Source organism: Heterodontus francisci, chromosome 14 (assembly GCF_036365525.1).
Source record: "Heterodontus francisci isolate sHetFra1 chromosome 14, sHetFra1.hap1, whole genome shotgun sequence".
In the NCBI taxonomy this organism is placed as follows: Eukaryota; Metazoa; Chordata; class Chondrichthyes; order Heterodontiformes; family Heterodontidae; genus Heterodontus; species Heterodontus francisci.
In genome coordinates, this window is record NC_090384.1 from 35707835 (window position 1) to 36753177 (window position 1045343).

Below are 1045343 nucleotides of genomic sequence, written 5' to 3' on the forward strand. Positions count from 1 at the left end.
TATGTGGCGGCTGGCCAATTAACTGCTGAGAGATAGAAGAGGCATCCTTTATGGCAGTTTAAAAGGCTGCCAGCGCTCTGTTGAATTGTTCCAGCAGCAAAGAAGTCTCAGAGGAACAGCAGCAGAAAGCAGGCCAGTGCCACAATAGTAAAGGCAAGATCCTGGGTGGCCCTATGGTTTAGTGATGCCTCACTGCAGGTTTCCCAGGCTGCTCAGGCAGGACGGGAGGAGGAGAGTTGCCCGCTGGACCAAGGAAGCTTGGATGGAGATCGCATAGGAGGTCAGCAGCATGGGGTCATCCCTAGAACCTGGCTGCAGTGATGCAAGAGGCTGAATGACCTCATGCAATCTGCCAGGGTAGGTGCACCACAATGTGCTTGCCTTAGGAGCTCACATGTGGTGTGGCTTGAGGATGAGCTAGTTACAGAAGGAATGCCAACCCAGTTCTGGCAATGGGGCCCAGCAGCAGCTTTGGCTGTGCCTGGCCTGGCAGCATATCGGTGAATGGCCCCATTCCATCTCAGGTGACTCCTGCACTGCTGCTTTTGTGTGGCCTCATGGAGAAGGCATAGCTGTGGCACCATTATGGACAGTCAGGCAGCCAGCATCATAGATGATGCATGTGTCTTTGTTGGGCGACTAACAATGGTCATCTGTGTGCTGGCAGGAAAAGACAGCCCACAATGCCCGGGAAAGTGCTAAGACCAGCGGTGGTGTCCTGTACCTCTTAATACTAACCCCTAGTGAAGAGGAGGTGCTGGAGGTTGGAGGTCAGCATGGGGCTGTTACATCGCGGATGGTAAGACGGGAGTGGAGAGACGAGAGAGTAAGTGGCCGAATTAATGAGCATAAGACAACCTATGGCAAACATAAGGTATTGTGCTCAAGGCTGGATTTAGTGCTGGTGGCAGGGGTCCCGCCACCAGATCTGAAAGCCAATGGGGAGGGGGAGGAGGGCAAACCCACTTCAGTGGTCAGCGGGACCCAGGGTCGCATTTTGTCAGCAGCAGCCAATTCACCATTAATTGGATGCCGCTGGGGTGGCCACTCCGATTAAGGATGCTCGCCCACCCACAAGAGCTGCTGACCAATCAGAGGCTGGCAGCTCAGCAGCGCCACTGGGATCGGAGGTCACTGCTGGGGCTGCACCTGCTGGAGGAGGCCTCATCGACAGACAGCGTCCTCACAATCAGTTAAGTGGTGTCTGGGAGCACTGGGGTCAATCAGGCAGGACCCAGTGAGAGGGGACAGGGGTTGGTGAGGGTAGGCAGTGCCGTTGCCGCAGGGGAAGCCATTGCCACCAGCGGGCCCCTCCATGGGCCAAAGAATGCCCAAAAAAGAAGGGCCTCCCCCCTGATACTAGTGAAGTCCCCCCTCCCTGCCACAGGGGGAATGCCAGCAGAGGTGGGAAGTGGCCCTAAATTGGCTACTAAAGTGGCACAATTGGGTTCTGGGCAGGAGGGCTGTCCGCCACCTTCCCCGCTGCTGGCAAGATGGCATGGCAACAGGAAGATGACAGGCATGCCACTTGCCGCCTTCCCATGCTCTTGCCAGTCTTCCCGCCTCCCAGCCTGTCTCGCACCAGGGACTGGATTTTATGGACCCTCCCAAGGCAGGGTCAGAGGTGGGGTGGGAGGAGGCCATGGAATTGTGATGGGTGGCAGGGGGCGGTGGGGGTTGTAGGGCCCTTCGCCATACTGTCGCCAAGTAGTTTTCCCAGGGGCAGGATTGGCTGCCAACGACCTTTCCACTGAGGCCAATTGAGGCCCTTAGGTGGCCCATTAATGGGGGGGGGGGAGGGTCGCCTCTGCCACACAGGGAGGGGACCTTATAAAATGAGGTGCCCTTCCTGCGGGCTTCTGAGGGTGTGTCCCTCCTCTGTGGGCCATGGTGGCCTTCAGCTCCACTGGCATTGGGTGCCCACCAATTCCCATGGGCTCAGCTCATCCTCCATCATGGCACACAGCTCTGTGATGGCCTTCCTGGAGTCTTTGGCGACACTGCTGCTCTGACATCTGTAGGTAGGTAAGATGCGGGTCTGTAGGCCCTCTCTGGTGGGTAAGCTCTTCTCTGTGTAGGAGGCTGGTTGTGTTCCCCTCTGCATCCTCCTCCTCCATCAATCCCCCTGCCTCTGAGACATGGCACTCCTGTTGCCCCTCTGATTCCTTCTGCCCCACAGCCTCTGGCTACAGCTCTCTCCCTCTCTGATGCTCCTCCTCACTGGAGGAACTGAAACCTGAGTGAATGAGGCCCATGGCGTGTAGATTCCCTCAATGTCCCGGACCACTTTCTAACCCTTCTTCCACCCACACAAGTGCCAGTGGCAATATACTACTCTGGCAGTATTCCCCCATAGCTCTGGCACCTTTCCCCTTCTCCCCACTGACTACGCTAATGCCCAAGCTGTTCCATGCTCCCTGCCAAGGCACACTAGTACTCATGATGGCTCCAAAGCCCCATGGTTTACGTGCAGGTCTGAAAAAATCTGAAAACCCTCATATAATTTCAGTTAATTCCCTTTTAAACAGGGTTAATTACCTGCCCATCTGGAGGTCCTCCCGCCATATGTGGATCTGGCGTGAAAACGTTGGGCTTTCGTCCCAACATCTTCTGACCCAATATTCTGACACCTCCCTGATGGTGGTTGTAATTTGACACTGACTAATAGTGTTTGTGAAACTAAGTATTTGTGTTTGTACTTTGAAACTGAGTAATGGTATTTGTGATGCTGAGTAATGGATTTAGCACTTTGACACTGAGAAGTAGTATTTTTACTGTGACACTGAGTAATAGGTTGGAATTTTAACCTAGCAACCGGAGTTCTGGTGGTGGGCTGGAAGGTTGGGGGAGGCGAGGACAGGGTGACCCCACCTTGGCACTCTGTCAGATCCCCAGTGGAGTTCCATGACGAGCATCCAATTAACTGTCCACCATCAGGGGCACCGTCCCTTTAAGGGACAAGCTCCAGCCTCCAGAGCTGATGGTCAATCACAGGGCCAGCAGCTCAGCAGTACCAACAGCACCACTGTGAGTAGTGGCCACTGACAGTACTGCAGGAGGTCTGCAGTGGGGAAGATGGAGCAGACCCCAGGATGCAAGTGAGTGGGGTTGGGGTTGCCGGGGCCAGTCAGACAGGCAGGCTGGTGCATCAGAACAACCACACAACTACCCCCAACGATCCTGCCTTCCTGGCCCCAGCGCCCCCAAAACCAACTCACCTATCTTTGTGCCATTGAGGTGCCATCTCCCTGGAGTAGCAGCCTCAGCATTGGCTACCGCTAATGGTGGCACTGCAGAGGCTGCCGAGCTATTGGCCCTCTGATTGAGTGTGGATGACGGCCATGGCGGTAGCCTCTTAATTTGCCACCACTGGCAACATGCTGCCCCGCCAGCCACTAAAATGAGCAATACGTTTTGCCTTGTGGCCTGAACTAATAGTGATTGTCCAGAGACACCCAGTAATAGTGTTTGTTACACTGAGTAATAGTGCTTGCACTGTGACATGGAGTAATATTGTTTGTACTGTGACACTGAGTAATAGTGTTTGTGACACTGAGTAATACTGCTTACCCTGTGATGTTGAGCAATAGTGATTGTCCGATGACACTGAGGTGTGTTGTTTGTACTTTGACACTGAGTAATAGTATTTGTAATGCTGAGTAATCGATTTTTACTTTGACACTGAGAAACTATGTTTGTACTGAGGCACTGAGTAATTGTGTTGGTGGCACTGAGCATTAGTTTTTGTCTGATGACACTTCGTAATTATGTTAGTACTGCGACGCTGCATAATAGTTTTGGTACTGTGAAATGAAGTAATCATGTTTGTGACACAGAGTAATAGAGTTTGTACTATGATATAAGTAATAATATTTGCACTGTGACACTGAGTAATAGTGTTTGTGAATCTGAGTAATAGTGTTTGTGCTCTGACACTGAGTAATGGGCCAAAATTTAACCGGCACGCTGTGAGTCCTACCACTGGGACTGAATCCAGGTCCTGAGCCTGAACAGATGAGAGGCGGGACTGCAGAGAGGATTCTACCAGCGGTGGCCAATTATGGACTGCAGCCCATCTCTCTGAGCTGTCGGCCCAATCAGAGGACCAGCAGCTCTGTAGCACTAGCGTCAGAGGTGGCCACTGCTGAAGCTGCAGGGAGAAGGAGAGGCCGCCTCCATGTTGAGGTACCTTCAAAGGGCCGGTGGGAATTTCTTTTGATGTGCCAGTGCCAGGCAGGCAGCCCCTCCATTGGCATCATCACAGCATCGGGTGGGGGGAGGACAGCCATTGCAGCCATGGGTCCCCTCCATGGGACATGGAGCCCCTGAGGAGAAATGCTCCCCCAGTAAGTCTCTTGGAGGCCACTTCGATGCACCTGGAGGTCTCCCAAGCAGCTGGGGGTCATTCTGATGCAATTGTATTTGTCAGACTGTTTAAGTGTATTTGCACTGTGACACTGAGTAATACTGTTTGTGGCACTAATTAGTATAGTATGTCATGGAGTAATATTGTTTATACTGTGACAATGAGTAATTATGTTTGTACTCCAACGCTGCATAATAGTGTTTGTACAATGAAACTGAGTAATAGTGTATGTAACACTGACTAACGGTATTCGTACTGTAACACTGAATAATAGTGTTTGTCCTGTGATGCTGAGCAATAGTTTTTGTGATACTGAGTAATAATCTTTGTACTGTAACACTGAGTAATTATGTTTTTGGCACTGAATTTTAGTTTTTGCTCTGTGACGGAGTAATGTTAGTACTATTGCACTGGGTAATTGTATTAGTGATATGGAGTAATAATGTTTCATGACATTGACTAATAGTGTTTGTACTGGAGCACTGAGAAATATGTTTTTCATGCTATATTATAGTGATTTGTACTGTGACACTGTAATACTCTTTGTGACACTGAATAATAACATTTGTATTGTAACACTGAGTAAAATTCTGACTCTGCTATGATGCCCGAGTAATGTACTATGTGTACTGTGACACACTGGAGTAATTCTAACCTAATCCATTGGTTGGGAAACTTACAGGATTGAACTGGATAAATATTTTATATTCTGTCCAATTTTACTTCACATTGACTCCAATGGCAGAAAGGCAGAGATGGACACAGGGAGAAAGACAGACAGATTAAGACCAGACTTGATCAAGTGGAATCAAACAATTAAATGTTTTTTTTAAAGCAATTAAGCTTTAATTAGAGAATGACTCTGATTAACAATATTTTGCAAATCCTGCAAATTAGATGTAAAAAGTCAAATATGATCAGTAAATAAGTGTAACATTGAAGGAATGAATGTGTTCGAACAGTTAAATAAGTGGATTGATTTTGCTGAGATGATAATTTCATTTGATGTTAAGAAAAATATCATTGAAAATCAGGCTGCATGTATCCGAGATTTTTGGTTTTATTGAGACATGATACCAAACCGGTGTCTTCAAATTTACATACAATATCTGAATTAAAAAAGGTATTTTTATAAAATTGACCTTATAAATCACAGCATGAGTCCCAGCTGATTTGTTTCATAGTTGCATTTGAATATTTGAGCAGCCCATTCGAACTGGATTGAAATGAAGAAAGCAAAAAAAAAGCCTAACAAATCACTGTAACCATACCCTACTACAACACAGAAAAGCAGTGAGAGAGCCAAAGAAGAGCAAAGAGGAAAGGTGAGGAGAGGAAGAAGGAAAGGAAAGAGGTGAAGAGAGCGAGAGAAAGAGAAGGGATAGTGGAAAAAGATATGCAGAGGAAGAGAAAGGGGAAACAGACAGAGGGAGAAGGAACAGAGAGCTGGGGAAAGAACCAGAAGGAGGGAAAGAAGGAGGTGATATAGAGAGAAAAGAATAATAGACAAAAAAGCAAAGTGAAGAAGGGAACAGGGGAGAGAAAGGAGGAAGAAGAGAAGGAGGCTGACAGAGAGAGAGACAGAAGGGATTTGAGGGAGAAAGAAGATGGATAGAGAAGAGTAGAAAGGCAGAAAGAAGATCAGAGGAGAAAGAAGTCGAGAGTGGAAAGTGATCTGTCAACCCATTCTACATTATTATAACAATGTCTTTAACTGAATCAACCTCAGTTGAGAAGGAAAATTTATAAAAATTGTAAGAAACCCCAGGCTGTAAATATCAGTAGAAAATCTAATATATATAATCTATGTTTTTATACATACACATAAAAGAATTCTTCATTCATTTTGTTGATTGACATGTCGGTTTCCCTAGTACAGATCTTTTTACACAGTTTCTGTACCCCTGGCAGGCACTAAGTGACTTCAATCTTAAAAAGAAAACTATTAGGTATAGTGCTATGTGCAATCGTCATGGCATCATTTATAAGTTTGAGATGTACTGGACTTCACTGAATTCCATTAGCGCCTTGAAATATCATCAGTTCCCTGGATGGCTGATCCTTTGAACTATATTTATATTTGACACAGTGGCTTCCTCTTCATATTACATGTCCCCCCTTTCTCATCCCTCAAAATGATAGTAAACATGAATCAGCAATACGGAAGGTCTATTCAAGTCTGTCCATATTTAAATTCAAGGGCTAGTTTTTTTTATTTCAGTCAAGTACTCTTCTCCCTTTGTTATTGCCAGTGGGGAGCGGGGGGTGGGGGAAGTGGGACGCAATGGGTCGATGGCATACACACCCTCATTTGAATGGCTGCAGCATAATTAAAACCTTCAGCTGGGACTTTCAATCAGTAAACAAAACCAATGATTATCAACACATGCATTAGGCCGGTTTAGGATAAACAAGATAATAAAGTGGCTATGTGCAGGAATATTGCAGGGTCCCACTGGGGAATATAAAAGGGATACCATGAAATGATGTTAGACAAAGATGTGCGTGGATCGCATTGGCTAAAAACGTCTAAGTGAGAAATATACAGTAATCAGTCCACTGGACTTTGTTAAATTCCACCCCCCCCCCCCCCAACAACCCCACAGCAACTCCTACCACTCCTGAAGGCATTAAAGCGGGCTGGATTCTAGTTCCACATAATTGGTTCCAAGTGTGAACGAATGTGGACAGTGAGGCTGGATTTTCCGCTTTTGTGGAATCCTGCTGCATCTTGGTCCACCACAATGGTACTCTGTGGACAATTTTATGAGATTGGGGGTTGGGGGGGTCAGGCTATTTAGCATCATTTTGTTAGATTCCCTGGCCTCTATGCGGAGCTGTGTCTGTAGGCTAGGTGCAGATGAAAGAAAACTTTTCTCCAATTTTTATTTTTGTAAAAGCGCCTCAGGTTGAAAGCGTCAACTCCTCACCTGTTGCTCATCGAATCAATGGTCTCCAGGAACACACTCATGCCTCCGGGGCCCAATGTCATAAAGGCACAAATGATGGAAAGTGTACTGTGTGACATATTGCCAATTTTTGCATCTAATCATCATACACCTGTCAATTCGGTTTGACGCATTATATACCTGACTTCTGCCAGAAGTGGCAGGATAAACAGAAACCAGAGGAGTGGCTCCAAAAGAATATTCTGCTGCATTTATTTGCAGTTGTGTTGTGGAGCTCGCAGCAAATCTTGTTATAAGTCTTGACAAGCAATTTGGCCATGATGGGCATCGCATTTGAGCTTGATCCTGATTTCGCTGTGCGGTTCCTAGCAGAGGTCAGTAGTTAATAATCAGCAAATATAATTGATATTTTTGTCCCCCTTTCCTAGTTCAGGGGTGTGGAAGTAAATTGACACATTCTCTAACTGTTGGTCCCTGATTAAGGTCAGTGCAGACTGGGCAGCGAACCCTGGAACTTCCTGCACTGTCTGACTCAATACCATACCACCTATACACCATGGAAGTAAAGTTGAGCTGCGGTGGTGGAGGATCACAAAATGGGCAGTAGCAAATTGATTGCCTATTATACATCCTGCTTAATCTTCCTTTCCATTGACTCAATGGGGCAGGGTTTACGAGCTCTAATGAAAGGTCATCGAGCTGAAACATTAACTCTGTTTCTCCCTTCACAGATGGTGCCAGACCTGCTGAATATTTCCAGTTTTAATTTAAGGGACAGGGTTTATAACAGGCAGCCTCCATTACCGCCTGTTTTCTGTCTCCCCCACCAGTTGAGATCTCATGCTGCTAGCTCTGTATCACTGGAGTAATCATCTGATTGGTTGCTGCCACATAGCAACAGTAATTCCTGTAGCTTGCAGTCACACACCAGATTGGTGATTGGCTACTGGTAAATAAACTCGTGGGCCTTTGGTTTTTGTAGGACCTGCTTGGCTGGTCAGTGTCACAAATCCCAGATTTGGATATCCAGCACACTAGGAAGGTGAGTTCAATTTCAACCTGGCATGTTATGGGATCTCTCTCAGAGGGGATTGGTACGTTGGAATCACCAATAGCCTCTATTTTAGGGCAGGAAAGGGGGTATTTTTCACCTCCCCCATTTGGGCACTAAGCTGGCAGAGAGGGTGGATCTGTTTCCTACCCAAGCGATGAAAGTGAAAATGAGCCCTGAGGTTTCAAGCGTAACTGAGTGTTGCCTCATGTCTTTCTTCCCTATTCCACCACAGTACTTGACAACTGCTACACTGTGACTCCATTAAGACACAAGTATTAGCCACAGAAAGGGGTGGGGGCGGGGGAGTTTTGACTTTGTGCAATGGTATAAAACATGTGATAGTGAATTGGGCCATTTTACATCACTCACGGTTGAACTCAATGGAAATAAAAAAATCAGGAGAGATGTAAAATGTTATACTCCTACCCGTTTTACACTATTGCACAAAGTCAAAATTCCTTCAGTGATTTTCCTTAAAATCATGCAAGGAGTCATCATTTATAAACACAACCATGCTTCACTTTATTCGTAGAGGGAAGCTGAATATTATTAGCTGTAAAATGTTGGACTGCCAACCCTGAGGATCATTGGAAAGGGAGGTGAGGGAAACCAAACAGGCCCTGGGCTGCCCCACATTAATAACTCACATGTCAGTCATGAAGTTATACTGACAGTGACTGGGAAATAGTTTACAGTCATGACCATCTCAACTGTCCCAGCCAAAAGGAGAAGTGTGGCTCAGACTATACCAGCCCACTCGCCTGAAGACATTCAAAAATAAAATGGGGAAGGGAAACTAAGTACAATAATCTGAGTGATCTCAAGTGTGGAGCACTTCAGTCTATGAGAAAATGCACACATCCCGGTCCTGAAAAAACACCAATCCAGCCTACCTGGAATGAACTGGGCAAATGGGCAAAAAGATTTTAGGAACTCATTGGAAGACACCGACCCATCGTGCCCTGGGAAATTTATCCAACATTGATTTTGCCTGAGTATCATCACTTTGGTTGGTATACCTGCACAGTTGAATGCACATGGGAAAAGAGATGGGAAGTTTTCACAATTAAATACATTTTAGGCTGCCACTGAGAAGGTGGGAGAAGAGTGCATACATTACACTGAAACTGAGCTTCAAGAGCTCACACTTCTTTCCTCGATCGTACAATGTTTTTATTTTTGCAATTTAAACCTCAGGTCTATTCTAAAAAGGATTACAATTTGCCTTAACATTGTGTGCTATTGGTCTTTTCCTGTTATCTTACAGGCTGTCCAAGCATAGTCTTCACTTTTGCCTAAACGAGCAACGAGAAGAGAGTTTGAAATGCGGTCGGGAGGTGTCCGAGGCTTGGGAGAGTGGTATGAAGAACTCTTTCTTTGCGAAACTGGTGAGATCTGTAAACCAGAATCATAAGGGATGCTTAGGCCAAGAAAACTTTAACAGTCTAATGGTGGCTGATTTCAAGTTTCATTCACTTCTTCAGTATTTTGTCAGCCTCCCGAGGTTTGTGCCAGTTATGTGCATAGCCTTGAGGCCTATCTTACAATATCCAACAGGTCTCTTGCAATCTCATGAATGCTACTAAATTTGAAAAAGTAGAGGAACAGAGATCAGGCCACGTTATCTTGGTCTTTCCTATGCACGGTCAGCTGCTCGTAGCTGGGTAGGGAGCTATGTGTCGACACAATAGCTTGTATAATGGTTCCCTCTGCCCGAGGCTCAGCCTGCATGTGTGGCTGTCCCTGTTGGTTGGCAACCAGATGCTGCAACATATCTGTGATGGTGTTTAACTTCTGATCCATGTGCGCAACCTGGTTGAGAAAGGAAACACAGTCACTCAGTGGGAACTTGGCAAAAGATGCAGAAACAGAAAGAACATGTTTGTAGTTAGCTGGCTTTAAAACACATTATTATCACTCCGTATTTGCATATTTAGTTAAAAACAATTGAAGTTGCTTTGAAGTGTAGTCACTGTTGTAATGTTGTAAAGTAGGAAATACAGCAGCCAATTTGCACATAGCTGGCTGAATTTGGTGGCGCCAGCGGAGCTCCTGACGGCGGGCCAAAAGGCCATTTGGAGCACTGCTGGCGCAATTGTACAGCACTCGGGCAATAAACAGCCCAGCGCCTGGATCCCCGTCCCTTTAAAGCCTCCAAGGCTGGCCAACCAGATCGGCAGTGCCACTGGAAGCACTGGAGCCTGGAACCAAGGTGGGCATAGTGCAGGGGGAGGGGGGTTAATATAGGTGGCGTTGTTCCCGGCAGGCAGCCTCCCATGGAGGAGGGCCCCCCTGCCCCCCGAGGCCCGCATAGAGCTTATATCCTAGTGGCGGCAGAAAGACGCCCTTAATAGGCCACGTAAGGGCCTCAATTGGCCTCTGGGCAGGAAGGCCGTCGTCAGCCTTACCCGCCCCTGACTAAATTCCGGTATAATGGGAAGGCGATGGGCCTCCATCCCCTGCCTCCCATCACAATTCTATGGGCCGCCCTGCCTCTGAACCAATCGTGGGGGGCAATAAAATTCAATGTGGCAAGTTCCACTATCAGCAATGTGATGGTGCTGTTGGTTGAGGGAGAGATGGTGCCCAGGAACCGGGGGGAACTCTGCTTCCTTTCTTCAAAATAGCACTGTGGGATCTGAGTCCGCATGAGATGACAGACGCGGACTCGGTTTAAAATCTCATCCGAAGGACGACACCTCCAACAGTGCAGCCCTCCCTCAATACTGCACTGCAGTGCCAGTCTGGACTTTGTGCTCAAGTCTCTGATCAGGGATCTACCAGGAGTAATTCCATTTGATGATCAGAGGTCAAGCCTGCTGCTGTGAATTGCTATTGGCTAAAAGATCTACATCTGTTAAATCTCAGTTGGTTGAGAAGGAGAGATTTGTACCAAAGTCCCAATGGTTAGGAGAAATTTGGGGCGATTTTCCACTTAACAACAGCTGGGGAATGCTCAGTTCTCAGGTGCAGCAAAGAGGGAAAAGGAGAGTCCGATCCTGAATATGGAAATTGGCCCTGGAGGTAAAGTCTTATTGGGCCTCGGCGTATGAGCTTGTTACTGACCCTGGCGCCACATACACCAATTCCACTTCAAGTTTAAACGGAGATGTTGCAGATGTTGCAATGCTAATAGTACAAGAGGGGTTGTTTCTAGCCTCATACCTCCCTTCTCCTCAGCTGACCACTGGATGATCCAAGTGGGAGCACCTGCAGAAACCTGGTATTTGGGCTTGTGTCAGGATCCTGAGGACCAGAAAAATCTGTGGGCATCCTGGAAGCAGCCTGAATCCTATGATCAGAGGCAGGCAAGTGCAGAGTGTCACTATCACTCTCCAAAAGACCTCTTCAGTCTCAGCAGCATGGGGCGTAATGGCAGGCCTCTTGGGATTTCTACCCTGCTTTCCAATTCTAGGCCCAGCCAGGGATCGGTATGCTGGGAGTGGACATGGATAAGTCCTGGGCCAGGAGATCTGAGTAGAGCTCTGCTCCGACAGGTACAGTGCACCTCAGGCGTGTTGGGTACCGAGCAAGGAGGGGAGGCCTGCCTTTTTGTGCCCACCTCTGCCAAATCCCTTTGGCAACACCAATTCTGATTCTCTAGCCTGATTTTAACCTAACTCATCTGGTTTGTCTTCAACGGGGTATGAAATTAGGCAGGATGTACAAGATGCACCCGACCTAAATTCGTCCCACTCCCGTCTGGCAGGTTAGGTTAGAATCAAAGCTCCTCCATCTTAAGTAGGAAAGTCAAGACTTCTGTTGGGCAGCATTCTAATATTTCCAGACAATCCTCTCTTGATCCATTTTGGATCATGACTGGTGAAAGTCTTGGTGAAACCAATAAAGTGTCTTTCTCTTCACAAGGCCAAAAGGCAAGTCTCTGCATTTGTGCACAACCAAATTAATATTGACTTCACAATGTACAGAGTTTTGAGCATGTAATCTAGGCTGACACTTTAGTGCAGTATTGAGAGAGTGCTGCACTGTCAGTGTGCTTCCCCGTTGAGATGTTAAAGTCAGGCCTGCTCCCATTGGACAGGTTAGGTTAAAATCAGGGCTGAAGGGGACAGTTCAGACTTCTGCTCAAATAATACCAAGTAGGAAGGCAGATTTTGAAGAAGAGTATCATGGCTAGCACTTTGCCCTCAGCCAACACTACTGAACATATTATCTGAGTCATTAATCTCATTCCCATTCATGGGACCTGGCTGCATGCAAATTGGCTGTTATGTTTGTCTACACTACAACAGTGCTCACACTTTAAAAATACTTAATTGGCCACGAAGCGCTTTATGTTCCTACGGATGTGAAAGGTGCCACATAAAAACAAGTTTTTTTTTAGTGGCTTCTTAAGAGCTGCAGATTAGGAGCTGCTTAAGTAGGTCTCATGCAATGATGCAGTGGGATTGCCAGGGCACTGGAGAAAGAAGCGAGTTATGTTCCAGATTGATACTAATCTGCAGGAGTGTTAAACTCAGATAAGAATCCGCACCCCCCTCCACCCGCACCCCCCCCTCACCACCTCCCATGAAAGGAAGTCTCTAAGCAGCTGCCTCTGCATTATTTGTGGAGAGTTAAATATAGCAAGAGAAAGATCCTCTCGATTATACCATTCAGGTACAGGATGAGAAACAAAGAGTCTGAGGAAAGGAAATTAAACCAAAAAGGCAGCAGCTATGTGTTTATTCAGATGCAGACAGTATAGGACAAGGAGCATTTGAAGACATTAGACTGAGATAGGCAGAAAGTGCCAATGAATTAGGCGACATCTTATAACCAGCACAGAGTTCAAGGCACCAGAGTGGGATAATGAGTTGATAACAGCCATTTAGCACATTCCCTACCTGCAACCCCCACCCGCCAACTGTAACCACATGGTGCACTTTTTTGATAGGCAACAGAGTGTAAAGGTATTTCTACATTTCTTCCACCACTCTCACAGGCAGTGCCTTCCAGGTCATTACCACTATAAAAGCTACTTCTTTGGCCAAGCTTTTGGTCACCTGTCCTAATATTTCCTTATGTGGCTCAGTGTCAAATTTTGTTTGCTAACACTCCAGTGAAGCACCTTGGGATGTTTTACTATGTTAAAGTGCTATATAAATGCAAGTTGTTGTTGCTGTACATTAAACAGTGAAATCAAACTACAATGGACCGACTTAGGAGTATTTTCTCTTTCAATCTTGCTTAAGTCAAACCTTTTTCTGTTGATCTTCCCAGAGTATATACAAATTACAGATGGTAACATATTTTCCCAAGACCCAGTCATTTTCCCCATAACCTGCCCAGGTAATTTATTTTTGCTTATAGAAAATAGGTTTTATGAAAACAAGAGAGTCAATAGGCAGACAATTTCACAATGCTGGAGGTGGGAGAGTTAGCATTGTTTGGCCAGGTGTACCAGAGGGATTAACATTCTGCCTCTGTTGCAGGCCAATGCTTGCAAGCTACTTTAATTACCAGCTAAACTGGGACCTGGGACCAGGTGCAAATCCTACTCCTGCTGCTTTCTTTTGAATACCAGGCTGTCACACATGAAGTCCATAACACTGTCAACAGTTTAATGTTGATGTTCGACGTCAATGCTGTAATGGGAATTGTGTGAAAATGGGACTCCTAATTTTACTGGACACACTAGGGATGGTTGCTTGAATAAGTGACTTTCTGAAAGGGAACCTTGCCAACTGTACAAACGAATGGGGAGAGAAGGGCTACCTGCAGTTTTCAGGCCATTGAAATGAACGCAGAGTGCGCCTGCAATTTCCCAATATGGAATGTCGATGGGTGTGACTTACCACTGGCAGTGAGACTTGGAAAACTGAACCCACTGTGTAGGCAGAGCTCCTTAAACATTGCCACTCTCATCCTATTGCCAAAAATGATTCTGCAGTTGTCTCTTGTGGAATGCTACAATTGGCTTCAATGATCCTTGGATGTGGAAGGAAATCCATCACTTTTTAAAAAATTTATTCATTTGTGGGATGTGGGTGTCGCTGGCCAGGCCACCATTTATTGCCCATCCCTAATTGCCTTTGAGAAGGTGGTGGTGAGCTGCCTTCTTGAACTGCTGCAGTCCATGTGAGGTAGCTACACCCACAGTGCTGTTAGGAAGGGAGTTCCAGGATTTTGACCCAGCAACAGTGAAGGAACAGCGATATAGTTCCAAGTCAGGATGGTGTGTGACTTGGAGGGGAACTTGCAGATAGTGCACTCCTTATTGCTGTCCAGTGAGTCCTGCTGGAAGTGTACGCATATGGGCATCAGATGAGGGCAAGGCAGAACTAGGCTGTCATGCCACTATTGTCGAATTGCCGATCAACACTCACTGTCAAAGTGAATGATGAAGAACAGCCACTTGGGCAAAGGACCAGAAGATAACTAGCACCCCCGCTATCCTGTAGTATGCTCTCCAGCATGAAGTCAACACCTTCAGAAGAGGAAGGCAATGGATACAACTGGGGAAAAGTAAAGAAAGACTTTATATAATGCCTTTCACAACCTCAGAACATCCCAAAGCACTTTACAGCTGATGTAGTCAATGTTGTAAGATAGGAAATACAGTGGCTAATTTGCACACAGGTAGGTTCCACAAACCACAATATGATAATGACCAGACATTGTTTTCAGTGATGTTGGTTGAGGGATAAAATTTTGGTTGAGACACCGGAGAGAACCCCCCCCACCCCCTCTTCAAAATAGTGCCATGGAATATTTTACACCCACCTGAATGATTACTGTCCAACCTGTGAACATTGGCCCAGGTATAGGATTTTTGTATGAGAGATTAATCTGGAGAAGCAAGTCAGGAAACGAACTATTAATTCTTCTCACCCTTTTGACAAATGCATCTCAGGATGTTGCTAACCGCTTTATCGCCAATGAAGTAGGTTTGAGGTGTAGTCACTATTGTAACGTAGAAATAGGCTTCCAATTTCTCATGCACAGCAAGGTTCCAAAAACAGCAATGTGATGATGACCAAATAATTTGTCTTTTTAGTGATTTTGGTTGAGGGATAAATATTGGGGGAGAACTTTCCTGTTCTTCAAATAGTGGATTCTCTGAATAAGTGACTTTGTGACAAGGAACCTTGCTAACTGGCTGTGCATATCTTTTACATCCACCTGTGAGAACAGATGGGGCCTCTGTTTAACATCTCATCTAAGAGATGCAGCTCTGACAATGCAACACTCCCTCAGAACTGCACTGGAGTCTCACCCTAGATTATATACTCAAGTCTCTGGAGTGGGACTATGAACCCATGACCTTCTGACTCAGAGACAAGAGTGCTACCACTGAGCCACAGCTGACACCAAATAATTGAATAATAACTAGCTGTGAAATAAATCATACTGTTTAGCAAAACAACACTACAATTGCAGTGTTTCTATACTCTCTGAGGCTGTGTTTAATTTTCAACAGCACAAATGAAAAGTACAGAGGAAGTGTTTAAAACTACATAGGATCAGAAGGCTCTGCTGTTTCAGGCCTGTCATTTTAGGTTTTTTCTCTTTCTCTGAGCAGAAGCTCCATTGTAGTCAATGGTGGAGCTTGGATTTCAATCAGAGGAAGCCCTGAAAAGGAACATTCAGCCTGTGCCCACAAGTCTGACTCTGCACCTTCCCCTATTTACATCTCATATTTCACTAGACAGCTATGTGGCAGGTCACTGCATTGGAATGCTTAAACATTACAGGTGCTGATTCTTCTACTATTGAATTTTATGCCTATTGGTAACTCCTTTATCTACCCAGACCAGCAAAACAAAAAAACATCTGTTCATCACACACACACATTATTCACACTGGATATATATTGCACACTAATTTTACTCTCCAGGTATGCTGCACACACAGACACCATAGGGCCAATTTTCCTGTTCCTAATCCCACTTCCTGGGATGTAACAGGCAGGAAGAATGGGTAGGGTTCAATTATGCCAGGTCTTCACCTCTTGTGTGCATGCCTTAAATTAGTTGGTAGCACTCTCACCTCTGAATCAGGTGGTCGTGTGTTAAAGTCCCACTTCAGGAACTTGAGCACATATTCTTGGACGACATAACTATGATTTGCATATATATATATATATATATATATATATAGTGATCTGAGGCAGGGGGGAGTTGGGTGATGTAACAAAGGCAATCTTAGCGATCTAGTGAAGGCAAAGATATGTTGTCAGAAGCTCATCTCTGGGTCAAATATGACATCAAGATTGCAAAAAGTCTGGTTCAGCCCCAGATAGTTGCAGGGAGAATGATGGAGTCGGTGGTTAGGGAACAAAGTTTGTGGCGGGGCTTGTCCAGTGTAGTGGTGCATTAACTATCCCAATGCATTACTTGAAGAACAACATGGATTTGCTCCATGTCCTGGACAATATTCTTCCCCCAACCAGCACCACTAAAATTGTTTAACTGGACATCCATTTTATTGCTGTTTATGGGATCTTCTGATGCACAAAATGGCTGCTGAATTTGTCAACATAATGACAGTCACTGCATGTCAAGGTAATGCATTGCATCTGAAACACTTTGAAATGTTTCTGAAATGTCATAAGGTATTCTGAAATGCAAGTCTACCTTTCTCGATTAAAATAGCAGGAAGAAGAATTTGATATAAGCCGTTCATTTCGCTAATCAAATGTTTTTTCATAGATCATATTCCACGCTTTTCTGATAGAGTCACAGTTCTCCATTTCATAGCTGACATTGTGTTGTTCAGAGAATCACTTGACAATTTTCTACACTCCATTCACCATTTTGATGTTAGATGTAGTCAATCTCATAGAAAACCGCAGGGCTGTTTATATGAATGCACACCCCTGGCGGGGATCCTTGCTCATTGGAAGTTCATAATCAGAAAGCTTCTGTCAGCTGACCCATGTTTTTCCATCATAAAATCATGCCTCATATGCTAATCACCACACATTTGTCATTACCGATTACAAAATGGGCTCCCCCAAATGCTCAGTTGGTTAAGGCACTATCTAGTGCGAACCCGGAAGGTCTCACACATTAAGTGTTGCTGCTTGGATGAGGGGCGGGAGAGCAGATAATGCTTCTGGAGACTCAGTGCCTTGAGGAGGGGATAACATTGGAAAAGAAACAATAATGAATGGGTGGCCTGCTGCTGACGTGCCCTGATTATACTAAAACTTTATGGCAACAAAAGAGATGCTGCTATCGTATACTACATTGATGGAGGTACAGGAACAGGTCACCGATCTGCCCTGTTACCCTCTGGAGGTGCATGCTCATGCAAAAATAAAATAAAATGGGGTAACATTCCTCACAAAAAGGAAATGTTCTTTAATTATTGTACAATATAGCAATGTACTGATGCTTTGGGCAGACCACCATCAGTTCATCTAATCTACTATTTCAATCCTTAAAATGGTCTTAGGACTCATACCCTGTATTTACTTGGCCTTCTCCTACCCATTTGGAACTGGAAATGTTATTTTTAACAACTATCATCACTTTCTGTTCCAAACCTGACTGGTAATCTGTTTAACAATTCTACATCCTCACTTCAAAATGTCACGTAAATTTCCATACCCAAGAACATGTTAGTGACATCTATGAAATCCTCCATCCCTTCCCCCTCCTCACCATCCCTTCCCCCTCCTCACCATCCCATCTTCCTTGATATGCAGAGACCAAAATTGAGCCCAGTACAAAATGAGGTGGCCTCATTGAGGAGAGGTACAACTATCACATCAACTCCTTTAACTGAAAGATGCTATATAAATGATTAAGCCTTCAATTCTAACATTCAGAATTATCTAATAGTTCGCAACTCTGCTACCATTTTACCTTTTAGCTGTAAAAACAGTCAAACAACAGTGACTTAGTAGATCCACCACTTTCCTGTCCTCAGATACCACTGCCATTTGAAAATGGTCCAGTTTCCCTCTATAGCCTCGTCTGGCCTTGAAATGCTGAAAGCAAGCTTTGTTATTCACTTTCATATTTTTCACTATATATCCCTCTCATTTTCCCTCTTTTTATCTTGTATCAGTTTTTCATCATTCCTCCACTTGATTTTAAAGTTCTCTCTTTTCTGTTCCTTTCTTGTCCAGTTACAATTTTATACACCCTTCATCTTCCATGACTTCCCTTTAATCCACGTCAGTTTTACTCTCATTTTTGGTTCTTGACCTTTTTCTGGGATAAACTGACATTTTGTGTGACAAAAACTATGTAATTTGTGAAGGTTTAGTTACTGCCGTCTCTTTCAATCAGTTGCTGAGCATAAGTAGTTTTTAACTGCAGTTTAGATCTCTGTTACATGATTATTTTGATACACATACTACGAGGTCAGTTCAGACTGGGTTTGTGAACTGTTGGCTTGCAGGGAGGAACTAGGCAATCTTTGAAACAACATAGACAGTGTGACTTCTTCTGTTAAATCAAAAACAGCCAATTATTTTGAATCGAATTGTCCCTGAAAAATCCAAACAAGCCATGGCAATTGGGGAAAGTGCTAATTTAAATACTGGATTTGTTTCAATGAGTTGAGTTTTCGGAAATATTTTGAACCAATTGGAAACTTCATAGGACAAGATAAGTTAACCCCCATGGTCAAAAAGGATTACACAAAAGAAAATGACTTTTACAAATTGTATCAGTAAAATAACAGTTTTTTTATTAGATTGTGATTTATTTTTGTTATTTTGTCTATTCAAGGAGTGAGTTAAAAGACTTTCTACTTTCAATATACATTGCTATTAATTCCATTTGCTTGCTTTTCCCATTTTATTACTTTCAGGCAGCATTCCACCCCTCCCCCTACCACCCATAACATCCACTCTCCTAGAATTTAATTAGTTTTTCTGATTAACATTATCATTTATTACTTATTACTCCCTCATTAGTTAGAAGCAAATTCAAAATGATTCTCCCTCTGACAGGTTACCTCACGTACTTTTTTTAATCTAAGTACTTCAGTAAAGATTATAACACATACAGATTGCTCACATATGTCTTGTCTAAGTCAGGAAGGTTAATATCCTCAGTGACTACAACTGAAACCTCATCATCTCATGTTTTTTTTGACCTCTTAAAACACCTCCATTTTATTTAGTGGTCTCCTATAATATTTTTCTACTACTAACTAATTCCTCCTATCTTCCAGATAAACCCAAAGAGACTGTTGTCAGGAACCTCCCTTGATAAGCTACCTCAACATTTTTTTCCTTCTTTATTCTTCCTGAATCAAACTCTGCAGTTTTGTCTGCCAATCATGTTCTTTAAACAGCAGATTTCAGTTGCATTTATAATAAGCATTAGGTCCCTATTACCATCATTTCTAATTTATCCGTTTTATTTTTCATACTCTTGGAATTCATGTCAATACATCTGATATCATTCCTTGCTTTCCTTGCTGTATCTGCCTGACTCCATTCCAATAATTGGCTCACACTAGGGTTTTGTTCCACTCCTGGTTTGAAATTCAGCCCAACTCTTTTTTTTTTTAGCTTAGGTGAAGGCTGTTCCAGTAGTACAGCTTCGGCTTCCCTCAGAAATGGTCCCATTGGGACAAAAAATTGTGCCTTGCTCTCCTACACTCATTCATCTGCCAAATTTATCTCTCCCTGATGTGTCCAGCATGTAGCATGAGCAGTAAATCCTGTGATTACTAACCTGTTCTTCCTTTTCTTCAGTCTTTTGCCGAGCTTCTGAAATCCTTTTTAGGACCTTTGTTCTACAACTACCTATGTCTGACTCCCATATGAGCCAAGTACCTCTCTTTCATTTTATCCAACCAACAGTCAAGTGCATTCAGCCTGGCACAGGGGAAGCAACATACCATCTAAGAATCTCGGTTGTGCTTGTAGTAAATTCTATTTATCCCTCGCAGTTTGGAGTCTCTATAACTAAAGCAATTCTTTTAATCTTGTCTGTTCCCTTTATGCAAAAAATAGCTGCCGTAAGCCATTATCCTGCTTATGCAGTTCCATACGTGCCCACTTCCTGTGCTGAAAATCTGTCAGACAACTTTAGTTCCACAGGCTCCCTCTGTTTCCTACCTACTCTCTTTATAAGCCCTCAGCACTTCCATACGATACTGTTTGGTGCACTGCCTCCCATTGTTGCACTGGTGACAACCTCATGAAAAGTATTTCAGATACTTTGGTTCCTCATGTAGACTGCACAGTGTAGCTAGTTGGACCTTGAGCCTAACCAATCATTTTCATGAGGGATTCAATTAGTCAGCATCTCATGCAACATTCCTCCCCTCACCCAACAGAGACTTTGAGGATTCAGCATGGCCTACATCAAGCATTCACATGCACTATTAGGCTCTTCAGTAAGTATTACAGATTAATTGCCCATAATTAAATGCTTACAGAGTTCCCAAAATCCAAAGATAGATTCTCAGTGTATTCTGGGAATGTTCAGGCTTTGATAAGATTATGCACCTGTCAATGACATGACTGGATAGCGTCCATTAAAGGTCTGCTGAAGACCCACTGAACAGCAAGCAGCTAATCTCAGCACAAATGGCAATGCCAAGCTTCTTGGGACAACACAACAGATCCATTTCTTTTTCTATTAATATAACCAAATGACAGCCTAACCCAATATCAATATTTACTAATAATGTAAGCCATCTGTTCACACTGAACAAGAACATTTCTCTTTGTAATTGTTTGCCAATAGTGGAAAGTTCCTAGGGTTTTATTTCAGAAGTTGATCGCTTTTTCAGTGGGTCCTGGAACCTGAATGTGGTCCAGCTGTTGCTGCAGGCACAGATTGCTTCATTATCTGAGGAGTTGCAAATGGAATTGAAAACTACAATCATCAGCAAACATCCCCACTTCTGACCTTACCATGGAGGAAAGGTCATTGATGAAGCAGTTGCAGATGGTTGGGCCTAGGACATTACCCTGAGGAACTCCTGCAGCGATATCCTGGGCTGAGAAGTTTGACTTCCAATAACCACAACCATCTTCCTTTCTGCTAAGTATGACTCCAGCCAGTGGAGAATTTTCCATCTGATTCCCATTGACTTCAATTTTGCTAGAGCTCCTTAAGGCCACACTTGGTCAAATACTGCCTTGATGTAAAGGGCAGTCAATCTCAGCTCACCTCTGGAATTCAGTTCTTTTGTCCATGTTTGGACCAAGACTGCAATGAGGTTTGGAGCTGAGTGGCCCTGGTAGAACTCAAAACTGCACATTGACAAGCAGGTTATTGATGAGTAATTGCTGCTTGATGGGACTGTTGACAACGCCTTCCATTGTTTGTCAATGATTGAGATGGGGCGGTAATTAGCTGGATTGGATTTGTCCTGCTTCTTGTGAACTGCCTAGCAAACCAATCAACTGTATCAAACCACGACCAACAGTTCAAGAATGAGGCTCCCGCCACTTTCTCAAGGAAGCTAGGCAATAAATGCTAGCCTTGCCAGTAACACCCACATCCTCAGAATAATTTCTATAAAGTACTATGGATGGTGTACGCTACAATTATCCCACCCAAAGTGTAGCACTTTAAGCACGCTTGGGACTGATTAACCCTTATCTGAATCTGGTGAGCAAGGAAAAATCTGAAGATGAAGGTGAGCTTCTGCTGCTTTAGTACTTTGCAGTCTCTTGATACTCTGGTAAGACCAGCAAACATTAACAGCACTGATATTTCTATGGTTAATATATGAAACATGCACCATGATTATTAAATCTGTGATACACCTTGAGTAGACATCATCACCAAGTGGGAGCCTATAGAAAACAAAATGAAAAAAAAACTTGCATTTATATAGCGCCTTTTACAACCTCAGGACATCCAAAAGAGTTTTACAGCCAATAAAATACTTTTAAAGTGTAGTCACTATTGTAATGCAGGAAATGCGTCTGCCAATTTGCACATAACTGGGTCCCACAAACTGAAATGAGATAAATGACCAGATAATTGATTTTATTGATCTCAGTTACAGGTCAAGTATCGGCCAGGATACTGGGTAGAGCTTCTTCAAATAGTGTTATCACCTATGCCAACCTGAAAGGGCAGATAGGGCCTCAGTTTAGCATCTTATCTGAAGGACAGCATCTCTGGCACTGGAGCACTCCCTCAGTATTTCAATGGGGTGTCAGCCTAGTTCTTGTGCTCAAGTCTCTGTTCTGGGATCCACCAGGAGTAAGTCCATTTGGTGACTAGAGATTAAGCCTGCCACCAAAGGTTGCCATGAGCTAAAAGATCTACATCTGGTTGACAGAGAGATTTGTAAGTCCCTCTTAGAAGTCTCAATGGTTAGGTGAAATTTGGGCCGATTTTTCTCTTCACGACAGATGGAAAATGCTCAGTTCTCAGGTGCAGCAAAAAGGAAAAAGAAAAGTCTGACCCTGAATTTGGAAATGAGACCCTGGAAGTAAAATCTCACTGGGCCTTGGCAGGTCTCATTTGAAAGACAGAAACTCCACTAGTTCAGCACTCCCTCAGTGCTGGACTGAGGCGTCAGCTTGGATTATGTGCTGAAGTCTCTTGAACGCAACTTGAACTCACAGCCTTTTGACAAAGGCAAGAGTGCTAACACTGAGCCAAGGCTGACACTTATATATTATACGTCAACACCACTTTCCGTGTGCTACTGAAATTGTTCTTGCAGAGCTGCTGACAATAAAACTATACCTTTTCCTCCAAATTGTGTTACAGGAGGCATATGTTTTGGGAGAGTGGGTAAAGAAACTGGCTCCTTCTACAGCTAGAAACCTCATTTGTAATGGAACCTCATGGAGTTTGAGCATTGTTGTATTGTGCATCACTAGTTTATTAAGGCTGCTGGAGTTTGACTCCTATTTGAACATTGCACATGGGTATGAAGGGGAAGTGAAAAAGTAGGAAGACATTTTTCTCTGGAGGATTCAGATGATCAAATGGGGATCTTCTTAATACTGTGTAGTGTTATTAAACAGCGTATCCAAAGGATACAACTACTATTGGAGATGGGAACTAAACTGTATGGACCTGTATTTAGGGTACTGGGTGAAGCATCATGTTATCTTAAGGGTACCTATATCTAGAATTACTGCACTGAAGGATAATCCTGGAACCATCTTCCTGGTTTTGCACTGTCAAAGAGTCTCCTGTAATATTAGGTAGAAGGTCACAGAAACTCATGGTTGTGGAGTTGAGCTGTTCTGCTGTAGATCTTGACTTTGTGTGGTAGTGTAACTTGGGTGATAGCAAGTATAGGCCAATGGAAATAAAAATTGTGAGTTATGTAAAATGGGCTGCTGATTTGCTATCAACCATCTTACACCCACACAAAGTCAGGATCTATGCCTCTGAGTTTAATATGGATACATTAACAACATGTAGCAACTTTATTAAAGTGAGCAAAAGCTTACACTAAATTAAATTTTACAGTTATTATTAACAGTGTTCCTTAAAAATTTAGCTAAATCATGGGCTAATAAACAGAGTAGCCTTCACCTTCACTGAACAAAGCATTCTTTCATTTGTAGTACATTGCATGTGACTACAATTTTGTAAACAAGACCAGTTGTGATAAATATGTATGTTCGCATACAGAGGACAGTGTGAATCTTGTAGAATATTGACCTTTCACAGACAGTCTTTGGATTTGAAGATTCCTTCCAGCAAAAGCATCTTCCAAATAATAATAAAAACTGCATTATTCTATCTGTGAAAACATGGCAATCATATGCTGTTTACCAACGCAAAGAACCAGATTGAGCTGGTTTCAGTTGAATGCAGTGGCAAAAGTTCAGACTTGGCATCCTATCTGGCCTTGATCCTCTGCTATACACCACCAAAGTTCGGACTTGGTAAACAACAATGCTTGCAGCAGGTTTGATGCCATGCTGTTTGGGTGCCTCACATCCCACAATCCCTTAGACTGGTTTTATTTCAGTACCCCCCTATCTATACCAGCTGGCTATACACGAGAATAAAATAAATAACTAAATATACATTGGAAGGTTTTGCCCAAGTTCTGGCAGCAAACATAGTTTGAAGCTAATATAATATAAAAACAAGAAATGCTGGAAATACTCAGCAGGTCTGGCAGCACCTGTGGAGAGAGAAGCAGAGTTAACGTTTCAGGTCAGTGACCTTCATCAGTTTGAAGCTATTTTTGACCGTTTTCTGCCTACTATTATTTAGTTGTATAATTATCTTGCTGCTAAAGTGCAGCTATAAGTAACTTGGTGTCACTTTAAGACTATAAGAAAAATTGATTTGCCTTCCTGAAGTCAATTAAAAGTTCATTGGTCCTAGGCAAATCTTAATGTCAATCAGTAAGAACCAACAAACTCACAACTATTTATATTAACGCCTTTCACGTTCTTGGGCCGTTACAAAATATGTCACAGCCAGTGAATTACTTTTGAAGTGCAGTTACTGTTATGCAGAAAAATTAGGAGTCAGATTGGCTTTATTTTCAAGTGTGGCTCCTGAAGTCAATCAGAAGGTATTTCCCGTTGGTGGAGAATTCTTTTGTTTGTTGGTGCTTTTCCTTTTGTTTTCGGAGTTGGGGAGTGTTCCTTTCCCGTTCATATGCCCAAACCTCGATAGAAAAGCCACGGAAAAACGAGCATAAATATTGGGCCAGGCAGTAAGGGGCACTTCCAAAATTGACGCGATCAGAGTTTTTGGAATCAAAGTATTTCAGTATACATCTACAAAAACCTCTATTGAAATGTTTACAGTGATTACTATCAAAGATATTTAGTGCTCTAATTTTATAGAACATTTACAGCCCTGATTTTTTTTGCCAACATTAATTGGTTTGATTTTTGGAAGGATTTACCTTGTATTATGTAGGTTTTTCTTCCCCATAACTTTTTGAGCTATTATTGGTTCTGCTCTGCTCAAATACAAACACTGGCAGATTAGGTAAGGATAAAAGGATCCAGAAAAGTAATGTTACATTTTAAAGCCAGCATAAGCAGATATCTCAACATTGAAACTCCTATCACTGTGACTCCTGCAGGTGTAACAGGTACGAATGTTGTGACCTATCTACCATTTTCAAGATATTATGGATAACCACTTTAATTTTCTGCAAAGACTTCTGTGTTAGCTTGGCAAGCACAACGGACAAATGCTTGGAAAAGAGCTTTGAGGGATAATGTAGTTGTAGGGTGCGGGGGGAGAGGGGTTGACTGGGGAGGGGGTTTTGGGGTGTGGGGCGAGGGGGTTTTGTGGTGCAGGGGAGGAGGTGCAGGAGAAGGGAGGGGTGCGAGGGGAGGAGTGTTGAGGGGTGCAGGGGAGGGAGGGGTGGGGTTTGAGGGGTGCGGGGGAGGGGCTTTGAGGGGTGTGGGGGAGGGGGGTTGAGGGGTGCGGGGGAGGGGCTTTGAGGGGTGCGGGGGAGGGGGGTTGAGGGTGTGGGGGCTTGGGTGCGGGGGGGGTTGAGGGGGTGTGATGGAGGGAGAGGGGGTGTGGGGGACGGAGGGGGGTGTGGGGGAAGGGGGGTGTGGGGGAAGGGGGGTACAGGTGAAGGGGGTGCGGAAGGGGTGAGGGGTGAGGATGGAGGGAGGAGGTTGGGGGTTAGGGGTTTGGGGGGGTGTGGAGGGGTGAGGCGTTACAGCATGACCCGAAAATGTTGTGACGAGGACATAAGGAGGCTACAAAGGGATAGAGATAGGTTCAGTGATTGGCAAAGATCTGGAAAATTGAGTATAATGTGGGAAAATGTGAAATTGTCCATTTTGGCAAGAAGAATAAAAAAGCATTTTATCTAAATGGTGAGAGATTGCGGAGCTCTGAGATGCAGAGGGAACTGCGTGTCCTAGTGCATGAATCGCTAAAGGTTAATATGCAGATACAGCAAGTAAGTAGGAAAGCTAATAGAATGTTATCTTTAATTGTGAGGGGAATTGAATGCAAAAGTAGCGAGGATATGCTTCAGTTATACAGGGCACTGGTGAGATCACATATGCTAATACCCTCTTATGAAGAAAGGTTAGACAGGCTCGGCTCGTATCCGCTGGAGTTTATAAGAGTAACAGTTGACTTGATTGAAACATACAAGATCCTGAGGGGTCATGACAGGGTGGATGTGGAAAGGATGTTTCCCCTTGTGGGAGAATCTAGAACTAGGGGTCATTGTTTAAAAAAAAGGGGGTCGCCCATTTAAGACAGAATGAGGAGAATTATTTTCTCTCAGAGGGTCGTGAGTCTTTGGAACTCTCTTCCTCAAAAGGCGGTGGAAGCCGAGTCTTTGAATATTTTTAAAGCAGAGGTAGATGGATTCTTGATAAGCAAGGGGGTGAAAGGTTATCCAGGGTAGGCAGGAATGTGGAATAATCAGTTCAGCCATGAATTTACTGAATAGCAGAGCAGGCTCGAGGGGCTGAGTGGCCTACTTCTGCTCTGAATTCGTATGTTCGTATATTTGTATTGGGAAGTCCAGTACAAAATTAAATGTTCTGCAATATGAAATGGAGTGGTTGTTACAGAATCCTGTCTCTTGATTAATCTGATGGAAACACTTGTGATAATCTAGCAGTTCTTGTTCCTACCCCAAGACTTCCAAAGAGCTAGCTGAAAGTCATCTGAAAAATTATTGTATAAAGCAAATAGTTTATAATATATGGGATAAAGTACTGCCCTGTGCTCCTTTCATGATTTGTTACTTCTTGTTTGCTCTGCTCAGCTGACTTCTATTTGGTGCTGTTTACAAACTGCGATCTTTCAACACTACACGAGTTGACCTATTTAAAAACATTACAGGGTTTACTCACACTTACTTGCCATGGATGACAGAGTCTGGCCCAAAGTCACATGATATTATAGAGCGTGGCGATAAAGAGGTGTTGAGAAAGTTCAACATCTGGATGCAGAGTTGGCTGCAAACTATTGTTTGGTTAATCCAGCAGAACTGGGTAGCATTACTCATTAGTCATGTGACCAAATCCAGCTGCCTAACAATAGTCAATGGTGCCTAAGAGTGGGTTGCTTAAGAAAATGGTGCCTCACCCATTCAACAATACAGGCTGCAATTGTATGCCCATTTCTGCTGCTAGATTCATCCCTGGTTGAAATATTTTGCAGTCAATTGATGGCTTTGTAAAAATTAATTATTAATAATTCACAGACAGAAACAAACTTCAGAGAGAATTTCACAATCAGTGGGGCTTAGGGAAAATTGAGCAGACTGAGGCTCTATGAAGGCCAGTACTGTTCAGCATTCCTGCTGTCAGTGGAGAGGAGCTGCTGTGCTTTCTTTATGTGTGGATTTGCTTCGGGATCAGATTTAAGATATTTTCGATGCTGATTTTTCTTTCTGACTGGGTCACTCCACAAATGGAGCTAAAAGAAAATTGAACAATGTCTAACCAGTACATTATAAGGAGTTCTTTTATATATATCAGAGAATACAAGGGATGCTGTGATTCTTTCCACTCTTCCCCGCCCCCCACTCCCCTCATAAGCTGAGACAAATAAAGGGTAGAGGCAAAGTGGTGGGGGGGGGGGGGGGGGGGGGGAGTGGAGATCGAGGAAGAGAGGCAGAAAGGAGGAGAGAAAAAGGATAGAGGCAGAGACAGTAAAGAGAAGAGAAAAGGAAAAAGACATACATGGAAAGAACAGATAAAGATGCAGAGTGAGAGAGAACAGGGGAGAGGGTCGGCCAGCTCTCCTGAGGGTTCTCTAAGCCTACATATGGTTTTGTGTAGTGTTTGTAAGTATTACACATTTAAGAATGATTCAACCATAAATCTAGGTTAGACTTGAATTTGGGCCTTGAAACAAGGAAGGACAGTTTCTATTATTGGTTTATAATGACAGTTCAGTAAAATTAATTTTCTCTAAATTTACACAGAGAAAAGGATATCCCTAGTCCCAGTCGAATTCTTTATTCAATTTTTGTTCTCATTCTTCATCCCTCCACAAAGCCACACACCGTTCTTTGATCAAGCAGGATGAACAAGTGACCTGCTCCTGAGCCTGCTACGCAATCTTACCTCTGCAACAGTATGTGGTTGCTTGAAGTTGTGGAAGAATGGCCTGTTTGGCTCATTCAAACGTGCATGTTTAAAAAAAGGGTTGGAATAAATGCACATTTTATGAGAGAGAGGAGCAGATTTCCAGTGGTTTTTTTCCTGACCCTTGCTGGTGTTTTCATTGCTTGCCATTTGAGTAGAACAGTTTAACTGTGTGTCAGTGAAATATTAGCTGCTGGTGTTAACCCCTCACACCCCCCCAAAAACCCCCACTCCCCTACTCACACTGAGTCTTCTTCTTTGGCCTCCTTATCTCAGGAGACAATGGGTAAGCGCCTAAAGGTGGTCAGTGGTTTGTGAAGCAGTGCCTGGAGTGGCTATAAAGGCCAATTCTAGAGTGACAGACTCTTCCACAGGCGCTGCAGATAAAATTGGTTGTCGGGGCTGTTACACAGTTGGCTCTCCCCTTGCACTTCTGTCTTTTTTTCCTGCCAACTGCTAAGTCTCTTCGACTCGCCACTCTTAAGTCCCGCATTTATGGCTGTCCGCCAGCTCTGGCGATCACTGGCAACTGACTCCCACAACTTGTGGTCAATGTCACAGGACTTCATGTCGCGTTTGCAGACGTCTTTAAAGCGGAGACATGGACGGTTGGTAGGTCTGATACCAGTGACGAGCTCGCTGTGCAATGTGTCCTTGGGGATCCTGCCATCTTCCATGCGGTTCACATGGCCAAGCCATCTCGAGGACTTCTGTGTTGGAGATACAGTCCTGCCACCTGATGCCAAGGATTCTCCAGAGACAGCGAAGATGGAATGAATTGAGACATCACTCTTGGCTGACATACGTTGTCCAGGCCTCGCTGCCATAGAGCAAGGTACTGAGGACACAGGCTTGATACACTCGTACTTTTGTGTTCTGTGTCAGTGCGCCATTTTCCCACACTCTCTTGGCCAGTCTGGATATAGCAGCGGACACCTTTCCCATGCGCTTGTTGATTTCTGCATCGAGAGACAGGTTACTGGTGATAGTTGAGCCTAGGTAGGTGAACTCTTGAACCACTTCCAGAGCGTGGTCGCCGATATTGATGGATGGAGTATTTCTGACGTCCTGTCCCATGATGTTCGTTTTCTTGAGGCTGATGTTTAGGCCAAATTCGTTGCAGGCAGCCACAATCCTGTCGATGAGTCTCTGCAGACACTCTTCTGTGTGGGATGTTACTGCAGCATCGTCAGCAAAGAGGAGTTCCCTGACGAGGACCTTCTGTACTTTGGTCTTCGCTCTTAGATGGGCAAGGTTGAACAACCTGCCATGTGATCTTGTGTGGAGGAAAATTTCCTCTTCTGAAGACTTGAACGCATGTGAGAGCAGCAGGGAGAAGAAGATCCCAAACAGTGTAGGTGCGAGAACACTGAGTCTCTGGGAGCACTGAGTCCATACACTTGAACAGCCAGAGTCAGTCCTCAGGGTTTACTTTAGGAGGAAAATCCCAAATGTGTTTTTCATCCTGAGCTGATGAGGCACTGCTACCATGCCTCCATAAATCAGCCCCCCAACCTCTGCATGACACAGCCAACAATAGAGCCCAACTGAGAGTCAAGGAACAGATTCCGTAACAGTACTGAGGACTCTAGAGAGCCACTGTGTGACACTACTTGCGAAGCAGTTCCTGACACCTCAAACACAGCAGACTGCTACATTCACCAAAAAAGGCATCAACAGCAATGCCAACTTGCATTTATATAGCACCTTTAATGTCGCAAATGAGGGGAGGTGGTGGCGTACTGGTATTGTCATTGGACTAGTAACCCAGAGACCCAAGTATTGCTCTGGGGACATGGGTTCGAATCCCACCACAGCAGAAGGTGGAATTTGAATTCAATTAATAAATCTGGAATTTAAAGCTAGTCTAATGATGGCCATGAAACCATTGTCGATTGTTGTAAAAACCCATCTGGTTCACTAATGTCCCTTAGGGAAAGAAATCTGCTGTCCTTACCTGGTCTGGCCTACATGTGATTGCAGATCCACAGCAATGTGGTTGACTCTTACATACCCTCGAAATGGCTTAGCAAGCCACTCAGTTCAAGGGCAATTAGGGATGGGCAATAAATGCTGGCCTGGCCTGCGACGCCCACATCCCATGAATGAATTTTTAAAAAATGTCCCAAAGTGTAAATCGTCTCACATTCGGAAGCAGACAATTCAGTCGAGGAATGAGATTCAGGCTAAATGTAGACAGAGGGGTCATTCTTCACCCTAGCTACACAATAGACACTGGGTAAGGTGGGCAGTTAAAATCAAATTGGTCCTTAGATCCTGACGCTTTCCCGATGTTTCTGATTTTGATCTGAAGAGTTCTGGAGGCAGGTGAGATGACTGCCTAAAGCAGGTGGATACTTTGTGAATTTATGCTCTTGGGGTCCTAAAACGTAAATAGGACCCCAACTGCAATTCAGCTGGGGCATGAGTAGCAAGTGTAGAAACAGGAGTAGGCTCTTCAGCTCCTCGAGCCTATTCTGCTATTCATTAGACAATGGGTGATCTGTATATTAACTCCACCTATCCATTGTAATTCCATATCCTTAACTAACAGAAACAATTAATCTTAGTTTTGAAATTTTCAATTGACCCAGCCTCAATAAATTTTTGGGGGAGAATTTTTCAGATTTCCACTACTCTTTGTGTGGAAAAAGTGCTTTCTGACATCACTCCTGAATGGCCTAGCTCTAATTTTAAGATCATGCTTCTTGTTCTGGACCCTGCCATAGGTTTCATACCAGGCTCAAGCTGGTCTGCAGACAGGACAGGCCCTCCGAGGCAAATCTACAAATTGTCTTCATGGGGCCAGACAGAGCAGGAGTGTACCCCCCAGCTCTATGGGGAAGGTCGTGACCCTTCCCTTGGTCTCTCCCTCTTATCTCCAGCAAGACCCTCGCAAAACCCCATACTCAGAACTTATCTGATTGCCGGCACGCATTCCCTTAATGCCAGCCTGTGGCACCTGGCAGCCCAAGTTTCCTTTCTCATCCGTTGGCTAGCTGCTGTTTTCCACCTATTTTGTGTGGGCAGCTGACCATCTGCACGTCGGTGAAGCCTGGCATTAAAGGACCCCGGGCCTCACATTTAGGTCAGCAAGTACGTTTCACACTTGTCTTCCCCGCACCCATTTGAAACCCCCTTGGTGTTCAAATCAGAGAGAGAGAGAAAGATGGTGGGAGAGAGAGGGAAAGTAAGAGAGGGAGAGAGAGACAGAAAGAAAGTGAAACAAAATATAAAGGGGGGCCTTCAAACAGTTCTGCAGGTAAAGGTAAGGAGGGGCTGTGTTGTGATCAACTAATTAAAAAATATCACCCACTAAATAAAGATGGAAACATACAGTAACAAAAATCTAAGTTTCCTTTAAACTTGCCTTAATTCCGTTCAAAGTCCATTTAATCATCAGATTCCAGATAATGCGGTAAAGGAATTGCCTCATAATGCAGCAACCCTTATAGGGCAGAAGATACAACAACTGAATTTCAATTTATTGAAATACCCCAAGGTTCTTCACAAGTCAGGGTCAATCATGGAGTTAGAAGTGATAGGGAAGTGAGGTGGAAAAGATAGGTATTAAGTGTTTTGAGGATAGGGAGATAAGTAACAAGATGGAGGGGTTTGGGAAGAGGTTTCCAGAGTACAGGGCTGAGATGGCCGAAGGCTCCGGCAACAGTGGTAGAGTGGGTTAACAGCATTATGTAAGACTTATCTGAGGTGGAAAAGCAGCGGGTTTGACTGGAAATGTGGAACTAGAGTAGAGGCTTAGAGTAGCTGAGCCTGGAGGTGACAAAAGGTGTGGATGAGAGTATCAGTGCCAGTGTGAGTGAGGTAAGAATGGAGAGCACAGTATTTGAAAGGGGGTAGTAGGATGTCCTGATGATGAACTCCATGTTTGATTTTCAGTCTGTGCTGAGATAATTGATCTCAGTCAGGGTCATGGTAGAAGTGCGACAATTGACCTCAGCATTCCCGGGTCAGGGATGGGGAAACAAATCAGCCAGGCTTCCATCCATCAATTCCTCAATACATCTCCATCATCTACAAGGCTCAAGTCAGGAATTTGATAGAACTGCTACTGTTACATGGATGCAACTGCAACAATACACTCAAGAAGCTCAACACCATCCATGTCAAAGCAGTTTGTTTGATTGACAACCCCACCTATATCCATTTTCTCCATCATTGGTGCACTGTGGCTACAATATGTATTATCTACAGGATGCACTCAGCAAGCTCACTTCAATAGCACCTACTAGCCCCATGACAGCTATCATCGAGAAGGACAAGAGCAGCAAGGTCAGGGGAAAACCATCACCTCCAAGTTTCCCTCCGAGTCACACACCATATTGACATGGACACATATTGGTAGAAATTTGTGTCAGGCAGTGGCACAAAACGGATGGTATTGGATCGGCCGGTCATTATATACAGTGCCTGATATTCAGTTCCATTGACCATCTGCTCACTGACCTACATTGGTTACCAGTCAAGCAACGTCTTGATTTTAAAATTCTCACCCTTGTTTTCAAATCTCTCCATGGCCTCGCCCTCCCTATCTCTGTAATCTCCTCCAGCCCCACAACCCTCTGAGATACGTGCGCTCATCTAATTCTGGATTTCTTGAGCATCCCTAATTTTAATCACTCCACTATTGGTGTTCGTGTCTTCAGTTGCCAAGGTCCTCAGCTCTGGATTTCCCTTCCTACACCTCTCCACTTCATTTTCCTCCTTTAAGACACTCTTTAAAACCTACCTTGTTAACCAAGCTCTTAGTCATCTGACCTAATATCTCCTTATGTGGCTCAGTGTCATATTTTGTTTTATAATGCTCCTGTGAAGCACTTTTGGAATGTTTTATTATGTTAAAGGCGCTATATAAATATAAGTTGTTGTTGTTAAGTTTGCAGACACTTTGCTGTAGCTTGCTCCCTTCATACTATCTGAGGCTACATCTGGCATGCAAATGGGATTTGAGTAGGGTCCCATTTACCAATACTTACAGCACCCGTTATCTTGCCTTTGCTGAACAATGATGATGTCAACATCTGGCATTAATGTTTACCTATCCTGTGCTCATGATGAAAAATAATAGCTTGAATAATTAAGTTTCACTATGTTCCGTTCCCTACGCCATCGCACTATGCATTCTTTAACCATTGAGCATCACGATTTCTCAACAGAAATAAAGAACTTACATTTCTATACCGCCTGCCACAATGTCTAAAAGCACTACACAGTACTGTTTTTTATTTTTTCATGGGATGTGGCTGTCCCTGGAAAGGCCAGCATTTGTTGTCCATCCCTAACCGCCTTTGAGAAGGTGGTGGTGAGTGGCCGCCTTGAACCGCTGCAGTCCATGTGGTGCGGGTACACCCACAGTGCTGTTAGGAAGTAAGTTCCAGGATTTTGATCCAGTGATATTGAAGGAATGACGATATAGTTATAAGTCAGGATGTGTATGACTTGAAGGGGAACTTGCAAATGTTCCCATGTGTCTGCGATCCTTGTCCTTCTAGGTGGAAGAGGTCGTGGATTTGGAAGGTCCTGTCAAAGGAGGCGCGGTGAGTTGCTGCAGTGCATCTTGTATATGATACACACTGCTGCCACTGTGCATCAGTGGCGGAGGGAATGAATGTTGAAGGTGGTTGATAGGGTGCTGATCAAGCGGGCTGCTTTGTCCTAGATGTTGAGCTTCCTGAATGTTGTTGGAGCCGCACTCATCTAGGCAAGTACAGAGTATTCCATCACACTCCTGACTTGTGCCTTGTAGATGGTGAACAGGCTTTGGGGAGTCAGGTGGGTTACTCGCCACAGAATTCCAGGTCTCTGATTTGCTCTTGTAGCCACTGTATTTATCTGGTTGTTCCAGTTCAGGTTCTGGTCAGTGGTAACCCCCAGGATGTTGATTTTGGGGGATTCAGCAATGTTAATGCCATTGAATGTCAAGGAGAGATGGTTAGATTCTCTTATTGGAGATTGTCATTGTCTGGCACTTGTATTACTTGCCACTTATCACCCCAAGCCTGAATGTTGTCCAGGTCTTGCTGCATATGGACACTGAGTCCTTCATCATCTGAGGAGTTGCGAATGTAACTGAACATCATACAATCATCAGTGAACATCCCTATTTCGGACCTTATGATGGAGGGAAGATCATTGATGAAGCAGCTGAAGATGGTTGGGCCTAGGACACTACCCTGAGGAACTCCTGCAGTGATGTCCTGGAGCTTAGATGATTGGCCTGCAACAACCATGACTATCTTCCTTTGTGCTAGGTATGACTCCAAACAGTGGAGAGTTTTCCCCTAGATTCCCATTGACTTCAGTTTGGCTAGGGCTCCTTGATGCCACACTCGGTCAAAATTCTGCCTTGATAACCAGGGCAATCACTCTCACCTCACCAGTTCAGCTATTTTGTCCATGTATGGACCAAGGCTGTAATGAGGTCAGCAGCTGAGTAGCCCTAGCAGAACCCAAACAAGCATCGGTGAGCAGCTTATTGCTGTTTAAGTGCCGCTTGATAGCACTGCCGATGACACCTTCCATCATTTAGCTGATGATCGCGAGTAAACTGATGGGGTGGTAATTGGCCGGGTTGAATTTGTCCTGCTTTTTGTGGATAGGATATACCTGGACAGTTTACCACATTGTTAGATAGATGCCAGTGTTGTAGCTGTATTGGAACAGCTTGGCTAGGTATGTGGCTAGTTCTGCAGCACAAGTCTTCAGTACTACAGCTGGGAAATTCTCAGGACCTATAGCCTTTGCAGTATCCAGTGCCTTCAGCCATTTTGTGATGTCACATGGAGTGAATCAGATTGGCTGAAGACTGGCTTCGGTGATGATGGGGAACCTCAGGAGGAGGCTGAGATGGATCATCTACTCGGCACATCTGGCTGAAGATGGTTGCAAATGTTTCAGCCTTTTGACTACATTTCAAAAGTACTTCATTGGTTGTAAAGTGGTTTGGGATATCCTGAGGTTGTGAAAGCTGCAATATAAATGCAACTCTTTCTATTCTTTTTACCTGATTCACAGTTGAGCTTTGACAGGATGTACTGGCACACCATTTGACTGTCAGTACCAGCACAGCTGAGCCAACATCCACATGTATATGCAAGGAACACTCGATAGCAATCAGGAGTGGTAACCTTGCTTTTAATACAACCCATCACCCTCCTAAAATACTGCTACTGATGCCAATTGCACCACATCTTAACACTGGCCCACCACAGACCAGAGACTGAATTAAGAACCTCCTCATCTCCACGACTCAGCGACACTATCACATTGTCAGATTGTATGACCACTTTTCTGCAGAATGGATTTGAGGATGAATAATATTTCAAAGTTGAATATTTTTGTGTGAAAATGAAAATCGAGTGGTTTCTGTAACTGGAGGCCGATCTACATCCAAGTGGCAAGTTAAAAATCTACCTCATCAAGTAGTTCAGCACTGGGTACCAGCGGTAATGCAGCAACACAGTGACAGTGGGGAGAAAAGTGTTAGTAAAAAGAGATGCCATTTTGGTATAGGGTGAGATATATCTGATCAGGAGCTGCTATAACTAAGTGGTGGGGGTAGAAGTCCAGGGCACAACATTTAAAGACAAAGGCTAAGGAAACAATTTGGATCAAAGACTTCCTCATGTAGAATTTACTGTGAGGGTAGTGGGGGAGAGGTTAAGAAATTAGGTCACTCATGATGATATCATCCACAGGCATGGGATCAGCAGTTGACGGCCAGTTCTACCTCTCCAACAACTTCTCAACTGCCTGACTGTCTCTGTCCTGTCATGTTGCCTGTCCAAAATCAAGTCCTGGATGAGTTAAAACTTCTGTCAGCTGAATGTTGGGAAAATTAATGCCATTGTTTTTAGCCCCCCTCATAAACTCTACTTCTTTGACAACAACTGCAATCCTGGCCACTTTCTCAGACTAAACTAGACTGTGAAAAACCTTCAGTATTCTGTGTTCAACTCTAAACTAGGCTTCAAACTCCATGTGCTATGCATCCCAAGACCACTTACTTTCACTTTCCTCAAGTCCTTTGTCACTAAAACGCTTATCTAAACTTTTATCATTTCTAGGCTTGATTTCTTCAGACTTCTCCTTTGTAGTCCTTTCACCTTTCATAAACTCCCAACTTGGCCAAAACGCGGTTGCCCATATCCTGTCCCACATTAAATCTGTGTTGCCCATCAGCCTTGCCTACTCCCCCAGTTGGTCTACATTGCTTCCTTGTCCCCCAAAGCACCAAAGTTAAAATCCCTGCCTTTGGCTTCAAGTCTCTCATCAGCTCTTTTCAGCCCATGTCTGCAAGCTCCTCCAGCAATTTTTGATTCTCCAACTATGGATAAAAATTCAATGTTTTACTGCCTCCCTAAACACCTCCATTTCACCCTGAATCTTTAAAAATATTGGTAAATGTTGTGCGAGCTTTTGGTGACATCTCCTTATCTCCCTCCACACTTGTGTGTCTCCACCCCCACCTCGTCTCAATGACAATTCCTTGCATTATTTCTATTCATCATTTGTACAGCCCTTCAGGATGGTTTTCTTTGTTAAAGGCACTACATAAGTGCAAGTTATTGTTATAAAAGTAAGTACATTATTTGAAAAAAAAAACATATCTTTTAAGGAGAAGGTTCTAAAATGCTGAACACACACTGATTTAGAAATGGTTCTTGAAGCCTCTGGATATTAATAAACCTAGCCGCTAACAAAATTAATGTACGGCGATCTCTTGATTTCTGATGACCCTTCCATTTTTCTAACTTTCTTACCTTCCATCAATGTGTTTAGCTAATGCCAACCTCGCCTGAAGCTAGTGTAAGCACATAGTTTCTCAAGTGCATGTTTGACTGGTCCCTATGGGCTTGCACAGAGGTAAAGCCAACCTACTTCATATTAAACCACTTAAAACAGTGTGGATTGGGGTTGACCTTCTAAATTTCCGTTGCTTGTCTCTAATGGCTCCCAGTGCCCTGTTACTGCTGAAGCACCACTGTACTCCTCCCTGATAATCCTCCAGCTGGCTTTCATTGAGAATTACATAGAAATTACAGCACAGAAACAGGCCACTCAGTCCAAAAGGTCTATGCCAGAGTTTATGCTCCACATGCGCTTCCTCCCAACTTACTTCATCTAACTTTAACGGCATAACCTTCTACACCTCTCTCCCTCATGTAGTTATCTAGCTCACCCTTAAATTCATCATTTGGAGAATCTTTCTCTGAAGCAATGTTTAAACATAATGTTCAAGACAGCAGCATCAGGTCAATTAACTAATAAAATTATTCATCATTCATGGTGCGCGTAAGCCAAGCCTGAGCTTTCACTGACTTGATCACTTATGTTGCACAATTCTACAGAGCAGACATTACATGGAGGATAAAATAAAAGCAAAATACTGCAGATGCTGGAAATTTGAAATAAAAACAAGAAATGCTGGAAATACTCAGCAGGTCTGGCAGGACCCTGAAAGGTCACTGACCTGAAACGTTAACTTTGCTTCTCTCTCCACAGATGCTGCCAGACCTGAATATCTCCAGCATTTCTTGTTTTTATTACATGGAGGACATTGGATTGAATGCATGTTGGTCAAGTTCCAATTCCATGGTTGACTGAATTACTAGAGACCCGGTTGCCTTTATCATAGATGGGATAACCACCTTTCAGTAGTTGCGGGATGACTAGTACTTCATTTCATCTATCGCTAAGCTGTGATGGGGAATGCCGTTCACTAACTGTTAAACATCAGAATTCACCATGAACACGATGAACTCCTGTTGCCCAATATCACCCACCATGCCCCATGCCAGCTGCATATCTATCTATTTTGGAGAAGGTCAGTTGAGATGACTGACCTTCTGATTTTTCTGTTCATTTGTGACTGGAATTGCTGGTATGCATAGTGGAAAGTAGTAAGAAAGATTTGCATTTGTATAGCTCTTTCACAACCTCCGGATATTTCAAAGCATTTTACAAATAATTAAGTACTTTTGAAATGTAGTTCCAATTATAATGTAGGAAGCGGTAGCATTGGGAACTCAATAGCATGAAGCAAATGGCCATTCATGTAAAGTCCATTCCTTCCACTAGCCATGTATAGTTTCTTTTAGGCAGTCCCTCGGGATCGAGGATGACTTGCTTCCACTCCGGTTCGATGGGTTCTGAGATGGCTGATAAGTCCAATGCGTGATCTGCAGACTCTGACATATGAGGGGCATGGAGTGCTTGAAAGGTCAGATAGATGAGTAGCTTGGAGGTTTTTGCGCTCCCTCCGATCCTTCGACTTTGCCTCTGCATGTTTCCGATGAAATCCCTTGAGGTGTACGATGCCTTCCTAAATGTGCTTTCTCCATCTAGGACAGTCACAAGCCAGGTACTTCCACGAGTCGAAGGGGATGTTTGATCCCTTCAGGGATGCCTCGAGGACATTTCTAAAGTGTTTCCGCTGTCCTCCTGGGAATCTCCTGCCATGACAAAGTTCTGAGTAGAACGGCTGCTTCGGGAGCCCTCTGTCAGACATGTGAATGACATGTCCTGCCCAGCAGAGCTGGTTTTGGGTGATTAGCGCCCGATGCTGGACAGGTTGGCTTGGGAGAGGACTTCTCTTGGACTGCCTTTCTAGTAATCGAATTTGGAGGATCTTGCAAAGGCCTCTCTGGTGGTACTTCTTTAGTACTTTGAGGTACCTGTTGTAGGTTGTCCAAGACTCCTAAGCATATAGGAGTGCAGGGATCACTACTGTCCAGTAGCATGATCTTAGTCTCAGGTTAAAGATCCTGATCCTCAAATATTTCTTCCTCAGTCGGCCAAAGGCTGAGCTGGCACATTGGAGGTGATGATGAACCTTGTCGCCTGCATCTGCCGTCGCCAAGAGGAGGCTCCCAAGATATGGAAAATGGCCCACATTTTCCAGGATCTTGCCATTGATCTTGACTGATGGGGGGAGGTGTTGTGCATTGGGTGCTGGTTGGAAGAGGACCTTCGTTTTCAGAGTGTTTAGTGAAAGACCCATTTTCTCATATGCTTTGGAGAAGGAGTCGACAATGATCTGGTGTTCTGTTTCAGAGTGAGCACACATGCAAGTGTCATCTGCATAATGAAGCTCAACAAATGAATTTGGAGCGAGTTTGGTTTTGGATTGATGGCAGTGCAGGTTGAATAGTTTCCCATCTGTTCTGTAGATTATCTCCTCATCTGCGGTTAGTTGGCTGGAGGTGAGGTGTAACATTGCAGCGAGGAAAATGGAGAAGAGGGTTGGCACGATGACACAACCTTGCTTGATCCTGGTTTTGATTGAAATAGGGTCTGTGGTGGTTTTGTTAGTGAGGATCACGGCTTACATATTATCGTGGAGTAGCCAGAGGATGTTGACTAATTTCTGAGGGCAACCAAATTTGAACAGGATGCTCCATAAGCCTTCGTAGTTGACAGGGTCAAAGGCTTTTGTGAGGTCAGAAAAGGCTATGTACAGCGGTTGACTTCATTCCCTGCTTTTTTCTTAGAGTAGACTGCATGGTAAATCTATCAAAGATCATACAAAACTCACTTTGACTCCTGAGGAAAGATTATGGAAAATTCCTCTCTGTTTCTGAATAAGTAAAACTACATACTTCTAAATCCTCCTTTTATAACCTTATCCATTTTAGTTATCTTCCTTGCTATAGAAATTCAGGAACCATAATATTCCTCGCAGCATTTAATTACTTGCCGTTATAACCCTTAGAGAATTACCAGCTCTTTTTAAACAATGTACTTTGGAATCCTTTCATCAACCAGCAACTACATTATGCTCCAAGGGCAGGCAATATTAATCTCATTCCACTTCATGATTCACTTTCAGAAAACCCAGATTTCATCACCCGCACTGGTATCATAATGAACCTCACTATTTCTGACTGAAACATATTACAAATAGAAAGAAAACAATTACCAGCATTCCATTGTGCAAGAAAAAGCATTTGTAAAGTAGAAACTGTACTACATACGAACATTGATTTCTTTCTTCTGTGGGTTCTACTATGTTTTAATCCAGAAAGGGGAAGGATAGAATTGGAGCCAATCTTTACACACTTTTATAAGCATTAATTTATAGAGATACACATTACAAATATGCACCTCTGAAGCTAACAACCACAGTTTCAGTCTGTTCCTGTTTATAGGGGCACAAGTGAATCCCCAGTTAATGCCCTCCACCCACACACAATTAGTACACAATTAACAGATTCCCTTCTCTCTTTTTAAATAAAAAATAGAATTTATATGTACAATCAAAATTTCAAAAATTAAATCAAAGACCTCTATACAAAGCATTACATTGTGAAATGCCCCTCTTCGAGGACCCCTAACAATTTCTTTGTGCATGCATTTCTTTTTGTAAAACAATCCAACAGTTGATGACTTGCATCCACCCATTTAATTTTAGAGATTTCCTTTCTCTCCGGCATTTGTTTCAATCTGTAACTTTTCTCACTTATACTTTTCATGGACTGTACATTATCTCACAGTGAATGATTATCTACATAACATTCGATGGATATACGCACATTAAACAATCTCATTTAAAATATTTGACAAATAAAATCCTACATTCACTGCCTCCATAGGAGTCAGTGTTTCATCAGCCAGAGTACTTTTCACGATCCTATTTATTTTCTTACCTTGCAGAAGTGTTATGAAACCAGCTGCACTAAAATACCCATCAGGAAGATCAGCATGTGAAGTATCACTAAAAATGACAAGCTTCATATTCTTTGGGTCACCTAAGGTGAGAACTTAAGGCCATCCAGATTTAACATTCTCAATGTTTTATTTGCCCTTAAAACATTCTCTACTTCAGACAATTTCATCATAGTACTTAACTCCCACACATCAAAACTAGCATCTGATCTAGTCTGAGTGCACAACCAGATCAACTGACCACTCAAGCTTCACAATTGCTCTCTCTCTTCCTTAGATAGAAAATCATCTTGCAGTGATGACCTAGTATCATTAATTGGGATGGAAGTGACACTCTCTAAATAGGATTGTTGATTTAAAATTATTCTAGACCTACTTTGCTTAATATCTAAACCAATATATTTAAAAGCCCTACAAGCCTGATGTCAAAACTTAAATTCTACTCTAATCTTATTAATACCCATTTCTCAAATTCCACTCTATCACCCATAAGAAATCATCAACCTGCATCATGAAGATGCCTGAAAGTTTTCCTTTATGAAACCAATAAAAGATTGCGGGATCTGATTTTAATTGAACACAACCTATTTTCAGCAAAACGGATCTCACCAAAAAATACCATACCCTGGAGGCATCATTCAGGCCATAGTTGCAACTGTTTAGTTTCCATTGTTTTCCTTTTACACCTGCTGGCCTCTGGGTGGTTTCAGAAATACATCTCCCTGAAAATGATCACCCTGCAGAAATGTGACTTTTATGTCGATTGACTACACTCCCATGAATATGTGGCCAGAAGAGCTAAAAAGATTTTTAAGATTACTTTTCCAGATGTGGGAGAGTCCACTCCTAACATGTGTATCACCAAGTCACTCTTTGAAACCCATAGCAACTAGCCTCACTTTAGCCTTATAAATCCCATCTGCAAGGACATTTTCGGTACAAATCCACCTATGTGACAAAGCTGATTCACCTTTATCTGGTACCTCAGAATAAAGTCCAAACTCTCTCCAGCTATCTAATTCCCTTTGTTTTGCCTCTTTTATTAATTTATCCTCAAGTTTAATGGCAACTGGCAAAACTTCACAGTCATGAGGGCTTCTGATTCTAGTTCTGTTGCAAGACTGTTCTATGGCTTTTATTTCATTCTTTAATCTATTCAAGCTGTGGCCTCTACTTGCACTTTTATGTCTGTCAGGACCACTACTGCGAGTTCTCCCTCTTTCATTCTTGGAGGTTCTTTCTCCAGTTCGTGATTCTTTTTTGACACAAGAGTCACACCTGGACTCTCTACCACTACTTGCCCTGCGCTTTCTTACTTTCCACTCTTTCACCCCATTTTGCCAGTCCATGGACCTTGCTTCTTGGCCATTCCTCTGAATGATGAATCGATATGTGAACTTGCCAGTAGCTTTTCCTGGACATTCCACAATTGTTGCATCCCCCCCCATTCAATAGACCACTCTGGAATATATGTCACCTGAGTACCCACTCTGGCCAATGGCCTGTGGATGTGATATCTCTGTCATGTGTGCCACCTTATTGGATACTACATCAGCACTTATAAAATAGCTACTTACCTACTTTACTTGGAATTACAACTCTCTTTAGTGACCTCAATGCATTGTCATCGCCAAACCTAAAGCATGTAGTAACTTTGTGTCGATCCTCACTACTTAGATAACATTTATCAAGATAACATTTTAACCAATCTGTCCTACATACTGTTGAAGTAAAAGCACTATCTAGTAATGCACAGTTAAAGGAAGCGAATAACACATTCATCATAGGATTAAAACTCATTGTAGCTAGTATAACTTTTACAGATTCATCATTTTCTTCATCCTGTTCCTCAGAATTCCCTTCATCATGTGTCGTTTCAAGGACCCTACCTCCTTGCTTTAGGTAGTTCACCTCATAATGATACTTTGAATCACACCTGAAGCACCTATTAACTGGAAGAGGCCTCACGATGATCTGATGTTGAGCCAACTTCATTAGAAATGGAGGAGAAAACTGTAAATGGACCCAAAAGGATTGTAGATTGGTACCTTGCCAGCTTGTTTATGAAAAAGAGAGAGAAGACAGAGAGACTATAAATGGGCCTCAATAAAAATTGGCTATAAGCCAGTTAGTTCATTGGATAGAGCGTAAATAGGACCCACAGAGAGCTAGGCCTCACTACAGACTGGCATTAGGCCAACCTTTTAATAGAGTATAAATAGGACTTAGACATGAACATCAATATGACTGGTACTAAGCCAACCAATTTATTAGCAAGAGGATGTGACAATATATATACTAAGGGCATGATGACTGGTGTACTTCCTTTTGCAAGACCTCTCTCAGGCTTTCTTTTCCTTTACAATTGACTGAATTTTAAATCTCAAGCCTCATGATTTACTTTACGTTGATTCTAGTCTTTTTCAGATTTGGTGGGCCATGAGCTTTCACATGGATTTCTTAGTAACAATAATCCCACATTATCAAATGTCCTAAGTGATTGCTATATGGATTCCTGACCTACCCCCATTCCCTCCGCCCACTTCCTTTAAAGGGACAAATAACAAGTCCCAATAGGAGCAGTAGAAAGAACATTTTTGAACATCTGAAATGTATTTTCCCCAAGTCAAAGCAAATTCCAGATAGCAGGATCAGTGCTCGGCACTAGGCCATATGGCAGAGCCTATCCATGTCTGTTAAGTTGTCTTTCAGTGTCCGAATCTATCTGGTAATTACCGACAACTGTTTTCTCACTTTGCGAAGATGCTTCTGTTTCCTGTGTGCTTTATTCCAGAACGCTACACTTTGTGAAATACTTTTATACAAATGAACAATAAAGAGATAAAGGGAGGAAACACAGCTGAATGCTGCACAGTGCAAGGATAAACCTGTACATGTTTTCATATGCTGAGTGGGGAAGGAAGTCTTAAGATATATACTAATTATGGGTTAGATGTTAACCCAGCTGTACCAACACAAATAGGGTACCATGTGCTTGAAAGGTTTATAATTAGAAGGCAAGGTATGTTTGATTATGGGTGGTTGGTCAATAATTTCAAAGAAATATTGTTTTTTCTGCCCTTTTTTAATTTAAGTGTTAACTACATTTCTGACCTCATTAAGTTAAGGGATCGCAGTACCCAGAAATGAAATCTTTTTTCACTTTGAATATCGCTTGTTAGCACCAAGCACTCCCCTTCATGGCCATGTGTATTGATCCCTTCTTATACTTGTACCAAAAATACGCCTGACACACTATTTGAGAAGAACATCTCCAACTGAACCGTTGTGGTGTGTGTTTCCATTTCCCACTCCAGCCATTGTTTTAGCCTCTCTGAGTGGGAACATCAATTTGCATTGAATTTTTGAGGCCTTGTGCTGTGAGCTTGCATCCACTAATTTCAAATAGGGTCTTGGTGACTATCTGTGACAGAAAAGACTTTCATTGCATATGTGGGTCAGCCTTATTCATAAAATAAGATGAATGAATATAAATTGGGGGTACAGTTAAGCCCACTGCTGACTCTGAACTAGATGGATGTGTGGTTAAAACCAAGACTACCCAATAGTGAATTATATTGGTTTCCATCAATTGACTCCATCAGATGATCTGTGGACCCAAGGTATTGGGGAGATGACCTGCAGGGGTGGAGGGATGGGGATTTGGAGGACAGAATAATATTTCTGTTGCTTTCTCTCCTATTGCCAAGCTGGCTTTGTTTAACTCAATTGCACTTCATTGATCATGGATTAGTAACTGGGAATAAGTCCATATAAGTCCTATGGTCCATATATTCCTAGTTGGTAAAAGTGCACAGTGAGCATTATCTAAGAGTGTAAATGAGATGCCACAATCAGGAGAAAAGCAAACTGCCTTAACTCTAATGATGTCTCTGCGTGGTCATTTGCATTCCCCTTTCCCCCACTTCCATTTCCTATAAATGGATTGGCTTCAGATTAGGCCATAAGGATGGATTGTGGATCCTACAGAATTGAAACCTTTTGGCACTTTGCTTTTTGTTGAGCTAGAATTAATACTTTACCAGACTGTAATCCAGTATTTACTACACTGAGTTAAAATTTAAGGCAAGTACTGTATTTAATACGAAACAAGAAAAAGTATTTTTTGGTGTTTTTTTATTGTGCTGATCAAGATGAGTTCTGGGGAAAATAAACTTTTCCATTTTCAGCTAACATGGGGGCAATTTTAAGTTGGTACCCGAGGTGGAGGATGAAGTCAGTAGAGTGATTGCTTTGCCCATCCCTTGAAAGCCGGCGTGAGTATCAAAAACAACTTGCATTTATATAGAACCTATAATGTAGTAAAGCATATCAAAGTGCTTCACAGTGGCATTATCAAACATAATTTGACACCGAGCCACATAACGTGATATTAAGACCGCTGAGCAAAAGCTTGGCCAAAGGGACAGACTCCGAGGAGCATTTTAAAGGAGACAAGAAGGTTAGAAAGGCAGAGAAGTTTAGGGAGAGAATTCCAGAACCTCGGACCCATTGCCGCCAATGGTGAAGCAGTTAAAGTCAGGGATGTTCAAGAGGTCAGAACTGGATGAGTGCAGAGATCTCAGAGTTGTCAGGCTGGAAGAGGTTCCAGAGATAGGGAGCCAATGAGGCCGTGAAGGGATTTGAAAGCAAGGATGAGAATTTTAAAGTAGTGGCATTGCAGGACTGGAAGTCATTGTAGATGGGTGAACAGGGCTTGATGCGAGTCAAAATATGGGCAGCAGAGCTTTGGATGAGTTCAAGTTTATGTAGTATGGAAGTTGGAGGCTGGCCAGGAGAGCATTGAATAGTTATGTTCAGAGGTAACAGAAAGCATGGATGAAAGCAGATAAGCTGAGGCAGGGTTGATGTCAGGTGAGGTTACGGAGGTGGAAATAGGCAGTAATGGAGCGGATATGTGGTCAGGAGCACATCTCCCCATCGAATAGGATGCTAAGGTAGTGAATGATCAGGTTCAGCCTCAGGGAGTGAGATGGAGTCGATGGCTAGGGAACGGAGTTTGTGGTGAGGACTGAAGACGATGGCTTCAATCTTCCCATTATTTAGTTGGTGATAATTTCTGCTCATCCAGGACTGGACAATGAATGATGCAGCATGACGAGGGTGAAACTTTCCATTTCCCACAAAGTTATAGTTACAACTTTTAGTATTTACAGCACAGAAACAGGTTATTCAGTCCAACATCGGTGTTTATAGACGAGTTGGTGGAATGGGCAGACAGGTGGCAGGTGAAGTTCAATGCAGAGAAATGTGAAGTGATTCAGTTTGGTAGGAGAAACATGGAGATACAATATAGAATCAAAGGCACAATTCTAAATGGGGTGCAGGAGCAAAGGGACCTGGGTGTATATGTGCATAAGTCATTGAGAATGGCAGGACAGGTTGAGAGAATGGTTAATAAAGCATACAGTATCCTGGGCTTTATTAATAGAGGCATAGAGTACAAGAGTAAGGAAGTTAAGTTCAGCTTGTATAAGACACCAGTTCGGCCTCAGCTGGTGTATTGCATCCAATTCTGGGCACCACATTTAAGAAAAGACGTGAGGGCATTGGAGAGAGTACAGAAGAGATTCATGAGAATGGTTCCAGGGATGAGGAATTTCAGTTATGAAAATTGATTTGGAGAGGTTAGGAATGTTCCTCTTGGAGAAGAGAAGGCTAAGAGATGATTTGATAGAGGTATTCAAAATCAAGGGCAATTAGGGATAGGCAACAAATCCCACATCCCATAAATGCACTAAAGAAAAGGGTGGCACAATGGTGCAGTGGTTAGCACCGCAGCCTCACAGCTCCAGTGATCCGGGTTCGGTTCTGGGTACTGCCTGTGCGGAGTTTGCAAGTTCTCCCTGTGACTGCATGGGTTTACGCCGGGTGCTCTGGTTTCCTCCCACAGCCAAAGACTTGCAGGTTGATAGGTAAATTGGCCATTGTAAATTGCCCCTAGTGTAGGTAGGTGGTAGGAGAATTGAGGGAAGGTGGGGATGTGGTCGGGATTATGGGAATAACGTAGGATTAGTATAACTGGGTGGCTGATGGTCGGCACAGACTTGGTGGTCTGAAGGGCCTGTTTCAGTGCTGTATCTCTCTGACTCCATTTGGGGTCTGGATAGAGTAGATAGAGAGAAACTGTTCCCATTCGTGAAAGGATCGAGAACGAGGGCACAGATTTAAAGTATTTGGTAAGAGAAGACTTTTTCATGCAGCGAGTGGTTAAGGTCTGGAATGCGCTGCCTGAGAAAGTGGTTGAGGCAGGTTCAATTGAAGCATTCAAAAGGGAATTAGACAGTTGTATGAAAAGGAAGAATGTGCAGGGTTATGGGGTGAAGGCAGGGGAATGGGACTGAGGGAATTGCTCTTTCAGAGCGCCAGTGCGGACACAATGGGCCGAATGCCTCCTTCTGCACTGTGACGATTCTGTGATTCTATAACAGTAGGTCTAACCAGGGCACTGCACAGCTTCAGCATTATAGCCTCAGACTTGTAATCCACTGATGTGACTATACAGCTCTGCATTTTTTTCTGTTTTGACTACTGCTCTACAATGACCAGCAATAGAGTCATAATGGTCACCATTGAATTGACTATCATTCCTGCATCCTCTTCAGTCTCTCCCTGGTTGGTTTATTACCATATACTGAGTAAGCGCCTCCTGGCATGGATGGTGGAAGAAGAAATATTAATGGGCTTCGAGAAGGAACTACACAGGTTCTTATCGACAAAGAGGACTGAGGGTTATTAGAGGTGAATCAAGGAAATACTCTAGATAGGTGAGTTAGATGGATCAAAGGTCTTCCTCTGCCTGAAACTGTTACTTTGTTTTGCAGCATGTTAAGATCTTGCACTTATTTGTACTGATTTTCATCCTGGCATGGTTCTGACTGGTGACAAACATTGCCTCAGTCCTTCTGTAATTCCATGGCTGCTTCATAAAACTTTACTGTCCCCATCCTCACATACCCCCACCCAATTTTGGTATAATTCACATTATGTTTTTAAATCCAGCTTGTTTACATAGATCAGGAGCAGTCGGGGCCCCAGTACCAATCCCTGGGTCACTCCGTTCAGTACGTGTTCCCAACTACCCCTGCTTCCTCTCTTTCAGCCAATTTCTACCTACATGTTTTACCTAGGATACCCACTGTCATATGTTTGTACAGCAGCCTTTTTTGTGGAAATGTATTGAATGTTTGATGGAAGTCTAAGTAAAAAGCTATATCTTAGAGCTTTCCAACGTCCATTTGAGATGTCACTTCTTCAAAAAAAAAGTCAAGGAGGTTGGTCAGTCAGGACCTGTCCCTATTAAAAGCCTATTGCTGCCACTTAACAGGTGTCTTTATATAGGTACTTGTCAACTTGATTCCACTATTTAGCCAGTTATATCTTGTTACCAGGATTTGTCTTGGAATCTTTCTTGAAAATAGGTACAATGTTAACTTATTTCCAATTCAGTTGGCAGCTTCTCTGTATTCAACTCAGTTCATGCTTGATTAGATTTGCCAACTCTAGTTGGAAGTATTTCTGGTGGTTTCCTTACATGACCTCTTGCCTCCAAGTGCCCCATCCCCATATTACTGGTCGCCCAACATGTCCATCCTCACAGCGCACTGCCTTCCTACACTAATTAGAATGTGAACAGATCCTTCATTACCCGATTGGGTGATTCTGGCAATCAACAGTCCCTTTTCCCATGTCTGATATTTTTGTAATTCATGAATAAAAGTCTTCAAGGAAAATTTTTAAAAGTTTATTGATGCTCTGATAATTTTCTCCTGGGTTGTTCGCACCAGTATCCCAGAGATTTTAATTTTTGGAGACTCCAGGGAAATTCTGGAGGGTTGACAACCTTCTTCATGATAGCAGATAGCAGAAACTTTTCTTCTACCAATTTGGGCAGTATTCAAACCCAGCATCCAACCCAGTACGCGATCCATTTCTCCATTTAAAAATGACTTACTGAATATTATAAGCACAATGTTTCCAGATAGGAGGCACTCAGTAGAGAGTTCTTTTAGGTCTCATATTTACACACAAAATGACCTTGATATTAACCCTGTTGCAATGGATGGGAGAGGATCGAAAGTTGAACATGACCCTAACATGCCGTGCACGCTGCCTTTCTATGACAGGGGATATTGGGGTGTCAAAGTGTCCCACAGTGTAGAGGCAAGACACCTCATTAACATATTTAAATTGGGCTCCCACAGTGCAACTGGGAGCCTGATTTAAAATTAACTGTTGCTACACAGGTTTTCCAGGGGTCATGAAGTACTCCAGTGAAAGGGAGATGGGAGTCTTTTCCAGCAGTACTTGTGGGCCAGGAGGAACAGGAATGCTCCCCAATCTATCAAGGATGTCTTCTGCCTCCTTGCACCCTCAACGTTTCCCCATAAGTATTAGGGCCAATGAAACTGTGTTACAGGATTCCCATAAAATCCCTTTCAGACCCCACTAAAATAAACCTTTTTATTGTCGTATGTACTGCAAGGAGAAGTGTTGGAGAAAGCGCTTTTAGTGTAAGATACTCCACCATCAAAAGAAGCAAAACAAAAACAAATTGTTTATAATGTCTATCCAACAGAAAAATATTAGCTGTTTAACATTATGCTCATAGTATCCATGAGAACCACCATTTTAGATTAAGAAACTTTTTTTTTTACATATTTAGGCTTCAGCTTCTGGACTGAGACTGGTAGCGTCAGCATGGGATCTGCCGAGGCAGTATTTCATTATACTGCCAGGCTCCAAGTGGGATTTTCTTGCCCAACAGAGATCTCAGCCTATATGCATGGATTCCCCCTCACAACTGTTAAAATTTAAATATTTAGTGATTTTCAATCAGTGTGTGTGTACTCTTTAAACACTCAAATCAAGCCGAGGTAACAACAGCAATGTTGTATTTCTAATTGTTTCTTTCACATGGTAAATATTCTAAGCTGCTTCAGAGGACTGTTATTGAACAAAATTTGACATCAAGCCACATAAGGTGATATTAGGACTTATAACTAAAAGATTGGTCAAAAAGGTAGGTTTTAAGGATCGCTTTAAAGGAGGAGAGGGGTGAAGAGATGGATTGGTTCAGGGAGAGAATTCCACAGCTTGGGTTCTATGCAGCTGAGGGCATGGTCACTGATGGTGAAGCAATGACAATCAAGGATGCAGATGAGGTCCGAATTGGAGGAGTGCAGAGATCTCGAGGGTTGTGGGGCTGCAGAAGATTACAGATATAGGGAAGGGCAAGGCCAGGAGTAGATTTGAGAACAAGGATGATGAGTTAAAAATTGAGGCATTGCCGAACCAGGAGCAAATGTAGGTCAGCAAGCTGATGGGTGAATGGGAATTGGTGTGAGTTAAGATATAGGCAGCAAAGTTTTGCTGAGTTCAAGTTTACATGGGGTGCAAGGTTGGACCAGCAAGGAGACTATTTAATTAGTCGAGTCTAGAAGTAACAAATGCATGGTATTATAGAATCCTATAGCACAGAAGGAGGCCATTTGGCCTGTGCCAACTCTTTGAAAGAGCTGTCCACTTTAGTTCCACACCCTACCTTTCTTCCCACAATCCTGCAAATTAGTCCTCTTCAACACATGTCCAATTATCTTTTGAAATGTCCTATGGAACCTACTTCCACTCCCCTTTCAGATAGTGCATTCCAGATCTTAACAGCCCTCTGAAAACATTTCTCCTCATTTGCCCTCTAGTTCTTTCCCAATTATTTTAAATCTGTGACCTCAGGTTACTGCCCACTTGTCAGAGGAAAATTTTTCCCTGCTTTATCGAAACCCCTCATAATTTTGCATATCTTTATTAGGTCTCCACTTAACCTTCTCTGCTGTAAGGAGAACAGTCTCACCTTCAATAATCTCTTCACGTAACTGAAGTCACTTATTGTTGTAGACTTCCTACATACCCAGGCCTCAACATTTCTCAAGTGTGGTGCCCAGAATTGTGTGCAAAATTCCACTGAGGCCGAACCAGAGCTTTGTAAAGATTTAGCATGACTTCCTTGTTTTTATATTCAATGCCCTATTTCCAAATCCAAGTATCTCATACACTTCCTTTAACTGCCTTATCAACTTGCCCTGACACCTTCAAAGATATGTGAATATGCACCCCCAGCTAACTCTGCACTTGTACCCCCTCAAAATAGTACCATTTAGATTATACTGTTCTTGTTGTTTTTCCCAAAGTGTATCACTCCATTTTTCTGAATTAAATTGCATCTATCATGTGTATGCCCATTTCACCAGTCAGTGTCGTCCTGAAGTCTGCCTCTATCCTACTTTCTATTTTGTTGCCAAGTTTTGTATCATCTGCAAACCCAAATTCAGGTTATTTATATATAAAAAAAGCAATGGTCCTAATACCAACATCTGTCAGATCCTGCTACACACTACTCTGCAGTCAGGAAAAAAATTTGTTCACTAGTGCTCTCTGCCTCCCATACGTCTGCCAACTACATGCCTAAGTTGCCACTATCACTTTAATCCCATGTGCTTCTATTTTCCGAATAAGCTATAGAATGATTACAGCACCAAAGGCGGCCATTTGGCCTGTCATATCTGTGCCAACTCTCTGCAAGAGCAACTCAGCTAGTCCCACTCCCTGCCCTTTCCCTGTAGCCCTGCAAACTGTTTCTCTTCAGGCGCTTGTCCAGTTCCCTTTTGAAAACCACAATTGAATCTGCCTCCACCACAATCTCAGGCAGTGCATTTCAGATCCTAACCACTTGCTGCATCTTGCCATTGGTTCTTTTGCCATTCACCTTAATCTGTGTCCTCTGGTTCTCGGCCCTTCCACCAATGTGAACTGTTTCTCTCTATCTACTCTGTCCAGACCTCTCATTATTTTGAACACCTCTATTCAATCTCCTGCTCTTTTCTAAGGAGAACAACCCCAGCTTCTCCAATCTATCTATGTATCTGAAGTCCCTCATCCCTGGAACCATTCTCGCAAATCTTTTCTGCGCTTTCTCTAAAGACTTCACATCCTTCCTAAAGTGCGGTGTCCAGAATTGTACACAATACTCCAGTTAGGTTGAGTTTGAACCAGTTTAAAAAAAATAAAACTTCATCATAATTTCCTTGCTTTTGTACTTTATGTACTTCTATTGATAAAGCCCAGGATCCCGTATGCTTTATTAACCACTTTCTCAACCTGTCCTGCCACCGGCAATGATTTGTGCACATACATCCCCAGGTCGCTCTCTTCCTGCACCCGTTTTAGAATTGTGCCCTTTATTTTATATTGCCTCTCCTCATTCTTCCTACCAAAATGTATCACTTCACACTTCGCTGCATTAAATTTTATCTGCCATCTGTCTGCCCATTCCACCAGCCAGTCTATGCCCTCTTGAAATGTATCGCTATCCTACTAACAGTTGACAACACTTCCAACTTATGTGCCATCTGCAAATTTTGAAATTGTGGCCTGTGCACCATCATTAAGTCATTAATATTTATTAGGAAAAGCAGTGGTCCTAGTACCGGCCCCTGGGGCACCCCACTACATACCTTCCTCCAGTCTGAAAAACAACCGTTCACCACTACTCTGTTTCCTGTCACTCAGCCAACTTTGCATACATGCTGCCACTGTCCCTTTTATTCCCTGGGCTTCAACTTTGCTAACAAGCCTATTATGTGGCACTTTATCAAACGCCTTCTGGGAGTCCATGTACACTACATGAACTGCATCATGCTCATCATCCCTTTCTGTTACCTCATCAAAAAACTCAAATCAAGTTAGTTAAACACTATTTGCCTTTAACAGATCTGTGCTGGCTTTCCTTAATTAATCCACACTTGTCTAAGTGACTGTTAATTTTGTCCCAGATTATCATTTCTAAAAGCTTTCCCACCTACCAAGGTTAAACTGACTGGCCTGTAGTTGCTGGGCTTATATTTACATCTTTTTTTGAGTAATAGTGTTATATTTGCAATTCTCCAGCCCTCTGGCACCACTCCGATATCTAAGGAGGATTGAAAGATTACAGTCAGGGTTTCTTCCATCTCCATCCTTCAGCAAACTAGAATGCAACCCATCTGGATGGGTGACTTGGTAACTGAGTGATGCCAAACTATTTCGCAGCTCCTTTCTATTTTTATCCTATCCAGTATCTCTGCTCCACCCCTCCTATACTGCCACATTTGCATCACCCTCTTCTTCGATGAAGACAGATGCAAAGTACTCATTCAGGACCTGAGTCATGCCCTCAGTCTCCACAGGGAGATTTCCTTTTTTACCCCTAATTAGCCCCACCATTGCTTTTACTATTCTTCTACCTGGTACATGTATATAAAGACTTTTGGGTTCCCTTTTATGCTACTCCTTTTCTCATATTCTGTCCTTGCCCTTCTTTCATCTTTTAGTTTCAGTTTCCCCCTGCATTCTTGAGACTGCCGTACTTTTGATTGTATTCTGTACCTGACATTTGTCATAAACCTCCTTTATCTGTTTACTTTTAATCTCCATTTCTTTTGTTATCCAGGGGGCTGTAGTTTTGGATGCTCTATCTCCACAAACTCTGTTCCCTAGCTTGCGACTCCATCTCTCTCCCTGGCCTCTCTGAGGCTGAATCAGATCGATCGCAACTTTGATGTCATATTTTATCCCAAGATGAACTTTCAAACACATATTCGCTCCAGCACCAAAGCACCCGACTTCCAACTCCATACTATCGCTTGACTCCACCCCTACCTCAGATCCGTGCCTTTGTTACCTCTGGACTTGACTATTCCAATGCGCTCCTGGCTGGCGTCCCAACTTCCACCCTCCATAAACTTGAGCTTATCCAAATCTCTGCTGCCCATATCCTAATTCACACCAAATCCCATTCACCTAGTATTTCTGCCCTCATGGACCCACACTGTCTCCTAGTTAAGCACACCTCAATTTTAAAGTTCTCATACCGCCATGGCCTTGCCACTCCCTATCTTTTTTTCTTTCATGGGATGTGGGCGTTGTTGGGTAGGCCAGCATTTATTGCCCATCCCTAATCTCCCTTGAGAAGGTGGTGGTGAACCATTGCAGTCCATGTGGTGTAGGTACACCCACAGTGCTGTTAGGAAGCGAGTTCCAGGATTTTGACCCAGCGACAGTGAAGGAATGGCGATATAGTTCCAAATATAGATGCTGTGTGGCTTGGAGGGGAACTTGCAGGTGGTGATGATCCCATGCATCTGCTGCCCTTGCCCTTCCAGGTGGTAGAATTCGCAGGTGTAAAAGGTGCTGTGGGAGGAGCCTTGGTGAGTTGCTGCTGTGCATACTGAAGATGGTATACACTGCTGCCACTGTGCATTGGTGGTGAATGGAGTGAATGTTGAAGGTGGTGGATGGGGTGCCAATCAAGCGGCTACTTTGTCCTGGATGGTATTGAGCTTCTTGAGTGTTGTTGGAACTGCACCCATCCAGGCATGTGGAGAGTATTCCATCGCACTCCTGACTTGTGCCTTGTGGAGGGTGGACAGACTTTGTGGAGTCAGGTGGAGAGTTACATGCTGCAGAATTCCCAGCCTCTGACCTGCTCTTGTAACCACAGCATTTATATGGTTGTCCCATTTCAGTTTCTGGTCAATGGTGACCCCCAGGATGTTGGTTGTGGGGGATTCAGCTATGGTAATGCCGTTGAATGTCAAGGGGAGATGGTTAGAGTCTCTCCTGTTGGAGATGGTCATTGCCTGGCACTTGTGTGGCGTGAATGTAACTTGCCACTTATCAGCCCAAGCCTGGATGTTGTCCAGATCTTGGTCCATATGGACACGGACTGCATCAGTATCTGAGGAGTTGTGATTGGTGGTGAACATTGTGCAACCATCAGCAAACATCTTCTGATCTTATGATGGAGAGAAGGTCATTGATGAAGCAGCTGAAAATGGTTGGGCCTAGGACACTACCCTGAGGAACTCCTGCAGCAATGTTCTGGGACTGAGATGATTGACCTCCAATATCCGCAGTCATCATTCTTTGTGCTAGGTATGACTCCATTTAGTGGAGAGTTTTCCCCCTGATTCCCATTGACTCCAGTTTTGCTCCTTGATGCCACACTCGGTCAAATGCCGCCTTGATGTCAAGGGCAGTCACTCTCACCTCATCTCTTGAGTTCAGCTCTTTTGTCCATGTTTAGATGAAGGCTGTAACGAGGTCAGGAGCTGAGTAGCCCTGACGGAATTCAAACCGAGTGATGATCGAGAGTAAACTGATACGGCAGTAATTGGCTGGGATGGATTTGTCCTGCTTTTTGTGTACAGGACATACCTGGGCAAATTTCCACATTGCCGGGTAGATGTCAGTGTTGTAGCTGTACTGGAACAGCTTGGCTAGAGGTACGGCCATTTCTGGAGCACCGGTCTTCAGTAATATTGCCATAATGTTGTCAGGGCCCATAATCTTTGCAGTACCCAGTGCCTTCAGCCATTTCTTGATATCACATGGAGTGAATCGGATTGGCTGAAGACTGGCATCTGTGATGCTGCGGACCTTAGGAGGAGGCCAAGATGGGTCATCCTCTCGACATTTCTGGGTGAAGATGGATGCAAATACTGATGTGCTGGGCTCCCCCATCATTGCGGATAGGGATATTTGTGGAGCCACCTCTTCCTGTTAGTTGTCTAATTGTCCACCACGATTCACAACTGAATGTGGTGGGACTGCAGAGCTTAGATCTGATCCGTTGGTTGTGGGATCGCTTAGTTCTGTCTATCATAGCTGCTTCCGCTGTTTGGCAAGCATGTAGTCCTGTGTTGTACCTTCACCGGGTTGACACCTCATTTTGAGGTATGCCTGGTGCTGCTCCTGGCATGCTGTCCTACACTCTTCATTGAAACAGGGTTGATCCCCCCCACCCCGGCTTGATGGTAATGGTAAAGTATGTGATGTGAACCTGTTATTAAGGAAGTTATAGCAGGCCATTTAGAAAATCTCAATGCAATCAGGCAGAGTCAACAAGGCTTTTTGAAAGGGAAATCATGTTTGACTAATTTATTAGAGTTCTTTGAGGAAGTAACAAGCAACGTGGATAACGGGGAACCTGTGGATGTGGTGTATCTGGATTTCAAGAAGATATTTGACAAGGTACCACATCAAAGGTTACTAAACAAAGTAAGAGCTCATGGTGTAGGGGTTAGCATGTTAGCAAGGATAGAGGATTGGTTAAGTGATAGGAAACAGAGAGTAGGCATAAATGAGTCATTTTCAGGTTGGCAAGCTATAACTCGTGGAGTGCCACAGGGATCAGTGCTGGGTCTTCAACTATTTACAATCTATATCAATCACTTGGATGAAGGAACAGAATTTATAGTTGCGAAATTTGCTGATGACACAAAGATAGGTAGGAGAGTAAGTTGTGAAGAGGACATAAGGAGTCTGCAAAGGGATATAGATAGGTTAAGTGAGTGGGCAAAGATTTGGCAGATGGAGTATAATATGGGAAAGTGTGAACTTGTCAACTTTGGCCAGAAAAATAGAAAAGCAACATATTATTTAAATGGAGAGAGATAGCAGAACTCTGAGATGCAGAGGGATCTGGGTGTCCTGGAACACAAAACACAAAAAGTTAGTATGCAGGTACAGCAAGTGATTAAGAGGCCAAATGCAATGTTGTGGTTTACTGCAAGGGGAATGGAATATAAAAGTAGACATGTTTTGCTGCAATTGTACAGGGCATTGGTGAGACTACACCTAGAGTATTGTGTACAGTTTTGGTCTGCTTACTTAAGAAAGGATATAATTGCATTGGAAGCAGTTCAGAGAAGGTTCACTCGACTGATTCCTGGGATGAGAGGGTTATCTTATGAGGAAAGGTTGGACAGGTTGTGTCTGTATTGATTGGAGTTTAGAGGATGAGAGGTGATCTTCGTGAAATATATAAGATCCTGAGGGGACTTGACAGGATGGATGTTGAAAGGACGTTTTCCCTTGTGGGAGAGACTAAAACTAGGGGGCTCAGTTTAAAAATAAGGGGTCTCCCATTAAGACAGAGATTAGGAGAATTTATTTTCTCTGAGGGTCATGAGTCTGTGGAACTCTGGAGAGCAGTGGAGGCAGGTTAATTGAATGTTTTTAAGGCAGAGGTAGACAGATTATTGACAAACAAGGGAGTCAAATGTATCGGGAGTAGGCAGGAAAGTGGAGTTGAGTCCACAAACAGATCAGCCATGATCTTATAGAATGGCAGAGCAGGCTTGAGGGGCCGAATAGCCTCCTCCTGCTCCCAGTTCGTATGTTTGTATACACCAGCCCATTAGGTTACAGATTAAGTACAACTCTGCTGCTGCTAATGGCCTACAGTGCCTCATGGATGCCCAGTTTTGAGTTGCTTGATCTGTTTGAAATCTATCCCATTTCACTTGGTGGTAGTGCCACACAACATGATAAAGGGTATCCTTAAAGTGAAGACTGGACTTAGTCTTCACAAGGACTGTGCGGTGTTCACTCCTACCAATACTGTCATGGACAGATGCATCTGCGAAAGGTAGATTGGTGAGGACGAGATCAAGAAGGTTTTTCCCTCTTTTTGGCTCCCTCACCACCTGCCACAGACCCAGTCTAGCAGCTGTGCCCTTTAGGACTCGACCAGCTCAGTCAATATTGGTGCTACTGAGCTACTCTTGGTGATGGACATTGAAGTCCCCCATCCAGAGTACATTCTGTGCCCTTGCCACCCTTAGTGCCATGAGACTTCATGAGGTCCGGAGACAATGTTGAGGACTCCCAGGGCAACTCCCTCCTGACTTTGTACCACTGTGCCACCACCTTTGCTGGTTCTGTCCTACTAATGGGACAGGACATACCCAGGGATAGTGATGGTGGTGTCTGGGACATTGTCTGTAAGGTGTGATTGCGGTGACATAGCTCTTCCAATTTTGGCACAGTCCCCAGATGTTAGTAAGGAGGACTTTGCAGGATTGACAGGGCTGGGTGTGCCTTTGTAGTTTCCAGTGCCTAGGTTGATGTCAGATGGTCCATCCAGTTTCAATCCTTTTAGACTTTTCTCTCGTGCTTTGGTACAACTGAGTGGCTTGTCTTACCATTTCAGATGGCATTTAAGAGTCAACCATATTGCTGTGGATCTGGAGTTACATGTAGGCCAGACCAGGTAAGGACAGCAGATTTTCTTCCCTAAAGGGCATTAGTGAACCAGATGGGTTTTTATATCAATTAACAATGATTTTATGGTCACCATTACTGAGACTAGCTTTTTTATTTCCAGATTTATTAACTGAATTGAAATTCCACCAGTTGCCATGGTGGGATTTGAACTCATGTCCCCAGAGCATTAGCCTGGGCCTCTGGATTGCTGGTCCACTGACATTACCACTATGCCACTGCCTCCCCTTCTCTCGAGTCAAAGATTATGGGGTGCAGGGAGGAAAGTGGAGTTAAGACCACAATCAGATTAGCCATGATCTTATTGAATGGCAGAGCAGGCTTGAGGGGCCGAATGGCCTACTCCTGCTCCTATTGGTTGTCTTCTTATGGATCCTCCTCCAGCCCTACAATGTTTTGAGATATCTGTGCTCTTCCAATTCCAGTCACTTGCAATCCCCAATTTTGATTGCTGCAACATTGACGACGGTGCTTTCAGTTACCTCGGCCTTCAGGACTGGAATTCCCTCCCTAAAGCTCTCCACCTCTCTCTCCTTTTAAAAGTAGTCCTTCAAACCTACCTCGTTAAGCTTTTGTCCTAATATCTCCTTATGTGGCTTGGTATCGAATGTTGTTTGATAGCACTCCTTGACTTGTCCTGGAATGTTTTACTACCTTAAAGGTGCTATATGAATGCAAGTTATTGTTGTTTCCTTCTTATGGAAATATACTTGGTTTGTACCTGAACGATCTCTGTTTCGAAGAGATGCCATTGCTCCTTTACTGTTTTCCCGGCCATTCTTTGTATCCAGTCCACCTGTTCTATATCCCTTCTCAAATCACTGAAGTTGGCTCTCTTCCAGTTGCATATTTTTGTCTTTGATTTTTCTTCGTCCCTTTCTGTAACCACTTTTAAATATTATGACCACTATTACACAAATGTTCTCCCACTTGCCCTATCTCATTCCCCCAAATTAGGTTCAGCACTTTTTCTTTCTTTGTTGAGCTCGAAACATACTGATTCAGCAAGTTCTCCTGTACACATTTCAGGAATCTTCATCCTCCTTGCTTTTACGCTGTTTTTTCCCCCAGTCTTTATTAGGCTAATTCCCCTACTATTATTGCACTATTATTTTTACATCTCTCAGAAAATTGATGACAGATTTGCTCCTCCACCTCCTTTTCACTAAATGGGGTCTATAATAAACAGCAGGCAATGTGACAGCTCCTTTTCTGCTCCTTAACTCTAACCAAACAGATTCAGTCTTTGAACTCTCTAGTCTTTCGTCCGTCTGTAGAACTGTAATATTATCCTTGATAATGCCTTGTTTGTTTCCTTCCTTATCCCTCCTGAATACATTGTAGCCAGGAATGTTTAGTTCCTATTCCTGTCCAAGTTTAAGCCAAGTCTCCATTTTAGCCAATATATCATAATGATACCATATCATATATCAACTTGTGCCTGCAGCTCAGAAATCTTGGGCTGGATTTTTAGCCCTTTCCAGGGCGGGAATGGCGGCAGGAATACATTGTAAAATGCTAAAAATGGTAACGCCAGCCTGTGTGCTGGTTCCGTGGCTCCATCTTGTAATCGAGGCATTCAAAAGGAAATTAGATAATTACCTGAAAAGGAAGAATATACAAGGTTATGGGGAGAAGGCAGGGAAATGGCACTAAGTGAATTGCTTGCTCGGAGAGCTGGTGCAGACATGATGGCCGAATGGCCTCCTTTTATGCTGTAACAATTCTGTGATCCTGTCCAGGGCCATTTTCCGGGAGGTGAGATGGTGGCGGTTGAGCTATCCAGAGACGACGCAGCATTGTTTAGCTGCCTGAAGACAGCCTCCTGGTGGCAGACCTGAGGGCCAATGCTCCAGGCAGGCTTAGAGGCCTACCCTGCCTGCCTGGGTGCAGCAGCAGCTGCAGGCTGCCCTGAAGAGTGGTTGCTCACCACAGTGGTGGCCCAGCCGCAAAGGCCGTTTTTAATTTAAAAGTTGGAGAGATGGTGCCTCCATCTTGAAGCTCCTTCACTTATCCGCCATGGCATCCTGTTATTGCTTTCTGATTGGTCATCCTTAATTGAACAGCTACTCCGCCCTCTGACCATTACTTGTCCATTCCGGGGAAAATCACAATGAGTGATTGTTTCCCACACAGTACAAGCTTCTGACCTCATTTGAGCCTGATGGCGGGGGTACGGAAGCCTGCAGGAAAATCCTGCTAATTTGTAACATTCTTTGCATTAACACACATGCATTCCAACACCATGCTAGTTTGCTTTGCTTTTATTCCTCCACCTAATTCCTGCTCTTTTTGCACTGTTCTTCATTCTGTTGCTGTTTGTCCCTCCTAGTTTTCCATGCACTTTGTCTTTCCTCTCTCTTGCTGCGTCCAGGTTCCCCTCTCCCTGCAAGGCTCAGCATTTCAGCAGTCGATGAGCTAAGATGGGGCAGAGACGGGCAACATTATGGTAAGTGTACAAAGGCCTCAGGAGGTGCAAGGGATCCAAGGGGTCATGGGTGTTATTCTGAGGAAGTGATGAAAATAGGCACTAAATGCACACTGTGTTAATAAAACATACCTGTTTAAAAGTCTGGTTTTCGTCTGCAATTTTGGGGCTAATTGGTGATTGCCATGATTTAATCTGACCTGGAGGTGTTAAACTGGAGACCTACACAGTTAGCACTCAAGCGCTGATTAGGAGCAATTTTCCAGGAGCAGTATATGTAGCCTTCACGAACATACTTCTACTGAAAGTGCAGAGTGTGCTGGCTGACAGACAACAGCACATATCAGGATGGTTCAGGAGCCAAGAGAGAGAGCTCACAGGTTCTCAGAGCGGCACGGGAGATCCCAGTAGAGGATATAGAGGAGGAGGGATGTCCTGTACCTGTGGGGGGGGGGGGGGGGGGTGGGGGGGATGTGTTGGGGGCAGGGGTGGTGACAGAAACAAATAATACAGCAGATGTGGGAAGAGATTTCCAGGGAGGTCACAGCCAGGAGCCCTGCCCCTACGACATGGCTCCAGTGTTGCAAAAATTGTAATGATTTGACATGAGTGAGCAGGGCAAGATCCCATCTCACAAACACACTTCTCAGTAACTGCACCACCACAAGCATCATACTTAATTCACCAACTAACTAAATACTAACATTCACAAACCCCATACTCCTGCATCCTTCACAGGCACTACTCAGACACACACAAACATACACCTGCCATTATGCCCAGTCACAATCACCAGTCTTTATCTTCTAGGACATGGAGCGCATAACAGGCGATAGGAGGACCTGATCAGTAGGGAGGAAGCACTTCTGCATGAGATCATTTCCCTTGAGTAGGCAGTGCTGGCGATGATCAAGCAGAGAATGGCAGACGTCATAGCCATAGGCAGAGCAGGGGACATAGCGTCTAGAGCTAAGAGGACACTCCAGCTTCCTTGCATATCCACAACTATTCCTGATCCCTAATTCCCAAAACTCTCCTCACTTACAAGCTCCATATGGGCTCATCACACACATCCTCCTATAGTGGCCACACGTGCTGCACCCTAACGCTTCCAGCTTTATCATTGCAAGCTCCCAGGAGCAAGATCCACCTCGCCCTCTGGAGCATGTACAAGATGAACAACAGTCACCTCGCCCTGCTGGAGGAAAAATAGTAGGAAGAAAATGTGGAAATTAGCCCTGAATCAATTGCCACCACAGTTGCAGGCAACCAGCTCATGTTTTAGTTTAGTTTAGTTTAGATGTACAGCACTGAAACAGGCCCTTCGGCCCACCGAGTCTGTGCCGACCATCAACCACCCATTTATACTAATCCTACACTAATTCCATATTCCTACCACATCCCCACCTGTCCCTACCACCTACCTATACTAGGGGCAATTTATAATAGCCAATTGACCTATCAACCTGCAAGTCTTTGGCATGTGGGAGGAAACCGGAGCACCCGGAGGAAATCCACACAGACACAGGGAGAACTTGCAAACTCCACACAGGCAGTACCCAGAATTGAACCCGGGTCGCTGGAGCTGTGAGGCTGCAGTGCTAACCACTGCGCCACTGTGCTGCCCTAATGTATTATAGAAGCTAGGGTAGATTATGGATCCTCACAGTTACAAGCACCAGGCACTAGTGGGAAGCAGTCACAATGGGTGGAAGGGTCACCAGCGGTGGTTCAGCCTCCGTTCAACAACACACTGCAGTTATATGAACATACAATTGAAGATCAAATGGGCCAGCAAGCTTGCCTACACCATGATGGCTGGAGCATCATGACTAAACACTTCTTCCCTCCTACCTCACATTTCTCACAGCCTCCCACACTGTTAATTGTATATTAATTGTATGCAGGTGGTGGGTATTAACTGGTGTTTCACTTCAATCACTATAAACAGACACGGACTGAAACAGTGGCTGTTGGAGTTGGGAGGTGTATGCTTGTAATGTATAACTCAAATTAAATATAAAAGTGTAAAGGTTGGCTCCAGTTCTATCCTTCAGCAACTGGCTTCTGGATTATAGCATGCACCTCCTCCTACCACACCCCACCTCCCCCCCCCCCCCCCCTGCCCCCATGCAGCCATGTAATCTCCTGGGAGATGCACACCTTGTCCTTGGATCTCAAGTTAGGCACAAATCTGACACCAATAGGCAGCCTAACAAAATCTATCATCCTTTCTAGTTACAAATCATTTTTAGGAGGTGTCAGAAACTTGAAGAAACCATCATGCTGTACAGGCACACTATGGGTAATAACTTTTTCAGTTTTTTTATTCTAACCATTGCTAATTAGGATGAGACATTGCAAAATCATTGTAACGATCACAGGGTCCATTTTTTGCAGTGAGGCTCCTGGCACAGAGCCTTGCTCCCCAGCAGCATGAGTGGGTGAATTGAAGGTGGAGGTCAGCATGTTTGGGTCGCAGCATTCCTGATTATTCCCAGCAAGTGCTGCGATTCTGGAAACATGATCCACACTTCTGGGGAGCGAGTCTCTGGGCCTTCTCTTATGGAATTGACCCTCTGCTTGCCAGTGAAACAGCTACACAAAGTCCAAGAGTCGATCTTCCTGGTGTCCAGCAAGTTAGCTTCCATGTAACTGGGTGCATTGTTTTAAAAATGTGTGGCTCAGGCTTTCCTGTCATCTGAGAATATCTGAGAGTCAGTACGTTTTAATTAAGTGGCAAAACTCTCCACGAGGTTAAATTCTCTTTTGTTATTCCTTTTAAATCTCCTGCCCAAAGTGTTTTCAGTCCGTGCTGCAGACGACATCTGATGCTGAAGCTGCATGTACAGAAGAGACTTGCATGTTTCAGGGCTTAAACATTTATTTTTCTCCATTTGTTTACAATTGAGCAGGAGCAGTACAAAAGAGCCTGGGCAGGAAAAGAACACACAGCATACTCCAGTCTGGCGAAATTGGGACAGTGTATCCCACCCCGCCCCCACCCCCACCCCGTCTTTGTATGTGGCAGACCACTGAAAGCACTCGACTGAGTCAGCAGTTCCCTGTGCACAGACCACTCCGCACTGCAGCCCAGAGCCTCCATTTATCATTTCCTGCAAGAGAGTTTCTTGGCTTTCCTCCTTTCAAAACAGAATTTCAAAAACAACTCCGCATTCCAGCAGACTCAGAATACCAGAATATATATTCTTCTCTGCTTTTTGGCTGCTTTTCATCACCGAGCAGTAAAACTCTGCTTTGTTTTTAAAGCTGAAATGCCTGACTCCTGGTAGGCAAAGCTTGCATTTTAAGGTGTCACAACTATAATTACCAATCTTTTATTTTGACACCTTCATTTTTTGGGTAGTTTACAGAACTTCCCACCTCCTCTTTTTGAGTATTTCCTGATCATGCCCCGACTGAGCGGAGGGCATTTCTCTGCGACCACCAATGCCTCTTTTACTTGTCAAGAAAGACTTGCATTTATATGATGCTTTTCACAACTACAGACATCCCAAAGTGCTCTTCAATTAATAACGTGGAGTCAATGTTGCAATGTGAAAAAATTGGCAGCAAATATGTGCGCAGGTCCCACAAACAGCAATGAAATAATGACCAGATAATCTGTTTTTGTGATAATGGTTGATGGATAAATACGGGTTAGGACACTGAGGAGAAATGCCCTGCTCTTCTTTGAATAGTGCCGTGGGATCTTTAAATCTACCAGACAGAAGCTTGATTTAATATCTCATCTGGCATCTTCAACAGTGCAGCACTCCCTCAGTACAGCACTGAGTTGTCAACCTAGTTTTTGTGCTCAAGTCTCTGGAGTGGGACCCACGACCTTTTAACTTATAGACAAAGGCGTTACCACTGAGCCATGGCCAATATTGAAAATAATCACATATGAGTTGTTCGGTAGCAAAGAAAAATCTGGGAAGCAGAATGTCTTTGTTCAGTCTCCTGGATTATTCAGACTAGAATGTTATAATATCAAGGACCCATGGGGGAGTCTGCTACTGTGAGATGCAGTTAAAACTACCCTGTGCCTTTGGGCTGATTCTCAAGGTTTATTTCTCGACTACTTAGCATGGGTAGAGATCTGTGCTCTTCCAGCGATGACCTTATCACCCACCCACCCAACACCTTATTCTCTGGTGAGCTGAGTAAAGATCATGCTGTCTATTTTTATTTTATCTTTTGTGTGTTTTTGCACTTATCAAAACAAAGGTTATCAGTGCTAGGAATGGAACATTTTTCTCACTTACACCCACTCAAAACATAAAGCACTTTCAGTCCTAATTTGTGTTTAGAATGAGTCTAATCCAGTGCAGAACCACCTCTAGATTCCCTTACCTCCTCTTCTAATCATTTTCGAACCCATCCTAGCAAAAGCCCTTTTTGCAAACAATGATGGTAGACTCCTTGTTGTTCGAGTGTAACCAAGCTGTAAATGATTTCATTGTCTTCCGTGGGTCCTCTCGTGACTGAGGAGCCCGATGTGGGATCTTTTATTCGTTCGTGGGATGTGGGCATCGCTGGCTAGGCCAGTATTTATTGCCCATCCCTAATTGCCCATCACGAGGTGGTAGTGAGCTGCCTTCTTGAACTGCTGCAGTGCTTGGGATCTAGGCACACCCACAGTGCTGTTAGGAAGGGACCTCCAGGATTTTGACCCAGCAACAGTGAAAAACAGCGGTATAGTTCCAAGTCAGAATGCTGTGTGGCTTGGAGGGGAACTTGCAGGTGGTGGCGTTCCCGTGCATCTGCTGTGGTAGAGGTAGTAGGTTAGGAAGGTGCTGTCGAAGGAGTCTTGGTTAGTTGCTGCAGTGCTTCTTGTATATTATACACACTGCTGCCACTTTGCATCAGTGGTGGAGGGAGTGAATGTTGAAGGTGGTAAATGGAGTGCCTATCAAGCCGGCTGCTTTGTCCTGGATGGTGTCGAGCTTCTTGAATGTTGTTGGAGCTGCACCCATCCAGGCAAGTGGAGAGTATTCCATCATATTCCTGACTTGAGTCTTGTAGATGGAGGACAGGATTTGGGGAGACAGGAGGTGAATTACTCACCGCAGAATTCCCAGCCCCTGACCTACTTTTGTAGCCATAGCAATTATGTGGCTGGTCCAGTAGTTTCTTGTCAATTGTGACCCCCAGTATGTTGATAGTGGGGGATTCAGCAATAATAATGCCACTGAATGTCAAAGGGAGATGGTTAGATTCTTTCTTGTATGAGATGGTCATTGCCTGGCATTTGTGTGGCATGAATGTTACTTGCCACTTATCAGCCCAAGGCTGAATGTTGTCCAGGTAGTTCAGTAGTTGAGGAGTTGCGAATGGTGCTGAACATTGTTCAGTCATCAGTGAACATTCCCACTTCTGACCTTATGATTGAAGGAAGGTCATTGATGAAGCAGCTGAAGATGGTTGGGCCCAGGACACTACCCTGAGGAACTCCTACAGTGATGTCCTGGGACTGAGATGATTGATCTCCAACAACCACAACCATCTTCCTTTGTGCTAGGTATGAGTCCAACCAGTGGTGAGTTTTCCCCCTGATTCCCATTGACTCCAGTTTTGCTAGGGCTCCTTGGTGCCATACTCTGTCAAATGCAGCCTTGATGTCAAGGGCAGTCACTCTCAGCTCATCTCTGGCATTCAGCTCTTTTGTCCATGTTTGAACCAAGGCTGTAATGAGGTCAGGAGTTGAGTGGCCCTGGTGGAACTCAAACTGAGTGTTACTGAGCAAGTTATTGCTGAGCAAGTGCTGCTTGATAGCACTGTTGACGACCCCTTCCAACATTTTTCTGATTGGGAGTAGACTGATAGGTGGTAATTGGCCAGGTTGGATTTGTCCTGCTTTTTGTGCACAGGACATACCTGGGCAATTTTCCACATTACCGGGTAGATGTCAGTGCTGTAGCAGTACTGGGACATGGGCTAGGGGCGCAGCAAGTTCTGGACCACAAGTCTTCAATACTATTGCTGGAATGTTGTCAGGGCCCATAGCCTTTGCAGTACCCAGTGCCTTCAGCCATTTCTTGATATCACGCGGAGTGAATCAGATTGGCTGAAGACTGGCATCTGTGATGCTGGGGTCCTCAGGAGGAGGGCGTGATAGATCATCCACTCGGCACTTCTGGCTGAATGAAGATGGATGCAAATGCTTCATCTTTGTCTTTTGCACTGATGCGCTGGGCTCCCCCATTGTTGATGAAGAGGATTATAGTGGAGCCTCCTCCTCCTGTCAGTTGTTTAATTGTCCACCACCATTTACAACTGGATGTGGCAGGATTGCAGAGCTTAGATCTGATCTGTTGGTTGTGGGACCGCTCAGACCTGTCTATTGCATGCTGCTTCCGCTGTTTGGCATGGAAGTAGTCCTGTGTTGTAGCTTCACCAGGCTAACACCTCATTTTTAGGTATGCCTGGTGCTGCTCCTAGCATGCCCTCCTACACTCTTCATTGAACGAAGCTTGATCCACTGGCTTGATCGTAATGGTAGAGTGGGAGATATGCCGGGCCATGATGTTACAGATTGTGGTTGAATACAGTTCTGCTGCCGCTGATGGCCCACAGAACCTCATGGATGCCCGGTTTTGCATTGCTAGATCTGTTCAAAATCTATCCCATTTAGCACAGTGGTAGCGGCACACAACACGATGATGGGTACCCTCAATGTGAAGACAGGACTGTGAGGTGGTCACTCCTACCAATACTGTCATGGACAGATGTAACAGGTGGATTGGTGAGGGTAAGGTCAAGTAGGTTTTTCCTACTTGTTGGCTCCCTAACTACCTGCCCCAGACCCAGTCCAGCAACTATGTCCTTTAGGACTCAGCTAGTATTGGTGCTACCAAACCACTCTTGGTGATGGGCATTGAAGTCCCCCACTCAGAGTACATTTTGTGCCCTTGCTACCCTTGGTGCTTTTCCAATTGATATTCAACATGGAGGAGTACTGATTCATCAGCCAAGGGCGGGCGGTAGGTAGTAATCAGCAGGAGGTTTTCTTGCCCATGTTTGATCTGATGCCATGAGACTTCATGGGGTCTGTAGTCAATGTTGAGGACTCCCAGGGAAACTCCCTCCCTACTGTACCATTGTGGCGCCACCTCTGCCGGTGGGACAGGACATGCCCAGGGATGGCGATGGTGGTGTCAGGGCAAGGTATGATTCGTGAGCATGACTATGTCAGGCTGTTGCTTGACTAGTCTGTGGGACAGCTCTCCCAATTTTGGCACAAGTCCCAGATGTTAGTAAGGAGGACTTTGCAGGGTTGACAGGGCTGGGTTTGCCACTGTCGTTTCCGATGCCTAGATCAATGCCGGGTGGTCCGTCCAGTTTCACTCCTTTTATTAGACTGTGTCGCAGTTTGATACAACTGAGTGGCTTGCTAGGCCAGTTCAGAGGGCATTTAAGAGTCAACCACATTGCTGCGGATCTGGATTCAGATGTAGGCCAGTGGCACAGTGGTTAGCACTGCAGCCTCACAGCTCCAGCGACCTGGGTTCAATTCTGGGTACTGCCTATGTGGAGTTTGCAAGTTCTCCCTGTGTCTGTGTGGGTTTTCTCCGGGTGCTCCGGTTTCCTCCCACCAGCCAAAAGACTTGCAGGTTGGTAGGTAAATTGGCCATTATAAATTGCTCCTAGTATAGGTAGGTGGTAGGGAAATATAGAGACAGGTGGGGATGTGGTAGGAATATGGGATTAGTGTAGGATTAGTATAAAATGGGTAGTTGATGGTCAGCACAGACTCGGTGGGCCGAAGGGCCTGTTTCAGTGCTGTATCTCTAAACTAAACTAAACTAGGTAAGGACGGCAGATTTCCTTTCCTGAAGGACATTAGTGAACCAGATGGGTTTTTACAACAATCGACAATGGTTTCGTGGTCACCACTAGACTAGCTTTTTTATTCCAGATTTATTAATAAAATTCAAACTCTCCATCTGCTGTGGTGGGATTCGAACCCATGTCCCCAGAGCAATAAACTGGGGGTCTGGGTTACTCATCTAGTGATATTACCACTACTCCACTGCCTCCCTGGCATGGATGTCCCTAGAACTGGCAGTTCATGTTGTTGGTACTTGGGGGAACTTCTGCAGCTGCGCCACCTCTGGCCTTCCTCTGGGCATGTTGGATGTTGTGAGCTCAGCGAAGATGGTCCTTGAAACATGCTGAACCATATTTCAGTGCTTGCCTCCACGTGGGCTGGTCAACTGCATTGTTCCCAAAAGAGGTGGTCTGCAATACAGAGGTTTGTAAGGCTTTTTCTTTAGGGTGTCGTTATATCTTTTGTACTGACCACCTGGGTGTCGTTTGCCCTGAGGCAGTTTCCCATAGAAGATCTGCTTGGGATTCTGTAATCATGTGGGATTCACGGCCTGCTCTTCTAAGTTGAATTCTCTGGAGGGTGGTCTCCATGCAGTTGAGCCCAGCACGATGGACGACATCGTTGTTTATGATTTTATCCTGCCATCAAATTCTCATAATGAATCTCGGGTGTCTTTGGTGGAAGTGTTCCAGAGCTTTGATGTGGCGCATATAGCAGACCTGTGATTCTGCATCATACAGCAGGGTGGTAAGAACAATGGTCTGATAGAGATTGATATTAGCCTTCAGCTTAATGCCACGACCCAGGAGTCGGCTGGAGCAGAACCTGCTTTCTGGATGTATGCACGGAACTATACCGCCATTCCTTCACTGTCACTGGGTCAAAATCCTGGAACTCCCTTCCTAACAGCACTGGGGGTGTACCTACCCCACATGGACAGCAGCGGTTCAAGAAGGTAGCTCACCACCACCTTCTCAAGGGCAATTAGGGATGGGCAAGAAATGCTGGAATAGTTAGCGATGCCCACATACCATGAATGAATTTTTAGAAATTGTCTCAGGGGTTGTGTTCATTGATAACTGGTCTGCCCACATGATTTTCATTTTGGGGACCATACAGACTGACAGAAATTGAAGCATTTCAGTTTCTGTGCATGGTCAGAATTCGAACATCATGCCCTAAAGGTGAAACTGCAGCATTGTATAACAGGTTGAAGCAAGCAGTTCTCCCATTAGAGGGGACGGCCTCATTTCCTATGTTTGAGCTGGATTCAAAAGCATGGTCTGAAGGAGAAATGTCAGCACTTGATCTCACTACACACACGGTTTCAAGTTTTTTTTCTTTCCAGATAAATATAGGGAACGCATTGTTGTGAGGACATAATGGATGGTAATGATGGTGTTGTACCATTTTCCCTTTTGATTGCTTTGGAACGCAGCCTGAGTTGGCAAAGGGGGTTCCACCAGAAGCTCTTTCTTGAATATGATCGTTGATTACATTTTAAAAAAATGCAAGGTCCATGTTAACTTTCACCAGTATGCAGCCCAAACTCTGGGTTCAGACTTTCTCATGAGAATTTGTGCAACAAACAAACAATTAAAGCAGCGATGGACATTAGCGTGCTCAACAACAGTCAACACCGAAGTAATTAGATAATTGATTTCTATAAACACGGCATGTCAATCAACAAATTCAGACATCACATGGTACTTGGACAACATCCAAAAGTTGCCTGGGAAGAGGCCTGTTCTCTTCCCAGAGTTAAACAGGGTGCAAGCCTAACAAAACACAATGTGTTCTGTCTTGAAAGTTGGAAAGAAAGAGAAGTGAAATGTGGGTCAGCAAAATAATAGTAGAATCTGTGTTTACTGCCCACTGAGGCATACAATAATACTCCCCTACAGAACTGGTGTGCAACCACAACCCTTTTGCCCATTTTCACGATTCTTTTTTTAACCCACAACCATCACAATAACCCCTTATTACTTCGACTGCTAAAAGCCTACCACATTTATAAAGAGCTAAATCCATTGATTGTTTCATTCCTTTTTGTTATTTTACTCTTTTTTTTGGGTACTGGCTCTTGACTGGGTGAAGTTCATCCAAAACTCTGCTGCCGTCTCATCAATTGCCAGCCAACACCCCCCCACCCCCGTGCTCACTGACCTACACTGGCTCCCAGTTTGGCAATGCCACTATTTAAAAATTCTCACTCTTGTATTCAAATTCCTCCATGCCCTCAGTCCTCATGATCTCCATAATTTCTTCCAGCCGTACAAACATCCAAGATCTTTGCGATCCTTTGATTCTGGCCTCTTTCACATTCCTGATTTCCTTTGCTCCACTATTGATGGCCGTGCCTTCATTTGTCTACACCTAAGCTCTGGAGTTCCATTCCTAAACCTCTCTGCTTCTCCGTTTTTCCTTGCAGCCCCTCCTTAAAACCTACCTCTTTGACCAAGCTGTTTGGTCACCTGTACTAATGTCTCCTTTTAAGTAACTCGGTGTCAGATTTTGTCTGATAACGCTCACATGAAACGCCTTGGGGACATGTTAAAGGTCCTATATAAATGCAAGTTGTTGTTGTCCAGCTGGTGCAACTACCCACTGTTATCTCGCCAAACATGACTCCAGGCACTGACTGTTAGCAGACCATCCAGCCAAATGGTATCAAAGCCGAGCTCAATCCCGTCTCCGTCCACTGTCCACAATTACATACTTTCCTGCAGTCGTTTTGCAAAGCAATCAGGAACAGGGAAGAGAGCAGGCTTTTACTCAGGGACACAACTATTGGGCACTATCTAAATACTGTGAGATCTCTGATCTTGTTGCCTGAAATTCCATGTTTCTGGAAGTCAGTGAATCAGTATGCTTCCTCACCAGTATCAAAAGAGATATCAACAGTTATGTCTCTTGTACAACTCCAGGTCCTATGCCTTGGAATGATCCAAACACAGCTGAATGTGTCCTGCAAATCTTTTTTCTTCAGATTCTCATTTGAAAGCCATGATTGAAGCTGCCTTGAATACACTCTCCATCCTGAATTAATAATAGTGTTAGCTCATTGCAACCACACTCAGTGCATTCTACCCAAGCCTGAAACTGTCTTCGATTTTTTTTTAATGAGTTACTTTTCCATATTTCTCCCTCCTCCACAGATGGTGATGATTCATGGGAGGGTACACAAGTGTGGGCACTCCTCCAGTACCTCAATAAATTGGCCATTGTTCATGTGTGAATCCCAACCATGAGGTCTGCAGATAATTTGATCATGGAAGGTATCATAACTTAGCCCATTTCTCGAATGACAAAACTACACACACACACACTCACTTCAGTGAGTCATTAGCTAGTATGCTGGAGCAGGAACCCTGGCAGATGCTTTTCCATGCTAGTCTACGACAAACGTAGCACCTCCATTATTGCATCAGCTGAGATCAGCTGGTTTAGCATAGACAAAAAATCTAACCTGTACACTTTGCTGCTAAGTCACAGTGTCTCTTTACCGACTAGGCCATTGGACAAGCACCACCAAGAAAATTTGTTGGCAAGGGCAAAACCTTATGACAACTGTAACTCACTGATAGCATTTTCATAACAGAATGGGCAATGAAATGGTTAACAAAATAATTACATTGTGCTGGAGCTTGTTGGAATATCATCATAAATGGAGGAGGAGAGAGGGAGAGTACAGAAAAATGGGTGACAACGCTCTGAAAAATATGAGGAATTCTGAAGTTAAGAAACTGTAACTTTGACATTAGAAGGACATGCTACTCATTTAAATGTAACTGTTTTGAGAACATCAACATAGAATGGTTACAGCACAGAAGGAGGCCATTCTGCCTATCGTGTCCGTGCCAGCTCTCTGCAAGAGCAACTCATTTAGTTCCACTATCCCCTGTCTTTTACCCATAGTCCTGCAAATCTTTTCTCTTCAGATAATTACCCAATTCCCTTTTGAAGGCCACAATTGAATCTGCCTCCACTAAACTTTAAGGGAGTGCACCTTAAATCAATGCCCTCTGGTTCTTGATCCTTCTACCAATGGACACAATTTCTCCCTATCTCCCTCATAATTTTAAACACCTCTATCAAATCTCCTCTCAACCTTCTTTTCTCTAAGGAGAACAGCCCCAGCTTCTTCAATCTATCCATGTAACTAGAGTCCCTCATCCTCATTCTAGAACTAGGGGTCACTATTTAAAAATAAGGGGTCGCCCATTTAAGACAGAAATGAGGAGAAATTATTTCTCTGAGGGTTGAGATTCTTTGGAACTCTCTTCCTCAAAAGGCAGTGCAAGCAGAGTCTTTAAATATTTTTAATGCAGAGGTAGATAGATTCTTGATAAGCAAGGGGGTGAAAGGTTACTGGGGGTAGGTGGGAATGTAGAACATAGAACATAGAACATACAGCACAGAACAGGCCCTTCGGCCCACAATGTTGTGCCGATCCTTTGTCCTCTGTCAAGGACAATTTAATCTATACCCCATCATTCTCCTTTATCCATATACCTATCCAAAAGCCTTTTGAAAGTCCCTAAAGTTTCTGACTCAACAACTATAGAACATAGAAGTTGAGGTTACGATCAGATCAGCCATGATCTGAATGGTGGAGCAGGCTGAAGGGGCTGAGTGACCTACTCCAGCTCCTAGTTTGTATGTTCGTATCCCTGGAACCATCCTTGTAAATCTTTTCTGCACCCTCTCTAATGTCTTCAAATCCTTCCTAAAGTGTGGTGCCCAGATTGGACAAAATACTCCAATTGAGGCTGAACCAATATTTTATAAAGGTTCACCATAACTTCCTTCCTTTTGTACTCTATACCTCTATTTATAAAGCCCAGGATTCCGTAGGCCTTCTTAACCGCTTTCTTAAACTGGCCTGCCATCTTCAACGATTTGTGTACATATACCCTTAGGTCCTTCTGCTCCTGCACTCCCTTTAGAATTGTACCTTTTATTTTATATTGCCTCTCCTCATTCTTGACAAAATGAGTCACTTTACACTTTTCTGCATTAAATTTCATCCACCCATTCCACCAGACTGTCTATGTCCTCTGGAAGTTTATCACTATCCTCACAGTTCACAATACTTCCAAGTTTTGTGTTATCTGCAAATTTTGAAATTGTACCCTGCAAACCCAGTTCATTTATAGAAATCAAGAAAGTCAGTGGTCCTAATAACGACCCTGGGGGAATCCCACCTTCCTTGAGTTTGAAAAATGACCATTCACCACTATTCTCTGTTTCCTGTCACTCAGCCAACTTTGAATCCATAGTGCCACTGTCCCTTTTATTCCATGGGCTTTAATTTTGCTGACAAACCTGTTATGTGACACTTTTTATGCCTTTTGGAGTTCATGTACACCACATCAACCATAATACTCTCATCAACCCTCTCTGTTACCTCATCAAGAAACTCAAGCTAGTTAGTCAAACGTGATTCTTCTTTAACAATTCCATGCTGGCTTTCACAGCAGAGACTCATCACAAAATGGCACAGTGGGAGCTGAGAATGAGGCAATCGCTAAATCACACAGCTTCTATCAGTCGGTTGCAGGGCAATGGAGCTGATATTAACCCAGCCTCACCCTTATATCCTCCAGATTTGTATAAAACACCTCTTCCTAGCTGTAAGGATTGGACTCTTCCTAAATATGCTTTTCCTTTAAAATGTCATTTCATGTACTCTATTTAAACCACTACCCCCCTCCCCCCATACCTCATCACCAGAAGACTTTCATGCTGGGGTATGGGGTATGGCTGCCCTACCTTGATGATGCAGAAACACTTCCCACTTAAGACTGAGAGTTGAATGCAGGCAGGGTATTCATCCAGCAGGGCATTACAGGGAAGGAAGCCTTTCTTTAGCTGATACCAACAGATCTTTAATGGGGAACATAGCTCCCTCATTTAGACTGAGGAACTGAAGCCAGTTTTAGGGGCCCAACAGCTAACAGAACATCTAACTCAATCCCAATCCAAACTAAACTGAGGAGCTTCTTGATTGAGTAGTCATTTTAAATTAAAAAGTTTTCGCGCTCTCTTTTTCTTCCTCTCTTTCAACAATTGCACTATCCCTCTCTCATCCATGTGCTAGACGTGGCGAAAAGGCTGGGGGTAGAGGACAAGCTCCCAGTCATCTTGCCAATGCTTCTGTGTAACCAAAGGGCCATGAGAGTGGCCTGGAGTGACTCTTCCTTCAATATTTGTTTCCACCCAGTTCCAGTAACTGATGGTTATTAAAGCTTTGGCTCAGTGGTAACACCATCCCCTCTGAGTCATGGAGGTTTGGGTTCAAGTGCCACTCCCGACTTGAGCACAAAATTCAGGGTGCTGTGCTGTCAGATGTGTTGTCTTTAGGATGTAATGTTAAACCAAGACCCTGTCTGTCCTTTGGATGTAAAAGATCCCATGGCATTATTCAAAGAAGAGCAGGAGAGTTCTCCCTGGTGTCCTGGCCAATATTTATCCCTCAACTGAAGCCATTGTTTTTGGGCCTTGCTACAAACTCCTTTCCCTAGCTACTGACTCCATCCCTGGCAACAGTTTGAGTTTAAGCCAATTTGTCCACAACCTTGGTATCACATTTGACCCTGAGATGAGCTTTCAACCTCACATTCGTGCCATCACTAAGAGCTCCTATTTCCACCTCCATAATAGCATCCGTCTTTGCCCCTCTCAGCTCATCTGCTGCTGAAACCCTCATTCATATGTTAGGCCAATGTGTTTTGTTGAATAATAATTTTCTTTAGTCCACTCACTGGAGATCTGAATTTATATTTTTTAAAAGACATTTTTAAAAGACAAGCTGCCAGCAAAGTCATCCTTTTAGCTTAAGATGATCACCTAGTTCGCTACATTGTATCCTACATTGCAAAGGACTGTGAGGACAGAGACAAAATGTCTGCTCAGTCCCCAGCAAGAACCAAGACTCAGGAAGTTTAAAGGAACTACCTGTTTTCTCAGCAAGAGGAAGAAATACTGCTAACTGCTATGTTTGAATCACTGAGTGACTGTCATGTGACAAGCCCTCCCAATGTGTGTGTTTTTTTAAAGCTGGTGTTTTCTCTGCAGCACAGCAGAAGTAACTGGACTCTGACAGGAGCAGACCCTAAGTGGGGGCCCTGCTCTCTCTCCATTCCAGCTTGAAAGCTTTCAAATTCTGTCTGTTGACTGACAGCCTTTGCATATTCCGTCTACAATCAGAAACCCCTTTGGAAGAAATCATCCAAATCGCTGTCTCCAAGATACTCACCGAACCAGTCATCTGCCTCTTCCAACTAAAAGCCTCAGGACCACCGAACTCAGCTGGAAGCCCGCCGAATTACCAAACTCCACAGACTGTAAACCTTTTTAATGGACTCTAACTCAACCAATCTACCTTTTCCCACTCTGTACCCTCTTTATGTGTGTGCAAACCTCCAGAATGTGCTTGTGAGTGAAAGTTGGCAATGTTGTTTATCGTTTTATTAGTTCGATTTAGGTACAATAAAGTTAACCTCTTTGTTAACTCAAGAAAACCTGTCTGACTGGTTCTTGTTACGATCACAGCAAGCAAGTAATCAAACACTGAATGAATTAGCCAGTGCATCCACTTTAAGAAAGAATTAAACCTGTTGTGGTCAAACAGGGAGAGGGAAAAGAGGGAAGCCCTTTGACCCCTTCTCACTTGACTGTAACATATGCCTTTGTTACCTCTAGACTTGACTATTTCAACACACTCCTAGCTGGACTCCCATATTCTATTCTCCACAAACTTGAGTTCATCCAAAACGCTGCTGCCTGTGTCTTAACTTGCACCAAATCCTGTTCCCCTATCACCCCTGTGCTCGCTGACCACATCGCCTCCCGGTCAAGCAACATCTTGATTTTAAAATTATCATCAATCTTTTCAAATCCCCCCATGGCCTCACCCCTCCCTATCTCTCTAATCTCCTCCAGCTGCACAGCCCTCCAAGATATCTGCATTCTTCTTATTCTGGTCTCTTGATTTTAATTGCTGCACCTTTGGTGGCCATGCCTTTAGTTGTTTAGGCCCCAAGCTCTGGAATACCCTCCCTCTCTGCCTCTCTACCTCATTTTCCTCTTTTAAGACAGTCCTTAAAAACTACTTCTTTGCCCAAGCTTTTGGTCATCTGACCTAATATCTCCTTTTGTGGCTTGGTGCCATACTTTGTTTTATAATGCTCCTGTAAAGTGCCTTGGGACGTTTTATTATGTTAAGGGCATTATATAAATATAAGTTGTTGTTGTTCAACTAACACCAAAAACAAATTATCTAGCCATTATCTCATTGTTGTTTGTGAGAAATTGCTGTGCACAAACTTTGCGTTTTCTACATTACAACAATGACTACACTTGAAACTTTATTGGCGATAAAGCACATTGTGATGTCCTGTGGTCTTGTGAGGCGATATATAAATGCAAGGTCTTTCTTTCTTTTGTTGGAAGCTGATTAGGTTTATAAATACTGAGGGTCCAATACACTGTATCAAGCCGTATGAAATTCTTTGAGAAGCACCCCAAATCAGTAAGATGCATTCATGTTTTACATCTACCGCCAAAGTCTTCATGTCCACAGCTGTGGCAGGAATGACGGAGGTGGAGGGGAGACATGTTAGAGGTTTACAAAGTTATGAGCGGCATGGACAGAGTGGATAGTCAGAAGCTTTTTCCCAGGGTGGAAGAGTCAGTTACTGGGGGACATAGGTTTAAGGTGCGAGGGGCAAAGTTTAGAGGGGATGTGTGAGGCAAGTTCTTTACACAGAGGGTGGTGAGTGCCTGGAACTTATTGCCGGGGGAGGTGGTGGAAGCAGGTACAATAGCGACGTTTAAGAGGCATCTTGACATTCGGCTTGGGGGGCCGAATGGCCTGTTCCTGTGCTGTACTGTTCTCTGTTCTTTGTTCTTTGAATGCAGATGAGTCACTGAGTTGTGGCTAGCACAATCAGGTTGTGCTCAAACAGATAAAAGCACCATGGTGAATGTTGGAAGGAGAGACTGACCAGCAGAAAGGCGAGAGCTCAACTGGTAAAGTGCACTACCTACTGATGAACTGAGCCTCAAAGGCCAGGAAATAAATTTGCAGGGATATGGGGATCGAACCGGGGGTGGTGCTGTGACTGATTGGACTTCTCTGTGGAGCCAGCATGGACTTGATGGGCCAAATGGCCTCCTTCTATGCCATAAATGACTCTACGAGATCCTAAAATGTATCCCAGTCATTGCTCAATTAGCTTGCCTCACTGAGAGAGTAACGAGGCTGCAAATGACAGTAACAGGGCCACAAATGGCAGTGATAGTGTTCTGGGCTAAGGAGAGGGAAAAAAATCAGCCTGGGTAAATGGTCTTGATCGCTGTTCAATGACTCCTGTTCAAAAATGTATGTGCTTGAACATCAGGCAAGGGTAAGATTGGACTTGGCTGTAATGTTGAAACAGATTGACAAGGGTCATTGCCTAGACTCACACACACAAAGAATGGACACTTGGGTGGCACCAGTAAACTGTAACTCATAACTAGAGAAGAGGAGGTGGAAATCTGCTGGAATGGGTTGGAGGAATTACTCTGATTTTCTCTTTTTTTATTCATTCGTGGGATGTGGGCATCACTGTCTAGGCTAGTATTTATTTCCCATTCCTAATTGCCCTTGAACTGAGTGGCTTGCTAGGCCATTTAAGAGTCAACCACATTGCTGTGGGTCTGGCGTCACATGTAGGCCAGACCAGGTAAGGACAACAGATTCCTTCCCTTAAGGGCATTAGTGAACCAGATAGGTTTTTACGAAAATCGACAATGGTTTTGTGATCACCATTAAAGTAGCTTTTAATTCCAGATACAGTGAAACATTGACTGAAAATGTCAAGTAGGTCTCATGCTCTAGGACAATCATATTATAGGCAGAGCGGATCTAAAGAGTTTCATTATTTGCTACAGAAATATGCAACTTCAACAAGTTCCAAATCCACTGTCCCCAATAACTGAATGCTAGATTGAGTGCCTTCATCAATCTCTTGTTTTTTATTGTTTCATGGAATATGGGCATCGCTGGCAAGGCCAGGATTTATTGCCCATGACAACTGAGTGGCTTGCTAGGCCATTTCAGAGGGAAGTTAAGAGTCAACCATGTTGCTATGGGTCTTGAAAACCAGCCCAGGTAAGGATGGCAGATCTCCTTCCCTAAAAGGCATTAGTGAACCAGATGGGTTTTTTAACAACAATCAATGATAGTTTCATGGCACCATTACTAAGACTAGTTGTCAATTCCAGATTTTTATTAATTAATTGAATTTATTAATTGCATTATATTCCACTGTGGTGGGATTTGAACTCTTGTCCCCAGCAGATTTGCCTGAGCCTCTGGATTACTAATCTAGTGATATTACCACTATGCCATCATCTCCCCATTGCATCTCAAGGTTTCTTTCACTTGTTATTATCTGTAGACAGTACTCACACATTTGCACACACCCACATTCTCTTGGTGCCAATGGTTACTGTGAAAATCTAATATCCTTAAGCAGCTTGTTTACCTCAAACTGGTCTGTAGTTAATACCCAACTCACAAGGAAGTGTTTTCTGCCTCACCTCTCCATTTAAACAGATTATAAATAGCAGCACTATTCCAAAGAAAGATATGCTAACTTCACTTCAAATGAACGGCATTCTGATGGTCTCTTGGGACTGGATGTTGAATGTCAGAAGTAGTGCAGTAGATTGGTCTCCACGTGGCCAGATCTTGCACTTAGGAAGGTTCCCACCACAATTGTATGAAACTGTGCCAGCATTATGCAGAGAATGCTGGAAGTCAGCTCAGGGTGTCCATGGCAGCGATTCAATAGCAGGAAGTTCATTTGCGCATGGAGGGTGATGGGAGGGGGGTGTGTGGAGGGGGACAGCGAAACAGGGAAGGTAGAATATAATGTGTGCTTTACAGCAAAGCTATAGGAAAAGGTTATCTGAGTGGAAAGAAATGAAGTTTAGGAAGACTCCACACCCAGCATGTCCGGAGAGGACACATTATTACCCAGACATTGGTAGCACAAACTCCTGCTGTTAATTTAGCAAAACTCAAAAAGGTGCCTTATAATGCTGTTTGCCAGTTTTGGCAGTCACACAACAACTGGGCTATAGAACGATGAAACTCAAAGATTTTTTTCCGGATATTACATGGCCTAATTTAATGTTGATGAGAAGAGAGGGGTAGAAAGGTACTTAAGAACCTTTGTTTGCCATGATAAGGTTAATTTTCAAGGATTCTTGGGATTTACTTCACGTCCACATAAAAATGGGGTACAGGTCATATTCTAGAGAAACAAGAATCATTAGAATAGTAAATATAGGTATTAGTAGAGTCACAAATATGCATATCTTCCTTAATGAGGAATTGTGAGACACAGGGCCTAGATTTTCTGCTACTGCTGTGGTTCAGATCCGAATGGCTAGTGGTAGATTTTAAACATGTTCAAAGAGAAGTGTGCTGTTTGCACGCAAGTCTCAGTAATGGTGCCTTGAAACTATCCTCGATTGTCGTAAAAACCCTTCTCGTTCACTAATATCCTTTAGAGAAGGAAATCTCCTGACCTTATCTGGTCTGGTCTACACGTGACTCCAGACCCACAGCAATGTGGCTGACTCTTAACTGCCCTCTGAAATGGCCTAGCAAGCCACTCAGTTCAAGGGCAATAAATGCTGGCCTTGCTAGCGACACCCACATCCCATGAAAGAATAAACAAAAAGAACAATTTAATAAGAGTATTAAAATGGGAGAGGGGGGAATAAAAAAAAGCCCTCGGAAAGGCTCAGAAGAAATTTTAATCCATTGGTAAAGATTCAGCATAAATGTTCTATGTTTTTGTGCTACATTATGATCCCTGTTTTATGGCTGCTGAATGGAGGTGGTACTGCATGAGGTGCTTACAAGGGCCACTCCATGGCTTTTGGACCTAATTCTAGAATAATTGCAAGTATTGGGCCACAGCTATCCACGACTGTCACTAGACGAGGCCAGCCTTCGCTGCATGATCACTGTGGCAGATGACACAGCACATGGTGAAGACAGTTTCCCACATTCCTTGCCAGGTAGATGTGTCAGGGCCTTCAGATATGGTTGTTGGTAGCTTGGCTGGATACGGTTGGCCGACTGTTATCATCCAAATATGCCTTTTTGGATACAGCACTGAAAGAATGACATACCCATGATTGGAACACTTCTGAGGAAGTATCCAACATTACAGTTAATCTAGTATTCACAAATATTAGCAATACCATCAGGGAAGAGGAGTTTCAGCATGCACTGGGAGATGTGCTCTCCTGCATCTGTGGGTGTTTGAAACTGAACCCTCGTCTCCTCTACGCTTCCAGAAATTATGTTTGGCATGCAGCAGACAGAGTTTCCAGCAGAACAGGACTCTTGCCCATTTTCTTATGGCTGGCTGAGATAGAGAGAAACTATTTCCTATAGTCAGGGTGTCAAGAACAGGGGTTCATAACCTCAAAATTGGAGCTAGGCCATTCAGGGTTGATGTCAGGAAGCGATTCTTCACACAAAGGGTAGTGTCAATCTGGAACTCACTCTCCAAAAATCTGTTGAGGCTGGAAAATTGAAAATGTCAAGACTGTGATTGATAGATTGTTGTTAGGTAAGGGTTATCAAGTGGTATGGAACCATTGTGGGAAAATGGAGTTGAGATAAAGATCAGCCATGATGTAACTGAATGTAGGAACAGGCTTGAGGGACTGAATGTCCTACTACTGTTCCTATAATATTTGACTCTGGTTGGGAGCCAACAGTGTTTAAGTTCTCCAAAACAACTGATGTCCAATTGTATAAAAGTAGGAAAGATTTTAATGGATTTTAAGGGCATATTAGGATTGTACTGACTTGCCGCATTAAATCCCTAGCTCCACGATTCAGTTTGGGTGAAGATACCTTAGGTTCAAACAGCCCCTGTGAATTACCATAACCCGGCTAAGAGGAACTGTCAAGATGGCAGGTGAGGAGCCCCTAGATTGGGAAGTAGCTTAGGTAATGTTGAAAAGAGATCTCTCGGATGGTAGGGAAGATACTGAACTGGATAGAGAAAGTGAACCCAGAACAAAACTTTCAGGTAGGCAAAGGCCACATAATAAAAGGTTTCAGGTTCAGGATTGTAAAAGGCAAGCTTAGAACAGAGGTCAGGAAATATTTCATTATGCAGAGTGGTCAGCAGCTGGAATGAGTTGTCAGGTAGAATAATTGAGACCAGGAGACTGGACTTATTTAAGAAACAGCTAGATTCTCTATTGGGAAAGTGGCAAAGTAGGTATTCTGGAAAATGTGATCAAATGGGCTGGAGACTTCATGTGAATTTATCTTATGATGATAACAAGGAATCGAACATGAGGAGATGTGGGAATGTAAACACTTATTTTAAAATAATCCCTCAGTGAACACACTTAATTATAAAAAATCCTCATTGTTCTGGACAATGATTGATGGTGGAACATAAACAAATGCTTGACTTTTGTGTTGCATGATTATTATTATTATTGTTTGCTGTGATATATTATAAGAGCCCCATTAGATGATACTACAATCATTCCATGAAAAATCTGTCAGGAAACAAAGGCCTAGTCATGATCTAAACATTGAATACAGGCTCCTTTTGTGAAATGGCAAAGGACATTTTGCCAGCCAGTTTGCTAAGTCTCACCCATCTTAGAGCAATCATTACACTTGATGTGGGACCCAGATGCAGCCATGGCTCAGTGATATCACTCTTGCCTTTGAGTCAGATGATTGTGAGTTTAAATCTTACTCTAGAGAATTGAGCACAAAATCTAGGCTATCATGCCAGTGCAGTACTGAGGGAGTGCTGCACTGTTGGAAATGTCTTTCAAATGGGTTGTCAAACTGAGGCCACATCTGTCCTCTCAGGGGCATTATTTTCCCTTGTGTCCTGGCCAATATTTATTCCTCAACCAACATGACTAAAAAACCTTTTATCTGGTCATTATTCCATTGCTTTTTGTGGCACCTTGATGTGTGAAAATTGGCTGCCGTTTCCTACATTATAACAGTGACTACACTTCAAATGTACTTCATTGGCTGTAAAGAGCTTTGCGAGATGCATTTGTAAAAATGGTTGAGAAGAATTAATCGTTCATTCCCTGACTGGCTCCTCCAGGTTAATCTCGCATATGAAAATCCCAGATCTGGGCCAATGTTCACAGGCTAGATAGTAATCATTCAGCAGGTATTGCTGACAGAGAAGAATAGGCCAAAAACAAACTGAAATGCTTTTTTCTACTGTTAAGCAAGAGGGAAGTTATTTTTTAAATGCTGAGAAGAGCTCAGCAAATGCCAAGCAAAATCATAACTGCATGTATCAGAAAACAATAAATCTAATTGGTAGTCTTGTCACTTTTTTAAAAACTTTTTTTTTAAATTGAATTATCTGAGATTGTAAGAATAAACTTAGGCATAGGTGATGGAATATTTGCTGGAGCACTGATGATGTGTTATTCAGTAAACAGTAAGAATGTTGGGAACTTTTATTTTTTTAAAGTTATCCGGTTTAATTTACCTTCATCAGCAAATTTTTGGATTGGATGAGGTGGAAGCATTGATAGTACAGTTGCACATAGTGCATTCGATGGGAATGGGCTAAATGGCCAACTCCCATTCAAAACTTGCTAATGACTGCTTGACAGTTTGCTCTGGGACATGAACCCAATGCTTCAGTCATTTTGGCTACCAGTGAACCACTGAGACAAAGGTTGGAAGTGAAATAATCTAATTCAATCACATGCAGGAATAAAAGAAAGAGAATTGAAAAAACCCATACCACCCTCTCTTGGATTTGGAATCTTTAATTGTAAATGTCCAATGTATTGGATTAGTTCCAAGTACTGAAACCTTAAACTTAAGGAACTGCCGGCACTACAGGCATTACACTGTCTTCTAAGCTCTGGGCCTGATGTTGAGTCCTGCCATAGTTGGCAGAGGTTTTGAAATTCTTATCTTAGCATTTAAATCCCTCCATGCCCTTGCCTCTCTATACTTCTGTAACTTCCTGCTGCCCTTCAACCCTCATTGAACTCTGCATTCCTCCAACTCTGGCCTCTTGAGCACTGTCCACTTCCTTCTCCCCACCATTGGTGGCCATGCTTTCAGCCGTCTAGGCCTTAAGCACATGAATTCCCTTCTTAACCCTCTGCCTTTTTGTCTTTCTCTCCTTTAAGAGACTCCTTAAAGCGTATCTCTTTGACCATGCTTTTACTACATTACAGGCTTATATAAATGCAAGCTATTGTTTTTAGCTTGGCTCAGTTGATAACATTCTTGCCTCTGGGTCAGAAGGTTGTGCGTTGAAACTTGAGTGTAGTAACTCGGCTGATGCAGCATTGCAATGCAAAAAAAACCCCCCATGGTTGACACTCCCATTCAGTGCTGATGGAGTGCACTGTTCTAGGAAAGTGATATTCCCTGAGGTCTTGTGAGCCTGTTAAAAGGTATAATGGGAAGATGGTAGGGTTGGTATCCTATTAGAATGAGATCATCTGAACCTGCCTTGAAATATATCTCTGCCTCCCTTGCTGCATGACATTAGAATAGCTCACAGCTCACATTTATGGAGTGCTGCTCGCATAACATAATGTTCAGTGCTTGCACAGGAATGACAGAGTTCTCTGCCAACCCAAAGCAAAAAGAAACAAGCTTGCCAAACACTTTTTCCCCTTCAAAACTGTGCCACTTCTTAAGGGAGCAGTATATTTAAGAATTGATGGTGTGTACATATCTGAGAGAAACACAGTTTAGCTAGTCTCAGCTCTCTATTGAAATTAGCCATGGGTGGAGGGGAGTGGGGGAAGGGGTTCATGTGTTTTTGTGTGTGTGTGTGTGCTGTCGACTGTAATCATTCTGAAACCAAAGGGCTGCTTTTGCTCTTGGCCACTCAGTCCAAAACGCCCCACCTGAATCTGATTCTCTTCAGTTTGCTCACTCGTGCTCTAAGCCATGTAAACACAGGAAGCAGACAAGAGATGCAGTGGAGATGGAACATTATGTGCTCTGTGCAGCCCTGACAGTAAACGGCACAGAAACCCTTTCACGGCTTCTGCACTGTCAGCCAGCAGGCAAAGCATCTACTACAACCAGTACAAACCATTCCATACAACATTGTGGACACTATCACAACCAAACAAAGTGAGAAAAGGCCAGAATGCCTTTGATGTAAACTTTAATCAGCTGTCTATATTTGTGGGGGCTTTTAATAGTTTAATTACGTATCAGTAAAACACATTTTCAAAATGCCCAAATGAGGTTTTTCATACAGCTGGAATCATTATTGACATTCTAGTTAAAAAAAATATAGCAGCCACTACCCCCGCGCACTCCCCCCCCCACCCCCCACAAACCCTTCAACCTTCCGTCTCCCACCGCCCAAGCCATTCAAACCACAGTTTGCTTGTTCAGGTGAAGCTGCTTCCAGAGCCTTTGGTAGGGGAGTGAAGAAATTTTTAAAGGGCCATTGTCTTCATGGGAAACGGTTTGGCAAACCTCTTTCTACGTTTGCAAACAAAATTATCTAATGAATTAATTTGCATAATTACAGTGTCATTATGGCATCATGTTACATCCTGTGTTCTCAGGCATTACAATTATGCAAATTAAACCAGATTGTTTGCAAGTTCAGAAAAAAGACCTGCTAAAGCTTTTCTATATTAAACCATGCCCCTTTAATTAAAGTTACAAGTTGATTAAAAGCACAAGTTTTTTTTACACCTCTGTGAAGTGGTTTGGAACATTTTTCTATGCAAAAGGAGCTATATAGATGTAAGGTGCTGTTGATTATTGTGCTTCTCCAAAAACATCAACTTGGCAAACTAGCAAAAGTTGACAAACATCTTTCAAAAAACAGACACAGCCCCAAAGGTTGACAATTCCAAAGCAACTCTGAACATAGTCCTATGACATGGAAAAACAAATAATTACACTGAAAATGCAATGGGTGTGTCCTTGTAGCACAAGCTATAAGGTTCATAATGGAGGGAAAATAAACCCTTTCTTCTCTCTCCTGCTCAATCCCTTCCAGTTCTTGCAGCCACTCTTCTTCTACCCCAGGGAATAATGGATCTCAGGAACAAGCTGCCATTTTGTGCAGCGGATGCCAACTGAATTCCTTGAGGAAAGTGCGGGACCTGTTTCTAGTTAGGGCAGACATCATCTCTGACAAGATTCAGGGCAATAGTGATCTCCTGGACCACTTTTAATCACCTTGTTGGGTCGAAGAGGAATTTCCCTGATTTTTTTCCCTCCAAATTGCCTCTGGGTATCACAATTTTGTGGGACAGGTTGAATGGACCAGAGGGTCTTTACCTATCTGTCATTGTTCATATGTTTGTAGTTTAAGTGGGCACTTTTCTTCCTCTCCTCCTCAATTTAACATGCTACTTTTCTCCCTCAGTTCATGTGGGGACCCTCTTCCCTCACTCCTCTTCAGATGATGCTGACATTCTCCTTTCCATCAGATAACATTCCCAACTTCTTCACTCTTCTCGCACCAACCCTGGCATTGTGGCTTCTGTCCTTTGCCCCCCATAAAGCACAAATCATCATCTTCTTTCTCTCCTCCCACCCCAAAAAGGATTGCCAAACTTTCATGATTGTCCTGGAATTAAAGATTAATCCTTAAAAAGAAAGCTTGCATCATATAGTGCCTTTCACGACCTAAGCATTTTACAGCCAATTAAATACGCTGAAGTGCAGTCGCTGTTATAATGCAGGAAATGTGGCAGCCAATTTGTGCACAGCAAGGTCCCACAAACACCAATGAGACAATGATCAGTTAATTATTTTTTAGTGATGTTGGTTGGACAAATAACTATTCTGCTTTTCTTCGAAATAGTGCCGTGGGACTTTTTGCATCTACTTGAGAGAGTAGACAGGGCGTCGGCTCAACATTTCACCCGAAAGATAGCACCTGTGACAAGTGCACCACTCCTTCAGTACTGCTTGGAGTGCCAATCGAGATCTTCAGTCCCTCGAGCCTGTTCTGCCATTCAATGAGATCATGGCTGATCTGTGACCTAACTCTATATACTTACTTTTGTCCCATATCCCTTAATACCTTTGGTTAACAAAAATCTACCAATTTCAGATTTGAAATTGATCTAGCATCAATTGTTGTTTCCAGGAGAGTTCTAAACTTCTAACACCCTTTGCATGCAGAAATGTTTCCTAATTTCACTCATGGCTTTAACTTTTAAGCTATGTCCCCATGTCCTGTACTTTCTAAACAGCAGAAATAATTTCTCTCTATGTACCCTATCAATCCACAGTAGACAGTGGCTGGAATCACTTGCAACAGTGGCAGGACGAGGGTAAGCAGGGCATTGAGACATCATGAAAAAAACATATTATCTGGTCATTGATCTCTATAATTTCTGTGGGAGCTTGCTGTGCATCTATTGGCTGCTACATTTTACTACATCACAATAGAGACTGCACTTCAAAATTATTTATTTGGCTGTAAAGCACTTTGGAACATCCTGTGATCATGAAAGGTGCTATATAAATGAAATTCTTCCCATATAATTTAAACTGCAGTGATAATTTCTCTTTCACTGTACATTCAAGGGGGTCAAACATATTTTTTTTAAATTTCCAAAATATACTTTATTCATAAAAATCTGTAAAAAAATACATTACCCGTTTCAAAAAGCACCAAGTCAAAAACACAATCAGTACAAAGGAGGTCCATTTGCTTCATTACAATCATGATTTGCCTCACAACCCTTCCATTTCACATTTGTCATGCCAATTACATTTCCACATTTTACAGCAAATGAAAATTTTCCCGATACAGTTCGAGGGGTTTCCCATGGATCCAGCCCCTCAGTTCAGCTTGGTGGGGGGACCTTACACTGTGGTCTTTCCCCATTGAGCCTTTGCTGCGGCTGCCCCAAGCTTTAGTGCGTCCCTCAGCACGTAGACCTGGACCTTGGAATGTGCCAGTCTGCGACATTCGGTGATGGACAACTCTTTGTGCTGGAAGACCAGCAAGTTTCGGGCAGACCAAAGGACGTCTTTCACCGAATTGATAGTCCTCCAGCAGCAGTTGATGTTTGTCTCAGTGTGCGTCCCTGGGAACAGCCCGTAGAGCACAGACTCCTGTGTTACAGAGCTGCTTGGGATGAACCTCGACAAAAACCACTGCATCTCTTTCCACACCTGCTTTGCGAAGACACATTCCAGGAGGAGGTGGGCAACCGTCTCTTCCCCACCACAGCCACCACGGGGGAATTGTGCGGAGGGGGTGAGACTTTGGGTGTGCATGAAGGATCTGACGGGGAGGGCCCTTCTCACCACCAGCCAAGCTACATCTTGGTGCTTGTTTGAAAGTTCTGGTGATGAGGCATTCCACCAAATGACTTTGGCGTCTGCTCGGGGAACCATCCGACAGGAACCACCGTCTCCTTTTCCCGTAGGGCCTTGAGGACATTCCGTGCAGACCAGTGCCTGATGGATCGGTGGTCAAAGGTGTTTTCCCGCAGAAACTGCTCCACGAAGGATAGGTGGTACGGCACGGTCCAACTGCATGGAGCGTTCCGCGGTAATGTGACCAGGCCCATCCTTCGCAACACCGGGGACAGATAGAACCTCAGCACGTGGTGACACTTGGAGTTTGCGTACTAGAGGTCTACAGATAGCTTGATGCAGCCGCACACGAAGGTGGTCATCAGGATGAGGGCCACGTTGGGTACATTTTTCCTGCCCTTATCCAGAGGTTTGAACATCTTGTCCCTCCGGACCCGGTCCATTTTAGATCCCCAGATGAAGCGGAAAATGGCTCGGGTGACCGCCACAGCGCAGGATTGGGGTATGGGCCAGACCTGCGCCACGTAGAGCAACAACGTGAGCGCCTCGCACCGGATGACCAGGTTCTTACCCACAATGGAGAGAGATCGCTGCCCCCACATGCTCAACTTTTGTTGTACCTTGGCTACTCGCTCCTCCCAGGTTTTGGTGCACGCCCCGGCCCTTCCGAACCATATCCCCAGCACCTTCAGGTAGTCTGACCTGACGGTGAAGGGGACAAAGGATCAGTCAGCCCAGTTCCCAAAGAACATGGCCTCGCTCTTGCCGTGGTTAACTTTGGCTCCCGAGGCCAGTTCGAACTGGTCGCAGATGCTCATCAGTCTGCACATGGACAGCGGATCCGAGCAGAAGACCGCGACGTCATCCATGTACAGGGAGGTTTTCACCTGAGTGCCTCCGCTGCCTGGGATTGTCACCCCTCTTTTGCTCGCATTCTTCCTAATACACTCAGCAAAGGGTTCAATGCAGCAAACAAACAAGACCGGGGAGAGAGGACAGCCCTGTCTGACTCCAGATTGGATCGGGAAACTTTCTGATTCCCACCCGTTGACTGAGACTGCGCTACTGATGTTTGTGTAGAGCAGTTGGATCCAAATGCAGATTTCCTCCCCAAACCCCATTTTGGAAACATATGTGGGAGGACAAACCAACAGCAATGCTCCCTCTATGCTGTGCAGAACCCAAAAGTTCCTGCACAGGCCATGCACAAGTCGACCCCTTTAAATTACTATGACTGCATGACCGCGTAATAAGTTTGAAGGGTCCGCACACTTAAACAAATTGCCCGCACATTGCAAAAAAAAAAGAGGGTACGTTGCCCAGCACAGAGCAGTTATGCAGAAAACTCACTAAAAAAACTGTAACAAGCCCACTGACACTACAATTTATGCAATACATCATTTACATAATGAAAAAGAGCTCAGGAATGACTGCACTCCAAATGTGTAAGATGCTCCTTCACCTCCCCACTCCGTCACTAAGTATTTATTCACATATAAGATTGTTGGAGATTCACTCTGGCTGGGTAGTATGTTTTGAGGGTTTTATTTGTATCTCTCTCTCTCTCTCTCTCTTTCTGGCAGCTTGGAGTGTAATCAGATCCCAGTACGAACAAACCATTTTTTGTCTCCAGTGAATGCTCAATTACGTGATCTGGGCGACGAGAGCTTATTTTTTTGCTGCAGTCACAACGAAAGAACATTGTGCAGCTTCCTGTTTGAAGAGGAGGACTGCGTGTTCTTGGTCTGCTAAAACCACATCCTACTTTGCACATGTCCTGCGCATGTCAATGCCATCACGCCAGCTGTTCAGTGAATTCTGGCAAAATGCTTTACATAGAAAAAATAAAAACTACCAGCCATACTTAAATGAGGGGTTGGAGTGGAAGGGGCAGTGATTGGGGAGTGTTGGGGGGTTAGGGGCAGGCCATCACTACATAATACAAGAAAAAGGGGTTAACTAATTTTGCCACTTCACCTTCCCCGCTCCCCACCCCCCAAAAATATACTCTAATTAATGCTAATTAATCCAGTGAGAAGTGGCATAAACTGGGCATGTGTTGCATGTTCGGAAATGGATTTTCGACACTGTCTCCTGTCTGCAGTTCACATTGTTGGGGAGTAGGGGGTGTGGTGCTGTGGAATGGAGATAAGATGGAATTACAATGACATAACAACAGCTGGCGATGGGTGGGATGAAGGGACATCCAAGTCAATTCTGGGAAAGGATGGAAAAGAGGGGTCAGAGTTCATGCCCAAAAAAATTTGGGAGACATTACACATTAGCCTCCCCCACTGTCTTTGCCCCATTATTGGCACTGTGCCTTCAGCCATTTAGGCGCTAAGCACTGGAATTTCCTCCCTAAAACTCTCTCTCTTTTAATATACTCCCTTAAAACCTATTTCTTTGACCAAGCTCTTGGTCACCGGTCTCCTTCTTTGGCTCAGTGGCAAATTTTGTTTGATGACACACCTGTGAAGCTCTTTGAGACATTTTACTGCACAATAGTGCCATGTCCACCTGAGGGGGCAGACGTGGCCCCAGTTTAACATCTCATCTGAAAACCAGCACTGCAGCACTCCTTCAGTGCTGCACTGCAGTGTCAGCCCACGGCCTTCTAAGTCAATAGGTGAGAGTGCTAGCACAGAACCATGGTTGATACCTCCCCCAAATATTGGAGGGGAATCCCTGAGTGGATTATTGTGGGGGGTTTTTTGTTCATGGGATGTGAGCATCACTGGCAAGGCCAGCATTTATGGCCCATCCCTAATTGCCCTTGAAAAGGTGATGGTGAACCACCTTCTTGAACCGCTGCAGTCCATGTGGTGTAGGTACACCCACAGTGCTGTTTGTAAGGGAGTTCCAGCATTTTGACCCAGTGATGATGAAGGAATGGCGATAAAGCTCCAAGTCAGGATGCTGAGCAACTTGGAGGTAGAGCATGGCTACCCAACCCGAACCCAACGGGACCCGACGACATGTGTCGGGTTGGGGTCGGGTTGGGTCACTCTTCCGGGTCCAGCATTCGGGCTTGGGTTGGGTCGGGCCAGGTTGTATACACTCTATCACCACCTCCAGTATGTGGCTCCAATGTTAATGTACTTTTTGGACTTGAAAGGTTGTTTACAGTTTTTTTTAAGCTTGTGCAGATCAGCAACAAAGTGAAAAACGGAAGCTAGGTTAACTGATGGTCAGGTCAGGTTGGGCGCGGGGAAAAATGAGAGGACTCGGGCCGGGTTGGGCTCGGGTCGGATGTGGTTCTGCAGCGCTCGGGTCGGGTTTCATTTGCAGACTCGAGCCGACCTTTACTTGGAGGAGAACTTGCAGGTGGTGGCGTTCCCATGCATCTGCTGCCCTTGTTCTTCACGGTGGTAGAGGTTGTCCTCAGGTAAATGTGCACTGCTGGCTGCTCTGTCTCTCCCCAGTTGCCTGTTCCAGACCTCTCCAGCAGCATTTACCTCTCATACTCCTGCCACAGGGAGAGGTGATACTGCAGCAGTCGATCCAGCAGCTGACAGGGTAGTTCCCAGTTTTGACTGCATCCACTTTAGAGTCCAGCCATCGAGCCTTTTACAGACCCCAAATTACACAGAATTTAAAGCACAGAAACAGGCCATTCATCCCAATAGATGTGTGCCAGTGCTGATGCTCCACACCAAGGGCTGAACTTTTGGGCCACGCCGAGGTTGGGAGTGGAGGTGGGCAGGGCCCAAAAGTTATGAGGCCAGCCGGCGTACCAGTTCCCTGACCCCTATCACAACCTTGGCCCCGCAAAGCTGCCTGCCCCCACAAGCTGGGCAGGCAATTAGGTTCGTTAAGAGCCTCATTAACCAGGGATTAAGGAGACCGACTGGGATTTTCCAGTCGGCCTCCAGTTTTCTGATGCAACATGGGGCAGTTTAACTGCCTGGAGGTGGGCACCCAGTGACAAATGTCAGCATGCCTGCCTGGGTGGGGGTACAGCCAAAGGCTGACCTGTAGATGGATCCCCCCCACTCCCCATGGTGGTGCCCTGGATGAGTTTCGTATTTTTTTTAATTGAAATTTTAAAAAAGTGGCTGATGGGGAACCTTCTTGTTGAAGCGCCCTCTCATTTACTTACCTTTTACTGCAGCCAGGCACTGCTCTGAAGCTGAAGGGTTTCTGATTGGTTCTCCAGCTTTGAGAGCCTGTCCGCTGCCCTTAATTTGACAGAAAACCTGTCTCTATAAACTCCCTTCCTGACAGCACTGTGGGTGTACCTACACCACATGGACTGCAGCAGTTCAAGAAGGCAGCTCACCACCACCTTCTGAAGGGCAGTCAGGGATGGGCAACAAATGCTGGCCTTGTCAGTGAGGCCTCCATCCCATGAAAGAGTAAAAAAAAGGGGACACCCTGGTCAAAATTCCAATGAGTGACAATTTCCCCCTGGGAGTGGGTTCAGGACCCAGTAACAATCCTGACCCCTGTTTCCCAGCCCCCTATGCGAAAATTCAGCCCCAAAGGTTTGTTCCACTTTAATTCCTCTCACTCTATCAACGTAACCTTCTCTTTCTTTCTACCTCATGTACTTTCTAGCCTTACTATAAATGCATCAACTCTAGAATCTCCAACAAAGTATTGAAAGTCTTAAAAAGTAAATAGAAACAGAAAATGCATACAATACATAACATGTCCAATCAGTGTTTGTAAAGAGAAAAAGCATAGATAACATTTTGTTTATCACCTATTATCAGAATAACAGTTTTTATTTGTTTTGGGAGTTGACCCTTCGTTAGAACGACAAAGAATCTGCACCATACTAGTTAACCTGCCATGTCTCCTTACACCTGCTTTGTATTTCCAGCATTTGCAGTGCTTATTTTTCATTAACAAGTATATTGTATAATGTCAGTGAGGTAGAGGGTTAACCCCCCCTAGCATTCCAGACTGCTTTGTTCTCCTCATTTCCTGGGGCCAGGTAGACAGATATGCCAGTGTGGCTTGTACCCAGTCTGGGGAACAGGACCAAACAAAAGCTGGGTAGGGAGATGCAGCTGATAGTAGCTGGGTAGGGAGATGCAGCTGATAGTAGCTGGGTAGGGAGATGCAGCTGATAGTAGCTTGGTAGGGAGATGCAGCTGATAGTAGCTGGGTCGGGAGATGCAGCTGATAGTAGCTGGGTAGGGAGATGCAGCTGGTAGTAGCTGGGTAGGGAGATGCAGCTGATAGTAGCTGGGTAGGGAGATGCAGCTGATAGTAGCTGGGTCGGGAGATGCAGCTGATAGTAGCTGGGTAGGGAGATGCAGCTGATAGTAGCTGGGTAGGGAGATGCAGCTGATAGTAGCTGGGTCGGGAGATGCAGCTGATAGTAGCTGGGTAGGGAGATGCAGCTACCAGCAGCTGGGCCAGGAGGCCTCAGTCAATCATATTACAGCTGGAAGGTGCAGCCAACAGCTGCTGTGCCAAGAATATTTAGCCATTAGCTGCTGGTCAAAAGGACAGCCAATAGTAGTTAGGCCAAAAGGACAACAAATAATAGTTGGGCCACGAGGACAGCCAATAGCAGCTGGTCCAAAAGGATCGCCAATAGTAAAAAAAAAAGACTTGCATTTATATAGGGCTTTTCACGACCACAGGAGATCTCAAAATGCTTTACAGCTGATGAATTTTTTTTGAAGTGTAGCCACGTTGTAATGTGGGAAATGCAGCAGCCAACTTGCGTACAGCAAACTCCACAAACTGCAATGTGATAATGACCAGATATTCTGTTTTTGTGATGTTGATTGAGGGATAAATATTGTCCAGGACACCAGGGATAACTTTACTGCTCTTATTTATTTATTTAGAGATACAGCACTGAAACAGACCCTTTGGCCCACCAAATCTGTGCCAACCATCAACCACCCATTTATACTAATCCTACATTAATCCCATATTCCTACCACATCCCCACCTTCCCTCAATTCCTCCACCACCTAACTATACGAGGGGCAATTTATAATGGCCAATTTACCTATCAACCAGCAAGTCTTTGGCTGTGGGAGGAAACCGGAGCACCCGGCGAAAACCCACACAGTCACAGGGAGTACTTGCAAACTCCGCACAGGTAGTACCGGGTCGCTGGAGTTGTGAGGCTGCGGTGCTAACCACTGCGCCACTGTGCCATGGGATCTTTGACATCCACCTGAGCAGGCAGATGGGGACTCAGTTTAATGTCTCATCCAAAAGAGAGCATTGCCACCTGTGTAGCACTGCACTGGAGTGTCAATGTTGGTTTTTGTGCTTAAGCCCTGAATGGGACTTGAACCCGGAACCTTGTGACTGAGAGGTGCAAGTGTTACCAAATGAGCCATGGCTGGGCTTTGAGAACTCAGCAAATTGTGGCTGGGCCAAGAGGGCTCAACCAATAGTAGCTGGGACAAAAGGACTCAGCCAATAGTAGCAGAGACAAGAAGACTCAGCCAATAGTAACAGGGACAAGAAGACTCAGCCAATAGTAGCAGGGACAAGAGGACTCAGTCAAAAGTATCTAGGTCAAGAGGATTCAGCCAGTAGTAGCTGAGAACAAGAGGACTCAGCCAATAGTAGCAGGGACAAGAAGACAGGCAATAGTTGTGAAGCCAAGAGAACTCAGCCAATAGTAGCTGGGTCTGAAGATGCAGCTAAAAGTAGGTGGTCCTGAAAAAATAAGCAATTGGACGATCAGTGACGAAAAGAAGTCATCATATTGTCACTTAAATTTAAAAAGAGGCTTTTTGTTGATAGTATCTTATCCTTTATTTTTTCCACCCTTTTGCCTGATTTCCTTGGCTCAAGTCCCCGGGTGACAGTTTACCAGGGTTGGCTCCTGGGAGGTGTGACCTGTTGGGGACTTTCCTTCTCTGCCCGTGGCGAAGCATTCAGCCATCTCATGGCATCTTCCCTCAGTGATGCAGTTGAGATCAGGAACTCAGAGGAATTGTATTTTAAGTGATCCTTCAGGACCTTGGCATCCCTGGCAAGACTGACATTTATTGCCCATGCCTAGTTGTTCTTCAGTAGGTGGTGAAAGGGCTACCATAATGCAATCAGCTAGTAAGTTCTAAGACTTTAACCCAGGAATGGACGATAGATGTCCAAGTTAGGATGGTGAATGACTTGGAGGTGTTGATGTTCCCTGGAAAATGCTGCTCTTTTCCTTCTAGATGGTGGAGGTCACAGGTTTGGGAGGTACTGCAGAGGAAGCCTTGATACATTGCTGAACACAACCTGTAGGTAGTACACACTATAGCCACGGTACAGTGGTGGTGTCAGGAGCATATGTTTTAGCCAGTTCAGGATATCAAACCTTTGCCAGGACTCTGTGGCGCTCCCACTTACTGTGCCACATAATATTCATTATCCTTTAGTTTTTTAGTTTTAGAGATACAGCACTGAAACAGGCCCTTCGGCCCACCGAGTCTGTGCCGACCATCAACCACCCATTTATACTAATCCTACACTAATCCCATATTCCTACCACATCCCCACCTGTCCCTATATATTTCCCTACCACCTACCTATACTAGGGGCAATTTATAATGGCCAATTTACCTACCAACCTGCAAGTCTTTGGCATGTGGGAGGAAACCGGAGCACCCGGAGGAAACCCACGCAGACACAGGGAGAACTTGCAAACTCCACACAGGCAGCACCCAGAATCGAACCCGGGTCCCTGGAGCTGTGAGGCTGCGGTGCTAACCACTCCGCCACTGTGCCGCCCCTCACAGCTCCAGGGACCCGGGTTCGATCCCAATCCTAATCCCAATTTGAGGGGGTGACCTCTTTCCCCCAAACAGTGTTGGGGAAAACCCTTTATTTGAAGAGGGAGAAAAGCCGCTTTTCATTTTCAATACAATCACGACAAAAATTTGCATTTATATAGCCCCTTTAAAGTAGTAATACATCCTAAGGCACTTTGCAGGAGCATACTAAAACAACATTTTACACCAAGCCATATAAGGAGGTATTAGGACAACTGGCCAAAAGCTTGGTCAAAGAGACAGGTTTTAAGGAGTATCTTAAAGGAAGAGAGAGAGAGGTAGAGAAGTCGAGGGTTAGGGAGGGAATTCCAGAGCTTAGGGCCTAGGCAGCTGAAGGCATTGCACTGTAAGCAGCTGCTGAGAGAGTCGTGCAAGAAACTGTGAGCCTCTGCGATAAATAAAACACCACAGTCGCAGAAAAGGGTATCCAGCATAAGGAGGGTAAAAGAAAATAAACTTTTGCTCAGTCTGCTCTATCCAGTTTGTCGTAAAACAGCAGACTTCAGTATTTAATGGCAATAGCCACTGTCAGCATGACAGCTGTAACCAAGTAGTGCAGTAACAGGGAGTTCTGTCTGTGTTTAGAATCACAACTCAAGAAGCAAATATCAGGGAGTGTTGATAGGGCATGAGCAGTCTTGTTGGCTCAGTGATGACTGATTGTTTTTACTTTTACGCTAGATTCCCAAAAAATGTCAGGACCCACTCTTAACAACAGGCTCAGAATTAGGAAATGTGCTTACTCAGCACACAACACTCTTGACTCTGCCATAGAGGCAGAAGGTTAAAAGCAGTTCCCGGTTTGGCTGAAAGAAATAATTTCTATGGTCATTTCATTATTGTGTAGGAGAGGTGAAGGGAAGCGGGAGAGGGGAAGGGTTTCCAAGCCTCCAAGATTGGCCTGGAATCTCCAGGAATTGAGGATTGACCGCCAGGTCACTGCTGCGAGCAACCGAGGGAAAAGAAATTATACAGGCATTCAAAGAAATTGTGTAATAAAAGCAAGAAATGCTGGAACCACTCAGCAGGTCTGGCAGCATCTGCGGAAAGAGAAGCAGAGTTAACGTTTCGGGTTAGTGACCCTTCATTGGAGTTCCGATGAAGGGTCACTGACCCGAAACGTTAACTCTGCTTCTCTTTCCACAGATGCTGCCAGACCTGCTGAGTGGTTCCAGCATTTCTTGTTTTTATTTCAGATTTCCAGCATCCGCAGTATTTTGCTTTTATCAAAGAAATTGTGTGTTTTATTTGTTTTTTTAGAACACTTCCATTTGTATGTGCTTGCTGATCGACATTGGCTCTCTATCATGTAATGCCATGATTTAAAATTCTCATCCTTGTTTCCAAATCCCTTCATGGCCTTGCCCCTCTCTATCTGCGTAATTCTCCTCCAACCCCACAACACTATGAGGTATCTGCACTCCTCTAATTCTGGCCTCCTGAGCATCCCCCAATTTTAATTGCTCCACTATTGGTGGCTGTGCCTTCAGCTGTCTAGGTCCTAAACTCTGGAAAACCTTCCCTACACTTCTCCATCTCTCCACCTCACTTTCCTCCTTTAAGACACTCATTACAACCTACCTCTTTGACCAAGCTTTTGGTTATCTAAGCCAATATCTCCTTATATGGCTTGATGTTGTATTTTGTTTTATAACGCTCCTGTGAAACACCTTGGGATATTTTATTATGTTGAAGGCACTATATGATCATAGAATCACAGAAAGTTTACGGCACAGAAAGAGGCCACTTGGCCCATCATGTCTGTGCCAGCTAAAAAACGTTCGGCCCATTCTAATCCCACCTTCCAGCATTTGGTTTGTAGCCTTGCAGATTATGGCACTTGAGGTGCATATCCAGACTCCTTTTGAATGAGTTGAGGGTTTCTGCCTCAACTACCCTTTCAGGCAGTGAGTTCCAGACCCCCACCACCCTCTGGGTGAAACAAATTTTCCTCATCTCCCCTCTAATCTTTCTACCAATCACTTTAAATCTATGCCCCCCTCATCATTGACCTCTCTGCTAAGGTAAATAGGCCCTTCACCTCCACTCTGTCCAGGCCCCTCAAAGTTTTGTGCATTTCAATCAGATCTCCCCTCAGCCTTCTCTGTTCCAAAGAGAACAAATGCAGCCTATCCAATCTTTCCTCATAGCTACAATTTTCCAGTCCCAGCAACATCCTCGTAAATCACCTCTGTACCCTCTCGAGTGCAATTACATCCTTTCTGTAATAAGGTGACCAGAATTGCACACAGTACTCAAGTTGTGACCTAATCAATGATTTATACAGTTCCTGCATAATCTCCCTGCTCTTATATTCTAAACCTTGGCTAATAAAGGAAAGGATTCCATATGCCTTCTTAACCACCTTGTTGTCCTGTCCTGCTACTTCAGGGATTGTGGATATTTACTCCAAGGCCCCTCACTTTCTCTACACCTCTCAGTATTTTCCAAGTAATCATGTATTCCTTTGCCTTGTTTGATCTCCCCAAGTGCATCACCTCACACTTCTCCAAGTTGAAATCCATTTGCCACTTTTCTGTCCATCTGACCAGACCATTAATATCTTCCTGCAGCCTACAGCTATCCTCCTCGCTATCTACCACACAGTCAATCTTTGTGTCGTCAGCAAACATCTTGATCATGCCCCCAACATTTACGTCCAAATTGTTATACCACAAAAAGCAGGGGACTTAGCCCTGTGGAACACCACTGGAAACAGCCCTCCAGTTACAAAAACACCCATCAACAATTACCCTTTGTTTCCTGCCACTGAGCCAATTTTGTATCCACCTTGTTGCATTTCCCTGGATCCCATGGGATTTTAACCAGTCTGCCTCGTTGGACCTTGTCAAAAGCCTTGCTAAAATCCATGTAGACCACACGAACTGCACTACCCTCATCTATCTTCCTTGTTACTTCTTCAAAAAATTTGATCAAGTTGGTCAGACAAGATCTTTCCTTAACAAATCCATGCTGACTATCCTTGATTAATCTGTGCCTTTCTACGTGACAGTTCATCCTGTCTCTCATGTCATACTGGCCTCCACATGCCAAGAATGAGGCACGCATTATTTCGCCACATGGACATGAAAACTTAAAATTGGTGCTGGGAAAAAAAGAGGGCCTTTCACAAGGAATTGCCAGGCCCCTCACCGGAAAGACCTTTTTTGCATGCTAGCAGACAGTGTTGGAACAAAGGACCCAGTCCTTGCTTCTCCAATACACAGAAGACCTGGTCAGACCAGTTTAGTCACATGACTAACTGGCTGTTTGAATTTGAACTTGCCACAGAGTGTTTAAAACTCAGAAAGCTGTTTGACCCTGGAATGAAAAGATCTCTCACCTGTCTGCTCCTGTCTTTTTCTCACGGAACTGAAGACCCATTGAAGACACATGAACCCCTACAGAGAAAAGTCTCCTACAGTGAACAAGGTTTAAGAATACTGGGCCCCAATGAAAAGCAAGACTACCTACAATCAAGGACTACAGCGAGCTTGAAGCACAGTAAAAACCCCTCTTCAGAGATTGCCTCAAACTTTTTAACTTTATTTTTCTTCTGCTCTTTTCTGTCCCTATTTGCATGTGCGTATCACGTATGCATGCTAGCGTGGGGCTAGTGTGTATCCGTAGGTGTTTACCATTAGAGTTTAAATTTAAGGTTTATTAAATTTCACTTTTCTTCTTTAAACCTAAGAAAGCCTGTTTATGCTCATTTCTTTGCCTTAAAATTGGAAAGTGGTGAACAAGGATTCACCAAGGGGGAGCTCAAAACACAGTGTGTTTAAAAATTAAACCCTGTTACAAGAAGACCAGGTGAAGACAGTAAGAGACCCCTAGACACCTTTCTCACCTGGTCGTAACACTCAGAATATATTCCAATAATTTGCCCACTACTGAGGTTAGACTGACTGGCCTGTAATTATTCGGTCTATCCCTCGCTCCCTTTTTAAACAGAGGTATGACGTTAGCAGTCCTCTAATCCTCCAGCACCACACCTGTAGCCAGTGAGGACTGGAAAATGATGGTCAGACCTTCCGCTATTTCCTCTCTTGCTTCTTTTAACAGCCTAGGGTACATTTCATCCAGCCTTGGTGATTTATCAACTTTCAAGGATGCTAATCCCATTAATACTTCCTCTTTCCCTATGTTTATCACATCCAATATTTCACACCCCTCTTCCTTAGCTACAATACCTGCATTGTCCCCGTCTTTGTGAAGGCAGATGCAAAGGCACAATACCACATCTTCCACCCTTACCTTTTTGGTCTTTTATGGGCTCTACTCTTTCCTTAGTTATCCTCTTACTCTCAATGTATTGATAAAACATCTTTGGATTCACCTTGATTTTGCTTGCCAATATTCTTCTATGCCCTCTCTTCGCTTGTTTTATTGCATTAGTTCTAAAAAGATTGGATCTGGAAAAAAAGACTGACAATCAGTCAAAAGGATCATCTAATTGGGTAACGAAGACTCTTTTCACTTTCCAATTGGCCTGGGAAGGTGGGGGGCCACAAAGATGAATGTGCTGGGTGACCAATGGCATAAGTGTGGGGCTGGGGTAATTTGTGGCAGGAGGTCATGTGACAAAACCTCCAGGAATACATTTAACCTGAGCTGGCAACCCGAGGGAGGGGAAGCATTGGGATTAGTGAAGCTGGAGGTGCAAGCAGAGAGCAAGAGTATAGTGGTTAAGTCATTTCAAGTTTGGCTGAAAGAAATGCTTTCTATGATCAGTTCACTTCAGGAATAGAATCAGCTTGCGACCCAGGCACGGGGCTGTTTGGAGGTCATATCAAACTTGGATATCTGTAAGTGATCCGGCAAGCAGCGTGCATTTAAAAAAAAATTAATGTGCTCTCCCAATGGCTTGTTCCTCGATTTTCAAATGAAATTCCTCTGTGGCCTCATCTCTCCCTAATTCTGTAATCCCCTCCAGCCCTACAACCCTCCAAGATCTCTGATCTCCTTCAAATCTGATCTCTTGCACATGCCTGATTTTAATCGTTCCACCATTGGCGGCCGTGCCTTCTGCTGGCAAGACCCTAAGTTTTGGAATTCTTTCCTTACAGCTATCTGCCTCTTTACCTCTCTCTCCTTTCTGTATCCTTTATGATGCTCCTTAAAACCCACTTAGTTGACCAAGCTTGTGGCTACCTTATGTGACACAGTGACAAATATTGTCTGATGACACGCTTGTGAAACACCTTGGGATGTTTTACTAGGCTAAAGGTTCTACATAAATGCAAGTTATTGTTGTTGTTGTTGTGTTGGTAAGTTTCACTACCAATGTTGAACTCAGCCAAACACACCAGGAGGGTCTCACATTTGATGACCCCACCCCCATCCCCACTGTCTGACCCAAGCAGAGGCTAAGGAGTGGCAGCATTGGCCCCTGCTGGAAACTATGCACATTTGGCTCTCATTCCAGAACAGGATTTGCATTTGGCAGTACGCTTTTTGTGATTAAATAGCCAGCCAACACTTAGCGGGAAATGTTTGTTCACATAGTGCTGCTTTAAGCGGTGCTACACAACCTAACGGCAATTCTCCAGGGCCAGACAGCGCCACTGGCTGCTACCTATGTAGCCTGTGCTAGTTTCCTTATTGATATAATCGAAGAAAGCTGCGTGGGCCAAGCTGTCTGCCACAGGAGAATCAATATGTTTTTGCGTACTGCCCTTTGAAGCAGTGCTAAACAAGCAAATCTGTCCCCCTTACTGTCTAGTCAGTGATTAGCAACCTGCACGGGGTACCAGAAATTGGTCAACACATATCGGCCTGCACCTCTACAAAGAATAGATAGGGAGAAAGTCGGTGAGGTGCTAAAATAAAATGTCACCTTGCCACAGGGGTCACCGGTACATACCCGCCTGCACAGCTTGATGGGCACATTACAAATACAAGGTTTCACAGAGCACTGTGTCAAAGAAACATCGGCCTAGAAATTCAGTCACACCCAAAAACAGGCATGTTGCCACATGGTCCCAGGGACCAAGCCGGGTCCTGAATAATATGATTCAGATGTGCAGTTTACTGTTGGTTGTACGCCAGTTAGTGCTGGGAGCCGGCCTGGAAATTGGGTATCTCTGATGCCACTTAAAGGCAGCCAACAACTCTTAAAGGGGAAGTACATTTTGGCTGCAGACAACAGGGAAGTTTGAAAAATGGCTGCAAGAGATCCAGAAAGGGCACCCAGGTTCTCTGATTGTGCACTGGAGGCAATGGTCCAGTGGTGAGCAGGAAAAGGGCAGAAGCCCTCCAGCTAATACCTCCACTACCAATGAGAAGAGGCTGCTGAAGAGATTGATGCCAGAAACTTAAACTCTAGGGCATAGCTGCAATGCATGTCTCTCTCTATCATATCAAGTACTTCTTCTTCTTTGGCCTCCTTATCTCGAGAGACAATGAGTAAGCGCCTGGAGGTAGTCAGTGGTGTGTGGAGCAGCGCCTGGAGTGGCTATAAAGGCCAATTCTAGAGTGACAGACTCTTCCACAGGTGCTGCAGAAAAATTTGTTTGTCGGGGCTGTTACACAGTTGGCTCTCCCCTTGCGCTTTTGTCTTTTTTCCTGCCAACTGCTAAGTCTCTTCGACTCGCCACACTTTAGCCCCGCCTTTATGGCTGCCCGCCAGCTCTGGCGAACGCTGGAAACTGACTCCCACGACTTGTGATCAATGTCACAGGACTTCATGTCGCGTTTGCAGACGTCTTTAAAGCGGAGACATGGACGGCCGGTGGGTCTGATACCAGTGGCGAGCTCGCTGTACAATGTGTCTTTGGGGATCCTGCCATCTTCCATGCGGCTCACATGGCCAAGCCATCTCAAGCGCCGCTGACTCAGTAGGGTGTATAAGCTGGGGATGTTGGCCGCCTCGAGGACTTCTGTGTTGGAGATACGGTCCTGCCACCTGATGCCAAGTATTCTCCGGAGGCAGCGAAGATGGAATGAATTGAGACGTCGCTCTTGGCTGACATACGTTGTCCAGGCCTCGCTGCCATAGAGCAAGGTACTGAGGACACAGGCTTGATACACTCGGACTGTAAGTGTAGAAATGTATCACCCTCTGATGATATACAATTGCTCAATGTGATGCTAGCAAGTGCTAACTCAGAGATTGGCACCAAACATACTTTGGAGGCAAAGATAGGGGAGGGGTCTTCACATGGTGAATCAGTGGGGAAAAGTATGCAGGAGCTAGGGCAGGGGAAAGGACATTACAGGTGCCAAATCGCTGGAGGGCAAGATCACATACTAGGTGTGAACAAAGAACAAAGAACAGTACAGCACAGGTCTGCTCTGATGTTCACTTCGAGGACCCAGACTACTGAAGGCGGCTGGCGGACATACAACAGGAAATGCTAGGTGCACTGGGCAGCCTGCCAGTGAGCTTGCTCACATTGGCTCAGTGCATGGAGCAGTCAAGCTCTAATGTGTGTTGGGGTTTTGTGCAGAGGATCCGAGTGAATGACTCCCTGAACACAACCATGGTGCCCACCATGATGGAGCCTCTTTTGACAGCTCTGACAATTTCCATGGCTGCTCACATGCTGCCAGTAAAAACGAAATCAGAGCTCAGCCATATTGTTTATTCCCCTGTTTAAAATATTCCACCATTTGTCTGGGTCTCTACTGAAATGGCAGCCTCTCATGCTCCATGCCAGTTTTGTTGTTTAAGTGTTATTCTTGAGGGCATAGCATTGTTTGAAAGTTTGCAGAAATATTTCAATGACCTCTGATCCCAAAGTAGGGCTAAACATTGTGGTTGAACACATTTTGAGAGCCTGTCTTTGACCTCTGGTTGGAACTACTACAATTAATTAGCACATTACATACAGGAATATTTACTCAGCTTTCACAGGATCTATGACTGTATCTGTACCTACACCAGCTCCGTGAGGCCCTGCACCGTACATTTACCAGGAATGCGTTCACATTTGGACCTTAAGCTGAAGGATCGATATCCTTTTTTTGTATGTGTGTTTGTCTAAAGTGAGGGTCCTGTGCTAAAGCAACTTGTTCAGCCATTGCAAAAGTAAAATTGCAAACCTGTGACCTTTAAACCCAGCCCCTTGCCCGCTTCGCCTAATGATTCTTTGAATCAGGTTAGCTCCTTCCAGGTAAATCCAATTTGACTCCATTGGAGTCATTTTAACCCCCCAATGATGGGTGTGTTTGGGTCAGGTGGGCAGTAAACAATTTCAAACAGGAACCCAACCAGCATTGTAATTGCCCTACTTGCAGTTTTAATGGAGGTGGAACAAGGGGCCGGCAACCAATCAACCCTCAGGAGGTGGGTCGGTCATTGAAATCTTTTCAAAAGGCTGCATGACTCCACTTTAACCCAAGTTGACTGGATTTTCTGGACCTCAGAAAACCAGGCAAGTAAAAGGAGGAGAAAAGAACTGAATCCGTTCTGGGTTAACCACTCTAGAAAAGCAGAATAATTTTTAAAAAGGTGTGAAACTGCTAAGTGTTGATGTTCACTTGGGAGTACTTGGGGGTACTCATACAAGGAACACACAAAATTAACATGCAGGTGCAGCAAGCTATCAGGAAGGCAAATTGCATGTTGGCCTTTATTACAAAGGGATTGGAGTACAGGAATAAACAAGTCTTCCTAAAATTGCACAGGGCTTTGTAAAGCCTGGCTCGGGTATAAAATTCAAAATCCGACCCATGCCCGACCCGACCACAGACAATCCGAACCCGACCGGAGCCAAAGTCCTTTCATTTTTTTTTCGTGCCCAACCCGGCCTGACACGAATATCCTTCATCTGTTCCAGCAGCTGGCTATTCCTGCAGATGGAGTGGTGGGGAATCATAGGTAAGCCTGATCCCGTGACTTCCCGGAAGCAGCACTGTCCAGCTCAACCCAACTTGCCCTAATGCTGGACTCGGAATATAGACCTGACCCGACCCAAACCTGACGCATGTAATCGGGTTTGGGTTGGGTAGCTAAGCTTTAGAGCTTTGGTGAGATGCACCTGGAATATCGTGTGCAGTTTTGGTCTCCACATTTAAGAAAGAATATACTTGCACTGGAGGCAGTGCAGTGATGATTTACCAAATTGATTTACCCTGGAATGAGGGATGAGGGGGTTGATGAGAGGCTGAGTAAATTGGGCCTATATTCTCTGGTGTTTAGAAGAATGAGAGGTGATCTAATTGAGACATACAAAATTCTGAAAGGGCTTGATAAGGTAGAAGCTGAGAGATTATTTCTGCTGGTCGGGCAATTTAGAACATGGGGGCACAGTCTCAGGATAAGGGACCGATCATTCAGGACTGAGATGAGGAGAAATTACTACACTGAAAGCGCTGTGAATGTTTGGAATTCTCTCCCCCAGAGGGTTGTAGATGCTCCATTGTTGAATACATTTAAAGCTGGGATAAATAAATTTTTGGTTTCACAGAGAATCAGGGATATGAGGAGCGGGCAGGAAAATGGAATTGAAGTCCAAGATCAGCCATGATCGTTCTGAATGGCGGAGCAGGCTTGATGGGCCATATGGGTCTACTTCTGCTCCTATTTCTTGTGTTCTTGTGTTTCCTGACCATAATTCATCCCCTTCACTCCGAAATCTTGCCAGAGTCAATACTGGGACCCTAGTCAGAAAATACTGAACATAATTCATGTTGCGTTGCAGGTCCTTGCCTGTAAATTCTAGGTGGGATTCTTGAGGACTTAAGCTGAAATTTCTGTGGAGACTCCAGAGAAATGGCACAGGTTTCCTGGGGTTCCTCCAATCTTCCTCCAACGTTACAATGGTTGATCTGGAGAACCCCCCTACCCTGTGGCAATTCCAGGGGACTGAGACTATAGAGGAACAACAACATTAAATAATTGTCTCAATGGGACTGGGGCAATGCCCACTGTTGGCCTACCTCTTGGAAACCTTTTTTTCACTCTGAAGCTTAGGTAGAAGACCAAAGCTCAAAGGATGTGCTTGCGAGCTTGAAAGAAAGTGGGAGATGGGGCACAGAAAATCACAGCAGTAATAGTCATATTATACCTAGATTGGATTCTGAAGGCTGGTGTATTGTAATATGGAGGGAAGACTGAGGGAGGTGGGAGATGCTACAGTTTAGAGGCTCTTGAAAATATGAGATAGGGTATGAAATGCTGTGTTGAGTCTTAATTTAAACATAGCAAAGACATGACTTCAATCAAAGCAAAAATTAGGAGAGATGTAAAACGGGCTGTTGATTCACTATTATCCATTTTACACTATCATACAAGGTCAAAATTATGCCCGTAGGAAACAGGAAGGGTGTTGCAATCCACTTACTCACCAATCTTCTGTAATATCTACTTATATGCATAGTAACTTGCAAGCTCTCTAGTAAACTACTCTTACATTGTATCCAGATATTGGGAGAGTGGCCTAATTGCGCCACTCTCCTGCATTTGCCTGTGGTCAGTGTAGAAGATCTACTTTAAACCAGCTGTACCTGTTGATCTCACAACTTGGTGTACTTGCAGAGTGACCGTGATATTTTGGTCAGTGATTTCATGCAAAGCACTGACATGATGTTGCCAGTGGAAAGCACTGACATGATACCACAGACGGGAGTACACTGCACACATTGATGACATCACAATGCTGTGCCAAGGCGGGTAACTGGGTTGGTATTGCTGGAACAACACGCTTAAAGGCTCCAAGAATTCTGGTCTGCAGGCCATTGGTCTGAAAAAGTCTGGCAAGTTTAGCTTACAGACAGCACCGAATGAGAACTGGCATCATCAAGAACAATATAAAAGCAACTTGTAACATCTTCAATCTACAAACATTTACCCTGTACTGGCATTTACCATCCAAATTTACCCCTCAAAACTGATCCTTAAAGCAACCCCCCCAAAAAACTATAATGCACAACCAAATATCCCTTTTCCTTCCAAATTCCTTGTATTTAAAACACACTGAAGTTACTCAAAGTTTGCTTTGGACTCCCTGGAAAACTAGTCTGTTTTAAAAAATTGATTCTCAGGATGTGAGCATCACTGGCAGAGCTGGTATTTATTGTCCATCCCTAGTTATAACTGATTGGCCTGCTAGGCCACTTCAGAGGGCAGTTAATATTCAACCTCTTAATTTGAGTCACATATATAGGAGTTAAGGACAGCAGATTTTGTTCCCTAAAGGACATAAGTGAACCAGTTAGGTTTTTACAACAATCTGACAGCTTCACGGTTAGGTTTACTGAAACCAACTTTTTACATAAGCTGAATTCAATTCTCAAATTGCCATGGTAAGATTTGAATTCATGTTATCTGTTAGTTCAGGCCACTAGACTACTAGGCCAACAACATGACCACTACATCACCAAGGTAGCAGTGTTCTGCCATTGAGGTGTGTCACGGTGATCTGCCCAAGGAGGGTCCTCTGCTCATTTCTCCACACCTCACAGTCCTACGCTTTCCTCTTTAGTTGCTCATAAGAGCCTCCTATTTTTTTTTGGCTTCCGTAAGAAATGAGCAATATGATTAGGGAAAAAATACATGAGGTGGTTTCCCGTTGCCATTCTCATGTGTGCTTTAAAGGAAACACAAGTCCTCTTCCCGAACAATCTTCCACCTGTAAGCAGACGTTGTCTCTCGAGGTTCTAGCTCTTCTGCCATCATCATTGAAAATTCACTGGTTCCATTGATGACGATGGTTCATAACCCTGAGCATGGGGCCCTTACCTGGACAATTCACAAAAGGGCAGGGATGACGAACCCCATTAAGGTCTCAAATGACCCAGCTACCCTAGTTGTTGAGGTACAAACTGAAAAACAGGACTTCTTCAGCTTAAGAGCTGCAGCTGGGCCTCCCAAACCAGACTATTCCAATAGAGTAATCCAACAAGGCCTAGATGTCAATGGAAGAGAAAGTTGGGCGCAGTGTAAAACAGGCTGCTGATTTATTATGAAGCTGTGTCACAATATCAATGAAGACAGTTTCTCCTCCCAATGACTTGAGAATTGTTTTCCACTTCCACACATTTCTCCAACTCACCTCCCAAATACTTTGCTGTAAACATCTGCTCTCAATGGGATCTAAAGATGTTGGGTCTTAAACCTCAGGGGTGAATTTTGAAAGCCCCATAGATGCTCAGAGTTAAAGGAAATCTATCAGGCCAATTCAAAATTCCATTGGAAAAATTGCATTTAAAAGAGATTTTTCAATCCCTTCATTGGGTCTGAAAAGAAATTTTAGAAGCTATGCTTATGGGGAAACTGATAGAAATCCTATGCACAAAGACTCATAACAGAACTGGAATAAATTAATTCAGGCACAGAAAAGTCAGTAGACCGCAACATGTACAGAAGTAGTCCAGCTCTTGTACTGGTGGTCAGGTACAGGAATTGGGAGCTGCAAAAAGGCTGAAAATAGCAGGGGAGGGAGATGGAAACCCAAAAAAGACTGGGAAGGTAGGGACCAAGAGAAGCCCTGTATCTAGGGTGGGACAGAAAGAAGGCTGTGAAATTTTATTCACAATTTACATGAATGATTTGAACTCGGAAATCAGAAATATAATTTCAAAACTTGCAAACGACACCAAATTGGGAGGTCTGGCTAATACAAAAGAACGTGACAAAATTTGGGAAGACAATAAGAAACTTGCAGAATGGCCGTGCAATTGGCAAATGAATTTCAATATCAAATAGTCGTTTAGTAGTGCAGAACTTGAATATTGCTGAAAATAGAGACGTTGTTGAAGCTTTTTGTCTTGCACTCATCAGAACAATCCACAAGAATCACCAACGTAAGGGAAAACAACAACTTATACTGCATAAGAGAGTGCTGATTGGTTGGCAAGTGACCTTTGATTGGTAGAGGCGTTGCCATGGAGAATGCACCAGTTTACGGTGACTGACAGTTAACTGCCAAGCTGTGTTTGAAATTTAAACCAGGCAGTTTGACTCTGATTGGTCAAGGCATTGCCCTGAGGAATGAACCAGCGAATGGCCCGTGCTTGCAAAACTCAAAACACAGTGTCCAACATTAGATGTGATTCCGCGACTGGACAACATTTGCTAAATAATCCACAGTGTGCTAAGAATTATGCTGACAACCAATTTAAGATTGTCAGTAGGGCTCGCAGTGTGGCGCATTTGCGCGTACTGAAAGCTACATATATTAATACACAGGGCCCTGTTCTTTGCAGACAGAAAGAATATGTACAACCATTGCGCCTGTTTCAGCTGAACAAAATAAATGACAGCCATTCGCTGGTTCATTCCTCAGGGCAATGCCTTGACCAGAGTCAAGCTGCCGGGCTTAAATTTCAAACAAAGCTTGGCAGTTAACTGTCAGTCACCGTAAACTGGTGCATTCTCCATGACAACGCCTCTACCAATCAGAGTTCACTTGCACTCAGTATTCTCTTCTCATGCAGTATAAGTTGTTGTTTTCCTTTACATTGGTTATTTTTGCAGATTGTCCTGATGAGTGCAAGATGAAATACTTCGACAACATGTCTCTATTTTCAGCAATATTCAATTTCAATATCGATAAGCATGAGACGATGCATTTTGGTAAGGAGAATAAGAAGGCCACGCGCACAGCTTGGATAATAAAAGTCTGAATGGAGTTGAGGAGCAAAAGGATCTAGGGGTACAAATCAATAGAATTAGTGACACAGATTCACAAGACCATTAAAAAAGTAAACCAAGGCCTGGAGTTCATTTCTCGAGGTATAGAATTAAAAAGGAGTCAAGTTATGTTAAACTTGTATCGAGCCATAGTTAGGCCACACTTGGAGCACTATGCAGAGTTCTGGTCTCCATATTACAAAAAGAATATAGAGGCATTGGTGAAGGTGCAAAGAAGATTCACAAGGATGATCCCAGAATTGAGAGGATATACACATCAGGAAAGATTGAACGGATTGGTCTCTTTTCCCTAGGAAGGAGAAAGCTGAGGGGTGAACAGATAGATTTGACAGAATAGATGCCACGAAAACGTTTCCACTTGTAGGGGTGACCAAAAATAGAGGTTATCAATTCAAGGCAGTCACTAATAACTCCAACAGGGAATTCAGGGGAAATCTTTTTATTCAGAGTAGTAAGAATGTGGAACTCACTACCACAAGGAGTAGTTTAGGCAACTAACACATGCATTTAAGGGAAAGCCAGACAAGCACATGAAGGAGAAAGGGATAGAAGGATCTGTTGATAGGGTTAGATGAAGTGGAGTGGGAGGAGGCTCGCATGGAGCATAAATGCTGCCAGATGGCCTGTTTCTGTACTATACATTTGATGTGACTAAATGAGGGGAGAGGGATCAAGAGAAGCATAGCACAGATTTAAAAGGGAAGAAAGGATTGTGAGATAATGGCTTGCTGGGGAGGGGAGCAGCCAAAAGGCAGAGGGCACAGGACCAAGTAAAGCCCTGAATTAAGGGCACAGAATGAGAATTAGAATGCATGCAAATGAGAGAAGCCTGGTACCAAAGAGCCAGAGGAACCAAGAAAAGTATAGTGTCAAGTGGGAAAGAAGGAAGAAGCTGGGACATTCCCCCTAGTACACTGGGAAGGATAGAGAGAGGGATTGTGATGATGTTACAGGCCTGAGAAGATGCCCCAGGATTCTAAAAAAGAGGAAACCCTAGAACTATTGACAGACTGCAAGGGAAAAGCACAGCTAATCCTCATTTTCAATCACCAAGGATCTTTAAAGTGCAGCCATTTGGGGTTTGTGGGTTACTACACTCAAAGGTCTTTAAGGAAAGAGTTAATGAATGAGGAACAAGCTCACCCTTATGGTGCTAATTACAGAGAGAGCGCCCGGCTGTGGAAGTTTAATTAAAATCCTTAGACGGGTTGAGATGAAGGAGAATGTGAAAAACCAATAAAGGGAGAACTCGGTGGATCCAAGGCGCAACTGATTTGGGTCAGTCTGTGTGGTAATGGGCTGCCTGTGAAGGCACTTTCCTGCTGTCTAAACTGATTTTGCATGCAGTAAAAGTGATTAGAACATACTGAGGTTGAATACCTAAGTAATGCCATGTGTGTGCGCCAATAGTCAGACAGCCCTGCTATTCCAAGTAACAGGTGCTAGAAAATGACCTGCAGATTCATGCACACAGACATCAAGGAATGGGTAGTGTCAGGATTACACGGAACAATCTAAAAGGCCAACGTTTTCCAGAATGATCTGAAACATCTTTCTCACCACTTGGAGGCCCAGTGTAATCACAATGAATTCTCTGATCACCAAGAGCCCCAACAAACCCCATCCCAAGTTGGCCTTTTCTGCCATCAAATCATGAATGCTTGAACGTGTGCTAAGGCAGTTTTATAGCAGCTTCGTGTCAGGATAAGAGGGAAAATAAACTTGCTTAATTGCAAAACAACTGTTTGAATGAGAGAGCAGGATGACTTCAGGCCCCACCACTGTTAGTACTGGATTGGAGCACAAGACGATGCAGGCTGTAAATGTGTTCAACAGAAGATTACATGTGAACACAGCACAGACCATGAGAGATACTGGGGAATCACTCGGGTTAAAGGAAGCATTGAATCGATTCCCTGCGAATTAAAAGGGATAAATGCTCAATCAGTGCTAGGCAGCAATAAGGCCCAAAATTTAACCTGGAGGGACAGATGATTCTGGGGGTAGAAAGGCAAGTGTGAGGCTCAGGCAATTTTAACGTCCAGGCTGAATTAACATACTCTAGGCCTGACCCCTGCCAGTTCCCGACAGGAATGATCTGAGGCAGGATGCTGCCATGGAACAGCCCCTAGCAATCAGATAATTGCAAGGGGTGGGGTGTGTGTGTGTGGGCTCCAGACACAATCACAACAGAGGGAGCAAAGCCTACAGCAGGACAGGCTCCAGTCCCCTTGCGGAGCCTGGAGGAGTACTTCTACACTTCCTAGTCCACAAGGGAACCTTTACCTTTTTTTCACAGTTAACTTGAAGAGGTAACATTTGCAAGGGCTATGGGCAAATAGTGGGGTAGTGGGACTAATTGGATAGCTCTTTCAAAAGTGCTGGCACAGGCGTGGCAGGCCGAATGGTCTCTGTGCAGTTTAATTCTATGAATTTACCCGATTCTCTTCTGGCCCTGGATCTACTTTGCAGCAGCTTCACTGTGCCAGACTGGTGCTGTGCATGATCTAGTGACCCAGGGTTGAAATTCAGTCATGGTCATAATGACATTGGACAGATATTTTTACATTTTTGTTAGGCCCTGGCCTGCCTGTGGTGCTAGCCTCGCACGACGGCCAAGGCATGCATGTAAAAATGGCATGTGGCGCATCGAGGAAATGGATCTGGTGAGCAGGGAATTGTCGATATTTTAACCCTCACCTCACGACCCCTTCTCATTGGGCGCTAGGGTGTAAAATCGACCCTTAAGTTTCGCTGTGTCTTGTCGCAGGGTGATGACCTGCGATTTCCTCACCCACAGCCTCAACTAAGGGAGAGATATCTGGCGGAGGCCAGGGAGGCCTCTGACAAAACAGGAAGGAGAAAGTTAAGGAGGATCTAAGGTTGAGTCACTTCGAAGCTGTCTCATGCACAGGGCGGCACAGTGGCGCAGTGGTTAGCACCGCAGCCTCACAGCTCCAGGGACCCGGGTTCGATTCCGGGTACTGCCTGTGTGGAGTTTGCAAGTTCTCCCTGTGTCTGCGTGGGTTTTCTCCGGGTGCTCCGGTTTCCTCCCACAAGCCAAAAGACTTGCGGGTTGGTAGGTAAATTGGCCATTAGAAATTGTCACTAGTATAGGTAGGTGGTAGGGAAATATAGGAACAGGTGGGGATGTTTGGTAGGAATATGGGATTAGTGTAGGATTAGTATAAATGGGTGGTTGATGTTCGGCACAGACTCGGTGGGCCGAAGGGCCTGTTTCAGTGCTGTATCTCTAAAAAAAAAACCTCCTGGCAACTTGTTGCAGAGTGGAACCAGTTGCTGGCCCTTTTGCCCAGGTAACGGTGCAAGGCATGGATGGATCTTAATAGAATGAAGTACAGGGAAGGAAAAAAATGCAATGGAAAGATAAATCCGTTGGTTTGTAGGAGCAGTTCATGTTATGGACTGATGCCCTGGAGGCACATTGCACTGGCAAAGCTGAATTCATTTACTACTGGATTAGTTGTGTAAATAAAAGCTTCATTTGGTGCAAGTCCAATTATGACGTTCATATGACAAATATCCAATAGGTCAGTTTTATATTGTGACCCAATTAAAAAGTGCAGTTAGATAGCACATAATGCCATTAGTTCTTTAGCATTTCATTTCTGATGAGTATAGCCAATGCCTAAAAGAGAATTATCTTGTCATTATCAAGTTGCTGTTTGTGGGACTGTGCGCAGCTTTGGCTGCTGCATTTTCTACGTTACAACAGTGCCTACACTTCAAGAAATATATCATTGGCTGTAAAGCACATCGGGGCATTCTGAGGCCATGAAAGGCGCTATAGAAATGCAAGTTCTTTCTTCTATTTGTACTTTTAATGATGATCATTTGTTTGAAAGGGCCGTGTGCTAATTCCATTACATTGGTGTTGGAGACTGCTCAGCTATGAAGGGATGCGGCTCTAACACAGTTGATCACTACATCTTGGAGATGACTTTAAGATTGGGTCGGCGGGGAGAAGGAGGAGAGATTGAGGGCAGCCAAATCTCTGGTCCAGCAAACGCCTGCTTAAAATTCTTTCACTTTGCTCTGATTGAAATTCCTTGGCAAGTTCCTGCTCCAGAGCAGCACACAAGCAGCCTGTGCGTCTAGCTAGGAATGGCACAGCTGCTTCAGGTCCCAAGGCCCAGTCTGAAGCCAAAACGCTCTCCGTCAAAACACTGCACGAAACAAACATCCCCACAAATAACACCGCTGCCTGATTTCCAGCTGGAGAACTTTCCCCGCCAAAAATAGAGTGCATTTCTCAGGAATATCGTTTAAAAACAAAACACACAAATATCTGGAGGAATTTAGAGCTGGGCACTCTTCAATTAGTCAAGCCACTGTTGAAACTGAAGTGGCCTTGAGTTTTTAAGAGCAGTCTTTCATGGGCAAAGTCAATACTATTCAAGTCAGTGTGGAGTTCACTGAACTCAGTCAATTGTTCCCTGTCAGTTTTATTTTTTTAATTAGCTCCTCATGGTATTGAGGTGAAACAAGCTCCAACATGCTAGTAACATAAAGTCTGCTCTGCTCGTTTGTCCCTGTCGCTATTCCATTAAAGATTCCCGGCTTTCTCCCACCTCTTTCCTTTCACCACCCCTCCCCCAACCCCTTCTTCACACAAACACAACTGGTAACAGTTGTCAACATTTTTTAAGCATGCCAAGTTTGCTGTAGAAGCCCATTATATCAAAAAGGGTCAAAGGTCATTTAGTGACAGACCCTGATGCTAGCTTTAGCAACATAGCCTGGAACTAACATTACAGTCTGGAGTCTGAGGTATCAACTGTCTAGCAGTAGGACTGGCCTCTTGCCACAGAATCCTGCAAAATTAGCACCAAAAGGCAGAACAGATGATTTGGGCAATAGCTGCACGCAAAACAAGAGGAATGCTATAAAGGAGGGGGAGGGGAACTGAATCAGAATACCTTTTCTACTTAGTTCTTTTGTGTATGGATGAATTTGGTGTTGAACAAGGTATGGGATGTCATTGCAGGGAATGGGGTCATTCGTAGATTTGTTGGCACCTACTATAGCAACAGCTCCCCAAGTTACTTGTAGCAAAATTCCCTCTGCACTGCCCTAACTCCTTGGCTTTCTTTGAATAGTGCCACGGGATCTTTTACATCCACTGAGCAATTGACGTGGCCTCGGATTCATGTCGACAAGACAGCACCTCTAGCAAGTCATCACTCCCTCAGTCTTACATTTTGGGTTCAAGTCTGTGGAGAGGGGCTTTAACCCATAAACCTCAGATTCAGTGGTAAGAGTGCTACCTACTGAGCTAAGCTGATATTTGAACCAACCTGATTATACCCTTCTTCTCCTTATTGTATAGATGCCATCCTGCACAAGAGAAGTGCTGTAAAATGTTTTTTTTATTCATTCATGGGATGTGGGCGTCGCTGGCCAGACCAGCATTTATTGCCCATCCCTAATTGCCCTTGAGAAGGTGCAGGTGAGTTGCCTTCTTGAACCACTGCAGTCATTAGGGTGTAGGTACAGCAACGTGCTGTTAGGAAAGGAGTTCCAGGATTTTGAACCAGTGACAATGAAGGAATGGCGATATAGTTCCAAGTCAGGATGGTGTGTGACTTGGAGGGGAACTTGCAGGTGGTGGTGTTCCCATGTATTTGCTGCCCTTGACCTTCTAGGTGGTAGAGGTTGCGGGTTTGGAAGGTGCTGTCGATGCAGCCTTGGTAAGTTGCTGCAGTGTATCTTGTAGATGGTACACACTGTTGCCGCTGTGCGTTGGTGGTGAAGGGAGTGAATGTTGATGGTGGTGGATGTGGTGCCAATCAAGCAGGCTGCTTTGTCCTGGATGGTGTTGAGCTTCTTGCTTGTTGTTGGAGCTGCACCCATCCAGGCAAGTAGAGAGTATTCCATCGCACTCCTGACTTGTGCCTTGTGGATGGTGGACAGGCATTGGGGAGACAGGAGGTGAGCCACTCGCTGCAGGATTCCTAGCCTCTGGCCTGCTCTTGTAGCCACGGTATTTATATGGCTACTCCAGTTCAGTTTCTGGTCAATGGTAACCCCTAGGATGTTGATAGTGGGAGATTCAGCGATGGTAATGCCATTGAATGTCAAGGGGAGATGGTTAGATTCTCTCTTGTCGGAGATGGTCATTGCCTGGCACTTGTGTGGCGCGAATGTTACTTGCCACTTATCAGCCCAAGCCTGGATATTGTCCAAGTCTTGCTGCATTTCTACATGGACTGCTTCAGTTTCTGAGGAGTCACGAATGGTGCTGAACATTGTGCAATCATCAGCGAACATCCCCACTTCTGACCTTATGATTAAAGGAAGGTCATTGATGAAACAGCTGAAGATGGTTGGGCCCAGGACACTACCCTGAGGAACTCCTGCAGTGATGTCCTGGAGCTCAGATGATTGACCTCCAACAAAAAACAACCATCTTCCTTTGTGCTAGGTATGACTCCAGCCAGTGGAGGGTTTCCCCCAATTCCCATTGACTCCAGTTTTGCTAGGGCTCCTTGATGCCATCATACTCGGTCAAATGCTGCCTTGATGTCAAGGGCAGTCACTCTCACCTCACCTCTTGAATTCAGCTCTTTTGTCCATGTTTGAACCAAGGCTGTGATGAGGTCAGGAGCTGAGTGGCCCTGACGTAACCCAAACTTAGCGTCACTGAGCAGGTTATTGCTCAGCAAGTGCTGCTTGATGGCACTGCTGATGCCACCTTCCATCACTTTACTGATGATTGAGAGTGGGCTGACGGGGTGGTAATTGGTCGGGTTGGACTTGTCCTGCTTTTTGTGTACAGGACATACCTGGGCAATTTTCCACATTGCAGGGTAGATGCTAGTGTTGTAGCTGTACTGGAACAGCTTGGCTAGCGGCGTGGCAAGTTCTGAAGCACAGGTCTTCAGTACTATTGCTGGAATATTGTCAGGGCCCATAGCCTTTGCAGTACCCAGTGCCTTCAGTCATTTCTTGATATGATGCAGAATGAATCGAATTGGCTGAAGTCTGGCATCTGTGATGCTGGGGACTTCAGGAGGAGGCTGAGATGGATCATCAACTCGGCACTTCTGGCTGAAGATTGTTGCAAATGCCTTATCTTTTGCACTGATGTGCTGGGCTCCCCCATCATTGAGGATGGGGATATTTGTTGGAGCCACCTCCTCCAATTAGTTAAATAAAAGCAAAATACTGCAGATGCTGGAAATCTGAAATAAAAACAAGAAATGCTGGAACCACTCAGCAGGTCTGGCAGCATCTGTGAAAAGAGAAGCAGAGTTAACGTTTCTTCGGAAGAAGGGTCACTGACCCGAAATGTTAACTCTGCTTCTCTTTTCACAGATGCTGCCAGACCTGCTGAGTGGTTCCAGCATTTCTTGTTTTTAATCCTCCAGTTAGTTGTTTAATTGTCCACCACCATTCACGGCTGGATGTGGCAGGACTGCAGAGCTTAGATCTGATCCGTTGGTTATGGGATCGCTTAGTTCCGTTTATCGCATGCAGCTTATGCATTTTGGCACTCAGATAGTCCTCTGTTGTAGCTTCACCAGGTTGACACCTCATTTTGAGGTATGCCTGGTGCTACTCCTGGCATGCCCTCCTGCACTCTTCATTGAACCAGAGTTGGTCTCCTGGCTTGATGGTAATGGTAGAGTGGGGGATATGCTGGGCCATGAGGTTACAGATTGTGGTTGAGTACAATTCTGCTGCTGCTGATGGCCCACAGCGCCTCATGGATGCCCAGTTTTGCATCGCGAGATCTGTTCAAAATCTATCCCATTTAGCATGTTGGTAGTGCCACACAACACGAAGGAGTGTATCCTCAATGTGAAGGCGGGACTTCGTCTCCACATTAACTGTGTGGTGATCACTCCAACAATACTGTCATGGACGGATGCATCTGCGGCAGGCAGATTGGTGAGGACGAGGTCAAGTATGTTTTCCCCTCTGGTTGGTTGCTTCACCACTTGCCGCATACCCAGTCTAGCAGATATGTCCTTTAGGACTCAGCCAGCTCGGTCAGTAGTGATGCTACCGAGCCACTCTTGGTGATGGACATTGAAGTCCCCCACCCAGAGTACATTCTGTGCCCTTGCCACCCTCAGTGCTTCCTCCAAGTGCTGTTCAACATGGAGGAGTACTGACTCACCAGCTGAGGGAGGGCGGTAGGTGGTAATCAGCAGAAGGTTTCTATGTTTGACCTGATGCCATGAGACTTCATGGGGTCCAGAGTCGATGTTGAGGACTCCCAGGGCAACTCCCTCCCTACTGTAGACCACTGTGCCGCCACCTCTGCCGGTGGGACAGGACATACCCAGGGATGGTGATGGCAGTGTCTGGGACATTGTCTGTAAGGTATGATTCCGTGAGCTTGACTATCTCAGGCTGTTGCTTGACTAGTCTGTGGGACAGCTCTCCCAACTTTGGCACAAGCCCCCAGATGTTTGTAAGGAGGACTTTGCAGGGTCGACAGGGCTGGGTTTGCTGTCATCATTTCTGGTGCCTAGGTCGATGCCGGGTGGTCTGTCCGGTTTCATTCCTTTTTATTGACTTCAAAGTGGTTAGATGAGTGACAACTGAGTGGCTTGTTAGGCCATTTCAGAGGGCATGTAAGAGTCAACCACATTGCTGTGGGTCTGGAGTCACATGTAGGCCAGACCATGTAAGGACAGCAGATTTCCTTCTCTAAAGGACATTAGTGATCCAGACGGGTTTTTACAACAATCGACAATGGTTTCATAGCCATCATTAGACTAGCTTTTTAATTCCAGATTTATTAATTGAATTCAAATTCCACCTTCTGCTGGGTTGCTAGTCCAGTGACAATACCACTACGCCACCGCCTCCCCTATATGTCATTTGCTGTTTAATATGCTTTAGCTGTTTCCCTGAAGAACCTGCGGATTTTCTGCTAAAGATCAGAATTTCAAGGCCCTTGGCTCTAAATAAACCAGAACTACTGAATTCAAGATACTCCACTTTGTTAAAAGACCTTACTTAAAAATATTGTTCAATCTGATCACCTTCAAACCTCCTGCATAACCGCTGTAGCAAGTATTTATGCTCAATATTTTGCCTTAAAATTAATTTAAATAATTATTATGCTGGATATACTCTTGTTAATGAGTTTTATGGTTTTGTTGCAGTTTTTATGAGGTGTTAGGCCAGTCCCATTTTGTGGATCATTCACAGAGCAGATAAAAAGCACAGCTCGTATGCATCGCAATGAACGCAAGCAGCCTGGGGAGGGTTTATAGTTAAGACTTAATTCTCCCCTTCAACAGCCCTCTAAAAGCTAACATGCCTCCTCCCCTCCCCCAACACACAAATGTCTTCAGAGTAGTCTAGGAGCTCACGTATAAACTGGAACCAACCCCAAGGCCCTTCAACAGCCGTTTCTGCAAGCGCCAACAATGTGCTCCCTCCATCTCATTTTAAACCACAACCACAGAGCCAAAGGAAGCCCGACTGTGACTGAAGAGCCAGAAGCTGCTTTCCTTTGCTTGGACGATGTTTTTGTTTACACATTTTTACATCATTTATATCAATAAAGGCTTGAAGGATTTTGTTGTTCGTAAACAAGATATAACGCCTTTCAGACCTTGGGATGTCCCAAAGCACTGTACAGTAACAAAGTACTTTGGAAATGTAGTCACTGTTGTAATGTAGTAAGCGTGGCAGCCAATTTGCACACAGCAAGGTCACACAAACAGCAATATGATAATGACCAGATAATGGGCTAAAAATTGGCTTATCCTGTTTTTCAAGTGCAGGAGTCGCAATTTGCGACCTTCCCATGTCGGTTCCGTTGGAGATGGGCAGCATGTAAATTTGCTGCTACCACCTCATTACCATGATTGGAGCACAGGACCAAACATCTACCATGCTGCGTGCTGCCTCTGCACACTGCCAGCTGCCACTGCACTCAGCAGGGATCCAAACAATGTTGCGCTGAGGGCATGTGGTGCAGCAGCCATCTGTCCTTAAAGGCAGTCTGTCCTTCTTAAAGGGACGCTGCAGTGGACAATAGAGTTGCAATTTAAAACATGGAAAATGGAACGTCAGGGCAGAGAGAGGATACTAGGATGTCAGTTGTGGCACTGGAGGCGTTAGTGGTGGAGGTGAACAGGATGAGAGACACTATGTTTCCATGGTAGGAGGGGTGGGGGAGAAGGCTGGCCAAGAGGCCCTCAAGGACCAGATTCAGAACAAGAGGTCAACAGGTGGCCAGGGAAGTCAATTGCATCTAGCCTCAAGGACCTGGCAGCAGTGCCACAAAAAGTCTAATGACCTCATGTGGGTGGTCAAGGTCAGTGAATGCATCTTCCCTGACATCTCTTACCCACCACCCAACACCCAACACCAACCTCTCGCACTGCTCAATGGGGGGTGGGGCAGGAAGTCATAGAGTTATACAGCACAGAAACAGGCCCTTCAGCCAATCGTGTCCATGCTGGCCATCAAGCACCTATCTATTCTAATCCCATTTTCCAGCAATTGGCCCGTAGCCTTGTATGCTATGGCGTTTTCAAGTGCTCATCTAAATACTTCTTAAATGTTATGAGGGTTCCTCCCTCTACCACTCCTTCAAGCAGTGTGTTCCAGATTCCAACCACCCTCTGGGTAGAAATTTTTTTTCCTTAAATCCCCTCTAAACCTCCTGCCCATTACCTTAAATCTACGCCCCCTGGTTATTGCCACCTCCGCTAAGGGAAAAAGTTTCTTCCTATCTACCTTATTTATGCCCATCATAATTTAGTGTACCTCAATCATGTCCCCCCTCAGCCTTCTCTGCTCTAAGGAAAACAACACTAGCCTATCCAGTCTCTCTTCATAGCTGAAATGCTCCAGCCCAGGCAACATCCTGGTGAATCTCCTCTGCACCCTCTCCAGTGCAGTCACATCCTTCCTATAGTGTGGTGACCAGAACTGTACACAGTACTCTCCAGCTGTGGCCGAACTAGAGTTTTATACAGCTCCATCATAACCTCCCTGCTCTTATATTCTATGTCTCGGCTAATAAAGGCAAGTATCCCATCTGCCTTCCTAACCACTTTATCTATCTGCGCTGCTGCCTTCAGTGATCTATGAACAAGTACACCAAGGTCCCTCTGACCCTCTGTACTTCCTAGGGTCCTACCATCCATTGTATATTCCCTTGCCTTGTTAGTCCTTCCAAAATGCATCACCTCACACTTCTCAGGATTAAATTCCATTTGCCACTGCTCTGCCTTTCTTACCAGCCCATCTATATCGTCCTGTAATCTAAGGCTTTCCTCCTCACTATCTACGACACCACCAATTTTCATGAAGTCCTCAAGACTGAGCCCTCTGCAGCGAATGGGAGCACGTGGTAAGTGTGATCAATGCGCAGAGTGTGTCTCCCAGAACATGGCAGTCATGTGGCAAAAGGTTTCATGACCTCATTCAGTTAATCAAGTTGAGTGACTGCATCAGCACACCACAGTTCTGGAGAAGATGAGACCCGTACAGGCTGGACAGATTGCACCTGAACCGAGCTGGGATAGATTTCCCTGCGGAACAAATTGCTAGTGCTATTGGGGTGGGTGTAAACTAACTTGGCAGGGTTGTGAGAACCAGGAGTTATTACAAGAAAGGAACACCAAAGTACACAGAGAATTGGAGAGACAGATAGCACTAGAGCAGGAAACAGCAAAGTATTAGGTGGAGTCAGAGTGAGAGTGTTCGTACTAGAGAAGTGAGTAGTTCCGTATTAAATGGGAGTGGACTGAGAAGGACTACGAGGAGTGCAAAGACAGGATTACAATGTGTGTGTGTAAATGCACAAAGTGCGGTGACTATGGTTGGTGAGTTACAAGCACAAATAGCAGTATGGGAATATGATGTAGTGGCAATAATGGAAACTGTAGATGGAGTGACCATGGATCTCCTGCTTTCCTCCCCACTCCACCTTCCCTCACCCCTACTCTCCCTTTAGGCTTTTGTGCTTTCAATAGTCAAGAAATGATGCCTGCTCAGCCACTGCAGCCTCAAGCAAAAGGGTAAGAGAAAGAGAAGGCCTCTGTCGAAGAAGCACCATAACTTAGCCTTACACCAGCAGCCACCAGCTTAGATACTGGCACTGAGCATACCTGAGAGGCTAGTATAGAGTCCGGATTTGCATGTGTGAGTCACCAGGCATGAGTGGGCTGCAGCCAGGGTTAGGGAAGAAAAGTCAGATTGTGTGCGAATTCCCCGGTGCGTGAGGTCGCACACCAAGTCTGCTGCAGGGGACTCAGACTACAGGAAAATGCTAATGATGATGCACACTGAGATGTTTGGCACATTGGCAGGTCTGATAGACAACCTCCAGTCTCTGGTCGGAGCATGGAGGAGTCTGACTCCACCGTGGCACAGGGCATTGCACAGAACTTGGAGCCTATGTTTCCACTGTAGAACTGGTGGGCATCTCCATAGCAGCACTGCCAGACCGACCCATGATGGAGCTTCTGCTGGCTGCTGTCTCAGCTTCCACTGCAGCACTGCTGGAAGCCTCCTGATGTCTCAGTGCTGCAGTGGGAGCTCAGACAGAGGTTATGAGATCTCTGGTTGCTGGCATGCAGGCTCAGACTGGTTCCATCCAGGGTCAGACTGCTGTTATTGTGGATATGGATCTCAGTGTTCAATGGGACATGCAGGCTCTCACAGCAGTCCAGCAATCTGTGCTCCAAGGATTGCTGAGGTGCTGCCCTGTGGGAGTAACAGTGGCACTGTGGATCACGAGCCTGCAGTCCTATCTCAGGATGACAGCTTTCATGCTCCTACTACTGCCACTCTGCCAATGCTCCTGCTGTTGCCTCTCAGCCAGCCTGCCCAGACGGCTGCCACCTTTGCCGAGGTGGAGCAGTCTGAAGCCAGACCCTCAAGATGCAGAGCTGCTCGAGGTCCTGCAAGGCCATCTGCAGTCTCTCCTAGAGAAAGTCAGCAGCCTTTCACCAGCCATGCTGCAGCCATTGGGGTAGCACTGCATAAGAGCACTAGGACAGGCAAAGGCACCCTCAAGGCGGGCACTAAGGTGATGTACAAGGGTGATTAGTTCTGTTTTTTTGGTATTATTGATGTGCTGCTAGATAAAATTATTCAGTGAAGATTTTTGCTGTTCGCCTTTGTAGAATGATGTGGCCTAAGGGACTTAGTGATGGGGAGTCTGAAATGGGTGTACTGTTAGAGAATGGTGGGACCATGTTGGAGGTGGACATGTTCATTTCAACGGAAGCAAAGACTCACAATGGGGTCCTACTCAGTCTGTGCACGTGATGGATATGGTCTCCTCCCTTCCTCCTCCTCGTCCTCGAGGCGGCCTCCAAACTCCAGGAGGTAGTGTAAGGTTGTGGAGGACGTAGCACCACACCACCAACATGGGCATCCTCTTGAGTGGGTACTGCAGAGATTCCCCCAATGTAAGCAGCAAAAACTTTTCTTTAGGAGACTGATGTTTTGCTCCACAGTGTTGCAGGTGGCTACATAACTTTCATTTAAGGCCCTCTGACCTCATGTGGTGGGATGGCACAAGGGGGTCATAAGCCATGTGTGGAGTGGGTATTCCTTGTCACTGGCAGCCATCCTGTGGTGTATCTTGCAGACCCGGAGATGGTAGGTAATATGGACTGTCACATGATAAAGGCATTGTGGTTGCTACGAAGATAGTGGGCATTCACTGGAATGAATTCTTGGTGTGGTTGCACACCAGCTGTATGTTGAGAGATTGGTAGCCCATATGATTGTGGTATTGCTCCCTGTTAATGGGTAGTACCCTGTGTGTGCAGTTGATGGTGCCCTGCACCATCGGGAGCCACTACCTTGGTGAACTCACGTGCCCTTTCATCCAGATCCTCCCTCCTCAGGGAGAAGAGGATGAGGTCCCCTCTCCTTCTGTACCATCCCTCTGTCACCTCACTGATGCTTCTACGCACAGCGAACTGCGATATGTTGCTGATGTTACCTGGTCCCACCTGGAAGGATCCTGTAGTGTAGGATGTAAAGGTGATGGTGATCCTCACAACCACTGGGAGGGCCAACCTCACCCTGGTATGAGGTTCCAGGTCTGTATGAAGGAGGAGGCACAACTCCATCACTACCTCCAATACAAAAGCAAAATACTGCAGATGGAAATCTGAAATAAAAACAGAAGATGCTGGAAATACTCAGCAGATTTGGCAGCATCTGCGGAGAGAGAAACAGAGCTAACTTTTCAGGTCGATGAAGGGTCTTCAATCTGAAACGTTAACTCTGTTTGTCTCTCCACAGATGCTGTCAGTTCTGCTGAGTATTTCCAGCATTTTCTGTTTTTATTCCATCACTACCTCCTTTGTGAAGCATAGCCTCCTCAGGCACTGCTCCTGGATCATTGCAACGTAGGAATGGTGCTCCCAGAGGATCTTGGGTGGGTAGGGCCGACTGTGAAGAGCTCTCCTTCTCCTCTCTGCTCACAAAGCTTCTGCTCTCTGCCTCCTCCTTTGCATGTCCTATTCATGTTGCAGAGTCAGTGTCACTGTAACTCCATATCTATGCAAGACGATATTATTTTCTGCCTTCCTGTGGTCAGCAAAAACCTCCCAATTCCTGCAGCAATTCACCACAGGTCTTCCACAACTTCGTCTGAGCTCAAGTCAAATGCACCTCAACTGCAAATTGTTGAATGGCCCTTTAAATAGCCCCAGAACAGGGTTCATCCTGCTTCATAACACTTGTTAAAAGAGTAAATAAGGAAGATGTTACCTGCACATTTGTTGACCAATTCTGGTATCCTGGCATTGCATCAACCCGTTCGTGCCAATGATGTCATGATAATGCACTTTCAACACTTCGGGCACATGTAGAAGGCACACCTGCGTCACCACTCTAGTCCACTCCGGTCCAGTCAGTCATGCCGTGTGGGCAGCGAGGGTTAGGTGAGAAGCAGCCAGTAGTGCTTCGCACACAAGGAAACATCAAGCAAGCCTTCGTGGCACCACTGGAAGCAATGCTATGTAAATGAATTTCGCACCCCAGGGGCAGTACTTTATGCTCTCCCCCTGGCAAGTTTGAAGGCAGGGAGAGCATTTATTCAGGGTTGGGATGGTGGCAGATGTGGACCCCACCACCTTCCCGCCTCCACCCGATTTAAATCCATGCCGTAAGGCCCATGGAGAGCCTTCCCGCCAATTGAGGCTGCCGCTGGTATTAGCCCAGTGGCAGGTGGGCCTGTCACCAGATAGGGAGCACAAGGAGCAAACCTGTGTGGGTTTCTTGCCAGCTCCCAGGGGTTGGTTGCTCATTCACAGGCACTCAGTCCCTGATTGAGGAACCTGGCATCGGGAATGGGGGTTCCACAGAGAGCCACCCCCCTGACTGCCGACCCCCCCTACACCCGCCCTCCAGCCATCACTCACCTGTGACCTGGGTCCATCGATGATCCTCAGCCTCGAGAGGGTGCATTACCAGCAGCAGCCAGGCAATGACCATTTCCTACAAGAGAGAAGCTAACCATGTCCCCTTGACATTCAATGACATTACCATCGCTGAATCCCCCAATATCAACATCCTAGGGGTTACCATTGACCAGAACCTGAACTGGACCAGCCATATAAATACCGTGGCTACACGAGCAGGTCAGAGGCTAGGAATCCTGCAGCGAGTAACTCACCTCCTGACGTACCAAAGCCTGTCCACCATCTACAAGGCACAGGAGTGTGATGGAATACTCTCCACTTGCTTGGATGGGTGCAGCTCCAAGAACACTCAAGAAGCTCAACACCATCCGGGACAAAGCAGCCCACTTGATTGGTATCCCATCCACAAACATTCACTCCCTCCACCACTGACGCACAGTGGCAGCAGTGTGCACCATCTACAAGATGCACTGCAGCAACTCACCAAGGCTCCTTAGATAGCACCTTCCAAACCTGCGACCTCTACCAACCAGAAGGACAAGGGAAGAAAATAGCATGGGAACACCACCACTTGCAAGTTCCCCTCCAAGTCACACACCATCCTGACTTGGAACTATATCGACGTTCCTTCACTGTCGCTGGGTCAAAATCCTGGAACTCCCTTCCTAACAGCACTGTGGGTGTACCTACCTCACATGGACTGCAGTGGTTCAAGAAGGCAGCTCACCACCGCCTTCTCAAGGGCAATTAGGGATGGGCAATAAATGCTGGCCTAGCCAGCGATGCCCACATCCCATGAATGAATTAAAAAAAAGCCACTGCCTCTGCAGTGGGGCTGCTGAGTAAAAGAGCTGCTGGCCTCTGGTTGGCCGGCAGCTCTCAGCGGGCGGGACCTCCATCCCCTGGGTCCTTAATTGCGGGGACGGCTGCTGCCCACTTAAGTGCCTGATTGGCACATAATGCAGCGGGCCTTCCTGAAAAGAGAAGACGCAAGGCTCTTCAGCCGGCAGGTGAGACTCAGTCGCCTCCACTCAATACCACCCCTTGTCTTTGTGAGGCCTAGCTATGTGCGTACTGGCTGGAGCATTTGCCCACACTATAAGAATGCCGACACTTCAAAAGTAATTCATGGCATGTGAAGTGCTGTGGAGAAGAAAGCTGTTACATAAATGTAAGTTCTCTCTATCATAACTTCCTGCAAATATTTAATGATAGGTGAACAATAACAGGATACTTCAGCATTTAAAAAATCTAACAGAGGGAAATATAAGAGAATAAAAAGTCTTTTGGCTCAGCAAGTTCCATTCTCGAACAACCTGATCTGTTATCGACATGTTCAAATACTCAAAGTACAATCACTCCAGAAAAAACAATGTGCAAATCTTGTTGATGAAGCTGTTGCATTGGAAGAGTCCAGAATCTTATGTCGCCTGCCTGACCCAGTGATTTGGTGCAGGGATTGACCTGTGTGCAGCCATGGGGGAGCAAGACTGAGGTGCACTGTGCAGATGGTAGTCAGACTCAGTGCCACAAAAAACAAATTAAAGCAAGCAACAGTCCTGAGCGCTGTTCGATTACCCCTAAACTTCAGGTCGCCATTTGCTTAAGATCAAGGGCTACATTTTTAATAATCAATATTATTATTAAAAAATGTGACAAAACTTTCATTTACCAAAGTTAAAATCAAGGTAGTCTGGAAGTCAAGTCTGCGTTCAATTTCCATTAATTGACTGGCATGAAAGAAGACATTAACCAAAATTTTACAGCCATCCAACGAGTAGGCTGGTGGTGAGGGGTGCCGAAAAATTGAGTCATAGGCAGGGGTGGCCGTTCCTGACGCCTTCCCATCTCTGCTGCAATTTTCCACGGGGCGGCAAGAAATGGCCCACCCACCCCATGCCAATCAAGGCCCTTAAGTGGCCAATTAACTGCTACTTAAGGGCCTCCTTCTGCCGCTGCAAGTATTTTAACTTCGGAGGCCGGACAGCAAAGGCCCTAAGAACACCGCCTGTTAAAACCAGGCGGTCTTCTTGCGGGCTGGCGGTGGGGGGGCCTCCTGATTGGGCACCTTGTGCCCCACGGAGGGCTGCCCCCCAAGCTCCAACTTCCCCATCGCACAACACTACTGCCCCACCCCCCACCCCACCCCACAACTGATCCCCTGCTGATTGCCCCCGGCGAGGCCCCAAAAACTCACCACCTTTCTGGGGCTGTCATCCCTCATGCTGCTGATGCTGGATTGCAGTCCCAGCAGTGGTCTCTACTCACGGTGGAGCTGCTGGGACGAAGAGCTGCCGACCCGCTGAATGGCTGGCAGCTCCATTAGGTGGGACTTCCTGCCTGAAGGAGGTGGAAGTCCCGCCCAAGACCAATTGAGGGCCTGGGGAGCAAAAAATCCCAACCTTGCTCCCCAGGTCCTGTGGAGGCAGGCTCGCCACCAACTTTTCGGCCATTGAGCAGAGTTTTCCTGGTCCCATGGAGGCTACCTGACGCATTCCTACCTCCTAGCAATCTTGCTGGTGGCGGGGTGAGTGCAGCAGAGAATACCCACCCAGCAGCAGCAGGTAACCAGTTAGGCCCACTATTGGGATAATTGGGGGAGAGATGCCGTCGCTGCTGAGATCTTCCCGATGGCAGCCGGGCACTCCAGCTGAGGCTGGAACCCGGAATTGAACTGGAGGCAGCCTCCCAGTAGCAAGCCGTGTGATCATTGGCACCTCCTCTCTATCAGCCTACCATGGACCTGCTGGGATATGACGGCCACAGTCGCAGTCACAGGCCATCCTGTGGAAGGGCTCCCCTTGTGGCCACGAGAGACTTTTAACTTTTTACAAAGCGGCAGAGTGCACCTCCAGATTCAGCTGCCCTTGTGGTCTCCTGCCTGTCATTTTTCATTGAAACCTACAAAATTCTTGCAGGGCGTGACAGATGGATGTCGATAGGATGTTTCCCCTGGCTGGTGGGTCCAGAACCAGGGGACATGGTGCTGGATTTTGTGCTAGAGGCGGGGCTCCCAGCACCGGGCTGAAAAGGTGGGGGGAACCCTGCCTCTGCCCTTTCATGGCTCCTGGAGCGATCTTCCAGTCTTTTTGAATCAAAGTTTTAGGAGGCTGGATCCCCATCCCTTTAAAGACTTTAAAGGGACAGGAATTCTGCCTCCAAGAGCTGCCAGCCAATCAGAGGGTGGACAGCTCAGCAGTATCGGCAGCACCACCGGGAGCGGTGGCAACTGCCGGTACTGCAGAGGCCTTGGACCCAGGCCCAGTGCTGGAACCCTGGACCAGAGGTAGGTGAGGCAGGGTCACCGAGGCCAATCCAGAAGGCTGCGGCGAGGGGGCATGGGGGGATGATCATACAGTCCATGGGGAGGGGGGTCCTGGGGGTAAATTTGTTCCCAGTGGCGGTCCTCCATAGGCCACAAATTGCCCACGAAGGAGGGATCCCCCCCCCACCCCAAAGCCCTCAGGGAAGGTGCCTCATTTTACAAGGCATCCTCCCTGCGCGGCGTAGGCCGTTCCCCCCCCCCCCCCCCCCGCCCTGCTTTGCTACTAGTAAAACCCCAGCGGCAGTGGGAAGAGCCCCTTAATTGGCCATTAATAGGCCACTTAAGGGCCTCAATTGGCTTCTGGGTGGGAAGGCTGTCATGGGCCTATCCCACTCCTGGGAAGATCGCTGGGCAACAGAGAGGCGATGTGACCTCCACCCCGCCACCTGTCAGGATACTCCATGCCCCCCACTGCCTCTGAATCCCGGCCATTGTCTCAGTATAAGGGGCAGGCCATTTAAAACTGAGATGAGGAGGAATTTCCTCTCTCAGAGGGTGGTGAATCTGTAGAATTCTCTACCCCAGAGGGCTGTGGAAGCTCAATAATTGAACATGTTCAAGACAGAAATTGATAGATTTCTGGATACTAATGACATCAAGGAATATGGGGATAGCACAGGTAAGAGGCATTGAGGGAGTGATCAGCCTTGATCTAGCTGAATGGCGGAGCAGGCTCAATGGGCTGAATGGCCTACTCCTGCTGCTATATTCCTATGTTCCTGTCTCAGCAGTGCCCACCTCCTGGTGGGGCTGCCAGCCGGTATCCCAGTGGACCCTCTGATTGGCCCTTCCACTTCACTGATCCGCGCTTATCACCCTTAATTCGACGGGGCTCCTGGATGGAGTTTCGTAATTTGCCACCTCATGGACGATTGCGAGCGACATCCTGCCTCGGCCACTTCTGGGTTCCCGACTCGGAATTGAGGTCGATGTCGAGATCATGACCTAACCGGGAAAATCCAGCCTGTTCTGTTAATAAGCAGACTGACAGACACAGGCCTCATTAACAAAGAATGAATTTGTGTCTAAACAACAGGATGATAACTGTAGTTAGTTGTTGCTCTGGAGTGGAAACTTCAAAACAGGTAAAATGTACCTGTTTCTAGGGGAATTGTTCTAATCACCCCATCTCATTAATTAATTCGGGTTTGACACAATGTTGACTAAGTAACTTTCTTCTATTTTCCATCATTAGTGAGATCTCAGAGAATATTACATTTGTGATTACCAACATAGGCATAGGGTAGCATCAGTGTTCCTTCTAAGCTGCGTGGATGCATAGCCCTGTGGCAATCCTGAACGTAGCCACGCAGAGCAAACAGGATGTGCCTTTAAGCCTCATGCCTGTGCAGCTGTGCAGCAGTTTTAAAGGACTGCACAGTGCAACAAACAGGCCAAGCACAACAAAGAAAAGCTCAAGGAAACATTCGGTAGCATAGTGATTATGTTATAGAGCCATGAATCCAGAAACCTGGATTAATATTCTGGGGAATGAGAGTTCCAATCCCAATATGGCAGTTTGAGAATTTGAATTCAGTTTTTCAAAAAAATCTGGAAATATAAGTAAAACTAAACTCAATTGTGTAAAAACTGAACCAAATAAAATAAAGCCTACGTGAAAATAACTGTCTCGTGTATTACTACCGAGCTCAGTTTCCATAGACGCTACTACAACTGTTATGGAATTAGAATGTCCCTCCATTGTTTCCAAAATCTTTCCAACAATGATGGTCCAAAATGTATTTCCTTTCCCTGTGATCTCGCCCATACTAAATCTGCACCAGAGATCTCCATTTTCTGATCCTATCTACAGTATTGCTGATCCCAGACACTTTCTGCCACATTGGGGAATGAAGCTATGGAAAGGTAATTGCCATGCTTGTGCAGTGAAAGCAGTGGATTCAGATTTTCCAAAGAGCTGGCCCACCAATTACCGCAGCCCTGAGTGCAGGAAACTCGGATTCATGGATTTAATGCATCCACTGCGCTGAAGTGCTGATAAGGCCATAAGAATCCACTTCTTTCTCCTCAGTGCTTCTTAAAGATAAAGGGAAACTGCAAAGCCTGGAAAGTCTGGTCCAGTTCATCTTCATGGTAACAGTGTTGGAAACAATTGCACCCTCTAAACTGGTGCCTGGAGCAGGGAGATCAAGAGGTGGGAAGGAAGAAAAAAATTCAGGATGGTTTTTGCCAATTTTTGCAGAAAGGCTGGAGCTAGCTAACATTTATTGATAAGAAGACAGATTGCCATTTATTCAGAAAATCCCAGCTGAGCAAAGAGTAATATAAAACCACAAGCGTGGAACAAGAAAAGGTCACTCGGTCCATTCAGGCTGTACTTTCCAAAGATCATGTATAATTTCCTCATGGACTTTAGTCACCTGAGCAAAGGTTCTTCCTACCCGCATGAAATAAACAAACAAACTCTATATTACCTAGCTGAGCTTGCATTGTACATTACACATCCCAGCCCAGTTACCACAGAAAAGAAAAAGGTTCCATTCATATAGTGTCTTTCACGATTTCAGGACCAAAGCACTTTACAGCCAATGAAGTACTTTGGAATCTATATAAATGATTTGGATGTGGGGACTGAATGTAATATTTCTAAATTTGCTGATGACACAAAACGAGGTGGGAATGTAAGGAGGCATCAAGGGGACTTGTACAGGCTATGTGAATAGGCAAGAACATGGCAGTTATCCACTTTGGTAGAACAAACAGAAAGAGAGTATTTCTTAAATGGTGACAGGTTGGGAAGTGTTGATGTCCAAAGGTTGTCCTTGTTCATGAGTCACTAAAAGCTAGTATGCAGGTGCAGCAAGCAATTAGGAAGGCAAATGGCAAGTTGGCTTTCATTGCAAGAGGTTTTGCGTACAGAAGTCTTGCTGGAATTGTATAGAGCCTTGGTGAGACCGCACCTGGAGTATTGTGTAGTTTTGGTCTCCTCATCAAAGGAAGGATGTACTTGCCATAGAGGGAATGCAATGGAGGTTCACCAGACTAATCCCTGGGATGGCGGGATTGTCTTATGAGGAGAGATTGAGGGTGGTGAGTCTTTGGAATTCTCTACCCTAGAGGGCTTTGGAAGCTCAATCATTGAGCCTGTTGATAGATCGATAGATATCTGGATACTAAGAACATCAAGGGATATGGGATAGCGTGGGAAAGTGGTGTTGAGGTAGATGATTAGCCATGATCTAAGTGAATGGCAGAGCAGGCTCGATGGGCTGACTGGCCTACTCCTGCTCCTATGTTCCTAAGTGCAGTCATTGTTGTAATGCTAGTATGACAGGTCTCAGCACCTCAGCAACTTTACATCACTCCACACAGCATTTGCTTATCTCTATGTCTACTTACTCATATTCAACTCTTGATCCTGTTTGCACTAGGCATTCAACTAGCTCCCTTTATTTCTTAGAGCTGTTAATTGACATAACATTAAACTCTTTAACCAGGGGCGTATTTCACATATCCTGTGTGTTAGGGTGAATCCTTCTAATCTCCAAATTTACTTGTGGAATGAGGAAGATGGTTAAAGTTGACAGTGGAATTCCAGGTGGATGTCATAGTTTGTGCACACAGATCTCAGTGGACTAGACTATGTAATGCATTTGAAGGTAATCAGGAAAGGTTCTCAGAAATCCTGGGCTAAATTTTATGATCACGCCACCGTGAGTGGTGTACAAAATGGCAGTGTTCCTGCTTGTCCTGTGATCGGCCACGCAGCCGCGATTACACAACGGGTGGTCATTTTGCATAAGGGAGGCAGCTGTCCTAACCCCACCCCCCCAAATCACATGGTGGGGGTGGAAATGGAGACGCCATCTTTAAAAGCCTGCCAGCCTTGTATTCACTGTCTCCCTGCATTCTATAGAAGCTCACTGAAGCAAAACGTACGTGCTGTTCCAAAAAGTTAAAACTGAGCAAGCCGCCCCACTGGGCATCCTTCTGATCATGTCAGAGGTCTGAGCAAGGTTGGTCCCATGGTTTAGTGATGCCTCCCTACTTATTCTTCTCCAGGCTGCAAGGGAAAGGCGGGAGGTCCTTTTCCCCAGCGATGGCAAGAAGAGGTCCTCAGCAAACCTGGACAGAGATCACAGAGGAGGTTAGTAGCCATAGGGTCACCCGAAGAAACTGGGTCCAGTGTAGGATGAGGGTCAGTGACCTCCTGCGTTCAGTAAAGGCAAGTGGCACGTTCCAAAATTGATCAGTGTGATCTGGGTGTCATTACATGGTATGCCACATGGGTGCCACTGCCATTTCAAAGACAGGGAGGTCATAGCATATTGATGGCAGATGACTGGCTGGTAATGTGAAACAAATCTCCCTTATTAATATCTCAAAGCAAGTTAGACCCATGACAGGTTGAGTCAGTATGCTAGACAAAGCATCCCCCAGGTGTAGATGAAGCGCCCATGTCATTAGAACCGTGAGGTTAACATTTGGCAATGTTCAATATCTGCATCCTTGCTCTTTAAAGGGAAGAGGGCCCATAACAGGAGGAAATCAGCCAGGACTGATGGCGGTGTGCCTGACCTGTGTCCTTTAAATCAGGCTGAAGAGGAGGCACTGGAACTAACTGGGAGCCAAAAATGCGCCATCTCAGATGTGGAGCTCAGGGTCCCAGCGCAAGAGAGTGATTATTGATGATCAGATAAAAATGCATTAGTCATAGTGAATTAGCTCTGGCATGCTGTCCTTAATGGGATATGTGTAGCCTGACCCACACATATGTCGTTTGCATTGCATCTTGCTGGTTGCCATTCGCAGGTGACCACAGACCCCAAGAGACTGATGACAACCTCTGAGAACAAGGACCACTCAGAGGATGCACTGTCCCATGACTCTCCTGCACCTTCCACCTGCACAGATACTTTCACCTCGGTGAGAATCCGCTCAGTTTTACAATCAGGGTCACAATCTGGTGAGAGAGGATTTATACCAATGGACTGAATACCCATGTGTGTCAAGGTGCCTTTTTTATATGTTTGCGTGTGCTCCTGCATTGTACATCCCCTGCAACAGCAGCTAGACTGGAGGCAGGTTACTGACCATGATGCCCCTTGACTTGGGATGGCTTCAGCGGACGTCCTCTGGGTGCCTGAGGCCTGGAGGGCCCCGGCTGCCTGAAGGATTCATGCACTGGTACAGGAGTGCACTCAGGCGTTGCGGTGGCTGGAACTTTGCTCACTGGCGGACGGGTGTGATGCCAGTGTGCACACTCGAATCACCCTGAGGGTAGACCCGAGATGTGGAGCGCATCCTCTCCTCCTCCCTCTCAAGGCTCCTTGGAGTCTCCCTGCTTACCGGAGACGGACTAGGAGTTGAAACATTATCCAGTCTCCTGGTCCTTCTCTCGCCCTGCCACTGCTGAGTGGACCTCATGGCCAAGGCGAGGGTTTTCAGATCATTGCGCATCTGTGGAATGTGGCTCTCCAAGAGGGTCACCAACCTCTCGATGGATGAAGCTACGTGCTCATATGCCTCAGGCACCCAGAGGACCCCCGCCGAAGCCATCCCAAGCCAAGGGGCATCATGATCAGCAACCTGCCTCCAGTCCAGTTGCTGTCGCAGGGGATGTACTATGCAGGAGCACACGTAAACATATAAAAAAGGCACCTTGACACACATGGGTATTCGGTTCATTGGTGTGAATCCTCAGCCTTCATTGATGGATAACCGCATTCCACCATGGCGTGATTACGATTCCTGCAATCCCCTCAAATGCCTTACTACATTGACAAAGTGACCACTGACATCATTAACATGCCAATGAGCATGATTGTTTCATTACCTGAATTATGTCACATGGGCCCTGGCTGAATTGATGTTGCCATTCATATTGGAGGGCAAGGTAGTATGGAGGCAGAAAACTTGACACTACATGCATGAGGGTGAGATTTGGTCAGAAGTATATTTATTGCAAGTCATGGATTTCGGAAACGCTCCATTATAAGGCTCTGCCTTGCCTCCCTTGCTCAAGATGTCTGCTCTCCATCATTCTGCTAGGATCTTCCATGGCTGCTTGGCCTTGTGTACCCTCTGTGTCCTCTTCATCAGAGGAAGTCACATACTCCCACATTTTGCTCTTGCAAGATCTCGCCTTCTGTAGTGCTATGTTATGCAGACCACAACGATGCTCCCAACTTCGGTGGGGCATACTGAAGTGCTCCACCAGATCTATCGAGGCAGAGGAAGCACATCTTAAGCATACCAATGGCCTGCTTGATGGTGTTTCTGGTAGAGCCATGGCAGGTGTTGTAACATTGTTCTGCATCATTGCTCGGGTTCTTTACAGGTGTCAAAATCCATGTCCTCAATGGGTAGCCCTTATCCCCGAGAATCCACCCTTGAAGGCGAGCGGGGGGTGGGCGGGGAGTGAAAAGATGTGGCAACTGGGACTATCGAAGTATGAATGAGTCGTGGCAGCTTCCCAGGAAGCAGGCACACACTTGTAGGAAATGCATCCTAGTTGCAAATTAATGGAATGAAAACCCATCCTATTGATGAAGGCAGCTGGTTGGTCCATGGGAATCTTGATGGCCAAATACGTGCATTCGATCACACCTTGGACCTATGGGAATCCCGCAATGGCCGCAGATCCAGTGGCCCTCTCGGCCTGACTCTCAGGGTCTGTCCTGTAGTGCACATGGTCGTGGCCCTCCTGAACAGAGCATTGGTCACCTCCTTGATGCAGCAGTGCACTGCAGATTGAGAGACCACACACATGTCCCCAGTGGATCCCTGGAATGATCCAGAGGCATAAAAGTTTAAGGCCACAGTGATCCTCAGGGCCACAGGCACAGGGTGATCACCAAAACCCACTGGTTGCAAATCATCGTTGAGCAGTGCACAGAGGTCTGAGATGGCCTCTCTGGACAGCCACAGTCTTCTCCGGCAGTTCCACTCAAACATCTGCAGGTATGTTAGGTGAGTTTTGTATCCTCACTGCTGTATCTGTGTTCCTCATTGCATTCTTGGCTGCTGCTGCTCATGTCTGGGAGGCTCCTCTTGTGCCGTAGATGTGTCTTGGGCCCGCCTCCAGTGGATTCGCCTCAGCATTGCACGGGGATCCAAGAAAACAGGGTGAATCACACCCATTTCTATCTTTCTTGGACCTTCGGCTTCCTTCAAAGGTTAAGTTTACCTATCTGTGCAAAGAGATGTTTCAATTTTGGTTGCGGGAAGCCTACATTAGCTCCTTAGTATGGATTGATGTTGGACCTGCAACATTTCCAAAAGTGCAAGCCATCATGAGCAAACCAGCAACGTTGCAGTGCCCTGCACTGGCCTTCCGAAAGAAAACCTCCTCTACACTTGCCGAGTTCTCCCAAACCTCCCCACACCCCTTCACAAACACATCACTTGCAGAAATCTCCCAATTGCCCCTCTTCACAGACAATGCAGTTGCCGAGTTCTCCCAATTCCCCCCCTCACAAACACACCACTTGCCGAGTTCTCCCAACCACCCCCCCACCTCACCCCGCCCCACAATAGCTAAAGTGAATGTTGGTCCTTTGGAGGATGAGACTGGGGAGTTAATAGAGGGGAACACAGAAATGGCGGAGACACTAAATCAGTATTTTGCCTCAGTTTTCACGGTGGAGGACACTAGTACCATCCCAATAGTAACAGGAAATGCAGAGGTTATAGAAAGAGAGGAACTTGTAAAACCATCACTAGGGAAAAAGTACTGAGCAAACTATTGGGATTGAAGGCAGACAAGTCCCCAGGGCCTGATGGCCTACATCCTAGGGTCTTAAAGGAAGTGGCAGCGGAGATAGGGGATCCATTGGTTATAATATTCCAAAATTCCCTGGATGCGGGAAAGGTTCCAGTGGATTGGAAAAATGCTAATATAACGCACTTACTCAAAAAGGAAGGGAGGCAGAAAGTAGGAAACTATAGACCAGTTAGTTTAACATCTGTCGTTGGGAAATTGTGAGAATCTATTATTAAGGAAGTAATAACAGGACATTTAGAAAGTCAAAACTCAATCCATCAGAGTCAGCATGGTTTTATGAAGGGTAAATCGTGTTTGACTAATTTGCTAGAGTTGTTCGAAGATGTAACAAGTAAAGTAGATAATGGGGATCCTGTAGATGTAGTATATCTGGACTTCCAGAAGGCATTTGATAAGGTGCCGTATAAAAGGTTAATACACAAGGTAAGATCACATGGGGTTGGGGCAATTTATTAACTTGGATAGAGGGTTGGCTAATCAACAGAAAACAGAGAGTCGGGATAAATGGATCTTTTTCTGATTGGCAAGATGTAACTAGTGGGGTGCCACAGGGTTTGGTCCTCGGGCCCCAACTATTTACAATATGTCTTAATGACTTGGATGCAGGGATAGAAGGTACTGAAGCCAAATTTGCAGATGACACTAAAATAGGTGGGATAGTAAGTTGCAATAAAGAAATAAGAAATTTACAAATGGCTATGGATAGATGAGGCGAATGGGCCAAAATTTGGCAGATGGAGTTTAACGTGGATAAGTGTGAGGTTATCCACCTAGGTCAGAAGAATAGAAAGGCAAATTATTATCTAAATGGAGAGAAACTTCAGAGTGCTTCGGTGCAGAGGGATCTGGGTGTCCTCGTGCGTGAATCGCAGAAAGCTAGTGTGCAGGTACAGCAGGTAATAAGGAAGGCAAATGGAATTTTGGCATTTATTGCTAAAGGAATAGAGTATAAAAGTAGGGAAGTGTTGCTGCAATTATACAAGGCATTAATGAGACCGCACCTGGAGTATTGCCTACAGTTTTGGTCCCCTTACTTGAGGAGGGATGTAATTGCATTGGAGGCAGTTCAGAGGAGGTTCACTAGATTGATTCCAGAGATGATGGGTTTGTCGTATGAAGAGAGATTGATCACTTTAGGCCTTTACTCTCTAGAGTTTAGAAGAATGAGAGGAGAGCTAATTGAGGTATATAAGATGATTAAGGGGATTGACAAAGTAGACGTAGAGAGGATGTTTCCTCTTGTGGGGCAATCTAGAATGAGAGGTCATAGTTTTAGGATAAGGGGTAGCAGATTTAAAACAGAGATGAGGAGAAATTACTTCTCTCAAAGGGTCCTGAGTCTGTGGAATTCACTACCCTAGAGTGCGGTGGATATCAGGACATTGAGTAAATTTAAGGAGGAGATCGACAGATTTTTAATTAGTAATGGCTTGAAGGGTTATGGAGAACAGGCAGGAAAGTGGAGTTGAGGCTGAAATGAGATCAGCCGTGATCGTATTGAATGGCGGAGCAGGCTCGAAGGGCTGAATTGCCTACTCCTGCTCCTAGTTCTTATGTTCTTATGACCTTATGGCCAATGCAGTTGCTGAGTTCTTCCAACCAACCACATCCCCTAGATAGCAGCGGTAAAGTAAATTACCCTTTCGAGTCACCAAGGGCTCTCGTACGCTGCCACCCGCTTTTTAAAGACGAGAAATGGAAGGCACACCCAATACAAGATTACAAATGCCTGACAAGATTGCTATTAATTACTTTCAGATGTATGTTAAAGAACGTTTCACACACGTAAATGTCAATGTCGTCGTGGCGGTGCAGAGGTGCCACCATGACACTTCGTCGCCTCCGACAGAATTAGAACGCAGCATTACGGCGTCGAGTTCCATAGTGGACAACTCCACATCAAATCTCCGCCTCCCCACCTAAAAATCCGCCTTGCAGAGGAGCATAAAATTCAGCCCCCTATGTGTGAATCTCCCCTTTACGAACTAGCTGACACAAACATGGGAAATTAAAAGGGATCTTGCCAATCTCTTGTGGTTTAATTTTTTCTTATCCTGTGTACTGAATAAGGTCTGCATAGTGACACCACTAATTCTGACCAGAAAGGAGATGATTGGGTAATTCCCCTCTCAATCACACCTGGAGACTGCTCTGCACTAAGTGACAGAGATTGATTTTACATGCATAAGTTGTATGTAATTGTCCTCAATTCACTGCATTTTCCTGGAGAACTCACCCTTGCTTTTTATCAGGAGGATTTGCTCTAGTTTCAGTCATATGTTCTGTTTGCTGTAGTTTGTTAAGACTCTTTTTAAATGGACCAGATAGACTGCTGTAGTGTGCTGTTTAAATAGACTGCTGACTAACTAGACTTTATTTGCTGTAAAATAGACTGCTTGCTGTGAGTCCTTCTGTATGTCCCACCCCACCTCCATCTCATTTGCTGACACAGTGGTGTCACCAGATACTCTACTGCAATTGGTACCAAGTCACCTGATCATTTTCAGTGCATTGCAGCACTTCAAGGTGGCATGTGATGTACCTGACTACAGAGTCCAGTACTCCCAGTATACCATGCAAATTAGAGAAATACATCACACAATATATTTCCTGGCATCGGACCCTGGCAATGTTGGATGCAAGGGTCAAGAAGTCAAAGCTCAGACCGTTAGATTTCAATAGAGAAATCAAGTTCAAGCGAGGCCCAACAACATGTTGACTTTATTGTTATGAAAGAAACAACTTGCATTGAAACAGCGCCTTTCATGACCTCAGCCAATGAAGTACTTTATTTGAAGTGTAGTCACCATTGTAACATAAAAACATGCACAGCAAGATCCCACAAACAGCAATGCAATAAGTGACCAAATAATGTGTCTTTTAATGATGTTAGGTTGAGGGATTAATGATGGCTAAGACACTGAGGAGATTGTCCCGTTTGTCTTTGAATGGTACGATGGAATATTTTACGTCCTTGCCTGGCATTGATGGCCAACCTTCATCAAGGTATCTTATTGTACAGTTTTTCTTCTCCCCCTCCGTCCCACAGTAAATGCCATGGGCTCATGCCTATACTATGCGGGATTTGTAACTGGGATGATGGGCGGGGGGGGGGGGAGTTCACGTCTATGAGGTGAGTGGAAGGCCCACATTCTCCCAAATGCAGCTCCAAAAGCCTTGCTGCAGAACCTCTTGCTGTGAAGTCACAGGCTCAATATGCATGCTTGCCATTTATATCCAGTGTGCGTGCTAAGACCTTGCAATACTCGGTGGAATTAAATTCCATCACTGTGTCTGAAGTCATATTGTAGACACTGTTGGTCACAGTGTTACCTGTAAAATGTTGTTATTGCGCATGGTCAGTTTTTTCAATGCGCGGTACCTTTAAATTTTTTTGGCATGTCTGTGCAGGCACAGTATTTAACATAGTGCAGGAACATTGGTCACATGGTAGGAATGATCCTAGTCAACATTACAATACTGACTACACTTTAAAAAAGTATACTTCATTGGCTGTAACGCAGTTTGGGATGTCCCAAGGTTGTGAAAGGGGCTATAGAAATACAAGAAGTTCTTTCTTTCTTTAGTCTGAGTCAGGTGCAGCAATTGTAGAAGCCTGTCATCAGTTTGAACCAAAACACAGTTTCCTCATAAAACAGCATGGAATTAAACTGCAAGACTTTGATAGTTGAGGGCAACAATTCGAAGCACAAACACAGCTCTGGGAGAGACTGCGCCGACGGACCACTCAAACTCCATTCTCACAGTTTGTGATTTTGAATGAAGTTATTACTGCCTTGCAACACACACCTGTATCCTATCCCACACAGAGCACTCACAACAGTACAGATCGTTAACACAGTTGATATGATTCATGAGACAGTTCTACATTATTTGATTTAAGATGAGAAAAATGAAAGCTTCACTTGTTCTAAATGCTCAAAAAACATTCATATGCCCAAGATACCCCGGCGCTGAATGGGATTAACTGCTGGAGACCTCTGTCAAATCAACAAAGCAAAAGGGCTCCTTATACAGCAGCATGCTGTTAACTTGAATTAGCACATAACCAAGAGTAAATTACAAGAAATGCAGAGCAGGCAACTGTGCTGATTTCAGCAAGTGTCTGTTTCAGAAAGGCTTAATTAACCCTTTAAATATCAAGGGAGAGTTGTCAGCATATCCATGCCCGAATGAAACCCAGTGCCTTGGAGCAAGGTTTCTATCTGTGTTCCATCAGTGCTCAAGGCAAGGAGAGGTGAAAATAGATAAGACATGGTCCCGCTTTTGCTCGCTGCCCAGCAACATCCTTTGTGTTACAAATGTTGTCTGAGAGCAAGAATCAGGATTGGCTGAGATACCGCCCACAGTCAAATAATTTGCCAACATGCACACATGAAGCACACTTTGGAGAAGTACCAGAGGATTGCCAGCATCTGTGGAATATCATAACATAAGGTACTCAGATTTTTGTGATACAGGTGCAGTTTACTCCTGAATGGTTAGAAGTGGGTGTAAAGGTCACTCAAAATTATGTAAGCCAATTTTCTGTGATCAGCTCATTACCATAATAATGCATCGCTGCAGGTCTGGATTTCGGCATGTGCAGGGAGTGGAAAATTGCATGCAGATGAAATTTAAAGAGATAAGGGCAATTAAAGGGAAACATTAGAATAGATGGGCAAAAATCCTTGCGGCATTAGGAAAGGCCCAGAAAGCATTTCAACCCATTAGCAATGTTTGCCAAGGCTGAGGGGTAACAGGCGAAGAAAGGACAAGGCAAAAATGAAGGCAAAGGAAACCCATTGTGAAGGCAATAAACTGTATGCAACCAACAGAATAGTGCATTGCTCCAGTCCCTGTTTGATGGCTGTCCAAGTGGAGGTAGTGCTGCATGAGATACTTGGGAAGAGGTTAGCCTTATTTGTATGCCAGAATGCCTGGAAAGAGATAGAGACGGGTTTGAGGTATTATTTCACCCCGAATTGAGTAACCAACACCATATCCTCTTAATCTCAAAGATTCACCTCTGTGACATTTCCTGTCTTGGCCTATCTGGTGCTGAAAACTTCATCCCTGTCTTTTTCATCTCTACACTTGATTGTTCCAATGCTCTCCCGGTCAGCCTCCCATCTTCAGTTCATTCAAAACTCTCTGCTGTATCTTAACTTGCACCAATTCCCATTCACTCATGATCCCAGTGCTTGCTGACCTACATTGGCTACCAATCCACCACCGCCTCAAATTTAAAATTTTCATTTTCATATTCAAATCCATCCATGGCATCACTCCTCCCTTTTTCTGTAACCTCCTCCAGCCCTACAACCTTCGGAGATCTCTGCATTTTTCAAACTCTGGCCTCTTGTGCATCCCAAAATTCCTGCCATTGGTGGCAATGCCTTGTCGTTTAGGCCCCATGCTCTGGAATTCCTGCCCTACTCCTCTTTTCCTCCCTATCTCTCTCTCCCATTTAAATCCTTCTTAAAATCCACCTCTTTGACCAAGCTTTTTAAGTCACCCTTCCTAATGTTTCTTCTTTGGCTGGGTGTTGATTTTTTACCTTATTATGTGAAATGCCTTTCTGCACTACAGGAGCTATCTAAATGCAAGTGGTTGATGTTGGTTGACCCTCACAGTCACTGGTTGTATCAGTCCTAAGCTGGACATTAACTGCAAGTGACCTGGCAGCAGTTGTCACAGATGTGCACCTGGCTATCTGCTGAGCCTGTGAAGACAATGCCCCATGGTCTTTGCCAGGTAGGTGTGCCAAGAGCTGCAGATACAGCCAGTGGCATTTTGGGTGGTGTGGGGCCAATAAAACTGTGCTGGCTGTTGATCACTGAGGCCTGCCTTCTGTCATGCACTGCGGTTTAAAACAGGGCATCTGGAATTGAACCACTGAACCATCCAGCATTATGGTCACATATCATTTTTGAATCTATTATCAGAGTCTCCCTTGGGAATTGGACAAACTGTTTTCCAAAGCCAGCTACTTGTACCTCTGTCTTTAGATTGGGATGTGAGGGTACTGACAAGTGAGCGCACAACTGGTGCACTCTGATGCTGCCTAACCTGCCTGGCACCCCTTCCTGCAAAAGATTCAAATATAAAGCGATTCCCTTTGGGACAGCAGTGAAGTTATAGGGTGAACAAAATAGACAGCAGAGATAAAGAACATAATAAAAATGGAGAAAACATGGCACCAAAATAGCTTTAAAACCATTGAATGAATTTTCTAATTATGTAAATGAAATTATACACCACTGTCTCCTTGCAAAGCCTGCGTGGCCATTATTCATGGGTGCAAATATTGTTGAATGTATTGTATGTACGAATGATAGGAAATAGCATGTGGACGCACTCACTGAAATTTTACTATAATAAAGCTGCTGCCTATTTCAGATGGGTCCTTCTTGCCTCAGTTTGTTTGATCAGGTTCATTTGAGTTTTATTGGGCAATCTCAAGCATGCTACAGTACTGGATTCGGGAAGGTAGAAGAGGCCTGAAAGTTGTTTTAAAAATTGCACCCTTCTCATTTCAAATGTACATGTGCAGATCAACACAGCCCACCAGTGAAAGGAAAGTGGAGTCACGTGAAGGAAGTTGCTCAGGAAGCTTGGTTAAAGCATGAACTTGTATAGCACACCTATCCAGCCCTTAGGGTATTCCAAAGTGCTTCACAGCCAAACAATACTATTGATATTGGAATGGGTATCATAGAACCAGACAGCAGAGAATGAGGCCATTTGGCCCATTGTACCTGTGCCAGCTGTTTGAAAGGGCTATCAAATTAGTTCCACTCGCCTCACTCTTTCCCCATTGCTCTGCAATTTTTTCCTTTTCAAGCATATATCCAATAGCCTTTTAAATGTTGCTATTGAATCTGCTTCCACCAACCTTTCAGGCAGAGCATTCAAGATCATAACAGCAACTGCTTACATTTATATAGTACCTTTAACATTGTAAAACTGGCCAAGGGCTTCACAGGAAGATTATCAAACAAAATTTGACACCAAGACAGATGACCAAAAGCTTGCAAAAGGAGTTGGGTTTTGAGGAGTCTTAAAGGAGGAAAGAAAGGTGGAGAGATTTAGGGATGGAATTCCAGAGTTTAGGTCCTTGGCAGCAGAAAGCACGACTGCCAATGGTGGAATGACTAAAATCAGGCAAGAGGCCAGAATTGTTAGGAGCGCAGCTATCTTGGAGGGTTGTAGGACTGGAGGAGGTGACAGAGATAGGGTGAAGCCATTGAGGGATTTGAAAATAAGGATAAGCGTTTTAAAATCGAGATATTACTTAATCGGAAGCCAATGTAGGCCAGGAAGTACAGGGGGGATGAGTAAGCGGGACTTGATGCAAGTTAGGACACGAGTAGCAGAGATTTGGATAACCCCAAGTACCAACACTGAGCATTAAAAAAATTCTTCTTAACCCACCCCTGGTTCTTTTGTCAATTATCTCGAGGATTAACCTCACAAGCTGCTGAGTCAGAGCAAAAGTCTTAACACTGAGCCAAACTGATGCACTAAATAAAAAGTATTTGAATAATTGGCAAGTTATATTGAGTTTGAGTTTTCATATTTACACATGAACAGACCCCGAGAGATATTAGAACACGTTTCAGTCTGAAAACTGTCTAGGACAAACAACACTGAAAGCAGATATGGAATGAGTCCCGAGGCCACTTTCAGCTCACAAACAATGAGTTGAGAAAGGATTGCCCCATGTCAGTGATACACAACCCCTGGTGCTAAATTCTTACAGAGCTGTGAGTGGAAACTGGAGCTTTATAATTCAATCAATAGCTGATGACAAGTAGCACTGGGATGCCACTCAAATTTGACATCCACTAGCAGGCGCCAATGGGTGCAGTTTTATTTCAATGAGCATTGCAGGCTAATTATGTATTAGAATGGTAGCCACCATTCGAATTTGAATGTTACAGTCAATTTTGCATTCATTTATGTAGAATTATGGTGTTATGTAGAGCTACATACACATATGTGCCCACACATTCACGTGCCACAGGGATGAATAGTTGCTCTGAAATTGACTGGTGCAGTGGTGAGGAGACAGCTCTAGGGAATTCTGGAGCAAAAGACAAGACACATACTCAAAATATAAAGGACCTTGCCGCAACTCTCAGAAATGCCCCAAATTTCCAAATGCAATGAATTCCTTTGAAGTGCAGCTATTGTTTTTATGTGGGTGAATGCAACAGTCATTTTGAGCACAGCAAGCAGCAACTTGAGGATACAAGCAGTAAGAAAATGATTGGCTGGTTAATCTGTTTTTGGTGGTGTCAATAGAGGGAGGAATGTCAGTCAGCACACTAGGGAAGGTCCCTGCTATTGTCTGAATAGTGCCACGGGATCTTCAACATCCCCTTGAACCAGTGAAAACAGGCAGACAGAGCCTTAGTTTAAATGTCTCTTTTGCAGGCGTGTGTCTATGCAGCACTCCCTCAGTACTGCAATTAGTGTTATGTATGGCTGAGTTGGGAGCATTCTCACCTCTGAGTCAGAGGCTTGTGGGTTCAGGCTGCACACCAAGGTCTTGAGCACAAAGTATAGGCTGATACTGAGGGAATGTTGCACTGTCGGAGGTGCTGGCTTTCTGATGAGATGTTCAATCCAAGCCGTTTTCTCTCTCAAGTGGATGTAAAATACCCAATGGCAATATTTTGAAGAAGAGCAGGAGCGTTCTCCCTGAATTCCTGGCCAATATTTATCCCTCAACCAGTACCTAACAAAACATAGATTATCTGCTTGTTTATCTCATTGCTGTTTGTGGGAGCTTGCTGTGCTGCCACATTTCCTACAGAACAACAGTGACTACACTTCAAAATTACTTAATTGGCTGTAGATAGGTGGTAGGAGAATTGAGGGAAGGTGGGGATGTGGTAGGGAATATGGGATTAATGTAGGATTAGTATAAATGGGTGGTTGATGGTCGGCACAGACTCGGTGGGCCGAAGGGCCTGTTTCAGTGCTGTATCTCTCTATGACTCTCTAGGACTCTAAAACACTTTTGGATGTCCTGACGGCATGAAAAGTGCTATTGGAATGTGAGTCTTTCATTTTTCTTTTTTAAGTGGGCACCTACTGTCAACCAAAAGGAACTTTCATCTGCCTCTAATCTGCGCTATGCCAGACTTGAACCGTTGCCATGAAAAAGGCCCACAATTGATACCAGCACATAAACTCCAATCCTTAAATTTGACAACGGTGAGATTTTGAATGACAACCAGAAAGGCAGCCTGGACTCAGCCACCATACATTTTTTTTATTAATTCGGGCGATGTGGGCATTGCTGGCCAGGCCAGCATTTATTGCCCATCCCTAATTGCCCTTGAGAAGGTGGTGATGAGCTGCCTTCTTGAACCGCTGCAGTCCATGTGTTATGTAGGTACACCGATGTGCTGTTAGGAAGGAAGTTCCAGGATTTTAAGTGACAGTGAAGGAACGGCGATATAGTTCCAAGTCAGGATGGTGTGTGGCTTGGAGGGGAACTTGCAGGTGGTGGTGTTCCCATGCATTTGCTGCCCTTGACCTTCTAGTTGGTAGAGGTCACGGGTTTGGAAGGTGCTGTCGAAGGAGCCTTGGTAAGTTGCTGCAGTGTATCTTGGAGATGGTACACACTGTTGCCGTTGTGCGTTGGTGGTGAAGGGAGTGAATGTTGATGGTGGTGGATGGAGTGCCAATCAAGCAGCAGTATGTCCTGGATGGTGTTGAGCTTCTTGCTTGTTGTTGGAGCTGCACCCATCCAGGCAGGTGGAGAGTATTCCATCATACTCCTGACTTGTGCCTTGTGGATGGTGGACAGGCATTGGAGAGACAGGAGGTGAGTTACTCGCTGCAGAATTCCTATCCTCTGACCTGCTCTTGTAGCCACAGCATTTAGGTGGCTGGTCCAGGTCAGTTTCTGGTCAGTGGTAACTCCCAGGATGTTGATAGTGGGGGATTCAGCGTTGGTAATGCCATTGGACATCAAGGCAAAATGATTAGATTCTTTCTTGAGATGTTCTTTGCCTGGCACTTGTGTGGCGTGAATGTTACTTGTCACCTATCAGCCCAATCCTGTTGTCCAGGTTTTGCTGCATGTGAACCTGGGCTGCTTCAGCATCTGAGGAGTAGTGAATGGTGCTGAACATTGTGCAATCATCAGCGAACATCCCCACTTCTGACCTTACGATGGAGGGAAGGCCATTGATGAAGCAGCTGAAGATGGTTGGGCCTAGGACCAAGAACCCTGAGGAACTCCTGCAGTGATCTCCTGGGACTGAGATGATTGACCTCCAACAACCACAACCATCTTCCTTTGTGCTAGGTACGACTCCAACCAATGGAGAGTTATCCCCCAATTCCCATTGACTCCAGTTTTGCTAGGGCTCCTTGATGCCATACGCGGTCAAATGCTGCCTTGATGTCAAGGGCAGTCACTCTCACCTCACCACTTGAGCTCAGCTCTTTTGTCTATGTTTGGACCAAGCATTGACAGAATTTTTTAAAATGAGAGAGGGGAAAACAAGAAACCAATGAGACTTTCTCCTCTCCCCCTCCCTCTCTAACACTCTCTCTTGACAGTCAGCACATGTTGTTTTGGTCAGCTGAACTGCAGCTGACTACGAGGCTGTAACCCCAGCTCTGTGGTTTTGCTTGTGGTGCGAGGGTTGACTGTTTTTTTTGTTGCTGAGAGCTTAGGCTGGAAAAAGCAGCTTGCACGCAGGGTCTGGATCACAGTGTTTAAGACAAGGCTGTCCACAACATTTTTTCCATTACAACACTAGTCTGCAGATAATTTCTTTTGCTTGTGTTTTTTTCTTCTCTCTTTTTCCATTGCTATTCGCCAGATGGGGGGGCTGAACAGGTTTATTTTGTTATGTGCGCAGTTGTATTTGCATTGAGTCAGTGCATCATCTCCAGCAAGGGGGACAGCAGCTTATGTCTAACTATTTAAATAAACATTATTCCAGCGCCAGTCTATTTTTGTTCATCTCCAGTAACACAAAATTATATAGCGTGCATGGTAATTTGAAAATGATTTTTATATTTCATTCTTTTCTTCAAAGAATGATTTCTCTTCCATCTGTGTTTAATGTCTTTTCTCAGTGACTTGATTAAAAGTTTAAGTGGCCAGACAGCCACTGGGACACGAGGCTGAGTAACAGAAAGATCCCTGGGACTGACTGAGGGCTGGAGGCTCTGAGCGACAGGGCAGCTCCCTTCTTCTGAGTGCAGCAGGAGGTTTTGAGTGACATGAAAATCCCTAGGACTGATTACCTCAAGAATCGTCAAGTAATTGGACAACACCCCCGGACTGAGTGAGGGAGGAAATACTGAATGGCAGGATCACTCTCGCAGACTGACTGAGGCAGGAGGTTTTGAATGACAGGACAACTCCCTCGGCCTGAGAGAGGCAGTGATTTAAATGAAAGTCCTTCTGGGATTAAATGAGGCTGGAAAATTCAAGTGACATAGATTAAATTCCATAATTTATTGCTACTTACAACGCAGAAGCAAAACAAAGTCTCCTTGAACATCCTCTCGCCCAATTAAAATTCAAATAAACAGCATTTCTCACATTCTGTCTCATCCCCCCCTCCTAAACTTTCCCTGCGCTATCCCAACCACAATTATTTGGAGGTTTTCCAGCAATAGGACTCATTTTTCTTTCTCTAGAGTATGTATTCTTACTGTAGTCCAGCGATCACTATTTATTAAGGCTTATCAGATATTATGATTGATGTGATCAATGCAATCTCTAACCAGTCTTGGCTCCGCTACAAGGATCCCACAATGGGACACTGGGCCTTCAAAGCACTTTAAAATACAAATCAGTTTGCAAATATTAGGCCTTTCATATTCAATGTAACTGAAATGTATATTGATAATTTGGTCAGGAAGTTAAAAAAAGCTTTAATTCATGAACTGTTAGAATGAGTACAATGTTTCTGAAAGATGTCTTTGCATTCCTTGAAACTGAAACTGCATGAAAATAAAAATTAAGAGGAAAAACCAAGATTGCACCCCAAAACAGACCCATTCAGAAAATAAAAGTACACCATATTAAAGGGACTGTGGTAACTTGAGTATGTAATTGGTTGAGTGATAGGAGGTGGAGATAGTGGTAAATGAAAGTTTTTCTGACTGGAGAGAAATATGGAGCTGGATCTCCCAGGGGTCAGTATTAGGACTATTGCTTTCTTTGTTATATATAAATGACCTGGACATGGGTTTCAGGTGTACAAGTTTTGAATTTTATGGACAACTCAAAATAAGGAAACATAGCGAATAGTGAACATGTTCGTAGCAGACTTCAGGAGGACATAGACAAACTGGTGAAGTGGGCAGATACATGGCAGATGCAATTTAATGTGAATAAGTTTGAAGTGATGCACTTTGGGAGAGGCAGTATAACTTAAAAGATACTATTTTGAGTGGTTGCAAGAATAGAGGGATTTAAGAATTCATATTTAAAAATCTTTGAAGGTGGCAGGGCAAGTTGGTAAGGCAGTTGATATTAGATTAATTGTTAATTTTAAAGGTGAGATTGGTAGATATTTGTTAACCAAAGGTATTAAGGAATGGCCCATTCCAACTGCCATTTGCAGAAGAGAGTTCCAAATTTCTAGCACCCTTTGTGTGTAGAGTTGTTTCATAGTTTCACTCCTTAAAGGTCTGGCACTAATTTTTAGTCTCTGCCCCCTAGTCTTAGACTCCCCAATCAGCAGAAGTAGTTTCTCTCTATTTACCCTGTTTGTTCCCTTGAAAACTTTGATCAAATCACCTCTTAACCTTCCAAATTCCAGGGAATACAAACCTAGGGCTGGATTTTATGCTCTCCCCTGTGGCGAATTTGAAGGTGGGGAGAACATTTAATCGGGCAGGGTGGTGGTGGGTGGGGACCCCACCATCTTCGCATTTCCACTCCAATTAAGCCCGTGGCAGGAAGGGCTGTGGCTGCCCTTCCTGCCCTGCTGCCAATTGAGGCCCAGTGGGCGATTAATGCCCATCCTGCGAAACCTCTCCCACCATGACTCATCTGTGGTCTGGGTCTCTCGACGATTCTAGGCCTCGTGTGGGTGGTCTACTGGCAACAGACTGCCTCTATGGTGGCAGTGCTAAGTAAAATAGCTGCTGGCCTCTGATTGGTCGACAACTCTCAATGGGCGGACTTCTTTCGCCAGGGCCCTTAATCCCAGGGAAAAGCTCACTCCTGCCCAGTTAAGTACCTGATTGGCACGTAATGCAGCGGGCCTTCCCAAAAAAGACGACGCGGGGCTATCACTGGCTTTTCAGCCAGTGGCCAACTCCCCCGTCATCTAAATAAAATACTGCCCCTAGTTTGTGTAATCTCTCCTCATAATTTAAAACTTGGAGTGCAGGTATCATTCTAATTAACCTACGCTGCACTCCCTCCAATATATTCTTCCTAAGTAATGGAGTTCAGAACTACTCACAGTACTCCAGGTGTAGTCTAACCAGGGCTTTGTACAACTAAAGTATGATTTCTACCCCCTTGTATTCTAGTCCTCTAGCTGTAAAGGCCAGCATTTCATTTGTCTTTTTGACTATTTTCTGTACTTGCTCATAACATTTTAATGATCAATAAACTGGATGCCCAAATCTCTTTGGACCTCCACTGTTTCTAGCATTTCATTAAGAGAGGTTTGCAACATCGTGAGGGGTTTCAACAAAGTAGGTGAGGAGAAACTATTTCTTTTGACAGGCAGGTTGGCAACCAGCAATTATAGATTTAAAATAATTTGCAAAAGAACTAGTGGGAAAATGAGGAGAAATTGCTTCACACAGAGGGTTGTTAAGATTCTGGAAGGCATTACCTGAAAGGGTGGTGGAATCAGATTCCATAGGAATTTTTCAGGGGCAATTGGACGCATACTTGAAGAGTTATGCAGGGTTATGGGGAGAAAGCTGGGGTGTGGAACTAAATGGGACAGCTCTTTGCAAGTGCCGGCACAGGCGTGACAGGCCGAACAGCCTCCTTCCGTGGTGTGAGTCTATGAATCTATGATTGTCAACAATATCCTGCACATGTATAGTGCCCTTAACACAGAAAAAAGGCACTCACAGAATGGATCTTGAGCCAAAGTAGAGGATATTACAAGTGGGTGAAGAGTTCTAATTTACAGGGCTTTAACGCTGGGGTGATGGGTTTAGGAAGGAAATTCCAGAGTGTGCTGTTTAGACACACCCGCTGAAGGTATGCCCATCATAGCTGGGATGAAGAGAGGGGAATGCACAACAGCCCAGTGTCTAAGGAATGGAGAGGTTGTGTAGAAAGCAGAATATGAAATGGGCAGCAGAGTTTTGTTTGAGTTGAAGCTTACAGAAGACAGTGGATAATGGGAAGCTGGCTAGAAGAGCATCGGAATAGTCGAGTCTGCAGACGACAAAGGGTGTGGATGTCAAGACCATGAGAATCTTTACAAAGTGTTACTATTTATTTTTAAAAGTAAAATTATGTCCTTGGAAGCGCAGCTTCTGATCTTCTGACTGGGTTATAAAACTATGTTAAAGTCTGCAATTTTCATGGGAAGAAAACTACAGCATGCAAGCCATCAATTCTTTTTTTGTGGGAAGGCAGAGGGGAAGAGACTATTCATCTGTGCCATCCTAAAACATTGCAGCTCTGAACTTCTGTCATTTACTTAATTACTAGTCACTGCTCACAAGAAGTTCAGACTAAGTGTGGCGTGCAGGTGCAGTGGGATTAGGGGGCAGGGGATAAATGGACCACGGCCTGCTGCATAATTCAGTCTCCAGTTTAAAAGTCCATCATTCTGTCCTTATTTATTATAGAAAATATTTTGATTTGCAGTTATTATTTATAATTAAATAGCAAAACTTCCAGCAATTGGGGAAGTAGAAAAGTAGAGTTGATATATCTTCACACACCTCTTGGAGAATAGCACGAAATAATGGAAGGATTCATAGGCTCATTAACAGTCTGACATACTGTAATGTGAACACTCCTTCCATGGATATAACCATTATTATGTAGGCAATATGGTGGTTAGTCCTATATACGAGGGTTTTATGTGTTCTCACAACCTATTTAACAAGTAGGCCACTAACAGTCAGTAGACACATATATCCACACTGCATTTCATTCCTGAATTCAGATCCACAGTCTCTACTGACTGGGATTGGCTGGAACGAGGTCTAAACCCTGACTTAGAGGCGGGAATACTATCACTAAGAACTGTACATTTGGTTGGAGCATTGGAGCTTCTCTGCAAGACAGCAAGTGGAGCTGGGAGCAAAACCAAGGCACTACAGGGCCACCACTGGCAGGAGGGTGTAATTACAGCCTGACAAGGCGACATGGCAATTTACAATATAAACATGGGACAGAAGAATTTATAATGGAAAAGACTTGAAGGAAGTGCTTGAAAATGTAATATCTGTAATATATTAAAGATGACGACAGTCACAGTTTGGAGGGTGGGCCCACATTGAAAATCTGACCTCTGTGGCTGAAAACCAGCTCTAAGATGCAAACCTAGAATGGCTCCAGTAGGATGAGTTATCTGAGCTCAACCCCCAGTCCAATCTCCCCTCTGGCAAAATAATTTTATTTTATTCATTCAGGGGATGTGGGCATCGCTGGCTAAGCCAGCATTTATTGCCCATCATTAATTGCCCTTGAGAAGGTGGTGAAGAGCTGCCTTCCTGAACTGTAGCAGTCTTTGGGGTGTGGGTACACCAACAGTACTGTTAGGAAGGAAGTTCCAGGATTTTGACTCAGCGACAGTGAAGGAACGGTGATATATTTCCAAGTCAGGATGGTGTGTGGCTAGGAGGGGAACTTGCAGGTGGTGACGTTCCTATGCATCTGCTGCCCTTGTCCTTTTAGGTGGTAGAGGTTGTGGGTTTGGAAGGTGCTGTCGAAGCAGCCTTGGTGAGTTTCTGCAGTGTATCTTGTAGATGGTACACACTGTTGCCACTGTGTGTCGATGGTGAAGGGAGTGTATGTTTAAGGTGGTGGATGGGGTGCCAATCAAGTGGGCTGCTTTGTCCTGGATGGTGTTGAGCTTTTTGAGTGTTGTTGGAGCTGCACCCATCCAGGCAAGTGGAGAGCATTCCATCACACTCCTGACTTGTGCCTTGTAGATGGTGGACAGGCACTCGGGGAGTCAAGAGGTGAGTTACTCGCCACAGAATTCCTAGCCTCTAACCTGCTGCTGTAGCCACAGCATTTATATGGCTGGTCCAGTTCAGTTTCTGGTCAATGGTGTCCCCTAGGATGTTGATAGTGGGGGATTCAGCGATGGTAATGCCAATGAATGCCAAGGGGAGATGGTTAGATTCTCTCTTGTTGGAGATGGTCACTGCCTGCCACTTATTAGCCCAAGCCTGGATATTGTCCAGGTCTTACTGCATTTCTACACGGACTGCTTCAGTATCTGAGGAGTCGCGAATTGTACTGAACATTGTGCAATCATCAGCGATCATCCCCACTTATGACATTATGATGGAGGAAAAGTCATTGATGAAGCAGCTGAAGATGGTTGGGCCTAGGACACTACCTTGAGGAACTCCTGCAGTGATGTCCTGAGACTGAGATGATTGACCTCCAACAACCACAACCATCTTCTTTTGTGCTAGTATGACTTCAACCAGCGGAGAGGTTTCCCCCTGATTCCCATTGACACCAGTTTTGCTCGGGCTCCTTGATGCCATACTCAGTTAAATGCTGCCTTGATGTCAAGGGCAGTCACTTCCCCCTCACTTCTGGAGTTCAGCTCTTTTGTCCATGTTTGAACCAAGGCTGTAATGAGGTCAGGAGCTGAGTGGCCTTGGTGGAACCCAAACTGAGTGTCAAGATTTTTTTAAAAATTACAAGGCTTATTCTGCCTCACAGAAAAGCAAGGATTTCTCAGTCCCTTTATGAATTGACTAGTGAGACAAAGTCCAGATATTGTGAGGGAGAGGTAGGGAGTGCTGAAGTGGCATTATAACCATTATAACCAGAGCTCATTACTATGATTTATACCTCAGTTATACTGAGGTTGTAATCCTAGACTCAGTGTATGGATTTACTGAGGGTGGAATTGTGCCCTTCCCACACCAGTCCTCATTATAATGGGTGTGCTCAGCATATTTTGGATTGGTGCTCAAATTAAACCAACCTCTTGAAGTGGGCCTGCTTATATGTTGACTTAAGCATCCGACCACAATCAACAGAAGGCCGGTCATGCCAAGTTTTTCAAGCCATGATCTCTGGTGTACAATAGGAGTCGAGTATTTATCAAAGGTTTCCAGTCCTTGGCCTGTCCAACTAAGTACTGGCCAGCCACACAACATCCCATGGCCCTCAGCAAACAAACCCGACTGGCTAGACAATAGTTTGCATTTATCTAGCTATCCTCATGCAAAAGTAAATGTGAATGTGAAGAGGTGTATGGACACTAAGCAAGAAAACAAAGGGATTTGGGGGTGTGAGTGGGAAGAATAAAAGCACAAAGTATTTGTTTTCTTAAGGTAGCTTTTGAAGGTAGAGTGGGGGATAGAGAGGTGGAAAAGTTAGGTGGAAGAGAGGGCAGGGGCAGAGTGACCGAGTGATTGGCTTGGGCAGAGGAAATCAGAATCCATGGAGTCATACACCAGCAGCAGTCAACACTTTCAAAAGAGGGCGAAAAGGAGGAACAAACATGATTTTTAATATAAAATAAAAACAAGAAATGCTGGAAATACTCAGCAGGTCTGACAACATGATTTTTACCCTGAAAAAGAATGAATGAGACAATCTGTTGGTGTATTCTAGCACAGGTTGTGCGGTTCTAGTCAGACAATTTCAGCTCTTTTCCATAAATCTTGATAGTCACCATTTTAAAAAAACTTACAATTTTTTCCACTCCTCTCCTGAAGGTACTGACTATTGTTAGATATGCTTCCACAAACAACATCACTCCTGCACTATCATACACGATGAAGAATGGTGGAAGCAGATACTTTGAAAAGGTAATTGTATATATACTTTGTTACACCAATGTGCTTTGTTAAATGATAATTTTCTTTAATGTACTGACTGTAGATCTGAGTTTATTTTTTATGTAAAAATAACATTTAAAACAAGATGACTGCTTGCAGCGTAAGATGGTCACCTAGTTTGCTACACTGTATCCTACATTGCAAAGGACTGTGAGGAGGGAGACAAAATGTCTGTGCATTTCCCAGCAAGAACTAAGACCCAGGAATTTTAAAAGGAACTATCTGCTCTTTTCAGCAAGCAGAGAAATACTGCTAACTGTTATGTTTGAATCACTGAGTCATGTGACAAACCTCTCCCATCTGTGATTTTTAAACTGGTGTTTTTCTCTGCAGCAGAGGAGAAGCAACTGGACTCTGACATGAGCAGACCCTAAGTGCGGTCCCTCCCTCCCTCCCTCTCTCTCCATTCCAACTTGAAAACTTTCAAATCCTGCTTGTTGACTGATCACCTTTGCATACTCCGGCTACAATCTGAAACCCCAATTGGAGGAAATCATCCGCATGGCTATTTCCAAGAGATTCACCGAACTCGTCATCTACTTCTTCAAACTAAAAGCCTCAAGGCCACTGAATTCAGCTAGAAGCCAGCCAAATCACCAAACTCCACAGACTGTATACCTTTTTTATGAACTCTAACTCAATCAATCTACCTTTCCCCACACTGTAACCAATTCGTGCATGTGTAAACCTCTAGTGTGTGTGTGAGAGTGAAAGTTGGCACGTTTATTATTTTATTAGTTTGGTTTAGGTACAATAAAGTTAACCTCTTTTGTTGTTAACTCAAGAAAATCTTTCTGATAGGTTCTCATTATGATCATAGCAAGTAAGTAATCAAACACCTACTGAATTGGCCAGTACATCCACTTTAAAAAAGAATTAAACCTGTTGTGGTCTAACAAAGAGAGAGAAAAAAGGGAAACCCTTCAACCCCTCCTCACTTGACCGTAACAACCTGCAAAGGAAAAAGCTAACCAGGGTATGCGGAAAGAGCAGGGTTGTAGTACTAAAATAAAAACAGAAAGTGTTGGAAATACTCAGCAGGTCTGGCAGCTTCTGTGGAGAGAGAAGCAGAGTTAACATTTCAGGTCTATGACCTTCCATCAGAACAGCTCTGACGAAAGGTCACAGACCTGAAATGTTAACTCTGCTTCTCTTTCCACAGATGCTGCCTGACCTGCTGAGTATTTCCAGCACTTTGTTTTTATTTCAGATTTCCAGCATCTGCAGTATTGTGCTTTTATTTTAGGGTTGTATTACTATTGGATATGTCTTTCTAGGAGCTGGCATAAGCATGGCGGGCCAACGATCTCCTCTGTGCTGTATGATTCTATAAGTGGCTATTCTGTATGGGTGAACCAAGACCTTGATTGTGGAGGGCAGCACATCTGTAACCAGTTCAATGCAAATGCATGCCCATGTGCATACTCACACATACACATTTTGTAGCATGGTTGATTGGACTGGACTGGAATAAGGAACCGAGGCTCCGGCTGCTTTTTCACATCTCTAACCAGAGCATTGAGGTAAATCACAGGACTCAATTGCTGCCCTGGCTGAGTTCAGTTGACTAAACATAAACTGGGAATTGGATCGGACTGTCGAGCTTGCTGGTCTTAAGTACTGCATCAGGCAGTGCCACTACCCATGAGAATGAATTGCCTTGTTAACAGACATTCCCCACTGGAGCAGTAAGGAGCAGACTGTGAGGGATATGGTGAGGTGGTAATTCTACTTCATTTTATTCTTAACCTCCACAGGCGGTGATAGGCCCTGTTGAGTTTTTGCTATATTTCTCTGGCTATTCTCTCATCAGTATTTATTTAGCACTCAAAATGGTCTCTGTCACTTTATGTGGCAGAGTTTAGCTAATAGCTGTAACTGCTTCTAAAGAAAACAATCATTACCTAGCATGCTGCAGTCTCTTGTCGGAGCACTAGCTATTGCTGGTTTATTTTTGTTACATCTAATGGGCGAGGAATTTGTAAAAATCACAAAATAAGAGCCTTCTGGTGTGGTGCACAATCCTCACATTATTGCGAACATCCCTCAAGCTTTTACTGAGAAACCAAAACATTTGCAACAGTTTTCACCCAATTCCTCAAAAGCAATCACTTTAAGGGATTAAGTGGCATTACGTTTTGGATATAGTCCTTTCACCGTTTGGGACCGATGGGATAAAAGTCTCCTCTTTCAGCAGACTGTGAGCGAGTTCTGAGTGATCTTAATCTGGTTCCCGGCAGGCACAAGCAGCCAGCACAAAGTTACCTGTAATTTCAGTACCAATTAGTGTGACTGGCCATCTCACTCAGAAAATACCATTCACATAGTGAGTGCAGAAAATGGTTCACACTCAATTGTTCAGCCTTTGGTGGTATGATTGAAACCAAGTTTAGATCCCAACACTGTCAGATAGATGTTGGTTTTATGCAATAGTGTAAAATGAGCAATAGCAAATCATCATCTTGTTTTATATCTCTCAAGATTTTTATTTCCATTGAAAACTCAGGATTTCAACCAGATTTCCCTTTATCAGACAGAATCCAACTACTTCTATTTAAAAATGTGAGCCAGTTAGACTTATCTATATGAAATGCTTCTAAAGGCATGCATTTTGCTTTACCTACTGAATCTCAAGCTAGGCAAAGTAAATCTTAAACACAGAAGCCATGACTTCTCTGTTAAACATTCCAGTCCCTCAGCCAAGCTATGAATTCACATAAAAAGATAAAATATAGAATTTCCTATGAATTGAAACTGGATGGGTCCCAGGGCCCATCACAACATGTATGAGCAAAGGCATAGGATTGCACATGAAAAGAGGTTATACTGTTGCTACTGGCACTGGTCAGACCCAGTTGGAACGTTGTAAGCAGTTTTGGCCACTTAATCATAGGAAGGATATTATTTCCTTCAAAGGGTCCAGAGGCAAGCGCTGAAGATTATTCCAGCTGGGAAGATTTCCTCTGTGGACTATGTGGAATGAAATCATAAAATATACTTGTAAAAAGCTCAGGTGTGCAAAGGGTAAACCAAAAGGCTGTGGGTGCAGGGTCAATTCAAATTTTCAAGGGGTACCAAGGGATGTGGATCAAAGGTGGATAAATGGAGTTGAAGTACAGATTAGCCATGATCTAACTGAATGGTAGAACTGGTTTGAGGGGCTGAATGGACTACTCCTGTTCCTATCTTTCTAAAGCAGCTGGACTTGTTTTCTTTTTGAGGAATAAAAAGGACTCTTTGAAGCAAGCTGTAGTTTTCAAGATTTTGGAGAGGATTTAGGTCATGGCATTTAGCTCAAATATGAAGTTTCACAAGTTAAGAATTAGGATGGTTAGAGTAAGAAGTAAAGTCAAGCAGACATTTTCACCCAAAGGGTAACAGTATTGTGGAAGAAGTTACCACAGGAAGGCCACTGAAGCCTAGTATAAGTGCGTTCAAGATGCAATTCAGGAGCAGTTACATTGTAGTTCATACTGGATCAACAACAACTTATATTTATATAGCACCTTTAACGTAATAAAGCATCCCAAGGCACTTCACAGAAGCATTATAAAACAAAATATGACACCAAGCCACATCAGGATCACAAAATCATTAGATACCAACAACAAAGGCCATTCTTAACTTCTCTATTCAGAAAGACACTGCAATCCCTCCATTCCGACATCTGTTTCTTAAATAATTATAGAGTTTTCAGCTCTAATGCCCTCCTCAGAAGTCCTTTCCATGTATTGATCATTCTTTGTGTCAAGAAGTACTTGTGACATCAGTTCTAATTTTACCTTTTACTGGTTTAAACCTCTGCCCCTTTGTCCTGCTCTTACATCCTTCTGAATAGACAAGTTAAGAATGGCCTTTGTTTGTATCTATCTAATGATTTTGTGATCCCGTATGAACTGTAACATCTTGAACACATTTATACTGAGCTTCAGTGGCCCTCCTGTGGTAACTTCTTCCACAGAAATGTTACCTTTTGGGTGAAAATCTCTTCTTGACTTTACTTCTTACTCTTAGCATTCTAATTTTCTCAATCCTACCTTTTCCATACTGTTTGCCATATTATTTACCTATACAGGGGGTGCAGGAACAGAGAGACCTAGAGGCGTATGTACACAAATCTTTGATGGTGGTAGGAGAAGTTGAGAAGGCTGTTGTGAAAGCATATAGAGTTCTTAGCTTTATTAATAGAGGCATAGCATACAAAAGCAAGGAAGCTAAGCTAAACTACAAAACACTGCTTAGGTCTCAGCTGAAATACTTTGTTCAATTCTGGACATCACACTTTAGGAAGGATGGCAAGGCCTTGGAGAGGGGGCTTAAGAGGTTTATTAGAACAGTGCTGTGAATGAGGGGCTTCAGTTATGCGGGGAGACTGCAGAAGCTGGGGTTGTTCTCCTTAAAGCAGAGAAGATTAAGAGGAGATTTGAATGGTTTTGAGTTCACTTGCCAACCAATCAGCACTCTCTTCTCATACAGTATAAATTTGTTGTTTTCCCTTACTTTGGTATTCTTATGGATTGTCCTGATGAGTGCAAGATGAAAAGCTTTGACATAATGTCTCTATTTTCAGCAATACTCAAGTTCTGTACTACCAAAAGACTATTGGTTTTGATAGAGTATATAAGGAGAAAGCATTTTAGTCGCTGAAGGATTGGTAAACAGAGGACACAAATTTAAAGTAATTGGCAAAAGAACCAGGGGGAAATTGAGAAACAGTTTTTACACAGCGTGTTGTTGTGATCTGGAATGCACTGCCTGAAATGGAGGCGGAAGCAGATTCAATAGTAGCATTCAAAAGGGAATTGGATAAATATTTGAAAGGATTTGTTTTTACAAGGCTATAGGAAAAGAGTAAAGGAGTGGAATTAATTGGATAGCTTTACCAAAGAGCCAGCACAGGCATGATGGGCCGAATAACCTCCTATATTATTCTATGATTCTATGTGCCTGAGATCACTTCCCATTTGCCCACATTCAAAGTTGAGAAGTCCAAATTTGTCCAGCTTTTCCTTGTAACTCAGCCCTCTAGCAATCAGCCCATGGCTCTTCTCTGAACTACTTCTAGTTACCTTGTGACTCAGTGACCAGAAAGAACTACATATAATAGACAAGTTTTGGTCTGAACAGAAATCTGTACAGTTTAGCATCAATTCCTCTGACTTGTAATTTACTGATTTGCCTACATACTTCAGCATTCTATTTTCTGATTATGTGACTGGACATATTAATTATTGAGTCTAATCAAACCCTAATCTTTTTGAACTTCATCCTCAGGTACTTCCACCCCATTCATGGAGTACAATTTCTCTTTCCTTGTGTAATTGTCTGTATTACATTTAAATCCAAGCTACTAACTCAGATTCAATTGCCCTCCAATTTCGGCAGCATCTCCAAATTTGGCCAATTTACATTAAGTTTCTGCATCCAAGGCGTTGATGTAATTTAGAACCAGTAGAGGTCCCAACACCAATCGCTGGGCACTTTTCCAGGTACACCCTCACCCCATCATATCACCTATATAACTTGTGTCCAATGCTTTCAACACTACAAATATTTTCTTATCCCTTCCGAAGATTTCCTCAGCTTTTTTTAATAGCTATATGGGCAAGGCCAAATTTATTGCCCACCCTACCTGACCTGAGAAGATGAGGGTGGGTGTTTTTCTTTAACTTCTGCAGTCCTTCTGGTGATGGTGCTACCATAATAGAATTTGAGGATGTTGATCCCATAGCAATGAAGGAACAGCTATTTATGTTTAGGTCAAGATGGTATGTGACTTGAGAGGTGATGGTGTTTCCACAATATTGCTGCTTTTGTTCTTCTTGATGGTAGAGATTGCAGGAGAAGGCAGTGCTGTTGAACTAATCTTGGTGAGTTTCTGCAGTGTATCCTGTATATAGTATATATAGCAGTCATAGTGTCTTGCTGATGGAGGGGCTGGAAATTGAGCCCAGTAATGGGGCCATGGAACAACTAAACTGCTCTGTCCTAAATGGTGTTGAACTTCTTGAGAGTTGTTGTGGCTGCACCCTTCCAGTGAATGGTGAGTATTCAAACATTCTCCTGACCTGAACCTTGTAAATATTGGAGAGATTTTGACGGGTTGTATGAGCCACTGATTTTAGGGTAACCAGCTTCTGACCTGCTCTTGTATCAATGCTGTCAATATGGCTGACCCAGTTAAGCTTCTGATCAACGGTGATCCCCATGATGCCAATGGCGGAGGAACTCTATGATGGTGGTACCATTGAAGACTGTTGGGGGGTGGGGCAGTGCAGGGGGAAGGGGACTTTTTTTTTATTGAGCAGGATCATTGACCGGCACTTAGGTGATGGAAATGTTACCCTTCAGCCCAAGCCTGACCGGGTCCTACTGTAGGCTGGCATGGATCACTTCATTATTGGAAGAGTTGTGAATGGAGTTGAACACTGTGGAATCATCATTGAACAGCCCCACTCCTGATCTCATGGCAGAGAGAAGACCCGAGAGAAAAGACACCTTAAGATGGTTGGGCTGAGGACACTTCACTGAGTGGGCAGAATTTTAATAGGTGAGGGCATGCGGGTTCAGGTGCGTGCGGGGCGTTAAATCCCCTAAAAGTGATGTTGGGTCGGGATGCCAACATCACCTGCCCACTTTGGGCTTCACCCAAGTGGGTTTATAAGAGAACAGGGATACCCTTGGAGATGTCGGGTAAGTAATTATCATATGCAAATAGGTAATTAACTGTTGTTTTAAACAAAACATTCATGCCTTAACAGCCAACACACCTATTCCCCAACCTGTTAGCATCTCGCCAGGGTCAACCAGGTGAGTGCACAGGGGGAAGTGCTTTTCCAGTGAAGCTAGGAAGGCTTTGAACAGTGAAACTGAAGAGCTGCAGCCATGCCCAGGTGAGAGGCTAGTGTACAGCACTCCTTCTGAGAGTATGTATCCACTGCTTGACAGATAATTGCCAACTTTTTGGAAGTCAGTTCACCTGTCTTGCACTTCATTCACCTTGAGCTGCACTTCCTGGCTGTCAGCCTTCATCAAGGCATAGGAGCAGCTTATGCAGCTCAACCTTGCACCTCTAATGAGGAACAAGAGAATCAGCAACACCAACACCAACACCAATAGCAGCACTTCTTCTCAGCCACAAGTCCCTCCACAGGGCAGAAGGGCTGGACACAGCTGGAAGGAGGTGAGACCCAACACAAGGCCTACAGGCAGAGAATCAGCTCTCCCAACAGGCCTGAGCATGCCTTAGGAAGCTCAGGCTTTCACGGCAGATTGTTGCTGACATCCTGAAACCAGACCTCCTTCCCAGTGGACCAGGTCGGCATGTATTGCCAGTGGAATCAAGGTGCCTGTCATTGGAAAGCCATGCACCTTCCCCCTCCACCCTGGCTCTATTCTGCTTCTCCCCGAAATTGTGCACTCTCTTCTCTTGCAAGGAGAGAAAGCAGACAGTTATCAGTATATCTTCCAATTCCTTTTTCCCTTGTGTACTTAAGTAAATTCCCCTTAAATGTTTTGTTTATACTTCTGGTCCCAGAACACTATCTATATAGCTCCTCACATTTCCCACCCTCTTGTTGCTGACTTCTTTGGCCTTGGCCTTTTCCATGCATGCCTGCTTGGTTTGAGAGGCTGGCCTCTTCCTCCCGTCCTTGGGAAAGATCACCTCCCTGCAATCCCTCAGAACCTACAGCAGGACCTCCAGGTAAGAGTGAGACCCCCATTGGGCAACCTTCCCAGGCCTTCTCTCCATTCCTGTAGTTGCTGCAGCCTCAGTAATCCATGTTTTACTGCTGACTGCATCCCACACAAAGCTCAGTGACACTGGAGTCCTGTGCATAGTTCAGCTTCCCAGGCAACTCCTTTTTAATGTACGGGAGAGCTGAAGAAAATCATTGGAACATACTTACAGTTTTCACTAGAATTCCACAAGAACTCACTATATGCATTCAATGATTTGTTATATCATACTAATCCCACTGGATGAAATAAAATAACAAAAGGTTAAGAAAACAAGTCCTGAGTCAGGTTACTGGAAGACAGAGTTTAACTGGAGGACAGCCAGTTCCACCAAAGTTCAGGGTCAAGGATAATTTATTTACCTGCAGTGCAAGTGCAGTGAGAGATAAGAAGGGCCTGCCTCAGCTCTTTGTTGCGGGATATCAGCAGTTCGTTTTCTGCAAGTCTGACTATGTACAATGGTTCTTTGGAGCCTCTGGCCTTCCCTGACACAATGCTCATGTTACTGGAGTTTGTCTGGACAGTGAAACACCAAGCCTTCACATCCACACCAACTGGGCTAACAGCCAAACAATCAGTTAAATCCAAATGTTAATTAACAGGAATGAAAGTAATGATTAACTAATTTGCTTTATTCAATTGCCACAACTTAGACCTATATAGTGCCTCTAAAGTAGTAAAATGTCCCAAGTCCTTCACAGGACACGTACTGAAATTTTGGTCAAAGGGGCAGGCTTTAAGGAACACACCACCACCTACTTGTTTAATCTGGAGTGCTGCATACATCTGAAATTAAGAAGTCAGGTAGTGAGCACCAAGTTGTAGAATGCAAAATGCCACAATTTCCTCCATCAAATGTGAGCATCAAGTACTCCCAGGGCAGGTATGATGTGGATTAGAAACAGAAATAATGCCCCCTCTAATCTTTCATGCACAAACATGACTCCTGCTGTATCAACGTGACACTTCCAGTAATATCCTGGCCATCCTTGTAGCCTGTCTTCAGTAATGCTATGAATTCAGTTGAGGCTACTCAGATAGACTCTTCTCATTAAGGACCTTGGCAAAGCAAGGAAACTTTTAAACCAGCAGTTGAAGTTGGATGTGAATCCAGGGCCCGGGAGAGAAAAGGATTTGCCTGTTGATTTGCCACCCAAACGTAAGACTAGCATCGCAGTTTAACCGCCCGTTCTCGAAACTGTCCAAGTTTTTATCATCAACGCAATTGAAACTTGCATTGCCGAGGCACAATGCCAAGTTCACACTGGGGAGATGCATGGATAATCTGAACCCACTGTCACCTAGTTCTGTACTAATTGGCCAGGAAACTCCTCAGACCTGCAACCAGTCTACAAGCATTACTTTGCAAAAGTGTGGTGAAAATTCTCTTTGTATATGTAAATGGGCGGGATGGGGGGGAGCATTCCGTACACTTCTGACAATGTAATGGCAACTAGGAAACTGGGAGCAGCTCCGAGGAGTTTTCCAACCATTGATTCCTTAACAAATCTGTTTGTAATCACTTTCATCATGTTTGGATGTACTCTACAGAACTCTACCTACACCAGATAGGCCATAATCTGCAATTGCTACACTTACTTAATGACTATAAGGCTGTAATCTCAGTGAAGGCCTTGTATAGTATAAGAATAAAATAGATTATGAGTGCTATTGAGGTCTGAGATGACATATTAGACAATAAATCACTCCAGGGTATCTAATGTTGATGATAAATGTTGTGTATGCATTGATTTGATTCCATTTTCTTGCATCATATGGTGTCTGATAATGTCAGTAGCAAAACATCACATTCACAACAATGATATAATTCCACTAGGAAGTCAGACCCTCGACCATTTTAAGCTCCTCCCATTTCCCACCAGCAGCGATGGGTGACTTGCAATGAATGTGCCCAAATATGGATGGGCACATTGTAATAATATTCAAATGATGAAAAAAGGTGTTCTATAAATGCAAGTCTTTTTTCCCCATTCCACAGAAGTGGAATATTTGAGCCTATTTTGCTGTGTAATAAGGGAACATGAGAAGTGGATATTGTTTTAGACCTGCCAACCTAGATATATTTATGACCAGAGGAATAGGGAGCCAGAATTAACATGCCCTACACGTCAATCTGCTTCAATGAACTTGCTTTTATTCTATCAATTATTTAACAAATCAGTTCTTGTCTGAAAGTTACTTCAAATCCAAATGCAGGCACAGATGTTTCTACTTCCCCTGTTCTGTCTGAGCAGTGCAAACCAACAACAAAAGAAATCACAGGTCCAATGAGTGACTCACACATCACACCAGGACAAGCCTGGGCTTGACTCCTGATGCCTCCAAGCTTGGTTTTCTGACCACATTCTGGCATATTCTGTGCAACTGGAACTTCTGAGAGACATGATGTACATTTTTAAAGGGGAATTGCCACCCTTTTCTAGGGAACAATCTCAATCCCCAGAAGTAACCTGCAACAGATTACTTTGAAAAAGTCTTTGCTTCACAGTTGCTGTATTAGGTACAAGGGATGATTATCTTGAAGCAGATATTTCATTCGATGCATCACAATTTATTGTAATAACAGAGAGCATGTGCCTGAGGGAAAATAGTGCCAGAGACCAACAGTTAAAAGCAGCAGTGGAGAATCAGTGGGAGACAGAGGGACCAAGCCTGGGGGATAACAGTGCCAGTGACCAGCAGGTAAAAGTGGCGGCGGGAAGTCAGCGGGAGTCAGGGAGAGCACTAGGAGAACAAATCAACAAAAAAAAATGAAGGAGTGACAAACATCACAGGACAGATAGATACAGGACAGAAGCAATAGCGAGAGAGGTGCTTGATGGCTGGCACAGACACGATGGGCCGAAAGGCCTGTTTCTGTGTTGTATATCTCTATGACTCTATGACAGCGGTAGGTGATTGGTTGTTCGCTGAGCTCAGGGGTAAGGAGCATAGACCTGAAGGAATGCGGGGGGTGAAGCAGAGTGGAGGGAATGCCAGTGTCAGGGAGTGAGCTAAAAAAAAGTGACATCAGCATAAGGAAAGGTGTTGATTGCTCAATAGCTGGTGAGTTTTTTAAATTAAGTCTTTAATAACTTTTTTTCTGTTAAATTTAGTTAGTCTAAAAAATAGAGACATGGCAGGGCACCTCAGTCCCATGGAGTGCACATCCTGTTCCATATGGGACCTGCAGGAAACTTCTCATGTCCTGGACAACCATATGAGCAGGGGGATATGTCGTCAGCTGGAGGAGCTCGAGCTCTGGGATTTTGAACTTGAGCAGCAGCTGGTGTCACTGTGGTGTGTCCAAGCTGAGAGCTACAGGGTAGCATGTCTCTGGATGTGGTCATACCACTGCTTAAGAGTGTGCAGGCAAAAAGGGAATGGTTAACCACCAGGCAGTTAAGGACGACTAAGTATGTAGCGCAGGAATCCCCTGAGTGCATCTCGCTCAGTTCTGAATACTGTTGAGAGTGATGGTTCATCTCAGGAGTGTAGCAAGAGCTAAGTTCATGGCACCATGGGTGGCTCAGCTGTACAGGGGCAGGAGGAAGATTGGGAAAGCAATAGTGGTAGAGGATTCTATAGTTAGGGGAACAGACAGGTGTTTTTGCTGCCACAAATGTGATTCCAGGATGATATGTTGCCTCCTTGGTACCAGGATCAAGGATGTCACTGAGTGGCTGCAGAGCACTTTGTCGTGGTCCATATCAGTACCAATGACATTGGTAGAAAGAGGGATGAGGTCCTGCAATAGGATTTTAGGGACCTCAAAAGTAGTAATCTCTGGTTTACTGCCGGTGTCACGTGCTAGTGAGTAAAGATAAAGGAGGACAAAGAAGATGAATGCACAGCTAAAAGATGGTGCAGGAGGGAGGGCTTTATGTTGCTGGCACATTGGGACGGGTTCTGGGGGAGGTGGGACCTAGACAGGTCAGACAAGTTGTACCTAAACAGAGCTGGGACCAATGTCTATACAGGACAGTTTGTTAGTGCTGTTGGGGAGTGTTTAAGCTAAGTTGGCAGGGGGATGAGAACCAGGATGTAGGATTAGGAAGGATAAACAAGGTGCACAAAGAATTGGAGGAGGATGGTTTGGTCACCTGTGTTCAAAGGCTGCAGACAGGTCGAGAAGGTATTGTTGACCTTTGTCACAGTCACATAAGATGTCATGTGTGACTCTGATAACAGCCATTTTCGTACTGTGGCAGGGGCAGAAATCTGATTGGGGGAATTCAAACATAGAATTCCAGGAGTGATGGGCACGGATTTGGGAGGCAACATAGTTGAGATGCATACACATGAAGGGGCAAGGTCAGGCAACCAAAGGCTACTTTGGAGAGAAAAGACAGATTGGAGATGGGGTGGTCATTTGGACAGCAGTAATGACAGCAGATTTAAAGGAGAGAGGAACTACATCTGAAGAGAAAGAAACATTAACAATATTGGCGAACATGTAGATCAGGAGGGGACGTTGGATGGTCAGCAGTTTCAGGGAATAGAGACGAGGGAGCAGGAGGTGAGTCTCATGGACAAGATGTGCTCGGAGAGGATTTGAGGGTAGATGGGAGAGAAACTAGAGAAAGACGTGAGTTCCGGGCTTGGGCAAGAGGGAACTTTAGAGGAGGTTTGGCCAGGTTGGCTTGTGGAAGGGAAGGATGCGGCAGAGGCAGCTGATCGGATGGTCTTGATCCTAATGACAAAGAAGTTCATGAGCTCCTCACACTTATTATTGGTGGTGAGAGTGGAGGAGACAGGGGAGAGGGGTTTAAGAAGATGGTTTGCAGTAAAGAAAAGAAGCTGGGGTTATTTTTGCATTCCGGGATGATCCTGGAATAGTGAGCAGTTTTAGCAGAGGAGAGCAGGACCTGACAGTGCTTTATGTAGCCCAGCCAGATCTGGCAGTGAATGGATAAACCAGTTGTCTCGGAAATTGTTTCGAGTCTGTGTCCCTTGGACTTAAGGAAGCAGAGATGAGGGGCGTAGCGGGGGAACAGTATCAAAGCATCATAAGGTTTAGGTTAGCCATGGGAAATCTAAAGTAAAAATATTAATTTGGAGGAGGACCAATTTCATTGGAGTAAGGACAGATTTGTCCCAGGTAAATTGGCATTAAAGATTGGCAGCAAAACTATATTTGAACAATCGACTGCCTTTAAAGAGGAGATAGTTCGGATATAGTCGAGGTATATACCCACGAAGGGGAAAGGTAGGGTAACCAAAGCCAGAGCTCCCTGGATGATGAGAGAGATAGAAAGTAAGATGAAGCAGAAAAAGGGGGCATATGACAGATGTCAGGTTGATAATACAGATGAGAACCAAGCTCAATATAGAAAATTCAGAGGGGAAATGAATAAAGAAATTAGCAAGGCAAAGAGAGAGTATGAGACAAGACAGCCAGCTAACATAAAAGGGAATGCAAAAGTCTTTTATAAGCGTATAAATAGTAAAATGGTAGTAAGAGGAGGGGTGGTGCTGATTATGGATAAAAGGGGATCTAGGAAAGGAGATAGAGGGCATGGCTTAGGTACTAAATGAATACTTTGCATATATCTTTAGCAAGGAAGAAGATGCTGTCTACATCATAGTGAAAGAGGAGGCAGTTGAGATACTGGATGGGCTAAAAAAAATTGCTAAAGAGGAGGTATTGGAAGGTTTGGCTGTATTTAAAGTTTTATTTTTATTTTATTTTTTAAATATTTATTTATTTATTTTAATTAAAGTTGAGAAGTCACTAGGACCGGATGGGATGCATCTGAGGATGCTGAAGGAAGTAAGGGTGGAAATTGCAGAGGTAATGGCCATAATCTTCCAATTCTCCTTAGATACAGGATGGTGCCAGGAGAGTGAATTGCACATGTTATACCCTTGTTCAAAAAGGGTGTAAGGATAAACCCAGCAACTACAGGCCAGTCAGCATAGCCTGAGTGGTGGGAAAACTTTTGGAGAAAATAACCTGGGACAAAATTAACAGTCATTTGGACAAGTGCAGATTAATTAAGGAAAGCCAGCATGGATTTGTTAAATGCAAATCATGCTTAACTAATTTGATTGAATTTTCTGATGAGGTAACAGAGAGGGCTGATGAGGGTAATGTGGTTGATATGGTGTACATGGACTTCCAAAAAGTGTTTGATAAAGTGCCACATAACAGACTTACCGGCAAAGCTGAAGCCAATGGAATATAAGGGACAGTGGCAGCATGGATACGAAGTTGGCTGACTGACAGGAAACAGAGCAGTGGTGAAAGACAGTTTTCCAGACTGAAGGAAGTTCTACAGTGGGGTTCCCCAGGAGTTGGTTCTAGGACCACTGCTTTTCTTGATGGCTGCGTTTGCTGACAACGCTACCACTAGGTGGTGTTGCAGTGGCACATGCGCAAATGCAGCATGTGCCACTAAAACGTGAAAGTCTGTGACTTCAGGCAGCTGCCAGGACTAAAGATGGCACTGCTCAAATAATCACACAAAGGCAACCTAACCTAAACACATGGCAGCACACAATGGCAGGAGGGAGAGAGCGGGCCGGGGACAGGGTGGAGCGGAGCGGGACGGGGGGCAGTGGAGCGGGGCGGGGGGCAGTGGAGCGGGACAGGGGAACAGATGGGCCAGGGATGGAGGGTGGGGGGTAGGGGTGCGGGCAGCGGAGCAACCAAAGGCAACATGAGGAAATACTTATTTACACAGTGAGTGGTTAGGATCTGGAATGCACTTCCTGAGAGTATATTGCGGGCAGATACAATCGATGCTTTCAACATGGAATTGGATAAGCACCTGAAGATAAAACATTTGCAGGGCTACGGGGAGAGGGCGGGGGAATGGGATTATTTAAGTTGCTCCAGCAGAGAGGTGGCTCGGACATGACGGGCCGAAGGGCCTCCTTCTGTGCCACAGCCATTCTATGATTCTATGCTTCTTTTTTGCATGAATCATTAGACAAACTAATATGTAAATAGGTTGATGCCATTGTAGTGACAATGATGTACTTTAAAAAATTTTGGGCTATACTGAAGGGGCATTTACTGTTTGCTCTACCCTACTCGCCACAACTGTGCCTTTATTTCTCAGACTATTTCCTCTCCCAAAGTCACATTGTTGATTATTCTGTCAGTGAGCAGGATAACCACTTAAGCAACAGATAGATACCTCCCCTTATAAACTGAGGGGTGCATAACGATGCAACTGGTGACAAAATCACTGAGGTCAGTCTGACACAGTTGATTCCTTCATGATCACTCTGATACAATGCCGGACCCTCCCAAGGTCAGTCTGATACAACCAGTCGCTCTTGGGATCATTCTGATGCTGTCAGTCCTGCCTGTGTTCACCAAACTCTCCTGCTCAGTCCGATACAGGCAGTCCGTCTCTGCATCTGGTACAGCCTCTTGGAGTCACTCTGATATAATGCTGCAACAGCCAGTACCCCCAGAGTTAAAGGAAATCTAAAATGAACTTACAGAATTGAAGCTGGATGATTTACTGCATGACTGCTGAAGAACAGATGAAGAACTCAATGGGTTAATGCAATCTTGTCACGCTGCATTAATATGGTAACACTGGGCCTGTCAAACTGAGATTAATGGGAATCTCTAGCAGTCCATGTCCTCCAAACCAAAGAGGATGACCATTCTTTGAATCGGCATTCAGAGCAGTGGCACAAAATTTGTGAGCTCACTAGAAGGCCTTACGACTCCGGCAAGGTTATGCTCCCCGAGACGCTGAAACCTGCTCTTTGTCCGACGCTCTGAGCGCAAGTACCATGGCAAAGAAACCATTCCTTCCAGCAGTGCAGGCATGTTTTTTCAATTCCACTTATCCCTTTGCAATGTTTCCCAAGGGGACTGGGGGTTAGCTGAGTTTAATAATTCACTTACTGTGCTAGAACACCACCCGGACTCTTTGTACCACTATAAGGGTGGAAAATCCTGAACTGCATCAATAAATGTTGACCCGAGGTTCAGAATTTCATTTTTCCTCTTTTAATTGGAGAGTCATTGACCTTTTTTATTTTATGGTGTTCTGCAGATTTTACTTAAATACTGTAGCATAATTATTTTATTTGATTGAGTGGAATAAAAAAAACTACTTAGAGAGACTGAAATTGGTATTGTACTGATTCTGTTTATACATCCTGACTCTTATACAACACATAGCTCAGGTACAATAGAGAAAGAAACAAACTTAAGCCAAGTTTCCCCAGCAATTCAGTTGGGTCTTACACTGCCACGTGTGACATTGCGCCACACAGACCAGAGAGTGCCCAGAGTCAATCCCATGGTTTGTGCTGACCTAACAGATCTCAGAGAGAGTAGTAGCAGAAGATGCAACAATTAGGTTCGGTGCCCATTGGCTAGCAAGTTAAGATACTGGCTTGGGCTCCCACCCTTGATCACTCTGCAGTATGTCCTGCTGAAAAATGCATGGGTGTGGACAGGAAAGCAAAGAGCGAAAACCATGTTCCAAATTGCTTTTGGCAGTTCTACAAAAAGGTCTTTCTGAGCCTAACTGTGCCTGTTCTGATGATGAACCATGCAGAAAGCCTTTAGTTTCTTTGTCTTTCAGATGTTGATCGACCTTCTATGGATTTGCTAAACCTTCTAGTTTTGAGTGCTATACATGTTAAGATATGTGGCTTAACTTTTGGGCATCTGGAAGAAACTTTACTGAGCTTCCTGATTGGACATTATGGAGACTCAGTAGTGGCACAAACATATATTCTCCATTCCTTTTTACCTATGTAGCATGCAGAGGGGACTGAGGCCTTTCATTCACATACTGCTAAGGGCTCCGAGCACAATCTCCATGACTTGCTGAGAGAACAGATGCTGAGGTAGGATTTCTTGGGCAGGGGAATTAATACACTGTTGTGGTTCCTTCGAGTTGCTCCTTACACTTTCTGTCGCCTGAAGATGGTTCAGTTCTGCTTCTGCACGATATGCTGAGGTGAACAAGCAGTCTAATTTCCAGGGTGGAGGACAGAGGAAGAGCCGACTCCCTTCATTAGCCTGAAGTGGGGTTTGAGCCTACAATCTGCTGACTCATAAGAAAGACTGTTACCAGCTTGCCTACTATTTACATTGCAGCATTTCAGTCATTGCGGTAAGTAACCTACACTGCTATGTGTGCTACGGACAGACTAGAGAGAGGGAATAGCATAGAGTTTCTCCGATTCGTCCATTCCCTATGATGGCTGCCTCAAATTCAGTGGAAATACAGATAGGTAACAAAGCAACACCTTCACCTCAAATACCAATAAACCATCACTACCCAAGGTGGAGGCAGCCTTGTTTTCTAACCACTGGTGGACTGAACCATTGAAACGGATTTGAGCTTTCTGGCATGTATGGACCTACTACCATTCCAGAAGGCACAGGGGCCTGAAATCACTGTAAGCAAAGACTCAGAGCATCTGTGCAATTTTTAAGTTGTTCCATGAAATCTAAATTGCCACTAAAGGGGCTGTTTCCACAGCACCAGCACCCCAAGGTGAAATCGGGGAAAGTGTTTCTTGAAGCAGTTCTACTGTAGAATATGGAAATGAATTGAACCTCTGTAGCCCAAAGTTCCACACAGGATACAATTGGCCATCCTGCTGTTCAACATTATTAGTTTCACATGGGGGGTGGGGGGTGGGGGTACACAAAGAAAACTAGAAAAACTAGCATTTATATAGCATCTTTCATGTCACTTTACAGCCAATGAAATCCTTTTGAAATGTAGTCACTGTTGGCCTAGAGTAGGACTTAAACCTACAATTGTTTGACTCACAGGCAAGAGTGCTGCCAACTGAGCCACAGCTGATGGAGAGTAAAGTGTTAGTTTGTTACAAATACAGTAGTAACCTTTTCAAACCAAATCATTTCTGAGGCATAATCAGTTAATGCAGCCTTGTCAGCAATTCTGGACATTTTTGTTACAAACTGATCTGTGCAATGTGAAAAATAATATCAACTATGTTCAAAGAGTCACAGTGCTCTTAACTCTGACTGCAGTGGATCGGAATGCCTTGTTCTGTGACCAAGGGTGGATAACAGAAGGTCACACCATAGATTTATGCAAGGCCCACGATATAGCACATAAGGCAAAATAAATATCTGGAAATTATTTGTATCAAACAAAAAAACAAAAGTGTGACTATAACATTATAGACTCTCACATTAAAAATAGATCTGTGGATTGGCTTAGATTGATTGTTGAGAAACACCCGTCATGTGAGGGACAGTTTATGTTGAATATTTTCATATCTGCTTCTGGCCCCATATTTTCAGAAAGGTTTTTGGAAAGCGGGCAAAAACGCATCAAGAAAAGATCTGTGCCATCAAATGAAGAGGACTCAATGAGAAAAAGAACGGAACATTTGAGGAGCAAGTGAGGTTTGCTAAAAAGTACACCAGTTTCTAAATTATTGTAATATTTTACTAATTATTATACAAATAAAAATCTTTGCTTTGTTTCTGAGCAATCATATTCAATGTTGTAAAGAACAGTTGTAGGAAATTGTCTATAAGTTTGTGGCCATTTTGGGTAGAAGTCCAATTTCTCTGTCACCCAGACTCCGAGAGATGAAAGTACAGTCCCCTGGCTCGACTGTCACTCAGACTCCGAGAGATGAAAGTACAGTCCCCTGGCTCCGCTCTGTCACCCAGACTCCGAGAGATGAAAGTACAGTCCCCTGGCTCCACTGTCACTCAGACTCCGAGAGATGAAAGTACAGTCCCCTGGCTCCGCTCTGTCACCCATACTCCGAGAGATGAAAGTACAGTCCCCTGGCTCCATTCTGTCACCCAGACTCTGAGATGAAAGGACAGCTCCCTGGCTCCACTCTGTCACCCAGACTCCAAGAGATGCAAGTACAATTCCCTGGCTCCACTCTGTCACCCAGACTCAGAGAAATGAAAGTACAGTCCCCTGGCTCCACTCTGTCACCCAGACTCCAAGAGATGCAAGTACAGTCCCCTGGCTCCACTCTGTCACCCAGACTCCAAGAGATGCAAGTACAGTTCCCTGGCTCCACTCTGTCACCCAGACTCAGAGAAATGAAAGGACAGTCCCCTGGCTCTACTCTGTCACCCAGACTCCAACAGATGCAAGTACAGTCCCCTGGCTCCACTCTGTCACCCAGACTCCAAGAGATGCAAGTACAGTTCCCTGGCTCCACTCTGTCACCCAGACTCAGAGAAATGAAAGGACAGTCCCCTGGCTCTACTCTGTCACCCAGACTCCAAGAGATGCAAGTACAGTTCCCTGGCTCCACTCTGTCACCCAGACTCCAAGAGATGCAAGTACAGTCCCCTGGCTCCACTCTGTCACCCAGACACTGAGAGATGAAAAGACAGTCCCCTGGCTCCATTCTGTCACCCAGACTCTGAGATGAAAGGACAGTCCCCTGGCTCGACTCTGTCACCCAGACTCCAAGAGATGCAAGTACAGTCCCCTGGCTCCACTCTGTCACCCAGACTCCAAGAGATGCAAGTACAGTTCCCTGGCTCCACTCTGTCACCCAGACTCCGAGAGATGAAAGGACAGTTCCCTGGCTCCACTCTGTCACCCAGACTCCGAGAGATGAAAGGACAGTTCCCTGGCTCCACTCTGTCACCCAGACTCCGAGAGATGAAAGGACAGTCCCCTGGTCCACTCTGTCACCCAGACTCAGAGAAATGAAAGTACTGTCCCCTGGCTCCAATCTGTCACTCAGACTCCGCAGGATGCAAGTACAGTCCCCTGGCTCCACTCTGTCACCCAGACTCAGAGAAATGAAAGTACAGTTCCCTGGCTCCACTCTGTCACCCAGACTCAGAGAAATGAAAGTACAGTCCCCTGGCTCCACTCTGTCACCCAGACTCCAAGAGATGCAAGTACAGTTCCCTGGCTCCACTCTGTCACCCAGACTCAGAGAAATGAAAGTACAGTCCCCTGGCTCCACTCTGTCACCCAGACTCAGAGAAATGAAAGGACAGTCCCCTGGCTCCACTCTGTCACACAGACTCCGAGAGATGAAAGGACAGTTCCCTGGCTCCACTCTGTCACCCAGACTCCGAGAGATGCAAGTGCAGTTCCCTGGCTCCACTCTGTCACCCAGACTCCGAGAGATGAAAGGACAGTTCCCTGGCTCCACTCTGTCACCCAGACTCCGAGAGATGAAAGGACAGTTCCCTGGCTCCACTCTGTCACCCAGACTCCGAGAGATGAAAGGACAGTCCCCTGGTCCACTCTGTCACCCAGACTCAGAGAAATGAAAGTACTGTCCCCTGGCTCCACTGTGTCACCCAGACTCCGCAAGATGCAAGTACAGTTCCCAGGCTCCACTCTGTCACACAGACTCTGAGAGATGAAAGTACAGTCCCCTGGTCCACTCTGTCACCCGGTCCACTCTGTCACCCAGACTCTGAGAGATGAAAGGACAGTCCCCTGGCTCCACTCTGTCACCCAGACTCTGAGAGATGAAAGGACAATCCCCTGGCTCCACTGTCACCCAGACTCCAAGAGATGAAAGGACAGTCCCCTGGCTCGACTATGTCACCCAGCTGTTTATCACAGGGAAAACCTTCATCTATTTTTGATGATAGTTTTGAAACCAAATTCCAGAGGGATGAGCTTGTAAGATACTGCACATGGAAAAACAATCAGGTTTTTAATCATGCCCATTTTGTAGTGTGTGTGATCTCTACACTGATTAATTACTTGGTTAAGATATTTTCATGCTTTGAACATAGCAAAATGTCCCACGGCACTTTGAGAAAGAGAAGGACAGCTGTTTTTCACTGGGCTTTTCGGTCGGTTGCTAATCTCACAGGGCCAGTGAATATTGGTACAGAAATGCCCTTTGGTGGTAAGATCATGATGCAATGTCATGACATCACCACACATGGACACAGCTATTCTCTTTATAGTGATGCCGTGACCATTTTACAGGAAGACCATTGCAAATTACGAAGTTAAATCTGGGAAAGTGGCACAGTTAGGTTGCTCTCCCAAGATTCAGGCTGCAATAAAAGTACAGGCACAGTGGCTCAGTACACTGCACTTTAACCTCTGCGTCTCTGGGTAAAGTTCAAATGGGATGATGGTTTTGCTTTCTGATTGGAGATTGGGTGACATAGCAGATTCGAGCAGTGCTCTTTCACCTTGTGTTTGAATCTAGCCACAAAGCAGGAGTATCCTCTCTGTTGTAGTTTTTAAAGGGCCCAAGTTGTCATCTACTCCTCAGTAGGGCCAAGCCCACAAGGTCAAATAATCCATAATCCAACATCATTTCGACAGTAATCTTACACTCTCATTCGTAGAGGCCAGCCGGTGATATCTTCTGAGATTGGGTTTCAGTCACTTTTGGCAGGCAACATTAGTCCAGAGGGAACTCTACATGGCTTCCGCCCCACGCTGGGAGTACAATGCAGTCATTGAGGACACTGACTAGGATTCCACCACTGTCACCCCTCACCTTAACAAATGACTCCACTCATCGCAAGAAATTTCACAGAACAGTTAAGGTTACATTTTAGACCGCAACCACAGATATCTCAAATTTGCTTGTTACAGTGAAGGCTCACACCTTTCAGAAGCACCCTTCTGTTTCTTAGGGTTAAACACAAGTAAATCTGATAATCAGCCCTGAAAGATGAATTCTAAAATCAGGGTTGCACCTGTTCCAACCCAGAAATGTTGGTGTACTGCGGTTCTGGTGCGATTCCCTCTATGGAGCCAGGAACGATTTATTTCTCCGAGGACATCACTGATGCAGCTTCACTATATGAATCACGCACAGGCAGTGAAATGAAGTCTCATGAAGCAACGCCTGATGGGTCCTTTTATGAGTATACATGGAATACAGCTATAAGAAGCACCTGGTAGTTATTTGAACTATTTGATTTGTTTCTTCCAAAAGTGCTTCGCTCAGCAGCGTCATATATTTGTTCCTTGCAAAAATAATTTTGGCCAGTTCAACCAGATCTTTTCTGGATAGAAACGTTTAATGTAATTTTTATGTGAAACACCATGGGGTCAAAATGGCAGCGCAAGACAGGCTGCATCACATTGGGTGCCTGTTACACACAGTGTCAGATATTCAGTTCCATTGTGCATGGCCTTTAATGGGCATCGATGGTCCATTATGCGTTATTGCCCAAGATGAATTTTTTTTTCTCATAACTGATTTTACCCATTATTTCTTTCTGTTTCCCATGTTTGGCACCAACCTGAAAATCAGAGGTTGACATGTAGCGTGATAAAGGGATATGGAAACAGGGTGGGCACAAAGGACCAGGGCAACCGCTTGTGTGGAGGATAAACTCCAACATGGGCTGGTTAGGCCGAAAAGCCTGTTTCTGTGTCCTAATTTCCACAAACTTCTGTGTAATAAATCTTGGCCAGTGCTCATGAGTGAAACACTGGACTGTAAAGATTAATGATGGGCTAGGATTGCCATCTCTAGTTGGACATAAAGCCTGGCTCGGGTATAAAATTAAAACCCGACCCTGGTCCAACCCGAACCGACCCGGACCCGAGTCCTTTAATTTTTTTTCGCGCCCGACCCAACCTGACCTGACACGAATATCGTTCATCTGTTCAGCAGCAGGCTATTCCTGCAGATGGAGTTGTGGGGAATCATGGGTAAACCTGATCCTGTGAGTTCCTGGAGGCAGCACTGTCCAGCCCGACCCGACCCTGAATGCTGGACTCAGAATATAGACCCGACCCAACCCAAACCCAACAAATGTAGTCGTGTCTCGTCAGGTTCGGGTCGGGTAGCCAGGCTTTAGTTGGACATAGTCCTAGAGGTTCATCACATGACATCCAGCTCCAACAGTCCCACCCAGTCAAACAGTTCTTTCTCCCCATCACCAATATCTTTATAGCTAATAAACGTAAGAGTTCAAAGAAAATGAAATAAACAATGTTTTTTTAAATGCCCCTACAGTTTTCCTCCTGGGTTGCTCACAGCAGCTTCTAGGGGAATAATCTTTAATTCTTGAAAATTCCAAGACAGCTTGCGGGGTGGAAGCTGAGCTTGGCCTCGGCCTCCGAAAGGCACAGCCCAGTTGGAGAAATTAAAATGAGGCAGCAGAGGGCTATCCTGTCCTTATGCCACAACTTCCTGATTGCACATCAACTGGAGAGCCCAGAAAACATGGGGCTATGGCCCGTCCCCTGAATCCTGCTGTCTGGGGGCTCTAAAGGGGGTCCAGGAATCAGAAGATTGAAGATGCATTTTTTTCCTTTAAAATCTTTCTTCTTTCATCCTTTTCCACGATACTTAAGTCAAATATAGCCTTCCTCAGAGAGGGGCCTCTCAGCTGTGCCTGTCTTTTATGTCCCTTCTGTTGATGCTGAGCCCTGTTATGGGCTGGCCATGGCCAGGAGTTCCCTTCGCCCAAGTAAGTGGTCCAGGCTAGGAAATCATGGGCTTGGACAGCAGCACTGCACTTTGGGCCATTAGGGGAGGGGAGCATGAGACTTAGTAGACACACTCCAACTGTGTCTAAATGTCCAGATAGAAGGAGGAAAAAAGATCGAAAAGAAAGCCTTGCATTTATATAGCAGTTTCACAACCTCAGGACATACCAAAGCGCTTTACAGCCAATAAAGTACATTTGTAGTGTAGTCACCTTTATGATGCAGGAAATATGCAACCAATTTGCACACAGCAAGGCCTCACAAACAGTAATGTGATAAATGGTCAAATAATCTGTTTTAGTGCATGTTGGTTGAAAGACACTGGGGAGAACAGCCCTGCTTTTCTTCAAAATAGAGCCATGTGACTTTTTACGCTGACCCGAGAGGGCAGACAGGTCTTCAGTTTAATGCCCCATCTGAAAGACGGCACCTCCAACACATAGCTTTGCCTTTGGAAGCACCATGTGAAGGCCAGGCACTTCCTCACAGAGAAGGGGGGACAACTTGAGAAGGACAGCCATCCCAGGATTGGTGTCTCTGGTCTTCCTAGGAGGAAGCTTCTTGGCAGAAGCACTGAGAACAAGGTACCCGTCAGTCTCAGCCACAGATGATGGAGGGATGGAAATTGCAAGAAGACAGAAAGGAAGAAAACCCCCTTTTAAAAAAAAACTTTCAATGAACCACTGGCTACACAAGCCCCAATAAATAATGCACAGGGTATTAATTTTATATTTTGTGAGGAATTCCACTGTTTACAATGAAATTATTGTCAGCATTTCAGTACATTTTGTGCTGAGATAGGCAATTAAGGCATTTTACTGGAGTCATGTGTAACAAGGGCAGTAAATTATTCCCAGATGTGAAAAACCCAGGAAGATTTACTGCGAGCCGCTTCAAACGTGGGCTTCAAGCAAAGTAGTGCAAACTCCGGAACAGGTCATGAACCTGGTCAATTTGAGGTCATGACCTGACACATGTACATTTTGGTGTTGACAAAGTATCTATTTTGCCAAGTGTTGCTTTACTCAGAGCCTGAGCCTCAGAGCTGCAAGCCTGGCCTGAGTCCTCATATTTCATTCTCTGTTCATAAACTCTTACTTATAGCTAGACTTTTAGCAAAAGAAAGAAAATAAGGGAAAGGGAAGGTGAGGGTTGTGGGTGTGGGCGGTGGGCACCTGAAAATGAGGGGTGCGTGTTCTGGGAAATGGAACAATGCAGGCCCTGTGTCGTCTGCACTACAGGTCCACCTGCTGTCGAATTAAATGGAGATTACAACACAGAAACTGGCTGTTTAGCCCTACCAGTTCATGTTGTTGTTTATCTTCATACAAGCAGTAGCCCTGATCTCATGTGCCCACCTTGTTCCCATATCCCTTTAATCCCCATTTCCTTCAACCACCTAACTAACATAGCATTAGGTTCTTCTGCTCCCTATCTGAAATCTTGTATATTTAATCTTGTATCTATGCCCACTTGCTCTAAACCCCTTCAATCACTGGAAACAGTAAATGTTTACATCTATTCTGTCCCATTCCTTCACAATTGTAAACACTTCTATCGAATAAACCCTTTAATCTCCTCTGTTGTAACAAAAAAACTCAATTCTTTCAAATCAATCAGCTCCTACCTCAATGAAAAGTCAAGTAGCAATGGATCAGAGTCCACGATGGACTATAAGTAAGTGGATTGATTGAAGACCTCCAGAAATGATTTATGCTTGAAACTATGTCTGACATTTCTGTCTCTCTGAGCTTTAACAAATAAGCAATGTGCATTTAGGAGGAGATTATTAATTTCTTCTCCTCCCCCACCCCACCAACTTCTCCTGACCAATGTTGAATAATAGGCTATTCAAACAAGGAATGATGTAATGTGCTGCTATCACAACATTGTCCATAACACACAAAGAATTTATTACGTTGAATTCTCTCCAGTGTTACAATATACCTTTTATTAACAACATGAACCCAGACTAACAAACCAACAGCAACTTGCCATTCCCATTTCAGGCCTGACCTGTTTAAAACACTCCCTCAACAGGAGTAAGCTGTCTGCCAGGTGTCCAGTGATAATGCACACTGGCTACCCTTGCCATATTCTGGACTGTGGAGAAGGGCACCTGGTCCAAAATATGGAAAGTACAATATGCTAAAGTAGGATTGCCCTGGAATTAAAGATTACAGGAGCCACTTCCTAAAGCTGCAATATGAACATACAAAAGGGACGAGTAGGGAAAGACCAGCTAGTCCGCCAAGCCTGCTCCGTGTTCACGATGCTTGCAGTATCATAACTATCATATAATATCATAACACTTGCCACTCCCATTCCCTCCATTCCCCCACCTTCCCCACACTTCATCTCCTCAACCCCACAGCCTTGTAACCACTTGGGAGAGGCAAAAAAACTGGGGGAAAAAGTAGAGAGGGAGGGTGAGGAAATCATAAAAAATACACTTAAGTTCTTTGAAAACAAAGCGCTAATTTAGAACTATAGGAATGAACATGATCTGCAATTTTTTTTTTTGCAGCTTTCTCACTCACGGCTTCCTGAGGGGATTTTTAGTAACCAGCCCTGCTCAGGTTATTAAATTACATTTTGTAACTGCTGAAACTCAACAAGGCTGAAGCTCGTGCCAGACCACAGAGTTTCTTTTCTTTCCCGCCCAGCCTTCCTACGAGAGGAATCCAAGGGCTTCACCTCTGGCTTGTCCGATCGTGCAAGGACGGCATTAAAGAAAAAGCAGTGTTACTCAGCCAAGTCAAACCTCAGCTTACCACAGATCTGTGGTCAGCTTCATGCTGGCTAACATCTGGTAAAACATTGGCAGTTGCCAAATTCTAAGACCACTTTTTGCAGCAACATCACTCGTGCTCAAACTAGCAGGGCTGTGCAGACCCTATGGTTGCCAACTTTCCAGGATTGTTCTGGAATCTACGGGCATTAACAGTTATTCTCCAGGACACTGTTGCAAGTAATCAGCGAGGAAAAAAATTTCTAAGGTTATAAACTTAAAGTATGTGTTGTTTTCATTTTTTTTGAATGCTTCCATTTAATTTGTTATAAAAATATTGAAGGCATTGTAAAAAGGCAGCTTGACTGGGAGGGGGCTTTGGTGACGGAAGGTGATGTGATGACCTCCCCCCCCCCCCCCCCCGCCCACTGCCCCGGGAATACATCCAATCAGAGTTGGCAACCCTATGCAACCCCCAAGTTTCAGCGAGTACGTCTGCTCAACTCACATCACCAGCCTTTAATGCTAATGAGCTCTGCTGCAGCATTCAGCCATAGTGATCAAAAGGTTCGAGGTTCAGTGCCTGTGCTGAATTTGTTGATGTCAGTGGTATTAGGGATGTTTAAATTGGCTTTCCTATGTTGAGACTAAAGGAAAGGGGAGGGGAAAGAAATCAGCCAGTGTTCCCGTTCTTGATCAACATTCCATGATTTCTGCTGGAAACCATGCATGTGTGGACATCAGGTGAGAATAGGACTAGGCTCGGCTGTGATGCACCCCACAGCGGAATGGCCTACCAACACTTACTGCCTAGGCTTACACATGAAAAATGAGCAAGGCACTAGAACACTGCCAATACTGCTAGAAACACACCCAGGTCCCTTCAGCAGAGGAGTGGATAAAATGGGAAATATTATTAACCTGTTATACAACATAACAAACATTGGCAAAGATCATCAATTTAAAATGGAGACTAGGAGAGTGAGGGGAGAAATTAGGAGACATTTCTTTACATAGGCTTGTTGGAGTATGGATTGCTTTGTCACAGGGAGTGGTTAAGGCAGAGAAAGGGAAATCTGAGAAAATATTTGAAGCAGAGAAGGTACAAGGCTATGGAAAGAGGGCCAGGCAGCTCTAGTAAAGAATTGGCACAGTCATGATGGCTGTATGTCAACTTCTGTTCTGCAAACTTCTACGGTTCTAATAACTGGCTACATAAATAACCCATATTTAATATCAATAACCTGTTACACTATGTAACCGACATTTAATACCAACAACTGGGACGTGGAAGTGAGTTTCCATAGCACACCTCAGGAGGGGATTTTGAAGGTAATAATCAGAAGATACACAGTTACAGGGATCCTGGTGGAAGCCAACTTTAGCTTGGACATACTCCTTTGGGACTATGCCTGGAAGACACAGAGGCTACTTTGGATTTTCACATCTCTCTTCAATAACAGTGAAGTCTTAGTGCAAGTTAAGCTTGTGTCGTATAAGATGTGTGTCCAAATAGTTCTTTAACCTAGTTCAGAAATCACATGCGTATAACAAGAACTTCCTCCAGCCCTTGAGCAAGATCCAGATGAATTTGTGAGGTGAATTGGTGACAGAGGGAAAGCAGTTGCCAGGACGGAGGGCTCTGACCTACACTGACCTGTCAGTAAATACCCTAAGCCTTACATTGGGTAAATTTCTTTATCAAAGGCCCATATGATGATCTGGATTAAGCAACTGATGCAGAGTGAGCTGGGTAGGCAACATTGGACCAAGATGCCCAGAACATCCTTCCCTTCCTCCATCTTCCCTTCATCGTAAGGCCAGAAGTGGGGATGTTCACTGATGATTGTACGATGTTCAGTACCATTCGCAACTCCTCAGATATTGAAGCAGTCCGTGCTTCATGCAACAAAACCTGGACAACATCCAGGCTTGGGCTGATCAGAGACAATTACCGTTTGCTCCACACAAGTGCCAGGCAATGACCATCTCCAACAAGAGAGAATTTAACCACCTTCCCTTGACATTCAATGGCATTACCATTGTCAAACCCCCCATCATCAACATCCTGGGAGGGGGTCACCATTGCCCAGAAACTTAACTGGATCAGCCACATAAATACTGTGGCTACAAGAGCGGGTCAGAGGTTTCCCAATGCCTTTCCAACACCTATAAGGCACAAGTCAGGAGTGTGATAGAATACTCTTCCACTTGCCTGGATGGGTGCAGGGCCAACAACATTCAAGAATCTTGACTCAGTCCAGGAAAAAGCAGCCCGCTTGTTTGGCACCCCATACACCACTTTAAACATTCACTCCCTCCACCACTGGCGCACAGTGGGGGCAGTGTGTACCATATGCAGGATTCACTGTAGCAACTCACCATGGTTTCTTTGACAGCACTCCTCCACCACCTGCAGGTTTTTTCTCAAGTCACATACTATCTTGATTTTAAAAATATATCGCCGTCCCTTTACTGCCACTGGGTCAAAATCCTGGAATTCCATACCCAACAGCACTGTGGGAGAACCTTCACCACACCGGCCTCAGTGGTTCTAGCAGGTGGCTCACCACCATTTTCTTAAGGGCAGTTAGGGATGGGCAATGAATGCTTGCCTTACCAATGGTGCCCACATCCCTTTCATGACGAAATAAAAAAAATAAAATCAAGGTGACCAGCACATGGAAATTATCCAATGTAGGGCTTCCCATCAGGCAGAAAATATGGCTAAAGAGGATTCTCTTAGACTTGGGCATGAAGACACACATTGAACTATCCAGAGTTATGGCATCCACTATAATTGGGTTGCAAGCTTTTGTTTATTTCACTTTTAGGATATGGGTTTCTCAAAAGGCCAGCACTTATTGCCCATCCCCAGTTGCTCTTAAGATGGTAGTGGTGGGCCTTCTTCTTGAACAGCTGCTATCCATGAGGTGAAAGTACTCCCACAATGTTGTCAGGAAGGGGAGTTCCAGGATTTTGACTCAATGATAATCAAGGAATGGTGATATATGCTCAAGTCAGGATGGCATATGACTTGCAGGAGCACCTGGAGGTGGTGGTGCTCCCGTGTGCCTGCTGCACTTGACCTTCTTGGTGGTGGAGACTGCGTGTCTGTAAGGCACTGCTGCTGGTGAAGATCTGCACATCTAACTCATGAAACCATTATTTGATGGGCTACAATGCTTCATGAGAATGTAGCATCTCTTTGAGGTTGAGGTGTCTCCAAGCTGATACACTTGATGATTGGAAGATCAAAAACAAGTCAATCCTCAGTGGCAGAACTTGGCATTCTGATACCCGATCAGGCCTACTAGGGCACTGGTGATGATTGGTCAGCCTACCCGGCTCACTCATGGAACCAGGAAGAGTAGGCTGCGATTCTTCCCACACAGCTTCAGAACTGCTCTAAGGGATAGGGTGGTCAAGCTGGACAAACAAAAGGATGCGATCTGCACTGATAGGCTACATGGTTTTAGTTTTGTTATTGGGTGTAGAGCCCTGCTTTAAGTCGGGAAAAGGAACCCAACCCAAACCCGACCGAACCACAGCAGGCCCAAGCCCGACCTGGCCCGAGCCTCTCCGATTTTGCTCCGAGCCCGACCCGACCCGAACCCGCCACTACTCGGCCCAACCCGTCCAACACTTTACTTACCTTCCTGACATCGAACCTGCAGCGCACGTGCAAGACGTCATAGTGATGTCACTCGCTCACTGCGTAGACTCAGTCTCGTCCCGGACTCCCAGCTCAGGTAAGTTTTTTAATTTCAATACTTACCAGCAGAGTACTTACCCTGTGTGTCCGGCCTGACCCGACCCGGACTCGGCCCGGCTCAACCGCAGCCCGAAAGCTGGACCCAGAAGATGGGCCCAACTCGACCTGAACCTGACACTTGCCGTTGGGTCCCGTCGGGTTCGGGTCGGGTAGCAGGCCTCTAATTGGGTGTGCAGGGTATGCTTTGGAGTTCCAAACAGGTTCTGGCAATCTGCACCCAAAATGCTTGGACGTAGGGAATTATGGTATCTCCCTACAGGGACAGAGTGTGCACTTGACACTGTGCCTGTGCGGGTGTCTCAGTATCTTGGTTCAGAGACTTAAACAAGATTGATGGGTTTTTATGGGTTTTTTACCTGTCTCACACATGCTGACATTCCCCCCCCCTCCCTCAAAAAACCTGGCTGCACTGCATAAGTGTGTTTGATAATAATAATGGGTTATACGACATAACCAGCATTTCATACTAATAATCTAATGCACCTCAGGAGCACTTATTAATAACTTGATAGCCTGTTGCACAGAAGTTATATATATTACAAACCCACTGTTGTCCAATAGAGATTGCTGACTAGACACAGGTGTGGTTACATCGACACTATTTTAGCCACAGGTACTAAGTCCAGTAGAAAACACCTTACATATAATACAGGTACATGGACTTCATGCACTTTTTTACAAGGGCGTTTTGTGGCGTAGTTGGTAACACTCCTTCCTCTAAGCCAGAAGGTTCTGGGTTCCAGTCCTACTCCATAACTTGATGGCAGGGAAGCAGCATTCACAACATGGCCTATCAGCCTGTGAATTCTTCTAGTAGTCTACACAGTCCTCCAAGGGGAAGAGTATGAAGATAAACCAACAAATGCATTTTCTTTAATTCTTTGGATGGGAGCATCACTGGCAAGGCCAACATTAATTACCCATCTGTAGTTGCCTTTGAGAAGGTGGCAGTGAGCCATCTTCTTGAACTGCGGCAGTCCATGTGGTGTAGGTACATCCACACTGCTGTTCAGGAGGTAGCTCCAGAATTTTGACTCAGCAACGATGAAAGAATGGCAATATAGTTCCAAGTCGGGATGGTGTGTGACTTGGAGGGGAATTTGCAGATGGTGGTGTTCCCATGCGCCTGCTGCTTTTGTTCTTCTAGGTGCAAGAGATCAGGGGTTTGGAAGGTCCTGGTCAAGCATGCTTGGCGAGTTGCTACAGTGCATCTTGTAGATGGTGCACACTGCTGCCCCTGTGCATTGATGGTAGTGGGAGTGAATGCTTAAGGTAGTGGGTGGGGTCCCAATCAAGCGGGCTGCTTTGTCCTGGATGGTGTCAAGCTTCTTGAGTGTTGTTGGAGCGGCATTCATCCAGGCACGTGGGGACTATTCCATCACACTCCTGACTTGTGTCTTGTAGATGATGGGCAGGCTTTGGGGAGTCAGGGGGTGAGTTACTCACCTCAGAATTCCAAGTATCTGACTTAATCTTGTAACCACAGTATTTTTATGGCTGACCCAGTTAAGTTTCTGGTTAACGGTAACCCTCAGGATGTTGATGGTGGGGATTCAACGATGGTAATGCCATTGAATGTCAAGGGGAGGTGGCTAGATTCTCTCTTACTGGTGATGGTCACTGCCTGGCACTTGCATGGCGTGAATGCTACTTTCCACTTATCAGCCCAAACCTAAATGTTGCCCAGGTCTTGCTGCATGCAGGCACAAAATGCTTCATTACCTGAGGAGTTAGGAGTGGGACTGAACACCATGCAATCATCAGTGAGCATCCCCACTTCTGACTTTTGATGGAGGAAAGACCAGGATGAAGCAGCTGAAGATGTTTGGGCCTAAGGCACTGTGTGCACAACTCCTTAATAAACGTTCCCTAACCTACCAGTAACCAAGGAGGTAAAGCACTTGCAACAATTAAAAAACACTCCACACAATGCTTTTTGTCATCAGTTTAGCAACAATCGCACAAAAGGGTTAAACTGAACATGCAAATACCATGTGAATATAATATTACAGACAGGTGATAAGTGGTGTGGGTGGCTTCTACTTTTCACCTCTCAACTGACTGCAGATAGTGTTTTGTTAAAAATGGCATGTTAATCCCTGAGTATTTTTAGGGGCAAATAAACAGACAAATGATAGGTTTTCTTGTAGGTTAAATAAAGGAAGATAACGATTTATTTTTAAACAATTCTCAAAATGGTCACAACCTCAACCACACATTCAATCACACACACATGCACCCATAAGAATAGATAGATAGAGAGAAAAGGGTAGGTTGTAATTAAAGTCCAAATTACTATACAAGAGTCCGTTACTTATAAAAAAGACCTTCAGAGTGTCTTTCAGAAGTAAATTTTATAACGGTGTTGCAGGCCTGAATGTTCCTTGTCTTGGAGTTGCTGAAGTGTTGTAGTCTTCTGTGGTTAAACTTCAACCCAAAGTTGGTGGTATAAATCCTGTTTTACTTTCACAGATGGAAAGTTTCAAAGTCACCTTGCAATAGGTGAGAGAGGAGGATGGTGCAGTTGGTATTGCTGTTCTTAAGGAGGCAGGAATGAGTGCCTCGACAAAATGTTTAGAGAATGCTAAGGGAGGCATAGAGGAAAACTGAGATTGGGCGGCTAGTTTGTTCGTCCGGCACGGACATGACAGGCTGAATGATCTCCTTCTGTGCCGTAATTTTTCTATGGTTCTAATTTCTCTGCTGCAGTTCAAGTTGTTATTCAGCAGGGTTCTTCTGCTTAGCTGGACCATATCTCACAGCCTCTGGCTGGATCTAGCTTTCTGTGGTCATTGCTTGATCTCCTGCCTCTCTCTAGCGAGCAACCTTTTGAGTGAAAAACTCATTACATTTGAGTCTTTGTCAGGTGACAAAGGGCCTTTCCCCTGGTGTGACCATGGAATGGTACAGGATACAGAGACTATTGCTATCTGTTGGCATCTGGATGGGGGACCATTCTGTTACAATGATGCTACTTCGCATCTATTCATCTTTGTTTGGGCTGTGGAGTCAGTCTATCTACACAACCTTTGTTTGCCCCATTCCATTAGGTAGGAGTCATGAACATGAAATGGGCATCTTTCCATTTCAATGTGTTTTCCCCAAAGCTAATGCATTCGCAGTTAATGAGTTTCATCTTTGTAGATTGGCTTGTTTATTGACAATACAGGAGGGGGTCACCTGACCTCTACTCCATTTATGTCTGTGGTATGTTACAACCAGGTGAGAAAGAGGTCTAGGGTTCCCTTTCAGCCTTCACCTGGTCTTACTATAACATGGTTGTATTTTTTTTACACACTGTTTTTAGCTCCCGCTTGTTGAATCCTTGTTAACCGCTTTCCAATTATAAGGCAAAGAAATCAGTGTACACACACAGGTTTTCTTAGGTTTGAAAAAGAAAGACTGAAATTTATTAAAACTTAAACTCTAATTCGGTTGACGCCTATGGATACATGACGCGCCCACACTAGCATGCATACGCGGTACACACATGCAAATAGAGACAGAAAAGAGCAGAAGAAAAATAAAGTGGAAAAGTTTGAGGCAATATCTGAGAAGTTTTTGCTACGGGTATTCGAGCTCACTGTAGAGTCCTTGATTGTAAGTAGACCTTGCTTTCGTTGGGGCCTGGTATTCTTCTTAAACCTTATTCGCTGTAGGAGACTTTTCTCTCTTGGGGTTCATGTGTCTTCAGTGGATTCAATTCCGTGAGAAAGAGATAGGAGCAGACAAGAGAGACTGTGGCAGACCAGCCAGGAGAGGTCTTTTCAATCCAGGAGCAAAGAGCTTTCTGCAGACTCTCAATTCAAAATTCTACAACAGCCAGTTCGTCATGTGACTAACTGGTCTGACCACATCTGTTTGTGGATTAAATTGAAGCAGGGAACAGCTCCTTTGTCTACAAGCACTGTCTGTTAATATTCAAAAATGTCTTTCCAGCCAAGGGCCTGGCAACCTCTTGTCAAAGGCCTTCTCTTCCCAGCAACAATTTGAAATTTAATGTCCATGTGGCGAAATGAATGTGCCTCATTCTTGGCAGGTGGGCGCCTGCATGACAGGTACAAATGTGCTCATTTTTTTGTGGTTCAGTTCAACAGTTGACTTTTATTTCATAATTCCTCCAGTTCATTTTTTATTTCATTACAGCTCCTTCCGAGCATAAAAATAAATATTTTATTTATTTATTTATTTTTATTTATTTAGAGATACAGCACTGAAACAGGCCCTTTGGCCCACTGAGTCTGTGCCGACCATCAACCACCCATTTATACTAAACCTACACTAATCCCATATTCCTACCACATCCCCACCTGTCCCTATATTCTCCTACCACCTACCTATACTAGGGGCAATTTATAATAGCCAATTTACCTATCAACCTGCAAGTCTTTTGAGATCACTTGCCCAATGAATGTGTCTATTACTCATTTTTTAATAACTGATCAGAAATGTAACTGCCCATATCTTGATTTTCAATTAGCCACATGTGGCGAATGTATTGGCGAACAGTGTACTGAGAATTTATATGACAACTTAACCAGGGTTTAGAAAATACTTGAGATTCATTTCACCATTTATCAAATTATTAAAAAGTAATTGCCAGCCTTTATTAAGCTCCCACAAGTTGTTTTCAGCACTGCTGAAAGATTATGAACCAACTTTTTTTATCGTTTGGGTTGCTCAACTTCATTGAGCATTAACAACTATTTTTGCGCAGGCACCCAAAATAAACCTCATTTTCAAATCATTTTAAATACTTGCCATTTCAGTTTGCCATCTTTGTAAAGTCCTGTAAGGTCACAAATAGAGGCCTCATGAATGCTGCCCTTGCCTCTATTCCCATTCACTGGTGGGACAAAAGTCCTGCAATATGCCTCACACATGAGTACACCCCTCACTCAAAGTCAATTACCCAGCGACACTGGGCCAACAAACAATTCACAATCGTGCAGAGTCCCATGTAATTACCCATTCATTCGTTGACAAATACAGATTAAAGGAGCAACCTAATCCCAGGCTGGACCCTTACAAGGAATTGACAATCAATACAGTCAAACTCTTTTCAGTTCTTTCTCACGTTTCGGGGGAAAAAGCAGTGACCTTCACTCATTTTATAATATCTCTCCCCCTCCCCCAACAGCATTTGTCGACAATTTTTCCTCCCTTCCTCCCCTGTGCTCCGAAAGATTTCTTGTCAGAGCTGGGCAGAGCCAATCCAGCCTTCTCCTGATACCATGCTGCAGTTAGCCAGAAGTCAGGCACTTGGAGACGTCTGGAATTGAGCTTTCTCCCTTCTTGATGGTAGTGAACCATTCATGGTGATGTCAAGTTTTGTTTAGCGCCTTCTCTGTGACAGCACAGCAGGGATCAGAATCTTGCAGCTGGGTGAAATCAGCAGCAAAAAGCCAAACTACACAACATTAGCATGCTGCATCACCTTATAGACTGGGGACAGACAGTGGAAAGAAATGGTTCAGCAGCAAATGGCTGAATAAAACTGGACCAGGGTTAGATGGACAGGCATCTGGAGCAGGTGCAACTGTGGGCAACCCTTAAACATATCAACACCACTGAACTTGACTTTCCAATCTTGTGATGCTCTGCAATACTCCAGGCTCCGGGTTAACAATGTTCACATAGTATTACATATAAGCCAAAATCAGCAAAATGTAATAAAGCAGTAACCAAAAAGTAGAACACCAAGTGCAACTTGTAAACCAAAAGCTCTTAGAGCCACCCACGTCTTTCAGAAAAGAACTGATCCCAGAATCATGGATAGGCCTCAGAAGCTGGGGCTGTTCTCCTTACAGAGAAGGTTGAGAGGAAATTCGATAGAGGTGTTAAAAACCATGAGGGGTCCAGACAGAGTTTTTTTTTCATTTGTTCCTGGGATGTAGGCATCGCTGGCCAGGCCAGCATTTATTGCCCATCCCTAATTGCCCTTGAGAGGGTGATGGTCAGCTGCCTTCTTGAACTGCTGCAGTCCATGTGGGGTAGGTACACCCACAGTGCTGTTAGGAAAGGGGTTCCAGGATTTTGACCCAGCGATAGTGAAGGAACGGTGTTATAGTTCCAAGTCAGGATGCTGTGTGACTTGGAGAGGAACTTGCAGGTGGTGGTGTTCCGATGCAACTGCTGCCCTTGTTCTTCTAGGTTATAGAGGTTGCAGGTTTGGAAGGTGCTAAGAAGCCTTCGTGCATTGCTGCAGTGCATCTTGTAGATGGTACACATTGCTGCCACTGTGCGTCGGTAGTGGAAGGAGTGAATGTTTGTGGATGGGGTGACAATCAAGTGGGCTGCTTTGTCCTAGATGGTGCCGAGCTTCTTAAATGTTGTTGGAGCTGCACCCATTCAGGCAAGTGGAGAGTATTCCATCACATTCCTGACTTGTGTCTTGTAGATGGTGGACAGGCTTTGGGAAGACAGGAGGTGAGTTACTCACCATAGGATTCCTAGATTCTGACCTGCTCTAGTAGCCACGGTATTTATATGGCTAGCCCAGTTCAGTTTTTGGTCAATGGTAACCCTTAGGATGTTGATAGTGAGGGATCCAGCAATGGTAATGCCATTGAATGTCAAGGGGAGATGGTTAGATTCTCTCTTGTAGGAGATGGTTATTGCCTGGCTGCTGCTGGTAATGCACCTACCCGAGGCCGAGGATCACCGATGGACCCAGGCCACAAGTGAGCAATGGCGGGAGGGGTGTCATAAGGGAGGGGGAGTGTAGGGGGTTTGGCAGTAAGAGGGGTGGCTCTCAGCAGCAGGGGAGATGGTTAGATTCTCTCTTGTTGGAGATGGTCATTGCCTGGCACTTGTGTGGGACGAATGTTACTTGCCACTTATCAGCCCAAGCCTGGATATTGTCCAGGTTTTGTTGTATTTCTATATGGACTGCTTCAGTATCTGAGGAGTCGCAAATGGTACTGAACATTGTGCAATCATCAGCGAACATCCCCACTTCTGATCTTATGATTAAAGGAAGGTCATTGATGAAGCAGCTGAAGATGGTTGGGCCTAGGAACTCCTGCAGTGATGTCCTGGAGCTGAGATGATTGACCTCCAATAACCACAACCATTTTCCTTTGCACTAGGTATGACTCCAACCAGCGGAGAGTTACCCCCGATTCCCATTTACTTCAGTTTTGCTAGGGCTCCTTGATGCCATACTCGGTCAAATGCTGCCTTGATATCAAGGGCAGTCACTCTCGCCTCACCTCTTGAGTTCAGCTCTTTTGTCCATGTTTGAACCAAGGTAATGAGGTCAGGAGCTAAGTCGTCATGGTGGAACCCAAACTGAGCGTCACTGAGCAGGTTATTGCTAAGCAAGTGCCGTTTGACAGCACTGTCGATGACACCTTTCATCACTTTACTGATGATTGAGAGTAGACTGATGGGACGGTTATTGGCCAGGTTGGACTTGTCCCGCTTTTTGTGTAGAGAACATACCTGGGTAATTTTCCACATTGCCGGGTAGATGGCGGTGTTGTAGCTGTACTGGAACAGCTTGGCTAGGGGCACAGCAAGTTCGGGAGCACAGGTCTTCAGTACTATTGCCGGAATGTTGTCAGGACCCATAGCCTTTGCCTTCAGTTGTTTCTTGATATCACGCGGAGTGAATCAAATTGGCTGTAGACTGGCATCTGTGATGCTGGGGACTTCAGGAGGAGGCCGAGATGGATCATCAACTCGGCACTTCTGGCTGAAGATCGTTGCAATTGCTTCTGCCTTATCTTTCGCACTGATGTGCTGAGCTCCCCCATCATTGAGAATGGGGATATTTATGGAGCCACCTCCTCCAGTTAGTTATTTAATTGTCCACCACCATTCACGACTGGGTGTGGCAGGACTGCAGAGCTTAGATCTGATCCGTTGGTTATGGAATCGCTTAGCTCTGTCTATGGCATGCTGCTTACGCAGTTTGGCACGCAAGTAGTCCTGGGTTGTAGCTTCACCAGGTTGACCCCTCATTTTGAGGTATGCATGGTGCTGCTCCTGGCATGCCCTCCTGCACTCTTCATTGAACCAGGGTTTGTCTCCCAGCTTGATGCTAATGGTAGAGTGGGGGATATGCTGGGCCATGAGGTTACAGATTGTGGTTGAGTGCAATTCTGTTGCTGCTGATGGCCCACAGCTCCTCATGGATGCCCAGTTTTGCATTGCTACATCTGTTCCAGATCTATCCCATTTAGCACGGTGGTAGTGCCACACCACATGATGGAGGATATCCTCAATGTGAAGGCGGGACTTTGTCTCCACAAGGATTGTGTGGTGGTCATTCCTACCAATACTGCCATGGACAGATGCATCTGCGGCAGGCAGATTGATGAGGACGAGGTGAAGTATGTTTTTCCCTCTTGTTGGTTCCCTCACCACCTGCCGCAGACCCAGTCTAATAGCTATGTCCTTTACGACTAAGCTCGTTCGGTCAGTAGTGGTGCTACTGAGGCACTCAGTGATGGACATTGAAGTCCCCCACCCAGAGTACATTTTGCACCCTTGCCACCCTTAGTGTTTCTTGCAAGTGGTATTCAACATGGAGGAGTACTGATTCATCAGCTGAGGGAGGGCGGTAGATGGTAAGCAGCAGGAGGGTTCCTTGCCCATGTTTGACCTGATGCCATGAGATTTCATGGGGTCCGGAGGCGATGTTGAGGAGTCCGAGGTCGACTCCCTCCCGACTGTATACCACTGTGCTGCCACCTCCGCTGGGTCTGTCCTGCTGGTGGGACAGGACATACCCAGGGACTGTGATGGCGGTGTCTGGGGCATTGTCTTGTAAGTTATGATTCCGTGAATATGACTATGTCAGGCTGTTGCTTGACTAGTCTGTGGGACATCTCTCCCAACTTTGGCACAAGCCCCTAGATGTTAATAAGGAGGACTGTGCAGGGTCGACAGGGCTGGGTTTGCCATTGTCGTTTCCGGTGTCTCGGTCGGGTGGTTCATCCAGTTTCATTCTTTATTGGCTTTGTAGCAGTTAAGTACAACCGAGTGGCTTGCTCGGCCATTTCAGAGTCAGATGTAGGCCAGACCAGGTAAGGACTGCAGATTTCCTTCCCTAAAGGACATGAGTAAACCAGAAATAATGGTTTCATGGCCATCATTAGACTAGGATTTAATTCCATATTTATTAATCGAACCCGTGTCCCCAGAGCAATACCCTGAGTCTCTGGGTTACTGGTCCAGTGAAAATACCACTACGCCACCACCTCCCCTCATAGAATAGATAGAGAGGAACTGTTCCCATTGGTGGAAGGATTGAGAACCTGAGGTCATTGATTTAAAGTGATTGGCAAACGAGCTAAATGCGACATGAGGCAGCAAGCAGTTACGATTTGGAATATACTGCCTGAAAGGGTGGTAGAGGCAGATTCAATCAAGGGAGTTAGATAAGCACGATAAGGGAAACAAATTGCAGAACTACGGGGAGAGGGCCAGGGAGTGAGACTAGCTAAATTGCTTTGGCACAGAGCTGGCACAGACTTGACAGGCTGAATGGCCTCCTTCTGTGATGTAACCATTCTATGTTTCTAAGTTGTAGCACAGAAACAGACCTTTTGGCCCAGCAGGCCTATGCTTGTATTTATGATCCACACAAGTCTGTCACCATCGTATTTGTCCTGACCAATATTTATCCCTTAACCAACATCACTAAAACAGTTTTCTGTGCACAAATGACCAATATTTATCCCTTAACCAACATCACTAAAACAGTTTGCTGTGCACAAATTGGCTGCTGCATCTTCTACCTTACAACAATGACTACACTTAAAAAGTACTTCATTGGCTATAAAAGGCTTTGGGACATCATGATGTCATTAAAGGTACTATATAAATACAAGTTCTTTCTCTTTTATTCCATACCACCTATCAACATAGTCATTTATTCCTTTCTCCTTTATGTGCCTGTCTAGCTTCCCCTTAAATGCATTTATACTGTTCATCCCAGTCCCGCCATGTAGGGTTCGCTTCAACCAGTCCCTGTGGTAGCAAATTCCACATTCTCACCAGTCCCTGAGTAAAGAAGTACTTCTGAATTCCTGACTGGATTTATTAGTGACTCTCTTATATTGATGACCACTAGTTTTTGACTTCTCTACAAATGGGAACATCTTCTTTATATCTACCCCCTATCGATTTTAGAGCTATGGGAATTCTTCTGGCATGCTGCACTATCATAGATGGTTTCTTTCAGATTAGAACTCAACTTGAGGTCCTGGCTGTTCCAGTAGAGGCAACAGATCCTGTGACATTGTTTGAAGAAAAGCAGGGAGTTTGCCTGATCTCTCAGTCACCATTACTCTCTCAAAGAACAAATAACTTAACTGGCCATTTACCTCACTCCCTTCTTCTGTGTCCTTGATGTATATAAACTGTTTGCCTTGCTTCAATGCAGTGACTGTACTTTAACGAGTAATTGATTGGCTGCGAAGGACTTTGGGGAGGAAGGCTATACAAATGGAAGTTCTGTCCATTCCCAGATTTCCGACGTGCATGAGCCTCTGTGTTCGGACCACTAATAATGAAGAATTACCTCAATAGGTCCTTTGGGACCCGGAAGGAGGAAAAATGAGGTTGGTGTTCTAATTGGAGATGGCATGGGTCTTGATGGAGGACCCATACTTAATATGGTCTCCTTTTTCCAAGTGCTGTCAGTCTTCCTGTGCATTCCTGGTATCGTTTAAATTTTGTTTTCACAAGAACGTGAAAAGACGAATTATGCAACTATGACATACAGAAGGCGATCTTCTGTATGGGTGGCTGCTTTATGCTTCTCACAGGAACACATCTTGCAAAGTGAAGTTAGTATCAGCCCACAGCATTAAGGAACGTATCCCTTAGCTCAGTTGGTATCATTCTTGCTTACCATTCAGAAGATTGTGGGTTCAAACCCCACTCTCATGACCTAACCACATAATCTTGGCTGACAGTTCAGTGTGATACTACAAGAGTGTTGGAGGTGCCTACTTTTGGCTAAGACATTAACCAAGGCCTTATCTGCTCTCTCAGGTGGCTATAAAAGATCCCATGGCATTATTGGAAGAAGAGTATTCTGGGCAAGATATATCCTTCAACCAAAACTGATGATCTGGTTATTTACTTCATTGCTGTTTGTGTGCAGATTGGCTGTAATGTTTAGTTACAGAACAATACTGATTACACTTCAAAAGTAGTTCATTGGCTGTGAAACACTTTTGGGAGATCGTGAGATCCATGGAAGTTACTGTATAAATGCATTATTCCTGACTACTAGACCTGGTTCTTCTTTTTGTAATCCTTTGACCAGTGAGAAAATCCTTACATACTAATGTAGCCACTTTTTGTTTTTTGTCTCTCCTTAATTTTCTCCTATCTCCACACAGATGTCTGACACTTGCTGGATACAGTTCCATGGGTAGCGGTAGCCCTTTCATACCTCACCCAATTGGCCCATCTTCATGCTTAAGTTTGAAGAATATTTGTAGGCTATTTGCTAATGGATGTCACTACAGTTAACTTGATCCAGTTCTCAGCTGATATATCGACACAAGCACTCTTCCAGTAGGGGTCACTGAATAACAATCATCAGCAGGTGCCTTGACTTTTTCTCTCTTTAGTCCTGAACACGGAGGCTAGTTCTCGCAGCCCTACTGCTGCCTAGTTTACCTGTCAGGCCAGGTAAAGGATCGAACCTCAGTACAGTAAACTGGGCAGGAAATTATTGCTGAGTGTTTTATTTTGTCTCAGCAAATCATTATCTCCTTAAATGTCTGCCTTATTTGAACATGTGTGTGGGTATGTGAACATACTATAGATCTGTATGCATGTGTATTTGTATGTACATAGATTTGTATGTTTTTATGCATGCAAGTTTGTGTGTGTAAGTACGTATGTAAGTTTGTGTGTTGTTGTACACAAGTGTATGCATGTAGATATACATGTGCAAACATAAATGTATATATGCACAGTGGCGCACTAGTTAGTACTACAGCCTCACAGCTCCAGCGACCCGGGTTCAGTTCTGGGTACTGCCTGTGCAGAGTTTGTAAGTTCTCCTTGTGACTGCGTGGGTTTCCACTGGGTGCTCTGTTTTCCTCCCACAGCCAAAGACTTGCAGGTTGATAGGTAAATTGGTCATTGTAAATTGCTCCTAGTGTAGGTAGGTGGTAGGAGAATGGTGGGGATGTGATAGGGAATATGGGGTTAATGTAGGATTACTATAAATGGGTGGTTGTTGGTGGGCTGAACGGTCTGTTTCTGCGCTGTATCTCTAAAAAAAAACTGTGTGCGAGAGCACTGTGCTTATGTGTGTCTGTGTTTATTTATTTGTTTATGGGATGTGAGTGTTACTGGCAAGACCAGCATTTATTACCCATCCCCAATTGCCCTTGAAGAAAGTGATGGTGAGCTGACTTCTTGAACCAATGCAGTCCATGGGGTGTAGGTACACCCACAGTGCTGTTAGGAAGGGAGTTTCAGGATTTTGACCCAACGATAGTGAAGGAATGGTGATATAGTTCCAAATCAGGATGGTGTGTGGCTTGGAGGGGAACTTGCAGGTAGTGGCGTTCCCATGCAACTGCTGCCCTTGTCCTTCTAGGTGGTAGAGATCACGGCTTTGGAAGGTGTTGTCGAAGGAGCCTTGGTGAGTTTCTGCAGTGCATATTGTAGATGGTACACACTGCTGCCACTATGTGTCAGTGGTGGAGGGAGTGAATATTTTAGGTGGTGGATGGGGTGCGATCAAGTGGACTGCTTTGTGCTGGATGGTGGTGAACTTTCTGAGTGTTGTTGGAGCTGCACACGTCCAGGCAAGTGGAGAGTATTCCATCACACACCTGACTTGTGCCTTGTAGATAGTGGACAGATTTGGGGTGTCAGGAGGTGAGTTACTCACCACATAATTCCCAGCCTCTGACCTGCTCTTGTAGCCACAGCATTTATATGGCTACTCCAGTTAAGTTTCTGGTCAATGGTAACTCTCAGGATGTTGATGGTGGGAGATTCAGCGATGATAATGCCACTGAATGCCAAGGGGAGATAGTTAGATTCTCTCTTGTTGGAGATGGTCATTGCCTGGCACTTGTGTGGCTCATGCTACTTGCCACTTACCAGCCCAAGCCTGAATTTTGTCCAGGTTTTGCTTCAAGCAAGCACAGACTGCTTTAGTAGCTGAGGAGTCGCAAATTTGTATTTGTGTGTGTGTGAATATGTGTGTTTACATATGTCTCTGTGTGTGCGTGTCTATGTATCTCTGTGCATGTTTGTGTGTATACCTGTATGTGGTTTTGTGCGTGTGTGCACATCTCTTTGTATGTGTGAGTGTGTATGGATGTCTGTTTGTGTGTCTTTGTGAATGTGTGTGTATACATTTGTGTGTGGGTTTGTGTGTGTCTCTGTTTATGTGTGAGTATGTCTGTATGTGTGAGTGTGAGTGTGCCTGTCTGTCTGTGTGTGTATGTCAGTCTGTATTTCTGAGTGCCTGTGTGTGTGTATGTCTGTGTGTATTTCTGCCTATATTTCTGAGGGTGTGCATGTATGTCTGTGTGTGTATGTATGCCTGTCTCTATTTCTGTGTGTACATTTATGTGTATACTTGTCTGTGTGAGTGTCTATGTCTTTTTCTCTGTATGAGTATCTATGTCTGCCTGTGTATTTATGTACATGCATGTATGCCTGTGTATTTTTGTGTGTGTATGTGTAAGTATGTCTGTGTGTGTGTGTATACAAGACTGTGTTTGTGTATTTCTGTGTGCAGGTACATCTGCATATGTGTATGTTTTTGTGTGTATATATATATATATACACCTGTGTTATGTTGTATGTATGAGAGTGTGTATGTATGTCTGTGCGTTTATTTTTATGGGTGTGTGTATATATGTCTGTGTATGTGTATGTATGTCTGTGTGTATAACTGTGTGTGCATGTGTATATATGGGCTGAATTTTTTCAGCCTTCTGCATCAAGGGTGGTGGTGGTGGTGGCCCGGAAAATTCTTCTGGGAATGGCCTGCCACGATCCCTGACCCTGGGAAGGCCCCGTCACATTTTACTGGTGTTGCCGAGGCTTTGGTGCGGCTCCCCCACCCCCACCCCCGTCGCTCAGTGGCGGAGCCTTAATTTTCATATGTAAATGCTTTGTAATGTATTGCAAAAAAATGAACTTACCTTGTCCCAACGGCCGTTCCATGCTGATATTCCGGCCAGTGACTGTTCGGAGCTCTGAGGCGTGACACTGGTGGGGAGGAGGGAGGAGTGCAATTCTCAGGGCGGGGGAGCGGGGAGAACTATTGTAATTGGTTGTGGGGATGATGGGAAGGGGTTGAGGGTCAAAGGTTCTGAAGTTATGGGGCAGGTTCAGGAAATCAAAAGGTGCTTTTTTGAGGGGATATGTCAGTGTAATAAATGAGGACTCAGTGACGGGGGTGGGAGAGGGGAATCTAAGTTGGAATAAAATTGTTCGGCAGGTTGCAGTGAAGCAGAACCTTTAAAAATTGAAATGAGAAGAAAGGGCCTGAAGCCCTTTAAAAATGGCGCTGGCACCTGCACGGTGGTGCTGGACGCCATTGCCGGGGACGGAGCGGCCGTCCCCTTTACGCTATTGGGAGTGGCCGCTCCGCCCCCTCCATGATAATGAGCTACCCCACTTAATATCGCGGCGGCTCCACGGCGCACGTCTCATGCGTGCCCCATGCATTTTTTCAAACTTGCCGCCGTTGAGCTGATAAAATGCAGCCTTATATATTTGTGTGTGTGTTTGTGTGCAAGTGTTTTTGCGTCAGTGTCTGTGAATGTGTATGCAAGTCTGTGTGTAGATATGTCTGTATGTGTGTCTGTGTGCATATTTCTGTGTATGTATGCCTGTGTGTATGTATATATGTCTGTAAGTGCTTCTGTGTGTGTGTGTGTGTGTGTATATATGCCTTTCTGTGTGAGTGTGTATGTATGTCTGTGCGTGTTTATGTCTTTGTGTGAGTGTGCATGTATGTCTGTATATGTATGCATGTTTGTACGTACATCTCTATGTGTGTGTACGTATGTATGGTTGTGTGTATGTATGCCTATATCTCTGTGTATGTGTAATAATGTCTTTGTGTGTATGCCTTTGTGAGTGTGTATGACTGTATGTATATGTGTATATATGTCTGTGTGTGCAAGTGGAAATGCCTGTGTGTGTGTCTGCCTCTGTGTGTGTACATATGCCTGTTTATCTGTGTGTGCCTCTGTGTGAGTGTGTATGTCTGTGTGAGTGTATATCTCTGTGTGTGAATGCATATGTGTATGTGTGTGTATGTCTGTATGTGTGTATGTGTGTGTATGTCTGTATGTGTGTATGTCTGTGTGTGTGTGTGTCTGTCTTTGTATGTGAATGCGTATGTCTGTGTGTGTGTATGTATGCACATCTTTGTTTGTAGAGAACTGCACTGCACTGTCGATAAAAAAATTTAGTTGATAAGTAACAAGGTTGGAATAGCTTGTGCTTGTATCTAGATGGGTACATATACAGACAGCTTTGCCAGTGGATTATTTCACAGACGACGTTTGCTGGAATTCCTGCTTGCTTTCTGTTGTTCTGTAACCTGATCTTACCCAGAGTTTACAGACTCAGAAATGGCATCAATCGTAAATCTCCTGAGTACAGACACCCGTGATCAGCACATCTTCCCTCTCTCCTTTCCCCTCTCCTCTAGTGGCAGCTGAAAACTGCTGGAAGTTCAAAACCAAATGAAGTGTTTCAGGAGAGATCCTGTGAGGGCTCTGGATTAACTATGTCTGACATGAATTGCATGAGGCATCGACCATCTGGTTTCCCAAAAGAGTCAGGCAGAGGTTGCCAGTGCTTTACAGTTAAGCTCCGCCTGCTTCCGTGACTAAATGCAATCACGAGAAAATGAATATTGTAGGAATGAATCACTGCAGGTTACTTGTGTTTCCAGATAAAATAAATGGAAGCTGTCAACACAGCCAGAAACCATTCTTAAAGGCATGTCATATTGTAGAGAGTCATATGGGGTGCATGCAGAAGCCATGTTCTAATGCAAATAATGGTGTACAATCTGTAAAAAACTATAGATCCTAATGTAGGTAACTGCACAGAACTCCAAACTAACTTAATATCCTAATGTAGACAGTTGTACAGAATTGTGATAGCCCCCATGCAATAATATATGACCACCAATTCCATATAGACTGAATGTTCTAATGTATGTAACCCTGCACAGATTCCATACAGACTGAATATTTAATGTCGCTAACAGTACAGAATTCTTACAGCCCCATGTTCTAATGTCAGTAACTGTATAGAATCCATAAAGCCACTAATCCCCTAATGTATGTGACCATACAAAAGCTGTACAGGCTTCATGTTCTAACGCACAAAATCTGTACCAAATCTTATTTATATCATGACCGCGAGATTGGAGATTGATCTCTAAAGCAGGTCCCGTGACTATCCTGAATTTGGCACAGTCCCAGGTACCTTAGCAATGGCTGGAGTCTTCAGGCAATGAGACAAGAACAGTGAGAGAAAATGATAGGAAAAAAGAATAGAAGGAAACATTTCAGAAACAATAAAAACTACCAGGTTCTGAATTGCTGCACACCTCTAAGATATATTTAACTTTATTTCTACCAATCTTTCTTTTTAAACTGTCCTTTTTTTTGTTAATTTGTTCTTCTCAAGATGCTGACTCATTCTGGGACAACATTTCACAGGTGTCAATCACCCTCGAATACCCCAGCCTAATGCTCAGTCTTCATCTGGATGATAATTGCCATCAGGCTGTTAGACTACAATGGAGCGTCAGGCTACATTTTCTGCTCAAGTCGCTGGGGTAGGACATAAATCCATAACCATCTGATCCAGAGCCAAGAGTGCTAACCTCTGAACTATGGCTGACACCTAGCAGATATAGCTCAGTTACTCTCTGGATAAATTCACTGAGCCATCATAGGAATCTCTCTTTTGTCTCCTACATTTTAACAGAAGATGTTTTTAGCCGTAACTTAGAGCGGATTTTATTCTGGTTCTGATTGGATTCCGGGAGAATGTCATCCATGAGCTGTCTGCCATCGTTTGCCCTGCTAAATCTGGCACTTTTGCACTGACTTGTGGGAAGTGGGGGTAATCTGTCTTGGGTGATAACCAAGAAAATCAGCAGAGTGCAAAATGGGCTGTTGATTCGCTATCACTACGACCCAAGACCAATTTCACAGCAACTCACCACCCCCATAGACCCAGTCTGGCATTGCAGTAAGACAGCTGGATTCAGCAGTGTAAACAGCAAGAGCCAGCACACAAATGACATATGAACTAAAGCAGCATAAACGTTGCTTGAACTGACTACCTCTTAAATAATCAGCGAATACATGCCGTCAGTTTTATACATCATACAAGCGTCATTATCACATTTAAATCTTGCTGAATCCTATTATATATAGATACGCTGATGGAACAAGGACTAGGGGTTACAGATTTAAGATGCAGGGAGGATGTGACGAAGAACTTTTTAACACAGCAAGTGGTAATGACCTGGAACTCGTTGCCTACGAGGATGGTTGAAACTGAGACGATGAATGATTTCAAAAGGATATTTGATGGGCACTTGTGGGAAATAAACTTACAGAGCTTTTGGATTAGAGCCGGGGAATGGGACTGATTGGATTGCTCTGCGGAGAGCCGGCATGGACTCAATGGGCTGAATGGTCTCCTTCTGTGCCGTTATGACTCCATAAGCGTATATGAAAATTACTGATGTTATTACTCACTGATCATTTAATAAACATGCAATGATCACATCGGGATCATCAATCTTTTAGCATGGCTGTCATCAATAGCACAAATTACACTGGCTACCCATTCAGGAAGGAAGAAGGCTGTGAACTGGGCAGATGCAGATGCAATATCATTCTCAGGGATAGGAAAAATGCACAGGAACCAGCTGTCTTATGTTAGAGCCAATCCCAGAATTTTACAGCACAGAAGGAGGCCATTCAGCTCATTAATTCAATGCTATTTACCCCCAGTTAGGGTCTTGGCAGCATAGTGGTTATGTTCTCAGACATAGCAATCCAGATGCCTGAGACATGAGTTCAAATCCCACATTGATAGCTGGGAAATTTAAATTTAATTAATGAAATAAATCTAGAATAAAAACCTAGGGGGGAATTTTACGCTCACGGTGGGGGTCACGACGTCGGGGGAAACCAACGCAGAAATTCCCATGACCCCTCTCCGACAGAAGACCCACGACTTTAGTACGAATCAGCAGCGGGCCTTCCATCGGATTTAGGACCCCGTCATCGGAAGTCCCGGCCTTGCAGAGCTGTCGGCCAATCAGACGCTGGTGGTGGCTGCTGCTGTAACTGCAATGACAAGACACTGAAGAGTGGCGCTGGAACCAGGTCTAAAGTAAATCGGGGCAGGAGGCATCTCGTGGGGGTGGGGGTCGGGGCGAAGTGGGTGGTCAGCAGCAAGGGCGGGGGGTGGCCGTCAGCAGCCACCCACCCCCCCTTCCCAATGCCGTGTCCCTCGTTCAGTCACTAAGTGCCTGTGAACGGGGGGACCCCATCCTTCCCCCACTCCACCACCCCCCCCCAGAGCCAGCAAGCAGCCCACATGGTTTTTGTGCTGTTCTTCCCGTGCAACAGCAGGGCCCCCCACCACATGGGTAATTGCGGCTGTGGTGGGAAGAGGCCCTTAATTGGGAGTTAATTATCAAGTTAAGGGCCTCACTTGGCGGCAGGATGAGAAGGCCGTACACAGGCAGAGGTGGGATGGTGGTAGGGTTTCCTCTACCCCCGCCGTCATCCCACCCGATTTTATGCTAGCCCCGCCTCGGGGGAGAGCATAAAATTCCACCCCTAATATCAGTAATGGTGACCATGAAACTACCGGATTATCTTGAAAACCCATCTGGTTCACTAACTTCCTTTAGGAATGGAAAACTGTCATCCTTACCCAGTCTGGCCTATATGATACTCCAGATGTACAGCAATGTGTTGACTCTTAACTGTCCTCTGAAATGGCCTAACAAGTCACTCAGATGTATTCAAGAAGGTGGTTCATCACCACTTTCTCAACGGTAATTAGGGATGAACAATAAATACTGGCCTTGCCAGTGACGCCCACATCTTGTGAACTAATTTTTTAAAGTTCTATTTATCTGAAAGAGCTAGCCACTTAGTCCTATTCCTCTGTCCATATAGAATCAAGGAAATATTGGAGGGAAAATTAACTTTAACCTAGATCAAATTGGGATTCATGCCTGTGACAAGATCTAGTTAAATGAGAAGCATTTACAATTCTGAAATCTCAGTTGAAGCTATGTAATGATGTGGCCTCATTAGTTTTACCACATCATAACAAAATCTGAAAATAAATAATTTATCATATAACTAAACTACAAGCCAATTCTACAAAGTAAGACTCATTAAGTCAAATATTTGTTGAGACAATGGGCTCAATCTTAACTCCCAAAAATTGGTGTGCTGGTGTTGTGTCAGAGGTTAAAATGCAAAACATCTGAAACGGTAACTTAACCCAACTCAAAGCCAGAAGTGGGCGAACTCAACAGAGGTGGGATAAGCAACATATATGCTTGGGAGAAGTGGGTTGGTCATTTAAATATTATAATGAGGCTGCCTGCTTTCATTTGAACAGGCATTCTATTTTTAAAACCAGCAGGCGGTAGGCGGTGGCATAGTGGTATTATCACTGGACTAGTAACCCAGGGACATGGGTTCGAATCCCACCACAGCAGAAGGTGGAATTTGAACTTAATAAAAATCTGGAATTAAAACTGGTCGAATGATGGCCATGAAACGATTGTTGTAAAAACCCATCTGGTTCACTAATGTCCTTTAGGGAAGGAAATCTGCTGTCCTTACCTGGTCTGGCCTACATGTGACTCCAGACCCACAGCAATGTGGTTAACTCTTACATGCCCTCTGAAATGGCCTAACAAGCCACTCAGTTGTAACTAACCACTACAAAGTCTATAAAAAGGAATGAAACTGGACGGACCACCCGGCATCGACCTAGGCACCGGAAACGACTCCGGAAAACCCAGCCCTGTCGACCCTGCAAAGTCCTCCTTACTAACATCTGGGGGCTTGTACCAAAGTTGGAAGAGCTGTCCCACAGACTAGTCAAGCAACAGCCTGAGATAGTCAAGCTCATGGAATCATACCTTACAGACAATGTCCCAGACACTGCCATCACCATCCCCGGGTACGTCCTGTCCCACCGGCAGGACAGACCCAGCAGAGGTGGCGGCACAGTGGTATACAGTAGGGAAGGAGTTGCCCTGGGAGTCCTCAACATCGACTCCGGACCTCATGAAGTCTCATGGCATCAGGTCAAACATGGGCAAGGTAACCTGCTACTGATTACCACCTACCGCCCTCCCTCAGCTGATGACTCAGTACTCCTCCATGTTGAACAGCACTCGGAGGAAGCACTGAGGGTGGCATGGGCACAAAATGTACTCTGGGTGGGGGACTTGAATGTCCATCACCATGAGTGGCTCGGTAGCACCACTACTGACCGAGCTGACCGAGTCCTAAAGGACATGGCTGCTAGACTGGGTCTGCGGCAGGTGGTGGGGGAGCCAACACGAGGGAACAACAGACTCGACCTCGTCCTCACCAATCTGCCTGCCGCAGATGCATGTGTCCATGACAGTATTGGTAGGAGTGACCACCGCACAGTCCTTGTGGAGACGAAGTCCCGCCTTCACATTGAGGATACCGTCCATCGTGTTGTGTGGCACTATCAACGTGCTGAATGGGATAGATTTTGAACAGATCTAGCAATACAAAACTGGGCATCCATGAGGCGCTGTGGGCCATCAGCAGCAACAGAATTGTACTCAACCACAATCTGTAACCTCATGGCCCGACAAAGCCCCCACTCTACCATTACCATCAAGCCAGGAGACCAACCCTGGTTCAATGAAGAGTGCAGGAGGGCATGCCAGGAGCAGCACCAGGCATACCTCAAAATGAGGGGTCAACCTGGTGAAGCCACAACCCAGGACTACTTGCATGCCAAACTGCGTAAGCAGCATGCGATAGACAGAGCTAAGCGATCCCATAACCAAAGGATCAGATCTAAGCTCTGCAGTCCTGCCACATCCAGCTGTGAATGGTGGTGGACAATTAAACAACTAACTGGAGGAGGTGGCTCCACAAATATCCCCATCCTCAATGATGGGGGAGCCCAGCACATCAGTGCAAAAGATAAGGCTGAAGCATTTGCAACAATCTTCAGCCAGAAGTGCCGAGTTGATAATCCATCTCAGCCTCCTCCTGAAGTCCCCAGCATCACAGATGTCAAACTTCAGCCAATTCGATTCACTCCACATGATATCAAGAAACGACTGAAGGCACTGGATACTGCAAAAGCTATGGGGCCTGACAATATTCCGGCAATAGTACTGAAGACCTGTGCTCCAGAACTTGCCATGCCCCTAGCCAAGCTGTTCCAGTACAGCTACAACACTGGCATCTACCCTGCAATGTGGAAAATTGCCCAGGTATGTCCTGTACACAAAAAGCAGGACAAATCCAACCCGCCAACTACCGCCCCATCAGTCTGCTCTCAATCATCAGTAAAGTGATGGAAGGTGTCATCAACAGTGCCATCAAGTGGCACTTCCTTGGCAACAACCTGCTCAGTGATGCTCAGTTTGGGTTCCGCCAGGGCCACTCAGCTCCTGACCTTATTACAGCCTTGGTTCAAACATGGACAAAAGAGCTGAACTCAAGAGGTGAGGTGAGAGTGACTGCCCTTGACATCAAGGCAGCATTTGACCGAGTATGGCATCAAGGAGCCCTAGCAAAACTGAGATCAATGGGAATCAGGGGCAAAACCCTCCGTTGGCTGGAGTCATACCTAGCGCAAAGGAAGATGGTTGTAGTTGTTGGAGGTCAATCATATGAGCTCCAGGACATCGCTGCAGGAGTAGTGTCCTAGGCCTAACCATCTTCAGCTGCTTCATCAATGACCTTCCTTCAATCATAAGGTCAGAAGTGGGGATGTTCGTTGATGATTGCACAATGTTCAGCACCATTCGCGACTCCTCAGATACTGAAGCAGTCCGTGTAGAAATGCAGCAAGACCTGGACAATATCCAGGCTTGGGCTGATAAGTGGCAAGTAACATTCGCGCCACACAAGTGCCAGGCAATGACCATCTCCAACAAGAGAGAATCTAACCATCTCCCCCTGACATTCAACGGCATCACCATCGCTGAATCCCCCACTATCAACATCCTAGGGGCTACCATTGACCGAAAACTGAACTGGAGTAACCATATAAATACCGTGGCTACAAGAGCAGGTCAGAGGCTAGGAATCCTGAGGCGAGTAACTCACCTCCTGACTCCCCAAAGCCTGTCCACAATCTACAAGGCACAAGTCAGGAGTGTGATGGAATACTCTCCACTTGCCTGGATGGGTGCAGCTCCAACAACACTCAAGAAACTCGACGCCATCCAGGACAAAGCAGCCCGCTTGATTGGAACCCCATCTACAAACATTCACTCCCTCTACCACCGACGCACAGTGGCAGCAGTGTGTACCATCTACAAGATGCACTGCAGCAATGCACCAAGGCACCTTAGACAGCACCTTCCAAACCCGCGACGTCTACCAACTAGAAGGACAAGGGCAGCAAATACATGGGAACACCACCATCTGCAAGTTCCCCTCCAAGTCACACACCATCCTGACTTGGAACTATATCGCCGTTCCTTCACTGTCGTTGGGTCAAAATCCTGGAACTCCCTTCCTTGCAGCACTGTGGGTGTACCTACCCCACATGGACTGCAGCGGTTCAAGATGGCAGCTCACCACCACCTTCTCAAGGGCAATTAGGAATGAGCAATAAATGCTGGCCTGGCCAGCGACACCCACATCCCATGAATGAATAAAAAAAAAAGGTACAAGGCTGTGATAAAGAAAGAATCCAAACGATCAATGCCTGTAGAGCACTGCTTGTGGGCCAGTGGGAGTAGCAGACTTTCCTCCAGGCCCAACAAACTACCCAGTAAATCCCCCAATGCGACCTTGTCCCCACACACACCATTCGATCCCACCTTAGCCACCATCGGACACCTCCCAACCACCACTGGACCACCCTCAGACCACCATCTGCCCCCTGCCTGGCCATCATCTTCTCCCTTGGAACACCATCTGTTCCTCCCCAGGATTACCATCAGATAGCCCCACTACCATCAGACTTACCCTGGCCACCATCTGTCACACCCAACCACTATCTGTTCCCCCGACCACCATTGGACACCAGCCCCCCCACCACCATCGGACCTCCCCCACGCGCCATGGAACCTCCTCCGAGATCAGGATCACCCTCGGTGATTGGGAACGCCCCAGTGTGATCGGGGCCCCACTCCACAATCTCATTCCCCCACCTGCTACCTACATGCTCTCGCAGGCTGCAGCCTTGTGAAAGCAGGCTTCCTGCCCAAAAGGCCTCCAGCCTGACAATCAGGCTACCTGTGGGCGGGAACTTGACAGAAAAATACTTAAATGAACATTGCAGTTAAAAGCTGCAGAACTTTTGGGAAACCCGTTCTTTCAGGTTTCCCAACCTCACAACAGCCCCCATGCATGGAACTTTCCTCCAGACTAAAATCCAAGCAAATATCCAGCAGCATGATCTGTCCAGCGGCATGTGTTGTCAACATACACTCTCCACTTAACCCCTCTGATCATCAGCTCACTCTTCATTAAAACTTATAGCTTAACTGACCCTTTCCTCAATAATAATCTGTCCAGTTCCTTTTTGAAAGGATCCAGAAACTGTGAATTGACTGTCCATTCTCTATGAGCAGCTCGGCCTTCTACACTCTTGTCTATTTCTTCATTTTGAATGTTCCCCCCACCTTGCACCCTTATTTTATTTAAAGAGAATTGACTCGTTTTATTTAATCTATTACCTCATCATTTCAAAGTCTGCATTAAATTGCCCTTTTCTCCCCCATCATTTTGTTGAACAAATGTATTTTCTCCCACATGGACTTGGTTTATCAAAGCAAACAGGGCTCACATGGCAAAAGAAAAAGAGCTTCTAGTTGTCACCATAAATATGCCATACGTAAATATTACAGCAATAATTTTTTTCAAAAATTCAGCCAGAACAAGAAGTGTTGATTCTGATTACTAATCACCATAAACTGTTAGACTCGAATTCTGAGTTAGTGTTGCTGGTCATTGGTCTTTGGAAATATTCCTGGACAGTTTATAAACTGTCTGGAATGAGAAGTACCTATTAGAATGGAGCCCAAAAAACCATTGTACAATATTACGGGCCTGTTGCAAACATGAGGCCTGCGGCACTTCAGCTCATCTGAGTAATTTCTGTATAGAAACACTACGAAAAAAATTTCAATAAGCCCATCTACCTGTATTTATATGATAGGCATCATCAGCATGGCCACATCACAATAAATAACAAAAACTTATAATAACTCATTTATCATTTAATTAAGCTGGAAGCCAATTCTACCAATTAAGGCCCATTAAATCAATTTTGCAGACGTTTGATGTTTGCCTCAGAGTAGGAGCAGCTAATGAGTGTTAGGAGAAAGAACGTGCATTTATATAGCTCCTTATCATCTTGTAGGAGGTTCCAAAGCAGTTCAACATAAAAGAATTATGTTGACATGCAGCTATTGTTGCGATGTAGGCAAATGTGGTGGCCATTTTGTGCACAGCAAGGTTCCACATACAGGTCTGAAATAAATAACTAGTTAATCTGTTTTGCTATGAACACTAAGGAGAGAAATCAAATTGTTCAACACTCCTTGCCCAGTGAGCTTAGTTACCATGTGGCTCATTGCTTAAAGTTTCTCTGAGATGAAGTGGAGGCTTTTTGACAGTTTTATTTACTTTGAATGATCCACACATGAATAAAATAATAGCAAAAAAAGGAACGTAATACAGAAAGATAAGCAAAGAGAGAGAAGATGGGGGTGGGGGAAGAAGAAAGTCAAAATATTTAAGTAAAAGTAGAAAGTAGACATGTACAAGAGCAGCATATTAAGAGGAAAATTAGTGTTAAAAGCACACATACAAGCATGGCAGTTCCCTGGTTGTCAGAGTCAAAGGTTGCAAATCAAACTCATTGCTTTGAATATTTAGTGCAGCCTTTTGGAAACACACCGCTCCCGTGCACACTCCCACTAATTCTATGTGGCACTTCGCGCTGATCCAGCGATCCAGCTATTAAAGAACTCGTCATGGGTGAATAGGATTGGAAGAAAGTGGGGCCAGCTTACCAAGAATTTGCAGCAACACAGAACGTGCATTGGCACAGCTCCAGCGTCACCTCTAGCCTCCCCAACCGCACCACCCCCCTATGACTGTATCACAGGATTGCTTTCTCTTACTATAATTGGGGGGTAGGGGAGGGGTCAAGTGAGTGGAGGGGGGAGCAGGGACTCTCCTTTAATATGCAACCTTCATTTATCAGCACCTTAGAAGAAATGGACAGTGATTCCTGCAATCAGTTCCATTCATTGGTGGCACTTAGTAAATGAAATGTGTTACTGAAAACTGATTGATTACTAAATTCAGAGATGAGTAGGACAGATGAATAATCAGAACCAAGGCAACTGACTGAACCTGAAATCAATTGAGCTCTACCAGAAACAAATGATGGCAATAAGGATGCGACAATGCAATTGCCAACAATGACAGGCAGCAGGATCAACAGTGATGGGTATGGTTCATGTCTGAGGCTCACATTATATAGGCTAGTGGGCTTTTAAACTAATTGGCACTTTCATTCTCTTCCCTTCAATCAATCTATCCTTTGTTCTCGTTCACTCGCCCATTCTTTTGCCAGACGTGTGGGTTATGCCAGGCTCCCTGTATACTGCTCTGAGCCATTTGCATTCTCAGCCAGTGCCACATCCCATCAATGGGCATAAATGAAACTGGTAAATTCGATGTCGACGATAAAATGGGTCCCCGCTGCCAGCAGAACAAGATAAAGAATGTGCATTTATATAGCACATTTCATAGCCTCAAGACCCAAGTGCTTTACAGGCCAAGTGACAGTTGCTATGTAGGAAACATTGCAGTTAATTTGTGCACAGACAGGTCCTGCAGCAATGACAGACAGAATGGCCATATAATCTGTTTTTTTTACTGATAAGTGTGAGAATGAGAACTTCCTGCTCTTCTCTGAATTAGTGCCATGGAATCTTTTACATCCACCTGAGTGTGGCCTGGGTCTAATGGGGCTTCGGTTTAACCTCTCATCCAAAAGATGGGGGCACTCCTGCAATACTGCACTGTAATGTCAGCCTGGATATTGTGCTCAAGTCTTTGGAGTGGGGTATCGAACCTCTGACCTTCTGACTGAGTGGCAGATAGGTCGCCACTGTTTGCACTTCCAAATGCGGCTGGCAGTAGGAAGGTGGCACATCATCAGGCTGCAAGAGATCATAAAAATTTATGGCACAGAAAGAGGCCCTTCAGTCCATTGTAATACAAGCTATTAGGTGGTATTACACATGAAGCACAGATCCTGATTTGTACATTCCAAATCACTTCATGTAAGCAGCATGCTGACTGATGGAGTCCAAGGGATCCCAACAGTAAGTGAAGAAAATCAAAGCTGTCAAGTTACATTGTGCCATTTATTTAAAAAAACAAAGACACTGATAGTTGAGGAATGAAAAAACTCCCGAGCAACCTATCAATCCTTAACAAGTAATTGGGAAAAGAGAGTTTTCAGGGTAGTCACTCCTGGTAGCCAGAGCGGGCAGTTGCCTGTAAAGCCTGAGCTGGTTAGGGACACAGAGCCTAGAAACTGGGTTGCCTGGCACCTGTTGTTTTTCAGGCGCTGTTCGATTTCTCGGCCACAATTTCAAGAAAAGGCATTCAGACTGTGGGAACCACACCTTGGGAGGAAAGTCAGCTGGATAGGAATCAGGGAGCAATTAAACATTCGGGAACCCAAGGAAAGTATTGCAGTTGTAGCTGTAGCTGCAACGATTCTGAGTTGAGAATGATCAGTGTGACCAAGTGTAGTTGTGCCAGTTTTTTCCTCTGCTCGCCTTCTTTGCTTTGCTTTAATTCCTGGATGCCTCTGAAAATGTTGGTGAAACTTGAATCCATTCAGTCCTTGGCCTAGTTCCAGGCTTTAAACAAAAATAAAGTATTTGAGAAGCAGGCGCTGAACAAGCAGCCATGCAGGACATGGAATATTACTCTGCTGCTCTGCTGCACGCACAGTATTGGGTTTTACACTTAGTGGCCGCATGAAGGGATTCTGGAGACACCATAGAATGTGACCAAGGGAGGAGCCTGGCTAACAATAAAAAAGAGACAGCATATCATTAGCGATGGGGGAGATAGCACCCATTAAAGGAAAAAAGACAATGGCACAGAGAGAGAGAGAGAGAGAGAATGAAAGAGAAAGAGAGTACAGATATAGTGCAATCTAATGAAGGGCCACTCCTGAAAATATGAATCCATCACTCACTTTGTGATATTGATTACGTTACTGTGCTTGCCAACCACTTTCTGTTTTTAGTAGAGAAACAGAATTTGCGAGGCAGTGAGGAGAGGAAGAAAGAGCAAAACACATACTTAAATAAAAACAAGTGGAAGGCAAGGCACACTTGCACGTACTGAGTGCCAGAGACGGAAAAATGGGAGGAGACAAGGCAGCAAAAGACAGAAATCAGACGCAGTGCCAAGGCAGGTTATGCAATCAAGCACAGCAAACCTCACCACTGCTCACCTTTGCCAAATAAAATGCTTGGCATGTCCCAAGAGGTTAGAAATAAACAATATTCTGCAATTCCACATTACTGAATAAACTATCTGAGAGCAACTTGACATTCTCCCCACCAGTCACAGAGGGCAATTCCCGTCATCTCGTACAATTAGACAAGGGTGGGGTGGGGGGGGGGGTGGAATATTTCCCTCCAGTTACTTATGTGCAAGCATAGAACAAAGGAATTTCACTGTATTATGCTATCAGGTTCATCAATGCAGTCACTGATCCTACTGTTAGGGATCCGATGGTTTCAACCAGTTCTTTTCTGCAGTATCATGTGCCAGCATTTACAGGCCTGGCTCTTGATGTTCTAATAACATACTGGATATACTCCATAGACTTTGAAGTGGGCCATAAAGCAGAGGGGGTGGTAGAGGATGGGGACCCTTGGCTCAGGCCTTCAGCCTCTGATAAAGTAGCCTCTTGTACATACAGCATTCAGAGGCTGGTGAAGGAAATCCCTTTCAAAAGTACAAAGTGGTTTGAATAGTCACAGAAAGGTCTTTATCTGCAATATGGATGCCTGAGTAACTCTTACCGCCTGTCGTGTATCTTGTATTTGTGAGTAGGCCATGTCACCTGAAGCCAGTTATATAACACTATTGTTTTCCTTTCACTTTCCTACACACGTGGAAGAGTGGTCCTGATGGATGGTTCCAGAAGCCACAGCGCTGGACTCTCTCTCTCTTTCTCTGCCTGTCACCTGCATGTGGGCCCATGCAAGTCAGATTGCCCAGGCTCCTTGAATAATTATTACAATGTGTGCCCCACTTATTGCACTTGGAGAGTAGTGCTCACTGCATAATATTGCCCGTTGAGCCAGCTCGAGCTGCAGCTGACAGCTCCGACTTTTTTAAGTGTCAAATTTAAATTCTGTTGTCTGTGGCTTTGTGAAAGAAGCATTCAGGAAACTTTTTTTTGCATAGGTTGGGTGAAAGAGCCAGTACAGCTGTCTGTTATTTTCCCCACAGTGATTTGGTGATGTTTTTAACTATGATTTCACTCCTGGGCATTTTGCATTGTGAAAAAATGAAAGCTTATTAAGTAAAAAGGAACATTTTGCGGATGCTGTAAATCTGAAATAAAAACAGAAAAAGCTGGAAACACTCAGGTCAATAGTTCTGATGGAAGGTCATTGCCTGAAGCATTAACCCTCTCTTCTTCAGGTGGTCTCCTGTATGCCATCCACAATTTTAAGGCTAGCAGCCAGCTTTCCTGTTAACTCTTTCTCTGATATGACGCAAGCTCGTGCTCCATTACTGTAACCTCCGGCAAAGCTATGGCAGCAGAGCGGGAGCAGCTCTGAGGAAATAACCAGCCTAAATCACACCACTTAGGTGCTACTCTCGTTTCAGAGTTAGAAGGTCGTAGGTTCAAGACTGAGACATGAGCATATAACACCAGCAGTGCTGCACTGTCAGATACTATAACGTTAAGCCAAGGCCACAGCAATAATCAAAGAAGAACAGGGGCGTTCTCCTAGGGCCCTGGCCTAGATTTATCCCTCAAACAAAACCGAAAAAAAGATGATCTGGTCATTATCTCATTGCTGTTTGTAGGACATTGCTGTGTGCAAATTGACTGCCACATTTCTCTACATTACAACAGTAACTATACTTCAAAGGTACTTCACTGGCTGTAAAGCACTTTGGGACATCCTGAGGTCATGAAAGGCATTACAGAAAGGTAAGTCGTTTTTTTTAGCTATCAAACGTCAATGAGCATGTGTTCACTACCACATGTGCGGGATTCCGTATTCCTGATTCATGAACTATGTGAGTGGGCAGTAAACCCTGGCTGTCCACTCTCATCAGTTGTTTAGACACCACCCAGTGCGGTTGGTATTATTATTTTATGTTGGGGGGAAATGTTTGTGCGAGACACATAGTGAATTTGGTAAATGTGAAGATAGGAGAGAGAATTGAGGAGCATCGTGAGGAAAATTGGGACCATTTTAAGTCTCTCAGTTGGAGAAATCTCATGCAATCTGCTGTTCCCGACTTTCTGTAAGAATTCACTCGATCAGAATACAATCAGGAATTTCCACACATCCATCTTGACTGGAGCTTGAGCTTCCAGTCCCTTCAGATTAATGATCCCATCCAAAGAGTTTCCAAGGGTTCAATGAGCCGAGCTCTGTGGGGGGGGGGGGGGGGGGGGGGAGAGGGGGGGATCATTTCTTTACTGTTTAGTCGCTGTATATGCAGGTAGATTTGCATTTTTGTGTTTGTACTTACAAAAGACAGACAGTCATTTCCCCTCACATGAAATAGTCATGGTCACAGCTATACTGCACTGAGGGCTCTTTGGAAGATTGAGGAGAGGATGCAGCCAGGCCTGTACCGCTTACTCACATTGCTCCCGGCTCAGGGAACTCAGAGCCCCTTTGTATGTGCAAGGAGCACAGGTGATCATCAGTCATTGCACGTTAAAGGGGCACTGACCACGAAAAGCAGTTTATGAACTTTGCTGTTGTGTTAATTTATGAAAACAGCACATGATGAGGTAAATCATGCTGAAGTACATTGTGGTGGCATTTTTGATGCGTGTCTGTTTTTGCTGTCTCTCCACCAACCCGAGAAGAATAATTATCAGCTCCTCTTTCATAAAGACGATAATGAAGTACTTCTTAAAACTAAAATGGCAATTGGATTATGGATTTCTAGCTCTCCATTTAAGCAGGTCATAATCCAGGAGTCAAATTATTCAAACTAGTTACAGAAAAGGAAAAGGTGGCAACGACAGTGGCCTATAAATGAATGGTCCAACTCCCTCCTTTTTAGTAGTGTTACGACTGAGGCAGGAAGAGTGCACTGTTTATTCCGGCTCCCCTTCTCCATGGGTCAGAACGTAGATTTAATTTTTTTCCCACTTATCGGTACTATCAATCATAGACTCCATTCCAGAATAAAAAACACTAACCAGGTTTCTTTAATAAACAACACAATTATCAGTTTATTATAAAACAAGTCTTAACCAGCAATGAAATATAGCATAAACACACACACTGAAATATTAAAGTTCCCTTTTTACCTTAGCCCCTCACACTCACACACACACACACACACACACACATACACTGGTTAACCAGAAAAATAAAGGGATTTTTGTTTTCAGAGCTTTATTACAGACAAAAAAATCACTTGGGCTGAATGTTTGCTCATTCTTGAAGAAACAGCAGATGAGAAATATTGTGTTCCAAATCTGGCATGCAGTCTGGCTTCTGAGTACACATAGGCGGGTCCCAGGGATCTTATAGAACAGTTCTTTTCAGACGGCATTGAGAATTAATTTAGTAGGCTTTTCTTCAAAGATAGGAGATAAGATGAGTTGACACAGTGGACTTCTCAGGGTCTTTTAGAGAGGTGCCGGAAAGCTGAGCTGAGTTGTGGTCTTCTCTTCTTCCTTGGGAATTCTCTTCTCTCCTGTGAAGTTCTCTCCCATTTTATACAGTTCAACCCTAACTCAAAATAATTCAAAAGCGAAACCAGCAACAGGAGGTCAACCTTTTGACTTCCATCAATCTTGACCTGTCACTTCTTTGTAAACAACTCCTCCAGGTGTCCAAAGTTCTCTGTTGTTTATTGAGCTGGAAGTCAGGTGGTTTCCCAGAAAGGCTTGTTGTTGTTGCTGGATGTCAAGTGGTTTCCCGGAAAGGCTAGTTTTCCTCACAAGACGTCACAGTGCCCCTTTTTAAAACATTTCCAGGGACTGTTTTTCAAAGTCAACATGATCCCCTTTGAAAACCCCAAAATTTAACATTTCTTCAATCTTTCAATCATGAACCCTTAAAAAATATATTGAACAAAATGAGTGAGTTTATGGGCGGCACAGTGGCGCAGCGGTTGGCACTGCAGCCTCACAGCTCCAGTGACGCTGGTTCGGTTCTGCGTACTGCCTGTGCGGAGTTTGCAAGTTCTCCCTGTAACTGCGTGGGTTTCCTTCGGGTGCTCCAGTTTCCTCCCACATACCAAAGACTTGTGGGTTGGTAGGTAAAATTGGCCATTGTAAAAATTGCCCCTCATGTAGGTAGGTGGTAGGAGAATTGAGGGAAATTGGGGATGTGAGAGGGAAAAATGGATTAATGTAGGATTAGTGTAAATGGGTGGTTGATGGTCAGCACGGACTCGGTGGGCCAAAGGGCCTGTTTTGGTGCTGTATATCTCTATGACTCTGTAAAACACAGAGGCACTTTGTAACAGTAACCAAATGCAGACTTGTCCGCAAATTTAAGAGACAGTCAAGCATACCGATCAGTAGCAGAAATTAATGGTACGATGTTCACCAATTCACCCTGCCAGCCACATAAATAGGATTATTAATTCATTCTGTGGGATCATAGTAATACAAGAACATCTGTTTTTAGCACCATGCAAATGAGCCCCAGCTAGTACCAGCAGTAGTCCAACAAAAGAAAACACCCAGTCCATCAGCTGTCACAAGAAATAAGCAACCTACAAGCCAACAACAGTACTAATCTATAGAGCCCGACTCCTGCACAATGAAATGCCCAGTCTAGAGTCAGTCCCAGTACCAGTCTTATATTGTGAAATGCCATGTTGCGAGTGCAGCCTTATCCAGGTACAATGAAATGCCCTGTCTAGAACTGGTGTCTGTACTAATCTAGCAAAATGAAATGGCTACTTTACAGAACCAGTGCCTGTGCTGTTGTGACAAAGTGACTGGACTGCTGGCATCTTATGTATGTGAACACACTGCAATGCATGCTCATGCCAGCTGCCTTGCTGTATTTGGACACATTTGTTTAAAATAACGACAAATTCAGAACACAATAGGCTGCTGGGAAACAGAGAAGTAACAACTCAACATGTTGTTTTAATCAAAATTATTTGTACTGGTTGTAAAATTAAGCCAATGAAATTGCACGCCATATTGGTTTCATTAACATTATTAGTGTGCTGAAGTTGTCAAAAAAAAGGGAAGCTGCTCCAATGCCAAACTGCAAAGACTGTTGAATAGAAATTCAACTGCACAATGCACATTTACCATACCATACGAATTAGGAGCAGAAGTAGGTCATTCAGCCCGTTGAGCCTGCTCCGCCATTTAATAAGATCATGGCTGATCTGTTTCTGTCTCGAATTCCACACTCCCATCTGCCCCCAATAATATTTGATTCCCTTGCCTAACAAGAATCTATCTACCTCCGCCTTAAAAATATTCAATGGCCCCACCTCCACCACCTTCTGAGGCAGATAATTCCAAAGTCACGCAACCCTCTGACAGAAAAAATTTCTCCTTGTCTCTGTCCGAAAAGGGAGACTCCCTAATTTTCAAACAGTGCCCTCTAGTTCTGGACTCCCCTCCACATTCACCTTGTCAAGACTGTCCAGGATCTTATATACTTCAATCAAGTCTCCCCTCACTCTTCTAAACTCCAGTGAAAACAAGCCCAGTCTGTCTAACCTTCCCTCATAAGACACCCCACTCATTCCAGGTATCAATCTAGTAAACCTCCCCTGAACCACCTCCAATGCATTCACATCCTTCCATAAATTAGGAGACCAAACTGCACTCAGTATTCGAGATGTGGTCTCACCGATGCCCTGTAACTGAAGCATAACATCCTTACTTTTACTTTCAATTCCTCTCGTAATAAAAGTTAGCATTCCATTAACCTTCTTTATTACTTGCTGTACATGCATACTAACCTTTTGTGACTCATGCACTAGAATACCTAGATCCCTCTGCAACTCGGAATTCTGTAGTCATTCCCCATTTAAGAAATACTGTACTTTTTTATTCTTCCTGCCAAAGTGAACAACTTCACATTTTCTCACATTAGACTCCATCTGACAGATGTTTGCCCACTCACTCAACCTATCTATATCAGTCTGCAACCTCCTTATGTCCTCTTCACAACATACTTTCCTACCTATCTTTGTGTCATCTGCAAATTTAGCTACCATGCCATCACATTATGTTTTATGCGGCACCTTGTCAAATGTCTTCTGGAAATCCAAGTGCAGTTGTCCACGAGTTCCCCTTTATCCACAGTGCATGTTACTCTTTCAGAGCAACTCCAATAAATTGGTTAAACATGATTCCCTTTCACAAAACCATGCTGACTATTCCCGATTACCTTGAGTTTTTCTAAGTGCCCAGCTATAGCCTTCGTAATGATCGATTCTAACACCTTCCCCACGACAGACGTCAAGCTAACTGGCCTATAGTTACCTGTTTTCTGCCTCCCCTACTTCTTGAATAGAGGGGTTATATTTGCTACTTTCCAGTTTGATGAAACCTTTCCAGAATCTAGTGAATTTTGAAAAATTAACACCAACCTATCTACTACCTCATTAGCCACCTCTTTTAAGACCCAAGGATGAAGACAATCAGGACCCAGGGACTTGTCAGCCCGCAGCTCCATCAGTTTGGTCAGTACCGCCTCCCTGGTGATTGTAATTTCACCAAGTTCCTCTCTTCCTTCCACCTCCTGATTTATAGCTATTACTGGAATGTTATTAGTATCCTCTATAGTGAAGACAGAAGCAAAATATTTGTTCATTTCATCTGCCATTTCCTTATTATCTGCTGTTAACTCCCCATTCTCACTGTCTAGAGGACCAACACTCACTTTACTTACACTTTTCCTTTTTAAAGACATGTAGAAACTCTAGCTATCCGTTTTTACATTTCTAGCTATCTTCCTTCCACACTGTAATTTCTTTCATGTTTGTGCTTTTGGCCAGGACTTTCATTATTCTGTCATTTAACACCCTCTCTGCACGAACACTTTGTCTTTCACCACACTATTAACACACTCTTTGTCTTTGCCCCATGACCTCTTTGTCAGTTATTCTCTGTGAGCCTATGTCCTATCAACACCTTCCCTTTTATTCTCTTTTGCCCCATCCCCACTTTATTTGCTTAAAACCTATTTCATTTCTAACCTTTGTCAGTTCTGATGAAAGGTCACTGACCTGAAACGTTAACTTTGTTTCTCTCTCCACAGATGCTGCCAGACCTGCTGAGTATTTTCCAGCACTTTTTGTTTTTTTATCTCTAATTTCTTTCTCCTGATTAACCTTTTAGTCATTCTCTGTTGTTCTTGATATTCTGACCAGTCATCTGACCTGCCACTCATCTTTGCACAATTATATGCTTTTTCCTTAAGTTTGATGCTTTCCTTAACTTCTTTAGTTAACCATGGATAGTGGGTCCTCCCCTTAGAATTTTTCTTTATAGTAGAAATATACTTATTTTGAGTTTTCTGAAATATCCCATGATCAGAATGAATGGCGGAGCAGGCTCGAAGGGTCGAATGGCCTACACCTGCTCCTATTTTCTATGTTTCTATCCCCTTAAATGTCTGCTTCTCTATTGATCTATCTCCTAGCCTAGTAACCCAGTTCACTTCAACTAGCTCAGCTTTCATGCCCACATAGTTGCCCTTATTTAAGTTTAAAATACTAGTCTTAGACCCACTCCTCTCTCTTTCAAACTGGATGCAAAATTCAATCATATTGTGGTTGCAGCTACCTAGGGGTGCCGTTACTCTGAGATCATTAATTAACCTTGTCACGTTACACAATACCAAGTCTAAAATCACCTGCTGTCTGGTTGGCTCCAGAACGTGCTGCTCTAAGAAACTATCTCAAAAGCATTCTATGAACTTCTCATCCATCCTACTATTGCCAAACTATTCCATTTTATATGTAGATTAAAAGCACTCTTGATTATTGCCGTCCCTTTATCACAAGCACTCAATATTTCTTCTTGGATACTGTTACTGTTAGGGGGCCTGTAGACCACTCCCACTGGTGACTTCTGTCCCCTAACTATTCCTCATCTCCACCCAATCGATTCTACATCCTGATCTCCTGAACCAAGGTCATCTCTAACTATTGCACCAATGCCATCCTTGATTAACAGTGCTACCCCTCCACCTTTACCTAGCTTCCTATTCTTCTTGAATGTTACATACCCCTCAATATTAAGGACCAATCCTAGTCATCCTGCAGCCATGTCTCCGTAATGGAGATTAGGTCGTATTTATTTACTTCAATACGCGCTATCAGTTCGTCTACTTTGTCGTGAATGCTATGTGCATTCAGATACAGAGCCTGTGGTTATGTCTTTTTGTTATCTTTGTAACATCTAGTCTTGACTGTTGGTGTGTTCTTAGGTTTTTTCTCTCTGTCCCTTCCTGCCATTCTCTGATGTTCATTTTCCATGTTGCTATTCTGCTCTCCTGCTTTCACTCTACCCCTTGATTTGCTACATCTACCTAAGCTTGATCCCTCTCCCCCCTTTAGGATGCTAACTAGCCTTATGGGTGGAATTGAGGAACAGAAAAGGATCTAAAACAGTAATAGGTGTTGTGTATAGACCCCATGGTAGCAGTTCTGAGGTGTTAGATTGTATAAATGCACAAATTAGGCAAATGTATAAATGGGCGGCACAGTGGCGCAGTGGTTAGCACCACAGCTCCAGTGACCCGGGTTCAATTCTGGGTACTGCCTGTGCGAAGTTTGCAAGTTCTCCCTGTGACCGTGTGGGTTTTCGCCGGGTGCTCCGGTTTCCTCCCACAGCCAAAGAATTGCAGGTTGATAGGTAAATTGGCCATTATAAATTGCTCCTAGTATAGGTAGGGGAATTAAGGAAAGGTGAGGATGGGGTAGGAATATGGGATTAATGTAGGATTAGTATAAATGGATAATTGATGGTCGGCACAGACTCGGTGGGCCGAAGGGCCTGTTTCAGTGCTGTATCTGTAAATAAAAAATAAAAATTTAAATAAATAAAGGCAGAATAGTATTAATGGGGGATTTTAACTTACACATCGATTGGGAGAGGCAGACTGGCACCTGTCAGAAAGGTAGTGAATTTCTGGAATGTGTCCGGGATAGTTTCCTACAGCAATATGTCCTAGATGTAACAAGGGGACAGGCAATATTAGATTTAGTTATGAGTAATGAGCCAAATTTAATTAGTAGCCTAACTGTGCGTGAACATTTATCAAATAGTGATCACAGCATGATCGAATTCAAGGTAGTGTTTGAAAGTGAAAAGCATGAATCAGCTACTAGAATTTTAGACTTGGGTAAGGCTGACTTTACCATGATGAGACAGAGACTGTCCACGGTAAACTGGGTAGATCTGTTTAATGGATCAAACAACTGAACAGTGGAGAATATTTAAAGGAACATTTAATGAAATACAGAGCGAGTATATACCCCTGAGAGGAAAAAGCTCCACTTCACAGAAAAAACAGCCATGGACAACTAAAGAGATTAGGGATTGCATTAAACAAAAAGAAAGGGCTTACAAAAATGCAAAACGCAGCACAGATCTGGCCGAATGGGATCAATACAAAGACCAGCAAAGGATTACAAAGCAGCTTATAAGAGCTATTAAAAGAGATAATGAAAGGAAACTTGCAAGGGACATCAAAATCAATAAGAAGAAATGTTATAGTTACATAAAGGGAAAACGGGTGGTCAAGAGCAATGTAGGCCCACTAAAAGCTGAAACTGGAGATATTGTAATTGATAATGGGGAAATGGCAGACATGTTGAACAATTACTTTGCCTCAGTATTTACAGTTGAAAAGGAGGATAACTTGCCAGAAGTCCCGAAAAAATTAATAGCCGATAGGGGACAGGGGACTTAATACAACTAATGTAAGTAAAACATCAGTAACAAGGAAATTAATGGAACTAAAGAGTGAGAAATCCCTAGGACTTGACGGTTTCCATCCGAGGGTGTTAAAGGAAGTAGGGGAGCACACTGTAGATGCCCTAACCATAGTCTTTCAGAGTTCCCTAGATTCAGGAGTGGTCCCTCTGGATTGGAAAGTCGCATATGTCACTCCACTTTTTAAGGGTGAAAGGGGGAACCAAGGAAATTACAGACCAGTTAGCCTGACATCTGTGGTGGGCAAGTTGCTGGAGTCTATAATCAAGGATAGAGTGACTGAACACCTAGAAAAATTTCAGTTAATCAGGGACAGCCAGCATGGATTCATGACGGGAAGGTCAAGCCTGACAAATCTCATTAATTTTTTGAAGAGGTAATGGACAGGGGAATGTCCATGGATGTTATTTATATGGACTTGCAGAAGGCATTTGATAAAGCCCCACATAAGTGACTGTGAACTAAGGTAGAAGCCCATGGAGTTGAGGACAAATTATTGATATGGTTAGGAAGTTGGTTGAGTGGTAGGCGCCAGAGAGTGGGGATAATGGGTAAGTACTGTGATTGGCAGGATGTGACTAGTGGTGTCTCACAGGGATCTGTGTTGGGGCCTCAATTATTCACATTACTCAATAACGACTTGGGTGATGGCAATAGTAAGTCATATATCCAAATTTGCTGATGATACAAAGTTAGGCGGCATTGTAGACAGTCTAGATGAAAGCATAAAATTGCAAAGAGATATTGACCGATAGGTGAGTGGGCAAAACTGTGGCAGATGGATTTCAATGTGAGCAAGTGTGAGGATATCCATTTTGGACCAAAAAAGGATAAAGCAGGGTACTTTCTAAATGGGAAGAGGTTAAGTACAGTGGATGTCCAAAGAGACTTGGGGGTTCAGGTGCAGAGATCTTTAAAATGCCACGAGCAAGTGCAGAAAATAATCAAAAAGGCTAATGGAATGCTAGCCTTTATATCTAGAGGATTGGAGTATAAAGACAGGGCGGCACAGTGGCGCAGTGGTTAGCACCGCAGCCTCACAACTCCAGCGACCCGGGTTCAATTCTGAGTACTGCCTGTGTGGAGTTTGCAAGTTCTCCCTGTGTCTGCGTGGGTTTCCTCTGGGTGCTCCGGTTTCCTCCCACAAGCCAAAAAGACTTGCAGGTTGGTAGGTAAATTGGCCATTATAAATTGCCCCTAGTATAGGTAGGTGGTAGGGAAATATAGGGACAGGTGGGGATGTGGTAGGAATATGGGGTTAGTGTAGGATTAGTATAAATGGGTGGTTGATGGTCGGCACAGACTCAGTGGGCCAAAGGGCCTGTTTCAGTGCTGTATCTCTAAAAAAAAAACTAAAACACAGAGGTTATGCTGCAGCTGTACAAAACCCTGGTTAGACCCCACTTGGAGTACTGTGAGCAGTTCTGGGCACCACACCTTAGGAAGGATATATTGGTCTTGGAGGGAGTGCAACGTAGATTTACAAGAATGATACCTGGATTACAGGCGTTAAGTTACGAGGAGCGATTACACAAATTAGGCCTGTTTTCGCTAGAATTTAGAAGGTTAAGGGGTAATCTGATTTAAGTCCTCAAGATATTAATAGGAAAAGACAGGCTAGATAAAGATAAACTATTTCCACTGGTTGGAGATTCTAAAACTGGGGGCAGTGTCTAAAAATTAGGACCAGACCGTTCAGGAGAGATGTTAGGAAGTACTTCTTCACACAAAGGGTGGTAGAGGTTTGGAACTCTCTCCCACAAACATCAGTTGAAGCTAGAACAGTTGTTAATTTTAAATCTGCAATAGATAGATTTTTGTTAAGCAAAGATATTAAGGGATATGGGCCAAAGGCAGGTATATGGAGTTAGGCCGCGGATCAGCCATGATTTCATTGAATGGCAGGTCAGGCTCGAGGGGCTGAATGGCCTACTTCTGTTCCTGTCTTCCTATGTTCCTACTAAGCTCCTAGTATGGCAGGCAAGAAGAGTGAGCACATTTCTGACCAGAAGTGTGCTGCCCACCATATTAGATGAGGGAGAAGCATTGGCGGCAGGAACACACATTGGAAACATTTACAGGCCAAAAGAATTTATTCAAATTAGGACACTGTGCATCTTTCAGGACCTGTTGGCAATTTTTGATTGCCACAGAGCTTCACTTGTCACGTACTGAGCTTGCACAATATAATATTGCAGTAACCGGCAGAAAGGCTCCCATAGTTAGCTGAATTTGCAGCCAGGAGGATCAGGAGTGCTCCTGAATGCCTCCATATTAAAAGAATATGGGCCATCCCTTCCCTATCCCCCCTAACCACCAACTCAACTACAGATCACTCTCCATACTTGCCCCCCTGCCGGTCACCAATTACTTCTCCCCCAACTCCAAGCCACCAACTGCTACCCGTGACCCCCTCCCCCCACCCCATGGCCCAATCGCTCACACATTCTTCATTTACCTGAGGGGTGCTGCAATGGCAGCAGCAGTCTAATTTTCAATGATGCTCTGCCTGAAGCTCAGTATCGGCAGCACCTTGGACCTCACCGTTCAGGCGCAAGGTAAATTTTCGAGGCCTGTGTATAGCCAAACCATATAGAACAGAAGGTTCTAGATTCAATTCGCAGTCACTGATCCTAGTCAGGGCAGCAATCTGAATGCTACAACTGGTGTCAGTACCTCTGGGGCTGTGAAGGAAAGATCCTGCCCAATGATGCAGTGGCCATTGCAGGAAAATACATTGGTTTCAATAACAAAGATTCCCTTTGTGGCTCCTATGCTCGAATAGTCAACTAATGCCATCTCAGGTTACACTGAAGCTCACCCACCCAAGAGAGTGATCAGCGTGAAATTCCATAAATCTTGTTGTTGAAGGACGATGCTGGAGCCAATCTTTCTTCAGCGTTACATTTATTGTACAAAATAAAAGGATTACAAACACGTCGTTCCTTATTCAAACTCTCCCCCAGTCTGCTTAAGTGTCTCCTGTTATGTGCTCAAGTAAGAACCCCCCCTGCCAATTAACACCCTCCACCTGCATATAATTAAACAATCGATACATAATTAACAATCAGCATTCATGGCATTGCAGCCCAACAGAAGTCAATTCCTTTGGGAAAAGGGGGAGTGCTGGTTGGGAAAACAAGAACAGAGGCCATGAGTGAGCGGGTGTCTAAACTGTGCAGTTGAGATCGAGTCTTTCAGATCAAAACATTTCCACATTCAATACAAGTATGGGACATGGGTGCTTTCCTTGGAAGATGAGCGGATATTTTACACATGTTTTTGTTTTAAATGTTTTTCCTAATTTACTATTTGAGTGATTACATTGTGCTTGTGGACTAGGTCTAATGTGTTAACTGCAGTGAGAGACCATTAAGCACAGATGTTACACAGCAACACGACCAATTAATTATTTAACTATGCAGTAGTTCATTGAAAAATTACTCCAGGAATATTAATTCCTTTGAGTCAGGAATGAACTGTGCAATGCTATAATTTGAAAACAGGGTCTCTTCGTTCACACTGACAGCCACTTTCCACCCCTGACACACTGATTTAAGACAGCAGGGCAAACCAAAATCAGCACTTAACTGCAACATCTGGTGCCACCTCACACTTGTTTTGAATTTCTAATGTTTTTTCTCACTGGTTTGTTCAACTCCTCTCTTCTCCTGCAGGCATCAAATGCTTCACAGTTTTGGAGCATCTGTCTCTAGTAACTTACTAGGGCATCTCAAAATTCAACTCAAACCTAAATATTGCGGTCTTGTTCAACAGCAAAACATCAAGCAAAAGGAGCTTTAGCCTTTTTATCTTATACTCTTGCTTTTCAATAATAATTCATGCCATCTTTCAGATGAGACATTAAATCGAGACCCTGTCTGCCTTCTCAGGTAGATGTAAAAGATCGCATGGCACTATTCAAAGAAGAGTAGGGAATTCATCTCTGCATCCTGACTAACATTTACCCCTCACCTGATATTAAAGCAAATGATCTTGTCATTAACACATTACTGGATGTAGGACTTACTGTGTCCAAAATTGACTGCCATATTTTCTGCACTACAATAGCCGTTTCATTTGCTGCAAAGGACTTTAGGACATCCTATGGCATAAAAGCTCTATGTAAACAGTTTCTTTTGATGTTTTGGTTGACAGTGAATGTCGGAAGGCTATTCAACAATGGGCAACATCACAGACAAGACTAATTCTTTCCTCAGTCAGGGAACATTCACATGCACTTCTATCAAAGGTTGCCAGATAGTGATGAAGAATCCTGGGCAAAGGTCCTTTCCCAAAATCATGATTGTTGAATCCAAACATAGCTTCCCTACAACCAGCGCATCTAAAACCAACTAACTCGGCACACACTGGGGATGGAACCTAGGACTTCTATGGTCTGTATTGCTCAGCTGCTTACTGGATTAATTTCAGTTAGCATGGCAGTGTTCATGCATGTTTTGATGTAGGCTTTAACTAGCAGGGGTGTGACCAATTATGACTGTTCACACTGTCCACGGGTCATTATTCCCACAACTCAACCTTCCCTCACTGTCACTTAATCCAACATTTGCCACCTTCTCCTATAGTGCTTGAATTTCACACTTCAGGCTCTACTGCAGCTTCTTAATCTTGTATATGGCACTCTGCCTCACAGGATTCAAGTCTTCTGCAGTGCCTCTTCAGAACCCTGTCGCCCAGCGTATAGCTTCAACTTGCATTTATCTAGTGCCTTTAACATAGGAGAAATGTCTCCAGGCATTTCACAGAGTCATGAGGAAAACAGACACCAACCCAAAGAAGAAGTAATGAGGAGGGGTAATCAAAGAGTTGAGTTTTAAGTATTGTACTTGCAAAATGTTATTTGAACACTAGAGGGGCCTCTGATGGGAGAAAGCAATTACAGTTCAGTGGCTTGATTTTCAATCTGGGTTGGGAACCCGATGCCCGGCTCATTTCCAGGTTCTGACTCTGCGCCGTGTCTGCATCATTGACGCGACGGTATTTTGAAATGGAAAGCCACTAACTGGGTTGGAGGTGTGCTTGGCACCCCAATTAGTGGTGCCAGGCGCTGCTTGGCGGTGGGAACCGGTTCCACATTGCAATGATCAAAGGCAGATGGCAGCCATGATAGGGCTTGCCATTGCCTTGCAGAATGAAGCAGGCAAGGAGATCAGAGGGCTAGCAGCATCACAGTGCAAACAAGTGGCCATTCAATTGGAAGGTATTGACCTGCTCAGTTTGAATTACCCTATTTGTCCATTACTTTTATTCATGCGAACCAGGCCGTTTGCTTTTCCTGGTCTCCACTTTGAAAATCTCCTTCTGGCTCTCCCCAGCCCCTTAACAAGCTCTTCAAGGAGCTTACAAGGTCATTAATTGCAGGTGAGCAGGTTGCCAGTTCCCCCACTCAGTCCTCGCTTTGAAAATAGCGGCACGTTCCGGAGGCATCGGAAGACTGACACGCCATCTGGGAGTGCTATTTTCAAAGTGCATCCGCACCTGATCTCGTCCCCATGGACTTTTGAAAATCAAGCCCCAGGGTCTCCTCTTAATTGTATGTTATCCAGGTGTTCGAGAGAATCTGAAATAAATACAGCAACTACATTACCACACATTGCAAACAAGGATCTTAACGGAGAAAAGATTTAGGGAGAGAATACCAGAGAGTAGGATCTAGATAGCTGAAAGCACAGCTGCTATAGTGGTGCAAAGGAAGTGATGGATACACAAGATGGCAGAGTCAGAGACACAGAGAGTCGGGTTGCAAAGGGTTGTAAAACTGGAGGAAATTCCAGAGATAGCAAGCGATGAAGCCATGGAGAGGTTTAGACACTCGTTATTTGTAAATTTGAGGTACAGAGGGACTGGGAGCCAATGAAGTTCAAGGAGGACTGGTGTGATAGGTGAGCATGAGTTGGTGTTGGGTAGGATGCGGGTCGCGGTTTCTACTCCTGCAGTCTCCTGTTGAGACCACAGAAGTAACACTTGCTTGGATCCCTGGTCTCCTCCATGTTTGCTACTGCAGGCCTCCTGTAGTACTAGCAGTGTCCATTGTCCCCAGTGGCACTGCTGGTACTGCTGTGCTGCCAGCCCTCTGATTGGCTGACAGCTCTGGAGGAGGGAGTTTGTTCCTTAGAGAGATAGTGTCCCCTACGGTGGGAGGTTAATTGGCTGCCCGCTGTGGAATTTGGCCAGGGGTCCGAAACAGGGCCGAGGCAGGGTTTCCCCCGCCCCCCACCCTGCACCTTCTGGTCCATTGCTGGGACCCCCACTGTCAGGGTAAAATCCAGCCCACAGCATCATAATGGCACAGAAGGAAGCCACGCCCATTGTGCCCATGTTGGCTTTCTATAGAGCAATCCAATTAGTCCCATTCCTCCATTCTATCCCCATGGCCCTGGAAGTTTATTTCCCTGAAGAGCCCACCCAAATTCCTTTTGAAATCATTGATTGTCTTTGCTTCCACCACCCTCGTAGCCAGCGAGTTCCATGTCATTACTACTTGCTGCGGAAAAAAAATCTTCCTCACACCCCCTGTATTGGGAAATTTTGAAATTTTACTCTGTATTCTAATATCCAAGTTATTTACATATATATCAAAAAATCTGTATGTCACAACTATGCTTTGGAAATTCCAGAAAAGCATTTATTGAACCAAAGTTGGGGATCAATGGAATATGAATCATGTGTGCTTCCTACAGATATCACGAATATGCCAACATTGACATCAACACTTAACCACCAGATTAACATTGTACAAATCTTATTTGTTACAGTTAAAATATTAAACTGGTTTGCAAAGGTGTCACCTTTGATTCAGTGGTAGCACTTTCACCTGTGTCAGAGATTGTGGGTTTAAGTCCTATCCCAGAGACTGAAATACAAAATTTAGGCTGACACTCCAGTGGAGTACTGAGAGAGTGCTAATCTGTCAGAGGTCTTGTCTTTTGGATGAGATGTTAAACCAAGGTCCTGTCTGCCTTCGCAGATGGACATTAAAGATCCCATGGCACTATTTTGAAGAAGAGAAGGGGAGTTTTCCCCAGTGACCTGGCCAATATTTATCCTTCAACTAACATCACTAAAACAGATTATTTGGCCATTATCACATTGCTGTTTGTGGGACCTTGCTGTGCACATAATTGGCTGCAGTGCTTTCTACATTACAACTATTACTCTTCGTATGTACGTCATTGGCTGTAAAGTGCTTTGGGATGTCCTGAAGTTGTGAAAGGCGCTATACAAATGCAAGTTCTTTCTTTTCTCATCTCCTGCCATACCTCACACATATCTCATTGCTACAGAGATCAAGTCACCACTGAACAAACACTTCAATACCATGCTCGTCTCTGTTGAATAAGCACTTTACACTAATGTATTGGTCGGCAGGTTTAGATACAGAAATATTCCCCTCTCTCTCCAACAAATGAAAAGCAAAACTCCAAGAGGTGCTCATGTAGTAAACTCAGCATCGTATAATTGTTTATTTCCACCAAATCAAAGATAGCCAGACCTGAAGAAACAGCACGGACCGGACCAGACAGCACGAATTGGCCCAGACAGCACGATTTGGCCCAGACAGCACGGACTGGCCCAGACAGCACGAATTGGCCCAGACAGCACGGACTGGCCCAGACAGCACGGACCAGACCAGCCAGCACGAATTGGCCCAGACAGCACGGACTGGCCCAGACAGCACGGACCAGACCAGCCAGCACGAATTGGCCCAGACAGGATGGACCTGCCCAGACAGCACGTACTGGCCCACACAGCCTGGATTGGCCAGACAACATGGACCGTCCAGACAGCATGGATTGGCCCAGATAGCCCAGATGACCCACACAGCTGGATCGAATCAGATAGTATGAACCTGTCCAGACAGTCCAGACTGGCCCAGACAGCCGGACTGGCCCAGACAGCCCGGATCAGCCAAGACAGCAGACAGCAGAAATCAGCTCAGACAGCTCGAACCAGTCCAGACACCATAGATCTGCCCAGACATCACGGACTGACCCAGACAGCACAGACTGGCCCAGACAGCACAGACTGGCCCAGACAGCACGGGCTGACCTAGATAGCACGGGCCGACCTAGACAGCACGGGCCGACCTAGACAGCATGGACTGGCCCAGACAGTATGGCCCTGCCCAGATAACATGGACTGACCCAGACAGCACGGACTGACCCAGACAGGCCCAGACAGCACGGGCTGACCTAGACAGCACGGGCCGACCTAGACAGCACGGGCCGACCTAGACAGCATGGACTGGCCCAGACAGTATGGCCCTGCCCAGATAACATGGACTGACCCAGACAGCACGGACTGACCCAGACAGCACAGACTGGTCCTGAGAGCACGGACCTGTCCAGAGAGCACGGACTGGTCCTGAGAGCACGGACCTGTCCAGACAGCACAGACTGGTCCTGAGAGCACGGACTGGTCCTGAGAGCACGGACTGGTCCTGAGAGCACGGACCTGTCCAGACAGTACAGACTTGCTCAGACAGCATGGACTGGTCCAGACATCCAAGACATGCCCAGACAACACAGACAGGCCGAACCTGCCCAGACAGCACGGATTGGCCAGACAGCTTGGACCTGCTCAGAGAGCACAGATCAGCCCAGACAATCTGGGCTGGATTTTCAAATTGAGGTCAGGAACACGACACCCGGATAACTTTTGGGTCCTGATCCCATGCTGCGACTGCGCCACTCACGCGACGCAATTTTCAAATGTTAATGACACAGAGCTCTGCAAGGAGGCGGGAGATTCCTGTTGGAGCATGAGCCTCAAAGGTAGATGGCAGCCATGATGGGGCCTGCCACTGCCTTGCACAAGAGAAGAGACAGGAATATGAAGGGCCAGAAGCCTCAGCACACAGATAACTGGTCAAAGGGCCAGGCAAATGGTTCAGTTCCTGATCTTGCAGCGAGCATTTGGTGGCAAAAAAAATTTCCATTCCTTAAAAATAATAAAAACTTTGCAGCTCCCAGCAGTGAACCCGACAAGTGTACGCTAACGTGCACCAGACTGTCTGAGTTTGTTTTGAAATTCACCTCCTGTCCTTCCCCGACCCGTTGACAAGCTCCTCAACGAGCTTAATGGGCCGTTAATTGGAGGCGGGCGGGTTCCTGGTTCCTCCCCCTCCCCCACACTCTCTTTGAAAACTGCATCGCATTCCAGAGGCGCTGGGATCCAGTGACGCCCTCCAGGAACACAATTTTCAATGCTCGCGTGCATTCCTGCTTGTCCCCTCCTACAATCAAAAATTCAGCCCTCCGTCTGATTATTAGCACGCTAGCTAGAAACAGACTAGAAAGACAGACCAAAATAATTATGAAGCCTGGGGGCCTGATTCTAATCGGTGCTCACCATTTGTCGACTGCCATGTCACAGCAAAAGTGAATAGAAGGCTCCATTTTTAGAGAGCATCAAAATCAGGTCTCTTTGCACTACTCCCTAATCAATGAATTACAGCATGTAAAATTGAGACCAAGCCTGAAAACAAACCCCGCCATCCAGCTCCTTTGATCTCCTTGGCACATAAATAAGCAATACAGACCAGAAGATCTTGGATTCAACTCTTGGTCTGCATTGCATAAGTTGCTCTCAGTTAGAGCAGTAGTTAGGGTGTTACAACTGGCCTCAGTGTCTATTGACTGGGGGGAGGGGGGTGGGGAATGCAGGTGCAAAGATAGATGTGTGTGTGGGGATGCTGGGCAGGAACAGGATGTCAGTGAACCATTATACTCCCCACTAATGAGCATAAGCTCAAGCATCAGAGCTAACCATGGGGGGAGGGGCAAGTAGAGGAAATATTACAAGGCTGCTGGTGCCCATGGAACGGAACTGTAACAAGAGAGCAACAGTCAGGGTAGGGGTGTTCCTAAAATCTGTGACTCTGCAATCCCAGCATAAATCTGTCAATCAGACTTTCTAGGGTCAGGGGCACTTCCCTAATCAGCACTTTTCTGGTGGGTCCTTACACTATTCCACAAGTTACTTCGGGAGGCAGCCATATAAAAGGGGCCTGAAAAGCAGCTGAAAAGCTGCTCTTTAGATTGCTGATGCCACTGGCAGAGATGATTAAAATTTGAGGCCCACCAGCACCTGTTGTAACATGCATCAAAAAGAATCAGCTAAGTAAAGAATATCTTTAAGGCATCCAGACCAGTACTGAGACCTCACATCTGCTCCCAGTGAGTTGCTGCACAAAGGGCCCCAGGACAGACAGGCCATCCCTCCTCCAATATGGGACCATGTTTGGTGCAGATTGAGCTTCCACCTTAATAAGGCCCTGTGCAAAGCAGCAGACCAGACCAGGCCCAGGGGCGTATCCGACCTACAGTGAGAGCGCGCTAAGATTTTGGGCCAGTGCCTTCAGTACTTGAGTAAGGAAAAGACAAGGGAACAGTTGGGCTCCGTGCTAATCAGCTGTCAAACTCCATTAAGACAAAGACAAGAGGATAAGGCTCCTTATCACAACGTATGATCGGAATGGTGTCTACCTAGCAGAGCATCATCCAGTGGTTGAAGCAGAATGCTGTAAAGCTTTGACACATTTTACATTTCATTATCTTGAAATATTTTTATCTGAGCACTTTATCTATGGTAACCACAGGATACCAAGTTAAACAGTGGAAATCTAACAGCTCTAGCATGAAGCTCACTTACGATCATTAATTAACAACTCCAGTCAACATTTACAGTACACAGGCAATTTTACAAGACATTTAATTAACTGGCATGCATGTTTCATTCTGTTCCCAACAACTAAATTCATTTTCCATCAAAACAGCCTCACTGTCTCATTAGAAATCTCAGTAATCAATATCATATGGCATAAATACTGCAGTGATATCGGGTAATCAATATCACACAGCAAAGATACTGGAGTGAGACTGGATAATGAATACAACACAGAACAGATACTGGAGTGAGAATGGGTAATCAATACCACACAGCATAAATACTTGAGTTTGACTGGGTAATCAATATCACACAGCACAAATACTGGAGTGAGACTGGGTAATCAATATCACACAGCACAAATACTGGAGTTTGACTGGGTAATCAATATCACACAGCACAAATACTGGAGTTTGACTGGGTAATCAATATTACACAGCACAGATACTTAGGTTTGACTGGGTAATCAATATCACACAGCATAAATACTTGAGTTTGACTGGGTAATCAATACCACACAGCATAAATACTTGAGTTTGACTGGGTAATCAATATCACACAGCACAAATACTGGAGTGAGACTGGGTAATCAATATCACACAGCACAAATACTGGAGTTTGACTGGGTAATCAATATCACACAGCACAAATACTGGAGTTTGACTGGGTAATCAATATTACACAGCACAGATACTTAGGTTTGACTGGGTAATCAATATCACACAGCATAAATACTTGAGTTTGACTGGGTAATCAATACCACACAGCATAAATACTTGAGTTTGACTGGGTAATCAATATCACATAGCACAAATACTGGAGTTTGACTGGGTAATCAATATTACACAGCACAGATACTTAGGTTTGACTGGGTAATCAATATCACACAGCATAAATACTTGAGTTTGACTGGGTAATCAATACCACACAGCACAAATACTGGAGTTTGACTGGGTAATCAATATTACACAGCACAGATACTTAGGTTTGACTGGGTAATCAATATCACACAGCATAAATACTGGAGTTTGACTGGGTAATCAATATCACATAGCAGAGATACTGGAGTGAGACTGGGTAATCAATATCACATAGCAGAGATACTGGAGTGAGACTGGGTAATCAATATCACACAGCACAAATACTGGAGTGAGACTGGGTATTCAATATCACACAGCACAAATACTAGAGTGAGACTGGGTATTCAATATTACACAGCACAGATACTGGAGTGTGACTGGGTAATCAATATCACATAGCAGAGATACTTGAGTTTGACTGGGTAATCAATATCACACAGCATAAATACTTGAGTTTGACTGGGTAATCAATATCACATAGCAGAGATACTGGAGTGAGTTTGGGTAAGCAATATCACATAGCACAGATACTTGAGTTTGACTGGGTAATCAATACCACACAGCATAAATACTTGAGTTTGACTGGGTAATCAATATCACACAACACAAATACTGGAGTGAGACTGGGTATTCAATATTACACAGCACAGATACTGGAGTGTGACTGGGTAATCAATACCACACAGCACAGATACTGGAGTGAGATTGGGTAATCAATATCACACAGCACAGATACTGGAGTGAGACTGGGTAATCAATATCACACAGCACAGATACTGGAGTGTGACTGGGTAATCAATATCACACAGCACAAATACTAGAGTGAGACTGGGTATTCAATATTACACAGCACAGATACTGGAGTGTGACTGGGTAATCAATATCACATAGCAGAGATACTGGAGTGAGACTGGGTAATCAATATCACACAGCACAAATACTAGAGTGAGACTGGGTATTCAATATTACACAGCACAGATACTGGAGTGTGACTGGGTAATCAATATCACATAGCAGAGATACTGGAGTGAGACTGGGTAATCAATATCACACAGCACAAATACTAGAGTGAGACTGGGTATTCAATATTACACAGCACAGATACTGGAGTGTGACTGGGTAATCAATATCACATAGCAGAGATACTGGAGTGAGACTGGGTAATCAATATCACACAGCACAGATACTGGAGTGAGACTGGGTAATCAATACCACACAGCACACATACTGGAGTGAGATTGGGTAATCAATATCACACAGCACAGATACTGGAGTGTGACTAGGTAATCAATATCACACAGCACAGATACTGGAGTGAGACTGGGTAATCAATACCACACAGCACAGATACTGGAGTGAGACTGGGTAATCAATATCACACAGCACAGATACTGGAGTGAGACTGGGTAATCAATACCACACAGCACAGATACTGGAGTGTGACTGGGTAATCAATATCACACAGCACAGATACTGGAGTGCGACTAGGTAATCAATATCACACAGCACAGGTACTGGAGTGCGACTAGGTAATCAATATCACACAGCACAGATACTGGAGTGAGATTGGGTAATCAATACCACACAGCACAAATACTGGAGTGAGACTGGGTATTCAATATTACACAGCACAGATACTGGAGTGTGACTGGGTAATCAATATCACACAGCATAAATACTTGAGTTTGACTGGGTAATCAATATCACATAGCAGAGTTACTGGAGTTTGACTGGGTATTCAATATCACACAGCACAAATACTGGAGTGAGACTGGGTATTCAATATTACACAGCACAAATACTGGAGTGAGACTGGGTATTCAATATTACACAGCACAGATACTGGAGTGTGACTGGGTAATCAATATCACACAGCATAAATACTTGAGTTTGACTGGGTAATCAATATCACATAGCAGAGTTACTGGAGTGAGACTGGGTATTCAATATCACACAGCACAAATACTGGAGTGTGACTGGGTAATCAATATTACACAGCACAGATACTTGAGTTTGACTGGGTAATCAATATCACACAGCACAAATACTGGAGTGAGACTGGGTATTCAATATTACACAGCACAGATACTGGAGTGTGACTGGGTATTCAATATCACACAGCACAAATACTGGAGTGAGACTGGGTATTCAATATTACACAGCACAGATACTGGAGTGTGACTGGGTAATCAATATTACACAGCACAGATACTTGAGTTTGACTGGGTAATCAATATCACACAGCATAAATACTGGAGTGAGACTGGGTATTCAATATCACACAGCACAAATACTGGAGTGAGACTGGGTATTCAATATTACACAGCACAGATACTGGAGTGTGACTGGGTAATCAATATTACACAGCACAGATACTTGAGTTTGACTGGGTAATCAATATCACACAGCACAAATACTGGAGTGAGACTGGGTATTCAATATCACACAGCACAAATACTGGAGTGAGACTGGGTATTCAATATTACACAGCACAGATACTGGGGTGTGACTGGGTAATCAATATTACACAGCACAGATACTTGAGTTTGACTGGGTAATCAATATCACACAGCATAAATACTGGAGTGAGACTGGGTATTCAATATCACACAGCACAAATACTGGAGTGAGACTGGGTATTCAATATTACACAGCACAGATACTGGAGTGTGACTGGGTAATCAATATTACACAGCACAGATACTTGAGTTTGACTGGGTAATCAATATCACACAGCATAAATACTTGAGTTTGACTGGGTAATCAATATCACATAGCAGAGATACTGGAGTGAGTTTGGGTAAGCAATATCACATAGCACAGATACTTGAGTTTGACTGGGTAATCAATATCACACAACACAAATACTGGAGTGAGACTGGGTATTCAATATCACACAGCACAGATACTGGAGTGTGACTGGGTAATCAATATCACACAGCACAGGTACTGGAGTGTGACTAGGTAATCAATATCACACAGCACAGATACTGGAGTGAGATTGGGTAATCAATATCACACAGCACAGGTACTGGAGTGTGACTAGGTAATCAATATCACACAGCACAGATACTGGAGTGTGACTAGGTAATCAATATCACACAGCACAGATACTGGAGTGAGATTGGGTAATCAATACCACACAGCACAGATACTGGAGTGTGACTGGGTAATCAATATCACACAGCACAGATACTGGAGTGAGACTGGGTAATCAATATCACACAGCAAAGATACTGGAGTGAAATCGGGTAATCAATATCACACAGCACAGATACTGGAGTGAGATTGGGTAATCAATATCACACAGCACAGGTACTGGAGTGAGATCGGGTAATCAATATCACACAGCACAGATACTGGAGTGTGATCGGGTAATCAATATCACAGCACAGGTACTGGAGTGAGATTGGGGAATCAATATCACACAGCAAAGATACTGGAGTGAGATCGGGTAATCAATATCACATAGCACTGATACTGGAGTGAGATCGGGTAATCAATATCACATAGCATAGATACTGGAGTGAGACTGGGTAATCAATATCACACAGCACAGATACTGGAGTGAGATTGGGTAATCAATATCACACAGCACAGGTACTGGAGTGAGATCGGGTAATCAATATCACATAGCACTGATACTGGAGTGAGATTGGGTAATCAATATCACACAGCACAGATACTGGAGTGAGATCGGGTAATCAATATCACACAGCACAGGTACTGGAGTGAGATCGGGTAATCAATATCACATAGCACTGATACTGGAGTGAGATTGGGTAATCAATATCACACAGCAAAGATACTGGAGTGAGACTGGGTAATCAATATCACACAGCACAGGTACTGGAGTGTGACTGGGTAACCAATATCACACAGCATAAATACTTGTGTTTGACTGGGTAATCATTATCACACAGCAAAGATACTGGAGTGGGACTGGGTAATCAATATCACACAGCATAAATAAAAGCAAAATACTGCGGATGCTGGAAATCTGAAACAAAAACAAGAAATGCTGGATTCACTCAGCAGGTCTGGCAGCATCTGTAGAAAGAGAAGCAGAGTTAACGTTTCGGGTCAGTGACCCTTCTTCGGAACTGACAAATATTAGAAAAGTCACAGATTATAAACAAGTGAGGTGGGGGTTGGGCAAGAGATAACAAAGGAGAAGGTGCAGATTGGACCAGGCCACATAGCTGACCAAAAGGTCACAGAGCAAAGGCAAACAATATGTTAATGGTGTTTTGAAAGACAAAGCATTAGTACAGATTAGGTGTGAATATACTGAATATAGAACATCAGCAAGTGCAAACCTGAAGAAAAACAACCTGAAAAAAACAGTGGGTAAGCAAACTGAACAAACTAAGATGAAATGAAATAAATGCAAAAAATGTAAAAAGGAATGCAAAAAAAAGGAAGAAAAAATAACTAAAAATGACTAAAAATGAAAGTAAAGTGGGGGGCTGTCATGCTCTGAAATTATTGAACTCAATGTTCAGTCCGGCAGGCTGTAGTGTGCCTAATCGGTAGATGAGATGCTGTTCCTCGAGCTTGCGTTGATGTTCACTGGAACACTGCAGCAATCCCAGGACAGAGATGTGAGCATGAGAGCAGGGGGGAGTGTTGAAATGGCAAGCAACCGGAAGCTCAGGGTCCTGCTTGCGGACTGAGCGGAGATGTTCCGCAAAGTGGTCACCCAGTCTGCGCTTGGTCTCCCCAATGTAGAGGAGACCACACTGTGAGCAGCGAATACAGTATACTACATTGAAAGAAGTACAAGTAAATCGCTGCTTCACCTGAAAGGAGTGTTTGGGGCCTGGGATAGTGAGGAGAGAGGAGGTAAATGGGCAGGTATTACACCTCCTGCGATTGCAAGGGAAGGTGCCCTGGGACGGGGACGAGGTGGTGGGGGTAATGGAGGAGTGGACCAGGGTGTCGCGGAGGGAACGATCCCTTCGGAATGCTGACAGGGGAAGGGAGGGGAAGATGCGACTGGTAGTGGCATCACGCTGGAGGTGGCGAAAATGGCGGAGGATGATCCTTTGGATATGGAGGCTGGTGGGATGAAAAGTGAGGACAAGGGGAACCCTGTCACGGTTCTGGGAGGGAGGGGAAGGGGTGAGGGTAGAGGTGCGGGGAATGGGTCGGACACGGTTGAGGGCCCTGTCAACCACAGTGGGGGGAAATCCTCGGTTGAGGAAAAAGGAGGTCATATCAGAAGCACCGTCATCAAACCTGCAGACAAGGGTGGTGCTGTTGTTGTATGGCGTACCGACCTCTACCTTGCAGAAGCTCAACGCCAACTCACAGACACCTCTTCCTACCTCCCTCTGGACCATGACCCCACCACCGAACATCAAGCCACCGTCCAAAGGACTGTCACTGACCTCATCTCCTCTGGAGATCTTCCCTCTACAGCTTCCAACCTCATAGTCCCGCAACCCCGGACAGCCCGCTTCTACCTCCTTCCCAAAATCCACAAACGGTACTGTCCCGGCAGACCCATTGTGTCAGCCTGCTCCTGCCCAACTGAACTTATTTCTTCCTATCTAGACTCTATCTTTTCTCCGCTGGTGCAGTCTCTTCCCACCTACATCCGTGACTCTTCTGACGCCCTACGTCATTTTGACAATTTCCAGTTTCCTGGTCCCAACCGCCTCCTCTTCACTATGGACGTCCAATCGCTCTACACCTCCATCCCCCACCAGGATGGTTTGAGGGCTCTCCGCTTCTTCCTGGAACAGAGGCCCAACCAGTCCCCATCCACCACCACCCTCCTCCGCCTGGCTGAACTTGTTCTCACATTGAACAACTTCTCCTTCAACTCCACGCACTTCCTTCAAGTAAAAGGTGTCGCTATGGGTACCCGCATGGGTCCTAGTTATGCCTGTCTTTTTGTGGGATATGTCGAGCATTCTTTGTTCCAGTCCTACTCAGGCCCCCTCCCCCAACTCTTTTTCCGGTACATTGATGACTGTATCGGTGCCGTTTCCTGCTCCCGCCCCGAACTCGAAAACTTTATCAACTTTGCTTCCAATTTCCACCCTTCTCTCACCTTTACATGGTCCATCTCTGACACTTCCCTTCCCTTCCTCGACTTCTCTGTCTCCATCTCTGGGGATAGGGTGTCTACCAATATCGATTATAAGCCCACTGACTCCCACAGCTACCTCGACTACACTTCTTCACACCCTACCTCCTGTAAGGACTCCATTCCATTCTCCCAGTTTCTCCGTCTCCGACGCATCTGCTCTGATGATGCTACCTTCCATGACGGTGCTTCTGATATGACCTCCTTTTTCCTCAACCGAGGATTTCCCCCCACTGTGGTTGACAGGGCCCTCAACCGTGTCCGACCCATTCCCCGCACCTCTACCCTCACCCCTTCCCCTCCCTCCCAGAACCGTGACAGGGTTCCCCTTGTCCTCACTTTTCATCCCACCAGCCTCCATATCCAAAGGATCATCCTCCGCCATTTTCGCCACCTCCAGCGTGATGCCACTACCAGTCGCATCTTCCCCTCCCTTCCCCTGTCAGCATTCCGAAGGGATCGTTCCCTCCGCGACACCCTGGTCCACTCCTCCATTACCCCCACCACCTCGTCCCCGTCCCAGGGCACCTTCCCTTGCAATCGCAGGAGGTGTAATACCTGCCCATTTACCTCCTCTCTCCTCACTATCCCAGGCCCCAAACACTCCTTTCAGGTGAAGCAGCGATTTACTTGTACTTCTTTCAATGTAGTATACTGTATTCGCTGCTCACAGTGTGGTCTCCTCTACATTGGGGAGACCAAGCGCAGACTGGGTGACCGCTTTGCGGAACATCTCCGCTCAGTCCGCAAGCAGGACCCTGAGCTTCCGGTTGCTTGCCATTTCAACACTCCCCCCTGCTCTCATGCTCACATCTCTGTCCTGGGATTGCTGCAGTGTTCCAGTGAACATCAACGCAAGCTCGAGGAACAGCATCTCATCTACCGATTAGGCACACTACAGCCTGCCGGACTGAACATTGAGTTCAATAATTTCAGAGCATGACAGCCCCCCACTTTACTTTCATTTTTAGTCATTTTTAGTTATTTTTTCTTCCTTTTTTTTGCATTCCTTTTTACATTTTTTGCATTTATTTCATTTCATCTTAGTTTGTTCAGTTTGCTTACCCACTGTTTTTTTCAGGTTGTTTTTCTTCAGGTTTGCACTTGCTGATGTTCTATATTCAGTATATTCACACCTAATCTGTACTAATGCTTTGTCTTTCAAAACACCATTAACATATTGTTTGCCTTTGCTCTGTGACCTTTTGGTCAGCTATGTGGCCTGGTCCAATCTGCACCTTCTCCTTTGTTATCTCTTGCCCAACCCCCACCTCACTTGTTTATAATCTGTGACTTTTCTAATATTTGTCAGTTCCGAAGAAGGGTCACTGACCCGAAACGTTAACTCTGCTTCTCTTTCTACAGATGCTGCCAGACCTGCTGAGTGAATCCAGCATTTCTTGTTTTTGTTTCACACAGCATAAATACTTGTGTTTGACTGGGTAATCATTATCACACAGCAAAGATACAGGAGTGAGATTCGGTAATCAATATCACACAGCACAGGTACTGGAGTAAGACTGGATAATCAATGTTACACAGCATAAATACTGCAGTGAGATTGCGTAATCAATACTACACAGCACAGGTACTGGAGTGAGATCGGGTAATCATTATCACACAGTCCAGATACTGCAGTGAGATTGGGTCATCAATATCACACAGCACAGATACTGCAATGTGACTGGGTATTCATTATCACACAGTACAGATATTGGATTGAAACTGGGTAATCGATATCTTCATGATCAGGGTATGGAGAGAGACTGATTGTGCTGTCTTACCTCAGTACTGGGGCAGCGTGCTGTAGATTAATTTGCTTGTTTTTAAGTAAAACTTTTTGACAATTTGTTCAGTCATAAGGTAGTGAGAAAATATGTCAAATTCAAACTCAAACCTTAGCAGAACATATTCTTTGAGAGTGTCAGCATGAGCTTTACCTCTCTTTTAATACCTACAACTCTTATCATGCTCCCTCCTAAGTTCACTGCCCTCCTATCCTACTTTAATCTCTCCCCCCAAAGAAACTTCCCAACTCATATTCACAGCCACCCCTTGGCCTTGCAATCTCACATGGTCTTGCTACTCCCATTGTGTCAATTACAGATAAGGCCATCTCAGATCACTTCCTTATATCTCTCTCTATTCACATCCCCCTGTCACTTTCCAACCCTACTTTCTTCAGTAACCACCATGGGAAAATCTTTCTTGTAGTTCATTTACAACTATCTAGCCTTTGACCTGTTATTCACAACATTTCTACAGCGACCAATCAGCTCAACCACACCCTCAACCCTACCTTTGATGGCCTAGTACTCATTAAAATCTTTACTCTCTCTCACCCTGGCCATTCCCCTTGGATATGGCCCTTATCTCCTCTTCGTTAAGAATATAACATAAGAAGTAGGAGCAGGAGTAGGCCATTCAGCCCCTTGACCTGCTCCGCCATTCAATAAGATGATGGCTGGTCTGATCTTGGCCTCAACTCCCCTTTCCTGCCTGCCCCCCTATAACCTTTGACTCCTTTGTAGATCAAAAATCTGTCTGGCTCAGCCTTGAATATATTCAATGACCCAGGCTCCACTGCTCTCCGGGTAGAGAATTCTAAAGATTAACGACTCTCAGGCAAGAAATTGTCCTCATTTGCATCTTAAATGGGAGACTCCTTTTCCTGAAACTGTGCCTCCTTGTTGTGTGGCAACTTCTCGAATGCCTTTTGGAAATCGAAATACACTACATCTACTCATTCGCCTTTATCCAATCAACTTGTTGCATCCTCAAGGAACTCTTCCAAGGGGCACATACTTAAATGGTGGACAATTTGTTGGCCATTCATCACTGGATCTGGCTGGACCGCATAAAGCACTATCAGGACTTGCTCTCTTCTGCCAATATTGCTCACTATTCCAAGGTCATTGTGGAATGTAAAAATAACCCCCAGCTTCTATTATCTACTGCAAACCATCTTCTTAAATCCCTCTCCCCTGTCTCCTCCACCCTTGCCTCCAACAGTAAGTGTAAGGAGCTCATCAACTTCTTTGTCACGAAAATTGAGACTATCTGATCAGCTACCTCTACTGCTTCCCTCTCTCTCCTAGTCCACTGGGCCGAACTTCCTCTATGGTTTCCCCCTACTCTAGTCCTGAACTCGCATTTTTCTCTAGTTTCTCTTCTATCTCATCTCATGCCTGCTCTGAGCTCATCTTGTCCATGAGACCCACTTCCTGCTCCCTCGAACCTATTCCCATGAAACTGCTGAGCACCCAACCTCCCTTCCTGGCTCCTATTATAGCTGATACTGCTATGGTTCTCCCTCTTCAGTACAGTAACCCTCTCCTTCAAAATTGCTGTCATCGCCCCATCCTTAAAATAAACCCTTGACCACTCCATCTTTGCAAATTACCATCCCATCTCCAACCTCCGTTTCCTCTCCAAAGCCTTTGAGTGTGCTGTCACCTCCCAAAGCCATGCCCATCTTTCTTGGGTCTCCATGCTTGAATCTCCCCAATTGGGTTTCTGCTCCCATCACAGTACTGAAACAGCTCTTAGCAAAGTCACAAATGACATCCTAAGTGGCTGTGACATAAGTAAACTATCCTTCCTCATTCTTCTCGACCTGTCCACAGCCTTTGACATGGTTGACCACACCCCCCATCCTCCAACACTTCTCCACTATCATCCAAGTGGGAGGGACTGCACTTGCCTTGTTCTATTCTTATCTATCCAATCATAGCCAAAGAATCACTTGCAATGGTTTCTCTTCCCACTCCTCCACTGTTACCTCTGGTGTCCCCCAAGGATCCATCCTTGGCCCCCTCCTATTTCTCACCTACATACTGTCCCTCAGCAACATCATCTGAAAACACATCAGTTTCCCCACATACTCTGATGACACCCAGCTCTACCTAACCACCCTCTCTCTCAATCCCTCCACTGTATCAAAGTTGTCAGACTGCTTGTCTGACATCCTCTACTGGATGAACATAAATTTCCTCCAAGTAAATGCTGGGAAGAGCAAAGCCATTGGGTTGAATTTTACCAGCCCTTAGGGGACAGGCCGGGTTGCAAGGCCAGCAAAATGGGGCAGGAAAGCATTGGGGCTTGCCTAGTGTCTTCCTGCCGCCATGCCATTTTGGCAGGGGCGGGAAAGCTGGCCGATCAGCCGCCCACTGGGAGGTCAATTCGGCCACTTAAGTAGCCAATTATGCATCACTTCCCATCTCAAAGTGCATTTTGTCCGCATTGTGGGGGGAGTCCACTGCCACACAGGGAGATTGTCCAGTGAAACCTGGTGGCCTTCCAATGGACTCTGTGGGTGGGGTGGGCTCTCATTTAGAGACTCTCCATGGCCAGGGGGTGACAATGGTGCCACCTGCCCTCAGCAGTCGCACCCCCTCCCACTCCCCCCCCCACCTATTCATCGGGTCTGTCTGTCAGGCTCTAGCTACTCCCAACCCCACTTACCCCTCTTCGAGGCCCTCCCAGCCATTGAGGCGCTCTCACCCTGCGTTGCAGCCTCAGTAATGGCCACCAGTAGCCGTGGCGCTGCCGAGCTGCTGGTCCGCATTGGGCCCACAGCTCTTGAGGGTTGGCTGCCATCCTTAATAGGATGGCAGCTCCAGTGACAGCTACTTAATTTACTGCCGCCAGCAAAATGCAGCCCGAATTCTGCTGCCCGCTGAAGCAGGATCGCCTCCTGCTTTTGGCCCCAGCATGGGGACTTCTGCCGCCTCAGAAAAATTCCGGTTATTTTGTTCACAAATTTCATTCCCTAACCACCAACTCCATCCCTCTCCCTGGCAAGTGTCTGAGGCTAAACCAAACTGTTTGCAATCTCAGTGTCATATTTGACCCCAAGATGAGCTCCTAACCACATATATATGACATCCCTATGGCTGCCTATTTCCACCTCCTTAACTTCCTCTGACTCTGCCCAGCCTCAGCTCAGTTGCTGCTGAAACCCTCAATCACACTTTTGTTACCTCAAGACGACTATTTCAATGCACTCCTGGTTGGCCTCCCTTGTTCTTCCTTTTGGAAACCAAGGTCATCCAAAACTCTGCTGCCCATATATGAAGCTAGGTCGCAGGCTAATCATGCTCTTACTGAAAGGCGGATAGGCTTAAGGCACCAAATTGTCTACTCTGTTCCTAAGTTCCTTACTTGCACCAAGTCCCATTCACCCATCACCACTGTGCTCTCTGACCTACATCGGCTCCTGATTAAGAAATGCCTCGATTTTAAAATTCTCATTTATGTTTCCAAATCCCTCTATGTCCTCATCCCTCCCTACCTCCTCCAGCCCTACAATCCTCGGAGATGTTTGTGCTTCTCTAACTCTGGTCTCTTGAGCATCCCTGATTTTAATTGCTCCACCACTGGCGGTCGTACCTTCAGCTGCCAAGGCCCTAAGCTCTGGAATACTCTCCCTAAACCTCTCCATCTCTCTTTCCTCCTTTAGATCATTTCTTAAAACTTTGACTGAGCTTTTGGTCATCTGTCCTAATATTTCCTTATGTGGCTTGGTGTCAAACTTTTTGTTTTGTAACTCTCCTGTAAGCGCCTTGGGACATTTCACTATGTTAAAGGTGCTATATAAGTACAAGTTGTTGTTGTTTTTGAGAGTATCAGCATGAGGTCTAACCTTCTTTAATGAAATTAAATTTGAACAGAGACCTTGTTTAATAGGGACATGGCATTGGGTAGGTCACTGAAAGCCTGATCATGTCAAACAGGATGATAAAAATTGTTGCACTCAGACTCAGAGTTGGCCTTACATGAAGTGGACAGTCCAAGGGGATTTTCATGTGCAGTGGAGAACTCATGCAAAACAAAGAGCATACTCTTTGATGCCTGCAAGGCTGCAGCAGCTTTGGTGAAAGGGTAACTTTATCTGGACTCTGACATTATTTAATGAATCCAGATAGATCCCTGGGGAGGGAGAGACTGGGGGAGACGGCAGTGGGTGGGGGAGATAGCAGTGGGTGGAGGTGGTTGAAGAATTAGTTCAATGAATGCTCATGCTGTGCTGGGTAATTTAACTGTGCAGCTATATTATCTACACTACCAAGATTTTATTGGAACAGGAAATATTATAAGCATTTGGATACGGAGGAAATCGCATGCATTGTTTTTGTATATGAGCCAGCAGAGAAGGCTGAGGGGAGATATGATTGAGGTATACAAAATTATGAGGAGCATTGATAGGTTAGATAGGAAGAAACTTTTTCCCTTAGTGGAGGGGTCAATAACCAGGAGGCCTAGATTTAAGGTAAGGGGCAGGAGGTTTGGAGGGGATTTGAGGGAAATATTTTTCGCCCAGAGGGTGGTTGGAATCTGGAACATACTGCCTGAAGGGGTGGTAGAGGCAGGAACCTTCACAACATTTAAGAAGTATTTAGATGAGCACTTGAAATGCCATAGCATACAAGGCTACGGGCCAACAGTTGGAAAATGGAACTGGAATAGTTAGATGCTTGATGGCTGGCACAGACACGATGGACCGAAGGGCCTGTTTCTGTGCTGTATAACTCTATGACTCTCTCTATATATATATTTTATATATATAGATGCATGTATACCTGCACATGTGCGTTTATATGCTTGAAAACATCCTGGGCACCTTTATTGCCTTACTAGGCCGATGTTATGAAAGTACTTCCATTTTTTGTTAACTTTTGAGGACTGGTGTTTTATTTGGGAAAATTGAAAAGGATTCCATGGATTTTTTTTTCACTGGAGTCATTTAAAGGACTGAGAGGTCTTGTTTGCAAACAACATGTACTGGAAGTCACCTGCCTTCAGATAAATACCCAGCAGGGTTTTTTTTGACTTGGAAAAGATCTTTACAGCGAAGTAACGGGTCAAGATTTAAAGGGGTCAGGTGGCTTGACTCTTGAGATTGTTTTTGATTTTGCTTTGGACAGTGTGTTGAAGTTTTAAAATCAGGAGAGCAGTCAGCCCAGCTCAGCCTTTTCCATCTCTTTGAAAAGCTCTCAGAAGCAAGTGTAAAAAATAGAGAAATTGATGCTACATTTGTCCTGAAAAATCTGCTTGAAACCCCTGTTGTGCATTTCTCCTGAGATGCTGGAAAAACCTGCCAGATAAATCCTTGACACGCCTGAATGAGTTGCTCTCGAAAAGAATCCCAGTGACAGTTGTCTGCATATTTGGGACGCAAACCAACAAAGGGACAACTAACATCTTTCCATATCTTCTCTTTTCTCTTCAAGAATTAGCAAGTATTTTGTGAAATTATTCATTTTTATCTTTTTTTTGTAACTGAGCTCTATTTTTTTCCAGTTAACTGGTGTGTGTGTGTTTGGCTGAGGGGCTAAGGTGAAAAGGAACTTTCATATTTCAATCTGTGTGTTAACACTTTGCTTAGTTACTGGTTATGTCTTGTTTTACCATAAACTAATAATTTTGCTGTTTATTAAAGAAACATGGTTGGTGTATCTCATTCTGGGATAAAGAGTAGAATCTACGATTGACCATATCGGTAACTGGGTAAACATGTTGTGACCTGTGGAGGAGTGGAATTAGGAACGACAGTGCACTCCTCCCACCTCGGTTGTAATACCTGTTACAAATACTGTGTCAAATTTTGCTCTGGGAGGTGCTAAATAAATGAAATAACATAGAAACATAGACATAAATATAAATACTTTCTTTTTTTACTAGAACATTATCTGATAGATCCCAAGGCAGGACAGGAGACTGATAGAAGCAAAAGAATGGTGTTTCTCTTAAATTTAGAAAAGCTCACTTTAAGTTCCATGTTCAGTTCCCGTACTGCTATTTAGAGTGAGATATGATTGATTTGAGAATCTGCACCATTTACAATGGTATCCAGATCAACATAATAAAGGTTGTTCTGCTCGCAGTAGCATTTGGAGTGACTCTGGTTGGCTACTCCTGGGATTAATCTGAAATAGCAGTGTCTACACTGGTATGTGAAATTACTTTGGGTTTCTCCTTGTACCAGTCCAGGGTCTGGAGTGTTTGCACAAGTAATATGTCAGCCATTTTGCACACAGTGAAATCCCACAAACAGCAACAGGTGAACGATTTTTGGTGGTTAATTGTGGATTGAATATTTGCTAGGACAGAAAGGGAACCCTTCTTTGAATGGTACCATGAAATTTCCAACATCCATCCTACTGGTCAAATTAATCATGTTTAAATGATTCATCAACACTGGAGTGTCACCCTAGAATTCGGGTGCAAGGCTTGAACCTATAATCTTGTAACTGAGAGGCTAGAGTGCTTCTCTATCTAAGGCGTTAGCTGAAGCTCATTGGTAGTACTCTAGCCTCGGAGGCAGAGTTTGTGGATTCAAGCCCTAGTCCAGTGACTTATGGATTTGAGGCTGGCACTGTAGAAGTAGTTGATAATTCAACTTTTGGGTGAGATATAAACTGAGGCTCTATCTAATCTCTCAGGTGGAATAAAAAGATCCCATGACACTATTTGAAAAAGAGTAGGGAAATTCTCCTGATGCTTGACAAATATTTATCCCTTAACCAACATTACTAAAACAAATTATCTGGTCATTATCTCATTACTGTTCCTGGGACGTTGTGTGCAAATTGGCTGCCACATTTCCTACATTGCAACATTTCAGAAGTACTTAATAGACTGTACAATGCTTTGGAACATCATGATTGTAATATAAGGATGTAAAGGGTCAATGCTGAAGACAGTGAGAGCGACCCTCCCACTGTCAGAGTAATGATGTAACAGTCACATGGGAGAAGAACAGAGAGCAGCACGAACGATGTGAGCTTAGGAGGTTTGATGAGAGTGTATATAGTATTATGTAAATAATAAATAGTTCTTAATTGACTTTAACCGGAGTCTGAGACTTTCTCCAGAACACCCCAGCTATGCTAGTAAATACAACAACGCACAATAATGATTTCATGTAAATGGAAGTCCTTTCCTTTCTTACTGACATTCTTAATCTTATTACTTCCTCTGAACTCAGAGAGAGCCCCTATTGCTAAATCTGCCTCAACAAACTTTACTCCTTTATGCCAATAATTATTTTCCCTCAAAAACCCTTAGTGCTCTATAAAGCCCAGATCTGTCTAAGACTTGAATCCTGCTCTCTTATGTAGAACCTTTTACCCTCACCCAACATCAGATTAAAACAGATAATCTGTCATTATCTCATTGTTGTTTGTGTAACCTTGCTGTGTGCAGGTAGGACTACAATTCTGTTGCACCAATTCCATGACAGCGCTCCCTTTGAGCACGGTTCTCTATTGAGAGCTTGGGACTGTTGGATTTTACCCTTACTTGATAGTTGAACATAGGGCAGGATTTTGGGCCACATGCCAAAGAGCTGCTATGATCTCCCACGAGGCAGCTCATTTAAATAGCTGGGGCGGCCCGCACCCCCCCACCCCCACAAATCGTGTGGAGGGGGTGGGCTGTCTGTCTCCAGAGATGGCATCAGCTACCTGTGTGCAGGCACTGGCGCCATTTTTAAAGGACAGCCAGTCCTGTTGCTCAATTTGCATTTTTAAAGAAGTATCCCCCCCAAAATTTATGAAATAAATTTCTAACGCCCCTTTCCCACCCCCAAATATCAATTGCGTTAACTATTTGCCCATCCCCCCAAAACACTTACCTTTTAAATCTGACCTTTAACCCTAAGACTGCACAAAGTTTAAAGTTCACCCCTTCCCACCATCCCCTGTACCCATTACGTTTATTTGACCTTGTCTCCTCCCCACACCCCACATCACAGAAAATATTAACTTCTCCCCACTTCCCACCAGTGTCACGCTGGCTGTTCCCATTTGGGGAATTGAAAGAGTGGGAGTGCTGGGCCTGTAAGTTCCAAGGTGTGACGGAAATCACACCTGCCAAATGGAAACATATTCATTTCGTCATATGGGATACGACTTGAACCTTTTTTACTGGACGTTGCACATAACTTGTTCAAAACGACCACAAACTGAGCAGCTGAAAATATGGTTGCTCATTTGCATTTTGAGAGATAGTTGAATAGAGAGACAATGAGAATACTTCTTGATTCAATTAGTGAGATGGGTTTTGTCAATAGTGATGATCAAAAGACATTGAGAGCCATTGACTTTGTAAGAGACAAAATTCCAACCCCCACCGAATGTCTGGAAGACTCTTGAAGTCCAGCAACCCACCAAGAACAAACAAAGAGAGGGCCAAAGGGCTTACCTGCTGACCAGACTGCAGGCTTTTTTGAACTGTGCCACACAGCGAGGAATCAGACTGCAAATTGAGAACCAAGGAGGGAGATCACCCTCTCTCTGTCTCTCTCTCAAGCAAAGTCCCAGGGACCCACGGTAGCAGCTTAAGCCTCAAGACTGAGCACCTCTTTGGCCATCTGATACTGGAGAAGCAAGCTTGAAATTGTGCACTGGACCCCAGCGAGAACTCCAAGACCTCAACTTCAACCAAGGACTTGACATCAAAGATAAAAGACAATAACTGTATTCCATTTGTTGCCAACTCTACTTCAACCGCACCCCACCCCCCCAATTCTTTCTCCCCCTCTGCATCTATTTGTGCGTGTGTGTTTCTCTCGTATACATGCTAGCATGGTTGTGTCACGTATTTTAACAGTTTTAACTGAGTTAGAGTGATAAGGCTAATAAACTTACATCTTTCTTGTTTAAACCTAAGAAAACCTTTCTGATTGGTTCATTTGCAATTACAATTAGAGGGTATTGAGCAAAGACTCACTGAGGTGGTAAGCTAAAAATCACTGTATTTTAAAAGATAAACCCTGTTACGGCCAAACCAGGAAAGGGGCAAGAGGGGAGCCTGAGACTCCTTCCTCACCTGGTCGTACCACCAGGTAATGTATTGCAATTTATTCAATTAATTAATTTACGTATTTAAATCCGGGTCCCATCACACATTGGCGGGGAGCCACCAGGGAGCCTCAAAGCTGCCAGGAGGATCAGACCGGGCCCCCCCCCGCGTCGGCCTCCGTGGCGGAACACTGCCAGAACCATTTTCCGGCCCCCTCCACCATGGAGCTCAACATCATGGGCTTGGTAAAATCCAATCCATGGTGTTTCAAACTGGGATCCCAGGAAGTTCACAAGGTGCTTACATTTCTATTCGCTGGCAATAGACTTCTGTATTTTTCTCCATTTGCTAATATAATCTAATTTGTTATCAATGTACAATAATGACACACACAAACACAAACAGACACACAGAAATAACATTTTCTGCAATGATAACATTGCTTTCCTTTCAGTAGCTGGCATTGTTGTTTGGGCGTTTCCCAGAGAAAACATCAATATGCAGGGATTCCCTCGTATAGTTTATAAACCATTTGTTCAGAACTGCATGGAGCTACTTAATGGAGCTGGGCTGGAAATCATACCTGCCAAATGGAAACATATTAATTTTGTCATATGGGACATTACTTGGAACTTTTTGCTGGACATTGAAAAAAACTTGTTAAAAAAAAGCAGAGCTGAGTGGCTGAAAACATGGTTGCACATTTGCATTCTGAGAGACATGAATGGAGAGACAATGGGGGTGCTCCTTGATTCAATTAACATGATTGGTCTGGACAATAGTGATGATCAAAAGACATCGACAGCTTTTGATTTTGTAAGAGACAAAACTCCACCCCCCACCGAGAATGTCTGGAAGGCTCTGAAATCCAACAACCCTCCCAGAAGTTGCTGTTTCAAACAAAGAGATGGTCACATGACCTACCTGCTGGTAAGACTGGGGCTTTTTGAATTGTGCATCACAGAAAGGAAAAGACTACAACTGGACTGGCAGAAGAAAAGTACCCTCCCCCTGCCACTCTCCAGCAAAGTCCCCAGAAAACCACAGTAACAGCTTCTATGCTTCAAGACTACACACAAAGACTCTCTTCGGCCTTCTGGTACCAGAGAAGCAAGCTTGAAATTGTGCACTGAAGCCAAGTGAGGATTCAAAGACCTTAACTTCAATTGAGGAGATTGTATCAAGGACATTACCACCCAGTAACTCAATTCCATTTGCTCCAAACTCTTCTTCAACCCCCTCCCTCCTTTAATTCTTTCTTCCCCTCTGTATCTATTTGTGTGAGTGTGCCTGTCATATGCATGTGAGTGGGGTTGCGTTGCATATTTTAGTAATTTTAACTGGTTTGGAGTGATAAGGCTAATAAACTTACATCTTTCTTGTTTAAACTCAAAAAAACCTGTCTGATTGGTGCATTTGCAATTACAATTAGAGTGCAGTGAGCAAGGGCTCACTGAGGGAGGTAAGCTGAAATCACTGTGTTTTAAAAGATAAACCCTGTTACTGCCAAACCAGAAAAGGGGCGGGAGGGGAGCCTGAGACCCCTTCCTCACCTGGTTGTAACAGAGGCAAGGTACACAGGACCGTTTTATTGCCATCTGGGCTCTGGAATAGGTCTCATTCACTGGCACAAACTTGGTGTTGTAAACGTAGCATTTGTTTTCAATCTTGCTTGCCCAGTAAATAAACGATTCAATATACAGAATCCGTTGGAATATTTCAACTTCCACCATTTTTCTCTGTCTTTGAGAAACAGGATAAAGGAGACAGCGGGTGGGGTGACAATAAGCCACAGAGTGTTTTGTTGAGAAAAAATGAATATATTTTGAGTTAGTTTACAGAGGAAATCCTCACTTGTATTAGCCTAATAACCAGGACTTGGAAACCCGAGGACAAGAATTCCATGATGTGTGTTCAGTCAGTTGTGCCTGTCCTGCAGTATTGAATGCTAAGTCTCTAGCAAAGGGTTAAGTTGCGCAAAACTCCAATTTCATGTCACTCCATGCAAAAGTGAATTTTGTGGAGCTGGTGGGGGGCCTGACGCTGGGCTGAAAAGGAGAGGTGAACACTGTCTTGGCCCTCTGGAGTGCACCCCGTGTCCGCCTGCACCCCCCCCCCCCTCCACCCCCGAGTGCAATTTAACAGCATTCAGGCACCTAACTGATGGTTATTGCCAGTACTACACCAGTCCTGGGCTCAGGCCCACTGCTGGAGCCCTGGACCCCAGATAGATGTGGTGGAGTCACCGGGGCCAGTTCAGCAGACCCCAGTCAGGGGGTTTAAGGGAGGGTGGTCATTGAGGGCGGGGAGTGGGGGGGGTGGTGTGGTGGTGTTCACTCACGCAGGAGGCCACCATCACCCACAGCCTCAGGGAGGCTGCCTTGTTTTACTGGGCGACGTCCCCACATGGTAGAGGCTCCCCCTCTGTCACTGGTGTAATTTCAGTGGCGGAGGAAAGAGGTCCTTAAGTGACTATTAATTTCTCACTTAAGTGCCTCAATTGGACTCTGGACGGGAAGGCCATGTTCAGCCTTTCTCATCCCCGACTTCATCGCAGGGCAACGGGAAGGCAATGGGCACTCCACCCTCCTGCCTTTTGTCATTATTTTATGCGTCCCCCCCGCAACATTCCATCTCCTGGGGGTCCATATTCTGTCCAAGAAGTGCATGTAACAACAAGTCGGATCCCTAGCTATACACAGTTCACTTTTGTTGCTTTAGAGGCAAGTTTCATAGCTGTGCACATTGCCCATGACCTACAATGACCTATTTGTCCTGCAATCTGCATTATGAATCATCATTAATGGATGACTATCACCTAACAAATATTACTCGATGCAATACAAGGTGAGAATAAGAGCGTAACAAATGCTGCCAACTAAGTTTGTCATACTAAACCAAAATGGGGCGATGGTCATCTTACTTCAGATTCTTCCTTTTCTAAATGAGCTTTTGCTTACATGTCAGCTGTAATTTATTCTGGCGCCATAGAATTTTGCAGAATTCTCTGCTGCAAAGTGTGATTTATCAGCATATTTGATTGGGTAAGTAACTTGGGAGGGCACTAGAGTCTGTAGAAGTGTGATTCTGAAGCTCCTGTCCAAACAGGATGTAGTCCACTTTCAAGGGGATGGAGGTCAGGAGCTGCAGCCACCTGTAGTGGAAGAAAAGTGCTGATAAAATATAAAACAGCTGAAAATCAGCAACCCAGGCAAGACCCTGGAGGGAATGATGTGAGATCAGGATGAAAGACAGGGTAGGTGACCCTGAAACGTGGCAGCATAGCAACAAGTACCTGCAGAAGAATTAGACTGAGAGATAGGGAAGAGTTGGCTGATAGTGGAGGGCTGTTTGGGAAAGCCGAGTAATTATAATGGGCATGCAGATGGAAAAGATTGAGGGAGGAGTTTAGTTGACAAAGAGTGAGAAGGGTATCCTGCATTTTTATAGTGCCTTTCATGACCTTAGAATGTCCCTAGGAATTGGCAATCAATTACTTATGAATATCAGGCAAACCCCACTTGCCAAGACTGAGGCACACATTATTTCGCCACATGAACATTAAAACTTAAAATTGTAAGCCCTGACCAGAAAGACATTTCCATGGTAACAGACAATGTTGAAACAATGGGGATCCAGTCGTCCCTGTCCCTCCAATATGCAGAAGTGGTCAAACCAGTTCTAGTCACATATCTAGCTTGCTGGAGCTTTTGGATTTGAACCTCCAACGAAGAGACTGTTCCATATAAGGAGCTAGTCAAATGACTAACCTGCTGAGCACCCTGGGAGCTTTTTGAATTTGAACTCCCAAACAAAGGGATTTGAGCAGAGACAAAGCCATGTGCTCATGGAGTAACATCTCTCCTGGAACTGAAACAAGACTTACAGCCTCTCCTGTCTGCCTGCCTATCTCTCAGGGAACTGAAACCGTTGAAGACAATGAACCAGTGAAACTCAAAGAGAAAAAGGTTTGCCATGTGAACAAAGTTTTAAGATGATTACTGGGCCCCAACGAAACGCAAAAATATAATTACAATCAAGGACTACAGCAAGCTCGAGAAACAGTATCAAGATATCGCCTCCAACTATTCTACTTATCTCTTCTTATACTCTTTTCTGTCCCTATCTTGTATGTTTATATCGCGTGTGCATGCTAGCGTGAGTGCATCATATATCAGAAGGCGTGAACCATATTAGAATTAAGTTAAGGTTCAATAAATTTCATCTTTCTGCTTTAAACCAAAGAAAGCCTGTTTGTGCTCAGTTATTTGTCTGATAATTGGAAGGCAGTTTAACATCTCATCTGAAAGACAGCACATCTGACATTGCAACCCTTCCTGCAGTTGTGCAATGAAAAGTCAGCCTCGAGTCTATGCTTAAATCTCCGAAATGAAGCTGGAACCAAAGTTGTAAAAAGAAACCTACAGTGCACAACTATAAGTAAAAAGCAGACCTGAGGAAGAGCGCTGTTTAGGAAACTGTTAAGTAAAGGTATTATTGGAAAGAAATGAACTGTTTAACAAAAGGTAAACAACTCAAAAAAGTGGATGAGGGAGTGGGGGTGACCTTGAACCAGATTGAACAAGGTTGAATGCATGCAGAATATGGAAAGCACAAACTGGACATTGAAAAATTAAAAGATCTTTTGAAAATAAACAAAGGAGATATTTTTAACCTTACTTATTGTGGGTTACTGGGTGAGTACGATTCAAACCTCTGTTTTGCTGCAAGACTGATTTTACTTCTGATTGAAGTCAATGAGAGTAGTATTGGATTGGGTGTAAAACTGGCATTCTATCTGATCCCATGGGTTTCTCACCTGGCACATTTGGTTCACTACCCATAGGAATGAACTTTTTTCACGGATGTACTCTTGAGAAATGCACGAGGCATCAGTCAAGGGTGTGTGTGCATGCGCCATGTTGTATATGCACGGATTTACAAATCTTTATTATTTTGTTTTCACAAATAAATATCTACCAAGTGTTCATGTACTTAATTTAAGTTTAACCGGAGGTGTCTCTCTCCTGTTAACTGGTGAGGTAAAAGATATTCTGTTACCATGCTGGGAGCTATGCTCTTACACTATTTAAAAGCAAGTGGGATAAAATGATGTTACTTCACACTCTGAGCTGTAATGACATAAGTGACATCATGGAAAACAACCAACAGCTGACATAGAGCTTCAAAACAGCTGAAACAGTCCCCCAAACCCCCCCCTCCCACCACCCCCCCCAACTTACCCAGACAAAAACTGACCACTCAAGTTCAGCACTGTTTATAAACGGATCACACGTAGAAACAATCAGTTACACGGCCTTGTAACTTAAGTTGTAGTTATACATAGTATTTGTATTAGAGGAAATGGAATATAAACATGAAAACTTGCAGGGGAAAATACAAAATTCCAAATGTGGCGGCATTCCGAGAGGAGGCCAGGGCAAGTTAGAAATTCTTACATTTAAAAGAATGATTTATTTTAAACACTTTTATACTTCACAATTGATAGATTTTAAATAAATTTTTATAGATGTTTATTGATATTAGGTTTGATATCTAAGACCCATTTGGATTTTCAACAGATCACCAGACTGTTTCCCTTCATCCCACTTTGCTAAGTCACTATACATCCTTCAGATCCAAACCACAGTTTTCCATCCAACTCTCCACTCCTAGGTTTATAATTCAGTCTGTTCTTGAGGTGTCATCTTTTTGAGGCCATGCCAGCTTTTTGAGGCCCTTGGTCCATTTTTGCCAGCTTTCCAGTTTGCCATGTTTGTTCCTGCTGCCATGAGGATTCCTGCAGAGACCAGAACCACTTCCGTTAGCAGAGGGGCACTGGGAGGTGTGGCACTGTCTTGATCCAGGTTGACCAGCTGAGACAGGCAGGTAGACTGGGCCCCCAAAAGGTCCACATCAAATGTGGTTGTTTAGCATATATAACACCAACCCATCAACAATTCCAAGTCAGTGCAACTACAAGTTAAAAACTATTTATAGTGGAAAGCTCAATTAATTTTTTTAAAAAAAGAACTCATACTCAGAACACATGTAAATTGAGCTTCAATCTGACTCAGGCAGGGTGGGGAAGACGGAAGGGAAAGGGGTAAATTAAAGCTTTGCTAGGTCTGATATGTAGTTGATAGCAGTATTCACTTTATACTGAGCTTGGAATTAAACGGTTAAATTAACTACTTGGATTTCAGAGTTCTGAGTTCCTGTGGTCAACTACCCCAAACACTACTTTCCATATGAGGCCAACTATCACTATTCAAAGACATGCAATTAACCATAGCTACATTGTCATACTGCTTACAGTATAGCTACTGGTTAATTTCTACCTTTAAACAGTGGCATGAATGGTGATAGACTAGGTTTGCCAACCATCCCGGGTTGCCCTGCAGTCTTCAGGAATTTAAGATTCATCTCCAGGATACTGCTGTGAGCAGCCAGGGAGAAAAATCATAGGGGCAAAATTTTTACGTATTTTTCATTTTTGTTTATTAGTTATAAAAATATTGGAGAAGGATATTTTTTAAAAAGGTTGTTTAACTGGATGAGCCAGTTATGTGATGAAACCTCCAGGGATATGTCCAACCATGGTTGGCAATCCTCTGCTAGGTGAGCAAATGGCTCTGCTATGAACGCTGGACTTTGTACTATGGTTTTTTTTTTAAAACTGCGATTTTTAATCCAATGTTAAATGGATTTGGAAGAGACATGTGGCCTCACACCAATTCCGCCCGGAGACAAGCCAGGAGTCTTAGTTATCATTGAAAACAAGGAACCCAAATCAAAGACTCTTTTGAAAGCAGGGTGCAATGTTGAAATACTTAAAGGACAATGGGTTTTGCTCTCCCAGACTCTCAGACTGTAAACAGGGAGCCAGGGACTCTAAAATGCAAATTTGAGTGGCAACTATTAACACCTGGAATTAAAGGAAGGCCCAGGTGGCTTTGCTATGATTAGACTTATGATCTCTGAGAATTGTAAAGGCAAATGACTATTGACTTTTGATTTGGATAAATGCAACAGGTTTTCCTAAGTCTGGAGGCTGATAGGAAGAAAAGAAGACCAGCAAGCAGAGCTGTGCAGCTTTGAGAAAGAGAGAAACAGAGACAGAAACAGCTGCTCTCAGATCACCGATACAGCAAAAGGCTGCTAAGACTTGAACCCGATTCGAAAGTTGAGGTTTGCGGAGGAGATAAGACCAGCAGGGCCACCAGAGATTGCCTTATTAATGGAAGACCAGTCATATGTGTTCGGGAGAAGTGAGCGAAGGGGACATTGGTTTTGAGAAGGACATTGGGAGATCCAACCCATTGCAATGGGGAGGAGTTTGGGACTTTTAACTGCAAGGATACCTTTTTGTTGAGAACACTGTGTAATGTATAAATATAGTGTGGGGTTTTCAAGTGTGTCAATAAGTTAATGGGGAATATCTTTCTCTGTAATTTAATGCATTAGCCACCTACTAAGTACTGTTTAGTTAATGTTGATTTTTAGTTTGTTATAATATAAGTCTTAAAACATGAAATCTTTTGTAATTCTTCAAACGGTCTGGGGAGTTCATATCTCTTGTTTTAAAGTTATCTCTACTGAGATCATAACAGCTCATTTCACCAAACTACATGAGGAGAGACTGCTCATTGCTACACCATTCCACGTGATATCAACTATACTATGATACTGCGCACATGAGCGCAAACCATAACAGACCATCTGAGGCTGTCCACCCTTCAATAGACTGTGCTCCTGATCTGCTACACACTTTTCTTAAGAAACCCATCGTCACATCACATTATACTGCACATTCTTGTCCCAAAGGTGAAGTGACCATCATGTTACCACATTTCATCATCAACTTTTATAATTTTTATCCCTGTACATATGCATAAACAGAGGTCAACAATGCAATACACAGTAAGAATGAATTCGTTTTTGGTATGTTAGGGGTTAAACAATGACATTCTTACAGGACAAAACAAAAGGCAACACTATTAACTAAAAAAGGAAACACTCCAGACAAGCGATTTTCAAAACTCCGATTTTCTGAATAGGTTACTCATGCAAAATATAAAGGAGGAAGTAAAACAACATTTGAAATTTATCTTTTAATCTTTCACTGGACAAGGAAGTAGTTGCAGATAGTGAAGAAAACATTACAAGTATTCTATGTTTACTCGCACAATCATAATCAGAAAATTTACAAGGAAGACTTATCAAAACCAAGGACACACACTAACCCAGGACCAGAATCTGGCACTGTGACTCACACAAGAATAACTCTCACAGACCTCTCCACCACACTGTACATGCTGAGATTTATTTTTCATTTAGTTTTAAAAATAAAATCTCTGCAATATCACTAGAGCTGCTGGGCTGACTTCAAGCCACAGGCACAAAGGTCAGTGGCCCTGCTGAGGCCTTCAAGTGAACAGAGACCATTCCTGTGCCATGTCAGGAATCCCTCTGATTATTAAGGCCAGAGACACAGAGAGTGAGCAACTGAGTAGCCAGGGAGAAGGTTAGCACAGGAAAGAGAGAGTGATATGGAAAGGGACTGAGCAAGGGATAAGAGTGGCATGAGAGAGAGAGAGATGGAAAGAATGCAAGCAAGTGAGAACACGGGAAAGAAACAAGGTGAGCTTGAGGGCAGAAAGCCAAGTCCATGCATCTCTTATAGTCCAGAGATTGCAACTCCAATAGTTAAGAATGATGCTTTTAAATGAAGTAATATGTTAGTAGAGGGCATGATCTAGATCTACCGCCTCTCATTTCCTGACAAAACCAGCAATGATAAGACTTCTGCTGTTTTCTATATTTATCTAATCATATTTTTCTACAGTTCTTCTTTGCTTTGTTCAGGAGTGTTGACAGGGGCTGTGGTAGTCAATGACGTGCTCATGTAAGTTTTTGCACCTTAAAACTTCTGGTGCTTCCTAGAATTGATTAGTGAACAATTACACAGAATTGTGCAGGAACTATTAGGCTCCTGGCCGAGTTCCATGGAACCAAGTCTCACTTCTCATCTGTGCATTGTATTTTACAAGTCTCCTTCACACTCTGCGGCCTGTGATCTTTGCTGGGACTTTCCTCATTATACACTTCCTCTGTAGTCGCACGTTTTGTGCTTTTTAAGGGCAAGTGGGGGATGGGAGCTTCAATTTTACTCTTATTGTTATTCCTTATTTTTAAGATAATTGACAAAAGATCCAGAGTGGGAGGTGAGCAGAAATTTTTTTACACAGCAAGTTTCTATGATCTGGAATGCACTACCTGAAATGAAGCTGATTTAGCAGTAACTTTCAAAAGGAAATTGGATAAATACTTGAAAAGAAAAAAATTGCAGGGCTACTGGGATAGAGCAAGGAAGTGGGACCATTTGGATAGCTCTTTCAAAGAGCCAGATTGGGCACAATGGGCTGAACGGCCTCCCTCTATACTTAAGATTTTATGATTCCTGTGTTTCATCCTTGCATCACATTGGGTTTGAGAAATTAAGTAGACTCCTTGATTGAAATATTAACCAGGCTGTCGGGAAACTAATAGGATCAAGTGCAACATTGGTGTTAAATCTGACACAAAGTTAATGGAGAGTAATACTGAACGGGGTGCACAACCAGCACGCCACCTGATCCTGTGGATTTCCTGCCTACAGGTTAGGTTAAATTAACACCCCACTACTTCCCAACTCCTCTGCCTCTTTGGCCTTTTGCAGCATTGCTCTACAGCCTGCCACACTTAAGTGTGCAAGCTAAAGGCCGGCTACCCGACCCGAACCCGATGGGACCCAACAACATGCATTGGGTTCGGGTCAGGGCGGGTCGCAATTCCAGGTCCGGCATTGGGGCTGGGGTCAGGTCGGGCTGGGTTGGACACACTCTATCACCACTTCTGGTACGTGGCTCCAATGTTAATATACTTTTTGGACTTGACAGATGGTTTTGTTACAGTTATTTTAAGCTTGTGCACATAAGCAACAAAGTGAAAAACAGAAGGTAGGTTAACTGATGGTCGGGTTGGGCGCAGGAAAAATGAAAGGACTTGGGCAGTGTCGGGCTCGGGTTGGATGTGACTCTGTCAGACTCGGGTCGGGTTTCATTTGCAGATCCGAACTGGCCTTTAGTACAAGCTGCCATGCTCACATTTTCTTCGCCCCTGTGATTTAGCACCTGGTCTCCCTGTTGGGACAGTGGAGATCTCACACACATATTGTAGAGAAAGTAATGGATGAAAGTAGGAAGGTATGGCAAACTATAGTTTGGACTCCCGAGAGAGCTCTTAGACATTAATTCAGTACAACCTCAGCACAGTCTAAAGTAGAGGGAATTCAGTTAATGCAAACAGGGAAGGCATACTTGGGGGATTTCCACTTACTTTGGAATTCACCCATGAACAGAGCTGGGACCACAAAGCTTTGACATTCTGAGAAATGGCAAGAAAGACAATATGTGATTTTTTTTTTTGCCCTTGAACTGAGATTCTGCAGATCTGGAAGTCCCCAAGTTCTTAGTTAAAATCTCAAGTCTTTGAGGATTACATCAGATAACAATAAAGTGGTAGCACACAATCAGAGTATCCTGACAGAAAAGCATTGAAGTCTAAAAGTTTTCAATTTGCAAAACTAAATGATATAACATCCAACAAGGGTTTTTTTTTTCTGACTGCATTGCATTGAACATTTTCACAATTTAAAAAAAGCAAATTAAAACATTTTATTTTGTTACACATTCCAAGGTCTGCATTGACTAACTGATGCTCTGCATTGAATAACTGATGCTGGTTATCTCACTGGATATTGTACAAGGTCGCTAACTGCTTTCCTCGAACTGTTAACCCACGCTGGTATATGGTTGCACAATGCCGAGCTGCTCCTCAGGATATCACATCAGTTACCACTTCTCATGAGTAAGCCCAGTTGGTCAAGGCAAAACTTTACAGACCTCCAGTGGGGCCTCGAACAAAATAGGCATTGTAATCAATCGGGTGAGCATTGCCTATGATTTTCTTTCCACTGATTTTCATGGAGGGAAATATCACGAGGGCTACATCATTAATTATCTGGTAAGCTGCCTGCTGTGTTTGAGACTTTGATAGTGCCCTGGGGTTCTGGAAAATTCCATCCTCAGTGTCAACTGTAGGGCTAATAATCTGGAGCAGGAACACTTGCTGTTGCAATTTTTTTGCTCCCCTCTCTTACCTCAGGGTGCTGAGGTTTATAACATCATACCACTATCCTGGCTGAGGTCAGCTAGCTAAACACTGGTCAAAGGTCAAATCCAATGTGTGTGACTCATTATGAACACAGGTGATGCATTTCCTGATCAGCTTGATCCCAAACCAGGATTATAGCTTTGTAACCACTGTTATATGTCCATTATTCATGATAGTATACTTCCTGCTCTCTTGTGGCATTGCTCAGCGGTGAGTCAGAATATTAAATGATTGATACATACAGAAATATATTGCACTGAGCTGCCAATGTCCGCAGAAGTGGGAGAGTGTGGCGGGGAAAAATTCCTGAGCACCATCAAACAGTGGTCAGGCTTGTGTCCAGCATGCTACCATGTCATACAAACAATTCACTTCCCCATGTAAAATTAACTGTAATTGTGCAGACATTTTAATCACCACCTGAAGGTTTCAAATTTCCTATTTTATCATTTCAAAATGCAGAGCACTGAGGTCTGTACAACAGAAGTATTTTAAAGGCATATTTTTGTAATCAATGTTAGATGATCAAATTCCTTCTCCAAGTGATGCAAATAACTGTGGCTGATCAAATGGGGCCACCATTAATGTCCCTTTGACCCAGCCACTACCTTGTTTATCTGCCACCTGTCATCTACTCAGAGCCAACTCCACAGCAATAAGGCCAAGATTAGGAACTCAGGAGGAGAATTGAATGTGCACTAAAGGCCTGCTCAGGTCTGCAAATGAAACCCAACCCGAGCCCGACAGAACCACATCCGACCTGAGTCCGACCCGGCCCGAGTCCTTTGACTTTTTCCCGCACCCGACCTGACCCGACCCGACCACCATTATATAATCAACTTTATTGAAGAGGTTGTGCTCTACCTTGGATGGAATTGCTCACTGCAGACTAGTGCGGAGTCCAAATGCACATTTCCCACCTTAACATCCTGGCTGTCACTGTGTTCGACCCGACCCGACCCGAGGTCGAATGCCGGACCCGGAAGAGCGACCCGACCTGAACCTGACACACGGCATTGGGCCTGATTGGGTTCGGGTTGGATAGCCATGTTCTAAAGTGCACCCTTCCACTATCACAGCAGTACTTCAGCACCCTGCTAAAACCCATACAAATTTAGAAGCATGATGGATGTGTGTACTTGTCAAATCCATCAGAAAAGTGAAGGTCCCAAAAAATAGCTATTTCTGTTCAGTATCATGGTATTAAAGACTCAAACAGCCAGATGTGCATTTACAACCTCATGAAGTGGTAATCATGAAGCAACCTTACCTTCTCTTCTACTCTATTAAGTCGAGCTCCAATTGTGTTCTTCCCCCTGTCCTGGCTCTTTTCTGAAATATACCATGAGGAGAAGAATTAACTCATTATTTTTTGTATATTTTAAGCAATTTCACAGAAAGTGACTACGGTATATTTGGATAAATATTTTTACAACTGATAAGGATAAATTACATCACAAAACTTCTGTAACTGCAAAGCTCGTTAAAGTATCAAATTCACATTTCTAAATTATTTTCTTCCCATCAAATGGTCCCTGTTGCAAACTAGATTAGTTTTCAGGCTGGAATGGGCTGTTACATCTTCAGACTTTACAACTGACTTGTTAGTTTAACCCCTTTAAAAGAGATGCTCCAGGTAGGATGTAAAGCCTTCTTCTCATCCGTGAGAAATGAATTAAGTCAGCATTTTGTTAGTGCCAAGTCAAATAAGCTCAACCTAATAACAAATACTGTCCAATTTCGTGCAATACAAAGCATACAAGGAGTAAAAACATATTTGAGTGACTTGGCTGAACGTTTGTTTTATGAAGGAATTTCTTTTAAGTGCCCCTTAGTGGGAAAAGGCGTCAGTTCTGGGGAATTATGGGTTTTCCCTGTTTTGCACGCAGCATCGAATAAAGGACAGAAGCATCAAATGCAGCATGAGTTTGATATAGAGTGAAGCTTCTGCTACACTGCTGCAAACTCAGAACACCTACAACCAACTGCTTTTGTGGAATGTTTTCAAAACAGCTTTCCTGTGGCCTCTCTGAATGAGACTGACAGTTTAGTGCCAATAAATGCTGGATTCTGTCTAGATCAGGATGACAGACTCATACATAAACTGTTCATAATTTGGGCAGGCATTACATTGCCCAAAGTCATTTCACTTAAGAATTCTTTCCCCATTCAGTCTGGGTTGGATCCTATCCCAAATTCAAACTTAAAAGGGGCGGCACAGTGGCGCAGTGGTTAGCACCACAGCCTCACAGCTCCAGCGACCCAGGTTCAATTCTGGGTACTGCCTGTGTGGAGTTTGCAAGTTCTCCCTGTGTCTGCGTGGGTTTCCTCCGGGTGCTCCGGTTTCCTCCCACATGCCAAAGACTTGCAGGTTGATAGGTAAATTGGCCATTATAAATTGCCCCTAGTATAGGTAGGTGGTAGGGAAATATAGGGACAGGTGGGGATGTGGTAGGAATATGGAATTAGTGTAGGATTAGTATAAATGGGTGGTTGATGGTCGGCACAGACTCGGTGGGCCGAAGGGCCTGTTTCAGTGCTGTATCTCTAAACATAAACAACTGATCATATTCATCCCTCCCCTCCTCCACTTCTCCTGAAAGCATTGACTCCTGGATGAGGTATCATTTGTTGATAGGCTATTCCATTGTGCAGCATTACAGCCAAGCCTGACTATGTCCTCTTCCAATATCCAAACATTTGCCCTTTCCAGCAGGGCTCACTGGATCATCAACAGGATTACGGCCAGATTTTTCTTTCTCCAATCTAAAACTAATCACAGCACTCCTACACATCTTTCACTTTAAGTTCCTCACTTACATCTTAATACCTTATGAGGCCTTGCCTTGTCCAGGTTTTCGAACCTGAACAAAGCCATTTCCAATTTCTTCCTAGTCTCTCTGTTTCAAAGTCCTCTACAATCACCCTCCATCCTTGGAAGGAAGTAATTCCCTTCTCACTTTAGGCAGTGGTACCCAGTTTACACCTGATGGAGTCAGTACGGGTCTTTCCCAGTTAATCTGAAGCTGCGCTGCCTGGTTTCCAGAGTTCCACTCTTCACAAACCACAACCCATTCAAATGCTGCTATCTGCATTCCATTCTGCACTAAGTCATGCTTCCTTACACCCAGGATGCTATACTCCCTGCAACCTCAACTATCTTGACCCTACACGCTAGTATTCTCCCCCTAAACCCCTCCACCCCAGCTATCTCTCTTTCCTTTTGGAAAATCCTCCTTAAAACAATCTTTCATCTTGATTTCAGCCCATATTGCTCACCCTTCTCCCACCATAACTTGGTGCCTGGTTATTTTTTTCTCACCACTGTGAAACATTTTGAGATGTTTTATTATATCAAAGGCATTATTTAAGCACAAATTATTGCCGTGGCTGGGCTGTGCTTCGGCTGTGATCAACTACCCAGCAGACTGGAATTGAACTTGGGATCTTCCTGGTCTGTATGGTTAACTGGTCACTTCCATAACCCTTAGTCATTGGGTATGGGGCAGGACATGAAAAACTACCCAGCCTTCCATTGTTGATGGTCTATTTGAACTCTTTTGTTAGATTGCATTAAGTGATTGATGTAGTTACCTGAGACAGATAGGAACAACGTTGGTTTTCCTAAGGACTGGTCTAATCTAGGAAATAAGATAAAAATTGAATTAACAATTAATTCAGCAAACAACCAATTTGATACGATACACAGAGCATTGTCAAACACTTGTCATTTTAAACGATTTCAACTTAAGAGAAATAATATTGATAAGACACAGATCTAATGGTCTAGAATTTCTGCTTTGGGCACAACTGGTGATCCAGGTGCAAACTGTGCTCAAACATGCACTAGTTTTAAGAAGTGATTTTTTTTCCCACAAGTTTCTTCTCAAATTAATTTGCAAATCACTGAACATAAAATCTGCTGTGAACCAGGGCAGCATTTTAAAATTGTTACAACTAGGTGACAAAGAGGTCGAGGAGTCCTTCTTCGCCTTCACCTGGTCTTACTGTAACAGGGTTTAATTTTAAACACACCGTGTTTTGAGCTCCCCCTTGGTGAATCCTTGTTCACCGCTTTCCAATTATAAGGCAAAGAAACCAGCACATTCAGGCTTTCTTGGGTTTAAAGAAGAAAAGTTGAAATTTATTAAACTTAAACTCTGATTTGGTTAATGCCTACGGATGCACAACACACCCCACGCTAGCTTGCATACGCAATACACACATGCAATAGAGACAGAAAAGAGAAGAAAAATAAAGTGGAAAATTTTGAGGCAATATCTTACGAGTTGGTGTTACCGTTCTTTGAGCTCACTGTAGAGTCCTTGATTGTAGGTAGATCTGGCTTTTTGTTGGGGCCCAGTATTCTTCTTAAACCTTGTTCACTGTAGGAGATTTTTCTCTCTTGGGGTTCATGTGTCTTCAGTGGATTCAGAGACTTGTGAGAAAGAGATGGGAGCAGACAGGAGAGATCTTCTCAGTCCAGGAGCAAACAGCTTTCTGTCCAAACTGTTTGTACAAATTTAAAAAACTCAGGTTGCCTAGCAGGTTAGTCATGTGATTAGCTGGTTTGACCATGTCAGTTTGTGTATTCGGCCATTTTAGCAGTCAATCTGGAATGCGAGCTCCCCCACCTTCAATGTCTGGTGATCAAAAGTCCATTGTGGGTTGAATGTGTCAGGGAATGGCTGCTTTGTCGTTCCAAACACTGTCTGTTAATTTGAAAATGTATTTTCCAGCCGCAGTTGATCTGTTTAACAAGTCCTTTCTTAACTCTAGTAACAGTTTAAAATCAATATTCATGACAAAATTGATGTGCTTCATTCTTGGCAGGCGTGGGCCTAGCATGACATCTCCACGCCCAGTGGAATGAAATGCGATTCGAGAAAAGGTGCATTTCATTAAAACGGTCGAGAGTAAAATATAAGATACAGAAAAAAAATCATGCATTTCTCTCAATCATTCACAAATCCTAAAATTTACTAAAATTGCCCCTTTTTTGGCCTCCCAATAAACATGTGGTTCTTTTTTGGGGAAGTTTCTCTTCCGCTTGCCCATTTCCATGGCTGCCTAGATTCTTTGTTCCTGTTGAGGTAATTTTTTTTTCAGGTGAGTCCTGGTGGGTGGGGCTATCCTGAGCTCTCTTTCAGTGCTTTGCTGAGTCATGCAAAGGATTTTGACTTTAGGGGGAGGGGTGGTTTTCTTTTTTCTGACTGTGGGGGAGGATTCTTTGCTAATCTCCTCTTTGTCCCAGAGGACGCTCCTGCCTACAGGTATTTGTGCAGAGTCTACTGCACTCCCCTGTGGCATTTTGACTCGGTGAGGCATCACCCTCATGGTTTCTCTGCCCCCTAGAGGTCTTTATTTGTTTTTGCAGGTTCTTGTAAATGCTGTTAGCAGCTCTGGTGGGGTGCTTCTCATGTCTGCATTTACGTAGGAGGATGTGGGGTGTAACTTTTCACATTTTCCAGGATTGGCTGACCAGACAGTAAGGAGTTTTCATCTGGGATTCTTCCCAGACTTCCTTTAACCTGCCCTCTTGGTCACTTTTTCCCCTTCCTTTTCCAAACTTTTGCCAGCCTTGTGCCTGCCTATCCCCTTTTGTTCTTAGTGGGGGTCCCTTACAGTTCACCAGCCCTCTTCTGGAGGGTCCTGCTAACACTGGTACAGGACTTAGGGGTGCAGGTTTCACTGTAGGTTGGGGTTTCCCCTCAACCTGGCACATGTGGCAGCTCCTGCAGTACTCCACCACATCTTTGTGGAGTTTTGGCCAGTCAAACTGCTGTCTTATGCAGGCTTTGGTCTTTCATATACCGGCATGTACAGCCACTATAGTCTCGAGGGCCCTTCTTAATATTTCTCTCTGGTACCTCTGCGGCACCACTAACTGGTGAACTACTGTCCACTCCTTGTTCTCAGGTCTGTGAGGAGAACTCCATTTCTTCATCAGTACCTCATTCTTTAAATAGTAGCAATCAGGGACTCCCTCTGCTTCACTTTCAGACTGGGCAGCTTGTGCTAACTCCCACAATACTGGATCGGCTCATTGAGCCTCACCTAGGGACAATCCATTTAATTCATTCCCTGGGTCTCCTAACTTTCCAAAGGAAGTCTCGGACAGGCAGACCTCATGGTCATCTGCCTGCAGTGCCAATGCAGTCTCCTCTGGAGGAGCTGGTTTGATCATGGCCCGATCCACTACACATTCAGGGAAACTACAGGGGTCCGGCTCCCACCACTGCCCTGTTTCTCTGACTGCCTGCGGTCTTTCTTTCACTACTGGGGGGGCTATCACCTTCACCCTCACCAGATCATTACCTAGCAGCAGGTCAACCCCGTCCACAGGCAAACTAGGGACAATCCCTACAGTCACTGGTTCCGAAACTAGGTCGCACTCCAGGTGCACCCGGTATACAGGTGCAGGCATACACTGCCCTCCAATATCATTCATCACCATTCTGGTGTTTACTGTACTCTCTGGGGGTAAGTTCAGGCCTTTTCCCAGTAAAACGGATCTAGTGGCCCCTGTGTCCCTGAAAATCACTATGGGCTTGCTTGCCCCACTCAAGGGGTATGGGGTTACTTTCCCTTCAGACACAAAACCCTGATAACCTTCAGGAATCCTACTAGCTTTTCCCACACTTGCAGCACTAGACTTCCTGGGTCTCACTCTTACTGCAGTTAAAGCCACAGCTTGTTCTGCTGTACTTTCCATCACGATCTCTTCTTCACTGAGCGGGTGTGCCCTGATTAACCCTACCAGTTTTCCCTTTAGTTTCCAGCAGTCAGCTTTCAAATGCCCTGCTTTATTACAATGGAAGCGCACAGATCTCCGGGTCTCACTCCTGCTCACAGCACCTTCCTTTTTGGTTAGAGGTGGGCCCCCTGTGTCGCCTGCTTTCCTTCGTCTCCCAGCACTACTTGGGCTCCTATCACCTTTCCACTCTTTGTCCCTTTCAGAATTGTGGTGGTGATTAGGAAAGGCTCTTTCCTGAGAAACCACTTATAAATGAAAGCAAACTCATCGGCCAGGATGGCCGCTTGCTGGGCTCTCTGGACCCACTGCTCCTCTACATGGGTCTTCATGGAAAGTGGAGAGAGTGTTTAAATTCCTCTAGCAGAATTACTTTTCTGAGATTCTCATAGCTGAGCTGTACTTTAAGAGCCCTCAGCCACTGACCAAAAGCCAGCTGCTTATTTCTTTCAGACTCCAGATAAGTTTGATTAGCTTGCTTCTTGTAGATTCTAAACTTTTAGCGATAGGCTTCGAGTACTAATTCATATGCCCCGAGGATAGCATTGTTGGTCAGTTCATAATTTGATGAACTCTCATCTGGCAACAGGGAATAAACTTTTCCAGTTAGCTTGCTTTGTAGTAAAAGAGGCCAAGTCTCAGCTGGCCATTTTATCTGCCTTGCCAGTTTCTTAAAGGACACAGAAAATTCTTCTACATCCTCCTCATTGAATTTTGGAATTAGTTGAGCTAGTTTTAACTATTTTGTACCCAGCCCTGAATTATGCTCCTTCATATTGGCCATGCTTTCTCTGGGGTTCTCTGTCGCCCCCCAGTTAACTCAAGCCGCTTCAACTCTCTCTCTTAGCATTCCTTCCAGAATATTCTTTCTCTCTTCCTCTCTTCAAATTCAAGTTTCCTCTGTTCCACCTGTATCTTTGCTAACAATACCCTGTAGGAGTCTGTTTCTAACCCTGTTTCTGCTTCTTCAGATTGTCAGGCAAACCCCACCTGCCAAGACTGAGGCATACATTATTTCGCCACATGAACATTAAAACTTTGAAAATTGCAATCTCTGACTGGAAGGACATTTGCATAGTACCAGACAAGGTGGAAACAAATGGAGCCAATCCTCCAATACACAGAAGTGGTCGGAGCAGTTTTGGTCACATGGCTGACTGGCTGTGACAGAGAAATTTGATCTCCAAGCAAGGATGTTGAAGAGACTGTTCCATATAAGGGGCTAGTCCAGGTGAGCACCTGGGAGCTCACTGAGTTTGAACTCCCAAACAAAGGGATTTGAACTGAGACAAAGCCGTGTGCTCATGAAGTAAAGCCCTTCTCCTGGGACTGAGAACCCTCCTCTCCTGCCTGCCTTCATCTCTCCCCACAGAGCAGAATCTTGTGAAAACACGTGAAACTAAAAGAGAGAAAGATTTCCTATGTGAACAAGGTTTTAAGAAGACCAATACTGGGCCCCAAAGTAACGCCAGACCATATCTTCAATCAAGGACAACAGCAAGCTCGAGAAGCTGCAACAAGAGATTGCTTCAAACTGTTCTACTTATCTTTTCTATTCCTATCTGCTTGTTAATATCGCGTGTGCATGTTAACGGGGACGTGTCTTTTATCTGTAGGCGTGAACCGTATTAGAGTTTAAGTTTAAGGTTTAATAAATTTAATCTTTCTGCTTTAAACTAAGGAAAGCCTGTTTGCGCTCATTTATTTGCCTTATAGTTGGAAAGTTGTGAACAAGCATTCACAAAGGGGGAGCTCAAAACACAATGTGTTTAAAATTAAACCCTGTTACAATAAGGCCAGGTGAAGACAGCAAGAGACTCCAACGCAGATTGCTCACCTGGTCATAACAAAATTCAGGGGAAAAATGGTTGGCAAGTAGCCTTAGGAGTTCAGACTGTCTAGCCTTGCCACGTAAAGTGATCCCACACTGCTCAGCCATTTTCCTCAACTCCTCCATAGACAGTGCTTTTAACTTATCCCAAGTTACTTCACCTTGGCTTGGACAGCTACGAGCTTCAGTTGCAGACATGTTAGTATTCAAGCACACACAACCACAAGAAAACCTGTATTGAAATCTTACTCTTTTTTGATTGGGAACAATTTGGCTTCCCATTTCCAATTTCTCTCGTTTGTCTGTGGGTAAAATCCAGGACAGTAACAACCAAATTTCTGTAACGACCAGGTGAGAAAGAGGTTGAGGGTTCCCTTTCAGCCTTCACCTGGTCTTACTGTAACAGGGTTTAATTTTAAACACACTGTGGTTTTAGCTCCCCCTTGGTGAATCCTTGTTCACCGCTTTCCAACTATAATGCAAAGAAACCTGCATAAACAGGCTTTCTTAGGTTTAAAGAAGAAAAGTTGAAATTTGTTAAACTTAAACTCTAATTCACTTAATGCCTACGGATACACGACGCGCCCCACCCTAGCATGCATATGCGATACACACATGCAAATAGAGACACAAAAGCACAGATGAAAAATAAAGTGGAAAAGTTTGAGGCAATATCTGAAGAGTTGTTACGAATCTTTGAGCTCACTGTAGAGTCCTTGATTGTAGGTCAATCTGGTTTTTCATTGGGGCCCAGTATTCTTCTTAAATCTTGTTTGCTGTAGGAGATTTTTCTGTCTCTGTGTTCATGTGTCTTCAGTGGATTCAGAGGCTTGTGAGAAAGAGATGGGAGCAGACAGGAGAGATCTTCTCAGTCCAGGAGCAAATAACTTTCTGCCCAAACTGTTTGTACAAATTCAAAAAAACTCAGGTTGCCCAGCAGCTGGTTTGACTAGCTGGTTTGACCATGTCAGTTTGTGTATTCGGCCATCTTAGCAGTCAACCTGGACTGCAAGCTCCCCCAGGTCTGGTGATCAAAAGTCCATTGTGGGTTGAATGTGTCAAGGAATGGCTGCTTTGTCCTTCCAAACACTGTCTGCTAATATGCAAATATCTTTTCCAGCCACAGCTGATCTGTTTAACAAGTCCTTTCTTAACTCCAGTAACAGTTTAAAATCAATGTTCATGACAAAACGAATGTGCACCATTCTTGGCAGGAGGGGGCCTAGCATGACAAAATGTATTTTTTTTTAAAATTGCTTTAATAATATTCCTTGATATATTTAAGAGCAGTAACATGGTGCAGTTTGATTAATATAGCTGAACATGGGTTTAATTAAGTCCATCACCTGTAATACGATTTTAAATAAATGAAAAAGACTTTTAAGAAACTATACAGAACCATTTGCTAATTATACTGGTGCACAGTAGTCAGTTGCTTAATAAATCACAAAAGCATAGCCAAACGCTTCTAAACATGATTATTAGTGTCCTTGTGCCCAAAAGAACCAGCTTGTTTTTAAAAGTCTCCTTGAAGGCTGCAAATGGGTGTAATTAGTGCAAACTCCCAATGGCGATTAGTTTAATCTGGGGGTGGGGCCAGCTTGCCGTGTGTTTTTTTTTCAAACTAGCGCAAATCGCAGAAACCCGATTTGTGCTGGAGGTAAACTGCACTTGAACTTCTGCAATCTTTTGCACTGATTTTGCTGATTTCAGGCGAATTGCGCTGAAAGAAGCACAATCCAGTGTAAGCTCCAGGCTAACACTTAGAATACATAGATACATTGACAGCTTAAATTCCCCTTTTAAAGTTTGTGTCTTTGCATTGCTTCACAACTTCTCATTTTACATAATCTCTTGAATATCTAATACATGCAGGAAGAAGGGCTTGACGTTATATTGAGTTCCACAAACTTGGGCCGTCATACTCAAAGATTTTGACTTCCTAATAGTTTAGCAGTACATAAGAAAGCAGACAACACTTCGGCTCCTAATGTAAGTAGACAGGCACTGAATTTGGCCCAACTCCTTTACAGCACTGATCTAAGAATGAATATGATTTGTAATGCCTGCTGTGTTCCTTATAGTGAAATAGCTCCACTACCTGGTAACAAAGAAAACACGTGCCAAGGTTGGAGATATGTTAGAATTCTTCAAATCTTATTTGATATTCTATTACATTATTATTTCTTAAAATTTCTTCATGGTCATCATTAGCCCTCATTTGGCCAACATAACGAGCCAATCCTGTAGTAGACTATCTTGCAAGTTGCCTGTCTTCAGGCCTTTTCCTCGGAAAACAGTATAAAGTAGTGGAAGGATCTACAGGCTCATTAACAGTCTGACAGGCTGTGACATGAATGTTTCTTGCATGGCGGTAAACATCTTTATATCAACTGATAGGATGGTAAGATGGTGAAAGAGTTATATGCGCTTACGCAAACCATGCGATAAGTTGGGGGGAGGGGGCCACCCACACCCCACTGAACGCAAGTATCCCACAAGATGTTAACTCAGAATTCAAAGCTTCAGTCGCCACTTAAGAGAGTGAAGCACTGCATTTCTGACTCAGAGGCAGGATGCTACCACGAAGCCAAAGGCTCACTCCTCTGTCACACACAGTTTACATTTACTTAGTGGGTGCATGCCTACTGCCCTAAGTGGGTTTGAAATCACATTAGCAGCTTTAATGTGATGTTCCATCTTCCTGACACACACTGGCTCCAACTGTTACATAGAAACCGACGTACAGCCACTCCAGCAAAATTTGAATACAGTTTGACTACTAGTACTATTTGCACCTAAGTTATTTATTGTAAATTAATTGTGACGATCCAGTGTAACATTGGCATTAATGCCCAACTTTCCAAAGTCATAGAGAATTAGTCTCTGGGATGAAGAAATTTTTAAGGGTTGGGTCAGAGGAAAAACTTCCCACTGCCTGCTTTTGAAAGAAACCTCACTCCATATCTTGCTGTAACTCATTCTGTCCCAGAGCAACAAAATGGTGGCACTCCTCGAGTTGAACTCTCCTGTTCAGGGCCAAGTTCTGGACAGGCAGGACTTCTGCCCACACCTCCAAATTTGACCCGATCCTGACCTATTTAATTGCGTAATAGGACTTTTGATTTACAGGGTAGACTCCTAGTGTGATTCCTACCACCAAGAGGGAGCCTGCCAGTGCAGCAAAGGAAAATCTCGACACTGTTGTAGTGGGTGCACCTCTACACATGACAAGAGGTGGCAAGGGATCTTAAAGTGGCAGAAATACCCCAAAGATGAAATGACCATTTCTTTTTCGCACTTGGCCAACACCATGGGCTAAACAGGCAAGGCTTTGGGGCATTAATAGAAGAAAATGTTGGGTGGAAAGGAAGCCTTTACTTGGCCTTCTTCCATTTAAGGAATTTCCCATCACTCTCCTGGGCCAATTGCCACTTTTCACTAGTCGATCCTGTGGAACTGCAGTAACCAGGGTGGACGGGCAGATAAAGGGCTGAGACCATCCAACCTCTAGTATTTACAATACAGCAGACCAGGAAGGGTGGTGGTACTGGCAGTGGAGAGGCTGAGGGAGAGAGGGACAGTGAAGTTGAGGCAGTTGGCCTCATTTTCCTAGTATTTCCACAGAAGAAAATTCAGCCCTCCAGTTCTTTCATTTTTCCTATCCATCTATAATCTCCTGGCTTTCAAAATCAATCTGCCCATCAATTAAATACTTTCTTTTTGGTTTACCCTGTCTCTTTCCTACTCTTTTCAACCTTCCTGTACTATGGAACCGCCAGCTGCATTTTTCAATAAAAAAAATCTGAGCTGAAGGGCCAAGGCACACAATGCAGGACACTCCCAAAGCTGAAATGAATTTATTCCTATGCCAGTTCAGCATACATAATGTAATTTTTTTGGGCTGTGGTGTGGTGAAGCTTTTTTGTCCACTAAGTCACAGATCTTTTAATATCGTCTCCTGCAAGTCCCATGCTATCTGTCACATGCCTCAAGTAAAAGGTATTTGTTAATTTACAATTTGGATTTGGTGGTAGGAGCAAAAGGAAACCAACTGTGATAATGCTGCCTTCACACTTTTCAAGCATTTTAATTGGCACTTAGCTGATATAAATGGCAAATATTCCGGAGTTCACGTAGCTTTGTAAAAATGGAACAAAAAAGTCAGAAAGCTCAATTCACAGACCAAGGCAAAGGGTTTTAATCAGCAGTGTTCTGCAATAGATGTGCTGAACTTTTCAGGCTAAGGATTTGGGAAAGGATGACAGCTCATTAACTTTCACTCAACCCAAAGGGCACAGCTCTAGGCTGTTGTGCAGAGTCAACCACAAAAGAGGACCTTAAAAGAAAAGATGTCGAGGTGCCACAGGAAACTGGATGCACTATGCCAAAAAATTCTTCCAATATTATAACAGCAAGAAGACAGACAGGAAGGAAGCTGTAGTCCTGGGGTTACTTATCTGTCTCCTTGCTGGCTGCCTCTGCTCTCAGCATTGTGCTAACAGCATGTGGTGCAACCAGCCTGCTCTTCTTAAAGGCAGCCACTCCCTCTTAAAGAGAGGCAGCTCTGAATAATATTGTTGCAATTTAAAACATGGAAAATGAAACACCGGAACAATGAGAGGTCATTAGGGTGACAGATGCAGCACTCGAGGCCTTAGTGGTGGAGCTGGACAGGAGGTGAGATGCTATGGTTCCGCAGGCGGCCAGGAGGCCCTCAAGGACAACTGTCAGAAGGGATTGGGAACATGTAATCAGGGAGGTCAATTCCCAGAATCTGAACGCAAGGACCTGGCAGCAGTGCCACAAGAAGTCACATGGGTAGTCAAGGTCAGTGAATGCATCTTCACAAAACATCAACTAAATTCTGGTTAGGCCACAGCTGGAGTATTGCGTACAGTTCTGGTCACATTATAGAAGGACATAATTGCTCTGGAGAGAGTACAGAGGAGATTTACAAGAATGTTGCCAGGGCTTGAAAGCTGTAGCTATGAGGAAAGATTGGATCAGCTTGGGTTGTTTTCTTTAGAAGAGGAGGCTGAAGGGTGACTGAATTGAGGTGTACAAAATTATGAGGGGCCTAGATAGAGTAGACAGGAAGGACCTGTTTCCACTAGCAGAGAGGTCAATTACCAGGGGGCAGAGATTTAAGGTGATTGGTAGAAGGATTTGACGGGATATGAGGAGAACTTTTTCCACCCAGAGGGTGGTGGATGTCTGGAATTCACTGCCTGGATTGGTGGTGGAGGCAGAAACCCTCAACTCATTTAAAAAGTACCTGAAGCTGCACCTGAAATGCTGTAACCTGCAAGGCTACGGACCAGGTGCTGGAAGGTGGAATTAGATTGGGCGGCTAGTTTTTTCAGCTGGCGCAGGCACAATGGGCTGAATGGCCTCTTTCTGTGCTGCAACCTTTCTATGGTTTCTGTCTACCCACCACTCCACCAGTCTCTCATGCAGCTCAATGCACCACACCATATCATTCACCTAGCACCAGTCCCTGACACTCAGGACTCACGCCTAACATCCAGATACTCCACCTCACCCTCACACACCTACCAATGCTGGCAGCCTCATACCCACCTCTTGCTGCCTCCACATACCTCCAGCTATTCAACTGTGGCAGACACCTTACCCAAACACAATGCTACACAACCACAGACATTCTTCCTTTGCTCTTGCAGGACCAGGTGGTACACGTTAGAAGGGAGCAGAGCCAGCAGGGGACAAGGATGGTTCACCACATCATGGGGCGAACTGCAACAGAACCTGTGGCATCTGGGCATCACTGAGATCAAGTGACAGGGCCTGTTTATCAGCACTGTGGTGCTGCTCTCTCTCCTCCTCCTCCTGGGGCTGCTGTAACTGGCGAGGCCTGAAAGCAGAATATCAGAGGGAAAGGTTGATTTGTGGGAAGTGGGGGTGGGGTGAAAAGCAAGAGGTCAATGGTCACACCACCAGCAGCCTGCTCATCATGCTGGATTGCAGGATGAGGGTGAGCTGGGAATTGAGAAGGGGCATAAGGCAGGAACAAACCATCATCCTTAACAATCCAAATTTTGTGCCCTTAAAATTTTGTTTTTTAAGAAACAACTTCTTGTGGGGCCAGGTGGAATAGAGCTCTATGGATCCCCACTTCCTGGGTTTGTGATTGTCTCATCAACTCCTGACCAGTCGTCAAGACAACCCCCAGAAACCCCTCTAGTTTCAATAATTTGTATGTGTGGTGGCAGTGTGGACTGTTGTATTTATGTTATTTTTAATAACTTATTTTTAATAACCCACACTTTTTGGGACTTTCTTCTCCCTGCTGCTCTCACATGCGTTCAAGTCCTCTGAAGAAGGAATTTTCCTCCACACAAGATCAGGGGGCAGGTTGTTCAACCTTGCCCGTCTAAGAGCGAAGTCCAAAGTACGGAAAGTCCTCATCAGGGAACTCCTCTTTGCTGACGATGCTGCTTTAACATCTCACACTGAAGAGTGCCTGCAGAGTCTCATCGACAGGTTTGTGGCTGCCTGCAATGAATTTGGCCTAAACATCAGCCTCAAGAAAACGAACATCATGGGGCAGGACGTCAGAAATGCTCCATCCATCAATATTGGCGACCACGCTCTGGAAGTGGTTCAAGAGTTCACCTACCTAGGCTCAACTATCACCAGTAACCTGTCTCTAGATGCAGAAATCAACAAGCGCATGGGTAAGGCTTCCACTGCTATGTCCAGACTGGCCAAGAGAGTGTGGGAAAATGGTGCACTGACACGGAACACAAAAGTCCGAGTGTATCAGGCCTGTGTCCTCAGTACCTTGCTCTATGGCAGCGAGGCCTGGACAACGTATGTCAGCCAAGAGCGACGGCTCAATTCATTCCATCTTCGCTGCCTCCGGAGAATACTTGGCATCAGGTGGCAGGACCGTATCTCCAACACAAAAGTCCTCGAGGCGGCCAACATCCCCAGCTTGTACACACTACTGAGTCAGCAGCGCTTGAGATGGCTTGGCCATGTGAGCCGCATGGAAGATGGCAGGATCCCCAAAGACACATTGTACAGCGAGCTCGCCACTGGTATCAGACCCACCGGCCGTCCACGTCTCCGCTTTAAAGACGTCTGCAAATGCGACATGAAATCCTGTGACATTGATCACAAGTCGTGGGAGTCAGTTGCCAGCGTTCCCCAGAGCTGGCGGGCAGCCATAAAGACAGGGCTAAAATGTGGCGAGTCGAAGAGACTTAGTAGTTGGCAGGAAAAAAGACAGAGGCGCAAGGGGAGAGCCAACTGTGCAACAGCCCCGACAAACAAATTTCTCTGCAGCACCCGTGGAAGAGCCTGTCACTCTAGAATTGGCCTTTATAGCCACTCCAGGCGCTGCTTCACAAACCACTGACCACCTCCAGGCGCTTATCCATTGTCTCTAGAGATAAGGAGGCCCAAAAGAAAAGAAGAAAGAAAAGAATAACTAGGTACTGGCTGTGCTGGTACTTCCAAATTATGCCCTTCCTTCACATAACTAATGTCAGGTATGAAGCAAACTACTAATTCTATTTTAGTTTCTGTTCCCCTCTGAACAATTCTGCTAGATTTTCTCACAATTGGCTTTAACAGCCCTTACAATGCAATGTTTTAATGGGCCAACTCCTTAAATCCATTTTAGTGTAGGAGCAAGACTTAGTAGCTCAGTAAAGAAAATCCACCATCACTTTCTAACAATCTTACTCTACTATTTTCTCACATCTATGTTTTTGTTGAACTATCTGCCAGAGACATTCTCGCAGTGTAAAACCTGGAATGGCATGCTCGCCAAACGAACTATTCGAGGAGCCTGCAGTGTTGTGCACAACACCTTTTGGTTGGCTTTTCAATGGCTCTCTGCATTGTAATGAGAAGCACGAGTGAAACACATGTTATCAATTTGTCTGAGTTGCTATTTGCATGTATCTTAGAAAATCAGTAACAAGTCTCAAACCATGACCAACTTTAAAATAACAGCCATGGAACCTCACATTGCTGGCCTTTCTGTAAGATTTATTCACCAAAGTTACAGTAAAAAGCTGTGAGAAGGTGAGAGTAAAAATAATTCAGTTCATGCAGGATTGTTCAATTACAATAGCATTTGCACAGGCTTGTTCATCAATATAAGGATTAACTTGGTAATGCTTCACCCCCAACTCTCTGCAAGATATGATGAACCACGAAAGGAAAAGGGAACCTGCTTTTATATAGCACCATCCATGTCCACCGAACATCCCAAAGAGCTTTACAGTCAATTAAATATTTTTTGTAGTCTTTTGTAGTGGAGGGAAATGCAATAGCTGATTTGTACAGTGCAAGATCCCACAAACAGCAATGAGGTAATTAACCAAATAATTTGTTTTAGTGATGTTGATTAAGGGTTAAATATTGGCCAAGACACTTCCCTGCTCTTTTCTGAATAGTCCATCGGATCTTTTACGAACACCTGAGAGAGCCTTGGTTTAACATTTCATTCAAAATAAAACAGCACCTCTGACACTGCAGCACTCCCTTAGTGTCAGCCTAGATTATGCACTATGTCTCTAGAATGGGGCTTGAACCCACAATCATCTGACTCAGAGCTAAGAGTGTTACTATTGAGCCATGACTGAGTGGGGAACTACTATTGATTTGTACAGGGTCTGAGAGGTCAGACATCAGGCTGAATTTTGCAGCAAGGCCACAGGTCCCGATGTCGGGACCAGAAGCAGGTGCTGCTTCCGTTTGGGCGTTCAGTGGCCAGCTCCATGCGATCTCAAGGTGGTCGGCCAATTAACTCTGGGGAGGTGCAGTGGCCGTCCACTTACACTGCAAGGGCGGGAAGTGAGATGGCCTCAGATGACGCTGCGGCAGGTGCTGATGGCATATTTAAAGGGTTGCCAGGCCTGCAGTCTAGGAGCCTCTGCCTGCCTGTATTGTGAAAAAGGAATCTCTGCCTGTGTGTCTTCCAGGAGCCTCTCCCAGCCTGCCTGTCTGTCTGTCTTCCAGGAGCCTCTCCCTGCCTGTCTGTCTTCCAGGAGCCTCACCCTGCCTGTCTGTCTTCCAGGAGCCTCTCCCAGCCTGCCTGTCTGTCTTCCAAGAGCCTCTCCCAGCCTGCCTGTCTGTCTTCCAGGAGACTCTCCCTGCCTGCCTGTCTGCCTTCCAGGAGCCTCTCCCTTCCTGCCTGCCTTCCAGGAGCCTTTCCCTGCCTGCCTGCCTTCCAGGAGCCTCTCCCTGTCTTCCAGGAGCCTCTCGCTGCCCGCCTGCCTTCCAGGAGCCTCTCCCTGTCTTCCAGGAGCCTCTCCCTGCCTGCCTGCCTTCCAGGAGCCTCTCCCTGTCTGTGTCTACCTTCCAGGAGCCTCTCCCAGCCTGCCTGTCTGTCTTCCAGGAGCCTCTCCCTGCCTGCCTGCCTTCCAGGAGCCTCTCCCTGTCTTCCAAGAGCCTCTCCAGGCCTGCCTGCCTGCCTTCCAGGAGCCTCTCCCTTCCTGCCTGCCTTCCAGGAGCCTTTCCCTGCCTGCCTGCCTTCCAGGAGCCTCTCCCTGTCTTCCAGGAGCCTCTCCCTGCCTGCCTTCCAGGAGCCTCTCCCTGTCTTCCAGGAGCCTCTCCCTGCCTGCCTGCCTTCCAGGAGCCTCTCCCTGTCTGTGTCTACCTTCCAGGAGCCTCTCCCAGCCTGCCTGTCTGTCTTCCAGGAGCCTCTCCCTTCCTGTCTGCCTTCCAGGAGCCTCTCCCTGCCTGTCTGCCTTCCAGGAGCCTCTCCCTGCCTGTCTACCTTCCAGGAGCCTCTCCCAGCCTGCGTGCCTTCCAGGAGCCTCTCCCAGCCTGCCTGCCTTCCAGGAGCCTCTCCCTGCCTGTCTGCCTTCCAGGAGCCTCTCCCTTCCTGTCTGCCTTCCAGGAGCCTCTCCCTTCCTGTCTGCCTTCCAGGAGCCTCTCCCAGCCTGTCTGGCTTCCAGGAGCCTCTCCCTGCCTGTCTGCCTTCCAGGAGCCTCTCCCTGCCTGTCTGCCTTCCAGGAGCCTCTCCCTTCCTGTCTGCCTTCCAGGAGCCTCTCCCTTCCTGTCTGCCTTCCAGGAGCCTCTCCCAGCCTGCCTGCCTTCCAGGAGCCTCTCCCAGCCTGTCTGCCTTCCAGGAGCCTCTCCCTGCTTGTCTGTCTTCCAGGAGCCTCTCCCTGTCTTCCAGGAGCCTCTCCCAGCCTGCCTGCCTGCCTTCCAGGAGCCTCTCCCTGTCTGTGTCTACCTTCCAGGAGCCTCTCCCAGCCAAAAGGGGGATATTGTGGGACCACCTTAAGAAGCTGCAAGTGAAGATCACCGGAGGAAGTGATGTCATGTCACACATGACCAGTCAGTTGTGGATGGGCAGAGCATGACATGCTTAGATGTGGCTTATGCAGTAACTGTTTGTATATATACGTTCCTGTTAAAGTATAATAAAACCTCTGTTTATTTTGGATATTATTTGCAGTCCTATGAGTTTTACGACAGATCACACCCCAAAGGAACAAGTACTATTACAATGGTAGTGCTCATAGTCACTGGCCCTCTTGAGCAGGGCATTGGTCACCTCCTTGATGCACTGGTTCCCCTGCAGACTGGGAGATCCCATGCATGTTTCCAGTGGATCCCTGGAAAGATCCAGAGGCATAGAAGTTGAGAGTCAGAGTCATCTTTAACGCCACTGGCACTGGGTGTCCACCAATCCCCATGCATCTCAGCTCATCCTGCAGCATGGCGCACATATCAGTGACGGCCTCCCTGGAGAGTCACAGCCTTCGCTGCCACTGCCGTTCGGACATCTGGAGGTGATTGAGCCTCAGAGGGTAAACTCTCCTGGGAATAGCCTCTTCTGTGAGCAGGAGGCTGTTGACATGCCCCTCTTTGCCCTTCTCTGGCATGCCCACCCCAAGGCTGGCACTCTTGCTGGTCCTGAGGTTGCTGATGTGCCTCTGCCGGCACCTGGACCTCCCTCCCTCTCAGCTGTTCTGGGCCCCAAAGCCTGGGTGGATGAGGCCCATGGCAGGTTGCCTCTCCCCTTGTGCAAGGCCTTCTAATCCAGACAGCTCCCTATTTCCCTGTTTCATTTCTTTCCAGCAAGTGCCATAGTGGCACCCTGGCAGCACGTCCCCACAGTGCTGGCACCTTTTCTCCCCTTCTGCCATTTGTTTGCAATGTTTTCTGTGCACCACCCTCCCTGGTACAGCACGATGGCTCTCTAGATGGCTGGCTGACTGAGCCAGAACTGAGCTTCTGCTTGTTTGTCGCCTTCTTAAATCAGGTGAGGCTCAGGTCAGTTTCAAATACCATGAAGTGGAGAACTCAGGCTGCAGGTGGACAATGTGAAATTGTCAGGTGTAGGAATCTGGTGGGATGCATGCGCCAGTGGCAAGTATAGGAAAGGTGAATGGGCAAGGAGGGATGGAGACACCATTAGGATATATAAGAAGCATGAAGAAGTTTGTGCCATTATTGGTACATGTAGGCAATGTGAATGGACAGATAGTCTTTCCTCACTGAAACTCCTCTGAGAGTGTAACTGGAAACAGATTTAGTTCTCCGTGTACTGTGTATGCCAATATTGATGTGCGGTGACCTCGCTGAACCTTATTTATTCAACTGACTGTCTGAAAGGCATCATGATGTCCTTTATTTACCTGCGCCTCCATTCACCACCACTGAGTGGGCTGAACCGTTTCAGACAGTTGTAGGTAAGGTTCAGATAGGTATCTAGGAACTGCTTTTGCTGAGACAATTAATCCAGAAACAATTAACATTGTTTTTGAGAAAATTTGTCACAGAATGAACAAAAAAACATGTTTCGAGATCTGTAAATACCATGGTTAATGTAAAATTGTCACTGAACAGTGATGTATACCACAAAGTGTAAATTGTGAATTTTAATGAGCCACAGTTTTGACTTGACCCAAATATTTGCTTCAGATTAGTACCTCAGCATATTGTAGCTACACATATTTACTCAAAGCATTTTTACTTGTAGACTTATAACTTCAACTCAAATGGGTCATTAGTTCCTTGTACCTCATGTTCAAATAGTCCAATAGTTTGATGTATCTTGTGTTCATACTTTTAATTGCTGGTTCCAAATTTCCTCATTGCTATTGGTGTATTTTTATTATAAGATCAAAATACCAGAAATTTAATAGGTGGATTGTATGACTAGGCCCTTCTGTGCTGCATTTCGAACCCATAATGGCTATAGTTCGTGACATGATCTGTGGCCTTCAATATGGGAGCTCATTAGCACATATTAAAATCAGCAGCAGCAGCAATGGAGTCAGCAAATCTGCTCACTTGTGCTCACATGTACCAAAGGCCACTGTGATAAAAGTGATTCTTTTTTGTTAAAAAAATATTTTTAGAGGAATTTAAGGTTAAGCTGAATAAATGTTCACAGAATCGTTACAGTGCAGAAGGAGGCCATTTGGCCCATCGTGTCTGCACTGGCTCTCCAAAAGAGCAATTCAATCAGTTCCATTCCCCTGCCTTCTCCCTGTAACCCTGCACATTCTTCCTGTTCCTATAACTGTGGAATTCCCTTTTGAATGCTTCAATTGAACCTGCCTCCACCACAGTATCAGGCATCGCATTCCAGACCTTAACCACTCACCGCGTGAAAAAGTTTTTCCTCATGTCACTTTTGCTTCTCTTACTAAATACTTTAAATCTGTGCCCTCTCGTTCTTGATCCTTTCATGAGTGGGAACAGTTTCTCTCTATCTACTCTGTCCAAACCCCTCATGATTTTGAATACCTCTAACAAATCACCTCTCAACCTTCTCTTCTCCAAGGAAAACATTCCTAACTTCTCCAATCTATCTTCATAACTGAAGTTCTTCATCCCTGGAACCATTCTCGAGAATCTTTTCTGTACTCTCTCCAATGCCCTCACGTCTTTCCTAAGAAATGGGCACAATACTCCAGCCGAGGCTAAACTAGTGTCTTATATAAGTTCAACATAACCTCCTTGCTCTTGTACTCTATGCCCCTATCAATAAAGCCCAGGATACTGCATGCTTTATTAATCACTCTCTCAACCTGTCCTACCACCTTCAATGACTTATTCCCATAGACACCCAGGTCCCTCTGCTCCTACACCCCCTTTATTGTCTCTCCATGTTCCTCCTACCAAAATGAATCACTTCACATTTCTCTGCATTGAATTTCATCTGCCACCTGTCTGCCCATTCCACCAACTTTTCTATGTTCTTTTGGAGTTCTACACTGTCCTCCTCACAGTTCACAACGCTTCCAAGTTTCGTATCATCTGCAAACTTTGAAAATGTGCCCTAGGACTAGGTCATTAATATATATCAGGAAAAGCAAGGGTCCCAACACTGACCCCTGGGGAACTCCACTATAAACCTTCCTCCAGCCTGAAAAACATCCATGAACCACTACTCTCTGTTTCCTATCACTCAGCCATTTTTGTATCCATGTTGCTACCATCCCTTTTATTCTCTGAGCTATAAGTTTACTCACAAGTCTGTTGTGTTGCACTATATCAAACGTCTTTTGAAAATCCATGTACAGCACATCAAATGTTGGACCAGGTTTTTTTTAAGGGAATCCATCAAGAGGACTGAGGGAGCCGGATTGGCAACAGTGTTGCTGGTTGTCAAGTGGCTCGGGTTAGGCTTGGAGCGGAAACCCTGGTAACAGAGGCAGAAAAGTGACAAGCGTTCCTTTGATTGGACAAGCCCAGTATTAGAGCACACTTGGGATGGGAAGAAAAAAACTCACCAAGCTTTTTGGTTGTTAGTCCATGTGTGTGTGGTTCTACTTTCTGGAAGGAGATAAAAGTAAAAGTGCTGCTGAAGTGTCAAAAAGGACAGAAGAAAGAGAGAATTCCAAGGAAGAACAGAAGACTACAACCCAGCTCACTTTCCCGCAATTCCTTAAATGATTCTGTGAAGTCCACTGTGTCGATTCATCTTGTTTCCTGTATTTGAGAAAGGCCTGCTAAATTACTTTTCAACGCAGCCTGAAGAGAACAGTTCTGGAAGATTCGAGTGGCCAGTCTGCATGTGCTCGGAGGTTGGACTGTGTGCCAGTTTGGTGCAGCATGTCTCATCTGCTGTTTTCTTAAGGGGTGGGCAAGTGTTTTGTTTTTTTAAATCTGTAATAGAGCTCTGATCTAAAAATCCTTTTAAAAATTTTTTTCAGTTAACCTGTGTATATATAAATGTGTGTGTGTATGTGTGTGTGTGTGAAGGGACTAAGGTAAAAAGGGACTTTAAAATTTGGTTAAAGTAGAAAGAGAACTTTTTAAAATTTAATGTTGGATTGAAGAAAATTTGATCAGTGTGATATTGTTTTACTTCATTATTAATTAAGACTTGTTTTATAATAAACTGTTAATTTTGCTGTTCAGTAAAGAAACCTGGTTAGTGTGTTCTATTCTGGGGAAAAATTGTGTATCTGATTGACTGTTTCAGAAGTGAGAAAATTTTAAAAATGTATTATGACCTGTGGAGAAGTGGGACTAAATTAACAGTGCACTCCTCCTGCCTCGGTTGTAACACCACGTAGACACAAACAGAACAGGCATACTAGTTGCCAGTGTTAGTAAATACTGGCAGTAGTCCTTCGCTTTGGAGCCTGCAGTTTGAAGAAGCTTTCATAAAAACATAGTCAGTCAGCCCCTTGAACCTGTTCTGCCATTGAATTACATCATAGTTAATCTGTACATCTCCACTTAGCCACCTATGCTCCATACCTAACAAAGCTCTCAACAATCTCAGTCTTGGACATTTCAATTATCCCAGCAACCACAGCCTTTTGCAGGGAAGTGTTCCAGATTTTCACTACCCTTTGTGTGAAAAAGTGTTTCTTCATGTCAGTCCTAAAAGTCCTAGCTCTAATTTCATGAGAGGTCATTAATTATAGAAAGCTTTTGAAGTTTTTTTTTTTGCCTAGTACCTGGAAAAAGCTGGACTTGCCCCTGATATACTAAGGGCCTTTGAGACCACCTAAATTATTTGCTCTTACTCACAATGAGAGATTTGCTGTATGAGCTATGGGATTCCCGATGGGCATTCTCTTATATGTAATTTCAATGGAAGAGGTGGAGGAGAGTGAGACAGTCTTTGAGAGGTCATTGCCTTACAAGATAACAAGATCTTACCCCTAACACCCACCACCCCCCCACCAACCCCCCAAAGAATTTACTGGCCACACAGATCCTATGAAGACTTTAGATAGGGGCACTTACAGGAGTGTGTTTCACTATTTCACCAAAGGGAGAATAGGAAAGCTGTGCCAGCTATTATATAAAGACCTTCAGCTGAGTTCATTTGCCTGGACAGCTCTGTTTGTGACTGAAAAAGACAACCACTTTCATGCCCACATGCTTGTTTTAACCAGCTATGCAGGACCTGTGCAATACCACCGAATCTGTGGATTCATTCTTCAGGTCACTGACAGACTCTTTAGGAGTGATGGGGAATTCATTCATTGTTGCCAGCTGCATGATAGAATCATCCAGTTTTATTGCATTGCTGGGATCCTAAAGCTTAACTTGCAATGGATAGAACCAATGGACCAGTACGAGCTCTTATCATTAATCTCCTCAAATTCTTAACCAAAAGGGTTACGGCTCATTGAATATCCAAATGGTGCACAAGCAGATGCAAAGGAATTGCTGAGATGTGCTACAGCATGCCTCTACCAGAATGGTCCTTGAGAGGACTATCTGGTGCCTTCATAGAAGAGGAGGGGCCTTACAATATGCTCCAGATCAAGTTATAGCTTGCCCTGCACAATTTTGCCTTCCAGAACGGCCTGGACATGGATATTCCCAGGTAATTCCAGCAACTTTGGAGGCAGGACAGCATGAAGTAGAGCATTAGAAGCACCTGTCCTCTTTGACAATAATTTCCATAACAATGCATGACATAAATGTACATTCTCCTTTCATGTAACAAACTCCATGGTGACCATAAACCAACCTATTCTTTCCTAATCTGTGATTTTCCTGGGTGTCTAAATGTGTCCTTCTTTCTCCTATTCTAGTGCTTCTTCCAGACACAATCTAACCGCCTGGCCAGTATTGTTAGATGCCTGGCTGCTCCTTGCTACAAAAGGCTCATGTAACTGAAGTGGCCCTCTTCCAATTGCAGCTTTGTCCTGGATGGGGGCTACTGCTCTCTGCGTTTCCAATGCTTGTCTGGTGGTCACTTCCTATGTACCACTTGCTCTGTGGAGCAAGGATCTTTCCTGTCTGATGTCCTGCGAGATGGCATTCTCAGGTAAGTCTCCTGCAACCATCAATGTTCCACTAGGCCCTGGATTCATTTTACCACTGATCAGTGGGATTGCTGGTCTAAAGGCAGCTATCAGATTCCAAAGTCCTGAGAGATTCCAGTGATTGAAAACCAGTCCAAAAGTTGTCGTAAATCTGTCCCTTACTGCTACCGGACTTGCAGTCTGTGCCGCTGTGGAGGAGGAGGCACTGATTGGTCCCAGGGTGGGGAGATGGGGCTGACGTAGATTCCAAGGAAACTGCTACACTCTACATTGATGCCTGCCATAAAGAACGATCATCGACCTGAAACGCTAACCTTATTGTCTTCTCTCTACAGATGCTGCCCAACCTGCTTAGTGTTTCAGCATTTTCTGTTTTTCCTTTCTGACTTACCTACCCTCTCACCTTGGCTGCTGCCACAATCTTGTCATTCTTGGCTCTTCAAGTCTGCATTCCTAATTTCCAAGCACCCCCACCATCACCATAGCACAGTTCCCGTGTTACACGGGGAGTTGTGCTAACGGACCGCTGACGGATATTTAAATGAAATAACTACACTGTTTAGTGGGGTCAGCGCTGGACAAAACCAGTAAAACCATGAGCCTTTTGTAGCAAGGAGCAGCCAGGCATCTAACAATACTGGCCAGGTGGTTAGACTGTGTCTGGAAGAAGCACTAGAATAGGAGAAAGAAGGTCACATTTAGACTCAGGGGCACAAATTCAACATAAATAGCCCTTTGGAATTTTACAGTCCCTGATTCTTGTGTTCGATATCATGGAAGTTACTTTACATTTTACATTCAACTCTCAGGGTGCCAATTATAGAGCAATTACAGTCAAATACCTTCTCTGCAATTCCTTGATTCGCACCATCAAGTTGAGATGACCCTGAGAATACTGCTCGATTACATCTCTGACATCGTAAGGCTTTCTGGCTTGCTGTAAAAAAAAACAAATATTTGTAGAACAGGGAGGCAAAGCAAGGCTAGAGTCCAGTGCATTTCCCCCCAGTACATCTTGAACACTGAAGCAACTGGACACTGGTATCAGGAAGTCAAAACAAAAAAAAAAATCAATGGATATCTGATCCATTGCTGCATCCTGTACAAGCTCACTGCCAATGCTTTCTGGGGATGAATTGCTCTTGATCAAAAAAACGAGTGATAGTGAACTGACAGCCCTGTTTTACATTAACGTTTCATTGACCTCAATAGAAAATAAAGTCTGGTGGGGTGTAAAATGGTGCTGCCCCTTCACTATCACCCGCTTTGTGCAATCATCCAAGACCAATCTCACCCCTATCGAAATCACATAGTTGAATGCAAGCATAGCTTTCTGAAACCCAGTGTGAAACAGTCCATTTTCTCCAGGGGTTAGTGGATGTATTTGTTATTACTATTATATAGCCCATTATCAACCAATTGTGACCATTTAATAGAGTTCTGAGGAATTTTATGCATCATATGCAATGAAAATAAAGGTTTGTGCAGCTCCAGTAACTTTTACGAATCAAAACTGTTGTTGAAAACATGCGGGCGATGTCAGTGCACCATGATCAATCCCAAAAACCCAAGTGTTACGACAGTATACATGTGCAAGGCAAACCTCACAACTTATCAGCAGTGGGAAACCCTCAGCCCAATAGCTCAAACATTTCAAAAAGTGTATCCTACTGAACTGCCCCACAATTCCTGATTGCCTTAAAAGGTAGAGATCTGTACACTTCTCAGTGTCTCTCTGATTGTCCTGTTTATGGTTAGAGCTTTTGATCAGAAGCAGCCTTCCAGCAGACATTTTATGCAGCACCTTATACAGTAGGGCGCCGCAGTGGTTAGCACTGCAGCCTCACAGCTCCACTGACCCGGGTTCAGTTCTGGGTACTGCCTGTGTGGAGTTTGCAAGCTCTCCCTGTGACTGTGTGGGTTTCTTCCAGGTGCTCCAGTTTCCTCCCACATGCCAAAGACTTGCAGGTTGATAGGTAAATTGGCCATTGTAAATTGCTCCTAATGTAGGTAGGTGGTATGAGAATTGAGGGTAGGTGGGGAAGTGAGAGGGAAATGGGATTAATGTAGGATTAGTATAAATGGGTGGACGATGGTCAGCAGAGACTCATTGGGCTGAAGGGCCTGTTTCAGTGCTGTATCTCTCTATGACTCTATCTTTGAACCTAACATCTTGAAAGTTCTACTCCAGTGATGTGAGAAAAGGGAATGATGTCACACAATGTTACCAGCTGTCTCTAACAGCGCATGTTAAATCATGAAATAGGGGCAACACAGATAGCAAGGGATGTCCAACAGTCCCCTTTGATAATATTAACTCAGTGACACAATGGTTCACCATACTGCATTTTAAAAAATTCATTCATGGGATGCGGACGTCACTAAAAAGGTCAGAATTTATTGCCCATCTCTAATCGCCCTTGAGAGGGTGGTGGTGATTCTCCTTCTTGAACCGCTGCTGTCTATATTTTGTAGGTACACCCACAGTGCTGTTAGGGAGCGAGTTCTGGGATGTTGACCCAATGACAGTGAAGGAACAGCGACATAGTTCCAAGTCAGGATGGTGTGTGGCTTGGAGGGGAACTTACAGGTGGTGGTGTTCCCATGCATCTGTCTGGCAATCCAGATGCTTCTATCTTTGTGACTTGAGTATTGGATTGTCCTCTGTTATCCTTGCTGATAATTGGGACAAAATTGGGCCACCTTACTGCAAGCATTAGATTTTTTCTTCCCACCCATGCTGGGATCATCACTCCATGCTAATGTTGGCAGGGGAGGACAGGACTCAGGTTCTTAGCCCATTTCTCTCTCATCTGCCCTGTTCCTGCCCCTCCCCTGTAGTACTACCTCATCAGCACATGTAGCAAATAGAAGACAAGGACCTGCTATCGGCTCCAATTGTTTATCTACTGAAGTCAATGTTCTGGTCCAGCCTTTGAGGCTTTGTGACCCCTTTAATATGACTTTTTGCATCTTAAGAAGCTGCGGCAGCACCTCATCCATTTTCCTGCAAGTGCCTGCTTCTTGGTGGGAATCGTGCCTACTATAAATAGATAATGACCTTGACCCAGGAAAATGGGTCAGGGTCATAATGGGGTCGGGGCAGAAGGTCAAACCCTATAATTGACAGTATCAAGATAATTCCATTGTAAGGCTGTAATCAGCATGAACTTGAGGCAATCTGAATCTGGTTACAAGTGATGCAAAATTACAGCACAAAGGTGCTCACAGTCTAGCACCTTTTGGCAGCCTGACTGAGAGGGTCCATAAGGATGACTAATGCATGTGGCACAAGTACAATAGGAGGTGGTATTTCTGAAGTAACGTTTGCTAGCTAAAGGGCCTAGTGTTTGCTGGGCACCAAACCATCATGCACAATAAATTACAATGTAAATATTGTTTGAAGTGTGTCTTGCAATCAGCATGAAAATATGTTCTTCTGTTTTTATGGACCAGGAAGGGCAACTAAACACCCATCCTGGAGTACCTGTCATGAATGGCCACAGTGCTATTATACAGGACTTAGACTCCAATGTACAAGTGCATTTTGTTTGGAGCGTACCTAATGTAGAAACATAAGAAACTATGTTCCTGGGCACGTCAATAGGAGCCTTTAGTTTATACCAGTTAACTGCTGGGTTCCTGCACAGTCCTCTGCGCTGGGTCTCTATGCTGAGGCATTCACCTGAAGCCTGAAGTAAAAAACAAGGCTGGCGACTGAGAATGGTCCTCTTAACTCAAACTAACAGACCAAGAAATTGAAAAAGTAATTGAATACAAATATCTGGGCCAAACATTAAGCATGGAGGATTATACAAATAAAAAGGTACTGAGTAGAATTAAGGCATGATTTAATTGTTTTGAGAGATGTGAGATAAGAAAATACCACTAGTATTAAGGAAGAGGGTGTATGATCAGTGTGTGCCACCGACCATGACATATGCGGCGGAATCACAGACAACTACAAAATATATAGAACAAAAAACATATACAGCTCGGAGAGCAATGGAAAGGAAAATGTTACATATCTCAATTCATGATAAAATCAGATGTAATGAAATATGCCAGAAAACCGGAGTTAAGGACATTATTCAGAAGACAAAAGAAGCCAAGTGGAGATGGGGCTGGGCATGTTGCTGGAAGAAATGATAACAGGTGGACAAAAACACTAATGGAGTGGCAGCAAAGAACAGGAAAAAGAAAGGGGAGACCAAGAAGAAGAGGGAGAGATGACATAATATCATACTTGAGGTTACATCCTACAGTGTATTGAAACAGCCTAAATGATGATGATTTTGATGAACCCATTAAAATAAGGAATGCTATTCTTTCGCCTACAATAGACCCAGGTGCATCACAGGCAAGAGCCCAAGGAAATCTCATGATAGCATGAGTGGAAGCAAAGACTTGATGTAATGTGTCCCCCACCCCTTCATTTTGCCAGGGAAATGTTGAATTTCCAGCTGCAGTGGAGTGGAGAATCCACCATCATATCTACTGACTCACTCTGAGCAATACCACTAGTAACTAAGAAATGGATTGACAGTGCTGCGGATTTTCATGAATTAGTTAAGTTGGTCACCACAAGTGCGAGCCCGGCTGAGTGGTAACACTCACTGCATGCCTCTCCGTCAGATGGCTTCAAATCCCACATTGCGGCACAGTGGCGCAGTGGTTAGCACTGCAGCCTCACAGCTCCAGCGACCCGGGTTCAATTCTGGGTACTGCCTGTGTGGAGTTTGCAAGTTCTCCCTGTGTCTGCGTGGGTTTCCTCCGGGTGCTCCGGTTTTCTCCCACATGCCAAAGACTTGCAGGTTGATAGGTAAATTGGCCATTATAAATTGCCCCTAGTATAGGTAGGTGGTAGGGAAATATAGGGACAGGTGGGGATGTGGTAGGAATATGGGATTAGTGTAGGATTAGTATAAATGGGTGGTTGATGGTCGGCACAGACTCGATGGGCCGAAGGGCCTGTTTCAGTGCTGTATCTCTAAACTAAACTAAATATTAGCATTTGAGAAAATAAACTTGCCTTACACATCAGAGCAGTACTGAGGGACTGCTACATTGGTTGGCAGTGGGGGAAAGTCATGACTGCTCAGGTCAGCATTAGGTCTCTCCAAGTAAGGGGCAAGTGGCAGAGGCTTCGAGTTGAGATGGTGGTTGCAGCAGGAGGGTGGAGGTGTAGTAGTGGTGGTGGGAAAGTAGGAGATAATGGCAGAGAGGCGGTCGCATGCAGATTTTGAAGCCTCAAGGTGGGTGCTGTGGAGAACAGGTATACAGCAGCCTCAATCTCAGAGATACAGCTAGGAGGTTTTAGAGATAGCTACATGGCAGCATCACCTAATCATGGAGGCTGAGCTTGGAGAATTTGATCAGTAATACATAAAAAAATGAAGTGAACTTAATGGTGAGAGACAGGTGTGATAAAAATCACATGACAAATAATTATGCAGAGAAGTGTTAAACAAAGTAAATGTCACTTGACAGGAAGTGTATGCATATGGAAAACATTTAATACTGGCTAATCTCCTGTGACTTTGCTTATGGTGAGTTGGAAGATATGCTGTTTTATAATAATAAGGGTGTTATGCCATGTAACACATAGTGTACTGTCAGGGTCACTGATTTTCAAGTCATTTCTTCCTTATTTCTGACTTGCACATTCCCTACCTTTTCAATTCTGGGTTACTATTGTTTCACTTTAAGCTGGTCAACAAAGTGTACAATTAACATGTGATCATCGAAGTGTGACAAGAAGTAAGTGTGACACTTACAGGAAGTGTCTATGAAACATGACACTTTTAATATATATTGGATTTTAATATATATTATCTGAAAGAGTGGAATATGCTATCTTGAAGTACTAATACATCTTCTTTGGCCTCCTTATCTCGAGAGACAATGGATACGCGCCTGGAGGTGGTCAGTGGTTTGTGAGGCAGCGCCTGGAGTGACTATAAAGGCCAATTCTAGAGTGACAGGCTCTTCCACAGGTGCTGCAGAAAAATGTGATTGTCGGGGCTGTTACACAGTTGGCTCTCCCCTTGTGCCTCTGTCTTTTTTCCTGCCAACTACTAAGTCTCTTCGACTCGCCACACTTTAGCCCCGTCTTTATGGCTCTGGCGAACGCTGGCAACTGACTCCCACAACTTGTGATCAATGTCACAGGATTTCATGTTGCGTTTGCAGACGTCTTTAAAGCGGAGACATGGACGGCCGGTGGGTCTGATACCAGTGGCGAGCTCGCTGTACAATGTGTCTTTGGGGATCCTGCCATCTTCCATGCGGCTCACATGACTAATACATAGGAATATAGGAATAGGACGAGGCGATTTAGCCTCTCAAGCCATTCAATGAGATCATGGCTGATCTGCAACCTTGCTTCCATATGCCTGCCTTTTCCCCATATCCTTTACAAAGTGACTCCTGGCAACACAGAGCATGCGCAGAGCAATCGCGGACATTATCAGTGCGTGCGAACATTTGCCAGCTTGCCTGTATGAATGCACACATGTGTGAGCATGACGTCACCACACAATGAGGCCCTCACCCCTCAATGGCCATCTCCATGCCTGAGAGGAGGGAAGCAGCGCGGCCTGGCACGAGCAGCCAGAGAGGAGGGGGGGAAGTGGGGAGTGAGCAGCCGGAGGCGGGGGGAGCAGCGAGGCTGAAGTGAGTGGCTAAGGGAAGGCAGCGAGGAGCCAGTGGCGAGAAGACGGGCACAGGAGGGAGCAGCAATGAGAAGCACAATGGCAGGAGGGAGCAGGGAACTGTTGGGGTGTGATGGAGACAGCAATGGCAACCATTGAGGGGATTTTCGGGTTGAATTTGTTTTTTGTGTTAAATTGAGCAGCGCCATCTTTATTACTGGCAGCTGCCTGAGACGTCGCAGTGACATTTCAGTGGATGAGGCTGCATTTGCGCATGTGCTAGTACTGCACCACCTAGTCATTATATTGTCAGCAAACGCAGCTTATCCCTTAATACCTTTGGTTAACAAAGGTCTATCAATCTCAGGTTTAAAATCAACAATTAATAGAGCATTAATTGCTGTTTGTGGAAGAGAGTTCCAAACTTCTACCACCATTTGTGTGTAGAGGTGTTCCCAAGGGCTGGATTTTCAATCTGGATTGGGAGCCCGATGCCCAAATAATTTCCGGGTCCCAACCCCGTGCTGCATCTGCAACGCGTGATGATGTAGATGCCCTAATTGGGCTGGAGTGAGCTTGCTGCCTAATTATTGGCACCGTGCTCTGGCAGGAGGCAGGAGCTGCCTGCTCAGCATGATCATCAAAGGCAGACGGCAGCCATGACAGGCCTGCTGCTGCCTTGCAGAAGAGAGGAGGCAGGACATCAGAGGGCCACCAGCCTCACCACACACAGGAGTAGCCAAATGGTCAACTAAAAGGTACTGCACCTGATCTCACACAAAAACCCCGAGTGGCAATAATTTTTCTTCATAATTGCTCCCACATTGAACCCAACAGCTATGCAGTAACATGCACCAGACTGGTCGGGTTTGACAATTTGAAAACACAATCTCCTCAAGGAGCTGAACAGGCCACTAATTGGAGGTGAGCGGGTTTCCAGCTCCCTCTCCCACCCAGCCCTTGATTTGAAAATACCAGCGTGTTCCGGAGGCATTGGGACACTGGCACACCATCTGGGAGCACGAGTTTCAAAGCTCACCCACTCGAGTTCTCGCCCCCAAGGGCGATTGAAAATCCCAGCCCTAATTTCACAACTGAAAGGTCTGGCTCTAACCAAACAGCAGAAATAGTTTCTCTCTATCTAACTTATCTGTTCCCCTTAATATCTTGAAAACTTTGATCAAAACTTTGGGGGAGGCGGTGGCATAGTGGTATTATCACTGGACTAGTAACCCAGAGACCCAGCGTATTGATCTGGAGACATGGGTTCGAATCCCACCACAGCAGAAGGTGGAATTTGAATTTAACTAATGTCCTTTAGGGAAAGAAATCTGCTGTCCTTATCTGGTCTGGCCTACAAGTGACTCCAGACCCACAGCAATGTGGTCAACTCTTACATGCCCCCTGAAATGGCCTAGCAAGCCACCCAGTTGTATCTAACCGCTACGAAGTCAATGAAAAGGAATGAAACCGGACGGACCACCCGGCATCGACCAAGGCACCGGAAATGACAACGGCAAACCCAGCCCTGTCGACCCTCCTTACTAACATCTGGGGGCTTGTGCCAAAGTTGGGAGAGCTGTCCCACAGACTAGTCAAGCAACAGCCTGACATAGTCATACTCATGGAATCATACCTGACAGACCATGTCCCAGACACTGCAGTCACTATCCGTGGGTATATCCTGTCCCACCGGCAGGACAGGCCCAGCAGAGATGGCGGGACAGTGGTCAACAGTGGGGAGGGAGTTGCCCTGGGAGTCCTCAAAGTCGACTCTGGACCTCATGAAGTCTCATGGCATCAGGTAAAACATGGGCAAGGTAACCTCCTTCTGATTACCACCTACCGCCCTCCCTCAGCTGCTGAGTCAGTACTCCTCCATGTTGAACACCATTTGGAGGAAGCACTGGGGGTGGCAAGGGCATAAAATGTACTCTGCGTGGGGGACTTCAATGTCCATCACCAAGAGTGGCTCGGTAGCACCACTACTGACTGAGCTGGCCGAGTACTAAAGGACATAGCTGCTAGACTAAGTCTGCGGCAGGTGGTGGGGGAACCAACACGAAGGAAAAACATACTTGACCTTGTCCTCACCAATCTGCCTGCCGCAGATGCTTCTGTCCATGACTGTATTGGTAGGAGTGACCACCGCACAGTCCTTGTGGAGACGAAGTCCCGCCTTCACATTGAGGATACCGTTCACCGCGTTGTGTGGCACTATCACCGTGCTAAATGGGATAGATTTCGAACAGATCTAGCAATGCAAAACTGGGCATCCATGAGGCGCTGTGGGCCATCAGCAGCAGCAGAATTGTACTCAACCACAATCTGTAAGCTCATGGCCAGGCATATTCCCCACTCTACCATTACCATCAAGCCAGGAGACCAACCCTGGTTCAATGAAGAGTGCAGGAGGGCATGCCAGGAGCAGCACGAGGCATACCTCAAAATGAGGTGTCAACCTGGTGAAGCTACAACCCAAGACTACTTGCATGCCAAACTGCGTAAGCAGCATGCAATAGAGCTAAGCGATCCCATAACCAACGGATCAGATCAGATCAAAACTCTGCAGTTCTGCCACCTCCAGTCGTGAATGGTGGTGGACAATTAAACAACTAACTGGAGGAGGTGGCTCCACAAATATCCCCATCCTCAATGATGGGGGAGCCCAGCACATCAGTACGAAAGATAAGACTGAAGCATTTGCAACAATCTTCAGCCAAAAGTGCCGAGTTGATGATCCATCTCGGCCCCTCCTGAAGTCCCCAGCATTACAGATGCCAGACTTCAGCCAATTCGATTCACTCCGCGTGATATCAAGAAATAACTGAAGGCACTGGATACTGCAAAGGCTATGGGTCCTGACAATATTCCGGCAATAGTACTGAAGACCTGTGCTCCAGAACTTGCCGCACCCCTAGCCAAGCTGTTCCAGTATAGCTACAACACTGGCATCTACCCGGCAATCTGGAAAATTGCCCAGGTATGTCCTGTACACAAAAAGCAGGACAAGTCCAACCTGGCCAATTAGATCCCCATCAGCCTACTCTCAATAATCAGTAAAGTGATGGAACGGGTTATCAACAGTGCCATCAAGCAGCACTTGCTTAGCAATAACCTGCTCAGTGATGCTCAGTTTGGGTTCCGCCAGGGCACTCAGCTCCTGACCTCATTACAGCCTTGGCTCAAACATGGACAAAAGAGCTGAACTCAAGAGGTGAGGTGGGAGTGACTGCCCTTGACATCAAGGCAGCATTTGACCGAGTTTGGCATCAAGGAGCCCAAGCAAAACTGGAGTCAATGGGAATCAGGGGGAAAACTCTCTTTGGTTGGAGTCATACCTAGCACAAAGGAAGATGGCTGTGGTCGTTGGAGGTCAATCATCTGAGCTCCAGGACATCACTGCAGGAGTTCCTCAGGGTAGTGTCCTAGGCCCAACCATCTTCAGCTGCTTCATTAATGATCTTCTTTCAATCATAAGGTCAGAAATGGGGATGTTCGCTGATGATTGCACAATGTTCCGCACCATTCTCAACTCCTCAAATACTGAAGCAGCCCGTGTAGAAATGCAGCAAGACCTGGACACTATCCAGGCTTGGGCTGATAAGTGGCAAGCAACATTTGCACCAAACAAGTGCCAGGCAATGACCATCTCCAACAAGAGAGAATCTAACCATCTCCCCTTGACATTCAATGGCATTACCATCGCTGAATCCCCCACTATCAACATCCTTGGGGTTACCATTGACCAGAAACTGAACTGAAGTAGTCATATAAATACCATGGCTGCAAGAGCAGGTCAGAGGCTAGGAATCCTGAGGCGAGTAACTCACCTCCTGACTCCCCAAAGCCTGTCCACCATCTACAAGGCACAAGTCAGGAGTGTGATGGAATACGCTCCACTTGCCTGGATGGGTGCAGCTCCAACAACACTCAAGAAGCTCGACACCATCCAGAACAAAGCAGCCCGCTTGATTCGCACAACATCCACAAACATTCACTCCCTTCACCACCGACACTGCACAGTGGCAGCAGTGTGTACCATCTACAAGATGCACTGCAGCAACGCACCAAGGCTCCTTCGACAGCACCTTCCAAACCCGTGACCTCTACCACCTTGAAGGACAAGAGCAGCAGATGCATGGGAATATCACCACCTGCAAGTTCCCGTCCAAGTCACACACTATCCTGACTTGGAACTATATTGCCGTTCCTTCACTGTCACTGGGTCAAAATCCTGGAACTCCCTTCCTAGCAGCACTGTGGGTGTACCTACCCCACATGGACTGCAGCGGTTCAAGAAAGCAGCTCACCACCACCTTCTCAAGGGCAATTAGGGATGGGCAATAAATGCTGGCATAGCCAGTGACACCCACATCCCATGAATGAATAAAAAAAAAATCACTTCTTAACCTCCTAAATTCTAGGAAACAAAACCGTAGATTGTGTAATCTCTCCTGGTAATTTAATTCTTGGAGTCCAGGTATTATTGTGGTAAATCAACACTGCAATCCTTCCAGGACCAATATATCCTTCCGAAGGTGTGGTGCCCTGAGCTCCTCACAGTACCCCAGACCTAACCAGGGCTTTGTATAGCACACAGTGGTAGGATATGTGAACCAGCTTTGACCCCTGAGAATCCGAATACTCAATGTTACTATGAGGAAACACCAAGTAAGGGGGGACGAAGTGCCTCTTCATTGGTGGGGTGGGGTGGGGGTTGGTTGTGAGATGATGATGGATATCAAAGAAAAAGTCATCAAGCACCTCACGTGTGCTGACATGAACAGAATTGGCTGGCTTCTGAAAACAGGGTGCCTAGTTTCCCTTCCTCTCAATCACAGTTGGTAGGGGGAGGGAGAGGAAGAAAAGGAACAGAGAACATAACATGAAAAAGCACACATAAGCATAAAAGTAAAATTAACAAGATGAAAGGGCATAATGTTAAACAGTGAAGGGCAACAGTTCATGCAGCAATAGTTCATGCTCTGCACAGCAACAACTTGGAAAACCATTAGTTAAAAAGTAGAGAAAAAAATTGCGTAGACTGGCTTCTTATCTTGTAATCAAATAACTTCACACAAGGGATGGAAGTGACTCTAGAGTTGGTGAAAAGTTACTGGAATGTGTTAGTGGAAAGTGATATAGGTGCTGAAGTTGAAGAGTCAAGGTCGTTGGCAGAGAGAGAAATAAATTACATTCAGCCGGGCCAAATTACAGCAGTCCCAGTTCTTTCCAGTCTACCCTTCCTCAATGAGACAGCCGCCCCCATTGTGGAGTCCAGAGAATAGAGGGCGTAGCTTGCAGTCGTTACAGAAGAGAATTACCTTTGCCAGAACTTTTTTACATGGTCTCAACAAAACAATGAGTAACTCTATTTCCCCTTCTGCCGTTGAGGACTCACCTGAAATTTCTTCTTTGCTACAAAATACTGCATCCTTCGAATCACCTTGATCATGACCCTGTGGGACTCTCTCAGCCTGTGAATAGAACAGGATTGTGTTAGGAGGCAATGCACAGGCAGAGAAATATACTTCACAATGAATCTTCTTTTCTCTCTGAATCTGATTCAATTATGACCAAAGATTTCAGTTTTTTAATCTGTAAATACATTTCTTGTTGTTGACACAGAGTTTCTTCTGAATTGTTATTTTGCACCTTCTAGTTGATTAAATAGCTTTGTTGCTTTTCTCACACTTTCTCACTCCATTTTCCTCCCCTCCTCACTCTTTACTATAAGATGCTGATTCCTTGTTAGAATATAATTTCATGGTCACCAGTCGCTCCACCTCATTTGAGTGGCTGTTCTTCACATTTTAGTCTAGACAATGAGTCTTGGGTGAACCTCGACAATAGGCGCTGTGGCCATCTTGAGCCTCACAAGTAAGTCCGAGTCTGTCTTTACTCGACATCGACACACATGAACTTCCTGCAGGAATAGTGATCAATGATACAAGTTCTGGGACACTGAGGTCTATGTAGCTCTCCTATAGCGATCCTGACTCAGATCAGCTGACAACCCAGACAAAGGAGCAAACTAGACCCTTTCTGATTTGGATGGCTCAGCGACTCACTGAGCATCAGGGGGTCCCTTAGGGTTACCATTTCTCCAGGATTGCCCTGGAAAGTTCAGGAATTAAGTATTAATATTCTAGACCACTGTTACCAGCAACACGGGAGAAAAATCAAAGGGGCATTAAAAATTGTGCTTTTCACTTCTTTGAATACTTTTAGTGATTAGTTCTAAAAATTTGAGATTGTGGGGGATTGTGGGAGGGGGAAGGCTGTCGACTGGGCAAAGCCGCTGGAGGTAGAACATCACGTGATGAAATCTTCAGGAGTAAGTCCAACCAGAGTTGTCAACCCTGCAGATCCCACGACAGTTAACTAACATTGCCCAGTTCACACCAACTATTAGAATGGAGCTGGTTGCCAAGTAAAAAAAAGTCACAAAATCTTTAATAATTGATTGATTGTCTGGGCTCTGCATGAACAATCTGTGTAAAGACAAACTTAGTTTATTTACATTAGTTATTTTAAAAAAAATTATACTGATTTGCTTTCTAACAAATATTCACAGAGCACCCATTTGGAAATCAGGAACTGAAGTATCCAAGACACCCCATTGTACAATTGATATAATACTGCAGTATACAATTTTATATATGCATACATACAGGGGATATATATCATGATGATTTATTAAAGGAGCTGGAAAAATTGATTCCACAGCTGAAATTCTAGTAATTCATTCAATTAAAAAGTCCTCTGGCCAAATTTATGTCCCAGCTGCTTTAACTTGTAGAAATCAAAGCCATTGTTTTATGTAGTTTAAAAACATACAAGATGTGAACACATTTCAGGGAAAATTGTGCATACTGATGGGTTTTTGCAAATCTGTGATTTTTTTTCTTTCTAGATTTACAGAACTATTTTTGCAATGACATTTCCAAAAAACTAGTCAAGGGGCTTTAAAGCCTCAAAAGATAGCAAGCCATGCTTTTGCAAAGCAAATGATTGTATCTTCTGTAGAATGGCAACTACAGACTGAAACGGCAAACGTACTGGGGCTTATTTTGCAGTTCATGAGCAACTGCTGGCATGGGAAACCTGATAGTCCCCCTGAGTTCTCACTGCTGCCGAGACAGTTGGATTAATTACAGAAATATCCAAACTCTGGTAATAAACAGTCAAAGCCAAACACTGGGTAACTTGAAACGTTATTACACTGAAAACAACAGTGTTATGTCTGACACAACACTGGGACTAATTTCTTTTCTTTCTCTCTCCCAAGTTCAAGCTTTTAGTAACTACATCTGCTTAGTAAAAAAACAGAAAGAGGGATGAAAACATGAATGAGAGCAAGCTATGAAGCAGACATGAGAGAAATGCATAGAGGGAGACAGAAAGACTGAAAGAGGGAAAATGGGGAGTGAGAAAATTAGTGAGCAAACAAGCAAGTGAAGTAGGCACAGAAACAAGTGATGATAAAAAGAGAACTGAGGCATAACAAGAGGCACAGACAGGCAGGGAAGAAGACAGAGACAAATACACAGGCAAATAAAGACAGTGACTCAGAGACAGAGATATACAGTGATGAGAGAAACATACAGAAAAGGAGAGAGAGAGAAAGAGAGACACTGAAATATACAGAAGTAGACAGAAGCAGAGAGAAAAGGAGACACTGAAACAGAACAAAAGAGGTATATTGAACACAATCTAGAGGCAATAACAGCAAGTCTGGAGAGCAAGACAGTAAGTGAAAGTGGGCAAAAGAGCCAGCAAGACAGGTAGATGATAAGACAAAGAGAAAGTGAGAGATAAAGCCACAGAGAGTGAAGCAGTTGGAACAAAGCACACACAGATAGAGAGTGAGATATAAAAAGACACAGAGAGCTGGCCCAAAGCCAAATCTCGCCAATGATCAAATTTATTTTCATTCACTTTGCTGCCACCTTCTTTTTGAATTTAACCAAGGTTTCATGTTATTTTTTCGAAACATCAGTTTCAATTGCCAGGTTGCTTGTGGCTCGTTGGTCTCCCCGAGCTTTCCAATTTAAGGCATCATTTAAAGAGACTACAACTTGATCTGTATTATGTCATTCCATAAGGCAGTGTATGGCAAGTCCCTCTGACCACAAAGCAGAAAACTAATATTATATTGTCAATGAAGGCTAACATGAACATATAATCAACAAACACAAAACTGCTCTATTTACAAATCTGGAGCCTTCAATTTCTATTGAGAGCAAAACCAAAATCATGAACACATTGCATATCAGCTTTCCCACTGCATAGCCCTTAATAGGGCAGAGCTGTCCTGCTGAACCAACCTCGCCTTGGTTTACATGCAACAACAAATGCTTCCTATAAAAGACACACTGCATACAGCAAAAGCCCACAGTGAGCTCTTAATCCCAGCTACATGAATCCAGAAAGCCTTGGTAATCCATCATTTAAAGGGGTACCATCTTCCTGCCAAAGCACTCTGTGAGAGATGAAGAGCCACATTGTCATTCTTGCTGTGACAATGATGGCACAGTGGTAACTTTGATATGATTTACATGGTAGGATTGTTTGCCCAAAGAAAAATGACACTGGTCATGTCGCTGGTCCTCCTTTAAAATGAATATAAATGGGTGGGGGAGTAATTTTGAACTTCACTGCCTGGGCAGTAATATGGCAGAGCAGAGTGCACGTCCATTTTACACTTTGCCTGATTTTTATCCCATTGATCCCTTTGGAGGAGTTCATTAACAGGTGAGCAATTTGTTCTGTCACAGTACTGCCCAGGAGGTGAAGTTTAAGATTAGCACCCCCATTCCCCACCCATCACCACCAAGATATCAATACCCTTGTTGCTGTGGTTAGCAACATAAATGCATTCATCAAGATTTCCTCTGATCATTATTTTTAGCAGAGTTATAAATGTGTTTCTCAAATTGTGTTCATGGTTCTACTCAAAATGGTAAAACTTCACAAACTCGCATGCCATTCTTGCTACACGTGGTAACTGGAGGAATTCTTCCTGCTAATGCGGTACTTTAGATAGCCAGATCTTCCATCAAATCTGAATTGAAGATTCATGGTGATAGCACAGGGCACTTTGCACCGAGACAGGTAATTGCTCTAAGGCTTCCCAGCCTGTTTAGTTGATATTTCTGACTGATGGAGCAAACTGAAAAGGAAGAATGGATTGATTTTGAGTTATATCCATTCAAGATTGATGAAGAACTGGCAAGGGTGCCCCTGACTGACTGGATTTGGTACTTTACCAATAAGAATAAAAGCCAATTCTGGGAATCTGAAATAAAAACAGAAGACAACCAAAATACAAAGCAGGCCAGTCAGCCTCTGTGAAGAGATAAGACAGCTGTAGATCTGTTCTCATGAAGGGACTTTGCAATATTAACCTGTCTTGTCTCTTTACATACATTGGCTGGAATTTTACATGGTGGTGGTGGCCCCGCCCACCAGCTGAAAAGTCGGGGGAGAGCCCGTCTCTGCCGGGCCTGGAAGCCATGCAGCAACTTTACATGGCCCAGGTCCCTAACTGGCCTCGGTCAGGACATGTGCCCTCTGAAGCAGGAGGTCCCGCCTCCAAGAGTTGCTGGCCAATCAGAAGGCCAGCAGCTCTTCAGTCCCAGCATGCCACCGGGAGCAGTGGCCACTGCTAGGACTGCACCTAGGAAGAAGAGGCGCTACATGGACTTCGCCCTTAGAACAGGTGAGCGGGGCTCAGGTCGGCTGGGTCCCAGTGAAAGATGTGGGGATCAATCGAGAGGGCGGCGGGAGGGTGGGAAAGGGGAGGTGTTCAAGTGGGGGTGGCTTGTGCTGTTGAGATGGCCCTCTGTGGGACACAGGGTGCTTGATCAAGAGCGCTCCCCCCCACCCCCCAGCCTGCAAGGAGGCTGCCAGGCATTACTGGGCAGCGTCCTCAGATGCCAAAGTGCCCATCCACCGCTGGTAATAACCTACGGCAGCGGAAGGTGGCCCTTAAGTGGCAATTAATCAATTGGCCTGGGGGAGGCAGGCCGTTTCTCATCTCCCCTGCTGCTGGTAAAACAACAGCGGGGGCGGGTAGGCATTGGGAATGGCACCCCCTGCCTCCCTGTCCATTTTATGCCCACCACAGCCTCCCAGCCTACTCCCGGGTGGCATGGGGTGGGGGGGAGGTGTAAAGTTCCAGCTATTGACTGACCTGTTTATTTCCAGCACTTTAAGTTTATCTTTCATGATACTAAAGAGATCAAGAAAGTTAGCTGATCTAGACAGTAATGGTATTGGTGGGGTGGAGAATGAAAGGATACTAGAACTGACCTCAGTGCTCTGTGTGAGGGTGAGTCTTGCTTTTCGCATTTGACCCTGAGATGAGCTTCCGACCTCCTATTCACACCATAACTAAGATCACCTATTTTCACCTATGCAACATTGTCCAGTTTAGCCCCATCTCTGTTGCCCATATCTTAACTGGCACCAAGTCCTGTTTACATATCACTCCTGTGCTCGTGTCCTACATTGACTCTCGGTCAAGCAACATCTTGATTTTAAAATTTTCATCCTTGTTTTCAAATCCCACCATGGCCTTGCTCCTCCCTATCGCTGTAATCTCCTCCAGCCCCACAACTACCCGAGATATCTGCGCTCATCTAGTTCTGGCCTCTTAAGCATCCCCGATTTTAATCATTCTACCATTAGTGGCCATGTTTTCAGTTGCCAAGACCCTAAGCTCTGGAATTCCCTCCCAACACCTCCCACCTCACTTTTCTCCTTTAAGACACTCCTTAAAACCTGTCTCTTCAACCAAGCTTTTGTTCATCTGACCGAATATTTCTTTGTGGTTTGGTGTCATATTTTGTTTTATGATGCTCCTGGAATGCGCCCTGGGATACTTTATTACATTAAAGGTACTATAGAAATATAAGTTGCTGTGCTTTTGAGGGAACAAATTGGTTGAGGTTGTACGCTGGATTGTAATCCAGTGTCACATGTTGGTGGCTGTGAGAACATCAGGTGTGGTCATAGGGTCAGCCTTGGCTATAGTGTCCCTACAATTGCTGACACTCACTGTCTCCAGCTCTCATATTCATGAGGCCAGTGGGGTGGGGGAAGGGACCATTTACAGAGGGCAGTCAGCATCTATGGAGCCAACGTAAGGCACTGTCTTCAGCAGAGGGGGCTAAAAGCGGCAAGCTTAATGAAACTAATATAACTGCTGTGATACAAAGTTAGGGCCAGTTCCACATCTTTTTCCTTCTCTTTTACTATATTTTTGATCCACCTCAGATCTATATGCCATCGTTTCTCTATGATGCAATACTTGCAAAAGTATTCTATTGGCTGTAAAGTGCTTTGGGATACATATATATAAGTTAGTAGCAGTGCTAAGAGAGAAACTTCAGAAGCTTGCTCCACAGAGCTGCTTACTGACTAGAGCCTGCAACTGCATCATTGCGGACAAATGTTTACATACAGAATTTACATTCTACATGTTTCCCTAGGTCATTTCAGTGTTAACATAAAGTCAGGGCAGCTGGCCAGGAATGGTGCTTGCACGCATGCAGATAGATAAGTATATTATAAAGGGAGTGTTTTATAATGGATATCTGTGTGCCTGTAAATGATAAAATCGTGGCTTACAGTTGAGGTGGAAACGTATAAACATGCTCTATATTAATATTGATTTTTGTAACTGCAATCCCCTTCCCAGCTATGCTGGACTATAATTGAATCCAGACCCAGACCCATCAACATATGGATTTTTAGCAAGTCCTGCCACCCTTCTCAATTGTTTTTTCATGTTCTTAGTATCAGTCTGACTTTGGCTATTGAATTATTTATATACTCTGTTAGAGTTCCAAGTTTTGCTCATCTTCCTAATAAATAGGCCATTTGTTCTCTCCTTCAGGTTTGAGAAGCTTTCTTTAAAAAATGGAAAAACGAAATCTGATTGTATATCAGACGGGAAAGCTTCAATTTACACCTGGAATATTGATGCCGCAGGGAAACACTTGGGCCCAATCTTCCCTGAATCTGCTTATTGTGAACACTGCCACCTCTGCAGGACAATAAACATTGCAATATGTTAAATACAAAAGAATTTTACTTCAAAGAGAAAACCCTCCCACCCCCCTCCCCCCTCCTCCCACGATCAAAGTAAGTCATAAATGTAACTCTTTGCCACTTGCAAGAATAAAATCTTTCTAAGAAAGCAGTTAGGTTTTTAATAGTTCCATTTTGAGTGGCGTGCAGATCACAGAAAATGCATACTTTAAAAAAAATGTATCTTGGAGTATATTTTTCTCCTTACCTAACTATAGTGGGAAAGTAGGTGCAAGTATTAAATAGAGAAGACCACTTTACACAGATGTCCTCTTTTGATATATTAGCTGTGGCTCAGTGGTAGTACTCTCATATCTGAGTCAGATGGTTGTGGGTTCAAATTCTACTCCAGACATTAGACTAGCATATCTGTACTGAGGGAATGATGCATGGTCAGAGGTGCTGTTTTTTGGATGAGACATAAAACTGAGGCCCCGTCTGCCTTTCAGGTAAAAGGTCCCATGGCACCACTTCAAAGAACAGCAGGGAATTCTCCCCAGTGTCCTGACCAAATGTATCCCTCAACCAACATCTTTAAAACTGATTATCTAGTCATTATCACCTTGCTGTGCACAAATTGGTTGCCATGTTTCCTACTTTACAACAGTGATTATAAAGTACTCCATTGGCTGTAAATTTCACACAATTTCACAGAATTGCGACAGCACAGAAGTCCTGTTGGTGCACCCTGAGGTTGTGTTATGCAAATACAAGCTCTTTCTTTCATCAAATTAATTGGAGGAAAATATATTCGACCTCAGCCTGGTCTTCTGAGGGAAGGGATTCAAATGAGGACTGAAGGGGTGGATATGCACCGCACTGATGTGCGGCACAGTGGCGCAGTGGTTAGCACTGCAGCCTCACAGCTCCAGCGACCCGGGTTCAATTCTGGGTACGGCCTGTGTGGAGTTTGCAAGTTCTCCCTGTGTCTGCGTGGGTTTCCTCCGGGTGCTCCGGTTTCCTCCCACATGCCAAAGACTTGCTGGTTGATAGGTAAATTGGCCATTATAAATTACCCCTAGTATAGGTAGGTGGTAGGAAAATATAGGGACAGGTGGGGATGTGGTAGGAATATGGAACTAGTGTAGGATTAGTATGGATGGATGGTTGATGGTCGGCACAGACTCGGTGGGCCGAAGGGCCTGTTTCAGTGCTGTATCTCTAAATCTAAAAAAAAAATCTAAATCTTGTGATGGGCTAGTCAAGGAATGACACAGGTGGTTCCTGTGGGGACATCTACAGTCTGGGCAATGTGACGTTGGAAGAAAAAGTGAATATGTTGGGTAACAACTCCATCTCTCAATACATAACACTTAGAAATTAAGTAACAATTAATCACATGATTGACCACGCCTTCCTTCCTCTTATTATGCCTTGAAAACTATCCTGCCTTCTCTGAAGGAACTATACAAAATATTTTTTAAAAACTAATGTCTATATTATGATAAGCCAGAAGCAATACCATTAAAAAATGTAATTATAAACTTGCATAAAATGGCTTCACTTTTCCCTTGTCTTCCAACCATCCCCCCAACCCCCACCAATATTCTCAGTAAAATCGGTCCAATGAGAGACACTTAACAAACAGCCCAAATCACAAGCTAGTTCTGTGGGCTGCTGAAACATCTAACTAAGGGTTCCATATTTAGCACTTCAGACGTCACCCTGTTAAGTGTTGGGGGAATGGGAGAAGCAAACAAAGGAATCACATACACCCTAGTTGCTTTTTGAGTGGAGCCCAGTTTGACATGATACTGTAGGCTCGGCTCCCAACTGGCCAGCCAGGCAGACTAAAACACTCAAACCTCTGACCTCTCATTTACTTTACTCCACTGTTGCCATGACGACAGTAAGATCAGTAAAGGAAAACATTAAAGAAAAGTGATGCATCCCGCATCCCGTAAAGCTGACTGGCAGTGGTTAAAAATACCCCAATCCAGATAATCCAGAGAAACGGCATTCCTGCTTTTTATGTTCCTTCCAGGGAAACCTTTGTATTCATTATTTTAACAATTTGTGACTTGGTTTTTAAAAATCAACTGCGAAATATAAATTGACAGGAGCGGATATAACAAAATAAACACAGTAATATTTTGTTTAGTCAGAGTAAGAACCTAAAGGTTACTTAAACACCAAATTGGAAGAAAAACATTCAGACTTCATTTCCTTCACCTTTTATAAATTAAATAGTCCAAGAGGGCTCACAGGAACGATGAATGACTTCCAGAGACACATATTTACACTTTAAAATGGTTGACAAGAGGACTTTGCTTTCAGAAGACTCACCAGGGTGAATTTTTGATGGGACATGCCTGATCAATAGGTGTAATATAGGTGCAACCAATCAGAAAAATGAGCAGTGATCCATTTTGCCAAATCTCCTGCCATTTAGTGCCCATGCAATAATTTGGTCAAGCTTTGCACTGGTGCCAGAAACACCCATCAGTGTGCCATGTGCAGACATAGTGGACCAAATGGTTTACTTCTGTGATGTAAATTTTCTATGTTTCTTTATGTTAACTATGTTAAAGTTAGGTCCCAATGATGACATTTAGACCTGCACAATTTCATGATGCTTACACCATGCTAGCATATAAAATAGAAGGGTTTCTAGGGTGTGTTGTTAATAGGAGTACATTTAGCCTTATGGTAACATTCATAGCAGCATTTTGAGCTATTTCTGGGCACATTTTTTGGCTTTTTTTTTGTTTTTATTAGGTGATTAGAGAAAATTTGTCCCAAGGGTTTTGACACTGCCATTTTTTCTGTATGTCAGGGCAATAAATTTATCGGAGTTCTTTAAAGGGGTAACATGCACTGGGATAAAGGGGAGCCCATTGACGTTCTGTACTTAGATTTCCAGAAGGCATTTGACAAGGTGCCACATAAAAGGTTACTGTGCAAAGTAGGAGCTCATGGTGTAGGGGGTAACATATTAGCATGGATAGAAGATTGGCTGGCTGGCAGAAAATGGAGAGTATGCATAAATGGGTCCTTTTCTGATTGGCAGGATGTGATGAGTGGAGTCCCACAGGGGTCTGTGCTGGGGCCTCAACTTTTTACAATTTATATCAATGACTTAGATGAGGGGTGCGATGGCATAGCAGCTAAATTTGCAGATGACACAAAGATAGGTAGGAAAGTATGTTGTGAAGAAGACATAACGAGATTGCAGACTGATATAGATAGGTTGAGGGAGTGGGCAAAAATCTGGCAGATGGAGTATAATGTGGGAAAATGTGAAGCTGTTCACTTTGGCAGGAAGAATAAAAAAGCAGGGTATTACTTAAACGAGGAACGACTGCAAAATTCCGAGGTGCAGAGGGATCTAGGTGTTCTAGTGCATGAATCACAAAAAGTTAGTATGCAGGTACAGCAAGTAACAAAGAAGGCTAATGGAATGCTATCCTTTATTACGAGAGGAATTCAAAATAAAAGTAAGGATATTATGCTTCAGTTTTACAGGGCATTGGTGAGATCACATCTCGAATACTGTGTGCAGTTTTGGTCTCCTTATTTATGGAAGGATGTGAATGTGTTGAAGGTGGTTCAAAGGAGGTTTACTAGATTGATACCTGGAATGAGCTGGTTGTCTTATGAGGAAAGGTTGGACAGACTGGGCTTGTTTTCACTGGAGTTTAGAAGAATGAGGGGAGACTTGATTGAAGTATATAAGATTCTGAACGGTCTTGACAAGGTGGATGGTGAAAGGATGTTTCCTCTTGTGGGTGAGTCCAGAACTGAGGGTAATGTTTTAAAATTAGGGCTCACCCTTTTAAGACAGAGATGAGGAGAGATTTTTTCTCTCAGAGGGTTGTGCGACTTCGGAATTCTCTGCCTCAGAAGGGGTAATTGAATATTTTTAAGGCAGCAGTAGATAGATTCTTGTTAGGCAAGGGAATCAAAGATTATCGGGAGTAGATGGGGGTGTGGAACTTGAGACAGAAACAGATCAGCCATGATCTTATTGAATGGCGGAGCAGCATCGACCAGTCGAATAGCCAACTTCTGCTCCTAATTCATAAGGTTGTAATAGGCTTCCCAATGGGAAACAATTATCACACATTTTTGGAGGAAGAAGAGTAGGAATTCCAGGCCAGTCAGACTATGCCGAGGAAGATTGAGTCCACTTGTCAGTACCCTCCCATCTTAGTTACAAGCAGAGATGCATCTATCTGGTGACGACAGTGCAGTAATGGCTATATAAGTCCCAAACCAGCAAACAGCCCAAATATAGAATGTGCCATCTGCTGTCAGGCCACCTAATATGTGGCATAAGATTGACAAAGTGGTAGCAAAGATCACCTGTGCCCTTATTATATTTTCCTCTGTCCTCTTACCAGGCAACACCCTGGAGTGACCAGCAGGATCAGCCTACTCATTCTGAACCAGGTCTACTTCAAGAGACAAGCAAGGTTTGATCTGTTATTCTGTTCCATCACTTGACTACATACTGGGCTTACTTTATTGTGAAAGATTTGCCAGGCATCTCTGTTACCCAAACAACCTTTGAAAAGGTTACCAATATTTTTGTCCCCATAGGTGGTCATTTAAGTGGCCACATCCTTTTACATTTACCCATCGTCCTTTGCAAGCAGCCTCCTTCTGTCAGTCTCCCAACACAGAATATTGAGGAAGAATGTCAGTGCATGACCAGAGGCCCAGAAATAACTTTTCAAAATTTTATTTTCAGGGAAATGCAAAGATTGGCAAGTTGCAAAGTTGCAGTGAGCTAACGGATAACAAATGCAATGCTTGTGCATAACTCCAAGAAGGTTAACTTGTCTCAGAAATTCAGGAATAATAAGAGCAATTACCCTTACCCTAGGTGAAAGACTAGGGTCCTATAATAACAAGAAGCCAAGATGTTATTATCATTCAATCCTAGAACTTTTCACAGAAGTTACAGTTAGAGATTTATGCTTTCATCCAAAACAATATGAAAACAGGGCTCAGTTCCAACTTTCTATTGTGTGTGAAGCTGAAAGGTTGATGATAAACAAATATATTTTGCTTGCAGGCACATATTTTTAAGAATTCCACATTGCTGGTTGACCCAGTAGCTATGTCCATGTTGTTTTTAGTTGGATACCTGCCCAGCAACTTCAGAAGGAATAAAATATTATATTTTTTCACCTTCTTGTACTTGGAGAGTTTGTAGAGGATGCTGTGGGATTGTCATTATTTCATATGAGCCTCTAGCAGGCTGGTTAAAGTATTGAACACAATTGCTCGAAGTTCTTCAGTTCCTTTGCAGCCTTTCTTCGAGCTTTACTTCAGCAGAGGAAGGGGATGGGAGGTTAATAGCAAATAGGGGAAATACTTATTTTGTGTAGTGCTGTTTCAAGCAGTGCCACATAGGCTTAGGTCGATTCCCCAGAGGGCAGACAGCATTGTGGGCTGCGCCGTAGCAGTGTGTAGCACTGTCTCCCCCTGGGGAGTTGACATAGTCTGCATAAGCAATGGTACACAAATGAATTTCCCCCCCGATTACTCTATGACATTGAATTGTATTGATTTGCACAGTACAGTAAAGACAATTTGGTCAATATAGTTAATTGTATATTAATTGTGTTTAATTATATGCAGGTGGTGAGCATTAACTAGGGACTCACTTGTGCTCCTATAAAGAGGAACAAACTGAAACTGTGGTGGTTGGGTTTGGAGGTGCATGTAGGTAATGTGTATTTCTGTAAATAAATATTTGTAAAAGCATATAAAGATTGGCTCCAGTTCTATCCTTCACTGAATGGCTATCTGTACTGTCACATAGGTTATCTATGTTCAACCAACACATCCAAGTTATTTTAGATTAGACTGAAGAAATGCATTTGTTTTGAATTTCCCTCCACCCCAACAGATTAAAGTTTCCATTCATTGCCTGGCATTGCTCAGTCTCGTTCCTAAATCTACCTGATGAGGTGTAGATAAGATACAGGTCTAAGAAGATTCTTAGTTCCAGTTCTAGTTCCTCTCTGAATCTCAGTTATGGAGTTTGAGGATGAGGGGTGCTGTCATGTTTTTCCTTTTGAGTATTCAGTCAACTATTTCATCTCTTGAGGAATTTCAGGTCATTACTAATCAATAACATAATCTAAACTGTAGCCCTAACACCGAAAGCACTTATTGAATCCTACCCATTGTTAAAATAATGTGCCTCCATCTCACAGACTGACTTTTCAAAGGTAAGACATTTTAAAAAAAAATTATGGATATAAGAATTACACACTTCTGTTACATGTTAGTTCAGATTTAAAAACTTAGCCACAACACATACAAAAGCAAGACATCTACATATTTCAAAGCATCTGATAGGAATCAGGCAGTGATTTCCCTTCGGAGAAGCATTTATCCTTTTCTCCCAGATAATTCTGAAAAGTAAACCGATGAAAGAAACACTGCTGGTTGGTTTTGTCTGTCTGAACCTTTCCTGAAATGTTCAAAACTACTGTGTTACTTGGATTGACTTCAACAACTCACTGCTGCTGCTTACTTCTGTAAATGACTATGTGAATAAACTTGTTTCACAGTTCAGTCGATCAAGAAAATGGCTGGTGTGACTGATATTAATCTTGTTTTGAAGTGATGTGGGTGAATAACGGAAATCAAACTTATAAATTGAGAGACAGTAAACAGGTCTATTGTTCTCAGGACACGTTTATCCCATTCACTTTGCTTCAGTTCGTAGGCTCGCCTAAGGGAGCTGGCTTTTTTGTTAGACATGAGAAAAAGACTCTGGAATAGGCCCAATCATAATAATATCCTCTTTTACATAAGGAGCACTTTAGCAATGTAAGCTTTTACAAATATATGAAGATACAAAAAATGATGGACAGGAAAAACCTACTGGTCCATTTAGCCAGTCCGATAGAGTTGTAACAATCCCCCCCTACCCAAAGCCCTGGAGAGACGATAAACCAGATTAAGAGGCCAATTAAGAGGCAAATATCTGGAAAATTCATTTCTGACCTCCTTAGGTGATTAAAACGGGTTCAGGAGATTACATGGCCTTGATCATCATTACAGAATACCTAACTCTTTTGTGAGGTGATCTCCACCCCCAGCCAGAAACAGGCCCAGCTCTTGCTTGCAGGAATTCTTGCTCACACATTCTGTTTTAATTTTAAAGTAAAAGAAAAAATGCATCTAGGCTATAGCAATGCAAAATCATTATTATTTTCTTGGAGTACTTGATTGGAAAAAGTAATTTCTAGTCCAGTACAGGACCTACTAAAGTAGCACATGGAAATACTTGATATCAAGTTGGTTAGGAGAGGAGTCTGGTGTGCTACAGAATAGTATCTTTGGAAAGAAATCTAAACCATACAAATGCAATAAGTTAAGTACATCACTCTGTCTTGGAACCGTTTATGATGCATTTCCCCAATCTTCTTCCTATGTTTCTCCATTTGACAACTCCCTCTCCTCAACTGGCTATGTGAAGATAACACACACAGATTTGTCCCACTCCCACCCTGTTACAAATTTCAGGTCTGTACTATCGAGTTCAGCATCACTAGCCTCCCCTGTATGCAGCCCCTGTATTCCCTACAGTTGGGAATTTATCTTTGCTATCCAAAGTCTAGTCATATAATAGAGTGAACTTGAGGCCAAAAAACTGAAAACCCCTGGTTGTGTGAACTGGATACTTTAATCTCACTCTTGCTCCTATGTGTTGCTCCTATTGTTCAGAAAGTAGACTGGTGGACACTTTATTAAGAGGAGGTCAACTATAAACCTGACTGATTTATTGTACAAATGACAAGTAAGCGAACAGAACAGCAAATGCAATGATTTTTAACCTATACCATTGTGCCCCTACAGTTTACCTAATATTCAGTTAAATACGGATTTTTGGCTAGAATAATTTAATAAGCGCCACAAAAGGAAAGCGTTTCTTTCAACCTCTGGATTTGATTTTCTTATGAGAACTTGACAGACTTCGTGTGATAGTGCAAAAAGGGTGCTCGCGAACCGACAGCCCATTTTACATCTCTCATGATTTTTATTTCCATTAACTTCTGCTGGGTTTAGGCAGGAGTTGGAACCTGAATATAAAAATAAGGCCTAGTTATTAAAATCTCTCTGGCCTCAATATGCCAGTTTAACGCTTGCCCCAGATCCCTGGATGCACTGATCCTGCTCCAAGTTCAAACCGAGCCCATTATTTTGGATAGACACTTTGGATCTAATTCCTGATCTGCTGAAATCTAATCTGCTTTCCTAAAAGCTTTATGTTCTGTTGTTAAGCTGAATTTAGTGTAATAGCAATATCTAAATAGTAGTGCAATGAGCAATGTTAATTGCTTCTGGCATTTGGATGTGCTTGGTGACTTGTTTTCCCAGATGCCCATATCAGTTAGTATGTTTAAACTGGCTTTTCTTCTTTAATACTTTATACAGAATCAAAAGTACAAAAGCCATTCACCCAGCATGCACTTTTAGGTAACATCTATCTTAAAGGAACCCAACTGTTATAACCAGGAAGTGTAGAATAGAGAGAAACATATAAGGAAATATTAAAACACAGATGCCCAGAATTTTCACTGCCATTTACACCATATCTTCAGGTTTACATTGATTTTTGCCGTTTATGGTGGGAGATGGAGGAATTCTTGTGGAAATTCTACCTCAGAGTCCCCTATGTCTTGAAACGTGGCCAATCTCCAATCCCTCACAGATGTTTCAAAATGGTTTATGGAGTGCTGGAGAACAATGGACACTCAGCAGTAGACAGAAAAAAATTGGGGTGGGACAAGAGCACATTTGCAGAAAAGCACTTTAGAAGGCATTTGAGAAAAAATGGGGGAGCAAGGTGGAAGCATTTCGGAAGGGAATTTGAGGTCATTGGCAAAAGAATGCACAATGATGCTGAATCAGAGTGAGGGACAAACAAGGAGTAACCAGAGTCTAAGATGGAGTAAGCAATCATTCATTCACACTAAAGTTATGAATCAAAATAAAATACTAGCCTGTTCACCAGAATATTACATTATCCAATAGGATACTGCCTGGTTCATCATATTGTTACAAAGAATATGAATGGATCCAATCAACATCCATTTCACATCAATTGACAGAAACATCTCAATATTCGAATTCTGAAATCCCCACAGACAACTATAAGCAGTAGATACTGTTTGTTTCAGATTCTGTGACGCCAATTCTTCCGCTCCATTAAAACCACCAATATATCGCAGCAGATCTCTAGACTGCACCTTGATTTCCTGTTCCTACAGGCACTATTCTGAGTTCTTTATGACTGCCCATGTGAGAATCCTCCATCTTCTCTTTAAACTGTATAAATTTCCTGTCTTGTTTCTCTCTTCCTAGCCCTATGACCTACAGGGTCACCATCTGTTCTTTGTCACTTGGCATTATGCCTACTCTACCTACCGTAATGTCCATTAGATTTCCTCCAATTCAAAAAAATATTCTTAATGTGACTGAGCTCACCTTGATCTAACTTAAAACAACAGACTTGGCCCATGTTCAAAAGGTAACTGTAAAAGAAGGATAAATTTATAAAATCTGCAGAATACGAGACTGTCTCGAAATATTCGGCCTTGTTAATATTTTCCCCTGCACTCCTTCTCCAAAGGCTCAGAGTCTGTGCTTGAGCGTAGTTTCAAAAGCACGGGCACCCTCTGACATCTCACCTAGTTGGCCATAATTACTGTGTGACATTTAACAATGTGTGCTGTCAAGCTACTTGGTTGTCAGGCATCATTGGATGTCCACACTGACACACACTCCAGCAGGTGTAACTGCATCACAATCAGGAGCAGGAATCCTGGGTCCTGAGATCAACTGTAGCACCCTTATCACCATTCTGGCTGAGACCAATTGATTCTACTGACCCAGGACCGAAGCTTCCTAGTCTATTGAGCTTAACTGCTCAATGGCTAAGCCATTAGGAGGAGTTGGGAAATGCTGCTTTTTTCTATGAATTCATTTTTGAATCCTCTACTGTTTAAGTCTGAATACTACTACAAAGTTTGGGTGACCTCCTCACAGACCTTTGCTAATGCTGCAACCAGAAGGTACTCAGGATTCCCTTCTGCCTTTTACTTCCGCCCTGTCGAAACACACGGGAGGAATTTTGACTTTGGCTGATAGTATAAAATATGAGATAATGAATTGGTCGCTCGTTAGACACACCTCCTGATTTCCATTTCTGCTGAAGTCAAAATAAATGAAAATTGGGAGAGATGTGCAATGTGCAGCTGATCTGATATCACCTGTTTTACACCATCAGCCCAAGTCAAAACTCCCCCCTCCAACCCCCCCAAGCCCAGTCTCTGCTTGACGCATCCATATGGTGGCATGCCTAAGACAGTTTTTGGAGAGGCAAAGCACAAAGCCTTCAGCCAATCAATCCATAACCCCATCATGTCCCCACAGCAGCAGAGATTTCAATTAATGTTAGGCTTATCCAAAACCAAGAAGAGATATGAATGGCTCAATGGGTAAATGCACCATGTGCCTGCGGCACGGAACCATACAAAGTGCTTTAATCCTTGATCTATGCTGAATGGAACAATCAAAGCTGGGGTGGCAGTGAAGATATTACATTGGCATGCAATCATTGGGCTAGTGCTCAGAGGACAGGTGGACAAAACGGAATGAAAGTTTGCCTCCTGATTGCTATCCAAGTGCAAGTATGTGCAGATGAGAGTACTATCAGGCTCAGTTATGTAGCATCCAAAGTTGAATAGTCTCTCTTCCCAAGCTGAATCACTCTGAATGTCTATTGGGGCAAGGCACCAAATAGGTGTTCAACACCTGTCAGACCCTACCCCAACGTGAGTTCTTTAAGGATTAAACCTGCCACTGTGCATTCGGCTGGCAGACTCCAAGCCTATGGTGCAACAATGGAACTTAGTCCACATGTAGTCAGAGGTTGCAGAGAGGAGGAGCTATCTGGGGCTGTACATCTCCCATTACCAGTACATCTTGCTTGTTTTTAATGTAGGTAAGCAGCAAGATTTGCCACTTGCATGATATTCAAGATATAAAACATGAGAATGTTTGCAGTTCAGTTGGAGTAAACGTGACAAAGAACCACTGGCCATAGCCTGAGAGGGATTCAGCAGAAGCAGGCCACATTTTAGTTGAGTACACAAGGCAGCTGAAGGGGGTGAAGGATAAAATGGTCAACGCCTTGACAGAGGAATCGGTTTGGGAAAAATAATGGACAGCAGATAGATGCTGCTCTCCTTAGGGTGGCCAACTCTAATTGGATGTATTCCTGGTGGTTCCAGCACATGACCTCCTGCATCCAGTGGCGCTAAGCAGTTGAACAGCCTTTTCACTCCTCCAACACATCCAACCTTTTTATAACTAATAAATGAAAGTGTTCAAATAAAATGAAAAAAAAAACAATTTTTTAATACCCCTATGAATTTATTCCTTGGTTGCTTGCAGCAGTGTTCAAGAGGTTGGTCTTGAATTCCTGGAGACTCCAGGACAATCCAGGAGGGTTGGCAACTCTGTTGCCCACCACCCCCCACCCCCCAACTTCCCCACTTCTCCCAGTAACACCCAGTCCTCTGGGCACAAAGTTCAGGAAAAAGCGCATGGGGGACCCGGATCGCACTGTCTCCGCCCTGTATATGTTGCCTAGAGACCTCCAGAATTGGAAGTAAAGCTTGGCTGGTGCCTCCAGAAGGGTTGATATAACTGCCATTCAGTTTCATCTGCACGGCATTCCAAAACTGACATCTGCCAGCCCTCACTTCTGAATCTAGTCAGGTATCCAAACCAAGCCTCAATGCCAGGTGAGTGCGGACTAACATACAGGCAATGTTTTGACTCTTTAACACTTTTAAAACGTGACTCTTGGATGCAGTGTTTGTTTTGTCTGGACATCAGTGCTAGAATGTCATGTCGGAGGCATTTCCTGTAAGTGGGGTGTGGTGGGAGTTGGGGTTGGGGGTGGGGGATGAGGTGGGGAGGCGAAACAGGACTTCTGGTAATCAAGAAAAAAACAAGTAGCGTATTCGGTTAATATTTGGTCACGACAGGCTTCAAGTGATGGGCTTCACCTCGGGATAATGAAACCTGGAAAATTAATAGTGGAAATCAAACTAATCTCTCTGCCTGAAGATAAAAAGGGCTGAAGCCAAGGATATGCCAGCAACCCCTCCCCCTCACTCTCTCTCCCTGCTCGGCTCCTGGCTCCAGAGATTTAATCTCTTGCTTTTAATGGGTTTCATAATCTGCAGAGGTTGCTGTGCTTTCCGTCCTTTTAAAGGCCCATTGGCACAAAATGAGTCATGCCGTTGCATTTTGCCAGTCTCGTTTGATGATTGGGTTTTTTGATCTTTCTGTAGAGTATAGCTCCTGGTGACACTTCAACACTAACTTAGGTGTGTAGATTTAGTTTAGTGGCAGAGCATATAGTTGCAGATCAGGGGCCCCCTAGTTCAAGTCCTATGTAACCCCTTGACTTAATATTGAGAAAATGTTCCCACTGGCAGCAGGGTCAGTAACCAGAGGACACAAATTTAAGGTACCAGAATAGATATGAGAAGAAATTATCCTTTGCACAGCAAGTTAAGGTCTGGAAAGCACTGCCTTAAAGGGTGGTGGAAGCAGATTTAACAGAACATTCAAAAGGGAATTGGGCATGTCCTTGAAAAGAAAAAAAAATACAGGGCTATGGGGAAAGAGCAGGGGAATGGGACTAATTGGATAGTTCTTTCAAACAGCTGGCACAGGTACAATGGACTGAATGGCCTCCTTCTGCACTGTAAGATTCTATGAGTCTTTGTCTCAGTAACTCTAAACACCTTGCAGCTGACGGGCTACAAAATGCTGGCCACTTTGAGACACTCGCTCATGTGACCCATGCCTTTCAAAGACCGACTTCTTTGGACGGAAGGATGTTCCCGATGGTGGGGGAGTCCAGAACCAGGGGTCATAGTCTAAGGATACGGGGTAAACCATTCATGAGGACAAATTTCTTCACCCAGAGAGTGGTGAACCTGTGGAATTCGCTACCACAGAAAGCAGTTGAGGCCAATACATTGTATGTTTTCAAGAAGGAGTTAGATATAAAGGGATCAAAGGATATGGGGTGAAAGCAGGAACAGGTTACTGAGTTGGATGATCAGCCATGATCATAAAGAATGGCGGAGCAGGCTTGAAGGGCCGAATGGCCAACTCCTGCTCCTATTTTCTATGTTTCTATGGATAACTTGAGGGATGTTATAAGCATCAGCATGGCAATTCTCTGTTGTGTATATGGACCTTTAAAGGGCATTTGATAAATTATAATAGAATAGGCTTGTAGGCTAATTGACGCCCATGGAATTAAAGGGGCAATGGCAGCCTGGATATAAAATTGCCTAAGAGACATTAAACAGTGAGTAGTGGTGAATAGATAAATAAAGAGGGCACAAAAATTTTGCAGTGGGACCTGCGCTTACGCAGCTTGGGCGCAGACTGTTCCACAGCTAAAATGGTATGTTTTGGGCTCATTTTATGACTGAAAAAACAGGGGCAATGCACACCAGTTTGTGCCCCAGCATGTCACTTCTCAGGTAGCAGACACTCTGAATCTTTTTCAAAAACAGTTGACAGCATTGCCCGACTGAGACAGGATCACTGTTGAATACAATCAATACATTAATTATTTTGAATTCTGCCACGATCCTCTTGTATACCCCTTATTAACATATAATGGGTGGTCTCAAAAGAGTTCAAGAGGTCAATGTGCTTTCCTTTAATCGGTAATCTTTCTGTGTTGTCCCATTCTTGTACAAGTGTGGCCTTCTAAAGCAAAGCGGGTCATTAAGGGTCAGCATGACACCCTGCCTCTGAGAGTACACTTCAGCTATGCATTTTGCAGCTTGATAATCACTCTGACCATAACAAAGATCCCATTTCACTGCTCTCTCATAAACGTTTATGATCTTTTAAAGCCTCGAGTGTAAGAGATCAAAGTTCATGCCACTCACAACAGAACGTCATTGAGATATGTAAAATCAAACGAATGATGGGATTTCTAAAACAGCCGAGACAGTAAGATCAGAAACAGCTTCATTAAACACAGCAGGGAGGGAGGAATGAAACATGTGACAGATCAGCTCTTTGTCTCTTATGTATTTATTTTTATTTAGAGATACAGCACTGAAACAGGCCCTTCGGCCCACCGAGTCTGTGCCGACCAACAACCACCCATTTATACTAACCCTACAGTATCCCATATTCCCTATCACCTGCCTACACTAAGGGCAATTTACAACAGCCAATTTACCTATCACCTGCAAGTCTTTGGATGTGGGAGGAAACCGGAGCACCCGGCGAAAACCCACACCAACACAGGGAGAACTTGCAAACTCCGCACAGGCAGTACCCAGAATCGAACCCGGGTCCCCTGGAGCTATGAGGCTGCGGTGCTAACCACTGCGCCACTGTGCCACCCATAATTTATTTGCGTATCTTTTTAAACCTTGAAGCTGCAGTTGTTGATGTTGATGTTTTACTTAAACTTGGTCAACGATGAGCTTTCCTTTCACAATAATTGTAGCATAAGGTGTTATATTGGATATTGGGTTGTTAATAGGTTAATTCTAATTGGTTAATATGCTAATCATACTGTATACCTCATCACAGGAAATTATACAACACCACATGGCTTTGGTCTCTGGTGCAGTCTCTTGGAAGATGCAAGCCAGAGCAGTAAGTCGTGTTTCAATAAAGCTCCTTTTTCATTTACCTCAGCAGACTCATTCAGTATTCTGTATTAGTCTAACAATACCAAGAATATTACAATAATTACCACAGAACGACATGTAATGCAAGCCAGAAATTTAAAAAATTATAGTTAAGGTAATATTAGGCAGATATAGGTCAGCTCTGACCATATTCTAATGAGACACCAGCACCCGACCTGCAGTCAGAGTCATCACAGCAAACAGTCGAGTTCTGCTCAGACTCAGAGAGACTCCAGCATCGGTCAGCTGTCAGTCAATGTCAACAACAACAACTTATATTTATATAGCACCTTTACCATTATAAAATGTCCAAAGGCATTACAAAATAAAGTATGACATAAGGAGATAATAGGGCAGATGACCAAATGCTTGGCCAAAGACATAGGATTTTAAGGAGTGTTTTAAAGGAGGAACGTGAGGTAGAAAGGTAAAGGGGTGTAGGGAGGGTATTCCAGAACATAGGGCCTAGGCAACTGAAGGTACAGCCTCCAATGGTGCAGCCATTAAAATTGAGGTTGCTCAAGTGGCCGGAATCAGAGAAGTGTAGAGGGTCGAGGGGCTGGAGGAGATAACAGAGATAGGGAGAGGCGAGGCCATGTGGGGATTTGAAAACAAGGATGAGAAGTTTAAAATCAAGACATTGCTTACCAGGAGCCAATGCAGATCAGCGAGCACAGGGGTGATAGGGGAACACAATTTGGTGCGAATTAGGACACGGCAACAGAGTTTGGATGACCTCAGGTTTGCGGAGGGTAGAATGGAGGACACCAGCGAGGAGTGCATTGGAATAGTCAAGGATAGAGGTAACAAAAGCATAAAGCATGCATGAGAGTGTCAGCAGCAGATGAAAGCAGGGGCAGAGTCGGGTGATGTTAGGGAGGTGGAACTAGGCGGTCTTAGTGATGGTGCGAATATGTGGTTGGAAGCTCAGCTTAGGGTCAATTATGACACCAAGGTTGGGAACAATCTGATTCAGCCTCAGACAGTTACCAGGGAGAGGGCTGGAGTCAGTGGCTAGGGAACAGAGTTTGTGATGGGGACCGAAGACAATGGCTTCGGTCTTCCCAATATTTAATTGGAGGACACTTCTGCTCATCCAAAACTGGAATTTGGACCAGCAATTTGGCAATTTAGAGGCAGTAGAGGGGTCGAAAAATGAGGTGGTGAGGTAAAGCTGGGTGTTATGATTTTGGATGCTGTCGTTGAGGGGCAGCATAAAGATAAGAAATAGGAGGGGAAACACCAGAGGTAACAGTGTGGGAGTGGGAAGAGAATCCATTGAACGCGATTCTCTGGCTATGCTTAGACAGATAAGAATGGAACCAGGCGAGTGCAGCACTACCCAGCTGGATGGTGGTCGAGTGGCATTGGAGGAGGATGGTGTGGTCAATTGTTTCAAAGGCTGCAGACAGGTCGAGAAGGACAAGGAGGGATACTGTACCATGGTCACAGTAACATAGAATGTCACAGAATCACAGAATTGTTAAAGTGCAGAAGGAGGCCATTCAGCCCATTGTGTCTGCAGTGGCTCTCCGAAAGAGCAACTCCCTCAGTTCCATTCCCCTGCCTTCTCCCCATAACCCTGCACATTCTCCCTTTTCATATAACTATCTAATTCCCTTTTAAATGCTTCAAATGAACCTGCACAACATGTTCTCAGGCAGCGCATTCCAGACTGTAACGACTCTCTGTGTGAAAAAGTCTTACCTCAGGTCACTTTTGCTTCACTTGGCGCAGTGGTTAGCACCGCAGCCTCACAGCTGTAGTGACCCGGGTTCGATTCTGGGTACTGCCTGTGCGGAGTTTGCAAGTTCTCCCTGTGACCGCGTGGGTTTTCGCCGGGTGCTCCGGTTTCCTCCCACAGCCAAAGACATGCAGGTTGATAGGTAAATTGGCCATTATAAATTGCCCCTAGTATAGGTAGGGGAATTGAGGGAAGGTGGGGATGTGAGAGGGTAATGGGATTAAAGTAGGATTAGTATAAATGGGTGGTTGATGGTCGGCACAGACTCGGTGGGCCGAAGGGCCTGTTTCAGTGCTGTATCTCTAAATAAATTAAAAAATACTTGAAATCTGTGCCCTCTTGTTCTCGATTCTTTCACAAGTCATTTGTCACATTGACACCACCCATTTTGGTACTGAGGAATGGGTGGAAACCTGATTTGGAGAGATTCAAACATGGAGTTCCAAGAAAGATGGGCACGGATTTGGGAGGTGACAACATGTCCAAGGACTTTGGAGGGGAAAGGGAAGCTGGAGATGGGGCAGTAGTTTGCAAGGACGGAGGAGTCAAAGGTTGTTTTATTGAGGATAGGGGTGATGACAGCAGATTTGAAGGAGAGAGAATCATTAATAATGTCAGCTAACATGGAAACCAGCAAGGGAAGTTGGGTGTTGAATAGTTTAGTGGGAATAGGGTCGAGGGAGCAGGAGGTAGGTCTCAGACAAAATGAGCTTGGAGATGGCATGAGGGGAGAGAGGAGAGAAACGAGAGAAAGATACAAGTTTCAGGGCTGGGGCAGAGTAAGTTCAGCCCATTGGTTAGGGAAAGGAAGGGACCCACCAGAGGCAGCAGATCAGATGGTGTCAATCTTGGTGACAAAGAAATCCATGAGTTCCTCACACTTGGTGACGGAGGTGAGGGTGAAGGAGACAGGGGAGAGGGATTTAAGAAGACCGTTTTTAGCAGAGAAAAGAAGCTGAGAGTTACTTTTACATTCCAGGATGATCCTGGAATAGTGAACACTTTTTGCAGTTGAGAGCAGGACCCAACAGTGCTTTATGTAATCCAGCCAGATCTGGTGGTGAATGGCTAAACCAGCTGTCCACCATATCCAATCAAGTCTGTTTCCCTTGGACTTAAGGGAGCGGAGATGAGGGCTGTACCAGGGGAATGGCCAGGGTAAAATAGAATAATGGTTTTATTGGGGACTAAGGCATCCAAGGTGGAGGTGAGGGTGTGGATGAGCAGAACGGTAGCTGCAGAAATGTTGTGGTGAACAGAGGGCCAAAGGCTAGACAGTTATGATTTAGAAAGTGCAGTTGTAAGAGAATTGGGGGATAGTTTTCCCCAGGGAAAGTACAGAAGGAAGTATGGTTTGGAGGGGGAAACAGGATATAGGTGGAGAGTGACCAGAGATGGCCTTAACTGATTAATACCTATGGGAGTAGCGAGGCCATGTGAGATGGCAAGGTCAAGGGAGTGGCCGAAAATATGGATTGGGGAGTTTACATGGAGGTAAAGATTAAGGGAGGGTAGGAGAGCAGTGAACTCAGAGGAAAGAGAACATGATGAATTGAGATGGAGGTTGAAATCACCAAGGATGTGAATTCACTTGGCGCAGAGACTCAGAAATGAAAACAGTCAGGATATCTTGGTGAGAAAATTTTTATTGTACTTGGGTAAGCAGTAGAGAACCAGGATTTTAAATGAGAGAGGAGAGGGGTGGAACAAGAGGAGATGCTGAAAGGAGGAGAAAGTGTCTGAGGAGTAGCTGGACAGATCAAGTCACACTCGGACTGATTCCAGCACCAGTCAAATTCCAGTCATACTCACTCACTTTGGGTCACTCATTAAAAGTGTTAGTCAAACTCCAATTCAGAAAATCTCTGGAATTGATCACTTCAGTCAGATTCAAACCGTACCCACTTTCAGCAGTCAGTACATTTCAGACTGGGATGAAGAACAATATGAGTCATAGCCTTCTTTACATCTTTTCCCTTTGCAATGATGTAAAAAGGACTCAATTAAAGGAAGTGCATTTCCAAGTTCCGAATGTCAACTGAGACAGGCATTAGTGAACAGCCTCTCTGATTCAGTCTCTTAAGATGGATGCTGAAAGAAATATGTCCAACTAATCCCAGCTCTGGAGTTGCATGGACTGCAGCTACTGTTCCAAACATTTAGCTTTTGCCACTTTGGTTCTTGAATGCAGACATAAGTGTTCCAGTAACATATTTTCTCAGTATTTACACTCACAAATATTTTCTCATCAGAATTTCAGAGAGCTACTGCCGACACAATGGGACGAATAGCCTCCTTCTGCACTGTAACGATTCTGTGATTCTGTGGATAAACTATTATTTATGGGGGACTTTGGCTGGGAGCATTACTTTGCAAGCATCACAACTGTAAGAAAGAAGACCTAGCTTTCTACATATATGTGACAGGAAAAGCTCTAACCAACTGCGCCATTCACTCCTCTTAATTCCTGACCACAATCTTCTTTATCGATTATTGAATCATTCATGTTTTAAATTTTTTAAATTGCATTTTTCTCTGAGGCTTCAGTATATGATGTTCTACGCAATGTCACAATACTCTTTCCATCAACTACACGATAAGATGTATTTTAACAAAACAGTGAAAGAGGGTTTAAGAGATTGGAAACAGTGAAAGAGAGTTTAAGAGCTTGGAAACAGTGGGAGAGGGTTTAGGAGTTTAGTAAGAGTGAGAGAAGGTTTAAGAATTTGCAGCCACCATCACTGAACGAAAATGCAGTCATTAGGGGTTTTATGTCTCAGTCATCATCAAACCTCATGCAGGAAGATACAAAAAGTTTTAGTTTTTGTTTTGAGGAGAATAATACAAAAAGTTGCGTCAATAAGGAGATTAATACTCAATGTCTGCTGCATAGGACAGCTGGGGACCGCATCTGATTGCCTGGTTCATTGTGCCTTCTGCAGATGGGAATTTAGATATGAATGAAGATACCAACACAATAAAAAGTAATGCTGCTGTGAGCAAAAAAGATGCCACACTTTTCCTGTAATGCAGCTTGACTAAGGCCGATTTTCCTGCTAATTTTCTCCCTTCTCCGTCTCTCTACTTTAAGGCATAAACTCCCTGCTGGCTGGCGGTTTCACAGGTATCAAATGCCCTATTGTATTGTACGAGAGGCATTTTATCCAACAAAGTGCCAAGGCAATGAGCATTGCCTGTTAAAAGGGGCACATTGCAGCCCAGCCCAATCCTGCCCTCAACAAAATCTATCTGCATGCACTGTCAATCAGCTTTTCCCCTTCTCAATCCAGAGGTACTGAGGACAATTCTAGCTCCTTTACCAAACTCAGCCCAGTTTGCCTGTCATGTTATAAAAGCAAAAAATTCTGGAAATATTCAGCAGGTCAGGCAGCAGCTGTGATGAGAGAAACAGTTAACGTTTCAGGTCAATGATCTTTCATGAGAACTGTAATAGGTTTTAAGCAAGTGAAAGCGGGAAGGATGGGAAAATAACAAAAGGGAAGGAAAGACAGGAGGGATTAAATGACAAATGAATGAAAGGTCACAGATCTGAAATGTTTATTCTGTTTCCCTTTCCACAGATGCTGTCAGACCTGTTGAGTATTTCCAGCACTTTGTGTTTTTATTTTATATTATATTAAATGATAAAAGTTGGTGTTGCAAGGCCAAAGGGAGTGTTAATGGAACAAGTAAAGAAACAAAAGATGTGTCTAGGGGAGATAGGAATAGCAGAATGATGAACAGCTGTCTTCCAAATGCAAAAAGAGAAAAATGAGAATAAAATCGAAACTGCAAAGAAAGCAAAATGGGGCAGAGATTATGGTCTGAAATCGTTGAACACAATATTGAATCTGGAAGGCTGTAAAGTGCCTAATCGAAAGATGTTCCTCCAGCTGATGTTGAGTTTCATTAGAACACTGCAGCAGGCCAAGGACAGAGAGGTCAGCGTGAGAGAAAGGTGGAGAATTAAAACAACAGGTGACCAGAAGCTTGGGCCATGCTTGCAGACTGAACAGAGGTGTTCCGCAAAGCAGTCACTCAATCTGCATTTGATGTCCCCAGTGTGGTGCAGACTGCATCATGAGCAGCAAATACAGTATATTAAATTGGAAGAAGTAGACATAAATTGCAGTTTCACCTGGAAGGAGTGGTTGGGGCCTTTATCAGTGAGGAGAGAGGAGGTGAAAGGACAGTTGTTGCATCTCCTGTGTTTGCATTGTAAGGTGCCATGGGAAGGGGAAGGGGTGTTTGGAGTGATTAAGGAGCGGATCAGGGTGTTACGGAGGAAACGGTCGCTTCGGAATGCTGATATCATTCTGGAGTCTACAGCTATCCTCCTCACTATCAACTACTCAGCCAATTTTTGTGTCATCTGCAAATTTCCCAATCATGCCTCCCATATTTAAGTCCAAATCATTAATATATACCACAAACAGCAAGGGGCCCAACACTGAGCCCTGTGGAACGCCACTGGAAACTGCCTTCCATTCGCAAAAATATCCATCGACCATTACCGTTTGTTTCCTGACACTGAACCAATTTTGGATCCAACATGCCACATTCCCCTGTATCCCACAGGCTTTTACTTCTCCGACCAGTCTGCCATGTGGGACCTTGTCAAATGCCTTACTAAAATCCATTTAGACAACATCCACTGTACTAGCCTTATCTATGCTCCTTGTTACTTTCTCAAAAAATTCAATTAGGTTAGTAAGGCACAACCTTCCCTTAACAAATCCATGCTGACCATCCCTGATTAATCCCTTCCTTTCTAAGTGACTGTTTATCCTGTCACTCAGAATTGATTCTAATAATTTGCCCACCACTGAGGTCAGACTGACTGGCCGATAACTATTTGGTCCATCCCTCGCACCCTTTTTAAACAATAGTACAATATTCGCAGACCTCCAATCCTCTGCTACCTCACCTGTTTTGAGTGAGGATTTGAAGATGATCCTCAGAGAATCCGCTATTTCCTCCCTGGCTTCCTTTAACAGCCTGGGATACAATCCATCCGACAAGCGGAACCCGATCATGCTTCCGGGAGAAAGGGAAAAGGGTAAGAGAAGTGTGAAATTGAGACTGACATGGTTGAGGGCCCTGTCAACCACAGTGGGGGGGAATCCTCAGTTGAGGAAAATGAAAGACATATCAGAAGTGCTGGTATGGAAGGTTGCAACATTAGAGCAGATGCTACGGAGACAGAGAAACTGGGAGAATGGAATGGAGTCCTTACAGGAAGCAAGATGTAAGTAAGGTAGCTGTGGGAGTCAGTGGGCTTATAGTGAAATTGGTTGCTAGCCTATCGTCAGAAGTGGAGACAGAGAAGTCGAGGAAGGAAAGGGAAGAGTCAGAGATGGACCACGTGACGCTTAGAGAAAGGTGGAAATTGGAAGCAAAGTTGATGAAATTTTCCAGTTCAGGGCAAGAGCAGGAAAACGGCACTGATACAGTCATCAATGTACCGGATAAAGAGATGAGGGAGAGGGCTCTGTATACGACTGGAATAAGGAATGTTCCACATATCCCACGAAAATAGCTGGGACCCATGCGAGTACCCATAGCATCACCTTTTATGTGAAGGAAGTGAGTGGGGTTGAAGGAGAAGTTGTTCAATGTGAGAACAAATTCAGCCAGGCAGAGGAGGGTGGTGCTGGATGGGGACTGGCTGTGTCTCTGTTCAAGAAAGAACCATAGAGCCCTCAGACTGTGCTAGTGGGGTTGGAGGTGTAGAGAGATCGGACGTCCATAATGAAGAGCATGTGGTTAGGGCCAGGAAACTAGAAACTGTTAAAGGGAGGCGGAGAACAAAAGGGAAGGATGTGGTAGGCTGGAAGGCAGAAGAAATTAAAATGACAAAAGGGATAATGGTGTAAGGCAAAAAGATATGGGCCAAGAAAAGAAACAAAAGTAGAATCTAGAGGAGGTGTAAATGAGAATAGCAGAATCATCACCCAACAGCCTTTGTCCAAAAAAAAGGGGACAGAGGTTATGATCTAAAATTGCTGAACTCAATGTTGAGTCTGAAAGGCTAGAAAGTATCTAATCAAAACATCAGGTGCTGTTCCTTGAGATTATGTTGAGCTTCACTGGAACAGTGTAGAAAGCCGAGGACAGAGAGGTCAGAGTGGGACTGGGGTGGAGAATTGAAGTGACAGGCCATCGGAAGCTCGGGATCATGTTTGTGGACTGAATGGATGTGTTCCACAAAGTGGTCACTGAATCTGCATTTTGTCTCCTCAATGTCGAGGAGACTGCATTGTGTGCAATGAATACAGTATACTAAATTAAAAGAAGTCCACGTAAATCACGGATTCGCCTGGAAGAAGTATTTGGGGCTCTGGACGGTGGAAGGGAGGAGCTAAAAGAGGAGGGGGGGGGGTTGCATCTCCTATGCTTCAATGGGAAGGTGCCAAGGGAAGGAGAAGGAGTGATTGGGGTGATTGAAAGGGTGTCGCAGAGGGAACGGCCCCTTCAGAATGCTGAAAGGAGGGGTAGGGGAAGGTGTGTTTGCTGATGGCATCATGCTGGAGGTGGCAGAAATGGCAGAGGATGATCCGTTGAATACGGAGGCTGGTGGGGTCGCAGGTGAGGACAAGGGGAACCCTACTGGGGTTCAGGAGGAAAGGAAGAGGTGAGAACAGATGAGTGAGAAATGGAATGGACAATGTCAAAAGCCCTGTCAACCATGGTAGAGGGAATCCTCATTTGAAGATACAGGAAGACATATCAGAAGCACTGGTTTGGTATATGGTATGTATCATCAGAACAGATGCGATGGAGATGGAAAAACTGGAAGAATGGAATAGAATCCTTCCAGGAGGAATTGTAGTCAAGGTAGCTGTGGGAGTCAGTACTTGCCATGTTAACTTGGTTAAATCATTGTGAGAGCCGACTACAGCTGAAGAATTGCTGTATTGCTCATCATAGCAATATACAGAACAGAAGGAGGCTATTCAGTCCATGTTGCCTGTGCTAATTCTTTGAAAGAGCTTTCCAGTTAGTCCTACCCTGCCATGCCTGCTTTTTCTACATAGCTCTACAAATGTTTTCTTTTTACATACATATCCAATTCCCTTTTGAAAGTCAATAGCAAATCTGCTTCCACCTAACTTTCAGGCCTTTCCCAGTTAGGATTAATTTGTTTCTGATTTCCTATACCTTTATTAAAATCACAATCCCATCTGTTTCACCTCACAATTACAGCATCCAAAAATCACTCTATCTGCCTCTCCAGTTTCCACCCTATGAGAATGACATTGGCTGGGATTTTACGGTAGGTGGATGGGAGCTGGCCATCGACTGAAAAGTCAGTGGCGAACCTGCTCCCGCCTCGCCTGGGGATCTGGGCTTCAATTGGTGTGAGGCGGGACTTCCACCTGCTTGAAGGAGGAAGTCCCGCCTAATGGAGCTGCTGGCCAATCAGCGGGCCGGCAGCTCCTAGACCCAGCAGCGCCACCAGGAGTGGTGGCTACTGCTGGGACTGCAGCCCAGCATGAAGAGACGATGCCTGGGAGCCGGGAAGGCAGGTATGTTTTGGTTGCCTCGCTGGGAGTAATCGGTCGGGCCCAGGCGAGGCAAGGGTGGTCAATTGGAGCGAAGTGGGGGGGGGGGGGGTGCGTGTTGGGTGTTGGGGATAGTTGGGGTAGCGGGGGCAGCCCTCCATTGGACACAGGGTGCCTGATCATGAGGGCACTCCCTGGGATGTTCGAGAGCCTCCTGGTTTTGTCAGGTGGCTACTCTTGGGTCCAGGATGCCCGCTTGCCATGCATAAGATCCATGTGGAGGCGGGCGAAGACCCTTAAGTGGCTGTTAAGTGGCCACTTAAGGGCCTTGATTGGCCTGGGGCGGGCAGGCCGTTTTTTGCCGCCGCCGCCGCCGCCCTGCGTAAAGTGGCAGCGGAGGCGGGAGCAGGTTGGGAAGTCTCCCAGAGCCTCGCGCTCCATTTTACGTGCCCCACCCCCCGCCACCGCCCGCTCATCGGGGTGGCATAAAATTCCAGCCATTGTTTCTTTACCCCGGTTCCTAGGCACTGTCTTTGCTGTAATATGCTCACACATTATTTTATATTTTCCTCACTGTTTTAGGTCATTTAATGTCCTTCCCACTACCTCCCTCCCCACTAAGATTTCTCCAAACCGCACATTACTGCCTGGAAGAGATGGTGACCTGGAGGCTTTCTCCTAAACCTTTGCCAATGCTGTGTCTGAATCCAAAGTAGGAATGCACTGGGTATAAATTCATTTTTTTCCCCCCAGAAAACAAACAAAAACAAGAATTTAACTCCATTCAATCATTAAAAGTAAGATCCACGACTAATACCAACAGGAAATCAGAATGCACTCTGGAGGTCAGAGGTAGCAGGCAATGGAGGGTGTCACAACCTTAACCTCTGACCTTCACAAACTAATCCAATTTCCCCTTACTGAGGAGACAGGGTGAGACCAAACCATGTTTGAAACATTTAGCTTACGTGCTTCAACAAACTCTTCAAGCATGACATCTGCACTGACTGTCATTCTAAATTTATGGGACACATTTATTTTTTTCTGTTTGATCTATTTCTTCTTTATTATTATTCCTTGTGGGGGGGGGATTGGTGTTGGGGGTGTGCACACAAGTGTCAGGTTAAGATTTACGAAAAGGCAGGAAATGCCAAACGACAGTCACTTAAGTCAATGCTTCATTGGGAAAATGCGGACACTCTCTGGGCACTGGAGACAAGAGACATAGGTGGGAATGTCTGGCATGCATTCAACAGAATTTAATGGCAGATAGAGGTTAAGATTTCTATTTCATGGTTATTAACAAATTACACAGAATTGTTACAGCACAGAAAGAGGCCATTCTGTGTCTGCGCTGGCTCTCTGAAAGAGCAATTTACCTAGAGCCATTCCCCAGCCTTCTCCCTGTAGCCCTGAACATTCTTCCTTTTCAGATAACAATCTGCACTCTCTCTAAATGCCTTCACATCTTTCCTAAAATGTGGTGCCCAGAACTGGACACAAATACTCTTGTTTTCCACAAGTTTAACATAACTTCCTTGCTTTTGTATTCTATGCCTCTATTAATGAAGGCTAGGGTGCTGTATGCTCTACTAACTGCTCTATTAACCTGTCCTGCCACCTTCAATGATTTATACACATATACACCAAGGTCCCTCTGGTTCTGCACCCCCTTTAGAATTGTACCCTTTATTTTATATTGTCTCTGCGTGTGCTTCATACCAAAATGAATCACTTCATAATTCCCTGCATTAAATTCGATCAATAAACTCCAAAAAGTTAGTTAAACACAATTTGCCCTCCACAAATCCATGCTGGCTTTCTTTAATTAACCTGCATTTGTCCAAGTGACTGTTAATTTTGCCCAAGTTATCATTTCTAGAAGCTTCCCCACCACCGAGGTTAAAGTGACTGGCCTATAGTTGCTGGGCTTATCTTTACACCCTTTTTTGAACAAGGTGGTAATATTTGTGATTCTTCAGTTCTCTGGCACCCACCTGAATCTAAGGAAGACTGGAAAATTCCAGGGCCAGGGCCTCCGCAATTTCCATTCTCACCTCCCTCAGTATCCTTGGATGCATCTCATCCGGTCCTGGTGCCTTATCAAATTTAAGTATAGCCAGCCTATTCAATACCTCATCCTCATCAATTTTAAACCCTTCAAGTGTCTGAATAACTGCTTCTTTCACCTTGACCTGCACAGCATCTTCTTCCTTGGTAAAGACAGATGCAAAGTATTCATTTAATAACTCAGCCATGCCCCCTGACTTCATGCATAAATCCCTTTTTTGGTCCCTAATCAGCCCCAGTCTTCCTTTTACCACTGTTTTATTATTAATATGCCTATCGAAGACTTCTGGATTCCCTTTTATATTAGCTGCCAGTCTCTTTTCATACCCTCTCTTTGGTTCTTGCTTTTCACTTCCCCTCTGAACCTTCCACCTGGCTCTCCATTGTATTATCCATCTGATATCTGTCATATGTACACTTTTTCTTCTACATCTTAATCTCTATCTCTTTGGTCATCCAGGGAGCTCTGGATTGATTTGCATTAGCTTTCCCCTTTGTAGAAATATATCTTGACTGTACCCGTACTATCCCTTCTTTAAAGACAGCCCATTGTTCAGTTACCGTTTTGCCTGCCAACCTTTGATTCCAATTTATCTGGGCCAGCTCCATTCATACCCCACTGAAGTTGGCTTTCCCCCAGTTAATTATTCTTACTCTGGATTGTTCTTTGTCCTTTTCCATAGCCAAAGATTCAAAAAATGAATGAAGCTGTTCCCATTTTCCAAAGTGCCCAGTTTTTCCAACCATCCACCTCAATTAAAATGTAAATGCACACACTTGCAATGTGCAATGATCTGCTGTGTTGGTTCACCTGAAGTGCCAGCTGATAAATGATCAGCTCCACAATTCATCAGGCTGCTAACCAATCCATGATCAGAATTGCCATTGTATTTTTCCAACTTTCCAATTCTGGTCTCTTGTGCATCTTTGATTTTCATCACTCTACTACTGACAGCTGTGCCTTCAGCGACCCAGGCCGAAAACTCTGGAATCCCCTCCCTCAACTGCTCCACTTTTCTTTACGGCCTTCCTTAAATAATTCTATTTTGACCAAGTTTTTGGCCACTTATCCTACTATTTCCTTCTGTGGCTTGGTGCCATATTTTGACGAATAACTCCTGTGGAGCACCGTGGGATATTTTGTTCTGTTAAAGCAGCTATATAAATGCACGTTGCTGTTTTTGCATCTTCCGCAAATCATTTTGAAAAAAGTCCTATTTTTTTCTTATGAATTTCTCCTCTTATCGTTTTACTGTTAAAAGTAATGAATAATACTGTGGGATGGTTCTACAGGCATCCCTCCTCTGCTTCTTTTTCATGTGTACACCTACCATCAGAGAGTATTAGGTCTTGCAATCATTATTGCCAAGTCTAATCCTGACTCCACTCCATGCTCAAGCTACCTCAAATCAAACCAAAATGGCCACCCTCTTCGAGGAATTTCCTCTCCCTCCACCCCTCTCTGCAGCAACACCAATATGATGACCTGGCACTGCCTCGCCTCGCAATCTGTAAAACTAAACCAAAATTAGCATGTTCGCCAAATGTTCTTGCCCTGTCATTTTGAACTTTGCAGAAAAATCATTTGACACCAGACAAGGGGTGACCTTGTCAGGCAAGGTCAGATGAGAATCCCAGTGTGGAACCTCTCTAGTCAGCAGTGCAGGTTACTGATGGGGCTATGAGATTACATGGACAATTTTGTGACACGCACTCCTGTTTAGCGCGACTCAATGTCAAGGTTGGAATCTCACAGGATTACTTCATGCCTTCTAGACTGCAAACTTTTATATGTAAACGCAATCTTAATATTTATTAAAATTTGAATTGAAACCTCCTCCTGGCTTACTCAGCAACTACTGGGCGACACAGTGGCACAGTGGTTAGCACCGCAGCCACACAGCTCCAGGGACCCGGGTTCAATTCTGGGTACTGCCTGTGCGGAGTTTGCAAGTTCTCCCTGTGAACGTGTGGGTTTTCGCCGGGTGCTCCGGTTTCCTCCCACCGCCAAAGACTTGCAGGTGATAGGTGAATTGGCCGTTGTAAATTGCCCCGAGTGTAGGTCGGTGGTAGGGAATATGGGATTACTATAGGGTTAGTATAAATGGGTGGTTCTTGGTCGGCACAGACTCGGTGGGCCGAAGGGCCTGTTTCAGTGCTGTATCTCTAAATAAAATAAATAAATACCCATGTTACATGATGCTGAGCCATAAGAGGAGGAAGATCCCAGGTTCAATCTCTGGTCTGTGCTGAGTTAGTCACTGCACAGTGACCAAGTTTAAAAGAATTCAAAAGCTGTTGTGGACTACTGCTCATTTATTTTAGGTGTCGGCCGTGGCTCAGTTGGTGGCATTCTCACCTGAATCAGAGACTTGTGGGTTCAAGTCCCACTCCAGAGACATACAAATATAAGAAATAAGAGCAGGATTAGGCCATTTGCCCCTTCAAACCTGTTCCGCCATTCAATAAGATCATGGTTAATCTTCTACCTCAATTCCACCTTCTTGCACTATCCCCATATCCCTTCAATTCCTTAGTAGCCAAAAATCTATTGATCCCTGTCTTGAACATATTCAATGACAGAGCATCCAGAGCCCTCTGGGGTCGAGAATTCCACAGATCCACAATTCCTTGAGTGAAGAAATTTCTCCTCGTCTCAGTCCCAAATGGCTGACCCCTTATTCTGAGACTGTGACCTCTAGTTCTAGACTCCCCAACCAGAGTAAACATCCTCCCAGCATTGACCCTATCAAGCCTCTTAACAATTTTACATGTTTCAATGAGATCATCTTTCGTTCTTCTAAACTCCAGGGAGTATAGGCCTAGTCCACTCAATCTCTCTTCGTAGGATGATCCCTTCATCCCACGAATCAGTCCATTGAACCTTTGTTGCACTCCCTCCAAGGCAAGTATATCCTTTCATAGGTAAGGAGACCAAAACTGTCAACAGTACTTCAAGTCAAACATATAATTTGCTCTCCTAATTGCTTGCTGTACTTTGTGATTCATGTACAAGATCCCACTGAATACCAACATTTCCCAGTGTCGTACTATTTAAAAATATTCTGCTTTTCTATTTTTCCTTCCAAAGTGGATAACTTCGTACGTCCCCATATTATATTCCTTCTGCCATGTTCTTGCCCACTCACAGGGACTGGAAACAGTAGTTACTGGACTAGTAATCCTGGAATGATGCTATGGAGACATGAGTTCAAATCCCACCACTGCAGCTGGGGAAAGTTAAATTAAATTCATTAATAAATCTGGAATAAAAAGCTAGTGTTAGATGATCATGAAATTACTGGATTGTCATAAAAGCCCATCTGGTTCTGCTGTCCTTAACCAGTCTGTCCTACATGTGACTCCAATGTGGTTGACTCTTAACTGCCCTCTAGAATGGCCTCGCAAGCCATGCAGATGTATCAAACTGCTATAGAAAATCTGAATCTGTGGGTTGTCCCACAGTCTAGTCAAGCAACAGCTTGACATAGTCATACTCACGGAATCATACCTTACATCCAATGTCCCAAACTCCGCTATCACCATTCTAGGGTGTTCTGTCCCACAGTCAGGACAGAACCACCAGAGGTGCTGGCAGTACAGTCTTAAGGGGGTTGCTCTAGGAGTCCCCAAGATTGACTCCAAACCCCATGAGGTTTCAAGCCAATAGGTCAAACATGGGTAAAGAAAACTTCTGCTGCTCTCCCTCAGCTGAAAAGTAATTTCTCCCCCATGTTGAACACCACTTGGAAGAATTCTATAGTTAGGGGAACAGACAGCCATTTCAGCGGCCACAGATGTGAATCTAGGATGGTATGTTGCCTCCCTAGTGTCACATCAAGGATGTCATTGAGGGGCTGCAAAGTACTCTGATGGGGGAGGGTAAACAACCAGAGGTTGTGGTCCATATCTTGTAACAATGACATAGTTAGAAAGAGGGATGAGGTCCTGCAGGCAGATTTTAGGGAGATAGGAAAGAGACCAGCAAGCAGGACCTCAGGTAGTAATCTCTAGATTACTTCCTGTGCCATGCGCTAGTGAATAACCTCCTGGCCAACCTGGAATTAATTGAATAAAAGCAAAATACTGCAGATGCTGGAAATCTGAAATGCTGCCAGGGGAGGGGAGGGGAAGATGGGTTTGGTGGTGGTATCACGCTGGACATGGCGGAAATGGCAGAGGATGATCCTTTGGATGTGGAGGCTGGTGGGGTGGAAGTGAGGACAAGGGGAACCCTGTTGCGGTTCTGGGAGGGAGGGGAAGGGATGAGGGTACAGGTGCGGGAAATGGGCCGGACACAGTTGAGAGCCCTGTCAACCACAGTGGTGGGGGGGGGGGGGGGGGGGGGGTGTGGATCCTTGGTTGAGAAAAAAGGAAGATACATCAGAAGCACTGTTGTAGAAGGTTGCATCATCAGAAGCAGATGCATCGGAGAAGGAGAAACTGGGAGAATGGAATAGAGTCCATGGTGTGAAGAAGTGTAGTTGAGGTAGCTGTGGCAGTCAGTGGGCTTATAATGAGTATGAGATGGAGACAGAGAAGTCGAGGAAGGGAAGGGAAATGTCAGAGATGGACCATGTAAAGGTGAAAGAAGTGTGGAAATTGTAAGCAAAGTTGATAAAGTTTTCCAGTTCGGGGCGGGAGCCCATGGAATTAATTGAATTGTGCTCACAGAACAGTTTTTGGAAGAGACTGCAATTGAACTTCAAGGAGGAAGGTCTCCCTCTCTCTGTCTGTCTGTCTCTCTCTCTCACGCAAAGTTCCAGGGACCCATGGACGTAACTTACGCTTCAAGACAGAAGACCAGTGAAACAAGTTTGAAAGTGTGCACTGGGCCCCAATGAGAACTGCAAGACTTAATTCAATCAAAGACTTTACATCCAACCCAAAACCAGTAACTGAATTCCATCTATTACTTCAAATCTTTCCCCTCCTCTGATTCTATTTGCATGTGTGTTTATCATCTATGCATGCTAGCGTGGTCGCGTCATGTATTTTTAGTAGTTTTAACTGAGTCAAGAGTTTTAAGGTTAATAAACTTACACCTTTCTTGTTTAAATCTGAGAAAACCTGTCTGGTTGATTTCTTTACAATTACAATTAGAGAGCAGTGAGCAAGGACTCACTGAGGGGAAGCTAAAAACACTGTGTTTTAAAAGTTAAACCCTGTTACGGCCAAACCAGGAAAAGGTCGAGAGGGGAGCCCTACACCCTTTCTCACCTGGTCGTAACAGTGATAAGTGGCAAGTAACATATGCACCACATGACTGCCAGGCAATGGGCATCTCCAACAAGATAGAAACTAACCATGTTCCCTTGATGTTCAACGGCATTAGCATCGCTGATTCCCCCCACCATCAATATCCTGGGGGTTCATTGACCAGAAACTGAATGGAAGCAGCCATATAAATACTATGGCTACAAGAGCAGGTCAGAAGCTGGGAATTTTGCAGCGATGTGAGGACTGGTCACTTAATATTCAAGGGTACAAAGTGTTCAGAAAAGATAGGGAAGGAAAAAAACAGAGGTGGAGTGGCAGTACTGATTAGGGAAGACATTACATTGTTAGAAAGAGAGGATGTCCCCGAGGGGGCAAGAATACATTTGGTTAGAGTTGTGAAGCAAAAATGGTATGATCATGCCACTTGGGGGTACTCTATAGGCCTTCAAATAGTCAGAAGAGAGAGAGAGGGAGGGGAGCAAATCTGCAGGGAAATGTCAGAGAGGTGCAAGAATTATAGGGTGGTGATACTGGGGGGACTTTAATTATCCAAATATCAATTGGGATAAGAAAAGAGTAAAGGGTAAGGAGGGGGAGTAATTTCTGAAATGTGTTCAGGAAAACTTCCTTGACCTGTATGTTCTCAGTCCAACTAGGAAGGAGGCGTTGTAGGATCTGGTGCTGGGGAATGAGATGGGCTAAGTGGAAGAACACTTGAGTAAGAGTGATCATTGCATCATAAGGTTTAGATTAGCCACAGAGAAGAGAAAGGAACAATCTAAAGCAGAACATCTAAATTAGAAGAGGGCTAACTTCAATGGGATGAGAGAGGATCTAGCAAGGGTAAAATGGAACAAAAGATTGACAAGGAAAACTGTAACAGAACAATGGGTGATCTTTAAGGAGGAGATGTTTCAGATACAGGCTAGGTACATTCCAGCAAGTGGGAAAGGTATGGAAACCAAAGTCAGGGCTACTAGGATAACGAGGCATATAGAGAATATGATGAGACAAAAAAAGGTGTTGTATGATGCATGTCAGGTGAATTCTTCAAGTGAGAACTACGTCAAATATAATAAGTTGAGAAGGGAAGTGAAGAGGAAAATATGACTGGCAGAGACAATATGAGAATAGAATGCCAGCCAACATAAGAGAGAATGTAAAAACCTTCTACTGGCATGTAAATAGTAAGGGAGTAGTAAGAGGTGGAGTGGGACATATTAGGGAGAAAGAGGGTGATATATGCTTAGAAGCCCAGGGCAAGGCAAAAATACTTTGTATCGGTGTTTACTAAGGAAGAGGATGCTGACAAAATATCAGTCAAAGCGGAGATGGTAGAAGTAATGGATGAGATTAAAATTGCTAAGCAGGATGTACTGGAAAGGCTGGCTATTCTTAGAGTGGATAGGTTGCCTGGTCTGGATGACTTGCATCCCAGGTTGCTAAAGGAAGTGGCAGTGGAGATAACGGAAGGGCTTGCCATAAACTTCTAATCTTCCGTAGATATGGGGGAGGTGCCAGAGGATTGGAAAGTGGCAAATGTGACACACTTATTCAAGAAAGGATTTAAGGACATTCCTAGTAACTACAGGCTGGTCAGTTTAACATCTGTCATCGGTAAGGTTTTAGTAACAATAATCAGGGAATAAATCAACAGGCACTTGGAGACGTTTGAGTTAAGAATAGACAGCACGATTTGTAAAAGGCAGATCATGCTTGACTAATCTAATTGATTTTGTTGATGAAGAAACAGAGAGGGTTGATGAAGGGAAAGTGATAGATTTTGAGAAAGCATTTGACAAAGTATCACATAAAAGGCTGGTTACCAAAACTGAGGCCCATGGAATAGGACGGTCAGTGTCAGCTTGGATAAAAAATTGGTTTAAGGACAGAAAACAGCGAGTCGTGGTAAATGGTTGTTTTTCGGACTGGATAATGGTAAACAGTGATGTTCCCCAAGTGCTAGGATCACTGCTTTTTTGATATACATAAATTAGTTGGATATTGAAACACAGAATAAAATTTCAAAATTTGCAGAAAATAGTGAGGATGATACCAATCAACTACAACAGGGTAACAGAATGGGCAGATAAGTGGCAGATGGAATTTAATACAAAGTAGTGTGAGGTGATGCATTTTGTCAAAAGGGATAGGGAGAGGCAATACAGACTAAATGGTAAATTCTAAAGAGTGTACTGGGACAGAGGGACCTGGGGGTTCATGGGCATAGATCTTTGAAGGTGGCAGGACATATTGAGAGAGCAGTTAGCAACGCATATTGGACTTTGGACTTCATAGATAGAGATATTGAGTACAAAAGCAGGGAGGTTATACTGAACCTTTATAAAGCTCTAAGCTAAAAGAAAAATACTACAGATGCTGGAAATCTGAAATAAAAACAGAAAGTGCTGGAAATACTCAGCAAGTCAGGCAGCATCTATGGAGAGAGCAGCAGAGTTAACGTTTCAGGTCTGTGAACCTTTTGTCAGAACTCTGATGCTGCCTGACCTGCTGAGTATTTCAAACACTTTTTGTTTTTATTACTTTATAAAGCTCTGGTTCGGCCACAACTAGAGTATTGTGTCTAGTTCTTGTCACCACACTTTAGGAAGGATGTGGGGGTCTTTGAGAGGGTGCAGAGGAGACTTACCAGAATGGTTCCAGGGATGAGGGATTTTAGCTACAAGGTCAGGTTGGAGAAGCTGGGTTGTTCTCCTTGGTGCAAAGGAGATTGCAGGGAGATTTGATAGAGGTGTACAAGATTATGACAGGTTTGGATAGGGTAGACAAAGAAAAGCTGTTTCCATTAGCTGATGGTATAAGAACTAGGGGACACAGATTAAAGGCTTTGGGCAAGAGATGTAGGGGAAATGTGAGTAAGAACTTTTTTATGCAGTGAATTGTAATCTCCTAGAACTTGCTGTCTACAAGGGTGATGGAAGCAGAGATGATGAATGATTTCAAAAGGAAATTGGAGGAACTTGAGAGAAATAAACCCATAGGACTATGGGGATATAGCCAGGGAATGAGACTGATAGGATTGCTTTACAGAAAGCCAGCATTGACTTGATGAGCTGAATGGCCTCCTTCTGTGCTGTTATGGCTCTATGACCTTATGACTAACTCACCTCCTGATTCCCCAAAGCCTGTCCACCATTTACAAGGCTCAAGTCAGCAGTGTGATGGAATATTTGCCTGGATGAGTGCTGCTCCAACAACACTCAACACAGGACAAAGCAGCCTGCTTGATCGGTACTCCATCAACCACCTTAAAATTCACTCCCTCCACCACCAGTGCACAGTGGCTGCAATGTGTACCATCTACAAGATGCACTGCAGCAACTCACCAAGGCTCCTTTGACAGCACCTTCCAAACCTGTAACCTCAACCACCTAGAAGGACAAGGGCAACAGATGTACGGGAACACCACCGACTGCAAGTTTCCCTCCAAGTCACACACCATCCTAACTTGCAACTATATCACTGTTCCTTCATCATCGCTGGGTCAAAATCCTAGAACTCCCTCCCAAACACCATTTTGGTGTAACTACACCACATTGACTGCAGTGATTCAAGGTGGCGGCTCACCTAGATCATCTTAATGGTAATTAGGGGTTGTCAATAAATGCTGGCCTTATCAGTGACAGTCACATCCCATGAACGAATATTTAAAAAACTCACTTGTCTGTATCCCTTTGCAGCCTCTTTGCATTCTTCTCACAGCATAATTTGCCACCTAGCTTTGTATCATCAGAAAACCTTGTTATATTCCACTCGATCCCCTCACCTAAGTCATTGATATAGATTGTGAATAGCCCAGGCTCAAGCCCTGATCCTTGCGGTAGCCTGCTAGTTACAGCCTGCCAACCTGAAAATGACCCGATTATTCCCAAATTCAGTTTTCTGTGCATTATCTTGAGCACATATTCTCAGTCAACACTCTGTACTTAACAATGTTTCCTCTAAGCTACACGGCAACTCAAAAGTTCCCATGTAATCTGCTCGCAAGTCGGCTCCTTTAATTTATCACGCCTGCATGGCTGCGCAAAAAATTTAATGGGGCCACGCACTTAAATAAATCACTCGCGCACTCCAAAAAAACAATTAAAGGGTACGTTGGTACTGAAGGATTGTTGCACTGAGGGAGTTGCTGTCTTCTGGATGAGACCTTAAACTGAGGACCCATCTGCCCTCTCAAGTAGACATAAAGGTTTCTTTGGGAGAATTCAAAAAACAGCAAGGGAGTTCTCCTGGTGGAGAGCGAGAGCACAGCAAGACCAGTGGCAGAGATAAAAGAGCAGGGGGAGAGAGAGAGGGAGAGCACAGTGAGACCAGTGGTTGTGGTGGTGGGGGGATTCAGAGCGAACTCACCTATTTAAAAAAAGCAGGTAAGTGATTGGTTGGTGTGTATTTCTTTTTTACTCCTTAAACTAGGGCATTCGTACAAATTTTGAGCTGGGAAATTAAAATTGAAATTAACAATGTGAAGTAATAAGAGTTTTAACACAAAGCAGGTCTAGAAATATTAATTAAAATTAATAGTTTAAACAAGGTATAAACTAGATTGCAAAAGAGGGAACAGGGTTTGTTTGATCACGGATGAGCATCTTAGAGCTGTTGCTTGCAATTCCTGTGCCATGTGGAAACTTCAGTACTCTTCATGTGTCTTGGGAAACCATGTGTGTAAGAAGTCTCTCCAGTTGCTTCAGCTCGAGCTCAGGATTTACGAGCTTGAGGGCAGCTGAAATCATTGCGGAGCATCAGGGAGCAGGAGAGTTTCCTGGATTGTATGTTCCAGGAAGTGGACACCCCACAGGCAGTAAGAGTTCAGGATAGTAGATGGGTGGCTATCCGGAAGAGTAGGAAGTGCAGGAGTCTTTGGAGTGTGCCACTCTCAAACAACTACTCAGCAATGGAGACTGTTGGGAGGGACAACAGCTTGAAGAAGTGCAGTCCAGACCATGGCACCAATGGACCTGGGAATGCATAGCAAGGAACAGCAAAGAGCAGAAATGCAGTTTTTATAGGAGATTCCATAGTCAGGGGGCAGACAGGCATTTCTGTTACAATCATCGTTAGTCCCGCATGTTATGTTGCCTCTCTGCTGCCAGAGTAAAGGACATCACGGAAAGGGTGCAGGATATTCTGCAGAGGGAAGGGAGTGAGCCAGAAGTTGTGGTACACATTGATACCAACGACATAGCGAGGACAGGTATTGAGGTCCTATGGTCAGATTTTCAGAAGCTAGGGTGGTAGTTAAAAAGTAGAACCTTGAAGGTAGTAATGTCTGGATTACTACAGTGTCACACGCGAGTGAGAATGGAAATACGAAGATAGGGAGGATCAATACATGGCTTGAGCATAGTGTAGGAGAGAGGGCTTGAGATTCTTGGGACATTGAGACTAGTTCAGGGGCAGGATGCATCTATTCAAAAGGGACAGGTTACAGCTCAACAGGAATTGGGACCAATGTCCTTATGGGGAGATTCACGAGTGTGGTTGGGAGGGTTTAAACTAAATTGGCAGGGAGATGGGCAGCAGCATGTAGAAGTAGAAAAAAGGAACAGGGTGCATAAGGTGAAAGTGTTGGATATTATTAGAGGAGTAAGTAGTACCATATTAGACAGCAGCAGACTAGGAAGGACTATGAGGAATACAAATACAGGTTTACAATGCATGTACGTAAACATACTAAGTGTGGGAATAAGGTTGGTGAGCTACAAGCACAAATAGCCATGTGGAAATATGATGTAGTGACAATAATGGAAATATGGCTTAAAATGGTGACGGTTGGGCGCACAATATGAAAGCATATAAACTGCTCTCAAAAGATAGGGAAGGTAAAAATGGAGGTGGAATGGCAGTACTGATTAGGGAAGACATTGTAGTGTTGGAAAGAGAGTGTGTCCTTGAGGGGTTAAAGACAGAATCCATTTGGTTAGAGTTAAGAAGCAAAAATGGTATGATCATGCTACTGAGGGTATTCTATAGGCCTCCAAAGGAGTAATTCTGCAGGGAAATCACAGAGATATGCAAGAACCGTGGAGTGTTGATATTGGGGGACTTTAATTACCCAAATATCAATTGGGACAATGTTAGAGTAAAGGATATGGAGGAGGAGGAATTTCTGAAATATGTTCAGGAGAATTTCCTTGACCAGTATGTTCTCAGTTCAACTGTGAAGAAGGCATTGCTGGATCTGGTGCTGGTGAATCAAGTGGGCAAAGTGGACTAAGTGTCTGTGGGGGAACACTTGGGTAAGGTTGATCATTGTATCATAAGGTTTAGATTAGTAATGCAGAAGAGCAAAGAACAATCTAAAGTAGATCGTCTAAATTGGAAGAGGGAAATTGCTTAGAGTGGATAAGTCACCTGGTCCAGATGGCTTGCATCCCAGTTTGCGAAGGGATGTGAGAGTGGAGATAGTGGAAGGACTTGCCATAATCTTCCAATCTTCCCTAGATATAGGGAAGATGCCAGAAGATGGGACAGTGGAAAATGTGGCACCCTTATTCAAGGAAGGGTGTAAGGACAGTTCTTGTTTGTGATTGGAGTGTGACACTTTCAAAACTTAATGTGGAATTCAATGGTATTATGATCACTATTTCCCAGTGGTTCTTTTACTATGACATTACTAATTAACCCTGCTTCATTATGCAATACTAGATCTAAGATAGCTTTATCTTTAGTCAGTTCCACAACTTATTTCTCCAAGAAAATGTCCTGAAAACATTCTAACAAACTCATCTTCTAGACCACTCTTGCCAATTTCATTGTCCCAGTCGATATGAAGATTAAAGCCCCCCACAATTATTACATTGTCTTTGTTACAAGCTCTAATAATTTCTTGTTTACTGCTCTGCCCAATGGTATAACTACTGTTAGGGGGCCTATAAACTACTCCAACCAGTGTTTTCTGATTCTTGCTCTTCCTAATTTCCACTCATACTGATTTGACTTCATGACCTTCCGAGGTCAGATTCTTTCTCACTAATGTCCTTATGTCATCCTTTACTTTCGTAGCTACCCCTCCTCCTTTACCATTCTGTCTGTCATTCTAAAATATTGTTTATCCTGGAATATTTATTTCACAACCTCGATCACCTTGTTACCATGTCTCTGGAATGTTGATTCGATCTAAATCATTTATCTCTATTTCTGCCACTAGTTCATCTATCTTATTGTATATGCTTTGTACATTCAGATAGAGAACCTTTGAATTATACTTGCAGGGCTGCAGGGATACAACAGGGGAATAGGACTGATTTGATTGCTCCAGGGAGAGCCGGCATAAAGTTGATGGGCCGAATATCTTCCTTTTATGCTGTAAATGACTCAATTAGAACAGTGATTGTACTTCCAAAGCAATTTATTGGCTGTAAAGGGCTTTGGGACATCCTGAGGTTATGAATAGTGTTATAGAAATGCAAGTTCTTTTTATTTCATTTTGATCTTCAACACAGCATCCGTCCCAATGTATCCCCCCCCCCCTCAATCCGCCCCAACCTTCACAGCATCCAGATTGTCCGCATCCCACACAAAATCCCCTTCATTGCCCTTACCTCTCACAAAATCCTCAAGTCTCCACTTTCCCTCACAGACATACTGCCAGCTTCATTGTATCCAACTACTACACACACATTTATTATTTTCCACCTGCACAATATTCCTCCCCTGCTCCTTTTCCTCATAATATCACTCCTCTCTCTCTCTCTCCCTCCCCCACTCACTCGCAGTATCAGCACAAATGTACAACAATGACTTGGCTTCAACATCAGCTCCTCAGTGACTCACACTCTGGATCCAAACACACACTGACTGCAAGACATAGTCCCGACACAATCAGCCTGCCTTTGATCACTGGCACGCCAGCAATAATCCACAGAACGCATCTCTAATGACACAGCAGAGAGACAATTGCAGCCATTCTCCTTAGACTCTGGTTAGCATTTATTTAATCCTCTAAGCAGCTCTTTGATCTGCAGCAAGTGGGGTCCGACAGGCTCCGTGTACAAACTAGGACAATAATGGTGTACTGTTACTGACACAATTCACTCGATTGAATAAATTACTAACCAGGTTACTGCTTTGCTTTTAAGTAATAAAAAAATAAAATTATTGACCTTTTCCAACATTAACCTATAAACGCGACTGTGACAAAATATTTCCATTGGATATCTTTGTGACTCCCTCTTCATGCAACGAGTGTGAGGCACTGGAAAATGCCTTTCTGAAATGGCAGGGAAAAACATTGCATCGTGCGACTCATGCAGTTTCTCAATGAATTTCTGAGCCAAAGAGGTCCTGAGATACAGCCAGGCATTCAAACTGAGGCAGAAAGATAGTGACAGAGAAAGAAAGCATAAGATTTCGAATGAAGTATATTTTTAGGGGAAAAAATTGCTTTTCCTTTATCATCTCCGGGTCAAAATCCTGGATGCCTTAACTAATAGCATTGTGGAACTACCTTCACCATATCGACTGCAGCGTTCAAGAATGTGTCTCACCATCACTTTTTCGAGGATAATTAGGGAATGGGCAATAAATGCTGGCCTAGCCAGCGAAGCCCACATCGCGTGAATGAATGAATAAAAAAAGACTGGAGGAAACAGGCAGAGGGGTATTCTGAGGAAGGGAGAAAACAAGGGCCATGATTTTATCTTGGTGATGGGGGTCTCGGCCACTGGCTAAAGCACCGGCGGGAGCCCTGCATCGACTCCTCTGGGGAAGGACTCCACATTACATGCCAATTAAGCACTTAAGTGGACAGCGGTGGGCCTTCCCCAGGATTAAGGACCCTGGTGACAAGATGTCCTGCCTCCTCAGAGCTGTTGGCCAATCAGAGGCCGGCAGTTCTTGAACTGAGAAGCGCCATGCAAGTATGGTGGCTGCTGCCAGTACTGGACTCACCAGAGTTGCAGGACCCAGGCCACAGGTAAGTCAAGGTGGGAGGGATTACATGGGGTGGGGGTCACAGTGGAGGGGTGTGGGGTGGTGGTCGGTTGTCAGCAAGAGCAGAGGGGTGGCTCACTTAATTGCCCACTTAAGGGCCTCAATCGGCAGCAGGGCAGGAAGGCTGATCACAGGCCTTCCCGCTCCGGGCTTAGTTTGGGTGAAGGTGGGAAGCTGGCATGGCTCCCCTCCCCCCCCCACCGCTACCCGCCACTATTCTTCCTGCCTCCAAAGTCACCGCGGGGGACAGCATAAAATTCCACCCCCCCACCCCCCGTGTGTTCAAAATTATGATGGGATTTGATCTGGTAACATAGGGACAAACTATTTCCACTGGTCAGTAACGAGAGGACATTAATTTAAGTTTATCACCAAAATAGTGAAGGGAGAGGCTAGAAGATTTTTTTTCCCTCACAGAGTGTGGTAGGAACTCAATCCATAATAGATGTTGAAAAGCAAGTGAAGCTTGGGGCAGCTGCCGCAAAGTCTCAATGGGGAAAGACCACTATCTAATGTCCTCCCGCTATAGTGTATCAAGCGGCTTGAAACTGTGTAAAACCCCTTGCACTAGAGAATGTATTTACATTATTGTACATTGTAAATATAACCTGTAATGGCAAGTGTAGTGAGTCACCACATGTACTATGTTAAAAGAAGCTGATCTGTATTGCACCTTATGTAATGTCAAATTTGAACCGTTATGTAGTGCACTTCTACAAACTGTTTGAATTAAGTATATTTTTGGGAAGAAAAAGTGGATAAATATTTGAAAAAAGCAAACTTTAAAAGGGTTTGGGAAAAGGGCCAAGAAATGGAAAAAGGTGCAATGGGATGAGTAGTTCCTCCTTTAAAATTCAATGAATTGATAAGGATGTAGGTGGCAGTGGGGATGGGGTATTATCAGAGGCAGACAATACTTTGGAGGTGATATTAGGCAGGCTTGATGATGAGCTTGATATTGGGTTTGAAGCCCAGCAGATGATTTAAGCAAAACATCAAGGTTGTGCATCAGCTTGCAACTGGAGAGCTGGAGTGGGAGGACCCAGAGGTTAAGCTGTGCTGCTCCATGCAATAACTAAATAGCATGGCTTCATTCTTGCCAATGTTTCGGTGGAGGAAGTTCTGTCACATCCATAATTTGATGTCAGACAGGCAGTGAAATAGCCAATCAAATACCTTTGAAGTGTGGTCACCGTTGTAATGTAGGAAACACAGCAGCTGAGAAAGAGGCACAGCAACCATCAGTATCAGCTGTAGCTTAGTTGGTAGCACTCTTGCCTCTGAGTTACCAGATCTTGGGTTTGAGTCCAAGTCCAGGACTTGAGTACAAAAATCAAAGCTGACAGTGAAGGAGTGTTGTTATTGGCAGTGCTGTCTTTCGGATGAGACATTAAACTGAGATCTTGTCTGACCTCTCAGGTGGATGTAAAAGATCCCATGGCAGTATTTCGAAGGGAAGTTATCCCGGGTGTCCTGGCCAATATTTATCTCTGAATCCACATCACAAAAACAGATTATCTGGTCATTATCACATTGCTGTTTGTGGGAGCTTGCTCTGTACAAATTAGCTGCTGCATTACATTACACAGGAACTGCACTTCATAGGCTGTAAAGCACTCTGGGATATCTAATAGTTCTGAATGAAGCTATGTAAATGCAAGTCTTTCTTTTTAACATTAAAAAGTATGGCGCAAACAATCTATCATGAAAATGAACTAGCTTAACCGTCATCTGCCGATAACGTTAACGTTAACTGCTTCACTTTAGTGAGGGGTAGCAGGCATTTCCTAATCTTGCCCTGGAGCCTGGGAGGATTTTTGTTTTGTACCCCTGAATGATATTTTCATAAATAAAAGTCCCTACATCATAAACACAGCAATAAACAAACAAAGCGTTTGCCTTGGGCATCACTATGCAGAATCCTCCTTGTCCATCCTACCTCGCACACCATCTGTATTCCGCAGAAAAAACATCATTCTTCCCCTACCCACTCTGATCGTGAATGTTTAATGGATGAGAAAGTAAACAATGGAAAGGGCTAATTGTATGACAGTGAGTTGTTTCTGCTTGGGTAAGAACAAGCCCAAATCCAGGCCAGCAGATCAACGGAAAGGGCGTGGGGTCCTTTGGAGAAACAAACAGTTTGACATATCTGTGCAAGCCATCACAAACAGCAGCAGCCAAGCAATTTAACAACACAGAACTTAAAACAGGATGGCACAGCGGCTTTTCTCTCTGGCAGAGATGGTGTTGGGGGGGGGGGGGGGGGGGTGGCGGAATGCTGCTCTTTCTAAGATCGCTTTACACTGCGGTTGCAGTGTTTGTGCAAAGTGTATTTGCTAAGTATCAATGCTGAAGTTATTGTTAAAAATGTAGCCTGAATCTAGAGTCAGGACACAACAACAAAAGAGGACTCTTGTAGAAAAGAAGCTTAGTCTGCTTCAGATCAAACTCAGTTAGAGCCTAAACTCTGGATTTATACAATGCAAGTTTACTGTTGGAGGGAAAGGGAAGCTGTTTCCCACAGGTGAAGGCATAGGGTAAATGCACCCGTAAATTGTTGTTCACAAACAGTTTATTATTGCAAGGTAAGAAATGTAGCTGTCAATGGCCCAGTCAAAGTTCATGACTGATCTGCTCATCTTAGTTAACAAGGCTTGTCTCCTGCTGCCCATTCTCAACTGAAGCCCACTTAGTTATGGCATTGTCCAGTGCAGCTGATGCCAGCACAAGAGTCTGTCCATGCCTGGAGTTTGGATAATGGCCAATGTTTTAAATTGCTTGGTTTCTTCATTTTGTTGCGCTATTCTCCCAAAATTTAATTTTTAGAGCGTATTTCTAAGAGCTGCTTCCAGAGTTGACATCACTCGGATCAAAGATACTCCCAGCTCCACTAGAGACACCCTACTATCATGAAGGTCCATTTAGCACATTTCCCCCATTCCACATACACCCAAATAAGCAGCTACCCCGTTTCTATAGACACCAATGTTTTGACACTGGAATGAATCCAGATCAGCACTTGTAATATAAATGTAACAGCACAGAGCTTGTCTGTCCAACAGTGTGTTGATGGACACTGAGGTTGCCTGGCAACGAACGTCAAACAGGCGGTATCACTTGTGGCAGGGCTCATTGTTACAGTTTGGGGCTTTTTCGTTAACCTCTATCCATGTGGATGGCTTGACAACAGTTTCCATAAACCGACCAAGGCCTCCTTTTTTATTTCCTGCCATATTTGGCTTAGTGTAGCTCAGTCCTTACAATTAACTTCGATTGACGAAAATTGTTTATTAGAGAATATGTACGACACCTGCTGCGCTGGCTGTCACTCGGGATGATGGAAAGTATCATACTGCCAGGATAAACCATGATTCTGGATTCATTTAAAATGAAAATTCCCAACAGCGAAAAAGGTACAAGTAAATCACTAAACAGCACAATACTTGTACGCGAGAATTGGCATCACTCCACACAGAGTTAATATATCCTTTTCAGAAAGCTGCCTTTTTAAGTTTCTTGGAATGTACCAGTCACTTTGGACAAATCAGCTAAATCTGCTGTTGCCTTGGTTACATAGTCCACAGTCTCACAGTGTATCTTTTGGGACAAGATGTTGTCCATATAATGCATACGCTTCCAGGGCTCCTACAGCTCAATGTGACATTGCCAGAATGAAAGACTAGCAGCTAGAATTGGGAGCTTTATCCCATGGAATTTCTTGACATTAATATTTTCTTTTGCAGCTGTCAAGCAAATAAAATATTATAACCGTCTTCAAAGCTTGGTAGGAGATTGACTAATGGTTTGTTACTAATGGGTTCCTCATCATATTAGCCTGTTTCTTTTAATACCTGACAATAATTGCATTTTTGAATGGGGCATAAAGCAAGTATTGTATTTTTGTTTCATGCCTCAGGCATGTGCACATCTGCCTCACTTTCCTCCGCCCTCCTCTAAATCCATAACTATTTCCACTGGCATAACATTTGGTAACTAGAGGACACAAATTTAAGATAATTGGCACAAGAACTGGGGGCAGATCTTTTTATATGCAGCGGGTTGTTATGATCTAGAATGTACTGCCTAAAAGGGTGGTGGAAGTATATTCAATAGTCTAGGGGTATGGGGAAACAGCAGGGGAGTGGTTCGTTTGAAGAACCTCCTTCTGGGCAGTATGATTGTATGATTCATTGGAATGTCCTATGGGCAGCCTATACTAGGCTGTATGGTTACAACTAAGGTTTGCACTTGCGGCTGGATGTATTGTCATGCAAAGTTTAAAAAAAGCAGCAAACAGCAGAAGAAAGCAATGCAGCAGCAATAATGCAGGAATTCCAGAATGAAAAGTTTAACAAGTTGCAATGTGGCAGAAATCTGTCAGTCACAGCTTTAAGGAACTAAGTTCTCAAGCCCTTAGCTGGGAATCCCAGAGATGCCCATTTTAAATGGGGAAGCGGTGCTAATGGGCTGAAGGGGCCAAAAGTTTCTGAAATTAGGGAGTTTAATAAGGCCTGGGCATGCTCTTTGACAGGCCTCTAAAAGTCCTTGAAAAATTTAGGGTCACAGAATTTGGGCACTCGGGCCTGGATCCGTGAGGTGTGCATACACTGTTATGGAATCACCCTTAAATGCTGAAAATTCTTGGCGATAACACTAAAGCACTGCAACAGCAGCCTTTAAATGTCCTCAAAGAATAGTATTTGTCAACAGTAATTAGAAGTAAATTCCCTTTATAAATTGAATGGTTGCTACTCATAGGACATTTCACTTGTATACTGCAAAGCTCACAATCTTGATCTAAAATGCTGCTCTTAACCTATCAGTCACATCAAGGATCACATTAGGAGGGGATCCTGTTCCAAGTCTCTTATCTCAGGGATAAGGGCTATCCATTAAAAAAAATAAACAAAAAATCAGGATGGAAAAAAATAAAACCAGTCACTAACTGCAAGATCTGCACAAGAACAGAGTATCAGAGGAAGAGTGTGCAATGGAAACTGGAGATGGGCCTGATAGGAGACAAAAAGTGACTGCAATGGTAAACCGTTATCTCTCAGGAGGGAAAGTTTTGTGAATTTGCGTGTCTCTGTGAATTTGCATTGGGGCCTTGCTAATCCTTTTTGTATTGCTCCAATTCTAGTAAATGTGAGTTAAAAAGAAACCTCTTGTGTAGTGGCTGCTAACGAGTGAATCAGGAAAAGGAAATTAATGCCAAACCAAAGGAGATATTGGGAAGTGTGGCCAAAAGCTTGGTCAAAGAGATGTTTTTTTAAGGAGATTCTTAAAGAATGAATGGGAAATGGAGAGGTGAAGGGTCAGGTGACTGAATGATGTGGTAAAGATTATGGGAGTTTTGGGAGCGGGATGCATGAGGCCAGTGAAAGCACTGGAGAGTTCAGGATGTTGTAGGGCTAGAGAAGGTTACAGACATAGGGAGGAGCAAGTCCATAAAGAGATTTTCAATGCAATGATAGGAATTTTAGATTTAGGATGTTGGAGAACTGGGATCCAACGTCGGTAAACAAGGCCAGAGGTAATGGGTGAATGGGACTTGGTGCAAGATAGAATGCAGAGTTTTGGCTGAGCTGGAATTTATGGAGTGGGTACGATGGGAGCTGAACAGGAGAGCTTGTGAATAGTTAAGTCTGGAGGCGACACAGGCATTGATGAGGGTTTTAGCAACAGATGGCCTGAGATGCCTGTAGCTGTTTTGCTTGTCTTGGCATCCCTCTCCATCAAACACTTCAGATGGATGATGAGGGCTCATGAATTCCCACACCCATTTTATTTCCCTGGAAATTCTGAGCTTATGCCTATTGAAAATGCAGATCCAAGTTCGCCCATTCAAGAAAGCTCCAGAAATCCCAGAGCAGTGTAGTAGGGGTGGAGATCTGATGTGCCATCACCCTTTTCCTCTCTGCAGTACTGGGAACTAAACAAGTGTGCCCCAAGTGCTGTGAAGAGAAAGTCTGGTTCTCGTGTGTGTTTACAGTGCAGCTTAATTCCAGAAAGGGGATGGGGGAGATGTAGAGACAACTGACAAAAACAAGAGTCATTGATGATAATTTACAGCATATTATGGGCACAGTGATGAAGATCGGCATTCAAAAGTCACAGGGCAAATGCAGCAATTATCTTACTCCTATTATCTTTTTAACCCTATCTAAAGTTTCAACTGTAGGGTCAAAGGTCAAACTCATTCCATCTGAGAAACAAAGGGAGCTTTAACTTTCCACTTCTCTCCTGTCAGATGGTCCAATGTTTTCTTTGTACAGAAATGCTGTGGATATTCGGTAGATTATTGTTAGTGATGTTTTAATGTTGCCACACAATACTTTAATTCTTCGTGTTTAAAAGCTGAAAACATTTCCTGTCCCATTAAATGGCTGTAAAAGATTTGACCTATCCACCCTATTGAGTAGCTCAGGGGAACGAGATTCATACTGGTCTGCTTTTTCATAGAAGACTTAATCACTTTCGATCAAGAAAAGCCATTCGGTTCTAAAGACCTCACAAATAAAAAGCAGATCAATATCTTTGTGATTGCAAAAAAGAAAGGAAGAATGTGCACTTGTATAGCACCTTTCATGACCTCAGGATGTCCATAAGCACATTGCAGACAATTAAGTATCTTTGAAGGGTAATCACTGTGTAATGTAGGAAATGCAGCAGCCAACTTGCACACAGCAAGATGCCTCAAACAGCAATGTGATCATGGCCAATTAATCTTCTTTTAGTGATATTGGTTGAGAGATAAATATTGGCCAGGACTCCTCTGCTCTTTTTCGAAATAGTGAACTACAACAACAACTTGTATTGATATAGAGCCTTTAATGTAGTAAAATGTCCCAAGGTGCTTCACAAGGGCATATCAAACAACATTTTATCACTGAGCCATATAAGGAGATATTAGGGCAGATGACCAAAAGCTTAGTTAATGAGGTAGGTTTTAAGGTTTGTCTTAAAGGAGGAGAGCTGGAGAGGTGTGAGATCTTTTACTCCCACCTGAGAGGACAGACTTGGCCTAGGTTTAATACCTCATCTGAAAGATGGTACCTTTAACAGTGCAGCAATTTCTCAGTACTGCACTTGAAGTGTCAGCTTAAATAATGCACTCAAGGGAGGAATCTTCTCCACTTAGTCCCTCGTAGAATGCGGGACATTTTTGGGTCAGGAACCCGATTTCCCAATGGGCGGGCTTTGCTGAGCCTCTTTCCTGGAGCAAGAGTATTAGCATCCTGCCTCCGGGCTCCCCGACCAATTAGGGATGACGTGGTCATTCTGTCAAAGGAAGGATTCCTAATTAAAGGGACCATGGCATGGGTTACAAGGGCTCACCAGCACTTGGACTTTAGAGGCTACAGAAATGACAGGAATGGAGAAGAGTCCTGGGAAGGGTGTTCCTCGGGTCTCTCTCACCTGGACATCCTGCTGTGGGATCTGAGGGGCTGCAGTGAGGTGAGCTCTCCCAAGGGCGGGAGGAAGAGAACAACCATTCCAACCAAGCAGGTGTGGATGAAAGTGACCGAGGAAGTAAGGAGCAGAAGTGAGTTTCTTCCAACCTGGACACAGTGCACCAAGAGGATCCAGGACCTCAGGAGGGCAGTTAAGGCGAGTGGCATCTCACTTTCAGGTATAAGCCCCACACTCTGACTTGCCCGGAATTCTACTCTGTAGCATGCCACAGGGCTACACACCTTGCAGCTCCACACATGCTCTCTCCGCAAGTACTTCACATCGCCATCCAAACAGACAACACTCCAACTTACCCTCCGTCTATTGCCCTCTCACACCCATGCCTCACAGTGACCCTTCACATATATCATCCTTCCCTCCTCTCCACACAAGCCATTACGAACACTCACACCTCTTGGCTTTCTCTCTTTAAAAAGAAGAGATCCCATTACTTGGCGAGAGGCAGAGACCTGGGCGGGGGATGGGGAGGGTGGTGGGGGGGGAAATGGCCCTCCACTGACAGGCACCTTGACAGCCACTGGCAATGCTTGCCGACCTGCTCCACTGGGAAGGAGATCTTGCTCCAGGTAGCTGCAGATGTCAGCAGCAATCTCCGTGAAAGCCTGAGCCCCTGAGGCATTGGTGATCAGACATGTCGATATAGATGGGCTGGTAAGATGGGTGGAGCAGTGGCAGATGGAGTCTGATCCTGAGAGGTGTGAGGTGATGCACTTTGGGAGGACTAACAAGACAAGGGAATATACAATGGATGGTAGGACCCTAGGGAGTACAGAGGATCATAGGGACCTTGGTGTACTTGTCCATAGATCATTGAAGGCAGCAGCATAGGTAGATAAGGTGGTTAGGAAGGCATACGGGATACTTGCCTTTATTAGCCGAGGCATGGAATATAAGAGCAGGGAGGTTATGTTAGAGCTGTATAAAACACTGGTTAGGCCACAGCTGGAGTACTGTGTACAGTTCTGGTCACCACACAACAGGAAGGATGTGATTGCACTGGACAGGGTGCAGAGGAGATTCACCAGGATGTTGCCTGGGCTGGAGCATTTCAGTTATGAAGAGAGACTGGATAGGCTGGGGTTGTTTTCCTTGGAGCAGAGAAGGCAGAGGGGGGACCTGATTGAGGTATACAAAATTATGAGGGGCATTGATAGGATAGATAGGAAGGAACTTTTTCCCTTGGCGGAGGGGTCAATAACCAGAGGGCATAGATTTAAGGTAAGGGGCAAGAGGTTTAGAGGGGAGTTGAGGAAAAATGTTTTCACCCAGAGGGTGGCTGGAATCTGGAACACACTGCCTGAAGGGGTGGTAGAGGCAGGAACTCTCACAACATTTAAGAAGTATTTAGATGAGCACTTGAAACGCCATAGCATACAAGGCTACAGGCCAAGTGCTGGAAAATGGGACTAGATTGGACGGGTGCTTGATAGTCATCGGCACAGGCGCATTGGGCCGAAGGGCCTATTTCTGTGCTGTAAAACTCTATAACTCTATGACATGTGGAGAGAGTTGATCCTCTGCCTGTGGGCCCTCTGTTGGAGGTCTCACTTCCTTTCAGCCGCATCTCAGTGTCCATCCCATCTGCCCTGTGTAGGGGCATGCAGTTGGGGAGAAGGCAGCTGGCGCTGCTGCTTGTGTTGCTTCTGCTGCTGGACCTGCTGGTAGTGGTGTGGCTTCTCCTCTTGCCCCTCAGCAGAGGTGGAAGGTGGAGTAGCATAAGCTGCTCCCGTGCTGTGGTGAAGTGAAAGGCAGATGAAGTGCCTTCCAAGAAGTTGGCACTCTGTGAGCGACAAAGTGCTTTGAGCAGCAGTTTCTCAAGGGTCATGGTTGGACCTCTTCAGTTTCACTGATCAAAGCCTTCCCAGCTTGTCAGTTTCACTGAAGAAGCTCTTCCCACTGTGCACTTGCCTCGGTGACCCTGGCGAGGTGCTGACACAGCATGGAAACTATACACTGTTGGGAATGAAGGAATGAAGCCTCTTAATTGCCTTTTTAATCTCCTTAATTGCTTTCCCGGCAGACCCATGGGGGTTTCCCGAAGGACTTGAAACTCGCCTCGGGGAAAGGGATCCGTCATCATTTTCCGGGACTTTGCCATTGTGCAGGCATGGAAATCCACCTCTGCTTAGTTGGGAAAATTCTGCAACAAGTCTCTAGATTGAGACTTTGAATCCACAACTTTCTTGACTCGGAGTTAAGAGTGCTAACCACTGAGCGATGACTGATACTACATTGCAGATGTTCATTAAATCATCCCTGGTAATACCATCACTTGTTACCTCACAGAATAATGAAAAAAAAAAGTTTCTTCTCTAATTTGTTCTGCATGTACGCCATTTCTCTGTGGTGTGGAGGAGATGAGGGTGTTTGCGATGAGGAACATTAGCAATCCTCTTTGCTGAATGAACTGGTGGTACAGTGCCATAGTAATGCTGGCTAATTCTGGTCTTCCATCACTTGCGTGGTTGGGGAAAGGGGGATGGTAAGCGGAGAAGAGAAGCAAATCTTGCCTCACCTTCCCAGACTGTGTAATCTCGTATGGTCACCTTTCCGAGGTGCAGGCCACTACGATGCTAATGTACTGTATCAATAACATTCAGGCAGTTGCTACTGAATTACTGTGGGCTCATACTTCTCCCAGTAGGGTTCGGTTGGTGTCATCGGTAGAGTGATAATATTTCACGTTTCTCTCTTAGTAATTGGTTTAGTAAATGTACTGGAGGCATAGCAGAAATGTATTCTATTAAGCAGCTGTAAAAAGGTATTTACTGTGAGTGACACAGAGGGACTGTGTACTAGAAGAAACCAATGTCATCTACAAATTGCCAGCTAGAACGTAACTAGTTAATAAATGAGAATTAATTCAATCTGCTCTGGCTGCAGTCGATGGGGGTCGAGGTCGAGGAGGATCTTCAAGAGGTAAAGAGCCAGCAGGCCTCGCTGTTTGCCACGAAGGCCTCCAAGATCATCTTCCAGTCCAGAGTCTGTGCCGTTGAGCAGGATGAGACATGCTCGCGTTTCTTCTTCCAAAAGGTACACAGAGAGAGCTCTGTGATCAGCAGCCTGAAGGAAGAGGATGGCTTGGTAATATCTTCGCAGTCTGACATACTAAGGATCAGCAAATCCTTTTATGTTGGGCTGTACGACGTGAAGTCCACGGACAGCACAGCCTCCCAGTCCTTCCTGTCATCTATCATGGAGGTCTTAGATGACAGCACACGGGAGAGTCTGGACAAACAGCTAACTCTGGAGGAGCTGACAAAGGCCGTCAGGTCCTTCGGGACGAGTAAAACTCCTGGAAGCGACAGCTTACCAGTTGAGTTATATTCGACACTGTGGGACTGGATTGGCCCAGACCTGCTGGAAGTGTACGAGAGTATGCTTCTGGCTGGCAGCATGTCAGAATCCATGAGGAAAGGCAACATCACCCTCATCTACAAGCGGAAGGGGAAGAGGGCGGAAATCAGAAATTGGCGGCCCATCCCACTGCTTAATGTTGATTACAAGATTCTGTCCAAAGTCATCACCAGTCGGGTTAAGTCTGCTCTGGAGTTGGTGATTCACCCCGATCAGACCTGTACTGTACCCGGCAGGGAGATCTCTGACAGCTTCACGCTACTCAGGGACACGATCGCCTATGTATGGGACAGGAGGGTGGACACCTGCCTCATCAGCTTGGACCAGGAGAAGGCTTTTGACAGGATATCGCACACCTACATGATGGACGTGTTCTCCAAAATGGGGTTTGGGGAGGGAATCCACAATGGGATCCAACTGCTCTGCACAAACATCAGTAGCGCAGTCTCAATCAATGGATGGGAATCAAAAAGTTTCCTGATCAAATCTGGAGTCAGACAGGGCTGTCCTCTCTCCCCTGTCTTGTTTGTTTGCTGTATTGAACCCTTTGCTGAGTCCATTTGGAAGGATGCAGGTATAAGAGGGGTGGCAATCCCAGGCAGCAGAGGCACTCAGATCAAAGCCTCCCTGTACATGGATGATGTCACCATCTTCTGCTCGGATCCGCCATCCGTTCGCAGGCTGATGAGCATCTGCGACCAGTTCGAACTGGTTTCGGGAGCCAAAGTAAATTGTGGCAAGAGCTAGGCCATGTTCTTTGGGAACTAGGCTGACCGATCCTTTGTCCCCTTCACCGTCAGGTTAGGCTACCTGAAGGTGCTGGGGATATGGTTCGGAGGGGCCGAGGCATGCACCAAAACCTGGAAGGAGTGAGTAGCCAGGGTACACCATAAATTGAGCATGTGGGAGCAGTACTCTTTCTCCATTGTGGGTAAGAACCTGGTCATCAGGTGTGAGGTGCTCACGTTGTTGCTGTACGTGGTGCAGGTCTGGCCCATACCCCACTCCTCTGCCATGGCGGTCACCCGAGCCATTTTCCGCTTTATCTGGAGATCCAAAATGGACCAGGTCCGGAGGGACATGATGTTCAAACCTCTGGATAAAGGGGGAAAAAGACGTCCCCGACGTCGCCCTCATCCTGATGGCCACCTTTGTGTGCGGATGCGTTAAGCTGTGCAAAAAACTCCAGTACGCAAACACCAAGTGTCACTACGTGTTGAGGTTCTATCTGTTGTGGAGGATGAGTCTGGTCACATTGCGTCGAAATGCTCCATCCAGTTGGGCCGTACCATACTACCTATCCTTCGTGGGAAAGTTTGTGCAGAAAAACACCTTTGACCACCAATCCATCAGGCAGTGGTCTGCACAGAATGTCCTCAAGGCCCTACGGGAAAAGGAGATGGTGGATCCTGTCGGATGGTTCCCCGAGCAGACCGTCAAAGTCATTTGGCGGAATGCCTCATCACCAGAACTTTCAACCAAGCACCAAGACGTAGCTTGGCTGGTGGTGAGAAGGGCCCTCTCTGTCAGATCCTTCCTGCATGCCCAGAATCTCACTGCCTCCGCACGCTGCCCTCAAGGTGGCTGTGGTGGGGAAGAGACTGTTGCCCACCTCCTTCTGGAATGTGCCTTTGCAAAGCAGGTGTAGAAAGAGATGCAGTGCTTTTTCTTGAGATTCATCCCAAGCAGCTCCGTAACACAGCAGTCTGTGCTATTTATTTAGAGATACAGCACTGAAACAGGCCCTTCAGCCCACCGAGTCTGTGCCGACCAACAACCACCCATTTATACTAACCCTACAGTAATCCCATATTCCCTACCACCTACCTACACTAGGGGCAATTTACAATGACCAATTTACCTATCACCTGCAAGTCTTTGGCTGTGGGAGGAAACCGGAGCACCCGGCAAAAACCCACACGGTCACAGTGGGAACTTGCAAACTCCGCACAGGCAGTACCCAGAATTGAACCTGGGCCCCTGGAGCTATGAGGCTGCGGTGCTAACCACTGCGCCACTCTATGGTCTGTTCCCAGGGATGTATACCAAGATAAATATCAACTGCTGCTGGAGGACCATCAATTTGGTGAAAGACGCTCTTTGGTCTGCCCTAAACCTGCTGGTCTTCCAGTGCAAAGAGTTGTCCACGACCGAGTGTTGTAGAGTGGCACATTCCAAGGTCCAGGACTATGTGCTGAACGACGAACTAAAGCTTAGGGCAGCTGCCGCAAAGGCTCAATGGGGAAAGACCACTGTGTAAGAACCTCCCGCCATAGTGAACTGAAGGACTGGAACCTGTGTGAAATCCCCCGGGCTGTCTGCACCGAAATATGGTTTTGCTGTGTAATGCAAATGTACATTGCATGTAAAATGGAATGGAAGGGTTGTGAGGCAACTCTCATTCTGTATTGAAGAAAACTGATTTCTTTTGCACTTTTTGGAATATCAACTTGGAGATGTTTTGTAATTTTTTTTTACAGGTTTTTGTGAATAAAGTATATTTTTGGAAAAAAAAATAATTCCATTCACTCATTTTTTAGGCAGCAAGATTTTTGCCAGAAATGTCTCCAAAGGATGAAATATCAGCGAGTTCTACTATTGCATGATATACAGTGCAAAATAAAACTGAGGCTCAAACTAGCCATTATACAACCAACCGAGTGCTAAGGTCCACACATAAAATTATCCAGCACCCCGCACCTCACAATGTTACTCAGACTGAGCATCACACAGTTCTGCATTTCTTCAATGGTTTCTGGAGCCTTGAGTCAACAGTTGGATCAAGTATTCTGGGATGGGTCTTCACAGTTGTAAAGAACTTCAAAGCCCATGACCTCTAGCAAAGAGGCAGCCTTGAGTGAGGCCAAATCCTTAGCTACTAATTGCAGCATTCTGCTTAGTGTTTTACCATTGACAGGAGACTCAATATGCACAACGCCTTCTATTCTGTGCTAACAAATCCAGTTGAGTAGCTAATCTTGTTTGTAATGGGATACTGTCTCACTTTGGGAGACCATCATCCCATTAAAAGAGTGCGAGGTTGGTTCAGTGAGTGAGAAGGTCATGGGTTCAACCCCACTCTAAAGACTTGAGCACATAATTTTGGCTGAGACTTCAGACTCTTACAGAAGAATGCTGTATTGCTGAGACATGTTGGGCTGGATTTTGCCGAGATCGCTGGAAGCCCGACATCAGGCTCAATTCTGGGTCGGGAACCCAGAAGCGGCCGTGGTGTGATGTTGCTTGAGATCTTCCCAGAAGTGACCAATTAAGAAGCTGTCTCCGGGAGCCTTTTCAATTAAGGACAGCGGGTGGACCAGTGAAGTGGGAGGCTCAATCAGAGGGCCCGCAGTGATGTCAAGCCAACAGCCCCACCAGGAGAGGTGGGCACTGCTGAGGCAGGCAGGAGACCATGAGGGTGCCTCAAAATGGAAGTGCTCTCTGCAAGATTGTAAAAGGTTAAAAACATTCATGGTCACAGCTATCAGAGCCTCCTCTGGATGGCCTGTGGTCCATACTGAAGTGATGGAGAGGATGCGTAGATGGTCCCTCGGCCTGACGCCAGGAGGTTGCCTCCAGTTTAGTTCTGGGTTCTAGCCTCAGCAGGGAGGGACCAGCCGCCATCAGGAAGATCCCGGTCATGGTATCTCTACCCCAATTGGCCCAATAGTGGGCCTAATTGTCTACCCACTGCTGCCAGTTGGGTAGCCTCTGCTGCGCTCACTCTGCCTTTGGCACAGTGGCGCAGTGGTTAGCACTGCAGCCTCACAGCTCCAGGGACCCGGGTTCGATTCTGGGTATTGCCTGTGCGGAGTTTGCAAGATCTCCTTGTGACCGCGTGGGTTTTCACCGGGTGCTCCGGTTTCCTCCCACTGCCAAAGACTTGCAGGTGATAGGTAAATTGGCTGTTGTAAATTGTCCCTAGTGTAGGTAGGTGGTAGGGAATATGGGATTACTGTAGGGTTAGTATAAAAATGGGTGGTTGTTGGACGGCACAGACTCAGTGGGCCGAAGGGCCTGTTTCAGTGCTGTATCTCTAAATAAAAAAAATAAAAAAATATTATCGCTTGGAGATGGGAACGCGTCGGGTAGCCGACCTGACACACTATTTTCTGATTCTGCTCCCAGCCCTGTCTCCTACCCCACCCCTGCATGACCGGGAAAATTCAGCCCGTTTTCTTTTGGCCGAGGTGTCAAACCTTTGGCTCTTCAGGTGGATTTAAAAGGTTTGATAGCACTATCTGGAGAAGAGCAGGGAGGTTCTCCTGGTGTCTGGGCCAACATTCATCCCTCATCGAACACTACCAAAACAAACTGGCCCTGAATCTCCTTGGTCTTTCTAAGATACTCTGTTTACATGTGTTGACAGGGATTCCGTTACACTTCAGGTAAAGTTATGGCAATGCAGTGGCAGAAAGTCCACGGAAATTCAGGACATGAACTAATTGGCTGTCATTGCTGTTTGTGGGAGTTTGCTGCAGTGTTTGATTAAAACAACAGTGACTACACCTCAACAGATAATTCATTGGTTATGAAGCATTCGAGGACACCAAGGTTGTGAAAGGTGTCATATAAATGTTTTTTTTCTCCTAACCCTGTCTGAGCAACTGCATTGTCAAACTTCATCACTTAAGCACACAAGTGGGAGAATTTAGCAATAGACTAGTTACCAGAGTAATGGCTCTTTGGTTCCAATGCCATTCTTCTACTGAATATTCAACATTGAAAGTGGACAGCAGCCTTTTGCAGGCAATTAGATTTTACCTGAGTAGAGAATCCAGTAGAAACATGGTTAAATCTTACTGTTTCCACATATTGGACAGGTGACAGCTGGGTTGCTCACGCATGGTGAGCTTTAAGATCAGCAAAACCCTCAAAGGAAATACTCTCTATTTGGAGTGCTTTAATAAGAGGTTTTACTCTTTCCTTCGTGGGTTTGAGAGTTTGGGACAGTCAAAGACTACAAACATCGGTAGATAAAAATTGTGCACAAACATTGCAATTTAGCACCTTTCATAAATCAACAAACAAGAGAGAAAAGTAGCATTTACTCTTCAGCCTGCGATTAGCTGGCACCAGGATGTTACTCCAGCTCTAAATTACAGAGAGCAGAGCCATTAAATAGTCTAAACATCCCCATCAACTAGACAAACAAAATGAGGAGATCAGCATATGCAATCACATTAAAATGGATTCCTGGCAATGCAACAGGTAAGGCCTGATATGTTAACAATCAAAATGCTTGCTCTTATCCTACAAATGTCTATGTTGTAATTCATTTTAGGAACAGGAGTAGATCATTCAGCTCTTCGTTATCACATTGCTGTTTCTGGGAGCTAGCTTTGTGTAAATCGGCCACCACATTTCCTATATTACAACAGTGATAACAAGCCCTAAGTTTGTTAAAGGTGCTATATATATATATATATACGCAAGTTTTTTCCTTTGAGCGTGTTCCACCATTCCAGTAGATCATGGCTGATCTGTACCTCAACTCCATTTACCAGCCTTTGTTCCATATCTTTTGATACCCTTACCTAACAAAAATCTTAGTTACTGATTTAGGATTATAAAGTTATCTGTAAACAAATATCAAGTCTAGGCAGATTATATTAAATACTGACTTGTTAAATAATACTTAAACGAAACAGCAACACTCATGGAATGTGCAGTGCTGAGTAATCAGGTAATCTGGATATGAAATGCTCCCACAAAAATATGTAAGTTTAACTTATTAAGTTCAGTGGTTGAACTTAAGTTTTTTTCTTTGCTCAAGAAAATTTGTGTCTCTGAACTCCCCCTGGAAACTCCCTATCATACATACTTATATCCCACCTACTGCAGAATTCCTTTCCTCACACTGGCTTCCACTTATCTGCAATGATATCAGATTATGATGAGTCTTAATAGAGTAAATAAGAAGAAACTGTTTTCATTGGTGTGTGGATTGATAACCAGAGGATACAGATTTAAGTTAGTTGGCAAAGGAACCAGAGGGGAGTAGAGGAGAAATATTTCTTATGCTGTGCATTGTTCTGATGTGGAATGTACTACCTGAAAGTGGGGTGGAAGCAGGTTTAGTAGAAATTTTCAAAAGGGAATTTGATATATATTGAGAAAGGAAAAATTTTCAGGGCTGCAGGGAAAGAGCAGGGGACTGGAACGAATTGGATATCTTTGTCAAGGAGCTGGCACAGGCACGATGGGCTGCATCGCCTCTTCTGTGCTGCAGATTCTATGCTTGGTACTGATTCAATTAATGCAGCTGAAGTCTTGCAAGGTTTCTATCTCAAGTACTTTGACAAGTTCTTTATTTAAAACAAAAGTTCCACAAAAGTAAAATAAAGACAGGATATTGATTAAATATAAAGAAAAAGGGAATTCCTCCTTCTAGTTTCTAAATTATTTTGTCTTCCTACCCCTGTTCTAGACAAGATTTTGTCCCTTTCTCTCCCAATCCTTTCTTGGGTAATCTCCAGTTGAGAGGGTGTGTGGATGCCCAGGCTATCGCCAAAATTTCTCTGGAATCAGCCAAGGAGAGTTGCACAAAAGCAAACTTTCCTCCCCTGCCTATTTTAGCTCACTTCCTCTGCAGTAACGGCTGATGGAGATCAGCAATGACATGCAGAGGATTGTGGGTACATGTCTGCATCCTACTGCCCTGTGGCATCCATTATAATCCTATGGTTCTCCATGTACAAACAAAATATCTTGGAGCTTGAAACGTATTCCCAAGTATCTTCCTGTGCTGCTTTAATCTTGGACTATTGAGGAGGCAGGAAAGGTTTTTCCTGACAACGATGGCAGAGACCAGGAAATAACCACATGAGGTTAGATGGTTGAGAAGCCACATCCTGCCACACTGTAGTGCAATGTAATGCAGAAAGCTCTGTCATTGGGACCTTAACCATTTTAATTACTAGCTTTGCAAACAAAACCAAAATGAACCTCCAGGCCAATATTTCCTTGGTCATTTTCTCACTATATTTGCTCACATTGTGACTAGGTCAAAGCACACTATTTTTTTTAATACTCAGGTCCATTGCTGATAGTTCAAATTTTGGTATTGAGGAGCACCATTCATACAGGCAGGCTATAAAAAACTGAAAATGGCAACCAGAAGCCTTTAGTTAGCATAGGCACAGAATGAATGAACTTGCATTTATATAGTGCCTTTCCTGGTAATAGGATGTCCCTAAGTGCTTCACAGCCAATGAAGTTCTTTTGAAGTATAGTCACTGTTGTAACATAGGGAAACATAGCAGCCAATCCGCATGCAGCAAGTCGAACATACATGATGAATGCGATAAATGACCGGATAATCTATATTAGTAACAAAGGTTCAGGGATAGATAAATGTCAGAGAACCAGGAGTCTATTCCTACACATCTTTGAAATACTGCCATGAATCCTTTTAAGTGCAGTTGAGAGGGCAGATGATGCCTCAATTTAACCTCTCATGCAAAAGACGACACCTCTGATAGTGTAGCACTCCCTCAGTACTGCACTGAAGTGTCACCCTAGATTACATGCTCAAATCTCTGGATTAGAGCTTGAAGCCACAACATTCTTGTTCAGAGGTGAGAGGGCTACCAACTGAGCCTAGGCTGACACAAAGCGACAGCACTGCCTGCTGAAAACCAGGAAGTCCCAAATTCAATTCCTGGCTTGTGCTAAGTCAGCTGATATCAGCCAGGATAGTCATTGTGATTGATTAATTGAGCTCTGTGTCCATGGGCTACATGGACTAGGAGGTGAGAAATCAGTCAGAGATCCTGGTCCTCATCACTGCTGAAAGTACACATATGTGGATGTTCAATGAGAACAAGATTGCATTCAGCTGTGATGCTCCTCATGGTAGGATAGCATGCTTGCGTTCACTGTTTCATCGCACTGCTGATTGAGGGGCCTGTGAAACTGGTAAAATGAACAACAACTTATATTTATATAGCGCCTTTAATGTAATAAAACACCCCAAGAGCTTCAGAGGGGCAGTATAAAGGAAATATGACGCCGAGCTACATAAGGAGATGTTTGATCAGGTTTGGTCAAAGAGGTAGTTTTTAAGGAGTGTATTAAAGGAGGAAATTGAGGTCGAGAGGCAGAGAGGAGAGGCAGAGAGGTGGAGGGAGCATTTTGAATGAGAGGTGAGAGGGGTGGAACAAAGTGAGATGCTTAAAGGAGGAGAAAGTGCCAGAGGAGTAGCAGGTCAAGCCAAGTTGAGATTTGGTGATATGCGCCACACCGCCACCGCAATGGTCCTGATGGGGCAAGTGGTGAAAGATATAGGCAGGGAGGCTTCATTAAGGGGAAGGGTGTCATCACCCCTCAGCCAGGGAAATGAAAGGAAGAAATTGGAACCAAAGCTCAATGTTCAGTCCACCTGGACCTGTATACAGCATAGGAAAAGTCACCTTGCACCATCTTGCAAGGACACCTGCGAGCTCTAATGATTCCAAATATGAAGGCACAGGAAGAAGACAATAATCAGTTCTAGATCAGTGGCAAAGATAGAACTTCCTGATATCAAATACTTGATATCAATCGCAAACAGTGGCTGCAGATGATAGATGTAATCAAATTAGCTACATCTTGTTTCTTTTAAACAAAAAAAAATTCCATTCACCACTTGGTCTGGACAAAAAGGCCCTCTTACAACAAAAGGTTCCTTAACTGATCCAATTTATTCAAAATTAAGGTTGGTCTTTTCAGTAAAATTTCCTAACTTCCTGGGAGTCATTAATCACAGCATTTCACTCTGTCCCCTGCTTCTGTGCTGTGTGTCAGAGCTTGAATCGGCCATTAATTAAAACTTGGAAAAAAAGAGGGACAGGCCCAGAGAACGCAAGCTTCACCGTCCTCTCTCATTTACCATCCTTCAGAAGCACTGAAGCATTAAATCAAAGTTTCTTTTTCTCTTTTTTTAAAAAAAGGAAAAAAACAACCTCATTCGAGCAGGTTTGGTAATAATAAAATCTATTGTGAGCTGGGCAAACTAGAAACACAGTCACAATCCCAGCTTTGTGGTAGTCTGGCATTTGCAGAATACATTAGATGTCTGCATGTCTCAGGTTAGCAAACATTATGGTGCCCTGCAGAGAGCAACATGGACGGGTACAGTAGAGCCACTATGCACACCAGCATTGATCAAATCATTAACAACAGATAAAAGATCAATTTTACTCCGATTTCACATCAGCTCTTCAAAGCGTGCTTTCACTACACAAGAGAGTTTCCTTCAGCACAGACATTCGAATAATAACCACAGATGGTTGCACTTGGCTGGGATTTGCAAGGACGATGGGTGATCTAACGCAGAAGCTATACGTGCTGTTTGTGGACAGCGTCTCTGTGAAAAGAAAAGGGGCTCTTTTATTTGCCTCTCCAGCCAAGCTTGTTTTCAGCCGTGAGCTCTTACTGAGTCACAGCATCTCTCGGGAGCACGAGGTGCTGTGGCAAAGACACAATGTCAGCTGCTTTAAAACTGCTTGCGGTTAACCCATTCATGGCTGAACATCCTTACAGTGTTTTCACCCCAGGAATAAAATTTAACCTCTACAATTAAAATTGTGCAGGTTACTTCCTCCACTCCCATCCACTCCCCAACCCCACACCCCTGCCCTGGGGTCATGGCAACTGAGAGCTCCGAATGTTAGCCTACTCCACTGAGCATGTGAAAAGGCCACCTGCCATGGCTAAGTGGTATCACTCTCTCCTCTGAATTGGGTTATGTTTTCAATTCAAACTCCAGGGACTTGAAAACAAAATCTAGGCTAATGCTCCAGTGCAGTATTGAGGGAGTGCTGCATTGTCGAGATGCTATTTTTGGATGAGATGTCAAACTGAGGCCATTTCTGACTTCAGGTGGATGTTAAAGATCCCAGGGCACGAATCTAAAGGGCAGGGGAGTTCTCCAAGATCTTGTGGTCAATAATTTTCTCAACCAACATCAATATTTTAAAAAATGACAACCTGGTCATTATCACATTGCTCTTTGTGGAATCTTGCTGTGTGCATACTAATTGATGTATTTCCTGTATTACGACAGTGACTATTCTTCAAAAATAGACTTGAGTTCATGAAAGATGCTAAATAAATACATGCCTTTCTTTCTGAAACAAAAGTCCTCATTTCTTGTTTGTTGGAAAGTCATCAGGACCTGACTGCTATTGCAACTGGATGGCCTGAGCAGAAAGATGCTTGAACTTTCCCACCAGGTGAAGACAGTGGGAAGAGAAGCTGGGGCCAAAAGAGACCCAAACATATGCTGGTGGCACCAAGAGTGCAGGAGACCCCCAATGTGAGATCTCCACAAGATGGCCTCGGAAGTCAATTCTGTCACCTGCCACAAAATGTCTGACACTGCTCGCTGATTTCTTGCTCAAAATGGGTGGGATGTCAGCAGGTGGGACTTAAATGAGGCCTGGCAGTTAAAACAGCCTGGGTCTCATTTCTGGGGTGTATTATCTGTGCGTAAATCAATATAAACTCAGTCGAAGAGTCAGCATAGACTTTGTACTTGGTGTTTTATTGAAAGACTATTCTTACTTGTGCTCCTAAGTGGGCATCACATGGGTGATTACATCTCTTCCAGTCATGGCACATACTTATACATAAATATGTATTCAAATAGCTTCTATCACAACATCCCTTTCCCTTGAATGGAGGATCAATTCAGTTTAACATGGCTATGTATACAAATAGGTATTTCCTATGAGGTAGAAAAATGATACCGATGTTACATACTGGTAGTGTAGTATTCTAGCTCAAATAATTTTCAAATTCATCTCTTAACATACAACACCTTTTAACTTTAACACATTTTCCTATATTAGTAGCAGTAAATGCCTATAGCTATCACAACGAATCCTTACTTCGAAGCAACTATAAACACTGCTTAACATAGAACATTACAACCAATAACAACAACACTTAATATGACTATTCTTCAAGGTGTTGATGCATCTCGTATACTTGGAAACGTGCTGGTTGGCGGCTGACTCAACCAGACCTGGCAACAGCTACACATGGGTATGATTTTGAGCTGTTTTCTCGGCCTGAGGCTTGGGTTTGGAATGGCTGTCTTCAGGTGTCAGTGCACTCGGTTTGGTACTTGTCGTCCTTTTGTCAGCAAAGTACACGTATTTGCGCATAGGCAATGCTGTTGGATTGCCCGGTGTATGGCTGACAGGGAGTTCTCTGAGGTGAGACCTATTTCTTCTGAGTGTAGTTCCATTCGGTGTCGTCACCTCATAGGATCATAATTCCCTGCAAACTTTCAAAACTTCTGCCGGGATCCATGTTTGTTCCTGTGGGTGTAAGACGAACCTTCCAACCGACATGGAGTGAAGATAGTTCTGCACCTATCATTTATCATGAGTGTCCCTCATCCTGTTCTGTCTATGTTGCGGTTGGTATGTTACCGAATATGACTTCATAAGGGCATGGCTTGGGAGAGTGGTCCTCACTGGCTGACCGATTTTGGCTGACGACTGCAACTCGGAATCCAGCGGAGCTGCACGAAGATGTAACATAGCGATCTGGATGGCTCTTCCAATTTCTCTGCAATTACTGATCATAGATTGCACCGTTCTTACCATGCATTCTGCCAATCTGTTGCAGCAAGGATACTAGGGAGATGATGTGATGTGATTGACAGACCATTTCTCGCACATGTCTTGGAAGGGTTTTCCACTGTACTGTGGACCAATACGCCTTCCATTGGGGTACCGAAAAGGCTGGAAATGGCACTTACAGTGATGGCCACTGCTGCACTTGACGTGTTCCTGAGCCTTTGAACGATTGGATACAAGAATGGCAGTCAGTTACGAGTGGGTATCCCTCCTTGTCGACAGTGAACAGGTCTGTCGCTAGCTTGGTCCATGGAGAGGATGGGATATCATGTGGCTGATGTGGCTCCTTCTGTTGTTTGGCTTGGTGTTCTTGGCAAGCATTACAAGCCTTTACGACCTGATCGATATCTTTGCTAATATCAGGCCAGAACACTTATTCACGAGCAAGATGTCTCCTTTTCTCAATCCCCATGTGGCCAGGTGAAGCTGACCAAGTATGCCTGAGGGAAGTATCGCTGGAATAAATACCTGGCGGCCTTTAAAAACCACTCTGTTCGATATGCCAATCTTGTCCCAACATGGCCAGTATATCCTCACGTCTATGGGTATCTCCTTGATGGTTTCTGGCCAACCTTCGACGACGATCTGCCACAGGGTTCTGAGTACAGGGTCTCGGGAAGTCTCTCTCTGGAGTTCCTCTTGTTTGCTGTGACAAAAGCACATCAATGGTGTAGACATCTTCCTCCGGGTGTACATCGTCAATCTGGCAGTCGAGCGGTATGTCCCGTGTCTTTCTGGGGTTAGGCAGTCTGCTCAGAGCATCTGATAGAACCATCTAGTTGCCAGGTTTGTACCTGGTGTCGTAGTTGTAACCTTGGATCTTTATTAACAATCTCTGCAGGCAAGGTGGTGCGCTGATAAGCAGCTTCCTCCAAATCATTTCGAGAGGTTTGTGTTCCATTTCGACTGTGGAATTCCTTGCTGAACAGATACGTATGGAATCTGGTGATTCCAAAAACAAGTGCTAGAGTCTCACGTTCAGTGTTTGAGTAGTTTGCCTGGGAAGGCAATGGACTCTTCAATCCAAATGCTACTGGTTTGCCATCCTGCAGGACGCATGCCCCAAGGCATTTCTGTGAGGCATCTACCTCTAGCACTGACGCTTTCTGTGGATCATAGTACTGTAGTCATGATTCAGCTGAGAGTGCCTGCTTTAGTGCATTGAATGCTTGTTGATGGTCATCTTGCCAGAGGAACGGTGCGTCTTTCTTCAAAATCTCCCTGAGTGGCTTTGCTTTTTCTGAAAAATTTGGGATGTATTCTGCCAGGAAGTTGAACTATCCTAAGCATCTCTGCAGGTCATCCTTATCCTGTGGTGTGGGCATGGAGTGAATGTCTTCAATATTACTTGGATCTTGGCGAATACTCATGTTGGAATAGATAAACCCAAAGAAACTGATGTGGTCTGTCTTGATGGAACATTTCCTGCTATACCTTCACAACTGGCAGTCTCCATCAGCATGTGGAAGTTTCTATCGTGTTCCTCTTTTGTGCGTCCTACCACAGCGATGTTGTCTGCGATGTATAGGCAACCTGGGACATGCTTTGTTATTTGGTCCATATGTTGCTGGAAGATGTCTTGGCTGACCGATAGCCCAAAGGGTAGGCAAAGGAAGCAGTATCTGCCAAAAGGTGTTCTGAAGGTCGTCTGCTCTTGTGATTCCTCTGACAGGTGTACTGACCAATATCCATTCTTGACATCATGTTTGGAAAAATGCCTGGCTCCTACAAAGGTTGAGTTGAGTTCTTCCAGGGTTGGAAACATCTCTTCAGTGCTTTGCTCAGTGTCCTCAGATGTAAACACAACCGAATCAAACCATCTTTCTTGACTGCGGTGGTCATGGAACTGCATCAATCTGTGGGGTGCTGTATTATGCCTTACTTCTCCACACTGTCAAGCTCTATCCTTAACTTGTCCCATATATATTTACTACATTTCCATGGCAGGTCAATAGATGTTACGTCTTCTTTCAGGTGAAGGACTGTGTCGCCATGGAGGTTGCCAACCATGTCAAACTGGTCTGGGTATATCCTCTGGAGGTCCTTAACTGCCTTTATGGGTGTGCAGGTACCTGGATTGTTGTGGTCTTTCGATTGGCTCAGCTCATGGATCGTTACTATATTGAGCTCATTGCATGCTTTTTTTTAAATTTCCAAAATATACTTTATTCATAAAAATCTGTAAAAATTACATTGCCAAACAGTTTCAAACAGCACCAAAAAATACAAACATTGCAAGGGAGATCAGTTTCCTTCAATACTATCATGAGATTCTTCACAACCCTTCCATTTCACTATTGTCATGCCAATTACAGTTTTACATTTACTGCAATTGAAAATATTAACGATACAGTTCGAGGGGTTTCCCATGGATCCAGCCCCTCAGTTCAGCTTGGTGGGGGGACCTTACACTGTGGTCTTTCCCCATTGAGCCTTTGCTGCGGCTGCCCCAAGCTTTAGTGCGTCCCTCAGCACGTAGTCCTGGACCTTGGAATGTGGCAGTCTGCAACATTCGGTGGTGGACAACTCTTTGCGCTGGAAGACCAGCAAGTTTCGGGCAGACCAAAGGGCGTCTTTCACTGAATTGACAGTCCTCCAGCAGCAGTTGATGTTTGTCTCGGTGTGCGTCCCTGGGAACAGCCCGTAGAGCACAGACTCCTGTGTTACAGAGCTGCTTGGGATGAACCTCGACAGAACCCACTGCATCTCTTTCCACACCTGCTTTGCAAAGACACATTCCAGGAGGAGGTGGGCGACCGTCTCTTCCCCACCACAGCCACCGCGGGGGCACTGTGCGAAGGGGGCGAGACTTCGGGTGTGCATGAAGGATCTGACGGGGAGGGCCCTTCTCACCACCAGCCAAGCTACGTCTTGGTGCTTGTTTGAAAGTTCTGGTGATGAGGCATTCCACCAAATGACTTTGACGGTCTGCTCGGGGAACCATCCGACAGGATCCACCGTCTCCTTTTCCCGTAGGGCCTTGAGGACATTCCGTGCAGACCACTGCCTGATGGACTGGTGGTCAAAGGTGTTTTCCCGCAGAAACTGCTCCACGAAGGATAGGTGGTACGGCACGGCCCAAATGCATGGAGCGTTCCGCGGCAATGTGACCAGGCCCATCCTTCGCAACACCGGGGACAGATAGAACCTCAGCATGTAGTGACACTTGGAGTTTGCGTACTGGAGGTCTACACACAGCTTGATGCAGCCGCACACGAAGGTGGTCATCAGGATGAGGGCCACGTTGGGTACATTTTTCCCGCCCTTGTCCAGAGATTTGAACATCGTGTCCCTCCGGACCCGGTCCATTTTAGATCCCCAGATGAAGCGGAAAATGGCTCGGGTGACTGCCACGGCGCAGGATTGGGGTATGGGCCAGACCTGCGCCACGTACAGCAACAACGTGAGCGCCTCGCACCTGATGACCAGGTTCTTACCCACAATGGAGAGAGATCGCTGCCCCCACATGCCCAACTTTTGTCGTACCTTGGCTACTCGCTCCTCCCAGATTCCGGTGCATGCCCCAGCCCTTCCGAACCATATCCCCAGCACCTTCAGGTAATCTGACCTGACGGTGAAGGGGACAAAGGATCGGTCAGCCCAGTTCCCAAAGAACATGGCCTCGCTCTTGCCGTGGTTAACTTTGGCTCCCAAGGCCAGTTCGAACTGGTCGCAGATGCTCATCAGTCTGCGCACAGACAGCGGATCCGAGCAGAAGACGGCGACATCATCCATGTACAGGGAGGTTTTAACCTGAGTGCCTCCGCTGCCTGGGATTGTCACCCCTCTTATGCTCGCATCCTTCCTAATAGACTCAGCAAAGGGTTCAATACAGCAAACAAACAAGACCGGGGAGAGAGGACAGCCCTGTCTGACTCCAGATTTGATCGGGAAACTTTTCGATTCCCACCCGTTGATTGAGATGTTTGTGTAGAGTAGTTGGATCCCATTGCAGATTCCCTCCCCAAACCCCAGTTTGGAAAGCACGTCCATCATGCTGGCAACCCTGCCAGTGCAGTTCCTGAAACACCCATGACATAAAGCATTTGCCACGACCAGGGGGAGCCTTTGTATCTACACTTCAAGGTCAAGGTGCCTAAGCAGTGTATTGGTGAGCCATTGTCGGTGGTGAGCTTCACTCTGGTAGGCTAGATTACCGACATCCATTTCTCCTTGTACATGTCCTTGAGAGTCTGCAGTCGAACTGTGCTGCCACATGCTCCTGCTTCGATTTTTATGCGATGCTTTCCAGTCTTTCTTGGACATATGATCTCCAGCATTGTGAAAGCTACGGAGTCAACCTGTTCAGCCAGAGTATTTGTGTGGAAGAGCTGCTCACAGTCTGTCGTGTATTCATCGTCATCCTTCTCTTCTCCACTGCTATGGTGTTTGCTCATTTCATTGATGGTCAATATTTCTGGTGGTGCCAAGATGAGTCCCATTTGCTTTTGCCTCTATATGGTGTGTGTCTATGGCTGATGCGCTGTCTGCTCTGACTTCTCCCTTTGTCCTTGCTACTGGACCTCCTGCAAAACTTAGCCTAGTGCCCTTTGAATCCACAGGCCTTGCACATGTCTCTATAAACTGGGCACTTACACATCTGATGGGCAAGCCTGCATTGCCACATGTCTCCTTCTGCTTAGGTGCTCTCAATATTGCAGCAACGGCTGTTCCAGATTCCAGAACTTCTAAGCATTGTCTCCCTGCTACGATGGTTTCATATTTCCATCCATCTTGTAACACACTATCAATGCCATGTCCCTTCGGGTGTTGAGCAAATCCTTCAGGAATGCTTCTATTAGTGTGACAGCGATGACTAATTCCATGATATGCTCAGAGAGGTCTGCATCTGTGAAGTCGTAATCCTTTCCTTTGTCTCCGCACCTACCGACGAGCTCATCGATGCTCTCCTTTGTTTTCTGCTTGTACCTCAAACTCTAAACGATGGATTCTGAAGTTTACCTTCACTTTTGAAGCTGGTCTTCCAGCATTGACCAGAGCTTTGCAGGATCTTTCAGATCGGTTTCAGATAGACCAGAGTTGTTTATCCTACGAAGCCCTTCTTTGCCTATTGCAATTTTAATTTTGATTGCTTGCTTTTCTGCATCTGCAACCTCATTATCTAGAAGGCATAAGTCCATTTTGTGTCTGAACAGCTTAAAGTCACCTGGGATATCGGAGAACTTCCAATTCATTGCTGGGTGCCTGACTGCCATGGTCTCTGACTTCTGCCGCTGCTCGCCCTAAGTGGCGAGTCTCGACAGCTAAGTGGTGGCTGATTGCACAGAGCTGGACTGGAGCCACATCCTGAGCTGTGCAGCTGCAGTGTGGGTCTCAAGGTTACAGAGACAGGAGGGCCTCTGGCGGCAGGACCGGTTACTGCTGCGCAGGTGTGGTGACAGTGTAAGTAAAAATCCACGTCCGAATACACTATCGCTGTACTCGTCTCACTGGTTAATGCAGCTTGTGCATTTACTCTACCTGGTTAGGGCAAAGAGCCAGAGTGCATTCAGCTCACTTCTAATTTTTTTGTTACTCACTTCAAGAGAACTATGATAAGGTTGCGCCACTTGCTTCCCACTTCTCGTTAGGCTACCGATCCACCACCACTGCCACCATATTGTATTATCTGTGCTTAGATCAATACAAACTCAGTCGAGGAGTCAGCATAGACATTGTACTTGATGTTTTACTGATACTGTTCTTACATGCATACGCAAATTAGTCCTGGTAAGAATGTAGGCTGCGCATGCGCAGCACCTTATTGACAGCAAGAGACCTTTCTGCGTATGTGCGCAGCTGGGAGCGCTCTGATGACGTCAGGGCGCCGCATGCATTGTCAGGAGTCACTTTGCTCTTACATATGCTCCTAGCTGGGAGTCATGGAGCACCACATGAGTGATTACATCACTTCCGGTCGTGACATATGTGTAAACATGTATTCAAATAGCTTTGCTTACTTTCACTATCACAACAGTTGGTATGTTTCCAACGTACCTTACTATCCAGCTGCCTGGAGTTAAAATTGGTGGCCCCAACTGTCCCAACATATAATGGTAGGAAAGATTGGATGGAAGTCTCTCCATCTGTCAACTATAATGACCATGATATATAATGACAGTAAAGGGATGACAAGGATAATCTTAGTCAGCATGAGTCTACAGTATAAGAATCAGCAATAAATGACACCAGATCAGCAACCTCTCTCAGAGATACTACATAGATGCCTGGTGTGGGAAATGGAACTGTCATAATGATGTATTAGGGAGCGACTTCCTGGCAATGTGTGGGTTCGGCACATATTTCAGGCAGAGTAGTTACTATTATTGGAAGAAAAGTGGGAAAATGCACTATTCCCAGCAGTAATTCTTTATCCTGACATGCACAGAAACACACACACTTACCAAAATGAAAAATTATGAAACTTTAGAAGAAAAAAGCTTTGATTAGTAAACTGGAAGCAGCAATCATTCAGATCAAGATCAACAACTTGGATTTATATTGCATCGTAAACGTAGAGAAATGCTTCACAGTGGTATAATCAGGCAAAAATGAATGCCAAATCAAAATAGGGGATATTTGAAGGGGTGACCAGAAACTTGGTTAACGAGATAGATCATAAGGAGGTTCTTAAAGGAGTAGTGGAAGATCGAGAGGCAGAGGAGTTTAGGAACATAAGAACATAGGAACAGTATTAGGCCATTCAGCCCCTTGAGCCTGCTCTCCCATTCAATCAGAGCATGGCCTTTGATCCATATCCCTTGATACTGTTACCTAACAAAAATCTATCAAACTCAGTCTTGAAAAATTTCAATTTTTCCACATTCACAACATGTTGGTGGAGGGAGGTCAGATTCCCACTACCATTTATGTGAAAAAGTGCTTCCAGATTTCATTCATGAATGGCCCAGCTCTAAGCTTAAGATTGTACCCCCTTGTTCTGGAATTTCCCACCAGAGGAAATAGTTTCTTTGTATCTACCCTAATCAAATCTTTTTGTCATTTTAAACACCTTGAAAAGATCACACCTTAATCTTCAAGAATCAAGTTAATACAAGCCACAGTTACACAGCCTGTCCTCATAATTTAACCATTTAACCCCATGAACCTGGTGAATCTATGCTGTACCCCTCCAAGTCAATATGTCTTTCATGAGGTGCAGTGCCCAGAACTCAATGTTGTACTCAAACTGGGATCTGACCAAGACTCTGTACAACTGAAGCATTACATTCTCCCCTAGAGATAAAGACCAACATTTGATTAGCATTTGTGATTACCTTTTGTACCTATATACTAGCTTATATCAGAGGATGTCCCACAGATCTTACACAGACAGAAAGACTAATGAGGAAGTACTGGAAATGGCCAGAGAAAAGAAGAAATGAGTTCATAACATCAAAGAGTAAAAGATACAATACATCAGACACATCATTAGAGCAGAAGGTAGACAGAGACAATTATTGGAAGGAAAGATCAATGGAAAACATTAGTGAGGGAAGCAGAGAAGAAGGTGGATGACAGATGTAATAGACTGGATGCAGTTGACCTATGCAGTATGTGTAAGGACAGCACAAGACAGACAGAGGTGGAGATTCATGACAGTCAACCTTCTGGGAAGAAGATGACACCAACGAATGAACAAAATAGCTTTTCGTGATTGTGTACCTGGACACCTAAATTTCTTTGCTCCTCTACAATTCCTAGTTTTTCACCATGAAGAAAATATTCTGATTTGTCTTTCTTGAATCCAAAGTGGGTGATCTCGCATTTCCCCAACATTGAAATCCATCTGCCATAATTTTACCCACTCACTTTGTCTGTTTGTATCCCTTTGTAACTTTCCGCTTTATCTACACAACTTGGAGCACCTCCTAACTTAGTGCCATCTGTAAACCTGGTATACAACTGGAGAGAAAATCAGAGATGGCAATCTACATGACTGAAGGCATGGTTGAAAATGATAGTGCAAAAGGGGGAAGAATACTCCAGAGTCAAAACAACAATGTTTGAGGGATGGTGGGAGGCAATGTTACAGAGGTGGAAGTAGGTAGTTTCTGTGAGGGAGATGATATGGTGTCCGAAACTCAGCATGGGATTGAATATGATGCTGAAGTTGCAACCAGTCTGGTTCATCCTGAGACAGTGGCTGGGGAGGAATCTGGAATTTGTATGGAATTTGTAGCCGCAGATGATGGTTTTGATCTTCTCAACATCTAACTGGAAAATATTATAGTTTTCCGAGACTGGATCTCAGACTAGTATTCTGACAACAGAGAGGCAATGAATAGGTCGAGAGAAGTGGTAGAGATAGAGCTGAGTTTCATCAGCAGACATGTGGAAGCTGATACATGTCTGTGGAAGATGTTGCCAAGGATCAGGATGTAGATAAGGAACAAGAAGGAATCAAGAATAGATCTTTGAGGGGGCTTTGGCGGTAAGAATAACAAGCATGGGAAACGGAAGCCATTGGGTCCATGTAAAATGCATGGACAAGTATAGAAAATAATCAAAAAGGCCAATGGAATGCTGGCCTTTATATCTAGGGGATTAGAATACCAGGGGGTAGAAGTCATCCTTCAGCTGTACAAAGCCCTGGTAAAATAACACCAAGAGTACTGTGAGCAGTTCTGGACACCACACCTTAAGAAGGATATATTGGCCTTCGAGGGAGTGCAGTGTAGATTAGCCAGAATGATACCTGGACTCCAAGGGTTAAATTATGAAGCGTGATTATACAAACTAGAGTTGTATTCCCTGGAATTTAGAAGGTTAAGGGGTGACTTGATTGAAGTTTTCAAGATTTTAAGGGGAACAGACAGGGTAGATACAGAGGAACTATTTCCGCTGGTTGGGGACTCTAAAACTGGAGGACATAGCTGAAAAGTTAGAGCCAGACCTGTCAGGTGTGAAGTTAGGGAACACTTCTACATGCAAAGGGTGGTAGAAGTTTGGAACTCTCTTTTGCAAACTGCAACTGATGCTCGGTCATTGAATGGTGGAACAGGCTCGAGGGAGTAAACAGCCTATTCCTCTTCCTATGTTAGGAGAGCCACTTTCGCTATGATCAGATAGATAAGAGTGGAATGAAGCGAAGAAATTCACACCGAGCTGGTCAATAGAGGAAGATGATGTGGTCAACTGCGTCAAAGATGCAGAGAGGTACAAGACTTTGAATAGGGATAATAAACTACAGTTACAGAGAATGTAATTTGTGACTTTGATTAGAACCAGATACCTGATTGGAAGGATTCAAATAGGGAATTGTGAGATAGCTGGACACAGATTTTGGAGCCAATGCTATGATCAAGGACTTTGGAAAGAAAAGGGAGGTTGCGATGGGCTGCAGTTTGCAAGGGTAGTGAGGTTGTGGGTGGCTTTTATTTGAGGAGGAGTAATGAAAGAGTGAGGGACAGTGCCTGTGGAGGAAGAATCTCTGACAATGTCAGCCAGCATGGAGGCCAAGAAGACAAAACTAGAAGAGCATCTGCAGAGTTGCTTGCATCAACACACTGTCGCAAAATACCTGGGGGTAGAGTTTGTTTTTTGCACACAATTGTGTTACGACCGAGGGGGGAGAAATGCACTGTTAATTCAGTTCCACTTCTCCACTGGTCACAGCATATCAATAAATTTTCCCACCTACCGAAAAACAGCCAATTACATACTCTATTTGTCTCCCAGAATAAAGCACACCAACGAGATTTCTTAAAATCAACAACATTAATATTATAAAAACAAGTCTTAACTAATAATTAGATAACTCTATATATGAAAAATTCCTTATTTCCCTAGCCCTAATGCACACACACATGCATAAAAAAAAACGGTTAACCGGGGAGAAAGGATTTTGGTTTACAGCTGTTTCATAGGAATAGAAAGAATAATAAAATAACTTAGTTTGTCACGTTCTGGTAGGAAGCTCTTCGGTTTGGTGAGGTGTCCCAGAGTTAAATAGTCGGATGCCACTCAAAGTCTCTCCAGGTGAGGTTGATGAACAATCTGTGATGGGTAGGCGTTCAAGGCAATTCAACTGCAGTAGGCTTCACATAGGTCTTTCATCAGGGATGTAGCAACAGGTCTTCTTAGGTTTAACAGCAGAAGATTTCAGGATTTCTTAAAACACAGGAGGCAACAGGAATCTGCCACCTTTGAACTACAGGGTCTCCTCTCAAGAGATGCAGAATTCCCTTTACAGAGAGGTAACACTTTTTCTGGGTCTTCTTCTCTGATCTCCAGACAAGTCAAAACTAAATTTCAAATGCCTGCTCTTTGTCCAACTCACTGGCTTTTTAAAAAATCCAAAGTGAAAGAAAAACCTCCTGAACAGGTCACATGTCCAGACATGGAGCCTCCCTTGTCATTCAAACAGTAGTTCTGAGGAGGTCAAACCCTTTGCTGGTTTCCTTGAAATTGCCTGCTTTCCTGTCCTTGTATACAAAGTCAGCTTCCTTTCAAAACATCCAATACTTTCAGCTATCTGCAGGTCACAATGAACACTGAAAATCCATTTTCAGTTTTTTAAAATAGACAGCATTCTAAGTTTTTAATACAAAAACAAAACCTTGTAACAATGGCAATCTGGGCAAAAATCCACTAAAAATTGCACAAGTTTTCTATTAATTTTATGGTTCAAATTTCTGCTCAAACTTATTTACATGATCACGAACATAACATTTTCCATGAACCAGCACAATTTAGGCAGTGTTTTACAGCATAATTAGGCAGTATTTTACAGTGTAATTGTTTTTGCTTCATGTATTTAAAAATATGCAAGTAACATTCGCGCCACACAAGTACCAGGCAATGACCACCTTTAACAACAAAAAATCTAACCATCTCCCAATGGCATTCAACAGTAGTATAATTGCTGAATTCCCCATCATCAACATCCTGGGGGTTACCATTGCCAGAAAATTAACTGGACCTGCCATATAAATACTATGGTAGAAGAGTAGATCAGAGGCTGGGAATTCTGCAACGAGTAATTCTCCTGACTCCCCAAAGCCTGTCCACCATCTACAAGGCACAAGACAGGAGTGTGATGGAATACTTCCCACTTGCCTGGATTAATGCTGCTCCAACAACACTCATGTAGCTTGACACCATCCAGCACAAAGCAGCCCTCCTGATGGGGAACCCATTCACCACCTTTAACATTCACCCCCTCCACCACCAGTGCACTGTGGCTGCAGTGTGTACCATGTAAAATTGCACTGCAGCAATTCGCCAAGGTTCCTTTGACAGCACCTCCCAAATCCACAATCTCTTGCAGCTAGAAGGACAAAGGCAGCAGACGCATGGGAACATCACCACCTGCAAGTTACCCTCCAAGTCACACACCATCCCGACTTGGAAATATACCACCATTCCTTCACGGTCACTGGATCAAGATCCTGGAACTCCCTTCCTAACAGTACTGTGGACATACTCACAGCAAATGGACTGCAGTGGTTCAAGAAGGCGGCTCACATCACCTTCTCAAGGGCAATCAGGGCTGGGCAATAAATGCTGGCCTTGCCAGTGATGCTCACATCCCATGAACGAATATAAAAAATCCTTGATATAGTTAAGAGTGGTAACCAATACAGCTGAAAATGGGTTTATCATTAAAACATTTTTAATCAGAGCATCTAGTCCACCAACTAAGTAGTCCAAATTTAAATAACTGAAAATGACTTTAAAAAAGCTATATAGAACCATTTACTAGTTTGATTGGTGTCAGTTTCTTAGTAAGCGAAAACAAAAATTATTTAAAATATTTTAGAAGGTGTCTATTATTGTCCTTGCAACTAAAAATAAGTTTAATTTTAAGAGCCTCTTTGAAGGCCCATAAATGGGCACAATTGGCGGAAACTTGCAATGGTGATTAATTCTATCGGGGGTGTAGACAGTTTTATAGAGCGGCACAGTGGCGCAGTGGTTAGCACCGCAGCCTCACAGCTCCAGCGACCCGGGTTCAATTCTGGGTCCTGCCTGTGTGGAGTTTGCAAGTTCTCCCTGTGTCTGCGTGGGTTTCCTCCCACATGCCAAAGACTTGCAGGTTGATAGGTAAATTGGCCTTTATAAATTGCCCCTAGTATAGGTAGGTGGTAGGGAAATATAGGAACAGATGAGGATGTGGTAGGAATATGGAATTAGTGTAGGATTAGTATAAAATGGGTGGTTGATGGTCGGCACAGACTTGGTGGGCCGAAGGGCCTGTTTCAGTGCTGTATCTCTAAATAAATAGAGAAGGACAGCTTCCAACATCATGACTTTTAAGCCAGGACAAAAGATCATGGAAACTCGATTTGTGCTGAACATAACTTGAGCTTAAAATTCCACAATCTTTTTTGCTGGTTTGGCCAATTTCAAGTGAATTTCCAGCACAGCCTAGCAGAAACTCTAGCCCCTCCATTCTACCTTTGGGCTTTGTATATTTTAACAAAAGAAATAAGGAGGCCGCACATTACTTTGAAAATAAGAATCTGAATGGGGCTGAGGAGCAAGGAGGAAGTACAAATACATAAAACACTAAAAGTCGTGACACAGGTTAAACGGTCATAGGAAAAACAAACCCAAGCTCTCAGGTTCATTTCTAGAGAGATGGACTTGAAAAGTAGAGAATGTGTATCCAACCTTGGTTAGACCACACCTGGAGTAATGTATACCATACCGGTCACTATTATAAAAAGAATATGGAGGTACTGGAGAGGATGCAAAAAAGATTTGTAAGGATGGTACCAGAACTGTGAGATTAAACCTACCAGGAAAGAATGAACAGCCTGGGTCTCTTTGCTCTTGAAAAGAGAAGGCTGAGGGATGATCTAATAAGGATCTTTAAAATTATGAGGGGTTTTGTTAGAGTAGACAGACAGGGTTTGGGAAAAGCAAAACTTAGAAGCCATCAAGATAAGATTGTAATCAAGAAATCCAATAGGGAATTCAAAAGAAACTTCTTTACCCAGACAGGGTTGAGAATTTGTAACTGGGAACCACAGGGAGTAGTTGAGTCAAATAGTAAAGATGCATTTAAGGGGGAGCTAGATGAGTATATGGAGGAGAAGATGACAGAAATACCTTTAGCGTTAAATGAGAAAGGATAGGGAGGTTTGAGAGGAGCATAAATACCAGCATGCATGGGTTGGGCCGAATGACCTGTTTCTGTGCTGTATATTCTATGCAATTCTATGGAATTGGGAAACCTGTGGCTAGCAATGGAGAATCAGAACTAAAAATAAGGTTTTAACACTTTTGGACTGGCCATTTATACTGGTTCAGCATAGTCCTATTTACTGCTGATAAATCTCCAATTGGAAAAATGAATAAGTCAAATTCTGCTTCTGCCCCTGCGGTGAAGGATTTAAGCTTTCAGCCGATCTGAGTTGGAATGATCACAAATAGGCATCACGAGCCACTCAGCCCCCATTGATTGCCTTTACAAAAGAAAAAAAAGGAGAGAACAAGCAGATGTTGTCTCCAGTGAGCATTGCCATGGTTACCATTTCTCAACCTTACTCTAAAATCTACCAAACGCCCCCTCTTCCTCCTGTAAAAAAAAAGACTCTTTAATTTGCTGGTCCATTTATCCCTCCTCATCCCATCAACTTATCCTGATGGAAGATGAAGGGGTTTCAGGCAGCTTTCAGTTTACACCGATGCAATTCTCAGATAGATATAAAATGTGATATTAATTTATTATTGAACAGAACATCCCAATGCTTGACAAAATGCTACTTGGGGCTAAGGAATGACACAGTTGGACTGGCCTGTAGGCAGAGAAAATGAAAGGCATTTAAACTAGTTCTTCCCTTGATCCAAATGGACCCCTTCAGTTAAATACCCCCAATAGACTGCTTCAAAGGAAAGGCTTTTCCTAAGTTGAAAAACAGGCCAAACCCTGATCTTGATTTTCTATCTCCTTCACTTCCCCCTGCCTCCTTGCCTAACTAATCCTTGGTCAAGAGGCTGAACTAATTTATTCTGTGGGTTATCGACACCAACACACTGGGAGTAATTGTGACAGTGTGAAACAGCTGATATCACATTATACATCTCTCCTGATTTTCATTTCCTTGGACTTCAGTTTCCCCCATTTTACACTATTGTCCAAAGTCAAAATCACCCCCAATGAGTGATACCCTTGGAAAGGTAATGTTATGATATTCAGCTGTGAGCTCCTATAGATATAGATAAACTTTTATTTTATATTGTTTTAAAATTAAACATCAGCCTTGAATCAGTGGTGGCACTCTTGTCTCTGTCAGAAGGTTGTGGGGTTTGAGTTCTATCCCAGAAACTCAAGCACATCACCAGGCTGACACTCCAGTGCAGTACTGAAGGAATACTGTACGGTTGGAGGTGTTGTCTTTCGAAAGAGACGTTGAAGTGAGACCCCATCTATTGTCTCTTACTGCACCATTCAAAGAGGAGTAGGGGCATTCCCTCCCTAGAGCATGGCTGCCTGACCCGAAGGGACCCGACATCATGTGTGGGGTTCGGTTCAGGTTGGGTCGGGTCTCTCTTCTGGGTTCAGCATTCGGGCTCGGGTCAGGTTGGCTGGGTCGGACACACTCTATCACAACCTCCGGTACGTGGCTCCAATCTTAATCTTTTTAAACAACCTTTCAAATCAAGTTACAGTTTTTGTTGCTTATCTGCACAAGCTCAAAAGGTGAAAAACGGAAGCTAGGTTAACTGAACATTCCGGGGGTCGGGTCGGGTCGGGTCAGGTCGGGCGCGGGAAAAAAAATGAAAGGACTCAGGCCAGGTTGGGCTCGGGTCGGATGTGATTCTGTCGGGCTCGGGTCGGGTTTCATTTGCAGACTCAAGCCGGCCTTTATCCCTCCCCCACTTCCCACCATGTCCTGGCCAACATTTATCCCGAAAGCAACATCATTAAAACAAATTCTCTGGTTATTATCATACTGCTGTTTGAGATCTTGCTGTGCACAATTTCATATAGAGAGAGATTAAATATCAGTACATAGGTGAACAACACACCAGCAAGAAAGAAGGATAGTTCCCTTAACAATACTAATTTAGAAGTTCAGGATAATTTCAAAGCTGTGACTTCTAGGAAACATTATAAATGGCATTTATGATTGTCAAAAGTAACAGAGGCTACAACCCAGAAAAATACACGGAACCTTACTTAGTTTTAAAAGTGACATTTTTAAAGCAATCTGGAAGAAGTCTCCCTCCTTAAGAGTTATACTGGACTGATTGGTATTTCACAGACATAATGTGACTACCAAACAGGACCAGCAGGTAGGGTATTTTACAACATACACTCTCTTGAAGGGCATGACTCATCTTGGGGTACAGTTTCAGGAAAATTTTCTGGTGCCTTGCCCAAAGAGCCAATCTCACATGTAACTCCAGATAGTGAGTGCTGGTTTGCTATTTGACCAACGGATGAATCACAACTATGTCTGATCAAGATCTTGTTCGGTGTCCACACACTTGCCCTTTCCCGTAAGGCTCACTGGGTAGTCACAAGCAGCAAGAACCATGACTTTTTTAAATTCATTAATGGGATGTGGGCATCACTGGCTAGGTCAGCATTTATTGCCCATCCCTAATTGCCCTTGAGAAGGTGGTGGTGAGCTGCCTTCTTGAACCGCTGCAGTCCATGTGGGGTAGGTACACCCACAGTGCTGTTAAGGAAGGAAGTTCCATGATTTTGACCCAACGACAGTGAAGGAACGACGATATAGTTCCAAGTCAGGATGGTGTGTGACATGGAGGGGAACTTGCAGGTGATGGTGTTCCCATGAAACTGCTGCCCTTGTCCTTCTAGGTGATAGAGGTAGCAGGTTTGGAAGGTGCTGTCGAAGGAGCCTTGGTGCATTGCTGCAGTGCATCTTGTAGATGGTACACACTGCTGCCACTGTTCGTCGGTGGTGGAGGGAGTGAATGTTTGTGGATGGGGTCCCAATCAAGCAGTCTGCTTTGTCCTGGATGGTGTCGAGCTTCTTGAGTGTTGTTGGAGCTGCACACATCCAGGCAAGTGGAGAGTATTCCAGCACACTCCTGACTTGTGCCTTGTAGATGGTGGACAGGGTTCGGGGAGTCAGGAGGTGAGTCACTCACTGCAGGGTTCCTAGCCTCTGACTTGCACTTGGAGCCACGGTATTTATATGGCTACAGTTCAGGTTCTGGTCAATGGTAACCCCCAGGATGTTGATAGTGGGGGATTCAGCGATGGTAATGTCATTGAATATCAAGGGGAGATGGTTAGAATTTCTCTTGTTGTAGATGGTCAATGCCTGGCACTTGTGTAGCGTGAATGTTACTTGCCACTTATCAGCCCAAGCCTGGATATCGTCCATGTCTTGCTGCATTTCTACACGGACTGCTTCAGTATCTGAGGAGTCCTGAATGGTGCTGAACATTGAGCAATCATCAGCTAACATCCCCACTTCTGACCTTATGATTGAAGAAAAGTCATTGATGAAGCAGCTGAGATGGTTGGGCCTAGGACACTACCCTGAGGAACTTCTGCAGTGATGTCCTGGAGCTCAGATGATTGACCTCCAACAACCACCAGCATCTTCCTTTGCGCTAGGTATGACTCCAACCAGTGGAGAGTTTTCTCCCTGATTCCCATTGACTTCAGTTTTGCTAGGACTCCTTGATGCCATACCCAGTCAAATGCTGCCTTGATGTCAAGGACAGTCACTCTCACTTCATCTCTTTTGTCCATGTTTGAACCATGGCTGTAATGAGGTCAGGAGCTGAGTGGCCCTGGCGGAACCCAAACTGAGCATCACTGAGCAGGTTATTGCTAAGCAAGTGCCGCTTGATAGCACTGTCAATGACACCTTCCATCACTTTACTGATGGTTGAGAGTAGACTGATGGGGCGCTAATTGGCCGGGTTGGACTTGTCCTGCTTTTTGTGTGCTGAATATGCAATTTTCCACATTGCCGGGTAGATACCAGTGTTGTAGCTGTACTGGAACAGCTTGGCTAGGGGCACGGCGAGTTCTGGACCACAGGTTTTCAGTACTGTTGCCGGAATGTTGTCAGGGCCCATAGCCTTTGCAGTATCTAGTGCCTTCAGTCGTTTCTTGATATCACATGGAGTGAATCGAATTGGCTGAAGACTGGCATCTGTGATGCTGGGGACTTCAGGAGGAGGCCGAGATGGATCATCAACTCAGCACTTCTGGCTGAAGATCGTTGCAAATGCTTCAGCCTTATCTTTCGCACTGATGTGCTGGGCTTCCCCATCTTTGAGGATGGGGATATTTGTGGAGCCACCTCCTCCAGTTAGTTGTTTAATTGTCCACCACCATTCATGACTGGATGTGGTAGGACTGAAGAGCTTAGGTCTGATCTGTTGGTTATGGGATCGCTTAGCTCTGTCTATCGCATGCTGCTTACGGAGTTTGGCATGCAGATAGTCCTGTGTTGTAGCTTTGCTAGGTTGACATCTCATTTTGAGGTATGCCTGGTGCTGCTCCTGGCATGCCCTCCTGCACTCTTCATTGAACAGAGTTGGTCTCCTGGCTTGATGGCAATGGTAGAGTGGGGGATATGCCGGGCCATGAGATTACATATTGTAGTTGAGTACAATTCTGCTGCTGCTGATGGCCCACAGCGTCTCATGGATGCCCAGTTTTGCATTGCTAGATCTGTTCGAAATCTATCCCATTTAGCACAGTGGTGGTGCCACACAACCCAATGGAGGGTATCCTCAATGTGAAGGCAAGACTTCGTTTCCACAAGGACTGTGTGGTGGTCACTCCTACCAATGCTGTCATGGACAGATGCATCTGTGGCAGGCAGATTGGTTAGGACGAGGTCAAGTATGTTTTTCCCTCTTGTTGGTTCCCCCACAACCTGCTGCAGACCCAGTCCAGCTGCTATATCCTTTAGGACTTGGCCAGCTTGGTCAGTTGTAGTGCTACCGAGCCATTCTTGGTGATGGATATTGAAGTCCCCCACCCAGAGTACATTCTGCATCCTTGCCACCCTCAGTGCTTCCTCCGTGGTGTTCAACATGGAGGAGTACTGATTCATCAGCTGAGGGAGGGCGGTAGATGGGAAGCAGCAGGAGGGCTCCTTGCCCATGTTTGACCTGATGCCGTGATACTTCATGGGGTCTGAAGTCGATATTGAGGACTCACAGGGCGACTCCCTCCCGACTGTATACCACTGTGCTGCCACCTCTGCTGGGTCAGTCCTGCCTGCTTTTCCAGTCTCTAAACCAGGAACACCCCTAATGCCACACTGGCTGAAATTGGGTTAATTCAGCACAGATCAGGGTTTGAACCTGAGATTTTTCTGGCTGGAAAAGCTCAGGTAAACACTTATTTTACCAATTGAGCCACTAAGGGGGCTAAAGAATTGCCTCTCTGAGGTTTTAGAAACATTACAGGTTTAACCAAGAGAATGCACTTACAATGCCTTGGAGAAGTTAAGGGGAAAATACCTGCACAATAGCTGCAGGTATGGGGTGGGATTGCAGCCAGGAAAGGAGAGAGAAATATAGACTGGTGAAATAGAAGCTACAGGACATTAAATGTAAAAGCTTAAGTTTTCCAATGGTGCAGGTGGGCCTTCTGCCAGCCAAAGATATGCCCCACCCACCACCACCCTGACTCTAATAAACTTCTTAGTCTAGGGTCATTTGCATTCTGGGTTGAGGGAAGGTGTGGTCTTTGTGCAGGGGGTTGGTGGCTGCGGCCACCACCAAGACCAGTTGCCCTAAACCAGGACCCCAGAATTCCTATGGCAAGTCTCAGAGGTGGCAGTCTCTGCCTTGCCTTGCCTTGCCTGAAATATTGCTCCCCACAGCTTTTGCTGCAGCTCCAAGGGGTCTATTGAAGGCTGTATTCCCAGAATGACTGCACATGCACCTCCCAGAGAACTGCTCCCCTGACCTTTGACCTCTGTATGCCAAGATCTAACAGGTGGCCCTGTCATCCAGCGTTCAGTCAGAGTGATTCATAGGAGACTGTGTTCCCCCCTATTACTACCAGTTACATGCATCCTCCTATAAATGGGTAGGTGTGACGTCAAACAGTTGGCCTGCCATGTAGCGGCAACAGGAGAGAAAGAGTGTATCCCTAAGCATTAGTTCTGGCCTGGTCATCTAAAAAAAAAGTGGCATGAAAGGACCATAAAATCCAGGCTAAAATCTTTTGGACAAACAAATAAGAACAACCTGCCTCACAACAGTGATTTTGGATAACGAGATGACAGTCATTTTGACTATTCCACAACAACAATAAGTCGCAATTCTATAGCGCCTTCATCACAATGAAAATTTGAAATTCATAAATATTTGACGAGAACAATGTATTTAACTAAAGAGAAGTGAGAGAGGTAAAAAAAAAAACTGCTCTCTAAAATTCTATTGAGGTTTAAACCAATAGTTTTTATCCATTTGTTCTTGGGATGTGGGCGTTCCTGGCTAGGCCAGCATTTGTTGCCCATCCCGAATTGCCCTTCAGCAGGTGATGGTGAGCTGCCTTCCTGAACCACTGCTGTTCCGCTGCTGTAAGGGAAGGACTTCCTGGATTTTGACACTGAAGGAACGGCGATATTGTTCCAAGTCAGGATGGTGTGTGACTTGGAGGGGAACTTGTAGGTGGTGGTGTTCCCATGCATCTGCTGCCCTTATCCTTCTTGATGGTAGAAGTTGTGGGTTTGGAAGGTGCTGTCTAAGGAAATGTGAATTAATGCGATTTAGCTATTGATGTGTACATCATTCCAGAACATCAGAATGGTTTAAAAAGCTAGGTTCGGGAATAAAAGTTAATGTATGCTTTGAGTAGATTCTGTAATGCCCATTTTTTTCTCAATTGCCTGTCCTACAATAAGTCGCAATTCAATAGCGCCTTTATCACAGTGAAAATTTGCAATTCATAAATATTTGACGATCAGTACAACAGCTAGTGTCCTGTCTCAGGTATTAGCACTGTTACTGAGCTGCTATCAAATAATAGTCGACCATGCTGAGTGCCAAACATGACATCAGCTCTCTTCCTGCTTCTGCGTTCCGCCCATTGGTCACAGAGAGTGTGAGGCAGCGTCTGAGAGATCCTGATGATATCATTTGGTCAACGCCCACACAAAAGACTTTGGTGCTTTTTCCCTATTCAGGTCATCACAGAAGATTCTCTCATTACTTATCACATGTGGTATGCATGTACTAGAAATGGAGCAGGAAGTGCACACCCTACTCTGACAAGTCTCAACTTTATGTAGTAAGAGACATCACTTCCATCAATCCTATTGTCAAAATCCTTCCTTTTATCCCTGTTTTACAGTCTTGTTTTTCCCAACATTTTACAATGACATCAGTGAAATATATGTAGATTTTTCCAATGTTAAAGGCAGAGACTGTGCAGGAGGCTTTAAGGTGAAGCGATTCTAGAAGGATATTAGATTCAGCAATGTGCACCAACTGAGGCTGGGGAGCAGTGGGGGGATGGGGGATGTGGCAGGGATGTGGCTTGAGTGACAAAGAAGCAGCATTCAGGGACGCAAGATGATGGGGGGGGGGGGGGGGGGGGGGTGGGCGTGCAGGGCATATAGGTACATGGGTCAAATGGAGGAACAATGTCTGGATTTTCAAAGTGGAGGCAGGAAACAGGAGCCTGGTCTGGTTTTTGGTCTGAAATCTGCCACCTTTGGGAAGCTGATTCAGATTGCAATTTTCAACTAGGAAAGCTTTAATTGATATGTAGTCAGGTTTCCTGTCCTCTTAGAGCCTGTGGGATTGAAAATGGCACTGGGTCAGATCAAGTGTTGCGCTCATGTAGACTTCCACGGCAGCCATCACTGATGCTGCCAGTTGTCCTGAAGGAGAGATCTGCCTTTCACAGCACCAGAGGGAAGCAAGATGTCACAGGGGAGCTGGAGGGCTGGCCTTAGGGGTAAGGCAGACCCTCATTTCATCAATGCCCACCTGGATCTAATGCTGGAGACCATGAGGGAGTGGAGAGAGGTCCCCTTCCTGGAGGGTGGTGGAGAGGTTTATTGTGGTGGAGAGGTTTATTGAGGTGGAGAGGTTTATTGAGGTGGAGAGGTTTATTGAGGTGGAGAGGTTTAGTGAGGTGGAGAGGTTTACTGAGGTAGAAAGGCTTAGTGAGGTAGAGAGGTTTAGTGAGGTGGAGAGGTTTAGTGAGGTGGAGAGGTTTAGTGAGGTAGAGAGGTTTATTGAGGTAGAGAGGTTTAGTGAGGTGGAGAGGTTTAGTGAGGTGGACAGGTTTAGTGAGGTAGAGAGGTTTAGTGAGGTAGAGAGGTTTAGTGAGGTGGAGAGGTTTAGTGAGGTGGAGAGGTTTAGTGAGGTAGAAAGGTTTAGTGAGGTAGAGAGGTTTATTGAGGTGGAGAGGTTTAAAGAGGTGGAGAGGTTTAGTGAGGTGGAGAGGTTTAGTGAGGTGGAGAGGTTTAGTGAGGTGGAAAGGTTTAGTGAGGTGGAAAGGTTTAGTGAGGTGGAGAGGTTTAGTGAGGTGGAGAGGTTTAGAGAGGTGGAGAGGTTTAGAGAGGTGGAGAGGTTTAGAGAGGTGGAGAGGTTTAGAGAGGTGGAGAGGTTTAGAGAGGTGGAGAGGTTGAGTGAGGTGGAGAGGTTTACTGAAGTGGAGAGATTTAGAGAGGTGGAGAGATTTAGAGAGGTGGAGAGGTTTAGTGAGGTTGAGAGATTTAGAGAGGTGGAGAGATTTAGAGAGGTGGAGAGATTTAGAGAGGTGGAGATGTTTAGTGAGTTGGAGAGATTTAGAGAGGTGGAGCGGTTTAGTGAGGTGGAGAGATTTAGAGAGGTGGAGAGATTTAGAGAGGTGGAGAGGTATAGTGAGTTGGAGAGATTTAGAGAGGTGGAGAGATTTAGAGAGGTGGAGAGGTTTAGTGAGGTGGAGAGGTTTAGTGAGATGGAGAAGTTTAGTGAGGTGAAAAAGTTTAGAGAGGTGGAGAGATTTAGAGAGTTGGAGAGGTTTAGAGAGATGGAGAGATTTTGTGAGATGGAGAAGTTCAGTGAGGTGAAAAGGTTTAGAGAGGTCGAGAGGTTTAGAGAGGTGGGGAGATTTAGGGAGGTAGAGAGGTTTAGTGAGGTGGAGAGTTTTAGAGAGGTGGAGAGTTTTAGAGAGGTGGAGAGGTTTAGAGAAGTGTCGAGATTTAGAGAGGTGGAGAGTTTTAGAGAGGTTTAGAGGTTTAGTGAGATGGAGAAGTTTAGTGAGATGAAAAGGTTTAGAGAGGTGGAGAGGTTTAGTGAAGTGGGGAGCTTTAGAGAGATGGAGAGGTTTAGAGAGATGGAGAGGTTTAGAGAGATGGAGAGGTTTAGAGAGATGGAGAGCTTTAGAAAGGTGGAGAGGTTTAGAGAGATGGAGAGGTTTAGAGAGGTGGAGAGGTTTAGAGAGGTGGAGAGGTTTAGAGAGGTGGAGAGGTTTAGTGAGGTGGAGAGGTTTAGTGAGGTGGAGAGGTTTAGTGAAGTGGAGAGATTTAGAGAGGTGGAGAGATTTAGTGAGGTGGAGAGGTTTAGAGAGATGGAGAGGTTTAGAGAGGTGGAGAGCTTTAGAGAGATGGAGAGGTTTAGCGAGGTGGAGAGGTTTAGAGAGATGGAGAGCTTTAGAGAGGTGGAGAGGCTTAGAGAGGTGGAGAGGTTTAGTGAGGTGGAGAGGTTTAGTGAAGTGGAGAGATTTAGAGAGGTGGAGAGGTTTCGAGAGATGGAGAGGTTTAGAGAGATGGAGAGGTTTAGAGAGGTGGAGAGGTTTAGAGAGATGGAGAGGTTTAGAGAGGTGGAGAGGTTTAGTGAGGTGGAGAGGTTTAGAGAGATGGAGAGGTTTAGAGAGGTGGAGAGGTTTAGTGAGGTGGAGAGGTTTAGTGAGGTGGAGAGGTTTAGTGAGGTGGAGAGGTTTAGTGAGGTGGAGAGGTTTAGTGAGGTGGAGAGGTTTAGTGAAGTGGAGCGATTTAGAGAGGTGGAGAGATTTAGAGAGATGGAGAGGTTTAGAGAGGTGGAGAGGTTTAGAGAGATGGAGAGGTTTAGAGAGATGGAGAGGTTTAGAGAGATGGAGAGGTTTAGAGAGGTGGAGAGGTTTAGTGAGGTGGAGAGCTTTAGAGAGATGGAGAGGTTTAGAGAGGTGGAGAGGTTTAGTGAGGTGGAGAGGTTTAGTGAGGTGGAGAGGTTTAGTGAAGTGGAGAGATTTAGAGAGGTGGCGAGGTTTAGAGAGATGGAGAGGTTTAGAGAGGTGGAGAGGTTTAGAGAGATGGAGAGGTTTAGAGAGGTGGAGTGGTTTAGTGAGGTGGAGAGGTTTAGTGAGGTGGAGAGGTTTAGTGAGGTGGAGAGGTTTAGTGAGGTGGAGAGGTTTAGTGAGGTGGAGAGGTTTAGTGAAGTGGAGAGATTTAGAGAGGTGGAGAGATTTAGAGAGGTGGAGAGGTTTAGAGAGATGGAGAGGTTTAGAGAGGTGGAGAGGTTTAGAGAGATGGAGAGGTTTAGAGAGGTGGAGTGGTTTAGTGAGGTGGAGAGGTTTAGTGAGGTGGAGAGCTTTAGAGAGATGGAGAGGTTTAGAGAGATGGAGAGCTTTAGAGAGGTGGAGAGCTTTAGAGAGATGGAGAGCTTTAGAGAGGTGCAGAGGTTTAGAGAGGTGGAGAGGTTTAGAGAGGTGGAGAGGTTTAGAGAGGTGGAGAGGTTTAGTGAGGTGGAGAGGTTTAGTGAAGTGGAGAGATTTAGAGAGGTGGAGAGATTTAGAGAGGTGGAGAGGTTTAGAGAGATGGAGAGGTTTAGAGAGGTGGAGAGCTTTAGAGAGATGGAGAGGTTTAGCGAGGTGGAGAGGTTTAGAGAGGTGGAGAGGTTTAGAGAGGTGGAGAGCTTTAGAGAGATGGAGAGCTTTAGAGAGGTGGAGAGGTTTAGAGAGGTGGAGAGGTTTAGAGAGATGGAGAGGTTTAGAGAGGTGGAGAGGTTTAGAGAGGTGGAGAGGTTTAGAGAGGTGGAGAGGTTTAGAGAGGTGGAGAGATTTAGAGAGGTAGAGAGGTTTAGAGAGATGGGGAGGTTTAGAGAGGTGGAGAGGTTTAGAGAGATGGAGAGGTTTAGAGAGGTGGAGAGGTTTAGAGAGGTGGAGAGATTTAGAGAGGTGGAGAGGTTTAGAGAGGTGGAGAGGTTTAGAGAGATGGAGAGGTTTAGGGAGATGGAGAGGTTTAGAGAGATGGAGAGGTTTAGAGAGGTGGAGAGGTTTAGAGAGATGGAGAGGTTGAGAGAGGTGGAGAGGTTTAGAGAGGTGGAGAGCTTTAGAGAGATGGAGAGGTTTAGAGAGATGGAGAGGTTTAGAGAGATGGAGAGGTTTAGAGAGGTGGAGAGGTTTAGAGAGGTGGAGAGGTTTAGAGAGGTGGAGAGGTTTAGAGAGGTGGAGAGATTTAGAGAGATGGAGAGGTTTAGAGAGGTGGAGAGGTTTAGAGAGGTGGAGAGGTTTAGAGAGATGGAGAGGTTTAGAGAGGTGGAGAGGTTTAGAGAGATGGAGAGGTTTAGAGAAATGGAGAGGTTTAGAGAGATGGAGAGGTTTAGATAGGTGGAGAGGTTTAGAGAGGTGGAGAGGTTTAGAGAGGTGGAGAGGTTTAGTGAGGTGGAGAGGTTTAGTGAGGTAATTGCAGAGCTTCAGTACTCAGGAGCTGGTGGCACGGTCACCAACAGGGAGAATTTTAAATTGGAGATGCGCAAGAGGCCAGAATTGGAGGAGCGTGAATATCTCAGAGGGCTGTAGGACTGGAGCAGATTACAGAAACAGGGAAGGGCGAGACCATAGAGGAATTTGAAAACAGTGAGTTCCAATCTCAGAAATCAATGACACATGAATCTTTAGAAAGGACAGGAAAATGGAGAAGGAGGGAGAGCAGCAGTATTGATAAAAGACACAATTACCACAGTGGGAAGAAGGGATCTCAATAACAACAACAAGAAGTATTTACAACGTGTCTTTAACATAATAAAATGTCCCAATGCACTTCACAGGAGCATTATAAAGCAAAGTTTAAATTTGAGTCACATAAGGTGATACTGGGGCAAATCACCAAAACCTTGGTCAAAGAAGTAGGTTTTAAGGAGTCTTTTAAAGAAGGCAAGGGAGAGAGAGTAGTGGAAAGGTTGAGGGTATGAATTCCAGAGCTTAGGGCCTTGACAGCAGATGGCACAACCACCAATGATGGAATTAAAATCAAGAGGCCAGAATTAGAGAGCACAGACAGCTTGGAGGGGTGGGGCAAAGGGTGATTGGGTAGTGGAAACTGTATGGGTAGAGTTAAGGAACAGCAAAGGATGTGAAACTCTGATAGGAGTCGTCTACAGACCTCCTAATAGTTGGGATATAGTTGGGAGAAGTATAAATACAGAGGTCTCGGAAGAATGTGGCAGAAATAATGTGGTTCTAATGGGAGATTTTACTTTTCAATCAGCTGAGAGAAGCTCAAGTAATAAAGGCAATTAATTTCTAGAATGTTTTCAGGTCAGCTTTCTAGAACAATATTATAATCATATAAATAGTAAAAGGGTAGCCAAAAGAAGGGTGGGGCTGATTGGGCACCAAAAAGATCTGCTTATAGAGTTAGAAGACATGGCTGAGGTACTAAATGAATACTTTGCATCTGCTTTCACTAAAGAAGAGGATGCTGCTAATGTCAAAGTATAGGAGAAGGTAGTAGAGAAATTGGATAGGATGAAAATGGATTAAGAGGAGGTACTTCAAAGTTTGGCATACACAAAGTAGAAAAGTCACACAGTTCATATGGAATGCAACCTAGGTCATTGAGGGAAGTAAGTGTACAAATTGCAGAGGCTCTGGCCACAATCTTTTAACTATGATTAGATATGGGAGTAGTGCTAGAGGATTGCAGGATTGCAAATGTTACAACACTGTTCAAAAAGGAAGTGAGGGTTAAACTGGGCAATTACAGGCCGGTCAGCCTAACATTGGTGGTGTGGAAATTTTATAAACATTAATCTGGGACAGAATGATTGGCATTTGGAAAATATTGGCTAATAAATGAAAGCAGTGCAGCTTTTTTAAAAGGCAAATTGTGTTTGACTAACTTGATTGAGTTCTTTGATGAAATAATGAAGAGGGTGGATAAGGGAGGTGCAGTTGATGTTGTGTACATTGAATTTCAAAAGATATTTAATAAACAAAGTAACTCCTGACAACGCAGACCCCCCCTGCCAACGTCATCAGAGTGCTCCCAGATTTGCACATGTGCAGAACACTCTTGCTTCAGTATGGTGTTGCGCATGTGCAGCATACGTTAACACCCGGCTTGCCAGGCCCAATTCGTGCATGCGTGCGAAAACGACATTCGGCGCTCATCACTCCCAGCCATGCCACTTCTCCCCACTCGGCTCCCTCCCACTTCTGGTCCCCGCTCCCTCCCGTTTCTGGTCCGTGATCGCTGCCTTTCTTCACGGGGGAAGCGGGAAAGAGAGAGAGTGACAAGATAGGGAGGGGAGGGAGACTGCGAGCGGGAGGAGCGGGGAGCGAGTGGCTGAGGGAGAAGGAGTAGCGAGGCCACGGATTCTGTTGAACTGCACACACAATCATGCTGAACACGAGCTCCCAGGATTTATCTGTTCCAACTTCCAAAATGCTAGAAATCTCTTTTGAGGGCGGCACAGTGGTGCAGTGGTTAGCACCGCAGCCTCACAGCTCCAGGGTCCCAGGTTCAATTCTGGGTACTGCCTGTGCGGAGTTTGCATGTTCTCCCTGTGACCGGGTGGGTTTTCGTCAGGTGCTGCGGTTTCCTCCCACTGCCAAAGACTTGCAGGTGATTGGTAAATTGGCCATTGTAAATTGCCCCTAGTGTAGGTAGGTGGTAGGGAATATGGGATTACTATAGGGTTTGTATAAATGGGTGGTTCTTGGGCGGCACAGACTCGGTGGGCCGAAGGGCCTGTTTCAGTGCTGTATCAATAAATAAATTAAAAATAAATAAATAAAAAATGCTCACTGGTTGAAAATTTGGGTTTGTGTCTGGAAATAATAGTCAATAAAATTCATTGCGGGGAGCAAGATAGGGGACCAGAAGCAGGATGGAGCGGGGAGCAATGCAGAGCAGAGGGGAGGAAGCAGCTAGACGGCAATCGCCTTTTGATTTCATTTGTTTTCATTTTTGTGATAAATTGAGCAGCACCATCTTTGCTACTGGCAGCTGCCAAAAACATCGCAGACAGTGATGTATCAGTGTATGAGGCTGCATTTGCGCATGTGCAAGTACTGCGCTACCTAGTGGTTGCGTTATCAGCAAACACAGCCTTTAATAAAATACTGCACAATAGACTTAAGAGTCATAGAATCATTTACGTCATAGATTGGGCCTATCGCGTCCCACCGACTCTCCGCAGAGCAATCCAGTCAGTCCTACTCCCCCGCTTGATCCCCATAGCCCTGCAAGTTTATTTCCTTCAAGTGCCTATTCAATTTCCTTTTGAAATCATTAATTGTCTCTGTTTCCATCACCCTAGTGGGTAGCTTGAAGTCTGCAGGATTGTAGTTACTTGGATATGTAATTGGATAAGGGACAGAAATCATGATGATCGTGATGAATGGTTGTATGAAGGGAAGTGTGCACTGGTGTCCCCCAGGGATCAGTGTTGGGACCACTGCTTTTTTTGACGTACATTAATAATCCGAACATCAGTGCACAGGACATCATTTCAAATTTTTCAGATGACACGCAACTTGGAATTATAGTAAACAGTGAGGAAGCTAGTAACGGACTTCACGAGGACATAGACAGTGAAATGGACAGGCACATGGCACATGAAACCTGACACAAAGAAGTGTGAGGTGAATCATTTTGGTAGGAAGAATGAGGGTAGGCAATATAAACTAAATAGTACAATTTTAAAGGGGGTGCAAAAAACAGAGAAGCCTGAGGGGGGATGTGCACAAGTCTTTGAGGTGCTAGGACAAGATGAAAAGGCTGTTAAAATGGCATACTGGATCCTTGGTCTTATAAGTAAAAACGTAGGCTGGCATTTTACCAGCCCTCTGGAGACATGCTGGGAGGCGGGCAGGCTGGTAAAATGGTGGCAGAAGGTATCGGGAGGCAAGCCCGACATCTTCCTGTTGCCACAGTATATTTAAAGAGGTGGCAACGGCAGCAGCTCGGCCACCCGCCAATCAGAAGCGGGTAACCAATTAGGGTAAATAATTGGCCTATTAACGGCCATTTTACACCTCTGCTGGCATTTTACCGGCATCAGAACAGCTCCCTGCCGTGTGAGGAGGCAGCCAGGTACATTGAGACGGGCTCCCAGTTGCTGCCTGAGGGAAGGGAGGGGGTCCTTTCCTTAACAGTGCTCGATGGCCCACAGAGGCACCCCACGGAGGGGCACCCATGGTGGTAATGGCCGCCCCCGCGGCAGCGAGGCTGCTGCTGGAGGGTTAGCCCATAAGATCTCTTGGGCCTACCTGCCTGGCCCTGGCACATTAAATAAAACTCTCACCTGCCCTCTGAGGGCACCTCAAATGGAGGCGCCTTCTCCTTTTCCCTGCAGCCTCAGCAGCAGCCAGCTCTAGTGGTGGCATTGCCAAGCTGCTCGCCCTCTGATTAGAGAGGCAGACTGCCATCCTTAATAGCACAGTGGTCCTGGCGATGGCCTCTTAATTGGCCGTCGCCAGTAAAATCCTCTCCGCGGTCCCGCCATTTGCCCATGCAGGCTCAGGACTTGCATTTGGTCCCAGTGGCCGGGCCCACAGCATTCCAGTAAAGTTCCAGCAAGAAAGTAATGCTGAACCTTTATAAAACATTGGTTAGGCCCCAGATGGAATATAGTGTACAATTCTGGGCGCCACACTAAAGAAAGAATGTCAAGGTCTTACAGGGAGTTCAGAGGAAATTTACTGGAATGGTACCAGGAATGAAAGGCTTCAGTTACACAGAGACTAGAAAAACTGCAGTTGTTCTCCTTAGAGCAGAGAAGGTCAAAGGGAGATTGAGCAGAAGTATTCAAGATCTTGAAGGGTTGTAATAGAGTAAATAAGGAGAAAACTGTTACCAGTGGCAAAAGGGTTAGTAACCAGAAGACATAGATTTAAGGTAATTGGCAAGATGAGGAGAGTTGTTATGAACTGGAATGTACTGCCTGAAAGAGTGGTGGAAGTAGATTCATTAACATTCAAAAGGGAATAAAAGGCACGATAGGCTGAATGGCCTCCTTCTGTGCTGTAATCCAAGTCAAGGGGAGCAACGTAGTGGCTTAATATAAGTTAACAAATGGTAATGGAGAAAATAATGGAACTTAAGAGAAACAAATCTCAAAGATCGGATGGTCTCTACTGCAAGGTACCAAAAGCAATAGGTGTGGAAATTGTAAATTCATTAGTCCAAAGTTCTCTAGGTTCAAGAATTGTGCCTTTGGATTTGAAAATTGCAAATGTCACTTTATTATTTAATAAGGGAGGGAGAAACCAGGTAATTACAGACCTATCAGTCTAACATCAGTCGTACGGAAGTGACTGGACTCTTATGGACAACCCCAGCAACGACAGACCTGAACATTGCACCACTATCATAGCCCAAGAACTCCACTGCTACAACATTGACATCGCTGCCCTGAGTGAGACACAGCGGGCAGGAGAAGGCCAGAAGGCCAGTTCGAGGAACAAGTTGGTGGCTACACCTTCTTCTGGAAAGGTAAACCAGAAGAAGAGCAGTGACTCCATGGGGTTGGCTTCTCCATAAATAAATGAACTAGCCGACATGGAGAAGCATTCGCGATGGTGCCAGCCAGGTCGAACAATGTCCACATGCCTAGGCAGGGACCAAGTGCAAACAGCGAAAGCAGCGTTCGGAAATTTGAGCATCCCATTCACTCGCTTCACCAAACGCCATCTGCCCCACCTGTGGCAGAGTGTGTGGATCCAGAATTGAACTATTCAGTCACCCAGGGACCCACAACACTGGAGTGGAAGAAAGTCATCCTTGTTCCCGAGGGACTGCCTAAGAAGGTAAGAAGACTGGAATTTATCAGATCAGGGAAGGAAACTGCAGGGGATGGGAACAATCGAAATGTGGAGCTTATTCAAGGAGCAGCTACTGTGTGTCCTTGATAAGTATGTCCCTGTGAGGCAGGGAGGAAGTTGTCGAGCGAGGGAGCCGTGGTTTACTAAAGAAGTTGAAGAGCTTGTCAAGAGGAAGAAGAAGGCTTATGTTAGGATGAGACGTGAAGGCTCAGTTAGGGCGCTTGAGAGCTACAAGCTAGCCAGGAAGGATCTAAAGGGAGAGCTAAGAAGAGCAAGGAGAGGACACGAGAAGTCATTGGTGGATAGGATCAGGGAAAACCCTAAGGCTTTCTATAGGTATATCAGGAATAAAAGAATGACTAGAGTTAGATTAGGGCCAATCAAGGATAGTAGTGGGAAGTTGTGTGTGGAATCAGAGGAGATAGGGGAAGTGTTAAATGAATATTTTGCGTCAGTATTTACAGACGAGAAAGAAAATGTTGTTGAGAATACTGAGATTCAGGCTACTAGGCTAGATGGGATTGAGGTTCACAAGGAGGAGGTGTTATCAATTTTGGAAAGTGTGAAAATAGATAAGTCCCCTGGGCCAGATGGGATTTATCCTAGGATTCTCTGGGAAGCTAGGGAGGAGATTGCAGAGCCTTTGTCCTTGATCTTTATGTCATCATTGTCGACAGGAATAGTGCCGGAAGACTTGAGGATAGCAAATGTTGTCCCCTTGTTCAAGAAGGGGAGTAGAGACAGCCCTGGTAATTATAGACCTGTGAGCCTTACTTCGGTTGTGGGTAAAATGTTGGAAAAGGTTATAAGAGACAGGATTTATAATCATCTTGAAAAGAATAAGTTCATTAGAGATAGTCAGCACGGTTTTGTGACGGGTAGGTCGTGCCTCACAAACCTTATTGAGTTTTTCGAGAAGGTGACCAAACAGGTGGATGAGGGTAAAGCAGTGGATGTGGTGTATATGGATTTCAGTAAGGCGTTTGATAAGGTTCCCCACGGTAGGCTATTGCAGAAAATACGGAAGTATGGGGTTGAAGGTGATTTAGAGCTTTGGATCAGAAATTGGCTAGCTGAAAGAAGACAGAGGGTGGTGGTTGATGGCAAATGTTCATCCTGGAGTTTAGTTACTAGTGGTGTACCGCAAGGATCTGTTTTGGGGCCACTGCTGTTTGTCATTTTTATAAATGACCTGGAAGAGGGTGTAGAAGGGTGGGTTAGTAAATTTGCAGATGACACTAAGGTCAGTGGAGTTGTGGATAGTGCCGAAGGATGTTGTAGGGTACAGAGAGACATAGATAGGCTGCAGAGCTGGGCTGAGAGATGGCAAATGGAGTTTAATGCGGAAAAGTGCGAGGTGATTCACTTTGGAAGGAGTAACAGGAATGCAGAGTACTGGGCTAATGGGAAGATTCTTGGTAGTGTAGATGAACAGAGAGATCTTGGTGTCCAGGTGCATAAATCCCTGATGGTTGCTACCCAGGTTAATAGGGCTGTTAAGAAGGCATATGGTGTGTTAGCTTTTATTAGTAGGGGGATCGAGTTTCGGAGCCACGAGGTCATGCTGCAGCTGTACAAAACTCTGGTGAGACCGCACCTGGAGTATTGCGTGCAGTTCTGGTCACCGCATTATAGGAAGGATGTGGAAGCTATGGAAAGGGTGCAGAGGATATTTACTAGGATGTTGCCTGGTATGGAGGGAAGGTCCTACGAGGAAAGGCTGAGGGACTTGAGGTTGTTTTCGTTGGAGAGAAGGAGGAGGAGAGGTGACTTAATAGAGACATATAAGATAATCAGAGGGTTAGATAGGGTGGATAGTGAGCGTCTTTTTCCTCGGATGGTGGTGGCAAACACGAGGGGACATAACTTCAAGTTGAGGGGTGATAGATATAGGACAGATGTGAGAGGTAGTTTCTTTACTCAGAGAGTAGTAAGGGCGTGGAACGCCCTGCCTGCAGCAGTAGTAGATTCGCCAACTTTAAGGGCATTTAAGTGGTCATTGGATAGACATATGGATGAAAATGGAATAGTGTAGGTCAGATGGTTTCACAGGTCGGCGCAACATCGAGGGCCGAAGGGCCTGTACTGCGCTGTAATGTTCTAATTCTAATTCTAAAAAAGAGGCAGAGTGACTGAGCACTTGGCCAGGTATTAGTTGATCAAAGAGAGTCAAGAATGGATTTATGAAAACTAGGTCATATCTGACTAACCTAGGTAATTTTTTTTGAGGAGGTCACCAGCATGGAAGATTGTGAAGAATCTGTGGATGTTGTCTATTTGGATTTGGAGGAGGCATTGCATAATGTTCAACACAAGAGACTGCAAAGAATTTACAACACAGAAATAGACTCTTCAGCCGAACTGGTCTATACCAGTGTTTATGCTTCACACGAGCCTCCTACTTTACACATCAGAATCCAACCCAATCTGAATATACTTCTATTCCTTTCTCCCTCATGTGCTAAGGCAGCTATAATAAATATTATTAGCAAAAATGAGAACACATGGAATTAGATATGGGTTTGCAATTGATTGGGAGGTAGGAGACAGTGAGTAGGAATAAAAGGAATGTTCTCTGCTGGGATGTGACAAATTGTGTTCTCCAGGGATCTCAGCTTTTCACCATATATAGTAATGACTTGGATGAAGGATTAGAAGGTTGTATATCCATGTTTGCAGGTGACACTAAGTTAGAAGGCACAATAAGTGGTTTGAGGAAGTTACGACTGGAGATGTGGGGAAGTGTAAGGTCATCCACTTTGGATCTGAGAAAAACAAATTAGAATATCTTCTTATGGAAAGAGACTAGGAGATGTGGAGAAGCAAAGAATTTAGGTGTACATGTACATAAGTCGCTAAAGGCTGGTAACGCAAGTTAAGAAAAAGTAATCAAAAAGGCTAATGCAATGCTGTCCTATACCTCAAGGAGAGTGGAATACAAAGGGGAGGAAATTATGCTTCAGTTGTACTGAGCCTTGGTCAGACCCTCATCTGCAGTACTGCATTCAGTTTTGGGCACTGAATCTCAGGAAAGATATACTGGCTTTGGAAAGGGCACAGTGAAACTTCATCAGAATGATACCAGAGCTTAAAGAGTTAAATTATGGGGACATGTTGCATAAACTTTTGGATATACTTGGATATATACTTGAAAAGGACAAACATGCAGGGGCTATGGGCAAAGAGCAGGAGCGTGAGCCTATAGCAGATGTTTCAGTTCCTGGAAGGCTCAGCCTGCTTATGGAAGAGGTCGGCAAATTACTTTCTTGAGGGATGAGCCTTTGAAGAAAACCCAATTGTGACAATTCTGTCAGCAGGTGGAAGCCTCTGAAAATGGGCTGGTGCCAGGAGAGCTTAGGGCACAGGAGATGTAGCTCTACCCATGTCACTGAGCCTGTGGGAATGGCATGGTGCCACTGCCCTAAACCTGTGAGAACAGCAAAGTGGCAGATTCTTGAACTTGGGAGAATGGCACAGAGCCAGAGGGATCGTGGGACAGGGAGGGGAGCTCATTCTCCTGCCTGTATGTCACCTTCTGTCCGTAGCAACTGCATTGGAGATGGTACACACCTTTAAAAGATTGCTTATAAACAAGTTTTAAAAGGCACCATCAGCAGTCATCATTGAGACAGAAGATAAGGTTCCCGTTCTCTTTCCTCAAATTCCCCACCCCTCTGCTTCATTCAAGGCAGCAGGTGTTATCCAGTCAACACAACAGTTAAAGAAACAATGTGAAGAACAATGACAGACTGCAGCAAGAGAGAGAGGGGAGGGAATTAAATCAGAATGCAGTGGAACTACATTGGAGAATGAGTGGGTCAACCATTAATTCAGCCCAACCTTATCCCCCTTTATGAAAGGAACAGCGAGGTACATTCAGCTGCCTGGGGGAAGGGCTACATAAATCTCTTCTGATGTGTAAAGCCTCCCACAGAGACAGTCACCATCTGTATTGATATGAAACCACAGTGTGCGTCAGCTGTAAACACCACAAAATTCACAGTCAGGGTAGAAAGCCCCAAAACTAAATGGTGACAAGCAAAGACGTAGAGATAAAAGAAAAAAATTGCGCCAACCGATCTGGAAGCCACCACGAATTGCAAAGGCTCAGCGAGATTTGTCGTCTTATTTCTGCTGGATTTGTTTTCTGGCCACTTTAATAGGGTGGGGCAGCATTTTCCCCATACACTGAACCTTCAGAAGCTGTGGAGGTGCTGACTGGAAGCTGGCAGGCAGGAAAATCCCAGAATTTCACCCCATGAGTCAGACATTGATTGCCTTCCACCTGCTGACACAGGTACAATTATCAGAGACCCAGCAGGGGGATACTTCCTACCACCCACACCTGAGATGAGATAAATTCCATGGTGTAAAGAGACTAAAAGAAGGGAAATAGGCAGAGGAACAAACAAGGAACTTATTCTCATTTGAAGGTGCAGTTTTCTCACTTTATCTGGAGTTACATTCACCAATTAAGACAACTGACTAGATTCCCATGAGATTCTGAATGGAAAATAATTCAGCAATAATTAGGGAGAGGATTTATTGAGAAACCATTTTCTCCCAAATCCTTATCAAGCTGTTGATAACAGACAAAGCATTATTGCAGAATTCATTTTAAAATTTAACGCAGCACTAGAATTGAAGGAATTTTATCGGAGGATCTATATAATGTTTGTTTGGTCAGTTAGAATGACATTTGATTTACATTTACTCAAAGACATAAGTTTAGAATCCTGGCTAATAACCTGAAAGTGGGAACACAGGACATCTCTGTACAAGAATTAAACCATAACAACTTATATTTATATAGTACCTTTAATGTAATAAAACACCCCTACGTGCTTCACAGGCGCATTATAAAGCAAAGTATGACACCGCGCCACATAAGATATCAGCTCAGATGACTAAAAGCTTGGTCAAAGAGGTAGGCTTTAAGGAGTGCCTTAAAGGAAGAAAGTGAGGTAGAGAGGCAGAGAGGTGTAGGGAGGGAATTCCAGTGCTAAGGGCCTAGGCACGAAGGCATGGCCACCAGTGGTGGAGTGATTAAAATCAGTGCAGTGTTGTAGTGTTTTGAAACTGCAGTTATATTGTGCACTCTAGAGGCTGCTGTAGAACCCACAGACTGGCAAAGAGAAAGTGAAACTAAGACAGAATAAAAGAAGGCTTTATGTTCAGCTGCTGCAGTCTTTGTCTCGCTGTCTTTGCCTCATATCCTATACTAAACTCAGCTAAACCTCACTCAAGTCCCAAAGACATCATAAGTGGAGATGAGCTCAAGAGGCCAGAATTAGATGAGCATGTATATTTAAGAGGGTTGTTGGGCTAGAGGAGATTCAAGACAGGGAGGAGCAAGGCAATAGAGGAACTTGAAAATAGGGATGAGAATTTTAAAATCAAGATGTTGCTTGATCCAATGTAGTTCAACGAGCAGACCTAAAGGAGAGAATAAAGGAAAGAATCTCTATGTTAAACGCACTTTAGATACTATTGGCAACAACTCGATAGCTGCATCACCAGCTGGACATCCTGTTACGGCCTGGTCTTCAAAGCCCAAAAAGCTGATCTGTTCTGCTTCTGGCCTGTTTTTCAAAGTCCATAAAACTGGCCTGCCATGATCCACTTTACAGCAGGGCCTACAGTTTAAAATTCTGCTGTTGGGAGACAGTAAACAAGTGTCTGGCCACAAATTTCCTTGGAGCTGCTCCCGTTCTGCTGTTGTAACTTCAGCGGAAGTGTGGCAGAAACTCCATTCACCAGCCAACATAGTTCCTGCCACACTTCCAGTGAACTTACAGCTGGAAGAACGGGAGGAGCTCTGAGGAAATTCCCGGTCCTTGGGTGCAGCCTGAACAAAAAACACAATACTGTGGATACTGGAAATCTGAAACAAAAGAGAAAAGGCTGGAAACACACAGCAAGCCGGGTCACAAGGCAAGGTTTTGAGTATAGACTCTTAATCAGAATAGTAAAATATTACAGATGAAACGGAAGTAAAAAGGAACAGAATAAAAGGAAAGGGGGACAGGAAAAAATGCACAATGACCAAACATTGATAAGTAACTAGAATGAACAGAGAACAAGAGATGGTTAAATGGCAGAAGCAGGGGTAAGTCTATCCTACATTGCCAGTACCAACTGCAAGACAGAAAGAGAGAAAATGAGCATTATAATTAAGCTCTGAAGTTGTTAATGTTCTGAGGTTGTTAAAATCAATATTTTAGGCCAAAGGAGTGCAAAATGCCCAGTAGAAGAATGAGGTATTGTTTCTCGTATTAGAAGGGGTACAAGGATGTTGGCAGGACTGGAAAATTTTAGTTGTGAAGGAAGATTGGATAGGCTGGAGTTGTTTTCTTTGGAGCAGAGGAGGGTGAGGGGAGATTAAATTGAGGTGTATAAAATTATGAGGGGTGTAGAGAGAGTGGATAGGAAGGACCTATTTCCCTTAGCAGAGAGGTCAAAATCTGGGGGCATAGATATAGAGCAATTGGTAGAAGGATTAGAGGAGTGTTGAAGAGAAATTTTTTCACCCAGAGGGCTGAGGTGGTCTGGAACTCACTGTCTGAAACTCACTGTCTGAAAGTGTGGAAGAGGCAGAAACCCTCATCACATTTAAAAAGTACTTGGATGTGCACTTGAAGTGCAGTAACCTAGAAGGGTACGGACCAAGAGCTGGAAAGTGAGATTCAGCTGGATAACTCATTTCAGCCTACACGGCTATAATGGACCTAATGGCTTCCTTCTGTGTCATAGATTTCTACTCTTCTATGATTCCAGGAGCTTGTGTTGAGCTATCTTGGATCAATGTAGAAGGTCAAAGGCACAGGAGTCAGAGTAGGAGTGGAACGGAGAATTGAAGTGGCAGTTAGCAGGGAGCTTGGTGTTGGAGGAAAAGAGATGTGTTTGGTGACAGAAATATGCTGGAGGAGGCAGAAATGACAGACGATCTGTCAAGTGTGGAGGCTGATGGGGACAAGAGTACCATATCATCATTCTGAGAGGGGAACGTGGGGAAAGAAAAGGCAAGGGGAAAAGGAAAGGAAATCAGATGGGGAGAAGGGATTCATGTCCTTCGAGGAAGCAGGGAATGTCACAGAGAAATCAGTGACGGTGGGCAAATCCGAAATGGTGAGATTTAAGTTGGAATCCATGAAAGGAACTTTGAATCCCACAGAGATATTGGTGTGACGAGAGCTCGATGAGAGGGAGTGGAGAATCCATTGTGCTTTTTGCTTCAACATTACAAATATATCATTACACATTGTGAATGTTTGGTCCCTTAACCTGAGATTCATTGGTCATCTATTCTCCTGTCACCTCCATCTGCTGTTCCAAACAAACTCTCTTTCTCTTTCTCTCAATTTGACTCTGACTTTCGCCAACACTAATTGTGGCTGAGTATGTTTTTGTGTGTGTGTGCTTTATTAAACTGGTCTTTATTGTGCTCATCAGGGATGAGGGCTCCATTCTGACCTGTGGCTACTATAAGGAATGTGTGCACCAGTTATGACGGATTATCCTGTAACACTCGTTCCACAGAAATGGGTACAATGTGCATGTCGGGTACAAAGGGTAATTGATTGCAGCTTGCTTGTGCTGTTCGAACATCCTAAGTGATTATGTGGACGGGGCAGGGCTCTCTGTGAGGAACAGCTTGTAAAGAGCACATACACACACATGCACACAATGTCTGCCAACAGAAGGAAGATTTTAAGTTGCCTTTCTAATGATGCTGGTAATGTCAAAAATAAAATTATGCCAACTAGTCTTCAGGAATGTAGGCCACAACCCAATCTGAGTGTATCTCCCAGGACTTTGATGGCAAATCATCTCTAGGCCAGGGCGGAGGAAAACACCGCAGGTGATAGGTATCCAGGGCTGATACCTAGACAAAGCAGCTGGGAATGGCAAGTGGGAGGAGTGCCCACTACAGATCCAAAGTGGAATCCTTCAAATAAAGAAACTAAAGGTTTCTCTTGTGATAATCCACAATGGCACAGAGGCCTCAGATAACAATTTTTTCCAATGTCTTTCTTGTATTATGTTTGCTCAGGTCCTGATTTAGAACCAAGTCTAGGCTAAAGTTGCCAACTCTACCAGATTGTTTGGGCGTCTCCTGGAATGGAATATGAATCTAGCAGCAGTGCGCAGGAGATCTTCACATTTAAATGTCCCGCTGCAGCAGCCCCATCACGCCAGCTCCATCCCTGAAGTCACCGGTTCCTGCTGCAGAGAAGCCTACATTTTGGAGGTGCCAACACCTGTGGCCTCAGGGAGTAGACACCTGTCAGGTCTGCTGGAAACAGTTGGGAGTTGTGGGAGTAGGGGGTGGGGGAGGGGCAAGTGGGAGGTGGCGCAGTCATGAATCAAGCGTGTGAAAGGCAGATTGGGGAGTGGGTTTCGGGTGATGAGTGAGTGAGAGACTGGGGAATGGGGTCAGCAGATGGGAAAGAAAAGGAAACTGGGGAATGGGGAGATGAAGGCGACTTGGAAATGGGGTTTGGGGAGAGAGAGACTGGGACTGTGACGTTTGGAGTTCGGGTGAGAGAAGTGGGTTTGAGAGATTGAGTGGAGAGATGGAGACTGGGGATGGGATGGTGGGGGGGAAGAAGATTGGGGATCGGGGGATTAGGCCAACATTTCCTGCAGCAACATGATGCGTGGGAGCGGCACCAAGAGAAGCAGCTAGTAAAGGGTTTAGTGAAACCTGGGAACCTTACTGTAGTTTAATAGTGAGAGATTGATTCCACTAGTGGATGAATGGGAAACAAGGGGTTAGAAAATTAAGAGAGATGTATACCAAGTGCCAATCCAGTATCAACTGTTATACACTGTCACCAAAAATTCAAATTACCTCCAGTGCTTGTTTTTGATCGATCACCACCATTTGATGTCTTTTCAATAAAGTTAGAGTTTACAAATTTGTGCTGTTTTACAGTGCATTGTGCAATAAAAGTGAAAATTGAGAACCCAGGAGCTGCACTGCATTAATTTTCGTCCATTAGTAAAATCTGCCCTCATAGAAATCTGCCCTCATATCAACCAATGTCTTCACCCACCAGAAAACATCTAATTGCCTCTTTAAACCAAGAAGCAAGAAAGTTAGGTTAAACCTTTATAAATCAGTGGAGTATTGTGATCAAATCTGGGCAATTCACTTTTGGAAGGATGTCAAGTCCTTGGAGAGGGTGCAGAAGAGATTTGCCATAATGGTACCAGGAAGTGGTTCTCCTTACAGCAGTGAAAATTAAAGGGAGACTTAATAGAGGTGTTCAAAATCATGAAGGATTTTGATAGAGTAAATGTGGAGAAACTGTTTCACTGGAAGGAGGGTCGGTAACCAGAGGACACAGATTTAAGATAATTGGCAAATAAATCAGGAGAGAAGAGGCTTTTTTTTTAACACAGTGAGTTGTTATGATGTGGAATTCACTGCCTGAAAGGGTGGGGGAAGCAGATTCAACAGTACCTTTCAAAAGGGAGTTGAATATATTCATGGAAAGGAAAGAGCTATGGGGAAAGAGCAAGGAAGTGGGTCTAATTGGATTGTTTTTTTCAAAGAGCCTGCACAGACACGATAGACTGAATAACCTCCTTCTGTGCTATAAGATTCTATGATTCCATGAAACCCACTTATATTGTCTGTTTCAATGGCCCTCAGGTAACTTACTCCGCAGGCTCATTATCATTTGGGTAAAAATCCCTGACCAACTACTGAACTTCCAAATGTTTAATCTTTTCCTCCTTGATATTTGAACCCTTCACTACAGCAAAACATTTGTCTGGACCAACATTGTGAATTCACTTCATAAGAAGCTTGAAAACTTCCATTACTTCAAGAGAACAGAACTAGAGTGATTTATTCAGAACACCCTCTCCCTAAAAAGCAATCACTTTACATGCAAAAAATATTGGAAAAGTGATCACTTCTGTTTACTAAACAAAATTTGAAAATCCTCGGCCATGTCCTACCTACACCCTCAACACATTCACTCCTTCAACTCAAATTGTTTTCTGCTCGAGATCCAGTTAAATAATTGTTGTTTGTCCAAATTGCATACTTTGCCAGGTTTATAACCTTGTATGTTATTTTAATTGTGTTCAACTGCAGCAAGTACATGCAATAACTGGCTCCATTTTTGGGAGAAATATTTCAATAACAATTAAAAGCACGCAAGGAATTGTGAAACGAAACATTCTTCCTGATACTTTGTGTTCGTGAATTCCTGACAGCAGACTAACATTGTGAGATAGACATAGAATTGGCTGACCAGCTCTGGAGTGTACAATTAATGAAAGAACAGGAGACAGAAGCAGTACTGCTTGGTTTTCTATCCTGTTTATGTAGGAGATCAAACACAATATATATTAATAGTTGTTTTTCATTAAAATCCCAATCTCCAATCATTTCACTTTTAAAAAAAAATCTGTATTGGTGTTTCTGCAGAAGGCTTTCTTCCAACTAATGACAGGCAGCATCAAATTAAATCTAACTATGCAATGTAGTGCACAGTGTAGTGTAAACTGGCTGCCCTGTGAAGATAAAGTGGCTATAACTGGTGGAAAAAAGATGGCTGATTCAATTACCAACGTGATGAAATCATTGCCAATCACGTTCAATGCTTGAAACCTTGGATCGAATTTCTGTGAAGGTTCTTCTTATATTCCAGCATAACATTTGTGCAATATTGGTGGAAAGTCTAGAGAAACAGTGTGTATGAAGTGAGACGGGGAAATTTGCAAGACTCCTTACCCTCACTCCAGCAAGGGAAATCTACACTCCTTTTATTTAAAATTGCATGGTTCTGGAGTATCATCTGCAGCATCCATCCAAAGTGGGAAACAGGCTCATTTCCCCCATTCCACTGACACCCCGCTCTTAGCTGCGCTGCTGTAGATCAGTGGCTCAGGATAGGCCAGGAGAGTGGAAAGGAAATGCAGAAGAGGGGGATAGGGGAAACCATTGCTGGCTTCATGTACTTCCTGGTGGGCTAACTCAGAGCGCCACTCAGAGCAGATTGTCCACTATCTGAAGATATGAGAGCCAAAATGGAGATTGGCAAAGCACGTAGGTGAAGAGAAAATTTAGGGAGTGAAATTGGTCTTGGCTAGTAACGCAAAATGGGCAATGGTAAATCGGCAGCCTGTTTTACAGTCTGTCAACTGAGAAGAAAATTAGGCGGTTTGTAAAATGGGCTGTCGATTCGCTGCTGCCTATTTGAGCTACCATCCAAGACAAATGGCAGCCCGAGCATGCAAAATAGTAAAACTCACAAATCTGACATCCTCAGCAGCACTCAAAATTTGTGAAAATAGTAACAACTTTTTTTGGGGACTAGTGGGAGGTGCCCAGCTGTTCCTGAAATCAAGCCCTTAATATTCCTCTAAAAAGAGAAGCTAAATCAGCCCCTATATCTGAACTTCATCCCAGTCTCTCCTGCAAAAATAGCTTAAAGCAGAAATGAAAGCTGGCAACTTGAGGAAATTACAGGTTTGGAATCCAGTGGTTTGAAGCACAACTTCCCCATTAAACAATCCTAAACACGCTCAGAACATTGGTACTTCACCAATGTCCCAATCTTACAGAACACAGTGATAAATGTCACCATGACTACCCAGAATGAGGTCAGCATACACACAGGAACCAGATGATGTGACTATAAATATACATTTTACAGGGAGAGTGGGCAAGGGAAAATTCTTGGAAGCCTGACCAAAACCAATTAGAATTGGTTTGAATTGTGGCACAAATTAAGGGGCCTAGTTGAATTACTTCTCTCCAAATATCTTATTGCTATTTAAAAGTTGGGCCAAACTATGTTAACATATAGACAAAGAGACAGCACATTAGCAAAGTGTAATTTATTGATCCTCTAACTCATGGCAAGCAGTCCCATTGAATTTCAAATTAAAACAAGTGTAGTGGTCCCATGGACATGAGTACCACACGCAAATTGTTGTATCTGAACCGCTCAGTTAGAAAACAGCTGGTTAATGGATATCTAGGAGTGAATTAAAGAAGCAAAAACCTGCATTGCCATAGGACGTCCAAATCACTTTACAGCCAATTAAGCACTTTTGAAGTTAGTCACTGCTGTAATGACACTGCTTTAAATGTGGACCATCTGAACCACTTGAATAAATATCAATTCAGGAACAATCGTTCACAATAATTCACTGGCACTCTCCAAAATATCTTTCTGGGCACTTACTTCATTATCCATTCCTGTTTCTTCCTCATTTTCCATTTAATATTTGCCCAATTGTCATTTTTTTATGCCCAGTTGCAGTACCTTCATCTTTCTTTCAACTATCCATGTTTTACTTTCTCACTATCCACAAGGTCCCTGTAAATCATTTCAAAGAATGTTCCTAGTCTGACATTTAGGACTGCATTAAGAAGGAACTTCTTCACCCAGAGGGTTGTTAATCTATGGAATTCCTTGCCCAGTGAAGTAGTTGCTTCTTCAGTAAACGTCTTTAAAGCTAAGGTAGATATCTTTTTGAACAATAAAGGAATTAAGGGATACGGTGAGAACGCGGGTAAGTGGATCTGAGTCCACGAAAAGATCAGCCATGATCTTATTGAATGGCGGAGCAGGCTCGAGAGGCCGGAGGGCCTACTCCTGCTCCTAGTTCTTATGATCTTATGATCTTATGACATTAAAGTATTGGGTTTATGGTTTCTAGGCTACGTAGCTTGGCCTCCTGCTTCAAAAATGGAGTGTGATAGCTACTTATCAACCTTCTGAAAGCTCTGTTAAATTTAGCAAGTTTAGAAAAGCATTGGTTAAAGCTTCACTCATTTTATTCCCCCATCTGCTGAAAAGACTCAAGGTCACATTGCAGGACTCACAGTAGGACAGTGTGGGAATATTTCCTGTAACACTCTGAATAATCATTTCAAGTCCACATAAGATACATTGTCTAATTTTTACAAACCAAAAAAAAGCAGAGGAAATAATGTATTTACAGTATCTTGAAATCATTCAAGGCGAATTCGGAACAGATTAGAAGGCAATGGAGCTTAATATGGTCAAGGAAGAAAGTAAAGAGTAGTATTAAGAAGAAGTAGTAGGCTCTTAATAATACAGGAACCTGGTAGGCAGGAAGATTAGATCAAATGTAAAGGCAACCAAAAATAGGTTTAAAAATAATTATAGAGCCATCAGGAAAAATTTAAGACTGTTGAAACCATCTCCAGTAATGAGAGTTTTTCAACTATATATATATATATACATATAATATATACACACACATATATCTTTTCTTTTTTTTTCTTTTTGGGCCTCCTTATCTCGAGAGACAATGGATACGCGCCTGGAGGTGGTCAGTGGTTTGTGAAGCAGCGCCTGGATATACACACATATATATCCAGTACACAAAGGATGAAGGAAAGCATCGGCCCATTTGAAAATTGTGGTAGGGAGGTGGAATTCAGTAGCAAGGAAATAGAATAGCTATTAAATAGTTACTTCAGCTATCTTTACTGGGATCTATGAGGGGACAGATATTATGGAAATAGTAGTGGATTAGGGGGGTAAATTTAGACTTAATTGGCAGTATTAAACAGGCTGCTGATTCGCTATTGCCCACTTTGTGTACTGGCCAAGATGAATTTCACCCCATGGTATTTAAAATAGGAAACAAGGCAAAAAAAACCTTCTCTGGAGACAAATTATAGTCTTTCCAAAAAAAAACAAAGCAAGTCTGTGTACATGTTTTAAATGAAGCTCTCAGCAGCTTATTCGATATATCCAACAGTTATCTGCACATTCATTAATCTGCCACTGTCTCTATTTTACTCATTGCGCTGAACACTCCCGAGCAGGAATGAAAGCTCATTCTGCTCAGCCAACCAGCGAGGCTGATGAAGTTCCAAAGCTTCACTACTGCGGGTCCTAATCCAACCTTGCTACACCCAACATGTCACTCAAGTGCCATGCCCCGCATTTTTTTTTCCGATTAGAAGCTTTTTTTGTACTACAGCAGCTTTCTATCTGAATCTCCCAGGTTTAGACTCATGCTTCATTTAGCTTATTAAAAGCAGTGCATTGGAGCCTTGAACATACTTACTGTTCCCCTTCCACCTCCACTCAACTAAAGAGTTAGGGTACAGTAAGTGCTCGTGTCTAAATGACTCGCTCCTCACTCAATAATGTCTTATTTGGCAGTTATTATTCTTAAATATAATCGCTCAGACAAATTCTATTGTTTGTCAAGCACTCTGGAGTGAATGTCACTCCCATATATCATTTTATCAATGAAAATCAGACTGTTCCTCAGCCTGAAGCTCAGACGCATTTTTTCTCCAAATGGAATCTATTTTCAGTGTGAGAGATTTTCATCAGTATCCCAGGCAGTAATGCTTTAGCAGTTAAATCATCTCAAATATTTTTGTAATTCTTTTTTGTTTATGTATTTTTGTCTTGATCAAGTGAGGAATGTTCCAATGCTGGCGAGTGAAACATTATTTCCACTTTTTTATTGCTCCCAGTATCAGCATCAAGCATGCCCAGAGCTGCCATAATGTAACAACAAAAATAATAAGTTGCATTTATATAGAGCCTTTAATGTAGTGCAATGTACTAAGGCACTCCATTGGAGCATTATCAAACACTTGAAGACATTAGAACAGATGACCCAAAGCTTGGTCAGAGTTATGTTTTAAGGAGTGTTTTAAAGGAGGAGAGAGTGGTAGGGAGGGATAGAGGTTTGGGGAGGGAATTCCACAACTTAGGTCCTGAGCAACCGAAGGCACAGCCACCAATGGAAGGGTGCTGAAAATCAGGGATGTGCAAGAGGCCAGAATTGAGGAGACCTTGGAGAGTTGTAAGGCTGATTTGAATCATTTAGTTCCAGCTGTTTTGAAGAAAGAAAATCAAATCTAGCTTGTTATGTTTAAAAATACACTCAAGATGTAAAGTGTTTTAAAAGTTTCTGATCAGATCTTCCTATGCTATGTGGGTGATTTAGCCAGTATTCAATGACCAGAACAGGAGCAAATTTAACAGAATGGCCTTGTGTGGGCAAGCAACATTCTGTAGACATATGCACAATACAGTATAGAGCAGCAGCATTCTTGAAATTTGTTGGAAGTGATGAATGAGTTTCTGCAGCACTCCCTACATGTTGGCTGCTTATAGAAAGTTGTCTGCCTTTCTTGTCAGAAAGTGTTGCATCAAAGAGGCGAGGCCCTTGGCACTTACTCACCAAACAGTCAATTTCGGAGAGTGCAAGTTGTATCATCATGCTATGGTGTGGGCTAGGTCAGAGTATTTCCATGCTATGGTGTGGGCCAGAAGAGTATATCACCATGCTACGGTGTGGGTTAGGACAGAGTGTCACCATGTTATGGGTGTGGGTTAGGAGAGTGTATCACTATGTTATTGTGTGGGTAAGGAGAGTATATCACCATGCTATGCTGTAGGCTAGGAGAGTATATCACCATGCTATGCTGTAGGCTAGGAGAGTGTATTACCCATACTTGGTGATCATCTTCCAAAATTCTATAGATTCTGGAACGGTTTCTGCAAATGGGAAGGTAGCAAATGTCACCCCACTATTTAAGGAGGAAGGGAGAGAGAAAACAGGGAACTACAGACCTGTTAGCCCTACATCAGTAGTAGGGAAAATGCTCAAATCTATTGTAAAGGATGTGATAAATGGACACTTGGATAATAATGATCTGATTGGGCATAGTCAACATGGATTTATGAATGAGAAATCATGTTTGACGCTAACAGAATTGATAAAGGGGAGTCGGTAGACATGGTATACTTGGATTTTTAGAAGGCTTTTGATAAAGTCCCCCATAGGTGGTTCGTTAGCAAAATTAAAGCACATGGGATAGGAGGTAATATACTGGCAGGATTAAGAATTAGTTTACAAGCAGAAAACAGAGAGTAGGAATAAATGGTCATTCTCGCAATGGCAGGCAGTGACTAGTGGGGTGCCACAAGGATCAGTACTTAGGCCCCAGCTGTTCACAACTATATATCAATGATTTGGATGTGGGGACCAAATGTAATATTTCCAAGTTCACGGATGACACAAAACTAGGTGGGAATGTGTGCTGTGAGGAAGATACAAAGTGGCTTCAAAGGGATTTGGACAGTGGGCAAGAACATGGCAGATGGAATATAATGTGGAAAAATGTGAGGTTATCCACTTTGGTAGGAGGAACAGTTGTGCAGAGTATTTCTTAAATGGTAAGAGATTAGAAAGTGTAGATGTAGAAAGGGACCTGCGTGTCCTTGTCAATAAGTCACTGAAAGCTAACATGCAGGTGCAGCAAGCAATTAAGAAGGCTAATGGTATGTTAGCCTTTATCACAAGAGGATTTGAGTACAGGAGTAGCGAATTCTTGCTTCAATTGTATAGAAGCTTGGTTAGACCACCCCTGCAATACTGTGTGCACTTTTATTCCCCTTACCTTAGGAAGGATTTATTGCCATAGAGGGAATGCAATGAAGGTTCACCAGACTTGTTCCCAGGATGGCGGGACTGTCCTATGAAGAGAGATTGGGGAAACTGGGCCTGTATTCTCTAGAATTTCGAAGAATGAGAGGTAATCTCATTGAAACCTACAAAATACTTAAAGGGATAAACAGGGTGGATGCAGGTAAGACGTTTCCCCTGGTTGGGAAGTCTAGAACCAGGGGATACAATTTCAAAATAAGGGGGAAGCCACTTAGGACTGAGATGCGGCACTAAACCAAGGTTTTGTCTAACTGTTCAAATAAGCATAAATGATCCCTTTCCGGTTCCAGCTATTTCCACTCCCGTCCCCTGCTACCTTGGCTGAGTGGCCATTCTTCATGCAAGAGTCTGGGCAGCGAATGTCAGTAAGCTACTCGACTGCTGGAGGGGGTGAGGGAGGAAGGGGCATCACAGGCGAGCCTGATTCTCTTCTACAATAAAAGCAAAATGCTGCAGATGCTGGAAATCTGAAATAAAAACAGAATGTGCTGGAAAAATTCAGCAGGTCAGGCAGCAACTGTGGAAAGAGAAACAGAGTTGATGCTGGAGGTCGATGACCTTTCATTAGACCTAGCAAAGGTTAGAAATGTAATAGGTTTTGAGCAAGTGAAAGGGGGAGGGGGAAGAAGAACAAAAGGGAAGGTTTGTGATGGGGTGGAGAGTGGGAGAGATTAAATGACAAAGATGTCTTCTAACAAAAGGCAAAAGGCAAAGGGAGTGGTCGTCTCTTCTGATCTGTCCTCTACACACATGCACCTTCAGCAGGAAGGCTCTCTGATTTCTCCTCCCTTAACTGGGGGCTGCTCAGGCAACTTGTATTAACCCAATTGCTGCCCTTACTGAGTTGGACTAGCTCAATACATTCCAAAGGTCAAATCTGGAAGGGAATGGTGGGGCAGGATGGGGGCAGGAGGGTGAAGGTGGAAACAAAAAAACTGCACAAGATTTTGTTAAAACCCACATTTTTAACCTTGGATTAAAATATAGTTTTTGAACTGCACATTATAATTTTGCTCCAAGAGCTGTGACAGACCTCAAACAGCAACACTAGCGAGTACAGCACTGAAAAGAAAATGAAAACAGTTTCCCTAGCTCTGGAACACTACAAGTTCTCCAAACAAAGGTTTCATTGAAAATCCCTGTCAAAGTCACTAGCATACCCGCATACAACTGTCAATCAGCCCACGCCATTGTGCTACCATCTTGACCAACAAAATGCCTTTGTTTTACAGTAAGAATAGTTGCTCTTCAAACCGGGATCGGTCCCATTTTCATTCTGATGCTCCACTATCAATATGTAAATCAGATTCCATCCCAGCAACTGCAGGATTAACAGGAAAAATCTTTCTTTCCACCCTTTTAGCGCGAGGTGGGCGCAGACACCCACGTGTATTTCAACATTCACTTTGCATTTAAGTGTGGGAAGGGGAAAACTCATGCTGATATATACTCTTCCCACTTCCAACTCCTCACTGCCTCTACAGGACATGTACCATGACCCATATCGGCTCTGTGCTGCTGGTGTACAGTCACATACACCCAGCCCAAACCCAACTTCTAACTGCCAGAGTTGTCACATGCACTCTGACCATTCCCAACACTACACTACCTCCAGACTCTTCAATGCCAGTGTACAGTCCCATGTACCCAGCCCAAACCCAAATTATCACTGCCAATGTATAGTCACATGTACCCTGACCAATCCCAACTCTTCAATGCTAGTGTACAATAGTACTCATCCTGCTAAACCCAGCTCCTCACTGATAGTCTCCAGTCACATGTACCTGATCCATTCCCCATTCCTCCCAGCTTGTATAAAGTCACATGTACCATGCCCAATCACAGCTCCTCACTGCCAGTGTACAGTCACATTACCCTACCCAATCATAGCTATTCACTGCCAGCATACAGTCACATGTACCCCGCCCAATCACAGCTCCTCACTGCCAGTGTACACAGTCAGATGTACCCTACCCAATAGCAGCTCCTCATTGCCAGTGAACAGTCACATGTACCCTGCCCAATCACAGCTCTTCACTGCCAGTATATAGTCACATGTACCCTACCCAATCACAGCTTCTCATGCCAGTGTATAGTCACATGTACCCTACCGAATCACAGTTCCTCACTGCCACTGTACAGTCACATGCACCTTACCCAAACACAGCTCCTCACTGCCAGTGTACAGTCACATGTACCCTGTCCAATCACAGCTCCTCACTGCCAGTGTACAGTTACATGCACCTTACCCAATCACAGCTCCTCACTGCCAGTGTATAGTCACATACACCTTACCCAATCACAGCTCCTCACTGCCAGTGTACAGTCACATGCACCTTACCCAATCACATCTCACTGCCAGTGTACAGTCACATGTACCCTATCCAATCACAGCTCCTCACTGCCAGTGTACAGTCACATGTACCCTGTCCAATCACAGCTCCTCACTGCCAGTGTATAGTCACATACACCTTACCCAATCACAGCTCCTCACTGCCAGTGTACAGTCACATGCACCTTACCCAATCACATCTCACTGCCAGTGTACAGTCACATGTACCCTGTCCAATCACAGCTCCTCACTGCCAGTGTACAGTCACATGAACCTTACCCAATCACCGTTCTTCACTGCCAGTGTACAGTCACATGTACCCTGCCCAATCACAGTTCCTCACTGCCAGTATACAGTCACATGAACGCTATCCAATCACAGCTCTTCACTGTCAGTGTACAGTCATATGTACCCTACCCAATCACAGCTCCTCACTGCCAGTGTACAGTTACATGCACCCTGTCCAATCACAGCTCCTCACTGCCAGTGTATAGCCACATGTACCCTACCCAATCACAGTTCCTCACTGCTAGTGTACAGTCACATGTACCCTGTCCAATCACAGTTGCTCACTGCCAGTGTACAGTCACATGAACCCTACCCAATCACAGCTCCTCACTGCCACTGTGCAGTCACATGAACCCTACCCAATCACAGCTCCTCACTGCCAGTGTACAGTCACATGTACCCTGTCCAGTCACAGTTCCTCACTGCCAGTGTACAGTCACATGTACCCTGTCCAGTCACAGTTCCTCACTGCCAGTGTACAGTCGCGTGTACCCTACCAAATCACAGCTCCCCACTGCCAGTGTACAGTCACATGTACCCTACCCAATCACAGCTTCCCACTGCCAGTGTACACAGTCACATGTTCCCTGCCCAATCCTGACTCCTTGTTGCCATTGTATAGTCATCTGTATCCTGCCCAATCCCAACTCTTCCCTGCCTCTACAGTCACATGTACCCTGCCCAATAATGACTACTCACTGCCAGTGTAGTTACACGTACCCTGGACAATCCTCACTCGTTACTGCCAGTGTACGGTCACATGAACCCAACCCAATCACAGCTCCTCACTTCCAGTGTACCGTCACATGTACCCTACTTAGTCACAGATCCTCACTGCCAGTGTACAGTCACATGTACCCTACCCAATCACAGTTCCTTACTGCCAGTGTACAGTCACATGTAACTTACCCGTTCCCTACTCCTCACTGCCTCTACAGTCACATGTATCCTGCCCAATCCCAATTCATCACTGCCAGTGTACAGTCACATGTATCTTGCCTAATCCTAACTCCACACTGCCAGCATAGAGTCACATGTACCCTGCCCAACCTCTATGGCTCACTACCAGTGTACAGCCAGATACACTCTGACCAATCCTAACTCTGCACTTCCGGTATATAGTCACATTTATCCTGCCCAAACCATTTTTGCCAGTCTACAGTGCTGACTTCCCACTGCCTCTATAGTCACATGTACCCTGCCAATTCCAGCTCCATGCTGCCAGTGTACAGTGCGACTCCTCAATGCCAGTGTACAGCCGCATGTATCCTGCCCAATCCCAACTCCTCAGCAGCAGCGCACAGTCATGTGTACCTTGCCAATTGTATAGTCGCACTTATCCTGCCCAATTCTGATTCCTTGCTGCCATTGTATAGCAATGTGCAGCCCACCCAGTCCTACATCGCTGTTGCAGGTTTCTGGTTCCCATTGTCTGAGCAGGGCCCAGTTCCAGAGCCCGTATCTTTAAAGAGGCTTTTGTGGATTTGTGTTTCTTTTAACTCCAGAAAGAATATGCAATTTACAAAAGCAGATAGACAAAGTGTTCAAAGTAACCTGTCAATGTTATACTCCTACTGAGCACATCAACGCTGCATTACATACAACCAAAATGTTAATAACTGTCGTCACCAGCCCAGGACAAGAAGCCAGGAATATTTTGCTTGAAGCAATTCAATTATTGCTTATACTAATCAGCAAACATAATAGTTGTAGGCCGCAGTATGAAATGATTTACATCCCCAACAATCTGATGTTTATACTCATAGCCTGAATACGCTAATACAAAGCAAGCAGCAGCCAAATCACCCACGTTCTGCTTTAGCGCACACAATACTAAATTAGGATTTACATTTAGAACAAAGTTTTATGCGTTTAATCTAAAATATGTTATTATGAGGAACACAGGAGGCGATTCAAGCCTGGATTAATTTACAATGGTGCTTAGCATGTTGACTAACAAAGGGTCACTTGTGTAGCTTAAAGCAATTCATACAATCCCCTTTCAGCAGGCTCATTATCTTTACAAATTGCCTTAAGTACTTAACAGCCCCTAGTTGTGCAGCTATTACAGTAAGATCACTTCTTAGAAACAAATCTTTTTGAGATACAATTCAATTCTTATTACTACACTGTCCCTCCACCCCCTTCCCCCAACCTCCCAGCCACTAGCTTTCCTGAAGGTGCTGATTGGACTGCAGTACGGTTTCATGGGCACCAGCTGCCCTTTGTTACCTTGCCCAAAGTGGTCAGTTTTCATGTGCAAGTCTGGGACAATATTTGACTTTGAGGTGCATCAGAGCCATATCAGATTCTACCCTCACCTATGCGCCCACTTTTCAGCAGTAGTCACTAATAACAATCAGGTGCAGAAATCTTGGTGGATATTTTTACCCTCCCTAGACAAGAGGCATTGCCCTGAAAACTGTTTTGGCCCAGTTCTCAACACAGATCAGGGATCAAACTTGGCACCAATATCCCTGCTAAGCTGTGCACATGCATGACCGTGCAGCAGCCTGGAAGGGACTGTATAGTTCTTGCTCCTTTTTAAATACCACGGCTGCACAGCCATGCAAAAATACTTAAAGGGACCGCGCATTGAAAAAAACTAGCCGTGCACAACAACGAAACTGAAAAGAGAACATTACCTGCAGCGTGCCATTTTAATAAAACAGTAATAAGTGCACTCATTACACAGTACCACTATGGTATGCCACTTGGTATGAGAAAACCTAAAGCATTTATGCAGAATGTGCGGCAGAGGCGTAGAGCATAAACAGAAATTGGTCATCACTCTAGGCAGACATGGGTGGGGAGAGGGAAAAGTATTATATTCTGTATATTTTGAGAAAACAAGTGCCTAGTCAAGCTGAACAGTTGTTTTGGTTCCCGCTCTTCCAGCCCATGCATAGCCCAGGTGCAGCCTGAGCAATCCCACTCCCTGCATAAACGTCTCCTCATATGGATACATATTCCCACAGAATAAAACAATCCCACAGGATCAGAATCCTTCAGTCTTCCCCATAATTGGTGGGATACTTGCCTCCATTAGTAAAATATTAGCCTATGTATCAAGCTGGGGAGCATTAGCAAATTGAAAAAAAAAACCTTAATCCTTCTTTATAAAAAATGCTCTTTAGATGCCATGTGTGAGATGCACAAATTATATAACTTCCCACACAAAATTCTTCTCTGAAGCGTCAGTATATTTATTAAGAGGATTTTCTGCTATAATATATTTTGGTTCAAGACTGATTACTTAAACGTGCACATGCAGGACTTGAGCTTAGGCATATTAACACATCCTTCACCATCTTTTTACATTTCTTCCTCGGCTCAACTTTCTTGTTTTAACGTTATGCGGTTTTAAAGTTCAATACCGGCAAATTCAGCAGCCAAGAAAAAGAAATTAATTTTTCTTTATTTTTATCACATGAGCCAATAGCCTATCTGAAAATAAAGGTGATGGTGAGGGTGGTGAGGAGAGGAGAATGGGGGTTGGGGGGAGAGGGGGTTGACTTCTTTTTCGTTTTCTTTGGCTTCAGAGTCAACAGAGTAGGGTCAGAGGTCACTGGGCAAATAAAAAGAGGACATAAAGGCAGTTGGTGGGGAAAGAAATCCTCTAGAATTGGCGGCAAGCTTTTCACACACACAAGGTAATTAGCAAGTCTATGTGCCATACAATCAACGGGGTAGAAAAAGAGAAGGCTGCTAGGAAAAGACTGCCTCAGTGAAGAGTCTCCTTGTTGTCCACAACACAATTAGTATCAAAACGCAAGCTAAATGATTGAGAAATAATCCACACCTGCAAACACTGTACTGGGAAATCTGATGACAGGAAGGCAGATTGAGGGACGGGACTAAAGGCCAAGGCCACTGCGTTCAACTGTCTGCTACAACAGGTGTAGGTGGCATTATTTTTATTCAATCTTTCTATATTCATTCCTCATTACACAATCGTCCTCCTCTCCTCCACCCAATGGCTGCCATAGCCATTTTACTGAATTAAATTATCCAGGATTTACGACAATTGCTGTCTTAATTTGGGCCACGTGGTATGCAATAATTTGCTTGATGTCATTACCACAGAAATTACAAAGGAGACGTAAAACTGCCATTGGCTGTAAAGCTCTTTGGGGCATCCTGTGGTTGTGAAAGACGTGATAAAAATGCTAGTCATTCTTTCCTTTTCGTCATTGGCACCAGCTTGACTCGAGCTTATAACACAGGCTAACACTTCAGCACAGCACTATTAGGATTGCTGTCTTTCAGATAAGACACTGAAACAAGGTCCAGTCTGCCCTCAGTTCATTGCAAATCACCCATGGCACTATTCGAAGAACAGCAGAGGAGCCCTCGTGTCATGGACAAAATCTATCCCTCAACCAATATACAGTGCTTTGAATGTAGTAAAACAACCCAAAGTGCTTCACCGGTGTAATCAGACAAAATATAACACCGATCCACATAAAGAGATATTAGGACAGGTGTCTAAAAGCTTATTCAAAGAGAAGGGCTTTAATGGCATCTTAAAGGAGGAGTGGTGGAAAGGCAGAGAAATTCAGAGAGGGAATTCCAGAGCTTAGGTCGGGCCTAGATGGCTGAAGACATGGTGGGACAAAGGAGACGGAGAATGCAAAAGAGGCCAGAGTTGGAGGAACACAGAGTTCTTAGAGGCTTGCAGGGCTTGAGGAGGTTATAGAGATAGGGAGGGGTGAAGCCATGGGGGAGGAATGAGAATTTTAAAATTGAAGCATTGGCAACGTAGGTCAGTGAGTTCAGGGGTGATGGGCAAATGGGACTTGGTGCAAGTTAGGATACAGGCAGCAGAGTTTTAGATCACATCAAGGTTATAGAAGGTGGAAGATGGGAGGCCACTCAGGAGAGCATTGAAGTAGTCTAGTCTGGAGGAATCAAAAGTATGGATCAAGGTTTCAACAGCAGAAAGGCTAAGGTAGGGCAGAGACAGGCACTGTTCTGGGAGTGGTCTTGGTGATTGGAAAGATATGCTGCTGGAAGCTCAGCATAGAGTCAACAGGACACTGATTAGGGTTCCCAACCCTGCTGAATTGAATGCCAGCTTCGCAGAATTGATTATTGATCTCCTGGGTACGCCTATGAACAGCTCGGAAAAAATATTTGCAAGCTCGCCTGGTCACCACTGTTGTATCTGGAATGGGACAATTTGTTCTTTCCTGGTTCCTTTCTAACTTGATGCAGTTACTCCCACAGCCAGCTCCAGTACATCTGGGCACGTGTGTCTGCTCACTCACATGATCAAGGCGTTAAGCGGCATAGGGCATAGGGTGTTTGTAGGAGTACCCAGGAGATCAATAATCAATCCCATTAAGCCAGTATTCAATTCAGCAGGGTTGGGAACCCTAATCAGTGTGGCTATCTGGCGCCACCATTGCCATCTCACTGTTTTTGGTATTAGAAAGCACTCGTTGACAGGGAGGGAGTTCAGATGGATGTGGAAAGAAACACAACCCACCGTTAAAACACAATTGAAACACCTCTCTGACTGAAAACCGGGGGTAACATTATTGCTAACACCCTCCTTGCCCAACAAGAAACTCTAAATGGTCTAAAACTCATAAACCACCAGTTGGACATCATATGCATTGTTTACAATGATGAAGCTGCCTCACCTTCCCACCCACTCCCCCGAATTCACCATCTCACGTCACACCAAACAATATGTTTCTGTTTAACAGTTCTTGCCTGAACCAACGTCAACAGCTCTAATACGCTCCAAGACTGGATCCAACAAAAAGATCTATGTCTCACCTCTAACCTCCTGTTCTCCAATATGTCTTTCTTGACTTCCATTTGTATCAATGGAGTTACGGTCATGTCAACTTTCTTGTTCCTTCAGAATTCCTGATACATCTACATATTGTGCCTTCTGTAAGCATTTTACCTGCACTAAAAGAAAGCCTTGTCTCCATGTCTCCCAGTAGAACTAATTCTTGCCCAGGACCTCCATACTTTTGGAGTTTCACACCCTGTGGTTGGCATCTGTGTTCTCATTGCCTGCACACGGATGGTTGTCTGATTCTCAGAACTTCGTGCGCAACAACGGCTGGCACAAAACCATGTGCAAAGACCCTCAACCTGTATGCTAACATCTGTAAAGTGTAGGGGTGTGTCATGTGATCAAATGTCATATGATCCAATTTCACATGATCTAATGTCATGTGATCAAACCACCAGGAATACATCCAACAAGAGTTGGAAACCCTGACACCGACATCAATAAAATGCAGATTAACAGCAATAATATTTATCTCTTTGCTGTTTATGGGGTCTTGCTCTGCAAGTTGGTTATCATGTTTGCCTAAAAACAACAGTGATTGTACTTCAAAAGTAATTCATTGGCTGCAAAGTGTTTTGGGATTTGCTGAGGACGTGAAAGGTACGTGAAAGGTACTTTATGAATGAAAGTTTTTTTTGAAAGGCACATCCTGCTTGATAGGCCAGATTCAACTTGAAGGTCATAAGAGTGCTTCGAACAAATGGTCAAACAGCCACCTGTAATAGGAATAACCATTACAGCATCTACTTATAGCTGCTTTATGTGATTCAGGGTCCCTGCAAACTCACAAAATTGCTATAACTGCAGCTGTTGAAGTACCAGATTATCATTCATGATAGAAATGGAGAATTACTGAAAAATGGAGATACGGCATACCTAAACCAGAATGAAAATAAGGAAAAGTAGTAATCTATGAGGGAGGGCAACACACTTATTTGCTGCTTGAGAGAAAGTGAAGAGGGAGAGAGAGAGAAAAAAAGATACTCTAAAAGATCAAGGATAACAGGCACATCAAGATAGATAATTAATCAAACCATGTAGCAGAGACCATGAGACACATGCACACGTGCAGATGGAGCAGAGACCATTACACACACACCCACACACACAGTCACAGTCACGAACACGTGCTATGCCAAATGATTTTTTTTTCCATTCCATTCGCTGGAAATCTGAATTAAATTTTTAAAAAGGTGACTGCTAGCAGCTAAAATGGTCACCGGAATATGCATCAAAATCCCTTACATTCCAACACAGTGAGAGCGAGTCGAATTGTCTGGTCAGTCCACTTCAGAACAATGACTTGGGAAGTTTGGAGTAAATCACCTGGCCCGTCCCCATTAACAAGACATTTAAAGGCAAACCCTTGGGACATTAAACTGGTGGAGACAAACCACTCAAAGGTAATTACTTGAACAATGGGACCCTGATTGAGAGAAGGGAATTTCTAGATATGAGCTAATTAAGTTGCAAGAGGAAATACACACTGAGCAATCATGTGACAGGTCCACTATCTGTGTGTTTTAAGCTGGCTTTTCTCTCTCTGCAGCAGAGAAGCTACTGGACTGATCAAAGGAGACCCAAGTGGGGTCCCTCCCTCTCTCTCACTCTCTCCAGTCCACCTTACAAGCTTCGAACCCAGCCTGCTGTCCGTAACCACCAAAGTCTATTATTGCTTCAGACAGAGACCCATGAAGGAAACTATTTCTATTGCTCTTCTCTAGGAAAACCTCAAATCTGCTATCCACATCTGCAAGACAGAAGCCTTAGAACCACCCAAGTTCAGCCATGTCACCAACCTCCACAGACTGTATACCCTTTTTTATTGTTCCGGACTCTAATCCAACAAATCTATCCTTCCTCACTCTGTAACGTGTGTGTGTGTGTGTGTGTGTGTGTGTGTGTGTGTGTGTGTGTGAACCTTGAATGTGTATGTGTGTGTAAAAGTTGGAGCATACTTAGATTGGTTTAAGTACAATAAATATTTCTTTGTTCACCTCAAGAAAACCTGTCCAATTGGCTCTTTTATGATCAATGCACGTAAATAGTTAAACACTCACTGAATTGGCAAGTATATCCAATTTTTAAAAAATGAAAAAAACCCTGTTGCAGTCAAACAAGGAGAGAGACAAGAAGGGAGTCTTTCAACCCTTCCTCACCTGATCGTAACAACACACAGAAACCATGAAAGAGACTATGAGATACACACATGTACATATGTGAAAAAAGAAATAGATACTTGGGAAAAGTTGAGCAATTCCAGAGTGTATTTAGTCCATCTCCTATTGGCTTGTTATGAGGAGGGGATCACAACAGCTAACAAGAGTGGACATCTTGACACAAATTTCCATTCTGTTTTCGTTAATTTAAAATAATATTTGCAATTGGGTAACTGCTCTTTGAAAACAAGTAAACTAAGGTTGAACTTACTGCCTGAGTTCTTCTGATTGGCTGCGCTCGGAACCAACCACAGTGGCCCGTGCTCTGAGGCACATAAGAGAAAGAGATTCAGAAGAGAGAAGAGAGGCTAAAGAGAGGTGAGGGGAGGTAGAAGAGAGAAGACACAGAAGAAAAGGGAGAGACGGTCAGAAATAGAACAGACAGAACAGCAGAGAAGAAACAGAGAGCAAGAGAGAAGAGAAGGGGAGAAAGAAGGTGGGGGGAGAGAGAGAAGGGATGGGGAGAGGGAATAACAGGAGTGGAAGTGAAGGACAGGAGGGGGAACATAAGAGGACAGCAGCTGTTCACAAGGGAGAATAGAGAAAGAGATAGAGAAGGGGGGGGGGAGGGGGGAGAGCGGTGGCAGGAGAGAGAAAAGGAAGATTAACAGAATTGCACAAAGTGAGAGGGAGAAACAGAGCAAAATAGGAGGAGTAGGCAATTTGGCCCTTCGAGCCTGCTCCACCATTCAATTCGATTATAGCTGATCATCCAAACTCAGTAACCTATTTCCGCTTTCTCCCTGTATCCCTTGATCCCATTAGCCCTAAGAACTATATCTAACTCTTTCTTGAATATATTTAATGATCTGGCCTCAACTGCTTTCTGTGGTAGAGAATTCCACAGGTTCACCACTCTCTGGGTGAAGAAATCTCTCCTCATCTCAGTCCTAAATGGCTTACCCCTTATCCTTAGACTGTGACCCCTGGTTCTGGACTCCCCCTCCATCGGGAACATCCTTCCTGCATCTAGTCTGTCCAGTCCTGTTAGAATTTTGTAGGTTTCTATGAGAGCCCCTCTCATTCAGGTAGAGTTCAGATTGTGAGAAAGACAAGGAAAGAAGAGAGACAGAAATACAAGAGGAAAATAAAGTGAAAATGAACAAATACAGGAGACAGAATATTATTTTCAGGTTACAGTATCTTTACCCTTATTTAGAGAACTTAATTTTTCAGCCACAACTGCTTGCAAAAGTAAAAGGTTTTGGAAATTCTAGAATGAGAACTGGATTTGATTACAGTTGTCAAGGTTAACATTTTGTGTGCAAAGTGAACTGAAAAAATATAAAATATAATTTTCCTTTGCTTCAGCAAAATGAAGTGTACCCACTGTTAACATGGAGACGAAAGGGTGCTGGACTTGAGCTTTAGTAGAAACCATCGCAAAACTGGCTTCTGCAGCTTTATTCAAGACTCTGGGAATTAATTATACTCATATTAAAATATTCCACCAGTTAATGTCGCCTAAAGCATTTAGACACAATGCAGGCTAAGTTTGATAGCCCCAGAAAACAGGCGCGAGGATCTTGATGTGTGATTAATCCGCCTCTGTTGACTGCGATGCAGGCAGCATGCCAATTTTGTGCCGCCTGCTCATTTCAATGGTTTCAGCATCCAACCAGCACCAGCTATGCTGTTGATTGGCTGGGCACTTGAGCAGGGGGTCAATATCATGAGTGACTAGCGCCCCATAAAGTTAGCCTGCACTTCTTAAAGCTAGCCTCTTAAATGGAAAGGATATTGTCACTGGAGCAGGTGCTAGCAGTCATGCAGGGAATGAATCTGACCTGTGAAATATTGCATAATGGCAGAACATTGGACAGAGCGGACTCCAAGGTTTTCAGATGCTGCACTCGAGGCATTGGTACAGGAGATGGAAAGGAGGAGAGATGTCCTGTACCTGCAAGAGGCCAGGAGACCCTCCAGACACACATTTAGAAGGCAATGGGAACAGATAACCAATACCAGAAGTCAAGCCCTGATGACCTGGACGTAGTGCTGCAGGAAGTTCAATGGCCTCTCACAAGTGGTCAAGGTCAGTAAATACATCATCATATGTCACATCCCATCAATTGAAACACTAGCCTCAGCCACTCCTCCTTCACCACACCCCTATCACTCATCTACAACATTTTCTATAAATCAGCTTATATCTAACATTCATACGTTTCACCTCACTCTCTAGTCAATACTTCTGCAAGCCTCACTTTCATAGTTTGCACACACTGCCAGTTATTTAACCACATCAGCTAAACAGTTTGCACAGCAATCACTGACACACTTCCCTCTCTCTTGCAGCACAACGTGGCCAGAGATAACTGAAGGGGGAAAGCACGACTGCGTCTCCTGACCCCCATGGAGAAGATGGTTCCAACAATTATTGATATGCCCATTACTGAGGCTGTGGTCACTAGCGGAGCTGAAAGCATCCAAGACGACGATATCTTCGTAGCTAATTCTCCTTCTCGCATCCCACTTCCCCACATTCCACTATTTCTTTTGATTTACAAACTGTAGATGGTGTATGCATGCACCTCTTACTTCCCCCAACCCCCACCACCATACCACAACCCTAACCTTGTGCCTTTCTCCTTTCAGATACCTAAGAAGAGAAATCTGGCCAGGCAGTGGAGGAACAGCAAGAAGAAAGTGATGGTGAAGATATACCATCAATTGATTTCACAGTCACAGCCACCAGCTCAGGTATTGAGACTATGTGTATCTTAGCTGCTAGATTGGAGGCAGGATCTGAACATGGTGAGACACTGGACACAAATGGCCTGCAGCCAGTGCAGGGAGAAATTGTCAGGTTGCCAGAGCACGAGGTTGCACATCAATTCCATTGCATAGGATTTAGATGAGCATGTCGATGGGGAGCATACAGATGAACATTGATGGCTATGCACTACAAAATGCTTGATGCATTCGGAACCCCGCCAGAAAGCCTGCAGTTAATGTCAAGGAGCATAGAGGAACCCAGCACCAACTTGGCACAGGCCTTGATTTGCCACAGTGGCTCAAATGCAGCTGGCACAGCGGACTGCCACAGAATGAAAGCATCATGACTGCTGCCAAGATTTGACATGTGGTGCCTGCAAAGTGATGGACAATCCAGTCTATGGTACCTTGCACCATGGGGAAACCTTCAATCCTAGCGAAGCCGTGTGTTCATTCTACCTGCTGCTCTCTGATAAGAGAGAATGAAGTGTAGTTAGCTCTCATTGATTAGACAGCCTCAGTGACCTCCCTTACACAACAGTGGATGGTAAACTGAGAGATGTTGCAAATATCTCCAGCTCCAGCTTGGAAGGAGTCAGCTGCATAAAAGTTCATTACCACAGTTACCTTCACAACCAGTAACAATGCCATAATAATATTCTCCGTTCCGAAGAAGGGTCACTGACCCGAAACGTTAACTCTGCTTCTCTTTCCACAGATGCTGCCAGACCTGCTGAGTGGTTCCAGCATTTCTTGTTTTTATTTCAGATTTCCAGCATCCGCAGTATTTTGCTTTTATTACGGTAACAATGCCATCCTTGCCCTGCTCTGAGGTTGCAGTTGTAGGTGCAGCATAGCGGTTTTCAGTGAGAGCGCCCTTACTGAAGTGTAGACGTCTGACACATGGGGTTGAATTTTCCCCCTCCACTCCCTGGTCGGGAATGGAGGCGGGGAGGCGGGGAGGTGGGCCCCAGAAATATCGGTGCCAGCCAGCATGTCAGTTTCAGAATGCCGTTCCCGGTGCCGGAAATGTTAATGACAGGAGGGGGAGGGTGTGGGGAACAGGAAACCCACTGTCCTCTCTATTGAGGAATATTAAAGTCGTTTATAAGCTCGTTAAGCACTTGTTAACATTGAAGGGTGGAATTTTGAAGGTGATGCATGGGTTTCAGGTGGTGTCTGTTGCAGATCAGCTGAAGGGAGATGGGTACAGAGTGGGGAGCCAGTCATGGCTGCCCCAGGGCATCACCCCACCCCCATTTGGGGATAAGGGGAATTTGCCATTTGGTACCCATGGCGTTGTGCATGTGGTGAGAAGAGTGGGCACTCAGCACTTGGGCATTGAACATGCTCATCACCCCCCCCCCGGCATCGTTGGGACAGAAGAGGGCAATACCCTCTGCAGAAAAGGAGAAGTCCGAGCAGCGGGAGGGCATAGGAGAGGAAAAAGGGACAAGAAAGCAATGGAGCCATATCCTCAACACATCCTTACCTGGAGATGACTGGTACCCAGTGCTGCACGAGACTGCGACTCCCCAGGCAGATGGTCACAGACATTTGTGCCCTCATCACCGAAACCTTGCACCTTGCAGCACTGCTCGCACCGAAACCCTGCACCTTGCCTGCCAGTAGCTGTCGAAGTCACTGTGGCATTGAACCTCTTGGATTCTGGCTGCTTCCAATGATCAGCTGTGGACCTTAGTGCCATCTTGCAAGCTGCTGCACACCACTGCAGCTCACAGGTCACTGACGCCCTGTCTCCAGGGCTGGACAGCACAACAGATGTGGCCTCACAGGGACAGAGGGCATTGGATTTCCACTCCCTCAATGTCCAACTGGTCTGTGACCATAACAAGAGCTTCCTCCATGTGTGTGCTCACTTTCCTGGAAGCTGCCATCACTTCTTCATCCTCTGCCAGTCCAGGCTGCCTCAGATCTTCACTCCAAACCCCAAAGTGGATGGACCTAGGGGACAAGGGATATCGCTTGAAGAGATGGATACTCACCCCTCTATAGGAGAGCCAGACACACAGAGGCAATACAACCAATACCACCTGCTCAGTGTGACAACTGTTGAGCAGGTAGCCTGGCTCTGGAAGATGCGATTCCTGTGCCTGGGCAAGTCGGGTTGTGCCCTCCAATACCCTCTCTTGGTCATTGTAGTGGTCTCCATAACATGACCCTCCAGAGAGCTGTGGACCTTGAGGATGGTAAGGCCTTGGAATAGACAGCTCTCTGGGGAGGAGCAGAAGCAGGAGGTGAGAGAGGAGGAGGAAGAGGAGCAGGAGGTGGATGGAGATGATGCTGAACAGAGAGGTACCCCCTGCTGCAGGATGAAGTGACTTCCTCCTGCCACCCTCCAGGAAAAGGACCTCCTTCCTCTCCCCCACAACCTCCAACATTAGACCTAGGTTGACATCAATGAAGCTAGGGTCTGCCCTGCCCCGGTGCCAGGCGTCCTGCTCCCCTGTGACGTCTCGCTTCCCTCTTGTGAAGTGAAAAACTTTGGCACAAACCACAGATCTCTCCCTCAGAACAACCAGCAGCCTCAGTGATGGCTGCCACGAGGAGTCTAAATGGGTCTCGCACTTCATCTGACCTGTTTCCAATCCTGCCCACACTGGCTCTAAACCCAACTCTATATCAATTAAGGGCTCACCCAAACAAAAATCTTAAATTTAATCAGTTTACCACCAGAGGCCGGACTCTGACCTGAAAACAAACCCGGCGCCTGTTTCCCGCCTCCGTGGTGAAAATTCAGTCCATTGTTTCTCGTTGAGGTTCAGGTTGGAGAATTGGTCCCTGGACACCCTGGGCAGATATGGCCTCCTGCTGAGAACCCTTCTTCCCTGCCCTCCTCCTCCCTCACCCAAAAGCTTGTCCTGCTCTGAATACCCTAGTTTGTGCAGAAGCTTGGACGTCAGCAAATACTCATTCAGCACCTGTCACACCACTCCTGTAGATTTTTGCAACTTTAAACAACTATAGAAAGCACCAAACACTTATAAAATTGAAGCAACAGCCAGAAGAAATCAACCAACAACAAACCTGCAAATAGTTGATGATCCCTTTAGATAGTGCTGGTGAGGGTTCCTTCCTGCTGCTGAATGCATGATCAGCTGCATGTGGTTAAGAGAGGGCATTCGGTGGAGAGTTGATCTCCAAGATGGCATTGCTGACATCAAGGTTATGGAGGGTGCATGCTAATTGATGTCATGATCTGTCTGCTCTGCATACTTACAGCGGCTGTTCACTCCCACTTACTAACACCCGCCAATAGTCCAGTGCACCATTGATACCATGTTAGAGGTCTGAAAGCACTCATGGTGCCCAAAAATAGAGGAGAGAGAGGTAGAAGGGCGCCAGTGGTTGAGCGATGAAATTCGGGATGACCCTGTGTTAAACCCTCAATATATTCATCAATAAACATCCTGGTGCCAGAGGACTGAAACATGAGGAAAGACTGGAGAAACTGGGGCACTTTAGCTTTGAACAAAGATGATGAGCGGACTTATCAGAAGTATACACGATATAGGATCAATTCTAGCCTCTTGTGCATCTTGATTTTCATCACTCCACCACTGGCAGCCATTGCTTCAGCTGCCTGGGCCCTAAGCTCTGGAATTCCCTCCCTAACCCTCTTTGTACTTCTACTTTCCTCTCCTCCTTTAAGACTCTTTTTAAAACTCACCTCTTTGACCTCTTTTGGTCACCTGTCCCAATGTCTCTTTTTGTGGATTGCTGTCAAATTTTATTTGATAATGCTCCTGTGAAGTGCCTTGGGACGTTCTAGTACATTAAAGATGCTATATAAATGCAAGTTGTTGCCATTGTTTGCCCATTTTACTGTCCACCTGATTTCCCTTATCAAGATATTATCCTCTTCAGTATCATGAGCGCTCCTTCACTCTCAAGCGCAAGATGATCTCTTTCATCTTCTTTAGATGGGTGTCTGTATAATTTTTACAACCCAAATTTAAGGAGCTGCAGCTTCCTGGCGCCAAACGGGAGCCCAGCACCGTACACAGGAAACCACTGGATGTCAGAATGAACTAACCTCAACTTGCCAGCTTAACAGATCTGCCAATCAATAATGCCACAAAGATGTTCTGTAAAACAAGAGCTGAATGATCAAATCTCAGCTCTAGATTCTGTTTTCCTAGTGCTCAAGACAGCCTTTAAAACAAGCTTTGTGTTTCTTACAGTATAGTTGACTTAAAGGTATATCAGATCCCTTAAACGGGCATCAGCTCTCTTAAAGGGATATCAGCTCCCCTGTAAAGTAGTGGGCAGATTTTCAAATGCTTCATAGACAAACATGGATGCTAATATGTATCACAATGCAGTAATTCATTATGCTGACTTCACCAAGATTCTTGTGCACAATGCCATGACATGCAATCGTTCTCTTCACCCTCTCTCAGCTAAACAGTAGCAATCCTTGTTTAATAAGGAGACAGGTTTTTGACATATCAAATAAGTAATTAATGAAACCAGTTGCAATTTACTAATTCCTACCCACACACATAAGAATCAAAACTAACACTAGAAACACTCAGGTTAGTCAGTGGGAATACAATAGTTTATGCAGGGGTGGAATGGACCTGTCAATCAGGCCAATTCACATTACGTTAGGCCTAGAATCTTTCCAGACAATTTTCTCCCCTTAAATCTCTAGAAAGTATTGATTGCCAGTTGGGGAAGGATGCATAGATGCCAGTCACCCTCTGATACCTCACCCAAGTGGCATCCTTCATGTTTGAGAGTAGGCAGTGAATATCATTAAACTATTTGACTGCAATGTGCATTGCAGCTGAGTCCAATCTTGTTCTCATCGTAGGTTCAGGCACATGACTTCCAGGAAGGGGGAGGTTGCTGGATAGCAATCACTGATTTTCTCCTCTCTAACCTAGGGGCACTGAAGCCAACTGAAATGCCTCTTCCAAATTGTCTCCATAGCTAAGATCAGCTAACTCAGTGCAGCCCAAATGTAGGATATTGTGTCCTCTATGTCTCAGCTATTCAATGCTTTAAGCAGTGGAGTTATCAATCTTGGATTCGTAATACAGAACATGAAACATAGCAGGAGATTTTATATAGAGTTAGAGAAATTACAGCACAGGAACAGGCCATTCGGCCCATCCGGTCAATGTTGGTGTTCATGCTTCATCGTATTATGCCACCCACCCAACTGTATCTTGCCCTATCAGCATAACCTCCTATTCCTTTTTCCCTCATGTACTTCTCTAGCTTCCCCTTAAATGAATCTATGCTCAACCACTGCTCGTGATACTCTTTAGTTTTTTTAAATTTGTTCTTGGGATGTGAGTGTCACTGGCAAGGCCAGCATTTATTGTACATCCCTAATTGTCTTCGAGCAGGAGAGGTCGAGAATAAAAAACAAGAATCCACATCCTGTACAGCGTTACTAACACTAATTTGAAGAAAACAGTTTGTTTCAAAGATCACAGTAAATCTGTATTTACAGGTTAGGCCCATTGTAATGCCCAAAAATCATTTTCCAGCCATGCATGATTTCGAAAAGTCAAAGGGCATCAGCTCTTTGAAACTTTTTAAAAAGCAATCATTAGATTTTTAACCATATAAATGTACTGGATGCCACAGAAATCTACTTGTCCCCTATCCAAATAAGCACTTGATCTTTCACCTGGCTTCCATCTTTTATTTATTAATGTTTGTCTACCTAAACATTAAAAAAAATCTCCCCTGTAGGTATCCTCCATCCCCTTTAAGTTCTGTTTACATACATGGGTCCATTAACAAGCTCAGGGTATTCAACATGCCCTTTATTTTTTATTTACATACATGGGTGCATTAACAGGACTCTAATTTCAACACAGTCTTAATATTCAGGCAGTTCACTAGACCATGGAATGTCTGCTATCTTTAGAAATCCCATTTGCTGTTGTTACCCAGTCTATAATTTAAATCAATCTTGAGGCTTAAAAGGTGAAATATGAGACACACATTTTCAGCGTGGTGAACAAAGGGCAAAGAGTTTAGCATAAAGAGGCTGGGTGGTCCCAGCACGGAGCAGCCGCTGCACGCTTCTACTTTATTCTGGCTGTAGCCCTGGGTGTCCATTCCAGCTGACTTCAATAACTCATCCTTTTTTTGTTTTCTTCAAGAAGCAGAAGAAATAGTAATTAAAGATCACATAAGGTTTAAACACATACAACCTTATAATCGCATCCTGAGTAGCATTTCATTCTCAACAACAAAAGCAGGATTTCACACCCAAGCCTGATCCATCTCACTCCCAGTCTCGATTCATCTCACTCCCAATGTCGATCTATCTCACTCCCAATGTCGATTCATCTCACTCCCAATGTCGATCCATCTCACTCCCAATGTCGATCCATCTCACTCCCAATGTCGATCCATCTCACTCCCAATGTCGATCCATCTCACTCTCAGTCTCGATCCAACTCACTCTCAGTCTCGATCCAACTCACTCTCAGTCTCGATCCAACTCACTCTCAGTCTCGATCCAACTCACTCTCAGTCTCGATCCAACTCACTCTCAGTCTCGATCCAACTCACTCCCAGTCTCGATCCAACTCACTCCCAGTCTCGATTCATCTCACTCCCAGTCTCGATTCATCTCACTCCCAGTCTTGATCCATCTGTGTCAATGCTGTTGATGTGGTGTACATGGACTTTCAAAAGGTGTTTGATACAGTGCTGCACAACAGACTTGTGAGCAAATGTGTGGCTCATGGAATAAAAGGGATGGTAGCAACATGGATACGAAATTGGCTGAGTGACAGGAAACAAAGAGTAGTGGTTAATGGATGTTTTTCAGGCTGGAGGAAGGTTTGTAGTGGAGTTCCCCAGGGATCAGTGTTGGGACCCTTGCTTTTCCTGATATATATTAACGACCTAGGCCTTGGTGTACAGGGCACAATTTCAAGGTTTGTATATGATACAAAACTTGGAAGCATTGTGAACTGTGAGGAGGATAGTGTAGAACTTCAAAAAGGCATAAACAAGTTAGTGGAATGGGCAGACAGGTGGCAGATTCCCAATGTCGATCCATCTCACTCCCAGTCTCGATCCATCATATTCCCAATGTCGATTCTCACTCCCAGTCTCAATCCATCATATCCCCAATGTCGATCCATCTCACACCCAGTCTCGATCCATCACATTCCCAACGTCAATCCATCTCACTCTCAGGATTGATGTGTTGCATACCCAGTCTACACACTTAACATAAGCATCACACATTTGGTTCTAATCCATCAAACATCCATGTAGGATCAATCACACTCAAACTTTCATTCCAATTTCCAATTCAATTGCAGGAGCTCAGAACCAGTTTGGATTATGCACTTTGACCTAATCCATCCATTGCAAAATTGCAGACAATGCCACTTCATCATGATTAGATTAGATTAGATTAGAGATACAGCACTGAAACAGGCCCTTCGGCCCACCGAGTCTGTGCCGAACATCAACCACCCATTTATACTAATCCTATACTAATCCCATATTCCTACCAAACATCCCCACCTGTCCCTATATTTCCCTACCACCTACCTATACTAGTGACAATTTATAACGGCCAATTTACCTATCAACCTGCAAGTCTTTTGGCTTGTGGGAGGAAACCGGAGTACCCGGAGAAAACCCACGCAGACACAGGGAGAACTTGCAAACTCCACACAGGCAGTACCCGGAATCGAACCCGGGTCCCTGGAGCTGTGAGGCTGCGGTGCTAACCACTGCGCCACTGTGCCGCCCCCAATCATGCCTGACTAGAACAGACCGAACAGCTCAAAACTGGGATTTCACGAGGCACTATGGGTAGCAGAATTGTATTCCACCACAATCTTTAACTTCATGGCCAGGCATATTTATTTATTTATTTAGAGATACAGCACTGAAACAGGCCCTTCAGCCCACTGAGTCTGTGCCGACCATCAACCATCCATTTATACTAATTCCACATTAATCCCATATTCCTACCACATCCCCACCTTCCCTCAATTCTCCTACCACCTACCTACACTAGGAGCAATTTACAATGGCCAATTTACCTATCAACCTGCAAGTTTTTGGCTGTGGGAGGAAACCGGAGTACCCGGCAAAAACCCACACGGTCACAGGGAGAACTTGCAAACTCCGCACAGGCAGTACCCAGAACTGAACGCGGGTCGCTGGAGCAGTGAGGCTGCGGTGCTAACTACTGCGCCACTGTGCCGCCCAACCTCACTGTTCCATCACCTTCAATTCAGATGACCAACCCTGGTTCAAGGTGGAGTGCAGAACAGCATTCTGCAAGCAGCAACAGGCATAATTGAAAATGAGGTGCCAATCTGCTGAAACAACAGCATGGAACTAAACTGTGGAAACAGCATGCAGTAGACAGAGCAAAGCAATCCCATAACCAATGGATCAGGACAAAGCTCTGGAGTCCTACCACATCCAGTCACAGATGGTAATGGACAATTAAGCAAACATTGCAAGACGATAGATGACCAAGAGAATCAAAAACAATTTTACTAGATAGAATAGTACAGCTTGTAACAGTAAAATCTAAGTTCACATAGCACTGAAACTGTATCATCTTTAGAGCATTATAAAACAGATTTGATAACTGGTACACTGAAGGCATAATTAAAAAGGTAAGTACATTCTGTCTAATTCAGCATAGACTATGGGGTAGAATTTCTGCAAGGGCTCCCAGATCTCCCTCCGAACTCTGCCCATGAAGATGGGCCTAAATAGCATAAATCTCTGGCATATAGCTTAGAATAGAACCATTGATTCATACAGCAGAGAGGGAGGTGATTAGGTGCATTGTGCCTGTGCAAACATTCATAAGCCTTTTTTTATTGTTAACCTTCAGGTGTTAAATGCAAAGCCTGGAAGAGCTCTGGTTCGAGCCCTGACCTGTGCTCAGTTTAACTCAGCTGGGTAAACAATAGAGGCATGAGGATTGGTCTCCAAGGGCACTTAAGGGCCAATATCTGAATCAAAGTTGGTAATTTCAGGAGAGCAGAGGAGAAAAAGAGGACAAAGGGGAGAAAACTGAAATAAATATGGAGCCTATTTTTCTCCCCGTTTAACTCAGTGTAAGTTTTAAGTTTTAACATTTTGGCTGGTGTGCCTTTGAAATTTGTATCTAACTAAACTTACGGGTTCAGTTAATTATCTTGGGCTGGCCTTTTCCCTGGCAGGAATACCACTTGAATAGGATGGTGGTGACAGTGGAGGGGCAGGGGCACAGTTGTCCACTATGCAAGCCTGAAAGGCCCACGCCAGAGCAACTGCCCATCAGCTCTGGACCTTCTGGCTATTGCCAAAAAACAGCAAACAGATGGTCTTCAGCTGCAATAATCCTGCCTGCTAACCCATACAAATGTAGGCCTGAGCAGGTTAATGGAAGCTCCTCTTACCGACCTTCCAAACTGAAGGGGCTGATGTCAATATTTCCTGCTGATTTTCTGTTACCCTCCCTCTTCTGTGATAGATATCAGGCAGAAACCCAGAAAACAATGTCATCTAGGCTTGGAGTAACTCACACAGTGCCTGTATGTCTCTTTCCACTTCCCTCATCTTCCTGAGAATGAACACTTATGTTTAGGAGCTGTCTCTGCCACTCATCAGAATAGGGGCTGATTCTTTCACCCCAACTCCCTAGCAGCCTCTCTTTTCCCCTCCTCCCACATGCAGACCCTGCAGTCTCATGGCTGTCTCTCCCTCTCTTTTCACTCGCAGCGTGCACACCCTGCAGCCTTGAGGCGGCATGTCTCTACAGTTCATCTATTTCATCTCCTCCACAGTCTGTACACCCATCCATCTCCGAGTTTTCTCTCTCTCTCTTCCACCTCTCCCTATATCCCCCTTCACAGAGTGCACAGAACAGTGTTCAAAATTATCAGGGGTTTTAATAAAGTACAGGGGACTGGGACTAATTGGAAAGCTTTTTTAAAGAGACAGCATAGGCACGATGAGCTGAATGACCTCCTTCTGTGCTGTATGATTCTATGATTCTATCAGAAATCTCAGGTTCACTTCTCTCTCTGTCTCCCTTCCCCACAGCATACAGACCAATTAGTTTCACTCTTTCTCTACAATTCTCCGCCCCCTGCTACCCACCTCCCCGTCCCCCTCCCCCTCTCCACAGCAAACATATCCAGTTGTCTTAAGTCTTCACTGCGAAGTGTGGTCACCAATCAGATGAGGACGCTTCCACTAATTTAGAATCCTAGAGGCTGAGAAGGGATGCAACTGCAAATAAGTTTTTAAAATAATGAAATGAGGCGTGAAATGGCTTTATTGTGTGGCCCACTGTCGCTGCCATTTTCATCTGAAAGCAGGCCTTTCAAACCTGGGTGGTAATGGGCAGTCTGGGAGGGAGATGCAAGACAAAGGTTGGGGATCCAGTTTGCATAAAATTCCACTACTTTTGCCCTTTCCATAAAGAAGATGGAACAATGTTAATTTTAAGAGCTTGTACCTCTTCAACAGAAAATAAAGGGAATCCAAACATATTTCACAGACTGCCTTCCCCATTCTCCACTTTAGTCAAATTAAATGCTTTGAGAGCTTCACGCGTAAAAAGGCAAATCCAGCACCACCCGCTGGTGTTTGAATTACACATGTTGTGAACCTAGCTCTGACTTGCCAGCTCCTGCACTGGAGTCCCTCACAACACTGCTTTAGAAAGGTACGACATGAACAGCCCTTCAAATAAGCTGATGCAGTTGAGTTGGTGGATGCTGGCTGTGCTATGATGTTGTCAGTAGGCAAGACTCCACTATACATGAGGGGGACAACTCAGGAGATGTCCTTTTTTGAGGTTCCTCCACGGCATCGGGGCTGCAGCTGGTGAACAGTAAACAACCTCATGTGGTGCCACTTGATGCCAGGGTTGTCATTTTCTCAGGCATGGGCTACACTGGCAACAATGTCATTTCACCACCACTGAGGCCTGCACATTGGCAGAGATCACCAGGCGGCAACATACAGTCACACATAAAACATGGAAGTCACTGCATGTGCGTGCAGGCTTGTGCATGTGCAGTTGTTTCATGGTGGTCTGAATCTGCTCCAAAATGTGAGGAGCAGTTTCAGAGTAATGGGAGCCAAAATAATTTGCAGTCCATCTTTTGGATGAAATGTTAAACCAAGATCCAGTCTGCCCTCTCTGGTGTGCAAAAATGATTCTTAGGTACTATTCAAAGAACAACAGGGCAATTCTCCCTGGTGTTCTGAACAACATTTATCCCTCAATCAATATCACGAAAACAGATGATTTGGCCATTATAGGCCTACACTCATTGGAATTTAGAAGAATGAGAGGTGATCTTATTAAACATATAAGATTCTGAGGGGATGCTGGGAGGATGTTTCCCTTCGTGGGGGAATCTAGAATTAGGGAGCACAGTTTCAAAATAAGGGGTCTCCCATTTAAGATAGCGATGAGGAGGATTTTTTTTTTTCTCAGTGGGTCGTTAGACTGGAATTCTCTACCCCAGAGAGCAGTGGAGGCTGGGACATTGAATATATTCAAGGCTGAGGTGGACAGATTTTTGATCGACAAGGGAGTCAAGGTTATGGGGGGCTGGCAGGAAAGTGGAGTTAAGGCCACAATCAGATCAGCCATGATATTATTGAATGGCGGAGCAGGCTCGAGGAGCCAAATGGACTACTCCTGCTCCTATTTCTTATGCTCTTACTATCTCATCGCTGTTTTGGGACCTTGCTGTATGCAAATTGAGCAGCCATGTTGCCTACATTATAGCTGTGACTATTCTTCAAAAGTACTTCATTGGTTGCAAAGTACTTTGAGACATCCTGAGGTTGTGAAAGGCAGTACATATATGCCAATCTTTCAAATAGAAGTGATTCTAGATTATAAAATGGGCGCAATCCCTGTGTGTAGGAAGATGAGTAGATCATGTAGTCCCTTGAGCCTGTTCTACCATTCAATGAGATCACTTTGGTTAACAAAATTCCATCAATCTCAGATTTAAAATTAACAATTGATCTCGTATCAGTTGACATTTGCGGAAGACAGTTCCAAACTTCTGTGTAGAAGTGTTTCCTAATTCAAACTGATTCCTGACAACGCACGAGCCTGCTAACATCATCAGAGTGCGCCAAGCTGCGCACATGCGCAGCTATAACTTGCCAGGACTTAATGGCGCATGTGCGGGATGACGTCATCATGCAGCGCCAACATCATCGCGCATCCGCTCCAGGTCCATCTTCGCGCATGCGCGATAAAGCGACATCAGGTATCCAGCCCCCCACTCGGCTGGAGGAGGCAGCTGAATGGGAGACTTTGAGGCTAGATCTCTTCCCCCTCGGTAACTCATTGCAGGCCTTGATGCTTCCTCACTTCAGTCACTCGCACCAGACCTCACCCCTCCCCCCACTCCCCTGGTCGATTGTTCCTCGCTTCGCGCCACCCCGCTCTACAGCGCGCCGCTTCCCTCCTCTTGACCACTCGCTCCTACGTTGCCCTGTCACCCCTTGCAGCCCGCCTTGCCTGGTGACTGGCGAAATGTGGGGGCGAGTGGCCGAGAGGAGGGAAGTGGCAGGGCCCAGAGCTAGTGGTGGTGTGGGGGAGGGGGGGGGGGGCGGGTGTGGTGCAGGGAGCGAGCAATGGACCAGAGAGCGGGGTGGTGCAAGCAGGGAACAATCGGCCAGTGAAGTGGGGCAGAGCAGCGAGGTCTGGAGCTAGCGGCTGAAGGGGGGGAAGTGGCCGGTAGGGAGGAGGGGGAGAAAGCGAGTTGCTGAGGGGGGAGAGAAGCCAGTGGGGCAGGAGTTAGTAGCTGCGTGCGGGTGAAATCAGCCCTGGTCAGTCATATAAATGAATCACAATAATGAATTGGCAGCACATTTTATACTCTGCCCGATTTCCTTTTCCATCGATCAGGGTGTCAATTCACTATCTTCCAATGGAAATTCAATCATAAAATTCCTTTTGTATTTAATAGGATTACTGGAATATTAATGGATCTGAGGATTACAGTTAGTATCCTATAACTACATAGTAGCATATTACTGGGCTTCCATCCAACTTAATGTAAGGTTAGTTTGCTAGAACGATCTAGCCATAAGCATTTCCTGTGATAAATTGAACAGTGCCATTTTTAATCCTGGCAGCTGCCTGAATATCGCAGACACTAATGTTCCAGTTGAAGAGCCTGCATTTATGCATGTGCAAGTACTGTGCCACCTAGGCTTCCTAATTTCACTCTTGAAAGGTCTGCCTCCTAGTACTTAGACACCCAGTCAGAGGAAATAATTTTTCATCATCTACCCTATCAGTTCCCCTTAATATCTTGAAAATTTCAAATGAATCACCCTTTAACCTTCTAAATTCCAGGGAATTCAACCCTAGTCTGTGTATTCTACCCTTGTAATTTAAACCTGGAGTCCAGGATTTCCTGCAAAACTTAGTACTGATGTATTACACAGTTGAGAACTAAAATCTTGCCGTTAGAGACAAGTAGCAATCTCCAAAGCTATGTAGGCAGAAGCAGCCTGCCTTCCGGTGAAACGTGTTGCACAGAATTGGAAAACTCCACAAGTTCCTTTAAAAGGCTTTAGTGACATCTTCCTTAACTCAGCAGAGCCAATTGGTAGGGGAGGGGTTGCTAGTGGGCCCATTGGGGTCACTGAGAAGATAAATGTTAATTTCAAGGAAACTCAATGGGCCTAATTGAAGGTCGAGGGTTGTGGACTCTGGATAGGACCAAAATCAGGGATGTATTAATGCATGGAACTATGGGGTCCATACCCAGGGTCCCCAGCCAAAGATAGGACCAATGCCAGGGGCTTTCTGCAAAGACGGGCTGAATTTTACTCGCCCTTTGGGGACAGACTAGGAGATGGGAAGGCTGGCAAAATGGCGCAGGAAGATGTCGGGTGGTGCACCCATCGTATTCCCACTGCCATGTCATTTTGCCAGCAGTGGGAAAGGTGGCAGAGGGCCATTCCACCCAGAGCCCAATTGAGCCACTTAAGTGGCCAATTAAGGGCCTCTTCCCCTCTCCACTGGCATTTTACCAGCTTCTGGGGACCCGCTGCCGCGTGGCCTCCCAGCAGGCTCCCGGGGCGGGGCCTCCTTTTTGGGCACTGTGGCCCACAGAGGGGCTCCACGCAGCAATGGCTGCCTGCACGGCAAAATGTGGCCCTGGGTCCCACTGCCGACCGAAGCGGGGTCCCCTTCTGCTTTCAGCCACGGTGACGGAACCCCTGCAGCCTATGTAAAGTCCAGCACTATGTATTGTACAAAAGAGGCCTAATGCAGACATACAGGCATAGTATATTGTGATATGATTTGATTTATTAATGCCACGTGCAATTGTTCTACCGGCTTATTTCATCATACATTTTACTATATATTTGTGTTTTAAAGATTCAGGGTTGGGAGAGGTGATGGGATAGGGGTATTGTATTGGAGGTGCAGAGAAATTTGGCATGTTCTTGGGTCCAGGGTTCCCGGGTTCCCAAGAATTCGTAATCCAGCTTTCATCAAAATAGATCTATTTGGAAGGAAGGAATATCTGACTGAAAGTTACCAGGATCAATCTGCGATTGGGGTGTGGAGATCCAATAGTACCAGCTCTAGAGAATCTGAGTAGTACAACAGAATCCACAAACACTGTGAGCTTATTTGCCTCAACACTTTAAAAATGTCAACAAGGAGCATGATACAAACCACCCAGGTTTGTACTGGCAACAATGGGAACCATATGAAGTTGCTGCAAATCATCTTTTAATAAAATCGTTTTTTGGGGGTGTTTTAGGATCAATATGGTACAGCAAAAAAATACAGGAAAATTGGGGCTTGCTTTCCACACTTAAAGGTAAGGAATGCTACAGCAAATGAGTCCCAGGTTTTTGCATGCTGACATCTAATTGGTGCGCAAACACGTGCCATGATTGGGCACACTTGCCAATTTCAGCTCTGTTCAATTTCAGCGCTTGCACTACTACTTTGGAGCCAGGTCACTGCATCAAAGCCATTGGGGCACAAGGGGCATCGGAATCTCGATTGCTACTGCAGTATGCATTCTGGCATCAAAGGAAATTCATTAGGCAAAATGCACTAATAAATGCCCATGTCGTTCAGACTGGAAAATATGGCATCAATTAGAAGATCTAAGTAGACACATTTAGACAGGGTCCCAATTAGAACAGCTCGTTCGCACACTCAGAAGAACTATTAATATCTCTCCCACTTTCAAAACAGTAGCTTGAGCCACAGCCATGGGTAAAAAGAATAAACAACATCCAAATGTAATTTGCATGCACGGCTATTGGATGCAGTGCCCAGCATTGTGCCAACCCCACATGTTCCCGTGATAACAAACATCAGATTTTTTTTGTTCTTTTGAAAAGCACCCTCAGTTTTTCCAGATAGACTTCCAGCGGGTCACGCCTGACTGAAAATCATTAAAGTAACAGCACACAATTACCAGGCAAACTATTTCTACTTAGCCAGCTGTATAAATACACAGACCTTGCTATACACGTCAAATAGAAAACATACATGCTTGCAGAGCAACCACCTAAAACCACCATCGTCTAGATTTTCCCTGTTTTTTGAGGTGGGGGCTCAGGCAGGAAATGGGATAGGATCTGTTACACTGGCATGCCGCCCGCTTTAACCCAAACGGGATTTTGCATCAGAAGACGGAAGTGCCCATGGATCTTGTCCTTTTTAAAAAAATAAACTGTCTCACCTACTTTATTATCTTCCTTTATGCAATATGCTGAAGCACTGTTATTTATCTCCAGTTCTTTCAGACAAAGCCTGATGGGTTTCCCATTTGGAATTTCCTGCTATCTTTTCTCCTTAGGGCAAGAGTACATGCAATACAGGGAAACCAGATTGGTGAGGGTGCTCTGCAGATCAATGGCATCCATATATCAATATTCCTATCAAAGTGCTCATACCTGCATTTCACTGAGAAGCGGTGCCTGTGGAGACTTGCTTTTACAAAGGAGGGTGTCGCAGAGTTATGCCACCTGCTGAAAGCAGATATCTAGCCTCTTCCACTATATGTGCTGTTCTGCCAGTTGCTGTTAATCACTGCACTCAACTTTTAATCCATGGGGTTATTCCACCAAGGGGCTGTCGCTGAGAACATTGGCAACATAAGCCGAGCAAATGTGCACAGATGCATCGATCAGGCTAGGAATTTCATCAGCTTTCCAACTGACAACTGATACCAACATGACAGAATACTGCAATCGCATCCCAAGGTGCAAGGATTCTTAAATTGCATCCATGTGGTCGAACATGCTTCATCAACTGCATGATGCCAGCAGGTAAGGAATCAACATTCTCAACATGCAGTTTGCTTGTGATGAGCAGTGTGTCATCATACAAGTGAAATCTCATTTCTATGGAAACTGCGACAGTCCCTTTGCTTTTTTTTTTGAACAAAACTCCATTCCACCACTCTTCAACTCAGAAGGGCAAGTCTCTGGATGGCAATATACAAATGAAGTCTACTCTCTCGATCAGGGTTGTCCAAAATACAGCCCGTGGGCCAGAATTCAGCCCGCCAAAGGTTTCCATCCAGCCCGCCAATCCTGTGTGACTGACAGCGGGCTGCCCGGGTGGGGTGAGCTCTAATTGGTGGTTCGCAGCGCAGGCATGCTGAGATTGGCTGCCCCTGTTGTTTTCGGGCAGTTCAGTGAGTGAGAGAGTGAATGGGAATTGCTGCTGAGGGAGAGAAAGAGAGAGAGGCCAAGGGGAGAGCAGGAAGCAGGCCAGCACACAGGCAGAGGCAAGGGGTGGAGTGGTGCTGAGAGAGCAGAGAGTGTCAGGCAGCACCAGCCTGGGCAGCAGAGGGGGAGATGGTGGGGGACAGGGGGCGAGATAGACACAGGGAGGGGAGAGAGAGGGGAGATAGTTTGAGAGGGGAGAAAGATAGACAGAGAGAAAGGGGAGAGAAAGAGTGGGGAGAGAGATAGACACAGAGAGGAAAGAGAGATAAAGTAAGAGGGGGAAGACAAAGATCAAGATCACTCTTGACAGGTGGATATCTATCCGGAATACTGCACATCACTACATCAAATGCGCAGGAGATATTGATTAGTTGTGCAAAGTATTTCACTAAATCAGTGTTCAACATAGTAACGAGAGAGTAAGTTAATAAATTAGTTTTCTCATTTAAAGCTTGTTCACAAAAATGCACACCTTTTGTTGTTTTGATTAATAGTAAGTTAAATTTTTAATGCCTTTCTTTCTGAAATTTGCTCACCAGCCCCCTCTGTAGGACAAAAATTACAATGTGCCCCTCACACAAAAAGGTTGGACAGCCCTGCTCGAGTTCCATGCCAGATAACATCAGTGTACTTTCCCAGGACTCCAATTGTGCAGCATTTTAAACTATCTACAAAAGCAAGATCCCTAGCACCCAGGCTTGTGCTAGTGACAATGGGAACCACATGGAACTGCTGCAAATCATCGTTAATAAAAAAAAAGTTTGCTTTCTTTCAACAAGGTCTATTAATCCACTAGAAACATCACTGGACACTGTAAATATGTTGAAGGCATGCATCCGGTGGTTGCATCAATCTGGGACAACCAGTCAAGTGAAGGTCTAAAGGCTCATGGTGATGCAGCATATGGTGTACAACCTTGTCCGACAAAGAGGTCTTCATTGATGGCCTGGAGTATGAAGGCTTCAGCAAGAGTAGTGGCTTAAAGAGACAGTACAGAATAACACATCGCTTGCTTCAAGAGACATTTGTGTCGATCTGATTTGGGAGATCTTCTTTCAACTATCACAACTGTCTACTGCATGACCAGTCCTATCTACACTTTCCCCCTTTCCAGCATAAATATACCATCACTTACCAACCCCTCCCTGTGCACATCAATTAACACAGCTCCAATTCCTGCCACCTTACCAAAGTCACTTCCAGATCTTGGCAACAACAATGTCTGCACTTCCAACAACTTTAATGTGAGCATAACTTTATTTACAAGCCATGCTGTGTGCATGTGCTTATTTTTTCTTACTATCTCTACTTCTCCTTGGCGCCAATTTGTGACATGTGAATTCTTTAGCTTAATTTAATGCTTCTCTGACATGCTATCCGAAAAGTAGCTGTCTGTGATGTGACTGGCTGCTGCGCGTCAGGATGATGCACGCCTCATAGCAGCTAAATCCTGGGATGGACTTGCTGCCCCTTTTATACTAATGCCTGGGCAACCTGATCCTGTTTCTTTCCGCCACATATTTAAGCATTTGAGGGGCCAGGAGGGCACACTTGCAGTAATCCTGAGAGACAGCACCATCATTACCTGCACTACTTCTGACCACGCCACCTGGTTCAAGCACTGGTCCTGCATAGTTACAGCTCTGCAGGAAAGTAGGCCCAATCATCCCAGTGAGATCATCGATGACAATTTGCATTTATATAGCATCTTTAACATAGTAAAATGGCCCGTTGGAGTATTATCAAATAAAATTTGACACCAAGCTACAGAAGAGGATATTAGGAGAGGTGACCAAAAGTTTGATCAAAGAGTAGGTTTTAAGTATATCTTAAAGGAGGGAGGGGTAGAGAGGCAGAAAGGTTTAGGGAGGGGATTCCAGAGCCTGAGGCCCAGGCTGCTAAAGGCACGGCTGCCAATGGTGGAACAATGAAAATCAGGCATGCGCAAGAGGCCAGAATTGGAGTGGGGCATTTGTCTGCAACAGGTAACGCCGCTTATCCAAACCAGCAGAGGCAGCTACCTCCAATTTGGTACCCAAGGCCTCTATGCCAGTAGCCTGAGCATCCATGATAATGCAATGGCTGTCCTTCATGTTTCTATCTTGGAGATTTACACTGCAACAAATGCAAAAAGTAAGAATGACCTCCAATTACATGAGATACAGTTAAAAACCAAGTGGCAGCACAAGATTGTGGGGGTGGGGGGGTTGGAGGTTGACAGGTGCATGGACAAACAATTAGATTCCGTATGAAGCTTTTACACCCTTATCACTCATGTAAAGGATGTGAATTCAGAAACACTCACAAGTGAAGGCTGAGGGCAAAAGTGGCACCACATCACATACAGTCCTGTGCATTGATAATATGCAATTAAAAAAAGTATGAGGGAAGGTCTCTATTCATAACACATGTGCTTCAAAAGCGTGGTTAACTCCTCTTACCATCCTTGACTCACAAAAAAAATTTTGCTTTTGAAATTCTCATTTTTGTTTTCAAATCCCTCCGATTCCTCCATGACCTTGCCCCTCCCTATCTCTGTAATCTCCTCCAGCCCCACAACTCTCCAAAATATCTGCACTCCTCTAATTCTGGCTTCTTGTGCATCCCTAATATTCATCGCTCCACCGTTGGTGGCAGCGCCTTCAGCTGCCAAGGCCCCAAGCTCTGAATACCCTTCCCACACCTCTCGCCTCTCCACCTTGCTTTCCTCATTTAAAGACACTCTGTAAAAACCTACTTCTTTGACCAAGCTTTTGGTTATCAGACCTGATATCTCCTTTTGTCAGGGTCATACTTTGTTTTATACTGCTCCTGTGAAGCACCTTGGGATGTTTTATTACGTTAAAGGCGCTATATAAATATAAGTTGTAGTTGTTTTTGTTGACTTGGTAAGATCATTAAACTTCTTCCTTCTTAGTGCGTAGAGTTGTGGAAATTGCACTTACGGTCCTGGTCATCTCCTTCGACCAGCCATGATATACTCTTATTGGAGCTGCCCTTCCATCCGTTCCAATAAGATCTGTTTCCTTCCCCAATTTCCTGCAAGAACACTTCCATATTTGCAGCAGTTAATTGTAGAGTTGAAGGGGTGCTGGTGAAGGGACTCTGTGCTCTGCAGCAACTCTTTCACCCACTGTGCAGGCTGCCTTTGTGATCAGTAGCCAGAAGTCCTCTGAGCACGGCTGCCCCTTTAAACTGTTTAAAGTCTGCACGGGTACATTGTCTGCCAACTCCAAATGGGCGAGCTCTCACTAACGTAATTATACAGCACAGAAGGAGGCTATTTGGCCCATCGTGCCTGTGCAGGCTTTTTGAAAGAGCTATCCAATTAGTCCACTGTCCTGCTCTTTCCCCAAATCCTTGCAAATTTTTCCTTTTCCAGTATATATCCAATTTCCTAGATCTGATAATGTCATTTTATTTTCATTGCTCTGTTAATATTAAGTTAGTGCAATCTGCTACAAGCTGGTGGATGTATAATTTACAATCATAATCAAAGCCTTACTCGGCCATCCTATCAGCGTGCATATTTATATCCAAGTGTCTTTGCCACAACCTCTGTGGAGACCCACATCATTTACAGCTCCTGTGTCAATTGCAACATCATCTTCCTCCAGGGTTTAATTTTTAAATCCTGGCAGTTTTAACATTGCTGCTGATTCAGTTCATTTAAGAGCAATAGCAGTGAATGTGCATTGCATCAGTTCTGGGGTCCTTTTGCTGATTTTCCAATCATAGCATGGCCTTATCAATCTCTACTTAAGAAATCTTCGCCATCTGTATGCCCCAACATGCAACCTCCATTGCTCCAGCTTTGTCCTTGCTCCCTTAACAGTTATTTTTATGGTCAGTCCTTCAGTCATTAAATCCTGCCCTCTGGAACTCTCATTCTAATCCAGTCTGCCTCACTGCTTCACTTGCTCCTTCTAAAATCCTCCTATAAACAAATCTGTTCCACCACGTTTCAAGCCTCCTCCCGACTTCTTTAGTTTTTCTCAATCCCTATTTGTCCTCTTTCTCCTCCAGCTTGTACGTGATGGATGCTGTACAAATCTAACTTGTATGTCCCAATCATTTGGGAGAGAAGCAAATGAACGATGCCAGATCATGTGACTGATTGAAAATTATTCAAGATGCCTTTTTTTTGGAGCAGGATTGCCACTGTTTGATACCAATTTTATTCCAGATTGCTCCCTACTTTTTTTATTTTATTTTTTTTTATTTTAGAGATACAGCACTGAAACAGGCCCTTCGGCCCACCGAGTCTGTGCCGACCATCAACCACCCATTTATACTAATCCTACACTAATCCCATATTCCTACCACATCCCCACCTGTCCCTATATTCTCCTACCACCTACCTATACTAGGGGTAATTTATAATGGCCAATTTACCTACCAACCTGCAAGTCTTTTGGTGGTGGGAGGAAACCGGAGTACCCGGCGAAAACCCACGCAGACACAGGGAGAACTTGCAAACTCCACACAGGCAGTACCCAGAATTGAACCCGGGTCGCTGGAGCTGTGAGGCTGTGGTGCTAACCACTGCGCCACTGTGCCGCAAGTTTCAATTAAAAATGCCAACAGGTCAGATTGTTTTCAATTGACAAAAAGACAACAACAAACACACACCTTGTGGAGAGGGAAGGGACCAGTCATAGCCTCATCTTAAGACAGAGCAACATTTCTGGCAGGAGACAAGTGATTGGCTATGAAATAGGTTGGGAAGTTCAGAGCCCTTAGCCACTCAACTACTCACGTACTTTAAAAGTCTGACGGACACAGGCAGGTTCAGACACCTCTGCCGAGTGCATGCATTGTGCGCACAACAAAGCTCTGGCACACATGAGCCGCAGCTGCTGCTGTTCCTCTGGAGATATTTCATAAGAAACAGCCGCCTGTGGAGGTGACACCATCATGTAAAGACAGGGCCACCAACATGGACAGGAACCACAAAACACACAACACTCTGTCTTGTCACTCAAAAAAACAACAGTGGGGAGGGTTGGGAAGGCAGTTGTTTTTGTTCAAGTGCCCAGTTCCTCACCACACTTTTCCTCTGACCTATTTACAGATCAATTTCTAATCAAGCTTCTCTTTCTCCATGTTAGGCCAATCCCTTATAATCTGTTATTTCTTAATCAAAAACTCCTCTCCTTTAGCACCACAACTCACTTTCTGCTACTTTTCAATTTACACAGTCTTTCTGTGCTGCCCTTGAGCTATATAAACTGGAATTCAGTTGAGCCTTTCCCTACTTCTCATTTTTCTGGGTCTACACCAGGGGTCTGGCTCCAGAGTATGCATGTGGCTACTTAACATCTCATTTGCAGCTCCAAACCTTTCCCAGTTGGATTACATTAACATGACAAAAGTCTAAAAAAAATTAAGTTGAGTAAAGTAAGAGCTATGATTTTGCTAATTATTATGTTTCACTTTACAGTTTCAAATGATCATTTTAATGAACATCACTGTACTCTACATAAACCTGTTTTGAGTGGTATAGCTACATCATGGTTATAGATAATGCCTTTGATTTGAGGAACGGGTTTTATGGTTTGCAACTATTATTGTTTCTAATATAGCTGAAATGATAAATTATTCTGAATGTGCTATTAGAAGCTTTTTTTTGACGAGAATCAACTTTTTGTTTAACTAACTTGCTTGAGTTTTTTGCTGAGGTAACAGAGAGGGTTGATGTGGTGTACATGGGCTTCCAAAAGGCATTAGTTAAAGTGCCATATAACAGGCTCGTCAGCAAAGTTAGAGCCCATGGAATAAAAGGGACAGTAGCAGCATGGATATGAAACTGGCTGAGTGACAGGAACAGAGAGTAGTTGTGAATGGTTGTTTTTCAAACTGGAGGAAAGTATATAGTGGGGTTCCCCAGGGGCTGGTATTGGGACCCCTGCTTTTCTTGATATATTAATGATCTAGACTTGAGTGTACAGGGCACAATTTTAAAACTGGAGGATGACACAAAACTCGGAAGTATCGTGAACTGTAAGGCAGATAGTTATAAACTTCAAGAGGACATTGACAGGATGGTGGAATGGGCAGACCAGAGTCAGATGGAATTTAATGCAGAAAAGTGTGAAGTGATTCACTTCAGTATGTAGAACGAGGAGAGGCAATATAAATTAAAGGGTACAATTCTAAAGGGAGTGCAGGAGTAGAGGGACCTGGGGATAGCTGTGCACAAATCATTGAAGGTTGCAGGGCAGTTTGAAAAAGCAGTTAATAAAGCAAACTGGATCCTGGGCTTTATAAATAGGGGTGTAGAGTACAAAAACAAGGAAGTTGTGATAAACCTGTATAAAACACTGGTTAAGGCTCAATTGAAGTATTGTGTCCCATTCAGGAACCACACTTTTGCAAGGATGTTAAGGCATTAGAGAGAGTGCAGAAAAGATTCATAAGAATGGTTCCAGGGATGAGGAACTTCAGTTATGTGAATAGGTTGGAGATGCTGGGGTTGTTCTCCTTGGAGAAGAGAAGAATAAGAGGAGATTTGATAGAGGTTCAAAAGCATGAGGGGTCTGGACACAGTAGAGAGGGAGAAACTGTTCTCATTGACAGAACAATCCAGAACTAGAGGACACCGATTTAAGGTGAATGGCAAAAGAAGCCCTGGCGACATGAGGAAAACATTTTCTACACAGTGAGTGGTTAGGATCTGGAATGCACTGCCAGAAACTGTGGTGGAAGCAGACTCAATCGAGGCCTTCGAAAGAGAACTGGATAATTAACTGCAGCGTCAGCTGTAGCGCAATTGGTAGTACTCTCGTGTCTGAGTTACAAGGTTCAAGGTCCAAATCCCACTCCAGAACCTGAGCACAAGAATCAAGGCCAACCCTGCAGTGCAGTACTGAGAATTCTGCACAGTTGGAGGTGCTGTCTTTTAGTGAGACATTAAACCAGGGCCCCATCTGCCTGCTTGGGTGGATATAAAATACCCTATGGCACTATTTTGAAGAAGGGCAGCAGAGTTATCCCCGGTGGCTTGGTCAATATTTATCCCTCAATCAACATCGCACAGAAACAGATTATCTGGTCTTTATTATATTGCTGTTTGTGAGAGCTTGCTATGTGCATTCTGGCTGCCATGTTTCCTGCATCACAACAGTGACTACATTTCAAAAAGTATGTCATTGGCTGTAAAGCGCTTTGAGATGTCCAGTGGTTGTGAAAAGCTCTATATAAATGCAAGTCTTTCTTTCTTTTTGAAGAAAAAAATTTGCAGGCCCAGAGGGAAAAGGCGGGGGAGGGGACTTTCCTCCTATTGGAATTTGGGTCCCAGAGGTGAAAAGACAGTGTGCTAACACAATAAACAAGAATGACTGTTTTTGGCACTAGGCTTAATTTAATTGAAAATGTGTAACTTATTTTACCAGGATTAGTGAGAGATTGGCTGACCAATCAATCTTTGTCATCTTAGAAGTACAAGAAAATAAACAAACACAGGAAGGACAACTGACAACAATTTGTACACATACAACGGCTTTAATTTAAACATCTAAGGGTACTTCACAAATAAGCATAATAAAAATGAACGCTGAGCCAAAAAGGAACATATTCGGCAAGATATCCAAAGGCTAGGTCAAAGAAATGGGATTTGTTGGGGTTTTTAAAGGCAGAGAGAGAAGCATGGACATGGAGAGGTTATCTTGAAGGAGTTCCAAACAGTAGGAATAAGGCAGCTGGTGGATCTGCTCCCAATGGTGAGATGTAGGAAGGCTGGGATGCACAGAAGGCTGGAGTCAGGGGATTTGCAAAGCAGCAGAATGGCATTACACTATACTTTGTTTTGGGCTTTAAATGCCAACTGAATTAACTGTAAGGGAATGATTAAATAAATAGCAGATGCCTAACAGTTCTTAAACTTTAATAACTTCTAGTAAGGTAGAATATGATAAATAATTTACGTATTCTGAAAGCTTTTTTATGTCATTAATCTTTATTCCCTTTCTTCATCAACTATAAGAATTATCTAATTCAACTAATATTTTCAGGAAATCTTGGATAAACTGTCTGGAAAGGCAACTGATAAAACTCATTGATTTGAAAGGTTCAGGTTCATAAATATCTCAAAAGCAGTCTCAAAATTTTTTGAAATTAAATAACCACTTGCTGAATTCAAAAGAAGATGCCAATCAGAGACATAACTGAATAAATCACACAGCATGTTTACATCTGAATTGTGTGGTATAGTTCCTCTCTCAAGCAAACACATCGCTGCAGATTCAGCACTAGTGGAATCAGTTGATAAGTGCACCATGTCGTATACTACTGAATTATACAGGCCAGAAAGATCCCAAGGTTAATTCTTGGTCTGTGTTTAGGGAACAGATCTTAATGTAGAGGTAGCAGCACTAGAACTGGTCTAACACTTGTTGAGCTGGGAAGAAAACAACCTCTGTTAGAAGCATGCAGTAGTGGGTGTCAAATGAGGACAGAGGGTGAGGGTCTGGGAGGAAACATTGGCTGCAATACTTTCAGTTTTAATAAACTATTGATACTGTATGCTTTCTGATATGTTAATGGGTATCAAGTGGATCTAACCAATTGGAAAAATGGGCAGAGATCCAGTAAGCCTGATTTCCATCCATTTAGCATCTGATCCAATTTCTGTTTGGGACTATATTGCTACTAGAAGCACCAGTCAGCTTACAATTAATGATATTAATATTAGCCCTCGTGGCATAATTAGGCGTCTACACAAATTCCTAGTGCAACCTTTGAAATTGCTAAACCCTTCTGTGGGCACATATCATTAAACACCAACATCCCTTTAAATGTACCCATCATCCCTTGTGAGTAGCACCATAAAGTTGCTTCAATGCGATTACCTGCTGCCCACCACATCCCATCAAGCTCACAGGGCTAGACCCAATAATAAGGCAGGAGGTTGGCCACACAGTTTAAATAGAGCCAAATCAACAGAATCAGGTGGATTAATTCCACTAACAGTTGGGCGAGTGCCAGCAACACACCACCTGGCTAAATGAGTCAATGAATCTATTCCAAGCATCCAGGAATGAAATATGCATCAGACAACGATTGCCTCACTTTGTGACATGTGGGTGTGTGGTGGGGGCAAGGGCCAGGGGGACATCAGTGCGAAGAGCTTCTGGATAAAGATATTATAACATCACTAGCATTGATTTCCTCCACGAATGAAAAGGCCAAAATGAGGTAAACAAAGGATGCTTTGGGAGATGTGTTGTTTCCTTCCTGAACAAACCATTCCTCTGTCAGCACCACACTATTTTTTTGCATTCATTCATGGGACGTGGGCGTCGCTAGCAGGTCCAGCATTAATTGCCCTTGAGAAGATGGTGGTGGGTCATCTTCTTGAACCACTGCAGTCTGTGTGCTGAAGGTACACCTACAATGCTGTTTGGTAGAGAGTTCAAAGATTTTGACCCAGTGACAATGGTGATATATTTCTAAGTCAAGGTAGCGTGTGACTTGGAGGGGAACTTGCAAGTGGTGTTTTCTCCATGCACCCACCGCTTTTGCCCTATTAGGTGGTAGAGTTGCGGGTTTGCAGTTACATAGAATTTATAGCACAGAAACAGGCTGTTCTGCCCAACAAGTCCATGCCAGTGTTTATGTCCCACATAAGCCTCCTGTCATCTTATTTCATCTCATCCTATCAGCATACCATTCTATTCCTTTCTCCCTCATGTACTTATCCTTATTAATGGAACACTGTATTTACTATCTTAACACTGCAATCTTGAAACTAAGAAAATCATGAGCAATTAAATTATTTTATTTACAAAATTAACAGGAATGAAGTACATGGCCTTGCTATTTCACATTAAAAAAAATATTGTCTTTGTAAACTAAATAAATCAAGAAATATTGTCAACCGGTTCTGCAACAAGAATTCTCAAATATTGGACAGTAAGTGACCTGTTCTTATTCTGAAAGGTTCTTGCACTCGCTGAGAGCTGGCACTAAGTCTTCACACACAGAATGAATAAAACATTTGTGTCCCAGCTGCTGACAACTTAACCTATGGAACATTAACTGGCTGAACATCAAGTACTGTGCCATTTGGTTGGTGGAGAGGTGGGGGGGGGGGGGGGGTTTCCAGTGCAGGAGCTGGGGGGCAGGTATTTGGATGGAATATGTTGATATGTTGTCATTGCATGGTGCCGGCTTAACCTTGTCAGGCAACGTGTAGTCAACATCACAGAACCAACTGGTGCCAAAGTGCTTACTTCACTGTCGATCCAAAAGTTACAGGGCAGCACAGGTCCGATTGGGAAGTTGGCATCCGAGTTGGATTTCAATTGTTACTCAGTCATCTGATGCAAATAGATCAGAGCTTGTGCAAATGCAGATGCAATTGGCCAGCTCTTTCAGCCTGGTGCTGTAAGGCATTGGCGTGTAGAGCCAAAGAATGGTGGAATCTGGTCTTGTGCCCATGATTCTTCCTTGTGTATACACATACACCAACACCTCCCCAGCTCAGCCACACTGCTGCTGGGGAGGTGTTGAGTAAAACTTTGGTGTTTCCTCAATGGGAGTGAGAGAGGGGAAGAAAAAGATTCCTGGGCTGTTCTGCTGACTTATTTCACAGCTGTATTGACTGAGGAAGCTGGGTGTGAGAGGGGGCGGGGGTGGGGAGGGGGATCGCAGCCTTCTGCCCATGCTCACAGCAACAACAGCACCTTTAATGTAATAAAATATCCCACAAAGTGTTTCACACAGAGGTGAAAATATCAGAACTCTCAGCAGTGAAAGTAGTTTTACGGGAGCTAACACAAAAACAACAACTTGCATTTATATAGCGCCATTAATATAGCAAAATGTTCCAAAGTGCTTCATAGGAGCGTTATCAAAAAAAATTTGACACTGAGACACATAAGGAGATAACTAAAAGTTTGGTCAAAGAGGTAGGTTTTAAAGAGCATCTCAAAGGAGGAAAGAGACGTAGAGAAGCAGAAAGATTTAGGGAGGGAATTCCAGAGCTTAGCGCTAGGCAGCTGACGGCTGGGTCGCCAGTGATAGAGCGATTAAAATCAGGGATGTACAAGATGCTAAAATTGGAGGACCGCAGCTATCCCAGGTTTTAGGGTTGGAGGAGGTTAAAAAGATGGGGGGGGGATAAAGTCATGGCGCGATTTGAAAATAAGGATGAGAATTTAAAATCAGTAAGCACAAAGGTGATGGGTGAATAGGTTTTGGTACAAGTTCATAGGATGGTCCCATCGGGCCCATGCCGTCACTCTGTAAGAGCTATTCAGATAGTCCCACTCCCTTGCCTTTTCCCCATAGGCCTGAAAATCTTTTCTCTTCAGAATATTATCCAATTCCCTTTGAAAGCCATGATTGAATCTGCCTCCACCACACTCTCAGGCAGTGCATTCCAGATCCTAACCACTCGCTGTATAAAAAATTTTTCCTCATGTCGCCTCTGGTTCTTTTGCCAATCACCTTAAATTGATGTCCTCTAGTTCTGGATCCTTCAGCCAATGGGAATAGTTTCTCACTATCTACTCTGTCCAGACCCATGATTTTGAATACCTCTATCAAATCTTCTCTTAATTTTTTCTTCTCCAAGGAGAACATCCCAGCTTCGCCAATCTATCCTCATAGCTGATGTCCCGCATCCCTGGAACCATTCTCATAAATCTTTTCTGTACCCTCTCCAATGCTTTCACATATTTCCTCTGGTGTGGTGCCCAGAATTGGACACAATAGTCTAGTTGAAGCTGAACCAGTGTTTTATAAAGGTTCACCATAACTTCCTTGCTTTTGTGTTCTATGTCTCTATTTAGAAGGCCCAAGATCCCATATGTTTTATTAACCTCTTTTTCAACCTGCCCTGCTACCTTCAACACTTTGTGCGCATATACCCCCCAGGGCCCTCTGCTCCTGCACCCCTTTTAGAATTGTATATTTTATTTTATATTGTCTTTCCTCAATCGCCCTACCAAAATATATCACTTCATACTTCTCTGCAATAAATTTCATCTGCCATGTGTCAGCCCATTCCACCAGCCTCTCTTTGCCCTCTTGAAATCTCTCATTATCCTCCCCACAGCTCACAATACTTCCAAGTTTTATATCATCTGCATATTTTTAAATTGTGCCCTGCACACCCACGTCTAGGTCATTAATAAAGATCAAGAAAAGCAGTGGTCCTAATACTGACCCCTGGGGAACCCCACTATATACCTTCCACTAGTCTGCGAAACAACCGTTCACCACTACTCACTGTTTTCTGTTACTCAGTCAAGTTTGTATTCATGCTGCCACTGTCCCATTTAGACCATGGGCTTCAACTTTGCTGATAGGCCTGCTATTATGTATGGGCAGCAGAGTTTTGAATGAGATTATGTTTATGGAGGTGGAAGATGGGATGTTGGGCAGGCGAGCATCGGAACAGTCAAGTTTATAGGTAACAAAGGCGATGAAGAAGAAGCACTTGAGCTGAGGGAGGGGTGGCGAGACGGGTGATGTTAAGGAAGTGGAAGTAGATAGCATTGGTGATGAAGTGGGCATGTGGTCAGAAGCTCATCTCGGGGTCAAATGCAACACCAAAGTTGCAAACAGTCTGGTTCAATCACAGACCAGGACAGGGACAGGACTGATTGAAGTCGGTGGCTACGGAACAGAGTTTATGGGAGGGACCAAAGACAATGGCTTCCGACGTCACAATATTTAGTTGGAGGAAGTTTCTGCTCATCCAGTCCTATATGTTGGACAAGCAGTGTGACAAATCAGAGATTGTGGTTGGGGGTGGGGGGGCGGGGGGGGTGCGGGTTGGTGAGGTGGGGGTTGAAATGTGGTGGTGAGGTCGAGCTGGATGTCGGCAGCATAGATGTGAGACCTACCGTTGTGCCCTTAGATGATGTTGCCGAGAGCCAGCATGTAGATGAGAAATAGGTGGGGGCCAAGGATAAATCCTTGGGGGACTCCAGATGTAACAGTACTGGAGTGGGAAGAGAAGCCATTGCAGGTCATTCTCTGGCTATGACAAGGTAAATAAGAATGGATCCATGTGAGAGCAGTCCCATCCAGATGTATGATGGTGGAGAGGCATTGGAGGACGATAGTGTGGTCAACGGTGTCAAAGGCTGCAGACAAGTCATGATGGATGAGGAGGGATAGTTTACCTTTGTCACAGTCACATAGCATGCCATTTGTGACTTTGATAAGAGCCGTTTCGGTACTGTGAAATGGGTGGAAACCTGATTGAAAGGATTCAAACATGGAAATGTGGGAAAGATAGGCATAGGTTTTTGAGATGACAACATGTTCAAGGCCTTTGGAGAGGAAAGGTGGGTTGAAGATGAGTCGTTGTTTGCAAGTACGGAGGGATCAAGGGTGGGTTTTGAAGGCGGGGCAATGATAGCAGATTCCAAAGGGAGAGGCACAGTACTCGAGGTGAGGGAACCTTTAACAATATCAGCTACTATTGGGTCCAGGAAGGGAAGTTGGATGGTTAGCAGTGTGATGGGAATAGGATTCAGGGTGCAGGAGGTGCCTCATGGACAAAATGAGCTCGATGAGGGGAAATAGGAGAGAAAGCAGAGAGATATGAGTTCAGGTCCTCAGCAGGGAGCAGCCTTAGGAAAAAACTTGGCTTGGTGTATAGCAGGAGGGAGGGAAATGACAGAGGCAGCTGAATAGATGGTCTCAATCTCAGCAGCAAAGAAGTCCATGAGCTTCTCGCGCTTGGTGGAGGTGAGGGTGGTGAGTGCAAAGGAGAGGGCTTTAAGAAGATGGTTGGCAGTAGAGAAGAGAAGCCGAACTCAAGGCATGATCAAAGAGGTCAGCTTTGGGGAAGGTTTTGTTGAAGAGAAGACAGGTAGCAAACAAGAAGGGTTTTGGGAGAAAGTTCCAGGATGTGGGACCGAGATTACTGAAGGTTCTGCTGCCGATTGTGGTGTGGAGGTGGAGCGGACATGTGAAGGAGCTATGTGCAGGTGTGGACAAAGATTGTGGTTGGAGAAGAACAATCCATTTGAGGAATAAAATGTCACAAAACAAAGTGGTAATCTAAAAAGATTATCACTATATCTGTACATTGCAGCAGTATTGTAAACATTTGTTGTGGAATTACTCCTCTGCACCATTTGTCCTAGTAAATATATTACAGTATACATTATCACACATTTCATGCTATTTAGATACGTGTTTTCAGCAATCGCTCAGAAAGCAAAAACATTAACCTAGATTTTCCATTTGATCAGAAATAAAATTGCAAAGTCAATCAAAAAATGCACGGAAGATGCATGTCCACCCTTTTTACACCCTCTTAATTTCACAATCAAGAATTCAATGGCCCCAGGAAGCAGCTGCCAGTCTGCGTGCAGATGCATGCAAATAAGGTCAAAATGGCGTCATTACATGATTCATGGTATGTTGCATCATTTTGTAAGAAGAATGAGGAGAAGGATTATAAACTAAATAGTACAATTTTAAAGGGGATGCAGGAACAGAGAGATCTGGGGTGTACATACGGTTTTGAAGGTGGCAAAACAAGTTGAGAAGGCTGTTTAAAAGGCATATACATTTCTGGGCTATGTAAATAGAGGCATAGAGTACAAAAGCAAGGTTATGCCAAACGTTTATAAAACACTAGTTCAGCCCTAGCTAGAATATTGTGGCCAATTCTGGGCACCACACTAGGAAGGAGGTCAAGGCATTAGAGAGTTGTTCTCCTTAGAGCAGAGAAGGTTAAGAGGTGATTTGATAGGAGGTGTTTAAAATTATGATGGGTTTTGATAGAGGAAATAAGGAGAAACCGTTTCCAGTGGCAGAAGGGTGGGTAACCAGAGGACACAGTTTAAGATAATTGCAAAAGCACCAAAGGCGATATGAGGGGGAAAAAAAGTTATGCAGCATGTTGTTATAACCTGGAATGCACTGCCTGGTAGGTGGAAGCAGATTCAATAATAACTTTCAAAAGGAAATTGGATAAATACTTGAAGGAGAAAAAAGTGCAGGGCATGGGGAAAGACCAGGGCAGTGGGACTAATTAACAGCCCTTTCAAAAAACTGGCACAAGCACGATGGGCCAAATAGCCTCCTTCTGTGCCATATCATTCGATGATTCTATGCCACATTGCATTACTTCTGACAGTATTGTCCATCCCTATTATCATAAAATGGGTGTCCAGGATTGAGGGGGACTGAGCTTTATGTGGAAGTCCATTTATAGAATGGTACATGAAAATTTGGAGGAGGAATCTAATTATACCAGAGCAATTTGTCTTTGTTTTGGTCCACATTTTCCCAGTACGTCTTTGTGCTGTTTGTTGTGTCTCACCTCCATTAAAAGGATGTGTTTTCCCAATTGTACCCCCCCCCCACCCCTCACTGTTTGTTGGAAGAGAAGTCCAACAGAGAGATGCAGAACAGGTCAGAATGCACTCACACCCACCCACTAGTACCCTCACATTATAGAACTGGTGCCATCAGCCAATTTGCAGTACATTTATTCATTCGCCTTATGTGGCATCGCTGGCAAGGCCAGCAGTTATTGCTCATCCCAAACAACTGACTGGCTTGCTCTGCAGTTAAGAGTCAACCCACTGCTGTGGGTCTGGAGATACACACAGACCAGGCAAGGACAGCAGATTTCCTTCTCTAAAGGGCATTAGTGAACCAGTTGGTTTTTTTTACAACAATACAGTAGTTCTCATGGTCACCATTACTGACACTAGTTTTTTTTAGCTAACTCCCCAACTGCCTTGCTAGAATTTGAGCACATGTTTTCATATTATTAATCTAGGCTTCTGGATTAGCTAACCCAGTTATACAACCACTATACCGCAATACCCTACCAACACATAGATGTCAAAAGCAAACAACGGGTGCCTTAATTACTTGTGAAAATAATTTAGTCTCATTCCCTGGCAGCAGCATGAGATGGTTGTGCAATTTTACTAAACAGCAGAATTCCTGAAAGGATGGTAAATTGCATCTATAGGACCGTACTTGCTACATTACACAATGCCAGGGCCTGCAAGAATCGCAAAGGGTTCCATCCTCTGAACGTTCAGCTCGTTTGCCATCGGTGTTATGCAAATCAATGCTCGCTTTTGAGGAAGTTGTCACAATTCCTTTCTCTTAAGGTGGTCGACCAATGTTCCACCCACAGTTGGTCCCAATGCTGAGTTACCAAAGGGAATATCAGCTCGGTTTCCCATTCCTGATCTCTACACAATGCCTGGCTGGAAGTGTAAGTGTTTGGACATCAGGGGAAGGCAGGATCAGGCTCAGTCATCACACCCTCCATAGTCAGATAGCCAGCCAATAGTAACTGCCATGGTTCACAAGTGAAGGAGTCAACATCTCAAGATAGGAAGAGTATGGAGAAAATCAAAGGGCAAAATAAAAATAATAAATAGGGCAAATTCGTTTGATTCAGATTCAGGGCCTAACCTCTTTAGAACAGGCCTATTGTTTTGTTTGTTCAGTCTTCAACATAATGCCATATTATCAACACGTAGGTACTGGTTGTTTACTGTCAGTGAAACTATTTGCTTTGAAGGCGTCTTACTACCCAGACATGTCGCACCAAAGCTAAGCTTCCCTTTTTATCAGCCTTTGCCTTTTGGACTGCTACAGATTTCAGGGACTGTGTTTTTATGCAGGAAAAAAATCCCAGGGCACTTCACAGAGGTGCTACAAAAGCAGATCCCAAGCCAAAGAAGGAAATTAATGAATACACTGACAGCGTCCCTGTGGAAATGCGATGAAGGCACTCTTCATTGTGTTTAGCAAAGAGTTCGGAGGCATTCTCAATGATACACTTTGCACTTATTCGTTAGTGTCACCCATTACCAGACAAGGGGTTTTTTGACTATAGTTTGACATTTTTGGCCAATTTTCCTTGATAGTTAAACAGCAGCATCAAGGTTAACAATCCAGTTCCCTGTAGTACTTAGCTATATTAGAATGTAGAGCTTACAGGGTAATCTTGGAATGAATTGTGCCAAGTGCAGTGAGGTAATCCTTAATGTTATCTGATAACCTGCTTTTACAGCACTGTTCAGGAATCCTGGAGTCAACTCACCATTAGACCATTTCACAAGGGTCTGTGAAAACAGATATCATTGTCTAAGAGTGTTGTTTTAATCTCAAGTTTACACAGATAGAGGCAGCATTACCAGCACAGTATCCCATATCTTTTCAGTCAGGGTATACATGCATCTTTTCCATTACTGGGTACTAGTTACAAATTACTTAGAAGGTACACCAGATTAAAAATTCATCAGCTACTCATTAACTACTCTGATGATATTGAGCAACACTGTCAAGGTTATTCACTGCACACATGCCAGGTAAGGACAGGGTAGGGCTTGGCTGTGATGCCCTCTGCAGTCAAATAGTCAGAGAACATTCACTTGCAGGGCATGTACATTAAGAATAGCTCCTTGAGTGAAGTTCCAAAGGCTGCCCAAGAAAGCAGCACTATAAGCAAAAGGAGGAGGAAAGGAAAAATATTCAAAAATTGGTGAATGTATTCTTTCTGACATGCCCACCCACTGTCATGTTGAAATAAACTGTCTCCTCCATTATAACAGTGCTTACACCATTAATACTTCATTGGCTGTAAAGCTCTTTGGGATGTTCCAAAGTCATGAAAGGCACTATATAAATGTAAATTCTTTCCTTTCTTTCCTTGCCAGTCTGGCACTTGTACAAACTAGTTCTGCTGTTTCCTCTCTAATTTTGTTTATTCATTATAATTCGCCTGTTAACAGATCCAACCATGCTAGCAACTTAAGTCTTGGTTTCATTGAGGTTACTGGGGTTGTTTTAAAGCATGAAAGTGCGTCAGTATAATGCAGAAATCCTTTAAGTTCCAGTTTTGTTTTCTAACCACCAATTTGATGTTACGTTGATTGTGGGTACCTGCATGCACCAGGAAACCAGACAGCTGCTCAGACAGCAGGAAGTGGAACACCAACAAGCCATGCTGGACTTTGTAAACAAGACCACAAGCCATGTGATACCATGACTTCATAATAAGCACATAATTGGAAGCTTTTGGTCATGATGATATTGGGGCTATCAAAGGCATGTCATAAACTCAGTAAACCTAGACTAAATAGCTCATGTATTGTGCAATGTGAGCAGACTGATGAACAAAGGAACATAGGAGCATTAAGAACATGAGTAGCCAATTCAGCCCCTCAAAGCTGCTCCGCTGTTCAATTAGATTATGGCTGATGGCACCCTCAATTCCATTTATCTGCCTTTGCTTTATATTCCTTGATATAACAAAAATCCATCAATCTCAATCTTGGATGCTCCAATTGTCAAAGCATCCGCAGCTTTTGGCAAATATTCTAATTTATTGTTCTTGGACCCCAAGTGGATGATCTCACGGTTGACTATAATGAACTCAATAAAGCTTGCAACAACCATCAGTGGAGCCATTACCTCACACCTGTGGCATATCAATTTCCTTTTTTTAAAAAAAAGATTCAATATTAAATCACAGGTACTGCCTTTGGTCTGCAACGGAATGCTTTCTCCTCAGTGCCTTTTAAATATGAAGAACTTCAAACACACCCGTGTGGGCTAATTTAAAGACAAAGATAATGTAAATTAATGAATGACACTGATCACAAAACTAACACTTGCCACAAATGCAAAGCAGATAGCTATTTTTCATGAATAAATTATGCTCTGATATCTATCATTTTTATAGAAGGAGGAAAAAGAACTTGCATTTATATAGTGCCTTTCATGACCTCAGGATGTCACAACACCGTTTACAGCCAATGAAGTACTTTTGAAGTGTGGTCACTGTTGCAAGAGAAGCAACAGCTAATTTACACACAGAGCAGTCCCACAAACACTGACAAACACAATGGCCAGATTGCTGTTTTAGTGGTGTTGGTTGATGGATAAATATTAGCCAGGCCAATACATCTGAATTTGAAAATTATAAATGTAATAATTTAAGTATTTGCATTAATTTTATGGATGGACCCATTGATGTACATGTAACCAAAGGCAGCAGAAGGAAATACCTGGCAGCGGGGGTCTCGACGTCAGGAGAAACCAATGCCAAGATCCTCGCGTCACCTCTTTTCCAGAAGGCCCACTGAATTTAGTGCCAATCAGGCACAAGTGGACAACAGCGGGCCTTCCATCGGATTTAGGACCCCTTTGCCAAAGGTACCACCCTTGGAGAGCTGCCAGTAGCTGCAGTGCCACTTTGCAGGCAGTAGTGGCTGCTGGAGGTGACCATCCTGGAGGCCAAGGACTGTCAGGTAGGTCAGGGCAGGAGGGGCCTCATGGAGTGGGGGTCCTGGGGATGGAGGGAGGGGCTGAGGCAGCAAGGGCGGGGGGGGGGGGGGTGTGGGGTAGCCCTCAGTCAGCCCCACTCCCTTCCTAATGCAGGGTCCATTGTTCAGGCACTGTGTCTTTTAATGAGAACCACCAGCAGCCCCCATCCCCAGAGCCAGGAAGCAACCCGCATGGTTTTTCCTATTGTATTTCCCATGCGGCAACAGGGCTACCCACCGCAAGGGTAATTGAGGCTGGAGTGGGAATTGGGTGATAATTGCCCAGTTATGGGCCTCAGTTGGCAGCGGGGCGGGAAGGCAGGAACCGCCTCCCCACCCCCACCCCCCAACCCCCCCAACACCGCCACCATCCTACCCAATTTTATGCTCTGCCCGCCTCCAAACCTGCTGCGGGGGAAAAGCATAAAATTCCCCCCGCAGTGTTTGACAATTTTTGCAATCAAGCGTGAATGGCAGTACAAGTGAGACACTTTAAATGCAAGAAATGGAGTATAGCCAATGCAAGAAGCCAAACCAAATTGTACACAATGGGTTGTCTTGAAATCAGCTTTATAACAGCAGCTAAAACAGCAGCCGATGTGGCATCAGAGCTCAAAATGAGAGGAGGAAAGGGTGAATTTATCCAGACGGGCAGGGCTTACTGTAACATATGACTGAAACAATGGCATGTGCTTGTAAGTGGGAATCATTGCTGCATTAACATGTTGCCTGCAAGCAACATTGACTGGCTCGAAATTGATGTGGAAGTTAATTATTGACAAACAGGATGCAAACCTAAGTATGCAGCCTACCAGCTTATTAGTTGATAAATTATTCTGTATCTGTTGAAATGTTTATGGATTGAGTGCATGAAAATTACAATCTGAACTTCACGAACAGGTTATTTCACAAGCCAAAATTTTATTGTGTTGCACTGAAAGGTGATGTTAAAAAACTACAATCAGGAAAATAAAATTCCAACTCAGCAGCTTAATTTTACTGTTTGTATTAACTTACCTGTATCTACAGGAACTGGATCCATTTCAGTGTTTCTTTCTCTTGCTTTTTGTGCGTTTAAGTGTGAAGAGCAGTTGGTTGGTAAAAGCCAACACAGAATTAAAAAACAAATTCTCAGCTTACAGGTTTAAGAGCACTACACTGTAACTCTTTGTCATTAGATTATTATCCCTCAGTTTCATTGGTTAGTAAACAAAAAAGCATACTCTCAGACAAATGACGACAAAAGAATCCTAACTCCCCAAAGCTTTGAGTCATAGGAATACTTGTGCAGTCTATGCTTATCAGTCTACTCAGCACATACCACAGCTATCGAACCTGGGACTTCATTAGTCTGCATTGCTCAGCGACCAATGGAGCCTCACTGCTATTTCTGCTCGGGGTCCCTCCAAACAATTAATGGTGGAAGACGATATTTAGAAAGAGGACACAGACCACAATTAACTCCCCCCTGCCCATCCCCCACTACGCCACATCCAGTTCCCAATTTTCTCCCTTCCTTTCCTGACATTCCTAACTTTTGGTGGGGCAAAAAATCCATAGATACACGCTTGCAAGTCTCCAGTATCCAGGGGTCATTCTTCACATGTCATCTAGAAGATAAGCGACAGTAGCTATTTGAGCGGAGTGCACTTCATGATCAAGTCTGATTCTGTCTTCATCCAACGTGTGCACATTGCCCCGCTAAATAGTTGGGTAGTGATGAGCAAAAGAAACCTGAGTTGATCTTTCCCATCCGGGCTCAGGAATGCTGAGCCCAAATGTAGCAACTTATGCCGAGATCAGCACAGATTAGGGATCGAATTTGGAACCTTACTTGTCTGTTTGGCTCAGCACCACACCAACAGATGCAGTCACCCACTAAAGTTTCAGAGGCGTCATTAGGTACAAGTTGCAACTAAATAAATTCAAAGAAAATGGCTCTACAGTGTGATTTTATATTGACTGGGCAAACAACATTGCGATAGCAACTTTAAGGTAGTAAAAATGTCCCAAGTGCTTCACAGGAGCGTTACCAGATAAAAAATTGACAGTGAGCCACATAAAAAGATATTACGACAAGTGACCAAAAGCTTGGTCAAAGTGGTATGTTTTAAGCAGTGATTTAATGGAATACAGAGGCAAGACAAGACAGGAAGGGGTCAATAATAATGGTATCTCAAAAGGGCATAGATTTCGAACAGCATTGTAACTTTTTGGGGGAAAGATCCAAAAGCCTATTATAAAATTGGCTCTGCATTAAATAACTGCTTGAGTTCAGTGTCATCTGTTGCTCCCATAAGCACTCTGAGCATCTTACCATTCTGGGAGTGAGCTAGCACTGCCCTATCTATATCCGCCGGTATGTTAGCATAATCCAGGTGTGTAACGATAGTACCCCCTTGTGACCTAACCAGATATTCATACATTGTTCATGCATACTTCTTCAATAACTCCAAAGGAAAACTGATCAAAAAGGTGGAACAAGCAAACACATGGTGAGATGAAGGCAACTACAACTTGATAAACTACTTTACTTCACAGTAAGGTGTACATTCTAAAAATGCAGGTCAGACCAGTGTGACGAAAACCCATGTGCCAAATGGAAATATTAATTTTATCGTGTGGAACTTTGCCTGATATTTTTCCTGGAGATTGCTACAAATAACTTTTAAAACAGAACAGCTAGCAGCCAAGGTGGCCAGGCACAATTTGCATATTGAAAAATGCAAAGGATTAGGCTGGAGACAGATGTGATTAAATCAGCCTAGCCAGAACAATGGGGCACTCTCTGATTCACATACCTGGGATAGCCTTATCAATGTGGTCATCAAAAGCCGTTGACACCCATTGACTTTGAAAGAGCCAACCCCCTCCCCCCCAACCAAACCAAGTATGTCTGAACAGCTTGAGGCGAGAGCCTTGAATTTCAAAGACTCTTCCGGAAGATTCTGATTCAAACACAAAGAGGTGGACATATTACATAACTGCTTGGGCCACTCTGGAGATTGGTGTGTGGTGACTCAGAAGGCAGACGTTAACTGAGATCCAGCAAGGGAACATCTCTCTCTCCTCTCTCCCTCTCCCCAGCAAAGTCCCAGAGAAGCCTCGGCTGCAGCTACTAAGCCTCAGGTCTACAGATGCTTACAGTCAGCAACTAGGGGGCACAGATAAAAACCCTCTTCTGTCTTCCAGAACCTGAGAAGCAAGTCCGAACTGTGCATGTGGCCCAATGAGGACTTCGCGACTACAATTTCAACTAAAGACACAGAGACTGAGATTCAGTATTTAAATTTCATTTACTAAGGACTATACTCCAGCCTCCCAACTCTGTTTTTCCCTCTGTAATCTATTTGTGTGTGTGTGTGGCTCATGTGAATGTGGGCATAGATGTACAGTGTATTTTGGTAATTTTAACCGGTTTAGAGTGTTAAAGTTAATAAACTTACATCTTTCTGGTTTAAACTCAAGAAAACCTGTCTGATTGGTTCATTTGCAATTATATTAGCGGAACAGGAGCAAGTGCTCCAAGAGGTGGTAAGTTAAATCATTGTGTTAAAAGGATAAACCCTATTGTGGTCAAACCAGAGAAGGAGCGAAAGGGGAGCCCAAGACCCCTTCCTCACCTGGTCATAACAGAAATTTTGGGGCTCTAGTCCGGCATTGTACCTACAAACGAGAAATTGGAAGTGGGAAATCAAATTGATACCAATCGAAAAAAAAACATCAATACAGGTTTTCTTGTGGTTTGTGCTGCTGAAATACTAACATGTATTTTTTAATCTCTGTTGTCAATTTAGTGCGGAGGAGATGGAAGCTAGGGCAGTTGCATGCTCCTCTTGCAGGATGTGGGAGGTGAGGGTCACCACTTGTGTCCCTGCTGACTTCACCTGTGAGAAGTGCACCCAACTCCAGCTCCTCACAGACCGCGTTAGGGAACTGGAACTGGAGCTGGATGAACTTCGGATTATTCAGGATGCTGAGGGGGTGATAGCGAGCAGTTATAGGGAAGTAGTGACACCTAAATTACAGGATAAAGGTAGCTGGGTGTACCGTCAGGGGAGGGAAAGGGAATAGGCGCACAGTGCAGGGATCCCCTGTGGCCGCTCCCCTCAATAATACGTATACCGTTTTGGATACGGTTGTGGGGGGGGACCTACCAGAAGAAAGCCAGAGTGGCCAGGTCTCTGGCACTGAGCCTGGCTCAGTGGCTCAGAAGAGAAGGGGGGAGAATAGGAGAGCAATAGTGATAGGAGATTCAATGGTTAGAGGAACAGACAGGAGATTCTGTGGTCGCGAACGAGACTCCCGGATGGTATGTTGCCTCCCGGGTGTCAGGGTCAGGGATGTCTCGGATCGAGTCCACAGGATTCTTATGGGGGAGGGGGAGCAGCCAGAGGTCGTGGTACATATCGGTACCAATGACATAGCTAGGAAAAGGGATGAGGACCTGAAAAGCGAATATAGGGAGTTAGGTTGGAAGCTGAAAGGCAGGACGAGCAGAGTAGTAATCTCAGGATTGTTACCGGTGCCACGTGCTAGTGAGACTAGAAACAGGAAGCGAGTGCAGCTGAACACGTGGCTACAGAACTGGTGTAGGAGGGAGGGATTCAGATATATGGATCATTGGGATACCTTCTGGGGAAGGTGGGACCTGTACAAGAAGGATGGGTTGCATCTGAACTGGAGGGGCACCAATATCCTGGGCGGGAGGTTTGCTAGAGCTCTTCGGGAGGGTTTAAACTAGTTTGGCAGGGGGATGGGAACCGGAGACACGGATCAGTGGATGGGGTAGCTGTGGAACAGGCAGATACCGAGTGCAGAGAGTCTGTGAGGAAGGTTAGACAGTTGACAGGGCAAAGTTGCAGCCAGTATGATGGGTTGAAGTGTGTCTATTTTAACGCAAGTGTCAAGAATAAGGGTGATGAACTTAGAGCATGGATCAGTACTTGGAACTACGATGTTGTGGCCATTACAGAGACGTGGATATCACAGGGGCAGGAATGGATGCTGGATGTTCCAGGGTTTAGATGTTTCAAAAGGAATAGGGAGGGAGGTAAAAGAGATGGAGGAGTGGCATTGTTAATCAGGGATAGTATCACAGCTGCAGAAAGGGAGGTCGTCGAGGAGGGTTTGTCTACTGAGTCATTATGGGTGGAAGTCAGAAACAGGAAAGGAGCAGTCACTTTGTTGGGAGTTTTCTATAGACCCCCCAATAGCAACAGAGAAATGGAGGAACAAATTGGGAGGCAGATTTTGGAAAGGTGCAGAAGTAACAGGGTTGTTGTCATGGGTGACTTCAACTTCCCTAATATTGATTGGAACCTCCTTAGTGCAAATAGTTTGGATGGAGCAGTTTTTGTCAGGTGTGTCCAGGAAGGTTTCCTGACTCAATATGTAGATAGGCCGACTAGAGGGGAGGCTATGTTGGACTTGGTGCTTGGCAACGAACCAGACCAGGTGGCAGATCTCTCGGTGGGAGAGCATTTCGGTGATAGTGATCACAACTCCCTGACCTTTACTATAGTCATGGAGAGGGACAGGAGCAGACGGGATGGGAAAATATTTAATTGGGGGAGGGGAATTACAATGATATTAGGCGGGAACTGGGGAGCATAAATTGGGAACAGATGTTCTCAGGGAAATGCACAACAGAAATGTGGAGGTTGTTTAGGGAGCACTTGCTGCGACTGCTGGGTAGGTTTGTCCCGATGAGGCAAGGAAGGGATGGTAGGGTGAAGGAACCTTGGATGACAAGAGATGTGGAACAGCTAGTCAAGAGGAAGAAGGAAGCTTACTTAAGGTTGAGGAAGCAAGGATCAGACAGGGCTCTAGAGGGTTACAAGGTTCTATATAAGGCTTTTGGATAGGTATATGGATAAAGGAGAATGATGGGGTATAGATTAAATTGTCCTTGACAGAGGACAAAGGATCGGCACAACATTGAGGGCCGAAGGGCCTGTTCTGTGCTGTATGTTCTATGTTCTATGTTCTAAGGTAGACAGGAAGGAACTGAAGAATGGACTTAGGAGAGCTAGAAGGGGACATGAAAAAGTCTTGGCGGGTAGGATTAAGGAAAATCCCAAGGTGTTCTACACTTATGTGAGGAACAAGAGGATGGCCAGAGTGAGGGTAGGGCCGATCAGGGATAGTGGAGGGAACTTGTGCCTGGAGTCGGAGGAGGTAGGGGAGGTCCTAAATGAATACTTTGCTTCAGTATTCACTAGTGAGAGGGACCTGGTCGTTTGTGAGGACAGCGTGGAACAGGCTGATATGCTCCAACAGGTTGAGGTTAAGAGGGAGGATGTGCTGAAAATTTTGAATGATATGAGGACAGATAAGTCCCCGGGGCCAGACGGGATATACCCAAGGATATTACGGGAAGCGAGGGAAGAGATTGCAGCGCCTTTGGCGATGATCTTTGCGTCTTCACTGTCCACTGGAGTAGTACCGGATGATTGGAGGGTGGCAAATGTTGTTCCCTTGTTCAAGAAAGGGAATAGGGATAACCCTGGGAATTATAGACCAGTCAGTCTTACGTAGGTAGTGGGCAAATTATTGGAGAGGATTCTGAGAGACAGGATTTATGATTATTTGGAAAAGCATGGTTTGATTAGAGACAGTCAGCATGGCTTTGAGACGGGCAGGTCATGCCTCACAAGTCTTAATGAATTCTTTGAAGATGTGACAAAACACATTGAAGAAGGAAGAGCAGTGGATGTGGTGTATATGGATTTTAGCAAGGCGTTTGATAATGTTCCCCATGGTAGGCTCATTCAGAAAGTAAGGAGGCATGGGATTCAGGGAAAGTTGGCTATCTGGATACAAAATTGGCTGGCCCATAGAAGTCAGAGGGTGATAGTAGGTGGAAAGTATTCAGCATGGAGCTCGGTGACCAGTGGTGTTCCACAAGGATCTGTTCTGGGACCTCTGCTCTTTGTGATTTTTATAAATGACTTGGATGAGGAAGTGGAAGGCTGGGTTAGCAAGTTTGCCGATGACACGAAGGTTGCTGGAGTTGTGGATAGTGTGGAAGGCTGTTGTAGGTTGCAACGGGACATTGACAGGATGCAGAGCTGGGCTGAGAAGTGGCAGATGGAGTTCAACCTGGAAAAGTGTGAAGTGATTCATTTTGGAAGGTCAAATTTGAATGCGGAATACAGGCTTAAAGACAGGATTCTTGGTAGTGTGGAGGAACAGAGGGATCTTGGGGTCCATGTCCATAGATCGCTCAAAGTTGCCACCCAAGTTGATAGGGTTGTTAAGAAGGCGTATGGTGTGTTGGCTTTCATTAACAGGGGGGATTGAGTTTAAGAGCCGCGAGGTTATGCTGCAGCTCTATAAAGCCCTGGTTAGACCACACTTGGAATATTGTGTTCAGTTCTGGTCGCCTCATTATAGGAAGGATGTGGAAGCTTTAGAGAGGGTGCAGAGGAGATTTACCAGGATGCTGCCTGGACTGGAGGGCATGTCCTACGAAGAAAGATTGAGGGAGCTCGGGCTTTTCTCATTGAAGCGAAGAAGGATGAGAGGTGACTTGATAGAGGGGTACAAGATAATGAGAGGCATAGAGTGGATAGTCAGAGACTTTTTCCCAGGATGAAAAGGGCTATCACCAGGGGGCATAATTTTAAGGTGATTGGAGGAAGGTTTCGGGGAGATGTCAGAGGTAGGTTCTTTACACAGAGAGTGGTGGGTGCGTGGAATGCGCTGCCAGCGGTGGTAGTAGAAGCAGATACGTTAGGGGCATTTAAGCGACTCTTGGATAGGTACATGGATGATAGTAGAATGAAGGGTAGTTAGTTAGTTTGATCTTAGAGTAGGTTAAAGGTTCGGCACAACATCGTGGGCCGAAGGGCCTGTACTGTGCTGTACTGTTCTATGTTCTATGTCCGCATCTGAGGCGAGTACCTTCCCAAGCCAGGGTGCAGTAACTTGGGATAAGTTAAACACACTATCTATGGAAGAGTTGAAAAATGTGGCTGGACAGTGTGGGATCACATTCCATGCCAAAGCTAGAAAATCTGAATTCCTAAGACTTGTAGCCAACCATTTTTCCCTCGAATCTGAAGAGTCAGAGACAGGGTTGGAGTCAGACTCAGACAGGGTAATATTAGCAAAAATACAATTAGAACAGCGGAAATTGGAATTGGAAGACAGGGAAAGAAAGAGAAAAGAGAAAGAAAGAGAAAACTTTTCAGAAGGAGCAGGCGAAAAGGGCATTGACGTGGCTTGAATTAGCTAGGGGCGACATGGTAACCCCAGTGAAAGCATGGCCAATATGGAGGCTACACTTAACTCAGGACTGTGTGCTGAACTCTTGAAGTTCTTCCAACTGATCCCAAAGTTAAATGAGGAAGACGTGGAGGCATTTTTTGTCAGTTTTGAAAAGCTTGCTAAACAGTTAAAATGGCTAGGCGAAAGCTGGACCCTCCTGCGACAATGCAAGCTAACAGGAAAAGGCCATTACGTTTATTCCCTGTTGCCAGATGGAAGTTCATTAAATTATGGATTGACTAAAAATGCTATCCTCGGGGCATATGAGCTAGAGTCGGAAGCGTACCGCCAGAAATTCCGAACCCTCCAGAAACAAACTGATCAAACTTACCTTGAGTTTGAAAGAAGTAAGCAGCTGGCTTTTGACCAGTAGTTAAGGGTGCTTAAAGCACAGCCCATGTATGAAAACCTCAGAGTGGCAATTCTTCTCGAGGAATTTAAAAACTCTCTCCCTCCTTCTATAAAAACCCATGTGGAGGAACAAAAAGTTCAAAAGAGCAAGGCAAGCTGCAGTTCTGGCTGATGAGTATGCTCTCATATACAAGTTGGTCCCCCAGTGGAAAACCTTTCCTATTCATCCCCCAGAACACCGAAAAGGATAGGAGGTGGGAGGGTAATAGGAGCCCAAACAATCCTGGGAGAGAAAGAAAAGCAGGACACATGGGGGGCCCTTTTCAAGCCTAAAAAGATAGTGCTGAAAGCAGGAGTGAGACCCAGAGACCTGTGTGTTTCCATTGTGACAAGGCAGGTTACCTCAGCACTGACTGCTGGAAACTACAGGGAAAGCCTGTAGGGTTAATCAGGGCACACCTAACCCGTGCAGAGGAAGGGTCCTTGATGGAAAGCACAGGACAGCAGGCTGTGGCTTTAACTGCAATAGCAGTAAGACCCAAGAAAGATACTGCTGTGGGTGCAGAAAAATTTAACAAGATCCCTGAAGGTTATCAGGATTTTGTATCCGAAGAAAGAGTAATCCCATACCCCTCGAGTGGGGCCAGCAAGCCCATCATCATACTCAGGGATACAGGGGCCAGCAGATCCCTTTTGCTGAAAAAAGGCATGTCCTTTCCCCCAGAGAGTGCAGTAAATATGAGAATGATAGTGAATGATATGAGGGCGGTGTACGCCTGTACCTTTATATCGGGTGCACTTGGAGTGTGACCTAGTTTCGGGACCGGTGACCGTAGGGATTGTTCCTAGTTTGCCTGTGGACGGGGTTGGCCTGCTCCTAGGTAATGATCTGACAGGGGCGAAGATGGTAGTCTCCCCAGTAGTGAAAGAGAGACCAAAGGAGGCCAAAGAGACAGGGCAGTGGCAGGAGACGGTCCCCTGCATTTCCCCTGATTGTGTAGTGACTCGGGCCATGGCCAAATCAGCTCCTGCAGTGGAGACTGAACTGGAAGTACAGATAGATAACCAGGCTGTCTGGTTATCTGAAACTTTCTTTGGGAAGTTAGAGGACCCAGCGAAAGGGTTAAACCAATCTTCCCTAATTGAGGCTCAGCAAGCTGACCCAGTATGAAGGAAGTTAGCACAGGCTGCCCAAACTGAAACTGAAGCAGAGGGAGTCCCTGATTGCTACTATGTAAATAATGAGGTACTGATAAGGAAGTGAAGTTCTCCTCATAGACCTGACGACAAAGAGTGGACAGTGGTTCACCAGTTAGTGGTGCCGTCGAGGTACCGTAGAAAAATATTAAGAATGGCCTATGAGTTTACGATGGTTGTACATGTCGGTGTACGAAAGACCAAGGCCTGTATAAGACAGCAGTTTGACTGGCCAAAACTACAAAGATGTAGTGGAGTTCTGTAGGAGTTGCCACATGTGCCAGGTTGAGGGGAAGCCCCAACCTGCAGTAAAATCAGCACCCCTAATCCCTGTACCGGCTTTTGGGGAACCCTTGAGCAGAGGGCTGGTGAATTGTGAAGGACCCCTGCCGAGAACAAAAGGGGATAGACAAGCACAGGTCTAGCAGACAGTTAGGGAGGAAGGGGACGAAAAGGACAATAAGGACAGGTTAAAGGAGTTCCAGGAGGATTCCCAAATGGAACCCCCTACTGTCCGGTCAGCCAACCCTGAAATGTTGGAAAAATTAGACTCCGCACCCTACTACGTAAATAGAGGGAAATGGAGCACCCTACCAAGGCTGCAAACAACCTTTACAGAAATCTGCAGGGACAAAGAAAGTCCTCAAAAGGTTACATCAACATTGAGAGTGATACCTCACCTAGTCGAAGTGTCACATGGGAGTGCAGTGGAATCTGGACTGTTACCTGTGAGCAAGAATGTTCCAGAGGACATGGGGGCAATTAGCAAAGAGACCCTCCCCATTCATGAGAAAAGGGAAAGAAAAATGCTCTAAAGAGAGCAGCAATTGTGTGACTCACCAAAGCAGTAAAAGTGAGGTCAGATTGGATCCATCCACTGCAGACTCCCAGGATCAGGGCTCAAGCCCAGAGCTAATCAAATCCCACAATATTACTTCAGACTCCAGCAAGAACAAATGCCCAGAGGAAATCTCAAGACACCTCACAGGGGCTTAAAACCAATTTATCACCCGATGCCACCATAGGGAGAGAAATTAGCAATGTACTGGTACCTAAAGGGTTAGAACCACATGTCGCAGAAACAGCAGCTAAGGAGTTAAAGCTTGTGCATAAAGGAGAACTTACCCTAGACAATTATGGAAATTTGCAGACATCAAGTTTCCCCAGCAACCACAAGTTTTTGAGATGCCCATCCCCAGGTTATTACAAATTGATACGAAAGAAACTTTAAACCCATTGGACAACATCTCGCCATCGCAGACCAACCTCAAGGGAAAAAAGGGCAGTTTAAATCAGCACTGCTGCTGCAGAGAGGAAAAGACAAGCTGCAACAATTTTAAGATATCTGAGTGGATGAGAGTGAATGAAGAATGCATGTGTGTTTTCCTGTGTTTTCTTTTTAACTCCTATAATGAAATGCTCCCATTGTTGCATTTCATTCTGTGTGGTACGGTGTAACAAAAACCCCACATTCCAAATGGAAATATTAACTTCATTGTGTGGAACCTTGCTGAGATTTTTCCTGGAGATTGCTGCAAATAACTTTTAAAACAGAACAGCTAGCAGCCAAGATGGCCAGGCTCAATTTGCATATGAAAAAACCCAAAGGATCAGGCTGGAGACAGATGTGATTAACTCAGCCTAGCCAGAACAATGGGGTGTGCTCTGATTCACTAATCTGGGATAGCCTTATCAATGTGGTCATCAAAAGCCATCGACACCCATTGACTTTGAAAGAGCCAAACCTCCCCACCAGGTACGTCTGAATAGCTTGAGGGGAGAGCATTGAATTTCAAAGACCCTTCTGGAGGATTCTGATTCAAACACAAAAAGGTGGTCATATCACATGACTGCTTGGGCCACTCTGGAGATTGGTGAGTGGTGACTCAGAAAGCAGAGAGTAATTGAGATCCAGCAACGGAACATCTCTCTCTCCTCGGTAAAGTCCCAGAGAAGCCTCAGCTGCAGCTACCAAGCCTCAAGTCTACAGATCCTTACAGTCAGCAAATAGGGGATACGGATAAAGCCCCTCTTCTGCCTTCCAGAACCTGAGAAGCAAGCCTGAACCATGTATGTGGCCCAGTGAGGACTTCAGGACTACAATTTCAACTAAAGGCACTGAGGCTGAGATTCAGTATTTAAAATCCATTTATTAAGGGCTCTACTCAAACCTCCCAACTCTGTTTTTCCCTCTGTAATCTATTTGTGTGTGTGTGCGTGTCTTGTGTGAATATGGGCATAGATGTTTGGCGTATTTTAATAATTTTAACCGGTTCAGAGTGTTAAAGTTAATAAACTTACATCTTTCTTGTTTAAACTCAAGAAAACCTGCCTGATTGGTTCATTTGCAATTATTTTAGAGGAACAGGAGCAAGTGCTCACTGAGGTGGTAAGTTAAATCACTGCATTAAAAGTATAAACCCTGTTGCAGTCAAACCAGAGAATGGGCGAAAGGGGAGCCTGGTCGTAACAACCAGATTCACTTAATTCAATAAGTACAACTTATCTTCATGTGATCATACAAAAGAAAGAATATACCACATGTTTCCACATTACTGGGCTGTCTTACTGGATTTAAATAAATTGACTTCTAACTCTCGTCCCGCATTCTTAACCTCTTGGTCTCAACCATCGTTAAGCTTGACTGCTTCGCAGCTTTCAATTTCAAAAAATCAACTGCATACATCTCTGCCTCTGTGTTTTATGTCCCTCTGTTCACAGCCAAAGAGGACTCAAATACCTTATCATATGATTGTGAGACATTGTTCGATTATCGAGACAAGCTAGGAAAATGTTCATTATTTACAATCTAAGAAATAACATCAAGGGTAGCTCATTTACAACTACAATTAATCACAAAGCCTTTTTTAAGCTTGCATTTAAAAGTAACATTTTTGTTTCAATGTCTTTCTGTGGAAAAATGATCCATAGATACAGAAGTCTGGGAGATGTTATCAGCTGTCTCAGAGTCAAATCTGTTTTTAAAAAGGTATCTGAGGTGACTGGCCAATGATTGTTCATTAAGTTAAAAATAAAGTAAATACTGATTTGAAATGTTTGTTCCTGAGCTGAGTTGTGACTGTCACTGCAATGGAATGCAAATGCTCAACTGGAAAGGAAATCAATTTGTGGTTGGATGCAGCAGGGTACAGAACAATGACCAGTCATCTTGGGGTTGAAATCCAGCACTGCTTGATGGGCTGAAACTCTCTCACTCTTCCAGCACTATCTATTGGATATAAAAGTCAAATATGTCATTAACCCATGGACAAATGCATGGGTTGATTCAGTACAGGGAGATTTGGTTACTGACCTCTGATTGTTTCTTGTCTGTTGTTTTCATTCTTTTAGTACAGGAAGATAATGCAACAAGTGCCTTCGGTTTCAAATTCTCTTTTTTTGACAAGAAAGAATACAGTGGGTTTTGTACCACCAGCAAAATACTGTCATCTTCAGCAGAACTGCTGCCACCACCAGCAAAGCTACTGCCACTATCTGAAGTATTGCCACCAGCATATTACTGCCACCTCTAGTAGGACTACTGCCGCCAGCAGCATAACAGCTGTCACCAGCCACCAGCAGTATTACTGCCATATCCAGTAGAACTACTGCTGCCACAAACAGGGGCAAGCGGTGGTGTAGTGGCAATGTCACTGGACTGGCAACCAATGAATGTTCTAGGACACAGGTTCAAATCTAACCATGGCAGCTAGTGGTATCTGAATTCAATTAGTAAATCTGAAAGCTACTCTCTGTAATGGTGACTTTGAAACCATTGTTGATTGGTGTAAAAACCCATCTGGTTCACTAAGGTCCTTTAGCAAAGGAAATCTGCTGTCCTTGCCTGGTCTAGCCTACATGTGATTCCAGACCCACAACAATGTGATTGACCCTTAAGTGCCCTCTGAAATGGCCTACCAAGCCACACAGTTGCACCAAACTGCTAAAGAAAAGCCGAAAAAGGAATGAAACTGCATGGACCACATGGCATCGACCTAGGCACAGGTAACGGCATCTAACATCTGGGGGCTTGTGCCAAAATTGGGAGAGCTATCCCACAGACTAGTCAAGCAACAGCCTGACATAGTCATACTCACAGAATCATACCTTACAATGCTCCAGACATCACCATCCCCTGTCCTGTCCAGGAGGTGACGGCACAGTGGTAGACAGTCAGGAGGGAGTTGCCCTGAGAGTCCTCAACATTGACTCTGGTCCCCATGAGGTCTCGTGGCATCAGATCAAACATGGGCACAGAAACCTCCTGCTGATTACCACCTACTGCACGTCCCCCTCAGCTGATGAATCAGTGCTCCTCCATGTTTAACACCACTTGGAAGAAGCATTGAGGGTGGCAAAGGCACAGAATGTGCCCTGGGTAGGGGACTCTCAATGTCCATCACCAAGAGTGGCTTGGTTGAGTCCTAAAGGATATAGCTGCTAGACTGGGTATGCGGCAGGTGGTGACAGAACCAATAAGAGGGAAAAACAGACTTGACCTCGTCCTCACCAATCTGCCTGGCGCAGATGCATTTGTCCATGACAGTATTGGTAGGAGTGAACACCGCACAGTCCTTGTGGAGATGAAGTTTCGCCTTCACATTGAGGATACCGTCCATTGTGTTGTGTGGCACTGCCACTTTGCTAAATGGAATAAATTTCGAACAGATCTAGCAACCCAAAGCTGAGCATCCATAAGGTGCTGTGGGCCATCAGCAGCAGCAGATTTGTATTCAACCACAATTTCATGCCCCAGCATATCCCCCACTCTACCATTACCATAAAGCCAGTGGATCAAGCCTGGTTCAATGAAGAGTGCAGGAGGGCATGCCAGGTGCAGCACCAGGCAAACCTAAAAATGAGGCATCAACCTGGTGGAGCAACAACACATGACTACATGCATGCCAAACAGCATAAGCAGCATGCGATAGACAGGGCTAAGCGATCCCACAACCAACGCATCAGCTCTAAGTCCTGCCAAATCCAGTGGTGAGTGGTAGTGGACAATTAAACAACTGACAGGAGGAGGTGGCTCCACAAATAGCACCATTCTCAATGATGGGGGAGCCTTTGCAACCAACTTCAGCCAGAAGTGCTGAATGGATAATCCATTTTGGCCTCCTCCTGAAGTCCCCAACATCACAGATGCCAGTCTTCAGTCAACTCAATTCACTCCACGTGATATCAGGAAATGGCTGAAGGCACTAGATACTGCAAAGGCTGTGGGTTCTGACAACATTATGGCAATAGTATTGAAGGCTTGTACTCCAGAATTGGCCGCGCCCCTAGCCAAGCTGTTCCAGTACAGATACAACATTGGCATGAACCAAACAATGTGGAGAATTGCCCAGGTATGTCCCGTACACAAAAAGCAGGACAAATCCAACCCAGCCAACTACCACCCCATCAGTCTACTCCAGCTCATCAGCAAAGTGATGGAAGATGTCATCAACAGTGCTATCAAGTGGCACTTACTCAGCAATCGCCTGTTCACTCATGCTCAGTTTGGGTTCTGCCAGGGCCACTCAGCTCCTGACCTCATTACAGCCTTGGTTCAAACATGGACAAAAGAGCTGAACACAAGAGGTGAGGTGAGAGTGACTGCCCTTGACATCAAGGCAACATTTGACCGAGTGTGGCATCAAGGAGCCCTAGCAAAACTAAGGCCAATGGGAATCAGGGATGAAACTCCCCACTGGCTGGAGTCATACATAGCACAAAGGAAGATGGTTGTGGTTGTTGGAGGTCAATCATCTCAGTCCCAGGCCATCACTGCAGGAGTTCCTCAGGGTAGTGTCCTAGGCCCAACCATCTTCAGCTGATTCATCAATGACCATCCCTCCATCATAAGGTCAGAAGTGGGGATGTTCACTGATGATTGCACAACGTTCAGCACCATTCGTGTCTCCTCAGATACTGAAGCAATCCGTGTCCATAAGCAGCAAGACAGGGACAACATCCAGGCTTGGGCTGATAAGTGGCAAGTAACATTTGCGCCACACAAGTGCCAGGCAATGACCATCTCCAACAAGAGAAAATCCAGCCATCTCTCCTTGACATTCAATGGGATTACCATCCCTGAATCCCCCATCATCAACATCCTGGGGGCTACCATTGACCAGAAGTTTAACTGGACTAGCCATATAAATGCTGTGGCTACAAAAGCAGGTCAGAGACTGGGAATACTGTGGTGAGTAACTCACCTCCTGACTCCTCAAAGCCTGTCCACCATCTACAAGGCACAAGTCAGGAGTGTGATGGAATACTCTCCACTTGCCTAGATGGGTGCTGCTCCAACAACACTCAAGAAGCTTGACACCATCCAGGACAAAGCAGCCCGCTTGAATGGTACCCCATTCAACACCTTCAACATTCACTCCCTCCACCACCAACACGTAGAAGCAGTGTGTACCATCTACAAGATGCACTGCAGCAAGTCACCACTGTCACCAGCAGAAGCAGTGTCACCAGGATGAAACCAACATGATATAAGACAAGCAATCTTTGCTGTACCCAACTTGCCATTGACACAAAGACCAAAAAGGACAACATAACTGTTCAGCTTAAATACTGTCCAAAGAGAAAAGGCAGCAATGTAAATGAGACCAGCGAATCCTCTCTTATCTTGTCCTCTGATAGCTAAAATGCAACAGAAAAATGCAACAGTCCAATATGGAAGAGTCACCTGTAATACACACAGCACAGCATTTAATTCCAACCGCCTTTTTCTCCTTCTCTCTCAAAGAGGCTGTGAAGACGCATGCTAGGGTACTTTTCCATAGGTGTTGGCTTCCTTCTGGTGCCACCTCCATGTGGTTATTCCTTGATTGTGAGCCCAGCTAGGTTTAGTAAACTATTCACCTGTGGGGGCATTACAGTTCTCACCACATAGGGTAAAAGCAATGGTGGCACGGTGTAAAAACATAGGGATGTCTGTTGAAGGTATCGGTTTGAGCCAGGAGCCTTTAATAAGATTGATTTGTCTGAGGTACGGAATGAATGATTAAATGTCTGAACTGCAAAGACTGGTAAATAACTTGTTTTTATCCACATTTTTAGAGGAGGTCCCAATCCATGCAGTATCCTCATCCAAGAGGATCATTCCTTAGCAAGCTGTTGCTGTATTTCTCAGGGTCCTGTTTATTACAAATCACACTGCGATGTGTTGGGCCTGTATCAAGTATCTAACACCTGTCTAGCTCAGCAAGGCCAGTCAACAGATTACACAAATGGAAAACTATCAATGAACTGAATAAACCAAAAAAGGAAATAAAATAAGCATTTGTGATAAGACAAATTGCAAAGATACCAGCTTGGTCTACCTCCGAAATCAGGTCGTCATAGGCATGTTCATTTTTAAAATACAGGACAAATTAACAAGTTTGCATAGATTGGAGTTACATGCCAAGTATTCCGCTATGGAATGATGCAAGATGGCCTTCTGTCCAACACTGTCCACAAATTTTACAACTAATCCAAGGAGGCACAGAGCAGAATTGGATCTTGGACCACTTGTGTGCATCTCAGCCAGCAGACCTGGGGCGGCAGGGACAGAACCCTAGAGGACAGGCGGGCAGTCTGTCCTTTGACTTCATAGAACCATAAATCTCCGAAGGAGGTCCTTTGGAGCACTGTGAATTTGTGGCAGTTAGCGTGGCTCCGGCTGTGACATAAGGTAGGTTAAGACCTCTTTCAGTGGAATGATGGGGTTTGGCCACCATCGGAGGGGGAGGAAGGGTCTGGCCCTGTGCAAAGGAGGCCCAAGGCTTCCTCGAGATGCCAGGAGCATCCTATCCTACAAGGAAACTTGAATTATAACTTTAAAATTTCTGGCCAAGGATCCTGCTCCTGGCAGGTATTGCCAGATGGGGGAATCCAACCCTGCTCCCTCCTTGGGCCTCAGCTTGAAATTGCAGGTTGCTTTCTTCCTGTAGGCATTCTGCTCGCCTTCTTAAAAGAGGTTAATTTGGGGACATGCCGAGAAGGAAGCGGGATCAGAGAAGGTAAATGACTCCTGTTATTTTAACTGACCCCTGTCCAGTTTCCATCAAGCCCATTTACTGTTTCATTCTGGATTGGAAACCTCACATTTGTCCTCAGCCTATGAGTCATATTTTTTGGATTTATGCATGATAATTGGACCTTGATCAGGATTGCAGCTTTTTCTGCCCAATATCTAGAAAGCTGATAGCATGACTCAAGGCTCATAACAGAGAATCTTGGTTGCATACACCAGCCACCAGTGATTCTCTTCTCCCTTCAAAACACTGACAGAATTTGCACTTTTACTAGACTCAGGTTCTAAACCAACAATTCTTGTTATTTACATGAGACAGGCAAACAAACAGTGAACAGTGAATCATAACATTTCTTGACTCTCCCCCATAAATAAAACAATAAAAACAGCAGAGCATTGGTCTGAGACAGAAGAAAGGATGAATTGGATGAAAGTGAATGGACCCGCCAAGATTGGTGCTTCCATAGACTGCAGTCTTTCATGGACTCTAACCCACACACTCAGTCATCTGAAGGAAAAGTTCCATATAAATGCTCCCTGAACTTCAAAAAGATAAATACCTTCACGTTTCCACCATTTAACACTGGCCTATTATCCTCTTAAAAGCATTTCCCTATGTCTCACAGCAAAAAACCATGTGACACAGTCACCACACTCAGGGGATTACTTATTAAAAGAGTGACGAGATTGATTTTCCTCATAAAATGGGCAACTTTGAACATAAAGGGCATCTTTCTTTTACCCAGTCTCATTAAGTGCTTTACTTCATTTTCACCCATAAACAAGCCCCTAGATGATGGTAAACTCTAGAAGTTATGCTTGGAGATAATAGTCGAGGAATCGGGAACAATTTTAATCAGGTTGGTGCCTCTGCTAAAATAGCAGACAGAAGAATGTCATATGAATGCATTAAATATTTAACCACTAGTATGACCACCAGACATTTCTAGATGCATATCCTAACGTAAGCCAGTTCCCATTAGGCAATAAACCAGGTACAGAAATTGCCAGCAGATTTATAATCTGACAACAGCTGCAGCCATTTTGAGGGGCATATGGCATTGCTGCTTCATTGCAAGATCTATCCTATTTGCTTTTCTGTAACTCTCCCATTAGCCAGTTTTGTGTTTATGTCTTGAGCCTCCAGGCCACTTTAATTTCTCCGGAAAAATGGGAAATATGTTGAGCATGTTCTAACCGCAGGCTAGAGATACAGAACTGGTAGGAGTTTATCAGATTCCACCCCACACAAATGTTACAGTGAGTGCAATTTCTGATCTACTGACCCTGTCTGAACTCCAGAGTTTCCTCCGTGGCCTCCAAGTAATTTCCATAATTCAGCATCAGCAGGAATGGAGCCAATGTAACATTTTCACCCTTCCCAAGTTTTATGGTCACTGTGTAGCAATTTAACCCTTGCTAACCTAAGCTTCAGGGCTAGTTCTTTAATTATTCTTGGTGCAGGTTGTAGGATTTGGCCTGAAGGCTTTAACCTTTCTCAATTCAAGTCTGGGTCGCTGTGACTAAGTCTTTAACCCTTCCCAAACAAGATATCAGGGATACTCCGACAAATGCTTTAACCCTTACTAATGATGAACTTTAGTTAAGTGCTAGCAACAGTGAACATTTAGCCATCATCAAACGTGAATAATCTTTTCCCCCGAAGAACATAGAAATGACAGCACCCCTGACATGAGAAAATAAATTTTTTTTTCCGCTATTATATAGCGCTTTTCACAACCACCAAACATTTCAAAGTGCTTCATAGCCAATGAATTACTTTTGAAGTGTAGTCACCGTTGTAATGTAGGAAATGCAGCAGCCAATTTGCACACAGCAAACTCCCACAAACAGCAATGTGATAAATTACCAGATAATTAGTTTTTTTGTGATGTTGACTGAGGGATAAATATTGGCCAGGACACTGGGGATAACTCCCTTGCTCTTCTTCAAAATAGTGCTATGGGATCTTTTACACCCACCCAAGCAAGCAGATTGGGCCTCAGTTTAATGTTGTGTCCTCAGGACTGCACTGGAATGTCAGCCTTGCTATTTGTGCTCAAGCCCCGGAGTGGGATTTCAGCCTGGAACTGAGAGTGCTACCAATTGAGCCATGGCTAGATGCTCCAGCTATAATGTAACTGCAACTGAACAATTTTGTTTGTTGTTCCTCATAGAAGACCTACTACTGAGGACTTGTAGTGTTCCATCATACTCTTGAAACATGGGTGAGATAAACACTGGGGGCGGCAGCTCCCGCCAGATTTTTTTTGTGAAAAATCTAATGAGTCTTCCAGATGCGATTTACCTTCGCTTTGAAGAAATAAATATTTGCATTTATATAGTAACTACCACAACCTCAAAACATTCCCAAGTCCGTTACAGCCAATGAAGTATATTTTGAAATGTAGTACTGTTGTAATGCAGCAAACATGGAAGTCAATTTGCACACAGCAAACTCCCACAAACAGCAATAAATGATCAGACTTTGTTTTCGCTTTTGGTTGAGGGATAAATGTTGGCCAGGACAGTGGGAGAATTCACCTGCTCTTCAAATAGTGCCATGGGACCTTTTTACATCCACGTGAGAGAGCAAACAGTTTAACATCTCATGTAAAAGACTGCAAAGCAGCACTCTCACAGTACTGTACTAGAATGTCAGCCTAGATTATGTGCTCAGAGGTGGTCATTGATAACCAATGAGCCATGGCTGACAGCTTGAAGGGCCATGCACAACAGGGTAAAGCAATAGCAAAGCACACCACCACCTTTTCACTGCTCTTTACCTACACCATGACAGGACAACATGGTTTAATGTTACTGACTACATTGTGTACATTTAAATTTAAAAGCACTCTACACAAAAAAAATCACGAAAGTTCACCATTGCATGAGTATCACATCTGCACAAACATGTGGCCCAATACCATTGTCACTGGGCTCATTAAGCATATTGGACCCAATGGTACAACCAATGCTGTAAATTGCCTGATACATTTCAACAGTGGTATAGTACTTCCCTCGTAGGATAAGAAAGTATGAATAGCATCATCGGATCTTACAAAAGGAAGTCCTTTGGCCCCTCTACGCTTTCCTGGAGTAATCTAAAACTAACCCTACTGCCTTGCTGTCACCCCATAGCCCTGTATCTTCATCTATTTCCCTTAGTCTCTGCCTCAACCACTCTCTGTGGCAAAGCTTTCCATACTCCTGTGTAAAGAAATTTCTGCTAACCTCGCTTCTCTACATCTTTGTGCCCATCCATTTCATACTAGTGCAGGCAGAACCTTTGCGAGACTGAAGCCCATCCATAATCACTCTAAGCTATAGAAAGGTTTCACGGGGTTGAGCAGAATGGGTAACCACTGCCTCCATTAATAGGAAGCCGAGTCTGTTAACCTATAGCTGCAGTGGAAGATAATGGGTTGAATATATGATTTCAAGCTCAGCTCAGGGTCAAACACAAAACCAAGTGTGCCCACTGTCGAGTTCAACCTAAATGAGCAGCCGGGGAGGGAGATAGAATTCGGGGCTAGGGCATGGAGCTTCTTGTGGGTGTTGAACAGGATGGTTTCAGTCTCGCCAATGTTGACAAAGATGACACTGCAAGGTTGTTGCAGAAGCTATGCTGCAAAGCAAGTAAGAAAACAGAAAATGAATGATGAAACAAGGTTAATTATTTGGACATGGCAGGTTGTGGCTCCCAGCTGGCCCACCCTACATGATAGATTCTGAACTCCTTCTACCTTTGTTTCACCCCTCACTCCTCAACCAAGTAGGTATCTACTCTCAGCTTCAACCAGATGTCCAGCTATTGATGTTAGTTGGGTCCTTGAGCCCAGTACTGAAAGCCCCAGCCCAAAGGATGAGGGGAAAAAGTGATCAGGATGTTAGACTTCAATGCCTCCACTCAACTCAACTCCTCAAAGATTCTTGTTGCTAAACACCACAACACTACTTAATCACCCTCTTGGGGTTAGTAAACTGGTTGCACAATGTTAAAACTGGATGCTTAACGAGTAAAAAAAAAGCAGAATTTTATTGAAGCAATTGTACAAATGTTAGATTATTGTTATTGAGCACCAGAGTAATGAAGGTTTTGATTTAAGTAAATATAAACATTTCAAAATTCAAAACTACACAAAATGTGCATTTTTTGGGCTGACATATGAAACATACATATGAAAAGTTAGTGCAAAATCAGTAGCCTTGATTTGAACTGCACCTGCCTCCCAATGAACAGAAAAGGATTGGGAAGGATAAAAATCTTAAAAATTTGAGTTTCCACTTCCTGGACACCGGCATGTTAACAGCAATAATTTGGGCCCTGGAAGAGGTGCCTTCTAAAAGTGACCAGGGGCCTAATTAAGATTCAGAAGTCACGGCCTGATGATGTCATCAGAATCGCAATGTCATCTTAAGATCCATGCAGGGGGATTCCCACGCTGTCCATTGCCAGGTAGCAGCAACACAATGGGAGGAGCTGACTGGCTAAAAGAGGCCCAGGTAAGTTGTAAGTTGCAGGAGTCCTCCATCCAGGCCCCATAAGGAGTCCTTGTGCCTCCCTAGCCCCAATATTCCCCCAATCTCTCATCAAGAGGAAACTCCATTTTGCCCTTCCTACCGTGAAGCCAAGTAATCCACCCTGTTTGCATTTCTGTGTGATGGTATATCTGGGAATTCATCATATGGGAAATAGTGGACATGAAACCTTCTGTTCTTAAGTAGTCATATAGAGAATAAGGGGTACATAGTACCACACTGGAGTGTCAGGCTGGCTATTAATGAGAGCAAGGTCTGGGTTGGCAGATCAAGCAGCAAACAAGAAAGAGGCTGCATCCTCAAGCTGATAAATGGTAGGAAGAGGAGTGAGGGGTAGGTGAGAATTCTGCCAGCGGAGGCAGTATGAGAGGAGGTGGACATACAAAAAAGATAAGAGGCAGGAGACATTCAAACACTGAACTGGTTACATTGGGGGATTAGAAAAAATGTTTGCAATTCTGCCTTCAGTCTAAACTGCATGGGCATGAAACCTACCACATAGGCAAGTCTAACTAAACGTGGCATATATAATTGCACCCACATTGTTGAACAGAGGTCTATTTTCAGGGAATTGTACTGCAATATGAGTTCCAAGCACCTGTATAAACAGATACTGCAAGTGAAAGAACCTGACTTGGCCTAAATGAAATGGCCTTTTTTTTTGGCATGCAGTTGAGAGGGATATTTTCAAATCTGGTTTGAAGTACAGGTCCTGTTTCTTTGTTTTTAAAGTACACCAGGGAGTAGTGAGCTGAGCTGCGTTCTGACTGAACTTGTATTTGAATGGAGCAGCTCGGTGCGTGTCAAGCTTCCAATCTCAGCCATGCTGTCACGGGACAGGGAATTTCATTCCGGTCCCCGTAACCTGGGCCCCACTCCTCCCCCGAGCAATAGGGCTAATTGACTGGAACATCTGGGCAGATGGCAACAGAAAGGCACTGGCATAAAATTAGGCAGTAGGCCTCACATTAAACAGCCTCCTTTCAGCTAAGGACGGTGTGTAACAGGCAGCTTCAAAAGGGCAGAGGGAATTGTGAATCAAGTACAGGAAAATAGGAACATTTATTACCCTAGTTAAATAGTTCAACCTGCAATATGATGTTAAACATTTACTGAATAATTAACAGGCAGTTTTAGTTTGATTTTGCAGGATCAGCAGGTACTTCAACCTAGTGATTAACAACCATTCAAAAGTAAAATTTATCTCTAGTTGCCTGCTCTTCCTGTTCAAAGCCATGCCAAGAATATTAGTTTTACCACCTGACCTTTCCAGGGCCACAGGCAAGTTCCGAGAAGCACATCAGTGGGTTTGCCAAGAAATGTTCTCCTTGGATCGAGATCTTCTGTAAAGCTGATAAAAATAGCACCTCCTCCCATCCCCACAACCGTGCAAATCTCAACCTACTCAATCGTTCATTCAGCAACTTAACCTAAACATGCCAAAACAAAAACATACCGCACACAGCTGACTGGTTGGAACCAGCACTGTGCTGACTCTATGTATTAGGTTGATCATTAGAAACAAAATACAGCGAACTGGAAAATATATTATCTATGATCTGGAGTTTTATTGCTATGCTTACAGCATGAGTTCTATACAACTGACAGGCCTCTTGTGGTAACTTGGAGGATAGCGGTTCAGCAACATAAAAACTGTTTGGTTAAAAAAAAATCAAGTTTCATCTAGTTTGCTTTCTACCATCCTGCTAGTCACATGATACAACAATAAATAAAATTGTTGACTAATCAGAGAAATCAATCTCTATCAATTAGTCAACAACAGACCTGGGTCACGAGGCGAAGAAAACCCCACAGGTGGAGAGCCTGAGTGCAGGTTGGTCTCCAGCCGCCTCATCCAACCTCTGGATTGGGCTCAAGTTTGAAATTTTTTACATTTCAACTACTCACCCATCCCAAACTCACCTGCTGTTTATGCTGATTTGCTTTGAATTTACCGCACTTCAAGTGCAGGCCGTATGCTCTGGTTCTTCAGACAGGGCACTTCTAGCACTAATGCGCACACACACATCAGACTTAGTTGCAGAGTCAGGTTTTCTGAATCCTGGCAGCCCACCAGTTACCTCAGCGGTTGTTGCCACTGATACGGCGTCATCCAGGAATGTGTTTAAAGAGTCGGGCATCCACAGTCAATATGTTGAACAGCATGAATTGCCAAGAGCAAACAAACGAAAACACACTGAAGACTTACACTTAAGAGACTGTTCATTAGTTAAATATAATGATTTCACCTATAGTATATCCTACAATCTGTTATCTTGTCATTGTGCAGCTTTCCTGCTCCACCCTCATCAACAACAAGTGCAAGGAGCTCATGGACTTCTTCGTCACTAAGATTGAGACCATCTATTCCGCTGCCTCTGCCACTTCCCTCTCTTCCCCTAGCCCACCAGGACAAACTTCCTCTCAGGCTCCCCCACCCCGCCCCCCCACCCCGCCCTAGCGCTGATCTCGCATCATTCTCTAGTTTCTCTCCTATCTTCCATTAGGCCCTCTCTGAGCTCATCTTGTCCATGAGACCCACCTCCTGCTCTTCAATACTATTCCCGCTAAACTGCTGACCGGTCAACTTCCCCTCCTGATCTCCATGTTAGTGGATATTGTTAGCGATTCCCTCTCCTCGAGTACTGTCCCCCTCAACTTAAGTTTTCCTTTATTCTTTCATGGGATGTAGGCGTCCACTGGCAAGGCCAGCATTTGTTGCCCATCGCTAATTGTCCTTGCTGCAGTTCATCTGGTGTAGGTACAACCACGGTGCTGTTAGGCATGGAGTTCCAGGATTTTGATCCAGCGACAGTAAAGGAATGGCGATATATTTCCAAGTCAGGATAGTGCGTGACTTGGATGGGAACTTGCAGGTGGTGGTGTTCTCTTGTGTCTGCTGTCCTTGTCCTTCTAGGTGTCTGCCGTCATCACCCCTCTCCTTAAAAAAAAATCTTGGATCCTCCATCCTAGCAATGCTTTATTTCCAATCTGCTTTCCTCTCCAAAGTCCTTGAATGAGTTGTCATCTCCCAAATCTATGCCCATCTTTCCCAGAATTCCATGTTTGAATCCCTCCAGTTAGGTTTCCACTCCTGCTGCAGTACCAAGCGGCTCTTATCAAGGTCACAAATTACATCCTATCTTACTTTTTTTTTTATTTCCAAAATATACTTTATTCATAAAAATCTGTAAAAATTACATTGCCAAACAGCTTCAAACAGCACCAAAAGATACAAACATTGCAAGGGAGATCAGTTTCCTTCTATACTATCATGAGTTTCTTCACAACCCTTCCCTTTCACTATTGTCATGCCAATTACAGTTTCACATTTACAGCAAATGAAAATATCAACGATACAGTTCGAGGGGTTTCCCATGAATCCAGCCCCTCAGTTCAGCTTGGTGGGGGTCCTTACACTGTGGTCTTTCCCCATTGAGCCTTTGTTGCGGCTGCCCCAAGCTTTAGTGCATCCCTCAGCACGTAGTCCTGGACCTTGGAATGTGCCAGTCTGCAACATTTGGTGGTGGACAACTCTTTGCGCTGGAAGACCAGCAAGTTTCGGGCAGACCAAAGGGCGTCTTTCACCGAATTGATAGTCCTCCAGCAGCAGTTGATGTTTGTCTCGGTGTGCGTCCCTGGGAACAGCCCGTAGAGCACAGACTCCTGTGTTACAGAGCTGCTTGGGATGAACCTCGACAAAAACCAGTGCATCTCTTTCCACACCTGCTTTGCAAAGACACATACCAGGAGGAGGTGGGCGACTGTCTCTTCCCCACCACAGCCAACGCGGGGGCACTGTGCGGAGGGGGCGAGACTTCGGGTGTGCATGAAGGATCTGATGGGGAGGGCCCTTCTCACCACCAGCCAAGCTACGTCTTGGTGCTTGTTTGAAAGTTCTGGTGATGAGGCATTCCGCCAAATGACTTTGACGGTCTGCTCGGGGAACCATCCGACAGGATCCACCGTTTCCTTTTCCCGTAGGGCCTTGAGGACATTCCGTGCAGACCACTGCCTGATGGACCGGTGGTAAAAGGTGTTTTCCCGCAGAAACTGCTCCATGAAGGATAGGTGGTACGGCACGGCCCAACTGCATGGAGCGTTCCGCGGCAATGTGCCCAGGCCCATCCTTCGCAACACCGGGGACAGATAGAACCTCAGCACATAGTGACACTTGGAGTTTGCGCACTGGAGGTCTACACACAGCTTGATGCAGCCGCACACGAAGGTGGTCATCAGGATGAGGGCCACGTTGGGTACATTTTTCCCACCCTTGTCCAGAGATTTGAACATCGTGTCCCTCCGGACCCGGTCCATTTTAGATCCCCAGATGAAGCGGAAAATGGCTCGGGTGACTGCCACGGCGCAGGAGTGGGGTATGGGCCAGACCTGCGCCACGTAGAGCAACAACGTGAGCACCTCGCACCTGATGACCAGGTTCTTACCCACAATGGAGAGAGATCGCTGCCCCCGCATGCCCAACTTTTGTCGTACCTTGGCTACTCGCTCCTCCCATGTTTTGGTGCACGCCCTGGCCCTTCCGAACCATATCCCCAGCACCTTCAGGTAATCTGACCTGACGGTGAAGGGGACAAAGGATCGGTCAGCCCAGTTCCCAAAGAACATGGACTCGCTCTTGCCGTGGTTAACTTTGGCTCCCGAGGCCAGTTCGAACTGGTCGCAGATGCTCATCAATCTGCGCACGGACAGCGGATCCGAGCAGAAGACGGCGACATCATCCATGTACAGGGAGGTTTTAACCTGAGTGCCTCCGCTGCCTGGGATTGTCACCTCTCTTATGCTCGCATCCCTCCTAATAGACTCAGCAAAGGGTTCAATACAGCAAACAAACTAGACCGGGGAGAGAGGACAGCCCTGTCTGACTCCAGATTTGATCGGGAAACTTTCCGATTCCCACCCGTTGATTGAGACTGCGCTACTGATGTTTGTGTAGAGCAGTTGGATCCAATTGCAGATTCCCTCCCCAAACCCCATTTTGGAAAGCACGTCCATCATGTAGGTGTGCGATATCCTGTCAAAAGCCTTCTCCTGGTCCAGGCTGATGAGGCAGGTGTCCACCCTCCTGTCCCGTACACAGGCGATCGTATCCCTGAGTAGCGCGAGACTATCAGAGATCTTCCTGCCGGGTACAGTACAGGTCTGATCGGGGTGAATCACCAACTCCAGAGCAGATTTGACTCGACTGGCTATGACTTTGGACAGAATCTTGTAATCAACATTAAGCAGTGAGATGGGCCGCCAATTTCTGATTTCTGCCCTCTCCCCCTTCTGCTTGTAAATGAGGGTGATGATGCCTTTCCTCATGGATTCTGACATGCTGCTAGCCAGGAGCATACTCTCGTATACTTCCAGCAGGTCCGGGCCGACCCAGTCTCACAGGGCCGAGTAGAACTCGACCGGTAAGCCGTCGCTCCCGGGAGTTTTACTTGTCTCGAAGGACTCGACGGCCTTTGTCAGCTCATCCAGAGTTAGCGGCTTGTCCAATCTCTCCCTCCTGCTGTCATCTAAGACCTCTGTGATAGATGACAGGAAGGACTGGGAGGCTCTGCTGTCTGTGGGCTTCGCGTCATACAGCCCAGCATAAAAGGATTTGCCGATCCTTAGTATGTCGGACTGCGAAGACGTTACCGAGCCATCTTCTTCCTTCAGGCTGCTGATAACAGAGCTCTCTCTGTGTACCTTTTGGAAGAAGTAACGCGAGCACGTCTCATCCTGCTCGATGGAGCGGACTCTGGACCGGAAGATGATCTTGGAGGCCTCCTTGGCAAAGAGCGAGGCCTGCTGGCTCTTCACCTCTTGGAGGTCCTCTTTGACCTCGACCCCCATTGACTGCAACTGGAGTAGATTTTGCATAATTTTCTGGAGTCAGGACATTTCCCTCTGTCTCTCTCTCGCCCTCTGAACACCTTTGTGGATGAAGAACCTCTTGATGTTCTCCTTGATCGCTTCCCACCAGTGAACTGGAGACTCAAAGAGGGGTTTCACGGTCCTCCAACCTTTGTAATCCCTTTTGAGTTCCTCAACGTTCTCTGGGGTCAGCAGTGTAGCATTGAGCTTCCACGTCCCTCTGCCAACCCGCTGGTCGTCCTGTAAGTGACAGTCGGCCAGTAAGAGGCAGTGGTCGGAGAAGAACACTGGCTTGACGTCGGTGGATCCGACCATGACAGCACGGGACACAAACAGGAAGTCAATCCTGGAACGGGCAGTCCCGTCCGATCTTGACCATGTGTATCTGCGCTGCGCTCCGTCTGCAGGTTTGCTGAAGACGTCGTGCAGTTTGGCATCTTTAACTGTTTCTATTAGGAAACTGGACGTAGCGTCCAGTTTGCTGTCGTCACTGCTGGATCGTCCAGCCGCATCGATGATGCAGTTGAAGTCACCGCCTAGGATGACCGGCCTGGACGTCGCCAGCAGCAGTGGGAGCTGCTGGAAGACGGTCAGCCGCTCGCTGCGTTGTACCGGGGCGTACACGTTGATCAACCGGAGCGGAGCGTTGTTGTACATCACGTCTGCTACGAGGAGGCGACTGCCCATGACCTCCTTAACTTCGGAGATGGTGAAGTTACCTCTCCGCAGCAGAATACCCAGGCCGGAGGAACGGCAATCATTACCCCCCGACCAGATCGATGGCCCATGGGACCACCATCGCGACCACTGCCTGTAGGTGCTGAGGTGTGGTATTCCACACTCCTGCAGAAACAGTAGGTCAGCTTTGACCTTGGCAAGGTAATCCAAGGTTGAAACACATCACGTAGTAGATTTAATGCTACGCACATTAATGGAAGCAATTCTTACACCCATTTTTTTAAAGGTTATATGTTGCTTCCCATACCATTTATCCTTGCTAGTCCCAGTCCTTCGGGATGTTCCTGCATACCCATCATGTGCACAAGCAGTTTCACGTTGGTTGGGCTCAGAAACCCCTCCTGCTTTTTCATGCAGTGTTTGTTCCGCTCGGGTGACATCGGGGGTGTCTTGTAGGCAGAGGGGATTGGGTTGTCCTCAGCTGCTTCCATCTGTTCCTCCTCGAAAACATCACTGCTCCCGGCTTCCCGGAGCTCAGGTGTGCCAGACGTGTCTTTGCTCCCGGTGTCCCGGAGCTGAGATGCGTTGGCCACGTCGTTACGTGTGGCACATTGGGGTTGGGGCACGCCGGGCCCATCACAGCTTCCAGTGCCCGGGGGCCGGGATGCTTTATCATCCATCTCGGAGTTCTGCCGCCTCTTTTGAAGGGGCTGTCGTTCCAGCATTTCCCCGTCCAGTGAAGAGGAGTTGTTGCAGTCTGATTCAGAAGATAGCCTCCTCTTGCCACTGGTTTGGGTGCTGGCCTGTTCCGCTTTGGGTTGTTTTTTCTTTGCTGTTTTCCTCCGGACCACTTGCCACTGACCTGTTTGTCCATCTGCTGCCTCCTCCTCCATTGATTCTGTCTGTGGAGGAGGGGTTTCCGGGCGCTGGGTAGGTGCTGGGTCGCTGGTTTCAGCTGCCTCCCCTCACTGCGGAGAAGGTTTCTCACTGCGGAGAAGGTTGCTGGTCTCCTTTCGAACAGCGGACGCCTTCGTCGAACCTTCTCACGGCCTTTCCTTGGACCTTGCTGCCTGAGCATAACTGAGGCAGCGTTTGGGGCAGGTTTTGTAGAGATGGCCTGCCGCACCACACAAGTTGCAACACTTAGTCTGCTTACAGTCCTTGGTCTGATGGCCTTCCTCCTTGCAGTTCTTGCAAACAACCGTGCTGCAGTTGGCTGCCATGTGACCAGATTTGCCACAGGTGCGGCAAAGTCTGGGCTGGCCAGCGTAGACCAAGAAGCCTCGACTTCCCCCGATAGCGAAGCTGGAGGGAGGGTGGATGATGGCTCCACTGGGATCTACCTTCAAGGTCACCTTTACCTGCCGCTTGCTGGTCCAAATCCCAAAGGGGTCCTTGACGTCAGTGCTGCTGCCGGCCACCTCGACGATTACATCCTATCTTACTGCGATAATGGTAAACCATCCCACCTCGTCCTTCTCAATCTGTCCGCAGGCTTTTCACTTTTCAGGGTTAACCTCCTCCAATGCCTCTTCACAGTCATCTATCTGGGTAGCACTGCACTTGCTTGGTTCAATTCTTATCTGTCCAGTCATAGCCAGAGATACAGCACTGAAACAGGCCCTTCGGCCCACTGAGTCTGTGCTGACCAACAACCACCCATTTATACTAATCCTACATTAATCCCATATTCCTTACCACCTGCCTACACTAGGGGCAATTTATAATGGTCAATTTACCTATCAACCTGCAAGTCTTTGGCTGTGGGGGGAAACTGGAGCACCCGGCGGAAACCCACACAGTCACAGGGAGAACTTGCAAACGCCGCACAGGCAGTACCCAGAATCGAACCCGGGTCGCTGGAGCTGTGAGGCTGCGGTGCTAACCACTGCACCATTATGCCGCCCCAATGCAATGGCTTCTCTTCCCACTCCTGCACCGTGAACTCTGGTGTCCCCCAAGGATCGATCCTTGGCCCCTCCTATTTCTCATCCGCATGGTGCCCCTTTGCAACATCATCTGAAAATACAATGCCAAGTTTCACATACATGCTGACAACACCTTGCTGTATCTCACCAGCACTACTCTTGACCCTTTCTACTGTCTCAATATTGCTTGACTGCTTTCCAATATCCAGTCATGGATGAGCAGAAATTTCCTCCAACTAACTATTGGGAAGACGGAAGCATTTTATTTGGTCCCCATCACAAACTCCATTCCCTAGCCACCAAATCAATCCCTCTGCATGGCAACTGTTTGAGGCTGATCCAGATTGTTTGCAACCTTGATGTCGTATTTCACCCCAAGATGAGTTTCTGACCACATATCTTTGTCATTATTAAGACCACCTATTTCCACCTCTGTAACATGGCCTAACATTGCCTCTGCCTCAGCTCATTTGATAATGAAACCCTCACCCATGCCTTTGTTACCTCTAGACTTAACTATTCCAATGCACTCCAATTTTAAAATTTTCATCCTTGTTTTCAAATTCAACCAAGGCCTTGCCCCCTCCCTATCTCTGTAATCTCCTCCATCCCTACAAACCATCATGATATCTGCGCTCTTCCAACTCCGGCCTCATGAGGATCCCCGAATTTAATCGCTCCACCATTGACAGTTATGCTTTCATTGTCTCCCTAAATCTCTCTTACTCTCTTTCCTCCTTTAAAACACTTGTTAAAACCTATCTCTTTGGCCAGGCTTTGGTCATCTGCCTTAGTATCTCCTTATGTAGCTCAATGTCAATTTGGTTTAATTGTGCTCCTGTAAAGCAACTTGGGATGTTTTGCCATGTTAAAGGCACTATATAAATAAAAGCTATTGTTGTTGTTTGTCCTGTGAAGGTAGCATAAAAGTTAACAGCAGCAATGAATTTCACTGTCACTGGTTGAAAGTCCCTGCAATCTGCTCTGAGATTGCACCTCAGCATAAACCCTCCTGGTGAGCCTGAGCCTCTCTAGATAGTACTCCTCTGTCATGGCCAGGTGTTATAAGATGGTTGCTGCACCTATGATGTGAGACAAAAGGGCCAGTCCAGGAAGTCTTTAGCTCAGCCGCAAGTCTCTGAATAGTGACAGAAACTGAAGAAACGTCCGATTTAACTCTGTACCACAATTATTCCTCCATGTAATTACCCTTTTTAGTCACACTTTACTTACAGAGGGGAAGATGGCAATCATTTCAGTTCTTATTCTAAGTGTAACTTTACTTACACACAAACATATGCAGCGCATTGAAGTGTTAATAACCACAACACATTTCAGATGTCAAGCCACTTTTGCTCAAGAGGTAGTGAATTGGGGCAAGCACAGACACAGTGCCCTCTGCTGGCAACTCTTTTGTGAGACAGAATCATATCAGCCATGACAATAGTCATCCAAACGTACTGATGATGGGACGAGTCAGTAAATGATTAAATTACCTCCAGTAAATGCAAATGCAATACTGCTATTAACCCTGTTTATTGTTTGTTTTTGAAACATAGAAATTTCACACATGGGTACCCACATGGGTGGCAGCTCCATAATGGATCTATCCTCTTGAATTCGTGGATGCCACAGACACAGACGATTGAAGCACTTAACTTAGTTTCTTAAAATTTCCACATTTTCTACGCTTAAGTGCAAAAAATAAAAGGAAGTAGGCAAAACCCAGTGATGTCAATAAACTGAATAATGCTCACAGAGCATGACTGTGACTTCACACTGTTACCAATGTTCTTGGACTCTTTACACCAATGGAACCTAAATTCTATTTTTCAATCGAAGCATTAACCTGATCTTCACACAGAACAATGAATTAGAGAACAAGTGAAAGTCCTTAATAGGATATAATAGCAGAGTCCAACAGAAGTTGAGCTGTTTTCCTGATTGTTTTGCCAAGTAAGTAAGCTGGTGAGTGAGCAGTTGTTGGCAAACAAATGTTTGTGATGCAACTGCAGTACCCAAACAGCATCAGATTCAGACGAATGACGAGAGATCAGATTGTCGTTTAGTAGTACAGAACTTGAGTATTGCTGAAAATACAGACATGTTGTCGAAGCTTTTAGTTTTGCACTCATCAGCACAATCGCAAGAATAACTAGTGTAAGGAAAAACACAACTGCATGAGAAGAGAGTGCTGATTGCTTGGCAAGTGAGCTGATTGGTAGAGGCATTGCCATGGCAAATGCACCAGTTTATGGTGACTGACCGTTAACTGCCAAGAATTGTTTAAAATTTAAACCAGACAGCTTGACTCTGATTGGTCAAGACTTTGCCCTGAGGACAGCGAGTGGCTGTCACTTATTTTGTTCAGCTGAAACAGGTGCAATGTTTGTACATATTCTTTCTGTTTGCAAAGAACCGGGCCCTGCATTTTGATATATGTAGCTTCCAGTAGTCACAAATGCACCACACTGCGAGCCCTACTGACAATCTTAAATTGGTTGTCAGCGTAATTCTTAGCACACCAGCAGGATGCTGCTGTCAAGCCAAAAAGACGTCCTGCCAATCACACAAATGAGTAATGTGATATATGAATTTCAATGCCAGTGTGATGCTAGGTATATAGGCCATACGTCCCAAAGACTGGCAGATCGTATCAAGCAACATATCCTTCCTGCTGTTCGCAAAGGGCAAGATATGGGCCGTACCCAACTAGCCCGTGCTTGCAAAACTCAAAACACAGTGTCCAACATTAGATGTGATTCTGCAATTGGACAGCATTTGCTAAATAATCCACTGTGTGCTAAGAATTACGCTGACAACCAATTTAAGATTGTCAGTCGGGCTCGCAGTGTAGCGCTTTTGCGACTACTGGAAGCTACATACATTAGTACACAGGGCCCTGTTCTTTGCACTCAGAAAGAATATGTACAAACATTTCACCTGTTTCAGCTGCACAAAATAAGTGACAGCCATTTGCTGGTTCATTCCTCAGGGCAATGCCTTGACCAGAGTCAAGCTGCCTGGTTTAAATTTTAAAGAAAGCTTGGCAGTTAATTGTCAGTCACTGTAAACTGGTGCATTCTCCATGGCAATGCCTCTACCAATCAGAATTCACTTGCCAACCAATCAGCACTCTCTCCTCATGCAGTATAAGTTGTTGGTTTCCCTTACGTTGGTTATTCTTGCTATTATCCTGATGTGTACAAGACGAAAAGCTTCTACATGTCTCTATTTTCAGCAATACTAGAGATCAAATTGGAAGCAGGGGCTGCGCTGGCAAAAGTATGTCATTGCATAATGTGGCAACAAAGTTCTGGGACTGGATTCCAGTCTTTAGTAGAACAGCTTACTGGTCTGATCTTCCAATGGCCTAATGGGCAAAGGCAGCCCATTGTTTATGGGCCATTAAACAATACAGGCTAGAAGATCCCATTGTTGAATTTCCCATCTGTTCCATGCTAATCTTAACTGGGGCAGTATTAGGTATTTCAATTGACTTTTATGTCTCTAGGCTTGGGAAGGGTGAAAAATCAGCCAGGGTTCCCATTTTAGATCTTGCTGGAAAATGTGAACCTTGTATTTGGATAGGATTGAGCTTTGACCCATGGTCAAATGTCACCAACTTCTGTCAAGGCTCAAAGCTGAAAAATGGTGGATTTGGGAAGGTGAGGCCTGAGCTTATGGAACCATTTCCCCGCAAAAGTCAGCACCTTCAGCGGAGAAGGGGAGAGAATTGATAACTTTGTAAACAGCTTGAAAATCACTAACTTACTGTAATCTATTGCATTGGAAGCAAATCAATAGCATGTAGCAGGGTGAGGATTATAACATCCAATGAAAAGTACATCTATAATAGCCATACCATACCTGCCAAATGGAGTGGGTTTCTTTTGAGGATATAATAGAGTTGGTTGATGAGTGGGGAATGTGGGGATCAGAGGTGTTGACTTTCGGAAAGTGTTTGAAAAAAATCCCTTGCCTGAATGAACTTGTCTCCCATTCATCCAATGTCTCAAATTTAAAATTCTCATCCTTGTATTTGAATCCCTCCCACTTCTGTAACATCCCTCTCCTCTGTACTCCTCCTTACTCTAACTCAGCTTTTTGTGCATCCCCCCACTCCATTTCTCCCCCCACCCCCCTTGCCCTCAGCTGCCAAGGCCTCATTCTGTGGAACTCCCTTCCTAAACCTCACTTCCTCTCCATCTCCCTCATCCCCTTGAATACCTACCTCTTTGACCAAGCTTTTGGTTACTGCTTCTAATCTCTCCAACTTTGGCTCATGCTTCTGAAATTTCTTGGGACTTTTATTTAACATCAAAGAAGCTACATATAAATGTCAGTTGTGATTGTTTTTGTTGAATTGAAACTGATGGAAGTCAGCTGAAGTGGTAAATTGGATTAAAATTAGTTTGCTATTGAAAAATAGATGACATTTCAATGGTGTCAATTCTAACTGTGCAGCTGTGAATAATAGAGGTCCCAGGGAACAGTCAATTGCAGTCCAGTATTCAGTCCAGCTAACTCAGCAGATCAAAGCTGGAATCTTGCTGGTGTTTATTGCTCAGTACCCCATAGATAAGGGAGGATAATTCTTACTGTGGATGATGGTGTAAAAGGAGCGATTCAATTCAGCCTCCCGTTATGTATCACTTCCGATTTTCATTTCTATTGGCTTCAGGTGCTTTCTTCTTCAACCTCTGCAATTCCTGTGGTGATGCTCCCACAATGGTGTTTGGTAGGGAGTTCCCAGCAAAGATAACACTGCCAAGTCAGAATCGTATCAGGCTTTGAGGGTGGTGGAGTGGGGGAGGAGAAGTTCAAGGTGATGGTGTTTCTACAACATTGTTGCTCTTGTCCTTTTTGGTGGTGTGGGTGTTGCAGTACCTAAGAATTAATTTCTTGCAGCTTATGGTTCCATTAGAGCAAAGTACCATTCAATGCATCACCCATTCTTCATGCATAGACTTGGCATTTCAAGCTATTTGATCACGGAGTGTATCACAACCGCGTTTAGTCCTGTGCTCATCTGACTCCTTGGGAGTTACTGGATAGTAATCAGCAGGGCCCTGTCTAATATTCCATTTTCCACCATTACAGCGTTGAGACCAGCAGTTGAAAAACGAGCTAGCTAGGCACAAGCGTGGGCTTGAACCTGAGACCTTCTTGGTCTGTAACAGTGCTGCAAATTGACTACCTCAACCAACTAAGCCTTTGGAGGAACACATAGCATTGGCAATTGGACTACAGCAGATGATTTATAAAGACTTGGTTTCCTTGATTGCAATCAAGATTACATAATGTCCTTGATGTAAGGATGCTTATTATTTAGGCTTAACACAAAAAATTTAATTATGAGCAAGTAAACTGAATGCGCAGTACTGTCACAGTGGGTTGAGGTCTAAGTAAAGGCCTGCTCGGGTCTACAAATGAAACCCGATCCGAGCCCGACAGAACCACATCCAACTCGAGCCCGACCCAGCCCGAGTCCTTTCATTTTTTCCCACACTCGACTTGACCACTGGGAATATAATCAACTTTATTGAAGAAGTTGTGCCCTACCTTGGATGGAATCGCTCACTGCAGACTAGTGCGGAGTGTTTCCCGCCTTGACATCCTGGCTGTCACTGTGTCCGACCTGGCCTGACCTGACCCGAGCCTGAATGCCAGGCCCAGAAGAGCGACCCGACCCAACCTGAACCCGACACATGTCGTCGGGCCCTGTTGGTTTCGGGTCGGGTAGCCATGCTGTAGCTCCAAGTACTTCTTTGGCCTCCTTATCTCGAGAGACAATGGGTAAGCGCCTGGAGGTGGTCAGTGGTGTGTGGAGCAGCACCTGGAGTGGCTATAAAGGCCAATTCTAGAGTGACAGGCTCTTCCACAGGTGCTGCAGAAAAATTTGCTTGTCGGGGCTGTTACACAGTTGGCTTTTCCCTTGCGCCTCTGTCTTTTTACCTGCCAACTGCTAAGTCTCTTCGACTCGCCACATTTTAGCCCCGTCTTTATGGCTGCCCGCCAGCTCTGGCAGAGGCTGGCAACTGACTCCCACGACTTGTGATCAATGTCACAGGACTTCATGTTGCGTTTGCAGATGTCTTTAAAGCGGAGACATGGACGGCCGATGGGTCTGATACCAATGGCGAGCTCGCTGTACAATATGTCTTTGGGGATCCTGCCATCTTCCATGCGGTTCACATGGCCAAGCCATCTCAAGCGCCGCTGACTCAGTAGTGTGTATAAGCTGGGGATATTGGCCGCCTCGAGGACTTCTGTGTTGGAGATACGGTCCTGCCACCTGATGCCAAGTATTCTCCGGAGGCAGCGAAGATGGAATGAATTGAGATAAAAACAAGAAATGCTGGAACCACTCAGCAGGTCTGGCAGCATCTGTGGAAAGTGAAGCAGAGTTAACGTTTCGGGTCAGTGACCCTTCATCGGAACTGACAAATATTAGAAAAGTCACAGGTTATAAGCAAGTGAGGTGAGGTGAGACGTCGCTCTTGGCTGACGTACGTTGTCCAGGCCTCACTGCCATAGAGCAAGGTACTGAGGACACACTAGCTCCAAGTGCTCCTGATAATAGTCACATATAGGGCGATCAAATGGAAAATTATGGGACTGTTCCTTAAGAGTTTGTAAAATCAACAACCAAGCTATCTAGAGCGAACCATTCCAGGGGTGAATTTTCGTCATGGAGGCAGGAAACTGGAGCTGGGTTTGTTTTTGGGTCTGATCAAAGTTCAGATTTTCACGGGCATGAGCCCTTAACTGGCATGAAGATGGGTCAGATGAAGTATGGAACAGATTTAGATTTCCCATAGCAGCCATCTCTGAGGCTGCTGGTTGTCCTGAGGGAGATATCTGCGGTTTGTGCCAAAGCCTTCCACAGCACCAGAGGGAAGTGAGATGTCACAGGAGCACTGCAGGCCTGGCACCTGGGGCAGGGCTGACCCTCAATTCATCAATGCCGACCTTGATCTAATGCTGGAGGCCATGACCAAAAGGAGGAAGGTCCTCTTCCCAGAGGACGGCAGGAGGCGGCCACCTCGTCTTGCAGCAGGCTCACCTCTCAGTTCAGCATCATCTCTTCTGCCCTTCTCCTCCAATTCCTCCTCCTCTCTCGCCTCCTGCTCCTACACCTCCCCCAATACGCTGTCTCCTTCCAGTGCCTCACTGTCCACAAGGTTCACACCTCACTGGAGGGCCATGGCATAGAGAGCGCAGCAGACCTCCACAATGAATGAGACCCATGCAGAAGGGTATTGGAGGGAACCAAGCGGTCCAGGCACTGGAATCGCATCTTCAGAAGCCCAATGGCCTGCTCAGTGGTTGTCCTACTGAGTAGGTGACATTGGCTGAATCGCCTCTGTTCCTCTATCTCAGGCTCCCGTTCAGGGGTGAGTAGCCATGTCTTCAAGGAATATCTTGTCCTCTAGATCCATCCACACATTTTGGGGGTTGGCGTGAAGATCAGAGGCAGCGTGGACTGCCAGAGGATGAAGGAGTCATGTCCCCTGCCAGGAAAGTGAGTGCACACATGAAGGAAGCTCTTGTTGTAGTTGCAGACCAGTGGAAGCCCTTCCTGTTGATTGATTCCACTGGCCGGTCACTGGGTGCCTTGATGGCTACATGGGTGCAGTCAATGATGTCCTGCGTCTGGGAGAATCCAGTGATGGTGGCAAAAAAAATGCCCTCTGTCCCTGTAAGCCACGTCAGTCATGAATTGAACATACTGTCCAGTTCCGGCAAAGAGGGCATTGGTGACCTGCAAGCTTTTTAAATACTTTAATCGGGCTCAACGGGGAGGAGAGCAGGATTGCTGTCCTGCCCTCTCCCCACCCTGGTTAATGCTGTGAAAGATGTCCTGAAACTGACAAATACCCGCGCAGTCAGTATTTTCAGGCCGCACTCGGGGCAGGGAGGCGGGGTGCCTCATAAATTCAGGCCTATATGATTGATGAGTTAATTAGAGGCCCTGTGGGAACTGCTCCCCCAAGCATCCTCCCCCCCACCAATGTATCTGTAAATAGCTGGTCGCTTCTTATTTTGGGTTCTACATTTATTCCATCCTTTGAAGCCAATTTCTCTAAGGAATGTAAGTACCTGGGGATGTGTTTATAAAGTATAGGTACATCCTCTTCCTGACACTCCAGATCATTCCTTCTTCCTCCATCGGATCAACTACAGCTAGATAAACACATAGGCTTGGTCTTCCCTTCTGTCATCTGCGGTCAGCCCTTTTTCTGAAAGGATCTTGGGCCATTTAGAAAAGAAGTCACATTGGGGAATGGGGAGCTGGCTGAGCAGGATTAGGGTGCGGTATAGGGGAATTATATAATCAATTAATCTAAATATAGGCACAATGTGGCTTTCGTGCAGAGAGATCGACCGTTGACATGCTGTTCTCCCTTCGTCACATACAGTAGAAATGCCGTGAACAACAGATGCCCCTCTACGTTGCTTTCATTGATCTCACCAAAGCCTTTGACCTCGTCAGCAGACGTGGTCTCTTCAGACTACTAGAAAAGATTGGATGCCCACAAAAGCTACTAAGTATCATCACCTCATTCCATGACAATATGAAAGGCACAATTCAACATGGTGGCTCCTCATCAGAGCCCTTTCCTATCCTGAGTGGCGTGAAACAGGGCTGTGTTCTCGCACCCACACTTTTTGGGATTTTCTTCTCCCTGCTGCTTTCACATGCGTTCAAGTCCTCTGAAGAAGGAATTTTCCTCCACACAAGATCAGGGGGCAGGTTGTTCAACCTTGCCCGTCTAAGAGCGAAGTCCAAAATACGGAAAGTCCTCATCAGGGAACTCCTCTTTGCTGACGATGCTGCTTTAACATCTCACACTGAAGAGTGCCTGCAGAGTCTCATCGACAGGTTTGCGGCTGCCTGCAATGAATTTGGCCGAAACAATCAGCCTTAAGAAAACGAACATCATGGGGCAGGACATCAGAAATGCTCCATCCATCGATATTGGCGACCACGCTCTGGAAGTGGTTCAAGAGTTCACCTACCTAGGCTCAACTATCACCAGTAACCTGTCTCTAGATGCAGAAATCAACAAGCGCATGGGAAAGGCTTCCACTGCTATATCCAGACTGGCCAAGAGTGTGTGGGAAAATGGCGCACTGACACGAAACACAAAAGTCCGAGTGTATCAGGCCTGTGCCCTCAGTACCTTGCTCTATGGCAGCGAGGCCTGGACAACGTATGTCAGCCAAGAGCGACGTCTCAATTCATTCCATCTTCGCTGCCTCCGGAGAATCCTTGGCATCAGGTGGCAGGACCGTATCTCCAACCGTATCTCCTCGAGGTGGCCAACATCCCCAGCTTATACACACTACTGAGTCAGCGGCGCTTGAGATGGCTTGGCCATGTGAGCCGCATGGAAGATGGCAGGATCCCCAAGAACACATTGTACAGCGAGTTCGCCACTGGTATCAGACCCACCGGCCGTCCATGTCTCCGCTTTAAAGACGTCTGCAAACACGACATGAAATCCTGTGACAATGATCACAAGTCGTGGGAGTCAGTTGCCAGCGTCCGCCAGAGCTGGCAGGCAGCCATAAAGGCGGGGCTAAAGTGTGGCGAGTCGAAGAGACTTAGTAGTTGACAGGAAAAAAGACAGAGGCGCAAGGGGAGAGCCAACTGTGTAAAGCCCCGACAAACAAATTTTTCTGCAGCACCTGTGGAAGAGCCTGTCACCCTAGAATTGGCCTTTATAGCCACTCCAGGTGCTGCTCCACACACCACTGACCACCTCCAGGCGCTTACCCATTGTCTCTCGAGATAAGGAGGCCAAAGAGAGAAAGAATCTAAATATAAGATCCGTGTGTCAATTTTAACTGCTCTCGGCAGGCAGGGAATGGGAGTGTGTGGGCCAGCTGCCTGCTTTACACCGGGCCTGATTTTCCTTTCCATTGATGGGAAATGTTAAAATCAAACCACCTTCCCCCACCCCGCCTCCCAGAAACACGAAGGACAGCAGGGAAAGGAAATCCTTGGAACCTGCTCTTCCCAAGTGGAATTAAAGAAACACTGTTACGCAACAAGCCTGCAACAGGCAGGTTCCCAATGTTTGCAACTAATCCAAGACACCAGCAAAGATCCATCAAATATAAAATCTTACCACATACACAAAACTGGCCTGTGCATCCCTTGTCCCCAACCCCACCATTGCTTCATCATCACTGCACCAGTTTAATAATTTTAACTGAAACTACTTCCCACTGTTCGACGGTTCTCTCTGGAGGACATCACAAGTTTAATATAGTATAGTCTGTGGAGAGTCACAAGTTTATGTCCAATGCAAGCTGGCAATTGTGGATCCTTCAGCTATGGCTTTGCGTGACATCCAAAAACAAACAATAACAGGAGAATGTTCTTCAGAGGCAGAGTCCTCATTATCAGATCAAAGGATCAAAGCAGCGCAGACCGAATCAGCATTTCAAATCAAGCACTTTAATTACTGACATCAATCATGTCCGGGGCCAGATCACAGCTGGAGAGCAATCTCATGACTGAGCTGGCGGGTGAGGGCACTCACAAAACAAAAATAAATAAAAACACAACACAACAGAGAAATGTTACAGCCAACAGTTGATATTAACTTTTCTTGTTCATTTTTTTTTAAAGAATCTGGGTTGTGAGGTAAACATTTTATTTATAGAAAGGCTGGTTGGCAGCTCAAGTTACATTATCTTATTGACTGGGTCTATTACTCATTTTGTTCATAAGAAACTGCCTTTATGTTGCTCTCTGGCACTGTCACTGCCCCCCACCATGTAGCCCTCCCCTCACTCCCGCCCTCCCCTCACTCCCACCCCCCCCGCCACCCCACCCCGCCGCAACCTTTGCGCTGCCATAGTGCAGGCCCCACACAGCTAGCCATTCACATCTGCATGAAGCCATTGGAGACTGGTAGAAAGGACGTCTTGTTTATTAGTGAGCCCCACCCATTCCAGGTTGTCTTCAGTCTCACCAGGTTCAGTGAACACGCTGCTGAAGTTTGCTGCTGTGATTCTAGCAGTGGCATCGTGATGTTGCATCATGATAAGATCCATGAATGTCTCCATTATTTCCTTGCTGATGTTTGCTGGCATGTAGAACGTTGGCCAACCACAGTGCAGCAGCTTTATAGGAAGACCAGTTGCACATGACAAAACTAAAGATGGGAAAACAGCTCAATTAACAAGAGATGAAAGGTCACAGACCTGAAACATTAACTCTGTTTCTCTCTCCACAGATGCTGTCAGAACTGTTGAGTATTTCCAGCACTTTCTCTTCTCAGCTCAATGAACTTCCTCGCCCAAAACTCAGGCTGCAAAGTACTAACATCTAAGGAATCTTCTTTTGAACTCTTCCCTCCTATGGGCTTCAGCTTGCTTTAGTAGGCAGTACTCTTGCCTTGGAGTTGGAAGTCAATGAAACATTGCATCATCATAGAGACATTAAACTGAGACCCCAGTGCCTGTTCCAGTGGTCCCAAACTATTTCAAGAAGAGCAGGGAGTTCTCCTGGTATCCTAGCTTCCCTCAATCAACATCACCAAAAATAGATCAACCTGGCAGTTATTTCATTGCCACTTGTGAAACTTTGGCCTGGATATTGACAGGGGTGGGTTACGAGTTTCAGATGGGAACCCTATAAGTCTGGGTTTCCCTACATGCTATAGAATTTTGTCTCCACAGCATGGGTAGTTATTTTTTGACGGGGTTCCCCATCTGGATGTCAGTCTAATTGATAGGCTTGGCTTTCAGTCAGGCAGGGAGACCCCCAGAGCAGGCTGCAGGCCCATCAAGGTCAGATCTGTGACCCCAGTGTGGGGTCTACTCCCAGAAAGGGGATCCGATGCCAGATCTTGGAGCGGGGGTGGGGGGGGGAGGGCAAATGGGTCCAATCCAATCCCAGGGAGGTGGTGAGCTCCCAGGGGGGGGCCTTTGTATCTTTCTATGGTGGGGTCTGATGGGGGGACGTAGCTTTGGGGGAGTGGGCTAGCAGAAGCACTCTGTTCCTCCTGGCCCACAAGCAGTGCTGTAAACACTCTTACCTTCTCCCCAAAGCTGTCCTTGCCTCCCTTCAGCTGCCGGGTTTCCAGAGGTCTGGGAAATCTGGCAGGCCACGGTTCAACCTGTTAAACAGGTTAAAGTAAAAGCTACCAGCCTTGTCAAAATATTTTAATTGCCATCCCACTTCCTGGGAGCACGTTGGCTGCCTGCCCCTTGTCCCACCTCCTTTAAATCCAGAAGTTGGTGGGTTGGAGTCGGGTTTGAGATTTTTAAAATTTTTAACTTGTGACTGGACCCCCACCACCTATTTTGGGTGTTAAAATCCAGTCCGCTATGTGTGAAATAGCTGTTATATCCGCCTACAATGACAACTTGCATTTATATAGCACATTTAATGTAGTAAAATTTCCCTAGGCACTCCACAGGAGCATTTTCAGACGTAATTTGACACTGAGCCACATACAGATGAAAACAGGTGACCAAAAGCTTGGTAAAATAGGTAAGTTTTAGTGAGCATCTTAAAGGACAAGGGAGAGGTAGAGAGAATTAGAGATTTAGAGAGGGAATTCCTGAGCATGGCCACTAATGGTGCAGCAATGGAAATCAGGGATGCATAAGAAGCCAAAATTGGAGGAATGTAGAAATCTCGGAGGGCTGTAACTTAGAGATGGAGAGGGACAAGGCTATGGAGGGACTTGAAATTCAGAGGGACTTACTTAACAACAGTAAATGCATTGCAAAGTAATTAATTGTATAGGAAATAACTTGACACCTTTCTAAGAGACATGATAAAATAATATTGTATGTAATTATAAATCTTTTTCTTTCCATTTGGTTGAGTAGGCAAGCTGTTCTGTGTCACAGTCACAGGATATCATTTGTGAGTTTGATCAGAGCTGTTTCGGTACTGTGGCAGGGCAGAAACCTGGAGGGATTCAAACATGGAGTTCTGGGAAAGATGGGCAGAGTTTGGGGAGGTGTCAACACATTCAAAGACATTGGAAAGTGCAATTGATTCCTCAAAAGGATCACTGCAGACCACTGTGCAAATAGGAAGTCAAACAGCACGGCACTTTGGTTGTATGAACATGAATGCTTCTCCAGGCTCTGCATAAATATTGCTGGCTGCCATCGGTCCCTCTATAATGTCCCACCTCTGGCTCAGCCCCAGTGTAACCAACTAGCATCTGGAGTAGAGAGAGAAGAGGGAGAAGAATTGCATCGAGGTCTCTGAGACATTTGGCATGTGTATTATGTGAAGCATCTTGCTGGAATATTTGAGCCGATTCATATATTGCATTGATCAGATGCAGACTTCAAGAAATCAGTGATGGAGCCGAACCCCAGAGTGCTCTTGTCAGTTATGTAGAGGCTACCTATACTGTAACTAATGGATGCATGTTTTATCACTGAGACCCAAGCATTTGGAGGAAGAAATAAAGCTATTTCTTCGATGGTTCTCATTCTCATGAATGTAGAGGACCCTGGGTATGTTACCCAAACATATCTATAACTATAACATATGGATGTAGTGCCCATTGATGACATGCTTTTCCTTTATTTTGCATTTATATATTATTTATTATCTATTTTCATTAGGACTAATATACTTTGATAGTCCTGTAAAGAAAATCCTAGCAATTCATTAGAATCCATTGTTTAGACTTTTTAAGCAAGAGATACCTCACAGTGATGGAGAGTGAAGATATCGTCTGACAGCACTTCTACTCCTTCAGTTTAAAGATGGATCACAGCTGCTCAATCAGCTACCTCCACTGAGTATGAGGGATTGCAACCTGTACTCAAACTCCAATGTGTGAGCTTCAAGCCTCCAACTGTAATGAAGTACTAACATACAAATCAGCTGTCTTATTTTACCTTAGCCTCTATCTCCTACCCTGACGTTTTTTTTTTAAGCACAAGCATATCAGTATTAAAACTCAGCTTTAAACTCCAAGTGGAATAGTGCAGACAGCCGAAGGTTTTACTCTGCGATACGGAACCCCGGAGCTTTTGACGGCCTGTATATATAGAGGAAATGGCTGACTATCTTGCAGGGCTACGGGGATCGAGCAGGGGAGTGGGACTGACTGCTTAGCTTCGTGGAGAGCTGGCATGGCCTCAATGGGCTGAATCGCCTCCTTCTGGGCCGTAAATGACTCTATGACTTTAAGTAAATAATGGTACAGCAATTGAGATGATACAAGCTATGTTCTTACTTCATGTTCTTTATTTCGGCACAGAACTCTACTGCGATCATCACAAGACCCATCTCCTCCAGTTTATTACACAGACTTGACTGAGGTGAACTGACCCAACCTTCTACCACCCCACTCCATCAGCAACACAGGGACTTGAACACAAAATCTAGGCTTACACTCCAGTGCAGTACTGAGGAGTGCTGTAATGTTGGAGGCACCATCTCACAAATCAGACATAAAACCAAGGCCGCATCAGCCTTCTCAGTGGAAGTAAAAGATCTCACAGCATTACTTCGACGGAGAGTTTTCCCCTGGTGTTCTGGCCAATATTCAGTCTTTAACCAACATCACTAAAAAGATTATAGTTTAGTTTAGAGATACAGCACTGAAACAGGCCCTTCGGCCCACCGAGTCTGTGCCGACCATCAACCACCCATTTATACTAATCCTACACTAATCCCATATCCCCACCTGTCCCTATATTTCCCTACCATCTACTTATACTAGGGGCAATTTATAATGGCCAATCAACCTATCAACCTGCAAGTCTTTGGCATGTGGGAGAAAACCGGAGCACCCGGAGGAAACCCACGCAGACACAGGGAGAACTTGCAAACTCCACACAGACAGTACCCGGAATTGAACCCGGGTCGCTGGAGCTGTGAGGCTGCGGTGCAGTGGTTAGCACCATTAATCTCATTGCTCTTTATGGGACCTGGCTGTGTGCAAATTGGTTGCTGCATTTTCTAGGTTACCATAGTGAACGCACTGCAAAATTACTTTACTGGCTATAAAATGCTGTGCACATCCCAGAATCATGAACAGCACTATATAAATGCCCGTTCTATCTATTTTATCTAGTGGTCTTATCTATCTCTCTACCTGACACTGCCAGTGACATAGATCGGATCAGGCTTGGCAATCTCATCATTTTTTTGGAATCACTTGCAGATATTTGATATCAGGAGATTTGCGCATTTTGCGCCTAAACCTAACAATATCACAGTGAATGCAAGTGAGACCTGATGTCAGCACTGCAGTCTGTTCCTTCAAATGAAGAAATTGCACAGTGATTACAGACTGTTTGGGCAATTGAAGACGAAAAGTATCTGGTTTCTGTATAGTCTGGACAACCTTAATGAGAAGGGGGGGAGGGGGTCACTGTTTCATCTAATGAATTAAACAGACACATCTAAAAACAGGCCTTAAGATTAATCAGCACTCAATAATTTCAATTTGTGCTAGTTCCTGCCCATTATTTCCACCTTTAAATGTTGATTTAAAAAACTGCTGGTTTGAGTAGCATCACATTGTAATGGGTTTTATCTTGGCCAATGACCGTGCATTTCTGATTCGCTCTTATGCTTGTTGCACCATATCCGAACCAGATCTCCAGCAAATTTTGGGGAAAATTCCCCCTTGGAGGATCACAATGGGCTAACTTATGGCGTTCAGTCCCAATGATTTGTGCACAAAATTTGATCTTGGGATTGTGTTTTTCTTTCTTTCATAATCTCCTCTGTAATTCACTGGAATAAGGAATTAAAGCACACCTGCTTGGAGAATCAGTGACATCCTCATAATTATCTCTTATTTTCCTTCAATTCATTCCATATTTCATCTCTTTGCTGCACATTTAAATTACAGTACATAAAAAATAAAACTTATTCAAGTCCTAGGCCCAGGCCATGCCATCTTTGCCATTTCCATAGAACAATTGCCTTTACATCCTTCTATCAACTCCTGGAACATCTGCCAACAGATATTCCCTCAACCCCTGCAGCATCTGTCATCTCCTTCTCCCCAAACTGAAAAACAGCTTTCATCATCAATCGCTCCCCAGCAGTCTAAAACATCTGCCATAAACCCCTTTTCTCTTTAATGTCTGCAATCACCATGACCCCAAACCCCTGGAACATCAACATCACCGTGATCCCAAACCCCTGGAACCTCAACATCACCGTGACCCCAAACCCCTGCAACATCAACATCACCGTGATCCCAAACCCCTGGAATATGTACATCACCGTGACCCCAAACCCCTGGAACATCGACATCACCGTGACCCCAAACCCCTGGAACATTGGCATCACCGTGATCCCAAACCCCTGGAACATCTATATTACCATGACCCCAATCAGCTGGAACATCTACATCATTGGCACATCCCTCACTCTACCATTACCATCAAGCCAGGAGATGAAACTGGTTCAGTGAGGAGTGTAGAAGAGCATGCTGGGAGCAGCACCAGGCATGCCTAAAATGAGATGACAACCCAGTGAAGCTACAATGCAGGACTACACACATGCTAAACAGTGGAAGCAGCATGCTATAGACACAGCTAAATGCTCCCAAAACCAATAGATCACATCAAAGCTCTGCAGTTTTGTCACATCCAGTCGTGAATGGTGATGGACAATTAAACAAGTGACAGGAAGAGGAGGCTCCATGAACATCCCCTCCTCAATGATGGTGGAGCCCAGCCTAAAGCATTTGCAACTATTTTCAGTCAGAAGTGCCGAGTGGATGATCCATCTCAGCCATCTCCTGAGATCTCCACCATCACAGATGCCAGCCTTCAGCCAATTCAATTCAGTCCACGTGAGAACAATGGCTGAACACATTGGTTATCACAGGGGCTATGGGCCTCAACAACATCCCGTCTGTAGTGCTGAAGACGTGTGCTCTAGAACTAGCCATGTCTCTAGCAAAACTGCTCTAAAGTAGCTATAACATGAACATCTACAATGTGAAAATTTGGCCAAGTATGTCCTGCTCACAGAAAGCAGGGCAAATCTAATCTTGCCAATTACTGCCCCATCAGCCTACCCGCAATCATCATCACTGTTGGTGTACCTACACCACACAGACTCCAACAATTCAAGAAGGTGTCTCACCACACTACCTTTTCAAGGGCAATTAGGGATGGGCACTAAGTGTTGGCCTTGCCAGTGACATCCACATCCCATGAACCGATATAAAAAACATCAGCAGTAAACTAATGGAAGTTGTCATCAACAGTGCTATTAAGCAGTACTTACTCAGCAATAACCTGCTCATAGATGCTCAGTTAGGATTTCGCCAGGACCACACAGGTGTGGATCTCATTACAGCCTTGGTCTAAACATGGACAAAGGAGCTGAATTCCAGATGTGAGGAGAGAGTGACTGCTCTTGATAACAAGGCGACATTTGACTTGAGTGTGGCATCAAGGAGACCCAGTAAATTTGAAGTCAATGGAAATCAGGGGAAAACCCTCCACTGTTTATGTTTATTTTTAGAGATACAGCACTGAAACAGGCCCTTCGGCCCACCGAGTCTGTGCTGACCATCAACCACCCATTTTATACTAATCCTACACTAATCCCATATTCCTACCGCATCCCCACCTGTCCCTATATTTCCCTACCACCTACCTATACTGGGGGCAATTTATAATGGCCAATTTATCTATCAACCTGCAAGTCTTTTGGCAGGAAACCGGAGCATCCGGAGAAAACCCACGCAGACACAGGGAGGACTTGCAAACTCCACACAGGCAGCACCCAGAATTGAACCCGGGTCGCTGGAGCTGTGAGGCTGCGGTGCTAACCACTGCGCCACTGTGCTGCCCACAGTGGTTGGAGTCATAACAAGCACAAAGGAAAATAGTTGTGCTTGTTAAAAGCCAATCATCTCAACCCCAGGACGTTGCTGCAAGAGTTCCTCAGGGTAGTGTCCTAGGCCCAACCATTTTCAGCTGCTTCATCAATGACATTCCCTCCATCATAAGGTCATGAAGTGGAGATTTACACTGATGACTGAACAGTGTTCAGTACTATTAACAACTCCTCAGATACTGAAGCAGTCCGTGCCCACATGCAGCAAGACCTGGACAACATTCAGACTTGGGCTGATAAGTGGTAGATCATAGGGTCCAAATCCTGGAACTCCCTTCCTAACAGCACTATCAGAGTACCTTCACTGCAGCAGATCAGGGCAGCGGCTCACCACTAACCAAGGGCAATAAGGGAAATTAGGGATGGGCAATAAATGCTGACCTTGTCAGTGATGCCGATATCCATGAACAAGTAAAAAAAAAGTTATAATCACTGTAACCTCACGACCCAAAGCATCCACACCACCATGACCTCAAGCCCCTGGAACATCTATATCATCATGATCCATAAGCCCTGAAACATCCACCGTCAGAACCACCACCTATCTCCTCCTGCAACCCACTATCTACTCTGGAACATCCATCATCATGGCTTTTCAAAATTTTCTATTCCTGATCATTTAAGTATTTGTGGAACACTATTATTCATTTACTTGTAGTCATCATTTGACAAGCATATTGAACTAACTTTGTAGGAATGTTCTCCTCTACACTCTCCTCCAACTAGTTTTAATAATAATGGAAATTGTCTGCAATGTAAACTGCTCAGTACAATTACATATTTTTTCAATAATCTGATGAGTTATTGAACCAGAAGAAGTAATGTGATCCATTTAATAGAAAGTGGCTATAACTTGGTCTACAAAAAGGATAAACATGTCAAAAAAAGATTGATGTAAATGCCTTCACTACTAAAATGAAAGAAATAACTTAAATTTATAAGTGCCATTCAGGACCTAGGGACATCTCAAAGTGCTTCACAGCCAATGAAGTAATCTTGAAATGTAGTGATTGTCATAACGTAGGGAAACACAGCAGTCAATTTGCACACAGCAAGATCCCACAAACTGCAGTGAGATAATGACCAGGTGAGCTGTTTTTAGTGATGTTAGTTTTGGGACAATTGTTGGGCAGGACACCTAGGAACAATTCTTCTGCACTTCCTTCAATAGTGCTTTGGGGTCTTTTAAGCCCAACTGAGAAGACAGATGAAGCCTCACCATTCATAAGACGGCACCTTCAGCGTTGCAGCACAGAAGTGTCAGTCTAGATTATGTGTTCAAGTCTCCGGAGTGGGGCCTAAGCCCACAAACTTCTGAGTCAGAGGCTAGAGCGCTACAATCACTATGCGAAGACTGACAACTGATTCAGAGAATGGGAGTAAGTACAATGAGAATAAGTATGAAAACAGCTGGGAATTATCCAATCCTATTCTTTCAGAAGAAATACATTTGGATAAGGGCAAATTTGCCAATCCTGAGGTCACAGACAGGGACCATGGTTAAGGGGGCACAAATTGGCACCAGTGTTACAGCCCTGTCTTCAACCTGCATTCTCTGGGGAGAGTATGGGATCAATTAATTTACATTTAAAAAATAATAACTATATTCGTGACAAATTTTTAAAAATATGATGGAGTTTCATTGTAAACCATGCTTAAGGACTCAAACTCCTAACCTCAGGACACTCTCTCTTTAGAAAGTCAGAAGGAGAAGGGCTTGTGTTTAGATAGTGCCTTTTATGACCTCAGGGTATCCCAAAGCACATAATAGCCAAGAACGTACTTTTGAAGTGTAATCACTCTTGTAATGTAGGAAACATGGCAGCCAATTTGTGTGCAACAAGGTCCTACAAATAACAATGATATTAATGTCCAGAGGATGCTGCTCCACTGCAGGACGAAAGGTAGCATGGAAACAAGGAATCAGATCCATGACAACTTGTGGGTATGAAATATAAAACTGCAGTTCCCCATCTGGAGTACAACACAGTCTTCAGCACCCTATATTTCGTAGTCAATTTTTTGTCAATATCATGATGTACGGGTAAGGCTTCCACTGCTATGTCCAGACTGGCCAAGAGAGTGTGGGAAAATGGCGCACTGACACGGAACACAAAAATCCGAGTGTATCAGGCCTGTGTACTCAGTTCCTTGCTCTATGGCAGCGAGGCCTGGACAACATATGTCAGCCAAGGGCGACGTCTCAATTCATTCCATCTTCGCTGCCTCCGGAGATGACTTGGCATCAGGTGGCAGGACCGTATCTCCAACACAGAAGTCCTCGAGGCAGCCAACATCCCCAGCTTGTACACACTACTGAGTCAGCGGCGCTTGAAATGGCTTGGCCATGTGAGCCACATGGAAGATGGCAGGATCCCCAAAGACACATTGTACAGCGAGCTCGCCACTGGTATCAGACCCATCGGCCGTCCATGTCTCCGCTTTAAAGACGTCTGCAAACGTGACATGAAATCCTGTGACATTGATCACAAGTCGTGGGAGTCAGTTGCCAGCGTTCGCCAGAGCTGGCAGGCAGCCATAAAGTCAGGGCTAAAATGTGGCGAGTCGAAGAGACTTAGTAGTTGGCAGGAAAAAAGACAGAGGCGCAAGGGGAGAGCCAACTGTGCAACAGCCCCGACAAACAAATTTCTCTGCAGCACCTGTGGAAGAGCCTGTCACTCTAGAATTGGCCTTTATAGCCACTCCAGGCGTTGCTTCACAAACCACTGACCACCTCCAGGCGCGTATCCATTGTCTCTCGAGATAAGGAGGCCCAAAGAATTGGTGCAAAGGCTCCTCCTACCAAAGTTCCTCTCCCTCTTTCGCTAAATATCTGGCTTTCTCAGTATAGGCACATGTGCTCTTGTCCATTGTGACATCATAACCCCGACGAATGTGATGCACACAACGAAACCCAACCTCCAAAAGAGGAACTGAGGTCAGTTCTAGAAGCAAATTCTCCGAGCCCACACTGGCTCACCAATAAGCAATGCTTTGAATTTAAAATTCTCATCCTTGTTTTCAAGTCCCTCTACAGCCTCTCTCCTCTCTATCTCTGTAATCTCCTTCAGCCGTACAACCCTCCAAGATACCTGCGCTCCTCTAATTCTGATATCTTGAGCATCCCTGATTTTAATCGCTCCACCATTGGCTGCAGTGCCTTCAGCCGCCAAGGTCCTAAGCTTTAGAATTCCTTCTTTAAACTCCTCCGCCTCTCTATCTCACTTTCCTCCTTAAAGACACTCTCTAAAACCTCCATCTTTGATTAAGCTTTTGGTCATCCATCCTAGTATCTCCATATGTGACTCAGCGTCATATTTTCTTTTATAATGCCTCGGTGAAGCGCCTTGGGATGATTTATTATGTCAAAGATGCGAAATAAGTGCAGTAGTTTTTGTTGTTGTAGTATTTCCTGAACATTGCGCCCTTCTATTCCCTTTCTCCTGAAGCCATATGACTTTCATTCTTTTCTACCTGAACAGCTTTTCATTTCACTTTGAAGGGAGGGGACGAAATTGTCAGAAAATGTGGAAACAATCTCTTTCAAAGGAGTCATGATTCCCAAGGGGAAATGATGCAGAAAGGCTAGCTACCAGATGAGAATTACTCCTCCCAATTCCAATCCTCCCACCCTTCCAGCCATCCACTTTCCCACTCAATTCCCTGGGTCAAACAGTGCATTTGTCCAAGCTTTCTCCCTCTCTGCCTATGCAGGACATGGGAGATCACAACGATGTGACTCATTAGCACTTGTTACCTATCACCTACTTGCTAACTATGCCCTGAGTAGGAAGTGAAAATCTCGATTGCATCATAAAAATTGAAGCCAGCTGCTAAATCTATCTGTTCATTTACACCACAAGCTTGAGGTTTGGAGAGATGGCTGAGCACCTGTGCAGTTCTGTAACTTTCATCCCATTACCACACCACTCCAGAAGACTTAGCTGTGTATTTTCATCTTCCAAACACCATTACAGTAGATAGCTGCGGTTCCATCTGTTTCAGGTTTGAAGAGGTTGCGCTTCTTACTAAATAGCTTGACACAAAGTCCCACGAGATCTGGCTGGCGCATTAAAAAGGACAAGCTTTCTGCGGGGAAGTGCTTTCAATTTGAAGGGAGGGGAGGAAATTGTCGGAAAACGTGGAAACAATCTCTTTAGTAGAAATCATGATTGGCACTGCAGCATTGTCAGTACCGAAGGGGCAATGATGCAGACATTGTACATAAATAAACAGAGAATAAATAGAAACATGAAATCGTGTGACATTGATCACAAGTCGTGGGAGTTAGTTGCCAGCATTCGCCAGAGCTGGCGGGCAGCCATAAAGACAGGGCTAAATTGTGGCGAGTCGAAGAGACTTAGTAGTTGGCAGGAAAAAAGACAGAGGCGCAAGGGGAGAGCCAACTGTGCAACAGCCCCGACAAACAAATTTCTCTGCAGCACCTGTGGAAGAGCCTGTCACTCCAGAATTGGCCTTTATAGCCACTCCAGGCGCTGCTTCACAAACCACTGACCACCTCCAGGCGCGTATCCATTGTCTCTCGAGATAAGGAGGCCCAAAGAATAAAAAATAGAAACAGAGCTGTGGATATTCAATTGCGTTTCATTCAGCAGATGTAATGGGACAAAATAATTGTGGTCCTAAATGCTTATGCCCCATCCCAAAATAGTCATACTATCTCTACCCAAAGTAACCATTACATTACCTTTAGAGAGGAAAGGTAGGTATAATGTTTTGGATGAGTATCCTTTATCAGACCGATGGCGGATATGAACAGACATCTTGGTAAAGTTGGGAAAATAGAAAGAAAAAGGAGGGGAGGAGAGGGTTGTAGAGCGTTTACAGCAATTACAGAAAGGGAGCCAAGGGGGTTAAATGATCTGCAAACTGTTTAATAAAAGAGTTAGGTAATATAAAAGATCAATGAGATAATGCAGACATACAGGGCTGGATTTTAAGGGCCCCCGAGGCGGGGTCAGAGGCAGGGGTGGGGGCAACAGAATTGCGACCGGTGGCAGCTAGTCGGGGAGCCCATCGCCGCCCCATTGCCAAGCAATTTTCCCAGGCGCGGGATAGGCTGAAAACAGCTTTCCCACCCAGGGGCCAACTGATGCCCTTAAATGGCCAATTAACGGGCAATTAAGGAGGGACTCTTTCTGCCATCACTGAGATCTTATCAGAGGCAGGGAGTGCCTCCGCCACTGTGGGCATGGGGGGGGGGGGCTCCCTGCTTTGTGGGCAATCTGTAGCCCACAGAGGACCCCCGGTGCGATCACTTTACCCCCCCGGGACATCACTCCTCCAGACTAAATGACCACCCCGACTGCCCCTCCTCGACTGTCCCTGACGACCCCATCGCTCTTACCTGAGGTCCGCAGTTCCAGCACTGTGCCTGTGTCCAAGGCGTCTGCAGCACCGGCAGTGGCCACTGCTGCCAATGGCACTGCCGACACTGCTCAGCTGCCGGCCCTCTGATTGGCTGGCAGCTCTTGGAGGCGGGATACCCATCTTTAAAGGGACAGGGATCGCGGTCCTTGAAACTTAGATGTAAAAAGACCGGAGAATCGCTCCGGGGGGACGCAAAAAGGTCAAGACGGGGTTCCTCCTGCCTTTGCGGCCTAGCGCTCAGACTTGCCTCCTCCACAAAATCTAGCCCACAGAGCATGGTAATAGTGTGAGGGCGGGGTAGAAATAAAGTCCATGTAAAACAAAGTAAGAGAAATAAAGAAACAATTAAAAAAACAAAAGCTTGCTGATGCAGAAAAAATAATATTGAAACATAAAATGAAAGTGACACATCGTGGATCCACTACACCAGGAGTAAAAGGGATAAGGCCTATAATAAGGGCCCAGGACCTTGCCAGTGCTATGTTCTGACAGGTGCATACGGTTCAGGTATAAATCTCCTCCCTTTCCTGTGGACACTGACAAACCACGGGGGAATTTAAATTCAATTAATGAAATACAATATGGAATAAAATGCGAGTATCAGTAATGGTAACCATGAAAGTAAGGATTCACATAAAAACCCATCTGCCTCACTAATGTCCTTTCAGCAAGGAAATCTGTCATCCTTACCCAGTCTGGCCTTTATGTGACTCCAGACCCATAGCAATGTCATTGACTCTTAACTGCCCATTGAAATGCCCCTGCAAGCCACTCAGTGGTATTCATCATATCAAGGGCAATTAGGTATGGGCAAGAAATGCTGGCCTTACAAGCAGCACCCACATTCCATGAATGAATGAAAAATCTGTAGCCGGGTCTCCCTCAGCTACCAACCAGATGAAGAAATTTTTTTGTTAGACCAGCAACCAATTGGAGCTTTAATACAAAAGCAAAACACTGCGGATGCTGGAAATCTGAAATGAAAATAAAAAATGCTGGAAATACTCAGCAGGTCTGGCAGGAGTTCTGATGAAAGGTCACAGACCTGAAACATCAATTTTGTTTCTCTCTGCACAGATGCTGCCGGACCTGAATATTTCCAGCATTTTATGTTCTTATACCAGTTCGAGCTGCTTTTCCCTGGGTCTTAGTGCCTGCTGTTGGTCTAACTGTGCTTTGTAAAAGCACTGCACCATCTTGACTATATTATGAATACGATATGACCAAGGATATGCCCCAACTTAGCTATGAATTCTGAGCCATGATATCATTAATTGATGACACCACGATACAATTACAAATGGCCTTCCTCTTTGCTGTTGATTCACAGGGTGACCAACAGTACAGATTAAATGTTCATTTGGGACAGCAGTCCTCTTTCCAGCTTATAATATATATAGAAAGACATTAAACTGCACGCCCTCTTCCTCTTCAGGCTCCATCCCCTTCATTTCCTTCACACTATGTGATTCTTTAAATTACTGAGTGGGTCCTTCACAGGCTTCACAGAATTCCTGACCACCTTTTCATTACATTTTATACTATGCCAATAATTGCAGGAGGCTTTATTTATAATCTGATCTACCATGGACCTACTTTGGGGGAGGCAGGGAAAGAATTAACAAAAGCCAGGCTTGTGAGTTGATATGTGGAGAGGCCAAAGAGAGAGAAGAAGTATGCAACTTAAATCACATCAGATTATATCCACTACATGACAAACAGGTAGAGAGGATGCTTTGGAATTTATACATAGTCAATAAACGCTTTAGTTTTGGGAGTGGGACCACACCCTTCAGGTTACCCCGACAATACCCTCACTCACTTGCAGTGATGCTCCCGACCAAGGGCACTTTTCGATCCTTAGTTCAAGTTCTGTTATCTCACCATTTTGAATAAAGGCAGGCAATTGGTAAGATTCGGCCAGAGAGAAAAGAATAAAATGCGCCAAGATATATTCTTTAGAGACTGCCATAATTCAATGGCGAGGCACACAATTAGTTTTCATCTGTCGTTAGTCAAAATGAATTTCTTTACAAATTATTTACTGTTTGAATGTGTGTGACATGAGCAAGGTAGTGTTTATTGTGCATTCCTGGTCACTCTACGGGCATTAATGTGCAGCCATACAGTTTGGCACTCCAGTCACATATAGGCCAGGCCAGTCAAGGGTGAGAAGGCTCAGTTTCCTGCAAACATCAATGCAGCAGTTGGGTTTTTACAACAAACTAGCTGCTTTCATGATTATTTTCCTGCTGCTATCCCATAACCTGGCACAGTGAGATTTGACTTTGTGACCTTCAGGGTGCTAGTCCACTATTGTACCTGTGCCGATTCTGTTTTCCACCATCAAAAGGGCACTGAGGAGAGGATTCCGAGAAAGCAAGGACAATTTCAGAGGTCAAAACTCTCAGATTTTAAGATGCTGGCGGAACTGCACTTGTTCACACAGGAAAGAGGAAACAATTAGAGGTAGCATCATCCAGTTATTAAAATGGTAATGTACTTCAACTTAATGTCTGAATGTAGGACTAGATTACTTGATATAAAATTTAACAAGACTCCATTCATATTAGAAGAAATTACCACAGGATGATGGATATATTGAATGAATTCCCATTTTAAATACCACCTTCAAACTGATTGCGACACATTTTTTTTTGAGTTTGAAGGCTCATCCCACGGCTTTCTGATCATTCTGTGCAGGCACATTCAAATTGCTTACTTTGCACGTTAAAAATACTAAGAAAATCCATAAAAGTACGTGAAAGCCACCTCTCTATCAAGCATCATGACATTTTCCTGGTATCAGCACAACAAACTTGGAAAAAGAAAGGAGGTACATACTAAGTTCCCTTCACAGTTACATAGAAACATAGAAAATAGGAGCAGGAGTAGGCCATTCGGCCATTTGAGCCTGCTCCGCCATCTAATATGATCATGGCTGATCATCCAACTCGGAAACTTGTTCCCGCTTTCGCCCCATACTCTTTGATCCCTTTAGACCCAAGAGCTACATCTAACTCCTTCTTGAAAACATACAATGTTTTGGCCTCAACTGCTTTCTGTGGGAACGAATTCACAGGCTCACCACTCTCTGGGTGAAGAAATTTCTCAACTCAGTCCTGAAAGGTTTAACCCGTATCCTTAGACTATGACCCCTCATTCTGGACTCCCCCACCATTGCGAACATCCTTCCTGCATCTACCCTGTCAAGTCCTGTTAGAATTTTATAGGTTTCTATGAGATACCCCTCACTCTTCTGAACTCCAGCAAATATTAGCCGAACTGACTCAATCTCTCCTCATATAGCAGTCCCGCCATCCCAGGAATCAGTCTGGTAAACCTTTGCTGCACTCCCTCTATAGCAAGAACATCTTTCCTCCGATAAGGAGACCAAAACTGCACACAATATTCCAGGTGTGGCCTCACCAAGGCCCTGTATAATTGCAGCAAGACCTCCTTGCTCCTAAACTCGAATCCTCTCGCTATGAAGGCCAACATACCATTTGCCTTTTTTACTGCCTGTTGGACCTGCATGCTTACCTTCAGCGACTGGTGTACGAGAACACCCAGGTCTCGTTGCATATTCCCCTCTCTCAGTTTATAGCCATTCTGATAATAATCTGACTTCCTGTTTTTGCTATCAAAGTGGATAACCTCACATTTATCCACATTATACTGCATCTGCCATGCATTTGCCCACTCACTCAACTTGTCCAAATCACCCTGAAGCCTCTCTGCATCTTCCTCGCAACTCACCCTCCCACCCAGTTTTGTGTCATCTGCAAATTTGGAGATATTACATTTAGTTCCCTCATCTAAGTCATTAATATATATGGTGAATAGCTGGGGTCCTAGCACCAATCCCTGCGGTACCCCACTAGACACTGCCCGCCATTTGGAAAAAGACCCTTTTATCCCCACTCTTTGTTTCCTGTCTGCCAACCAATTTTCTATCCATCGTAATACACTACCCCCAATCCCATGCGCATTAATTTTACATGCTAATCTCTTATGTGGGACTTTGTCAAAAGCCTTCTGAAAGTCCAAATAAACCACATCCACTGGCTCCCCCTCATCAACTCTACTAGTTACATCCTCGAAGAATTCTAGTAGAATTGTCAAGCATGATTTCCCTTTCGTAAATCCATGCTGACTCTGCCCGATTCTACCATTGTTCTCCAAGTGCTCTGCTATAAAATCTTTGCTAATGGACTCTAGAATTTTCCCCAATACCGACGTCAGGCTGACTGGTCTAAAGTTCCCTGCTTTCTCTCTATCTCCTTTTTTAAATAGTGGGGTTACATTAGCTACCCTTCAATCTGTAGGAACTGTTCCAAAGTCTATAAAATCTTGGAAGATGACCACCAATGCATCCACTATTTCTAGGGCCATTTCCTTAAGTACTCTGGGATGCAGACCATCAGGCCCTGGGGATTTATCGGTCTTCAATCCCATCAATTTCCTCAACACCATTTCTCTAGTAATACTGATTTCCTTCAGTTTCTCTCTCTCACTAAACCCTGTGTTCTTCAACATTTCTGGTATGATATTTGTGTCCTCCTTTGTGAAGACAGAACCAATGTATGCATTTAGTTGGTCAGCCATTTCTTTGTTCCCCATAATAAATTCCCCTGTTTCTGACTGTAAGGGACCTACATTTGTCTTCACCAATCTTTTTCTCTTCACATAACAATAGAAACTTCTACAGTCAGTTTTTATGTTCCCTGCAAGCTTGCTTTCGTACTCTATTTTACCCTTCTTAATCAATCCCCCTTGGTCCTCCTTTGCTGAATTCTAAACTGCTCCCAATCTTCAGGACTGTTGTTTTTTCTGGCAGATTTATATGCCTCTTCCTTGGATCTAATGCTATCTCTAATTTCCCTTGTAAGCCATGGTTTGGCTACCTTCCCCGTTTTACTTTTGCACCAGACAGGAATAAACAATTGTTTCATTTCATCCATGCGCTCTTTAAATGTTTGCCATAGCTTATCGACCGTCATCACTTTAAGTAACGTTTCCCAATCCGTCATAGCCAACTCGCGCCTCATACCTTCGTAGTTTCCTTTACTCAGATTCGGGACCCTAGTCTCAGAATGAACTACGTCACTCTCCATCTTGATGAAGAATTCTATCATATTATGGTCGCTCATCCCCAAGGGGTCTCGCACCACTAGATTGTCAATTATTCCTCTCTCATTACGCAATACCCAGTGTAGGATGGCCTGTTCTCTAGTTGGTTCCTCAACGTATTGGTCCAGAAAACCATCCCGTATACACTCCAAGAATTCCTCCTCTACAGTATTGTGACTAATTTGATTTGCCCGATCTGCATGCAGATTAAAATCACCCATAATTACAGATGTTCCTTTATCGCATGCATCTCTAATTTCCTCTTTAATGCCATTCCCAACATCACCACTACAGTTTGGGGGTCTATATATAACCCCCATTAATGTTTTTTGCCCCTTAGTGTTTCTCAGCTCTACCCATTCAGATTCCATATTGTCAACAGAAGAGCTAATATCTTTCCTCACTATTGCATTAATTTCCTCTTTAACCAGCAATGCAACTCCACTGCCTTTTGCTTTTTGTCTGTCCTTCCTAAATACTGAATACCCCTGGATGTTCATTTCCCATCCCTGGTCACCTTGCAGTCATGTCGCCGTAATCCCGACTATATCATACCCGTTTACATCTATTTGCATGATTAATTCATCCAATTTATTGCAAATTCTCTGCGCGTTAAGGCACAAAGCCTTAAGGCTTGTCTTTTTAACATTACTTGTCCCCTTCCCACTATTTTTCACTGTGGCCCTGTGTGATTCTGGCCCTTGATTTCTCTGCCTATCACTTTTCTTATTCCCCTTACTGTCTTTTGTTCTTGACTTTGATCCCCCCTCCTCTGACTCCTTGCAAAGGTTCCCATCCCCCTGCCATTTTAGTTTAAATCTTCCCCAACCACTCTAGCAAATACTCCCTGTAGGACATCAGTCCCGATCCTGCCCAGGTGTAACCCATCCAGTTTGTACTGGTCCCACCTCCCCCAGAACCGGTCCCAATATCCCAGGAATCTAAAACCCTCCCCCTCACACCATCTCTTCAGTTCACCAGCCATCATCATTCTGATGTGCCACTTTCTCCTGGTCGCCTGGGACTTTTTTGTTAGCCGTTGGGATCGGAGGAGAATTTTCTCAAAAGGTTTTTGCCGCCTAATTTGTTCCAGGATTTTTTTAGCTCCCTGATCAGGGAGCGGGGGTCGTGGTGGGGAGGTGAGGTAGGAGGGGGGGGGGGGGGGGTGGGGAGATGAGAAATGATGGGAGTCACGTACTGAAGGTGCGCCATGACTAGGGTTGCAAACTCTGGTTGGACATATTCCTGGAGGTTTCATCATGTGACATCCTAGCGCCAAACAGCCCACTCCCACAATTCCGACAACAATCGCCTAAAGTGCCCACCCTTGCTTTACCACTTTTCCCCATCAATTGGAAGGCAAACATACTCTTCATTATGGGATTGGATGATTGGTCACAGCAATGTTCCCGCTAAGCTGTGCGGGTGCAAGGTGCGCATAGGCCTTGCACGACAACTAAATTTTAAAGGGTACATTGCTTGACAGTTTGTCAAGCTGCCATTATCCAATCTCCAATATTTTTATAACACTTTTTAATTAATGCCCCTATTATTTTTCTCCTGGGATGCTTGCAGCAGTATCCTATAGAATGGTTACGGCACAGAAGGAGGCCATTCAGCCAGTTGTGTCCGTGCCGGCTCCCTGAAAGAGCAACTCAGCTAGCCCCATTCCTTGCCCTTTTCCCCATAGCCCTGCAAATGTTTTCTCTTCTGGTACTTATCCAATTCCCTTTTGAAAGCCATGATTGAATCTGCCTCCACCACACTGCCAAGCAGTTCATTCCAGATCCTAACCACTCGCTGTGTAAAAATGTTCTTCCTCATGTTGTGGTTGGTTATTTTGCCAATCACCTTAAATCAATGTCCTCTGGTTCTCAGCCCATCTGCCAATGGGAACAGTTTCTCTCTATCTATTCTGTCCAGACCCCTCATGATTTTGAACACCTCTATCAAATCTCCTCTCAACCTTCTCTTCTCTAAGGAGAACAACCCTAGCCATAATTGAAGTCACTCATCCCTGGAACTATTTTGTCATGAGTCATGCTATGAATAATCATGATGCAGAATGATGATTTTTTAAATCCATCAGTTGGCAACCTGAACTAAACTTTAAAAAACACAGGAGACAAGGAACTGATAAAAGATGACTGCTAACAGCTAAAATGGCCACCGCAATCTAAATACCCAACATTTATCAAAGTGGAGACATAGGTCTGGTAAATCTCCACCAGGACAATGGCCTGAGAATTTTGAATGGGCTACCTGCCTTGCCTTAACTAACAAGACATTAAAGGCAATCTGGGAACATTAACACTGGTGGAGATGGACCACCCAAGGGGTAGTTGCTGAAAAAATGGAACCTGAGAGAGATTGGAATTCCTAGACCTGATCTAATTAAGTTGCAAAAGAGAGGATACACTGGGGCATCATGTGACAGACTCTCCATCTGTGTGAAACTAGCTGTTCCTTCACTCTCCAGACAGACAAGCGGCAGAGATTGACCAGTGAAGGACCCAAGTGCGGTCTCTCTCTCACTTTTCCTCTCTCCAGGCAACCTTGCAAGTTCGAACTCTGCCTGCTAGCTGAAAACATCCAAGCCTATCATTGCTACAGACAGAGACCCTGGGAAGAAAACCATCTGCATCACTGTCTCCAAGAAAACCCTGAACCAGTTGGCCACATCTCCCAGCCAGGAACATTAGCACTGCCAAGTTCAGCCAGAAGACAACTGAATTACCAGACTCCCATAGACTGTATACCCTTTTTTTGTTGTTCCGGACTCTCATCCAACCAATCTATTCTTCTCCACTCTGTAACCTATTTGTGTGTATGTGTGTTGGTGTGTGTGTGTGTGAAAGTTGAAGCATTGTTTATGATTTTACTTAGATCTGGTTTTGGTTTTAATTACAATAAACTAAACTCTTTCTTGTTTAAACTCATGAAAACCTGTCCAATTGATCCTTTTATAATCATAGCACGTAAAGGGTTAAACACTCACCGAATTGGTAAGCATATCCACTGTTTAAAAGAAATAAACCCTGTTGCAGTCAAACAAGGAGAGGAATAAGAGGGGAGCTTTTTGACCCCCCCTCACCTGATCGTAACAATTCTCATAAATCTTTTCTGCAGCCTCTCTAAAGCCTTCACATGCTTCCTAAAGTGCAGTGCCCAGAATTGGACACAATACTCCAGTTGAGCCTGAACCATTGTTTTATAAAGGTTCATTGTAAGTTCAACAAGAGCAAAATACTGCAGATACTAGAAATCTGAAATAAAGACAAAAAATGCTGGAAGTAATTAGCAGGTCTGTTTCTCTCTCCATAGATGCTGCCAGACCTGCTGAGTACTTCCAGCATTTTCTGTTTTTATTTCATCATAACTTCCTTGCTTTTGTACTCCATGGGCTGGATTTTGTTCTCCTGCAGACGTCAGGTTCCATGGCGGGGGAGGGGGCTTGAAGATGGCATCGGATGAGGCCCGCCACAGACCTCGATCCTTCTGGCAGTGAGGCTCTGTGGCAGCCACCTTGCTGCTGGGCGATGGGACCACACTTTAAATATTCAAATGAATAAAATTAATAAATTTAAATAGACTTACCTGCGATCTTGAGGGCCCCCATGATCTTCGACGCAACAACTGGCACTCCCATGCCTTCAGATCCCCCTCCGGGGAACAAGGTGCCACAGTGGTTGGGAAAGGGCAGGAGGTACGTTTATCAGTGGGGGGGGGGGGGGTGGGGGGGCGGAGAACAGGGTCAAATATATGTAATGGGTGTAGGGGATGGTGGGAAGGCGTGAACCTAATACTTTGTGTAGTTTTGGGGGGCAGGGGGAAAAGGTCAAATTTAAAAGGCAAGTGTTTTGAGGAGAGAAAGGGAAAATAGTTATTCTAAATGTTATTGGGGGGGAGGGAGAGGGACATTAGAAATTTATTTATTTAATTATGGGGGATCTGTCTTTAAAAATTTAAATTGGGTTGGCTGCCCTTTAAAAATGCATCAGTGCCTGCGCACAGGCAGCTGACGCCATTGCCGGGGATGGACAGCCCGCCCCCTCCATGAGATTGGGGGGGGGTGGGGCTTAAGATCGCGGTGGCTTTTTGACATGTGGCCCACAGGGGTGGGCTGCCATTTTATCAGCTTGCCGCCGAACTCGGCGGTGGGCTCTTAAAATCCATTCCTACGTCTCTATTTATAAAGCCCAGGATCCCATATGCCTTTTTAACCACTTTCTCAACCTGTCCTGCCACCTTAAACAATTTGTGCACATATAGCCCCAAGTCTCTTTGTTCCTGCACCCACTTTAGAATTGTACCCTTTATTTTATATTTCTTCTCCTCATTCTTGCTACTAAAATGCATGACTTCACATTTCTCTGCATTAAATTTCACCCACCCCCATGTCCACCCATTCCAGCAGCCTATCTATGTTCTCTTGGACTATCATTATCCTCCTCACCATTCACAATATTTCCAAGTTTTTGTCATGTGCAAATTTTGAAATTGTGCCCTGTACACCCAGTTCTAGGTAATTAATATATATTTTTTAAAAAGGCAATGGGCCTAGTACTGATCCCTGGGGAATCCTACTGTATACTTTCCTCCAGTTCAAAAAACAACTGTTCACCACTGCTCTCTGTTTCTTGTCAGTTAGCCAACTTCGTATCCTCTTTCACTATTCACTGTCCCTTTTATTTCGTAAGCTTTAACTTTGCTGGCAAGCCTATTATGTGGCACTTTATCAAATGCCTTTTGGAAGTCCATGTTCATCACCTCAGCTGCATTACCTTCACCAACTCTCTTTGTTACCTCATCAAAAAACTCAATCAAGTTTGTTAAACATGATTTTCCTTCAACAAATCCGTGCTGGCTTTCCTTCATTAATCAAACTTGTCCAAGTGACTGTTAAATTTGTCACGGATTTTTGTTTCTAAAAGCTCTCCTGCCACCGAAGTAAGACTGGCTGGCCTGTAGTTGCTGGATTTATCCTGACACCCTTCTTGGAAAGAACGCAACATTTGTAATTCTCCAGCCCTCTGGCACCACCCCAGAATCTAAGGAGGATTGGAAGATTATGGCCAATGCCTATGCAATTTTCACCCTTACTTCCCTCAGTGTCCTTGGATGTATCCCATCAGGTCCTAAAAAACCTATCAACTTTAAGTACAGCCAACCTTTCTAATATGTCCTCTTACAGAATCATAGAATGGTTACAGTGCAGAAGGCGGCTATTCAGCCATTGGGCCAGTGCCAGCTCTTTGTAAGAGCTACTCACCTAGTCCCACTCCTTGCCTTTTCCATGTAACCCTGAAAATTTTTCTCTTCAGATTCCTTTTTGAAAGCCATGATTGAATCAGCCTCCACCACACTCTCAGGCAGTGCATTTCAGAATCTAACCACTCGCTGCGTAAAAATGTTTTTCCTCATGTCACCTCTGGTTCTATTGCCAATCACCTTAAATCAGTGTCCTCTGGTTCTCGACCCAACTGTCAATGAGAACAGTTTTTCCATATCTACTCTGTTCAGACCCCTCATGCTTTTGAACACTTCTATCAAATCACCTCTCAACTCTCTCTTCACTAAACAGAACAGCTCCAGCTTTGCCAATCTATCCACATAACTGAAGTCTCTCATCCCTGGATCCATTCTCGTAAATCTTTTCTGCACCCTCTCCAGAGCCTTCACACGTTACTTTATCAATTTTTATTCCCTCCAGTATCTCGACAACCTCCTCTTTCAACATGACTTTCGCATTTCTTAGTAAAGATATGCAAACTACTCATTTAGTATCTCAGCCATGCCCTCTGCCTATGTGTAAATCCCCTTTTTGGTCCATAATTGGCACCACTCCTCCCCTTAGTATCCTTTTACTGTTTATATGCCAATAACGGACTTTTGGATTCTGTTTTATGTTACTTGCCTGTCTCTCCTCATACTCTCTCTTTGCCTCTCATTTCCTTTTTCACTTCCCCTCTGAACTTTCTTTATTCAGCCTGGTTCTCACTTATATTATCAAACTGACATCTGTCATATGATCCCTTTTCCTACTTCATCTTACTCTCCACCTCTTTCATCATCAGGGAGCTCTGCCTTTGTTTGTCCTAACTTTCCCCCTCATGGGAATCCACCTCAATTGTACCCGAACCATCTTCTCTATGAAGGCAGCCCATTGTTCCATTACAGCTTTGCCTGCCAATCTTTGATTACAATTTACGTGGGTATGATCCGTTGTCACCCACTGAAATTGGTCCTCCTCCAATTAAGTATTTTTACTCTAGATTGCTCTTTGTCCGAATCTATAGCTAACCTAAACCTTATGATATTTTGATCACTGTTCCCTAAATGTTCCCCTACTGACACTTGATCTAATTGTCCCACCTCATTCCCCGGAACCAGATCCAGCAATGCCTTCTTCCTTGTTGGACTGGAATCATACTAATCAAGAAATTCTCCTGAAAACATTTCAGAAACCCTTCCATCTCTGCCCTTTACACTATTATTATTCCAGTCTACATTAGGATAATTAAAGTCCCTCATTATCACTACACTATAGTTTTTGCACTTCTCTGTAATTTTCCTGCAAATTTGCTCCTCTATATCTTTCTCACAGTTAGTGGCCAATAGAATACACTCAGTAGTGTAATGATACCTCTATTGTTTCTTAGATCTAACCCAATAGATTCTGTCCTTGACCTCTCCATGCCTTCCTCTCCAGCACTGTAATATTCTCCTTATTCAATACTGCCACCCCTCCTCCTTTCTTTCCTTCCCTATCTTTCCTGAACACCTTATATGCAGGAATATTTAGTACCCAGTCCTGTCCTTTTTTGAGCCAGGTCTCCATTATCGCCACATCATCATATTCCAATATGTTCATCTGTGCCTGCAGCTCACCAACCTTATGTACCATGCTTCACACGTTTACATACATGCACTGTAAACCTAATTTAGACCTTATTGCATTCCCTCTTAGTCTGACCCCATCTAATACCTTATTATTTCATACTCTGCTGCTATCTGTGTCTCCCAATCCTTTGTGCACCATGTTCCTCCTGGAGATTAATCTTTAATTCTTGGAGATTCCAGGACAATCCTGAAGGGTTAGCAACCCTCACCAAGGCAGTATGGACAGGCTCAATGGGCCAGTTGGTCTTTTCCTGTCTATCATTTTGTAGATTCATATTCTGCCAGGGATTCCCAATTGCAGCCTAGTTATCCCTTATTTCCAGGCAGCCCTCACTGGCCACTAACTCCCTGGCCTTCTCTCTGGGTCTCAATCTGCACTCATTCCCAGCTTTGCCTGAGTCCAAAACTCTTCCTCACTCCCAGGCCTCCTTTTCTCAGCCTGCAAGGAACAAAGGGAAATGGATGAGTGTTTTTATAAAATCAAATAGATGTAACGATCAGGTTCAGAAATGCATTACTTTAATACAGAGGGCTGGGATATTTAATTAAAGGCTAAGGTTTTGAACATCGCATAATTGAACATAATGTTTTTAAGTGACTATTTTTGGTGTCAAGTCCAATAACCCCTCCACTTTGAAAGTGGAATAGGATTTTGTCCAAAGGCTTTAAAGAATAAGAACGCCACAAAAGTAACATTAAATCTGAGCAATCTAAAACTACAGAACACAATCTAAGAAGTAGGAGCATGGCTATATTACATGATTAATAAACTTAAACAAATATCCTTTGAGGGTAGTGGAAAAAAAACATACAGAAATTCACTAACTGGAGCAATGGACAGATCAGCTAGTACATCTAACGATTTAATTTCTAAAAAAAACATGTCGAGTTTTTCATTGTCTTTATTGCTCATTGAACCAGAAAATAATCATCAGCGTGGAGAGAAAAATTGAACCAGACATTAGAGAAAACTTAAAAAAGGGCACTGATGGAATTAAACGTTGACTGTAAACTGCTGTATCAACATCACACATCAGTTGGTTTTACTGCTGTGTAAGCTTGGTTAGAACACACATCTGTTCTTAGCACCCACTTGTCAATTGGAATTGAACACAATGTCATAGACATGATGTCATCAGCTTTCATTACCGGTAAATTGCATCCAACTGTTCAAAATTAAACATCTTTTAAACATATCCTTTGAAGACTCTTTGAAGCCAATATTGATGAGCATGAGAATGCTACTTTTCCCCTCTAAAGCGAGGGGCGCAGATTTTCCGATGAGGAATGTCAACTTATTGAGTGAAGAATTCTTTTGTTCACTAATAAATTGACTGATCGCATGCCAAGTACATTTGTCTCCAATGAAAAGCTTTAAATTCCATTCAATGAAAAAGTTTAACACTTTGGCTTTGCTCTTTGGAATTTTCTTCTTGAATAAATGTTTGTATTTTACATATATATAAAATGTCTGTGTGTGTATGCGTGTGTGTGTATGTATGTCTGCGTGTGTGCGTGTGTGCGCCTCTCATCACAAAATCTTCACACAGACATAGTCAAAACCATCTGCATTCCTCCAGGAATAGGCAATATTCAACATGCTATTTTAATATTCCATCACACAAGTTTCCAAACATGGAAAATATCACTAAACATAATTGCTAGATAAAGGTTGCGTTCAAACTGATTCTGCGTCACAGTTTATTTTTGTTTTTGAATGCATTGGTTTCAAGTTATAAATACTGTCTGATCCCCTTGGAAAAGGTCACTTTTCTCCAATCTTTCTCTTCTCATATTTTGTTTTTTTTGAGACGGGACGAGTCACTGTCGTTTGCCATTGATTCATTCCTCTGGGCGGGAGCAAACTGGATTCAGACTCGCATCAAAGGCATTTAGATTGGGTGGGACAGGATTGTTATTGAGCATGTTTCCTTTCCCACGAGGTGCTGTACTCTGTTGTCATCCACTTCCCTGTTTCTAATCAGTGTATGGAAATGTAGCGGTTATGTTATTGGACTAGTAACCTTATAAAGGTTGGGTCCACTGTAGTTTGAGTATTTATATTCATGGTTTCACACCAGCAGCTGATGTGCCCAAAGTTCCAAGAACTAGGAGGTCACCTGTGAGCAGGTGAAGAGGGGAGACTGAGGGTAGGAACGAAGAGACTGATGGTGGGGAAGCGGAGAATCCAAAGGTGAGGGAGCAGTTTGGAAAGGGGAAATCAGAAGTGGGAGGAAATTTAAGCCCACTGCTAACTGGTGGTAAGTCACTGAAATTGCACTGATAACTGAAAGTGGCAACACTCAGATTTCCTTCATAACCAACAGTAATACAATAATTTACTATATTTAACTACTAGTAGTAGTTATACTGCTCCAACATCCTACCTACAATCCTAGAACCTGCTGATATTCACCCTGAAACCATAGCCAGAATCCCCCTGCACTGTGGTCAGGCTCCCTAGTTGATGCCACTTTTAACAGGCCCAGTTTCTCTCCTAATCTCTTCAAACTCTGGTTTGGACTCAGGTTCCATGTGAAGGTGGCAACTCTGAACTGGGAACCTCAGTCAGAGCTGACTGTACTTGGACTTTATATGTTAAAACTGGGAGAGACAGATGAACTTGAACCAAACCAAGAGATTGCGTAAAGGATTGCATAAAGATTGCAGTCAGCAATGGAAACAATCTTTCACAGTTTACCCACAGTAAGGCCCCCAGGTTTCACTCACCCCTTTCCTGGCTGCTCATCTCTCTTAATACTGTTCCCAATTACCACCTTGCTGCTGCTGTTCTTGGCCCTGTGGGAAATGTCAGTCATCATTATCTCCTCCAGTGCCTGGACTGCGGTGCTCAATACTGTTGTCATTGGTATTCCACAGTGAACTGGTAGAAGGTATGTCTTCACATAATGATAAGTTGGGAGATATCAATTGTCTCCCACCACAAAATAGAATTATGATTCACATACTAAAGGCTCCACTAAGGATCAAGTGGATGCATTGCTCCTCTATCAGCCTCAGTTAAAGGCCACAATGATGACACAGCCATTCTCTAGTGTTCAACAGAATAACCATCAGAAATGATAGAATGTTACACTTGCTTGTGGTACTCAAGATAGCAGCCTCTTTTATTTAACTCTTTTATTTAACCATTCAAATGTAGTTCTCCAGTCACCTTGCTCTTGTCTTATAACAGATCATTCAGCAATTTGTTTGAATTCCCGAACCTTCTCTCCAACACCATGGATAAGGTTACAGGAGACTTTTTATCCCCTCTTTGAAATTTGTGCTGGTGCATGAATAAAATAATCCAATTTACATGTGAGACAGACAAACCAGATTACATGTCACTGGTAACATTCTGTCCCATTTTAGTGCAAAGGGAAAATATTTGGGAACTCAATATGTTAGCTAATTTCTTGCTCCTGGAATCAATTGATTGTTAATTGAATATGAAATTCAGGGAGAAAGTTCAGCTAGATCCCAATTTTCCACACTGAGGAAACATTCCCTGTGGACCAGTTGATGACTGGTCCAGCGAAAACAAGTCCGGCTGCATCACTATATAAGTGTCAGACTTAAGGTCCATATCACCTGGAAATGAGACACAAGAGGCCACAACAGGGACAGAGAGCCAGAGCTGACAACAAGGAAAAACTCATAAATAGTTTGCCATTTTTGTGAAAATCGCAGCTCTACAATTTATTCTTGGCTTCCTGAATGAAAAGTTCACATTCTAAAGATGGCGTTCAGTAGAAAGCTGTAAAATACAGTTGTGGTCTACATGTGGTCATGCTGTTACTAAGAACCAGAGTGAAGGAGAAGCAATGGTATCCCACCAGATGTAATGTTTCCAGCTGCATTTCTCTAAGCCACCACAATACCTGGTTGAGCCCCAGACAGCTCATAGAGGATTGTGCTCATGAGCAAACATTGAAATGTTTACCAAAAAGCAATAAAAGTTCAAGCTCCCCTATAACTCACTCATAGACAGAAACTATGTTCCAGCCGTCACTGACCGAGCTTTCCATCTGCACTGACAGCTTCAACTTTGTGGTTTAATTGAGCAGCTCACGCCCAGTGTGATACTTGCAGATTTAAATCCACAGAAACCACAAGCTACTCAGTAAGAATTACAACGGTTATTAATAATTAACAAACAAAAAAAATGCAATGAAAGAACATCACATCCGATCAACCATGATAACAGTCTGAAGGGAGTCATTTTAATCCGGTCATGGTGCGGGAATTTGACCGGTTCACACCAGATGCCCGTTTTACATCCTGCTCAATATTACTTTTCGTTGAAGTCAATGGAATGTAACATCTGGTGGGGTATAAAATGGGCCGTTGATCCAATCCAGTCAGTTCCCCGCTTGGTGGGTTAAGTTTAAAATTACTCTCTATGTTTCTCAACTGATTGGTAAGAGCCTCGGTATGTGAAGGGGTTGATTTTCCTGGTCCGCGCCTATGTATATTAATTTGCTTGACTGCAACCAGTAAAGTGAAATTGGGCAGGGAGGAGTACACAGCTTTAAGGGAGTGTGCTTGATTTTTAAACTATTTAACTGAAAAGACAGAAAATTGGCAGTTTTCCTTAAGGGTATGTGTGCCTCTTTACCCAATTTTCTTTTATTAGTTGTGTCCTAGCAAGCCATATGGCCAGGACCAGGAAGATCCACCATGAGCTCTTTTATGAAACATCCCTAACACATTTGTGTTCCTCAAACAATATGCAGTAATCTCATACATTTCTGAATATTTGACTTGCAAGCAAGCAATTGCCCCTTCCTTCTCATCCCTTACCATTGCCCCACTGACAGACTTCCATCACACGAGGTGCATGTTGATTCTAAGCCAGCAGTTTATGCAATGCTTACAAATGGTGAAGAGAATCCACCCATAATTTATCAATAAAAGTTATTAACAATCACAACAATTTTTAACAGCGAACTCTCTCCAACATTCACACTGAAAAGTTCCTGTGACCTCTATGGTGTAAAACAAACCCAACGCCGTAGATGCGCCATTCAGGAAATTCTGGGCCAATGTCGATAATTTGGAGAAGACTGCACTAGTTATTGAACCAGGTCCCAAAATCTATTCCAAACCGCGGCATCGCCCATTTAACAACTGTACACTGCGACTTACTGAGAAACATGTGTGATGGGAGTCAGTACCGGCTCTCCCTCGATGAGATCAAGATCATCTGCATAGCTGTTTGCTCTCGACAAGGCTCCGCTATTCACATCAAGCATCCCCAGGGATTTCTTCACTGTGAGAAATAATTTTTTTTAAAAAACAAGCATCAGTCCTCTGCATAAAGCACTTCAGAACTCAACATCAGTTATTATTTCTCCCAATAATGTTCCACCTGTTTCTCTTCTCCTCTCCTAAAGGCACTGGTTCATGCTGATGTACATTTTTATTGGTACTGGCAGCCCTACAGTACCTTTGCCATGTGGTCATTATTCACATGTGAGCGTTGAGAGTGAGTGTCAGCAGCCTATTCATGACAAATCCAAACCAGTTACACACTATTCTTAGGCAGTCCCTTGGGAACGAGGGTGACTTTCTTCCACTCCAGGGTTGTGGGTCCTTAGGTGACTGAATAGTCCAATTCTGGATCTGCACACTCTGCCACAGGAGGGGCAGGCGGTGTTTAGTTACACACACACAGACACTAACCATGCCACCCCTGACCCCAAACTCCTCCCACCAACCCCATTATTCAAACATGTACACTTACCAACAGGGGTCACCGAGTAGTAATTGGGAATGGGAACTGTGGCTGATTTTACTCCCCACCCTTGCAGACTCTGGCTAGGATCAGCTAACTCAGTAAATTGAAGTTAATGATACAGAAGACGCTACCTTTGCCCATTAGGGCATCAAGCTAGCTACAGCAAATGTATTCAATCACACAGCCTATAGGCTAGGCACCACAAACACTTGGTTTTTACACACATTGCTTGTTTGTGTATGGCACAGACTTATAGTTACATATTTTTGCAAATTAAAAAAATCAATAATAACCAATCCCAGAGACGAACACGAAGATTCTCTACATTCAATGGACCTTCCTGAAGTTGGTGACCTTTCTCTGAGAAAGAATTCAGTTATCAGCCAAGCTAGATGTCCAAAAATGAAGCAAGACTCACCCCTGACTGACCTTATGGGCTGGCTTGGGCAATGAAACAGGAGATAAGACTCATTCACCACTATTAGCTAAAGAAAACACAATGACCCAATGCACAAGCCTGAAAAGAGAAGCCTAGTGTATCCGTAGAGCAAGTTATTTAACACTTCGCAGTACACAAGTGTTACAACCAGGTGAGAAAGGTGTCTAGGGTCTTTCTCAGCCTTCACCTGATCTTATTGTAACAGGGTTTAATTTTAAACACACTGGGCTGGATTATCCAACGAGCGGACGGGAGCTAGCCAACGACGTAAAAGTAGGTAGCGAACCCGCATCCATCCAGCCAGGGTATCCGACCCGCAATTTACGGGTCCCCAGGCTTTAATTGTTACGAGGTGAGACTTCCACACGCTTGAGGGAGGAAGTCCCGCCTCATTGAGCTGCCAGCCAATCATTGGGCTGGCAGCTCTTAGTCCCAGCAGCGCCACTGGGAGCGGTGGCCACTGCTGGGACTGCATCGCAGGCGAGGACATGGAGCCAAGACCGGAGTAAATTTGGTTTGCCTCGCCGGGCAGATTGGTTGCGGCCCAGCAAGGCAAGGGTGGTCGTTTGGGGGGAAGGAGGGGCGTCTCAGGTCCTGGGGGTGGTTGGGGAAGTGGAGGCAGCCCTCAATCGGGCACCCTGGTATCACTGGGTGGCCTTTCATGTCTACCGGATGCCAGCTTGCCACGGGTAAAATACCCATGAAACTGGGTGAAGGCCCTTAAGTGGCCAATTAAGGGCCTCAATTGGCCTGGGGCGGGTGGGCCGATTCTCGCCCCCCCGTGGCCCACGTAAACTGGGGCAGAGGCGGGAGCAGGCTGGGAAGGCCTCCCGGAGCCTCCCGTTCCATTTTACACCATTCCCCCCCCACCCCAGCATCCGGCTCGCTGGAGTGGTGTAAAATTCCGGTCACCGTGTTTTGAGCTCCCCGTTGGTGAATTCTTGTTCACCGCTTCCCAATTATAAGGAAAAGAAATTAGCACAAACAGGCCCTCTTAGGTTTAAGGAAGAAAAGTGAAATTTATTAAACTTAAACACTAATTCAGTTAACGCCTACAGATACACGCCATGCCCCACGCTAGCATGCATACGCGATACGCACATGCAAATAGAGACAGAAAAGAGAAGAACAAACAAAGTTGAGAGGTTTGGGGCAATATCAGAAGAGTTTCTTGTTACTGTGCTCACTGAAGTCCTTTTGAAGGTAGTTCTTGCTTGTAGGTAATTCTTGCTTTTCGTTGGGGCCCAGTATTCTTCTTAAATCTTGTTCACTGTAAGAGACTTTTCTCTCTTGGGGTTCATGTGTCCTCAATGGTTTCTGAAGCTGGTGAGAGTGAGATGAGAGCAGACAGGAGAGAGGTCTTTTCAGTCCAGGAGCAAACAACTTTCTGAGTTGAACTCTATGGCAAGTTCAAAGTCAAAAAACTTCAACAGCCAGTCAGTCATGTGACTAAACTTGTCTGACCACTTCTTCTGTATTGGGGAAGCAGGGACTGGTTCCTTTGTTCCAACATTGTCTGCTAGTATGCAAAAAAAGTCTTTCCGGTGAGGGGCCTGGCAATTCTTTGTGATAGGCCCTCTTTTCTTCCCAGCAACAATTTTAAGTTTTAATGTTCATGTGGCAAAATAATGTGTGCCTCATTCTTGGCAAGTGGGGGCCTGCATGACACAAGCATGACTGTTCCCGTTCCAAATCAAGGGGTCTGCAATCAGTCTGAGTGCACAATGGATGGCCTTAACTGACTGGAATGTTATTTCCTTGAGCATGTACAAAATGAAGTATATATATATATATATATATATATATATATACACACACATACACACAAGACAAAGCAAAGCTTTCCCAAAGAGCCATACAGACTTAGTTGGTTCAAACCCTTATCTGTGCTCTGTTAACTAATTCTAACCAGGGCAGCAGTGGAGACAGTAGCAATTTGCCTTTATGCCCTCAGATTAGGGGAAGAAAATCGATCACAATTTCCACTCCCAACCGCAGTCCTGTGATCCCTGCTGCAAAACAGTGGGGTAGATGTTCACTTTTGGGCTAGTGGAGAATGGAATCAGACACCCATTAAATCTCCACTGCCCCTTCCATCATTGCTGAAACAGAAAATTTACTCCTCAACATGTGTATGGTAATCGGACAGGGATATGCTTGGCTGTTATGTTCTGCCACACAATCGCTCACAAGGCTGAAAAATGACGTGGGGGTGGTGGGGGGGGGGGCTGTTGGAAGTGACAGAGGATTGTAGGTGCCTAGGAGCTCTGCTCAGCTTGAGCCACCGTCTTAGGAGAGAACGGAAGAAACCTTGTATCTACAGCTTTATGAAGTGATTTATTGCCATTATTATGCAGATCAAGTGCGTTGAGGCTCCATATAGGCATGCAAAGAAGAAAATCTCTTTTAAAACAATCAGCATTTAAAGGAAGGTTAAAAATGTATTCCATTTCCTATGGGAAACTTGCATGGAAATAAAAATTGGAAGAGATGAAAAAGAGGCTGTCAATTCACTATCACCCATTGTACACTATCAAACAAAGCCAAAATCTACCTTCATCAGTGGTAGAAAAGTACTTTTCCCTCTCTTACTGCTTTCTACCAGTCTTGCTCACAGCTACTTTGTCTTTCAAATTAATGCCAAAAGTAAAATATGCCCCCACAAATGTTTTTAGTAAAAATTAATTGGGAAAGGGAAGAAAGACTGCTTCTACAGCTACCACCACCACCACCTTCTCAACGCAATGAGGGATGGGCAATAAATGCTGGCCTAGCCAGCAACGCCAACATCCTGTGAAAGAATAAAAAAATCATAAAGCTTTTCTGCTACCTGTACTGCAAACTTACATGCACAATGCTCTAAACTACTTTCCACAACGTTGAATTTATTCAAATCCTGTCAGTTTGTAGAAACATCCAATGCCATTTGGAAATAGAACACCTGTCGCACTCTGTGCCCCGCATAAAAGTACCAACTGTGTCCCAGGTACAAGTCCTTTGTTATTTCAAAGCAATACTACCGAACATATTTAAAAAAAGTCAAACTCAAAACTATTGATATCGTGCTTGCACACAGAATATCCACTTGACTGGACCTTCCCATTACCCTTAATCAAATACAGAGTGCACAATCTGACCCCAGTGCAAGGTTAAGTGTGAAAACTAATTCCCCTTTTTTTTAATGCCACAGTCATAAATTCCTTTCAACAAGGTCAGGGTAAGTCTCATTGTGGAAGACTTTCCAATTCCAGCAGCAATTTCATTCAAGACACAACCTTGCTAAGTCACATGATTTTTCTGCCCGCAGCCATCCTTATTTTGCTAAGTGGTGAGTGGGAGATTATTTCTGGAATAAAATGGAATGGAGGGAGAGGTGCACCCACTGATGTAATGTTTATCTAGCTCACTATGTTTCCATTAGACAACAAAATGCATCTATAAAAGAAGTGCCTTCAAGTGATGGCAAACTTTTTGTACACCAACAGATCTGAGTCATAGGAGACAGTTTTATAATGAGCAATGCATTCATGTTACAATGGCCGTGGTATTTACAATAGGTGAGATAGTAGCAGGGTAGTGTATTTGCGGGTAGTGGGGTGGGGTGGGGGGAAGCCTGGAGATGGCGGGAATATGAAGGTTCTGCCGAATTTAATGGCAGGATCTCATTATTATTTTACGACTCTATTTCCCGAGCCAGCCAGAAGGATTGACAGGCCAGGGGTTGGTTACTAGCAACTGGGAGGCATTGCGGGTTGGCGGCGACACGAGAATGGGATTTGTTGGACCGGCAATCGAGCAGCTGGGAAGAGCGCAGGAGGCTGCAGAGCTGCTGAGGGAGCCAGCTGCTCCCACCTTACTTTCCCGCAAACCGAGCTCGCCAGTGAGAAATTAAAATTGCTGCCAAAATACCAGGAATAGAGCGTTATTTGAATATTATTACGGACCTATCTTTCCAACACGCTGAATTTATTCATTTATCTTTAGAAAAGTCTTATTTTTAATCTTAGCCAGCGCAGGTTACTGGGATGCCCCGAAAAGAGATGCAGGTGCACTCACGGTGGCTCAGGGCTCAGGTTTCGCAAATTTGCCGATTTAACTCCAACCCTCTTCTGTCAATCATGGGGCTGGTTAAAATAATCCCCAATGTGTTAATGTAGTGCACTCAGCATGAACTTCTAAAAGGCAGGCTGTACTTGACTAATTTATGAAATTCTTCTAAGAAATAAGAGACAACACAGCGAAAGGTAATGTGGTGGATGTGGTTTATTGATAAAGTTCCACGTAAGACTTATGACAAAGAAGAACTAAACAGAACAAGGCCACATCAGAGAGATATGGTTGGAAGGCAGAAAGCAAAGGGCCAAGGTATTCAGAATTCAAAAGTAAGATGATTAATGTTTTACAGTAGTCTGTGCTGGAAGTTCTGTTATTTATTATAGTGAATGAACTTGCATTTCTGTAGCATCTTTCACAACCTCAGGACACCCCAAAGTGCAGTAATTCTGAAGTGCAGTCACTGTTATAGATATAAATGATCTGGGCTTATGAATTGAAGAGACCGTGTCAAAATTTACAGATCACATAATGAAAGCGAGGTGGCAAACTGTGACAGGGATTGTGAAGGATTGACCGGCAGGAGGTGACACCCAGGGACTTGTACTGGGGCACCAGCTTTTCACCACATATAAGGTAGATGGAGGAATAGAATTGCAGATGACAAGTCAGGAAACATAGCTAAGTTGTGTAGCCAGAAGCTATCAAGGGCCATAGACAGACTATGAGAGCACAAAATTATAGCAGAATAAAATACTTTAGTTACTTGAAACACATTAAGGATGGCAGGACAGGTGATGTGTCACGGCTGCAGCATGTGGGAGCTCCTGGATGCCAGTGTGATCCAGGACAAACACGTCTGCAGTAAGTGTTTGCGGCTCGAAGAGCTTCGGCTCAGAGTCACTGAACTGGAGGCCGAGCTGCAAACACTGTGATACATCAGGGAGGGGGATAGTTACCTGGACATTTTGTACCAGGAGGCAATCACACCCCTTAGGATAGGGTCTTCTGATTTGGTCAGTGGTCAGGGACAGGAGAGTGTGGCTGCAGCTGAGGCAGATAAGGGGACCCAAAGGGCAGGAGTGCAGGAGCCTCAGCCTTTGCGATTGTCCAACAGGTTTGAGGTTCTTTCAACTTGTTTGGATGAGAGTGGGGCTGCAGGGTGGATGAGCAACCTAACCATGGCACCATGATACAGGAAGCCATTCAAGTGGAGAGAGAAAAAAAGGAATGTAGTGGTAGTTGGGGACAGTATGGTTAGTGGTATTGACACTGTTCTCTGCAGCAAAGAGCAAGAGTCCAGACAGCTGTGTTGCCTGCCTCGTGCCAGGGTTCAGGACATCTGCTCAGGGCTGGAGAGAAACTTACAGTGGGAGGGAGAGGATCGAGTCATTGTGGTCCATGTAGGTACCAATGACACAGGCAGGGCAAGGAAAGAGGTTCCGCATAGCCAGTATGAGGAATGAGAGGCCAAACTAAGAAGCAGAACCTCAAAGGTAATAACCTCTGGGTTATTAGCTGAGCCATGTGCAAATTGGCATAGGGCAAATAAGATTTAAAAAATTAATGCGTGGCTCAATGACTGGTTTGGTAGAAGTGGGTTCCAGTTCGTGGGGCACTGGCACCAGTATTGGGAAAAGTGGTGGCTGTACCATTGGGACAGTCTACACCTGAACCGTGCTGGGGCCGGTGTTCTAGTACTGCATAACTAGCTAACTATAACTAGAAAGTAGAGAGGGTTTTAAACTGAATAGTGAGGTTAAGGGATCAAATTTGGGAAGATATGGTAATTCAAGGAGTAGAGACAAGGCAAGAGAGAAACGTATTAATATGGGAAATGATAGACTGTGACAGGAAGGGACAGAGCATACAAATCTAAGAGTAAATTAACAGATATGGCTAGAGGTTACAAAAATAATAAAAGGACAAAACTAAAGGCTCTGTATCTGAATGCATGTAGCATTCGAAACAAAACAGATAAACGGAGAGTGCAAATAGAAATAAATAAGTATGATCTGATAGCCATTACAGAGACATGGTTGCAGGACAACGTAGATTGGAGCTGAATATTGAAGGCTACATGGCATTTAGGAAGGACAGAAAGCTAGGAAAAGGTGGAGGGGTAGCTCTTTTAATTAATGATGGCATTAGCACAATAGAGAGGCATGACCTAAGTTCAGGAAACCAGGATGTAGAAGCAGTTTGGGTAGAGATGAGAAATCATAAAGGCAAGAATTCACTTGTGGGAGTGATGTACAGGCCACCTAACATTAACCACACTGTAGGATGGGGTATAACGGAAGAAATAATGGCAGCTTGTCAGAAAGTTATAGCGATAATTATGGGTGATTTTAACCTACATATAGACTGGAAAAATCAGATGGGCAGAGGTCACCTAGATGAAGAGTACAAAGAATGTTTTCGGGATAATTTCTTGGAACAATACGTTCTGAAGCCACCCAGAAAGCAGGCTATACTAGACCTGGTATTGTGTAACGAGATAGGATTAGTTAATGACCTCATAGTTAAGGCACCCCTAGGTAGTAACGATCATAATATGATTGAATTTTACATTCAGTTTGAGGGAGAGAAGAGTGGGTCCAAGACTAATATTTTAGACTTAAGTAAGGGCAATTATGAGGGCATGAAAGCAGAGTTAGCTAAAGTGAACTGGCAAATTAGGTTCAGGGATAGGTCAACAGAGATGCAGTGGCAGACATTTAAGGGGATATTTCAGAATACACAGAATAGATACATTTCAGCAAGAAAGAAAAATTCCAAAGGTGGAACCCACCATCTGTGGTTAACTAAAACAATTAAAGATAGCATTAAACGTAAAGAAAAAGCATATAATTGCGCAAAGATGGGAGGCAGGTCAGAAGATTGGACAGAATATAAAAAGCAGCAAAGAATGACTAAAACATTGATAAGGAAGGTAAAATTAGAGTATGAGAGAAAGCTAGCTAGAAATATAAAGACAGATAGTAAGAGTCTCTATAGATATTTTAAAAAGAGTGAATGTTGGTCCTATAGCAAGTGGGTCTGTGGAATTAATAATGGATAATAAGGAGATGGCAGATGAACAGATACTTTGCTATTGAGGATACAAATAGCATCCCAGTATAAGCTGTAGGTCAGGAAATGGAAGGGAGGGAGGAGCTCATGAAAATTACAATCACCAGGGAAGTGGTACTGAACAAGTTGTTGGAGCTGCGGATTGACAAGTCCCCTGGTCCTGATGGGCTTCATCCTAGGGTGTTAAAAGAAGTGGCTCGTGAGATAGTTGATGTGTTAGTTTTAATTTTCCAAAATTCCCCAGATTGGGGGAAGGTTCCATTAGATTGAAAAATAGCGAATTGAATTCTTTTATTCAAAAAGGGAGGGAGGCAGAAAGCAGGAAACTACAGGCCAGTTAGCTCAACATCTGTCTTAGGGAAAATGTTAGAAGCTATTATTAAAGATGTTGTAGCAGGGCATTTAGAAAAATTCAAGATAATCAGGCAGAGTCAACATGGTTTTGTAAAAGGAAAATCATGTTTAACCAACTGCCTTATTAGGAAAGCTAATAGAATGTTATCGTTTATTGCAAGGGGAATTGAATACAAAAGTAGGGAGGTTACGCTTCAGCTATACAGGGCATTGGTGAGACCACATCTGAAGTATTGTGTAGAGTTCTGATCTCCTTATTTAAGGAAGGATGTAAATGTGTTGGAGACTGAGGAAAGATTGGACAGGCTGGGCTTGAGTCTGCTGGAATTTCGAAGAGTAAGAGGCGACTTGATTGAAACATACATGATTCTGAGGGGTCTTGACAGGGTGGATGTGGAGAGGATGTTTCCCCTTGTGGGGGAATCTAGAATCACTGTTTAAAAATAAGGGGTCGCCCATTTAAGACGGAGATGAGGTGCAATTTTTTCTCTCAGAGGGTCGTAAGTCTTTGGAATTCTCTTCCTCAAAAGGTAGTGGAAGCAGAGACTTTGAATATTTTTAAGGCAGAGGTAGATAGATTCCTGATAAGCAAGTGGGTGAAAGGTTATCGGAGGTAGGTGGTGTAATCAGTTCAGCCGTGGACTTACTGAATGGTGGAGCAGGCGCGAAGGGCCAAGTGGCCTACTCCTGCTCCTAATTCATATGTTCGTATGGCAGAAGGAGTTCAATGTGCCTAATTGTGAGGTCCGCCACTTTGGATCCAAGAAAGACAAACCAGATTTTTTTTTAATGGAGACAGACTAGAAGCTATAGAGAAGCAAAGGTATTTAGGTGTCCATGTATACAATCAATAAAAGCTGGTGGACAGGTACAAAAAGTAATAAAAAAGGCTAGTGGAATATTGGTCTTTATTTCAAGGCAGTTGGAATACAAAAACATGGGAGTGATGCTTCATTTGTACAGAACTTTGGTCAGCCCCCATCTGAGTACTATGTTCAGTTTTGGGCACTACACATAGGAAAGATCTCTTGGTCTTGGAGGGGTTGCAGCACAGATTCACAGGGTTATAAGGTTAAATTACAAAGGCAGGTTGAATCAACTTGGCTTGCATTCTCTTGAGTTTAGAAGGTTGAGGGGTGATCCAATCGAGGTGTTTAAAATGTTAAAGGGATTTTACAGGGTAGATACATAGAAACTATTTCCTGTGCTGGGAAATCCAGAACTAGGAGGAAAATTCTAACATTAGAGCTCGGCTAGTTAGGAGTAAAATCAGCAAGCATTTTTTCCACACAAATGGAAATTTGAAACCCTCTCCCCAAAAGGTTGTGGATGCTGGAACATTTTAAATTCCCAAGAGTGAGATTGATACATTTTTGTTAGATAAGGGTACATGGAGTTGAGTTAAAGATCAGCCATCATCTAATAGAATGACTAAAAGGCTGAGGGATGGAATGTCTACTCCTGATCATCTGACATCGATAGGCTTGCATGATGGGGAGATGCAGATCATTGTAGAAAAATGTGACATAATATATTTTGGAAGTAATTCTGAGGAATAGAAATACCCCTTAAATGGCGAAAATGACTAGAAGGACTACTTCTACTATTGGTGTGACAGTAGAAGGACCTAAGTGTGTAAATACACAGCATTGAAGGTGGTACCATAAACAGCAAAAGCCATACAATAAAGAAAAGAATTCTTGATTTGTATTTTGAGACAGAATACAAAAGCAAAGAGGTAATGTTGAACTTGCACAAAACTTTGATTTGACCTCAGTTCAAGTTAAACAATGGAAAAGGTGCAATGTAGATCCATCAAGATGTTCCCAGGTGAATGAGGGAATTACAGTTATGATCTGATTAAAGATCTTTAAGATTTATGAAATGATATATAATAGCAGATTGATGAGACAGTAACTAGAGGGTACAGATTTTAGATAACCACAAAAGAATTAAAGGAGGAGGAAATGAAAACCAGTCAGTGGGGCAAAATTGAATTGCGTCACACCCACTTTTTAGGTGCTACGTGCCACCTAAGGGTCACAAATAGGATTGGAGATGCTTGTCAAAACTTCTGAAGGGAAGTGCACAGGACATCATCAGGGGTTCCTGATGAATGCCAGCAGCATGCAGAGCAGGCAGATCATGATGTAAATCAGTGTACAATGCTGATTTGATGCCAGCACTCCCATTTTCTAAATGCACACTTTAGCCAACACCTTGTCTTATCCGTGCACAGTCGAAGGCCATATCTGCCAAGGGTCTTTAGGCAGCAATTCTCTTACCTCAACTTCAGTGAGCACCAATGCATGTGACACGTTTGTCCCACAAAAGAGATTGTGACTGAATTGGCGAACAGCTGCAGCCACAACAGCAACCTCAAAGCATGGCAAAGACAGCATTGCCTATGGCTGTCAAGGTGATCTTGGCTTTTAAGGTTTGTCTGCCTGGCTCCTTATGTACTGCTGCTGGAGGTATAAGCAACATCTCACATTTTACAGTACACTGTTGCATAAGGGAAGTCACCGAGGCTCTATGCACAGAGATAACGCTTCATCTCATTCCCTCTTGCCAGAAACAAGCAGGCAGAGTGAGCACAAGGGTTTGCCTGGATTGCAAGTTTCCTTATATTGCAGGGTGCCATTGACCAAATGCACATTGCCTTGCGTGTGCCTCATCTGAAGTCAGCCACTTTCATCAACCGAAAGGGATTTCACTCCCTCAATGTGTGTCTGCTGTGCGAACACAGGTAACACATCATACAGCTGAATGCCGTTATCCTGGCAGCAGGTACGGTTCCTTCATTCTGTGGCAGTCCTCTGTGCCACCTATATTTGACCCAACGCGTCAAGTCAAAGGTTGGCTACTATGTGACAGATGTTATCACAACTCTTCACTGCAATCTGTAACTCACACACATGCACAGTATGCCTACAATGAAAGCCATGCTTCCACAGGAGCATTATAGGGCACATCATTGGCATCCTGAAGCAAGGCAGAGAATTCCAGAGCTTAGGACCTAGGCAGCTTTATGGCATGGCCCCCAATGGTTGAGCGATTAAAATCGAGGATGAGCACGAGGCCATAATTGGATGAGCGCAGAGATATATAGACAGGTTGAATGAGTGGGCAAAAACATGGCATGTGGAATATAATGTGGGAAGCATAATGTTATCCACTTTGGGAAGATAAATAGAAAAGCAGAGTATGGTTTTAAATGGAGAGAGGTTGAGCAATGCTGGTATTCAAAGGGAACTGTGTGTCCTTGTACAAGAATCATAAAGTTAACATGCAGGTACAGCAAGCACTTAGGAAAGAAATATGGTATGTTAGCCTTTATTACAAAGATATTAGAGTATCAGAGTGATGAAGTCTTACTGCAATTGTATAGGGCCTTGGTGAGACCACACCTGGAGTATCATGTACATTTTTGGTCCCCTTACCCAAGGAAAGACATACTGGCCTTGGAGGCTGTGCAACAAACATTTACTAGACTGATTACTGACTTGAAGGGATTGTCTCATGAGGAGAGATTGAGTAGACTGAGAATATATTCCCTCGAAATTAGAAAAATAAGAGGTGCTAGCATTCAAACAAATAAAATTCTTAATGGACTTTATAGAATAGATGCTGAAAGGATGTTGCCCTGGCTGGGGAGTCTAGTACTAGGGATCACAGTCTTAGAATAAGGGGTCAGCTATTTAGGACTGAGACAAGGAGAAATTTCTTCATTCAAATGGCTGGATTTTATCAGCCCTCTAGGGACTGGCTGGGAGGCTGGGGGGTTGGTGGTGTGGGTCTGTAAAATAGTGAGGGAAGGTGGAGGTGGAGTGCCTGTCGCTTTCCCGATGTAATTCAATTTTGTCAGGGGCGGGGAGGCCATAAATGGCCTTCCCACCCAGAAGCTAATTGGGACCTTAAATGGCCAATTAATGCCTACTTAAGGGCCTCTTCATGCTACCATTGGCATTTTACTAGTGGTGGGATGGGGGGCCACTGCCTTGTGTGGAGACGCCCCGTAATACAAGTGGCTCCCTGTGGGCTAGGGCTGTGGCTCACCTGCGTGGGCAATCTTTGGCTCATGGAGGGCCCCTGGTGGAAAGGCCACCCCTCTGCCTGCCGGACTGGCCCCAGCGAGCCTGCTTCACTTATCTGAGATTAGGACTCCAGCGACGCTCCTGGTTGTGAGCTATCTGCAGTACCGGCAGTGGCCACCGCTCCCCATGGCGCCACTAGTACTGCTGAGCTGCTGGCCCTCTGATTGGCTGCAACTCTTGGGGGCAGAGTCCCTGTCCTTAAAGGGACGGGGACCCTGATGTTGGGCAGTTAATTGGCTGCACGGCGTGGAATTCGGCCAGGGATCCGAAACGAGGCTAAGGTGGGGTCAACAACCTCCCCACCCCCAACCACCACTGTCTTCTGGTCCATCGCTGGAATAAACTCCAGCCCAAAGGGTTATGGATCTTTCGAATTCTCTCTGCCAGAGGGTTTCAGATGGTCAGTCATTGAACATATTCAAAAGAGATTGATAGATTTTTTGGATATTAAGGAAATTAAGGGATATGGGGATAGTGTGGGAAGGTGGAGTTTAGGTAGAAGATCAACTATGATCGTATTGAATGGCGGAGCAAGTCGAGGAGCTGATAGTTTACTGTTGCTCCTATTGTTTATGTTCTTATCTCTGAGGGCTGTAGGATTGGAGGAGGTTACAGTGATAGGATCAGGCAAGGTCATGGAGCAATTTAAAAACCAGGATGAGAATTTTAAAATTGAGGCATTGCTGGAATCGTGATCAATGTAGGTCATCATGCACAGAAGTGAGATAGTTTTGTAGTTTAAAAACAAAATAAATATTCTTCCTGAAACTTTCTGTTAAGAAGTTACAAGGGTAGAACCTCATCGATGTCCTATTTTAGGGGTAAAGGGGTCAACGAATCCATAATCCTCGCCAGACTGGGAATCCAAAATTGGGCCTTGGAACTCATCTAAAACTGCTAGCGTCTGTGCCTCCACAGGCAGCTCTCTAATATCAGGCTGGATGTCCATCAGGTTGCTTGGGGTGCAGGACTTTGGTCATCGAGATGAGATCGTGTTACGCTCGTTTTGTACTTATAAAAATGAGTACAACAAGGTTGGATATCGACCCAATGTAGTTCAGGGTGGCGGAATGGTTAGCACTGCAGCCTCACAGCTTCAGCGACCCGGGTTCAGTTCTGGGTACTGCCTGTGCAGAGTTTGCAAGTTCTCCCTGTGACTGCGTGGGTTTCCACCAGGTGCTCTGGTTTCCTCCCACAGCCAAAGACTTGCAAGCTGATAGGTAAATTGGTCATTGTAAATTACCCCTAGTGTAGGTGGTAAGGGAATTGAGGGGATACGGTCGGGAATATGGGATTAATGTAGGATTAATATAAATGGGTGGTTGATGGTCAGCACAGACTCAGTGGGCGGAAGGGCCTGTTTCAGTGCTGTATCAATAAATAAATGCCAACCATCTGTTATTAGATATTTCTTGAGTCACTCTGGCCTTACCAGGTAATATCAGTCAGTGTTAAAAATTACATATGCAAAGAGGAGGATTCATCAATGAGCACCTAAAGCTATCCATTTATGGATTTCAGAATAGCCCAGTAAAACGCTTCTGAATAAATCTGTATTAGCCCAGTCCCTTTCTTTTGATTATACATCCTAGCCATTTCCATGCCCCTACCACCCCATCACCCCCCACCTCCCACCCTCGCCCATCGCAGATAAAATTTGAGGCCTGGAATATCCTGAAAATTTGTGGCAAAATAACAGTGTTCATATCGCGTAATGCTGATCTTTGGCGCAAAAGTTTCAGAAGATGCTGGGCACAAGTAACTTGCATTGGCTTTTTGCTGCACCTAGTTTCCTCGAACTGCTATACCGATATTAAAGGGAAATCTCCACTGAATCCCTTGGCTGCTTGTTCACATAGCTCTGCCCTGTCATGCAAAAGACCAAAGAATGCAGCTTTCTCTGCATTACACCAATTCTAAATGGGCGTAAATTTAAATCTAAAATTTTAGGCACAGCAGAACCTGAAGTTATGATCTGGATTTTGTGCTGGAGGCGGGGCTGCCAGTGGCTGGCCAAAAAGGCTGGGGAAACCCTGCCTCTGCATATTCATGCCGCCCCCTGCCCCCCACCCTCCCGCACCACCAGAGCAATCCTCCAGTCTTTTTGATTCAAAGTTTTAGGAGGCAGGATCCCTGTTCCTTTGAAGACTTGTCAGAGGGCCGACAGCTCAGCAGTATCGGCAGCGCCACTGGGAGCGGTGGTCACTACCGGTACTGCAGAGACCTCGGAACCAGGATCAGCGGTAGAACCCCGCAACAGAGATAGGTGAGACGGAATCACTGGGGCCAGTCCGGAAGGCCCTGATGTGGGGTGGTGGGGGAGTGATCATTCAGTCCAGGGGGAGAGGGTTCCAGGGGGTAAAGTTGCCCCTGGTGGGGTTCCTCCATGGGCCACAAATAGCCCACGGAGGAGGAACCCCTCCCCACATTTTACAAGGTGTCCTCCCCGCACGGCAGAGGCCCCTCCCTGCCGCTGGTAAGATCCCAGTGGTGGCAGGAAGGCCTTTAATTGGCCGTTAATAGGCCACTTAAGGGTCTCAATGGGCCTTTGGGCGGGAAGGCCATTGCCTGCCTATCCCACCCTTAGGAAGATCACTGGGCAACGGGGAGGCGACTGGCTCTCCGCCCACCACCACCCCGACCACCCATCGCGATACTCCATGCCCCCGCCTTCAATCATGCCTCAGGGAGGCCTGTAAAATCCCAGCCTCTATTTCTGTTGTATTAATCTGACTTTTTTTTTAAAAACAACTTTTAAAATTATTACATCCCACTGAGACCTACATTATATATTATGGAATAAAAACAAGAGGGTCACTGACCCGAAACGTTAACTCTGCTTATCTTTCCACAGATGCTGCCAGACCTGCTGAGTGGTTCCAGCACTTCTTGTTTTTATTTCAGATTTCCAGCATCCGCAGTATTTTGCTTTTATTATATATTATGAATCTCTTGGCCGAATTTTAAGTGGACCCAGGGACGGGAACGGAGGCAGGGAGGATATAAAATCAGGATGGGACACAGACAGGAAGTCCCACGTCATGACGTCCCATCCCGATTTTACTGATGATGGCAGAGATGGAGGGCAAAGTTCCAATGGCATTGCGGCAGGCAGAAATTAAGATAGTTAAGAGGCCAATTAAAAGCAATTTTATGATTGGGATAGAATTTTATAAGCAGAGCATGGGTTTCACGGGGCTTCAGAAGCTCACCTCCTTCAAGGAGGCGAAATGGAGGCAGGAAAGCCTGGCTGGCTGCTAGGGGAGGCCATCAGGAGGGAAACCATCGACTACCAAGCAGGGAGGCAAAGGGAGGGCATCGCGCATTGTATGAGGATTGAGGGCAAGGGTATCTGAGCTGCAGGAGGGCCATTGCAAGGGGGGCAATGGGTAAGTACCACCTCAGCAAAGCTCACAAGTGGGGGCAAGAAGGGGGGGAGCTGCTGGGAGTTAATATTTAGGGAGAGGCCACCTATCATGGGCCTCTTCATCCAGGCTTTGAGGACCCCGTTGAAGAGGAGGTGCAGCAGAGGGCCAGGCATCTGCAGCGGCATGGCAACGACCTGTGAGATTACAGGAGGGTCAGCAGCAGCCTCCAGATGGTGGAGAAATGAGTAGAGGAGAGAGAGAGAGAGAGAGAGAGGGAGCTGCCCCACGCAGAAGGTGGTGTCCTCCAGAGAGGATCTACAGGTCAAGGCTCAACTACCTCCAGATGTCCAAGAGGCAGTGCCAACGATGACTTCTTCCCTCCCGCTATGATGCAGGAGGGGCTGTACCCCAGGGGGCTTGGTGAGAATCCAGTGCCAGTGTTGCTGAAGGTGGATCCTCCTGGTGCAGGGCATCATAGACTGCACGGATGTGGTCATTTAGGCTCCTGAACACCAGCCAGAGGCCTTCATCAACAGGAAGGGCTTCCACTCCAATGTACAACTGGTCTGCAACCACCGTAAATGGATCCGACAGATCTGTGCTCGCTTCCTGGGAAGTTGCCAAAATGCCTACATTTTGAGGCAGTCCCAGGTGCCAGAGCTTTTCTGGCCTCCTTCCCATCTTCAGGGATGGATCCTTGGAGACAAGGGTTACCCACTGAGGATGTGGCTACTGGCATCTGTAAGGAAACCACACACAGATGCAGAGCAGAGGTACAACGTCTGCCAAGAGACAATGCGAGCGACCATAGAGCAGGGCATAGGTCTATCCAACATGAGATTCAGGTGCCTAGATTGGTCTGGTGGAGGCCTTCAGTATGTCCCTGCAAGTGTCTCATATTGTCGTGGTCTGCTGTACGCTGCATAACCTGGCCCTCCGGGGTGGTGGGGGCAGTGGGAGGGGGGGCGTAGGTGGGGGGTGGTGTTGCTAATGAGCAATGAGGAAAGCGAGGAGTGGACTGTCTCCTCGGACGATGAGGATGCGGAGGGGGAAGATGGGCAAGTCGCGCCAGATGAAGGACAACATGGGAGTGGCCATGAGTTATGTGCAAGGGAGGCTCGCAATGCCCTTATACATTCATTTTGCCTTTGATTACTGCGAGTTGTACTTTAACCAATAAAAACTTACCTTTATGCTGCCATGTTGTTGCCGTCCTTCCTTCCCTACTTCAGGAGGCACTCACTCAGTAAACATTTGCGCAGCACTGAGCTGGCCAGGCTCCAGAACTGACCTGTCACAGCATGTTGTTTCACCTCAAGCCTCTTCACAGAGGCTGGGTTGCAGCGAAGGGCCAAAGGCCTGACAGAAGAGGAGGAAGGACGTTTATGCTTTAGAGTAATGATTTATTTGCACTGACAACAAGACTCGACCTGTGCATGTGAAGGACACAATCATCTGTGATAATCTGTGAATTTATGTTCTTCATTATACTCTTGAGTGTATTCCTACTAGGTGCTCCCCTTGCACTGTCAACTGATTTGGAGGCAGGCTGCTGACCTTGCTGCTCTTGGCTAGGGATGACTTTGGCAGTCGTCCTCTGAATGCCTTAGTCCTGGAGGGCCCCTTCATGCTGAGAGCCTCCTGCACAGAAACAGTACCACCCTCTGTCAGCAGGGATGAAGGAGGATCTGGCGACACTGGCAGAGGGGCAGAGGAGCAGCTGCCCGCACCAGGAGCACCCTGAGAGGAGCCCCCAGCTGCAGGAGGCAACCTCCCTGCTGACTTGAGGGTGCAGAGGACCTGGCTATGATTCCATGTCCCCTGTTTCCCTCTTGCCTTGCCAACGCTGCCTTGTGCCCGTACAACAACAACATATATTAATATAGTACCTTTAATGCAATAATACATCCTAAAGCACTTCACAGGGGCATTATAAAACAAAAGGAGGTATGAGGTCAAATGATCAAAAGCTTGGTCAAGAGATAGCTTTTAAGGAGTGCCTTAAAGGAGGAAAGCAAGGTGGAGAGGTGTAGGGAGGGTATTCCAAAGCTTGAGGCCCAGGCAACTGAAGGTGTGGCCACCAGTGATGGAGTGATTAAAAGCAGGGTTGCACAACAGGCCAAAATTGGAGGAGCGCAGATATCTCCACAGGTTGTGGAGCTGCAGGAGACTATAGAGATAGGATGGGGCGAGGCCATGGAGGGACTTGAAAACTAGGCTGGGCATTTTAAAATCAAGACCTTGCTTGACCGGGAGCCAATGTAGGTCAGCGAGCACAGGGGTGATGGGTAAATGGGACGTGGCGCAAGTTAAGACATGAGCAGCAGAGTTTGGATAACCTCAAGTTTCCGCAGAGTAGAATTTAGGAGACCAGCCTGGAGTGTTTGGAATAGTCAATCTAGAAGTAACAACGGCATGAATGAGGGTTTCAGCACCAGATGAGCTGAGGTGAAGTTGGGCGATGTTACAGAGGTGGAAATAGGCAGTCTTAGTGATGACGAAAATATGAATCAAGATGAGGGTATGCAGGTCTGCACGAGTGTCCTGCAGACACTGAGAGCTCTCCATCAGAGCCGCCAATCTCTCAATGGTGGACGTCACTCTTGCACCAATCAGAGACAATGCTGAGCTCATGGCTCCTCCATCATCCATGCTTGGGCATGCATTTCCTCTGGCATCTCTTTCAGATGCTGCTGCTGCTGAAATATTTCTCGTGATGCTACTTTTTTTTATTCATTTGTGGGATGTGAGCGTCGCTGGCTAGGCCAGCATTTATTGCCCATCCCTAATTGCCCTTGAGAAGGTGGTGGTGAGTTGCCTACTGACATGTAGTGGCACGTCATGAGCTAGGGGCTCAGCTTGGGTCTGGCCTTCCACAGTTCTCCGACTGTCAATGGCTGGGCTGTCACAACCTCCGTGAGCTGCTCGGGTGCGTCAGTACTGTGCTCACCAGGTTGTGTGTCCAGATCTAACCACAAATGCAAACCCACCGTGCTGTGAGTATCTGCGCTGGTGGAGGGTGCAGAGATGTGAGGTGATGATGGACCCTCTGAGGCACCAGCCTCCCCTCAGAGGTGGCAGGCTCCCTCTCAGCCTCGGAGGCTGTTTGAGTAGCCACCACTTGACCTGCATGAGACAACATGTCAAAGGCCTCCCCTCCCAACGTAGCACACATCCCTATGTTGGAGACACCTGTGGGCACAGGATACCTGATGAGCAGCATGGCTCCATCGCTGCAGATGCAGCCTTGTGCCCCATAGCGACTTTACTCTGTCTTGGGAAGGTGCCCTGCCTCTCCATCCGCAATGCTCCAGCCGTTTTGTGGTCCAGCCTCCTCCTCCATCGGGATTAAGATCTGGAGAACGGGCAGCCCAGCGCCAGTCTTGGCCCGCTTTCTTTGATTGCGAGCTATACTCCTGCAGACAGAGTAAAGGAAGCTGTTGATCCCCCAGCGAGAACAATCCCAACACATTGGCAGGTGGCAGTCCAGCTGCCATTGAAGGGGGTGCAGAGATTCCTCCTGCATGCGGCCCCTTTCCAGTGACCTCATGAGATTGCGCCCTAGCAAGGGGCCTCCTTTCAGGGCCACCTTACCATGCCACTGTCAGTTGTCTTGCATTCCATAACCCTTTGCCTACGTCTGGGTGGGCACTCCCTCTCCTGGTTCACAGGATGGAAGGCCCAAAAGGATGAAGGCATTAAGAGGTGCTCACTTTTGCTGCCTGGATGAGGTCATTGAGCCACTTGCAGCGCAGGATCCATGTCCTTGGCATTAACCCATGACCACTGACCTCCTCTGCTATCTGAAACACTTCTGTTTGGTTAGGCTGCCAGGTCTGCTCCTCCTGTCCCTCGGGAATAGAATGTGCCTTTTCTCCCCGACAGCCTGTAGCAGTACCTGGAGAGAGACATCAGGGAAATGTGGGGCCGCCCGGGGTCTACTCTCAGCCATCTCTCTGTTTCCTTTATGACCTCATCCTCACCCAGGCCTACAGACTGCAAAATTAACTGGAGGGCTGGCAGTCCTTTAAAAAGGGCACCAGCACCTGCAGAGGCATCAGCTGATGCCACACTCTCTGCCTCCGGACCCGACTCCGACCATGCCATTGGTCTGGTTGCACACCTCATTGACCTTAACACCTGGCCACCTCTGGATGGTGTGAGGCCAGCCGCACCTGCCCCCGACATGCCTTGCACCCCTTTCCGGTCCCATAGGCAGGGCCAGCATCTTGCCTATAAAATCCAGCCCTTCGAATGTGAGGTACATTAAACTCTGAAAAGATCCCACAAATGCATTTTCTTAAACATGCCATGCCTATTGTGCATGAAGGTAGATCCGATGGATTCAAACTTTAATTTTCATACATAGAGAGGAACTAAAAGAGGAAATGTGGTTGAGGTTCTGCACTTTCTCGGGATCCATAATTGTTTATGCTGATTTCTGCTTGCTTTGACGTTCCAACGTAAGTTATTGAGATTCTCAGGAATTTTCAGTGTAAGTGGCCAATAGCATGAACGCCATAGATTTAGCATAATTTACCAATTATGATATTTGACAAAATTTCTGTCAACTTGGGCCGGAATTTAGCAATTGTCAGGCGGGAGCCGTCCACTAACCGAAAAGTCGGTGGCGATCCCACCTCCGCCGGGCCTGGGGATCCAGACTGGATTTTACGGTCCCCAGGCCCTTAATTAGTCTTAGGCGGGACTTTCACCTCATTGAAGCAGGAAGTCCCACCTAATGGAGCCTCCAGACAATCAGCGGGCCGGCAGCTCTTAGTCTCAGCAGCATCACCGGGAGCGCTGGCCACTGCTGGGACTGCAACCCAGCTTCAAGATCAAGATGACTGAGAGGACAGAAAAAAGGTAAGTTTTTGGGGCCTCGCATGGGGGTGATCGGTCAGGCCCCAGCGAAGCAAGGTGGGGCTTGACTGGGGTGGGTTGCAGGTGCATGTTGTGCGTTGGGGGTGGTTGGGGCATTGGGGGCAGCCCTCCATCGGGCACATGGTGTCTGATCAGGAGAGCCCCCACCCAGGCTGTCAGAAAGCCGCCTACTTTTTACAGGCGGCTTTTCTCAGGCCCGGGCCGCCCTCCTACCAATGGTAAGATCCCCCTGGTAGCGGGTGGAGCCCCTTAAGTGGCTGTTAACTGGCCACTCAAGGGCCTTGATTGGCCTGGGGCAGGCGAACCGTTTCTCGCCGCCTCCGCCCTGCGTAAAATGGCGGTGAGATGGGAGGGGATTTGGAATGGCCCCTGGAGCCTCACACTCCATTTTACGCTCCCGCAACCAGCCTACTCTTTGGGGAGGGCATAAAATTCCGGCCCAAGGCTTCAGTTTGTAGCCCCTTAGTCGGAAGGCTGTGGGATTAAGCTCCTCTCCGGGATTTCACTCCAGTGCAGTATCATACTGCGAGAGATGCTATTTCATAGACGCGATGGTAAACTAAGGTCTCCTCTGTCTGTTCTGCTGGTTCAGGTGGACACAAAAGATCCCATGTAACTATTTGAAAAAGAGCAGGAAGTTCTCTCAGTGTTTCGGCTGGCCTTCCTCCTTTAGTCAATCCAACAGAGAAAAAAATGGATGAACTAATTAACTCATCAAGCTGCTAGTGCTGAATGAAGGCCAAATTTACCTACGAAACAACAGTAATTCATTCTCTAAACACATTGGATGTTTTGACAAAATGTGATACTGTGCTATAAAAGCATCAGTTTTTACTTCTAAACAAATGAATAGGGACCTCATAACAGAATCCCAGATTAGTCTAATTATCTTCAATCTCCCACTGATCCACATTTGTAAACCAGCAGAATTCATTATTAGATTCATAATTCACAGGCGCTGCCTGCAAGACAAATTTGGACAGCGAAAATTATTGTTACCCACTAATTTAGGGGAGAACCAGTACTCAGCACACAGTCACCAAAATGGTTGACCTTAATAACTTGTGCCATGTATGCAGTTGAATCTTGGTTCCACGACGCCAGTTACAAGCTAGATATTTCTCAACTAGTCAGGGTGTGGGAATATTTGTGGCGAACGAGAATCAGTGAAGGTTTGATTTTCTGTCAGAGTCAAATCAAATTATTTCACCAACTCAGTCATTACCTTGAGGAGATGGAAAGCTGAAGGAATAGAGCGGAGCAAAGGAAGCCCAAGATTGCTGGCGAACTTGGTCACCAGCCAGAGACGGAACCAGAGAATAGGAAAAGATAAGACAAAAAGAAAAAAAGACAGCATTACTTAAAGATGAAATAATAAAACTAGTTTCTTCATACCTGCCCAGAAGGAAATGTTTTTTTTGCACTTCAATCCATTCGACTCTTATCATTATAGAATTTGAAATGAGACAGCATAAAGGAAAGAGGTAAAGCAAGAAACAATTATCAGTACATGGGAGCTTTTCCTTGTGGTTGAACAGGTTGAACCCATTTTCCATACATATACAATATATAATGCCTTAAATTTTTAATAATTATATATACATTGTCCTTGGAACAAAATCTTGCATGCAACTGATTGAGGAAAAGTCACATGTGGGAAATAATTTTTGGCAAGTGACACGAAACAGTGGGATGATGGTGGATTTAGTGACCAAACTTGCAAGTTTCCGAGTGACACCAGTTTGATGGGAGGGGAGGGAAATACCATTTCGTAGAGTAAGAACAGCCGGGAGAAAGGAGGACCAGTCTTCAAAAACGTCCTGGTAGTGAGACATGATCTACAAGCTCTTGCAAAGTCAACTAACCAAAGGGACGGGGCAGAGAAGAAGTGATGGCTCACTGATGTCTGTCTCTGGTGACCAATATTAGTAGGGTATGGGAAAATCCTCTTTGAAATCACATTCACTACATGGTGTTGTCTATCACATTTCGGTGTTCCATGCTTCTCCCAAAGAAATGATACAATCGCATTTGAGGCATCAAGGTATTTTTATTAAGTTAAATGCAATTTATCAAGTGAGGCAGCCATGAAAATTCAGAGAACAGGAACATAGCTCCTCCATATCATCAGAGACCATGTGCCTACCTTTGGGATGGCTCCAGGGTTTAAATGGGAGTTGGGCCATTTAAAAGTGACCATTGACAAAAGGGGGTTGATAACAACTGGACAGAAGTCTACAGTAAATGAGGAGGTGGACTATTTCCTCTTTCTAAAAGAAACTAAGCAAATATTGCAATATCACAAATATTGACTTCAGTGTTCAGCTGTACATACTAGCTAAATGATGCCCCCTCCAACTTTGAGTAGAATACACTCTAAGTTCTGTAACACATCCCCTGCCACAAATAATACCTCCTTGTCGTAGCCCTTCACTGCAGTCAATATTTGCACTCAACGACAACACACAAAAATCACACACAACACTTTGCTTTTGAAATTCATTTAGGAATCAAAGCATGCTTAGCGTGCTTTACTCAGTTCTGCTATTAAAATTTGCAGGTTTCTAGAGCTCTATTCTAAGCTAATCACCAAGAAAATAGTTACAAGCGATGTCACTCAGCATTACTCACATCACTGAAAAGTCCAGGTTTAAAAGGAAACACAAGCATTTCTAAAACAGTGCACATCAACCAATAACTTACCAATTGTTTTCAGCATCTTTGCTTTTCCTGTATACTTGCAGAATTGGGAGAGAGATTACAGATGGAGGTGTCACAGACAGAGAAAGATAGAAAAAAGTCAGAGAAAATAGTAAAGTTGTGTACATTCAAAATATTACAAAATATCCTCAATTTCACAGTCGCCTGAAGTACTACAACCCCAACAATGATGGTCATTGTTATATATGAGTTTTTCAGTTACCTTTTTATGAAGAAGACAGCAAAAAGTTCACACCATTTATTTGCAATCATAAAACCATGCATATTTGGGGTTGGGTTAATATCAACTGCAGTTAAATTGTGCTGACAAATTATCTCAGTTATGACTAAGTTTGATGATGTTTGCAACCAGTTTCTTCCTTCTGTAATCTCTACCCCCTTGCTTATTTCATCCTATTTATACTTGCCAGTGGCCACTTTCTTCAATCCATGTCCACACCTCGTCTGTTTTCCCTTGCTTTATATATTCTCTTCACCACGCCTCCACCCAATCTGTCATGGTTATTGCCTTAGTCATTCTATTCCAGCAACCTTTTGCCCATTTTCCTCCACTCCCATTTTTTCTCTCTCTATTCTTCTCCCTTGTCTATTGTCTTCTAGCTCAAACTAAGCAGCTCTTCTCTGTTTTCACATTGACTTCGCCTCCCATTGCTTCTGGAGTCAATGCTGCCTTCCTCAATTGGATGGTTGGTCAAGTATCAGATGCAATATTCCTCATATTTATCAAGAGGTGAGACACTGCCAGCCCCAATACACTAATGCTGTTCCCTTAGATTAAGCCTCTCATATCCCACACTTAGTTAAAACTTTCACAGCAAAGTTTATGAAGTACATAGTTGTATGGTAGGTATGCTACAAATAAGGCCACTTGAGGTTTTGTGATTCTCATTAATGCAATAACAGAAAGATTAGCTACACGCAAGCATACACTCTAATTGACTGCATTCCAGGTTCATTATACACAATGGACACACAATGGTCTGTTCAAATTTTACATCTTAATGAAACTGCACCATTATCAGTGATGATCTATCTACTTTCATAAGCTTTCTTAGGCCATTTTACTAATGGTTTAGCATGGTATATTCCTAATCCATTTCTGTTTCACTAGTGTTTAGAAATTTTATCCCAACAATCAATTGGAAGCAAACTAGGATGGGAAATTTGATCTGTAGACCTCCCACACTAAACACCATACCCATGTAAGGGATAAGCAGTGCCAGGCATCTCTCCTTCATACCCAAAATCTGAATTTGTGGGCTTATGGCTTCAAAGTGTGGAGCTCATCAGTTTTTTCATTATAGAAAATAAGGCAGAAAAATGGCATGACCTAAATCTACGAAATGTTAACAGCCACGAATAATGTAGATATAAGTCAGTTTACGTATCTTACAATGTGATTGCAAGACTAGAGCAAATAAATGCAACATTAACTAGCCTCAAGGAGATAAACTAGGACTTTCTGAGACTGTTCATTCTGGAAGATTCCTTTGGAATACCTGATAAAATAGTCCACTGCCGTGAAACTTTAACCTAGAAATAAATGGCACGGAGTGAAATCAACATCCAAACGCTTAATGCATTAAACTGTTCATCGTTTTACCAGGGAACAGAGGTGTTAATTTAAACTGAAGAAGTTTCATGGGAATGCAATCAGTGTTTGTATGCTAGTATCACACAGCATAACTCCTAGGCTCATTAAAAAATATATATTTATTAGTTTCCTTAAAATATACAAATAGGAGTCACTTCCATTATGTGCAACTGACCTAGATAATAATAAAAACTTCCTTGACTTCACAGTATTTGTTTCCCAAACAACATGCTGACTGGGTAACATGGAATGAGACACTGCCCTGTTCCTCTGCGCAGAACTTTCATTCCTAGAAAATCAGCCCAGTAGACTCCCCTGCTTCATTTCAGGGACATGCACAATTGCGGACCACAACCCAAATCTAGAGCTCACAAAAAAGGTTCACATGATCGGACTGATTAGATCAATTTTCCATTTTCCATTTACTTCCACATTTTGTTTCCTTTCCACAGCTTCAAAGAGTATAAATATCTTTCATCACTCTATGGAGCATCATACAAGAGGGATATTTCCTCTGCATCAATTGGTAAATGTATTGTTTATAAGCAGGTCTATGATTTCATTATACACAGCACAGAAATGAAATATCACCCTTTGATGGTAGAGAAATTTATGTCCTGATGTTCTCGAGGTATTTCTGTATGGTGGGCGCACTTATATTAAGGTAAATTTTAAATTTTTGCTGGTGTATAGAACTAGTGCTGAAGATCAGCTGCCCATTGTAGAAACTACAAAATTTTCATTTCTATGGCAATGCAAATCAGGCAACTTCAGTAACAGCCGGCCCATCCGGCTGCAAGAACAGAATCTATTTGATTAGAATTGAGAAGTGAAAAGGGTATGATCACACTACTGGAGATATTCTATCGGCCTCCAAATAGTGAGAGACAGATAGAGGAACAAATCTGCAGGGAAATCACAGAGATGTACAAGAACAATAAAGTGGTGATAGTGGGGACTTTAATTACCCAAATATCGATTGTGATAATGTTAGAGTAAAGGGAAAGAAGGGGGAAGAAGTTGTGCTCAGGAGAACTTCCTTCATCAGTATGTTCTCGGCCAAACTAGAAAGGAGGCATTGCTGGATCTGGTGCTGGGAAATGAGGGGGCCAAGTGGACCAAGTGTCTGTGGGGGAACACTTAGGTAAGAGTGATCCATCATATCATAAGATTTAGACACTAATGCAGAAAAGCAAAGAATGAAATAAGGTAGAACATCTAGATTGGAAGAGGGCTAATTTCAATGCGATAAGGGATCTAGCCAGGGTCAAATGGAACTAAAGACTGACAGGAAAAACTGTAGCAGAACAATGGGTAATCTTTAAGGAAGAGATGCTTCAGGTACAGGCTATGTATATTCCAACAAGGGTGAAAGGTAGCGCTTCCAAAAACAGGGCTCCTTGGATGACAAGGGAAATAGAGATTATGATGAAACAAAAAAAGAGGGGGTATGATGTATGTCAGGTAAATTCTTCAAATGAGATCTAGCCCAAACACAATAAGTTGAGAGGGGAAGTGAAGAGAAAAATAAGACTGGCAAAAAGAGAATGAGAATAGAAGTCAACATAAAAGGGAACCCAAAAATCTTCTACCGACATGAAAATAATCAGGTAGTAACATGTGGAGTGGGGCCTATTAGGGACAAAGAGGGTAATATATGCTAAGAGGTGTAGGGCAAGGCTAGAATATTTAATGAGTACTTTGTCTGTGTGTTTACTAAGGAAGAGGAACCTGACAAAATATTGGTAGAAAGGGAAGAAATAGAATAGGAAAGTAAACTAGCCAGCAATATAAAAACCGATTGTAAGAGTTTTTATATGTACATAAAAAGGAAGAGAGTAGCTGAAGTAAACGTTTGTCCCTTCAAGGCAGAGACAGGAGAAATCATCATGGAGAATGAGGAAATGGCAGAACAAATATTTTGTGTCTGCCTTCACAGTAAAAGACACAAGTTCCATACCAGAAATAGGCAGTAACCTAGGGGCTAAAAAGAGTGAGGAAATTAAGGAATTTGATATCAGCCGAGAAAAAGTATTGGAGAAACTTGAGGGACTAAAATCTGACATGTCCCCGGGACCAGATGGCTTACACCCTAAAGTTCTAAAAGAGATAGCTCCAGAGATAGTGGATGCGCTGGCTATGATTTTACAGAATTCCTTAGATTCAGGAATAGTCGCGTCAGATTGGAAGTTGGCAAATGTCACACTGCTTTTCAAGAAAGGAGGTAGAGAGAAAATAGGGACTACAGGCCAGTTAGCCTAACATCAGTATTTGGGAAGGTGCTGGAAACTATTATTAAAGAAATCTTAACATTGCACTTGGAAAAGCATAGTATGATTAAAACAAGTCAGCATGGTTTTACGAAAAGGGAGATCCTGTTTGACAAATTTATTAGAGTTTTTTGAGGATGTAGCTAGTAGGGTAGATAAAGGGAACCAGTAGATGTAGTATACCTGGAGTTCCAAAAGGCATTTGATAAGGTGCCACAAAAAAGTTTAGGACATTTTCAAGTTGGAAGGCAGTGAATAGTGGGGTGCCACAAGGATCAGTGCTGGGGCCTCAGCTATTTACATTCTATATTAATGACGTGGATGAAGAGACAAAGAGTAATGTATCTAAGTTTGCTAATGATACAAAGCTCAGTGGAAAGGTAAGCTGCGGGGAGTACACAGAGAGGCTGCAAAGAGATATAGATAGGTTAAGTGAGTGGGCGACAAGATGGCAAATGGAGTATAATGTAGGGAAGTGTGAAGTTGTTTACTTTGGTTGTAAAAATAGAAAAGTAGAATTTTTTTTAAAAAGGTGTGAAACTGGTAAGTGTTGATGTTGAGAGAGACTTGGGGGTACTCGTCCAAGGAGCGCACAAAGTTAACATGCAGTTGCAGCAGGCTATTAGGAAGGCAAATGGCATGTTGGACTTTATTGCAAGGGGTTGGAGTACAAGAATACTGAAATTGTACAGGGCTTTGGTGAGACCGCACCTGAAATACTGTGTACAGTTTTGGTCTCCACATTTAAGAAAGGATATACTTGCACTGGAAGCGGTGCAGCAAAGATTTACTAAACTGGTCCCTGGGATGTGGGGGTTGTCCTATGATGAGAAGCTGTGTAAATTGGGCCTGTATTCTCTGAAGTTTAGAAGAATGAGAGGTGATCTAATTGAGACATACAAGATTCTGAAAGGGCTTGATACGGTAGAAGCTGAGAGATTGTTTCCACTGGTCAGGGAATCTAGAACACGGGGACACAGTCTCAGGATAAGGGGTCAATCATTCAGGACTGAGATGAGGAGAGATTATTTCACTCAAAGGGTTGTGAATCTTTGGAATTCCCTACCCCAGAGGGTTGTGGATGCTCCATCATTGAATACATTTAAGGCTGGGATAGATACATTTTTGGTCTTTCAGGGAATCAAGGGATATGGGAAGTGGGCAAGAAAGTGAAATTGAAGCCCAAGATCAGCCATGATCATATTGAATGGTGGAGCAGGCTCGGTGGACCATATGGTCTACTCCTGCTCCTATTTCTGGTGTTCTTGTGTAGAAGTGGAGAGAGTAGAGACAATGGATAGGGTAAAAATTGAGAGGGAGGAGGTACTGGAAATGTTGCCAATGCTTAGGGTAGATAAGTCACCTGGTCCAAATGGCTTGCATCCCAGGTTGTTAAGGGAAGTGGGGTGGGGATAGTGGAAGGGCTTGCCATAATATTCCAATCTTTCCTAGATAAGGGAGAGGTGCCAGAGGATTGGAGAGTGGCAAATGTGACAGTCTTATTCAAGAAAGGGTGTAAGGACATTCCTAGTAACTACAGGTTAGTCAGTTTCACATCACTGGTGGGTGAGGTTTTAGAAACAATAATCAAGGGGAAAAAATCAACTGGCACTTGGAGAGGTGAATAGGCAGCACTATTTGTAAAAGGCAAATCATGCTTGACTAATCTAATTGAATTTTTTGATGAAGTAACAGTGAAGGGAAAGCAATGGTTGTTGTCTATATAGATTTTAAGAATGTGTTTGATAAAGCACCACATAAAAGGCTGGTTAACAAAATTGAGGCTTATGGAATAGGAGGGTCAGTATCCAATTGAATAAAAAAATTGGCTTAAAGACAGAAAACAGTGAGTCATGGTAAATAGTTGTTTATCAGACTACAGGATGACAGACAGTGGTGTTCCCCAACAGTCAATGCTGGAACCACTGCTTTTTTTTGCTATCGAGAAATGTCTTGGATCTTGGAATACAGAGGTTCAAAATTTGCCGATGATACTAAACTTGGAGGTGCGGCAAACAGTAAGGCTAATATGAATGCCTGCAACAGGACATAGTTAGGCTAGCAGAATGTGTAGACAAGTGGCAGATGGAATTTATTATAGACAAGTGTGAGGTGATGTATTTTGGCAGAAGGGATAGGGTGAGAAAATATATACTTAATGGCACAGTTCTAAAGAGTGTGCAGGAAGAGAGGGACCTGGGGTGCATGAGCATAGATCTTTAAAGGTGGCAGGACATATTGAGAGAGTGGTTAGTAAAGCATATGGGATCTTGAGCTTCATAAATAGAGGCATAGAGTACAAAAGCAGGGAGGTTATGTTGAACCTTTATAAAGTTCTGGTTAAGCCCCAACTACAGTACTGCGTCCAGTTCTGGTCACCATTCTTTAGGAAGGATGTGAGGGTCCTTGAGAGAGTGCAGAGGAAATTTACCAGAATGATTCCAGGGATGGGGGATTTTAGTTACAAGGTTAGGTTGGAAAATCTACAGTTGTTCTTTTTGGAGCAAAGGAGATTGAGGGGAGATTTGATAGAGGTGTACAAAATTATGACAGGCTTAGATAAGTTACACAAGGAAAAACTGTTCCCCGAACTGATTGTGCAAGGACTAGGGGACACAATTGAAGGTTTTGGGCAAGAGATGCAGGGGTGGATGTGAGGATGAACTTTTTTATGTAGCGAGTACTAATGACTTGGAATTCGCTGTCCACAAGGGTGGCAGAAGCAGAAACAATCAATGATTTTAAAAGGAAATTGGATAGGTATTTGAAGGAAATAAACTTGCAGGGCTATGGGCTCAAGCAGGTGAGTGGGACTAACTGGATTACTCTGCAGAGAGCCAGCATGTTGATGGTCTGAATGGCCTTCTTCTATGCTGTAAATGACTCCAGGACTCTATCCACATTACCTGTTTCACACCCAGCTGGTAAGTTGACAATCTACCTCATTCTCTCAGACTTCCTCAGCCTAGTGGACAACCCAAATGTAATTACCCTGCATATATTCCCTCTATTCTGTCTTTAGTTTAGTTTAGTTTAGAGATACAGCACTGAAACAGGCCCTTCGGCCCACCGAGTCTGTGCCGACCATCAACCACCCATTCATACTAATCCGACACTAATCCCATATTCCTATCACATCCCCACCCGTCCCTATATATTTCCCTACCACCTACCTATACTAGGGGCAATTTATAATGGCCAATTTACCTATCAACCTGCAAGTCTTTGGCATGTGGGAGGAAACCGGAGCACCCGGAGGAAACCCACGCAGACACAGGGAGAACTTGCAAACTCCGCACAGGCAGTACCCAGAATCGAACCCGGGTCCCTGGAGCTGTGAGGCTGCGGTGCTAACCACTGCGCCACTGTGCCGCCCCGAATATCGCCCAACATTGATTTTTATGACTATCAAGTTTAATTACAAATAATTTAATGTTTTTTTTTAATACATTCATGGGATGTGGGTGTCACTGGCTAGCCCAGCATTTATTGCCCATCCCTAATTGCCCTTGAGAAGGTGGTGGTGAGCTGCCTTCTTGAACCACTGCAGTCCATGTGGTGCAAGTACACCCACAGTGCTGTTAGGAAGGGAGTTCCAGGATTTTGACCTAGCGACAGTAAAGGAATGGCGATATAGTTCCTAGTCAGGATGGTGTGTGGTTTGGAAGGGAACTTGCAGGTGGCGGTGTTCCATGCATCTGTTATGCTTGTCCTTCTAGATGGCAGAGGTCATGGTATTGGAAGGTGCTGTCGAAGGAGTCTTGGTGAGTTGCTGCAGTGCAGCTTGTAGATGGTCACACTGCTGCCACTGTGCATTGGTGGTGAAGGGAGTGAATGTTGAAGGTGGTGGATGGGCTGACAATCAAGCGGGCTGCTTTATCCTGGATGGTGTCGAGCTTCTTGAATGTTGTTGGAGCTGCATTCATCAAGGCACGTGGAGGGTATTCCATCACACTCCTGACTTGTACCTTGTAGATGGTGGACAGGCATTGAGGGGTAAAGAGGTGAGTTACTAGCCACAGAATTCCTAGCCTCTGACATGCTCTTGTAGCCACAGTATTTATGTGGCTGGTCCAGTTTAGTTTCTGTTCAATGGTAACCCCCAGGATGTTGATGGCAGGGCATTCAGCGATGGTAATGCCATTGAACATTAAGGGCAGATGGTTAGATTCTCTCTTGTTTGCGATGGTCATTGCCTGGCACTTGTGTGGCGTGAATATTACTTGCCACTTATCAACCCATGCCTGGATGTTGTCCAGGTCTTGCTGCATCTGGACATGGGCTGCTTCAGTATCTGAGGAGTCGTGAAAGGTGCTGAACATTGTGCAATCATCAGCGAACATCCCCACTTCTGACCTTATGATCATGGGAAGGTCATTGATGAAGCAGCTGAAGATGATTGGGCCTAGGACACTACCCTGAGGAACTCCTGCAATGATGTCCTGGGACTGAGATGATTGACCTCCAAAAACCACAGCCATCTTCCTTATAGTTATATTATTTATAAGATGCCATAGTTTACTTTGTTTACATTGTTACCAAATACTTTTGATACATTTTGCAGTTTAGGTCATGGCTCAGATGTTCAAATCATATTATGTTAAATGATCAAATGATGCACTGTTCCTTTTAATGAAAAGCAGAATCAAGTTATATGTGATTGTAATATTTCAAGGACATATTTTGGCATTGTTTCCTAAGTGTTCTAAGATTGGTACTGTCCTTGCTCTTAATCTGTAATAGTAAGGAACTCTGAATACAATTTTTAGGATAATCCATTAGGCCAACAATCTTACAGTGACAGTACAAAAGCTAGGCAGCAATCTTAGCTTCCAAAACACCTGGAGATTCATCACTGTGTCACGCTCCGGAGGAATTATGAAATAAAAGTCAACTGTTGAACTGACTACAAAAAAATGGACACATTTGTGCCACAGACAAAATGGAGTAGTGGTCAGGTGATCCCTCCTGTACGGTCAATAAGCATGTTTGTCTGTGAAGACAAAACCCATTTTCCAAATCTTAATTAGTTTTGGGAAAACAAACTGAAATGGAAAACAGCCTATTCCATGCTAATAACTCCTATCTGTAGGAATGGAACTAACAAAGACTTTTACAGACAACTGACTCTGAAGTCAAGGCATAATAATAGGTGTGAAATAACACCTATCTATCAGAATGGACCACATTCAGATGCCATCATGTAACAATGGTTCCTATATCCTGGGACATTGTATGACTCACCCCAGAGAAGAAAGCCCTTAGTCACCTGACTGACACCCAACCTGACAAGTTTCTACCTTAAAAGGTATCTCTCTGGAGAGGGAGGCAGAACACAGGCAGAACAGCCATGAGACAGTTCCAGCTAAGCAGGAGTCCTGCTGACAACATCTTTTAACTACTGCAGCAGAGGTGACTTTAGAACTCCCCATCTGCAAAAGCGAACCAGGATTTACCACCATTGACTTCGGATTGAGGCTTAACCACAAGGAGCCTGCGACACTTCATCCTTTTCAAGAAAACAAACATTCAGGCCTGAACTGCTAAAAAATTTCTTCCTGAAAAGCTTCTAAAGATCTTTTTTCCATAACACAACAAATTATTTTACAACAATTGGACTCTAATTGCACGTTACATTCTACTCTATCCTTTTGTGTGTGTGTGTGTGTGTGTGTGTGTGTGTGTGTGTGTGTGTGTGTGTGTGTGTGTGTGTGTGTGTGTGTGTGTGTGTGTGTGTGTGAATGCATGAATGGGTTAAGTCACGAATATTTTTCAGTTATTGTGTAAAAATAAATATTTATCTTTCTTTTTTAACCTACGAGAAGACTTTTCAGTTGTCCATTTATTTGACCCTTAAAACACTCAGGGACTAAAACACTTTTTAAAACACTATCTGCAGTCATTTAAGTGGTGAAAAGTGGAAGTCACTCACACCACTTCCCATCTGTCCGTAACAACAATATTTTACTAACTTGGTCACTAGAATGCATGGATTTGTTTTTCTCATCTGTGTCTTACATTATCAGTAAAAACCAAAGTTACTGCAACAATGCAAATATTCATGGACATGGTATTAGACTCAGGATAGTCCTAACATATCTGCATTGAGAGGCACAGATCAAAGAGTTGCTCTAAAAGGCAGCACAAGTTTGCATATTTAAAAAACAGAACAACTGGAAAAACCTTTCCGAATCACCTGTCTACATAGTAAGACTACATAGTCTACATTAGGAACTGGAGTAGACCATTTTGTCCCTCAAGCCAGCCATGCCATTCAATTAGACAATGGCTAATTTCTACCTCAACTCCATTCCGTCCCCCGCTCCACACCTTTGCTCCATATCCCTTGTTACCCTTAACCAACAAAAAAAACTTCTCAATCTCAGTATTGAAAGCTTTCCAGATTAAGAAAGTTCTGAATTTCTACTACTGCAGTTCTGCCTGAGAACATTTCTGTTGGACCAGTTAACAGGGCAATAGTTGTTGAATCTCATTCATTTCTATCTCCTACCTGATGAATCGTCTCCATCGACATTTGAGCTTTCAGATTTCCTGTCTTCCTTGTCAACAACATGGTCGTAGGTGATGTTAGGCACATTCAGTGACTTCTCAGTGTTCAATCCATTGTCTTTATCAATCTTGAGCTTCTTTCTTTTAACCTGAAAGTGCATGCAGTCAACAATTTCTTTTCAACTTTAACATCAGGCTTGCAAGACAGGTTTCAAGATTTGCACAGAGCACATTCAGTAAACACCCGGGAGCAAAGCTCATACCATCTTGTGCATGTGGAAAGGTGAGACTTTTGTTTGGTTAAAATGGAGATCAGGCTTCTCGAAGCTGGAGCTGGCTTCCTACTGATGTGCTCGAAAATCAAGAAAGGTGGGAAAGGGAACTGGGAATACAAAAAGAAAAAAAATACAAAAAGTGGGGGAGATAACTTAAAGAAAAGATGAAGGGAAGATTGTAATTACCACTGATTTCTTTGGTTTTGGACTTGGAGATGGAGCATAAATTTTGACAGGTTGTCGAACATACATTTTCCACGTAGCAGATTCATGGTTTTCTGCTGCATAGCATCTCCATGATGTCTGAAAGGAATAAAACCAACAAAGCTATTTAAACTAACTCTTTGGAAGGCCTTAAACATTTCTTGTGAATTAGTAACTGAGCAAAAGCACTACAGTACATTTACTTGTGACAAGGACTGGTTTTTATGCACTTAGCTATTTTGACTCAATTTGTTGAAAGTTTCAGAATGAAGTATTTTGCTATTATGTGGCTCAAATTTTGTTTGCAACTCTCTCGTGCTTCACTGCTTTATTCATTCCTCTATCATATCAAATAGTCCCAAGAGGTTCATAGTCATTGAAAAACATTATTAGTCAAAAATAAATCAAACATGTTTCCTTGTGATTTTCTAAAACAAAAGAAAACATTAAATAATTGTACACGGACATTTCTTTCTGACCTCCAACTTGTAAATTTCTGTGGATTGGGAAGGCCATTCAGCCCATCTTAATTCCTCCACCCAGAATGACTCTAAAGTTCTCTTATTGCAGCATCCAATTGGTCCTTAAATAATTTCAGGGTTTTGGTCTCAATTACTCTATTCAAGAGTCCATTCCATGAACTGATCCACTCTTTGAGGGAAGAACTCCCTGATATCAGTCCTAAATTTACATATTCCCAAGAATCATGTTGAAATACCTAATAACAAAGCTGAAAGAGGCCAAGGAAATGTGGTAAACCTGATGCGTAACATGTCCATACAATGTAGAGCAGCAATCAGCAAATTCAATAATACAGTCAGAAGACTAGAAGAGCCACCACTATGACCCTGTGTCTCCTTGTTATATTATGATTTAAAGTAATTGCCTGGATTTACCTTGTCCTTCCCTTAACTATTGTGTACATCTCTGTAAGATCACTTCTGAAATGCTACCTTTCAAGGCTCAAAAGCTGAAGTTTCTCTTTTCTTATAACTCACACTAGGGTATCAGTCTTGTGGCTCTTTTTACAATGCCACCAACATTCGCTTGTGTTCTTCGTGCCTCAGTGCTCAGAACTGGACATAGCATTCTAGCTATGGTCTGACCAGAGCACTGAATGGTTTGACCATGATTTCCTCTAACTATTTGACTATATAGTTCAGCATTCTACTGGATTTGTCATGACTCAGTGTTGGATGAATATGCTCATCATCAAGTCTACAATGACTCCTAGGCTACTTTCAACTTTATCTTTAGCTGCACTGGGACCCCGCTATAGCCCATCCATTGAAGCCCCGAACTCAGTATAATGTGGGTACGTCTTGGAGTCCAAATTTTCATTTAAATAGGATTTGTCCAATGTGGCATTAAACCACGTATGCCAGGAAGGCTTCCATCTTAGTAACTGAACTCTGCTGCGGCAGGAGTAAAGGTATTTCAGTTGACCTCAGCACCCCTGTATTAGGGAAGAGGCAAACCTGCTAGTGCTGCTGCTGGCCATCAGTAACTCCTGCTGGCATATATAAGCCTGAGAGCTAAGCACTAGTGAAAGACACAGCTATGAGTGGGCCAAATATGTACACATCTTCCTAGCCTGCAAGGAAATGCTGATTGAGCTAGGAAACAAAATTATGTACATACCCATATCTTTTATACCCATCCAGTTGTATTTCCCACCAAATACACCGGGGCCCCGTTATAATGCGGTCTCACCTATAACCCGGTTTCGACATATGGACCCCGTGGACCATGTTATCGTGGGGTCCCAATGTATTTCACCTTGATTCCTAGAGTTTGTATGTTTCCCATTTCTCCTTCAATATGGAGCATTTTACACTAGTCTGTAATCAATTTCATCTGTCCATTGTTCTGTCCAACTTATTCTGTGATTTTTGAGCTTCCTCTTGATTCCATTCCCCTTCCCAGCTTAGTATCATATGCAAATTTGACCATTTTGCATTGGGTTCCTGAGTCCAAGTGATTGCTGTAAATTGAAAACAGCAATGGTCCCAATACTGAGCCCTGGGGCTCCTCCTTCAGTACTCCCCCATCATCCACCCCTCCCCCACAACTATGCATAACTCTTCAAACAAATATCCATTGTTTTCAATACATCAGCCAATTCCTTATCCATTCCCATTATTTACTCTAGGCCTCCATAGCTTTGAGCTTAACTAAAAGGCTTTCATGCAGAACTTTTTCAAATGCCTTCTTTCTTGCATTACAATACTGGCTACACTTCAAAAGTACTTCATTGGCTGTAAAGCACTATGAGATGTTTGGTGGTTGTGAAAGGCGCTATATAAATGCAAGTTTTTTTTTCTCTAGAAGGCTAGGCACAAGGTGCTGTAAGGCTTATTGTCATTCACTTGAGATGTCACTTCCACAATAAAAGTCAAAAAGATTGATCGAGCAGATTTCAAAACTATGTTAACTGTTGTTTACTAAATTATTATTAGACAGATAATCTTCAAGATACCATTTAATGATCAATTCTGTTTTTAGAATTAAAGTAAGGCTAATGGGTCTATATTTGCCTGTTTCTGTTTTGTTACTATAGGCACTACATTAACCTCCCCTGTCTCTAGTGATGCCCCCACAATGATTATCATTGCCTCATATCTCCTCCCTAATTTTTTTTAGCACTTTAGGATAAATATCATCTATCCTCTGGTGAATTGTTGGCCCTGAAATTCCACAGGGGCTCTGTTCCAGACTCTCATCACAACTCTGGCAGAAGACCATCAAAATAGGTTACACAGGATGTCTGCTGGTTTTTTCTGGAGAGGTGGCAGGGTTCTAGTGGTCTCCCAGCAGAGTATTTTATCTTTTCAATTTCTCTTTTTTAATTAACTCTTACTGTGAAAGAACTCGAGCCTGCAGCTTTGCTTTTTCTATAGATCATTCCTTTCTCCTCTGATCATCCTTTTAATGAATTACATGCTCTTGTGAGCAAGTAAATGGAAAAATATCATCATCTTCATTTCTCTTCTGCTCCACCTGTAGGCTAGCTGTCCATACATGACTATTATGTTCACATTCCGCAGAACCTTCTAGTTAGTCACATGTTTATACATGATCATGTCTTGAAGAGATTTCTGAGCCATCCAACAGCACTGAGCCAATATTTTTAATAACACAAATATTTCTTCTGTTCCTACATTAATGCACTTCATTTCCCTGCATGCCAATCCTTTCCTATATTTGTGTGCAGTATCAGGAAGTGGTGACAGTCTATCATGGGTGAGTTTAACAAAAGACATCTGAGATGCATTATGGAGATACATCTGGCAAGCTTCATACAACATGAAATTTATGATCTTGCAAAATGACTTGGGTTTTATGTACTGTTGTTGATTATAATATACTCGCAAATAGTTTGTATGCTCCATGATGACAATGGAGTATCTCTTTAAAAAAGAAATTAAATTGACTTGACCTTTCTTCAACATGGGTCATGATTTTCAAATTAGGTCGGGTTGCAACAACCTTCTTTAAAAAAAAAATTCTGAAGATTCTGGAAAGAAATGGGATCATCTGATGGAAAAAATCCCAATGGTAAACATTCCAACAATAACATTAATTTAAGAAGCCAGGTTCAAGGCCAATATCGATTTTTGACTGTAGAAGTCCACTCATGATTGGCTCCCCGCATGTTGAAACACTAGACCCTGTTCAGTATGCAGTTTGACCAAGAGATCTGGATGTACCTGAATGAGGGAAGCGGCTGCTGGAATCTGACGGTTAAAATGCTTCTGTCGTTGCTTCTGTTGAACCTTGAGAGCAAAACCTGAACCCAGAATCCCCTGGAACGACACAAGAGAAATCAGATCAAATCATTTGTGTTGGCCTCCCCAGTAGATTTACATAGAATGTACAGCGCAGAAACAGGTCCTTCTGCTTAATTGGTCCATGCTGTGTTTGCGTTCCACACAAGCCTCCTTGCACCCCTCTTCATCTAACCCTATTTGCATGTTCTTCTATTTCTTCTCCCCAATGTACTATCTAATATCCCCTCAAATGCATCTATGCTGTTTGCCTCAACCACTTCTTGTGGTAGCAAGTTCCACATTCTAACCACGCTGGGTAAAGAAGTTTCTCCTGAATTCCCCGTTCCGGGTTGGTAGCTGAGTTGGTAAGTGCGTTTTCAAATGTGAAGCTGAGCTGTACAGTCCAAGAAAGCCACAGGCTCAGGTGTTGATTAACCTAATGTCAATGCATAGAGATTCTAGAATTGCCTCCAGTGGCCCTGGGCCAGGCAAATGATTGGCTGAAGCCTGTAGATCTGTGCCTCGAGGAAAGCAGTGGAGAAAATTGGAGGAGAAAAATCGATGATAGAGGTTTACAAAGTTATGAGCGGCATGGACACAGTGGATAGTCAGAAGTTTTTTCCCAGGGTGGAAGAGTCAGTTACTAGGGGACATAGGTTAAGGTGAGAGGGGCAAAGTTTAGAGGGGATGTGCGAGGCAAGTTCTTTACACAGAGGATGGTGAGTGCCTGGAACTTGCTGCCGGGGGAGGTGGTGGAAGCAGATACGATAATGATGTTTAAGAGGCATCTTGACAAATACATGAATAGGATGGGAATAGAGGGATACGGTCCCCGGAAATGCAGAAGGTTTTAGTTTAGGCAGGCATCAAGATCGGCGCAGGCTTGGAGGGCCGAATGGCCTGTTCCTGTGCTGTACTGTTCTTTGTTCTTTGATATGTTAAATTATAGCATGTGCAATGAGCTTCAGGCACAGTTGGAGGAGACCAATGAGGAGCGCAGCTAAAAAGAAAGGTCTACTCATGTTCATGTCATCAAAATCCGAAACCCTCATGGGCCTATGGAACAGGCTGCAGGCTGGTGCAGTGAATATTGATTCGCTGAATTCTTCAAGCGAAATTTGGATCTGTTCTGGCAGGGGCAGAGATCACCTTGTGAAATACTGTATAACATTGATCAGGCTAGGGTGGTCTACTTGACTAATTTTGATCACCTTTTGGAGTCAGATAAGAATTTTCCAGATATTTTCCTCTAATTGATCTGGGTTTTTATCTGGTTGTTTACCTTATCTAGGAGATTCTTGTGGGATGAGGAGTGTGTGCATTATGAAGCATGAGCCAGGACATGGGACATGCTGAATGTGTCTTTTCTTGTTTGTATGAATAAAGAAACTGACACTGAACAGTTGGATACCTGGAAATATCTCAGAGGAGCATTAGAGAGATATAATGGAACCAGCAATGGGAGAGGTTTTACCATTACAACCACAACATTGCTGGTTAACGTAATCTACAATCAAATTCCAAGATGGATTGCTGCGAAAAACAGCAAAATACCTCGCATCACTTCATGATTCTCATTTGCATGCAAATACACCAGGACTCTACACATCACTGCCTCCCTTCACCAGGCCAAGTACATAGAATTGTAGAAATTTACAGCACAGAAGGAGGCCATTGGGCCAGTCATGTCTATGCTCACTCTTTGAAAGAGCAGTCATGCATGGGGCCACCCCACCCCTTGCATTTTGTCTGTAAATGTGTAAGTTTCCCATCCTCAAGTACCTGTCCAACACCCTTTTTAAATTATTTATGGAATCAGCTTCCACCACCTTTCAGGTGGAGCACTCCAGATCCCAACCACCCACCCAGTCAAAAAATTTAGCATCTCCCCTTAGGTCTTTTTCCAATGATTTTGAATTCATGACCTCTAATTATTGATCCATTTGCCAGAGGAAATATTTTTTCCCTTTTAACTCTATCAAACCCTCTCATCATCTTGAAAGCCTCTATTAGGTCACGGATTAATCTTCCACAGTTCCAAGGAGAACTTTTCCAACCTTTCCTCATAACTAAAGCCCCTCATCCTTGGTAACATCCTGGTAAACTTCTTCTGCGCCATTTCCATGGCCTTTACATCTTTCCAGAATTGTCCACAATACCTAACCAGGGGCCGAACCAGGTGAAAGTTCCATCATGATTACTTTGCTTTTATATTCTATTCCTCTGTTTATAAACACAAGTAGCCCATGTGTTTTTTTTAAACCATCTTATCAACTTGCCCTGCCATCTTCAAGGATTTGTGTATATGGACACCAAGGTCTCTCTGCCCATCTACACTTTTGAAAATCGTGCCATTTATAGTTTATTGTCTTTCTGTATTAGTACTCCCAAAGTGCATCACTTCACACTTCTTTGCACTGAACTCCATCTACCATACTTCTGCCCATTTCATCATCCTGTCGATGTCATCCTGAAGCCTATAACCATCCTCATCTTGATCGACTACCATGCCAAGTTTTGTACCGTTAGCAAACTTTATAATGCTGCTCCCTACACCCAAGTCTCGGTTGATTATAAAAATTGTAAAGGGTTTTGCAACCAAAACTGACCCTTGGAGAACACCACTGCAAACAGCTCCCAACTGAAAAGCAACCATTCACTGCCACCCTTTGCTTCTTGTCACTAAGCCAATTTTGTATTCATACCACCACTTTCCCCATAATTCCACAGGCTTCCATCACCTTAATAAGTTGCCTATGTGGCACTTTGTCGAACGTCTTCCTAAAATCCACATATACATCAACTGCACTAACTTGATCAAACTTCTCTGTTATGTCACCAAGTAATTCAATCAAGTTAGTCAGATACGATTTAGCTTGAACAATTTACTGCCTCACCTTCAGCTGTCATTGATGAACTCATGCCTTTCCAAATTACAGCTTATTTTGTCCCTGATAATGATTTCTAATAACTTCCATACCACTGAGGTTAGGTTAACTGACCTGTAGTTTCTTGGTTTATTCTTGTCACCTTTCTTGAACAGCGGTATAACATAGCAACCCTGCAATCCTCTGGCACTAGTCCTGTACTAATGAGGATTGAAAGGTTGCAACCAGTAAACTGAGACTCTACATATCACTGCCTCACCTACAACAGGCCTAATACACTGAAACTCTACACATCACTGCCTCATCCTCATGGGGCTAAATACACTCGGGGCTAGAAATTTGTTCAATTTTTGGGCTCAGGAGCCGCTATTCGCATCCTGCCCATGATGGTTGGAAATGAGATGTGCGGAACATAAAATTTGTATATCAGCGCAGTTCTCTGATTGTACCATGCCCACCAGCAGCTGCTGTGCTGAGCTGGTCCCTGTTGCACTGCTGGCAGCCTCCATGCACTGCAGGGGGCTGAGTAGCATTGTGAAGAAACCATGTGCTCCAGGCAGCCTTCTCTTTTTAAAGGTGCAATCCCCATAAAAGGGAAGTTGTAGCAATGCACTGCAGGCAGTTGGATAATCATGTTGGAGCACTGAGGGACAAGGAGGATATTACACCAGACCAGGGAAAGGACTCCCCATTTTAGTGATGCCACCATGGACGCACTGGTCATAAAAGTGGAGGTCAGGGAGGAGGCCATGTTTCCACCGGATCTAAATGCTCAACAGGACATGCAGGCTGTCAAAGCAGCCCAGCAATCTGTGCTCCAGCAGATGACAGGGATTGCTGAAGTGCTGTCCCATAGGAGTAACAGACACAGAGGAGCATGAACTGCTGTCCTCTCTCCAGATGGCGGCATTCGTGTTCCCACCACTGACACACTGCCAGTGCCCTTGCTGTTGCCTCTCAGCCAGCCAGCCCAGACTGCTGACACCTATGCCAAGGTGAAGCCGGGCCCTCAAGGCCCAGAGCTGCTCGAGGGCATCCTGCGAGGCCATCTGCACTCTCCCCGAGTGAAAGTCACCAGCCATGCTGCAGCCACTAGGGTAGCACTATGTAGGAGCACTAGGACAGGCAAAGGCACACAAGACATAAGTGATGCACAAGGGTGATTTAGTTCTGGCATTTTTTTGTATTATTGACGTGTTGATGGATAAAGTTGTTGAGTGAAAGTTTTTGCTGGTAGCCTTTGACGTTGGCCAAGGGGACTCTGTGATGCCAAGTCTGAAATGGATGTACTGTTAGAGAATGGTGGGTCTGTGCTGGGGTGGGGTAGCTCATTTCAACTAAAACAGAGCTTCACAATGTGGTCCCTTGCCTTCTGTTCAGTTGCATATGGTGGATATGGTCTCCTTCCTTCCTTCTCTTCTCAAGGAGGCCTCCGGATGCCAGGAGGTAGTGGCTGGGCCTTCATAATTGCAAGTTTGTCGAGGATGCAGCACACCACGACAAACATGGAGATCTTCTCAGGCTCGTAATGCAGAGATCCCCCTGAATGATCTAAGAAACAAAATGTTTGCTTTCGGAGAGCAATGGCTTTCTGCATAGCTGTGCTGGTGCCTCTATGGCTTTCATTGAATGCCCTCTGATCCCGTATGGTAGCATGGCAGAAGGACCATGTGTGGAGGGGTAGCCCCTTGTCACCAAGCAGCCATCCTGCATTGTATCTTGGAGGTCTGAAGACGGTCGGTATTGTGAGTGGCACAGGCTAAAAGCATCATGGGTGCTGCCAGGTTAACAGGCATTTACCAAGATGAACTCCTTGGTGTGGTTGCACAACAACATATTGAGGGATTAGTAGCAGTATCTCTCCCCATTAATGTGGGGGGGCCCACAGAGCCATGTATGTGCAGTCAATGGTGCCCTGCACCATTGGAAAGTCAATCTCCCAGTGAACCCATGTGCCCTTTCATCCAAGTTTCCCTCCTCAGGGAGAAGAGGATGAAATCTCCTCTCCTTCTGTACTGTGCCTCTGTCACCTCCCTGACGCTTCTACGCATGGCAAACTGTAATACATTGCAGATGTTTCCTGCTCCCACCTGGAAGGATCGTATGGGGTAGAATGTAAAGGCAACGTTGAACTCCACAGCCACTTGGAGGGCTGTCCTAGCCCTGGTTTGAGGATCCAGGTCGTTGTGAAGGAGGCAGCACAACTCCGTTACTACCTCCTTTGTAAAGCGTAGCCTCCTCAGGCGCAGCTTAGCTAGGGGTGCGGCAATTTCTGGAGCACAAATCTTCACCACTGCAGCTGGGAGGTTGTCATGGTCCATAGCCTTTGCTGTATCCTGTGCGCTCAACCATTTCCTGGTATCATGTGGAGCGAATTGAATTGGATGAAGTCTGGTTTCTATGACACTGGGGACTTCAGGAGGAGGCTAAAATGGATCATCCACTTGGTACTTCTGGCTGAAGGTGATTGCAAATGCTTTAACCTTGTTTTTTGTACCCACATGGTGGACTCTGCCATCATTGATGATGGGAATGTTGACGGGAGATTTGATACAGATATAAAAGATTACGGCAGGTTTAGATAAGGTAGACAAAGAAAAGCTGTTCCCTTTCGTTGATGGTACAAGGACTGGGGACACAGATTTAAGATTTTGGATAAGATACAGGGGGGATGTGAGGAAGAACTTTTTACGCAGTAAGTAGGAATGACTTGCAACTTGCTGCCGACAAGAGTGGTGTAAGTGGAGACAAAAGGAAATTGGATGGGCACTTGAGGGAAATAAACTTGCAGGGCCATGGGGATAGAGTGGGGGAATGGGACGAACTGGATTGCCCAACAGAAAGCTGGTTTGGACTTTATGGTCCAAATGGCCTCCTTCTGTGCTGTTATGTCTCGACGACTCCACCTTCTCCTCTGGTTAGTTGTTTAATTGTCCACCACCATTCATGACTGTATGTGGCAGAACTGCAGAGCTTTGATCTGCCCCATTGGTTGTGGGATCACTTAGCTCTGTCTAGAACATGCTGCTTCTGCTATTGCCCATGCATGTAGTCCTGTGCTTCACCAGGTTGGCACTTCATTTTTAGGTATGCCTGGTTCTATTCCCAGTAAGCTCTCCCACACTCCTTATTGAACCAGTGTTGATCCCCTGGCTTGATGGTAATGGTAGAGTGAGGGATTTGTTACAGATTGTGGTTGAATACAATTCTGCTGCTGCTGATGGCCCACAGCCACACGGATGCTTAATTTTGAGCTGCTAGATCTGTTCTGAATCTATTCCATTTAGCATGGTGGTGGTGGCACACACACGAAGGAGGGTATCCACTTTGTCTCCACAAGGGATATGCGGTGGTCACTACTACCAATAGTGTCATTGATAAACGCATCTGCGATAGGTAGATTGATGAGGAAAAGGTCAAGTAGGTTTTTTCCTCTTGTTGGTTCCTTCACCACCTACCGCAGACCGTGTCCAGCAGCTATGTCCTTTAGGCCTTGGCCAGTTTGGTCAGTAGCGGCGTTATCGAGCCACTCTTAGTGATGGACATTGTAGTTCCCCACTCAAAGTAGATTCTGTGCCCTTTCTACCCTCAGTTCTTCTTCCAAGTGATGTTCAACATGGAGAACTGATTCAGCAGCTGAGGGAGAGTGCTAATTGGTAATCAGAAGGAGGTTTCCTTTATCATGTTTGAGCTGATGGTCATGAGACTTCATGGGACCCGGAGTCAATGTTGAGGACTCCCAGGGCCACTCCTTCCCAGCTGTATACCACTGTGAATCATGCCGGTAGGACAGGACATACCCAGGGATGGTGATGTCTGGGACATTGCCAATAGGGTATGATTCTGAGTATGACTATGTCGGGCTGTTGCTTGACAAGTCTGTGGGACAGGTCTCCAAATTTTGGCACAAGTCCCCAGATGTTAGTGAGGAGGATTTTGCAGGGTAAACTGGGCAGGGTGTGCCTTTGTCGTATCTAGTGCCTAGGGCAATGCCGAGTGGTCCATCCGGTTTTATTCTTATTCAACATTTTTAGAACGATTTGATACAACTGAGTGGCTTGCTAGGCCATTTCAGAGGGCAGTTAAGAGTCAACCACATTGCTGTGGGTCTGGAGTCACATGCAGACCAGCTGAATAAGGATGGCAGATTTCCTTCCCTTACGGACATTAGTGAACCAGGTGGGCTTTTATGACAATCTGGTAGTTTCATGATCACCATCACTGAGACTAGGTTTTTATTCCAGATTTATTTATTTAATTGACGTTAAATTCCCCAACTGTCCTGGTGGAATTTGAAGTCATGTCTCTGGAGCATGAGTCCAAGCCTCTGGATTACTAGTCCAGTAACATTACCACGATGCTACCGTTCTTGGCATTCCAAATTGCTCCAGCAACTCACCACAAAATTTACCTCAGCACAACTAAGTCAAAGGCACCTCATCTGCACCTTGTTAAGTGGCCCTTTAAGTAGCCCAGAACAGAATCTATTTTGCTTCATAATGCTCATTGTTGCAGAGGTGAAGAAGAGAGATGCTGCCTGCACATTCATTGACCAATTTTGGTATCCTGGCATTGCATCAGCCTGTTCACATCAATGATGTCATGCGCCGGAATGTTATAGAAGAACATAAGAACTAGGAGCAGGAGTAGACAATTCAGCCCCTCAATCCTGCTCCGCCATCCAATACGATCATGGCTGATCTCATCTCAGCCTCAACTCCACTTTCCTGCCCGTTCTCCATAACTCTTCAACCCATTACTAATTAAAAATCTGTCTATCTCCTCCCTAAATTTACTCAATGTCCCGGCATCCAACGCACTCTGGGGTAGTGAATTCCATAGACTCACGACCCTTTGAGAGAAGTAATTTCTCCTCATCTCTGTTTTAAATCTGCTACCACTTATCCTAAAACTATGACCTCTCGTTCTAGATTGCCCCACCAGAGGAAACGTCCTCTCTATGTCTACTTTGTCAATCCCCTCAATCATCTTATATACCTCAATTAGATCTCCTCTCATTCTTCTAAACTCTAGAGAGTAAGGGCCGAAACTGCTCAATCTCTCTTCATAAGACAAACCTGTCATCTCTGGAATCAATCTAGTGAACCTCATCTGAACTGCCTCCAATGCAACTACATCCCTCCACAAGTAAGGGGACCAAAACTGTACGCAATACTCCAGGTGTGGTCTCACTAATGCCTTGTACAGTTGCAGCAACACTTCCCTACTTTCATACTCTATTCCTTTAGCAATAAATGCCAAAATTCCATTTGCCTTCCTTATTACCTGCTGCACCTGCACACTAATTTTCTGTGATTCATGCACAAGGACACCCAGATCCCTCTGCACCGAAGCACTCTGAAGTTTCTCTCCATTTAGATAATAATTTGCCTTTCTAGTCTTCTGACCAAAATGGATAACCTCACACTTATCCACGTTAAACTCCATCTGCCAAATTTCGGCCCAATCACCGAACCTACCCATATCCATTTGCAAATTTCGTATTTCTTTATTGCAACTTACTGTCCCACCTATTTGTGTCATCTGCAAATTTGGCTATAGTACCTTCCATCCCTGCATCCAAGTCATTAATATAGATTGTAAATAGTAGGGGCACGAGGACAGATCCCTGTGGCACCCCACTAGTTACATCTTGCCAACCAGAAAAGGATCCATTTATCCCGACTCTCTGTTTCCTGTTGGTTAGCCAATCCTCTATCCAAGCTAATAAATTGCCCCTAACCTCATGTGATCTTACCTTGTGTATTAACCTTTTGTGCGGCACCTTATCAAATGCCTTCTGGAAGTCCAGATATACTGCATCTACAGGATCCCCATTATCCACTTTACTTGTTACATCTTCGAAGAACTCTAGCAAATTAGTCAAACACGATTTACCCTTCATAAAACCATGCTGACTCTGATGGATTGCGTTTTGACTTTCTAAATGCCCTGTTATTACTGCCTTCATAATGGATTCTAACAACTTCCCAACGACAGATGTTAAACTAACTGGTCTATAGTTTCCTACTTGCTGCCTCCCTCCCTTTTTGAATAAGGGCATAGTTACCATTTTTCCAATCCACTGGAACCTTTCCCGCATCTAGGGAATTTTGGAATATTATAACCAATGGATCCACTATCTCAGCTGCCACTTCCTTTCAGACCCTAGGATGTAGGCCATCAGGCCCTGGGGACTTGTCTGCCTTCAATCCCAATAGTTTGCTCAGTACTTTTTCCCTAGTGATAATGTTTGTTCCAAGTTCCTCCCTTTCTATAACCTCTGCATTACCTGTTACTATTGGGATGGTACTAGTGTCCTCCACGGTGCAAACTGAGGCAAACTACTGATTTAGTGTCTCTGCCATTTCTGTGTTCTCCACTATTAACTCCCCAGTCACATCCTCCAAGGGACTAACATTCACTTTAGCTACTGTCTTCCCTTATATACTTACAGAAGCTTTTGCTATCCGTTTTTATATTTTGCGCTAGTTTTCTTTCATAATTTACCTTTTCTCTTTTTATTACTTTTTTAGTAACCCTTTGTTGATCTTTAAAAGTTTCCCAATCTTCCAGCCTGCCACTGGCCTTTGCAATATGGTATGCCTTAATTTTTGTCTTTATATTATCCTTAACTTCCTTGCTTAGCCATCAATGTTTTTTCCCCCTCTTAGAATCTTTCTTCCTCTCTGGTATATATTTTAGTTGGGAGGAATTGAATATCTCCTTAAACATCTGTCACTGCTCATCAACTGTCCTACCTTTTAGTCTTCCTGCCCAGTCCACTAGGGCCAAATCTGTCCTCATGCCTATGTAATTACCTTTGTTTAACTCCAGAACGAGAGTGTGGGACTCCAGTTTTTCACCGTCAAACTGAATTTGAAATTCTAGCATGCTATGATCACTCTTCCCTCGAGGATCCTTAACTATGAGATCATTAATTAATCCCACCTCATTACACAATACCAAATCTAGAATAGCCTGTTCTCTGGTTGGTTCCACAACATATTGCTCCAAAAACAAACAATCTCGAATACATTCAATGAACTCTCCCTTGAGACTACCCATCCAATTTGATTAATCCAGTCTATATGCATATTAAAATCACCCATGATTATTGCTGTATCTTTTCTTACAAGCCCCCAGTATTTCCTGGTTTATACTTGCCCCATTGCAGAACTACTGTTTGGGGACCTATAGATTACTCCCACCAGGGACTTCTTTCCCTTGCTATTTCTTATTTCTACCCAGACTGATTCTACATCTTGATCTCCAGTGCCTATATCATTTCTCACTACAACACTGATCTATTCTTTTACTAACAAAGTTACACAACCTCCTTTTCTTTCCTGCCTATCCTTTCAAAATACTGAATACCCTTGGATATTCAAATCCCAAACCTGGTTTCCCTGCAACCACCTCTCAGTAATCACCACTAAATCATACCCATTTATTTATATTTGCGCTGTTAACTCATTAATTTTATTCCGAATGCTTCGTGCAGTCAGATACAAAGCCTTTAAGTTTGTTCTATGATCAAATTTTCCGACTGTTGTACGATTCCTTGGTGCAATATGACGTTCACACGTTCTGTCCCTACTTTTAATTTTCTGGTAACTATCAGCCTCATCACTGACCTGCACTCCTACCTTCTCCTTTAACTTTGACTTCCTAATTTTCATGCAACTGAACCCTCCCCCCCCCACCCCCCCACTATTTAGTTTAAAGCCCTATCTACAGCCCTAGTTATGTGATTCGCCAGGATTCTGGTCCCAGCATGATTCAGGTGGCGCCCGTCCCATCAGAACAGCTCCCTCCTTCCCCAGTACTGGTGCCAATGTCCCATGAATTGGAACCCATTTCTCCCACACCAATCTTCGAGCTATGCATTTACCTCTTTAATCTTATTGACTCTGTGTCAATTAGCTTGTGGCTCCGGTAGTAATCTGTAGATTATCACCTTTTTGGTTCTGTTTTTTAATTTAGCCCCTAGCTGCTCATATTCCCTCAGCAGAATCTCTATCCTCATTCTACCTATATCGTTGGTACCTACATGGACCACGACAATTGGATCTTTCCCCTCCCACTCCAAGTTCCTCTGCAGCCCAGATGCGATATCCTGAACCCTGGTACCAGGCAGGCAACACAGCCTTCGAGACTTTCGATCCTGGCCACAGAGGACAGTGTCCATGCCCCTAACTATGCTTTCCCCGATTACGACACCATTTCTCTTTTCTCCCCCCACTTGAATGGCTCCCTGTACCATGGTGCTATGGTCAGTTTGCTCAGCCTCCCTACAGTCCCTGCTCTCGTCCACACAGGGAGCAAGAATCTCGAATCTCGCCCCCGGCAGGAGTGGGCTGGAGGCAGGGTGTTCGTAAAATTGAGTGGGAGGCGGGAGATGCTGTTCCCTTTGCGTTCCCGCCCCCGCTGCAATTTTACAAAGGGCGGTGGCAGTGAGAAACAGCCCACCTGCCCCAGGTCAATTAAGCCCGTTAAGTGGTCTCCAGCGGGCAGGCAGCTCACAGCCTCAGGACGAACTGTTGCCTCCTTCCGGGCTTGGTGGGGGGACCCTCCTGATTGGGCACACTGTGGCCCACAGAAGGCATTCCCCCCCCCACCCCCACGGCCCAACCGCCCCCAATACACTACATTCCCCCCATCCCCTCCCAACCGAGTACCTCGCCTCGCTGGGGCCTGGCCGATTGTCCCTCGTAAGGCCCCACATACTTACCTTTTTTCTGGGGCCGGTGTCCCTCTTGGCGTCCCTCTTGCTCCTCTCTCTGGTTGCAGTTGAGCAGTTGCCACCGCTCCTGGTGGTGCTGCTGGGACTGGGAATTGATGGCCTGCTGACTGACCAGCAGCTCTTGGAGGGGGGACTTCTGCCTCAGAGGGTCAGTTAAGGGCCTGGGCGATGCAGGATCGCTGTGTGACTCCCAGGCTCGGCGGAGGCAGGCCCGAGCCCAACATTTTCCCCATTGGGCGGGGCCTCCTGCCCAACATAAAATTCGGTCAATGATCTTGCTGTTTCAACATCTTTGGGCCCATACAGGGGACTCACTTGTGTACACCACTGCAATTCACTATCAGCGGGTAACAGTGCTTTGCACGCAAAAAAACCTCAGGTATGCCTTCGTAGTGCCACAAGAAATGGTGCTATCCAAATGAATTTCACAACCCAGAACTTTACACATCACTGCTCACCATCACCAGGTCAAATACACTGAGATTCTACACATCACTGCCTCACCATCACCAGACTTAATACATTTGGACTCTGTGCAATTCTACATCACCCTCCCAGAAGTCTAAAGAATTATCCACTGCTGCTTCACCTTCACTGCTCCAAACATACCAATGTATTCTACATCATTGTTTGACTTTCATACTGATCTTTTACTGCATTGCAGCAAATACACCATGATCGGAACCATCGGGTAAAGAGGTATATAGTCAATAGATGCCTGGGTAAAGAGATGGCATAGAGAGTAAGTAGAAACCTGGGTAAGGAGATGGCATATACAGCCAACTCAATCTGATTGGAATTTATTCACTATAAGAACGAGTGGTGCAGTGGTTAGCACCGCAGCCTCACAGCTCCAGCGACCTGGGTTCAGTTCTGGGTACTGCCTGTGCGGAGTTTGCAAGTTCATCCTGTGACTGCGTGGGTTTTGGCCGGGTGTTCTGGTTTCCTCCCACAGCCAAAGACTTGCCAGTTGATAGGTAAATTGGCCATTGTAAATTGTCCCTAGTGTAGGGAGGTGGTAGGAGAATGGTGGGGATGTGGTAGGGAATATGGGATTAATGTTTCTTTTCTTTTGGGCCTCCTTATCTCGAGAGACAATGGATACGTGCCTGGAGGTGGTCAGTGGTTTGTGAAGCAGCGCCTGGAGTGGCTATAAAGGCCAATTCTGGAGTGACAGGCTCTTCCACAGGTGCTGCAGAGAAATTTGTTTGTTGGGGCTGTTGCACAGTTGGCTCTCCCCTTGCGCCTCTGTCTTTTTTCCTGCCAACTACTAAGTCTCTTCGACTCGCCACAATTTAGCCCTGTCTTTATGGCTGCCCGCCAGCTCTGGCGAATGCTGGCAACTGACTCCCACGACTTGTGATCAATGTCACACGATTTCATGTCGCGTTTGCAGACGTCCTTATAACGGAGACATGGACGGCCGGTGGGTCTGATACCAGTGGCGAGCTCGCTGTACAATGTGTCTTTGGGGATCCTGCCATCTTCCATGCGGCTCACATGGCCAAGCCATCTCAAGCGCCGCTGACTCAGTAGTGTGTATAAGCTGGGGGTGTTGGCTGCTTCAAGGACTTCTGTGTTGGAGATATAGTCCTGCCACCTGATGCCAAGTATTCTCCGAAGGCAGCGAAGATGGAATGAATTGAGACGTCGCTCTTGGCTGGCATACGTTGTCCAGGCCTCGCTGCCGTAGAGCAATGGGATTAATGTAGGATTAGTATAAATGGGTGGTTGTTGGTCGGCACAGACTCGGTGGGCCGAAGGGCCTGTTTCAGTGCTGTATCTCTAGCTGTATCAATCTCAAAGCAAGGGTAAGCATGAGATTCCTGATGAAAAGGAACAAAACAGCTCAAATGTAAGTTTATTTTAAAGTGAGATACATCAAATATCTTGCGTTCTTAAAGTGAATGAATTCCAATCAGAGTCAGTTGTCTGTATATGCCATCTCCTTACCCAGGTATCTACTGACTCTCTTTGCCATCTCTTTACCCAGACATCTATTGACTATACACCTCTTTACCCGATTTCGCTAAATGATAAAGGTATCAGCATGTCATGCGAGTGATCAGTCCTACAGCTCTATTAATTCAGCTTCTCAGTTGGAACCGTGATGATTATAAAAAGTGTCTTTATGGACCTGAATAGTTTAATCATTGAAAATTTCCTCACATAACAAGACAGTCTTTCCAACTAAATATTTTTTGTTACGAAGGGTATTATTTCATAGAATGTGACAATATATAACTCTTATTCTGACCTAAGCAATATGTCAACATTTGAACTATGTCCTGCGACAAGAAATCATTTTTTAAAAAAACTTACAGCAGGAAGTGCAAAAAACGAAATTGCGAATACAGAGAAACATGAAGCAATCGTTCTGCCGATCCAAGTCTGGGGGACCTTGTCCCCATATCCGATTGTTGTAACAGTCACCTGTGAAGGAAAAGACCAACTTGTGAATTTTAGGATTATTGTCAAGGGAAATTCTCCTGCAGCAAAGTACTGAAATCTCAGAAATAGAATTAAGTTGATTCAATTTGAATTACTCTCCTACTCATTGATTTGGCAACCGTTACTTAACGCGCCCAATATTTAGTGCAATCGAAGTCAAAGGATGCTTGAAAACGGAAATAAAAACAGAAAATGTTGGCAATACACAGTGAAAAACAGAGTTCATGTTTTAGGTCAACGATCTTTTGTTAGAACGATTGTTATTGGCCCAGATGCTCAGAATCCAAAGGTCCTCACAGTCACATTATGGCCCGCATTTTTCGAGCACAGAGCAATGCCTGCGATATTCTGGGTAAGGTCCATCGGACAATGCACGTTCAGATAATGCCCTCTTATAGCTGCAACCTGACCGAATCACTGATGCAAAATTTGCATCCAGGTCAGGAATAGAATCATAGACCCTGATATTAACAGAGAGGCGGGGAGAGAGTGAGGATGGTGGCAGTTTTGTGGTGTGGAAACTTAGAAGAACAGATTTCCCTCCGACTCTGCTGAATTTAACAGAGACACTGGATTACCATTTCTGGAATCCATTTCCCAGCTGCAGCCAGGCGAATTGAGAGGTTAGCTGGATGTCGGGTGGCTAGGCCTTCAGCATCATGCCGAAGCAAAGGAGCGGAGAGGACGGAAGGGGAAACTGGAGGTCAGTGGGGCATCATCAATGTGGGGAGAGGGCAGGAGGGCATTGATGGCCAGAGAAGTCAGAAAACAGGTGGCCATTGATCAGGTGAGAGACAGGATCAGGGGAGGGGGATATCGATAGGGACATCAATTAGGTGGCCGGAGAGATCGGTGTTGGTGACAGCAATGGGGTCTCAGCCAAAATTGGGGATCAAAGGGGACATCAGTGGGGTGGCCTAAGAGATTGGGGAAGGTGACGTTGATGCGGGTGTTGGGGTTGGGGAGGTGGGGTGTTGCTGGGGAAGATCATGGGGTCCCACGGAGGACAGGATGGGGAGGCCGGGAGAAAATCATGGGCCGTGGAGGACATTGAGAGGGCATCGAATCAAGAGGGGTGTCCAATCACTGGGGAGGTGAGCAGGTTTCCTTGGTGGGCCAGGGGAAGTACTCCTCCTATTCCTGGCCCACAAGCAGTGCTAGAAAAGCTCTTACCTGTTCCATGCAACAGTCCTCACTGCCCTTCAGCAGTTAACCAGCATTGGAACAGAGAAAAAAAATGAGGCACGCATCCTCAATAATATATTTAAATGAACCCCCACCTCCTGGGAACAGGATGGTCAATGGCCCTCTGTCTCACTTCTGTTAAAACTGGAATTGGGTGGGTTTGAGGCAGATTAGCTTCAGATTTATGATTTTTTACATTTTTACTTCCCACCTAACCCAAACCCATCAGTTTTTGGAGGTTAAAATTCCCTCCATAGAGTCATAGCATCTTACAGCAGAGAAGGAGGCAGCCATGTGGCCCAACGTAGATGCATCGGTTCTTTGGAAGAGCTATCCAATTAGTCCCGCCCCTTCCCAGTTCTTTCCTCATAGCTTTGCTTTTTTTTTTCCTTTTCAAGTATACATCCAATTCCCTTTTGAAAGTTATTATTGAGTCCGGGTTCCTCCACCCTTTTAACATGATCTTTCAGAAAATAACGATTTGTTGTATAAAATCTCACCTCTGTGTTTTTTGAACAATTATCTTAAATCTCTGTTTTCCTAACGCTTACTAACTCTTCTGCCAGTGGTAAGAGTTTCACCTTATTTACTCCATCAAGATTCCTCATAATTTTGAACACTCTATTAAATCTATCCTTAACCTTCCCTGCTCTAAGGAGAACAATCCCAGCATTTCTAGTCTCTGCATATGAAGTCCCTCATCCCTGGTATCACTCTAGTCAATCTCCTCTGATCCTCTCTAAGGCCTTGACATACTTCAGAATTAAACACAATACTCCAGTTGGTGCCGAACCAGTGATTTATAAAGGTTTAGCATAACTTCCTTGCTTTTATTCTCTATTACCTTATTTCTAAAGCTAAGGATCCCATATGCTTTTTTTGTAATGGCCTTATCAACTTGTCCTGTCACCTTCAAAGATTTGTGTATGTGGACTTTTGGGTTTCTCTGTTCCTGAACCCCCTTCTAAAATGCTACTGCCTAGAACAAGTGAAACCATCAGTGTTCCTGGCAGCACCAGAATAATTCAGCTCAACCTATACCATTGGACGGTCGCTGATGCTGCCATTTATTCTTTAAGCGCTTGACTCTGAATAAAAATCCAATGTTAGAGTAATTCATGGGAGATTTGATTTTCTGGAGTTAATTGCAAGAGGTGTGTGAGGGGGGTCACAAACATAAAGGTACGAGGACACAATGAAACTGTATCTGAGGTGTAGAGCTCTCATTCCAAGTGGAGAAAAAGATATTCTTTTGTTTGAAATCAGATACTTAACAAGTTCACACAAGTAAAAGCCTTGTTAGAGATACTTTTTGTTCTCTCTCTCTTTTCTTAATTCAGCAAATGATTAGAGGAACAATGTAATGGAACACAGCTGGGGAGCATGTGCCTGAACAAAAATAGAAAGGATTAGAAATGTGAAGTCACACGACAGCACGATACTGATCTGAAGGAAAAGCTTCGGCTTTCAGTCCTGGAGGCAGAGCCACTAACTGATACCAGTACACAGATGTCCTTTCTTTAAAGATAACACAGCTTTATCAATAATTCACCAACATACACCCTGGTTTCTATTTGAAGTGCGACCAGGTGTCCTATTACAGTATTGCACTGATTCCCTCCTTCGAAAAAAAGGAAGCATTACAGTTGGCGGCTTATCACTAAATAAAGCCTTTTGCTGTAATGCAGGCTTTAACAAACTATTATATTACTGATACTGTAGAAGAAATAGGAAGAGCTTTAAACACTAAGTGAAGAGAGAGAGAGATAGGGTAGTAACTTGCATTTTAGTTCATCTGAAAAGGAGCCACAAACAGCTACACTACCTCCCTGCAAAAAAAAACACAAAACAGTAACTCTGCACCTTAGTTTACAACCTCAAACTGAGAGAATGACACTTCGAACATTTAATAATGGTAGGTGGGAAGGTGGCATGAAGTTACAGTCCAACTATTTGAATTAGTACAACCTATAGACTGCATTCCGTTGTAGATTGTAAATGTTCTGATCCCTCCAGATCACTGTTCAATTCATACAGTAGCCCTTTGATAGAATGTTGTGTGATGTATCCAATTACCATGAAAAAGATACTAAGTTGAGGTATACTGAGATACTGAGGTGAGGCCAGGGATAAAAATCATTGAAGCAGTGAAGGGGGAGACAATGGTGGTGGGGGGAGGGGAAGGTGGGTGCAGTTGTAAAAATGTTATCAATGCTGAAAAGGTTTCAGAATAAATAGATTATTTTCAGTGATTGGTGAATTGGTAACAATGGCACATAAATTCAGTCCTAGAAGGTTAGAAGGAATTTTTTGCACGCAAAGAATGCTTTCACAGCATTTGCTGGAATTAGATAAACACTTGAAGAAGAAAAATATTAAAGGGTACAAGGTAAAGAGCAGAATAGGTAACCTCTGTGTGCAGCCAGTACTGGCACAGTTACAATGAGCTGAATGGTCTCCTTCTGTGCTGATGTTTCTATGATTCTATGTACAAGTTTATAACTTTCTATCTCACACAGACCTCATACATTCTTGGACCTAATTCAAAAGAATGGTGTTAGAATGAACAGTAGGTTTTAGTCAGCAGTTTAGAATGACTTAAGTGCCTGTAGGCAAAAACTGCAACTCAAACAGCAAAGCAGTTTTTTTTTGCAAAGATGCCATCAACAGGAAACCTAATTGTTCAGACATTGCTAACACTTACATGTTTACTTAACTCAAAAGTCTTACTGGCATTGGTGTTTTTCCCAAAGTAATAAAATAATGAAAATCTGGTAGGATTACTAGTGAGAATCTCTCTTGGTTTTGAAAGGAAAACTAACACCCAGTGAAATAAAGCTCAGTATCATTTCAATGCTGTTATGAAGGTGCTTCCATTTTAAAAATATTTTTGAGGATTTGTGTGTAAAAGTCTGTGGAAATACCTGAGGAGATGCTAGACTTTTTTTAAAAAAAAAGGTCACTGGAAGGACTTAGGACTTTGTTTAAAAACAAATACTGGAAATCACATGTCTTAAACTAAGTAAACAGCAAGAGTTTTGCTGACTATGGGAGTTATTTACAGAGAAGTGGCATGTCAAGATTTATGGTGGTCAAGAGTTGTTTTTGTTTTTGAATATTGTTCTGGTTCAGTTGGGGTGTGGACTGTTTTGAATGTCAGCTGGGATTGCAGCTTGCTGAGAGAAGAACCCATCTTGTGCCACCTCTTTGAGAAACCCTGAGAATCCAATATGAGAAATAGAGAAACTGATGCTGCATTTCTCCTGAAAAGCCTGCCAGACTAATCCTCGATGTCACCTGAAGAGAACTGCTCCAAAAAGATCCTTGTGACAGCCATCTCCATGTACCTGGACGCCAGACCAAAGGACCAGCTGGGAACATTCCAAGCAGTTAGGAAGGCGAATGGTATGTTGGCCTTCATTGCAAGAGGATTTGAATACAGGAGCAAGGATGTCTTACTGTAGTTATACAGGGCCTTGGTGAGACCACATCTGGAGTATTGTGTGCAGTTTTGGTCTCCTTATCTGAGGAAGGATGTTCTTGCCATGGAGGGAGTGCAAAGAAGATTTACTAGGCTGATTCCTGGGATGGCAGGATTGACGTATGAGGAGAGATTGGGTCGACTAGTCCTATATTCACTTGAGTTTAGGAGAGGGGATCTCATAGAAACCTATAAAATTCTAACAGGACTAGACAGGCCAGATGCAGGGAGGATGTTGTGGATGGCTGGGGAGTCCAGAACGGGGGGTCACAGTCTCAGGATATGGGGTATGCCATTTAGAACCGAGATGAGGAGAAATTTCTTCACTCAGAGGGTGGTGAGCCTATGGAATTCTCTACCGCAGATAGCAGTGAAGGCCAAGTCACTAAATATATTCAAGAAGGAGATAGATATATTTCTTAATGTCAAAGGGATCAAGGGATATGGAGAGAAAGCAGGAACAGGGTACTGAATTGGATGATCAGCCATGATCCTTTTTGGATGGCGGAGCAGCCCCAAAGCACCGAATGGCCTACTCCTGCTCCTATTTTCTATGTTTCTATGTTGCTATCTTATCCTTTTCTCTTCAAGAATTTACAAGTATTTGGCCAAAGTATATTTTGGTCTTTTTTGTAAAGTGAATCGCTGCAGAGAAAACTTTTTTTTTCTTTAACCGGTGTGTGTGTGCATGTGTGTTGGGTTAATTTAAAAGGGAGCTTTCATATTTCAACCTGTGTGTTAATAAGCTTTGCATTTTTATTGAATAAGTCTTGTTTTATAATAAATTAATAATTTTGTTCTCTATTAAAGAAACATGGTTGGTGGATTTTATTCTGAAACTAAAAGAAAGTATATAATTGGCTGTATCAGTAACTGGGTAAAACATTTAAATATATGTTGTGACCCATGGAGAAATGGAACTAGAGAAAGACAGTGCACTCCTCCAGCCTCAGTCGTAACATAGAATTGGGCGTTTGTTGTGGGATTACCCAAAGCCGATGAAGTGCAATTGTAAACCGGGCAATAATAATAAAGTGGAAAAGAAAAACACCAGGTTTGTTGTGCATTAGAATAAAGCTTACACTACTGGAATGACTACTTTTGATGCAAGTGTATATGTGCAGTAGTCTGGAATAGATTATGATTCTTTAAAGGCATTGTCCACTGATGAGTTGTCAAGTGTGGTGGAGCACTTGAAGTTAGAGATTAGACCGAAAACTAGGCAGGCTGAATTTCAGAGACTAGTGGCCAGACAGCTGGAGATTGAAGTGAAAGAGCCAGAGTACAAGTAGAATTGGAAGACGACAAGGTAACACTGGCACAGGTTCAGTTGGACAGGAAGAAGTTAGAGCTAGAATTTCAGGCAAGGAAAGAGAGAGGAAATTTTGAAGGGAGCAAGCAGAGCAGCAGGAGAGAGAAAGGGCAAGAGAAAGAGAGGAAAAGGATAGAGAAAGGAAATACCAGATTAGAAGGCTGGAACTAGAATAAAAAAGGATGCCCTTGACCTCGGTGAAAATTCTGGTAGGGAAAGACCTGTCTCTAGCCCAGGATCTAGTGGGGTGCTATTTAAATTTGTGAAAGCCCTCCCAAAGTTTTAGGAAAGGGATGTAGAGACATTTTTAATTTCTTTTGAAAAGATAGCTAAACAGATGAGGTGGCTGAAAGAAAACTGGACACTGCTCATGCAAAGCAGGTTGATTGGCAGAGTTCATGAAGTCTATGCTATGCTTTCTGAGGAGGCTTCTGCAGATTATGAGATAGCAGAAAAAAGGCTATTGTCGCTGCTTATGAGTCAGTTCTTGAAGCTTACAGGCAGAAATTTTGGAACCTCTGGAAACAGTCTGGGCAGACTTGTATAGAATTTGAGAGGGTAAAGCAAATTAACTTTGATCGTTTGATGTGGGCACTAAAGGTAGAGACTACTTATGAGACCCTTAGGGAAATAATTCTCCTGGAAGAATTTAAAAATTCACTCCCTCCGTTGGTAAGAAGCCATGTCGAGAACCAGAAGGTTTCAACAGCCAGAGAGGCAGCCTGAGATCGCTGATGATTATGAGCTTGTTTACAAGTCCAAACCCTTTATCCGTTACCCAAGGAGGATAGAAGATAGGGGGGTGAAAGGAAAGCAAGTTGCCAGGGACAAGGAAGGACCTCTTCAGGCCAGAAAGGAAGTTGCTGAGGGTGGACGTGAGGTCTGAAAGCCTAAGTGTACCTTCGTGCAGAATACTGGAAGTTGCGGGGTAAACCAATGAGATTTATTAGGGTACACAACACCATTGCAGAGAAAGGGACACTGGCCGCGAGTAGAACAGATCAGGCTGTAGTTCTGATTGCAGCTGTAAGGTCAAGTACAAAAATCGCTATGAGTGCAGGGAAGGTGAACAAGATACCTAAAAGCTATAGGGCATTCTTGTCAATAGGAAAAGTAACTCCTTATCCCTCAAGTGAGGCAGGTAAACCTATCGTTAGACTTAAGGATACAGGAGCCACCCAAACTCTTTTGCTAGGGAAAGGCATGGCATTTCCACCAGAGAGCGCATTGAATGCCATAGTTTTAGTGAATGGTATTCGCGGGGAGTATATACCCATACCGTTGTATCGGGTGCACCTGGAGTGTGACCTAATGTCTAGAAAGGCAACTGTAGGAGTTGTCCATAGTTTGCCTATAGGTGATGTTGACCTGCTCCTGGGGAATGATTTGGCTGGAGCAAAAGTTGTAGCTTCTCCAGTAATCACGAAAAGACCAAGTGAAGTCAAGGTTCCAGGAATTTTTCCTTCATGTGTAGTGACCCAAGCAATGGCTAAGCAAGTTTCATTGTTGGAGGTCAAATTGGCACCACAGACAGATGTTCGGCTATCTGAAACTTTCTTTGAGGGTTTGGATAATCTAAAGAAAATGTTCAGTAAGTCTTCTCTGATCAAGACTCAGCAAGCTAATCCAGAGTTAAGTAAAGTGCACAATCGGCTCTAACTGAAGCTGAAGCAAAGGAAGTTCCAGGAGGCAACTATATTAAAAATGGGATTCTGACCCGGTTCAATGGAGACCTCCTCATAGACCTACGGACGAAGAATGGACAGTTGTTCACCAAATAGTGATGCCGCCCAAGCATTGCTGGGAAATATTAAGGATAGCCCATGAAATTCCTATGGTGGTACATGTGGGGATCTGGAAGACCCAATCACTCATAAAAGGACATTTTACTGGCCAGGTCTTTACAAGAATGTGGTGCAGTTTTGTAAAACATGCCGTACGTGTCAGATTGTGGGAAAACCGCAACCTGCCATAAAACTGGCACCTCTAATTCCCATACCAGTTTTTGGGGAACCATTTAGTAGGGTGTTGGTAGACTGTGTGGGACCTTTCCCAAAAACAAAAACGGGACATCAATATATACTCAGTATCATAGGTATGGCTACTCGCGTCCCAGAGATCATTTCCTTGAGAACAATTTCTGCTAAGGTAGTGGGAGAAAAGTTAACCCAGTTCTTCACTCGATATGGATTACTGATTGAGATCCAGTCAGATCAAGGTTCCAATTTTATGTCTAAAATTTTTCAGGAAGTTATGGGTAATGTGGGTATAACACAGTTAAAGTCTTCAGCCTACCACCCACAGACACAAGGGGCGTTAGAACGGTACCATCAGACCCTCAAAACGATGATCAAGGCATATTGTCATGACTAACCCCATGACTGGAACAAAGGGCTGGAATTTCTTTTGTTTGCCATCAAGGATTCACCTAATGAGTCTACCGGTTTTAGTCCTTTCGAACTAATTTATGGACATGAGATAAGAGGTCCTCTAAAACTAATCAAAGAAAAGTTTTCAAAACAGAGGGATGAATCTTTCATGTTAGATTATGTATCTGTGTTCCGGGAGCGGCTCACGAGAACCTACAAAGTGGCTCAGGAACACCTTAAAGCTTCCCAAACAACCATGAAGAAATGGGCAGACAAGCGTGCCAAGACCCGAACAATGCAACCACGGGATGAAGTGTTAGTATTACTGCCTTTACAGGGTGAACCCCTGAAAGCACGGTTCAATGCTCCATATAGAGTAGTCAAAAGGATTAGTAAATTATTTGATTGACACCCCAAATCGCTGGAAAAATGATCGACTGTCACATCACTATGTTAAAACAATACCGTCGCCTGAAGGAGGATAAGCAAGCACAGGTAAGTCAGGTAATAAGGACAGTGAAGGATGAAAGGGATAGTGAAGATAAGGCAGAAGGAGGCCTAGACAATTCTCAAATTGAACCTCCTACTATCCAGTTAGATTAGATTAGAACATTACAGCGCAGTACAGGCCCTTCGGCCCTCGATGTTGCGCCGACCTGTGAAACCATCTGACCTACACTATTCTATTTTCATCCATATGTCTATCCAATGTCCACTTAAATGCCCTTAAAGTTGGCGAATCTACTACTGCTGCAGGCAGGGCGTTCCACGCCCTTACTACTCTCTGAGTAAAGAAACTACCTCTCACATCTGTCCTATATCTATCACCCCTCAACTTGAAGCTATGTCCCCTCGTGTTTGCCATCACCATCCGAGGAAAAAGACGCTCACTATCCACCCTATCTAACCCTCTGATTATCTTATATGTCTCTATTAAGTCACCTCTCCTCCTCCTTCTCTCCAACGAAAACAACCTCAAGTCCCTCAGCCTTTCCTCGTAAGACCTTCCCTCCATACCAGGCAACATCCTAGTAAATCTCCTCTGCACCCTTTCCATAGCTTCCACATCCTTCCTATAATGCGGTGACCAGAACTGCACGCAATACTCCAGGTGCGGTCTCACCAGAGTTTTGTACAGCTGCAGCGTGGCTCCGAAACTCGACCCCCCTACTAATAAAAGCTAACACACCATATGCCTTCTTAACAGCCCTATTAACCTGGTTAGCAACCTTCAGGGATTTATGCACCTGGACACCAAGATCTCTCTGTTCATCTACACTACCAAGAATCTTCCCATTAGCCCAGTACTCTGCATTCCTGTTACTCCTTCCAAAGTGAATCACCTCACACTTTTCCGCATTAAACTCCATTTGCCATCTCTCAGCCCAGCTCTGCAGCCTATCTATGTCTCTCTGTACCCTACAACAGCCTTCGGCACTATCCACAACTCCACCGACCTTAGTGTCATCTGCAAATTTACTAACCCACCCTTCTACACCCTCTTCCAGGTCATTTATAAAAATGACAAACAGCAGTGGCCCCAAAACAGATCCTTGCGGTACACCACTAGTAACTAAACTCCAGGATGAACATTTGCCATCAACCACCACCCTCTGTCTTCTTTCAGCTAGCCAATTTCTGATCCAAAGCTCTAAATCACCTTCAACCCCATACTTCCATATTTTCTGCAATAGCCTACCGTGGGGAACCTTATCAAACGCCTTACTGAAATCCATATACGCCACATCCACTGCTTTACCCTCATCCACCTGTTTGGTCACCTTCTCGAAAAACTCAATAAGGTTTGTGAGGCACGACCTACCCGTCACAAAACCATGCTGACTATTTCTAATGAACTTATTCTTTTCAAGATGATTATAAATTCTGTCTCTTATAACCTTTTCCAACATTTTACCCACAGTTAGTTAATACTGAATTATTAGGGAGATTAGACACTATGCTTTCATATTTAAATGCAGAACAACAAGAAGACCTAACAAGGCTAACTCACAGCATTCAAAGGAGTTTGTAAGGACAAGCCAGGATGTACAACCTTAGCCTTACATGATGTGGATGTAGGAAAATCCTCTCCTATAAAACAGCATCCTTATCGCTTTATTCCAGAGAAACAGGTCCAGGTGAAAGCAGAAATCCAATACAAGTCAAAGCAGCTGGAGTTCCCCAGTTGTATTTTTGCCTATGCCTGATGGTTCAGCTAGATTTTGCATAGACTACAGAAAGTTTAATGCAGTAACAAAGGCAGACTCCTAACCAATTCCTCTTTTGGAAGACTGTATTGACAGAGTTGGCAGTGCCATGTTTCTTACAAAAATAGATTTGTTAAAGGAATACTGGCAGGTTCCTTTAACACTCCGAGCTAAAGAAATATCGGCCTTTGTCACACCAGATGATTTTTTTCCAATGCCAAGGAATGCCATTTGGGCCAAAAAATGCCTCAGCAAATTCCCAGAGACTAATGAACCAAGTGGTAGCCAGTGTTCCTAACTGCGTGGTTTACTTTTTACTTTTACCTTGCTGTTTGTGGTATATATTAATGATTTGGACCTAAATGTGGGAGACATGATTGGGAAATGTGCCAATGACACAAAAATTGGCCGTGTAGTTGACAGTGAAGAGGATGGCTGTAGACTCCAGAATGATATCAATGGTTTAGTTGAGTTGGTGAAAAGTAGCAAATGGAATTCAATCCAGAAAAGTGTGAGGTAATGCATTTGGGGAGGGCAAACAAAGCGAGGGATTACACAATAAACGGGAGGATATTGAGAGGGGTAAAAGAAGTGAGAGACCTGGGAAGACATGTCCACAGGTCCCTGAAGGTGACAGGACTGTTACATAGAGTGGTGAAGAAGGCACATGGAATGCCTTCCTTTACTGGCCAAGGTATAGAATACAAAAGCAGGGATGTAATGCTGGAACTGTACAAAATGCTGGTTAGGGCACAGCTGGAGTATTGCGTACAGTTCTGGTTACCACATTACAGGAGGAAATAATTGCTCTGGACAGAGTACAGAGGAGATTTACAAGAATGTTGCCAGAGCTTGTTGTTGCAGCTATGAGGAAAGATGGGATAGGCTAGGGTTGTTTTCCTTAGAACAGAGGAGGCTGAGGGGTGACTTAATTGAGGTATACAAAGTTATGATGGGCCTAGATAGAGTAGACAGGAAGGACCTGTTTCCCCTAGCAGAGAGGTCAATTGCCAAGGGACACAGATTTAAGGTGATTGGTAGAAGGATTAGAGGGCACATAGGAAAAGCATTTTCAGCCAGAGGGTGATGGGAGTCTGGAATTCACTGCCAGAAATGGTGGTGGTGGCAGAAACCCTCAATTCTTTTAAAAGGTACCGGCACATGCACCTGAAGTGCTGTAACCTGCAAGGCTATGGCCCAAGTGCTGGAAGGTGGGATTACATTGGGCGGCTAGATTTTCTGCCGACAGACACGATGGGCTGAATGGCCTCCTTCTGTGCCATAATTTTTCTATGGTTCTATGTGCTGGTATACAATGACACTAGGACCACTTGGAACAGCTAGAAGTTCTGTTTAGAAAATTACAGTCAGCTGATTTGGTGAAAAACCTTGTCAAAAGTGAATTTGCAAAAGCGTAGGTAACCTACCTTGGACATATAGTAGGGCAAGGACAAGTGTTGCCAAGAACAGCAAAAGTACAAGCATTGGTGGAGTTCCCTACCCCTAAGACTAAACAGGAAAGCATGAGATTTTTAGGGATTTGTGTTTTCTATCACAAGTTTGGATCAAATATCAGCTCTATAGCTGCTCCATTGACTGATTTGCTACAAAAAAAGAAAGCCAAGGTAGTGTGGTCAGGAGAGTGCCCAAGCATCTTTTGAGAGGCTGAAAGCAATTTTGATAAATGATGTAGTGTTGGCGGCCCCAAATTTCACTAAGCCCTTTAAGGTAGCAACTGATGCTAGTGACTGGGGTAGGTGCAGTCCTGTTACAAGAAGATGAATCAGGCATAGAAAGGCTATTGGGATACTTTTCCAAAAAGCAAAATCAACGCCAGAACAGATGTTCTACCATGGAAAAAGAAATCCTGGACTTACTACTAGCTTTTAAATATTTTGAAGTATATGTCCACCACGGCTACAGAAAGACACTAGTATATACTGATCACAACCCCCTATCATTTGTGGAAAAATTCAAAAACCAGAAAGCCAGACTATTTCACTGGAGTTTACTATTGCAAACCCAGCACTTAAAGATCATCAACATTATGGGGAAAAACAATGTAATTGCTGATGCATTGTCTAGAATTTGACATTACTTTGAGTTATTGGAGTACAAAGATGGTACAGGGCATAACTGTATTAGTCACGGTTAAAGAGTGACTGAGAATGAGTGTGTAAATGTGTTTACATTTTTTTCCATATCCTGTTTCTTTTTTTGTCCATATCTTGCCATGAAACACATTTAAAATGGTGTTTCATTCCTCCAAGGATGGAAGTGTTATGAAGGTGCTTCCATTTTTAAATATTTTTGAGGACTTGTGTGTAAAAGTCTGTGGAAATACCTGAGGAGATGCTGGACTTGTTTTTTTTAAAAAAGGGTCACTTGAAGGATTTCGGACTTTGTTTAAAAACAAACACTTACTGGAAGTCACATGTCTTGAGCTAAGTAAACAGCAGGAGCTTTGCTGACTACGGGAGTTATTTACAGAGAAGTTACATGCCAAGATTTATGGTGGTCAAGAGTTGGTTTCGTTTTTGGATATTGTTTTGGTTCAGTTGGGGTGTGGACTGTTTTGATTGTCAGTTGGGATTGTAACCTGCTGAAAGAAGAACCCAGCTCATCTTGTGCCACCTCTTTGAGAAACCCTGAGAATCCAGTATGAGAAATAGAGAAACTGAGGCTGCATTTCTTCTGAAAAGCCTGCCGGACTAATCCTCGAAATCGCCTGAAGAGAACTGCTCCAAAAAGATCCTTGTGACAGCTGTCTCCAAGTACGTGGACGCCAGACCAAAGGACCAGCTGGGAACATTCCATAATCTTATCCCTTTCTCTTCAAGAATTAACAAGTATTTGGCCAAAGTTTTGTTTTTGGTCTTTTTTTTTAAAGTGAATCTCTGCAGAGAACACTTTTGTATTTTTTCTGTAACCTGTGTGTGTGCGCACGTGTGTGTTGGGTTAATTTAGAAGAGAACGTTCATATTTCAACCTGTGTGTTAATAAGCTTTGCATCTTTATTGAATAAGTTTTGTTTTATAATAAATTAATAATTTTGTTGTTTATTAAAGAAATGTGGTTGGTGGATTTTATTCTGAAACTAAAATAGATAAAGTATATAATTGGCCGTATTGTTAACTGGGTAAATCATTTAAATATATGTTGTAACCCGTGGAGAAGTGGAACTAGAGAAAGACAGTGCATTCCTCCAGCCTTGGTCGTAACAATGCAAACACTGCTTGCCGTGACACTTGCTACCACTTAAATTGTGTTGATGCTGGCCTGTGGTAAGGTGAGGGCATTGTACCTTCATCAGTTGCGATGCAGTGAATCTTATCATTTATGATCGGGGACCTTTGTGATAGTAATGAGCAAACTTTGGACTTTCTCCTGTGAGAGATCTGTGCTGTTTGTGCATGAAGGCAGATTCGCTTTGAAATATCAAATTGAGGCATCATATCTCTGAATATTCTCTCTCACTCCGTCTCTTTCTCTCATACTAATTTTAAGGTGGAACATCAACTCTGAGAATTAGTCAAAGGATTGCTGTGTGTTCACAAAAAAGGTATCCCAAGTCATTGAGGACAGAATCAATCTACCCTTGTCCCCAGTTTCTCCCAACCGGGGACAATCAGATGGGGAGAAACACTGAGGTCTGCAAATCTAAAACTAATCAAATGTAATATTGATAAGTCTCACACTTTCTGGTATAGTTTAAACAACCAAATGTTTTGTTAACATTGGCCTTGTGTAATCCAAGATCAGTGTTTAAAACTTGGGGCTTCCAGGTGCAGCAACCTCAAATTTATTTAAAAAGAAACAATTATACTTAGCTATCGGCTAGAATAAGCTAGCAGATAATGTAAAAGCATAGAGAGAGGGGTTTTATATACACACAAAAAAGTAAAAGCATCATTAAAGAGACAATAGGACCATTCAAGGATGAAGGGAAAATCCAACAGTGGAGGATAAAAGTAGAAGAGATATTAAATAAACATTTAGCATCAGTTTTTACAAATGATGATAGAAGTGAGAGTGCAGATGTTCTAGGGGAGGGTATGGAACAATTGTTAGAGATAACTAGATAATTAAAATAAATTAGTTGTAACAAAATTAACAGAACTCAACGTTGATATTCAGCAAGCCATGAAAGTATGGACCCTTGGCTACTGGATTAATTTGGAGAGGAGATAGCAGAGGCTTTGATCACAATTCTCAATCCTCTAGATATATAAATCGTGCTACAGAGCTGGAGAGTAGTTGATGATCGATTTCTGTTCAAGGTGGGAGACGAGGAAAAATTGGGTAAATATAGATTAATTAGTCTAACTGGATCCATATTTGCTCTCAGCACATATATATTTAGAATTGGGCATAGAAAGCAAAATCTCAATTTGCTAATGATACAAAATTCAGGGATTTGGCAAACAACAGAAAGAATTTTGAAAGTTTCTAGGAAGTTATAGGCATGCTACAATAAGACAGATGGCACAGAGAATTTAATGTTGATAAATATAAAGCGATAAATATTAGGAGGAAAAACAAGGATTGGGAGTCTACATTCAATGGAAAAATTATGTGAATGAGTGGAAAGATACAGAAAGGAAAATAGGGATTTATAGACATTTGTCCCTAAAAATAGGATGCAGGTAGATACATTTATAAACAAAAGCCAAAATATTTGGGAGGTTTTAGAAACATAGGAAGATAGGAACAGGAGTAGTCCATTCAGCCCCTCGAGCCTGTCCCGCCATTCAATGAGATCATGGCTGATCCGCGGCCTAACTCCATATACCTGCCTTTGGCCCATATCCCTTAATATCTTTGCTGAATAAAAATCTATCTCTCTCAGATTTAAAATTAACAACTGTTCTAGCTTCAACTGCTGTTTATGGGATAGAGTTCCAAACCTCTACCACTCTTTGCGTGAAGAACTGCTTCCTGACATCTCTCCTGAACGGTCTGGTCCTAATTTTTAGACTATCCCCCCTAGTTTTAGAATCTCCAACCAGTGGAAATAGTTTATCTTTATCTAGCCTGTCTTTTACTGTTAATACCTTGAAGACTTCAATCAGATCACCCCTTAACCTTCTAAATTCTAGCGGAAACAGGCCTAATTTGTGTAATCTTTCCTCGTAACTTAACCCCTGTAGTCCAGGTATCATTCTTGTAAACCTACGTTGCACTCCCTCCAAGGCCAATATATCCTTCCTAAGGTGTGGTGCCCAGAACTGCTCACAGTACTCCAAGTGGGGTCTAACCAGGGTTTTGTACAGCTGCAGCATAACCTCTGTGTCTTTATACTCCAATCCTCTGGATATTAAGGCTAGCATTCCATTAGCCTTTTTGATTATTTTCTGCACTTGCTCGTGGCATTTTAAAGATCTATGCACCTGAACCCCCAAGTCTCTTTGGACATCCACTGTACTTAACCTCTTCCCATTTAGAAAGTACCCTGTTCTATCCTTTTTTGGTCCAAAATTGATAACCTCACACTTGCCCGCATTGAAATCCATCTGCCACAGTTTTGCCCACTCACCTAGACTGTCAATATCTTTTTGCAATTTTATGCTATCATCTAGACTGTCTACAATGTTGCCTAACTTTGTATCATCAGCAAATTTGGATATATGACTCACTATGCCATCATCCAAGTCGTTAATGAATAATGTGAATAATTGAGGCCCCAACACAGATCCCTGCGGGACATCACTAGTCACATCCTGCCAATTGGAGTACTTACCCATTATCCCCACTCTCTGTCGCCTACCACTTAACCAACTTTCTAACCATGTCAATAGTTTGCCCTCAACTCCATGGGCTTCTACCTTAGTTAACAATCTCTTATGTGGGACTTTATCAAATGCCTTCTGGAAGTCCATATAAATAACTTCCATGGACACTCCCCTGTCCACTACCTTAGTCACCTCTTCAAAAAATTCAATGAGATTTGTCAGGCATGACCTGCTCGTCAGGGAAATTAGGCCTGAATCCATGCTGGCTGTCCCTGATTAACTGAAAATTTTCTAGGTGTTCAGTCACCCTATCCTTGATTATAGACTCCAGCAACTTGCCCACCACAAAAGTCAGGCTAACTGGTCTGTAATTTCCTTGGTTCCCCCTTTCACCCTTCTTAAAAAGTGGAGTGACATGTGCAACTTTCCAATCCAGAGGGACCACTCCAGAATCTAGGGAACTCTGAAAGACTATAGTTAGGGCATCTACAATGTGCTCCCCTACTTCCTTTAACACCCTCGGATGGAAACCGTCAGGTCCTATTTTAAATAGGGGCAGAGCATACAAGAATAAAGGAGTAATGATAAATTTGTACAAAGGTTTGGTTAGGTCACAGTTGAAGAACTGCATGCAGTTATGGGCAGCTCATTATGGAAAGAACATGAGGGCTAAAGAGATCATGTGGTACAGATTCATGGACAATGCCAGAAATGGGAAACCCTTATTAATTTTTTTAAATTTAGGGATACAGCACTGAAACAGGCCCTTCGGCCCACTGAGTCTGTGCCAACCATCAACCACTCATTTATACTAATCCTACATTAATCCCATATTCCTACCACATCCCCACACCACCTACCTATACTAGGGGCAATTTTATAATGGCCAATTTACTTATCAACCGGCAAGTCTTTGGCTGTGGGAGGAAACCGGAGCACCCGGCAGAAACCCACGCTGTCACAGGGAGAACTTGCAAATTCCGCACAGGCAGTACCCAGAATCGAACCCGGGTTGCTGGAACTGTGAGGCTGCGGTGCTAACCACTGCGCTGCAGTGCTGCAGTATGAGGAGAGACTTCAGTTACTGGGAACATTTGCAGTGGAAAAGAGAAGGCTAAGGGGAAATTTAATGGAGGTTTTTAAATTATAAAGGGTTTTCATAAGATTAATAGGAAAAGAATATTTCCTCTGATTGGGTAGTGGCAATCAGTGATCATTTTATTTAAAACATTTTTTTATTCATTCATGGGATGTGGGCGTCGCTGGCTAGGCCAGCATTAATTGCCCATCCATAATTACCCTCAAGAAGGTGGTGGTGAGTTGACTTCTTGAACTGCTGTAGTCCTTGTGAGGTAGGTACACCCACAGTGCTGTTAGGAAGGGAGTTCCAGGATTTTGACCCAGCCACAGTGAAGGAACGGCGATATAGTTCCAAGTCAGGATGGTGTGTGACTTGGGGGGGAACTTGCAGGTGGTGGTGTTCCCATGCATCTGCTGCTCTTGTCCTTCGAGGTGGTAGAGGTTGCGGGTTTGGAAGGTACTGTCTAAGGAGCCTTGGTGTGTTGCTGCAGTGCATCTTGTAGAGGTACACACTACTGCTACTGTGCGTCGGCAGTGGAGGGAGTGAATGTTAGTGGATGGTGTGCCAATCAAGCGGGCTGCTTTGTCCTGGATGGTGTCAAGCTTCTTGAGTGTTGTTGGAGCTGCACCCATCCAGGCAAGTGGAGAGTATTCCATCACACTCCTGATTTGTGCCTTGTAGATGGTGGACAGGCTTTGGGGAGTCAGGAGGTGAGTTACTCGTCTCAGGATTCCTAGCCTCTGACCTGCTCTTGTAGCCACGGTATTTATATGGCTACTCCAGTTCAGTTTCTGGTCAATGGTAGCCCCTAGGATGTTGATAGTGGGGGATTCAGCGATGGTAATGCCATTGAATGTCAAGGGGAGATGGTTAGATTCTCTCTTGTTGGAGATGGTCATTGCCTGGCACTTGTGTGGCGCAAATGTTACTTGCCACTTATCAGCCCAAGCCTGGATATTGTCCAGCATCTTGCTGCAAAATTGCAATTAAAGGAGAGAGGAGTGAGCGTGGGTGAATTTTTTTTACTCGAACGGTTGTTGGCACATGGAATACTTTGTCATAGGGAGTGATTGAACAGAGACAATTATATCTTTTGAAGAAGAACTGGATAAATATTTGAAACAGAAGAAGGTAAAGGCTATGAGGAGAGAGCAGGTCAGTGAGATTAGTATTAGGTTGCTTAGCATAAAGTCAACACAGACATGATGAACCAAATGGTCTAAATCTGTGTTATAAATTGCAATGGTTCCAAGTAGCAGTGGTAGATTAAAAAAATCTATTTATTAGAAGGAACTTGACAGGGATTTAGCTAGTATCCATTTGGTACTTTGTACTGTCATACAGCCCTCAGCCAGATCTCATTTATTCCAGTCACAATTCTGTTGGTCATAGTAAATGGAAAGAATCTCACCTCTCAGCCACTGTAAATCAGGGATCAACATTGCTTACAAAACCACGTTACACCAAGCAGACTTCTGGGTTCTATATAATGCTTTGTTGGAACAGACAGCACAAGTTTCTCATTAACCTATCCAGATAGCAATCAAAAAATTGTAACAGGAGAAGACAGGAGTTGTAGCTGAGCAGAAAATTACAGGAGTCCTTCGAACTGAAAACAGCAGATACGAATTATCCCTGGCCCCTATTACAGTCATTTACAACCCATTTCCTTATCAGGTCGGATTGCTAAAGTAATCTCTAGTTCCTAAATGACTCCCTTGAGTGGAGAGCTATCCCACTTGAAGACACTTACCACACCCCACCACAGGGCATCTGCATAGCTACCAAACTGTTGGGAGCCACTGTCATCCACAGCATCTTTTTCAGCCAGATACACAAAGTAGGAGGAGAAGATCAGGCCCAGGAACCCGATGTACAGTGTAGTAATCAGCTCCTATTCAAAGGCAAATAAAGCAACAGCAAAATTAAACACCAGACATTTGTTCCTCAATGCTCCTCAACTTTATTATGGCATCCATTTTTGTGCTAGTGAGAGATGTTGTTAACACCATACGAACAGGAATAAGCCATTCAGCTCCTTGAGCCTGCTCCGCATTCCAATTAGATCTTGGTTGATCGGTACCTCAACCCCATTTATTCACCTTAGCTCCATGTTCCTTAATTCTCTTACCAAACAAAAATCTATCCATTTTAGTCATAAAATTTAGACTTTAATTGTTCCAGTATCCACAGCCTTTTGCAGGAGAGAATTCCAGATTTTCACTACTCTGTGCAAAAATGCTTCCTTACTTCCCTCCTGAATAGCCTAGCTCTAACTGTTCTTAATTCTTCCACCAGTAGAAATAGTTTCTCTGCATCTTCCCAGATCTTTTCTTTAAACATTTTTAACACTTCAAACAGTTCATCCCACAATCTTCTATACTCAAGGGAATACAATCCAAATTTAATTGGAAATAATTTCTCCTTTGATGCCAATGTCAGAACCCACACGTGCAAAGTAATGCTCCTTCTGCATGGGCCCAGTAACTTGTCTCAACTTCAATCTCAGAACAGCACTCCTACTACACCAGTGTAACATTTTCTCCCAATTAATCAACTTTACATGTGGCATCCATGGAAGAGGACTGACAATTTCTGTTGAATTTCAACGAGTGTTGTGGATTTATATTCACCAGAAATTGAGCTGAGACTGGCCAAAATCCATTTCACTGCTAAGAAGAAGATGCTTTCATCTCGTCAGCCTTAATCAGAACTGAACTTAGATGGGTTAAAAAGCATGCAAATGCTTTACTGTTTAAAAGGCAAAATGCTTCCAAAATACAGATAGCTGTGATCTATGAATAATTATTTTTTTCACTTCTACTGCAGACTGTGCTGTCACACTCTTTTATGTCTGTTCATCTATTTATTTTAGTTCATCTGATTTGTTTTTCTCCTCTTATTCTAAGTTCTTTCCACACCTCCTCCCACCTAAGTGGGGTGTCTCTTTTTGGGACATGGTACCATGGGCAGTTGAAGGTCAAGGATCAAATTAGGGACCACCCAGAGAGTCACGATAGGTGCAAGGATCATATCAAAAAATAGTTACAGCACTGCACATGTGCTTAGTGGTTTGGTTGACACTCCAGCACTGTACTGAGCGAGTGCTGCACTGTTGGGAGTTCTTTAGATGAGACGTTATACTGAATTGCAAATCACCATAAATTGTTAGACAATTAGCGTCACTCTGCTTTAAGCTTTGGGAAAACAGTATCTCCCCATATCTTTCATGGAGTTGCTGTATTTGCATGTTACTTGCCCATTAAACATGCCACAGCAAGTTAAGTCTAGTAATTAAGAGCACAGGTACCTTTTAGACAGCATGATAACTGTTAATGTTTGCCAATCACCTGTCTGGTCCAGAAAGTGAACTAAAAATATGGAGCCTCATTCCTTCAGTTTGTGAATTGTTGTTAGAGATTTTTTTTAAAATTAACTTTCTAACTTTTTTTCTTACTTTTCCTTTGTCTCATTTTTCTCTCTCCCTTAATCCAACCTTTCTTGCTTTCTATTTCTCTTTCTGTATCTGATTTGACATTGGATTCGCACCCTCTAATCCATCCTCCTTCTCAGTCCTTCCTGTTTATTTCTCAATCTTTTCCTACGTTAGAACAGCGGCTACACTTCAGAAGTACTTTATTGGCTGTAAAGTTCTTTGAGATATCCAGTGGTCATGAAAGGTGCTATATAAATGCCAGCCTTTGTTTTCCTCTTTAAATCTCATTGGTAAGGTGATGAACCCATTGTTCACCAAGGTCCCTGATGTCCCACTGTCTGTTATCAGCTTGCATTTCCAACTTACAGGGCAAAATATTTTTGAGTATAAGAGTACAGGAAAAAGTCTAACTATTCAAACTTGCCATGATATGTCCCACTCCAACAAATTCAAGCCCATTAACGTTTTGTCACTGCTAAAATTAACCTAATTGAATTTTGTTGAGCTCCCGACGTTGGGCTTCTTGACGGTGTGGGTGGGGGTCGGAAGATTGCAGCAGCAGTGGGCCACCACGGAGCCCGCGCCAGGATTGCCGGGCCCGATCTTTGAGGCGGCGGCTAGGCTCTGTGGTGGGCGCACTGCTGCTCTTTAAACATTGAAATAAAGGACATGAATACATTAACATGCTATTCTCCACGATCTTACTGGCTGTCCGTGATCTTCCGTGCGACAGCCGGCACTCACGCACCTTCACGTTCCCGTCCAGGGAAAGCTGGCACCACTGAGGTGGGGAAGGGGGGAGCTTAGGAGTTTTAGTGTAGTGGGGTGGGGGGTGGCTAATGGAGACAACTCTGCATTTCTAGTGTTGGGGGCGGGTAGAGTGACCTCTGCACTTTGTGCAGTTGGGGAGGGGGCGAAGTCAACAGTTCAAGTTTTTTTGGGGGGGTGAGGAACAAGGCTACCATTTATTTTCTGTGTATTGGAGTGGGGGAAATGGGTCACACATTAATGAACAGTGTAGTGGGGGAGGGGGCGGTTCTGGTGTTGAACTTTTTTCCTTCGTGCAGGTCTGACAGCCCTTTAAAAATGGCATCAGCGCATGCACTGAGGCAGCTGACACAGTTACCAGCGCTGCAGAGCCCGCCCCCACCACATGACTGGGGGGAGGGTAGACCGCCCTGTGTATGGAAATGAGCTGCCGCATGCTCGATCGCGCTGGCATGGCGGTGCACAGCCCGCATGTGCGGGCTGCCATTTTTTTCGCCTGCTGCTGCTCCCGGCAGTGGGAGAATAACATTCAGCCCAACATGTGGGTTGGAATGATCGTATTTGATAGTAAACACAGCAGCTTTACAGACTCTGCCAGTTATCTACAAGCACATTTAACAGGTCTTGAGAACTGAATCAAATGACAAGGATGGAAGCTGAAGAAAGTTCTTGTCACGCTAGACTAGACAAGATGAGGACTTGATAGAAGCCAGCTGCCTTTATGACTCATTGTTTAAATTGGCCTCTAGAACATGAACTCAAACCACCCCACCTGTCGATGGATAAAGACAACTGATCCCAAAAGTCTCCAGGTGCCGCCCTGTCGATCGACATGCAGCATTCGAAGGATTTGCAGGAAACGGATGCCCCTGGAACAAGAGAAGAACAATGCCCCATTAAACAGCTAGATAGATAGCCAGGCCAGCTGATTCCAGTAGCTGTGGTCTTAGTTATTTGAGCTGAAAATCTAAATATTGAAGGTACAAACAGGGTAGAGAGTCAGGATTAAAACCAATCTTTAGGCTACAGCCGTGGAAGGACTTTATTTTATTCATTCTCAGGATATGGGCATCATTGGTATTTATCTCTTGTTGCTCTGAAAAGGTGCTGAGAGATCTTCTTGAACCACTGCAGTCCACGTGATGAAGGTATTCCACAATGTTTGCAGATGTTTGAAACAACTGAGTGACTTGCTACGGTGCTTCAGCAGGCAGTAAAGACTGAACCACTTTGATGTGGGACTGGCGTCACAAACAGGTTTCCTTCCCTAAAGAGCATTAGTGAACCAGTTGGGTTTTTAATGACAACTTAGCAGTGTCATGGATCACTTTTACTGATGTTTTTTTTTATTTCCAGATTTTTGAAACTAACTTCAAATTCTCAACTTGCTATGGTGGAATTTGAACTCACTTTCTCTGGATTTTTAGCCCAGGTCTTGGGATTACTAGCATGCTCGCATAAGATGGCTTCAGTGAGCCCGAAAGACCTGAAGGGTAGCTCCCCTCACTTACTAATGTAAGTGTGTAGAATGGTGCAATTAATGAATCAGTAAGAACATAAAAAACATAGGAATTAGGAGCAGGGGGAGGCCATTCGGCCCCTCAAGCCTGCTCCGCCATTCAATAAGATCATGGCTAATCTGATTGTGGCCTTAACTCCACTTTCCTGCCTGCCTCCATAACCCTTGACTTCCTTGTAGATCAAAAATCTGTCTAACTCAGCCTTGAATATATTTAATGACCCAGCCTCCACGATAAGAACATAAGAAATAGGATAAAATCATGTTGGTTCTATCAGTCCACTTTGATCATAAGTTTTGAATTCTTGGCACCACAAGCTGCAGGTCCAGCAAGGTGCTTCATAAGATGGTGGCCTTTGGGTTTGAGATACTGATCGCAGTCACACTGTCTCACATATTGTCTCGTCAAGACCAGAACAGTACGGGTGGGAATGAGGATAAAAGCAAATAAATTGGAGAGTGAATCACTCTGTGCTGAACTTCTGTATGCCATAAAGCTAGACTATCTTGCTCCAGATGCCGAGGGCTGGGAGTGAGTCACCTGTTAGCCCTCTTGACCAGTGATGATGAGGGATGTGGTGGTTCTGCAAGAGGGCAGGACAGTTGGTGGCAGTTAAGGAACCCACCTGTGAAGTATCCCAAAATGGGAGAACGGGCTTTTAAAGCGCAGTTTTTTGACCTCACACTGCCAGTGGGCTACCTGCTCCAAGCACCTCAAGTGCATTGTCTAAATAGCTGGAAAATCATACATGTCTCTAAAATGGAGGGTGGAAGGGCAATGCACATTCGTACACTTTTGCCCTACCCACAATTTAACTATGGAGGTGTTCCAGCACCAAATTCAGTTCATATAGTGTTGTAAGCTTGCTCTGCATACCTGATGGCTGATGTTGCAAAAACTTGTCCATTTGAGCCCACACAGAGGACTATAACTGAAGCCACCACCACTATGAGATCTGCCAGGAACAAGCATAAAATCATGAAAGATTACAGGTTAGGATTCACCTTACAGCTGACAAACCCTGGAGAAAAAAGTCAGTGTTTGAGGCAGTATTTGCTAAAATGCAGCAAGGCTTATATAAATGGGGAACAATGATGACTCATCATAATCTCTTCTCTGCCTACCTCCATCAATTATTCATTCTTTTATTAAAAATACTCAATGTTGAGGCTCATCCTTTTTTTTTTAGGTATTTTTCCTTTTCCTTTTCTTAGGGCTTGCAGCAGTACTAACTATCCTCAATTGAAAGGACCCTTAGTCTGCTCCAGGCTTCTGTCAATGTTGCTGTGAAGCCAAGTGCCAGGAGTTGCACAGCAGCAGCTTAAGGGGTAATTCCCTTACCCTCTTGTATGGAAGCAGCTGCTGTCTGCTAACAGCACCTTCACAAAAGGATCTGTAACCCCCCGTAGAAAGAATCACAGGTACAAAAGCAATTCCTGGATATATAAAGGAAAAAGGGCTATAAGGAAAGAGTAGGGGAGTGGAACTATTTGAATAGATCTTTCAAAGAACCAGCACAGACACGATGCGCTGAATGGCCTTCTCTGTGCTGTATGATTAGAATCATGGAGTGATAGAATTGTACAGCACAGAGAGTTGCCAGTTAGTCTATCGTGCTTGTGTCAGCTCTTTGAAAGAGCTATCCAGTTAGACCCTTTCCCCATAGCTGAGCAAACTTTTTCTCTTCACACAGTTATCTAATTCCCTTATAAAAGTTATTATTGAATATGCTTCCTCCACCCTTTCAGGCAGTACATTTCAGATCGCAATAAAAAATGTTTTTCTCATCTCACCTCTGCTTCTTTTGACAATTACCTTAAATCTGTGTCTTCTGGTTACGGACCCTTCTGCGGAAATGGTTTCCCCTCATTTACTCTGTCAAAACCCTTCATGATTTTGAACACTTCTATTAAATTTCCCCTTAACTTTCTCTGCTCTGAGGAGAACCACCCCAGCATCTCTAGTCTCTCCGAATAATTGAAGTCCCTCTTCCCTGGTACCATTCTCGTAAATCTTCTCTGCATCCTCTCCAATGCCTTGACAACCTTCCTAAAGTGTGGTACCTAGAATTGAATTCAATACTTCAGCTGGGGTCTAACCAGTGATTTACTGCATCGGGCACCAGTGATTCTATTGCAGTGCCATCTGATGTGTTTCATTTTTCAGAAAGCCCATCGGTTTCTAAACAGGGCATTCCCATTAAACGGTGCACAACTAAGGGTTGAATACTGAGTGTGCAGTTCATGGAAGGTGTTATTGTAACAATCACTCACCAATGATCGAGATAGGTTTCCTGGCAAAGCGCAGCCTTCCCCAAAATCCAACATATTTGCTGCGACAGCCTGCTGACCATAGTCGGACGATGTATTCAGTTCCAAAAAATACCACTAATACAATCTCCTATTGAAAAACAAAGAAATGAGAAGATGGCTAGAGCCATTTCAAATGGTACAATATTTGTGCACAAGTGGAAACTATCTCTGCGTCCTTACGATTCTGCACACCCAACCTGAATACTATCTATGGCACTGAAGGATTTGATGTAATGGTGCTGTGCTGTACAATGCATGCTTTATACTAGGGTGGGGATGGTGGGAGTGGAGCATGGGTGTTAACTGGACAGGTTGGAAGACTAGAGTTGAATAGTGGACACAGTGATGGAAGGTACATCCAGGAGTTTTTCTTGATTATCTTTGAGGATCAGGGAATATTTATGCAGAACTTTCTCTCAGAAGATTACAGAGGTGGGAGGGAGTCCAAAATGGATAGATTGCAGGTGAGCTGTAAAAAAGAACGAGTGATGTTTTCCCATTCCATGCTTTCTTTAGACGCTCACTTCCTTGTGATGTTGTTATCGTGAATGCAATGCTATGTCCTGCCTCTTCTACCTCTCACAGGTTTGGCAAGCATCTTTTCCTAACGTCAGCTCCCCTTTAAGAGGTCTTTAACTGCTGGATGGAGGATATGATTTATGCTGTTGTTTGGCAATTGTGTTCTTATTTTAAACAGTATATGAATGCCTTTGGGTTGTTCACTTGTTTTTCATTCTTGACTTGTGCCATTGTGCTGCCTTTAGAACTTTGCTAATGTGCAGTCAAGATAAAAATCAGGCAGTTAGGAGCCCCACCAATTAAGACTGGTCACACACCACCACCCAAAGTACCCAAAAATAAAGTTGAATCTGACAATCCAGCTCAGCTCCAGGCACAGTTTCCCAGTTTCCTGTATGGAGTCAAGTTAAAACCATAAGCTCCATTACTGGTGCTCCCCTCACGTTAATTACTTTAAGATTCAAATTGACAACCATGTTCTTGCCCCATGCAAAAACAAACTGTTTGGTGTCCTAGAAACCATTTGATTCTTTGTGAGAAGTATGTTGCCCATTGGTACAGTTTATCTTTTACAAATACAAATGATATCAGGTTGTTAAAATTGTAAATCGAAATGAAGTGGAATATTTGCCATCCTGGAGTCATATCTGCTTCAAACTCTTCTGCCCATTTATCACTAAGGCCATTTCTCTGCTTTTATCAACACTTTATAGAAGAAACAGAAACAGAATGATTATCATCTGAAGTAGGTGAAGTCTTGTTGGAAACATCCAGTAGCAGCAGAACTAAACTGATGGTTAGGAGAAACTGTCTGATGGTGATCTGCTGATGCTCTAAGTCAATAGAAATGGCAGGCAGATCACCAAAACACCAGTTCGTGTAAACAGCAAGAGGGTCACCATTGCACCGGTTAGTGGAAACAGCTAGAGAATCGCCAAAGCACTGGTTAGTGGAAACGGCAAGAGGGTCACCATCGCATTGGTTAGTGAAAATGGCAGGAGGGTCACCAAAGCATTTCTTCTTTTTTTTCTTTGGCCTCCTTGTCTCGAGAGACAATGGGTCAGCGCCTGGAGGTGGTCAGTAGTTTGTGAAGCAGCGCCTGAAGTTGCTATAAAGGCCAATTCTAGAGTGACAGACTTTTCCACAGGTGCTGCAGATAAAATTGGTTGTCGGGGTGTTACACAGTTTGCTCTCTCCTTGCGCTTGTCCTTTTTCCTGCCAACTGCTAAGTCTCTTTGACTCGCCACACTTTAGCCCCGCCTTTATGGCTGCCCACCAGCTCTGGCGATCACTGACAACTGACTCCCACGACTTGTGATCAATGTCACAGGACTTCATGTCGCGTTTGCAGACGTCTTTAAAGCGGAGACATGGACGGCCAATGGGTCTGATACCAGTGACGAACTCGCTGTACAATGTGTCCTTGGGGATCCTGCCATCTTCCATGCAGCTCACATGGCCAAGCCATCTCAAGCGCTGCTGGCTCAGTAGGGTGTATATGCTGGGGATGTTGGCCGCCTCGAGGACTTCTGTGTTGGAGATACGGTCCTGCCACCTGATGCCAAGGATTCTCCGGAGGCAGCGAAGATGGAATGAATTGAGACGTCGCTCTTGGCTGACATACGTTGTCCAGGCCTCGCTGCCGTAGAGCAAGGTACTGAGGACACAGGCTTGATACACTCGGACTTTTGTGTTCCGTGTCAGTGCGCCATTTTCCCACACTCTCTTGGCCAGTCTGGACATAGCAGTGGAAGCCTTTCCCATGCTTGTTGATTTCTGCATCTAGAGATAGGCTACCGGTGATAGTTGAGCCTAGGTAGGTGAACTCTTGAACCACTTCCAGAGTGTGGTCGCCGATATTGATGGATGGAGCATTTCTGACGTCCTGTCCCATGATGTTCGTTTTCTTGAGGCTGATGGTTAGGCCAAATTCATTGCAGGCAGCCGCAATCCTGTTGATGAGTCTCTGCAGACTCTCTTCAGTGTGAGATGTTAATGCAGCATCGTCAGCAAAGAGGAGTTCCCTGATGAGGACTGTCCATACTTTGGACTTCGCTCTTAGACGGGCAAGGTTGAACAACCTGCCACATGATCTTGTGTGGGGTAAACAAAGCACTGGTTAGTGGAAATGGCAGGAGGGTCTCCATCGCACCGGTTAGTGGAAACGGCAAGAGGGTCATCAGAATACCAGTTAGTGGAAACACCAGTAGAAGTGTTACCATGGGACCAGTCTCTGGGAATATCATCAAGATTAAATGACTAAATTGCATGACTAAATGTCACTATTTTTCATAGATAGAACAAAACCAAACAATTGCTGAATTCACTAATTGATGATATACATACAAACTGGCACATGTACAGGTACAGGTCTGAGAATGCTCTTCAGTTCATAATATTTATGCTGAGGGAATCAATCATGAAGCTGGTATAAAAGTCTGCTTTAACAGTTTCTCAATTTATTTAATTGACAAGTTAATTAGTATTCCTGGAAAGATGGAAGTCTCCTTGCTGCTTAATAAAGAAACCCTTTTACTGGTTCCATGCAAGGGACAACCTTTCACACTACAATTCACTGGGGACACTTGCTGCTCGATACTTCTTTCTACAATTTCTTTCTTTCGGTCAGATCATAATTTTGCATATTTCTGTAAAATAACAATTTGGGCTTTGAACTAGATTTGTCAAACTGGGAAACTTCATCAGGTGTAACACCGCCTCAAAAAAAAACACCGCTTCAAAAGATTTTAATCAACAGTGGTTAAAGTACTCCATTTTCTTTTTTTGATTGCCTACATACAACTTCTAAACCAAAGCATTGTCAAATATGTAAATGTGCACTGTCAACAAGACAAAGCACAAGACAAGTAGGCAATAGTTACTGTCTTTGAATTCCTTACTGTACATGCAGACAAGCTAAGTGTGCATCGATCAATCCTGCTAGAGACTAGAATGACTAAAAGGAGAGGACTAGTCGGCTGAGTGCCAGGCGCCATTATTCATGTCTGATGTTTAAATAGAGGACCACTGACCCCAACGAGACCTCAGATATTCATGGGAGGTCAGAGGTGAAAGTGCACAAGCTGTTCTTCATAGCTGTACAAAACTGATCCAGGTAACCATTAGCAACCAGAACATGCCACCTCACCACCCCCACCCCACCCTGGTGACTGCTTGATATTGGAAATTATTTTCTATATCGATCCTTGCATGAGTCTGAGCAGTTCTGTAGTTCGATAAATACTTTGTTGTTGCAGTCGAGCAAGCTTTCCAAGTCAGACCCATAGTGGATAACATTACTGAAGTAAGGGAAATAAAACAAGTTTTAAAAAGCTTAGATCACTTCAAAGCTGCAAATTATATTCAGTCACTGCAAATGAAAAGGAGAATAAATGGAGAAAAATTATATATGAGAATCAGTAATTGTGTGCAGACATATAAACAATGGCTCCAACAACGTACAAAATGCCAAAACTGAGGTGGGGGGAGGGGGGGAGGGTAACCGTTTTCCAACAAATGCAGTGCTGACATCTCATAAGTGGATCACTGAACATTAATCCTAGCAATAAATTTTTTTAGGGAGTTGTGGGGGAGAAAATAAGGTTAAGAAAAAAACCTGTTTTGAACACTAATATAAAAACAACTGCAAAGGCTTTTAGCCTCTCGTGGAGAGAGATTTTATCTCTGCACGAGAAGGCTAGATGGCCATTCTCTGCCAAGATTGCTTATCTGAGATCTCTGGCGACAGCTCATAGGAGTTAAATAAGCTAAGTATGGATTTTTTTTGAAATAATGAATGTAATACTTCAGCCCTACACAACAACTTGTGCAATGTTAATGAAAATAAAATCAGAAGAAAACCAAGGTTCAGGAATGTTATTAATTGTATTTAACATCTCTTCGTAAAGGGAACATTACTCCACAGTCAAGTAAAAGTCACAAATCAGATTGGAGCTAAATACCCTAATTAGAGTCAATTATTCTTTTTCTCCTGTTAGTCATTCATTTCATTCCTCTATTCCACAGAATAGTCAACTACATTGTAAGTTTAAAGTAAAGATACAGAACTTGTGATCAACACTCGCCCTCATTAAAACAAAACAGTTCTCCCATCTAACTATGTTACAGTGCACTCATTCAAACCTCATGACTTTTGACACAGGGAAGGTGGGATGCAGGGGGAGGGGAGGGGGGGCGGGGGGGGGGGGGGGGGTGGGTGGTGGAAGAACTACTTTGGACCCTGTGTGAAGCAATATCATAGGAACAAGAGTAGGCCATTCAGCCCCTCAAGCCTGTTGTGCAATTTGATCAGTTCATGGCTGACCTGCACCTCAGTTCCAATTACCTGCCTCTCCTCCATTTTCTTGATACACTTACCCAACAATAATCTATCAAACTCAGTCTTTTAAAATTTCAGCCTTTTAGGGGAAGAGAGTTCCAGATTTCCACTACCCTATTGTGTGACAATATAGGCCACGCAATTGGACAAGGCCCCAAGATAGGCACAGGGCTTGAAATGCAGGATTACCTTGTACTCGTTGCTTCCAACGTAGGACACATTTGGGCTCAGTTTGGGTTCTGCCAGGGCCACTCAGCTCCTGACCTCATTACAGCCTTGGTTCAAATATGGACAAAAGAGCTGAACTCAAGAGGTGAGGTGAGAGTGACTGCCCTTGACATCAAGGCAGCATTTGACCGAGTATGGCATCAAGGAGCCCTAGCAAAACTGAGGTCAATGGGAATCAGGGGGAAAACCCTCCGCTGGCTGGAGTCATACCTAGTACAAAGGAAGATGGTTGTGGTTGTTGGAGGTCAATCATCTGAGCTCCAGGACATCACTGCAGGAGTTCCTCAGGGTAGTGTCCTAGGCCCAACCATCTTCAGCTGCTTCATCAATGACCTTCCTTCAATCATAAGGTTAGAAGTGGGGATGTTCGCTGATGATTGCACAATGTTCAGCACCATTCGTGACTCCTCAGATACTGAAGCAGTCCGTGTAGAAATGCAGCAAGACCTGGACAATATCCAGGCTTGGGCTGATAAGTGGCAAGTAACATTCGCGCCACACAAGTGCCAGGCAATGACCATCTCCAACAAGACAGAATCTAGCCATCTCCCCTTGACATTCAACGGCATTACCATCGCTGAATCCCCCACTATCAACATCCTAGGGGCTACCATTGACCAGAAACTGAACTGGAGTAGCCATATAAATACCGTGGCTACAAGAGCAGATCAGAGGCTAGGAATCCTGAGACGAGTAACTCACCTCCTGACTCCCCAAAGCCTGTCCACCATCTACAAGGCACAAGTCAGGAGTGTGATGGAATACTCTCCACTTGCCTGGATGGGTGCAGCTCCAACACTCAAGAAGCTCGACTTCATCCAGGACAAAACAGCCCGCTTGATTGGCACCCCATCTACAAACATTCACTCCCTCCACCACCGACGCACAGTGGCAGCAGTGTGTACCATCTACAATATGCACTGCAGCAATGCACCAAGGCTCCTTAGACAGCACCTTCCAAACCTGCAACCTCTACGAACTAGAAGGACAAGGGCAGCACATATATCGGAACACCACCACCTGCAAGTTCCCCTCCAAGTCGCACACCATCCTGACTTGGAACTATATCGCCGTTCCTTCACTGTCGCTGGGTCAAAATCCTGGAACTCCCTTCCTAACAGCACTGTGGGTGTACCTACCCCACATGGACTGCAGTGGTTCAAGAAGGCAGCTCACCACCACCTTCTCAAGGGCAATTAGGGATGGGCAATAAATACTGGCCTGGCCAGCGACACCCACATCCCATGAATGAATAAGAAAAAAACATGCAAACTTTGTGCTGCCTGCTAATTTAAACAAGCCACTTAACGGCCACTTAAGGGCCTTTGCCCACTTCCACGTGGATTTTACACCTGGCAAGCGGGTGTCCTGGAGCCAGGAAAAGCTGCCGGCTTCTTAGCGTCCCGGTGGGGGGTGCCTTGCTCATCAGCCACAGCGTGCCTGATGGAGGGCCACCTCCTCTCCCCAGCCACCCCCAAGACCCAACAAGCCCCCCTTTTCCCCAAACGACCACTCTTGCCTCGCCGGGGCCCGACCGATTACCCCCGGCAAGGCAACCAAAACTTACCTTATTTCCCAGCTCCCAGGCATTTTGTCTTCATGCTGGCCTGTAGTTCCAACAGTTGCCACCGTTTCCGGTGGCACTGCTGGGACCAAGAGCTGCTGGCCCACTGATTGGCCGGCAGCTCTATTGGGCGGGACTTCCTACCTCAAGCGGCTGGAAGTCCCACCTCAGATCAATTAAAGCCTGGGGACCCGTAAAATATGGAATGGATCCCCAGGCGAGGCGGATGCAGGTTCACCACAGACTTTTACGTTGGAGGCCGACTCCCGTCTGCCCACTGTAATATCCAGCCCATAGTAAGGGAATACACAAGGATCTTTAGTTGATGTTTGTAAGTAAGATGGCATGGCTTGATTTATAAATTTTGGTTGGAAATATTTATTTTGTGGTGGTTTTTATTTTTTTCAATATGGCCAAGTGGACCCTATGATGTTTAGTAATAGAGGGAAGGTTGGGTGTGCGACTATTGGTGAATGGGGAATTGGGGTTGCATTTACTGGCATCATAGTCAAATGAATGGATCACAGACAACCTTGCCAGAAAAGGTTGGCTGACGCCTCCCCTCCTCCTTCTCATCCTCCTCCTCCTCTGCTGCTTGCCGAATTGTTCGTGGCAAGGGCTGTGGCTTCATGATGACGAGGTTCTCTGTCAGGAATCTTGGCATGTGCTCTGTTAAGTACCGCAGAACTCCTCCAGAGTAGGGGAAGTGTTGTTTAAGCACCCCAATTATCCGCTTTATCACATTTCATGTGACAGCATGGTGTAATTAAATGCATAGTGCCCACTTGTGCATTGGTTGCATACCTGAGACCTGGGCCATGTCATCAAAGGATAGCCCTTGTCACCATGTAGCCACCTCTGGTTTACCGTGATGGCTCAAATGCAGATGATACAGCGGTCTGCCGCAGAATGAAGGCATTATGACTGCTGCCAGGATACTGGGCATTGACCTGCACGACACGCTGCAAAAGATCGCAAATCAGCTGGATATTGAGGGAGTGGAATCCCTTTTAGCTGCAGTCCATCTCAGAGTTGACATGCAGTGCCTGCAAAGCAATTTGTATGCAGTCAATGGCACCCTGCACCATGGGGAAGCCTGCAATCCTTGCAAGCCGCATGCTGACTCCATGTGCTTCTCTCTGGCAAGGGAGAATGAAATCTATTCAGCTCTCTTGCAATCAAAGCCTCAGTGACCTCCCCTATGCAAGAGTGGACAGCCAACTGGGAGGTGTTGCAAATAATGCCTGCTCCAGCCAGAAAAAAGCCAGATGCATAAACGTGCATGGCCACAGTCACCTTCACAGCCACTGGCAGTGCTGTCCTTGCCCTGCTCTGTGGCTGCCACAGGTGACAGATTTCATGACAGATGTCAATTCAGCATTACATGTTACAGGTTTTTATGAATAAAGTATATTTTGGAAAAAAAAAATGTCACGAAGGCATCACGATCTACCTACCCTGCATACTTCCAGCAGACGCTTCCTGTGCACGCACTAATGCCCTCACCAAAATGGCAGCCAGCGTGGCTCACACTAGGTGCGTGCATGTGCACCGTGGGAGCCATTTTGGAGGCAAGACAACACTCGTAGCACCGAAAAACTGGGCACTGTGAAGTCGAATTTCACAATCATACTTCTCGCTTCTACTCCTAATTGGTCGAGCTCTAATTTATGATTGTGCACCCTTGTTCTGAATTTCCCACCAGAGGCAACAATTTATCTGATTAATCCACCCCTCAACCTTCTAAACGTGTTAGTGCTTCCATACATCTGGTTGGTATTTCTGCTGAAATTGTACAAGTTAAGAGTTTAGGGAGAAATAGCAACCATTAGAAACCTTCACAAAATATTTACAATGTCACAACACAGTGAACAGAGAAATCCTACCCAAGGATATCACTCACTCAATGAAAGATGGGCAGAAGCTGTCAGATAAAAAAAATCAAATAAGTTGTTTGTTCTACATGATAAAAATGTACAACAGGAAATAGGTTCTTCTGGTGTTCTTGTTGTATGAGGTGCTGTGCCATTGTGATTCTTTTTCATTGGTAAGCTTATGGCACACATCAAGTCATGTCTTCCCATCAAATGATTGCATTCAAAACCAGCATTGTTACGATAATAGGGAGTGCGTGTGGTTGGAATTGGAAGTACAGTGTGCTCCTGACAGTCCAAAGTTGTTCTCTTGCGCCAAAAAAATTGAGTATTTAATGCTTTGGATTGCTCTGATTTGAACCAAGCAATGTAAAAAGCACAAGACAGTGTGACTTAGCCCTGAAAGCAAATTTGAGTTCAGGTTAGTTCAACAAAGCAACTTTGAATTGACTGTATTATATAAAACACTTGCCTAGAATGAGATCAAATGCTATAATGCAAACTTGGGATTCAAACAAAATTTCCCAAATGCTTAGGCTTTATGTTGAAGGCTTCTCCTCCATTCCTTGATTATGTTACAAACTTCTAACAAACTGACCGCTTTATTGTAGACTAAGTAATAATCAACAGATCCCAGCAAACAGCAGTGAGATAAAGGACGAGTTCATTTTTTGCTGTTTGTGGTTGAAGCAGGCGCTTACCCATTGTCTCTCGAGACAAGGAGGCCAAAGAAGAAAGAAGGTTGAAGCAACATGTTAACCGGGATACAGAGAGAACATGCCCGAACAGTGCCTTTGGGATCTTTTACATCTACCTCAATTTTATGTCTCATCCAAATGATGGGCACTCCCTCAGTACAGCACCAAAGTATCATTTTAGTTCAGCAACACCCTGATTTTTAAATTCTCATCCTTGTTTTCAAATTCTTCCAGGGTTTTGCCCCTTCTTATCTCTGTAACATCCTCCAGTCCTATAACCTGCCAAGATCTTTGCACTCTTCCAATTCTGGCCTCTTGAGCTTTCCTGATGTTCATCACTCCACTTCAGCTGCTTAAGCCCTAAGATGTGGAATTCCCTCCCTAAACTTCTCGGCCTCTTTATCTCTCCCCCCCCCCCCCGCCTTTAAGATATCCCTCAAAATTCTTTGAACAAGCTTTTGCTCATCTATCCTAATATTTCCTGAAGTGGCTTTGTATCAAATTTTGTTTGATAACCGCTCCTGTGCCTTGGAACATCTTACTGCATTAAAGGTGCGATATAAATACAAGTTGTTGGCGTAGATGATAAGTTCAGGCCTCTGGAGTGAGGTTTGAACACATGACCTTAGGACTTAAAGGTGAGAGTGCTGCTAACAGAGATACCGTATTCAAAGGTTAAATGTCAGATAGAAACTACGTTTTGAGTTCGGGACATGAGAAGACGATTACTGAAGACTTCCACCCGATCTGCCAGCTGTGACCACTGAGGCTAGATTAAAAACCAAGCCCTCGGAATGGGAGTGCTGCTGCCTGAGAAACTGTGCAAACATTTGCAGTGTAACAAAGCCTAACTAACTGGCCAAGATCAAAACAAAACCTACATCCCTAAAGAGAGTATGGGTTTATTTGACAAACTGAAAAGTCAGGGCAAATAAAATAGTGACCATCAATGTTGAGGCAGATAATAAACAAAATCAACTTCTATAACAGAAAAGAAAGAGAAATACAAAATCCACATTAAAAAAATACATTTGGGTAACAAACTTTGACTTTTAAAAAAATATATTATTGCTCCAAAGTCACACAAGTTTTTATTTTATTGGAGTGTGAACAGTACACAAAGTCAAAACAAATAAACACATCTGTTTTATTTCTCATACCCATGTAAACCAGAGAAAGATGGCTTGATCTTAGAATAAAGCTTCTGCTTTGTGAAACTAGAAGGCCAGGCCTTAAAATCTTTGCTGACAGGAGCCAAGAAATCTCTCCAGCCTCCTTATCTGCAACTACTGGCACGAGCCAAAAGTGAGAAGATCAGAATGATTCATAGAGAGTTTAAAAAAAAAAAAATCTCCTTTCAGCTCTACCCAATTATGTAGACATACTCTGTCCAACTCTCCTCAATTCAGTCCAACCCCACAATCCTGTCATACCCAGGTGGACATAAAGGGTCTCAAGGCACCATTTTGAAAGACGATAAGGGGAGTTCTTTCCTAGCCAATATTTATCCCTCAATCAACATCTAAAGCAGATTTTCTGGCCATTTATGTCATTACATTGTATTACTTAGTATTTACAGCACAGAAACAGGCCATTTTGCCCAACAGATCTGCCACATAAGCCTCCTCCCACCCATTTTCATCTAACCCCATCAACATATCCTCCTATTCCTTTCTCCCGCATGTGTTTATCTAACTTCCCCTTAAATGTGTCTATGCTAGTCACCTCAATTACACCTTATGACAGCAATTCCACAACTACTTCCAGGTAAAGAAGTTTCGTCTGAGTTCTCATTTGGATTTATTAGTGACTAACTTACATTTATGCTTGCCAGTTTTGTTCTTACCTGCAAGTGGAAATATCTTCTCTACAAATAACCCATCAAATCCTTTCATAGTCTTAAAGACCTTTATCAGGTCACTCCTCGGTCTTCCCTTCTCTAGAAAAAAAATAGGCCCCATCTTGTCCAATCTTTGCTGATATGTAGGCTGGAATTTTTCCAGCTCACCACTGAGATTGGCGGTGAGCTACAAATATGATGGGGCGCACGCGCGGGATTTGCCTCAATTGCCTGCAAATTATCCCATTCAGATTTTCATTATCCAAGCAGTATGTAGTTTCCTTATTCTTCCAAGCAAAATATACCACCTCATCTTATCTAGATCGAAGTTTATTTGCCAATTCAATATCCATTCTGTAAATTATTAATGATGTTTGTGGGAGCTTGCTGTCTGCAAATTGGCTGCTGCATTTACAACAGTGACTACACTTCAAAAATTAATTCCTTGGCTGTAATGCACTTTGGGATATCCCAAGGTCATGAAAGGCAATATATAAATGCACTCTGTCTTTCTTTTACCTGACTTCTCCTGACCCAATCCATCCTTGTTGTCTTTCTCTATCTAACTCTGCTCAACCTACTATAACTTCAGTCAAACAAAAGCAGATACTGGAAATCTGAAATAAGAAAAGGAAATACAGGAAACACTCAGCAGTCCAGGCAGCATCAATGGAGAGAGAAATAGAGATAACATTTCAGGCCGCATCAGTCAATCCAATTTAATTGTACCCTCATTCTGCCAGACCCAGTTCAATCCTCCTATAGCTGTCCTCTACTGAGCTCTTTTCAAACAAATCCTATCCTACAGCACACTCATCCAGTCCAGGCTCTTCTCTAGTTCTGAAATGTTCTCAAACAACTCTGCTTAACCCAATTAATCAAGTCATTCAATCCAACACATTGAATTAAACCAATCTATTTAAATCAATGCAAAACTAAATAGCATTCAGATATCTTTAATCGAAATTATTTCACCAAAGAAAACGACTTCCGTTGAATATCACGATCAATTATTTCACACCTTGAGGTTTACTTTTTCATAAATATTTCATCTGATTTTTGCTGTTGGCTTTCCCTTTGGAACTGTGTTTTTTTTATGTTTTCCTTCTGTGCCTCCACATCCTGTGGGTTACAATGACCAGAAACTGAACTGGAGTAGCCATATAAATAGCATGGCTGCAAGAGCAAGTCAGAGGTTAGGAATCCTGCAGCGAGTAACTCACCTCCTGACTCCCCGAAGCCTGTCCACCATCTACAAGGCACAAGTCAGGAGTGTGATGGAATACTCTCCACTTGCCTGGATGGGTGCAGCTCCAACAACACTCAAGAAGCGCGACACCACCCAGGACAAAGCAGCCTGCTTGATTAGCACCCCGTCCACAAACATTCACTCCCTCCACCACCAACACACAGTGGCAGCAGTGTGTACCATCTACAAGATGCACTGCAGCAACGCACCAAGGCTCCTTAGACAGCACCTTCCAAACCCATGACCTCCACCTCCTAGAAGGACAAGAGCAGCAGTTGCATGGGAACACCACCTCCTGCAAGTTCCCCTCCAAGCCACACACCATCCTGACTTGGAACTATATCGCTGTTCCTTCACTGTTGCTGGGTCAAAATCCTGGAGCTCCCTTCCTATTAGTACTGTGGGTGTACTTACCCCACATGGACTGCAGCGGTTCAAGAAGGCAGCTCACAACCACCTTCTCTTGGGCAATTAGGAATGGGTAATAAATGCTGGCCTAGCCAGCGATACCCACATCCCATGAAATGAATAAAAAAAACATTCCTTCTCCTGTTTCTTTTCTTTCCTAAATTCTTTTATCTTTTAGATGCTGTGCTTGTTTAGGTGCATGGCTCAGTGGTCGCACTCTTGCTTTGGAGTCAGAAGGTTCAAGCTAAACTGTGAAGACTTGAGCACATTGGCAAGGTTGACACTTCAGTGCCGTATTGAGGCAGTACCTCATTGTCAGACATGTCGTCTTTTGGATGAGACACTCAACCAAAGACCTGTGTGCCCTCTCAGGGCGTACCTAAAAGGTTCGACAAAGAGCAGGGGAATTCTACTGGTCTCCTGGCTAACATTTATTACTCAACCAACACTACAGAAAAGGGATTATCTGGTCATTTACATCATTGCTGTTAGTGGAACATCACTACGTGCAATTTGGTTACCTCTCTACATCACAATAGTGACTAAACTTTAAAAGTACTTAGTTGGCTGTAAAGAGTGTTGAGATATCCTGAGGATGTGAAAGTCACTATATTAATGCAAGTTTTTTTTTTCTCCCTTTCAATTTCTCATTACTGCTTTTTCCACCTCATTCTCTCCCACTTTCAGTCCCTTTCTGACTGAATCAGCAAAAGCAATAGCTGGCAGTCGAAACCCAAGACTTTAATTGGATCTATTGGCAGCACTGTTGAAAGTTGTACCAAAGACTTGGCATCTTCTGAAGCATTCGTCCAAAACTCTGGCAATGATAAGGTGAATTCTTTTGCACAATTTTTGACATCGGTTTTACACATTACAGTAACCATCAAGAACATCACAAAACCTCCTAAATCTTAATGCAAATTAATTCTGCAATGCGATTCTCTGCACCGAAACAGGAGTTGAAGCCAAAATTCAACTTGTTGGGACGTGGGCTACGAGAAGAGGTTCATCAGAGCAGACAGCAATTAACTCTTCGGCTCCCCTTAATGTGGAACCCTGGAAAACGATCAACAAATATCATCAGCATGATACGAACTTTGCTCTGTTGTGTGGAAAGATACAAGGGGCTGTCAGATCCCCGATTATGCAAGGTTACTGTCTGAGCCGTGTCCTGGCAGCAAAACTGCTTTAATCAGTCTGATATTTTCAGCTCAAGAGGATCCAGCTGGTTCATGAATAAAATCTGCGCTACTGTGGCTGACATCAAAAGGAGCCGAGCAGTACTTAATGCTAGAATAGATTTTTCTTCTTTTTACATTACGAAGTGAAAAAAATATATAATCGCATGTGCTGATTTATTGATGGAGGTGAATAGAGGGCAATTGCATTACAAGCCCAATATGTATTAACCTCTCTAGCAACATACATGAATTATTTGTCTTTGAAAAGATAATGAAAAAAGTATAGGACCAATAGATTTATCAGCCCAACATCTTAACCAGGGCGGACTGTAGTTCTGTTCTAGCTGCTTGCTTGTGTGGGAAGTTTCTCTCGTAGCAAAATGAAAACACTGTCTCCAAAGGGTCAAGGAGAGAAAATTCAGCCAAGGTTCCCATTCATTCATCGGTCTTGTCTCAATGGATAGTACTCTTGCCTCCAAGTCAGAAGGCTGTAGGGTCAAGTTGCCTTTCAGGGACTCAAGTGCTCAGTGCTAGGCTGACACTAGACTGCAGTACTGAGGGCGTGCTGCACTGTCAGAGGTGCTGCCTTTTGGATGAAACTGAGTTCCCATCTGCTCTCTTGGGTAGACATAAAAGATCCCATGGCACTATTTGAAGAGAAGGGATTCTCCCTGGTATCCTGGCCAGTATTTATCTCTCAACCAACATCTAAAAATAGATGGTCTGGTTATTATCATGTTGCTATTCATGGGGGCATGCTGTGTGCAAATCGGCAGCTGAGTTTCTCTACATTGCATCAACAAGGATTGCACTTCAATAGTACTTAATTGGTTATAAGGTGGTTTGGGACATCCTGAAGTTGTGAAATATGCTATATTAATACAAATTTGTTCTTTCTTTCCTGTTTGAAATCCAATGGCTCTTGTTAAAAAAAAATGAATGTGTGGTCAGTAAATGAGAGTGGGGTTGGATTCAATTGTGGTGCTAAATAGCCTGCCAAAACTCATGGCCAACACTCTCACAGAGATGGCCACATAAGCTCTTGGAAGACTCAGCACTGGTTGCGGAGCAAGGCTTCAATAGGGGATAGAGGACATCAGCTTTAAAAAGCATACTCGCTTGCCAAAGAGGAGTGCTGCAGCCATCTTATTGTAACGGGCTGTCATTGGCGTTATTGGGTGGCTCAAATCTGATTACCTGATGTTCCCATCAAAATAGACATCTATGGCTGTTTAAAACTAATAAAGATTACTACAACAAAACACAATTTAGTTTTACTATCTAATGCAAAGAGCAACTAAACCAGAATTAATATTTACTTACCATCACATCTCATCCTAACATATGCCAGGAAATATTCCCTTTTTCATCCACAATGCAGTGACAGTTACTGGGACACAGGTCCAAAGCTATCGGCAGTCTTCCAGTACCTCACCTAAAGGGTATTCCTCATGCAGAAGGCTAAACAATGACCATCAGTCAGCTATTTGGTCATGGAGTAGATCATAACAGAATCCCATCTTGCTCACTTTCCCTTCCAACAAAGGTATGAGAATAGTGATCATCAATAAGCATTTTGATTCATTTTTCTCCTCTCTCGCATTGTGTTTTCAACTATAGTAACCCCCACTGTATTCTACCAGAGTTTGGTTAACTCAGGATGTAGCAGTAAATAAACATTTGACCTTTATGATCTTATACCTCATTACCATTCTACACTAACAGACCCATCTAATAGTGTGAATGCATGGTTGCTAACACACTTTTACGGAAAGGGCTTATTGTGTGTATGAAATACTAAACATTACATCATAATGCATGTCTTATCAACGTAATGTCCTCACTACATACCCTAGAATAATTTACACACTTTATTACTGATATATTGGAACGAAAGAGTTTGCATCTTATTATGTTCTCAGGATTTCCCAAAACTCTTCACAACCAATGAACTACTCTTTGAAGTACACTCACTGTTGCTTTAGAGGCAAAAGAGGCAGCCAACTAGCAGACACAACAGTCCCACAAACAGAAGATGATTAGATGAATGCCCAGTGGTGTTGTTGGAGATGGGAAAGTTTCACCAGGAAAACTCTTCTTTAAATAACACCATGGGATCTTTTGTGTTCACTTAAACAGGCAGACAGAGCCACAACTTGACAACTCCTCTGATAGACAATGGGATACAGCTGTTTTGGGAGGTAGGTCAATATGGATAAATAGTGAATCTGGCAGCCTTTTTGCACTCTGCTCGATTCTCTTTCCCATTATGGAAAAGCATACCAAGTGGAGTTTTGAAAAAAACAAGGTGTCAATTCCTTATCACTCAGTTTGTGCTACTGCCAGAGACCAATATCTACCCCAGTGCCCTTCATAACACAGAACTCTTAGTACTGCACTGAAGAGTCAGCCTAAATCTCACACTGAAGTTCTGGGGTGAGACTTAAACCACAAGCTACTAACTCAGGGGCATCGGTGCTACCAAATGAGCCAAGCCAACAATTGAGTCCCGAACCTGCCCCGGGGGGTGGGGTAGAACAGTCACAGGTCTCAATTTTTCACAAGGACAGTCAATTAATGGCCACTGGGGGGATTGCTGTCCAATTAAGTATGGTGGGTGGGCTCTCAAACCTGAAGGCCAATTAGAGGCTTTCCAGCTTAAAAGAAGCAGCAGGCTGCAATAGAAGGCAATTAAGTTGGTGCCGTGTTTGCGGTGGTCCAGGGTTCCCACTGCATGGTGGCGTATTGCAGCTTTGTAGGCATTTCCATATCATGAATACTCATTACCCTACACCTCGTTCAAATTAAGTCCTACCTGCCAGATTAAGTTTGCGGCGAATGGTATTCCCGTGCCACCTGGTTCATGTTCGTTTAAAGGTGGTGTACGCCAGTTGGCTTTGTGCAGTTATCTCTGAGGTCAGTGGTTTCATGTCTTGCACTCATCGGTACAAGGAAAGCCAACATTGAAATGGATGTTTGGCTCCCGGCTCGGCACCAGCAAGGACGATTCTTCTCAGGCGATGGCGGGGAAGGCAAGGGGTATCGGGGAGGGGGATGGGTGCATGGAGGCACAAGGGAAGGACAGGATGGGGTCTCAGGTGGGTGGAGGAGCAGACAAAGGAGGAGGGCAGCATTCAGGGTGTGTAGTGGCTGTTATTGATGCTGAAGATGGTTTTCAGCGGTTGAAGAGGGTGATGGGTTGATGAGTGCATGATAGTAAACAGATGGTCATGAGGGGCCTAAAGGAAGGGATGAGAACTATCTATGTTGGGGTCCTGTGGAGCGAAATCAGGGTACTGGACTGGCATAGGGAAAAGTCACAAGCCAAAAAATATTATGAGGGGGAGGTGGAGCGTGGGTGCAAACTGAAAATGAAGGTAAACCAAGTCCAAATTATAGTAAGCTTATGCTTTCGAAGGCTGCTGATCCTTGTGGCTTGCAACACAGAGTGATCCATTGATGTGTGGCTAATGGTGTTTCACCGAGAGATGGTGGGTTCCACCAATGAAAGTCCGTCCCCACTGCATGTCTCCCCTGCCCGCTGCCGCACCATTAATTTGGATGTAAAATTGCATGTGAAACGGGAAAAAGGGTGGAAGCAGGCATTCCGCCAACTTCCAGTTCCGCCCTCGGAAATGCTGTGGGACTCATAAAATCCCGGCCATTGAGTTTGCAGGTCATTTGTGAACGTGAAATAGTCAATAAAACACACACATGCGCACACAAAGTAAGGAAACAATCGCATCCAAGAATAAATCCAAAATATCATTGTAAGAAAATTATTTGAATCTGTTTTGCTTATTACCACCAAAAGTGTATTAAAATCTTGCTCATATCTAAAGGTGTCAAATAAAATTGGTCTATGGTAGCAACAGCAGTTCATGAAGGTTTGGGACAATTACACACAAACAATCTGTCGCCATGTTTGCTTAAGCTGCAGTTATGAAAACAACCCCTGCCTGGGCACTCAACTCCATGTCAGTAAACGTTACAAGTTTTCCATCTTAGGTTGGCTCCGGGGAATTCCCGGCATGCTCCAGCACACAGCTGCAACAACAGTAAGTGAAACCGACCCTTACAGTCCAGCACTTAACAGTTCTCAGAGGAGAAGACGTTTGCTGGCAGTTCAAGTTGGCAAAAATACTCAACGTCAGTGCGTGATTAGTGCTCACACTCGATATGCCCCCTGGCCCTGCCATACTGTGGCTGAAGTTATGGATTCTTTACTGACATATACAGGAAGCCACCATCACCAGGGAAAAGGCAGAATCCCTTAGTCAGCCGTTCTGCACTGGATCTTTTGTTCCGGAAGAGGATTTAAGAAAATGTTAATGCAATTTTAATAGGCAAGACATTTACAAGAAGAAAACGACTTTTCTTGAAATATTACAGAGGTCTGTTTGGCTTACGGTCAAACACTACAGCAATTCTGAATTATACAGCACTGACTCAAGACAGTGTGTGTACATACTACGAATTTATATCATTTTTATTTATCTTTGTGGAGTTTTTCTCCCACTCTCTTTTTCCTCCGCCTATGCTGAAGGAGTTGACTTCTTGCTCGGGTGCAATTCCATGGGTGTGGGGGAGTCAGACTCCATTCAACTCACTCAGCAGAACCTCTTTCCAAGAAAGCTCTTCCGATAGATTGCAGGTGAGGGACAGATTTGACTGCCTGGCCCCCACCTCTCCAGCGGTGACAACACATCACTGAACAGGTGACCTTCCCATAGAAAAGGAAGGAATGAATAAAGAAAAATCAAGGATTCAACTTCAGGTTGGCTATACCTTCTTCTGGGTGAGTATTTATCGACGTCACTTTCATCTTTTTGGGAGCAAGGCACACAGGGGGGCTGGATTTTAAGAGCCCACCATCGCTCTCAGTGGCGAGCTCAAAAAAATGGGTTGCCGCAATCTCTTGCGCAGTGGCTCATTTAAATAACCGGGGCACCCCCACCCCCAATCATGTGGAGGGGGCGGGCTGTCCGTTGCCGGCAATGGTGTCAGCTGCCTGTGCACAGGTGCTGCCGCCATTTTTAAAGTGCAGCCAGCCCTGCTGGCAAATCTGAATTTGTAAAGTGAACCCCCCCAGAATTTACAAAATAAAATTGTAACACTCCTTTCCAACCCACTGCAATAAAAATTACAGTAAGTATTTGCCCTTCTCCCCCACCCCCCCAAAACACTTGCCTTTGAATTTTGACCTTCTCCCCCCCCCCACCAGACTGCACAAAGTTGAAAGTTCACCCCTTCCCACCATCCCCTACACTGATGATGCTTATTTGACCCCGTTCCCCGCCCCCCGCAGTAAAAATCTTAGCTCCTCCTCCCTCCCCACTAGTGTCATGCCTGCATTCCGCAGACGGGGAAGTGCCATCTGCCTCGCCGTAGATTGCGGCAGGCCCGGAAGATTCAAGGTAAGTTAATTTAAATTTATTCATCTCATTAATTTCAATATTTAAATCCAGGTCTCGTTGCCCTGCAGTGGAGGGGCCGCCATGGAGCCTTGCTGCCACCAGTGGAATCAGACCGGGCCCTCATGGCTTCGGCCACCATGGTGGGGAGGGGCGGAACGATCTTACGCAACTACCACACCACCACCCCACCACCCCCCCCCCCCCCCACCACCACCACCCCGCCACGGAGCCTGACGTCGTGGGCTTGGTAGAATCCAGCCCAAGGTGTTCAAAGCGGAGAGAGAAGGAAAAAACTGGAGGGAAAATACCACACAATATAGATCTTTGCGAAAGGATGAGATCACGTGTCCTTAACATCATTTATACCCGACAGGAGATGCAACGGTGGAATTAGAAATGGCCGAAATAAAGAAGAAACTGAAGGAATGCCGAAAGGCATAGTACAATTCAAAGATGTTTGCATACATAGAATCAAAGAACAGTTACAGCACAGAAGGAGGCCAGTCAGCCCGTTGTGTCCATGCCAGCTCTCCTACAGCAACTGAGCTAGTCCCACACCCCCACCTTTATCCATAGCCCAGCAAATATTTTCTCTTCGGATAATTATCCAGTTCTCTTTTGAAAGCCTTGATTGAATCTGCCTTCACCACACTCTCAGGCAGTGCGTTCCAGATCCTGACCAATCACTGCATTAAAAAGTTTCTCCTCGTGTCTTTGTTTCTTCTTTTGCCAGTCACTCCGTGTCCTCTGGTTCTAGATCCTCCGGCCATGTCGAACAGTTTCTCTCTATCTACTCTGTCCAGACCCCTCAGGATTTTGAACACCTCTATCAAATCTCCTCAATCTTCTCTTCTCCAATGAGAACAGACCCAGCTTCTCCAACTTTTTTTTTAGAATTAGAATATTACAGCGCAGTACAGGCCCTTCGGCCCTCGATGTTGCGCCGATCATCTGACCTACACTATTCCATTTACATCCATATGTCTATCCAATGACCACTTAAATGCCCTTAAAGTTGGCGAGTCTACTACTGTTGCAGGCAGGGCGTTCCACGCCCCTACTACTCTCTGCGTAAAGAAACTACCTCTGACATCTGTCCTATATCTTTCACCCCTCAACTTAAAGCTATGTCCCCTCGTGTTTGCCATCCTCATCCGAGGAAAAAGACTCTCACTATCCACCCTATCTAACCCTCTGATTATCTTGTATGTCTCTATTAAGTCACCTCTCCTCCTCCTTCTCTCTAACGAAAACAACCCCAAGTCCCTCAGCCTTTCCTCGTAAGACCTTCCTTCCATACCAGGCAACATCCTAGTAAATCTCCTCTGCACCCTTTCCAAAGCTTCGACATCCTTCCTATAATGCGGTGACCAGAATTGCACGCAATACTCCAGGTGCGGCCTCACCAGAGTTTTGTACAGCTGCATCATGACCCCGTGGCTCCGAAACTCGATCCCCCTACTAATAAAGGCTAACACACCATATGCCTTCTTAACAGCCCTATTAACCTGGGTAGCAACTTTCAGGGATTTATGTACCTGGATACCAAGATCTCTCTGCTCATCTACACTACCAAGAATCTTCCCATTAGCCCAGTACTCTGCATTGCTGTTACTCCTTCCAAAGTGAATCACCTCACACTTCTCCGCATTAAACTCCATTTGCCATCTCTCAGCCCAGCTCTGCAGCCTATCTATGTCCCTCTGTACCCTACAACACCCTTCGACACTATCCACAACTCCACCGACCTTCGTGTCATCCGCAAATTTACTAACCCACCCTTCTACACCCTCATCCAGGTCGTTTATAAAAATGACAAACAGCAGTGGCCCCAAAACAGAACCTTGCGGTACACCACTAGTAACTAAACTCCAGGATGAACATTTGCCATCAACCACCACCCTCTGTCTTCTTTCAGCTAGCCAATTTCTGATCCAAAGCTCTAAATCACCTTCAACCCCATACTTCCGTATTTTCTGCAATAGCCTACCGTGGGGAACCTTATCAAACGCCTTACTGAAATCCATATACACCACATCCACGGCTTTACCCTCATCCACCTGTTTGGTCACCTTCTCGAAAAACTCAATAAGGTTTGTGAGGCACGACCTACCTTTCACAAAACCGTGCTGACTATCGCAAATGAACTTATTCTTTTCAAGATGATTATAAATCCTGTCTCTTATAACCTTTTCCAACATTTTACCCACAACCGAAGTAAGGCTCACAGGTCTATAATTACCAGGGCTGTCTCTACTCCCCTTCTTGAACAAGGGGACAACATTTGCTATCCTCCAGTCCTCCGGCACTACTCCTGTCGACAATGACGACTTAAAGATCAACAACAATGGCTCTGCAATCTCCTCCCTGGCTTCCCAGAGAATCCTAGGATAAATCCCATCTGGCCCAGGGGACTTATCTATTTTCACTCTTTCCAAAATTGCTAACACCTCCTCCTTGTGAATCTCAATCCCATCTAGCCTAGTAGGCTGTATCTCAGTAATCTCCTCGGCAACATTTTCTTTTTCTACTGTAAATACTGACGAAAAATATTCATTTAACGCTTCCCCTATCTCCTCTGATTCCGCACACAACTTCCCACTACTATCCTTGATTGGCCCTGTTCTAACTCTTATCATTCGTTTATTCCTGATATACCTATAGAAAGCCTTAGGGTTTTCTTTGATCCTATCCGCCAATGACTTCTCGTGTCCTCTCCTTGCTCTTCTTAGCCCTCCCTTTAGATCCTTCCTGGCTAGCTTGTAACTCTCAAGCGCCCTAACTGAGCCTTCACGTCTCATCCTAACATAAGCCGCCCTCTTCCTCTTGACCAGCGCTTCAACTTCTTGAGTAAACCACGGCTCCCTCGCTCGACAACTTCCTCCCTGCCTGACAGGTACATACTTATCAAGGACACGCATTAGCTGCTCCTTGAATAAGCTCCACATTTCGTTTGTGCCCATCCCCTGCAGTTTCCTTCCCCATCCTACACATCCTAAATCTTGCCTAATCGCGTCATAATTTCCTTTCCCCCAGCTATAATTCTTGCCCTGCGGTATATACCTGTCCCTGCCCATCGCTAAGGTAAACCTAACCGAATTGTGATCACTATCGCCAAAGTGCTCACCTACATCTAAATCGAACACCTGGCCGGGTTCATTACCCAGTACCAAATCCAATGTGGCATCGCCCCTGGTTGGCCTGTCTACATACTGTGTCAGAAAACCCTCCTGCACACACTGGACAAAAACTTGTCCCCACAACTGAAGTTCTTCATCCCGGGAACCATTCTCGTGAATCTTTTCTGCACCCTCTCTAATGCCTTAACATCCTTCCCAAAGTGTGAAACTGGACACATGCATGAAGTTAGAATAATCAGCCCTGCTGGATCTTACTGAAATGATTTCAATAAATTTTATTTGGTTAATCAGAAGGTAACTGTCGCTTTTTCAATTACATGGAAATGCATATTTGATCTTGTAGCTTCTGTTCTTAATGGGCCCATGGAGAGCGGATGCCAACCATTGTCATGTACAGTGTCAAACCAGGTAACAAGTTTGACAAAAACCATGCACTGTCAGGGAAACCGGGTCAAAGTGCCGCAGAATGGAAAGAAATAGCTTGTCAATCACGCGTTCTTAAACAGAACAAGGAAAATTATTTAACCCTTTCATTACACCTAACTTGTGTTCTCATCAGCTACACCATAACAACCAACATCTTCCCAGCTTGACCCACTCAATCCAACCCCACTGTCTACACAAGTATTACACGTGTGTGTTGTATGATTGCCTTTAAGAGTGACGTCCCTTTAAGATCTTAGTATGCTGATGAACCAAGTACCAGGATACAGTCATGTGACTCAGAGCTAGAGTCACTCTGCAACTATAACACCCAGAGTGAGGTTCTGTAAATAGTTTGTTCTGTACTGTACACAATAAGTTAACTGTAATAAACCTGTTTGAGACCTTCAACATAACTGGACTCCATGCATCTCATTTATGTTGCATCAGACAATATAAAAGAACTCATTGGTGGCAGTGGTGGTAGAAAAAATGTCTGAGATTGAAGACCACAGGTACCCACAGCTCTGAAAATGACCTTTCCTACAGCCAGTAGAGAGAAAGTTTAAGAAAAATACTGGCTCTGTCAGAAGAATTAAAATTAAAATCAACCACTCACTGTGGTGGATTTTATGTTTTCAGTCAATCACATCACATAACAAAAGGACACCCCGTGGATCATTTGTGATTCAGGGCTTGATGGAATAAGTAACAGCAGTCTCAAATTGAGGAAAAATGGATGAGAAAAGGACAGAATCAAAGATTAAGGGAGAAACAGAGGAAATCATCAAATATCAGCCTGGAGATAAAGAACTGGTGTTGTATCTGGGATGTCAGGGAATGCAACAGATGCACTACTAAAAGCACACAAAGAGCTGTCCCAGTGGTGCAATTTGTCAGAAAAACAAGAAGGTATCAAGATAGTGATGGGACACAAATTGCACCCTCTGATTCCGTATGTGTTCCATCTCTGATCTGAGGCAGGCTGTCAGGAAAGATTGAACCACAGTGTTCCCACAGGAAGAAAGTTGGCTTTAGCAGCTCTATGGCACCTCTTAATGAAAGGTCAGAGAGCAGCAGCTAGGCCAAGGGCTGTCAGTAAAACAGTTCTGCACTCTCAGGTACGATATACCAAGTAGCAACCAACAAATTGCTAATGAACACCGTTATCCTCACAAACTGCTGCTTTCATTGATACTCTGGAATGGATTCATACACACACTAGCAAGGTAAACCTTTTCCATCTCAATAAAACTGGAAAGGAAACGCTAGAGGATAGGGTTGACATGCTACGAGCTCCACAACCATCAACACTGGCTGCACCCACAATGAACCAGGAATTGGCAAACCTACAGCTAAGACTAAAGGGCAATGAAAGAGGATTGTATCTAGCTGTATCTAAATACCACAATAATCAGCAGAAATGCTGCAAAGATTCAAAAACCCCACAGGTAGCCAAGGATGATATTTAGTCTGGGGTACCAAGTAGGGCCTCAACCTCCTTTGGAAATCACCCAACTGGCTTCAGCAATACTTTCTCCTCCCACTAAACTGGGGCCTGAAACAAAACCCATTTAACAGGGTGAAGAAATTGATCCAAATGAAGCTTTTTCTCTTTAACAATGAGAAAAGAATTTGCATTTATATCACATTTTTGATGACCTCAAAGTGCTTTATGGAGTGTATGAATATTGCAGTGTAGAAAATGTGGTAGCCAATTTGCATACAACAAGCTCCCACACAGCACTGTAATAATGACCAGATATCTGGTTTTAATGATGTTGGCCGAGGGATAAATATTGGCCAGGACACTGGGGAGAATTCCCCCGCCTCTCTTCAAAATGGGGTCAGGAGATCCTTTACACCCAGTACCTGGTTATTAAATTTTGTATTTAATACAATAGGATGGAAAATGTTTGATATTTGCTATAACAGAATTAATCATACTCTTGTGATTAGTGTGATATGATTTCAATTTGCAGCCTACATGTAAAACCGGCATTGCAGATCAACCACTATTCCAGAAATCATCAGATTCTTACTTTCATTGCCATTGAATGGAAATGAAAACCATGTGGTTTCTATAACAAATAGCTGATTCACAGTGCCAAACATACACCTTGGTAGCAAGTTCAAAACCTACCCCGATGTGCCACATGTGGCAATGGCCTAAAAATTGCTGTCAAAATAACGGCAAGACTAATAGCCTCACCAATCTTTAAGTACAAATGCAACAGCAACTTCAGGCAAGCACAGATGCACAATTAAATGCAGAAATCAAAAGGTGGCTGTGGAAAATGCATTGCTCTGCCTTTAGCTTCACGAAAACAACATCTCGTTGTCTGGCTCCTCATTTGATTGGATTGAGTGGCATGAATTTCCCATATTTTCACGATAGATACAAAGTAAACACGACGCAGAAAGGTAAATCTTTTGAAGTGTAAGTATACTTTTAACTAAGTAATAAGTGTTAATTGCTGCCAGTCAACCTCTCTGGCACTGAAAATTAATTATAAGTGTGGAGTCTCATTCCTTTAGATTTTAATTAATGTTGGAGATTTTTTGAAAATATCAGTTTATAAAAAAACTTTTTTCTCTCTCTTTTAATCCAATCTTTCTTTCCCTCTCTTTATTTCTCTTTCTACACTTGAATTCACCCCTCTAACTTACATTTCCTTATTCAGACCCTGGCTTGTTAATTTTACAATCTTTTAATCTCATTGGTTAAGGAGACACACTCACTTGCCCTGTTCATTCTGACCCCAAATACTCCTTAGAGGCCACCGCCCTTTTTCTATCTCACACTTCAACAATGTGCAGCACAAAATAGTGTCACTCTTAAATGTTCAAGGGCAAATCCAACTATTGGCAGATGCCATTCATTGATCGGTTACAACACATTTTGGGACAATGTCTCATCTAGCTCACTGGTTCGGTGGGTAGATGCATTATTGGGTATTGAGCCATAAGGAAAAAGATGTTTTCTTGGTTCAATTTGCATAAGTTAGTAGAAATTGTAGTAGCATCCCTAGGGAGAAAGATTGGGAAAAAAATTAACAGCCACAATTTTGGCTAATAACCACTATTCAGTGAACGCCGTGTAAGGACGCGCCATGATGTTCCTACAGCCAAATAATCTGATGATACTTGCCAAAAGGCTCAGTGACTGGACCTGCATCCGTGCAACTAATACATCAGGGGAGAAGGAGAAACCCACATTAACTCGCAGCCATTCCTAATTCTAGCAATAGCAAATGAGTGGGTGGTGTGGGGAGGAGGGGAGCTGGTTGCAGAAATGTTGTAATTTACAACGTACACTTGTACTGAAAAAAAAACTAAACTGCAAAAAGCTACTGCACAGAAGATTTTAAGTTGAAGTTACCATCGGTAGGGTTTGGAAAAGAAAACACAAATAAAAGAAAATGGCAAATACAGTAGCTGACTGGAGACGGGCAAGCTACTGATTCCTGCCTCTAAACCGTCCAAGTTAATGACATGTTTGGAGGGATCTGTCTCCTAGGAGTCAGTGAGATGAATAGGGCACATTCTGGGCTCATAAATCTCTTGGTCGAGGAGCAGACTGGAACATGGGCACCTGTTGCTCTGACCAGAAAAACAAATTAGCAGCACCGTGGCTTTACATAAACCCATTGCTCCTGGCGCCTTCCTTATTTTTTTTTATCTGCTCTGCAGTGCTGGGTGCAGTGAAGGTACAAGCAGGATAACAGCGGGGAGATTAATGTTACTCAGGGGGGTGAGACTTCATTGTTACCCTTGTCTGCTGGAAGGATCAGAGACTCCCTTTTATTTTTCTTTCGGACTCCAAAGTAAACTTAACTCTGAGCTGCTGGCATCAGATGCTAAAAACTGAAGGTTTAAGATTTGCCTTTAAAGTTTCCTCAGCAAACTGTTAATCGAAACGCAATATAATTTGTTTATTTCTGGGAGGAGGGGTGGCGGTGGAAGGGTACATCTATTTTTCTCTTTCTGCCCCTGCTACAGTACTGAATCGGCTATTATCATAGTCACAAGTGACATTCTACGTGACTGTGTCAAAGGTAAATATCCTCATCCTTCTCAACCTGACTGCAGCCTCCCCCAACACCTCTCCACTGTCAGCCAGCTGGGTGGGACTGCGCTCACCTGGGTCCATTCTGATTTATCCAGTCCTAGCCAGAGAATTACCTGCAATGGCTTCTCTTCCCACGATCACACCATTATCTTTGGGGCCCCGAAAGGAGCTATGCTTGGCCAACTCCTATTTCTTATCTAGATGCTGCCCCTCAGTGACATAATCCAAAAACACTGCATCAGTTTCCACATATACGCTGACAACACCCAGCTTTATTTCACCAGAACCTCTCTCGACTCCTCCACTGTCTCTAAGTTGTCAGACTGGTTATCTGACATCCAGTACTGGATGAATAGAAATTTCCTCCAACTAAATATTGGAAAGACCATTGTCTTCAGTACCCGCCACTAACTCCACTCCCTAGCCATCAACACCAACAGCTGGCAGATCGACAGTCGACATGATTTTCTCACTTTGGCGGTTACAGGAGAAGTGCCGCAAACAGCGCAGACCACTCTACATTGCCTTCATAGACCTCACCAAGGCCTTTGAACTTGTCAGCAGAGACGGACTTTTCAAACTGCTGCAGAAAATAGGCTGCCCTCTGGAATTCCTGGCCATCATCTCTTCTTTCCACGAGAACATGCACAGTTCCATCAGTTACAATGGAGCAACATCAGATGCTTTCAAGATCAGCAGGGGGGTAAAGCAGAGCCGTGTCCTGGCGCCAACTCTCTTTGACATAGTCTTCTCCATGCTGCTATTGTACACTTTCGGTGACTCAAATGGGGGTGTCCACCTGCATACCAGAGCTCACGGCAAGCTGTTCAACTTGGCAAGACTGCGCGCCAAGACCAAAATGCGTAATGTCCTAGTCTGTGAGTTGCTGTTTGCAGATGACGACATGCTGACATCCCAAAATGAATTTCACTTGCAGCAGCTTATAGATTGGTTCTCCCAGACCTGCAAGGAGTTTGGACTGACAGCATTAGGAAGACCAAAGTTATGGACCAGGACATAGAGACTCCACCTTCCTTCAACATCAACAACCTCACTTTGGAGGTCATCAACAGCTTCACATACCTTGGGATCAACAATCACCAGCAACCTGTCCCTTGATGTTGAAATCATCACCAGGATTACCAAGACTACAGCTCTCATGTCAACGTTGAGAAAACAAGTGTGGACCAACAGCAAACTAACCGAAAATACAAAGCTCCATGTGTACCAAGCTTGTATTCTCAGCATCTTCCTTTATAGTGGTGAAGTATGGACAACTTATGCAAACCAAGCAAAGAGGCTGAACATCTTCCACCTCCACTGCCATAGCTGAATATTGGGCATCTCCTGGCAGGACAGAGTGCCGAATATGGAAGTACACCAGCATGCAGGGATCCCCAACATGTTTTCCCTCGAGTCAGCGGTGACTCCGTTGGCTGGGTCTTGTGAGCTGAATGGATGATGGCCACATTCCCAAAGATATGGTGAGTTTGCTATTGGCACGTGACCAACAGGTCACCCACATCTGTGATACAAGGATGTCTGCAAGCGAGACCTCAGGTTGACTGGGATCAGTGTCAATGCATGGGAAATCCTTGCTGCTGACTGGAGTGCCTGGAGACAAGCAGTCAGGAAGGGCGTGGAAAAAGCAGAAGACAAATGAAACAACCAGATGACGGAAAAGAGAGCCGGACGGAAAGAAAACAGATCAGTCAACCTCGGGTCAACGTGATTCATCTGTGCCAGCTGTGGAAGGGATTGCCATTCACAAGTTGGCCTCTACAGCCACAATGGATGATGTTCAATCCAGAAGTGATATACATGCCAGGCGCAGTCCATCCATCGTCTGCTGAGACGGACAGATGCCATCAGCCACCAACTACATCCCATTCCTTGGCAACTGTCTGAGTTTGGACCAGACCATTTGCAACTTTGGTGTTGTATTTGACCCCGAGATGAACTTCTGGCCACACATCTGTTCCATCACGAAGACTATGTAATGTCACCTCCGTAACTTTGCCCGACTCCCAGCCTGCCTCAGCCCATCTACTGCTGAAAACCTCATCCATGCCTATGTTACCTCTCGATTGACTCATTCCTCGACATTCTCCTGTTTTGTACCCTCTATAAACTGGAGGCCATCCAAAACTCTACCGCCTGTGTCTTAACTCACACAAAGCCCATCTCACCCATTGTCCTTGTGCTCACTGACCTGTATTAGCTCCCGGTTAACTCATGCCTGGATTTTAAAATTCTCATCCTTCTCTTTTCAAGATGGCTCCTGGGCTGGAAGCTCCCTCGGAAGCTCCCTTGCTGTTCAACTCTATCCATGGCCATCTGCTCCCATCCCTAACGTTTTCTCCCCCAATCTGCCCTCTTAAACTGTTTAAATTCCCCTGGCTCTTTAAATCAGTTCATTTTAGCCCTATCTAAAAGTTAACAGTTAGTTTAGTGTATGTTACCTGGGCCCACTGCCCTCCCCCAGCCACACCTGCTCTTTGTTTTCTCAATGAAATTGATCCGGATGAAACTGACGAGCACAGCTGCCGATACTTCAATCTCCGATCCTGCTGTCTTCACAGTCCAGAGTGTCTGCAGCCACGGCGTGCGGTAAGTCCATTGAGGTGAAGAAGGAGCTGCGGGACCCGAGAGAAGTCCTGTGAAAAGGTGCCCCGAACACCCAAAACATCCACGAACGGCCCCCCCGGCCGCAACTTCAAAGCGCCCGCGGGAGATGGCTCGGAGAGCATCTGCAGCGCACTGTCGGCAATGCTGCATGCCTTTATTTAAACCACTGCAAAAAAAAAACCCTTAGCAAATGTAATCACCTCTAAGTCTGCCAAATGATGCTTCACCTCCCGAAGGACGTGGATGAGCTTTCCGGACGTCGATGGTGGGCACTGAGGAAATGGCTTATTACCTGCACCAGATTCCACCCCCCCTCCCCCCCCCTTTACCCCCCTTCCACCCCCCCCACCCCCGTCCCCTTCCCTGCTCCACCCTCTCAGCTCACCCCCTCACAACCCCGTCCCAGCCCGCCCCCCCCTCGCACCATCTTCACCCCGCACCCCCTTCCCCTGCACCCCCCCCCCACCCCCTCCCTCTACCCCTCCCCCTTGCATCCCCTCCTCCCACCGGCACCATCCTACACCTGTGTAGGGGCCCCAACAACCCCACTGCCTTGTGGGCGTCTCGGGAGAGACCAAGGCTAAGGGAGTAAACCCTAACAGAAAATCCGGAGCGGAACCCCGTAGGCGGTCATGTGTCACCTTTGGCATGTTTCCGGCAGTTCCTGCAGCCATACTGGTGCCAAACGTCGTGTCCTGCACTCCTTTGGACCCCACCAGAAAGGCCGAGAGGGGGGTTTTGACGACTGGGCAACTCTCAACCTCCATAAATTTGCCCAGGCATGCGCCATGGAGAGGTCACTCCATAGTTGCCTCACAGCGACTAAAACAACACGGAAGGCAGCAGTTACGGGTTATAAGTCCAGATAAATTGGCGTAGAAACTGGGCGCCACGGGTTGCCTTTGTCGGTGGGAGAGGTCATTGCACCTCACTGGACAGCTACCGCCCGCCTCAAACCGGGCAGCCCCCGGTCAATGAGGTTCTGTCCCGCCACAGTCTGCCTGCTTCAATGGGTGCTTGGAGCTCAGGGTCATTGCCCGAAAGGTGGACTGATACACCGCACCAAACAACATGAAAAAAGGAAAGAAGGTACCAGCCCTTCGCTTTGCAAGCTGGAACGTCAGAACTATGTGTCCTGGCCTGTCGGAAGACCTTACACAAATCAAAGATTCTCGGAAGACCGCCATCATTAACAACGAGCTCAGTAGATTCAATGTGGACATTGCAGCACTTCAGGAGACTCGCCTCCCCGCGAGTGGCTCTCTAGCAGAGCAAGACTACACCTTCTTCTGGCAGGGCAGGGATCCTGAAGAACCAAGACAGCATGGAGTGGGCTTCGCCATCAGAAACTCCTTGCTCAGCATGATAGAGCCTCCCTCAAATGGCTCGGAACGCATACTGTCCATCCGACTGCTCACCACCTCTGGTCCAGTACACCTACTCAGCATCTATGCTCCAACACTCTGCTCCGCACCTGAAGCTAAAGACCAGTTCTATGAACAACTCCATAACATCATTAGCAGCATCCCCAACACCGAACACCTATTCCTGCTGGGGGACTTTAATGCCAGGGTTGGGGCCGACCATGACTCATGGCCCTCCTGCCTTGGGCGCTATGGCGTTGGAAGGATGAATGAGAACGGGCAGAGACTGCTTGAGTTGTGTACCTATCATAACCTCTGCATCACCAACTCGTTCTTTCACACTAAACCCTGTCACCAGGTTTCATGGAGGCACCCAAGATCACGTCGTTGGCACCAGCTAGACCTCATTGTCACAAGGCGAGCCGCCTTAAACAGTGTTCAAATCACACGCAGCTTCCAGAGTGCGGACTGCGACACCGACCACTCCCTGGTGTGCAGCAAGGTTAGACTCAGACCAAAGAAGTTGCATCATTCCAAGCAGAAGGGCCACCCGCGCATCAACACGAGCAGAATTTCTCACCCACAGCTGTTACAAAAATTTCTAAATTCACTTGTAACAGCCCTTCAAAACACTCCCACAGGGGATGCTGAGACCAAGTGGGCCCACATCAGAGACGCCATCTATGAGTCAGCTTTGACCACCTACGGCAAAAGTGCGAAGAGAAATGCAGACTGGTTTCAATCTCATAATGAAGAGCTGGAACCTGTCATAGCCGCTAAGCGCATTGCACTTTTGAACTACAAGAAAGCCCCCAGCGATTTAACATCCGCAGCACTTAAAGCAGCCAGAAGTACTGCACAAAGAACAGCTAGGCGTTGCGCAAACAACTACTGGCAACACCTATGCAGTCATATTCAGCTGGCCTCAGACACCGGAAACATCAGAGGAATGTATGATGGCATGAAGAGAGCTCTTGGGCCAACCATCAAGAAGATCACCCCCCTCAAATCTAAATCGGGGGACATAATCACTGACCAACGCAAACAGATGGACCGCTGGGTTGAGCACTACCTAGAACTGTACTCCAGGGAGAATGCTGTCACTGAGACTGCCCTCAATGCAGCCCAGCCTCTACCAGTCATGGATGAGCTGGACATACAGCCAACCAAATCGGAACTCAGTGATGCCATTGATTCCCTAGCCAGCGGAAAAGCCCCTGGGAAGGACAGCATTACCCCTGAAATAATCAAGAGTGCCAAGCCTGCTATACTCTCAGCACTACATGAACTGCTATGCCTGTGCTGGGACGAGGGAGCAGTACCCCAGGACATGCGCGATGCCAACATCATCACCCTCTATAAAAACAAAGGTGACCGCGGTGACTGCAACAACTACCGTGGAATCTCCCTGCTCAGCATAGTGGGGAAAGTCTTTGCTCGAGTCGCTCTGAACAGGCTCCAGAAGCTGGCCGAGCGCGTCTACCCTGAGGCACAGTGTGGCTTTCGTGCAGAGAGATCGACTATTGACATGCTGTTCTCCCTTCGTCAGATACAAGAGAAATGCCGTGAACAACAGATGCCCCTCTACATTGCTTTCATTGATCTCACCAAAGCCTTTGACCTCGTCAGCAGACGTGGTCTCTTCAGACTACTAGAAAAGATCGGATGTCCACCAAAGCTACTAAGTATCATCACCTCATTCCATGACAATATGAAAGGCACAATTCAACATGGTGGCTCCTCATCAGAGCCCTTTCCTATCCTGAGTGGTGTGAAACAGGGCTGTGTTCTCGCACCCACACTTTTTGGGATTTTCTTCTCCCTGCTGCTTTCACATGCGTTCAAATCCTCTGAAGAAGGAATTTTCCTCCACACAAGATCAGGGGGCAGGTTGTTCAACCTTGCCCGTCTAAGAGCGAAGTCCAAAGTACGGAAAGTCCTCATCAGAGAACTCCTCTTTGCTGACGATGCTGCTTTAACATCTCACACTGAAGAATGCCTGCAGAGTCTCATCGACAGGTTTGCGTCTGCCTGCAATGAATTTGGCCTAACCATCAGCCTCAAGAAAACGAACATCATGGGGCAGGATGTCAGAAATGCTCCATCCATCAATATTGGCGACCACGCTCTGGAAGTGGTTCAAGAGTTCACCTACCTAGGCTCAACTATCACCAGTAACCTGTCTCTAGATGCAGAAATCAACAAGCGCATGGGTAAGGCTTCCACTGCTATGTTCAGACTGGCCAAGAGAGTGTGGGAAAATGGCGCACTGACACGGAACACAAAAGCCCGAGTGTATCAGGCCTGTGTCCTCAGTACCTTGCTCTACGGCAGCGAGGCCTGGACAACGTATGCCAGCCAAGAGCGACGTCTCAATTCATTCCATCTTCGCTGCCTTCGGAGAATACTTGGCATCAGGTGGCAGGACTATATCTCCAACACAGAAGTCCTTGAAGCGGCCAACACCCCCAGCTTATACACACTACTGAGTCAGCGGCGCTTGAGATGGCTTGGCCATGTGAGCCGCATGGAAGATGGCAGGATCCCCAAAGACACATTGTACAGCGAGCTCGCCACTGGTATCAGACCCACCGGCCGTCCATGTCTCCGTTATAAAGACGTCTGCAAACGCGACATGAAATCGTGTGACATTGATCACAAGTCGTGGGAGTCAGTTGCCAGCATTCGCCAGAGCTGGCGGGCAGCCATAAAGACAGGGCTAAATTGTGGCGAGTCGAAGAGACTTAGTAGTTGGCAGGAAAAAAGACAGAGGCGCAAGGGGAGAGCCAACTGTGCAACAGCCCCAACAAACAAATTTCTCTGCAGCACCTGTGGAAGAGCCTGTCACTCCAGAATTGGCCTTTATAGCCACTCCAGGCGCTGCTTCACAAACCACTGACCACCTCCAGGCGCGTATCCATTGTCTCTCGAGATAAGGTGGCCCAAAAGAAAAAGAAAGAAAGAATAACTCTATAATCTCCACCAGCCCTACAACCCTTTGAGATATCTGCTCTCTTCCAATTCTGGCCTTTTGAGCATCTCTGATTTTAATTGCTGTATATTAGCGGTCATGCCTTCAGCAGCGAAGGTCCTCAGCTCTAGAATTCCCACTCTATATCTCTCCGCCTCTCTTTCCTTTTTTAAGTTGCTCCTTAAAACTTTCCTCTTTGACAAAGCTTTTGGTCATCTGTCATCTCCTGATGTGGTTCAGTCTCAAGCTTTGTTTGAGAACACTCCTGTGAAATGTCTCGGGATGTTTTACTATGTTAAACAAACTATATAAGTACAAGTTAATGTTGTTGTTGTTGTTGTTGTTCCAGAATGGGCTGGAGCTGGTGCGGAAGAGCAACCTGCTTCTGGGTGCTTGGCAATGTTACTCTAACACCAACCACTAGGAGGTTCACAAGAGTGCCCTGGGAATGTTTCCCTTTCACTCCCTCCACCTCCATTGATGTTGTTTTTCCCCACATTCTTTTGAAGGAAGGGATGGCAGGAAGTAAATGTGGAGTATTTATTCAATGTTAGCTTGGAAGCCATTGGGAGAAAGATAAAATCCTGGAACTGCCATGAATATTACACAGTCGCCCGGTCCCAGCCCCAGCCTTATGGCTTCTGCTGGCCTTTTTGGTTGTCTCTGTCCTGTACCCACATTGGTCTCCATAACTGACCCAACAAGCTTCATTCAGGATTGACTGTGATGATGAGCATAACAAATTTGTTGAGAGTTAGAAACTTGTTTGCGATCGTAATGTTACATGACAGCTGGCACACCATTTGGTTTAAGCTTTTCTTATAAAAAAGAAACTTGTAAAATATTATATGTGGTGGTTGTTGGTGTGAGGGGAAAGGCCAGGCTGGCATTTTGAATCAGGCAGCAAAGGTTCAGTCAGCTTGTCCAAGTGTGAAAAAAGAGAGTGGAGCAGAGTTTTCTTACTGTCCCTCACTGTGAGGAAAGAGGTGGGACAGAGGGTTTGGCTGGAATCTTCCCCATCACACAGAGGTGAGCTTGAAGGCAGGACCACAGGAAATTTGCCCAAAGGCAACAGCTACCCACCAGCAGCAGATGGTAGCCAATTTGAATACGTAAGTTCCCACTTCTGGGCTGATTGGGGATGCTGCCGGGATCTTCTCAGCAGTGGACGGGGCCACTGCTAAGGCCAAAGTCGGCCAGGTGCCTGGAGGCAGCCTGCTCAGGCCGGCTGCTCCACAGGGCTGGCTGGGCAGCTGTGGCCACATTGTAATTAAAATAAAAGGTAAATACCTCTTCAGAGGGTGCTTCAAAGATGGAGGCACCTTGATGGTCCCCAGCCTGGCAGCACCTATCTTCGCCCCTCTGATTGGGCCTGCAGCTTCAGGAACCCACTCGCCTTCCTTACTTGGACAATGATGAGGATACAGCCAATTAGGAGGCCGCCCTCCCAGAAGATTATGCTGGCAGGTGCATTGCTGGCATTTGGGGGGGGTTAGGATCCAGTTACGGTTCCACTATTAAAGGGCATAAGATTCCACCCAGTACGTGCAGTCACCCTTGGGCACCTTCTTTCCCTTGCGTAGCCAACCACCCTCTGTGCTGTTAACTGGGTTTTAATAAAACTTTTATCAGCTTTATATAACAGGGGTCGTAAATTTTTTTTTAAACTGCTAATCGATTACTCATCTCAAGGTGGGTTGTGGGTTCGGGTCCCACTCCGGGGACTTTGAGCCCATAAACAGAGAATGGCTAAAAACGGATTTGATAGAGGTGTTTAAAATCATGAAGAGTTTAGACAGGGTAAATAAAGAGAAACTTTCCAATGGCGGAAGGGTTGATAACCAGAGGGCACAGATTTAATGTGAGTGGCAAAAGAACCAGAACCGACATGGTTAGGATTTGGAATGCACTTCCTGACAGAGTGGTGGATACAGATTCAATAATAGCTTTCAAAGGGGAATTGGATAAATACTTGAAGGAGAAAAAAATTGCAGAGATATGGGGAAAGAACCGGCAAAGAACTGGCTTGCTCTTCAATTAGTCGCCTTCTGTGCTGCATTATTCTGTGATGAATATATACGCTAAGATACTCCTTCCTTGGTTTGAAATAATGATATTTGGCTTTATCCAAGAACGAATCCTTGCCATTGTTAACCTAGTATTGAGTGAAAGATAGAAGGATGATCATCAAAGTAATACAGTGTAAAAGCATTTAGAATTATCTGCACACACAGACACAGGAGTGAATGGGCTGTCCAATGGCCAGAAGCAAAAGTTGGAAAAAAGCAACTCTGTTTTTGTGTAACAGAGGCTGTAGGCCCAACTGTGAATAAATCAAATCATAGTTGTGACAAGAAGGGACCAGATTTAATGGGTCAGTTATAGTTACATCTAAGACGAATGATTTGAGTGAAGGAATCCTACAACATTGGAGATGAAATCCAAACAGGCAGAAAAGAAGGATCCCCCAATCTGATAGTGTAACTGGAACAGAGTTGATCCTGTCCCATGTGATTTGAACAGTGGTGGTAGTGTGATTCATCTTACTGTAAAGAGGAGTACAGCATTTTGTGTATATCTCGAGATAAGGAGGCCCAAAAGAAAGAAAGAAAGAATGTACAAGTCCAGAGGATGCAATAAACACCAAAAAGTAAAACTGAATATATGCCATTACACTTTTAATTGGCTTTGAACTGCTAGAATGTAAATTGTGATGATTCATTTAAAGTTTGAAGTTTTGAGAGGAAATTTCCCCACCATGGGGTTTCTTTTAATACTCTGGAGCTCAAGTGATTTTAAAAAAAGGAATCCCAATCTTCCAACCCTCCTTTTCTTCTGAAGAGGCAGTGTGGTGTCAGATTGTGATTCCACTAACACGAACAGCTCTCAGTATTTTATACAAGTGACCATGAGTGAGAAAAAACAGTGAGTGTTGTCAGCTTATTCAATCTTGAAGATTGTCACTGACGCATACATGCGCACACACGCTTGCATGCACACATGCATGCACACACATACACTCACCTGGAACTATTAAAAAAAGGGGTCAGCCTTAAGTCAGTGGTAACTCTTTTGCCTGTGAGTCAGAAGGTCATGGGTTCAAGCCCCATTTCAGAGACTTCAATACTTAATCTCAGTTGACCCTTCAGCACAGTACTGACAGAGTGCTGCACTGACAGAGGTGCAATTTTTCATATGTGATATTAAACTGAGGGTGTACCTGCCCTCTCGGGTGGGGATGTAAAACATTCCATGGCATGATTCAAAGAAGATTAGGAAAGTTTTCCTGGTGTTCCTAGTCAACATTTAACCTTCATCCAACTTCACTAAAACAGAACATTGCTGTTTGTGGGAGCTTGCTGTGTGCAAATTGGGTGCCACGTTTCCCAACATTGCAACAGCAACTATACTTCAAAAGTACATAACTGGCTGTAAAGCACTTTGGGATGTCCTGAAGTCATAAAAGGCACTATATAAATCCAAGTTCTTTCTTTCTAAAGATGAGGAGGAGAAAACATGGTTTATTTCCTTCACAGGCCCAGGTGTACTGATATTCAACATGCCCTTGAATGTTGCCCTGGTTGAGATCAGCTCATTCCCAGTGCAGTAGTTGGATCCACAGTGGCTCAGTATCACTTCAGGAGATGCGTTTGCCCAGTGAACCATTGGCAAGGTGCTAAAGGCTCTTGGAAAGGATTGGAGACGTCATCCGGAAACACAGCATCAGTTTCCACATGTACGCTGATGACACCCAGTTCTGCTTCACCACAACCTCTCTTGACCCCTCCACAGTCTCAAAATTGACTATTTTTTCGATATCCAGTACTGGATGAGTAGAAATTTCCTCCAGTTAAACATTGGAAAGACTGAAGTCATTGTCTTCAGTCCCTACACAAACTCCATTACCTAGCCACCGACTCCATCCCCCTCCCTGGCAATTGTCTGAGGCTGAACCAGATGTTCGCAAGCTTGGTGTCATAGTTGACCCCAAGATCAGCTTATCAGCTTCTGACCTCATAACTGAGCCATCGCTAAGACTGCCTATTTCCTCCACCCTAGCATTGCCCGACTCTGCCCCTGCCTCAGCTCATCTGCTGCTGAAACCCATATCCATGCATTTGCTACCTCTAGACTTGGCTATTCCAATGGACTCCTGACTGGTGCCTCACATTCTACCCTCCGTAAACTTGAGATCATCCAAAACGCTGCTGCTCGTGTCCTAACTCGCACCAAGTTCCGTTCGCCTGTCACCCGTGTTTGCTGACCTACACTGGCTCCCAGTTAAGCCACATCACAATTTAAAAATTCTCATCCTTGTTCTGAAATCCCTCCATGTCCTCACCCCTCCCTATCGCTGCAACCTCCTCCAGCCCTACAACCCTCTGAGATTTCTGCACTCCTCGAATTCTGTCCTCTTAATCGTTCTGCCATTGGTGGCTGTGCCTTCAGCTGCCAAGGCCCTAAGTTCTGGAATTACCTCCCTAAGACCTCTACATCACTTTCCTCCTTTAAGAGCCTCCTTAAAAACTTCTTTGACTAAGCTTTTGGTCATCTAACCTAATATCTCCTTACATGCCTCAGTGTCAAATTTTGCTTTATAATGCGCCTTGGGATATTTTATGACATTAAAGGTGCTATATAAATACAAGTTGTTTGTTGTTAAGACCATTGCAGTATCTGCTGTGATCCATCATGGAGTGCACATCAACACTTCAGTCACGTTGTACAACTGCTTCTCTTTCCCATCCTTCCCACAGGGTGATTTAAAATTAACAGCGCAGAAACAGATTATTTGGTCCACGTATTTGCTCCACCCGAGCCTCCTCTCCAATCCAACAGATAATCAGAAATTCCAAGAGATTGTGTCTTGGGTGTTTGGCAGCCAAAATAAACACATGCCAGGGACAGTAAAAGCTTTTAGAATCGGAAGAATTAGCAAAAACATGAATTGTTTTTTTAAAAATCGGTCTTGATTTGCCGAATTATGATGGAGTCCCCAAGGCGGGAAAATTACCTCCCTAAATGCGGATTTTAGGTAACTCTCTGCAATTTGAATTCTAGCACTTCAAAAACAATTTGTGGGAGACTCTGTCTCTTTAACAGCAGGGCCTTTATACAAGTATCTGTTAAAACAGACTTTCTACCTCACATTATTGTCTTCTATGCAAACAGTGGGAAACTAGTTTCTTTTTATAAAATAACTGATAACCCTTGACCTTTAAAACCACTGAAAGCTGCCATCTTCTCCCTCTCCTATTCATCATCATGCAGTTAAAGCCCAGCCAAGAGATTCCATGGTCAGTCTTGGATGAAATTAAGTGATTCCTTTGGGAAATGGCTACACTGACCAGATGTCTTCAGCCAGGTCTAGGGAAAGACATTAGGCTGAGTGGGGTGGGGAGGGGTTGGTGGTGGGGAAAGCAGCTGCAATGCCTTCCTGGTTGCCATGGAGACCAGCTTTCCCATCCACCCTGCAGCAGTGAAGAGGGGAGTAGCTGCCAGCTGTTGTCTCATTGCCACCAGGATAATAAAGAAGTGGGAGGCTTTCGTTTGGCTTGCTCCCAGAGCCCAAAAAAAAAAGAGGGTAAAAAAAATTCTATCCGCAACCCCCTGTGCCACAAACTCCCAGTGTCGCCAGTGCAACTGCTTGCTTTTGTTCAAATCGTCAAAGCACGTTTTACTTCACTATTTCTGTAATTTCAGATATCGTCTGCAGCAGCAGGAGACCCCAGGATGAATCCACTCAACATTCTGCCTATGCAGGTTCGTTTAATTTGAAATGTCCCCTCATTCTCGCTGTGAAGTCAAACAGTTTTATGAACTTAATCCTTGACTTCCCCAGCATTTTTTTTTGTGATTGCGTTATCAGCTCTATTCTCATTCCACCATTTCAACAAAGGGTCTCAGGATTAATTAAACTCCTCTGCAAAGTCGACCTAATACGTCGGAGTCCTCCAGGATTTAACTCCTGCAGTAAAGTTAATCTCCTGCCTGTCAGGTCACTGTTAATTGGACAGACCCTGTACAGCACATTGTCTTTGGAGGGCTGGCTTCCCCTCCCCCACCCTCCTTGTATTCTCCTCTTTGCTCCAAGTTCGAATGACTAATTATACCTTTGTGAAGATGATGATCAATTTATCAGAGTCTTCAGGACACCTTTGAAGTCATAACACACCAGAGATGGAGAGGCGGGGGAGGGGAGGAGGAAGAATTAACATTTTAAGATCACAGGTGGAGAGGGGGGAGACAGTTGGAAGTGGAGGAAAGGCAGCTTTTTAATACTTTTTTTCCTCCTCTGACAACATACGCAGAGTGGAGTCTTGTATTTAAAAGAATATAAATAGGTCTCTTGAAAAGCTGTGACCTGTCACACTGCTGTTCAGTGGCACATCCTTCTGATAAACTACATCCCACAGGCTACTGAAGGCACAGTGTGCTCTGCACTATCCCCAGTCTCGTCCAGCCATGTATCATTAAAAAGTTTAAAATCCACATCCTATTGTGCCTTTGCTACGCCCATTTTTTTCCCTCCTTTTTAAGCCAGATAATTACTACCATATCCAGCCTGTCACCACACTGAGAAGTTTATAAGTATGATTGGCTTCCCCTCCCCACCACTCCCAACCTTTGTCTCCTCCTTCCCTTTGAAACCTGTTTTAACCGGTTTACACCTTCAAAAGGATATGAAACGTTATAACAGTTCAAACGTCTTTCGTTTCTTCCCCTTCATTTTGTCATTAAAAACACACGCCCAGCCATCTGAACTCCTCCAGCTTGTCTCCATGGGATGGCCTGGCCAGGACTTTCAAAAGAAACAACCAGTATCTTTCTTGCTTCCAGCCAGACACAGCCTGTTATTGAAGGATACTGTAATCACAGTCCCCGTTGAGGCAGGGAGCACACAGAGAAACTGGACCTTGTTTAAATAGAACTCCAGTGCCAAATGGGACAGGGGTGGTGAGGGCAACTGTCCCATCATGCTAACCCTTACAACTGCATACAGAAACATCGCTTGCACTGTTAACATCCTTTTTTGATATGACAGTTTGAGACTAAGGATGACTGATTGCAAAATTTTGGTACCAAATGGATCCAAATGATTCCCTGGTGCACCTTTTTAAAATTCAGTCTTGGGATATGGGTTTTGCTCGCAAGGCTGGTACTTAATGCCCATCTCTAGTTGCCCTGGAGAGGGTGACGGTGTGCCATCTTCTTGAACCACTACAGTTCATATCATGAAGGGGCTTCTGCTCTGCTTTTAGATAGGGAGCTCTAGGATTTTGATCCAGTCGTGATAAAGGAATGGCGATATGCATGTCCAAATTGCCATGGTGTGCGGCTTAGAGGGGAACTTGGAGGTGATGGGGTTCCCATGGTGTTCATCTCAATTGGAAGGTTGTAATGTTCCATCAGTTCAGGAAGTTATCATAGTCAGTTGGCTATCATTGGAGCTCCTGTGATTGCCCCCAAACACCCATCCCTGACCTCTAGTGTTGCATTTTGGACTGTCCATAGGTGCTGTTTCGTTGACTTGCTCTGTATGGCAACTGCCTCACAGTCTGCAGGTTGCAGCTGCCATTGGTTAATTCGAGGATTAGCTCATCCACCGATTGATGTCATTTCTTCCACAGAAAGTCCACTATCTATCTTTGGGCACTCGACCTCCCCCACCCCTTCGCCCAATAAACTATTGGCTCTTTCTGGAGCAGAACGGGTTGCTTAACCGCCACCCTGTGTTCAGTGTTGACTAATCACAGGTAGTGCCATCCATTGTCATTACGGCAGCAGATTTTAACGCCTGACCTGGCTATAACCTAAGAATTATAGTCAACATAGTCACAGTCAAATGTTTAACACATCTGCATGAAATACCTTTCTCAAGTGCTGGATTCCAGTTGGTAGCCAAAAGACTTGCAGGTTGGTAGGTAAATTGGCCATTATAAATTGCCACTAGTATAGGTAGGTGGTAGGGAAATGTAGGGACAGGTGGGGATGTGGTAGGAATATGGGATTAGTGTAGGATTAGTATAAATGGGTGGTTGATGGTCGGCACAGACTCGGTGGGCCGAAGGGCCAGTGCTGCATCTCTAAACTAAACTAAACTAATTTAAAATAAACTGATCATGCCTAGATTAAAACAGGAGCATTACAAATTCAGCTGCAATCTGTTCACAATCATTTCTATGCATTTCTGTTACATACCTCATACTGTAATACTTCTAGTTTCTAACACTCTCTGCTACCAGTATTATAATATGCTAAGACATGCTTCAAGTAATACACACTATTCTCATCATAAGGCTCTCAAGTTAAACCACTATTATTAACCCAGCCTTCATTACAGCACTATCTGAGTTTCCAGCTACTCACCAGCAACCACCACTGCCCCACCCCCATACCCCACCAACTGTGTCCCAATTATTAAGGGACACACATCAAATGCACAGTTGAATGTTTGTAGGGCAGGTGCACTTTTTACCATATTAAGGAACAGTCGCTGAACACAGGATTGAGTGATGGGGGGTGGTGGCTAGGTGCACTATTTACTATGCTAATGTGCTGTCACCATTCAGCATCTGCTTTTAACAAGCCTTGAAATATAAATGCAAGACAACACAGAGAATCAGCTGTATTCCTGTGATATCCATCACATTACATATATTGTGCAATTTAATCAGAACCCCTAGGGCAATCTGATCTATTTCCGCCCTCTGTTTCCCAAACGATAATAGTAATTGGGGAAGAAACAGAAGGGCAGTGGCTACCTTTAGATTAGGTCGATCAAATTGAATGCCCAGATCACAATGCACTGAGGATGTAACTGGGTGTGGATTGAATCTTCTGCGTGGATATAATTCACCCATGCCATATCAATGTGACTGCACCACAGAACCTTACAGCACAGAAAGGAGGCCATTTGGCCCATTGTGTCGGTGCTGGCAGTTTGAAGGAGCTATCCATTTAGTCCCAGTCCCCTGCTCTTTCCTCGTAGGCCTGCAAATGTTTCCTTTTCAAGTATTTATCCAATTTGTTTTTGAAAGTTATTATTGAATCTGCTTCTACCACACTTTCAGGCTGCATTAAAAAAGTTCTCCTCATCTGACTTCTGTATTTGCCAATTATCAAAAATAAGCTGCTCTGGCTATCGACCCTTCTGCCATTAGAAAAAGGTTCTCCTTGGAAACCATCTGCCCCAGGAGTGATGGCTTTACAATAGCAGTGGCCAGACTCAGATGGATCATCTTCATGATGGCAGCCACAAAAGTAGGGAGAACATTTCCTCCTCAGCATACAGACGGGCTCATTGCACCCTCCCCACACCCGCACCCCCAAAACTTCTCTCCCAAATTGTCCTGCTGCAACTGCAGGCTGACATTTTCTTAAAGGGCCACGAGGCGCAGACAAATCCACTTCATGATGATTCGATAAATACTTTAGTCTTCTATGGGTATGGAGTCAATGTGCAAGATTTCACCTTTCATTGGCAAAGCCCATTGTGGAGATGAAAAGAATGGCTTTACTCCTAATCATGTAAATCACAGATTCAGTACTGAATATTTAAAGTCTAAAGGCACTCACACAGCCATCACCTCTTCAGCAGAGGCGTGAAAGGTAAAGGAGTGAGAAAGAATCAGACAGAGAAAACTCTCACTTCTGGAGAATATTCAGGATGTCAGTCAGTGACTCTTTTTCCTCCCAACAAAGTGATAATGAGCTGGCAACAGTAACATTATCACTTTTACAGGATGAAGTATCCACTCGCACAACAATCAACTACTTCCTGTCTTGGCCCCTTCACTTTAAGAAAAGCTAATTTCTTTCCTTTCGCCTTTATTGCTTTGTTGCTCTATAAAACAGGACTTTGTGAGCTGAAATACATCTATATACCTCCCTCACAGCACCCATACAGGAGAGGGCCACTTAAAGCTTGGGGCAGCCGCAGCAAAGGCTCAATGGGGAAAGACCACAGTGTAAGGTTCCCCCACCAAGCTGGACTGAGGGGCTGGATCCATGGGAAACCCCTCGAACTGTATCGTTAATATTCTGAATTGCTGTAAATGTAAAACTGTAATTGACATGACAATTGTGAAACGGAAGGGTTGGGAAGAAACTCATGACATTATTGAAAGAAACTGATCTCTTTTGCAATGTTTGTATTTTTTCGTGCTGTTTGGAAACTGTTTGGCAATGTAATTTTTACAGATTTTTATGAATAAAGTATATTTTGGAAATTAAAAAAAACTTATCTCACAACACCCACACAGAACAGGCCTAGTCCCCTCACAAAACCACACAGAACAGGCCCACCTCAACACACACACAGAGCCAGCCCACACACCCTCACAACACACACATAGAACAGGGCCACTCACTGAAACACTTCAATACACCTCCCTCACAACACTGCCACTGCAACCATGGCTGCCCCACTAGGCTGTTTCAAGATGGCTCCTTCAGTTTGATGTGTCCTCCATTGCTCCACGATTCAGATTTTCCACCTACCTGGGGACATTAACGGTGTGAATATTGACAATATAACATTTGATCCTTGCACGAAGCCTATGGTACCAGCTGTCAGTATAATAATTGAGACTGGATTGTGCACTGAGCTTCAGTCTTCTGCCAGCCATAGCTAGCGGTAAAGCTCTTGCCTCTTAGTCAGTAAATTGTGTGTTTAAGTCCTACTCCTGAGATTGAATACATAATCCAAGCTGACAATCCAGTGCAGTACTGAGGATGTACTGCACTGTTGGAGGTGCCTTTGTTCAAATGAGATGTTAAACCGAAGTTCCGTCAAGCAGGTGTAAAAGACCCCGTGACACTATTTCAAAGAAGAGCAGGGGTGTGCTTCCTGGTGTCCCGGTCAATATTTATCCTTCAATGAACATCACAGATTATTTCATTATCATCACACTGCTGTTCATGGGAGCTTGCTGTGCAAACATTGCCTGCCACTTCAGAAGTACTTCATAGCTGTAAAACTATCTGGGACATGCTGACATCATGAAAGGCGCTATATAAATTTAGATTCACACACAAAAGGCACTCAAACCGGAGAGCTACTGGTTTTTTTGAATCTGTATGCCGATGCATTTGGGAGATAAGTTGGAATTGTATAAAGGTTACAATAATTGTAGTGGCAGGTTTTGCAGATCTGTCCCTCCAGCACTGAATGTGACGCAGTTTGCAGAAAGGCAGATCCGTGAAATTGGAAAAACTCACTGGACTGAGCTGAGCTCTGTGCCCAGATTCCTTGTGTGCACTCCCAACATTCAAAGCTCTCCACTTTGAGTTCTCCAAATTAAAATAAAAGTTGGAATATTCAATAAACAAGGCACACATAAAGGCTGAGGGGGTTGTAGAACAAAAAAATTTGCTTATGCTGCAAATTGATTTCTGCTCAGTGCAGTCTAGCCTTCCCCAAACAAGTTCATTTTTTAAAGTAAAATTTACCTGCTGGGAATAAGTAGCTTGAAAACAGTGCAAGGCAACATTGCTGAGAGTGCATTTTGCATGTGGATTCTGATATTTAGCATTTAGAAATTCACTTATCAGATTCCACATTCTTTTACTCAATTTAAAACACGATGCAATTTACATTTTACTCCATAATAATGCACCAAGATTACACTGAACACATAAGATCTCTAGGGAAATCACTCATCTCGTTACAGCCAATGTGCTGGTCACAGACCCCAGCCCCTGGGGCAGAGGGAAACTAGACAGACACAGATGGGGAATGGCTGGGAAGAGACATCGATGTGGCACGAAACTCGAGATGCGACAGCTCCTTCACCAGCACAAGACAAAAGGCTGAGTTTGAGCAAGAGACTCATTGCAATTAAAAAAAAAAGTCCTGTAAAGCTAGAGTCTGTTTTACATCTCTACCAAGTTTTGTTTTCTTTTTGGGTGTGATGTTAAACCGAGGGCCTCGTCTTCCCTCTCAGGTGGACTTAAAAAATCCGATGGTACTATTTTGAAGAAAAGCAGAGGAATTCTGCCCAGTGTCCTAGCCAATATATGTACCTGGGCCAATATTACTAAAAGAGATTACCTGCTCCTTATCTCATTGCTATTTGGGAGCCTGCTGTGTGCAAAATTGGCTGCCATGTTTCTTACATTACAGCAGTGACTACACTCCAGAAGTACTTCGTTGGCTCCAAAACACTCTAGGGCATCCTGCAGCGGTGAAAGGCGCTTAATAAAGTCTTTTTATTTCCAGTGACGAGCTGCCGACTTGCTATGGCCCATTCAACACTATTGCACAAAGTCACATCTATCTGTGATAATGCATGATCTTCCGAACCGGAATTTAAACACCATTATATTCCTATTAGCTGGCAAAATAGATCCGATCCAATAATTTGTAAATCTCCAATGATACACATCAGAGAAATGTGAGTGGAAAGATAACAACAATTTCCCTCTGAAAGGCATTAAACTAATCACTGATTCCTCAGTATGTATAGACCTGTCTGTGTGCAATGTAGAGCAGCTACTACCCCCAGTGAAAATTTTCCTGGCTTAGCATTAAAAATTGCAACAGAGTGGTGAAAATATTCAGATCATGCAAAAAAGAAATAATACCTCAAATGTATACTACACTGCGTGTCACAAAATAAAGCCTTTGAAAATGCTTGCATGAACATTTCCCGGTTGGAAACGACCTTCCCATGCTGACATCTTCAAGTGTCTCACTACCACCTGTGCAAAGAAATGTGGAAGAACTTACCATTTAATTTTAGTCAATTACAAACTAGCCAGTTCACCAATAACTGTGGTTTGGTGTAACTGATTCCGATATTGTTTGAGGTGGGTGGAGGGGGAGGAAGTAGTGGAACAAAATCAGGATCAAGCTTTTTCCAATATTGATTTTTATCCTCTCCTTGACTCTTGCTGGCGTGCACTTCCACAAGTGTCAACCCACCGGCACCTCACCTAAGTGCTCATTCTACATGCCTGAGCCTAGCTGGAGAGGAGAAACAATGGGGAGTGCTGCAAGATATTTTACCATTGAGGCCATTACAACCAAGCAGATCCTGCCCTTACTTGACATCCACACATCCACGCCCTTCCCAGGAGTTAACAGGTAACAACCAAAAAGAGCAGCTTCGACCGATTTCTCAACTTCCCAGCCAGGCATGTTTCATCATCATCATTGTCATTTAGGCTGTGTTCATCCTCTATAGGATGTAATCCTCCTCAGGCCTTTTCCATTTATCTCTATCCCTTGCTATTCTTGCCCATGTGGTTCCTAGGTATGATATTATGTCATTTCTCCATCTTCTTCTCAGTATCCCCCTTACTCTTTTTCCTTTTCTTGGCTGCCATTCCATTAGCCTTTTTGCCCACCTGTTATCACTTCTTCATGCATGCTTATGCCACATTATAGCACTCTGAATAACAATGAGGATGAGGTCAGGTAATTCAGCACAGATAGGAAACTGAACCAATGACCTTCTGGTCTGTCTGGTTTAATGTTGAAAGCTTGATGTCGTCACCTAATATCAACAGCAAAAGAAACTTAAGGTCCTAACTTTATCATTTCCTAACTGTTTCTAGTCACAGTAAAAAAATGCCAATCCCACATGCCCACGCAAAGAACCTTTGTTTAATCTGACAAAAACCTTGGAGTGTTACTTTTACGTCATCCCTCTTCCTCTCCTGACTCTTCCTGGAGTGCGTTTCCTCGGGACTGATAACCCTCCACAACCTTGCACCCTTTAAGTGTGAGCACTGGCATGATATGAGACTGACAAAGGTTCTCATAAACAAGCCTAATCTTATCCTCACCCAATGCCCACACACATGCCATTTCCAGCAAGGGTTGATTTTTTTTTTTTTTTCCAAAATATACTTTATTCATAAAAATCTGTAAAAATTACATTGCCAAACAGTTTCCAAACAGCACCAAAAAATACAAACATTGCAAGGGAGATCAGTTTCCTTCAATACTGTCATGAGTTTCTTCCCAACCCTTCCGTTTCACAATTGTCATGTCAATTACATTTTTACATTTACAGCAATTGAGAATATTAACGATACAGTTCGAGGGGTTTCCAATGGATCCAGCCCCTCTGTCCAGCTTGGTGGGGGAGCCTTACACTGTGGTCTTTCCCCATTGAGCCTTTGCTGCGGCCGCCCCAAGCTTTAGTGCGTCCCTCAGCACGTAGTCCTGGACCTTGGAATGTGCCAGTCTGCAACATTCGGTGGTGGACAACTCTTTGCGCTGGAAGACCAGCAAGTTTCGGGCAGACCAAAGGGCGTCTTTCACCGAATTGATCGTCCTCCAGCAGCAGTTGATGTTTGTCTCGGTGTGCGTCCCTGGGAACAGCCCGTAGAGCACAGACTCCTGTGTTACAGAGCTGCTTGGGATGAACCTTGACAAAAACCACTGCATCTCTTTCCACACCTGCTTTGCAAAGGCACATTCCAGGAGGAGGTGGGCGACCGTCTCTTCCCCACCACAGCCAACGCGGGGGCACTGTGCGGAGGGGGCGAGACTTCGGGTGTGCATGAAGGATCTGACGGGGAGGGCCCTTCTCACCACCAGCCAAGCTACGTCTTGGTGCTTGTTTGAAAGTTCTGGTGATGAGGCATTCCGCCAAATGACTTTGACGGTCTGCTCGGGGAACCATCCGACAGGATCCACCGTTTCCTTTTCCCGTAGGGCCTTGAGGACATTCCGTGCAGACCACTGCCTGATGGACCGGTAGTCAAAGGTGTTTTTCCGCAGAAACTGCTCCACGAAGGATAGGTGGTACGGCACGTCCCAACTGCACGGAGCGTTCCGCGGCAATGTGACCAGGCCCATCCTTCGCAACACCGGGGACAGATAGAACCTCAGCACGTAGTGACACTTGGAGTTTGCGTACTGGGGATCTACACATAGCTTGATGCAGCCGCACACGAAGGTGGTCATCAGGATGAGGGCCACGTTGGGTACATTTTTCCTGCCCATGTCCAGAGATTTGAACATCGTGTCCCTCCGGACCCGGTCCATTTTAGATCCCCAGACGAAGCGGAAAATGGCTCGGGTGACTGCCACGGCGCAGGAGTGGGGTATGGGCCAGACCTGCGCCACGTAGAGCAACAACGTGAGCGCCTCGCACCTGATGACCAGGTTCTTACCCACAATGGAGAGAGATCGCTGCCCCCACATGCCCAACTTTTGTCGTACCTTGGCTACTCGCTCCTCCCATGTTTTGGTGCACGCCCCGGCACTTCCGAACCATATCCCCAGCACCTTCAGGTAATCTGACCTGACGGTGAAGGGGACAAAGAATCGGTCAGCCCAGTTCCCAAAGAACATGGCCTCGCTCTTGCCGTGGTTAACTTTGGCTCCCGAGGCCAGTTCGAACTGGTCGCAGATGCTCATCAGTCTGCGCACGGACAGCGGATCCGAGCAGAAGACGGCGACGTCATCCATGTACAGGGAGGTTTTGACCTGAGTGCCTCCGCTGCCTGGGATTGTCACCCCTCTTATGCTCGCATCCTTCCTAATAGACTCAGCAAAGGGTTCAATACAGCAAACAAACAAGACCGGGGACAGAGGACAGCCCTGTCTGACTCCAGATTTGATCGGGAAACTTTCAGATTCCCACCCGTTGATTGACACTGCGCTACTGATGTTTGTGTAGAGCAGTTGGATCCAATTGCAGATTCCCTCCCCAAACCCCATTTTGGAAAGCACGTCCATCATGTCGGTGTGCGATATCCTGTCAAAAGCCTTCTCCTGGTCCAGGCTGATGAGGCAGGTGTCCACCCTCCTGTCCCGTACGTAGGCGATCGTATCCCTGAGTAGCGCGAGACTATCAGAGATCTTCCTGCCGGGTACAGTACAGGTCTGATCGGGGTGAATCACCAACTCCAGAGCAGACTTGACTCGACTGGCTATGACTTTGGACAGAATCTTGTAATCAACATTAAGCAGTGAGATGGGCCGCCAATTTCTGATTTCTGCCCTCTCCCCCTTCTGCTTGTAAATGAGTGTGATGATGCCTTTTCTCATGGTCTCTGACATGCTGCCGGCCAGGAGCATACTCTCGTATACTTCCAGCAGGTCCGGGCCGACCCAGTCCCACAGGGCCGAGTACAACTCGACCGGTAAGCCGTCGCTCCCGGGGGTTTTACTCGTCTCGAAAGACTCGACGGCCTTTGTCAGCTCGTCCAGAGTTAGCGGCTTGTCCAGTCTCTCCCTCCTGCTGTCATCTAGGACCTCTGTGATAGATGACAGGAAGGACTGGGAGGCTCTGCTGTCTGTGGGCTTCGCGTCATACAGCCCAGCATAAAAGGATTTGCTGATCCTTAGTATGTCGGACTGCGAAGACGTTACCGAGCCATCTTCTTCCTTCAGGCTGCTGATAACAGAGCTCTCTCTGTGTACCTTTTGGAAGAAGTAACGCGAGCACGTCTCATCCTGCTCGATGGAGCGGACTCTGGACCGGAAGATGATCTTGGAGGCCTCCTTGGCAAAGAGCGAGGCCTGCTGGCTCTTCACCTCTTGGAGGTCCTCCTTGACCTCGACCCCCATTGACTGCAACCGGAGTAGATTTTGCATAATTTTCTGGAGTCGGGACAGTTCCCTCTGTCTCTCTCTCGCCTTCTGAACACCTTTGTGGATGAAGAACCTCTTGATGTTCTCCTTAATCGCTTCCCACCAGTGAACTGGAGACTCAAAGAGGGGTTTCACGGTCCTCCAACCATTGTAATCCCTTTTGAGTTCCTCAACGTTCTCTGGGGTCAGCAGTGTCGCATTGAGCTTCCACGTCCCTCTGCCAACCCGCTGGTCGTCCTGTAAGTGACAGTCGGCCAGTAAGAGGCAGTGGTCGGAGAAAAACACCGGCTTGACGTCGGTGGATCCGACCGTGACAGCACGGGACACAAACAGGAAGTCAATCCTGGAACGGGCAGACCCGTCCGATCTTGACCATGTGTATCTGCGCTGCGCTCCGTCTGCAGGTTTGCTGAAGACGTCGTGCAGTTTGGCATCCTTAACTGTTTCTATTAGGAATCTGGACGTAGCGTCCAGTTTGCTGTCGTCACTGCCGGATCGTCCAGCCGCATCGATGATGCAGTTGAAGTCACCGCCTAGGATGACCGGCCTGGACGTCGCCAGCAGCAGTGGGAGCTGCTGGAAGACGGTCAGCCGCTCGCTGCGTTGTACCGGGGCGTACACGTTGATCAACCGGAGCGGAGCGTTGTTGTACATCACGTCTGCTACGAGGAGGGGGCCGCCCACCACCTCCTTAACTTCGGAGACGGTGAAGTTACCTCCCCGCAGCAGAATACCCAGGCCGGAGGAACGGCAGTCATTACCCCCCGACCAGATCGATGGCCCGTGGGACCACCATCGCGACCACTGCCTGTAGGTGCTGAGGTGTGGTATTCCACACTCCTGCAGAAACAGTAGGTCAGCTTTGACCTTGGCAAGGTAATCCAAGGTTGAAACACATCGCGTAGTAGATTTAATGCTACGCACATTAATGGAAGCAATTCTTACACCCATTTTTTACTAAAAATTAGTTGTTGCTTCCCATACCATTTGTCCTCGCTAGTCCCAGTCCTTCCCCTTCGGGATGTTCCTGCATACCCATCGTATGCGCAAGCAGTTTCACGTTGGTTGGGCTCAGAAACCCCTCCTGATTTTTCATGCAGGGTTTGTGCCGCTCGGGTGACATCGGGGGGGTCTTGTAGGCAGAGAGGATTGGGTTGTCCTCAGCTGCTTCCATCTGTTCCTCCTCGAAAACATCACAGCTCCCGGTCTCCCGGAGCTCAGGTGCGCCAGACGTGTCTTTGCTCCCGGTGTCGCAGAGCTGAGATGCGTTGGCCACGTCGTTACGTGTGGGGAATTGGGGTTGGGGCACGCCGGGCCCATCACAGCTTCCAGTGCCCGGGGGCTGGGATGCTTTATCATCCATCTCGGAGTTCTGCCGCCTCTTTTGAAGGGGCTGTCGTTCCAGCATTTCCCCGTCCAGTGAAGAGGAGTTGTTGCAGTCTGATTCAGAAGAGAGCCTCCTCTTGCCACTGGTTTGGGTGGTGGCTTTGGGATGTTTTTTCTTTGTGGTTTTCCTCTGGACCACTTGCCACTGAGCTGTTTGTCCATCTGCTGCCTCCTCCTCCATTGATTCTGTCTGTGGAGGGGGGGTTTCCGGGCGCTGGGTAGGTGCAAGGGTTGATGATTACCGTCAGCAAGTGGGAACCTTCACCTTTCCTCTCCCCAGCCTCGGGTGTCGAGGCTATTTATAGCACTCTGACTGCCATTCAGTTGAAGTCATTTAACTCAGCACAGACCACGATCTTTAATTGTGTAAGGTATAATGGTTGAGGGAGCTTTAGATTTGATTTTTACCATTTATCCTCCAGTTCATTTACCCATGAAGAAATCTACTTTAAAAAGGACCTGCTCTCAATATCTCCATCATCCCAACTCTGACATTCTGCTCAAGTTATCCGACTCTGCTACTTTAGAATGGGTCAAAAACGTAGAATTGCTGAAGGCACTTCAGATGGAGATGAAACAGGCCGGATTGAAATGGAGAAGCAGGGGGACTGAACCACTCCAACACAAGAGCAAAGTACTACAGATGCTTCAAATCTGAAATAAAAACAGAAAATATTTCCAGCATTTTCTGTTTTTATTTCTGAACCCTCCCAAGTTCCCTTCAAACCACAGATTCAATCCTCCATCCCAACTTTATGTTAGAGTACAGGGTGCAAATATCACTTGGTGCAGTAGGGGCAGGGCGTTCTTCTGTGATTGACATTGAAGCATGCTATTGAGGTTGAATTTCAGGTATTTGATTTTGCATTGAATTCACTCTTGAATGTTTGATTCTGATCCCAGGAGCAAAATGTGGAAAATCTTCCAATTCAAGCAGCTTGATGAACATATGATTTTCCTTTCCAATGATATCTACGAACTGAACATTCAGTATGTTGTTACGACCAGGTGAGGAAGGGATCTAGGGCTCCCCCTTCAGCCTTTTCCTAGTTTGGCTGTAACAGGGTTTAATTTTTTTAAAGTACCGTGTTTTAGCTTCCCTCCTAAGTGAGTCCTTGCTCACTGCTCTCTAATAGTCTTCTTCTTCTTTGGCTTCCTTGTCTCGAGAGACAATGGGTAAGCACCTGGAGGTGGTCAGTAGTTTGTGAAGCAGCGCCTGAAGTTGCTATAAAGGCCAATTCTAGAGTGACAGACTTTTCCACAGGTGCTGCAAATAAAATTGGTTGTCGGGGTGTTACACAGTTTGCTCTCTCCTTGCGCTTCTGTCTTTTTTCCTGCCAACTGCTAAGTCTCTTCGACTCGCCACATTTTAGCCCCGTCTTTATGGCTGCCCGCCAGCTCTGGCGATCACTGGCAACTGACTCCCACGACTTGTGATCAATGTCGCAGAACTTCATGTCGCGTTTGCAGACGTCTTTAAAGTGGAGGCATGGACGGCCAGTGGGTCTGATACCAGTGACGAGCTCACTGTACAATGTGTCCTTGGGGATCCTGCCATCTTCCATGCGGCTCACTTGGCCAAGTCATCTCAAGTGCTGCTGGCTCAGTAGGGTGTATATGCTGGGGATGTTGGCCACCTCGAGGACTTCTGTGTTGGAGATACGGTCCTGCCACCTGATGCCAAGGATTCTCCGGAGGCAGCGAAGATGGAATGAATTGAGACGTCGCTCTTGGCTGACATACGTTGTCCAGGCCTCGCTGCCGTAGAGCAAGGTACTGAGGACACAGGCTTGATACACTTGGACTTTTGTGTTCCGTGTCAGTGCGCCATTTTCCCACACTCTCTTGGCTAGTCTGGACATAGCAGTGGAAGCCTTTCCCATCTAATAGTAATTGCAAAGAAATCAACCAAACAGGTTTTCTCAGATTTAAACAAGAAAGGTGCAAGTTTATTAACCTTAAAATTCTAATTCAGTGAGGACAATTCAATTAACTCCGAGTTGTCAGCAGCTTAGTCATGTGACTAGCTCCTTATTTGGAACAGCCTCTCCTGCGAGGTTTTGCGGATTCCTTCAAGCTCCAGACACACTCAGTGAGGGAGGGGCGGGGGCGCTAGAATGCTGGCTCAAGGACTGTCAATGTCTCTTGATCATCATCATTGGCAAATATCCATCTGGCAAATTGAATCAGGGAGTACACCCATTGTCTTCTGCAGACAACTGTCTTTAAGATTGCAAATGTGCAGCTATGTTTTTAACCACTGTTGTGGTCTTTTAAACAAGTTATTTCAAGTCCAGTAACAGTTCAAAAATAATGTTCCATATGATGAAATTAATATGTCTCATTTTGGCAGGTGTGGTTTCCACCACATCTCCACATCCAGCGGAATGAAATACGATATTAGGAGACCATTTCATTATAAAAATAGAAAGAGGAGAACGTACAGGAAAACACACATGCATTTCTCTCATTCATTCAGAAATCCTAAAAATTGTTACAGCCTGTCTTTCCTTTGTAGCAGTGCTGCGTTAAATTGCCCCTTTTCCCTTGAGGTGGGTCTGAGATAGTTATGTGTTGCCCAAGGGGTTTAAAGTTTCTTCACCAACAGCCTGCAATACGTTGGGAATGGGCATCCTAATAAATATGTGATATTTGGGGAGGGTTGCAGTTAGTACATTTCCAAAACTGCCTAGGGTGCTTTTATTCCTGTTGAGGTCTGCAGGGGAGGGTTAGATTTAGTTAGCTCTGGTTTGGAGTTCTGCTCATGAGAGTCGGCAGTAAGTGGATTCACTCTGATCTCTCTTTCAGTGTTTGGATGAGTCATGCTGGGGCTTTTCACTATGGGGTGTGGTTGGTTCCTTTCTGTCCTGACTGTGGGAATGGATACTTTGCTAATCTTCCCTTTGTCCTCTGGTACACTCCTGCTTGCAGGTATTTGTCCAGGTTCTACTGCAGTTCCCTGTGGCACTTCAACTAGGTGAGGCATCACCCTCAGTTTCTCTGCCCTCTTGTGGACTCTCTTTGTCTCTACAGGTTTCTGTAAATGCTGTTAGCAACTCTGGTGGAGTGCCTCTAGTGTCTGCATTTACATAGGAGTATGTGGGGTCTAATTTTTCAAGCACTTCAGTGTTGGCTGACCGGACATAAAGGGGTTTCCATTTGGGAATCCTCTCAGATCTCCTTTAACCTGTCCTCTTTGTCCCTTTTTCCCCGTTCCTCTCAAACTTTTTGCCAGCTATGTGCCTGTCTGTCCCTTTTTGTTCTCGGCAGGATCCCTTACAATTCATCAGCCCTCTACTGGAGGATCTCCCAAAAGACGATACGGGAATTGGGGTGCAGATTTCACTGTGGTAGGGGTTTCCCCTCAACCTAGCACATGTGGCAACTCCTACAATACTCCACCACATCTTTGTGGAGTTTGGCCAGTCAAACTGCTATCTTATGTGAGCTTTGGTTTTTTTGTAATCTCATGGGCCATTCTTAATATTTCTCTCCAGTACCTCTCCGGCACCACTGACTGGTGAACCACTGTTCACTCTTTGTCCTCAACTCCGTGAGGAGAACTCCATTTCCTCATCAGTATCTCATTCTTTAAATAGTAACAATCAGGGACTCCCTCTGCTTCAATTTCAGTCCAAGCAGCCTGTGCTAACTCTCTCAATACTGGGTTGGCTCACTGAGTCTCAGCTAGGGAAGATCCATTTAATTCATTCCCTGGGTCCTCGAACTTTCCAAAGAAAGTCGCAGACAGACAGGCCTCATGGTCATCTGCCTGCAGTGCCAATTCAGTCTCTTCTGGGGGAGCTGGTTTGATCCTGGCCCGATCATGCAGGGGAACCGTCTCCTGCCACTGCCATGTCTCTTTGACCTCCTGCAGTCTCTCTATCACTACTGGGGAGGCTGGCACCTTCACCCCACCAGATCATACCCTAGGAGCAGGTCAACCCCGTCCACAGGCAAACTAGGGACAATGCCTCTGGTCACCGATCAAGAAACTAGGTCGCACTCCAAGTTCATCCGATGTAAAGGTACAGGTGTACACTGCCCTCCAATATCATTCACCACCATTCTGGTATTTACTGCACTCTCTGGGTGAAAGGTCAGGCCTTTTCCCAGTAAAAGGGATCTCGTGGCCCCGGTGTTCCTGAGGATTACTATGGGCTTGCTTGCCCCACTCGAGGGGTATGGGGTTACTGTCCCTTTAGACACAAAATCCTGATAACCTTCAGAAATCTTCTTCAATTTTCCTGCACCTCCAGCAGTATGTTTTCTGGGCCTTACTACTGCTGCAGTTAAAGCCACAGCTTGATCAGCTGTGCTTTCCTTCAGGGTCCCTTCTCCTTCACTGAGCGGGTGTGCCCTGATTAACCCTACAGGCTTTCCCTGTAGTTTCCACCAGTCAGCTCTCAGATGAACTGCTTTATTACAATGGAAGCACACAGGTCTCCGGGTCTCACTCCTACTTACAGCACCTTCCTTTTTGGCTGGAGGAGGGTCCCCTGTGTCTCCTGCTTTTCTTTCTCTCCCAGGACTGCTTTGGCTCCTATCACCTTCCCACTCTTTGTCCTTTTCGGATTTGTGGAGCTGACTAGGAAAGGTTTTCCCCTGGGGAACTGACTTGTATATTAGAGCAAATCCATCAGCCAGAACTACGGCTTGCCTTGGTCTATGAACATATTGTTCCTCTACGTGAGTCTTTAAGAGGGGGAGAGTGTTTTTAAATTCCTCTAGCAAAATTACCTCTCTGAAGTTTTCATAGCTGAGCTGCACTTTAAGAGCCTTCAACCACTGGCCAAAAGCCAACTGCTTATTTCTCTCAAACTCCAGGTAGGTTTGATCAACTTGCTTCCTGAGGGTTCGAAGCTTCTGGCGGTAGGCTTCGAGGACTAGCTCATATGCCCGAGGATAGCATTTTTTGTCAGTTCATAATTTGAAGAACTCTCATCTGGCAACAGCGAATAAACCTCATGGCTTTTCATGTTAGCTTATTTTGCACCAGAGGAGTCTAGCTTTCAGCCAACCATTTTAACTGCCTTGCAAGTTTTTCCAAAAGATACAAAAAATGCTTCCATGTCTCCCTCATTGAATTTTGGAATCGATTGGGAAAATGTTTACAATTCCGTACACAGCCCCGAATTCCTGTTCTCCATATTGGCCATGTTTTCACTGGGGTCACTCTGTCGCCCCCTAGTTAATTCAAGTTGCCTCAGCTCTCTTTCCTCACGTTCCTTTCTCCTGTTTCCCCCTTTCTCTCTCTCTTTCCTGTCTTCTAATTCAAATTTCCTCTGTTCCAATTGTATTTTTGCTAGCAATGCCCTGTCGCAGTCTATTTCTAATCCTGTTTCTGATTCTTCAGGTTCAAGGGAAAATGGTTGGCCACTAGTCTTACGAGTTCTGATTTCCTAGCCTTGGCATAGAAAGTGATCCCACACTGCTCAGTCACATTCCTCAACTCTTCCTTTTGCCTTTAACCTATCCCAAGTTACTTCACCCTGGCTTGGGGAATTACGGGCTTCAGTAAGAGACATGTTAGTATTCTAGCACACACAACCACAAGAAAACCTGTATTGAAATCTTTTCTCTTTTTGATCGGGATCGGTTTGATTTCCCACTTCCAATTTCTCTTTTGTCTGTGGGTCCAATCTGGGATGCAAGCCCCCAAATTTCTGTTACAACCAGGTGAGAAAGGAGTAGAGGGCTGCTCCTTCAGCCTTTGCCTGGTTTGGTCGAAACAGTGTTCAATTTTTTAAAACACTGTTTTAGCTTCCCCCCGCCCCCCCACCCCCCCCCCCCCCCCCCCCCCCAGTGAGTCCTTGCTCACTGCTCTCTAATAGTAATTGCAAAGAAATCAACCAGACAGGTTTTCTCAGATTTAAACAAGAAAGGTGCAAGTTTATTAACCTTAAAACTCTAATTCAGTTAAAACTACAAAAGATACACAATGAGACCATGCTAGCATGTATATGCGATAAACACACACACAAATAGAGACAGAGGAGGAGAAAAAAAAGGGGAAAGGTTTGAAGTAATAGCTGGAGTTCAGTTATTGGTTCTGGAATGGACGTAAAGTCTTTGATTGAAGTTAAGTCTTGCAGTTCTCATTTGGACCCATTGCACACTTTCAACCTTGTTTCGCTGGTCCTCTGTCTTGAGACTTAAGTTACTTCTGTGGGTCCCTGGAACTTGGCGTGAGAGAGAGAGAGAGAGAGACACACACACACACACAGGGAGAGAGATGCTCTCTTCAAGTTCACTTGCAGTCTCTCCCCCAAACTGTCTGAGCACAATTCAATTAACTCCAAGTTGGCCAGCATGTTAGTCATGTTTTGTGGATTCCTTCAAGCTCCAGACACTCTCAGTTGGGGAGGGGGAGGGGGAGGGGTGGGACACTAGAATGCTGGCTCAATGGCTGTCAATGTCTCTTGATCATCACCATTGACAAAAATCCATCTGACAAATTGAATCATGTAGTACTCCCATTGTCTTCTTCAGGCAACTGTCTTTTAGAATGCAAATGTGCAGCCATGTTTTCAGCCACTGTTGTGATCTTTTAAACAAGTTATTCAAGTCCAGTAACAGTTCAAAAATAATGTTCCATAGGATGAAATTAATATGTCTCAATTTGACAGGTGTGGTTTCCGTCACAATGTGGTTGGCAATTTCCTTCCCTTATTAGTCTTCTTTACTATCATTGGCAATGTCAGGTCATGGAGATCTGACAGTAAAAACCCACTCAGCCAAACCCAACACAAAGAAAACTCTGAAATAAGAAAATAGTATATATGCCCCTATCCAATATAATACACAAAAACAAGGGTTCTATCAATGACCAGTGTCCTAACCTCTAATAAACACAGGCGACACCAACTTGCATTTATATTGCACCTTTAATGTAGTAAAATGTCCTAAGGTGCTTCGCAGGAGTGTTAGCAAATAAAATTTGACACTGAGCCACACAAGCATATATTAAGACAGATGACCAAAAGCTTGCTCAGAGATAAGTTTAAAGGAGCATCTTTAAGGAAGTGAGGTAGAGAGGCAGGGAGGGAACTTCAGAGCTAAGGATCCAAGCAGCTGAAGGCATGGCCACCAACGATGGAACAATGTCAATCGGGGACGAGCAAAAGGCCAGAATGGAAGGAACACAGTGATCTTGAAGGTTTGTAGGACTGAAGGAGATTACAGAAATAGAGAGGGGGGGAGGCCATGGAAGGATTTGAAGACAAGAATGAGAATTTTAAAATTGAGGTGTTGCCGATCGGAAGCCAATGTAGGTTAGTGAGCACAAGGGCAATGGGTGAACGGGAAGGGGTGTGAGTTAGGGCATGGGCAGCAGAGTTCTGGAGAAGTTCAAGTTTGTGTAAGGTAAGAGATGGGAGGCCAGTCAGGAGAGCATTGGAATAGTCAAATCTAGAGGTAATAGAGGCATGCATGAGGGGTTCAGCAGTAGATGAGCTGAGACAAGGCAGAGTTGGGCTGATGTTAGAGCTGGAATTAGGCAGTCATAGTGATGATGCAGATATGCAGTCAAAAGTTCAGCTTGGGGTCAAGTACGATGTTAAAGTTGCGAGCAATCTGGTTCCGCCTCAGGCAGTTGCCAAGGAGTGAGATGGAGTTGATAGCTAGGGAACAGAATTCGTGGCAGGGACCAAAGACAATGGCTTCAGTCTTCCCAATAATTAGGGACAAAATTTCTGCTTATCCTGTACTGGATGTTGGACAAGCAATCTGACAAACAAGAGACAGTGGAGGGGCTGAGAGAGCTGGTGGTGAGGTGGAACTGGGTGACAGCAGCATAGACAGGAGCTCGATCAGTGAGCAGCGTCCTAAGCTCTATAATATACACAGACAGGAGCTCTATTGATGACCAGTGCCCTAATGTGTACATATATACTGAATATAATCTGATGAGACCATATGCCTGTTAATGTTAGAAGTTCTTATTGAACCTGATGTCATGCTGGGCCCCCACCTGCCAAAAATGAGGCATGTTAATTTCACCATATGGACATTAAATTTCAAATTGTTGCTGGGAAGAAGAAAACGCCTGTTGCAAGAGCTGCCAGACTTGGATGGAGAACATTTGCATACCAATAGGGACAAGGTTACATTCCTTATCCAATTTAACCCACAATGGACTTTGAGCTCCAGACATTGAAGGTGATAGCACTCAAATTTCAGGATGACTGCTGAGAAAGCCGAATCCACAAACCGACGTGGTCAGACCAGCTGGTCATGTGACTAGCCTGCTTGGCAACCTGGTTTTTCTGAATTGTACAGTTTGAACGGAGAAAGACTGTTTGCTCCTGGACTGAGAAGATCTCTCCTGTCTGCTCCCATCTCTTTCCCACAAACCTCTGAATCCACTGAAGACACATGAAACCCCAAGAACGACAAGTCTCCTACAGCGAACAAGGTTTAAGAAGAATACTGGGCCCCAAAGAAAAGCAAGATCTACCTACAATCAAGGACTCTACAGTGAGCTCAAATAACTAACAAAAACTCTTCAGATATTGCCTCAAACTTTTCCACTTTATTTTTCTTCTGCTCTTTTCTGTCTCTATTTGCATGTGTGTATCGTGTATACATGCGAGCATGGGCATGAAGTGTATCCATAGGCGTCAACCAAATTCGAGTTTAAGTTCAAGTTTCCTAAATTTAAATCTTTCTTCTTTAAACTTAAGAAAGCCTGTTTGTGCTGGCTTCTTTGCCTTATAATTGGAAAGTGGTGAACAAGGAGTCACCAAGTGGGAACTAAAACACGGTGCTTTAAAAATTAAACTCTGTTACGTTAAGACCATGTGAAGGCTGAGAGGGACCCCTAGACAGCTTTCTCACCTGGTCATAACAGAAGTTTGGGGGCTACTGTCCTGGATTGACCCATAGACAAACGAGAGAAATTGGAAGTGGGAAGCCAAATTGTTCCCAATCAAAACAGAGCAAGATTTCAATACAAGTTTTCTTGTGGTTGTGTGTGCTTGAATACCAACATATCTGCAACTGAAGCTAGTCGCTTCCAAGCCAAGGTGAAGTAGCTTGGGATAAGTTAAAAGCTCTGTCTATGGAGGAGTTGAGAAAAATGGCTGAGCAATGTGGGATCACTGTACGTGGTAAGTCTAGGATTCTGAACTCCGAAGGCTAGTAGCCAACCATTTTTCCCTTGAATCTGAAGAAGCAGAAACAGGGTTAGAAGCAGACCCAGACAGGTTACTACTAGCAAAGATACAATTGGAACAAAGGAAACTTGAATTAGAAGACAGGGAAAGAGAAAGAGAGAGACAGGAGAGGGAGAAAGAGAGAGCCATCCAGAAGGAACGTGAAGAGAAAGAAAGAAAGAAGAAGGAACGAGAGAGAGAGAGAGAGAGAGAAAGAATATTCCGAGAGGAATGCAAAGAGAGAGAGCTGAAGCGGCTTGAGTTAACTAGGGGATGACAGAGTAACCCCAGTGAAAGCATGGCCAATATGGAGGAGCAGAATTCAGGGCTGGGTACAAAATTATTGAAACTAGCTCAACTAATCCCAAAATTCAATGAGGAAGATGTGGAAGAATTTTTTGTGTCCTTTGAGAAACAGGCAAGGCAGGTAAAATAGCAAGCTGAGACTTGGCCTCTTTTCTTACAAAGCAAGCTAACTGGAAAACCCCATGAGGTTTATTCCCTGTTGCCAGATGAGTGTTCATCAAATTATGAACCGACAAAAAACACTATCCTCAGGGCATAAGAATTAGAACCCGAAGCCTATTGCCAAAAGTTTAGACCCCTCAAGAAGCTAATCAAACTTATCTGGAGTTTGAAAGAAGTAAGCAGCTGGCTTTTGACCAGTGGCTGAGGGCTCTTAAAGTACAGCTCAGCTAAGGGAATCTCAGAGAAGTAATTCTGTTAGAGAAATTTAAACACTTTCTCCCACTCTCCATAAAGACCCATGTAGAGGGGCAGCGGGTTCAGAGAGCCCGGCAAGCGGCCGTTCTGGCTGATGAGTTTGCTTTAATTTATAAGTCGGTTTCCCAGGGGAGAACATTTCCTAGTTACCCCCACAAATCTAAAAGGGATAAAGGGTGGGAAGATGATAGGAACCCAGGCAATCCTGGGAGAGAAAGGAAAGCAGGAGACACAGGGGGCACTCCTCTATCTAAAAAGGAAGGTGCTGTGAGCAAGAGTGAGACCTGGAGACCTGTATGCTTCCATTGTAATAAAGCAGGGCATTTAAAAGCTGACTGCTGGAAATAAAGGGAAAACCTGTATGGTTAATCAGGGCACACCCGCTCAGTGAAGAAGGGAACCTGAAAGAAAGCACAGCAGAACAAGCTGTGACTTTAATTGCAGTCAGAGTGAGACCCAGAAAGCTTACGGCTGCAAGTGCAGGAAAATTTAATAGGATTCCTGAAGGTTATCAGGATTTTATGTCTGAAGGGGAAGCAACTTCATACCCCTCGAATGGGGCAAGCAAGCCCATAGCAATTCTCAGGGACACAGGGGCCATTAGATCCCTTTTACTGGGATTTTTCTTCTGCTCTTTTCTGTCTCTATTTGCATGTGTGTATCTTCTTTAAACCTAAGAAAGCCTGCTTGAGCTGGTTTCTTTGCCTTATAATTGGAAAGCGGTGAACAAGGATTCACTAAGGGGAAGCTAAAACACGGTGTTTTAAAAATTAAACCCTGTTACGGTAAGACCAGGTGAAGGCTGAGAGGGACCCCTAGACACTTTTCTTACCTGGTTGTAACACTGAAATCTGGGTAAGGCCCACTCATTTTATTAACTTTAAGAAAATAATTTAATTAATATAAAGCAATGGAGAAGTTACATGAGTAATATTTACACTGATTGACCACCACTTAATCAAGAGCTCCCTCAGTCAACTTTGTATACAAGTTGCTTATCAATGTAATGTTGAGGTATAAAGATTGTGAAGATATTTCTTGAAACTGCCCAAAGCAGTTGTCCCCCACTATTCAATCCCATTCTCCCACTGAACTACATTACTTCAGTGTACACAGCAAGATCTCCTAATCCCTGCTGCAGTTATCTCTGCACCTGCAATGCACACACCTACATACTGGTGTTGGAGCAGACTGCAGAATGGCCAAGACTCACATGAGACAGTCTGTTTGATGTTGTAGCCATCACTGCTGCAATATTTTCATTTCATTCATGGTCAAACATGATTCTTTGATTAGAGTTTTGGAGCACAATTTACTGCTGCAAATATTTACTTTCATTTTTAGGAAATGAAATTATTAAGGGCCATAGACCGTGAATGGAGAAGTGCTGAACTCGCGAACACTACAGTAGAGTATCAGCATCTTGTCTGATTAAAATCCTGGACATTTGCAGACTAGAATAGAAATGACGCCACCTAGAGTATTTGCAGTTGAAAGAAAAACTTTTTTTTTCTTTGGTTCACAACTGAAGAGAAGGAGATTTTCTTAAACCTCTGCCTATTACTAACTTGAACCTGTGCCTCTGTCATCCTCTCACAATTTAGCTTGAAGTATATTTCTGGGCCTACCTTTCCCACATCATTTACTACTTTAAATACTTTGAGACTTATTATTTCAGTCACCTCCTTTCAAGGCCCAAGTTACTCCGGTCTTTCCTCATAATTCATCCCATAGACTCTAGGGATCAGCTTTCTGGCTCTCCTCTGAACTGTCTCCAAGTCCTGAATGTTCTCCCAATGTTCTGGCCAACATCCCTTCCTCAGCCAACACAAATGAGTTGCCCATGTGTCTCTTTGCTGTGTGGAAATTGGCTGCTGCGTTTGCCTACATAAAATCAGTGACTGCATTTCAAAAGTAACCCACTGGGGCTGTGAAGCATGTTGGGATGTCCTCAAGATTGGGTGCTATTTAAATGCAAGCATATTCTTTTTTTGCCCAAATCTCTCTTTATTTGGTCAGAGTCTGTTTCACCTGCAGATACTGCTTTCACGTGTCAAAGTTGGTCATTTCTGGCTAGTCCTATGTTCCCAAGTGAATACTTGGAAACAGTAATCACTTAGAATATTAACTATCTTGCGTTCATTGTCAGTTTCAGCCAATTTGCCTCTTATTTTCACCTCTTCTCTTGCTGTTATAATACTGGAGGAATTTCTCACTGCTGCATTCAGCATTTCACCAATCTCCGTGCCTCTCCAACCACCCTTTAACAATTATTTTGCTGATTGATTTCTATTCACCCCAATGATCCCCTTCATTTGTCTCCCTGCAGGATTTGTAGAGGATAATTTTACTTCTGATTAATTCTTCACCCAGTTAATTATGGTTAGTCAACAAAAGCTGCGGAGGTGGAATTCTTGCCCAATCTCCTGATCAAATGATGGACAAGCAGCACTGTCCATGTGTGACAGGCTGAACATACCAACACATGTACAGACAGTACGTTTCTACAGTGCAGACCAGTTTCTATGCGGTTTGTCAGTGTGCCAACTGTTCCCAACAGTTCCAGCCCACCTTACCTTTTTTTAATGTTATTTGCAAGTACAAAATCATTTTTGCTATAAATACAAGATATTTGTCATATTTTATATTTAATCATAAATATAATGTAGTCATTAATATATCCAATAAGGAGTTCAGGAGAAACTTCTTTACCCAGAGAGTAGTTAGAAAGTGGAACTCGCTACTGCATGAAGTAGTTGAGGCGAATAACATAGATGTATTTAAGTGGAAGCTAGATAAGTACATGAAGGAGAAAGGAATAAAAGGTTATGCTGATAGGGTTAGATGAGGTAGAGTCATAGAATCATAGTGTTATACAGCACAGAAGCAGGCCTTTTGGCCCATTGTGTTAGTACCGGCCATGAAGCACCTATCTATTCTAATCCCATTTTCCAGCACTTGGCCCGTAGCCTTGAATGCTGTGGCATTTCAAGTGCTCATCTAAATGCTTCTGAAGTGTTGTGAGGGTTACTGCCTCTACCATCCCTTCAAACAGTGTGTTCCAGATTCTAACCACCCTCTGGGTGAAATTTCTTTTCCTCAAATCCCTTCTAAACCTCCTGCCACCTTAAATCTATGTGTCCCTGGTTATTGACCCCTTTGCTAAGGGAAAATGTTTTTCTATCTATCCTATCAATGCCCCTCATAATTTTGTATACCTCAATCAGGTCCCCCCTCAGCCTTCTCTGCTCTAAGGAAAATAATCCTAGTCGATCCAATCTCTCTTCATAGCTGAAATGCTCCAGCCCAGGCAACATCCTGATGAATCTCCTCTGCGCCCTCTCCAGTGCAATCACATCCTTCCTATAGTGTGGTGTCCAGAACTGTACACAGTACTCCAGCTGTGGTCTAACTCGCATTTTATACAGCTCCATCATAACCTCCCTGCTCGTATATTCTATGCCTCCGCTAATAAAGGCAAGTATCCCATATGCCTTCCTAACCACCTATCTACCTGTGCTGCTGTCTTCAGTGATCTATGGACAAGTACACCAAGGTCCCTCTGACCCTCTGTACTTCCTCGGGTCGTACCATCCATTGTATATTCCCTTGCCTTGTTAGTCCTCCCAAAATGCATCACCTCACACTTCTCAGGATTAAATTCCATTTGCCACTGCTCCACCCATCTTACCAGCCCATCTATATCGTCCTGTAATCTAAGGCTTTCCTCCTCACTATATACGACACCACCAATTTTTGTGTCATCTGCGAACTTACTGATCCTGCCTCCTATATTCATGTTCAAATCATTAATGTACACTACAAACAGCAAAGGACCCAGCACCGATCCCTGCCGTACACGACTGGTCGCAGGCTTCCACTTGCAAAAACAACCCTCGACCATCACCCTCTGCCTCCTGCCACTAAGCAAATTTTGGATCCATTTGCCAAATTGCCCTGGATCCCATGGGCATCTTCTTAACCAATCTCCCATGTGGGCCCTTATCAAAAGCCTTACTGAAGTCCATGTAGACTACATCAACTGCTTTACCCTCATCTACACGTCTAGTCACCTCCTCGAAAAATTCAATCAAGTTTGTTAGACACAATCTAAGTGGGTTAAGATGAGACTCATGTAGAGCATAGACACTAGCGGAGGCAGCTGAGCCAAATGGCCTATTTCTGTGCTGTAATATCTGTCGGACGCTTATGTTTTTATCATGTTGTTACAAAAAGTTTTATTTTTGTACTAAAATCTTAGACTTGTGTATTTTTTAAAAACTGAAAAAAGGATTTTCAATAGACTTGGACACTTGCAAATAGCTGGAAATTCTGGACGTTGACTTTGTATGCAAGAATAGGGGAAGCAAGCAGTTTCAAGCAAACAGCAAGAGGTTTTGACCTCCTTTGAGTCATGTGATCAACTCAGGAAGTTTTTTTCACTTTGGACGCTGTTTAAAAACGAATGAGTTGGACAAAGAACAGGCATTTTGAAATCTTGCTTTGACCTGCCTGAGCAAGAGAGGAAGACCCAGTAATGTGTTATCTCTCTCTGTAAAGGAATCCAACATCTCTCGAAAGGAAATCCTGCATTTGAAAGGTGGCACATTCCTATTGTCACCAGTCTCTGAAGAATTCCTGCTTCCAGAGTGGTTCCTGTTGCCTCCTGTGTTTTGGGAAACCCTGGAACCTACAGAAAGTTTCTACTGCTAGATTGCTATTTTTAAGAACCCCAAGCAGACTGGTTGCTGCACCCCTGCTGAAAGACCAGTGTGACGCCTGCTGCAGACAAATTGCCTTGAAAGCCTACCCATCAAAGACTTCATCAAACTCACTTGGAGAGCCTTCGAGTGGCATCTGACTGTTCGACTTTGGGACACCTCACCATACCTAAAACATCCTACCAGAACGTGATAAACTCAATCATTTTATTTTTTTCCTTTTTATTCCTAAGAAAACAGCTGTAAACCAAAAAATCCTCATCACCGGTTAACCTATATGTTATATATATATTTATCTTGTTAGTAGTTAAGACCTATTATTTCTTTTCTAATAAATAGTTAATGTTGTTGTTGTTTAAAGAATCTGGTTTGGTGTGCTTTATTCTGGGGAACAAATAAAGTGTTCAATTTGGCTATTCTTTGGGAGGTGGGAAACTTTATTTGATATGCTATGACCTATGGAGTAGTGGGACTGAAATAACAGTGCATTTCTCCCACCTTGGTCATAACATATTAATTGGGGGCTCTTGTCAGGATTAAAATCCAATGCTAATTGTGAGAGGAGCAATAATGGAAAAAGAAAAGAATCGTGTTTTTAGTGTAATAGGGTAAAGTCTACACCATTGGAATGGCATTAGCAGTTGCTGCAGCTTCTCTGGGAAAGGAGAACATGTTCCTCAGTGACATGAAAACTTTAACTAAGGTTAAACTGAAAGATTTGGCAGCACAATTGGGGTTAGAATTGAAATCAGGTGCTAATAAAGCAGAGATAATTGACCTGATAGCCCAACATCTGAAATTGAAAGAAGATGGTAAGTCAGAGAGTGATGCAGTTGAATTGGCTAAAATTCAGTTAGAAATGAAAAAATGTGAGGCTGAAAAAGAAATAGCAGTCAGAAAACTCGAATTTGAAAACGAGGAAAGGGGGAAAGAGAGGGAAGTTAGGTTAAAAGAAATGGAACTAAGACAAAGGAATAATCTTGACTCTAGGGGAAATTCTGTTCAGGATGAATCTGAATCCAGCCCAGGACCCAATGAAAAGCTGTTTAAATTTATACAAGTTCTCCTGTAGTTTGAGGAAAGGGACACAGAGGCATTTTTCATTTCTTTTGAAAAAAAATGCCAAACAACTGAAATGGCCAAAGGAAAGCTGGACACTGCTTATGCAACAAAGGTTGATGGGCAGAGCTCATGAAGTTTATGTCATGCTTTCTGAAGAGGCTTCTGCAGATTATGAGATGGCAAAAAATGCTATTCTCACTGCGTATGAGTTAGTCCCAGAAGCTTACTGACAGAAGTTTCGGAACCTACGGAGATTACCTGGGCAGACCCATGTAGAATTTGAGAAGGTAAAGCAAATTAATTTTAATCGTTGGATAGGGGCAGTGAAGATGGAAGCCATGTGTAAGAACCTTCGAGAAATGATTAAATTTTTAAACTCTTCCAAGACAATCTCTCCAGTAGAGAGAACTCATGTAGGGCACCAAAAAGTTTCAAAAGCCAGGCAAGCAGTGGAAATCACTGATGATTTTGAACTTGTGAATAAGCCAAAACCCTTTGTCCATCAGCCCCACAAACCCAGAGAAGGATAGAAGATGGGAGAGTGAAAGGAAGGCAAGTAGCTGAGTACAAGGAGGAACAGCTGGGAATGCCCCAGGGATGCCTTCCTCAAGCCAGAAAGGAAGGTGCTGAAGGTAGAAGTGAGGTCCGCAAGCCGAAGTGTTATCATTCCCACAAGTTGGGACATCTTATTGAGCAATCCAAACTCTTTTGCTGGGGAAAGGTATAACATTCCCACCAGAAAGCGCACTAAATGCTAAAGTTTTAGTTAATGGCATTGGTGGAGAGTATATACCTGTACCTTTGTATCAAGTGCACCTAAAGTGTGACCTAAAGTCTGAGATGGTAACTGTAGGAGTTGTCCATAGTTTGCCGGTAGAGGGAGTTGACCTACTTCTAGGGAATGATTTGTCTGGAGCAAAGGTTTCAGTTTCTTTGTGTCTACTGGAGAAACTAAGTGAAGTTAAAGAAACAGAACAATTACAGGAACAAGTTCCAGGAATATTTCCTGCCTGTATAGTAATCTGTGCGATGGCTAAACAAGTTCCATTGGAACTTGGAGGTAAAATTGGCACTTCAGACAGATAGTATCTGAAACTTTCCTTGGGGATTTAGATAATCCAAATGAGATGTTTAACAAATCTTCTTTAATTGCAGCGCAACAAGCTGACCCAGAGTTACATAGAATAGAACAGTCAGCTCTGACCGAAGCTGAGGCAAAAGGAGTTCCAGAAATTTATTATGTTGAAGACAGGGTTCTAATGAAGAAATGGAGACCACCTCATAGACCTGTGGACGAAGACTGGGCGGTTGTTCGACAGGTAGTTGTACCACCTAAATATCGCTGGGAATTAAGGTTATCACATGACATTCCTCTAGCAGGACACATGGGGATCCGGAAGACCAAATCACGTATAAGTTATGACTGGGTGAGGAAGGGGTCTCAGGCTCCTTCTGGCCCCTTTCATGGTTTGACCATAACAAGGTTTAACTTTTTAAAACAGTGTTTTAGCTTCACCTCAGTGAGTCTTTACTCACTGCTCTCCAATTGTATTTGTAAATGACCCAGACAGGCTTTCTTCGGTTTAAACAAGAAAGGTGTAAGTTTTTTAACCTTATCACTCTAACTCAGTTAAAATTACTAAAAATACGTGACACAACCACGTTAGCATGCATATGAGATAAACACACACACAAATAGATAGAGGAGGAGAAAGAATTAAAGTGGGAGGTTTTGGAGTAGTAGATGAAATTCAATTACTGTCTTTAGTTTTGTTGTAAAGACTTTGGTTGGAATTGCGGTCTTGTAGTTCTCCCTGGGGTCAAATGCACACTTTCAACTTCCTTCTCTGGTACTAGAAGGCCGAAGAGGCCCTCTGTCTTGAGACTTAAGTTGCTTCCGTGTGTTCCTGAGACTTTGCTTGAGAGAGAGAGACAGACAGACAGAGAGAGACATACAGAGAGACAGACAGAGAGAGACAGAGAGATAGCTTCTTTCTCTTTTGTCTTCAGATTGCAGTTTGCCCCAAACTGTTCTGTGAGGCACAATTCAACAGTTCGCAGTCTGGTCAGCAGGTAAGTCATGTGACCAGCTTTGTTTGAAAAAGCTTGATCTGCGAGGGTTGTTGATTCTTCAAAGATTACTAGACACATTCAGTGGGGGTGGGGGGGGGGGGTGGATTGCTGGCTCTTAGACAATGTCTTTTGATTATCACTAGTGACAAATTTCATCTCACTAATTGAATCAGGGAGCACTCCCATTGTCTCTCTGTGCAACTGTCTCTCGGAATGCAAATGTGCAGCCATAATTTTAGCTGTTCAGCTCTGTGGTCCTTTTAAACAAGTTATGTTCAATGTCCAGTAAAAGGTTCCGGTAGTGTTCCATATGACAAAATAAATATGTTTCCATTTGGCAGGTGTGGTTTCCGTCACAAAGTCAACATTATTACTGGTCAGGCCTTACAAAGGACGTGGTGCAATTTTGTAGAACATTCCATACATGCCAAATGGTGGGAGTACTACAACGTACCATAAAACTGGCACCCCTAATTCCCTTACCAGTTATTAAGAAACCATTTAGTAGGGTATCGGTATACTGCGTAGAACGCCAACAAAAACAAAAGCGGGAGACCAAGATATGCTCACTCTCATGGATATGGCTACTCAATTTCCAGAGGCCAATCCCTTGAGGACAATTACTGCTAAAGTAGTAGTAAAGAAGTTAACCCAATTCTTTACGAGATATGGATTACTAATTGAAGTTCAACCGGATCAAGGTTCTAATTTTATGTCTAAGATATTTCAAGAAGTCATGGGTAATTTGGGTATCAAACAGTTAAAATCTTCAGCATTTCACTCAGACACAGGGGGCTTTAGAAAGATACCATCAACTCTCAAAACAATGATGAGAGCATACTGTCATGAATATCCCCATGATTGGACTAAAGGGCCAGACTTTATTTGCCACTAGAGATTCACCGAATGAGTCAACAGGTTTTTGTCCTTTCGAATTGGTTTACCGACATGAGATAAGAGGTCCTCTAAAATTCACAAACCCAAGATAAGTTCTTAGAACAAAAGAATGAATCTTTGGTACTAGACTATGCATCCGTGTTCCGGAAAAGGCTCATGAAAGCTTGCAATGTGGCTCAGGGACAACTTAAAACATCCCAAACTACTATGAAAAAATGGGCAGACAAAAACGCAAAGACCCGAACTTTTCAACCAGGGGATGAAGTACTGGTATTATTACCTTTACAGGGTGAACCATTAAAAGCATGGTTCAATGGTCCGTATAAAGTGGTCAAAAGAGTTGGTCAGGTAAATTAGTTGATTGACACCCCAGATCGCTGGAAAAAGTATTGACTGTGTCATATCAATATGTTAAAGCAATATTATTGCAGGGAGGAGGATAAGCCAGTACAGGTATGTCAGGTAATAGGGACAGTTAAAAATGAAAGGGATAGTGATTTGAGGCAGAAGGAGGCCTGGAAATTCTCAAATTGAATATATTCAAGGCTGAGTTAGACAGATTTTTGATCTACAAGTGTTTTGGGGGGGCAGGGAGGAAAGTGGAGTTGAGGCCATGATCAGATCAGCCATGATCTTATTAAATAGCAGAGCAGGCTCGAGGGGCTGAATGGCCTACTCCTGCTCCTATTTCTTATGTTTTTATGATCCTTTGCAGCCTGTTCAATTTCCTTCAGTTCCTTCAGTTCACCGCGTACTTCCTAATTTACAACAAAAGGTGCATTGTCATTTTTATGCTGAATTGCTTTTGACCAAAACTATTTCTTTCTCCCTGCTCCCACTACTGAGGTAAATTTGAGAGTTCTGAAAATATTGTAAAGAGTGAATAATTTTTGAATGATTTTTTTTCACAGTACCTAGGAACTTGGGAATAGGAGGAGGCCTCTCAACCCCTCAGGCCTGCTGCACAAGTCAATTAGATCATGGCTGATCCACACCTCAACTCCATTTTACACTTCTGCACCATATTCCTTGATACTCTTGCCTAACAAAAATCTATCGATGTCAGTTTTGAAAGCTCAATTGTCCCAAGGACCTTCTGTATGGTGCAGTAGCTGGAGCTCGACCATCAGTGGACTGCCTAAAGCTCTGCTTCAAGGATGCCTGCAAGAGTGACAATGAAAGCCCTAATCATCAACTATCGCACCTGGGAGTCACTAGCTGACAAAGGAGCGAAATGGAGACACCACATGTGGACTGGCATGCACCACCACCCGAACCAGTGGCTGCAGCAGCTTGGCAACAGGCATCAATGCCAAAATCAACAACGCAGAACGTCACATGGCAGCTTCACATCCAGCACTTGTGGCAGAACCTGCCTCTCAAGGATTGGCCTCCACAGCTAAGGCGCACCATATGAAGACACCCCACCTAAATGGATTGTTTTCTGTGTATCTATCATCTCTCATAGGTGGAAGGATGCTAACCAATTGCCCCAGCATCTGCTGCTGTTTGCGGGAAAAAGTTCCAAATTTCAACCATCCCAACACAGTAGCCAAGCTGGTTTAAGTATCTTGCATTTATTAAGCACCTTTCACACTAAACATCCCAAACCACTTAATACAATGACTACATTGCTTTACTACCTGTTAGTAGCATTCTTGAGACATAACCTGGGCTATAAAACTGCAAATAAAACATCCTGGACTCCCAATAAGGTACATGATAATAATTGCTGCTATCTTTGAGCTCCAAACTGATTATAAAAAGTAATGGGGACATCAGGAATGGAATGAAGAATAATTTGGGATCAGCGACAATATCATAAATGACCTGATGGTGGAGATATCAGACCGGTGGCGATATCAGACCAGTGGCTTACAATAATTCAACATTGCCACCAGGAGTCACCCAATGATATTACAACTAGCCTGGTTCAATGTGCACATTTGTTTAAAATCTCCATTCCGTTTTAATAAAACCCAGAATTACTTTTTCTACAGGGTCGTGATCCAGCCATAACCAGAGTACTGCATCCGTTTTTGACCCCTCTCATGGTGGGAGATATTAAGACCCTGGATCAATGTCTACTTCAAGAACCCTTATTTATCAGGATAGGCCAAGAGAGATGAGGCTTTTGTTTTTAATTGGAAAAGCGTAAACTTAGAGGAGATATGACTGAGGTATTTAAAATAATGAGGGTTTTAGCTTCTGTCCACATGGAGCTGGGTCGGTTCGGGAGGAATAGGGGACATCAATAGAGTTTAAGGCACAATCATGGAGTCGGGATGTCAGGGAGTACTTTATTCCACAGCGCGTCACCAATCTCTGGAATGAGTTGCCAGTTTGTGCGCTGAATTTGCATTGGCTGCAAGTGTTCAAAAAGAAGCTGGACAAGTTCATGCAAGTGGAAGACATTTTGACTGGCTCCAGGACAAATCTCTGGGGAACACAGCTTGTCAATCAGAATACAAATCCTTTATCCATACTCTCTGCCTCCCATCTCCTAATCAACAACAATAACATATTTATATTTTAACATAATTAAACGTCCCAAGGCGCTTTACAGAAGCATTATGAAACAAAGTATGACACCGAGCTATAAAAGGAGATATTAGGTCAGATGACCAAAAGCTTGGTCAAAGTGATAGGTTTTAAGGAGTGTCTTTAAAGGAGGAAAGAGAGGTGGAGAGGCGGAGAGATGTATGAAGGGTGGTCCAGAGCTTAGGGCTAAGGCAACTGAAGGCGCAGTCACCAATGGTGGACCGATTAAAATCAGGGATGTACAAAAGGCCAGAATCAGAGGAGCGCAGATATCTTGGAGGGTTGTGCATCTGGAGGAGATTACAGAGATGGAGAGGGGTGAGGCCATGGAGAGATTTGAAAACAAGGATGAGAATTTTGCTTGACCGAGAGCCAATGTAGGTCAACAAGCACAGTGTGATAGGGGAACGGGACTTGGTGCCAGTTAAGACACGGGCAGCAGAGTTTTGGATGACCTTAAGTTTACAGAGAGTAGAATGTGGGAGACCAGCCAGGAGTGCATCGAAATAATCAAGTCTAGAGGTAACAAAGGCATGAACAAGGGTTTCAGCAGCAAATCAGCTGAGACAGGAGCAAAGTCAGGCAATGTTACGAAGGTGGAAATAGGCAGTCTTAGTGAAGGCGCGAATATGTAGTCGGAGGCTCATCTCAGGGTCGAATATGACACCAAGGTTGTGAACAGACTGGCTTAATGTCAGACTATTGCCAGGGAGAGGTATGGAGTCAGTAGCTAGGGAACAGAGTTTGGCAGGGAGACTGAAAATAATGGTTTCAGTCTTGCCAATATTTAATTGGAGGAAATTTCTGCTCATCCATTTCTGCTCTGTCAGATAAGCAATCTTATAATTAAGCAACAGTGGAGGAGTCAAGGTGCTAAGGTAGAGCGGAGCGTTGTCAGCATACATGTGAAAACTAATGCCGTGCTTTTGGATGATGTCGCTGAGGGGCAGCATGTAGACGAGAAATGGGAGGGGGCCAAGGATAGATCACTGTGGGAACACCAGAGGCAACGGTGTAGGAGCAGGAAGAGAAGCCTTGTAAGTGATTCTCTGGCTGTGATTAGATAGATAAGAATCGAACCAGGGAACCAATATCCAGCCCATGCCCCAAGGTTATCTCGAATTCTATACGCTGTCATTCCTGTTAATAATCTTGTAGGTGAAACCTTATCAAATGCTTTTGGAAATCCATACAGACAATATCCATAGACACTTCCCTATCCACAGTCCTCAAAAAATTCAACTAGATTAGTCAGGCATGACCTACCCATCACTAATCTGTGCTTACTCACTTTGATCAACTGATACTTGTCCAAGTGCTCAGTCACTCCATTTCTGATGATGGATTCCAGCAACTTCCCCACAACTGATATTAAACTGACAGGTTCTGTAGTTACCTGGTTTATTTGTTCCTCCTTTCTTAAATAACAGAGTGATAGTTACAATATTTCAATTCAAAGTCACATTTCTTGAGTCTAGAGAGCTTTGGAAAATTTTGACTGCTGCCCCTGTAATGTTCTCAACTACTTCCTTTAATATCCTGGAGTGGGAACCATCAGTTAGCTTTGGTATCCCTTGCAAGTTTTTTATATTCCCTTTTGTGCCTATTATTACTTTATATCTGTTTGTTCTTTTTAAATAACTATTCCAGTTATTTCCACTCTTTCTTACATTGTGTAAGCTTTTTCTTTTAGCTGGATACCGTTTCTTACCTCATTTGTGACCATGGTTGCATCACCACACAAGTGGAGCATTTGCCTTTACTGGTTTTGTGTCATACCAAATACTCCTTTGAATATTTCCCACATTTTGCACATTAATAGTTCAGCCCAGTTTACTGCAGTAAATTTACCTCTCATCCCTTTGAAATTTGCCTTACTTAAATTTAGAAACCTTAGTTTGTGACTCCCTTCTCCATCTCAATCATATTATGATCACTATTTGCAAGATGTTCCTTTACTGTCAGATAGTAACTAATTCTGGTGGGTTACTCATCACTAAATCCAGTATTGCCTTATCCCTTGTTGGTTGTAAAACACATTATTGTAGAAAACTATCCTGAATACATTCCAGAAATTCATTGCCTTTACTACTTGAACTGCTGTACTTCTCCCAGTCTATATGAAAATTGAAACCTCTCATTATAAGCACATTGGTTCACTACATGCTTCCCTGATGTCATATTTGTACATCTTCCACAGTAAAACTATCAGGTCTGTAGAAAACATTCACCAGAGTAGATCATCCTTTACCCGAATCCAGTGCAGAGTAAAATTCCTGCAGCTCTTTTACGTCAGGAAGGGGAGGAGGAAAGTGCAGGAGAGGGCATTAGGCTAACAAGCTGAAACTGGATGGCAGCTTGTCCATGTAGGAACAATTCCATTGCTACACAGACCTCAGCCCCATGCCCATTGAAATAAATTTCAATTCTATCCAACTACTTTCTCTATAGAGATACTCCTCTTCAACCCATTGATGGGATAATGTTAACCTAGCTTGCCCAGTGGGTATTTGATAGCATTTTGCACCTCTGCAGGTTAGGTTACAATTACCCCCATACTGCTTTGCCCGATAACTTATTCAGAAGTCTGTGATTGAAACTGTGGTAAGAGGGACCATTGCCCCAAAACATGGACTCCATACTGTACTATAGCACAAAATAAACAGTGCCAGCCATGGCTCAGTTCATAGTACTCTTACCTCTCAGGTAGAAGATTGTAGATTCAAATCCCACTTCAGAAACTTAACATAACAAAGGATCACACTCCACTGCATCAGTGAGGGAGTGTTGCACTATTGAAGGTGCCATCTTTTAGATGAGACATGAAACCCTGTCTGTCCTCTCAAGTGGACGTAGAAGATCCCATGGCACTATTTTAAAGAAGAGCAGGGGAGTTCTTCCTGGTGTCCTGGTGAATATTCATCCCTCAAAGAAACTGAAATAGCTGGTCATTATCACATTGCTGCTTTTGGGAGCTTGCTGTGTGCAATTGGATGCCACATTTACTACATTACCATGTTGGCTACACATCACTCTGTAAATGACTCTGGGACATCCTGAGGTTGTGAAAGGTGCTATATAACTGCAAGTCTTTCTTTTTTTGCTATTATACCATCGCAGCATTTGGAGTAAGCTCAGTTTCTCACTCAAGCCAGCCGTAGAACGCAAACTGTGGTTGCTAGTATCAGTTGTATTGTATCTGTGTTAAACATGCTGCAATCCATGATGGTTGCAATACTCGAAACATGCAGATACTGCGTTCCCAGAAGGGGACAGAAGCAATCTCTGGAATGGTAACTACAGTGACAGCTGGCAGACCATTCCAAGCCTTGCTTATATCGAGAGCATTACTTCAGCTGTGATCAATAGGCAGCTTTTTCATAACGATAGCTTCATCCCATTATCTTGGTGATTGTTTGTCCTGGGAACCAAGGCTGCTGCTCACATGTCTGTGAACAGCCTCAGCTGATTTGGTTATGTTACATCAGACACATAATTGCTCTTAAAACAATAGGACTCCAGCTGGCTAAGGTCAGACGTAAAATTAAGTACGGTACAAAAGACAGCAAGCATTGGAGTTCTGTGGAGTGCAGTGATACACAGGGAGCATTGCTTAATGATGGACACTTGTGTGAGACAAAGGCCAAAGGAACACATGTCACTCAGGTTACATAATGAGACAGGACTGCAGGCTCCATGAGGTGTCTTTGTACTGCCTGAAACAAAATGATCATTCTGCCTTTTGAAGGAAAGTGCTGAGTTGTTAATGTTTGCAGGACTACAGTGTATTTAGGGATAAATTCTCTGATATTGCAATACCGGTGGGGAAGCCATGCTCAGAAGGAGTTGGGGTTAGAGGCAGGGCTTTAGCACCGTAGCACTTTACCTTGAAATGTGGTTCCTTGCTGAGTGATCTGGATCAATAAATTTATCCTGTAGGGTTTCCTTTGAAATTAAATTTCAAACAAAAAAATAAGGTAGAGAATATTGTAGAACCCATTTAATTCAGTATGTGCATCTCTGGGTAGTAGGGATGCTACAATTAGTAGACTCACTGCCACTGGCTCCTTGCATTGGCAGACAAGCCAATTCTTGCAAATTGATCGTGAGAGCTGCAATTTCTTGATAAAATTATACTCCTTACAGGATTTGGCTGGTGGTGGAGACAGGAAGCTGGAAGTGGCTGTGTACGCAAGCCTGCAGCTGTAGGTAAAACGGAGGCCTGGGGAAGAAGAGGAGGAGGAACAAGGACCAGCGGCCACTGACAGCAGGGTGAGAGACCTCAGCGGTGGCAGCAGCTCTTAAAGCTGGTCGAGTGACGGGCAGGCGAGGTGGTTCCAGACCAGTGCCTGTGTCCTGGCCTGAAGTAGGGAGCTGATAGTGGATTATTCAGCTGTCCAGGTCAGGAAAGCCCTGGACTCTATTCCTGTGTCTGCTTAGTTTGCTGGTTCTAGCTGACCAGTGCAAGGGGCTCCAGTTGGCCTCATTGTCCGATGAACAATGGAGTGGAAAGGTCGGATAGAGCTCCTGCTCTTGAATTGCTGTCCAGTAATCTCCATTAGGAAGTGCATACAGGTATGTAATGTGACTCGATATTGGGTGAAAACATTTTGTGCTCATCTCTGATGCCTTTCATGCTTGAATACTTGACTGAAGGACTATTTGGATGCGATATCAGTTGAACTGTTACCCCAGTAAAAGGGTGCCTAAAATTGGAGGAGGGGATGCAAAAGGGAATTGAATAGATGCTTGAAGGCATCAAACTTGCAGGGCTGTGGGGAAGAGCAGGGGAGTGTGACTAATTGTATTGCTCTATCAAAGAGCTGGCACAGGCACGATGAGCTGAATGGCCTCTTTCTGTGCTGGGAGGGCGGATCCTTCTTTCATGCATGCTGGGATAACAGGTAGGATTTTTTTTAAAAAGTTTTTTGTGAAGCATTTTCAGATGCGGCAATAGGAACTTTGCAGAGGCGGCAGGAGTCCTGGGGCCTACAGCAGGTTGGTGAAGAATTTTTAAAAAAATAATCAAAGGGCGAAGTGTTGGAGGGGCAACCCCTCTGCAGAAATTGTTGGGGCTGTGGGGGCTACCTTTCCTTCCCGCAGCCCCCTCTGTTGCATAAAACGTCCGCTTAGCTGGCGGCCTCCTCACGCGGCAGGGTGGTCAACCCACCATCAGCAAAATGCTGACAGCATTGTAAAATGGCCCGATTGGGGCTTTAGGTATGGAAATTGGCTTGGAGTGGGCAGCCGGTAAAATGGTTTATAAACCAAGTGTCAATCTATTTTGGATTATGTGAGGAAAAATAGCAACTCATGCTTTTTATATCATATATCTTGATTTTTAAAGAGTTGTCTCTTGATTTATGAGACAGTGGGGTTGACATTACTACACTGACCATTGCCCAGTGACCTCTGTTGTAAACTGTGGTTCAAATCTTCCGTTTATGCACTCTAGAGGCCACAATTTTACACTCATTCATTTTAAGAATCAGTGGTAGCACTGTCACCTTTGAGTTAGAATACTGTGGATTCAAGCCCCACTCCAGAGGCTTGGGGAAGAATTTTTGCCATGAAGGTGGGAAACAAGAGCTGGGTTTGTTTCGGGTCAGAAATCCACTTTTGGTAGGAAAATGATTAAAGTTCAGCTTTTTGCGTGGGGAAGCCCTTAATGGGAAGGAGATGGGTTTCAGTGCAGTAATGAGAGAATGCAGCAGAGGCCATTCTTCAGATGAGACATCAAAACTAAATTCCTGTTTGCTTGTTCAGTTGGATGTAAAGGATCTAAATGAAACTTTGCAAAAGTAGAGGAGAGAACTTTCCTGGTATCTTGACCAACCATTGCCTTTCAAACAGCACCATCAAAAGAGGATTGACTGGACCTTCATTACATTGCTAGCTGGAAAATATGGACAATATCTGCATGTGTTAGAGACTGGGTACATGATAGATAGGGAAATGGTTTTTAATTTTTCTTTGTATAACCAACTGGATGAATCAAGCATATTTCTGATTTCCGGCATCTGCAGTATTTTGCTTTTGAGACAAGCATGGTCAGATGCTTTGAGGCAATTTCTTTGAAAGCAAAGTTATAAAACTTTCATGGTAGCACAATAATGTTCTTCCTACACTGTCCCAGATATAAGAAGGGAAATGTGGAGCTGCTGAACTATGTAGAGCTCTCTCTGCTATGACACTGTTTCTGGCAAAAAGGTACCTAAAGCAGTGACTTCAAGGCTTTCAGCTTCGAATGGTCATGGAAGTACCACATAAAATACACAGAGATCCTCCGCCCACTCCCTCTTCCCACCTCACTTGACAAATTGTCACTGGTCCCTAGGACCTCACCATCTGCACTGACTAAGGCACAAACACGACAATACGTGAAGAAAAGCTTTCTCTAGAGTTTACCAGGCTTGTAATCTCAGTGTTTTCCAATATGTGCAGTAGCCAATGCAGTCTGCTCCTGGTAATTCAAACTATGCCATGTAAATAATATAGCAAAGTGGAAATTGAGTGCTTCAAAACTTTATATCATTTAAAATGAAGCAACTCTGTTATGAGGAAATGAGTGCGCAACTGCGATCTCACGATGATGCTGGAACTGAACCAGAACTTAATTAAAGAAGAATGCGGTGTAGAAAACCTGAATCATGGAGATGGCCAGGAGCGAGAGGTGTTGGCTTAAATCAGGTTGAGAAACCTATCCCCCAAACAATGCAGTATTGCCTATCAGCACGCAGCGAGGTTCAGGCGAGACCTGGCAGCCAGTTCTTATGGCAGCTCCCCAAACTGAGGTTAAGCACATTTGCAGCTTTAATCCTAATCTCATCCCCCTGAACCTCATTAGCACCTACGATTAATACCTCTGATCCCACTCTATCATGACTACAGCCAAAGTTGTTTTGAAGTGAACACTGAAACCTCTGCTGTAGTGAACCATGACCGAAGATAGGCCTCAGGCTCTAACGTCACCGGCCGGTTAACATTTTACCGCATTTTGGAATCCTCCCAGCAAAAAAGGATTAGCGTGGACAGGTTTGACATAGGAGGACGAGATTAGCACAGCGCTGTAAATGGGAGTGATTAGTAAAGCCTTTCAGGTTTGTCTACCTAACTGCTTTCATAGTCCAGAGCACTGAAAAAAAAGTGGCATGTCATCAGCGAAAGGAAATTTTCCCTGATTCACTGACTGAAAGAATTCCTTAATTATTCCCAACACTTCTTTTGTCCACTCGCCACAAGGAATCCATACAGTTCAGTCTGGGAATTTTTAAAACGTAAACTGAGCATCAAAGGCATAATTTTGGGCTGCTTTAATGGAACCTTGCAGACCAGGAAATCTGGGTGAACAATTTTCCAGCCTTCAGTTTTAACTTTGTCCAAATTTCCAATATCTGCTCCAGGTGGACAGGGTGGGAAATTAAGAGGAAATCAGTTTCTTTCTTTTAAATAATACCACATATTTTTTTCTTCTCTGTGCTGTGATGTTGTGGGGTGGGGGTGGTGGTGGTGGTGGTCAGGTCACCACATAATGGCAGCAAGGCCCAAACGCCCTCAGTTTGTGCTGAAACCCCAATGATTTCATAATTCAGGTTTCCCTTGAATTCTTACCAGCAAAGCTAACCTTGCAACCCAAACTTCAAACACAATTTCAACCCTTTGCCTTATCCCTGTTTAGTCCCTTAACAGATGTCAGATTTGAGAAAGAGTGTAACACACACACACACTTAAATTACAACACAGTTGTCAGCACATAAAAGTAAATAGTGTGACCTGAGTACCCGCTTCGATTCAATGGGTCAAGCTTGTGGTCACCATCAAACATTTTCACACAGCTCGTCAGCTTTCAATCAATTAATACGTTAACAGACTCTAAGATGCAGCGGTCACCATGTGCACCTCTGATGCCCATAAAGAACAGTAAATGGCAGTGCCCAAATACAGTGACATTTATTTTTCGCAACCTGGTCAGCATTCTGGAAGGTTCCAGAGGCTCAGTGGTTAGCACTGCAGCCTCACAGCTCCAGCGACCCGGGTTCAATTCTGGGTACTGCCGTGTGGAGTTTGCAAGTTCTCCCTGTGTCTGCGTGGGTTTTCGCCGGGTGCTCCGGTTTCCTCCCACCACCAAAGACTTGCAGGTTGATAGGTAAATTGGCCATTATAAATTGCCCCTAGTATAGGCAGGTGGTAGGGGAATATAGGGACAGGTGGGGATGTGGTAGGAATATGGGATTAGAGTAGGATTAGTATAAATGGGTGGTTGATGGTCGGCACAGACTCGGTGGGCCGAAGGGCCTGTTTCAGTGCAGTATCTCTAAATAAATAAAATAAACACAACTATGTTATCAAAGTTAAGAACAGGTGTTTACATACCATCCAAACAAGAGCTCTATTGGCAAAGTAATGGTACTGCTCAATTGTCGACATGACACTGAAGATGAGGCAAACCAAAACGATAAGAAATCTGGAAGGCAAAAAGAAAAGAATCAGATGAGTAGAAAAATAGAACACAATACTATTGATTAGGTTACATCATATCCCCAAACCTTTGAAAAGGGGAATAAAATACAGCTACACCACATTTTTCAGCCTACTAATGGGGGTGGGGTGAGAACGGGGACAAAAAACAGCGGCACCTCCCTCCCAACATGCTAATGGAGAAGTAAAATACAATCGCATCATATCTACAACATTCTAATGTAGAAATATCAACATTGAGGAAGTTAAAATACTGAGGTTATTACAATAAAACAGGTGTCTGAGTGTTGGCTTGCAACGTGGAATATCATTACTCAAAGCTCATCCTTTTCTCAAAAACTTTCATGTCATTTTTACACAACTTCTAAAAAATGTTAATTTAATAAGATTCCTCTTTGCTGCTCCTCCTCTTCCCAGCAGAGACCTTGTCCTTGTGCCCCACCCTGCCTTGCATATAGTAGAAGTTAAGTTCCCCATTTTCAGAAAGATTTATATATGTATGTATATAAACCAAGCTAAATTTTATAAAAATCTAATTTCAAAAGACCTCATATTGCCAAGAAGCCGGGACACACTCTTCCTTCCAAGAGATAGTTTCTTTTCATAAATTGTGATGTCCCCAACATCTTGCTATGCATTTGGCTGTTCTATACGGCTGAATTTGCAGGAGATCCTCTGGATATAATGTAACGTAGTAAGGGTTGCCAACCCTCCTGGATTGTCTTGGAGTCTCCAGGAATTTCAATCTCTTGGACACAACTGCAAACAACTAAGGTGAAAAATCATCGTGGCACTAAAAATAAGTCTGATTTTTTTTAAAACCCATTTTATTTGAACAATTTTGTTGAAAAGAATATTGCAGGTGGCTGTCAGATTGTGTGATGAAACGTCCAAAATATGTCCGACCAAAGCTGACAACCTTAAAACACAGTGCAACTCGCTACTGGCCTGAACTTCATCAATGGACAGTCAATGCCAGTAATTTAGGTGTCACCTATGGTTCAGTTGGTAGCACTATTACCTCCAAGTTAGAAGATTGTGGATTCAAATCCAACTTCATAGACATGAGTATATGATCTAGCTGACACTCCAGTGGAGAACTAAAAGAGAGTGCTGTACTGTTAAAAGTGTTGTCTTTTGCCTAAGACTTCATACTGAGGTCCCATCTGCTCTCTTAGGTAGATGTAAAAAATTCCCCAATTGCACTATTTAAAGAAGATCAGAGGAATTCCCACTGCTGTCCTGCTCAATATTTATCCCTTAACCAACACCTAAAACAGATTATCTGTCATTTGTTTCATTGCTGGTTTTGGGAGCTTCCTGTCTGCAAATTGGCTGCTGCATTTCCTACTTTACAACAGTGACTACACCCCAAAAGTACTTCATTGGCTATAAGCGATTTGGCGAATCCTGAGGTCATGAACAAACGCAAGTCTTTCTTCTATGTTAACATAAATGCACCACTTCTCTCAATCATGTAATACTATATAAACCAAAAAGACTTTATTGTTCCCCTCTACAGGCAGCTATTGGAACTGTGGAAAGAGTACAGGGTACATTCCCTAGAATTATACCAGAAATAAGAAGCCAGGAGCTTATTTGAGTCTGGAGGTAACAAAAGCATGGATAAGGGATTCAGCAGTAGATGGACTGAGACAGAGATGAGTTAAAAGGACAATGAAAACAAAAGTATATTCTAAACAGTAAGGTTTTAAGACCTCACCCAGCATCGACATACATTTACTCCCAGCTGGGGTTGCTGTATAGCAGTCAAGAGCGGCAACCCTAGCCAGTGTTTCTCTTCTTTAGCCTAGGGACGTTGAGGCCAAGTGTTTGTGTTGCAGTTCTACTACTTCCTCGAGCTGAGAGAAGTTCTCTGTTCGACAGTTAAATTAAACCTTTGATAAGGAAGTCCGTTGTTAACATGTAACATCTCAAGCATGTAGGACATTCTTTATCTATGATCAGTTATTTCATATTTTTATGATTACCTTTGAGGAATATGCATTTCGTTTTCCCTTTCCATTGTTGCAGGTTGCTAGGTAAATTGGCCATTAGCAATTGCCCCTAGTATAGGTAGGTGGTAGGGACGGGTGGGGATGTGGCAGGAATATGGAATTAGTGTAGGATTAGTATGGATGGGTGGTTGATGGTCGGCACAGACTCGGTGGGCCGAAGGGCCTGTTTCAGTGCTGTATCTCTAAACTAAACTAAACTAAACATCACTGGCAAGGCTGGCATTTATTACCTGTCCCTTGTTGGCCTTGAGAAGGTGGTGGTGAGCTGCCTTCATAAACTGCTGCAATGCAGCAGTTTTGAAGCAATGGAGTGGCTTGCGAGGCCACTTCAGAGGGCAGTTAAGAGTCAACCATATTTGTGTGAGACCTGAGTTACATCTAGGCCAGAACCAGGTAAGGTTGGCAGATTTCCTTCCAAGGGAACATTCGTGAACCAGTTGGGTTTTTATAACAATCCAACAACTTCATGGTCACTTTTACTGATACCAGCTATTTAATTCCGATTTTATTTGATAAACTTAATTCAAATTCTTGAACTGCCATGGTAGGAGTTGAACTTGAATTCTGCAGATTATGGGCCTGATTTTCCTTTTGGAGTCTGGAAATGGATGTCGGGACTGTTTCCGGGTCCTGATTCACCTCCCACCCCCGGGGGGGAGAAAGCAGTCATAGGCCCTGATTTTGAAGGGGTTGGCCTGTTAATTGGTTGGAGGGCACATTGGGTGGCCATTTAGTGGCCACAGGGGCAGAAATGGAGGTGGGACAGAAAGAGTGCAGGCCTGATTTTAACCAACTATGACAGCCATTGCTGTGGCTGCCATTTTACTCATTGAACTGCAGCAACAGACATGGAGCAGGAAAGGCAGAGGGCTGGAACCTGGGGAAGGGTTGCCTGTGCTTTGCAGATACCAACCTGGAGGTCCTCCTTGAGACAGTGAGGGCAAAGAGGGAAGTCACCTTTCCAGAGGGTGGCAGGGGAAGGCCACCCTCCCAAACCAAGCAAGCAGGGATAGAGGTGGCTAACAATGTGAACAGACAAAGTCTCGGCAGGAAGAACTGGGTCCAGTGCCAGAAAAGTTTCCATGACCTCTGTTATGGACAGTTGGGAAACGGTGTGTGACTTCCACTTTTCACCTCTCAGCTGACTGCAGATAGTTTAAAAAAAAGTGTTTTAGTCCGAGTGTTTTAAGGATCAAATAAACAGACAAATGACAGCTTTTCTCATAGGTTTAAAAATATAGATAACTATTTATTAAAACAATATCCAAAAATGTTCACTAACTCACCCACTCATGCATTCACACACAAGATAGAGAGTAGAGGGTAACAAGCAATTAGAGTCCAATAGTTTCTGCTTGGGGGATGTGGACATCGTTGGCTAGGCCAGCATTTATTGCCCATCCCTAATTGCCCTTGAGAAGGTGGTGGTGAGCTACCTTCTTAAACCACTGCAGTCCTTGGGGTGTAGATACACCAACAGTGCTGTTAGGAAGGGAGTTCCAGGATTTTGACCCAGTGACAGTGAAGAACAGTGATATTAGTTCCAGGTCAGCATGGTGTGTGGTTTGGAGGGGAACCTGCAAGTGGTGGTGTTCCCATGCACCTGCTGCCTTTGTCCTTCTAGGTGGTAGAGGTCCCGGGTTTCGAAGGTGCTGTCGAAGGAGCCTTGGTGAGTTGCTGCAGTGCATCTTGTAGATGGTACACATTGCTGCCATTGAGAGTCGGTGGTGAAGGGAGTAAATGGGGTGCCAATCAAACAAGCCGCTTTGTCCTGGATGGTGTCGAGCTTCTTGAGTGTTGTTGGAGTTGCACCCATCCAGGTAAGTGGAGAATATTCCATCACACTCCTGACTTGTGCCTTGTGGATGGTGGATAGGCACTGGGGAGACAAGAGGTGAGTTACTCGCCGCAGAATTCCCAGCCTCTGGCCTGCGCTTGTAGCCACAGCATTTATGTGACAGGTCCAGTTCAGTTTCTGGTCAATGGTGACCCCAGTAAGTTGATAGTGGGGGATTCAGCGATGGTAATGCCATGAAAGGTCAAGGGGAGATGGTTAGATTCTCTCTTGTTTGAGATGGTCATTGCCTGGCACTTGTGTGGTGTGAATTGTTGTAAAGAGAGTTCACTTTGAAACCTTCTTGGTTTAGCAGCGCTGTAGGCCTGAATGTTCCTTGTCTTGGAATTGATGAAGTATCGCAGGCACCTTTGGTTAAAACTCAGTATGAAGTTGGTGGTGGAGGTCCTGGTTCAATCTCTCGGATTGGGAGTTTTCAAGGTCACCTTGCAATCTCTCTGCCCCAATAGTTTAAAGATGGTGCTGGCAGGGGTCCTTGCTTAGTTGGATTGATTTCACAACTTCTCTGGCTTGAATGGCTTTGTGTCTGACTCTTTCTCTGAGAAGAGACTTCTTTTAAGGTAAGAACTTATCAGGTTTTGGTTTCAGTTAGATGACTCAAGACACTCCCCCCTGGAGTGTTCATATAATGTTCCATAATGGCATCTGAAGGTGGTCATTTTTTTTAAATATAGGTATTATTTCACACCTATTATCTTGGCCATGGCTTTGGAGTCAGTCTGTCTACAAAAGCCTTAGCTAGCCCAATTTTTGATGATAGGTGTCGTTAGCATGGATTGGGCTATTTTACATATCAATGTGCTTCCTCAATGCAATTCCAGATGTGAATAATGGTCCCATCTTCAACAGACGAACATGTCGATTGGCAGTACAGGAGAAAAGGGCTCCTAATACCCGAGAAAGGGTGCAGACTGGAGGAGGAGTGCCCAACCTTAACATTGTCATTGCCACGGAGAAGGGAGCCATGGAGATTGCCAATGTGGCTGGCGATGAGCAAGTCAGGGAAGGCAAAATGATGGAGAGGGTGAATAGATACTGCAATGCGTAGATGAAGGGTGTGCAGTGCATTCCACCCCATTTGACAGCATGCCAAAGACCCAGCACTGCAGAGGCTTCTACTCTCCAAGACAAATTCTCAGGATCTCTTCTTGTGTCTCCCACAGGTTCAGATGTGGAATTTAAAGGACAGATTCCTGTGTTTGCACTGGGGAGAGCATTACCAGCAGAAACATCAGAGCAAGCACCATCACATCTTACAAGTGCACCTTCCACCAGCGCACACACACTCACCTCGGTGGGTCTTCGCGTGCACTTAGATAGGGTGGCACTGGATGATGTGCATGTCATGAGTGAGTAGAAGGTGAGAGGCGGAGGCAGCTGTGGGCAGTCCCCTTGAAGGATGGAGGACAGACAAAATCCAGCGCAGCTGGGCACAGATGCAGAGTCTCGGGAGTCACAAGACTAGCAACAACAGAGGTGTTTCCACATGTCAAAGTTCCCTGAGGCAGTGCAGGGTCACAGGCTGAGAATAGAGAAGACCATTTAGCTCATGTGCACCACCATAGCTCAGGGCTTTGAACGTATGAACTCCTCCACCGAAAGAGTGGCCAACTTCATGGAGAGCCATATACGGCAGCACTCGGAATGCATGCAGGAACTGCACACTGACGTTTACAGGATGAATGCCACATTCTGTAGCATGGACTGGTCAGTGGCGCTGGTGGTGCAGAGATGTTTGGAGAGTATGTCTGTCGCCCAACCCCCCCCACCCCCAACAGCTGATACTCCCTTCAGCCATCCGGATTGAGGGCTGAGGCAGTCACCGAGGAGGATAAGGGTGCCATTCCTCATGGAATGGCATCACCATCATGGAGGTCCATGGCCCCTCTGACTGAGGGACCATGTGTGCAGCAGGGCCCAGTGACAGAGGCTGTGCCTGCAATGATGCCAGTGCAGCAGCCTCTAGAACTGCCCCCACTGGCACTGCCATGATGAGGACAACCACCACAAGCAACTCAACTGCAAGCAGAGACAAGTGAGCAGGCTGCTTCCACCTCATGTGAGGCCACAATGGGGGAACCACATAGAAGTGGCTGAAAATGGAGGACACCATGTTGGGCAGAGCACTGTGTGGGGTTTGTCTGACCTGTAAATGTGACCTCTCTTTTTCAACACAATGTAAATATTGACAAATGACGCCTGGCGTGTGAGCTTCCTTTCTTTAATGGAGAGACAGGAAAAAAGGGAAGAGGTGGTGAAGGGAAGCAAGGGTCCTTGAAGGGGGGCAATGAAACCTGTGGACAGATGTGCATCATTCGTTGGCCATAAGAGTGGATCTATTCCAGGCTGTGTCTTCAATGGAAGTGTTCTCACAGGCAGCTCAAAGTGAGTTCTAGACCACGTCATCCTGGGTTAGTAGGGAACAGTTGAAATGTGCCTGAAATAGAATTATCCTAGACGTTAATGGCATCCTGATGTGACTCTCGAATTCTGTGCCAGCCCCGGCCACCTCTCTGTGCAGCCAGAGCACCTCTGTGTTCTGCATCTTCCTCCTCCTCTTTCCTGGCCTGCTCCTCCTCTTCCTCCAATGAGCTGTGTTGTTCCAGGGTCTCACCCTCTTCAAGGTCCACATCTCTCTGGAGGGCCATATTATGGAGAACGCAGCAGACCACCAGAATGTGCGTGATCCTTACAGGAGTGTACTGCAGTGCATCACCCAACTGGTCCACACACCGAAACTGCATCTTCAAGAGCCTGATAGTCTGCTCAATGGTGATCCTAGTGAGCGGATGGCTGTAGTTGTAGTGCCTCTGTATCTCTGTCTTGGGATTTTGTAAATTGGGGAGTGTTGGGGGGGGGGGTGGAATGAAGAGTTGCGGCAGCATGGATTGGCAGTGGATGAAGGAGTCATTGCAGCTGCCACGATAGTGTGCACACACAAATAAAGCTCTTGTTGTGGTCATAGACCATTTGAGCATTGAGGGAGTGGAAGCCCTTCCTGTTGATGAATCTCCCTGGCCAGCCACTGGGTGTCTAATGGCCACATAGGTGCAGTCAATTATGCCCTGTACCAGGCGGATTTCAGCAATGGAGGTGAAACCCACTGCACAACCCCATCTGTCTGGAATTGAATGTACAGGAAGCTAGGAAAAGATGGAAGGGTGACTCTGTTAATTAATGATGGTATTAGTACAATAGAGAGGGATGACCCAAGTTCAGCAAACCAGGATGTAGAATCAGTTTGGGGCAAGATGAAAAATGATAAAGGCGAGAAGTCACTTCTCGGAGTGGTGTACAGGCCCCCTAACAGTAACCACACTGTCGGACAGAATATAAAAGGAAGAAATAATGGGAGCTTGTCAGAAAGGTACAGTGATAATCATGTGGGGGGGTGGGGGGTGTTTTAATCGACATATAGACTGGAAAAATCAGATGGACAAAGGTAGCCTAGATGAGGAGTTCATAGAATGTTTTTAAGATAGTTTCTGAGAACAGCACATTCTAGAGCCGACCAGTGAGCAGGCTGTACTAGACCTGGTATTGTGCAATGAGATAGGATTAATGACCTGATAGTGAAGGTGCACCTAGTTAGCAGCGATCATAAAATGATTGAATTTTACATTCAGTTTGAGGGAGGGAAGAGTGGGTCTAAGGCTAGTATTTTAAACTTAAATAACGGTAATTAAGAGGGCATGAAAGCCGAGCTAGCTAAAGTGAACTGGCAAATTTGGTTAAGGGACAGGTCAATAGAGATGCAGTGGCAGACATTTAAGTGGATATTTCAGAACAAGGGCGGCGCAGTGGTTAGCACCGCAGCCTCACAGCTCCAGTGACCTGCGTTCGATTCTGGATACTGCCTGTGTGGAGTTTGCAAGTTCTCCTGTGACCGCGTGGGTTTTGCTGGGTGCTCCGGTTTCCTCCCACAGCCAAAGACTTGCAGGTTGATAGGTAAATTGGCCATTATAAATTGTCGCTAGTGCAGGTAGGTGGTAGGGGAAGAGAGGGAAGGTGGGGATGTGGTAGGAATATGGGATTAATGTAGGATTAGTATAAATGGGTGGTTGATGGTTGGCACAGACAGGCACAGAAGGGCCTGTTTCAGTGCTGTATCTCTAAATAAATAAACATGCAGAATAGATACATTCCAACAAGAAAAATTCCAAGGGGTGACCCACCAACCCTGGTTAACCTAAAAAGTTAGATAGTATGAAACTTAAAGAAAAAGCATATAATTGCCCAAAGATGGAAGGCAGGTCAAAAGATTGGACAGAATATAAAAAACAGCAAAGAATGACTAAAAGATTAATAAGGAGGGAAAATTTAGAGTACGAGAGAAAGCTAGCTAGAAATATAAAAACGGATAGTAAGAGTTTCTATAGATATTTAAAAAAGAAGAGTTAACAAAATGAGCTTTGGTCCTATAGAAAGTGAGTCTGGGGTATTAATAATGGAAAGTAAGGAGATGGCAAATTAACTGAACATGCATTTTGCATCGGTCTTCACTATAAAGTATATAAGTAACATCCCAGTATTAGCTGTAAGTCAGGAAATGGAAGGGAGGGAGGAACTCAAGAAAATTACAATCACCAGGGAAGTGGTACTGAACAAATTGTTGGAGCTGTGGGCTGACAAGTCCCTGGGCCCTGATGGACTTCATCCTAGGATCTAAAAAGAAGTGGCTAGTGAGATAGTTGATGCGTTAGTTTTAATTTTCCAAAATTCCCTAGGTTCTGGGAAGGTTCCATTAGATTGGAAAATAGACAATGTAACTAATTTATTCAAAATGGGAGGGAGACAGAAAGCAGGAAACTACAGGCCAGTTAGCTTAACATCAGTCTTAGGGAAAATGTTAGAAGCTATTATTAAAGATGTTATAGCAAGACACTTAGAAAAATTTAAGGTAATCAGGCAGAGTCAACATGGTTTTGTGAAAGGAAAATCATGTTTAACCAAGATATTGGAGTTCTTTGAAGAGGTAATATGTGCTGTGGATAAAGGGGAACTGGTGGATGTATTGTACTTAGATTTCCAGAAGCCATTTGATAAGGTGCCACATCAAAGGCGGAAAATAAAAGTTCATGGTAGTAGGGGGGTAACATATTGGCATGGATAGAAGATTGGCTAGTTAACAGGAAACAGAGATTAGGCATAAATGGGTCATTTTCTGGTTGGCAAGATGGAACGAGTGGTGTGCCACATGGATCAGTGCTGGGGATTCAACTTTTTACAATTTATACAAATGACTTGGATGAAGGGGCCAAAGATATGTTTGCTAAATTTGCTGATGACACAAAGATAGGTAGGAATGTGAAGAAGACATAAGGAGACTACAAAGGGATATAGATAGGTTAAGTGAATGGGCAAAGATCTGGCAAATGGAGTATAATGTTGAAAAGTGAAATTGTCCATTTTGGCAGGAAGAATAAAAAAGTATGTTATCTAAATGGTGAGACATTGCAGAGCTCTGAGATGCAGAGGGATCTGGGTGTCCTAGTGCATGAATCACAAAAGGTTAGTATGCAGGTACAGCAAGTAATTAGGGAAGCTAATAGAATGTTATCATTTATTGTGAGGGAAATTGAATACAAAAGTAGGGAGGTTATGTTTCAGCTTTACAGGGCATTGGTGAGACCACATCTGGAGTACATGTACAGCATTGGTAGTATTGGTTTCCTTATTTAAGGATGGATGTAACTGAATTGGAAGCAGTTCAAAGAAGGTTTATTAGACTAATACCTGGAATGGGCGGATTGTCTTATGAGGAAAGGTTAGACAGGCTAGGCTTGTATCTGCTGGAGTTTAGAAGAGTAAGAGGTGGCTTGACTGAAACATATAAGATCCTGAGAGGTCTAGACAGGTGGATGTGGAAAGGATGTTTCCTATTGTGGGAGAATCTAGAACGAGGGGTCACTGTTTAAAAATAAGGGGTCACCCATTTAAGACAGAAATGAGGAGAAATTATTTCTCTCAGAGGGTCGTGAGTCTTTGGAATTCTCTTCCTCAAATGGCAGTGGAAGCAGAGTCTTTGAATATTTTTAAGGCAGAGGTAGATAGATTCTTGATAAGCAAGGGGGTGAAAGGTTATCGGGGTAGGCAGGAATTTGGAGTTGAGGTTACAATCAGATCAGCCATGATCTTGTTGAATTGTGGAGCAGGCTCGAGAGGCCGAGTACCCTACTCTTGCTCCTAATTCGTATGTTTGTATGTTCGTACGTATGTACTGTCCAGCTGTCAAAAAAGGGCATCAGTGACCTGAGAAATGCAGTGGTGTGCAGCCATTTGCGAGAGGTCACCAGGGTCCCCGCAACTGATCCTTGGAAGGAGCCAGTGGCAAGGAAGTTCAAGGCCACAGTGACTTTGATGTCTACTGGCAGGCCATGGCAAGCAGTGCTGCGAGTTGTGAGGTCTTCTGCCACAAGGACACAAATCTCTGTGACCATCTGCAGTCTCCTGCAGCACTGGTTCTCGGTCATCTCAATGTAGCTCCTTCTTCAGCGGTAGATCCTCTGCTGCAAGTATGGCCTCCATGGCCTTCCTGCCCCTTGACCTCTCTGCTGCCCTTCTCATGCCTGGGGCTGTGCCCTTCCTGTGGAGGATGTAACTCCTCGTTGCCATTGAACCCGAAATCTGACAGTTGTGCTCCCATTGTTAGCTGCTGCATTCCTTGCATGTGGGTGGAGTCCCAATTGTGTCTGGAAGCCTTGTGCCCTCCTCTTATGCCCCCATGATGCCAAGAGGGTGATGACCCCCCTGCACTTTCCAAGCATGTAGTTAGCACTCTTCCTGCAACCTGTGCGCACCCGATAGCACCTGTGTGCCAATGTCAGAGTGCCCCTCTCAGACATTCGCCATTTCATGGAGCCCACTTAATTTCCTGGGGTGGCCATGACTGGCTCCACACTGTGTTACCACCTTCCTGCGCCTGGTCTGCCCCTGACCCAGTGTGCAGCTTGTGCGCCCCCACGAAAATCTGAAGTTGGCCTCAAAGCTCTTCATGACCTCTTTAACTAGCTTTAACAAGTGTGGCACAGCTGTTAATTATTTAAAATTATTTTCTTAACTCCTTGGCAGCAGCTTTGCCAGATGGGTCTGTTTTACTGTGATTTCTCCTGAATCCCACTTGTCTTTTTCTCCATGACCCGATCTTTCATCAATCAGTAATTTTATTTTTTTTGTTGCCACTTTTGGCAATCTTTCCAACTATTTTCCTATGTCTTTCCAGCCTTTTTATGTTCTAAAAAGATCGGCATCTCCCTCCAGAAATGATAGGCTCAGTGTCAGTCAGTTCCACCTACTTTGAAGCTTAGCTGCATGGAGACAGATCGGGTCTTAAACCCTATCTGCCAGTGACGGATTTTTTTTTGCTAATCAATTACATTGAATTTTTAAAAAACATTTAGTTTACATAGATGTATTTTTTCAACAAAAAAAAAACTAATTCTTCCATAATGGCCTAACAGACTCCTGAACAAGGAGAGATAAAAAAGGAATCAAATGAGAAAGAAAAGCTAACATTAATAAAATGTTAGCTAGTATTAAGAGGCCTGGGTCAACTGGCTGGACATTCATTACTCCTGCCTTTTTAGCCTCGCGTCGGGAGCCCCTCCTCCAGCACAAAATCCAGCCCAACGTTTCAAGTCTGTGATCTTTTATCAGACTGCGTCACAGGCCTGAAACGTTAACTCTGTTTTTCTCTCCATAGATGCTGCCAGACCTGCTGAGTTTAAGATGATGCACCGGTAAAAATTTAAAATAAAAGTAGAGCAAAGAGACTGAAATGTTCAGAAACAAATCCATAATAGCTTTTAAAAGAAAAGTGAAAATATTTAAAGTAGAAAATATGCAATGGTTGGAAAATAGGACTAAATGAATAGCTCTTTATTTTATTTAGAGATACAGCACTGAAACAGGCCCTTTGAGTCTTTACCAACTAACAACCACCCATTTATACTAATCCTACATTAATCCCATGTTTCCTACCTACACGAGGAGCAATTTACAATGGCCAAATTACCTATCAACCTGCAAGCCCTTGGCTATGGGACGAAACCGGAGCACCCGGCGGAAACCCACACAGTCACAGGGCGAACTTGCAAACTCTGCACAGGCAGTACCCAGAACTGAACCAGGGTCGCTAGAGCTGTGAGGGTGCGGTGCTAACCACTGCGCCACTGTGCCACTCTTGTGGGGCGATGGACTGATCGGCCTCCTTCCATGGTGTTGTATTTTATGATTCTTTGTCTGCAGATGAGGAATCCCTTGGGAATAACAAATTCACTATTGACTGCCCATTAAGTCCTGTTTGAACATAAGCTGAATGAAGGATATGAAGGACAGTTGCTTGAGGCAATTCTCAGCTGAGTCCCATTCGGAAAGGAAAAAGTTTAAATAATATGGCATTTACCACCTAATATTGCTGCTGAATTATGCAATAATATAATTTAGCAATTCCACCCTTTAGGTTAGAGAAAGAATGACTCAAGTTTGTACACAGGCACCATGTCAAGTTCATTTAAGAGTCAATTTGCTGCAGGTACTGTGCTCAATTTACTTTATTCTTCAAATTTGATGGTCAACCTCTCATTGGATGTGGAAAAGATACCTGACAAGGTTGGGTGAAAGTATCTTATGAAGATGTCTGGCATTGTTCTAGGTTTCTGCGAGTAAATCTAAGTGTTCTTCATTCTCACAGCCTCCAAGCAATATAATCATTCAGTCATACAATCTTTCAGATCAGGCTGTTGTACCAAAAATGTCCCCCGGCACCATTGTTCGCACTGGACTTGCAACCTTTGCCTATTGCCATCGGCAGGGGGAGGAAATCAAGGACCACTGAAGCTGAAGATTAGCCCACATTCAAACAATGTATCGTTATTGCTCAGGATCTCCAGGTGTCTGTCCAAAGGACATTTGAAATGCTGAAATGTTATGGAAGAACAATTAGGGACGATGCCAATGAACTATAAATGCCATGTTTCCATACCATACAATTATCCATTTTGCTAGATGCTCAAATATCTAGATTTAAAGATTATAAGACTACTTATTACAATGGAGATCAATTTTACCCCCTTACCGAGACCTGTTTAGGATTTAATCAAGAGATGACAACCTCTCATTTTACCACAAAAAGAAATAAATACCTGGATTAAATCCTTTTCAAGATAACACCCTGAGAAATTCCTGATAAATTCTAAGTGCTCAGAAGTCAATTTGAGACATTCCTCTGGATTGGGAAATGGGCCAGAATAACTATTATCAGATTATAAGGAAGTAAAGACCATGAAGGTATACATCTCAGTCATTGTGATACAAGTTTTCAAACAAGAAAATAGCTATCTATGTCACACCAAATAGAACAAAACCCAATAGAACATTAGCGTGGGCCACAAAACTTCAATAAGACAATCAAACTCTGTAGCATGGCTCAAGTTTTATGCCATAATGTTGCCATTCATTGAAAGAAGCATAGATACTGTGGATGATCTAGGATTAAGGTCGACCAGATAACTTTCACAGTTGCAAGTAGGACAGCACAGCTAAACAAAGAGAGCACATGTCTCCAATTAACCAACTGAAACTAGTTAACAATGAATGTGTGATACCTTGAGGCCTGTTTGTCTTGTGTCAAAGCAGCCTAGTTCCATGTGGTAGCACTCTCACCTCTGGGTCAGAAAGTTTTGGGTTCAAGCTCTATACAATGTTTTTAAATGGACCTCTTTGGTGCCAGAGCCACCAGTTGAATTAGCCCTACTCTTTGAATTTCCGTCTTAAACCTCTGCACCTCTCTAACCTCCATTAAGTCACTCTTCAAAACCTCTTATTTCACTCCAGAAAGCAGGTGGTGAAGACTAGAACTGCAGTCAATCTTTACACACTTATATAAGCGTTTTTTTTACAGAGATACACATTACAAGCACGCACCTCCTAACCCAACCAATTTCAGTCTGTTCCTATTTAAAGGAATAGAAGTGAATCCCCAGTTAACGCTCACCATCTACATACAATTAATATACAATTACCCGATTCTTTGTCTCTCTTTAAATAAAAATTAGAATTTAAGTGTACAACCAAAATGTCAAAACAAATTAAAATCAAAGACCACGATATTCTTACAAAGCATGACATTGTGAGACACACCTCCTCCAGGACCCCTACCAATTTCTTCATACATGCATTTTATTTTGTAAAACAATCCAACAGTTAAATGACTTGCATCCACCCATTTAAATTTAGAGGTTTCCTTTCTCTCCAGCAGTGGTTAGCACCGCAGCCTCACAGCTCCAGCGACCCAGGTTCAATTCTGGGTACTGCCTGTGTGGAGTTTGCAAGTTCTCCCTGTGTCTGCGTGGGTTTCCTCTGGGTGCTCCGGTTTCCTCCCACAGCCAAAAGACTTGCAGGTTGATAGGTAAATTGGCCATTATAAATTGCCCCTAGTATAGGTAGGTGGTAGGGGAATATAGGGACAGGTGAGGATGTGGTAGGAATATGGAATTAGTGTAGGATTAGTATAAATGGGTGGTTAATGGTTGGCACAGACTCGGTGGGCCGAAGTGCCTGTTTCAGTGCTGTATCTCTAAATCTAAAATCTAAAATTTGTTTCAAGCTAGCAAAGTGCATCTGTAACCTTTTCTCATTCACACTTTTAATAGAGGGTACATTATCTCACTATGGACAATTATCTACGTAACATTCAATGCGTATACTCTCTTCAGTATACCCATTGTACAGAATCTCATGTAAAATATTTGACAAATAGAATGCCATATCCACTGCCTCCACAACAGTGTTTCAGCAGCCAGAGTACTTTTAACAACCATTTTTAATTTCGTAGCATCCCAAGCTAAAGGACAATGTTTCCCATTCTCATCTGTTGTATGTTGTTATTGTATTTAGTAGCATAACATGGACATTCTGGAGAACGTCTCAGACTTCGGAGAACGTCAATTAAGAACTGTTTATTATTTACATAATACTACATACACTCTCATCAAGCCTCCTAAGCTAACATCCTTTGTGCTGCTCTCTTCTTTCCAGCTTAATCTCATGTGACTATGACATCACACTTAGTGGGAGGGGTTGCTCTCACTGTCTTCAGCATTAACACTTTACATCCTTTTACTACATCAACCATCAGAAATATTATGAATCAGCTACACTAGAATACCCATCAGGAAGATTAGCACATGAAGCATATTAAAAACGACTAGCTTCATGTTCTTTGGGTCATCCAAGGATAGGAACTTAAGTATGTATATATCCAGATTTAACTTTATTAATGTTTTATTTGCCCTTAAAACATTCTCTACTTTAGGGTGTTTCATCGTAGTACTTAACTCCAACAAATCAAAACTAGCATCTGGTTTAGTCTGACTGTACAACCAGTTCAATTGACCAATCAAGCTTCGCAATTGCTTTGTTTCTTTAAATATAACATCATCTCTGTGATATATGGGGGCAGTGGTAATGTTACTACACTAGTAATCCAGAGGCCCAAACACTACTGCTCTGGAGTTCAAATTTAAATTCAAATTCAATTAATTAATCTGGAATAAAATGCTAGACTTAATAATGACCATGAAACTACCCAATTGTCGTAAAAACCCATCTGGTTAACTAATCCCCTTCAGGGAAGGAAATCTTCCGACCTTACCTGGTCTGGCCTACATGCGACTCCAGACCCACAACAATATGGTTGTCTCTTAACTGCCCTCTGAAATGGCCTGGCAGGCCATTCATTTGTATCAAACTGTAAAAAGTAAAATAAGAATAAAATTGGATGGACCACCTTACATCAACCTAGGCATTGGAAACAATAAAGGCACACCCTGTCCTGTCAACCCTGCAAAGTCCTCCTCACTATCAGGGGACTTGTGCCAAAATTGCGATAGCTGTCCCACAGACTAGTCAAGCAATAGCCTGACCATAGACACACTCACAGAATCATATCTTACAGCCAATGTCTTAGACCCCTCCATCACAAGTGGTATACAGTTCAGAGGGAGTGGCCCCGGACGTCCTCAACATTGACTCTGGACCCCATGAATTCTCATGGCATCAGGTCAAACACAGGCAAGGAAACCTCCTGCTGATTACCACCTACTGCCGTCCCTCAGCTAATGAATCAGAACTCCTCCATGTCGAATACCATTTGGAAGAAGCACTGAGGATAGCAAGGGCACAGAATATACACTGTGTGGGAGACTTCAATGTCCATCACAGAGTGGCTGGGTAGCACACCTACTGACTGAGCTGGCCGAGTCCTGAAAGACACATCTGTCAGACTGGGCCTGCAGCAGTAGTTGAGAGAACCTACAAGAGGGAAAAACCTACTTGACCTCATCTTCACAAATCTGTCACAGATGCATCTGTTCATGACAGTATTGGTAGGAGTGACCACCAAATGGTCCTTATGGGGAGTAAGTCCTGTCTTACACTGAGGACACCCTTAGGGATGGGCAATAAATACTCGTTTTGTCAGCAATATTCACATCCCAAGAATGAATACATAAAAAAAAACCCAGTATGATTAATCGGGATGGGAGTAACACTGTCTAAATAGGAATGTTAGTTTAAAAATTTTTCTAGACCTACTATGCTTAATATCTAAACCAATATATTTAAAAGGCCCCATAAGCCTGACTCCCAAATTTAAATTCTACTCTAATCTTATTGATAACTTCTCAGATTCCACAATACCACCCCATAAGAAATCATCAACATGCATCATGAAGATGACTGAAAATTTGTAAGGTTTGAAACATTGTAGGATCTGCTTTTAGTTGAAAACAATCTATTCTCAGCAAAAAAGATCTCATCAAAAAAAACATACCTTGGAAGTATAATTCAGGCCATAGATGCATTTGTTTAGTTTCCATAGTTTTCCTTAAGTATTTATTACCTCTTTGGGTGGCTTCAGAAACTCTTCTCTCTGAAAAGCATCACCCTGCAGAAATGCTGCTTTTATGTAGATTGACATACACTCCCATGAATATGTGGCCAAAAGAACTAAAAGGATTTTTAGCATTACTTTTCCAACTGTGGGAAATCCACTATAACATCTTTATCACCTAGTCGCTCTTCAAAACACCTAGCAACTAGCCTCAGTTTAATCTTGTAAGTCCCATCTGTAAGGGCTTTTTCACTACAAATCCATATATGTGACAAAGCTGGTTGACCCTTATCTGGTACCTCAGAATATACTCCAAACTCTCCAGCTATATAACTCCCTTTGTTTTGCTGCTCATTAGTTTACCCTCAAATTTATTAGCAGGCACTAAACCTCCACAATCATGAGCACTTCTACTTCTTGTTCTGTTATGTGATTGTTCTGTGGTCTTTAATTCATTGTCTAATCTATTCAACCTATGGCCTCTACTTCCACTTTTATGTCAATCAGGACTGCTACTGTGAGATCTCCCAATTGCACTATCAGAGGGTCTTTCCCCAGTTTGTGATTGTTTTCCGATGCAAGAGTCACTTCCAGACTCACTATCAGCACTTGCACCGTGCTTTCTGACTTTCCAGTCTTTCGCTCCATTCTACCAGTCCTTTGCTTCTTGGCCATTTAAACTTGCCAGTAACTTTTTCTGCAGGTGCCACAATTGTCTCACCCTCCATTCACTAGACCTCTCTCGAATATATGCCACCCGAGTACCCACTCTGGGCAATTGGCCTGAGGATATGATAACTGACATTACCACTATATTCTGTTCCTCAGGGCCTTCGTCATAAAACACATGAGAATTTGAGGTGCAAGGTGCCTCATTTATTTCTATCAGCTGCTCAGAGCCTGAGATTTTGCAATTATTTCCAATGAGGAATGAACCTTAACAGTTTGGGTGCCATGTTTGATAAGTACTGTCTTACCATCATGACGTATTTTTACCTTACCAGGGCTTTTCCATTCCCTATGGCCCTCTTTTATAATACATCAAATCTCCTGAATTAAACTATTCAGATGGTCTTCTACAGTAACTCAGTGCTCTCCGAATTTTCACTGAGACCTCAGCTTTGATGAAAGCCTGTCTCCCTGCATGTAAAGTATTCAATTGTGCAGGGGAAAACTGAACTAATTAGAACCATAGAACAATTACGGCACTTCATGTACATGTCCAGGTACCTTTTAAAAGAATTGAGGGTTTCTGCCTCCACCACCATTCCTGGCAGCGAATTCCAGACTCCCACCACCCTCTGGGTGAAAATGTTTTTCCTCATGTCCCCTCTAATCCTTCTACCAATCACCTTGAATCTGTGTCCCCTGATAACTGACCTCTCCGCTAGGGGAAGCAGGTCCTTCCTGTCCACTCTATCTAGACCCCTCATAATTTTGTACACCTCAATTAAGTCTCCCCTCAGCCTCCTCTGTTCGAAGGAAAACAACTTTAGCCTATCCAATCTTTCCTCATAGCTGCAACTTTCGAGCCCTGGCAACATTCTTGTAAATCTCCTCTGTACTCTCTCCAGAGCAATTATGTCCTTTCTGTAATGTGGTGGCCAGAACTGTATGCAATACTCTAGCTGTGGCCTAACCAGCATTTTATACAGTTCCAGCATTACATCCCTGCTTTTGTATTCTATACCTAGGCCAATAAAGGAAAGCATTCCATGTGCCTTCTTCACCACTCTATCTACCTGTCCTGCCACCTTCAGGGACCTGTGGACATGCACTCCAAGGTCTCTCATTTCTTCTACCCCTCTCAATATCCTCCCATTTATTGTGTATTCCTTCGCTTTATTTGCCCTCCCCAAATGCATTACCTCACACTTCTCTGGATTGAATTCCACTTACCTGCCCACTCAACCAAACCATTGATCCCATTCTGGAGTCTGTGACTTTCCTCTTCACTATTAACTACACAGCCAACTTTTGTGTCATCAGCAAATTTCCCAATCATGCCTCCCACATTTAGGTCCAAATCATTAATATATACCACAAACAGTAAGGGACCGAACACTGAGTCCTGTGGAACGCCACTGGAAATAGCCTTCGATTCGCAAAAACATCTGTTGACTATGACCCTTTGTTTCCTGTCCCTGAGCCAATTTTGGATCCAACCTGCCACATTCCACTGTATGCCATTTTTCTGACCAGTCTGCCATAGGGGACCTTATCAAATGCCTTACTAAAATCCATGTAGGCCACATCCACTGCACTACCCTCATCTATGCTCCCTGTAACTTCCTTAAAAAAGTCAATTGAGTTAGTAAGACATGACCTTCCCCTAACAAATCCATGCTGACAATCCCTGATTAATACATGCCTTTCTAAGTGGCAGTTTATCCTGTTCCTCAGAATTGATTCTAACAATTTACCCACCAAGGTCAGACTGACTGGCCTATAATTATTTGGCCTATCCCTTGCACCCTTTTTAAACAATGGTACAAAGTTCGCAGACCTCCAATCATCTGGTAACTCGCCTGTATCTAGTGAGGATTTAAAAATGATCCTCAGCGCATCCGTTATTTCCTCCCTGGTTTCCTTTAACAACCTGGGATGCAATCTGTCCGGTCCTGGTGATTTATCCACTTTCAAGGATGTCAGGCAGACAATTACACAGCACAGAAGGCAATTTGTGATTTTGCCCACAGACTAATAGCTAACGACCAAATCCTTCAACCATCTGGAGTGAATTCTTTGCATGGACTGCCCAGGCCAAGGCAGTTGTCAACTTGCAGTCTGGTTGATCAGGTAAAATTTTATGCAGCATTTTATCGATCATTGTATCATTCCTTTCAGAGTCCGCTGCTGAAAAGGCTTTCAGCTGCGGTAACTCATGACCATGATGTCCATATTTCTACACGTGTATCTGAATTCATGATTGGCAAATTCCACTCCATTATCCGTCAGAAACTGCGCTGGTGTCCCAAGTGCAGGTCCCTGTCCATTTCTCCATGATTTTGTCTATAATAACTTCTGTCCTTATTATGTATTTTATGTAGAAAGACTAAATCTATTCGCCAGGTCTAAAAAATGCAGGGTGACATATTTCTGTCTTTGCCCCATACCTTTAATCCATGGCAACTACCTCATTAAAGTCATGTGCCAATGGAAGGCTTAAAATAGGACGTGGTGGCATGCTTTGATACTTTTTTTTTTAAACATATTTTGCACTTCTCACTAATCTCTTCCATTAGCCTCGTATACTCATCAGCCACAGCTGCATCTTTTGCAGGATTTTTAACCTTTGACAAGTAGGGTGTTCAAATTACCTTTGCAACTTTAAGACAATTTGCTTTTTCTCTGATTCTTATCACCTGATCCCATTGTTACTTGTCTCGCACTCTGATGAGAAACATCAGGTTTAGTTACGAGGATATAATAATGTCCTGAATGGGTAAACTGCAGATCAACTGACTTCCCAAAACCAATTGCCTTATCATACTCCTTGTCAAGTTTCATTTGTGCCTTTTTCATGGAACATTTACTCAACAGCATTGGTACCTCACTAGAGACTACATCAGTACTGAAAATACCTGGCTCCAGCTAATTTACATGGAATTACAACTCTCGTTGATGACCTCAATGTTGTCATCGCCAAACCTAGAGCAAGTAGTACTTTTATATACCTTAACCTTGTATCAATCCCCACTGTTTCGTGAATTAAGATAACACTTTAACCAATCTGTCCCACAAATTGTTGAAGTACAAGCACCACTCGCACTGCAGTTAAAGGAATCCATGATTAACACATCCATCACAGGACTAAAACTCCTTGTGACCTGTATAATTTGTTTATGTGTCATTTCGAGGATGCTGTCATTTCACTTTGGGCTAGTCAAAACATAATGATACTTAGAATCACACCTGTAGCACCTATTACCTGTTCCTTGGGCATTTCTGGTATTCATTCACCCATTATTTTTGTTCCAATTTTGCTCTGCGACAATAGCCAGATCTGCTAAAGGCACTTTCATCCTCATTCTGCCTGTCTTTAATCCTTTCATTGTATTGACACCTGCGTCCAGTATCTGAACTATTTCAAAATCTGGCACTGAGTCCTCTATTCTTTGTGTCAACGTGGAATATCATTTGTTCCATGGAGGCTGAAGGAAATGACTGTTTCCCCAGAAATCTGATCCAACAGAGTTTCCTTCTGAGAATAGAACACCAATTAAAACCAGTAGCCTGTCCATATATACCTTAGCACAATCCAGTAACTTAAATGCTAGCATCAATCCAGCGATCCCCGAATTGAACTTTGTCAAAGTGCATGATATATTCTTCCATTGAATGACCATCTGTTTTCCAAAGTCTATTAAGGTCTTAAGGTGCCTCATATGCATTTAAAAGATAATCTTTCTTGTAGAATTCATCCACGAACTCTAAAAGGTCCAAACCACCATCACTATTCAACTGTCAGGCACCCATCTCACAATGGGGTAAGAATGGATCTGACCCAGATAAATTGGAATCAAAGGTTGACAGGCAAAACTGTAACTGAACAATGAGGTGCCTTGAAAGAGAAGATAGTTCAGGCACAGTCAAAGTCTATTCCCATGAAGGGGAAACATAGAGCAAACAAATGCAGAGCTCCCTGGATGACAGAAGAGATACAGATTAAGATGAAGAAAAAGTGTGCCTATGACAGATATCAGGTGGATAATACAAGTGAGAACCAGGCTGAATATAGAAGGTTCAGAGGGGAATTGAAAAAATAAATAAGAGAAGTAAGGAGAGAGAATGAGCAGAGACCGGCAGCTAACATAAAAGAGCATCCAAAAGTCTTCTATAGCCATATAAACAGTAAAAGGGTGGTAAAGATCATAAGATCATAAGAACTAGGAGCAGGAGTAGGCCGTCCAGCCCCTCGTGCCTGCTCCGCCATTCAATAAGATCATGGCTGATCTTTTCGTGGACTCAGATCCACTTACCCGCGCTCCCACCGTATCCCTTAATTCCTTTATTGTTCAAAAAGATATCTACCTTAGCTTTAAAGACGTTTACTGAAGAAGCGTCAACTATTTCACTGGGCAAGGAATTCCATAGATTAACAACCCTCTGGGTGAAGAGGTTCCTTCTTAATTCAGTCCTAAATCTGCTCCCTCTAATCTTGAGGCTATGCCCTCTTGTTCTAGCTTCACCTGCCAGTGGAAACATCCTCTCTACTTGTATCTTATCTATTCCCTTCATGATTTTATATGTTTCTTTGTTTAAAAGGAGGAGTGGGGCCAAATGGGACCAAAAGGAGGATTTACACATGGAGGCAGGGAGTATGGCTGAAGTATTAATTGAATACTTTGCATCTTCATTTACCAGGGAAGAAGTAGGTCATGGTGAAAGAGAAGGTAGTTCAGACATTTGAAGGGTTTAAAATTGATAAGAAGGAAGTATTAGATAGGCTGTCCATAGCTTAGAGTTGATAAGGCACCAGGACCGGATGAGATGCATCCAAGGATACTGAGGAAAGAGAGAGTGGAAATTGCAAAGGCACTGGCCATAATTTTCCAGTCTTCCTTAGACTCAGGGGTGGTGCCAGAGGACTGGAGAATTGCAAATGTAAAACCTTTGTTCAAAAAAAGGGTGTAAAGATGAGCCCAGCAACTACAGGCCAGTCAGTTTAGCCTCAATGGTGGGGGAGCTTCTCGAAACAATAATCCGGGACAAAATTAATAGTCATTTGGAAAAATGCAGATTAGTTAAGGAAAGCCAGCATGGATATGTTAAGGGAAAATTGTGTTTAACTAACTGGCTTGAGTTTTTTGATGAGGTACAGAGGGTTGATGAGGGTAATGTGGTTGATGTGGTGTATCTGGACTTCCAAAAGGCAATTGATAAAGTACCACAAAACAGGCTTGTTAGCAGAGTTAGAGCCCATGGAATAAAAGGGACAGTAACGACATGGATACAAAATTGGCTGAGTGACAGGAAACAGAGGAGTGGTTAATAGTTGTTTTTCAGACAGGATGAAGTTTTATAGTGGAGTTGCCCAGGAATTGGAGTTGGGACCCATGCTCTTCCTGATTATATATTAATGGCCTTGACCTTGGTGTACGGGGCACAATTTCAAAATTTGCAGTTGTGTGGCATTACCACGGTGCTAAATGGGATTGATTTTGAACAGATGGAGCAATGAAAAACTGGGCATCCATGAGGCACTGTGGGCCATCGGCAGCAGCAGAATTGTACTCAACCACTAATCTAACCATCTCCCCTTGACAATCAATGGCATTACCATCGCTGAATCCCGCACTATCAACATCCTGGAGGTTACCATTGACCAGAAACTGAACTGGAATGGCCATATAAATACCATGGCTACAAGAGCAGGTCAGAGGCAAGAAATCCTGCAGTGAGTAACTCACCTCCTGACTCCCCAAAGCTTGTCCACTATCTACAAGGCACAAGTCAAGAGTGTGATGGAATACACTTGCCTGTATGGATGCAGCTCCAACACTCAAGAAACTCAACACTATCCAGGACAAAGTAACCCGCTTCATTGGCACCCATCCACCACCATTGCACAGTGGCAGCAGTGTGTACCATCTACAGGATGCACTGCAGCAACACACCAAGGCTCCTTATACAGCATCTTGCAAACCCACGACCTCTACCACCTAGAAGGACAAGGACAGCACATGCATGGGAACACCACCACCTGCAAGTTCCCCTCCAAGCTACACACCATCCTGATTTGGAACTATATCTCCAGTCCTTCACTGTTGCTAGGTCAAAATCCTCGAACTCCCTTCCTAACAGCACTGTGGGTTAAAGTCCTGTTACCCGACCTGAACCTGACATGTGTCAGGTTTGGGGCGGGTCGCACTTCCAAGTCCGGCATTCAAGCTTGGGTCGGGTCAGGCCGGATTGGACATGCTCTATCACCACCTCAGGTAAGTGACTTCAACGTTAATTTACATTTTGGACTTTAGGGGGAACAGATTTAAGGTAATCAGCAAAAGAATCAATGGCGTCATGAGGAAAAACTTTTTGACACATCAAGTGGTTAGGATCTGGAATGTATTGCCTGACAGTATGGTGAGGCAGGTTCAATCGAGGCATTCAAGAGGGAATTGGATTATTATCTGAAAAGGAAGAATGTGCAGGGCTATGGGGAGAAGGCGAGGAGTGGCACTAGTAGTGAATTGCTCCTTCAGAGAGCCAGGACAGAAACAAGAGCTGAATGGCCTCCTTCTGTGCTGTAAGCATTCCATGATTCTATACTTGTACAAAATACTTTTGATTTTGCTCCTTGTCAGAAGTGACAACGTCAAGACCATACCTTGTTATCTCTTTGGTAGGGACATAACCCTTTTCTGCATATCCACCACAGCCACCTCATTCATCCACTGGTCATACGGTTCTTTACACTTCCTTTTTGCCATTTTCCATAATGGCCACTAAGATTTTAGGTTTCTGTCTGAAAGTTTTTTTCTTAGTGTCAAACCTTCACTTTTAGGCAACTATCATCTGCTACCATGTTTTACTCCAGAAAATCAGATGGTGAAGGATAGAACTGGAGACAATCTTCATACACATTTATAAGCATTTATTTACAGAGATGCACATTACAAACATGCACCTCCTAACCCAAGAGCCACAGTTTCAGTCTGTTCCTATTTATAGGAACAGAGTGAATCCCCAGTTAATGCCCATCACCTGCATACAATTAAACACAATTAATATACAATTAACACCTTTGACCAAACATTTGGTCATCTGTCCTAATATATCCTTATGTGGCTTGAAATGAAATTTTGTTTAACAATTGCTCCTGTGAAGCACTTTAGGATATATTACTATGATAAAGGCGCTATATAAATGCAAGTTGTTGAAAAGAAATACCAATGTTCAGCAAAAATATCATCCTGTCTTAACATGGAAATCAATAATGTTTGTGGAAAATACTTTTATCTGAGACCTCGTAAAAAAAGTTCAGTTGAAGAAAGTAAATGCTCACACACTCAAATGCCAAATAACTCATCAGACTGTTCTAGTCACACTTCCTTTACCTTTAAATGTTAAAATTGCAATAAAGGACAAGGCAAGAACGGGAGAGGTAATGGTTCACTTCCGGGAAAGCCTGTGACAGTTCACAGGCAACAAGAGCTAATTCATTAGGAGGAATGTATTGGTTTATGCCAGTTCTCAGAAGAATTGAAGATTTCATAGAACCCCCCCCCCCTTAATATGTACCATATTAATCATATATTGTATGAACTGCACCATATGATACATCAGTATGCCCATACACATAAATACTTTGTACAATGAAAACACAATACCAAATGAATAAACAACTTGTGTGCAAACTATGCTCCATTTACCAGCTTCATATAGAACAAAGTGCCAGCATATTCTTGGCATAGTTAAGCAGGAGCAATTGGCACAACACCATTACCAACATACCAATCAGACACCTAGATGGACATACTTTGCAGTTATTACATAGGTCCGCTAAAGGAGCCATCACAGGGTGAGGCAAAGGTTACATGTGATGAAGGACACGAAGAGGAGTTAACTGTTGAAGATGGTGTAGATGAAGAGCAGAGGTTGCATGTGATAAATAAGCCTTGTGAATTGTCTAATGATATATAAATTAATGGACTTTTTTTCCAACAAAGGATGCGTTGAGCAGACAGTTTTTTCCAGACACATGATCCTCCAAGGATTGCAACCAATCGATGTTGGCACAGCAATTCACCATAGTACATAGAGAACAACGCCATTGGTAACTGGTGTGGCAACCATAGCTACACAGACCCTAGGCATAACAGTGTAGCATCTCTCCGAAATACTGTCACTGTTTCTAAGGGCGTTTTAGGGCCCCAAAATCAGACATGGCCAGCTTCAACTACCATCAACAAAGCTTACAGGGAGGAAATCAAAGACCTGAGTGAGGCTTACTGTCCTGTGTGCTCTTGAGCTTCCCTTTTCTTGACCTTCTGCAACAATATGCAAAGAGAAATGGCTCCACCATTCATCCTATGGGCCGAGGTGGGGTGGAACGGGTCTAAGTCACAGCTATTGTATTCAGTTCCATCAGAGCTCTGCTAAAATTTTCAAATCATGTCCTTCCTTTGCAAACTCACAGGTTCTGGCTATGATCAATGTATTCAATTGTACTCTTTATCCTCCCATGAGTAAAGTTGGAAGGATTTCATTTGATTGCCATTTAACAAGCCAGTAAGTGTCCTTAACATGCAAATACTTGTTTCTATTTGGCAAGCTAACTTTTGCAACTACATTTTAACTTGAAAGCAAGACGTGAGCAGATGGCACCTTCTAGCCAGCTCACTTGTTCACTTACTTTATTTTTTGTTCAGATTGTTATCACCAGATGAGGAAGGGGTCTTTGGCTTACCACCTCAGTGAGCCCTTGCTCACTACACTCTAATTGTAATTGCAAATGAACCAATCAAACAGATTTTCTTGAGTTTAAACAAGAAAGATGTAAGTTTATTCGCCTTATCACTCTCACCCAGTTAAAATGACTAAATACGTGACGCAACCCTGCTCTATTGCTAAGAGAGGCACACACACACAAGTAGATACAGAGAGGGCAGAAGGAATTTGGGGGGGGAGTGTTGAAGTAGAGTTGGCAATAAATGGAATACAGGTACTGTCTTTTGTGTTCCTGATGTAATGTCCTTGATTGAAATTAAGGTCTTGGAGTTCTCGCTGGGGCCCAGTGCACAATTTCAGTCTTGCTTCTCTGGAACCAGAAGGTTAAAGAGATGCTTTGTTTGTAGTCTTGCAGTTTACGCTGCCACCGTGGGTTCCCTGGGACTTTGCTAGAGAGAGAGAGAAAGAGAAAGGGGGACTTTTCTTCTGCCAGTCCAGTTGCAGTCTTATCCTTTCTGTGTGGCACAATTCAAAATGCCCCAGTCTTACTAGCAGGTAGGACATGTGACCATCTCTTTGAAGCAGCAGCTTCTGGGAGGGTTGTTGGATTTCAACATTTTCCCTACACACTCGGTGCGGGCAGTGGGGAGGGGCGGGGGGGCGGGTGGAGTTCTGGCTGTTACACAGTCAAAGGATGTTGATCATCACTATTGTCCAGACCAATCTTGTTAACTGAATTGAGGAGCACCCCCATTGTCTCTCCATTCATGTCCCTCAAAATGCAAATGTGTAACCATGTTTTCAGCCGCTCAGCTCTGTTTTTTTAAAACAAGTTATTTGCAATGTCCAGTAAAAATTTCAAGTAGTGGCCCATATGACAAAATTAATATGTTTCCATTTGGCAGGTGTGATTTCTGTCACAAGGTTTGCTCATAGAAGTGAATATAGCCCATGCTGCTTTAGTTAAGAAAGCTGTTTCTTACAATTCCACAGAGAGTACTAGAGCTTCTTATTTCCTGTTAGAGTAACATAAAACCTCAGCAGGAAAATCATTTCCTTTTCACGTTGTCATACAACAATCAGATCCAAATAAAGTAGAATCACTGAATTTAAACAAAGAGGAATTTAGGTGGGTGGATGGCAAAACATGTCTTCAGTTACTTTTTTAATGCAGCAATAGTCAGCTTAGCAACTGGCTCCTGGGAAGTCTCTCTGGAGTACCTGAAGAGTCCTGTGGCATAAAGGTCAAGGGTAGTGGTGAACTTGTCTGCCACTGGACATGCAGTGCAGATGACTGTCTGTTCCTGCAGGTCAATATTTGGAGCAGTGTTGTTAAATTCACCATAGATACTTTCTTGCAAATATCCCCCTATACGAATAGTCCAAATAAAACCTGAAGACAAATTCCTGCAAGAACATCCAGTAATCTCAGGACCAATTTCATCTGTACTACACCAACAGCAATCTAATTCCTTGCCAGAGGCTCAATACAGACAGAACAGATTCTTACAAGTGGGCACTGTACGCTAAATCAATAACCAGCTGCAACATAGTTGATAACCTTGGAAGATGCAGGAGAGCTTAAGTTCTCTATTACCAATAACCTTGTTTCCATTACTGGATCTATTCTACAAAATCATCCCAGCAACAAGGTAACCTATACACATGTTTACCTGCACCGAGTAACAAGTTCTTTTCCGTGGTTTAATTCATATTCCTTCAACAGACTCTTAGAAACCTGGGCTGGTTAACAATTGTACTACTGATTTTCTGTTGAACAATAAAATAATTCAAGTTTCAGCTCAGTGCCTTGCAAACATTCACTTGAGCCAAAAGGCTCATTTGGAAAAGCAAAGTGGGTTTAGTTGGAAAACCTATAGCCCTCAGTTACTTTGTTCCACTTTTAATGGCAATGCAACTTGACAGACGGAGTTAAACTGCTTGCTATTGAGAACGAGAAGCCAGCTTATCTATTCAAACCAGTCCTTGACTGCCTGAGAAATATCCATTGACTGAGATGAGTGAAACATTCAGTCTAAGTATTCAGGACAGTCAAATCTGAATGGTGATCCAGTGGGCTGTCTGAGCTTTTAAGAAATGCTCACAAAGCATTTCATTTTATGTTTTGGTATCACTGAATGGCTTGGAGTTGGGGAAAGTACCTAATGACAGAAACATTCTGATCCTTATAGTAAAAATGGCAAGTGACCAGACCTGAAAACAGTTCATTTTAAACAGTATTTTCATTATTCCCCTTAAGAAACAGGAAAGACTTCTTGAAAATTATTGTCCTAATTTTGATGATAACAAATCTGAGAATGCAATAAATCTATAGAAACATTAGGAGCAAGAGTAGACCATTCAGCCCCTTGGGAATGCTCTGCCATCCAATTAGATCGTGGCTGATATGAACCCCAACTCCATCTTCAATAGTTTAACAAGGAGGAGACATCAAAATATTCAATCACAGAAGGTTTGAATAAACCAGACCAGAGATCACTGAACATTGATGACTTGAGGATCTAAATGTGGGAGCGTATAAAGTGGAGAGAATGTTGACTTTCAACTGCATGAACGTGAGCTGGAGGAGGATACTGAATATCAATACATGAATACAAGTCTCTGTGTAATGTGTGTACAAAGCCGGTGGCTAGTGAAGGATATTGAGCATATCAAAGCATTTCTTAGAATTTTTTAAAGAACTGTTTATTTTAATCTCTTTGTTTCACTTGATGGCTTTTACACATGATTGTATTTTAACAGCAATTAATCACTTAACAATCCAGCCCCCTTAGCTCGGTAACTAAATGCATCAGAAAGTGTGATAATGAACCATACAGGCCAGCAAGATTCCAACTTTAATCTCTGGTCCTGATCAGTGTCCAATCTCAGCCATGAAAATTGGGCATGTCACTGGGATATCTGAGAATCATACCACTGCTTTCAAGAGGGGAAACGGCCAGGGAATAGTCATGAAGTAATCCAATTAGAACTGAATTTTTTCATACTGCTATATAAATATCTAGTGCCTTCTGCATTCATTTAGCATATAGGTGCAAACTAGAAGACTGCATTTATTTGAAAGCTGAAACCTGTGGAGATCTGATCTGGCAGATTTACAGCAAAACCAGCCTATTTTTAATCCCTTTAGTGCTATTCTGCTTCTGCCTTTGTAACTGTCTGAACAAAGTACACAAGCTCTGGACTTTTCCAATTGCATTTCAGCTTTTACCAAGTGAATATCTTTCATTGCAGCCTCCAGTTCTACATGCAACAAAATCCCATAGAGGGGGCAATTGTTCTTAAGACAAATGATAACTTTTTAATCTTTTTGAGTGTGAAATTAGCGAGGGATATCAGTAAAGAAAGAACCTGCAGATGTACAGCACCTTAGCAAGATACCACAAAGTGCTTCAGGACTAAAGAATTGTTTTTAATGTGCAGTCACTGTTGTTAAAGAAAATAGGAACTTGAATTTCTATTGTGCCTATCAGGACTTCCCAAACACTTTGCAATTAAGTACTTTTGAAGTGTAGTTACTGTTGTAACGTAGGAAACATGGCAGCCAATTTGCACACAACAAGGCCCGATAAACAGCAATACAGCAAACAGCAGATATATGACCAAATAATCTGCTTTAATGATGTTGGTTGAGGAATAAATATTGGCCAGGACACCAGGAAGAACTCTGCTGCTCTTCTACAAAACAGCGCCATGTGATTTTTTTATGTCCACCAGAGATGGCAGATGAAACATTGTTTTAATATCTCATCCAAAAGGCAGCACCCTCTCTGTACTGCAATGTGTCAGCCTAGATTATGTGCAAGAGGCTCTGAAGTAGGACTTGAACATGCAACCTACTAACTCAGATGAGGAAAAGCTACCAACTGAGCTACCAACTGACACCTGGGGTGTTATGTTGTGTGGGGTAACATGAGCACTCAGCATTAATTGGTCCTTACTTTGGTAAGCCGGGGGTGGGAGCGGGGTGGGGGTGGGTGGGGAAGGAGGTAGCTGGAGATTTCCTGAGTGCTCCCAGGAATGGTTCCATAGTGCTGTATTTAGGAGAGTCAGTTCACCTCTGGGTATCTGTGGAGACCAACTTGCGCACAACTTACTCAGAAATGGATTCCTCTCCATTTTGGGCACCCGCTGTCAGCATCAGTGACTCTCAAGTTGTTTATAACAGTTAGGTACAGGGTGAAATTCACCTACTCTGCCCAAACAAAGTGCCTGAGTCCCAAGAGCACTTGCTACTGTAACATTATCTATTGCTGACACCAGTGATCCTATGGCCTCTGCAGGTGATATTACCAAAACAAGGGCCGATTAATGCTGTGTCTCCATGCCATTTGGAATTGAATAGAGCCTGTTCCAACACATTTCAAAAGGGAATTGGGTATACACTTGAAAAGGCAAAGGAAAATGGTGAAGTGTAGAGGAGTGGGACATACTAGATAGCTCTTTCAAAGAGTAGGCACAAGCACAGACATGATGTGCTGAATGGCCTCTTGTGGTTAGCCAGAAGACAGAAAAGAAAAAGCAGAAAAAAATCAATTCTCAGCATGATTATTTTTAAAGGATCATTTACATTGACAAGCATGAAAGAACAGTGTGCCATAACTTTAGACACTCTCAGTGCTGTATCAAAGATAGATTATAGCAGACATGAGAATTTTGGACAAGGTTGTGATTGTTTTGCTGTTTCTCAGCATCACAGCCAGTCAACATGATAACTACAAAGGGCTGCAACTGGCAAGCACTTGAGTATGGCTCTGTGTAATGCCATGTTCTGGATTATTAGATTAAATCATGTTTAATATGAAATTAGATCATGTTAATGAGTGATTCTTCTGGAATATCCATGCATAAATCATCTCAACATGGAAAGCATCAGTTCAGGCTCCAGTCAGAGAAAAAAGTCTCTCAAGTCCTACTAGAGTCAGGCAGGGTAAATCTGACTCTGCATTGGGGAAACCAAACACAGATTGGGGTGACTGCTTTGCGGAACATCTCTGTTTAGTCTGCAAGCATGACACTGAGCTTCCGGTCACCTGTCATTTTAATTTTCCACCTTGCTGTCACGATAATCTCTATCCTCGGCCTCCTGCAGTGTCCCAATCAAACTCAACTTAAGCTCGAGGAACAGTACCTTATCTTTCTATTAGGCACTTTACAGCCTTCCAAACTCAGCACTAAGTTCAAAAATTTCAGACCGTAATCTCTGCCACCATTTTGTTTCCTCTTTCTTTGCGAATTTTTGTTATAATCTCGTTATTCTCTTGTTTTTGCTTTCCGATGTCAGCTGTTCACCATTCTGCCATTCGCACCTCCCCTAGACACACCTTTTGTGTCCTTACTTGTCCCATTACAACTCCCTTTGTCTTGCATCACTAACTCTTTTGTAATTTATTCTGTCCTGTCTTCCATCCTATTACAGACCTTCCCTTTTGTTCTTTTTCCACCTCCCCGCTTTCACTTACTCAAAACCTATTACATTTTTAAGTTTTCCCATTTCTGATGAAAGGTCATCGACCTGAAACGTTAACTCTGTTTCTCTCTCCACAGATGCTGCATGACCTGCTGTGTATTTCTAGCATTTTCTGTCTCATTTCAGATTTCCAGTGCTTTTTCATTAGGGTAAATCTGATGCAGCACTCCGAACACAATTTCTTATTGGTGGCTATGACAGCATTTATTGCCCATCCCTAATTGCCCTTGAGAAGGTGGTGGTGAGTTGCCTCCTTGAACTGCTGCAGACCATGTGGGGTAGGTACAACCACAATGCTGTTAGGAAGGGAGTTTCAGGATTTTGACCCAGCGACACTGAAGGAACGGCGATATAGTTCCAAGTCAGGATGGTGTGTGTCTTGGATGGTGTGTGTCTTGGAGGGGAACCTGCAGATGGTGGTGTTCCCATGCATCTGCTGCCCTTGTCTTTCTAGGTGGTAGAGGTTGCGGGTTTGGAAGGTGCTGTCTAAGGAGCCTTGCTGCTTTGCTGCAGTGCAGCTTGTAGATGGTACACACTGCTGCCACTGTGCGTCGGTGGTGGAGGGAGTGAATGTTTGTGAATGGGGTGCCAATCAAGCGGGCTGCTTTGTCCTTGTCCAAATGTAAACATTAAAATAATTAACTCAAAAGACACACAAAGTATCTAGCAGTAACATACAAAGAAGGAGATTTGCTTTGACATAGTGGCTTATCATTTCTCTCAGAAACATCTCAAAGCACTTAACATAAAAGGAATTGCTTTGCTGTTATGTGGGTATAAATGGCAGCTAATTTTGGCACAGGAACAGCAGACACTAAAGAGGTGAAGGATCTTGTGCAATTGGTTGAGGGAAGAATGTTGGGCGGGACACAAGGAAATCCCCCCTCTTGTTTAAACTGTGCTGTAAAATCTTCACATTCACAGATGGGCAGGTGATTCCTCAGTTTTGCATTTTACCCTAAAGATGGCACATTTGACAATGCAGCACTCCCTCAGTGTCAGCCTAGGCTATATACTCAAATTCTGGAGTGGGACTTGAATACATCTGCATCTCTTCCTGTCCTGTGAACTGAGCCCCTTCCATAAAATAAACTGCATAAGTGCAGTATCATACAGAGAACATTAAAAGAATTTGTAATAAATATGATGCTCTCTGACCTAATTTCCAATAGTCACAGCAAACCATCAGCCCTGCCTAAAACAAATAAATAATGTTGGCCTTGCTCCAAAAAAGCTATGGAAAAAAAATACACCACACCTTTAGTTTTGATCTGAGTATCAACATTTAAACCCTTTCATCTGTACGTATCTATTGTCAGTGTGCGCCCACAATTTCACTTAGCCCTGCAATGTTTTGTTGTCCCATGTAGTACAACTAGGACAGAATAATCATCCAGGAGAGTCCTCTCGGGGATCAAAGGTTAACAACTGGAGCTAAGCAGGTGCCAGCTTTGACTTACAACATTAATTGCAACCATTTGGAAACAACCACGTTATCCATTCAATCCCAAAGTGTATTTTTGCAGGGGATTGCAGAGCCCAGTGGGTTAGCACACCATGCTTCCACTCCAGGGATCACACCTTAAATCTGACAAGCTGCCAGCCACAAGGGCCTCATGAGGAGCGAGATTGAATTAACTTAGCTTAGTGAGCTCGGGCCCAGAGCTCAAAATGCCCATAACAGCACAGTTCCATCTGCCACCACTACTGTGAACATGGGGCTCTGTGTAAGCGCCCTAGAGGCAGCATGTGGGAAGAATGAAGGAACTTGCATTTAGATCATGGCTTTCACAACCTCAGAACATCCTAAAGCACTTTACTGCCAATGAAGTTCTTTTCTGAGGTTTTGTCACTATTGTAATGTAGGAAACACTGCATCCAATTTGCAAGCTCCCCCAAACAGCATAATGAAATAAAACTGGGCATCCATGAGGCGCTGTGGGCCATCAGCAGCAACAGAATTATACTCAACCACAATCTGTAACCTCATGGCCCGGCATATCCCCCACTCTACCATTACCATCAAGCTGGGGGACAAACTCTGGTTCAATGAACAGTGCAAGAGGGGATGCCAGGGGCAGCACCGGGCATACCTCAAAATGAGGTGTCAGCCTGGTGAAGCTACAACACAGGAATACTTGCATGTCAAACAGCAGAAGCAGCATACAACAGACAGGGCTAAATAATCCCATAACCAAGGGATCAGCTCTAAGCTCTGCAGACTTGCCATAATCAATCATGAATGATGGTGGACAATCAAACAGGAGGAGGAGGCGCCACAAATATCCCCATCCTCAATGATGGGGTGGGTGGAGGGGAGTGGGGGTGGGTGGTGGTGGAGGGCCCAGTACATCAGTGTAAAAGACAAGGCTGAAGCATTTGCAACAATCTTCAGCCAGAAGCGCTGAGCGGATGATCCATCTCGGTCTCTTCCTGAATCAGGAGGATGTCAATCTTTAGCCAATCCCATTCACTCCACATGATATCAAGAAACAGCTGCAGGAACTGGATACTGCAAAGGCTATGGGCCCTGATAACACTCTAGCAATTGTATTGAAGACTTGTGCTCCAGAACTAGCTGCGCCCTAAGCAAGCTGTTCCAGTACAGCTACAACACGATCAGTATCTATCCAGCAGTGTGGAAAATTACTGCCCTATCAGTTCGCTCTCGATCATCAGCAAAGTGATGGAAGGGGTCGTCGACAGTGCAATCAAGAGGCACTTGTTTAGAAATAACCTGCTTACTGACACTCAGTTTGGGTTCCGCCAGGGCCACTCAGCTCCTGGCCTCATTACAGCCTTGATTCAAACATGGACAAAAGAGCTGAACTCCAGAGGTGAGTAGAGAGTGACTGCCCTTGACATTAAGGCAGCAGTTGACCGGGTATGGCATCAAGGAGCCCTAGCAAAACTGGAGTCAATGGGAATCAGGGGAAAAACTCTCCTCTGGTTGGAGTTAGACCTAGCACAAAGGCAGATGGTTGTGGTTGTTGGAGGTCAATCATCTCAGCTACCAGACATCATGCAGGAGTTCCTCAGGGTAGTGTCCTAGGCTTAACCATCTTCGGCTGCTTCATCAATGACCTTTCCTCCATCATAAGGTTAGAAGTGGGGTTGTTCGCACAATGTCCAGTACCATTCGCGACTCCTCAGATACTGAAGCAGCCAGTGTCCATATGCAGCAAGACCTGGACAACATCCAGGCTTGGTCTGATAAGTGGCAAGTAACATTCACACCTCACAAGTGCCAGGCAATGACCATCTCAAGCAAGAGAGAATTTAACCATCTCCCCTTGGCATTCAATGGCATTACGATCGCTGAATCCCCTGCTTTCAACATCCTGGGGGTGACCATTGACCAGCAACTGAACTGGACCAGTCTTGTAAATACTTTGGCTACAAGAGCAGGTCAAAGGCTGGGAATTTTGTGGCAAGTAACTCACCTCCTGACTCCCCAGAGCCTGTCCACCATCTACAAGGTACAAGTCAGGAGTGTGATGGAATACTCTCCACTTGCCTAGATGAGTGCTGCTCCAACAACATTCAAGAAGCCTGACACAATCCAGGACAAAGCAGCCTGCTTGATTAGCACCCCATCCACCACCGCCTAGAAGAACAAGAGCAGCAAATGCATGGGAACACCACCACCTGCAGGTTGCCCTCCAAGCCACACACCATCTTGACTTGGAGCTATATTGCCGTTCCTTCACTGTCACTAGGTCGAAATCCTGGAACTACCTTCCAAACAGCACTGTACGTGTACCTAGCCCACATGGACTGTAGTGGTTTAAGAAGGCAGCTCACCAACACTTTCTCAAGGGCAATTAGGGATGGGCAATAAATGCTGGCCTGGCCAGTGATGTCCACATCACTGATGAATGAATATAAAAAAAAGGCCAGATAATTTATTTTTAGTTATAATGACTGACGGATAAATATTTGCCAGGACACTGAGGAGAACTCCCCTCCTTTTCTTCAAAATACTCCCATGGAATCCTGTAGTCCCCTGAGAGGGTAGATGGGCCTCAGTTTAACATCTCATCCAAAAGAAAGCACTCCCAGCAATCCCTCAACATTGCATTGAGGTGTCAGTCTAGATTTTTGCCCAAGTCTCTGGAGTGAGACTTGAACCTACAACTTTCTGGCACAGAGATGGGGGTGGGTGGGGGGGGGGGGGGGGGGGGGTGTGTGGAGCTACCAACTGAGCTACACTGGAGTGGTACTAAAGGACCCTGAGTTGCTAAGTGAGTGGAGCACCAGGAACAGGTGAATGAGCTACCGAGAATGAGTTATAACACCATATAGCACTGTTTTTCATTATACTATTCCCCTCAATTGAACCTCACGGTACAGTACATGAATTGTTTAAAGATTTGTGTGCCAAGATTAACATCAGGATTTGAATATTTCTGTTTACTTCACATTCCTCAGGAATGCAAAAACATTCTGGATTCTGTGCCTGTTGCAATTGAAACTCTTTTAAATAGCACCAGTGTGAGAATTTCTACAACTGTCATCTCAGACTGAAGCTTCCTTGACATGTGTAGTTTTTGTTTAAGAAGCCTCAGCATTCTTTACAATCATCGTGACAAGCAAGCAAACCACCCATGATTTAAGATGGCGCAATCAAATGTCACTTAACAGGCTTTATCTGTTATGTTTCCATTAATAACCTCTTAACGATATGCACTTCCTGATGTTTTAGTATCATGACTTTGTGTGATAGAGTAAAATGGGCTGCCAGCAGTATCAAGGCACAAGGGTGACATTGTGTTCAGAGGCTACTGCAGTGCCAACTGGTGCCATGCTTTCCTTCCATATTCTACCCTGGAAAACTATGGCAAGCACCAAAATATTTCACTTTGAACAGGTCACACACTGTAATGCCTGCCAAACATAATACAAGTAGTTTTCAATAAAATCTGTTTTTGTCACTTTGTTTCCAAGGTCACTGTTTTAACAAGTTGTTTCTTGCTATTGGCAGAATGCACAGCAGAGTAGATTTTGACTTTGTACAAAAGTGTAAATGGGTAATGGTGAGCTTTACATCTCTCCCAATTTTTATTTCCATTGAAGATGCTGGATTGCCGATTCACTGTCACCTGCACAAAGTCAAGATCAACTGCAGCACCTCTAAAGCTGGATCGACTCAGTCACTCTTGGAAGCAAATCTTCTGTGGGATTTCTGAGAATAACATTCCAAAGTATTATGGCTGAGTTAGTGAATATTAACAACAACTTGTATTTACATATCACCTTTACTGTGTACAATGTCCTGAAGCCACTTTACAGAATAGCAGTAAGTGGAACGGAACACCAAGCCAGGGGAGAATCTACAAGGAGTGATTAAAGATTCGGGTAAAAGGATAAGTTGAGAGGTTTTAAAACAGAGTCTTGGGCAGCTGAACCAAAGAGAAAAGAAAGAAAAGATTTGCATTTAGAAAGTGACAATTTGCGCACAGCAAGACTCCACAAACAGCAATGTGATAAATGACCAGATAATCTGTTTTAGTGATACTGGTTGAGGGAGAAATATTGACCAGGATAGTGGGAGAACTACGCAGACCAAATAGTGCCACAAGATCTTTAAACCCATCTGAGAGGACAGATGGCATCCCAGTTTAATGTCTCATCCAAAAGCCAGCATCTGACAGTGCTGCACTCCCTCAGTACAACATTGACCTGTCACCCTAGATTACGTACCCAAGTTTTGAGAGTGGGGTTCAAACCCACAAGCTCCTGACCTAGAGGCAAGAGTGCTACCACTGAGCAAAGTCTGGCACAAAGCTAGCTTAAAATACTTTAAGAATTGGATCTGGGAACTTCTTGATCCATATGATTCAATGTCGTTTACCCATTCGTCAATTAAGAAATCTTGCTCTCTCTCTCTTTTTGACCTAAAAAAAATCAGACTTGGGCTGAACCACTTGCTAGCACAAGATCTGTAAGCAAGCAATGGGGCAGCAAATCTAACTCATTAAAACGGTTTGCCATCGGGCCTGCGATCTTAAGTTACTAACATAAGAAGATAATGGTTATGGATATATTCATAATACAGTTACCTATAGCCCCACCCTCTACCTTCAGAATGGGCAAGGGATTAAGGACAATGAAAGAAAATAAAGATTATTTCACTGGAGTTCGATATACAGGAACTGAGCAAATTTGCAGCACCATAGATTATGGAGAACAAAGCTTGAATTCAGGAAGATTTCCATGTGATGACATTTGGATCATTCTCATGTGTAAAACGTGGTTTTAAATGGCAAACAATAATTCAATGTTGCCACAGTCCTCCCACTCAAATCAAGGAAGCTAAAAATTTTCATCTCATTTCATCTATGACTGGCGTACAATAGGAACATGAGGATCCATGTGATTGTCAGGTCAACAATAAATGCTGCAACTTCAGACCAGTCAGAAACTCAATCCACCCACATACAAAATCCATCTCCACCAGCCTTCTGCCCCCAGCCCCAACAACATTACCCCCTCATCCCACCCTGCCTCTCTAACCCTCATCTTCCTGACAAATCATTTCTGGGCATTTTTCAACACCTTAAACTTTTATGCTTCAACTGTGTCAACATGAATAATGAAATTCTAAGTGGCAGTCCAAGTAAAAGCCACTAAATTGATTGTAAAACTCAAGTTATATAATCTGTTTTCCTCCACCCCTTCCATACAAACACAATCATTATTATAGCTTTCGTGTTGTCAAACTCTTTTCCTCAGTTAATGTCAATGGATTCTTAAGACAAAGGACACTTGGCTACAAGGAGGTGGTAGAGCTAAGGATTTGGATTGATCAGGAGCTGGAGTTATAGGACCCCCAAATTCCAATGGCTTAAATCAAAAAGTTGGGAAGGAGGTTCCGCTGTAGGTTCACAGATTCTGGTGCACTCAATTCAGCACTACATAATCCATGTATTCAGCACCACTATAATTGGCAAATACATAACTGAAAACAGGACAGAAACAAGGAGCAAAACCAGCAAAAGAAAACTTTGTAGATGTATTTTCCACTTACTATTGCCAGATGGGCACAAGCCAGCAAATACACAATGGCAGAATGGTGATTTAACAGTGTTGGGGAATGTGTCAATGAAGGTTACAGTTCAGAGTTAGAAGGGATTGTATACAGTACTGGCTTGGCACACAACAGTAGATGTTATAAAGGGGCATGAATAATCACATCTACTGACCTTTTGTTACAATGTTTCAAAATTTTAAACTATTGGTTAGAAAGAGCCTGGAATCAGGCATTTTAGGGAGATTTTAACCATAAGGGCCAGCCTGCAGAAAGCACATGCTGGCCGCCCAATGCCTCCGACGAGGGACCCGTTTGTTTTGGGGGTGAGGCCACATTCTATGCCACCAGTGAGCTGCACGCCCCGAATGGGTACAATGGTGCAGCTCACCAGCTGCAGGTGGGCACAATATAAGGTGGTTCGAAGGCTGATCAAGCTGGCAAGAAGAGAGGTGAGAGATGGTGGGATTATCACGGAAAAGGGAAGCCGAGAGCAGCAGCAGCCCACATTATTCTTGTGGAGCCCAGCAAAGGAATCCTGCTCACCCTGGCCCCTGGCCCCACAAAAATAATTTTTCATTTACCTCTTTGGGACCTCTTCCTCTTGACCACAGGTTTTACTGAGCAGAGTACACGCTTCATCCAGTAGGCCCTCAAAACTGCACAGTGGTCTCCCATCTAAGGACCCCAAAACTTCACAGTGGTCTCATATTCTTCTTAACACCCTCAATTTGCATATATTAATGAGGTTCCTGTTTAATCAGGTGGGTCTTTGGGCTGGTCAGCATAAGAACCCAGGCAAAATGGCAGCGGAGTGCATATGGGTCGGTAAGCAGACCACCTCCATTTAATTCTGTTACCACCCCATTTCCTCCAGGTGAAGGAAGTTAAAATCTCCCCATTTGAGTAAACGTTTGGTGGCAGTAACATCATAATTAGGAAGTGCTGCACACAATGTTCTATTCTCTAACATTACTGAAACAGAATTTTGCATTAAGAGGAAAGCTTGCTCCAGGCATATGTTTAACCAATAGCTTTAAAATTCCAAATCACACTAATATGGATAACTGTGATATCAAGTAATGGCATTGATATTTCCATTTATAACATACAAAAAAGCAAGAAAGAAATAATTGCATTTATGGAGCATCTTGCATAATTTCAGGACATCTCAGCAGTTTATAGCTAATGAAGTACATTTTGAAGGGTAGTTACTGCTGTAATGTAGAAAATTCCTTATTATATACGATTATAGTCAATGGAAAACCTTCCATCTAAGGAAATAAATAATTTGTTTGAGAATTCCCACCTTCTGAAAGGAATTTAAACACCAAAACATCTCGTTGACTGTAACTATTAAAAAATGGTCATATCTTAAGAATGAGAAAAACTATTTGAGGAAATGAATCTTCTGAGCCAAGGTCACAAAAAGGTTTTGCTCCCTTCAATATTCTATCAATGCTATCTTGCCCTCTACCCTCAATGGGGTAATTGTCCACCATTTCTCTTGGGTTTCCGCCAAACTTCCAGCAGACCATTGGGAGAATACACTCCCCTTGGAAAATCATACTGTATGCTTGGAGTAATGGGGCAGGAGCACGATTCTCTCATGGAACATTTCTATTATACCTCATTAAACAACACCAAAATAAAAACAGATAGTAAGAGTTTCTATTGATATTTAAAAGAGTTAACAAAATGAATATCGGTCCTGTAGAAAGTGAGTCTGGGGAATTAATAATGGATAATAAGGAGATGGCAGATGAATTGAACAGGTATTTTACATCGGTCTTCACTATTGAGGATACAAATAACATCCCAGAATTAGTTGTAAGTCAGGAAATGGAAAGGAGGGAGGAATTCAAGAAAATTACAATCACCAATGAAGTGGTACTGAACAAATTGTTGGAGCTGTGGGCTGACAAGTCCCTGGATCCTGACAGACTTCACCCTAGAGTCTAAAAAGTGGCTAGTGAGCTGGTTGATGCGTTACTTTTAATTTTGCAAAATTCCCTAGGTTTGGGGAAGGTTCCACTAGACTGGAAAATAGAGAATGTAACTCCTTTATTCAAAAAGAGAGGGAGACAGAAAGCAGGAAGCTACAGGCCAGTTAGCTTAACATTTTTCTTAGGGAAAATGTTAGAAGCTATTATTAAAGACATTATAGCAGGGCACTTCGAAAAATTCAAGGTAATCAGGCAGAGTCAACATGGTTTTGTGAAAGGGAAATCATGTTTAACCAATTTATTGGAGTTCTTTGAGGGAGTTGCATGTGCTGTGGATAAAGGAGAACCAGTGGATTTCCAGAAGGCATTTGATAAGGTGTCACAACAAAGGTTATTGCAAAAAATAAAAGCTCATGATTTAGTGGGTAACATACAGGCATGGCTAGAAGATTGGCTAGCTAACAGGAAACAGAGTAGGCATAAATGGGTAATTTTCTAGTTGGCAAGATATAACGAGTGGTGTGCCACAGGGATCAGTGCTGGGGCCTCAACGTTTTACAATTTATATAAATGACCTTGATGAAGGGACCGATGGTATGGTTGCTAAATTTGCTGATGACACAAATATAGGTAGGAAAGTAGGTTGTGAAGAGGACATAAGGAAGCTACAAAGGGATATAGATAGGTTAAGTGAGTGGGAAAAATTCTGGCAGGTGGAGTATAATGCGGGAAAATGTGAAGTTGTCCATTTTGACAGGAAGAATAACAAAGAAGCATATTATCTAAATGGTGTGAGATTGTGGAGCTCTGAGATGCAGAGGGATCTGGGTGACCTAGTGCATGAATCGCAAAAGGCTAGTATGCAGGTACAGCACGTAATTAGGAAAGCTAATAGAATCTTATTGTTTATCGCGAGGGGAATTGAATACAAAAGTAGGAAGGTTATGCTTGAGCTTATGCAGGGCATTAGTGAGATCACATCTGGAGTACTGTGTATCATATTGGTCTCCTTATTTCAAGAAGGATGTAAACGCATTGGAAGCAGTCCAGAGAAGGTTTACTAGACTGATACCTGGAATGGGCGGGCTATCTTATGAGGAAAGATTGGATAGGCTAGGCTTGTATCTGCTGGAATTTAGAATAAGAGGTGACTTGATTGAAACATAAGATCCTGAGGAGTCTTGACAGGGTGAATGTGGAAAGAATGATTCCCCTTGTGGGAGAATCTAGAACCAGGGGTCACTGTTTAAAAGTAAGGGGTCGCCATTTAAGACAGAGATGAGGAGAAATTTTTTCTCTCACAGGGTCATGAGTCTTTGGAACTCTCTTCCTCAAAAGGCAGTGGAAGCAGAGTCTTTGAATATGTTTAAGGCAGAGATACATAGATTCTTGACAAGCAAGGGGATGAAAGGCTATTGGGGGTAGGTGGTAATGTGGAGTAATCAGTTCAGCCATGAAATTATTGAATGGCGGAGCAGGCTCAAGGGGCTGAGTGGCCTACTTCTGCTCCTAATTCGTATGTTCATAAAATCACAGAAACCAACCACTGAGCTATTGATGATGGGTAAAGGGTGGGTTTCCGGAGTCCTCACCTGCAGCAAGGTACCTCACACAACCTAGTTCCTTTCACAACCACAGAATGTCCCAAAGCATTTTAAAACCAATGAAGTGCTTTTGGACTGTAGTCACTGTTGTAGGAAGTGTAGCAACCATTTTGTGCACAGCAAGCTTACAGAAACACCAATTAAATAAACAACAAGATAATCTGTTTTTAGGTGTAGGTCAGGACACCAGGAGTACTCCCCTGCTCTTCTTCAAATAGTGCCCTGGAAACTGTTACAGCCACTTGAGAGAGCCATCAGAGCTTCAGTTTAACATCTTATCTGAAAGATAACACCTCTGACAGTGCAACACTTTCTCAGTACTACACAGATGTATCAACCTCAATTAGGTGCTCAAGTCTCTGGAGGTGGTCTTAAACCCACAACCTTCTGACTTAGAGGCAAGAGCGCAACTACTGAACCAGGGCTGATATTGCAGGTATCTCTATGAACGGCATTTTAGTGGAATACTAGGGGAGTGCTTTGTTATCCTTTGGATAATCTGCTTGTTCCATTGACGTAGATGAACATTAAAGATCCCACAATACCATTTAAAGAAGGGCAGGGTGCTCTCACTGCACCCTGGAAAATGATCCTTCCTCACACAACCTGACGAAAACACAAACATTCATCTCAGTGCTGTTTGTGCAATCTTGCTGTGTGATACCCGCATTTATCCACGTCACACTTCACAGTGGTTCATTGTAGGTGAAGTTCATTGCAATATTTCTAAAAGATGCCACATAAATGCAACTCCGCCTTTTTGTTTCTTTCACGGAGGTCTCCATTTTCTGTGAATTCAAGCCAGATTAAAACGAGATGGAAGCGCAAATCAAAAGTTCTAAACATTTTGTGTAATTGGCATCTCATACAGGCCGAATCATCAGGGGGACTCATTGTTATGAATTCATTCTCACTGGAGACTAACAACCCTTTTCCCTTCACGACTGGTTAAAGCTATCCTCGAGAGACAGTTGGCCGTGCCTTCTGGGATTCATGTTAAAGGGATGTCGTCTTCACGAGAAAGTGCCAGGTAAACCTTTTGTATCTGGAGAGGGTTAAGAATTTGGCCGCATTTTCGCAGAGTGGTGCTGTGGACAAGTGAAACAGTGATGCATTTGAGCTGATGGTTTTCCCTTCTGTGTTTGTAAATAAACAAAAGCATTGTCAAAACATTTTTTGATAAATGTAATGCCCCTTTAACAACTCACCATATTGTTTACTTTTTATAGTTAAAGCTCAAGAGAAAGGTCTAAAGTGTTTGGAAATTTGTGCAATCACAGTAGTCTGTACTTGGGAGTTTTCAGGACTTAATAATCGCTTTATCCAGAATAAAGCCTGTAATGGGCACCCTTGATTAAAGGATAGGTTTTCTGAGGTGTGTGAATTAATTCCCTGTATGTTCTACAAAGCTTTATAATAGGTTCAACCTAAATAAAAGGCCCAAAGGGAATGTTTTTCTCAGCACAAGGGCTGTCCTTGTGGAGGCTTCCACCGTTCAAATTTTTATTCCCAAAAGAATCTGGTATAAACTTGACTCTGTTATAAACACAAATACAATTGCAGCACAAGAATAGCCTCGCAGTTCAAGTTGAAAATAAACTCTTCCCTCCCTATTAGGAGGGGTCTGATGCACACCATCCCCTACAACAGGGGCATTGAGGAACCATCCAATAATAGGGGCAATAAAGCACATTGACCTAATAATAGGGGGGACTAAAGCATACACCCTGCTTGCAATAAAGTAGTACCCACCCCAAATGAGAGGTGGCCATGAGAATGTATTTTGAGTGCCCGTATGTGGAGGTCAAGTACCACACTATCAATGTGTTATGCACTTTGCACTTGTATGTATGTTTTAAACCATTACTTTATCAATGTAACATAATAAACTCTGTCAGCTCTTCTGCCAGCATGGTTTGATCCACATAAATCTAACCGAATTAACTTTCTACAGTCAGCGCCAATACCACAATCAAAACAAAAGGTCAATAAGGTCAGAATTGTATATTTTGATTGGGGGCTTTGAGTGGAGAGGTCCGTCGTATCATATTAATTGAGGGCTCCTCCAGGATTTGAACCCGGGACCTCTTGCATATTAATTGGGGGCTTACTTGAGATTTGAATCGTATATTAATTGGGGGCTCGCTCGCAATTGAATCATATTTAATTCAGTGGCTCACTTCTGGGATCAGATTCAGACTAATTTGGAGGGCTTGCATTTGAAATCATAGTAATTACTTGTCTCTGGGATAACATATTTGAATTGGGGTCCTGTGTTTGGCATCATATTAATTGCTCTCGAATCTGGGATCACATCAATTGGAAATTCGATCGTTGGGATCTAAATCGAACACCAATTACAAATAAATTAAAAGAACCAGGTCTCTTGTATAATAAGGTACAGTCTATACCATTGTAATGGCTTTAGGGTTGTAGCAGAGATTTTGGGAAAGCAGAATGTTTCCCTGAGTGACTTGATAACTTTAACTAAGAAAAAATTAAAAGAATTGGCAGTGAAATTGGGGTTAGAATTGAAATCAGGCACCAAAAAAGCAGAGATAATTGACATAATAGCTGAACATCTGGAACTAGAAGAAGATGATGATGATGATACAGATGAAGGGCAATACAAGGAGCAAGAAAGGGAATACAAGAGATAAGAAGATAGTAGGTCCGAGAGTGATGCAGTGGAATTGGCTAGGATTCAGTTAGAAATGAAAAAACTAGAGCTTCAACAGGAAAAAGAATTAAAAAACTTGAACTTGAAAGAGAAAGTGAAAGAGAAAAGAGGAAGAATCTGAGTTTAGATCAAGACCCAACGAGAAGTTGTTTAAATTTATTCAGACTCTTCCTAAGCTCGAGGAAAGGTATGCAGAAGCATTTTTCATATCCTTTGAAAAAATAGCCAAACAGATGAAATGGCCAAAAGAAAGCTGGACATTGCTTATTCAGGGCAGTCTAGTAGGCAGAGCTCATGAAGCTTATGCCATGCTTCCTGAAGAGGCTTCTGCAGATTATGAGATGGTAAAAAAGGCTATTCTCGCTGTGTATGAGTTAGTCCTTGAAGCTTACCGTTAGAAGTTCAGGAACTTACGGAGATTGGCTGGGTAGACATATTTAGAATTTGAGAGGGTGAAGCAAATGAATTTTGACCATTGGATACAGGCATTAAAGATAGAAACCACAGGTGAGAACCTTCAAGAATTGATTCTCTCAGAAGGGTTTAAAAACTCCATTCCTTCAGTGATGAGAAGTAATTTGGATAACCTGAAAGTTTTGAAAGCTAGGCAAGCAGCAGAGATTGCTGATGATTTTGAGCTTGTGACTAAGCCAACCTATTTAGTCCGTCACCCCCTAAACCTGAGAAGGATAGAAAGTGGGAGAGTGAAAGGAAGGCAAGTAGCCAGGGACAAGAAGGAACAGTTGGGAATGCCCCAGGATCACCTCCTCAGGTCAGAAAGGAAGGTGCTAAGGGTAGAAATTAGGTTTGCAAGCCAAAGTGTTATCATGGCAACAAATCAGGTCATCTTTGTTCAGAGTGCTGGAAATTGCGATACAAACCCATAAGATTTGTTGGGGTACGCAAAGAAAGTGCAGAGGAAAAGACTCTGACTGAGAGTATAGCAGACCAGGCTATAGCACCAGCTGTGAATGTGAAACCAGATACTAAATCTAAAATGAGTGTAGAGATTAAGAATAAAATGCCTGAGAGTTATAATGAATTTCTGTCAAAGGGCAGAGTAACTCCGTATCCTGTAAGTGAGGCAGGAAAACCTATCATTACATTCAGGGACACAGCAGCAATCCAAACATTCTTGCTGGGGCAAGATATGAGGTTTCCACCAGAGAGCACCTTGAATGCTAAAGTTTTAGTAAATGGAATTGGTGGGGTGTATATACCCATACCTTAGTATAAAGTATGCCTAGAGAGTGACTTAATATCTGAGATAGTAACTGTAGGTGTTGTCCACAGTTTACCAGTAAAGGGAATTGACCTACTCCTAGGAAATGATTTGGCTGGATCAAAAGTATCAGTTTCTCCGACAGTTACAGAGGAACTAAGTGAAATTAAGGAAACGGAGCAATTACAGGAACAAGTTCCAGGAACATTTCCTGCGTGTGTAGCTACCCGAGCAATGGCTAAACAGGATCCATTGTCGAAGGTAAAAAGGGCGCCACAAATAGATAGCCAAACATCTGAAACCTTATTTGGGGATTTAGATAATCCAAATGAGATGTTTAACAGATTGTCTATCATTGCAACACAGCAAACTAATCCAGAGATATACCGAATAGCACAGACGGCTCTGTCAGAAGCTGAGGCGAAAAGAGTTCCAGAAGGCTATTATATGGCAAACAGGGTTTTGAGGAGGAAATGGAGACTGCCTCATAGACCTGCTGACAAAGACTGGACAGTTGTTGAATAGATAGTGATACCACCTAAATATCGAAAAGAATTATTGTGGTTAGCACATAATATTCCTTTTGTAAGACATAGAGGAATTCAGAAGACCAAATCACACATAAGCAACATTATTACTGGCCAGGTCTTACAAAGGAAGTGAGACAAATTTGTAGGACATGTCATACCTGCCAAATGGTGGGAAAACCACAACCTACCATAAGACCAGGGGATGAAGTATTAGTGTTGTTACCATCACAGGGTGAACCAGTAAAAGCATGGTTCAGTGACCCATATAGAGTGATCAAAATAAAAATTGCCCCTAGCATAGGTATGTGGTAGGAAAATATAGGGACAGGTGGGGATGTGGTAGGGATATGGGATTAGTGTAGGATTAGTATAAATGGGTGGTTGATGGTCGGCACAGACTCGGTGGGCCGAAGGGCCTGTTTAAGTGCTGTATCTCTAAACTAAACTAAACTAAACTAAACTAAACTAAAAGAGTGGGTAAGGTAGATTACTTAATTGACACCCCTGATCGCCGGATGAAGAACCAGTTGTGTCACATTAATTTGCTCAAACAATATTACTGCAGGGGGGAGGATAAGCCAGTACAGGTATGTCAGGTAATCGGGACTGTTGAGAAGGAAAAGGATAGTGAGGATGAGGCAGAAGAAGGCCTAGGAAATTTTCAGATTGAACCTCCACCTATCCGATTAGCGAATACAGAATGACTAGAAAAATTAAACAATAGACTTTTACACAGAGGCAAAACAGCGTGAAGTCCAAACCAGGGTTTTCACAACGTTTCAAAAAGTTTGTAGGGATAAGCCAGGATGTACAACCTTAGCCACACATGATGTGGGTATAGGGGGGACCATTCCTTTAAAATTACATCCTTGTTGCTTAGGTCCAGACAGTCAGGCCCAAGTGGAAGCAGAGGTACAATACATGCTGAAGGGCAGCTTAGTTGAACCTAGTCAGGACAGCTGGAATTCGCAGATGGTCTTGATGTCTAAACCTGGTGGGTCGGCTCAAACTTGCATAGACTCTAGAAAGGTCACTTTGGTAAAGAAGGCAGACTCCTACCCAAATTCTTATTTAAAAGACTGTATGGACAGAGTGGACAACACAATGTGTCTTTAAGAGACAAATGGGTTGAAGGAAACTAGTCAAATTCCTTTGATACCCCAGGGTAAGAAAAAAATCAGCTTTCGTTGCACTGGACAGGGTTTTCCAGTGTCAAGTGATGCCACATAGGTTAAGTGGTATTCGAGAAACTTTTCAGAGAATAGTGGACACAGTAGTGGTCAATGCTCCTGGCTGTGCAGTTCACCTGGCTGAGGTGATGGACAAAAGGGAGGCTTGGCAGGAAAACACAAAACAATTGGAAGACTATGCTTGTAAGTTTAAAAATGGGTTAATTGGGGACAACCTTTTGAAAATTTAAAGCCGAAATGTTCTTTTGGAACTTATTGCTGTAGTCTTAACATCTTTGAAAAGTGTATGCCTGTAAATGCAGGGAAATAAAATGTGTTAGCGATTTTTCAATTCGTATTTTTTTACCCATTGCAATGAAACTCATTTTGGGAATGGCATTTCATTTCACCAAGGGCAGAGGTGCCATGATCCTGTCTTTTTTTTTCTCTGGGAAATACGTGGTGTGTCTTTAAGACAGCAAAGGATCAGTACTGCTTTAAGACAAAGTAGGCCTCAGCAGCTACTGAGAAGGTGCAATCATGTTGCCTTGGATACAGCCATTCGGAGACTGCGATTCAAAGGGTTTATTCTCATTACCTTCAATACAGCCACTTGGACTGAGCATCGAGAGATACATTTGTTACAACTTAATATTGAACTGGCCTGTAGTAAAAACAAGTCTGTTCTAAGAGACACAGACAGCTGTGCGTTAGCACCTGAAAGGAGAGATCTCTGATAATTTAAACTGAAGGAAGAATTTAAACTGTGACTATATTTTTAAGCCTCAAAATTCTAAAGCCAGATGGATTCTATTGAAAGTGGTTGTGAATTGTTGATCTACTGTGGTCATTGCTGGAGAAGGAAAGCATCACTTACTGCTGGGATTAAGCTATGAACTATTCTACTGCTGAAGAACCTTTTTGCTCCCCATCGAACAGCTGTGAGAACTTCAAGCAACCTTGGACTTATTTGACCTCCGGCATGAGCGTAAATTTGCAAGGACTCTAATTTTTCTATTTTAAATGTTGTTTATATCTTTGTAGTGTTTAAGAATTTAGTTTTTCGAATTAAACAGTTAATTTGTTGATTTAAAGACACCTGCTTTGTTGAGCCTCATTCGGGGGTTAATAGATGGTACAATTTGGTTGGGTCTTTCTTTAATTTGGAAAGTTTTAAATGATATGTTAGGTGATCTGTGGCAGGATGGGATTGAATTAACAGTGCATTTCTCCCACCACAATCAGAATCATATATTTTGACTGGGGGCTTTGACTGCAGCAGTTGGTCGTAACACTACAGAGTAAACAGTAGTGCAACAACTTGATTAAATACTTCAAAGACTTGAAAAAAAGAAAGCCCAGAATGTTCAGCCAATACGAATGGAAGAGACTGTTCTTAACATAGTTTGTGCAGTTTCCTAAAATGCCTTTCAAAGTCTGTCAAAAACCTCTTCACTTTGTCTTAATGCAGTGTGTCAATTTGATGTTCTGCATCATTATCCAACCTCACATGAGAGGCATAGGACACCTCCCTGGAGGACACAAAAGCTGAGCCTGTAATTGAAAGGTACAAAACAAGAACATTTAAAAAATAACTCTCAGGATGTGGACGTTGCTGGCAAGATCAAGATTATTAGCCATCCCTAGTTGCCTTGTACAACTGAGATGTATGCTAGGCTACTTTAAGTAGTTAGTTAAGAGTCAGCCATGTTGTTGTGAGACTCAATCATGTATAGGCCAGACTCAGGAAAGACAGCAGGTTTCCTTCCCTATAAAAAGGGCCTCAGAGAAGTAATTTGGTTTTTACGACATTTCCAACAGTTTCATGGTCACTTTTACCAATACCAACTTTTTATTTCCGGATTTTTAAAAATGTGAATTCCAATTCTCAAACTGTCATGGTGGTATTTGAACTCAGATTCTCAAGATTATTTATGTAGCACCTCATCACATCCTCAAAGCACTGCATAACTAATTAATTATCTTTCAACTTCCATTACATATGCATTCCTCTCTGTAAAATTCCATGATCATTTCCTTTCCTGATTCCATGTTGCTTGAAGTCTCTGTTGATACATATAGAAGAATTTGAGATGCAGCTATCACCCCTCAGGCACACGTGTCAGTTTGTGCCATACTTTAAAAAAAAAGTTGCAAAAGGAAAGAAAGTCAGTAATTTCCAGCATAAAGACAGACTTCATATCAGAAGAAATTAGAGTCATAGAGTCATAGATTAAATTCTTTTTAATTGACTGAAAGAATCATACCTACAAAAGCCATTTTGACCCCTAATTAACAGCAATTGCTGAAGGGGTCTAGAATGAAGAGACATGGATATAGGATTAACCTAAATGATTTAGTACAGTGAGCAGGTGAATTTTTTTATTTTACACAGAGGTTTGTGAGGCGACAGAATGCACTACCCAGAATCAGAATTGAAGTAGAGGCCATGAGTAGGATTTTTGCCCTGATATGGGGGTGGGAATGGAGATGGGCGGGTGCGTAATTTCACGCCACCAGCCTGTGTGTCGGTTTACCAGCATCATTTCCCCCCGAGCCATTTTGGGGAAGGTTGGGTTGGGGCCGAACATTTACCAGCCTGCAAGTGGCCGGTAGCCAATTGAGGTCATTAAAAGGTCAATTAAGGCCATGGATCAGAGGCCGACTGGAATTTTCCAGTTGGCCTGGGGGGGCCCCCCATGGCATCGGTAACATGGCAGCTGCTGGGAGGCAGCCTCCTGGTGGTAGACCAAGGAGTTAAGCGCTCCTGGCACACTCTGAGGCTCCCCCTGCCCATCTAGTTACAGCTGCGCCTGCAGGCAGCCCTGTGAAGGGGTTTTCCCTCCATAATGGTGGCCCGGTAGCTACAGCCAATTTTATTTCAGATTTTTTAAAGTTGCTAAGAGGGTGCCTGCCTCAAGATGGAGGCTCCCCCTCTCTCTCCCTGACCTGCCACAGCAGGCTTCATCTCCTTCTGTGCTGGAAGGCCTCCTATTGGCCCTCCAGCTTCAAAAGACTTTAATTCGATGGTAATCATGCCCTCTGGCTACTAATTTGCCAATCAAGGCAAAATCATTGTTGGGTGATTGCTCCCAACATAGTGCGGGGTGTAGACCCACATTTGACCTCAATGTTGGGGTCGTGATCCAAAATTCAAAATCCTGCCTCATGTCAACTTTTATAGCCCCAGGCAGAAATCTAAAGGGAAAATCTGAAATTCTACACTTATGACCAGAAGCACACTTGAAAAAGAGAGTGTGCTCGAACAATGTTCGATCGTGCTTGCTTCAAGTACGACTCCTTGTTGGTTGCAGGGGAACGCTGAATTTATCCTTATGTATTGTTAACAGTCCTCAGTCTGAATCTGATTACATGCTCTCTTTTCTGGCACCATCAATGGTGGACACCTCTGATCCGTCCTGTAACATACATATGATAGAAGAGCTTTTCTCTGCCCCGGCTATGCTCTAAGTGGGTGGATTGTTGCAGATGAGCAGTGTCAAATGGTTTATTCTTAAGCTTCCTCGCATTTGTCTTTGGAAAGGTAAGCCTGAGGCATTGACCCTGCTGCATGCAGAGATTTTCTTGACAGAAACAGGACCAGGCATCTGGTCAACACAGGCTTGGTAACTGTTGATGGCATAACTGTTCACCAAAATGTTTGCCTCTAATTGAGGATTCAACTGAAAATGGTAGAGTAAATCTGAAAGGCAGTAGCCTTTGTGGAGGTTAAAATACAAATAAGTGCCCTAGATGCAAATCACCAGATTCTCTCAACCTTAGAGTAACAGTTTCTATTATTTTCAGAGGCCAACATTCAAGAACTAACAACCATCTAGTCATCACCTTTTAATTATCTCGGAATTTGGTTATTGGGAAATTTCATCATGAATGTTATTTTCATAGAATATTTCAGATTGACCTCCAAAGCAGTTTCTAGAAGCATTTTTGAATCTGATCCAATCTCTTCGAGGACATTGAAATAATCCACAAAGTCTGAGCCATTCAGTGTGGATCCTCTGTCTACTTTCTGGGTGGATCATAGAAGCAAAGATGAATTTGGATGTATACAGCACTATAAAGAGAAATGGGACCAAGATGTCGATTAATGAATGTTGCAGTCGTCATCTATTTCATTGCTGTTTGTGGGACCTTGTTGTGCACAAATTGGCTGATGTATTTCCCACATTATAACAATTACCACATTTCAAAAGCACCTCATTGGCTGAAAAATCCTTTGGGACGTTCTTAGATCTTCAAAGGTGCAATGTAAATACAGTTCTTTCTTAAAACGGGAGCTAGTGATTCTGTGTGTTGCACAATTTTGCATGATTCTGCAGTACTGTGCACTGCCCAGGGTTCACTTGACAGTTCTACATGCTCAGCAGTTTCTAACACCATCTTGCCATGTTAGTTAAGTATAGGACAAGTTGGTATGGTATAGCCTTGTGCGTTGACAGGTTCAATGACTGTAAAAATTTGGTTTGCATGAATCATTTTAATCACCATTTTAAAACATATTCTGCTTTTCTATTTTTCTTACCAAAGAGGATAACTTCACATTTTTCCACATTATAGTCCATTCTGCCATGTTCTTGCCCGCTTACTTAACCTGTCTATATCCTTTTGCAGCCTCTTTGCATCTTCCTCACAGCTTACTTTCCCACTGAGCTTTGTATCACCAGCAAACCTGGATGCATTACACTCGGTTGCCTCATTGAAGTCATTGATATAGATTATAAAAAGCTGAGGCCCAAGCCTTGTAACACTCCACTAGTTACAGTCTACCAATCTTAAAAAGACCTGTTTACTCCTACACTGTTTTCTGTCTATTAACCAATCCTTAATCCATGTTAATACATTACCACCAATCCCATTAACCCTAATTTTATGTAATAACCTCTTGTGCGGCATCATATCAAATGTCATTTGAAAATCCAAATGCGGCACAGTGGCGCAGTGGTTAGCACCGCAGCCTCACAGCTCCAGCGACCCGGGTTCAATTCTGGGTACTGCCTGTGCGGAGTTTGCAAGTTCTCCCTGTGTCTGCGTGGGTTTCCTCCGGGTGCTCCGGTTTCCTCCCACATGCCAAAGACTTGCAGGTTGATAGGTTAATTGGCCATTATAAATTGCCCCTAGTATAGGTAGGTGGTAGGGAAATATAGGGACAGGTAGGGATATGGGATTAGTGTAGGATTAGTATAAATGGGTGGTTGATGGTCGGCACAGACTCGGTGGGCCGAAGGGCCTGTTTCAGTGCTGTATCTCTAAACTAAACTAAACTAAACATTACATCTGCTGGTTTTTCCTTATCTACCCTTCCAGTTACAACCTCAAAAAACAGATTTTACCAGCTTGATCTCCCTTACATAAATCTGTGTTGATTTTGCCCAATCCTATTATGATGTTCTATGTGCTCTGCTACCAGGTCCCTAATAATAGATTCTAGCAATTTCCTTACTATTGATGTCAGGTTTACTGTCCTATAGTTCCCTGTTTTCTCTTTCCCTCCTTTCTCAAATAGTCGGGTTACATTTGTTACCTTCCAATCCATGGGGGGCCATTCTAAAATCTAGGGCATTCTGGAAGATTAAAACCAAAGCTTCCACTATTTCAGTAGCCACCTCTTTTAAAACCCTAGGATATAGGCCATCAGATCCAGGGGATTTGTAGGTTTTTAATTTCATTAATTTCTTCAGCATTATTTCTTTATTAATACTAATTTCTTTAAGTTTATCATTCTTACTCGGCACTTGGCTCTCCACTATTTCTGGAAAATTTTTTTGTGTCTTCTACGAAGATACGAAGTATTTGTTTAATGTCTGCCATTTCCTTATTCCCTATTATAATTTCTCCTGTCTCTGTCAGAAAGGAACCTATGTGTAGTTTCGCTAATCTCTTCCCATTTACATAACTGTAGAAGCTGTTACAATCTGTTTTTATGTCTCTTACTAGTTTACTCTCATATTCCATTTTCTTTCGCCATCCGTTTCAGAAGGTTGTAGGACTGGAGGAGTTTACAGAGATTGGGAGGGACACGGCCATGGAGCGATTTAAAAACAAGAATAAGAATATGAAAATCAAGGCGTTTAATTCCCACTAGCTCATTAGCACAGTCCATGCTTTCCTCCTTTCCCTTTTGTGGTAAATAATTGCAATTCATTTGTAACAACGTAAGACATTAAGGATTTTCAAAGTTGCCATTTTGGCAAATATTTAAATCAACCTGCATCTTTTTTGCATATGTGCTATCAAGGTGAGAAATGACAATATGATGTGTTTGATATGTTCAGTTCAGTATTCAGCTGTGTAAAGGAAAAGGTGTAGAAATGGCATTTATACCCTGCTGTATCTCATCCTCAGGATGTCTCCAAGTGTTTCACATCCGATAAAAAAAAATTTGAAATGGAATCACTTGTTTTGCAGCCAAACTATGCAGTGCTTTGACCAAGCTTTTGGTCACCCCACCAATCCCATTATCTTCTTATTACATTACAACAGTAACTACACTTAAATATACTTATTTGGCTATAAAGTGCTTTGGGATGTCCTGAGGACATGAAAGGCACTATATAAATATCAGTTCATTCTTCATTTATTTTCTTTGGTTTGGAACCCTTCCTTTCTTTGAGCACACTGGAGACAAGCCTTGAGATGTTTTCTACATTGAAGGCGTGACATAACTGCAAGTTTTTGTTAATGTCTGACAGGGGAACACTTAATGTGGCAACTGGACACCAACCAGTAAAACACCTTTTATTTCCCAGGGGATTCATTTCTAGGTTTTTTTAGATGGTATAGTGAGTCCTCTTTTTGTGAGGCATTTCCCCCTCCTGTCATGCACTAGGTGCTTTCAAAGGGTGGTCTCTCATTGTTCTCTCAAGTCTCCATCCTTGTTCTTCTGAATCAACTGCCTGGAGGTGCACTAGAGTGGTCCTCCATCTTCCATCTTTTTCTATTCTAATGATAGAGGTGTGCTGTACTGTGGGTTGAGCAGTACATTTTATGTGGGCTACACATATTCGTGCAATCAGAAAGATCCTGTGAAATTGTATAACATCAACTATATTGGCTTTGGAAGAAGCTTGGGGCAGAATGTTCTTAGATTGGCACGGGTGGATTAGCAAGTGAGAATGGACTCTTATCTGCTAATATGGAGTTTGCAAGTTCTCCCTGTGTCTGCGTGGGTTTCCTCTGGGTGCTCCGGTTTCCTCCCACATGCCAAAGACTTGCAGGTTGATAGGTAAATTGGCCATTATAAATTGCCCCTAGTATAGGTAGGTGGTAGGGAAATATAGGGACAAGTGGGGATGTGGTAGGAATATGGAATTAGTGTAGGATTAGTATAGATAGGTGGTTGATGGTCGGCACAGACTCGGTGGGCCGAAGGGCCTGTTTCAGTGCTGTATCTCTAAACTAAACTAATATACTCTCTTTAATTTTACAATTAGGTTTTTTGTTCTTCCTCGCTGGTGTCTATTTGATCACTGAGTGTATTGCCATTATTCTCTTCAGGCCAGGGAACCAGGGCACTTTGGCTTTGCTAGCTGCTAACAATCTGTTGCTCTGCTGAGCGATTCACCAACAGCCAGGTGCTCTGCTCAGTCCTGCCTTGTCCAGACTACTGGTCATTTCAGTCAAACATGAACATCTCACTACAGAGCTCTGTGACATTAATAGTTACTCCAGTATTTCACATCTTCTTCTATATACTAAATCTTCCCTGTATCGTTCTTCTACTGCACACAAGAAATAGGCTCTTACCAGAACACAAACATACACACACAGTAAAATAGAGTCAAAAATTAATAATCTCCAACTAACTTGAGGGCTGGAGCACAGGTTAATCTTCACAGGATGGGGATCTATCCCAGTCTGAAATCCATACCCCTTTTTCTCCCATACTTAACTTCTGACACCTCAATACATATTGTAGAAAAGAAATTACTGAAGGTGTCCTTTGCGTGGCAAAGCTCAAAGTCTTTGGATATGGCAGTAAGTCTGGTGTATTTGGTTTTTCACTGGTCCAAACAGGAAAAATAATGAGGGAGGACAAAATAGAGTCTTAGAGTTATACAGCACAGAAACAGGCCCTTCGGCCCATCGTGTCTGTGCCGGCCTTCAAGCATCTATCTATTCTAATCCCATTTTCCAGCACTTGGCCCTTAGCCTTGAATGCTATGGCGTTTCAAGTGTTCATCTAAATACTTCTTAAATGTTGTGAGGGGTTCTGCCTCTACCACCCCTTCAGGCAGTGCATTCCAGACTCCAACCATCCTCTGGGTAAAACATTTTTTCCTCAAATCCCCTCTAAACCTCCTGCCCCTTACCTTAAATCTATGCCCCCTGGTTATTGACACCTCCGCTAAGGGAAAAAGTTTGTTCCTAACTAACCTATCAATGCCCCTCATAATTTTATATACCTCAATCAGGCCCCCCCCCCTCAGCCTTCTCTGCTTTAAGGAAAACAACCCTAGCCTATCCAGTATAATAAAAGCAAAATACTGCAGATGCTGGAAATCTGAAATAAAAACAAGAAATGCTGGAAATACTCTGCAGGTCTAGCAGCATCTGTGGAAAGAGAAGCAGAGTTAATGTTTCCAGTCAGTGACCCTTCATCAGAACTGGCAAATCTTACAAATGTAAAAGGTTTTAAGCAAGTAAAGCAGGGGTGGGGCAAGAGATAACAAAAGAGGTGTTGATAGGACAAGGTCACTGAATAACTGACCAGAAGGTCATGGAGGAAAGGCAAACAGTATGTTAATAGTGTGGTGAAAGACAAAGTGTTAGTACCGAGAGGGTGTTAATTGACAGAAAAATGAACAGCCCTGGCCTCAAGCACACACATGAAAAAAAAAGTGGGTAGGCACAGTTGAAACAAACTAAACAAACAAACAAAGAAAAAAGAAAAAATAACACTTCATAGCTGAAATGCTCCAGCCCAGGCAACATCCTGGTGAATCTCCTCTGCACCCTCTCCAGTGCAATCACATCCTTCCTATAGTGTGGTGCCCAGAACTGTACACAGTACTCCAGCTGTGGCCTAACTAGCGTTTTATACAGCAAAATAAACTATTGGGACAAATAATGAGATGAAAAGGAGAGAAGCTACTCAACACAGAAAGCAAATTAAAAAGCCTGATCCTCAAGTCACACTTCTCACATTCCTTAAAGATCACATTGCATGGCTGGCATAATGAAGCAAAGAGAGAAAGAGGAGAACCCCTAACACAGGTTGTACTAGAAACAGGCATAATACATCTTCCTGAATAAAACATTAAATGGGTAGAATATTAGGCAGGAGTGAGGGATGGGTGGAGGGATTAAGGAGAATGTCTGGGGCAGTAGTCCAGACCTCTGGATTACCAGTCCAATAACATTACCACTATGCTACCATCATCTATTGTGACTTCTTATTGATTTTGTACTTGAATTATTCTTCTTCTTTACAAAGACCAGATCCACATTAATATAGGATGATTGAACAATGGAGGGTTAGCTTAATGCTTCTAAATGGTTGGAAGCTTATCATATTCACTACAGAACCTCTGGCCATACACTTACACACAGAGTACGTAAAACACAAATAATTTTTTATAATTGAATTCAGCACTTTAAATAAGTGCTAATGGTAAGTTTGGCAATTGGATCAATTTCTGGAACAACCCAACCTCGAGCTCTAACTGGCGCAACAGAAAATTTTCAACCTAGTCGCAAATGAGGACAGCAAGGCAACAATGTTCTGCTTATAAATGAGATGAAGTGACTTTTGGTACACTTAATGTTCAGGATGCCATCCCTTTAACATATGGTCACACATGAGGAGAATGCTTTGAACCAACACTGTCACTGCATCCATGTAGAAAGAGTCCATCAAAAGAGCAAGATGTTACTACATTGCAAAGAAAAGCGATTTTTTAAAAAAACTTCTCTTGTATAGTAGGAAACACAGTAACCAATTTGCACACAGCAAGCTCCCAAAAACAGCACATGATAATGACCAGATTTAACTATGTTGCTCGAGGGATAAATATTCACCAGGATTCCAGGGAAAACTTCTCAAATCTTCTTCAAAACAGTGTCATGGGATCGTTTACATTCAACCAATAGGACAGATAGCACCTCAGCTTAATATTTCATTTGAAGGACAGCACAGCACTAAATGTTAGCTTGGATTATGACCTCTGGAATGCAACTTAAACCTATGACCTTCTACTGAAGAGGCAAGAGTGGCATCCACTGAGCCACAGCTAACATTCCTCTTGTTATAGAGTTTGTGAGAAAGATCTATCTCAGACAAGTAGAAGCATTAATGTAACCTCAACACATATCCTGCACGAGTGTAGCAACTTTCTCAAAGACCAGTCACACCCCTTCCTTCTCCTAGATTTCTCAATAATAGTAAAACAAATGTTTACATTGGGAACTGACCCTAAACCAATTTGCTTTTTATACCATTGTATTTTATATGTCTTTCTTTTTCTTTTGGGCCTCCTTATCTCGAGAGACAATGGATACGCGCCTGGAGGTGGTCAGTGGTTTAATTAATGATTTTATATGTAAAATCATTAATTTCAGTTAAATTCAATAGAGATATACCATTTATTTTTTTCAGACTGCTAAATGGGAATCCCTGCTTGCTCCAAGCACCTGTAATAGATGCTCAGAAAGCACCACAGCCGAGGGTTTCTAAACAAAGTTAAATGAAGACTTAAAAAAGCAAAAAACTCCAGGGATTACAGGTAAGGATGGTCAAATGTTCATCAAACATGGAGCCAACCCCGCATCAGCAATGGAGATAACAACAACAGCTTAGATTTATATAGCACCTTTAATGTAATAAAACATCCCAAGGCGCTTTACTGGAGCATTATAAAACAAAGTATAACACTGAGCCACAAAAGAAGATATTACGTCAGCTGATCGAAAGTGAGGTCAAAGAGGTAGGTTTAAAGGAGTGTCTTAAAGGAAGAAAGTGAGGTAGAGAGCCAGAGAGGTGTAGGGAGGGTATTCCAGAGCTTCGGGCCTAGACAACTGAAGATGCAGCTACCAATAGCGAAGCAATTAAAATCAGAGATGCACGAGACACCAGAATTAAAGGAACACAGGTATCTTAAAGAGTAGTGGGGCTGCAGGAGATTACAGAGATAGGGAGGGGAGAGGCCATGGAAGGATTTGAAAACAAGGAATAGAATTTAAAAATTGAGACGTTGTTTGACCAGAAGCCAAAGTAGATCAGTGAGTACAAGGCTGACAGGGGAATGGGACTTGGTGCGAGTTAAGACATGGGTAGCAGAGTTTTGATTATCTCAACTTTATTAAAGGTAGAATGTGGGAGACCAGCAGGAGTGCATTGGAATAGTCAAGTCTACAGGTAAGAGAGGCATGAATGAGGGTTTCAGCAGCAGATGAGCTGAGACAGGGGTGGAGTCAGGCGCTAATTATAGAGGTGGAAATAGGCAGTCTGAGTGATGGCACAATATGAGGTTGGAGACTCATCTTGAGGACAAATGTGACACCAAGGCTGGTATGGAGTCAGCAGCTAGGAAACGGACTTGAAGTGGGGACTGAAAACAATGGCTTCAATCTTCCCAATATTTAATTGGAGGAAATTTCTGCTCATGCAGTACTGGATGTCAGATAAACAGTCTAATAATTTAGAAAGAGTAGAGGAGTCAAGTGAGGTGGTGGTGAGCTAGAGCTGGGTGTCGTCAGTATACATATCAACACTAACTCTGCACTTTTGGATGATGTCGCCAAGGGGCAGCGTGTATACAAGAAATAGGATGGGGCCAAGGATAGGTCCTTGGGGGACATCGGAGGTAACGTGCAGGAGCAGGAAGAGAAGCCATTGCAAGTAATTCTCTGGCTATGATTCGATAGATAAGAATGGAACCAGATGAGTACAGTCCCATCCAGCTGGACGACAGTGGAGAGGCTTTAAAGGAGGATGGTGTGGTCAACCGTGTCAAAGGCTGCAGACAGGTCGAGAAGGATAAGGAGGGAAAGTTTATATTTGTCACAGACACATATAGGATGTAATTTATGACTTTGATAAGAGCTGTTTCGATACTGTAGCAGGGACAGAAACCGAATTGGAAAGATTCAAACATGGAATTCCGGGAAAGATGGGAACAGATTTGGAAGGTGACAGTCCGTTCAAGGACCTTGGAGAGGAAAGGCAGGTTGGAGACGGGATGGTAGTTTGCAAGGATAGTCGGGTCAAGGGTTTTTTTAGAGGAGAGGGGTGATGACGGTAGATTTAAAGGAGAAAGGGACAAAACCTGAAAAGCAAGAGAGACATTTACAATATCACCTAACATGGGGACCAGAAGGGGAGGGTGGGTGATCAGCAGTTTAGTGGGAATAGGACTGAGGGAACAGTAAGTGAGTCTCAAGGACAAGGTACTCTGCAAAGAAGATCCTACTAGCAATGATAGAATGGCCTATCTTTATTGGCTTATCTTTATTGCAAATTTTCTTCTCTGTGAGATGTGGGAAGTCCGTGACGCTTCCAGCGTTCTGGGCGACTACATCTGCAGGAAGTTTACCCAGTTGCAGCTCCTCACAGACCGCATGGATCGGTTGGAGCGGCAACTGGATGCACTTAGGAGCATGCAGGTGGCGGAAAGCGTCATAGACAGGAGTTTTAGAGAAGTGGTTACACCCAAGGTGCAGGCAGATAGATGGGTGACCGCTAGAAGGGGCAGGCAGTCAGTGCAGGAATCCCCTGTGGCTATCCCCCTCTCTAACAAGTATACCGTTTTGGATACTGTTGAGGGGGATGGCCTATCAGGGGAAAACAGCAGCAGCCAGAGCAGTGGCACCACCGCTGGCACTGTTGTTCAGCAAGGAGGGACAAAGCGCTGAAGAGCAATAGTTATAGGGGACTCCATAGCCAGGGGCACAGATAGGCGCTTCTGTGGACGTGAAAGAGACTCCAGGAAGGTATGTTGCCTCCCTGGTGCCAGGGTCAAGGATGTCTCTGAACGGACAGAGGGCATTCTGAAGGGGGAGGGTGAACAGCCAGAGGTTGTGGTACACATCGGTACCAACGACATAGGCAGGAAGAGTGATGAGGTCCTGCAGGGGGAGTTTAGGGAGTTAGGTAGTAAGTTAAAAAACAGGACCTCAAGGGTTGTAATCTCTGGATTACTCCCTGTGCCACGTGCCAGTGAGGCCAGAAATAGGAAGATAGTGCAGCTAAACATGTGGCTGAGCAGATGGTGTAGAAGGGAGGGTTTCAGATATCTGGACCATTGGGCTCTCTTCAGGGACAGATGGGACCTGTACAAGAAGGACGGGTTGCATCTAAACTGGAAGGGCACTAATATGCTGGCTGCAAGGTTTGCTAGCATCACTCGGGAGGGTTTAAACTAGTGTGGCAGGGGGGTGGGAACCAGAGCAGTAGGACAGCTAGTGAAGTAAATGAGGAGGACATAGTAAATAAGGCCAGTAGGACTAAGAGGAAGAGCAGGCAGGGAGATGTTGCTGAGCACAGTGGGACTGGTGGTCTGAAGTACATTTGTTTCAATGCGAGAAGTATAACAGGTAAGGCAGATGAACTTGGAGCTTGGATTAGTACTTGGAAATATGATGTTGTTGCTATTACAGAGACTTGGTTGAGGGAAGGGCAGGATTGGCAGCTAAATGTTCCAGGCTTTAGAAGCTTCAGGCGGGATAGAGGGGGATGTAAAAGGAGTGGGGGAGTTGCATCACTGGTTAAGGAGAATATCGCAGCTGTACTGCGGGAGAACACCTCAGAGAGGTCATGCAGCGAGGCAATATGGGTGGAGCTCAGGAATAGGAAGGGTGCAGTCACGATGTTGGGGGTTTACTACAGGCCTCCCAACAGCCAGCGGGAGGTAGAGGAGCAGATATGTAGACAGATTTTGGAAAGATGTAAAGGTAACAGGGTTGTAATGGTGGGTGATTTTAACTTCCCCGATATTGACTGGGACTCACTTAGTGCTAGGGGCTTGGATGGGGCAGAATTTGTGAGGAGCATCCAGGAGGGCTTCTTGAAACAGTATGTAGATAGTCCAACTAGGGATGGGACCATTCTGGACCTGGTATTGGGGAATGAGCCCGGCCAGGTGGTCGAAGTTTCAGTGGGGGAGCATTTCGGGAGCAGTGACCATAATTCCATAAGTTTTAAGGTACTTGTGGATAAGGATAAGAGTAGTCCTCGGGTGAAGGTGCGAAATTGGGGGAAGGCTAATTATAACAATATTAGGCAGGAACTGAAGAATTTAGATTGGGGGCAGCTGTTTGAGGGTAAATCAACATCTGACATGTGGGAGTCTTTCAAACGTCAGCTGATTAGAATCCAGGACCAGCATGTTCCTGTGAGGAAGAAAGACAAGTTTGGCAAGTTTCGGGAAGCTTGGATAACGCGGGATATTCTGAGCCTCGTCAAAAAGAAAAAGGAAGCATTTGTAAGGGCTGGAAGGCTAGGAACAGATGAAGCACTTGAGGAATATAAAGACAGTAGGAAGGAACTTAAGCAAGAAGTTAGGAGGGCTAAAAGGGGTCATGAAAAGTCATTGGCAAACAGGATTAAGGAAAATCCCAAGGCTTTTTATACATATATAAAGAGCAAGAGGGTAACCAGGGAAAGGGTTGGCCCACTCAAGGACAGAGATGGGAATCTATGCGTGGAGCCAGAGGAAATGGGTGAGGTGCTAAATGAGTACTTTGCATCAGTATTCACCAAGGAGAAGGACTTGGTGGATGATGAGTCTAGGGAAGGGAGTGCAGATAGTCTCAGTCATCTCATTATCAAAAAGGAGGAAGTGTTGGGTGTCTTGCAAAGCATTAAGGTAGATAAGTCCACAGGGCCTGATGGGATCTACCCTAGAATACTGAGGGAGGCAAGGGAAGAAATTGCTGGGGCCTTGACAGAAATCTTTGCATCCTCATTGGCTACAGGTGAGGTCCCAGAGGACTGGAGAATAGCCAATGTTGTTCCTTTGTTTAAGAAGGGTGGAAAGGATAATCCAGGAAATTATAGGCCGGTGAGCCTTACGTCAGTGGTAGGAAAACTATTACAGAGGATTATTTGGGACAGGATTTACTCCCATTTGGAAACAAACGGACTTATTAGCGAGAGACAGCATGGTTTTGTGAAGGGGAGGTCGTGTCTTACTAATTTGATTGAGTTTTTTGAGGAAGTGACAAAGATGATTGATGAAGGAAGGGCGATGGATGTTGTCTATATGGACTTTAGTGAAGCCTTTGACAAGGTCCCGCATGGCAGACTGGTGCAAAAGGGGAAGTCACACGGGATCAGAGGTGAGCTGGCAAGATGGATACAGAACTGGCTCAGTCACAGAAGACAGAGGGTAACAGTGGATGAGTATTTTTCTGAATGGAGGGATGTGACTAGTGGTGTTCCGCAGGGATCAGTGCTGGGACCTTTGCTGTTTGTAGTATATATAAATGATTTGGAGGAAAATGTAGCTGGTATGATTAGTAAGTTTGCGGACGACACAAAGGTTGGTGGAGTTGCGGATAATGATGAGGATTGTCAGAGGATACAGCAGGATATAGATTGGTTGGAGACTTAGGTGGAGAAATAGCAGGTGGAGTTTAATCCGGACAAATGTGAGGTAATGCATTTTGGAAGGTCTAATGCAGGTGGGAGGTATACAGTAAATGGCAGAACCCTTAGGAGTATTGACAGGCAGAGAGATCTGGGCCACAGGTCACTGAAAATGGCAACGCAGGTGGATAAGGTAGTCAAGAAGGCATACGGCATGCTTGCCTTCATCGTTCGGGGCATAGAGTATAAAAATTGGCAAGTCATGTTGCAGTTGTACAGAACCTTAGCTAGGCCACACTTAGAATATTGCGTGCAATTCTGGTCGCCACACTACCAGAAGGACGTGGAGGCTTTGGAGAGGGTACAGAGGAGGTTTACCAGGATGTTGCCTGGTCTGGAGGGCATTAGCTATGAGGAGAGGTTGGAAAAACTCGGATTGTTTTCACTGGAACGACGGAGGTGGAGGGGCGACATGATAGAGGTTTACAAAGTTATGAGCGGCATGGACAGAGTGGATAGTCAGAAGCTTTTTCCCAGTGTGGAAGAGTCAGTTACTAGGGGACATAGGTTTAAGGTGCGAGGGGGGCAAAGTTTAGAGGGGATGTGCGAGGCAAGTTTTTTACACAGAGGGTGGTGAGTGCCTGGAACTTGCTGCCAGGGGAGGTGGTGGAAGCAGATACGATAGCGACGTTTAAGAGACATCTTGACAAATATATGAATAGGAAGGGAATAGAGGGATATGGGCCCCGGAAGTGCAGAAGGTGTTAGTTTAGGCAGGCATCAAGATCGGCGCAGGCTTGGAGGGCCGAATGGCCTGTTCCTGTGCTGTACTGTTCTTTGTTCTTTGTTCTCTTCTTTTCTCTACTCCTCCCCAAAGAATGTTGGTTCCAGCTACATAGGAACTGGAGTAGGTCATTTAGCTCCTCAAATCTGTTCTGCCATTCAATCAGATCATACCTGCCTTTGTCCCATATCCCTCAATATCTTTGGTCTGGCATCAATTGCCGTTTGCAGAAAGAGAGTTCCAAATTTCTACCACCCTTTGTGTGAAGAGGTGTTTCCTAATTTTACTCTTGAAAGGTCTGGCTCTAATTTTTAGACTGTGACCCTGGTCCTAGACTCCCCAACCAGCAGAAATAGTTTCTCTTCATCTGCCCTATCTATTTCCCTTAATATCTTGTTATTTTTACTATCTCTCCTCTCCTTTAAGTTGCTCCTTCAAGCTTTTCTCTTTGACCAAGCCTTTGGTCACCTATTCTAATCACTTTTCTTCTGATAATATTCCTGTGAGGTGCCTTGAGACATTTTAATACATTAAAGGCACTATATAAATGCAAGTCCCCCCATTTAGTGGAAATAGTTTCTCCCTATCTACCCTATCTGTTCCCCTTAATACCTTGAAGCCTTTGATCAGCTCACCCTTTAACTTTCTAAATTCCAGGGAGTACAACCCTTTTTTGTTTAATTTCTCCTCGTGGGTTAACCCTTGGAGTCCAGGTATCATTCTAGTAAATCTATGCTGCATTCCCTCTAAGGCCAAAATCTCCTTCCTGAAATGTGGTGACCAGAACTGCTCACAGTACCCCAGATGTGGTCTAACCAGGGCTTTGTATAGCTGAAACATGACTTCTACCCCCTTGTATTCTAGTCCTCTCGCTAGAAAGGCCAGCATTCCAATAGCCTTTTTGATTATTTCTGTACACATTGTTACGACCAGGTGAGACAGGGATTTAGGGGTTCCCTCTCAGCCTTTGCCCGGTTTAACCGTAACAGAATGTAATTTTAAAAACACCATGGTTTTAGCTCCCCCTTAGTGAATCCTTGTTCACCTCTTTCCAATTGTAAGGCAAAGGAATCAATCAGACAGATTTTCTTAGATTTAAACAAGAAAGGTGAAAGTTTATTAACTTTAACTCGGTTAACAACTAGAAGTATGCGACTCGACCACGCTCACATGCATACGTGATAAACACACACACAGAGACAGAAAGAGTAGAAAGAATAAAGGGGAAAAGTTTGAGGCAATAGCTGGGTGTATTTACAGTACTTTGAGTTCAATGTGGAGTCTTTGGTTGCCGGTAAGTCTTGCTGTTCATTGGGGCTCAGTGCACGCTTTAAGTTGTTTTGATGTAGGAGTCTTTTCTCTCTTGAGGTTTAAGCGACTTCAGTGGGTCCGGAGGTTTGTGAGAAAGCAAGAGAGAGCTAGCCAGGAGAGAAGCTCTCTAGTTCCAGGTTCAGCTGCAATCTGCAGTCCGTCTTCAAACTGTCCTGTGAGCACAATTCAAAACTCCAAGTTGGCCAGTAGGTTAGTCATGTGACTAACCCCTTATTTGGGAACAACCGCTCCTGCAGTTTGTGGATTTCAAAGCTCTCAGTGGGAGGGTGTCGAGCTGTCTCTTACACCGACAAGATGTGGATCACCATTTCCCAGACCAATCTCTGTTAATTAAATCAGTGAGCAGTTCTTTTGTCTCTCCAAGCACTGTCTCTTAGTTTGCAAATGTTCTCCAGCCAAATGTCTGGTGATCTCTTTAAACAAGTAATTTCTTCACTCCAGCAACGGTTTAAAATTAATGTTCATATGACAAAAATAATATGCCTCATTCTTGGTAGGTGGGGGTCTTTATGACAACATTCATAACATTTTAATGATCTATGTACCTGCACTCCCAAGTCTCTTTGAATCTCCACAGTTTCTCGCTTTTTGATATTTCAAAAGTACCCTGTTCCATCCCTTTTAGGTCCAAAGTAGATGACCTCATATTTGCCTGTATTGAAATGCATTTGCCACAGTTTTCCCCACTCACTTAATCTATTAATATCTCTTTGCAATTTTATGCTTCCATCTATGCTGCTTACAATGCCACCTATCTTTGTGTCATAAACAAATTTGCATATGTGGCTTTCTACCCATCACTTAAGTAGTTAATGAATACAATAAATAGTTGAGGCCCAACTATCCTTGCAGGACACCACTAGTCACATCCAGCCAATTAGAGTTCCTGCCCATTATCCCTACTCTGTTTCCTGCTGCTCAGCTAATTTCCTAACCAGGCCAATAATTTGCCTTCAAGTGCATGAGCTTCAACTTTACCTAATAGCCTCTCATGAGGGACTTTATCAAATGCCTTCTAGAAGTCCTATAAATAACATCCATAGACATTCTCCTGTCCACTATTTTAGTCACCTCTCAAAAAATTATATCAGATTTGTCAGGCATATCCAACCCTTTACAAATCCATCTCTCTGATCAGCTGAACATTTTCAGTGTGTTCAGTCACCGTATCCTTAATTATTATAGACTCTAGCGATTTCCCGATAACAGATGTTAGGCTAACCAGTCTATAATTCTATTATTTTCCTCTCTCCCCTTTCTTAAAGAGCAGAGTGACAAGCACAATTTTCCAATCTAAAGGAACAGTTCCCGAATCGAGAGAACTTCGGAAGTTTAAAGTTAAGGCACCTGCAATGTTCTCTCCTACTTCCTTTAAAGCCCTTTACTGGAGACTTCCTATGCCTTGCTCATTGGCCACTATTCATTTGGGAGACGTGGCAGCCAACAGCAGCAGGCTACTCAACTCCACAGGGGTACAACAGTCAAACTTGATCCTGCCTCTATAAATGGGAGGTGCTACTGCAGCTGAAATTACTGTTAGTACTACTCTTGCTAAAAGCATTACCACTGATAGAATTACTACTATTTACCAGTACTACCGCTACTGTTACTACTATTACAGCAACATACACATATATACATCCCATACAGTTCACAGGGAGAATTGAAGTCAGGTGAGTGACTAAAGGCATTGTGTAAAAGGTAGGTATCAAACAAGTGTTTGAAGACAAGGAGAGACATACCAAGTGAGAGATGGTTAAAAGAAGTCAAAAGTGCAGGCTTCTGACATTGTTATTGGAGCAGAGGAAAGGTGAGTTAGATACAGGCTACAGCAGAGTCAGGAGTGGAGGACATGGGTTGGTTTGCAACATACAGTTGCATAATTGTTAGATTTTATGAGATGTGGGTAGGTTAAGTGAGTGGGCAAAAATTTGGCAGATGAAGTATAATGTGGGAAAATGTGAAGTTTAATACTTTGGCAGGAAGAATAGAAAAAAAGAATATTATTTCAATGGCCAGAGACTGCAGAATATTGTGATACAGAAGGACCTGGGTGTCCTCGTACATGAATCACAAAAGGTCAGCATGCAGGTAATTAGGAAGGCAAATGGAATGTTGGCCTTTATTGCAAAGGAGATAAGAGTATAAAAGTAAGGAGGTCTTGCTGTAACCTGCAAGGCTACGGACCAGCTGCTGGAAGGTGGTATTAGATTGGGTGGGTCGTTTGTTCAGCTGGCGCAATGGCCTCTTTCTGTGTTGTAATTTTTCTATGGTTTCTAACTGTGGAGGGCATTGATGATACTGCACAGAGAGTATTATGTACAGTTTTGGTCACCTTATTTAAGGAGGGACATATTTGTATTGGAAACATTCAGAGAAGGTTCACTAGGCTGCTTTCTGGGTTGAGGGGTTTGTCTTATGAGGAAAGGTTGAGCAGTTTGGGCCATTCTCATTGGAGTTTAGAAGATTGAGAGGTGATCTTATTGAAATGTATAAGATTCTGAGGCGACTTGACTGGGAAGATGCTGAAAGGATGTTTCACCTCATGTGGGAATCTAGAACTAGGGGACATAATTTCACATTAAGGGGTCTCACATTTAAGATGGAGATGAGGAAGAATTTCTTCTCTCAGAGAGTCATTGGTATTTGGAATTCTCTTCCCCAGCGAGCAGTGGAGGCTGGGTCATTAAATATACTCAAGGCAAAGTTAGACAGATTTTTGATTGACAAGGTAGTCAAGGGTTATGGGGGATAGGCAGGAAAATGGAGTGAAGGCCACAATTAGATCAATCGCAGCTCATCACCACCTTCTCAGCAAATGCTGGCCTTGTCAGCAAAGCCAACATCCCATGAACTAGTAAAGAAAAAGAATGAGAGGGGAGGTGAGAAGAATTTTTTTTTTACAGCCAATTGGTTATGGTCTGGAATGCACTGCCTGAAAGGGTGTTGGAAGCAGATCAATAATAACTTTTAAAAAGGAACTGGACAACATAGAAACATAGAAAATAGGAGCAGGAGTAGGCCATTTGGCCCTTCGAGCCTGCTCTGCCATTCATTATGATCATGGCTGATCATCCAACTCAGTAACCTGTTCCTGCTTTCGCCCCATATCCTTTGATCCCTTTAAACCTAAGAGCTATATCTAACTCCTCCTTGAAAACATACAATGTTTTGGCCTCAACAGCTTTCTGTGGGAACGAATTCCACAGGTTCACCACTCTCTGGGTGAAGAAATTTCTCCTCATCTCAGTCCTGAAAGGTTTACCCCCATATTCTTATACTATGACCCCTGGTTCTGGACTCCCCCACCATCGGGAACATCCTTCCTGCATCTACCCTGTCAAGTCCTGTTAGAATTTTATAGGTTTCTATGAGATCCCCCTCACTCTTCTGAACTCCAGCGAATATAATCCTAACCGACTCAATCTCTCCTTACACGTCAGTCCTGCCATCCCAGGAATCAGTCTGGTAAACCTTCACCACACTCCCTCTATAGCAAGAACATCCTTCCTCAGATAAGGAGACCAAAACTGCACAAAATATTCCAGGTGTGGCCTCACCAAGGCCCTGTATAATTGCAGCAAGACATCCCTGCTCCTGTACTCGAATCCTCTCGCTATGAAGGCCAACATACCATTTGCCTTTTTTACCACCTGTTGGACCTGCATGCTTACCTTCAGCAACTGGTGTACGAGAACACCCAGGTCTCGTTGCATATTCCCCTCTCTCAATTTATAGCTGTTCAGATAATAATCTGCCTTCCTGTTTTTGCTACCAAAGTGGATAACCTCACATTTATCCACATTACACTGCATCTACCATGCATTAGCCCACTCACTCAACTTGTCCAAATCACCCTGAAGCCTCTCTGCATCCTCCTCACAACTCACCCTCCCACCCAGTTTTGTGTCATCTGCAAATTTGGAGATATTACATTTGGTTCCCTCATCTAAATCATTAATGTATATTGTGAATAGCTGGGGTCCTAGCACCGATCCCTGCGGTACGCCACTAGTCACTGCCCGCCATTCGGAAAAAGATCCATTGATCCCTACTCTTTGTTTCCTGTCTGCCAACCAATTTTCTATCCATCGCAATACACTAGCCCCAATCCCATGCGCTTTAATTTTGCACACTAATCTTTTATGTGGGACTTTGTCGAAAGCCTTCTGAAAGTCCAAATAAACCACATCCACTGGCTCCCCCTCATCAACTCTACTAGTTACATCCTCAAAGAATTCTAGTAGATTTGTCAAGCATGATTTCCCTTTCGTAAATCCATGTTGACTCTGTCCGATTCTACCACTGTTCTCCAAGTGCTCTGCTATAAAATCTTTGATAATGGACTCTAGAATTTTCCCCACTACCACATCAGGCTGGCTGATCTATAATTCCCTGCTTTCTCTCTCCCTCCCCTTTTAAATAGTCGGGTTACATTAGGTACCCTCCAATCTGTAGGAACTGTTCCAAAGTCTATAGAATCTTGGAAGATGACCATCAATGCATCCATTATTTCTAGGGCCATTTCCTTAAGTACTCTGGGATGCAGACCATCAGGCCCTGGGGATTTATTGGCCTTCAATCCCATCAATTTCCCCAACAGCATTTCTCTACTAATACTGATTTCCTTCAGTTCTCTCTCACTAAGCCCTGTGTTCCTCAACATTTCTGGTATGATATTTGTGTCCTCCTTTGTGAAGACAGAACCAATGTATGCATTTAGTTGGTCAGCCATTTCTTTGTTCCCCATAATAAATTCCCATGTTTCTGACTGTAAGGGACCTACATTTGTCTTCACTAATCTTTTTCTCTTTATATACCAATAGAAACCTTTACAGTATGTTTCCCGCTAGCTTGCTCTCGTACTCTATTTTCCCCTTCTTAATCAATCCCTTGGTCCTCCTTTGCTGAATTCTAAACTGTTCCCAATCCTCAGGTCTGTTGTTTTTCCTGTTAAATTTATATGCCTCTTCCTTGGATCTAATGCTATCTCTAATTTCACTTGTAAGCCATGGTTTGGCTACCTTTCCCGTTTTACTTTTGTGTCAGACAGGGATAAACAATTGTTGCAGTTCATCCATGCACACTTTAAATGTTTGCCATTGCTTATCCACCGTCATCCCTTTAAGTAACGTTTCCCAATCCATCATGGCCAACTGACGCCTCATACCTTTGTAGTTACCTTTACTAAGATTCAGGACCCTAGTCTCAGAATCAACTATGTCACTTTCCATCTTGATGAAGAATTCTATCATATTATGGTCGCTCATCCCCAAGGGGTCTCGCACAACTAGATTGTCAATTATTCCTCTCTCATTACACAATACCCAGTCTAGGATGGCCTGTTCTCTAGTTGGTTCCTCAACGTATTGGTCCAGAAAATCATCCCGTATACACTCCAAGAATTCTTCCTCTATGGTATTGTGACTAATTTGATTTTCCCAATCTATATGCAGATTAAAGTTACCCATAATTACAGATGATCCTTCATCGCATGCATCTCTAATTTCCTGCTGCTCCCAACATCACCACTACAGTTTGGAGGTCCATATACAACCCCCACTAATGTTTTTTGCCTCTTCGTGTTTCTCGGCTCTACAGATTCCACATCGTCAGAGCGAATATCTTTCCTCGCTATTGTCTTAATTTCCTCTTTAACCAGCAATGCAACTCCACCACCTTTTGCTTTTTGTCAGTCCTTCCTAAATACTGAATACCCCTGGATGTTCATTTCCCATCCCTGGTCACCTTGCAGCCATGTCTCCGTAATCCCAACTATATCATACCCATTTGCGCGATTAATTCATCCACTTTATTGCGAATGCTCCACGTGTAAAGGCACAAAGCCTTAAGGCTTGTCTTTTTAACATTACTTGTCCCCTTCCCACTATTTTTCACTGTGGCCCTGTTTGATTCTGGCCCTTGCTTTCTCTGCCTATCACTTTTCTTATTCCCCTTACTGTCTTTTGTTCTTGTCTTTGATCCTCCCCTCCTCTGACTCCTTGCAAAGGTTCCCATCCCCCTGCCATTTTAGTTTAAACCTTCCCCAACCACTCTAGCAAATACTCTGCCTACAACATCAGTCCTGGTTCTGCCCAGGTGTAACCCATCCAGTTTGTACTGGTCCCACCTCCCCCAGAACCGGTCCCAATGTCCCAGGAATCTAAATCCCTCCCCCTCACAACATCTCTTCAGCCACGTATTCATCTGATATATCCTACTATTTCTATTCTGACTAGAATATGGCACTGGTAGTAATCCTGAGATCACTACCTTTGAGGTCCTACTTTTCAACTTACTTCCTAACTCCCTATTTTCTGCTTTTCGGACAGCAACCTTTTTTTTACCTACGTCGTTTGTACCAATGTATAACACGACTATTGGCTGTTCACTCTCCCCCTTCAGGATGTCCTGTAACTGCTCTGAGACATCCTTGACCCTAGTACCAGGGAGGCAACATACCATCCTGGAGTCTCTTTTGCAGCCACAGAAACGCCTATCTCTTCCCCTTGCAATTGAATCCCCTACAACTATTGGTTTCCCACACTTTTTACTCCTCCCCTGTGCAGCAGAGCCAACCGTGGTGCAACGAATTGGGCTGGTGCTGCTTTCCCCTGAGAGGCCATTCCCCCTACAGTATCCAAAGCAGTATATCTGTTTTGCAGGGGAATAGCCACAGGAGATTCCTGCCTAGTCCTCTTGCTGTGCCTGGTGGTCACCCATTCCCTTCCTGCCTGTGGGGTCTGAGCCTGCGGTGTGACCACCTCTCTATACGTGCTATCCACGATACTCTCCGCCTCGTGGATGCTCCACTGTGTCCCCAGCTGCCGCTCCAGCTCCGAAACCTGGGCTTCCAGGAGCTGCAGCTGGAGACACTTCCTGCACACATGCTGGTCCTGGGCGCTGGAATTGTTCTCGTCTTCCCACATAGAGCACGAAGAGCACACCTTTGCGACCTGGGTTCAATTCTGGGTACACTCCTGTGCGGAGTTTGCAAGTTCTCCCTGTAACCGTGTGGGTTTTCGCCAGGTGTTCTGGTTTCCTCCCACAGCCAAAGACTTGGTTAATAGGTAAATTGGCCATTATAAATTGCCCCGAGTATAGGTAGGTGGTAGGGGAAGGTGGGGATGTGCTTGGAATGTGGGATTAGTATAAATGGGTGGTTGATGGTCAGCACAGACTTGGTGGGCCGGAGGGCCTGTTTCAGTGTTGTATCTCTAAATCTAAATAAATATCTTGCACTTGAAGGTTCTGGAATTATCTGATCAAGGAAATCAATTTAGATTAATGCAAAATCTTTCAGGAATCTTCCTTTTCTAAAGATTCAGCAATATATTTAAAGTAATATTTCTTATAAACACTTCTGTTTGCTTCTCCTTCAGTCATCTTAATGGCTTGGAGCTGGAGACACATAATCCTTAGGATAGTTGCTACTAACTTCCTTTACACTCCACCCATTTAAAAACATGTGATCATTGGAAAGTTACAATATTATATTCAATGAGAAACCCCAGGCAAATTGAGTGCCTCTCCCCATTTAGATTCGAGAATATGCAAGAGCAACATTTTTAAAAATGCCCAATTTTAAGCAAAGAAAAATTCCAATGTCCACTGCACGATATTAAATGTTTTTATTTTAAAAATAAATCAAATCAAAACTGTAGTTTGAGTTGTATTAACTGGTTCTGTCAAATATAAGGATCAACAACTAGGAAACTAAAAAAAAGTTGTGGAAAAAGAGCATTAATCCTTTGGCAGATCATAATAATCAGGGTAAATGTGCTCAACCATGCGGCCATTTTTATTAGTGATCCTGTAAGCCGATGTTTTCAGAAAATTCCCGTTCATTCCTAAAATAGACACAAACGGTCTGAAGCTGATGCATGATTGCAAATGGGGTGAAAACTTCAGCAGATGTGCAAAGTCACTAGTCGCAGATCAGACCGGGCGGCACAGTGGCGCAGTGGTTAGCACCGCAGCCTCACAGCTCCAGCGACCCGGGTTCAATTCTGGGTACTGCCTGTGTGGAGTTTGCAAGTTCTCCCTGTGTCTGAGTGGGTTTCCTCTGGGTGCTCCGGTTTCCTCCCACAAGCTAAAGGGCTTGCAGGTTGATAGGTAAATTGGCCATTATAAATTGCCCCTAGTATAGGTAGGTGGTAGGGAAATATAGGGACAGGTGGGGATGTGGTAGGAATATGGGATTAGTGTAGGATTAGTATAAATGGGTGGTTGATGAATGGCACAGACTCGGTGGGCCGAAGGGCCTGTTTCAGTGCTGCATCTCTAACTAACTAACACACACACACAGACCTGTGGTTGCAGTCCCCATCTGATTTATCTTTCTATTGACTTCAAGGGCCGGATTTTGGAAGGGCTGTGGAGGCAGGAATGGTGATGGGCGGGCCTGCAGATTCCCACTGCCAGCCAGCCAACTGGCATGTTGCCACCTCAGGGCCATTTTCGAAGAAGCTGGTTGGGGGGCTGATGGCTACCTGCCCACAATCCGCAGGCAGCCAATTATGCTGCTTAAAGGGCCAATTAAGGCCACTGTGCAGACACCAGCTGGAATTTTCCAGTTTGCAGTCTGGCACCCTGCTAAGGTCGAATCCTGGTTGATAAATGGAGGTGGCAGACCAGGGGAACAGTGCTCCATCTCACATTTTTAACTCACACCTCTTCTCCCCCACCCCCCACCACCATGGCCACAATTGCAAGATGGCCATAGCTGCGGCCTACCCTATGGAAGGGTGTCCCCTCCACGTGGCAGCCTGGCAGCTGTGGCATTTTTAAAAAAGTCTTCAGAGGGTGCCTCCATCTTGAGGTGCCCTCTCTTTCTCCCAACTACATTGGTAGCTGCCGCACCTGACGATGGAGCTGCCAATCTGCCAGTGCTGGAGAGCCTCCTATTGGCCCTCCAGCCTCGGGAGCATACCGGCCGTCCTTAATTGGTTGGGAATCCCAGAGGTGGCCACTTAATTGGCCGCCCCTCCAAAATCACTTCCAGGGTCCTGCTGCCGGCACCACTGGGTTCTTGGCCTGGAATTCATCCCAACGTCAAATGAAAATCTAGCCCCAAGCCTTCAGAGAAGACAATGTACAGACATGCTCCATAAAATAAATAATCATTATAGGTTCCATTTTAGCAGCTTCTTTGTAATTTATCTTTGGGGACAAATGCTAACTAAACATACCTGCAAATTAGGACCTTAGAAACGAACAGCTCATTTAAAAAAAAAATTGCCTCACGTTTGCACACAGTACAATGAGCAAAAGTAATGTCTGATGGTTTGGAAGGTAGAACTACAAGCAATCTGGTTTGGAAAGGCTTGAATATCACCTTACAATTCATCTGATGAGTTGAAAACCTCAAAGCTAGTGAAGAAAGATTTTCCTCAAAACATTTACAAGCCGACACATGGTTTGAGTGGTCAACATATATAATCTGTTGATTCTGCCCTCTCATAGACCTTTCCAGCCCAAAACCACGTGCTCTCCTTTTTTGACAAGCATTCCAGGTAGTATAAAGATGGTGGCAGGTGCAAGTCAAAAGGTCTGGGGAAGCATAGCAAGAAAGAAATTACAATTGTGTAACCAACTGTGGTTGAACATATTCCTAAAGGTGGCATAACATGACCTCCTGTCTCCAATCATTCTGACTGCACTCCTGCCATTGGTCACACCTCACATCCATCCTCACAGTGCACCACCTTCCCAGGCTAATGGGAAAGTGAATACACTCTTCATTATTCCATTAAATGATTCTTGTTTCTCTGTCAAAAAGCCTTTTCCCCCAAGTTCAATATTTTTATAATTGGCAAACAAAAGTGTTCAAAGAATATTTTCTTTAAAAATTTATTTTATTGTCCATATGATTTTTCTCTAGGGCTGCATTGGAGATTAGACTTTATTTCCTGGGGACTCCAGGGCAATCCTGGAGGGTTGGCAACCCTGAACTTCAATGAGCTGGAATCCCAGAGCAATGAGTGGAGGCTCCAGCAGCAAGTAGCCAGAGACTAGGAAAGGTAAGCCGCAGACTACTGGAGTGAATTACTGGCAGGAAACTGCACAGGGAACTTAATTGGACTTCGCTTTGCAGCAAATAAATGCTGACGTAGCATTCCTAGCATCCCTGCATTTTCACACATGCACAAAACAACATAAATGAAGTCAGCAAAAACTAAACCTTTGTTTGATTTCTTACAAAATATTGCGGAGAATTTAAATACATGCTGACATAAATATCAGCTGTTTCAATGTATTCTGAAGAAATATAAGAGCGTAAAATATCGTAGCAGGAGTAGGCCATACAGTCCCTCAAGCCTGCTCTGCATTACAATGGACAGAATTTTTGTTCCGGCGTCAGGACTCTTACATCAGGTGAGTTTGCGGGTCCCAAACCTGCATCACATTGGCATCAGACACCCGACGTGATTTCTGTAGGGTTGGCCAGTCTGTGGCCAGGGAGTGCGCTCGACATCCAATTAAGCATGGGGGTATGGGCTCCCAAGGCTGGAGGGCCACTAAGAGGCTCTCCGGCAATGACACATTAACAGCCCAACTGTCCAAGGTAAGCTGCCAATGCATGTAAGAAAGTGAGAAGGTGCCTCATGATAAAAAATTTCAATTAAGAAGGGCCACACCTGCTAAGCCTTCATTGTGGATGGGCAACCCCTCCACAGTTGTAATTGTGTCCCAACAGCCATGGGTGGGGGGGTGGTTGCGGTTCGGAGGGGGAGTCCCTAGTGGGATGGAGTGCTGTCCCCCAACCCCAGTCTGCTGCCAGGAAGCCGCCTTCATTACCTGGCTGTGTTTCAGAATCAGTGGGTACCCGAATTTTCTGCTGAGTGGCTTTAATAGGCAATTTAATTGTCCTAACAGGCAACCTGCCATTTGTGGGTGGACAGCCATCAACCCCTCACTCCACCCCTGCTCATCCTGGAATGAAAATTGCCCAGAAGCAGGAATATTCCAGCAACCTGGCACACTGCTCTCTGATTTCCAGGACTTCCTGCCTTCGGGCCTGCCTCTGACAGGAATTGAAAATTATGCCCAATAAGTGCATGCTTGATCTTTGACCTCACCTCCACTTTCCTGCCCTATCCCTATATCCCTCAATTCCTTTAGTGTCCAAAAATCTATCGAGCTCGGCCTTGAATATACTCAACGATTGACCGTCTACAGCCTCCTTGGGTGGAGAATTGCAAAGATTCACAACCCTCTGAGTGAAGACATTTCTCGTCAATTCAGTGCTAATTGATTGATCTCTTATCCTGAAACTATGATCTCCTAGTTCAAGACTCTGCAGCTAGGGGCAACAGCATGTCAGCATCTACCCTACGAAGCTCTCTAATAATTTTATACATTTCATTGAGATTACCTCTCATTCCCTTAAACTCTAGAGAATATAGGCTTCACATTCTACTCAGTCTTCCCTCATGTGACAATCCTCTCATCTCAGGAATCAATCTAGTGAACCTTGGTTGCATCCACTACAAGGCAAGTCTATCCTTCATTAGGCAAAGGAGTCCTCCAGCTGTGATCTTCCCAAAGCCCTATTAGATTAAGACTTCTGAATCATGACAAGAAGTGCTGGAAAAGTGTGTGGGAAGAATGTCAAGAGAGGTAGGTGAGGGAAAATGATGATTAATGCTGGCAGTTTGAAGTTGAACCTGGCAGAATGAGTGTTGAATTCAATAACAGCTGAAGGATATTACTCAATAAAACCAGGTATTCAGTACTCCAAACACTTATAGTATTTATCGATCCAGCACTGGTGTCCACTTGTGACTTGTGAGAGAACGTGGAGTGATTATTAGAAGATCATGGGGTTTGTGGGGATTATCTTGAAAGTTCCAAAAAGTGCACAAGAAGAGGGGTAAAATAAAAATTCAATTACTGGAACCAAATCAATTGAATAAAAGGTTCTTTGATCTCCACAGCAAGTTACAGCAAAGCCTATGAGTGTCAGCCTTAGTGGCAGCACTTTTGCCTTTGTCAGAAGGTATAGATTCAAGACCTATGCCAGACTTCAGGACATCATCCAGGTTAACACTCTAGCACAGTATTGAGGGAGTTCTGCATGGTCAAAAGTGCAAATTGGTTGCCACACTTCCGACATTATAACAGTGAATACATTTCAAAAAGTATTTAATTGGCTGTAAAGTGCTTAGGGACATTCTGAAGTAGTGAAAGGTGCTCTGTAAATACAATTCTGTCTTTCTCCTACCAGAGAAATCTAAGCTTCGAATATTATGTCATATTCCATTCTGATTTGCCACTACTTAAAATAGATTTCCTGCGTTAGAGTTCCGAAGAAGGGTCACTGACCCGAAACGTTAACTCTGCTTCTCTCTCCACAGATGCTGCCAGACCTGCTGAGTATTTCCAGCATTTCTTGTTTTTATTTTAGATTTCCTGCCTACTGTGTGTTTGTGTGTGTGTGTGTGTACATCTGCGCATGTGTGAATTTTTCCCGCCAGTTTTGTGCTCTCTTTAAACTTTTTTAGTCACGGGCAGTACTGTCAGCACTTAGCAGTAGTAATATTACTGTAGAATAAGTGTGCTTCTGATTTGTCTTATCTTTTGCACTTTGTCCTTTCAGCCTTGAAATGATCAGTGTTGAACTTTCACACAAAAGCTATACAACCAGGGCATTTTGAATTGAAATAATCCTATTGAAAAGGTAACCACAGCGTTTAAAATAGAAAAGCGGGGGAGAAGGGAAAGCAGGAACATTGTCCCGAAATAGATTCATTATTATGACTTTGGTCACAGCTAGAAGATACACACTATCTGCTGTGGTTTACAGCAGCATAGCTAAAATCAGTCAAGCAACAAGCCTGTGGTAACAAAGGAGCAAATGTTTTCAGCTCATGCTGGCACGAGCGCATGGTTAAGAACGTTGACGATTACAGAGTCCAATGTACCCATGGGGAGCGCTTTGCTGTGGTGAATGATAAGGACCAAATCAAAAAAAAAAATACAAGGGAGTGGATGCTCTTATATGGAAATGAATGTTCTAATTAGAGTTACTAAAACTTCAGCTGTTTGCAGACTAAGCTTGTGTGAACATATCACTGGTTTTTATTTTTTTATTAAATTGTTTAATAGTATATTTCTTAAAAAGGGTACTAACTTGATCTCTTTCAGAATAGACATTTTAGAAACTCATTTCCAAAACAACTCCCATCATGGATTAGATTAGATTAGATTAGATTAGAGATACAGCACTGAAACAGGCCCTTCGGCACACCGAGTCTGTGCCGACCATCAACCACCCATTTATACTAATCCTACACTAATCCCATATTCCTACCAAACATCCCCACCTGTCCCTATATTTCCCTACCACCTACCTATACTAGTGACAATTTATAATGGCCAATTTACCTACCAACCTGGAGTTAGTGCCACACCACAGTAACCTGTATTTTAATATTGTGATTTGTAAGTGTTGAGAAACTGGGATGTTTCTGCTGGAAAATGTGACTGATAAGTGTTCCAGCGACACCTTTAATTCAGCCTTCAGGCCAAAAGGGGCCGGAATGTAACTTAATATAAAAGTTTTGCATCCTACAGAAAAGTTTCATGAGACTGGTTCTAGGGACGAGGAATTTCAGTTATGAAGATAGATTGGAGAAGTTAGGACTGTTTTCCTTAAAGAGAAGGCTGAGAGGTGATTTAATAGAGGTATTCAAAATTATCAGGGTCTGGACAGAGTAGACAGAGAGAAACTGGTCCCACTCGTAAAAGGATTGAGAACGAGAGGGCACAGATTTAAAGTATTTGGCAAGAGAAGCAAAAGTGACATGAGGAAAAACTTTTTCAGCGAGTGGTTAAAGTCTGGAATGCACTGCCTGTGAGTGTGGTGAAGGCAGGTTCAATTGAAGCATTCAAAAGGGAATTAGACTATTACGAAAAGGAAGAATGTGCAGGGTCACAGTGAGAAGGTGGGGGGATTTCAGAGAGCCAGTGTGGACACGACAGGCTGAATGGCCTCCTTCTGCACTGTAACAATTCTGTAATTCTGTTGCAGGATAAGCACAAGGCTGTCGAGAAGTGAATGCGCTTACCCTGATGCAGTTTGGAAAAGATTGTCAAAGTGATTTTTAACTTGGTGATATGGAACAACACCTTAAAGTTAAGCAGGGAAAAAAGGAGATGGGTTCAAATAAAAGTTCATTTTAGGAATAATGTCATGAGGTTCTACTTCACAAAGTGGGTGCAGGTAATTTTAACTTTGGGTGACACTGTAAAATAGGCAATATGGATTCAGTTATACATCTCTGTGACTTGAATGGAAATAAATATCAGGAGATATGTATGATGGGGAACTAAATCAATATCGTCCAGTTTATAGAATTGCCCAATGACAAAAATGATCCCAGAGAGTGATCAACATCTGGAATGGACTTCTGGGTGGAGTGGTGAAACTCCTGCAATTATTCACGAGGCAGCAATGGGGAGGGGCAGCATAGGGTTATCACTGAATGAATGATTGAAGATGGGTTGAATAAGCCTCTCGCATTCACAAATGCCATTTGATCTTGGAGTCCCAGCATGAAACAATGGGGATAATATTTACCGAATCCACAGGATCAGATCAACAGTCAGTTTTACATAGGAACATAGGAGCAGGAGTATGCCATTCAGCCCATCGAGACTGCCCCACCATTCAATATGATCATGGCTGATCATTCACTTCAATGCCATTTTCCCACACTCTCCTCATATCCCCTTATGTCATTTGTATTTAGAAATCTGTCAATCTCTACTTTAAACATACTCAATGTCTGAGCTTCCACAGCCCTCTGGGGTAGAGAATTCCAAAGATTCACAACCCTCTGAGTGGGGCGGCACAGTGGCGCAGTGGTTAGCACCGCAGCCTCACAGCTCCAGCGACCCGGGTTCAATTCTGGGTACTGCCTGTGTGGAGTTTGCAAGTTCTCCCTGTGTCTGTGTGGGTTTCCTCCAGGTGCTCTGGTTTCCTCCCACATGCCAAAAGACCTGCAGGTTGATAGGTAAATTGGCCATTAGCAATTGCCCCTAGTATAGGTAGGTGGTAGGGAAATATAGGGACAAGTGGGGATGTGGTAGGAATATGGAATTAGTGTAGGATTAGTATAAATGGGTGTTTGATGGTCGGCACAGACTCGGTGGGCCGAAGGGCCTGTTTCAGTGCTGTATCTCTAAACTAAACTAAAGAAATTTCTCCTCATCTCTGTCCTAAGTGGCTTCCCCCTTATTTTGAAATTGTGTCCCCTGGTTCTAGAGTCCCCAACCAAGGACAACATCTTACCTGCATCTACCCTGTCTATCCCTTTAAGGATTTTGTAGGTTTCAATGAGATCACCTCTTATTCTTCGAAACTCTAGAGAATACAGGCCCAGTTTCCCTAACCTCTCTTCATAGGACAGTCCCACCATCCTGGGAACAAATCTGGTGAACCTTGGTTGTACTGCCTCAATGGCAATAATATCCTTCCTAAGGTAAGGGGGCCAAAACTGCACACAGTACTCCAGGTGCGGACTAAACAAGGTTCGATACAATTGAAGCAAGACTTCACTATTCCTGTACTCAAATCCTCTTGTGATAAAGGCTAACTTACCATTAGCCTTCCTAATTGCTTGCTGCACCTGCATGTTAACTTTCAGTGACTTATTGACAAGGACACCCAGGTCCCTTTCCACATCTACACTTTCTAATCTTTTACCATTTAAGAAATACTCTGCACATCTATTCCTCCTACCAGGGTGGATAACCTCACATTTTTCCACATTATATTCCATCTCACTTTCAAACATAATGTAAAATTCTCTCATATTATGGTCACTCATCCCTAAAGGTTCTTTTACAAGCATATTAATTAGCCCTTTCTTGTTACATAATACTAGATCTAAAATAGCCTGTTCTCTAGTCGGTTCCTCAACATACTTCTCTAGAAAACCATCCTTAACACACTCAAGAAACTCATCTTCCACAGCATTAGTGCTCATTAGGTTTACGCAGTCTATATGCAGATTGAAGTCACCCATGGTTACTGCATTACCCATGCCACATGCTTCTCTAATCTCCTGATTAACACCATGCCCCACACTACCACTACTGTTTGGTGGCCTATAAACAACTCCTAACAATGTTTGCTGCCCCTTGCTGTTTCTTAGATCCACCCAAACAGATTCCACATTTTGCTCTTCCAATCTGAGATCCTTCCTTACTCATGTTCTGATCCCATCCCTTCTTATCAGTGCAACACCACCTCCTTTTCCTTTTTGCCTGTCCTTCCTAAATGTTGAATATCTATCCCACACAATCTTACTTTCCATTTTGTTGCTGCAAACCCCATTTTTCTGCCCCCACCTATCCTCATGTTATCCACTTGGCTATTTATTCTTCCCCATCCTGTCCTCTTGTCATCTATTTTCCCCTTCCCTGCTCCTACCTGAAACTGGAGGCTATTGTCTTGGACGAGCGAAACTTCTCTTCTCGATGCCAATGGCCAGGATTTCTACCTCTCTATATTACAGATAGAAACTCTCATGAAAGTAGGTGTTCTGCCTATGCTGTCCTGGCTGGCCTCTCATCTTACACCCTCTGTATACTTCAGCTCACCCAAAACTCCTAACTCACACCAAGTCTCATTCACCCATCACCCCTGTACTTGCTGACCTACATTAGCTCCCAATCGCCAATGTCTCAATTTTAAAATCTTCATCCTTGTGTTTAAATCCCTCCATGTACTCGTCTTCTCCCCCACCCTCAACCCAACCACTTCCTACTTCCTATCTCTGTAACCACCTGCTACCTTACGCCCTTCGAGATCTCTGCAGTTCTCTAATTCTGGCCTCTTGTGCATCTCCAATTTCCTTTGCCCCACCATTGCAGCCATGTCTTCAGCCATCTACAGCAACAACAACTTTTATTTATTTATCATGCCTTAATATAATAAAACGCCTCAAGGCACTTTACAGGAGCATTATAAAACAACATAGATACCGAGCCACAAAGGAGATATTATGTCAGAGGACCAAAAGCTTGATCAAAAGGGTAGGTTTTAATGAGTGTCTTCAAGGAGGAAAGCGAGGTGGAGAGGCAGAGAGGTTTGAGGAGGGCATTCTAGACCTTTGGGCCTAGGCAACTAAAGGTGCCGGCACCAATAGCGAAGTGATTAAAATCAGGGATGTACAAGAGGCCAGAATTAGAGGAAAGCCGATATCTGAAAGGTTGTGGGACTGGAGGAGATTACAGAGATAAGGAGGAGTGATGCCATGGAGGGATTTGAAAACAAGGATGAGAATTTTAAAATCAAGATTTTGCTTGACAGGGAGCCAATTCACATGCAACAAGCTGCCAGAAATAGCATTGTGATTATGTGCAGATAATCTGCTACAGTGACGCTAGTTGAGGGGTAAATATTGGCCAGGACACAGGACAACTCCCTTACTTGTCTTCAAAAAGTAAATAATGCAGTGGTATTTTTTACATCCACTTGAGGCAACTGACAAGGCCTCGGATTAACGTCCCATCGAAAGACCGCTTCTCCGACAGTGCAGCACGCCATCAGTACTGCACTGAAGTGCCAGCCTGGTTGTTTTGCTCAAGTCAAACCCACAATCTTCTGACTCCAAGGTGAGAACGACTTTAACGTCAAGTTAAAAAAAAAGTAATCCATTTCTGGCATGCAATCTCATGCGTAAAATATCGGATATCGAGAGCATCTAGAAAGAAGAGCAAAATATTCAGGAAACACTGCTCGTCCCCCTCATAAATAAAGGCGTTGCTAGTTCAGGAATTAGAGCAGTCATAAATTATCTCTCAACTCATTACCTAACATGATGGAAAAAGGACCAAGCCTGAATCACAATAAATGGCCGGATCATTTATCTTTTGGATATAAAGCGCTTTGCCAGTGACACATTTTTTTCCATCCATTTTTATTTTTCTACAATAGAGAGCGAGCGCGTCTGACAATCCAGCAATAACTGTTCAATAATAACTAGGGCCGAGTCACCGTAGTGCCTTGCTCAACAAGGATAATCAAGCAAGATTTTATTTTTTGCATTTCTGCATTGCATGGCTGCAATGGTGGGGAAAAGGAAATTGGAGATGCACAAGAGGCCAGAATTAGAGAACTGCCAAGATCTCGAAGGGCGTAAGGTAGCATTTCTTTCAGAAATAGATATGAACTGTGACACACAAATATCCAACGCCTAAAATTCAAGGAACCACTAAACACCACGTTACAGTGCTGTTGCTGAAATTGTAGATGCATTGGGCATCTATTCAGTCGCATAGCATCCCATCAAGTGGCACTGCAAAGGTCTACCTGAGATTTCAATATGTGCAATGTGAATTAGCAACACCTTTATTTATGAGGGGGACAAGCAGCATTTCCTGAATATTTTCCGCTTCTTTGAAGATGTTCTCGGTATCTGTTACTTCACGCGTGGGATTGCATGCTATGGGGAGAAGGAGGGGGAGTGGCACTAGGTAAATTGCCCTTTCGGAGACCCAGCACAGACACAACTGGCCGAATGGCCTCCTTCTCTGATGTTACCATTCTGTGATTCTGTGATTTAAAGGACCACTCAACAGATTGCAGCTGAAGCGCTTTTGACTTATTGGGCTGAGGCAAAGTTTGTGGAAGCACTGTGGTGAGTTTCTGGAGCAATGTGGAGGATTTTGCTGACCATAGGAAGGGAGGAAATAACATTGTCTTGCATAGATATGGGACAGTGGTTGCAGTGCCACATGCTCTGCTCCATGATCAGGACATGGAGAGGAGGAGACAGAGAAAAGAAACTCTCCAAGCAGGGAGGAGAAGGAGGGTTCTCTACAGAAGTCCCTACCCACAAAATATTTTCTGGGAGCACCACTCCTACCCTGCTAACCAGGAGCAGTGCCTCAGGCTACACTTCATTAAGGAGGTCATGACTGATGTGCCACTTCCTTTACACCAACTTGGAACCTCAGACCAGGGTGAGGATAGCCCACCCAGTGGCTGTGGAGGTCAGCGTCACCGTTACATTTTACACTACAGGGTCCTTCCAGCTGGGAGCAGGTGACATCAGCAACATATCACAGTCCGCTGTAAGTAGAAGCATCAGGGAGTGATAGAGGCATGGTACAGAAGGAGAGGGGATTCCCTGAGCAGGGAAGACCAGGATGAAAGGGCACATAGGTTCACCAGGATAGTGGCTCCTGATGATGCAGGGTGCCATCGACTGCACACATGTGGCTCTGCTGGCTCCCCACGTTATTGGGGAGTGATACCACAACCATAAGGCTACCTCTCTCTCCAACATGCAGTTGGTGCGCGAACACATCAAGAAGTTCATTTTGGTGAATGCCCACAATCCTGACAGTGCCCATGATGCTTTTATCCTGCGCCAGTTGCAATACCGACCGTCTTTGGGCCTCCAAGATGCACCGGAGGATGGCTGCTTGGAGATAAGGACTACCCCCTCCACACATGGCTCATGACACCCTGCCTTCTGCCATTAAAACTTTCAAGGTCAGAGGGCCTTCAATGAAAGCCAGCAGCAATCAGCATCCTCAAGCAATGGTTCTGCTGCTTCAATCACCTGAGGGGGTCTCCAGGTTTGTGGCGGTGTGTTGTGTCCTCCACAACCTCATTCAATAAAGGCCAACAGCAAATATCTTCACTCAACAACTTTATCCAGCAACGCATCAATAATACAAAAAAAAAGAACTATTCAGCCTTATACATTCCCTTAGCTCCTGTCTTGCAGGTGCCTTTGCCTATCCTAGTACCCTACATTGTGCTATTCCAGTGGTTACAGCATGGCTGGTGGAAGGCTGCTGACTTTCACTGGAGAAAGATTGCATATGGCCTTGCAGGATACCTTGATCAGCTCTGGGCCTTGAGGGCCCAGCTTCAGACTGCACCACTTTGGCATAGGTGGCAGCAGCCTGGGCTTGCTGGTTGCATGGCAACAGCAAGGGCACTGGCAGACTGACAGTGGTGGAAGCACGAACACTGTCATTCTGAGAGAAGAAAGCTGGTTTGTTCTCCACTGTGCCACTGCTATTTCAACAGGGTGGCACCTCAGCAGTCCTCATAATCTGCTGGAACACAGATTGCTGGACTGCTGTGAGAGCCTGCAAGCCCCTTTTAGCACTGAGATTAGCACCCATGATGACAGCTGGCTGTGTCTGCATGTCAACAGACATTGATTTCATGACCTCCATCTGAGCTTCCACTGCAGCACTGCGACATCAGGAGGCCTCCACCTGTGCTGCAGTAGAAGCTGAGACAGCAAGGGCTCCATCATAGGCTGGTCTACAGTGCTGCCATGGAGGTGCCCACAAGTTCCATAGTGGAAAGGATGGGCTCTAGCTCTGCACGATGCCCCATACCACATTGGAGCTGGACTCCGCTATGCACCTAGCCAGCAACTGTAGGCTGTCTGGCAGGCTGCCAATGCACCAAACATCTCTGTATGCATGATGTCATACTAGGCGACCACCTGCCAAGAATGAAGCACATTAATTTTGTCATGAACATTGATTTTAAACTCTTACTGGAGTTAAGAAAGGACTTATTGAACAGATCAACTGTGGCTGGAAAAAGCATTTATATACCAACAGTCAGTGTTTGGAAGGACAAAGCAGCCATTCCCTGACATTCAACCCGCAATGGACTTTTGATCACCAGACATAGAAGGTGGGGGAGCTCGCATTCCAGGTTGACTGCTAAGATGGCTAAATACACAAATGGACATGGTAAAACTAGCTAGTCACATGACTAACCTGCTGGGCAACCTGAGTTTTTTGAATTTGTACAAACAGTTTGAACTAAGAGCCTGCAGAAAGCCTGGACTGAAGAAGACCTCCTGTCTCTCCTGTCTGCTTCCATCTCTTTCGCACAAGCCTCTAAATCCATTGAAGACACATGAACCCTAAGAGAGAAAATTCTCCTACAGCGAACAAGGTTTAAGAAGAATACTAGGCCGAAAAGCAAGATCTACCTACAATCAAGGACTTGACAGTGAGCTCGAAGAACCGTAACAACTCTTCAGATATTGCCTCAAACCTTTCCACTTTATTTGTCTTCTGGTCTTTTCTGTCTCTATTTGCATGTGTGTATCGCGTATGCATGCTCGCTTTGGGTGCGTCGTGTATCCGTAGGCGTCAACCGAATGAGAGTTTAAGTTTAATAAATTTCAACTTTTCTTCTTTAAACCTAAGAAAGTCTGTTTGTGCTGGTTTCTTTGCCTTATAATTAGAAAGTGGTGAACAAGGATTCACCAAGGGGGAGCTAAAAACACAGTGTGTTTAAAATTAAACCCTGTTACAGTAACACCAGGTGAAGGCTGAAAGGGAACCCTAGACCTCTTTCTCAACTGGTCTCAACAATGACCATCCGCGTTTTCCTGTAGTCTGACCCATCAAAGTCTTCATCTGTGTCTCTTGCAGCAGAACTTGTCTGCAACCTCACCCTCTGAGGAGTCTAAACACGAGCTGTCCTATCTCCATGTCCTGACTACAGCCCACTCATGTCCAATAACTCACTGCGTGCAGATCCCGATTCAATACTAGCCTCTAAGGTACGTACAGTCCCAGTATTTGAACTGATAGCTGTGAGCGGAAAGTGCTTCTTCCTCACAGCTGTGCTGTTGGTCTCTCCCTTCCTCCTGAGGCTGCAGCGGCTTAGCAGGCAGCAGTTCTTGACCATCTGAAAGCACACAATCCTAAGAGGAGAGTAGGGGTGAGGGAAGATGAGGTGGGGAGGAAAGCAGGAAATCCACAGTCACTCCATCTGAAGTTTCCATGTCATGGTGCCTTTCACATGAGGGTGGGGAGTGAGTGGAGAAGGTGCATAAGGCAGCAACTTATCATCATCCTCAATGGCCTCAGCAGTGCCAGGTGACTCTGGTGCTGTGGCATTGGTCCTGAAGGTTGTATGGGCCATCTCCTTGAGGGCACTAAGTGGATGCACCATGCTGGTCCTCCGCAAGCTTATGGGCTTCCTGCCTGTTCTGTGCCACCCTCTCCTGCAAGAGAGAGGGCAGAATGTCAGTGATTGTGTGTCAGTATTGTTGGCTGATGTGCCTGCCATAACTGAATAGCTGTAGGTTTGCAGATTTGTGTAGAGATGTGTGAATGGCTGGCATGATTGGAAGGTGTGTTTAGGTAAGGTGTAGTATAAGGATGTTAGGGGTGAATCCTGAGTGCCAGGGTGTGCGCTGGGTGAGTGATGGGGGTTTGGTGTATTGAGCAGTGTGACAGGTGGGTGATGTGGTGGGTCTGAGATGCGATGTGCTGATGCAATCATTCACCTTGACCACCCAGTGATGTCATTAAACTTCTTTTGTCACTGCTGCCATGTCTTGCGTGTGAAGCTCTGGGCATTAACCACCCTTGCCAGCTGCTCCCATTCCCTTTTGAGGCTCCGTCTGGCTGGATTCCAGCCCCCTGGTGGAAACATGGCCTCTTTCTTGGCCTCCACCTGTCTGTCCAGTGACTCCAGGGTGGTGTCACTGAAGTGGGATCCCCTTCCCTGGCCTGGTGCAACATCATTCTTGTTCCTACAGGGAACAGAGAAGTGGTACTGAACAAATTGTTGGAGCTGCGGGCTGACAAGTACCCAGGTCCTGATGGACTTCATCCTAGGGTGTTAAAAGAAGTGGCTAGTGAGATAGTTGATGCGGTAGTTTTAATTTTCCAAAATTCCTAGATTCAGGGAAGGTTCCATTAGATTGGAAAATAGTGAATGTAACTTCTTTATTCAAAAAGGGAGGGAGACAGAAAGCAGGAAGTTACAGGCCAGTTAGATTAACATCTGTCTTAGGGAAATGTTAGAAGCTATTATTAAAGACGTTATAGCAGGGCACTTAGAAAAATTCAAGGTAATCAGGCAGAGTCAACATGGTTTTGTGAAAGGGAAATCATGTTTAACCAATTTATTGGAATTCTTTGAAGAAGTTACATGTGCTGTGGATAAAGGCAAACCGGTGGATGTATTGTACTTAGATTTACAGAAGGCATTTGATAAGGTGCCACATCAAAGGTTATTGCAGAACATAAAAGCTCATGGTGTAGGGGGTAACATATTGGCATGGATAGAAGATTGGCAATGTAACAGCAAACAGAGAGTAGGCATAAATGGGTTATTTTCTGGTTGACAAGATGTAACAAGTGGTGTGCCACAGGGATCTGTGCTGGGCCTCAACTTTTGACAATTTATATAAGTGACTTAGATGAAGGGACCAAAAGTATGGTTGCTAAATTTGCTGATGACACAAAGATAGGTAGGAAAGTAGCTTGTGAAGAGGACATAAGGAGGTTACAAAGTGATATAGATAGGTTAAGTGAGTGGGCAAAGACCTGGCAAATGAAGTATAACGTGGGAAACTGAAATTGTCCATTTTGGCAGGAAGAATAAAAAAGATTGCAGAGCTCTGAGATGCAGAGGGATCTGGGTGTCCTAGTGTATGAATTGCAAAGTTAGTATGCAGGTTCAGCACCTAATTAGGAAAGCCAATAGAATGTTACCGTTTATCACGAGGGGAATTGAATACAAAAATAGGGAGGTTATGCTTCAGCTACACAGGGCATCGGTGAGACCACATCGGGAGTACTGTGCACAGTACTGGTCTCCTTACTTAAGGAAGGATGTAAATGCATTGGAGGCAGTACAGAGCAGATTTACCAGACTAATACCTGAAATGGGCGGGCTGTCTTATGAGGAAAGATTGAACAGGCTAGGCTTTTATCTGCTGGAATTTAGAAGAGTAAGAGGTGACTTGATTGAAACCTATAAGATCCTGAAGGGTCTTGACAGGGTGGATGTGGAAAGGATGTTTCCTCTTATGGGAGAATCGAGAACTAGGAGTCACTGTTTAAAAATAAGGGGTCACCCATTTAAGACAGAGATGAGGAAAACCTTTTTCTCTCAGAGGGTCGTGGGTCTTTGGAATTCTCTTCCTCAAAAGGCGGTGGAAGCAGAGTCTTTGAATATGTTTAAGGCAGAGGTAGATAGATTCTTGATGAGCAAGGGGGTGAAAGGTTATCGGGGATAGGTGGAACTGTGGAATAATCAGTTCAGCCATGAACTTATTGAATGGCAGAGCAGGTTCGAGGGGTTGAGCGGCCTACACTTGCTAATTTGTATGTTCGTATGTTCCTCAGTGCTCCAAAGTGATTATCCAGCAGCCTGCAGTGCATTGCTGCAGCTTCCCTTTTATATGGATTGCATCTTTAAAAAGGGAAGCTTGCCTGGAGAACATGGTTTGTTTAGAACATTACTCGACCCCCTGCAGTTTGCAGAGGCCATTGGCAGCGCTACAGAGACAACTTCAGCGTGGGAGCCACCCAGCGCCATGGCACAATAATGGAGATGAGGTGGGTACATAAATTCTTCATGCCACCCACCTCATTTTGAGTCGTCACAGGCAAGTCGTGAATGGTGACTCCCGCACCCTAAAAAGTAGCCAGACAAATTTTGAGCCCTTTGTCTCCCCAGCAAGTCAATCAAATAAAGCAAAGTTCTTGGCAATTTTTGGCTGGATACATTCACTTACTATATGGCTCAGTCAAAACTACTAATTTGATTTCATGAATTTGCCACACCGGTTTCATTTTGAGCGTGAACTTACAGAGGTTAAGGCTCTCTTTATTCTCACCCTTCACTTCTCCTATGCACCAAATATAGTTGAGTGGCTGGATGAGCCATCAGTTTGATCTTAGGTCTCCAAAAACTCCAAACTGGGAGTTGTGCAGGAGGATTCTCCCCCTCTTCCTCTGGGGAACTTCCTCACCTCCACTCAAAGTAGCACAGCTGAGTTGAGGAATGGAGTGGCTTGGGGGCCATGCGGGCAACAACCAATGTACCACCACTTTACTGGTGCTCAAAAATGCAGTATATCAAGCAATGTATCTGCTCAGCTGCACAAATGTGCAGCCACGCAGCAATCGGGAACAAACAGGCTGTGCACAGTGAATGTTCCCTTAAAGATGCACACATCCACAGCAGCACGCCAATCTTAAAGGGACCGTGCAGTTCAACATACTGGCCGTGCACAGCAAACAGAGGCTCCAAGGACCATTGATCTCAAGATCCTCTGCTATAGGTTAATATCATTCCAAATGATGCGAAAGATTTCAAAAACACTATTTGGCTGAATTAAATAGAAAAGTAGAGAGTGCTACCGTCCTTTTATGTTTGTACAGACACTATTGGGGCACGGATAGGGGGCTGGTTAAAAATAAGAGAACCCCATCCTAAATCATCTTGTGCCCACTTCTGGATATAAATGGAAGCAGGCAACTTAACCTACTCCCTGGAGACGTGTTAATCATTAAAATATCTTACTGAGGCTGCATGCCAAAGATTTTATTTCCGTTTCAGATTTAACGCTGGCCAGCTGGTTGCCCAGTCCTTGGGAAACCCAGCAGCTGATGGTTGGTGAGAACAGCTGAATGGAACTGTTAAGTACTTTTCCATCACTGCTTGTGGACCAAGTTGAACAGCAGTGCTTCCCCCCCCCCCCCCACCCCCGTCCCCCCCCTCGGCCCACCAAGCCTATCTGCTCCCAGTTCCATAACTGGAACCCTGTAATCATAGCCCCAAGATCAGCCCTCCCAACCCTGATATCCAATGCCACAACCCACGCCCCTCACCCCTGCCTCCAATGTTCAAACCCTAGCTGTGGTCTGGTTCTGCAGGCTTCTCACCCGACAACCAGGCAGCCTCCCAAACTGGCTGGCTGCAGCCAGAAAAGGTATTCAAAAATTTTAAATTTGGGATCTCCCAGCCATTAAGCCTTCCCTTCCCCAACTCCCTCTTTGCTATTTACAGAGCCCATCTGTCCGATTTTACACCCCCTCCCCAGGCCCATCAAGAGCAGGGTGCTAGTATGATATTCACCAGGTTGCCACTGCACTTGCAGCCACTTTAACATGCAGGTTTCAAGCAATAGGTGAAGCCCTTACCCCAGGCATATGAGGGACTCATTGACATGCAAAACTTGAGGCCTGCTGGAATCATTGAGATCCTGGCGTTATTTTATCCCCTGACCATATGACTTTCAGAGAGCCGGTGCGGACACGATGGGCTGAATGGCCTTCTTCTGCACTGTCACAAATCCATGATTCTTGTGACTCCTGATCGCACCCAGGTGCCCAGGGAAGCAAGCATCAGAAGGCTCCAGGGCCAGTAGAGGCTCAAGCCAATAAAAGTTTGTAATTTTATTGAGGGTTTCCTTGTGGGCCACGAGGAGCAGGAGCACTCCTCTGAGCCTCCCATGGAATCACTGAGCTTCTCTGCTCCAGATTTTCCCCTCCCTCAACCGTAGGTTCCCCCACCTTCCTGCATGCCGGGGACCACTCCACTGCTCCACAGTGCGGACTCCTGCTGTGCTTGCTCCACTACTGCCCTCTGGCTATATATAATTTCTGCTGCTTCAGACAGAATTCAGTCTTGGACAATGTAAGGAGGCCCAGGAGTTAAAGTAGCTTGGTGAGTCAGGACCAATCTGTCACTTGCCCTGCCAGCCACATGCTCCTCTCGCCCCTTAGATTAAAATCAGAGCTTTTATATATATTGTAACACACAACACTGACACAAACATTCAATCACATTTTAAGTTACTTGCAGTTTGAAGATGCTCCTTAAAATTAAAGCAATATCCGTTCATTTCCCTTTTATTTTTCCTACAATGTTGAACCAGTACAAACTGTTATTATAGTTAAAGAACAGCCCAAAATGCTGTGGAAAGTCAGATTATTGAAACGCCGTTGGATAATTTGATATTTATTGACCAGCTGTAAGCCACCCTGTCAAGGTAGCAGACAGAGAGAGTATAGTGGAAGCAAAAGGGAGCAAACACATCAATAGGACCATTAGCCTAGTGCTTTGAGAACAGATTATAGTCACAGTCCAAAGTGTACGTCAGTCCTAACCCAAATCAGCCAGTGAGTGATATCCAAACTGGATACATTTGAATGAGTTTGGATTTTGCCATCCCACACAGCAACCATTGAACGCTTACCCTGATCCTTTTCATTGGAAAACACCTTAAAAATTAGAGTTGAAGTTAATCATAAAAGCTTAATTTACAAGCTTTCTGAAAAGAATTCTCCAAGAAAGAACTTGCATTTCTGTTGCATGTTTCATGACCTGAGGACATCTCGAAGCATTTCGCAGCCAATGAAATATTTTTGAAGTGTAGTCTCTGTTGTAACACAGAAAATGCAGCAGCCATTTTGGGAACAGCAAACTCCCACAAACAGCAATTTAAAAAATGACCAGCTCATCTGTTTTAGGTGTTTGTTGAGGAATAAATGTTGGCCAGGACACCAGGGAAAGCTCTCCTGCTCTTTTTCGAATAGCGCAATTAGAACTTTTACATCCACCTGAGGAGGCAAAGGAAGCCTCAGTTCAACATCTAATCCAGACAACACCTCCAACAGGGCAGCACTGAAGAGTCAGCCTTGATTATATGCTCAGATCTTTGCAGTGGGTCTTAAACCCTCAACCTTCTCCCTCATGGGAGAAGTGCCGCCACTGAGCCAAGGTTGAAACTTAATGCATTAGTCCTGCATTCAAAAAATGACAGGGATGAGGGGTTAAGTTGGTTTAGGCGGCAGCACAAAATGGACGGTAGTGAATTGCACATTTTACACTCAAACCGATTTTGTTTTGAAGCAAAAGGAAAAGAAAATTGTATGTTTAAGGCTGGCTGCCAATTCGATCCTGTCTACATTCCACCATCACTCAAAGAACAATTTCACCCCCACAGTAACCATACCATCCTTACCTCTCCAATTCATTATTTAATTTTCTTGAATCATCTATTTTGTTTGGTTAAAAATCTGTAGTGTAAGATCAGTTCATTCACCTCCCTGCTGCTAAGTCATTACATTTATCTGACTGTTCCTTTGTTGTAATTTAAGGTTTCCGAATAAGAAGGATTGCTTCGGGTGGAACAGTTGCTATCTCTTACTCTCGATATGGATTCATTTGCACACCTTAAAAAGTATTAAATACCAGTTTATTTTCTGCAGTTTTTAACTTTCTTTTCTGGTTAATCTGGGGAATTTGTTTTCCTAATGCAAGCACACTGGGGCAGCACCAAACACTTCTACATCAGGTATGACACTGCCAGCTGCAAAGTAAAACTCCCTCCACTGAGCCACGTCAAAGGTTATTGTGGAAAATAAAAGCTCATGGTGTAGGGGTAACATATTCGCATGGATAGAAGATTGCCTTGCTAACAGGAAACAGAGTGTAGGCATAAATGGGTAATTTTCTGGTTGGCAAGATGTAATGAGTGGTGTGCCGCAGGGATAAGTGCTGAGGCCTCAACTATTTACAATTTATATAAAAGACGTAGATGAAAGGACTGAAGATATGCTTACTAAATTTGCTGATGACACAAAGATAAGTAGGAAAGTAAGTTGTGAAGAGGACATAAAGAGATTACAAAGGGATACAGATAGGTTAAGTGAGTGGGCAAAGATCTGGCAAATGGAGAATAATGTGGGAAAATGTGAAATTGTCCACTTTGGCAGGAAGAATAAAAAAGAAGCATATTATCTAAATGGTGAGAGATTGCAGAGTTCTGAGATGCAGAGGGATCTGGGTGTCCTAGTCCGTGAATTGTAAAAGGTTAGGATGCAGGTACAGCAAGTAATTAGGAAAGCTAAAAGAATGTTATCATTTATGGTGAGAGGAATTGAATACGAAAGTAGGGAGGTTATGCTTCAGGGCATTGGTGAGACCACATCTGGAGTTTTGTGTACAATATTGGTCTCCTTATTTAAGGAAGGATGTAAATGCGTTGGACGCAGTTCAGAGAAAGTTACTAGATTAATGCCTGGAATAGGCAGGTTGTATCATGAGGAAAGGTTGGACAGGCTAGGCTTGGATCCGCTGGAGTTTAGGAGAGTAAGAGGTGACTTGATTAAAACATATAAGATTCAAAGGGGTCTTGACAGGGTGGATGTCGAAAGGATGTTTCCCCTTGTGGGAGAATCTAGAACAAGGGGTCACTGTTTAAAAATAAAGGGTCACCCATTTAAGACAGATGAGGAGAATTTTTTTCTCTCAGAGGGTGGTGAGTCTTTGGAACTCTATTTCTCAAAAGGCAGTGGAAGCAGAGTCTTTAAATATTTGTAAGGCAGAGGTAGATAGATTCTTGGTAAGCAAGGGAGTGAAAGGTTATTGGGGGTAATTGGGAATGTGGACTTGAGGTTACAATCAGATCAGCCATGATCTTGTTGAAGGGCAGAGCAGGCTGAAGGGGCTGAGTGGCCTATTCCTGCTCCTAATTTGTATGTTTGTATGTCGGTTCTTATGTATATGCCATTGCCTGAATAATGCTGCACCACAGTAGCCATCTCTGTGATCTCTCAGAGTGAGATTGCCACTAGTGCCAAACTGGAGGTGATTTTATGCTGTATGACAGATGTGGGTCAAGGAACATAGCACCCTTAGAGCCAGCAGGAGACCATCATCCATTTTCATAATGTAATGCACACTGAACATAGCAATTGTACTTGGAACATGTAATAAGAACTGTGATGGGCTGTGTCATCCTGTACCATTGGAACCAAAGCAAAAATCCAGGAAGTGGCTTTTCCAGCGACACTATCTTACAGAGGAGACTCCTTGAATTGAGATCTTGCTGTTTCCCTCTCCCTAATGAAACCTGTTTGCACAATCTTATCTCTTAGTATGTTTATTTATCTCTCCACAATTTACAAGGATTAAAATCCAAACAGTGTTCAAAGGGCAGCTGACAGATTTATTATTAATTAAAATAGTTGTTATCTGAACTGTGATTTGATTGTTTCCCCCACTCTGCAGGTCACACACGACATGTACTTGTTTTGCTGAACTTAACATCGAATCCTTTACAGGCTCTCAAATTATTTTGTTCAAAAGCCCCAAACACTGGATTTACATCTTGCTTGTTTTCCATGCGAGCTGCTGATTTTATTTGAATTTATGTCCCCTACTTCTCTGTGTTTCAGCAGAGGACAAATTTTTAATCTGTCTCGTTTTAAACATTAAATGTAAAAACATTATTTTGATTCCCCATAACCTGGATATTACACTGTTGGATATCATTGTAAGACCACTTAATACATAAATTGGAAATTCCACCCACTCTTTGAACGGAAGTGTCAGTCCATTTAAAATTATATGGATAAGTTAGGTGCTCCTCAGATGCTGGCCACAGATTGTCCCAACTTGTTAAACCTCAAGGGGTTGAAATGCTTCCTTTGATCAAATTAAAAATGAGAGTGAGCTTGTACTTTTAATTCATTAATAACCTCAGCAATCCCATTGCAATTATAATGGAGCATTGATCGTGGGCAGAAACCAACCTCCTCCATTTTTCACTGAGAGAGGAGTTTTAGGCATCAACAAAGAACAAAAACAAGGAAAACAACAGTAAACTGAATCACCTCAACGATCCTGCACAAAACTGGATGAGAGTAACCATAATTTATAGTGCACATCAATATTATTATTGCTGTTCAACCCTGATGAGTTGTATTCCACAAGTATTACCAGAGTCCCAGCAGGGCAGCAGGGAAAGTGTTCCATTAGTATGTGCTTATTTATATTTGTACTTATTTATATAACCCTTAATCCCTAACGCAAGGCAGTATTTATCAGTGTTTTTATTGCATATTAAGATGTTGGACAGACATGCATGTAGTCATGTGGGAGATTTGGCCATGCAATCCTTCCAAAGCCAGTCACAGTATGAAGTTGGCTTTGGAGAAAGGTTTGTGATTATAAGAATTACCCGGAATTCCCACACACTTTATGGAGTATTTGTCAGAATCCTCTTCAAAGAATACAAATGAAAAAGAAATCAAATTTGCACTTGTATCTTCATGGAATTCAACATTCATTACTATCTATTTTTGTTCTAATTTGTTATTACTAATTTTAAAAATTCTAAGCAGAGATTTATGGCATTAATTAAAGTTGGCATGATCCAGTGATCCTTTGCTTAATGGTGACCATTTATAACAGTTTCGCAGCCACAGTTCCCCTCCTGCTGTTTTCTTGTTTCTGTTTATTTGCTGAAGTTTGAACTTCCTCTATAAACACTGATGACACAGTTTGTGTAGTATAACGATGTAAATAGTTAATACTAAAAAGTGAGAGAGACCTCTTCCACTGTACAATGATGTAAGCAATGATGTAACAGTCACATGAGATAGGCTTGAGAAGAAGAAGAAAGTATAGCATCATGAAGGATACTAGCTTAGGTGGCTTGCAGAGAGTGTATATAGTCACTGTAAATAATAGAGTTGTTCGTTAACCTTTACCCCTGGAGTCTAAAACTTTCTCTAGAATGCTCTGAAATGCTACGTATACAAACCCAACATGGTGGCAATGGTAAAACAACGGTAAAACAGTGGTGAAAGCGACCAGGAGAATTTGAAGATCTCCTTACCTTTGGAAGAAACACCAGGTGAACAACAGAGAAATTTAAAGATAAGTACTGGCTCGGTACAGCAGGAAAACTACTTACCTGCAGAAGAGGCTGTGAAGAGCTCCGCAGCTGTGGTGAGTCCGAGCACAGAAATACAGACTGCACCACAGAGCAGTTTCGTGGTGGCCTGCGTGTAGAATCCAGTGATCGGGTGAGTTACAATACCAATGGTCGGGGTTGCATTAAAAGCCTTTGAAAAGCTTGTAGTAATTTTCTTAAGGCATCATGCTTGGAAGAAAAACGAGGAAAAACCCAATCCTTCAGGAGGGATGAGCATGAGGGCAAAGAACAGGAAACCCCTGATAAGCACAGGAACTCATGAAAAGCTCGGGAAAGCCCCAAAAACAGCAGGGACACCTCCATTAAGGCAACCAAGGCTGAAAAAAAAAGTGACTTTATTAAAGAAAGGGGAAATCTCTTTTAAAAAGCCTATTAAAATAGCGGGGAACTCTTGAAAACAGCTGGACACCTCCATTAAAGCAACCAAGCCTGAAAAAAAATGAACAGAATTTCTTAAAGAAAAGGGAACACCCTAAAGATTTTATTAAGTAAAGCAATATGGATCCAAAATTGGGAATGTCTGAGAGTTTCCAGAATCAAGAGGGTCCCAATCAGATTCAAAACTGACTATTATGGAGAAAAAGATTCCTAAGGTTTAGAATCACTTCACAACTCCATACAAAATCTGAAGTGGAACAAGTCAACACTCTTCTGTACACCGTAGGTGCGATTGTGACAAGAGATCAATGAAGCTACCAATAAATTCAAAGTGGTACTCCAAGCCTTTGATAAATATTTTAATCTCCATACCAATAAAATATTGGAAAGAGCCAAATTTAATAAGTGGACGCAGATGATTGGCGAATCTGTAGACTCCTATATTAGTGACTGGTATAGATTGACAGAAGGTTGCGAATATGGCGAACTAAAGGCAGAACTAATCAGAGATAGGATAGTAATCAGCATAGCAGATGAATCCTTGTCAGACCTGTTACAATCCAAGGAAGACCCTACACTGGAAAAGGCCATTCAAAGACAGGCTGAAGTTCACAAACAGAACAGGGATATCCTACGAGCTGAAGACAAGCCGTGGATGAGAAGGAGTCCAATGCCCATCCAACTGATTAAGCCAAAGCTAGGAAAACACTTTGAGGAACAGAAAAAACATACAGGTGAGAAGGTGCATGACATTGTAAAACCTTGCCAACATTGTGGAGCCAAGAAGACCCACAGACGAGAGCAGTGCCCAGCAAGTAAAGCTGAGTGTTTTAAGTGTGGAAAAGCTGGACACGATGGGAAGATGTGCCACAGCAAAATTTCTTTGTTTAAAAGGTACAAAGCAGAAGACCATCAAGCAAACAGCAATGAATCAAGTTCAGCAATATCCACAAGAGAAAAAAACAGGAGAGTTCTTGGGAGAAATCAGTAATCCACACCAAAATTTCTGGAGAGCAGACATCCGTGTGAATGGACACATCACGAATTTTAAGCTTGACACAGGGGCTAGTGTCACGGTATTGTCTGACCAAGAACCTTGGGTGAGTAAACATTATCTGCAACTGACAGATATCCAGTTTCATGGTCCAGGCGAGACACAACTACAAGTAAAAGGCAAACTCCAAGCAACTGTTCAGCATAAATGAAGACAATTGATAGAAACCTTATACGTCTTACACAATCAAGCATTTTTTTTACTGAGCAGGAATGCATGCTTGGAACTGCAGTTGATTTAAATGGTAGCCGAAGTCAAGCAAGCAAAGGTAAATAATTCCTTCCAATCATCAGCCAGTTCGATATCGAGGGCAGCTGAAGATCATCCATCGCAGGAAGATGTGAGTTTCATATGCGACAGATTCATACTCGCAACACACAGCACAAAGTTGGCGAGCAAGCACAGAAGTGCGGCACAGTGGTGCAGTGGGTAGCACTGCAGCCTCACAGCTCCAGGGACCCGGGTTCGATTCTGGGTACTGCCTGTGCGGAGTTTGCAAGTTCTCCCTGTGTCTGCGTGGGTTTCCTCCGGGTGCTCCGGTTTCCTCCCACATGTCAAAGACTTGCAGGTTGATAGGTAAATTGGCCATCATAAATTGCCCCTAGTATAGGTAGGTGGTAGGGAAATATATAGGGACAGGTGGGGATGTGATAGGAATACGGGATTAGTGTAGGATTAGTATAAATGGGTGGTTGATGGTCGGCACAGACCCGGTGGGCCGAAGGGCCTGTTAAAGTGCTGTATCTCTAAACTAAGTTGCAAGAAATACGACAAGCACAGAAGAATGACAAAGAATGTATTCGCATTAGACAATATTGTACACATGGGTATCCACAAGAAAGTCCAGGAGGGAGAACAATGAAGACGTTCCATGAGTATAGGAAATACTTTACCATAATTGACGACTTATTAGTTTATAACGACAGAATTGTTATTCCGACTTCAATGAGATCCAATATCTTAGATCGATTACACCAAGGTCATTTGGGTAAAACCAAGTGCAGAGCAAGGGCACAATCTTCAGTATGGTGATCTGGGATATCTCAGGATATCGAGACCATGATCAACAGTTTCAGACATGTGTGATACAGAGGCCAGAACAGCACGAACCACTGTTGAATACCCAATTTCCAACTAGACCTTGGCAAAGGCTAGGCATGGATTTACTCATGTTTGGTGGGAAGTTATATATCATCATTATCGATTACTTTTCCAGGTGGATAGAAGTCATATGATTACATTTTACGACCACCGAGGTAGTTATCAGAATCCTTACCAACATCTTCATGACACATGGGATTCTGGAAGAAATATTGTCAGACAACGGACCACAGTTCACAAATGAATTTTTTACCCAGTTTGCTATGAAGATCGTCTTTCAGCATCTTACGAGCTCACTGAGGTATCCACAGTCCAATGGTGTGGCAGAACGAGGTGTGAGAACCATAAAAACTTTACTCAAGAAAAATGAAGATCTTCCTATCTCGCTCCTAGTTTATCGTTCAACGCCACCGCTGTGCGGATTATCACCAGCAGAATTACTAATGGGAAGGAAGTTATGAACACAGCTTCCAGTATTGCTTCAAATATTAATGCCTGGATTGAAGACTCAAGACTACGACAAAGTTTGAGAAAGAGAAAACTACTACAGAAGGCAACAAACCTGGAATTACAATAGGAGATTTCGAGTGAGAAGCTTACCCAAATTAAACAATGGTCAAAAAGTTTGGATACATCACCTGGAACAAGAAGGTACAGTAATCCATAAGCATGAGGACTATCAGTGATTGTATGTTATAGGAACGAATGAAGGGAACATCTGAAGGAATCAGAAGAATATCATTCCTATTCCGTAAAAGCAACAACCAGTAGTCCATCTGCAAGATCCAGATGAAAAGAAACAAACCTAAACCGAATGGAATACTACAACCCGTAGAAATGAAAAGCCAAGTCAGCAACCCAGACTTCCTGCAAAAACTCCTGATCATTCCAGATAGATCATAATTAAGTCGGGGAGAGTTATCAAACCTCCAATGAGACTGAATCTGGAAAGTCAGAGACTTGGGGTGAGACAGAAGAGTAGAGAATTCATAAATTATATATGTTTGTAAACATGTTGGATGAAGACTTGTGGGGAGATATAGTTTAAGAATATAAAGGGTTAATACCAAAGATAGTGAGAGAGACCCCTCCCACTGTACGAGCAATGATGCAACAATCATATGAGATAGGCTTGAGAAAAAGAACGTATAGCATCACGAAGGATGCTAGCTTAGGTGGCTTGGGGAGAGTGTAGGTAGTAACTGTAAATAATAAAGAGTTGTTAGTTAACCTTTCCCGGAGCCGAAGACTTTTTCTAGAACACCCTGAAATGCTACTAATACTAAGAGAACTAAACCCAATAGTTTGTGCTCTGCAACATGTTACATGACTAGTAAAAGAAAAACACATCTTCCTTGTTTGTGGGAGAGAAATGTTGGGGTGTTTGTTTTTGGAAATCCTAGTTTAGCTGAGTTCAAAATTGTTATGATTAGAGTTTTGGCTCATTTCTCAGTTCTGAGTCAGAAGGTCATAGATTCAATCAGTCTTGAGCACATAATCCTGACACTCCAGCGCATTACCATAGGAGGACTGCATGTTTGGAGGTGCCGTATATCGAATGAGGCATTAGACCAAGGCTCTGATTTCCCTCTCCAGTGGATGTAGATGTTTCCATGTTACTATTCGAAGAAGAACAGGGGAGTTATCCCTGGTTTCCTGACCAGTATTCATCCCTCAACGAACATCATTAAACCATTTTATATGATCATTATCTCATTGCTGTTTGTGGGACCTCCCTGTGTGCAAACTGGATGCCACATTTCCGACATTACAATAGCGACTACAATTCTGAAGTACTTAATTGACTGTAAATGGATGTTCTGAGGTTGTGAAAGGCACTATATAAATGCAAGAGCTTGTTTTTATTATATACCATTTTCAGGTAGAGAGAGACAGAAAGAGTCATAGAAAGAGACAGAAAGAAAGAAGCACAGAAAGAAAGGATAGAAAATAAGACAGAAAGAAAGAAAAAACAAACTTTTATATTTCGCCTTTCAAGATCTCAGGATGTCCCAAAGTGATTTATAGCCAGTGAAGGACTTTTTGAAAGAACCCCTTCCACCCTATGCCCTAGCACCTCATGATTTTCAAGAGGTGAAGTGGAAGGGTGGTAAGCGAAAACATCAGAGGAAAAAAAGGAAGACTAAATCACTGAAATGCCTGTTCTTTTTTAAAAAAACCGATTTCAGGACACAACCTTTCTGTACATGCTCCAGTTGGCCATCATTATTTCTTTTTGACATTCAGTAGAAAGGTCAACGATGAGCCCTATTTCCTTTAGGACACTTTGATCTCTATGGTTGCACCTACACTGACTTCTTTTATAATTTCAGAGATTTTTGAGAAAAATATGTAACACTGCAACTCACACAAATATAGATTTAGGTGATGCTCTGATGCAGACAATCAACAAAGCTAGAATGGCTAGAACATCTTAAGTAGGAAACCATCCAATCCAGTTATCACCAAGAAGGTTAAAGCTTACAAAGTGAGTGCATAGCTAGCTAAGGTACTTCTGGCCTAAGGGGAATGGAGCTGCCTGCTAACTCTTCTGCTGAATGTCACGAGTGGTCAAAAGGCCTGGCTCATGGGAAGTCGAAGTGAGTTACAGGAATGGAAATGCAGCTTATTTGAGTGCAAACAGCATCAAGCAGGAGGGAGAGTGCTGTAGTATTATGTGGACCTAATTCATTGATACTCAGGTCATACAGTTGGTTGTCGCATAGCCATTCTTGGGAGAGTTACTGAGGTTACAAATAAGGCAGTAGGCAGGTAGGTGGGGGGGAAAGAGCTCTTTCATGGTGAATTGAAGTCCTAGTAGCGGTGTGAAGATGCAGTTCCCTAAAACTCCATTCTGATGGAAGTCATCCTACAAGATCACAAAATGGCCATCCTTCACAAACAGCATCCTTTATTTCTTGTTCTTATATCATTTTTATTTTCAGTGTTGGATTGAAATCATATTAGTAGTGAACAAGTTTAATGTTCTTTGTCCATTATTTCAACAAGGGCATTAACCTGTTTATTTTAAGCTAGCGGACGGAGAGATCTCACAGGAATGCGAATAATTTGATGTGAATGTGCTGTTCATGGTATCTTGTGGCATGATTTAACCGATCTGTATTTGATGCACTAAATCCAGTGCTTGTCCCTAGTCTGTGTTAAACATCTCCATATTACCTGCGGAGGTACACTATTATTAGTAAATAGCTCCCATTCTGAGGGACTAACAATGGTGAGTAGCTGTGTAGCCAAATTATGAGTTGCATGGGATAGACAAGGCCTGCTGGGAGTAACTCACTGCTGAGTTGCCGTAGTCACAGTGAGCTCATTGCTTTGAGAAATGGTGATTCTTAATGCAAGGCTGTGAAATAACCAGAACTGCCACTAACATATGTGGCAGCAAAAACATAATAAAAGTAATTTACAGTCAATATATCTTGTAGTATGAGCACAATCTCCATGGCAAGCCTGGCCTACTTATGCACTGCTCCTCTGTCATGCCGAGACAGGTGACTCTGGACAATGGATGGAAGCATTATCTGGTGTAGTATCAATTGTGAGCCATAGCCCCCATGCCCTCTGCTTCTCCTCCTCTCACTCCACTGTGCTATCACCACCAATGGCAACAAACAACCATGCGCTCTTGCAGTAAAGCTCTACTCATTACTTCCCTCAGCAGTGTGGTGGTGAAGCTTCAAAATCATTCCCTTCATCAAACTCTCTAATGTCAGGTGTGACCTGCAGTAAATTACTTTATTACATTTCCATGTGATGGTCAAGTTGCTGAATGTTGTACAAGCTCCTTATTAATGATGTTAACAACAGCTTAACAAGTGAAAAAAAGGGGACGTTTTAAACCCACTTTTTACTAATATTTGTTGGCCCATTTTTGGAAGTGGTCAGAATCCTCACAAAATGTTAAACATGGACAGTCAGTGTTTTCTACCAATACTACACCCTCTCTTGCTCACATCCACCTTTTCATAAAAGCTATTGAACAGAGGAAAACGAGACCCTTTAAGAATTAGCAATAATAAGTGGAGAAAGTATCTAAGGGAATGTTTTGTATGAGCAAGATTTTCCTAAGGTGCAAGGGTTCAAGCTCATCACCCTTCTGGTATATTTACCTTAGCTGCAAGGGCTGTCACTAAGTAAATGTTGTAGGTTGAAGTGATCAGCGCTCAGCTTCAGTGGAATGAATTCCAGATAATAAAGGGTGTTGAATGATGAGAATAATGAATGCTGTGAAGGCTCTGACCTCTAACATCAGCTAATTCTATGCAAAAGCATGTCACTGAATTGAACAATAAACATACCAAACATTGGAGCACAGTATCTCCCTTATGCAATAGCCCAATTTACAAAAGTTCAACTAAAAGATAATTGTGGCAAAGAACCTAACAATCAGGTGTGCTTCCTTTAAACAGTCTGAATCTAGAAATATGGAATATTCTTATACAACACTTCCCTCTCTTCTCCCACACTCCAGTCCACTCCCTCATCCTGCCTGTGAAAGGTGTTGATGAACATTGATAAAAGTAATGGTGGAGTGTCATTCAAAATGCAATGAATGGGTCATTAGAAGGGCATTCAACAGGTCTTGGGATAGTGAAGGGCTTCAGTTTACAAATACACAGTGCACATTCTGTCATGCAAATTGTGTTGCTCAGTTTCTGCTTAATACTGTGGGATTCAAAATAAAAAAGAATTACACAAAAGTAATCTTCATTAAAGCTTTGAGAAATTGTACAATACCCAGATGGAACTTGATCTCTTGACAAGTGGAGATCATTTTTGAACTTTGTAAATATGGGTGTAAGCTTCTCTGATGCTTTTAGTTGGTAAATCCATTGTCTAATGTGGAGTTGAGCAATACAGATTGTGACGGTCCCACTTCATACCCAACAACAGAAAATTATTACTTTTTCTTTGTAAAAAGGCTACAGCAGGCTAAGTTTCAATTTCCATCAGCCTTGCCAGCTCCTCTCCAATCAGAGATGAAACAATGGACAGTAATGTATTTTTTAATTGGATGCTTATACCTAGTCTTGACTGGTGGAATCCTCTGTGGCAGGGAAATCTCAACAGCAACAATTGTTTTGTCCCATACTGCGACTCGGTCCAGCAGCTAGGGAGCGTTCATACAAGCCAGTGATGGCGAAAGAACTTCACTAGCCTGAAGACCAAGAGAACATCTTCAGCTACTCAACCCACCAATGCCCTTTCTAAAAAATTTATTTTTAGTCACATCTGTTTCCAAGCCACTTGGGTTATAATTCTTCTCATTGATGAGCTTCAGAAAAATTTGGCACAAAATTCTATGTTTCTTTTGTAGTCTCACTTATGTTTTTCTGTAAAGGTTATTGACAGGAGGAACTTCACCCTTTGGTGTTTATGCCAGTGCAGATTGAAACCAGCTATTTGTGGAGCTCCCTGCTATCAAAAGCAGGCAGCACTGCATTATTTACATTCCCAGTTTGCTGCCAATTCCAGGCATGCCATTGACAGTAAAGAATTTAGAAGAAAGTCGAGTACACAATTCAATGTTGACACTCCAGTGTAGTAATGAAGGAGTGCTGCACTGTCAGAGGTGCCATTTTTCAGATGAGATGTTAAACCAAGATACCATTTTCCCTGTCGGGTGGACCTAAAATTTCCACAACACTATTTCAAAGGAGAGCAGAGGATTTCTCCCCAGTGGTCGAGCTAATATTTATCACTCAATCAGCATCATTTAAACAGATTGTCTGGTCATGAATTTCAGTGCCATTTGTGGGAGCTTGCTGTGTGATGCCATTTTTCTTACATTACAACAGCGACGAGACTTCAAAAGTGCTTTGTTAGTTGCAAAGTACTTTGGGATGTCCTGAGATCGTGAAAGGTACTTAAAAATATGTTCACATGCTTGTGCAGGGGTTCTTGGAGTTCATAATTAAGGACAGGGTGACACTTAGAGAAATTTGAGGCGATTAGAGACAGCCCACATAGATTTGTAAAGGGTAGATCATCCACCTATCCACAAAAAGCAGAACAATTCCAAACTGGCCAATTACCGCCCTATCAGTCTATTCTCGATCATAAGCAAAGTAATGGAAGGGGTCATCGACTGTGCTATCAAGCGGCACTTGCTCAGCAATAACCTGCTCACTGACACACAGTTTGGGTTCCACCTTGGCCACTCAGTTCCTGACCTCATTACAGCCTTGGCCCAAACATGGACAAAAGAGCTGAACTCCAGAGGTGAGGTGAGAGTGACTGCCCTTGACATCAGGCAGCATTTGACCGAGTATGGCATCAAGGAGCCCTAGCAAAACTGGAGACAATGGGAATCAGGGGGAAAACTGTCCTCTGGTTGGAGTCATACCTATCATAAAGGAAGATGGTTGTGGTTGTTGGAGGTCAATCAAATCAGTCCCAGGACATCACTGCAGGAGTTCCTCAGAGTAGTGTCCTAGGCCCAACCATCTTCAGCTGCTTCTTCAATGACCGTTGTTCAACCACAAGATCAGAAGTGGGGATGTTCGCTGATGATTGCACAATGTTCAGCACCATTCGCAACTCCTCAGAAATCGAAGCAGTCCCTGTAGAAATGCAGCAAGACCTGGACAACATCCAGGCTTGGGTTGATAAGTGGCAAGTAACATTCGCACCACACAAGTACCAGGCAATGACCATCTCTAACAAGGGAAAATCTAACCATCTCTCTTTGACATTCAATAGCATTACGATTGCTGAATCCCCACAATCAATAATCTGGTGGTTACCATTGACCAGAAACTGAACTGGAGTAGCCATATAAATACCATGGCTACAAGAGCAGGTCAGAGGCTAGGCATCCTGCGATAAGTAACTCACCCCCTGACTCCCCAAAGCCTGTCCACCATCTACAAGGCACAAGTCAGGAGTATGATGGAATACTCTTTACTTGCCTGGATGGGTGCAGCTCCAACAACACTCAAGAAGCTCAATACCATGTAGGACAAAGCAGCCCACTTGATTGGCACCCCATCCACAAACATTCATTCCCTCCACCACCGACGCACAGTGGCAGCAGTATGTACCATCTACAAGGTGCACTGCAGCAAAGCACCAAGGCTCCTTAGACAGCACCTTCGAAACCCACAACCTCTACCACAAAGAAGGACAAGGGCAGCAGATGCATGGGAACACCACCTCCAAATTTCCCTCCAAGTCACACACCATTCTGACTTGGAACTATATCGCTGTTCCTTCACTGTCACTGGGTCAAAATCCTGGAACTCCCTTCCTAACAGCACTGTACGTGTACCTACCCTACATGGACTGTAGCGGTTCAAGAAGGCAGCTCATCTTCACCCCCTCAAGGGCAATTAGCGATAGGCAATGAATTCTGGCCTAGCCAGAAACACATCCCATGAACAAATTTTAAAAAATCGTGCTTAATGAACCTAATTGAAGTTTTGGAAGAAAGAAAATAAAATAGTGATGGGAATGCCTATGGATGTAGCTTACATGGACTTCCAGAAGACATTCAATACGATTCCACATAAGAGACTTCTGACTCAAATTAAAGTTCATGTCAGGGCTGGCCTCACAGGTGGGCACCATAGTCAGGAGCGGATTGTGGTCAAGAGGGTGCTAATTGAAAAAAATCAAATTGAAAAAGATAACAGTTTTGTTGGAATATTTTGGTTGACGGGGGTGGGGGGGAGGTGTTGCTGATGCGGTAAAGGTTAAGAATACATGTTTATCTCGCAGGTAATCCAGATGTTATTTCTGCTTTCTCGCTCCCCTTGAGTGACCATCAACTTGTTCCACTCTGACTTAGCAGCCATTTGCAGGGATGGTGAGGGAGCTGCCTTCTCGGTCTCACACTCTGTGCTAAGGAAAAGATGTGCAATCATCAAAGGAGAGCTGTTAACTTTGTATATGTTGGTCACTGTTTCACATAACAAGCCTTGGTTGACGGGCATTGTGCCACGCCCAATGAAAGCTACACGGCAGCAAAGGCACGCAGAAACCTTGTGAGTATTGGAATCTTGGTGAACAAAGTCTTTTTTATTAGTTATCATTTACTAGTTTAGTATTTCGTTTATTTTTAACTTAGCTATAATGTTACTTGTTATGCTTATTATATTGTTTATTATTTATAGTATAAAAGAACTGTTGAGATTACAGTTTTATTACTGAAACTTTCACGAATACTACTATACACATATACTACTTATACTCAAAGAAAGGGTGCCAAAATACAAGTTTGCCCAGGACACCATTTTCCCCAAGGCCAGCCCTGGCTGGAGGAATTGAAGCTAAATTATTGACCTGGTTAGGAAATTGGTTTAGCAGCAGAAGGCAGAGAGGATGGATAATGGGCATGTACTTGAAGTGGAAACAAGTCACAAGTGGTGTCCCACAAGGAAATGTGCTGGGCCTCGACTATCACAATATCGCTTGATGATTTAGATAACAATATAGAGAGCCATATATCCTGGTCTCCCAATGACACAAAGATTGGTGGCATAGTTAGTAGTGTAGATGGAAGCATAACATCATAGAGACATTGATAGCTTAGTGGGCAAATCTGTGGCAGGTGGATGTGTGAGGTAATTCATTTTGGACAGAAAAAGGATAGTTTTGAGTATTTTCTTTGAATTGTGAAATGCTAGGAACAATGGAAGTCAAAAAGATTTAGGGCCCCATTTGCACTGATCACTCAAATATAGTACAAAACCTAAATACTGTGGATGATGGAAATCTAAAATAAAAACAGAAGGTGCTGGAAATACTCAGCAGGTCTGGCAACATCTATGGAGAGAGAAACAGAGTTAACGTTTCAGGTCTGTGATCATTCATCAGTTCTGATGAAAGGTTAACTCTGTTTCAAGCTCCACAGATGCTGCCAGACCTGCTGAGTATTTCCAGCATTTTCTGTTTTTAAAATGTAGTAGTCAGGTCAATAAACAAATGAAAAATACTAACAGAATATTAACCTTTATAACTAGAGGGCTAGAATATAAAGAGAAGGAAGGATTGCTGCAGCTATACAAAGCCTTGGTTAGACCACATCTGGAGTACCATGTACAGTTCTGAGCATTGCACAGTAGAAAGGATATATTGGTCTTGGACTGAGTGTAGCACAGATTCACCAGGATGTTACCAGGGCTCCAAGGTTTTTATTATGAGCAGCGATTAAACTAGGCTTGTATTCGCTGGAATATAGAAGGTTAGGGGGTGATTTGATTAAGCATTTTAGGATTGTGAAAGGAATTAATATGGTAGATAGAGAAAAATGTTTTCCACTGGTGGGGGAGTCTAGGACAAGGGCCTTAAAACCAGAGCCAAGCATTCAGGTAGGAAGTTAGAAAACACTTCTTCATGCAAAGGGTGGTAGAAGTGTGGAACTCTCTTGCACACAGCAGTAGATGCCAGCTCAATGGATAATTTTAAATCTGGGTTAAAGGCTGACAAATCCCTAGGGCCTGATAATCTACATCCCAGAGTACTAAAAGAAGTGGCTCTGGAAATAGTGGATGCATTGGTGGTCATCTTCCAAAATTCTATAGACTCTGGAGCAGTTCCTACAGATTGGAGGGTGGAAAATGTAACACCACTATTTTAAAAAGGAGGGAGAGAAAAAGCAGGGAATTACAGACCAGTTAGTAGTGGGGAAAATGCTGGAATCTATTACAAAGGATGTAATAGCAGAACACCTGAAAAGCATAAACAGGATTGGACAAAGTCAGCATGGGTTTACAAAAGGGAAATCATGCTTAACAAATCTACTGGAGTTTTTTGAGGATGTAACCGGTAGAATAGATAAGGGAGAACCAGTGGATGTGGTGCATTTGGATTTTCAGACGGCTTTTGATAAGGTCCCACATAAGAGGTTAGTGTGCAGAATTAAAGCACATGGGATTGGGGGTAATATACTGGCATAGAATAAGAACTGGTTGACAGACAGGAAACAGAGAGTAGGGATAAATGGGTCTTTTTTCAGGTGGCAGGCAGTGACTAGTGGGGTACCGCAGGGATCACTGCTTGGGCCCCAGCTATTCACAATATATAATAATGATTTGGGTGAGGGAACTAAATGTAACATTTCCAAGTTTGCAGACGACACAAAGCTAGGGGGGAATGTGAGCTGTGAGGAGGATGCAAAGAGGCTCCAAAGTGATTTGAACAAGTTGGGTGAGTGGGCAAATGCATGGCAGATGCAGTATAATGAGATTATCCACTTTGGTTGTAAAAACAGGAAGGGAGATTATTATCTGAATGGTGATAGACAGGGAAAGGGGGAGGTGCAACGAGACCTAGATGTCCTTGTACACCAGATGCTGAAAGCAATCATTCGGGTGCAGCAAGCAGTTGGGAAGGCGAATGGTATGTTGGCCTTCATTGCAAGAGGATTTGAGTACAGGAACAAGGATGTCGTACTGCAGTTAAACAGGGCCTTGGTGAGACCACATCTGGAGTATTGCGTGCAGTTTTGGTCTCCTTATCTGAGGAAGGATGTTCTTGTCATGGAGGGAGTGCAAAGAAGATTTACCAGGCTGATTTCTGCGATGGCAGGATTGACGTATGAGGAGAGATTGGGTCGACTAGGCCTTTATTTACTAGAGTTTAGAAGAATGAGAGGGGATCTCATAGAAACCTATAAAATTCTAACAGGGCTAAAACAGGCTAGATGCAGGAAGGATGTTCCAGATGGCTGGGGAGTCCAGAACCAGGGGTCACAGTCTCAGGATACGGGGTATGCCATTTAGAACCGAGATGAGGAGAAATTTCTTCACTCAGAGGATGCTGAACGTATGGAATTTTCTACCGCAGAAGACAATGGAGACCAAGTCATTAAATATATTCAAGAAGAAGAAGATAAATATATTGCTTAATGCCAAAGGGATCAAGGGATATGGGGAGAAAGCGGTAACAGGGTACTGAATTAGATGATCAGCCATGATCTTTTTTGAATGGTGGAGCAGGCCCGAAGGGCCGAATGGCCTACTCCTGCTCCTATTTTCTATGTTTCTTTGTTTCTATAGATTTTGTTGCTAGCCAAGGATATCAAAGGATATGGAGCCAATGTGCCCCAATGGAATTACGATACAGATCAGCCATGACCTCACTGAATGGCAGAACAGACTTAAGGTGTTGAATGGCCTCGTCCTATTCCTGTGTTCTTGAGTCTTTCTTTCTTACAACAATGGGAGCAGCCAGTATGACACACACCACTACTCAAAGGCAGTAAAAATGACAGTATAAAAAGAACTTACATGTTTATGGTGCTCCTCAAATAGACAGCAACATCTGAGCACATTAAAGATGAAGAACCAGCAAGGGAGAAAAATGGGAAGAAAAAAATGAGGTCAAGGAGGAAGAAGGACAATAGCACAATCAAAAGACAAGGGTTTCAAGGAGGCTTTTGAAAGCAGAGATTTAGGTGGTGAGAGACAGAGGCAACTTGTAGGGGGTATTCAGAGGCCAGGTGAATGAGCTGCCACCAATGGTAGAGGGAAGGGATTGGGAATGCGCACCAATCCTGCCATAGAGGAGGAGCACGTTTGTGCATAGATGTACGCCTGGAGGTGGGGTGGGTACAGGAGCCAATAGAGTTGGTCAATGATGGGCTGTGATGAATGCAGGACATTGTGCAGGGGAGTACACAGGTGGCAGATAAGTTGTAGTTTGTGGAGGATGGAACGGAGGAGGCCAGCAAGGATAGTATTGGAGATATTAAGCCTTTAGGGTGATAAAAGCATGTATTTGGATCTTAGCAATAGTGGGAAAGAGGTAACGACAGAAGCAGGCAATATTTTGGAGGTGGATGAAAGGAGTGGTGATGACATATTGAAAAAAAATCAGCAGGAGAGAAAGACTTCGCACCTCTAGTCTAATCTTGAGATATCGACCAGGGAAATGGAAAAGATCCAGGCCCGAAGTGGGAGCTGAAAGAACGGCTTTGTGAAATGAAGCAGGAAGAAGTTACGACTCATCCAGGGCCTTGATGTTGGGCAGGCTGCTGGAGAGGGTGATCAAACTGATGCTGAAGGTGCAGAGGTAAAGCTGTGCCTCATCAGCCGACATGTGGAAGCTGACTCCATTCTAACTTGAGCAGCACTGTTAGAATTGTAAGTTATTGTGCTGTCTTTTTACTTCATTCAAGGAATGGTGTGTGTTATACAAGCCACTCCCATTTGAAGACAGGTAATCTATGATTGTATACTTAAACGTTTCCTTAGAACACTGCTTATGTTCACTGTCTCCAAGGAGCAGCATGTAATTGATGAAAAGATAAGGATTGAAGGAGCCCAGGAGAACACTTGAGATGATCATATGTCCACGGAAGGAGGGATAACCTTCATCTCAATCCCCAGGGATAAAACTGGCATTGTAGATCAGCTGCCCATTCACAAACTGCCAAATTTTCATTTCCATTTTCAGCTCACTCCATCAGTTGCAGCTGTTTATATTGCTCTATCCACCACGCTGCTTCCAGCGACAGTGATGGAAAAAAGTACTTAACATTTATATTGAACTTTTCATGATCTCAGGATGTCCAAAAGTACTTCATTGGAATGGGAAAGCCTTTGGAAGTTTAGTTACTGTTGCAATGTAGGAAATGTGGCAGCCAATTTACAAAGAGCAAGGTCCCACAAACAGTAATGTGATAATGACTAGATAATCTGTTTTAGTGCTGTTAGTTGAGTATTGACCAGGACACCGGGAAAACTCTCCCGTTCTTCTTCAAAATAGTGATTTGGAATCTTTTATACCCATCTGAGAAGGTAGATGGGGTCTAAGTTTCACATCTCATCCAAAAGACAGCACCTCAGATTGTGCAGCACTTCCTCGGTACCGCACTGGAGTGTCAGCCTGGATTATGTGCCCAAGTCCTGGAGTGGAACTTGAACCCACAACTTGCTGACTCAAAAGTGAGAGTGCTGTCACTGAGCTATGGTTAATACCAAAAAGTAGCATATAATGTGGACTTTGGAAGGTCTTATGACAAAGACGCCAAAGAAATCTTTCAGCAGAGTTCCACACAAAAGCCTGCTACTTTAAGATTGAGGAAGCTTGGATTGAGGGAAAATAATTGGGACTGGAAAAGAAATTGGCTGAAGGATAGAAAGTAAGGGCTATTGGTTAGAGGAATGGAGAGTACAACGTGAAGTATCCAAGAAATTGGAATTGGGACCTGTTCTTTTGGGCCTCCTTATCTCGAGAGACAATGGATACGCGCCTGGAGGTGGTCAGTGGTTTGTGAAGCAGCGCCTGGAGTGGCTATAAAGGCCAATTCTGGAGTGACAGGCTCTTCCACAGGTGCTGCAGAGAAATTTGTTTGTTGGGGCTGTTGCACAGTTGGCTCTCCCCTTGCGCCTCTGTCTTTTTTCCTGCCAACTACTAAGTCTCTTCGACTCGCCACAATTTAGCCCTGTCTTTATGGCTGCCCGCCAGCTCTGGCGAATGCTGGCAACTGACTCCCACGACTTGTGATCAATGTCACACGATTTCATGTCGCGTTTGCAGACGTCTTTATAACGGAGACATGGACGGCCGGTGGGTCTGATACCAGTGGCGAGCTCGCTGTACAATGTGTCTTTGGGGATCCTGCCATCTTCCATGCGGCTCACATGGCCAAGCCATCTCAAGCGCCGCTGACTCAGTAGTGTGTATAAGCTGGGGGTGTTGGCCGCTTCAAGGACTTCTGTGTTGGAGATATAGTCCTGCCACCTGATGCCAAGTATTCTCCGAAGGCAGCGAAGATGGAATGAATTGAGACGTCGCTCTTGGCTGGCATACGTTGTCCAGGCCTCGCTGCCGTAGAGCAAGGTACTGAGGACACAGGCCTGATACACTCGGACTTTTGTGTTCCGTGTCAGTGCGCCATTTTCCCACACTCTCTTGGCCAGTCTGAACATAGCAGTGGAAGCCTTACCCATGCGCTTGTTGATTTCTGCATCTAGAGACAGGTTACTGGTGATAGTTTCAGCAGAGTTCCACACAAAAGCCTGCTACTTTAAGATTGAGGAAGCTTGGATTGAGGGAAAATAATTGGGACTGGAAAAGAAATTGGCTGAAGGATAGAAAGTAAGGGCTATTGGTTAGAGGAATGGAGAGTACAACGTGAAGTATCCAAGAAATTGGAATTGGGACCTGTACTGTTTCTAAATTAGATTAATGATTCAGAAATTCGGTGCAATCTGAATGAATTTGTAGGAGTTCAGAGGAGCAGCCCAATCTGAAGAGACAGCCAAAGACCAAACAACAACGAAGGCCACCACTACCTTACATTAGTGCAGCGTCTGTCACAGAAAAATGTCCCAAGGTGCTTCAAGGAAGAAAGAGACAAGTCACAGCATTTTGTGTGGCGCTTTGCCAACAGTTTTTTTTTAACCTCTTTGTTATAGGGCTTTCCAAAGTCCACTTGGTGTGCTACTTTGTAGTGTTACTTGTAGCTCAATGGCACACTCGCGTCTGAGTCAGACTGGAAGAGGTGAACAATGACAGGATTGATTAGATAGGATTTCAGAGGCAGGGAAAGAGGAAGTGAGGCAGAGGGGTTTAGATGCAAGTAGCAGAGAGCGAGATAGCTGAAAGCTCTGCCATTGATGGTAGATCAGAGGGTGGAGGATGGAGATACCTAGGAGGCTGGCACTGGAGAGACAAAAACAAAGGATGAGACACAACAGACAATTTGCACACGGCAAAGGTCCTACAAACAGCAGTGCAACAATGATTAAGATAATTTGTTTTGGACTCAGTTTAATATCTCATCCAAAGGACAATATCTCTGACAGTACAACACTCCCTCAATACTAAACTTTAGTGTCAGCCTAGAGTTTGCTCATGTCTCTGGAGCACAACTTGAACCCATGAATTTCTGACTCAGAGGTGAAAGTGCTACCACTGAGTCACAGTTGACACACTCCTGGTACCCTGTTCACTATTTGAATCACCTGTACAGACCACCAATGAGGTTCCCAGCTACCAAAAATGTCTAGAGTCCAGAAAGTAAAACTACAAATCATCACTTTGAAGCAAGTGTACATGCAGTTCAGTCATATAATGAGCTATTAGTCTTCATCAAAGCAATAGAATTCAGACTATTGATAATACTAATCCTTTAAAGCATATGGCTTCTTTCTTTAAAAAAATTGACTTTATATCCAGTTTGAAAATCACTCAGAACCTGGTCTAAATATCTGAAACCATCTGTCAATTATTTTTCTTTTTGCCTTGGTTGGTCAGGAAAACAAAAATATTATTGCATACCAAGCATGCCTAGTAACCTCTTGCTTTTTCCTCAAATGAGGATTCCCTCCACCATGGTTGACAGGGCACTTGACCATGCCCATCTCATTACTGCATTTCTACTCTCACTCTTTCCCCTCTCCCAGAACCATGATAGGGATCCTCCCCCACCCCACCAGCTTCCACATTTAATAGATCACCCTCGCCATTTCTGCCACCTCCCACCAAACACATCTTTCCCTCTCCTCCCAGCATTCCGAAGGGACCGTTCCCTCCGCGACACCCTGATCCACTCCTCAATCACCCCAAACAACCCCGCCCCATCCTACTGCACCTTTCCATGCAAGGGCAAGGGCAAGGGAAGCAAACCCAGCCCTTTTACCTCCTCTGTTCTCACCATCGAAGGGCCCAAACACTTCTTCCATGTGAAACAGCAATTTGCTTGTACATCTTTCAATTTAGTATTTATTGTTCATGATGTGGTCTTCCCCACATGGGGGGACCAAACACAGATTGGGTAACCACTTTTCAGGACACCTCCATTCAATCCCCTAGTGTAGCCCCGAGCTTCTAATTGCCTGTCATTTTAATTCTCCAGCCTAATCCCACTCTGGCCTCTCTGTCCTCAGCCTCCTACAGTGTTCCAATGAAGCTCTATGTAAGCTCGAGGAATAGCACCTCATCTTCTCAGTAGGCACTTTACAGCCTTCCAGACTCAACATTGAGTTCAACAATTTTGGATCATGACCACTGTCCCCATTTATCGGACAGCAGCTGTTGGCAATGACTCGGCTAATTCCCATTCACACCTCCTCCAGCCCCATCTTTTGTTTCTTTTCATGTGCTGTTATCATTTCCTTTTGCCTTGCACCATCATCCCTTTTGTCATTTAATCTCTCCTGCCTTCCACCTGACCGCAGACCTTTCTTTTTGCTTTCCCTCCGCCTTTCCCAACATATGTAGTTGCTCAAAACCTGCTGGATCTCTAACTTTTCCAGTTCTGATGAAAGGTCGTGACCTGAAATGTTAACTGATTCTCTCTCCACAGATGTTGCCAGACCTGCTGAGTATTTCCAGCATTTACAATGTTTATTTCAGATTTTCAGCACCTGAAATATTTTGCTTTTGAACAGTAACCTGACAATTCCACCATTTTCACACGACTGTGCTCCAACTCTATTCCTCAAATATGTGCAGGCTTCTTTTCATCGCCTTGGAATTGAGGGTTATACTAACAATAAATCAGTGGGTTCATTCCAGCAAAATCTCATCCTGGACAAGTGAAAACAAATATCCTTACAGCCCATTAACTTCAACTTGAGTGCTCACAACAATCTGGCCTCCAGCTTTAGTTTTCCTTTGTTTATTACTCCAGTCTCCGCTCATTAACCTTGTGCCCCGGCTCACAATGCTAACTAACATCTTCATTAAGGACCACTCTCAGGAATATGACAATATGAAAGGCACAATTCAACATGGTGGCTCCTCATCAGAGCCCTTTCCTATCCTGAGTGGCATGAAACAGGGCTGTGTTCTCGCACCCACACTTTTTGGGATTTTCTTCTCCCTGCTGCTTTCACATGCATTCAAGTCCTCCGAAGAGGGAATTTTCCTCCACACAAGATCAGGGGGCAGGTTGTTCAACCTTGCCCGTCTGGGAGTGAAGTCCAAGGTGCGGAGAGTCCTCATCAGGGAGCTCCTCTTTGCTGACGATGCTGCTTTGACATCTTACACTGAAGGGTGCCTGCAGAGTCTCATCGACAGGTTTGCGGCTGCCTGCAATGAATTTGGCCTAACCATCAGCCTCAAGAAAACAAACATCATGGGGCAGGACGTCAGAGGTGCTCCATCCATCAATATTGGCGGCCACGCTCTGGAGGTGGTTCAAGAGTTCACCTACCTAGGCTCAACTATCACCAGTAACCTGTCTCTAGATGCAGAAATCAACAAGCGCATGGGAAAGGGTTCCACTGCTATGTCCAGACTGGCCAAGAGAGTGTGGGAAAATGGCGCACTGACACGGAACACAAAAGTCCGAGTGTATCAGGCCTGTGTCCTCAGTACCTTGCTCTATGGCAGCGAGGCCTGGACAACGTATGTCAGCCAAGAGCGACGTCTCAATTCATTCCATCTTCGCTGCCTCCGGAGAATACTTGGCATCAGGTTGCAGGACCGTATCTCCAACACAGAAGTCCTCGAGGCGGCCAACATCCCCAGCTTGTACACACTACTGAGTCAGCGGCGCTTGAGATGGATTGGCCATGTGAGCCGCATGGAAGGTGGCAGGATCCCCAAAGACACATTGTACAGCGAGCTCGCCACTGGCATCAGACCCACCGGCCGTCCACGTCTCCGCTTTAAAGACGTCTGCAAACGCGACATGAAATCCTGTGGCATTGATCACAAGTCGTGGGAGTCGGTTGCCAGCGTTCGCCAGAGCTGGCGGGCAGCCATAAAGATGGGGCTAAAATGTGGCGAGTCGAAGAGACTTAGTAGTTGGCAGGAAAAAAGACAGAGGCGCAAGGGGAGAGCCAACTGTGCAACAGCCCCGACAAACAAATTTCTCTGCAGCACCTGTGGAAGAGCCTGTCACTCTAGAATTGGCCTTTATAGCCACTCCAGGCGCTGCTTCACAAACCACTGACCACCTCCAGGCGCGTATCCATTGTCTCTCGAGATAAGGAGGCCAACGAGAGAAGAGACTCTCAGGAATGCTATATACTGCAGTGTGAAGTGATGGGTTGTGGGTTTTGTATCTTTGATCCCTCACATACTGAACTCCCAATTTCAGTCATGCCACACTACACACCTTCCAGAAAACCAGCAGAGGCTGACTAACCATTTGAAAAAAAGGACATGGACCCCCTAAAAAAACACAGTATATTCTGCATGACACGTGAAGACACTAGCAGTGAGCCCCCTTCTTGAACCGTTTCAGTGATCGTGGTGTAGGGACACACAGTGCTGTTAAGGAGGGAGTTCCAGGATTCTGACCCAGTGACAGTGAAAGAACGATGGTATGTTTCCAAGTCAGGATGGTGTGTGACTGCAAGGAGAACTTGCAGGTGTTGGGTTCCCATGTGGCTGCTGCAGGACCCAGATATAGAAATTTATGAAGAGGAACTTGATTGCTGAAAACATGTGATTTATTTTCTGGCCAGACTTATGGGCATTGCCCCCTTCAGAAAATTTTGATTTTTGACATTTTAGTGCATTTTCCAGCATTTCAGAGGCAGCTGTAAATTCACAGTAAATATGCAGTCACTGGCACTTAAAAGGCAGGTAAGCTCCTTACAGTTTCTTGCTGACCAATTGTATTTTCATTTTATTATAAACTCACTCCACCTTTGCAAACACATTTATTTTGACCTCTGTGTTCACATCACTGTCGCTTTCAATAAACCTTAGTATGTTACTCTGTATTGTGTTAAAGCAATATCTTGCAGTGAATGATTCTCCTCTTGACACCCCAAAGCTTTTCCACCATCTACAAGGCACAAGTCAGGAATGCGATGAAATATTCTAACACTCTTGACATCATCCAGCAGCCCACATGATTGGCACCCCAACCGCCACCTTAAACATTCACTCCATCCATGACTGGCACTCAGTGGCTGCAGTGTGTACAAGATGCACTGCAGCAATTCGCCAAGGCACCTTCGACAGCACTTTCCAAACCCACGACCTCTGCAACCTAGAAGAACAAGTGCAGCAGACACTTGGGAACCCAACACCTGCAAGTTCCCTTCAAAGTCACACAGCATCCTGACTTGGAAATATATCGTCATTCTTTCACTGTCACTGGGTCAAGGTCCTGGAACTCACTCCCTAACAGCACTGTGGGTGTACCTACCACACATGGACTGTCGTGGTTCAAGAAGGGGGCTCACTGCCATCTTCTCAAGGGTAATTAGGATGGGCACGAAATGCTGGCATTGCAGGTGATGCCCACATCCCATGAAAGAATAAAAAATAATAAATAATAAAAAAAGAGACAAGTACATCCAGATCAGAACCAAATTCTCTCTCTGGCAAGACAAGATGGGTGCATCAGTTCCAAGTTGGTTTTATCACTGTGTGATCAAAATGGTTATTAATACAGAATTCTTGTAATGAACAGGAAGACATACACAAATAATAACCACTATGCTTCTTCTTAACATCATCAGTACTTCATTTGCATGCTGTAACATTATACAACAGGGATCTCAATATTTGCCAACATCTATGAACAACAGCTGCCCTTCTGTATGACATTCAGTGGCCTGTCAAAACCCAACCAGAATATTCCAGGAAACAAGTGACTGGCTGACAGATCAGTCACATGCTATAGAGGGATATAGCACTGAAACAGGTCCTTTGGCCCATTGAGTCTGCGCTGACCAACAACCACCCATTTATGCTAATCCTACATTAACCCCATATTCCTGACCACATCCCCACCTTCCCTCAATTCTCCTACCTACACTAGGGGCAATTTACATACCAACCTGCAAGTCTTTGGCTGTGGGAGAAAACTGGAGCACCCGGCAGAAACCCCACATGGTCACAGGGAAAACGTGCAAACACCGCACAGGCAGTACCTAGAACTGAACCCTGGTTGCTGGAGCTATATGACTGCTGTGCTAACCACTGCGCCACTCAATTCTATTAGTTACAGAAAGTTGTAATAAATCATGGAACAAGCTCACATTTTGAACATTTGAGACAGAATAGTAAAAATTTATTTTCACATAAATATAATTGTTTGTTAAGACAGTAGTGCAGGCAGTTGAGCATTACCAGCGCTCAGGGCTTTTGAGCACTATATCATTAGTTATGCACCCGACCCCAGCTTTCACTACCAGCTTTGCTTGCTGGAAATCCTCTTGTCTTTAAGTCAGAAGGTTGTAGATTTAAGTCTAAATCAGTAACTAAAACACTTAGGACTTGATTTTTAACTCTTGGATGGGAATGTGGCCTAACGAGTGACTGGCCTGTTTGAGAGCAGGCAGACTTAACTGATTTTAAACAGCCGGGCCTCAGTAACATGTCGCCTACCAACTTCCCAAGCAAAACAGTTCAGAGGTCAGTGGGCATTACCTGCCCGCCCATCAAAATCAGGAAATTGAGTCAGAAGAGGAGTAAGGGAAACCCAGGGCCAGGGAGGGTGAAAGTTTCCATTTGGAATCTAAATGAACATTCCTGCTGCTCTTGGTCCGCAAAAAAATTTGAACATATTATTTTTACAAAGTTACTTTTCTGAGCTTCTTCTAGCCCGGTTCCTAGAGCCAGCAGGTTTGGCGTGGCAGGGAAGCCACCACTGCTCCCCCACTCCAGCCTCAGTTAAAATAGCAGTTCAGGCCTGGGTGACATCATTGAAGCATTATCTGTATATCTAAAGGAGACCCCACTGGCTTGGTTCAGTCAACCAGATCAGAGTGGGGAAGTAGACCCCCCTGCCCCCAACTTTAACTGCTCCTCCACCTGGCTTCCGCCAGTCAAAACTGACCTCATAAATCCAGGTAATACTGCGGTGCCGCATTGCCAGATGTGACATTAAACAATAGTCTGTCTAACTACTCAGATGGTTGTGAAAAATCGCATGCCACTATTCTGCACTATGCTCAGGGAATGCCGGATGTGCAGTAATTTGGATTGGGTGTTAAACCAAGATCTCATTTACCTTTTCAAGTGGGAGTAAAAGATCTTATGGCATTTTTCAAAGAAGAGCAGGCAGTTCTCCTGGTCTCTTAACGAACATTCCTCCTTCAACCAAACATGTGCATTGGTTGTGGAACCTTTGTGTACAAACTGGCTGTCATGTTTACTTCAGTAAAATAATTATCACATTTTAGAGGCAATCAATTGCTGTGAAGCACATCGAGACATCCTAAGGATATGAAAGGTGCTAAATCAGGGTTGTCCAACATAAGGCCCGCAGGCCAGATTCTGGCCTGCCAAAGTTTTCAACCCGGCCCGCCAATCCTTCATAACTTGTGAACAGAAAGGGGCGAGACTGATTTTGTTCCATTTGTGTCCCCTAGTTGTTAGCAGTAAGTGAGCAGAGAGTTGGTGCAGTTCAGCCTGTACCTGAGCAAGCAGCAGTAAGGCGACGGGGGGTCGGGGGGGTGGTGGGCAGAATGACAACCGTGCGATTGATGTGAAAGCTTACCAATCCAAAGCGCAAACAGTTTGCCTACCCGCGGGTCTTCATCGAATTGGAGTGGGGGGGAGAGGCAGGACTTGCTGGGAAGACTGGGTGCTGTAAGTCAGGGTGGGTGGTGAGTATGCAACAACAGGGTGGGGGTGAGCACACAGAGACAGTGGGGGGTTGAGCACGCAGAGATGGTGGGGGGTTGAGCACGCAGAGATGGTGGGGGGTTGAGCACGCAGAGACAGTGGGGGAGGGGGTGAGCACGCAGAGACAGCGGGATGGGTGAGTACGCAGAGACAGTGGGGGGGGGGGGGGTGAGCACGCAGAGACAGTGGAGGCTGTGAGGACATAGAGTCGGCGGATGGGGGGTGAGCACATAGAGACAGCAGGGGGAGGGGTGAGCACATAGAGACAGCGAAGGGAGGGGTGAGCATGTAGAGACAGCAGGGGGAGGGGTGAGCATATACAGACAGTGGGGGGTGCGTGGTGAGCACACAGAGACAGTGGGGGCTGTGAGCACATAGAGACGGAGGGTGAGGGGTGAGCACATAGAGACAGCGAAGGGAGGGGTGAGCATGTCGAGACAGCTTCGGTGCTGGCAGAGAGAGGCGATGCACGATTCAGACTGTGGGGCCACACTGAGTGGCAGTGTGTTCCCACTCCTGGTGCATGATGGGTGAAGGGAGGACGTTAAAAAAAAGGTTTGTAATTTTTTTACCCGGTATGCCTTCATTCTAATGCCCTTATCTTTCCGAGATTTGCTCACCAGCCCCCTATGTAGGACAAAATTTGTAATGTGGTCCCCTACGCGAAAAGGTTGGACACCCCTGTGCTAAATGAATGTAATTCTATTGTAACCTCCATCAGATCTCAGTGGCAGGCCTTTCACCTGGATTTGCTCACAGCAGCTTGGATGAGCTTCAACAGTGGCCAGGCAGTCTCTTGAATGGGAAGGACACATCTCCTCATAGGCAATAAAAAGAGCAGAAAACCAAGCATCATCAGATGAAGGTCATTTGAGTCATTCCAACAGGACAAGCAACTTAGGTACATTACAGCAGCTCTCTGACTTCTGCCTCCCTCCACTGACATTGTTGGCCGCAGGTGAAGAATCTGCTTTTCAGGGACAGGCAACAGACATGGCCATGTGAACAACGGACTACCACATTTGAGAGCAGGATGAATTAAAGGAAAACAAATCTGACCAATTAGGAGTATTCCAGTTATAGCATAAAGATGTACAATTTAAAAAGTGGATGAAAATAGGAGAGATTGCAGAACCTATCCAACAGATTATTAGAATGCTGATTTCACAGGTCCAGGACATTACTGAGAGAGTCCTGCACTGTCAGTGGTGTCAGTGGTGTCATCTTTCAGATCAGATGTTAAACCAAAGCCCTGTCTGCCCTCTCAACTGAACATAAAAAGATCCCATGGTTCTAGTTTGATAAACAGCAGGTGAATTCTTCCCGGGATCTTGGCCAATATTTCTCCCTCAATCAATGGCACTAAAAAGCAGGTTATCTGACTTTTTTCACATTGCTGTTTGTGGAAAATTGGCTGTCGCATTTCCTACACTGCAACAGTGACTAAACTTCAAAAGTACTTATTTGGCTGTACAGTGTGTTGGGTCGTGAAAGGCATTATATGAACTCAAATCTTCATGACCTAGATAGCACCTTTAGCTGCAATTCGTTCATGTTTCTTCCAAATCTCAGTCAGTGATCATGTTTTCAAGAGGTCTATAGTTTGATCTCCTCACCCTTGAGTTATTAATTAAATTTTTCCATAAGAGAATCTCTTATGAAACAAATATTTTGCTTCTGTCTTCACTGTAGAGGATACAAAAAACATTCCAGTAATAGCTGTAAATCAGGAGTTGGAAGGAAGAGAGGAACTTGGTGAAATTACAATCACCAGGGAAGCGGTACTGACCAAACTGATGGAGTTGCAGGCTGACAAGTCCCTGGGTCCTGATGGACTTCATCCTAGGATCCTAAAAGAGGTGGCTAATGAGGTAGTAAATGCGTTGATGTTAATTTTTCAAAATTGGCTAGATTCTGGAAAGGTTCCATCAGACTGGAAAATAGCAAATATAACCTCTCTATTCAAGAGGTGGAAGTGGGGGGGAAACAGAAAATGGATAACTATCCGCCAGTTAGCTTGACATCTGTCGTGGGGAAGGTGTTAGAACCGATCATTAAGGAGGTTATAGATGGGCATTTAGAAAAACGCAAGGTAATTGGGAATAGTCAGCGTGGTTTTGTGAAAGATAAATCATCTTTAACCAATTTATTGGGAGTTCTTTGAAGGAGTAACATGTGCTGTGGATAAAGGGGAGCCTGTTGACATATTGTGCTTAGATTTCCAGAAGGCATTAGACAAGGTGCCACATAAAAGGTTATTGCGCTAAGTAGGAGCTCATGGTGTAGGGGTAACATATTAGCATGGATAGAAGATTGGCTGGCTGGCAGCAAACAGAGTATGCATAAATGGGTCCTTTTCTGATTGGCAGGATGTGACGAATGGAGTTCCGCAGGGGGCTCAACTTTTTACAATTTATATCAATGACCTAGATGCGGGAAGCGATGGCATGGTGGCTAAATTTTCAGATGCCACAAAGATAGGTAGGAAAGTATGTTGTGAAGAGGACATAGGGAGGTTGCAGACCGATATCGATAGGTTGAGTGAGTGGGCAAAAATCTGGCAGTTGGAGTATAATGTTGGAAAATGTGAAGTTGTTCACTTTGGCAGGAAGAATAAAAAAGCAGAGTATTACTTAAACAGAGAACGACTGCAGAATTCCAGGATGCAGAGGGATCTAGGTGTTCTAGTGCATGAGTCACAAAATGTTAGTACGCAGGTACAGCTAGTAATAAAGAAGGCTAATGGAATGTTATCCTTTATTACGAGAGGAATTGAAAATAAAAGTAAGGATGTTATGCTTCAGTTATACAGGGCATTGTGGTGAGACCACATTTCGAATACTGTGTGCAGTTTTGGTCTCCTTATTTAAGGAAGGATGTAAATGCATTGGAGGCGGTTCAGAGGAGGTTTATTAGATTGATACCTGGAATGAGCAGGTTGTCTTGTGAGAAAGGTTGGACAGACTGGGCTTGTTTTCACTGGAGTTTAGAAGAGTGAGGGGAGACTTGATTGAAGTATGTAAGATCCTGAATGGTCTTGACAAATTGGTTGTGGAAAGTATGTTTCCTCTTGTGGGGGAGTCCAGAACTAGGAGGCACTGTTTTAAAATTAGGAGTCACCCTTTTGGGACAGAGGTGAGGAAAAATTTCTTCTCTCAGAGGGTTGTGCGACTTTGGAACTCTGTGCCTCAGAAGATGGCGGAGGCAGGGTCATTGAATATTTTTAAGGTGGAGATAGATTGATTCTTGTCAGGCAAGGGAATAAAAGGTTATTGGGGGTAGATGGGAGTGTGGAATTTGAGACACAAACAGATCAGCCATGATCTTATTGAATGGCAGAGCAGGCTTGAGTGGCCGAATGGCCTACTTCTGCTCCTAATTCATATGCTCGAATGTTTATCACGTAAGGTTCTTCAGATAGCTCCAGATGGCATTAGTCTCTCCCGTGCCTGCAGTTACCAACACTGGTTGGAAGTATTCCTGCAGGTTTCATCACATGACCTCCCACCGCCACCTGCTTTGTCAAATAGTCATTTTTTTCGCCGTATCTCAATATTGCATGACCTACTAACAAAAGTGTCCTTTTTTTAAAATGCTCCTATAATTTTTCTCCATGGTTGCTCCCCGCAGCATCCAGGAGATCAATCATTAATTTCTGGAAACTCCAGGACAATCCTGAAGGGTTAGCAACCCACCCTCGCCACAAGCATTCTTGTCTGGCAGCTTTGTCAGTAACGGTCCATTGAGCAGAGTTCCTTCATTCTGAATTTCCTTTGCCTCTCCATTGGTGGCCATGCCTTCAGCTCTAAGCTCTGGAATTCCCTTCATAAATCTCTCCACCTCTCACTGCTCCTTTAAGACGCTCCTTAAAACCTACCTGTCAACCAAGCTTTTGGTCACCTGTCCTAATATCTCCTTAGTGGCTCAGTCAAATTGTTTGATAACGTTTCTGTGAAGCACTTTGGGATGTTTTACGACATTAAAGGTGCTATATAAATGCAAGTTGTTGCTATAGCTACTTTCAACCAGTTTTTATTCTAAACCAGGTTCCCACCTGATCCAGCACCATATGGATACTGTCATGGTAAAGTGAGGAGGGGTCGAAGGGCTTCCCTCTTTTAATTCTCTGTCTTTGACCACAGCAGGTTTAGTTCTTTCTTAAAGTGGATGTACTGGCCGACAAACATCAACTGCTGCTGGAGGACTATCAATTCGGTGAAAGACGCCCTTTCGTCTGCCCGAAACTTGCTGGTCTTCCAGCGCAAAGAGTTGTCCACCACCAAATGTTGCAGACTGGCACATTCCAAGGTCCAGGACTACGTGCTGAGGGACGCACTAAAGCTTGGGGCAGCCACAGCAAAGGCTCAATGGGGAAAGACCACAGTGTAAGGTTCCCCTCCCCCCCCCACCAAGCTGAACTGAGGGGCTGGATTCATGGGAAACCCCTTGAACTGTATCGGGAAAATTTTGTGTGCTGTAAATGTAAAAATGTATATGGCATGACAATGAAATGGAAGAGTTGTCAGGCAATTCATAATTGTATCGAAGGAAACTGATCACCTTTGCACTGTTTGTATTTTTTGACTTGATGCTGTTTTAAACTGTTTGGGAATATAATTTTTACAGATTTTTATGAATAAAGTATATTTTGAAAAAAAAAGTACTGGCCAATTCAGTAGGTGTTTGATTATTTAATTGCTATGATCATAATAAGAACCAAATCGGACATGTTTTCTTGAGTTAACAAAGAACAAGGTTAACTTTATTGTACCTAAACCGAACTAATAAGATAATAAACAACCCCAAACTGGATGTCTAATACACAGCTTGATGAATGGACACTGCAACAATTAATATCTGACTTGTTGGTTACTTTTCCAAGATACTTTTCTTTGAGCCCATTCACCAGCTTGAGCTGGAAGAATACTTCACATGGAGTATCAGCTGTCAGCCATTGTTCAGTTGGTAGCACTCTTGCCTCCGAGTTGGAAGATTGTGGGCTCAAGTCCCACTCCAAAGACTTGAGGATCTCATCTAATTTGACACTTCAGCGTAGTACAGAGGGTTGCTGCACTGTCGAGATGCCATTTTTCAGATAAGGTGTCTATTAACTCAGTCTTTCTTCTTTGTACATAAGGAATACAGATCAATATCTACTTAATATCAGTTACATGTTAATCAGTGAAAGCCACACAATGCAGGGTTTAAACTGCAGACTGCTTTGTGTCTTGATCCTGGCAGTTTGCTGTCAGACATGTGTCCACTAATAACAGACTACAGGTCTTTATCTTCACCAAATAATAGCTCAGCTGAGGTTGTATCATTCAACAACAATTGTTATGATCAGGCATTTACAACATGCAGCTGCCATTGGTGACAGGCTTTTTTTGTGATACACACAGAAGGTATTAGCCACGAAAAGGCATCAAACTTTCTCTCTTCACTCTCCCCTCCTGAAGGCAGTGACATATTCTGGGGCAAAAGCAGAAAATGCTGGGAACACTTAACAGGCAGGTTGCACCTGTGGAGAGAGAAATAGAATTAACGTTTCAGCTCGATGACTTTTCATCAGAACTGTTGAGACAAATTCAATAAATCTGAATCATTACATCTGTTTCTCTCTTCACAGATGTTGCCTGGCCTGCTGAGTATTTCCAGCAATTTCTGTTATTAATTTCAGATTTCTGACACGCACAGTATTTTACTATTGTGACATATTCTGGCACATGGTTACACTGCCAGCAACTACCTTCCAGTTCAAAATTATTATTTGCCTCTGAGTTTGGACTCTGTGTGTATGGTCATAATGACAGCATCTAGTCTTATCCTCACTTGATGTAAGTGCCTGTGCATTTTCTAACTTGGAACTATATCGCGGTTCCTTCAGTGTCACTGGGTCAAAATCCTGGAATCCTCTTCCTAACAGCACTGTGGGTGTATCTACACCAGATGGACTGCAGCGGTTTAGGAAGGCAGCTCACCACCACCTTCTCAAGAACGATAATTGCTGGCCTTGACAGTGACGCCCATAACCCGTGAAAGAATAAATGAAAAAAAAATAACAGGAGTCATTGAGCAACTAGGAGGAACTTTGGTAGATATGTCCCTCTCCTTCCATGCCCAGGGCACTGAAGACAACTTTTGGTTCAACACCACTGCCCCATGAGAGGTTGGTGAACATCGGATACATGAAGTACTAAACCTGGGACCTTCCCTGTCTTGAGTTTTGTTTCCCTTTCAAAAGAATTATTAACTATTCTAGGATTGCTCTTCCTGCATTTTCCTATACCTCATGTATTGTTACAAATCAGTGCGGGAGAATAAAATTAGAGGCCATAAATGTAAGATAGACACCAATATATCCAACAGGGAATTCAGGTGAAACTGCTTTACAGAGAGTGGTAAGAATGTTGTTACAACCAGGTGAGAAAGAGGTCCAGGGTTCCCATTCAGCCTTCACCTGGTCTTACTGTAACAGGGTTCTATTTTTAAACACACTGTTTTTTGCTCCCCCTTGGTGAATCCTTGTCCACCATTTTCCAATTATAAGGCAAAGAAACCAGTACACACACACAGGTTTTCTTAGGCTTAAAGAAGAAAGATTGAAATTTATTAAAACTTAAACTTAAAACTCTAATTCAGTTAACGCCTATAGATACACGATGCGCCCATGCTAGCATGCATACATGATACACACGTGCAGATATAGACAGAAAAGAGTAGAAGAAGTAAAGTGGAAACATTTGAGGCAACATCTGAAGAGTTTTTTGTTGCGGGTCTTCGAGCTCATTGTATAGTCTTTGCTTGTAGGTAGATCTTGCTTTTCATTGGGGCCCAGTATTCTTCTTAAACATTGTTCACTGTAGGAGACTTTTCTTTCTTGGGGTTCATGTGTCTTCAATGAATTCCAAAGCTGGTGAGAAAGAGATGGGAGCCGACAGGAGAGAGATGTTCTCAGTTCAGGAGCAAAACTGCCATCTGCCAGTGCAAACATTGTCTCTACAACTTAAAATTCCCCAAGTTGGCCTGCAGGGTGGTGACGTGACAGACTGGCTTGGCCTGGTCTGTTCTATGTATCGTATGGGAGCAGGGGATAGCTCCCTTGTTCCAACACTTTCGGCTAATATGCAAAAATGTCTTTCCGGCCAGAGGCCTGGCCATTCCTTGCACCAGGCCTACTCTTCTTCCCAGCAACAATTTGAAATTTAATGTCCATGTGGCAAAATTAATGTGCCTCATTCTGGCAGGTGGGGGCCTGCTTGACACCTCCACACCCAGGGGAATGGAATGCGATTTGAGGAAAGACAAATTTTATTAAAAGGGTTGAGAGAAAAGAAGATACAGAAAACCATGCATTTCTCTCATTCATTCCCATTCATTCATGAATCCTAAAACTTACTAAACTGTCTTTCCTTGGTGCCAGTGCTGCTTTAATTTCTCCTTTATGGTATCCTGGTAACCATATGGTTCTTTGGGGAAGTTGTTTTTCAGTTTGCCCATTTCCATGGCTGCCTAGGGCCTTTGTTCCTGTTGAGGTCTTTTTTATTCAGGCGAGTTAGCAGTGGGCAGGTCTATCCTGAACTCTCTTTCAGTGCTTTGCTGAGTCATGCAAAGGCTTTTGACTTCAGGGGATGAGTGGTTCCCTTTTTCTCTGACTGTGGGGGAGGATTCTTTGTTAATCTCCCCTTTGTTCTCTGGGACACTCCTGCCTGCAGGTATTTGTGCAGACTCTGCTGCACTCCCCTGCGGCACTTTGACTAGGTGAGGCATCACCCTCAAGGTTTCTGTGTCCTCTAGCGGTCTTCTTTCATCTCTGCAGGTTCCTGCAAATGCTGTTAGCAACTTTGGTGGGGTGCTTCTCGAGTCTGCATTTGCATAGTAGGATGTGGAGTCTAACTTTTCACATTTTTCAGGGTTGGCTGACCGGACAGTAGGGGTTTTCACCCGGGATTCCTCCCGGACTGCCTTTAACCTGCCCTCTTGGTTACTTTGTCCCCTTCCCTGACTAAACTTTTGCCAGCCATGTGCCTGCCTGTCCCTTTTTGTTCTCGGTGGGGGTCCCTTACAGTTCACCAGCCCTCTGCTGGAGGATCCTCCTAACACTGGTACAGGACATGGGGTGCAGGTTTCACTGTAGGTTGGGGTTTCCCCTCAACCTGGCACATGCAGTACTCCACCACATCTTTGTGGAGTTTTGGCCAGTTAAACTGCTGTCTTATGTGGGCTTTGGGCTTTCGTATACCGGCATGTACAGCCACTGTAGTCTCGTGAGCCCTTCTTAATATTTCTCTCCGGTACCTCTATGTCACCACTAACTGGTGAACTACTGCCCACTCCTTGCTGTCAAGTCTGTGAGGAGAACTCCATTTCCCCATCAGTACCTCATTCTTTAAATAGTAGCAATCAGAGATTCCCTCTGCTTCACTTTCAGATAGGGCAGCCTGTGCTAACTCTCGCATTACTGGGTCAGCTGGCTGATCCTCAGCTAGGGAAAATCCCTTCAATTCATTCCCTGGGTCTCCTAATTTTCCAAAAAAAGTCTCAGACAGGCAGACCTCATGGTCATTTGCCTGCAGTGTCAATGCAGTCTCCTCTGTGGGAGCTGGTTTGATCATGGCCTAATCTACTACACATTCAGGGAAACTGCAGGGGTCCGTCTCCTACCACGGCCCTGTCTCGCTGACTTCCTGCGATCTTTCTTTCACTACTGGGGGGGGGAGCGGGGCTACCACCTTCACCCCTGCCAGATCATGACCTATGAGCAGGTCTATCCCATCCACAGGCAAACTAGGAACAATCTCTAGGGTCACCAGTCCTGAACCTCGGTTGCACTCCAGGTGCACACGGTGTACAGGTACAGGCATACACTGCCCTCCAATACCATTCACCACCATTTTGGTGTTCACTGCACTCTCTGGGGGAAAGGTCAGACCTTTTCCCAGTAAAAGGGATCTAGTGGCCCCTGTGTCCCTGAGAATCACTATGGGCTTGCTTGCCCCACACGAGGGGTATGGGGTTACTTTCGCTTCAGATACAAAACGCGATAACCCTGAGGAATCCTATTAAATTTTCCTGCACTTGCAGCCGTAAGCTTCCTGGGTCTCACTCTTACTGCAGTTAAAGCCATAGCTTTTTCTGCTGTGCTTTCCATCAGGGTTCCGTTTTCACTGAGCGGGTGTGCCCTGATTAACCCTACCAGTTTTCCCTTTAGTTTCCAGCAGTCAGCTTTTAAATGTCCTGCTTTATTACAATGGAAGCACACAGGTCTCTGGTTCTCACTATTGCACACAGCACTTTCCTTTTTGGCTGGAGGAGAGCCCCCTGTGTCTCCTGCTTTCCTTTCTCTCCCAGGACTGCCTGGGCAGATATCACCTTCCCACCCTTTGTTTTTTTTCAGAGTTGTGGGGGTGATTAGGAAAGGTTCTCCCTGGGAAGCCGACGTATATATTAAAGCAAACTCATCAGCCAGAATGGCCGCTTGCCGGGCTTTCTGAACTGGCTGCTCCTCTACATGGGTCTTTATGGAGAGTGGGAAAGAGTTTTAAAATTCCTCTAACAGAATTACTTCCCTGAGATTCTCATAGCTGAGCTGTACTTTAAGAGCCCTCAGCCACTGGTCAAAAACCCGCTGCTTACTTCTTTCAAACTCTAGAAAGTTTGATTAGCTTGCTTCTTGAGGGTTCTAAACTTTTGATGATAGGCTTCGGGTACTAATTCATATGCCCCGAGGATAGAATTTTTTGTCCGTTCATAATTTGATAAACTCTCATCTTCCAACAGGGAATAAACCTTGTGGGCTTTTCCAGTTAGCTTGCTGGCCAGTTTAATTGCTTTGCCAGTTTTTCAAAAGACACAAAAAAGTCCTCCACATCTTCCTCATTGAATTTTGGGATTAGATGAGCTAGTTGTAACAATTCTGTACCCAGCCCTGAATTACGCTCCTCTATATTGGCCATGCTTACACAATGGTTACGCTGTCGCCCCCTAGTTAACTCAAGCCATTTCAACACGCTATCTTTACATTCTTTCTCTCCCTCCTTTCTGTCTCGTTCCTTCTCCTGTCTTTCTTTCTCTCTCTCTTGCCTTTCATTTTCTTCACATTCCATCTGGAAGGCTCTTTCTTTCTCCCTCTCTCTTTCCACAAATTCAAGTTTCCTTTGTTCCAATGGTATCTTTGTTAACAATAACCTGTCGGGATCTGCTTCTAACCCTGTTTCTGCTTCTTCAGGTTCAAGGGAAAAATGGTTGGCCACTGGTCTTAGGACTTCAGACTTCCTAGCCTTACCATGTGTTCATGTGTCTTCAATGAATTCCAAAGCTGGTGAGAAAGAGTTGGGAGCCGGCAGGAGAGAGATGTTCTTAGTCCAGGAGCAAAACTGCCTTCTGCCAGTACAAACATTGTCTCTACAACTTAAAACTCCCCAAGTTGGCCTGCAGGGTGGTGACGTGACAGACTGGTTTGACAAGGTCTGTTCTGTGTATTGTATGGGAGCAGGGGATAGCTCCTTCATTCAATGCTGTTGGCTAAGATGCAAAACTGTCTTTCCCACCAGGGGTCTGGCCATTCCTTATTACAGACCTTCTCTTCTTTCCAGCAACAATTTGAAATTTAATGTCCATGTGGCAAAATTAATGTACCTCATTCTTGGCAGGTGGGGGCCTGCATAACAATGTGGCCCTCGCTACCACATGAAGTAGTTGAGCTGAATAGTGTAGATGCATTTAAGGGGAAGCTAGATAAGCACATGAAGAAGAAAGGAATAAAAGGTTATGCAGATAGGGTGAGAAGGAGGAGGTTCGAGTGGACCAGTTCGACTGAATAGCTTGTCTCTGTCCTGTACATTTTATGTAGTTCCATGTAAAATTGCTCCCCTATCACCAAAAAATGGAGATCCTGTTTTGTCTCTTTTCCCCATTTCTTCTGTGAGTACTGAATAATTTCATATGATAATATTACAGCATACTCTGCAAAGGGCAAGACAATAACAACAATAACTTGCATTACATAGCATCTTTAGTGTAGTAAATGTTCCAAGGTGCTTCATAGAAGCATTCACAAAAGTTGACACAGAGCCAAATTAGGAGATATTAGGAGACAAGAGGTAGGTTTTAAGGAGCATCTTAAAGTAGGAGAGAGAAGTTTTGAGATGAAGAAATTTAGGGAAGGAATTCCAGAGTTTAGCATCAAGGCAGCTGAAAGCATAGCCACCAATGGTGGAGCAATTACAATCAAGGATGCACAAGAGGCCAGAATTGTAAGAGTGCAGATATCATGGAGGGTGATAGGGCTGGAGGATGTTACAGAGATAGGGAGGGGGTGAGGCAATGGAGGGATTTGAAAACAAGGATGAGAATTATAAAAATCGAGGCATGGCCAGATCTGGAAATAATGTAGGTCAGCGAACACAGGGGGGATATGGGAATGAAGCTTGGTGCACGTTAGGAAATTGGCAGCAGACTTTTGGATGAACTCAAAGTTTTGGAAAGTGGAAGACTGTCCAGAAGAGCATTGGAATAGTCAAATCTAGATGTAACAAAGGCATGGATGAGGGTGTCAGCAGATGAACTAAGGCAGAAACGGAATCGGGTGATGTTATTATGGTGGGACTAGGCGGTCTTGGTGATGGAGTGGTATATGGTCAGAAGCTTATCTTGGGGTAAATACCACACCAAGGCTGCGAACTGGTTCAGCCTCAAACAGCGACCAGAGAGAGGGAAGGTGTCACTAGCTAGGTCCAAATTATTATTTTTTTTTGGAGATACAGCACTGAAACAGGCCCTTCGGCCCACCGCGTCTGTGCCGACCATCAACCACCCATTTATACTAATCCTACACTAATCCCATATTCCTACCACATCCCCACCTGTCCCTATATTTCCCTACCACCTACCTATACTAGGGGCAATTTATAATGGCCAATTAACCTATCAACCTGCAAGTCTTTTGGCATGTGGGAGGAAACCGGAGCACCCGGAGGAAACCCACGCAGACACAGGGAGAACTTGCAAACTCCACACAGGCAGTACCCAGAATTGAACCCGGGTCGCTGGAGCTGGAGGTTGCGGTGCTAACCACTGCGCCACTGTGCCACCCCTGATGTTGTTGAACAACTTTGAAGATAGCTACCTGTAGATCGAATGAGCAGCCAACAGAACCTGTGCTGATGAGGCTATTCCTCCCATCACTACCAGACCTGTTCTCATCATCAATCCCCGGTCCTCTGGTTTCCTATGCTCTTAAACCCTTTCACACACTTGCCTAATTAGTTCAATTCCTTTTTACCCAATCCCAGTCTCACTACAAATTCCAGTCATCTCCAGTCCCAATCATACTCCATGAAGCAACTGGCTTTGATTAGATCTACTGGTTTTGCATTATATGAATACAGATGATGGCAGATATGCAGTTCACTTTCCATTGAAAAGAAAGATTTGAATTTATATAGTGCCTTTCATAACCTCAGCACATCTCATAGAGTTTTAGAGCCAAAGAACTACTTGTCAAGTGTAATTACTGTTGCAGGAAACACAGAAGCCAATCCGCATACAGCCAACTTCCACAAACAGCAATGTGACAATGACTATAAAATCTGGTTTAGTGATGTTGGGTGAGGGATAAATATTGGTCAGAGCATCGGGGAAAAATCCTGCCGCTCTTCCTCAAATAGCGCTGTGGGTTCTTTTATGCCATTCAAAAGGGAAGGCAGGCCTCGGTTTAACACCTCATCTAAAAAACAGCACCTCTCACAGTTCAGCACTCCTTCAACCTAGATTTTGAGCTCAATTCTCCGGAGGGGGACGGTGAACACATAACCTTCTGACTCAGAGACAAGAGTTCTACCAGCAGAGCCACACCTAACACACAGTTGGGTTAGGTACACAAAGCAGAATATGGTCAAACATCAAATCAAATAACGTTTATTGTAGTTACATTTTTATCTGTAATGTGGAGTGGGGATAGGGAGGAGAGGGGGCTGAGATTTGGAAGCTAGCTTTCTGTGCATAGAGAAGAGATAGAATAGGAAAGTCTATCAAGGAGGCCAGGCAAAATAAGAGGCTTTGGGATGTGATTAAAAGCGCCCAGTGTGGGTCATTTGTTTTCTATGTAGTTTACAATTTATTAAGTATTATTATTGTCCTTAAGAAGCAGACAGCATTTGGGCTCTCCTGATGGTTTCATTATTAATTAGTCCCTTTGTGACTCAGAGCCATTAGTGAAATAATGGAGCTCCCTAGGAGTACTGCAGGTTGTTGTGTAATCAGCCACCTATGTTGCCATCTGCTCCTTGGATTGCCAGTCGCTGACACTTTCTTGTGTTCCACACCACAGTTTTAAAACTTGTATAAATGCAGGATGAATTACTCTCATGTGCAAAGCAGTGGATTCCAAAAAAAAACAGTCAGCTTGAGCAGAACCTGAAGCTCAAGAACACTTTGCAGTACACATTCTCCCTACTTGCCAAATGTCTTGCAATGGAAATTCACCTCTGAGTTCTGGGCTTTGAGGAGAGTTCTAAGTACAACATTAACCCTGTACACAACATAAACATGTTTACAACATGATTAAAATGTCTTTCTGAATAATTCAGCTGCGAATCTTTTGTTTTCTTTTGTGTTTCCAATTACATGAATGACATCATATGCACAATATATTTGATTACATCCAAGACTCCAATCTGAAAATAAAATAATGGAGCCGCACAACTAGCTACTAACCGCTCAGAACAGACTGGTAGGTGTTATACAGTAGGCTGTAGGATCAGTATTATGACAGCACCCAGATTCACCCGCTGTGTGAGAAGATATTCTTCAAGAACTGTGACTAACCACTTCATTAGCCATTGGGCTGAAATTTCACACAAGCAATGGTCGCTAAGTGTGAGTGGACTTTCAGAATTCATTCATACAAAAACAAAATCTGAAATAAAAACAGAAAATACTTGAAATACTCAGCAGGTCAGGCAGCATCTGTAGAGAGTGAAATAGACTGAATGTTTCAGGTCAATGACCTTTCATCGGAACTGGGAAAAGTTAGAAATGTAATAGCTTTTAAGCAAATGAAAGAGGGATGTTGGGAAAAAGAACAAAAGTCTGTGATCGTTTTGAAGGTAGGAGAGATTAAATGACAAAAGGATTCATGGTGTAAGGCAAAAGGGAGTGGTAATGGGACAAATAAAGAAACAATCATGTGTCGAGAGGAAGTGTGAATGGCAGAATGATGAACAGCTGCCGTCTGAAAACAAAAAAAGAAAAACAAGAGAGAAAAGCCGAAACCAGCAAAGAAAAAGGAAACAAAATGAGTGCAGAAGTTACGATCGAAAGTTTTTGAACTAAATGTTAAATCCGGACGGTTGTAAAGTGCCAGTTGAAAGATGAGGTGCTGTTTCTCAAACTTACATTCTGCTTCATTGCAACACTGCAGGAGACTGAGGAAAGGTCAGAATGGGAATTAAAATGACAGGCGACTAGAAGCTTGTAGACTGAATGGAGGCATTCTGTACAGTGGTCACCCAATCTGTGTTTAGTCTCCCCAGTGTAGTAGAGACCACACTGTGAGCAGGAAATGCAGTATCATAAATTGAAAGAAGTACAAGTAAATCCCTGGTTCACTTGGAAGGAATGTTTGGTGCCTTGGACAGTGAGGAAAGAAAAGGTAAAAGGGCAAGTGTTGCATCTCCTGTGCTTGCATGGAAAGGTGCCCCGAAAAGCAAAGGGTGTGTTGGGGGCGACCAGGGTGTCACGGAGGATCAGTCCCTTTGGATACTGAAAGGGAAGGGGTGGGGAAGATTTGCTTAGTGGTAGTATCACACTGGAGGTGGCAGAAGTGGATGATCCATTCAATACTGTGGGCGACAGGATGAAGGTGAGGACAAGGGGAATCCCATCAAGGTTCTGGGAGGGCGGGGAAGGGATGAGAGCAGAAGTGCGAGAAATAGAACGGGCACAGTCGAGGGCCCTGCCAACCCTGATGGGAGGGAATCCTCGGCTGAGGAAAAAGGAAGACATATCAGAAGCACTGGTATTGAAGTTTGCATCGTCAGAACCGATGTGACGGAGATGGAGAAAGTGGGAGAATGGAATACAGTCCTTACAGAAAGCAAGGTGTGAGGAAGCGTAGTCAAGGTAGCTATGGGAGTCAGTGGTCTTATAGTGAATATTGGTTGGTAGCCTATTCCCAGAAATGGAGACACAAAAAGCGAGGGAGGGAAGGGAAGAGTCGGATATGGACCATGTGAAGGTGAGTGAAGGGTGGAAATTGGAAGCAAAAGGAGCCTATTACATTCTCCCAGTTTCTCTGTGCCCATCACATGCTTCTATACTGGTGCTTCTAATATGTCTTCCTTTTTCCTCAATTGAGGATTCCCTCCCACCGTGGTTAACAGGGCCCTCGACTGTGTCCATGCCATTTCACACACTTCTTCTCTTACCCCTTCCCCTCCCTCCCAGAACTACAATAGGGTTCCAATTTCCCTCACCTTCTACCTCACCAGCCTCCGTATTCAACAGATCATCCCTTAACATTTCCACTACCTCCAGTCTGATGCCACCACGAAACACATCTCCCCCACCCCTCCTCATTCAGCATTCTGAAGGGGCTGTTCCATCTGCAACACCGTGGTCCACTCCTCAATCACTTCCAACACCCCCTCCCTTGCAAGCACAGGAGATGCAACACCTGCCATTTTATCTCCTCCCTCCTCACTGCCCAAGGACCAAACACACCCAACAATGATTTACTTCTACTTCCTTCAATTTAGCATACTGTATTTGCTGCTCATGATGCAGTCTCCTTTACATTGGGGAGACCAATGCAGATTAGGTGGCCATTTTACAGAACACTTCTTTTCAGTCCGCAAGCATGACTCTGAGCTTCTGGTCACCTGTCATTTTAGTTCCTTACCATGCTTGCATTCTGACCTTACATTCTCGGCCTCCTGCAGTGTTCTAATGAAGTTCAACATAAGCTTGAGGAACAACATCTCATCTTTCAACTTGACACTTTTCAGCCTTCCAGGATCAACGTTGAGTTCAACAGTTTAAAATTTTAACCTCTGTCCCCATTGTGTTTCCTTGTTCTTTGCTGGTTTTGGTTTTTCTCTCCTGTTTCTCTCTTCTTCCCTTTTTTATTCTTTCGGACGGCAGCTGTTCTTAATTCTGCCATTCCTATCTCCTCTAGACACATCTTTTATTTCTTTACTTGTCCCATTACTGCTCCTTTTGGGCCTTGCACCATGAATCCTTTTGCCATTTAATCTCTCCTGCCCTCCACTCTATCACAGGCCTTCCCTTTAGTTCCTTTTTTCCACCCTCCCTTATTTCACTTGCTTAAAACCTATTACATTTCTCACTTTTCCCAGTTCTGATGAAAGATCATCGACCTGAAATGTTAACTCTGTCTCACTCCACAGATGCTGCCTGACCTGCTGGCTATTTAAAGCTTTTCTGTTTTTATTTCAGGATTCATTGGCAGGCCTGGTCAAGGTTTACTGGGATCTGTGTACTGTCATTTTTTGGATTCATCACACTCCCTTTCACATTGGAAAATGGATCCAAACGTTGTTGCAATTTCCACATGAAAAGTTACCCAAGTCATAGAATAAACAATATGTCATCAGCAACAAGGCGCTCAGTCTCCAGAGATTCCGACCTAGTGGCACAGTACTGAAGTGTACTGGTGCTCCAGAACACTACACCATGCAGCTGAGTATTGATGCATGGCAGTAATTACCCAATCTCAACCATTTTACCAGCAAGAGGTAATAAGTCCAGTCCTGTCATAATTCCCCATGGCAGGGAAGTTAAAAAAAACATTTAAAATTCACTCTTGCACAACTGCTGGCAGCTGGTTACACAATAACCTTGGCAGAAAGTTGACCTGAAATAAAAAAGGAAAATGCCCAGGTTCTAAGTCAGACAGAAACAGCCAGCCCATCGGGTGAAGCTTTCTTTTATTGCTGATTCAGCTCAACTATACACTGCAAACTTCACAAAAGCCAAAATTAAATATAAATTACTTAGCAGGGGTGGGAGGCAGGAGAGAAATTCAGATCAGTGTGTGTACAACCAAATAATGTAATGCTCTTCCAATATTGTGTGACATTCAGCCATGTGCCTAGTTTCCAATGAATAACTGAAGATCTAATTAGACATCATGGATCCAAGACATAAGATGGAATGCGCAAAGGGAGCAAATGGAAGGTGAGAGGAAACAATAGAATTGAAAGTTCAATCACCTGATCAAGTGGCACCAAAGGAGCCAGTGAAAGGCTTAATCAGTTTTTTAATGCTTAAATTATCTTCAAAGCTCCCACAATGTAAACATGATACAAGGTAACTCAATCATTAACCAATCTGACACTTGCTGGCTGCACAGAATATCTATTACGTATTGAATTATACAGAACAATTAATTCAATATTCCAACCACTGGAACAATACAAACAATAAAATCTGGCTCCTACAAGGTGTGGCAATTGACAACATTGGTATCAGGGACAAGTTCACCGCAGAGGAGAATCTATGTAAAACTGAAAGTTTTTTTCAGGAAACAAATGATAAAGTTTATTAGCTGAATGGTGTTCTGCACCTGTAACTGGCTGAATAAGAAGTGATCTGATCAGAACTTTCAAACCCTTCAGTTTATTCCGTTATTCATCTTTTAGGTCCTTTTTGAGATATATTGTACTTGCATATTTTAATTGACCACTAGAGGGCCCTGGGATGGGAGTAAGCAAATTGCAGCAATTACACCCCAGTCTCTTATTACTAAACGTTATGTCCAGAGAGAATGTCTTAGAGAGTCTGAAATAAAATTTGCAAATACATTACCACACATTAGCTGTGGTTCAATGGTATCATTGTCACCTATGACTCAGACAGTTATAAGTTCAAGACCTGCTCTGGACGCTTGAGCATATAATCCAGGGTGATGCTCCAGTGCAGGAATTGAGGGAATGCTCCCGTGTCAAAGTGCGATATTTCAGATGAGACTTTAAACTGAGGCCTTACCTGCCCTCTTTGGTAAGAGACCCCATTGGACTGTTTTAAAGACAAGCAGGGAGCCCTCCCCAGTGTCCTGGCCAATATTTATCACTCAACCAACATCACTAAAACTGATTATCTGGTCATTGCTGTTTGGGGGAGCTTACTGCACCATAATTGGCTGCTGCATTGCTTATGTTGCGGTAGTGATTACACTTCAAAAGTTCTTCATTGGCTCTAAGCACTTTTGAATCTTCTAAGTGGTGAAAAGTGCTATATAACTGCAAACATTTTTCTTTTTCAATTGAGTATTTACCAGACACAACACTTTTACATAATGAGCGTAATGACCTGCCCACTATCATGGATTCTGTTTTAGCTGTGAAACAAATTATGTGTCAAGCCAGATAATCAGGGCTTGTAATGATCATGTTCAACATTAGGTCACAGAGATTGTTAGAAGAAAAAACATGTGATACTGGCTGAAGAACTTGGCATCAGTTGTTCAGTGGACCTGGGAATGATTAATTCTGAACAAAGACTTTATGGCAAAAGGGAAAAGGATAAAAAATTCAAAGTGCAATGGTGAATCTCTATAAAAATTTAGGAAGACCACAGTGGAAATGCTATGTGCGGTTTTGGGCTCCATAATACAAGAAGAAAGTTGAGGCAATGGAAAGGCTACAGTTCAAATTCACTAGGATGCTGTCTGGTATGAGGACATACAAAATGATTTTTAAATGGGGGTTTTTTGTTGAAGAGAAGAATTTAATGGGTAATTTGATAGAGCTGTTTAAAATTATGAAGGGATGGAACAGGGTGATTAGAAACAGACTTTTCCCATTGTTTGAGCAGTCCCGATGAAACAGCTAAGATGTAAGATTAAATGTAAGGGATTTAGAGAGCGAGGTTAACTTCTTAGAATTTAAACAGAGGGTTGTGAGGATATGGAATGCACTACTGTAGATTGTGATTCAAGCACAGATCACAGTCCAGAATTTTCTCAGAAGTGCTCCCACTTCACTGCTGTAATTTCTGCAGAAGAGCAGCAGAGGCCCCACTTACAGGTGTAAATGTGATGTCCGGCAAAGATACAGCACTGGAATAGCAGCAGCTCCAGGATGTTCTTGGGTCGTGTCAACATTCAAGAATAGGTTATGTAGGTGGTTCAAGAAAAGGAGAATAAAGGGATACAGGAACAAAGCAGACACAGGGGATTAAGAGTACTGCTTGTGCAGAGGATTAACACCAGCACATACTGGTTGGGCCAAGCAGTCTGTTTCCACACTGTCATTTTTACATAAGTTCTCTGACGTTTAGCTCGACCAGCAGAGACAGGATTGGCCAAATGCCATCTTCCTGCACTGAAATTCCTACAGACTTTTTTCTTTTCTCACACCTCTGTGAAACACCTTGGAATGCCTTTCTGCAGTAAAGGCTCTATTTAAATAGAGGTTGCTAATGTTACCCAGTGATGAAACTGATATCGGGGAACAACAGACATGAACTGATGTCCCAGAGGTATTTACATTTGTCAAGCAATAGCCCATGTTAAAACAGTTAAAAAACAAATCTCCTTTCTCTTGTGCTTATGAGCATGTGACTGACAACCCATCACACTACCTGTAAAGCATTACACAGCGAACAAATGATGGTTGAATGCTGCTGGTTCCTGATGAGTTAGACATTGAGTTTATTTAATAACATTTTTAACAGACAGCTAAATAAACAGAGATAAGACAAGATGATAGATCATCAAATATTCTACTGCATGCTGTAGCTCCAGTGCATCTGGGACCATGGGAATATCATCTGTGGAATGTAACCGGTTTGGATTGTAATGTTAGATTGATATCCTGGAGCTTTGCTAATTCTTGGGTACCTTTTTAAAGAAATCATTCATTCTTGGAATGTGGGTATTGCTGGGCAACGGCAGCATTTATTGCCCATCCCTAGTTGCCCCAAGGTAGTGGTGAACCTTCTGTAGTCTGAACATGGAAAGGGATGCCAAAATGTAAATTACTATTGTCTGACTAAGAGTCATTTTGTTTGAATAATTATACTTCTAGCAAGAAGCATCTCGAGCTCAGCCAGATAGAGTCATACAGCACTGAAACAGGCCCTTCGGCCCACTGAGTCTGTGCTGACCAACAACCACCCATTTATGCTCATCCTACATTAATCCCATAATCCCTACCTACACTAGGGGCAATTTACAATGGCCAAATTACCTATCAACCTGCAAGTCTTTGGCTGTGGGAGGAAACTGGAGCACCTGGTAGAAACCCATACAGTCATAGGGAGAACTTACAAATTCTACACAGGCAGTACCTAGAACTGAACCTGGGTTGCTAGAGCTGTGAGACTGCAGTGCTAACCACTGCGCCACCCCTATTATAGATAATAGTCATTCAAACAAAGTGCAATTGTATAGTGCCTCATTACATCTTTAGGATATCCCCAAGCACCTTCTAACCAAATACTTTTTGAAATGCAGTCACTGTTGTTGTGGAGGAAATCAAGGCAGCCAATTTATATGTAGCAAGATCCTCCAAACATGAAATGAACAAATGGCTAATTAATCTGATTTTTATGGAGTTGATTGTGGGATGAACGTTGGGCCAGGACACCAGGAGAATCCCCTTGTTCTTCTTGGAATTGTGCCCTGGGATCATTAAATAGCATCTGAGTGCATAAACAGACCTTAGTTTAATGCCTCATCTGACAGTACAATGCTCCCTCCGTACTGTACTGAAATGGCATCCTAGTTTATGTGCCCAAGTCCTTCTAGACAGGAACTGCACCCATTAATTGCTTATTTTGGTATCTGGTTCAACAGTAGAGCTGATGTTAGATGCAATGCATGGTTTCCCTACATTCTCCTTATGGAGTTCACTTCAGCAGGTCATTTTTTTGTTGGGTATCCATACTTCTCAGGTACACTATTCAATGCAGTGAGTGTGTAAATGGAATATCAGCATTATAACTGCTGCTAACTGAATCTGAGCTATGACCTCTTCATAAGTATGGAGATGAATTGATATTAAATGCTTGATTTGGATACATTAGTTTTTCTTAGTCTCTATTTGACTTCAAAGACTTATACAAAAGCCCTGCACTGAACAAGAGGAGAAGGAGAGCTTTTGTGGCTCAGCTTTAGCCAGCAGCTGCACAAAGAAAAAGCAAAAAAGCCACAAGCTTGGCTCGGAATTTTCTTGGAGCTGATCCTACCCTGTTGCTGTTCATTGGAAGTGCAGTGGAAATCCCATTTACATTCCTGTCTTAGGTGCCCTTCTACCTTGTTACTATGAGGTGCTACCCAAGTGGCTACAAATGAGAGGTGGAAGGCTATTACACATTCAATGAGAGCACTTGAGGTGGTTGTCATGAACAACCTAATGAAACTCAGATGAAGGGGCTCAGCTACAGGCTGCATCACCTTGGCTATGCCAGGGCATTCTGGCTGAGCTGTCTTTCAGGCACAAGCACGGGCACTGACAGTGGTGGGTGGAGGGCATGGCAGGCATGCTGTCATCCTCGAGAGGAACAGCGCATGCCTCTCCTATAATGCCACTGGCACTTGTCTGGGGCTATGCCTCGACACTTCCGTCGCTCTGTGCAAGAGCAGTGCATCAGAGTGACAGGACGGTTTGGAAGCCCCGACTATACTCTCCTTCAAAGCTCAGCAAGCTGCAGGAGATGGTGATACCAACAGCCTGTGAATGCCAGCATTCTGAGGTTCCATTAAAGCTGTCAAAGCCAAAACCAAAAGCTTCACGACTGAGACCTCGCAGCACTGTGCATAGAGATGACCACACTCATTGCTTCAACACAAAACGTGTTGATCTCATACAAGTTGCAGGTGGACTCCTCCAACTATATAACATTGTGTACAAACTCCCAGGTAGCAGCCCACGCATTGAGTAGTTGCTGGTGTATGGCTCGCAATCATCCTTAATAGGCTGAGGCCTGGATGTCTTCATTTGTACTTTCTACTGCACTGCAGTTTCTGAGCTGGTGCTTGCAAGGGTAAGTGCGAGTTACCAATGCATCATCCAGAGCACTGTCCTCCTCTTCTGCTGCAGCTGGACCTGAAAAAGGAGAGAGGGACAAGAGTCAGCAGGACATGACAAGGCTCATCAGTAGCAGAAGACTGGCAGTTTGACGTAGCTCCAGGTTGCCATGCAGAGTGCGTGAGGGAGAGTGTTCAGTGGGAAGAGAAGAAGTTATAATAGCCAAACACCCTATGGGACATATCACTGGGTCCTCGTCATGTGCTATGCTTTCGGCCTACTCTCTGCCTACTACATCCATGGCAATCTCTCCCACTGTCGTGAGCACTGAGGTTGATGGTGGCCCTCCTACTCTGCACATCTGCCCTATTGTGTTGTACGACATCTTCACTTGCAAGAAGAAAGGGACTGTGTTAGTATGTGTCATGTTGAAGGTTGTGTAGATGTGCATGTGAGGATAGAGTAGTCTGCATGCGGTGTGAAAGATTCAACAGATGTGGGGAAGTAAGAGCAGTAGAAAGTACAGAGTGTGCAAGTAGCAGCAGAAGGTAGTGCAGTGAAGTCTGCTGCTGTGATTGGAGGAGAGGGATGGGAAGTGACAGAGGGACTTGGGGCTACAGGTGGTGCAGGGCTGAGCCAAGAATAAAACAGATATGAAAAGTCTTACCTTATCAGCTCTGGTCAAATTATTGAACCTTTTTCAGGTTACAAAGTCCTTGGTGCGACACTATGCACTTTCACCAACTCGGTCCCCTCTGCTCGTATTGCCAGGCCAGTCGCCTTGGCTCTCCTCTCCCATCAGCCAGAAACAGGGCCTCCTTCCTCCTGCTGGCCACATCCTCAAGAATCTCCACAATGGTGTTTGTAAATCTTGGAGCCCTTTCAGTATTTTTTCTGATGGTGCTCTCCAAATTCAGGCACAAAAATATGCAGCGCAGGCAAAGTGAGCATCCCCTTTAAGAACAGCGGGCTTCAAATGGTGTCAGTCCCACCAAAATTCTGTCCCCCTCTCCCCGCCCCCGCCCCCCTCAACAAATGTATGAGTAGTCAGTAACCAAGGTGGGTAGCACAGATAGTTTCCCCATTATAGAAAGAAGGAAGAGCTTGCATGTATAGAGTGCTTTTCACATCCTCTGGACATCCCAAACTGCTTCACAGCCACTCTGTACATTCTAAAATATATTCACTGTTTTTTACGTAGGCAAACATTGCAGACCATTTGAGTACAGCAAGGTCTCACAGACAACAATGAGATTAATGGAATAAGTTTTAGAGGCATTTATGGAGAGATAAATGTTAACCAGGACACCAGGAGATTTCAAATCTCAATCCCGCTGGCAGCAAAGAACAGCTCGGCCTACGGCATCGTTTTCACAAATGTCCAATATTTTAAGTGGTCTGGGTGGCAAACCTCGGTTTACCACAGAGACCGGAAAAGACTGCAGAGTAGCTCTCACCTCATGGGAGCCTTTTTTTTATATAATACACAGAGCTGAATACTGGAACTGTCAGTCAAGGCCAGGAAGCAAGTCAGTTTAATCAAATAGATTTGTGATGACATCAAAACACTCTTGTATTGCTCACTCTCTATGCACCAACCATTTCACTCATCATCCTAAGGTCCACCTGCCTGCATTTCCAAGCAGGTCATACATAATCCATTATGTTGAAGACAGGTGCACTATTGTGTTTCTGAAATGACAAATTTTCTCTGAAGGACATGTAAGCGTTAATAACTTCCAATGAAAGTGCACAATTGCATTGTTCCGTTGACAAAAAAAATCAACTCTGCAGCCAATATATGTTTGTATAGGAACCACATGCATCAGCACCTGACAATTTCAATGTCATGACTGAATAATTAATGGACAGCAATTAGAATGGGGAGAGGTTAAGTATTTACACCAGGACCCTGAGTCGAAGGCCAGAACAAGTAGAAAAAAGTTCATAGAAGGAGCTTTAACGGTGGAAAGACAGGTGCAGATTGCATGCACAAAGGCAAATACCAGAAAGGTTGAGAGTATGCTCTTCATGTGCGCATACCTGTCAAGAGGAAAGGCAACAGATCGGGGAAAACACAAGTATCTGAGAGGCAGGTCATCATGCCTAACAAGTTTATTGGAATTTTTTTGGAGGGTGGAACCAAACTGGTGGCTGTCGGATGGGCATTGTAGGTCGGTTTGAGCTGAAAATAGGGACAGCCTGACCCAAAATGTCAGTTGAACTCAAGGAGGCAGCAACCTGAAACTTTGGACTCCATATAGTCACAAGACAATGATGGACAAAGAAGACCATTCAGCCCACCGAAATACATTGATTTGAGAAAGATCTTAAAGCCTCCACTCCCACTCCTGTTGTTTAATGATACCAAGATTTTCCATTCCTCTATATGGATATCTATTCCTCATGTAGATCACTTGCAGCGTGAGGACGATAATCATTCATAAATTTATCTTTTACTATTTTGAAGCCATGCCCGCAATTCTACACTGGTTAAAAAAAAAAACAATTTTCATTTTTTTAACCGTCTTATATCCAAGCTCCTGTCAAGCTCTTGGTTTCCGGGCCGAGGAGCCCCAATATCAGGAATTTCCTCGGCATTGCTCCCATTCTGTCACCATAACTGCGGAAGCCCACACCCAACACACATAAACAGAGTTTCCAATGCACCTCTGGCAATGTTACAGTGGCTGAATGAAAGCAGCTTCAGGAAATTCCCGACCCTGCTTTGACCCAGTTGTGACATATTTTCACAGCTTGTGTTACCCAGCCAGAAGCGTATTATTTGACCTGATTGCAATTAGTTCTACAGTCAAACCACATAAAACAGTATTTTGTTTCTTTTCCCAAATGACCCAGGTTTAATTCAAAGTTTTCTGCACCTGGCAACCATCCACAGAACATAAACATTTAAGGTGTGGCAAAGACTGTAAGGCAGAAAATCCTGATTGGCTCAAATGTCCCATTGACTAATGAGTCACAAACCATGTACTGTTCAATAATATGAAAGCAAAATACTGCAGATGCTGGAAATCTGAAATAAAAGCAAGAAATGCTGGAAATACTTAGCAGGTCTGGCAGCGTCTGTGGAGAGAGAAGCAGAGTTAACGTTTCAGGTCAGTGATCCTTCATCAGAACTGGCAAAGGTTAGAAATGTAATAGGTTTTAAGCAAATAAAGCAGGGGTGGAACTAACGATAACAAGTAAAGGTGTTGATAGGACAGGGTCACGGAATAACTGACTGAAAGGTTATGGAGCAAAGGCAAACGGTATGTTAATGGTGTGTTGAAAGACAAAGCGTTAGAGAGGGTGTTAATGGACAAAAAAATGAACAGCCCTGGCCAAAAGCACCACATGAAAAAAACAGTGGGCAGGCACATGGTAAGAAAAATGAACGATGAAACTAACTAAAATAAAATGAAAAGAAAAAAGAAAAAAGAACTGAAAATAAAAAGGGGGGGTCGTCATGCTCTCAAATTATTGAACTCAATGTTCAGTTCGGTAGGCTGTAGCATGCCTAATCGGTAAATGAGATGTTGTTCTTCGAGCTTGCATTGATGTTCACTGGAACACTGCAGCAAGCCCAGGACAGAGATGTGGACATGAGAGCAGGGGAGTGTGTTGAAATGGCAAGCAACCAGAAGCTCAGGGTCATGCTTTCGGACTGAATGGAGGTGTTCCGCAAAGCGGTCACCCAGTCTGCATTTGGTCTCCCCAATTTGGAGGAGACCACATTGTGAGCAGCGAATACAGTATACTACATTGAAAGAATTACAAGTAAATCGCTGCTTCACCTAAAAAGAGTGTTTGGGGCCTTGGATAGTGAGGAGAGAAGAGGTAAAAGTGCATGTATTACACCTCCTGTGATTGTATAGGAAGGTGCCATGTGAAGACAACGAGGTGTTGGGGGTAATGGAGGAATGGACTAGGGTGTCACGGAGGGAACGATCCCTTCGGAATGCTGACGGGGGGGGGGAGGGGAAGTTGTGTTTGGCAGTGGCGTACTGTTCAATATGCTGTGCTGATTGTTTTTTAGTCCAGTGTGACATTTGGGCCACTAAAAAAAAACTATGGGGAAAATACCAAAACACTTTATTAAAAGAAATGTAATTGCATTTCATCATAAAAATTCCCATTTATTGAAAAAGCTACTAATCAGAAGTGACAGCCAACCAATCAACATCGTTGAACAAAAACAAACTCCTTCCAGCAGCTCATTCAGCGATGTACCTCGAATCAAAAAATTATAATTAACACAAAAAATCTGAAACCAAATCACTAAACTTGCCTACCCCACCTGCATATATGTAAAACCACTTTTGCAAGCCCTCAGTGATCACTGCTTTTCTGCTTTTTGGGACATCTTCCCATAATACTAACTGAAAGATAATGGCAAAGCACAGATTTAAATGTATTAACATTTCCCAGCATTCAAGTGTAGCAGACCCGACATTCCCAAGTATTGTTTCCCAATGCTGACATGTCTGACTGACCTAATATTCCTTGGTTCTAATTATTAACATAAATATGTCTACAGCTGCTTCTTAGTGATTTTACAGAGAAAAACACTCAATCTCTTACAAAAAGGAAATGAGTACACTTATCTTTAAATACTTTTATCATTTCAGATTTAGTATATCATGGCCAGGCATGATCTGGGCAAAATTATAGCAATTTGGTTGGCTTCCTTCTGTTCCTTGCTATTGGCAATTTTTATTGGTAACTATCTTTTGATTGGATGCTTTTTGTTTAGAGATTTCTGGCATATCCCATGAACGAATATAAAAACAGTTTTCTTTCTCAGCCCCTGTGTTTTGATTAGCACTTTCAGTAACTGCCCTTTGTGAATTGTTGCTGTTTGACGAATGCAGAATATAAGCAAATCAGTTGCAAGTGTGACACTGAAATTTATTCATGATTTGTGACAAATTTATGACATGGGAGGTATGATGTGTGTGACAGACTAGAAGTGCATGAGGTTGCAAAAACAGATGTAGTTGTTACAAAAGATGCCAAATTCAATTGCATGCTTTTCAAATCAGTTGGGGTTTGAGTAAAAGCATTAGTGAGCATACTCAAACATACAAGACAATTTTATTGGTATGTTTAATCATGGTATTATGAATTATGTAACATGAAGTCTTTATTATGGTGCAAATCTTATGTTCGACTTAGAAATTTCAGTCATAGCAAAAAATAGTGGCCGAAAGGAATTCATTGATTCAGTTTTTGTGTTTTGTAATTGGTGGATTTGCCTCACAGCTCATGGTTATCGAGTTCCAATTTTTGGCAAGGGCAGTGTAAGCCCATCAGCTACAGTTTTTTTGCCAGTTTTTTATATTCATTCGGGGATGTAGGCAGTGTTGGCCAGGCCAGCATTTATTGCCCAACCCTAATTGCCCTTGAGAAGGTGGTGGTGAGCTGCCTTCTTGAACCGCTGCAGTCCATTTGGGGTAGGTATACCCACAGTGCTGTTAGGAAGGGAGTTCCAGGATTTTGACCCAGCGACAGTGAAGGAACAGCGATATAGTTCCAAGTCAGGATGGCGTGTGACTTGGAGGGGAACTTGCAGGTGATGGTGTTCCCATGCATCTGCTGCCCTTGTCCTTCTAGGTGGTAGAGGTCACGGGTTTGGAAGGTGCTGTCTAAGGAGCCTTGGTGCGTTGCTGCAGTGCATCTTGTAGATGGTACACACTGCTGCCACTGTGCGTCGGTGGTGGAGGGAGTGAATGTTGAAGGTGGTGAATGGGGTGCCAATCAAGCGGGCTGCTTTGTCCTGGATGGTGTCGAGCTTCTTGAGTGTTGTTGGAGCTGCACACATCCAGGCAAGTGGAGAGTATTCCATCACACTCCTGACTTGTACCTTGTGGACGGTAGACAGGCTTTGGGGAGACAGGAGGTGAGTTGCTCGCTATGGAATTCCCAGCCTTTGACCTGCTCGTGTAGCCACAGTATTTATATGGCTATTCCAGTTCAATTTCTGGTCAATGGTGACCCTCAGGATGTTGATAGTGGGGGAATTCAGCGATGATAATGCCATTGAACATCAAGGGGATATGGTCAGATTTTCTCTTGCTTGAGATGTTCATTGTCTGGCACTTGTGTGGCACAAATGTTACTTGCCACTTATCAGTCCAAGCCTGGATGTTGTCCAGGTCTTGCTGCATTTGGACATGTTAGAAAGTATAGTGCCAAATGTTTCACACTAAAATGTGACATAGGAAATATGTTGGACAATCTGTGTTAAATATGCAACTTTTACATAATTAGCATATCCCCAGAGGCATTTCTCACAGTAAGTGATGATGAACACGTGTGCTACCCCATGTAATGTGTTATGATGTTAATGACAAAAATTAGATTACCAATTAATCATAGCCCGAGGTAATTTAGAATACAACTATTGCTTGATCAGAAAATTTTGCAAATAGGAACATAGAACCTTATGGTATTGAAAATGTCATTGTTTTGCCAGGGTAACATCGAGGAGAGGAGGGTGCTAGCTCCAGTGTAGAAGCATGCCGCATTTTAACTGTTGGTTTTGCATCAGTTACAAAAGAAAAAAGAAAGAAATTGCATTTCTATAGCACCTTTCACAATCTCAGGACGTCACAAAGCACTTTACAGCCAATGAAGTACTTTTTAAAGTGTGGTCACTGTTGTAATGTCGGAAACCTGGCAGCCAATTCATACACAGCAAGCTCCTATGAAAAGTAATTTAATAATGACCAGACAATCTGTTTCTTACAATGTTGGTTGAGGGACAAATATTGGCCAGGCCACAGGGGATAAATTCCCTGTTCTTCTTCAAATAGTGGCGTGAGATCTTTTACATCAACTTGAGGGGACAGATGGGGCCTTGGCTTAATGTCTCATCCTAAAAGGCTCAATTTTGACTCCTGGCCGAGAAGGCAGCAAAGCAAGCAGCATGCTTGTCCAGGAACGGAAGTGGACAGGCTTGACTGATTTTTAACGGCCAGTCCTCCTTAGCTACTTGGAGACTTTCTGACTACAAAGAACCGAGAATTCAATGGGATAATGGCCGCCGGGCCATTAAAATCGAGCTAGAGGAGGCCGCTGCTGGCAATCACTCAGGGGATGTTGTTACAACATCTAGGCAGCCACATGATCTTGGTACTCAGCTCCAGTATGTAGAGACAGTTTTCTGTGTACCCCAAGCTTCAAAACAGGCACAAAAGAGGAATTGAGTAAATCATTAAAGGAATGAGAATCACTGTTACACAGAGTGATTGGAAGATATACAGAATAGAGGGAGAGGTCAGACAAAGTGAGAGAGAAAAAGAAAGTGGATGCTCAGACGCTGGGTATGTTCAGGGCTGAGATTGATAGATTTTAGAATTTAAGGGAATCAAGGGATATGGGGATCAGGTGAGAAAATAGAGCTAAGGTCGAGAACCAGCCATGAACTTATTAAAAGGCAGAGAAATGCAGAAACTACAATGAGGACAGTGTGCAGGTGCATTAAGAGTGAGTGAAAAAAAGTGGAAAGATAGTGAGAAAAGAAACAAATGAGGACAAGAAGTTTCAGGAGAGCATATGAAATAGGAGCAGGAGTAGGCCTTAGGCCCTTGGAGCCTGCACCATCATTTAATAAGATCATGGCTGATCCTCAACCTCAACTCCATTTTCCCACCCAATCCTCATATCCCTGTCTTCCCTTAGTATCCAAAACCTATCGATCTCAGTCTTGAATATACTCAATGGCTGAACATCCCCAACCCTCTGGGGTAGAGATTGCAAAGATTCACAACCCTCTGAGTGAAGAAATTTCTCCTCATCTCGGTCTGAATTGGCAGACCCCTAATCCTAAGACTATGTCCCCATGTTCTAGACTCTCAGCATCTACCCTGCCAAGCTCTCTCAAAATCTTATTGTTTTAATGAGATCATCTCTCACTCTTCTAAACTCTCGAGAATTTAGGCCCATTCTACTCAATCTCTCCTCACAGAACAACCCTCTCATCCCAGGAATCAATCTAGTGAAGGAGAGAAACCAGAGTGAGACAATATTTGTCTGCAGATGAACTAGTTTTATTTTAGCATTGTATAAGAATTTTTATGCTTCTTTGGTCATAGTTCAACATATAGTAACAGAGTATGCAGTTTTGCTGGTGCAGGGACCCTTTAACTGCTAGTTTAGGGAAGCACTTGGTACCCTTGGAAGCTGGGGTGGTGGTGATATCTCCATTTAGTGGACAGCCTATTGTACACCTGCAAGACTCCCATTAAACGACCACCCAGAGCTAGGAAACCACCTGACAAGCATCATTGATTCTGACAGGGTGGAGGGAAACATGTACAGTCTTGGGCTTATGCTTACTGACCTACATTGGTTCCCATTTCAGCATCATCTCGATATTAAAATGCTCATCCTTGTGTTCAAATTCGTCCATGGCCCTGTCCCTTCCTACCTCTGTAACCTCCTTCAGCCTAACAACCCTCTAAGATCTTGGTGTTCCTCTAATTCTAGCCTCTTGATTTTCATCGCTCCAGCATTGGTGGCCACGCCTTCAGCTGCCTGGGTTCCAAGCTCTGAAATCCCATCCCTAAAACTCTCCACCTCTCTCTCATAGGAACAGGAGTAGGTCATTTAGCACTTTGAGCCTGCTCCACCATTCAATTAGAACATGGCTGATCTGTGACCTAATCCCATATACCTTTGGTTATCTTTATAACTTTTGCCTGTCCCTATTAAATACCTCTCCCACAATTAATCTAAAGCCTTCAGTGCTTCAATAGATCACATCACAAAACTGATTAGGGATTTTTGTATGATGACTTACGTGTAACAATGCCATTCTCGAAAGTGTAAAAAGTATTTCTTTACTGTGACATAGGATAAACAGGAAGTTTGTTGCTACATCAGTGTCCTTTAAGTTGCTCCTGAAGACTTCCCTGTTTGATCAAACTTTTAGGCACCTGTCCTAATACCTCAGTGTGGTTTGGTGTCAATTCTTTTTAGAAACTCCTGTGAAGCACCTTGGGATGTTCTCCCACATTAAAGGTGACATATAAATACAAGCTGTTGTTGTAATAGTATCAATATGTAGAGGCAATTAGACTACCTGAAATCACCAACACATTTAATACAGTTTTAGCAGCGACTTTCTAATAAATGCTTATGGTCATGGCAAATAGTTAGTATCATTTGGCAGCTATAGGCAGCTGCCATGAGAATCATGGATGGTGTAAGTGGTGGGCACTGTTCCACATTGCTGTCCTGGGCTGATCAAGCTTATCTTCACTATGGTGTGGCTGCAACCTACCAATGAGTGCCACAAGTGATCTGGCAGGAAGAGGGCATCCCGAAAATAGCAAGGTGTTTAAGGAGTGCCAGCTAACAGACTCTTCAAAATATATTTTGCAACACAGGATTTGTGCCCAGCATGAATGGGTAGTCCTTCCTCTTTGCATTCCTCCTACCATTACATAGTATCGCCAGCACAGGCCTTTGTTTTAGAAAATAAAACAAGTTTTGTGACTAAAAGCATTTGTATTTGCGTCACTACAACAACCAATTAGAGGACGGCATGTCTGTCCCCTCCCCCCTCAGCGAGCTGTACCAACTGATTTTGCACCAGTAACTGCCAGCAACACAGAGGAATTGCTTTGGATTAAAGCACTGGGTAGCACGGCACGGTGCAAAGCCACAGTTGTAGGATATGGATTTGTGCCCACAATCTGTCAATCAAGGACCAAACTGAGCTTCGGAGAAAAGGAAAACATTAAAAACAAAAGTCTTGCAAAATAGCTGCATGTTTGGCCTCTTTTACACTTAGTAATCTGACCTAGAATATCATTAAATGTGCTCCTCACTCCCTAATTAGAAATGTTTTGAACAAATTGTCTATAAAACACATTTGTGATGGGTTCTTCTGCAAAGACAATAAATGGGCGCAGTGTAAGTATACTTTTGCATGCACGTGCCAGGCGACAGGTAGCTTTATCTGGTGAGTCAGTCAACATTGAGACCTTGTTTGTTCCTATAATACCACATCAGGACTGGTCTGCCTTCCTCTCCATTTCCACCAGATAACATTCAGCCCTACCGTCACTACACAGGGTGGAGTGTAGGGGGTGGGAGGCGAGGGCGGGGTTTATATTGGAGTAAATTAACCTGGGCTACTCTCACTTTTTAAAAAATAATCTAGTTACCAGTTCAGACTAACTTAAATGGAAGCCAAGAAGGAAATTCTTACTTCTTCAGGAGCTTGAGAGCTACTCCCCCAAAGAAAACAAAGGAAACAGGGGCAAACAAAAACAAGAAATGCTGGATTCACTCAGCAGGTCTGGCAGCATCTGTGGAAAGACAAGCAGAGTTAACGTTTCGGGTCAGTGACCCTTCTTCGGAACTCAACAAGGAAACAGGGGACTCTGTGGTGGAAATGTTTCAGATCGGACTAGGTTTGTGGACGGAAAAAAACACATGTGCTTCTCTGAAATAGGGAAGTGGGGAAAAAATTGCTGGCATGTGTACTTAGCAGATACAATTCTCACTAATTACAGCCGAGTACATTAAGGTGGTGGAATCAACGCAAGATGGGATACTGGAGATAAAGTCTCTAATTATCAAATGGCCCATTATTTACTGATAAACTTTAAAAATATGGTTGTAGGCACGCACCATCTTGCATTTTTACAGACTGAGGCAGGCAATGCAAAAATTGTGCTTCCCTGCTGACCAAAACAGAACAAAGTGGCCTCATCAATTCAAAGCCTTATAATTTATTATACTATATATTGTCACGCTGCAACTTCAGAAAAGTAAACCAACCCAGAGAGAGTTTGTTTGAACCTGAGGCTCTACTTTTTTTTAACTACAAGATTATTTTAACCTTTAACGATCATCCTTGAGGTTGATACCAGGATCACCACCCATATTCCATTGGAATGAGGTGATTGGTTATTGGGTTCAGGTTTAATCATGCACAGCTGAAGGACCCTTAAAGAAGAATTGCAGATCTTAGGCCAGGTTAAACAATTTCTAGCCTGATTCCAGCACACTTTGATGCAATAGCCTACTGTGAACCTCAGAATGAATGAAGTTTGGCTACTCTCAAACACAGGTGGATGAGTTTATTTGCTGGCTTTATCCTGACTGGTTGCAACTGGATGAAGATGGCCCATGCTGCTTCTTGCTGGAACAGTGCACATCCTTTCTTGAACTTGCCTGAAAATAGTGCTGTTTTGTCAGTTTGACAGATTGCAGAGGAAGTGGTGCTCACATTTCTGATATTTGAGAGTACACACAGAAGTACAATTTTTTTTCTTTTTTGAAACACTTTATTAGTTCTAAAAATATTGGTGATGGGAAGAAAGGTTGCTTGACTGGTCGGGGCAGTTGGAGGCAGGAGATTGTGTGATGAAACCTCCAGGAATATGTCAAACCAGAGTTTGGTAGCTTTATTCTTGGTGATTCATTCAAAGTTTGTTTTTATTCCATGGGATTGCAGAATTTTCAATGGCATTTCATTTTAAAGTCTGGAGGGAGGTGGTTGGATGGTGCATTTCAGTAAAAATAGAACGTACAAACCCGAAGATCAGCCGCAGCTGGCAGCAGCTGCGTGGTCGCAATCAGCCTAATAATGCTGGCAATGGAAAAGAGTGAAGAGTTGTTGATTAACTTGCTGAACCGTATTGTGTTTCAGTGTCAGATTACACTGTGTCTTCTCTCAAGTGTTGCTCTATGTGGCGTAGGTCTGATGCATACACTGCTTCTATATCATAGTGGTCACCCAAGCCATCTTCCACTTTATCTGGAGATCGAAAATGGACCGTGTCCCCAGGACAGACAAACATACATATTAGGAGCAGGTTACTGATGTCCTTTTTTCGACAGCTGGACAGTACATACGTATGAACATATATGTATTGGGAGCAGGAGTAGGCGATTCGGCCCCTCGAGCCTGTTCCGCTATTCAATAAGTTCATGGCTGAACTGATTGCACCACATTCCCGCCTACTCCCTATAACCTTTCTCCCCCTTGCTTATCAAGAATCTATCTACCTCTGAATTAAAAATATTCAAAAAAACTGCTTCCACTACCTTTAGAGGAAGAGAGTTCCAAAGACTCACGACCCTCAGAGAAAAACATTTCTCCTCATCTGTCTTAAATGGGTGACACCTTATTTTTAAATAGTGACTCCTAGTTCTAGATTCTTGCACAAGACGAAACATCCTTTCCACATCCAACCTGTCAAGACCCCTCAGGATCTTATATATTTCAATCAAGTTGCCTCTTGCTCTTCTAAACTCCAGCGGATACAATGTACACGATGTACAAATCTCTAGATAAAGGGGAGAAAAGCTTACCTAATGTTGCCCTCTTCCTGATGGCCATCTTTGCATGTCGCTGCATCAAGCTGTGCATAGACCCTCAGTACGCAAGCACCAAGTGTCACTATGTGCTGAGGTTCTCTCTGTTCCCAGTGTTGCAGAGGATGGGGTCTGGCCATGTTGCTGTGGAACGTTCCATTCATTTGGACCATGCTGTATCACCTGTCCCTCGTGGAAAGGTTTGTGCAGAAAAATCCTTTGACCAAAAGTCCATCAGGCAGGAGTCCTCACATACGTCCTTGAGGCCTGCAAGAAAAGGAGTTGGTGGATCCTGTCGGATGGTTCCCTGAGCAGACTGTCAGACTTGTTTGGCAGAATGCCTCATCGCCAGAACTTTCAAAAAAGCACCACTACATAGCTTGGCTGGTGGTGAGAAAGGCCCTTCCCGTCAGGTCCTTCCTGCACGCCCGGAGTCTCACTGCCTCTGTACACTGCCCTTGCAGTGACTGTGGTGGGAAAGAGACTGTTGCCCACCTCCTTCTGGAAAGTGCCTTCACAAAGCAGGTCTGAAAAGAGATGCAGTGATTTTTGTCGCGGTTCATCCCTGGCAGCTCCATAATGCAGACTCAGTGCTATACGGGCTGTTTCCAAGGATGCACACCAAGATATACACAATTACAAATAAAGAGCACCCTACAGTTCCTCCAATGAAGCAATTCTCTTAAATTCACTTATGCCTATATCTCAGTTTATCACTGTCAATTCCGATTCAGCTCTGACAAGATTCAGCTCTCTCCTCACTATCCCAGGCCCCAAACACTCCTTTCAGGTGAAGCAGCAATTTACTTGTACTTCTTTCAATGTAGTATACTGTATTGCTGCTCACAATGTGGTCTCCTCTACATTGGGGAGACCAAGTGCAGACTGGGTGACCGCTTTGCGGAACACCTCCGCTCAGTCCGCAAGCAGGAGCCTGAGCTTCTGGTTGCTTGCCATTTCAACACTCCCCCCTGCTCTCATGCTCACATCTCTGTCCTGGGATTGCTGCAGTGTTCCCATGAACATCAACGCAAGCTCCAGGAACAGCATCTCATTTACCGATTAGGCACACTACAGCCTGCCGGACTGAACATTGAGTTCAATAATTTCAGAGCATGACGGGCCCCCCATTTTACTTTTATTTTTAGTTATTTTTTCTTTTTTTCTTTTTTACATTTTTTACAATTTTTTTTTTTAAAGTTTATTTCATTTCATCTTAGTTTGTTCAGTTTGCTTACCCACTGTTTTTTTCATGTTTGTACTTGCTGCTGTTCAATCTTCAGTCCGTTAACACCCTATCTGTATTAATGCTTTGTCTTTCAACACACCATTAACATATTGTTTGCCTTTGCTCCATGACCTTTTGGTCAGCTATGTTGCCTTGTCCAATCTACACCTTCTCCTTTGTTATCTCTTGCCCCACCCCCACCTCACTTGCTTATAACCTGTGACATTTCTAATATTTGTCAGTTCCGAAGAAGGGTCACTGACCCGAAACGTTAACTCTGCTTCTCTTTCCACAGATGCTGCCAGACCTGCTGAGTGGTTCCAGCATTTCTTGTTTTTATTTCAGATTTCCAGCATCCTCAGTATTTTGCTTTTATATTACTGACAAGATAATTATTCAATTACAAAATGTTTAGTCTCTATCTGTAAGACTGTACTTCAGACTAATCAATTTATGTCCAAGCCAAATCTCTTACCTGTTAGCAAAGGTGCACTTATAACATAATGTAATTATATGATACAGGCAACTTCTAAATGACATTGGCCGCTCAGGTTATCTGCTCTCAAACTGGATAGTAAATGATTCACATTTCAGTTACCGATCTTTGACATACTTGTAAAACTTGTCCTTTAATCCAATTTGCAGCTAAAGAAATCAGTTCATGACTGTTTCTAATGTGGTCATTGAAACATAATAAATTATTACTATGTCTTCCCTGACAGTTTTCAAAACTGCAAATGCAGCAAGGATTTTGTTAAGGAATCGTAGACAGTTCATCATTGATTACGGTTTATTAAAGCTATCTGTTACATTGTACTTACTAACTACTGTATATGGGTGAACAGCATCCTGTTTTCACCACTATCACTCAGCCCCAATACACTGTACTCTTGTATTCATGTGGAACTTACAGTGCTGATTTCCCCTCAATACAAGAACTGGAACAATGTGATTCCAAAAGAATAGCAGCGGAATTGTGGCATTTATATAGAAATAAAAGTCCAGTAACTTTCAACATGTCACTGAGCTTGTGACCCTAGTGAAAGTAATGCATGTCAGAGCGTAGAAATTAAGACATTCCCCAAGTGACTTATGCCATCTTAAAGTGAGTTTACATAACACAAGCCTTTAAACTTGTGTTTTAAAATAACCTAGCTGCTAAGTTATTTTAAAACACAAGGTTAAAGGTGTGGAGCAGGGGTGTCCAACCTTTTTGCGTGCGGAGCCACATTACATTTTTTTCTTCAAGATAAAGGTATTAAAAATTTATCTTACTGTTAATCAAAACAACAACAAATGTTCCCTTTTGTGAAGAAGCTTTAAGTGAGAAAACTAATTTCTTGACTTACTTTCTCTTCACTATGTTGGACACTGATTTAGTGAGATACCTGGCATGTTTTTGCTTTCACAAGTAGTCAATGTCTGCCCGCACAATTGTGTAGCAATGCGGAGTATTCTGAATAGATGTCCATCTGTCAGGAGTGATCTTGATTGCTTTCTCTCCCTCCTCTCTTCTGTGACTGTCTATCTGTCTTTCTCTCTCTGTGTTACTCTCTCTCCCCACCCCCCCTCTGTGTCCTCCCTCTCTGTGTGCACCCACTCCATGTTGTCGCCCCTCCTCTGTGTTGTCCCCCCGTGTTGCTCCCTCCCCTCTTTGTGTTGCTTCCCCTCCATGTCGTCCACTCCCACTCTCTGCCCTCCCCTGTTGCTGTCCCTCCCCCTCTCTCTCTCTCTGTCCCCCCCTCTCTCTGTCCCCCACACTCTCTCTCTGTCCCCCTTCCCCTTTTGCTGACCTCCTCTCTCTCCCTCTCTCTCACTCCCTCTGTCCCTCTCTCTCTCTCTGTCCCCCCCTCTCTCGCTCTGTCCCCCCTCCCCTCTCTCTCTCTGGTCTCCCCTCTCTCTCGCTCTGTCCCCCTCTCTCTCTCTCTCTGTCACCCCCCCCTCTCTCTCTCTCTCGCTCTCTGTCCCCCGCTCTCTCTCTCTGTCCCTCTCTCTCTCTGTCCCCTTCTCTCTCTCTCTCTCTCTCTCTGTCTCCCCACCCACTCTCTCCCTCTGTACCTCTCCCTCTCCTCCCATGCTTTCTCTCTGACCATTGATGAGAGTGGGAACTGCGCTTCTGTACTTCGGACAGCTTCGTGGTTTTCCGGCGGGTTCCAATGTTTTTTAAAAGCCTTCTGGGAAGCCATGAATCGGTTCAAAAATACAGGATAAATGAGACCCATGCCAGGTGATCAGTAGGCCTCCAAAGCACTGTGCTGGCAGAAATGAAGTTGCAGTTGCAGCTTTGCCTTTACTACTCCTCTCAGCTGTCTTGCTCATGGCCCACCCTTGCTGATAGCCAATCATCTGACCCAATAATATGGCCACCCCTCCCTCTCACCCAGCAGTATGGCCACCTGGCACTATCATCTGAGACCGAGCCCACCCTGTACAGTCACCCGAGACCAAGCCCACCCGTTCAGAGCACACAGCACTGCATGCCGACAATGGCATCCACTGCCCCCCTACTTTTCCCCTATGCTGTGCTGGTCATGACTGCCTTCCTGTCGCGGCTCCGAGACATTGCCTCGATGCCACCAGCTTTCAATGACCGAGGATCCGAAGGCATAAAAGGGCTGCCCGTCGTCTATTTAATTCCAAGCCCCCCATTGAATTGCGATCAACTGAATGCCAATGTATTATAAGTATCTGTTCAGCAATTTAAATTACATTCCCATTGCATCGGGGCGGCAATGCCATCTTGGTGCTCTCCCGCCGCTGATTAAATCCAGAACCAATGTCATGATGTCGGATTTCCAGGCGGACACATCTAAGGCTATTCTCTGACCCCTCATGCCTCCATTCCCATTCCAAACAGGTTCACTGAATTCAGCCCATTGATTCTATCCTCAGCTGATCTCCACACACATATATTTCCAGTAGGGGTTATAACATGAAGGAAATCTGACTGATTTTACCCGCCATGATCTGGGGAGTAATAAAAGCAAAATACTGAGGATGCTGGAAATCTGAAATAAAAACAAGAAATGCTGGAACCACTCAGCATCTGTGGAAAGAGAAGCAGAGTTAACGTTTCGGGTCAGTGACCCTTCAGTGACCCGAAACGTTAACTCTGCTTCTCTTTCCACATGATCTGGGGAGTAGTGGCCAACAATAGCACCTCTTCCACTGGCCCAGACCGTGAAGATACTTAGACCTTCTTGAATTGGTGACAGCTTCCATTTATACATAGTAAAACATCTCACGACACTTCACAGGAAATCCTATGATTGCTCCACTTACAAATACATGGCAGGAACATCTGGACACTCATTGAGACAGCAGACCCATTAGATTTAATGTCTATTCATTGATTAAACCACTGTGGAATCTAAAGGAATGAATTTTGGTCTAAATTCTTTATCAGCCGTGGCTCAGTTGGCAGCACTCTTGTTTTTGAGTTAGTAGGTTATGGGTGCAATAAAGGCCTGCTCGGGTCTGCAAATGAGACCCAACCCGAGCCCGACAGAACCCCATCCAGCCCTGAGCCTGACCTGGCCCAAGTCCTTCCATTTTGTTCCATGCCAGACCCGACCGACCATCAGTTAACCAACCTACAACAGTGACTACACTTCAAAAGTACTTCATTGGCTGTAAAGCACTTCGAGACATCCGGCGGTTATCAAAGGTGCTTTATAAATGCAAGTCTTGCTTTCTTTTTAAAAAAAATTGGGGTAAAGCTCATCTTGGGAAAAGGTATAAAATGGGCTGCAGCAAATTGTTGGACTTCTTTACACCCCATCTGATTTGTTTTTCCAACAGGTGCAGCTTCGTGCTACAGATTTCAGCTCCTCGTGATTGGGAATAGTTTTGGAGAGACTGATAGCTGACCTTCAACAGACTTTAACCTTGGGAATGTTGCTTAATCTCATGGTAAAGAGTAGCTGCATTCTTTTCTTTATTCAAACAGACAGGTCTAATTAAGCTACCAGTAGTCTGAAGTCACCTTGGTCCACTACATCAGTAAAGAGGTTAAATACACTTCACGCTCAATTGCAAGCAAATGATCCAGATAAGAAATGAACAGTTCTAAAACTATGAGCTGACTGACAAAAGAGTGTCTTGAGTGGCTTAACACTGTGGTTTAAAGTTACCTGAGAACAATGGCACACTCTTTAGAGATGTTCAGATGCTCGGCTCTCCACTCCTTATGCCCAGATTGTACTACATTCTTTTAGACATGCAGTTTTCCATTCACATAAACAGGATCCAGGTCCCAGTTCAAAAACATATTCAAAGTGACAGGTTTGCATTCACAGCCAAGGCAGATGTAGGGGTTCTCACAAAGTGGTCAGGGGCACAAATGCCAGGTTTATTTTACTTGGGCTGCCTCAAGTATTGTCTATACCAGTAGTGGTAGGAACCTGAGGTCAATGCAGCACCATCTTCCTCTCTTCCTGTTGGGTTTCTCCTGATACTGCATTTTGAGTATTACAGAATGAAGCTACTTAATACCAGTCCTCTAAGGGTACTACAGGCTGGTGCCACTCACTACCCCCTTCCTATGGGTACTGCAGGCTGGTGCCACTCACTACTCCCTTCCTGTGGGTACTACAGGCTGGTGCCACTCACTACCCAATTCCAGTGGGTACTACAGGCTGGTGCCACTCACTACACTCTTCCTGTGGGTACTACAGGCTGGTGCCACTCACTACCCCCTTCCTGTGGGTACTGCAGGCTGGTGCCACTCACTACTCCCTTCCTGTGGGTACTACAGGCTGGTGCCACTCACTACCCAATTCCAGTGGGTACTACAGGCTGGTGCCACTCACTACACCCTTCCTGTGGGTACTACAGGCTGGTGCCACTCACTACCCCCTTCCTGAGGGTACTACAGGCTGGTGCCACTCACTACACCCTTCCTGTGGGTACTACAGGCTGGTACCACTCACTACACCCTTCCTGTGGGTACTACAGGCTGGTACCACTCACTACACCCTTCCTGTGGGTACTACAGGCTGGTGCCACTCACTACTCCCTTCCTGTGGGTACTACAGGCTGGTACCACTCACTACACCCTTCCTGTGGGTACTACAGGCTGGTGCCATTCACTACTCCCTTCCTGTGGGTACTACAGGCTGGTGCCACTCACTACCCCCTTCCTGTGGATACTACAGGCTGGTGCCACTGACTACCCCCTTCCTGTGGGTACTACAGGCTGGTGCCACTCACTACCCCCTTCCTGTGGGTACTACAGGCTGGTGCCACTCACTACTCCCTTCCTGTGGGTACTACAGGCTGGTGCCACTCACTACCCCCGTCCTGTGGGTACTACAGGCTGGTGCCACTCACTACCCCCTTCCTGTGGGTACTGCAGGCTGCTGCCACTCACTACCCCCTTCCTGTGGGTACTACAGGCTGGTGCCACTCACGACCCCCTTCCTGTGGGAACTACAGGCTGGTGCCACTTACTAATAGCCCTCCTATATACAGGCTGTTGCCACTCACTACACCCTTCCTGTGGGTACTACATCTGATTCAACTGTAGACTCGACTGGTTTTAGGTGAGTTTGTTCTACCGAGGCTGACTTAGACTCTGTGTCACTGTTACGGACAGCTACAATGAAGTTATACTGTGTCATTGTGAATTTGCAAACAGGCCAATATTGCTGCACCCCTGGGATACATTGGAAGGCTAGGAACACACGAGAGAGCTCGAGAACCATTCAGTTTGTATATTGAAAAAATTGATATGTTTTTCAGAGCTAATAACATTTTAGAATTCAAAGGTGAAAGTGGAAAGGTCAAGACTCAAACAGAATAAGGCAATTCATGAGCGCAAGAAAGCGATTTTGCTATCGGAGATTGGCTGGGAAGTGTATGGGGCGGCACTGTGGTGCAGTAGTTAGTACCACAGCCTCACAGCTCCAGCAACCTAGGTTTGGTTCTGGGTACTGCAGAGTTTGTAAGTTCTCCCTGTGACCGTGTGGGTTTCCGCCGGGTGCTCTGGTTTCCTCCCACAGCCAAAGACTTGCAGGTTGATAGGTAAATTGGCCATTATAAATTGCCCCTAGAGTAGGTAGCTGGTAGGAATATGGGACTAATGTAGGATTAGTATAAATGGGTGGTTGTTGATCGGCACAGACTTGGTGAGCCAAAGGGCCTGTTTCAGTGCTGTATCTCTCTATGACTCTAATAAACCTTCTTGCTCCCAACAAGACAAAAGGTGTGTCATTCAAAACAATCATCTGCAAGCTGAAGGAACATTTTACTCCGAAGTCACTAGAGGTAGCAGAAAGCTACAAAATTGGAATCAGAAACCAGGAAAGTAACAAAATAGTAAATAATGGTACTGAAGAAAATATCTTTGAGGAATATCTCTGAAGAATATATCATTGTGTTGCAATGTTGGGACATTATGAGACAAATTTGTGTGTGGATTGATGGACGAAAGAATCCAATCAAAGTAAGTAAACACACAAAATCTTACATTTGTGCTCACATGTGAGATTGCTTTCACTCTATTTCATGAGTTGTTGAAAAAAAATGTGAAATGGAAATGGTCTAAAGCACCAGATGCTTGTGATTTAGGTAAGAGAAGCTTGACCAGTTCATTACGACACAAATCGTCACCCATAGCTAGCATGTGATGTTTCAAGCTATGGAGTGATCAGTCATGTCATGGATATTGGTCAAGAGAAGCCTATACTATTTACGTCGCGTACCCTGACAATGAGTTATTGGAAGGGATTCTGAGAGACAGGATTAAATGCATCTGGAAAGGCAAGGTCTGATTAGGGATAGTCAGCATGGCTTTGTGTGTGGGAAATCATGTCTCACAAATTTGATTGAGTTTTTCGAGGAGGTGACCAAGAGGATTGACGCAGACAGGGCGATGGACGTTGTCTACATGGACTTTAGCAAGGCCTTTGACAAGGTCCCGCATGGTAGCCTGGTCCGGAAGGTTCGAACACATGGGATCCAGGGTGAGCTAGCAAATTGGATACAAAATTGCCTTGATGATAGGAGGCAAAGTGTGGTCGTGGAGGGTTGTTTTTCAGATTGGAGTCCGATGACCAGTGGTGTGCCGCAGGGATCAGTGCTGGGCCCTCCGTTGTTTGTCATATATATTAATGACTTGGATGTGAATGTAAGGGGCATGATTAGTAAGTTTGCAGATGACACCAAAATTGGTGGTATAGTGGACAGTGAAGAAGGTTGTCTAAGGTTACAACAGGATCTAGATCCACTGGGAAAGTAGGCAAGGGATTGGCAAATGGAAATTAACACAGACAAGTGTGAAGTGATGCATTTTGGGAAGTTAAACCAGGGCAGGACATATACAGTGAGTGACAGGGCCCTGGGGAGTGTTGTTGAGCAGAGAGACCTTGGGGTGCAAGTACATAGTTCCCTGAAAGTGGCAACACAGGTAGATAGGATGGCGAAGAAGGCATATGGCATGCTTCCCTTCATCGGCCGAGGCATTGAGTACAAGAGTTGGGATGTCATGTTACAGTTGTACATAACGTTGGTTAGGCCGCACTTGGAGTACTGTGTGCAGTTCTGGTCGCCGCACTACAGGAAAGATGTGATTACGCTAGAGAGGCTGCAGAAAAGATTCACAAGGATGTTGCCTGGTTTGGAGGGCTTGAGTTATAAAGAGAGATTGGATAGGCTGGATCTGTTTCACTGGAGCAAAGGAAGCTGAGAGGGGACATGATAGAGGTATATAAAATTATGAGAGGCATATTTAGGGTAGATAGCCAGAGTCTGTTACCATGGTAGGGTGACTAAAACTAGAGGGATTAGATTTAAGGTGAGCGGAAGGAGGTTTAAAGGGGATCAAAGGGGTAATTTTTTCACACAAAGAATAGTTGGTGTCTGGAATGTGCTGCCAGAGGAGGTGGTGGAGGCAGGAACAGTAGCAACATTTAAGAGGCATCTGGACAGGTACTTGAATGAGCAAGGCATAGAGGGATATGGAATCAATGCAAGCAGGTGGGATTAGTATAGATAGGCATTATGGTCGGCATGGATGTTTTTTTTTTAGAGATACAGCACTTTTACAGGCCCTTCGGCCCACCGAGTCTGTGCCGAACATCAACCACCCATTTATACTAATCCTACACTAATCCCGTATTCCTATCACATCCCCACCTGTCCCTATATATTTCCCTACCACCTACCTATACTAGGGGCAAGTTATGATGGCCAATTAACCTATCAACCTGCAAGTCTTTGGCATGTGGGAGGAAACCGGAGCACCCAGAGGAAACCCACGCAGACACAGGGAGAACTTGCAAACTCCGCACAGGCAGTACCCAGAATCGAACCCGGGTCCCTGGAGCTGTGAGGCTGCAGTGCTAACCACTGCGCCACTGTGCCGCCCCACTCAGAGGGTTGTGAATCTTTGGATGTGGTGAGCCTGTTTCTATGCTGTACGACTCTATGACTCTATGAGTGAACATAACTATGTGCAGATAGAAAAGGAAGTGCTTGGAATCATCTTCAGAATTTGTTGGGTAGAAACTTCACATTAGTAACAGATCATAAACCCCTAATAGCTATTCTGCGACCAAAGTCTGCAATACTGACAATGGCACCTAGGTTTGAGGACTGAGTTAGTTTAACTTCTGGGCCTCATCCACATGCCACCCATCAGCTGTCCACCCGAAACAAGTGGAAAGCGGCAGCTGGCCAGGAGATGAAGTACAGGCAGCCAGAGGAAGCCAGGCACACTAAGGGAAGACTCGCTGGCAATTTGTGGGATAGCTGTTTCGACAGTGTCTCACAGGAGAGAAGATGGTAGGAGCAGGTGTGGCTATAGAAGAGAATCCAGGCAAAGGAGACTGTGGTTTTCCTTGTAGGGCTTAGAGGAGCACTCCTGCTGCTCCTGGCCCCTCAAGGGAAAGTGTTGGGCTTGCCTCAGTGGATAACTCATCTTTGTAAAGCAAGTGCAGACTGGCTTCAGCTGGACAGGAAAGTTGAGGCAGCTTCCACACTCAGGCCATGTTGAAAATTTTATGCTGATTTGCATAAATTCATGGCTCCACCCACCCCCCCCCCCCCCCCCTCCCCCAACCACCCCCCACCAGCAGTTGTTTCATTGGCCTGCAGGGCAAAATTGACAGCAGGTTGAGTTACAAGCAGCTACGGAACCCCCTTTTAATTTTTAAACTGACCCACTCTCTCATTTCCCCCGGGTAGCCAGGGTTAAAACTGACCCTGGTGTAATTAGGATTTCTCAGTTCCAGCTTCATTATGTTTATAGGGTAATTCTGCAAGGATCGAATCCCAATATTGAATGTGTAGCCTCTCCAAATGGGAGCAGGATCACAAAGTCAGACCTGTAATGTTCCAGCCCTCTCTTCAACCTACAGCTCTGCCAGTAAGGCTCCTCGCTGGGAATGTGACCTGACAAAATTAGCCCTTTAGATTTATATACCGTTGTCTTTCACAAATCCTGTACATTGAGTTTCCTCCCTGGTGGTAATTCCATCTTGGTTAAGTATGATCCAGCTGCTAGCACTCTCACCTCTGAGTCAGAAGTTTGTAGTTCAAGTACCGCTCTGGAAATTCTCTCAGTATTACCACAGTAACAGCATAGTCAGGAAAGAGACAAACATTCTGAACAATATGAAGGACTTGAAATGGAGGATGAACACAAAACAGTAACTATTACAAGCCATGACTTTTTCCAAGTATTTAGAGGGAAGGTGCAAGAAAGATGTGCTCCCCAAACAACAGTGACAACTAGCATTTATACTGTCCTTTGGTCACCAAATCTGGCACTCTCCGTCCTTTTCCTGTCACTGAGACACAAAGATAATGAAAACATACTGATCTGCAATGACCATTTCACACCGAGGTGGCCATTTGAACATTGACCTCAAAAAAGACATTCAACTGCTGGGTGCAATGCAGAGAAAATTTATAAAGTCAATCTCGAGGGTCAGAAGTCTGAGTTATGAGGAAGGATTAGAGAAACTTGGGTCTTTCACTCTGAAAAGGAGGTATCTGAGAGGTCCTGGTATAGAGATAAGGGAATGGAAGAATAGATTTGGAATAAATTTAAATTAAAATGGTGAGAGTAGGACAAGCAGATGCATGTTCAAACTAATGAAGAGAAATGAATGAATGGACTGTAATGAAGAACAGTGATGGCCAAAACACTGAAATCTTTTAAGAAACCGACCAACAAAACAACTGACACAGCCTCAAAAAAACTGACAGCTCAAAAATTCTTCATTATTGGCCCAACAGATGTGGTTAAACAGAAAGGGAGGTGGGGCATGGGCTTGACATAACTTGAACTCAACATTCCAACACTTCAGTAACAGCAGCTTGTGGCAAGAATTATGGAGATTTTCCCTTGCGAGCTATGGCAGCTATGTATCAGTGCTTCTGTTACTAAATCCAATAGTCAGAAGGTTCTAAAATAATTTATATGGCACAGGCACATTCCATTCCATCACACCGTTGCCCACCCCCCCCCCCTCCACACCCCCCAGAATGGAGACATTTTTCTCCACCTCTCCCTTCTGCCCATTCACCACTACTTCTGATGGCACCTGATGCTTTCTTTTCTTTGTTCTGTTCTGTTACTTATTTCCCATCAGTGGTCACCACAAGAAGGTGTTACCTCTCCTTCTGCAGACCTTGAACTGATGTTATATCCAAAAGAATCTTAGGTAGGGAATTCCATGATTTTGACCCTACGACGATGAATGAACACTGTGAGACACAAGAGTCCACTCCGCACCTCCCTCCCTCCTCCCCACCTACCACCATGTATGAAGAAACACATTGGGGCAGTCCAGAACTCCAAAAACTCTTTCCTAGAAATCCAACTTCTGGCTCCTGCGTAGGGGATGGTACGAGGAAAACAAATACGCACACTTCCTCAGGGAAGTTTGTGTTTCAAGATGGGCCCTACTTTAAAATATTTCTCTAGAATGATCTTGTGCCTTGGCAGGTCCAATGAGCTTCCTGCTCTTGTCCTTCTCTGTGATATCAGAGAGCTGTTGAAGTAGGTTTCCTGCTGCTTTACCTATGGCTCTAGCTCTGCTGCAAACTGCAGGCAGGAAATCCTAACAACCCCAAAACTTTCTCAAGATCAGGATTTCCTGCTTATGTCCTTCCCTCTCTCAACAGCATTGGTGCTAAATAAAGTTTGTTGAAAATTTAGTACAGGCAGTTAGGCCAGTTGTCAGTTGTTTTGTTTGTCGGTTTCTTAAAAGATTTCAGTGTTTTGGCCATCACTGTTCTTCATCACAGTCCATTCATGCATTTCTCTTCATTAGTTTGAACATGCATCCTCTTGTCCTACTCTCATCATTTAATTTAAATTTATTCCAAATCTATTCTTCCATTCCCTTATCTCTATACCAGGACCTCTCAGATACCTCCTTTTCAAAGTGAAAGACCCAGGTTTCTCTAATCCTTCCTCGTAACTCAAACTTCTGACCCTCAAGATTGACTTTATAAATTTTCACTCACTGTCGCCATCTTTGGATCCTAAAAAAGCACTCCAGAGTTTGATACCCAGCATCAGGTGGGAGCTGAAAGCACTGGTGAGAGGCAGAGACAGGAGCAGAACAGGACCATTATAATTGAGACACATGGTTCATGGCAGAACTGCAGAAGTTTCAAATCCCTGTAATTTTTACCTCCAATATGCAGACACCAGATGCAAAATGCTTACTATTTACATAAGACATAGATTGCTAGTTTTTATGCTGTTAAACCAGCCCTCCCTCACCTCAAACCTCCAGCTTCTGACACCATCAGGACCTTCCTTTTCTCTACTGTGTTGATATGACCATACTCCTCTTGATGTTTATAAGTTTCAAGTCCACTATCTTACGTACTCTTCCTTCTCTTTACATTCAGATGTCTTTAAGATCAAGACTCATTTCCCATTTTCCTACTCCAACACATTCTTTTCCATGACCTCAACACCATGGCACTGCTTGCCTCCCCCTCTTTTTCCTTCTTCTTATGTCCTAAAGGCTTTTAAAACAACAAAAATCGGCATCATCTGCTGATTTGCCTTGTCTCCTCTTTCACTGTTTTCAACTTTAGCTGTCCTTGCACTGTGCAGCGTGCCTGTTCTGCTAGGTTTCTCACTGAAATAGGTTAAAAGAAAATCCACTTGAAACAATTGTATAATATCCAGTACAGAGAGGTGACAAAGGGGCAGGCTGCACTCCCTTCCCAATCTCACACCGTGACCTCCCACCATCCCAAAATACTACATGGCACAGTAAGCAATTACTTAGCTTCTACTTAGCTCGTCTGTGGACTTCCTTTCACTGTCATGACTACAATGCCAAAACATGGGACACCATAGACTACACTGTTCAGGTGACATGACTGTCCATACACTTCAAGGCAGTATTTAAGTTGGTACTGGAATAGTTTTAAGTTGTGCACCAACTCGGATGAACGTGCAAAGGAAATGGCAAAAAACACGGAGGAAATTCAGCATCACCTACAAGCGAGGAAAAGCAGGGCTATTTTTAGTTGATTTGGCTGGACAGTTCAGTTATAGCTAGGATGTTGCTGCCAAGCAACCAGTGACAAATATTTCTTAATTTATTCATTGACGGATATTGAAGCGTGTTCAGTAGCAGAGTGGTTATGTTATCAGCTGCAACATCACCTATTTTGATGTGAAAGTGGGAGAAATGGGAAAAAGCATCCAGTTGATTCAGAGGGCCTCTGCATTACAATAACCCAATACATTTAAGCTCATCAATTTATACTTTGATCTTAAAAATGTTGTTATCCCCCATGCACTTCTTAGCTATTTGACACAGTATTACAAATTTTAGTGCAATTAGCCAGACAGTTTATTTGAAGGAAGAGGGAAAAGGAAGAGGAAAGAAATGTACAGGCTGCAGCAATCATTAATAAACATGGCCCATTTTTGTCAATTGACAAATAGCTACATAATACAAAGACAGATTACAAAATAACTGCACGGGTTGTAAATGCAGCGTCACAGAAATAGCTATCCTGCTGATACAAATAGTTCATCTCCTTTGGAATTCCTTTCAGCTTTCTGCAGGCAAAAGTCCATGTCTTTTCACTGTCAGTGTATATGTTTCATATTCGAGCATGGAGTTGATTTGATAAGGTCTTCTGGACCCCTCTATAATCTATGCTCTATCTCGAACATTGCAGACTGGCAGATGATTCCCAAAAAGGACACCAATAAAAATCCAAGCACAATTTTGGGATATCCACCATTTGTCACCAGGATGTAAACTCTGCACTGAATCACTAGCCGGAATTTTATGTCCCCCCACCCCACAATGAGTGGGCAGCAGTGGGAGGGGGGGCCATTCCGACACCTTACCGTCTCCGCTGCAAGTTTAAGTGGGGCGGTGGCAGCAAGAAATATCCCGCCCACCCCAGGCCAATCAAGGCCCTTAAGTGGCTAATTAACTGCCACTTAAGGGCCTCCTCCCACTGCCATGGGTATGTTGCCCGCAGCAGGCGGATGGCAAAGGCCCAAGAACAGTGCCAAGTAAAACCTGGCAGCCGCCTTGTAGGCTGGGGAGGGGGCCCTCCTGATCAGGCACCCTGTGCTCCACTATTTCAAAGAAGAACAGGGGAGTTATCCCTGGTGTCCTGAACAATATTTATCCCTCAACCAACATCACAAAAGCAGATTATCTGGTCATTATCATATTGCTGTTTGTGGGACCTGGTTGTTCACAAATTGGCTGCCATGTTTCTTGCCTCATAACAGTGCCTACATTTCAAAAATATTTCATTGGCTGTAAAACACTTTGGGAAGACCGGAGTTCATGCAAGGCACTACATAAATGCAAGTCTTTCTTTCTTTCAATGAAAGTTGAATCATTACCTTGCACGGTGGGCGTTTTATCCAAAATACTATTCATCAACTCAACTGGTTTCTTTTTCTCAGCCTTTGCTGAGCTGAAAAGCAAAGCCACTCACTGGCTCACCCACAGTCCCAAGAGTCTTTCTGTCTCTCTCTATAGTTCATCAATCCAACCTTCGTAGCTTTTTCCTCAGCTTTCCAATTTCTCCAATCCAGTCCCTGGTGTTGCATGCCTTCAGTTCCTTATTACCCTGCCCAACTCGCAGCCAATGTGTAAAAATGTTGCTGAGGGAAAGTCTATTTGCTCCCCTTTAGTGTTCCTTGCAATTCAATCAAATTAACACAGTCAAAAAAATTTCTAGAGAGTGACTTCTTAGAAGTGGCTTGAGACACCAATACATGAATGCCACAGTTTGTGTGTTGAGGGGACAAGTTGGGAAATGAGCAACATGCTTGATTATGGAGAACATAAAATGTACAGTACTAAAACAGACTATTCAGCCCAACAAATCCATGCTGATGTTTATGCTCCACACAAGCCACCTCCCACCCTTCTTCATACTACCCTATTAGCACAACCTTCCATTCCTTTCTCCCTAATGTTTTATCTGGCTGTCTGTCCCTTAAAAGTGTCTATGCTAATTGCCTCAACTTCACCCCAGGGTAGCAAGTTCCAAACTCTGACTACTGTCTGGGTGAAGAAATTTCTTCTGAATTCCTTGATGGATTTACTATTAACTATCGTATGTTTACGCCCCCTAGTTTTTGTCTCACCATGAGTGGAAACATTTTCCCTATGTCTAACCTAGCAAACCTTTTCTTATTATTAAAGACCTCCATCAGGCTGCCCCTCAGCCTTCCAGTTCCTAGGAAAAGAGGTGTTACCTCTCTGTTCTGGTATCATCCTTCAAAATATTTTTTGTCCCTTCTCCAGTGCCTCTATATTTTTTTAGTATGGTGACCAGTACTCCAAGTATGATCAAATCAAGGCTCTGTAAAGTTTAACATAACTTTACCCCTTAGAAATGAACCCCAGTGTTTTGTTTGATTTTTTATGGCCTTATTAATCATGCTGTTGAACTCCTGTCTATAGCTGAGGTGATGTGATTGAGATGTCACATGACAGTCAGGGATCTTCTCAAATTGGGAAAGCGAGAGGGGTGGGGGGACAATTATCCAGTGCCATCCTCTTCACCAGATTGAATCATCTCCTAATAAAGCTAAATTTGATCTTTCATCCAAAAGGTAATGCTTTTGAACTTGCTGGGGAGAGAGACATATTTGCAAAGAAACATGTATCCAGTATTATAATTGTAATTAGTTACAAAATTTCATCCGCAGAAAGTAATAATCTATTATTTTAAGGCAGGACTGAGCACATTAGCCCCTCTTCACCTTGGTCTTGGTTCCCTGCCAATCAATTTCTAATCTTCACTTTCATTGTTGCATGATTAATATAATCCTCTGTTGAAAACTAACCTGAGGTATGTGGACACTGTTAAGACCAGGGGAGAAAGGTGTCTCGGGGTCCCTTTTAGCCTTCACCTGGTCTTATTGTAACATGATTTGATTTTTAACACACTGTGTTTTGAGCTGCCCCATTGTGAATCCTTGTTCACAGATTTCCAATTATAAGGCAAAGAAATGAGCACACCAGGTTTTCTTTAGGTATAAAGGAGAAAAATGAAATTTATGAAAAACTTAAACTTAAACTCTAATATGGTTAACGCCTACAGATATACGAAGCACCCACGTTAGCATGCACACGTGATACACACATGCAAATAGAGACAGAAAAGAGCAGAAGAAAAATAAAATTGAGAGGTTTGAGGCAATCTCTAAAGGGGGGGTTTCTTGTTACTGTTGCTGTGTTTCCAGCTCGCCATAGAGTCCTTGATTGTAGACTGCTCTTACTTTTCATTGGGGCCCAGTATTCTTCTTGAACCTTGTTCACTGTAGGAGACTCTTCTCTCTCTGGATTCATATGTCTTCAATGGTTTCCGAAGCTGGTGAGAGCGAGATGAGAGCAGACAGGAGAGAGGTGTTCTCAGTCCAGGAGGAAACTTCCCTGTTGGAAGTTCAAATTCAAAAAAACGCCAACAGTTAGTCATGTGACTGGGCTGTCCACTTCTGTTTGTGTATTTGGCCATCTTAGCAGTTAACCTGGAATGCTAGCCTTTCCAGCTTCAACGTCTGGTAATCAAAAGTCCATTGTGGATTAAATTGGAGCAGGGAATAGCCCCTTTGTCCTTTGAAATACTGTCAGTTGATATGCTTATGTCTCTCTCCAGCCAAAGTCTCCAATTGTTTTTTAAAGCAAGTTCTTTCTTCACCAACAAGAGTTTAAAATTAATGCTCATGTGGCAAAATTAATTTTCCTCATTCTTGGCAGGTGGGGGTCTTGCCTGACAACATAAAAAGACATTCAGCATGAAGGAACTTCTGCTGATATGATTTTAATGCATTGAAAGTTGATCATTTCAATAATCAATAGTCCAATCCTATTGACTTCCAAAATACTTGGTTTGTACCACCCTGAACCTAATACTACCTCTAATCAGCCAAAGAATGTGGTTCGGTATCTTTATTTTTGGAAGAGCACAGCCGGAAAGCAATTCCTAGCATCTCATTTGCATTTTTATCGTCAGTTGCTTATCTGATCATTGGCTGCTTTTTATAATGTTGAGTCTGTGCATTCAGTATGGTCCGAACAAAGGACACCTAGATTTCTGTGTAAATTTCTCTTTTGGGTGTTAGTATTTGTAAACCATATTCCCAGCACTAAGAAACGGGGGGTGGGGGAGTCCATGTTATGAGTCTTCACTATCTATTCTAGGCAAGAAAGTGGAAAATATCCAAGGGCGCTCTCTTAACAGAGCATGAAAAGGGGCAATGCCAAAGAGATGAGAGAAAAAGGAAAAAATTATTTAATAAGAGACTTACATTTATCAAGTGGATTATCTAAAAATGCTTCAGATTACAATTATTTACCTTGAAATGCAGTGACTTGTTGTGTAGAGAAATGTGGTAGCCATTTTGTGACCAGCAAAAGCAAAAAGATGAATGACCACTTAATCTGTTTTTGATGGTGTTGCTTGAGGAACAAGTGTTTGACATGGGCATCTGGTGAAATCTGTTGTTCTTGAAATAGTACTACAGGATCCTTAATGTCCAACTAAACCAATGAAGCAGGCAAATATTTTGATTTAGTGTCTCATGCAAACAAAAGCAGTTCCAACAATACTGTGGCAAATTGTGAATTCAGTTTATGTGTTCAAGTCCTGGAATGGAGTTTAAACCTATCATTGACTCAGCCACAAGAGCATTACCAATAAATCAACATGAAAATCCTACTTAAACTGTAAATTTCCTATGAATTAACTATTTGTTCCTCCACCTAGATATTCAAAGTTGATTCAATCTCACACTTTGAAACTATTACAAAATTTTAATAAAGCAAGACCAACATTGGTGCTTTCAGTCACCTAAATCCTAAGTTCTGGAATTCCTTCCCTAAACCTCTTCATCCCTCTACCTCTCTTTCCTCCTTTAAGATGCTCCTTCAAATCTACCTGTCAGGCAAACCCCCCCCCTCCTGCCAAGATTGAGGCACACATGATTTTGTCACATGAACATTAAAACCTTAAATTGCAAGCCCCTGACCGGAAAGACATTTCCATGGTAACCGACAGTGTTGGAACAAGGGTCAAAGGGCCATGCCCTGACTCATTCAACCAACAATGAACTTTTGATCACCAGACATTGAAGGTGGGGGGAGCTAGCTAGTGTCTGCTAAGGTACAATCCACAAACCTCACAGGACAGACTGCTCCATAAAAGGAGCTAGTCACATGACTAACCTGCTGGGCAACCTGGGAGATTTTTTGAATTTGAACTCCCAACAAAGGAATTGGCACAGAGTCAAAGCCATGTGCTCATGGAGTAAAGATCTCTCCTGGAACTGAAGCAAGAATTACAGCCTCTCCTGTCTGCCTGCTTCCATCTCCTTCCCACAGAACTGAATCTTGTGAAAACACATGAAACTCAAAGAGAGAAAGGTTTCCTATGTGAACAAGATTTTTAGAAGACTACAGAGTCCCAACAAAAAGCAAGACTACTTACAGAAGGACTACAGTGAGGTCGAAGCACTGTAACAAAATATTGCCTCAAACTGTTCCACCTTATCTTTTCTTCTCTTTTCTGTCCCTATTTGCATGTGTGTATCGCATGTGCATGCTAGCGTGGGTGTGTCGTATATCCGTAGGCGTGAACCGTATTAGAGTTTAAGTTTTAAGGTTTAATAAAATTTCATCTTTCTTCTTTAAACCTCAGAAAGCCTGTGTAAATTGGTTTCTTTGTCTTATAATTGGAAACAAAAAGGGGAGCTCAAAACACAGTGTGTTTAAAGTTAAACCCTGTTACACTAAGACCAGGTAAAGACAACAAAAGACCCCTAGACAACATTCTCACCTGGTCGTAACATACCTCTTTGACCAAGTTTTTGGTCATCTGACCTAATATCTCGTATGTACTTCGGTGTCAAATTTTGTTTTATAATACTCCTGTGAAGCACCTTGGGATACATTATGACTTTAAACATGCTACAATAATATAAGCTGTTATATTGTGGTTGTTGTGTTTATACAGCACCTTTCACAAGCTCAGGATGTCCCAAAGTTCCTTATAGCCAATGAAGTACTTTTGAAGCGTTACAATGTAAGAAATACAGTTGCCAATTTGTGCACAGAAAGCTCTCATAAACAGCAATGAGATAATGACCAGTTCTGTTTCAGTGATGTTGGTTGAAGGATAAATATTGGCCAGGACACCAGAGAGAACTTGCCTGCTGTTCTTCAAAATAGTGCCATGGAATTCTTTTTAATATCCACCTGAGAGGGTAGAGGGGCCTCGTTCAATGCCTCGTCTGAAAGATGACACTTCCCTCAGTATTTACACTGACATGTAAGCTTAGATTAAGTGCTCGGATTATGAAGGGAGATTTGAACCCATGACCTTTTGATTCAAAATGATACTGATATTAGCGTTCAATTATTGATCCAGTCTTTAGAAAATAAATCACAGCCACCTTTATGTCCTTCCAACTACAGCAAGTTGTCTGTAACCACACGTTCTAATAAAACAGAACAAAACACACAAAACTATCCAACAGTAAATGTCTGGCTGGCAGTGAGTCAATCTTGTGACTGTGTTGATACCTAAATCTATGTAAGAATCAGTCTCATGAGTTGTGAAATCAGAAGCACATATCTAAACGTCTGCTTTATGCGTTCACAGTAAAACTCGGCTTAAACACCACCTTTCATTTGTCTAACCCTCCTCACACCAAACTTTTCAGAATGCTGAACAAAAACACCAGGCATGGAAAGAAGGAAGAAAACTTTGGAACTGGGGAGATCAACAGTACAGTTGAAAAAAGAGCTGAATTTCCATATGTTCTCTCAATCTTCCGCCGTAACTTTGGTGGAAGATCGGCTAAACACACCACCCTCCCAGGAGAAATGGCGTAGTTAGCATTTATGTTGCGTCCTTCGGAGTTCCACTGGTCTCCCACCCAAATTATGGAAAGAAATCAAGAGAATCCCAGCAGCAATTCTAGGTGGAAGATGCTTTGTTTGATTACGTTTCTACCTTGGGACCTTTTTGTATGTTAAAGGTGTTACACAAATGCAAGTTGTTGTTTTGAAAACAGGGTTGGTGGGACCAAGGCAAAATTTTGTTGTGCTGTAAATTATCCACAATTTAAGGTGCAATGTGATTTTGGCCTTGCACCAATGCCAAGGACCAAACCTGCTGCAAAACTAAATGGAGCAAAGCTCCCTCCTCTCGGAGACCTTTACTCCAGTGTCAAGTTAGACTCTGGATTCAGCATAGTTAGGATGTAATATCACTTTACAGTGAGTGACACTACAATTGTACTTCAAAATTCAAATACAATTGCCACCACTTAAATCACCCACGTTTAAATTGGGCAAACAAATGCAAATCATTTGCCATCACCATTACTATGAATTGCAAAGTCACCACTAACAGTGTATTAAGTACACCTGCTACTTAGGGGAGTAACAGCTGTTCAGTGAGCAGTTCATATCTCGTTAAAGTACAATTATCCGTTTAATCCTATCTAAATGTTGGCGCCTACAAATTACGGCCTTTGTAGTCTCCTCTTTCTACACTGGTTAGTGAATTAGGAGTTGCCTAATACATAATACACCAGCACTTCCACAAATCCATTCTTAACCGTGGAATCCTTTCAAGAACTTGAGTTTAAATCACAAAAGAGTTTTAGACATGAATTGATTTGATCCAATTTATTGCAATAAATTGGTTCAAACATTTCAACCCTAATCAGAACACATTTGTTTCCAATCACCTTCGTCCTTAAAAAGTACAAGTTTGCAGGATATCAGTAAGACCCATGTATTTAGCAGCCAAATCACCTTATCACCAGTGCACTCATTATCAGCGATGGGAATTGCACTTTAAGCTAAAATATGCTCTTACAGTGCATATGGTTATGACTGCTTTTGCAGGCATCGTTTTCCCCCCTATAAATTTGTTTCTCCAAATTTGAAAGATCTAACAGACATGCTTGTTTAGGTTGCTGCAGGAATTTAGATCCCTCAACAGCATGCAACTTCCTACCACCAGTGGCCAATCTCCCAATCACGCTCACTGTTGTCACCAGACCAAGTTGGGAGTAAGCGTGTGCCTGAAAAGGATATTGAAAGGTAATTACACAACGTATTTCTGGAATGGAAGCAATGGGCCAAAGGGCCTTTTTCTGTGCCATAATTTGTTTCTATGTTTTGATATTTATATTTTTCCATGGATGCAAATTGAGGTAAAATTTTCAGTCTGAAATAAGCCCAAGGGTTTGGGCAAATGATGCAACAGCACTCTCCCACCATTCTGGATTTGCACCTTTTATTGGTATAGAGTTTTCTGATTGGGTGCGAAGCCTGAGCAGAAGTGGGTGGGGCGCAAATCACGCCGACAGAAGCTATAATGCATTGATCCTCTGGCGTTAGCCTAATTTTAATACCGTAGGCCAGTTCCAGGCAGGAAAACCATGGGCTCCTGGTTTGTAAAGTAGATAATGGAAACAGCATTACACCAGAACAAGTGACGGAAATAGCGTGTGCAGCCATGTGCTGTCATTTTGACCTCATTTACATAAATCCACACACAAACTGTTGGTTGCTCCCTTTATCCATTACAGTTTCCATTGCAGAATCAAATACAGAAAAAAAAAAACAAATCTCCAGCCAATTCTCAGGCTGGTAATGCCTAGTTTACGCCTGAAAATTGGCTACTACCAATTGAAATTTTTGTTCTACTACTACCAGTGTAAAGCAAACTTTACAGAGTCCCAGGCAGTCAGCGTTTAACCTTTTAAATGTTACTGCAAGCTCTGTTTTCCTTGCCTAGAGAGTACTGTAGCGCCAGCAGTATAACTCGAGATTACAAGTCACTTGTTGCAGCGGGATCTCAAACTGCTTCTTGTCGTATCAAGGTCTTCCTGGTTACTTTCTCACTGCCAGTCTAGACTGATTTTGCACACTCTGCCACTACATTTGTTGAGACGAGATCCTGAGTCTCATTAGAACTACTAGACATGGCAAAAAAAATTAAAGTGCTTTGTAATAGAGCAGGAGCGAAGGATTATAATGGATAGCTCCACTGTGGAGTTAACACTAGCATAGTATGATGGGTCAAATGGCCTCCTTCAGTGCAGAAATGTCTTTGATTTTATATAATCTCTCCTGAATGCAGCATTTATAGCAACCCATCAATAAAGCATTTGGGAACCGCTCATGAGCACTCCAATTTAGAGTGTACAGGGCTCAGTAAACAAAACCAGTTACACCATTTAATAAATTGACAGTAAACTATCCAGCTACAATAGAAACACAATATCCTTTGATTTGATTGAGGTGTAGCAACAGAAGGCTACTGTTTATGTAGTAATGTTACTGTGTAAACAGTGTGTAGAAATGTAGAAATACCAACATGTTGGGCTGAATTTTGTTCAGCCCCCGACATCAGACTCCGTGGTGGGGGGGTGGAGGTGATGGGGGGGTGGAGGGGTGGGGTGGGGGGAGGATGTGGGGGTGGGTGTTTGCAGAACATTGGAATGGCAGCGGCCAAACACGGAGCCCGACACTGGGATTGCCGGGCCTGATCCTGTGGTAGCCCCCCCACCCTGCACTTGGCGACAGGAGCTGACAAGGTGGACAACTGGTGTCACTAAGATCAAAACCATCCGATCAACTGCATCTGCTGCTTTCCTTCCTCCACTAGCCCACCTGGCCAAACATCCTCTAAAGGTCCCCCACCCCCAGCCCTGAGCTCGTATCTTTCTCTAGTTTCTCTCCTATCTCCTCTCATACCCTCTACAAGCAAATCTTGTCCATGATACCCACCTCCTGCTTCTTTGACCGTCTTCCCGCTAAACTGCTTTCCCACCTGGTTCCCAATGTGAGCTGATATTAACAGTTCTTTCTGCTCAGGTGCTGTCTCTCTCGCTCTCATTTTAAATTTGCCATCATCACCCTCTCCTCAAAAGATCAACCCTTGACCCCACATTCCTTGCAAACTACCATCTCATCTCCAACCTCCCTTTCCTCTCCAAAGTCCTTGAACGTGTTGTCGCCTCCCAAAACCACGCCCATCTTTCTAGGAACTTTATGTCTGAATCCCTCCAATGAGGCTTCCAACCTGCCACAGTACTGAAATAGACTCTTAGCAAAGTCACAAATGACATGCTATAGGACTGTGACAAAGGTAAACTAACTCTCCTCCTTTGTGACCCAACTACAGTCTTTGACACGGTTAACCACACCATCCTCCTCCAATACCTCTCCACTGTCATCCAGCAGGGTGGGACTGCACTCATCTGGTTCCATTCTTATCTATATAGTCATAGCCAGAGTATCACTTGCAAAGGCTTCTCTTTCTGCTCCAGCACTGTTACCTCTGGTGTCCCCTAAGGATCTATCCTTGGCTCCCTCCTATTTCTCATCTACATGCAGCTCCTCGGCGACATCATATGAAAGCACAGCGTTGGTTTTCATATGTATGCTGACAACACCATCTCAATGGTTAAAAGATAGACTGTTGGTTCTGCTGTTCACTAAAATCCCAGATGACCTATTGTCCTAGTCAAACCATCATCAGCACACGTGTGCAGCACCTTACTGGACAAAACATTTTTGAGCTGAAAGGTGCAGGAAAATGTCTAATTAACCAAGCATGCCACGAGATGCCCACTCCAGCAAGTTCTGTCCTATTGAAAAATGAGACAGAAAGCTGATGACCCTCAGTATTTCCTTGACTCCCTGGAGTCAAACGATCTGGGTTTGACAGTCTGTACGTTATCATGTCAGCAAAGTAAGAAGATTTCCATGATAATAAAAGAAGTAAAATTCTATAATGAGATAGACAATGTACCATTAAAGCATCTATCATTTATACTTGTATACATACGGTGAATTAACACAATAGTATAATGCTGAATGGCGTTGGAAGGATGAATGAGAACGGGCAGAGACTGCTTGAGTTGTATACCTATCATAACCTCTGCATCACCAACTCATTCTTTCACACTAAACCCTGTCACCAAGTTTCATGGAGGCACCCAAGATCGCGTCGTTGGCACCAGCTAGACCTCACTGTCACAAGGCGAGCTGCCTTAAACAGTGTTCAAATCACACGCAGCTTCCACAGTGCGGACTGCGACACCAACCACTCCCTGGTGTGCAGCAAGGTTAGACTCAGACCAAAGAAGTTGCATCATTCCAAGCAGAAGGGCCACCCACGCATCAACACGAGCAGAATTTCTCACCCACAGCTGTTACAAAAATTTCTAAATTCACTTGTAACAGCCCTTCAAAACACTCCCACAGGGGATGCTGAGACCAAGTGCGCCCACATCAGAGACGCCATCGATGAGTCAGCTTTGACCACCTACGGCAAAAATGCGAAGAGAAATGCAGACTGGTTTCAATCTCATAATGAAGAGCTGGAACCTGTCATAGCCGCTAAGCACATTGCACTGTTGAACTACAAGAAAGCCCCCAGCGAGTTAACATCCGTAGCACTTGAAGCAACCAGAAGCACTGCACAAAGAACAGCCAGGCGCTGCGCAAACGACTACTGGCAACACCTATGCAGTCATATTCAGCTGGCCTCAGACACCGGAAACATCAGAGGGATGTATGATGGCATTAAGAGAGCTCTTGGGCCAACCATCAAGAAGATCGCCCCCCTCAAATCTAAATCAGGGGATATAATCACTGACCAACGCAAACAAATGGACCGCTGGGTTGAGCACTACCTAGAACTGTATTCCAGGGAGAATGTTGTCACTGAGACTGCCCTCAATGCAGCCCAGCCTCTATCAGTCATGGATGAGCTGGACATACAGCCAACAAAATCGGAACTCAGTGATGCCATTGATTCTCTAGCCAGCGGAAAAGCCCCTGGGAAGGACAGCATTACCCCTGAAATAATGAAGAGTGCCAAGCCTGCTATACTCTCAGCACTACATGAACTGCTATGCCTGTGCTGGGACGAGGGAGCAGTACCTCAGGACATGCGCGATGCCAATATCATCACTCTCTATAAAAACAAAGGTGACCGTGGTGACTGCAACAACTACCGTGGAATCTCCCTGCTCAGCATAGTGGGGAAAGTCTTTGCTCGAGTCGCTCTAAACAGGCTCCAGAAGCTGGCCGAGCGTGTCTACCCTGAGGCACAGTGTGGCTTTCGTGCAGAGAGATTGACCGTTGACATGCTGTTCTCCCTTTGTCAGATACAGGAGAAATGCCGTGAACAACAGATGCCCCTCTACATTGCTTTCATTGATCTCACCAAAGCCTTTGACCTCGTCAGCAGACGTGGTCTCTTCAGACTACTAGAAAAGATCGGATGTCCACCAAAGCTACTAAGTATCATCACCTCATTCCATGACAATATGAAAGGCACAATTCAACATGGTGGCTCCTCATCAGACTCCTTTCCTATCCTGAGTGGCGTGAAACATGGCTGTGTTCTCGCACCCACACTTTTTGGGATTTTCTTCTCCCTGCTGCTTTCACGTGTGTTCAAGTCCTCTGAAGAAGGAATTTTCCTTCACACAAGATCAGGGGGCAGGTTGTTCAACCTTGCCCGTCTAAGAGCGAAGTCCAAAGTACGGAAAGTCCTCATCAGGGAACTCCTCTTTGCTGACGATGCTGCTTTAACATCTTACACTGAAGAGTGCCTGCAGAGTCTCATCGACAGGTTTGCGGCTGCCTGCAATGAATTTGGCCTAACCATCAGCCTCAAGAAAACGAACATCATGGGGCAGGATGTCAGAAATGCTCCATCCATCAATATTGGTGACCACGCTCTGGAAGTGGTTCAAGAGTTCACCTACCAAGGCTCAACTATCACCAGTAACCTGTCTCTAGATGCAGAAATCAACAAGCGCATGGGAAAGGGTTCCACTGCTATGTCCAGACTGGCCAAGAGAGTGTGGTAAAATGGCGCACTGACACGGAACACAAAAGTCCGAGTGTATCAAGCCTGTGTACATTGCTCAATGTACATCCTCAGTACATTGCCCTACGGCAGCGAGGCCTGGACAACGTATGTCAGCCAAGAGCGACGTCTCAATTCATTCCATCTTCGCTGCCTCCGGAGAATACTTGGCATCAGGTGGCAGGACCGTATCTCCAACACAGAAGTCCTTGAGGCGGCCAACATCCCCAGCTTATACACACTACTGAGTCATCCCCAAAGACACATTGTACAGCGAGCTCGCCACTGGTATCAGACCCACCGGCTGTCCATGTCTCCGCTTTAAAGACGTCTGCAAACGCGACATGAAATCCTGTGACTTTGATCACAAGTCGTGGTAGTCAGTTGCCAGCGTCCGCCAGAGCTGGCGGGCAGCCATAAAGGCGGGGCTAAAGTGTGGCGAGTCGAAGAGACTTAGTAGTTGGCAGGAAAAAAGACAGAGGCGCAAGGGGAGAGCCAACTGTGTAACAGCCCCGACAAACACATTTTTCTGCAGCACCTGTGGAAGAGCCTGTCACTCCAGAATTGGCCTTTATAGCCACTCCAGGCGCTGCTCCACACATCACTGACCACCTCCAGGCCCATTGTCTCTCGAGATAAGGAGGCCAAAGAATAATGCTGAAAAACACTTCAAACACAGCCAAGTGCTTTGAAAGCTCCATGACTTTTGTTATGTAGACAATGAAGCAGCATTCTCCACTAATAACATCCCACAAACAACAATGAGATGAATAATCAGTTAGTGGGGTTTGGTTGAGAGAGGATTGTTAGCCAGGCGACTGAAAGGACTCTATGTTCTTTTTCATTTGATTTTATTTGTAAGAATTTGTTTATTAAATAAATAACCTGCATTTCTATAGCACATTGCACAATCAAACAAGCACTTTTGAAATGTTATCGTTGTAATGTTGGAAAACGTGACAGCAAGGTCTCACAAACCACGATAAATGACCAGATAATCTGCTTTAGCGGTTTTAGACATACAAACATATGAATATACAAATTAGGAGCAGGAGTAGGCCATTCGGTCCCACGAGCCTGTTCCATCATTTGATAAGATCACGGCTGATCTGATTGTGGCCTCCACTCTACTTTCCTGTCTACCTGCTATAACCTTTGACTCCCTTGTCAATCAAAAATTTATTTAACTCAGCCTTAAAAATATTCAATGACCCTGCCTCCACTGCACTCTGGGAAGAGAATTCCACAGACTAACAACCCTCTGAGAGAAAACAATTCTCCCTATCTCTGTTTTAAATGGGAAATCCCATATTTTTAAACTGTGTTCCCTAGTCTTCATCTCGCCCACAAGGGGAAACAACCTTTCAGCATCCACCCTATCAAGTCCCCTCAGCAATTATATGTTTCAATAAGATCACCTCTCATTCTTCTAAACTCCAATGGGTATTGGCCCAATCTCTCCAACCTTTCCTCATAAGATAACCCCTTCATCCCAGGAATCAGTCGAATGAACCTTCTCTGAACTGTTTCTAATGCAATTATATCCTTTCTTAAGTAAGGAGACCAAAACTGTACGCAGTACTCCAGATGTGGTCTCAACAATGCCATGTACAACTGTCGTAAAACTTCCCTACTTTTATACTCAATTCCCCTTACAATAAATAACAACATTCCATTTGCCTTCCTAATCACTTGCTGTACCTGTATACGAACATTTTGTGAACCATGTATCAGGACACCCAGATCCCTCTACCACAGAGTTCTGCAATTTCTCTCCATTTAAATAATATACTGTAGGGTGAAGAATAAATTTTGGCCAAGATAACTCCCTGTTCTTCTTTGAATAGTGATGGGAAGGTAGAGAGGGCCATCGTTTAATGCCTTACCTGAAAGAAAACCACTGATAGTGAAGCACTCATTAGATTTGATTATTAACCTCAATATTCAGGAGTGGGACCTTAAACCTTCTGACTCAGAGGCACAAGTGCTGGCACCCATTAATTAGTGCAAGATTTTTCAGTTTAGTCGTTGAGATATTAAATGTAATTTAAACATGAATTTACAACAGTATTTGTTATATGTATTGCAAAAGTTCTTTTTAAAATTATAAAATTACTGAAAGGGTCATAGGTAATTCTATTCCTAAAACAATTAAGACGTCACCACTTCTTTGAAAACCCATCACGGAATATGAAAACCCATCACGTAATTAGTTTGAATATGTTTCCAGTATGGGATAAATTATCTGTCTGGGGAAAGTGATATTAGTGGGTGAAAACCCAGTATATTTGTATGCTGCTCCATGTCTGTCAGGGGCTGCATAGAAGGCCTCAGAGGACCAGGACATGTGGGTGGAGACATTGAAACATAGGGCTGAAGGAGATTATAGAAATAGAATAAAAATTTTAAAATGATGCATTGGGAAACAGTGTAAATCAACAGTGATGAACAAGCAGGACTTAAAACAGGATAAGATATGTGGAATAGAAACTTGGGCGATTTAGAGATTATGGAGGGAAACAGATGGGAGGGGGTGAAATAGTTGAATGAGTGGTTGGTAAGGAGCAGAGAGTCAGTGAAAAGGATGCACAGTTTGTGGCAGGATACGTAACATTGAGCGTGGGGAAATTAAGACTCATTCCATGATTGGATATCGGACAGAGAGGCAATTAAGAATGTCCAAAGTAACAGTGGAGAGGTGGAGCTAGGTATCATTAACGTACATATGAAAGCTGACCCTGTGCCTGTAGATTATGTCACCAAGGGACAGTATGTATATAAGGAAGAGGAGGAACCCAAGAATAGGTCCATGGGGAACTCTTGAAGTTACAGTGAGGGAGTGAAATCGAGCCATATTGGATAAGTAGGAATGGAATCACGTAAATGCAGTCCCAGGGAGCTAGATGATGGAAAGGGTTGGACTGCCAATTATGTGGAATTAATACAGGACATTATCTTGACTTTTCTCTAAAGAAAATGCACTTTGAAGCAATCTATATTGTGCAAACACCCCTAAGGAGTAATAAAGAACACTTTACAAACAATTAATAACTTTGATGTGTAGCAACTGATGTTATATAACAAATGCCCAACACAACAGTAACTGCATCTCAAAGGTAATTCACTGGATAGAAATCACATTGGAATCTCTTGAGGACATGCTTACATGCTTGATAAATGCAAGTTCTTTTTTATTCAGGAAATCACAGTAAGATCCCACAAGCAAAAATGAAATGAATGGCCAATTAATCAATTATTGATGATGTTGTTTGAGAGTTGGGCAGGACACCTTAAGACCTCCTGTAATGAGAAATCACACAACATCTCCCTGCTCTTTTACAAATATTGCTATGGAACAGACAAATGAGGCTTCAGTTTAACATTTCATCTGATGTTTAACATGTTCAGTAATGCAGCACTCTGTCAGTACTACATTAGACCATCAATTTAAATTGGGTGCTCAAGTTCTGAATTTGTCAGACATGGCTCCAAGTAGCACATGTGTCTTAAAGTCGGAAAGTTGTGGTCTCAAGTCTCATGTTACAAACTTGAGCACATAACCTAGGCTGGCATCTCAATGTCATACTGAGGGAGTGCTGCACTGTCAAAGGTGCTGTCTTTTACAATGGACATTAAACTGAGGCTTCATCTCCACACTCAGATGAATATAAAATATCCCATGGCACTATTTTGAAGAAGAGCAGGGGAATTCTCCCTGATTTCCCAGAGCAATACTTGCTGCTCAACAAAAATCACAAAAACAGATTATATGGCAATATCTCCTTGTTGTTTGAGAGACCCGACTGGCACAAAAACAACTTCCACGTTTCCTATAGTACAACAGTGACTACACACCTAAGGTAGTTATTGGCTGTAAATCACCTTGGGATGTCCTGAGGTTGTGAAAGACACTACATAAGTGCAAATTTTCCTTTCCGCTCTTTTTTGATTGTTAGCAGCAGGGCTAGGAGCTCCTCCCTTGGGCTTGTTCAGTGACAGCCACAATCAACAATCAAAGCATGGGGTGGTTTAATTAGAACAGGTTGATAAAGAATGGGCTGTTTCAGGTTGCAATGTCATAAATTCTAAAAATGAAGTTAACAAGCCTTGCTTGTGACAAATGATTCTTGATAGATCTTTTGGCTTCACGTATATGCCAGCAGTCCATAAATCATTCAAATAGTAAAAGACGAATTCACACTTGGCTCAGGGCTACTAAATAGTTCCCATTTCTGATTGCTATCTAGAGACTCCTTTCTGGAATGTGCACACGTGGGCATCAAACAAGGACAGGATTAGACACACGAAACTGTGGTTCAGTTGGTAGCACTCTTACATCTGCAGCAGAAAGTTGTAGGTTCAAGTCCTTAACTGGCCAATTAACTGCCACTTAAGGGCCTCCTCACGCCACCGCTGGTATTTTACCAGCAGTGGGTGGGCGGCTCAGACCCCTCAGGAGGCTGCCGAATGAAACCTGGTGGCCTCCTTGTGTGCTAGGTGGTGGGGGGAGGGGGGAGCCCTCCTGATCGGGCACCCTTGCCCCATGGAGGGCCCAACCCCAAGGCCCAACTGCCCCCACTGCACAACACTACACCCCCCCCCCGCGCCCCCTCCCCTCCACCCAACCGACCCCCCTTGCCTCGCCGGGGCCTGGCCGTTGCCCCCGGTGAGGCCCCAGAGACTTAGCTTTTCTCCGGGTCGGCGTCCACGATCCTGCTGTGGCTGGGTGCAATCCCAGCAGTGGCCACCGCTCCCAGTGGCGCTGCTGGGACTGAGAGCTGCCAGCCTGCTAATGGCTAACAGTTCCATTAGGCAGGACTTCCTGCCTCAGAGGGGCGGAAGTCCCGCCCGAGACCAATTCAGGGCTTGGGGAACGTAAAATCCTGGCGTGTCTCCCCAGGCCCGGTAGAGGCGGGCTCGCCCCCGACTTTTTGTCCGGTGGGTGGGGCCTCCCACCTAATGTAAAATTCCGGCCCATGACACTATTTTGAAGAGCAGGGGAGCTATTCCTGGTGTCCTGGCCAGTACATATTCCTCAATCAACATCACAAAAGCAGATTATTTGATCATTATCATATTGCTGTTTGTGGGAGCTTTCTATGTGCACATTGGCTGCTTTGTTTCCTACATTAAACAGTGACTACATTTCAAAAGTACTTCATTGGCTGTAAAGTCCTTTGGGATGTCCCATGGTTGTGAAAGGTCCAATATAGATACATCTTTCTTTCACTGTAGAGCCCAGCATGGTCAAATAGCCGACTGACACTCGCTATCCTGTCCGAAAGATAAAGATGGACGACTTCATGATATCACCCGTCTCCATCTCTGCCACAGCCCATCGGCTGCTGAAACCCTCATCCATGCTCTTGCTACATTCAAACTTGCCTATTCCAAGCCTCTCCTGGCTAGCCTCCTGTTTTGCACCCTCTATAAACTTCAGATCATGTGAAACTCATCTGTGTGCATCTTAACTCACACCAAGCCCATTTCATCCATCGGCCCAATTCTTGCTGGCCTAGTGGTGCAGTGGTTAGCACCACAGCCTCACAGCTCCAGTGACCCGGGTTCAATTCTGGGTGCTGCCTGTGTGGAGTTTGCAAGTTCTCCCTGTGTCTGCGTGGGTTTCCTCTGGGTGCTCCGGTTTCCTCCCACATGCCAAAGACTTGCAGGTTGATAGGTAAATTGGCCATTATAAATTGCCCCTAGTATAGGTAGGTGACAGGGAATTATAGGGACAGGTGGGGATGTGGTAGGAATATGGAATTAGTGTAGAATTAGTATAAATGGGTGGTTGATGGTCGGCACAGACTCGGTGGGCCGAAGGGCCTGTTTCAGTGCTGTATCTCTAATTAAAAAAAAAAATAATATTAGCTAACATACGTACGAACATACGAACTTGGAGCAGGAGTAGGCTATTCGGCCCCTCGAGCCTGCTCCACCAATCTATAAGATCTGTTTGTGGACTCAACTCTATTTTCCTGCCTACCCTTGTAACCCTCTGACTCCCTTGCTTGTCAAGAATCTGTCTACCTCTTCCTTAGAAACATTCAATGACTCTGCCTCCACCGCTGTCCAGGAAAGAGAGTTCCACAGACTCATGCCTCTCTGAGAAAAAAGATTTCTCCTCATCCCTGTCTTAAAAGTGCCCGCTAATTTTCGTCTCTCCCACAAGGGGTAGCACCCTTTCAATATCTGCCCGGTCAATACCCCTCAGAATCTTATATGTTTCAAGAAGATCATCTCTCATCCTTCTCAACTACAATGAATACAGACCCAACCTGTCCAACCTTTCCTCATAAGATAACCCTCTCATCCCAGGAAGCAGTCGAGTGAACCTTCTCTGAACTGCTTCCAATGCAATTATATCCTTTATTAAGTAAGGAGACTAAAGCAGAACACAATACTCTAGATGTGGTCTCATGAATGCCCTGCACAACTGTAGCAAAACGTCTCTACTTTTATATTCCATTCCCTTTGCAATAAATGACAACATTGCATTGCCTTCTTAATCACTTGCTGTACCTGCATACTAACATCTTGTGTTTAGTGCACTAGGACACCCAGTTCCCTCTGCATCTTACAGTTCTGCAATCTCACTCCATTTAAATAATATGTTGCTTTTCTATTCTTCTGGCCAACGTGGACAAGGTCACACTTTTCCACATTATACTCCACCTGCCAAACCTTTGTCTACTCACTTAACCTATCCATATCACTTTGTTTTTTTTTCATTCATGGGATGTGGGCGTCACTGGCTATGCCAACATTTATTACCCATCCCTAATTGCCTTTGAGAAGGTGGTGGTGAACTGCCTTCTTGAACCGCTGCAGTCCATTTGGGGTAGGTATACCCACAGTGCTGTTAGGAAGGGAGTTCCAGGATTTTGACCCAGCAACAGTGAAGGAACGTCGATATAGTTCCAAGTCAGGATGGCGTGTGACTTGGAGGGGAACTTGCAGGTGGTGGTGTTCCCATGTATTTGCTGCCCTTGTCCTTCTAGTTGGTAGAAGTCGCGGGTTTAGAAGGTGCTGTCTAAGGAGCCTTGGTGCATTGCTGCAGTGCATCTTGTAGATGGCACTGCTGCCACTGTGCATTGGTGGTGGAGGGAGTGAATGTTTGTAGATCGTGTGCCAATCAAGCGGGCTGCTTTGTCCTGGATGGTGTCGAGTTTCTTGAGTGTTGTTGGAGCTGCACCCATCCAGGCAAGTGGAGAATATTCCATCACACTCCTGACTTGTGCCTTGTAGATGGTGGACAGGCTTTGGGGAGTCAGGTGGTGAGTTACTCGCTGCAGGATTCCTAGCCTCTGACCTGCTGTTGTAGCCACGGTATTTGTATGGCTACTTCAGTTTCTGGTCAATGGTAGCCCCTAGGATGTTGATAGTGGGGGATTCAGCGATGGTAATGCTGTTGAGTGTCAAGGGGAGATGGTTAGATTCTCTCTTGTTTGAGATGGTCATTGCCTGGCACTTGTGTGGCACAAATGTTACTTGCCACTTATCAGCCCAAGCCTGGATATTGTCCAGGTCTTGCTGCATTTCTACACGGACTGCTTCAGTATCTAAGTAGTCACGAATGGTGCTGAACGTTGTGCAATAATCAGTGAACATCCCCACTTCTGACCTTATGATTGAAGGAAGGTCATTGATGAAGCAGCTGAAGATGGTTGGGCCTAGGACACTACCCTGAGGAACTCCTGCAGTGATGTCCTGGAGCTCAGATGATTGACCTCCAACAACCACAACCATCTTCCTTTGTGCTAGGTATGACTCCAGCCAGCGGAGGGTTTGCCCCCTGATTCCCATTGACTCCAGTTTTGCTCGGGCTCCTTGATGCCATACCCGGTCAAATGCTGCCTTGAAGTCAAGGGCAGTCACTCTGACCTCACCTCTGGAGTTCAGCTCTTTTGTCCATGTTTGAACCAAGGCTGTAATGCGGTCAGGAGCTGAGTGGCCCTGGCGGAACCCAAACTGAGCGTCACTGAGCAGGTTATTGCTAAGCAAGTGCCATTTGATGGCACTGTTGATGACACGTTCCATCACTTTACTGATGATTGAGAGTAGGCTGATGGGGCGGTAATTGGCCGGGTTGGACTTGTCCTGCCTTTTGTGTACAGGACATACCTGGGCATATTGCAGGGTAGATGCCAGTGTTGTAGCTGTACTGGAACAGCTTGGCTAGGGGCGCGGCAAGTTCTGGAACACAGGTCTTTAGTACTATTGCCGGAATATTGTCAGGGCCCATAGCTTTTGCAGTATCCAGTGCCTTCAGTCGTTTCTTGATATCACGCGGAGTGAATCGAATTGGCTGAAGTCTGGCATCTGTGATGCTGGAGACTTCAGGAGGAGGCCGATCATCCAATTGGCACCACTGGCTGAAGATGGATGCAAATGCTTCAGCCTTATCGTTCACACTGATGTGTGGGCTCCCCCATCATTGAGGATGGGGTTATTTGTGGAGCCACCTCCTCCAGTTAGTTGTTTAATTGTCCACCACCATTCACGGCTGGATGTGGCAGGACTGCAGAGCTTAGATCTGATCCGTTGGTTATGGGATCGCTTAGCTCTGTCTATCGCATGCTGCTTACATAGTTTGGCATGCAAGTAGTCCTGGGTTGTAGCTTCACCAGGTTGACACCTCATTTTGAGGTATGCCTGGTGCTGCTCCTGGCATGCCCTCCTGCACTCTTCATTGAACCAGGGTTGGTCTCCTGGCTTGATGGTAATGGTAGAGTGGGGGATATGCCAGGCCATGAGGTTACAGATTGTGGATGAGTACAATTTTGCTGCTGCTGATGGTCCACAGCACCTCATGGATGCCCAGTTTTGCGTTGCTAGATCTGTTCGAAATCTATCCCATTTAGCACGGTGATAGTGCCACACAACACGATGGACAGTATCCTCAATGTGAAGGTGGGACTTCGTCTCCACAAGTACTGTGCGGTGGTCACTCCTACCAATACTGTCATGGACAGAAGCATCTGCAGCAGGCAGATTGGTGAGGACGAGGTCAAGTATGTTTTTCCCTCTTGTTGGTTCCCCCACCACCTGCCGCAGACCCAGTCTGGCAGCTATGTCCTTTAGGACTCGGCCAGCTCGGTCAGTAGTAGTGCTACCGAGCCACTCTTGATGATGGACATTGAAGTCCCCCACCCAGAGTACATTTTGTGCCCTTGCCACCCTCAGTGCTTCCTCCAAGTGGTGTTCAACATGGAGGAGTATTGAGTCATCTGCTGAGGGAGGGCGGTAGGTGGTAATCAGTAGGAGGTTACCTTGCCCATGTTTGACCTGATGCCATGAGACTTCATGAGGTCCGGAGTTGATGTTGAGGACTCCCAGGTCAACTCCCTCCCTACTGTATACCACTGTGCCACCACCTCTGCTGGGTCTGTCCTGCCGTTGGGACAGGACATACCCGGGGATGGTGATGGCAGTGTCTGGGACATTGTAAGGTATGATTCCATGAGTATGACTATGTCAGGCTGCTGCTTGACTAGTCTGTGGGACAGCTCTCCCAACTTTGGCACATGCCTCCAGATGTTCGTAAGGAGGACTTTGCAGTGTCGACAGGGCTGGGTTTGCCGTTGTCATTTCCAGTGCCTAGGTCGATGCCGGGTGGTCTGTCCGGTTTCATTCCTTTTTATTGACTTCGTAGCGGTTAGGTACAACTGAGTGGCTTGTTAGGCCATTTCAGAGGGCAAGTAAGAGTTAACCACATTGCTGTGGGTCTGGAGTCACTTGTAGGCCAGACCAGGTAAGGACAGCAGATTTCCTTCCCTACAGGACATTAGTGAACCAGATGGGTTTTTGCAACAATCGACAATGGTTTCCTGGCCATCATTAGACTTGCTTTTAATTCCAGATTTATTAATTAAATTCAAATTCCACCTTCTGCTGTGGTGGGATTCGAAGCCATGTCCCCAGAGAAATACCCTGGGTCTCTGGGTTACTAGTCCAGTGATAATACCACTACGCCATCGCCTACCCCCTCCTTATGTAGACTCCTTATGTTCTCTTCACAACTTACTCTCCTACCTACCTTGGTGTCATCAGCAAATTTAGCAACCATACATTCAGTCCATCAATGCCTCCAATTTAATATTCTTATCCTTGTGCTCAATTCCTCCATGGACTCGCCCTTCCCTATCTCTCCTCCAGTTCTTCAATTCTCTGAGAAATCTGCACCCTACTGGTGTCTTATACATTCCCAATTTCCTTCACCCCGCCATTGGCTGCCATACCATCAGCTGTGTAAGTGCTTAACTCTGCGATTCTCTCCCCAAATTTCATCATCTTTCCAACTCTCTCTCCTCCTTTATGTTCCTCCTTAACATCTACCTCTTTGGCCTAGCATTTGGTCACCTGTCCTAATGTCACTTTCTTTGGCAAGCTGTGATTGTTTTGTCTGATTTTGTTCCTGTGAAATGCCTTGTGGAATTTAACTACATTAAACGCAAATTGATTTGTTGCTGTTGTTGGTGTTGGTGTAAGACACCAGGGCACCATCAGAATCTGTATAACCATGCCCATTGATAATCAGTGCCTTCAGAAAAAGAGGGGAACATAGAATTTACAGCACAGAAACAAAACATTCAGCCCAAATAGTCTATGCTAGTTTTTATGCTCCACATGAGTCTCATTCAATTCTATTTCATCAAATGTTATTAGCATAACCTTTCATTCCTTTTTCCCTCATCTATTTATCTAAACATAGACTGGGATAATAGTCGTGTAAAGGGCAGTGAGGGGCAAGAGTTCCTAGACAGTGTTCAAGAAAATTTTCTACAGCTGTATGTTGCTCATCCAATGAGAAAGGAAGTACTGGTTCTTGGAATGAGGTGAGCCAAGTGGATCAAGTATCAGTAGGAGAGCATTTTGGGGATAGTGATCATTTTATCATAAAGTTTAGAACAATCCAGAGTAAGAACAATTAACTGGGGGAAAGCCGACTTTAGTGGGGTAAGAATGGAGCCAGTTGAATAAATTGGAGTCAAAGGTTGGCAAGCAAAACAATAGCTGAACAATAGGCAACCCTCAAAGAAGAGATAGTTCGGGCACAGTAAAGGTATGTTCCCTTGAAGGGGAAAAGTAAGGCAAACAAATCCAGAGCTCCCTGGATGACAAAAGACGTAGAGATTAAGATAAAGAAGAAAAAGTGTGCTTTTGACAGATGCCAGGTAGAAAATTCTATATTCAGCCTGGTTCTTAATAGTCAGTCCAGAGGGGAAGTAAAAAAGCAAATAAGAGAAGCAAAGAGAGAGCATGAAAAGAGACTGGCAGCTAACATTAAAGGGAATCCGAAAGGAAAAGGAGGAATGGGGCCAATTAGGGACCATAAAGAGGATTTACACATGGAGACAGAGGGCATACCTGAGGTATTAAATGAATACTTTGAATCTGTCTTTACCAAGGAAGAAGATGCAACCCAGGCAATGGTGAAAGAGGAGGTAATTCAGACGCTAGAAGGGTTTAAAATTTATGAAGAGGATGTATTAGATAGGCTGTCTGTACTTAAAGTGGTTAAAGCACCAGGACCAGATGAGATGCATCCAAGGATACTGAGGGAAGTTAGGGTGGAATTTGCGGAGGCGCTGGCCATAACGTCTCAATTTTCTTTAGCGTCAGGGGTGGTGCCAAAGGACTGGAGAATTGCAAACGTTACACTCTTGTTCAAAAAAGGGTGTGAAAATAAGCACCGCAACTACAGGCCAGTCAGTTTAACTTTGGTGGTGGGGAAAATTCTAGGAAGCATAATTTGGGAGAAAATTAATAGTCACATGGATAAATGCAGTTTAATTAAGGAAAGCCAGCATGGGTTGCTTAAGGGAAAATCATGTTTAACTAACTTGCTGGAGTTTTTTGAGGAGGTAACAGAGAGTGTTGATGAAGGCAAAGCTGCTGATGTGCTGTATATGGACTTTCAATCGAGGTTTGATACAGTGTCGCACAACAGACTTATGAGAAAGGTTATAACTCGTGAAATAAAAAGGACAGTAGCATCATACATACGGAATTGGCTGAGTGAAAAGAAACAAAGTAGTGGTTAATGGATGTTTTTTGGGCTGGAGGAAGGTTTGTAGTTGAGTTCCGCAGGGGTCAGTGTTGGGACCCTTGCTTTTCCCAATATATATTAATGACCTAGACCTTGGTGTACAAGGCACAATTTCAAAGTCTGCAGATGATACAAGGTGGCAGGATAGGTTGAGAGAGTGGTTAATAAAGCATACAGTATCCTGAGCTTTATTAATAGGGGCATTGAGTACAAAAGCAAGGAAGTTATGTTGAGCTTGTATAAGACAATAGTTCGACCTCAGCTGGAATATTGCAACCAGGTTCTGGGTGCTGCACTTTAGGCGCTGAATTTTATGCCGCCCCAGCGAATCAGATGGTGGCATGGAGGCAGCGTAAAATTGAGCGGCAAGCTCCGGGAGGACTACCCGCCCTGCCTCTGCCTCTGGACAAGTTTACGGTGTCGGCTGGGGGGTGGGAAATGGCCTGCCCGCTCAAGGCCAATCAAGGCCCTTAAGCGGCCACTTAACGGCCACTTAAGGGCCCTGCCCACCTCCACGGGTATTTTACCCGTGGCAAGAGGGCATGCTGGGGACGTGAAAGGCCACCCAGTGATAGCTGCCAGCCTTTCTGCGCCCTGGGGGTGGGGAGGGTGCCATGTCAGTGCCTGATTGAGGGCCATCCCCGCCTCCCAACCGACCCCAGGAACCTGATACACCCCGCTCCCCTCAAATGACCACTCCAGCCTCACCAGGGAAGAATTGATCCCCTGGTGAGGCATGCCCCTACTCACCTTCCCTCCTCAATCCATGGCGCCGGCTGGACTGCAGTCCCAGCAGTAGCCACCACTCCTGGTGGTGCTGCTGGGACTAAGAGCTGCCAGCCCGCTGATTGGCCGGCAGTTCACTGAGGTGGGACCTCCTCCCTCAAGTGGGTGGAAGTCCCGCCTCGGAATACTTAAAGCCCGGGGACCCGTAAAATACAGGACGGATCCCCAGGCTAGGTGGAAGCGGGTTCACCACCGACTTTCATGTCAGAGTCTGGCTTCCATCCATCCACCATAAAATTCCAGCCCAGGAAAGACATGAGGGCATTGGACAGAGTACAGAAAAGATTCACGAAACTAGTTCCAGGGATGAGGAATTTCAGTTATGAAGATAAATTGGAGAAGTTAGGACTGTTTTCCTTGGAGAAGAGTAGTCCGAGAGGTGATTTGATAGAGGTATTCAAAATCATGAGTGGTCTGGTCAGAGCAGATAGAGATAGAGTGTTCCCACTCGTGAAAAGATAGGAAACAAGAGGGCACAGATTCGGTAAGAGAAGCAAAAGTGACATGAGGAAAAACTTTTTCACACAGAGAGTGGTTAAGGTCTGGAATGCGATGCCTGAGAGCATGGTGGAGGGCACTGACAGGCAGTGGCTGCTGCTGGAGGAGCACTTACCAGAGGCCGAGGAGCCTCACTGGACCCAGGCCATAGGTAGGTCACAGCAGGAGGGGTCTCACAGGCTGGGGGTTGTGGGGAGGGGGATGATCGACAGCAAGGGCAGCAGGATGGCTCTCAGCGGGTACCCCCTTCCTGATGCTAGGTCCCTCATTCACGCACGAAGTGCCTTTTTAGGAGGGACGCCAAACCTCCCATCCCCAACCCCCGGAGCCGGGATGCAGCCTGCATGGTTTCTTATGCCATGCTTCCCACGTGGCGACAGGGCCACTGACTGCATGGCTAATTGCAGCTGCAGCAGGAAGAGGCCCCCTAATTGGGGTTAATTGCCCAGTGAAGGGCCTCAATTGGTGGCAGGACTGGAAAGCCGTCCATGGGCCTTCCCGTCCCGAACTAAATTTTGGCGGAGGTGGGATGGTGGCAGGAAACCGCCCTCCCCCGGCCACCATCCCACCCGATTTTTGCTCTCCACCATGGGGGAGAGCATAAAATTCCCCCATTGAGTTTTTAAAAAATTTAGTTTACAGAGATACTATTTTTCAAAACAAACCCTTCTAACTCTTCCCCACATTCTTTCTATAATGGCCTAACAGACTCCTGAACTGGATGGGCAAGGAGAGATAAAGAAGTAATAAAATGAGAAAAAAAGAAAAAGTAAACAACATTTATATAATATTAGGTATCTGTCAATGGGCTGGACTTTCACACTGGGAAGCCGCATTGTATAGCAATACACAGCAATGTATAAATTAGTTCTATTGCTCTACGACATCTCTGCAATCTTCCTATTCCTCTCTCATTATCTATATATCTCTTTCTCATATCTTTCTCCATTCTTTTGTGCTCATGTGGCGCATGGCTGTAAGTTACTCATGACGTTCATAAATTGGTGTTAGTGCCTGTTCAAAAATTTCATTTCCCCAGCAATCACTTGCTCCTTTTATATGCTGATGCTTGAAACCACTGTGAACACATTAGCGTATGGATCGATCCACTGAAGTTTGCAGTGGATCCTTCAAGTGGTGTGCAAATTAGCAATGGAGCAGGAGCTGGGAGAAGATTTTGGGTAAGTGAAAAAAGGGATAAGTTTTGAGGAGTCTTTAGAAGGTGGCAAAAAATAAAACAATTTGGAGGGGCTTAGGAGCTTGAGTAGAGATTTCAAGTAAGCAGGCCACAATAGCTTAAGACTAGCAATGGAGCAGATGGGGATATATTGTGAATGCATTGGTTATAACCTTCCAAAACTCTGCAGACTCTGGAAAGGTCCCAGCAGCTTGGAAAATAGCAAGTGTATCATCCATATTCAAGAAAGAAGGAAGACAGAAAGCAGGAAACTATAGGCCAGTTAGTCTAAACATCAGGCATTGGGTAAATGTTGGAATCCATTGTTAAGAAAGTAATAGCAGGACATTTAGAAAATCATAATACAATTAAACAGAGTCAACATGGTTTTATGAAAGGGAAATCATATTTGACAAATTTATTAGCATTCTTTGAGGATGTAATGAGCAGAGTGAATAAAGGGGGACCAGTAGATGTAGTATATTTGGATTTCCAAAAGGCATTTAATAGGGTGGCACATAAAAGGTTACTGCACAAGATAGAGCTCATGGTGTTGGGGTTAATATATATTAGCATGGATAGAGGATTGGCTAACAACCAGAAAAGAGAGTCGGGATAAGTGGGTCATTTTCAGGTTGGCAAACTGTAACTCATGGGGTGCCACAGAGATCAGTGCTGGGCCTTAAATATTTACTGTCTATATTAATAACCTGGATGAAAGGACAAAATGGTATTGCAGCCAAATTTGCTGATGATACAAAGATAGTTGTGAAAGCAAGATGTGAGGAGGACACAAAGAGCTTGCAAAGAGATGTAGATTGGTTAAGTGAGTGGGCAAAAATTTGGCAGATGAAGTATATTGTGGGAAAATGTGGGGATATTCACTTTGATAGGAAGAACAGAGAAGCAAAATATTACTTAAATGGACAGACTGCAAAATGCTGCAGTAGAGAGGGATCTGGGTGTCCTTATACATGAATCACAAAAAGTTAACATGCAGGTGCAGCAAGTAATTAGGAAGGCAAATGGAATGTTGGCCTTTATTGTAAGCGGGATGGAGTATAAATATTGCTACAACTGTCGATGGTGTTGATCTCCTTAAGGAGGGATATACTTTCATTGGAGGCAGTTCAGAGAAAGTGTACTAGGTTGATTCTTGGGGTGAAATGGTTGTCTTATGAGGAAAGGTTGAGCAGGTTGGGCCTATACTTTTTGCAGTCTAGAAGAATGAGAAATGATCTTATTGAAACATGTAAGATTCTGAGGGGGCTTGACAGGGTAGATGCTGAGAAGATGTTTCCCCTCGTGGGGGAATCAAGAACTTGGAGGTGTGGTTTCAGAATCTTCCCATTCAAGACAGAGATGAGGAAGAATTTCTTCTCTCAGAGGGTCTTTGGAATTCTCTATCCCAGAGTGCTGTGGAGGCTGAATCATTGAATATATTCAAGGCTGAGTTAGACAGATCTTTGAACCATAAGGGACTCAAGGGTTATGGGGAGCAGGCAGGAAAGTGGAGTTGAAGCCAAGATCAGATCAGCTATGATCTTATTGAATAGCAGACCAGGCTTGAGGCACTGTATCCCTAGACCTGCTCCTATTCTTATATTCTTATAACAGTCAGACTCAGAAGAATGTGAGCAGTGACATAGGGCAGGATGAGGTTTCAGAGGTAGGATGGAAAGAAGCCATAGAAGGAAATGTAGAAGAGAGCAAGAATTTTGAAGCCAATGCTTTAGAAGATGGAGAGCCAGTGAGGACAGGGCTGAGAAGTCAGCAGAACTTAGAATGGGATAGGATAGAGGCAGTGAAATTATGGATGAGTTGGGAGTGTATGTAGAGTAAAACCTGCTGAGGTGGACAAAGATGGAATTGTAGAAATTTGGCCTGAATGAGAACATGGATGAAGGTTCCAGTTCTACTGGGTGAGTGAGGTAGGGGTGGGCACAGAAATAGGCAATCTTCATGAAGGACTGAATACAGGTTTTAAGGTTTGGCTAAGGAAACCCAATTCAAATTAGGGAAAGGTTACAGGGTGGGGAAATCAAAGATGAATACAGCAGGGCTACATGTTATGCATGCAGGGTCAAAGATTATGCATGGTAGGTGTTGAGTAGCCAGTGAGTTCAGCAACCCTAGATCTTGACGACTGCTCCCGACCTCCTTGGGACATCAGGGGCTGGATTTTCAATTGGCCTTGGGGGTGAGGACAGGTGCGGGCGTACATCCAACATCATGTTCCTGGAAGGCGCCACTGGATCCCGACGCCTCCGGAACGCGGTGATTTTCAAAGGGAGGGTGGGGACAGGAAACCTGCACACGTCCAATGAAGTGGTAGTTGTGTTTGTTGCTGAGCTTATTAAAAGGCTCACGATGAGGAGTTTGAAATTTTCGATCGCCAGGGATGGGGAGAACGCAGTGTCTGGGAGATGTCAGTGTTCATCTGTTGGGAGCACTGTAGGGAGCCATAAAATGCTGTTGCTAATGAATAAAAGTGCGTGAAAAAAGGGTGATTTGAAAAGACTGGATCAAGTACCTTCCATTTGGCCATTTATAGGCACCGTAAAGCTGCTGGCCCTCTGATTACCTGCCTGCACCATTCTGCAAGGCAATGGCAAGCCCAGTCATGGCTGTCGTCTGTCTTTGAACATTCTAATGTAGAGCTGGCTCCCACCTCCTTGCAGTGCCCAGTGCCACTAATTGGGTGCCAAGCTCACGTCCGGCCCATTTATTGGCTTTCCATGTCAAAGTAGCATCGCATTAGTTACACAAACGTGGGGTTGGAACCAGTAAATGAGCTGGGTGTCAGGTTCCTGACCTCGGATTGAAAATTAAGCTCCAGGTGTCTGCAATGGCACCAGAGGCATTGGGAGTGAAGGAGGTGTGGGCTAGTCCATGGAATGGGGATCCTTCATTGGTCCACATCTCTGCAGGTCTACTGGTGTTTTTTCCACCATATTCCAGGGCCACAGGGCCTTCTAATTGGCCTTCTGCTCTTTGATACAATGATTCCCTCCCCTTCTGCTATTCTGCTGCAGCTGTTTACACCTCCTCTAGGCCCAACTTTTGTTTCAATACTTGACTCATCGCTCCTTTTGCCTTGCACCATCATTTTTAGTATTTAGTCACTCCTGCCCTCCACTCTATCAGACTCCACTCTAGCTCAGTACTTGCTTAAAAGCTGTCCATCTTGAACATCTGTTAGTTCTGATAAAAAAATTATTGGTCTATAATGTTCACTGTTTCTCTCTCCACGGATGCTGCCTGACCTGCTGAGTGTTTTCCAGCATTTTCTGTTTTTATTTCTCAACAAAGTGCACTACGACAATTACAAAAAATCCCCAGTCGTAACAGAGCAAATATACTATCAAACAAAGCAGTGTCATTGGCTTATTCCCATCACAAATGATATATTTTTAAACAATGTCACTGAAACGCAAAATGCACCAGAAAAGAGGCCTTGTCTATTCTTAAGAGACCTTGTTTCCTTTCCGGATCTCCGATGCTACACATCTCCTGTAATCAAAAGCTCAGTCTCTGAGTCTCTCACAGTGCTGCCCTTGGACAGCCGATTCAGAGGCATTACTTTCAAGCTGTGTTGAAGGCAAGATCAACTCTTAGGGTGGGCACATTATTCTCTGTGCAAACAGCAAGGCAGCTGATGTCAGTTCAGCTCTTCAATGGCTGACAGACAAGCTCCTTATTTCCTGTTTCAAATTTTCAGTTGCAGTCACTTCTTTCATTTAATACGTTGTTTGCTTTGGATGCATGATTGTTATTCTCAGCAATGCTCCTTAATGGTGAGATTTCCAATTCAAATGGGTCAATGGATGGAGTGTAAGAGTAGATTTGGATCAACTCTATCATTGACTTTGTATTGCTCCCCACAGGGGAAAGCTCATTGGTTTTACTTGGCACAGCCCAGTGGCTGAGATCAGTCACTCAGCACCTGGGATAGCAGGTAGACATATATAACCAATCCACTCAATAACATGCTGGAGATGTTTCGTCCAGGATAGCATGGATTAACAACAGATTAACATCTCAAATAGGGCAATATGGGGTGGGGGAGGGGGATGCTGATATAAATTGCCTACTTGCACTTGAGTTAGGGAAAGAGAAACTTTAACAAGGTTTATTCCTCCTAGTTCCTGTCTAGTGGTTCCGCATGGAGCCCTTGAGGGCTGTCTGGGTAAAAAGCAATAGCAAGACTTGCATTTATATAGTGCCATTGATGACCTCAGGATGTCCCAAAGCACGTTACATACAATGAAGTACCTCTTATTGAAGCATCACTGTTGTAATGTAGGAAGCACAGCACATCAAGCTCCCATGAACAGCAATATGATAATCATCGGATAATCTGTTTTTCAGTGATGTTGATTGAGGGATAAGTATTGGCTAGGACACCTGGGATAACTCCCCTGTCCTTCTTCGAACTAGTGCCATGGGACCTTTAATGTCTACCTGAGAGAGCAGGCCGGGTTTAACATCTCATCCAAAAGGCGGCACCTCTGACAGTGCAGCACCCCCTCAGTACTGCACTGGAATGTCAGCCTAAATTTTTGTGCTCCAGTCTCTGGACTGGCACTTGAGCTCACAACCTTCAGACTTAGAGGCAAGAGTGCTACCGGCTGACACTCCACTATTGCTGACAACTACACCTGTTGGGTAAGAATCGGATTTGCATCGACTGTGATGGCTCTCACAGTCAAACAACAAGTCGAAACACAATAACAAGTCTCACATTACTTGGGCTGGTGACCAAAGGATTATCGGAGGTTGATTACAGTCAATACCTTCAGTCCCAGTCAGTGGCAAAGAAATCTAATGTATTCCTAAGTATTTCTGGCTTGACCTTGAACAAAATGGGCCAGCTCCCCAAGTATACTTTTCCGATCAAAGTCAAAATATACATCAGAAGTATCTTTTGGAACACGTTCACATTCATGCTAGTTATCTGTAGTTACTTTTTAAAATGAGTGCCACAAAACTTATCCTGTTTGTAGTAGTACTGGAACCCAAAGGGGACGGTTTTTCTTTGCACACTTTGTGTAAAACGATAATAAGTTTGTTCATAAAAGAACAAGTGTGTGGTGTCATTGTAGAAAGTGAATGGAGATGTTACTGTGAGGGATAACAAGTAGTAGGCCAGAGTGTGTTATAAGGCAATAACATATGTCAGGTTTAAGAGCTCTCATAGCTTAACCCCACTTTCCTTATAACATTCTGCAGGTTATGGAGCCTGTTACATAACACATGCATGTCAGAGTCATTCCTATTTTTGGCAAGTTTTGGCCGGTGACAGATATTGAGATGGACAGAGAAATTTCTTGCAATTTAAACTGAAATGGGATTTTAGTGCCAGATTCGCACTAATTTTTGGCTTCAGTTCACATGTGCTATGGGGGGGGGGGGGGGGGGGAGTAGCATATATTGTATCACGATCCTAAGTTTGTGTGCGTATTGCGCACACACACACTATATACATACATATATATATAATATACACACACACATATACACAAAACATAATACCTTTAAAGTTTTAAAAGTCGAGGCTATTGTATTATAGACTGGTTAAAGAGTTAGTGGGCAAGTTGGAGTAGCAGCAAGGGATCAGACTGACTGCGCTGTACAGTAGTATTACATTGAATTTACAACACAGAAATAGCCCATTTGACCTAACAGATCTATGCTGGAGTTTATGCTTCATAGGAGCCTCCTGCCTTCTTACTTCATCTAACTCAATCAGAATGGCCTTACATTCCTTTCTCCCTCTTGTATTTATCTAACTCCCCCTTAAATGCTATTCACCTTAGCTACTCCATGTGATAACAAGTTCCACAAGTCCTGTGGAAAAAAGATGGTGGATGCTGCTGGCTGGTTCCCTGGGCAGGCTTTCAAGATCATTTGGCAGAATACCGCATCACCAGAAATTTCAAACGAGCACCAATATGGAGCTTTGGTGATGGTAAGAGCCCTCCCTATCAGATTCTGGAGTCTCATACACATTTGGAGTCTCAGCGCCACCGGACACTGTTCTCAAGGCAGCTGCGGTGGGGAAGAGACCATCACCCACCTCCTTCTAGAATGTGCATTTGCAAAGAATGTCTGGAAAGAGATGCAATGGTTTTGGTCAAGGCTCATCCCAAACAGTTCTGAAACACTGGATTCCGTGTCCTGCAGACTGCTCCCAAGGACACACATTGAGACAAACATCAAATCAATGAAAGAGTCTCTTTGGTCTGTATAAGACAAGTTGGTTTTCCAGTGCAAAGAGCTGTCGATGACCGAGTGTTGCTGACTGGCACGTTCCAAAGGGAGGACTATGTGTTGAGGGATGGACTGGAATTTAGTGCAGCTACCACAAATACTCAATGGGGAACAGACACAAATTAGAGCCCTCTGACATAGTACACATAGGGGCTGGAGCCAATACAACATCCCTCAGGCTGTATCAGAAAATGTTTAAATGCAATGTAAATGCAGATGCACATGTATTGTATTTAACTAAATTGATCTTTAACGCACTTTATGTACTGCCACACTTGATTGGTACTCTACCTTTGCAAATTTATCAAGGATATTTTGGGAAAAAAGAAGTTTTGTTTGAATTCTTTACTGGATTTATTGGTGACTATCTTCTTATTTTTAACCCCGAGTTTTGGATTCACCCACAATTAGAAACATTTTTTCCACATCTACCTGTTATAATTTTATAGACCTTTATTAGGTCACCCTCCAGCCTTCTCTTGAAAAAAGATCCCTGTTCACTCTTTCTTGATAGTATCTTTCTAAAAAGCCAACTCATCTCAGAGCGCCACACATATCTTTAACACACAAGCAATAAAACTTCAAAAATATTTTAAATATCTCATTAGCCAATCTGCTTTGATAGTGTCCTCCATACATAAAGTGGCAACTATTGCTTTGGTATATACAAGAAACGATGCAACGGCTTTGATGAGGTGCAGCAATGATGCCAAAAGTCCCATTACGTTCTCTGTTGCATGTCGCACACTAATGACCTCTCGACAACGTTGGCTTGCACGGTCGGTGCTTGTGTGCAGTTCATCAGTGTTATTATCGTCAATGGCCGAGAGAATGTTTGGGAAGGAATCCACCCTTACCCGCATTAAGAAAATAATTCTAAAATACTTCTGCAATCTGAACAAACTTTTATTTAAGGTTTGCGCTTCCCCATCTGACCCGATCTACCTCCCACCGCATCATCACCAATTCCGCCCTGTACGCAAAGGTGACATCATCCAAAACAGCAAATTAATCAAGATTAAAATGAATTAGAAACAGGAATTGGTAAAACCAAGGTTTCTCACTATAACAACCTCCTGCACTGCCTGAAAGGCTGGTGGAAGCAGATTCAGTATTAATTTTCAAAAGGTAACTGGATTTGTACTTGAAGGGGAAGAATTAGATGGCTGTTGTGGGGAAAGCAGGGGAGTGGAGCTAATTGGATAACTCTTTCAAAGAGCCAGCACAGACACAATTGGCCGAATGCCCTACTTCTGTGATGCAGAATTCTACCATTCTCTGAACTTAAAGGATTGGTGTTAGATTTCAATAAATAGTTTTCCTTTGGAGATCGCCTTCCTTCCCTTCATTATAAAAGTTCGAAGTAAAGCATATATTTAAGAAGCATCGTGTCACACCCATATTAATCGTAAAGATAATTTCTGGAAAAGACAGCTTTCAGAACACAATTGGGTGCACTGCAAAAGACGAGAAACAACGTGTCCTACCCTCATTTCAGCTGAACTGAGCCCCTGGACTGTCGAATCATTCCTAAATCCTGGGGTCCTGGCTACATCATTACCCGGGCCAAATAAAAATAAAATAGACCCGTTATAACCCAAATAAATTCAATTTAGGACACCGTAACTACATCTGAGTACACGTGAATGTGTCAGTCCGTGAAGTGCACTTACAGAACAAGTTAGATTCAAATTGTTCCCTTTGTCCCGAATTTCTCATCTGTCACTTACAAATCGGTAAAACCGTTTTAACACCTGTGTAAATGTTTGGAAAGCTCTCAGAGGGGAAGAAAACATTTTCAGAGAGCATTTAAACATTGGCATCTTAACACGGCACCAATAGACAGCGACTGTCTCGCCAACCGTTGGCCATAGATTTTCAGGTTATTTTGGGATGCTATCTTTCGGGAAAAGGCTGACTGACCAATTCCTGGAGCCAGGTGCTGCACTGCAGGAACTGTCAAACTATATTGACACAATTCCCCTCCCTACGACCCGATTTCTTTAAACATACAACTCCAAAATAGATCTTAAAGATTTCATTTGCCTTTTAAAGATCGAGGGGGGAAAAGATCGAATACCCGAAAATCATATTTGATGGCAGGGGCTTTAAACTGAACGGATCGCTTTGCACAACATTTCAACGCACATTTTTGAAGACAACGGTAAATTGTACTTACACTGTGAAGTGGTAGATAAAACATTTCCAGCCGGTGGGCCGTTCTAAGAAGTTATAAGTTCTCCCTTGGATGTTGACCTTGGAGAAGAAGGGTTTACGGCCGCTGTAGGGAGACATGTGGGGTGGCAGGCTGATAGATTTAGGAGGGATATCGGGGTTGATGATCACCTCAGCCCGGCTCTCGGCGGCACGGATTTCCGAGTTATTGTCCGTGCTACTGTCGGGACTGTTGCTTCTCTGGAAGGGCAGCGGGACGGGCTCGTAGTGCGCACTGGTGGCGTTCTCAGACATCTCCAGCATGGTGGACCTGCGGGTCGTGTCGCTCTTTTGCGAACCGGAGCCACTCCATCGTGACTTGGCTTCGGAGGACATCGGGGTGGCCCGGAGACGCAAGCAGGCGTGTTGGAGCTTCTGGTCTTCAGACCGAGCACAACTGAAAGAGGGAGAGAGAAGGGGAGAAGGACAATGAAGAGAGTGGGGACATGGGTACAAAGACTCAAGGCATGGACAGGAATAGTCAGCACCTTGAGAGGCTCAGATCAAGTAGAGAAAGAGAGAGAGGAGGGACCACCAAGAGTTAGGGCATGAACATTGAGATATCTGATGGAGACAGGTGTGAGGGGCGTGGGGGATACAGACTGGGGCAGCAACCGCACAAAGTTAACATGTGCACATGAATAGCCAGGACCCTGAGAAACTTTCAAGTAGAACAGAGAGTGAGCAAGCAGAAGGAAGAGTTAGAGCATCAGCAGAGAGATCGCTGCTGGACAGGTGTGTGTCTGTGGGGGGCGGGTCACTACAATGAAGAGTCAGCACTCAGATATTTAAGATCTGGACATTGAGGGCATCTGAGATCGAGTGTAACACACAGAGGGAAAGGCCAACGAGTAGTAAGCGCATGGAGTTATTTAAACATGTCAATCACACGCTGAAACGCTCTGTGGCCACCTCAGCACAAAAGCGACCCATTTATTAACCACGTCGCTTCAAACTAAATTTAACCCCAAACCTAAAACCAAGATTGAACGGTTAGACGATTCCTGGTTTTCTGGAATGTGTAAGGAGCGAAATTGAAACTTACTGATTTATTTTTGAATGTTTAGAATGAATTTACACTTGCTGACGAATTAAGCCACCTTGACACTAGGGTCACACGAGGGGTCTCCCTCCCAGATCAAAAGTACAGCTGGCCATGCCTGTTGCTCAAAGACAGGCTTGCCGCAGGTCTCGGTGCCTCTAATAGTGGCAGTGACAGCTCTGAAATTGTGCAACTTGCCAACTCAGTGGTTTGATGCTGTGTGGCTGGAAATGACAGTAATTAGGGTCAGAGTAGCCTCTGGCTTTTTTGTTCTGGTGTGTGGAAGATTTTTGCAAGCGTTTGAGTGGAGATCTGCTCCTCTCTCCCTCTCTCAGACACACACTCTATCACACTCCTACCAGCTGTACCTAGACGCGTCTCTCAAGGGCAAAGAAAGACCTCGCTCGGCGGCTTAACCTTCCCAACGTAGGGAAGGAAGGAGCGAGGCAGGGAGAGCATCAGGAACTTTCAAACCAAAAGTAACACTCACCAAAGCAAAGCAGCTGGATGCTGCTGATGGAGCTGGATCACTTTTCCCTCAGCCCCCAAAACAGCTCTACTTGTCTTAAAGCAACAACAGCCACGAACGACCCGGCCGCACTTCGTGGCCTTTCTTCATGTCTTCGATGGTGGGGCGTGTGGAGAGAAATACATAAACGTGCCAGGGAGAGAGATAGACAGACAGAGAAACCAGGCACTGGAACTGGCCGAAGCAGATAGCGATTAGATGCTGGGAATCAGAGTCCAATAGCCGGGGCTTCAGTACTTGCCGAGCTGCAGTAATCCGAACGCACCCAGGGCGAAGAGCGTCTCTTTAAATGGGACCTGCCAGAGTCCTAGGGCGTGATCGCTAACACTTCATGCTTTAAGTGTGCCTTGCCCCCTTCTGCTCACCTGAAACAAAAACTAACAGGGTGGCGACTTCAGAAATTCTTTACAATGTTATCGGAACATCTTAAGCGTGAGGAATTCAAAACATTGTTTCATGCAACAAAAAAGCTCTATTTGAAACTGAGATATTTAAATACGAGCTCCTCGACAGATGGAGCTCAATTGCCTTGTTATGGTGCGTTTATTTACACAGATAACGTTTAGCATGCGTTTCGCCAGTTCCTCAGTAAGATCCATGCCCTCACCTCACCCAGCACAGTTCTACATCTGTCCCTGTGTATCTTTTATTCCATTGACTTTGAGCTTTTTTCCCTACTAGCCCTAAGCATAGTCTTAAGGTGACATTTCTCAGGGGCAACATTCCTCTTTCAAGGAAAGGCTGGTGCCTTTCCCTGTCATTAAGTGACATTAGTAGGATTCAGTGTCTCTGAAATGCCCAATTGCTGAGAATCTGGTTTCCTCGGCGGCTCATTAATTACTCAAAATAGGAGGGGCGTTTCTTATTTTTTCTTTAAAAGAGGAATTTCTGTCTGGTACCTGTCAAATAGTTATACCTCCAAAGTCACAGAATGAGAGTAAACGGTAGCTGCCATCTTAAACTGATCTCATTTAAAGCAGCAGTACCCTTATATTTTAACCGACCTCCTGCAGTTATTTACTTTAGTCTGATCTTTTTAAAATTTCGACATATTCAATGAGGTATGTTCAATGAGGTATTCTCGGCGTTGGGGAGTAAAAGACTGCTGTTTGGATGATCAATTGTCAACATCAAGTTCTCCCAGTTCGCCCCTAATGTCCCATTCATTTTACAAGTTTGCCTCCAATGACGCGAAAATAAATAATTTGCATTGCACCTTTCATAAGGATCCCCCAAACGCTTTACAATGAATAGCTTTTGAAGTGTAATACTGTAGTAATGCCGGAACAGCAAGATCTCACAAACGGCAATCTGCTGTTTTCGTGATGGCGGTTGAAGGATAAATATTTGCCAGGACACTGGGGAGAAATGTCCTATTCTTCAAAATAGTGCCATGAAATCTTAAACATCCATTGGAGAGGGCAGATAGGGGCCTCAGTTTAACATCTCATCTGAAAGATGGCGCCTGCAACAATGCAGCATTCCCTCAGTAAAACATTGAAGTGTCACCATCTTCAAGGCTTTGGAATATGTCTTAAATTTACAACTTCTGACTCAGAGGCTAGAGAGTGTTACCAACTGAACCAGGGCTGACACAAACAGCGACACTAGTCCTGCTGCAGGTAACAAGATATTCATTAAGGAACGGGAGAGAGGAGACTGTCATTTTGAAAAAGTTTGCTCTCAGGTTGCAGGTAATTTAACAAGGTTGTATTTATTGTCTATTCCCAGAAGATGGTGGTGACCTTTTCCTTGAATCACTGCAGTCCTTGCTGTCTTGGTGCTCCAATGATTTAAAGGAGCATTATCCTTAAAGTTTAAAATAAGAACAGTCAATGCTGGAAATACTCAGCAGGTCAGGGCGCATCAGAGTTAACGTTTCAGATCATTGACCTTTCATCAGAGGTTTTAAGCAAGTACAGAGGCAGGGAAAGGTGATGGGAGAACAAAACAGAAGGCCTGCGATAAGATGGAAGGCAGGGGAGATTAAGTGACAAAAGAGATAATGGTGTAAGGCAAAATTAGATGGTAATGGGACAGGTAAAGAAACAAATGATGCGCCTAGACCTTCTCTACACTGCCACCTGCTGAATATTTCCAACATTTTCTGTTTTTATTTCAGATTTCCAGCTTCTGCAGTATTTTGCTTCTGCTTTCCTTTAAAGTTTATCCGACCTCCTGCAGTAAATTATTTTTGTCTTATATTGTGGGAATTCCAGGATATTGAGCCAATAACTAAGAGATAGAGATTCTTGTCGATGTCAGGATGGTGTGTGACAAGGAGGGGAACTTGGAGAGAATTTGTTTGGATGTTATCGCTGCTCTTGTGTTGGGTGGTAGAGGTCCCAGGGTAGGGAGATGTTGTCAAACTAACCTCGGTAAATTGCTGCTGTGCATCCTAATGATTGGATATAACTGTGGCCATGGTATGCCAATGTTGCAAGGGGAAGGTACTGAACCTGGTGACAGAGCATCAATCAAGCAAAGTGCTCTGTTCTGGATGATATTGAACATCTTCAATATTGTTGTAGCTGCTCGCATCTGAGAAGTAGCGAGTATTGCATCGCACTTCTGATTGGTAGATGATGGAGAAACTTTCAGGGATTAGGGGTCAGCCACTTGTTTGAAAGTACCCAGCTGTCTGTTCTTGTAGGCACCATGTGGATATGGCCGGCCCACTTAAACTGCTGGTCAATGATGAATACTACCACCCGCACCACCAGCCCCCCACCCCGCCCGCCTCCCTTCCCACCCTCCAGACGTTGATAGCGTGGAATCGGTAAAGGTGATACTTTTGAGGATCAAAGGGAGATGCCTGGGCTTTTTCTTTTGTGAAATGGTTATTACCCAAGACTTGTGTGATGCAAATGCCCCTTGTCAACTGCAGCCTGGCTGTTGTCCATGTTCTGCTCTAAGCTGGAATGGGCATCGTCATTATCAATAGCAGAGCAAAATCCTGTGGGGACAGTGAACAGCCTCACTCCTGATTTAATGATAGAAGGAAGGTCTTTGATGAAACGGTTAAAGAAAGTTGTGCTGAGGAAGGATAGATCCCTCAGGGACTCCTGCAGTGCTGGCCTGGCGCTGCAATGACCCGGCCGCCGACAACAACTATTTTCTTTTGGGTCAGGTATGACTCCAACCACTGGAGAGTTTTCACTTTGACCCCATACGTGGTTTTAATGAAGCTGGGGTCGAGTGATTCTGGCAGTAAATGTAAACATTGGCTGCCTGCAATAGTTAAATCCCATCTGCAATTTCTGGTTTGGCCACGGGTCCATAATAGGCAGCGATGTGATTTTGAAGCCAATATTGGAATAGGCCCTTGCTCCCAATATTGGGTTAGTTCCTGGCCAGATTGGCAAAGTTGCGAATGTGACTTTTTGCGAACTGCAGTTCCTTTAAAATTATATTCGTTATCCGAAGGACAGTCAAGTTGACTGTTGCAGAGAGTGACTGGTAACAATGAAACTATATCCTGCGTGAGCAATGTCAGTACTCGGCGTGGGGAACAGGGGTAAAAACAAAACAAGGCGATTATGAGTGCTGTTCTGCCTTTGATTCAGGATTTTTTAAAATTGTAAAGCACACTGGGGCAGATTTACAGGAAATGGTTGAATGTAATATACAAATTCTCCCCTCACATTTCTAAAACTGGGATTGTGTATTGTACCCAGACACAGAAATGCAGCTAAAATATTCGAACTTTTCCTAACATTTGTTGCTTAAGGTGTATGTAGGGTGCATTTTCAGCATTTCAGCACAATTCAGCATAGCGGCGCCTCATCAGACCCCTTTCCAATCCTGAGCGGCGTGAAACAGGGCTGTGTTCTTGCACGTACACTGTTTGGGATCTTCTTCTCACTGCTGCTCTCACATGCATTTAAGTCCTCAGAAGAAAGAATTTTCCTCCACACAAGATCAGGTGGCAGGTTGTTCAACCTTGCCCATCTAAAAGCGAAGACCAAAGTATGGAAAGTCCTCATCAGGGAACTCCTCTTTGCTGACGATGCTGCATTAACATCTCACACTGAAGAGTGTCTGCAGAGTCTCATCGACAGGTCTGCGGCTGCCTGCAATGAATTTGGCCTAACCATCAGCCTCAAGTAAATGAACATCATGGGACAGGACGTCAGAAATGCCCCATCTATCAACATCGGCGACCACACTCTCGAAGTGGTTCAAGAGTTCACCTACCTAGGCTCAACTATCACCAGTAACCTGTCTCTCGATGAAGAAATAAACAAGCGCATGGGAAAGGCTTCCACTGCTATGTCCAGACTGGCCAAGAGAGTGTGGGAAAATGGCGCACTGACACAAAACACAAAAGTCCAAGTGTATCAAGCCTGTGTCCTCAGTACCTTGCTGTATGGCAGCGAGGCCTGGACAACATACGTCAGCAAAGAGCGACGTCTCAATTCATTCCATCTTCGCTGCCTCCGGAGAATACTTGGCATCAGGTGGCAGGACTGTATCTCCAACACTGGAGTCCTCGAGGCGGCCAACATCCCCAGCATATACACCCTACTGAGCCAGCGGCGCCTGAGATGGCTTGGCCATGTGAGCCGCATGGAAGATGGCAGGATCCCCAAGGACACATTGTACAGCAAGCTCGTCACTGGTACCAGACCCACCGGCCGTCCATGGCTCTGCTTTAAAGACATCTGCAAACGCGGCATGAAGTCCTGTGACATTGATCAGAAGCCGTGGGAGTCAGTTGCCAGCGATCGCCAGAGCTGGCGGGCAGCCATAAAGGCGAGGCTAAAGCGTGGCAAGTCGAAGAGACGTAGCAGTTGGCAGGAAAAAAGACAGAAGCGCAAGGAGAGAGCCAACTGTGTAACAGCCCCGACAACCAATTTTATCTGCAGCACCTGTGGAAGAGTCTGTCACTCTAGAATTGTCCTTTATAGCCACTCCAGGCGCTGCTGCACAAACCACTGACCACCTCCAGGCGCTTACCCATTATCTCTCGAGACAAGGAGGCCAAAGAAAGAAGGGTGCGTTTTCCTCTTGGACGTATAATACTCGCAGTTATAGTATTGTGTGTTTTGTATCGCAAAATCATAATTGCATTTATAAAAAGCAGACGTACAATTTGGCCACACAGGGAGATCTTCCCACCTCGTTCGTCTAACTGTACTTTACATATTTTAATAGAAATACAAAAGCATCATTGTGCAATTTGTGACAGGCAAGCATTAGATCAGAGGTGCTTTTAATACGAACTTGTCGGAAAATCATGTTCTGGCACATATTTGGAAGGTGTTCAGGTGGAATGCAATTTTATTTGAAGTATTGTCTCTGGAAATCGTTGATAGTTGAATGTTATAACTGGCATCAGTTAGGGCTCTGCGAGAAGAGTAAATGCTCAACTTGTGACGTTAGATGAGTGAGACAAACTGCAGAGCAAATGACCTGAAATCGTTACAAATCAGTCACAAGTTCCAGCACTTCACATATTAATTTCCGTCATTACATTTTTTTTTTTCAGAAGAAGGACTTTTATCCCAGTATCTTCGATCCTGAGCAGAGAAGGAGGCTACAGATAATTGTGAATTTTATTAACACCATTTCCAGCTTTAGTTTGAGTATATTTTGCAATTTCATGCTTCAGTCTAACTAAATTTCCATTTTATTATCACGCAAGCTTGACTTAGCAATAAGATGGTATCACTGAATGGAACAGCACAAGAGGAGATGGAGGTGGGAGAGGATTCTCCTTTTTGGCTTTACCTCAGTTTTTTTTCCCATTTGCCTGAAGGTGGTTATTATACTAGATAAATTTTATGGACATTGGTAACCCACTAATAGTAGCCAGTCTTCAACTATGAGCGTACAGAGGGAGGGTCAGGGAACCATTCTGCATTTGGGGGTATCCCGATTAAGCCATATATTGACCTCACCCAAAGTCCACACACATTCCTGCCAGCAAGTTTCATGGGAGAATGTTTTTCAATCCCGAAGATACTAGGCCATAGATTGCGCTTCTCTGGCTAAGGTCGGCAGAAACAGGAATTCAAACTGGGGACATCCCTAATCTATGAAGTTGAATTGGCATGCCATATAATTGTAGAATCATACAGCATAGAAGGAGGCCATTTGCTCCATCATACCTGTGCCAGCTCTTTGAAAGAGCTATCCACTTAGTCTTATTCTGCCACTCTTTGCTTATACCCCCGCAAATTTTTCGTTTTCAAGTATATATCTGATTCCCTTTCGAAAGTTACCATTGAATTGGCTTTCACCACCCTTTCAGACAGTGAATTCTAGATCATAACAACACACTGTAAAAATAATTTCTTCTCATCTTCCCCAGTTCTTTTGCTAATTATCATCAGAACTTATATTTATCCATGAAGCCCTCATGAGAGCCTTACTTACATACTTCTATTTCTTGTTCAAAGTGCCAAAGGTCTTTAGGATCCAAAAGGCTGATGATCGCTCCTTGGAATTCTACTTTGCAGGTAGTGAACTATGTGGATTTGAAAGACAGTGGAGAACACCCATCGCTTGTTCTTGATGCCTGTACAGTCAATATCCAATAAGACCAATGGATGGATGAAACTGGTCTACTACACCCTCCTCAACATTATTGAATGTTGCTGGACTGCTGGTCCTTCACCAGACTGTGACTGCACCACAAATGTTGTTGGTGTGTAAAATAAAGTGACGTTGTCTACAATGACTTAGTGGGTGAGGGGTAATGTGCTTGTGCAGAATGATAGGAAAAATGGAAAAGGATGTCTTGTTGTGGAATATTGATGTTTATTTATTTATTGATACAGCACTGAAACAGGCCCTTCGGCCTACCGAGTTGTGCCGACCAACAACCACCCATTTATGCTAATCCTACATTAATCCCATATTCCCGAGCACATCCGCACCATTCCCCTACCACCTACCTACACTAGGGGCAATTTACAATGGCCAATTGACCTAACAACCTGCAAGTCTTTGGCTGTGGGAGGAAACCAGAGCACCCGGCGGAAACCCACACGGTCACAGGGAGAACTTGCAAACTCCGCACAGGCAGTACCCAGAACTGAACCCGGGTCACTGGAGCTGTGAGTCTGCGGTGCTAACCACTGCGCCACTGTGCTGCCCCTTTATTTAAAGAAACAAATTTACATATTGAAAATTGTCTCATAACTCAATTAATTGTGAAGATTGGGAAATTGGAGAGGTGGTTGGAACAAAGAAGCGTAAAAGGGGACTATATCTCATGAAAGAATGAACTACTTCACGCTTCATCCCTATGATTCCCAATTAAGAGACTACTTCTTCTGGTTTATCTGGTGAACCATTGAAATGGATATGCAACTTCCTCCAAAGCATGTTTGCTGTCTTATTGCCAAATTTATGCATGTGTTCCCCAGGGCTTTGATTCCTTCTTTATCAACAACTTGATAAACGAGATGTTTTTGTTGACACCACCCTCTACAGAATGACTGTATCTTCATATGAAGAACAAACAGATAGAAAATCATTATAAGCAGACCTCAGAATTTGACAGCAGGGTAACTAATGACTCAGTGTTGGACAATGAAGCCCATTACTCTGTTATAAAGCCTTGACCATGCTATTGAGGATAAACATCAATATGGACTGGTTGGGCCAAATGGCCTGTTTCTGTGTTGTAATTTCAATGTAACTTTTCACTGAATCAAATTGACTTTAGTTACAAAAATTCAGTTTTGGACCATTAACCCTAGTGATGATAACAGATGGAAAGGGAGGCTGGAAAAGCTGGCTGAAGAGCAGGTGCTGTCTAGAAAACTTGGCCACACTTGTTACAATTGGCTGTGTCAACATTATGGGCACCTATACCTGTCTGCTGATTGAATATTGTAAACCTCATTGAAAGACAATGGAGAACACCCATCTCTTGTTCCTCACGCCTGTACAGTCCATATCCAGTAGGATCAATGGACTGGATGAAACTGGGCTACTACATCTTTTACAACATTTTTAAACTTTGGTTGGACTGATAGCCCTTCACAAGACTGTGACTACACCACAAATGTTATTAGTGTTTAAGTTTGCCTTTTCATTCATTGAATGTCAACTTGGCTCATTTGATAGCCCTATTGCCTGTAAATCAAGAGGTTGTACCTCTTCTTTATGGACTTGTGTCATAATGTAGGTTGACATTTCAAAGTTCTTTTGGGCCTCCTTATCTCGAGAGACAATGGATACGCGCCTGGAGGTGGTCAGTGGTTTGTGAAGCAGCGCCTGGAGTGGCTATAAAGGCCAATTCTGGAGTGACAGGCTCTTCCACAGGTGCTGCAGAGAAATTTGTTTGTTGAGGCTGTTGCACAGTTGGCTCTCCCCTTGCGCCTCTGTCTTTTTTCCTGCCAACTACTAAGTCTCTTCGACTCGCCACAATTGTCATAATGTAGGTTGACATTTCAAAGTAGTATGAACAGAATGCTGTATTCGCAGAGGGATATTAACCTGAGACCCCATGGCACTATCTGAAGAAGAACAGGAAGTTCTCTCAATGTCCTCACCAAAAGCACCAAAAATAGATGATCTGAGCATTCATGCATTTGCTTTCTGTGTGCAAATTGGCTGCTACATTTGCTGTCATTGCAACAGTGACTGCACTTCAAAAGTGTGAAAATGGTTATAAAAGCAAGAGCTTGGGGGAAAACTGTGAACTCACCTTCCTTTACTGTCTCCATGGTCTTGAATGCAAGGATGTCCAGTGTGGCCTCCTGGAAGAGGGTCAAAAGCTTGTGATTTCAGAGCCTTTCTCTAGTCCAGGTCTATTTCCATGTATTATGCAGGGAGGCAGTATTCTTCAAATGTTATAAGTTGAAGAAGTACATACTCAGCAATAGACATCTTCATAGCCTGCAGCCCATCTTGGGTATCAAATAAGTGTTGATACATCATGTAGCTAGGTTAAATTACAATGGTTTGGTCCATGAAGCCTTTGGAAGATGTCAGTGTGCCATTGGTCTCACTTGTACGTTGCTACTTAAATGTGTGCTCTGCTGAGTTATAGATAGGTATGAGATATAACAAAGGGCTGTAATGATGTTAAGGGTTTGGCTTGGCTAGCAGTAATTGTTGAACAGGTTAACAAGGAAAATCATATTGCATGTAATCATAGGCTAGCTATATGGTACATGGTACTGTTGGGTAGTCTTGCATTGCCTGGTTCCAGAAGTATGCACATCTCCTCATATCCGCTCCCAGATACCACACCGAGCATAGCTGTCACCTCCTGCCAGGCAAGGTGCAGTGCTGTCTTATGAAGACGGTGCCCTTGAATGTCAAGTTGAGGAACCTTCATCACACTGACCCTATTAAATACCACGCCCATAAAACCATCAATGAAACAGGTAGTCAAATGTTGGGTTGCTCTGCCACTTTTCCACCCAGATTCCATTTCATGATTCTGTATTGAATTTTCCAATTACTTGTCTTTGGAAAGGATGACAAATATTTAAAAACTAGAAACCCATCCCCCCAACTCCCAGCTTCTATCTTCCTGCTGCATTTGGCTACTTACCTTTAAGGGTGGCTGGCTCAGACTGGACATCCTATCCATGCATCAGTTCCGTGCTTGGCCCAATGTGCACATCATATGCCTTCAAATGAGTTGATGAGCTAACCTGAAAAGGCAAGTTTGCTTTTCTCAGTGTTCAGGGTGAGTACAATTCAGTGTATCATTACTAGGAATAACAGATTCTGTAAAGTAGTCTATCTTTCAGAGATAGAAACTTATCTTTATTTATTTTGGGAATGTAGGCATCACTGGCAAGGCTGCAATTTATTGCCCATCCCTAGTTGCCTTAGATACAACTGAGTAGGTACGGATCATTAGCTTAACACACTATAGCAAATTGCTTTGAGTAAGAATGGTACAGAGATACCTTACAGGGTAGCAGCTAAAGCTACAAATGCTGATGATAGTAAATAGAATATTCTAACAATCTGTAATGTGGTCTGTGAATCCAGAAAACAACATGCATGTGAAACATTGAAAATAAAATCATCAGCTATCAGATCAGGAGTTAAATCTGAGGCACCCAAGTTCACAAAAGGCTCGATGTACTTTCTTAGAAAATCTGTTTTATGTTGTGAAAACAAATCTTTGAATTCAACAAATGCATTTTAAAGATGTTTAGATGGTGGGACAAAACTATATTGGGTGGGGTTATCAGTGATCTCCTGACAATAAGCAGATCACATAGTGTCCTGGGCAATTAGTGTCCTTCAAACTCTACACAACAATAAACAGGGTTTGGTATCTAAAGGAGAAGTGCACAAACAGTACATCCTTTGCAGGAATATAAGCTAGCTGCTCAAATTTCCTTCAGGCATCCAAATGTGGATCTATTTGGGGCAGAAGGTTCAAGATGAATGAACACAATTGTGATAAAATTATATAGATATTCAAATTGAGACAAAGGTCCCTAGGGCCGGACTGGTATTTCACTAGATCTAGAGCTCAGTTATTGACAGCTCTAAAGTTATAGTGTTTTACAGTCATACTGTTATATTTTGAAAGATCTTGAAAGATGTAGAGGGGAATACCAAAACAAGAGGCTATCAATACAAGATAGTAACCAAGAAATCAAATAGGGAACTCAAAAGAAACTTCTTTACCCAGAGGGTAGTGAGTATATGGGACTTGTTACCACAGGAAGTAGATGAGATGGATAGTATAGATGCATTAAGGCAAAACTAGGGTTATGCTGATATCGTTAGCTGAGGAAGGATGGGAGGAGGCTCATGTGGAGCATAAATACTGTCATTGACTGGTTGAAGTTTGGACTGAATGCCCTTTTTTGGTAGTGTATATTCTATGTAAAGATTAGTGTTAAGGGAGGCCATTTACCAAAATTTATATTTCTTGATAGTCCAGTTGACAAAATCAGTGAATGACAAAGTGATGCAGACAGACAAGTCCCATTCTTTGCTAAGTTAGCTGATCTCAACTTGGGAGACCGTCGAGGCACAGAAATTAGTCTCAGTGCACCTAGATTAGGCAGGAGGAAACTGAGCCAGGGTTTGCTACCTAGTGAATACTGTTGGAAAGTGAGCATGTGCAGCTGTTGGGCGAGAACCACCAGAAGGGGCTCAGCTGTGATGTCCCCCACGATAGAATTGTCTTCAGCCCTAAAATTGGGATGTTTTTTGGAGCTACTCTCACTCTGCCACTGGAGGTGTATCAAAAGCTCAGTTTACACGAGCTCCAAGGAAATTCCCAGCCTTATGCTCCAGACTTAAATGTGTTAAAAATGGCACTTTGTGTAATGTATTGGAGTGTGACTGCACCTATAGAACGGGGGAGATGATGGCATAGTGGTAATGTGACTGAACTAGTAATCCAGAGGCCCAGGCTAATGACCTGGGGACATGGGTTCATATCCCACCATGGCAGTTGGTGGAATTTACATTCAATTATTTAATATTAAAATCTAGAATTAAAAACTAGTCTCAGTAATGGTGCCATGAAACTATGATCAATTGTCATAGAAACCCATCTGGTTCACTAATGTCCTTTAGAGAAGGAAATCTGCTGTCCTTACCTGGTCTGGCCTAGCTGTGACTCCAGACCCGCAGTAATGTGGTTGACTCCTAACTGCCCACTGAAGTGGCCTAGCAAGCCACTAAGATGTCAAGTACAATTAGCGATGGGCAACAAATGCTGGCCTTGCCAGCAACACCCACATCCCAGGAAAGAATATTAAAAAAAAAACACATGGTGGAAGTCAATCTTCCAGAAGAGGAGCACAGGAGGAAATTGTCACAAAAAATGGTATTTTCATTATTTAAAAATATTGTACAAATGTTTGAACTTCTTAACCATGTAGTTGATTTAAATATAACACTAACTTCGAGTTATGGTTTTAGTTTACAGCTCTGTAATTGGCTGGGCCCAGTCATGTGGTGGCGACACTCGGGTGCCACTCCCCGGCTCACTACAAGCCCACCCCCGGATGCAAATCATTCATTTACTCTGGTCTCTCAACCACGGCACCACCCCGAAAGTAATTGCAAACTGTACAGAGTCTCCTTATGTGCAAACCATTATAAATCATTTTTTTTTATTCGTTCATGGGATGTGGGCATCTCTGGCTAGGCCAGCATTTATTGCCCATCCCTAATTGACCTTGAGAAGGTGGTGAACCATTGCAGTCGTTGGGGTGTAGGTACACCCACAGTGCTGTTGGAAAGGGCGTTCCAGGGTTTTGACCCAGTGACAGTGAAGGAACAGCGATATAGTTCCATGTCAGGATGGTGTGTGGCTTGGAGGGGAACTTGCAGGTGGTGGTGTTCCCATGCATCTGCTGCCCTTGTCCTTCTAGGTGGTAGAGGTTGCAGGTTTGGAAGGTGCTGTCCAAGGAGCCTTGGTGAGTAGCTGCAGTGCATCGTGTATATGTTATACACTGCTGCTACTGTGGAGGGAGTGACTGTTGAAGGTGGTGGATAGGGTACCAATCAAGCGGGTTGCTTTGTCCTGGATGGTGTTGAGCTTCTTGAGTGTTGTTGGAGCTGCATCCATCCAGGCAAGTGGAGAGTATTCCATCACACTCTTGAATTGTGCCTTGTAGCTGGTGGACAGGCACTGGTAAGTCAGGAGGTGAGTTACTCACCGCAGGATTCCTAGCCTCTGACCTTCTCTTGTAGCCACGGTATTTATGTGACTGGTCCAGTTCAGTTTCTGGTCAATGGTAACCCCCAGGATGTTGATAGTGGGGGATTCAATGATGGTAATGCCATTGAACATCAAGGGGAGATGGTTAGATTCCCTCTTGTTTGAGATGGTCAGTGCCTGGAATTTGTGTGGGGCGATGGTTACCTGCAACTTCTCAACCCAAGCCTGGATGTTGTCCAGGTCTTGCTGCATCTGGACACAAGCTGTTTCAGTATCAGAGGAGTCACGAATGGTGCTGAACATTGTGCAATCAACAGCAAACATCTCCATTTCTGACCTTATGATGGAGGGAAGGTCATTGATGAAGCAGCTGAAGATGGTTGGACCTAGGACAATACTCTGAGGAACTCCTGCTGTGATGTCCTGGGACTGAGATGATTGACCTTCAACAACCACAACCATCTTCCTTTGTGCTAGGTATGACTCCAACCAGCAGAGAGTTTTATCCCTGAATCCCATTGACTCCAGTTTTGATAGGGCCCCTTGATGCCATACTCGGTCAAGTGCTGCCTTGATGTCAAGGGCAGTCACTCTCACCTCACCTTTGGAGTTCAGCTCTTTTGTTCATGTTTGGACCAAGGCTATAATGAGGTCAGGAGCTGAATGGCCCTGGCAGAACCCAAACTGAGAGTCACTGAGCAGATTATTGCTGAGCAAGTGCCATTTGATAGCACTGTCGATGACCCCTTCCATCACTTTACTGATGATCAAGAGTAGACTGATAGGGCAGTAAGTGGCCGGGTTGGAGTTGTCCTGCTTGTTGTGGATAGATACAATTAATTGTTGTGTGGCATGTAATTGTTATTGTCAGATGTTCTTCTGCCACTGTTGTAAAATATGTCCAGCAACGTTATTGATTATTTTGTGGACCCCTGGAAAGTCTTTCCACAGACCCCAGTTTGAGAAATATTAGTTTATGGGACCTTGCTGTGCTCAAATTGGCTGCTGCATTACCTATATTACAGTAGTGACTATATTATAATATATGTCATTTATTTGTAAAGAGCATTGGAACATCAGGATGTCATGAAAGGCGCTATATAAATACTCTTTCTTTCTTTCTTTCTTTCTTTCTTTCTTTCTTTCTTTCTTTCTTTCTTTCTTTCTTTCTTTCTTTCTTTCTTTCTTTCTTTCTTTCTTTCTTTCTTTCTTTCTTTCTTTCTTTCTTTCTTTCTTTCTTTCTTTCTTTCTTTCTTTCTTTCTTTCTTTCTTTCTTTCTTTCTTTCTTTCTTTCTTTCTTTCTTTCTTTCTTTCTTTCTTTCTTTCTTTCTTTCTTATTGGCACCAAATGAGTGAGAAAGCCAAAGATCCCAGTGTTCTACGTCCAGAATGTGCCTATGCCATCAGCACACAGGAGTGGAATTCCAGCTTCAAAGAAAATGGAGGAGTCCTTGTCTCACAATGTCAAAGGGAGCTGACTTCATTCTAATCAGTGCTTCTGCACTTCTGTCAGATTAAATTTTATTCCATAGGAAAAGAATCCATAGGCATTTCTCTAAACACGTAACCTGATTAAATAACACAAGAGATGACAGTGCAAAGTCTCTATCTGGAGTGACAACACCTCTCATTTGTGACTGATGTTTCTTCACTGTCAACATACCAGTATCATGCTCATTCCTTCTTTTAAGACTTATGCACATTTGAGCTATCAGCAAGTATTCCACAGTAAAAAGAGTGTTAACAGGATCTTATTTTGGAGACATGTTATCAACAATTTTACTTTTCCCCATTTAATTTAATTCTGGAGGGTTAACATGGAGCTGGTACAATAGTGGGATGATCAGATTTGTAAGGATAAACTTTCATATGTCTGGTTACAGTAAAACTCAAAATGAGCTGGTTTGACTAAAATTGAAAGGCTCAGTTTGGCCAGCATTCCTTCGTGGCCTTGGGATTAGAGGTCAAAGGCCTGCAACGTTTCTGCAACTGTCTAACTATAACAGGTTCCTGTGCTGTCAAGTTATTTATTTTTGCTAATGAATATTCTGAATCTACCATCACAGTCGTCCCATCCAGAAGTAAGCGGATGGGTTTGTTCAGTGATTTGGAAAGAAGTTGCAAGCTTTCATTGCTTCCATTGCTATGATATTGTTACTAAAGGAATAGGAGTAAGCCACTCAGCCCCTCAAGCTGGCTTTGCCATTTAATTGGATGATGTCTGATCTATATCTTAGCTCCATTTCCCTGCTTTTCTCCATATCTCTTGATGCACTTGCTGAACAAAAACTTCAATCTTCAAAGCTCCAAATCTCATAGCAGTCACAGGCTTTTGGGAAAGAGAGTTTCAAATTTCTACAACGCTATGTGTGAAAAAGTGGAGTACCACAACAACAACTTATATTTATTTGGCACCTTTAACGTAATAAAACATTCCAAGGCACTTCATAGGAGCATTATAAAATGAAGTAGGGCTACAAAAGGAGACATTAAGTCCGATGAAATGAAATAGGTTTTAAGGAGTGTCTTAAAGGAGAAAAGTGAGGTGGAGAGGCAGAGAGGTATAGGGAGGGTATTCCAGAGCTTGGGGCCCAGGGGAACTGAAGGCATGACCACCAATAGTGGAGCAATTAAAATCAGGGATGCACAAGAGGCCAGAATTAGAGGAGTGCAGATATCTTGGAGGGTTGCAGGGTTGGAGGAGATTATAGAGACAGAGAGTGACAAGGCCATGTAGGGATTTGAAAACAAAGATGAGAATTTTAAAATCAAGATGTTGCTTGATCAGGAGCCAATGTAGATCAGTTAGCACAGGGATGATAGGGAAATGGGACTTGGTGCTGTTAAGAATATTCATTTAGAGATTAGCCACTCTCCTTCATATTTTTAGACTTTTCCTGTGTATCGTACATTTTTATCCCATCCACATGAGGGCAAACAGACTGAGAAAACATCTGCAAATACTCAAATTGTTTTTGTACACTTTTTTAAAATCCCCAATTCTTTTTTGCAAAGCACTGTTTTCTTTCGCTCGATCACTTTTTTATCCTCGCTTCTTTGCCTCTTTCTCCTTGCTGCTGTTTCCCTATGCCTTTTCACCTTGCTTTCATTCGAAAGAATCTGAAAACCAACATTATATCAGTCATAACATCATACTTAACATTGCCTTTAACTATATATATCAGGACCTTATCTAAAGACTTTATTGTTTTTTCTTCTGATGCCCCAGGTCACCCTGATAGGTTCACTAATGGAATTATTTGGCATAGGAGGTGAAACTGACCTGTTGAATTTCAATAGAAGTAGGCATTGCCAGTAATGTGACTGGTAGATAGGCAATAAGGCCTTTGGTGTTGAATTACACCCACTTTAACCTGCTGCAACTGGATGAGATATGGAAGTTCCATTTAAGAAAGAAGAGCTTGCATTTATAGAGCACCTTTCCCAACCTCAGGATGTCCTCAAGTGCTTCACAGCTAATATAATACTTTTGAAGCATAGTCACTGTGGTCATGCAGGAAAAGTAGACAATTTGCACACAGCAAGATCCCACAAACACAACATGAAATAAGTGACCTATTTTGGTAATATTGGTTGAGGGTTGAAAGTTGGCCAGGACTTTGGATAACACCATGGAATCTTTCACATCTACCCGAACAGGTAGGCAGTTTAAAGGCTCAACCAAGAGATAGGACCACCAGCAATTCAGCACTCCCTCAATACTTCACTAAATTATTCAAAACTAGACTATATAGTCCAGCCTCTTGAACCCACAACTTTCTGATTTAGAGGTGAGAGTGCTGTCACTGAGTCAAGAGAATACATAAGGACAGGAGAGATAGTGGGCTAAATTTTACCTTAGGCGGACGTGAAGGTCAGTGGCAAACCCGCTTCTGTCAAGCCCGGGGATCCGTCCCGCATTTTACGGGTCCCGGGCTTTAATTATTCCAAGGTGGGACTTCCAGCTACTTGAGGGAGGAGGGCCCGCCTCAGTGAGCTGTCGGCCAATCAGCGGGCCGGCAGCTCTCAGTCCTAGCAGTGCCACCAGGAGCGGTGGCCACTGCTGGGACTGCAGCCCAGCTGAAGCCATGGATCCAGGAGGGAAGGTGAGTCGAGGCATGCCTCACCAGGGGGATCGGTCCCTTCTTGGTGAGGCTGGAGTGGTCGTTTGGGGGGAGGGGGGCATCTTGGGTTCCGGGGGTGGGTTGGGAGGAGGGGGCTGCCCTCAATCGGGCACCCTGTGCCAGATTGCCATGCCCCCCACCACCCTAGGGGCGCGCAAAGGCCAGCAGCTATCGCTGGGTGGCCTTTCACATCACTAGCACGCCCACTTGCCATGGGTAAAATACCCGTGGAGGCGGGCAAGGACCCTTAAGTGGCTTTAAGGGCAAAGAGAAAGAGTACAGTTAAAGTGGGACCAGCGATGGAGAGTGGTGGAGATAAAAGGAGTGAGAGCAGAGAGAGAGAGAGAGAGCACAGTGAGAGTGGCATCAGTGACCAAAAGTGACGAGGATAAGAGGAGCTGGAGCCGACGGAGAGCAAAACATAATCAAGATATGACAGCAGGTTAGTGATTGGTTAGTGAGTATTACCTGTTATTTTGCTTGTTAAGCTAGGGCAGTGGTTTAAACTCAGAGCTGGAAAACTATAACTATTGCTTTATCAAATCAATAACAAACTAGAAAAACTAATTAGTTAAATAAAAATATCAAGTGAATAAGAACCTTAACTAATTAAATATATAAAACAAGGTTAGGATGGGGTTTGCAGAGCAGGTGGTGTGCCCTACCTACAGCATATGGAAGTTGGTGGACACCAGTGAGCAACCACATCTGCAATAAACATCTGCAACCTGAATAAATTTGGCTCGGCATTGTGGAGCTGGGATCAGAGCAGACATTGCAAAGCATCAGGAGAGGGAGAGCTTGCTGGACACTTTGATCCATGAGATAGTCACACCTTTTAGGTTATGTAATAGTTTAGATTTAGTCAGTGGTCAGGAATAGGAGAGTGGCTGTGAGTAAGGCAGGTATGAGGACCCAGGATTCAGGGACAAAGGAGTTTCAGCCTTTGATCTTGTCCAACAGATACGAGGTACTTTCTACCTGTGTGGATGAGCACAAAGACTGCAGGGATCATGGGCAATTTGACCATGGCATCATGGTTCAGGAGGGCATTTACATAGGGGAAAAAAAGGAATGTGGTAGTGGTAGGGGATAGTCGGAGGAATAGGGTTCCCTGCAGCCACGACTGGAAGTCCTGAAGGTCGTGTTGCCTGCCTGGTGCCAGGGCTAAGGATATCTCCTCGTAGTTGGAAAAAAATCTTGGCGCATGAGTAGGAGGATCCAGTTGTTGTGGTCTATGTAGGAACCAACAACATAGGTAGAACTTAGGAATGAGGTTCTGCTGAGAGGGCTTGAGGAGCTAGAGTCCACATCAATAAGCAAAACCTCAAAGGTAATAATCTCTGGATTATTATCTGAGCCACATGAAAATTGGGATAGGGTCAAAAAGATCAGAGATTTGAACATAGGGCTCAAAGAATGGTGTGGGAAACAGGAATGGGGCACTGGCTCCAGTTCAGGGAAGGAGGGAACTGATCTATTGGAATGGGCTCCACTTAAACCTGGAGAATTGAATAACTAGGGCTGTAGGTAGGGCTTTAAACTAAAAGCAGAGTTAACGTTTCAGGTCAGTGACCCTTCATCAGAACTGGCAAATATTAGAAATGTAAAAGGTTTTAAGCAAGTAAAGTGGGGGTGGAGCAAGAGATAACAAAAGAGAAGGTGTTGATCGGACAAGGTCACAAGGAAAAACTGATCAGAAGGTCATGGAGCAAAGGCAAACAGTATGTTAATGGTGTGCTGAAAGACAAAGCGTTAGTACAGAGAGGGTGTGAATGGACAGAAAACTGAACAGCCTGGCCCCAAGCACAAATGTGAAAAAAACAGTGTAGAAACAAACGAAACAAACTAAAATAAAATAAACACATAAAAAATGAAAACGAAAAAATAACGAAAAATAAAAATAGTAAAGGGGGCCCGTCATGCTCTGAAATTATTGAACTCAATGTTCAGTCCAGCAGGCTGTAGCTTGCCGAATCGGTAAATGAGGTTCTGTTCCTCCAGCTTGCATTGATGTTCACTGGAACACTGCAGCAATCCCATGACAGAGATGTGGGCATGAGAGCAGGGGGGAGTGTTGAAATGGCCAGCAACCGGAAGCTCGGGGTCGTGCTTTCAGACTGAGCGGAGGTGTTCTGCAAAGCGGTCACCCAGTCTGCGTTTGGTCTCCCCAATGTAGAGGAGACCACATTGTGAGCAGCGAAATCAGTATACCAATACAGTCATCAATGTACCGGAAAAAAAGTTGGGGGAGGGGGCCTGAGTCGGACTGGAACAAGGAATGCTCGGCGTATCCCACAAAAAGACAGGCGTAACTAGGACCCATGCGGATACCCATAGCAACACCTTTTACTTGAATTCTTTTCCTGGTACATTGATGACTGTATCGGTGCCGTTTCCTGCTCCCACCTGGAACTGGAAAACTTTATCAAATTTGCTTCCACTTTCCACCCTTCTCTCACCTTTAAATGGTCCATCTGTGACACTTCCCTGCTCTTCCGCGACATCCCTGTCTCCATCTCTGGGGATAGGTTGTCTACTAATATTCATTATAAGCCCACTTACTCCCACAACTACCTTGACTACACTTCTTCACATCCTGCCTCCTGTAAGGACTCCATTCCATTTCCCAGTTTCTCTGTCTCCGACGCATCTGCTCTGATGATGCTACCTTCCATGACGGTGCTTCTGATATGACCTCCTTTTTCCTCAACCGCGGATTCCCCCCCACTGTGGTTGACAGGGCCCTCAACCGTCTCCGGCCCATTTCCCGCACTTCTACCCTCACCCCTTCCCCTCCCTCCCAGAACCACGACAGGGTTCCCCTTGTCCTCACTTTCCACCCCACCAGCCTCCATATCCAAAGGATCATCCTCCACCATTTCCGCCACCTCCAGCGTGATGCCACTACCAAACACGTCTTCCCCTCCCCTTCCCTGTCAGCATTCCGAAGGGATCGTTCCCTCCGCGACATCCTGATCCACTCCTCCATCACCCCCACCACCTCGTTCCCTTCTCACGGCGCCTTCCCCTGCAATTGCAGGAGGTGTAATACCTGCCCATTTACCTCCTCTCTCCTCACTATCCAAGGCCCCAAACACTCCCTTCAGGTGAAGCAGCGATTTACTTGTACCTCTTTCAATGTAGTATACTGTATTCACAATGTGATCTCCTCTACATTGGGGAGACCAAACACAGGCTGGGTGACCGCTTTGCGGAACACCTCCGCTCAGTCCGAAAGCGTGACCTGGAGCTTCCGGTTGCTGGCCATTTCAACACCACCCCCCTGCTCTCATGCCCACATTTCTGTCCTGGGATTGTTGCAGTGTTCCAGTGAACATCAACGCAAGCTCGAGGATGATGGGCATGATGGGCCCCTTTTTATTTTTAGTTATTTTTTTCCTTTTCATTTTTTTGTGTTTATTTTATTTTAGTTTGTTTAGTTTGTTTCTACTGTGCCTATCCACTGTTTATTTCATGTTTGTGCTTGGGGCCAGGCTGTTCAGTTTTCTGTCCATTCACACCCTCTTTGTACTAACACTTTGTCTTTCACCACACCATTAACATACCGTTTGCTCCATGACCTTCTGGTCAGTTATTCTCTGTGACCTTGTCCTATCAACACCTTCTCTTTTGTTATCTTTTGCCTCACCCCCACTTTATTTGCTTAAAATCTTTTACATTTCTAATATTTGCCAGATCTGATGAAGGGTCACTGACCTGAAACGTTAACTCTGCTTCTCTCTCCACAGATGCTGCCAGACCTGCTGAGTATTTCCAGCATTTCTTGTTTTTATTTCAGATCTCCAGCATCTGCAGTATTTTGCCTTTACTTTAAACAAAACGGGTTGGTGGAGGGTTCAGGTGAGGGGCAATTCATAAATCTAAAGAGAACAGTCAAGGCCATAAAGCAGTGTAGTGATTTGAGTAAAGATAAGCAGGAAGGTACCGAGAGTTTAATGGCAATAGTGTATCAGCAAATAAGATGAAATCAGGGAAAAATGATAAAAAAGTTAAAATTAAAGGTGCTTTCTCTGAATGCATGAAGTGTTCATAACAAGATCGATGAATTAATGACACAAATAAAGATAAATGGGTTTGATCTGATTGAGACATGGTTGCATTGCAGACAGGTATGGGAACGAAATAATGTGGTGTTTTGAAAAGATAGACACAATGGAAAAGGAGGTGGGGTGAGCGGATGGGGGATGGTAGCACTGATAATAAAGGATGACAAAAGGACAGTAGTGAGGAAGATTCGTGGCTCAGCAGATAAGGAAGTAGCATCAATGTGGATGAAGATAAGAAATAACAAGGCACAGAAAACAAGGATAGGGCTAGTTTACAGCCCCTCTAATGGTCGCTGTAATATTGGACACAGCATTAATCAAGAAATCAGAGGAGCTTGTAACAAAGGTAATGCATGATTACCATGGCAATCATGGGCATCCATGAGGCATTGTGGGCCATCAGCAGCAGCAGAATTGTATTCAACCACAACGTGTAACCTCATGGCCTGGCATATCCCCCACTCTACCATTACCATCAAGCCGGGGAACCAACCCTGGTTCAATGAAGAGTGCAGGAGGACATGCCAGGAGCAGCACCAGGCATACTAAAAATGAGATGTCAGCCTGGTGAAGCCACAACATAGGACTACTTGCATGCCAAACAACGGAAGCAGCATGCGATAGACAGGGCCAAGCAATCCAACAGCCAACTGATCAGGTCTAAGTTCTGCAGTCCTGCCACCTCCAGTCATGAATGGTGGTGGACAATTAAACAACTGACAGGAAGAGGAGGCTCCACAAATATCCCCATCCTCAACAATGGGGGAGCCGAGCACATCAGTACAAAAGGCAAGGCTAAAGCATTTGCATCCATCTTCAGCCAGTGGTGCCAATTGGATGATCCATCTTGGTCTCCTCTTGAGGTTCCCAGCATCACAGATGCCAGTCTTCAGCCAATTTGATTCACTCCTCATGATATCAAGAAATGACTGAAGGCACTGGATACTGCAAACGTTAAGGGTCCTCACAACATTTCGGCGATAGTACTGAAGACTTGTACTCCAGAACTAGCCGCGTCCCTAGCCAAGCTGTTCCAGTACAGCTACAACACTGACATCTACCTGGCAATTTGGAAAATTGCCCAGGTATGTCCTGTGCACAAAAAGCAGGACAAATCCAACCCAGCCAGTTACCGCCCTATCAGTCTACTCCTAATCATCAGCAAAGTGATGGAAGGGGTCGTCAACAGTGCTATCAAGCGGCACTTGCTCAGCAATAACCTGCTCACTGATGCTCAGTTTGAGTTTTGCCAGGGCCACTCAGCTCCTGACCGCATTACAGCCTTGGTTCAAACATGGACAAAAGAACTGAACTCCAGAGGTGAGGTGAGAGTGACTGCCCTTGACATCAAGGCAGTATTTGACCGAGTATGGCATCAAGGAGCCCTAGCAAAACTGGAGTCAATGAGAATTAGGGATAAAACTCTCTGGTTGGAGTCATACCTAGCACAAAGGAAGATGGTTGTGGTTGTTGGAGGTCAATCATCTCAGTCCCAGGACATCACAGCAGGAGTTTTTCAGAGTAGTGTTTTAGGCCCAACCATCTTCAGCAGCTGCATCCATGAGCTTCCTTCAATCATAAGGTCAGAAGTGGGGATTTTCGCTGATGATTGCACAATGTTCAGTACCATTTGTGACTCCTCAGATACTGAAACAGCCTATGTCCAGATGCAGCAAGACCTGGACAACAGCCAGGTTTGGGCTGATAAGTGGTAAGTTACGTTTGTGCCACACAAGTGCCATGCAATGACCATCTCAAACAAGAGAGAATCTAACCATCTCTCCTTGATGTTCAATGGCATTATCATCACTCAATTCCCCACTATCATCATCCTAAGGGTTACCATTGACCAGAAATTGAACTGGACCAGGTTCATAAATGCTGTGGCTAAAAGAGCAGGTCAGAGGCTGGGAATTCTGCACCGAGTTATTCACCTCCTGTCTCCCCAGTGCCTGTCCACAAGGCACAAGTCAGGAGTGTGATGGAATATTCTCCACTGGCCTGGATTAGTGTAGTTCCAACAACACTCAAGAAGCTCAACACCATCCAGGACAAAGCAGCCCTCTTGATTGGCACCTCATCCACAATCTTCATCATTCACTCCATCCCCGACTCACAATGGCAGCAGTGTGTACCATATAGATGCACTGCAGCCACTCACCAAGGCTCCCTCGACAGCACCTTCCAAACCCTCGACCTACACCATCTAGAAGGACAGGGGCAGCAGATGCATGGGGACACCAACACCTGCAAATTCCCTTCCAAGCCACACACCATCCTGATTTGAAACTATGTCGCTGTTCCTTCACTGTTGCTGGGTCAAAACCCTGGAGCTCCCTTCCTAACAGTGCTGTTGGTGTACCTTCACCCCAAGGACTGCAGCAGTTCAAGAAGACAGCTCACCACCCCCTCTCAAGGGCAATTAGGGATGGGAAATAAATGCTGGCCTAGGCTGCGATGCCCACATCCCCCAAATGAAAAAAAAAAATCATGGGCGAATTTAATCTTCATATAGACTGGAGAAGTCAAATTAGCAAAAGTAGCATGGGGGACGTGCTTGCAGAATGTATTCAAGACAGTTCCCTCGAACAATACTTTGTTTAATCAATCAGGTAACAGGCTATTTTAGATTTTGTTTTGTGCAATGAAATGGGATTAATTAGCAATCTCAAAGTAAGAGATCCTCTGGAGAAGAGTGACCATAATATGATAGAAGTTAACGTTGAGTTCAAGAGTGGCACACTTAAGTCCGAAACTAGTGTCTTAAATTTAAATAAAGTCACTTACATAGATATGAGGGACAAGTGGATGAAGGTAGATTGGGAAATTAGATTAAAAAGTATGATGGTAGATAAGCAAAGATGAACACTTAAAGAAATATTTAATAATTCTTAATGAATATACATCCCATTCAGAAATAAAAGCTCCAGGGGAACAGTGATCCATCTGTGGCTAACTAAAGAGATTATGGATAATATTAGTTTAAAAGAAGGGACTTATAATGTTGCCAAGAAAAGCAGTTTGTCTGAGAATTGGGAGAGATTTAGAAACCAGCAAAGGTTGACCAAAAAATTGATAGAGGAAGAAAATAGAATATGAGAGTAAACTAGCAAGAGATATTTAAAAAAACAGATTGTAAGAGCTTCTAATAAGTATGTAATATGGAAGAGAATAGTGAAAGTAAATGTGGGTCCCTTAGAGGAAGAGACAGGAGAATTATAATGGGAAAGAAATACAGAAATGTCTGAAACGTTAAACAAATATTTTGTATTCATCATCACAGTAGAAGACACCAAAAACTTAACAGAAATAATGGGGAATATTAGTAAAGAAAGTGTACTGGAGAAGCTAATGGGACTAAAAGTCTGAAAATCCCCTGGACCTGACTGCCTACATCCCAGGGTTCTAAAAGAGGCAGCTACAGAGATTGTGATCTTTCAGAATTCCCTAGATTCTAGAATGGTCCCAGTGGATTGGAAAGTAGAAAATGCAACACTGCTATTCAAGAAAGGAAGGAGAGAGAAAACAGGGGACTACAGGCTAGTTAGCCTGACATTAGTCATCAGGAAAATGTTATAATCCATTATTAAGGAAGTGGTAACACTTCCTTAATAGAGTTTTTTGAGAATGTAACTAGCAGGGTAGATAAAGGGGAACCAATGGATGCAGTATATTTGGATTTTCAAAAAGCATTTGGTAAGGCAAATGAAAGGTCATTGCTCAAAAGAAGGTCCGTGGGTTTGGGGGTAGAGGATTGGTTAAGAACAGTAAAAAAGAGAGTAGAAGTAAACAGGTCATTTTCAAGTTGGCAGGCTGTGAATAGTGAGGTGCCACAAGAATCAGTGTTGGGCCTCAGCTGCTTACAATCTATATTGATGACTTAGATGAAAGGACTGAGTGTAATGTATCCAAATTTGCTGATGATACAAAGCCAGGTGGGTAAGTAAGTTGTGAGGAGGACACAGATGCTGCAAAATTTGGCTCCGTGGCACCCATTTCTTCAGCGTTATGTCTGCCATTTTGCCTCCAAAATGACTTCTGCGTGCACACAGACACTTCTGGTGCTAACCACGTCAGACACCATTTTGTTGAGGGTATTAGTCCACACAGTGGGTGCCTGCCAGAAATATGCAGAGTAGGCAAATTGTGACGTTAATCAGCACAAAACATCGATTTGATGCCAGCGCTGCCCTTTTCAAGCTCGACACTCCAGCTAACACCACGTCTTAAACATGCATGGTTGAACTCAGCAGCAGACAGGCACCTACCAGCCCGATTTAAAGGTGTCATCAACTGTTTTCAGTTTAGTTGCTGATTGACTTCTATTAGCTGTTGCTGCAAATGTTGAAGTGTTTTGTGGTTTCCAGTGTTGTTTAAAGTTTCTGAAGTCTACAGGAAGTGGTGTGCCACATGCTGTAGGTTTTTGCCCTGACAAGGTACTTGTTCCCAGACATGGGTGCAGGAGTAGCCATTCTTCTTGGAATATAGCATGGCTTGGGGAATGTACAGATGGCACACAGAGCAGGACAAGCTGCTGGATGAGGGAGGAGGAGGGAGAAGAGCTCTCAGCTGGAGGGTGGTCAGGGAGCAATTTCCTACCCGAACCTCAATGAGGAACAGTGTGTCAGACATTGCCACTTCACCAAGAGCCATCCTCATTGAAAGTTGCTACATGCTGCAGCAACAACTGCGGCCTCAGAACAGGGTGAGGATAGCATTGCCATTGTCTGTGAAGGTGACCATGGCCATGACCTTTTATGCATCTGGATTCTTCCAGCTGGAGCAGACGATATTTGCAACATTTCTTTTGTCAGCGAGAAGCAGGCAGAGCAAGCATGTGGCTTTGTGAGAGCTGCAGTCTTCCCCAGGGTGCCATTGTCCACATACATATCGCTTTGATAATGCCACATGTCAAATCTGAGATGTACCACAACCAAAAAGGGTTCCTGTCCCTCAACATCCAGCTTGTGTCCATTGGCAAAGAATCATACAGGTCAATGCCCTATATCCTAGCATGAGTCATGATGCAGTGGTTTTTGTCAAGGTTCATCCCAAGCAGCTCTGTAACACAGGAGTCTGTGCTCTACGGGCTGTTCCCAGGGACGCACACCGAGACAAACATCAACTGCTGCTGGAGGACTATCAATTCGGTGAAAGACGCCCTTTGGTCTGCCCGAAACTTGCTGGTCTTCCAGCGCAAAGAGTTGTCCACCACCGAATGTTGCAGACTGGCACATTCCAAGGTCCAGGACTACGTGCTGAGGGACACACTAAAGCTTGGGGCAGCCGCAGCAAAGGCTCAATGGGGAAAGACCACAGTGTAAGGTTCCCCCACCAAGCTGGACTGAGGGGCTGGAACCATGGGAAGCCCCTCGAACTGTATCGTTAATATTCTCAATTGCTGTAAATGTAAAACTGTAATTGACATGACAATTGTGAAACGGAAGGGTTGGGAAGAAACTCATGACATTATTGAAAGAAACTGATCTCTTTTGCAATGTTTGTATTTTTTCGTGCTGGTTGGAAACTGTTTGGCAATGTAATTTTTACAGATTTTTATGAATAAAGTATATTTTGGAAATAAAAAAAAAAAAAAAAATGATGCCTTTATTCTGCGGCAATCTGCTGTGCTGCCTGCTATTGAACCAGCTGTACAAACCAGAGGCCGGCTATTGGGTGACGAGGTTTATCCATTGACAACATGGCTCATGACTGATGCGTAAAACATGCACACACGGGCTGTTAATTGTGTTTAGTCATATGCAGGTGGAGGGTGTTAATTAGGGTCTTCAGTATATATACAGCGACACTTACTTAAACTGGGTGAATATTTGCATGAGGAGCTGCATGTTTGTAATCTTTTTACTTTATAAAATAAATGCAAGACTGAGTAAAGATTAACTCCAGCAAAGTCCTTCAACAACAAGCTTTCTGGCGTATAACATGGTAGCAGAGGATGGTTGCTGAAAGGTGAAGGTTGGAAACTAAGACATTTTTTTCCGCATAGGAAACTAAAATGCCAGTGGCTATTGTGGAAAATAGCAGAAAGCAAGTATAAATTGTCACAGTATGATTACCCTCTGATATTCTCTGAGTCAACCATATGAATTGTGGAAGAATGAAGTGGATATGTGGACACAGGTTATGTCCCTACCAAAGAGGAAACAAGGTATGGCCTTGGCGTTGTCACTTCCTACCAAAAATAAAATCAGAAGTAAAGTATTTTGTGAACTGGATGCTCATTAGTTGGGTATTGATAAAAGTTTGGATCTTCTTTAGAATTCTTGGATGAGATTTACAAGAAAGATGATCTGTGAAATGAAGCATGGTCAGACTTTGATAGATTTCAGAGAACAGATGGTTATTCAATGGAGGAATATATCATGAACTTTAACAGGATATACATAAGATTGAGGAAATTCAATTTGGACATCCCTGGTTCTGTGTTAGCATTCAAATTGCTAGATTGTGCTAAGGTGTCATATATGGATAGGCTCCTGGTTCTAACTGGGGTTTGGTTCTCGGTAAAAGACTCCCTGTTGCATCAGATGTCTGCTGCCTTAAAACATTTCTGCGGAAACAATCATTTCCTGCAGCCTTGGTAGAACAAATAGGACATTCTACAGTGACAAAAAGAATGGAGGACTCAATGATTGTGTCATGCAGGCCCCCACCTGCCAAGAATGAGACACATTAATTTTGCCACATCAACATTGATTTTTAAACTGTTACTGGAGTAAAGAAAGAACTTGTTTTTTTAAAAAGAAACACCAGACCACTGACTGGAAATACATTTGCATAGTAACAGACAGTACTTGGAAAGGACAAAGGGGCCACTCCCTGATCCAATTTAATCCACAATGGACTTTTGATTACCAGACATTGAAGATGGAGAGGCTAGCATTCCAGGTTAACTGCTAAGATGGCCGCATACACAAACAGACATGGTCAGATCAGTTTAGTCACATGACTAACTGGCTGTTGGAGCTTTTTTTGAATTTGAACTCGCCACAGAGAATTTGAACTGAGAAAGCTGTTTGCTCCTGGACTGAAAAGAGCTCTCTCTTGTCTGCTCCCTCCTCTTTCTCATGGAACTGAAGACCTCTGGAAGACACATGAACCCCAAGAAAGAAAAGTCTCCTACAGTGAACAAGGTTTAAGAAGAATACAGGGCCCCAACAAAAAGCAAGACTACCTACAAAAGGACTACAGTGAGCTCAAAGCACAGTAACAAGAAACTCTTCTGATATTGCCTCAAACCTCTACTTTATTTTTCTTCTCTTTTCTGTCTCTATTTACTTGCACATATTGCCTATGCATGCTAGCGTCGGGCGTGACGTGTATCCGTAGGCGTTAACAGAATTAGAGTTTAAGTTTTAATAAATTTCACTTTTCTTTAAACCTAAGAAAGCCTGTTTATGCTCATTTCTTTGCCTTATAATTGGAAAGTGGTGAACAAGGATTCACTGGGGGGGGCGGGGGGGTGGGGGGGCGGAGCTCAAAACATGGTGTGTTTAAAAATTAAACTCTGTTACAATAAGACTAGTTGAAGGCTAAAAGGGACCCAAAGACACCTTTCTTACCTGGTCATAACAATTGCCATATTTTGAAATGGTCCGGATACTAGATGCAGGCACCAGTACAATGGAAAAGTTACAGATAGGAGGAATGAGGAAGAAAGCACCTTTAGCAGACCTGGCTATTACAGCAGAAGACAGAATTGAAACAGCAATAGTAGATGAATGAATTCCAGGAATGCCCAAGGAACAGTTCTTCCGGTGTGACCCGAAGTATCATTACGCAATGAACTGCCCAAAGCAGAAAGGCAGGGCCCTTGAAATGACACATGACGCAGAGAATTCTGAGGCAGAAGAAGAAGATAATGATGAATCTGAATGGATTGTATGAACCACAAGGAGTTTTAGTCCTGTAATGAATGTGTTAGTTGCGGATTCATTCAATTGTGCTGTGTTAGATAGTGCTTGCACATTGACAGTATGTGGAACAGATCGGTTAAAATTTTATCTGGGTTCACTCAGTAGTGAGGATCGACACAAGGTTAAGGAGTATAAAAGTATTACTTGCTTCAGGTTTGGTGTTGGCAGCACATTGAAGTCACTAAAGAGAGTTGTAATTCCATGTAAAATAATTGGAATAAGGCACTTTGTCAGTACTGATGTAGTCTCTAGTGAGATACTTTCACTGTCTTTGAAAAAGGTACAACTGAAACGTGATATGGAGCATGATAAGGCACTTGTTTTTGGAAAATCAGTGGATTTGCAGTTTACCCAATCGGGGCAGTATTGTATCCCCTTAACAAAGCCAAATGTTTCTAGTCAGAGTGATAGAAAAGTATTAATGGCATCAGGTGATAAGAAACAGAAAAAAAAAAGCAAATTGTCTTAAAGTTAAACAGACAATTTGCTAACCCTTCTTGTCAAAGATTAAAAACCCTGCTATAGGATGCAGGTGTGATTGATGAAAAGTATATGATATTATGACCATGTGGTGTGATGTGGGTGGTTCCTGCTGTTCAACTCCCCACCTGACCGCAGCAAGTGTATTTGTATTAGAGTTTAACATCTTGGTGTTTTATTTTTCCAATAAACAGACTGCGACAGGTTTTCTTGTTGGTTTTAAAAAACAGAAAATCAATTGTTTATTGATCAATATGCCTTTTCCCAAAATTGTCGCAACCACATCCACTCACACATTCGCTCGCGCACACACACAAGAGACAGATAGAGAAGGGAAAATGGAAGATAGCTTTTAGAGGGGCCGGGGTGTGGGGGTTGGAAGTTACAATAAACCTGTTGAATTCTCTTGGAAATCCATTTCTCAATGGATGCAGGCCTGAGATGAGTATAGATTTCTTTCTTGATTGAAGGTTCAATTGAAGACAGTGGGTTACTTCCTGCTCTCGCCGCTGTATAATGTAGATGTCAGATTCTGCAGCAGGGCACGTGTTTTCTGGCATGGCTGGAACACAAGCTGTCAGAATGCTGCTTTGTCTTCTCTCTCCATCTGTCTCTCTGGCTGTCTTTTTTTAAGGTAAAATTGTGTCACCTCTCACCTCCAGGTAGGACATGTTCTCATTGCTTCCTCATGGTGAATGCACAATAGTCCAGCATGTGACTACTTCACACCTTCTTTGATTCAGAAGAAGACATTCAATTCTGGAATGCTTTTAGGATGGGTACAATTGACATCTCTTAGTTTTGAATATTTGTCATTTGTTATTGTCAGATAGTTTGAATTCACAAAAGGCCAATCCCATTTTTCATTGTTGGCCATTTTGGGCTATTGTTCACTTTTCAAAATAAAGGGTCATTTTAAAAAAAGACAAAGTCAGTTTTTCATAACTCTTCAAAGATAGTCCCTGATTGTTGTGTCATCGCACTTCCGGTGTGCGTGACAATGAAGATGTTAGAAAAGATAATGAAAAGAGTGAAATCTGTAAAAAGTATCAGAGGACGCCGTCACGTCTTCTGCACTGTGCGGCAGTCCTCCTGCTCTAGAAAGTGCTACAATTAGTTCAATTTTTTATGCACATTTGAATACTTTGCATACAGGGAGACAGCCTGAGGTCTTGGAGAAAATTCGGAGAGCACTGAGGCATCATATAAGGCCTGAGGCAGCTGAGACAGAATTTAATTCAGGAGATTTGGTGTATTATAAAAGAGAGGGTAATAGGGAATAGAAAGGCCCTGGTAAGGAATAGGTCATGATGGTAAGACAGTAATTATCAAACATGGAAATCAAACTGTTAAGGTTCATTCCTCAAGATTACTCGGTGTTTATTACAAAATCCCAGAATCTGAGCAGCTGATAGAAGGAAACGAGACATGTTGTACCTCAAATGCTAATTTGTTTTGTGATGAAGGTCCTGAAGAACAGAATACGGTAGATCAAGGGTTGGATAGAGGTAATGTGAGTGATCACGATGCACAGAATAGAGCTATCACATCCAAAGGCCAATTGCCCCAAGTAGGTACTCCAGAGGGGTCTAGGCACATGGACTGGCAGAATGAGATGAAAGAGTGGAGAGTGAGAAAGCGCAGTGTAAGTTTTAATAGTGGGTCTGGAAGTGACTCTTGCATCAGGAAACGATCACGAACTGGAAAAAGAGCATCCGATAGTGCCAGAGGGAGATCTTACGGTAAGAGTCCGGAAAGACATCAAACTGCGAGTAGAGGCCATAGTTTGAACAAATTATACAATGAAATGAAGGCCAAAGAACAGTCCCTCAATAGAACTAGAAGCAGAAGTCCTCATGATCATGAAGTTTCAGTGGCTGCCGATAAACTTGAGGATAAACTAATAAGAGTGGCAAAACAAAAGGAATTGGAGTGTTGGAGAGAGGTTAGTATTTATTCTGAAGTACCAGATAAGGGACAGCTAACCTTGCTAAAACGAGGTTATCTGAAAGGGGTTTTGAAAAGCGACTGGGTGATACAGGTGTTAAAGTGGACTCTCCCACAGCTGGAAAAGTAATGTTGAAAATATTTTTAGCTCTTTAGGTCACATATTCATGGGAGTGTAGATCAATCGTCATTAAAGCCGCATATCCAAAGGGTGATACTTTTCAGGGAAAAGTATTTTCTGAAACCACCTGAACAGGCAGCAGATGCAGAAGAAAAACTGTGGAAAATAAATTAATGCATCTATGGCCTTAGTGATGCTTCCAGGGTGTGGTATTTCTCGGTGAGATCTGCTTGTTGAAAATTGGTTGTGTTCAACCACAAGCAGATCCCATAATGTTTTATTGGTATTATATGGGGAATCTTTCAGGCAGCTTTATGATGCACGTTGATGATTTCTTATGGAGTAGTACTGCAGAATTTTAATAAGATTAGAGAAGAATTTTAGATTAGGAGTCAGGCTTGTGGGGCTTTTAAATATATTGGTTTATATATTAAGCAGAGTAGGTCTGCAATACGTTTAAATCAACATTCCTATTTAGAAAGTGTTACTCTCATCCCAGTTACTCGTACTAGATCATCACGGAAAGATGATGATATATCTAAAGAGAGAGCAATTACAAAGCTTTATTGGTCAATTAAACTGGTTGTGCACTCAGACTGGACCTGATGCTAGTTTTGATGTGCTGGAGTTAAGCACTATGATGAAACACCCAAATTTGAGAACGTTTTAAGGGCAAACAAAATATAAAAAAATTAAACTGGAGAAATGCATACTTAAGTTCCCATCCTTAGGTGACCCAAAGAATATGAAACTAGTCATTTTTAATGATGCTGCACATGTTAATCTTGCTGATGGGTATTCAAGTGCAGCAGGTTTCATAATATTTCTGATGGGTGAAAATGGGAAATATTGACCTATAGCTTGGTAAGCTAAGAAAATAATAAGTGTTGTTAAAAGTATTTCAGCTATGGAAACACTGGCTCTTGTGGAGGCAGTGGATATGGGCTTCTATTTGTCAAATATTTTAGGTGAGATTCCGTACAAGGCGAGAACTGAAGATAAGGTACCCTCTGAATGTTATGTAGATAACCGTTCCATGTGGCGTAATGTACACTCTAAAGAAAGTGAGTGAGAAAAGTTATGGGTTGACCTTGCTGGATTGAAACAAATGCTGGAGAGAAAGGAAATCTTCAAAATTAAATGGGTACATGCAAGCCATCAACTATCTGATTGTTTTACAAAAGCAAATGCTTGGACAAAGAAATTGTTAGGGGTCCTAGAGGAGGGTGGTCTTGCAATGTAATGCTTTGTACAGAATGTGGAATTATTTTGATTTGTTTTGAAATGTTTGTGCATGTTAAACTCTAAGTTCTTTCTTTAAAGAAAAAAGGAATCTGTTAATTGTGTTTAATCATATGCAGGTGGAGGGTGTTAATTAGGGTCCTACTTGAGTTTATATAAGGAGACACTTAATAAAACTGGGTGAAAAGTTGAGTGAAGAGCTACATATTTGTAATCTTTTAAATTTGTAAGATAAATGCAAGACTGAGTAAAGATTGGCTCCCGCATAATCCTTCAACAACAAGCTTTCTGGAGTATAACATGGGCAGCATAAATGTACAAAAGCTCTGCTGCCACATGAAATGTGATAGAGCTGACCATTGGGGTGCTTAAACAATGCTTCAGTTGCCATGACCATTCTGAAGGAGCTCTGCAGTACTTGGCAGAGCACGTGTCATGATTCATCGTGGTCTGCCAGATCCTGCATAACCTGGTCATCATATGGGCACAGTCCTTGCCACCAGTTATAAGGCGACTAACTGAGGAGGAGGAAGAGGAGGAGGCAAATGACACAGCCCCTTCCTGGCCAGACTGTCCCTGTCAAATATAAAATAAAAACAGGAAGTGCTGGAAATACTCAGCAGGTCTGACAGCATCTGTGGAGAGAGAAGCAGAGTTAAGGTTTCAGGTCTGTGACCTTTCATCAGAGCTGGCAAAGGTTAGAAATGTAACAGATTTTAAGCAAGTAAAGCAGGGGTGGAGGGAAAAGAGAACAAAAGGGAAGGTGTGTCACAGGACAGAGGGCCAGAGAGATTAACTGACAAGGAGGCTATGAGGCAAATGCAAAGAGAATGTGCTAATGGTGTGATGAAAGACAAAGCATTTGTGGAGAGGGCATGTTAATGACTGAATAATGAACAGCTCTAGCCAAAAGCACAAACATGCAAAAACCAGTAGGCAGGAACATGGTAAAAAAATTATGAAACAAAATAAGATAAAATAAAAATTTAAAAAAGGCCAGTCATGCTCTGAAATTATTGAACTTAATGTTCAATCCGGTAGGCTGTAGTGTACCTAATCAGAAAATGAGGTGTTGTTCGTTGAGCTTGCATTGATGTTCACTGGAACACTGCAGTAGGCCCAGGACAAAGATGTGGACATGAGAGCAGGGTTGTTGGTGGGGAGGGGTGGGGGTGGTGGTGGTGGTTGCGGGGAGATGTTGAAATGGCAAGCAACCGGAATCTCGGGGTCATGTTTTCGGATTGAGCGGAGGTGTTCCGCTAAGCGATCACCCAATCTGTGTTTGGTCTCCCCAATGTAGAGGAGACTGCTTTGTGAGTAGCAAATACAGTATACTAAATTGAAAGAAGTACAAGTAAATCGCTGCTTCACCTGGAAGGAGTGTTTGGGGCCTTGGATAGTGAGGAGAGAGGAGGTAAAAGGGCAGGTATTACACCTCCTGCGATTGCATGGGAAGGTGCCCTGGAAAGGGAACGAGGTGTCCGGGATAATGGAAGAGTGGACCAGAGTGTCACAAAGGGAATGATCCCTTTGGAATGCTGACAGGGAAGGGGAGAGGAAGATGCATTTGGTGGTAGCATCATGCTGGAGGTGGCGGAAATGGCGGAGGATGATCCTTTGGATGTGCAGGCCGGTGGGGTGGAAAGTGAGGACAAGGGGAACCCTGTTGCAGTCTGGGAGGGAGGGGAAGGGGTGAGGGCAGAAGTGCCGGAAATGGGCTGGACACGGTTGAGGGCCCTGTGAACTGCACTGGGGGGAAATTCTCAGTTGAGGAAAAAGGAAAACATATCAGAAGCGCTGTTGTGGAAGGTAGCATCATCAGAGCAGATGCGCCGGAGACGGAGAAATTGGGAGAATGGAATGGAGCCCTTACAGGAGGCAGGATGTGAAGAAGTGTAGTCAAGGTAGTTGTGGGAGCCAGTGGGCTTATAATGAATATTAGTAGACAGCCTATCCCCAGAGATGGAGACAGGGATGTCGAGTAAGAGAAGGGAAGTGTCAGAGATGGACCATTTAAAGGTGAGAGAAGGGTGGAAATTGGAAGCAAATTTGATAAAGTTTTCCAGTTCAGGGAGAGAGCAGGCAATGGCACTGTCCATGATTAACTCATCTGACTGTGATACCAGTAAACACAACCCCAATTCCCCATTCACCAACAGTCCCACACCTTACCCTCCCTCTGTCACTGACCATCACACTTGGCCACAATGCTAAAACAAAAGCCATCACAAAATAAACATTCCAATCCAAATTTATAAATGAAATCATGCCATATTGCATACAAACATCAACTAATCATCCTTGTGCATTCACTGAGTACCTGACTTGTGTGCCTTTGCTTGTCCTTGGGCTCCTACCCAGTGCTACAGCTGCAACATGGTTGGTGAAAGGCTACTGACTTTCAGTGGAGGAGACTGCAGGACAACTTTGAGCAGCTCTGGGCCTAGAAGGCCTGGTTGCAGACTGCACCATCATGGCATGGGTGGCAGCAGTCTAGCCTGGTTGGTTGACAGGCAAGAGCATTCGCAAATGACAGTGATGGGAAGATGCAAGCTGTCATCCTGAGAGAGGACAGTAGTTTTGTGCTCCAGGGAGCCACTGCTACTCCAGCAGGGCAGCGCTTCAGCATTCCTAGCATTGTGTTGGAGGACAGACTGCAGTGATACCCTGCAAACCCCTTTGGATACTGGCATCCACAACTATGGTGGCAGCAGTCCGAGCTTGCATAACTTCAGTGTGAGCTTCCACTTGCAGCAGACAGACATTGGGTGGCTTCTGCTTGTGCTGCAATGGAAGCTGAGACAGCAATGATCAGACACAGCATCTTGGTTGGGTCCACAAATGTGCTAATGAAGTTTGCCACCATTTCCACGCTGGAAAGGATGAGCTCCAAGCTTTGTGCATTGCCCTGTTCCAAGTTCCTGCTGGACTCCTCCTTGCTTCTTGACATTGACCGCAGGCTTTCTAGCAGGTCTGTCAATGCTCCAAGCAATTCACTGTGCTTATCCATCAGCCTTTTCCTGTAGGCTGCCCTACTGAAGTCCTCACCTGATTCCTCTGCAGCAGAATTCATGTGCGACCTCATCTTCCAGCAAGCTGGCACCTGTGCTACTCTTATCCCCTGCTTTGACTGCAGGCCACTTGTCCTTGGTGTCTCATCATGTGCAGATGCTACATCAAAGCTATCCTCTAAAATACTAGCAGTGTCAGTATCTGAACTGGTGGTTGCGGGTGTCAGAGCAAGTGACAATCCTTGTTTCTTATCCCTGTCTTCCTGCTCTTCCATCTCTTGACCTTCCACCACTGCCTGCCCATGTGGCAGTTCTGGGATATCTGAAAAGAGGAAGACACAGGTTGTGGTGAGGGGGATGGGGAAGAAGAAAGAGGTGCATTTTTAGACTTTCTGCAGAAGAGATTGTGGAATGAGGGGGAAATGGATGTGGGAAAGTGTATTAGGTAGAGCTTACTGTCATCCTTGAAGGTTTCAGTTCCACAGCCTCAACAATGCCTGCTCCGATGATGCTGACCACTATCTCTTCGATAGGGCTGAGGACCTGCAGCCAAGCCTGGAGAGGGACAAGGGGCAGGAAGGAAACAGAGGCTATATCCTCAGCACAGGCTCTACCACTAAAGACAGAGCTACCTTGAGATGACCAAGAACTGGTGCTGCAGGAGAATGTGCCTAAACAGGCAGATGGTCACAGAGGTCTGTGCCCTTGTCGCGGAAGACCTCACACCTCACAGCACTGCTCGCCATGCCCTGCCAGTAGCTGGCAAAGTCACTGTGGCCTTGAACTTCTTCACCTCTGTCTCCTTCCAAACATCAGCAGCAGACCTTGGTGGTATCTTGCAAGTGGCTGCACAGCACTGTATCGTACAGGTCACTGATGCCCTCTTTGCGAAAGTTGGGCAGTACCTACAATTCCTGACAGATTGTGCCTCAAAGGCAGAGAGGGCAGTAGGTTACGTCTCCATCGTTGGATTCCCCCAGGTGCAGGGCATCATTGATTGTACCCTTGCGGTCAGCAAGGTACCCAGTGACTGCCCAATGACAATTATTAACAGGAAGGTCTTCCCCTCCCTCAATATTCAACTGGTCTGCGACCACAAGAAGAACTTCCTCCATATAATAAAAGCAAAATACTGCGGATGCTGGAAATCTGAAATAAAAACAAGAAATGCTGGAACCACTCAGCAGGTCTGGCAGCATCTGTGGAGAGAGAAGCAGAGTTAACATTTTGGGTCAGTAACCCTTCTTCGGAACTAGCAAATATAAGAAATGTCAAAGGTTATAAGCAAGTGAGGTGGGGGTGGGGCAAGAGATAACAAAGGAGAAGGTGTAAATTGGACAAGGCCACATAGCTGACCAAGAGGTCATGGAGCAAAGGCAAACAATATGTTAATGGTGTGTTGAAAGACAAAGCATTAGTACAGATAGGGTGTTAACGAACTGAAGATTGAACAGCAGCAAGTACAAACATGAAAAAAAAACAGTGGGTAAACAAACTGAACAAACTACAATGAAATGAAATGAACAAAAATTGTAAAAAATGTAAAAAAGAAAAAATAACTAAAAATAAAAAATGGGGGGGGCGGGGGGGCCCGTCATGCTCTGAAATTATTGAACTCAATGTTCAGTCCGGCAGGCTGTAATGTGCCTAATCGGAAAATGAGATGCTGTTCCTCGAGCTTGCGTTGATGTTCAGTGGAACACTGCAGTAATCCCAGGATAGAGATGTGAGCATGAGAGCAGGGGAGTGTGTTGAAATGGCCAGCAACCGGAAGCTCAGGGTCCTGCTTGCGGACTGAGTGGAGATGTTCCGCAAAGCGGTCACCCAGTCTGCGTTTGGTCTCCCCAATGTAGAGGAGACCACATTGTGAGCAGCGAATACAGTATACTACATTGAAAGAAGTATAAGTAAATCTTCCTCCATGTGTGTGCTCGCTGTCCTGGCAGCTGTCATGACTCCATCATCCTCCAGCAGTCCAGGTTGCCACAGCTCTTCATTCCACCCCCAAACTACATGGATGAATTCTAGAGGACAAGGGATATCTCTTGAAAAGATGGTCGCTCACCCCTTTATGTGACCCTGAGACAGAGGCACAGAGGTGCTACAGCCAGAGCCATCTGCTCACTAGGTCATCCACTGAACAGGCCATCGGGCTTCTGAAGATGCGATTCAGTACTGGGATTGGTCGGGAGGCACCCTGCAGTACACTCCTGTAAGTATCTTGTGCATGGCAGTGGTCTGCTGTGGTCTCTATCACATGTCCCTATGGAGAGGTGTGGACCCTGAAGAGCTGGATTGACACAGCTTATCAGAAGAAGAGGAGGAGCAGGATATGGAACAGGAAGAGGAGGAGGAGGAGGGAGATGCAGAACACCGAGGTGCCCCGACTGCACTGGGAGGTGGCTGGGGACGGTAGGGGATGGTAGGGGGCTTGAGGGTCTCGTCAGGATGCTATCAATGTCAGGGATCATCTGATTCAGGCTCGTTTCAGCTGGGCCCCTGTGACCTATGAGGAACGACATGGTATGCAACTCACTTTGAGCTGCCATTGAGAACCCTTCCATTGAGAACACAGCCTGGAGCTCAATTCTTACTACTAGTGAAGGAAGGACATCTATCTGGAGGTTTCACTGTCACCATCCATGGACCCTTGCACCCCATCACCACTTCATCCCTTTTCGCCTGTGCAGCCAATAATAAAAGGAGGCTCACACGTCTCGCTTCAGGTGTCAATATTTACATTGTGCTCCAAAAGACAAAAAGTGCACATTTACAAGTGATAGACACCCAAGTGACCCACTCAATGCTCTGCCCGATGTGGTGGCCACTGTTCTTGGCCACTTCTACTTCCCCTTGTGTCCTTGTAGGAGATGGAGGCAGCCTGCTCATTTGTCTCTGCTCTTGGCTGAGATGCGCATGGCTGTCATCCTTGTCATGGAGATGTCAATGAGGGCACCTCCAGAGGGTGCAGCAGTGGCGTTATTGCAGGGGCAGCCTCTGCCACTGGGCCCTGCAGCACAGATGGTCCCTCAGTCAGAGGGGCCACGGAGGCTGATGATGATGGCACCCCATGAGGGCTTGGTGACAGCCTCAGCTCTGGGCTGGCTCTCCAGTTGGCTGGCGAGGACCACCAGCTGAAACACAACTGGCATCCCCTCTAGACATCCCTGCACCATCAGCACCACTGACCATTCAAGGGAGCATGCATCCCATGTACCTCAGTGTGCAGTTCCTGCATGCACTCCAGGTTCTGCTACATATGGCTCTCCTTGAGGCTGGCCACTCTTCTCAATGGAGGAGTTCATGCACTCAAAGCCCTGACTCACTGTGGCACACATGAGCTGAATGGATTCCTTCATTCTCCACCCATGCCAGCCCCCAACAGCCTCAAGGCATAGATGCCCATTTCTCCTGAAAAGTCAAAAGAGAGCGAGCTAACGCACTACAGGCCTCTATGGCCAATGCCAACTGCTCCTATTGATTAGCAGCTGCATGTTTTCAGTGCTGGCTGGGCCCTCAGCAGCACAATGGATCTGAGCCATCCTGAGGGTCATTAAATACCCGGCCACACACTCCTTCCATGATCAGGAGCAGCATGTACCCTCAGACTTCTCAGCTACAGTGTCTGCTGAAGGGTGAATACCCAAAGGCCTGTCCTGAGAGTTCGGTGTTGCATTCACCTTGCCTGAGCGATTAAGTTCATTGAACCTCTTCCTACACTGGATCCAGTTTCTGCGCGCCACATTTTGTCTGCTCACAGTGTTGGCGACCTCTGTCCAGGCCTGCTTAGTTGGGAGGGTGGCCTTCTCCTGCCACCCTCCGGGAAATGGATCTCACTTCTCTCCCCCACTGCTATGAAGAGGACCTCCAGGTCTGCACGCGGGAATCGAGGGTCTGCTCTGCCTGGGACTCCAGGCCTCTGCCTCTCCTGAGACATCTTTCTGCCAGGAGGTAATGCAATGAAACGGCAGCCACAGTAATGGTTGCCATGGTGTGTTTAAATCAGACCCTCTCCCTTTCAGTCATGCCTCCGTTCTCACCCCCATGACCATTAATTGGCCACCAAACTTGCACTATTCAATTAACAGGCTGCGCAACCCGCCCCCCACCCCCACCACCACTACCCCTCCCACCACCCCATAAAAATTGGAGCTGTGACTGCTTCCCCCTGGGGATGGGATTGGACCGAGAAACACTCCTGATGTCTGTTTCCTGCTCCCGGAAGGAAAATCCTGACCAATGTGTTTGAATGATGTCCTTGGTCATTGTTCAATAGCTGGCACCATGTGCCATCTGCAAAATGTTGGTGTGAGGCTTGCAGCAATGCTAAGTGCGTGAGTGTGGTTAATCTATGAATGTTAGATATGTGTCATAATTGATTGTTGGTAGGTGAGTGACGGGCATGTGGTGCATTCAGCAGTATGTGAGGCTAGCATGCAGTGGTGGGATATAGCATTTAAAGATGCATTCACTGACCTTGACCACTCCTGTGAGGTCATTGAACTTTCTGTGGCATAGCATCCAGGTCTTCAGGGCCTGACTTTGGTAGGAAGAATAGTAAATAGAATATTCGTTTAAATGGTGCGAAACTGTTAGATTTTGATGTTCAGAGGGATTTGTGTGTCCTTGTACACAAAACACAAAGTTAACATGCAGATACAGCAAGTAATTATGAAAGTGAATGGTATGTTGGCCTTTATTGCAAGGGGTTGGAGTACAGTCTTGCTGCAATTGTACAGGGCGTTGATGAGACCACACCTGGAATACTGTGTGGAGTTTTGGTTTCTGTACCTAAGGAAGGGTATACTTGTATCAAGTGTTCACTAGGTTGATTTTTGGGTTGAGAGGGTTGTCCTGAGAGATTGAGTAGAATGGGTCTATACTCTTTGGAGTTTAGAAGAATGAGAAATGACTTAATTGAAACATATACGATTCTCAGATGGCTTGACAGGGCAATTGCTGAGAGGCTGTTTCCCCTGGCTGGAGAATCTAGAACTAGGGGCATAGTCTCAGGATAAAGGGTCAGCCATTCAGGACTGAGATGAGGAGAAATTTCATCACTCAGAGGATTGTGAATATTTGTAATTCTCTACCTAGAGGGCTGTGGATGCTTAGGCTGAGATCAATAGATTTTTGAACTCTAAGGGAATCCAGGGATATGGGGTCCAAGTGGGAAAGTGTAGTTGAGGTCGAAGATCAGTTATGGTTCTATTGAATGGCAGAGTTGGCTCAAGGGGCCTTAGGGCCTATTCCTGCTTTTATTTCTTATGCTCTTATGTTCCTTGGCAAAAATGAGGTAATAGTGACTGGAAGCATCATACATGATGACAGTGGTATTTGAGGTGTCTGTGATGATATTCTTGGAGTTAGATATCACTAACTATGAACAAGACTCTTTCAAATGAGGAAAACTATATCTTCTTGAAAACCTATATGGATTGATACAAAGATTAGCTGTGTGGTTGATAGTTTAGGATAGGTTGATAGAGGAAGAATGCTACAAACTGCAGGAAGATATGAATGGACTGGTCAGGTGGGCAGAAAAATGACAAATGGAATTCAATCCAGAGAAGTGTGAGATAATGCATTTGGGAAAGGCAAAATAGCAAGGGAATAAACAATAAATGGTAGGGTACTGAAAAGTGTAGAGGAACAGAGGGACCTTGGAGTGCATGTCCATAATCCTTGAAGGTATCAGGACAGGTCAATAAGGCAGTCAAGAAGGCATACTTTCCTTTATTAGCTGAAGCATAGAATATAAGACTGTAGGAAGAACAGTAAGATTCAGCCAGAGTTAGTAAGAGACAGAACTGCTGCACGTGCTTTTAAAACATGGATTCCTTGTATTATTATTATAAACCCTGATTGACTTTGTACTCTACCATGTGGTCAATTCCTGAGAACCATACCTTTTCACTAAGAAGTTGTTTGGTTTTGATAATTCCCTGTTGACCTCATGTGCTATATCAACAACGCATTTCCTCGATGAGTGTGGAATGACAATGCAGTTGCTGCGAAACACGAGATCAGATGTAGTTGTAACCTCATTTCAAACATTTTGAAGACCTTCTAGTGTGTGAGTGATTTTGTTTGTAGATGCTCACTCAATCACGCCTTTCCAGTTTTGTGATTCCATCATCGTCCTACATAGTTGCAACGCCTTATCTTGTTTTGTTACCACTTTGATGTCAGCTAGTTTTAGTGGCTTTGGCAGAGCATTTAGGCTTGTATAGTTAAGATGTTGTTCGGCAACCTTTTGCAATTGCGTGCAATTGCGTGCAATTCTGGTCGCCACACTACCAGAAGGACGTAGAGGCTTTGGAGAGGGTACAGAAGAGGTTTACCAGGATGTTGCCTGGGCTGGAGGGCATTAGCTATGAGGAGAGGTTGGATAAACTCGGATTGTTTTCACTGGAACGACGGAGGTGGAGGGGCGACATGATAGAGGTTTACAAAGTTATGAGCGGCATGGACAGAGTGGATAATCAGAAGCTTTTTCTCAGGGTGGAAGAGTCAGTTACTAGGGGGCATAGGTTTAAGGTGCGAGGGGCAAAGTTTAGAGGGGATGTGTGAGGCAAGTTCTCTACACAGAGGGTGGTGAGTGCCTGGAACTTGCTGCCGGGGGAGGTGGTGGAAGCAGATACGATAGCGACGTTTAAGAGGCATCTTGACAAATACATGAATAGGAAGGGAATAGAGGGATACGGTCCCCGTAAGTGCAGAAGGTTTTAGTTTAGGCCGGCATCAAGATCGGTGAAGGCTTGGAGGGCCGAATGGCCTGTTCCTGTGCTGTATTGTTCTTTGTTCTTTGTTCTTTTCCTCATGACTAATAGGACTGACTGTAAGCAGCGGATTGCAAGAGATAGTCCGCTGGGTTGAGCTTACCTGGCTGATACTCAGCATGGAGCTCATACTGTTGTAGCTTGAGTATCAACACTCTATTTGAGTGGATGGTTTGCTATGTGGATTGTTGAACAAGCTCATGAGTGATCTATGATCGGTTATTACTTCAAACTCACTTCCATACAAGTAGAGATGAAAGTATAAGATAGCCCAAGTGATTGAGAATGCTTCTTTCTCTGGGTGAAAATAATGTTGGTCTTTGTGTATTAGCAATTTGCTTGCCATCTGTTACGGTCAGGTGAGGAGGGGTCAAAGGGCTTCCATCTTTTCCCTCTCGTTGTTTGACCACAACAGGTTGAATTCTTTTTTAAAGTTAATGTACTGGCCCATTCAGTAGGTGTTTGATTACTTACTTGCTATGATCATAATGACCAATTGGACAGGTTTTCTTGAGTTTAACAAAGAAAGAGGTTAACTTTCTTGTACTTAAACCGAACAAATTAAAATAAAAAACTACGCACCAACTTTCATACACACACACATACTAGGGGCTGGATTTTGCTGAGCTCCTAGAGTCGGGCTCTGTGGCAGGTTGGGGGGTTGGGGGAACTGGAAGATTGAATTGACAGCAGCCCACCATGGATGCCAAGAATGCTGGGCCCGATATTCTCTGATGTGGGGAAGGTCCATGACCGCAGGACTTGGATTTGAATATTAAAATCACCTATTTAAATACATTTAAATGGAAGCTGGAGCGATTTTACCGGCAGTTCCAGATCCTCTGAGCAATTTGCGGCATTCCCACATCTTCACTTTCCCGTCCAGGGAAGGCTGGTGCCACCGAGGTGGGGAAGGGGGGAAGCTCTGCATTTGTAGCGAAGTGGGGGTGGGGTGGGGGGAAGGGGACAACTCTGCATTTAGGTCAGATGAGGGGGATTAAAGGGGTCAAATCTTCACTAAATGTATTTGGAATGGAAAAAGGGGTAATCAGGGCTTTTGTGGTATATTTGGGCGGGGGGGGGAGGGGTGGGGGGTGGGTCAAGCTTTATTTTTTGTTGCAGTTGGGGGGTGAATAAGGTCAACTTTTATCTGTCACTTTAAAAATGGCACCAGTGCCTGCACAGAAAGAAGCGACGCCGTTGACGGTGTAGTCGAAGCTGCCCTGCCACGTGATTGGGGGGGCTGGTGCCCTGCATATTATAATGAGCTGCTGCCACTAGATCTTGGCAGCATGGTGGCAGTGGGAAAATAAAATCCAGCCCTAGAGGTTCGCACACATGCGACTGGGGAAGGGTAAATTGGTCAAGTCAGAGTCCATAGGAAAAAGGAGTATACAGTCTGTGGAGTTTGGTGATTTGGCTGGCATCAAGCTGAATTTGGTGGTCCTGAGGCTTTTCGTTTGAAGAGATAGATGACTGTTTCTGTGGGTATCTTGGAGACAGTGATGCAGATTATTTCCTCCAAAGGTGTTTTTGATTATAGCCGGTGTATGCATTGGTGTCGGTCAACAGACAGGGTTCGAAGCGTGCAAGCTGAAATGGAGAGAGAGAGAGAGAGACCCCACTTGGGTCTGCACATATCAGAGTCCATATGAAAACACCATCTTAAAACTACAGGGTGGCTTGTCACATGACAGTGACCAAGTGATTCAAGCATGGTAGTTAACAGTGTATTTCTTCTTGCTCAGAAGAAAGAAAAAAGAAAGAAAAAGAACTAACTATTCCCTTAAACTTCCTTGGTCTTGGTTCTTGCTGGGGAATGAGCAGACATTTCATCTTCCTCCTCACAGGCCTTGCAATGTATGATAAAATGTTGCAAATTATAGGTGGCCATCTTAAGCTGCTAGCAAAGTCATCTTTTATTTACTCCTTTTTAAAAATGTCTTTAAAAATATATATTCAGATCTCCAGTAAGTGGATTAAAGAAAATTATCATTCAATAAAGCATGTTGGTGTGACACCTCCTCATCATGTGAAATGAAATGTGACGTCAGGAGCATTTCATTATAAGGTCACAAATTAAAAAGAAACTGTACATACACATTCATTCTCAAACACTCAATTATCAGTCTCACTGTCAAAACCATGCTCTGGTTTAGCTTTTTTAAAATCTGGGATTGGGCACGAGCGCAACTGGGGAACTCCAACTGCTCTGACTGGGCTCAATCAGTACTCCAGCGGATATTGAATTTCCTCCAGCACCTGGGTCAGTTTTCTGGGACCTAGGCAATCGGGATTTCGGTTAATGAGAGGAGCCTCTACCATATCCACATTTAGGGTTAGGGTTGTGCACCCTGGTTTGTCCCTGCAGATCCCTTTAAACACTATGAGCAGCCTTGTTAGGTCTCTTCCCTGTTCTGCATTTAAGTAGGAGAGGACAGTGTCTAATTTCCTAACATTTCAGTGTAAGCTAACCAGACAGTAGTGGGTTCCATTTGGGAATCCTCCAGGACTCCCTCTAACTCGTCCTCACTGTCCCTTCCACCTTCCTCTTTCCTGACTGCCTGCCAGACTTGTGCATGTTTGTCCCCTTCCCAGCTGTGATAACATTTTAACATATTGATGGGGCACAGCTTTTGCTTTTTCCTATATGTGGAGTGCCAATTATATAATTCACCTGGATAATTCTCTTTACTACTCTATACAGGCCACTGAACCGGGCTTTCAATGGTTCTCCCTGTAATGGTAATAACACTAACACATGGTCTCCGGGCTGATATGTTCTAGCCTTGGCATGTTTAGCCGCCTGCCTTTTCATAGCTGTCTGGGAGGTTTTTAGATGTTCCTAAGCCACCGCACAGGATCTCATGAGCTGTCTCGGAACATGGACGCGTAGTCTAACATGGAAGACTCATCCCTGTGTCCTAAAACCCTCTGCTTGATTGGTTTTAGAGGACCTCCCACCTCATGTCCATAATTGAAATCAAAGGGATTAAAACCCATTGACTCATTGGGTGAGTTCCTGGTGGCAAACAGAAGAAATCCCAGCCCTTTGTCCCAGTCATGGGGGTAGTCATAGCAGATTGCCCTGTTCATTGTCTTTAGGTTCTGCTTTTACTGCTCCAAAGCCCCTTGTGACTGTGGGTGGTAGACTGAGGACTTTAGCTGGGTTATGCCCAGATTACCCATGACCTTTTGAAAAATACTGGACATAAAAATCAGGCCCTGATCTGGCTGGATCTCAGCAGGCAGCCCATAGCGGGTGAAGAATTGAGTTCGCCCCTCCACCAGTACCTTGGCAGAGATAGTTCGTAGAGGCCTAGCCTCTGGAACTCGGGTAGCCTCATCCACAGGGGCCCCACATAATCCATCAGCACTCTGCCGAATGGTTCCCCAAAAGAGTCTGGACAAACTGTTAACTCTGGATGAGCTGACAAAGGCCGTCAGGTCCTTTGAGATGAGTAAAACTACCGGAAGCGATGGCTTGCCCGTTGAGTTGTATTCGACTCTGGAACTGGATCGGCCCAGATCTGCTAGAAGCATACGAGTGTCAGAATCTATGAAAAAAGGCATCATCACCCTCATCTACAAGCGGAAGGGGGAGAGGGCGGAAATCAGAAATTGGCGATCCATCTCAGTGCTTATTGTAGACTACAAGATTCTGTCCAAAGTCATTGCCTGTCAGGTCAAGTCTGCTCTGGAGTTGGTGATTCATCCTGATCAGACCTGTACTATACCCAGCAGGAAGATCGCTGATAGTCTTGCGCTTCTCAGGGATACAATCGCCTATGTGCAGGACAGGGGGGTGGCCACCTGCCTCATCAGCTTGAACCAGGAGAAGGCTTTTGACAGGATATCGCACACATACATGATGGACGTGCTTTCCAAAATGGGGTTTGGGGAGGGAATCCACAATTGGATCCAACTGCTGTACACAAACATCAGTAGCGCAATCTCAATCAATGAGTGGGAATCAGAATGCTTCCTGATCAAATCTGGAGTCAGGCAGGGCTGTCCTCTCTCTCCTGTCTTGTTTGTTTGCTGTATTGAATATTTTGCTGAGTCTAGTAGGAAGGATGCAGGCATAAAAGGGGTGACAATCCCAGGCAGTGGAGGCACGCAGGTCAAAGCCTCCCTGTACATGGACGGCATAACCGTCTTCTGCTCGGAACCACCCGTTCGGAGACTGATGAGCATCTGCGACCAGTTCAAACTGGCCTCGGGAGCCAAAGTAAATCACGGCAAGAGCGAGGCCATGTTCTTTGGGAACTGGGCTGACCGATCCTTTGTTCCTTTCACCGCCAGGTCAGACTACCTGAAGGTGCTAGGGATATGGTTCGGAGGGGCCAGGGCATACACCAAAACTAGAAGGAGTGAGTAGCCGTGGTAAAATAGAAACTGGGCAGGTGGGAGCAGCGTTCTCTCAATTGCGGGTAAGAACCTGGTCATCAGGTGTGAGGCGCTCTTGATGTTACTGTACGTGGCTCAGGTCTGGCCCATGGTCCACACCTGCACTCTGGAGGTCACCTGAGCCATCTTTCGCTTTATTTGGAGGTCAAAAATGGACCGTTTCTGTAGGGACACAATGTTCAAACATTTAGATAAAGGACAAAGAACGTAACCAACGTCGCCCTCATCCTGACGGCCACCTTTGTGTGCGGCTGCATCAAGCTGTGCATAGAACCCCAGAACGCAAACACCAAGTGTCACTATGTGCTGAGGTTCTATCTGTCACCGGTGTTGCGAAGGATGGGTCTGGTCCCATTGCCGCGCAACGCTCCATTCAGTTGGACCATGCCTTACCACCTATCCTTTGTGGAAAAGTTTGTGCAGAAAAGCACATTTGACCACCAATCCATCAGGCAGTGGTCTGCACAGAACGTCATCAAGGCCCTATGGGAAAAGGAGATGGTGTATCATGTCGGATGGTTCACCGAGCAGACTGTCAAAGTAATTTAGCTGAATGTCGCATCACCAGAACTTTCAAACAAGCACCAAGATGTAGCTTGGCTGGTGGTGAGAAGGGCCCTCCACGTCAGAACGTTCCTGCATGCCCAGAATCTCACCGCCTCCGCATGCTGCCCTCGAGGTGGCTGCAGTGGGAAGAGACCATTGGTCTCTTTGGGGCAGCACAGTGGCGCAGTGGTTAGCACCACAGCCTCACAGCTCCAGCGACCCGGGTTCAATTCTGGGTACCGCCTGTGTGGAGTTTGCAAGTTCTCCCTGTGTCTGTGTGGGTTTCCTCCGGGTGCTCCGGTTTCCTCCCACAGCCAAAAGACTTGCAGGTTGATAGGTAAATTGGCCATTGTAAATTGCCCCTAGTATAAGTAGGTGGTAGGGGAATATAGGGACAGGTGGGGATGTGGTAGGAATATGGAATTAGTGTAGGATTAGTATAAATGGGTGGTTAAATGTTCAGCACAGACCCGGTGGGCCGAAGGGCCTGTTTCAGTGCTGTATCTCTAAATCCAAATCAAATCAAACCATCTTCTGGAATGCGCCTTTGCAAAGCAGGTCATACAAATTAGCAGCAGGAGTAGGCAACTCGGCCCCTCGAGCCTGCTCCACCATTCAATAAGTTCATGGCTGAACTGATTACTCCACATTTCCACATACTCCCGATAACCTTTCACCCCCTTGCTTATCAAGTACTTTGCATCGGTATTCACCGAGGAGAGGGACATGACGGATGTTGAGGTTAGGGATAGATGTTTGATTACTCTAGGTCAAGTCGGCATAAGGAGGGAGGAAGTGTTGGGTATTCTAAAAGGTATTAAGGTGGACAAGTCCCCAGGTCCGGATGGGATCTATCCCAGGTTACTGAGGGAAGTGAGAGAGGAAATAGCTGGGGCCTTAACAGATATCTTTGCAGCATCCTTAAACACGGGTGAGGTCCCGGAGGACTGGAGAATTGCTAATGTTATCCGCTTGTTTAAGAAGGGTAGCAGGGATAATCCAGGTAATTATAGACCGGTGAGCCTGACGTCAGTGGTAGGGAAGCTGCTGGAGAAGATACTGAGGGATAGTATCTATTCCCGTTTGGAAGAAAATGGGCTTATCAGTGATAGGCAACATGGTTTTGTGCAGGAAAGGTCATGTCTTACCAACTTAATAGAATTCTTTGAGGAAGTGACAAAGTTGATTGATGAGGGAAGGGCTGTAGATGTCATATACATGGACTTCAGTAAGGCGTTTGATAAGGTTCCCCATGGTAGGTCGATGGAGAAAGTGAAGTCGCATGGGGTCCAGGGTGTACTAGCTAGATGGATAAAGAACTGGTTGGGCAACAGGAGACAGAGAGTAGCAGTGGAAGGGAGTTTCTTAAAATGGAGACGTGTGACCAGTGGTGTTCCACAGGGATCCGTGCTGGGACCACTGTTGTTTGTGATATACATAAATGATTTGGAGGAAAGTATCGGTGGTCTGATAAGCAAGGTTGCAGACGACACTAAGATTGGTAGAGTAGCAGATAGTGAAGGGGACTGTCAGGGAATACAGCAGAATATAGATAGATTGGAGAGTTGGGCAGAGAAATGGCAGATGGAGTTCAATCCGGGCAAATGCGAGGTGATGCATTTTGGAAGATCCAATTCAAGAGTGAACTATACAATAAATGGAAAAGTCCTGGGGAAAATTGATGTCCAGAGAGATTTGGGTGTTCAGGTCCATTGTTCCCTGAAGGTGGCAACGCAGGTCAATAGAGTGGTCAAGAAAGCATACGGCATGCTTTCCTTCATCGGACGGGATATTGAGTATAAGAGTTGGCAGGTCATGTTACAGTTGTATAAGACTTTGGTTCGGCCACATTTGGAATACTGCGTGCAGTTCTGGTCGCCACATTACCAAAAGGATGTAGATGCTTTGGAGAGGGTGCAGAGGAGGTTAACCAGGATGTTGCCTGGTATGGAGGGCACTAGCTATGAAGAGAGGTTGAGTAGATTAGGATTATTTTCATTAGAAAGACGGAGGTTGAGGGGGGACCTGATTGAGGTGTACAAAATCATGAGAGGTAAAGACAGGGTGGATAGCAAGAAGCTTTTTCCCAGAGTGGGGGATTTAATTACTAGGGGTCACGAGTTCAAAGTGAGAGGGGAAAAGTTTAGGGGGGATATGCGTGAAAAGTTCTTTACGCAGAGGGTGGTGGGTGCCTGGAACGCGTTGCCAGCGGAGGTGGTAGACGCGGACAGGATAGCGTCTTTCAAGATGTATCTAGACAGATACATGAATAGGCAGGAAGCAAAGAGATACAAACCCTTAGAAAATAGGCGACAGGTTTAGATAGAGGACCTGGATCGGTGCAGGCTTGCAGGGCTGAAGGGCCTGTTCCTGTGCTGTAATTTTCTTTGTTCTTTGTTGTTCTTTGTTTTATATTCTTCCTGCCAAAGTGGACAATTTCACACTTTCCCACTTTATACTCCATTTTCCAAATCTTTGCCCACTCACTTAACCTATCTATATCCCTTTGTAGCCCCCTTATGTCCTCTTCACAAGTTACCTTCCTACCTAGCTTTGTGTCATCAGCAAATTTAACAACCATACCTTCGGTCCCTTCATCTAAGTCATTTATATAAATTGTAAAATGTTGAGGCCCCAGCACAGATCCCTGTGGCACACCACTCGTTACATCTTGCCAATCAGCAAATGACCCATTTATGCCTACTCTCTGTTGCCTGCTGGCTAGCCAATCTTCTATCCATGCCAATATGTTACCCTCTACACCATGAGCTTTTACTTTTTGCAATAACCTTTGATGTGGCACCTCATAAAATGCCTTCTGGAAATCTAAGTACAGTACATCCAACGGTTCCCCTTCATCTACAGCACATGTAACTCCCTCAAAGAACTTCAATAAATTGATTAAACATGATTTCCCTTTCACAAAACCATGTTGACTCTGCCTGATTACCTTGAATTTTTCTAATTGCCCTGCTATAACATTTTAATAATAGCTTAACTGGCCTGAAGTTTCCTGCTTTTTGTCTCCCTCCCTTTTTGAATAAAGGTGTTACATTCGCTATTTTCCAATCTAATGGAACCTTCCCCGAATCTAGGGAATTTTGGAAAATTAAAACTAACGTATCAACTATGTCACTCGCCATTTCTTTTAACACCCTAGGATGAAGTCCATCAGGACTTGGGGATTTGTCAGCCCAAAGCTCCAACAATTTGTTCAATAACACTTTCCTGGTGATTGTTATTTTCTTGAGTTCCTCCCTCCCTTCCATTTCCTGACTTACAGTTAATACTGGATGTTACTTGTATCCTCAATAGTGAAGACCGATACAAAATACCTGTTCAATTCATATGCCATCTTCTTATTATCCATTATTAATTCCCCAGACTCACTTTCTATAGGACCAACGTTCACTTCGTTAAATCTTTTCTTTTTAAAATACCTATAGAAACTCTTACTATCTGTCTTTATATTTCTCCCGAACTTTCTCTTATACTCTAATTTTATCTTCCTTATCAATCTTTCAGTCATTCTTTGCTGATTTTTTACATTTTGTCCAATCTTCTGACCTGCCTCCCATCTTTGTGCAATTATATATATATTTTTAAGTTTGATACAATCTTTAACTGTTTTAGTTAACCACGGGATGGGAGGTCCCACCCTTGGAATTTTATTTTCTCGTTGAAATGTATCTATTCCGTGTATTCTGAAATATCCCCTTAAATGTCTGCCACTGCATCTCTATTGATCTATCCCTTAACCTGATTTGCCAGTTCACCTTAGCTAGCTCTGCTTTCATGCCCTCATAATTGCCCTTATTTAAATTTAAAATACTAGTCTTGGACCCACTCTTCTCTCCCTCAAACTGAATGTAAAATTCAATCATATTATGATCGCTGCCACCTAGGCATGCCTCAACTATGAGGTCATTAATTAATCCATCACATTGCACAATACCAGGTCTAGTATAGCCTGCTCTCTGGTTGACTCCAGAACATACAGTTCCAAGAAATTATCTCGAAAACATTCTATGTACTCCTCATCTAGGCTAGCTTTTCCCATCTGATTTTTCCAGTCTATTTGTAGGTTAAAATCCCCCATAATTATCGCCTTACCTTTCTGACAAGCTGCCATTATTTCTTCCTTTGTGCACCATCCTACAGTGTAGTTAATGTTAGGTGGTCTGTACATCACTCTCAAGTGACTTCTTGCCTTTATGATTTCTCATCTCTACCCAAACTGCTTCTTCTATCCTGGTTTCCTGAACTTAGGTCATCCCTCTCTATTGTGCTAATACCATCATTAATAAACAGAGCTACCCCTCCACCTTTTTCTAGCTTCCTGTCATTCCTAAATGCCATATCCCAATCTATGTCATCGTGCAGCCATGTCTCTGTAATCGCTATCAAATCGTACTTACTTATTTCTATTTGCTCTCAGTTCATCTATTTTTTTCTCCAAATGTTACGTGCATTCAGATACAGAGCCTTTAGTTTTGTCCTTTTATTATTTTTGGAACCTCTAGCCTTATCTGTTGATTTACTCTTAGATTTGTACGATCTGTCCCTTTCTGTCACAGTCTGTTTATCAATCCACATATTAATACCTTTCTCTCTTGCCTTGTCTCTACACCTTGATTTACCATATCTTCCCAAATTTGATCCCTTGCCCCCACTATCCAGTTTAAAACCCTCTACTTCCCTAGAGAGATTGAGTCAGTTAGGATTATATTCGCTAGAGTTCAGAAGAGTGAGGGGAATTCTCATAGGACGTGACAGGATGCTCCTGATGGTGGGGGAGTCCAGAACCAGGGGTCATAGTCTAAGGATACGGGGTAAACCTTTCAGGACTGAGATGAGGAGAAATTTCTTTACCCAGAGAGTGGTGAGCCTGTGGAATTTGCTACCACAGAAAGCAGTTGAGGCCAAAACATTGTATGTTTTCAAGGAGGAGTTAGATATAGCTCTTGGGTCTAAAGGGATCAAAGGGTATGGGGCAAAAGCGAGAACAGGTTACTGAGTTGGATGATCAGCCATGATCATAATGATTGGCGGAGCAGGCTCGAAGGGCCGAATGGCCTACTCCTGCTCCTATTTTCTACGTTTCTATGTTTCTAGCTATGCGGCTCGCTAGAACACTGGCCCTAGTACGGTTCAGGTGTAGACCGTCACAACCGTACAGCCACTTTCCCCAGTACTGATGCCAGTGCCCCACGAACCGGAACCCACTTCTACCACACCAGTCTTTGAGCCACACATTCAGTTCTCTAATTTTATTTGCCCTATGCCAATTTGCACGTGGCTCAGGTAATAATCCAGAGATTATTACCTTTGCGGTTCTGCTCCTTAACTTGGCACCTAGTTCCTCATACTGACTAGGCAGAACCTCTTTCCTTGTTCTGCCTCTGTCATTGGTACCTACATGGTCCACAATGACTGAATCCTCCCCCCCACACTGCAAGTTCCTATCCAGCCCTGAGCTGATGTCCTGAACCCTGCCTCCGGGCAGGCAACACAGCCGTCTGGACTCTCGCTCTTTGCTGCAGAGAACAGTGTCAATACCCCTAAATACATTGTCCCCTACTACCACTACATTCCTTTTTTCTCCCTCCACTTGAATGGCTTTCTGTATCATGGTGCCATGGTCAGGTTGCTCATCCACCCTGCAGCACCCACTCTCATCCAAACAAGCTGAAAGAACCTCAAACCTGTTGGATAATCACAAAGGCTGAGGCTCCTGCACTCCTGCCCTCTGGGTCCCCTTACCTGTCTCAGCTGCAGTCACACTCTCCTGTCCCTGACCAAATCAGAAGACCTCATCCTAAGGGTGTGACCGCCTCCTGGTACAAAATGCCCAGGTAACTTTCCCCCTCCCTGATGTGTCACAGTGTCTGCAGCTCAGACTCCAGTTCAATGACTGAGCTGAAGCTTTTGGAGCCGCAAACACTTACTGCAGATGCATTTGCCCTGGATCACACTGGAATGAAATGTAGTGGTTTTTGTCACGGTTCATCCTGAGCAGCTCTGTAACACAGGACTCAGTGCTCTATGGGCTGTTCCCAGGGACATACACTGATAAACATCAGCTGTTGCTGGAGGGTCATCAACTAGGTGAAGAGCACACTTTGGTCTACCTGAAATTTAGAGTCATAGAGAGATACAGCACCGAAACAGGCCCTTCAGCCCACCAAGTCTGTGCTGACCAACAACCACCCATTTATACAAATCCGCCTGTTACTCCAGAATTGGCCTTTATAGCCACTCCAGGCGCTGCTTCACAAACCACTGACCACCTCCAGGCGCGTATCCATTGTCTCTCGAGATAAGGAGGCCCAAAAGAAAGAACATTAATCCCATATTCCCTACTACCTACCTACACTAGGGGCAATTTACAATGTCCAATTTACTTATCAACCTGCAAGTCTTTGGCTGTGGGAGGAAATAGGAGCACCTGGCAGAAACCCAAACAGTCACAGGGAGAATTTGCAAACTCTGCACAGGCAGTACCCAGAACTGAACCCAGGTCACTGGAGCTATGAGGCTGCGGTGCTAACCACTGCAACACCATGCTGGTCTTGCTGGTCTTCTAAAGCAAAGAGTTGTTCAAGACAGGTGTTGCAGACTGGCACATTCCAAAGTTTAGGACTAGGTGCTGAGGGACAGACTAAAGCTTGGGGCAGCTGCTGCAAAGGCTCAATTGGGAAAAGCCACTGTGTAAGGTCCTCCCGTCATAGTGAACCGAGGGGCTGGAACCCGTGTAAATCCCTTCGGGCTGAATACACCAAAATATTTTTTGCTATGTAATGCTAATGCACATTGCACACAAAATGGAATGGCAAGGGTTGTGAGACAACTCATGTTTCTGTATAGAAGAAATCTGATCTCTTTTGTACTTTCCGAAATGTGAAATATAAACTGTTTTGAACTGTTTTGTAATGTATTTTTTGCAAATTTTTATGAATAAAGAATATTTTGGGGGAAAAAAGCCAGTATGGCAATTAGGGCTGCAGATATTATTGGGGAAGCCTCAACCTGCAAAACCTGGCATGTGTGGCAAGTCTCATAGAACTCCACCACATCCTTGTGGAATTGTGGCCAGTGGTAATGCTGTCTTATGCGGGCACGTTTTTTTTGATAGCAACGTGTCCAGCTATTGGAATCTTGTAGGTTATTCTCAATATTTCCCTACAATACCTCGATGGCACCACTACCTCTTGTCCACTCTTGGTCTGCAGGTCTGTGAGGAGGTCTCCACTTCCCTATCAGCACCTCATTGTTCAGCTTCAGTTTGTACAATCTGTGCTAAATCTTTTAACACTGGATCAGCTTGCTGAGCCTCGACCAAGTAAGACCTGCTGAACACTTCCTGTGGTTTCTCTAAATTCTTGAAGATTTCGGATAACCAGAAGCAGGGTCATCTCTCGGCAGTGCCAGTTCAGTCTGCTCTGATGGAGCTTGTTTGACCATGAAGGGGGTCACCACACAGTCAGGGAAAATGGCAGTGAACTTTTCCTGTAACTGCTGTCTCCCTGACCTCATTCGGTTTCTCTAAGACTGCTGAGGAAGCTACTACCTTTGCCCCGCCAAGTCATTAACAAGGAGCAGATAAACTATCCCCATGGTTACCAGTCCTGAAGTGAGGTTGCAGTCCAGGTGCACCCAATATAAAGGTATAGGCATATACCTTCCCCTGATACCATTCGCTAATACTTTAGCATTCAATGCACTCTCTGGGGGAAAGGTCATGATTTTTCCCAGCAGAAGGGATTGGGTGGCCCCTGTATCCCTAAGTATGACTCGCTAGAGGGGTATGGAGTCCTTTTCCTCTGGACACAAAATCCTGGTAACTCTCAGGGATTTTGTTACATTTTCCCACACTATCAGCGGTAGGTTTATTGAGTTTTACTGCCACAGTTAAAACCACAGCTTGGTCTGCTGTGCTTTCCATCAGGGCCCCTTTTCCTGCACTGGTCTGGTGCACCCTGATTAATCCTATGGGTTTTCCCTGTAACTTCCAGCAGTCAGCTTGAAGGTGACCTGCCTTGTTACAATGGAAACACACAGGCTTTCGGGTGTCACTCCTGTTCTCAGCACTGTCCGTTTTGGCCTGAGGAGGGCCCCCTGTGTTTCCAGCTCTCCCTTGTGGTCCATGGCTGTTCATCCTCCTATCACTCTCCCATCTTCTATCCTTTTCAGGTTTTTGGAGGCAACTAGGGAAGGGTTTCCCTTGGGGAAAGGGCTTATGAACAAATGTATAATCATGAACCAGGATTGCTGCCTGCCTGGCCCTTGGAACCTTTTTTTCCTCCACATGGTTTCTTATGGAAAGGGAAATCAAGTTTTTGAACTCTGCGAGGAGGATCCCTCTCTGATGTTTTCATAGGTGGACTCTATCTTAACTGCCCATATCCACTGGTCAAAAGCAAGCTGCTTAACTCTTTCAAACTCAAAGTAAGTTTATTCAGCCTGCTTTTGGAGGGTTTGGAATTTTTGGCAGTATGCCTCTCGTACTAGATCATATGCACTTCGGATAGCAGTTTTCGTCATCTCATAGTCTGATGAACTCTCATCAGGCAACAGTGAATAAACCTCATTGGCTTTTCCTGTTAGTTTGCTTTGCAATAACAGTGTCCAGCTGTCTACTGCCCACTTCAACTGTTTTGCAAGATTTTAAAAAGTGATGAAAAATGCTTCCACAACCCCCTTGTTGAACTTTGGTATCAACTAGGAGAACTTTAAGAGCTCAGCACTCAGTCCTATGCTAGGGGTCATTCCCTCACTACTGGTGCCTTCCCTAGGTGCATTGAGACTTCCTCCAGTTAATTTGAGCAGCCTTAACTCCCTTTGGTAAGCTCTTTCTTTTTCCCTTTCCTGGAATTAATTCACCTCCTTCTCCTCCTGGAATTCTAATTCTAACCTCTGTTCTAGCTGTATCTTAGTAATGTTTCTCTGTCTGTTTCCGACTCTAAGCCTGCCTCTGCTGTCAATTTTAAAATGGTTAGCCACAAGTTTTAGGATTTCGACTTTCCTAGCTTTTGGACGGATATTTATCACTACATGCCTAGCTATACTCCTTAACTCTTCAAGGGATAGGGCTTTTAAACTGTTCCAAGTTACTTCCCTCTGTTCTAGGAAGGTGCTGGCCCTGAATATGGACATTTCTCTAGCACTCTAGCACTGAAACCAGAAGAAAACTTGTATTGAAGTTTTTAAATTATTGTTAAGGGTTAATTTGGTTTCCCACTTCCAATTTCCCGTTTGTCTTTGGGTTAGATCCCAGATGTGAGCCCCCAAATTTCTGTTACGGTCAGGTGAGGAGGGGGTCGAAGGGCTTCCCTCTTTTCCCTCCTTGTTTGACCACAACAGGTTTAATTCTTTCTTAAAGTGGATGTACTGGCCAATGTTTGAGTATTTACTTGCTATAGTCCTAAGAACCAATTGGACAAGTGTTCTTGAGTTTAACAAAGAAAGAGGTTAACGTTATTGTACTTAAACCAAACTATTTAAAATAATAAACTATGTGCCAACTTTCTCGCACACACACACGACACACCACACCAACACACACGACACACCACACACACGACACACCACACACACACACGACACACACACACACACACACACACACACACACACACACACACACACACACACACTAGAGGTGCACACACACACAAATACGTCAGAGTGGGGAAGGGTAGATTAGTTAAGTTAAGATCTATAGAAAAAAGGAGTATACAGTGTGGAATTTGGTGATTCAGCTGGCTACTAGCTGAATTCAGTGGTCCTGAGACTTTTAGTTTGAAGAGATAGATAACTAATTCTGTGGGTCTCTTGGAGACAGCAATACTGGATGATTTCCTCCGATGGGGTTTCTGATTGTAGCCGGTGTATGCAAAGGTGGTCAGTCAACAGGTAAGGTTCAAAGTTAGCAAGCTGGAATTGAGAGAGGGACCCCCACTTGAGTCCAGATACATCTCCTTGCTGATGCAGAGAAACACCAGCTTAAAATCACACAGGAGGGAGTCTTGTCATATGACAGTCACAGCATGGTAGTTAGCAATGTATTTCTTCTTGCTAAAAAGAATAGGCAGTTCCCTTAAAGTTCCTGGGTCTTGGTTCTTGCTGGGATGAGCAGCTATTTCGTATCCACTTCACAGGCCTTGCAAAGTAGGATACAGTGTTGCAAATTAGGTGGCCATCTTAAGCTTCTAGCAAAGTCATCTTTTATCTGTTCCTTTTTAAAATTTCTTTAAAAAATATAAATTCAGATCTCCAGTCAGTGGATTAAAGAAAATTATCATCAACAAAGCACATTGGCATGACAGACATCATAATAATTGATGGGTTACCTGTCTTATCTTTCTGCATGAGAACTGCACCTAAGCCAACTGGGCTTGCATCCATGACTAGCTGGGTGGTTTTCTCAGGGTCAAAATATGCATTTGTGTAACTTGCTGACAACCATCGTTCTGGTGTACTGCCTTTTTGTGCGATTAAGTCCACTCTCACTTGGTGGTCTCTTTTATCAGATTGCCTAGGGGGAAGATAACATAGCAAGGTCAGGAATGAAGTGCCTATAGTACATGATGAGTCCTAACAGACCCTGGCTTCCTGCACATCTGTAGGGTCTGCGACATTTGCAATGCCTTCAACATTCCGTGGATCAGGTGACACTCCTCCACTGCTGAACACATGACCAAAGAATTCAATTCTGCTTTCATTGAACAAGACTTGCCTTTGTTCAAGGTGAGGTTACATTCTCTGAGACATTGTCAGCATGCATGTGTCTCGAGTTCACTTTCAATGCTACCGTAGATGACAATGTCATCACTGACGTTCAACAGACCTTCAAGTCCTTGAAGTACAGACTGAATCATATGCTGAAATGCCTCAGCTGCTGAGCTGACTCCAAAGTTGAGCCTCTGGTATCGAAAATGTCCGATATAAGTACAGAATACAGTAAGATATCTCGATTCTTCTGCAAGCTCGATTTGATGGTAGCCTGCATTGAGGTCAAGTTTAGCAAAGTGTTTCGCACCATTCACTTTCTCTATGATGTAATCGATTGTCAGTGTCAAGTGTCTTTCTCGTTGTATGGCTTGGTCTGGTGATCACATATCAATGCAAATTCTAATCTGGTTCTCGCTCTTGGGTTTCTTGATGACTTGTATGGGTGAGATGCACGGGGTAGGCTCATTCCCAACTTTCTCAATGATGTCAAGGTCAAGTAAGCATTGAAGTTCCTTCTCTGTCTGTTTCCTGACATGAAATGTTATTCATCGCTGTTGGTGCATGACTGGGGGCACATTAGGGTCTACATGCAGTTTGCACGTAACATCTTTCAGCTTGCCAATACCAGTGAAGCGATCAGCATGCAGTTTGAGAATGTTTTTGTTATGTGAAGGAATTGCGTATGTGACTGCAATCATGTGCAGATCTGTTGCTGTGTGAAAACTGATAAGCGTGTCACATTCTCCAGATATGACGTAGAATACAGCATTCGAATGAGACCGGCATTTCAAAAGTCCTGAGAACTTTCAGCAGTTTGTCACTGTTGTATTGGAAACTTTTCATATTCTCTGGTTTGCAGAGAATGGGGCAATCCTAAAGTTTGTTGAACATTTTGTCTCCCATGACATTGACAGATGCTCCTGTATCTGTGAGAGCATCTATGTCCAAGTAGGCAGCGGCCACTGTCACACGTGTCTGAAGGAGAGAGCACAAAAGTATATTCAAGGTCATCTGCCTCTACATTGGCTACATTCTGTCACCCTTTTTCTGTGATATGCATACGTGGCACCCTTCTGTTGGTATTGGTCTTTGAAATACCACCAATTGAACAATTACCAAGATGTGGGAAATAATCCTGATCCAAGGGAATATTTCAATGTTTAACCCTATGTCCCACCAATGGCTGTCATCTCCTATCTCAGAGATTTCCTTCTTAATTTTCCTATTTTGTTGCTGCAGGACATAAGTGTTTGTAGGATGTATTGATTCTTTGCAATAGGTCAGTCAGATGTTTGGGTAAAGGGGGAATGTCATAACCAAATCACCTAAAATATTGATGTAACTGCTCCTTGAGGTCACCTTTAGCTGTGATATTTATTTTCTGATGATTCTTTATACTGAATAGGACCTTGTTTCCTATCTGAGCCATTAAAGAATGCCTAAAGCCAAATTCTCCCCTATTTAATTGACACACTAAACTACCATATGTATATACTCTGTGTAGGTAGTAACAAAACAATACCTTCCCTCACCTTGGTAGGCAGAGCAAATGGGGAACTCCTCTCCGCTCGCTATTTCCATTGTACAGTTGAGGGGGTCTTTATTCCAGGTGAATCCACATGCTAGAGCAGAGTTTTCGACAATACCATATAGGCAAACAAAGGTATCCTCTGGCTGGAGAAACTCAGACAAGTCGGGGCAACCCAGGTTGTTCCATCAACTAGGAAGATATACTTAGGTGGGTTTTGGGATCTAAAAGTGTGATTCCTCATTATAATCTGTTCCTCAGCAACAATTGCTCTAATTTCAGATTCCCAAGACCAATTCTTTATTCTTTTGCTGAAGCATGTTAATTCTAAGTTATTGGCCTATTGTAAGTACTTTTGTTTCAAGTAACAGATCAGGCATAGACTTAAAAGATTCTCCAGCTCTCCCTTTACCATATCCATCTTGTGGATAATTCCTACCCCTTCAACTGTCTCTCTGAACTTTAATCTTACTCCCTTTGTCCATTACCAGTGTGTTTAATTCTATTCTATTGTTTTAAAGTCAGTTTTTATATGGACTATGTGTCACTGCCTTGATAAGTTAAAAACGTTTCACACTACTGGCCATTTTAACCATTCCCTGTTGTGTTGTTGTCAAGTAGGTGAACATATCTGAGACGCATTCTTCAGTACAGGTACTATGCATTCTGAATGTTAGTAACTTCACATGTAACACATCACATTTGCACACATACACCGGTGTCCCAGTATCATGTCACATATTATTAACTCGCTGGTGATCTTATCAAAAGATTGAAAAGGGGAGAGGGGGGAAGGTGTCTCGACAGCTTTGCTCATCTCCCCCTGCATGGTCCCAATGCCTTGGGTAGTGGCCAGAATGCCAAATTCAGTTCTCTTTAAAAAAAATATAGGCAAGGACATAAATCTCAAAGAGAAAGTTAGCAATTTACAATTCTTAACCACATTCTCCTAACTCTTACTAGAAAGTTCTGGACTTCCTGGATATTATGCACATTCATTTAACAGTTTGAATTCCGATTCTGCCAATTTTGTCCTCAAAATTCTTTTATTTAGCTTTCGCATCAACCAGATTTATTTCCAAATCCCATTAATTACAAATCTAATTTTGAGTCCTAGAGAAACTTTACAGTCCATTACCCATAATATCTTTAAAACAGGAATCAAACAGACGCTTAATCACTCTCTCACTGTAGCAGCAGTGCCCACCGACACAACACCTTGCTCAGCAACAGTTTACCAGCAGGCATACATGCATTTATTTTTTTTGAAAAGTAAAATTTTGTTTATCTTTCGCAACTCATATCAATTTATTTTATCAATTCTAATTTTATAAATAGTTATCACCAGGCTTGACGATTTTAAATGGTGCTTTTACTTCAGACAAAAGTGCTTGCATATGTTTAGAGGTTGACCTTCACTTCTCTTGTCCTCGAGCACTCTGTCTTGAAAGGTTTTCAAAACTGCTGGATTTCTGGCTGTTCTCACTATACCATCATCACCTGTTTTAAAAAGAAATACAAAGAATCCATTTGGCTCTGGTTAGGAGCCCCAATGGGTTAATATGTCCAATTGTATTTGTTAATTCATAAACTTAAAATTTCAGAATTCCCAAAATACTGTAGGTAATTCTTCAGTGAGCTAAAAGTTGTGCGGTGAGCAAAGCTGCTCGCTGAAAGGGTTAACTGTCTCTGCCAGTTCGAAAAGAAGGTGGGGCAAAAGTTCTCAGATTACGTCGCCACCTTTTTTAAAAAAGTAAAGCAAATACATTTCTCCAAGTTACGTGCACACACCAAAATGGGTTAGAACATTTTAAATTAAACTCCCAATTGTTCCCAAAACACTTTAGCTTCGCAAAGACCCAAGAATAATTCAACACAGGTGATTGAACCATCACCTCAAACACTCCAAAATCCAATTTACACTATCAAACCTTAAAACTACCTCACTCTTATATGTGTGAATTTGTATCCGGATTAAAATTCCCACATGTTTTATCATAGCTAGAATGTCACTGTGGCCACCAATGAAATTTCAGTTTGGGTTTACTTTATTAATTCCACATCCCTTTAGGCTGTGCTTACAATTCTCATATTTAACTCAAAAGTGTCAAATCTATTATCGTCAGATTGCAAGTCCCAGGGATAAAAATTAAATATTGCAAATGCACACGCACATTAAACAGACAACTTAAAACAACTCCCACTCCAGATCACAAAGTGTTAAACAATTTTTAGTTTGGTGCACAGAACAGTGAAGATGACGCAAAACAAACATTAAAACAAAAGAATCACACACATACACACACACAAACTGAAAAAAAGGTCTTTCATTCACAAATTAAGAGGCTTCCTCTCACACACACTGCAGCCACTCTGGGTCTTTTCAGCCATGACAATTTAAAACTACTTTATCAACTAACACAGAACAGAATAGCACAAGCTTTTTTTTAAAAGGAGAAAAAAAGGAAAATAAATTACATCACTTGTCTTCGTTCTTCAAGTACCTTTACAAATGCCTATAATAACTAAAGAAAGAGTTAATTCCACAAACAAGAAAAGGAAACCTTTAATATTCTTAGCCCAAAAACAAAATCACCCAGCAAAGATTTGTAGCCTGTTATGCAATGCTTCCAGTCACAGAGATTTTTAAAGAGGCAGAACACTGAACCTCACATTTTCTATTCTCCATTTCAACATAACTTAACTTATCCCTTTTCTTGCTTAAACCAACTTTGATACAAATGTATACAGTACACAGATTAAACAACTAACAGCCTTAAAACAACATGCAAGACTGGATCACAGAGCATTAATTAGCCTGCAATTCAGTGACACAGAACACTGAGCACACACACAAGGGAATCACACAGACAGACAGAGTCTTTGTTTAAATTTCTTGACACAGGAGCTGAGATGGATATCAGGTCCAGTGACGGTTTCAACTTGATCTTCATTTCACAACCAATCCGGGCTCTCACACACCATCCTAACCTTTACGGTGGGCTATCTTAATTTCTTTTTCTTCCAGCCATTCTCCCGCCTGCTCAATGTATGTTCAAGTTCTGAAATTCTCAATTAACACTGAGTCCCCATTTTAATAATGTCTAACTCGTGGACACAGGCTTGTAAATCATTAGGGTTCAGGGGTTGGGATTGGGAATTAGTTCCTGTCTGCTGTCTTGCTTGCTTTAAAATATGGGTCTCCACCACAACATTAACAGGAACATCATGCGGAGGAGGTCCCGGACCCTACGGGTCTTCACCCGAGTGGTACTTGGAGGCTTCCTCCTCTAAGGAACCTCGATCTACCTTTGCGGAATCAGCATAGTCTGGATCACCTCGGGTGATGGCAGACACAAGCGCTTGCTCTTTCCTCAATTTGCTCCCTAACTCCTGGATTTTAAGACAGTACTGTCTGTGGCCTGCCTCCCAGTCGGGTTGCTGCAGGACATCCTTCAGAGCACCACAAGAGTCTAACTGCTGGCATATTTTTTCTTTGATTTTCCTGACTCAAAATAACTAAGTCTCACTTAGTATTTTCAAGAGACTGCATGGCACTCCCTGCCTGTACAGCAGTAATCCACTGATGCTGAATTACTGCTGACATGCGAGCTAGCTGCTGCTGGAATGCATCAATCTGATACTTTGGTCCTGTACTAATTTGTCCTTTTCCTGGACTAACTGGTCATCCCTCTGCACACAATATGATGCTGCGTATAAGATGAGCTTGAAGGCTCTATCTACCTTTAGCTTCTTCTCAATAACTCGTTCTTGAATAAAATTAACTACATCCTCAAGCAGAATGTGATCCTTAGTTTTATTTAAACAATCTGCGAGCTGGATCTGTACGCCCTTCATTTTAACTTTACTTTCTAGCTTGGCTTGAAAAACCTTAAACACGGGTTTGTCTGTCATGATTATACGTTTGCGAGGATACAACTACTGGCAATCAATTAAATGTGCTGGCACACCCCAGTTATGTGCTCCCCCTCCTAGATCAAACGCTGGCCAGGCAAGTGACTAAGAGACTCTATCTCAAGAAAGACCAGGAGTCTGGTTTTAACTAGACATCATGTCCCATTTGTGGGGTGCCAATTGTAAGGTTTTTATGTGTTTAGGTGGGACGTTGACTAGCCTTTGACCCACAAGTTACAGACTCTTGTTTCTTAAATCAAGATAGAGAGTTTATTAAGTACAGCAAGAATATACAAGTAATACTTAACCAACAACAGTATAATTAATTAGAATTAGAACATTACAGCGCAGTACAGGCCCTTCGGCCCTCGATGTTGCGCCGACCTGTGAAACCATCTGACCTACACTATTCCATTTTCATCCATATGTCTATCCAATGACCACTTAAATGCCCTTAAAGTTGGCGAGTCTACTACTGTTGCAGGCAGGTATACAGCAGAGTGCAGAGTGTCCTTGGTTCTTGCTTCCCGAGCTGCTGTGGCGCAGTCTTCTTTCTTCAGATGTTCTGCTGACTGTAGGGTGGTCTCTTTTTTGAATCAGTGCACCCTGATGTCACTCAGCACCTTTCATTTATGCCCCCCTCCAAGGGTTCCTTCATTCCATATTAGATTACATTCCACCTTAACCCTTTCGATTAGTCAGGTATGATCTCACCTTCTATACATTATCTCTTCTTGATTATTTTATCATTGTTAGATTGGCCAGATATGACCTCCCCTTCCATACATTGTCTCTAAACATAGCTTGATGGCCTAAGTCATTGTCACACAATGGGGAATGTTTTCTATCCCCATCAACATTCCAGTCATGAATGGTCTCCGAATACCTTTACTTGAATTTCCATCCCCAGGAGGCCTACAAGTCTATCACTTATTGTGACTGAGTCTGTTTTGATTGAAATGCTGTCAATATAGTTAGTAAGATATCAAGACAAAGGGGAGATTAACAAAGAATCCTTTCCCACAGTCAGAGGAAAAGGGAACCACCCATTCCCAGAAGCCAAAAGCCTTTGCATGACTCAGCAAAGCACTGAAAGAGTTTAGGATAGACTCGCTCACTACTAACTCTCCTGGTAAAACCTTTACCTCAACAGGAACAAAAGGCAGTCATGGCAATGGATAAACTGAAGAAAAGCTTCCCCAAAGAACCACATGGCTACTGGGATGCCAAAAAGGGGAAGTTAAAGCAACACTGCCACCCAGAAAAGACAATTTTAATAAGCTTTAAGAGTTCTAAACAAATGGAAATGAATGAGAGAAAAGCATGTTTTTTTGTGTATCTTATATTTCTCTCAAACCTTTTCATAAAATGTGCTTTTTTTTTCAAATTGCATTCCATTCCCCTGGGTGTGTATGTGTCATGCAGGCCCCCAACTGCTAAGAATGGGACACATTAATTTCGCCACATGAACGTTGATTTTTAAACTGTTACTGGAGTAAAGAAAGAACTTGTTTAAACAAAAACAGCAGACCCTTGACTGGAAATACATTTGCATAGTAACAGACAGTACTTGGAAAGGACAAAGGGGCCACTCCCTGCTCCAATTTAATTCACAATAGACTTTTGATTACCAGAGGTTCTAGGTGGAGAAGCTAGCATTCCAAGTTAACTGCTAAGATGACCGAATACACAGACAGACGTGGTCAGACCAGTTTAGTCACATGACCAACTGGCTGTTGGAGTTTTTTTAATTTGAACTCGCCCCAGAGTTTTAAAACTCAGAAAGCTGTTTTCTCCTGGACTGGAAAATACCTCTCTCCTGCCTGCTCTCATCTTTCTCATGGAACTGAAGACTCATTGAAGAGACATGAACCCCAAGAGAGAAAAGTTTCCTATAGTGAACAAGGTTTAAGAAGAATACTGGGCCCCAACGAAAAGCAAGACTACCTACAATCAAGGACTCTACAACGAGCTTGAAGGACAGTAACAAACTCCTGTCAGAGATTGCCTCAAACTTCTCCACTATTTTTCTTCTTCTCTTTTCCGTCCCTCTTTGCATACTAGCATGAGGCACAGCATGTATTCGTAGATATTAACCAAATTAGAGTTTGGCTTAATAAAATTTGACTTCTTTAAACCTGAAAACCTGGTGTACTGGTTTCTTTGCCTTATAATTGGAAAGCGGTGAACAAGGATTCCCCAAGGGGGAGCTCAAAACACAGTGTGTTTAAAAATTAAAACCCTGTTACAATAAGACCAGGTGAAGGCTAAAAGGGACCCCTAGACACCTTTCTCACCCTATCGTAACAGCATTTAAATATCCTTTGATATGCATTTAAAGTGCTGTAAACTCCAAGCCTGTGTCAGCCATGGCTCAGTGGGTAGCACTCTCTCTTCTGAGGCAGAAGGTTGTCGGTTTAAGCCCTGCCCCAGGACTTGAGCACAAATGATAAAGCTGACACCTCAGTGCAGTACTGATGGAGTGCTATATTGTTGGAGGTGCTGTCTTCAGGATGAGACTTTAAACTATCCCAGGAGGGTGTAAATGATCCTCTGCACAGAATAGTAGTTATCCCTGGTGTCCTGGCTAGTACTTATCTTCAATCAAAGAACAAAGAACAAAGAACAGTACAGCACAGGAACAGGCCATTCGGCCCTCCAAGCCTGCGCCAATCTTGATGCCTGTCTAAACTAAAACCTTCTGCACTTCCGGGGACCGTATCCCTCTATTCCCATCCTATTCATGTATTTGTCAAGATGCCTCTTAAACGTCGCTATCGAACCTGCTTCCACCACCTCCCCCGGCAGCAAGTTCCAGGCACTCACCACCCTCTGTGTAAAGAACTTGCCTCGCACATCCCCTCTAAACTTTGCCCCTCGCACCTTAAACCCATGCCCCCTAGTAACTGACTCTTCCACCCTGGGAAAAAGCTTCTGACTATCCACTCTGTCCATGCCGCTTATAACTTTGTAAACCTCTATCATGTCGCCCCTCCACCTCTGTCGTTCCAGTGATAACAATCCACGTTTATTCAACCTCTCCTCATAGCTAATGCCCTCCGGACCAGGCAACATCCTGGTAAACCTCTTCTGTACCCTCTCCAAAGCCTCCACGTCCTTCTGGTAGTGTGGCGACCAGAATTGCACACAATATTCTAAGTGTGGCCGAACTAAAGTTCTGTACAGCTGCAGCATGTTTTGACAACATCACGAAAACAGATTGTCTGGTTATTATCACATTGCTGTTTGTGAGAGCTTGCTGTGTGAAAACTGATTGTTGTGTTTCCTACATCGCAATAGTGACTATGCTGCAGAAGTACTTCATTGGCTTCAAAGTGCGTTGGGACATCCTGTAGTCATGGAAGATGCTATATAAATGTAAGTCCTTCGTTCCTTTTTGGACTATGGACCAAGAACTGGAAAGTGGGATTAGGCTGGATCGCTCTTTCCGCTAGCACAGACACGATAGGCCGAATGGCCTCCTTTTATGCCGTAAATTTCCATGATTCTGTGATTCTATGGTATATGATTACCATGGATAGGATGTAGAATATGTGGTAGATACATGAAGAAAAAATGCTTCTTTTGTTCTCTGTTACTATTGCTGGCACATTGGAAATCTGATACAGTTTCCTCCTGAGCAAAGCAACTTTGTTTTCATGAAAAAGCTGGGACAGTGCTGATACTAACAATTACTCCAGCAGTGATCCTGCAGATGCCTGTAGCATTGAAAACGAGCACTATAATCACCTTTAATGGCACCAGTAGTGGGGTGTATGGCAGCATTACACCCCAAATCTCTCTTCTTATGCAGGTCATGAAGTATTTACATCTGGAACCTGAATCTAAGTAAACAGTGCGTGCTGGACCTGTCTAGGGACACTGCAAACCCTGTGGGACAACATTGTTCCACAGCGTCAAGACAATGATACTATTGGTACATATATACGTAAAATTCTGCTCTCTGTTATTTTTGTTGTCTGGATTGCCATCCATTCATGCCAGGCACTATTTTTCACTGTTACAGATAATATGCACAGTACTGTAGAATAGTGACAAGTTATACCTTACAATTTCCCAACTTTAATATAATGCATGACTACACAAAATCCAAGCTGCTACACTGCATGTCTATAGGGGGTAATTTTAACCTAACGTACCTGCCGATTGGATTGGATGCAACCCTATTCTTACACCCCACTCAATTTTACTCTCCATTGAAATCAATCGAGAATAACGTTGGGCTGGTATAAAACCAATTTTCCACACAATCCATGGGTTTCCTGCCCAGTTAAAACTATCCCTATAGAATTTGGCGCATTGTAAAAAGTGTGCAATGGTCACTGAGATCGCCACAGAGTGCACAAGGAAAGAGAATTAATTCCCAGGGCTATATTCCTCTTAATGCTTGAATCAGTTCTTTCTTCCTGTTCCGCATTGGTACTTTGAAATACGAAATGTCGATGGCTGTAGCAGAAGATGAATCCCTACAAAGAAACCTAGTGCTGGCATTAGTCTCAATAGCAATCTTCAATTGGGGAAGAGAGCCAGCAGAAGACTGAACTTTATTGTACAAATGACAAACCTGCCTTGTTTGACAGGTTAATGATGGTATTAACCCAGCTAAAATAAATTGTTACATGAAAATAGTGTATGGAAAATGTCATAAGACCAAATGAGGAGTCATCCACTAAGAAAGAATAAACTTCCATTTAGATACCACTTTTCATGACCTCAGGATGTCCCAAAGTGCCAATAATAAGCGTGGGCACTGTTGTTTTATAGGTAACTTGTGTTAAAGAACGACGAAAAGATTAATAAGGAGGGAAAAATTAGATTATTAGAGAAAACTGGCTAGAAATATAAAAACAGTTGGTAAGAGTTTCTATAGATATTTTAAAAAAAGAAGAGTTAACAAAGTGAGTGTTGGTCCAATAGAAAGTGAGTCTGGGAAATTAATAATGGAAAACAAGGAGATGGTAGATGAATTGAACAGGTATTTTGCATCGGTCTTCTCTATAAAGGTTACAAGTAACATCACAGAAATAGCTGTAAATCAGGAAATCAGGAAGGGAGGGAGGAACTCAAGAAAATAACAATCACCAGGGAAGTGGTACTGAGCAAATTGTTGGAGCTGCGGGCTGACAAGTCCCCGGGTGCTGATGAACTTCATCCTAGGGTCTTAAAGGAAGTGGCTAGCGGGATAGTTGATGTATTGGTTTTAATTTTCCAAATTTCCTAGTATTCAGGGAAGGTTCCATTAGATTGGAAAATAGCAAATGTAACTCCTTTATTCAAAAAGGGAGGGAGACAGAAAACAGGAAACTACAGGCAAGTTAGTTTAACATCTGTCATAGGGAAAATGTTAGAAGCTAATATTAAAGACGTTATAGCAGGGCAGTTAGAAAAATTCAAGGTAAGCAGGCAGAGTCAACATGGTTTTGTGAAAGGAAAATCATGTTTAACCAATTTGTTGGAGTTCTTTGAGGAAGTAACATGTGCTGTGGATAAAGGGGAACTGGTGGATGTACTTTCCAGAAGGCTTTTGATAAGGTGCCACATCATTGCGGAAAATAAAAGCATATGGTGTAGGGGGTAACGTATTGGCATGGATAGATAATTAGCTAGCTAACAGGAAACAAAGAGTAAGCATAAATGTGTCATTTTCTAGTTGGTAAGATGTAACGAGTAGTGTGCCACTGGGATCAGTGGCCTCCACTTTTTACAATTTATATAAGTGACTTGGATGAAGAGACTGAAGGTATGGTTGCTAAATTTGCTGATGACACAAAGATAGGTAGGAATGTAAGATGTGAAGAGGACGTAAGGAGGCTAAAAAAGGATATAGACAGATTAATTGAGTGGGCAAAGATCTGGCAAATGGAGTACAATGTGGGGAAATGTGAAATTGTCCATTTTAGCAGGAAGAATAAAAAAAAGCATATTATCTAAATGGTGAGCGATTGCAGAGCTCTGAGATGCAGAGTGATCTGGATGTCTTAGTGCATGAATCACAAAAGATTAGTATGCAGGTACAGCAAGTAATTAGGAAAGCTAATAGAATGTTATCACTTATTGCGAAGGGAATTAAATACAAAAGTAGGGAGGTTTTGCTTCAGTTATACAGGGCATTGGTGAGACCACACCTGGAGAACTGTGTACAGTATTGGTCTCCTTATTGAGGGAAAATGTAATTGCGTTGGAAGCAGTTCAGAGAAGGTTTACTAGACTAATATCTGGAATGGGTGGGTTGTTTTATGAGGAAAGGTTGGACAGGCTAGGCTGGAGATTAGAAGAGTAAGAGGCGACTTGATTGAATGATATAGGATTCTGAGGGGTCTTGACAGGCTGGATGTGGAAAGGATTTTCCCCTTGTGGAAGAATCTAGAACTAGGGGTCACTGTTTAAGAATAAGAGGTCACCCATTCAACAGATGAGGAGAATTATTTTCTTTCAGAGGGTCGTGAGTCTTTGGAACTCTTCTTCAAAAGGTAGTGGAAGCAGAGTCTTTAAATATTTTTAAGGCAGAGGTAGATAGATTCTTGATAAGCAAGGGGGTGAAGGTTATTGAGGGTAGGAGCTGAGGTCTTTTGGTCTGTCCTGGCTGTTCATGGAATCAGTATGGTAGTATAGTCGGTACGCTGCTGGACTAGTACACCAGAACCTTTGCGTAATAATCCACAGAATGTCCTTCCAAATCCCACCATAGCAGTTTGAGAATAAATTCAATTTACAAAAAATCTGCAGATAAAAAGTTAGTATCAGTAAAAGTGACCATGAAGCTTTCAGATTGTTGTACGAAACCCAACAGATTCATTAATGTCCTTTAGGGAAGGAAACCTGCCATTCTTCCCCAGTCAGCCCTATATGGGATCAGTGGATGACTCTGAATTGTCATCTGAAGTAGCCTAGCAATTCATTCAGTTGTACCAGGGATGTGGGCAATAAACACTGCCAGCAATGCCCACATCCTGAGAATGAATATTTTTTTAAAAAGGATTCATAGCTTAGTAGATGGCTGGGAGTACATTACTGGGTTGGGGACCAGGGCTTCTGTTAGCTGTATAAATTACCTCAGCTTAGCCCTTTACTGTTTACAAGATCAGAGAGCCTTGATTATGTTACAGTTCTGTAACATGTTCCCAGGCATCTGCTATTTCAATATTAAGATCTCCAGTGCAAAGGCACAAGCCACAAATTACAGAGTGCTGCACTCAAAAAAAAGCTTGTTCTTTTGCTGTGGGTTTCTACTCTAATGAGCAAAGGAATAATCAGATGCAAAAAGTCCACTAACTTTCAAGGAGAACATGTTCAGCTCCCAATCTGTGTGGAAATCTTAGAAACTAACACAATACACAAGACAGTGGTGTAAAACGGGTGATATTGGACAATATTGCCAAACCACTATGTACCTGCCAGCTTTCCCCATCTGATATCACATATTTGACACCATTGTCAAAAATGAAAATGAAAATTATCAGTGATTAATTCATCACAGATGTTCTGTAGTTCCACAAATATAAATAACTGGTCATTTTGCTTTGCATTTTGTTTTCTCTGCCAGTTTGTAGACTCTTTGCTGTAGATGCCAGCTATCCATCAGTAGCTCATTTTGGTACATATTAACATATTAAACAGGGTGGTGAAGAAGGCGTATGGCATGCTTCCTTTCATCGGCCGAGGCATTGAGTACAAGATTTAGGACGTCATGTTACAGTTGTACATAACGTTGGTTCGGCCGCATTTGGAGTACTGTGTGCAGTTCTGGTCACCGCACTACAGGAAAGATGTGATAAAGCTAGAGAGGGTGCAGAAAAGATTCACAAGGATGTTGCCTTGTGTTGGAGATTTGGAGGGCTTAAGTTATAAAGAGAGATTGGATAAGCTGGGCCTGTTTTCCCTGGAGCGAAGGAGGCTGAGAGGGGACATGATAGAGGTATATAAAATTATGAGAGGCATAGATAGGGTAGATAGCCAGAGTCTGTTTCCCATGGTCGGGGTGTCTAAAACTAGAGGGCATAGATTTAAGGTGAGAGGGAGGAGGTTTAAAGGGGATCAAAAGGGTACATTTTTCACACAAAGAATAATGGGTATCTGGAATGAGCTGCCAGAGGAGGTGGTGGCAGGAACAGTCGCAACATTTAAGAGGCATCTGGACAGGTTCTTGAATGAGCAAGGCATAGAGGGATATGGAATTAATGCAGGCAGGTGGGATTAGTATAGATAGGCATTATGCTCAGCATGGACGCAGTGGGCCGAAGGGCCTGTTTCAATGCTGTACGACTCTATGACTCTATAACACGGAGCTGAGAGACTGAGCGTTGACAAAACTATTTTGTCTTAAGGTGCTTCGCAGCCTAGCTCACACCATATCCTCCCCTGAAGTCCATGTGCATACTTTCCAGCAGGGCACGGGAGTGGAAACACAGGTCAGTGTTCGCCTCAATGTTCCATGGGCACTGAGGCCAATTTTTTTCACTCTTACTGTCGTCCTGGTTATGCTCAGCTAACTCTGGAATTTAAACTGGGACATTCTGGTCTGTATGGCTCACAGCTGCTCCAGGCTGTACCTTTACCTACTCACAAGGGGACTCATATCGTTTGACCAGAGATCCACTCATCAAACAATATTAGTGACCTCAGAATCTGCAGCCCCCAAACAATTTCAATGGTTAGCAGGGGTTGGGGTGGGGTGGTGGGGTGGTGGGGGGGTGGTGGAGGGCTCTGTGTAATATTAGGAATAATGCATTGACCAGTATGATAGCATGGATGCATTTAAGGGGAAGCTAGATAAGTACATGACAAAGAAAGCAATAGAAGGCTATGTTGAGGGGATCAGATGAAGAGTGGTTGGAGGACGCTCGTGCAGAGCAAAATTGGTCTTATTGAACCGAATGGCCTGTTTCTGTGCTGTAAATACTTTGTAATACTTTGTTCTCCAATAACCCCCCACCCACATATAAATCCAAAAGTCTGGTATGAAGGTAACTAATTTCTGTTCAGTGATTTCAATCATGTCAAATTTAAGAATGATATTAGCCTAAAGTTTCAGTGAGCCTGTTCAGGGTGGCAGAAGTGTGATGGAGTGGGGCTTATGCCAGTTGCTTTGCTCACAATGTGACTCCACTGCAATCATGGGGAAAGGGTCATTTGAATAATTGGGCGCTACATCTGTAGAGGTGGAACAGAGGGCATCCACCTTGATGTGCTGTTAGGGAGGAGCCTGAAGCCCTGATCAAGTCAAAAGTTCAGGCAACATTTATTCTTGTGGGGCCAGGAGAAGCAGAAGTGCTTCTCTAGGCCTCACAAAAAGTTTGGGCTGTTGCTGCCCTGGGTCTCGCCCCTTCCTCATGGTGCCCTCCTGAACCCCTCCCCTGATGACTTACCTGTCTGGCAGCCTTGTAAACCACAGGTCACCCAATACTGTACCAACTAAAAACCAGCAAATTATCTCTGGACAACTGTTTTGTTTCAGCAGCTCATCAGCAGTATTTAATAAGGACCAGCCATTAAAAGGGACCGGATTTCTTGCTGCACCACTCAGATCATCTGCCCACGCGCTCCCCACTTAAAATTTCAAATTTGAATGTTTCCCTTGGGCGGACCTTTAGCCAATTCCTCTTTCTCACCTTCTTATACTCACGAGAGTTTAGATGAATGAGCGCTGATCTTATTGAAGCATATAACATTTCGAGGGGCTTGACAGGGTAGTTGCTGAGAGGATGTTTCCCCTCATGGGGGAATCTAGAATGAGGGGCAATGTTTCAGAATAAGGGGTCTCCTATTTAAGACAGAGATGAGGAGAAATTTCTTCTCTCTGAGAGTCATTAATCTTTAGAATTCCCTACCCCAGAAAGCAGTGGGGGCTGCGTCATTGAATATATTCAAAGCTGAGTTAGACAGATTTTTGAGCTACAAGGGAGTAAAGGATTCTGGGAGGAGGGAGGCAGGGGGCAGGCAGGAAATTGGAGTTAAGGCCACAATCAGATCAGCCATGAGCTTATTGAATGGCAGAGCAGGCTGAAGGGGCTGAATGGTTTACTCCTGCTCCTATTTCTTATATTCTTATAGCCCATGGTTGTGAGAGAGAGAGAGAGAGAGAGAGCTCGATCCCTGTAGCCCTGCAGGTCCATTTCTCTCAGGTGGCCATCCAACTTCCTCTTGAAGTCATTCATTGGCTCCACTTCCACCACCCTTGTGGGCAGCAATTTCCAGGTCATTACCACCCGCTGTGTAAAAAAGAGCTTCCTCATATTCCCCTGCATCTGTTGCATAAAACTTTCAATCTGTGTCCCCTAGTCCTAGAGGGGATGGGGGAGGGCACAGAGAACGAAACACACACACACAGATCGCGGCGAAAGTGGGGAAGAGAGATCAAGGTCTCTCCTGAAAGGTGGACAGCCATCCAGAATATTTTGCATCGCAACATCAAGTGTGCGGGAAGAGATTGACTACTTATTAAAGCAAAAACAATGCCAGGTATGTCACTAAATCAGTTTTTAATATAGTTACAAGAAAGTACGTCAATAAATTAGTCTTCTCATTTAAAGCTTCTTCACGTTTTTCTGTTGTTTTTATTCGTAAGATTAATTTTTAGTGCCTTTATCTTACAAAATTTGCTCATCCGGCCCCCCGGACCAAGCAAAAATCGCAATGCGGCCCCCCCCACACGAAAATGTCAGGCAACCCTGTTATAGGCAGTGGGGTGGGACATTTCAGCCTTTTGGGCATCTATGGCTGCCTTCAGTGATGCTCTATGAATATACAGAGAGGCCACATTACCTGTAAGGGGACTGTTAACTGTAGATCAATTGTGTGTTTTTTTATTCATTCATGGGATGTGGCAGTGCTGGCTAGGCCAGCATTTATTGCCCATTGAAGGTATTTCAGAGTCATCCACATTGCTGTGGGTCTGGAGTCACATGTAGGCCAGACCAGGTAAGAATGGCAGATTTCCTTCCCTAAAGGACATTAGTGAACCTGATGGGTTGACAATGGTTTCATGCTCACCATCAGACTAACTTTTAATTCTAGATTTATGAATTGGAATCACATTTCACCATCTGCCATGGTGGGATTCAAACCCATGTCCCCAGATCATTAGCCTAGGCATCTAGACCACTGGTCCAGTGACATTACCACTATGCCATCACCTCCCTTTTATGCAGCTGGAGGGCATTAATCTGGGCTTCACTTGAGCACATATAATAAGAAGAGAGTCCCGCATTTACACAGCACCTTTCATGACCACCATACATCTCAAAGAGCTTTACTGCCATTGAAGTACTTATGAAGTCTAGTCACTGTTGTAATGCAGGAAACACAGCAGCCAGTTTGCACACAACAAACTCCCACAAACATCAATATGAGAATGACCAGATAATCTGTTTTTGTGATGTTGATTGAGGGATAAATATTGGTCAGGACACCAGGGATAACTCCCTTGCTGTTCTCCGACTTAGTGCCACGGGATATTTACATCCAACCAAGCAAGCAGATGGGGCCTCAGTTTAACATCATCTGAAAGATGGCACCTCTGACAGTGCAGTACTGGAGGGTCAGCCTTGATTTTTGTGCTCAAGCTCTAGAATGGGACTTGAACTCAGAACCTTGTGCCTTAGAAATAAGAATGCTACCAACTGAGCCACAACTGGCACGCAGAAGGATAGATGCTTACTGAAACTGTGGTGTGGTTGAATTAGGAAGTATGTGCTTGTAATGTTTCTCTCTGTAAATAAATGTTAGACTGAGTAAAGACTGGCTCCAGTATTACCCTTCATTGACTGGCTTTCAGAAATATAACAGGGATAAGACGACAAAGTGGTTCTCAGTTGTATTTTCCACAAATGTACAGTCTGCCTGGACTGCCCCTCCCCCACCACGCCCTCACCCACTGAAAATCTGAGACAGAATCGCAGTGAATGATACATATTATTTGCTCCTTTTGAGTATCATAACTTGTGAAGACTGTTGTGCACATTTATTATTTCTAAAGTTCCTTCCAAAATAGCTCAGCTGAATCATTTCTGATTACTGCACTGCATTTTATTTGAGCTGAGGAAAAGCACATTTTTGCTAGCAATATTTTGATTCAAATTTTGGACAGAGTAAAACCCCAAGGACAGAGCCACTTGTGTTTAGATAACATCCCAGAAAATCTGATAATCAATTATTCCTCAAGTTAACATCAAAATTCTTTTATATCTGTATCCATGAGTTGGTTGAGTTGGCATCCTTCCATCTATGAAAGATGATGAACACGCAGCAAACAGTTCATTTAGGTGGGGTGTCTTCTCTTGTTGCACCTTTATTGATGGCTATGAAGGCCAATCCTTGACAGGCAGGTTCTGCCATAAGTGCCACATGTGAAGCCGCCAAGTGACGCTGTGAGTTGTTTTTGACATTAGCGTCTGTTGCCAAGCTGCTGTAACAACTGGTCATTGTGGTTGTGCACACCAGTCCATAGGATATGTCACCATTTCTGTCTTTCACCAGCTAGTGACTCCCAAGTGCAATAGTTAATATTTGGGGCCCTCATGTCACGCTTGCAAGCATCCTTGAAGCAGAGTTTTGGGTGCTCCACGAGTTGTCTAGCCCTGGCTACCTCACCATGCAGAAGGTCCTTGGGTATGCAACCGTCTTCCATCCTATGGACATGTCTGATCCACCAAAGCCGCCTGTTTGATTAGTGCCAACACACGTGGGAGCTCTGGCTTTGAGAGGACTGCCACATTTGTGATTTTGTCCTGCCAGAATATACCCATTATGTGCCACAGACAGCAAAGATGGAAATTATTGAGCTTCTTTTCCTGGTAGCTGTAAGTTGCCCATGTTTCTCAGCCATACAGCAAGGTGCTGAGAGCACAGGCCTTATAAACCATCAGCTTCGCCCTAAGGGTCAGCTTTGTGTTATCCCATGTACCTTTCGCAAGTCGGCCAAAGGTGGTAGCTGCTTTCCCTACATCTGTATCGAACTCTGCAGCAAGGAATAGATTGTCTGTCACCGTGGACCCAAGGTAGCAGAATTTGCTAACCACTTCCATTGGGGTGTTAGTGTGATCAGGGGCAGAGGTACAACACCTTGTCCCAGGATCGTGGTTTTCTTGATGCTTATAGTCAAGGAGAACAAGTTACAGGTATGGGAGAGACAGTTCATGAGTCTTTATAGCTGAGTTTCCATATGGGTGACTAGCATAGCATCGAAGAGTTCTCTGATCAGGATGCGATGTGGTTTTGTCTTCGCTTTCAGCCTTGATAGATTGTAGAGTTTGCCGTTTGACCTAGTGTGCAAGTAGACTCCTTCCGTATCTGCAGGAAAGGTGAAGGTCAGGAGCATGGAGAAGAATATGCCAAACAGAGTGGGGGCTAGAACACAACCCTATTTCACTCCATTCTTCACTCCGAAACTGTCGGAAGTGGAGCCATCGAACTGTACAGTGCAGTGCATGTTGTCATGGAAGGAGTGAATGAGACTGCGGAGCTTCAGTGGAAGGCCAATTTCTCCTAAAATCTTGTAGAGCCCTGCTTTGCTAGCAGTGTTGAATGCCTTAGTGAGATCTACAAAAGTAAGGAAAAGGAATATACTCTGTTCTTTACACTTTTCTTGTAGCTGACGTATGGAGAAGATTATATCCACAGTAGATCTGCCGGCACTGACACCGCACTGTGCTTCCAGGTACACTCGGTCAGCAAGTAGATGGAGTCTTTTAAGTATGACCTTAGCAAAGGTCTTTCCCAGTGACAATAAGGAGTGAGAGGCCCCTGCAGTTGTTGCAGTCTCCTCTGTCGCCTTTGTTTCTGCAGAGTGAAAAGAATCCGTATCTACATCTCTTGGGAATTTACTACAAAAGCCTCTCACAGACTCAACACCAATTACTGCTTTCAATTTTAAAATAAACAGCATTTCTTTTCATAATCACTGGTGTATTATTCACACAAATATTTTACGGTAAATCTGCTCAACTGCAACAGAATGTTTAGGGCAATAAAATGTTGTTTCTTTTAAACTGGATGAATAGAGCACTTTATTAAGATAAAAGATGTCAGCTGTCAGGAACTAATCACATTTCCGATTTAGCACCCAACATAAGTGCTCACAGGTTAGGGTAAAGGTCCCTTTTCTGTACCCAATTATGTGTTTTAACCTTAATCCCATGGTCCCATTATTTGCATGTACACAGGCTAAACTGGGAACTACAGTTTGCTATCTGTGACATCTGCTATTTATTAGTATACAGGTTAACTGTGAAACCACTTGCGATATTTTTGGGTCTTGTTTTGGGTTCAATGTTTCAGACCACTCCCACAGACAAGCCTTCATTCCCAATGGCCTGCACTGTGCCTTTATTGACTTCATATGTAGATCATTTGTAATGTCGGGGATTGAACAGAACATCTCAATTTACTGATTATATATCTTACTTCAGACACGAGTAGAATAAACACCTAACAAGGCTGCGGAATAGGCTTTATTAAACAGTAAATAGGTAAGTAAACAGAAGCAATGACACATAGTACACCAAGAGTTCCAACAGAATTAACTAATCTTTCAAGGAAGATAGATAATATCAAGCAGATACATCAGCTGCACTATGCTGAAATGTGTACTGGGCCTGGCACAAGGCCCCTGAATGATAGTTAACCTGTACATGGTGGTTTTTGCTGATTATTCCCAAGTCCCTGGCCTTCTCTTTCTCTAGTAGTTTCAGATGTACTGTTCAATTTCACCAAGACAGGCTGAGAAATGTTTTTCACAAACAGTGACGGGGGACAAATAAAAATGAAATATGTCACTTATCCTCAAAAAAGAACTGCCAGTCAAACAGAACCTGCAAGTTGCTATATTTGAATTGAGTAGTTTGATTCCTACTTTGAATATTTGGAGCAGATGTAATGGCTATATTATTGGGACTTTGCATGTCAAAACAAACAGAGTCATTTCGTGTGAGTGAACTGGTTTTTAACCACATACCTATTGTGACAGAAAGAAAGAAGAAAATGCCATGATACATTCAGACAAAAATGCTTCATTTTTGTCACACTAGATTGACTATGGGGCTGCTTTTATTTTAGCAGTCCCTGCTAAAAATGGGACTGTTTACATTTGTAAAGTAACACACATTTCTTTAAGTACGCTCTTCCTGGGGCATCTAGATAAGTCTTACATTTCTTACCAGGTAGTTCAACAGTTCAATAAAAAGAACATTGCTTCTTTGAAACAGAAACAACTGATAGATATTGATTTTGTACAAAATATTATGTAAGAAATAGTTCATTCTAGTGTAAAACAATCCATAAGCATCATCTGCTTAAAATCATACCTTAGAAGAGACTCAGCTCTCGCAAATAGCTTTGTGCAGCTCTCTGTGCTCAGCCACTTCTGCTTTTTATGGTATGTGAAAGGCACTCTACTGTACAGTTCAAGAAAGTTTCAGGCAGATACAATGCATTGGGCAAAAAGTTCCAGGTCACATGCATCTGTCATAGTGCTTTACAGTACTTGCTTGCATTGAGATCAAGCTTCTTACTGAGTAGAATTAATTAATATGTAAGCAAAACTGTTACATCTCACCGCGGAAGCAAGAAAGTTGCACCACTTAGAATCAATATGCAAATTGTGCTAGTGAAACACTAAGATATAGACTTAGGTGGTATTACTACTGTATGTATTTTTATCCTGTTTTTCCATCTCAAATGTCGATAAATGCACATTTTCAGTTTTGTTTCAGATTTCAGCATTTGAAGGGTTTTCAAATTTTCCACTGCTAGAAATATGCAAATTTCTGGGATCCAAAAATAAAGATGTGCAGGTATACCAGATGAAAATATGATTCACGTAGCACTGCCTTACACTGCTTACCATGGACAGGCTGCATTGCTGGCCACTTCCTGTGGGGCCCGCATGGCAAAAGAGCAGAGAAGGTGCGTCTCCTGCAAGCACCAGAAGAGCTTGAATTTCACTATCTTGATATCGCACAGCTGAACCGACGGATGCAAAACCAGGATCGAAAACTTTGTTGATGAAAAGTCAAGCCCACAAATTTGTACATCACTCACCAAAAATCAGACGTGCAGCTGCAATATGGGACCTGAACCTAGGAAAATCCACAAGGTGCAGGTAAGATGGTTTTCAGTGACTGTTCCTTAGGTCCTCCTCAGGCCAAAAAGGGATGTGATAAGAACAGGAGTGATGTCCAAATGCCTGTATGTTTCCATTGTAACAAGGCAGGTCACCTTCGAGGTGGATGCTGGACGTTATGGGGAAAACCCATAGGATTAGTCAGGGTACACCAGACCAGTGCAGGAAAAGGGGCCGTGACGGAAAGCACAGTGGACCAGGCTGTGCTTTAACTGCAGCAGTAAAACCCAGTAAACCTACCTCTGAGAGTGCAGGAAAACTTAACAAAATCCCTAAGAGTTACCAGGATTTTGTGTCTAGAGGAAAAGTGACTCCACACACCCCAAGTGAGGCGGGTAAACCCATAGTTATACTGAGGGAGACAGGGGCTACCCAATCCCTTCTGTTTAGTTTTAGTTTAGTTTAGAGATACAGCACTGAAACAGGCCCTTCGGCCTACCGAGTCTGTGCCGACCATCAACCACCCATTTATACTAATCCTACACTAATTCCATATTCCTACCACATCCCCACCTGTCCCTATATTTCCCTACCACCTACCTATACTAGGGGCAATTTATAATGGCCAATTTACCTATCACCCAAAAAACAAGTTCTAGCCTACAATGTCTCCTGATAATTATACATACTGTTGGGCAGTTTTATTCAGTTTTGGCTTCATTTTTCTGTTGCCACTTCAAGAAACATCACTAAAACAGATTATCAGATTATCTCATTGCAATTTATGTGTGTAAATTGGCTGTGATGGTTCTTATATTATAACAGTGATTACATCTGAAAAAGTAATTTATTGTCTGTGATGCATTTTGGGACATCCTGAGGTTGTGAAAGGCAGCAAGTAAATACATGTCTTTCTTGGGTTTCAGGATTGCAACTACTCGCACTTTCTTAAAGGTGCACCTCATTTGGCAACTGTGGTTGTTAGCAGAGGATACTATAACTGAGTTCTGTTTAAATACGACCAAAGAACATTATCACTATCAGGTAGGCCTGGAGGAGGGAGCATCAGCACTAGAGTGCAAGACAAAACCAGCCTAGGCTTTCAAAACCATTTCCATCTGAAGTCTCATACACAACCTCATCTGCGAAGGGCCATTGACATTGACCAAATGAAGAAAAGGCAGTAGAGGACCCCAGCGATCAGGCACTTTTGAGTGCGTCTGTGAATGTGCAGTATACAGGTATATTGCGTTTGGCTGTGTGTTTGGTATTTGCTCCTGACCCTCTCGCAGGGCAGATGCATTTACATGGCAATAATATGGAGTGCAGTGATGAAGCATTGCATGCATACCTGTGAATGTTGATAGTAGATGGACAGTTGTCACAGAACTGTGGACTTTTCAGCTGGGATTTTATGCCTCCGAATCGGACGGCAATGGAGGCAGTGGGGGAGGGGGTGCGTAAAATTGCATGGGGTGGCATCAGGTCGGCCCTCTGACACTATCACGCCAGGGCTGCATTTTACAAGTAGCAGATGGGAAGCCACATGGAGAAGCCACTCGCTGTTTCAAAATGAGCAATTGACAGCCATTTAAGATAGTTAACAAGGCAATAGACTGTGATTTTACAGGCCGCTCCGGATTTAACAGTCGACCCACAGGGGACATGGGGCATTAGAGCCTTGGCAGGTTTTAAAAGGGTGGCAACAGGGCGGCTGCTGTTGTCACTGCTGCATTTGACAGCTATAGAGTGGGGCATTTTTCATTTGTAGGTAGGAAGGAGTTGGGAAGCCATTGATCTGGGCTCAAGCCTCCCTCGATGCCATTGTGGTCCTGGCAGGGATCACTTGAGAGGGGCCTAAGAGGGGGCTTGGGGGGGTGGGGGATGCGTTGCAACAGTTATTGGCAAGGTGGCCCAGTCAGACCAGAAATGCCTAAGTGCCATGGGCATCGTCCAATCAGGAGGAGGGTCCTCCAGCGAGAGGAGAATCAGAGAGGGAGGGAGGTGTGGATTCTTCCAATGATGCCGGAGGGTTCAATGTTCAGATGATGGTGGAAGGTTCACTGTTTGGAGGACGATGGAGGGTTCAATATCTAACAGATGCTTGCAGGCCTGACTGTTCAGAGGATGGTTGCAGAATTGAGTGCTGCAGCAAAGGACATTTGCATCAGGACTAGGGTGCCAGTGGCCCTTTAAACATGGTGCCAGCATTTCTGTCCACATCAGGCGATGATGTGACTGCTGTCTCAACACCCGCCTCCAGCCACTGGGTGGTCGGCCACCCCACCTACCGGCCGTTATTTGGCTAGCTGGCGCAAGATCGCTATGGGAGCGGCAGTCAGAGCAGGAGGGCCTTTGCTATCTGCTTACGGTTCCACCTACCCTTTCCTACCATGTCCTGTAAAATCCTGGCCTTCTATAATATAACCAACATCCCCAGAGCAGATTATCTGGTCATATCGCTCATTGCTGTTCAGTGGACCCTGCTGTGTGCAAATTTCCTACATTTATGCAGAAAATTGCTTCCTCAATTCCTTTCCTAGAATCTGGTTATATGCAAGATGCCATTCATTTGTTCTGCTACATTAATTCAGTTGCAATGCTATTTAGAGGGGAATGCCATACCCTAGTGGTTTTCAAACTGGGGTCTGCAAACCCCAAGTTTGAAATCTGTGATGTTGTCCAATATTCATTGATTGCTAACACAAACCAAAAAAGCAAGCTGAGCATTCCAATGATTCAAACACTGGCGTGATTTTCATATCCAGAACTCCCCGTTTGCACCTAAACCAGGGCTGTAATGGAACCAAAGTAGTGCACAATCAGCTGAAGTGCCGACTTAGCGCTTGGTTACCACCCATTCCCATAGCTCCCTGATCTAGGCGCTGGGAGCCTCATAATTACATGTTGATCAGAGTCAAATGACATAGTTAAGACCCTCGGTGCCATTTCTGTTACTGCCTACCAGATTATTGCCAGTTCCTGCTGTTGTCCACAAACATGGGCAGTAGAGTTTGAGGGGTGCGGGGGGGGGGGGCAATTAATTTGCATGTTTATTGATGGGATCTTCAGCTAGTCAGGTACAGCTGGAAAGACATTTGGCACGCTTTCATATTCTTGTGGATTTTGAAGCTTAAAGGCTACCACAGTTAATGTCCTTGAGTTGTAAGTGCTGCAGAACATTAAGCCTGCTGCTTAAAACTGGAGCTTCCTTTCACTCTCGATGCTCTACCCCTCCCCTTTAACATGCCGCTGCAGGCCTTTCAAAATGCCACCCTCTGGATTTCCCGACCCACATTGGCAACTACCTACAGGGAATGTGTTTCACATGGGCCGCTCACAGAATTAACGTAAATGACACCTGGTCATAAAAATGGCATGGGCCCCAAAACCGCTCCTTTAGGCAAGTGCAGCACATGCCATGATCACCCAGTATACTCTCAAACCAAAACTTGCCTCCAGTGAGTCTGGAGATGGCATGAAAGCCATGTAAGTACTCCAAAAAGCATCAGAGGAAGTGATGTCATTCAGCATGTGATCAGTTAGTTGGAGTTGAGCAAGACACCTAGTCACATGTCTAAGGCAGAATTCTCTTGTAAATGTGTTACTCGACAAATAAAAAACCCTCAGTTTATGACCACTCAAGATTGTTTGGTACCTTATTGCTACCTCAAAGCAATAATACAATATGTTGGCACTGGTGGCAGTGTATGGTTTCTGAAAATTTTTCAATTTTCAAGTGCATCATCCTCAACATGGCAGCAGTGTGTGGTCTCTGAAAAATCACACCCTCATCAACATTGCGGCAGTGTGTGTTCTCTGAAGCAGTACACCATTCACGACATGGTGATAGTGATGTGCAGGGAAGGTCACAGCTCCGAGGTAACACTACTGCAGAGGGGCTCATGGGGCCAGCAATCTCAGGCAGGACATCGAGACCAGTGGTCTCTCCCGTCATAGTCCAATACGGACAGGGCAGCGCGACTCATCATCTGGGGCTGTGGCGATTCAGCACAGGCAGGTTCAATGACCTTGCATAAAGTGGGTGCTCAAGACACAGTGAGTACACAAAGGGGGTTATCCAGATCAATGGTGGCCAGAAAGAAACAGCAGAAATCAGACAGAATCATGCTCGGAAACTGCGAGTATGGTTGGTTATCATTGAGGCGACAGATCGACATCACCTTTACTCATCGGGTGTTTTCCTCCCAATAGTGCTTTGTGGATGGGCCTACCTGAGTGCAGGCAGAAAGCCTACCCGGCACAGGTTCTGGGCATGGCTGAAGCTCAACGCTGCAAAGACAGTAGACCTGCAAGTTTTTTTTCGCTCCAGGGAAAGGCCCAAGAAAAAATAGAAAGAGAGGCTGCAATTTAAAGGGGACAGCTCCAGCTGCACATTGACACTGGGAGTTTGGCACCGTGTCCACAAAATATCCTTCCATGAATTGGAAAGCCCAAGACCTCCTCCACAAGTTTCAACTTTTTAAACAACGAATGGAGCGGTGTTTCTTGGATCTGGCTGTCATGGAGCTGGAAAAGCAACTGGTCCAGATAAAAATAGCAATTGGTAGTGATTTTTTTTTCCAAAATATACTTTATTCATAAAAATCTGGAAAAAATACATTACAAAACAGTTCCAAAACGGCACCAAGTCAAAAAATACTAAGAGTGCAAAGGAGATCGGTTTCCTTCAATCCAGGAGGGAGTTGTCTCACAACCCTTCCATTTCATTTTTCATGCCTTATACATTTTACAGCAAACAAAAATTTTCCAGATACAGTTGGAGGGGTTTTCCATGGATCCAGCCCCTCAGTTCAGCTTGGCGGGGGGACCTTACACAGTGGTCTTTCCCCATTGAACCTTTGCTGCGGCTGCCCCAAGCTTTAGTGCGTCCCTCAGCACGTAGTCCTGGACCTTAGAATGTGCCACTCTGCAACATTCAGTCGTGGACAACTGTTTGCACTGGAAGACCAGCAAGTTTCGGGCAGACCAAAGGGCGTCTTTCACTGAATTGATAGTCCTCCAGCAGCAGTTGATGTTTATCTCGGTGTGCGTCCCTGGGAACAGCCCGTAGAGCACAGACTCCCGTGTTACAGAGCTGCTTGGGATGAACCTCGGATTAACACCTTAGGACTTTCTGAAGTGGAGCAGAAGAACCCAGAAAGACTATGGTCTACAGTAGAGGACCAGCTCAAGACCATAATTAATTTCAGAGTTCACAGCTGAGAGCTGATAACATTCAGGCAACAATCAAGAGAAACCATTGACCTATTTGTGAGCAGGTGCTGAGAGAAAGGAAAATTCTGTGACTTCTCAGAGGTGGAATTATCAGAGTGCATTATGGAGTTGGTGATTGCGTCTAGCCCAATAGATGCTTTTCAGAAAGAGCTACTAGACAAGGAAAAAAGGGTACAATGTTGAAAGTCTTCTAAGAGATGGCAGGAAGTTTGAAGTAATTGCTGCAAGTTGGCAGTGCATACTGACACTTGGTACAACAACTATAGGTGAGGTAACGAAGAAGATAGGTGGCAAGTGCAGCCTGATGCACCAGTCAAAGAACTGTCCTACCTTCATGGACAACTGCAAGGGGTGTGGTAAGAAGGGCACTGGGCAAAGCTGTGCAGGAGCTCTAATAATGGAAAACTGGTCAGAAGTCACAGCAGACATAACATGATAAGAATCAGACACCACCTCGTGGAAGAAACAGGGATACATTTGCCAATAGCCAAATCAAATGCTGCCATGTCCATGAGATTGACAGTGATGTAAGTAACATGCAGGGCACTGAAGGTGAGCAAGCCTTCCGTACAGTAACCCTTACACACCAAATGGGTGTGGTTACACAGCGGAAGCGTTCACAACCATTGACATGGTGTGCCCCGAGAAAAGTGATCAACATACCTTCAGGCTCAAGGTCGACACAGGGGCAAGAGTAAACATTTTGCTGCAGCGAATAGTGAAGAACATGTAACTGGGGAAATGGAAAGCCATGATACAACCAACGAAGACAAGACTCACTACGTACAATGGTACACTGATCAACTGCAAAGGTACTCTAGGGTTGAAGTGCAGGTATAGAACCTTGGCTTGGTCACAACAGGTTTTTTACACTGTCAACACAGATGGTCCAACAGTTGTAGGCCTGCCGGTATGTAGCGAGCTTCACATTATAATGATCCATGTGATCAGCACCATGCCAGATACACATGACCAGACCAGGTTCGGCCCTATCGAGTCGATCCAAGATTTATAAAGAATATACCCAGGAAATGACGAAGATGATTGATGAAGGAAGGGCAGTGGATGTTATCTATACGGACTTCAGTAAAGCCTTTGACAAGGTCCCTCATGGCAGACTGGTACAAAAGATGAAGTCACACGAGATCAGAGGTGAGCTGGCAAGATGGATACAGAACTGGCTCAGTCATAGAAGGCAGAGGGTAGCAGTGGAAGGGTGCTTTTCTGAATGGAGGGATGTGACTAGTGGTGTTCCGCAGGGATTAGTGCTGGGACCTTTGCTGTTTGTAGTATATATAAATGATTTGGAGGAAAATGTAGCTGGTCTGATTAGTAAGTTTGCGGACGACACAAAGGTTGGTGGAGTTGCAAATAGTGATGAGGATTGACAGAGGATACAGCAGGATATAGATCGGTTGGAGACTTGGGCGGAGAAATGGCAGATGGAGTTTAATCCGGACAAATGTGAGGTAATGCATTTTGGAAGGTCTAATGCAGGTGGGAAGTGTACAGTAAATGGCAGAACCCTGAGGAGTATTGACAGGCAGAGAGATTTGGGCGTACAGGTCCACAGGTCACTGAAAGTGGCAATGCAGATGGATAAGGTAGTCAAGAAGGCATACGGCATGTTTGCCTTCATCGGTCGGGGCATAGAGTATAAAAATTGGCAAGTCATGCTGCAGCTGTACAGAACTTTAGTTAGGCCACACTTGGAATATTGCATGCAATTCTGGTCGCCACACTACCAGAAGGACGTGGAGGCTTTGGAGAGGGTACAGAAGAGGTTTACCAGGATGTTGCCTGGTCTGGAGGGCATTAGCTATGAGGAGAGGTTGGAAAATCTCGGATTGTTTTCACTGGAACAACAGAGGTGGAGGGGCGACATGATAGAGATTTCCAAAGTTATGAGCGGCATGGACAGAGTGGATAGTCAGAAGCCTTTTCCCAGGATGGAAGAGTCAGTTACTAGGGGGCACAGGTTTAAGGTGCGAGGGGCAAAGTTTAGAGGGGATGTGCGAGGCAAGTTCTCTACACAGAGGGTGGTGAGTGCCTGGAACTTGCTGCCGGGGGAGGTGGTGGAAGCAGGTTCGATAGCGACGTTTAAGAGGCATCTTGACAAATACATGAATAGGATGGGAATAGAGGGATACGGACCCCGGAAGTGCAGAAGGTTTTAGTTTAGGCAGGCATCAAGATCGGCGCAGGCTTGGAGGGCCGAATGGCCTGTTCCTGTGCTGTACTGTTCTTTGTTCTTTTTAGTCGTAACAGCTCATAATCAATTAGCAATGATCTGGTAGAAGCTGTATACAAACATGCCTCCCCGGCTGCAAAGGCTGTTGATAAAAGTGCAAGGATATGACTGTGAGGTCAAGTGCAGCCAAGAAATCTCATGGTGACCTCTGACGCTTTAAGCAGATTACCTAATCCCAGAAACTACAAAGATGTTCCACTAGATGTCCATGTTGACGTCGAGCGAGAGGATGTATACCAGCTGAATTTGATACATTTTGGGCAGAAGAGGGGCGAAGAATAACAGGAAGAAACCTCATAAGACCCAGTCTTGAAGACACTCTGGTAACTCATTATTAAAGGATGGCCTGACAGCATACAAGTGGTTCCTGCAGAGCTTAAAAGTTTAAGGTCACACTCGGATAAGTTGGGCATTTCTAGTGGTATTATCTTCAAAGGCATGCAGGTAATAATTCCACAGACACTTTGCCCTGACACCCTCTCATAGTTGCATATTGGCCATATGACTGTTGAGAAGTCTAGAAGACTTGCGTGCGAGACTGTCTACTGGCTGGATATGGACAGTGACATTGAACAAGTGATAAAGTCATGTGATCACAGAATCACAGAATAATACAGTGCAGAAGAGGCCCTTCGGTCCATCAAGTCTGCACCAATGCATTAAAGACACCTGACCTGTCTACTAATCCCATTTGTCAGCACTTGCCCAAAGCCTTGAATGTTATGACGTGCCAAGTACTCATCCAGGTACTTTTTAAAGGATGTGAGGCAACCCGCCTCTACCACCCTCCCAGGCAGGGAATTCCAAACTGTCACCACCCTCTGGGTAAAAAAGTTCTTCCTCAAATCCCCCTTAAATCTCCTGCCCCTCACCTTAAACTTGTGACCCCTCGTAACTGACCCTTCAACTAAGGGGAACAGCTGCTCCCTATCCACCCTGTCCATGCCCCTCATAATCTTGTACACCTCGATCAGGTCACCCCTCAGTCTTCTCTGCTCCAGTGAAAACAACCCAAGCCTATCCAACCTCTCTTCATAGCTTAAATATTCCATCCCAGGCAACACCCTGGTGAATCGCCTCTGCACCCCCTCCAGTGCAATCACATCCTTCCTATAATGTGGCGACCAAAATTGCACACAATACTCCAGCTGTGGCCTTACCAAAGTTCTGTACAACTCCAACATGACCTCCCTGCTTTTGTAATCTATGCCTCGATTGATAAAGGCAAGTGTCTCATATGCCTTTTTCACCACCCTATTAACCTGCCCTTCTGCCTTCAGAGATCTATGGACAAACACGCCAAGGTCCCTTTGTTCCTCAGAACTTCCCAGTGTCAGGCCATTCATTGAATACTTCCTTGTCACATTACTCCTTCCAAAGTGTATCACCTCACACTTTTCAGCATTAAATTCCATCTGCCACTTTTCTGCCAGCAGCACCAACCATGCCAGCGTAAAGAGTCACTTCTTTCTCATGATATCCCATTGCATCCTTGGTCAAGAATAGCCACCAATCTATATACAATCAAAAGCGACGATTATTTGATCACCGATTACTACTCAATTTCTGGTAATACATTAGTTAAGGGACACTTTGAGTGCATTAGTTGCCAATGCCATCAGTGTAATTTTCAGCTTGTTTGGTCCCCCAGAAGAGATAATATCGAACAATGGTCTGCAATATGTTGCCTAGCCATTCCAAGACATGTGCAGGAGATGGGGTGTAAACCATATCACTTCTTCACCACATTTCCCTAGGTCAACCAGAAGCAGCGGTGGCGGCGGCAGAGAGAGGAGCCGGGGTATAAAAGGAGCAGAGAGCCGAGGCCCGAGAGCAGAAGCAGCAGCGGCGGTGAGAGACGCTCTGTTCTGTTCTGTTCAGGTCAGTGGACCTGCTTGAGCAGCAAAAATCGAAGTCTGACGTCACAGGAGAGCTGGTAAGTGATTGGTGGGTATTTCTTCCGTGTCTCTTTTTCGGTTTTTTTTGTGTTTGTTTTGACCAAGTGATTTAAATCAGGAGGCGTCATTACAGGATAAGAGTACACATACATTTTTTTAAAATACTGAGCTCTTACAGTGACATCATGGGAAATCTGCAAGCTGATTGGTTGCGTAAGTAACAGTTGTAAGCCAATTTAAAAGCTTAAAAAAAGGAAAGTTTTTTTTTGAAAAAAAGAACTCAAGTGATAAAGTGAGTACCATTAGTGTTTTTTTTTCAAATTAGTGTAATTTAGCTTGTAGTGGGTAGTGTTTGGCGTAGATGAAGGCCCCGAGTGTAATTAGTATTTATTTAAAGGGAGTAACTAATTAGTCGAAAGGTAAGTCATGGCAGGAGAGCTCGCATCCGTGATATGCTCTTCCTGCGCTATGTGGGAAATCAGGGATGCTATAACCAATCCTCGAGCTTCAGGGCAGGGAGTGCATAACACCATTCGGGTGGTGGTGAAGGACAAGGAAGGAGATGCACCGGTTGATTGCACCTTCTTCATCAAGAAAATCCTCATCGATTGCTGTGGATTCCTAGCTACGGACATCTTCTGCCTGCAGGACTTCCCCAGCAGTGGATATTTCGATGTGACGTTTAAGAATGTGGCGGGATGCATCGAGTTCCTGAAGGTGTTCAAGGAGAAGGGAAACCAGGCGCCGCTGTCCATCCTCACAGTGAAGCCACTCTTCATGCTGCTGTCACAATGTGACTGGGTGGTGACAATTCACCTCTCCAACCCCTATGTTCCTGTCGTGGATGTACTCACCTTTCTCGCCAGGTACGTCAAGGTGGCCGGCAGCAGCACTGATATCAAGGACCCATTTGGGATTTGGACCAGGAAGCAGCAGGTCAAGGTGACCTTGAAGGTCGATGCCGATGGAGCCATCATCCACCCTCCCTCCAGCTTTGCTATAGGGGGAAGTCGAGGCTACTTGGTCTATGCGGGGCAGCCCAGAATTTGTCAAACCTGTGGCAAATCTGGTCACGTGGCAGCTAACTGCAGCACAGTTGTCTGCAAGAACTGCAAGAAGGAAGGCCACCAGACCAAGGACTGTAAGCAGAGTAAGTGCTGTAACTTGTGCGGTGAGGCAGGCCACCTCTACAAAACCTGCCCCAAACACTGCCTTAGTTATGCTCAGGTGGCAAGGTTCAAGAAAAGGCCGGGAGAAGGAACAACAAAGGCAGGAAAGGAGACAAGCAACCCTCTCCACAGTGAGGAAAGTGCACCTGAGAAGGAGAAGAAAGGGGAGGCAGCTGAAACCAGCGACCCAGCACCTACCCTGCACCTGGAAACCCCTCCTCCACAGACAGAATCAATGGAGGAGGAGGCAGCAGATGGACAAACAGGTCAGTGGCAAGTGGTAGAAAGGAAAACCACAAAGAAAAAAATTTCAAAAGTGGAACAGGCCACCACCAAAACCAGTGGCAAGAGGAGGCTACCGTTTGAGACAGACTACAGCAGCTGGACGAGGAAGTGCCGGAACGAGGGCACCTTCAAAAGAGGCGGCAGAACTCAAAGGAGCTGGAGGGTAAAGCCCCCCAACCCCCGGGCACTGGAAGCTGTGATGGGCCCAGCGCGCCCCAAACCCAAAGCGCCAAACCTAGCGACACGACCAGCGCATCCCAGCTCCGGGACACCGAAAGCAACAACACGTCTGGCGCACTCCTGCTCCGGGAAGCCGGGAGCAGTGATGTTTTCGAGGAGGAACAGAGAGGAACAGCAGAGGACAGCCCAATCCTTGCTGCCTACAAGACACCCCGATGTCACCCCAGTGGAACAAACCCTGCATGAAAAACCAGGAGGGGTTTCTGAGCCCAACGACCGTGAAACAACTTGCGTACACTATGGGTATGCAGGAACATACTGAAGGACTGGGACTAGCGAGGACAAACGGTGTGGGAAGCAACAACTAACTTAAAAATGGGTATAAAGATTGCTTCAATTAACGTGCATAGCATTAAATCTACTACGCGATGTGTTTCAACCTTGGATTACCTCGCCAAGGTCAAAGCCTTGTTTCTGCAGGAGTGTGGAATACCACACCTCAGCACCTGCAGGCAATGGTTGCGATGGTGGTCCCACGGGCCATCGATCTGGTCAGGGGGTAATGATTCACGTTCCTCCGGCCTGGGTATTCTGCTGCGGGGAGGTAACTTCACCATCTCCGAAGTTAAGGAGGTGGTGGGCGGTCGCCTCCTCGTAGCAGATGTAATGAATAACAACGCTCTGCTCCGGTTGATCAACGTGTACACCCTGGTTCCATGCAGTGAGCAGCTGACCGTCTTCCAGCAGCTCCCACTGCTGCTGGCGACGTCCAGGCCGGTCATCCTCGGCGGTGACTTCAACTCCATCATCGATGCAGCTGGACGATCCAGCAGAGACGACAGAAAACTGGATGCTACGTCCAGATTCCTGATGGAAACAGTAAAAGATGCCAAACTGCACAACGTCTTCAGCAAACCTGCAGACGGAGCCCAGCGTAGATACACCTGGTCAAGATCGGATAGGTCTGCCCATTCCAGGATTGACTTTCTGTTTGTGTCCTGTACTTTCACGGTCAGATCCACTGATGTCAAGCCGGTGTTCCTCTCTGACCACTGCCTCTTATTGGCCGACTGTCACTTACAGGATGACCAGCAGGTTGGCAGGGAGACATGGAAGCTCAATGCTACACTGCTAACCCCAGAGAACGTTGAGGAACTCAAAAAGGATTACAAAGGTTGAAGAACCGTGAAACCCCTCTTTGAGTCTCCAGTTCACTGGTGGGAGGCAATCAAGGAAAATATCAAGAGGTTCTTTATCTTCAAAGGTGTTCAGAGGGTGAGAGAGAGACAGAGAGAAATGTCCCGACTCCAGAAAAGAATGCAAAATCTGCTACGGCTGCAGTTGATGGGGATCGAGGTCAAGGAGGACCTCCAAGAGGTGAAGAGCCAGCAGGCCTTGCTCTTTGCCATGGAGGCCTCCAAGATCATCTTCCAGTCCAGAGTCTGCTCCGTTAAGCAGGATGACACATGCTCGCGTTTCTTCTTCCAATAGGTATACAGAGAGAGCTCTGTTATCAGCAGCCTGAAGAAAGAGGATGGCTCTGTAATGTCTTCGCAGACCGACATACTAAGGATCAGCAATTCCTTTTATGCTGTATGACATGAAGCCCACAGACAGCAGAGCCTCTCAGTCCTTCCTGTCATCTATCACAGAGGTCTTAGATGACAGCATGAGGGAGAGACTGGACAAGCCATTAACCCTGGACGAGCAGACAAAGGCCGTCAAGTCCTTCAAGACGAGTAAAACTCCCAGAAGCAATGGCTTACCGGTTGAGTTGTATTCGGCCCTATGGTACTGGATCGGCCCAGACCTGCTGGAAGTATACGAGAGTATGCTCCTGGCCGGCAGCATGTCAGAATCCATGAGGAAAGACATCATCACCCTCATCTAAAAGTGGAAGGGGGAGAGGGCGAACATCAGAAATTGGCGGCCCATCTCACTGCTTAATGTTGACTACAAGATTCTGTCAGAAGTCATAGCCAGTCGAGTCAAGTCTGCTCTGGAGTTGGTGATTCACCCTGATCAGACCTGTACGATACCCGGCAGGAAGATCTCTGATAGTCTCGCGCTACTCAGGGATACGATCACCTATGTACGGGACAGAAGGGTGGACACCTGCCTCATCAGCCTGGACCAGGAGAAGGCCTTTGACAGGATATCACACACCTACATGGTGGACATGCTCTCCAAAATGGGGTTTGGGGAGGGAATCTGCAATTGGATCCATCTACTCTACACAAACATCAGTAGCGCAGTCCCAATCAATGGGTGGGAATCAGAAAGCTTCCCGATTCAATCTAGAGTCAGACAGGGCTGTCCTCTCTCCCCTGTCTTGTTTGTTTGCTGTATTGAACCCTTTGCTGAGTCTGTTAGGAAGGATGCGAGCATAAGAGGGGTTACAATCCCAGGCAGTGGAGGCACTCAGGTTAAAACCTCCCTGTACATGGATGACGTCGCCGTCTTCTGCTCAGACCCGCTGTCTGTGCACAGACTGATGAGCATCTGCGACCAGATCGAACTGGCCTCGGGAGCCAAAGTTAACCACAGCAAGATCGAGGCCATGTGCTTTGGGAACTGGGCTGACCGATCCTTTGTCCCCTTCACCGTTAGGTCAGACTGCCTGAAGGTGCTGGGGATATGTTTTGGAAGGACTGGGGCGTGCACCAAAACCTGGGAGGAGCAAGTAGCCAAGGTACAACACAAGCTGAGCATGTGGGAGCAGCGATCTCTCTCCATTGTGGGTAAGAACCTGGTCATCAGGTGCGAGGTGCTCACGTTGTTGCTGTACATGGTGCAGGTCTGGCCTATACCCCACTCCTGCGCTGTGGTGATCACCCGAGCCATTTTCCACTTCATCTGGGGATCCAAAATGGACCAGGTCCGGAGGAACACAATGTTCAAACCTCTGAATAAGGGCGGAAAAAATGTACCCAACATCGCCCTCATCCTAATGACTACCTTCGTGTGCAGCTGCATCAAGCTGTGTGTAGACCTCCAGTACACAAACTCCAAGTGTCACCACGTGCTGAGGTTCTATCTGTCCCCGGTGTTGCGAAAGATGGGCCTGGTCACATTGCCGCGGAAAGCTCCATCCAGTTGGACCGTGCCATCCCACCTATCCTGCGTGGAAAAGTTTCTGCGGAAAAACACCTTTGGCCACCAATCCATCAGGTAGTGGTCTGCACAAAATGTCCTCAAGGCCCTACTGGAAAAGGAGATGGTGGATCCTGTTGGATGGTTCCCCGAGCAGACTGCCAAAGTCATTTGGCGGAATGCCTCATCACCAGAACTTTCAAACAAGAACCAAGATGTAGCTTGGCTGGTGGTGAGAAGAGCCCTCCCAGTCAGATCCTTCCTGCATGCCCGAAGTCTCACACCCTCCGCACAATGCCCTCGAGGTGGCTGTGGTGGGGAAAAGACAGTTGCGCACCTTCTGGAATGTGTCCTTGCAAAGCAGGTGTGGAAAGAGATGCAGTGGTTTTTGTCGAGGTTCATCCCAAGCAGCTCTGTAACACAGGAGTCTGTGCTCTACGGGCTGTTCCCAGGGACGCACACCGAGATAAACATCAACTGCTGCTGGAGGACTATCAATTCAGTGAAAAACGCTCTTTGGTCTACCCGAAACATGCTGGTCTTCCAGCGCAAAGAGTTGTCCACGACCGAATGTTGCAGAGTGGCACATTCCAAGGTCCAGGACAATGTGCTGAGGGACGCACTCAAGCTTGGGGCAGCCACAACAAAGGCTCAATGGGGAAAGACCACAGTGTAAGGACCCCCCACCAAGCTGAACTGAGGGGCTGGATCCATGGGAAACCCCTCGAACTGTATCCGGAAAATATTTGTTTGCTGTAAAATGTACATGGCATGAAAAATGAAATGGAAGGGTTGTGAGGCAACTCACTTCTGTATCGAAGGAAACTGATCTCCTTTGCACTCTTTGTATTTTTTGACTTGGTGCTGTTTGGAACTGTTTAATAATGTACTTTTTTGCATATTTTTATGAATGAAGTATATTTTGGAAATTTTTTAAAAAGTGGACGCTTCCAGTGTCCCTGACGACCTTGTGTGCAGGGAGTGTATCCAGCTGCAGCTACTGGCTATGTGCATTATGGAGTTGGAGCTGCGGGTGGATTCACTGTGGAGCATCCGCGATGCTGAGGACATTGTGGATAGCACGTTTATCAAGGTGTTCACACCGCAAGTAATGGCTGCACGGGCAGAAAAGAGATGGGTGACCACCAGGCGGAGTAGTAGCCGCAGGCAGGTAGTGCAGGAGCCCCCTGTGGCCATCCCCCTCTCAAACAGATATACCGCTTTGGATACTGTTGAGGGAGATGGCTTCCCAGGGGAAAGCAGCAAGAGGCAAGTTTGTGGCACCACAGATGGCTCTGCTGCACTCCAGGGAAGGAAAAGGAGTGGAAGAGCTATAGTGATAAGGGATTCTATCATAAAGGGCACAGATAGGTATTTCTGTGGCCGCAATCGTGACTCCAGAATGGTATGTTGCCTCCCTGGTGCTAGGATCAAGGATGTCACGGAGCAGCTGCAGGACATTCTGAAGGGGGAGGGTGAACAGTCAGAGGTCATGGTACATATTGGTACCAACAACATAGGTAAAAAGAGGGATGTGTTCCTGCAACAAGAATTTAGGGAGCTAGGTAGTAGATTAAAAAGCCGGACCTCAAAGGTTGTAATCTCTGGATTACTCCTGGTGCCATGTGCTAGTGAGTATAGGAATAGGAGGATAAAGCAGATGAATGCATGGCTGAAGAGATGGTGCAGGAGGGAGGGCTTTAGTTTCCTGGATCACAGGGTCTGTTTCTGGCAAAGGTGGGACCTGTGCAAGTTGCAACTGACCTGGAACGGGACCAACATCCTTGCTGGGAGGTTTGCTAGTGCTGTTGAGGGGGGGGTGGGGGGTGGGCTGGGGTTAATCTAATTTGGCAGGGGAATGGGATATAGAGTGGAGGTACAGTAGGAAATGATGCTCAGTCAAATATAGAAGAGAAACTGAGTCAGTCTGGAAGGCAGAGCTAACAGAGTGAAGGCACAGGGAAAAATGCAAGGCTGGATTGTATCTATTTTAATGCAAGTAGTCTTACTAGTAAAACAGATGGATTGAGGGCATTGATTAGTACATGGGATTATGATATTGTTGCTATCACAAAGACATGGTTGAGGGAGGTGCAGGACTGGCAGCTCAATATTCCAGGGCATAGAATCTTTTTAGGCATGACAGGGGAGGGGATAAAAGAGGAGGTGGTATTGCACTGTTGATCAAGGAGTCAATTACTGCAGTAAGGAGAGATGATATCTTAGAAAGTTCTTCAGATGAGGCCATATGGGTAGAACTTAAAAACAAAAAGGGGGCAATCACTTGGCTGGGAGTGTACTAAGGCCTCCAAACAGTCAGGGGGAGATAGAGGAGCAGATATGTAGGCAAATCTTAGAGAGGTGTAAAAATAATAGGGTAATAATAGTGGGGGATTTCAACTTACCTAATATAAACTGGGATAGTCTTAGGGCTCAAGGCTTAAAGGGGGCGGAATTCTTAAAATGCATACAGGAGAGCTTTTTGAGCCAGTACGTAGAAAGTCCTACAAGAGAAGGGGCAGTACTGGACCTAATCCTAGGGAATGAAGCTGGACAAATGGTAGAAGTGTCAGTGGGGGTGCATTTCGGGCATAGTGACCATAACTCTGTAAGATTTAAGGTAGTTATGGAAAAGGACAAAGACGGGCCAGGAATAAAGGTATTGAATTGGGAGAAGGCCAATTTCAATATGATAAAATAGGATCTGGCCAGAGTGGACTGGGAGCAGCTACTTGTATGAAAGTTTACATCAGACCAGTGGGAGTCATTCAAAGAGGAAATAGTGAGGGTTCAGAGCCAACATGTACCCTTTCAGGTGAAGGGTAGGACCAACAAGTCCAGGGAACCCTGGATGTCCAGGGATATAGAGGATTGGATCAGGAAAAATAGGAGGTTTCTGGCAGATTCGGAGTGCTGAAAACAGCGGACACAATAGAGGAGTATAGAAAATATAGGGGGTACGGAAAAAAGTAATTAGGAGAACAAAGAGAGGACATGAAAAAACACTGGTGGGCAAGATAAAGGAAAATCCTAAGGCGTTTTATAAGTAAATTAGGGGCAAGAGGATAACCAGGGAAAGAGTGGGGCCCATTAGGGACCAAAGTGGCAATCTGTGTGTGGAGCCGGAGGACATGGGTGATGTTTTAAATGATTACTTTGCATCTGTGTTCACTATGGAGAAGGATGATGTAGGTGTAGCGATCAGGGAGGGGGATTGTGATATACGTGAACATATTAGCATTGAAAGGGAGGAAGTATCAGCCGTTTTAGCGGGCTTAAAAGTGGATAAATCCCAGGCCCAGATGAGATGGATCCCAGGCTGTTATGTGAGGCAAGGGAGGAGATAGCAGGGGCTCTGCCACAAATTTTCAAATCCTCTCTGGCCACAGGAGAGGTGCCAGAGGACTGGACGACAGCGAATGTGGTACCATTATTCAAGAAGGGTAGCAGGGATAAACCAGGTAATTACAGGCCAGTGAGTCTAACATCCATGGTTGGGAAAATATTGGAAAAAATTCTGAGGGACAGGATTAATCTCCACTTGGAGAAGCAGGGATTAATCAGGGATAGTCAGCATCGCTTTGTCAGGGGGAGATCGTGTCTAACTAACTTGATTGAATTTTTTGAGGCGGTGACTCGATGTGTAGATGAGGGTAAAGCAGTTGATGTAGTCTACATGGACTTCAGTAAGGCTTTTGATAAGGTTCTGCATGGGAAATTGGTTAAGAAGGTAAGAACCCATGGGATCCAGGGCAATTTGGCAAATTGGATCCAAAATTGGCTTAGTGGCAGGAGGCAGAGGGTGATGGTTGAGGGTTGTTTTTGCAAGTGGAAGCCTGTGACCAGTGGTGTACTGCAGGGATTGGTGCTGAGACCCTTGCTGTTTGTAGTGTACATTAATGATTTAGATGTGAAAACAGGAGGTATGATAAGTAAGTTCGCAGATGACATGAAAATTGGTGGTGTCGTAAATAGTGAGAAGGAAAGCCTTCGATTACAGGATGATATAGATGGGCTGGTAAGATGGGCAGAGATGTGGCAAATGGAATTTAATCCTGAGAAGTGTGAGGTGATGCATTTTGGGAGGACTAACAAGGCAAGGGAATACACAATGGATGGTAGGACCCTAGTAAGTACAGAAGGTCAGAGGGATCTTGGTGTACTTGTCCATAGATCACTGAAGGCAGCAACATAGGTAGATAAGGTGGTTAGGAAGGCATATGGGATACTTGCCTTTGTCAGCCGTGGCGTAGAATATAAGAGCAGGGATGTTACGATGGAGCTGTATAAAACGCTAGTTAGGCCACAGCTGGAGTAAGGTGCACAGTTCTGGGCACCACACTGTGGGAAGGATGTGATTGCACTGGAGAGGGTGCAGAGGATATTCACCAGAATGTTGCCTGGACTGGAGCATTTCAGCTATGAAGAGAGACTGGATAGGCTCGGGTTGTTTTCCTTAGAGCAGAGAAGGCTGAGGGGGGACATGATTGAGGTATACAAAATTATGAGGAGCATTGATAGCTTAGATAGGAAGAAACGTTTTACCTTAGCGGAGGGGTCAATAACCAGGGGGCATGGATTTAAGGTAAGGGGCAGGAGGTTTACAAGGGATTTGAGGAAAAAAAGTTTCACCCAGAAGGTGGTTGGAATCTGGAACGTACTGCCTGAAGAGGTGGTAGAGGCAGGAACCCTCACAACATTTTATAAGTATTTAGATGAGCACTTGAAATGCCATAGCATACAAGGCTACGGGCCAAGTGCCGGAAAATGGGATTAGAATGGTTAGGTCCTTGATGGTTGGCAAGGACATGCTGGGCCAAAGGGCCTGTTTCTGTGCTGTATAAATCTATGACTCTATGAATGGCCTAGCAGAAAGAATGGTATCTACAGTGAAATCATTGATTGTAAAAAGTTGTGAAACGAAAGAGGATCCACATATAGCCATGTTACACCTGACAGCGACACCAATCGACACAGGGCTGCCATCCCCTGCAGAAATCATATTTGAAAGACAGGTTAAGAGGACAGTTCCAGGTCACCATCTCATGAGATCGTCCACAATACAAGATAGGCTCTCAGCAAAACAAGTAAAGATAAAAACAACGCACGATAAGCATAGGGATGTGGAACTACCACCGTTACAGATAGGGCAGAAAGTCAGGGTCATTCATCCACTGGAAAAAGTGGGGTTCCCTGCTGAAGTGTCCAAAGTCTGCAACGAAGCATGATCTTATAAAGTAACCACTTCCAATAGAGCAGTGCTAAAAATGAATCAAAGTCAGCTAAGAGAACTAGCTAACAACACTGTGCCAGACCAACTTATTGGATTGAGAACACAGTCACACTCAGATCTGCAGAACATAGCAAGAGAAAATGACCAGTGTAATAATCGAGCACAGATCACTGTCAGAATACACACAAAAGCCAAGCAAAGAAAGCTGATAACTGATATTATTCAGCATGAGATCAGTTGGTTGTTGAGCAAGACATCTAGTCATACGTGTAAGACAGAGCTCTTTTGTAAATGTGTTACTCTCCAAATAAGGAACCCACAGTTTACGACCACTCAACTTAAGATTGTTTGGTACTATATTGCATACATCAAAGCAATAACGCAACACTAAGTATTAAACAAGAGATTTATGATACTGCAATCATCTCCACCCTGTTCTACTGCTGTGAAAAAAACTTATTAATGACACTACATCCAAAAACTAAATACATTCCATCTGTGACACCTCACATCGTGTAGCCAAGATGGCAGAACAAAGTCTCAGACACCAAGCCATTAATTTGTGTAAAAGCTAATGACATTGTGATCAAGGCAAATATTAGATTGACCAGATTTTTAATCAGGATGGGTTAAGATAGACAAACAAAAACAAGTTCTCTATTAAACACAGCTCTCAAACTAAGGGTGAAGGCATTTGAGCAATGACACATTTAGGAATTAGAAGAAAAGGACAACAACTGCAGCCAGTTTTAATCCACCAACTGCAAAAGAATTTCACAAGTGACAGAAACAGAAGGAACTGTCTACATCCTATCGATCTTTGGAGTTGTATATCAAAAGATCTCCAACCACCGAGAAAAACTCTTATATTCCCAGTCAACTTTGAATAAAGGACTACTGACTTATTCTTTCCTAAAACTGACAGAGCCCCAAGGTAGATTAATCTAATTGTGCATGCTGCATATAAAGTGAATAAGATGCCATTCAGCAGGCAGACAGGAAGTATTTAGATTCTGTGAGATGAATTATAAAGAAAGTGAGCAGTTTGTGGAACTGTGCCGAAGACAAAGTCAGCTTTCAAGTGCCAATAGTTCATCACATGAGAATCTGATAATTGTGTCCACCACAGCTGGGGCACAGTATTAAACAGGTTAATGCGAGAGGTAACCGAGTGCTTTCGGCCTCCCCAAATAATATCCTTCTTAAGCCATTTGGTTTAAAATTCTATCTTAGTAAAAACTGGCCTACAAACAAAAAACAATGAAAATGTTAATTAATGGACCTTCATGGCCTTAGTGACATTATGAGTTGACCTCTCCAGTAATTTCATGAGGTGAGATATAAAAAAGGCAATAGTTTCAATCTCAATTCACAATGTCATTGAAGGAACCACCACAAATGTCTGTTCTCAGGTTGTCACCAATGGTTTTAAACTATTAAAGCACGGAAACAAGGGAGGAAATTGAGCATTAAATACACCAGAACATCTCATCATAACATTTATCTACTCCCTCCACCAGCAGTGCAATGTCACTGCAATGTACGTTATCTATGGGATGCACTGCAGCAACTCGCCAAGACGCCTTCAATAGCACCTCCCAAACGCACAACCTCTATCACCTAAAGTGCAAGGGCAGCAGGCGCTTGGACCAGCATCACCTCCAGGTTCCCCTCCAAGTCACATGCCATACCAACTTGATAATATAATCCATGTTCTTTCATTGTCACTGGGTCAGAATACTAAAACTCCTTACCTAACAGCACTATGGGAGTGCCTTCTCCACACAGATTACAGTGGTACAAGAAGACGGCTAACCACCACCTACTATGGGGCAACTATGCTTGCTTGTGACATCCACATACCCAGAATGAATCATGTCTTTACAATGTAGGATTAGGTGACAAATCTACAGATTTTCCTTCTCCTTTAAGAATACGTTGAGTGAGCCTTATAAAGCTGTTTGTAACATATCAGTATTGCTGTTACGAAGAGCACCCCTTTCAACCATTGGCTCAAAGTAAGACAGGATTCATCTTGTCTGGCAGCACCTGTGGAGACAGAAACAGAGTTAAAGTTTCAGGTCTGCGACCCTTCATCACACAGATGCTGCCAGAGCTGTTGAGTATTTCCGGCACTTTCTGTTCTCATTTCAGAGTTCCAGCTTCTGCAATATTTTGCTCTTATTTTACCGGATTCATCTTTGTGATATTATTGAGAGTAACTTTTAGAATGTGTGCAGCAACTTCAGACAAAAAAACTAAACAAGTTCTATCAATAGGCAACAGATTAACTCTGTCTAGACTGGTGTTGTTTCATTTTAAAATCTTCCAGGTTCCAGCTGCCTTACATTTGTAAAATCTACTTTATGAGCACTCTTTATTTCATGAGCCCCACCCAACAAAGATCTGGTTCAACAATTAATCTTTATTAATTGGCCAATGAGGTAGTGTAATTTAAATTAAGCAGAACATGATGGAAATGCTAAGCAAGTCAATCAGGCATATGAAGCAGGGCATGAATGGTAAAGTGTCCCACCCAAAACAGTAATCTAGATTTCTCTTTCAAATTCAAACTGGCCAGCCGTGTGTTACAATTGCCGTGCATTTTCTGTCTTTATTTCAGATTGTTAGCATTTCTCGTGTTTGCTTTGCTCATTAAGCAGAACAAAAGATGCTTTAGCTGTCTAGGCTCTAAATTCTGGAATTCCCTCCCTAAACCTTTTTGCTTCTACACCTCCTTTAAGACACTGCTTAAAAATTACTGCTTTGACTCACCTTTCCTAATGTCTCTTTCTTTGGTTCGATATCAATTTTTTTTGTCTGATTACGCTCCTGTGAAGAGCCTTGGGACATTTTCCTATGTTAAAATCACTATATAAAGGCAAGTTGTTGTAGGATGATATTTTCCCCAGCCCTGTCCAACTTTCAGTACCTTGTGTGCTACGGGCAGGTTATTAGATAATTCCAGGAGCACATCGCCTGGATTTGCCATCCATTGAATTCGATGGGTGGAAAAGCAGGCAGGGCACGTACGATTCCTCAATGAGCTACATGCTACATGTGAAGCACCATTGATCACAAAATTATACAGTGCAGAATGTGGTCATTTGGCCCGTTAGGCCTGCACTGGCTCTTTGAAAGGAATATCCAATTAGTCCCACACCAGCAAATCAGCTTCCACTACTCTTTCACGCAGTGCATTCACCATGGAGAATTGGTTTAACAGCATAAATCCTGGCTCATGAATGCTGATTCCTCCCTTAACTCTCTCCCTTCCTCCTTCCCACTCCTTTCTGTTGAGAGATGACCTTAAGAGGACCACCTTTAGAAGCTGCAAGTGAAGGTCAGTGGAGGAAATGATGTCGCATCACACATGACCAGGGAGTTGTAGCCCCAAAGAGTAAGCTGTGTTGGTTTGTCTCTTGCAGTAACTGTTTTTAGCTGTATATATGTTGTAGTTAAGTTATAATAAAAATGCACATTTCTTTGGATATTACTTGTAGTCCAGTGAGTCTTATAATAGTTTACATACCAAAGGAAAATAATACATGGTGGCAACGTTTGAGATATATTTTTTTCTGAAGACCACCAAATATTACATCGTGGTGACATTTGATTTTTCTTTCTGAAAAGCAAGAACAAGGAACAGCCACTTGCTTACGTGGAATGGCTGAAGATTCAGGCAGAGAGCAGTTGGCAGGAGACCCTACAACAGTGCAGTGAGCTAGGGACATTGACAAGACCCTGGGAGGTGTTGAAACTTTGTGAGTACAGCATGCAATTTGCCAGGAGATTGGAGCTTTCAACTAATCTGGCAATGGATCGAAAAGTTTGAAAAGAAATAGTACAGCCATAACTGCTTTAGTTTTCCCTTTTTGTATGCTTTATGGGAAGGGCCTACACTGAAAAGAGTGGGAAAAGCTTAACAGCGCCATTGGCAGTCCAACACAAAGTAAGAGGCTGGTTGTGGCAGCTGCCGGTATTGAAACCTGCAGCCTTCTGCAAAAAAAACTGCACTCTGAGTTTTTAAAAATTGCACAAGATGTGTAAAGGGACAGGCCTGCAAAAACAAACCTGTCTAAAAAAAGAAACAGAAAGTTGCACCTGTAAAAAGTCCTATATTTATAAAACTGCAGGATCATCCAAAAAAATGGCTTTTAGGCATTCAGTTTTGGACTGGATAATGTCAGACATAATGTCTGAATTTAAATTATTTTGACAACAGATAGAATTGTGTTTCCTGTATCAAGAAGTGAACAAACCAGAGAAGCAAGCCATAAAAATCAAGATTTCACTGGACAACGAGGGCCTGCAACATATCAACACATCATGCCTGTCAGCTGAGGATTAGAAGGACCCTAGCAAGATATGGACATTCCTGGAGGAGCAACTCAAGGTGAACGGAAATTTCCGAGTACGAAAGCTTGAGCGAAGGCAAAGGCAAAATGAGCCACACCAATACAGCTTACTCTGTCTGGCCACACCCACAAATCCCTGGTCACATGTGACACGACATCACTTCCTCCAGTGACCTTCACTTACAGCTTCTTAAGGAGGTCCTCTTCAGGTGGTCCTACAACATCACCCTGTTTTCTAAAGATAAAAACATACGTACAATTGACAAAGATGTGATTCGGACTAACTATAGAAGATTACAACAAATCATTATTTACAAGTAAGCAAATTTAACATTCTCTAAAATATAGAGGAGGTTTGTTTAATCGTCCCGATCTTGTTATCGTAAACCTCTTCCCGGAGCTGAGCTCATCTTGATGACTGCTCTGAGACTGTGGTGACTTGGAACCCTGGTTAGCATGTTCTTCCTCTGTACTCGTAGCCTCTGTACGCTCATCTTCAGACTTTGTTGTTGAACGTGTCCACGATGCCACAGGGTTGTAACACTTAGCTTTGTTGTACAGCTTCCGGAGTTGACTTTGGTTCGGTCTGAGAATCGCACCATTGGGTGTCTGGACCTTGAATGATCTGGTGGAGCAGACTCGATGAGCCTTATGGTCAACTCCTGCTCCTATTACATGTGTTCTTATGTACTGCACTAGATATAGAGTGAGTGCTCGAGGGCTGCAGAGGATAAAGAGCGAGTTCTTGATGACTGCACAGGACACAAAGTGAGGACTTGAAGGCTGCACTGGATACAGAGTGCAGGGTCGAGGACTGCACTGGATACAGAGTGCAGGGTCGAGGACTGCACTGGATACAGAGTGAGGACTCGAGGGCTGCACGGGATACAGAGTGAGGTCTCGAGGGCTGCACTGGATACAGAGTGAGGGCTCGAGGGTTGCACTGGATACAGAGTGAGGGCTCGAGGGCTGCACTGGATACAGAGCAAGGGCTCGAGGGCTGCACTGGATACAGAGCGAGGGCTCGAGGGCTGTACTGGATACAGAGCGAGGGCTCGACGGCTGCACTGGATACAGAGCGAGGGCTCGAGGGCTGTGCTGGATACAGAATGAGGACTTGAGGACTGCATGGGATGCAGAGTGAGGTCTTGAGGGCTGCATGGGATACAGAGTGAGGGCTCGAGGGCTGTACTAGATGCAGAGCAAGGGCTCAAGAGCTGCGCAGTATATAGAGTGAGGACTCGAGGGCTGCGCGGGTTACAGAGTGAGGGCTCGTTTGCTGCACATGTGACTTTATCAGGGGTGCAGCTGAAGTGCGATATTTCAGCAGCTATTCCCACCTTGTTGAGATACTTTGCTTTTCTCCTGTGATAGGTGGTCATTAGTTGGTGGTTAAAGGGAAGAGAGCAGGCCAAAAGCTACATTGTATCAGTGAAGGCTTTTTCAAAAGTAATCACTTTTTAAAATAGCTGTTTTGAAAGACAAAACAAAAGCTTGCTGTCACCAGGAACTCTGTCCCATACAAAATGAATGGAAAAGGCCACACACGGAACACTCAATTATTCCTGCATCTGAAGTGCATTCAACTTACTGGAATCAATGCTGATAAATGCTCAAATATTCTCCTCCCTTAGTCCTGCCGATTGTAGTAAGAACTATCATCTCTTATCAGGCATGACCATATGGAAAATGTCACTGAAGTCAGGCTAATTACCATCACAGTGCTTATTAAAAGGATGATTCAGTGATGAGAAGAGCTATTTCTTGTGATGTTTATTTGTGGTACTCTTAAAGGGTGCGAAGTATTTCAGGAATTTCTCATGCAGAAGCACTGTTAGACATGCTGATATTCACGACATGAACTTGGCACCAACTCACATTGAGTGAGTGACCTTTAAAGAGAACAGCCAGCTGAATTTATCTTTTTGGCTTCATCATTTTTAGCACTAACAAGCATCTACGACAGCCTTCTTACAATGTTCTTCTAAGTATTTCAGGCCACTCAATGGTAATATATCGGAGAGTTGCTCAATTGTCAGGAGAAAGCATTCAGGCCAAGTCGAATGCCCTCTCCTCTCTCAAATTGTGTCGGGGTGACTCTTGATCCAGTGCTCCAAGGAGGGAGCGCCAATTGCAGAGAGCACATCTCGGAATATCGTGGGCACCTGGCCTGGGATTTTGTGCCCAGTGATATGAACGGACGGGAAGCCACAGACTATAAAGACAAGAGAAAGAACTTGCATTTCTATCGTGTATTTCACAACTTCAGGATGTCCCAAAGCACTTTACAGCCAATGAAACACTTTTGAAGTCACTGTTTTAATGTCGGAAATGTAATATCCAGCCAGGATTTCCTGAGATGCACCATCTGCAAGCACTGCTCCCTGCAGGATGATTGCAAAATCACCCCTCATACTGGATTTCAATGTATTAATCCAGAACTTGGATAGGCAGAAAGGGTGCAACACCTGGTCTCAGTGTGCCTCAGATAGGGAGAGAGGGAAACACCTTGCAGAGGAGTTCCTACTGCTGATCACTATCCAATGATTCCTACTGGAAAGTGGTTGTGTGTGAATGGCGGATGAGGACCACAACTGGGTATGCTGTGGTTTTCCCATGGTCGAATAGTTCTCCGGCAGTCAACGCAAAGAACGGCCCCTTGGGTGAGGTATCGGAGGGCTGCTGACACCAGTGAAACTGCAGCCAAAGGCATTCGACACCCTTAGGATAGCCGGAGAAAAAGATAAGAATAAAATTAGTTTAAAGGTCAAAAAAGGTTAAAATACCTTTATTTGTTTTCCGATAATGTCAGTGTACCCATATTGAATTCCACTCTGCTATTTTAATGGGAGTGTTAATCCTGTTAAAATAAATAAGCTAATGCCTCTGTTAAAATAGTGGAGAGAGGAATTTGATTTGAGGGCATTCAGTGTTGGTACAGTAGCATCCCTCACAGTAATTTTTGGGACTGTAGTTTTATCCCCACAGATGCCAATGAAACTGGATTTTATTGCACTGATTACCCAGTGTCAGATCACCTTCTCCTATCAAGTAGGGAAGAAAAATATTTCAGCCATACTAATGTATATAAATAGGTCCAACTGTGAATATACAAAACTCCTCGGGTTTACAACCAGACTGGGCGTCTAAGAAAGGACTGGCTACATTTTTATTGACATAGCAGTCAGTAGCTGGCCTGAATTTACTGGATTAATATTAGCTAGGAAAGCCACATGCAGAGAAAATAGAGCGAATCTTATTTTCAAATTAATTGAATCCAAATGGAAAGTTTCAATACCTCTGAAAATAACCAGAATTTGAGTCATAAAATCAGCAGAAGTTCTTCATTCTTGATGCATGATTTGTTTATCAATGTAAGGATATTAAGTCCAGAATGTGCCATGTGTCTGTAGCATCATAAATTATCTTTAATTTTTAGCTTAATGAAGAAAGGAATTTGTATTTGTATAATGGATTTCACAACCTCAGGGCAATCAAAGCGTTCCACAGCCAATGAAGTCCTTTTAAAGTGGTAATGGTTGTAACCTCAGGAAATGCTTTTTTAAAGTAACCACTGTTTAATTAATCATGCTTACTGCTAAAGTATCTGATTATCACATCATGTTCATGGAGTAAACCTCTCAAGTGCTTCAAAGTTTTCTTCCACTGTAAGGGGCAGATTTTGATCCTGCAAAATTGGTGATAATGAATCGGCAGCCCATTTTACATCTCTGCTGATTTTTATTTGCATTGTCAGTGGAAATTAAAGAGAACGTTGTAAAACAGGCTGCCATCACCTGTTTTACACTATTGTGCAAAGTTAAAATCTAACTCAGTCTATTGCTTTTTACAAAAGACCACATAGAGCCTTTTATAAAATCAAATATTCTAAAGAATAATGGATCTCCTTTCATCTGGTCATTGCAGTTGACGTCTTGAATATTTTGTTTAAACAGCTAGTGCTGATGATGCAGTTGGAGATTGGAAGGGCTACTCAGGGTTACTGAGCCTGACACTTAGTCATTCCTAGTGTTATGCCCACTTCTCTAGTAAAGTTCATTTTCACCTCCTTTCACAATCAGGTTCAGCAGCTCATTTAAGACAGTTTCAAACCAGAAAGAAGAGAAATAGGGGGGAAAAAATAAAACAAGTGTCAACAGATGTCATAACTCTCCATAGCAGTTTGGGTAGGGCCTTGATAGCAAGAAAGGTTCTAAACTTTTTTCAACGGTATCTCCCTAACCAGCGACCTCTATCACCTGGAAAGACAAGAGCAGTAGTTGCATGGGAACATCACCACCTCCAAGTCACACCATCCTGAGTTACCATTCCTTCATTGTCGCTGGGTCAAAATCCTGGAGCTCCCTACCTAACAGCACTGTGGAGTACCTTCACTACATGGACTGCAGTGGTTCAAGAAGAAGCTCCACTGCCACCTTCTCAAGGACATTCAATGCTGGCCTTGCTAGCAATATCCATATCCCCAGAATGAATTTTTTAAAAGACTTTCTATTTCAAGAAATTCTTTTCTGCAAAGTAGAGGTCAAGCAGGCATTTGATTTTCTTTTATTAATCTTGTTTGATTCACATTCTTCTTTTCTTTTTTCTTTTCTTTTCTTCTTCTTTTGGGCCTCCTTATCTCGAGAGACAATGGATACGCGCCTGGAGGTGGTCAGTGGTTTGTGAAGCAGCGCCTGGAGTGGCTATAAAGGCCAATTCTGGAGTGACAGGCTCTTCCACAGGTGCTGCAGAGAAATTTGTTTGTCGGGGCTGTTGCACAGTTGGCTCTCCCCTTGCGCCTCTGTCTTTTTTCCTGCCAACTACTAAGTCTCTTCGACTCGCCACAATTTAGCCCTGTCTTTATGGCTGCCCGCCAGCTCTGGCGAATGTTGGCAACTGACTCCCACGACTTGTGATCAATGTCACACGATTTCATGTCGCATTTGCAGACGTCTTTATAGCGGAGACATGGACGGCCAGTGGGTCTGATACCAGTGGCGAGCTCGCTGTACAATGTGTCTTTGGGGAGCCTGCCATCTTCCATGCGGCTCACATGGCCAAGTCATCTCAAGCGCCGCTGACTCAGTAGTGTGTATAAGCTGGGGGTGTTGGCCGCTTCAAGGACTTCTGTGTTGGAGATATAGTCCTGCCACCTGATGCCAAGTATTCTCCGAAGGCAGCGAAGATGGAATGAATTGAGACGTCGCTCTTGGCTGGCATACGTTGTCCAGGCCTCGCTGCCATAGAGCAAGGTACTGAGGACACAGGCCTGATACACTCGGACTTTTGTGTTCCGTGTCAGTGCGCCATTTTCCCACACTCTCTTGGCCAGTCTGGACATAGCAGTGGAAGCCTTACCCATGCGCTTGTTGATTTCTGCATCTAGAGACAGGTTACTGGTGATAGTTGAGCCTAGGTAGGTGAACTCTTGAACCACTTCCAGAGTGTGGTCGCCAATATTGATGGATGGAGCATTTCTGACGTCCTGCCCCATGATGTTCGTTTTCTTGAGGCTGATGGTTAGGCCAAATTCATTGCAGGCAGCCGCAAACCTGTCGATGAGACTCTGCAGGCACTCTTCAGTGTGAGATGTTAAAGCAGCATCGTCAGCAAACATTCACATACTAAAAACAAAATTACCAATGTTCCCAACTCTTCTTATCATGTTCCAATCAAGATTCAAGAGGCTACAAGTTGCCAAAATGTGGGATCCTAGTATATGACTAATAGAATGCATGGCCATTGCAGTGCTGTGGCTCTAATACCGCTTATGTCTAAGAATCGTTTTGTTAAGTAAAAGTTAATAGCTATATCTATGTTATCACTCATTGTTTAATGAACAGATAAGGCAGTTTACATAGTAACAAATTGGTGCATTGTGTTTTTGAAGCTAAGGGCATATTAATGGCTAGATTGTATGGCAAGCGTGCAAGCTGGTGCTGTAGGGACTGCTCTTTTGAGCTTGATGCTGAGGCACGTTGGAGTGCATTCTTGGTTTATTAATTTTAGCAAAATGGTAGACTCGGGTATAAAATCACTGCTTTATACTTAGCAAGCGGAGGAAACAAATATCCCATTGTGGGCTCTACACTTTATCTAAACTATGTCTGACACTGGCAGTGGAGGATTTGAAAATCAGAATTTACTAGGTATAACATTCCCCAGCATGATCAGTGTAACATCCAACTTATCAGTAATATTGCTTTAAGAATGCTCTGAGATATTATAATAGGTATATGGATGTATTATTAAACTACCAGCTTAACTGAAATAGGTTCTCGGTACTAACATGATTAAACAAGTTGTAGAGGGAACGCCAAACAGGATAGAGTAAAAACATTCAGTTTCCATTATTTTTGGCTTTTTTTCTTATTACTTCTGAAAAATACACACTTATAGAGAATCTACACTGATCAAAAAAATTCACCAAGAACACAAAGAGTGTTGACTCAGTTTGTAGCACTCTTGCTTCCGAGTTAGAAGATTGTGAATTCCAGACCCATTCCAGAGACAGAGAAGGATGTAATCTAGGCTGAGACTCCAATGCAGTACTCAGGGAGTGCTACACCGGCAGAGTTGCCACCTTGTGGATGAGCTACTAAATGGGGGCCTCATCTACCCTCTCAAGTGGATGTAAAAGATCCCATAGCACTATTTTGAACAATAGCAGGGGAGTTTTCATCGTTGTCCTGGTCAACATTTATCCTTCAAACACTACCTGAGATCATGAAAGGTGCTATATAAATGAAAGTCTTGCTTCTTAACAGACTGTGCGTTTACTAATTTAAGCCAGCTGGGTCATTAGTTGATTTAGTTGCCTTGTCTCACTTGCCACTGTTTGCCTTTAAGAGCACATGGGCAAGCAGATTATAATACAGATATAGAAACCAAATCAACAGTTTTACATATGGCTTATCAACCATGTGACCTTGCCTTCTCTGTTTTGTGTTAACACCGTCTGTGTTCATTGTTCAAGGTACCTTGTTTAAATTTCTGGATCCCATATAGTTGTGACAATTTCTAAATGGAATGGTTCTCACATCAATAAAATTAAGAGTTCAGCTCTTAAACCCAAGAGCCACTTGGACTCCCTGCTCTGATTCTCTGTAATACAAAATTGCATTTAAGATCTGAATCCCGAAACAGCTTACTGCGAATTGCCTCGAGCACACTTTGTAAACTCAGTATTATTCGATGTAATTAATGCAATGCAGATGGTGTGGCACTTTCCCATGGGGTGATCGATCATGCGCTCAATGACCCACTCTGCTGAGTCTGTGACTGCAGCTGTGGTTTACCTGCCTTCTCACCCACCAAAGATGTATGAACCAAAAAGGGGAAAACATGAAGAAAATGTACTTTTTAATATTAGATTGATCATTGATTGATAAAGGGAAAGGAAAAATTTGAACATGAGTAGGTACTAAATAAACAGGATCTCTATACTGCTTCAGAATGAGTAATCCTTACCCTGTTGAACAAATATGAACTTCATACTGATGCACAAGTAATCCTTACCCTCATGAATAAACAGAAACTTTGTATGTGTACTGTGAATGTTTAGAGCGTCCCACTGGAGCTATGATGTTTGCTTATTCGTTCATGGGATGTGGGCGTCACTAGCAAGGCCAGCATTTATTGCCCATCTCTAATTGATCTTGAGAAGGTGATGGTTAGTTGCTTTTTGAACCACTGCAGTCTTGTGTGCTGTAGGTATACCCACAGTTAGGTAGGGAGGTCCAGGATTTTGAACCAGCGATAATGACGGAACAGCGATATATTTCCAAGTCAGGCAAGTTTGCATGTGGTGGTGTTCCCATGCCATGTCCTTCCTGGCTTTGTCCATTTAGGTGGTAGAGGTCGCAGGTATGGGAGATGCTCTCAAAGAAGTCTTGCTAAAGTTGGTGTAGTGCATCTTATAGATGGTGCATACTGAAGCCATGGGAGTGGAGAGTGTGAATGTTTGAGGTGGTGTATAGGATGTCAATCAAGCAGGTTTCTTTGCCCTGAATGGTGTTGAGCTTCTTGATTATTGTTGGAGCAGCTCACATCCAAGCAAATGGAGAATATTCTGCCACACTGTGCCTTGTAGATTGTGGAGAAGGTTTGGGGAGTCAGGAGAACTCACCACAGAATACCAAGTCTCTGACTTATTCAGCAATTATGTGGCAGGTCCAATTAGGTTTCTGGTCAATGGCGACACCCCCAGGCTTTTGATGGTGTGAGTATCAACAATGATAATGCTCTTGAATGTCCAGGGGAGATGGTTAGACTCTAACCTGTTGGAGAGGGTCATTGCTTGGCACTTGTGTGGTGTGAATGTTACTTGCCACCTAGCAGCCCAAGCCTCAATGTTCTCCAAGTCTTGCTGCATGTAGACACAGACTGCTTCATTAACTGAGAAGTTGTGAATGGAAGTGAACACTGTGAAATCATCAGCGATCATCTCCACTTCTGACCTTGTGATGGAGGGAAGGTCATTGATGAAGCAGTTAAAGATGGTTGGGCCTAGGACACTGCCCAGAGGAACTCCTGTATCAATGTCCTGGGGTTGAGATGATTGGATTCCAACAACCACAACCATTTTCCTTTGTGCTGGGTATGACTCCAACCAGTGAAGAATTTTCCTGATTCCCAATGACTTCAATTTTACTTGTGTACATTGGTCAAGGGAAGTCATTCTCACCTCACCTCTTGAGTTCAGCTCTATTGATCATGTTTGGGAAAGGCTGTAATGAGGTCTGGAGCTGCGTGATCCTGGTGGAAACCAAACTGAACATTGTTGAGCGGATTATTGGTGAGTTAAGTGCTGCTTGATAGCACTGTCGATGACACCTTCCATCTGCGACGGAAACCACATTGGCCAAATAGAAACATATTAATTTCGTCATATGGAACACCAATTGAACTTTTACTGGACATTGAACATAACTTGTTTAAAAAGACCACAGATCTGAATGGCTAAAAATGTGGCTGCACATTCGCATTTTGAGAGACAGTTGAATAGAGAGACAGTGGCAGTGCTCCCTGATTCATTTAGCAAGATGGGTTTCATCAATAGTGATGATCAAAAGACATTGAGAGCTATTGTCTGTGTAAGAGCCAGAACTCCACCCCCCACTGAGTGTGACTGGAGAACTTTTGAAATCAACAATCCTCGCGGACGATGCTGTTTCAAAGAAAGAGTTGGTCACATGATTAACCTGCTGGCCAACCTGGGGACTTTTTGAATTGTGCCAGACAGAAAGGGGAGACTGCAATTGAACTTCAAGAAGAAAGCACCGCTCTCTCCCTCTCTCTATCTCCAGCAAAGTTCCACGGACCCACAGAAGCAACTTAAGCCTCAATACATGGGACTTCTTCTGCCTTCACGTACCAGAGAAGGAAGTTTTAAAGTGTGCATTGGGCCCCAGCAAGAACTACAAGACCACAATTCCAACCAAAGACTTTACAGCAAAACTAAAAAAAAACTGAATTCCATCTACTACTCCCTTTAATTCTTTCTCCTCCTCTGTATCTATTTGTGTGTGTGTTTATCTCATATGCATGCCAGCGTGGTTGTGTCACGTATTTTTAGTAATTTTAACTGAGTTAGAGTGTTAAAGCTAATAAACTTACATCTTTCTTGTTTAAACCTAAGGAAACCTATCTGATTAGTTCATTTACAAATACAATTCAAAAGCAGTGAGCAAGGACTCACTGAGGTGAAGCTAAAAACACTGTATTTTAAAAATTAAACCCTGTTATGGCCAAACCAAGAAAGGGACCAGAGGGGAGACCGAGACCCCTTCCTCACCTGGTCGTAACATATCACTTTGCTGATGATTGAAAGTAGACTGATGAGGGGTGGGGGGGTTAGGGTTATTACCCAGTTCGGATTTGTCTTGCTTTTTGTGGGCAGGACATACCTGGGCAATTTTCCACTTTGTCAGGTAGATGCCATGTTGTCGCTGTGCTGGAACAACTTGGCTAGTGACGCAGCAAGTTCTGGAGCACGAGTCTTCAGCACAATTATTTTCAGGGCCCATAGCTTTTGCTGTATCCAGTGCACTCAGCCATTTCTTGATATCATGTGGAGTGATTCAAATTGGCTGAAGACTGGCATCTGTGATGGTGAGGAGCTCGGGAGGAGGCTGAGATGCATTTGCTGTGCTGATGAATGGTATAGCTGAGATTTATATCTCCCCATCCCCCACTCCATTCCCCTCTGAGCCATGGTGTGATAGGTGGGCAACATGGCAGAAAGTATTCCTGTGCACCCTGCAACAGTTACAAAATAGAAATGACAAGAGATCTGGCAGTAGGTCCTGATTCCGTTCACTGAATGGCAAAAAATATACAGTACAGGGCTGGGTCTAGAAAGGGAAAAGGCAAAAAAACAAAATCAATGCCTTGGCGAATTATGAAGCATTTAGCCTTTGTAAAGCAGGAAAAATAAATGCTACGCTGACCATGTTAAACATACAGCTTTGGGGTCTGTTGTTGAGAACCAAAGTGCTACCCTTAAATAATACATTGTGTAATACTGAATTGATTATTGAGTCCTGTGACATACATAATAGGCTTCTCAGATTACAGGAACTAATTTAAATCACACTCTGTCACTTCTGTAATGCTTAAGAAAAATTCCTAGCATGAATGCACTTTATAATTACTGGCTGAAAGGGATAGTTCAACCCAGAAGGTCATATGGCAAAACAGGTGTAACTGGTAAAATACTATCTCGTACATTTAAGCCTTAAACATATATTACATGTTTTATTGTGACAATTTCAATATCCTTGTTCTAACCCTTTAATTTGCATGAAGTCCTGGAGTATACTTCCACCCATATTACTCATTGTTCCTTCAATCTTCCAAATGGATGACAGTCCTCCTATACTTCATCAAAATGGCCAGACTTCATGGCCGGAATTTTACGTCGCCCCAGTGGGTGGGATGGTGGCGTGGGGTGGGGGGGCAGGGGGCGGCGTAAAATTGAGCGGCAGGCTCTGGAAGGCCTACCCGCCCCGATTCCACCTCCAAACATGTTTACGGAGGTCCGGCGGGGGGTGGGAAATGGCCCGCCCGCCTGAGGCCAATCAAGATCCTTAAGTGGCCACTTAACGGCTACTTAAGGGCCCTTGCCCACCTCCACGGGTATTTTACCCATGGCAAGCGGGTGTGCCGGGGACATGAAAGGCCACCCAGTGATAGCTGCCGGTGGTTGATGGTTGGCACAGGCTCAGTGGGCCAAAGGGCCTGTTTCAGTGCTGTATCGCTCTATAACATATTGTACCACAGACATTTGACAAAATTATTGACTCAGCTACCGACATGGGGCAATTAATCCGTATATAAAGTATATAGCCAATCTAATACCATCAAAGCACAGTCCTAGTTAAAACACATTTCTCCCTATAAATAAAGTAGCTAAGCATACAAACATCAATGGAGAGCAGCACAACTGTATTAGCAATCAAAACATCCACGAGGAACTGCCTTGACAACAGTCGGGTTGATGCTTGTCTACATATTGCAACTGCAACAATGAACAAACACAAAGAACTTCAGTATAGCTGCAGCGGCAAGATACATTCAGAATTGAAAACATTAAAGTGGTTATCTTATGAGGAAAGGTTGGACAGGTTGGGTTTGTATTCATTGGAGTTTAGAAAGATGAGAGGTGATCTTATTGAAACATGTAAGATCCTGAGGGGACTGGACCGGGTGGATGTTGGAAGGATGTTTTGCCTTGTGGGAGAGACTAAAACTAGGGGGCACAGGTTAAAAATAAGGGGTCTCCCAGTTAAGACAGAGATGAGGAGAAATTTTTTCTCTCAGAGGGTCATGAGTCTTTGGAACTCGCTGGAGGGTGGAGGCAGGGTCATTGAATGTTTTTAAGGCAGAGGTAGCCAGATTCTTGACAAACAAGGGAGTCAAAGGGTATCGGAGTAGGCAGGAATGTGGAGTTGAATCCACAAACAGATCAGCCATGATCTTACAGAATGGAGGAGCAGGTTCAAGGGGCTGAATGACCTACTCCTGCTCCTAGTTTGTATGTTGAGTTGAATTTATTATTATTAGCTTGCTAGCTAACTAGGCCAGCTAGCTAATTGCTTTTACCAGTGTGGAAAATTATTTGCCATTTTACTGATTCAATGACGAAAAGTTACTTCTCACAGTCCTGGTTTTTATCGTGTAATGGCTTAGCGGTATATCTACATGCTTACGCAAGAATAGCAGATGGTGTAACTAGCTCTCTCCTGTCAACTAAAGCAATTCACATTGGCATTTCATACTGTTTTTTGGCTAGCTAGCTAATAATAGTGCAGACAAATGTAAGAAAGAACTTGCATTAATGTAGCACCTTTCACCAGCCTGTGACTGAATTTATGATGGATCTTGGGTCCCTAACCGTAACCCTAACCCAATTCCAGACCCCACCTCTCCCCAACTGATAAGAGATACACACCATCCCGACGTCTGCTTCAAAGGCAAGATTGCCACCGACTGGGACTTTTTGGCCCTCTGGAGTGTGATTGCCAGTTTAGTGCTGATTTCAGCCACTTGGATTCTGTGCTTCAAACAAAGAAGAGTCCCTCTCCCCGGAACTGAAGGAATCCAGGGCTGGGGGTGGGTGTGTGGATGTCATGCAGGCACCCACCTGCCAAGGATGAAGCATATTAATTTCACCACATGGACTCTAAATTTCAAATTGTTGCTGGGAAGAAGAGAAGGCCTATTACAAGGACTGCCAGACCATGGCTGGGGAAAAACACATTTACATACTAACAGACATTGAAGGCAGGGAAGCGCAGTCCATTCCCTAATAAGATAATACAATACACAAACAGACGTGGTCAAGTGACTAACCTGCTTGGCAGTCTGGGTTTTTTTCTGAATTGTACAGTTTTGAACTGAGAGTTTGGGCAGAAAGCAGAATGCTCCTGGACTGAAGAAGACTTCCTGCCTGTCTGCCTGCTCCCATCTCATTCTCATGGAACTCTAATTCCATTGAAGACAAATGGACCCCAAGAGAGAAAAGTCTCCTACAGTGAACAAGGTTTAAGAAGAATATTGGGCCCCAACGAAAATCAAGCTATACAGTGAGCTTGAAGACCCATGACAAAAACTCTTCAGATATTGCCTCAAACTTTTCCACTTTATTTCTTCTGCTCTTTTCAGTCCCTATCTGCATGGGTATATCGCATATGCATGCTAGCATGGGCACGTCGTGTATCCATAGGCGTTAATCAGAGTTTAAGTTTAATAAATGTCAATCTTTCTTCTTTAAACCTATGAAGACCTGTTTGTGCTGGTTTCTTTGCCTTATAATTGGAAAGTGGTGAACAAGGTTTCACCAAGGCGGAGCTAAAAACATGGTGTGTTTAAAATTAAACCCTGTTAAAGTAAGACCAGGTGATGGCTGAAAGGGAACCCTAGACCACTTTCTCACCTGGTCATAATAGTGGAATACAAATGGATGTTGGTGTTGAGAACTGAGTTTGAGCTGTTAGTGAGTCACCCTGTCTTTGAATTTTAAAGCACTGAAAATAATTTGAAAATCTATACTGAATCATTTACTCCTTTCATTGGTGTACACTAAACAGTTTCTTTGTAAATTAAACTTTTTTTTTGATATGTAGAGCTGTGTAAAACTTGCCTACTGATGCCTGTGATTCAGAGATGCTAAATGAGAAAACCCTCCTTGAAGTGGAGCAATTGGCAGAAACTCACCAGGCTCATTATTTCTATGGGGGTGAGGGTCGGTATCAAGTGAAATGGCTTTTACACCAGGGTTAAATTTATATCAAGCGTTAACTGAGTTTACTCAATCTTTTATACCAGTTTGGCTGATTTCACCCGAATTACACTAATAAAACCCCTTATAGTTAACTTAGTGACTCCTTTTGCAAATAAACTTCAGGTATAAACTGTGGCAAAAGAGTAACTCATTATATTGTAGAAAAGTACCACATTAGAATTAAACAATATCTATAATTGATGCAAGATTTAGAATTGTTTTAACAATAAGAAAAGCTTCTGACTCCCAAAATCCATTCCCTTATCTGAAAACAAAGGCCTATCCCAGACTAACCTCTTAATGAAAGTTTGATATGTGCTTTTGGTTAGTTCAGACTTGTGAGGCCCTCGTATTATCTTAATATTCCCAGGTTGTTGTGTCGGTCATGCCCTGGAGTCAGGTTATGTGGATCTTCAGCCAGTTTGAAACCATGTGGCTCTTCAGCTGGTCTTGATTTTATGAACTGTTACCACTACTAGGCCCTGCCTGTGTGTGAACAATGCAATGTGACTCTTGGTCCCCTGTGCCACTTCATGTTCTAGGACTGATCCCTTACTTTCATTCCTGCTAATTTTAAATGTCTTGCTTCAAGCCTTTAAACTTGTGTGACGGAAATCACACCTGCCAAATGAAAACTTATTAATTTTGTCAAATGGAACACTACTTGAACCCTTTTACTGGACAGTGCACAAAACTTTTTTATAAAAAGACCACAGAGTTGGACAGCTGAAACATGGCTGCACATTTGCATTCTGAGAGAGAGCTGAATAGAGAGCCAATGGAACTTCTCACTGATTCAATTAACAAGATTGGTCTGGGAAATTATAATAATCAACCTTCATTGTGTAAGAGCAGAGCTCCACACCCCGCTGGGTGTGACTGGAGAACTTTTAGAATCAACAGTTTTCGCAGACGATGCTGTTTCAAACAAAGAGCTGGTCACATGACTTACCTGCTGGCCAGACTGGGAACTGTTTGAATTGTGCCTCACAGAAAGGTTTGAGCAGACTGCAATTTGAAGATGAAAGAGAAGCAATGTCTCTCCCTTTCTCTCTCTCTCAGGCAAGGTCCCAGGGACCCAGAAGCAGCCTAAGCTTCAATACAGAGGACTTCTTTAGCCTTCTGGCACCAGAGAAGCAAGTTTGATAGTGTGCATTGGGCCTCAGCGAGAACTGTAAGACCTCAGCTCCAACCAAGGACTTTACACAAAACCAAAAGACAGTAACTGAATTCTATGTATTACCAACCCTACATAAATCCCCTTTAATTCTTTCTCCCCTTCTGTATCTATTTGTGTGTATGCTTAACTCGTATGCATGCTAGCGTGGTTGCATTGCGTATTTTAGTAATTTTAACCGAGTTAATAAACTTACACCTTTTTTGTTTAAACCTGAGAAAACCTGTCTGGTTGGTTCATTTACAATTATAATTAGAGAGCAGTGAGCAAGGACTCATTGAGGTGTTAAGCTAAAAGCACTGTTTTAAAAGATAAACCCTGTTATGGCCAAACCAGGAAAGAGGCCAGAGGGGAGCCTGAGACCCCTTCCTCACCCTGTCATAACACTTGTGTTTTTAAATATTTAAAATAAATATTTAATATATTTAAACATTTTAAATAATTTTAAAATGCAAATTTAAAGGCTTGGAACAAGACGGTTAAAATTACCACAGACCTCAAACCTTTTACCACGGACACATTGCCGACACTTGTTTTCACTGCTCCTCAGATACTGAAGCAGTCTGTGTCCATATGCAGCAAGACCAGGACAACGTTCAGGTTTGGGATGATAAGTGGCAAGCTACATTCGCGCCACACATGTGCCAGGCAATGACCATTTCCAAAGAAGAGAGAATCCAACCATCTCTGCTTGACATTCAATGGCATTACCATCACTGAATCCTTCATTATCAACATCTTGGGGGTTACCATTGACCAGACAATGAACTTGACCACCAGCCATATAAGTACTGTGGCTACAAGAGCAGGTCAGAGGCTGAGAATTCTGTACTGAGTAACCCACCTCCTGACTCCCCAGAGCCCATCCATCATCTACAAGGCACAAGTCAGGAGTGTGATGGAATACTCTGCACTTGCCTGGATGAGTGCAGCTCCAACAACACTCAAGAAGTTCAACACCATCCAGGACAAAGCAGCCCTCTTGGCTGGCACCCCATTCATAACCTTCAACATTCACTCCCTCCACCACCGATGGCAGCAGTGTGCACCGTCTACAAGATGTACTGCAATAACTCTTCAACAGCAGCTGTCAAATTTGTGACCTCTACCACCTAGAAGGACAAGGGAAGCAGATGCATGGGAACACCATCACCGGCAAGTTCCCCTCCAAACCACACACCACCCTGATTGGAACGATATTGCTGTTCCTTCACTGTCGCTGGCTCAAAATCCTGGAACTCCATTCCTAACAGCACTGTGGGTGTACCTACCCCACATGGACTGCAGCGGTTCAAGAAGACGGCTCACCACAACCTTCTCAAGGGCAATTAGGGATGGGCAATAAATGCTGGCCTTGCCAATGAGGCCCACATCCTGTGAAAGAATAATAATAAAAAGAATTAAGAACAACAATACTTCAACAGCACTTAATTAGCTGTTAAAGGACTTTGGAATATCATGTGAAACATACTATATAAATGCAAGTCTTTTTTTCCCTTTCTTTGTGTGGATAATACTAACAAGGCTGTGTTTATTGTCCATCCTTAGCTACACTGAGATGATGCTTATGGAGCCTGCACTTGAATCCCTGTAGTCCTTATGCTAATGGTGGTTCCCACAATGGTATTTGGGAGGGAGTTGCAGCAGTGGCGCAGTGGTTAGCACCGCAGCCTCACAGCTCCAGGGACCCGGGTTTGATTCTGGGTGCTGCCTGTGCGGAGTTTGCAAGTTCTCCCTGTGACTGCGTGGGTTTTCGCCGGGTGCTCCAGTTCTATCCCACAGCCAAAGACTTGCAGGTTGATAGGTAAATTGGCCATTATAAATTGCCCCTAGTGTAGGTAGGTGGTAGGGAATATGGGATTACTGTAGGGTTAGTGTAAATGGGTGGTTGTTGGTCGGCACAGACTCGGTGGGCCAAAGGGCCTGTTTCAGTGTTGTATCTCTAAACCAAAGACAAATGGAACATTTTTAAAGAAATGAGTCACACAAAATAAATATATATCTAAAATACAATAACTCAGACTAAACAAATGTGACCCAAAATGGATTAACAACCAAATTAAAAGAGAAATAAAAAGAAAAAATGAGAGAAACAGGGAAGTGGGGGGTGGTAGGGGGGTGGGTGGTAGGGGGTTGGGTGGTGGGCTGGAGGAAATCACTGAGATGCAATCACAGAGAAACAGATCAAAATTATGATCAGAGGGCCAAAGAGAAACCTAAATTAAAAGTAGTTCCAGAGGCAAAACATAAAAAAAACTCATTCAGTTCTATTATTATAGTAGGCCAGTTAGAAAAGAGCTGAGAATCTTAAATGATGAAAGTTGGCTTGTAGCTTAGGATGAGCACAAAACAGTAAATAAATAGATGATTACTTCCTCCAAGTTTTCATAAGAAAAGATGTGAGCAACATGCCCTCTTCAAACAAAGGTAACCAAAGCAAAATCAATAAGCTATAGAATTGAGATTAAGTTAGACAGGTTTAAAGAGCTTCAAACAAGTATGGATAGATAGTATTTAATGTCAGAGTTCTCAGAGAAACTAGGGAGAAGTGTTGTGAGGTACTGGCAATGGATGCTGGGGAAAACTAGATTGGAACTAGGCTAATCTTGCACCAGTATTCAAAAAGGGGGACAAATCCGACATAGTAACTACAGACCCAATATTCTTATTTCCATTTCATGTAAGTGATAAACCACATTATCAGAAGTAAACTTGAGGATTATCTGTATGACAATGACATAGTAAAGAGCAGTCAATATGGATTCAGAAGAAGCAATGATGGCTGGCCAAGCTCCTCAACTTCCTTGGAAAAGTAATAATCTAAGAGGACTGTGCAAAACCATGTGACATGATGGGCTGGATTTTACCAAGCCCTATCCATTGAGATCCATGGTGGGGCGTGGTGGGGGGGGGGGGGGGGGTGTTGCTGTTGCCTGACGATGTCTGCAGATGAGGCCCGCCATGGACCTCAACGTCTTGGGAGGGCTTGGCCTGATCCTTCCGGCAGCAGCGGGATTCCGTGGTGGCACCTGAGGTTTATCCTGGTTTGGTATAGTACATGATTGAAGAACACAATTCTGCTTTCATTGAACAAACACTTGTCTTTGCTGAAGGTGAGGTTACATTTTCTGAGACGTTGCAGGCGTGCATGTAGTTGTGTCTCGAGTTCCTTTTTGGTGCAGCCATAGATGAAAATGTCATCACTGATGTTCAGCATGCCTTCAAATCCTTGAAGTGCAGATTGAATCAGGTGCTGAAATACCTCAGCTGCTGAGCTGACTCCAAAGTTGAGCTTCTTGTATTGGAAAAGACCGATATGAGTACAGAATACAGTAAGATATCACAATTCATCTGCAAGCTTGATTTGATGGTAGCCTGCATTGAGGTCAAGTTTAGTGAAGTGTTTAGCACCATTCACTTTCTCTATGATGTCATCCATTGTCAGTGTCAAGTGTCTTTCTCGTTGTATGACTTGTCTGGTGATCACATGTCAATGCAAATTCTAATCTGGTTCTCACTCTTGGGTTTCTTGACGACTTGTATGAGCAAGACTCAAGGGGTAGGCTCATCACCAACTTTCTCAATAATGTCAAGGTCAAATAGGCATTGAAGTTCCTTCACTGTCTGTTTCTTGACATGAAATGGTGTTCGTCGTCGTTGAAGCTCAACTGGGGGCACATTAGAGTCTTCTCCCTTCTTAGGCAGTCCCTCGGAAGCGAAGATGACTTTCTTCCACTCCAGGGTTGTGGGTCCTTAGATGACTGAATAGTCCAATGCTGGCTCCACACACTCTGCCACAAGTGGGGTAGGTGAGGCGAGTAAATGGGATGCTCGAAATTCCGAACGTTCCTTCTGCTGTTTGCACTTGGTTACTGCCTGAGCATGTCGATGTTGTTTGAACTGGCTGGCATCATCGCGGATGCTTCTTCTCCATTTTGGGTAGTCTTGAGCAAGAGATTCCCATGAATCAGTGGAGATGTCACATTTTTTCAGGGAGGCTTTAAGGACATCCTTGTAGGGTTTCCTCTGTCCTCCTGGTACCCTCTTGTTGTGACAGAGCTCGGAGTAGAAAGCCTGTTTTGGGAGTCTTGTGTCAACCATGCGGACAATGTGGCCTGCCCAGTGTAACTGACTAGCCATGACCAGTGTCTCAATACTAGGGATGTTTCCTGAGAGAGGACACTGATACTGGAGTGCCTGTTCTGCCACTGAATTTGCAGGATCTTGCGGAGGCACCGCTGGTGATATCCCTCCAGGGCTCTGAGATGTCTGCTGTACAGTGTCCATGTTTCCAACGGATACAGGAGGGCAGGTAACACTGTCGCCCTCTAGACCATGAGCTTGGTGCCAGGTTTGAGGTCTTTGCCATCAAACACTCTTTTCCTCAGACAACTGAAGGCTGCACTGGGACACTGGAGGCAATGCTGGGTTTCATCGTCGATGCCTGCCCTTGCTGAGAGGGAAGTTGCCAAAGTATGAGAAGTGATCCACAGTGTCCAGTGGTTCACCATGGATCTTGATAGTCGGGAGGCAGTGTTGCGCTGTGGGAGCGGGCTGCTAAAGTCTTCTGGATGTTTAGCTTAAGGCCCATTCTTTCATACACCTCTGTGAATGCATTGACGAGGGTTTGAAGCTCGCCCTCTGAGTGTGCACATAAGCAAGCATTGTCAGCATGCTGCAGCTCGATGACAGAGGTTGGAGTGGCCTTGGTACGGACTGGAGGTGACGTAAGTTAAATAGTTTGCCGCTTATCCTGTAGAGTAGATCTACTCCAGCAGGGAGCTTCAAGGATATGGAAAAGAGTGTTTGTGCGATGACACAGCCTTGCTTGACCCCAGTTTGCACTCGGATTGGGTCAGTGACAGATCCGTTGGCAAGGATTACAGCTTGCAAGTCATCATGCTGCAGCCAGAGGATGGCTACATGCAGCTTGCATGTAACACTTTCAGCTTGCTGATACCAGTGAAGCGATCAGCATACAGTTTGAGAATGCTTTTGTTTTAAGAAAGAATCGCCTATGTGACTGCAATCATGTGCAGATCTGTTGCTGTGTGAAAACTGATAAGGGTGTCACATTCTCCAGATATGACATAGAATACAGCATTCGTTCTAGCATCTTTGAATGAGACTGGTGTTTCAAAAGACCCTATGATTTTCATCAGTTTGTCACTGTTGTAAGGGAAAATTTTCGTATTTCCTGGTTTGCAGATAATGGGACAATCCTGGAGTTGGTTAAATGTTTTATCTCTCATGACATTGGCAGACGCTCCTGTGTCTATGAGAGCATCTACATCTGAGCAACCAATGGTCACTGTCACATGTGGCTGTTTGCGGTGTCTGAGAGAGAGCTCAAAAGTATGTTCAGTGTCATCCACCTCTATTTTAGCTACATTCTTTCACCTTTTTGCTGTGGTACGCATATGTGGCAGCCTTCTGTTGGTATTGGTCTTAGTAGTTGATTTTACTGATGAGCAACAAACATGAGCGAAGTGGTTGGGTTTCCAACAAGCTTTACACCGTTTACCAGTAGCAAGACACTCTGGGCTGAATTTTACCGCCCCCTCGACGTTGCAGGTCGTGGCGTGAGGGCTGGTAAAATTCTGCAGGGAGAGGCCTGCCTTGACCAGCGACGTCAAGAAGGGCCTGCTGCATATTACTGGGAGCGGGGGGACATCAGTGTGCCCCCCACCCCCGGCCACATGGCGGCGGGCCCTGCATCTAAATATGTAAATAAAGAATAATTATCTGCAAATGTACTTACCTGCAGGTGGCGGCCATCCCACGCCAACTTTACGGCCAGTGCATGGAGTTCCGAGGTGAGAACCTGGTGGGGAAGGGGGGAGGAGTAAAATTTTCAGGGCAGGAGGAATTGAGGAGCGGGGAAAACAAATCTCATTGGTTGTGTGAATAGGGGGAAGGGGTTTGAGGCCAAATGTTAGAAGGTTGAGGGGCAAAGTTCAGGTAGGGAAAAGGCAAGTGTTGGTCATTTCCGCATTTTTTTTTTAGTTTTAGAGATACAGCACTGAAACAGGCCCTTCGGCCCACCGAGTCTGTGCTGACCATCAACCACCCATTTATACTAATCCTACACTAATCCCATATTCCTACCAAACATCCCCACCTGTCCCTATATTTCCCTACCACCTACCTATACTAGTGGCAATTTATAATGACCAATTTACCTACCAACCTGCAAGTCTTTGGCATGTGGGAGGAAACCGGAGCACTCGGAGAAAACCCACGCAGACACAGGGAGAACTTGCAAACTCCACACAGGCAGAACCCAGAATTGAACCCGGGTCGCTGGAGCTGTGAGGCTGCAGTGCTAACCACTGCGCCACTGTGCCGCCCACCTTGTGACCTTGCGCCCACCAGTGCGCCCGCATTGAAATGACCATTTGGCAGGGTTGGGGAAGGGCCTCCACATCTTTATTAATTGTTGATAAAAATTCATGAATAATGTTCCTTTTCAAATTAAAAGTAATTCTAAGGGCTTAAAGCCCTTTAAAAATGGCGTTAACACCGGACGCCATTGCCGGGGATGCGGTGGCCGCCCTTTCTATGTCATCGGAGGGTTTGCTCCACTCCCTCTATTTAAATCAGCCCCGCGCCTAATATCGTGGAGGCTGTCCAGCGACCCTTCCATGTCGGAAGGCCGCAGAGTTCAAGGTGCGCCGCTGCGGAGCATGGCGCGCAAATAAAATCCGTCCCTCAGTCCACTGTGGGTAAGCACCACCACAGTGGAAACATTCTTTGGATAGGTTGCAACTCTGGGAGATGGCTGTTGTTGCTTTGCAAGTGGTTTCCTGGCACATGAGCGATGACTAGTATTAACAGGAGTTGAACTTGGAGTGTTGTAGTTACCCTTAGCAGCCTCAAATTCAGTAGCTCTTGACTCTGAGAACAATAATGATCTTGCTAACTCCAGCGGCTCTGACAGCTTTCTGTCTTTCTCAAGTGCTTTCCAGTGTAGTTGACTGGAGAGACAGCCTTCAATTATTTGTGTTTTGATTTCCCATTCGACATGTTTAATATCACCAAAGTCGCATTTGATTGCTAGTTGCCTCAATCACATGCAATATTGGACAAATGTCCCGCTTGCTTCTTTCTTAGTGCATAGGAAGACAATGGTTTCATATGAGATTTTTTTCTTCGGTGTGAAGTAGGTCGTTAGTGCATTTTTTACTCAGCTGCAGTCATTTTGCTGACGTCTAAGTGTCTCAAAGATGTCTTCTAATTCTTCATCTTCATAGTGTAGAAGTAACACCTTCTTCCTTGTGTCACCTGATTGCAAAGCCTGCCTTTGAAATGTTGCAGCCACTTTTGCCAGCATGTGGATACAGATGATGGCTCTGAATGCACATCAAAAGGCGATAGGTTGGGCATAGATAACACCATATTGATCAGCAATGCAGTGATAAAGGATCCATGATCGCGTTCCTTTCTGAGGAAACTTCTCTGCAGTGATCCGAAATTATATATATTTTTTGGTTAGATGGTTATTTTAGAGAGATCAGAGATACACTGTACAAACTTCCTGTGTGTCATTCGAATACAGTCTGTAACTGAAAATTCTATCTGGAGACAAAAACCTTCCAAAATGTTCATACCTGAATGCAATGTTTCCATTTTTTTTCCATCCTTTGCTTTTTACCACATCGCCATTGTGATGCCCTTAGGACTTAAGTGAGGTTTGGCCAGATTTGGTATAAGATGTGAGGCAGAGTCAAAGAGACAGAGACTGCAGGCTCCTGAACACAAAGGCTACTTCTTTATTTTGTCTTAGTTTCACATTCCCTTTGCTAGCACGTGTGTTCTACAGCAGCCTATAGAGTACATAATGCACAATGCAATTGCAATTTCAAAACACTACAACACTACACCACCACTGTTGGAATTGAGATCAATGTCTTGGATTCAGGAACTCAATGCAATGGCCCAATTTAGAGGCTTCCAAACTAAGAGGGACACTAAAATTGATTGAGTTGGACAAATGTGTACGGGTCAAGAACAATAGTCAATGGAAATGAAAGCAGGTAAGTGCAACGTAGTCCACATCAGAAGGAAAAATGAGCAACATACATACTCCATGAACAACACTGAAATAGCTCAGGATCAGGTTGGAAAATTTTGGGGGTCTTATTAGACTCAATGCCCAACATATCTAACCAATGCAGAGCAGCAATGAATAATGCAAATAGAATGTTGAACTACATAGCCAAAACATTACATTATGAGTCAGAGGAGGTTACAATCAAACTGTACAGTGATGTGGTCAGACCTCATGTCAAGTAGTACGTCCAGTTCTGGTCTCCAAGAGACAAAGGAGGCTTTAAAGCACTGGAGGCAATTCAGAGAACAGCCAGAAGACTGTTAAATATCTGTGCTTTATAAAAAAAAGACTGGAGAAACTTGGACATGTCAGCTTGGAAAGGAGGCATTGTTGAGGTGACATTATGTAGATAGGCAAGATAGTTAAGAGAACGAAAAGGTAAATCCAAAATATTCCTTTAAATTAAACTGTCAGTGTAGGACAAAAGGTGGCATGTTCAAATGAATAAAATTTAAGACTGATAGTAGAAAGTTCCTTCACAAAGAATGATTAACACATGGAACGGACTGCCTGATAGAGAAGTGGAGACAAATTTTGTGAAATTATTTAAGGGATAATTAGATGTTGCTAAGGGGACAGACTGTAGGATCTTCCTGGATGAACAAATTCAGATAGGCTGCATGGCCTTCTTCATCTATAGTTACTTTGTGATCTTGCAATACTTTGAACATGAAATGCTGCATATGGTCAGCTTTAGAATAACAGCATTCACTATTAATTGTAATTTGATTTGACAACCAGCACGAGGACATTTTGGGCAGGATTTTCCGTTTTGGGTCATGAAATGACATTGACATCAAATGTGGGTCCCGACCTGGAACTGTGTTGGGAGCAGCACACTGACATTGATTTTTGTTGAATTCGCCAACTAGTGGCCAAAGGGAGTGCATGCCATCTAATTAAGGATGGCAGGCGGGCTCTCTATGTTAGAGGGCCAATAGGAGGCCTTCCAGAACTGAAGGAGCTGCAGCCTGCCATTGCAGGTAAGGGAGAAAGAGAGTGCTTCTATCTTGAGGCCCCCTCTGGGCCTTTTTAAGATATTTGAAATAGAAAATGTCCATAGCTGTCAGACCACCATTATGGAGGGGGAGCCTTTCCACAGGGCAGCCTGTGGCCACAGCTATAGCTAGGTAGGCAGGGAGAGCTTCAAAATCATCCTGGGGCACTGGCCCAGACACCCTGCCCTGATCTACCACTGGGAGGCGGCCTCCAGGCAGCTGCCGGCCTCCTGACGCCACATGGGGCCAACAGGCCAACTGGAAAATTCCAGTCGGACTCGATCAATGGCCTTAATTGGCCTTTTCATCAGCTTAACTAGCTACCCGCTGCTTGCAGGTGGGTAGCTTTTCTGCACACGATCCAGCCTTTCCGCAAATGGCTCGGGGGCAGGACGGTGCCAGCAAACCAGCACGCCGGCCAGTGAAGCGAAATTACGTGCCCACCCACCTCAGTTCCCGTCCCCATTGGCCTCTGAAAATCCTGCCCTTGATTTCAATTAGGTCTCCTGTCACTCTCTGCAAGGCAGTGAAAGTTCATATTGAAAGAGAATGCTTCCATGTGCCCTCTTTTTAAGCATAAAATTCTGCTGAATGTTTTATCTGTACTCAGGTTTTGAACAAATTTGCAGACAATAACTGTCAATTTTTGTTTCTACTTAAATGAGGAAAGGGTTGGGGAATAAACTTAGACTGGTTAACTCCAGTTGAAAAGCTAGCACCAGGGAAAGCATAATAGGCCGAATGGCTTCCTTCTGTGGTGTAAATTCCATAATTCTATAATAAATATTCCTCACATAATCTGATACTGAGATTTAGAAAATAAAAACCAGCATCTAATAACAAACATGGAGAAAATCGTACCTCTTTAGAATCATAGAAAAGTTATGACACAGAAGGAGGCCATTCAGCCCATCATGTCCGCATGGCTGAAAGAACTAACTGCCCAATCTAATCCCACCTTCCAGCACCTGGTCCGTAGCCTTGCAGGTTACAGCACTTCAGGTGCAACTCCTGGTACCTTTAAAAAGAGTTGAGGGTTTCCGCCTCCACCACCAATCTGGGCAGCGAATTCCAGACATCCACCACCCTCTGGGTGAAAAAGTTTTTCGTCATATCCCTTCTAATCCTTCAACCAATCATCTTAAATCTATGCCCCGTGGTAATTGACCTCTCCGCTAAGGAAACAGGTCCTTCCTATCTACTCTATCTAGGGCCCTCATAATTTTGTACACCTCAATTAAGTCACCCCTCTTTCGAAGAACTCCATCGTGTATGGTGCTTTTACCCAATATAGATAGGTACGCATAGTACACACAGTGCTCCTGTCCTAAATGGAAGGGAAATCATGCCTAATACCTACTTCTTTGCCCAAGCCTTTGTTCAACTGCCCAAATGTCATTTTATGTAACTCGATGTCAAGTTTTGGCTGATTATGCTCCTGTGAAGCACCTTGGAATGTTTTATTGCATTAAAGGTGCTCTGCAAAAGTAAGTTGCTGTTCATTATTATTATAAGAAAACTAATATGAATATTATAGAAGTGTTGCATTGGACTAATTCACAACACAATATGGTGGGATGACCTAGCCATGATCCTTACAGTAAGGTTTGATTTTCAGTCGTATTCCTCAGCTATAACTTTTGACATTAGGTTTGGAACTGAGCTTTCTGAATTTTATATCTTGGCGCTCAACGCAAATCCCAAGTGGAAAGAAAACAGAATTACGACCAATGACGTACATATATCTTATCACATGGCTTAGGAAAGTTTACCCGCTTTTGCCAGTCAATCAGAAGCTTGTCTCCATGATAAGACTTTTGTCACTGAAGATATGAAATGAAGCACAACTGTTAAGACCTCACCATTGACACAAGTCAATGTAATTTTGGTTCTCTTGTGCCCCTCTCAGGAATCAAGTGGGGTTGCAATAGCTGCAATTAAACTCATCCAAGAAATTAAAATAAAATGTACACAATATATACTCTCATTCTGTTCAGAATTGTAGGGTTGGATTTTAAGAGCCCGCCACCAATCACCCGCGCGGCAGCTCATTTAAATAGCTGGGGCGGCCCCCCCCACCCTCCCCAATCACGTGGAGGGGGCGGGCTGCCCATCCTCGGCAATGGCGTCATCTGCCTGTGCGTAGGCGTTGGCACCGTTTTTAAAGGGCAGGCATCCCTGCCAGTCAATTTGAATTTTTAAAGCAGTATCCCCTGAAATTTATTAAATTAGTTTCTAATGCCCCTTTCCCACCCCCCAATAGCAATTACATTAACTATTTGCCCTTCTCCCCACCAAAATACTTGCCTTATAAATCTGACCTTCCTCCCCAAGACTGCACATTATGTTTACTTGACACCCTCTCCCCCTCCCCCCACAGAAAATATTAACTCCTCCCCCCTCCCCACCAGTCTCATGCTGGCTTTCCCTGAATGGGGAATTGAAGGAGCGGGAGTGCTGACCGCCGCTCTGAAGATTGTGGCGGGCCTGTAAAAGCCCAGGTAATTGTACTGTAATTTATTCATTTAATTAATTTACATATTTAAAACCAGGGGGCCTTCATGGCGGACTGCTGCCAGAACCATTTTCCGCCCCCCCCCCCCCCCCCCCCCCCAACTCCCCACTGAGCCAAATGCTGTGGGCTTGGAGAAGGCCTAGAACAAGTTCACACACATGTAAAAGTATATGAAAAATGTTTAAGAGTCAAAAGTCAGACAGCAACAAAGCATTTTTGAACCCTGACATATTTTTTGTTTCTTATTGTAGTGGTGCAAAACGTTCCAAGATAAAACTGTTTCTATCCAGTAAACAGTTTTGTTTCATAACTAAAGTGTTCATATGACCAACTATAAATAGCACTGCTGATGTAGATTCTAATCCTCACAGCTACTGAAAATTCCCTTATGTATGGGTGCAAGTGTGTGGGGGAGTTCTGTGCATGCAGGGAACTCCCCATGTTTTGTACTAATGCTCTAGGCTACCTATATCCCTGCTGATTCCTGTAACCCATCATGCCTGCCTCATCATCATCAAAGGTTCAAATAATTTATATGATTGGAGAGAAGCAATATAAAAAGCAGGGTCATGAAATACTTAATTATAATAATTCCACAGGTAGACATTTAGGACTGAATTTTACCGCAGGCTTTCAGACCACGATGTGCAAAAAGTGGGTCCCAAGCACACACTTGCCAGCAGCGGGACTGATTCAGCAATTTTACCTCAGGCAGCCTCCTAATTGATAGCCTGCAGGACTTTCAGGTTCCCCCAACAAGCTGAACTGAGGGGCTGGATCCATGGGAAACCCCTCGAACTGTATTAGGAAAATTTTCATTTGCTGTAAAATGTAAAAATGTATATGGCATGACAAATGAAATGGAAGGGTTGTGAGGCAACTCATCATTGTATTGAAGGAAACTGATCTACCTGGCACAGTTTGTATTTTTTGACTTGGTGCTGTTTGAAATTGTTTGGTAATGTATTTTTAACAGATTTTTATGAATAAAGTATATTTTGGAAATTAAAAAAAACTTTCATGATGAAAGGTCACTGACCTGAAACGTTAAGTCTGTTTCTCTCTCCCCAGATGCTGCCAGACCTGTTGAGTAGTTCCAGCATTTCTTCTTTTTATTTCAGATTTCCAGCATCTGCAGTATTTTGCTTTTATTATATTAAATTGTCCTTCAACCACTTTCTGATCAAAAATATAACTGATATACAATGAAACCCTGTTCGACTAACTAGAGACAGTAGATTTCATGTTCTATTAGGTCAGATACAAGAGGGCGTGATGCCGATACAATGACCAGAGGTTCAAATGTCAGCCTTGATTCACAAAGATACATTGGCAGAGCACCATACAATCATATAGAGGCTTGTGTTCCAGCCCCGGGGACATTTCCAGAGTTAGAAGTATGGACTCCCTCATAAGAAGGGTAAAGTTTTAATCCTATGACTAAGTGATAATCTTTGTGGAGAGATTTTCTTTTATTGCATTTAGTCTCACAAAAATATGCGAGCCAGCATTGATGCTTGGGTATAATAATAATGGGGTTTTCTAGTTTCTAGACCAGTATGGGTGGGGTAGAATTGAATGGGGGCAGCATTTGGAAAGAGTGTGCACATCTCTAAATTTAGTACCAATGACCCAATTCCAAGTCTGTGCTCCAACTTCTGATCTACAAGAGTAGATGCAATGCATTTGGCCTCAGATACCCCCTCAGCCCTTCCCAATCCCTAATCAGAGATAGGAAAGTGGAAAGAGCTCCTATACTGACCTCTGCTGGAAAATGTTAATGTGTGGTTGTTGCATGAGTACAATTCCCAGTTCACCTATGACTTCACCTAGGGTTCATGCTCACTAAAGTCATGTATAAGAACTGTGGCGAGTCGAAGAGACTTAGTAGTTGGCAGGAAAAAAGACAGAGGCGCAAGGGGAGAGCCAACTGTGCAACAGCCCCAACAAACAAATTTCTCTGCAGCACCTGTGGAAGAGCCTGTCACTCCAGAATTGGCCTTTATAGCCACTCCAGGCGCTGCTTCACAAACCACTGACCACCTCCAGGCGCGTATCCATTGTCTCTCGAGATAAGGAGGCCCAAAAGAAGAAGAAAGAATGACCACTCAATGAGGTATCAGAGGGTGCCTGGCACCTGGGGATCTGCCCCACCCAGTAAGGAGTCAACACCTTCAGGAAAGCAGAGGAGGGAGAAAATCTGTCAGAGAATAAAAATCCAATCTTGATAACAACTCCTTTATGGCATGGTACAGAATATGCTTTCAGCACAATAGCAAATCAGAGGCATCTCTTACAAATGCTAAACCTCTTCACTCTGTGCTGGACAGTCATTTGTAGCAATTTCCAACAATAATATCAATCTTACTGCTGTGTACTATATGAGCCCTAAAATAATTATCTATAAGCTGTTTCTTATAAAAGACAATTATTACACCCCCACTTAAAATGGGCCTGAACATCTTTTTGGCTTGTAGAATGGGTCAGCATATTGTGCCTTCGTTATCGGATTCATGGTTCTCATCTACCTGGAGCTATTTAACATTGATGCTTATTATCTTCCATTTCTCTAGATGAAATGCCTTTTTCATCATCTCCCTAATACATAGCAGTCGAATAATTCTTTAAATAATACTCTCCTCTGAACATCTTGCTTCATCGAATAGCTTGCCGTATTCTACAATCTCACTCAGATGTAGCTCTTGCAATACCATTATTGGGATTAACAGTGAGCATCAATCCACTGATCACATCTGTGCAGCTGGAACTCCCTGCTATTAAAACAAGTACCTTTATCTCAAGTTACCCACTCAAATCCAAATTACATCTTCATTAGGATTCCATGAACATTCAGAATATCCACAGTTCCTGTGAAAAAACTTGATTTTTTCTCAAAGTCAAGACATGTGTAATCCTCAGAGAATGACAATAAAATTGTTAGGCATAATTTGACCTTCATGAACAATGCTTCCTTGAGTCTAGTGTAATCTTTTCCACTCGTAGATTTCTTAAAAGCTCTGGTATTTTGCCACAATAGATGGCATGTTAACAGGTCTAAAATTACTGTGATAATACTTCTGGGTGTTTTTTTTAAAGATTGGAACCTATCTTCCAGTCTTCGGCTATCAACCCACATCCAACAACTATTGGAAAGTGTTCATCACTGCAGCGCCTACTTCTACCCTTGTTTTTTTCAGTGATTGGCCCTGGTGTTTTTATGAATCTTCAAGTCATTCAATTTCTTTATGGCAAAGGTTTTCTCCTCAATGTTGTATGTATCTCTCACTAATTTAGATACCATTATTGCCACATAAATATGAATTTCTCTTCTTCGCCATCATAATCTAACTATTGACTTCCAAGTAAGTTTTCCTTCTTCCTTATTTTACCAAATACAGGTTAATGCATCCATATTAAACAAATTTCCTTTCATACATCTGTTTATGATCTGAACTTCTCCAGATACTTTATTTCAAGTCCAGCACAAAAATCAGCGCAGGAGGGGAATATCCAGACTATCACATTTTAACTAACGATTTGCATTGGTTTAGCATTACTTCTACCTTTCTTTATCTGTCATTTCCATCTTTGGTAAAACAATCCTCCATCCTGGCACAACTTCCTTGTTTAGCATGTTTGAAGGATTATGGTCAAAACCTTTGCTATCTTCTCTCTGACTTCCCTCAGCATTCTAGAATATAGCCATGAGGTTCTGATGCATCTTCCATTTTGAGACACAATTTTTTTCCCCCTACCAATTTCCTCCTCTTGTGGCCTTTCATGAAACAGGGCTGTGTTCTCGCACCTACACTGTTTGGGATTTTCTTCTCCCTGCTGCTCTCACATGCGTTCAAGTCTTCAGAAGAAGGAATTTTCCTCCACGCAAGATCAGGTGGTAGGTTATTCAACCTTGCCCGTCTAAGAGCGAAGACCAAAGTACGGAAAGTCCTTATTAGGGAACTTCTCTTTGCTGACCATGCTGCATTAACATCTCACACTGAAGAGTGTCTGCAGAATCTCATCGACAGGTTTGCGGCTGCCTGCAACGAATTTGGCCTAACCATCAGCCTCAAGAAAACGAACATCGTGGGACAGGACGTCAGAAATGCTCCATCCATCAATATCGGCGACCACGCTCTGGAAGTGGTTCAAGAGTTCACCTACCTAGGCTCAACTATCACCAGTAACCTGTATCAGGTGCACCTAGAGTTTGTCCTAATGTTTGGAACGGTAACTGTAGGTATTGTCCATAGTTTGCCAGTAGACAGAGTTGACCTATTCCTAGGGAATGGTTTGGCTGGAGCAAAGGTAGTAGCTTCTCCAGTAGTCAGGGAAAAACCAAGTGAAGTTAAAGAGACAGAACAGTTGCAGGAAAATGTTCCAGGAATTTTTCCTTCATGTGTAGTGACCCGAGCAATGGCTAAACAATTTCCATTGTCAGAGGTAAAATTGGCACCACAGACAGATAGCCAAATATCTGAAACTTCCTTTGGAGATTTGGATAATCTGAAGGAAATGTTCAGTAAATCTTCTCTGATCAAGGCTCAGCAAGCCGGTCCAGAGTTAAATAAAGTAGCAGAATCAGCTCCAACAGAAGCTGAGGCAAAAGGAGTTCCAGAAGGCTATTATATTAAAGATGGGATTTTGATGAGGAAGTGGAGACCGCCTCACAGACCTGCATATGAAGAATGGAGGGCAGTTCATCAGATGGTGGTACCGCCAAAGTATTGCCGGGAACTATTAAGGATACCCCATGAAATTCCCATAGTGGGACATGTGGGGATCCCGAAGAATAAATCACGTATAAGTCAACATTTTTGCTGGCCAGGTCTTTCCAAGGACCTGGTGCAGTTTTGTAAATCATGCCAGACGTGCCAGATTGTGGGAAAACCGCAACCTGCTATAAAAGTGTCACCTCTAATTCCCATACCAGTTTTTGGGGAACCATTTAGTAGGGTGTTGGTAGGACTGTGTAGGACCTTTACTGAAAGCAAAAGCAGGCAACCAATATATACTCACTGTCATGGATATGGCTACTCGGTTCCCAGAGGCCATTCCCTTGAGAACAATTTCTGCTAAGGTAGTGGTAGAGAAGTTAACCCAGTTCTTCACTCGATATGGATTACCGATTGAAATTCAGTTGGATCAAGGTTCCAATTTTATGTCTAAAATTTTTCAGGAAGTTACGGGTAATTTGGTTATAACACAGTTAAATCGTCAACTTCTCACCCACAGACATAAGGAGCTTTAGAAAGGTATCATCAGACCCTCAAAACAATGATCAGGGCATACTGTCATGAATATCCCCATGATTGAGATATAGGCTAGAATTTCTTTTGTTTGCCACTAGGGATTTACTTAATGATTCTACAAGTTTTAGTCCCTTTGAAATTGTTTACGGACATGAGATAGGAGGTCCTCTAAAACCAATTAAAGAAAGGTTTTTAGAACAGAGGGATGAATCTTCTGTACTAGATTATGATCCGTGTTCCGGGAACGACTCCTGAAAGCCTGCATAGTGGAACAATAACACCTTAAATCTTCCCAAACAACTATGAAGAAATGGATAGACAAGCATGCCAAGACCCGAACATTTCAACCAGGGGATGAGGTGTTATTATTACTGCCTTTACAGGGTGAACTGTTGAAAGCACGGTTTAATGGTCTAGATAAAGTGGTCGAGAGAATTGATAAAGTAAGTTATTTGATTGACACCCCAGATCGCCGGAAAAAGTATCGGCTGTGTCATATCAATATGTTAAAACAATATCATCACGGGAGGAGAATAAGCAAGTTTGCCAGGTAGTAGGGACAGTAAAGGATGAAAGTGATAGTGAGGATGAGGCAGAAGGAGACCTAGACAATTCTCAAATTGAACTTCATACTCTCCGGTTAGAATTGGTAGGGAGATTGGACACTTTGCTTTCATATTTAGATGCAGAACAACGAGAAGACCTAACAAGGCTACTCATAGCATTTAATGAGATAAACCAGGATGTACAACCTTAGCCACACATGATGTGGATGCAGGGGAATTCTTTCTTATAAAACAGCATCCTTATCGCTTAAGTCCAGAGAAATAGGCCCAGGTAAAAGCAGAAGTCCAATACATGTTGCAGAACCACCTAATTGAACCCAGTCAAAGCAGCTGGAGTTCACCTGTACTATTAATGCCTAAACCTGACAGTTCTGTATAGACTACAGAAAGGTTAATGCAGTAACAAAGACAGATCTTACCCAATTCCTCGCTTGGAAGACTGTATTGACAGAATGGGCAGTGCCATGTTTCTTACAAAAATAGATTTGTTAAAGGAATACTGGCAAGTTCCTTTAACACCCCGAGCTAAAAAAAATCAGCCTTTGTCACACCAGATGGTCTTTTCCAATGTCAAGTGATGCCATTCAGGCCAGAGGATGCCCCAGCCACTGTTCAGAGACTTGTGAACCAAGTGGTAGTCAGTGCTCATAACTGTGTGGTTTACCTTGATGATGTGCTGGTCTACAGTGACACTTGGAAGGATCACTTGGAACAACTGGGAGGCTCTGTTTGAAAGGTTGAAGTTGACTGATTTGACAATAACTTTTGTGGAAAATTTTAAAAACTAGAATGCCAGACTACGCCGATGGAGTTTACTATTATAACTTTGTCACTTAAAGATTATCCACATTGTGGGCAAAAATAATGTTATTGCAGATGCTTTATGGAGAATCTAAATTTGTTTTGAGTTATCTGAATGAAAAGAGGCTACAGAGCAGAATTGTAATAACTACAAGAAAGGAATGAATGTGTATGAGTGTGAAAATGTGTTTTAAAAATTTTCATCTTCTATTTTTCCCATACTTTGTAATGAAATGCATTTAAAAATGGCGTTTCATTCCTCCAAGGATGGAGGTGTTATGGAAGTGCCTCTGTGTTTTGTTAAATATATTTTTTTGAGGATTAATTTTTGAAAGTTGGCAGAAATGTTAAACTTTGGAGTTTTCAAAGGGGCTCTTGTAAATGCCACTTGGCTTTGAAAAACAGTCCCTGAAAATGTTTTCTTAAAAGGGGCACTGAGAGGCCTTGTGAGGAAAACAAGCCTTTCCCAGAAACCACCTGACTTCCAGCTCAATAAACAACAGAGAACTTTGGGCACCTGGCGAAGTTGTTTACAAAGAAGTAACAGGTCATGGAGACTAGAGTTATATAGCACAGAAACAGGTCTTTTGGCCCATCGTGCCAGCCATCAAGCACCTATCTATTCCAATCCCATTTTCCAGCACTTGGCCTGTAGCCTTGTATGCTCTGGCTCATCTAAATACTTCTTAAATGTTGTGAGGGTTCCTGCCTCTACCACCTCTTCAGGCAGTTTTCCAGATTCCAACCACCCTCTGGATTAAAAGTTTTTCCTCAAATCCCCTCTAAACCTTCTTCCCCTTACCTTAAATCTATGCCCCCTAGTTATTGACACCTCCGCTAAGGGAAAACATTTCTTCCTAACTACCCTATCTATGTCCCTAATAATTTTGTATACCTCAATCAGATCCCCTCTCAGCCCTCTCTGCTCTAAGGAAAACAACCCTAGCCTATCCAGTCTCTCTTCATAGCTGAAATGCTCCTGCCCAGGCAACATCCTGGTGAATATCCTCTGCACCCTCTCCAGAGCAATCACATCCTTCCTATAGTGTGGCGACCAGAACTGTACACAGTACTCCAGATGTGGCCTAACTAGCGTTTTATACAGCTCCATCATAACCTCCCTGCTCTTATATTCTGTGCCTCGGCTAATAATGGCAAGTATCCCATGTGCCTTCCTAACTACCTGATCTACCTGTGCTGCTGCCTTCAGTGATCTATGGACAAGTACACCAAGGTCCCTCTCACTCTCTGTACTTCCTAGGGTCCTACCACCCATTGTATATTCCCTTGCCTTGTTAGTCCTCCCAAAATGCATCGCCTCACACTTCTCAGGATTAAATTCTATTTGCCACTGCTCAGCCCATCTTACCAGCCCATATATATTGTCCTGTAATCTAATGTTTTACTCCTCACTATTTACGACACCACCAATTTTCGTGTCATCTGCAAACTTACTGATCGTACCTCCTATATTCACGTCTAAATCATTAACGTACACTACAAACAGCAAGGTTCCCAGCACCGATCCCTGCGGTACACCACTGGTCACAGACTTCCAATTGCAAAATGAGCCCGCGACCATCACCCTCTGCCTCCTGCCACTAAGCCAATTTTGGATCCAATTTGCCAAATTGCCCTGAATCCCATGGGCTCTTACATTCTTAACCAATCTCCCATGCAGAACCTTATCAAAAGCCTTACTGAAGTCCATGTAGACTACATCAACTGCTTTACCCTCATCTACACATCTAGTCACCTCCTCGGAGAATTATATCAAGTTTGTTAGGCCTGATCTTCCCCTGACAAAGCCATGCTGACTATTCTTGATTAATCCCTGCCTCTCCAAGTGGAGATGAATCCTGTCCCTCAGAATTTTTTCCAATAGTTTCCCAACCACTGTTGTTAGACTCACTGGCCTGTAATTACCTGGTTTATCCCTTTTACTCTTCTTGAATAATGGTACCACATTTGCTGTTCTCCAGTCCTCTGGCACCTCTCTTGTGGCCAGAGAGGATTTGAAAATTTGTGTCAGAGCCCCTGCTATCTCCTCCCTTACCTCACATAACAGCCTGGGGTACATCTCATCTGGGCCTGGGGATTTATCCACTTTTAAGCCCGCTAAAATCGCTAATACCTCCTCCTTTTCGATGCTAACTTGTTCGAATATTTCACAATCCCCCTCCCTGATCTCTACACCTACATCGTCCTTCTCCATAGTGAACACAAATGAAAAGTAATCATTTAAAACATCACCTACCTCCTCCAGCTCCACAGACAGATTGCCGCTTTGGTCCCTAATGGACCCCACTCTTTCCCTGGTTATCCTCTGGCCTTAATATACTTATAGAATGCCTTGGGATTTTCCTTTATCTTGCCCGCCAGTGTTTTTTCATGCCCCCTCTTCACTCTCCTAATTACATTTTTAAGTACCCCCCTACAATTTCTATACTCCTCTAGGGCCTCCGCTGTTTTTAGCCCTCTGAATCTGCCAGAAGCCTCCTTTTTTTTTCCTTATCCAATCCTCTATATCCCTTGACATCTGGGGTTCCCTGGACTTGTTGGACCTACCCTTCCCCTTTACGGGAACATGTTGGCCCTGAACTCCCACTATTTCCTTTTTGAATGACTCCCACTGGTCTGATGTAGCTGCTCCCAGTCCACTTTGGCCAGATCCTGTTTTCTCATATTGAAATCGGCCTTCCCCCAATTCAGTACCTTTATTTCCGGTCCATCTTTGTCCTTTTCCATAACTATCTTAAATCTTACAGAGTTATGGTCACTATCCCTTAAATGCTCCCCCACTGACACTTCTACCACTTGTCAGACCTCATTCACTAGGATTAGGTCCCGTAACGCTCCTTCTCTTGTAGGACTTAAAAAGCTCTCCTGTATGCACTTTAAGAATTCTGCCTCCTTTAAGCCTTTTGCACTAAGACTATCCCAGTTAATATAGGGGAAGTTGAAATCCCCTACTATTATTACCCTATTATTTTTACACCTCTGAAATTTGCCTACATATCTGCTCCTCTATCTCTCCCTGACTATTGGGAGGCCTGTAGTACACTCCCAGCCAAGTGATTGCTCCCATTTTGTTTTTAAGTTCTACCCATATAGCCTCATTTGAGGAACCTTCTCAGATATCATCCCTCCTTACTGCAGTAATTGACTCCTTGATCGATAGTGCAATGCCACCTCCTCATTTACAACCCCTGTCACGCCTCAAGATTCTATATCCTGGAATATTGAGATGCTAGTCCTGCCCCTCCCTCAGCCATGTCTCTGTGATAGCAATAATATCATATTTCCATGTGTTAATCAACACCCTCAATTCATCTGCCTTACTTGTAAGACTCCTTGCATTAAAATATATGCAATCCAGCCTTGTATTATTCGTTTATGCCTTAACAGGTCTATATTTGCTCTGCCTTCCAGACTGACTTAATTTCTCTTCTATATTTGACTGTGCATCACCCCCTACTGTACCTCCACTCTGTATGCCATCCCCCTGCCAAATTAGTTTAATCCCCCTCCCCCCCCCCCCCCCCAACAGCACTAGCAAACCTCCCAGCAAGGATGTTGGTCCTGTTCCAGTTCAGTTGCAATCCCTCCAACTTGTACAGGTCCCACCTTCACCAGAAACAGACCCAGTGATCCAGGAAACTAAAGCCCTCCCTCCTGCACCATCTCTTCAGCCACGCATTCATCTGCTTTATCCTCCTATTCCTATACTCATTAGCACGTGGCACCGGGAGGAATCCAGAGATTACAGCCTTTGAGGTCCTGCTTTTTAATCAGCTACCTAGCTCCCTAAATTCTTGTTGCAGGACCTCATCCCTCTTTTTACCTATGTCGTTGGTACCAATGTGAACGATGACCTCTGACTGTTCACCCTCCCCCTTCAGAATGTCCTGCAGCCGCTCCATGACATCCTTGACCTGAGCACCGGGGAGACAACATACCATTCTGGAGTCACGTTTGTGGCCACAGAAATACCTATCTGTACCCCTTACAATAGAATCCCCTATCACTATAGCTTTTTCCTCCCCTCCTATGCAGCTGAGCCACCCGTGATGCCACAGACTTGGCTCTTGCTGCATTCCCCTGAGAAGCTATCTCCCCCAACAGTATTCAAAACAGAATATCTGTTAGACAGGGTCAAGAATGATGGTGATCAAAAGGTTGACCTGCAGTTGTCAGTTTCACTTTTGAATTGTTTTGAGTTAGGGTTAAACTGTATAAAAAGGAAGAGAACTTCCAAGGAGAGAAAAGAATTCCCAAGGAAGGAGAGAAGACTACAACCCAGGTCAGCTTTCCAGCACTTCGCTAAAAGACCCTGGGAAGTCCACTGTTTCAACTCATTTCATCTCCTGCCTGTTTAATTAATTCTCAATGCTGCCTGAAAAGAACTGTTCTAAAAGATCTCAGTGACCTATCTACGTGTACTCAGAGGCCAGACTGTATGGCAGTTTTGAAACACAACATATCTCATCTGCTGTTTCGTCAAGAATGAACAAGTATTCAGCCCAAGTGTTTTATTTTTTGTCTGTTTTAGAGCTCTAAAACAAAAATCCTTTTTTTTCCCTGTTAACCAGCATATGTGAGTGTGTGAGTGTGAGGGGTTAAGGTAAAAAGGGAACTTTAATATTTCAATCTGTGTGTTTATACTTTACTTCATTACTGATTAAGACTTGTTTCATTACAACTGATAATTTTGTTGTTTATTAAAGAAACCTGGTTGGTGTGTTTTATTCTGGGATAAAAATAGAGTCTGTGATTGATCGTATCAGTAAGTGGGAAAAAAAATTTAAATATATGTTGTGACTATGGAGAAGTCGAACCAGAATAAACAGTGCAAGCTTCCCACCTCAGTCACAACCCTGTCACTGAGTCAAAATCCTAGAACTTCCATCTTAACAGCACTGTGGGTGTACCTATACTATATGGATTGCAGCAGTTCAAGAAGGCAGCTCACCACCACCTTCACAAGGGCAATTAGGGATGGGCAATAAATGTTGGCTTTGTCAGTAACACAACCCATGCACAAACAAAAATACTCAAATGCCTGTTAGGACAGAGCTTTGAGGTTCTCTTTGATCACCTGCATTATTCATTTCTTGGTAGCAACTCATCTGACTCCCGTTGTGCTCTACCTGTATCCAGGGGCTTGGGACAAGGGAGAAAACTGTCTCATCAGACCCCTGGAGCTGAACAGCTTCTGCTTAACATTTCCCTTTTGTTTTCCCCCCTCCCCCACCCTCACCCTCCAACACTTTCCCTGCCTCTGTATTTGCTTAAAACCAGGTACATCTCTAACTTTTTCCAGTGCTGGTGAGAGGTCATCGACTAAAGCGTTGGTCTGAATTTTGCCGCTAGCATGCCGATCCCGATGTCTGGATGAATACTAGGTCTGTAACCTGGAAATAGCAGTAGAGGGACATAGGACACAATCTTCCCTGAGGCAAACAATTAAGAATCCGCCTCCGGACCCCTTTCCAATTCGGACAACGGCTGGGTTTCAGCATCAGGATATCCAATCAATGCAGCCCATGAGAAGAGCCATCAAGTGCCTTCGCAGTGTCGGTGATGCCTGGCCATCAGCAGGAGCAGCAGTGGTGCCATGGAGGCACCTTCAGTGGGAGGGAAGTGGCTACCATTGCAGCAGGGCAAGCATTAGTGGAGACATCAGTCTCCTTGAAGTGGTTGCAGAAGTATGCCTGCAGCCTGGGGATAGATCCCTTTTGTGAATTACTGCCAGCAAATAAATGCAAGCCCTAAAATGGATCACAGCTTGGACCTCCTGCTGCAAAGCTGCCTCCAATCCATTTTTGGACACCTGACACAGCAGAGGGCCCACACGTCCCAGGGAAAATCTCTTGCAGCATGGAAAATTGCTGATAAGCGCCTCATCACCAGCATTAATTGGCTTCCTGCCGCTGGCGGCCAGGTTGCCATCAAACCTGCGAATCTGCCTGTGGTATAAGCACACGTCAGGGAGTCGACCAACATGCATCTTCCCTAATTTCCTTGGGCCGCTGCCTACAAAACTGCCTCCCGGACCTGGGAAAATTCAGTCTATTAACTCTGTTTCTCTCAACACAAATACAGCCTGACCTGTTGAGTATTTCCAGCATTTCTTGTTTCTATTTCCTTACCTTACGGTTGAGTGGAAATGTTAAGCAGAAGCCTGCAACTTCCTTGGTGTGATGAGACAATGTTCTCCAGCCTCCCAAGCATTGGATACAGGTAGAACAGTATGGGAGCCAGATGAGTTGCTAAGATGGATAATGCAGGCAGTCATCATATTAGTGGTCCCCTCGTCCTGCGCACTTGTAGAATGTATTTTTGGCCAGAGGCACTGGCAAATCCCAGTGACACCATGTTGGCACTTTCAAAATAGTCCCAGTGAGACAATCCTTGATTAATCCAGAAGTTGCAGCCAGATGTGACTCCTCTGCTACCCTTCCAATGTAACCAAGCACTGAGGGAGGAAGACAACACAGATACTATAGTGGATGCTAAGTCTTTTGAAAACATTTTAGTCGCTCTTCCATAAAGCAGTTTGTGGTCACTAATGGACAGGAATTCACCTGCTTTTCTTCAATGTAGTGCCATGAGCTTCACCTGAGAGGATGAAGATGCGGCTTCACTTTAACGTCTCATCCGAAAGGCAGCACCTCTGACAGTGTAGCCCTCCCTCAGTACTGCACTGGAGTGTCAGCCTAGATTATGCACTGTTAGGATTAGGATCTCACTGCATAGAGAATTATGGACACCTACCCAAATCATACCATTGACTGCCCCAAGCTACTGTGTTACAAATGTCCAACATCTAACACTGTGGCATATCAATCATAATTTTATTTCTTCAATATTAAGTTTATGAGATATGACAAGCTGCTTATTAATTATAATATTAATATAACAATAAAATATTATAAAAATATAATAATGTAATATAATAGAGTAATGTATAATATTAATATTAATTGCTTATTATTATTAGTGGGCTTATTATCCTGATTCAGGATAATCTGGACCAACAAGAGAGTGTTTAAACACTGTTCACTAAATTGAGTCTTTCTTTTATGGCACCAGCATTCTCCAGCTTCTGAAGAAACAGATCTGGTAAATTTAACATATTTGCTATTACAATAAAAAACAATACTGCCCTCCTGAGGACTGGGTGAGTGATACACCTTGTTCAATACATTCTCCTGGCACAAGCACTCAAATAGTAAATTCTCGTATCTCTTCGCATACATACAATGAGCTTTTTTTTGTTGATTTTTGTGGGGTAAGGGTATCAAGGGATGTGGAGTTAGGGCAGGTGAATGGAGTTGAGGTACAGATCAGCCATAATCTAATTAAATGGTGGAGCAGGCTCGAACACCTGAATGGCCTAATGGTGTTCCTACGTGCTTATGTTTTGAGCTGCGATGAATGCTGTTATGCAGCCACATCACAGTATAATCCTAAAAACAGATAAATTACCAGTTTTGTTCTGGATTAGTTGGTTGAGGGACGGATTTTTGGTCTTGGAAGTAGAATATTTTGCTTCAAACACTGGTACTAAAATCAAATCACATCTAATGAGATATTTTGAATTGCAGTGAATACTGTTATAAATTGTTAACTGATGAATAGCCAGTTTTTTGAAAGGGTTGGTTGAGGAATCTTTGTTGATCTTTGCACCAGAATGTCTTTTTTTATCAAATAGTACGGCGGGATCTTGGCCAATTGAACACTTCATTCACACGACTGCACCTCTGACAATACAGCACTGTCTCTGTACCACACTGCAAAGTCAGCCTAGATTTTGTGCTCAAGTCCCTGCAGTGAAGCTATGAACCCACTAACTCCAGAGGTAGGAATACAACCAACTGAGCTAAGCTATCACTTAAAGCTCAAAAATATGCACAAACATAACATGAAAAATGTTAAGAAGCCACTAATTAGACATTGTAACAAAGATAGTGTCGCATTTAGATTAAACACTGACTTATTTTTCTTATTGTGGTGATAAAAGTACATATAAAGATTAAAAAATTCACTGCTTCCATCCTGTAAACAGTCTTTTTCACGATCCACTATAAATAGCATTGCCGATGTAAATATAAATGCTCACAGCCACCAAAAATTTTCATATTTATTAGTGTAAGCCCTGATTAGAGCCTTGATATGTGTCACTAAACAAATTGGAGCCACACACATCTTTGTTTGATGCAATGCTTGTGCCAGCATTGGGGAAAGGGCTTGGTTTGCCAAGTTTTGTGAGGAAAACCCCTCCTTTTGAATTCCCCATGGTACTTGTGTATGCAAAACCTAAGTGGGAGGCAGGTCTGCAGTACAGCCAGCTGGGACATGCATACTTGAGTAAGGCAACAGTTCATATAGGTCTGAAGCCTGGAATTAAAGAACACGGCACTGATTTTGCCAATTAACCTAAAAGAGTGTCATGCTTTAAGAAAGTGTGCAATTGGGCCTATGAAGAAGACACAATCCTTTCCAGTTGATTAATTGTAGGCACTGTGGTAGGATGTACAATAAAGAAAGGTGGTCCTCCTTGCAGCAAACAGCCATCATTCCATTAAAATACAGGTCCAAGCTGCCTATGTGGATATTGTGACGAGTGAGTTATTGCAATCTCTTGGGTTCGTTGGACCTGGTAGCAACTGTAGAAGATGTCCACAGCTTCAAAAGTGTTAAGATTAGTTGTACCTGTCTTTCTATACCTGTTTAGTATTTCCATTCCATTTCCACTCACTGTGGGTGAGACCAAAATATCGTGGCTTTAAATATAAGATACTCACTAATAAATCCAACAGAGAAATAAGGAGATACTTCTTTACACAGACACCGAATAGAATATGGAACCTACTAACATAAACAGTAGTTGAGGTGAATAGCATAGATGCATTTAAGTGGAAGATAGATAAACACATGAGGGAGAAAGAAATCAAAGGTCACAATTCATCAGTAGCATTTCTGATACCTGACACAGGGTCTTGTCCCCTGGTGTGGCCAGGATGTGGAATCTATGGCCATCCATTAATGTCTGGATGAGTATAATCCTGTTATGATGTGGCAACTTCATACTTTCTTTGTTTCAGAAGAACCCATTCAATTCAGGAAAATCTCTTGATGGTTTCAGGATTAGTGTAATTAACACCTCTTAGTCTGGGATGTATCCTTTCGTCCTTTTGAGACAGTGAGGCAATGCTCGAATACACATGTCTGGTCATCTGACCTTCAGTGGCCATCTTTTGCAGCATTGTCCATCTTTTTTTAAAAAGGTAAACTCAATTTTAAAGAGTCCACCTTGAATAAAGTTTGAATCTTAAATTAGGAATATGATATGTCTTTACTGGGCATGACAGCGGCTAACACTTGCAGCTTCTTCTCTTTCACTCAATTCCTTGTTCA

At 44.1% G+C, this 1045343-nt stretch overlaps 1 protein-coding gene across 1 annotated transcript; it reads right to left on the minus strand.

Annotated features, from left to right (window-relative positions):
- Positions 1–8611: 8611 nt before the first annotated feature.
- Positions 8612–898232, minus strand: LOC137377281 (potassium voltage-gated channel subfamily KQT member 1). The gene is made up of 16 exons (XM_068046827.1): positions 897862–898232; positions 692776–692866; positions 611333–611459; positions 609936–610014; positions 608312–608408; positions 605089–605229; positions 585840–585950; positions 571824–571919; positions 568096–568212; positions 567636–567783; positions 533678–533801; positions 297195–297270; positions 285980–286074; positions 263906–263952; positions 261582–261643; positions 8612–10141 (listed from the first exon to the last, which is right to left on the minus strand). Exons 1-16 carry the CDS (start codon positions 898230–898232, stop codon positions 9941–9943), a joined length of 1983 nt encoding a protein of 660 aa, XP_067902928.1. The 3' UTR covers positions 8612–9940.
- Between the last annotated feature and the right edge of the window lie 147111 nt (positions 898233–1045343).

What these genes read in the sequence shown, in the direction of transcription:
- LOC137377281 (XM_068046827.1), bottom strand. Translation starts at nt 898,232, where the DNA reads ATGTCCTCCGAAGCCAAGTCACGATGGAGTGGCTCCGGTTCGCAAAAG. An exon ending in CAGCCGCTTCCCTCATTCAG is followed by an intron (nt 568,213 to 571,823) that starts GTACATCCAGAT and finishes TATTCCTTTCAG; the next exon opens with ACATCATGGAGATGCTATGC. An exon ending in CAAAACCAAAGAAATCAGTG is followed by an intron (nt 567,784 to 568,095) that starts GTAATTACAATC and finishes ATGCACTTTCAG; the next exon opens with GTTAAAAGAAAGAAGCTCAA.